The sequence below is a fragment of the Aspergillus luchuensis genome, chromosome 8 (genome assembly GCF_016861625.1).
Source record: "Aspergillus luchuensis IFO 4308 DNA, chromosome 8, nearly complete sequence".
Lineage (NCBI taxonomy): Eukaryota > Fungi > Ascomycota > Eurotiomycetes > Eurotiales > Aspergillaceae > Aspergillus > Aspergillus luchuensis.
Genome location: NC_054856.1, coordinates 360,898 through 1,251,248, shown reverse-complemented (window position 1 = coordinate 1,251,248; position 890,351 = coordinate 360,898). Strand labels below are relative to the sequence as shown.

The 890,351-nt window shown below is 50.3% G+C and overlaps 312 protein-coding genes and 11 non-coding genes across 323 annotated transcripts; 147 read left to right on the top strand and 176 right to left on the bottom strand.

The window, feature by feature from the left end:
* Positions 1-462: 462 nt before the first annotated feature.
* Positions 463-3,240, top strand: AKAW2_80444A (uncharacterized protein; the record flags this gene model as incomplete). The annotated part of the gene is made up of 3 exons (XM_041681465.1): positions 463-834; positions 904-2,712; positions 2,758-3,240. 3 exons carry the CDS (start codon positions 463-465, stop codon positions 3,238-3,240), a joined length of 2,664 nt encoding a protein of 887 aa, XP_041548405.1.
* Positions 3,241-3,578: 338 nt separating this feature from the next.
* On the top strand, positions 3,579-4,105 carry SMD1 (mRNA splicing protein SMD1; the record flags this gene model as incomplete). Its single annotated transcript, XM_041681464.1, has 3 exons — positions 3,579-3,592; positions 3,674-3,723; positions 3,804-4,105. The coding sequence occupies 3 exons, from the start codon at positions 3,579-3,581 to the stop codon at positions 4,103-4,105; spliced, it is 366 nt and encodes a 121-aa protein (XP_041548404.1).
* A 608-nt stretch (positions 4,106-4,713) lies between these two features.
* On the bottom strand, positions 4,714-5,826 carry MTQ2 (S-adenosylmethionine-dependent methyltransferase; the record flags this gene model as incomplete). The annotated part of the gene is made up of 1 exon (XM_041681463.1): positions 4,714-5,826. The coding sequence occupies one exon, from the start codon at positions 5,824-5,826 to the stop codon at positions 4,714-4,716; it is 1,113 nt and encodes a 370-aa protein (XP_041548403.1).
* Positions 5,827-5,942: 116 nt separating this feature from the next.
* ACN9 (succinate dehydrogenase assembly factor 3) lies at positions 5,943-6,535 on the top strand (the record flags this gene model as incomplete). The annotated part of the gene is made up of 3 exons (XM_041681462.1): positions 5,943-6,179; positions 6,256-6,355; positions 6,450-6,535. The coding sequence occupies 3 exons, from the start codon at positions 5,943-5,945 to the stop codon at positions 6,533-6,535; spliced, it is 423 nt and encodes a 140-aa protein (XP_041548402.1).
* A 568-nt stretch (positions 6,536-7,103) lies between these two features.
* On the top strand, positions 7,104-8,287 carry AKAW2_80440A (GNAT family N-acetyltransferase; the record flags this gene model as incomplete). The annotated part of the gene is made up of 3 exons (XM_041681461.1): positions 7,104-7,791; positions 7,936-8,045; positions 8,120-8,287. The coding sequence occupies 3 exons, from the start codon at positions 7,104-7,106 to the stop codon at positions 8,285-8,287; spliced, it is 966 nt and encodes a 321-aa protein (XP_041548401.1).
* A 307-nt stretch (positions 8,288-8,594) lies between these two features.
* AKAW2_80439S (KAR9 family protein) lies at positions 8,595-11,861 on the bottom strand (the record flags this gene model as incomplete). The annotated part of the gene is made up of 1 exon (XM_041681460.1): positions 8,595-11,861. One exon carries the CDS (start codon positions 11,859-11,861, stop codon positions 8,595-8,597), a length of 3,267 nt encoding a protein of 1,088 aa, XP_041548400.1.
* Positions 11,862-13,113: 1,252 nt separating this feature from the next.
* On the bottom strand, positions 13,114-14,661 carry AKAW2_80438S (uncharacterized protein; the record flags this gene model as incomplete). Its single annotated transcript, XM_041681459.1, has 1 exon — positions 13,114-14,661. The coding sequence occupies one exon, from the start codon at positions 14,659-14,661 to the stop codon at positions 13,114-13,116; it is 1,548 nt and encodes a 515-aa protein (XP_041548399.1).
* A 955-nt stretch (positions 14,662-15,616) lies between these two features.
* On the bottom strand, positions 15,617-16,776 carry AOX1_2 (alternative oxidase; the record flags this gene model as incomplete). The annotated part of the gene is made up of 3 exons (XM_041681458.1): positions 15,617-16,127; positions 16,179-16,469; positions 16,523-16,776. 3 exons carry the CDS (start codon positions 16,774-16,776, stop codon positions 15,617-15,619), a joined length of 1,056 nt encoding a protein of 351 aa, XP_041548398.1.
* Positions 16,777-18,817: 2,041 nt separating this feature from the next.
* Positions 18,818-19,511, bottom strand: AKAW2_80436S (acylphosphatase; the record flags this gene model as incomplete). The annotated part of the gene is made up of 5 exons (XM_041681457.1): positions 18,818-18,997; positions 19,104-19,173; positions 19,239-19,251; positions 19,334-19,364; positions 19,464-19,511. The coding sequence occupies 5 exons, from the start codon at positions 19,509-19,511 to the stop codon at positions 18,818-18,820; spliced, it is 342 nt and encodes a 113-aa protein (XP_041548397.1).
* A 502-nt stretch (positions 19,512-20,013) lies between these two features.
* Positions 20,014-22,077, top strand: GUP1 (putative glycerol:H+ symporter (Gup1); the record flags this gene model as incomplete). Its single annotated transcript, XM_041681454.1, has 4 exons — positions 20,014-20,275; positions 20,335-20,402; positions 20,458-21,036; positions 21,088-22,077. The coding sequence occupies 4 exons, from the start codon at positions 20,014-20,016 to the stop codon at positions 22,075-22,077; spliced, it is 1,899 nt and encodes a 632-aa protein (XP_041548396.1).
* A 123-nt stretch (positions 22,078-22,200) lies between these two features.
* AKAW2_80434S (putative HIT finger domain protein) lies at positions 22,201-23,245 on the bottom strand (the record flags this gene model as incomplete). Its single annotated transcript, XM_041681453.1, has 2 exons — positions 22,201-22,907; positions 22,978-23,245. The coding sequence occupies 2 exons, from the start codon at positions 23,243-23,245 to the stop codon at positions 22,201-22,203; spliced, it is 975 nt and encodes a 324-aa protein (XP_041548395.1).
* A 501-nt stretch (positions 23,246-23,746) lies between these two features.
* AKAW2_80433S (uncharacterized protein) lies at positions 23,747-24,213 on the bottom strand (the record flags this gene model as incomplete). The annotated part of the gene is made up of 3 exons (XM_041681452.1): positions 23,747-23,830; positions 23,889-23,994; positions 24,056-24,213. 3 exons carry the CDS (start codon positions 24,211-24,213, stop codon positions 23,747-23,749), a joined length of 348 nt encoding a protein of 115 aa, XP_041548394.1.
* Positions 24,214-24,711: 498 nt separating this feature from the next.
* Positions 24,712-30,665, bottom strand: DOP1 (cellular morphogenesis regulator DopA; the record flags this gene model as incomplete). The annotated part of the gene is made up of 7 exons (XM_041681451.1): positions 24,712-25,974; positions 26,025-27,490; positions 27,541-27,770; positions 27,867-30,103; positions 30,180-30,329; positions 30,388-30,512; positions 30,575-30,665. 7 exons carry the CDS (start codon positions 30,663-30,665, stop codon positions 24,712-24,714), a joined length of 5,562 nt encoding a protein of 1,853 aa, XP_041548393.1.
* Positions 30,666-31,105: 440 nt separating this feature from the next.
* Positions 31,106-33,269, top strand: MON1 (guanine nucleotide exchange factor MON1; the record flags this gene model as incomplete). Its single annotated transcript, XM_041681450.1, has 5 exons — positions 31,106-31,724; positions 31,782-32,644; positions 32,708-32,889; positions 32,966-33,200; positions 33,261-33,269. The coding sequence occupies 5 exons, from the start codon at positions 31,106-31,108 to the stop codon at positions 33,267-33,269; spliced, it is 1,908 nt and encodes a 635-aa protein (XP_041548392.1).
* Positions 33,270-33,480: 211 nt separating this feature from the next.
* Positions 33,481-35,242, bottom strand: AKAW2_80430S (proline iminopeptidase; the record flags this gene model as incomplete). Its single annotated transcript, XM_041681449.1, has 8 exons — positions 33,481-33,792; positions 33,859-33,955; positions 34,019-34,157; positions 34,207-34,227; positions 34,281-34,445; positions 34,499-34,584; positions 34,645-34,889; positions 34,943-35,242. The coding sequence occupies 8 exons, from the start codon at positions 35,240-35,242 to the stop codon at positions 33,481-33,483; spliced, it is 1,365 nt and encodes a 454-aa protein (XP_041548391.1).
* Positions 35,243-35,986: 744 nt separating this feature from the next.
* AKAW2_80429A (pyridoxal phosphate-dependent decarboxylase family protein) lies at positions 35,987-37,501 on the top strand (the record flags this gene model as incomplete). The annotated part of the gene is made up of 1 exon (XM_041681448.1): positions 35,987-37,501. The coding sequence occupies one exon, from the start codon at positions 35,987-35,989 to the stop codon at positions 37,499-37,501; it is 1,515 nt and encodes a 504-aa protein (XP_041548390.1).
* A 768-nt stretch (positions 37,502-38,269) lies between these two features.
* Positions 38,270-39,400, top strand: AKAW2_80428A (uncharacterized protein; the record flags this gene model as incomplete). Its single annotated transcript, XM_041681447.1, has 1 exon — positions 38,270-39,400. The coding sequence occupies one exon, from the start codon at positions 38,270-38,272 to the stop codon at positions 39,398-39,400; it is 1,131 nt and encodes a 376-aa protein (XP_041548389.1).
* A 32-nt stretch (positions 39,401-39,432) lies between these two features.
* Positions 39,433-40,512, bottom strand: AKAW2_80427S (aldo/keto reductase family protein; the record flags this gene model as incomplete). Its single annotated transcript, XM_041681446.1, has 2 exons — positions 39,433-40,376; positions 40,461-40,512. 2 exons carry the CDS (start codon positions 40,510-40,512, stop codon positions 39,433-39,435), a joined length of 996 nt encoding a protein of 331 aa, XP_041548388.1.
* Positions 40,513-41,299: 787 nt separating this feature from the next.
* Positions 41,300-43,429, bottom strand: AKAW2_80426S (putative Kelch repeats protein; the record flags this gene model as incomplete). Its single annotated transcript, XM_041681445.1, has 3 exons — positions 41,300-42,724; positions 42,778-42,923; positions 42,985-43,429. 3 exons carry the CDS (start codon positions 43,427-43,429, stop codon positions 41,300-41,302), a joined length of 2,016 nt encoding a protein of 671 aa, XP_041548387.1.
* Positions 43,430-44,257: 828 nt separating this feature from the next.
* SGS1 (RecQ family helicase MusN) lies at positions 44,258-49,068 on the top strand (the record flags this gene model as incomplete). The annotated part of the gene is made up of 3 exons (XM_041681443.1): positions 44,258-48,367; positions 48,421-48,499; positions 48,548-49,068. The coding sequence occupies 3 exons, from the start codon at positions 44,258-44,260 to the stop codon at positions 49,066-49,068; spliced, it is 4,710 nt and encodes a 1,569-aa protein (XP_041548386.1).
* A 251-nt stretch (positions 49,069-49,319) lies between these two features.
* Positions 49,320-50,444, bottom strand: AKAW2_80424S (uncharacterized protein; the record flags this gene model as incomplete). Its single annotated transcript, XM_041681442.1, has 2 exons — positions 49,320-50,183; positions 50,259-50,444. The coding sequence occupies 2 exons, from the start codon at positions 50,442-50,444 to the stop codon at positions 49,320-49,322; spliced, it is 1,050 nt and encodes a 349-aa protein (XP_041548385.1).
* Positions 50,445-51,468: 1,024 nt separating this feature from the next.
* AKAW2_80423A (telomere maintenance protein PBP2) lies at positions 51,469-52,998 on the top strand (the record flags this gene model as incomplete). Its single annotated transcript, XM_041681441.1, has 3 exons — positions 51,469-51,966; positions 52,024-52,909; positions 52,976-52,998. 3 exons carry the CDS (start codon positions 51,469-51,471, stop codon positions 52,996-52,998), a joined length of 1,407 nt encoding a protein of 468 aa, XP_041548384.1.
* Positions 52,999-53,310: 312 nt separating this feature from the next.
* AKAW2_80422S (uncharacterized protein) lies at positions 53,311-54,152 on the bottom strand (the record flags this gene model as incomplete). Its single annotated transcript, XM_041681440.1, has 2 exons — positions 53,311-53,834; positions 53,966-54,152. 2 exons carry the CDS (start codon positions 54,150-54,152, stop codon positions 53,311-53,313), a joined length of 711 nt encoding a protein of 236 aa, XP_041548383.1.
* Positions 54,153-54,595: 443 nt separating this feature from the next.
* On the bottom strand, positions 54,596-59,158 carry AKAW2_80421S (FG-nucleoporin NUP159; the record flags this gene model as incomplete). Its single annotated transcript, XM_041681439.1, has 3 exons — positions 54,596-58,266; positions 58,319-59,012; positions 59,078-59,158. 3 exons carry the CDS (start codon positions 59,156-59,158, stop codon positions 54,596-54,598), a joined length of 4,446 nt encoding a protein of 1,481 aa, XP_041548382.1.
* A 607-nt stretch (positions 59,159-59,765) lies between these two features.
* Positions 59,766-60,757, top strand: pup1 (proteasome core particle subunit beta 2; the record flags this gene model as incomplete). Its single annotated transcript, XM_041681438.1, has 2 exons — positions 59,766-59,891; positions 59,975-60,757. 2 exons carry the CDS (start codon positions 59,766-59,768, stop codon positions 60,755-60,757), a joined length of 909 nt encoding a protein of 302 aa, XP_041548381.1.
* Positions 60,758-61,030: 273 nt separating this feature from the next.
* Positions 61,031-63,412, bottom strand: AKAW2_80419S (uncharacterized protein; the record flags this gene model as incomplete). The annotated part of the gene is made up of 2 exons (XM_041681437.1): positions 61,031-63,045; positions 63,112-63,412. 2 exons carry the CDS (start codon positions 63,410-63,412, stop codon positions 61,031-61,033), a joined length of 2,316 nt encoding a protein of 771 aa, XP_041548380.1.
* Positions 63,413-64,192: 780 nt separating this feature from the next.
* AKAW2_80418S (class I SAM-dependent methyltransferase) lies at positions 64,193-65,417 on the bottom strand (the record flags this gene model as incomplete). The annotated part of the gene is made up of 4 exons (XM_041681436.1): positions 64,193-64,878; positions 64,966-65,127; positions 65,198-65,277; positions 65,392-65,417. The coding sequence occupies 4 exons, from the start codon at positions 65,415-65,417 to the stop codon at positions 64,193-64,195; spliced, it is 954 nt and encodes a 317-aa protein (XP_041548379.1).
* A 9,038-nt stretch (positions 65,418-74,455) lies between these two features.
* Positions 74,456-75,095, bottom strand: AKAW2_80417S (thiamine-binding protein; the record flags this gene model as incomplete). The annotated part of the gene is made up of 4 exons (XM_041681435.1): positions 74,456-74,519; positions 74,581-74,683; positions 74,854-74,959; positions 75,042-75,095. The coding sequence occupies 4 exons, from the start codon at positions 75,093-75,095 to the stop codon at positions 74,456-74,458; spliced, it is 327 nt and encodes a 108-aa protein (XP_041548378.1).
* Positions 75,096-75,343: 248 nt separating this feature from the next.
* AKAW2_80416S (putative pyruvate dehydrogenase E1 component alpha subunit) lies at positions 75,344-76,795 on the bottom strand (the record flags this gene model as incomplete). The annotated part of the gene is made up of 4 exons (XM_041681434.1): positions 75,344-75,849; positions 75,956-76,410; positions 76,482-76,615; positions 76,688-76,795. 4 exons carry the CDS (start codon positions 76,793-76,795, stop codon positions 75,344-75,346), a joined length of 1,203 nt encoding a protein of 400 aa, XP_041548377.1.
* An 814-nt stretch (positions 76,796-77,609) lies between these two features.
* On the top strand, positions 77,610-79,595 carry AKAW2_80415A (uncharacterized protein; the record flags this gene model as incomplete). The annotated part of the gene is made up of 1 exon (XM_041681432.1): positions 77,610-79,595. The coding sequence occupies one exon, from the start codon at positions 77,610-77,612 to the stop codon at positions 79,593-79,595; it is 1,986 nt and encodes a 661-aa protein (XP_041548376.1).
* Positions 79,596-79,914: 319 nt separating this feature from the next.
* AKAW2_80414A (BSD domain-containing protein) lies at positions 79,915-81,277 on the top strand (the record flags this gene model as incomplete). The annotated part of the gene is made up of 2 exons (XM_041681431.1): positions 79,915-80,899; positions 80,976-81,277. The coding sequence occupies 2 exons, from the start codon at positions 79,915-79,917 to the stop codon at positions 81,275-81,277; spliced, it is 1,287 nt and encodes a 428-aa protein (XP_041548375.1).
* A 585-nt stretch (positions 81,278-81,862) lies between these two features.
* On the bottom strand, positions 81,863-84,143 carry AKAW2_80413S (RanGTP-binding protein; the record flags this gene model as incomplete). The annotated part of the gene is made up of 5 exons (XM_041681430.1): positions 81,863-83,675; positions 83,733-83,836; positions 83,912-83,969; positions 84,035-84,066; positions 84,123-84,143. 5 exons carry the CDS (start codon positions 84,141-84,143, stop codon positions 81,863-81,865), a joined length of 2,028 nt encoding a protein of 675 aa, XP_041548374.1.
* A 643-nt stretch (positions 84,144-84,786) lies between these two features.
* On the top strand, positions 84,787-87,026 carry SUP35 (translation termination factor GTPase eRF3; the record flags this gene model as incomplete). The annotated part of the gene is made up of 2 exons (XM_041681429.1): positions 84,787-86,898; positions 86,955-87,026. 2 exons carry the CDS (start codon positions 84,787-84,789, stop codon positions 87,024-87,026), a joined length of 2,184 nt encoding a protein of 727 aa, XP_041548373.1.
* Positions 87,027-87,511: 485 nt separating this feature from the next.
* AKAW2_80412S (pre-rRNA-processing TSR2 family protein) lies at positions 87,512-88,078 on the bottom strand (the record flags this gene model as incomplete). Its single annotated transcript, XM_041681428.1, has 1 exon — positions 87,512-88,078. One exon carries the CDS (start codon positions 88,076-88,078, stop codon positions 87,512-87,514), a length of 567 nt encoding a protein of 188 aa, XP_041548372.1.
* Positions 88,079-89,466: 1,388 nt separating this feature from the next.
* SSN2 (uncharacterized protein) lies at positions 89,467-94,132 on the bottom strand (the record flags this gene model as incomplete). The annotated part of the gene is made up of 5 exons (XM_041681427.1): positions 89,467-90,104; positions 90,154-90,807; positions 90,856-93,690; positions 93,761-94,031; positions 94,091-94,132. 5 exons carry the CDS (start codon positions 94,130-94,132, stop codon positions 89,467-89,469), a joined length of 4,440 nt encoding a protein of 1,479 aa, XP_041548371.1.
* A 378-nt stretch (positions 94,133-94,510) lies between these two features.
* On the top strand, positions 94,511-96,940 carry AKAW2_80409A (WD repeat NOL10/ENP2 family protein; the record flags this gene model as incomplete). The annotated part of the gene is made up of 2 exons (XM_041681426.1): positions 94,511-94,910; positions 94,971-96,940. 2 exons carry the CDS (start codon positions 94,511-94,513, stop codon positions 96,938-96,940), a joined length of 2,370 nt encoding a protein of 789 aa, XP_041548370.1.
* Positions 96,941-98,347: 1,407 nt separating this feature from the next.
* ATG13 (putative autophagy protein Atg13) lies at positions 98,348-101,416 on the bottom strand (the record flags this gene model as incomplete). Its single annotated transcript, XM_041681425.1, has 3 exons — positions 98,348-100,909; positions 101,004-101,102; positions 101,180-101,416. 3 exons carry the CDS (start codon positions 101,414-101,416, stop codon positions 98,348-98,350), a joined length of 2,898 nt encoding a protein of 965 aa, XP_041548369.1.
* Positions 101,417-102,730: 1,314 nt separating this feature from the next.
* On the top strand, positions 102,731-103,165 carry AKAW2_80407A (uncharacterized protein; the record flags this gene model as incomplete). The annotated part of the gene is made up of 1 exon (XM_041681424.1): positions 102,731-103,165. One exon carries the CDS (start codon positions 102,731-102,733, stop codon positions 103,163-103,165), a length of 435 nt encoding a protein of 144 aa, XP_041548368.1.
* Positions 103,166-104,676: 1,511 nt separating this feature from the next.
* On the bottom strand, positions 104,677-104,762 carry AKAW2_t80012S. Its single transcript has one exon. It is a non-coding gene; the product is annotated as a tRNA-Lys (tRNA).
* A 269-nt stretch (positions 104,763-105,031) lies between these two features.
* Positions 105,032-105,117, bottom strand: AKAW2_t80011S. The gene has a single exon. It is a non-coding gene; the product is annotated as a tRNA-Lys (tRNA).
* Positions 105,118-106,178: 1,061 nt separating this feature from the next.
* AKAW2_80406A (BTB domain and ankyrin repeat protein) lies at positions 106,179-111,249 on the top strand (the record flags this gene model as incomplete). Its single annotated transcript, XM_041681423.1, has 3 exons — positions 106,179-109,272; positions 109,326-109,443; positions 109,497-111,249. The coding sequence occupies 3 exons, from the start codon at positions 106,179-106,181 to the stop codon at positions 111,247-111,249; spliced, it is 4,965 nt and encodes a 1,654-aa protein (XP_041548367.1).
* Positions 111,250-111,972: 723 nt separating this feature from the next.
* AKAW2_80405S (uncharacterized protein) lies at positions 111,973-113,976 on the bottom strand (the record flags this gene model as incomplete). The annotated part of the gene is made up of 1 exon (XM_041681421.1): positions 111,973-113,976. The coding sequence occupies one exon, from the start codon at positions 113,974-113,976 to the stop codon at positions 111,973-111,975; it is 2,004 nt and encodes a 667-aa protein (XP_041548366.1).
* A 1,189-nt stretch (positions 113,977-115,165) lies between these two features.
* vps27 (ESCRT-0 subunit protein VPS27) lies at positions 115,166-117,564 on the bottom strand (the record flags this gene model as incomplete). The annotated part of the gene is made up of 4 exons (XM_041681420.1): positions 115,166-116,025; positions 116,096-117,203; positions 117,264-117,396; positions 117,497-117,564. 4 exons carry the CDS (start codon positions 117,562-117,564, stop codon positions 115,166-115,168), a joined length of 2,169 nt encoding a protein of 722 aa, XP_041548365.1.
* A 758-nt stretch (positions 117,565-118,322) lies between these two features.
* On the top strand, positions 118,323-121,780 carry DOA4 (putative ubiquitin C-terminal hydrolase; the record flags this gene model as incomplete). The annotated part of the gene is made up of 3 exons (XM_041681419.1): positions 118,323-118,565; positions 118,632-118,832; positions 118,922-121,780. 3 exons carry the CDS (start codon positions 118,323-118,325, stop codon positions 121,778-121,780), a joined length of 3,303 nt encoding a protein of 1,100 aa, XP_041548364.1.
* Positions 121,781-124,137: 2,357 nt separating this feature from the next.
* AKAW2_80402A (cytochrome b5-like heme/steroid binding domain-containing protein) lies at positions 124,138-124,812 on the top strand (the record flags this gene model as incomplete). The annotated part of the gene is made up of 3 exons (XM_041681418.1): positions 124,138-124,256; positions 124,446-124,572; positions 124,642-124,812. 3 exons carry the CDS (start codon positions 124,138-124,140, stop codon positions 124,810-124,812), a joined length of 417 nt encoding a protein of 138 aa, XP_041548363.1.
* A 765-nt stretch (positions 124,813-125,577) lies between these two features.
* Positions 125,578-129,690, bottom strand: AKAW2_80401S (putative RNA binding effector protein Scp160; the record flags this gene model as incomplete). The annotated part of the gene is made up of 4 exons (XM_041681417.1): positions 125,578-126,566; positions 126,624-128,916; positions 128,974-129,242; positions 129,306-129,690. 4 exons carry the CDS (start codon positions 129,688-129,690, stop codon positions 125,578-125,580), a joined length of 3,936 nt encoding a protein of 1,311 aa, XP_041548362.1.
* Positions 129,691-132,284: 2,594 nt separating this feature from the next.
* AKAW2_80400A (putative nucleoside transporter) lies at positions 132,285-133,958 on the top strand (the record flags this gene model as incomplete). The annotated part of the gene is made up of 3 exons (XM_041681416.1): positions 132,285-132,629; positions 132,733-133,414; positions 133,465-133,958. 3 exons carry the CDS (start codon positions 132,285-132,287, stop codon positions 133,956-133,958), a joined length of 1,521 nt encoding a protein of 506 aa, XP_041548361.1.
* Positions 133,959-139,668: 5,710 nt separating this feature from the next.
* Positions 139,669-141,705, top strand: pakA (mitogen-activated protein kinase kinase kinase kinase STE20; the record flags this gene model as incomplete). Its single annotated transcript, XM_041681415.1, has 1 exon — positions 139,669-141,705. The coding sequence occupies one exon, from the start codon at positions 139,669-139,671 to the stop codon at positions 141,703-141,705; it is 2,037 nt and encodes a 678-aa protein (XP_041548360.1).
* A 2,077-nt stretch (positions 141,706-143,782) lies between these two features.
* Positions 143,783-146,108, top strand: HSE1 (ESCRT-0 subunit protein HSE1; the record flags this gene model as incomplete). The annotated part of the gene is made up of 9 exons (XM_041681414.1): positions 143,783-143,822; positions 143,904-143,953; positions 144,032-144,066; positions 144,130-144,205; positions 144,269-144,367; positions 144,416-144,536; positions 144,586-145,200; positions 145,257-145,463; positions 145,510-146,108. The coding sequence occupies 9 exons, from the start codon at positions 143,783-143,785 to the stop codon at positions 146,106-146,108; spliced, it is 1,842 nt and encodes a 613-aa protein (XP_041548359.1).
* A 278-nt stretch (positions 146,109-146,386) lies between these two features.
* Positions 146,387-148,845, bottom strand: AKAW2_80398S (uncharacterized protein; the record flags this gene model as incomplete). Its single annotated transcript, XM_041681413.1, has 3 exons — positions 146,387-146,432; positions 147,048-148,510; positions 148,576-148,845. 3 exons carry the CDS (start codon positions 148,843-148,845, stop codon positions 146,387-146,389), a joined length of 1,779 nt encoding a protein of 592 aa, XP_041548358.1.
* An 848-nt stretch (positions 148,846-149,693) lies between these two features.
* On the top strand, positions 149,694-150,730 carry AKAW2_80396A (oxidoreductase, short-chain dehydrogenase/reductase family; the record flags this gene model as incomplete). Its single annotated transcript, XM_041681412.1, has 4 exons — positions 149,694-149,911; positions 149,995-150,195; positions 150,278-150,429; positions 150,522-150,730. The coding sequence occupies 4 exons, from the start codon at positions 149,694-149,696 to the stop codon at positions 150,728-150,730; spliced, it is 780 nt and encodes a 259-aa protein (XP_041548357.1).
* Positions 150,731-150,896: 166 nt separating this feature from the next.
* On the bottom strand, positions 150,897-152,297 carry AKAW2_80395S (beta-ketoacyl reductase; the record flags this gene model as incomplete). The annotated part of the gene is made up of 3 exons (XM_041681410.1): positions 150,897-151,045; positions 151,108-151,780; positions 151,839-152,297. Coding segments are annotated over 3 exons (1,281 nt in total), but the record flags the coding sequence as incomplete, so codon positions are not given.
* Positions 152,298-158,909: 6,612 nt separating this feature from the next.
* On the top strand, positions 158,910-160,059 carry AKAW2_80394A (zinc-binding alcohol dehydrogenase family protein; the record flags this gene model as incomplete). Its single annotated transcript, XM_041681409.1, has 2 exons — positions 158,910-159,021; positions 159,080-160,059. The coding sequence occupies 2 exons, from the start codon at positions 158,910-158,912 to the stop codon at positions 160,057-160,059; spliced, it is 1,092 nt and encodes a 363-aa protein (XP_041548355.1).
* Positions 160,060-162,426: 2,367 nt separating this feature from the next.
* Positions 162,427-165,755, top strand: AKAW2_80393A (putative NRPS-like protein biosynthetic cluster; the record flags this gene model as incomplete). Its single annotated transcript, XM_041681408.1, has 3 exons — positions 162,427-162,708; positions 162,785-165,259; positions 165,321-165,755. The coding sequence occupies 3 exons, from the start codon at positions 162,427-162,429 to the stop codon at positions 165,753-165,755; spliced, it is 3,192 nt and encodes a 1,063-aa protein (XP_041548354.1).
* A 1,792-nt stretch (positions 165,756-167,547) lies between these two features.
* AKAW2_80392S (Zn(II)2Cys6 transcription factor) lies at positions 167,548-169,862 on the bottom strand (the record flags this gene model as incomplete). Its single annotated transcript, XM_041681407.1, has 4 exons — positions 167,548-168,601; positions 168,669-169,490; positions 169,543-169,630; positions 169,679-169,862. 4 exons carry the CDS (start codon positions 169,860-169,862, stop codon positions 167,548-167,550), a joined length of 2,148 nt encoding a protein of 715 aa, XP_041548353.1.
* A 359-nt stretch (positions 169,863-170,221) lies between these two features.
* Positions 170,222-171,752, top strand: AKAW2_80391A (putative MFS monocarboxylate transporter (Mct); the record flags this gene model as incomplete). The annotated part of the gene is made up of 4 exons (XM_041681406.1): positions 170,222-170,375; positions 170,432-170,538; positions 170,651-171,234; positions 171,323-171,752. The coding sequence occupies 4 exons, from the start codon at positions 170,222-170,224 to the stop codon at positions 171,750-171,752; spliced, it is 1,275 nt and encodes a 424-aa protein (XP_041548352.1).
* Positions 171,753-171,887: 135 nt separating this feature from the next.
* On the bottom strand, positions 171,888-172,710 carry AKAW2_80390S (uncharacterized protein; the record flags this gene model as incomplete). The annotated part of the gene is made up of 3 exons (XM_041681405.1): positions 171,888-172,182; positions 172,231-172,512; positions 172,562-172,710. 3 exons carry the CDS (start codon positions 172,708-172,710, stop codon positions 171,888-171,890), a joined length of 726 nt encoding a protein of 241 aa, XP_041548351.1.
* A 1,799-nt stretch (positions 172,711-174,509) lies between these two features.
* On the top strand, positions 174,510-176,305 carry AKAW2_80389A (cytochrome P450; the record flags this gene model as incomplete). Its single annotated transcript, XM_041681404.1, has 5 exons — positions 174,510-174,605; positions 174,657-174,903; positions 174,963-175,578; positions 175,638-175,780; positions 175,845-176,305. The coding sequence occupies 5 exons, from the start codon at positions 174,510-174,512 to the stop codon at positions 176,303-176,305; spliced, it is 1,563 nt and encodes a 520-aa protein (XP_041548350.1).
* Positions 176,306-177,296: 991 nt separating this feature from the next.
* pan2n2 (poly(A)-specific ribonuclease) lies at positions 177,297-180,941 on the top strand (the record flags this gene model as incomplete). Its single annotated transcript, XM_041681403.1, has 4 exons — positions 177,297-177,425; positions 177,494-178,788; positions 178,843-179,958; positions 180,014-180,941. The coding sequence occupies 4 exons, from the start codon at positions 177,297-177,299 to the stop codon at positions 180,939-180,941; spliced, it is 3,468 nt and encodes a 1,155-aa protein (XP_041548349.1).
* A 603-nt stretch (positions 180,942-181,544) lies between these two features.
* Positions 181,545-184,353, top strand: HBS1 (putative translation elongation factor EF-1 subunit; the record flags this gene model as incomplete). Its single annotated transcript, XM_041681402.1, has 5 exons — positions 181,545-181,770; positions 181,869-181,943; positions 182,122-182,859; positions 182,908-183,090; positions 183,146-184,353. 5 exons carry the CDS (start codon positions 181,545-181,547, stop codon positions 184,351-184,353), a joined length of 2,430 nt encoding a protein of 809 aa, XP_041548348.1.
* A 1,288-nt stretch (positions 184,354-185,641) lies between these two features.
* Positions 185,642-187,260, top strand: bipA (Hsp70 family ATPase KAR2; the record flags this gene model as incomplete). The annotated part of the gene is made up of 3 exons (XM_041681401.1): positions 185,642-185,792; positions 185,854-186,049; positions 186,105-187,260. 3 exons carry the CDS (start codon positions 185,642-185,644, stop codon positions 187,258-187,260), a joined length of 1,503 nt encoding a protein of 500 aa, XP_041548347.1.
* Positions 187,261-188,106: 846 nt separating this feature from the next.
* Positions 188,107-188,758, bottom strand: AKAW2_80385S (DUF967 domain protein; the record flags this gene model as incomplete). The annotated part of the gene is made up of 2 exons (XM_041681399.1): positions 188,107-188,640; positions 188,723-188,758. The coding sequence occupies 2 exons, from the start codon at positions 188,756-188,758 to the stop codon at positions 188,107-188,109; spliced, it is 570 nt and encodes a 189-aa protein (XP_041548346.1).
* A 589-nt stretch (positions 188,759-189,347) lies between these two features.
* On the top strand, positions 189,348-190,972 carry AKAW2_80384A (putative C6 transcription factor; the record flags this gene model as incomplete). Its single annotated transcript, XM_041681398.1, has 3 exons — positions 189,348-190,078; positions 190,134-190,587; positions 190,640-190,972. 3 exons carry the CDS (start codon positions 189,348-189,350, stop codon positions 190,970-190,972), a joined length of 1,518 nt encoding a protein of 505 aa, XP_041548345.1.
* An 85-nt stretch (positions 190,973-191,057) lies between these two features.
* Positions 191,058-192,313, bottom strand: AKAW2_80383S (zinc-dependent alcohol dehydrogenase; the record flags this gene model as incomplete). The annotated part of the gene is made up of 4 exons (XM_041681397.1): positions 191,058-191,539; positions 191,587-191,665; positions 191,723-192,090; positions 192,148-192,313. 4 exons carry the CDS (start codon positions 192,311-192,313, stop codon positions 191,058-191,060), a joined length of 1,095 nt encoding a protein of 364 aa, XP_041548344.1.
* A 4,163-nt stretch (positions 192,314-196,476) lies between these two features.
* AKAW2_80382A (uncharacterized protein) lies at positions 196,477-196,857 on the top strand (the record flags this gene model as incomplete). Its single annotated transcript, XM_041681396.1, has 1 exon — positions 196,477-196,857. The coding sequence occupies one exon, from the start codon at positions 196,477-196,479 to the stop codon at positions 196,855-196,857; it is 381 nt and encodes a 126-aa protein (XP_041548343.1).
* Positions 196,858-197,314: 457 nt separating this feature from the next.
* AKAW2_80381S (TPR domain protein) lies at positions 197,315-199,027 on the bottom strand (the record flags this gene model as incomplete). The annotated part of the gene is made up of 1 exon (XM_041681395.1): positions 197,315-199,027. The coding sequence occupies one exon, from the start codon at positions 199,025-199,027 to the stop codon at positions 197,315-197,317; it is 1,713 nt and encodes a 570-aa protein (XP_041548342.1).
* Positions 199,028-199,993: 966 nt separating this feature from the next.
* AKAW2_80380S (uncharacterized protein) lies at positions 199,994-200,686 on the bottom strand (the record flags this gene model as incomplete). The annotated part of the gene is made up of 2 exons (XM_041681394.1): positions 199,994-200,592; positions 200,644-200,686. The coding sequence occupies 2 exons, from the start codon at positions 200,684-200,686 to the stop codon at positions 199,994-199,996; spliced, it is 642 nt and encodes a 213-aa protein (XP_041548341.1).
* Positions 200,687-201,786: 1,100 nt separating this feature from the next.
* AKAW2_80379A (DUF3176 domain-containing protein) lies at positions 201,787-203,319 on the top strand (the record flags this gene model as incomplete). The annotated part of the gene is made up of 1 exon (XM_041681393.1): positions 201,787-203,319. One exon carries the CDS (start codon positions 201,787-201,789, stop codon positions 203,317-203,319), a length of 1,533 nt encoding a protein of 510 aa, XP_041548340.1.
* Positions 203,320-204,159: 840 nt separating this feature from the next.
* Positions 204,160-204,798, bottom strand: AKAW2_80378S (uncharacterized protein; the record flags this gene model as incomplete). The annotated part of the gene is made up of 1 exon (XM_041681392.1): positions 204,160-204,798. The coding sequence occupies one exon, from the start codon at positions 204,796-204,798 to the stop codon at positions 204,160-204,162; it is 639 nt and encodes a 212-aa protein (XP_041548339.1).
* Positions 204,799-208,102: 3,304 nt separating this feature from the next.
* On the top strand, positions 208,103-209,422 carry AKAW2_80377A (polysaccharide lyase family 1 protein; the record flags this gene model as incomplete). Its single annotated transcript, XM_041681391.1, has 4 exons — positions 208,103-208,587; positions 208,662-208,728; positions 208,794-208,962; positions 209,022-209,422. The coding sequence occupies 4 exons, from the start codon at positions 208,103-208,105 to the stop codon at positions 209,420-209,422; spliced, it is 1,122 nt and encodes a 373-aa protein (XP_041548338.1).
* Positions 209,423-210,098: 676 nt separating this feature from the next.
* AKAW2_80376S (alpha/beta hydrolase) lies at positions 210,099-211,115 on the bottom strand (the record flags this gene model as incomplete). Its single annotated transcript, XM_041681390.1, has 1 exon — positions 210,099-211,115. One exon carries the CDS (start codon positions 211,113-211,115, stop codon positions 210,099-210,101), a length of 1,017 nt encoding a protein of 338 aa, XP_041548337.1.
* A 1,116-nt stretch (positions 211,116-212,231) lies between these two features.
* AKAW2_80375A (uncharacterized protein) lies at positions 212,232-213,644 on the top strand (the record flags this gene model as incomplete). Its single annotated transcript, XM_041681388.1, has 1 exon — positions 212,232-213,644. One exon carries the CDS (start codon positions 212,232-212,234, stop codon positions 213,642-213,644), a length of 1,413 nt encoding a protein of 470 aa, XP_041548336.1.
* A 912-nt stretch (positions 213,645-214,556) lies between these two features.
* On the bottom strand, positions 214,557-216,242 carry AKAW2_80374S (uncharacterized protein; the record flags this gene model as incomplete). Its single annotated transcript, XM_041681387.1, has 2 exons — positions 214,557-216,098; positions 216,171-216,242. 2 exons carry the CDS (start codon positions 216,240-216,242, stop codon positions 214,557-214,559), a joined length of 1,614 nt encoding a protein of 537 aa, XP_041548335.1.
* A 680-nt stretch (positions 216,243-216,922) lies between these two features.
* On the bottom strand, positions 216,923-218,481 carry AKAW2_80373S (NADH:flavin oxidoreductase/NADH oxidase; the record flags this gene model as incomplete). Its single annotated transcript, XM_041681386.1, has 4 exons — positions 216,923-217,510; positions 217,579-217,731; positions 217,801-218,160; positions 218,227-218,481. 4 exons carry the CDS (start codon positions 218,479-218,481, stop codon positions 216,923-216,925), a joined length of 1,356 nt encoding a protein of 451 aa, XP_041548334.1.
* Positions 218,482-219,118: 637 nt separating this feature from the next.
* On the top strand, positions 219,119-220,140 carry AKAW2_80372A (uncharacterized protein; the record flags this gene model as incomplete). Its single annotated transcript, XM_041681385.1, has 2 exons — positions 219,119-219,382; positions 219,463-220,140. 2 exons carry the CDS (start codon positions 219,119-219,121, stop codon positions 220,138-220,140), a joined length of 942 nt encoding a protein of 313 aa, XP_041548333.1.
* A 1,083-nt stretch (positions 220,141-221,223) lies between these two features.
* On the bottom strand, positions 221,224-222,420 carry AKAW2_80371S (uncharacterized protein; the record flags this gene model as incomplete). Its single annotated transcript, XM_041681384.1, has 1 exon — positions 221,224-222,420. One exon carries the CDS (start codon positions 222,418-222,420, stop codon positions 221,224-221,226), a length of 1,197 nt encoding a protein of 398 aa, XP_041548332.1.
* A 3,012-nt stretch (positions 222,421-225,432) lies between these two features.
* AKAW2_80370S (uncharacterized protein) lies at positions 225,433-226,323 on the bottom strand (the record flags this gene model as incomplete). The annotated part of the gene is made up of 1 exon (XM_041681383.1): positions 225,433-226,323. One exon carries the CDS (start codon positions 226,321-226,323, stop codon positions 225,433-225,435), a length of 891 nt encoding a protein of 296 aa, XP_041548331.1.
* A 257-nt stretch (positions 226,324-226,580) lies between these two features.
* On the bottom strand, positions 226,581-227,230 carry AKAW2_80369S (uncharacterized protein; the record flags this gene model as incomplete). Its single annotated transcript, XM_041681382.1, has 3 exons — positions 226,581-226,664; positions 226,717-226,851; positions 226,907-227,230. The coding sequence occupies 3 exons, from the start codon at positions 227,228-227,230 to the stop codon at positions 226,581-226,583; spliced, it is 543 nt and encodes a 180-aa protein (XP_041548330.1).
* Positions 227,231-229,139: 1,909 nt separating this feature from the next.
* AKAW2_80368S (fungal specific transcription factor domain-containing protein) lies at positions 229,140-231,227 on the bottom strand (the record flags this gene model as incomplete). Its single annotated transcript, XM_041681381.1, has 7 exons — positions 229,140-229,218; positions 229,329-229,706; positions 229,768-229,953; positions 230,007-230,623; positions 230,682-230,762; positions 230,820-231,130; positions 231,212-231,227. 7 exons carry the CDS (start codon positions 231,225-231,227, stop codon positions 229,140-229,142), a joined length of 1,668 nt encoding a protein of 555 aa, XP_041548329.1.
* A 1,331-nt stretch (positions 231,228-232,558) lies between these two features.
* AKAW2_80367S (enoyl-CoA hydratase/isomerase family protein) lies at positions 232,559-233,430 on the bottom strand (the record flags this gene model as incomplete). Its single annotated transcript, XM_041681380.1, has 2 exons — positions 232,559-233,171; positions 233,240-233,430. 2 exons carry the CDS (start codon positions 233,428-233,430, stop codon positions 232,559-232,561), a joined length of 804 nt encoding a protein of 267 aa, XP_041548328.1.
* Positions 233,431-235,427: 1,997 nt separating this feature from the next.
* AKAW2_80366A (uncharacterized protein) lies at positions 235,428-236,790 on the top strand (the record flags this gene model as incomplete). The annotated part of the gene is made up of 6 exons (XM_041681379.1): positions 235,428-235,687; positions 235,743-235,779; positions 235,851-235,878; positions 235,950-235,995; positions 236,044-236,275; positions 236,329-236,790. The coding sequence occupies 6 exons, from the start codon at positions 235,428-235,430 to the stop codon at positions 236,788-236,790; spliced, it is 1,065 nt and encodes a 354-aa protein (XP_041548327.1).
* Positions 236,791-242,383: 5,593 nt separating this feature from the next.
* AKAW2_80365S (putative MFS transporter) lies at positions 242,384-244,195 on the bottom strand (the record flags this gene model as incomplete). The annotated part of the gene is made up of 7 exons (XM_041681377.1): positions 242,384-243,256; positions 243,312-243,489; positions 243,542-243,695; positions 243,746-243,844; positions 243,894-243,957; positions 244,012-244,017; positions 244,073-244,195. The coding sequence occupies 7 exons, from the start codon at positions 244,193-244,195 to the stop codon at positions 242,384-242,386; spliced, it is 1,497 nt and encodes a 498-aa protein (XP_041548326.1).
* Positions 244,196-244,496: 301 nt separating this feature from the next.
* AKAW2_80364S (fungal specific transcription factor domain-containing protein) lies at positions 244,497-245,521 on the bottom strand (the record flags this gene model as incomplete). Its single annotated transcript, XM_041681376.1, has 3 exons — positions 244,497-244,559; positions 244,609-245,377; positions 245,430-245,521. 3 exons carry the CDS (start codon positions 245,519-245,521, stop codon positions 244,497-244,499), a joined length of 924 nt encoding a protein of 307 aa, XP_041548325.1.
* A 162-nt stretch (positions 245,522-245,683) lies between these two features.
* Positions 245,684-245,956, bottom strand: AKAW2_80363S (fungal specific transcription factor domain-containing protein; the record flags this gene model as incomplete). Its single annotated transcript, XM_041681375.1, has 1 exon — positions 245,684-245,956. One exon carries the CDS (start codon positions 245,954-245,956, stop codon positions 245,684-245,686), a length of 273 nt encoding a protein of 90 aa, XP_041548324.1.
* Positions 245,957-247,355: 1,399 nt separating this feature from the next.
* On the bottom strand, positions 247,356-248,036 carry AKAW2_80362S (dihydrodipicolinate synthase family protein; the record flags this gene model as incomplete). Its single annotated transcript, XM_041681374.1, has 1 exon — positions 247,356-248,036. The coding sequence occupies one exon, from the start codon at positions 248,034-248,036 to the stop codon at positions 247,356-247,358; it is 681 nt and encodes a 226-aa protein (XP_041548323.1).
* Positions 248,037-248,569: 533 nt separating this feature from the next.
* AKAW2_80361S (uncharacterized protein) lies at positions 248,570-248,833 on the bottom strand (the record flags this gene model as incomplete). Its single annotated transcript, XM_041681373.1, has 1 exon — positions 248,570-248,833. The coding sequence occupies one exon, from the start codon at positions 248,831-248,833 to the stop codon at positions 248,570-248,572; it is 264 nt and encodes an 87-aa protein (XP_041548322.1).
* Positions 248,834-248,941: 108 nt separating this feature from the next.
* Positions 248,942-249,655, bottom strand: AKAW2_80360S (Kelch repeat-containing protein; the record flags this gene model as incomplete). Its single annotated transcript, XM_041681372.1, has 1 exon — positions 248,942-249,655. One exon carries the CDS (start codon positions 249,653-249,655, stop codon positions 248,942-248,944), a length of 714 nt encoding a protein of 237 aa, XP_041548321.1.
* A 485-nt stretch (positions 249,656-250,140) lies between these two features.
* Positions 250,141-255,003, bottom strand: AKAW2_80359S (uncharacterized protein; the record flags this gene model as incomplete). The annotated part of the gene is made up of 4 exons (XM_041681371.1): positions 250,141-252,160; positions 252,223-252,583; positions 252,643-253,196; positions 253,256-255,003. The coding sequence occupies 4 exons, from the start codon at positions 255,001-255,003 to the stop codon at positions 250,141-250,143; spliced, it is 4,683 nt and encodes a 1,560-aa protein (XP_041548320.1).
* Positions 255,004-255,504: 501 nt separating this feature from the next.
* On the top strand, positions 255,505-258,000 carry AKAW2_80358A (ATP-binding protein; the record flags this gene model as incomplete). The annotated part of the gene is made up of 7 exons (XM_041681370.1): positions 255,505-255,845; positions 255,911-255,919; positions 255,974-256,187; positions 256,242-256,844; positions 256,900-257,516; positions 257,568-257,844; positions 257,899-258,000. The coding sequence occupies 7 exons, from the start codon at positions 255,505-255,507 to the stop codon at positions 257,998-258,000; spliced, it is 2,163 nt and encodes a 720-aa protein (XP_041548319.1).
* Positions 258,001-258,223: 223 nt separating this feature from the next.
* AKAW2_t80010S lies at positions 258,224-258,295 on the bottom strand. The gene has a single exon. It is a non-coding gene; the product is annotated as a tRNA-Arg (tRNA).
* A 665-nt stretch (positions 258,296-258,960) lies between these two features.
* On the bottom strand, positions 258,961-259,033 carry AKAW2_t80009S. The gene has a single exon. It is a non-coding gene; the product is annotated as a tRNA-Phe (tRNA).
* A 320-nt stretch (positions 259,034-259,353) lies between these two features.
* AKAW2_80357S (YciI family protein) lies at positions 259,354-259,983 on the bottom strand (the record flags this gene model as incomplete). The annotated part of the gene is made up of 4 exons (XM_041681369.1): positions 259,354-259,392; positions 259,464-259,627; positions 259,704-259,759; positions 259,826-259,983. The coding sequence occupies 4 exons, from the start codon at positions 259,981-259,983 to the stop codon at positions 259,354-259,356; spliced, it is 417 nt and encodes a 138-aa protein (XP_041548318.1).
* Positions 259,984-260,342: 359 nt separating this feature from the next.
* On the bottom strand, positions 260,343-261,411 carry AKAW2_80356S (flavin reductase family protein; the record flags this gene model as incomplete). Its single annotated transcript, XM_041681368.1, has 2 exons — positions 260,343-261,318; positions 261,368-261,411. 2 exons carry the CDS (start codon positions 261,409-261,411, stop codon positions 260,343-260,345), a joined length of 1,020 nt encoding a protein of 339 aa, XP_041548317.1.
* Positions 261,412-262,009: 598 nt separating this feature from the next.
* On the bottom strand, positions 262,010-262,454 carry AKAW2_80355S (cupin domain-containing protein; the record flags this gene model as incomplete). The annotated part of the gene is made up of 2 exons (XM_041681366.1): positions 262,010-262,382; positions 262,429-262,454. The coding sequence occupies 2 exons, from the start codon at positions 262,452-262,454 to the stop codon at positions 262,010-262,012; spliced, it is 399 nt and encodes a 132-aa protein (XP_041548316.1).
* Positions 262,455-262,761: 307 nt separating this feature from the next.
* Positions 262,762-264,047, bottom strand: AKAW2_80354S (uncharacterized protein; the record flags this gene model as incomplete). The annotated part of the gene is made up of 2 exons (XM_041681365.1): positions 262,762-263,946; positions 263,997-264,047. The coding sequence occupies 2 exons, from the start codon at positions 264,045-264,047 to the stop codon at positions 262,762-262,764; spliced, it is 1,236 nt and encodes a 411-aa protein (XP_041548315.1).
* Positions 264,048-264,390: 343 nt separating this feature from the next.
* On the top strand, positions 264,391-265,837 carry AKAW2_80353A (uncharacterized protein; the record flags this gene model as incomplete). The annotated part of the gene is made up of 6 exons (XM_041681364.1): positions 264,391-264,623; positions 264,703-264,918; positions 264,994-265,014; positions 265,092-265,141; positions 265,216-265,581; positions 265,644-265,837. The coding sequence occupies 6 exons, from the start codon at positions 264,391-264,393 to the stop codon at positions 265,835-265,837; spliced, it is 1,080 nt and encodes a 359-aa protein (XP_041548314.1).
* Positions 265,838-265,960: 123 nt separating this feature from the next.
* On the bottom strand, positions 265,961-268,142 carry AKAW2_80352S (uncharacterized protein; the record flags this gene model as incomplete). The annotated part of the gene is made up of 3 exons (XM_041681363.1): positions 265,961-266,388; positions 266,437-266,509; positions 266,556-268,142. The coding sequence occupies 3 exons, from the start codon at positions 268,140-268,142 to the stop codon at positions 265,961-265,963; spliced, it is 2,088 nt and encodes a 695-aa protein (XP_041548313.1).
* Positions 268,143-268,961: 819 nt separating this feature from the next.
* AKAW2_80351S (uncharacterized protein) lies at positions 268,962-269,552 on the bottom strand (the record flags this gene model as incomplete). The annotated part of the gene is made up of 1 exon (XM_041681362.1): positions 268,962-269,552. The coding sequence occupies one exon, from the start codon at positions 269,550-269,552 to the stop codon at positions 268,962-268,964; it is 591 nt and encodes a 196-aa protein (XP_041548312.1).
* A 569-nt stretch (positions 269,553-270,121) lies between these two features.
* Positions 270,122-271,665, bottom strand: AKAW2_80350S (arylsulfotransferase family protein; the record flags this gene model as incomplete). Its single annotated transcript, XM_041681361.1, has 2 exons — positions 270,122-270,808; positions 270,862-271,665. 2 exons carry the CDS (start codon positions 271,663-271,665, stop codon positions 270,122-270,124), a joined length of 1,491 nt encoding a protein of 496 aa, XP_041548311.1.
* A 2,949-nt stretch (positions 271,666-274,614) lies between these two features.
* Positions 274,615-276,445, bottom strand: AKAW2_80349S (uncharacterized protein; the record flags this gene model as incomplete). Its single annotated transcript, XM_041681360.1, has 3 exons — positions 274,615-275,878; positions 275,937-276,137; positions 276,198-276,445. The coding sequence occupies 3 exons, from the start codon at positions 276,443-276,445 to the stop codon at positions 274,615-274,617; spliced, it is 1,713 nt and encodes a 570-aa protein (XP_041548310.1).
* A 1,677-nt stretch (positions 276,446-278,122) lies between these two features.
* AKAW2_80348A (uncharacterized protein) lies at positions 278,123-279,417 on the top strand (the record flags this gene model as incomplete). The annotated part of the gene is made up of 4 exons (XM_041681359.1): positions 278,123-278,278; positions 278,354-278,726; positions 278,791-278,908; positions 278,961-279,417. The coding sequence occupies 4 exons, from the start codon at positions 278,123-278,125 to the stop codon at positions 279,415-279,417; spliced, it is 1,104 nt and encodes a 367-aa protein (XP_041548309.1).
* A 270-nt stretch (positions 279,418-279,687) lies between these two features.
* AKAW2_80347S (uncharacterized protein) lies at positions 279,688-280,050 on the bottom strand (the record flags this gene model as incomplete). The annotated part of the gene is made up of 1 exon (XM_041681358.1): positions 279,688-280,050. One exon carries the CDS (start codon positions 280,048-280,050, stop codon positions 279,688-279,690), a length of 363 nt encoding a protein of 120 aa, XP_041548308.1.
* Positions 280,051-282,244: 2,194 nt separating this feature from the next.
* Positions 282,245-283,885, top strand: AKAW2_80346A (putative MFS sugar transporter; the record flags this gene model as incomplete). The annotated part of the gene is made up of 3 exons (XM_041681357.1): positions 282,245-282,338; positions 282,400-283,673; positions 283,727-283,885. The coding sequence occupies 3 exons, from the start codon at positions 282,245-282,247 to the stop codon at positions 283,883-283,885; spliced, it is 1,527 nt and encodes a 508-aa protein (XP_041548307.1).
* A 432-nt stretch (positions 283,886-284,317) lies between these two features.
* Positions 284,318-286,689, bottom strand: AKAW2_80345S (uncharacterized protein; the record flags this gene model as incomplete). The annotated part of the gene is made up of 4 exons (XM_041681355.1): positions 284,318-285,337; positions 285,402-286,365; positions 286,430-286,518; positions 286,585-286,689. The coding sequence occupies 4 exons, from the start codon at positions 286,687-286,689 to the stop codon at positions 284,318-284,320; spliced, it is 2,178 nt and encodes a 725-aa protein (XP_041548306.1).
* A 506-nt stretch (positions 286,690-287,195) lies between these two features.
* On the top strand, positions 287,196-288,347 carry AKAW2_80344A (NAD(P)-dependent alcohol dehydrogenase; the record flags this gene model as incomplete). Its single annotated transcript, XM_041681354.1, has 3 exons — positions 287,196-287,478; positions 287,560-287,989; positions 288,062-288,347. The coding sequence occupies 3 exons, from the start codon at positions 287,196-287,198 to the stop codon at positions 288,345-288,347; spliced, it is 999 nt and encodes a 332-aa protein (XP_041548305.1).
* A 1,217-nt stretch (positions 288,348-289,564) lies between these two features.
* On the top strand, positions 289,565-290,509 carry AKAW2_80343A (uncharacterized protein; the record flags this gene model as incomplete). The annotated part of the gene is made up of 1 exon (XM_041681353.1): positions 289,565-290,509. One exon carries the CDS (start codon positions 289,565-289,567, stop codon positions 290,507-290,509), a length of 945 nt encoding a protein of 314 aa, XP_041548304.1.
* Positions 290,510-291,346: 837 nt separating this feature from the next.
* AKAW2_80342S (uncharacterized protein) lies at positions 291,347-292,551 on the bottom strand (the record flags this gene model as incomplete). The annotated part of the gene is made up of 5 exons (XM_041681352.1): positions 291,347-291,453; positions 291,520-291,613; positions 291,681-291,749; positions 291,809-292,402; positions 292,462-292,551. The coding sequence occupies 5 exons, from the start codon at positions 292,549-292,551 to the stop codon at positions 291,347-291,349; spliced, it is 954 nt and encodes a 317-aa protein (XP_041548303.1).
* A 760-nt stretch (positions 292,552-293,311) lies between these two features.
* Positions 293,312-295,163, bottom strand: AKAW2_80341S (Zn(II)2Cys6 transcription factor; the record flags this gene model as incomplete). Its single annotated transcript, XM_041681351.1, has 4 exons — positions 293,312-293,998; positions 294,067-294,213; positions 294,277-294,702; positions 294,774-295,163. The coding sequence occupies 4 exons, from the start codon at positions 295,161-295,163 to the stop codon at positions 293,312-293,314; spliced, it is 1,650 nt and encodes a 549-aa protein (XP_041548302.1).
* An 864-nt stretch (positions 295,164-296,027) lies between these two features.
* AKAW2_t80008A lies at positions 296,028-296,118 on the top strand. Its single transcript has one exon. It is a non-coding gene; the product is annotated as a tRNA-Pro (tRNA).
* Positions 296,119-296,884: 766 nt separating this feature from the next.
* On the top strand, positions 296,885-298,288 carry AKAW2_80340A (uncharacterized protein; the record flags this gene model as incomplete). Its single annotated transcript, XM_041681350.1, has 1 exon — positions 296,885-298,288. One exon carries the CDS (start codon positions 296,885-296,887, stop codon positions 298,286-298,288), a length of 1,404 nt encoding a protein of 467 aa, XP_041548301.1.
* Positions 298,289-299,088: 800 nt separating this feature from the next.
* On the bottom strand, positions 299,089-301,035 carry AKAW2_80339S (uncharacterized protein; the record flags this gene model as incomplete). Its single annotated transcript, XM_041681349.1, has 2 exons — positions 299,089-299,576; positions 299,655-301,035. The coding sequence occupies 2 exons, from the start codon at positions 301,033-301,035 to the stop codon at positions 299,089-299,091; spliced, it is 1,869 nt and encodes a 622-aa protein (XP_041548300.1).
* Positions 301,036-301,092: 57 nt separating this feature from the next.
* Positions 301,093-301,614, bottom strand: AKAW2_80338S (uncharacterized protein; the record flags this gene model as incomplete). The annotated part of the gene is made up of 1 exon (XM_041681348.1): positions 301,093-301,614. One exon carries the CDS (start codon positions 301,612-301,614, stop codon positions 301,093-301,095), a length of 522 nt encoding a protein of 173 aa, XP_041548299.1.
* Positions 301,615-302,854: 1,240 nt separating this feature from the next.
* Positions 302,855-305,312, bottom strand: AKAW2_80337S (uncharacterized protein; the record flags this gene model as incomplete). Its single annotated transcript, XM_041681347.1, has 5 exons — positions 302,855-303,422; positions 303,473-304,082; positions 304,140-304,597; positions 304,647-305,189; positions 305,239-305,312. 5 exons carry the CDS (start codon positions 305,310-305,312, stop codon positions 302,855-302,857), a joined length of 2,253 nt encoding a protein of 750 aa, XP_041548298.1.
* Positions 305,313-305,632: 320 nt separating this feature from the next.
* On the bottom strand, positions 305,633-306,731 carry AKAW2_80336S (TauD/TfdA dioxygenase family protein; the record flags this gene model as incomplete). The annotated part of the gene is made up of 3 exons (XM_041681346.1): positions 305,633-306,238; positions 306,310-306,519; positions 306,576-306,731. 3 exons carry the CDS (start codon positions 306,729-306,731, stop codon positions 305,633-305,635), a joined length of 972 nt encoding a protein of 323 aa, XP_041548297.1.
* A 682-nt stretch (positions 306,732-307,413) lies between these two features.
* AKAW2_t80007A lies at positions 307,414-307,484 on the top strand. Its single transcript has one exon. It is a non-coding gene; the product is annotated as a tRNA-Gly (tRNA).
* A 3,039-nt stretch (positions 307,485-310,523) lies between these two features.
* On the top strand, positions 310,524-311,499 carry AKAW2_80335A (RTA1 domain-containing protein; the record flags this gene model as incomplete). Its single annotated transcript, XM_041681343.1, has 2 exons — positions 310,524-310,800; positions 310,865-311,499. The coding sequence occupies 2 exons, from the start codon at positions 310,524-310,526 to the stop codon at positions 311,497-311,499; spliced, it is 912 nt and encodes a 303-aa protein (XP_041548296.1).
* Positions 311,500-311,742: 243 nt separating this feature from the next.
* On the bottom strand, positions 311,743-312,526 carry AKAW2_80334S (uncharacterized protein; the record flags this gene model as incomplete). Its single annotated transcript, XM_041681342.1, has 2 exons — positions 311,743-312,362; positions 312,439-312,526. The coding sequence occupies 2 exons, from the start codon at positions 312,524-312,526 to the stop codon at positions 311,743-311,745; spliced, it is 708 nt and encodes a 235-aa protein (XP_041548295.1).
* A 1,052-nt stretch (positions 312,527-313,578) lies between these two features.
* Positions 313,579-315,324, bottom strand: AKAW2_80333S (uncharacterized protein; the record flags this gene model as incomplete). The annotated part of the gene is made up of 1 exon (XM_041681341.1): positions 313,579-315,324. The coding sequence occupies one exon, from the start codon at positions 315,322-315,324 to the stop codon at positions 313,579-313,581; it is 1,746 nt and encodes a 581-aa protein (XP_041548294.1).
* Positions 315,325-316,565: 1,241 nt separating this feature from the next.
* On the top strand, positions 316,566-318,375 carry tpcJ (oxidoreductase tpcJ; the record flags this gene model as incomplete). The annotated part of the gene is made up of 3 exons (XM_041681340.1): positions 316,566-317,448; positions 317,501-317,985; positions 318,049-318,375. The coding sequence occupies 3 exons, from the start codon at positions 316,566-316,568 to the stop codon at positions 318,373-318,375; spliced, it is 1,695 nt and encodes a 564-aa protein (XP_041548293.1).
* Positions 318,376-318,635: 260 nt separating this feature from the next.
* On the bottom strand, positions 318,636-319,824 carry AKAW2_80331S (cytochrome P450; the record flags this gene model as incomplete). Its single annotated transcript, XM_041681339.1, has 5 exons — positions 318,636-318,798; positions 318,862-319,025; positions 319,079-319,198; positions 319,254-319,544; positions 319,615-319,824. The coding sequence occupies 5 exons, from the start codon at positions 319,822-319,824 to the stop codon at positions 318,636-318,638; spliced, it is 948 nt and encodes a 315-aa protein (XP_041548292.1).
* A 119-nt stretch (positions 319,825-319,943) lies between these two features.
* On the bottom strand, positions 319,944-320,643 carry AKAW2_80330S (uncharacterized protein; the record flags this gene model as incomplete). The annotated part of the gene is made up of 2 exons (XM_041681338.1): positions 319,944-320,260; positions 320,355-320,643. The coding sequence occupies 2 exons, from the start codon at positions 320,641-320,643 to the stop codon at positions 319,944-319,946; spliced, it is 606 nt and encodes a 201-aa protein (XP_041548291.1).
* Positions 320,644-325,220: 4,577 nt separating this feature from the next.
* AKAW2_80329A (cytochrome P450) lies at positions 325,221-326,741 on the top strand (the record flags this gene model as incomplete). Its single annotated transcript, XM_041681337.1, has 1 exon — positions 325,221-326,741. The coding sequence occupies one exon, from the start codon at positions 325,221-325,223 to the stop codon at positions 326,739-326,741; it is 1,521 nt and encodes a 506-aa protein (XP_041548290.1).
* A 428-nt stretch (positions 326,742-327,169) lies between these two features.
* AKAW2_80328A (uncharacterized protein) lies at positions 327,170-328,918 on the top strand (the record flags this gene model as incomplete). Its single annotated transcript, XM_041681336.1, has 6 exons — positions 327,170-327,375; positions 327,429-327,719; positions 327,768-327,792; positions 327,843-328,015; positions 328,066-328,509; positions 328,570-328,918. The coding sequence occupies 6 exons, from the start codon at positions 327,170-327,172 to the stop codon at positions 328,916-328,918; spliced, it is 1,488 nt and encodes a 495-aa protein (XP_041548289.1).
* A 366-nt stretch (positions 328,919-329,284) lies between these two features.
* AKAW2_80327A (uncharacterized protein) lies at positions 329,285-329,959 on the top strand (the record flags this gene model as incomplete). Its single annotated transcript, XM_041681335.1, has 1 exon — positions 329,285-329,959. One exon carries the CDS (start codon positions 329,285-329,287, stop codon positions 329,957-329,959), a length of 675 nt encoding a protein of 224 aa, XP_041548288.1.
* A 796-nt stretch (positions 329,960-330,755) lies between these two features.
* Positions 330,756-332,590, top strand: AKAW2_80326A (fungal specific transcription factor domain-containing protein; the record flags this gene model as incomplete). The annotated part of the gene is made up of 3 exons (XM_041681334.1): positions 330,756-330,807; positions 330,850-330,985; positions 331,033-332,590. 3 exons carry the CDS (start codon positions 330,756-330,758, stop codon positions 332,588-332,590), a joined length of 1,746 nt encoding a protein of 581 aa, XP_041548287.1.
* Positions 332,591-332,644: 54 nt separating this feature from the next.
* On the bottom strand, positions 332,645-334,042 carry AKAW2_80325S (uncharacterized protein; the record flags this gene model as incomplete). Its single annotated transcript, XM_041681332.1, has 3 exons — positions 332,645-333,059; positions 333,126-333,619; positions 333,701-334,042. 3 exons carry the CDS (start codon positions 334,040-334,042, stop codon positions 332,645-332,647), a joined length of 1,251 nt encoding a protein of 416 aa, XP_041548286.1.
* A 1,206-nt stretch (positions 334,043-335,248) lies between these two features.
* Positions 335,249-336,882, bottom strand: AKAW2_80324S (terpene synthase family protein; the record flags this gene model as incomplete). The annotated part of the gene is made up of 5 exons (XM_041681331.1): positions 335,249-335,672; positions 335,732-336,015; positions 336,110-336,141; positions 336,227-336,802; positions 336,873-336,882. The coding sequence occupies 5 exons, from the start codon at positions 336,880-336,882 to the stop codon at positions 335,249-335,251; spliced, it is 1,326 nt and encodes a 441-aa protein (XP_041548285.1).
* A 439-nt stretch (positions 336,883-337,321) lies between these two features.
* Positions 337,322-338,916, bottom strand: AKAW2_80323S (cytochrome P450; the record flags this gene model as incomplete). The annotated part of the gene is made up of 2 exons (XM_041681330.1): positions 337,322-338,104; positions 338,161-338,916. 2 exons carry the CDS (start codon positions 338,914-338,916, stop codon positions 337,322-337,324), a joined length of 1,539 nt encoding a protein of 512 aa, XP_041548284.1.
* A 520-nt stretch (positions 338,917-339,436) lies between these two features.
* Positions 339,437-341,287, top strand: AKAW2_80322A (flavin-containing monooxygenase; the record flags this gene model as incomplete). The annotated part of the gene is made up of 3 exons (XM_041681329.1): positions 339,437-339,624; positions 339,685-340,083; positions 340,147-341,287. 3 exons carry the CDS (start codon positions 339,437-339,439, stop codon positions 341,285-341,287), a joined length of 1,728 nt encoding a protein of 575 aa, XP_041548283.1.
* A 408-nt stretch (positions 341,288-341,695) lies between these two features.
* Positions 341,696-342,698, bottom strand: AKAW2_80321S (SDR family oxidoreductase; the record flags this gene model as incomplete). Its single annotated transcript, XM_041681328.1, has 3 exons — positions 341,696-342,260; positions 342,326-342,549; positions 342,615-342,698. 3 exons carry the CDS (start codon positions 342,696-342,698, stop codon positions 341,696-341,698), a joined length of 873 nt encoding a protein of 290 aa, XP_041548282.1.
* A 545-nt stretch (positions 342,699-343,243) lies between these two features.
* On the top strand, positions 343,244-344,644 carry AKAW2_80319A (uncharacterized protein; the record flags this gene model as incomplete). The annotated part of the gene is made up of 1 exon (XM_041681327.1): positions 343,244-344,644. One exon carries the CDS (start codon positions 343,244-343,246, stop codon positions 344,642-344,644), a length of 1,401 nt encoding a protein of 466 aa, XP_041548281.1.
* A 110-nt stretch (positions 344,645-344,754) lies between these two features.
* AKAW2_80320S (cytochrome P450) lies at positions 344,755-346,425 on the bottom strand (the record flags this gene model as incomplete). Its single annotated transcript, XM_041681326.1, has 1 exon — positions 344,755-346,425. One exon carries the CDS (start codon positions 346,423-346,425, stop codon positions 344,755-344,757), a length of 1,671 nt encoding a protein of 556 aa, XP_041548280.1.
* Positions 346,426-346,998: 573 nt separating this feature from the next.
* AKAW2_80318A (uncharacterized protein) lies at positions 346,999-348,233 on the top strand (the record flags this gene model as incomplete). Its single annotated transcript, XM_041681325.1, has 4 exons — positions 346,999-347,190; positions 347,259-347,357; positions 347,422-347,795; positions 347,852-348,233. 4 exons carry the CDS (start codon positions 346,999-347,001, stop codon positions 348,231-348,233), a joined length of 1,047 nt encoding a protein of 348 aa, XP_041548279.1.
* Positions 348,234-349,472: 1,239 nt separating this feature from the next.
* Positions 349,473-351,320, top strand: AKAW2_80317A (cytochrome P450; the record flags this gene model as incomplete). Its single annotated transcript, XM_041681324.1, has 3 exons — positions 349,473-350,115; positions 350,169-350,622; positions 350,684-351,320. The coding sequence occupies 3 exons, from the start codon at positions 349,473-349,475 to the stop codon at positions 351,318-351,320; spliced, it is 1,734 nt and encodes a 577-aa protein (XP_041548278.1).
* An 848-nt stretch (positions 351,321-352,168) lies between these two features.
* AKAW2_80316A (uncharacterized protein) lies at positions 352,169-353,758 on the top strand (the record flags this gene model as incomplete). Its single annotated transcript, XM_041681323.1, has 2 exons — positions 352,169-352,804; positions 352,850-353,758. The coding sequence occupies 2 exons, from the start codon at positions 352,169-352,171 to the stop codon at positions 353,756-353,758; spliced, it is 1,545 nt and encodes a 514-aa protein (XP_041548277.1).
* A 34-nt stretch (positions 353,759-353,792) lies between these two features.
* Positions 353,793-356,590, top strand: AKAW2_80315A (WD40 repeat domain-containing protein; the record flags this gene model as incomplete). The annotated part of the gene is made up of 2 exons (XM_041681321.1): positions 353,793-354,794; positions 354,845-356,590. 2 exons carry the CDS (start codon positions 353,793-353,795, stop codon positions 356,588-356,590), a joined length of 2,748 nt encoding a protein of 915 aa, XP_041548276.1.
* Positions 356,591-357,018: 428 nt separating this feature from the next.
* Positions 357,019-357,560, bottom strand: AKAW2_80314S (uncharacterized protein; the record flags this gene model as incomplete). The annotated part of the gene is made up of 3 exons (XM_041681320.1): positions 357,019-357,072; positions 357,134-357,361; positions 357,432-357,560. The coding sequence occupies 3 exons, from the start codon at positions 357,558-357,560 to the stop codon at positions 357,019-357,021; spliced, it is 411 nt and encodes a 136-aa protein (XP_041548275.1).
* A 1,263-nt stretch (positions 357,561-358,823) lies between these two features.
* On the top strand, positions 358,824-358,907 carry AKAW2_t80006A. The gene has a single exon. It is a non-coding gene; the product is annotated as a tRNA-Thr (tRNA).
* Positions 358,908-359,471: 564 nt separating this feature from the next.
* AKAW2_80313S (cytochrome P450) lies at positions 359,472-361,364 on the bottom strand (the record flags this gene model as incomplete). Its single annotated transcript, XM_041681319.1, has 7 exons — positions 359,472-359,850; positions 359,909-360,180; positions 360,232-360,476; positions 360,525-360,676; positions 360,725-360,916; positions 360,979-361,108; positions 361,172-361,364. The coding sequence occupies 7 exons, from the start codon at positions 361,362-361,364 to the stop codon at positions 359,472-359,474; spliced, it is 1,563 nt and encodes a 520-aa protein (XP_041548274.1).
* Positions 361,365-363,737: 2,373 nt separating this feature from the next.
* AKAW2_80312S (uncharacterized protein) lies at positions 363,738-364,117 on the bottom strand (the record flags this gene model as incomplete). The annotated part of the gene is made up of 2 exons (XM_041681318.1): positions 363,738-363,940; positions 364,006-364,117. The coding sequence occupies 2 exons, from the start codon at positions 364,115-364,117 to the stop codon at positions 363,738-363,740; spliced, it is 315 nt and encodes a 104-aa protein (XP_041548273.1).
* A 2,050-nt stretch (positions 364,118-366,167) lies between these two features.
* Positions 366,168-367,331, bottom strand: AKAW2_80311S (uncharacterized protein; the record flags this gene model as incomplete). The annotated part of the gene is made up of 1 exon (XM_041681317.1): positions 366,168-367,331. One exon carries the CDS (start codon positions 367,329-367,331, stop codon positions 366,168-366,170), a length of 1,164 nt encoding a protein of 387 aa, XP_041548272.1.
* A 696-nt stretch (positions 367,332-368,027) lies between these two features.
* AKAW2_t80005A lies at positions 368,028-368,107 on the top strand. Its single transcript has one exon. It is a non-coding gene; the product is annotated as a tRNA-Pro (tRNA).
* A 254-nt stretch (positions 368,108-368,361) lies between these two features.
* Positions 368,362-369,846, bottom strand: AKAW2_80310S (F-box protein; the record flags this gene model as incomplete). The annotated part of the gene is made up of 1 exon (XM_041681316.1): positions 368,362-369,846. The coding sequence occupies one exon, from the start codon at positions 369,844-369,846 to the stop codon at positions 368,362-368,364; it is 1,485 nt and encodes a 494-aa protein (XP_041548271.1).
* Positions 369,847-371,119: 1,273 nt separating this feature from the next.
* AKAW2_80309S (uncharacterized protein) lies at positions 371,120-372,259 on the bottom strand (the record flags this gene model as incomplete). Its single annotated transcript, XM_041681315.1, has 3 exons — positions 371,120-371,944; positions 371,998-372,101; positions 372,223-372,259. 3 exons carry the CDS (start codon positions 372,257-372,259, stop codon positions 371,120-371,122), a joined length of 966 nt encoding a protein of 321 aa, XP_041548270.1.
* A 651-nt stretch (positions 372,260-372,910) lies between these two features.
* On the bottom strand, positions 372,911-373,887 carry AKAW2_80308S (acylglycerol lipase; the record flags this gene model as incomplete). Its single annotated transcript, XM_041681314.1, has 2 exons — positions 372,911-373,741; positions 373,813-373,887. 2 exons carry the CDS (start codon positions 373,885-373,887, stop codon positions 372,911-372,913), a joined length of 906 nt encoding a protein of 301 aa, XP_041548269.1.
* A 2,227-nt stretch (positions 373,888-376,114) lies between these two features.
* Positions 376,115-378,182, top strand: AKAW2_80307A (uncharacterized protein; the record flags this gene model as incomplete). Its single annotated transcript, XM_041681313.1, has 8 exons — positions 376,115-376,373; positions 376,433-376,569; positions 376,626-376,708; positions 376,766-376,863; positions 376,912-377,032; positions 377,082-377,904; positions 377,954-378,059; positions 378,115-378,182. The coding sequence occupies 8 exons, from the start codon at positions 376,115-376,117 to the stop codon at positions 378,180-378,182; spliced, it is 1,695 nt and encodes a 564-aa protein (XP_041548268.1).
* Positions 378,183-379,174: 992 nt separating this feature from the next.
* AKAW2_80306A (putative alpha-amylase) lies at positions 379,175-381,535 on the top strand (the record flags this gene model as incomplete). Its single annotated transcript, XM_041681312.1, has 9 exons — positions 379,175-379,342; positions 379,389-379,427; positions 379,482-379,597; positions 379,657-379,765; positions 379,823-380,051; positions 380,101-380,263; positions 380,316-380,462; positions 380,518-380,758; positions 380,825-381,535. 9 exons carry the CDS (start codon positions 379,175-379,177, stop codon positions 381,533-381,535), a joined length of 1,923 nt encoding a protein of 640 aa, XP_041548267.1.
* A 380-nt stretch (positions 381,536-381,915) lies between these two features.
* Positions 381,916-385,169, bottom strand: AKAW2_80305S (uncharacterized protein; the record flags this gene model as incomplete). The annotated part of the gene is made up of 3 exons (XM_041681310.1): positions 381,916-384,563; positions 384,619-385,045; positions 385,107-385,169. 3 exons carry the CDS (start codon positions 385,167-385,169, stop codon positions 381,916-381,918), a joined length of 3,138 nt encoding a protein of 1,045 aa, XP_041548266.1.
* A 357-nt stretch (positions 385,170-385,526) lies between these two features.
* AKAW2_80304S (uncharacterized protein) lies at positions 385,527-385,916 on the bottom strand (the record flags this gene model as incomplete). Its single annotated transcript, XM_041681309.1, has 1 exon — positions 385,527-385,916. The coding sequence occupies one exon, from the start codon at positions 385,914-385,916 to the stop codon at positions 385,527-385,529; it is 390 nt and encodes a 129-aa protein (XP_041548265.1).
* Positions 385,917-386,662: 746 nt separating this feature from the next.
* Positions 386,663-389,326, bottom strand: AKAW2_80303S (uncharacterized protein; the record flags this gene model as incomplete). Its single annotated transcript, XM_041681308.1, has 1 exon — positions 386,663-389,326. One exon carries the CDS (start codon positions 389,324-389,326, stop codon positions 386,663-386,665), a length of 2,664 nt encoding a protein of 887 aa, XP_041548264.1.
* Positions 389,327-391,680: 2,354 nt separating this feature from the next.
* On the top strand, positions 391,681-393,955 carry AKAW2_80302A (putative DUF21 and CBS domain protein (Mam3); the record flags this gene model as incomplete). The annotated part of the gene is made up of 3 exons (XM_041681307.1): positions 391,681-392,140; positions 392,212-392,881; positions 392,932-393,955. 3 exons carry the CDS (start codon positions 391,681-391,683, stop codon positions 393,953-393,955), a joined length of 2,154 nt encoding a protein of 717 aa, XP_041548263.1.
* Positions 393,956-395,333: 1,378 nt separating this feature from the next.
* Positions 395,334-395,404, top strand: AKAW2_t80004A. The gene has a single exon. It is a non-coding gene; the product is annotated as a tRNA-Gly (tRNA).
* Positions 395,405-395,745: 341 nt separating this feature from the next.
* AKAW2_80301S (putative C2H2 finger domain protein) lies at positions 395,746-397,189 on the bottom strand (the record flags this gene model as incomplete). The annotated part of the gene is made up of 3 exons (XM_041681306.1): positions 395,746-395,763; positions 395,820-397,029; positions 397,089-397,189. 3 exons carry the CDS (start codon positions 397,187-397,189, stop codon positions 395,746-395,748), a joined length of 1,329 nt encoding a protein of 442 aa, XP_041548262.1.
* Positions 397,190-397,903: 714 nt separating this feature from the next.
* On the bottom strand, positions 397,904-398,951 carry AKAW2_80300S (uncharacterized protein; the record flags this gene model as incomplete). The annotated part of the gene is made up of 5 exons (XM_041681305.1): positions 397,904-398,304; positions 398,356-398,424; positions 398,478-398,561; positions 398,615-398,691; positions 398,752-398,951. 5 exons carry the CDS (start codon positions 398,949-398,951, stop codon positions 397,904-397,906), a joined length of 831 nt encoding a protein of 276 aa, XP_041548261.1.
* Positions 398,952-399,838: 887 nt separating this feature from the next.
* AKAW2_80299A (oxidoreductase, short chain dehydrogenase/reductase family) lies at positions 399,839-400,948 on the top strand (the record flags this gene model as incomplete). The annotated part of the gene is made up of 4 exons (XM_041681304.1): positions 399,839-399,995; positions 400,073-400,436; positions 400,489-400,850; positions 400,929-400,948. The coding sequence occupies 4 exons, from the start codon at positions 399,839-399,841 to the stop codon at positions 400,946-400,948; spliced, it is 903 nt and encodes a 300-aa protein (XP_041548260.1).
* A 379-nt stretch (positions 400,949-401,327) lies between these two features.
* ERG5_2 (cytochrome P450) lies at positions 401,328-403,156 on the bottom strand (the record flags this gene model as incomplete). Its single annotated transcript, XM_041681303.1, has 5 exons — positions 401,328-401,366; positions 401,417-401,700; positions 401,752-402,719; positions 402,781-402,931; positions 402,994-403,156. 5 exons carry the CDS (start codon positions 403,154-403,156, stop codon positions 401,328-401,330), a joined length of 1,605 nt encoding a protein of 534 aa, XP_041548259.1.
* A 1,001-nt stretch (positions 403,157-404,157) lies between these two features.
* Positions 404,158-406,101, top strand: AKAW2_80297A (Zn(II)2Cys6 transcription factor; the record flags this gene model as incomplete). Its single annotated transcript, XM_041681302.1, has 8 exons — positions 404,158-404,205; positions 404,257-404,271; positions 404,311-404,355; positions 404,420-404,511; positions 404,564-404,859; positions 404,911-405,341; positions 405,404-405,664; positions 405,724-406,101. The coding sequence occupies 8 exons, from the start codon at positions 404,158-404,160 to the stop codon at positions 406,099-406,101; spliced, it is 1,566 nt and encodes a 521-aa protein (XP_041548258.1).
* Positions 406,102-406,151: 50 nt separating this feature from the next.
* Positions 406,152-406,623, top strand: AKAW2_80296A (uncharacterized protein; the record flags this gene model as incomplete). Its single annotated transcript, XM_041681301.1, has 2 exons — positions 406,152-406,157; positions 406,183-406,623. 2 exons carry the CDS (start codon positions 406,152-406,154, stop codon positions 406,621-406,623), a joined length of 447 nt encoding a protein of 148 aa, XP_041548257.1.
* A 381-nt stretch (positions 406,624-407,004) lies between these two features.
* Positions 407,005-408,160, top strand: AKAW2_80295A (NAD(P)-dependent alcohol dehydrogenase; the record flags this gene model as incomplete). Its single annotated transcript, XM_041681299.1, has 2 exons — positions 407,005-407,148; positions 407,213-408,160. 2 exons carry the CDS (start codon positions 407,005-407,007, stop codon positions 408,158-408,160), a joined length of 1,092 nt encoding a protein of 363 aa, XP_041548256.1.
* A 1,262-nt stretch (positions 408,161-409,422) lies between these two features.
* On the top strand, positions 409,423-413,555 carry AKAW2_80294A (HECT domain protein; the record flags this gene model as incomplete). Its single annotated transcript, XM_041681298.1, has 3 exons — positions 409,423-409,625; positions 409,680-413,382; positions 413,433-413,555. 3 exons carry the CDS (start codon positions 409,423-409,425, stop codon positions 413,553-413,555), a joined length of 4,029 nt encoding a protein of 1,342 aa, XP_041548255.1.
* An 803-nt stretch (positions 413,556-414,358) lies between these two features.
* On the top strand, positions 414,359-415,381 carry AKAW2_80293A (uncharacterized protein; the record flags this gene model as incomplete). The annotated part of the gene is made up of 4 exons (XM_041681297.1): positions 414,359-414,394; positions 414,457-414,801; positions 414,874-415,033; positions 415,092-415,381. 4 exons carry the CDS (start codon positions 414,359-414,361, stop codon positions 415,379-415,381), a joined length of 831 nt encoding a protein of 276 aa, XP_041548254.1.
* Positions 415,382-416,813: 1,432 nt separating this feature from the next.
* On the top strand, positions 416,814-418,285 carry AKAW2_80292A (uncharacterized protein; the record flags this gene model as incomplete). Its single annotated transcript, XM_041681296.1, has 2 exons — positions 416,814-416,835; positions 416,910-418,285. 2 exons carry the CDS (start codon positions 416,814-416,816, stop codon positions 418,283-418,285), a joined length of 1,398 nt encoding a protein of 465 aa, XP_041548253.1.
* Positions 418,286-418,972: 687 nt separating this feature from the next.
* Positions 418,973-420,526, bottom strand: AKAW2_80291S (uncharacterized protein; the record flags this gene model as incomplete). Its single annotated transcript, XM_041681295.1, has 2 exons — positions 418,973-419,066; positions 419,547-420,526. The coding sequence occupies 2 exons, from the start codon at positions 420,524-420,526 to the stop codon at positions 418,973-418,975; spliced, it is 1,074 nt and encodes a 357-aa protein (XP_041548252.1).
* A 1,174-nt stretch (positions 420,527-421,700) lies between these two features.
* Positions 421,701-422,450, bottom strand: AKAW2_80290S (uncharacterized protein; the record flags this gene model as incomplete). Its single annotated transcript, XM_041681294.1, has 1 exon — positions 421,701-422,450. One exon carries the CDS (start codon positions 422,448-422,450, stop codon positions 421,701-421,703), a length of 750 nt encoding a protein of 249 aa, XP_041548251.1.
* A 312-nt stretch (positions 422,451-422,762) lies between these two features.
* On the bottom strand, positions 422,763-424,347 carry AKAW2_80289S (hydroxyacid-oxoacid transhydrogenase; the record flags this gene model as incomplete). Its single annotated transcript, XM_041681293.1, has 3 exons — positions 422,763-423,769; positions 423,816-423,874; positions 423,929-424,347. The coding sequence occupies 3 exons, from the start codon at positions 424,345-424,347 to the stop codon at positions 422,763-422,765; spliced, it is 1,485 nt and encodes a 494-aa protein (XP_041548250.1).
* A 916-nt stretch (positions 424,348-425,263) lies between these two features.
* Positions 425,264-426,337, top strand: PHO85_4 (negative regulator of the PHO system; the record flags this gene model as incomplete). Its single annotated transcript, XM_041681292.1, has 3 exons — positions 425,264-425,305; positions 425,372-425,395; positions 425,462-426,337. 3 exons carry the CDS (start codon positions 425,264-425,266, stop codon positions 426,335-426,337), a joined length of 942 nt encoding a protein of 313 aa, XP_041548249.1.
* Positions 426,338-426,830: 493 nt separating this feature from the next.
* AKAW2_80287S (putative integral membrane protein Pth11-like) lies at positions 426,831-428,104 on the bottom strand (the record flags this gene model as incomplete). Its single annotated transcript, XM_041681291.1, has 6 exons — positions 426,831-427,093; positions 427,149-427,219; positions 427,277-427,650; positions 427,700-427,767; positions 427,817-427,853; positions 427,907-428,104. The coding sequence occupies 6 exons, from the start codon at positions 428,102-428,104 to the stop codon at positions 426,831-426,833; spliced, it is 1,011 nt and encodes a 336-aa protein (XP_041548248.1).
* A 2,624-nt stretch (positions 428,105-430,728) lies between these two features.
* Positions 430,729-431,615, top strand: AKAW2_80286A (uncharacterized protein; the record flags this gene model as incomplete). Its single annotated transcript, XM_041681290.1, has 2 exons — positions 430,729-430,978; positions 431,062-431,615. 2 exons carry the CDS (start codon positions 430,729-430,731, stop codon positions 431,613-431,615), a joined length of 804 nt encoding a protein of 267 aa, XP_041548247.1.
* A 607-nt stretch (positions 431,616-432,222) lies between these two features.
* On the top strand, positions 432,223-433,805 carry AKAW2_80285A (FAD-dependent oxidoreductase; the record flags this gene model as incomplete). The annotated part of the gene is made up of 4 exons (XM_041681288.1): positions 432,223-432,524; positions 432,588-432,856; positions 432,948-433,318; positions 433,386-433,805. The coding sequence occupies 4 exons, from the start codon at positions 432,223-432,225 to the stop codon at positions 433,803-433,805; spliced, it is 1,362 nt and encodes a 453-aa protein (XP_041548246.1).
* A 503-nt stretch (positions 433,806-434,308) lies between these two features.
* On the top strand, positions 434,309-437,461 carry AKAW2_80284A (TAPT1 family protein; the record flags this gene model as incomplete). The annotated part of the gene is made up of 1 exon (XM_041681287.1): positions 434,309-437,461. One exon carries the CDS (start codon positions 434,309-434,311, stop codon positions 437,459-437,461), a length of 3,153 nt encoding a protein of 1,050 aa, XP_041548245.1.
* A 603-nt stretch (positions 437,462-438,064) lies between these two features.
* AKAW2_80283S (putative salicylate hydroxylase) lies at positions 438,065-439,397 on the bottom strand (the record flags this gene model as incomplete). The annotated part of the gene is made up of 4 exons (XM_041681286.1): positions 438,065-438,108; positions 438,171-438,502; positions 438,553-439,288; positions 439,343-439,397. The coding sequence occupies 4 exons, from the start codon at positions 439,395-439,397 to the stop codon at positions 438,065-438,067; spliced, it is 1,167 nt and encodes a 388-aa protein (XP_041548244.1).
* A 475-nt stretch (positions 439,398-439,872) lies between these two features.
* On the top strand, positions 439,873-440,266 carry AKAW2_80282A (uncharacterized protein; the record flags this gene model as incomplete). The annotated part of the gene is made up of 2 exons (XM_041681285.1): positions 439,873-439,891; positions 439,947-440,266. 2 exons carry the CDS (start codon positions 439,873-439,875, stop codon positions 440,264-440,266), a joined length of 339 nt encoding a protein of 112 aa, XP_041548243.1.
* A 3,244-nt stretch (positions 440,267-443,510) lies between these two features.
* On the bottom strand, positions 443,511-444,935 carry AKAW2_80281S (uncharacterized protein; the record flags this gene model as incomplete). The annotated part of the gene is made up of 2 exons (XM_041681284.1): positions 443,511-444,812; positions 444,876-444,935. 2 exons carry the CDS (start codon positions 444,933-444,935, stop codon positions 443,511-443,513), a joined length of 1,362 nt encoding a protein of 453 aa, XP_041548242.1.
* Positions 444,936-447,487: 2,552 nt separating this feature from the next.
* AKAW2_80280A (glutamine amidotransferase subunit DUG2) lies at positions 447,488-450,664 on the top strand (the record flags this gene model as incomplete). Its single annotated transcript, XM_041681283.1, has 6 exons — positions 447,488-447,721; positions 447,771-447,896; positions 447,949-448,080; positions 448,131-448,682; positions 448,733-448,919; positions 448,974-450,664. The coding sequence occupies 6 exons, from the start codon at positions 447,488-447,490 to the stop codon at positions 450,662-450,664; spliced, it is 2,922 nt and encodes a 973-aa protein (XP_041548241.1).
* Positions 450,665-451,892: 1,228 nt separating this feature from the next.
* Positions 451,893-453,636, top strand: AKAW2_80279A (cytochrome P450; the record flags this gene model as incomplete). Its single annotated transcript, XM_041681282.1, has 3 exons — positions 451,893-452,069; positions 452,130-452,405; positions 452,470-453,636. 3 exons carry the CDS (start codon positions 451,893-451,895, stop codon positions 453,634-453,636), a joined length of 1,620 nt encoding a protein of 539 aa, XP_041548240.1.
* Positions 453,637-453,780: 144 nt separating this feature from the next.
* gmdA (putative general amidase GmdA) lies at positions 453,781-455,773 on the bottom strand (the record flags this gene model as incomplete). The annotated part of the gene is made up of 5 exons (XM_041681281.1): positions 453,781-453,905; positions 454,000-454,420; positions 454,505-454,552; positions 454,606-455,430; positions 455,498-455,773. The coding sequence occupies 5 exons, from the start codon at positions 455,771-455,773 to the stop codon at positions 453,781-453,783; spliced, it is 1,695 nt and encodes a 564-aa protein (XP_041548239.1).
* Positions 455,774-456,296: 523 nt separating this feature from the next.
* On the bottom strand, positions 456,297-456,614 carry AKAW2_80277S (uncharacterized protein; the record flags this gene model as incomplete). The annotated part of the gene is made up of 1 exon (XM_041681280.1): positions 456,297-456,614. One exon carries the CDS (start codon positions 456,612-456,614, stop codon positions 456,297-456,299), a length of 318 nt encoding a protein of 105 aa, XP_041548238.1.
* A 33-nt stretch (positions 456,615-456,647) lies between these two features.
* Positions 456,648-457,790, bottom strand: alkB (oxidoreductase, 2OG-Fe(II) oxygenase family; the record flags this gene model as incomplete). Its single annotated transcript, XM_041681279.1, has 2 exons — positions 456,648-457,441; positions 457,502-457,790. The coding sequence occupies 2 exons, from the start codon at positions 457,788-457,790 to the stop codon at positions 456,648-456,650; spliced, it is 1,083 nt and encodes a 360-aa protein (XP_041548237.1).
* A 688-nt stretch (positions 457,791-458,478) lies between these two features.
* nimX (cyclin-dependent serine/threonine-protein kinase CDC28) lies at positions 458,479-459,676 on the top strand (the record flags this gene model as incomplete). Its single annotated transcript, XM_041681277.1, has 4 exons — positions 458,479-458,515; positions 458,626-459,134; positions 459,193-459,356; positions 459,415-459,676. 4 exons carry the CDS (start codon positions 458,479-458,481, stop codon positions 459,674-459,676), a joined length of 972 nt encoding a protein of 323 aa, XP_041548236.1.
* Positions 459,677-460,286: 610 nt separating this feature from the next.
* Positions 460,287-464,471, bottom strand: AKAW2_80274S (uncharacterized protein; the record flags this gene model as incomplete). The annotated part of the gene is made up of 11 exons (XM_041681276.1): positions 460,287-461,314; positions 461,396-461,785; positions 461,845-461,902; positions 461,968-462,596; positions 462,654-462,700; positions 462,777-462,990; positions 463,052-463,108; positions 463,157-463,306; positions 463,360-463,384; positions 463,452-464,146; positions 464,219-464,471. 11 exons carry the CDS (start codon positions 464,469-464,471, stop codon positions 460,287-460,289), a joined length of 3,546 nt encoding a protein of 1,181 aa, XP_041548235.1.
* A 2,091-nt stretch (positions 464,472-466,562) lies between these two features.
* On the top strand, positions 466,563-467,977 carry AKAW2_80273A (uncharacterized protein; the record flags this gene model as incomplete). Its single annotated transcript, XM_041681275.1, has 4 exons — positions 466,563-466,893; positions 466,993-467,142; positions 467,261-467,536; positions 467,640-467,977. The coding sequence occupies 4 exons, from the start codon at positions 466,563-466,565 to the stop codon at positions 467,975-467,977; spliced, it is 1,095 nt and encodes a 364-aa protein (XP_041548234.1).
* A 178-nt stretch (positions 467,978-468,155) lies between these two features.
* AKAW2_80272S (uncharacterized protein) lies at positions 468,156-469,093 on the bottom strand (the record flags this gene model as incomplete). The annotated part of the gene is made up of 2 exons (XM_041681274.1): positions 468,156-468,727; positions 468,802-469,093. The coding sequence occupies 2 exons, from the start codon at positions 469,091-469,093 to the stop codon at positions 468,156-468,158; spliced, it is 864 nt and encodes a 287-aa protein (XP_041548233.1).
* Positions 469,094-469,629: 536 nt separating this feature from the next.
* AKAW2_80271A (uncharacterized protein) lies at positions 469,630-470,080 on the top strand (the record flags this gene model as incomplete). Its single annotated transcript, XM_041681273.1, has 2 exons — positions 469,630-469,868; positions 469,918-470,080. 2 exons carry the CDS (start codon positions 469,630-469,632, stop codon positions 470,078-470,080), a joined length of 402 nt encoding a protein of 133 aa, XP_041548232.1.
* Positions 470,081-470,134: 54 nt separating this feature from the next.
* Positions 470,135-471,606, top strand: AKAW2_80270A (uncharacterized protein; the record flags this gene model as incomplete). The annotated part of the gene is made up of 5 exons (XM_041681272.1): positions 470,135-470,178; positions 470,228-470,333; positions 470,390-470,572; positions 470,627-470,803; positions 470,872-471,606. The coding sequence occupies 5 exons, from the start codon at positions 470,135-470,137 to the stop codon at positions 471,604-471,606; spliced, it is 1,245 nt and encodes a 414-aa protein (XP_041548231.1).
* Positions 471,607-472,140: 534 nt separating this feature from the next.
* On the bottom strand, positions 472,141-472,719 carry AKAW2_80269S (uncharacterized protein; the record flags this gene model as incomplete). The annotated part of the gene is made up of 1 exon (XM_041681271.1): positions 472,141-472,719. The coding sequence occupies one exon, from the start codon at positions 472,717-472,719 to the stop codon at positions 472,141-472,143; it is 579 nt and encodes a 192-aa protein (XP_041548230.1).
* A 1,745-nt stretch (positions 472,720-474,464) lies between these two features.
* AKAW2_80268A (uncharacterized protein) lies at positions 474,465-475,478 on the top strand (the record flags this gene model as incomplete). Its single annotated transcript, XM_041681270.1, has 2 exons — positions 474,465-475,199; positions 475,293-475,478. The coding sequence occupies 2 exons, from the start codon at positions 474,465-474,467 to the stop codon at positions 475,476-475,478; spliced, it is 921 nt and encodes a 306-aa protein (XP_041548229.1).
* A 301-nt stretch (positions 475,479-475,779) lies between these two features.
* Positions 475,780-476,207, top strand: AKAW2_80267A (uncharacterized protein; the record flags this gene model as incomplete). Its single annotated transcript, XM_041681269.1, has 3 exons — positions 475,780-475,797; positions 475,868-476,002; positions 476,070-476,207. 3 exons carry the CDS (start codon positions 475,780-475,782, stop codon positions 476,205-476,207), a joined length of 291 nt encoding a protein of 96 aa, XP_041548228.1.
* A 113-nt stretch (positions 476,208-476,320) lies between these two features.
* Positions 476,321-477,807, bottom strand: AKAW2_80266S (uncharacterized protein; the record flags this gene model as incomplete). The annotated part of the gene is made up of 2 exons (XM_041681268.1): positions 476,321-477,566; positions 477,626-477,807. The coding sequence occupies 2 exons, from the start codon at positions 477,805-477,807 to the stop codon at positions 476,321-476,323; spliced, it is 1,428 nt and encodes a 475-aa protein (XP_041548227.1).
* A 4,067-nt stretch (positions 477,808-481,874) lies between these two features.
* Positions 481,875-485,153, bottom strand: AKAW2_80265S (transcription factor domain-containing protein; the record flags this gene model as incomplete). Its single annotated transcript, XM_041681266.1, has 8 exons — positions 481,875-482,742; positions 482,804-482,959; positions 483,011-483,235; positions 483,294-483,426; positions 483,476-483,684; positions 483,734-484,714; positions 484,907-484,989; positions 485,067-485,153. The coding sequence occupies 8 exons, from the start codon at positions 485,151-485,153 to the stop codon at positions 481,875-481,877; spliced, it is 2,742 nt and encodes a 913-aa protein (XP_041548226.1).
* Positions 485,154-485,688: 535 nt separating this feature from the next.
* Positions 485,689-486,858, bottom strand: GLO1 (lactoylglutathione lyase GLO1; the record flags this gene model as incomplete). Its single annotated transcript, XM_041681265.1, has 4 exons — positions 485,689-485,864; positions 485,949-486,659; positions 486,725-486,760; positions 486,825-486,858. The coding sequence occupies 4 exons, from the start codon at positions 486,856-486,858 to the stop codon at positions 485,689-485,691; spliced, it is 957 nt and encodes a 318-aa protein (XP_041548225.1).
* A 1,470-nt stretch (positions 486,859-488,328) lies between these two features.
* AKAW2_80263A (uncharacterized protein) lies at positions 488,329-489,398 on the top strand (the record flags this gene model as incomplete). Its single annotated transcript, XM_041681264.1, has 2 exons — positions 488,329-488,726; positions 488,783-489,398. 2 exons carry the CDS (start codon positions 488,329-488,331, stop codon positions 489,396-489,398), a joined length of 1,014 nt encoding a protein of 337 aa, XP_041548224.1.
* A 714-nt stretch (positions 489,399-490,112) lies between these two features.
* On the bottom strand, positions 490,113-491,837 carry AKAW2_80262S (PH domain protein; the record flags this gene model as incomplete). Its single annotated transcript, XM_041681263.1, has 4 exons — positions 490,113-491,285; positions 491,339-491,431; positions 491,511-491,636; positions 491,703-491,837. The coding sequence occupies 4 exons, from the start codon at positions 491,835-491,837 to the stop codon at positions 490,113-490,115; spliced, it is 1,527 nt and encodes a 508-aa protein (XP_041548223.1).
* A 1,622-nt stretch (positions 491,838-493,459) lies between these two features.
* AKAW2_80261S (arrestin family protein) lies at positions 493,460-495,516 on the bottom strand (the record flags this gene model as incomplete). The annotated part of the gene is made up of 5 exons (XM_041681262.1): positions 493,460-494,296; positions 494,355-494,783; positions 494,845-495,163; positions 495,224-495,367; positions 495,455-495,516. 5 exons carry the CDS (start codon positions 495,514-495,516, stop codon positions 493,460-493,462), a joined length of 1,791 nt encoding a protein of 596 aa, XP_041548222.1.
* A 1,604-nt stretch (positions 495,517-497,120) lies between these two features.
* Positions 497,121-497,471, top strand: AKAW2_80260A (uncharacterized protein; the record flags this gene model as incomplete). The annotated part of the gene is made up of 1 exon (XM_041681261.1): positions 497,121-497,471. The coding sequence occupies one exon, from the start codon at positions 497,121-497,123 to the stop codon at positions 497,469-497,471; it is 351 nt and encodes a 116-aa protein (XP_041548221.1).
* An 8,498-nt stretch (positions 497,472-505,969) lies between these two features.
* AKAW2_80259S (SNARE domain- containing protein) lies at positions 505,970-506,499 on the bottom strand (the record flags this gene model as incomplete). The annotated part of the gene is made up of 3 exons (XM_041681260.1): positions 505,970-506,128; positions 506,265-506,373; positions 506,474-506,499. 3 exons carry the CDS (start codon positions 506,497-506,499, stop codon positions 505,970-505,972), a joined length of 294 nt encoding a protein of 97 aa, XP_041548220.1.
* An 865-nt stretch (positions 506,500-507,364) lies between these two features.
* On the bottom strand, positions 507,365-510,286 carry AKAW2_80258S (putative telomere silencing protein Zds1; the record flags this gene model as incomplete). The annotated part of the gene is made up of 2 exons (XM_041681259.1): positions 507,365-510,043; positions 510,281-510,286. 2 exons carry the CDS (start codon positions 510,284-510,286, stop codon positions 507,365-507,367), a joined length of 2,685 nt encoding a protein of 894 aa, XP_041548219.1.
* Positions 510,287-513,369: 3,083 nt separating this feature from the next.
* Positions 513,370-514,823, bottom strand: AKAW2_80257S (SYLF and SH3 domain-containing protein; the record flags this gene model as incomplete). Its single annotated transcript, XM_041681258.1, has 4 exons — positions 513,370-513,391; positions 513,459-514,525; positions 514,595-514,698; positions 514,781-514,823. 4 exons carry the CDS (start codon positions 514,821-514,823, stop codon positions 513,370-513,372), a joined length of 1,236 nt encoding a protein of 411 aa, XP_041548218.1.
* An 808-nt stretch (positions 514,824-515,631) lies between these two features.
* On the top strand, positions 515,632-517,588 carry gem1 (ERMES complex Ca(2+)-binding regulatory GTPase GEM1; the record flags this gene model as incomplete). Its single annotated transcript, XM_041681257.1, has 2 exons — positions 515,632-515,641; positions 515,697-517,588. 2 exons carry the CDS (start codon positions 515,632-515,634, stop codon positions 517,586-517,588), a joined length of 1,902 nt encoding a protein of 633 aa, XP_041548217.1.
* Positions 517,589-518,750: 1,162 nt separating this feature from the next.
* Positions 518,751-520,794, top strand: AKAW2_80255A (WD40 repeat domain-containing protein; the record flags this gene model as incomplete). The annotated part of the gene is made up of 6 exons (XM_041681255.1): positions 518,751-518,826; positions 518,911-519,856; positions 519,922-520,207; positions 520,261-520,458; positions 520,520-520,595; positions 520,673-520,794. The coding sequence occupies 6 exons, from the start codon at positions 518,751-518,753 to the stop codon at positions 520,792-520,794; spliced, it is 1,704 nt and encodes a 567-aa protein (XP_041548216.1).
* A 1,654-nt stretch (positions 520,795-522,448) lies between these two features.
* AKAW2_80254S (GPI anchored serine-threonine rich family protein) lies at positions 522,449-523,404 on the bottom strand (the record flags this gene model as incomplete). Its single annotated transcript, XM_041681254.1, has 5 exons — positions 522,449-522,591; positions 522,851-522,954; positions 523,025-523,156; positions 523,215-523,293; positions 523,350-523,404. The coding sequence occupies 5 exons, from the start codon at positions 523,402-523,404 to the stop codon at positions 522,449-522,451; spliced, it is 513 nt and encodes a 170-aa protein (XP_041548215.1).
* A 3,744-nt stretch (positions 523,405-527,148) lies between these two features.
* AKAW2_80253A (uncharacterized protein) lies at positions 527,149-528,567 on the top strand (the record flags this gene model as incomplete). Its single annotated transcript, XM_041681253.1, has 1 exon — positions 527,149-528,567. One exon carries the CDS (start codon positions 527,149-527,151, stop codon positions 528,565-528,567), a length of 1,419 nt encoding a protein of 472 aa, XP_041548214.1.
* A 2,435-nt stretch (positions 528,568-531,002) lies between these two features.
* Positions 531,003-532,726, bottom strand: AKAW2_80252S (uncharacterized protein; the record flags this gene model as incomplete). The annotated part of the gene is made up of 3 exons (XM_041681252.1): positions 531,003-532,348; positions 532,405-532,578; positions 532,651-532,726. 3 exons carry the CDS (start codon positions 532,724-532,726, stop codon positions 531,003-531,005), a joined length of 1,596 nt encoding a protein of 531 aa, XP_041548213.1.
* A 3,102-nt stretch (positions 532,727-535,828) lies between these two features.
* On the bottom strand, positions 535,829-536,164 carry AKAW2_80251S (uncharacterized protein; the record flags this gene model as incomplete). The annotated part of the gene is made up of 2 exons (XM_041681251.1): positions 535,829-535,987; positions 536,039-536,164. The coding sequence occupies 2 exons, from the start codon at positions 536,162-536,164 to the stop codon at positions 535,829-535,831; spliced, it is 285 nt and encodes a 94-aa protein (XP_041548212.1).
* A 2,987-nt stretch (positions 536,165-539,151) lies between these two features.
* On the top strand, positions 539,152-541,823 carry RGT1 (putative C6 finger domain protein; the record flags this gene model as incomplete). Its single annotated transcript, XM_041681250.1, has 5 exons — positions 539,152-539,559; positions 539,640-539,752; positions 539,820-540,064; positions 540,122-540,314; positions 540,371-541,823. 5 exons carry the CDS (start codon positions 539,152-539,154, stop codon positions 541,821-541,823), a joined length of 2,412 nt encoding a protein of 803 aa, XP_041548211.1.
* A 723-nt stretch (positions 541,824-542,546) lies between these two features.
* On the top strand, positions 542,547-542,969 carry AKAW2_80249A (uncharacterized protein; the record flags this gene model as incomplete). Its single annotated transcript, XM_041681249.1, has 1 exon — positions 542,547-542,969. The coding sequence occupies one exon, from the start codon at positions 542,547-542,549 to the stop codon at positions 542,967-542,969; it is 423 nt and encodes a 140-aa protein (XP_041548210.1).
* Positions 542,970-543,183: 214 nt separating this feature from the next.
* Positions 543,184-544,941, top strand: AKAW2_80248A (uncharacterized protein; the record flags this gene model as incomplete). Its single annotated transcript, XM_041681248.1, has 2 exons — positions 543,184-543,400; positions 543,467-544,941. 2 exons carry the CDS (start codon positions 543,184-543,186, stop codon positions 544,939-544,941), a joined length of 1,692 nt encoding a protein of 563 aa, XP_041548209.1.
* Positions 544,942-545,950: 1,009 nt separating this feature from the next.
* On the bottom strand, positions 545,951-547,939 carry AKAW2_80247S (putative secondary metabolism biosynthetic enzyme; the record flags this gene model as incomplete). Its single annotated transcript, XM_041681247.1, has 1 exon — positions 545,951-547,939. The coding sequence occupies one exon, from the start codon at positions 547,937-547,939 to the stop codon at positions 545,951-545,953; it is 1,989 nt and encodes a 662-aa protein (XP_041548208.1).
* Positions 547,940-547,963: 24 nt separating this feature from the next.
* Positions 547,964-549,685, bottom strand: AKAW2_80246S (putative PKS/NRPS-like protein biosynthetic cluster; the record flags this gene model as incomplete). The annotated part of the gene is made up of 1 exon (XM_041681246.1): positions 547,964-549,685. One exon carries the CDS (start codon positions 549,683-549,685, stop codon positions 547,964-547,966), a length of 1,722 nt encoding a protein of 573 aa, XP_041548207.1.
* Positions 549,686-549,895: 210 nt separating this feature from the next.
* AKAW2_80245S (hybrid non-ribosomal peptide synthetase/type I polyketide synthase) lies at positions 549,896-553,690 on the bottom strand (the record flags this gene model as incomplete). The annotated part of the gene is made up of 1 exon (XM_041681244.1): positions 549,896-553,690. The coding sequence occupies one exon, from the start codon at positions 553,688-553,690 to the stop codon at positions 549,896-549,898; it is 3,795 nt and encodes a 1,264-aa protein (XP_041548206.1).
* Positions 553,691-555,409: 1,719 nt separating this feature from the next.
* AKAW2_80244A (NAD(P)-dependent alcohol dehydrogenase) lies at positions 555,410-556,571 on the top strand (the record flags this gene model as incomplete). The annotated part of the gene is made up of 2 exons (XM_041681243.1): positions 555,410-555,843; positions 555,923-556,571. 2 exons carry the CDS (start codon positions 555,410-555,412, stop codon positions 556,569-556,571), a joined length of 1,083 nt encoding a protein of 360 aa, XP_041548205.1.
* A 1,185-nt stretch (positions 556,572-557,756) lies between these two features.
* Positions 557,757-558,404, top strand: AKAW2_80243A (FAD-binding oxidoreductase; the record flags this gene model as incomplete). The annotated part of the gene is made up of 1 exon (XM_041681242.1): positions 557,757-558,404. One exon carries the CDS (start codon positions 557,757-557,759, stop codon positions 558,402-558,404), a length of 648 nt encoding a protein of 215 aa, XP_041548204.1.
* A 360-nt stretch (positions 558,405-558,764) lies between these two features.
* On the top strand, positions 558,765-559,178 carry AKAW2_80242A (uncharacterized protein; the record flags this gene model as incomplete). Its single annotated transcript, XM_041681241.1, has 1 exon — positions 558,765-559,178. The coding sequence occupies one exon, from the start codon at positions 558,765-558,767 to the stop codon at positions 559,176-559,178; it is 414 nt and encodes a 137-aa protein (XP_041548203.1).
* A 1,323-nt stretch (positions 559,179-560,501) lies between these two features.
* On the top strand, positions 560,502-562,461 carry AKAW2_80241A (uncharacterized protein; the record flags this gene model as incomplete). Its single annotated transcript, XM_041681240.1, has 7 exons — positions 560,502-560,836; positions 560,896-561,110; positions 561,172-561,413; positions 561,472-561,502; positions 561,559-561,869; positions 561,917-562,185; positions 562,257-562,461. 7 exons carry the CDS (start codon positions 560,502-560,504, stop codon positions 562,459-562,461), a joined length of 1,608 nt encoding a protein of 535 aa, XP_041548202.1.
* Positions 562,462-562,924: 463 nt separating this feature from the next.
* AKAW2_80240S (uncharacterized protein) lies at positions 562,925-563,201 on the bottom strand (the record flags this gene model as incomplete). Its single annotated transcript, XM_041681239.1, has 2 exons — positions 562,925-562,935; positions 562,988-563,201. The coding sequence occupies 2 exons, from the start codon at positions 563,199-563,201 to the stop codon at positions 562,925-562,927; spliced, it is 225 nt and encodes a 74-aa protein (XP_041548201.1).
* A 1,392-nt stretch (positions 563,202-564,593) lies between these two features.
* On the bottom strand, positions 564,594-566,614 carry AKAW2_80239S (fungal specific transcription factor domain-containing protein; the record flags this gene model as incomplete). Its single annotated transcript, XM_041681238.1, has 6 exons — positions 564,594-565,329; positions 565,416-565,546; positions 565,607-565,866; positions 565,921-566,289; positions 566,370-566,384; positions 566,470-566,614. 6 exons carry the CDS (start codon positions 566,612-566,614, stop codon positions 564,594-564,596), a joined length of 1,656 nt encoding a protein of 551 aa, XP_041548200.1.
* A 2,020-nt stretch (positions 566,615-568,634) lies between these two features.
* On the bottom strand, positions 568,635-570,365 carry AKAW2_80238S (uncharacterized protein; the record flags this gene model as incomplete). The annotated part of the gene is made up of 5 exons (XM_041681237.1): positions 568,635-569,161; positions 569,227-569,559; positions 569,610-569,892; positions 569,941-570,078; positions 570,141-570,365. The coding sequence occupies 5 exons, from the start codon at positions 570,363-570,365 to the stop codon at positions 568,635-568,637; spliced, it is 1,506 nt and encodes a 501-aa protein (XP_041548199.1).
* Positions 570,366-571,628: 1,263 nt separating this feature from the next.
* RSC9 (putative chromatin remodeling complex subunit (Rsc9)) lies at positions 571,629-573,978 on the top strand (the record flags this gene model as incomplete). The annotated part of the gene is made up of 3 exons (XM_041681236.1): positions 571,629-571,662; positions 571,737-572,063; positions 572,123-573,978. The coding sequence occupies 3 exons, from the start codon at positions 571,629-571,631 to the stop codon at positions 573,976-573,978; spliced, it is 2,217 nt and encodes a 738-aa protein (XP_041548198.1).
* Positions 573,979-574,804: 826 nt separating this feature from the next.
* AKAW2_80236S (Zn(II)2Cys6 transcription factor) lies at positions 574,805-577,145 on the bottom strand (the record flags this gene model as incomplete). Its single annotated transcript, XM_041681235.1, has 3 exons — positions 574,805-576,085; positions 576,137-576,610; positions 576,678-577,145. The coding sequence occupies 3 exons, from the start codon at positions 577,143-577,145 to the stop codon at positions 574,805-574,807; spliced, it is 2,223 nt and encodes a 740-aa protein (XP_041548197.1).
* An 800-nt stretch (positions 577,146-577,945) lies between these two features.
* On the bottom strand, positions 577,946-579,979 carry AKAW2_80235S (stromal membrane-associated protein; the record flags this gene model as incomplete). Its single annotated transcript, XM_041681232.1, has 5 exons — positions 577,946-579,247; positions 579,305-579,407; positions 579,477-579,521; positions 579,582-579,750; positions 579,871-579,979. The coding sequence occupies 5 exons, from the start codon at positions 579,977-579,979 to the stop codon at positions 577,946-577,948; spliced, it is 1,728 nt and encodes a 575-aa protein (XP_041548196.1).
* Positions 579,980-580,370: 391 nt separating this feature from the next.
* On the bottom strand, positions 580,371-581,079 carry MSRB3 (peptide-methionine (R)-S-oxide reductase; the record flags this gene model as incomplete). The annotated part of the gene is made up of 2 exons (XM_041681231.1): positions 580,371-580,732; positions 580,836-581,079. 2 exons carry the CDS (start codon positions 581,077-581,079, stop codon positions 580,371-580,373), a joined length of 606 nt encoding a protein of 201 aa, XP_041548195.1.
* A 469-nt stretch (positions 581,080-581,548) lies between these two features.
* AKAW2_80233S (Smr domain protein) lies at positions 581,549-583,444 on the bottom strand (the record flags this gene model as incomplete). The annotated part of the gene is made up of 2 exons (XM_041681230.1): positions 581,549-583,132; positions 583,232-583,444. The coding sequence occupies 2 exons, from the start codon at positions 583,442-583,444 to the stop codon at positions 581,549-581,551; spliced, it is 1,797 nt and encodes a 598-aa protein (XP_041548194.1).
* Positions 583,445-584,827: 1,383 nt separating this feature from the next.
* Positions 584,828-586,784, bottom strand: AKAW2_80232S (putative alanine aminotransferase; the record flags this gene model as incomplete). Its single annotated transcript, XM_041681229.1, has 3 exons — positions 584,828-585,082; positions 585,142-586,382; positions 586,631-586,784. The coding sequence occupies 3 exons, from the start codon at positions 586,782-586,784 to the stop codon at positions 584,828-584,830; spliced, it is 1,650 nt and encodes a 549-aa protein (XP_041548193.1).
* Positions 586,785-587,600: 816 nt separating this feature from the next.
* AKAW2_80231S (proteasome regulatory particle lid subunit RPN7) lies at positions 587,601-589,209 on the bottom strand (the record flags this gene model as incomplete). Its single annotated transcript, XM_041681228.1, has 3 exons — positions 587,601-587,793; positions 587,848-588,674; positions 588,763-589,209. 3 exons carry the CDS (start codon positions 589,207-589,209, stop codon positions 587,601-587,603), a joined length of 1,467 nt encoding a protein of 488 aa, XP_041548192.1.
* A 1,934-nt stretch (positions 589,210-591,143) lies between these two features.
* AKAW2_80230A (putative MFS phospholipid transporter (Git1)) lies at positions 591,144-592,890 on the top strand (the record flags this gene model as incomplete). Its single annotated transcript, XM_041681227.1, has 6 exons — positions 591,144-591,317; positions 591,383-591,981; positions 592,036-592,054; positions 592,107-592,417; positions 592,472-592,742; positions 592,798-592,890. The coding sequence occupies 6 exons, from the start codon at positions 591,144-591,146 to the stop codon at positions 592,888-592,890; spliced, it is 1,467 nt and encodes a 488-aa protein (XP_041548191.1).
* Positions 592,891-593,396: 506 nt separating this feature from the next.
* Positions 593,397-593,717, top strand: AKAW2_80229A (uncharacterized protein; the record flags this gene model as incomplete). Its single annotated transcript, XM_041681226.1, has 1 exon — positions 593,397-593,717. One exon carries the CDS (start codon positions 593,397-593,399, stop codon positions 593,715-593,717), a length of 321 nt encoding a protein of 106 aa, XP_041548190.1.
* A 60-nt stretch (positions 593,718-593,777) lies between these two features.
* Positions 593,778-594,693, top strand: PEX11 (PEX11 family protein; the record flags this gene model as incomplete). The annotated part of the gene is made up of 3 exons (XM_041681225.1): positions 593,778-593,844; positions 593,988-594,465; positions 594,531-594,693. 3 exons carry the CDS (start codon positions 593,778-593,780, stop codon positions 594,691-594,693), a joined length of 708 nt encoding a protein of 235 aa, XP_041548189.1.
* Positions 594,694-599,014: 4,321 nt separating this feature from the next.
* Positions 599,015-599,335, bottom strand: AKAW2_80227S (uncharacterized protein; the record flags this gene model as incomplete). Its single annotated transcript, XM_041681224.1, has 1 exon — positions 599,015-599,335. One exon carries the CDS (start codon positions 599,333-599,335, stop codon positions 599,015-599,017), a length of 321 nt encoding a protein of 106 aa, XP_041548188.1.
* A 3,914-nt stretch (positions 599,336-603,249) lies between these two features.
* On the top strand, positions 603,250-605,566 carry acuF (phosphoenolpyruvate carboxykinase PCK1; the record flags this gene model as incomplete). The annotated part of the gene is made up of 4 exons (XM_041681223.1): positions 603,250-603,431; positions 603,580-603,655; positions 603,705-603,905; positions 604,223-605,566. 4 exons carry the CDS (start codon positions 603,250-603,252, stop codon positions 605,564-605,566), a joined length of 1,803 nt encoding a protein of 600 aa, XP_041548187.1.
* Positions 605,567-607,392: 1,826 nt separating this feature from the next.
* Positions 607,393-607,728, top strand: AKAW2_80225A (uncharacterized protein; the record flags this gene model as incomplete). Its single annotated transcript, XM_041681221.1, has 1 exon — positions 607,393-607,728. The coding sequence occupies one exon, from the start codon at positions 607,393-607,395 to the stop codon at positions 607,726-607,728; it is 336 nt and encodes a 111-aa protein (XP_041548186.1).
* A 1,977-nt stretch (positions 607,729-609,705) lies between these two features.
* Positions 609,706-610,914, top strand: MIC33 (putative mitochondrial dicarboxylate carrier protein; the record flags this gene model as incomplete). Its single annotated transcript, XM_041681220.1, has 3 exons — positions 609,706-609,708; positions 609,869-610,797; positions 610,866-610,914. 3 exons carry the CDS (start codon positions 609,706-609,708, stop codon positions 610,912-610,914), a joined length of 981 nt encoding a protein of 326 aa, XP_041548185.1.
* Positions 610,915-611,221: 307 nt separating this feature from the next.
* On the bottom strand, positions 611,222-612,959 carry AKAW2_80223S (SUMO ligase MMS21; the record flags this gene model as incomplete). The annotated part of the gene is made up of 2 exons (XM_041681219.1): positions 611,222-612,134; positions 612,205-612,959. The coding sequence occupies 2 exons, from the start codon at positions 612,957-612,959 to the stop codon at positions 611,222-611,224; spliced, it is 1,668 nt and encodes a 555-aa protein (XP_041548184.1).
* A 428-nt stretch (positions 612,960-613,387) lies between these two features.
* abd1 (mRNA (guanine-N7)-methyltransferase) lies at positions 613,388-615,700 on the bottom strand (the record flags this gene model as incomplete). The annotated part of the gene is made up of 4 exons (XM_041681218.1): positions 613,388-613,422; positions 613,475-613,641; positions 613,700-615,267; positions 615,536-615,700. The coding sequence occupies 4 exons, from the start codon at positions 615,698-615,700 to the stop codon at positions 613,388-613,390; spliced, it is 1,935 nt and encodes a 644-aa protein (XP_041548183.1).
* A 306-nt stretch (positions 615,701-616,006) lies between these two features.
* On the bottom strand, positions 616,007-617,867 carry AKAW2_80221S (cytochrome P450; the record flags this gene model as incomplete). The annotated part of the gene is made up of 5 exons (XM_041681217.1): positions 616,007-616,305; positions 616,359-616,782; positions 616,845-617,176; positions 617,229-617,411; positions 617,471-617,867. 5 exons carry the CDS (start codon positions 617,865-617,867, stop codon positions 616,007-616,009), a joined length of 1,635 nt encoding a protein of 544 aa, XP_041548182.1.
* A 725-nt stretch (positions 617,868-618,592) lies between these two features.
* On the bottom strand, positions 618,593-619,719 carry AKAW2_80220S (uncharacterized protein; the record flags this gene model as incomplete). The annotated part of the gene is made up of 3 exons (XM_041681216.1): positions 618,593-618,920; positions 618,994-619,346; positions 619,393-619,719. 3 exons carry the CDS (start codon positions 619,717-619,719, stop codon positions 618,593-618,595), a joined length of 1,008 nt encoding a protein of 335 aa, XP_041548181.1.
* A 628-nt stretch (positions 619,720-620,347) lies between these two features.
* Positions 620,348-621,132, top strand: pyr4 (meroterpenoid cyclase pyr4; the record flags this gene model as incomplete). The annotated part of the gene is made up of 2 exons (XM_041681215.1): positions 620,348-620,865; positions 620,919-621,132. 2 exons carry the CDS (start codon positions 620,348-620,350, stop codon positions 621,130-621,132), a joined length of 732 nt encoding a protein of 243 aa, XP_041548180.1.
* A 584-nt stretch (positions 621,133-621,716) lies between these two features.
* AKAW2_80218A (FAD-dependent oxidoreductase) lies at positions 621,717-623,317 on the top strand (the record flags this gene model as incomplete). The annotated part of the gene is made up of 4 exons (XM_041681214.1): positions 621,717-622,018; positions 622,088-622,359; positions 622,420-622,790; positions 622,847-623,317. The coding sequence occupies 4 exons, from the start codon at positions 621,717-621,719 to the stop codon at positions 623,315-623,317; spliced, it is 1,416 nt and encodes a 471-aa protein (XP_041548179.1).
* A 198-nt stretch (positions 623,318-623,515) lies between these two features.
* Positions 623,516-624,945, bottom strand: AKAW2_80217S (uncharacterized protein; the record flags this gene model as incomplete). Its single annotated transcript, XM_041681213.1, has 3 exons — positions 623,516-624,273; positions 624,323-624,406; positions 624,456-624,945. The coding sequence occupies 3 exons, from the start codon at positions 624,943-624,945 to the stop codon at positions 623,516-623,518; spliced, it is 1,332 nt and encodes a 443-aa protein (XP_041548178.1).
* A 732-nt stretch (positions 624,946-625,677) lies between these two features.
* AKAW2_80216A (uncharacterized protein) lies at positions 625,678-626,411 on the top strand (the record flags this gene model as incomplete). Its single annotated transcript, XM_041681212.1, has 2 exons — positions 625,678-626,208; positions 626,259-626,411. The coding sequence occupies 2 exons, from the start codon at positions 625,678-625,680 to the stop codon at positions 626,409-626,411; spliced, it is 684 nt and encodes a 227-aa protein (XP_041548177.1).
* Positions 626,412-627,120: 709 nt separating this feature from the next.
* On the top strand, positions 627,121-628,168 carry AKAW2_80215A (SDR family oxidoreductase; the record flags this gene model as incomplete). Its single annotated transcript, XM_041681210.1, has 4 exons — positions 627,121-627,280; positions 627,340-627,874; positions 627,935-628,034; positions 628,097-628,168. The coding sequence occupies 4 exons, from the start codon at positions 627,121-627,123 to the stop codon at positions 628,166-628,168; spliced, it is 867 nt and encodes a 288-aa protein (XP_041548176.1).
* A 467-nt stretch (positions 628,169-628,635) lies between these two features.
* nscE (NAD-dependent epimerase nscE) lies at positions 628,636-629,598 on the top strand (the record flags this gene model as incomplete). The annotated part of the gene is made up of 1 exon (XM_041681209.1): positions 628,636-629,598. One exon carries the CDS (start codon positions 628,636-628,638, stop codon positions 629,596-629,598), a length of 963 nt encoding a protein of 320 aa, XP_041548175.1.
* A 187-nt stretch (positions 629,599-629,785) lies between these two features.
* AKAW2_80213S (uncharacterized protein) lies at positions 629,786-632,966 on the bottom strand (the record flags this gene model as incomplete). The annotated part of the gene is made up of 4 exons (XM_041681208.1): positions 629,786-631,095; positions 631,156-631,741; positions 631,792-632,576; positions 632,633-632,966. The coding sequence occupies 4 exons, from the start codon at positions 632,964-632,966 to the stop codon at positions 629,786-629,788; spliced, it is 3,015 nt and encodes a 1,004-aa protein (XP_041548174.1).
* Positions 632,967-634,437: 1,471 nt separating this feature from the next.
* Positions 634,438-636,015, top strand: cox15 (cytochrome c oxidase assembly protein cox15; the record flags this gene model as incomplete). Its single annotated transcript, XM_041681207.1, has 1 exon — positions 634,438-636,015. The coding sequence occupies one exon, from the start codon at positions 634,438-634,440 to the stop codon at positions 636,013-636,015; it is 1,578 nt and encodes a 525-aa protein (XP_041548173.1).
* A 506-nt stretch (positions 636,016-636,521) lies between these two features.
* AKAW2_80211S (uncharacterized protein) lies at positions 636,522-637,312 on the bottom strand (the record flags this gene model as incomplete). Its single annotated transcript, XM_041681206.1, has 2 exons — positions 636,522-636,637; positions 636,691-637,312. 2 exons carry the CDS (start codon positions 637,310-637,312, stop codon positions 636,522-636,524), a joined length of 738 nt encoding a protein of 245 aa, XP_041548172.1.
* A 1,541-nt stretch (positions 637,313-638,853) lies between these two features.
* KRS1 (lysine--tRNA ligase KRS1) lies at positions 638,854-640,833 on the bottom strand (the record flags this gene model as incomplete). The annotated part of the gene is made up of 3 exons (XM_041681205.1): positions 638,854-638,864; positions 638,926-640,513; positions 640,618-640,833. The coding sequence occupies 3 exons, from the start codon at positions 640,831-640,833 to the stop codon at positions 638,854-638,856; spliced, it is 1,815 nt and encodes a 604-aa protein (XP_041548171.1).
* Positions 640,834-641,445: 612 nt separating this feature from the next.
* AKAW2_80209S (putative dynamin GTPase) lies at positions 641,446-643,976 on the bottom strand (the record flags this gene model as incomplete). Its single annotated transcript, XM_041681204.1, has 3 exons — positions 641,446-641,639; positions 641,696-641,837; positions 641,889-643,976. 3 exons carry the CDS (start codon positions 643,974-643,976, stop codon positions 641,446-641,448), a joined length of 2,424 nt encoding a protein of 807 aa, XP_041548170.1.
* A 1,181-nt stretch (positions 643,977-645,157) lies between these two features.
* On the top strand, positions 645,158-646,710 carry PSA2 (mannose-1-phosphate guanylyltransferase; the record flags this gene model as incomplete). Its single annotated transcript, XM_041681203.1, has 4 exons — positions 645,158-645,217; positions 645,283-645,339; positions 645,457-646,626; positions 646,684-646,710. The coding sequence occupies 4 exons, from the start codon at positions 645,158-645,160 to the stop codon at positions 646,708-646,710; spliced, it is 1,314 nt and encodes a 437-aa protein (XP_041548169.1).
* A 575-nt stretch (positions 646,711-647,285) lies between these two features.
* On the bottom strand, positions 647,286-648,224 carry AKAW2_80207S (uncharacterized protein; the record flags this gene model as incomplete). The annotated part of the gene is made up of 2 exons (XM_041681202.1): positions 647,286-647,993; positions 648,060-648,224. 2 exons carry the CDS (start codon positions 648,222-648,224, stop codon positions 647,286-647,288), a joined length of 873 nt encoding a protein of 290 aa, XP_041548168.1.
* A 1,922-nt stretch (positions 648,225-650,146) lies between these two features.
* On the top strand, positions 650,147-650,893 carry AKAW2_80206A (uncharacterized protein; the record flags this gene model as incomplete). The annotated part of the gene is made up of 1 exon (XM_041681201.1): positions 650,147-650,893. One exon carries the CDS (start codon positions 650,147-650,149, stop codon positions 650,891-650,893), a length of 747 nt encoding a protein of 248 aa, XP_041548167.1.
* A 227-nt stretch (positions 650,894-651,120) lies between these two features.
* On the bottom strand, positions 651,121-651,836 carry AKAW2_80205S (uncharacterized protein; the record flags this gene model as incomplete). Its single annotated transcript, XM_041681199.1, has 2 exons — positions 651,121-651,725; positions 651,791-651,836. 2 exons carry the CDS (start codon positions 651,834-651,836, stop codon positions 651,121-651,123), a joined length of 651 nt encoding a protein of 216 aa, XP_041548166.1.
* A 1,024-nt stretch (positions 651,837-652,860) lies between these two features.
* On the top strand, positions 652,861-653,736 carry AKAW2_80204A (uncharacterized protein; the record flags this gene model as incomplete). Its single annotated transcript, XM_041681198.1, has 3 exons — positions 652,861-652,876; positions 652,963-653,346; positions 653,459-653,736. 3 exons carry the CDS (start codon positions 652,861-652,863, stop codon positions 653,734-653,736), a joined length of 678 nt encoding a protein of 225 aa, XP_041548165.1.
* A 225-nt stretch (positions 653,737-653,961) lies between these two features.
* CTR86 (Ataxin-10 homo-association domain-containing protein) lies at positions 653,962-656,807 on the bottom strand (the record flags this gene model as incomplete). The annotated part of the gene is made up of 2 exons (XM_041681197.1): positions 653,962-656,509; positions 656,620-656,807. The coding sequence occupies 2 exons, from the start codon at positions 656,805-656,807 to the stop codon at positions 653,962-653,964; spliced, it is 2,736 nt and encodes a 911-aa protein (XP_041548164.1).
* Positions 656,808-657,081: 274 nt separating this feature from the next.
* On the bottom strand, positions 657,082-658,421 carry SWF1 (DHHC family palmitoyltransferase; the record flags this gene model as incomplete). The annotated part of the gene is made up of 3 exons (XM_041681196.1): positions 657,082-658,074; positions 658,126-658,279; positions 658,333-658,421. The coding sequence occupies 3 exons, from the start codon at positions 658,419-658,421 to the stop codon at positions 657,082-657,084; spliced, it is 1,236 nt and encodes a 411-aa protein (XP_041548163.1).
* A 1,116-nt stretch (positions 658,422-659,537) lies between these two features.
* On the top strand, positions 659,538-660,522 carry AKAW2_80201A (putative transcription factor Rap1; the record flags this gene model as incomplete). Its single annotated transcript, XM_041681195.1, has 2 exons — positions 659,538-659,609; positions 659,668-660,522. 2 exons carry the CDS (start codon positions 659,538-659,540, stop codon positions 660,520-660,522), a joined length of 927 nt encoding a protein of 308 aa, XP_041548162.1.
* A 392-nt stretch (positions 660,523-660,914) lies between these two features.
* On the bottom strand, positions 660,915-661,964 carry AKAW2_80200S (chromo domain-containing protein; the record flags this gene model as incomplete). Its single annotated transcript, XM_041681194.1, has 7 exons — positions 660,915-660,933; positions 660,992-661,017; positions 661,068-661,452; positions 661,511-661,590; positions 661,663-661,705; positions 661,757-661,889; positions 661,958-661,964. The coding sequence occupies 7 exons, from the start codon at positions 661,962-661,964 to the stop codon at positions 660,915-660,917; spliced, it is 693 nt and encodes a 230-aa protein (XP_041548161.1).
* A 439-nt stretch (positions 661,965-662,403) lies between these two features.
* Positions 662,404-664,675, top strand: CCT5 (chaperonin-containing T-complex subunit CCT5; the record flags this gene model as incomplete). Its single annotated transcript, XM_041681193.1, has 11 exons — positions 662,404-662,413; positions 662,477-662,494; positions 662,565-662,613; positions 662,697-662,790; positions 662,845-662,928; positions 662,991-663,280; positions 663,335-663,983; positions 664,046-664,183; positions 664,240-664,420; positions 664,478-664,566; positions 664,631-664,675. The coding sequence occupies 11 exons, from the start codon at positions 662,404-662,406 to the stop codon at positions 664,673-664,675; spliced, it is 1,647 nt and encodes a 548-aa protein (XP_041548160.1).
* A 1,197-nt stretch (positions 664,676-665,872) lies between these two features.
* Positions 665,873-667,600, top strand: AKAW2_80198A (FAD-dependent oxidoreductase; the record flags this gene model as incomplete). The annotated part of the gene is made up of 6 exons (XM_041681192.1): positions 665,873-666,295; positions 666,385-666,851; positions 666,915-666,975; positions 667,036-667,231; positions 667,291-667,369; positions 667,444-667,600. 6 exons carry the CDS (start codon positions 665,873-665,875, stop codon positions 667,598-667,600), a joined length of 1,383 nt encoding a protein of 460 aa, XP_041548159.1.
* A 7,881-nt stretch (positions 667,601-675,481) lies between these two features.
* Positions 675,482-675,861, bottom strand: AKAW2_80197S (uncharacterized protein; the record flags this gene model as incomplete). The annotated part of the gene is made up of 2 exons (XM_041681191.1): positions 675,482-675,502; positions 675,556-675,861. 2 exons carry the CDS (start codon positions 675,859-675,861, stop codon positions 675,482-675,484), a joined length of 327 nt encoding a protein of 108 aa, XP_041548158.1.
* A 4,236-nt stretch (positions 675,862-680,097) lies between these two features.
* AKAW2_80196A (uncharacterized protein) lies at positions 680,098-681,924 on the top strand (the record flags this gene model as incomplete). Its single annotated transcript, XM_041681190.1, has 2 exons — positions 680,098-680,197; positions 680,267-681,924. 2 exons carry the CDS (start codon positions 680,098-680,100, stop codon positions 681,922-681,924), a joined length of 1,758 nt encoding a protein of 585 aa, XP_041548157.1.
* Positions 681,925-686,852: 4,928 nt separating this feature from the next.
* Positions 686,853-687,698, bottom strand: AKAW2_80195S (aminoglycoside phosphotransferase family protein; the record flags this gene model as incomplete). Its single annotated transcript, XM_041681188.1, has 1 exon — positions 686,853-687,698. The coding sequence occupies one exon, from the start codon at positions 687,696-687,698 to the stop codon at positions 686,853-686,855; it is 846 nt and encodes a 281-aa protein (XP_041548156.1).
* A 5,266-nt stretch (positions 687,699-692,964) lies between these two features.
* On the bottom strand, positions 692,965-694,125 carry ERG11_2 (cytochrome P450; the record flags this gene model as incomplete). Its single annotated transcript, XM_041681187.1, has 1 exon — positions 692,965-694,125. The coding sequence occupies one exon, from the start codon at positions 694,123-694,125 to the stop codon at positions 692,965-692,967; it is 1,161 nt and encodes a 386-aa protein (XP_041548155.1).
* Positions 694,126-695,359: 1,234 nt separating this feature from the next.
* AKAW2_80193A (uncharacterized protein) lies at positions 695,360-697,936 on the top strand (the record flags this gene model as incomplete). Its single annotated transcript, XM_041681186.1, has 9 exons — positions 695,360-696,785; positions 696,846-696,933; positions 696,995-697,107; positions 697,155-697,202; positions 697,255-697,289; positions 697,342-697,430; positions 697,482-697,517; positions 697,566-697,619; positions 697,672-697,936. 9 exons carry the CDS (start codon positions 695,360-695,362, stop codon positions 697,934-697,936), a joined length of 2,154 nt encoding a protein of 717 aa, XP_041548154.1.
* Positions 697,937-698,940: 1,004 nt separating this feature from the next.
* On the bottom strand, positions 698,941-700,328 carry AKAW2_80192S (4-hydroxyphenylpyruvate dioxygenase family protein; the record flags this gene model as incomplete). Its single annotated transcript, XM_041681185.1, has 4 exons — positions 698,941-699,075; positions 699,137-699,494; positions 699,550-699,609; positions 699,664-700,328. The coding sequence occupies 4 exons, from the start codon at positions 700,326-700,328 to the stop codon at positions 698,941-698,943; spliced, it is 1,218 nt and encodes a 405-aa protein (XP_041548153.1).
* Positions 700,329-701,039: 711 nt separating this feature from the next.
* hmgX lies at positions 701,040-701,831 on the top strand (the record flags this gene model as incomplete). The annotated part of the gene is made up of 1 exon (XM_041681184.1): positions 701,040-701,831. The coding sequence occupies one exon, from the start codon at positions 701,040-701,042 to the stop codon at positions 701,829-701,831; it is 792 nt and encodes a 263-aa protein (XP_041548152.1).
* A 219-nt stretch (positions 701,832-702,050) lies between these two features.
* Positions 702,051-703,603, bottom strand: hmgA (putative homogentisate 1,2-dioxygenase (HmgA); the record flags this gene model as incomplete). The annotated part of the gene is made up of 4 exons (XM_041681183.1): positions 702,051-702,198; positions 702,246-702,896; positions 702,955-703,464; positions 703,536-703,603. 4 exons carry the CDS (start codon positions 703,601-703,603, stop codon positions 702,051-702,053), a joined length of 1,377 nt encoding a protein of 458 aa, XP_041548151.1.
* Positions 703,604-704,103: 500 nt separating this feature from the next.
* Positions 704,104-705,399, top strand: fahA (fumarylacetoacetate hydrolase FahA; the record flags this gene model as incomplete). The annotated part of the gene is made up of 1 exon (XM_041681182.1): positions 704,104-705,399. One exon carries the CDS (start codon positions 704,104-704,106, stop codon positions 705,397-705,399), a length of 1,296 nt encoding a protein of 431 aa, XP_041548150.1.
* A 346-nt stretch (positions 705,400-705,745) lies between these two features.
* On the bottom strand, positions 705,746-706,444 carry maiA (maleylacetoacetate isomerase MaiA; the record flags this gene model as incomplete). The annotated part of the gene is made up of 1 exon (XM_041681181.1): positions 705,746-706,444. The coding sequence occupies one exon, from the start codon at positions 706,442-706,444 to the stop codon at positions 705,746-705,748; it is 699 nt and encodes a 232-aa protein (XP_041548149.1).
* A 1,167-nt stretch (positions 706,445-707,611) lies between these two features.
* On the top strand, positions 707,612-710,198 carry AKAW2_80187A (putative C6 transcription factor; the record flags this gene model as incomplete). The annotated part of the gene is made up of 4 exons (XM_041681180.1): positions 707,612-707,831; positions 707,887-708,430; positions 708,480-709,381; positions 709,453-710,198. 4 exons carry the CDS (start codon positions 707,612-707,614, stop codon positions 710,196-710,198), a joined length of 2,412 nt encoding a protein of 803 aa, XP_041548148.1.
* A 611-nt stretch (positions 710,199-710,809) lies between these two features.
* TIM17 (protein transporter TIM17) lies at positions 710,810-711,544 on the top strand (the record flags this gene model as incomplete). Its single annotated transcript, XM_041681179.1, has 4 exons — positions 710,810-710,878; positions 710,953-711,151; positions 711,241-711,395; positions 711,503-711,544. 4 exons carry the CDS (start codon positions 710,810-710,812, stop codon positions 711,542-711,544), a joined length of 465 nt encoding a protein of 154 aa, XP_041548147.1.
* Positions 711,545-712,916: 1,372 nt separating this feature from the next.
* Positions 712,917-712,988, bottom strand: AKAW2_t80003S. The gene has a single exon. It is a non-coding gene; the product is annotated as a tRNA-Glu (tRNA).
* Positions 712,989-713,746: 758 nt separating this feature from the next.
* AKAW2_80185A (uncharacterized protein) lies at positions 713,747-715,631 on the top strand (the record flags this gene model as incomplete). Its single annotated transcript, XM_041681177.1, has 2 exons — positions 713,747-714,336; positions 714,434-715,631. The coding sequence occupies 2 exons, from the start codon at positions 713,747-713,749 to the stop codon at positions 715,629-715,631; spliced, it is 1,788 nt and encodes a 595-aa protein (XP_041548146.1).
* Positions 715,632-716,243: 612 nt separating this feature from the next.
* On the bottom strand, positions 716,244-721,365 carry AKAW2_80184S (putative ABC transporter; the record flags this gene model as incomplete). Its single annotated transcript, XM_041681176.1, has 13 exons — positions 716,244-716,375; positions 716,433-716,477; positions 716,547-717,000; positions 717,054-717,343; positions 717,403-717,654; positions 717,706-718,267; positions 718,318-718,395; positions 718,446-719,115; positions 719,164-719,211; positions 719,262-719,386; positions 719,439-719,537; positions 719,587-719,709; positions 719,771-721,365. 13 exons carry the CDS (start codon positions 721,363-721,365, stop codon positions 716,244-716,246), a joined length of 4,473 nt encoding a protein of 1,490 aa, XP_041548145.1.
* A 2,014-nt stretch (positions 721,366-723,379) lies between these two features.
* Positions 723,380-723,850, bottom strand: AKAW2_80183S (uncharacterized protein; the record flags this gene model as incomplete). Its single annotated transcript, XM_041681175.1, has 1 exon — positions 723,380-723,850. The coding sequence occupies one exon, from the start codon at positions 723,848-723,850 to the stop codon at positions 723,380-723,382; it is 471 nt and encodes a 156-aa protein (XP_041548144.1).
* A 315-nt stretch (positions 723,851-724,165) lies between these two features.
* On the bottom strand, positions 724,166-725,483 carry AKAW2_80182S (uncharacterized protein; the record flags this gene model as incomplete). The annotated part of the gene is made up of 4 exons (XM_041681174.1): positions 724,166-724,943; positions 724,998-725,065; positions 725,118-725,261; positions 725,313-725,483. The coding sequence occupies 4 exons, from the start codon at positions 725,481-725,483 to the stop codon at positions 724,166-724,168; spliced, it is 1,161 nt and encodes a 386-aa protein (XP_041548143.1).
* Positions 725,484-726,377: 894 nt separating this feature from the next.
* Positions 726,378-726,451, top strand: AKAW2_t80002A. Its single transcript has one exon. It is a non-coding gene; the product is annotated as a tRNA-Val (tRNA).
* Positions 726,452-726,940: 489 nt separating this feature from the next.
* AKAW2_80181A (EthD domain-containing protein) lies at positions 726,941-727,354 on the top strand (the record flags this gene model as incomplete). Its single annotated transcript, XM_041681173.1, has 1 exon — positions 726,941-727,354. The coding sequence occupies one exon, from the start codon at positions 726,941-726,943 to the stop codon at positions 727,352-727,354; it is 414 nt and encodes a 137-aa protein (XP_041548142.1).
* Positions 727,355-728,569: 1,215 nt separating this feature from the next.
* AKAW2_80180A (uncharacterized protein) lies at positions 728,570-728,722 on the top strand (the record flags this gene model as incomplete). The annotated part of the gene is made up of 1 exon (XM_041681172.1): positions 728,570-728,722. One exon carries the CDS (start codon positions 728,570-728,572, stop codon positions 728,720-728,722), a length of 153 nt encoding a protein of 50 aa, XP_041548141.1.
* A 1,244-nt stretch (positions 728,723-729,966) lies between these two features.
* Positions 729,967-730,329, top strand: AKAW2_80179A (uncharacterized protein; the record flags this gene model as incomplete). The annotated part of the gene is made up of 1 exon (XM_041681171.1): positions 729,967-730,329. The coding sequence occupies one exon, from the start codon at positions 729,967-729,969 to the stop codon at positions 730,327-730,329; it is 363 nt and encodes a 120-aa protein (XP_041548140.1).
* An 80-nt stretch (positions 730,330-730,409) lies between these two features.
* On the top strand, positions 730,410-730,676 carry AKAW2_80178A (uncharacterized protein; the record flags this gene model as incomplete). Its single annotated transcript, XM_041681170.1, has 1 exon — positions 730,410-730,676. The coding sequence occupies one exon, from the start codon at positions 730,410-730,412 to the stop codon at positions 730,674-730,676; it is 267 nt and encodes an 88-aa protein (XP_041548139.1).
* A 2,825-nt stretch (positions 730,677-733,501) lies between these two features.
* On the bottom strand, positions 733,502-733,855 carry AKAW2_80177S (uncharacterized protein; the record flags this gene model as incomplete). The annotated part of the gene is made up of 1 exon (XM_041681169.1): positions 733,502-733,855. The coding sequence occupies one exon, from the start codon at positions 733,853-733,855 to the stop codon at positions 733,502-733,504; it is 354 nt and encodes a 117-aa protein (XP_041548138.1).
* A 291-nt stretch (positions 733,856-734,146) lies between these two features.
* On the bottom strand, positions 734,147-735,857 carry AKAW2_80176S (phosphotransferase enzyme family protein; the record flags this gene model as incomplete). The annotated part of the gene is made up of 3 exons (XM_041681168.1): positions 734,147-735,054; positions 735,114-735,776; positions 735,833-735,857. 3 exons carry the CDS (start codon positions 735,855-735,857, stop codon positions 734,147-734,149), a joined length of 1,596 nt encoding a protein of 531 aa, XP_041548137.1.
* An 868-nt stretch (positions 735,858-736,725) lies between these two features.
* Positions 736,726-737,871, bottom strand: AKAW2_80175S (RNP domain protein; the record flags this gene model as incomplete). Its single annotated transcript, XM_041681166.1, has 1 exon — positions 736,726-737,871. One exon carries the CDS (start codon positions 737,869-737,871, stop codon positions 736,726-736,728), a length of 1,146 nt encoding a protein of 381 aa, XP_041548136.1.
* Positions 737,872-738,055: 184 nt separating this feature from the next.
* AKAW2_80174S (uncharacterized protein) lies at positions 738,056-738,332 on the bottom strand (the record flags this gene model as incomplete). Its single annotated transcript, XM_041681165.1, has 2 exons — positions 738,056-738,072; positions 738,128-738,332. 2 exons carry the CDS (start codon positions 738,330-738,332, stop codon positions 738,056-738,058), a joined length of 222 nt encoding a protein of 73 aa, XP_041548135.1.
* Positions 738,333-740,277: 1,945 nt separating this feature from the next.
* Positions 740,278-741,885, top strand: GND1 (NADP(+)-dependent, decarboxylating phosphogluconate dehydrogenase; the record flags this gene model as incomplete). Its single annotated transcript, XM_041681164.1, has 4 exons — positions 740,278-740,383; positions 740,446-740,897; positions 740,960-741,388; positions 741,445-741,885. The coding sequence occupies 4 exons, from the start codon at positions 740,278-740,280 to the stop codon at positions 741,883-741,885; spliced, it is 1,428 nt and encodes a 475-aa protein (XP_041548134.1).
* A 938-nt stretch (positions 741,886-742,823) lies between these two features.
* AKAW2_80172A (anticodon-binding domain-containing protein) lies at positions 742,824-743,790 on the top strand (the record flags this gene model as incomplete). Its single annotated transcript, XM_041681163.1, has 4 exons — positions 742,824-742,957; positions 743,098-743,584; positions 743,633-743,684; positions 743,756-743,790. 4 exons carry the CDS (start codon positions 742,824-742,826, stop codon positions 743,788-743,790), a joined length of 708 nt encoding a protein of 235 aa, XP_041548133.1.
* A 6,439-nt stretch (positions 743,791-750,229) lies between these two features.
* Positions 750,230-752,122, top strand: CAS42 (putative nucleotide-sugar transporter; the record flags this gene model as incomplete). The annotated part of the gene is made up of 2 exons (XM_041681162.1): positions 750,230-750,682; positions 750,749-752,122. 2 exons carry the CDS (start codon positions 750,230-750,232, stop codon positions 752,120-752,122), a joined length of 1,827 nt encoding a protein of 608 aa, XP_041548132.1.
* A 477-nt stretch (positions 752,123-752,599) lies between these two features.
* Positions 752,600-754,535, bottom strand: AKAW2_80170S (DNA-(apurinic or apyrimidinic site) lyase APN1; the record flags this gene model as incomplete). Its single annotated transcript, XM_041681161.1, has 5 exons — positions 752,600-753,509; positions 753,603-753,737; positions 753,797-753,916; positions 753,964-754,000; positions 754,055-754,535. The coding sequence occupies 5 exons, from the start codon at positions 754,533-754,535 to the stop codon at positions 752,600-752,602; spliced, it is 1,683 nt and encodes a 560-aa protein (XP_041548131.1).
* Positions 754,536-755,112: 577 nt separating this feature from the next.
* On the top strand, positions 755,113-758,938 carry AKAW2_80169A (putative checkpoint protein kinase (SldA); the record flags this gene model as incomplete). Its single annotated transcript, XM_041681160.1, has 3 exons — positions 755,113-756,102; positions 756,207-756,654; positions 756,729-758,938. The coding sequence occupies 3 exons, from the start codon at positions 755,113-755,115 to the stop codon at positions 758,936-758,938; spliced, it is 3,648 nt and encodes a 1,215-aa protein (XP_041548130.1).
* Positions 758,939-760,835: 1,897 nt separating this feature from the next.
* Positions 760,836-762,830, bottom strand: AKAW2_80168S (uncharacterized protein; the record flags this gene model as incomplete). The annotated part of the gene is made up of 1 exon (XM_041681159.1): positions 760,836-762,830. One exon carries the CDS (start codon positions 762,828-762,830, stop codon positions 760,836-760,838), a length of 1,995 nt encoding a protein of 664 aa, XP_041548129.1.
* Positions 762,831-768,089: 5,259 nt separating this feature from the next.
* Positions 768,090-769,913, bottom strand: AKAW2_80167S (cytochrome P450; the record flags this gene model as incomplete). The annotated part of the gene is made up of 6 exons (XM_041681158.1): positions 768,090-768,520; positions 768,583-769,188; positions 769,238-769,306; positions 769,359-769,461; positions 769,516-769,632; positions 769,689-769,913. 6 exons carry the CDS (start codon positions 769,911-769,913, stop codon positions 768,090-768,092), a joined length of 1,551 nt encoding a protein of 516 aa, XP_041548128.1.
* A 1,253-nt stretch (positions 769,914-771,166) lies between these two features.
* Positions 771,167-772,044, top strand: AKAW2_80166A (putative pyroglutamyl peptidase type I; the record flags this gene model as incomplete). Its single annotated transcript, XM_041681157.1, has 2 exons — positions 771,167-771,277; positions 771,334-772,044. 2 exons carry the CDS (start codon positions 771,167-771,169, stop codon positions 772,042-772,044), a joined length of 822 nt encoding a protein of 273 aa, XP_041548127.1.
* Positions 772,045-772,577: 533 nt separating this feature from the next.
* Positions 772,578-773,636, top strand: AKAW2_80165A (MOSC domain-containing protein; the record flags this gene model as incomplete). Its single annotated transcript, XM_041681155.1, has 1 exon — positions 772,578-773,636. One exon carries the CDS (start codon positions 772,578-772,580, stop codon positions 773,634-773,636), a length of 1,059 nt encoding a protein of 352 aa, XP_041548126.1.
* A 162-nt stretch (positions 773,637-773,798) lies between these two features.
* POL5 (DNA-directed DNA polymerase POL5) lies at positions 773,799-776,972 on the bottom strand (the record flags this gene model as incomplete). Its single annotated transcript, XM_041681154.1, has 5 exons — positions 773,799-774,689; positions 774,742-775,044; positions 775,093-775,898; positions 775,949-776,537; positions 776,601-776,972. The coding sequence occupies 5 exons, from the start codon at positions 776,970-776,972 to the stop codon at positions 773,799-773,801; spliced, it is 2,961 nt and encodes a 986-aa protein (XP_041548125.1).
* Positions 776,973-779,570: 2,598 nt separating this feature from the next.
* AKAW2_80163A (ankyrin repeat domain-containing protein) lies at positions 779,571-781,490 on the top strand (the record flags this gene model as incomplete). Its single annotated transcript, XM_041681153.1, has 1 exon — positions 779,571-781,490. The coding sequence occupies one exon, from the start codon at positions 779,571-779,573 to the stop codon at positions 781,488-781,490; it is 1,920 nt and encodes a 639-aa protein (XP_041548124.1).
* Positions 781,491-790,272: 8,782 nt separating this feature from the next.
* On the top strand, positions 790,273-792,148 carry nimT (putative tyrosine protein phosphatase MIH1; the record flags this gene model as incomplete). The annotated part of the gene is made up of 4 exons (XM_041681152.1): positions 790,273-790,526; positions 790,609-790,676; positions 790,736-790,955; positions 791,020-792,148. 4 exons carry the CDS (start codon positions 790,273-790,275, stop codon positions 792,146-792,148), a joined length of 1,671 nt encoding a protein of 556 aa, XP_041548123.1.
* Positions 792,149-793,093: 945 nt separating this feature from the next.
* On the top strand, positions 793,094-794,175 carry sld5 (putative GINS DNA replication complex subunit Sld5; the record flags this gene model as incomplete). Its single annotated transcript, XM_041681151.1, has 2 exons — positions 793,094-793,444; positions 793,555-794,175. 2 exons carry the CDS (start codon positions 793,094-793,096, stop codon positions 794,173-794,175), a joined length of 972 nt encoding a protein of 323 aa, XP_041548122.1.
* A 427-nt stretch (positions 794,176-794,602) lies between these two features.
* CUL3 (cullin family protein) lies at positions 794,603-797,323 on the bottom strand (the record flags this gene model as incomplete). Its single annotated transcript, XM_041681150.1, has 4 exons — positions 794,603-794,774; positions 794,826-796,699; positions 796,767-797,153; positions 797,282-797,323. The coding sequence occupies 4 exons, from the start codon at positions 797,321-797,323 to the stop codon at positions 794,603-794,605; spliced, it is 2,475 nt and encodes an 824-aa protein (XP_041548121.1).
* A 436-nt stretch (positions 797,324-797,759) lies between these two features.
* AKAW2_80159A (DNL-type zinc finger protein) lies at positions 797,760-798,335 on the top strand (the record flags this gene model as incomplete). The annotated part of the gene is made up of 1 exon (XM_041681149.1): positions 797,760-798,335. One exon carries the CDS (start codon positions 797,760-797,762, stop codon positions 798,333-798,335), a length of 576 nt encoding a protein of 191 aa, XP_041548120.1.
* A 298-nt stretch (positions 798,336-798,633) lies between these two features.
* On the bottom strand, positions 798,634-806,466 carry UTP20 (putative HEAT repeat protein (DRIM); the record flags this gene model as incomplete). The annotated part of the gene is made up of 1 exon (XM_041681148.1): positions 798,634-806,466. The coding sequence occupies one exon, from the start codon at positions 806,464-806,466 to the stop codon at positions 798,634-798,636; it is 7,833 nt and encodes a 2,610-aa protein (XP_041548119.1).
* A 490-nt stretch (positions 806,467-806,956) lies between these two features.
* On the top strand, positions 806,957-808,711 carry AKAW2_80157A (CwfJ domain protein; the record flags this gene model as incomplete). Its single annotated transcript, XM_041681147.1, has 2 exons — positions 806,957-806,970; positions 807,022-808,711. 2 exons carry the CDS (start codon positions 806,957-806,959, stop codon positions 808,709-808,711), a joined length of 1,704 nt encoding a protein of 567 aa, XP_041548118.1.
* A 712-nt stretch (positions 808,712-809,423) lies between these two features.
* On the bottom strand, positions 809,424-810,745 carry AKAW2_80156S (uncharacterized protein; the record flags this gene model as incomplete). Its single annotated transcript, XM_041681146.1, has 2 exons — positions 809,424-810,567; positions 810,627-810,745. The coding sequence occupies 2 exons, from the start codon at positions 810,743-810,745 to the stop codon at positions 809,424-809,426; spliced, it is 1,263 nt and encodes a 420-aa protein (XP_041548117.1).
* Positions 810,746-812,814: 2,069 nt separating this feature from the next.
* On the bottom strand, positions 812,815-813,467 carry AKAW2_80155S (resistance to Congo red protein; the record flags this gene model as incomplete). The annotated part of the gene is made up of 3 exons (XM_041681144.1): positions 812,815-813,130; positions 813,196-813,309; positions 813,439-813,467. 3 exons carry the CDS (start codon positions 813,465-813,467, stop codon positions 812,815-812,817), a joined length of 459 nt encoding a protein of 152 aa, XP_041548116.1.
* A 3,560-nt stretch (positions 813,468-817,027) lies between these two features.
* Positions 817,028-817,978, bottom strand: AKAW2_80154S (ADP-ribosylation factor-like protein; the record flags this gene model as incomplete). The annotated part of the gene is made up of 6 exons (XM_041681143.1): positions 817,028-817,301; positions 817,365-817,436; positions 817,499-817,561; positions 817,632-817,651; positions 817,727-817,799; positions 817,929-817,978. The coding sequence occupies 6 exons, from the start codon at positions 817,976-817,978 to the stop codon at positions 817,028-817,030; spliced, it is 552 nt and encodes a 183-aa protein (XP_041548115.1).
* A 1,739-nt stretch (positions 817,979-819,717) lies between these two features.
* On the top strand, positions 819,718-823,570 carry ACR2 (DNA-directed RNA polymerase I core subunit RPA135; the record flags this gene model as incomplete). Its single annotated transcript, XM_041681142.1, has 3 exons — positions 819,718-820,218; positions 820,295-822,734; positions 822,801-823,570. 3 exons carry the CDS (start codon positions 819,718-819,720, stop codon positions 823,568-823,570), a joined length of 3,711 nt encoding a protein of 1,236 aa, XP_041548114.1.
* Positions 823,571-824,020: 450 nt separating this feature from the next.
* Positions 824,021-825,304, bottom strand: pre2 (proteasome core particle subunit beta 5; the record flags this gene model as incomplete). Its single annotated transcript, XM_041681141.1, has 6 exons — positions 824,021-824,356; positions 824,417-824,526; positions 824,576-824,624; positions 824,705-824,860; positions 824,915-825,022; positions 825,173-825,304. 6 exons carry the CDS (start codon positions 825,302-825,304, stop codon positions 824,021-824,023), a joined length of 891 nt encoding a protein of 296 aa, XP_041548113.1.
* A 405-nt stretch (positions 825,305-825,709) lies between these two features.
* Positions 825,710-827,634, bottom strand: AKAW2_80151S (uncharacterized protein; the record flags this gene model as incomplete). The annotated part of the gene is made up of 3 exons (XM_041681140.1): positions 825,710-826,801; positions 826,859-827,363; positions 827,612-827,634. 3 exons carry the CDS (start codon positions 827,632-827,634, stop codon positions 825,710-825,712), a joined length of 1,620 nt encoding a protein of 539 aa, XP_041548112.1.
* A 384-nt stretch (positions 827,635-828,018) lies between these two features.
* AKAW2_80150S (uncharacterized protein) lies at positions 828,019-828,762 on the bottom strand (the record flags this gene model as incomplete). Its single annotated transcript, XM_041681139.1, has 1 exon — positions 828,019-828,762. One exon carries the CDS (start codon positions 828,760-828,762, stop codon positions 828,019-828,021), a length of 744 nt encoding a protein of 247 aa, XP_041548111.1.
* An 853-nt stretch (positions 828,763-829,615) lies between these two features.
* On the bottom strand, positions 829,616-831,838 carry AKAW2_80149S (uncharacterized protein; the record flags this gene model as incomplete). Its single annotated transcript, XM_041681138.1, has 3 exons — positions 829,616-831,394; positions 831,458-831,721; positions 831,803-831,838. 3 exons carry the CDS (start codon positions 831,836-831,838, stop codon positions 829,616-829,618), a joined length of 2,079 nt encoding a protein of 692 aa, XP_041548110.1.
* Positions 831,839-833,007: 1,169 nt separating this feature from the next.
* Positions 833,008-834,904, top strand: AKAW2_80148A (putative MFS transporter; the record flags this gene model as incomplete). The annotated part of the gene is made up of 6 exons (XM_041681137.1): positions 833,008-833,236; positions 833,368-833,401; positions 833,459-833,623; positions 833,680-834,151; positions 834,205-834,532; positions 834,585-834,904. The coding sequence occupies 6 exons, from the start codon at positions 833,008-833,010 to the stop codon at positions 834,902-834,904; spliced, it is 1,548 nt and encodes a 515-aa protein (XP_041548109.1).
* Positions 834,905-835,832: 928 nt separating this feature from the next.
* Positions 835,833-837,600, top strand: AKAW2_80147A (retrograde regulation protein 2; the record flags this gene model as incomplete). The annotated part of the gene is made up of 2 exons (XM_041681136.1): positions 835,833-835,888; positions 835,965-837,600. The coding sequence occupies 2 exons, from the start codon at positions 835,833-835,835 to the stop codon at positions 837,598-837,600; spliced, it is 1,692 nt and encodes a 563-aa protein (XP_041548108.1).
* Positions 837,601-844,001: 6,401 nt separating this feature from the next.
* Positions 844,002-844,853, top strand: AKAW2_80146A (glycoside hydrolase family 128 protein; the record flags this gene model as incomplete). Its single annotated transcript, XM_041681135.1, has 1 exon — positions 844,002-844,853. One exon carries the CDS (start codon positions 844,002-844,004, stop codon positions 844,851-844,853), a length of 852 nt encoding a protein of 283 aa, XP_041548107.1.
* A 1,685-nt stretch (positions 844,854-846,538) lies between these two features.
* On the bottom strand, positions 846,539-847,148 carry AKAW2_80145S (carboxymuconolactone decarboxylase family protein; the record flags this gene model as incomplete). Its single annotated transcript, XM_041681133.1, has 2 exons — positions 846,539-846,616; positions 846,678-847,148. The coding sequence occupies 2 exons, from the start codon at positions 847,146-847,148 to the stop codon at positions 846,539-846,541; spliced, it is 549 nt and encodes a 182-aa protein (XP_041548106.1).
* Positions 847,149-847,868: 720 nt separating this feature from the next.
* SWD3 (WD40 repeat domain-containing protein) lies at positions 847,869-849,731 on the bottom strand (the record flags this gene model as incomplete). Its single annotated transcript, XM_041681132.1, has 3 exons — positions 847,869-848,783; positions 848,845-849,008; positions 849,083-849,731. The coding sequence occupies 3 exons, from the start codon at positions 849,729-849,731 to the stop codon at positions 847,869-847,871; spliced, it is 1,728 nt and encodes a 575-aa protein (XP_041548105.1).
* Positions 849,732-850,099: 368 nt separating this feature from the next.
* On the top strand, positions 850,100-851,536 carry ISC1_2 (inositol phosphosphingolipid phospholipase; the record flags this gene model as incomplete). Its single annotated transcript, XM_041681131.1, has 1 exon — positions 850,100-851,536. One exon carries the CDS (start codon positions 850,100-850,102, stop codon positions 851,534-851,536), a length of 1,437 nt encoding a protein of 478 aa, XP_041548104.1.
* Positions 851,537-851,982: 446 nt separating this feature from the next.
* On the bottom strand, positions 851,983-853,041 carry thiA (thiamine thiazole synthase; the record flags this gene model as incomplete). Its single annotated transcript, XM_041681130.1, has 2 exons — positions 851,983-852,641; positions 852,705-853,041. The coding sequence occupies 2 exons, from the start codon at positions 853,039-853,041 to the stop codon at positions 851,983-851,985; spliced, it is 996 nt and encodes a 331-aa protein (XP_041548103.1).
* Positions 853,042-854,566: 1,525 nt separating this feature from the next.
* Positions 854,567-861,087, bottom strand: AKAW2_80141S (putative ubiquitin-protein ligase E3 component (UBR1); the record flags this gene model as incomplete). Its single annotated transcript, XM_041681129.1, has 2 exons — positions 854,567-854,834; positions 854,894-861,087. 2 exons carry the CDS (start codon positions 861,085-861,087, stop codon positions 854,567-854,569), a joined length of 6,462 nt encoding a protein of 2,153 aa, XP_041548102.1.
* Positions 861,088-861,953: 866 nt separating this feature from the next.
* Positions 861,954-862,456, bottom strand: AKAW2_80140S (cytochrome b-c1 complex subunit 9; the record flags this gene model as incomplete). Its single annotated transcript, XM_041681128.1, has 5 exons — positions 861,954-862,016; positions 862,084-862,132; positions 862,199-862,264; positions 862,358-862,377; positions 862,445-862,456. 5 exons carry the CDS (start codon positions 862,454-862,456, stop codon positions 861,954-861,956), a joined length of 210 nt encoding a protein of 69 aa, XP_041548101.1.
* Positions 862,457-862,888: 432 nt separating this feature from the next.
* AKAW2_80139A (putative RNA binding protein Pym) lies at positions 862,889-863,551 on the top strand (the record flags this gene model as incomplete). The annotated part of the gene is made up of 1 exon (XM_041681127.1): positions 862,889-863,551. The coding sequence occupies one exon, from the start codon at positions 862,889-862,891 to the stop codon at positions 863,549-863,551; it is 663 nt and encodes a 220-aa protein (XP_041548100.1).
* A 538-nt stretch (positions 863,552-864,089) lies between these two features.
* hem14 (oxygen-dependent protoporphyrinogen oxidase) lies at positions 864,090-866,016 on the bottom strand (the record flags this gene model as incomplete). Its single annotated transcript, XM_041681126.1, has 3 exons — positions 864,090-864,878; positions 864,939-865,619; positions 865,693-866,016. The coding sequence occupies 3 exons, from the start codon at positions 866,014-866,016 to the stop codon at positions 864,090-864,092; spliced, it is 1,794 nt and encodes a 597-aa protein (XP_041548099.1).
* A 385-nt stretch (positions 866,017-866,401) lies between these two features.
* Positions 866,402-867,954, bottom strand: AKAW2_80137S (mRNA-binding protein NAB2; the record flags this gene model as incomplete). The annotated part of the gene is made up of 2 exons (XM_041681125.1): positions 866,402-867,452; positions 867,521-867,954. The coding sequence occupies 2 exons, from the start codon at positions 867,952-867,954 to the stop codon at positions 866,402-866,404; spliced, it is 1,485 nt and encodes a 494-aa protein (XP_041548098.1).
* A 905-nt stretch (positions 867,955-868,859) lies between these two features.
* On the top strand, positions 868,860-870,606 carry AKAW2_80136A (cytochrome P450; the record flags this gene model as incomplete). The annotated part of the gene is made up of 2 exons (XM_041681124.1): positions 868,860-869,019; positions 869,105-870,606. The coding sequence occupies 2 exons, from the start codon at positions 868,860-868,862 to the stop codon at positions 870,604-870,606; spliced, it is 1,662 nt and encodes a 553-aa protein (XP_041548097.1).
* A 976-nt stretch (positions 870,607-871,582) lies between these two features.
* AKAW2_80135S (uncharacterized protein) lies at positions 871,583-873,094 on the bottom strand (the record flags this gene model as incomplete). Its single annotated transcript, XM_041681121.1, has 4 exons — positions 871,583-871,870; positions 871,944-872,320; positions 872,389-872,943; positions 872,998-873,094. The coding sequence occupies 4 exons, from the start codon at positions 873,092-873,094 to the stop codon at positions 871,583-871,585; spliced, it is 1,317 nt and encodes a 438-aa protein (XP_041548096.1).
* Positions 873,095-878,472: 5,378 nt separating this feature from the next.
* Positions 878,473-884,808, top strand: acyA (adenylate cyclase acyA; the record flags this gene model as incomplete). The annotated part of the gene is made up of 3 exons (XM_041681120.1): positions 878,473-879,066; positions 879,199-884,454; positions 884,515-884,808. 3 exons carry the CDS (start codon positions 878,473-878,475, stop codon positions 884,806-884,808), a joined length of 6,144 nt encoding a protein of 2,047 aa, XP_041548095.1.
* A 999-nt stretch (positions 884,809-885,807) lies between these two features.
* SRC1 (putative sister chromatid separation protein (Src1)) lies at positions 885,808-888,134 on the top strand (the record flags this gene model as incomplete). The annotated part of the gene is made up of 2 exons (XM_041681119.1): positions 885,808-887,387; positions 887,513-888,134. 2 exons carry the CDS (start codon positions 885,808-885,810, stop codon positions 888,132-888,134), a joined length of 2,202 nt encoding a protein of 733 aa, XP_041548094.1.
* Between the last annotated feature and the right edge of the window lie 2,217 nt (positions 888,135-890,351).

Genomic DNA, 890,351 nt, shown 5'->3' with positions numbered 1-890,351 from the left:
GAGGCCCCAACCACCGTCTCGCCGCCACCAAGTGGACAGCGTCCCACCGAGGATACGGATCTCCAAGCTCTACTCTGTACTCCGTGCTCCTCTGTGTTCTCGCTCAGCTCTCTTCAGTCCTTAGACGGTACGAGAGTGGATTCCTTGCCGTGCTGATGTGTGGCATGCAGATCTGAGGCAAGTAGCATGCATCTGACCGCCGGTCCCTGATTGGCGGTTTCTTCGTTGCGGTGCCATCTGGTCGATCTGCCCGTGTTCCCACCGGCGCCCCGTCCTCGACTGCTTCATTTACCCCGGATCCGATCCCGTCACTCCCGCTCCTAGCATCTTTATTATCACTCCAGACCCTCAGACCTATTCAATACCGTCACTCGGAACGAGAGCTCTTAATTCGCAATTGCGCCACCACTCAGCGCCAGTGGCTGGCTTCCGTCTGCTGCTCGGAGCCCCTCCTCAGTCGGCATGGATAGCTACCATACATTATCCGCCAGCAGTAACATGGCTGGCCCCAGCAGCTTGTTTCTAGGATCGAGAATCAGCTCCGATGTGGAAAATCTAACAGATGAGGAAGAAGAGTTCATGTCTAGCGCCAGCACCACTTCCCATGGGTCCGAGGAACGGACAGAGAATCGATCTGAACACGAAATGAAGACGGAGGATACTTCGGTCGATATTCCGGTGACTCCACCCCGCAATAGCATTCAAAAGGATGTAGGCTCGGGAACCTGTCAAAGCAGTCATTCGGAGCGGGATGCGACACCTCTTTCAACAACAAAGCGGCCTCTTCGCTTGCTCGATATGCCCATCGATATATTACAGGTGATTATCAAAGAGGTACGGGCTATACTTGATCAACTGGCTGCGACAAGTCATTACCACCAACTAACACTTGGATGACTGCAGGTAACGCATACGAATGACCTCACATCTCTCGCTCTGACTTGCTCGGCCCTCCATTCCTTGGCGATCCCCCAGATGTATTCTCGCTTTGATATCGTATGGCCGGAAACACTGTCATCCTCCGACCACCCGGCTGGCGTGGACGCTCTCTCTTACGGTCTTGCAACACTAGTGATGGGACAAGATATATTCCGCGAGCTACCCCCAAGGCGAGGGCAACCTTGTCCCCATTGCGGTTGCCATAGCCCTGCGCCGAGTCAAGACAACTCTACAGACACACTCTTGAAGATCCGTCGAGGCAACTACTATGCACAATATACTCGCAAATTCTCAGTCGGCAACGGTCCCCTTGTCTGGGTCCAAGAGTACTCTGTAACGAAGGAGACTGGCAAAATGTTGGGGACGCTAGTTGCTCTGGCTGTGGCTCGGATGGTCAACTTGGAGACGTTCGTTTGGGACATGCCTACCGGAGTTTTGAGAGATGTGTGGATAGCGCTTTCATCGCTAGCAAATCGGCCCGGCCATGATTGTCGTCTGCAGCGCGTTTGGGTCCGTTGGCACGACAACTCTGAGAATACCATGCGTCCGTTGGCCGGGCCCTCCACTGCATCTTCCGTGACGCTTCCAGACACACAAGCATTGGCAGGGTCAGCTAGTAATTCCTCGCTACTACAGAGATATGGGCATGTAGAATACCCTTCTCTGTCGATACTCCCGCCGCTAAAGAGCTTGAGTGTCCTTGATATAGATGAACCGTCGTATCTCGAAGAAATGGCTGTACTTGTTGAGCGATCCAGAGACCGTTTGAAAGAATTACGTATTGGCATTTCTAGCAAGGTCTACCAAGCGTCTTGGTTGAAGCCGGCAGGAAGCTGGCAGGCTGAGCAGCCAACACCATCCCGCGGCCATTCCGGATGGCCGAAATCTGGCGGCGTACTCGGGGTTGTTCTTGGAAGACCTGAGGAGCCCACACACCCCAGTCGGATTCAAGCAGATTCGGTACCAAAGCAGGAGGCACCTGAAAGTCTTGCGGAGAATAATCAGCCGGAAAACCAGGCACTTTCCTTAATAAATAGCACTCCAGGGTCTCCGTTGCCCGCGGACGGCATCGCTTCCATTGCCTTGAATATGCAGAATACGCACATAGCACAACAACAGCCGCCTATCGCATCGGAGACTAAATTGTCACGAGAGATCCCGAACTCATGCTCGGAAAAGCCTTTGGCTGTGCCGGGGTCCAGTCACCAGATATTGAAGCTCGATACCCTAGAACTCGAGCGCGTTCCTCTGTCTATTCCAGTTGCGTTGCACGCGCTCGACTGGACACAGCTGACAACCTTGACAATTTTTCGTTGTGAGAGCCACGAAAAGCTTTGGAGGGCGCTGCGCCGGCAATTTTCTCCGTCTGTGTCGTCACGCTCGAAACATGGTAGACGCGAAGGTGATCAAAGTGCCTCTGAGTATCGCTTGAACCTCAGACATATCCATACGGATGCTGTGTCGCCATATCTGCTGCTGTTTATCAAGGATACACTTGCGCCCAACACGCTACAAACCCTATTCCTACATGAAGCACCCATGTATGACTCGATCGTCCATATCGATGCCATCTACAAGAACGCTATCAAGACCCATCATCTCAGCCTGCAAAAGATATTGGTAGATAGCACCCAGCGGGCACCGGGGGGAAGCGAAATGCCTAGTGTGCGGTGGTACAAGTGGATGTTCACTCGCCAGATGCTCACATTTCTCAGCAGCGGACGTATGCCACGACTGCGGGAGCTCTCTATAGCTCTACACTCAAAGGACTGGGTAAGTACCAAGCGACCTCTTCATTTATTGTGCTAACGTCAGCAGCACTATTTCCTTCAAAGGCTACCGTATATGCCTCAGCTTCGCGCGCTCCATATCCCACATATCGCTCGGCAGGCTCACCGAGACCCGAAAGAACTGGCGATGATGATCCTGGATATTGTGACTATCCGTCCGGAGGTGGGCATCACCTATGTAGGCATACAAAATAAATGTTACGAGATCTTGGAGGCAAAAGAAGGCGACGCGGGAGAATTCTATGACACAGACGACAGCCATAGCGAGGGGTTCGTGCCTGGGGGCGAGGAGTGGGCAGGATCAGACACAAACGAGGACGAATCTGACGACGACGGCGGGGTCAGCGCGATGGACTCGCACTCGGACCTGTCGTCAGACGACAGGATATCGTCAGACGGGGAGGGTTCTGAAATGGATTACAACAAGTCTCGAGTATCGTATCGGCTGCGAGAGATCTTGTTCTACGATGACAAGATCGCCATCTTCAAGGCGCGACATGGCGTTTTGTAACTTCCGGTTCCTTGGCGGGCGTTGGTGACATGTTCGGACTTCCTACAAGATACCATGAAGCGATTTCGGTTGGAACATTGTTAGCTAATCTAGGCATGTTAGCGATATTGGCTAGTCTTGTGCACTTAAGCATACTGGGACGACATAGACCATCCTGCCTTGTATTTCGTAGACGGTCACGTGCCCGGGCGGTCAACCAAGCTCAGCCTCTGAGAGCCGCGATGTCGACAAGCGACCTCAACTCGACCCTGACGAAGCCGGCTAGTATTCGACTCGCCCAACCCATTTTCCCCATTTCTTTACCCTGATTGAGTGCCTTTGCGCGTAAATCCACAACCATGAAGCTCGTCCGGTAAGCCAGCAGCTCCAGAGCGCCCGACGCAGCTCGTGCCCGCGAAGATTGCACAGCGACTAATTCCAATCCTCTGCACAGGTTTCTGATGAAGTGCGCCAACGAGACGGTGACGATCGAGCTGAAGAATGGTGCGTCTACCCCTCTAATCCTTCAGCGCTTGGAGACCAATGCCCCCAATACTCGTGAACTATCAATCTGACCGAAATAGGCACCATCCTTCACGGCACCATCACCTCCGTCTCCCCTCAGATGAACACCTCCCTCCGCACGGTCAAAATGACCCCCAAAGGCCGTGACCCTATTTCCCTCGATACCATCAACATCCGTGGCTCGACGATCCGCTACTACATCCTGCCCGATAGTCTGCCCCTCGACACGCTGCTGATCGACGACACGCCCAAGCCCAAGAACAAGGCGCGCAAGGAAGCCGACCGCGGAGGCCGTGGTGGTCGTGGTGGTCCTCGTGGTAGAGGGCGCGGCCGTGGCCGTGGTCGTGGTCGTGGATTCTAAGCTGGATGGGATTGGTATTAGACATTGCGATTTCATTTTTTACTACTACAACTACTTGAGGATCGGAGTTTTTTCTTTTGTTTCTTTTTGTGACTCTTTTTTATCTCTTGTCTATCCTATGGCTGGGTGATTGATTTTGCGCTGAATGGGTTTCGACATGATACTGGTCTGGTTCTGGGTGTGAGGGGGAAAAGCTGGACCAGGAAAATGGGTGAGAAAAGCGGCGGTGATTTACGAGGTCTCCTGGGTTGGGTTGGGTTGCGCGGTGGATTGTCGGGTCTAATTTCATTTATTAGACTCGAGATGAAACTGCAAGGCAGGTCGGTCGGTCGTGTCGATGAATGACCGAGTCGAGTTGAATCGAATCTACTCGAGATCGAGAAGAGAAGAGTAGTAGTTTACTCTGCTGTATATCTAATCAGTGGCCGCGACACAAACACACACGAAGAAGAACAGAAATATACACACTTCATAGTATGTATGAAGTGTTGTCAGAAATCAATCATACCCTCGTCTATCATCATCATCATCATCATCATCACTCATTAGTCTATCATCTAATTTCCCAGTAGTATATAATAACCCCCACCTATACACAACCTAAACCCCTAAGAAGAGGAAGCAGAAGTGAACTCCCTCCAAACCCTCACAATAACCAACTTCTCCCACCCCGCCTGCACCCCACTACTCCCAACCAACTCAGCACACCACTTCCCTCCCTCCAAATCCCCATCCCAGCCCATGATCCTCTCCACCACCTCCCTCGGCCGATTCTGCGCACAAAGCAACACATACGCCACGCCCCTCTGACTCAACACCCTCGGAATATCCGCCAACAACCTCTCCGTGATCTCCATCCCATCTTTACCTCCCGCATACGTCAACGAGAGAAAATACGACTCTCTCTCGAACTTCTCACTCCTCGACATGCCCCCTTCCTTATCTCCTGCATCATTATCCTCCTTACTAGGTAACCGCGGTAACTCCGGCGTCGGCACATACGGCGGATTAAACAGCAGGATATCGATCGAGTGAGGACGAATCGGCGAGGCGAGATCGGAGGTAAGTGTTGAGGAGATGAGGGATTTGATTTGAGAGGGTTTAGAATCATCTGTAGATGTTGATTGGGTATTCTGGGATTGTTGTTGCTGCTCCTCAATCGCCTTCAAAACCGTCTGTCTCGTCGCAAGACATGCATTGCGGTTAACGTCCGTACCGAGGGCAAGGACATCAGTGCGGCCAAGGATATGGTGGGAGTTTGCGGTGAGGAAGGCGAGGACGACGCCGGAGCCGGTACCGACTTCGAGGAGGAGCGGGGAGGGCGACGATGTTGATGGGGAGAAGTGGTTCGTGAGCCAGGCGGATTCGCTGGAAGAGGAGAGGGTGTCGAGGAAGAGGTAGGAGTCTTCGGAGGGTTCGTAGATGGTGTCGAAGGAGACGTGGGAGGTGCAGGGGGTGGGGAGCATTTTTGTCCCTTTTATTGTCACTATTTCCGTCTTCTGTTTTCTTTCTTTCTTGGTGGATTGGAAGGAATCAGGGAATTGGTATATAGTGGGATGTGATAATGGGTTAGTTAGTTGAAAAGAATATTGTAAGTATCGATTGAAACTCCGATGAACGAACCAATCATGGCCTCCCAAAAACGGAGTGCTGGTTAGGTTAGTACTTACTTTTGGTTCTCCGCCTTGGTGGGATCCGCGGCAGTAATCGCATTTCATCATTCATTCATTCATTCCATCGTTCCCCGACGTCTTCTACTTACAGTTGTTACTTTACTCCCCACATAAACAGATCAGGAAAATACGAAAGAAAGAAAGAAAGAAAGAATAGGATCAGCATGTCCCAATTCCTCCGCTTCACCCCCACGGCCGCCCGCCGTCTCGCCACGCCATCCACCTTCGGCTCCAAATCCAGCCTCTCGGAGACCTTGGCCCTGCTCCCGCCGCTGCAGCTCTACCGTCGCATTCTCCGCGTGCACCGCAAGAAACTTGACCCCGAAATGCGGATTCTGGGCGATGGATATGTGAAGAGTGAATTCCGGGCTCATCGGAATGTGGACAATCCGTTGCATATTGTACATCCCCTCCATCCCCTCTTACTATGACGGCATGTTGAGTGTATGGGATTGCTAATTGCTGTGGTGGTGGTAGATTGGTTTCCTTACGGAATGGCAATTATATGCGCAGAAATTGGAGGGAGATGCGTGGATTGGGGAGAAGTTGGATAAGAGTAAATTGGATAAGATGAGTGGTGAGTTACTTACCTTCCTTTCAGTTGAAGATTACTGCCTATCAGCTGGTGTGGTTTGGGGTAGGGTGGTGCGTGTGTGCTAACTGGGAGATAGATCAGCAGATTGGGCAGTTGTATGAGCTTATGCAGGCGATTCAGAATAAGGATGGGGAGGGGGAGGGGGAGGGGGAGAAGCAATGATCGATGAGGTTATTGCAGGGGAGGTAGGTCTAGAAAGTATGGGGGAGAGATGACGTTGGGATACCCGGATTGTATGATATGGTATAACTTGTTGATGGATTGTGTAGATTATGTATATAGAGGTTAATGGGATTGTTGTAGAGTACATTTGATGAACATCAGCTCCGACTTTATATAGTAGAAATCGATATGAATTAGATGGACATCACAGAAAAATCCAACTAAACTATAGAACGTCAAATATTACTTAAACTAGCACATAACCCATATCAAAATGTTCTCAGGTGCAATAAAAAAGCTGCTATAAGAGACCATATAGTAATAATCTACCGAACAACCGGAAACCACCCGAAATATCCGATATCCGAGATCGGGACTGATAAGCCTAACTGACATGCAGAACGCAGATATATATGCATGTCCATCCCTCATAAGTCATAACAATTATAACACCCAGAATATAGTAAAAACGACATCAATCGATAGACACTCTCAATGACATTCAACAAATTATTCTACACTACATAGTACTTAGTACCACTCGCCACACCCACTCAACCTCAATCCAATGAAATCCCATGGCAATATATGGTACCAAAAAAAAAACCCCCCATTCCTCTGCCCCACCGAACCTGAAAAGAAAGAATTAAACCACATATTGAAAATCTTATGCACGCCCTACCGTCGACATCTATCTTCATTCCCCACACTAAACCCAAACCCATACATATATCTACCCCAATCCCCTCACCATCCCACTCCCACTCCAACTCCAATTCCAACTCCCTCCTTCCCTTCCCACCTCGTCTCACCACACAACACAACCTTATACACACCACCACCTCCTCCCCCATATCCTCATAATAGAAACGAGAACGATAAAATGCCCTCCCTCCTCGAAGACCCCACCACCTCCATCCCCCCTCCCCTCCCCAACCCATCCCACCTCCCCCCAATCCAGCGCACCCTCCGCGACAACACCCGCATCACTCTCTACCCCATAACCACGGGGCCCGACAGCCTCCCCTCCTCTCTCCTCCACTACCTACACAGGGAATTCTCCGAAGAGATTCTCAAGGGATGTACCTATCCCATGGAATCGCCCCTCGAGTATGACCTCTACCGGACGTATTGGTTTGGGACGTTTGCAGTGGTAGCTGTTGTCGATGATGACGAGAGCGGAAATGGGTTGAGGGAGGGCAGGGATTGGGAGAGGGTTTGTCTGGGGACGTTTTATGTGAAGCCGAATTATCCGGGTATGTATATTTCTCTCTCTCCTTCTCTCCCTCACTTATTATCTATTTGATTTTTGATATGATATGTGTGGTGGACCGGGGATAGTATGTAAGTATGTAAGTATGTAAGTATGTATGTATGCTAACTGGTATTGGGATATATAGGACGCTGCTCGCATGTTTGTAATGCCGGGTTCTTTACCACGCCGGCGGCCAGGAATCGTGGTGTTGGGAGGGTTATGGGTGAGGCTTATTTGGAGGTGGCGCCGAAACTGGTACGTTCAGTTCTTTTTTGCTTTGTGTTCTTTGGAGAAGGGGGTCTGGGTAGGTGGGTGCTAATTCTGGGTAGGGATATAAATACTCCGTGTTTAATCTCGTCTTTGAGAATAATGTTGCTTCGGTCAAGATCTGGGAGAATCTGGGATTTCAGGTTATTGGTCGTGTGCCGGGTGCTGCGCGTCTGGCGAATAGTCCTGATCTCGTTGATGCGCTTATCATTGGGAAATCCTTGGTATAATCGAAACGAAAAGAAAAAAAATAATATACATATATAATATAAAGTGTATTGCAATTAAAACATAACCCCATACATGAAGTCGCTCCCTTCAATCAATGAAATACTCCTAAATCAATGCGAGTGGGGAATCAATCTAACAACCGGCTTCAAGCAATCTGGTATCTGACACCACTGGCTCCCGAACCGCAATGCCAATATGCATAGTACATGAGTGTGTGTGTGAAGTTAATGCGAGATCGAACAACGGAAATGCTAGAAATCAAAGACCCCCGGAAATGCTATGTCACATAGTATGGTATCTTCCCGATTACCGCCATGGCGGCCGCTCTCCGAGCTTGCTGCGAGGCGTCGGGTTATTCTTCGGCAATGGGATCAAGCTGATCCGCCGGTTCGCGGAATGCCCCAGCGCGGTGCCCGGCCGCGGCGTCTTCGTCGGACTGGCAATGTTTCGTTCGTGGTCGTGCGACACACTGCGGCTGAACGACAGCCCCGCAAAGCTCTGTCGGCTGCGCGGCGCGTTCGACATGCCGTCTGGCCGCCGGAGCTTGCTGTAAGGAGGAGGGTCGAGGATAGACCGATTAGGTGTAGGAGAGCCCATGCGCTCTGGGCTGCGATTCGTCAGTCGGCTGGAAACCCGACTCATAGAGCGCGCCGTCATCGGTGCCGGAGAGACCGACATATCACGCCGGAACGGTCCCATGGGTATAGTTGACGAGGGCCGCGATGTGCGGCCAGAAGCAGAGGGCTTGCGGGGAGTAGGATTTGGTTTGTACACGTGGCCGACATATAGGTCGTTCGTGTTGGTGCTGTTGGTCCAGCGCGGACGATTGGGTATGGGTGACGGCGCCGGCTTGACAGGCTTACGCGCAGCAGGGGTGGGTGTGGCGGCGCCCATCCGACTCGGTGACGGCGCAGTGAGCGAAGGCTTGGGGAGAGACGACTTCTTGCTGGTCAGCGCGGCCGTCGCCTGCGGGATGCCCGAGTACCGTCGCATCTTGGACATTGTCGTTCGCGCTGCAGAGCTGACCGAGCTGCCACGTCGACTAGATGTTCCCATTGGCGTAGCAGAGCCCTTGAGGGGGTTCGCGGGCGTCATCACCACGGACGATGCCGGTGAGCTCCCCGGAGTATCGGCGACACTGCCGGTCAGAGGACTGTCCATCGTCATGATACTGGAGATCGAGTCCCGGAGATGCTGTGATCGGACAAAGTTTATGTCCTCCAACCACTCATCCATCACCCGGACACTTGCCTTCAGGGCGTCGACCCTCGAGGTCATGTCCGACAGCAGTCGCAGAATCTCTCCGTTCACCGTCAGTCGGTCATCGACACCCTTGCGAATAATCGACACTACCCGCTCAATTGCTGCCACATAGTGCTGCTTCTTGGCCTCGTAGCTTTCAATACGTTTCGTAAACAACGTTGCATCGTGCAGATGGGCGCATGTCTCGATGGCCTCCTGCAGTTTTGCGATGCTGCGTTCCACCGAGTCGAACATTTTCTGCGCCTGTCCACCCGCGTTACGGAAGACGAGGATCCACCGGTCTTCGTTGAGCTCTTTCTGCAGTGCATCTGCATCCTGCTCCAGCTTTTGAAAGCTCTGTTCAAGATGGCCCCGCCGCTCCTCGAGCTCCTCACACGCGCTGGGAAAGATCCTCTCAGCCCGCGCTTGAAACATGGACATTCTCATCGGCAAGAAATCGAGCGACGCTCGCAACGGTTGTATTCGTGCGAACAGCGCGATGAGGTTCGAGTGATTCGTGTCGTCATGTGGCGTCTGAATAACCGGCATGTCCATCGTCGGTGGCCCGGTAAGGATGGGATCTATACTGAGTCGTTTGCTGGACAGCAGTTGCGCCTGGGATGGGGTCTCTTCCACGATGGTCTCCAGCTCATTGATGTCGAGCCCAGAGGCGCTAGAGTCCTGCTCGCCTGCCAGCGTCCAGTGCCGTTTTTCTTCCATCTCGAAGATCAGCCCGGTGAGACTCTCGACCTCCACCGTCACATCGCCCAAGACGTTCCCCCACAGCTCTTCCCACTCCATTGCCAGCTCAACCTGTCCTTTGACTCCCCGGAGTCGATTCTTGATGTTGGCCCAGCTTTGTATGATCGTGTCCATCTGCACGACGATCGTCTGGAGGCTATCGGTACTCACGTCGCCAATATCCTCGCGCAGCTGCACTTCCTCGATCGCCCTGACGTAGACGTTGATCAGGCTCTCGAACCGGATGATCGCCTTGTCCACCCCCTCCAGACCTTCTCGTCCGGCCGCAGCTGCCCACTCCACGTCATCCTCTGCATCCAACCCCCCTAGCACATCCGAGGCCTTCTTGACCCATATTTGAATTTGCTCTGCCGCTCCGGTGAGCGCCCGAACCGCCGCAGGCGCGGTTGCAATGGATGAGATACTAGCCTCGAGCGACGACGGTTGCGGAAGAGGGATGGACGTGAGCTGGGAGAGTTGGTTGCTAAACGAGGCGCGAGAAAATGAGTAGATGGACTCCGTGCGCTGCAACCCCTGGGGGTTGAAGTAGGATTGTGAGCTTAGGGAAGTGGTCGATCGTGGGCGCGGAGAGTCTTTTGGCGGTGGCGGGGGTGGATTCGAATCGTCTTCATTGGTGCTCTGTATGTACTTCTCAAAGTCTGTCTGCTCGGGGACGTCAGGTAGGGGCGCTGGCCTAGGCTCTAATGGCGCCGGAGCATGCTGAACGACAGACATGTCGGGTTGGGGCTCTTCCAGAGTAGCCTCTACCTCAACGGACTCGTCAGCAACGCCTTCTGCACTTTCTTCCACAATTTCTTCTTCAACGCCTTGCTCCGCAACAGCGTCTCCTTCGAAAGGGTCTTCCTCGATAACGTCTTCCCCAGCAGCCTCAACCTTCACAGCCTCTTCAGGCTCTTCGGCCTCTTCCGACAGCGGAACCTCTTCTTCCAGCCCTTGATCCGGAGGCAGATCCAGGGGACGATCCGAGTCGGGTGTCGGTACTTCCCCCCACTCCTCTGGGGTTGCTTCCGGTAGCTGCGGTTCGGGGACGTCTAAGTGGCCGGAATCACTTTCGTGGGATTTCCTATCTTTGTGTAGCCGAGGCAGAGCATTCCATGAGCGACCTTTCTTTTCGATCTTAATGGATTTAGATAAATCCTGATGCGTCTTGTCGAGTTCTTTGATTTGTTCTTCGGGAATCCGACCGACGGCACCGGGGTTGCGAGAGGGACTGTTGTGTTTGTTACTACCGTCTAGTAACTTGACGCGGGCAGCCAGGCCGGGGGACAAGCGACGGAGAATTGACGGGCGGACAAGAGTCTTGTCGAAGCCGAGGTCGTGTTGTTGTTGTTGGTGGTGGTGTTGGTTATCGTCGGGTTCACTGCTACTGCCCAAACTGCGGAGGCTTCGTAGGGACGACTTGGACTTGATTCGTCGCGGTATTGACTGGTCGACATGGGAGATAGACAGGGCGGGTGGAGGAGGAGGAGGAGGGGAGGAGAAGAACTGCGACGTGGACAGGTTGGCCCCGGCATCCGGGGGGTGGGTGGTCGCAGTGGTAGCCGTTGACGCGGTGGACATGGCACGCATGGATGCGATTCACGAGGGGGATGGGCGCTGGCCTGTAGGATGCCAGGAACTAGTGTGTTTAGTGAAGAACGACGGTGGGTAGAGGAATGTGGTTGATGGGCTGAGGATGCGCCAACGCTGCGGCCGGGCTATGTCAGCTAGTATGTGCTTGGGTAGTAAGTAGTAGAAAGTAGTGTAGTTTGCGTTCCGTTCCCTGTCCGTCTGCTGCTGCCCCTATCCGGTTTCAGCCTGTCAGATAATAAGAATGGAGTAATCGGGCTGTGAATGTGTAGGCGGTCGGGCTACACCGTCTGTGCTCTTTGCTTGTCTTGCCTTTTGTCTTTTTTTGTTTTTCTCCAACACCAAGGTAAGAAGAACTGCTTTTTGACAAGAATGACTGACTACATGATAGACGATTGGGCAGCAGAGGGGCGGACATAGCAAGGGAAAGAAGAGGGAGGGAGAAGAGAGAGAAGAAGGAGGTCAAGCCAGTTGGAATGAAGGATAAGCGGCAACCTGTCCCTTTCGGGCTCTCAGGCGGGCAGCCGATCACCCGTTTGGGGGGAGGAAATAGTAAGGAATAACCCGGGGATAATCCCCTCAGTCTCCCTTTCAATCGTCAGTAAACTCTATCCTCGAGGGAATGGTAAATAACCCAAATTGACTTTGGCCTGACCGTTACACCAGTTCCGGTTTCTTGGGTATCTTCCCTGTCTTCCATCTCCTTGGATCTTTCTTCCTCCCGTCTGAGTGGCGTTCGGTTGGTTGATTTACTTTGTTTGTATGGTTCTCGTCTCGAAACATGGCATTCTCGCTACCAGCCAGCCATTCCTATGTACACTTCCATCCATGGATCCCTCCCGCGACCCCGTGCAGGATAGATTAAGAAAAGAATGATCGGACAAGATAAGAAAGAAAAAAGAGAAAAGAAACAAAAAGGTGTGCTCTGCACCGAACACAACAGTCCCATGGACTGTAGATGACCAAAAGTTGAATTTATACGCTTCTCCCAGCTTGACTTGGCTGGGAGGACAGCAGAAGAAATGAGGAGTGACACCAAAAACATATTCAAATCCGACTGCACTCCGACAAGTAAGGGGTATCAATGGGCGTCGGAGTAGACAGCAAACAAACGCAATAACCAGTCGCCATACGTGGTCCCAATCAGTTTCAACCAGTCCCAATCATTACAACTCTCCTTTCCCTTCCTCCCTCTCCAGCGAAGTTGTTAGTTACTCATGTAGACCCTTTCTTTTCCCCAAAGTTCCCCCCCTCACATAGGCCGTACCACCAGATCGTCGGGTGGAAGGCTCGCTGCTGAAGCTCGCCTCTCGCGCCAGTCTCGGACGAGCTCCTCACGCACCACTTTACACCAGGCCAGAAGAGCCTGGTCGAACTGTTTCCAGGCCTCTTCACTGTTGCCATGCACAATCCCCATCACATCCATCTCCAACTTCGTCTCCCACCGGAGCTCCGCCGCCTTCACCCAGAAGCGAAGGTTTTCGGCCCGTCGGTAGGGCTTGGCCACATCCTGATGGTAGGTTTTGATATCGAGGAACGGCCGCTTCGAGTTCTTGACGGCAAAATTATGGGCGCGCACCAGGTCGCGTCCATCCCGCAGCCGTTCCAGCATGGCGGGTGGCGGTGAGCCATCCTCCGGCGCAGTCCATGTCGGCAGCTGCGCGTCGGAGCCGATCAGACTGCGCAGGAACAAAGTCTCGCGCTCGCGCTCCTTACCGATCCATTCACCCTCGGTCCAGATCCAGGCGGCTCGCTCTTTGGCTTCAAATGACTCCAGTTGAGCTTCCCGGGCCAACATGTCACGCACGTTGGCCATCCATCCAACAATGCCAGAGCGTTCATCCTCGCGAAGACCGTCTGCAAAGTTTCGGGACGCCCACCGCTTCAGGACCTCTAGCACATTGAACAGCTCTTGCCGTATTTCGCGCTCGCTTTTGATCTTCGCCAGTCGATCGGGCCGCTCATGCGCAGTGTAGTAGATTTTAGCGGCTCGGATCGCAAAAGTGACAGTGTCTAGGACCCGCATGCCCTGGATCTCTTGCCAGGTCTGCGGGGTTGCTTCTGCAGGCGCCTGACGCGAGGGGTCTTCCGCAGCGTCGGGCATATCGTCACTCGAAAGACTGATCCGCGGGGGAATCATCTCCGCCGGCGGTTCCTTTTGAGCATCGATCGATTCGATACTGTGTTCGGCTTTCTCCAATGCGTCCCGCAGATCCTTCCGCAGAGCCTTGAGTTTAGGTGGGGGCGGGATGTGATGCGTTTTGATGCTGTAGGTACTGACCGTGGGAGGAAGCATGACTTCAACATCCTCGTCATACACCTCCTCCCTAGGATCTATGCTTTCACTTTCGTCATCGGTGGGACTGGCACTGGTCGGACTGAGAGTCAAGTCATCGATAAACCGAGCGTTGGGGGTCAAGAGCAGTCGCGGCATATCCTCCGGCTTCTTTTTCTTTTTGAATTCCCTAGCCTGGGCACCTTTGCCGTCCAGTAGACCGGTTCGTGCAAAGTAGTATTGCAGATGAGCGATGCTACCCAGACTCATGACACTCTCCCGGTTTTTGGCGGACTCCGCAAACTCGACCCCCTGAGGGCGAATGTATCCTCGTCGCTTGGATGAGATGGAGACGGAAGACCTGGCATCGGCGGAAGTGGCGGAAGAAGTTGACAGAGAGGAGATGGTCGAAAAGGTACGATCTGGTGAGGGACAGGAGGAGATAGCCGGCGTCGCTGGGATGGAGGGGGAGGGCGACGAGGCTCGGACAGGGGCCATGAATTCGGGCTCGACAGATTCATCCATATTGGGTGTATGCTAAGCTTTGGACGATGCGTTTGATGGGAAGGGTTGGCACTTTCGCAGACGATAGATCTCAACGGTATGGCGTTGGAGGGCACAGATCCGGTTTGGGCGAGAGATGGGATATGCCTCACACTAAAGCAGGAAAGGACAGGTGGTCGTCGGGGGGGAACAGGAACCGTTTTGACGTGATTAAAAATAGGGATAGGGCCTCGGATGAGTGACTGGTGATGGTGATCGATCGGCCGACGAATTTAATTTGGGCGTGACTCGAAAGGGGGATTTTTACCACTAAAAGGGGAAGCGGGTCGATGGCCGCGGTGCCAACTCGTCGGCCACCGGGAGTTGTCGTGGTACTTTCTAGATAAGTAGTCCTTGCACTGTTATTTATAGCAGTGCCGATTGCTTTCTTTTTTCTTTTTTTGTTTTCTGTTCTGCTTCATTCAGCTCTTCCCCTGAGGTAGGGCTGTTCGCCTCATCACTCGAGTCAGGTTGATGACTCCGAACTTCCAGATATCCACCTCCTTTTTAGGAAGTGCTTAGAGGGAATCATGCAAAGCGTCCCAAGAAAGTCATCCGGCCGGGCGGCCCTTGTCCTGCCTGGGCTTAGCGCCTCCCCGGTGCCTGGAAGCCCCGCATCCAAACTTCGGCACGGTTTTCCATCCATCTTTGCGCTCAGGAACACCCGCTCCCATCACTACTGGTGGGATTTATCACTCCTGATCATCTCGGAGCGGAATCTTGAAACATTATCCATGTTCATAACATCCATTGTCGTCATCATTGAGAGGAGATCTATTCGCTAAATTGAATGTGCTAATCTAGGATTTTTGAAACATCAACACCAGTTCGATAAGCCCGATGTTGCACTGACAATAATATGCTGACGCTCAAGCCGCATTGTAGACCCGGTCCAGCCGGTTGTCTGTGAAAGAAACCAAATATCTGGCATGTGAACTCAGATTACCTCCTCCCGCTCCCATCCAGTGGGTTTCAGGTCTGCAATCCCCTTGTTCGGATGCGCCTTTGTCGGATCCTTGTACTTGGCGGCATATGGGTTGGGGTCAATCGCCTGGTTTAGGTTTCCCAGTGTATGGTTCACCTCCCGGTGTTTGGCTTCATCTGCCCGAACATACAGCAGGAGATCCTTCATGCTGCGCTGACCCTCTGGCATCTTCCAATACTGCACGGCGATCTCGGGGGCCTCCGTCTTCTCCCATGCGGGAAGACTTCCAGCTTCAATCTCCTTGATTGCGCGGGTATATGTGATCACCGCTTCCTCCTCGAGGTATCCAACGAAACGGTGGCATATGCGTGGCGACATGAGGTAAGACAGGAAGAATCCGTTGAAGAAAACCCCTTGTGCTCCAAGAACCATCAGGCGCATGAACCATCCGGGCTCTGCGAGCTTAAGGAAGGTCAGCAAATGCATACGCTCGTTGTATGCTTCCTCCAGCAGTGTTTCAATCCTAGACGTGGTCAGTGTCTGTCATCTTTGATAAACACGAGATGTAACATACCATCCATTATCTCTCTTCATGCGCCGCAAACTTCTCAGATGTCTCAGCATGCCTCCCACCATGCCCGGTACGCCAGCCACGCTTTCCAGGAAGATAAAGCGCGTAAGCCACTTCTGTTCTGTCATTTTGAACCTGGCCTCGTGTTCCCTGCCTGGTGGAGGGTGCCGATATCCAGTCACAAGATCCATGCCCCATCTCAGCATCCGCACCGTTCCCAACGCAACCCAGTCGGCCCAATTCTTTGCGTCTCGGTGCGCGATAGCGACTTGTTTCATCTGCTCTTCGGTATAGCTGCTATTGTCAGCTCCACTCACTATCATCATGCACGCGCGAAATGAACGTACACAGGATGGACCCAAGCTGTTTCCACCTCCTTCACATGAGGAGCAGTCGGGGGAGGAAAGAATTCCTTGATCTGCGACTTGGGCGTGGTTGATATGAATCGCTTCCCAGCTGTCTGATGTCTATTTGCCACCAACGACCCACTACAGCGCAGACCGCTCATAGCAATGACACCGGAGTAATTTCGAGTAGCGATATGCAAGTATGACTTTGGAATGGCAGCCCGAATGGGCGCCGTTGCTGTTAACGAATTCATTGGGTATGAAAGCAGTCGGTATGCTCGTAGTAGAAGATAATATGGAAAACTCAATAATGAAGTATTCACTTATTGCTTGATCGATATCCTATGTATCAGACTAATTACATGTACAACCCCCCATCCCTATTTATACTCTTCAGCCCCAGCAAAAATTTTCAACATCCATTCATTGTCTCGTATCCAGGGTATGACTCTACAGGGCAGAAAGGGTCGGCAAAAGCCGGGAGTGGCACTGGCGCCCGGAACCATACATACAAAACGGCAGGAGTGAGAGAAAAAGTCACGCGGATCGAGAAAACCCGGATCCATCTATACCAAGACTTCAGGGACCCAGTATAGGCTTTTTGACCCTGAGATTAGTTATCTTAGCATTAACAACTCAAATTTGCTCAGCCACGTCTGCAGTAGAGAGTTCCAAGCAATTTTCGTATCCATGGATAATTTTTTTTAAAAGGTCTGGATTAGTGACAAGGTTGCCGCTGTTGTCGCCACGCCAGGGAGCGGTATTTGGGGGTGTTTGTCTTAATGACTTTTCTATGTTTATCGCTATCGCTGTTGAGTTAATCATAGGCCTGATATCTTTGTTTTTGAGAATAATCAGGATTTGTACGGTAGTAGTAGCTAAACCACGTCGTAAAATACAAAGTGTCAGATATGCTATAAGAATTGGAATGCAGGACTTCGAAGATACTACGTACTAGTTACCAGAGGTAAGGCCTACTACTTCGAAACTTCCTTTCCCATCTTACAGTGCTCTGCTTGCCTGCCTTGATCACCCACCACAGGGATAGCGTTAACAATAGCCCAAATACTACAGGCTCGGCATCAAATCCCCCCCAAACCAAGTATGTTCACCGCAGATCCTCTATCGAACAAATCCATTGAATTTCCAGGTCCCAATAGCCTACCTCAGCAACCCATTACTAGCGTTTTACAACCACTAGCTAGATTTATTCCCTCGCATTGAATGTGACATTCGTAACCAAGTTAAGCTTCCAAGCGCCTGCAATATCCCGGTGGGTCACCCCAGCGCAGCCTAGAACTTACATAGAAGGTACGGGAGGTATGGAATGCCTTTCGATAGGGATGCCCGATGACCACACCTGAAAGTTGTATCTTAATTATGAGTATATGGGTATTTGGTATGCTCTGTCAACTCTCGAAGTGGAAGCGGATTTAAAATGCTTCCCGTTATCTCTCTACCTGAAGATGAAGGGGAAGATATTTCGGCGTAAGTTCGCTGTTGTTATCTAATTACGGGCGACTCCTTGTAATCTTCTGGGCTGGTCCCCGTGACCCGGGGTCCCCTTGTTTTACGTAGTTCTTTCGGCATTTTGTATGCATGCTCGGCGTCTGTTGAACGCGAATTCCGTGATTTACTTTCTTAGTTAGTATCTTTGCTCGGGGTGGGTGATGATTTTTGATCGGCGACTCGGGGGTGATGTATGGGGTATGGGTTGTGGTTGATTGGTGGTATCTAAATGGGGAATACTAGATTGACTGTTATGAAAGGTTGCTTGGAAACCTCTCTTTTTGCTGTACTGCTTTGGATACTGTATACACATTGTGATAGAGCTTGGTATTCAGGACATAAGTTGAATGTGATCTTCACAATGAATAGTAATCTACATCCAAATGTACCCAAGTTGTGACCCCCCGTGTTCTATGGCAGGTCGCCTTACCGGGAGATCCCGGAACGCCGTTTGAGTCAAGGCATGCCGAAGATAGTTCGGGATTGCGCCGGGGTCTGCTCGCTCCATTAATTCCTGGCCCCCGACGTCAGACAGGGGCCGGTGAACATATTAGAAATAGACTATGTGTTGTTGCTCCTGCATTTTCCGTTTGATGTTGTCATTGCTTCTGAAAATACACTGGCTTGGCTTCCGATGACCTTTCAATACGAGGGTTGTCGGAAGGGCTAGGATCAATATTACATTATCAACTACTAGTAGTAGTTCGTGTCAGAAGGACAAACAAGGATTAGTTTTGAAGCGGTGCGCTATAAACAGAAAGAGATGTATTTGGGAAAGATATTATATCACTGCGTGGCCTCATATCCTGACTCCGAGGTCTTCATAAATCCGAATTCTACCTCGCCATCCTTCGGTGCGATTTCCTTCTTCTCTAGCTTGACGACATGTGCATGGCGGGGTCCATTGTTGATGTCTTTCAGGAACTTCTGTAGAGACTCTTCGGTTCCTTGGGCTTCGCCTTCTACCTGTATGGTATTAGTAAAAGTATCTTACCTGATATTAACACAGGCGAACGGTCAGGAGAAGAAACAAGCAAAATGTCAGATGCAAAGTAAAAGGGACAGCACACACCCTTCCACAGTGTGTGTTCTTCACCCAGCCTTTTACATCATATGCAGTGGCTCTCTTCTGAGTAAAGTCCCTATAGATCGCGGCGTGCTTAGCGAGAAGTGCATCTATAGCGTGCAGAAGGCAGGGTATAGTTACCGGAATCCCACTCCTGCCAGAATATGTATTAGACTTGTCTGCTACAGAAAGAATAGTTTCATAGATGTTGCTTAGGAGCATTGACGTGAACTTGCCTTGGACCGTGCCAGATACTTTGAATGCGATCTGGGGGTAGTTGTGTTAGTACATCTGTTATAGATGACGTAGCGACCCCGGGGAAGGGTGTATTGTGTATTCGGTAAGGGCCGGAGGGGAAAGCCTTACACGTTGCGATGACATCTTGATAGATGTATATGACCTGTTCCAAAGCATAAAGAAGATATCACCGACTTTTGATGTCTATGGACTGGTTCTTGTTCTCTTGAAGCTGGTGAGGCAGGCACTGGGTTAGTCATCTGATATCATGAGGGGGTGCAACTGCGTACGCTAGTCTTGATCGGGTCAGACATTGTTTGTGACCAATCAATGCCTGTTTATCTGGATTAGTCACTTATCGAGCCAGTTCAAGTGCACGAGAATACTACTATATCGTAAATGGCAGGGTATCAGATGAATTTATAATGATACAGAAATGATACTTATGTAATGAATGCTATTTCCAGTTCAATCCATGCTGACTGTTTTGGTATGCAGTGCTGACAGCGGCATAACCAGCAGCCCGTGACCCCAGCGGAGATCCGCCCCTGAGCCAAAAATGGAATCCGCGATGATCTCCCCCAACATCCGTTCCTCTTGCTCTCCGCACTCAGTCCTTACGGTGTCTCCCCTCTTCCTTTGTCTTTGAGGGGTTGCACTACGCAATGCTAGTGCTAAGATGCCTCTTTCAGTACTCTCGTGGCTTCGGAGATTATACTCCCTTGATACTCTAGATACCCGCCTTACTACCTCTTCCACTACTCCGCCCAAAGCTGCCGCGGGTCACACGCGAGCTCCCTCCGCCAGAGATGCCCGTGCCATTGCGATTGCGCGCAATGCTCCCCCTCCGAAATGGCGAACTTTTGAGTTCTACATCTACTATGTAATCTTCTTGATCGCTGTGCCGTTGATGTTCATCACGGCCATTGGGGTGTCGCAGGGTAGGCCTGGACCACTTTTTTGTTACAAGAGGAGCAGCTATGCTGACTTGATGTTATAGAGAGCCATCCTTCGTATCCGACTTACGCTCATTTGCTGTCGCCTGGCTGGATACCTGGACGCCAAGTTGTAAGTAATTTGACCAATTGCTCTGTATCAGATGCTAACTTCTTTGTTCTGCTAGGACAACTCCGATGACCAGTATTCCTCATTCCGCGATAACATACCATACCTGTTGCTGCTACTAGTCGGACACCCTTTGCTTCGCCGTCTATACAACAGCTATGTACGCCCAGTCGCCGGAGATACCGGGTCCTCTAAGGCTTCTCCGGCAGTCCTTGCTGCGGATGCTCGTCTCACTCAGCGGATAAACTTCGACTTCTATTTCGCGCTCGTCTTCATCACAGCCCTTCACGGTGTTTCCGCGCTGAAGGTCCTCGCAATTCTATATGTGAACTACAAAATCTCCAAGAATCTCCCCAGGAAGTACATCCCTGCGACAACTTGGTTGTTTAATATCGGAACGCTGCTTGCGAACGAACTCTGTTCCGGCTACCATTTGGAATGGGTGGCTTCTTTGTTCGTCGCCCCGAGTGGTGCAGACAAGGAGGCACCCTTGGTACTTTGGGGTCGCTACCTTGACGGGTTTGGTGGTATCATGCCCCGATGGGAGATTCTCTTCAACATTACGATCCTTCGATTGATTAGTTTCAACATGGATTACTATTGGAGCCTCGACTACCCCGCTGCCAGTCCCATTGAAGTAAGTCCAATTCCCCTGCGGTACGGGACCCAAGCTGACAGAGATAAGAAGAAACAAGTCGATCCTGCAGCACTGTCAGAGCGTGACCGTGTCAGTATCCCCGCGGAGCCAGCTGCGTTCAATGGGCGCTATTACCTTGCCTATGTTCTCTACGCTCCGCTGTACTTGACAGGCCCTATTTTGACCTTCAACGACTACATCTCCCAGCAAAGATACGCACCTCCTTCTCTTACACGGACCCGGACAGTACTCTACGGTGTCCGTTTCTTCCTGACACTACTCGCCATGGAGCTCATACTTCATTTCATCTACGCCGTGGCTATCTCGAAGGCGTCCCCCGATTGGTCCCTGTACACAGCTGGCGAGCTCAGCATGTTGGCATACTTCAATCTGCATATCATCTGGCTTAAACTTCTGATTCCATGGCGATTTTTCCGTTTCTGGGCACTAGTCGACGGAATTGACCCAACCGAAAACATGATACGCTGCGTTTCGAACAACTACTCTCCCTCCTCCTTCTGGCGCGCATGGCACCGCTCTTTCAACCGCTGGATCGTGCGCTATCTCTACGTGCCCCTGGGTGGAGGCAGCAGAGGAAGTGCCGACCGCGGCAAATCTTCCGGGATCTACGCCAAGGCCCGCCAGATCTTCAACACGCTTATTGTCTTCACCTTTGTTGCTCTCTGGCATGACATCAACCCCCGTCTCCTCATGTGGGGCTGGCTTATAACCCTCTTCGTTCTGCCCGAAGTCATCGGCAGACTACTGTTCCCAGCCAGCAAATGGCGTTCGCGCCCGACAACGTACCGTGTCCTTTGTGGAGTTGGAGCAGTCGGTAACGTTCTAATGATGATGATCGCAAACCTGGTCGGATTCGCTTTAGGATTGGATGGATTGGAGGGTCTTCTGGCTGGTATATTGGGGTCCTGGGCCGGCATCATCTACCTCATCTCGGCGTGCTGTGCTTTGTTTGTGGGAGTGCAGGTTATGTTTGAGATTCGTGAAGAGGAAGCACGGGCTGGTATTGACTTGAAATATTGATTCTATCTGTGAATATTATACAGCAGTTGCTTAGACGCATTGCTAGATTTGGAATAGCATAATTAGTTGCATCTAATAGGGTATCAAAATAATCATAGTATGAGTACCTCCCCCTCAACCCAGCTAGAAAAACGCCCCGCACCTCGAATCCTCATGCACCTTATAACACCCCAACCCACAAGTCCTCAAATGACAATTCTTGCATCGAATCTTCCCCCAATACCCACACATACAGCAGAAATACCGCGGCGACTTCCTCGCGATCGGCGGGCCAGCGCGCGATGCATGATACGTCAACGGCGGTTCAGCGAGCAAAGCCTGCATGATACGTTCCGAGGGCGCAGAGGGAATATATGATTTCAAAAGGGGGTCGTTGTCGTGTTCGGATTTGATCAGTTCATGGGGGTTTTGCTCCTTCTTCTCCTTCTCCTTCGATTCGGTATTGTCTTTGTCTTGGGGTTGGTCTTTGTCGGGGGCTGGTGTTTCTGTTTCTGTTTCGGCGGCGGTAGTTACTGTTGAGGCGCGGGAGGAGGTCGGGGCTGTGGAGGAGGGGCGGTGTTGTTTGTTGCGATTAATGCGCGAGGAGGTATCGGGTTTAGGCGTTGGTGCTGCTGTTAGGGGCGTTGAGCTGCGCCGAGAGGAAGAGCCTGGTTTTGTGATTTTGTTGACGGAGGGGCGGTGCGAGGAGGAGGTGGAGGAGGTTTGTTGTTGGGTTTGCTGGGTGGATGCTTGTTGCGCTAGAGCGGCTTCTTCGTCGTCGAGGTAATTGCGGAAGGTCTTTTGGGATTGTAGGATTCGGCGGACGTTGGAGGTCACTTTGCCTCTTGTGCCTGGGAGGGTTGTAGGTTAGCATGGGCGTGTTCCGTGAACGTAGGATATGTGTGCGTATGTATGGCATACCTCGACCAGACGCATCCTTCTGTTTTACTGGAATTGAGATCTGCACGTCCCGGTGATTCTCGCGATCCAGCTCCGCGAGATGTCGAACGATGGCATTGTTCTGTCGTGAGGAGAGGTCCGCTCGGCCTGGATCGCGGATTCCGCGCTTGCGGCCGATGGCGGGCGTGATGGCGGCTTTGGCTGGGTCGAAACCGCGATCGGGGACGTAGGTCCACCCCGGAGTGGCGTGGGTGGTTGTGCTGTTGGGGAGGAGTTCGACGTGATACATGGTTTAGGAGGGGATGGAGGGCATGGTTCGGTTCAGGATGTTTTAAGGGCACTGATGGACTTGGATCGATGGGATGGATTTGAATCTCCGCGAAAATGGATGGATGGTTCGAGAGAACGGAGATGGTCCCGTGCCGGGGTTTGTCTTGTTTGCAAGGGAGCTTTGCTCTCGATGACGCCAGCGACTTGCCGCCAACTGGTTGATATATCTACTAGATGTTAAAGGAAGAACATACATGGCTGGTATTAGTGTACATATAGATAAATATTGTTCGTATACAGGGCTGTTGGTTCATTACGCGATCCTCCATCACTGTTTTACTCCTGGCGCTCATCTGTGCCAGACCCTGCAATTGGAACTAAACAACATGATTGATGCTGGGAGCCGAAGATGAAATTGCGCGGTAGAATAGCAAAAGGGAATATGAATGCCGCAGAGCAAACAAATGGAAGAATTCAATGAACGGGGTAGTAAGTTCAGCATTAATGAGAATGTTCAAGCTTATTTCTTCTTCTGCAACTGGTCCACCTTCCTTTCTAGTTCACCAATGTACGTCTGCAGCTTTTGTGTAGCTCCTTGAAGAGCCTGATTACCTTATTAGTAGCTCTTATAGGACTATCTGGGGAGATAATAGTAAACGTACGATGATATCTTCTGTCAGCATCTCGTTTGCGATCCTGTACTCGCCCAGGACATAGAAATAGACTCCGGCGCTGGCAGCAATCGCGCCAGTAAGGAATCCGAACAGACTAGTTCATGATCAGTAAGCTTATAGACCTTTTGATGAAGCGCAGTCCAGGATAAACCAACCCCCCGCGAAACGCGCCCACGGGCTTCTTCGTAGGCAGAGTGTGCGCCGCTTCCTTCATGAAGGGAGAGACCGAAAAGCTCCGCGCCCGGACAACTGCCGACTTGTTTGCGACGGAGCGCAGGCCGGGCAACATTCTCTTGCACGCGTTCATGATCATAAATTATTTGGTGATCTGCAGTTGCGATCAGCACAGAGCATCGCTAGGCAAAATGATCAGGTTTCTTCTCACGTTGGAAGGAGATGAAGTTGGGGGCGCCGGGGAGAGCTTGGGATGAGTGACGTTGGCGGTGCTGTTTTGGGCGGAGACTGCGGCTGCTGCCGGCCCAATTATCCACGGCGCGTTTTCCGATCTCCTTCACCCCAACTATGCTGGCTGGTTATTGTATTTACCGCCTACGATTGATCACAAGTATTATTGGTGGCTGGGCTACGTGCGGAGATGCTACTGGATTGTTCCATGGATACAACCTGCTTGATACATACCATTATGCGTCCAATGGCAAATACTGGAAAAGACAGTTCTATCTACTATAGTAAGGCAGAGATCGTAGACCTCGGTTGTTACGGACAGCGCGGAGTCTGGCATACAGGCATTGGGTATAATACAAGAGAGGCTCGCTAGGTAACAGGAACTGGCAATAAATGAATGACGCTGTTAGTTGGCCATCGTACTTTCGTTGAACAAATCCGCTAACAGGTCGTCTCGGCAGACGTCCAACCGCGGATGGCCCATGCTATACGTGCTCTCGAATGCATGAATGCTGAGCTGATCAAAGAACGGCCGAAGGACTCGCTCAACAATCTCATCCTTTGCCGTTTCGCGAATCCAGTCAGCAGTCAGGCTTGGCTGTTTCACCCCCTGGCTGAGATCGGCCGTCTCCCCGAGTCCATCCGACGAGGCCGATCCGCGCGCTCCCAAGCTCTGCGAGATTTCGTCCGCGAGTGCCATGGGTTCAAAGCGCTCCGGAGGGTAGACCGCATCTATGGTGTCGGTCACGTAAAGCCATTCGAGAAGTTGAAAATCATCAGGCGCGAGGATGAGCAAAGTATCCAGCAGCTTACACGCCTGTAGCAGCGCATATGGGTTGTATACCTCCTGCTGCTGGCCTACTGAGACCGCTGAGATGGCCTCCTGGAGCTCAGAATTCATCAACGGCCAAAAGGGGGCCAGAGTAGTGGCTGTGCACTTAAGGGCAAGGGCGCGCAAAACCATGAAAACCTCGGACCTGGTCGTAGAAGATGGGGACGAGGAACTAGTCGCGCCCAAGAGATCTTCCAACTTCTGAAGGAGTGCAGGTAGCTCTGCAACAAAGTAGTCAGTGTTGGCTGACAGGATGAGGAGGCTTATCCTGCGGAGATTCAATTGCGCCTTTCGATCCGCTTCTAGACGGGCAGCAGAAGCTCCAACGCCAAACATGATGCCTGCAGTACTTGGCGGAGTAAGTCGGGACATCAACTCAGACATTCGATCTTTGTCGGCGAGCACCCATTGCCGCAAAAGGTTTACCCAACCGTCTTTCACCAAATCAAGCTGCATTCCGAAGAATTTCGGGTCGTTGAAGGCATCAGAGATATCCTTCTTCCAAATCTTGGAAGCAGTGGGGATTTTTGCTATGTGCTGGAGGAGCGCCATGAAATTCCGACTAACGTTATTCGGAAAGAGGCGTGCGCGAAAGAGTGGCCCGATTATATGAGTAGATATCCCAGACACCGCGGTAGTAATACGATCCGAATCGCCCAGGGTTGTTGTAAACGCGGGCATAGAGGCAGCAAGAATGCTGAGCAGGTCATCAGGCCCAACATGTGGCAGCGATCCACTGTCATAGTCAATAGACGCCCGGCCGAGAAGTGCTGACTCTTGGGAGAGACCCATGGGCTTGCTGGTGAATATTGCCGTCAGGAGACGGAGGAGTACATCCTAAAGTTGTCAGCATAGCCACGTCAAAGTCAAAATTAGATGAAACATACTCCTAACTCCTTCCTCATCCGTCGATCTTCTCCGAAGCTCGTATTCTCCAACTTCGCCCCAAGGATCGCTGCGAATTCCACTAATCGCGGAAGGATCTGCCTATGCGGAAAAGGATTGCTCAAAACATCTCGTAAGAAGGTGGTGCAATCTGCCCAAATCTCATCCAAAACATCATCTTCAAGTGACCTGGCGTAGGTCACTAGGAAACCTGCTAGCTCAGACTCCGTAAGGCTTGCGGTCAAGGTGGACTTGCGGTTGGGTTCCAATGCGGCGGGGTTAGTTCGCGTGTAGATAGAGTTGAATACAGCTGGTATTGTGATCTTTGGACGGGATCCATCCAGCGTGTGGAGCAAACTGATGATCAAAGACGAAGTGTCGCTGTCTGACTTCGTCCATACCTCTACCGCAGTTTCAAGACATTCAAGTGCCTCGGCTGTGAATAAGTGTTCCAATATCCGACGCGATCTATTCCTCATGCGCAAGGATGTATATTGGAAAGATGCTAACGACTCCGGGTCTTGAGGGAGTGTGCTTCGTTCTACCGCCCCCCACGACCATATCGAAAAACAAAGTCGCACAGCGTCCTGGAAGCAAAGCAAAACGGTGAGGCGGTTATTGGCCGCGCTGGACCGAGCATGACTCTGTTCAGACGCGAAGACTCCTGAGACCATGTTTCCAAAGAACCCATGATTCTGGTCCGGGCTCTTGGCAGCCGGTACATTTGCTTCTTCCGACAGCAGACGCTCGTGGGCAGTTGCGATGCAAGTCTCGAGACCGGTGAGTAGAGCGATCGTAGCGTGTTCAGAGCGATCTTCGGGCCAACCCTCGGTGCGCTTGAAAGATAGCTGAAGACTTGCATATGCCAATTGGATTTCCTTACAAAAGCATTCCACTAACATCAGGATTATCTGGAAGATGGATCCTGCATAGAGCGGAAGTACTTCGCAAAGCAGTATTGTCCACCTCTCCACTATCTCCCTGGAGTTTGGAGAGCTTATGCCTTTTAGAAGGCACTCCAATAGTTGCTGAGGGGGCTGGGGTAGAGGTGGCAATGCAAGAGACTTATCAGGTTTGTCGCTTGTGAAGGATAAGATAGAAGGACTTGTTAGACGCTCTCGAGAGGCAGTCCTTTGATGCTTTGGGCGTGGTGGGGGTGGTGGTAGGTACGCTTGAGCAAATCGAACCTTCAGCGCTGCGAGAAGAGTGTCGATAAGTGCTGCTTGAATACCGACACTACCACCGTTATCGAGCACGCTGGACAGCCTATCGACAAGGAAGGAATCAATTCCAGATTCGGCCACCTCCTCGGCCCCGGGGCCAAGAAGAAGTTGACGCATCACAAGCAGCGCAGTTTGTTGCAGTTTGATCTCATCCACGCCCTGATGAGCAGCCGTCGTGTGTCCGCTAACCACTCTGAGAGAGGCCTGGAAAATGACCGCATGTAGGCTCTGGGCTCCAGAGTTATCTGCAACTTTCATCAGAAATTTGATCACAGGAATGCTTGGTAGAACCGACCTTCAGATGTTGGAATATCCTTGTGCTTCTCTGTTTGTACCAACGTTTGGGTGAGCAAGCTGATCCACCCATTATGTGAAAGCGTTGATATGAGATTGGATATTGTTTGTAGTAGATAGCTGCACTCTCTGTAGTCGTCTGGAGATACAGTGGGATTCGCAGTGTCTGGATCTGCGTTCTCTGACTGCTGGAATAGACGATCAAGCCTCGAAACTACCATGCGGAAAACTCTATAGGACATAAGCACTTGTTCAAAGCAGAGTTTTCAATCCAATATCAAAAGGTAAAGTAATACGGGTGAGACTGGGAGTGGGTTGCAAACGTACTTATGTATGGAAGACAGGTCTTCAAGCCAGCGGTGTACGACTTGAGAGGCTTCATTTACGCCCTGATTGAGCAAGTCCAAGACGATAAAGAGAGGCCGCTCGAGCATCGATGACTGGTAAGAGATTCCCAGCTGTGACACGTTATGTAATTGCTTCGGAGGGAGCTCGTATGTACCGTGGTGACTGTGAGACCAGAGAACAAAGTACCTCCCTGCTTGTTCTGCGGACGATGATTGACGATGCCCGTTCGACTTGTCCACCATCAGGGAAGTGATCGCAGCCTCGACCAGATGATCAGCCCATGAAACAGAATGCAAATGCCACAATGAGCGAACTGCCTCGACATGAAACTTAGGGTTCAGCGGCGAAAGATATTGCCATAGCCGGTTGACAAGGGTGGGAATCAAGTCAGATACATCCTCGTAACTGATGTAGTACCCGGGGCTATGGATAAAATACATGCTCGTAATGGCGGATGCAATCGAGGAGATGGCTGCGAAGGAGGCGGTGGAAGTCTCCACTTGATCAGCGCGAACGCGATCACATAGTGCCAAGTAAAGGCGTCTATCGCGCAGAATCTTTGTTTTTGGAAGCTTCTTCAACATGACAATAAGAAGGCTTATACGTTCATGCATCTGTGTCGCATCGCCGCGGCCATCGAGAGCCTCAATAGCTTGTTCGTAGGCATTCCTGATGATGAGTTCCCCAAGGTGCTTGGGGGCGAATGGAAGCGGTTGAGGATCAAGACTCTGTTTGCTCTGTTCATAAAACGCATGTATCCTACTCAGAATTTGTGAGCCAGGTACATCGGACTTGTAGCCATCCGCCTTATGGGTATCAGACTTCTTCGCGAACGCCCTTTCGGTGAGTAGGCCCGATAAAGAAGTCATAACACGGGACAGCCCAGTTGCTACAGCACGCAGCCGCTCTTGGTCCATGTTAGGACTCTTTTCCGGGGAGAGTTCGCTCGATTTGATGATTGTGGCGAGAGTCAGCAAAGGCACATGTGCAAGTACCATGTCCTCTTCGCGCACATTGAAGTTTTCGAGGATGAAATGCGCAAGCTCCAGATTCTTCAGCACCTTGTCGTGCCCTGAGGTCAAGTCCTTGGACTTCCAGTCAATCAGATACAAAAGTTCGGAGAAAATGACGCCGCTTTCCACGCCATCAAAGAAAGAACTGGCACTGCGAAAGACTTCCTCGAACTGGGTTTTTGACGCTTTCGATTCAAAAGCCTGGACACTTCGCATGACCGGCAAGAATACTTCCGGCACAATGTAGCCGCCAACCTCCCATCGGTCCATCAGCGACAGCGATATGCGAAAAGGCCTCGTTTTCTCTGCGGGTACTTCGGTATCTTTCTCGATCATGCCAAGAAGACCGTTCACCAGCGGAGTCAATCCGAATCGACTAAAGTATTCGGAATGTGAAATTTCTTGGGCATCAGGGAACGGTTGAGAAGCGTTATCCGATATAGAATTGCGCGCCTCGAAGGATGGCCGATCGTTTGCAGGCTCAGGACCAAGGAGCCAGGCCCATAATCTTCTGTTCAGACTCATGTCTCGTCGAGACACAACCCCCACAGCTGCGAGAATCAGTTTCTGAAGATCATCCTTGGTGATTCTAGCTTGCAAAATAGGTGAGCTCAGGGGTATATGTGTCACTAGCAGATCAAGGAAATTCCGCTGGACAAGGACTTGTTCGTCTGCTAGTCCAGTTGCGAAACACCGTATCAACAAACCGGGTTCCGGCAGGATTACTGAATCCGCTGCCACAGAGATCTCATGAGGTAGATCCTTAGCTTCGCTCACTTCACTTTTGCTCGGCCTGCGATCTGTGATGCCCAGCTTAGGTAGGTAACGGTTCAAGTAGGCAAGTACACCCGAACGTCGGCTAGGGCTAGTTATGGATGCCAGGAACAAGCACTGCCAAAAGTAGTGACCGCTTGGACTAGACTCGGCTTCCTGTTTATATGTATCCATCTTACTCGCCATGTCGCGGAACTTGTTGACGAGTCGCATGGTAGGGTCAAAGTCATCGCTTGTTTCTTCTTCTAACCCTGGCAGGAGGGCCAAAAGGATGGCCTTGAGGGCCGGTCGGATTGCCCATGGTTCGAGATTGCAAATATATGTTTCCACAAGAGACAGAAAGAGGGGCCGGACAGTGAGCGAGGCGAACGTCAAAGTGGGCGCGATACCAGGGAGGTATAAGGGCAGGTCGTGCGACAATCCTTCCGGCTAAGGAACCAAAGACACATGTTAGCAAGAAGCAAGTAATCAAATAATGCAGGAAATCTGAGTGATAAATGCGAACCTTGATCAGGTTGAAAATGTACGTATAGACTTCAAGAGCCTTCTGGTGGACACCAGACGGCAAGGAAGGGTTAAGGCATTGGGAAAGTCGTTTCGCAACCAGTAGTTTGTGAGGCACAATGGGCATGTCCGCAGGATGGGATTGAAGTGCCTGTGAAGATAGCCATCAGTAAAGTGCATTACCGCCCCTGGTATATGATGCATCGTACCTTGAGCAACCGGCTCAGGAAGGAGATGTAATCCGCCCATTCCTGCAAAGCAGTATCGAATAGTGACAGTGCACGTTCAACGGTAGACGCATAACGGCGATAGTTCTTATCCTTCTTCAGCGGCTCTAGCAATATCACATCTGTCAGTATGTATTATAGTAATTCTGTACGACCAGGAATGACCAACCTTCTTTCCCCCGTAGTCGGGAGCGCGTGAGAGAGCTTTCGGAGCTTGCGGGGGAATTCGACCTCGGAAACGAGCTCGGATCAAGGCTCATGGTGCGATTGTCGGATGATTGATTCTGTCGTGCAAATGTGACTGCAGATCGCGCCTCATCATATCTTGTGCATCGGGCCAAACTGGGGTAAGAGGGCTCGTTTGGTCTGGCTGGTTGGAGCTGATGTTGCGAAAGGGCCAGGCGGCCATGTTTCCGTCTATCTGGCGTTGACCCGCCCGCCTTTGGGGAGCTCCGCCGGGAGGCTCCATCTTCTTCCTTCGGTCGCTCAATCTAAACTATGCTTGTTTCCTCCTCCCGCCCGCCGCTGTCGCATCGCGGCCTTGCAATCCCCACCATGCGACATATTCTTCTTCATTTCTATGGCGTCTGTGGACTTATTCTCCAAAGCTAGGATATTCGTCTTTGCTACGGACTCGATTTCTAAATGATCCCAGCTAGAACGCGGCTGAGGCAACTCCCGGTGCGCGCGAGCTGAGAGTATGGATTCGACGGACCCCGGTCCGTCGCAGGACATCCCCGATCATGGCATTACGCAAGCGCCGACTCCCCGAGACGACGACACCCCATTGTCCGAACAAGCGACTACGGGATCTACAGAATCTACTGGCGGTGACCACAGCGCCGTTCTCGATGAACGGCCACCGCCTCTTCCCCCGCGCCCAGGCACATTGAATCTGTTGGATGAAGGAGGGGCATCTCTTCGGGTACCGCGGCAGCCTGCACAACCAGCTCTCCAATCCAGGGCTACAACGGCGGTATCTCTCCCAGATGTTGCTTCGCAAGATACAGGAAAGGATACTTTGGCTGTGCGCAATTTACAAGGCGCACTGAAGGCGAAGGCGAGCCTCAGCCACTTAGCCAGCCCAAGAGGAAGCGAAGCTGGCGATACTGCTAGTATCAGGAGCACAATACCTCAAGGAGATCTAGGCGATGTCGATAATGTCTTCGGTGACTTTTTGGCAACGGAGCCTGGGCTTATCCGCCAGCCTAACACGGGACTCTTGCAATTCCCGGAGTTCCAAGCTGACGACGTAGAAGACGATTTTGCCTCGGAGTTTGAGCCAGTGGGAGACGTTGGCGAAGAAGGGGAGAACGAAGGTATGCATAGCTCGCAGATAACGGTCCTTACGTTCGCTAACCAACAAAACCGTGCAGAACTGGTTCTGGAAAATTGGAAGTCGAAACGCAAACACTATATTATCCTCTCAGCTGCTGGCAAACCGATATGGACGCGACATGGTGACGGTGGTCTGATATCGACCTATGTTGGCGTCATTCAGACTATCATCTCGTTCTATGAAGATTCCAAAGACCGCCTAAGCAGTTTCTCCGCCGGTGATACAAAGTTCGTGGTGGTCAACAAGGGGCCTTTGTACCTGGCTGCGATCAGTCGCATGCTTGAGAGTGAAACGCAGCTCAAACTTCAGTTGGAAGCCCTGTACATGCAAATCTTGTCTACTTTGACTCTTCCATCCTTGACCCACCTCTTCTCTATCCGCCCTTCTACCGACCTCAAGCGGCCCCTCCAAGGCTCTGAGACGCTTCTATCTACGTTAGCCGACAGCTTTACGAAAGGCTCCCCATCCACACTACTTTCCGCATTGGAATGTCTCAAGATCCGCAAGTCTCATAGGCAAGCGATCAATAACACTCTTCTAAAGACCAAGGTCAGCGGCCTTCTCTATGGCTTGGTCGTCGCAGGTGGTCGGCTTGTCAGTGTCGTCCGACCTAAGAAGCATTCTCTGCATCCCGGCGATCTGCAGCTTCTTTTCAACATGATCTTCGAAGCCGAGGCTGTAAAAGCTGGTGGTGGCGAGAGCTGGATTCCCGTGTGCCTACCAGGCTTCAACAGCAGTGGGTACCTCTACATGTATGTCAGCTTCCTCGATCTCCGAGAGGACTCTGGCAATACTGCCGACGACACAACCACGAAAGAGGAGTCTGTTGCTATCATCCTGATAAGCGCCAATAAGGAAAGCTTCTTCGAGTTGCAAGGCATGCGCGATGCATTCGTCGAGGTTTGTGACCATGCCTCTTATGAAAAACATGCCAGCAGGCTAACCTAGTACTTTAACTCACAGCAACTAGAGAAGAATGGCAGTCTCAAAATCATCAGAGAAGCCGTTGACAAGGGCCGCCCCAGCACAACAGACATAGTTCCAGGGACCGTCCTGCACCACTTCCTTTACAAGTCACGGGCCAACGTACAATTCACAATGTCCGCGTATGACCCCGAATTTGCCTCGGTATCCCGACGTCGCAGGTACGCACAACCCTTGATTCTCGCTTCCGATGACTATGTCATTATGTCTAGATACTGACGATGGCACTTGCTCTAGGCTGATGTCCACCTACAATAACCTACATGCAAGCATCCATGCTAAGCACACCCATGTCAAGATCCACCACTGTGTCTCACAATCCTCGAGCTCATTTGCATGGGTGACACCGGTGTTCGAATTCTATTGCGTTGCAAATGCAAATGCAAACCGCAATGCATTGGCGCAGAGCGCAAGCAAGATAATAGACTGGGTGCATCAAGAAGAGGAGAGACTCTTCATTATTGGCGGAGCGGTGAGTTAGGCAGCGGCTCCTTATTCCAGTTGAGAACAGGGACTAACAGTCGGTTACCAGGTATTCTAATCATTTCTGGCCCTGCATTGATAGAGGTATATACAGCTTTCCTTGAATATGTTCTGGTCAAAGACCTCTAGTACAAACACGCCAAAGTGCATCGATGAGATATCGTCTCAAGCTAAGGCTACACAAGACTTTCCTATATGACCAGGATACACCTAATGCATTTATACACAATACCATGCATATCATGATCCAGTAACCAAGAACCATCCCTCTAATCAATGGTATCCTCCCTCAGAGCAAACAGCTGCTGAATAAGCTCATCCGACTTGCTGCGAATGGCATTATGATACATAACATTTGTAATAAACTGCTTGGCACCCTTGATCTTGGCCGCGGTATTCTGCGCATGATCAAAGTGGACATACATATCATCTATGTATGTGGCTGCGTAGACAGGAACCTCGTTCCGTGCTAACTGGGCTTCATCATAAAGCGCCGGCCAGTCATCCGTCGAGGCGAGGATGTCTGCCGCGTCTCGAACCTGGCTGAGTTCTGTGTAGGAGTCGAACATGTCTTTGTAGACCTGTAATTATGAGAGTTAGTATTGTTGATTTGGTTGACGGTCGGAAGAAGAAAGCTGGGTACATGCCATTTCACCCGTGAAGAGGATTTCAGACTTGTTGGCGTCGATTTGGAAGTCCGGGTTAGAGGCGCGTAGTCTATCTGCGGACCAGTTGGAGGGTTTGCTGCCATGCCGATGTTGTTAGCTCGTGCGAATATTGGTGGGGTAAATGTTGGTAGTGGCTCACCCCTGGCAGTAGATAGCCTCATGCAGAATAGCGTAGATGATGTTGTTGTCCATGCCGCCGAAACTGTCAATAGAGGTGAGCGTGGGGTGGGTGAGAAAGCCGAAGACGTCCAGGTCGTTCCAGGCACGTAGTACAAGATCTATGTCGTGTTAATGATGGTTAAAGATATCGGTTCCGGGACCCATTACCATGAATGCTGTCAAGACCACCTGTGGGAAGTTAGTACGAAGGGCCAGAGGATAATCGCTTCAGAGAGTCTTACCGTGCATGCCAAAGAGGATGCCCATTTGCTGGAATCGCTCCGGGGTCAGTGTTCCTGTAGGCAGAGCGACCTCGTTGTCTTTCAGATATTGGATAATTTGCTTGACTCTTTCGACGTCTTCGGGGAATTTGGCGTAGTATGCCTTGTTCCTTTCGATGACCTTTTCTGTACGGGTTTAGCTCACCGTGCACTAAATGGATCGAAAAAAGATTGCTTACCGTATGTACGTGCATACACAGGGTCGGGGTTATCAACGAGAGGAGGAAGTCCACCACAGATAAAAGCCTCAGCGAGACCTTCCGGGCTTGTAGTAAAACAAGGTTAGTAAATTGCTGAAACCATCATAAGACGGGGCTAGACATACAACATGGAAAGATAAGTCACGGCGCAGAAACCGCCAAAGCTCTGGCCAATGATGCTCCATTTCCGCTTGTCCTCGGGGCAATCGGTCATCAGACAACGGCGAACAGCCTCACAGTCACGCACAATGTTGTCTGCGCGGAAGTTCTTCATGTACTCTGCTTGTTTGATGGCATTGCCTTGCCGAGCAAGGGTGCCCGCTGTGACGGTGGAACTGAGACCAGTGCCACGTTGATCGAGGAACAAGACCTATTTGGTGAGTAAGGGGCCTTTGAATAATACTGCTTGGTGGGGTTGTGTACCTGATAACCCTTTTCGAGGACTGTTCCAATCCAGCCATACTCTTGCGGGGGGCGGCATCCCATTCCAGGGCCACCCTGCAAGTACACCAGGAACGGCAACTGCTTGTCGTCCTTGGGGGTCTCGCTTGGCTCAGCAGGCGTTACCAGACGACGTACACTGCGGGCAAACAGTCTCAGAGTGCCATCATTGGGCTTGTTGTAATTGAGAGGCACATCAAAGAACAATTCAGCCACCCGGAGCCTGCCTGGATAACCCCACCTGTCATTAGCATGACAATTTTCCCTAACCCGGGAAGCCATACGCACCGGGAATATTATGGAAGCGCCGATCGATTAACTTGGCAGCCATTGTCGTGGCACTCTTAAGTATGGGGTCTATGGGATTGCGGATGTCTTGAATTCCCTACGAAGCGAATTGTGGTGTGACGGGCAGATGGGGAAGATGGGGCCAACAGCCGCCGGCGGAGGTCTCAGTGCCATTTACTAGCCTCCGCTTTGGGAGAAGCTGTAAACTGTAACGGTATGTTCTCCTCACAATACGGTATGCTGAGCCGCGATTAAGCTTCCCGTCAAAATCACTCCTTTTAGTATTAGGATGTGTTTGTTCCCCACCATTTTTTATGCAGTTTCGCGCTTCGGAGATAACCGCACCTATCATTCGCTCCCTGCATGAGTCAGAGACTACTAGCGCTGACGCCGACGTACTGCAATAGTGCTGCCTACTTAATGCTCTAACTGCCCCATAACGCTGTTTTAGTGACTAGCACTGTCAGACCCCGTCCTGGAGATCCTTGCAGCATATTTGACGACTCTGCTCCATTCAGCAAGTCCAGCCGGTACTGTATTCTGAGTCACGCTCATCAACCCGGCTGCTACTGACAACCAGTTACAGGAAAAACTGTAAGATAGTTTTCTTAACCAGTATAAGATTGGTGCTGGATATATCCCAATCAATCACTGTATCAGCCAAGTCCGTCCGTCACTTTCATCCTTTTTGGTATACCCAATCCACTCATTGACTGCTTTCAAGACACAACTCGCGCAATGGACCTAAGAGATATCAAAGGGACCTCCCAAGAGCAGGGCCAATTACATCAGAAGCTATGGGAACTTAACCAAACATATACATCAGGGAACGTGTTGCCTAGTGCTAGTGATTTGTCGCGAGCCAGAGCATCTCTACCAGAGTCTCTCCCTGCTGAAGGAACGGGTTTCGAAAGTGCCACCCAGCATATCCTAAATGACTTGGTCCCAGCCTTCAACCGCAGCAGCATAAGTCCTAATTATTACGGATTTGTCACCGGAGGTGTTACCCCGGCAGCCCTATTTGCAGACAATCTAGTCACAGCCTACGATCAGAATGTCCAAGTGCACCTTGCAGAGCATTCTATATCGACAGACGTCGAAGCCACTGCTCTTGGTCTGCTTGCCGATCTTCTGAAATTGGATCGACGGAGCTGGAATAACGGGACTTTTACCACTGGGGCCACGGCCAGCAATGTTCATGGATTAGCTTGCGGGAGGGAGTTTGTCCTCCGCGCTGCTGCCAAGAAGAGTGGAATCGATATAGATAGCGTTGGCGAGTATGGCTTGTTCGAAATCATCCAAGCTACAGGAATCTCTGGTATCCAAATTCTCTCGACTATGCCTCACTCTTCGTTGGCAAAGGCCGCTGGAATTCTTGGCATAGGCCGTGCCAACGTTAAGAGCATTTGTCGGGAAAATCATTACCTTCAGATCGACTTTGAACGACTTGAAGCGGAGCTAAAAGCCAGTAAGGCGAGTATCGTCGCTGTCTCCTGTGGAGAGGTCAATACTGGACATTTTGCGACGTCAAGCTTGGTTGAAATGAAACGCCTGCGTAGCCTCTGTGACAAGTACGGAGCCTGGCTTCATGTCGACGGTGCTTTTGGGATCTTCGGCCGGATATTGAACGGTGCCGAATTTTCGGCTATATCAAAGGGGTGTGAGGGTATGGAGCTAGCAGACTCGATCGCAGGTGACGCTCACAAATTCCTCAACGTGCCGTACGACTGTGGCTTTGTCCTTTGTCGCCATCCTGGTGAGGCTGAGAAGGTTTTCCAAAATGCAAATGCGGCCTACTTGTCTGGGGGGCAGTCTGGAGCGCTCCCAATACCTTCTCCACTAAACATCGGTATGGAGAATTCGAGACGGTTTAGAGCGCTGCCAGTGTATGCCTCGCTATTGGCATATGGCCAGATTGGGTATCAGGAGATGCTACAGAAGCAAGTTCGGCTTAGTCGAATGATCGCAGGCTGGATATTCGATCATCCCAAGTACAATGCTTTGCCAGATTTGTCAAGCAAGGATGAGTTGCTAGACCATACCTACATCATAGTGCTGTTCAGTGCAAAGGACGACGAGTTGAACAGCAACTTAACCAAGGAGATAAATGCGACTTCTAAGCTTTTTGTGTCTGGAACCTCCTGGCAAGGAAGACCGGCTTGTCGCATCGCAATCTCAAACTGGAGGGTGGAAGAAGAAAGGGACTTTGCACTTGTGACAGATGTCTTGGACACCGTGGCTGGAAGAGTATAGAGATATGACACGTTGGAATTATGCTTGATGTCTGCTTTCATCGTACAATTCACTCTCAATATATACTAGCTATGCTTGTAATTGAGGTTGAGGTTGTTTCACTCCATCGCTTTTGCAGTCTTAGTGACAGTTGTGCGATGAGTACTTTGTTTACCATGGCCCGATGGATAACCAATTATAATATCGCCACATAGTTCGTACGTACTATTCGCCTTTTCTCCCCCCCTGTTTTGTCCATTGTGAGATTTCATGGATGGCGATGCGATGACTAATCTGACATGATCATCTGCGAGACAAATGTTCCGGCTTTTCTCCTCTTCATAAGCCTGCTTGTAGCCCGGCAGCCTGGTGCCGTAACGAAAGGTGACTGAATTTCCAGTAATCATAATGGTATATCGCGGAAGGCCTTCCAAATCGTGCCGGGAGTGCCGCAAACGAGATATCAAAGTATGCTGGTTCCTACTTTTCGACATCATGACTGAGCAAGGCTTACACCCTTCATAATAGTGCGATAAAAAAGAAGACGGCTGCTCCCAGTGTTCCCGCGCTGGCCTGACATGCTCTGGTTACCAGAAGCCAGCGGATATAGTCATCATCAATGAGACATCTGCTACGGCTGAGAAAGTATTGAGGAAGCGCTCTTTAGATCGTCCAGTCTCTGCAGGCCCTCTATCTACAAACCTCCTTCCAACTGTATTGCAACGCGCGAAGCACCTGTATATCTCGCAATATGTCCAGGACACACCTGCAACGGGCATATACTCATATATGCAGGTTTTTTATCCATCCAAGTCAGACGACTATCCTCTTCTCGAAACCATGATTAATGCGCTTTTCATGGCCACGTTCTCGTCACTGCAAGGGTATCCCCCGGCTCTCTATCATGCTCGAAACAGCTATGGATCAGCTCTGTCTCTGACTCGAAAGGCCATCCAGTCACGAAATGAGGCTTTGTTGGATAGGACTTTATTCTCGGTGTTGCTCATGAGTATATTTGAACGCCTCGCCGACGTAGAACAACGAGGTTTAAGTATTCGCAACGGACATTTAAAAGGTGCCATTGAGCTGATGGCCTTGAGGGGGGATGGCCAATTCACAGACGATGGGGGCGCTAAGATGTTTTTGCATCTAAACGAGCTTGTTGTTCTTGATTGCCTTGCCAATGAAGCTGATATTCCACTTCAATTCTTGGCATTGCGACAACAAGCTCTTGAAGCCGGTGCAGACACATCGTCACCAAGGTGGAGATTCTTGGAAATCATGATGCGTTATGCACAGTTGGAGCATACCGCGAAGTCTTCCATTTCTGCGGAAGGCGTCATTTATCAAGCCAAGGCACTTGACGAAGATCTTGATCGATTGTCTAAATATCTGCCTTCTTTCTTCTCGAGAAGACAGACCCCTGAACCCCCAAGCATTCCATCAACCAAGCCGGACATATATCCTGACTATAATACACACAGATGCTGGAACAACATCCGTGTTCTCCGTATCCAGCTAATGAAACTCATACGCGAGCAATACGCTCGGGTGTTGGGAAATTCGACCAATGATGTCTGGGCCATGGCCGAACTTCATGAGTCCAACCGCCGAGTGCATTTCCTTGCTACAGACATATGCCTCTCCATACCTGATACGGGGGCTAACATCAGGCTTCCTTATGAGGTCTCTAATATCCAATCAGCAACACTCTTGTTTCATCTATATGTGGCCAAAGAGGCTCTTGCAAAGCCAGCTCAATCGAGGCTACACATTTATGAACGATTACAATTCGTGGAAGAGAAGCAATCTCCTTCACAGCGCAAAATATTGGATTATTTGCTACATGATGGTTATCAAATTCCGCGAAACACTTGGAAGATATGGCTTTCAATCGGAAGAGAGGATTTTTCTATCTGATTCTGGGGTCGTTCCACCTGCATCTGCCCAGCCTAGTACTCATTCAACTTCATGGCCGCAGGCGGAAACCTCTCCCCTGCGACTGGATATTTCTCCTGGAGGGCTGCAATCTGTGCAAGGTCATCATCAGCCAAGTCGACAACCCCCACGTTCTCAATAACCCTGGATTCAGATCTCGCACCCGCAACCGGGACAAAAACCGGCATGCCAGGCTTTCTGCTCTGCGCTTTAACCCACGACAAAGCCAACTGAGCCGGAGTGCACCCCTTCGCAACCGCAATCTTCTCCAGCTCATCAACAAGCAGACGGTTCTTCGCAAGATTGTCTGGTTGGAATCGAGGAAAGATACGATGATGATCGTGCGCCGGCAAGTCATCAGGGCTCTTGATCGTGCCGGTCAACATCCCCGCTCCCAGCGGTGTGTGCGCTATGATGGGGATACCAAGCTCCGCGCATGTCTCTGCGACACCATTACGGAAAACATCCGTAGCCCATATGCTCACCTCCGCCTCCACCATATCAATCTTCGCAACGCTCGCCGCACGGCGAATAGTCTCGGCTTTCACCTCCGACATTTGAATACCCCCAATTTTACCCTCCTCCTTCAACTCAGCTAGTGCCGTGATGCTCTCTTCAACTGGAACATTGGGATCAACTCTCGCACAGCCGAAAATGTCGATTTTCTTCTTGCCGTCCAGGATCTTCAGGGCGTTGTCCACAAAGTCGCGAAGTCCGGCGGGAGAGCAGTCCATAGCGAAGGTCTTCATGCTCGCAACGCCGGACTTGATGGAAAGGACCACCTTGTCTGCGTCTTCAGGATAAGCTGTGAAGTAGCGATTCATGAGATGCAATGAGTTGTTTTCGAGTGTCCCGTAGAAGTCTGCTCCATTCCATACGTTGACGCCCGCTGCCAGCGCTGCCTTGAGAACCTTGAATGCTTGTTCATCTGGTGTCACATCGTCTGACAGGGTGAAACCTGCGATATGCTTTCATCAATATATAAAAGCTTTTACAATGATAGCTCAAAAAGCAAAGAGGAGGGAACGCGGGGAGAACTCACGCATAAGCCCCAACCCATTCTGGGTGACTTCCTTTCCAGCGAGGAACGGCATCGCTAGTAACTAGTAATCAAAAAATATATTGCGGCCAGATGTATCAACAAAGATGAGGAATAGTATGCTTGATGATTGGAGGCAAAGCAAAGCAGGCTGACGGGTGTATAGTATATAGTATACTATTCAGAAAAGCAAACCTCGCAGCCAAAGCTAAGTACTCTCCCTGGTGCTATCGTAACAACCAAACCCCTCATTATTGCAAGAATCACCACCCTTTATATACCCCCGATCCTCGTCCATCAGATTTTCTTCGACTTCCGGAGATAATCTACCTGTAAGTCCCTCCATCCCCGGCGTTTACGAGTAAAGTCCGGGAGTATGCCGTCATGACCAGTTGGTTACCCGATTAGGTTTGGTGGAATGGAGAGCCGTCCTTGAAGAGGGCCCGTCTTATTATTATGCAGATGCGGAGAGGATTTAGTCTAATTCGAATTATATAAATGATGTAGGTGCTTGATTATGGTGTCAATAATCTAGCGTTAGTAATTGTGGACTGCAGTGGTGCTTGGATTGGTCCTAGGTTCGGGTTATTGCCGTTCCTCGGATGTATATTTTGGCTCATCTACTTAGTGCTCAAAATGTGCCAGACAACAATTATTAGCTCGCATTGCTTTTCTCCAAAACATCATTGAAGTCATTACTAACTGACTGGAAGAACTAGACCCAAGCACATGTCCAATTGTAGTCAAGTCATCAGATGAAGGGTACTAGATCGTGAGAATCCGTAAAAGCGATACGAAAAAGCCAAAACCGTTTTACTTTAAACTATGAAGGTATATGCACATCACCTGCGTCTTCCAGCGCCGCCAACATTGTCACCCCGATCAGCAATGCTAACAACCTCTCCAATACCAGCTTCTTCCTGCTCATCCTCCAAAGCCATGACCTCTTCTCTGCTATCCCACCACTTCTCTTCCGCCATGTTGAATGCATCCTTCCGCAACTCCTTGATGTTCTTCTCCGTGGCGATGCCCTTCTCTTTCAATGTCTCCAACAGGATACGCTGCCAGTCCTCGCCTGTGCGGCTAAAGTAGTCACGCAAACTTTCGAACGGACGAGGCAGAGGTCTACTGTCCTGCACAGATGGCTCTCCCTCTTGCTCCTCCACTTCCAGATTCTCCATCTCTTGGGTGACAGAAGGCACGGTTACTTCCGTGGGGGCGGGGGAACCAGTGTCCAGGGACATCGCGTCCTCCTCTTCCTCCTCGTCTTCGAGATCTTCCTCTTCATCGTCATCCATCTCCTCGTCGCTGTCTGCTTCGTTGAGAAGGTGCCAGTTAGCGGGCTCGTTGTAAAAGATCTCCTTGGCGCCATCGAGCTTGACGAGATCAATCGAGTACATGTCGTTGAAGGTGAATTCCCGATCTCCTTTCTCGAAAGTACCGCCAAAGATGTACAAGGTATCATCCTGAACGGCCAGTTGCGCGTTGAATCGCTGATGAGGCATCTCGAAGCGTACGATCGCAGGCTTCGCTGGCTCCTCGGGCTCTTCCTTCTTGGGTGCCTCCGGCTGCAGTTCATCGTCCTCCTCGCTTCGAATACCCTTCTTAGCCTCGAGAGCCTTCAGATTCTGCAGGAGTTCCTCCTCGTCAGCCTTGCTCCGGTCCTTAGACTTCATCTGGTTAGCGAGCTGCTTCTTGCCGGGCGCTCTGGGCCGGCGGAGCGTCAAGGGGAAGAAACGGTTCCGGTCGGTGTTCCAGGCGAACATGGTGTCGAAGAATTCACTGTCAATGCCTTCCTCGCTCAACTCAACGTCGTGCACACCACCGAACATGATGCCACGTCCCTTGTGGTATGCCATAGTGGCACCGGCACGGGGAGGGTTGGGAGAGTTGGCGGGCTTCTTCCGGCGCTCCCAGCGGACGGTGGGCGCAGCATTGGCAGGAGCTTCAGGGCCCGGGGGAATAACCCGGAGGAACCAGGTGTCCTGATGCACCATGGGCTTCATGGTCATGCGTTGAGGACCACCCTTGACAGGCTTGCCGTTGATTCCCGTCGCTGCTTTCACACGGGAATATCCACCATAGAGAACGGCACCGCTTTCGTGCGGCAGGAAGGAGAAAGAAGACCGGGGATCGGGCTTCTGGGATGCGGTTGGGAGCGTGGGGTTGAACCAAGTGTACTTGGAGCAGTCGTAGATCCACAGGTCTTGGAGATACTTGGTTTGTTGCGAGGTGTCCTGGAATCCACCAAAGAGGATAATGTAGTTCTGCTTTTGGGTGAGTTTCAATTTAGTTTCCCTGGGCAGGGTAAAGTACAGACCTTGTAGTAAGTCATTCTGTGACCACTTCTGGCCGGGGGACCCTTGCCCTTGGAGTCCAGACGGGTCCATTCCCTAGTCGAAGGATCAAGGTGCCAGAAGTCGTTGTAGTGATAGAACGTGCCCTGCTTGGGCGAAGAAAACTCTCCTATTACAAACATCAGTACTCTGGAAAATCTCATAGGCATTGGTCTGAACCATATACTTACCACCGAACAGGTAGACACCTCCCGTATTGCCACCACGGCACCAAGCATGTCCACTGCGAGGGAGCGGACTATTAGGACTGGTGACTTCTCTCCACTCTGCGCGGTCGATATTGTAGATGAAGAGGTTATTGAAGAAAGTGGCAAGATTTCCATCAAAGTACTCTCCACCAAAGACCAGCAGTTCATTGCGATTGGAAGGAGAAGCCAGAACAGTTGCAGATGACCGAGGCGTCGGTGGTCCTCCCACAACCTCAGTGACCTTCATGAACTTCGCTTGTTCCTCAGCATATTGCGCAAGGATGGCGTCCAAGTCGGCATCTTCGACATCGCTGTCGGCATCCTTGTTCTTGCCCTTGCCCTTCTTCTCCTTCTGAGCAGCCTTCTTGTTCTGTTTTGCTGCTACACGCTCCTTGTGCTCGGCGGACTTCTTGTTCTTCTTGCCCATGGTGGACGACGAGCTTGAGAGATACGGGGGTGGAGTTTTGGACTCTTTTGTGGTTTCTATGCGACCGAGGGGGATGATGTGGAGCTTGGATGCTCTTTTTCAATTATCACCCTCTTATCGGTGGAGTTATGGAGTTGATATTCTATTTACTACAGATTCTCTCCATTCAGCGCGGGGTTTTTCTGGGCCCAGAAAAAAAAATGTCGGCATGAAGCCCCTCTTATATTACCGTGTAAAACGGATACCATAGTCTATGAGTGACCAGGCACATATGTAGAATTGGGAGTACAGGAGACCGAATAAGGCACATACACACATAACATATATGTAATGAGTGCTTACTGAACCAAATTATTGACTCCAGCATCGCCTATGCGTGGTATGCCCATATGCTATAGTGTTATGCGATGTTGATATTTCCACGGTCTGGTAATGGAACATATTGTCAAAGAAAATCCTTCAGCATCATAAGTCACACTGACAACAGCCAATGCTGTATATTGTCCTCTAATACTATGCGACTACTGCAATATTGCAGCATTTCTGTAAAGCATCTCGTCGCATGGCATTGCCTGGACACCAACGATGCTAGTCAACTTCGAAGAGGGTAAGTAATACCGAGTATCATAATTGGGGGTGGCATGGATTATCTATGTCCTCACCGCCCACGTGATGACGCGCCAGAACGCGTCCAGACAAGGCCGTGGATTCGCCGGACTAAAAGCAATTGAATAGACTAGTAGTTGCTCGGCAGCTAGTCTAAACGCCCTTTGTGATTGTTATGCTGCGACTCGTCAATGAAAATCATGCTCACAAGCATACGGCCTTATGACTAAAAACAATTTAGCAGCCCACCTCAAATGGCTGTTGCAGCAGGGCCCTGCGCTATACCCCTCCTTATCTCCGTCCGCGCACGAGTATCACAATAACACTGCCGACCGAAATCAACCTACTGCGCCGGTGCCACCAGCGGGGGCCTTAGCGCACCAGCCAGAGGATATCACCATCGCAATCGATGATATACAACCTAAAGTCAAATCAGCAGACACGGACCATGTGGACGAAAAAGCGGAGGTAGACTCGGATGAAGAAATGGCGCGATTGCTTCTTACTCCGGCCTCCGCACGCAAGCCGCGGATGCTGAGTCTATCCAAGGACGCTGGCGCACCCACTCCGAAACCTATCAAAAGTAGCCAGTCTGTCAAGTCGCCTTCTAAGGGAAGAGATAATGGTCGGGACAGGGTCATCAAAGGTACAGTGAAACGGCGCGCCTGTCGTTTTTGGGGATTTTCTAACATTATACTCCAAATAGACAAGCAGAGTCCCCGGTCTCCATTGTGCAGCCCTAAGGCGTCTTTCCTGACACCATTTGGATCGAAGCGGCCATTGAACGCAAAATCACCACTCTTTGATTCCGATATTGATACGATTGACTTGACTGGCGACTTGAATCAGACCACGCTTTCGTCTGATACTTTCGATGGGTTCGAGGAACCGCAACGATTGTGGACCGAAGATGCTGCATCCCGGAGAGAGCCTCTTGAAAAGCGTGGAAAGAAGCGGAAGAGCGACGAATATGTGTCAGACCTTGTTTCGCCGCGAAAGAACGGCTCGAAATCGCGCTCGCCATTGAAGGTTGTTGAGCCTACGAAGACTCCCCGTTCTACCTCGACGCGTCTTCAGCCCGCAAAATCACCTCACACGACCAGAAAGGACACTATACCCCGGGCTGATGATCCATCGGGCCTACCTTCACTTTCACAGAGTTCTCGCTTGGGTCATGTTATCGCTGACTCCGATGACGACGACGGAGATGAGAATCTGTTCGATGACTGGGTTCCTGATGGAGACGGCCCAACATTGAACTCCAATGAATCACTCTACCCGATCCTACCTAATCAAGATAGCTCAGATGAGCACGCAGCTCCTAGCCCTGCGAGAAAGAAGAGCCGTGCTTCCCCACGGGCGTCGGATGCTATGGATATCGTCCCCTCCAGTGTTCGTCCATCTAGGAAGGACACCCGCATCAGTCCTAGTCCAGCCACTCATGTGCCTTCTACTACCGATTCGCCCAGCTCTCAGCCTCAGAACGAAGATGTGAACAAGTTCTTGAGTCTTTCAGCAGACTCTCTTGAAGGAGCCATTGCAACCCTGAAGAGCACGCTTACGAAGAATTCTGAAATAGTGTATGAGCGAGCAATGAAGGGAGAACTTGCACCTGACTTGATCGCTGAAAACAAGACCCTTACGGATAGGATCGAAGCGATTGGTTTGCTCAAGCAGCAAAGGATTACCTATCAGGCATACGATACCAAGAGGAACATGCTCAAGAAGAGACTCATGCAGGTTATAACACAAGGCGGCGATCCGTCCGATATGCCAGAACTTGTGGAAAGTCGAGAAGCAACAACCCAGCTGCAAAGGGTTGAATCAGATATACAACATCTGCTAGCACGATCTAGGTTGCTGTCTATTCCATCACTGGATGTCCGCCCACTCCGTTACAAGCCAGACCATCCGACCCCTTTGTCGCGACCATCGTCTTTGTCAATCAGTGCAATGGAAGATACAGTGATCTCGGGCACCTCCTCGCGATCGCATGCACGGTCAACAGTAGACTACAACCACTCTCGTTCCGAGATATCCACTCGGGTATCAGATCTGTCTTTCAAGAACACGAATGGGACCTCGAGCCTTAGGGCTTTCAACTACGATGACCCAACGACACTGGATGACGATGATGCTTTTACTCGAACTATGGGCTCCCCCACGCTACCTGCAGAAGAAGCGGATGAATTCGACCTAGATGACGAAGACATGCTGGAAGCTGCCGGGTTCCTGGATGAAGATCATGCATTCGCAACCGACAACCACGAGCTCCAGAACCGCAAGGTGTTTGCTGAAACTTCCGGAAATGTTTCGCGCACTCCCCTATCGCAACCAAAGTCCCAGGGCCATAACGCCCTCTGGAACCAGCATCCATGGTCCAAGGACGTCAGAAATGCGCTGAAAGATCGGTTTCATCTTCGTGGGTTCCGCCTCAATCAACTCGAGGCCATTGATGCGACGCTGAGCGGAAAAGACACATTCGTTCTGATGCCTACTGGAGGAGGCAAGTCTCTATGCTATCAACTACCCTCTGTTGTCACTTCAGGCTCCACAAGAGGAGTAACTATCGTGATATCCCCCTTGCTCAGTCTGATGCAGGATCAAGTCTCGCATCTGAACAAGTTGAATATCAAGGCTTACCTGTTAAACGGGGAGACTCCGAAAGAGCAACGGCAATGGATTCTCAGTACGCTATCAGGCTTCTCGGCGGAGGAAGATATCGAATTGTTATACATCACCCCGGAAATGGTCAACAAAAGCCAGGCGATCACGAAAAGCTTGGATAAGCTCAATTGCAGTCGGAAGCTTGCTCGCATCGTGATCGATGAGGCGCATTGTGTCAGTCAGTGGGGACATGATTTTCGCCCTGACTATAAAGAACTGGGAGAACTCAGGAATCAGTTACCCGGAGTACCAATGATGGCGCTAACTGCGACAGCCACCGAGAACGTCAAAGTGGATGTTATCCACAACCTAAAGATGGAAGGTTGTGAAGTGTTCTCTCAGAGTTTCAACAGGCCAAACTTGACGTACGAAGTACGGATCAAAAAGAAGGGAACGGAGGTTCTGGCCAGCATAGCCGATACTATAAAGACCTCCTACGCAAACAAATCCGGCATAGTCTATTGCTTGTCGCGCAAGACATGCGAAAAGGTCGCCAGCGGTCTCCGGGATGACTATCGCATCAAAGCAGAACACTACCACGCCGGCATGGATTCAGGAGAACGTGCGAAAATTCAACAGGCTTGGCAAGCTGGAAGGACTCACGTTATAGTGGCGACGATCGCGTTCGGAATGGGCATCGACAAACCTGATGTGCGTTTTGTGATCCATCACAGCATTCCCAAGAGTCTGGAGGGATATTATCAGGAGACAGGACGGGCTGGCCGAGATGGCAAGCGGTCTGGCTGCTACCTCTATTACTGCTACAAGGACACGAGTACTATATCCAGCATGATCGACAAGGGCGAGGGCAGCAAGCAACAGAAGAATCGGCAGCGGCAGATGCTCCACAACGTCGTACAATACTGTGAAAACAGAAGCGACTGTAGGCGAGTACAAATTCTTGCCTACTTCAACGAATATTTCCGCCGACAAGACTGCAATGCCTCATGTGATAATTGCAAGTCCGACTCTGTCTTCGAGCTCCATGACTTTTCACAGTACGCTGCCTCTGCAATCAAGGTTGTTCGGCACTTCCAAAGCATCGAAGACAAGGTTACTTTGTCGTACTGTGTGAATATCTTCCGGGGAAGTGTGAAGAGGTTCAGGTCTCCACAACACCGGCAGGCCCCTGGCTATGGCGACGGTTCGGACCTAGAGCTGGGTGAAGCAGAACGGTTGTTCCATAGACTTTTGGGCGAGGGAGCTCTTGTTGAAGAGAATGTTGTCAACGGTAGTAAATTCGCCATTCAGTATATCAAGGTGGGACGGCGTGCCGCTGACTTCGAGAGTGGGCGGTGCAAACTGAAGCTTGACGTGCGAGTCTCGCCGAATGGAAAGGCCAAGAAGTCCAATTCGGGATCACGAGCTGATGGCGGCAACAAAGAGTATCAACCGCAATCTACAAACGTCTCATCCCCTGTACAAGCGGCAAACCAACGCCGCCTATCTCGGTTCCGTTACCAAGGGGGTGCAGGCGACACCACGGATGATGACGCAGACAGTGATGGGTTCGAAAGAATCCGAATCGCCGGCAAGCCAGCACAAGAGAAGAGGCGTACTCCTGGGCCGCCAATTACCCAAGATCGCCGATTTGAGCAGTTGGACCCTCTACACAAAGCGGTTGCGGAGGATTTCATGGTCTATGCCAAGAACTATTGCCAGGATGTAAGTGAACGTTCATATCGTTGGTTCCATATAAGTCTCTAATAGCCAAACAGCTGGTCATGCAGAAAGGCCTCCGCAACCAACCGTTTACTGACAGCGTCCTGCGCGAGATGGTCATCGTCTTCCCCAAAGGTGAGAACCCTTTCATGATAAGTATGAGCAGAACTAACTCATGTTCAGACATGGCGGAACTTGCCACAATTCCTGGTATCGATCCGGATAAGGTGAACCGATACGGAGGCCAGATCCTGAAGCTCGTGCGCGACACGCAGCGCCGTTATGCAGAGTTGAAGAAAGAGCAAGATGACGCTGATGGGGTGGTTCCGGATCCCAACCATCACAACGTTATTAACCTTACCAGCACCGAGGACGAGTTCAGCGATGGCGGAATCTTTACTGATCATCCTTCTACATTTAATGTGGACGAGACTTTGTCTAGTCGTTACTTCTCTACCCAGCACACCGCTGACCTCGACTCTGATGAGGAGGATGACGGCCCTGGAAAGTCTAGTAGACCCCGGGCTCGGAAGCGTCAAACAACCAAACGTCCTCGCCGTCAAAATGCCGCCCCTAGATCCAGGGCAAAATCGACGGGAGCCCGCAGAAAATCCGGTGATCGTGCTGACAACCGCTCCTCTGCCCCTCGGAAAGCGACCAAAGCGAAACCCTCAACTAGTCGAATAGGGATGATGCCCATCTAATGGCTATCCGCGTGCCGAGCAATTCGGCTTTGTGATGAACTTTATGGTATATGCAGTGGCACTTACGGGCGTTGATTCCTTAGTTTGATTCCTTAATGCATGTATAGGCGTTATGCTAATGGGGATATCAAATGCTGGCATGATGACTGTATTAGGCGCTTTGGCTTTTTTTTGACAGAATATATACAGCCCTTCCTTTTCATTATATCCTAATAAGCCATATATCATTCGAGAAAGTATCGTGCCGTCATTCAATCGTCTAATGAGCGTCCAAAATCAATCAGCCTCAACCGTCGCGCATCACGAGGATGAAACTGGGCGACTTTGGCCCTGACCAAAAACCGCGAGGCGGCCGACTCTCGGGGCAGATCGATATAGGAGGATCCTGCCTCCAACAAAGCATCAAGTAGATTGCGCATTTCCAGAGCTGCAGCCTCTCTGCGATTAGCTGGTTGATTGTCCCCTTGCCCAGACTGGCGCGGGAGAATCTCGTCGATTCGGCGCTGTCCAGCATCCGGATTCGTTGCCTCTGGATTTTTAGGCTTCTTTGGTTTTCCATGGCTCGTATAGCCTAGTTGCAAGGTCGCATCCGAGACCTGGGCGGCGTCACCCACCGTGGGGCCGCCGAGGGCTTCGGCAGCAAGCATGGACGCGAGGGTTTCGTCCACAAAGTTATAGAGGGCGGTCTTCATCTCCTCTGTTGCTTGGTCAAGCTCTCTCCGCTTTTCTTCTTCTTGCTCCGCTAGTTCACGCGCTAGCTGGGAAGCGGTCTTCTTCTCCTTGGTAGTCTTCTCGCTGCTTATGGTCTGGATCCGCTTTCGCAGACCATCCCGAATCACTTGAGCGTCACGGAAATTCGCCTCCTCTGATTTCAAACGCTGACGGTTGGATGAGAGATTTTCTGCCGTCATGGAGACAGACACCTTGGTTTCTTTGACTAGACGCGATGTCTCTTCGAGTGCTAGCAGAGAAGGTAGGGGGGAGCCTGAGGCTGGAAACTCGGTCTCTGATTTCAGAAGCGAGTCGTAGGCTCTCTTGGCTCTTTGTACTTGGGCTACGCGCGACCAAGTATCTGTGCCTATTTTGGAGAGATCGAAGGAGTTGACCTCGCGCAGCTGGGCGATGTGTTAGGAGTTGGGTTACATGTTTGGGATGTATACGGGAAGAGTTCTCCAGGGGTGGGTACATACCCTACGCAGGTCATCTTCTTGGCGTTTGACTTGATCTTGAAGTTCTTTTAGAGTCTCCTCCAATTTTCTATTGTACGCCTGTAGAACTGCTGGACTGATTTCTTGGTTCTCGTAGAAGTCCTCGGCGCGTTGACGCTTCTCTGCGAAACGCTGGACTTTTTCGACGGTTTCCTGTGACACGTCCATTGCAAATGGGTTTGAATAAAATTAAATGAATGCGCCTCTAAATTTAGTCCTCGCCATGCATCCAGTTGTCTCATGAGCCAACTAAACGAGGGGAATTGTATAGACGAATGAGGGATTGGCAGGTGTTTTGCAGGCCGGGAACACGTGAGGGATGTTCCGAAAAGGGGATAGCGCGGGAAGAGCGAGGATGCGCGACTGAACCTCAACTCAACCTTAACGTCGGTTCTCCCTCTTCGTCCTTCACCGCGACAAGCTCGACTTCCTTCACCCATCCACTTCCCCTCTTATCCCCCTTTTGATCATCGCGCGTTTACTCGCCAGCTCTATTTTTAACCTGTCGCTGTCGTCTCATCGACCTCTCGTCTCTCCCACGTCTGCTATTTCAGCGTACTTGGGGTGATCGTGTAGAAGACCCGCCCGTCCTCAACGTCTCTCGACCCACGTCGCGTCTTCCAAAGGCAAGAAAAAGGATAGTTTGGGCGTCGGATACTGCTAAGAAGGCCTCGTTTTACTTCTCGTTTTCTTTTTACTCCTCTCCCTTCACGCTTCCCTCCGCCTTCCAGCCCATTCGGACCCTGAGCACATCTTCGTCCACCGTCCAGCACCCAATCTCTCCTGCCCTCGTGCCCGACCCGATTGGTTTCATTTTTCCTTCTTCCCTCTACCTTGCACTGCTTCACTTTGAAGCTTCCTCGCTCCAAGTCCAACATCCAAGGCCTCGTGGCAACCCCAGACCTTTTCACACTTTCCTCGTCGGCTCTCCTTTCACAGCATCACTTCCCGCACTGTGCACGAGTTCACCAATCTTCCCACATCCTTCCAAGCACCAGAATTCCCTCTCCATCCGATCGCCAGCACCAGCAAGTTTTATTGGGAACTCCTGGTGTACATAGTCGATCAAATAAAGCTGCAGTGAAAAGAAAAGAAGAGCTGTTCTGAAAAGAAGTGAAATCTCACTTGGACACGTCCTGCGTAAGTGAAGCAAGCACAGAAATACACGCACAGTTTAGGCAAGCAAATCATCATGTCTGCCTCTCCGTCTGCGTTGCAATCGACCAAGCGTCCCTTGGAGGACCCTTCCTCTCCCTCCGGTCCTAATGATCAGCCGGAAGCCAAGCGTCCTGCGTTGGACAAAGTAGTAAAGGGCGATGAGTCTGAGGCGTATGCCGATGTGAAGACGGATGCGCCGGCTGCGACTGCTGATGGCCAGGGCGACACCGTGGTCCCCGATGCTCCTAACTCCAAGGGCGCTCAGGAGACACAACCCATCCAGTCGACGGCCTCTCACGCCGAGTCGACCGGTGCCCAATCTGAGCAACACCGTCCCCAGGATGAGTCTAGCTGGATTCACATCCGGGCTGTAATCTCCAGCCAGGAGGCTGCCACCGTCATCGGTAAGGGTGGGGAGAACGTATCCCAGATCCGTCGTCTGTCCGGCGCCAAGTGCACCGTCAGCGACTACTCTCGTGGTGCCGTCGAGCGTATCTTGACCGTTAGCGGCCCCCAGGATGCTGCCGCGAAGGTGAGTTTGAACACGATACGGTTCGATTTCTTTTATTTTTGCTAACCCGGATGCTAGGCCTTCGGTCTTATCATTCGTACCCTGAACAACGAGCCCCTTGATGCCCCTTCTACTGCCCAATCCAAGACATACCCCTTGCGTTTGTTGATTCCCCATATTCTCATTGGCTCGATCATTGGCAAGGGTGGGAGCCGTATTCGAGAGATCCAGGACGCCTCTGGTGCACGTCTCAACGCTTCTGATGCCTGCCTTCCCCTGTCCACTGAACGGTCCCTTGTTATCCTCGGTGTTGCTGACGCAGTGCACATCGCTACTTACTACGTTGCCGTGACTCTCGTCGAGCAGCTGACAGAACGCTTCGGTGGCCCCGCCGCCTCGGCGTATGCCACACGCAGCGGCGGTCCGGCTGGCGCTGTACCCGGCGGCATGCAGGTTGTGCCGTACGTGCCTCAGCCCGCTGGTGGACAGTACGGCCATCCCGACACCTTCAAGCGTCACCACCCTCACCCCAACCGCGGCGCAGCTGGCGGATATGGCGTTCCCTACCTCCAGGGCCCCGCCGCGCAAACTCCTGTAGCCCAGCCCTCGATGCCCTACGGTGCTACTCCCCACACCCCGTATGCCGGCGCTGGTCCCCACCAGCCCGCGCCTTATGGTGCGCCTCAGGCGGCCGCCGCACAGGCTCGTGGTGGGCCGACGCCTGCCGCTCCCGTCGGCGGTGTCATGCCCGGCCAGCCACTGACTCAGCAGATCTACATCCCCAACGACATGGTTGGCGCCATCATCGGAAAGGGAGGAGCCAAGATCAACGAAATCCGGCACCTGAGTGGCAGTGTTATCAAGATCAACGAGCCCCAAGAGAACAGCAACGAGCGTCTGGTCACAATCACCGGTACCCAGGAGTGCAACCAGATGGCGCTCTACATGCTCTACTCGAGACTTGGTTAGTATCCCTCCATTTGCATCGCACCCCACATATGACAAGTGACCCATTCTAATGATCCCACAGAAAGCGAGAAGCATCGGATCTAGGCTAAGTGAATTCATTCTGTTTCTGTTCCCGCCGACGAATCGGTTTGCTTGCTGTCTTTTTGCTTTGCGACAACTCCCAAAAGTCGTCGTCCGTTTTTAACCCGGTGGCTCTGATGGTTTGGTTTGGGTTTTCGTTTCTATATTCTTTTGTTTCTTTCGGGGGTCTGCGCGTTTTGCCTTTTATTTCTTTTGTGTGTACTGTATTTATTTGGAAAAGCGCTGTCCAACTAATAATACCTTTCCCATAACCCCGTCCCCAACCTCTACACTACAACATACCCAACCCATACACCCTATATGATCCAACTAAATTCACTCCACCTTCTGGAATCTCACATGCCTCATAATCCCAAACCCTCCCTCCCCCTTCTCCACATCCCCTCCATCCCCCTTCAACATCCACTCCCTAATCGGCTTAATCCCCCTTCCAAACGCCTCCGTCCCTTTGATCTCCATATGCGCCTCCACGCTCTCCCACCCCGCCAACACCACCATCCCAAACGCCTCCCCGCTCGGACTATCCCCATGCTTCCGCGTCCCAGGCCGTTCCACCTGTCCCATAACCAACCCTCGAGGCCGTTTCCCTTCCTCGAGATTCTCCACGAGCTCGGTCCGGAACGCCACGAGGCTCTCGTGCAGTTTCTTCTTCTCGTCCGCGAACATGGAGGTCGGGAACCAAGGCGTGAAGATCTCGGTTACGGGCGAAGCGGATAGATCGTGAGATTTGTGCGCGGGAGGGGAGAGGGTTGCGTAGAAGGTTGTTAATGGGGTGGATGGGGCTAGGTAGGGTGTTAGGGAGGGGACGAGTGTGGGGGCTGTTTGGGCGTCTTTCCAATCTATTTTATCCATGTTAGTTGGGTTGGGGTATGTTGCTATATATATGTAGGAATTTATGTAGAGAGGGAGAGTAGAGAGAAAAGAAAGTGCATTGTAGAATCTATTTGGGGGGGGAGGATTCAAAACGCACCAATCACCCAAACAACCACATTCTCATCTTCGATTGAGCGGCCCCAAGAGGACCCTAGGTATCCGTTCTGGTGTTTGGTGTTTTTGAAGAGCTCTAAGAGCGAAGCGCCGGCTTCGTTGTTGGTGGGGTCTTCGGGTTTGATGGCGGGGTTGAGGTGGAAGAAGATGAATTCGGTGACGCCGGACATTTTTCTCTTTTTCTTTCCTCGTTTGTTGAGACTTGGTACTACTGGTTTGATTTTGGTTTTTGTAAAGGGTAAGCTAGAAGGGGTGAAATGGAGCTGGTGGTGCTGGAGAAGAGAGGATAGTAAGCAGTAGCCGGCAAGCTTGAGCTCGGGGAAAGAAAGGTTAAAACGATAAGAAACAAAGAAAGAGGAGATGGGGTTAACGTCACTGCCGCATGATGTCAGTGGTTGATTGATCTGGTGCCTTAGGCATGAATACGAACTATACAGTAATGTGTGCAAAGTATGCAGTGGCAGTGAACATCACTCATTAGTTTTAAGGATGAATCGGATCTATGTACATAATAACGCTACCAACATCCAATGGCCGGACCCGCTGTTTTTTTCATGGTTCAAGAAGTCATAGTCAAGGGAAAAACAGAATAGTAATAAAAAAGCAGCTAATCCTACAGATCATCCACTCCGCGCACCTTGGACTTCTTCTCTCCAATTGCCTTCTTCAGACTGCCCACAATATGCTGCCGGCGTTGCCGCTTCGTCTTCCACTGCGCACTCTCCTCCCGGGTGACGAGCTCTCCGACTCCTTCCACTTCACGGAGTCGACTAGCCCGCGCTGAGCCGTTGATGCTAGATCGGAAGCCTCGTGTAGCAGAGTCCGGTGTATGGTATGCGCTGTTGGGTCCGTCGGATCCGGGGGTGGTTGGGAATCGTCCCATGCCCTTTCGCGGGGTTGTGAAGGGTGAGCCTTCCCGGCTGGCTGCTGCCGGGGCCGAGGCGTCGATGCCTAGTTTCTTCAGCTGCATCTCCAGGACGTCAATGTCACTGCGCTTGCTTTCAGCCATGTTGGTCATCGTAGCAATTGTAGACGTGACAGCTTCCACGGTCGGCCGCCTCATGGCTTGCCGGGAGCCAGTGCCATCGGGACGAGGAGCATCGGCTATCTTGGCACGAAGGAGGGCCACTGCCGACTCGAGATCCGCCAGCTTGGCCTGGATGTCAGTCGAGGCAGTGCGGAGGTCTTGCTGCAGGTTCGCCTGCTCTGCTGAAAGAGGCGCAGAGACGATAGCTGCTGCATCGGTGTGAGCATCCAGAGTCTTCCGGATGCTCGCGCACTGGCCCCGAAGCGTCAGAATATCCTTGCTCAGGAGCTCTTGGCAGGCCTTCAGCTTGTCCTCGACCCCTTGCACCCGCTGCTGTTCGAGAGAGCCGGCAAGCATGACAACAGCATCGTCCAGTTTCTCGATATCGCAGAGCAGTAGCTTCTCGTCAAGGATAGCAGCTGGGTGTTCCTTGTTCAATAGCTCGACCCAATCACCACTTTGCGATTGCTTCTGGTACAAAACAAACGAGGCCAGTGACCGAGCATTGATGCCCAGTGTGTCAACCATGGAGTTGATGTCCCGATATAGTCGCTCGATCTGGCCAGGAATACCAGGCTTGCTGGTCTCGCCGGCATAATCCTGGTGAGGCAGGAAAGGATCCAGCGTCGGAACAGGCTCCAGAGGTCGGGCGAGATCTGCACGCAGCCTCTCGTCCTCATCATCGTCCGAAAGAGCCTGAGCTTCCTCTTCCATTTGCTTGGCCTTGAGGTCCACGGGAGACTTCTCCTTCTGAGCAACCTGCGGTTTCAGGAGATTCTCACGCTTGACGGCCTCGGTGAGGGAAGCCTTGCGTGCAGCAAGAGTGCTTCCTGGAGCCTGTGCAGCACTGGGCTTCTGGCCCCCGATCTTGAACCGGTTCTTCTGAAGACCACTCCGTACGGGACTGGGCGATCTTGGAGGCTCCCGAGTCTGGAATGTCGGGAACTTTCCGATCTCCCCAAACAAGGACCGCTGTGCCGGGGGCTGAGCGGGTGCAGGTTTAGCAGCTTGCGAGAATAAGCCACCCTTAGTCCCGAACTTGAAGGCACCGTCGGGAGTGGCCTCTGGACTCGCCTCTGCCGACTCTGGTTCGCTGATCTCTCGGGAGACTTCTTCACCGCTATCTCCAAAATCAGACTCGTCGCCCTCCTCTTCTTCCTCTTCCGCTTCTTCCTCGCCTTCCTCACTCTCCTCTCTTCCAGACTCATCGGCATCGGATTCGTCAGGTACTGGACCAGGCTCTTCCTGCGATGCTGGTGGCTTCCACGTAGCTGGATCCGGAGGCAACGGCGCCTCTTCAGCTTCAGCCTCGTCCACTTCTTCTTCGTCGTCTTCCTCTTCAGGAAGCTTCTTCGCGAAATCCGGGGGTAAAGGTGGCTCTCCTCCGACATCTGCCGCGGCAGGTTTCGCCTTGACAGTGAAGTCGGGAGGAAGAGGAGCGTCATCAACGGAACTCTTAGACACATTGGACGATGCCGAAGTATCGCCCGGCCCGTAAGAAGCCTTGCTGGTGGGGTCAGGGGGGAGAGGGGTTTGGATACTGGAGGCAAGGGGAGTACGATGGGCGTCTTCGGAAGGCGTCTTAGCTGAGGGTGGTGTAGCAGCTGTAGTCTTTTCAGAGGGGGTAGCCAGCGGGCTTGATGTGGGCTTAGCAGGTGAAGCATTGCCGAACAACGAGAATGGAGACTTGGTAGTAGCCTGGGGCTGGCCGAAAGGATTGGCCGGCTGCTGACCAAAAGGATTAGGAGGCTGCGGCTTGGAGCCGAAAAGGGAGGTCGGTGCAGCGGTCTCGGTCTTGGAGGGCGCTCCAAAAATAGATGGCGCAGGTCCCTTAGATTCAGGCTCTTTGGACTCAGGCTTCTGCGGAGGCGCAGGTTCGTCGTCCATATCATCCATTGACTCGGTTGGTGGACTAGTCTTGTTGCTGCTAGATACCATGTCGTCCATGGACTCGCCAAATGAGAATAGTCCTGAAGGCTTATCTGGCTTAGGCCCATCGTTGACCGCAGTACCGTCGCCCTTGAACGTAGATCCTAACACGAAGCCACTAGAGCTTTGTCCAAAAGCGCTCTTTGTCTCGCCCGAGGTTGGGGGAGGGAACGCAGTGTCAGTTTCGGTCTTAGCACCAAACGGCGACGGCACAGACGATTTCGCAAACGCGCTTTCTCCAGACATTTTAGCGAAGGGTGATTCGGTAGTGGTTTTTGACGCCGCAAAGCCAGCAAACCCTCCTCCAGAAGAGTTTGCGAAAGAGCCAAATCCTCCTCCTGTACTAGTAGTCGAGGCTCCAAACAGACTCTTACCCGGTGTTGACGGTTGTCCAAAACCTGACCCGCCACCCAGTGCGCCGAAGCCGGACTTACCAAACTGGGGTGACGCAGTTCCCAAGGCACTAGGAGCGCCAAAGGAGGCACCCGGCTGTGATGGGGTGCCGAAAGAAGGTGCGCCAAACGATGTCTTTCCGAAGGCCGGCTGCTGGTTGGCACCCAAAGTGGAAGTACTACCAAATGCCGGTGCAGCTGACGGTTTGCCAAAAGGGGATGCTCCTAGCGGGGATGGGCTACCGAAAGCTGATTGTCCGAACGCAGGCTGCGCAGGGGGCTGAGGTTGTACTGACTGTGCTGGCGGTGCCGGCTGCTGCTGTTGAGCCTCTGACGCCAGACCGTGGTAAGGGATTTTTTGGCGGACTGATTCATTATAGACGAACCACCAAGAGGACAGGATACCCTCATTATTGAGGAGTAGCAGGTTCGGCAGCGGCGTGGAACTCTCAGCAATATCCTCGCCAGCAATCGGAGCCACAACATTCTCAGTGCTCGATAGGTCAAAGCCTAAGCCGATCACAGAGGTTTCTTCCGTAGAGTCTTTTAGCGGAAGGGAAGCTCTCTTGGTGTCATCGTTCACTTCGGTCGTGACAAAGAGCCCGGTAGTAGCCTTGGCGGCATCATCACTAGCCAGTGGTTGATCCGCCCTCGTGATCAAGCATACGTCGGTCGAAGCGGTGGAGGATACAACAATGACATCCTTCAAATGCGGTTTGTATTCTCGGAGACGCGCGAGGAACTGGTAGGCAGGGGCGCGCTTGAAGCCAAATGGCATACACAACTCCGGCAATTTCTGGATCAAGAAAGGCGCATTCTTCCTCCTGGTGATAATATAGTAAGGCGAAGATGGTGTCTGGCCCATATCATCCTCCACAGCATTCGATGTGTAGACCATCAAGAAGACGTCATTCTCAAGCCAGGCGATAGAGGACACTGCACAGGTTAGAATTTGGGGAAACTTTAAAGACGCGAACGTGGTACGCACCGTGATGGTTATCCTCCAGATCGGGAGGACGCGGAATGATATCCTTCTGAGCACCATCTGGAGCCATTTGGAATCCAGTGCCATCCGCCAGCCCTGCCACAAGCTGCTTGCCCTTGTTACTCCAGCAAACTGTGCTGACGCCCGATTTCAACACCTGGCCATTGGGACCCGAGAGCATGTTTCCGGCTTTCAGATCGGCTATGAGGAGGTCGCCCCCGGTTGTGACAAGCGCAACAAGGGATGAGTGCGAGTCTTCAGACTGTGCGGGATTGGGGGCAAGGAAGCGAAATGTGGCACCATTAGTCGGGATAGACAAAGCTGGTTGCGCATTCCCTTGCAAGAGACTTGCCGTCTCAAACACCGAAAGCTGCGTACCATTCTCTGTCACCAGTACTAGGGCGCTATCGCTTGAGGCAAAAGTGATATGCGTAGGCCGAGCGGGGAGAGGAATCGTTGCGCGCGGCTGGAAGGGCTTGGTTTTGACCTTCTCATCTCCTGTGGGTGCGGAAATAGCTGTTCTTATGTCGTTGGAGGAGGCGATATAAAGGGCGTCTGGCCCAGCACCGACAACAACGCCTTTTGTTGCTGCGACAGCCAGAAGGGAGCTCGTAGGGCTAGGAAGGGAATCTTCGGGCCAGGGAGTATTGAGTAATCGAATGTTGCTATCGCTGGACACGCCTTTGAACCCAACTTCCTACATTGTTTGGCCATAATGTCAGTTCAAAATCGGTTCATACCCTTAGTGCCATTGCGACATACATCTGCATAAACATCAGGAAGCTCGGGGCCCAATTCAGCGGCACCCCCAGCGGGGTTGGAGGCTCCAAAGCTGAAAGCCATTCTGAGTCTGTCAAAATCGGCCGAAATTGAACGAGGACGGTCGCCTAGAGATAACCGGGTCTTTGGAGCATGGGGAGAAGGTGGACTTTGCGGCGAAGATGAAAAGGAGCGACGCTGGAGTGCTTGAGGACTCCGATTGAAGAGCTTCCAGGTGCGCGCAAAAATCTTGACCACCTCCCCTCGAGGGAAGGAAGTGGGATAAAATAGACGGGGTTCACAACGACCCTAAGGAAAAGAGAAACAACAGCACAGTCAATGACTGCCGATAATGCAGGAGCAACGCAACAAGAATGGAGATGGAGTTCGGCGCCAGATTCCCAGCCGGACAAAAACAGCGGAATTGCTCGCCCATTAGCTAATCCGTGACGTGCCTGAGGCCGCCGCAATCAGGCGCCCGGAGCTTCGTCACTCCATCAACTCGCAGCTCCTCCTCCGCCATCTCTCTCCGTCCTGCTATAGCTTCCTGCTCTTCCCCCGTCATCTGTGCCGGTATCTCATCTTTCTTCGTCAATCCTCAGCTTCTCTTCATTTCAACTGAGCTTCAATTCTCTCAGCTCCTGCTGTTCTTCACCCCTCTCCCACTACATCACCTCTCCACGCCGTCACCATGACAGGCTTCGATTTCTCCAACTACAACCGTAACGCGGCGCTCCACGCGAAGGGAGTTCCTCTTCCCAAGGCCACCAGTACCGGTACAACCATCGTGGGATGTATATACGACAATGGCGTTGTGGTATGTACCTCCGGAGCAACCCAACAAGCTCCCTAGTACCCAAGTCGACGATCACGAACTCACCACATCTGGCATAACCACAGATTGCAGCAGATACCAGAGCCACCAGCGGCCCGATAGTAGCAGACAAGGTAAACACCCATTCCCCCTCCTCCTCCCTGGGCACTCACAACCATTCCAATCCAACAAAACAACTAACACACATATCCCCACACCTCCAGAACTGCGAGAAACTACACTACATCGCGCCCAAGATCTGGTGCGCGGGAGCCGGAACGGCCGCGGACACCGAGTTCACTACGGCGTTGATCAGCTCGAACATCGAATTGCACTCACTTTCGACGGGCCGGCCCCCACGCGTAATCACCTGCATGACGATGCTGAAGCAGCACCTATTCCGATACCAAGGCCACATCGGCGCCTACCTAGTCGTGGCAGGTGTCGACCCCACCGGCATTGGTCTTTTCACCGTCCACGCCCACGGATCCACCGACAAGCTTCCCTACGTGACCATGGGATCTGGTTCCCTGGCCGCGATGTCCGTGTTCGAGTCGACATGGAAGCCGAACCTGGACCGTGAGGGTGCGATCGCCCTGTGCGCGGAGGCCATCAAGGCTGGTATCTTCAACGATCTGGGATCTGGTAGCAATGTCGATGTTTGTGTCATTGAGAAGGACAAGCCTACGCAGTTGCTGCGCAACTACATCAAGCCTAATGAGCGTGGCGAGAAAGAGCGCAATTACCGTTTCCCTAAGGGTACTACGGCTTATTTGAACCAGAAGATCATCAGCAAGGAGGATATGCGGAAGTATATCTCTGTTGAGGAGGCGTCGGGTGATCCTAACTTGATGGAGGTGGATGTCTGAGTGATGTGTTGTTATTTGTTGTTGTAACGACTAGAGCAAAGAAAGGTTATTATTTACTACTGCTGGTTTTGTCGGGCTCGCTTTATCTTATCCTAAATAGGGGCCCACGCATGAATAATTGCCATTATGATTGTTTGAATTGAGAACGATTCGAGAAATTATACTTGCGTAGAGCTGTAGTTGATACGCCGGAGGCAATGATATTTCCTCTTCAGTCGCTATAATCTATACTAGTAGTATACAATCCTGGTGTATCAGACCAGGCTAGGTATTCTAAAATACACCGCATCGCACCTCTTCGTACTCAGAACAACTCCCCCCTTCTTCTTCCCCAGAAAACCGATGTCCAATCCTCGGCGGCTCCATAAGCGCCTCCACGACATCCGCACCCTCGACCTCCTCCACAACATCATAGATATACGCATACTGCGTAAGCGAAACACGTAACCCCTCACGCCGAAAGCGTTCAACGCCTGCATGATACAAAGCACGTGCAATCGCCGGTTTAACAGGCGCATTATGCTTCACCAGGAAGACATACAGCCAATGCACGAGACTGTAGGCACGGCGAGGGCTCAAGCGCCTCGAGCACGCGAGTGACACTGCCAGAAGGTGGATCATCTCTAAAGCGGCGTGCGGGTCTGGACAGTCGCTGGTCCTGGGCTCGGGGTAGTAGCGCACGAGGGCTTTTTCTGAGGGATCGGGGATGGGGATCCAGGATTTGGAAAGGGCGATTTTGAGAGGGGTGTGGGAGCGGAGGAGGCGGATGAGTGTCCATACGTTGCGGGAGTCGCCGGTTCGGGCGAGGTCGAGACCGTGGGAGATGAAGTCTGGGGAGGTGATGTCGATTTGGCGGGTCATTGCTTCGAATTTGGAGAAGAAGTGGGGGGTGCTTGCGTTGTAGGCGTCGAGGCTGGCGAAGATGTTGGCGAAGGAGGCGTTGGATGCGGATGTTTCCATGTTGGTTAGGGTGCGTCGGGTGGATTTGGTGAGGGCGTTGCGGGCTTTCAGGTCGACGGCTAGTATGAGGAGGCCGTTGGCTGGTAGCCCAAGGTCATGGATGCCTTCCATTAGGCTGCTTAGCAAGTCTTCACGGGACTCGGTCTTTTCGATGGACTCGTAGAGGCCGAAGAGGCGTCTTATGGGCACATCTGTGGCTCGTACATTCTTCCTCCAAAGAGGCCCGTCGGAAAGGCCTTTGCTGAGAGTGCGTAAAGCCCATATGCGTAAGATGATCTGATGTTGCAGCGTAATATTTGGCTCTGTTACATCGCGCTGCGATCGAACATCAAGCCATGCTTTCGATGAAACAAGTTGCGGGATCTCTTGAGCCTGCAACAAGCAGTCGTGCCACCGGCTAAGCAGGTCTTTCTTGTTCAACGCCAGAAATTCGGTTGTCGATATGACAGCAGCTGTTGCAAGATCCGGCTTGAAACTGCTCAGTATGTCACTCGCGTAGACTTCACCAGCGCCAGCTCGCAGCTTTCTGGGAAGTCCCAGCCAGCGCGTGATAAACAACGTAGCCCACGAGCAAGATGCCGACTCCAGTCTCTGAGCAGCAACGAGCATGCTCTTCGCCAAGGGCAAATCCTCGCAGACATCCCTCTCCCATAAAGCGCCAAGCCACGCGTCAATAACCCCCTCGTCGAGATCACCATGCCCATAGATATCACACCGTCCAATTGCATCCCACATCGCCCGGTACATTGCCATGACCGTATCCGGGGAGGGTCTCTTCTTCTCGCCCTTCGCCGGTACTGCTTTCGCAACAGCCTCTATAACAGCGCAGAGCTCCTCAGGCGGAACGAGCCCAAGCTCCAGAGCCTGAACGACATTGTCGAATAGCGGGTGCCACTTCCCATGCCTTATTCCCCGCGAAGCGATATACTCGACCGCGGTCAAATAATTCCTCGCTCCGCGGATATTAAGCTGCGGATCATCCAGAAACGACACCAGCTCATCAACAGCCACCTCCCCCCTCCTCGAGCACGACAACAAGTGATCGAATATAAACCGACTATACCCCGGCTCGCGCAAAAGATCAACATCCAGTTGCCGAACAACCCTCTTAACAGCCTCGACGGTACGACACTCTCTCAACCGTCTCCTGACATATTGATCGCGCGATACCTCATCAGAACCCTCTGGCGGCATATCCGGCCTTCCGAACTCAAACTCATCACCAACCATGTTACCACCCTCATTATACACTGGCACAGACGGTGTCGGTATCGGAGGCGGCGGCGGCGGTGACGGCGACGGGGTACTCAATTGATAAAAGTGCGAGCCTACAAACACAATCACCACCGTTAGAATCCTCCACCAACATAAAGCCAACAGCTTCGATCACTCACCCTTCGCCTTTCTCCCTTCCGTTGTGGTCGTCCATTTCATATGCTCCCTCCCATTGCGCCCAAACAAACACGCAATATCATCCAAAGGCCCTGTTCCCGCAATCCCAGCGAGGGCAGTATTCCTCCTCTTAGCGAGTCGTCGTCGAGCCTCCAATGGGCCCGGAACGCGGCTCTCGTAGCGTCGTTGGCCGTTAGCGAAGCGTCGGAACGCGGAAGCTAGGAAGTCCTCGCTGATCCAGACGTGATCGAGGAGGTTATTCGATGATGGTGCATGCCTGTAGGCATGTCTGCCGAGAGACATGAGGCAGCGGGGCGCATGCGATGGCGGTGGAGGGAATTGAAGCAAATCGCGATGTCTGGGCCTGTCGGATGTGGTTGATTAGCAAAGGCGGGATTGGATGGATCAAGCTTGGAAGGTTTGGAGAGGGTTGGATTGGTGATGAGTAAGCGGGCTGCCCCGAATTGGGGAACCGTGCTTTGGGCCCAAGTAGTTACCTAGGCTAGTTGCTAGTGGTGATTTGGGAGGTTCGTGCAGTGGTTTGGTTTGCAGGTAGTAGAGATTTCCTGAATTTTCTTTTCTTTTCTGTTTGTTTGCTTGAGTAAGATACCGATGAGAGGAATATTGTCGCGAGGCTGAATGCTCGTGTTTCTGGTCTATTCTTGTATACTAAATGTCTAAATGACTGGCCTGTTCTATTCTTTGTAGCCCAAACCAAGTAAAGTCATGCATGATTTAACAACACATGTCGGTAAATTTATGAATTTGTATTATATGTGCAAGAAGAGAAAGCGGAATAGAATGTAGGAAAATAAAAGGAGGCCCCTGCACGCCTTCCATGCATATATAATGTTTCTCTGTAGTCGATGGTATCTTATGCCAATGCTCGCCAACACACAAGGAAAACGTAAAGTATGAAAATGAGGACAGGCCCAATGATGAGGAAAATAAAATATGAAGTGAAGGCCAAAGGGCAGGTATGGACGCTAAGGAACGATAATCCGAAAGGAACGTTGTCTGTTTTGTGGTGCTTTTCTTTCGAAGCCGTAAACTTCGTGGTGAAACCCTTCAAGGGTTCCCTCGCTAAGCAGAAAGTGGTTTTCTTCCTGTTACCACATAATAGTCCAAATAGGCGTGGACATCACGGTTTTGGATGGATTTTCGAACATCGACCAGGAAGACTTCGATCTCGGGCTTCGACCAGCCAAGAATCGTGAGTGGCTTGTAAGACCAACCAGCTGCGGCTTCCAGCAGGTTTGTCTCGTTCCACGAACCAATCGTTCTCAGATGAGAGTCGGTAGACCAAGGGTTCACGGGTACTTTTTGAACCCGTTCCTGAACGTCCTCGAATCCCACTTCTCTCATCCAGCGTGCCAGTCGATGAGCTACTCGAAACTGTCGGGGCGGGTCTGATGCCTGACCGGCACGATGGTGTAAATCCATCAGGTCTTGAAGGGCATATTCGCTGAACTTATCGGGGTCCTCTTCTGGCATGGTTCCGTCATCGCATTTCGGCTTCGGGTCAAATTCATCGCACTGAACACTACCGCCAGGCTTGAGATGCTTGAAGACTTTCCGTAACAAGTCTTTATATGATGGCAAGGCACCTGAAAGGTGACCGGCATGAATGACGTCGAAGTGATTGGGGCCCCATAGCCATTCGTCCTCTGTAACGTCATCGACTAGGAAATGGACGTTCTCGGGGACTTCGTTTGGTTGTACAGGCGAAAGATCGGTTCCTATAATCTCGGCTGCTGGAAATTCAGACGCTACATGTGATGGAGACACGATGAGAAACTGTCCGGTAGGATGAGCTGGAGAGGATGGGGGGAGAGGATTCTTTTTCTTTCGCTTACCTAGTTCTATAGGCCATATACCAGAACCGGTGCCGACATCTAAGATTTTCTTTGGGCTTAGGGGAGAGGCAAAGAGCAGCCGCCCGCGGTTGACCAATTTGAGCATGTGGTGTTGCATGTCCATCCGGTCTAGCTCTTGCTCGTCGTTGGGATATAAATATGCTGGGAAACAAAAGAAATTTCAGTCAGAGACAAGTCTGGCTCCGAGAGCGTCGAAGAGGCCTGCACATACAGCCCTCATGATATTTGTGGTATCGTCTTCCATATTCCATGGGGTAATCCGTTACACTGGCAGTCAAAGACTGCGTGTCACTATTGTCACAATCAGCACCAACACCACCAATAGAAGCGAAGATGCGAGTAACTAAGCAGTTTTTGCACCTCTAGCTCAATTTTCGGCGTGTAGTTGGGAGAGTCAGTACTTACTCTTCACGACTAGATCCCTGCGACATAGTGTGTTAGTTATTACTAGAGGGAACGGATCGAAAGAAACAATGTAGACGGCGACCAAGGGCAAAAGCAAAGAGTTGGAGAAAGAGCCACTACCACTACAACCAACATAAAAGATTGGTCCTTGTCAGGGTCTCAAGTAGTAGGGGAGAGCTCACAGTTGATCTACCAGCAGGCATTATGCGTACCAGAGGACTTGGGGAAACCGGAGCTTAAGAGGCCAGTGTCTGAGTGGGGGTGGGAGTGGTAGTACGTAGGTAGTATCCAGGCCCAGGGCTCGGTAAGGCGACTTAGTCAGTGGATGCTCGACGAGGGTGTAAGTTAAATTGGTTTAAAAATAAAAACGATATCTCATAAGGAAATAGTATGAGAAATTCAATCCCAGCACGGACTTGATGGCCTAAAATTGATAAAAAAGAAGGGTTTGTATTTACGGGGGAGTATGCAGAGATAGTAGTGGTAGTAGGTGGTGGCAGAGTATTGTAGAGACAGTCGTGTCGTGGCGAAGAAGGGTTACAAATTCTCCGTTACTGTACAGGGTGGAGGGAGAGGGCATAGGATTTGAAAAATCTCGGAAATGTCATTCCAGAGTTGGAGAGCATCTGGGCCAGCCATATAGTATTTAAGATTGACAGGTTCTCCTCAGCACTACGGAGTCTATAATTGTTGCTGGACAGGGGGGTTGGTTGACATTTGTGGGTAGCATCAGAAGTGGGTGGCAGAGGAGGGCCGTCGGCTGTCTTTTCCCAATTTCCTTCCCTGAACCCGACAGGTTGGATTAAGTTTGACTTTAGCAGGATGGGGGAGGGAGGGAAGATACCTAATCCTCCCCAAAGCTAAATAGAAGTAAGAAAACTAGAAAGATACCAGAAACTCTTGGCCCTGACTGGGCCAGACAATCACCATAATTAAGGGGCCTTTTTTTTTTTTGCGAGACAGCCATTGCACACCATTGGACAGGGAGAAAAAAGATATTATTTCAGAATAACAATGATAAGAAGAATGGAGAGAAGGAAAGACAGAAAAACCAAACCAAAAAAAAATTCAATGCAAAATCAAAAAATAAAGATTGGTAGGCCACAGTAGCTGGCCAGCCCCGTTAGGGTAGTACACTATCCCTATCTACTTGCAGTAAGACTTTTCGGTCCTTAGGCGGCGGTTTCTACTGTATAGTAATAGATACTCGCTATAAGGTACTGCGTACTAGGGGATCGGGGGGTACCCACGGGCGCCAAGGGGGGAAAACAATCAAAATTAATAGACTAAGAGAGGTGGAATACTCCAACTTTGCACCCAAACTACTACTCGTGTGAACCGAGTGGGTGGTTCTGTTCGGGTGGTGGGAATCCCAAGCCCATCCAATGTCTGATCCTAATCTTTTTTGACTTACTTGGGAACACTTGGACACTATACCTACCTCGTTCACACCTACCTCCTGGCTGGCCCAATGTCCGCAGAGCTGGACTTCCCGCATGTTGCTTGCTGCATGTAGCCCATGTATGTAGGTGCTTAATTTCCCGTTTGCCTCTGCATTGTTGCCTTCCGATACGAAGTACGGTGGACGCAGGAAGACGCAAGTAGGTCATGTTAGTGGTGGCCATTCTTCCTGCCGAGCGTCACCGAGAAAAAGCCCCCCTCAATTAACTTTTTTGTCTCCAACACAAAGCTAATCAAATCCATCTTGACCCCCTTCGGAAAGTTCTCTCTTCTTCTACAGCTTCCGCTCGGAAACAACGGGTACTACCGCAGACGAATGGCCCTCCGATCCTTTGGGTTCCCGGAAGGGGTTCCATGATCACCTGAACCTGAAGCGACTTGAGGATCGTCTCCCATTCCTTCAGGTCGGACTTGACCGTGGTTTCAAATTAGGTAGCCTCTTTTTTTTTCTCAGTATGAGGGGTAGACATACACTAGCGTTCAATTATTGCGGCCAGGCCGGGGGAGATTGACAACGCATTCATCAGTAGGTCATTAAGATCTGCCTATTTTTTTTTCCTCCGGCCCGTCTTGTTTCTTCCTTTTTCTGCTTTTTCTTTTTGTAATGGCCCCTCCCGCTGGGCATTGGTGCCAGGTTACTGGGTACAGTAGCTGCCGGACTAATCAGAATCCATAGCGACAGAAATAAAGGGAGAAAAAAAGAAAAGGGTAAGGAAAAAAAGCACGGGCGTCCCAGGCTGCCGGGAGCAGCCAGCGACGGGGGGCGAAACACTATTACTAAATTGATAGTCCTGTGCATATCGGACTAAAAGACGCTCGCTAATCAGGGGCCCAGATGGTCGAGATGGTAAAGGTCGGTTAATAACTTAATGTTGGTCGGCATACCCAGGGTGGCGGCCCGAATGGTCCGGACATTTTCTTCGAGAAAAGCATTTGGAATCCTGACATGTCTCACAGATTGCTGTAGCTGTTGCCCTTTCTTCCCTTCTGCCCCTGTAATGAAGGTGAAGATGAAGGGAAATTGCATGATTTCCGTGCAACAAGGTGCAAGAGTAGACTCCATGGTACCTCCGGGATGGAACAGTGATACATCATCCAAGAGGGGAAGCAGATTGGGTGATCTTCAACCGAAATTGGGATCCAATGGTTGTTGGTGCCGCACCGCCGGAAAGTCGCATCCATGGACTACGACCCCCAATATCCGACTGGGCTGAATTTAGACGGGTGTTGCGGCGCATGCATTTGCATGATCCTAGTACACAGTAAGATAAGCCTGCGTTATTTATCTTTGACTCTAGGAAAGTTAAATAGACTAACTGGCAGAAAGCCAGTTGGGATGCATGTCTCAGCATTTTCCCGGTCTTTTTCGGCCATGGATTCCAGTTCATCCACCAGCTCTGTGGCTCGGGGATGAGAAATAACGAAAAGAGAAAAAAAAAAATAGAAAAAGGAAAAAATAAAAAAAAATAAAAATAAAAGGGAAAAAAAAGAGAGGCGATAATCAATCAAGAGCAGACGGAAGTACCGCAGTATCCAGTCTGTCGGGATACTTTTGACCCACCTTTTCGTCGGCGGAATTCCCCTCCACTTTTGTCCCACACGACCTCGACAGCTTTCTGGTTGCTCCCCTTGGTTTGATTCCAAATTCATGAGGCCCACACTCCACTTCCAGCGATGCCGGGAAGCTCCCGTCTCTGAAGGGTGAAAGTTTCTTGTTGAGTCAAATGTCCCTTCTTTGGAAATATTGGCAGGTATGTGTACTGTATATTGCAGATGTTTTGTGTAGTTACAGCAAGCAAAATCTCATTTAGTTAGTAGCATGATCAAGCAACTCACCCGAACGATTGTTGTCACATGGTCACTCCGCATAGGGAAACCGGTGCTTCAACCACCGACAAGTATGAACGATGATGCAGACTAAGCTTGGACTGCAGTCACCACTCTCCATCCCAACTCACTCCCGGCTTTCGTACCCAAAGGAGGGATGAATACCCCTCCCTAACATCGTACGACAGTCGCAGATGTCTCATTGTTAATTTGAAATTGGTCGCTTGCACGGGTTTGACTCTGACTGGATCGTCGCCCCGCAGAAGCATTGTTGGTCGCGAGGTTCCTGCTTAGCTACTAGCCTGACGAAGGTAATAATTAAAATATATTGGGCAAATGCCAAATGGTCCTAACAATCCCGAGACCATACTAGCTCATCGGTAGCTTACATAGTAGTCCCTTCCAAGAGAGTGCATTGTCTGCAGTTGGAATGATTCCGCCCACTTCGGTGTCGGAAAGGATTCCCATCATCCAAGTTTACCTGCATGCCATACCTGAAGGTACTAGTCGATCAAGGCTCGGCGCAGATGGACGTTTTCACCATTCCTGCGATGACTTCAGGTACCTCGACTCAAGCTGGGATATGTATGATGAAAGTTGAAATTCGATCCTTTCCGCCATCCGAGGTTGGCATAGACTTGGTGTTGTAGGAAGTGAGATACCAACTTCGTGCCTGGCATTCGATGGATTGTAAAGTCTCTGTTCAGCGCTCACACTCATCTGGGCAATCTTACGGATACGGAAGGACTACTTAGATGAGTTGCCTCCCGAGTAATCTGGGTGAGGAATTGATACGTGTATGGTATCAAGAGCTGGCCTTCCGTCGGGATCTTTTAGAAATGACCATAAGCAATGCTCTTCTCATCAATTGCCGGCTGAAAATGTTAGAAGTCAAAACCATCACGCACCTCTCTACCCCGTCGCTATTGTAAGAGAAGTGCCTGACAGGTACCTTGATGGATTCTTGCCGGGTCATACATGAGATTATCGCCCTGTTCTTACAATACCGCTGGTGTCAGGGTAATACTTCGCTTTCCTCCCCTCGAATAATCAGTTCACGTCAAACGAAGCCAACATAGGAATGTCCCTCCATCGCCAATATCAGCTTTTTCGGTCGTGTATACATGGAGCAGGGTTTACAGTGCCGAACTTATCGTGCGATGCCATGTTTAATCTATTTAGGTTTTCCTTGAGTGATGTTGTTGAGGCCCATCATGCAATCACACCCACGATGGACCCTCGCTTTCCCTAATCTGAGAAGCGTAATGCTGGGAAAACCTTGAGCTCAGCAGTGATGTGTCCTTTTTCATATTCTTGCACATAGGGATCTGTCTTCTTCAGATCCCGAGCTGCATGATGCATATTCCCATTGATACGAGCAAACAGGAGACAAGTGTCCCCAGTCATTATTCGCTAGTCTGGGTTTGCATGTCCCACCCGCAGGAAAGGATAGCGAGTCATCTTGAGTCCCTGCTGCTCGGAGCTTGGGTGATTTGTCCCAGGTTTTCGGAATAGCGCTATTCAATGTTATACCTCGTATATTATACATTAGGTAAAGAACCCTGTTGACCCATTACAGGGATTTCAGTGGAATGGATGATGGAGCCGAGCGAAACGGAAGACTATCGGAGAGGCCGATGGAGGCCGTCCACAAGAGATACCTAGAGGTTTAGCCTAGCGGGGTGGAAGGGAGGCAAGAGAGGGCCACCATCGAAGAAAAGGAAGGACTCCAAGTTAGACTAAGCCTGCTCCGATCATTTGGGGGTCGAGCTTTTTAGCGGAGGCGCGGACTTTGCTAAGAGGGAAAAAAAAAAAAGGAAAAAAAGAAAAAAAAGAAAAAAAGCCCCATCTCCTGGAGTGGCAGGACCAGGCCGTCTCACTTCCATACACTAGAGGACGTAAGAGCCTAGCAAGTGTCACTCACTAATTCTCAGAGGAGAATAGTGACGGCTGGGCTACTGCATGCTGAGATTGTCCGTCAATCACCATGGTAGACTATCAGACTGATCACTCCAACGGCTTTTTCGATCCCTGTCACTGGAGTGGCTCCCTTCTCTTACCAAGCCAAGTCAGATCTGCTACCTAAGTAAGTAATTGCTATCACCGTGATGCTCTGGCTCAAGACCCGGCGTTGTCCGGCTCTTCTTGAGTACTACTGCTAACTAGTAGCTCTGTCTCCGTGGTCGCTGGCCTTGTTAGGCCCTTGCAGCCGACCCTCCTTCCAATGACCTTGACAACCGAGCCGGTGCCGAAAATAAATTCAAGATAGCAGCTAGGCTGGAACGACCTTCCCCAATTCCTCACAACTAGTAGCTAGCATGTGTCCTACTACTAGAGTCTACTGGGTGAGATCTCGGCTTACTTGTGGTCTTCCACATCATGGACCGGTACAATTGTCTCAAGGTCTATCGCACCTCTTAACTTTCAGATTATGGAAATACTGCTGTAACAGCATGCACTCAAAAAATAAAATTAGTGGGCTATCACGTATCCATCCTACATCACTGCTACTCTCTTTGTAGCGGTGTATGGACGGCGGTGGGGACCCCAAAATGGTGGTGATGATATTCCAGTCAAGGAATTTTTCAAATGGCATGACGACGACAATCCAAAATGTTCTTGTGGGTTGTTACCCAGAACAAAGCTTAGCGACAGCAACAGTTTATGTAGATACGTACAATAGGACCACAGAGTGCGACAGTGTCAGTATCGCGCTATCCTTCACAATGAGCTCCCAAGTGACGCGAGACAAAAGGGATCCCAAACGGGGCTGCGGCGCGCATGCCCCGTAGCTCGGGTGGGCATGGGTTTACGCATTCTTGGCTCTGATAGGGGAAGACTCGTCTGCGCCAGGTAAGAACGAGGAAGAGAACGACATGCCAAGTCCTGCGGGCTTCCTAGACTAGATCCCCATAATTACTGGGTTCTGATGTCCTCGACACTTTCAAAGACGCTCTCTCCCGCCACAAGGCGTCGACAAGGCGGACTTCCGCATGCGGATACTTTCCCTCCATGTATACCCAATTATATTCCCCCATTCCCACCAGATCCTCCGTTTCACCCAGCTACAGTCGGGTCATTGTTCATTCAACGCCTCCGTACTGTCTCGCTCAATAATCAAAAGATATTCTGCTGCTTTCTTCTAGACTATACCATGTTTTTCGAGGAGGCGACATTCCCGCGCTAAGCTGAGAATTACTTGCATGCCTGGCAATAAGTGGGTGTAACCATGTCACGGCGCTCCCAGCGTACTGGATCTGGGACTCACCATGGCGACCATGCAGAAGAAAACGCCTTGGTCTCTTGTTTTAGTCTCCGGATCTCAAAGCAGGCCGGACATTTTTCTGCCCCGTACCCAGTCAAAAAATGAGCCTGGGATGGAGCATCCCTACCCTCTCTATTGATGAGCATCACAGATACCGTTTCGTGCTGGGTGCATTAATGAACTAACCAACCAGGTTCCATGGAGAGGCCCTCCTTTTCCTATCACTGCAGCGTTAAAGAGATTCCTGCCGTCCTCGAATCAGGTCTCTGCACGCATGAGCGGAGATCTTCACTACGTTTTACAGTCCCGAATACCCCGTAGTACTGCGGTCCAAGACCGGCAAGGCATGTCCTAGGTACAAGCTGCATGACGATGCTAACACACCGCTGTGGAGATTTGGTTTTAGTTGACTGCATGTGCCTTGGCCTAAAGCAAAAAGCAATGATGTTACATTGCAGATAGCTTGCATGATTGATCCTGGCAAGTATAGGCTAGGATAGTAAGAGCCAAGTTAGTGGAATTCCTTCATTTCGAGTCCGTGTGGACGGTAAGAGGGGATGGGATGGTGTGCTGGCCTGGCGGACGATCTGTTTCGGGCCAACTCAGCTCGTGCCATGCTCCCTGAATAGTAGTATCTACTAGCACTATGGGCCGTCAATACCAAACGTTAAACGAATCATCGGCTTGCTTTTTAGTGTCCAGGATTCAGATTGCTTTTCTTGGGACATGATCGGGTGCATTAGCCAGCTGTCTCGCGCATGACAGACAGGACCCAAGGCCGTGGTCGTGTCATCGTTGCAGAGGCCAAAGGTAAGACTTTGGGGGGAAGGAGAGACCTTTTTGGACCGGAGAGTTTGGTTTCGGGCGTCCGGGATCACTATCCCCAGCAGCCATTCATGCCCGGGCATCTCTTAAGAAATCGAACGCTTACGCTGCAGATCTTGCCTCCCCCAGGCATATGAAGACCAGTGTAAGAGAAGTCTCTATCTGGATGGTGAAATCCTTCCTTCTTGACAGCGTTCTGTCATCATGGTAAATTCTTCCTGCTGCGTACTTTTGCGTTGGTCCCCTACCGTCGAAAAGGGCCAGCTCAAAACTCTCACCATGCTTTATTTTCATTATACAATACTATTTTTTTCAGGCTTGGATCTCTGAGCCCTTGGGCTCAATACCATCAACCTTTCTCTATTCTGCATATATGCAAAGTACATATCCTCATAATGGGTGGCTCCATTATTCTGGGTGGACTGGTTGGAGGACGAGAGACGGCACTAAGCAACAGATTGAACTCCAGCGTCGCCCAGGCGTCGAATCGCAGCGAGTCCCGAACAGGCAAGAGGCATGACTGGCCAGCAAGTCATTTATTTGTCCCCATTTTCCCAATCCCCAATTCCCAATTCCCAATTTCCACCTCTTTTCCAGCCATGGAAGGATCCGCCAGATGAACTTCTCCACCCCCAAACTCATCCTTCATTTGATGCGCTCATCCAGGCTAAGCCCCGTCCTGGCAACCGTGCCTTATCCCTGGCTTTTCTCGTCCATGGCCCTGGGACGCCTATCTATTCATCTCTCTCTGCCAACGAGATCTGTCTGTTCCTTCCCCGAGATCTATCGTGGCTGGACTCTCTTTCCTCCTCTCTGTTCTCAACGCCTCCCAGAAAGTTGTGGCTGACCAACAACACCCATCGTGTGAAGTCGATATGCGTGGCATGCCTCCCACTTTGCCAGGCAACAAATTCCCCTCCTCCCGTATCCACCGGGATGCAGGAGCTCCCAGCTAGTTGCATTCGGTTTTCTTGCCAATTACCGCAGGATTTCTGCTCTGATGTTCGGGGAACCTCGGGTTAGATGATACTAACGCAAGAAAAAGGCTCACTTCGACCATGTGAATGAATCCAGACTCAACTTACCCCGCCATCATCACGATGATAGGACACCTGGCTGTGACCGGTACGCTCTAAAATAGATTTAGCGAATGCCGCTAATACGCGGTCTGCATCTAGATACGCACGCCCAAACTTGATCGTTCTCACCGGAGCACGACGATGAGATGCACCTCTCACTGTAGTGCAGTGGGCCAAAACGGTGATGGGCAAGGATACACAGCAGGAGACGCTGTCACAGGTTAATTAGCCTCCTCCCCTCTTGCGTCTCGTTCACTTTCCTCCTCCGTCGATCCCACAGGAGCGGCATCCTGGTCTATGATCAGTTGGGCTCTCGGACCATAACAGGGATCCTAGGATACATACAAGGTTACTGGGACAGAGTCGTCCAGTCTGTTACATACATTTACGTATCTCATCGCTATAACAAATTGGGGGAGAGGGGTGACTACATATCAACAAATGAGTACGGTACTACCTTATGCGTGGATCTGAGGGGTTTCTGTAAACAACGTTCATCATTCATTTGGCATCCTAGATTACTGACTTGTACCGAAACTTAGGCTTTCAAAACACAACAAGACGCACATCTTCCTATAAGCGCCCGAACGGTTGGCTCACGGCCATCTCAAGTCGCGAGAGCCCTCTGCACTGAGGCTATATTGGCCTCCATAGGCTGCACCTTGTCGGTTCTATACACTAGTGTGAGATAACAGCCAGGAAAATGGGTAATACTCCAAGGACCAAACTCACCTAGTCGTGATGCGAATGTCCGTTTGAATCCTAGCGATCCCTTCCTGGTGGATCAGCGTATGGGCGTATCCGATAATTTGGGATACCTGGTCCCACGATCCCTCTTTAACCAAATACATTAGCTTTGCAGTAGCAAACGTGGGATGGCGTATGATCTCCGAATCAGAACGCTACGTGGAAGCCGTACACCGTGCTCCATGCAGAGTTTGGGCTCACATCCCCGACGAAGATTTCGATCCAGCATCAAGGGTATTTCTATGAGCGGAAACATACCAACAGTAGTTCCAGTGGCGTGCATCTGAAATTTGAGACCGGAGTTCTGCATCAGACGCTGGATATCCGCGACCTGCTTCGAGAAGGATGCGCTTTGAGAGCCGATCTAAGCCACCGGTGTTAGAGCTTGGTTTCGACCGAGCCATTCTCTGCCCTCGTTAAGCTAACTAGAACAGAAGGTGACATACTGGAATAAGAGAGAAGTCTGCAGTGCAGTTCTCTGGAGTTTTCAAGGTAGCCATTTGGACGATGCTGTTAGATACCTGTCTGCAGCAAATACTCGTCGTTGTCTGGTTAGGGTCTACAAGCTACAAACTTCCTCAGTGCCGCATGCCCTTTATTTACTATATTGAGACGTTGCTAATCATAATGACGTTCAATTAAACTAGAACTATACCGAATTATGTTATGCGAGGCACATGCCTATGAGCTCACTACTATGAAAGCGCAACACCCCCCTCCAGATTAGAGTTTCGGTGGCTTCACCTTATCAGCCCAGGTAGTATGTCTCATCAACGGTTCTCCCGCGCCGCTGGGCTGGCTCGCTGCCACGAACATAAATATCCTCGAACAATATGTCCGAAGTCAAGGGGGGTTCCGCCATCTTCTCCGCTTCCTGAGCTTCATGATCAACTTTGCGTCGGATCTCCTTATCCATCGTCTTCGCCTCGTCGTCGCTGAGCACGCCCCATTCAATCAACCTTTCTCGATACGTTGTGATGGGATCATGCGCCCGCTCGGCCTGCACCTCGTCTTTGGTCCGGTACGCCGTCCCTGGATCAGATACCGAGTGTCCCGCATACCGGTATGTTTGGAATTCATACAGCAAAGGTCCGTTCCCGCCCAACACGTAGTCTTTGCCGTACTTCATTGCAGCTATCACCGCCAGAACGTCCATTCCGTTGATGCGGAGACCTGGAATGTAGTATCCCCGTTTGTAGTATTCGGTCATGGCGGAAGCGCGCTCCACGGATGTGCCCATTCCGTATTTATTATCTGCAACAAAGCACGAAATTAGAAACTGAGATCCAGGGTGATCCAACACAACACAAGAACAACCATGAAAAACAAAAGAAGAATAGAGAACATCATGCGAACTCACTCTCACAGCCAAAAATAACCGGCAACTCCCACAACTTAGCCATATTATACGCCTCATGTACCTGACCCTGATTCGCAGCCCCATCACCATAAAGATTCACCGTCACCTTCTTGGTATCATCATACTGCTGCGCGAACGCAATCCCCGTCCCAAGGGGCACATTCGACCCCACAATGCCATTCCCACCAAAGAAATTCTTAGTGAACATATGCACCGAACCACCCTTCCCATGGCAAATACCGTCTCGACGACCAAGTAACTCTCCAATGATAGATTTGACACTCCCACCCCGCATCAACGTGAATCCGTGGGCACGGTACGCAGTAATAACCTTATCTTCGGGGCTGATGCCGTGTTCCACCCCCACCGCGACGGCCTCTTGGCCTGTGGAGAGGTGGCAAAAGCCACGGATCTTTTGTTCCTTGTATAACTTGTCGGCTGTGAGTTCCAAGCGTCTGGAAAAGTTAGTTTGGGAGTCCAGAACGATTGTGATTGGAAGGGAGGGGAGGGGGAGTGAGAGAGAGACCTTATTAGCGACATGTCATGGTAGAGTTGTTTAAGTTGGCCTTTGGTAGTTTCTAGGCTGTAGGGAGGTGGGTCGAGATTGTATGTTTCGAAGCTGTCGTCTGCTATGGGGACGCTGAAGGGTTTCGTATCCTCCTATAGGGGAGGGGTTAGTTCTGTAGTATCCTGGCATAGGGGGTGAACTGTGCATGGGGCTGAGCAACGCACTGTAGGGAGATCTGAGATGTTCGAGACATGGGCCATGCACCGCCGGTATGGCAGGCCTGGGAGTGTCCAGAGGAGAGGTCCCTTGGGTTTCAAGGATCTCGTGAGCATGGTTCCTGTGATTTGGGGCTTGTGGTGGCGGAGTGTGTGTGGCGTGCGCTCTTCGACGGGCTTTCTGGGAGGAGGGAATAGGGTTGAATTCAACTAGAAAATCTTGATGAGCAGAGGTTAGTAGAGGTGATCCTGCCACCGCTGCCAGTACTTGTAAGAATGGAAGAGTTCATCATTCTAGATAGGTGGATGGGATGGTGCACCCCCGAGTCCTTGTAGTGACGCAATACTGAACTCAATCGGCAGCATGGGTAAGTTGAACAAGCATGGATGGCTGGTCTGCCAATGAGAGTCGACCATTATATGTCAAACTCCCAAGCTCACGGTTCCTTTTCCTGCTCTTCCGCTGGTTCGTTCCCCTGTTGTTCTGGCTCTCTGTTTAGCTGAGATTTGGTTGCTATGCAGTCTCTGTTAGTAGTGCAGCAAAATCATGGGCTTTAGGGCTGGTACAGGCCGGGTAGGCCATGGTAACTGGTTGGTATATTTTGGGTATAAATAGAGGGCTTCTCGAATCCTGTTGAATGGCAACAGAAGGAAATTTCAAATCCGTCAGAAATCGCGTGCGAAGTATAAACCAGAAAGTAATATGGCGGAGTATGAGCAACAGTCATGTTGTTGCCTTGTTGCCTGAACGCACGGACCATGCGATGGCGGGCTCGACGCGTGACGCGGAATTGGCTGACTGAGGAATCAATCCATTAACGCGGTCCGCATTGATCTAATCAGCCACGAGCTTGCGTCCGGGGCCATTGACTCGTGCAACGCCTATGGCTCTCCGCAGACTCACCTACGACACTGACCATTCTGAGTTGCGATGAGACAAGGTGAGAGTACGGGTATAACCGGCACCACGACTAGTCAGGGACAATTTCAGACACCAGACAAGCCTCCTAGAGTACGTCCGGCGACAGAGACCAACGCGGCCAAGGCAGCATTAGCCAGGACAGAGCTCCCTGCGTCTACTGCATCGACGTCGAGATCCTGGAAGAGAAACTCTTTTCCCGATCTGCCGGATCAGCCGACACTTACGCAGATTGACTTTGTCACGCCAAAGTCCCAGTACACGGGGTCTGATGGCGATGACGATGATCTCGACTACATCGACAGCAAATCACGCAGCAGGCGACGGGCAGATCCTGAGGTGATTCAGATTGATGATGACTCCGACAATGACGCCGATTACCAACCGCCATCGCATTTGAAGCCGAAGCCGGCTGACATTCGTGGAGTCAAGTTCGAACGAGGTGCAAAGAATGCCGCTCCCAAGCCGAAAAAGAGGAGCTCCCAGGGTGGCGGCGACTTGAAACAAAAGCGCAGAAAAAGCGGCGAGGGCAGCAATATCAGCAAGAAAGAGAAAGAAAAGGCGAAAGGACATAAGACTCTAACGCAAATGGACTACGTGCGACGTTATCTGAAGATCGAACCGGACGATGACGTGAAGTTAGACTATACTTACATTACTCCTAAAAAGAGCGATGGCCAGGATAGCCAGCATATGCGCTCTCGGGATCCCGAGACTTTCCAACAACAGGATGACCGTCAATCCATCTCAAATGGACGCGAGGCACAGAAAATCAAGGATGAAGAAGGTGCGACGCTGACTACGGAAGCTACGAATGATCGGGAGCCGACCGAAGCCCCAGTGACACCAAAGAAACGCTTCAAACAGGAGATACCCTCGTCCCAGTCTCCCGAGAGCCCTGGTATTGCAATAATAACATCTTCTCAGTTCCGCGGCGCCACTCGTTCTCCTCAAAACCATGTACCGGTCAGCATTCCCGATCGGCGTATCAAGGAAGAGTCACCTACGATGCATCGCATCAAAGAAGAACCTCACCAAGATTCAGAGCCGATGTTGCTGTTTCCTAACGATATATTGCCGGAATCTGGCAATCCAAACTCGCCAATTTCCCGTCGAGAAGGTACACCTCATCAAACATCGGCCGATCAAGCAGTGACGCCCACGAAACCAGCTCGTCTACATAGCAGTCCTGGGCTTGTAGACTCCAAAGAAGGAGCGATGCCTTCACAGAGGACGGTAATATACGAGACAGATGCGGAGAGCGACTACGGCGACCTTGAAGACGATTTACCCGACGCTCCTGCTTCTCCCAAAAGCCCAGAGCCCGTCGAAGGAGACCCCGATGCAACTGATGACCTTGACTTTGATCCCTCGAAAGACAATTCGCAAGACCAAGACCTTCCGCCCATGGATTCATCCGGACTGGACGTTGAAACAGAACTCCCGCTTCCGGAACCAAACCCCACCTCCGAAGCATCGATATATTACCAAAGGCTGCAGCCAGCTACCCAATTTCCCCTTGGTACAATCCCGACCTTAAGCTCCCAGAAGTTGGCTGAGCTGTTTCCAGAAGATTCAAATGACCAGCAAACCCTCCGGACCATGTCACCCCTGCCGTCATCTCCTAGAACAGACAGTCGTGCAATGTCCAAACCTGGCATACCAGCCGTTAGCCAGACTCAGGCACAAATTTCCGCCAAGGCCCCAATGGAGATGGTCCCGGAATCTTCACCTATCGCACGGCAAGGAAATGGCACCCGAGCAAAGGAGTTCATTCCCCCTGAGCCCCTTGCGCGAAGGGACGTGGTACAAGTGGAGTCTTCACAGCCAGCAGACCGACTCCACAAGAAGAATCAGGAGGAAAGTTCCGGTCCTCGTGGAATTCTGACCGGCAGCCAGATTCTCACATCGAGTGTGATGGAAAGCGTGCCCCTTCCGGCCTTCTTGATGGATAGCCAAGATAGCGTTGGAGAACCCTACAGCTTACCAGACTCGTAGACTTTACATGATAGGATAGCCCGATATATCACGACACTAATGAGACACGGCATGGAAATACCCTATGAGACTAGATCATATATAGCAAAAACAATATATACATAACATCCCTCGCTCACATCATTTCAGTCCCTCGTTGTAGTAGTCCTTCACACGTGGGAGGTGTCAGCGAGTAGGCGGTCGGGCCGTCGTAGCCCCGGGAACGAAACCGCCCAGTTGACTGACCAGAACATCCTCCGCATCCCTCATTCCAATCCACGATATGCCCTCCAACTTCATCTGATATCCCTCTCTGATTCTGTCCAACCCTCCCGCAGTCATGGATGTAGCTTACGACCACATCCAAGAGGAGATATTCTCCGCCAACGACCCCGCTAAGAAAGAAAACAACAGCAACAATAATAACAACCCCTCCGATGCACCCGCCACCAACTCAGACCGCCCCAATGTCGACCTTAACGCCGAACTGCAGGAAACCTTCCGCGCTTTCTCCGCAAGCCCCTGGGGTGCACGCATCGGTGGACTATGGGACAACGTCCGCAAACAAGGCGAAAGCTACTACGAAGGCGCTCGCCAGGAATACGCCGCCGCCAGCGAAGAAGCCGTCAAGGGGTTCTCGGATCTGAAGAGTAGTATCGTCGGTCGCACGCGGGGGCTGTCCCTGAGCACGGCTTTCAACAACAACATCATCGGCGCTGGCACCAGTACTACGACTGAACAGGAGACAGATACATCGTCATCTACACCGAAGAATGAGACCGGAGATAAGGAGAAGGCTGGACCTTCTGCCAGTTCGGATAACAATAATGAGGGGTTCCTCTCGCGGTTCAAGGCCGAGGCCGCCCGCCGACTCAAAGAGATCGAGAAGGCTGAGGAAGCAGCCGACGAAGCTATCCTGCGCTTTGGGATGAACATCGGACAGAAGTTGAAGGATGCGGTCAGCATTGTGCCGCCGTCTATGGACTCCTCGTCGGACAAGCTTCTATTCGAGAGTAAGGATGCAGACGGGAAGCGGGTTATTCATGCTACGCGATTTGAGGCGCAGCTTCATGTCATTCATTCGAACTTGGAGAGTTTCTCGAAAGATCCCGTGAGTGAGGAGTGGCCTACTTTCAAGCAGTCTTTCAACGTGGACAATAAGACGGATGCTATTGCCGCCGACTTGGAGAAGTATCCGGAGCTGCGCTCCGCTATGGAGAAGCTTGTTCCGGAGAAGGTGGAATACGCGGTCTTTTGGTGTCGTTACTACTTCTTGCGTTTGGTTATTGAGACTGAGGAGCAGAAGCGGAAGGAGCTTCTTAAGGGTATGTTTCTCTCTTTTTTTCCTTATCTCCCCTCCACCAGATATGCCATGGCTCTTATCTCTAACTTGTCGTATAGATGTCAACGTCGACGAGGAAGAAGTCAAGTGGGACGATGATTCCGATGACGACACCGACTCTCCCTCTACGCCTCAAGTCCAGCAATCTACCGCAACCGCCAAGGCTACCACTGCCACCCCTACTGCCACTGCTACCGAGAAGGATACCCTGAAGCCCACGGAACCCCGCCGGTCCAACGACCAACAGTCCCAGCCCGACAGCGAATCCAGCTACGACCTCGTCAGCAGTGCGACAAGCCGCACTCCTGCTAGTCCCAAGGAGAAGGCCAAGGATGAGGAAAGCGATGACGACTGGGAGTAAACGATGGGATATTGCTTGGAGTAAAGCACAAGTTTTGACTGCGTCGTATAGTTGCTAGAGATTCTCCAAAATTATTGACTGACCACTGGCTGGTCCGAAAGAGAGAAAAGGATTCCCTGTTTCCCTTACATATGAGTTGATCGCGGTGCGAGGAGTTGCGGTGTCGATTGTTTGATATCTTCAGGCGTTAGGATTGCCACTCTGTTCCTTTCTTCTTTTCTAGTATCGTCGTTCGTTCCACCTTTTCCATCTTTCCTTACGCGATACGTTTCTTGGTATTAGCAATTGCGTGTTACCTTGACTTTCTTGTTATTCTCTTCCCTGACAGTGCCAAATACACCTACCTCCTACCCCTCACTTTCCTCCATTGGTATATGGTACAAGCGTTTCTGAAAGATATTCCTGTTTTGGGACTAGATTGCAGAACGTGTAATGTATTGATATGCAAGTCTATTCACAAGGAGTATTCATGATTTTCCCATGTACAAATCCTTTATATCGCATCGGTATCGTAGTCGTAACGTTCGTCATTTGCTTGATCTGTGATATTGATATTCATATCGATAATGTGGCCAACCCACCTACCTATCCTTCCGACGGACCATCAACATCAGCATCATCAACCCCTTCCACAATAGGACCCGGCGTGGACTTCCTAGACAGAGGAGACCCTCCCCTCGACCTCTCACTAGCAAGAACAGCCGATGACGGCCCTCCGCGCCGAGCACCACGGGACTTCAGATCCGACGACTGTACGGAAGCGGAGCGTCCGTACCGGAGCGGTGTCTCGGGAGTGTTCTCTCGGGACCTTAGATGGAATCCTCTGGTTCTGCTATCGCCAGGCGAGTAGGGCATTTCGCTTGTCTCGCGCGAGAATCTGAGCGGAGTGCCCTCCGAGGTCCATGCGTATTGATAGTCCTCGCCTCTTCGCTTGACGGGGCTCTCGTCATACGGGTCCCAGCCGACTCTGCGTCTTGCGTCAGCGCGGAGCCGTTGGCGGTGTTGTTCGTCGCCTCCGGCGCCTGTGGTTGAGGATTCCTCGAGGAAGAAGTTGAGAAGCTCGTCGCTGATGGATAGGTGAGATTGCTGCTGGAATTGTTGGAGGGAGGTGAGGCGGAGGAGGGTCTCCAGGAGGGATAGGGATGTGCGGATGTTGTTAAAGTGGGGGTTTGAGACGGTGGCTGTGGATATGCGCTGCGTTGAAGAAGGGGTGCTGCGGCGAGACGGCGTTGTTGTGTTGTCGTGGAGAGAAAGCTTCGCCATCCTTTCGGGGTCGATTGATCCTGCTCTGGATGGTGAGGTGTGGTCCTCTTCTGCGTCGGATTCGGAATCTGATGATTCTTCTTCATTGTAGACTTCGAATGCAATCCATTCGGGGTCGAGGTCTTTGGGGAGTCGCCATTCCTCGGAAATGGAGCTTTTATGGAAACTAGGTAGTCCGGGGTTGGCGTTTGCCTCGTTGAGTTGGGCGTCTAGCTGCGCTTGGATCTCGTCGATTTCCTCCTCCTCATCTTCTTGGGGGTCCTCGGGGGCGTAGCCGGACAAGGTCTCGTCCCGTTCGACCATCCGTCGGGGTGGGATGGCGTTGATGTCTCTCTTCAGGAGGAGAACAGGGTTGTTGGTCTCTCCCTCAGTGTTTATATTTAAAATCTTGCCGGTGTCTGCATAGAAGATCTTGGAAATCTCGTGGATTGGAAGAATTTCGCGTAGTCCTGCGGTGCTGACACCTTCGTAGCTATGAGGTTGCGGTTCACTTTCGTCAAACGAATGGACTCTGCCATCATCCAAATCTTCGATAATCAACACCTGGTAGGCAAATTCGTCCATCCTTGCTTCGGCAGGAAGTTTGAAATGCGGTGTCTCGGACTGGGGGATTGCAGCTAGGTCCATTGGCACCCTGCGGAGCTTCAAACGCGCCTTGTGCATAACTTCCTTCCAGGTTGCTTCGCGGATACCTTCTTCATCATGCGGCCGAAGGTGACTGGAAAAGAGCATGTACATAGACAGAGTAAATGTGGGGCCGATCTGGACCGCTTGAGACGGGTACATGGAGTATTGCGTATCGCCAGCAGTCAGGAAGGTGCTTGCCTGCAGCAGTCGGGATGGAGACACACTCGATGGCAGGTTTGTTGATAGCTTAGCACCCGACGTCGTGATAGCCAAGTTCATCAGCGGTACTGCGTCCTCAATACGAACAAGAAGTCTTTTGATATCTTTAATGATAAGCTTGATCTCCGCCTTGTGTTGGGAACGGTCTCTTTTGGGGTTTGCCCCTCTAAGATACAGTTCTTCAGATGCAGCAGTCTTTGCTAGTCGCTGTCCGAGGGATTGGATATCCCAGCGAAGAGATTTTGTGAGAAACACGGCTGACTCTAGTGACGTATTGCCTCTTGCAGCACTAGAAGCTGTTAGATTTCAGACATCGTGGGGTCCCTCCATAACCGACTTCACTTACATGAGTTCAATCATATCAATGGCAGGTGAAATGACCTGTATCTTGCTTTCCAGTCGGTGCTGAAGCGTGAGTAGCTCTTCCCTCTCTTCACCATCGTCAACGTTCTGAAGGATTGAAGCGCAAATGGTCAGCTATGATCTTCTGCGAATTTCCGTAGAAGCAGACCAATCTTGACTTACTTTGAGTAAGCGAGACGATTGACTGATGGCGTATTTGGCAGTGATAGCTATGCCTGAGCTAATTACAGATTTAGCCAGTGCTATAACAGACAAAGTAGGTAATATAGAGGAGCTGATCCTTACCGGATGGCATAGTTCATCGCCTGCTGCGTGAGCTAATGCACGATTAGGCTCGAGACCTTACAAATGGGCCGTAGGCACGAAAACATACCCTCGTGAGAAAAGCATCCATCTTGCTTGAAGTCAGGCTTCCCCTGCTGTCTTCTCGGGATGAATTTGCCGAGGGGAATGTACCCAGCAGAATAGGGAATGTTGACTGCTGGTGGGATCTAGTAATAGTAGTGATCTGTAGCGCCCCTGAGGCGGTTTGCAGAGCTTATCGATAACGGGCCACCCACTGTGGCTGCCACCAGCAACGGGATCCCAACATATAGATAAAAAGGGCGTAATTGAACAGACCTCCCACACTTTTCTCTCTCTCTCACGACCCGGTTCAGACCCGCGAGGTCATTGTTGGAGTCATTCTTCACAGCGGAGAAACAGTACGAGACAAACAATGCAAAACACAGCACGTGCTAATTCCTTGACGCGCCAGACGCCACAGCCGCGGGGGCGGGGAGGCGCAGCTGAGTCAGCGGGGTGCAAAATCAACTCAAAGGCGGACAAGAGAAAATGAGCCTCCGCAAAGAAAAACGCCCCTCACTTGCCGCTGCGTTGCTCTCTGCCTTTCATTGTTCGCTCTCCTCCTCCTCCTCTTCTTCCCCCCTCCACCTTCTTATTCTTCTTCTTTTAGACCAGTCCCGTTTTTATATACCGGGGACTTTGCTTGGTGTTTGTCTTGTTGTCGTTCTCTTAGCGTCTTCCCCACATACACCATGGCCGACCAGACCCCCGATTCCTGGGAGGATGAGCTCTCCAGACAGACTGAGGGCGTTCGTTTGAACCCCAACGCACAAGGTCGCCCTCAGCCCCAGGCTCCTTCTTTCCACCCTGGTGCTGCCACTTTCACCCCCGGTGCTGCTTCCTTCGTTCCTGGACAGACCTACCAGCCCTACGGTGGCGGTTACCCGCAGTATGGCCAGTACGGCCAGCAGGCCTACGGTGGATACCCTTATGACCAGCAACAGCAGGCCTATGCCCAGTACGGCGCCTACGCTCAACAACCTGGTGGCTTTAACAACAACCAGGTCTACAACCAGCAGTACGGTGGTTACCAGCAGCAGCAGCAGCCCCGTCAAGCTGCCGCCCCCGCTGCCGCCCAGCCCGCTCAGCCCGCCCCGAAGCCCGCCGCATCCAACAACGCTGCTCCCCCCAAGGCTAAGGTCCTGTCTATTGGCGGTGCCAGCAACTCTCCCGCCGCTCCCAAGACCAAGGTTCTTTCCATCGGCACCCCCTCCCCCGCTCCCACCTCGAGCACGCCTTCGTCGACCTCGGGTGCCGCTACACCTGGAGATACCAAGGGTGCTGCCGCTGTTGAGGCGGCCGCTAAGGTGACGGCTTCCAAGGCTATCGAGAAGACTGAGAAGAAGGCCGATGCGAAGGCTGCCGCTAGCGGCAAGTCGTCCCCTACCCCCTCGGGTCGCTCTAGCCCTGGAAGATCCAGCCCTGCTCGCGGTGAGGCTGCCAAGGCTGCTCGTAACGCCGACGCTGTCGCCATGGAGCAACAAGCCGATGTCGATGAGGCTACTCTGAAGGAAATCTATGGTGAGAAGAAGGAGCACGTCAACATTGTCTTCATCGGTCACGTCGATGCCGGAAAGTCTACCCTGGGTGGATCCATCCTTTACGTGACCGGTATGGTGGACGAGCGTACCTTGGAGAAGTACAAGAGGGACGCCAAGGAGGCTGGTCGTGAGACCTGGTACCTCTCTTGGGCCCTGGATTTGACCAACGAGGAACGTGCCAAGGGTAAGACTGTTGAGGTTGGCCGTGCTCACTTCCAGCTTCCCGTCAAGGCCGCCGACGGCAGTACCATCACGAGACACTTCTCCATCTTGGATGCTCCCGGTCACAAGTCTTACGTCCACCACATGATTGGTGGTGCTTCCCAGGCCGATGTCGGTGTCCTCGTTATCTCCGCGCGTAAGGGTGAATACGAAACCGGTTTCGAAAAGGGTGGTCAAACTCGTGAGCACGCCCTGCTTGCACGAAACACCGGTGTGAAGACCCTGATCGTCGCTGTTAACAAGATGGACGACCCTACCGTTGAGTGGAGCAAGGCTCGTTTCGACGAATGTACCGTCAAGGTGGGCAAGTTCTTGGAGAACCTCGGCTACAAGAAGAGCGATCTCTTCTTCATGCCCATCTCTGCTCAGAGGACCACGGGTATCAAGGACCGCGTCCCCACGGACCTTGCTCCCTGGTATGGCGGCCCGTCCCTTTTGGAGTTCCTGTCGGATATGAAGGTGCCCGAGCGTAAGATTAACGCACCTTTCATGATGCCCATCAGTGCCAAGTACCGTGACATGGGTACCATGGTCGAGGGTCGCATCGAGTCCGGTGTGCTCAAGAAGAACGGCAGCTGCATCATGATGCCCAACCGCACCAAGGTCGAAATTGCCGCACTCTATGGTGAGACTGAGGACGAAATCCCCACCGGTACCTGCGGTGACCAGGTCCGTCTTCGTCTCCGTGGTGTGGAAGAGGAGGATATCCTGCCCGGATTCGTGCTCTGCTCTCCCAAGCGTCTGGTGAACTGTGTCAAGACCTTCGAGGCCAAGATCAGAATTCTTGACCTGAAGAGCATTCTCACGGCTGGTTACAACTGCGTGATGCACGTGCACTCTGCTGTCGAAGAAGTTACTGTTGCGGCCCTGCTGCACAAGTGCGAGCCCGGCACTGGACGTCGCAGCAAGCGTCCCCCTCCTTTCGCTGCCAAGGGTCAGACCATCATTGCTCGTATTGAGGTGACGAGCACTGCTGGTGCCGTTTGTGTCGAGCGCTTCGAGGACTACAACCAGATGGGTCGGTTCACTCTGCGTGATCAGGTAAGCAGCCATTGTCAAAGTGCCATTCATAGAACGATGCTAATATACAAAACCAGGGTCAAACCGTTGCCATTGGTATGATTACCAAGCTCATCTCTGCCGAAGAGGCGGCGGCGACGCAGGCGTAAAGTGTGAATGTCTTTTCATTATAAATAGCAGTCCCTACGGTGGTCAACGGCGATGTCTAACGAGCTACGACTGTCGACCGGGAGGAATGGGCGGGAAAAGGCTCGGTGATGATATCCCAATAGCAGCCTGGTTTGGTTGTTGCTGATGATGATGAATTTTGATGTTCCGTTTTATTCTTTTTTTGCTCCTTTGCTCCTTTCCTATAGATTTTGCATTCCCTTGCTTGTTGGTTTTGCAATAAAATTCTCATTGCTATCATTTCATGCATTCTACTGCTTTTTATGATTTGGATAGTCAAAAAGCATTCACTGCACGCATGAATCACACAGCTGTAGCATAGACAAACAGCCAGAATACATGAAACAGGGCGTCTATTCTATGGGGAATCAACCAGCACCAGCACAACGGAACAACTTTTAACAATACCAATCAAGAACAAACATTCCCATCATAAAAAGAATAAAAAAGAAGATAAAAAAAAAATTTACCTCCTCTTCTTCGAAACAACAGTCATAAATCCATCCTCATCCACCTCGGGCTCAACCTTCTCCCTCGGCGCCCTCACCAACGCCGGCGCCGGCGCATCATCCATCTCCATATCCTCATCCTCATCCTCCTCACTATCATCATCATCCTCCTGATCTTCCCCTCTCTTAAACCCCTCAATCCCCGAGGCACCCTTCTTACTCTGCCACTTCTCCCACATCTCCTGGATTGCCCCGAACTCGCCCTTCTCCGTCTGCCCCTTCATCTCCATAATTTGCACGGCAACCATGCCCGCGCTCTCATCATCCACCACGACATCGAACTCATCGTTCATCACTTGAATAAGCACGTCCTCGAGATCCTCGGCGTCTGTTTCGGGTCGCTCCTGGATCATCTCCGAGATGGCGCCGCAGAGCCAGTCGCGCTTGTCGGAGGAGGTCGGACCGCCCCAGTTGGATTGCACGGCCAATGTGAGGGCTGGCCAGGCGTTGATCGCGAGGGTTATTCCCAGGTCGAGGTATTGGGTTGCTGTTTGGGGGGGTTGTTGGGTGGTAGTGGTGGTCATTTTGGTGGATGGTGGGGTCGGAGGTGGGTGTGGGTGTGCTATATCGGTTGGTTTTGAGTTGGTAAGGAGGAATTGGAGGATTTTTGTTATTGAGGGATTTCGTTGGGAGTAGTTTCTGCTTAGAAAAATGTGTAGATTGCAGTTATATATATGTTGGAGGGAAGGAAGTTTGCTGGTGGTGCTGGTCTGCGCCTGAAATTTTTTTGGATTTGGATGATGGTGGTTATCGGGGTGTTGATTAGATAGATAAGAGGTCATGTGATTGCGTGTTTCTATGGGGGAGAAATTGGATTGCAAGGTACTTGGTTGTTGGGGACCTTGTAGGTTTGGTCTACGTGGATTGGGGATGCATAGCTGGGGATCAATGACAGGTAAAATATGGGATAGAGGTCATGGTTCCTATTTAGTGGTGCTTGTTGATTGATATGAAGCGGAAGATGATGTGGTAGGTGGAGGAAGAAGGCAAAAAGAAAACAAAAAGAAATGTTTAAGCTCCGATAGGGGGAATCGAACCCCCGGCTGCCGTGTGAGAGACGGCGATGTTAGCCACTACACCATATCGGATTCTTGTTGAAGAAAGCGTGTTTATTTGCTTATATATCCCTTAGACGATAAGCCAAAAGCCTTGTGCGATAGGTAGCGAATGTATGAAGGCACAATGGATGGATTGATACATTATAGGTTGTTGTTGAAAATCACAGAAGCAATTGCATAACACTCTAGCAACTAATGCATTATCTTCATCCACAGCAGTATGTTTGGTGGGGTTTGGACTTGTAAGGCTATACTATACCCGCATGATGGGAGCTTATGTTCACAATGAACAGGGGCTCTAGATGCGTGGTGCCGGGCCTATGGGTTATTGGCCTATTTAAATGTGTATGTAGATGCTATCGGGGATCTTGTCGATATGGGCACATGTGCTCGCCTCAGTGGTCATGACCCAGGATGTGCAATTATTATAGCCCTAGTACCACACCAGCTGAAATATATACCGGCAACGGGGAGCTGTTCGAAACGCAACAATTTCAGAGGCTGAACTAAGACCATACAGTTGAATTGACCAACATCTTAATAATATAGCACATTGCCATACGGTATTACATTGCTAGATATCGCCATAAATATGTAAAGATGCATGCCCCGGCCTCTATTCCAAAATCATACTCAACATTCCCGCCCGGTCCAAATCCAAAACAAACCTGCGTAGTGGTATAACCTATTCTGCCTGAGAAAGAAAAAGAAGAAAAAAAAAACAAACTATGTACATAAGTGAAGAGAAATCGGGTAGAACACATGAAGCAAGAAGCCAGCCGTGTTCCCCTAAACGCCACATGATCGCTCGACCCGCAGACATGGTATAATGCCAACAACATGAAAAGAAAAGATCACAATGCATAGCTGAGAAGAGTCTGGGCTTTGATTGCCGTAGCCACATGCCACGGTAATGTGCCTTGCTGCACAGTGCGCGTACCCCTGGCTCTGGCCAGGGTTGCCAGGTCGCGATACATACCCAGAATCTCCCGCAGGAGAGTATCATATGAAGACGGGGAACGCCGTGCAAAGAGTATATTGACACTCATAGTATATAGGCCATCTCCATCAGTAGAGCCCTTCCTGCGAAGAAGGTACCCGCTTGCCAATGCGGGGCGATACTCCGTCTGATGCAGAGAGCTGTTGAGACGATGCGATAACACTACACCCCATGTCTCATCGTAGATATCCGTGAGGAGGGACTCGGATTCAACCTCCGGGAACGTATCCGTTGGGGTGGAGGCATTCGCGGGTGCACCCCAGCCACCCGGGGGTGTGGGCGCGGTACCGAACTGGTCCGGCGAAGAGACACCGCCGCCAAGGTTCGGTGTAGCAACAGGTGTGGATGAAGGCTGCTGATTGAACATGCTCAAGGGAATGGGGAGATAAGGCGGCTCGAGATGTAGGTCAGGAGGAGTGGTCGCGCCCAAGATCACCAGATCCAGCGTCATGGACCTAGCCTTGCCGTACTGATCTGCAAAATTTGTCCACGCTTTTTATCTGTTAGCTCTGAACCGGCAAACGATGGGGCGAGCACTTACTGTCAACCTCCTCCTGGTCCACAGGGTCAGTGCTGACAATGATGACCTTCCAGCGCGTCTGAATCGTATCCATGATATCCCTTGTTGCCTTCCATATTTCACCCCGTACCTCCGGGAGAGGGCGAGCTGCAACAGAATTACGATAGCGAAGGCAATATGACATGTTCCGTTGAAGTGCCCCAAAATTATCAGACCAAGCCACACTCAACCAACGTTGATCCAGACTTCGGGAACAAGCAATATGAAGATGCTTGCCTTCCTGCAACGGCGACGAACCCTCCGATGACAGTTTGAAGCCAATAGATCTAGGAATAGGCTCTGCAAGCAACACTGGCGGTGCGCAATTCACCGGGCCCACCTCGGACGATTTAGGCGGACATCGGCTGTACACTTCGAGGGCCAGGTTCAAATATTCGGCCTGGGGAGGAACAACGAGAGATTCGGCCGAAGTGACAAAATCCATGGGGATTATCTGAAGAACAAGCTCGTTCAGCTGTCGTGTCTGTTGCTTGTCAGCCTCCGCGATGTATTGCTGGAAAAGAGACCAGAATGCAGCGCAGATATCCACCAATGATGTGGCGTGAGTAAAAGGATTCACTATGTAAACTACAATGTTGCTATCCTTGCTTGGCGGAGTACTCAAAAACGCAGACCCTGTCTCAGTCAGAATAAGCAAAGTCAACATTGTCGGATATGGCTTACCGAGCACTCCACAAATAGTCTTGAGTGACTGTATGACCTCGGAGTAACGTGAGTCTGCTGATGAACTGATGTTCCAGGAGCCCAGTCCACGGTCGAAGACATTGGAACTTTCGCCTCGACGATGCTCGCCAAGGTTGCAGCCCGAGTAGACCAGTCCAAGCCGCTCTAAGAATGTGTCGGCTGCTCGAGCAGCAAAATGAGGATGTATGCAATATGCGAGAATGTCCTTTCGCCCATGCGCAGGTTCCAGCCCGAAAGTCTCCCAAAAGGATATCGCCGGAGGTAGTGTCTCCAGGAAATCCTTTCCCCGACGCACGCGCAAGTGCGGTGGGGGTATTTTCACTATGGTGCCCTTTCCAGTCTCTCTACGCTGAGAGGACTGACGCGGGTTGGCACCGTTGGATGACGAAGGCGAAAGCGCATTGGAATCTTGCAACGAAACAAAACTGTTCAGATCCAGTCGTTCCATTCCACGCACGAAAGCTGCATCACCCTGAAGAGTCTCGGGAGAGCACACCTCATCAGCATAATCAAGCAGACCAAGGGTTCCATCTATCTTATGGTCCAGAGATGATTGTGTCACTTGGTCAACCAATAACTGAGCAACTTGAACCTGTATGTCCTTGCGAATAAGCACTGGCGAGACTTGGTTCTGTGCCAGGGAGAAATAGCCCGCCATTGACCAGTCAGAAAAGGTAGACAGAAAGTTTCCCAGAAATACCGAGTCTTCCGGTCTCTGGGCTGCAGTTTCTTGACCAGTCCGGACAGTTGACTTGTCCTGGGATAAAGCTAACGAAGTTCCCGAATTGGAGCGAGTACGTTTCCTTTTTCTGGTGGAAAACGTGGCAGGTGATAGGCCACTTTCAGAGGCACTCTCATCACTGTCGGCACTTACACTGCTGCTCATGTCCGAATCCGATGATGATTCTTGCATCTCCTCACTATAAGGAGACCCGTAATTGTCGGGATCCTTTGACGTGCTGCTTTTCATCTTTCCGCTGTGACGTGGAAGGCCAACAGTTGGGATGTCATTTGTGACGGTGTCTGGCCCCTTGTTCCTTTCAATTCCACGAAGATTGAATCCAAACTTTCCATCAGCGCCGTATTTCTTGTCCCAGAGGGACATGTTCTGTTTGAAAGCAACTGCATTGTAGTAACCAGGCCCCTGCCCTTTCTTGGCAGGCCGTTGACTTTCAAGTTGCGACTCCGGGAACAGGATCTTTTTGACCTCCACCGGGCTCAAGGGAGGACTTATCGTTCGGGGTTTGTCCTCCTGAGGCGTGAATACAGGTGCCTTGGCCTCCTGGGGAGTTTTCTCGGGCTGCATGTCTGCTGTAGCGACCACAGGACTCAACTGAGCGCTTGCAATATTCATGGCTGGTGTCTGTTCAGGTGAAGCCTGGCCGTCCACAGTTGCTTGGATCTCGGGCTCATCTGTATCCATGAACCCAGACAATTCTTGAATTGCTTCAGCCTGTTCGCCAACACCTCCACGATCGAAGTCTGGGTCGTCAAAGAAGCTGAAATCAGCATCAGTGATTCCTTTAGTGCCAAAGTCTTTCTCATTCATATCTCCGAATAAATCATCGTCGTCGTTCGTATCGTATAGGCCCGAACCAACCACAAGTCCTGCCGACGGGCCAAAGCTTATCACATCCGTACCAGTTCTCTCTTTGCTGAGTTGACGATGATGATTCAGCCTGTCCTGTTGCATGAAGTTCGAGTTTTGCTCAATGTCGTCCGTGAAGGTATCGGAAGTAACCAAGGGATTTAAGCCTGTTGCGGCGGCCCCATCAGGCGGTGTTGGGTATACAAGACTAGCAGTTTGAAGGTCAGGATACTGCGACGCTCGTGAAAGGCTTTCAATCCCCTCGGGCAAGTTGAGTAAATCGGGAGATGATGCGTCCTGATCCTTAGTCGGCGCTTCTTGATGGACAGACGGAGGCTTAGGGCTCGCCTCGGCAAAGCTAAGTTTCTCTGTTACACGCCACTTCTCTGCGAAATCTAGAGGGTCACCAGCAATGGATGAGACACCTTCCATTTCACCATAGAACTCTGAAGATGCTGATTTCGTTCTCCTGAAGCAGTAAATAGCTGGCCAAAGAATCCGCTTTAGGGGAAGCATGGAAGCGCCTTCCTCGCTGGGCCGCCAAACTTCTCCGGCGAGTCTAGAGTAAAATGGTTCCCAAACTTCAACTTCAACCCAAGCTTCATCATCGATGCCATCCACAGGAAGACCAAAATTGGAAAGCCACCAGAGCACATTGACCTTCCACTGTTTGCGAGTTGCCGGGCTGGACTTCTCATTCCCTGAACCCCCAACATTAGACGGATACGGGGACCCTGCGTTCAGCTGGGGCGGATTAGCGGCGACAAGTCTGGCAATAGACCCACTTGGAGATAGCCAGAGGTCAGTGCCCGGTGGGGTGTCGTGTATGCTCGCAGGGACTTCTTCCGGTGTGAGCAACCGCGTCAGGCCAGCCTGCGATACAGTCTGTAGAGCTACTGTTAGCTTTCCGGCAGATGTCAGCTGGATCTGAAGCGTAGTTAAGGACGGTGCCAAAGCAAGGTCGTTTTTGGAAACGTGAGAGTTGTCGCAGCCATCTTTTTCAACAACGGTAAAGAGAGTACGTGAGCCGAGGGGAATTGCGTTGCGTTGCCGGACTAGTTGGAGGCTAACTGCTCCACTGACGGCCGAAATGAATGATGCGTAAATAGTAGCGAAAGGTGTCATGGCGTTCGGCCTCTGTGATCCCGCGCTCCCCGACGCATTCTGTGTTTCTGTCGAGAGATTCTTGACTAAATCAACCGCAGAAACGTTGCCAGAAGAGGAGACTGTGGTATATGTTAGAAACCAATATCAATATGTAGAGTTGAGGAGTACATTGATCAAGCGCATACACACCTTTCAGAGTAGCTGAGCCAATGGCGAGGCGACCTGAATCGTCTCTGCCATCGTTCGGAGATAGCGGAGACAGGCTTTCAAAGCCAGGAGTAGCAGAAAAGACCCATAAACATAATCGTCTGGGGTAGCTAGAAACCAAGCAATTTCGGTCCCTTAGCTGGAGCTCCAGGTCCTTGAGACGGCTGAGATGCTTCAGGATGGCGTAGCCATTACTTGGCGATTCGCCAGGATCGTCGGTGTAAATTCTCCAGTAAATATGGGAGAATCCATCCTAAGATGCCAAGTTAGGGGCTTGACCGGTATCTTTCTGGGGAGGGAAGAGGAACCTACAATGGCGCGTATGTTGGTGATGGACCCTCCGGGAAAGTCCATGGTTTAGTTATAGTCCCCAAGGAGACACCGGCTGTTTTGTATTTCTAGCCAGGAAAGATAGTACAACTGAAAGAGGATTCATTTCCAGCAAGATGCGCGAAAAGGATCATGTCTCAACAAGCCGTCCATAGTACTATTTGGAGACTTTGGGATAATGCAACAGGTGTCAGTAGATAGATAGGCTCGGAGATGCCATCGCTGTTTTGGGGTGGGAGAAGGGGGGAAAGCTCGCGGGTTTCAAGGAATACCGGGAGGAAAGAGGCGCATTTAAGTATCAGACTAGAGGCGCCATAGACCCAGCGATATGCTCCGAGCTCTGATAAACGACCAAATGGCAGCCGGGCGAGGCGAGGCAGATGCAGAACAGCAGAAGATGCGATGCCATCGAGACCCAACGGAGGTTGCTTCGGCCCGCGAGAGCCAATCATGCGTGATCGACACCCGCAGCGTCACGTGGACCCAGCTATCGCTATCGGCGAACTTTTTTTCGTATCGCCTTTTTTTCCCTTTGGTTCAGCTTCTGCGCTTCAAGCTGGTCTTTTTTTCTCTCAGCCCTTCGCCATGAAGCTCTCCAATCAGTCGGAGGTCCCCGTCTATACCATCTCCGGCTCCAACACCGCGCGCCCTCTGCCGGAGTGGCTTGCGCGTCGGAGAAAGCGCAGCTTGAAAAATGATCCGGAGTATGCGAACCGCATCGAACTACTTCAGGACTTTGAGTTCGAAGAAGCAAGTCAATGCGTCCGTGTCAGTGAAGATGGCGAATGGGTCATGAGCACAGGTAGGATCATCTTCCAGACTAACCTTTCAATTTTGTAATATTGACCTTTTTTTGGCGCAGGAACATACAAGCCCCAGATTCATACCCACTATCTGCCGCAACTTTCCCTTTCATGGGCTCGCCATACAGTAGCCCTGAACACCACTTTCCTTCTGTTGTCCTCTGATTACTCCAAATCTCTTCACCTGCAGTCCGACCGATCGCTCGAATTCCACACCCCGCAAGGCTGCCACTACACTACGAGACTTCCCAGATACGGCCGTGACTTGGTGTACGATCGGCAATCAACCGAAGCCTTGGTTCCCTCAGTCGGTGTTAACTCGGATGGCATGGGAGAGGTTTTCCGCCTGAACCTCGAACTTGGTCGGTACATGCGCAGTTTCGAAGTCGATGTTGGTGGAGACGATTTCACCTCTAGCGGTGGTGGTACCTTACAGGGTGGTATCAACACCGGCGCGGTCAACACCGGTGCGATTGCCGAGGAAAGTCACAACCTTCTTGCATTCGGTACTACATTGGGTACGGTAGAGCTTTGGGATCCCAGAGCAAAGGGCAGAGCCGGAATCTTGCTGCCACCCACTCAGTCTGGCCCTGATGAGCCCCGGCACGAGATCACGGCCTTGGAATTCCACCGTTCTGGCCTGACCCTCGGAACCGGTTCTTCGAACGGTCTCATTCACCTCTACGATCTTCGGTCCCCCGTACCACTACTCAAGAAGGACCAGGGATACGGCTTCCCTATCCACACATTGAAGTTCCTACAGCCATCAACACACACCCGCGAACAGACTCTGGACCCGAAGATCATGTCCGCAGATAAGAAGATCATCAAGATCTGGGACCCCCGTGATGGAAAGCCCTGGACATCCGTTGAACCGGCCGTCGACATCAACTCGGTCGCATGGTGCAAGGATAGCGGTATGCTCTTAACTGCTAACGAAGGTCGCCAACAGCACTCGTTCTTCATCCCGCAACTGGGTCCCGCTCCCAGATGGTGTTCGTTCCTGGACAACCTCGTTGAGGAGATGGCTGAAGACCCCAACGATCCTAACGCTTTCAGCAGCGGCCAGACCGGCGCTGTTTACGACAACTTCAAGTTCTTGACTGTTCCTCAGCTGAAGACCCTGAACCTGGACCACCTGATCGGCCGAACCAGCCTCCTCCGCCCCTACATGCACGGTTACTTTGTGGCGCAGCAGCTATACGAAGAAGCCCGCCTCATCACCAACCCATACATCTGGGAAGAAGAACGTGCCAAGCGTGTTAAGGAGAAGATCGACAAAGAGCGTGAGAGCCGTATCCGCGGCAAGAAGAAGGCCGCTGTCAAGGTCAACAAGAAACTGGCCGAGAAGCTCCTTACCATGGAAGAGAAGAATGAGCGTCGCAGGGCCCAGCGCGTCCTACAAAAGGGTGGAGATGACGACATGGTCGACGCCCCTGCAACAGCCGCAGCAGAAGCAGCACCCACCGAAGAGCCCGGCAAGAACCTCCTGGGCGACAGCCGTTTCGCCAAACTGTTCGAAGACGAAGACTTCGCCATCGACGAGAACTCTCACGAATTCAGGCTCCTCAACCCCAGCACATCCGTCGACCAGCCCCCGAGAAAAGAGCGCGGCCTCACCGCCGCCGAGCAGGAAGCGATTGACGACGTCCCCGGCTCCAGCTCCGACGACTCCGAGTCTGAAAGCGAGCCCGAAAGATTCACCAAGCCAGCAACCTCCGGCAAGATCTCCACGGCCTCCTACAAGCGCACTAACGGCCGCCAACCCCGTATGGAAGTCACTTCTTCGTCCGGCGTCGGCGCTACTCGCGATCGTTCGTTCGCTGCCCGCGCCCAGAATATGCAGTCTCGCCAGAAACCCACCCGTCGCAGAGGTGTCGTCGGTGAGAGAGAAGTCACCTTCCAGCCTGCAGGCAAGTCCCGGCAGCAGCAGAACAAGGCCCCGGCTCCTGCTGCTCCCACAAACAACACCAGCTTCAAGGCTAAGGAGCGCCGAAGCGCCTCGGGTAACACTTTCCGGAAGATGTGATTTGGCAACAAGTCGAGAATCCCCTCGTGAGCACTGGCAGTTCATATATACCGTGCATGTATAACTCCCCCAGAGCTCTCCTTTAGCCGGCAAAAAGACAGACACAGTTGTCTTGTCTTGCTCTCCCCCATCCATCATCTCCTTCATCACCTACCTACCTACATGGCCGGTTCCCAAAAAACATGCTCGCCCACCACCCACTTCACTTCTCTCCTCCTGCTGGGCGATACTAGACTCATCTCATGTCTATCTTATCAACAATCAGAGATATGACATGACATGCAGAAGACGGTGTAACAGGCCACGTGGACCCTGCTACCATCCATCATCATGTGCATGTCCACCCGCCTCTCATCCTAGAGGCTTCCGACGAAGAAAATTATCGGGATAAGTCGGGAAAGAACAACATTTCACGCTGCCTAAGGAAATCCTGGCAACGAGATTCCTTGAATCAGCATGTGATAAGCAGATACCCACCCTCAACTTCCAAAATAATTGTTGTCCCTTGTACTGTACATAGATCTAAAATTGAAGGGCATGAGAGAGATACAAAAAAGCATTGTGTGCATGAACGGAGTACGTAAAAAGGTGTCTAGTTAGGTTTTGAAGTTGACGATTGTAATGCAGCTTGAGGTCCATGGAAATGATATTTTCCAAGCCTTTTCTTTTTCTCTTAAGATCTTCGTAACATATAGATTTGTTGTTTGTTGAATCATGATAGATTGCGTTTCGAATCATTGATAGCTATCCACAATGAGCACAAGCAAGCAACTTCAGGCCTTTCCCTGGGCCTGTATACCTCTGATTACAGATCACTCAATGACGCTAACCAAAGACGAAGAAAAGTCGAGTCATCAGGAAGAAGTGTAAACGCAGACGGCGCGAGTGTAAGAAGAATAGTAAAAATGAAAAAGAACGAGGGATAGATCAATATCCCCATCTTCAAAAAGGCAGACAAAAACGAATGGATACAACGGAACCCAAAAACACTATTCACTCCAGAATGCAGACGGCCGTTTAAGCAGATTTTGACACCAGAAATTAAAAAACAATAGAACCTTGAGAAAAAGCCCCTTATATCATCCTCTATTCGCCTTTCCGGGTCGCACATGGCCGTATCGCTTGCAGATCAGTCTATAAAAGTAGATCACTGTGAGTAGGGGAAAAAAAAAAAAATAAAAAAAAAAAAAAAAAAAAAAAAAAAAAAAAAAAAAATAAGGCATGGCCTCGTAAAAAGACAGCATCAGAAGAGTGAAGTTTGAGAAAAAGCATAAATATGAAGGTTGATACAAAAGCCCCCAAAATGGCAACTTCCAACAGAGCCTTCAAATGCAGGCACGCATATTGTACGAGACCGACAACATGATAGAGGGAATAAGAAAATAAGGACTAAATAAGGCGACTCCATTAGAGTCGCCTACCTTGGTTGCCATGTCTGCCTTCTTCGAAGCTTCGCCGGGAGGCCCCGAAATCGCTCATAGCAAACAATAGCGGCTCGTCCTCTTCAGCTTGTGATGGTGGCGGAGGAATGTTTCGGCCCGAACTTGGTCGTCGCCCAGCTCCCCTACGATCTTCAACAGCCGAGGTGCCGCTGTTACTGCCACTTGCATTGCCATCACGATCATGATCGCGCTCAGCGAGATCAGAAGGAGCGCCGCGCGCAAGACTACTCGAGCCGGAGCTGAGGGAATGCGGCCCACCAGACAGCCCTCGCCCCCGAGAAAGGCCGAAGCGTGGTTGGTAGATATGATTGTTCGACGGCGACGGTGTCGCTGTTGGCCCTGACAGTGATGTCCGCTTGTGGGGGCTCGTTCGGTGCCCCGTTGAGCTCGACCTTCGGCTCGGATCTTCGCTGACCGACGGGGGACGTTGTTCCCTGCGCGTTGGCTGGGTCGTTGATGTAGCCCCTTCCAGGTCATGCTGTCTCTGTAGGGCGCTTAAGCTATTGTGTGATCTCTCCTCAGCCCCGAGGCTTACGCTGCGCAGATTGAAGGGGAATATCTCATCATCATCGGCCGCAACTGGTGGAGGGGGTGGAGCAGCAGAGCTGGGCCGACGATAAGGTGGGAATGGCAGCCCTGGTGATGTAGGGATGTCAATGGCATTCACCGTTGCGACGGAGGGGCGATGGGGTATGGTCGGACCCTCGGGAGTGTAATCTCCGACCGAGGAGGGTTGCTCGCGACCTCTATCGTTGCCATAATCAACGATGCTGTTAGAACTGAGGCGAGACGGAATGGCCGGAGTATGTGGGGTATGGGGTGAAATGGGTTTGCCCGGAGAAGAGGCCGTCGAAATCGAAGTACCTGCCACCATGGGGGGCACTCCCGAGAGCTGCTTGCTCGAAGAGGTCGATGAGCGCTGCAAGAGCATAGAAGATGACATTGACTCCGACAGTTGTGCGTTCGAATCTCTCATTCGCTGGAACCGGGTCAACGCAGCCGAAGTAGCCGTTGTCCGGCGTGCAGTCACATCAGCAGAAGCCGAGTTTGATGTTTTCAAGAGATCTTTCCTCAAATCCAGCATCTTCAGGAACTCCGTAATGTTCTCATCGTCTGCATGAATGGAATCTGCACTTGTCCCCGTGGCTTCAGCAAGTAAGCCTGACCCAGGTTGAGGGTTGGAAGACGTTGCACTGGTCTTGCCACTCAAATTTTCGTCGTCTATTTTGTTGATGTTGCCCGAAGAAGGCCTACCCCGTCGATGAGTGAAGGCGCTACTGTACCTTGCGGTTGGCGTAGGCCGAGGTGATGCCGAATTGGAAGAAGTAGCTGTAGTCTCAGGAGCCCCGGGCAAAGGTAAGGATTTGCGAGCGGAAGCTGCCATGGACGGCGGTGGCATGTTCTTCGATTCTGGGAACGAAGGGCGAGCCATTGTCCCTGACCGGGGCGACATACCCAGTGGAGGATCAACAAGAGATGGCGACGCAGACAATGGTGGTGCTTTGAACGGAGGGAAAGAGATAGACGATCGTCTAGCAACGCCCGGGCTACTTTCATTTGCCAAAACGGCAGCACGGCCCAGAGGACTTGCTTTCACAACTTCTACAGGTTTCCGGGAAGAGGAACTTGGAGGGGATGGCGAGGCAGCTCCTGATTCGCGGGCGGCACGAAGAGCTGAGATTGGACTCGCACTGGTCGTAGGGCCGACGTGGTGGAACGTTGATAGACTCCCATAAGCTCGACTTGGGTCAGGGTCTTCGACAGTTCGTTTCTCGACAGGAGCCGATCCGACCCCGGAATTGGCGGCCTTGAGGTTGGAATCCCTGCTAGGAAGTGAAGGGCGGAAGACTTCATCGTCGGCTCCCATGAATCGGGAACTCAGAAGAGCTTCCGAGTCGTCCACTCGAAACTCACAGCTTGTTCGATAGGTCACTTGGATGGAAAGGTATCCAACCGGCGACTCCGTGGTCCCAAAGGTGTACGTATCGACCACCCTATTAGGGCTGTCGAATAGCGGCGTAGTCAATCGGTCCGGCTTGGAGTTATCCGGATTGGGCTTCCCAACCAAGATACGATACCTGATCTTAAGCGCCGGGTGCGTATGAAGCCTCCCGTTGCGCTTTGCGAGCTTCCATGCGGGTAACAATTTGGAGTAGGTGAATAACGTTCTGAACGTCACGATACTCTGCTTATATATTTTTGGCAGATTTGAGCCAAGATCTGCCGGTAGTGCCTTGTTAGGCGTATTCCCCAGTTCCACCCTCCATCGCTCTAGAATAACATCCTCGGACCTAGACGATAACGGCCCCTTGGCTTGTACCTCTGAAGACCTAGAAAGAGATTCCAGAACATCAAATCTTTTCCCTTGCTCATCCAAGGCAACGAGACTCTGGTTATTCGTCAGATCCTTTGTATCCAGATACGTCTCGATGATCAACGGTGGAGGCAGTTGTTCGCTAACGTCGTTCGTTCGCCAGAATCGGAGCTCCTCTCGGAGAGCATCGATGTCTTCTAAATCGATGGCGAACTGGAAGATGGAGCAAAGTAGTTAGCAGAGTACATGGATACCAAGTACAATTGATGGGAAGCAGAGGCTCAGCATATTTGGGGATGTAGCATACCCATCGATTGACTTTGGGATTTAATTTCGGTGTATCGTCTGAGCGAGAGAAGTCGATCCGAGAGGCCAGTATTACTAGAGCAGCTTTTGTGTGGTAATTCTAGACGCAATATACAATTAACCAATGGGCCCTTTGTTACATAGATAAGGGGACTAGAAGCCGGGTTCAATCCATACCGATACGAGCTGATTGAGCTTCAATATTGCTTCTTTCGCTGGGCGTGAACTGGACGTCTGTCCAGATGACCTAGCCTCCGTCTCTATTCCCAATCCCCGTGTAAGCTGTACCCTGGGGTCGAAAGCTGGAGAGTTCGGACGGAGATCTTGATCTCTGCGGTCATCGGAGCGGTTTGCGCCCGGCCTGGATGCGGAGGGGGGCGCCGCAGGCGCCGGAGATCGGGGGTGTTGATGCATAATGTGAATTGCGGATATTGTAGAGAAATGGATAGAATCGTGACTGAGTCGTCTTCTAGTGGAGACAGCGTCCAGAACGACCGCTGCGTGTATGTCTGTAGATCAAGGAAACGGGAGGGTGACGGTCCCACTGCGGAAGGCCATGCTAACAAGCCCAACAGCCCGAGTTAAGGTCGACAAAGGGAGAAAGATGGAAGAAGAGGAGAGAAAGGCTGAGCGCTAAGTAACAGGCACTGGTTGGAATAAAACGAGGGACGCCGATATCATCGTTTGCTGTGCTCAGGCAACAATAAGATGTTGGAGCATTTGGAGCATGCGGTCTAGACAACCTTGGGAGCTTCTCCGCACTGACGACTTTGGGCGGATCCAGGCGTCCGGGGGTGCACGGCGTTCTCACCGTAATGGGGAGAACCAAGGGGTTTTAGGAACGCATGGTTGAGAACTACAGATGAGGGAAGTAGGAGTGGATGGCCAAAGGGGAGGGGAAGAGGTTGTAGTAGGAGAGTATGATTCACAGAGGAAGGACGAAATGTAGGAAGTGGAAGAATAGAGAGGAAAAGGAAAAGAGAGAGAGAGAGAGCGAGAGCGAGAGAGGGAGAGGGAAGAGAGAGACAGGCGTTATGGTAATGAAAGTCAGTCAGTCAGTTCAGTCAAGCGTACGGGCGCAGAAGGTCTGTGACGCACACCCGGTGACTCGGTGGTTTGAAAGGAAGCAGGTCAAGTGCGAGCGGTCAGTCAGTCAGGCTGACGGGTGCCACAGCAGGTCCCCCAAATGAAATAACCCATGCGATCTGGGACAATACAGTCAATGGCTACGAGAAGATCAGACTAATCAGTAAGGGAGGGAGTCGTCCACTTGATCGAGGGAATGCTCTTGTGCTCTGTCTGTATTTTTGGGCGGACCAAGATTATGGTGCAGGAGGTGAGCAGTTGCAGCTGGAAAGATTAAAACGGGCGATTCGAAGGCGGTCAAGTCGCAAGCTGCGGCTGCAGTTCTGTATGAACCAGTATCAACCAGGTACGGCCCAGTCTAGTGTCTGCGTCACAGAACGGTATTGGCCGAGAGATAAGGAAAGGCTGATCAAGCGGTGATAGCATGAAGTCATAGCCTGATAGGCGTGGCTGGCTGCCAACTGGCACGGGGGCCTGCCAGGCAGTCGTAATTACCCCGTCAGATGCGTGGTATCTTACCCGAATTCGAAAAGAAAAGGGGGGCTCTTGTCATCTGGAACGGTACTACTAAATTCAGACTATCCCCGAATGGGTTAGCCCTCCTAAAGTTACCGCTTGCGCCTAGGCGATCAATCAACTTGCATGATAATCCCTATCCATGACAACATTCCATGCTTTCTAACTTTAGCCATCTCAGTCTTTCCTGTGGTGCCCGCGAAACCTTCTACGCAGCAATGTCGTGCTTTTGGTCCGCCGTCGTCGGTAGACGGCAATTTCTTTGAAGCCAAACAGACTTCAGAGCCAGCTCAACTGACAGTCAACTTGGGATGTCTGCGACGCAGACCGACGAGATGGGGGTGGATCGCAGAGCGCAGACAGCCTCCGAGCACCGAGAGCATGGACCACACACCCCCAACTGTCCTGGGACTGGCTGCCTCACCTGCAACGGCCTGCAGGTTAGGTGGAGAGCAGACGCCAGTTGCCCGGTCTACAAGGCACTGTACCTTAGCCTGTAGCTATACCTTTCAGCTTGAGCCAATGCAATCTAGTCTACTGTACAACACACTGCCGGCATGATGCACCGGAACTGCGAGGTTTGCAGCCTAGGCGGCTGGCTAAGACCCCTTCAAACAACCTAGACTCCTAACTCATCGCAGACCCCGAATCGGGGAATAATGATAGGTGATGCATCATCCCCAGGAAAAGCGTGGGACTTTATCGGGGATAAAAAAAGGGTATGTTTAAATTTGGAAGTAAAGCAAGCAAGCAAGCCAATGGAAATCGGCTCTGGCGCATCTCTCAAAAGACTTGGATGTGGTTGTTTGGAGCCAGTTGGTGGTACAGCTGTATGCGCTAACCTAGATCACAATAATAGGGCCTGGACACTTCATCTTTCGTACCTTTGTTTGGGCTGTTGCATTCTGGTGGAATTGTAGCCTTGTGGCCGATTGTTGCCTACATGATGATAGATAGAATCTATGTGAAGACCCGTGATTCCTGAGATTACTACAGGCAGCCACGAGCATAGCTTACACACCGCCTTCAATCTCAAGGCAGACATAGCTCTGACCGCATCCAGTAGTAGCTTTCCTCATGCCTGAGGCATGAAGGTCTACTCTTAGGAAGGGCTTGTTGAGATTCATTATCGTATTTTATTGATTACTGCTAGAAATATTCATGTGTTACCTGATAATAGGTTCCACAAATACTGTAGTGCGTTATCTAGTGTAGTCAATCTATAAATACGGAACAGCTGTGAATATTTTGACTACGATGTACTAGAAGAAACATGATTGGTAAAGGAGACAGTGAAGCCAAAATATTTAGCAGTCCAGACCCACTGCTCGTCGAGAAGTCAACAAAGCCCTGAAAGTTACTTTCTAGTGAGTTGAATACGCCCTCAAGCATTATCATTCAGAACATCCGCCCGGGGTCCCTGCAACAATGTGGAGACCGTGACATTTCCAGCAAAGGCCTACGCAAGATGTGAGTGACAACAAATGCTTGCTATGAACTAAAGCAGAGCATGAAAACCTGATGTATCCGATCATTGGGTGCATCCCTGTAAACTTATCTTGATAAGATGGATGGATATAGGGTCCCACCTGACAGCATGCTCAGGGACAAGGAAATTAAGGTCATGTCAGGGTGTTCTTAGTCAGTTGGGATAACTAGACAAAGCAATGCGTCGAGGGATAAAGGAGGATAGAAAGGGGTAATTTTAGCACAACCACTGATTGGCATGGATGATACGACAAAGAAGAATGGGACGCTTGGCCCTCAATGGTGCAGAAATTTGAGTCTGGAGTAAAGACAACGAGGATGGCGACAGCATAGAATACATTTCGAGAGAGGTAGTAGTCATGAGCGCATGTACAACAAAAAGGAAGCAGGCAAGCGCCTAATCATACACGCTGAAGAGTAGCGAGTCCGATAAGACTGTGTGCAACAGCTTGATTGTATGTCCACCATCACAAATGATGGACGATACTAGACAGGATTTTTAGATAGTGGTTGTTGGTGTTGGCTGTTGAGAGGATATTGCCCGTTCAAAATGAACGGGGCAGGGACAAAAATAAAAAAAAGATCGCCCGATGCGAGGGTCGAACTCGCAGCCTTCGGATTACGATTAATCATAAAAGTCCGACGCTCTGACCAATTGAGCTAACCGGGCAACTTTTGATAACGTGACAGCCTATCTATCTGATTTGAATGCTTTGGGACGGTAGTGGGCTACGTTGGCCAATGTGCGACGGTGGAGAAAGTGTCCAGATCCACCTGTCAACCGCTTTTACATGATGAAAAGCGACAGAAGATGGCAAAAATATTATATAATTCAAGTTACCATATTCTCCACCTTTTTCAATGGTAGCCCAACCGTGGCTGTTATCATAATGTCGGCAAAAATGGGAGGCAACCATGGTCAAGGTGCGAAAAAGAAATCGCCCGATGCGAGGGTCGAACTCGCAGCCTTCGGATCACGTGTGATCGTAAAAGTCCGACGCTCTGACCAATTGAGCTAACCGGGCAATTGTTGGCGGATCTTCAGATGATTTGATACCTAAACCAGGAGACTAACTTAGGGCATAGCAATGGATAGATATGTAGCCAATCTTCTTATGCAATACGCCAGGCTTATGGTAATAGTGTCCAGATGAGGATCTTGTGAGATCGCCCCATCAGAGTAGCTCTGTCGGAGAGGATGAGATTGAAGAAGAGTTATATATGTGGTATGTCTGTCAAGCTGCAGGCCATAGTCCTGGTACTATTGAGCATTAAGTTGTAACCGACCGAACAACGGGATCTACAACAGATATACTTACTTATGGAAGTACGTAGTGGCACGGGGCTTGTAGGGCATGAGATACGCATGAATGTTGCAATGCTAGTACCCCTGTTCAGTAGCTGGATGTAATACCAATGATGATCTCACATATACCAGCATCAATAGCAGAGATATTAATATTGTAACAGATGATGGTTACACATTTAATGAAATGCTCCTCGCCGTCCGTCGGGGAGCATGGAGGGGTGCGCTGCTGCGATTGGCCACCGCCCGGAGAGTATTATCCACGGATCAGGAAGGAAAGGCATAATCAGTCTGTGCTTCCCTGCGAACACCCTCCAGTCCATCTTACTTCCTGTCCGGCTAATGGCCTCTATCCCTCCTTGAACCCGGTCATCCGACTTGATTTCGCGGTCGCGTACCTTCCTTCCAGCTTACCCGACGCGCTGAGTCCTTCCCTCCCCCGCTGTTCACCAAGACTCCGAGTCCAATATTCGTCCCCCCCGGTATAGCTATCGTCGCCACCGCATTTCCGCGCTCGATTCGCTTCAACTATTCTCATCGGCAAAGAGCCATCACCTACAGCATCCCAAACTCCCATCTACGGCCCTGACATATTCCTCTCGAAAAAACCTCCGATAAATTGCACCCCCGCGTTGACCATCGTCAACCCCTCCTTTTCTGTCCGGTCAGAATACTCTTGTCACCCACACTCTTGCTGGTGCGCCGCCAACCCTCCGCGGTTACAGCGACGCTCTGGTTCTGGGTTGATAAGAGTTTCTGACACACTACAACTTTGGGCACATGAGTAGCAAGCTCTGGGGTTTCTTCTTTTATGATGACGTTGAGAGCTTTCGGCGGTTCCTGGCAACGGCCACCTATACAACGGGTGGCAGCCAGCGGACGGGAATCGGAGGGGCTTCGCCCTTCAAGCCGGGAAGCCCCGGGTCCGTGATAGCCTCCTCGCCAGGTACGTCGACGAAGAGCAGGAAATTGACGGGGACCTCCCCAGGTACCCCCATACCGGATCGAGGTGGTAGCCTGCGCCCTGGCAAGACGCTATCTCGGGAGGAGCTGAATGCCCGAGATCATCATGGTCGAACCCTCCTTCATCATGTGGCGTCTTCGCCAAAAGATACTGCGATCGAATTTGCCATAGCCCTGCTCGAGATCCCCACTCTTGATATCTATGCGCAAGACTGGGAAAGTGGTTGGACGGCTTTGCATCGAGCTTTATACGCAGGAAATGCAACGATCGCCCAGGCGTTGATGGCTCGGGACATGCGCGACGCTACAGACTTCAGCAAAGCAAGCAATCCCGGGCACCCAAGCGGAGGCCTGATTAGAATCAAGGACCGAGAAGGTTATAGTCCATTCGATGTGTATGGGGCGACGATCGCGACTCGCGATATCAAACGCATCAGCTCCCGGACGACAGCTCAAGCTCCGCTTCTTGCAGATATGGACAACAGCGATGCTGCTTCCGATGTGTCATCCCATGGAGAAGGCTTTGACGAAGACTCACGCAGTGCGAGGAGTATTGTGAAGCCCAGAACTAATTTGTCTGGTGACGAAGTGTTCACCTTTGGGAGTAACAAGAACTTGAACCTTGGAGTTGGCGATCAAGATGATCGTCAATATCCTGAAAGAATCACTCTCAAACGACCTGAGCACCTCTTACAACGCTTTTACCGTGAATTTCTGGAGCAACGGTCGAATGACGACACATTTGACCCCAATCAAGAACCCGGCTACTCAACGGACTTGCCAGCGTTGGTAAAGAATAAGCCCATAAAAATCCAGAACATTATTATGTCGAAGCTTCACACAGCTATTCTCACTACTGACCCCGAGTCTAACCTCTTCCTCTGTGGTTTCGGGCCCGGCGGGCGCCTTGGTACAGGGGATGAGTCAACTCGATTTAGTTTTGTCTGCATAGACACGGGTGGACTCGCAAATAGGAGGGTGGTTTCTGTTGCCCTAGGCCAAGACCATACGCTAGCGATCACTGACCGCGGCGAAATTTTCAGCTGGGGCAGCAACAAGTTTGGCCAACTTGGCTACAGTCTCCCAAGGAGCAACAATCGGGACGACGTGCCTATACAGAATTCGCCTCGACAAATTTTCAATCCCTTCAAGAAAGAGGTTATTCTTGGAGCAGCAGCATCGGCAATTCATTCGGTCGTCTTTAGCACTTCTGGTCTGTACACATTCGGTAAAAACGAAGGACAATTGGGGCTGGTGGACTCTGATGCTCGTTCACTCGAAATCCAAACGACGCCCCGGCGGGTAGGAGCATCTCTTTTCAGCGCCCCGATTCAAAGTGTGTCTGCTATCGATCAGGCGACGGCAGTTCTCCTCCAGAATCATGAAGTCTGGGTATTTTCGCAATACGGCTATTCGAAGCTCTTGTTTCCTTTGGATGTCAGTTCGAGGTTCATAAAGGACAGTTTTATGGCTACACGGTATGGTTCATCTGTCAATGAGATCGTTCAGGTCAAGTCGGGTGGAAATACCATCTGTGCGCTGTCCAGCTTTGGTGAAGTATATACAGTTCAGGTCAACAAGACAGAACATCCGCCCGTATCAACTTCAACGACCAACCCATCCAAAACCCGCAATTCTCTGTCCCAGCCGACTCGCGTTTGGTCCATTAAGAAAGCCCATATGGCCGCTGCAGATGTAGACGTGGGGCAGGATGGTTCGATCGTCATTTGTACCGTTTCCGGTTCGGCCTGGAGGAAGGAGAAGCGAGGGAAGACGAAGGATGGCGCATCGAAGGATTACAAGTTTGCTCGCGTACCCGGCTTATCTCGGGTTATTGGCGTATCCAGCAATGCCTTTGGGGCGTATGCAGCCGTGCAACGCGACTCAGAGGTCACGAAAGAGCAAATCAGCGTCGACCAATCTACCTTGTGGAAAGACATCCTTCCTCTGTCTCCATTCAACTCGCTACAGGAAACCATAGACCCGCGGAGTCAGACTGATGAGAAGGATGTTCATACGGACATGGAGCCTGCCATGGCTATCAGAAGAGCCGTCATGTCGTCTTCAGAGATCGAACCATTGTTTCAAACCTCACAGTCCCGGGCACCAGCTGGGACTGTGTGGCTCAGAACGAGCCAATCTGACATACAAGTACCGGTGCATGAATTCATCCTAACAGGACGCAGCTTGGTGCTGCGAAAAGCATTCCAGGACTTCCGCGGTACGGACCACGCCTCTGTTCCTGACACTGTGACAATTCAGCGTGACGATCGGGGCCAGACGCACGTCATTATGCATGGCGTCGATGTACTTACTGTCCTAAACATTGCTTTCTTTGTATACACAGACAGCATCTTGGACGTCTGGCAGCAGGTGCGGTACTCGCCGGAGAGTGCCTCCAGATATCGCCAAGTCCGGAGCGAGGTGATGCGTATTGCTAGCCACCTGGGACTCTCGACCCTGGAGAGAGCTGCTAGGCTTATGATTGAGCCAACCAAATCTCTCAAAGTTGACATGGAGCGAGCTATCAGGGACCCGGCGTTCTTTGACAGTGCCGATGTGGTCATCGAGCTGAATGGGAGCGAAGTGAAGGCTCACAGCCAAGTCATCTGTCAGAGATGTCCCTTCTTCAATGCCCTCTTCTTTGGCCGCTCAGAGGGCATGTGGCTATTGTCACGTCGCGCAGACCCGGAACACATGGTTCGCATTGACCTCAGGCACTTCGAGCCGAATGTGTTCAACTTTGTTCTTCGCTACATGTATGCCGACACGGAAGCTGAGCTCTTCGATGATGTCCGATCGAGGGATCTGGAAGATTTTATCGACTTGGTCCTCGATGTTGCATTCGTGGCCAATGAATTGATGATCGACAGATTGGCCCAGATATGTCAGAAGATGCTTGGGATGTTTGGTAAGTTAATACTCTCTACCTTTTGATCCTTGTCGCTTATTTACGTACTCTAGTGAACACACGCAGTGTGTGCCATCTGCTCAATGCCATTGCTCCGTGTTTTGTGACAGAATTCAAGGATGCTGCTTTAGAGTACATATGCTTGAATCTAGAGGACTTGCTGGCGAACAGGTAAGAGGACCCCCATTGCACAACAATGTTTGTGATTCTTACATATTGTGGAGGCTACTGGAAGACCTCGACGACATATTACTCGGTGCTCTTGACACTGTCTGCCGCGACAACCAGATGGCTAGCTTCCCAGTTTCGCGGGGACGAAACACAGAAGAATACGTTCTCGAGAAATACCCCGAAGTAGTGTCTTTAATAGAGGAAGACAGGAAGCGGAGGATTGACTCCATGAGAATCAGGTCTCGCCTCAATCGCATTGACGCCTCCGAGGGCAAGCCACGTATGATGAGCAATGAAAAGGCAGCTGTCTCGCCATTAGCGCAGAGAGTGAAGGCTACCCCGGCGAAGGATAGCTCGACTCCAGCTAGTAGCAGCCCCTTGCTCAAATCGAGGCAGTCTGTGGGCGACTTGATGTTCCAGATGGATGATGAATATCTACTTTCTCCTGGGGAGTCTGGGAAAGGGAAGGGTGTCGTGCGAGAGGATAAATCACCAGCTGCAAATAAGCACAAGCCGTCTTTCGATTCGCCCGCTCTTGGGTCTAGCTTAGTCGACGGTGATTCATTCGGGGGTCGAAGTTACCTGGATGACCAGATGGCCTCCTCGCGAGATCTTGCAGTTCCGGAGTCACCGAGCGAAACTCGCGCTGCCTCACTTTACAAGAAGAGGAACGGATCCCTGACCCCGCCAGATGCTCAACCTCCCTGGAGCTCCTCGGCTTTATCCTCGTCCAAGAAGAGTCTCAAAGATATCATGAGCGAAGCTTCGGAAAACCGGGTATCGAACCTTAGCTTGGGAATGGGGGCTCGCCGTGAGAACAACAATGCTACTTCCAAGCTATCTCAGAAGGAACGGAAGAAGATCCAGCAGCAGCAGATGCAGGACATGCTTGCTGCTCAACAAAAGGCGAAGGAAGGACCCCAGAACCCCTGGAAGCTTCCGAGCACGAGCAGTCCCGCCCCCGTCAACGAGCAGCAAGCAAGTCCGTCCGAAGGATCCGCCAGGTCCACTCCAAAGCCCTCGATGACTCTCCGTCAAACGGTTGCTGGCACCCCGCCACCTGGTACAAAACCAAAGACCACACCTATTCAAGGCCAAGGTCGCAGTACCCCCAACAAGGTCCAAACACCGTCTAAGCCCTCACTTCCAGTGCCATCAACCGCTGCACCATCTACTTCCAACCCCCCAGCAAATCCTCAACCCCCCATCCAATCCATCCGTCACATACCACGACCAGAACCCTACCAAACGAGCTTCCATACTCCATCAGCCAACTCACTTTCACTAGCCACCATCCTGATGCAACAACAAACCGAGAAAGAAGAACTGCACGAAGCCGCCACAGCGAAGCACAATCTCGAAGACATTCAACTGGAGCAACAGTTCCAAGAATGGTGGGACAAAGAAAGCAGACGTGTCCAAGGACTCCCAGAGCCAGGCTCTGCCCCAGACACTACTGCCCAAGAAGCCAGAGACGGCCGAGGTAACCGTGGCCGCGGCAAAGGCCAGGGTCATCAGCAGCGTAAGAGGCGCGGAAAAGGCGACGGCCCCAACGGTACCATTGACACTTCTACTCCACATTCACAATCACAATCACAACCACCACCACCTTCACAACCTCCGCGGAAGGACCAGCGGCAGCAGCAGCAGCAGAAGAAGACACCTTCCGCTCCTCGGCGCGAGCAACAACCACAGCGGCCACAAGCTAATGGTAACCACCCAGACACAACTAGTGGCAGCTCCCGTCGCGGCGGTAGAGGCGCTGCTCGCGGCCGAGGCAACCGAGAACGCGGAAAAGTTGCTTGAGCATACACACTCTCCTACTTGAATCTTTCTACGACTATGATTGGCAATTGAAGTAGGGATGTGTGTGCATACCCCCTGCTAATATACTTTTATGTGGATCAATGATATATTTCTTTTTCTTATAGACAGGAAGAGCGATTGAGAAGAACGAAAGAAAGAGATCTAACGAGCGGGATAGACTTGGACTTATTTATTTTCTTATGATTTTGGGTAACTGTATGTATGTGTGTGTATTGTATGGTTTATCTGAGACGAATGATATTACCCTCACCTCTATTTTCTCTACTTAAGATTAACTAGTTATTCTCTGTAAGTCAGTTGCTGGTTGAGAAATCATGAAACATAGCCGACGTAAGGCGATATAAGCACAGAAGAGGTGGTTGTCACTAAATTGATTACACTATTACGTAAAGAGTATCTATAATCGTAGCACACAAGATAGACAGGGAATGAGGCTGGTAGAAGGAGGCTGAAGGGTAGGAGCGAGAAGAAAAAGCAATTAGAAGAGAAAAAGGCATAAGCAACAGCAGCATAAAACATCCCAGGGTGATATCTCATCATGACGCCGTTTACGCAAAAGAAACAATTGACTCCGAAACGACCTTTAGCGCTACATCGAGTGGAACCGAACGCCATGGTTGCTAATAAAGAATAAACGGGAACGTAAATAAATGACAGCGGTACATAGTGAACAGAGGGTGGTGGAGGGGAGGTGTTGTACAATTAGCCTGCGGTGGCCACTTCGCGACTTTCCCACATGCGACGGATCATCATCTCCGCTTCATTGACACGAAGGGTGTCTTCGGTGATGTCCTCCGGAGCTGAACTACCATGGACGGGTTCGTCAGATGTGGAGAGTATGCGATGGGACGGGTGTTGAGACTTGTGTCCCTGAGCCGCGTCAGATTCGCTCACAAGATCATCTGGATCTTGGAGATAGGCCTGGGAGACTGAGGTGTGCATGTCGTGATCCCTCTTGCCGATGAGCTGTCTGGGCTCTGGGCTAGCGCTATGGCGACCTGTGCCTTCTTGTAGGAGGGTCAGTGCTGGTGCTGACTTGATCGGCTTGCCAAGTGATGCGCGTTGTCCTACGCTGGAGCTGGCAGCACCACCTTTGAGATCAGTAAGAATCATGTTCAACCGGTTGAAGCTGTCACCAGTGGGAGACTGGAACCTTCGAACGACTGTGAGTTCCAACGCTGTCTTCTCGTACGCTTTGCGGATATGCTTGACTTCATTGTCGTGCACGGCCCCACCTGTGCGGGAAGGCCCGTTGACAAGGGCCCTGCCGGGTTCAAATGGGCCAGCGCCCGGCCGAGCGTGGGTCACAGCAATGAATGCGGGATCTATGGCTGATGGGGAGACTGTTGCAGTTACGCCATGACCGTCAGGCGGCGACGTGTTGAGGGCCGCAGTGCGTTGCAGCCAAAGTTTTTGCTGCGTACGGGAATGCGGCTCGGCACCGAGAGGCCTTGACGGTGGAGAGGCTCGTGGCTTTCTGGAGCTGGTACCGCGAGGGGATGGTGGTGTCTGTGGGTGATAATGTGGTAGAAAGGACGAGGGAGTATTCGGGTCGGAATCGGTACGAGAAAACGCATGTGGTCCAGTCTTATTATTAATGATGAACTTCGACACGCCGCCTTCGATTGAAGACGAGGTCGCATGGGCCTGAGTACCCGGAGTATGCGCCAACGTATTGTGGGACGAAGACAGGGGACGTCGTGCACCATCAGGCCCGGAGGCCAAGTTGGTCAGAGATGCATTGCGCGAGAGCGATTCCACGGCGGTCGGCTTCACCGTGGCGGAGATGGAAGACATGGCGGGCGGTGCTTTGGCGGAATGGGACGGGCTGAGCAGGCGAGCGGCAATATCGGGATGGTCGAGAGCGCGGCCCGCTTCTTCGTGTCTTTCCTCAGAATCAGAGCGCTGTTGTGGAGTGTTATCGTCGTTGTCTTGATCGTCGTCGTCGGATAGGTGGTCTTCGCCGAAACTCTTGCTGGTTGACTCTGGAAGACTGGTTGCTCGAGGGAATTGTGGGTAGGAGCGTTTGACGAAAGTAAGGGGGTCCACCAGCACGGCAGGATTCTCCACACTCTCCTTCGACTGTGCGACCGAGCTGCGCCGGGTACTTTCAGGTGACTGAGTGGTATCTTCCCAGTCAGCGTCGTCGTTGTCGGAATCTGCCAGCTCAAAGCCCACGGTCTTCTTCTTTCCGGAGCTCGAGTGAGGACGGTCGGTGACCAGAGCTTTCTTCCCCAAAACACCCGAGGTATTGCGTCGGAGAGCCGGACTCGAGTAATTCTTTTTCATCGAACCGGTGCTGCGGTGTGGTTCGTCCAACACCCCATCCCAGCGGACGTGATGCCCCCGGGGGCTTGCAGCGGGTGTTGCGGGTGCGGACTTCTTGCGCTGATGCACGCGAGCGGGACCTTCCGTCGTCGTTGTAGTAGTACCAATCTGGTGGGAGGACTGGTGTCTCTGTAGCTTATTCAGGTTCTTTCCGAAGGAAGGATTGCGGTGATGATTGCGATGACCACCGCCGACCAAATGGGGGCGATGAGGGCGATGAGGAAGCTTCTGAGGGTTGGAGGAGTGAGAGTGAGAGAGCTCGCCTTGGGAGATGGTGGTAGTTGAAGAGGAGGAGCGCGTGACGACCGCGTGAGAGGAAACAGCGCGGCGGCCCAGCCCCGGGCGCTTAACTGGGGAGGAAGTGTTGGAGGTCGGCATGGCGGGAATAAGAAATCACAGGCAAGGCGAGTAATACCAAGAAAAAAGCAAGGGCGTCCCGACTGAGAGGGGAAAGGGCACACCGGCGAGAGAGGAGAGAGGAGGGGGGGTAATCAGCGCCGGATCGGGCGAGGAGCAGCACGTCGGAGGAATAGCGATCAAAGCGATTGGTAGGACTTTCTGCAGTATTAGAGGACCAGCCCAGGTCAAGCAGTATAAGTAACTTAAGAGTCACTGGGTCTCACAACAGCCGGATCTCCAGAAAGAGAGCTGCAGATAATTAAGTAGGGAAAAGCAAAGAGCGATTGTCTTTCCAGCAGAGATGTGAGGATGCTGGGAAAGCGTGGGGGGAAGAAGCAATTGGTGGCTGACGCGAAATGGGTTACACCAGTAAAAAGTAACGTCGGAGTTCCGGGAACAAGGAAGCTGAAGAAAAGACGGAGATGTGGAGGGGAGGGAGTTTCGGGTAAAATCACAGAGAGGGAGAGAGAAGAGTAAAGTTAGGGGAGATCTTGAGGGAGAAAGGAGAGAGAAAGGTAGTGGATGTAGACTATGTATATAAAGTATGGATGGAAACGAGCAAAGGAAAGACACACTGGCAAGTAAGTAGTCGTAGTCTATGACATTGAGGAGTAGGAGGCAGTCGACAATCAAATTCCCCCCAGATCGAGGAGAAGGAAGAGGGAAAGATGATGGAAGATTGAAGATTGAAGATCGAAGATGGAATCCGGAATGGAAAACGAATGAATGACTGAATAATACCTTTCCCCGTTCCCGTTTCCATACCGAGTCCAGACCGAGTATCCATTATTGCTGTATTTTTCCATTTCCATTTGCCACTGAGACCGGCGATCGCCAGCAACTTACTCCACGAGGCATTTCCCCATCCTCATCTAGCTCTTTTGGGTTCTTATCTCCCTTCCATTGAATCTTCCCGGATAATTCCTCCTAACACGATCTACGTACTTTTACAACCTCTACAACTAATATTACACTAAAGAATTCCGAAAGTAGTCTTCCATCCACAGGATTTGTGACATCTGTACATACAATTTCGTGGCTTGCAAACAACCAATGTTTTGGTATCACGGTGACAAAAGACTAGGGAAGTATAAGCAACAAAAACAAGCATCGGAATGCGCCCCTCTCCCCCTCATCTCCACAACCCCCCGCTGCATACCCCTTGCTTCTACAGCTCAATCAGACTTTCTTCTACCGGTGGCCGAGACGGCGTGGGCTGTTGATACGGTGCATGAGCCGGCGTCACCCCCACGGGAGAGACATCCCCCCCAGCCTGGCCAGGATGTACCGGCGCGCCTTGAGGGTATGCCGGATAGGGGTGCCCCTGAGGAGGCTGCGGGGCATAAAACAATGCAGCAGACGGGTCCGTTGGCTGCCGCTGAAGCCCGTAGCCTGAAGCCGGTCCTTGGTCGGCCGGGAGATCTGGGGCTGACGGTGCCGACAGTTGATACAGTGTCTCCCGTTGCATCACCGGTGAGCCCTGATAAGGCATGTCTGGCTCCATTGGTCGGGCGTGCTGCGCCGGTTTGACATCGGGTTCCACGTGTGGTGGAGAGGTGTAGAACTGCGTCGGACCGGCTGGCCCCGCATAAGCCGCAGGGTTGCTGGGGTAAGCCATACTGGCACTCGAAGGTTGTGGAGAGGCAACAGCATGAGCACTGCCGTTCCAGGGTACACTGGGTGAGATGGGCTGTGATGGATGCGCGTAGACACTAGGGCTCATGGTACCACTACGTGTCCCAACTCTCTCATGCAGCTCCCTTTCGGGTTGAGGCTGCGCGTAAGGCGCTGTCGGAGCCTGGTGACTCTCGGCGATCGGATTTCCATAGTAGAAGCTTTCGGTTCCAGTCTTCCCATCAGGCGCCTGGGCGGGCATGGGCGGGTAGATGTTGGGGTATGGCGATCCGCCGGGGACCGGACTGTACCCTAGAGAGTGTTGTGCGTAAGCGCTGGATAGCCGTTCCTCAAGCATGCGATCATAGTATCGGACAACCGTCGAGAGTTTGGCGTGTAGGTCAAGGAGAGTGTCTGTATCTCATGTGTTAGCCATCAAGACTCTTTCACCCAGGAATGAATGAAAACCATGGTAACGGCTTACCATGTTTGCTCATGGTCTCCCCATAGCTCCGTGCCAATTTGGGGCGGAGCGCGCCAATACTTTCGTAGAGTTCCTGGATCTGAGGTTCGCGGAGTATGGTGCCCGGAGGCTGGTGTTGTAGTCGGTCGACCAGAGCGGCGAAAAGATGAATGTTCTCTACCTCGACTGGGCTGAGTTCGTAGGAGTTCTTTGGCAACGGAGTTGCACTTGGTGTTTGGCGGGACTGTGTGTCTGCAGACGATGTGTTCTTCAAAGCGGCCGCATGCTTCTGCTTGTGCTCCTCCATGTCACGCAGAGACGCTTCGATAGCAGCCTTCAGATCCGCATCCTCCTCCTCTTCTACGGCAGGTTGAGCAGGTGCTCTCGGTGGCTGCTGGACCGTACTCTGTGGAACATAACCACTTGAGCCTTTGTTCTGCGCCTCCTCTAAACTCATCTGTAGCGCCCGGCGCAGATCATCATCGAACCCCCCTTCAGCTCTACCTCCACGAGGCTCCATCACACTGGATTTGGTTATAGAGTTGTTCTTGAATGATGCCCGGTCTGAAAGGCCGCTGGGCGCAAGGGCTTTGGAAGTCAACTTGGCATAACAGCCATCATCCACTCGAACAGGCTGCAGGATTCCGAGATGAGGTAGGGGGAGGGTTTTGCTGGAACATTGGGCATCGAAGACACTTCCGCAGTTGCGACAGTGGTGTTTGCGGTTCATGAAGCTGAAGGGAGTACGGCAGCGCATGCAGACATCGGAGTCGATCCACTCAGGAGGCTTGCGCAATTCGAATGTTAGCATCAGGAAGGGAAAGGTACTGCAGCATAAGCAACTCACCGCACTGCTTTCCAGCATGCTTCCGCTAATCTGGGTCTTGGGGGGAAATCGGAAGCCTTCGTCTTGCAACCTCCGGTATGTTTCGCCGACGTAGCTCAGGTCCATACGGCCCTGGGCTGCCATAGCCCAGTCCTGAATCAATTCTAACATTTTGGCCTTCACGTCGGAATTTAGCGGAGCACCCTCGGTCTTGAGAAGCGAAACAAGATTATCCATGAACTCGCGCGACGCGATCTCCGCCAAGAAGTGAGTACCGCCATTCTTCACGCATGTGTCTGTTAACTGCATGAGAAACCACCCGTCAGCATGGAAATATCGTTGCAACGAAGTCGAGTAGCCAACCTTCAATGTCGCCAGCTGTATGTTTGGGTTTTTGTTTTCTAACCGGCGTTTCAAGCATCTCATAGCATCTTTGGGCTGGACACCCTTCGATCGAATAAGGTCGGAGATCTCTAAGTTGAGCGCAATGTCCTCTCTGCGCCAATTGTTAGAAGTCACTTGGTGGTTGACTGGATGGGGGCCGTTTACAGGCCGAATACGGTCGAAATAAGACATGGGAAGAGAAGGAGACATACAGGGAAGATGCGGTGGCCTTCTCCACCTGATCCTCGATCGGTGACGTTGAAGAGAACCACCCCGCCATGTTGACAGTGCGCAATGGATGATAATCTGACGATGGCGGAGCCCAGGATCGCTATGACGTTGGGTAGCAGCGACAAGGGGAAGGGAGGGGCTGCTGGGTACAGTCCTAGTCGGTAGAGTAGAGGGAGAGGTGAAACTAGAAAGATGACCAGAACCACAACCCGGGTTGCTTCAGGAACAGACCAGAGTTGAAAAGTCAAGGGCGAAAGAAGGGGAGTCGACAACAAGCTCCAGGCAGATCGAAGCGATAACAGTAACGAGCAATGATGGCGGGAGGTACCATCTTACCTAATGCAGTAGGCAACAATGTGGCCCCGCCATTGGTCGGGCATCATGAGTCAGCAGGCGGCCCCAGGCAGCCAGGGTCAAGCAGTGGCGTCATAGGCCGGGTGGTGAGTAACACCACCATGACGATACCGGCGCATTACATACCGACTTACCCCAGAAACATTCATCCCAATTCATCCAGTTCCATCCCGCAACGTTGGCTGCCTATCTGGCCTGGCAGTTGTCCGATTCTCCCCTCGTTGAGGTCTTGCGCTCTCTCTTTCTTGCATGTTTCTTCCAACTCTCTCTGCCCGGGCCTGTCTGTCATTGCGGTCGCCATCGGTCTTTTCCTCTCCGACTTCCCCGTTATCCTTCCAGCCAGTCCCCTTCGATTTCCGAACCCGAGTTTGACCAGATTGCCCCTCGCCGCGTGTCCTACGAAGCCGTCCTCCAGGTCATGTGCTGGGATTTGGCTTTCCTCGCTGTGATATAATGTCCCCAGATGCAGCGGCCCTACCCTCTCCTCCAGACTTTGCACCGTGGGATACCGCTCCCCGCCGCCCTCAGTCCCTCGGTGGTATGCAGCCGGGCGGGAAGTCAATCGCCGCCGGACTAGGATCGTATCAGGCCAACAACAGTTATGCGTCCCCCGCCGGGTCTCAACCAGCTCGATTCCCCAATATTAAGGATCTCCAAGATGAAGCAGCAGCGCTTGATCTAAACGACTATACGTCGGTTGGTTCCCATTTCCTATGCGCTTAACGGGTGACGTTGCGGATGACTGACCCGCTTTCCGTACAGCTAAGCGTTCTGCTGGAGCGAGCGCAAGTGGCCATAGATCGAGCCCGTGAGCTTGCCGACACCGATCAACTGGATCGGGCTTATGTGCATTACCTGCGAGCGTCGGAGATCACAATAAATTTAATACCTAATCATCCTGACTACCGAGCCACTGCCAGCCAACGTCCAGGATGGTACAAACGATTCGGGGAGTTGATGATGGTATGCCGTGGCTTCCCAAAGCACATCGAGTGCTGTGACAAGTCGTGATGTCTAATATTCGTACAATGTGGCTAATCTGATGGTGACAGGCTGTGCGGATGAAGCAAGGGACAATGGATGATATCAAACAACAAATACTGGAGAACAATTTGCTGAGCAACGTGCAGCCTGGTGGGGTGTCTCGGTCGAACCCTCCACGACCAAGATCACAAGTGGTGTCTCCTGAACTTGGGCAGAGTCCGGGCCCAAGAGGTCGCCCTGTTGACGCTGGCAACAACTCTTTGCGGATGCCTAGCCCCACGCAATTCCAACGATCAGCCCAAGCAAATGCGAAGATGAATCGTTTTTCGAGTCCTGCTGGGGATGCACTTGCTGAGAGATTCGCAAAACTAAAAATGTCGCCGCCTACTCCATCTGATGTAGGTTCTATGTCCAATGGCCAAAACGGTACTACCTCAACACCCCCGACTCAGGATCTCCCTTCTCGACCATCGTCCCAAATGTCTCAAGGGGTACCTCCGCGGCGGCCTCTAGGGCCCCGTAGTATGGGTTCCTCCCATAGCGTACCTACTATACCTCCGAAAGTGCCCCTTAATACATCTCTTCCTCGTGCTCCCGATCCAACTTACAGCCCGATCTGGACAGTGCCTTCACAAGGACCCTCAAACCCACCCAGGACCTCAGTTGAAAGCTCTCGTCCCGTCAACCCACGGTATTCCCAAATTACGTCATCTTCTCGCAGTAGTCTTAGCCATGATGGCTTCGACGACAATCCTTACAGGTCGCAAACTCCGAACGGTGTACACCAGGCGAAGGAGGTCAAAAGCAGTAGTGCAGATCTCCCTCACAGCACCACAATTGAGCCCCAGAAGCTGCTGGAGTATATGCGCAAATACAACATTCTATTGATTGACGTGCGTTTCCGGGACCAGTACGATAGTGGCCACATCTATGCCTCCTCGATCCTTTGCATTGAACCGGTGGCATTAAAGGAGAATGTGTCAGCGGAGGAGCTCGAAGAACGCCTGGTGGTGTCGCCGGAACATGAGCAGTCATTATTCGAGCGGCGCAACGAGTATGACATGGTCGTTTATTATGACCAGGGAACGGCGTCGGTCAGTTATCTAGCCGGATCTCCTGTAGGCACTACGGCTCCTCATCTTCGAGCCCTGTATGACACGCTTTACGAGTTCAACGCATATAAGCCATTGAAAGATGGACGACCTCCTGCACTACTGCTTGGCGGCCTTGACGCATGGATCGATCTAGTTGGCCAGCAATCTCTTGCTACATCCTCCACTGCTGCTGTGATGGGATCTTTGCAAGCAAAGAGGCCTGTCAGAAGGCCAGGGCGACCGCTAGGAAGAGTGCCTACTATCGTCAGTGCCAATTCTAGCTTGGAAGTGAGGAAGAGAAGATTGCGCGAATATAAGCCACTGAATCCTCAAGAGCTCACAGAGTGGATGGAAAAGTCTAAGACGGAAGAAATCGACCCCGGGGCCTATGTCGAGGAGGAGGCACTCACGGAAGAACCGGAAGGTGCTGAAGAGCCACCTGTCTCTCCCTTTGTGCACACATATGAGGATTTCCTGCGGCGCTTCCCAGAACCACATGCAATCCAGCAGTCAATGGTGACGCCCCATGTTCGGCCAGCGGGGACACCGGCGCCCAACTATGCTGCACCTGTTCCTGTTGCTCCATCGAGGCCTCCGCCTGCAGTCCCACGGCCCAGTTATAGTGGCGTTTCAGACGGCCGGCAAATACAACCTACGTTGGAGCGACAGAACTCTGCCACCAAAACAGCTCTCTACACACCAAGCTCGATGCTTAACCGTCTGAAGCTCCCACGGACTGGCTTGACTAATTTTGGCGTGACCTGTTACATGAACTCTACCCTTCAGTGTTTGAGCGCTACAGTGGTGTTGAGCAAGTTCTTCATCGACAATCGGTTTCGGTACTATGTACAAAAGAACTGGAAGGGCTCCCAAGGCGTTATGCCGGGGCTTTTCGCGAATCTGATCCGGTCACTCTGGAAGAATGACGTGGAAGTGATTATGCCGACCTCCTTTCGGAATTTTTGCGGACGACTGAATCAAGAATGGGCTATCGATCGCCAGCAGGATGCCAAGGAATTCTTCGACTTTGTCGTCGACTGTTTGCACGAGGACCTCAACATTAATTGGCAGCGGACGCCTCTCAGACCCTTGACTTTCGAGGAAGAGATGCAGCGCGAGAGAATGCCCGTTCCCAAGGTTTCCAAAATTGAGTGGGATCGCTACTGTCATCGCGAAGAGTCGTTCATTTCATCGCTCTTTGCAGGCCAGCACGCGAGCCGGCTACGCTGCACCACCTGTAAGCGGACATCAACCACGTATGAGGCATTCTACAGCATCAGTGTCGAAATTCCATCGTCGGGCACGGGCGACATTTATCAATGCCTTCGCAGTTATTGCCAAGAAGAGATGCTGAGTGGGGATGAGGTGTGGAAATGTCCGTACTGCAAGTGCGAACGAGTGGCCACCAAACAGATCATTATCACGCGGGCGCCGCAGATCTTGGTCGTCCATTTCAAGCGGTTCTCGGCGTCGAAGACCCAGACTGCACGGAAGATCCATACGCCTATCGACTTCCCTTTGCACGGACTCCGGATGGATGACTTTGTCTTCTCGGCATATAATCAGGGGCAGACCAACGGATTACCCCACGACCCGATCGCGGCGATGGTGCCTCCGTTCACGTACGATGCGTACGGAGTCTTGCGGCATATCGGATCCTCGATGGGCAGCGGGCATTACATCTCTCTGGTGCGAGATGCGCAGCGACAATGCTGGCGACGATTCGATGACGAGTGGGTGACCGATTTCAACCCGCGCGATTTGCGATCGAAAGACCGGCTGCAGAACGAACAAGCCTATATTGTCTTCTACGAGCGGGTGCCCGCCAAGTAAAGGGGCAGAGAGACGGCTTGGGACGTCTTCCTTATATAACGGTCTCATTTTCTTTTCCTTTTTCTTTGTTCATCCCCTCACGGCCCGCCCCTGTCTGGTGGTTAGGGAACGGACTATGATGTAGCGTTGATTCCGCTTTGGCATGGGTAAGAGTTGCACTGGGACAGGTGACGTCTTCTCATATACCCGGGGTTTCTTTTTCTTTCTGATCATATTTTGCGATTGCCATGGGAGACGATGACACGGACTTGCATGAGGGATGAATTTGATTTCCAGCATGGAACGAACTTACTTATATATCCTTTGCTATATTGTTTCTTTATTTGCATCATCAACCATACCTATTTGAGCAAGACATGTTGACATGGAATGGGCTGGCTGGCTGGGCCATTGATTTATTTCCCTCATTGATTACCTATTTCACTTAGGTCTCCTTAAGCGATATGGGATGTATAGATATTTTAGTTTTCAGCTACTATTTACCGAAGATAGACAGCATTGAATACTTCTTGGCCACTATCTGATGATGAACATTCTAGAACCCCACACTATAGCCGAACCTTAAGACAGAAGTTCCCTATCTACTAGATATCCACTACGGAGGACACGGAAGATACTCGAGTATGGATATTCTCCCAAGGAGGAGTAACATTCCGCGCGGGAAGGAAAGGCGGGGAAAGAATGAGGTGACCAACTGGGGCAGTTAATCCCGACGGCGCTACCCGACCAGATCCCCTCCCCGAGGTTACGGCTATCGAGGGATCGCAGGGTCGGGATTTACGTAGATATACGTAGTAGATGGGCGGAATTACGGAATTTGGTTTCAGAGTTTATCTTATTGAAATATTATGATCATTACATAGGTGATTAGTTATTATCATGTATTTACTGCTTGATTGTATATACTATGAATGATATTATTCTACAAATATGGATGAAGTAATAAATGGCGGATTATAAAAGTATCGCGGAATTGTAAAATACCATCTAGAATTGTGAATTTTACTGGGAATGGCTGTCACACCACAATAAGGTGGTGGAGGGTGGAGCAGACGGTAGGCAACTAAGTCAGTCACCGAAAAAAGGTCACCCAAATTACATTTTCTGTGTAACTTCCTCCCCCGCGGAGGTTATTCCGAGGTTTTGTTTTCAGTGGAGCGAGATAGGCTAATCTTCTTTTTTTTTTTTTTTTCCTAGAATCATTGGAAAAGAATCGATGACAACCATCTGATAACGGAGGAGAGGGGGAGAGAGAACTACTGTAGTAGTATAGGCAGTTACAACACATACAACCAAATCAGGTAAAAAGATCCTGAACTGACCAAGACAACATCTAAAACCAATATGCAACATCTAGACAACAGCATCAATTCACTCATCCACCGGCATAATTTTTGATTATTGATCGACGGCCCGTTCTAGTCACTCGGCCCCATCAGGACTAGCGCATGAGTGACACTGACTAAGCTGGGAATAAGCCTGCTGTCATTGGCGGAGAAGAGGCCATCCCTATCAGGCCACTTTTCAGGATTGCCTGTTTAGGAACAGGTTGAGAATTGAGTGCAGTGAGTCCGATCGGAGTACGGAGTGTAGAAGATAGCCTTTGACAGTAGGCAAGTAGTAGTGATAATCGGTGAAATGTGAATACTACTAGGGAGCAGGCTGCCGGCAACCCGGTAAATCCCCAGGTGGCCCGGATGGCAGCCACGGCTCCTGTGTTTGGGGATTGGAATAATGTTCCTGGAGGCCCATTTAGTTGGAAGGCGGAGTCGCTGTCGAATCACAGGCGCACAGGGGGGCTGCCTAAGGAACCGACAGTCTTTCCCATCTGCTCGGCTTCCTTCTCGCTCCTCCTCTTCCTTCTTCTCCTCTTCTCTCTTTCTCTTTCTCTCCCTCTTTCTTTCCTTCCTCGGGTTCATCTCTAGTCTCTCTATTCTTCTCTCGTCTAGATCGTCTTCTGTGATCTGCCTCTTTTGAGCCTTTGTACCTCCGTCCCTTTAATCTCATTCTTGTTGAATCTTCGGTGAGTCTCCGCCCTATCGCATTTCTTCTCCCTTGCGAATTTGGTGTCTTCTACATTCCGAGGTACAAACCCTCCAGACAAGCGGGACTCGGGGGTGGCTTACGCATCTGGAATTGTTACTCGCGCATTGTCACTTCGCTCTATACCATATCGCATGAAGTCAAGATCCATGGACAGTATTCCGATCATGGAACTGTCCTGGGACTGTCCCCGAAATCCCCTGCTTATCACCTAAGCCCTTCCTCTGCTCTCACCGATCAATCTCCTTGGCTTTGTCAGTCGCTGACTTTCACATTCTTTATTCACACAGCTAGAACACTTTACTACCACAACCATGGCCGACGCAAAGGAATTCACCTTCCAGGAGGTTAGCGCTCACAACACCAAGAAGGACCTTTACATGGTCATCCACGACAAGGTCTACGACTGCACCTCCTTCGTCGATGAGCACCCGTACGTTCATCACCGTCCTTTTTCCACATGCATATCCTTTCCCAATTGAGCCTCCCACCCCCCCCCTCGCCTCAGAGGTTATACTTGCCCTCTACCCCTCAAAAAAGCAATGAGACAAATCGCGCAAGGAAACACTCCGTCGGATCAAAGAAGTAAAAACAAGCTAACACAATCTGCCCTCAACAACAGTGGTGGTGAGGAAGTCCTCCTCGACGTCGGTGGCCAGGACGGCACCGAGGCCTTCGAAGATGTCGGACACAGTGACGAGGCCCGTGAGATCCTGGACGGTCTCCTGGTCGGTAAGCTGAAGCGCATGGTACGTCAGACGACAAAAAGCCAACTCGCAAGACAAGTTCGTTCACTCACACTAACACAATTTCATCAGCCCGGTGACCCTGCTCCTCGCTCTCAACCCCAGTCTTCCTCCGGTCCCTCGGGCTCCGGCGACAGCGCCGGCATGGGTGTCGGTCTCTACGGCATCGTCCTGGTCGGTGGTCTGATCGCCTACTTCGCCTACCAATACCTCCAGAATGCTTCCGCCGCTGAGACGCAGTAAACGATATCCCTTTTTCTTTTCTTTTCTTATTATAATTAATAAACTTAAACAAAAAGAGATGAATCCCATATGAACTGAAAGCCTTTCCCATTTCCCCCTCTTCGTTTGATCCGTGATCCACATTTTGGCCCCCTGTTTGGAAAACGGTCATTTCTTCTTGGACCGGTCGATTTCGGCTAGTTACCTGTTGCTACTTTTTCGTCAGCATTAGGGGGCTGTTGGGTGATACCCAATGCAGATACCCTTTCTTATTTTTCATGGAATCCCCCTGTTCTCGTTCCAATTAGAGTGCAATGTCACGGATGCTTATGCTGTGTACTTTTCGTGATTCGGTAGCCCAGAAAGAGCTGTCATAGATTCATGAAATCTGAAACATACTTAAACATGCTAGCTGATTGGGTTCAGCTTGATTCAATTCTAACTTCTGCATATACAATTGTTTCTACAATGACAATAAATCTAGTAGTATACCCAGTAATATTGTAGGCGTATATTCGAACAATTATGTAATGCATATAATAATATTTATAAGAGGAGTGAGGCCTAATCACAGGATATTCAAGGCAGGTTATGCAATTCGTCAACCGCCCAGCAAATGCATGTAGTAGATGTATAACACAGTCTTCTTTTGGTGAGAGAGAGAGCACATAAGACAAAGATAGAAGGAAAGAAAATTATAGGAAAAAAGAAGATATCATGGTCGCTCGACGATTCTCATATATCACTCTGGATGTATGTGGAATCACCTAAGGGCCTTCCCCCACCTTATGACCGGGAGTTGCCGCTCAAGCCAGCGCGGACAGCCTCCAGGATCATATCCTTGGCCTCTTCCAGGCCTTCCTTGCTTCCCTTGATCTCGATCGCCTCACCCTTTGCTTGGTCCTTGGGCACATTGATCCGGCAGCCAGTCTGCTTGCGGATCGCGTTGATCTGGCTACCACCCTGGCCGACGACAAAGCGGTAAGTCTTCGGGTCAGGCAGGATGAGGTAGCCAGTAGCAGATTGCTGGGAAGCATTGGCGATAGCCTTCTCCAGGGCCGACTTGGCCTTGGCGACATTGTCGCTGGTTCCCGACAGCACCCACGGGATAGTCGCCGGTTCGGAGGGATCGGCAGCGGCCGGGCTGTTGTCCACGATCTTCCATGAATGAGCCTCCACGGCTTCGCTGGGCTCATCTGTGATCAAGGGGAGAGAAGAGGAACCGTTGACTGCACCGCGGGAGTCCTCGGAGGCAGGCTTGGGAGGCACCTGCTGCCCGGCATGGTCCACGGTAACGCGGTAGTCGTTGCGCAGGCGACGGAAGAAAGAGCCATTCTCAGAAATAGCATGGTGCAGGTTCCGGGGCACTTCCACCGTCTCGCCCTGCTGATCCTTGAGCATGGACTCAATGTGCTCCTTAGCCTCCGCGACTGCGTTGCTGGGTCCCTTCAGCTTAATGTCCGAGCGTCCGGATCCCTGCTTAGGAATGTCGAGCGTGATGTTGAACTTGGACTCAATGCCGCGCCGGGTCTCACCTCCACGGCCAATGAGCAGACGATGCTGAGACGGAGGAACCTCAACGGTCGTGGTCACCTGATCCTCACGCTCCTTGACAAAGTCCTGGATCGCAGCGATGATCTTTTCAACCACCTGGCCATTTCCTTCAAGTTTGATGGCCGAGTCACTGCTCTCGGGACGAGGGAACTTGACCATGCGGGAAGCACTGCCATCGGTGGGGCCACCAGCCTCGGCGACGATCTTGCGGATGTTGGCACCTGCGCAACTGTTAGTTACTCATGCTACCTGGGTAAGAATGGGCACAGATTACTCACCACCACCACCAATGAGCGACTTGTGGTACTTCTTGTCCACGTCAATCGTCTTCGTAACGATGGAGTCGAATTCCTTAGACCGCTGCTCCAGGATCTTCTTTGCCTCCTCAACCTGCTTCTTGGTGCCTCTGATCTTGATCTGCACACGGCCCGACTCATCCGGAGCATCGTTGACTCCCGGAACATCAATCTGGGCCTCGGTGTCGGCGCGGAGCTTGTCCATCTCACGACCGCGCTGGCCAATCAAGGAGGGGATTTGCGCTTGAGCGACAGACACTGTGGCCGTGTAGGAGTGGTCAATCACCCACTGAAGCAAGCTAAGGATTTCATCGCGTGCAGCATCAGCACCCTTGCTGGGACCCTTGACGATAACCTCATCCAGCGCCTGCTGAGGGCGGTTGGGGCGAGAGCCACCTGCGTCGCTAGAAGTCTCGGCGACGGACTGGTCATCGCTGGTCGTAGCAGCCACGGCAGCACGTGGGAATTGCACACGGACAGAGTAGCGGTCCTGCAGTTTGTTGACCTGGTTTCCCTTCTGGCCAATCAATTCCCGATGATACTGGGCAGGAACCTTAAGAACATGAGTGGTCTCATCCTCCAATTTCTTACCCAGGTTGATGATTCTAGCCTTGGCAGCATCGGCCTTGGCCTTGGGTCCTTTGACCTCAACCTTACCTCCCTCGACCTTGATGTCGACATCAAATTCGTCACGGAGCTTGTTGATGTTCTCACCGCGCTTGCCAATCAGGAAGTTGGCATACTTCTGGGGGAAGTCGAAAGATGTGGTGTATCCTCTTTCGAGGTCATCCTTCTCCTGCTCCACAACAAACGCCTGGATCTTCGTAGCAAGATCCTCCACCAGACGGGAGGGTCCACGAAGTGCAACCTCTGACTCGTTGCGGTTGCGTCCATCTCCGACAATGGCGCGAACAGGGATCTCGTCCTCACTCTTCGCTTCCTGTTGACGGGAGATGAACTTGCGAACCTTGTCCTGGTACTTGCTGGGCACGTTCACGGACGTCGCCACAACATCGTTCTGATCACCGAGAGTGCTCAGAAGATACTCTTGAGCTTCCTGGAGGGTCTTTTCGAAGGTCGCAAGTTCAGCGGCAGAAGGTCTCTGACGAGGAATCTCGACCTGAGCAGCAGAAGCGGAAGGACCTTCATACACCAAGACCACGTCGGAGCTATCAAGCTCATCAGGCACAAGAAGGTGAACGCCATAGTCACTCCGCAACTTGGGAATGCTCCGAGAGCGCAGGTAAGGGTGGAAGTAGGGGTCGACCGCGAGGCTACGAAGTCTCGTAGGAGGGTGGGCCTGAACCAAGTTCATGATATCGGATCTTGCGCGAATGGTGTTCTTGCCATCTCTAGAGTAGACCTCCCAGGTCACAGGGCCGTCCGAGCTAGGCGGAAGGGCGATCCGTGCGTCATACATTCTCTCCAGTTCCTTGATGATTTGACGCTGTCTAAGGTACTGGGTCAGGGCACGAGCATGGGCGTGGGGACCCATGGGAGCACTGGGGTGCTGACGAGAGAGGTCAATGCTTGCCATCTGCATGCTGGTGGCAAGATCCATGGCCCGGTTGATACCATTCTCGATGCAGTCAAGCGGACCCGTGATGGTGAGGAATTCGCTCTCGTCGGATGCAGGAGGCAGGACAATGGCACAGCCAGTGTCAGCAAGGAATTCGTGCAGAGCATCGGCATTGTCGCCAAGGATGAACTGATGCTGGCCACGGTTGATGGCGAGCTGGCGAAGCGTGAGCTGGCGTTGCAGGTCGGCGGCAAGTCTCTCAATTTCCGCACGAGCTTCTTGAGCGGCCGCACGCTCACCAGAGATGTGGATGTGCTTCTCGGGAACCGGCACGAACTGGACGTGACCCGGATCAGCCTCCTGAGGCGGAGGCTGGCTCTGCCAGGTGTCGTATCGGGGGATATGCACTTGCGCCTTGGTACGCTCCTCGATTTCCTTGAGGTTGGCATTGTGAGCACCGGCGATGAAGGGGAAGAACTCCGGCGGGACGGATTTGAGGCGCAGGCTCATGTTGGAGGCGCGCTCCTTGACGATCGCTTCAATCTCCCGACGAGCCATCTCGGCCGCAACAGCATCACCCTCAATCAGGACATCGATAGTGTCACTGTCGTCATCGTCCGCTCCAGGAGCAGATTCCTCGGCGCGAGGTACCTGCACACGAGCGCCTGTCCGCTGCTGGATGTCTTGAACGACAGCACCCTGGCGTCCGATGATGTGAGGCCGAGCGGATGTAGGAATCGGAACGCGAACCGATTGCTATGGAAAGACATTAGTCGATAATCCACCCCAAACCTCGACAACGGTAATACATGCCTTGGATCCGACCTGCTGAGCGACTTCCTTCAGGGCCTGCCTGACCGCATCCACGGAGCCTTTACCCTCGAAGATGATGGAGCCACCGGGTCCGCCGCGCATGTCGACATTGGCCTTGGAACGCCTAGAGATATCGCGCAGGATATCGCGCAGAGGCTTCTTGAGCTGGCCTCGAGGGAGCATCTGCGAGGGCGCCAACCGGAGCTGTTCCATGTGCTTTCCGGGCAGACTCATGATCCTGGGAACCTCAGAACCGAAACCACCGGGGGCTAGTTCAGGAATAAATCAGCATAACGATGCGATTTTCAAACAATGGAGCGGGTATAACATACCAGCCTGTGCGCCGCTGGCAGCGCCGTTGGCGACGGCAGCAGCGGCGGAACCGCGGGCACCCCAAGCAGAGGCGGCGGGGACCTTGGGCTTCGGACCACTTCCAAGAGCCGGGAAGAGTTCCTCAGACTGGACGTCAAGAGCAGGTGACTTCTTGGGAGCTGGTTTGGGGGCTGGAGAGGCGGTTGGGGCCGGGGTCTGCGCCGGAGTGGAGGACTCGGCCTCGGTCACCGAGGTGGACGGAGGGGGGTGCTTCACATCCTCTTCATCGACAACATCTTCCACGGTAACCTTGTGCGCCTCATCACGGGCATGCTGCTCTTCCAGCATGGCAGCCCGAGACTTGGCACCGCCGTTGACATCGACACTCGACACTTCGGAAGCCATGGTAGCGGGACGATCGGTGGATTCGGAAAGATCTCGAACGAAGAGGGACGGAGGGGGGAAACTCTTGCTGAGTGACGGGGACGTTAGAAGAGACCGATTGATAGTCTGGAAGGTGCTCCGACATACCGACAAGTAATGCGAGTTGATGGGAGATTATAGCTGGCTGTTAACAGACGTTCAACAGTACCCAATGATTGTTTGAGCTAGTGATCCAAAAAGAATAAATGGCCTGGGGCCGCAAAAATGTAGTCAAGAAGGGAAAAGCTCAATTGCTACCAGCAGAGGCTAAATGCGAAGAAAGTATTTATGGTGAAGGTGTGTCCCAAGATTAAGTCGAGAAAATGAGGAGGGGAAAGTGGGAGAGAGAGAGAGAAGAGGAAACAAAAGACTAAAAGTGGAAAGGCGGAGAAGGAGGATGGGAAAGGATGAGCGGAGGGGGGGGGAGAGAAGAGGCGAATGGAGAGGAAGAAGAAGAAGGAGGAGGAGGAGGGGGTCAATGTAATTGACACAATCCAGAGGGGAGACGATAGCCACGGAGAGAATCTGGAGATGGGGAAGGGAAAGAGAAAGAGAGAAGAGAGGAGGGAAGAAGAGGAAGAGGAAGAAGAGGACAGACAACAAGCCCGAGTGGTCGGAGAGGAAAGTTGGAAAGGCCGGGGGAGGAAGTCATTCCCTTTCGGGCTGATGGGCGGAGCCGCCGTCTCTCTCAACCTTATGGACTTTCTGGAAAATCCCACACCCACCGTCAACTTGCTTTGCTTTACTTTCCCTCCACGGGTGCCTGTTGGTGCTTTGTTTTTATGGATTACAGTTAACTGCAAGACATCGATCTGACCCGCCATGACTTGACCGATCATTACCCAAAACAACACAAGATTGCCTGCGTCAATTCCGTCACCTACTATGGCCATGCCATCATGAACTTTACCACCAACGAGCACCATTTTTCCTGGGGATCCCGATTCCCCCAATGGGCATGGCTCGATCTGAGGTGATTGGTGTGTTGGGATAGTGCGCCCGGCTTGCAGGTTGAGGCTGAGTTCTGCCTGTCTGATCCACCAGCGGAGACGCCTCCAATGCACGCTTGGGTAGTGAATCCATGTCCTTTGCTCGATTCTCCCACAATAGTCTAGGTTGTTCATCTGGTAGCTGGTCCGTATAGTGGGAGAGTCACCGCATGCTTGAAAGTCGACGGACCACTGATTGTGCATCATTATGGACGCACTCTATTGAGATGACATTATCAGGGTCCGGGGTGACTAAACTTGAGGGGGAGACAATATGGGGCTCAATGTCTCTGAATGAGTATAATGCACCTGTTTGGTTCCGCACCAAACCACCTGTATACGGCGCTTGCTTCTAGAACAACCCAAGAACAACCGCAATGTATGATCTTAAACCGGGTCGGCTGAGTACTAAGCCAATCATCCTAACGGAGACAGTGCTGTTTATCCCTTCATCCGGAGATCGAAACAGCATAATTCATATTATCGCAAGAGTTGATTGATGAGTTTTTTTTGGGAGAATGAGTCTGGAGCAGGAAAAGGATTGGTCCAGGCTTGCCTTGGCTCTAAGCAGTGACAGCTGGCGGGTGGCAAAACAAGCACCTGGGAAGTTGGGGCGGTTACACAGTTCACTTTGGTGTCCTCCAAATCATCTATCTACGTGGTATCGCGGGACAGCAAGAAATGTTGAAGTTTGAGTAGGATTTTGTTGTTGCCTTGGCATATACTCGTGGTCTCCATCTGTAGGCTTGGCCACCATATACGGTGTGGGCGGATGCCAATTTCGCCCACGAAATTCCAGAAAACATAGTATATTAAAACCAAGATAATAACACCATCTACAACTGCGAGCAATTCCTTATAATTCGAGTAGGGAGGAAACATATCACAGTAGTAGTGGTTGACTGCTGCTCTCACCCGAATCCCCTGACCCACTCACTGCAATACAAGCACGCCCGACTAAAGGCTGGGCCGAAGTGGACCAGAAACCTTAACGGAGATATGCTGCTTCGATGGCAACTGTTCGCATGGAGAGAGGAACATGAGGCCCGTCCATGCTTCTCCGGCATGGAAATATAACCCAAAAATCCAGTGGGAACCCTGTTATCAAACCCGAATAGCACTGGAGCAATATAGTCACTTCGGACTTGGCCGAACTCGCCCAGCAATAATCGTTGAGCACCGCGACTTGCGGGAAAAGGTTTTCAAGTGTTATCTGACCATGTCTCGCCCGGTTGGCACTAAAAAGACACGGACTGGGGCAATCTGTGATAAGAAAACCCTGTTCCACAAATAATAGGCCGACCTTCTGTGAGGGCCAAAGATAAAAAAACGACCAATCTGGCACGACTAGCGAGGTCTGCGATACCCCATTCGTCGCCGACTTCAAGCGCAATGGCAATTTTCGCCTACAAATATATTGCAGCCTCGAACACCTGGTTTCTGGGGAAGACGTTGAGCAGAAGAGGTGTCTCGTGAGCCCTTATTTTCTCTCCTCCTTCTCCCTTGCTCTTCTGCCGCTTCTTTCTCCCCGCAATTTCTCCCCCTCCCCCCTTCTCCCCCCCCCCATTGCCCCTCCTCCTCTTCAGGATGGATTTCAAAACCGTTGAGGATGGCAACCCCATCGAACCGAAGCAGGCCACGGCTTTGGTGGAGGAACATGCCCTGGTCAAACCTAGCGGTTTCTTTGCCCGCATCCGCTACTATGAAGAGCTGTTGGATCGGAAAATGGGCGTCGAGTCCCACAGTCTCGACCGAGTCTTGCCCGAAGATCGCAAACCGCCCAACACCCTCGCCATGGCCTTCATCTGGGCCTCGGCCACTATGAACCTCAGTTGTTTCAGTACGGGCTTTATGGGGAAGGAGTTTGGCTTGACCTTAGGGCAGACGATCGCCATTATGATATGCGCGACGTTTCTGGGCGCTGCTCTCACGGTTCGCATACCACTTTCTCTACTCTTATCTCTTTTTCCGCTGCGACGCAATGCTGCGCATTCAGCTTCTGGTCGGTCTAAAGGCTTACATATCGGTTCACTAGGGTTGGTGTGCCACAATGGGCCCCGGCACTGGCCTTCGTCAGGTCGCCATCTCTAGATACTCCTTTGGCTTCTACCCTTCGTCCATCATCGCGGCGCTGAATGTCGTCGAACAGCTGGGTTGGGCCTCTGTCAGTTGCATCACCGGTGGTCAAGCTCTTCGCGCTGTTTCGGACAATCACATCTCCATGGTCGTGGGAGTCGTCATCGTTGCTTGCGTCAGTCTGTGTTTCAGCTTTTTCGGTCTCAGGGCTGTCATGACGATTGAGCAATATATCTGGATGGTTTCCTTCGTCGTCTTCATCATCGTCTATGGTGAAGCGGCTCACCATGCCAGCCTTTCAGATCCCGGGACCGTGTCCGGGTTGACCAAGTCTGGAAACGTTCTGAGCCTGATCAGCGTTATCTACGGCTCGAGTGCATCGTGGTGCTCGATCGTGTCTGACTTTTATGTGCATTACCCGGTCAACACCTCCAAGGTCAAGGTCTTCATCTACACCACCCTGGGTATCTCACTCCCCACTTGTGTCGGAATGTTGCTCGGTGCGTGCATCGCATCGGCTCTGGATGGGAACCCAGAATGGGCTGCTGCCTATGACGAAGGAACCGGAGAGATTTTGCAGACCATCATCTATCCCCGCAAATTTGCTAAATTCCTCTTGGTGCTTTTGGTGCTGTGTGGTAGTAAGTACATCCACTGATTCTAAGTCGTAACCGCTCCTAATCTCATACAGTCGGCATGAACTGCATTGCCATCTATGCCGGATCGCTCTCTGCGCAACTATTCGCCAAACCATTCCAGAAGATCCCCCGAATCATCTGGACGCTACTCGTATTCGCCTGTATTCTTGTCATTGGTATCGCAGGCCGGGACCACCTGCTGACTGTCCTGGATAACTTCCTCTCCCTTTTGGGTTACTGGAACACCTCCTTCTTTGTCATTCTGTTCTGCGAGCATTACTTCTTCCGCAACGGCAACCTGGCCAACTACGACCTCGACGCCTGGAACACGCCGTCGAAACTGCCCGTCGGGTACGCCGGTCTCACGGCGTTCCTGTGCGGTGCGGCCGGATGGATCGTCGGCATGGACGAAACATATTATGTTGGAGCGCTGGCGCGCAAGATCGGTACCGATGGTGGAGACATTGCCAATGAGCTGGCGTTTGTCTTTACCAGCCTATCGTATATTCCCTTGCGGAAGTTGGAGTTGAAGTATGTTGGACGGTAGATTGGCATCACCCACAAAGTACAGAGTACAAACTATGTATACTATAAACGTATTTATCATGACGATGAACGGCAGGCACGATATATATGCAGTGAAATTGCTTAACGCACCATAATAAAACCATTATGATCCCTGTTACATTACCAATAAGCACAAGACCATACAGAAGGCAAAAGCCATAAGCATCAGAACATCTGCAATTCTCTCAACACTCCACTAGAAACTTTTCCATGGAATCAATTAGATAAACAACTAAATACCTGCTGCACCTTGCCTATGTCAAAAACAAGTATCTAGGGGACAACCACAGCAGCAAAGAAGATTCGACTACTACTCCCTGCCAGCATACACACACCTCCAACAACACATCCATCCCCTCCTCCCACACCACCCTCTCACCTCGAACTCAAGTACTACTATATTGTATACAACACGAACAACAACAACTGTAAAATAAACGATAACTCCGTCTCGTAAATAGTACACTATGCTTCCAATTTAGACTTACCGAGAAGCAGTTATTATATTTATATACAAGCCAATGCCACAAAACCTCCCTCCTCACTCTAGTAAAATGAGCGACTGTACTTATCCAGTACTCAATCACCGTTCATGACGCAATGAAAGTCATCTTTATATCCCATCATCCAAGCTACCATAAGCAGTAGTGCATAATACATAGTAATTTAACTTCAATCCTGAAACAATCCCACCCCTTTGCTGGGTAGTTCTCACGACCCCCCACGTGTTTGTTGTACGTTTTGTCTTTCTCTCGTTTCTGGGAGTGTTTCAGAGCTTAACCTAACCACGAATCACAAATAACTAACTACTTTGTACTAATTTGACTGTATTCAGTAACTTCGCCCCGGTTCGTGAAAAGTAAGTAAGTGGGGGGAATGGAAGGTAGAATAGGGTAGTAAGTTTGATCGTCAGTCTGGTTTTTGAGACTGACGATGAAACAACAACACAACAAACTATCTAGCTTTCCTTGGTTTCATTCAAGGCTACGGGTTATACTTTGGTGTTTATCTTTTTGGGGAATGGGATGGGATGGGATGAGATGATGATTTTAGGTACTGATTAAGATTTGGATATTGGGAGGGGTGGGTTAGGATATTACTTTCCTTTGGGGAGTGTGGATTACTTTGTAGCTATTCCATAAGCAGTACAGATACTTAACTATGGGCTGGCTTCAGGTTTCAATCGCAGACTGGATCCCGTGACGTCAGCGATGGCAAGAGGGTGGATTGTGGATTGTGGATTGTTGATTGTTGATTTGGCAGGGCGAACGACGTTTGGCCTTTACCTTGCTTGAATCATTTTTTGAGTGTCCCCACGCTAAAAGCCTCTACGAGTCATTAAATGGATCTGATGGTGTCAATGGCTGAATATGAGGGTTCTTGAGCAAGAGACATGACTGACTGCCTGGAATTTACAAGAGACCTACCTGGCTTCGAGGGGCTATGTCACTGACTTTTAAATGAACCTCAAGAATGAATCGATCTATTGATTGATAAATGGAGCAGTCATACTGATTTGCCATACCAACCACCACCACCACACAATGATCGAAAATGGCAGGATAGTATGCTAGTTAGTATAGTATACTGGTGGCGCAGTGAACCTTGGATATGATGCATCCGGATGGGAATTTCTAGAACATAATCACTATTATCTGATTCGATCGAATTTTCGCACACAAAGGACCGCCATGACATCAGACCACTCACGCACAAACCTGCAACCTCAAGTACGTACTAACATTTTTTGAACGGGCGTTTCATTATTCCAAGCCAAGGTAAAAGAAAAGGAAAAAAAAGACTCAAGGTTCTAGAACTAGGCCTCGACTCATCCCGAGGACGGAAAATGACGGGCATTTGTGCCGATCCCGCGCGCGCGCGCCATGGGGGCAATTTTGAGTAGACTGATCAATCAATTAATCTTATGTTCTATTCAATTGGGATGCGCAGAATATACATTGTATATTTCTTTATCCAGAAAGGGTCAGGTTTCATATATAAATAAGTGATATGTCGAAGTGATATATATCTATCTACTAATCTAGAGTTGTTCAGGCGGATACATCTTTCTTTCTTTTCCCGTATTCATACTGTGGAAGTACTTACTATGCAAAGTGCGGAGTCACTCCGTCTTGACTTCTCCTTCCTCCCCGCTGCAATGGATGAATGGAAGGAACTTATGGAATCCGTTCCGTCAGTTAATTAAATTAATTATGTCATGTCACTTTTTTTTTGTCCTGTAGATGATTAGTTATTGCATTGCTTACGGTGCAAAATTACTACTTGGTCGGTGAAAGAGCTCTTCTAGAACCACCAAGTAAATTCCATCCGGGTTCTCTGCTCGTGGTGACGATTACCAGTCATATAGTACTGTACTACTGTGATGATATGAGATCCGATTTGGACCCTACCATACCATCAGAAGTCTGTCCGAACCCTCAAATTAAGGAGCGAGAGATATAGGACAGGAGAGTTAGGAAATACATGTGTGACTACTATCCTCTCAATTCATCTGCAGGTGCAGGTGCAGGGGTATGTGTGTGTGTCATGTCATGTCATGTCATGATTGAGGAGAGGAGAGGAAAGAGAGAATAATAATAGTTAATGCCTGTCAGTAGTAACTTACATAGTAAGTAAGTCTTTGGCTAATTCCCGTACTTCTCCGTAACCCGGTTCCGGGTCTGAGGGGGAATACACCATAAGCCCTTTCCGCGGTAAGAAGGAGCTGATGTATAGAACGAAACTAAACTACACCGTACCTGCAGAGATTTCAACGGGATCATCAGAGGCTAAAAGTGAAAAAGGGAAAGCAACATTTGATCCATGATGATCAGCTGGAAAGTTACTCCATAATTCATATCCAAAGGTATACTTGTTAAGTAAGTACTTACTCCTTGTAGATAGGTCCGAGTGTAGTAGATTTAGCTTTTGTTTTTGTTTTGTTTTGATTTCTTTCAGACCCTTATTTTTATTTATTATCGCTAATTGTTGCTGATGCTTTTTGACCCGGGAATTCATTTACAAGCGCAGCTCTGAATTACGACTACTGAATCCCACTCAGACGGAGAGAGATAAGTCGATGCTCGATAGATAGAACTAGCTCCGGGAAGCGAAAAAGAAGAAAAGATACGAGGAGATGATACGTAGGAGGCAACTGTAGCGGAATTCGAATCTCTAAAAGAGAAAGCAAGCGATGACGCTACACGGACTCCAGATCAATAATGAAGCTAAATATTGGTGGCTTGCCCTGGACCATGGAAACGTATCCACCGTGTTATGGAATAATTAAAATTGAGGGTAGGATTTAATTCCTATTAATTCCATTATGGAAGAAGGAAAAAAGAAAAAAGGAAGAAAGAAAGGAAAAAAGAAGAGGGTTGGGTGCGGCACAAGTCGGTTGGAACCTAGTCTTTTCTTCGCCCGCCCCGCTCGGCCTAGCGTGGCACTAAGGCCGCCCTTCCAGGTGTCTAACCAAAGTTGCTGTTCTGCTGGTGCTGATGCTGCTGGTGGTGCTGCTTTTTGGCTTGCTCAGAGAAAAACACTCGGCTGTCTCCATCAGTGAAAAAGCGAGTAAGTGAAGTACTAAGGTAAATGAAGTACTAATGTGTGTACAGCAGTTCGTGTGTTGATTGATTGACCACGTCACCCCCTAATAGGATATTTCCTACTATTTTTGTCTATCCTCCTATTTCGCACTCTGGGGAATGTGGAATTTCCCTCCTTTTATTTATTTATTTTATTTTTTTCCTGCTTCCTACTTCCTGTACACCCTCCTATTTTCATATCTCTGAACTCGGTCATCTCCTTGGAATCTGTCTCATATCCGAGGTGTCGAAAGAGAATTGAAGAAGGAAAGCGGAAAACCGGTGGAACCCATCCTTCCGAGAAAGGAAAGGTATCTGTTCGCGATCCACCCGCCAACGGGACGCAAACTGGGGTCAAGGACGTGTCTAGAATTTTTTTCTTTGCCTAATCGGACCTACGGTATCTGAGACAGATGATGGACGCGCGCTGAGCTGCCAGAAAAGTATTTCCATCTTCGGGTTGGAAGGAGAGGAACACAAACAAAAAAGTACGGGAACAATCTCCTCCAATGAGCCCCATCCCCGGAAGAATATTACTTTGAACTTACAGTAAATCGAATCCATCAGGGAATGTTTGGAAGATTCTTTGCGATTATCCATCTAGAATCTATCTATCTACATAGCTATTAACTTGGGAGGGTTTGCGTCTTTAATTATTGTTGGACAATTGGGGGAAAACGGAAAGGCAGAAAATAGGCACCCGAAACATTTCTCTTCTGGGATTTTTGCTTGCTTTGGTAATTGGACTGGGATGGTGTTGACCGCCCGATTGACAACCTCCCAGTTCGATTATCTCTTCTTCTTTTCTCTTGTCACTGCGAGTGTATCTAATCTGTATCTAGATGCTTACGGTAAGTTAATACTTTTGTAGGGATTATACTTACGTAGTAGTACTCGCAGTCCTCAATAACTGCAGCTCGAGTCCCGACTTTACCATACCCAAACCAAATTGACAGTAAATTACTCACTGCTAAGCCCAAACGATATTAAATGGTCCCCATCACACACACTCTGTGAGGCCAAGTAAGTCAGTTCAGTGGCTGGGCCCCGTTATTCTAATGGTAGTACCCAGTGTAATAATTGTCGGACTGACTCTCAAAGACGGGCCGTTGTCGAACTGCTGCCACTGGTTCGACCTCCCAAGTTCCCAAGTCCCAGTCCCAGTCCCAGTCCCAAATCTCCCAAACTAAAAAGCACCTGGCTGGGTCCTTCCCCTCTCCCACCTCCTCTTTACTACTACTAAACTACTAGTTACTACTTACTGTACACCGTACTAGTAACAACCTCTCTTCCACACCCCCATGGCAATTCTCCGTGCCTTTTCCCACTTCTTTCTCCATCATCGTTGGTTTCCCAATGACTGTTGCATTATTGCTTTTTTGGCGCCGCAGATCTGTGTGCTGAGCTGTCGGTTATCTGCAGTTTTTCCTGCATCTCAGTGAATCATCATCCTCTCATCTGCTGTCTTGCTTTCTTTTTCCCTTATTATTTTTCCCTCTCAAGTATTATTCCCCCCCCCTTCCCCTCTTTTTGAATTTATTTTATTTTATTTTTCCTTTTTTATTCTGTCACCCCCCCCAAAATTATCCCTCAGAAGAGCCAGTCACCGCCTCTGTTGGTCGAACTCCGTCTTCTCAGTTCTGATCCATCCAGCGGCTCTCCACGTGCTAACCACTGGTTGACGGTAGTCCGCGGCTGCTACTTTCGCGCCCTCCCTTGCGTCGCTCAGGCATTCTGGGTCCCTCTCTCACATCTCCGATTCCTCCGTTCATCCATCAATACTCACCCGGTTGGGGCTATCGATCTGACCGTGCAGCATCACCACCACACCATCAATCCCTCCACCTCCCCCCCTCCCTCCCCATCCCCGCCTAGTGGCCTTGTTCGTCCACCCTATCGTCGAAACGGACGGTAGGGACTACTGCTGCATTGCGCACCGCCTCACCCGGTGGCTTTCTTTCCCCCCTCCCTCCAATCAAACCATTCATCCGCCAGTCGCTCAACCCTGCTGGTGCTGCTGCGCTGCTGCTGCTGCTGCTGCCAGTCGGCCGACCTGTCCCTCCACGCACCCCCCAAAACCCACTCTCCCCCTAAATCTTGCACGTCATGAATCACGATAGTTTCTCTTCCCTAAAATTTCGACGGTCGTCTAGCAAGCTTCACAAGGATCCTCCGAGTTTCAGCTCCCGCATCCTCAAGAGCCAGCAGAGCAACACGTCACTAAAGCGGCACCCTTCAGCGCCCGTCTACCCCCGTTCCTCCACCGGTGGGAGTCGTGAGCACTCGCGGACGAGATCCAACGCCTACGGATCTTCTTCATCCTCCCTCGAGCAGAATAGCGGCGGCCCGTCTCCGGTGCTCGCTGGTAACCAACCTGGATACTTGTCGAACACCAACAACCCCTCCAAATCCCGCCCTCCCCACTCGGGTCGTTTCTCTCTCACCGAGCAAAGCTCAGATGAATTGATCGGACCCCCGTTTGACAGCCGGGGCATGCTCAGTTCATTGCAAGAAAATACCACCGAGACCGTTCCCCAAAAACCCCCAAACCTCCGATCGGCCACCAGCCCCGACTCCCGAGGATTGAGACAGTCTGCCAGCTTCACGGCTCTACAGAACCGGATGGAGACATTCGTGCACAGGAATACTGACAATGATCGCCCGGCGAATCCGAAACGTTTATCCGATGACGGGGGAGGTGGTGTTGGCTCGCGCCCATTTGGCGGGGGCCGGAGCAAGAAGAGCAGTTTCTCCAGCTTCGTCAATAGCATGCTAGGCTCCCCCCGAGGTATCAAGATCTCCGCCCCAGAGAATCCGGTGCACGTTACGCACGTTGGCTATGACAATCAGACCGGTCAGTTCACTGGCCTCCCGAAGGAATGGCAACGGCTGCTGCAGGAAAACGGTATCTCGAAAAAGGAGCAGGAGGAACACCCGCAGACGATGGTCGATATCATGAGGTTCTACGAGAAGAATGCCCAAGGCGATGACGAAGTGTGGCACAAGTTTGACCACGCTTATCCTCAGCCGCAGTCGATGTCCAGCCCCATCTCCGGAGGACAGACTAGTGCTGTCGGTGCCGGGTCCTATGGCCCTACTTCAGCTCGGACGTCTCCTCCGACGAGTCCTCGCTTTCCACAGAACCATGAGGGTAGCTTCGAGAACCCACGTGCGCCGCCTCCTATTCCTCGTGGGCCTTCGGCGGCAACCCCAGCGGTGGGCGGCTTTGTCCCCAATCGAGCACCGCCAAAACCTCCGACCCCTGCCAATATCACACCGGCTCGGCCTGCACCGCAGCCACCAACCGCGGGATCATACAGTGCTGCGCCCGCACGTCCACCCCAGGAGGCCTATTCTCCTCCGCAGTTCGACACGCCTCCCATTCCGGAAACGGAGCCCTTGCAGTCGGAACCTAAGCCTCAGTTGAGCAGGTCGAACTCCAGAGCCAATGGTACGCCCGTACCATGGCCGACCCACAATGTGCCTACGCCCGCTCAATACCAGCAAAAGCAGGAGCAAGCCATGGCCGCAGCCCAGCAGGCGATTGCTACTATTCAACTCGACCGGAGCCGCAGTCAGCGTCAACAACCGCCTACTCGCCAGGAACAGAAGCAAGCTCCGGTCCAGAGCCCACCCCACCATGTCTCCCCGGTGGACGAGGCTGCCCGCGCCGCTCCTGCTGCTCGCCCCCGACAGCGACCTCGCCAGAGTAATGCGATGGATATCAGGTCGCGACTCCTTGCCATCTGTACGCCCGGGGACCCTACTAAACTGTACCACCATCTCAACAAAATCGGCCAGGGTGCGTCTGGTGGTGTTTTTACTGCCTACGAGAACAACACCAACAAGTGTGTTGCTATTAAGCAAATGAACCTGGACTTGCAACCCAAGAAGGATCTGATCATCAATGAGATTCTGGTCATGAAGGACAGCAAGCACAAGAATATTGTCAACTTTTTGGACAGCTACCTCCATGGTCTGGACCTCTGGGTGGTGATGGAATACATGGAGGGTGGCAGTTTGACTGATGTGGTGACTTTCAACATTATGAGCGAGGGGCAAATTGCGGCTGTCTGCAGAGAGGTAAGCTTTATTGCTTCGTCCCATCTATATCGTATCTCTCTGACCTTTACTAGACTTTGAGTGGTTTACAGCACCTTCACTCGAAGGGTGTCATTCACCGTGATATCAAGTCGGACAACATTCTTCTCTCAATGGAGGGAAATATCAAACTAAGTAAGCTGCCTTCATGATGCCTCGAGTGTTCATTTTCTGACGTGATATAGCCGATTTCGGTTTCTGTGCCCAAATCAATGACTCGCATAACAAGCGAAACACTATGGTCGGTACACCGTATTGGATGGCCCCTGAAGTCGTTACTCGAAAGGAGTATGGCCGTAAGGTCGATATCTGGAGTCTGGGTATCATGGCCATCGAGATGATCGAGGGTGAGCCTCCTTATCTCACGGAATCGCCCCTCAGGGCCCTGTATTTGATCGCCACCAACGGCACGCCTACCATCAAAGACGAGCACAACTTGTCGCCGGTCTTCCGTGATTTCCTGCACCTTGCTCTGAAGGTGGATCCTGAGAAGCGAGCTTCGGCGCATGACTTGCTCAAGGTATGTCACATGGACAAATTCCATTATTCATCATTACTGACTGTTCTCGATCAGCATCCTTTTATGTCTCTTTGCGCGCCCCTGAACCATCTCTCGCCCCTCGTCAAGGCCGCGCGGGCCAGCAGAGCCCAGGAAAAAGCTCAAAAGGGAGGCGCCTAAGTGCCGTCACTTTGAACTGTTACTATATACTTCGATGTCTTCTGTCTTCTCTCTCTCAGATACCCATTACCCCCTGATATTTCATATTTGCTGGACAAAGACGCTGGCATTGCATATGGCAGACCCTTGTTCGCAACTTCTCGTGTTGGCGGTTTCGCATCTCCTGTGAATGTCTAGAAGGCGATGACCTCATCCGGATCATGATTTGTCTATCCGTTTTCCTTTTCTTCGCTTGGCTTGATCTTGAGTCGCTGGCCACTTATCACCTGCGAAAATATCCTTCCTTTTTTTATTTTTGACGAGAATTTTTCTCTCTGCAAGATTCATTCTTTCGACGTTGGCTTTTGAGCGAGTGAAGAAGCCTGTACAATCTTCTGGGGCCCTCCGTCCAGCTATTGTCAATATTGTCGTTTGTTGAGTGCTTATTGTTGCCAAGGAGCCGAAGCTCAAGAGGAAGCTTGAAGCTTCATATAATGAACGGGCGCCGGTGGCCGGCGTGGTGATCGGCCCCCATCTTATTGTTACTTGTCTTGCAGCTGTTGGGTTGTTTCCCATCTCCATCTCTTCCAGCGACCGATATTCTTGATGATTTATGAGGCATTTTCCCGACTGTTTTGACGACAAAAAAGAACAAAAGTGTGGAGCTTTTGTCTGTCTTGTTCTTGAGTTGACGATTATTATTTGAGCGGTTACATTGATATAGAGGGATCTTTAAGTGCCATGGGGCTATTGCTTATGGGTGAGGGATGGTCATGATTCATATTCTTTGTTATTTACATCGTGAAGACCACGATGTGACTTTTATTACCTTTCGATCAATCATCAGGAATCACCCGGGGTATATCTTTATCACAGTCACTACCGAGTAGTTGTTTCAAGTAGAATGTAGAATATAGAAAATCGTCATTGCCTGCCAACTTCCATAAAAGGCAGTGCCCCACTAGTCCAGAAAGGGGCGGGTCTCGCTTAATCGGGCGTAGCGCGGCCAGTCAGCGTCAGAGGCGCTGCTCTCCGTCGGCGCGATCACCTGCTGAGCATCAGGTGGCAGCCTGTCTTTCCCTTTCTCCTTGACTATCCACTTGCTATCTCTCCTCCCTGTCCTTCGTTGTGGTCCGATAACAAGTCCTGGTGGAATTCCCCGTCTCCAAGGGAATCTTAACCCGCGAGCGCCTCAATTGATCCCGACCTCGTTTACTTCGGCTCCCGCTGACCGCAGTGTCCCCCGCATCGGGTGTCATCTCGCGGCCTGGAAACAGTTGAACCATCGATCCTAACAACAAGGACAACCGTACTTGCATTACTCGAGCAGTTTCCTTGGACATACCGTATCTTGTGTCTGTCTGCCATACAGCAGTTTCTGAAACAACTCGTTCGCGTGAAATAATAGTCCGAGTTGCAACGCAGTGATTGTCCCGGGCGCTCGGAGACATAACCCCCGTGATGTTTCGCGCACAGCAAAACGCCTTTGACGATGCAGTCGGTATGAGATGGCCCTTCTCTATTGCACATTGTGCAGCTCTATCATCCTCTACGTGCTGCTAATCTGAGTGTTCTGGTATAGCCAAGGCGACCGACGAGAACCTGACTTCCGAGAACTGGGAATACATCCTGGTACGCAAACCCACGATCGATTAACCTACCGTTCACTGGCCGAATGATATATGTCTGACTGGAGCTCTTGGTGTCTAGGATGTCTGCGATAAAGTTGGTGCTGAGGAGTCAGGGTATGCTTCGCCGTTGGTTGTCCTTTCCGGTGCACGTCATTCTGACAATAGATTTGTTTCTAGAGCGAAAGATGCCGTCGCTGCTATGATTAAGAGACTTGCGCACAGAAACGCCAATGTGCAGCTTTATACTTTGGAGGTTCGTGCTGGATACTGTGGCATCTCCGGGCTTGGGGGCTTACGTGTACTGATACGGCTATAGTTGGCGAACGCCCTCGCTCAGAACTGCGGTCCCAAGATTCATCGCGAGCTTGCCTCTAGGAGCTTCACCGATGCTCTGCTACGTCTAGCGAATGATAGAGTGAGTTGGGCTTCTACCGACGAAGAGCATCGCACTTATACCGAGCAGAACACCCATCAACAGGTCAAGTCGAAGATCCTAGAACGCATGCAGGAATGGACGGAGATGTTCGCCAGTAACCCGGATTTCGGAATCATGGAACAAGCTTACATGAAGCTGAAGACTCAGAGTAAGTGCTTTAGCAGTTATGGATAGTGGAGAGAAGCTCACTATTTTAGACCCGAACCTGCAGCCTCCGTCGAAGCCCGGAAAGCGGGAAATCACCGATTCAGATCGCCAAAAGGAAGAGGAGGAGCTGCAAATGGCCCTTGCACTGTCGATAAGAGAAAAGGCCACGACTGCCCCTGCTCCACAGCCCGAGGCCAGCTCCAGTGCTGCTCCAGTCCACCAAAACCAGACACCTGCTGCCACGTCCCAGGCCGTCCCCTCGGGTACTTCTGCCGCCACAGTCTCGCGCGTGAGAGCCCTGTTCGACTTTCAGCCTTCGGAACCCGGTGAACTGCAGTTCCGCAAGGGAGATGTCATCGCTGTTCTCGAGTCTGTCTACAAGGATTGGTGGAAGGGTTCCTTGAGAGGCCAGACCGGCATCTTTCCCCTTAACTACGTCGAGAAACTTCCAGACCCGACGGTGGAGGAGTTGCAGCGGGAAGCCCAGATGGAAGCCGACGTGTTTGGTCAGATCAAGAACGTGGAGAAGTTGTTGACCCTTCTGAGCACTCGCAGCTCCGAGCTGAATGTGCAGGACAATGAGGAGATCACGGCATTGTACCACTCCACATTGGCCATTCGCCCCAAGCTGATCGAGCTCATTGGGAAGTACTCGCAGAAGAAGGGTAAGATTTCGACACTCCATTAAGTTCTTCCCTTCCTCTCCGCTAACACTTTGCAGACGAGTTCACACAGCTCAATGAAAAGTTCATCAAGGCGCGGAGGGATTACGAGTCTCTGCTGGAGGCGTCCATGGCGCACCCCGCACAACCCCAATATGGCCGACCGGCTCAACCTCCATACGGCTATCCTGGTGCCGCTCCTGTGGGATATCCTCAAGGTCCGCCACAGGCTGATCCTCAACGCTACTTCAGCCCCCGTCCTCAAGGTGAGTACCGCATGGACACCCTCGCAGCTTGTCTAACATCTAGCAGAATCACAAGCCCCTCCGGCCAATGCGCCTGCATTCTACAGCGCAGACCAAGCGCACCCATACCCTCCCACTTCACAATCGCCCGATCCCCGTCAGACACCACCCGCTGGCGCCCCGTATCAGCAGCCACAGCAGCCGCCGCCGCAGCAGCGCCAGCCCTCCTCGGAGTCCTACCAGCCCGTGTACCACCGTCCGGAATCCACATACGAGAATCCCCAAGAACTCGGCACATCTGTCTACGATTCCCCGGTTGAGCATCCCGCCAGCCAGAGACCACCATACCCCGGCGCCGTGCAGGTCCCCGCCGCAGTGCAGCAGCATTTCCAACAGCAACAGCAGCCGCAACAGCAACAACAACAACCGCACCCGGAATACCCTGCTTCAGGCTACGCTCCTGAAGACGCCTCCAGACCCCCTCCTGCCCACCAAGCACAGCCTCCCTACCCTTCACACCAACCGCCGCCTATGCACCAGCCCCCGCCTGTCCCAGGTACATCCACAACGCCAACACCCTATCCTGCTTTGAACGTCGGAGGCGGATACCAGGCGTATAACCCGTCTCAAACGGACGTATCTAACCCCGCGTCATTCTACCGGTGATTTTGTACCATTTCTTAAGGCATGATGTAGTAGTTAGTGGTCCTAGGCAGATGTTGTTGAATTGATATCCTTTACGCATTTCATTGATTGGGATGTGCTTGATTTATAGGGCTTCTTATTCTCTCTCTTTTACCCTGGCCTGATAGTAATTACGTTTGTTGTAGGTGTACTTAGCGCAGCTAGCTACTATCTGCGTGCTATTGCTGCCTTCATTGAGAACGAATGAATCCGAGAGAAATAACTAGCTGATAATTCCAATATGAAGAATGAAGACAAAGTTACCGGAACCTCGTACATCCGACCAGGTAGGTAATGCAAACGCAACTAATTTCTCAATTCAATGAATTGCATTAACTTGTCACTAAGTAAGTAAAGTCGGTGACACACATTATCTGAGATACTCTCTCATACATTTCAATTTTCTTCCCCATCAATGTTTCATCGCATCTCATCTTATCCCCGTTAGTTTGAAAAGAAATCAGTCATCTCATCATCCACCTACCTCAACTCTCACTCTCATTCATCAGAGAAGGTTTTCATCATGGCTCGTACATTCGTTAAGAAGAAAAAGAGAAAAAAAAGAAGTAACTCCATCCCGGGGTATACTCGCACAGGAGAAATGAAAAAAAAAAAATGAAAAATAAAAGAAAGAAACATGACCTAAACACCGCCGACGCCATCCATCAGCTCACTTTTTTTTTTCCCCTCTTTTCACATACTTTTTATAATGAAAGCAGAAAAGAACACAAACATTAAAGAAAACAAGGGGAAAAACACTTGAATACACAAGAAAAGAACAAACAAACGGGGAAATACAGGGAGAACAAAAAGCGAAAACAGATTAAACGCACAAAATCAGAAAAGCAAGGTGAGAAACATTCAACTCGAATCAGATGTCAGTGTGAGAGAAAGATAGAAAGAGGCAGCTAAAGCTCATACCCCTTGGTCATAGTCATAGCTCTCTCACAAACTCTGAAGCGAGCCTCAAAACCACCCCAGAAGTTGAACGCATTCCAAGGGGCCGCCACTCTCACGGTTTCGCCAGTCCACTTGAAGACCTCAATGGGGAGCATCTCGCCCTTCTCACTCCTGCGCGAAGTCATATACTTCGGACCGACGATATAACCGCGGCCGTAGGCAAGACCATATCCCACGGCTTTCTCATCGTCGTCGCTTCGCTCAGGGTCGACGTTGAAGTCAATGTACCCGACCTGCTCGTTGTGTTCGTCGACCTGGTTCAGGCCGTTGCAGGTACCAGCATACTGGAGGTAGACGCGCCACTTGACATTGTCGTTTCTGAACCGGTGGACGGTCAGGCGTGGAACCTTCTCCCAATCATCGTCATCATCATCACTATCGGACTCGGGAGTGTCATGCTGAGTAGTGCCTTTCTTGTCCAGCACTCTGCGCATCTGGTCGACTTTGTCGCAGTCCAGAGCGAGGATCATAGCTCCCTGCAGTTTTCCGAGAGAGAAGGTGGCGCGCGCGGCGGGATCGTTGCGACGGGGTGCGTTGATGTCGAGTGAGAAGTCCTCGTAGCCCCAGGGGTCGATGACGTTGCAGCGGATGACATATTGCCCTTGGAGGTTGCCCAATCTCAATGGAGTGATGTTATTGGGGTTCACGAGCTGCTTGAACAGGTTGTGGCGACTGAGCTTGGTCTGCCACACCTGAGCGATGATAGTATCGTCATACAACTTCTCGTTCATACCGGCGGCGTGGATCTTGGCGACTACACCGGTGAGTTTTTCGGCGTGCTCGCTCCAGGTCAGAAGTGTCCAGGTACCGCCGCGGCCCGGGGTAGTGGCGATCAAGAGACCGTTGATATTGGCCACGGCTTTTCTGAGTTTCTCACGCACGTCGAAATACAGCTGTGGCATGAGCTGCACGGGCTCCAGGGTTCTGTCATGAGCGGGGACACCCATCTCAAAGGGGTAGTCAAGCGAGAGGAAGTACTTCTTCAGGAAGCGGCGGTAGTCAAAGTTCGCCTCGAAGGTCGGCACATATTCCTTGATGTGTTTGTCTGCCAGACTGGCGAAGCCTGCATCCAAGCCTTCTTCGAAGCTCTCTGCCCATCCGATGACAGTGGCCGGGTGACTGATCTGGAAGCTCAGACCGGCGATGGAAAGAGCAATGCTCACGAACTGCTGGTTGTACACGTTGTGCAAGACAATGGCCTTTGACTGCTTGCTCTTGTCGGGCACTCCGTCTTCCTTGTTGAGGAAGTACTTGGCCATGAAGAGAGAAGGGTCGAACAGAGCTTCGTCGGAGGGAGTGACCTGACGAGCGAACTTCTTCACCCGCCAGTCAGCCTTTTGCTGCTGATAGTCCTCCTGCACGGCTTGGTACATGTCGTACAAGGTTTTCTCGAGGAGGAGGACCGAAGGCGAGTCATATTTGCACTGGTTCGTCTTTGGTCAGCTTTTGTTTTTAAGGGTTGAGGATGAAGATGAAGGGGAGTGTTTACGTGTCCGTCTCTGTATTCTTTCTCAAGCAGAGCCAACAGCTGAGCAACAGTATTAGAAGGCTCATAGGGGATGCCGAAATGCTGAAGCTGGGCAGCTATCCAACGCTTCACAGGCCGTCTGCTGGGTGCAGTGACCGGTTTCACGGGGAAGAGCGTGTTCAGGATCGATGATGAGGCTCTGGGGATACTGGCTACGGTGACTCCATAGTCATCGTAGGTGTATGGGCCGTATTTCACGAAGGAGGGACGTTGAGGGAATGCACTATCCATGATGATTGACTATCTGTATGCCAATGATGGATAGGGAGATAGTATATGATGGAAGTGTATGCAGAAAGCGAGATGAGAAATGAGATGAAAGATGAGATGATTCGAGGTTTCACCTTGTAGAAGAAGATGATGAAGAGGTAGAAGGTGTTGTGTTTGTGCGAGAAAGATAAGGCCCTCACTACCAGTTGTATACAACGCGTTGACAAGCGAGACGCGTTGCCTCTTCTGGGACATCAGTGGATTTTTTATTCACGCAGCTGGCACTACGCCACGTGATGGCTACTGTTTCTTATGAGGGGGATTTGGCTGCAGGGAACATGTGCTGTGTTAGTGGCTGTGTGAGATTGAGTATTTTACAAAGATTCTAGTGAAGCAGACGACTTTAGTAGTGTAAAGTGTGCTGGGATGAACATTCTATAACTGAGTCTCGGCGTAGGGCTACTTGAAGTATAACTGCAGTTCTGTATACAAACTAATGGTGTTGACGGTAGCAGTGATCACATCTTGCGCACAACATGCACAAACTAGACTAACAGCAGAATTCCGTAGAGTTCTATATCTCCGTTATCATCTAAAATGATACTCGATCTCCGACCACTCCCAGATGAAGCTATCCAGAAACCCGAAGAAGTCCGTCCATTCCGGCTTTAAGTTCGGAAGCCGACAGCCACATATACACCCTAATTTAGATCCCCGGAGATCAAGCTTCGGCCCACCAACTCCGCTGTCCGGTTCTACCGATCACTACTACTCGATCTACTGAAGCATATAAAAGCTATGATGATGATGCAGTTCAACGTATCCGATACAAGTTTAACTCAACTCAACTCAATTCAGACCAAAGCACAATGTCCTTCCCATACAAGCACATCCTCGTCATCGGCGCCACCGCCGGCATCGGACGAGCACTCGCATCACGCTTCGTGCAATCCGGAGCCAAAGTCACAGTCGTCGGACGACGCAAAGAGCGCCTCGATGAATTCGTGCAAGAGCATGGCGAAGACAAGGCCAATGCAGTGCAGTTTGATATCAGTGATTTGGATAAGATTCCTGGGTTTGCTGCTGAGTAAGTGCCTACTACGGATACTCTACCTACATATAAACTACGATCATATACAAGAATGACTACTAACCAACCTATCCTTGAAGAATAATGACCAAATCCCCCACAATCGACAGCATCTTCCTCAACGCCGGCATCATGCTCCCAACCGACATGACCGATCCCAAGAAATTCGACCTATCCAGCTTCTACAAGCAAATGCACGTCAACTTTACCAGTTATGTTGCGCTGACGCATGCCTTTTTGCCGTATCTTACCAGGAAACGGGGAGAAACAAGCTTGATATAGTGCGTGCCATTCCACAATCCATCCACAAATATATACTATCAGCGAGGACAGTATATACTAATCAATAATCATCATGTATAGCACCACATCCAACATCGCCATCGTCCCCGCAACCTGGATGCCCGCATACTCTTCCTCGAAAGCCGCCCTGGGCGCCTTCATTCTCTGTCTGCGGGATCAGCTGCGGAAGACCGACGTGAAGGTTATTGAGGTGTCACCGCCGGCGGTGCAATGTGAGTTTAAACCATCCATTCCACACCTATACTAGCCTTTCGTACTTCCATCCGATCTAAGATATATTTCGTCTGACTAACTATCTCTGCAGCCGAACTCCACGACTTCATGGGCGAAGAAGGGCGTAAAGTCGGTATGCCCCTGGAGAGATTCACGGACGAGGCATTCCAGGGCCTAGTGGAAGGAAAGGACGAGATCATTGTGGGAGGTATTGGGCCTAGGGATGTGTTCTTGGATATTGTGGATAAGCGCCGGGCCGCGGCTACCCAATTGGCGAAAATGTTGTTGGGGGATAATTAGATGGTGGATTGCTTGGATTTTGCTTCGATAGACTTGGACATATATATAGTAGTGGCAATCAGCATTTTTGGTTTATTGTGGTGTTTCATAGCAATCACATATTGATAATCCGTCCTATCTAGCCTACTGCAACTTCAATATTGAACAAGGAGCCATTCTACGCAACCTACGTAACAGTAACAAACGAACTCAGCGTGGCAATCTTCTCCGCCAACACTCTCACCGGCTGTGCCCCAATAAACTCAAACGAGGATAACTCTGCGCCCATTTCACGACTGACCCAGTTCTGAACCTCCGCAGCCTTGAGCGAGTCAACTAAAACCCCTACCGTCAGTAAAAGCCTATAACGAAATATATCATCAAGGTATGATACTCACCACCCAATGCCGAAAAAGGCAACTCCAAATCGATAGCCTCCGCCGACGACGCCATCGCCCTGGCCAAATACTCCTGCAGTGCCTGATTCACGACGCGCACCGCCTCGTCCACGGACTCCGCCTTCTTCAACAACGTGCTGGTCTTGGCCACCCCAGCTCCTGCATCCTCATCAGCAACAACCTGAATCCGGTGATCGAATTTGCGATCGAATTGCCACGAAGCTGCCCCGTCGGTGCGTGGTAGCGTGTCTGTTAGTCCGGCGATGACCTGTGCCGGGACTGGGGTGATTTTCTGGACGATCACGCGAAGCAGAGTTTGCACCTCATGTTGCAGAATCTCGGTACCCTCTAGGTGTCGGTATCGCTGGCGTCGCTGTTCGGGCGTTTCGGCTACGTCGCCCAGTCCGCTGGCGTCTGGGACTAGGCCGATGTTGATGCTGTGTCCTGGTAGGTGGTGCTTGCGTCGCCAGGTCATCAGCGCGTCCATGTACCCGTTTCCGGCTGCGTAGTTGGCCTGGCCCATGTTTCCGGTTATGCTGGCTACCGATGACAGTGTCACGAAGAAGTCTAGCGGGGTGGAGGAGAACGCCTCGTGGAGATTCCATGTCCCTTGGATCTTCGGCTCGGTGGATTGCTTCCACGCGTCGAAGTCCATGTGCTCGAACATACCGTCCTGGTAAGAAGATGAGGCTTAGCTTTGAGGAAAGATTGTTGGTTGTGATCTGACTTACCTTGAGAACAGTTGCACATTGTACGATACCACGAATGCGCCAGCGACTTTCTGCAGCTCGGGTCAACAAACCTTGCACCTCAACCCGGCTGGCAGCGTTGCATTGCACAACATCAGCACGCACACCTCGGTCTTGAAGCTCCTTCAGTGCAACCTGCTGTATCTCTCGAACAGCCCCAGAGCGGCTCAAGAAGACGAGATGACGGGCGCCGCAGATGACAAGGGTATCGGCTATTGCAATCCCGAGAGTGCCGAGCCCACCGACCAGGATATAGGTATTCTCCGCAGGCAGAGGGGCAGGATCTGGGAGGGCCGGCACAACTGGCACCTTGCCCGGAGCTTGAAGATCAATGATCACACGGGTACCGCTGTCGCGCGCATGCGCAACAGCATCTGCAATCTGGGAAACAGGGAAAGAAGGATAAGATTGAACACTGGTGAGGGCGTCTGATCCGACAAGATCCACTGCACGATGGAAGTTGGCCTGCAGCTGGCGGGGGGCTTCACGGAGCATCCTTGATAGCCTCACAGAGCTGACACTGCATCCACGGTCAACAAATGTCTGAGGTAGAGCAGCCAGATTCAGCTCCTCGCTGAGATCCACCAGCCTGCCGCTGTAAGCCAAGCAACGCGCCACAAGTCGACTGACAGAACCTCCCAGGCAGCAAACGCTGAGCTCTACCCCCTTGCCCTCGGTCAGCCGTTTGACGGTTGTATCAAGCTCCCTATGGATGGGAATAATTCTCTCATGCAACCTATTATATTTGGAGAGCAAATCCTTGACACCATTCTCGCCATCGACCGCGACGTACACCTGCATGCCAGCAGCCAGAGCACAGTCTATCGTGGCGCGCAAGGTTTGGCTAATTGAACCAACTATGAGAACCGACGAAGCAGAAGTCCCAAAGCTGCCAAAGAGGCTGGTGTAGGCAGCTGCAAATGCAACTAGCATGGAAGCCGACTTTGCCTGATCCTGGCGTAATGGCGAATGCCAGATGGCACTTGCTGGAAGACGTACATGGGTGGCTAAAGCACTGGACCACGCATCACTGGGGATGGCACACAAGACTTCGTCTCCCACTTGGAATGCTGAGCCGATAGATGCTCCAACCTGGCGTACGACCCCGACTGCTTCGATGGCCGCTATACGTGCCTCTGAGGAGATGCCACCTTTGCCGGTGGGCTCACAGATGGACACCTTGTGTAGTTGCACCTCAACTAGATCATCGGCTAAAGATGTATTCAGCCGGTCGTCCAGTTCCCACTGGGCGTCACTGATATCCTGCGACTTATTGCAGAGGTGCAGCGGTCTCGGGTCCTGCGCAAGCTCTGCCATCGTAGGACGCGGGCCATGTAAGAGCGCATCCATGCTTTCATCCACTGGAGCAGTCGCGACGGCTCGCGGCACAAGCAGACGATTGTCTTGCAGATAGAACTCCCAGTCATATGGCCGTGATTGGGGCTGCAAAGTTAGCTGCAACACGTGTGCGATACTGCGCGCCAGACTATGAGGGTCATTGTCCTTTTCAGAAACTAGCAATTGAGGCAGCACGATACGGGGGTTTTCATTGCGTACGGTCCGTAAAAGTCCCGTCGTAGCCCCAAAGCCTGCATAGCCAGACGCCTCGTGCTCCGGGCACTGTGACATCCAGAGGAGACATTTTGCTTCCAACAAGGACCGAAAGCGTGAGATCTCATTTGACGCCCAGTTCGCTATCCACGGACGCTGCAGCTCGAGCAGTGATATGATGGTTTTATCTTTCATCTCTGAAGCCTTATCGATATCTACCACCTCAATCTTAGAGCCGAGGTTGCCCACAACGCCATCCAGCTCATGCAAAAGAGGACCAACCGACTCATTCGCTGCGCTGCTCAAGATGTAAACTGTGGGATCCAACTTCACTGGAGCATGTTGACGGCGAAGGAGGAGATAGTCAGTATCATCAATCAAGCTCTGCATTTCCCAGTCTGCATGGCCCGCATTGCGTATTACTGCATCGTGCTCTTCATCAGTCGCTCGAGCAGCAATCCAAGAATCTGGCCCAGTCATAGGAAGCAAAGAGTCGAGCAGGGCTTTTGCAGTATCGCCTCTCCAGATATTCGGATGATCCACTAAGACCGCATCATAGGCGCCTTCTCCCAGCAATTCCGTGTCTAGATCCTGCAGTGAGACAACTGACAGAACCCGACACCCTTCCAGAGATTCCTGAATGGCCTTGACCTGGTCAGTTGATCTCGCAGTGTCAGGGTCAGATAGAACGATGGTGAGCTGCTGTAGTCGAGGTCGATGACTGGACCTTGGCGCATATGGCTCGAGAGCTTCAAGAACTTGAACCGTGCTTCTGGTAGTCACCACCAAAACGCGAGCATCTCCATGAGTGTGGCAGACTCGGCCAATCCAGCTCTTCAGTCCACCAGATAGACGGACTTCTGGGCCACAAAAAGAATCTAAGTGCTCAGCCCAATGAAGAGTCGAGAACCGGCTTCGCTGGATTTCCTCTTTGGTTGAGCTGCTGGACCGCGTAGGCACGCGACCTAATCGCACCCCTTGCAGAACCACTCCAGGCTGCTGCCAGGATGGGTCCGAAGCGATCGACTCGGAAAGTGACACGCCGTTCTCATAGCGTGTCTCGACATGCACATCAAATCGGTCACCAGGCTGCAAGGAGAAGTCCGTCGAGAGATAAAGACGCTCAACCCCCACGGGAATGTTGGCGTTGTGGTTGGTCAGGGCATCTGAGCAGGACAACACGGCACCCTGGAAGAGAGTATCCAGCGCGGTGGGATGGATAAGACATGGAGATTCACGCTCATATGGCATCGTCTGCTTGGTATTTGGTGCGACTCCAGTGGCGTACAGACGAGACCCTGAGTCAAAGGCTACGCCAGCCATGGACCGGAAGGTCGATCCCAGACTGACGCCCCCGGTTTCTGAAAGCCATTCATAGACAGCCTCAATCTCAGCCTTCTTTGCCACAGCTTCCGTGTGCCGCACTCGTTGTACAGTGTTCTGCCAGTCTGCAGCGCATACCACCCCATCTTCATCAGCATACTGTGGAGCAAAAGCACCTTTCGCATGTTGAACCCAGGATGAATTCTCAGACAAGGAGAAAATGCCGAATTCATACCATCCATTCATGCCGCGATGCGGTGCCACATGGAGAACCACTTCTAGACCCCGTTCGTCTGGAGGAATAACAACTCCCCGGAAAAAGTCAAGATCATAAAATTCAATTCCCTCTAACCACTTCGTAGTGTCTGCAAGCTGACGGGCTGCCTCTGCAACCATGGACACCATGCCAGCTGCTGGATATACTATAGAGCCAGCCACCACATAATCCGCAAGCCAGGGCAATTCCGAAACCCGGAGGAAATTACGCCACCGCGGCTCCAGATCATTCTGGTAGTCCCAAGGCATACCGAGGAGGTCGTGACGGGGTTCTGTGCGCTGTCGCAGCCGGGCTGATTCCAATGGCTCGTGCCAGAAGCTGGACTGATGGTTCCAGGCGTAAGATGGAAGGTCTCGGCTCACTTGTGGCCTTATTCCTCCCAGAAAGCTCTGATTTGCTGTATCTAGATCTATCGCATAGCCCAAGCACCACAAGAGACCGGCAGCTTCAAGGGCGGTTTGCCGAGAGTTCTGCTTGCGCAACACTAGACTTCTGTAAGGAATGGAAGCCATATCAGCATTGGCTTCCTGCAGGGTTTGATTGAAAGGCCCCTTTAGAGCTTCATGTGGTCCAATCTCCAAGAAGCTTGCCCACTTGACTGGGACTACTCGCCGTCTCCCTCGTCCTTTACCGGCCTCGGTCATGGTAACAACTTTGGTGACTGCCGCAGCAAACTCGACTGGACTGACCAGGTTGCGCACCCAGTATGCCGCGTCTAGATCTGCTGGCTGCAAGAGCTCTTTGTTGACAGACGAGAACATAGCTATGGATCCATTGTATCTGTCGGTCGGCTGAACAGATTCAATAGCTGCTTTATAGTCGGCAGCCAATTCTCTCATATGCGGTGAGTGGTAGGCAGTGTCTACGCGCAGCTTGCGCGCAAAACGGCCGTCTGCTTGCAAGCGCCCCTCAAGCAGGTTTATCTCGTCTATGTTGCCGGATAGAGTGACACTCGATGGACTGTTCACACAAGCTACCACCACGGAACCTGGGGGTAGGGTCTGCAAATATCCCTGCGCATCAGCGGCAGAAATACCAGCAGCGAGCATACCACCGCGGCTCCCACTTTCAGCAATCCGTTGTGATAGCACACCGCGGAAATACGTGACTTGAATGGCATCCTCATGGGTCAAGTAGCCGGCCGCATAGGCAGCCCCTAAAGCACAGGTCAGTTATTCCGTGGAGGGTAACCGGACAAAATGAGAGAGACATACCAACTTCACCACTGGAATGGCCTACCACTGCCTTGGGGGTCACTCCCCAGCTCCGAAGCATGTCTACCAAGGCAATCTGTAAAGCACAACAACAGGGCTGACTGCGATCAGGTCGACTAATGCGGCTAGTCGTTGCATCCGCACGGATCTCCGCGAGCAAATCCCACGGGCAGTCAAAATTCCACAGCACCTGCTGACTGCGTTCTATACTGGCCGCAAACACAGGGTTTGTCAATAGCTGGACGCCCATTCGCGGCCATTGGGCACCTTGGCCCGTGAAAACAAACGCGAGGTGCGTCTGGTTCTTACGGCTTGCCCGGGGGAAAGTAGGCAAGCCTGCGGCCATCACATCCCGCAGCTCTGCTAGTGAATCCACCACAGCGAAGCTGCGAAACGGGAGCTGGGATCGCCGTGTAGCCATTGTATGTGCTACATCTGGCAATAAAATGCCCTTTCTTTTACCATACGCGGATGAATCGAGGAAGTTATTCCACTTGTCCGCCGTACGGTCTAACCCAGATTGGTCATGCGTAGAGACCACAACGACTTGGGCTATCCCTTCTGTGGTGTCGGACAGAGTTTGCGTCTTACCAAGATACTGCGCTGTGCTCTCAAGAATAGCATGGGCGTTGGCACCCCCGAAGCCAAAAGAGTTGATGCTTGCACGTTGTGACAGATGCGGTGGCCACGGTGTGGTGGTGTTGCTTAAGCGCAAGCCCCATTCCTCCAGTCGGATCTTAGGGTTTAGGTTCGAGAAGCCTGCGTTAGGAACAAGCATCGCCTTCTCTAAGCAGAGAACCACTTTGATAATGCTGGCTACCCCGGCAGCACCCTCTGTATGTCCTAGATTACTCTTCACGGATCCGACGTAAACTGGCTCATCGCCTGGCTTTCGTTCTGCACCAAAGCTTGCTCCAATGGCAGACAATTCAGTAGGATCCTAACGACGCTTTTAGTACCTTATTTCGCAACAATGAACTTCATACTAACACCAATCGCTGTCCCTGTTCCATGGGCTTCAAAATATGACGTATCACTCATCGATAATCGAGTTTGAGAATAGGTTGTTCTGATCAAATCAGCTTGGGCGGTCGCATTCGGCATGGTGATTCCCGGGGTACGTCCATCCTGATTAGAGCCAGTAGCACGAACGATTGCTCTGATCGCGTCACCGTCTGCCATGGCCTTGGACAAGGGTTTCAGCAAGATTGCACCGAACCCCTCACCCCTACCATACCCATTAGCTTTACTATCAAAAGAATGACTGATACCATCGGCGCTGAGCATATGCATGTACGACAGCCGCTGGGTAAAATTCGGATGCAATATCAGGCTTGCTCCGGTGACCAGCGCCTACAATAATCAGTTATTATCCTCGGATCATATATGGAGGTTCTCTTACCTGGCTACATTCGCCTGCCCGTAGTGCCTGGGTAGCCAGATGCAGCGCCGTCAAGCTGGACGAACAGGCCGTGTCAAGCATGATGCTGGGACCACGAAGATCAAAGAACCATGAAAGGCGGTTAGCCAACATAGTTCTCCCATTACCTGTCGCCGAGTTATGTGGCATATCCATGATATCTCGGGTTGACAGCAGCTCGTAGTCATTGGTCATGCATCCGCTATAGACACCGGTAGCACTACCGGGTAGTGATTCCATTGGCACGCCTCCTGGGGTCACATTTCAGTTAATCATTTCCTGAGACTTTTGTCAAGAATCTAAATACCATTTTCGAAAGCTTCATACGCCACTTCGAGCAGGATGCGCTGAACAGGATCCATGCCTGCAGCCTCCTTGGACGTGATGGAAAAGAAGGGTGCATCGAAGCGGGATGGATCCTCGGCTAGAAAGAAGCCGCTATCGTGATTGATCTAATGATACGCGGTTAGTTCCAGCGGTAATAAGTTGATATATGGCGAACATACAGCCCCTTTGCGCTCGTGACTGGGATGTTCCCAGGCTGATGCTTGGTAACGACTAGCAGGAACACGCCCATGCTCCCTTCGACCCAGGCGCAGTGTATCCCAAAATCCTTCAATAGAAGATGCTTCGCCGGCAAAGCGACACCCCATGCCAATGATTGCAATCGGCTCTGGGCCAGATATGTCTTTGGTTTGCTCTTCCATTGTGGCTGATGTTACACGATAGTGTCTTCAAGCTGACCTCAAGTGAGTCAATTTAGTTTCCCGGCCTTCCTTATAACAACTCAGCCTTCCACTACCAGCTTGATTTGTTCATTGATCTGGTTCGTGATATACTTTATCCTAAAATTTGGCTTCGAAATGTGACGTTATGGCTAGCTGCTGTTAGGATGGCCGCGGAATCTAGAAACATTCAGGCATGTAATGCAAGATCCCAAGAAAGGTAACTGAACGACAAATGACGCAAGGACTGCTAGATATAGCCCTGTATCATCCTTTAGGTCGTAAACTATGTTTGATTTTCGTTACATCATCAAGGCAAAGCACAGTCATCGTTATAGTGTGAATTCCTTGTTAGGGGACTTCCTTATCGGGGCAAGCAGATCCATGGGATCGGTTGCTATATAGAAGGGATAAGACTGTAGGCTGATATGCTCACTTGATAGTTCTCGAATCTAAATTAGGGTCTCGAATCCATTCCAAGCCGCTCTTGAGTTAGGATTTGAGTTTGCCATTGCCAGTGGACGCCTATTAGGATCAATTACCATGGCCGTTCAGCGCGCAGTCATTGTTCGAGAGCGTGGTAAAGTTACTTTGGCCAATGATGTGCCAATACCCGCTTTGCCTGATGATTATATCCTGGTAAAGACACAAGCAGGTACGTGTGGCTTTGATCTCAAGTACCCGGGCGCAAGTTGTTAACGAAGTGAATATAGTGGCTTTGAACCCAACGGACTGGAAGCACGTTGACTTCGACACCTGCACAGGAACCATCGTCGGCTGTGACTACGCCGGTGTCGTGGAGGCTATTGGGCCACGAGTCAGGAAGCCTTGGAAAAAAGGGGACCGCGTTGCCGGCTTTGTCCACGGATGTAACGTGAAGCAGCCTCATGGAGGTGCATTTGCGCAGTATGTCATCGCGAAAGGGGACATACAATTTAGGGTTCCGGAATGGATGAGCATTGACGGAGCCGCTTGCTTGGGCGTTGGCATGATGACTATCGGCCAGAATCTGTATCAGTCCATGCAGCTCCCTGGCCCTGGAATGGCATGTGATGATGAGATAGCGGATATGCAGAGAGACGAAAAGGGGAATGATGAGGATATCCCTAGCATCCTGATCTACGGCGGTGCAACGTCAACAGGTTCCCTCGCGATCCAATTTGCAAAGCTATCAGGGCTGCGCGTCCTCACAACGTGCTCAGAAGTTAATCGTGCCTGGATGCATGAACTGGGTGCGGATGCCGTCTTTGACTATCACGATCCTCACGTAGGTGACCGGATCCGTGAGTTTACCGATGATACCCTCGAGCTAGCTTTTGATACAATCTCCACTAACCAGACGGCTGCAATCTGCGCCGCTGCTATTTCATCCTCCGGGGGCTGTTACAATGCACTGCTAGACGTACGCTGCCCCCGAGGTGATGTTGATACGCATGTTTCTATGGCATACGATCTGATTGGAGAGCCGTATCTGATGGGAGGCAAAGAAGTCCAGGCCCATCCAGAAAGTCTCTCATTTGCAGTGCAATGGGCGAATACCGTCGAAGCCCTACTGCAGAGCCGTCGGATCACCTCCCAACGGTTCCAAGTCAAGTCAAGAGGCTTAGCCGGGGTTGCTTCGGGGTTGGATTGGCTGCGACAAGGCAAGGTACGGGCCTCAAAGCTGGTGTATAAGGTCGATGAAACTGCTTGAAACTGCGAGGCTGGAAATGTTGGTTAAGCCATGAGGTCAACCATCTACCCTTTTAGTAATCAAGGTTGTACAAGGGAGGTCGAGGAATGGATTAAGCCGTGCGGATCGACAACAGCGGGCCCGTCCATCAGACAGGAATAGTATTTCCCGATGTTCACTTGCATCCATGTCCTTAACGATCGTCATGTAGATAGATATACCGCAATCTCATTGGATAAATAGCGATGCTTAGTAGACCATACGAACAATGGACCAATAAGATCCGCCGGAGCTTTCATCAAAATTCCAACTAGTGGAGACCGCACGCAAGGGCCAAGTACCCGTGAGCGCCCTTGTCAGGAAGATGAGTGAACTTATATGAATGGATGCATTGGATTCCTGTACCGGCAACATCCTAGATTATGCGCAAAACAGCGGAATAATGTTTGTCTGGTGATAACATACCCGATCACCTTCCTCTTCAATGGCCTTTACCATCATCAGTAGATCGTCTGAATGCCACTAGTATAGTCAAAATTTTACGTGGCGAGTATTAATCATACCGCTGGGATCGACAACGTTTGTGTCACCTTCTGGCGTCGTGAAACAATGGTCAGCGTCGCTGTTAACTTTTCCCAAATGTCGTTCGCCTATTATTTGTGAACAGTATCGGAATCCTGCATACTTCCCATGAAAGTGGATCAGGAATCTCTCTGCTGACCCCAGTACCCACACCATAGATAACGTCAGCCTCTGCAAGGACATATTTGTTAGGCAGATAGCTTACTATGCATGGTGAGTACTGCCATGGTACTGGTGGCCAAGAGCCCTTTAAATTCCATTAGTAGGGCGAACAGCATGATGCGACTCGAAGCAGCCTTACTGGGCTTTGTCCAACCGTGTCCAACCGCATCCTATACTGGGAGAACACCAAACCAAAAGCAGCAAGCAAAATGAAAATCCTCTGCCTTCATGGCTACGGTACGGGGCCTGATATTCTGCGATATCAACTTTCAGGGTTGATGCGAGATGCTGACCCGAGCTGTGAGTTTCATTTTCTCTCAGGTGAAGTTGAATGCCCGCCTGCGCCAGGTATGGTTGTCGGTCTACCAACGCACGCCAATAGTTGCTAATACTTAGCTTCACCAACTGGTTAGGCATTGAGAGCACTTTTCCACCTCCATATTACTGCTGGACGCGGTCCTTTGATGCAGGGGAGATTGATGCAGCCCATGCCTTGATCGAAGAGGCCATTGACGAGCATGGCCCTTTCGACGGGGTTTTGGGATTCAGTCAAGGCGCTGCACTCGCGATTTCGTTCCTGCTCGAGCACAGAATGGCATATCCAGATGAGCTCCTACCTTTCCGTTTTGCAATATTTTATTCGCCTACAATTCCATGCGCCGCGAATGAAGCTTCCTGTCAGTCTGTATTCGGTTCTCTTTCATTAGTCGATCAGCAACGTCTCCGCTCTGGGCAAGATAAACAGATTGCACAGCTTCCAGAACCAGTTCGTTCTGTTACCGAGAGCTTTGTGAAGGTGATTAAGGGAACCAAGTCTATAACACGCGAGCCGGTGTCATTTTTCCTTGATCGCCCGCTTGATCTCGTCCCGTGCGTCCTGCATCCAGACGTAGTACCAACACGTATAACACTTCCATCTGTCCACCTGCGTGGAAAGGAAGATATACCGGGGTTGGACGATTGTGGCCTTCTCGTCGAGGCTCTTTGTGACTCTAAAACTCGGAAGTCAATCAAACATTCGGCTGGTCATAATATCCCGAGGTCAGGGCCAGAGATAAGGCAAATGCTGTCCGCCCTGGAATGGGTTGTGGCGCAGAGCCAGCTATCAACACACTAAAGCATCGTTCGCTCATCTAAATGCGGCCTTGTATTCGCATAAAGATAATCGAGATGCGACTACGCTGCTTTTTTAGTGACGTAATCCTATGAATCCTAGTCGTGGTTAGTCACGGTTTTACCATGGGGCTTTTCAAAGTTGCTATAGTGGCACCAACTTGCGTGCATGTATGCGCCAGCGTTGTCTATTATAGAGACCTAGAGCAAGTCGCGAGAAGTCGAGAAAGGAAAGTCTTGACGTCAGTCAGTCATACCTCTCATATGCAGGTTTCAAGGATCATCACTGCGACTAAAAGGTAGTTAAGATCGGCAGATTGTAGAAAGAACGTTTCTCGTACAGCAAGGGATGAAGGCTGCCCCATCTGGACTTTCTGATCGTCGAGCCTATACCACGGGTGATGTAACTCACGTATCTGTGGTCTCTTCTCCGGAATGATGGAGTGGGGGTTGAAGTGTATAAAGAAGCATAAAATTCTCTCTCACAGCGACCGCACTACCAACAATATAGGATCGAGTTTTGAGAGCAATATGGGGTCCGCTGATGTTTCAGGACGGCTTTTAACTCAGCTGGTAGACCAGCAAGCGAAGGATCAGCCCGATCGCTTGTACTGTCTGCACCCCAGCTCCCAGGATGCGGATTGTGAATGGCGTTGTATAACGTTCCACCAAGTGTCTGCTGCTGTGAACCGTGTAGCGTGGTGGATTGACAGCAGACTTCTTGGAAGAAAGCAGCAGATTCTTGCCTATATTGGAACGAATGACTTGCGATACTTGGTTTTTGAGCTAGCTTGCATGAAGACAGGCCATGCGGTATGACCATCTCACATTCCTGGCTGGAGATTCCTGTCTCACAATAACGATGCTTGTTTCTGACTGATTGGCTTAGGCTCTACTTCTATCCACTCGCAACTCGCAGGCAGCCTTTCATCATTTACTGTCGAAGACGAACTGCTCAGTGCTTGTGGATGGTAGCGAGCGACCCCAGCTAAAGAAAGTTGTCGACCAGGTTGAAGTCGCTTGCTCTGATCTCGGATTGGAACGATGGCGTATGGATCCCGTCTGGGATGTCTTCGCAGCATCTCCTGTCAAGCCGTATCCCCACCAAGAGGATTTTGCAGACATAGAAGACCGCCCAGCTATCATCATCCACAGCTCGGGGACTACGGGTCTTCCAAAACCGGTAACTCTGACCCATGGATATCTGGCAACGATGGATCAGATGCAAACGCTTCCCGTGCCTCAAGGTCGTGAATCCGCCCAGTTGTTTCTGCGACACAAGGGTGAGATGCGATTCTGCCACGGACCATTATTCCACTTTATCGGAATAGTTTGCGTGTTTGAGTGCATATTTTACGAGACACCTTTTCTACTATCCCCGGATCGACCTTTGACCCCAGATCTCTTCTCGCGGATTATGGCCACTCCCAATTCACCTCGATGGTGTCTAATCGCTCCGTTTGCGTTGCAGGATCTTTGGTCATCTGAGAAGGGACGACAGGCAATACAGGGGTTTTCCGCAGTGAACTTCGGCGGTGCACCACTGTCAAGCGCCACGGGAAACGCAATTTCTTCCCACTTTCGCCTGCAAACATTGATGGGCAGCAGTGAGACCGGTTACACACCGACACTTCTGTGTGAAGACCCCGCGGACTGGGATTGCTTCGAATGGAATCCCGCCTTCGAACATCACATGGAGGAAGTCGGTGATGGACTGTGGGAGTTAGTTATCCCTCGACCTTCCTCCCGTCGGTATCATGCCATTTTCCACGCCTTTCCAAATCTTAGCGAATATCGAACGGGTGATCTTTTTGAACCTCATCCAACAAAGCCGCACCTGTGGCGATCAAAGGGGAGAGCAGATGACATAATAGTTCTAAACAACGGCGAAAAGCTGAACCCTATTGATGCCGAGCACCTCCTTGAATCCCATTCCTTGATTCATCGTGCTGCTATTTTCGGCCAGAATCGATTCCAAGTGGCCTTGCTAGTTCAACCTCAGTGGGATGAGCTCCCGGAGACATGGACCCCACAATGGCTGAAGCAGGCTCTGGAGCCCCTTGTGAAAGATGCTAATCGCTTGTTGCCTGCCCACGGACAGATTCATCATAACCGTGTCGCTATTGCCTCTCGCAATCGGCCATTTGCGCTGGCCCCTAAGGGGTCTCTTCGCCGGCGAGAAACCGCTCAGCTCTATGAGGATGTTATCAATGCATTATATAGTGAAGCAGCGGGTGACGAAGGCTCTATTAACGACGTGGAAAAGCTGCAAGAGTCGACTATGGAAGGTATCGAGCTGTGGCTACAAGAAGCTGTTTCTCGGATCTTGGGTGGCATTTCTGTGGAACTAGATGCCGATATTGTCTCTCTAGGGATGGATTCTCTTCAGGTAGTTCGACTCGCGCAGGCACTGCAAGATGCGGCCGATCGCATGCGTCAATCTAAACAAATAGCTGCATTGTGGACCAGTGCAGTCATCTATGAGCAAGCCACGGTCCGGCGTCTCGCAAGTACGCTTTTTCGACAACTACATGGTCATGTTGGAGCGGAAAGCGAGAAGCACACATCGAGCTTTTGGCCACGAGAGCATCAATTGACACATGCAATCTGGCAGCAGGCACAGAACCTTCAGCTCAGCGGAAAAACGATACTTCTGACTGGTTCAACTGGAGAGCTTGGCAGCTACCTCCTAGAGGAGCTGCTGCAGGATCCGACTGTTGCACAGGTATATTGCCTCAATCGTTCGGCAGATGCGGAAAGCCGACAGCTCGCTAGATTCCGTGAGAAGCAGTTAGCTGATGGCTGGCTTGTGGATACTTCTCGAGTCAAATTCTGGCAGGCTGACTTGAGCCAAGAACGCCTCGGACTGACTGCGGATGAATACAGTTACTTGCGAGAGCAGGTGGATATTGTATTCCATAATGCTTGGATGGTGAATTTCAATCTGCCACTGTCCAGTTTCCGTTCTCAGCTGGAAGGGACGGGACGGCTTCTCAACCTAATCAAGGGCTCATCTCGCCAGGCCGCATTCCATTTCATTTCTTCCATCGCGGCCGTTAGTGGTCGCCCTACCGTTGTGCCTGAAACTGATCACATTGCAGAAACACTGCATGGGCCGTCAACAGTACTTAGTCAAGGCTACGCAGAATCGAAGTACGCAGCAGAAGTTCTCTGTGACCTCGTCGCGAGGGAAACGAAACAGGAAATTGCTGTTCACCGTGTTGGTCAACTGGGAGGACCCACAGATGCTGAGGCAGGTATGTGGACGACACGAGACTGGTTTCCGGCACTGGTACGAACATCTCAGACGATGAAAGAATTGCCTGACAGCATTGGGTCAATTCCAGTGGATTGGGTGCCCATTGTAAGTGAACCACTTGCTGATATGACTTTTTTGATAAAGCCCTAGTGTACTAACTTCCTAGGATGTCGCTGCTCGGAGTATTGTTCAAATCGCCTGCGGGAGACATAATGATCGGTTAGCTTCCACCGGGTTGAACAACGCAGAGGTCTATCATATCACAAACCCACATCTTGGTAACTGGGAGCCATTGGCACAGGTTATAAGTCAAGCCTGTTCCTCCAGAATTATTCCGCTAAAGGAATGGGTGCAAAACCTGACGGACCGTGTATCCGACCTGAAACTCAACGAGGAGGCCTTGCTGGAAATTCCTGCGGCGTCACTTCTAGGTTTCTTCAGGTCACTTGCTGATTCTGAGGGTTGGAAATGTCCTCCCGCGGATACCACCAACGCTCAGAAGTATAGTGCAGCTTTGCGAGCGTTGGGTCCGGTGGACGCATCATTGATGAAGGTGTGGTTGCAACAGTGGAGCGACTGGATCCCTGAGCTGCGAGTTTAGCATCATGCCGTAGCTATACTGCTCTCATCGAGCCGGATACCCAGAGACGTATGTCACAGGCGGAATTGCTCATTCTTTGATGCAGCCAACGCGTGAAGTCGAAAAGAAACAATCATGTGGGGAGGTGAAGCGTAGAACGTGACTACAAACGCAGTAGGTCAGGTGATGTGCTTACCTGCCGAGACTTCTCAACATAATATGATCGTATACCAGGCTCTCAGATTAACGTTTCTCCACTGTGAACGCAAGCTAGAATCGATAATTTCTTTTCGTAAAGAAGCGCAATTTGACCAGGCTTGCCGACTATAGCATCCGATAGAAACCGCCGCAAATGAGTCATGCAATCCTGTAGTCGAGGCAAAAGAATACTTCTGGACTAGCACAACTCATAGCATACATGGGTAAGTCCCCAAGAAGAAAATCCGTTTTCGCGGTACAGCTTCCTAACGAGATTAGGAATCATACACAAGGCACGGAATGAGGAGAGAGAGTGAATGACGAGGTCTATGACACTGTGCCAGTTCTGGGGTCTTCGATATGGACTAGCGAAGAACAGCTAGAGGGTATTGCTGCTTTGCGTGCGTGGTCTACAAGGCATACTGCAATCGCCAGCTCAGCTTTGTGTATCAGCAACGCTCCATGTGTCAAATAGTCTCCGGCAGGTATCGTCCTCGTCCCATATCTGTGGAACGGGACCCGGACTCATAACCACCGAATGGAGACATACTCGGCTCGGTTTCACAATGCACAGAACAAGATCCCACGAGCTCCTTTCAATGCATCCTTGCTGTCGCTGCTTCGTCAAAGACCTCTTTCAACCTCACACTGTCTGTCAGGATATCAGCCAAATGCAAACCCTATCCGTTTGCCTATAAAGTTACTGGGTACTACTCCAGAAGAGCTAACGGTGATATCGATGGAGATGGAATTCGGTGCTGCGGGTGTTCAAGACATGGTTTCGAGCTGGTCATCGTCAATATGCCTTGATGCAACATATACATATGTAATATATTATCACTAGTGAGCAGCTATACCATTTTTATCAACAAAAGACCAGAATCAAGAAATATGCGACCGTGCTAAGTGTGGATTAGAAGTTCTTGTTCTGAGAGAGGGATAGTAGGTTGCCTACTGTGCTTCTTCTCCTCCGAAGCTAGAGAATAATGCAGTAGTCTAGCTAGAATTGATAACATGTTTCTTCCTCCATAATACGAAGCAGTAGTCTTCCCCCCCGAAAATATCAAAAATCCAGGCCCGGACAAGTCCAATCACCCCCAGATATCCTGTGGATCAATTGTAGATGATAACCATGGATATGATTGGACACACCACGTGATGATCTACATTTTAGAGCCATCGTCCTGCAACACCGTGCATTAGCGTCCTTTTTAGAGCCATCAACCTGCAACACCGTGCATTAGTTCCTGGCCTGTGCTGAGGTTGACATGCATGCTTGTGCTACTGTATCTGTGATATGATTGGTCACTAGGGTCATTCTGTCCTACATATTCATGCACAGGCCTGCATGAATCTCGCTTCTTGTGACCATGATATGGCCTATGCAGGGTTCATGTGCGCAGGATTGGAGGTGCTATTGGTGGGTTTGGGTCATGACACCTGTACGGACCAGGTCTGTAGGTCAGGGCTCTTGGCGCTGTGAAGAAGACTTTGGCCGCTTTGGTCTGATGAGCGAGTACAAGTCAATTATGCCTGTATCTCAAGTAGCCTCGAGTTTGTCCTCTCTTAACATAACACTAATACCCTTATACGACGACGTGCCCCATCAAAGCCACTAGGAGAGCCCCTCCCGGTTCAAGAAGCCCTCCCGAGATGGAATGCTCGTCTCTGAGTAAGATCCCCAGAGCTCATCGAAAAGGGTGTCCATATCTTGATCATCAGATATTGAAAGGAACTCGTCGATCCACGCCGTTTGATACGATGCTTCCGATGCCATTGTGCATTGATCCGGAACCACTAGACTATCCATACTTTGCGCAGTATTTGAGCTAACCTGACCGGTGCTGTCAATACGATCTTTGTCCTTGATGTGGGGCCTGTTCGAATTCCGCACGATATCCAACAGCATTTGCACGGCTCGACTAATTCCATTCGCAGGCTGACCCAACCTTACATGCTTATCTTGCAAGATGTGGCATATCTCAATAACGTCCGCTCTGCGGCGCTCTGAATCAGGCGAGTTCGGATGCGCCATCACATCTATTGTGAGCAGCAGCATAGCATTGAAAGTATGCTGGTCAACACTCTGCGAGCGGCCGAATATGTCAAGCAGCTGACTCCCGTGGACCGCCGTCATGCGACGGATCCGTAGGAGTCTCTCCGCGCACTCGATACCGATATTGTATGAACCTGCAAAGCCAGGGTCGGCGATACCTTTAGTGACGAACGGGCGGTGGAGGCGACCTAGGCGTGAGTAAATGCCATAGAGAAGCACAGCGCGCTGATGCGAGATGTAGGGCTGCTTCTTGGTCAAGTCTGTACGTTTCGCCTCGTCTTCTTCGTCTTCAAGACGGAAGAACCACGGTAGCTCCCTGAGGAAAGACATGTACTTGTCGCTTATTTCCAGTATGAGCGGGTATATGAGTTGTGATGGTTGCGTAGTCTTTGCATGTTGAATTGCGTCCATGGATTCGCGACAGAGTTGGGCGAATTTGAGACGACAGAGGAAGAATGACATCGATGTTGGGTGACGGTCGGGTTTCGGGTGTCGATGAATACCCTCTTCGGTCAGATCTTCGTCTTCGATATTCGCAGGATACTTGACCGTCGTATGGTGAGGGCTGATCATGTAAATACCCTGCTGTGGGCCGGGTGCGCTTCCAAGTAACCTGAGATGTGAGTAGTATGGTTAGTCATAAAGATTCAGTCTGCTTTGAAAGCATGCATATAACTAACCAATCTGTACAAGTGAGGTGCCACCATAAACGGCGCTTCATCTCCTGTTCGAGGCGATCTTGCCCAACGTCTGACGATCCTGCATCTACATTATGCATCCCCATTTGAATTGCCTTCGCATACGCGAGGCTTTTCAGAGTATGAAATCTTTTTGATTGCCCTTCTGAATCCCAAAGAAGGACTAGGATGATCAAAGCTGATTGCAATGACATCATTGAGCACGAGAAAAGCTGATCCATTTGCAACATATGCTGAAGAGTGGTCTCTTTCCAACGGTGGGATTGTCCTGCGTGCAGGTGTAGCCCGTCAGATGATAGATGGAGCTGCCCACATTCTAGATAGAATGACGCGGAAGCAAATATGGCTAGAAGGAATATGATACTTTCGGCGGGAGGACTAGTTGACTGTGACAGCTGAGAATATACACTTTCAAGGAGACTGCGTGTCGATGGGGCATGGACTACACGACCCAAATAGTCTACTCCTTGAACGTAGTGTTCAAGCAGTGCCATAGCTGTGTCAACCGGAGGGAGCTGCCGATCTATACCGCACTCCTGCGTTATTGCCGAGGGTGCTTGGCTCTGTAGACTTTTGTTTTCAGTTTTCGAATCCTTCAATCCTTCAGTCTGCGGGGACGCTGCAATGGATTCCAGATTGTCCCACTCCTCGTGGTTAACATTACGCAATACTGCCTTGGATTCAGGCTGGGGAGTAATAACCAAAGAATCTACGTCCCCCGGATTTGAGCCTTGGAGTGGGCTCTGACGTTCCAGCAACAGTTGTTCTACCCTCTTCAAGCGCTCCTTTACCTCCTGGATATCTCTGAGTGAGAATTAGCGCAATTGGTCAAATCACGTAGTTATTGAGGGCAGACCTTTCTAACGACGGAGTGCCTATGTACGTAGCCGGAGCACTATCATTGACACCTGTTTGGACCGCTGGATGCAGGGTCCCTCCTGCCACTGCATGGGTCAACTTCCAAGCATAAGCAACATTGTAACTCAGCTTACATGAAACATATTCACAGGTTGTATCTCTAGCTACGCAACTAGAGCAAGGGCGTTGCTTGTCACATCGGATCTTCTTAAGCCGGCAGAACTCACATGACGCTGGCTGTTGCCAAGCGCTTCGTTTTGTCGGCCCTACAGCCTGGTCAGGGATTGACCGCTTAAGCGAGTGCATCTCTAGGTACATAAACAAGCTCTTAGTGAACGGAAAGTTGCTTGTGAGGAGGACGTGGATAGTTATTGATGTTATCGATGACTCAATATGCTGATGTCCCTGGTCACTCGGACCACCGCGGACCTCCGATCCAATCAGCTTGCTTAGAATCCATCGCCTTCCCCACAGACTATACTTGATTAGATCTAGTCTCTGATTGATATAGAAGTAAATCAATAACTCGCAGCTTCAGTGCAGTAATATAAATACCAGACGCAACTACAAGCTCAAAACGAATCCGGATCAAGGTTCCTCGTCTTTGATTCCACATCATATCAATTTTCTTGTCAAATCATTCAATCCACCCATTGAAATCTTTCATCGCTGCCAGGATGGACACACAAGACGGTACCGACGAGAAGGAACGCCAGGATACAGGCCCTTCACAGACAAAGTCGAATGACTTCCCAGACGGCGGTCTCCGTGCATGGCTCGTAGTAGTCGGAGCGTTCTTTGGACTATTCACGAGCTTCGGCTGGACAAACTGTGAGCCACATATCTCCTTTTGAAATACTTTGGCTTATTCATTATGTATTGCGCAGGCGTGGGCATTTTCCAGGCATACTATCAAACCCACCAGCTGCGGACCTTGTCGGCAAGCACAGTGTCGTGGATTCCTGCCATATCTATGTTCATGATGTTCATTACGGTAAGTTACATATTCTCATCTGCGTTTAACGTTCTATTGTTGCCATGAGTACTCAATAAAAGAAGAATATAACTGAGAAATTTCCAAACCGACTCATCTAATCACCCCCTAGGGCCCCTTTGTTGGCCGGCTATTTGATGCATACGGACCCCGATGGCTTCTCCTCACAGGATCCCTGCTACACGTATTCGGACTAATGATGGCTTCGCTGTCCTCGCAATACTACCAGTTCATTCTTTCCCAATCGATCTGCAGCCCCCTTGGCGCAAGCATGGTTCTCTACTCCTCGTTCAATTGCGTGGCGACCTGGTTTCGCCAAAAGCGCGCTCTGGCAATGGGCATTACCGCGAGCGGCTCAAGCCTAGGTGGCGTTATCATGCCGATCTTGGTTGATCACATCATCACGCGACATGGTTTTGGTTGGGCGATGCGTATATGCGCCTTCTTGATGCTGGGATTGCTGGCCGTGACGAATTTGACTGTTCGCTCGCGTTTGCGGCCGAAGCCCACGGCTTTGACTTTGACTAGTTACTTCAAGGGGTTTACTGATGTGCCCTTCGTCCTGGTGACAATGGCGAGCTTCTTATATTCGATGGGGATGTTTATTCCTATTACCTACATGGTCACATACGGCGAGCATGTGGAGATGAGTACGGGTCTCGCCGGGTATCTAGTCTCGATATTCAATGCTGCAAGGTAAGATGTCAACTCTGAAAGTAGATTGGAGCTTGGGAGATCTCGGTCATTTAGAATAGAAAAACGGGCATGCTGACCAACGCTTCAGTGGCATCGGCCGAATCCTACCAGGTTACGCCGCAGACAAACTCGGCAACTTCAACATCTCAATCTGCGCAGCGGGCCTGTCGACAATCTTCGTCCTCGGGCTATGGCTCCCCGGCCACTCCAACGCAACGGCCATCGTGTTCGCTGCAGCGTTTGGATTTAGCTCGGGCACATACACGGCACTCAGCCCAGCCTTGGTCGCCCAGATCTCGAATATCCATGAGATTGGCACACGGTCAGGAGCGCTGTATGCTTTCATGTCAATCTCGGCCCTTGTAGGCAGCCCTATCGGTGGTTCCTTGATTGCGGCGGGGGATGGCGAGTACTGGAAGTTGCAGGTCTTCACCGGTGTGATGCTTGCGGGCGGGACGTTGTTCTATGCTCTGGCTCGCCTTTACCTGTCCAAGGGGAAGATTTGGGCGAAAGTATGATGATACGTACATTATTTTCATGATATCGAAGGGCCAAGTCTCCGGTGCTTGGTCGTTGAAGATCATATTGTCATCATTGGACGGGTTTCAGAGGTTCCCTGGCGCTTGTCCCTTCGTTACTAATTCTTTCGATATTCAATATGTTGATCGTACTTCCAAAATCAAGGAGATGTTAGCAATTTTCCCATCAAATTGAAGATCAACCACCGGATCAGGCAGGTAAAGTCCATTTCCATTGACAGTCCAGGGAGCCGGATGAAAGTTCCAATCCAGGGGGTCACTTCCGTTGCAACTGGCCAAGTTAGAGGCCCAGCCCCCTTGCGGGTCATACTCGGTAAGGGTACTTGATAAGCTGTACGGTGGGCCTTGGGTTGCATTGAGTGTCCAGTTGAAGTTGTTAATCGCCTTGCCGTCTTCCTGGTAGTCAGGACTAATAAGTTTCAGCTGAGATTCTTCTGTTCTGGGTGGGATCACTCACTCCGACAAAAACACAGCGAACTTCAACGATGCGTCTTCTTGTAATCCATCCCAGCTTGGACCAGGTAATGTGGAGAAATTGAAGTTGTTGGACCACATGGTGAAGAAAGCATTCACTGGGTCATAGCCAACATTGTAGGTGTTGGGCTCTGTTAGGGCCAGCACAGTAGAATCATACTGTTTGGTAACCGTTGTGTTGACGAGATTGGGGCAGTGGAAACTCCAATTCGTAGCCAGCCCGGTGTAAAACGACAATTCCACGTTTGTGGTACCGTTATAGTATCTGCGCAGTCAGCATCGATGCAACATCTAAGTATCATCCAACAACTTACGATCCCACCCAGTAGTCTAGGATGCTGAGGGTCACATTGTTGGGTCGAAATTCGAGGGATGGCTTATAGTCTGGATCTTCCTTGGCCGCGACTTCAACAATGAAGGCCAGGCTGCACAGGGCAGCTTGCGTAGTCCCAGGCACGCGCATTCTGCTTCTATATAATTGTGGGATGTGGAATAGAATATTCGTGACCAGGTTACCATGTAGGATTATATCGTCCCTGAAGATGGTGGAGCGGTCCCTACGGCCCATGTTCTCCCACAACAGCCGCCGGACCACCGAAGAGCACAGTCAGAACGAACTAATATGCCAATAGTGGCTTTTTATAAGATATGGTCCGGGTAGTTTCAAAGCACAAAAGCGTTTCCACTTTGCCTTTTAGTGGCGGGGGCGATCAATTTACCAAGCTTTCCCTTTCAGAGCTTGGCCTCAGTGAGGACCTCCTTTCCTCGGCGATTTGTAAATACGGACTATATGGGATTTTAACCATGTAACAACCATGGAACTGCCTATCGTATGATCAGTACCAACGTCTGTCATATCCTTCTGTATAGGAACATGTGCTACTGGATTGGCGCTGAAGCCAATGTGCTCGTGGCACTTAGGAAGGTGCATACTGTTAGGGGCTGTGGCGCGAAGCTAAGCAAGCCTAGCAGTGGGTCCTGAAGCCCGGGCTATACTCGAGGACTAAACGGCTATTTTGAGATTAGACTGGCCTCTTCTCATATTGCTTATCTCCGGTATTAACCAGGTTGACCTCGGACTTCATGCACAGGACACTGCTGGTGCCACCCGACATTGATTACTGCAGCCGCTAGCGGAACCTTCCAAATTACTAGGGGAAGAGACCAGATTTCGCTAAATCTTCAAGATTGTGAGCTGGAGAAGCGTACTAAAGATAATAGATGTGATCTATGTGAATGAAGCGTACAAGTTGGTTGAGTACGGGATAAGAATAGCAGCGTACCACATGAAAGGCGCATCGTGCTCATCCCTGGGATACTAGGAGAACTGCCAGGAAAGTGCAAAAGTTTCATTTGTTGGATGCAACAGTTGACTCCCATTCTCCCATCAAGATTGTCTGTTCCCGCAGCTTTCTTTCCAGCAGATGCTGTGTCACATTGGTTTCTTGCAACCCCTCCATAGCCTCGTCGCAGTACCGAATGTTCTCATCAAACCTTCCCAGAAGCTTATAGCGTCTCGCAAGCTCAATCAACGCGCCCAGCTGGTGCGGATGAAGGTCTGCCCTGAATAAGGAGGACGCCATAGCCTTTCCATCGCATCAAGGAGTGTTAAATCAGCCTTGGCAATTTAGATTAGTTGGTATGGATTGTTTAGTGAAACCTTTCCCTTAAGGGTCCCTATGTGGCTGACACTGAGGATGCAATCTGCAATCGAACACTGCGTGGGATGGTTTCTGCCTCGGGATGTGTTGACCGAAACATTTCTGATCCATCCTAAGCTCGCTAGGGGTAGAAGCGTGTATCGTTGTTATTTACCTAACTTTTCCCTTTGAGTGTAGGGCACTTGTTGCACCATGGCCAAAGGCTCGCATAGTTCTTCTTTTCCCGTAAATCCCCCAAGCGCGTACCACACTCCCGACATGTCAAAGCCAGCCACTGACGTTGTGTGTAAACACAGTGGTAAGGCAGGCGGGCCGCGGCCTTCGAAAATGAACAATGAAAATATATTTGGACTTCATGTCTAGACAACCATCTACCCCACTTCTCTCCCCTATGGTGGCGCTGCCAGGAGTCATCATCTCATAAGTTCGAATTTGTGCAACCTGAAATGCCTAGGCGTACGCGCCCTGCCCCTGAATCATCTGACAGATGCAACGACAGCGTAGGTGGGGAGGGTCATATATGAGTACTTTAGAGCTTGAATACCCGGTACTTGATTTTAGGATCCTTCGATTTCATCTGAATTGCATCCAAGCAAGCCACATGGCATTTTTCAGCTCAACGGCTCACATCCTCATTGTGGGAATGTTGATATGCGCGCTTGCCTACAGATTCATCACTCTGCAACGAGAACTGCGAGTATGAGTCGCTGTCAGCATTGGATTTCCTGCTATCTAACCTGTATTGTAGGCTAACAACCGAACCGCCGTCGCAAATGGATGTCTGCCACTCAGACAATGGAACTCGACCTGGCCGCTGGGCCTAGATCTACTTGTTCAAGCATTTCGCCATGACCGTAAGCAGCAGATTCTCAAATTCTTTCTCGATATCGTTGCAGAGTCTGGCACAACGTTCGAACAAAATCTTCTTTTCTCCCGAGGAGTCGACACTGTCGAACCTCAGAACATACAGGCTCTTTTGTCGACCCAATCTGCTGGTCAGTGCTACACGTCTGTCACCGAACCTTCTTGCTACTACTGACCAATGGCACTTCAGATTTTGGACTCGGATTGCGACCCCTAACTTTCCACCCCTTGTTGGGGAGTGGGATATTCACTCAAGATGGCGCACAGTGGCGGCACTCGCGCGAGCTGCTACGCCCACAATTCTTGAAGAACAGAATCGCCAATTTTGAGCAAATCTGCAGTGCCGTAGACAACCTCATCTCCAGCATCCCCGATGACAACGCCGTCGATCTACAACCGCTCTTCTTTCGCCTCACTCTTGAGACTACCCTCTTTCTACTGTTTGGAAAACACCTACAGTCTCTCCAATTAGAGGGTATGACAAACCAGGAATCGGACTTTGCGAACGCTTTCAATCTTGGACAGGAGTACTTGGCCAAACGCGGACGATTGGGTAACTTCTATTGGCTTCTGGATGGGGGGAATTTTCGTAAGGCATGTAAGACTTGCCATGAATTTGTGGACCGTGCTGTGCAGAAGGCCTTGATCTCAACCACAAACAAGGCTCCGGGCAATAAGACAGAGCCATACATCTTCATTGATGCCTTGATCGAGGAAACGCGGAACCTGGAAGTGCTTCGGGATCAGTGCCTAAACATCCTGTTAGCTGGGAGGGACACTACGGCTTGTTGCCTCACTTGGACAATGTAAGGGCCAATGTACCGATGCTTGTTTCTGGGAAAGCTGACTCTTGACACAAATCCAGACGTCTACTTGTCCAGCATCCTCACGTCTTTTCAAAGTTGCGGGCCGAGATCAGTGATACAGTTGGGGTGGGACTCAGGTCGCCGACGCCTACTATAACTCAGGTCAAATCACTTCAGTATCTCTCACTCGTCATTAAAGAAGGTATTTCAATCTCAATCTTCCTCGAAATATCATTCGCAATACCCTGATTTCATTAACATCCCAGTCCTTCGCCTCTACCCCTCCGTCCCTGTAAACTCGCGCGCCGCCACCAAAACCACAACCCTCCCCACAGGGGGCGGAGCAACGGGCACCGCACCAATCCTCGTCCGAAAAGGCGAGGCCGTAGGATACTGTGTCTACGCGATGCACCGCCGCAGGGATATCTACGGCGCCGACGCAGACGAATTTCGACCCGAGCGGTGGGAGAACGATGCGCTGAAGGATGTAGGCTGGGGGTATTTGCCGTTTAACGGTGGACCAAGAGTTTGCTTGGGACAGGAATTTGCGTTGCTGGAGGTTGGATACACCATCGTGCGGTTGCTGCAGACTTTTGAAGCTATCGAGCAGGCGGAGGGGTATAGGATGGGGAAGAGAGTCAGCGAGGAGAGGCAGGTTCTTACATTGGTTCTTTCATGCGGAGAAGGGTGTGTAGTCAAGATGAGGAGGTATGGGGATGACGTTTAGACAGCGGGTTGGTCATTGGCTTGGCAAGTAGTTATAGTGGACTTTTTTGTTATCATGGCGATCCCAATACTTACCTTACTGAAGTCCTGAGCACTTGCGGTAGGTAAAGGAACGAGCGGATTCATGTCTCTTTATGATAGAGTTCGGTCAACTGGTTAGTAGTCTGACGAGTGTTATATGATTCTTCTTTTTCATTCGTCTTGTAAGTGTTCATACTACTACTTAGCACTTTCACTTCAACCCGGCGATCTGTATCATTTGATATCATCTGGCCCGGTCGAGCCACTATATATCAAATGTTAGCTATACAGGTACTTCGCTTTTTAAACGAAGAGCATAATCCTGACTACTGTCACATCCCTAGAAACTGATTGAATTTAATTATAGACAGCGAGAACGGTAAAAAAAAAAAATAAATAAATAAATAAATAAATAAAAATAAAAATAAAAATAAGAAAAAATCCAAAAATAAGAAGACAACACGACTTAACGTGTTGTCTTAAGCAAGAACTACATTATGTGTATGAGGATCGCAATCATAGTACGTAGTTATGCAGTAGGCGTGTGACGAAGAAACGGCGTGATGTGCTGGATGTTTGTCCCGCTCGGGCTGAAGTCACGTGAGATTATGCGTCGGTACCTCATCAGCCATTGCCGGCAGCTCTGACTGAAAGGTACCCCTTCCCCAGAGACCATTTGTCTCGTCTGCTGTTGCTCCCAGAAACGAGAGCCCGAGAGCCTGGGACTGTCTTTGCGGGTGCCAGCTTGTGAAATCTCACCCCTGTGCTCGGTGGTCCGGAGTTTGAAGACCACGCCTTTTCCCAGCCAGACCTGCTCCCCGCACTCGCGCTTTCGCCGAACGATGCCCGCTTTCGCCCTGACCCCCAATGGACACACCCAACGCTTTGCCTGAAACTTCTTGACACCGCGATAATCCGAATACTGTACCTATCTTGAGCTCGACACCCTTGCCGGGTGCGATGTCAAGGTCATGGAGGCCGATTGGGATGAACTGTCGCGCATTCCGGTGCCTGCACCGAGCGTGCATGCCCTGCCGACAATCGCAACCGCAATAGCTTTTGATGATGTGATGGAGTTGTTGTGGGTGGGAAATGAGTTTGTCGGTTTCTCAGTTGTTTGCAGCTATCACCGAAGGCTGTGCTGACCAGCGTTCGTGTACTCCATTAGGGACGAATCACCTCCTTCTTCGGTCCTGAGCTCCAGCGATATACCTCTGTCAGGGCACATCCTGCGACGGAGCCGGTACGGCAGATTATTTTTCACGATAGAGGCGTCATATCGCTCTCCCCGAAAAGTGTGCACATGATAACACGGCGCGGCTTGACACAATGGCATATCGCTCACGAAGAAATGACCGATCTCCGCTGCATGAGCTTCACAGCCCAAACCAACCGAATTATAGTGGCAGGATGTCAGAAATCGATGTTTACAATTGATATTGATAAGGGAATCATAATCGACAAGCTACACACGGACTATAACTACACAATCATGAAGAAGAGCCGATACCTTTGCGGAGCGACAGATACGGGCTCCGTCAACGCGCTGAGCTTGAATGACTTCAGTGTGGTGAAGACATGGAAAGCACACGGAACTGCAGTCAATGATATGGATGCTCGGAACGATCTTTTGGTTACCTGTGGCTTCTCTGTCAGGCATCTGGGTTCCCCGATCGTCGATCCGTTGGCCAATGTATACGACCTAAAGACCCTCTCGCCGTTACCCCCAATACCATTCCACGCCGGAGCTGCGTATGTACGAATGCACCCAAAGCTGCACACAACGAGTTTTATTGCATCTCAGACAGGCCAGCTTCAAGTTGTGGACCTGATGAACCCGAATGCCATCAATCTTCGCCAGGCGAACGTTTCCTTCATGCTTGGTATCGACTTGTCACCATCCGGAGAAGCACTGGCTATTAATGACGCTGAATGTGCAATTCATCTATGGGGATCACCAGCAAAGGTTCATTTCAATGAGATGAGCAAAGAGGCGGAATTCGGGGATGTAGCCCCTCGTCCCCCTACCCTGGATTGGTCTCCAGAAACGCCCCTGAATATGATCGGCATGCCATATTATCACGACCGTCTTTTCTCTGCGTGGCCGAGCCATCTGATCTTCGAAGTTGGCAGCCCCCCTCCTCAAGTAGATCAGGCTTTGATTCCTTATCTCCGTCCGGCAGAGCTCGGTCACCATGCGCCGAATCCGAAGAAGACACGGCGTTATCAAGTCGAGAACACACGCGCTTTGTCGTCTGCTGAGCCTGCTCTTATTGCTCCCAAGTTCTTGAGTGAGAAAGCTCGAGAACAGAATAAGGCGCAATCAGAAGGGGCCATCAGTGATGCTGCCGAGGCTCTGGCGGGTGCCAAAATCAATGGAGAAACGGACGATGATCCTCTCCTCAAATACAGCAATGTTGAGATCAAGTACAGTAGGTTCGGTGTCGATGATTTCGATTTCAGGTAAGTGTCCTTGTATTCTGAGGAGTGATATGCAGCAACTAATACTTTGGATAGATTCTACAACCAAACGACGTTCTCTGGATTGGAAACACATATTGCCAATTCCTTTACCAACGCTCTCCTTCAGCTTTTCAAATTCATCCCTTATATCCGCAACGTGGCTCTCCACCATGCAGCAAGTTCGTGCATTTTCGAGACATGTCTGCTCTGCGAAATGGGCTACCTATTCGATATGCTCGAGAAAGCGAGCGGCCAGAACTGCCAAGCAACGAACCTATTGAAAACCTTCAGTAGTTACCGTGAAGCATCAAACTTGGGTCTGTTTGAAGAAAACCTGACGAATAAGTCACTTTCGGCTGCGATCCAGGCTGTTAACAGATTCTTCCTGGGTCAAATCTCGCACGACTTCCGTATGATCTCACCGAGCTCGGACGACCTAGACCACAGATTAGCCACAGTCGCGTCCGAGTCCATTCGCTGTATGTTCTGCCAGAACGAGATTGTGAGACCGGGCAACTCCCTTGTCAACGAGCTGAACTATCCTGCCATCGATATCAAGCAAGCTCGCAGGAATCCTGCCTTCCGCTTTTCGAATATCTTACGGGCCAGCATTGAGCGAGAAACCCAGAATAGAGGATGGTGCAACTACTGCCGTCGATACCAGCAAGTTGCTATCCGGAAATCAGTTCACCGCATGCCTCAGGTCTTGATGCTGAATGCGGCTCTCACCAACCCCATCTGTCGGCGGCTGTGGGCGATTCCTGGGTGGTTGCCGGAAGAAGTTGGAATCGTTATCGACGGTGGTCAAATTCTATGCTTCGAAGGTGAAGACCTAAAAGTACGAGTCCAAGCCAAGATGCCAGGTCTCGTGGTATATGACCTGGTGGGTTTGGTATGTGAGATCGATATTCCGGAGCACCAAAAGGCACATCTAGTCTCATTTATCAACGTATCCATCTCATCTCGTGAACCGGAAGCCAAGAACAAGTGGCATCTTTTCAACGACTTCCTTGTCACAGAAGTCGACAAAGACGAAGCCCTCCGCTTCAATCAGCCATGGAAAATACCGTGCGTGCTAGCCTACCAGGTGCAAGATGGTCGACATGCTATGGATGATACTTGGAAAGACACGCTCGACACCACTCTTCTCTTCCGTGACTGGTCGCTAAAGTAAGTTGACCCCCTTCCAGTAGCACGTGGTTTGCGCTAATCTTCCCTCTTCCAGTGGTGGCCGTCCGGTAGAATCTCGCGTCACGCTCTCCGAAGAGGAGAAGCCAACCCCTGGTACGCCTGTTGCTCTCGATACCGAGTTTGTCGATCTCGAGAAAGCCGAAATCGATGTGAAAGCGGATGGCTCTCAGGAAATTGTACGCCCTAACAAGAGCGGACTTGCTAGGGTATCTGTTCTCCGAGGCTCAGGGATTCGAGAAGGTGTGCCCTTCATCGACGACTATATTACCATCAAAGAGAACATTGTCGACTATGTCACTCAGTACTCAGGCATCAAGCCCGGGGATCTGGACCCTAGGGTCAGTCAGCACAACCTTGTCCCGCTGAAGGTGGCATACAAGAAACTCTGGCTGCTCCTCAACTTAGGCTGCGTGTTTGTCGGACATGGTTTAGCCTCTGATTTCCGCAAAGTCAACATTCAAGTTCCCAAGAGTCAGACGGTAGATACCCAATACTTGTTCTTCCACCCCGGAAAGAACCGCCGTCTCAGTCTTCGGTATCTGGCTTGGGCGGTATTCAAAGAATACATCCAAGAGGAACCGGCTGATGACAACCAAGGACACGACTCCATCGAGGACGCACGCATGGCCCTACGTCTATGGAAGAAATTCAAAGAATACGAAGATGCAGGTATTGTGTCTCAAATATTGGAAGAGATTTTTCGCGAAGGTTCCAAGCTTGGATTCCGACCCCCTCCCAGAAACGGTGTCCCAACCGTGCTCTCCCGCCCCGGAACGGCGGTTACGATGCAGAACAACAGCGGTCGCAACACTCCTAGCACGTCTGATGTTGTCGGCGCCGCTGCTAGCGCCCCAGCCACACCCAGACAGGCCTTCCGACGCTCCATCGCTCTGACGCCCAGCAACGGCAGCTTTGCTGGCCCTGGAGCGGGTGACTTCTTCAGTGGAAGTCCCCTGAAGTGAACATCTGCGCCCGAATCCGGGTATAGATCTTTGACGACGTTTCCTTATGATATTATCGATTTGCTATATCGACCAGTTCTGGAGGTCTTAAGAAGATAGAGGCGACATTTGGATGTCCTGTCATAGTTGGCTATTCATGAAGTAAATTTGGGAGTGACTTCAGAGTCGCTCGATAGAGAGAAAATACCACAATTTATCAGTTCAAAAGGTGATCTCAAAATGCTGTACATAGAATGTAGCTTGGAAATAAGGCGCTGTAGATAGACTGCTTTGAAAGATATTCGTAATGGAGGAAGCGTCCGCAGTAGTTGAGCGGCCTGAGGCCACCGAGCGGGGAATGACGTGGTGGGATTCGATCAGCTCCTCCACAACGACAACCTCCGACTCGGCTCTCTGTTTTGCCAACTTCTTGACTCTACCCTCTTGGCCCATTCACATTCGGGCAGTCACCAAAGCACGTAGCGTGCTGTTTACTTATATCTTTTCTTGTCGTATTTATTCCTTTGGGAATTCTCCAATCCCTCGTTAAACCTACCGTCTTCCGGAAAACCCCTCCCTAGCAACCTGCCCCGCTCCCAACAACAACAACACACCACCACCAGCATGTCGCGCCATCGCGTTAAGGCTGTGAGCTACGACGAAGATGACTTTGACGATGACTATGATTCTCCGGATCCCGAGGAGGAGGAATTCCTCGAGCAGTGCACTGCAGAAGTGTTGAACCAGCTCCGTGCAGGGGACCCTCCAGTCAACGCGACTCGCGATGAGGTGCAAGAGGCGCTATGGCACTATTACAATGATGTTGAGAAGTCTGTGAATTACCTGAGAGGTGCGTTATCACTCCTCTTCGGAAGGGGGGATTTGGACTGCATTCCAGCAGAGTTGCGACCTGCTTTTCTGGATGCTAATAAGAACCATCGGATGCAGGTAAAAAGGCGAAGGAGGTCAAGAAGAAACAGGCTCCGGCTCCGGCTCCGGCTGTCAAGGCAAAAGCAAGCACAGGTAAGCGCATCTGCTCGTCCATACTATGGTGGTTGGGCTTGGATCGCCTGCAAGTCGGCGTATACGTACTGTCGGTCAGGATTTCATAAACTGTGAGCATTACCCTTACCCCTCGTGATTGATTGCTTTGAACTGACGCCGTTACGGAAGTTGAAGTATGTTCTAACAGACTTCCTAGTGCCTGTATATCCTATTCCATTGTCTCCTCCGGCCTCTTCAACTGCACATTTCTCGGCAGCCGACTTCTTTCGCGATGCACCGTGGCTAAACATCCCTGCACACCGTAAGGCGGACATACTCGTTGAGCCTCTATATCCCCGGTTGGGTCTGCTGGGTGGTGCTCCTGAGAATTCCGGAAAGGTATCCAAGTTGGCTGCTTTGGCTGCTGCGCGCAAGAAGAAAGAGGGAGAGAAGTCTGCGGCACCAACCCCTACACCTCCGTCTGAAGTTGAAAGTTCCCGGCCATCTTCCACTGAGCGAAAGAGCCCCGCCCTTTCTCTCCGTGAGAGACTCGCTAGCAATGGCAAGCCGCAGAAATCGTCTGAGGGTCTGCAATCGCTTCGGTCACTCGGTAAAGGATCGCGGCTGGGAAGCCCTTCGCCCCAGAAAATGCCGTCCCCAGAGCCGAGAAAACAAAGCAGTCCGGAGGTCACTGCGCAGGCAGATATAGAATCCCCCGTGTCAACCGACAAGAAGCAGGAAGAAGAGGCCGCTCTCAACATTCGCGCACCACCGTCTACATTTGCCAGTACGATCGTTGGAGAAGCGATACGCCCAAAGATGGCCGAGCCCAGCCACCTATCTGCCAGCACATTAGATTTGATCAAGATATATGGTCAAGAACTTGCTGAACCCTTTGATTTTGCAGGCCCAAGCCCCGACGATGTCGTGTTGAATGCTCAGAGCTCTGCAAAAGGTTTGGCTATTCGGCGCAAGATATAGATCCTCCCTAATGGACATGCAGGCTTCAAATCGAAACAACCTGCTTCTAAGTCAGCAGGTGACAAGAAAACCCAGGCTGGTTTGGCTGAAGGCATGAACAGCCTGAGTGTGGAGGAGAAGGTGAATGTGAAGAGCAAGAACCTAGATGTGCTGTCTGAGTACCAGAAAACGCAACGGAAGAAAGCCATGAATTTCGCCGTTATCGGTTCGTACTACCCGTTTCTCTGCGGATGGACGGACGCCAACTGACAAGGGATTAGGCCATGTCGACGCAGGAAAGAGTACGTTGATGGGACGCCTGCTGGCCGACCTCAAAGCTGTCGATCAGCGCACATTAGAAAAATACCGTAAAGAGGCAGAGAAGATTGGGAAGGGATCCTTCGCCCTTGCCTGGGTATTAGATCAAGGCTCCGAGGAGAGAGCTCGGGGTGTTACTATTGATATTGCAACAAACAAGTTTGAGACGGAGAGTACGGTGTTTACGATTGTGGATGCTCCGGGTCATCGGGACTTTGTACCCAATATGATTGCGGGCGCCAGTCAAGCCGATTTTGCCGTTCTCGTCATCGACTCTAGCATAGGCAATTTTGAGTCTGGACTCAAGGGTCAAACGAAGGAGCATGCTCTCCTCGTGCGGAGTATGGGGGTGCAGAGGATCATCATTGCTGTGAACAAGATGGACTCTGTCCAATGGGACCAAGGTCGCTTTGAAGAGATCGAACAGCAGGTTTCTTCTTTCCTGACAACTGCTGGATTCCAAGCCAAAAACATCGCTTTCGTGCCCTGCTCGGGTATTAGCGGCGATAACGTAACTAGACGCAGTGAAGACCCGAATGTCTCATGGTACAAGGGTCATACGTTGATTGAGGAGCTTGAAGCTACGGAACCTTACGCCCATGCTATTGAGAAGCCATTGAGAATGACCATTGGGGACGTCTTCCGGGGCAGCGTTCAGAATCCTCTATCCATTTCTGGCCGCATCGACGCCGGTAGTCTCCAAGTTGGCGATCAGATCCTCACGATGCCAAGCGGCGAAAAGGCCACGATACGCAGCTTGGAAGTGGACGGGGAGCCCAACGACTGGGCGGTGGCGGGTCAGAACGTCACGCTCAACCTGGTCAATATTGATCCCATCCATCTCCGATCTGGCGATGTCATCTGCCGTGCCTCGGCGCCGATCGCCAATGTTACGTCGTTTACATGCAAGGTGTTGGCCTTTGATCATCTGTTGCCCAGCATGGTGGACATCCACCGGGGCCGCCTGCACGTACCCGGCCGTATCAGCCAGCTGGTCGCAACCTTGGACAAAGTGACTGGCGCAAGCATCAAGAAAAAGCCCAAAATTGTTGCTCCCGGTACTGTGGCACGGATAGTGGTGGAGATGGACCAGGCTGTACCTCTTGAGGCACCTACACGTATTGTACTGCGAGCTGGAGGTGGAACAGTGGCTGCTGGGTTGCTAGAGTAGATTATGGTTTGATTGCATTGGCAGGACAATATATATTTCTGATGTAGATAGTATGTCCCTCTATTTACATGGTTGCCATTACACACAACATATATATATTTCTTTCCGCACCCTTTCAACACGCCAACTTGGGCTACTACTACATACAGTCAACTACAACTGATCGTACTAAATCGTAATTAGCATAGATTTATTGATTTTCTATATGGTTACTCTACCACCACAAGTACTACTACTAACAACCTACTTACTACTAGTATTATAGAAGAGTATGTTTGTCTCATACACTAAGAACTACGAGAGCTGCTGGAAATGGCACCTTTAGTGACTAACGGAGAAAGGGTCCCTTCAGCCACATCCACTGAAACAGAGATCAAACGATCTGGCCAGGCTGGCAGAAACCTCATGCCTTGGCTGAATCAATAATTCAGGAAGCTGGGATGCGCCTCCTGAGTGGGGGGGATGTATCCACTTTCACAGCGGAAGACCCTTGGGTGATCTTTTAGTGACTCAAAAAGCAGTAATGACTTGACTCAATGATGGTCAATAGTGGAATCTGGCCATGTGGTGATTGCCGAGTTGTTGACAGGCTGGCCCCTTTTCTCATCTTTCCTTCAATCTTCAGCGTCAACCCCCGGACTTCAGTAAGAGTAGGGTCAATCTCCCGGGAAATGGCGCCGAAGGAACGGAACGGCCAGTTGTTCAAGTGCCGAAAGAGGCAAAGTGCCCCTGGAGGAGTGAAGAACGCCTAACCGAAGCGAGCGAATCACGCGACGATTCTAGCAAGTTCGGTGGACCGCCTTCCCCCATTTGGACGAACGCCTTCCATTTTTCCGCCGGCAGAACCACCGGGCGGTGGCCGTGCACGCTGACTCAGCCCTGCCCTGGACGCGTCGCGGACCAATGACAGCCCGAGGAGTAACCTTAAAGTCAGATACCCGCGAAAAGGCCAGCATGGCCGCTGCGCTTTCTTTGCCGCTGGCAAGCCATACAAGAAGCTGGCCGGAGCTTCTCGAGACACTCTTTCTTCTCTCCGTCGTCGCCTTCTTTCACCCAACTCTCTTCTCCCCCCTTCCCTCCCCCCCCCCTCGCTCTTTCTTTCCTTCCCGTTCTCATCTGGGTTGGACTGTATCTATTTTTTCCTTCTTTCTTCGTGCCGGGGAATAAAAACCGTGTACGAGCAATAGGAGGATTCTTTCACATTCACTCGCTGCTGTCTCCAATTGAGCAGCTCGTCGATTAAAAAAGTCTACTACGTGTCCTGTGGTGAAAGGACATTTCACACATAATGGCGCGCATCTCGCATCAGGGTGCGGCCAAGCCCTTCACGGCTTGGACCACCATCTTCTACTTGCTGCTTGTTTTCATTGCCCCCCTCGCCTTCTTCGGCACTGCACACGCTCAGGATGAGACTTCGCCTCAGGAGAGCTACGGAACTGGTAAGCACAGCGTCTGCGAAGACAGTGAAGAAAATCTGCTAACGATCTCTGTCATCAACAGTCATTGGTATTGATCTGGGAACCACCTACTCTTGTGTCGGTGTTATGCAGAATGGAAAGGTCGAAATTCTCGTCAACGACCAAGGAAACCGTATCACCCCTTCATACGTCGCTTTCACCGATGAGGAACGCCTGGTCGGTGACGCCGCTAAGAATCAATACGCCGCCAACCCCAGACGGACCATCTTTGATATCAAGTGAGTTTTCTGCTTCTCGCGAGTTTCGTGGCGATCTGTTGCTAACGCTCTCTAGGCGCCTGATCGGTCGCAAGTTCGATGACAAGGATGTCCAGAAGGACGCCAAGCACTTCCCCTACAAGGTCGTCAACAAGGACGGCAAGCCCCACGTCAAGGTTGATGTCAACCAGACCCCCAAGACCCTGACCCCCGAGGAGGTCTCCGCCATGGTTCTTGGTAAGATGAAGGAGATCGCCGAGGGCTACCTTGGAAAGAAGGTCACCCACGCCGTCGTCACCGTCCCCGCCTACTTCAACGACGCCCAGAGACAGGCCACCAAGGACGCTGGTACCATTGCCGGCCTGAACGTTCTCCGTGTCGTCAACGAGCCCACCGCCGCCGCTATCGCCTACGGATTGGACAAGACTGGTGATGAGCGCCAGGTCATCGTCTACGATCTTGGTGGTGGTACTTTCGATGTCTCCCTCCTGTCCATCGACAACGGTGTCTTCGAGGTCTTGGCTACCGCTGGTGACACTCACTTGGGTGGTGAGGACTTTGACCAGCGTGTCATGGATCACTTCGTCAAGCTCTACAACAAGAAGAACAACGTTGATGTCACCAAGGATCTCAAGGCCATGGGTAAGCTGAAGCGCGAGGTTGAGAAGGCCAAGCGTACTCTGTCTTCCCAGATGTCCACCCGTATTGAGATTGAGGCCTTCCACAACGGCGAGGACTTCTCCGAGACCCTTACCCGCGCCAAGTTCGAGGAGCTGAACATGGATCTGTTCAAGAAGACCCTGAAGCCTGTCGAGCAGGTTCTCAAGGATGCCAAGGTTAAGAAGTCCGAGGTTGACGACATTGTCCTCGTCGGTGGTTCTACCCGTATCCCCAAGGTCCAGGCTCTTCTCGAGGAGTTCTTCGGTGGCAAGAAGGCCAGCAAGGGTATCAACCCTGATGAGGCTGTTGCTTTCGGTGCTGCCGTCCAGGGTGGTGTCCTGTCCGGTGAGGAGGGTACCGGCGACGTTGTTCTGATGGATGTCAACCCCCTGACTCTGGGTATTGAGACCACTGGTGGTGTCATGACCAAGCTCATCCCCCGTAACACTGTCATCCCCACCCGCAAGTCCCAGATCTTCTCTACCGCCGCTGATAACCAGCCCACCGTCCTCATCCAAGTTTGTAAGTATTTCATTGCTCTAATGGAACATTTCGGAATGTCTGCTAACTGACTATCACAGACGAGGGTGAGCGTTCCCTGACCAAGGACAACAACCTGCTCGGCAAGTTCGAGCTCACCGGCATTCCCCCGGCTCCCCGTGGTGTTCCTCAGATTGAGGTCTCCTTCGACCTGGATGCCAACGGTATCCTGAAGGTTCACGCCAGCGACAAGGGCACCGGCAAGGCCGAGTCCATCACCATTACCAACGACAAGGGTCGTCTGTCCCAGGAGGAGATTGACCGCATGGTCGCCGAGGCTGAGGAGTTCGCCGAGGAGGACAAGGCCATCAAGGCCAAGATCGAGGCCCGTAACACCCTGGAGAACTACGCGTTCAGCCTGAAGAACCAGGTCAACGACGAGAACGGCCTGGGTGGCCAGATCGACGAGGACGACAAGCAGACCATCCTGGACGCCGTCAAGGAGGTGACTGAGTGGCTTGAGGACAACGCTGCCACTGCCACCACCGAGGACTTCGAGGAGCAGAAGGAGCAGCTCTCGAACGTGGCGTACCCGATCACCAGCAAGCTGTATGGCTCTGCGCCGGCGGACGAGGATGACGAGCCCAGCGGGCATGATGAATTGTAAAATTACCATACCATTAGAGGGATCTTTATGGAGTTAGCTTTTTGATTGTTGTGTGTTTTTGTTGAGACCATTGTTTTGGCCCGGTTTTTGCTGACCAGTCGTCCAACCGAGTATGATACCTGACCTGACCTTGACATTATTAGAGGCAGCAATTGCATGATACCTTTTATCCAACCTTGACTCTCATCTTGTAGACTATACACATAGCACAACATAAACAAATCACTCTAATACACATCCTATATATAATATATTACACTAATGAGTTTATTTACATCTTCGCAATAACCTCCCTGATTGTCTCCACCACCACCTGATGATCATCCTCCTGCTTCAACCCACTCACCACCACAACACCCACAATGCCATCCACGCCCCTCACCCGAATGGGAAACGCACCCCCATGAATGGCAAACTCATCCGCCGCGCCTCCACCGCCGCTACTCGTCAAGGCAAACTTCCTCACAAACGCCGCCTCCACCTCACTCGCTTCCGCCCCCGTCGAACTCAACATCTTCTGTCTCATCAACCAACTCGACACGCCCCATCGCAACACTGTGTTCCGCTTCCGTCGCACCCACACCTCGTTGTCCGCTACCGTGCCAGGCTCGGTCGCGCATTGGAAGATAACGTGTGGTTCGGAGCCCCCCGTCAAGGTAATGGAGATTAGCGCTGGCTTGCGTTGTGTGGGTGGGAGGGATAGAATGCGCTCGCGCAGGGCTAGGCCGAGGGTCCAGGCGGTGCTGGAGGTGAAGGAGGGGAAGAGGACGGAGGGGTTGGATTCGAGGGCGGCGAGGTCGCGGGGCTGTTTTGGGAGGGAAAAGTAGTGGTTAGTTGGGGGGTTTGAAGAGGAGGGATGGGGATTGTGGATTGTGGGGTAGACGTACGTCGGTGCTTGCGGGGGGGAGGGGAGTGTCTTCCATTTTTGGGTGGTTGGTGAGATTGGTTCTTTGTAGATGATGGGTGTGTTTGTTTGTTGGCTTTGTGAAGGGAGTCAAATAGAGGTAAAAGGAGGAATAGTAGGTAGTAGAGAAGAAAGGAAAGAAGTACGTAGAAGATCTGGAGTAAATGACAGGAGGGGTCCTGATTGCTAAGCTCGGTTGGGGGGTGTGGGGGTAGTTAGTCTGTTACATAAATGATTACATGATCATCTACTTACTTCCTTCTATATTTGGGATGCTGTTGTCATGCCACATCATAACATGTCCGTCCATGTAACTATGGGTCACATTGTTATATTGACTTTGTTCAGATATTGAACAAGTGGAATGGAATTATGGCTGTGGAGAAATATGGTGGAATCTGCATGCAATCGGGATTCTGATGAATGGCCGGTCTTCCTTCTGACTCCGCATTGCTTTGCCTTCCCCTCATCTGCAGCTAATCATTCATCTCATCCCTCTCTTCGGATACTCCTTTCATCTTTCACTCTTCCTATCTGTCTATCTATCCATCCATCCATCTCCTTTGCTAGCTATCTGACTGGGATTTAATGATTATCATCCCTTACCCATGCGCCATCGACTCACAAAGCGTGCATGCGATGAGTGTATCTCCCGCAAGGTCAAGTGCAGCGGTGCCTGGCCTTGCGATACCTGCCAGAGTGCCCCTAAGAAAGTCAACTGCACTTACCTGAAGCCTGCACGGAGAAGGGGACCAAAGGTAAGGAGATATACTGGTGAGCAGGGAGAAGAGCGCCTGACAACCGGTCCTCTGATCCCTCCGCATGTTGATTCTCGTGACGAGGAGATATCCCGTGTGGAAGCAGAGCGACCTGCATCGACTATCATCCCAACAGAAGAACTAGTCTCAGTTGTGCGTTCGTATCAGCAGGCTTCTTATAGCGTGTGGCCGGTTGTCGATGCTGAAGTGCTATTGGAGAAGCTTGAACATGGCACACCGAATGTGGGAACCTTGTGTCTGACTATGGCGCTCTGTGCAGCCACCATGGCGCAGCTGCAGCTTGCCCCGACAAGTATTGATAGCACGATGATGGCGGCGGAGTGTATGAGGATGCGTGAAGCACATCTCGACTTGAGGAGCGTCTTGGTTTCCTTCTTCCTGCATGTTTATCATGCCAAGATCAATAAGAGGGACTCGGCTATGTTGTTCATACGAGAGGCTGTGTATGGAGCTCGGCTCCTGAAGCTGGATGAGGGCGTGGGTAGGCATGATACTGAGCTGGATGCAGATGTTGTTGCTAATAAGGAGATCGTGTTTCTCTTGCTCTGGGTTTCTGAAAGGTAGAAACTCCCGTCCGCACTTCGATTGTAGCTCAGTGTAGCTGACATGGTTTAGGGGCTATTCTTTGCATCTTGGTCTCGAACCCTCGTATACCACTCCTATTCACCTACCGGATGAGGTTGATGTCGGCAATAACGCAGATGTGAAAGGCTTGCTGGAGCTCGGCAGACTCTTTGCCACGTTTGATGGATTTTCGTCTAGGAGAAGCTCCAATGCTAGAGATAAACCGGCAATGACTGCAGATTGTCTGGCAGAGACGGAGGCAGTCTTGTCGATGCTTTCGTTCGGCCGAGGCGACAGACCGTCCACCCGTACTGCTGATTACTGCATCACGAAAGAATGGATGAGGACCATCATCTGGCAGGAAGCTCTGTCTCGGCATCTGCTCTCGTCGAAATCGGGTGCCCGACTTATGACGTTCAGGTTCCCAGCTGTGGTTAGCCGTGACCTCCTGATGTCGTTGCAAAGCTTTACCGAGTCTGACCTGTTGCCATTGGGACGCGACCAGGTATGTCTTCTGCAATAACTGAAGATAGCGTACTAATTGAAGTCTGAAATAGCTGTTGAAGTGTTTCGAGATTGCCAACTCACTCGCGGATACTGTCCTGCTCACGCCGTGTGTCCCGACATGCTCTGACTTTCAAATGCGGCCGCATGATTTTCTGCACGCGTTGTACCAGAAGCTGCTACCTTTCCTAGAGCAAGACTTCATGCTGAAGTCGATACTGCATAGTAAGACGGCCGAGGCTTTGGTTAAAGCCCCTGCGCGCATATTGAGAATGGACTATAACCCTTGGTCATTCGATCACGATGGGGAGTACGCTCATAGCACTGGAAAGCATGTGGACTCTCCTGAGGAGGACGCTGATTCGCAATGGATTCTTTATGGATAGAAAGTGGGTGAAAGTGTCTGATCCTGTCAAAGAGATATAACGAACTGCAGAACTGCTATTCTCTGAACTATACAGCACGAGTAAGCTACTGCGAAACTTGAAGGACAATTCTACCTGCAATGTCACCCTTCTCCATCTCTTCGTACACCTCAGGCAACTCCTTGAACGTGCGAACTTTGATTTCCGGTTTGACAACCCCACGTCGGACCAACTCTACTGCCTCCATGCACTCTTTCAGTGAGCCGATAAGGTTTCCGGTAATCCGGAGGCCTTTGATTACAATCGTGCAAATGGGAGTTTCCAGTACTGGACGGCCCGGCGGGATTCCAACGCAGCTTAGAGTGCCTCCAACCCGCAGCATGTCACAGGCATGGGCGAAGGCTTTGGCACTTCCCGCTGTCACAACAACAGCATGCGCACCAAGACCGGTAATGTCATGGACCCGCTGCACCGGATCCGTTGAAGTGAAGTCAATGAACTCGGTAGCTCCCAATCCAAGGACAAAATCTCGTTTGTCGGCAGCGTCAACACCGATCACCAATGCTCCCTGTGCCTTCGCATATTGTACTGTCTGGTCAGTATGTGGTAGCCTCGCGATAATGCGCCAGACTTACCAGCCAGATGTCCAAGACCACCTCCAGCACCTACAACGACGAGCCAGTTGCCTGCCCGGATATTCGCATTGAGAACAGCCTACAGACAGTCAGCGATTGATTCCTTGGTTGGTTCGTGCGTAGAACTGATTCTTACCTTGTACGCCGTGACTCCAGCACACAGCACCGGCCCGATAACCTTAGGATCTATATCGTCAGGAAGGATAGTGAGATTGTCGGCATCCAAAGCGATATACTGCTGGAAGCTGCCGTCTTCATGGTGGAGGTGGTTCGTGCCCTTGACACAGTACTGTTCCGTGCCAGCTAAGCAGAATTCGCATCTCCTACAAATCCGACTAGCGAAGCGAATGCCGACCAGTCCGCCGACCTTCAGGTCAGGGTCACAGTTGGGGCCCAGAGCCACAATTTGCCCGACGCCTTCATGACCTCCAACATGCGGGAGTTTGATTTTTGTGATAGGATTGCCATCAGCACCAGCGGCGGTTCCGTTTTTCGTATGTAGATCTTCCCGAACGTGTTAGCCATTTAAATGACTTGTATGGTCGAGGGTCTAAGACTGACCACTTTGACAGACACCTGTGTAGAGCACCTTCGCTAATACCTCATTTGACCCCGGGGTAGGAACGGGATAGCCTTCACGGAATTCCACACTACCGCCCAGTTCTCGAACGAGAGCCACCGTCTGAGTCTGGGGGATTTCATCCGAAGGAAGGGACATAGCACCCATGTTGAATTCTCTGAGATGCCGAGTACTAAATTTCTCCTCTATGGGACAAGTGCTCCAACAGAAAGTGCCACCTGGGGAGTAAAGCCATATAAATAGTCTAGCTTCCAATATCCAACACATCAATCAGACAAACCTCCAAATTCACGCCCCCAAATGCAATAGTGTAGATACCTATCCCTCGATAGACCAAATCCACCCCCCTAACTAGGCTAATTCTCCAATTGGTCCAGACGCCCTGCAGCCGCGGGACCAAACCACGGCAGCAAGACTCGCCCTAATCTTATTTCTCCGAGCCAAACAACGACGAACAAAGAACCCCCCCCGCACGGACCATAGGTGAATGATAGCCACTTACTTCTACTCATACCTACATGAATCGTCCTGCATTCACAATCACCTAGACCCCTCGTGTCGCTGCTGGGGAGGTTTCGTGATATTTCAAACCCCCTCACTCCGTGATAGTAGAGATGTGGCGGAATTGCATTGCGTGGCTCCGCAATTTCTCCGCTTCATACGTTGAATGTGTATTGGATGGGTGGTAGGTAGCTCGTATCGCTATTTCTCCGAGGGGTGGAGGTGTCATGCGCTGCGTAGTAGGGTGGATGGAGAGATAGATAGAGTAATGAGGAGGGAGGGTAAGGAGGAGTTGGGCAGTGCATTTACTCGTCAGTTTGGAAGTAAGGACGATGTCAAGGAGGGTTAGTACCGCTGTTAGATAGTGTAAGTCATGCTGGTGCTGCCGGATGATCGCCCAAGGTTTCCAGTTGCGATGCGCTATTCTTGGTAATGATGATATGCTCAAGCATTCATTATTGAGAAGGCGAAATGTATGTCAAACTAAATGGTAGCTTGACTTATTTTGTGTGAGTCAATAGCATTTCTATCATAGTTAAAAAACTATCATCGTTTGTCCAGTCTCTGCCTAATGTAGTTCCCGTAGCAGTCAATCTCTATGTCTGCAGCCATCATGGCTGTGGAACTGTGGTCTGGTCACTAAGAAAGATCTGCAGTCATCAGCTACCTATGGCAAGTGATGTGCTCTCCCTTCAGATCCTGCGGGCCTAATCCTCAATCTCACGAACCCTAGCTGAAGGTCTACTATCGGGAGGCAAGTATCCAATTAGTAAACAAACATTTATTTCTAAGAAAGTGTGGTCTACTTTGTGCTGACTGAGAAGAAACCACTTTACACAGATCAGATCTTTCAGACCTGGATAACATTAAGCTGCTATTGGTTTGCATGTACGGGGTTCTCTGAAAGCGGAGATGCCGAGGCGGATCCCTGAATCGGACGATCACTACTAGTCATGTATTTAGTCTAGTTCCATCTGTGTATTTCCGGTGATATACCTATCTGCTGATTCTTTTACTGGTACTAATACTTGACAGGCCGCCCATTCTCATTCTGTATCAGGCTTACTTCTGCATCTCTATACTAAGGAAATACAAACACACTGCATATTTCACGTTCTAATTTCTTGAAGTGGGAGAGTCGGATTGGTATTTAGTGAAGTAGGATAAGAATGTATCCTATTCATAGCCATGGCTAGAAACTGACAGGTTACTACTGTACTCGAAAACCTCTTTGTAGAATTCAAGCAGATGCTCCAAGTAGGTGTATACCAAACCCCTTGAATGCAGATGCTCAGGGGCAATGCATCCAATAACCAGGCGTCCAACTATACATAATTCGACAATTAGGCGGCCAAGGCGACCAGAACTAAGGCATCCAAGAACTGGTTATCCAACAAAAAGATAACTTACATGGACGACTATTGGTTGCAATCTAGGTACCAGGACCCTGAGAAGTTGCTGCGGCCTCGGATGATGGATGGAGAACCAGAGTACTAGATATCTATATAAGTAGCCCATGGTCAGAAATATCTCCCAACTTTTTTGATAAGACATTGCATCACAAACACAAAAGGCATTGTATCTCACATCAAATCCAAGACACTTCCTACAATCGAGGCTTTACTCTATCAATCATCAAGATGGTCGCATACAGTTCGAAAGCTCTGGCCACAGCTGCCTTGATTCTAGGCTTTTCATCTTCCGCCTTTGGGTGCCTGGTTATCACTGGATCAACATATAATGGAAATGATTTTGATGATGGCACCATCACCACAACTGATAGCGGCGTTCAAACCTGAAACGGTAACGTAGGTACTGGAGACAAGAACGTTGGTATGTTTGTGCCTTGTTCTGTTCCCCTTGTATTGGTTGTATACTAAATCCAAGCAAAGACTGCATTTCTGGTTACTCGCTGAACTATGACTATACCGACAACAATGGGAACGGACCGATGCCAATCACCTACTGTAACCCATCAAACTGGTATATACCTTTTTTAACCCCGACTTTTGTGATAAAGAGACATAAGGCTGATCTTTTATTATTGATAGTTACGGTATCAATGTTCCACTGAGCTGCCCTAATAATGGACTCCCTTGCACATTCGACTTTTCGACTTTCTGTGGCTAGGAATGATCTTGCAGGGGGCAATTTGCCGAGGAAGCACCTGGGGATGAGGTTTCACATGAGGAGAAGGGGATATATGGAATGTATCAGGGACTGCTATCTAAAAATTTTGATCCCAATTGAGCACAACATCTTCGAACTGTCAGTTTTAGGACTGAAGACTTGGGTATGTGCTACTAGATTGCTAGAGCAAGTTCTCCCTGAGCGCACAAGAATGAGTGATTAGACGAATAGAGAATTGACGAAGAGGGTTGGTCGGACGATATCCCAGCTCAAGTGACTTAGGTTGCGTCACTACACAAAGACGCCATTTTTACATAGGGTTTCTATATGTCCAACGGTAGGAGATGTGCGGCCTACGGATAAGAAGCAACTTCCCGTCAGAGCTAAATGAAATGATAGATCGATAACCAACAAATCCCAGCTCCGGTACCAGATCGAGGCCACAAATACAGGCCCCAGGCGTAGAAGATCTAATGATAAGCACAAAGGGTAACAACTACCCACCCATATGATGTGAGTGCGGAACTGCGGACGGAAGGGACCAGGATAAGTGGTAGAGCAAGGTGCTCTTACCTTTTCCATACGCCGGTCTCTCACAATATCTCTGGAGCATATGGCCTTGCCTTGGTGCACTTGAAGCACCACGTCTGTCGTTCTCGTTTCCCAGTACCAACTACAGAAATATCCGTCACGATCGACCGCATATTTAGGTAAGGACAATTTCAACGACCTTCTCCGACTAGTTATGAGATATTTGGATTCTCACGATGAAGATAGAACACTACTCTCAACTTTGTCGACTGCCATCTTTCATTCAGTGCTAGCCCCCTTCTCTCATTATGACGACGCAATTGACTCCAATTTTCCGAAGAGAGTTTATCAGAAAGACATTTGAAGAACAAAAGCTCGGCGAAGTGAATACGTGGGCGGACCTGAGACAACTGGACACTATACCCGCTGAACTGTACTCTCGAATTGTGTGCTGCCTTGATGACCCCACCCGTAAGACACTCGAGCTTGTGTCAAGAGGGATACGCAACAGGACTAAAGAGGCCTCGTTGAAAGCGAAATCGATCGAAATCAGAGTTACCAATGACATGGTAGGGTTCTGTCACCTATTGGAGGTGGCATACAATAAGGCTATTTGCTCATACCCTGAGACTCTTTGGTTTGAACCCAGAAGGCTCCCAAACGGGGGGCAGATGGCGTCCACTTTACCTCCTTGGCTAAATACTTCTCTAATTGACTCGTTCCCGCCGACCAGCCAGATTTCCGACGCGGTGAAGAAGATTTCGAACATCAAGACCATAGTTATCGAATATTGTCGGTCCCCACGAAGTGCAAACGGCACCAGCGGCAAGTTTCTTCAAATCATATTCTCAGCCCTTACGGATGCGGGGACACAGCCTGAGTATCTATATCTGTTCACGAAGGATTCAATTCAACCCACGACAGAGTTACTGACAGTTGTACCATGTGAATACTACACTTCCCCCAGCAATGTTAGTATTGTATGGCATAAGCTGGTCTTCTTGGCGGTGGGCGAGCCCTCAGACGGGCCAAGCAGGGAGTATATTGTCCATATGTTCACCTCGTTGTTTAGACAAGCTTGGAAGCTAAAGTATCTGCTGTGGCATGGCTTCCCGGTACATCCTATGTGTGATTGGTGGAGAAGGCTAATGAGACTGGCTATCGATCCCTTTGACGGGTGGGACTCCAGAGAAGGGAGCGGTGTGGATCTCTGGAGATTGTCGATCGAATATGTGGACATCAGCACTGAACACCTCATTCGATTTCTCGAGCTGCATGGAAGACACCTAACGATACTCGTCCTCTATCGGGTTTATGATCCTGAAGGGGGCTGGCTAAAAGTCCTCGAACTGCTCAGGGATAGAAGAATCTGTCCCAAGGTGCAGCGCGTGAGGCTTGTCGTCGGACGTATCCTGGTGAATACCCAGCAAATCGAAATGAATTCAGATAAGCTGGAATATGATACGGACAACCCCCAGTTGAATGATATAGATCAGGCAATCGCTCGCTGCGAGGAAATGGGATACTAGGTGGTCTTTCACCCTCCTTGTCGTATCTGCGTATCTGCGAAGTTATTATTGTTTTCTTGTTCGCGGACTGAACCGCTCTTTCCCAACAGGAAGGGGACATTAGAATAGAATAGCTTAGCTTGAATCACAACATATATACTTACACTTTGACGGAAGATATTCAGCATTCGTGGGGTTCCCAAGATTCAGACATTCGTATGAGTCGAATAAAAGTAGGTCCAAGGGACTCAAATTGAATTCATCTAATCTCCTCCCCCAACTCCAACCATTACAATGGAAAATAATCATAATAATAAGAAACTGTCCTACTCAGCTTCCTATTCCTATAATCCTCAGACGCCATGCTTTCATTACGAGTTCACCTGGTGATGCATCTACCTTCAATATCTTCAATATCAATCAATCGAACACAGAGTTCTTCATGATAAGTCTCATGTATATACACACCCGAACAAACTCATGAACAGCATTGCGACCCCTGCACACCCAACCGGCAAAAGCACGAAGACTTAATATCCACATCAGCCACACTCAAAGCAACATCCAACTGCTGCTTAATGATAAGCGCCTCTGCCCCACGTCCCAACCTCACCAAACACTCATAATACCCATGCAGCGCCCAGACATTATTCGGATGTTGATGCGCCCGAGTAATTTCCGCATCTAGACCCAAATCCTCCGCATACGCCTTCGCAGCCTCCTCCACATGGCCCTGCTCCAGCGACAAGGCCGCATACGCATGTCGCGTAGGCAACATCCAGCCCCACGGTTCAGTATACATCAGCGCATCGTCATGACGAATTGCCTCCCGGAGGCTGTCGAAAGCCCGCTCAAAATTCCCACGACGGTACTCAATCTCACCGTCTAGCATGGCCGTCGCAACCTTGAGAATATCAATGATGAGGTTCGGGTAGTCTTTCCGGCTGGGGGGTACGCGTTTAGCAGCCGCTTCGTAGAGGGTGCGCTCTTGCAGAGCTTCGGTAATGTTGTTTGTCGCTGCTAACGCAATTGCCTTGCCGTAGTGCATCATGGCTGTAGTGACGCAGTAGAGGTCCTGATCTTCAGGGATTGGAAGTGCTTTGAGCTCTTCCCAGAGTCCGAAGCGGACGTAGACGTGAACGCGCACTGATTTGAAGAACTCGAGCCAGTCTGCTAGCGGTGGGGAGTCGACCCGGAGGACGTCATCTGTGATGGATGCTTCCATTTGCTCTACGGCCTTTAGCGCGATTTTGGACTGACCGGAGAGCATCGCCGCGTAGACGAGCGAGTGGTAATTGTGAAGACGGTAGAAGCTGTACATGTTCTTTGCACCTTCGCGGGCGAGGAATTTCTCGTCTGCTTGGACTGCCGCGGTGTTCGAGTCGACTGAGCGACGGTAATCTCCAACCAGCACATCAAGATGAGTAGGCATGTGGTGCAGGTGCCCAGCGTCAGGGACGAGATGGCGTAGAGCGTCTGCTGGCGGGAGCGCAACGGCAGGAGTGGCGGACATTTCCCAGAAATGAATACAGAAATGGAGCAGACCCGGATGGGTATCTGCGCCGGGAAGGGACAAGCCATCTTTGAAGAGCTTTTGCACGTCGTAGACGGGAGATGTCTCGATGGGGAGGCCAGTCTTGATGTGGAACATCTTGCGCTGCGCTGTATGCATCTTTGCGTCTACGTAGAGAGCCATGACGTCGAGGTCAGTGGGGAACTGGTCATACACTTTCTTCATTGCTGCGTCGTAGGCGTGGTTGATCTGGTCGTAGTCTTCGGCGGGGTGGTCAATTGGGAAGCGAGTTTGCATGGCTTCTATGAGTGCGCGCTCGACGGGAGTGACGGGAGCTGTTTGGCAGAGCTCTTGAGCCTTTTGTGCAGCCTCGTGGCATAGCTTCATGCTCTTTTTGAGGTCAACCGGATCGAACAGCCGCCAGGCTTTGTTATAGTTAGGCCCTGACGCGTAGGCCAAGCCCCAGTAGGCAATGGCACAGTTGCGGTCGTGGGCTATGGCCTGCTCAAAGCATCGGTAGCCTTCGGCATGGTTGAAGGCGTAGCACCAGATGAGGCCGCGATCAAACCAGATCTGCGCATCCTGGCTTGTAGTGCTGATGGGTCGAGTGTAGGTGCCGAGGTTGTAGTAGTCGTCTGTGGCTGGACGTGGGATCACAGAGTCGGGCACTAGGGACATTTTGAAATGGTCTGACTTGAAATCCGTCTCAATGGTGCAAATTCAACTCTCCAAGCAATATAATATGCTGAATCATGGGAAAGCTGGGTCTCTGGCAAAAAGTATTGAACAATATATACTACTGTATGATGGTCACGTGAGGCGCAGTTGCTCCACTGAAATGCTTAGTCCCCGATTTCAGACACCGAGTTTCAGACGCCGATTGGCTTACAGCTGCCCTATCGGTCATCCGAGTGGGATTGCCATGTAATTTGCGTGATGATGACTTGATAATGGGCATTTCTAGACGACTACAAACATCCTACTGGGCGAATTCAGTCCTCCAGTGAGCACGTAAATACTATAGTGGGATAGGTATATTGGCGAGGCCACTGTCGGTTCTCTGTAATCTTGGACATATTTTTGTCGCTCCCTCTTGCATTCTTGTTGCTCATCGAGACTTCGGAAGTTTGACTAGTAGTCAAGATAAGTATCAAGTACACCTGAAAACGGTATACTACTTACTACAAGGTACAGCAATGCGAAACACATGCATGCGTTTTGTTTTCCTGTGTCAGGGCGAGCCTACAATGTCTCTAACTAGTAATAATCAGAATCGATTTGTCATGAAGCTTATATACTACTACCCTATCTGTACGTAGGAGCAGAACAAGCGACTGCGGAAAATCCAAAAGCCGGATGAACGCCCCACCAATATTATTTCAGTTTCAAAGGCCGGAGCCCCTGCCGGGGAGCTAAGCATTCTTGACACCCAAATAGCACTGTTCTCTCTTGGCAGTCAATGGGGTCACTTTCATACAAATCACGATATGTATTATAAAAGCGCTCAGAATATTATGTTGTTTTTATTGATATCATTGTAGAGCAGGATTCGGATATAATACCGTCTAGACACATCTACCGGCTCAGCCAACACCAGGATTAGCCATTATGCTTTCTTTAGACTCCGCTTCACACTTCAAACTCTCATTGGAAGGGATTGTATGATGGATCAGTTAAAGCCTCCGCGGCTGAGAACTGTGCCTGACTCAAGTCGAGTTGCATGGAACCTAAATCATCATGCATCGCCAGGTCCGCCGAAGGGTCAGGGTCGTTCAAGGACGGTCCAGTAAAAGAAGCCCAAAACCAAGGTGTGGAGGTCCCCTCAGGGTCCAAGGTGTATACAGAATTGGGATCGCTAGGCGGTGCAGCGGGAGTTGGCCAGGCTGAGAGACAGTTATCACAGCGGATGTTGGCGGTCATTACGCCGTTGTTAATCCCCGAGCCGGTGAGGAGAGTAACATTTGCAAGGGAGTTGTATTGAGGTTCACTCTTGCCACCGTCCAAGCTGGAACGCGGTGACAGTGTGACTTCCGTGGAAGAGGCGGCCCAAAGAATGAAAAGGTTCGCAGAGGCCATTTGAGCGCCTTCGCCTAAGGAGACCCATTGTAGACTTGTGGGGGCAGATATTTGTAGGTAGATGGGGCCGGAGCCAGCGGCGGTGGTGGTATTGGGGATGGTGATGCTGTAGGACAGGCCCGGTTCGGTTGGAGGGGAGTAGGTGACGATATCTGCGGTGGCTAGGACTGCGTGATTGTTAGTTCTGGAGAAATTAGGATTTCTTGAGGCACTCGTACCTGAGCCTAGGGCCACAGCCGGGAGGAGACGGGAGAAGTACATTTTGTTAGTGGGTTCTGAGACTTAGATTCGATGGGGAAGAACCATGGATCGAGCTCGACTATATAGTATGAACTATGTGGCTGGCTGGACCCACCGCTTTTAAGGAACAAGATACGGTATGCCCTGGAGTAGATTTGTGAGACAGCTTACCCAAAAATCCATAGCATTGGCTCTCTCAAGGAGTGCATTCCTCGGGAATTCTGACCCCTTGCATCTCGTCCGACCGAAAGGTTACCACGAACGCAGGACATCTCAGACGCAAAAGATCTCATCCGGGTAGAGAGTTATTAATCAATACAAACAAGAAGGCACAAAGCCTTCATGTTGAAACTGGTAAACCGACCACAAGAAATATGGCAAAAATTGTATTCTGTGGTTTTCCGGCCTTGACTCCCATTTTGACCATGCAAAGTCGATACTCTCTTTGATTTTTTGTTATCTAATTCTATAGTAAAAGCAATATATGCACACATTTCGAGGGTTATTTTGCTTCGAGTCTTTACTGGCTGCATCAGGGAATAGTATGGTTGCTAAAAAAAAAAAAAAAAAAAAAAAAAAAAAAAAGAACCTGTAAGTTAGATCGTAGGGTTTCAAATCGCCAACACCTACTACACGTGATGTAGACACGGAAAATAGTACCGGTATCACACCGGACAGGAGGAACTTCGAAGGGATCGATTAGGAGCTCTTTGAGCCTCATATATCCCAATTTTGTTTTCTTTCAGTTTAACCCCCTAGGCTAGTTAAGCAACCGGGCTGTGCCAGCTGGACAAAAGATGTACGGTGAGAGAGATTGACTTCCCAAAAAGGAGGGAGGGTCCAAGTAAGATGAGAGCCAAGACATTTAAGAAAGTGGCTCATATAAGATGGTAAGATCCTTTAAGAGGGTCTGAAGTACTGTAATTGTTCATTCGCTGGCAGTGTTGAGGGATCGACTAGTGCGTGGCAGGGAAATAAGCGCTAAGCCCTCCGGCTACAGAGGGCTCTGCAAGGCTGTCCCATATAGTACTCTCACTCCCCGCAGATTATTATGGAGGTACAACAATGACCCCATCCTGTGGTCTGAGAAGATAAAGGAAAAAGGAAGATTGGGCTCGATCATGGTCTCACGCCCTCCAAGTCCAGTCCGTCCATCGGAAGAATCTAACGGGTCTCTGGAGCGCTGCCTTCGTGGACCAGAATCCGATCGCGAACATTCCCGCTCCGACTCAAGAGAAACATATCCTAGCGAGAGAAACCTAATCACCGACTATGGGTCGTCCAAAAAATACTTGCTTCGTGAAGTTGAGGGTCCCCCAGAGATTCATGGGTCGGCTATGAAGAAGAGCAAAGCCCCTACCGGCTTGTTATCCTGGGGATGGGAAATTGGTGCATCCGTATTGAGCGTTGCATCTGTGGTCATTCTGATCGTGCTGCTAAACCGCCTGGATGGGATGCCCTATGCCGACTGGGCATACAGAGTCTCTCCAAATGCAGTGGTCGCCGAGATAGCAACCGCCAATAGAGCTACACTGCTATTCCCGGTCGGAGTTTGTCTCAGTCAACTCAAATGGAATCATTATCGCAGCCAAAGACGTCTATACGATCTATACGCTCTTGATCAGGCCAGCCAAGGCATCTGGGGTTCTTTGCAACTGATCACCACCAACCGACCCAGCCTGGCTACTCTCGGTGCAGTTACCTTGATTCTATCGGCTGCACTCGATCCCTTGACCCAGCAGATTCTCACCTTTCCTTCTCGTATTGTACCCGCTACAAATGAGACGGCTTCTTTACAAACTGCCCAGGCCTACGTACCCGGCAACGCAAACAGTGATAATACTATGAGTCTGCTCATCCTCCAAAGCATCTATGGGTCAGACAATACCCAGGAGCCGACCTGCAGTACAGGCTCGTGCAAGTATCCTACCTTCGATACTCTGGGGGCATGCAGCAGATGCCAGGATGTTACCTCGCAATCAATGCAGAGTTGCACGGCTTTCTCCTCAAACAGCTCGTATGCGAATTTTTTCAATGGCACGGCATATCAAGGGGCCAGACCAAATTGCACATATACCACGCCGGGAGACTTGCGGATAACGCCGGATATCTTTGAAGCGGCCACGGTAGACATTGGAATTGGAAACGCAGTTGATCTCGAGAAGGAAACCTGGAGTTTCGCCAATATGGACACGGATCGCCTAAACCTCAGCAGTTCCCAAGGACCCCGGGTCGCTGGGATCTTGAATCCGATAGTTGGCCTGGCAGCGGCGATATACGACAATCCCAACATATTATATACCTCTGATCACCAATCACTCGAAGCATCTGAGACGGAGCAGCTCTTTACGAAAAACAAATACTTCCAAATGTTCTACCCCAACGAGCTGGCTCCACTCAACAGCTCAACCCCAAGTTTCGCAACCAATGGTAACTACACCATCGCAGGAAATACTGTGCTACAGATCCTCAACTCTTTCACATCTACCATATCCCTCTCAGACCAAATCGAAGCTGGGTGGACGTATTCCGTGCAGGAGGGGAAAGACGCCAGCTCCGTCATGAAGAATGTTGCCGTCGGCATTACAAAGGGAATTCGTGCCGGGCCGAATAGCACCACGATTACCGGGGAGGCATTTACCACGCAGACGTAAATATCTGTGCGCTGGTATTGGGCTGCGGCTCCGATCGTGATCACGATCTTGTCGATATTGTTTTTGATATTGATTGTCGCTCATACTGCGAGGGCTAAAGGAGTGGGGATGTGGAAGTCATCAGCGCTGGCGCTGTTAGCTTGTCGGGTGGCGCAGGGGCCTGAGCATCCGGACCTGCAGACACTTAAGGAAGCTGAGATGGAAAAGGTCTCAAAGAGTATGCTGGTATCATGGGACAGGGAGGGCGAGCCGTTGACTTTAAGGGTTGATGGGACGAAGAAAAGATAATGTTTACATATAGTCATAGTAATCATGGTTGTTCTGACTTAGTACCTCACATCTCAAATAGGAAACAAGATATCTTAAATATAAAGATTCTGACCGTACAATTTTTCTGACTTATTGATCAGTTGTTTGGTATAATTTTATTATTATTCGTTGCTAATAATCTATATGTTATTATTATAAATCCACGGTAAATAATTAGCTCTTGATAAAGATTTGAAATATCAACTACACATTTAGAATTGGCTATTGCATTTATTCAATTTCAAGTTTGGAGTAGTGAGAAAAGACATGTGTTGAAGTACAGCCCATCAGACATGTGATCAGGATATACACATACCTAGCACACTACTCGTTACTAGTTTAATTGATGATATTACAGAGATTTACTTCCGAAACAGTCTACATGACTGTACGTTATTGCACAATTCATAATCCAAGAATCTGATTCCTAGGCATTATAACAATTTAGTAACCTAGCCTAAAAACCAAAACGACTCAGAAGCACACACGCAAGCCACATATTCCCACCCCAAATCATCCCCATTCATACCATCAGAATCCAAGGTCGTGTCTCACACGACGATCAATAGTGCTCCTCAACACGGTAGACCCGACTGCAATATTCACACGATCGTCAATGCCAGTCCCCGGTCCCTTCCAAACAAAGCTCACAGCATTTTGAGCATCCCTCACTTCCTGTTCTGGAATGTTCTGATTTCGCCCAAGTTCCTCAATAAGCATCTTGAACCAATGCCTGTTCTGCTGATAAAAGCGATCACTGGCATAGTTACATCTATCAAGGTCATTAGCAACGATCAGATCACAAAGACCCCCGACAGTATATTCCACTTCATGGAGGCGCACGCGCTTCACGATATTGTCTTCGTCGGCATAAGCGGGGCCGTGGGGCTCGTCAGTGATTGTGATATGCATGCGGCAGGGAATGCTGTTTCGGAGGGGCGAGAGGTCAAGGATGAGACTCATAGCGCCAGTGTTGGTGTCGGGGTCATTTTTGGTTTGGATCTTGAGTATCCAGATGTTGGTGAGGAGCTGGATGTCGGTGCCGCCAATGTACTCTTGCGTTCCTTCGGGTTTAGTTCCGCATAGCTCCAGGTATTCGATTTTGAGGTGGCTGGTCGAGTTCAGGAGGGCGCTGGGGACAAAACTGATTTCGGGGACAAGGAGAGACATGGTGATGGGTGTATGTCTTGGGTGTTGCTGGAATGGTGGAGTAGTGAGAGGATGGTTTAGCTATAGTCGTTGAGAAAGATGAGAGTGAACGATCTGTTCTAATTCCCAAAGTGCTGGGTAAGGAAGGGCTTCTTATATCTTATTCAGTGACGGTATCGTCTTCGCATATGTTATGTGAGTAGCACTTGTTTGGCAGTATATCAATTTGATGTGGCAGTTTCCGCAACATTCGTCTCACTACAGTCAGGTAAACCTGAATTACGCCTGGAAAAATCCTGTCGGATAGCGGATTATGTTTGAGAGATTGCCTGATTTGCAAAGCCTCAGCATTAGGAAAGTGCCAACTTGGGTTAAATATTCATACTTTCAAAAGTAGGTCATACTGGGTGACCTCTGTTTTTTTCGGCTATCTGCTACAGACTGAGAAAGGTGCTCCAATGACGGGAATTTACTCACGAAAAAATTCTCAACTCGTCAATGGAAGTCCGACCGTTTTCTCAACTGTCCTGGAACTTCATAATAGAGATAATGCCGGAAAAAAGCTCATATTTGGATTGTTCAGCCGGTTGCTGCGGCTATCAGTCCCAAACCATTGTTCATGGTCAACTTACTGAGGGTTATTGATGAAGTCTCTCAGAGACCCAAGGTATTGAATACAGATTCTGTAGGTTTTCCCGATGTCATAAATCGTGCCATTATTCTTTCACCCTGTGGCTGTCGCGAGGAGGGTGTAGTAAATGCCGACTGACGTATAATGGAGCATTTCATGGGTATAAGCTGAAAGTTGAGACAGGTGCCTATTCATTGGGGTTACCAAGACCTATTATCAGGTATGTTGGCTGCTTAGTGGCAATGCGGTGATCTACTGTTCGAAGGCCAGATGTTGAGTCGAGTGGAAAGCGGTAGATGTATATGATCCAGGAGTTTCCGGAGGTTACAACGATTAAAACGGTAGGTATAGTTCATGAGCTCAACTGTGAACAAAAAAAAAAAAAAAAAAAAGAACTCTACAGGAATCATATACTGGAGTCTACTATTTGGATTCGGCTATCGCCTGGCTTTGACTCCTCGCCGGCTTCTCAGCTAAATGATCGCTCCCGGCTAAATGATCGCTTCTACCCATTTGACTTCCGTGGGATGCATGCGAAACGTGATGCAGATCTCTATTCTCCCCTGGTATGGCATTTAGATACTTCATCATCACCGGTAGAGATAAAAACTACAAAAACATACAACAGAAGGGATTCACTGGTGGTCACCCACCCAACTACTAACCTCCCGGCGTGTGGCTTGAGTACGGCTGAGCGGACGGGAAGCCCTATTTTCCACACCCTGTGGTCGTATGTGCTCATTTACTACTAAAGCAGAAATAAAAGGGCAATTTGAAAAGGACTTTTTTCTTTTTTCTTTTTTTTTTTTCCAAAATCAATGTTGATGTGCTCGGGTTCCACAGCGTAAATGGCATTGACACTGTTGATACTGACGGTCAATCTGTATGGGAAAACTTTGCGCACGACAGCAGCTGGCATGTCCCGCAGATTTTATGGTCATGGAATTGGTAGATCTTCTAATAATTGTTCACCGGGCTCATTGATTTCGCCATTTAAGGCAGTTTCCCTTTCAAAAAGCATCTTGACCTCTGGACAACCGAGGCATTCTAATATTCGTTTCGACTGCGACTCGGTTCTGGCGATTTCCAGGCAATAACCTGAACATCTATAGCAATGGGAAAGGGGTCATTGATGATGATAAGTTCTTCTTCTATCATTAAACTAATTGTGATCAGCTTATTAATCTTGATATTCTACTCTAGTAACCGGTTAATTTTGGTGGTGCGATTGCTTAAGATTCCAGTGTCATCCTCCCTGCCTTCTGGGCACGAACAGACTGCATCAGGCCACCATTTCTGAGCTCACGATGCTCAACTCCCTAAATCGTTTCAATCTCACTGCGAATGTCATGGACACCTCATTATAGTACGACAATGCTGGCGGAAAATGGACATTCAGGTGCACCTGCCAACGTGCGACCTTTTATATCATCAGTGGTCTTCGTCTGCTAGATTCTACTGCTAACCGATCTTCACACGTAGTGTAACTAGAACACGGATGGCTAGAGCATACACTGTAGTTCGAAGGTGACGATCCAAAACTCGAGGATGGCCGAGAACTAACAGTAAGCTATGCCACCCCTTAACCGTCTTCTCTACACCGTCACCCACCCGTTTGCCAAATTTAGTGTAAAACATGTGACAGGGGCCCTAAAAGCTGACACCCTCGGCCTGAGCTCGTAAAGTGCTTTCTTCCGGATCTTCGTAGATTGGTTATAAGCAAGGGACTGAGCAACTCGGAAAATTCCCAGTTTTTGCATGTAATTTCACCGACTGGGTCCGAGTATTCCCCGCGAAGTAGCTCCCATGAAGTTAGTATGAGAAGGATCCGTAGTAGAGATACCTGAGACATTGAGCGGTTTGGTTGTAGCGCATCCATAACCTGGATACGCATTCTTGCAATGAAATGTGATTATAAGGAATTCTGAAATGAAGGAGTTATATGTAGAGTTGTGACATATATGCATGGTCTGTTTGTTCTGAGCCCTGACGGGTTACATCCCGTCCGGCTGTTGAGCGGAAAGCCGCGTGGCTGTCTCGGGAGGGTGGGTCAGGGTTCTCCAGGAACTCACTTCTTTAAGTTAGACCTCACAGGGTCTTGCAGACTCACTCCAAATCAGTTGGCTATGGCGTCAGTGTCAACCAAACAAGCCAGCAAATTGTGGTGAAAGAAAGCCACCGTCTAAGAATATGTTCAGGTTGATTCCAAGTCTTGTAATTCAAGGTTGATTTGGCAGCTTCCTCAGGGGAAACAGCCAACACAAACCAATGAATATGTACGATATGTCTTCAGTGTCTGACTCACCAGAGTACGGCGAAGGCCCGTAATCCTTTTAAGTACCTAAAAAAGGGTCACCACACTGAATCCCAGTAATGGTATGAGACAAACTCCATTCAGAGGATTGTGTGATATGAACAAACATATATCTGAAACAATTGTCACTGCAGGCCTTTTGTACTCATGCATTCGGTTGCATTACAGTGGGGCAGAGTAGTTCTTGGCTGAAGGAACTATGACCACTTTGTAACAACAGTGGCCCCTGTAGCTACTGGGGTTCTTTTCTTCGGCAAAACTCAATCCTTGGCTTTGATATATTGCTAGGTAACCTGAAGTACATAAGGATGAAGGGTTGGGCCTCTGGAAAGTGCTCCTGTCTGTCAAACCAATCTCTACTTTTCCAATTTCTATTTATCATGAAGGTCTCATTTCTACATCTTCTCTGTATTCATGCCGCCTTGGCCAGCGCAAGTGTCGTCAAAGGTGCCGCACAGGGTTTCGCAGCCGGCGTGACTGGCGGTGGCGATACAGCCCCCAGCTACCCCAAAACCAACGAGGAGCTTGTCTCCCTACTCGAGAGTGATGAACCCCAAGTCGTCGTTCTCACCAAGACCTTCGACTTCATCGGAACCGAGGGAACCACGACCGAAGATGGATGCGCGCCTTGGGGTACCGGGAAGGCCTGCCAGCTGGCCATCAACTCCAATGGATGGTGTGGTAAAAGGCCCGCCGTAACCGTCACGTATGATAAAGCTGCCAAGAATGGCATTCATATCAAGTCCAACAAGACTCTTGTTGGTGAGGGAGACAAAGGCGTGCTCAGTGGAAAAGGGCTCTACTTTGAGGGTGGTGTCTCCAATATCATTGTTCAGAACATTAAGATTACGGATCTCAACCCTGGGTATGTATCATCCCGAGACTACAAGCTGTCGCATGCTTTATTACACATCAATATTCTAATGTATTTGAATACAGCTTTGTCTGGGGTGGCGACGCGTTTACTTTCTTCGGCGCTGACCTGATCTGGATCGACCACTGCGAGGTAAGACAGGCATCTCCATTTCCTGATAGTTATAGACGAGTTCCTAATATTACCTGACGGATTAGACTTCTCTCATCGGACGCCAACACTACGTTACCGGCTTCCACCCCAACACCCGCATGACTTGGTCAAACAATTTCCTCAACGGCAAGACTACCCATTCCGCAGGCTGTGATGACCACCACTACTGGACATTGGAGCTAGTTGGCAAAGGAGACGAGATTACCTTCCAGAGTATGTATTCACGAGAAACCTAATGATACATACATTTAACGGAGTTAACTCTTCATCAGACAACTACGTTTACCACACCACCGGCCGTGGCCCCGCCCTCTCCGGCACAACCCTCTTCCACGCAGTCAACAGCGTCTGGTCCTCCATCCCTGGACACGCCATCGAGGGCGGTGAAAAGGGCCGTGGTATCTTCGAGGGATGCTTCTTCGAAGATGTCGTCGAAGTCGCACCCGCCAAGCCTGAGAACCAGCTCTTCAGCGCTAGCGAAGCCAACGGAGCGTCCTGCAAGTCCGCCTTGGGCCGCGCTTGCCAGCCCAATGGATACAGCAATTCTGGCGCTTTTAGCAGCTCCGAAACTGGCTTTTTCAGTGACTTTTCCGGACTGACTATTGCACCGGCTGGCTCTGCGACGGATGCTCTCGGTTATGTTCCAAAGAACTGTGGAATTGGGCACATTTAATCCTGTGATGCGTAGGGGGGGATTCGTCCCGATATGTGTCGAGGTATAGCTCACTTGGTTTGAAATTGGCTGATATGCTTTATATATCTGGATTTCTTGCGCACCAAAGCCTTTCTTTCCTGTCTCCATTATGCTTCGTTAAACATACTCAACCATCACTTATAGATAGTATTTATAATAATATAAACAAGGCACACAAGACCATCTAACAGAATTTGAGACTCAATCTCATCTCCCGTGAAGCAGCTAAAACAGGTCACATCTTACATGGCAGATCTTCTCCCTTTCTGGTCGAACTACCCATCAGTAGCGGAAAACACACCTTAAACAATAAAAACCCTCATTTTGAGGAACAGATACACCATGACAAGCATGTACCTGAAGAAATCTAGTAAAAGCAACAACAATTGTGAGAGAAATATGGTGAAGCAGAGAACGAAAATACACCAGCCTAGTACGGTAGCAGTCGTCAGGCACCGTGTGGGTAGCTTGTTGCTCTATTGAAGCCCCTATTTACCCACCCAATACTACATGTATGGACTTATCAGGTCGTCTGCTGTCCATACAGACCCGATACATCATTCCAAGTCTTGCGGGTAGTTAATTCTTCTGTACCTACATATCAAGTATTGAAGGAGCACATCTCTGAGCTTCGCTTCAGCAGAACTCTGAATACTCAGACTAACCAGGATCTAACAATGTCCTGAATCGCATCGCATAACCAATTATCATGTAATTTAGCCAAATGATCAAATCCATGCTCGCCATCCCGCACGACAAGTCGAAAGTTGAGGTTGGGGTCAACCTGGGCAAGTTTTCCCTGCAATGCGTAGCTCTCTGTGACAGGGGCCACGCTGTCATCTCGTCCATGAAGTATCAACACTCCACCACGTGGAAAGCGTGCTCCGGCATCGAGCCTTTCAAGCAAATAGGGGGTAATGGGGGCTTCTGGGAAATTTTGACCTAGCTGGCTGTGCTGGCATGCCGCGAACATTAAGCGGAATCGTTCAGCATCAGCAGCGGCGGATACAATCACAGGCTTCTGCATGACTGCCTCCTGCCTCCTAACATAGTCTAGGTGTAATCTCAACGTATCCAGTGGATAAGTCGGGAGGTTGAACACAGGTCGCTCCTCGCCACTGCTGAAGTAGGATGCTTTCGGGTTAACCATAGGATAAACGGCATTGACCGACCGAATCTCGTCTGGGTGATTTAAAGCCATTTGTAAACTGAGGTATCCGCCGGCACTGTCGCCTACGGTCATAATACGCCTCAAGTCTGCCTCCACGGTACCTTTTGTTTCCCGCTGCAGTAGTGCGGGGAGCGATTGATGCATCCGATGCCAGTGGTCTTCCACGTCCTCAAGCACATCCAGTACAGAAGATTCTGGCAACAGTCGATAATTTGGGGAAACGATGACGGCTGAATACTCCTGCGCTAATTCGAGATACCACGGGCTGAAGAACGGAGGAAAGAGACTGTAGCCCGCAATAAGGCCGCCACCGTGGTAGCGAAGTAGGACTGGTCGGGGGCCGGAGGGTGACTTGTGTTGCTGCGTTGAGTCGTTCAAGGTCTTGGGATAGAGCACATCCGCAGTGATTGTATGGTCGCCAACTGTTTTATAGCCGACGGAGATGATGGAAAATGCGTTGAACCGTGACATGTCGGTCGCATCCATGGTCAAGTTCTCCATCTTGTGGGTAGTTTCGATAGTCAGCGGAAGTCGGCTTCTTGGGAATTTCAGAGGCAGCGCGTGATGGTGCGTACTAGTAGGTGTATTCAACTATCAGGGTATCACTGACTTGAAGTACATCGGAGGTGCCATAAGCTAGCCGAAACCTTCTCCCAATGCGCCTGTTCAACCTCGCATTCTCGACAGAAGAGGAAATTAGAGTGGGTCCAAGCGGCGATTTGTATGTACTTTTAATAATGAAATATTGTGGACAACCACTCTTGGCAGCTACTGCCTGGCGCAGAGATATGAAGACCCTCACAGAATAGAGTTAGCCATGTGCCTCTCAGTTCCTGTCCAGGGTTTTTACTACTAGGTTTCGTGGCACTTTAGGCCCTGAATGATTGGGGATAGTCCTCGGGATCTGTCCAGAAAAGGAAAAGGTTATAGTGGGGAGGTCTCACAGTTTCCATGGACACAGCCACTGATGACCCGAATGTATGTTAACATGAAGTCGTGCCATGATATATTTCGAGCCAATATCAATGCTGCGTGGCCAAATGGCGAAACAACGACATGATAATTGGTTTACCATCTAACTCTCAAACAGATTGCCAAACCAGTCATTCACCCCTGCCCATCAAAACCGAAAGCCCCTCTATGATAAATGGTGGGTGGTCTAGCGAAGACTGCTTGCGGCATATCATACCGCACCTCTCATTATACACTGGAGACTGGCACTAGCAAGACTCTTTCGAACTACATAACCGCGCTGAAAATGAACCACTGGTCTGCGCTCGGTGGACAGAAGAAGAAGACGCCTCACACCTGGTCAATTTTGCACCTGAAGAAAGATTCTGTGTGCTGCTGCTTCAGGTGATCATGGCTCCTTTGGCCGCTCTGCACATCACGAGGACTTTCGGGCTTTCTCAACGACATGCGCGCGACATGGACACAGTCAACGCCGGGGCAGAATGATCGCAGCCGCGTCGTTGATACAAACAAGAATTCTGGACGGATCGGATATGGTACCGTAAGCTGAAACGGGTTTGGTGTCGCGGATGATATTAGTAATCTACTGGTGATACGGCAACCCTCGTGGCGACTCTTCAGATCCTACCCGAATCCTCGTCTTCAATGCAGCAGTCTATCCAACCAGATATGGAGGTCCGCGGATTACGTTTCAAACAAGTGATAGTCAGCGAGTCTGCAAATACAACTACGCATCGAGAGTATAAGGGTTTACCGGTTCAAGCGCGAAACAAAAGCAAATTCGGCTGTCGAGAATGCAAGGCGAAGCGGGTCAAATGCGATGAAGGCTACCCGACGTGCAAGCGGTGCCAGCGTCGAGGTCTGGTCTGTACGTCGGTTCCGCGGCTAACACAATGGCAAGTTGAGGCACCGTGGCTCTCACTTCAGCCTAAAACGCATGTCAATCGACGGTTACTACAGTATTACCTGGAGAAAGTCAGCCAAGCGTTCGTCATAGATCCAGAGAACAATCCGTTCTCTTTCCCTATCTTGAAAGACCTAGCCCAATCCCCAGCACTACTCCATGCTATCCACTCAGTCAGTGCCAACCATGAACAGTACTTCCCGGCAGAGGCCCCTATTCTGGCCCTTGAGGAACATGGCAAAGCCATAGCTTGCCTTCGAAGAGAGATAGATCAAGTCCAACGTGCTCACTACACGCACTTCCTGACCATAATGCTATTGTCTTTTATGCAAGTTGTTGATCCTGACTCGAAGAACTTTGGCAAACAGCACTTATTTGGTGCCCGTGCCTTGATCAACAGTATGCTTCAAAACACATCTGTGTCGACGACTAATGACCCTGTGGTTCGACTCTGCCTGGGAGTGTATCTTTACTGGGACATGTGCAGTTCGTTCTTAGTAGAACCAGGTGAACCGCAGAGTATCAACTCATTCATAATATCTCTCGCGGTGCATAGGATGGGTGACTGGCACCATCCGATGTACGGAACATGTAGCAGCCTACTCCTTACAATCGCCAATGTCGGACGGTATTGCCGAAAGGTACATGATATGCCGCAGAATCGGAACTTCACTCAAGAAGCCATACTGGAGGCCCAGCTTATTGAATGGACGACGAGCGCCCAAAATCCCGACCTCGTCCACTTATATGAAGCGTTCCGCTATCAAGGTCTCGTTCTACTTTATCAATCTCGAGTTCATGCACAGAGGAGTTGTTCCACGGATCGGGATATAACTCAAGCGCAAGAGCTGTCGATACTAAAGTACGCCGAAGAGACAGTACGCCATTTGATACTGATTCCTTCATCGTCATACTATCTGAACTTCCAATCTCTCGCTCTCCTATCAGCCGGGTCCGAATTGACCGAGTCAAATAATTCCCTGCGCGATAAAGTGCGTGAAAGACTGCGAGCCATCTATTCATTGAATCGTCTTCCCACAAATCTTATGGCTCTTCAACTCGTTGAAGAACTTTGGAATGACCGAGATAATGGTAACCATTCCTTCTGGCTATCGCGCATGCTCCAGAAAGACTGGTTGTTGCTTCTAGGATAGGGTTTGATTTACTCAAACCCCAAACATTGAACTACAAGAATGGTTAAATGCTTCGCGAAAACATTTGATGCTGTTCGAAATCCCGAGACCTTCTAAATAATCATGATTGAAGGATGACGGCAGCAGCCAGTCAACTACCGCGTCGATCAGCACTTGATTTTAACCCGAATACGTGGAGGTCAGATACGGAGCAGCGGCTTTCGAACATAATACCCCACAGACCTTGTCAAGGGCAAGGCTTTCTTAGCACTGTATAGTGCAGACACTACCAAACCCGTCGTGCATAAGGCGTCAGCACAAGCAAAAGAGACTCATCCGGCTCAGACACACTCGGTCGGCAAAATGGCACATAGCAACACAGCGTGGCTGAGGCCTCTAGTAGGGTAAGCCATGCTGGCAAGTCCCCATTTTCTGTGAGAAATTGCGGCATCTTAATCTCGGAGTCATGAATCAGATTCAGCGCTGCAGTCAACAGTTTGTATGGTGGATTATCGGCTGCCGTGGCAAGGACAAAGGACTCTGTGGCCCTTATTACGGTACCCAGTACGACAGAATTGTACCTTAGTCATAAGAAGATGGCCGCAAAATCCAAGTTGGCTTGTATCGGAATCACATGCCTGATTATGGAACTGTAGTCTGCCGTACTAGTCATGTATGTACGCTAGGTGTGAGATCAGCATCACTTATGTATTCCATACCCTTTTCAGAGGGAGTATATATGCATGACTTATGAAAAGGAAAACAGTCCACTACTTCAGATTGTCACTAAACTAGAGGCAAGAACAGTATTCACAAACAACGTGGCATGAATACATCATACCAAAAAAATATAATAGTTTGGAAGTTCCAGTTCAGATACCGACAACTTGGTTATTGGTACAGCGATATTCAAGCCGTGGCGACCTTTGGCGGTCACCCATAACTCAAGTCGGGATCTCGTTTGAACAAAAAATCAGTATCTTCCAAGAACTTCCGTCCTTCGAGAGCACGTGGAAGAAACCTCTGAGTGGATTCAGGCCCTTCCTGGGTTTGTTTAGAGTGAGTGGACATGAGCCGAGCAGCCTCATTCAAAAGCTCAGGCCTGCGATCCAAGGCGTGGAAAGGCACTGGAACATCACCCATCCCGGGCTCCTTCACTGTAGCAAAAGCACTATTTATACCACGATAAGATCGAGTGCTCTTCTTTGATAAACACATCATGATCACCAGTTGAGCCAGCGCAGACTGTGCGTCCTTGATCCCTAGCTTCTCAATCATCAGGTAGACCGAGGTTGCATACGTTTGCAAGACATTATTCGCCAGTCCAATGTCCTCCGACGTCGCCACAACAAGCCGACGAACGATGAATAAAGGGTTCTCGCCCGACTGGAGCATTCGCGCGAGGTAATATAGCGCAGCATCAGGATCACTGCCTCGGATTGACTTGTGGAGTGCCGAAATAGTGTCATAGTGCTGGTCGCCCGATCGATCGTAGAGTAAGCTCTTAGTCAATGATTGCTTCAACTTCTCCTTGTTCATGCCTGGGCGTGTGCATAGATCCGTAGCTATCTCCAGGACATTCAGTGCGATTCTACTGTCGCCATCGGCAAAGCCGGCTATGTATTGAAGGAATTCATCGTCCAGAAGTGGTGATGACTTCATGTGAGTCTGTGATTCCACTGAACGACGAAGGATAGTGACCAAGTCATTGGTAGTTGGCTTCGTGACACTGAAGACTCTACATTTGTAGACAAGGGTATGGTGAATGTTCAATGATGGGTTCTCAGTGGTAGCGCCGATAAGAGAAATTTCATTTTTTTGAACGGCATTGCGGAATATATCTTGTTGTGGCCGTGTGAGTCGATGTATCTCATCACAAAACACGATGGGTGGTTTCTGGCCCTCGCGCACATCCTGTGTGGCCTTCGTGACGATGTCTTTGTACTCTGTTGTCGTTGTAGTCAAGCTACTGATTTCGTAAACCTTTCTCCTCATCATAGGCCCGATGATCCTGGCAATTGTAGTTTTACCGCTTCCTGGAGGCCCCCATAATATCATATTTGGGAGCTCATCTTGTTCAACCAATCGTTTAAGTGTACCATTTGGGCCGATCAGAGAATCTTGACCGACAATGTCGTCGAAGCATCGTGGTCGGACTTGCTCGGCTAAAGGTGCAGTTTGAAATCGTAGTTGCTCCGTTGCTGATCCTATGTATGGCTTCTTTCGTGCAATAGTAGATTGTGGTTGAGGGACTGCTCTTTTCAATCCCCCGGTACCACCAGCAAAAGATTCCGTTGAACCGTAGCCGTCTTTCAGTTGAAGTTGTTTCGTTCTTTCTTGTGAGTTACTTCCATTGTCGATAAGAGAAGACGATATCGTATTTTGTAGGCGGGTGTTTGCGATAAATCTTTGACAGCTAGAATCGAGATGCTCGTTAATTTGGATAGAAGAACGTTTTCCTGGCATATAGGACATCTGATCATGGTTGAGATAGGGTTAGCAAACTCCTTGATGCATCGAACTGTAATAAGGAAAGAGGAAACTGACCAACAGATGGGTTATGTTGCTACACGTCCTGAGGATTTCACAATGACTAGTCGGTTCACTAGGCAGATTCATGCTTCTGCTTTTGTTTGCGCTCCTGAAAGATAATGGATGGTCTCTCTATTACCAATCACAGGGAGACTGGATCCACTTAAAGAAAGTTAAAATCTCGCGTTTTGGTCTGAAATGGTAATTCAGCGGGCCCGATGTGGACCATAGCCATCGGACTTAATGCAAAGACCCTGGGTGGAGCGAGTGGGTCAATTTCTCGTTATACGTAGTATGCAGACTCGGGCATCACATTGAATATTCTGTATTAGTGCTGAACGAGGAGGAAATAGAAAATCGCAAATACAACTGGTATGGTAGTGAGGTAAAATGATTCAAAACCTGAGATCTGATGGGTAGCTATATGCCCTTGTCTTTCTGTGACTTTTCCAGTCTCGTACATGTCTCGTGTGCGTGAAATGCTTATATGTGTTGCTGAACTGACGAAAAAAGTACGGTATAGTTGTTCCTGTAGGATTGCGTTATATATACGAAATCACTGATTCAGTGAGCCGTTTAAATCCCTTCAGTGTGTGTACAGCGGCAGATTGATGCCGGTTCATCTACGACTCAATTGTCATTGGTTGACATTTGGAAGTCCATGTTCTGTAAGCCACCAACGCGCGCATCCATGATCCCATTGACCACCATAAAACCAGACTCAGCCGTTGCGATTGGTAATTCCTTCAACTCTACGCCAGCAGTAATCATTGGCGACGGCGCTTTCCAGCAAACCCCCAGTGAATCTGATGGGCTGCCTTGACATCAACATCGAGCTCTTCAGCGAACGTCCACACCAGACCTGGATTTTTCTGAAACATGCGCCCGATGATGACCATATCGAGACCCGCGTTCAAGAGGTCATTAGCCTGCGGACCGGAGGTGATGGCACCAACGGATGCCACCAGAAGACGATCGCCCAGAGCTTCTTTCACCTGAAATGCGTAGGGGGACTGGTAGGCCGGTCCCCCCTTGATCTGCTGCCTGGGATCATTCCCTCCGCTAGATACATCGAGAACATCCACCCCGTGCTCTACCAGAGCCTCCGCCAACCGGACCGTCTGGCTCGCGTCCCAACTGGGCTCGTTTTCCAGGTGCTCCAGCCACTCGGTGCCACTCACGCGGAAAAAGAGAGGCATGCTCGGAGTCATATGCTGCCGAGAGATGTCAACTAGCTCGAGGGCCAAGCGAATTCGGTTTTCGAAGCTTCCCCCGTATTCGTCCGTCCGCTTGTTGGAGACAGGGGAGAGGAATTCGTGAATAAGATATCCATGCGCACCGTGGATCTCAATAGCCTTGCAACGGAAATCAAGCGGGGTCAGATGACGGGAAATTTTCTTAAGGGAAGCGGATGCAGACATACATCAAACCCGGCACGGACCGCTCTCTTCACGGCTTCACCCCAAGCCACTACCAAAGATTGTATCTCATCGTAAGACAACTCCCGAGGAATGATGTTCTTGTCTTTGAAGGCGATCGCACTCGGGGCAACCACATTGTCTGGCCAGCCATGACGCTGTTCAACAAGCAAGGCAGATGTTAGTCCAGGAGCTTGGATGGATGGAAGAGTGAACAGGGTTCTTACCGGTGCAAAGCCATCGTGGTCAATGCCATTGACAGATTTAATAGGAGCTCCCGGGCCTCGGTTCATGCTCAACCACGGGGCAACCGTGCTCGCTTTCCGGCCCGCATGGGAGAGTTGGATTCCAATCAACTGGCCCTGGCTATGCGCAAAGTCTACGATTCGCTTCAACGGACCGATCTGCGAGTCTTTCCAGAGGCCTGAATCCTCCGGGGTTATCCGGCCGTTGGCTGTGACCGCAGTGGCTTCCACAAAGGAGAGGCCGGGTCCACGCGAGATGATACCACCTAGGTGGGCAAAGTGCCAGTCGGTGTGATGCCCATCTTCGGCCGAATATTGGCAGAGAGGGGAGAGCTTGAGCCACTTAAGTTAGTCCAGAATGCCCGGGATTTGGACAAGAAAGAAAACAAGTGACACGAAGCAACTCACCAGAATTCGGTTCTGGAGTTCAATTCCTCGGATAGACAGCGGCGTGAACAGCTTGGGTGTAGTAGGATCATGAGGCGCGGGCACGAGAGCGGTGCCCGCCGTCGGAGTCTGCTTGGGGGTGAAGTAGGGAATCTGCAGGGGATCGTCAGCGATGAGGCGTCTGATGCACTGGACATTACAATTTACACCGCTGGCCGGTTCGTTGGCAATCTCCACAATCTCATTTTCATCGGCGTTGAGGTAACGGGAAGGCATCTTTGTTAACTTTCGTAAAATCGAATCTAAATTCTCGAATCTCGTTCCGCCAGGCCTTTATTGACTTTATATCACTCTATGCGATTGAGTCGTTCTACTTGTACAGAAAGACGAAAAGAGCGTGCGTATTTATAAGCGCAGTCTGGCCGAAGAAAGTAAATGAATGCTATAAAAAAAAACCCAAGTATGGGTAGTGATGTCAGGGTCAATTAGATGCAAATGATCTTCTTACTAATGACGCTGTTGTATGAGCTTGTCTCTAGGCGTTCCCACCCGCACAGCCGCCATTGGCGTATGACGCACAGCCGGGAACGCTCCGACTCCGGTGGACTCGGATTTGGCCTTCCACAAATGGTCCACCGGACTGAAACTTTTTATGGCAGCTGGCATATGAAAGAAGAAACGTAGTATCGATAGTTAAATCCCTCACCCATCGGGCAATGACAAAACCCATTTCTACAACTTTCTCAAGCGCTCCAACCACATCATGATGACAAATGCACTACAAATCTGACAAATTCACCAGGAATTCCTGTTAGTCCAAAATTACTTCGAAGAATGCCTTAAGAGCTTAGAGATGTGACAAAGAAATCTCCAATGACACCAGTCATACATCTTGCATATCTCTCAAAACCAAATGGATAGCCCTACCATCGGAGTCTTCCCGGCTGCAGGAGGTATTGGCGGAGGCACCGTCAAGCATCTCTTGCCACGGTTTCCATCCAAGAAGCTTGTGTTTATCGCTCGGAGTCCCGAAAAACTCAGGAACTTACCTGTAGACCAAGCCGTTCTACGGCGAGCTGACTACGACGACAACGAGAGCTTGAAGGTTGCCTTCGAGGGGCTGAATGTACTCTTCCTAATTTCCTACGCGTCCGTGGAACATGAGTATCGCACTGAGGTACGACTTACTCCGAGAATCACCCCCTAGGTAGACACACCCAGTCTGAGAACATGCTGACCGCGATATGTTTGGGATAGAGACACCGCGCTGCCATCGACCATGCGATTCGCAGCGGTGTGACACATATCTTCTACGGGTCACTAGGCTACGGCGGGAACCCAGAAGGCGATAAGTCGGTGGCACACGTCATGCAGGCACACTTGGACACCGAGAGATACCTCCAAAAATGCACGCGGCAACATGTGGGATTCTCCTACACGGTCATTCGCGAAGGTCTCTACTCCGAGTCGTACCCACTCTATACCGCTTTCTTTGATCCGAAGCAGCCTGTCGACGAGATTAAGATAACCCACGATGGTGCGGGCCCGGGGATCGCGTGGGTGAAGCGTGAGGAGCTCGGAGAAGGTACCGCAGAGCTCATTAAGAGATTCGTGCAGGACCCGGACGGGTTTCCCTATCGCAATCGCAAAGTGCTCTTGTCCGGCCCGCGAACCCTGACCCTCGGGGAAACGGTGTCCATTCTGGCCAAGCTTGCCAAACATACTGTGCGCATCCGCCAGGTCTCCGTGGAGGAATTCGCCAGTCAACCTCAAGTTTCTTCTAACTTTACCTACCATGGCGTTGATCATTCCGCGTTGTGGACCACCACCTTTGAGGCCTTTCGCCGAGGAGAAGGCGCTTTTGTGTCCCCATTGCTAGGAGAGCTCCTGGGTCGCGAGCCGGAAGACTTTGAGACAACCGTGTCCCAGTATTGACCGTACAATTGAGGAAATGGCTTGTGGGAAATGAGAATAACTGATATCCTCTGGGTTGTCTGTGCTGACTTTGAGGATTGTGAACTTGTCTGAATTTGTGCAACCATAACATGATGATGCACTTACCTAGTATTGATCCCACTGGCCATCAAATTAAGCAGAATATAGATAATTGTGGTAGTTGAGAGCAGACCCATGCAGGACGCAGGGCTATAGGCAGCAGCTAAATGAGAATGTTACTGCGAGTAACTGCAAGTAGGTGGTTAATTATCCGACAATGCTTGAAGACCAACCAGAGACGACGTAGAGGAGTGTCCCTATTACCTTTTTCTCTTTCGGTACTGCGATATGCACGGTGGTAATATAGAATCTGATGTTCTTACCTTCATTCTGGTCTAGACTTTACTTGAGTCATTGAAGTACCGGTTCTACTCAGGATTCGTTAGAGCATCAGCCATTTGAAATTCATGTTTGACCCAAGTTCTCTTCCGCACGTGCCCATCATGCGGTATGGTAGAGGAAAGTAATATATATATATATAAATAACCAATGCTATTGAACTAAAAATGACAAAAACATACAACAGAAGGGATTCGCTGGTGGTCACCCACCCAACTACTAACCTCCCGGCGTGTGGCTTGAGTACGGCTGAGCGGACGGGAAGCCCTATTTTCCACACCCTATGGTCGTATGTGCTTGTTAGTAATTCGAGCTGGCTTATATACTTAGACTGAGCTTAATGACCTTGAAACTCTACTAAAATATGTAGGAGTACGAAAATCTATGTCATTCAGAACTATACGTCTATTCTCAACAGTAAGGTAACTATATAGGTAGAAACTTGCATGACTAGCTTCAGCAAGACAAAGGAACATGAAATTAGCCTGAATTATGAATCTACGAGCACAGTTATGCTCTCAAGTAGTTTCTATACCGGAAACTGTGTATGGCCCTATGGTAATGAAATATAAGGCAGTTCAGCGCGAAGTGGGGATCTTGGGGCACGTATGCATGTGCTTAGCGTAGGAATTGTCAGCTATGGGGGGGTTCATATTGGCAGGCAATAATTTCTCGTCTTTCCACTTATATGATTTGTAACACCTGGGAGGGCGTGGATAACCATATACCCCGATCACAGAAAGGCGCCGTGAAAGTCCCAAGCCGGCGAAATGTTTCAATCTTTAGGTTGAATGCCGTTTCCTTTTGCTCGACGATTTCAACTGTATTCGCGCTGGGACCAGTTGTGGAATCCCGCTCCATTACAAGGCCTCGCACTGTCATGTCAGTTTTCATCAAAATGGCCAAGTAAACCTCCCCAACGCTACTGGACGCCGGTTCTAGAGCATCTGCTGTAACATATCCGATTTCTCCATCATCCCCTTGTTCCTCTGAGTGATACTCGCCCGCTGCAAGCACCTCATGAAGCTCGAAAAAATTGCCATTTTCCGGATCCCAAATTGCCCTTCTAACCATTGCCCGCAGAATTAGCATCCCACCAATGACTTTACCATACGGGTGCTCTTCTCGTGCGAGAAAGGTTCGACAGCAGTGGACCTCGCAGATCATGTTGGAAACATCTCTGGTAGCGTACTGGATTTCGCCATCGACCGCGCCCCAACTCCAAGAGGGTGACCGATAAGTAGCGGGCCGTGGGAACTTGCGCCGTGAAACTGTCCACATGAGGCATCCTGGGAGGTGGTGAGACCAGAGTCCAGCATGATAGACGGGAGTTTCTTCTTGGCCCTTTGGCCAATGTTGATGGAGCTTTTGTACTAGTCCAGACACTGCGATGAGGCGATCTCCCGGTTTTGTAAGGGTACGCTGTGTATAGCAGCTAATGATCTTCCCCCATGTTTTGTCTAGTGTGCGCTCTGCATCTTCGATTCCAGGGACCATGAATGGACTCGAAAGGAAACGATCGTGGAAGACCCAAGACGGTAGTTGCACGATGTCATCTCTAACGTCTCGCGGGTCTGCGGCACGGTCAATATTCATGTGCTCGGTCTGACATTCGTACTGCAGTGTGTGGGAGCAATAGACTAGAGACCGTGGTGACAGAACTCGTTCCTCCAAGCACCAAGCCCGACTGTTCACCGGCTCGGGCCGGAGATCAGTTCCATGGCTCAGAAACATCGTCCCCAAAGCACCATCGGGAGTGCGGAACGGAAGTGTGCTTGGAGCTGGAAACCCGGGCCTGCGGTCACGCAAGAAGCCGTCGCTTACTTTGGACGGACATGCAGCGATGATAGTCACATAAGCATGATGAAAAATGTCTCTCATGTGTGAAATCTGCTCGACTTTGTCCTCCTTCGAGTCCTGGATGATGCAATACGCGTCCACCCATAAGAACCGTAGCCCTAGGCGGTGAGTTACGGTTATTGCGTCGCGAATGGTTTGTGGGACTTTGGAAATATCAATGCCTCGAGTATATTTCTCTATGTTCTTTGTTGTTGTTTTGAAAGGTTGATCCTCTCCCCAGACATAGCTGAGAGTGACATACGAATGCTCTCCTTCGACCCCAATCTGCAGTCGTGGATTCGCAGGGTTGCTACAGTCAATTACTCGTGTTGGCAAAAGGGTCGCTCGTCGTTGTGTACAGTTTTCATGATGGTTCACGCAGTCTGAAATGTATTGTCCAGCTAAACCAAATACAGTTGTAGAATTCACCTGCCGGAGCACATCGCGCGTAGTGATATAACGTCCTGCCGGGCTTTCTTGAGTATTGTTACTAGTATACTCGGCGTAGGACCGTCCTAACTTCAGGTTTCTGCCATTCAACTCAAATTCAACGTACCATCCACTGAGTATACCAGCCATTTGGGCGTCCAGTCACCAACTGTCAACTTCAAATAAAGAGACTGTGGTGGCTTATGCACGAATTGTACAGTCAACTGGAATGTTGCCTCAGGTGGTGGATCACCTCTATTCTTAGTTCTATGACGGTAGTAGAATCGGACCTCCTCGCAGATCAGATCGCACCACTCGCACATGAGGTCAATAGATCGCTGCATTGCCTCCCATGGAGGACTGCAGTAGCTGTATTGTGATGAATGAGTTGGGTCCGCGGCGGTGGCCCAGATGCGTAGGAAAGTGTCATAAGAGAAAATTGTATCCCAACAACGCTTACAGACAAGGCGTCGGATATGTCGGTCCATTATGGATGTGATATGAAACCAGTTCTCTAGACGAAGGGAGACAAACACTGTACGCAGTAGCGACTCATAAAACTTATGTACATGCGGCTAGGCTTATCTCAGTCGAAAGGATACGCAGAGTGCTGGGCTGCCAGCAATGACCAAGTGACGTGGCAATACATCGCATGGACAGGGATGATTGCAGGTCTTATTGTTATAAGATATGAAGATACTATCTAACCATTAATACCATACCAGCGTCCAGTTTGTAAAAAGATAACAAGGTTCTCCCTCGTTAAAAAGGTACTTTGAAGTAACGGGCGGCGTCCGAACGTCACCAATTGGTCTGTCATAGGTCAGCATTGTAGCTTCAACTCGGTAAACAATTATAATTCAGTGGAAACAGATATCTTGACAATACGGTTTAAAGCAGACTACTCAGAACACCTTAGTCTGAGTCTTCCGCGGAAGGCTCCCCTAGATCTAGTAGGAACAGAGTGGGGGCCCCAGAGCACTTCGCTCTAATCCATGCTTTTGCTAGATAATAGGTTTGATTAGCAAGATATTCAGAAACTTTCTGTTGCGCTGATGGCTGGGCGTATTGCTCCATGTTCGTTAATGAACAACTAAAGTATGGACTGGTTCGAACTTTGTACAAGCAGCTCCTGCAATAAGAGAAATAATGGTTGATTCACTTATCCGTTCACGAAATATCTTTATTTATACATTCATAGCATTTACCGCGTCCATATAATATACTAAGCTTCTGAATTGATCTGCCTGGCTTCATGTATTTATGAATTGGCAGGATATACTTACATCAGGATCAGTGGAAAGTCATATAGGTATGACGCGGACAGGTAATCCTCTTTCTGTTTCTTTTTGGTACCTGCTATATACATGGTGAACATGTGCGCTCTTGTACTTTTATCTATACTATGACTAGTCTTCATTTGTGCTGTTAAAGTGACGGGTCAAAGCAATAGCCAGTCAAAATGCAGACAAGCTTTCCGAGGTCCCGAAGTCAGGGGTATTCATTCGACACAAGCTTCTTTCGGCACGCGCCATGGTGGAGCCCTGGCCGCGGAAGTCGATACTCGGTAGGCCACGCTGAATTGGCGTCAACATAACAGCATCACGACACGTCAGCAGGATAGCACGGAGCTGCTAGAATGAGAGAACTACAGGTGCTACACATATCGAAAAGGTGCTTCAAATGAGGGGTAGCGGGCATTCATCAGACGACAGGACGAGCGTGCGCAGCCTGACAGAACATGCCAGCATTAACAACCTACTAATCAATACCCACCACAGGTCGATGAAAAGTTGTCTAGCAAGCTTATACGGGATATGCTCTCTGAGCGAAGTGGCTCAAGATTCTACTCTTCTGCTAGATAGTGTCGAAATACTAACCGCTATACCAAAAACGATATATCGCTTTTAGTTAGCCAGGCGACAAAGAGATACGTGTCCTAACAGATAGTATAGCGGTCTGGCAGAGCTTCGCTTCTAGAAAGGCACCTAATTGTAGGGAAATTCAGTATGAGCTGTGGTAAGATCAATGGTCGGTTGTTAGAAAGGAGACAGGGCAAAGGGGGTGGTGGATGAATATATTTAGCACTGTGCACTGTCGGCGCATTCGCGGGTAGTTGTCAAAACTAAGCTCCTTGTAGACTCAAGGCAATCTCATGCCTGATTAAGGCAGAACGGAAGAAAAATATATTTCCTAAGATACATGTACTAGCTACCAAGAACACAAAAATAATGAATAAAAACATACAACAGAAGGGATTCGCTGGTGGTCACCCACCCAACTACTAACCTCCCGGCGTGTGGCTTAAGTACGGCTGAGCGGACGGGAAGCCCTGTTTTCCACACCCTATGGTCGTATGTGCTTACTGTTCTAATTTCACTGCCTAAGTAAGCGGTATCGTTTAATTGTTAGGCTATACATATGACTACCAGGGTCGAACAACGGGTCAGGATTTTCATATTGCCCTTTCTCAAATAGACGTACACACCAAGAACGTTTTCAATGACCCAATTCCTATGATTAATTTCGAAGACCAAGAGTGACTCCTCTATAGAGAATAATATGTCTGCCTCTTGTGCATAATATCGTTCCCATCAGATGCCAGTCAATATGTCGGTCACGTCATCAATAGAGGCACCGGGGCTCTATCTGCTTTGTAATGCTCAAGGCACAAAGAAGATCACATATACCAGTAACCAGTGGTAACAGGTTTTTCTGTGACGCCCTGACATACAGGAGGTCACGAACTCGAAGAAGAATAGACCTGGTGGCACCCAGCGGCATACCACCATAGAACGTGGAGGCTGAGGTCACGCTTCCCAACACGGGGGTTCCAGACCCCAAAATCATCCATCTCTGTATCACAGCAGAGTCTGGTCCATCAATTTGGAAATTACCTCCTGTCCTTGGTCCACTAGAGAGGTTGCTCGAAGGTGGCATTTGGGCCATAGTCCCATATATACATAGGCACAGACTAGCTTGGTAAGCTCCGACCGCAAAGAACTCTGTGAAGCTTTGGGAATTAAGATGGTGTAGACACCGAATAAACTGGCTGGCGTACCATACGGCCTTCCGTGCCTGACTGCTTTGGCACCATCGTTCCGAAAGTGGCAATACAACTTCGGCTTCTTCGGGTCCTTCGCGGCCAGCGATTATTTCGATTTGCTCAAAAGGGGTCAGACAATGCATGGAGAGTAAGTCGGCTGTTAAGTGGCTGCTGTGATGATCACCTGGCTGGCCGTCGTCGTGGAGTATGCGGATGCTGTTCAGGAGCTGAGCTACCCGGCTTTGGGAGCTCTCATCCGCAAGGATGAATGCTCCAGGTGTATCTGAAATCCTTGGAAACAAAATACCTCTTGATTGGAGATGATCTTTGACCATGGAACTAACGGCATGAAGGACAATTAAGCGTGCTAAATTGGAATCGTAAAGTGGTGAAATGGTCTGCAGGAGAGACGGGTTGGCGAGATACTCCCGAAGACCCGCCTGTTGAAATGTCTTCTCGAAACTCTGCATCTGGATATGTTCTGAGCCATTGCGCTGCGGTCTTTGCTGCCCAAAGGTTCCCGCTTTGGGGAAAGGAAAGGCAGAGCTCGGCGTAGGAGACAGGAGTTCTACTCCCAGTTACCAAGGACTCTTGCGAGCAATGAATATGCATGTGGAACACCAATCTAGCCGGTATATCGACATATTAGTCTGGCTGGACACTATGACACGATAGTGAGAAGTCACCTTTTCCAGGATTCCTGCTCAACCCAATGATGCCAATTGCTCTAGAGTACATCGTCAGCGTCTGCCGGATCTGGTATCACACTGCTATAGGTCGAAGCACGGTAGCGACGGCCACTTCGGAGCATCTCCATGCGCGTGAGAAGGCATACAGTTGAAAACTGGGGCTCATATGCTCACGGTGACAGCCGATCCTACAATAGCCGCGGCAATTTCCATCCTTCGTTTATTGCCACGCCATAACCCTGTTTGGACATACAGAGCAAGCGCGTGGATTTGCTGCAAGCAGCGGGTTTGTGCTATTCGTTTCTCGAACTATCGTCCTTGGTTATTCCCCTATGCATGAGAAGCTGAAAGCTGCCGGTCTTACAATCTGGAATAAATATGGATGGAGGACACCGTGTAGGGCAGTTCCGAACCGGCGAACAGCCGCACTGGACGATCTCATAGCTGCCGACGTGATATAAGCGCCTAGGAGTTCTGTCGGCATCTCACTTGAGCGTAGAGTTGGAATATGAATCCAGCTGTCATCGTCAGTTGCATGAGTCGCGTAAAAGCGATGTAGAAGCCGATCAAGCACATTCGCCGCTGGAAAGGCGGAGACCACTTTGATCATATTCGCTGGCTCACAGGTGTGCAGTATCATGGCCAAGATCCGATCGCGTGTATCGGACGAGACTGTGTCTTCAGACATGCGAGCGGAAGGGTATGCCAGGTGATCTTCTATACAGTTGGATTCTGGATCGAGAAACAGATTGCCTTCCTCGGCAGCACGGTGATACTCTGAGTCTGGATCCCATCGCCCTACTTTTTTTTTTTTTTTCAAAGGCTTCTAGTATCTTCGGGGAATCACTCCGGCCTTTGAATGTGTGGGAGAAGGGAATATCGGATGTAAAAGATGATAAATTTAGATCTGCCGCGCCGACAACATGGGAAGCCATGTCAACAATATTAGACGAATCTTATAGAATCTGTCTGTTCTGTGGTGAGACCTCGACTATAAGTTCTGCTAGATCGCCTATGCCATCGAGGGTGCCCATCGCTAACTCAATGATTAGAGGACATCTCAAAAGACAAGCCGTGCTCCCCAAAAGCGGATATTAATCGTACCTGAGTCGGACCCCGCCCTAGGCACGTCTGGCGTTATATTGGCATCCGGTGCCCGAATGGGAGTCTGATGTGCAACGCCGGAATGTGCGGTATGGTCTGCTTGGGGTTGAACAGCGTTCCCAGGAACTTGGATCTCATCATCTGCTAGAGGCCAGGGTCGAACACAAGACATCTGTCTCTGGTGGCATCGCTGGCAAATCTCGTTATTATCGCATTGAGCTTTGGCAGTTGCACAGCCCTCACAGGCTTGTGAGGCACGCGGGGCCCGACGGCGGACTTGGGGTGATCTGTTCATTCTAGCCCTGGAGACAACTCCTGAACAGTGAAACATTTGAGCTGACAATTACTGGGTGGGGGGTGGGGTTGGAAGTAGTACCATTACTTATTATCATATGACGATAGTCCGGGGAAAGCTTTAAATTGGGTAAGATTGCGGGGTTCTGCATGGCGGTACGTGGCCTTCACGAAACACACATAATCAGTGAGCTAAATTACACCTCCGAAGACTAGGTTGGCCGGGTTCGCTCGGGATCGGGTGCTTCGGGAACGTAGGAGCGTGTCCACAATACCATGGTATTCTCTCTAGATCTAAACCGCTGCCGGTGCAGAAGACTACCGAGCTTAATGGGTACCATCACGATATCCTCTCCAACAGGTCTAACATGATTATCACATTAGAATTCGATACTCATCAAACTTTGATACTCGGTAGCATCACAATGCGAGGAATGTCGGAGCTGAAGATTAGAAGGATTGATGTTTTCCAATATGATATGTCCTACCTACTTGGGCTTCGCTGATGTATCGGAACCGGCGCTTCGGGCCAAATCACTCCAAAGTTATCATGACTTTGGTTACGTTCGGTGCGTACGAGGCGCCGTCGTCCGGTGGTGTAGCGTATATTATGGAAGCCCGATAGGGAGCCAGAGGGTCCACAGGCAGGAACCAGAAACCGACAATATATTTGGTATTTGGTACAATAGTCTTCGCATCCGGACGTCGAGAGATACGTGGCCATGTCAAGATAGCACGGGTGGCTGAGCTCGATAACAGGATTTAGGAACAGATATATCAGGCAACTCCCCACTTAAAACAATAACTTAGGCAGGAAACACCGTTCGTTCTGGCTATCACCCACGTTGAACATAGTCTTGTTCACTATTCCCACCACTCCTGTGCCAAATTTTTCACAGTGAGGAGAGTCTTCTCAGACAAAAAAGTGAATATCATCTAATTGGAAGGTAGATGAATTCCATTCGTTGCTACACAAGAATACTCGGGCTTGGTATGCGTGCGGTCACCGAACAAGGCCTACGGGACTACCAACGACCCATGTTAGAGAATGCCGTCGCAAAATGAGAGCTATTGACTAGGAAATGGGCTCTACGCATTACTACTCTTAAAAAGGCCAGAGCCGGGACTATCTTTCAATTCGTACAAGAATGCACGCGAATACCTATACAGCAGCTGGAAGCTCAATAACCGATAGAGATCTAATGTGTATCTGCAGAAGATTCGGGCTCAGGGAACATCAGTTGTTCAAGTGTGGCGGCAGATTCAAAATCCAATAGCCTAACGCAAGTATCAAGTTAGTACTTTGAAAAATGACACTTGGATCACCAGGCAGAGATGGTCATAGGGAATCGAGATACAAGGGGGTCCAGAACAAAGGTTAAACGTACTCGTCGTTATTGAAGAGTCCGCCAGCTGATACTGAGGCAAAGGGACTCAGCATTGTCGCGAACGCATCAAATATTCCCGCATCGTCCTGACATGCATCATCTGGTAGCACCGGAAGAGAACCGACCGCGAAATCACGCGACGACTGAGGCGTATATTCTCTGGGCGCTGTGGCGGGGACAGACTTGCGGTAGAGTATCCAGTCTCTTGCCTTAGTAAACATTCTTGAGAGTAATTCAGCGCCAAAGTACACAGATTTGAGCTCTTCGATGACCATCATGCAAAACTCAAGGTTATGGCGGCCCATACGTTGCACCATTTGCTTTTCAGACGTGGCGTCAAGCAGATGGATTTGCAATGTGGGAACCAAGGCAATGCAGCTAGCAATATTCAGCACCCTGACTCTTACATGCCATAGTTGTTCTCTGAGAATGTACTTACACCATCGCTTGGCAGTTACTGATCATGTCATCACCGATCATGTTGCCAAGGACTCTGTTGGTGTTCGTCGCAGCATCTTTGCCCCTCCGCAAAACAGTTAATGTCCATTCATCGGCAGGGAGATCAGGTGAATTCATTTCTGGCTTATCGAAAAGAAATGGTCGGTATAGGGTAAGCAGAACGGAACTATAGCGTCAGCGTCCGCCGGTCGAAGACCAAAAATCAGGAATCTCACTTACTCTCGATACAGCTCCAGATGGTACATGTGTAAAGAGACGACGTGACTATGTGCGTGACCCATACCGTGATCTTTGTCGAAACAATGCTGTCGGATGGTATCGTCAATTTGCTGTATCTCAGTCCTACTAGGTCGTGTCTGGTCCGCTCGGTTTTGCCATGATAGAATCTTCGCTAAAGAGACCGTAAGTGTTAACAGCTCCGTCCATAATTTGGACAATTCCTTAGTGCCTTCTGGAAGGTACTTCTTCCGAATATGCTCAGGAATCCCAGCGAGCAGATTATCGGAATCGTTGGCATGTGGCATTCGAGTACTGCAGTCGGCTATGTTGATGCGCATAGGCCTGCCCATGCCGGCAGAGAACCACGCTTCACGGTAAAAGCAGCACCACCACAATTCCCTCCAGATAATGCTGTCACTAGTCGGGATCGCTTTACTGCGTTTTCGACCTGCATCTGGATGCCGATGTAGCCCTATCGTTTGGCACAGACTGATAGCAATACCATTCCAATGCCAAGGCCCAGTCCTGTCTTCGGTGTCCGAATACCAGAAACCTGTCAGAAGTACCGCCTGGATTAGAGTAATCTTACTTCTCTCATACTCTGCATCGTAAAGAGCCTATGGGACTTTAATTAGTTGGTTCTGTCTCTACAAAACGGCATTATCAAGTTACGACCTTGGCACGGATATACATGGCACGCTTCATCTCTTTCCGAGATGAGAAATCCGCTTCTTTTAAGGTGCTGTCATCGGCGAACTATTTCCCATGTTAGGATGCCAAAGCGGGAAGTAAGGGAGTGAGTGGGACCCATACATTCGCAGCAGCTAGAAACATGCTCCACAACAGGTGTATGCTTACTTCGTTGCATCTATTTTCGAATATATCGAGGAACGAATGGGCGTCAACAACAGGAAAAAAGGGATGCACATAGTGAAGGTATGTCCGGATCATCATTTCGCAGACAGCAGGGGCGGGGAAGTTGAACACGCCCTTACGGCGCAGGTATTCAATCGTATCCTGATCTATATGAGTGGGCTTAGTTTTGGGGATGAGGAAGTGCCCACTCTTCTCCCTTGGCTCTGGCTCGCATATGTCGACTACCAGACCAACGCCACGGGGGTCCCCTAAGTAGCCGAATCAGCACCATGATGGACCATCACTGGCGCGAGTATCTCCTGAGAACAAATTAATTGTTTGGTACTTACCATATAACGGGAACATTCATCGGTTGCATCTCCGTCTAGTTGCGATGCGCCCGTGTCACCTCCATTGTGATGGCTGAAATGCTCGTTGAATGGACTATAAGAGTTTCCGATGCTATCTCCAGTATTCCCTACTGTTGGAGCTATAGGACTGCGCCCGCTTGGCACAGATAGTTCCTTCAACGTAACGAGGCGCTCGGGGCCGGGTGGAAAGCTGCCATTCCCCGGTAGAGTACTCTGTATTGCGGGTTCGTTATTCGGCGGTAAAGATACCGTACTAATTTGGTAAGGTAGGCCTCGTCTGCTACAGCAGCTCGTTAGCGGGTCTGCAAAGTTCTTTGCGCTGAGGTTGTCATGTCGCTTACTTTGATCTCCTGCTTTCCCGCGGCACACAAGAAATCCCATCTAACGAGCAGTTGGCACAAGGACTCCCAGTTTGTGGGAGACTGCACCTTACTTTACGGGCGTGGCATGATTGGCAAGCCACGGGTGCTCGCTTTCTGGACTGTTGCGCTCTGCCAGTACTCCGCGGGCCTTTTCTTGCAGAATCGGGCATCATGGAAACCGCAGTCTTGTTGTTGCGAATGAAGTAGCACCAATGCGGGAATGTTGCCGCGGTTAAGGAGACTCGGTGGCCCTCGGCCCTATAAGGCAACGGTTGCCAGCTATTAGTCATACAGTTATACCGAGTCGGTTGCCTCGGCTGTCTGCAGTTCGAGCTCATGGTCCAGGTGAATCGCGTACTCCTGCATAGTAAGTAGGTCGCGCTGGGGAGAGGTTTCCGCTACGGACAACTAAGTTATCCCCAAAATGCACCAGAGTTTTGGAGGCATATTCTTGAAGCTGTTATCGCCACAACAGAGACGGTAGTTGAACATTAAGATCCGTCGGGGCTAGGGCCGGCGGATGACGCTTGCAAAGGCCAGAAACAAGAGCCTGGTTTGAGAAACTTTGTAGAGAGAGGCGAAGAAGGAAAGGATTCTAGCATAAAGCGGTATGTCTCATACAAACCAAGGTATTCGTCATAAAATGAATGAATGAGAGTCCGATCTTTTCTAAGCTATCTGTAATCTCTGATTCCTTAAGGATTTCGGCTTAAACAGTATCGAACAGGTATCTATCAACAAAAGCGCCTCACACTAAACTCCAGTGTCTTAGACAAACAAGGAACGATGCATGTAATAATGATGGCTGTATGGTTATCGTTCATTTTGTCCTGTGGTCATTTCGGTTGACAAAGGATATACATAGAGCTCCTGGAACTGTATATTAGGCGAAGCGCAAGGAAGCGCTGATGAATATGACTAAGCAGTGTGTAGTGAAGGGCTCAATACTATGTACACAGGAAGATCAAAGTCGAGAAGCCTTGCTCTTGGACAGGGCCTCTCCCATCTTTGCCTGTGGGATACCCTGGCAGAAACGGTCGAGGCCACCAAACATCTCGAGCGGCGCTTGTTCGTCCTGCTCCCGAACTAAGCGACGACGCATCAAAGCCTTTGTGCCCAGAAGACTCGACGGCACCAAATGTTCACCGAACGTCTGCTGCAGGTACCCCATCACCTGCTCACGGAAGTTGTCTTTGCTTTCGAAGACCTTGTTCACAAAACCAACCTGAGCCAACTCACTAACGGGAATCTTCCTGCCGAGAAGGAGTGCCTCGTTTGCTTTCCCCTGACCCATCCGCTGCACAAAGGCGACACTAGAGCCGCCCTCGGCAACGAGGCCAAGAGAGGTGAAAGGAGTCATCAGCCAGGCGTCGCATACCGCGTAGATGAAATCCGAGTGCGATATTAACGCGGCAGAAAGTCCTATGACCGGCCCATTCAGCGCCGTGACCAGAATCTTCGAATGGCTGTAGAACGCTCTCGCCACGTCGATGTTGTTATTCACCAATTTAGGAAGCCAGTGAGGGCGAGACAACATGTCCTCCATAGATGGTGGCTTTCCCTTGAGGTCGGCCCCTCTAAAAGCTGAAATTAATTTCTCTTCCCAACTTCAAGCTTTCCTTGGGCAAAGGAGAAGAGAACTTACGCGGAGAAGAAGGCGCCCTCGCCAATCAAGACCGTCACATAAACGTCTGAATTATCTTCAGCCTCTCGAAGCAAGCTTGCGAGGCGGTAATACAGGCTCTGCGTCAAGGAGTTGAACTTTTTGGGGTTGTTCAGTGTGATGACGGCAAAGATGCCGTTGATGTCCAGGCGAAGAAGCTCCTCTTCGGCCATATTGCGATAGAAGCGTTGTGTCGGGTTACTAATAATGAGAAGATTATGGCAATGGCCTTTGTACGATCTGGATTTTGGCGACTCTCATTGACCTTTTATGTCGTCCCTTCGGCGTATACTATGGCTCGACATCCGCGGCTATGGAGTGGGTACCCTCAGTGCCGCGGGAACAAGAGATGGCTGAAAGTATAGTCGCCTGTAAGGAAGCCTAGAAGACCTCGGTATGAAATATATAACCGATTTCCTCCTGTAAATCTGCGACTAAATCAGCGTGTATATAGCTGTTTCGGACCACTTACATCAGCCATAACGTCTGCCTTTCGCCATGGGATGCTTAACGTGGTTCCTCGGCCTTGTACTAGGCCTGAGTCTCAAAAATTTGCCTTTCATGTGGGATGTAAGCTCAGAATGGAAGCTCCTTTCTCTTTCCTTACATCGACACTAACCTTCTAGCTTCGATTTTTGGTGCCCTCGCAATGGGTTACCTCGCTCGCCGAAGGTCAAGCTATGCGCTCCAACAATGCCATTTCTCCCATGTCTTTCTACCGGCAGTGGTCAGATCACGGTCTCCAGCAACTGAAGGGGACTGTAACATCCATAAGTCTAATTCGACCTACATCACTGATCTTGATGTATCGAGAGCGCACCTCAGTGGATTTCTCTTTGCGCCCATCTTGTTGTCAATTAAGTCTTCTATCCATTGCAACTTGTTAGTCAGCGCGATATCGTGCACGTTTCATCAAGAAATCAAGTCATTCCGTCCGTACGAAATTTGGACAAGAGTTGCGAGCTGGGATGATAAGTGGATCTATATGGTCACACATTTTGTTGATACTAGCGAATTTTGGCCCAGTCGCTATGTCGTGCAGGACCTTACTTCGACCAACAGGAGGATAAGAGTTCCGGTACCTCATGAAAAGGAACAACGCGTTGTGTTTGCATCTGCTGTGGCCCGGATGGTGTTTAAAAGTGGCCGCTTGACTGTACCTCCGAAGCGTGCTTTGGAGATCTGCGGTCTCTTATCGGCTCAGGCGGCCGAGTGCCCGACGGCAGCACCCTGTCCAGATCCCGGGGCTGGGGTGACAGAGTCAGCTACCGGCTTCAATAAATGGACAGTAGAAGAGATGGCATTGTATAAAGAGAAAGGTCTCCCAATTGTGCGGCTTGAAAGGGGTTGGGATGCTGTGCGTGGGCTGTTTCGCGAAGACCAGTGCGTGTTGGCCGAGTATAGGGATTCAATGTGGTGAATGTCGGATCTTGAATGCAGGGAGATCCGGTATCTGGGCATTCTGTACACGTTGCGGTTTGTCGGGTTTACCTTCACATCGGCCTACATATTACTGGTTCTTAGTTGCCTATGCTTCGAATTGTCAGCGAGGTAATATCTAAACAGCATCATCTTGTGCTGGAATGTTGCGGGGTGTCAGGCAGATGATCCGAAACGATGGATGACAGCGTTGAGGGAGGAAAGCAGCTTGCGTAGGGATTTACGTTTTGCAATGACGCTGTAACTGGTCGTTCCTTAGGATCTAAAGAACTATCGGCAGTATTCTGTGATATCCCTGTCCGTCGTCTTCAGCTGAGGCAGGTTGTTATAGTTTAGTAATCTAGTCTACAGCTACATTGGGCGACTGGCAGTAATGCAATGCACCTATCAGTTTTATGCATGTAGCTTCTGCATGGCGTGTAATAACTACTGTTCAGTTTGCGTTGTCTTAGCGTCACGGTCATATATGTTGCTTCCATCGCGACCTCCTAGGACCTGACAGGCAAATCTGCCTCTACACGCAGCAACCAACGCCAATCACGCCATCCCATAGCATGAATGGTAGAGCTTCGACTATGTCTCTCCTTGTCGAGCCTATCATCCTAAAGTACCGATCGTAAAAACCTAAGATAAGCGCGGCTTGGCATAAAGTGTAGGTTAGTCTCGCTTAGGCATGGTGGCAACTCCCACCAACGGGCACACACGCCAGGCACCAGGCACCAATCTCCATATGACTACAAATCATATAGGACGTGCTAACCTTTCCTCTGTCTCACAACACGAGATCATCCGCGCACAGCGAGAAAAATGGGTGGCTGGGCGATTTTTTTGCGCTATCTGCGGAGGTCCATTCTCCAGCCAAGTCGACATGGACTGCGAAGGAACCGACGAGAGGGCGTATCGTTTCGACATCCTCGAGCACTGCAACCTCGAGTGGCTCGACGAACTACGTGCCCTAGGGATTAATCCCGATGCTACTGGAAGTGACAAGTTCGTAGTTACTCGCCATCAACGTCTTACAAAACTAAGTGGCCTGATTTTCTAGGTCGTTTCTGACGGGACCTGGCCGGTACTTTGACTATGTAAGCTAATCGACCCCTTCGACAGTATTCAAGCTGGTAGTATAATTTGCTGAAGCTGGAGGTCCTGCTAGGGGGGAATTGAGGTCGTTGCTGGGAATCGTACGTTGCTCTGAATGCATAGCCCTCCGTGACACTAGAATTAACCGTCAATGGTGACATCACCTTGCCAGATATGAACATCCCATACCCGAAGAATGAAGTTGTGCCCATGGTTGCGTATGCATTGCGTCTCCTTTTCCAGTTTACCCGCTAATCCTCTCATAGATATCACGACTTTGCCGAAATAGGCGAACCACATGTGTTTCCGTTTCACTCCGTTTGCTACGAGGTTCTGAAGAGATGCATCTCCCTGAGGCAGCCAGGTGAAATCCAGGGAAATAAGCTATATCAGGCTTTCGAACAGGCCAACGGTGGCCGGTACGTCCGGTTGCAACTTGACTATGGCAAACCAGACCCGCCCGTAGAGCAGGTGTGGGAGACTGTCCGAGGGCAGGAGGTAAGTAATATGCTGAGAGCAAACAATGCGGGTTAGAAGTTTAACATGCCCAGATTCTAGTAGTAAACCCGGTCGACATACCGGAGCTCGAATCAGAGATCAACGACATCAAGTGCTTGTTAGACACGAAGACCCACCTGGATATTGAGAGGAAGCTCCACAAAGACGATATATTCAGTCGTCTTTCGATTGATTTACGACACAAAATCTTCAAGCACCTTTGCCCAGAATCGATTTTGGCTCTGAAGGCTGCCTCGCAGATCATGCACACTACCTGGGTTCCACGTTCCATGTGGGATGCCAAGTTAGTCGATACATATCCATGGCTGTGGGAGGTGCTTGAACTCTCGGTCCCTCAATCGCAGGAGATCGAAGATAAAACGTCTAGGCTGCTTCTTGCTTGCAGGGAGCAGGGTGAGTCCACGGGCAGAAGCTATGGCTATACCCTGGGTCTTGCCAACAGGAGAAGGATTTGGGGAGTATGCGAACAAATTCGGAGTAAATATTTGGAGTAGCGGACCACATTTACAAGGCAAATACTGTGGCGGCTGCTATTACATCCGCCTGGGGAGACATTGAAGTGATTCTTCAAACCCTTATCATATCATACTCTGGTCTTGATATGACGAATCCCGTGTTCTGAGTCTTCTCACAGTTTCTGATGGTAAAGATGAAGCCCAAAGAAAAGATCCATTGTATGGTCCTATAAATCTTAATATATATAATCTACCGGTAAAGGTAAATCCAGACAGTCAGCGTAGGCACAACAATAGCTAATCGAACTATCGCCGAGTGAGTTCCTTCGAAGTCTGAGGATATCCAAATCCCGTCCGGGGCAGTTCTTTCTTTTCATCAGAGTGCGCTGAGCCCGACACGGTGGTAGCTAGGTCATGAGTGCCAGTATACTTAAGATACATGTTGTTATAATAATTACAGACTAGACTTTTTATTACATTTATTCAAAAACTCCATTTCAGAATCTGTCGAGATGTATAGCTTTATAATCTATCTATATATTTTTTAAACACAACCCTGAAGGCTTTCTCTGTATTTTTAATTGACTATATTACCTGTAGGGACACATATTCCTCCGTGGCCTGGCCGACTAGATGCGATATATCGTTTTTGGTCTAACAGTCAGTGCTTCGACATTATTTTCAAAAATACGCAGCCAATATCTATCCGGTCCACGTGTCTGATTACTGTGCGTTTAGATATCTTGGATCTACCATTTGGATAAGTTATTCTACAGTAAGGTGTTTTTCCTGGGTATCAGCTGCTCGTGCGTAGCCAATACTTGTAGAACTCTTTCTATATCCTGATATATAGAAAGAGTATTCGGATCTACATGACTGAAGCAGGAAACAGCATCAAAACTGAGCTTGACGATGTATGCTTGTGGGCATGCCTTTCTAGAAAGATATCTTCTCAGAGAGTTACTGCAATGTTTATTTTATCACACAATTGGTCCCCTGGCAATGCGCTAGGCTTGGAGGTGATGAAGGATGCTCGGTAGCCGTGACCTTACCCGACGGGTTTTTGGAGTCCACACCCAATGAAGTTGACTGCAGCAATTGTCGCATTTTGTACTCGGGTTGAGAGAAATGGGTTAATATATATACGGTCAACAGGTGAAACGAAGTGAATGCAAGATACATTAAACTAATAAAAAGAAGTAAAAGAGAAAAACATACAACAGAAGGGATTCGCTGGTGGTCACCCACCCAACTACTAACCTCCCGGCGTGTGGCTTGAGTACGGCTGAGCGGACGGGAAGCCCTATTTTCCACACCCTATGGTCGTATGTATCAGTTACAGTTCAGAGCTGGCTGATATGCTTGGATGGAGCTTAAACATTCATATTCCCACATTCTATACTGTTTAGTTATATCTAGCTGTAATGGAAACCCTTCCTATACCGTAGTATATAATACTCCGGCGTTTAGTCAAATTCAACAGTTAATGTAAACTATTTTGAGCTAATTATAAATCAAGAGGGTTAGATGATTGAAAGAATTAATGGAGTGGTAATCATAGATTAATTGATAGTGGATACAGAAAAATATACATGGTAAGAGCAGATGACCGATGTAAACCTTGGGTCGCCGATCATTCCCCCGGTCCACTCGAAACCTTAGTATTAGTGCATTAACCCTGCCAACGCCAGACTCTCGGCCGGTCTCGAAGATTCCAGCCAACCCCGGTTAATGGCGCTCCTCGCAGTGGCTCTATTCAAGTGAGAAACAGATCAAGCCTCCATTGTCGGCTTTTCAACGTAGCTAAGCAACATATGAACCTAGGCCTATCCCTAGCTGTGGTTCTGTCACTCTCTAACCTATCGACTTAAGAACTAATATCAAATCGGTTCACTACCGTCTCTTGTATAAGCATGCCTACAAAGCCACCATTTAGTGTTGACGTTTCCATTTCAAGTACTTTCTACACTCCTGCTGCCATTCGCGACGAGTATTATACCCCCTACAGTCCTACTACGGATACTTCCCGCTTTTTACAGAACGATCTCTCTGTCGAATGTCTTAACCGTATTCACAAATATCTGTGGTTGGCTGGCCGACCCATGCCACCCAGACCCCTAAACTATCAAACCGCAACTTCTCGGCAAATTGTGCTAGATGAGAGGATTGACATGCACATGGTCTGGGAGCCTTCACGGCGCATCCACCTGAAGCCGCTCCCGCGATACCTCCTAAGCCATCAATTTTGGAAATCTTACCTGATCTGCAAAGAACCCTGTCCCTGTATGTCCAACTATATTTACTGTCAGACAGATAGAGGGGATGGGGTTTGTCAGAAAAAACATTTATACGAATGTGGCCTAGGGCTTTTATACTCATATATTGCTCTGGTTGAGCGAGAGAGTGATTTTGCTATTGCCCAGGACCAACACCTAATGCCACACAACGTGACATGGGAAATGTGGGTTGAATTGGTCAAGGAGCTCTTGGAGAACGGAGCTACTAGTCCTGGAAATGTCAATGCACGTTACTTGTTCGGCGAACTTAGGCTTTCACGACTCAACAAAATATACATGTTTCGTTACGGCAGTATTCTACGAGGTTATCACTTCACATATCAAACATATACTGAGTTGTTCTACGATTATCTAACACCCCTTACTGCAACGACTGTTTATGTCGCGTTAGTGTTGACGGCAATGCAGGTTGGGCTGGCCACCAAGCTGGGGGGCAATGTTGCATTTCAAAATGCTTCGTATGGTTTTACCGTCTTTTCAATCATTGGCCCGCTCATTATACTTCTGCTAGTTGGTTTTCTTGGGTTCATTCAATTCATCAGTAATCTACTGGCGACATTGCATTTCAAACGGGAGCGATTCGCGCACTACAAGCTACTGAGCTCGCACAGTTGATAACTTGATTGTGTTCTCTCATTGCCTAGAAATCCGGGGCGACTCCTAACGACTATGATGCAAGGTTACAATAATGGCAGAAGAACATCGCAATTGGCAAAAGTTGCCAAAATAGGATATTAAGTCCGATTTGGCGCTTATTGAGCATAGGATCAGAAGCATGACTCGAACATGATTGAATCACGATCTGACTCGGATTCGAGTTGTGAGTTCCGATCTGTGGAACCTGAGTCGGAGCATGCCGAGGTCTATTCTTGCAGCAGTACCACAGCAATTGTGGTCCCTCACAACTTGTAAGCTAGAGCCTTGGCCTCTCGGACCAATTTAAATATTTTTTCTTCCAGCCTCTGCTCTCCGCATGGTCCCGTATTTTATTGATGCCTTGACGAATTGCGTCATATGCCGGATCATCTGGTGAGGCACATTTGTTCAGCCCCATATGATCTTTCTCAACTGCAATGTTTTCGGCCAGATCAAGCACTGCAGCATTCCTCTCGACAATCTTTTTCATTTTTCGTAAGTATTCGTGGTATGTATAGCGTTTAGTGATCGTACTTACAAAGCCTAGATAAATAAGTTGAGCAAAGTACGTAGGGTGCATCTCATACATCGTGACGAGCTTAATGTCTTTTCTTCTGCGAATAACGCTCATGAATCGTTCTTGTAAGTCGGATAGATGAGGGTTATCCCTGTAGAGACCTTTTAGTAGTATTGTGCTTGATCCAAATAGCCATGTCAAGCGTGCTATGAAGGCTCCAAACTGCGAAACATTGGACCCTTGATGGGGCGTTCCAAGAAAGATGATACCGATTGTATCATCCAATATGTCCCTATACTGTTTATCTGTTTCCGCCAAGCATATTGCCTTGATGAACCAGATCAGTCAGGCCACTTTAGTCTGATCATGGTGCTCTTACCTCTTTGATAATAATGCCACCAAAGCTATGGCCGATGAAAATGATGGGACACTGCGGTATAAGCCAAGGGGTTACTTTTTGAGGTGTTCCCTATGGTTATCTCAATCATATGAAGACTGACCTTGTGGTGTTCACGCCTTTCCTCGTTTACTGCTCGTAAAAGCATTTTGGCATTTTCAAACGGTGTGTTGTTGCTCGCCCGGACAAACCAGTCAGAGTTATGGCCAAATGTCATGACTCGTGCTCTGCTGAAGTCTCGTGGAAACAAGTCCGTTAGCCAGTTTACGCGAGACTGGTTTGGGCCTCTCGTTGTCCAAGTAAATTCGGGGTGTGCGCCTAACCCATGCACCGCGACGACGCTGAAGACAGTCAGTGTTGAACCAAGATATTGGAGCATATGGAAGATATACTCTAGTCTGCGGTTGGGAGGCTGGCGATCCACTATTATTCTTGTTCCTCGTTGAAGGAACTGTCCATGACGCTTCAACGCGCGTCTAACGTAGTAAGCAAGGATCCCAGACGCGACTATCGTCACTTCAAGCACTGAATAGACACTTATGGAGCCTGGACGAGGCCATGCCATGCTCGCAAAAGACGTTTGTAATCGTCGCGATTCAATGTTAACCTGACAAGGCGTGGTTCGTAAGTGCTAAGGGGAATTCTACGGCAGGGCATAATTTTCTCGATAAAATGTTGACCCGGAATTTGTCCTGTCCAATATTCCAGATATAGTTGTAGGCCACTAACCCGAACAGATTATCCGAGAAGAAGAGTTTCCAGCATAACGGTATCAGCGGGTGCGCCACGTCGTACTCGTATCCATAAAAACCTTATATTGTTATATTGTACCATATGAATTTAAGAGCAATGTCCTGTAATTTACACTTTATTTGCATATTATGACGACACACCTTTATGGAGGAAGCATGTATAGCGCCTACTTGACGAACGTGATACGAACTATTATTGAAAGTCGTTTCGTTGAGTTAAAGCCAAAATTCCCCTCTTCCGAACAAAAGAAGATATATGTAAATGTGTAACCCTTCCAATGATACGTAAGTGGAGGGGCATATATTCCATTCCACCTCGAAAAGCGACATTCGGATACATATAACGTAGTCATAGCATTTGGCGCGTTGTTAAAGTCATATATTTGCCGCTGATTATGACACACAACATCCATCCTGCCCCTGCTGGTAAGAGTCGAGGGACCTGTGATCGCCTTCTTGGTCGCTAGGGTTAAAACGAAGCCCAAAATGCACCCGTATAGGTTCCTCAGTGGACAGAAGTTATAGCAGTAGGGCGTCACATCCAAGTAGTTGGACAGTAAAATGAAAGAATCTATGGCATAAGCAGTCATCCAGAACTCTAATTCAGTGGGGTACCTCAATATAGGTCTAAGGTACATTATGCAAACACATGCCATACTAAAGCAAACTGATGCTGTCTGGTAGCTTTGTCTGCATTTGCCATTTACCTAGCCACCAATAATCGTCAAGTTGTCGAGCCTTTCAACATCAACAACATACTAGAGTATCATAGGAATAGTTGCTCACGCCCGATAAGAAAGCTTTGTAAATTGGGTCTGATACAGTCCATGTTTGCGACCTCATCATGGTCAAAAATACCCAGGTATACTTATTCGGTGGGTGCAGACAGCCTTAAAGATGAGGAAGGGCCAAGATTGGACTTTCGGGCTCGGATGACACACATCCCAGAGCTGTGACGAGGGCATCCATGTTTTGACATGTACTGTCTCTTTCTCCCAATTCTATTTTTAAGTGCAAATGTAACAGATAAATTTCACAGAGTATACTTGAAAAGAGGACTCTTCTCTTCCATATCGCGAAGCTGCTCCTCAGTATACAGTTCCTCAATCTCAGACAGAGTCAACCGAGCCTTGCCCTTATTAGCGCTCCATAAACAGAACTCCAAACTCAAGGCAGCCACGAGTCCAGCAGCAGCGAATGCTAGAGAGGTGCCATAGCCAGTAGGGTATCGGGGTTTTTCATCGGATTTATAAATATAACTGCCGATGATACCACCCGCATTCCCAACGCAGATAAGATAACCAATGGCCACAGCACGCTTGTGCGGATTAACAATGTTGCACACATTCCAGGCATTAACACCAGGAAGGATGGGATACATTCCAAAGCAAGCAAGGCAAATCGCAAAATAGCATAGTGCTATATTACTCTCGATGCTGGCGGCTTTCGAAAACAGAATGCCAAATGAAGCTATGAGCGAGCACTGGGGGATCACGATAAATGGCATTCGCCATGAAAAGCGATCAGCGAACACGGAGAAGCCGTAAGCTGATATGGCGCCGACTGTGTAAGGCGGAATCGTCATAAGCTGGGCCGTAGCTGACTTATACCCCATTGATTTGATGATTTCAGGCATACTAAATTTGAGTGCGTAGTTGGGGACGGCATTGGACCAATTACCAAGTATGAGGAGATAGATTTTCCAATCGGTCAGGACGCTGAAGATTATCTTCTTGTTGAAGCCTTTATGGTGACCGCTATGATTATTGGAAACGAGCTGTCGTACCTCGAGGTATCGAATCTCGTCTTGTGAAAGCCAGTTGGGGGATAAAGATGGGGAATCCAGAAGGAGCAGGTAGCAAAGAACGGCCATGAAAACTGTCACAAGACCTTCGATGATGAAGATCTCGTATGGATATCAGTAAGTGGGATCACAGAAGGATTCCAAAGAAATGGCCTACCCAGCGCCAACCTTCGTAGCCTGCTATTCCGTCCATTTTGGCGATAGCATATGCCAGGAGACCGGAAAAGGCTCCACCAGAAGCAGCAGATGTGTAGAGAATAGCGATGCGAGTCTGTGTTTCGTTTGGAAGATACCATTTCGATATGATTAGCACAGCACCTGGCAGAAATCCAGCCCTATATGACTTGTCAGTACTGCGAAAAGTGTTCCATGCGCCTAGGACCTTACTCGAAGAGACCCAGAAGAAATCGAATCACTACAAGGCCGGCAAAATTGCGAACAAAGCCCGTGCAAAGCATGATCACGCCCCAGCAGAATATTAGCAGTCCTAAATACTGTGACGGTCTCTTGAGTCGGTTAAGTATGACGTTGCTTGGTACCTCTTTGGCCACGTTAGTGTTTGTTTGCTGTTCGCACATAGGAGACTCGTACCAGCTAGAACATAAGGTATAAAAAATATAGACAAGGCAATATTGTATTGTATGCCGCTCATGTGTAGACTTGGAAGTAAGCCCTCGATTTTGGCATTTCCTGTTCAGTGTCAATACCAGAACGCATGAATTTTGGGGGTGTTACATACCGATATTGGTTTTGTCTATATATGCAACCAAGTACAAAAGGACAAACATTGGAACGAGTCGCATCTGGTTTGTAACTCAGCACCTCATTCGTTGAAGGAATGGAGATAAACGCCATACGTCAACCTATAATGATATTATCAGTAAGCTCCACACACGCGCGTCATACCAATACAGTTACCTTTCTCAGAACCTTCTTCTTTGCCTCGGGTGGAAAATTCGACAGAAACTCTAAATCGGCGGCAGAGGCTCCATGACCTGGGAGGTCCTCTAAGTGCATCACGGCAGTATCCTTATCGGCCATATTGACGGAGTTGGACTTGGAGGCGCAAGTAAGGACAATCAACAGCAGGAATCGAGATCATCTTATGGGTCTGGGCTAACAGAGCTCTTGGCACCCCCACGGGGTAGATGCAGGAAAAGCAGATCCGGGGAAGCAAGCAAAGTTGGCGCAGTTCACGGAGAAGCCTTGGCAACTCCGGATTCTCGGTGCTGTGAGCCTTGTTTTCCGAGATATCCGGTATTCCCACCGATGTAGCTCGCGTTCGAAAAGCGGGGAAGACATTTTTAGTAAGAGTTCCATTGGCCACCAGAGACGATCAATCTCATTGAACTTCAGGAAAGTCTGTGGGAGAGACGTAATTTGAGTCCGATAAGGGCAAGAACGCCTTTGAGTGAACTTAGCATGCTGTAATGGAGTTGTAACGATACACGTACCGAAGAGTCAAGCATCTGCCAATCACTAAACTGGAGGTTCTCTAACACCCCGGGCACGGCTCCTTCTTGGAGAAAGGCCGTGTTAAAGCAGCTCTCCGGGTCCTGCGGGAATGAAAGGCTAATATCTGCAACATGGCCTTCAGCGCCGTGAAAAAGACCTGGACGTTGACTTTGCAAGCTTTCCATCGCAGCTCGGCATCTCTGTGCTTCGGATCGCAGTTCATCTAGTATAATGCTGTATCGTTGGTTCTGTGATAGACTTGTCGATGCTCTCTTGAGATGACTGTGGCACTTCTCTGCGAGATCAAAGAGCTTGCTCGATGCCTGATCATCATTTCCATATATGCATCGGGTAGTTCGCTGAATCTCCCAGACATAGACAACAGACAATGCACAAAAAATAACATAATATGTCCACCAGAAAGAATGAAATAATGTACTGTCTTTAGCCATTCTATCGAGAAGTTCTAGACTGTTCTGGGCAGCAGTTATGCATTTTTTAACTTCCTCGTATGCTCCTTCACTCAATAGGAAAGGTCGATTGACATGCATGAGAGCATGATAATATGCCAGCCGCATAGCAATGGCCTGGCGCCGGAAACTGGGTATCAAGGTGGAGGGTTTTACTGTACCCAAATGGGGCGGCAGGCTGGCCCACCACACATGCAGATCATGACACAACCGCTGCACAGCTGCTAGACGATCTTCGTTGGGCAAATTGCTGATCGAGTATACTTCTCGTGATATTTTTCCTATGATCTGCGCAATCCTGAAATGTGGTAAGTATGCGATCATCGCGATGGAGAGGCATTACAATATACTTAGCATGATGTATCAAAGCATCAATATAGCAATCTCTTGGGTTGTCTGAGTTGCAAGGCCCTTGCGGTTTCATGTCCTCGTCATTGATCATGCTCGGGAAATCCTGGTCAATATTCTCGTCTTGGTAAAGTCGAGGCCGGCCGAACACAACGCTCAAATAGGTGTCAACAATGTAAGCTACCCAAAACGTGCGTTTATAGCATTCTGAGATAATGTAATTTTGGGGCCGTCCCGGGCAAGGGAAATTTCTCCTCTAGTCTCGACACCGGTGCATGCCGAGGGAAAGTGTTACCTGAAAGACATTTCCATATACATACCAGGCTTTGTTCATGCGAGCTGTTTGCAGAAGGTAGAGAACTTGGATGAGCCGTGCCTGGACGGATTCAACTTTTGGAAACCCCATCTCCGTCTCAGTCAGTTTCATGCCCGCACTGAACAACCGATCGCTTCTGCATAAGCCATTCATGTTGTCGTCTTGGGGCTCTTTCCCGTTGACTTTCTCGCGGCGTAAAGAGGCGATGGCCATTATGGTGAGCAGTATCGCAGTTCTAGAATTTCCGAGCGAATGGGTAATTGGCCGTCGTTCTTGTCGATTTTTCAAGAGAATCTCCATCCAACCTTCTACGAGTTGCCGATGGAACATACGATACGTCACCACACACGTTTCGAAGTAAAACTCTTGCAATTCCCTCGCCGTGGAGGCGACTGGAATCACGTCATCTAGAGCTGAATCATCAACATGAAATGGGGGATCTCCAGCTGAACTAAGCAGTTGGTCTCTTCCTGCGTTGTTTAAATGATACAGTGCTGAATCATCGTTTTGTGTCGATAGTTTCTTCCATGCTCTGTGCAAGAAGTTCAATCCTGATGTAGGATCGGAATATTGCCCCTCAAGTTCGACCTCTGGTGAATCCCGAGGGTTAACTTGAGACTCGGGGACTAGATGCGTGACTGGTTCCGTATTCTGTCCATTGGGATTCTGCTCTGAAGGATAACTTTGCTGTCTGGCTTGGTGCTCACTGATCGTCATGGAAGGTGGTGGGGTTGGAGGCCGACCCCGGTTGTATTTGGCATTATAGAAACAATGGAGTTTTCGTTTCGCACAATTCCTGCATGGAAGTGTACCATCGCAGCGGACTTTCTTTCTTTTGCAGGTATCACAAGCCCGAGTAATTTTTGGGTCTTTCCGGCGATTCTCATCATCCGCATCGTCACCGGTCGTCAGCAAGGGCCGCTTCCCTGGGGGCGCTTTGGATGGATCTGGCGCCAGCAAAGGGCCTTGTGGTGAATTGGTGGATGCCATGATGCGTTCAGGTGCTGCTTAGTGGAGAGAGAGGAGGAGGAGGAGGAGGGGACGGAAATGCCGGATTTGCAGACCAAATAGAATGAAGATTGCGGGCTGGATAGCCGAGCATAGCCGGAAGTCCGAGATCGCAGGGTCAGTAGTCTGTGCAGAATACGAGGACATCTAAATCCGAACCACGGCTAATTTAAGACAAGCTTCTTGCATTATTGTTCAGTGCACTAGGTTGCCTAACAATCATCTATGCTGTATAATGCCACCACTGTTACAGAAGCCTCATAGAATTATCATTTGCTATTGGGTGATCTTCCCTCACATCTACCTTCTAGCTTAGCAAATTCATATACAGATCCTTACTTTGACATTCCTCCTCACAGAACCACCTTGCTGAGGGATGCAGCACTGATGGCAGCATGAATTTCTTGTTCTGCACCCTCCTCGAGCGGCAACAAAGGTGGACGAACAGTGGCGTGTGTCAGGATCCCCCGAGCAACAAGAGCATGTTTCAGCGCAACCGTACCCTCCATATGAGATCCTCGATGATACACACTCTTCGTGACCGGCAGGAGTTGGTCATGGATAGCTCGTGCCCTTTTGTAATCCTTGGCCTTACCAGCCTTGATCAACTCGATAAGAGGCTCGGGGGCGATGTTCCCGTAGCCAACCAGAAACCGTCGACGTCGAAGGAAGTGTGCAATAGGTATTCATCATGACAAGAGAGAATTTGTAGGTCGGGGCGTTGGGCCCGAATGACAGGAATTTCCGTATCCCATCTGCGCATGTTGCGCACACCGTTCTTCATAGCAAAACAGCCGGGTTGAGCAGCAATATCAAGCATAGTCTGTAAGCTGTAGGTCGCCTTTGTATTGTCCGGATACTGGAAGAGGATCAACGGCAGGCCGGACACCTCATATACTCGGCGGTACCGATCTTGAGGAGCCCCAGGCTGATATCCGAAGCGTAGCCAGCCATGAGATGGGTATAGCAAGCCGGCAGCCGCGCCAGCTTCTTTGGCACGCTTTGCTTCTAACGCGGCCACTTCGGTGCCCTCGCCAGTGATACCAGCAATGATTGGTATTTTATTATCCACAGACTTCACGAAAGCCTTGATGACGGAGATTTGCTCTTCAGTGGTGAGAAAGGTGCCCTCGCCAGCGTGGCCAAGCACAACCAGTCCCTTGACTCCTTCGATGCCTCCAAGCCAGGAACCAAGCCGGTGTATAGCTTCGTAGTCTACTGCACCGTCCGGCGTAAAGGGAGTTACCGGAGCCGGTGTCAAACCACGCATGTCAAAGCCGACCATATTGATAATTGGATGAATTTCAGGTAATGGTTCAAAGATCATAAAAGGAATTATTGTTTTGCTCTGTTTTTAACTGGAATGCTCGTGGCGAATACCTCCTTTTATCTCCTCTTGTATATTCGGGGGTTCTGTAGGCGTTGTGGGCAACTCCGATCGGATTCCCGGATTATCGGATTATCGGAAACACCCTGCGCTGTTATGATCGCCCCCCCTCCCTCTCCTCCTCAACTGACACAGAATTGGCAATGGTAGTATCTGACATAAAGCGCACTCGGCCAATGAGATGAAATGTATGAAATCAAGGGGTTTCTGTCAAGAGTCGATCTGCAGAAGCCTTGCCCAAGCTTTGAGGGCTCGACATCTTATCCGGGTGTCTGCTAGACGACTGGGGTCCCGTGAATCACTGTGAAAATAAATGAAATTGTAATTATTGTCATTGATCGTTCCAGGCAGAATGTCCGTGACGAGAAATGGCTCGCCACTCAAACAGCCCATTTCTCTATATCCCTCACGCCGCTCTATACTTTCAATGCTCAAGGACAGTAGACATCAAAGTAAGAGGTAGTATTATGATAAGTCGTCTCTCCATCCACTATGACCTCCTTACCATCCTGCTGGAGGCCACCGCCAGGGATATAAATACATCCTCCAGCCACCGCAGCTTGAGTACCATGACGAGGAACAGGCATCGACAACAACTCAACCCATCGCTCGGAAGCAGTATCATACATTTCCATTTGATTGAAGATACCGGTATTGGAGTTTTGGTTTCCTTCACCACCAAAAACGTAGAACATCCCATCAACAGCACCCCCAAATATGCCTCCGCGGGAAGTAGGCATGTGGCCAGTGCTCGTCCTCCATCCCACTTCAATGTTCTGCAGATCAAGTTCGAAAACCGTGTCTCAATGATACATCTGGCCGTATCGGCGTCCACCGATAACATAGAAAGTGTCTCCAATGACCAATCCAGTAGCGTGCTGACGGCTTGCTGGCAGTTCAGCCGCAGCGGACTCAAGTCTCTGCCAGAGGCCAGAGGTGGTTCTGAATGAGATGACTGAATTGATGGCGTCTTGGTATTCAGTCTGGAGGACAGTCATTCCTCTGGCTAGATATATCATCTCGTTATGAACACCGACGACGGAACTGCCCCTTTCTGTGCCGTTGGGCATGGAGGCAATTTCGGCCCACGTATCAGTTGCAGCGTCATAAACGTAGCAGTCCTTGGAGGCAATCCAGTTCATACCTAGGGGCTGACCTTTTGGAGGTGGTACGTCGGTCAGACCGCCTAGCAGGTAGAGCTTGTTCGGGTCCACGGAGGCAAGGTTGGGGTGGTTGACCTTAAATGGTGACGCAGATCCAGTGCGCCAGGTATTGGAGGTAATATCGTAGAGCTGAACTAGGTCTGTGATGACTGCGGTGGTACCGTTGTCTCGAGGAGCGATGCCACCAACGATGGCAATAGTTGAGTTGCCGATGGCGACGGTCCCATGCTCTTGACGGGGAGTGGGAATGGAGGCGAGGTTGACCCAGCGACCTGAGCTGCGGGAAGGGGGTGCATGAACACTACCAAGCAAGCCAAAGGCAGCCAGTGCAATTACTGTAGTAGTGTAGCGCATTGGATGAGTGACAGCAAGAGCAAAGGGTCTTGGTATTACTGGACGCTGGGGGGTGTTTTAGTTGCCTGAGAGGAAAGAAGCCTCTTATAGTTGATATTTTAGCTATTTAAATTGAACTATCGGCGGTGGTCTTGAAATGATAGAAGGGAGTCACTGGTGGCACTGAGTTCAGGACATAATTTGGGGGAGAGTTGGACAGTGGTTGCGGGTTTGAATCCCGCCACTCTCAAAGAGGCAGTCATCCGTCTCTATTTGAGTTAGGAACTTTAAAGTGCGTCAAGATTTCTACTTTCAAGTAGTTACCACTAAGTCTGTATGAGACTTGATGACTTTCTGACTACATGTTGTAGACACCGGTCCTGGTATTTTGACGACTGGTTCCTGTTATTACTTGATTTGTCTTCTGAATTATGTCTAAATGCTGTAGTGCAAGGTTCTCCATAGAGTGACAACAGATATAGAGCTCAGCCAAGGTGAAGCTCACATCAAAACAAATACGGGATAATATCACAATCCTCGTTGTGATCAAACGACTCGAACTTCCCCCTCAACCTGCCACAGGCATTGTTAATCTTTCTACCCTCATCAACACTCGACCTGCAAGCCCAGACCAAATCTTTGTCCTCACGCAGAAATACCGCGATCGGGGGATAACACATGTGCCGGGGTACCAGTATTCCCTGGCTTGGGAGACATGTCTGTGCACCTAGAATAAGTGTTCCTGATTTCATGTCCTTCTTTCGTGAAGATTTCTTCGTTGTTTCCTGAGATGGGAAGAAGTACATGTTTCGTGCTTCGACCGAGCGTGGCAAAAATATGGGTTCCTGTAGGGAGCAGATGTTCAGGTCCACGTTGTCGCCCGGGGGGCGAAAGAGAGGAATTCGAAGGACATCAAGCTTGTTGTTGCGGCTTGTGAAGAAAAGATGTGTGTCGCTCCATGTTAGGAAGTGAGGGAGATTGGACACGGACAACTTAGGGGTGTTACCGAGCTCAACAGTGGTGCGAAAGATCATTCGAGGCGGACTACTAGCAGTCTTGTGCTCGGAGAGTCGGTGTGTTGAGACCTGCAGGCTGAGAAGTACAGAGGCTTCTTCCTTGTCTGATTTGGCAGCCTCGCGAGCTTCCAATGCCGCGAGGTGCAGGTGCCGACCGTCACTCGAGAAGTGTGCCTTAATGAAGATGTGGCAGCTGCCATAGCCCGACCGACATAGCCCGCGTGTAAAATACGTGTTCTTCTCATAGTTGGCAAACAGAATCTCCCTGTCGCCCAGTGGCCAGACCAGGAGGGGCTTGGAAGGGTGGAACACCGGAGGTGAGTCGAACAACCTGTCTTTAATAAAGCAGGTAAAGTGGAATACGGGGATGCGTTCTTTTCTGGTAGCATCGTACACTTGAATGCTTGTGCGACGAGTCCCTTCGGTGCTCGTGGTCTTATTTCCAGTCATCATGTTTTCGAGTATGCCACGGTTTTCATCATCCGAGCCATATTCGCTGCTAGAGACGCTGTAGTTCGTCGAAGAACCAACACTCTCAACATCACTACCATCAGAGTCCAATGGTAGCATATCACTTCTTTTTTCCAATGCGTCACTCGCGTTATCTGACTCCGATAGTTCACTCGCGAGATCATCATGTAGTTCCAAAGCATCTTTCCTCTCATCACCGCTGCTGTATCCGTCGTTGTCGCTGCCAAGAAAGCTTCCCTTCTCTTCGACGTCGAGCTCTTCCAGTTCCAGATGCTCGAGATCCCAATCATTCCATTGCTCTTCGTCCTCCATCTCATCATCAAGATCAGTGGATCCCTCGCTCCAGGAGGTATAAGCCGAATTTCCGGCAGACTCGGAAGAGCTTTTCATGAGTTCGTCTGTATAATTCGACACCTTTGTTGCGAGCTCCAGCGCCTTGTCTTTCTCGGTCGATGGTTGGAACTCATCTGGGTCTTCTAATTTCAATGAAGACTCTGATGTGATATCGGTGTCAATGGTCCCACTATCGCTGTCATCATCACTGCTTTTCGTAACGGTAGGAGTTGGCTGTGTATCGGCAGTTGAAGTTGGGGCGGCCGTACTTCTTTGATCCAACTCGCTTACCTCTTCTTCTCGCTTTTGAATCGCTATATCCGCATAGTCAACAATTCTCACATCGCCAGTAACTGCCCCTGGAATTTCCACATCTGACTTGGAGATCTGTCGTCTTGTTGACACAGCAACCATATGGTTGTTGCTGGCCATTTCATCGAAATAGTCTTCGTCGGGATCAGTCACAGGTAGGGGCGTATAATCATGATCCACGCCCTTGACAAATAGCTGAGACCCAATGCGAATGAATTTCAAGTCTTTAGTGAAGGAAACCAGACGAGGTCGGCCCGGAACATTCTCCGTCAAGGGATACTCGTAAAGAGACCAGGTTGAGGCGGATGCATACAACTTTTGAGTTCTTTGAAGCTCGGGTTTGCGACCATTCAGATGCCAATGCTCGCAACAAAATTGCAGCCCGTCTTCGCTACTATTCGTAATTATAACATCAATAAGCTATGAACAACGACAACGTGTGGCTGTGGCACTTACACCTTTTCCAGGTTCAGTACTGTCAAATACCTTCCCGTTTCGTCAACCCCTTCAAAGCATCGAATTGGGGGCTCAGTCGGCTCAGTCTCTGCCGTAAACATTAGACTTCGGTAACGGCTGGGTCCCTTGTGAAGGTAGTTGTTGGGTCCCAATGCCCCAGGAAAGCATCGATCGATTTCGCCTGCGAAGGCGCCCGTGATGCTTGTCTCACGGTCCAATAGTGGTCCCCACTCACCCACAAAGGATGCATAGTCCTTTGCGAAGGGCTCATTGCAGTTATCATCCAACCAATGAGGGAATACGCGCTTGATATGTCTGCCAGCCCATGGACGGTAAGTACTGTACCAGAAGCGAAATTGACCTATATCTCTCATTAGTCATCGTGGCCCTTGAAAAGGTTTGGAGCTTTATCAAGCATACCGTCGACAAAGAGACTCTGGACTTGTAACAATGTGAAGAACTGTGGGCTTCGGATAAAGCTTGAGGCTTTCTGGCAATAGTCCAATGAATAATTGACGCCATCCAGGTGCTTATCCCAGTATTTGGCGGCATAGGAGAGAAGATGGTGATTAAGAATGTCCTCCCCATCACAATCGACGAATGTTTCGCCCTCCCTAGTAAGAAGTTGCTGATACCGTGGCTGCAGGAGATACTTGAGGCATACATTTGCCAAAACATCATTTGTGAGCGCATATGCTGGTGGGTTGGAGTTGTTTGCCAAGATCCCTGGGTTCTTCAACAGAAAATTTTTGACCGAGCCATGAGTCAGCATGCAAATAGAGATGGTGCCGGCTGGCCCATCACTTTCATGGATCTGGACAAGTGGTTGGCATAGCTCCAGCACCTTGCTTTTCTTGATCTTTTGGCTCCTATCAATATTCTGTCCTTCAATGGCTTTCACCATCGCCGTACATTCACAAAGCTCATCCAGACGTAATGGACGCTTTGCATGCACGATACAGGATAGAATAATCCTAGCAGCTCCAGGTTAGCCGTTTTCCAAACCACATCGCGGGCATTCAGAGTTACGTACGAAACGAATTCCTTCAGACCAGGCCGGATGCTGTCCATCTTTCTCTGGTAGTACTTTTCGTAGCTGTCGGGAAGACCTTCCTCAATGATACTTTGAACCTTATGAAGGGTCACTGCGTCCGACATAGAGTCTAACATCAGTGATGCCCACAAAAAGCATCCGTCGGCTTTCTCGCGCAGATCACCAATAATCAACCTGATGTACCCTGCATCAAACTCGAGACTTTTCAGGTCCTCGATCTTGTCTAGTAGATAGTGCTCAATGTCGTGGCTATTTAACTCCTTCGTGATCTCGATTGATGGAAGGCTACTGAGGGGAGCATCGAGACAGGTGCGGTGCTGAGAACTGTACCAAATGCGCAGGCGACGTGGCATAGCACGGCTCAGCTCCCCAAAAAATTCCAACACCTTGCAAAGCTCTTTCTTTCTGTTCTCTGTCTCGCACTCCTCATCAAGCCCGTCGAGAAAGATGTAGGTAACGGCCATTTCTTCCAGGAGCATTCTGATCACTTGCTTGACATCTTCAATATTAGCGGTTGTAGCCCCTTCCTGTGTAGATTTGTGGATGTCCTTGGGCACGTCGCCGGTTTGTTTTCCCAGTCGGTTGACAAGCTGCTCTGCAAGGCAGCGATAGACCAATAAGGCTGGAAATTCTTCATCAAAAGTAAAGTAATGGTATATGACGGCAGCGTTTTCAGCGCTGGTCGCTTCCAGCTTTTCAACAGCAGACGCAGTCAATACAGTCTTTCCAGCTCCGGGAGATGCCTTCACCCATACCTGAGAGGCTGGGCTATCTTTGTCCATCCAAACCTTAAAAGTCGCATGCTCAAATACCCAGTCACAAGTGCCTGGGCTTCGTTGCGCCAGCTTGCTGTCACGGTGGCGAAAGTTGCTCCCATTCAGTGGCATAGTCCCATCTCGCAACCACTTTCGTACCTCTTCCTGCCTTTGTAGTCTCCTTTCTTCTTTCCGTTTCTCCGTCTCTTCCGCATACATTTGGATAAGTGCTGCTTGTTCTTCTCGCGCGATACCGGCAAGCCGACGCTCCTCGGCTGCATTTTCCCGCTCTCCTCTGTCTAGGCGTTCCTGAACGGCAGGAATAAGACGACTCATGCTGTCGGCCGTATCTCCGATGCTCGTGATAATGCCATCGAGCTTCTCTGTACTGAAAGGGGCGATCGCTCGAAAGGCACGATTAGCCACGCAGCGGTTACACTCCTTGTCAACCCTTCGCCAAAACCGAATGATGTCGATATACGATGCTTGCAATAGCTCCCGCATCGTAGCGGAGTGATCGAATAAATCTTCATATTCTGTAAGCACGGTGATGTGTGTGTTTAAGCGTTTGATCTGATCGGATATCTTTTCGTAGAGTTCAAGGAACCTCTGGGAGCAGTCAATCACAGACTTCAAGCAGCCCCATATGATAGCCGTAGGCATTGGATCTGCTGAGACCAGTGTTTCGACAATTCCTGAGTAGGTATTCAGCACCTGTATAACCGGTCCCAAGATCTTGCGAGCGGCACGAGCGGCTGTACGATCTGTCGCCTGGCGGTCCAAAAGAAATAGATCTTTTTTGACGGCATCTCCAGTAAGGTTTGCGCCGGAACGTTGTTGTTCTTGCAATTTTTTGAGAAAATGGGGGGTCTTGCTTCTCGCCGATCGGGGTTTGTTGATATATTCTTCCAGCGCACGCGCAAAGGCAGTTGAGCCTGTTCCTCCCACATTTTCGCTGGAATCCTCGGGCATTGTGAGAAAATGGCACAATCGGCAGCCTTGTCAAGGACCAGAATGGTTTGCTGAGATCACGCGAGATAATAACTATAAGTAAGACCGGGTCTGGTCCCACCGGGAGGCTCTATGCTGGGGACTATGCGCGCCTCACTACTCTGAAAAATAGGACAGAAGACAGTCTGCAATCTACCCCGCCGGTGCACACGTCAGACCTTGCAGGAAAATAACTAGCCACATATAATTAACCTAGTGTGACAAGTGACAAGGCTGTCAGACTAAAATCTGAGTGATCCTGCGGGGGGCCAGGGTTGGCGCCGCGCGGCACGGCTCGACACCCTGTCGTCTCGAGACCCTGAAAGGCAGCAAGGTTAGCCTCTGTTGGCGAAAAAAGAAGAAGTTCAGTACAAAGAACTTTCCGGATGACATGTTATTACCTCCATCTTTATAATAAAGGAAGTCTTTTGGTACAATGAGTTGGGCAGAAATGGTGGCGCGACTTTGTCGCTGTGCTGACGCATGGACTGGAAGGATGAGCTTGAAGCCTTGAACAGCATCAGCAGCCACCCCCACTGCAAACGCCCTGGCCCACATCCCATATACGAGCCAAGTGTCGACAGCCTTGTTTTTTCCAAGCATAAGTTGCTCCAGTCGCCAATTCTTCCACCTTTCGTTCAGCATTCGTCTGTTCTCATTTCATGTGCCACTGTAGACATTACAGCACGCAAAAACGACATGGCCGATCAGACGGAATCCGCGGCGGCGGCTAAGCCCTCAGACGGGCCTTCCAAGCCATCCATCCAGCGCGCCATGACGGACCGTGGCAACAAGTCTCAGCGCTTGTTGCGCGTGGATCAGATGTGAGATTTGAGACCGTACCTTAGGTCTTGGTAGAAGGGATACTAACCATAGTTCGCTCCAACAGATATAGCAGGTAGCGAAACATTGCGTCGAACCTCAGACAGCCGGACCATTGACATGGATACAGAAAGGACCGACAAGTTCACTTCGTTAAGACGGCAAAAGTCAAAGCCAAACCCGATCGTTTCAGTAAGACTGCAATGGTCGTTCGCCGAGTTATTTCAAAGCAGGGCATGGTCTCCCACGTCGAAATCGACATCCGGTCTCCTCTCTTGCAAGATTTGTTTCGTGATCTGTTCAAAGATGTAGAGGGTCTTGACTTGAATAAGACTCCTCCCATGGTTCGTCAGCTCATACGGACTTTTGAAGCACGACTGACTGACGAATCACTTTAGGCTACACCCGAGGTGTTCTTCTGGGCCGCCCCGGATTTGATACGTATCAAAGAAGAGGAGAAACAGAAGGAAAACCCCAGCCAGCAACTTATCGATGATATTGGCACGGCTCTGCAATTTGTTGAAGAGGACTTTGCAGCTCAGATTGTCAGCTTGAAGTCGCTTCTGGGTGAAAATCAGATCACCTGGGATCTTCTTTGGGCAATCTTCCCCCCCAAGGAAGTTATTATATCACCCCGATTTGGCCTTATGACTGAAGAGCAGGCCTTCAACCTGAAGATGTCTAGTTATCAGTCACGTCCAAATGGCCAGGAATACTTCTCTGCAAGTGCCGAAGTTATCAAACATGACGGTCAAGACTTTGGTAAATCGACAATGGAGCTAGAAATCAACAAATATGATGGTGCGCGAACAATAACTAGCTTGAACTTCTTTCCGCTCAGATACCATGAAGAGGAATCTGCCGTGCGAGAAAGGCTCATTGCCCGCGGGCGTAAATTTGTTGCGCTACTCGAACAGCCTGCATGCAGAGAGTATACGGCTGCAAACGGTATAAAGGAGTTTGAACGAGCCAACGGTGACTCTATGCCCGAGAAGTTTAATGTCTGACTACAACTCTTACTCCATTTTGGACATTGGCGCTGACTCACTTATATAGGCATTGGGGAGAGTCATGGTCGACCCGGCTGGTTACTATCTTCATAACACATCGTCGGATTTGAACAAACCGTATGTACTATCAGAAGGGTTTCTGGATACTGTCGGCTTGTCTGATGACCATTACTTGATTTGTGCCTCGTTCATCAATGGCTTCAGCTTCGCACAAAAGTCTTGGTGTCAACTTTCGGTATCGGCGTTATCCGATGTGGAGTGGAACCACAACGCCTTCAAACGACTGGTCATGGCCGAAAACCGCCGAGAACTTATCCATGGACTTGTCAAGGCCCATCGGCAGGATGACGCGGTCTTTGACGATATCGTTGCGAACAAAGGCAAAGGCCTTATTGCGCTCCTAACCGGAAGCCCGGGTGTGGGCAAGACTTTGACTGCAGAAGCCGTTGCCGAAGTAACTCAGCGCCCTTTGTATGTGGTAGCAACCGGCGAGCTTGGCATCGACCCTGATATAGTCGACAATCGTCTGGGGATGATCTTAGAGATTACCCGGCGGTGGGGCTGTGTTCTATTGATCGATGAAGCAGATGTGTTCCTTTCGGCTCGTGGCAAGGACCTAGCGAGGGATGCTCTGGTCAGCGTTTTTCTCCGACGACTCGAGTAGTAAGTAGCCCTTGGGTAGGAAATGTCGGCCTGGACTAATATCCATCATAGTTTCCGCGGTGTTGCCATACTCACCACAAACCGAAAGAGCGACATTGATCCGGCCTTCAAAAGTAAGATTCCGCCTGAAAGTTTAGTCTATGCAGTTCCTGATGCCTTCATCACAGGTCGAATCCATTTCACCATGCACTACCCAGAGCTTGATACCAATAGCCGGCTAGAGGTGTGGAGGAATTTCTTGACCAATGTCGCAAAATCGTCGGAGCTGGCTGAATTTACCGCCGATGACTTTGTAGCGCTTTCAAGGCATCCGCTGAATGGGCGACAGGTTCGTCAGCTTTCGGTATTTTTGAGGTAAAAAGCAAGCTAACATGTACTGCAGATCAAGAACATTGTCTCGTGTGCCGTGTCACTGGCGCGGGAGATGCAAAAGAATGTCACCGTGAAGGATATTGAGGATCTTATAGACGTAATGGTTGATTAGATTAAATGGTGTAGGGAACCAAATGGCTGTACAAAGTGGACGCTTTGGGTGAACGTCGATTTGATGATAGGGTGTGACACAGTTCGTCGAGGATATTAATAACGGGTAATAATGGAGCACAAGTGGTTCAACTATATGGGCGGGTACTTTGAACGGTCGCCTGATTGTTTTGTCAAGTAGTAGAGAAAAGATAGAAGTGGAAAAAAAGAAAGTTAAAAAAGAATGACCTACGCAGGACTCGAACCTGCAATCTCTTGATCCGTAGTCAAGCGCCTTACCATTGGGCCAGCAGGCCATTTGATGTATAATTGGGCTCACATAGTGTTACATTAAGGGAAGTTAATCCGCTAGCAGAAGCATGAGATGTGCCATAAGAGTCAATATAACTACGACTAAAACTTATGGTAAGGCTCCTGCTTTGCCATTGCTCTCTGGCCTCTTAGTGGTCGCAAATTGTCGAGCTTAGTCGAAATGGGTTGGTTTTGATACTATCAATGTCGGCTGCACTCGCAACTATATATATCCGCACATTAAGCCGATGAACATTATGTACCACCCTTTATTTAGTTGCTCGTCATATAAGGCGTCGAATGGATACATTAGTATAGTGAACCAAGGCCATAGTAGCAGTACCAGCCCATGTATTCCCTCATAAGGAGCACGACACTGTCGTTTACTTGCATTTCATCGAACGATTAGTCCATGCATTCGGATATACCCACAGCCAACGACGAGGGAGGACCAGGAATATTAAGGGACATCCTTTGACGATCAACTAAAACATGCGAGCCATAGAAGCAAATTCCAAAAAAGACCAACATCGACTGCCTTCTCCCCCATCATTGCAGTCAAACGTCTTATCATACCTCCTACACATCCGTTTACGTATTGGTCGTTTGTTGTATGAGGCCGAATGGGACCCACCTGGCCGAGATTCGGAAAAAGATTTGAAAAAAAGAATGGGACGAGCCGGGCTTGAACCGGCCACCTCCAGATCTTCAGTCTGACGCGCTCCCAGATGCGCCATCGTCCCTTGTTCTTGAGAAAGGCGTTAATTTCATGCATTATGTGGCTGGGTAAGTTTCTGCGGTGTCCCTCACTACCTGCATGCCACCAACGCAAGGGCCTACCAAATGTGGCACAGATTATGGCTGCAGCCATACACTACATTCCTGTCTGAGTAGTTTCGGCGAGTTATCAGGAATACTTCGAGAGAACACATGCTTAGTGCATATCTGATAGGTTGAGGCTCAAACTGCCTCAAGTGCCGTAGTAGATTATATGCGCTCAACGACGGCCGCTCTCTAATACATTGAGGTAAAATAGCACCAATATTATTCTAAATAGTGTTCTCTACTCCTTCTTCAAAGGTTCCCTCACAGCCGACAGATACTGCCCACAGTCACCATCAGCATAACACATCTCACAGCACCATGACCAAAGAACAAAAGCGAGTCACTCACCGGGACAACAAGGGCCTTCCCCAAATCCCAAACGCCGCTCTTAGCGTAGATATCGCCGTTAATAAGCTGGTGGACTTCCTCCAAGTTTTCAGCCATATACACAAGCATACTGCCCTTGAATGACAGATCTTTGCCTTCCTCGGGATGAGTGGCCAACATCGCACCTATCCAGACGAGTTAATCGACTATAATGAGATGGTAGGGCTCGATTAGAAGTGCATAGGATGATGTGAGACGAACCACCTGCGACTAGCTTTCCCGCCTGGACGAGAGGGCCGACTCCTTCCATGTGAGTCCTGTGTTAGTGTTAGCGAGGATAGTTGAGCTAGGCTACACCTAGATGGGAGTAGAAGAAAACTCACGCTCGAACTTTCTTTCTCAGTTCGGGACCCTCAGGTGTATCAGGAATAATGCATAGCCATTCCTTCTTGCTTGCTGTTGCAATGGTGCGGCGGGCGATGTGCTGGCGGGGGAGCAGATTGGCCGGTAGAGCCCTTGTAGATACACGAAGGAAAGACATGATGAAGTCAGCTTAAAGTGTACGTTTATGTTATGTATGTTTTGTTGTCCTTGGCTCTGCACTCAGATGTACTTTGGAATGGCCGTTGAACAGTCACTGGTCGTCGGGTACAAGGGCCGATGCCGGTCCGTCAGGATGACTCCGATGTCCGCCTTACCTTATCTGGCGATGATCTTGCTGCCTGGATATTAAGGCATTAATGATACAAGTATAGTAGTATGCCACAACCCAATGTGTTTGCACTTTAGTGAGATGTTGGGAAACATCTTGTTCAGACTGATCCTGAGTACATCCATACTTAAGGATGTGCATATAATTTCAAGACATTCATGCAATAGCCCTAACAAGGCAAAACCCTTTCACAAAGCGCCCTTATTCCTCTCCAACTCAGCCAACAACTCACTCTTCCCAACCTCATCATCCCACTTCTTTCTAGGCCTCTCAAACGTCGACGAAATCCTCCCATATGACACCCCACCCAGCTGCGCCACAGGCCTCAACTTCTCCAAGTCAATATGACTGAACTTCTCATCCGCTGCACCCTCCTGCACCCAGAACCTCGTTGCCTGGATCAGAACCACCGCAGGAGAACTCATGCCCGGCTTATGCGCCTCGAAATCTTTAACATCGACCACCTTTCCCTCGACAGAGAAAACCGACTCTTTAACCCTTGCTGCTTTGACAGTCGAACTAGGCGCTTTACCCAGTCCCGAGACCTCCCACTCTGACACCCCATATGGAGCATCAATCGACGTCGCATTCACTGCCTCAATCATCCCCTCGGAAACGGTGTTAATCACACACTCACCCGTCTCTTTCAGGTTTCGGTACGTATCTTTGACTGCGCCAGGACGGGATGAAAACCCGACAATGAACATGGGTGGGTCGTGATCCACCACTTGAAAGTAGCTGAAGGGCGCAAGATTCTCGGTCTTGCCATCGCTGGAGACGGTGCTGATGAAGCCGATGGGTCGGGGTGCGATGCCTGATACGAGCAGTCGATAATTGTTGACCATTGGGCGATCCTCAGCGTAGGGATCGATCTCGTGGTGGGTTTTGCTGGCGCTGTGGTTGTCATCGGGGACTCCTTGGCCGTATTCCCAGCTGGGGTAAGGGGATTTGGTGACACTGATGGGGGCGTTGTGATCGAAATTGGGTCTTTGCGATTCCGTTTCGTGGAAGTTGTGGTGTGAGGTGACGATTTGATAGCTGGCTTTTGCTGATTTAGTGGTATCGTCTATTTCTGAAGACGTTGCTGCTGCCACTGCAGCAGACGAGGAGCTCATCCTTGAGTTTATGAAGGGTGTGAGAATTGATGTCCTCTTGGATAGTGTCCTGTTGCTTGATTAATTGGTCTCCTATCGATCTAGAAATTGAGGCTTACCTGGCCGTCAGCCGAGTGACGCGTCTAGGTGCTACAGTCGCCATGAGTATAACAGCTCTTACGTCCCACAATTTGGTCTTCTCTCAAGAATTAGAGAGTATTCGTCTGTTTAAACATGGGCGTCCAATTTCTATCTTGCTATCTGGGCTGACAAATTATCCAGCTTCTCGGTCGGTGGGGCCGAGCCTGCGCCCTAACTTTCTGGAACAGGAACCCGGATCGGTGCTACAAATATGGTGCGGAAAGCACAGAGCAAATATCGATGATTAATGGCAACGTTTTCTAGAAGAACTATCTCTTCATCTCACTCACTACTACACCCTAGCCTGCAATTAATATAGATGCTCAGACATGGGTGCTCCATCCCCCATTGTTCGTTCTCTCTCCTCTTAAGTCATCGCTTTACCAGGTTGACCAGTTCATACCACCCCGGGGTAAATGCTAATGGAAGCTGTTATCAGGGACAGAAATAGCCGAAATCGCGAGAGATGACAATCCATTACATATAAGAAAGATATGGATATATGGCCTATTACACATCACGTTCTTGACCTCAGTCCTTGCAAGTGCTCAACTCCAACACAATCACCCGCCACCTCAGCTACAGCTTAGTGTCAGGGCGGTTAGGCCTAATTAACGACTCTAATTATGCTTGTACTCCTCATCAATCTGAAACAACGCTGCCATCCCATCGCGCTCGTATACCTCCGAGTCCAAGATCATAACAGCCATGAGTGTGGCCGGCTCTGTCGAACTGGCATTGTCACTGATGCGGTGATGGCAACCCGGGGCTTCATACCAAGAGCCTCCTGCAGGAATCACCTTCATTGGGTCTTCATTCATCTTGTTTAGAAGTGTGCCGCTAACAACGTAGGCCGAGACCGAAGCGCCGCCGTGTCGATGGGGTGGAGTCGATCCGTTTGGGGGGAAATCCACGCGCAGGCCAACGATTGTCTTTCCCGGACAGTTGACGATGTTGTGTACATAGACAAGTTCTAGGGCTGGCATGGGACGACTATTTGAATTAGAGATGGCGTCGCGGGGGCACGTGGATTATATACCTCGGATCATAAGTTGGCTCTTCCATTTTCGCGTATTTGAGGGTTTAACTTCAAGCACGCTTGAGTTTATAATTTCGCTTTAGGCTGCGTATTGAGTGACCCGTCAGAGAAACCGGCTGGTGATTTTATATTTGTCTGAGAGATTGCGTATCTACGCCAACGAAGTCTTGGGGATACCCGTCATCCATGCGTTGGGTGCGGGTATTGGGCATCGATAGCCTATCCGGGTTATTGATAGGCTAATGTTGTCCCAATCTTTCTTTCCAGATATTCACAGAACAATCTTAGAATCGTGATATCAGGAGAAATGAGAATATAATAGCCTGTGATTAATCAAGCAACTACAGCCTCCTGCTGCCTCCTCCAGGCCATCGCCCCCTCATACAAGCAATTATAATCCATAAACTCGGCAGGATTCATCGCCACCCTCACATCTTCCTCCACCGGCCTTCCCGCCTGGCGACTATAGGCTTGAATCGTAGTCGCCCGTTTATACCGACACTCAAACACCTCCCGACACATCTTTTCAACCTCCTCCCTCCCTTCACCCCCCCTAAACCCCTCAAAGAAAGCCCCAAGTGCCTCAGCATCCTCAACCGCCTGACTCCCGCCCTGCCCTTGCGTCGGCAGCATAGCATGCGCAGCATCACCAATCAAGATTGCCCTCCCCCGACACCACGTCTCCAACGGATCCAAGTCCCTCAACTGCCAAAGACCAATATCCTCCTCTTTTCTGGCTGCCAGTCGCAACGGCGTCGTCGCCCACTCGGGGAAGTCCGCAAACGTAGCAAGCATCTTCCCTTTATCACCAGCAGTCATCCAACTCGTTGACTCTTCATCCCTTTTCTCGTCCGGCACCAGCGCAACGATACTATACACAGACCCATTCCTCGCCGGACCCATGATAAGTCGTCGATCAGGACCAACAACCATCGTTGTCCTCGCAATCCGTGGATCAATCACATCCACGAACCCCTTCTCTGCTACTAATTCGTCCGTATCTACCATCATGCGATATGCGCTCAATCCAGTCGTCTGACCGGGCACTTCTCTCCCCAGTACTGCACCTCTTATAACGCTCTTGATCCCGTCTGCACCGATGATCAAGTCCCCTTTCAGAATTTCCCCATCTTCTAATTCAACTAGCCCTTCTTCACAATCACATCCTTTCACTCTACTCGACACCCGCAACGTAGCAGGCCGCCCCGGATACTCATCCGAGGTAGCCCGATGTTTCAGCACCTGATGCAGATCCACCCGGTGATAGATCATCCTATCTGCTCCATACTTGGATGTCACCAAAGGAACGCGTGTCTGCAGCTCCCCACGGAGGTTATATACCTCGAACGCGGAGTCAGGCATCGAGCCCTGCTCGCGGAGACGGCCCGCGAGGCCCCATTGCTTCTCGACGATTTTGCTGGCGTTGGGTTGGAGGGAGATAGTTGCGCCGATTTCGCGCGATTGGGAGGATTGTTCGAGAATGGTGATGGTGTGGTGGTCTGAGCGGAGAGCTATTGCCTTTTCTTCTGTTAGTTTTGCTTAGAGTCAAGAAGGATGTGTGTACATACGGCTGCGAGACCGGCGATGCCGCCTCCTACTATGATGATATTGAATGTCATGATGATTGCCTTTCTGCAATTACTCTCAATAAGAAGGAGTGAGGGGGGTAATTGCACCTTTTTGTCATAATCATAACCGTTCCATCAAAGCTGCATCTATCTCTCGGCGACGACCGACCCTCGGAGCCCACCTCGGGGCGCCCCGAGCCCGCCGAACCCTAAAAAACTCGGCCACCTCTCGGCGCAAGTAAAACACTCACTATAACTGAACCAAAAGATAATCTGACAAAGATTCAAATCCACGAAGATAAGTACAGACTGAATCCAGCACCTACCTCAATCCACACTCACCCACACTTCACAGCGAACATCACCACAATAGTTCTACAACAATCACAACAAAATGTCCACCACCACCACTATCACCACCGCAACCACGACCACCACCGCGGAGCCTCCCAAAAGCCAAGGCTACGGCCAAGGCCAAAACCGCATGCTCCTTGACGGCCAACCCACCAACTACGGCGACTTCCGCGATGCACTCAACCGCGACGGCTACGCCGTCATCAAGGGAGCGATTCCACTTGATCGGGCGAATGGATACGCGGATGCGTTTTACTCGTATATGGAGGGATTGTAATCACCCTTTTTCTTACCCACCCGCCATCCGCATTCCCTATATCATAGACCAAATACTAATTGAAATTGGTGACAGTAACCTCGGCTACAACCGACACGACCCCAGCACCGTCCGACGGGCCAAACTCCCCGTGCTGAATGAAAAAGGCATGATACTCGACTACGGCGTGACGCACGAGCAGTGGGTGTGGGATATTCGTGGTGAGGAGGGGGTAGTGGATGCTTTTAAGAAGGTGTATGATGATGAGGATTTGATTGTTTCGTTCGATGTGGTGAATGTGGGGTTTGCTAAGTATTTCTCTCCAACTTTTCTCTCCTGGTATTGCTGGGTCGTGATGCTAATACGTTGGTTTCTGTGTGTGTGTAGTCGGGAGGATCTGCCGGAGAAGTGAGTATCTATACCACCACCACTACCATCTTCCATTCTCTCCAGTGACGAAAAGATGGATACTAATATGCATAAAGCAAACCCTGGCCCCACCAAGACCAAGACCCCTCCAAACCAGGTTTCAGATGTACGTTCCCTTCCCCTTTCCACCCCCTACTCCTTATTTCATTCAAACAATCAACTGATATGGAATGATGGTAGGCCTCCAAGGCCTCGTCAACCTCCTCCCCAACGGCCCCAACGACGGCGGCCTGATCGTCTGCAAAGGCGGACACGCGCTCTCCGCCCAATTCCACACCGAAATGGCGCACGAAGAGCGCATTCCCGCCTGGACGACGGAATGGTTCGGATTCACTGATGCGGGGATGAAGTGGCTCGCGGACCACGGACTAAAATGGGAGAAGGTTTGTGCTGAGCCTGGCGACTTGATTGTCTGGGATAGTCGCACGCCGCATTACAATGTGCCTCCGACGGGTGGGCAGGATCGGTTTGCGGTTTATACCTGCTTTATGCCGGTGAGGGAGGTTGAGAAGGAGGATTTGGTTAGGAAGAGGGGGGCTTTTGAGCGTGAGTTTTTTCTATTCCGGTTTGGGGGGTTTCGGGATTTGTGCTAATGGAGCGTTTGGTAGGCCGGTTGGGAACGACGCATTGGCCGCATGCGAAACATGTCTCGAAGACGAATATTGCTATGAGGGATGGGAAGCCTTGTCCGGTGGCGAGGGAGAGGCCGGTGCAGGAACCGGTGCTGAGTGAGAGGGTGTTCAAGCTGACGGGGATTCCGTATTTGGAGAGAATGGAGGGGGGTGCCGAGGTTGCTGCTTAGATGTTGTTAGTGTGTTGTTGTGATGTTGCTAGAAGTCTCTTGTTGTTTGATTGTGTAGTTTGTATTGAATGTTACAATTGTTGATTCTTACTAGTTACAGTTACTTATCTCCCCCGTAGAAAATTATCGTATGTCAGGCATCGACCCCGGACTATCTAAGCATCCCATCCAATTCCACAGCTCCTCCACATTGTATCCTTCGAAGGGAAAGACTTGGTCCACGTTGACACCCTCCGCGACAAACCCATCTAGCATTGATGTGCTGGAAAATCCTAATGAGTCTAGATGGTCTTGGCCATGGTCTATAGCAGGTGTAGATACGGCTGATTGTATCACACGCTGAGATTGGTATCCACCATTGCTCTGTTTGTGCAGATTACTTGGCTGCATCACTTCGGTAGGCCTCCAAGGCGGCAGCGCTTCGTCAACTGCTGGGGTAGGAAGTGGATTAAGTTTTGTGAGACTGTCACGACTGTGTGGACGCCTTTTGGCTTCTGCGGCCGACCAGGACCGGAGATGGGTGTTGCATTGTTCGTAGATAGCCGCGATACCTATTTAGCTTAGTTGATATGCTCCCCTCATAGTTCATGCCATCATACCTTCTATGAATCGGGGATCGGGATCGTATCGAGATAGGTGCTGACTACTATACTCTAGACATGCCTTGAGAAGCTGTTCCCGTTAACTTAATTCCAGAGTAAGTGGGAGAACAGCATACCTGCAAATCCATGGCCTGCAACCGCGAACCCGGATGCTTAATCAGAAAGATAGCCAGTACAATACAAGCCAGAAGGGACGGGCCAGCCGGGATAGTCTGCGAGTCTGTCTTGCGTTCTGACAACTGGACACTAAGTTTAGCAATCGCTCGAGCACTGCCCACGCAGATTGACTCTCCATGACGCATTCGAAACTGCGATGGCTCATCGGAGCAATATTTCGCCACTTCCTCCTCGAAGCTCGATGTCGGGGCAATAAGAGCCGCGCGATGCAGCGAAATCAGGGTGCTGTGGTACTGGATGGACAGAAAAGCGGCGGCGTGAAACTCCTCATCTGCGCAAAAGATATCACTTCCCGGACGTAGGTCGGTAGGGACCCGGTTCGCCCAGGATAGCAGCTCGCGGTCTAGTCGCGCTGTGTCCAAGAGGATCTGTCGCACGTCCCTTGTCCCTGATTGATGACTGTACAGATGATGACTGATATTGCCTTGGTATTCTCCAAGCTCGACGTGCCACTTCAGGAATTTGCTCTCGCCTAGAGCATCTTCTGGCTTAGGTTGCTGATATCCGATGACAGTCGGCCGTCCCGATTCCAGATGCATCATCTTCTCCAGACACCAACACACGGCCCACACGCGTCGCTCGATGTTCTTTCCTTCGGAGTTGGAGGTAGAAGTCCGGTTGATTCCAAGCGTGTAAGCAGTCCGAATAGCCATGCCTAGAGTCTGCCAGGCTAGACCCTCCTGGTTCCGTCCGCGGTATGCCATGGTGAAAAGAAGAAGTGTCTGCACGGTCGGGAGATACGGGATGATGATAACATGAGACAGCAGACATGCGGCCGCTTGCAGATAGCGATCACCGTCTACTGTTGCCCCCTGGCCTATCTCGTCTGCTCCTAAACTCATGATTAAGTATGCTGACACGATCCGCGGAATTTGCTCGCGCGGAAGGTTGGTGAAGCCACCCGCCGTGGCAAAGAGGTCAGTACCCATGCGAAGCCGGGTTGTGTTAAAGATAGGATAGAGAGTGTGTATGCGAGTGATATAGGCGGATAGATAGCGTTCCCGCCGGTCACTGTCTGGTAGCTCCGGCAAAGACAGAGATAACGGCAGGTCGAGTTCCTCCGCGTGTCTCATCCCGTACCGGAAGCAACCCGATACTGGTTTCAGTCGGGCGGCCTTGAAGTAGACATCGAGAGATTTCGCCAAACATTGCGAACTGCTTCCACCCATTATTTTGACCTTGTCGGTGCCGTGTTCCACGTTAAACGAGACGTCGAACGGATGATGCACGGGCGACACCTCATTAGGCGACAGCTTCTGTGGGGAGTCAGTCGCTTCCTGGTGATTCTGACCACCAACTGCCGGATGCTGAGGCTGATCATCGTTCTGGGGAGTCTGTTTGTCTGGTATATCCAGCCATTCTCGGATGCCAGTCACCCCTGGTCGCTGGGGATCGGTGGTGATACACTGTTGGTTGCGCAGGCGGCAATTGCGGCACTTAGGATACTCTGCATCGCATTTGACCTTGCGCTGACGACAGATGTTGCAGGCCATTGACAGCCGCGGCCGCTTGGAAGGCCTGTCCATGATGACTAGGGGGGTGATTGCATTCTGCGAGTGTGGCCTGATGTTTGCTTATCTGGATGTCTGGAGGTGGAGAGATGCATCATGACAGCTATGTTGGAGCCTACTCCAGGTTATTTTCCGACCCCCACATCGGGTCCCCGCATTTTTTCGCATCATCAGGGAGAGTGCTAACTGTAAAGTATGCTACTAGTCTCCCTTCTGCTAAGTTATCTGCAGGCCCGAGCCAGCCTCGGGTCCAATCGGGCGGCAGCTGGAGGAAGCACTATCAATGATTGGGGCCGAAATCGTGGGGTCATGGGACTCGCGGGCACCAATCAAGGGGAGGGAGTTGTAAACTGCCACTATCTCTATGAAGCAAGTCAAGAAGCCGTCCATTTCATAGGGTTGTTGTGCCTTGAAGCCTCAGGCAGATGATACATCTATAGTTATCTGCTCAAGCACCCTCCACTACATCTTCATCACATCACCACATCTCTACTGTGATACAATGCCTACCAGAATCCTCATCCAAACATCTCTCGCAGCCAGTATCTGCTTGCCTTTCTACATCCCCTACCTGCGATCCAAACATCCTCCACCTACACCCCATACACGCAGGCAAGTCACACAACCTTACCCAAGTTGCATACTACCTACTATACTAACCACCTAGTACCCACCAACAGAACCTATCCAGCCATAGGACCCTTATTCCACCTCTACTGACTGAACAACAAGCATTGAACAAATAAACAACAAAATCACATTCAACGTCACTCACATCAAGATCAACATACTACCCACCTCCTCTCTACCACCCCCTTAAACCCCAAGGAGAACCTACGAACACAACCTAACCACCAAATCCCTCTCCGCCCCGACAACCCTAACCTGACTCCCCCCGACCGGCACCCCATCCTCCCAAACAATACTCTCCTCCCATCCTCCACCACCACCATTCTCACCGCCCTGCACAACCCTAACCTGCACACTCACCCTCCTCCCCTTAAACGGGTCGCCATAAACATCCGACAAATCAAACCACACCTGATTCTGCCCTTCGACAAAGTTATACGCGAAGATGGTCTGCGGCGCGCCCGTATACAGCCCGTTCCGGAGAGTCGTGAGCTTGATGCTCACTCCGCCGGTTTGCGCGTCGTGGTGGTAGGGTTCCGTGTAGTTGGAGTATTGTTGGGTGGTGCTGTTGCTGTTGCTGCTGCTGCTGCTGGTGACGGGTGCAGCTGCGGGAATGGTGATTTGCGGACCGACTATGGATGAGACGGACCATGCGTAGATGGGGAAGGCGCATGTGTTAAGGATTATGGCGTGGCCTGGGGTTATGGTGCTGGTGGTGATGGTGGTGGTGTCTTGGGGGGTGGGGTGGGTGGTGGCGAGCGGGAGAAGGAGAGGGAGGAGGATGGTGGGTTTCATTTTGATGTGGGGATAGTAAGTATCAGAGAGGGATGTGGTTTTGAGGTGTGCGGTGGCTACTATGGAGGTTTGGATCAATGGGCAGGTAGGTGAAGGGTCTATATATGTTGGTCTGGCTGGATCACCACTGCGTATAATGTTGGCTGGTTGCACATTACGTCTGGCTGCAGGTACTTGTGCTCTGAAGATTCCCAGCTTGAGCACGCTCATCACATCTCTGCCGGTGCTGTCGCACTGGTCCTCCCCAGAGAGGCAGATGGGACACACAAGTGCGTGATGGACGGGACATCGTGTCACGTCTGATCTGGAAGGGAGGATTATCTGGCCGTCAGAGGATGCCTTTCTTTGGCAGCATATGCTGGCCAAATGCCCAAAATGATAAGGTATGTCAAGCTAGATAGACTTCATATAGCTCTATTCATCATTGCTAGCAACAAGCAGAATGCTGCCGTAAAGGGTATACTATTTACAAAACTTAGAATCATCAATATATACAATGAAAATCTGCATGTACACCCTGACCCTCGCTCAACACCATCCCAACCGTCATTCGTGCGTCAGAACACTGTCTAGAAGTACGCCATGGCGGATGTCCCCAGAGGAATGTTACCCTTCCGAGCAACCACTTGGAGCCAGTTGGTGCGCAGTCCCGTCACATGCGCCGTGGTCTCGAACCCGTTGCGCTTGATCGACGTGACAAATGTCGGGTCAACTGCATCTGCCGACGAGGCCGTGTAGATGGCCCAGTTGTCATATTCCGTGGCTCCGTTCCAGCTCATAAACAGAGTAGCCGCATCCGACGTCGTCCGCACGATCGCCACGGCGGGCTGCCAGAAGGGGGTCGCCTTCCACTGGCACTTGTAGCCGCGGTAAGACGCCACCGCATTGTCGTCACCGAACTGCGCCGTCATCACCTCGTTGTTGTGGGCGTCATACTCCTTGACTTTCGCGATGGAACCGTAACCGAGCACAACGTGAGACGTCTCCTCACTGAGAAGCTGGTAGCTGCCCTGGCTGACACTGTGTATCACGTCACTCGAGTCTTTCAGCGTGCGCAGCGTGGACACCTTGCGGTTGGTCAGGTCAACGTGCAGATTCAAGCCGGTGGTTGCGTCGACAGTATCCGTGGGTGTGTTGGCGTTGTTGAACAAGCTGATTTGCATGCTGTCTTCCGTCTGGTGGTAGACACGGATGTCGTGCTGCCAGGAGAAGATGGCACCGTCATCAATCTCAAAGTCGCCGGCGTTGCGTTCACCCTATCAGATTTTAGCAAGTAGGTTACGACCAGAGCGAACACGATTCCACTTACACTGAGCTGCCACATCACTGACCCATTGTTGTGAACGTAGAAACCGGACCAGTAGTGACGCAGCGAAATGATGTATCCTTCATCCATCAGCTCGACGGAGTTGATGTGGTAAGCGTCCCAGGGCTTGTCCTGCGTCCCCTGATCTGCTCCCAAGCCCTGCTTGGAGGCCTCGAGGGGGATGTCCTGAAGGTGGTCCAATGCGCTCCACTGATACACGATCTCGTTGGTCGCGATATCGATTTCGAAGAACATGCCGTCGAGCATGTAGTCGTCCACCTTGCCGCCGATGGAGGACAAGTCATGCTGAGTGACATTGTAGGCCGTGACCAAGAGAGTGTTGCGATCCGTCACATGACTCTCGTGTAGATCGATGTACGAATCCCTGGGGGCGCCATCGGGCGAGACGAAGTTGTCCTGGAGGGTGACGGTGTAGATTTCGCGGTAGGTGTTGTCAAGAATATGAACCGTGCCGTATCCAAAACCCAGATCCATCATGTTACCAGCCCAGAAGGTGATGACGTCCTCGTTGAAGAGTTTCTGCACCTTGAAGTTGGCCGTTACCTCCTCCGGCCCCTGGTAGACCAAGTGGCCGTCCTCATCGTATATCAGGGCAGCCGTTCCTTGCGGCTGATTTCCACGGGGACCGACGAATATATAACCCGGGTCTGTTTGGCCGGACTTGGTGACCTTGATTTGGGGAGGGGTGTATGGAGCGGTGCGGTAGGTGCTGTAGGGGAAGGTGTCGGCGGCTGCTTGCGTGGCCAGCAGCAGGGCGCTGCAGGCGGCGAAAAGAAGGCGAGCCATGTGGGAAGAAAAGAAAGCTGAACGCCTGAAGGAGCTGTAGAAAATCAAAGGGTATATAGTATGTGATCCAAGCAAAGTGTGTTAAGCGAGCGACTTATAAACCCCTCCAAGTAAGGTAGGGGACTCCTAAGCAAAGTGGAAGTGGAAAAGAATCCCACACACGGGGTGTCTGACAACAAGAGGCAGACAAGCGGGAATAGGCTGAAAGAAAGAAGCAAAAATAGAGACGCTAGAAGGGACAGAATCGAAGGAAAGAAGGAAATCACGGAAGATATTATAATGGGAGAAAAAAAGGAACGAGGGACACACGGCCAGGCCGCCAGATCGGCCAGGAGAGATGGAGAGATGGAGACGAGCGAACGTAAACTTGCTGGAGACCTTCCCGGCAGAATCGGGGATGGCAGCCACCTGCCTTGCCGGATACAGTAGGCGGAGAGTCTATTCCGCTCCAGGCACGGGACGGAGTGGCAGATAACGGCTGACTATTGGCGGAACAAGGTGGCCGATCAGGCTGGCGGTGGGAATGCCATCCACCCCTCTGTTTGGCTGTGTCCCGCTGCCGCATCCACAGGCCACGCATCCCCTCGCCGCTGTCCGCGGCTCTCAATGGGCCCTGTCAACCCTTGGCCAGGGTCTTCATCTGCTGTGCCAACCTATTCCAGCTGCCCTTTTATTGTGACCGTCCCCGATCGTCTCCCCCAGCCTCAAATAACGACCCTTTCCACCTCACGATCTCCCCACTTACACCCTCTACAAGACCCTGTTTATCCGACCCTGTTCGCTGATCAGGGCTCGGACTCGACAGCCACGCCATTACGAGGCAACTATAGCCGTGGAATTGGACATAACGGGCATCTCGCTTCGACGCGGTTCATTCCAGTCAATCCGTGCGCTGCTCATCCTCAGTCTGCATCTCGAAGCGAGGGTCGCCGCGGCACCAGCATCATGATGGATCAGCAGGGGACGGAGTATGTCTCGTTATTATCAGACATCTGCGGCAGCTGCAGAGAACCCTGCACAGGATGCCTGTCGAATATCTATCTGTCCAATATCCGCGCTGTAAAGCTTGGTTGATTAACAGACAATATACAGGAAACGACTGTTTCACCCTATGCCCCTGTCATAAATTTTACGAGGAATGGACTCCCCACCATTTACCCGTTCTTCTCTGCATGCAGGACATTCAGTCAACACACCAGCTCAGTACACAGGACTACTTCCATGATGGCCATGAAACATCCACACAATAATTAGACAACAGACTGTTTTCCAAATCTTAACACCCGCTTGACGTATTCAAACAGCAGGATTTGGGCAAGATCTTCGAACTAGTACCTGAACGGAGAAGTAGTTCCCACTTCCTTCCCCGCAGAGATATGACTAAGCGATCCCGTGACCGATGTCTTGCTGGCCTCAGGTCGCATAACTTCTGCACGAGTTGCTCAGACCTTCACTTAGGCGAGATTGCGCACGGCAAGGTGTAAAGAGGTGAGCTTGGCGACTGCTCCAAAACCTACAACAAAAGTATAGCTGGCAAATTACTAGCTGCTTGACCCGAAGCAGTTCCTAATTAACCGAGTCGGAAGATCTCAACTCTCGACCTCCCCTACCTGCATTGGCTTTCACCGTTAGTACTCGGGCTATTTCATGACACTGACTTCAGTCAATCACTGGATTGCATCGTTGTCATGTGCTAGAAGCATGGTGCCAACTTATGCCTGTAAGATATTGTCGGAGACATGACAGTCTGAGGCACGCTTCGGTGAGTATCCTGAGAGATACGTGTGAGACCTTCTTGGGAGAAAAAAATACACCAATAGCCTAGTGTACGCCTTCTGGCTGAATCACTGTGTGAGGATATCTCAGACTCTGCTCGTAATAATATGAAGATCGACTCAAATAACTGTCATAAGCGGGACGTTACGGAAGGGATTAAATGGTCAAGAACGAGGAACCAAAATGTCAGCTTACAATTAGCCCTCAGTTATAGAGAGATTGTACCACAGATATCCCTGTTCCAGCATCTGCTTATTCCTTCATGAGCTATAGGGAATTAGGCTCTCTAGTAGCTTGGGCTCCGAAACAATGTAGAGACATTAAAGTTAGGTAAACCTCTGTCTCAGCTATAGAGACCGAGCCCGGGGAAATATCTTCCGACAGCAAATATTTATATCTTCATCAATGATTTACTTTCGAGCCAAGCACACAAATATCATAACTACCTGCACCCGTGATATACTAGGTATTCAAAAGGGACCTCCTGTTCGATAGATAGGCCTGAAATTCATCATCCAGTTTCCTCCCACATTCACTATATGATATGACACCCCTTTCTGTTTTTCTGAAACATCAAGATACTTTCATAGCGTACATTGTTATCGGCCGTAGTAACATTACCGCGGTAATAATAATTATTACTACTAGTTATGACTCGGTGCCATAACTACTAATGCCTCGGGCAGAATATATATATATATATATATGGCCTCAGAATATTTGTTCGTACCTTCAATTTTTATTTCTGGTTTATTTATTCACTTCTCTCTCTCTCTCTTTATTATTGCTATTACGCTTATGTCCCCTCTTTCTACTTATCCCTTTATTTGTCCCACAGAACTCTCCTAATTCACCCAAGCCGTCGATTGGAAGCATGACGGGAATATTCTTCCTATGCTCTCGCTACTTGGAGTGACACGACTAGTGAATTTGCAAAACTGCCTAATACCTAGTATTCTATCATGTTAAGGCAGTTTTGCTTTACTATAGCTCTCACTGATCAAGGAGAACGATCATAATCAAATAATAAGGGGGTAAAAGTTGAATCACGTAAGAAAATGACATTATTAGTCTATGAAAGCCGTAATCTATCGTCTATACAACCGCGCAAGCTCAATACTGTACAGTAAAATCCACATATAAACATTACGTATGGGGTATGATACAATATTCTCAGACAGCAGCGCATGCCTGCTCAGTCTTGCACATGCGACCCGACTCAGCCACAGACCAGTACTCGCTACCGGCACCCTTGGTGACGTAGAAGACATGGTCGGGGTCGTACTTCTCCTTGACCTCGCAGAGCTGGGCGTAGTTGGCGCCGAAGAATTCCTTCTGCCAGTTCTGCTGACGGAAGCTGCCCTCGTTCTCGTAGGAGCCAGAGCCGGGGGTCACGGCCTCGAACTGGGGCATGTAGTCGTTGGCAATGCGCAGCTGGTCGGCGACCATCTCGGACCAAGGGGCAGTCTCGTTCCAGGCGGATCCGAACTGCATGGTCACGGCGGCGTTACGCCAGGGCTGGAAGACGGCGTTGGCGGTGTCGTTGGAGTTGGTGACGTTCAAACCGACACCGACAGCGATGAGACCGTCATTGGTGATGTTGCGGAGGACGGAGACGAGGTCAGCGGTGTTGGAAGTGAGGGTGTCACGGGGGAGGAGGCGACCGCCGTAGTTGTACTGGCCGACCTCGAGGTTGCCGTAGGGGAGGGGTCCCATGTACTTCTCGTAGTGCTCGTAGTAAGAGGAGTACTGGGTGTAGGCAACGGTGTACGCGATGCCCAGGTCGGTCAGGGCGGAGAGGAAGGGAGACAGGATGGCCTTGACCTCAGCGGTGGTCTTGTTGTAGGCGGTCAAGGGGTTGATGAGGAAGATCTCGTTGGTCATCTCATAGATAACGGTGGTGCCAGCATCGACCATGGCGGGCAGCAGGGTGTGGAAGTGCTCCACGGCCTCGAAGAAGAGATCGGAGGTGATGTTGGCAACGGTGAACTCAAGGGCAGCACCGGAGACGGTGGCATCCGGGTGGGCCTTGACGGTGAGAGAGGTGACAACACCGAAGTTACCGGCACCACCACCACTGAGGGCCCAGTACAGGTCGGTGTTGTTGGTCCGGGAGGCCGTGATGACCTCGCCCGAAGCAGTGACAACCTCGAAGGACAGGGTCTGGTCAGCACCCAGACCGAAGGCAGTGCTCAGAGCGGAGTGACCGCCACCCATGGTGTATCCACCAGCGAGACCGACAGTAGGGCATTCGCCGCCGACGACAACAAGTCCCTTTCCGTGGGTAGCATCGAGCACATTGTAGCCAGTGACACCACTGCCCAGCTTAACAGCAGAACCCTCGTAGGTGGAGTCCGACCACTCGGTGATCTCGACGTCGTTCAGGTAGTGAGTCCAGATGGCCAGGGCACCAGCACCAGTGGAACGGCCAAGGTAACTATGAGATGGATTAGCACACCATCCTACATGATATAGAGGAATAGTGCAGAACTTACTCATGACCGGTGTTCCTGATCACCAGACGGATGTTGTTCTCCTTAGCGAAGTTGACCGCAGCAACAACATCATCAGTCGTGGAGACGTTGACAGCGTAGCTCACGTAGTTGCCAAGCAGGCAGGGCCGGGACTCAGGCTGGAAAGGATCACAGCTCTGGTTGGCAAAGTAGGGCTGCATAACAGAAGAAGAAGAGATCAAGCTGAGATTGTCTGACGTCAGCATGGTCTAAGTTTAGGGAGTGGAGGAGGGGGTGCCTTACTGAGTTTGCGGGTAGTACCAGTTGTCCTGCAAATTCGTGCACTCAGCGCCATTGTAGTTAGGGTCATGGCAAGGAGTACCAATGGGAACAGTCGCAACCAAGCGACCGCCCACAGTGCTATTGAGGGAGTCCCAGCTGGAGGTCGAAGGCCAGCAGCTATCGCCGGGCAGGCAGTGGCAGTCGCTAGAAGCGACAGCCTTGGAGGCGAGAGCAGCGACGGTTGCCGCAAAGGACCAGGAAGCCTTCATCCTGCAAAGATAATGAAGGAAGGAGAGGATGGAAGAAAGGAAGTGACTGGATTGAGTGAAGAAAGTGACGATCCCTGCCGAGGGAAACGTACTTTATATGCAAATCGATACAGGCAGCCGTATCTCAAGATCAGGAGGAGGCTATTCAGCTATCATCGGACATGTTCCCCAAGTGCGTAAAGTCGCGGAGCAAACAGTGGATAATTCTACCACCGCGGATTAGCCGGGCGCTGGGTAGTGGAAGAGATACTACGGAGTAGAGCGATGGCCAGGAACTGGCCGAGCCGCCGAGGCAAGAGGTGTGGATGGATTTGGGGATGGAATTAGTGAGTTATCTGGCTGACACAGGGGCCGGAATCATTGTCCAGGCACAGTGGCACACACACGATCGGAGAACGGCTTCCAGTTGGGCGATGGGACAGTGGCACTTGCTCCAGGTAATTTCGGGCCCCGCTCGCTAGATTGGCTATGAGGCGTAGTATTGGATCAGAATGGCACCATGCAACTCCAGAGGGCAGGATTTAGGCTTTCGGCGAGCACTGGAACCGGACGGAGTGGAGCTGTGCTAACCGTTTTATTGGCAGCTGGCCGATGGTGCGTCTAAAAATGAGTACCGCGGATGTTCCGGGGATTTGTCTTTGCCCTCGTCCACGAACAGACGGTGCCGAATCCTTCACACGCTGCTGACTGACTCCTTCGGCTTGCTTCGGTGCCTGCTAGCGATTCCTCCGTGGTCTGAGATAGAAAGAACTTGTCGCTAATATTTCTAGTCTGTTCAGTTGCTCCTAATTTTGTTTTAATTCAGAATCTCCCCTTCCCTCTCCCTTGCCGGTGTACGTAACTTTTCTTTGCGACCAAGACCAAGAACGCCAAAGGCTTGTTCCTGAGTGTGCTGGCTGCGGCATCTCTCAACTCTGGAATGTGGCCTGAATAAGCTGAAAAAAATTTCCCTCAAAGTTTGACAACGACCCACCGTTATTTCAAGCAAACACGACGTGAGGATCCCCGTACCGGTCGCTGTCCATGGTGAGCTTAGAGCAAGGGATCATCTCTCTACCCTCCCCGTAGGGCATGGGTAGATCTGCAGAAAGTGGGAAGGCCATAACGGTCATTTGATTATCTTCAGTGCCGGCTGCAGGAGTCCTAATAAATTGGAGTACCGGCAAGTGAGAATCCTGGTGTTATTCTAGAAATGAACAAGGATGAAGCCGACCCCTGTTCACCTCGTGGCGAATGCATCCACTGCTGCACGCTAAGCGCCACCAGGATTCCAGTAGTAGGGTTGGATTATTCAGACTCTGGGACTCTTTTCCCCGGCGACGTCTGCCTATTGGGGAAAGCTTTGTCCAATTGCCCTGGCCAACTGGGACAATAGTCTCCACTGTCTTTCGCGAGATTTGTCCGTCGGGTCGCCGGAGCACCCAGGAATTGGATGGATGGAAGGACCAAATCTCCCTAATATTATGTTATCTGCACCATGGATCCAATATCCCAGCCATGCACGAACCTGTCCAGTCGGCAGTCATCAGGACTAAGGCGACTCAGAAAGTATAATTCCCCTGGTGCCGAAATCTTGTGGGAAGCAAGTTAGTTTTACGATAAAATAAATATACTTGAGTGGTCGCATCTGTTCTGCCAAAGAATGACCTCTATCGTCGCGGACCTTTGCCCTTCGTGATGGGTTCCAGCATAACCAACCCTTCCGGACTGGCCCTGGAAAGGGGCATGTGGGCTGCAGTTGCAATAGCCACCTTTATTCTCATTCTCCGAATCATTGCAAAGATCAAGATTCGCAACTTTCGCATTGACGATGTGTTGATGATCATAGCCTGGGTAACTAATCGTCCTTTCCTCTCCCCGCACTAACCATGGGCCCTTTTGTCGCATGTCTGACCATCTGTGTTTCAGGCACTGACACTCGCATCCACGGTCATCTTGACGCTTTCTGTCCAAAATGGCTTCGGCACGAATCTCACCAAACTCCCGTTCCATAACACTTCGAAGGTGCTGAAATACATATCCTTCGAGGTACTTCTGGTCACCCTCAGCACCGGCATCGCCCGCTCATCATTTGTCCTCTACCTGTTGGCTATCCTCGGTGGAAAGAAGAAGTATTGTGTCGCATTATGGATTGTCATGTTGCTGCAGCTCAGCGCCAACATCGTTTCTGCGGTGCTGCCACTTTCCATCTGCCGCAACGCTCGGGTTCTTTGGGATCCGACCGTGAAGACAACATGTGGTAGTAGTGTCGCGGTGGTCAACTTTTCTTACTTTTCGTCAAGTAGGTCCTTGCCATCCACTGGCCGTCTCAACTGGGATGTATGGCTAACGTCAGGTGTATCTAGCCGTCAACTCTGCTACTGATCTCTTCCTGGCGGTGTTCCCCACGATTATTTTCTGGAACCTAAACTTGAAGCTGCGGATCAAAGTCAGTTTGATTATCCTGCTTAGTCTCGGAATAGTGTCAGTATATCAACGGTTTCACTTATTGTCCTGTCAGCTTACGCGGAAATAGTGCTATGGTCGCCTCGATCATCAAGACCACCAAACTCAAGGAAGTCCCCAGCATCACGAACCTCGGTGCCGGCGGTGCGGTCGAGTTGATTCGCTGGGGTTTCTCAGAGAACCTGATCATTATCATCACCTCCTCTGTGCCCTGCATCCGACCTCTACTTATCTCGTCTGTGAGAAAGCTTTCAAGTGCGGCGCGTTCTCGCTCCTACGAACTCAGTGGTCCGCTCTCAGGTCAGAAAGGAACCGCGAAGAACGGCACCTTCCAGTCTCATGCGCAGGAGCAGCCCAGTACGGACAACCGCGATGACTGCGACAGTATCGAGCAGATCCTTAAGGATAGCTACCATTCGGGGTCGATGGTGGAGTCCGGGCGGGGGATCAAGAAGCAGGTTGAGATCTCGGTGGTATCCAACCAAAAGGGCAGCCGCTGGGGTAGTGACCGGACCAGCCGCTCATAGCGGACATGTTTCTTTTGTTTGTTTCTATACTACCTCTACTACTATCTGTCTCACTCTAGACAGCCAAACGCATGTTCACGAGTTACGCCAACTTGTCCTGCTATTTAATGCCATATAATAATGAGTTCAGACATTTACTGTGTGCCGTATATCGTTTTGCGGAGCCCACTTATTCTCCGGACCCAAAGTTTTCCTCTGTAATCTACAGAGTATCCTCTTCTCCAGGGATCTCTCCACAGCGCTTTGTCGGGAGTGCGTGCTTCTGTACCATCATTTGACACCGGAGGAATTACTCGGTTGGGCAGGTTTGCCATCGCCGGGAATCGTGCCTATTTTCTTGTCGGTCGGCGTACCGGAGTGAGACATGGATCCGGGCTTACGGTGAGCGAGGAAGCAGGCTATAGATATCCTACTCCTCAATAGTGCGCTTGGCCGGCTGGACCATAATCGTTCTTCATCGCTAAACGACTCAGTCCTCGCTACATTAGGCAAGCATCCGAACGTCGGAAAAGCGAGTCGCACATCCAGAGACGTCCAGACCTGTCTCAGGTGTGAACCACGGTTCAAGCGAGCGGGAGTGGATCCGGCCTCAGCTGACTGGGTGTCGATGCCGACTCCAGAAACTCCACCCATTTCTGTGAATCAAGGCAAGATCGACCAATTTTTGGGCCAGATCGGGAACGGTCAACCATGAGGCCCTGGCGGCAGCACTTCAGATATGACTGGCTGATCGAAGTCCCTTATCTGGCATTTGGCGGTTATGCCAGTGGTCGGAATTCGCTGGGAGAGATGCAGACCCCTGGATAAAATGCCTTACTAGCTGGATGTCCACAAATTGTGACTTTGGTTGGGAAGGGAAGGGCGGTGGTGGTAGCTTTGGTGCCAGCTCTCGTGTGGCAACTGGATCGATCATACGACCTACTTCCAGCCTCTCATGCTTATCTATGCATCAGAATGTCTTGAACTCTTATCATAACCCAAAATATGGACAATGATCTTGGTCGTTGCAACGGTTCGTTTCAAACGTCCACACTAACCTGCCACGTGTAGATCCTACCCATCCATTATGGGGAGGGAGTCCGCGGCCGCTCGACAATCATGTCGATCACTAACCCGGTCCAGCGACTGATTCATTTGCGACTGCCATGGCTATCACCTGCGCTTTGAACGACGTCAGGGTTCTGGGGTGATTGCCCGGTTAGGAAGAAACACCGTACAAGTTCGTGATGGGTTGTATTTGCTTGTGATGATGTCTTCTCCTTGGTTGCTAACATCGGACTGTTGTGCTGTGTTAGTGCGATAGAATAGCCGATCGTCCTACAATATCAGGCATATGTAAATGGAACTAAAATAAAGAAACGATATGTTAAGCAGAAGAAGGATGAGGTCATGAGAGACTATGTCATCAAGAGCATGCGGGTTCTTCAACCGAGGTAGCGAGAGATTCCTATACTGGAAGGCGAGTATGTTGGCTAGAAGGAGAACTGGCGATGCCTCTTTAAGTGCGAATCTGGGAGTTACAGTTCCGCTTACTAAGGTACTAGCTGAGAATAATGCACATTGGCATAAGATGAGAGAGCCTGCATATGGAAATTGTGCTTTCTGTGATGCCTTAGGAATACATGATCTCATAATCTCACGTGATTCCTGACACCAATGACATAATCAATTGCTTACATCAGCTGGTTCGAAAACATGTGATCGAGAGTCCTGCACTATACCATTTCTGGCGATGACTGAGCACGTCCAGACCCTTTTGGGAAAGGAGGCATTTGCTCCGTCTCTCTTCCAGCGTCGATCTGAGCTGGGCGCTGCCTTATCGTTCGTGACTCCATCTGTATACAGACATCCCCCAGCCCTGCCAGACCTTGGATACTACCATGGTCGATGATGCTGGACAGGATGCAACCGACGAGGGACCACCAGTGGCCCCGCTATGACTTGTAGGAAACGATTGCGGCCAGCCAGTAAGTCGAAGTAACCTTAAGTCCCCATAGTTGGATGGAGTGCATGCTGACTGGCTTGATTCCTCGTCGCTCAGTCCACCAATGGTCGCATCTTCTCACACCCCGTCCGCTGTCGATCATCACGACATTTTGCGGGGTACCGATCCCTAGCCCTTCACCATGTGCGACATGATCGAGATCTCAAAGTGCCCCAGCTGTCTCATCTAGATGTCGGAGACTCTGGCGGAAAGGAGGGCCAAAGAATCAGCAATACAAAAAGCAATTATAGATCTGCTCTGGAACCTAGCTTTCACCGATGTCCAAACTCAGTCTCTATTTTCCGATTTGGAGAGCGCGAGCCGTGTCGTCACAGATGGCTAGCACGTCATCCGCACCAGCTGTTGCCCATCCGGAACCAACCATCTTCGCAGAGTCGCAGACATCAGAGCCTGACGTCCGGACTTGGCCGCCCTCCCCTCCGCTAGTGCTTCAGTCGAGCGCCCCGGGGCGGGGGTTTATTGCTTGATGACCACTTTCATCGATATGTCAATATAAAGGATCTTCGCACGGACGCCGCATACCTGCCATCTGATTGCACAAAAGCAAGGGGCCTACCTGCAGGCGCCACAGCTGACGGGATAGTCCATTACTTGTTATATCCCGCGCAAGCTTATAGTTGCCGTGTAGCACGCGCAAGCGCGAATCACGCAACAACAGGGGTCTGCCAGCTGAGCCACCGAGACTTTGGCCTGATCGTCTTAAATATCAGTGCTGGCACTGACAGGTTATCTGGCTCTCTGTCCCCCTTACTTCCCAAATCGGCTCTCACTGCTCCTAACCCGCACCGAAAGCGGTCGCTTTGAGGACCAGTCTTTCTCACAATGGGTCGGAAATTGGGCCTCTTTCGAGCTATCTATCTGGTGTCTGCTAGTTGCATGGGCTCTTTCGCCTTTGCATTCGACACCGGTGTCATTAGTACGCTGCGCACCTTTATCATTTGTTATATGCAACGACGAGCTAACCAGACAATGGCCAGGCGGTGTTCTTACGCTGACCTCTTTCCAAAATGACTTCGGATACACGGTCGCTCAGAAAACCTCGGTCAACTCCAATGCCGTTTCGATCCTCCAAGCAGGCGCCTTTTTCGGCTGCTTCTTCACCACACCCATCGCATCCTACCTAGGCCGCCGGCTCGGCCTCATCATCAGTTCCCTTGTCTTCACCGTCGGTACCATCTTGCAGGTCGTCAACTCGCATACTCTGGGCACGTTCTACGCTGGCCGAGTGATAGCTGGTCTCGGCATTGGTGCCGCAACGGTGCTGATTCCAGTGTATGCGGCTGAAATGTCTCCCAAGGATCTACGTGGCCGACTCGGGTCTTGCTTCCAGTTGTTCTTCGCTTTGGGAGTCATGGTCGCCTATTGGGTCACGTACGCTGTGTCGATAGACCAGCCATCCGCAACAAAACAATGGCAGATCGCACTGGGCCTGCAGCTTCTCCCCTCGTCCCTTCTCCTCTTCGGTATGTGCACAGTTAAAGAGAGCGCTCGATGGCTCGCCTCCAAGGGCAAAATTGATAAGGCTAGAGAGTCTCTCAAATGGGTACGAGGTGGGGAAGAAACTGCGGAGCTCCAGCAAGAATTTGATGAAATTCTGGCTGGTATTGAGGAGGAAGCTCGAATCAAGCAAGGGTTCACCTTCCGGGAACTGCTGCTTCCCGCAAATCGCTATCGATTGTTCATCGCCTTTACGATTCAGCTAGCGGCGCAACTTACGGGAAACACGTCCCTGGCTTACTATGCCACTCAGATCTTCTCCGCCGTGGGTGCAGGAAACTCCAGCAAGCTGGTGACTGGCTTCTTCGGTGTGGTTAAAGTAGTCGGTGTCTCGGTCTTCCAGATTTTCGTTATGGATCGCATCGGTCGGCGATGGCCGTTCATGGTTGGTGCTGCCGCGATGGGGTCGTTTATGCTCATCATTGCCTGCATCTTGGCCACACATCCAACCAGCTCCAGCGACACCGGAAACGCCTCGCCAGCGGGAATCGCCATGATCATCATGACATATTGTGAAGCATTCAGTTTCAACATGTCCTGGGGTCCTCTTCCCTGGCTATACGTCGGAGAGATTTTTTCGAGTCGCACTCGTGAGATCGGTGTGACCGTCGGCGCAGCCTCACAATGGCTCTTCAACTTCATGATGTCGCAGGTGACTCCGCATGCGATTGAAAATATCGGATGGAGGATGTTTCTTATGTTTGCGATCTTCAACTACGCGATCGTCGTATATTCATTCATTTTCTTGAAGGAGGTGCGTCTTATGCCCCACTCTGGATTACTGATGAATCTGCTCACAAGGAATAGACCTCCAACTACTCTCTCGAAGAAATGCAAGGCGTCTTTGGCGGCAGCGACCCTACCAAGGATGACAAACTTACGACTACTGAAACAGCAGATAAGACACATACCAGCGAGGTCGAGGACAATCAAGGGACCAGCAGTGCAACGCCGAAAGAGGGATAATTGATATATTACTTATTCATGATAATGTGTGCATAGAGACGAAGTGTTGGTGTAATAGCATTGCACAGCCTACGATAATGGCGAGGGTCGTCTATACAGTGACTTGACCTGGCATCATGATTTACCATCTAACAGAATTCTTTTCTTTCGACAACACGATATCAACCATATCATAAGTCGGAGACCTCACTTTTCCACCATTGCAAGAACCTGACCTGACAGCGGCTAGGCAGAGACTAGGCCAAATCACACTCCCTCGTATACAGGCCTGAGGCATCCACTACTACAGTTGAAGTGAACACCTGCGGCAACCAGAATCTTTGTAAAACGTAACCGGCATAGAGACTCACAAAGCAACTTAGATGCACAACACTGAGCGGTATATACTATGACAACGCACGAAATGTCAATAATCCACAATCCCGAATCTCATCACTCTCCTGAAGCACCAGCCATCATCTCCTGCATTGCATCATCCACCCCACCAAATACATCCCATGAGAAATCTAACAACTCCATCGCCGACTCCGGCTGAGGATCCATGAAAAACGACAAAAGCTCAGGTGTAGCATCCGGCTGCTGCGTGGGCACATAGTAGGGATCTACCGAGACCGGCCCTGCATTACCATTACCAGTGATGCCATCGGTACACGACCCTTCATTGAAGGTAGTTGTAGGCAAGTCCATTATCGACACCCCTTGACCACTGATATTATCGTGCAACGTCCCGCTACTTCCTGATGGAAGTGATGCCGATAAATGACCAAGCCTCCGAGCGAACCGCCGCACCGTAGCCTTCGTGATACAATCCAGTACATCGCGAGTTCGTTTCACTTCAAGCCAATATTCCCCGGTGGCGCTGAGGATGTCTGAAGCGGACTTTAGGGCTTGCAAGACGGTGTCGAGGGCTGTTTCTTCTTCGTCTAATCCATTTGGTGCCCAGATACAATAGAAGATAGTGATTGTGCATAGGAACAGCGATTGCACGATCGTCCGGTTATAGTGCAGCATGCTGGTAATGTATAAATGGCGGTAAAGCATTGTGCATTCCAGGGCGGAATCAAAGCACAACTTGATCAAGGTCTTGGACGGGTATGGGAAGAGAGGATTTGGGCGTACGACCAACATCACTAACTCATGGTACCTGATCTCGAGCAGACTGTTTAGATAGTACGATGGGCTTTGTGGGTGATGCTGAGGAATGGTTGCTTTCCACTGCTGTAGACGGTGAAGTATATCTTGTTGCCAGTGGTTGGGGTCTGTGATGGTGGGATGCGTGTAAGGGGGGTAATTTCGGTCGACGCAGTACAAAACGCATTTTATTTCCGCGCTGAAGCGAGCGAGTTTGAAGAGGTGGATCGCGCTAGACATGTCGGTTATCCCTGGTGTAGAGGATTGATTTGGGATCGGTTGGTCTGGTCGTAGGTCCTCGTCGTTGATATCGTGTGGTAACTATGTTGACTATTAGCGTTGTCTTCTCTCGTATATATAGGCTGTAAGGAAGAACGCAAGATACCCTCAAATCACATTGCTCATCCATAATACCTATTGCCCTACCGAGTGAGGTGCACAGGTAACGATCCATTGCATACACGCACCAGAAAACCCGGGTGCGCATCTCTTGATCGAATTCGGTGAAGGCAGAGCCTCGAACATTACGATGCAAACCAAGTTCCAACACATGAGCCAGACAATGGTAATGCAGTGTCCACAAGCTAATCGCTGAGGAAGGATTATGAAATGTGTACATTTGCAAAAGCAGCATGCACTGTACGCCGCCCACTGACGATTTCTGGAAAATGGTGTCCAAGTGGACTATTGCCGAGGCACAGTATCCTTCTGCAGAAAGAAGTATCTTTAATTGCTGCGATCGGATAGTGGCCCCAATGGCCAGAACCATGTAGATCTGGAATTGATCGATGGGCAGGAGGAGTTCGATGCCATTGTAAGCCTTTTGCAGAAGGTCCAGGTGAGATGGTTGATGCAGGAATGGGTATTGCCCATGGACTGCTTGGAAATACGCCTGTGTCAACCACTGGGCCTGTTCTAGGTCAGATGGAAGACCTTTGGGCTGAATATCGAGAAGCTCAGCAGGGACGAAGTTGGTTCCTCCGGTTTGGGGAACTGATTCTTGTGCCAATCCGGCTCGTCGTCCAAGACCGGTTAGCACGAACCTGGTAAAGAATAGCCCGCTGGAAGGGCCCAAATATCGAAGATCCGCCTCTGCGTTGATCGAGACCAGTCCAAGTTGATCCGTGATGTCACGCGCTGGACCCCAGTCATCCTTGTCGTTCCCAATTTGGGAAGTATTTGCTTCAGGAGCAGAGGAAGGATTCGATCCTCTGTTGACCAAGCCACGATGACGATCCAAGGGAACACGTCCCTCAGGTTCATCAGCTTTGTGGAGGTCAATGTATGGTAGGTGCTCCCGGATGATGGACTCCAGCCATTCTATTCGCGCTTCTAGCTCATCGACGTAACTAGAATAGTATATTAGTATGTGGGTATAAGCAGGCTGTTCAGATCAATGATTAGCTGGCTTACTTTCGGGAAATGTCACGGACTGAAACTCCTCCAACGCACTCTACATGGGCTCGTTGGCAACCCCCACAGACGGGAGTAACTCCGTCGCACTAGAAGAGGCTATTAGATTAGATTTAATGATAGAAGAAGTCAGCGTGTGCCATCAGCGCACTCACACGAATTTTCCGCTTCTGACACCGAGCACACGCGGTCATGATCCGGCCTCGGGGGACCGTCCGACGTCGGGCATGTCGGGCTGGAAGTACTCTTTCACTCTGCATTATCCTAACCAGTAATAGCAGTCACAGTAATAGCAGTCATATCATGTAAATATAGACGGATTAATGATCGAAGATCAGCGTACACATGCTATTGTTGGTGATGATTGTCCAAGACATTCTTTCCTTAGAAATCATAAGATTGATTAGTCAGCTATCTGGTCCAAACACAACATCGATCGCAAGCTGACTATAATCACTCTAGTAGTCATCCAATGTCTCCAAAACGTACTTGTGCTCGTATGACCGATGGATCTCCTTCAATCGTGCCTCTCCAATCCCGTAAGCTACCTACTTGCTTGTCAGACAGTTGACGGTGGTGAGACGGGTCAAAAACCCGCAATGTAGGGCAGGCGGGGACGGACAATAAAACCCGCAGCGGAGAATACCTCCGCAACAACTGAATAGGCAGAGAAAGTGGTATATAAGATACCTAGACAAGTTCCTATCCATCCGTCTCTTCTGTTATCTATTAAATCATTATTTCAAACGTGTCTCTCAGAAATAACATGGCTTTAACCTACGATGTCTTCCGCGGCTCTCCCGAGGGCAAGATCGTCAGCGACAAAGTCTCTAGCGACCTCGAATACAACGAAGTCTTCATCGAGACCCTCGCATCCGGCGTCTGCGGAACTGATGAACACTACTTGAAGACAAGCCAAGTCCTGGGCCACGAAGGTGTGGGGATCATCAAGGCCATTGGGCCCGGCGTGCGGACGGTCAAAATCGGTGACCGCGTGGGATTTGGGTTCACTCATGGGATCTGCGCGCGATGTGATAACTGCGCGAAAGGTAAGATATCTATACAAATTTCATTTCGATGACTTGTTATAACTTGGAAGTATACTAACGAACCTTGCCCGGGTTTCATAGATATGGACCAATACTGCCGAGAAAAGAAACAATACGGCACAAACGATTTCAACAACGGCAGCTTCAGCTACGGCGCTATCTGGGATGCAAACTGTGTGTTTCGCATCCCAGACGAGATAGAATCTGCCCATGCCGCACCCCTGATGTGCGCAGGGGCTACGGTGTGGACAGTTCTCACGCGGTTCGACATGCGCCCTGGTGATCGAGTTGGCATACAGGGCGTGGGCGGTCTTGGTCACCTGGCTATCAAGCTGGCTGCTGCTATGGGGTACCATGTCGTCGTGCTCTCAAGCTCCGAGGCCAAGAGGCAAGAGGCTATGGAGTACGGCGCGTCGGAATACCATGTCTTTCGGGCGGAAAGCCCTCTCCAGTCATTTAAGCCATTGAAGCATCTCCTGCTTTGTGGGAGTGCTAATGTGAAGTATTCTTCGTGAGTTGTTCTGCGGTTGCTTCTGGTACTTCATGCGTAGGGCATATGACTGATTAGGTACGTTGTGGACAGAATCCTACCACTCATGGATAGCCCTAGTGCTATTTATCCCCTGACTGCAACTTTTGAGCCCTCTCCAATTCCTACATTGGAGCTATGCTTCAAGGGCTGTAAGATCCAGGGCTCCTTGGTTGCTTCCCGTCAGAGTACACAGGCACTTTTGGAGTTTGCGGCGAAGAAGCAGATTTATCCAACTATAATGACCTTTCCGTTCACTAGCGCTGGCATAGAAGAGGCGATGAGCCAATTGAGAGATGGAAAGGTGCGCTATAGGGCTGTGCTCATTCGGGAGACATAGATAGTCTTGATAGTTCATCGACATGCAGTTCTCAGCAATGCGGTGTTAAGTGCTGTATGAAATCAGACTCAGAAACTCATGTTAGCAGAAACATTTAGTCCAGCACAAGCTGGATATGAGATATCCTCGCGGGAGTAACTAGGATCTCTTTTACAAAGAGAACAGTATGAATAGCATTTGCAATCGGCCGAGATACGGATATAAATCAAGCGCGGAATGTGATTCACATGCTGGCGCGCAAGTCGAATTCCTAAACTTGAGTCTGCATATTGCTCGATATCTGATCTTCTAGTTTCTTGTATATTCTTGCATCATATTTAGAACACAATATATAAGGGCCATCAATAATAAAATAAGCACATGCGACCACAGGGTGTGGAAAACAGGGCTTCCCGTCCGCTCAGCCGTACTTAAGCCACACGCCGGGAGGTTAGTAGTTGGGTGGGTGACCACCAGCGAATCCCTTCTGTTGTATGTTTTTATATTTTTTACAGTCTTTTTTGCCTTGTCAAAGCTCATGGCCAGTACCGCCCTACACTTAGCAATGCAAATACCAACCGGACTTTACAAAACTCTGCTTCAATCACTTAGCAGTAGGCTGACATTTAGGGGAACAGTTGGGGCGCAGACGTCTATCTTCCAGTGCGTCAAACCACTCCGGTATCTCTTTGATCAGGATATTCGGGTCCATAGGTAATACTGATCCAAAATTTAGAATCGAAGAATAAGAAGAAATAAGATTAAGAAAGGGAAGTTATCATTAATACTGAACTGGCTCTCCAAACTCCTACTAGTAATAAACCGAGAATAATCATTCAATATGCCAAAGAAATCCCTCTCGGCGACAAGACCGAGCCCCCAAGAGACCCCATGCGGAGACTCTCACGCTCTTCAAATATGATCCTTAGAGCTTATTTCTTATTCTGCCCTCTTTGCTATGCGTTAAAGTTGGGCAAGGCGGCCGCATTCTACAATGACAACTAAGCCAACGACAGCTGATGGAGTGAGTCTGCGGAGGAAGCGGCCGCGGTGGAGATCAGGCATACTATAATTAGGGTCCGGGAAGCCCACGGATTGTTGGTCATCAGACGCACTGCATCGCGATTTAAAAAGCCTCACTATAATATCCAGCCAGTCCCAGAGCAAACGAAACAGCGTCATCGTACATCTTTCAACAATCAAGCGTCCTATCCAAACAGATCACCTACAGAGCAAAGATGCTCATGTCAACCAAATCCACGTTCACCCCCTCAACCGACATCCCTTCCCTAAAAGACAAAGTCATCCTAGTGACAGGTGGCACCAGTGGCCTAGGAAAGCAGTCCATCATTGAGCTCGCCAAACATGGACCAAAGGAAATTTGGCTTGCGGCTCGCGACCCTAAAAAGGCCGCCTCCGCAGTTACATCTATCAAAAGCGGTCTTCCCGAACCAGTCAACATCAAAACCCTCGACATGGACCTAACGTCCCTAGACTCTGTGAAACAAGCAGCCGGAAGGTTTCTATCTGAGTCGTCCAGACTTGATATCCTGCTCTTGAATGCAGGAATAATGTCAGTCCCCCCGGGCCTGACCAATGAAGACTACGAGATACAATTCGGAACAAACCATATGGGCCACGCACTACTCGCGAAACTATTGACACCTCTTCTGCTGAAGACAACTGCATTGTTAGGAGGGTCAGATGTGAGAGTAGTTATTTTGACTTCTTATGCGCATAACTATGCTCCGGAATTTGGGATCCAGTTCGACACGCTCAAAAGCCGCGCGGAGGGGATGAATACTGTTGCGCGGTATGGTCAGAGCAAGTTGGCCAATCTACTATGGGGGAGGGAGATGGCACGACAATATCCCCAGTTAACTGTGCCGCTGGTTCATCCGGGGCTCGTGCGGACAAACTTGGCGACTACTATGGGTCAGGGGAGTTTTATTATGAGGATGCTGTGGTGGATTGCGAGCCTTGTTACAGGGGTCGATGTTGAGACCGGGGCCCTGAATCAGCTTTGGGCTGCTACTTCTCCCCGGGTTCAGAGTGGGCAGTATTACGTTCCTGTTGGGAAGGCAAAGGATGGGAGTAAGTATGCCCAAGATTTGGGACTTGGGAAGAAGCTTTGGGAGTGGACAGAGAGGGAGCTGGAGGCATATATGGATGCGTCGGCTTGATGGTTCTGATGCGGTTGACTGGTGGATTTGGTTTAATAACCAGAAATCGAGTATTGAGGATAATAATGTATTCTATGGTGCGGGCTGCTTTCAGAATAAGTTTGACACTATACTAGGTGTAGGACATTTTGTGTGAGGGCCTATCCCATTATTCGCATTATTCGCCTTAATGACCCTCTTGAGGCCAGCGGCCGCCTCCTCCGCGTCAGCATATGCCGCCCGGTGCAACAGGCTTCTTAACAACGGTGATCATTCTTTCCCGATAATCCATGGTTCTGTGGGAACGTGTCAGGACCTGTGCGATTATACGTATAATATAACACTTGGGTTCAGTTTTTGAGTTTGCCGGATCAGTCCGTCCCACTGGGTCAAACCCGTTAGGGTGCGGGTTATGCGGCCGCATTTCCCGCGCGGGACTCATCGTGTAGATCTCTACCCCAACAGAACTAGGAAGCATGAGCATCCATCTAGACAGTGAGATCACTCTTAGCAGAATACGCTCGGGAAAGACGATCGGCTTTTACTGGATAGATGTAGAAAAATAATTAAAGCATGCTTTAGCCCTTATATAATACTCGTAACCCCCCTATAATGGCAATAAGCCAGACTTGATACTCTAATTCAGGTTTAACTTGAAAAATACAGTTATAATACTACTCGGCACGGAGGATCTCGAAACCCCTGGCCACTATCAGCACGCGAGCCTTCTTGAAGTTATCCCAATTGACCAAAGACAAGTAAAGAGTGTATGGAAGGATATTGATTCATTTACATTTGATAAAATCCTAATATTCCTCTATGGAGCTGTGCTAGAACATAATAATTTATTTGACATCCCTACATATAAGGTTTTACTTCTTGCAAACTCCAGTCCCAGAACTTCCCTCCGAGATTTGGGTCCACTAAGTCCTTCCGGACCTTTTCGACCTTACCGAAAGGCGAAACTAACGAGAACAGGTTAGCAGGTTAGAGTATGTCCAGTAGAGTAAGGTTATGTAGGAGTGTCGCACCCCATCCCCCGTTATCCTCCTCTGTAATAGTGCCACTGAGACCGGCGAACAATTCGGTATAGGCGCCATTGATCGGCTCCGATGCGATGAGTTTCTACCAAAAAAATTAGCTGAGTATAATAGAAAAACAAAGAATTCATGAGAGCGGGTTGCAAGCTTACAAACATCGTGAGCTCCATTTTGGACATATTTTGCTGGAGATTCGTCACGAAATTGCCAGGGTTGAGAGACTAGAGTTTGCAGTCAGTGCTGATGAAGCCTGCCGGAGTATACGCCGTGATGTACTCACCAAGCTAATGAATCCAGTACCTTTTGTTCTTCTCACAAACTCCGCTGAATGAACTACAGAAGCTGCCTTGCTCCGACAGTACTTCATCCAAGCGCCCTCGTCTCTGTGGTAGTCCATATTAGTCAAATCGATAGCAGGATTTGGTGCAGCATCGGCAGCACTCGAGGAGACCCAGATGACGCGGACCGAGTTTTTGGGTGCGATGTTTGCCGCAGTCTCAAGTGCTGGGCGGAGAAAATAGGTCAGCAGAAAGTGGCCGAGATTGTTTACTCCATACTGAAGCTCATAGCCCTGCTTGGTTCGAGAGCCTGCTGGCGGGATCATGACACCCGCATTGTTCCACAGGACATCCAAGCGAATTTCTTTTGCGAGGAACTCGGTGGCTGTCTGCTTGATAGTGGTCAAATCATCAAGTTGAAGCTTGAGAAATAGCAGTTCGCCCTTGGAGGATGGATGGGCTGCCGTTATCTCTTCGATTGCCTCCTTGGTCTTCGTCTCGGAACGGGCAGCAAGATAAACCTTGCCGTTATGTTGGTACAGAATCTTGGTGAGGAGTTTCCCGAGTCCCCCAGAGGCACCTGTTACAATGAACACCTGTTCTCGATAATCAGCTAATTGATCGGGGAGGGGGGATTGTGATACGGGTTGCGCACCTTGCCAGTTTGGTCCGGCAGGTTCTTCTCAGTTAATGTTGGCTTATTAGGCAGAACAGTGCTGCATCTCATTGAAAAGTTAAGGCTCATTGTGTCGGGCAGAGGTTGTGAATGTGGGAGATAGTAATTATAAGATGTCTAGTTGTGGTGGGAGCCGATGGATTAAATAGCTCTTTATGTGCATCCGGAGAGCTCACCTTGCAACAAACCTACTTCGGATGGCCGAACCTAATTTCAGATACGGTTTCCCGTGGCGTCTCTTTCTGCCGCTGGATGCGGCCGCACCCCCCGCTGACCTGAAATGACAAAGTTCGAGACAAAAACGGGCAAAATATTTGGAACGACCCACCAGTCCTCAGGGTGAGCTTTGGAGGGACCCAAGCCAGTCGGAGAGGCGGTCATCCCGGCAAGCACCAGAGATAAACCACATTGATTGTGCGGACGCTCATGCAATTCCAACTTTACGCAGTCGTCAATTTCTTGACCACAACTTGTCCTCGATTGTGTCACTTTAATCTGTGCCTTTCGGTTATTCGACCCGTACATAACACATAGGCCTAGCTGGGGTTTTATTTCCCCCGGTCGTAAACTGGCAATCTGTCAGTATCTTTCCACTTCAGCCTATACAAGCCGTTTGAAAGAGCATGAAAGCGCAAACGATCGAAGGAGTCGTTGCAGAATAACTGCTGCCAATGCAGTCTCAGGCCTAGAGGCCTTACCTTGGAGCCTTAAGAACAGCACTGAACAGACAAATACACATACTATATCAATAACGAGGTATGTGACAGCACACTCATTATTGCCGCCCTAGCACCATCTTAAACGAGTTATATTGATGCTACCATCGAAGTTACTTTGCAGCTCCACGATAAATCTCGTTGAGAGCAAGATACTCAGACGCCAACTTCCACCGTTGACTCAACCTCCCCATGCAAGCCTCTACATCCGCTAGTAGGCCCTTGGCTTCTTCGTCGGCGCCTTCGCGATAGACCCATTGGAATGTCACCATGGAGCAGTACAGTGCATCCAGTAGTAACGGGCTCAATCTCCCCATTTGATCGTTACGTTGATTAGTCACAAAATCCATAATATCCGTGGTTGTTCTGTGCGCCTGGTTGCTGATATTCCGCACTACCAGGGTAGCCTGGACCTGGGCGGCGAGTTCGTCCGGTCCTTTAACGTCGCCGGAGGTAGTATAACCTGGTTCATTACTAAGTTTTTCTGGGCAGCAGTAGTTGTCGAGCAGCAAAAAGAGGGCCGACCATGTCAGACACCGAGGAGCAAGGAGTCTAATATATCCGTTCGTGGGGGAAGAGTCCATCTCTTCGGCGAGAATGAAGCTGAAGGTGTTCAGGTCCTCGGTAAGGCTAAGAACAGAAGTGATATGGCCTGCAAGGCCTGCTGGCGAATCGCTGCGGTGTGCGGCAACGCGACTAATGAACATGGCCGACTGACAGAGGCGAGAGAAGGGCGACATAGGAGTTAAAAGGGGTGTTGTAACCTGATAATATATTATGTTGGCTACATCACCCAGATCCTATTGGGAAAAAGAAGGATATCAGTCGAGAGACAACAATACAAGATAAAGAGCAGGAGTGTATTCACCCATGCGTCATCATCCACGGGGAGGACATCTGTATCTGCAGGTTCTGGGAGGCAAAACCTCCTTCGGCTGCCTAGGGAGATTGTGCGATCCAGGATGTATATAGCCCACCACACACGTCTTCTCTCCTCCAGCTCTGTCCAAGTCGTCTGTTGTAAATAATCAGTGACAATCTTACCCCATAGCCTTCCTTGGACCATTTATGGACATACAGCGGGACTCATAATTTTCATCGTATCTTTACCAGGTGTAATACCAAGTAGCTCGGTGAGTCGGGCACATGCTCCTACGGTCATCCAAGCCGCCGGATAGATGGAGTGACCGTACTCGTACAAGGCTATCAAAGTCATAGCCTGTAGGTAGATAAATGACACAGCTCCACTGGCTTCTAAGGTCGCCAAGAAACCTTTCGCAGACGAATAAAGTTCACCGGTTATCTCCGGAGCAGGCGGTGGTGGGAGGGTGATTAGCTTCATTGCGAGGAAAAGCAGCGCAATGTCTGGCCCACCGTCCTTCAGCGAGATGCCGAGGTCCAGTCGCTTCTTCGAAACGATTGGCACCCACGGATGGATTGTATCGAAGTAAAGCGAAGTTGTGTCCATAACGAAATTGGGCTGATTAAGGATGGAGAGTATATCCTGTATATTCATCAGCAAGATTGCAGTGATAATGGTACGGACAAAGTAACGATAGTTTGCTTGCTACCGACCATCGGAATATTGGCAGCTGGCCTTGGGAGTTGCATATTGGACCATTTATAGCAGTCTATATCCAAAAACAAAGCTGACGGAAAGCTAGTAGGTTCTCGGTTGGGTCCGATAGGTTCAGTGGCAAGGCTGCTTGAGCTCGAAATGCCAGCTGTAGCAGACAGAGAATCTGGCTCGGTGATGCTTCCAAGTCTTTCTTCCAGTTCGGTTAGCCTTGCTTGAAGGGTTTCGAGGTCGGCCGCAGTCGGGGGCGGCTTTGGGGTATCAGCATAGTCGCACGTGCGGCTGGTGCGGAGGCACAGGCTACACTGGGGTAACCGTTTGTCACATCTTCGTTTTTGTCTTTTGCAGGCGACACATGCTTGAGAGGCTATATTCTGGGAGCGCTCCATGAGGTTCTATCAAGCTTCCAACCCGTATGGTGTTGTCATTGGAGATGTGGTCGTGTTTTGAAGGGGCAATGATGTGCCGAGCGTGGCAAACTCTGTCTAAAGGGGTTTAGCGCAATTGTAAGGTGCAGATAACGTAGCTTTAGGGTTAAAAAGTGAGTTGATATTCATGTTGTTAGTGTGGAACCAGCACCTCCCTATACTTATACCATTGAAAAAAATTATATATCATGATTCTTATGCATATCATCCCCCTTCGCCCCCGGCTGTCGACATCGGGTTGGAGATACGAAACCAAACCAAGGGGGCCGATGGCATTAAGTGCGCCATACAGGACTAGCTATCTGCAGATCGCCTGCAACTTCTAGGAAAGTATTTTCACATTGAAGCAGCCGATAGCAGCCAGAATGAAATGCTACTTCACTCAACTCACCGTGCCGAAGGTGACGCTCGCAACGCTCGCAAAACCACAAGTGGTTGAGATAGCGATGTTATAGATCATTCAATCAGTTTGAGGATAAAGTTTCTCATCTTTTTTTTCCTGATCATTTTTACTGAAAAGATAGGAGTGTCTTTAGTTCTGTTCATAAGTAAATAAGTAGGGAGGGTCAGAGTGACTCCCAAACGTACACAGAAGACTGGTGATAATGATGGTGTCGTTAATGAACGTACTTTTAATTGTATATCGAGGCCTATTCTGTAGCAGTTCCAGGTACTGGGATATGCTTCTGACATCATTATTGAAGATCGAATATTGTTTTATGTGTTTTCCGTTTACTATCTGGCGACCCATGATCTTCTCATATGATAAAGCTTATATTTCCTCTATTACATTAAACGCTCTATTACATTCAATGCACATAACAAGCCCGGGTGGTCTAGTGGTATGATTCTCGCTTAGGGATACAAACCCAAGCATATCTGCGAGAGGTCCCGCGTTCGATCCGCGGCTCGGGCCTTGTACCTTCTTTTTTTTGGACATCTTTTTCCTTTCTTAACATTTTTTTCTATTACTTCTTCTTCTCTAACCTTCCTTCTTCTCTTCGTGATGAATGAAAATTGTGAATAGAAAGAAATGTACTACATTTTGTGGCACTAAGTTTGAGGACTGACTAACCTTGGGTAAGTTAGATTCAGTAATCACGATTTCAAATCCCGCTACTTTTACACTATATATATATATAGCATCGTCAAGGTATTTATTATGAGAAGATCGTTATAAGTAAAATCTCAAATTATCTCACTTGAATCTTTTGCTTCAACCTATAATCTTTATACAATTTATGTATGAATTACAGCTGGGTTAAAAGTTTCTTCATCCACTGTTAAATGATCCCGCTGTAATTGTTCTGCTCACGGACGCTCTAATTACTGTGAGTCTGGTCAATTCGTTCGGTACTTGTTACGAGCACCCTTGTGGGTGAGATAAGAGAAGTATAATCGGTCGGATGCCTTCGAATTTTGCGCCTAGTAGCAGAACTTAAATGTCTTCAACTCGGTTTAGGAACCTCTGCCTGCATAGTCTTCGTGATAGGGCTGGTTGAAGTTCTGCCGGGTGTGATGACATCACGAGTATCCACTTGGGCAAGGATTCAACCATCAACCTTAATTGTTCTTCGAGATTCACCCCCTGGGAGGATCGGTGAAATCCGCCAGCTCCTGGCAGTGCGAAGAAAACATTTTACACACTGATACCTGGCGAGGATGCAACCAGCTACATTGGAATGAGCCAGACAAGCGAGGCGCCTCTCTTCGTAGTGGAAGAGGTCATCTGCGCCTACCCCATCAGCACCTTCTACGACTCGTGTCCGCGATATCTCTTCTATGCCCTCCTTTTAGCCACTTGTGTCACTCGTTGGACCGGCTGGCTCGCAGACGTCTTCCTGGGTGCGGCAGCAACATATGCCGGAACCGCCGCTATCCAAGCCTTCATTCTCGTTTCCAACCCGGCTAAACACAATCCCTACGAGCTCATAACAATCCCCTTAGTCTCCGATAACACCTCGCTATGGAACAGCTTCCCATCGCTAATCACTGGGACCGATCAAATCGAACTGAGTCCAGCTGCACTTGAGCTAGACGCCGACGCCGTTCTCGCCATAGTAGTAACAGCTTACCTCACCTTCCTTCCTCTTCAATGTTGGTCCCGTGCTTTCTCCCATGAAAGAGCTCGTTATATCCTTTTCGGCTTATGGCACATTCTCATGCTTGCAGGGTCTATCTGTGCCCTGATATATTGGCCCACTCTCCGCGACACCCCTATCCAATACACCTTTTGCTACCCTGATCTTCCACCCATGGGCACCGTCTCTAGTGACGGATGGGAGGCATGGCAGCGTACCTCAACCTGGAACAACAGTGTCTGGGAAATATTCAGCAACAGCACCATGTTTGACCAGTTACCAGGCGTCTGCTTTTATCCCTGCTTCAACACGACGCAGATCCTGCGCCAACAGACCACTCTTGAGGCGACTGTCGCCACGGGGGACTATCGCGTTCACCAACGAAGCGAATTCTGGGACGAAGTCGTCTACTCTAAACGCTACATCTACAGTCTTATAGTCCTTACTGTTATCGTGAATTTCTTCCTCTTATTGTTCAAGATCCTTCCGTATCGATCACGTCTTCCCTCAGCTCAAGTACGCAGCATCTGGATTGAGAGGAAGAACATCTTCAACGGGTTAAGGAAGGACTTCCGCTCCGCAATATACGTGTCTCAACTTCATCGAACCAATTTGATTGATTCAACGAGGGAGAAGCTCTCTGTGTGGAGACCTACCGGGGGTCTCTTTACCTTACACGCCCTGGGATCGTGGCTGAGGCTTCTTCTCGATACTATAATACTGTGTGCGTTGGTGTTTAGCATTATCGTGAGCCCGCTGACGGTCATCGCTTTCGTGGTGTGGATTGAGTATTATATCCACGAAGATGGACCATCACAGGAGACGCCGCAGCAAGTGGGACAGTGGTCTCCGTTGGTGTCTATTGGGTTTTTGTTGATTTCTGCGGCGATATTGAAGTTGAAGTATTGGGTGGCTTCGAGGGAGGAACTGGAGGAGGAGATCGGGCATCTCCGAGGGAAGTTGAAACGGTTGGAGAGGCTTAGAGAGGAGAAGGTGTATAAATAGTGAAACCCCAATCAAGTTTATCGTCCAGTTCCGTCTCTTCCGTTTATCGGATCGAAAGTCTCAATAACCTGGCAATTACTCGAGGACGAAACCTGACAAAAGGTGTTCGATTGCAATGGACCCCTCAAAAACCTATCTAATATATATATACAAGCCCTCAAAAACCTATCTGATATATATATACAAGCAGAAAGGAACTGCCGATTCCATATAATATCCGCACCCTCCTTATATGTAAGGTCATATCACGCTCCATACGGTAGCTAACATCTACTAGAGGGCCTTCCCCCCTTCTCCTACCAGATCACCAATTACAATACAGCCAGCTCATGTAGTCTGCTACAGCTGAATATGGTACCAATACATGCAGTGACACCATACCCCCTCCCAAAATGACTCACATGACCCCGAATCCATTCACTATCAACAAGCTGCAGCCTGCCTAAGGCGGTGACCCACGACAAGTAGGCCCACTCATAAACCTTTCACGGTGTCACTCTCTCAGGGCAAACCTGGGTGGTCTAACGGTTAATCACTCGCGTCGGGTCTTTCATGTCACTTAGTTGAGAGGTTCCGTGTTCGATCCGTATCAGGACCTTGCCTTAGACTCTGAAATATTGTGTCGCCCATTTTTTTGACCTTTTATTGCTTCGGATCTTTGCCCCTACATGCATCACCATGCTTCCTCTTATTGCTTCCTACTATCCTCTACATACATACACACATCCCCTTCATCGATGAAACACACAAAAAACCACATACAATTTCAAAGAAAGAAAGGAAGAAAGAAAGAGTCAACCTCAGATCTTCCCTCCCTCCGGAATCGCCAACAACGTACACCCATCATTATCACACCCAGCATACGAGACCTCATTCCCCCACCAATTCAAATTAACCTCCTTATACTCGACAGCAAAGAAGATAATAATGGCAGAGATAGCCACTCCACACGACATAGCGGTCGTGAAAACATACGCATACTTCTCCCACCACGCCTGCCACCGTCTCTTGATCCAATAGTTGAAGATGAAGCCCACCACCATCGGACACCACGCGTACGTGACATTGTACGGTGAGATATCGCAGATCCCGTAGAATACCAGCGGAATATAAACGTATCGGAGAATGGAGCGGGGGCGCCATTTGGTGATGAAGTAGAAAGGGATGGGAAGGAGGGCGCCAACGAGAAAGCCGTATAGCAGTGGGTTATAGATCTGTCCTGAGCCGAAGAGGCGGCGTGGGCCGATGGCGCCCCAGATTACAGAGGAGGTATAGAAGTCTCGAGCGCCTGTTTTATGTGATTAGAAAATGGGAATGTGGGACAGTGTGGGGGGAAAGATCAACTTGCGGGGATAGGATGACTTACCGGCGCAGGTAAACTTGTCCGGCTGGGTGGTGGAACACACGTCCTCGATATTGGCCAGGGCCCAGACATTTACTCCAAGGGAGACAAATGCACCGACGATAGTGGCTACCAGCTGGGCTGCGAACATCACTCGCGGGGCAATCTTCATATAATGGCCCAGCTTTAGATCAGCCACGAACTGGATGGACTGGGCACAGGCGATATATCCGAATGCCTTGAAGAGGAGGTTGGCGACGGGTTTGCCGGTGATGGCGTATCCTCCAATGAACTCGGCAATAACGTTGTTCGTTACCTCAGAGTTAGTGATGGCGTAGACCATGCCGTATGGAATCTGCAGCACGAGGCAGAGGATGATGGCGAAGACGATACCCCAGATGGGCATGCCGGTGTCGTACTTGGCGACGCCAATGCAGCCGAACACGAACGCGACAGCCAGCACAACCAGGTACCACCACTCCGGGACCTCCTTGTATTGCTTCATCAAGCGATTGTGGACGTCCTCGTGCTCCTCTCGCGCACTGGCCCATTTCCATAGGGCGCGAAATCCCTTCATGATCTCGCGCCGGTTGTAGAGTGCGACGTGCACGATAGTTGCCAAGTACATGGCGAAGAAGAAAAAGAACATGACGGAGTACCCGGCCGTCAGATACGGTTGACTGTAACCTTCATAGCCTTCTAGGTCGAATTCGCCCTTACTGTTCAGCACTCGGGTGACATTGTACGTGTTGCCCGTGTCGTCGAAAACATCGTTGCTGATGATGGGGAAATAAGCGGTCTTCCACACGTTGCTGAAGTAGACGGGGGCAATGACGCAGAAGGCTCCCAGGATAGTGCCGATACCAATGTTGGCCAATGCGTAGAAGGGATAGATGATCGGGTCGTAGAGTGCGTAGATGATGTTCCAATCGAAAGTGGGTAAGGGGTTGAGGCCAAGCCCGGTGATAGTCCCACAAATGATGGCTAGCTTGACGTTATCCGGGGCGATCCAGTTGATCCAGTTGAAGTACGACAAGGCTTGAAAGATATACCCCGGGAACCAGTAGTAGAAGAACATGCCTATGAAGCAGTACATGAAAAAGCGGTATCGGCTGATCTTCCAGCCGTGGACCCGCTCGCGACCTTCATCACTGTGTAGGGCTTTGTTCAGAGCGATGGTTGAGAGGCATTTCGGGTAGATCATGGACGGTGGGTACACTAGGAATCGGCGTACCACGCCGGCACAGCCGTAGCCCAGTAGTTGTGTGGATAGCGTAACGAGGATTTGGAAACCGGCTTGATCGTACAGCGACGTCAGGTTATAGAAGGATTTGGCTTTCAGCACCTGAAAGATGTACGTCACGTAGGCTGTGCCATTGGTACCGCCGAAGGAGACATTGGACATAACAGTGATGAGCATGTGTTCCTTCTGGTTGAAGGGGCCGGGATTCAGACTGAACTTTCAGCCAAACAGGTTCCACTGGCGCGTAGGCAGGGTTTTGGCCATGAAGACCCCGCAGGGGTAGGACAGCAATTGAGCGACAATCGAATATATGGCAATAGTGGGATAGCGCAGGGTGAAGAACTGGTTGACCCCCGTGAAGACGATGGTAGCTATCATGCCCAGGAACCACGCTCGGAAAGTATTGGCCGAGATTTCAGGGTCATCGGTTGGGTCGACCACAGCGCGGACCTCCGGATAGGGAGAGTCATTCTCAATGAGGTCACGATGTTTTTCAATATCTGACATAACCTCCTGCAGCTGAGAGAGATCAATATGCTTGGTATCGGCGTCGAGCATCTCGCGCGCCTGAGCGATGATCTGAACAGGGAAGTTGACGTCAAGTTCATTTTCAGCCACAATCTGCCGCAATTGATCTAATAGAGATTGCAGATCGGACTCATCGATCTTGGTACCCGTTGCGTCAGCCTTTTCCTTATCGGAATGGCTGCTCAAGGAGATGGGCTCTCTGTAGTCGGCCATCTTGTCCGTAACCTAAGGTGGGCCAATCTAAGGATACATGGGAGAGTACGAATGATGTGTAAAAGTTATGAATTGACAGATGGAATCTCCCTCGGGAGCACTGTTATATAAATTTAACCTTCTGTTTATATTCTGAAAGCACGAAGGTGTCGAATGCGTTCTGCTTTAGCACACCATATTGGTGCAAGATAACACACACGCACCTGATGCTATCGCTTGCATTCCGCTTGCATTAGGGCGGCGCCAATCGTTTACGAACGCAAGACATCCCGCCAATGAGACTGCGACGAAGTTTCTGTGCCACATCCCTCGGTACACGCATGCAATTGGCTTGTATGCTTATCACTTCATGCTGGTGGCGTCGTTCAAAGAGACTGCAGGATGCAGGTCAAGCATGGCATGCGAGGTACCCTCACTGGTAGCAACGGTAAGTGGGAAGCAGATATTGACGGACTGGAAAATGCAGATATCAATTCTTATCAAGCAGGCTACGAAGAGATAATTTGAGTTCACCATATGATTGGCCAGCGTGGCAATCAATATAGCCGGGAAATTCAACCCCGCCCTAATTGAGACAGCGGGATACTACCAACACTAACCCACGGGTCGGCAGAAATCCCCGCTCCCCATGTTCCCCTCGTGACAAGCCCAGTTAAACCATTATCTACACTGTGTGGTAATTCCCCCATTCCTGCAAAATATAGACATCTGGCGTGGACGGAAGCATTTTAGGCATCGCTCTTTACACTTTATTCTCAGCTACTGGGCGATGTATGGACAAAGATAGAATAAGCTTAGTTGGGGTGTTCGTGTGTAAAACTGACCTTCTCTCCTGCTGCTAAGACAGGTAGCTCGGTGGCCCAGACTAGTGGCATCCAAACATGGGAGGCCAAAGAGCTTGTCGGGCCACATGGCCCGCGAAACGTGATAGCGTTATGGGCCGCTTAGGGCTAGCCATGGGCAAAACCGGGATGTCCGACGCTATCTATATTAGGCGGGACTAGCATTTATCGCGGGCGCGAAGCTTTGCGGGGCCTTTGCCGAAGTATCCTATCATGATTGAGCTCTTGAAAATTTAGATAATATTGTCACTTTCTTTCCAATAACGCGCAATATCCAAACTACATGAAGTGTGTTGGAGAGGCAAGGTCACATGAATGTGCAAGGGTCGGGATTCCGTGAAATCCAAAACGATGCAGTGACCCGCACCACGATTGTAAATACTGTTGTCATTGTAGTACTACAAATCAAGAATGTGAGAATCCACATTAGGATCTACTGAGTTCCAGTTTTGGGGACCATCTGCACCACCGATCAAGGTGTATTCTTGGGCCAAGTATTCATCGAAATTAGGAGTGCTAAAGTCAGCGATACCAGGCATAAACGAACCAAGGAAATAACCCTCAACAGAGGGAAACTCTGACACATCATTTTCCATTGGTAGAGGGCTTATCTGTTGTGAGATGCAAGCGTCGCCCAAGGTGCCATCGGCGAATGTCTGATTATCGGGCTCTTGAGCCAATAGAAACGATTGTGGGGGAGTTGAGAGATTGTGCTGGTCACCAAGGTTCAATTCTATGTTATCTTGGCTGCGTGAAGCTTTAGTATTCTTCTTTTCCCGCCGGCTCCATAGTTGCCTTAGCATCCGACTGTAACTGTGGCAGATGTGTGATTCAGTCGACGCTCCCTTTTCCAGAACAGATATGAATTTTTGGGCTAAGTTGGTAATCTCTTGGTTCTGTTCTTCGGATTGGAATGCCCCTGCTCGGTCTGCTTTGTGCAGTAGGACTGCTGCATAGACACCATATCTGCAAATAGGCGTAAGTAGTAGGTAAATGTGGATGGTAAAAAACCTTACAAGTAATAACGAGACGGTAGGTAGCATAGTACATGTTGCGGATCAAGACTATTCATCAGAGCCAACAGATTCCTCGCTGCGCTAATAGCATCAAATATGTACCGACCATCGGGGGATGCCATGATGCCTTTGGATAATATGTCGGCAAATGGGCGCTCACTCTGCTGTCCCTTGTTGGATGATCCATATGGGCGAGAAGCCCTTGTTAGGACCGCCTGGAAGGAAAAGGCATTCGTGTAAAGGCAAATATACTCGTACATGATAAGAAGAGTTGTCCTTATCTTAGCGGACACAGCTAGATTGCCCCATGCCGAGCGCCACGTGGTTGCGGAAGTTCGAAAGTCATCAAGATACCGGGCGTAATCACCTTCATAGACCATTGCCAATGTTCGGTCTTTGGATGAGTAAAGAATTGCATGAGCATTATGCAAGTTTTGTATCAGCTCCATAGAGGCTTGCAGCCACGATGCATAGTCCTCATTGTCGTTCTCCGGACGAGGCTGAAGACTGGGGAAATCGTCGGCGGTAAATTTTGCGGCAAGAGACGGGCCTCGGGACCAGAATGACTGCCCAAGTCGGACTGATATCTGACGATCGGCAATAAAAATATCTGGAACTGAGGTTAGGACATACATTGAAAGCCAATGTCAAAGATATGAAGACTTACATGCCCAGACAATCCTGTCTTGCTCTGTTCGTTGCTTTGACCCACTGTGACTAAAACTACGAAAGGCGGCCTGGTCGAGGCGCTGGAGATAGCCTTGCCGGACTGCGAGCCCAACAAGCGACCAAGCTGTTCTATCTTCGCTAAACAGATTTTTGGACGATTCAGATGATGTTTCTTGAACTTGAATATGGGGAAGCCACTCCGCCAAAAGTAACAGTCCCTGGACAGTTGCTGGCGTTTGGGTCCAGGGGTGTGCCAGGAGTACATCAACCAGGAGACGTTGGGTGTGATCCCAGCAATAACGATGGGTGAGTGAATGGTGGGGATTGTCTCTCGACGCAATGGTGAGGATAGCTGTGAGAAGAAAGTATTCAGACCGTTGAGTTTGGCCCATTCTTGATGAAACCAGCAAATGAGAAGGGACGATCGGACAATACGGATGATAATAATTGTGATATCTGGTCCCTGTCAGTAGACACAGATGAGGTTTTATGAAGTGTGGCTAACTCATGTAGTAGCTCAAATACAAGGCTCGGGCGCAATACGCCTCTCTTCACCAAGTCGTAGTCATCAAACATAGTGGCCGAAGGTCTCTGGTGGCTTTGAGAGTCCTGAGAATGGTTGGTGTCTGACGCGCTTGTTCTGTGAGCTGCCGCGTCCAATTGTTCCTCTAAGTTTGCCGTGCTGGTGAACTGAGCTTGAAGCCGACTTCCGGACCGGACCTGACCAGACATTGCTAGTATTTGCAGCGCATCAGATGGATTCCGGAGTTCCATAGCTAGTACATCTCCAGGATTCTGTCTGCCAACGCTGTCTTCACCATTTGATGAACTTTCGGTCACATCAGACACGCTATTAGCCGGTTCCACGTCAGGCCCGTTCGAGTCTCCGGAGTTTGTTGGCAGCGGAGTCTTCTGCCGTCGCGAAGTGCCCGACTTGTGCTGATGCTGGCGAAAATTTCCCCCTCGCCTGGACTTGATGAGGACACATTGGCTCTTAGTATCATGGCGAAAGACACAGGGAGCTTTGCCTGGTTCTCCGATGGTATCACTATAGCCGTATTAGCCCCTACTTGGGCAGATGTAAACAGCATCCTTACAGGTCGCATCTGGTTTTGCGCTTACGGCATCGCAGGCAGGCACGAGACGACCTCTTACCTGTACTGGCAGTCATGATTGCGGAATTCTCTTATCCATCGGTAATAGGTAGTGATTTCGACAAATCTTTAGAATGAGATCTTTTCAAGGGTACGCGGGGGATGATGTGGAGAACTTCGGCTATAGCCGATAACCATTGCCGAAGCCGTGTCTTACGGGATTGTGGCGACAACAACAAAGCAGAGTGCTTATCACTACGTAAAGATGACTGCGTACTGAGAATTCGTATGACTATCAATTCTCGGGTGCCTGAAGTTGATTGTTGCTATCTACGATATAATCTCATTGCGACAATGGCGAGGTTAGCCTAAACTAGGTATAAAGTACGTTGACGCTTTAAGGGAGCCCCATCCGCTGATCGCTTTTGGGATTCAGGCCCCATGCTAAACTACTGTCATCATGCACAGTGGCACGCCGCATGTCTCTCCTGTACTTGGTCATGAACTCGCCACTGATGGCACGGTGCATCGTACATGTATTGTCCCAGACAATCATATCACCAACATTCATCCATTCCACTTCAATGACGTACTTGTCTTGAGTGGAGTGCTCGAAAAGCCTTTCAAGGATCTTCTGGGATTCTTCCGGGGAGACACCTTCGAGAGAGTGAATGTGTTTGGCTAGGTAAATAGTGGGAATGCCGGTGCGCTCGTGCTCTTGCAGTAGTAAGTGGCGGGACATAAAATGGTCCGTAGGGTTAACATCCTTGAAATGCTCCGGAGCAGCCATTTTCTTGGAATGCAGGATGGAATGACGGGCAATGAAGTTTCTTTCGTGGAGGAAGTGCTTGAAATCGTCGTCAAGGTCACGGTAGGCGCCCCTCATGTCGGCAAAGGCAGTAGAGCCCCCAGTCCCGGGTGGCGGAAGCTCATGGGCAAGTAGAAGAGAGTAACCGGCTCGGCGAGGGTTGAAGCTAGAGTCCGTGTGAAACAGAGAGTTACCCTGAAGACAGTCAGTTCTTTTCGTCTTTCTCTATTTCCGAACAGGTACTATATGGGAGTGTTGCTACATACCTTATTCGCCTCGCCTCGCGGGCTGTTTAGATCCACAATGGAGCCGTCAAGTTCGATGTTCCCCACGTCAAAGAGCTCGTTGTATTTGAGGCGATGCACACGACCCGCCTTATTGTACGGAGTTACATCGTCAAGTTCACCAAACTTGCGAGCCAGCTCGAGGTGAGTCTCGTCGACGAGGTTTGTCTTACGCACAACGTCAAAGCCATACTGTAACAGTCTCAGTGTATGGTTTCGCACGAATTCGTTACCAGTTTCCTACCAACCTTCTTTACCGCATCCTCAATAAAGCGAAACGCTTCATCAGTGACACCGTAAGTGAAATCCAGGCCAGTAATCTCGGCACCGAAACCATTTTTAATGACTTTGAGGTTCGGCCTGGAGCAAAGGACGGTTTGAGTGACGGTAGAAGTGGTAGACATGGTAGCACAAACGATGCAATAATGATGAATAGACAAAAGAGTGGAACTTATTGTCAAGATTGGAGAATTGCTAACGATGGGCAAGATTGATGAAAGAAATTGTTCACCTTTTTATACCAGCAGGCAAGGTCGAAAAACTAGAACTATCCAGGAAACAATCCATTACCGATACTACGCGGAGAAGTCGTGCTCATACGGGCTACTGATGAACTTTTACCCCTTTGCCGACAGGACCATAACCGTAAACTGATGAGAAATAGTAGCAGTTGAGCCCTAGAAGATTAGTTGTAATCTACATTCTCATCGGCTATGGCACTAAAGATCGGCTATGGACAGCGCCTCCCATCGGCTTCGGTATTTATGCCATTGAGAATGTAATGTGGCCCAAACCTGACCATCACGGTACCGGCTCCAATTGAGTTGAGAAGAAAGTATCTCGCGGCGGACTCCATCGAGGAGACATTCGCGGGTGCCAAGGGACGGAGAGGAGCTGGTAACCGTTTCCACTCATTACCAGGAACCAATATGCGGGGTAAGACGGTCCTTTTTGTTATGAAAACATCGAAGCACGTGACCAGAAGTACTAAAACTTTCGGGTTGAGATTCTAGTTGAGAAATCATATTGATATATACAGGTCCTAATGAAGCAGCGAATCAGATAGCGCAATGGTCCGCAGCTCAAGCATCATTGGTCTAGTGGTAGAATTCATCGTTGCCATCGATGAGGCCCGTGTTCGATTCACGGATGATGCACAATAATTTTTTTTGGCGGCCGGATGGTATGGTGGTAATCACCCAGAATGACACAGTTACGAAACATCTGAAAAGGAGGTTCCTGATGCTAGATATGCAAGTGTAGTAGGTTCAGCTGCAGCAGCTATTATGACTACTAGTAAAAGAGAGGAGACTAGACACACGCCCAGTACCAGGAAGAAGAATATATTTAAAATATATTAAGAGAGGTCATGGAGTATAGTGCCTATTTGTATCTCTCTCTCCTTCACCGTTTTATACCAAGTTAGTATAATAAGAATTTTAAGATTTTTCCCCCGTGCAGTTCTCTCTACAGACCTTCATACTTATATTATACGATGGCTGATAAACCGGAAAAATCTCAGTAAAGGTTAAGTAACCGGGCTGTAATATAAAAGATAAAATTATTATTCTTGTATAAACTCATATGATGATATACTGCCTGTACCTAGTCAGAGATGAAAAATACTAGCGAGTACTAGGAGACTGTAGTAAGATAATCTTTCTGACTATTAGTGATAGCAAAGTGCGAATAACTAGCTGTGCTAAATTTGAGGATAATTACTACTACTACTACTACTACTACTACTACTACTACTACTACTACTACTACTACTACTACTACTACTACTACTACTACTACTACTACTACTACTACTACTATAGTTTTAATGGTTTGCCCTGCGTATTATAGTCTAGTCATAAGGTTCTCGTCTGCCATATTTATCTCGAGATGAATTCCTTTCCCTTCTTTGATTTTACTTATGATCAATTCAATATTTCTGATGTACCTAGTACACTGCTTCGACGATATATATAGGTGCCAACAACGGATCGTGAGGAAAATTGGGGTAGCAGGAATGCGTGCGAGCCACTCCTTCTACCTATATATCAGACAAGAAAAAACCGTGCATTTGGGGTGTGGGCGAGGAATGATGGGCCAAATTCTTCCACTGGCAAACTTTCGATCGGAACAATCCTAGCCTCGAGCCAAGCTGGGGCGCCGCCCCACCAACTCAATTTATGCTGTAGGCAGTGCATTATGTCCCCACAACACACCTGCACGCGGGGAATCCCATCATTAAGATAGGCTCTAGATTTCAAGAAGCCATATTTACCTTCTAAATGTATCAGACTTGGACTTCATTAAGAAAGTGGATTCTTATCGGTGAGAAGCGCTCTAACAGCAACAGAGGCCATGGTCGGTCCCAAATGGTGCCCAAAGACCGTAGTGTAATAACGGAAACCCCCAGTGACATTAGCAGTCGCATATGGAACTCTGCTTGGATATACAGTATAAATGACAGATCTGAACGCATGCAGCAATCATATTCTTATCAAGTATTCTTCCTGAACCGGGCTTAGCTGGATGCTGGCTTTCCTACCATCATGTTTACCAACAATGTTCTCTGCACCTCGGGTTCCATAATCCCAGCTAATCCGAGAACTATATACTGGATCAACCAATTTCGAAACACTTTCTCGCGACCCGACGGCTTCTCTATTGAAGTTCGGTTCAAGTCTTCGACGGTCGAGGGTATAGATTCGACGGATATAATATTGGTTTCGCGGAACAGCGGGTTTGGTGTGTTCCTCGTTTTTGTTGCTTCGGAGGGCGAACAGTCTCCGGAGGAAATGGCTCGGAAAGAACATTGGCTGCGCGATTTCTGGACGAGGATGCCTCAATGGGTCACGGGAACCATAAATTATTGGGAATTATTCTGCATGGTGATGAAGTGAATTTTCATAACCGGCCCATGATGGGGAACATAATCCCAAACGTGTATGCAACCCTCGACAACCCTCTTCGTTATCATTGGATTGCTAGAGAGGCGGTTAGTGTCCTTGGGGTGATAAGGTGGGAGCATACTCCTGAAAACTTCCATGTTCGCCAGTTCGAGTGTATCCCCCCGGAAGGACTTTCTAAAAATGAGGCGTAAGTCATCACATATTTTCCCTATTCTGGTACTGAGACAAAGTCGGCTGTACCCTTGGAGGTATTTCCGGCTTTCATTTGGTTCTATGAGCAACACCACATTCGATACTCTTCTTGGAGTGTGATTCGTTGGGATAGCTTTGTGCTTCTCCAAGCCTACAGCACCTACTAACCAATACATACAGAGAAGACGAGTCGTCGGCTTCGGCATCCGGGCGAGACATTAGTGAAGAACGATAAAGAAAACACACACTACGGGTGCCTACTGACGATATGGTTGCCATATCCTGGCTTAGGTGAAGTCATGTTTTCAGGAAACAATAGTAAACTGTCATGGCCTCGGAAAGATATCACCACCCGATCAGGCATTCGGCACTGCCACTTGTAGATTTATATATGGCACACTAACCAGATCCTCTAGTACGTTTCAGGCGCAGGCGTAAGCATTAGTGTCATCACCAAATTCATTGCCTCTGACCAGAAAGAGGTGAGGTTTACATTTAGTGGGATAATAATGTTTAGGTGTCAATCCAGGTGGCTCGCCACTAACGTATGTCTACCTCCAATGATAAGATCACTAGATACACATCTTCTCCTCATATGACAATGTTAGTCCCACATGGTCACGCCGACGTTTGACAGACACATCAGAACTTGGATGAGCGGCGCACGCGTTATACCGCTCTGGACCACCAAATACACTATGGACGACGACTATCATAGAAGTATATACGGGGAATATTCTGATTTTGGGTGGACCTTAGCTTAGCGCCCTGGTGACTGCTAAGAACATATTATCTAAGAATGGCGGTAGATGATAGATGTATCGCAGTCCGTCCCCACCCAGGCTAAATTTAACCCAGACTAGCAGGGGACCCCTGCTGCTCCCAGTCGGACTCGCTGATTTTGATCCCACCCATGCATGCCATGGAAATATATTTTGCTGCCTGCCATTGGTGAAATTCTGCCCAATAATAGTGAAATCCTGCGACCTGCTATCTCCTCACCTCTTTCCGTTCCATCCATCCTAAAACTTTCCCCCGTCTACCCGTTGAGCCACCACATTTTCATCCGAGCAAATTGAACAACGACCAGCCAATGCCATGGCAACGTCACAATGCGTTTCATACGACCCGGATATTGTCACACCTTTCGGTTACCGGCCTTCTATTGTGGCAGGTGTTATATTCATGGTCCTCTTCGCCGGCCTCTTTGCAGTTCATGTATGGCAAGGACTCAAATATAAATGCCTCTGGCTAGGGTTGGCCTTCTCACTAGGTGCCTTCGGGGAATTTACCGGATGGCTCGCCCGTACAGTAGCCTGGCGCTGTCCATATTCCGTAAGGCTGCTGGAGATGCAGCTTGCTGCTCTGATAATGGGTCTGTTATTCCCTTAAAATTGGTCGCGGTAGACTGGATCCAAACTTACGCACTACTACTACAGCGCCCGCCTTCACGACAGCCGGTGTCTACAGTGTTCTCGGTCAGATAGTTTCTATAATCGGCCAAGATAAATCCCCTCTTACACCCAAGCAATACCTGGTAATCTTCATGACGGTCGACTTCTGGAGTCTTCTTCTCCAAGCTGTGGGCGGTGGTATTGCTGGTGCTGCTTTCGGCGCACACACTTCCTACTGGCCAGGCACCTACACAATGGTAGCAGGAATCATCTGGCAACTCGTCTCAACCTGCGTTTTTACTACGTTACTCGAATACGTGATCTACCGCGCCATATACCAGATTGCACGGAATTCATCCCTGCGAAAAATTACATCTTCCCTGATGATCGCATGCACGTGCATGGTAGCGCGGGGAATCTACCGCAGCATGGAGCTGATGAATGGGTGGGAGGGATATCTTTTCACGCACGAGATCTATGCAATTATTCTGGATGCTCTAGTCATGTTCATTGCTAGCTTGACGCTGGCAATCTGGAACCCTGCTGCATTGATTGAAGAGGCTAGGAGGCATCGTGACACGGAATTGGTGCAGCTCCGTGGAGAGGAATGCCGAGATCGGAAGCCGAGTGGGCAGGATCAGCCGGCCCATGCAGAGCCTGTTATCGGTACGATCGAATAACTCCGCTCATCTCATGGCCAGTACTGAACTAGAGCTGTGACGAATGGCGATCTTCAGTGTATGTAAACTGAACATTGTGCGGACTCTGACCCGCAGTAAAAGGTAATGATCTTTGTAAGAAGACTGCGAATAAAACTCGCGTATCTGACCGGAACATTCCCAATTTGAGGCTCAATCTTAGCTTATAACAAAGCAAAATTCATAGCCCTAGAAGTTCCATACACCAAAACCCCCATATCCCACTTAATCCAACAAAGTACAATCATACACAACACCCAACGGCGCAATATAATCCGTATGATTATACCCCAAATTCAACGACATAATCTGCCCCACACTAACATTATACGCCGTGGCAAAATCCTGCAACGTGCCATACGTAAATGTAAAGTCCGCCATCGTGCACGCCGAATTATCACAACTCGGGATCTTCACCGTCTGCCCGGTCTCCAGCACATCATAAATACCGGGGTTCAAAGCAGCAATGTAGCCCGTCTGCGCAGTGAAGCTGAGAATCGAATCCGTTGTGATATTGTACCGCTCGTTGGCGATCTTCTGAATCGTATCTCCGGGTAAGATGGTATATACGTGAGGACCGCCGTAGATGCATGTAGCTGTTGCGTCGGTGTTGTTCGTGCTGAAGCAGGAGTAGTCGTCGGGGAAGGTAGCGCGGGCGGGAATCCGGAGGGTCTCGTTCTCGTATAGGAAGTTCGGGTCGGAGAGGACGTTCAGACGGGCGAGGTCACAGGCGCCGACGTTGTATTTGGCGGCTATGGTATGGATAGTGTCATTACCTTGCACAGTGTAGGTGATGTTACTGGCTGCGACGTCCAGGTTGAGGACGGAGCCGGTGCTAGGGAGAACTAATTGAGTTGGGTTAGAATATCTTGATTCTAGTGGAACTGGTGCAGTATAAACTTGGGTGTGATAGGGTCTCACCATAGTAATCTACGGTGGCTGGTAGAGCCATGGCATGTCCAAATAATGCTGCTGTTAACAGGAACAGCTTGTTCGGGCCTGGTAACATGATGGCTTGATCGCGTGTAGCCCGGGGGATAGAAGGTGTTGTTCTTGGTCTAGGAGAATGAATAAGATTTTCAACTACTCTTCCCTACCATGCCGACAGGACCTATTTATACTATTGATATTGCTCATCACCCCACAATTTCCCGAACATAAAAACCAGGAATCTGAGAGTACGTCATCCAAGCGCACCAGACATACCGACACAACACCTCCGACATCCGATCTTTAAGTTGACAAGCAAGTACTAGTCATCGAACTCGGGGCCCCGGAAAATGGGCTCACCTTTGCTTACAGAAAAGTGCCCACATGGGCAGGGTGCACGCTAATGCTTATGCGCTGTGCTAGCGTCCCACTCTGTCCAGTCTCTTTGGCAAAATCGTCGGATGTAATGTCCTCATGGGGACATTGCGGGGAAGTTTCGCTTGTAGAGATTAAGTTCAGAATACACTAGTCACTACGGTGCATTGCTACTGACGTCGCGGGTATCTCTGCTGAGCCACAAACAAGCCTGTCTCGTATTACTGAACTGATCCAGTCGCCTGGGGTGTACGATACTTTTCGGGATGGTATACTTTGGTGACATTTACTGCTCAGATTATAGCCCGAATAAAGATTGTTCCACAGATAAAATTGTAGGCATGTAGCTAACGTACCGAAGAATTCCGATGGTGCACTAGCGTATTGAGCTTTGATCCTACTACTCACTATAACTGAAGACACTGTGCTTTTCGATGACATAGTCAGAACTTACGCTACTGGATGTATCCACGTTGGACAAAGGAAAACATTCAAATGAAGGAATCTGACTTGATATACAGAATAGAAGAGAAAGCTTGCCAGAGCAAGTCCAGAAAATATAAAGACACAGTAAAATCATGCTTCCAGACAAAAAGGAGGCGTACGAGTGTCCTCAATAACACACGATCCATATGTATGCAAGTCTCAGTCAAGCTGGAGTTGGCATAGCTGGTCATCGTGCGTGATCAAAGAAAAAGAAGGATCAGAATGTAGGAGAAGAAGGGACATCGCAGACCCAGTTTTCTCATAAGCATTCTAATACACCGGCATCTTGAAAGCATTCAAGTCATAGACCCAAGTCTTCATGCCCTCCGGATCATTCACGCACTCCATGCTGGTGCCATTGTTCTTCCACAGAGGTCTAAGAGGCCATGCGCAGAGCTTCTGCTCTTCGCCTTCATGCTCACCCTGCAGCACCGTTGCATTCAGCATTTCAGGGAAGACTCCATCCTCAACCCATCGAATCATAGTCTCTAGCGTCTTCTGTGGCCAAGGTCCATTGGGCTGGGAGTCATCCGGGCCACAGTGTGCCGCACCGGGAACGAGGAAAAGGCGATACCACTCACCCAAAGCGGCGTAGCTTGCGTTCGTTGACATGTCAGGGTACATAATACGACGGACAGACTCATAGTAATGCACAGACGATGCAGTGGGAACAGTGTAATCAGATTCTCCATGGTAGTGAAGCACCTTACCGCCCGCTTCGGAGTAGGGCGACAGATCGGGGTAAGTTGCCTGAAGAGTGTCGTCGTATTTCTGCCAGCCGATGCGGACCCATTCCTTCAGGTTGTCATAAGTGACGTTCTTGAGCGTAGGCATCTCAGTGGCATTAAGGAGATTAATGTATTTCTCCACCCATTCACTGTTTGATTCGGTAATATCGAGGGTCCAAGAGCCGGTATCGTAGTCGTAGTGGGTCTCCGCGTCGGAGAAAGCCGCACTTGGCTGGTAGGAGAAGTAGACTTGCTTCCCCTTCGTATCGTGCATTCCCCGCATGATTTCTTTTGCGACTTCCACACCTTGGGCAGAAACAGTGCCGTTCTGGGCGGGGAGCGCATATGTCTCCGATCGCTTTCTTCTCTTGTAGGTTGTCAAAGAGGAAGCTCCACAACTGTACGGTTCGCCGATCGTGCTGTTAGCGTCGAAGTGAAGCTTGCAGAGGTCCGTTCGCGAAACAACACCATCCTCCTTGCCGTCAAGGGCATCACAAGCCTTGATCGTTTCATTCACAATCTTCTCAAGCTCACAGGGAGGGGGATAATAGCCCAAAGTTTGCTCGACAACGGGTGACCAAAGGTGCTGCATTTGTTGGAAAGTGAACCGGAAGCCAGGGGCACCTGTCACGGCCCCGTCGAAGTCCTCTGCAAATCGTTGGATCTGACTGAAGCCATCACGGCCACCCTCAGAGCAACCTTGGTAATAAGAATAGATGGAGGAGGTATTGAAGAACTTCTTGGTAAGCTCCTTCCCGATGACGGTCAGCTCATGGATAGCCTGGTAACCGAACATGTAGACCGTTTCGTAATTGAGGGTGCCATTGGCTAGAAGCCACACATCGTCCGAGCCATTCTCAAATCCACCAAATCCACCGTCAGTTGTGCCCGCCACAGCACCGTACATGACACCCCCGGGCAAGGAAGTGCTTCCCAATGTGATGTCATATCCACTGCCACCCGTCGACAGGTAACGGTTGGCAAACTTCGACGGAGCGGGCATCCAGTAGCTAACCACTACCCGGTCATCCCGGCCCAAGTGGGAGTAGGCAAAGGTCACATTGCAGTAGTCGAATGTGGCGCCCGGCCAATAGACTTGGTCTGTGCTCGACACGTTGTAGGCTGCCACTGCACTCACAGAAGACCTGTCAATTGAGACGCCAGGATATACGCTGTCGTCTGGCAATGAGCTTCGAGCGAAGGAAACTGTACACACATCTTGCGATGTGGTGGCTTGGACCGTTTTCGTCAGGGCAAGGGCCGCCGCCCAGAGATGGTGAGACCTCATCACGCATTAAAAGAACAGTACTCAAAAAGGAAAACTGAAAAAATCAGAAGAAACTGAAATTGAACGTTGTAACTTCTGTAGGTCTGTCAGCCCATCATCAATACCCTCTAAATACTAGACTATATAATAGACTGTTACAGAAGACAATTATTCCATCCACTACTTCCCGTGTCATGATGCGTCCCGGATGTCGCAAAGTCCCGACGGCCTTGTATACTAGGTTAACTCCACTCCCGTCCCCACAGACCCAAATGAATGGAGGGTTCTGATGGTGAACGACTTTGTATGTGATAATCTAAACTCGTAGCCGGACGTCTTGGCATGCATACCAGTAACTCCGAGGTCGTAGTATTTGTAGAGTGGGACTCGCAAGGTCACCCCATCTTCGGTTACGTTTATGGGAACGAATCATCGTCTGGATTTAGCGAAATTAAGCTCGGGCCATTGATGAAGTCCGTATATCGGATGGCAGTTTTGATGCCAGCTTAATGCCGACAGGGACCAGTGGGACGTTCCACCTTTTCGCAAGATGGCACCTTTCTAAGTTAAGACTATCATACGAAGGGAAGTGATCGACGTCGGAGCGGATCTGCTTGATAAGATCAAGACCGAGATGATCGATCTTGAATCTGATTCGGCATCAACCACATACTATACTGAATCAGTTAACTCACATGCGAGGGCTCAGTCTCAGGGTTTTCCTGAACGAGCCTCAATAGCTCCGAGCGCGTCGCAACCGGTTGTCTACATAGTACGTATCCTCCGCATCTCCCGTCTACGTAATCCTGCCGGGTCCACCGAAGAAGGTACTCCGCAACTCTGCAGACATCGTTTCGGACTAAGTATACTCGACGCTCGAACCCAGTATTACACTCCTGACTCCCTTCCCAGAAATATCTCGTCTCGGGGTTAGCTGATTTCAACACTAAGTCCACTGTTCTTGATTCAGACATCTTCGTAAATACCGGAGACTGTGAGGACGACGTATAGGGGTAAAAATGGCGCATGCATGCTGTTGGTAGCGTGCGTGCCGATCACCGGTACATTTATCGAGAACGGGAAACGGAGAACGTTTTGAATATTCCATCGCTCGTCTAGAACGAGATAGGGGGTAGGCAGGACGATCCTTTATATTCAATATGCTGTCCTGAGCTGTTGAACTCTGTCAAATCACATCTCATTCGCTCTTTTCCATTCCGATCATTCATTTGCATCTCTTTCATAATCTTTCCTTCAATTCAATGCATTTGCATACCATCCTGGCAGCGGGCTGGCTCGCAGCCAGCACCGCCTATGCCGCGGTTTCCTCTCCTTCCACGCAAGCATGCGCAGGCAACACACCGCAAACCCGTGATCAGTGGTGCGATTTTGACATCCATACCGACTACTATACCGAAGCTCCGGACACCGGAGTAGTTCGCGAATATTGGTTGGAGCTGGGAAACACCACCGCCGCTCCGGACGGCGTCCCTCGTGACGTCCTGACCATCAACGGGACCTCACCAGGACCTACTATATACGCCAATTGGGGTGACTGGGTCCGAGTTCATGTCTACAATGGTCTGGAAAACAACGGAACCAGCATCCATTGGCACGGTGTCCGCCAAAACCACACCAACCCTCAAGACGGCACAAATTCCATTACCCAATGTCCCACCCCCCCTGGAGGATCCATCACTTACGAATGGCGCGCTACGCAGTACGGCACAACCTACTACCACTCCCACTTTGCTCTGCAAGCATGGGATGGCATCTACGGTGCTATTGTGATCAACGGACCTGCCAGTTCGAACTATGATGTCGACGCTGGCGTGCTTTGGCTCATGGACTGGTCGCACCGCACGGCCGACCAGATGTATTCCACTGCTGAAACGGATGGCGAGCCCGAGATGACCACTGCTCTGATCAACGGAACGAACATTTGGGTCAAGGAAAACAATGAAACTGTTGGCGAGCGCTTCCTCATGAATGTGACTGCTGGCCAGTCTTACCGCCTTCGACTTGTCAATGCTGGAATGAGCAACCTGTTCCGGTTCATGATCGATGATCACACTTTGACCGTCATTGCTGCGGATTTCGTCCCCATTGAGCCTTACAACACGACGTCTCTCAACATCGGTGTTGGTAGGTCATTACGCTCCATAGCAATCGAAGAGAAACTTACCAAGACCTATAGGACAACGGTACGATGTGATCGTCACGGCAAACCAAGCCCATGCCGGGTCCGACTTCTGGATGCGCGCCATTCCCCAGGAGGCCTGTGCCGAGATTGAAAACACTGACATCAAAGGAATCTTCCACTACGAGCAGCCTAATACTGTTGTAGCAACTCCCACAACAACAGCATACAACTACACCGACAGCTGCTACGACGAGCCGTTGAGTAGCATGGTGCCGGTGGTTGCTATCGACGCGTCTGGCGTCGGCTTCAGAAGCCACAACGAGGCGAACGTCATCAAGAACAGTGCGGGCTTGTACAAGTGGTACATGGGCCCAACCACGTTTAAGGCAGAATGGGACAACCCGACCCTGCTCCAGATCGCTAACGGCAACACGTCATGGACCAACACATCACACGTTGTTGAGGTCGAAGGCAACGGCAAGTGGGTGATTGTCGATATTGAAATGACCATCAATGTTCCTCATCCTATTCATCTTCATGTATGTTATTCTGGCCCGGATACTGCCCATTTTACACCCATTGCTCACATAATTTTCTGACAGGGCCACGACTTCTTCATCCTCGCCCAGGGCGATGGAAGCTACACGTCGAACACAACTCTGAACACCTACAACCCACCCCGTCGTGACACGGCCATGCTCCCCGCTCTCGGCTATCTGGTCATCGCGTTCAAGACTGACAACCCTGGAGCGTGGTTGCTGCATTGCCATATTGGCTGGCACCAATCCGAGGGTTTCGCGATGCAATTCGTGGAGAGCATGTCCCAGCTCAAGCCTATGATTGATACTTCTGCGCTCGAGAAGAACTGTGCTGCCTGGGATAAATATGCGGCTGCTAACAGCATTGAGGAGGATGATTCTGGCATTTAATCGGGAAGGGTTGTCCAGGTGGATGCAGAAAAAAACTTTTTCTTCACAGCGCTTTCCGAATACCACATGTATCATTAAATTGACCAAGGTTCAGGTGGGAATATTGGGAATTGTATAGGAATACTTAGTTTTGCATGTAAAAGAGCTTGTTACTCTGTAGTTTATTTGCTGTCCAGACCGCCTATATCGGATCCTCAACTCAGACTCATAATCTGACCCTCACCACGGGACGGAAATCATTCATGTGGGTCGCTTCAATATTACCTTGCTTCTACACTGGAGAACTTCAACGGTAAACCAGGTTTCGAATACTCCATAGTAAACAGATCTTTTCTCTCGGGTGGGCGAAAATCAGGCGGGAGCCGGATGTCGAAGTTTCTGAATAAGTACGCCATGACAATTGTTACCTCGGCGTATGTGACACTACACATCAGACGTTAGTGATATCGCATAAGGTGCTAGTTGGAAGCAAACGGAAGAACATACTTTTGACCAATGCACATTCGAGCGCCCTTGGAGAATGTACAAAGATACTGCTCCAGGGACTTCGCTCCCGGCTGAAGCCAACGGTCGGGATTGAAGGCGCGGGCGTCGGGACCCCAAACCTCTTCGTTGGTATGCATTGTGTATGTTGACATGGAGACAACAGTCTGCAGAGATTCAGTAAGATAATGTGCATTTAATCATCTGGTATCAGACTTACACCGGGCGGGATGACCAGTCCGTCAACAACGAATGGCTCAGCGAGGTCTTGGGGAACGATTCTCGGTAGGCGGCCAGGCACCGGCATGGCGATTCTGAGAGACTCCTTCACACAGGCAGTCTAACGGACAGTTAGCGAGGCGAGTAATTTGTGTGTTTGGGGTGTCTGTACGTACCAAGTAAGGAATCTTTTCTAGTTCCTGAAGTCGAGCCGCTGAAGGATCATCCACGCTGACGTCCACTCCTCGAAGAGCATCGACTAATTTGGAATAAATAGCTGGATTCGAGAGAATATGCATAAAGCCAGCAGTCAGAGTGGATGCTGTCGTATCAGCTCCTGCAATCAGGATGTCAACTGCCTCGGTGACCTTGTAGTCGTGCGGCAGGGAAGATAGATTTTCGAATACAACAGGATGAGTCGTTGAATTTCCGTGCACCTCATAGTGTTGGAGACAGTTTTTGGCAAACTAAGTAAACCAGATCAGGGAATTAGCATACAATGGTTAACTGGCAAAAAGATACTAGCTCGGGACATACCTTTAACATTTTGAGGACATTGACGATATTGGGATCCACCAATCCAATGACATTCATAGGGACAACCCCCAAGGCTTTCCGAGCGATTGGCCACTCCTGCATCTTCCATATGCTTCGCGCAACGGCGTCAAAGGCGACTAGGAACCAAGACCCAAAAGTAGTTTCGCTCTCTTCTAGCATGTTTGCTGATTTCGCAAAGGCGAACTCCATAATGACCTCAGTTGTAAGGCATCTGCCGTTTCCGATGTGTCAGCCGTGCCTATATCCTCGGTTATTTGGGATAAGTATGCCCTCGTAGAATTCCGATCAAAGAAGCTACATAATGACACTTACCTGAAAGCATCATACACATTAACAGTGTGACTATTCTCAAGTCGCCGGATCTTTTTCATCAAAATCTTCGCCTTCTCATGGATGATGGGTTCGAGTTTGAAGACACCTGCTCGGGAGAAGAAGGGATTCAGTAGACGTCGGCGCTCTTTATGCATTCCTTCATCGATCTCGGTAAAGACTGTATGGGGTGTGTTGAAAGCCTCATAGAACTCTGCATGCTTCGGGAACGGCTTGCTTTGACTATATATGACCTTGTACTTGTGAACATCGGTAATATGTAGCTCGTTGGGACCAATGCGTAGCGCTTGCGTTTCTATCCGAGATTAGTGATATTCCGACTTAGCACTACCTAACTCCCAAAGTTCATGCGATATCATGAAAGGCAGCGAAGATTAGGTGCCACTCACGATACTTCTGATGAAGCTTTTCGAGGTCCTCCTCGGGAAAGCCACGGTCGGTCACTCTGTAGATCCAATGTCGCGATGAAGCAGCCTCGGGAGGACCACGAAAGCGACACAACGGATGCCAGTTGCGATAATATAAGCGCTTGATGAAGGCGACCGTGATTAGGGTGGCTACGGCGGCTGTACAGATGATACCGAGCCCTTTGGATGCGGGTGCTTCTGCCACCTGCTCCATTAAGTGTTTGTACATACTGGCCACATCGGTCCACGTCAGTTGAACCGCCTGAGGCATCGTGGCTTCCTCGTAGGTTCTACTTTTAAATCGTGTAAGACCAGGGCTCACGACGAATTTATATAGACCGCATATTGTGTGATAGATCCTACAGTTGGTGAAGAGTGAACTGTCTTTGCATTACTCAGCGGAGATAACCCAAGATGCAGGCTCCACTCGGCTTGTTGTACTGGTATTTTGTCCACATCCCGAGTCTCAATGGTGGAGCTGCGGATAAAGTAAAGACCCCGTATACCAACCAATCAGGTCACAGTAATTATTATACCTCAATTGTAGACAGCTGGAACCACTTAATAGATTAGTAACAACAGATCCAATGAAGACAGCAAATCTCGGGTTTTGTGAATAACAGTGATCCAACCTAAACACCGGTATCCGCTTACTGACTGTTCCCTCTAATTATTTCAAGTAGTTATGAGAATAGTTGCCATTAACAATGGCGCAACCGATTACCGGGGTCCCTGTCTGCGCCGATCTCAAGATATTTTGTGCCCCAATAATACATTCTTATCTATCTATCTCCATCCTTCAATTCTCTGGGCTAATTGTGAGGATAGTCAGGGTACCAAAAGAAAGAAAGAAAGAGTGAAAGTAAAAGGACAAGCTGTATAGGCGAATTTATCAGGCTGGCACGATTCTGCGAGTTTTGAACGAAATGATTATACATAAAAATGTTGCCGTTCTTCTTTTTCTTCTTTTCCTTCCCCTTTCCCTTCTTACTGTTTTCCTGTTTCCAGTATCGTGATCAGACCGCCTTGGTTGATTGGTAAGACCCTCTTCCCTTTAGCGTGCTGGTTTTTCAAAGTTGGTATTCTGTAAAACTGGTCAAAGGTGTTTATAATAGGTAGCCATTGCTTTCGAATAGCAACCCCTGGTGAAGAAAGGGAACATATTATCTGGCAGAGATCAGCCTCATGGCACTAGAGCCGTTATATGCAAGATCCAGCCCGCCTCGTTTGACCACAGAGGCCCCATTATTACTGTCCTAAAATGGAAGACCCGCAGACACATGCGATCTTTCAATACATGCTGATCTGCTGTGCGAGTGCATACAATGGGCAGGTTTCACTTAGGTGATTATGTCTGCATAATTCAAGGTATGACGGAGATTGATCCTCGTATAACACAGAGTTTCAGTCACTAATCCCTTATTCGGGCGGTCTCTCTTAGTCTGTAGCTTCGAGCCGCATCCACTCATGTCACGATAGAGAGTTCCTTGAGTTGGTACCTGCAGTAGATCCGCTAGCGCATACTTATTTTTCCACCGCCAGCCGGGGCGTGATAAGCAGGGTGGGTTGAAGGAAACGGAAAGTGATGAGACGATCAGAAGTTCTTCAGGCCCGACCACGCCTAACGCTTAAAAGAAGAGCAGGATTACAGATCGATCGATATGCCATATATTCTACTGCTAGCAGCCAAAGCCGAAGAGTGACTATTTGGTGCTAGGAGATGAGTGGCCGTTCATAACCCAGTGTCTGCGCACGCACAGACCAGCGAAATGACCGGCTCATTTCGAGGAAATCTTGTTCGCATATGCTGAAGTAGCTTACGAAGTAGGGCTAAGTGATTGTTCCGCCCGGACTACAATCTACCCCACCCACAATGCTCTTTCACGACCGTTGAGCTTCTCATTGACAAGTATGGAGGCACGCTGACATCAAGTGACCGGCCGGCGTATCATTAGGGTCCGGTTCCTTATAATGAACTAAAAGGCTTATATTCCGCTCGGATATCCAGTAGCAGATTTGATAATGGTTACATGTCTATCTAACTATTAGGGGGCTAAATGGTCTTGGCTTTTGCCATCCCGATATTATGGGCTGGCAACTCCGGGCGGTCACAGTACTACGTAGGTCATTTATTTTCACCACTATCCTCGTGGTTAATTACTATATTCATACTCTAGCTGTTCTTGCTGCATGGACACCTACCTAATCCTTTAGATAGTGCCCGGTCTTCGCCCACGAAACAAAAATTTGACACGATGGCATTCTTTTTAGGGAGAAGCAAGAATTACGAATCACTGAATATATCTGCTAACCGGTGCGCACATTTGCCAGGCAGAAAAAGCCAAAAACAATCAATAGGTACAATAGGCGGGATAGATAAGGAGTTAGAACTTGGAAAGGTTCTTACTTCTCGTTCGGATTTTCGAGCTTGAATAGGCATGTATATCGATAACGGGCTATCTCGGCACACATCTAGTGCGGGCTCTTATGGACGTCGTGCTGAAGGTCACCGATGGTCTTGCAGGAAGGAAGAATTGAAGATCCTTTGGTCTGAAGAAAGCGTTCGAGGAATATATAACGCTGGCTAACTACTGTTGCTCACTGGATGGCCTCAGGAGCCAGTTCAGCCATAAGAAGACGAACTTGGTTTACACCCGAAGCAAATCCAACTATTTCTAATGGCAGAAATACAGGCGACATCGGCCAACCTTCAACAATAGACGACGTCCTAGCTTCACGTTCTACTAATGGCTGCCGCCGTTTATCAGCAACTCTGTATTCCCCATCCATCTGGTCAGTGCTTATTCTGAGCTGAAATTCGATCTCCTGGATGCGATAGTTGACCCTTAGGTAGTTCTTTGCGACCATTCGATAACCTGCTAATGATGGCCTTGATATTCATATATAAAAAGAACCTACTGATGTACGAATAGGACGATCTTCATCATACCCTCTTCGCACTTGTGGAGATCCTTGAGCCCGATGACGTGTGTCACGGGGCATACTAGGCCCAAATTGTACCGCGTTTATGCCGTCCTCTCCGTTACAAATGTGGAAACTATGATTTTGACCTAGGACACGCGCTCGTAATCTGAGCACATTGGAGAATCGCATTCACCACGCTGTGAGTGCCGCTGATCTAAGACTTCAATCTCAAAGCGCGCTTTCCGCTGGTACTAAGGGTTGGCAGTAAGGAAGTTTTGCAACTAACAAACAACTATAATCTACTACCCGAAGCCACTTGCACCAGTTGTGGATGCTGCCTTGAGGAGACCGATTCGGACTTTCCTAAATGTGGCAGCACTGCATGGCCTACTCGGGTCAGAAAGCCAATTCTCACTCTCACACACACAAAATGTGAGGAAGCATTGAACTTAATTTACCTCATATCAACTTTACCCTGACAGAGTGAAGTGGGCGAGATTATTGGTTCCATGTTGTGATGTATTGAAAGGCCGTCACGATACGCCTGAATGCGACACGAGTCAGTTGGGGTTTATATTCTGATCCACATCAAGTGAGAACAACTAACAGACACACTTATATGACCACATCTTACGGGCCTGTGTTGCAAGTTCGTCACTATGATACATAATTTCCTCTCCTATGTTGGCAATTGCATGTGCCTAGCGCAATATGCGGTGGATGCAGATACTTCTGTGGCATGCAGAATCGGAGGTAATCCACACCACCGTTGCTCATAACTGACTTATGAATGCTTGCGAAGCATAAGTGATATCACAAAAAGCGGGGTCACTCCTGAGATCGAGGTCATGTTGCACACTTTGGCCAGAGCTCGGAAACTAACGCGTGGTGGCTGGCTAGCAATAGACCCACTGATACCAGTAACTTCTCTATCAATTTGAGCTCAATGGCTACAACGTGCATGACTTGTTATCTCGCGCTTGCTTATTGCTCATCTGCTCAGGGACATGTTGTGTGCCAGGAAGCGGATGAAGGCGCGTGTCTGGGTCCGAGCTTGACAGCTGTCTCCACCCTAAGAAGGAGTCGTGTCTCTCGAAGTAGCTATTTAGAAATGATCCAGTACCGATTCGTCCATTACAGAGCTTATTGCTCCTCCCAAATTTGTCAGGGCGATCATTCTGTTAGCTCCTAGGGGGTCTATCCTTGTTTCGTGTATACGTGTGTATTTAGGCTGCCACGTTTAATTGAAAATTCTAGGGTTCTGCTAGGTAGCCCGAGAGTCGAACTTCCGGTATCCGTTGCGGGCCTCGAGGCATCCGGCCACCGAGTTGCATATCGCCCTCGTCTGGAATTATCATTGCTCCTCTCACATTATTAACTGGCGTCTCCTATTGGGCTGACACGCGGGACGCGGACGGACCGTAACACAGCGTGCAGATCGCCTCTCCACTCTATTTGCAGCTCAACGTCCAATCGATGCCATCAGCTGCAAGTCTGCCGTTTCATTCTCAACAGCCTCTTCACAGCCTTCTCAATATTGGTTTTGGCTTTAACGGAAAGTGAGGAGAACATTGGAGTACTTTAGTGAGCCAGAAGATTAGCAGGTGGACGAATTTGAAACGACAGAAGAAAGTATGAATGCTGGCAAAACAGGAGGAGCCAGGCGCATATGCCGTATCATCGCAGCACTATCAACTAGCATCGTCCGCCCCATCGCCTAGATTTAGTGGCAACATATGTCCGACACTTACCCCGCTTCCATCTCCATGCCGTTGCCCACACCTCCTGCTTGATACGGCGTCGTGACGCCAGTATGTTCGCGATTGTAGCTCAGGTGCGACCGACCCGAAGACTTATAATCGGCCCTTACCCCGGCCCTCCAGCATGCATGGCAACCAAATCAAAGCCTTCATTTAAGACATCATGCCTACTGTTCTGGCTCTTATCGGGATATCTTACCTCGCATACACCATTTGTGCTGCCATCTGGAACATCTACTTACATCCGCTCCGTCGGATCCCCGGACCAAAGCTATGGCTGGCTTTTCCCATCTTGCGCTACATCTCAAACATGAGAGGAGTACTAGATAGGGACATGCGAGCACTCCACAAGAGGTACGGTGGGGTCGTCCGCTTCACCCCGAATGAGGTTTCCTTCATCACCACCCAGGCATGGAAAGACATTTATGGCCACGGACATCGGCAGTTGCCCAAGGTATCAGGGTCAGCGAGCAATCCTAAGGACATTATCAGTGCAAATGACTCCGATCATACTCGATTCCGCAAGGCGATATCCCATGCTTTCTCTGCTAAGGGCCTTCAAGCCCAAGAACCGTTCATCATGGATTACGTCGACAAGCTTATCAATAAGCTGCACGGCATGGCTGAGTCACAAGTAGCCGTGGATATGGCGAAGTGGTACAACCTTACCACATTCGACCTGATTGGAGACCTCGCGTTTGGACAATCATTCGGTGGACTGGACTCAACAGAGTACCACTATTGGGTATCGACTATCTTTGAGTTCATTAAGGCCATAGCATTCGCTAAGTTCAAGGATGATTATCCCATGGTATTTAACGCCCTGAAGCGCTTCCTACCAAAACACCTCCTGGAGGCGAAAAGAAGACAGGATGAATATAGCTGGAATACAGTACAGACACGGTTGCACGATCAGACAGACCGTGGCCAAGCGGACTTCATGCAGTCCATGCTTCGTCACCGCGGCGACAAAGACGGGCTGACTGATGAGGAACTTGCAGCCAATGCAAGCATCCTTGTCATTGCTGGCAGTGAGACCACAGCAACACTTTTGTCGGGGCTGACGTACTGGTTGCTACGACACCCTAAGGAAATGGAAAAAGTCAAGTTCGAAGTGCGATCTGTCATGAAGACTGAGGAAGATATCACCGTCAACAATGCTACAGCTAAGCTTCCGTACATGTTGGCATGTATAGATGAGGCATTTCGCATGTACCCACCTGTTGCGGGCCATTTGCAGCGATACATACCAGACCAGCCTACTGAGATTTCGGGATATCTCCTCCCCAAAAAGGCAAGTCCCACTCAGAATAGTGAAATAACCAATGCTAATACCTTTCAGACCAGAGTATCTGTTCATCAGTCTGCTGCATACCGGTCGCCTCTTAATTTCTATAAACCCGAAGAATTTATTCCCGAACGTTGGTTGCCTGAATCGAAGAATGATCCTTCGTCGCCGTTCTATCGTGATAATCGGGAGATTTTGCAGCCATTCTCAGTTGGTCCCCGGAATTGTATAGGTCGAAACTTGGCTTATGCAGAAATGCGTGTGATTTTTGCCAGAGTACTATGGAACTTTGACATCGAATTGTGTGAGGAGAGTCGGGAATGGCATAATCAGAAGTCATACAACCTGTGGGCGAAACCTCCACTTATGTGCAAGCTCAAGGCTAGGGTTCATTGATGCTCTCACTTGGATGCGCCTGCGGTGTACAACAAGTCTTTCGCTCAGGACGATCAATTGCTTGATAGGGGTTTGGTATATAGCAAATTATTATTCGTTCTCAATTCGATGTTTCAGTACGCCTTAACTGCACCTAACGACTTGGAGTTAACCAGCAGGATTGGTGATTATGAGCCCGCCCGAGCTCTTTCCTGAAGCTCAACTGGACTCCTGCATGGAGTATCGACCCAAAATCTTCTCGTACTGTTCAAAGCCATGCCTTGAACTCTTTTTAGGTTGGTCTATGCAGATCCGGGGTGAGCTACCCCGAGTTCTCCTCACCCCCGCAAATGCGGGGTGACGGACATCCTCCGATACTTAAGCCCTGCTCTGTTTTCACTTCAATCTTTGCACCCGGCCTCTTTCCCACTGCATAGGGATCTGTCGCAATGTCTAAGCCAACAGAAGAGTATACTGAATATCACGAGGATACAGCGAAGATCCAAGAATCGACCCAAGATGCCATCTACCAAACATATGTTGCCAAGAGCCCCGAATGGCATCGGAAGATGACCAAGCAGCTCCTGCGAAAGGTGGACATTCATCTTCTTCCATTTCTGGTGGTGATGTATTTGCTCAACTTTCTCGACAGAAAGTACGTTCTGTCCAGCACTGGACAAGTCTACCGTAGACTGACACCTACCTCAGTAACCTTTCACAGGCCCGACTAGGCTCTCTCGAACAAGACCTCGGAATGAAAGGAACAGACTACAACCTAGCCACGAGTATCCTCTTCGTCGGGTATCTCCTCATGCAGCTGCCATCTAACCTCCTTCTTACCCGTGTGCGACCGTCATTATTCCTGGGGACATCAATGGCTATTTGGGGTGTCATCTCGGCCTGTCAGGCTGCAACACAATCATTCACGGGATTGGTCCTTGCTCGTTTCTTCCTTGGCTTTGTGGAAGCGCCATTCTTTCCGGGTGCAATCATGCTGATGTAAGTTGTGCAACAATAAGCCCATTTATGCAGTGCTAATGTGTACAGGTCGAGTTGGTATACTAGACAAGAGGTAGGCATTAAGCCAGTCTGACCTATAACAAGTTGAACTGACCGATATAGCTGAGTCATCGCATTGCGTGGTTTTATGCTGGAAGCTCTCTAGCAAATGCGTTTGGTGGTCTGATTGGAGCTGGAGTGCTCGGCAACTTGGACGGTGCGCATGGGATAGCAGGGTGGCGATGGCTCTTTATCATCGAAGGGTGCATTACAGTGGGAGTGTCACTGACCTCGACGTGAGTTGCCTACTACTATAGATCCAACATACTGGTTTCTGACCGGATAGACTACTGTTGCCTAACTACCCCGCTACCACCTCGTGGCTCGACGAAACAGAGAAGCTATACGCACAATGGCGACTCATCCACGACGCTGGAGAGGCAGACGAAGCCAAATCGAGTAACATCAAAGAAGCGCTTTATCTAGTGTTCTCAGATAAGCGAATCTATCTTTTCATCCTACTCCAGCATACGTCGCTCCTATCGCAAAACTTCCAATACTTCTTCCCCACCATCGTCGAGACCCTCGGCTATGGAAATATCGAGACTTTGCTAATAACTGCACCTGTCTGGATCGCTACCTTCTTCGTATCTCTTTTCGTGACATGGACATCTGGAAAGACAAACGATCGCGGAATACATATTATCTTGTTGATGCTTGTTAGTGTTGTGGGATGCATCATATGCACTGCTACGACGAACATTGGTGCGAGATTTTTTGGCATGTTCCTGTAAGCATCCCTCCATTGCTTTTCTCTGCTTTCTGGCATTCAAGCTCAATGGTAATGTAGAATGCCCATGGGCGCCGTATCTGCCTACCAGATTATCATTGCCTGGGTGGCCAACTCCTTCCCCCGCCCGCTGGTAAAACGCTCAGCTGCAATCGCAACGGCAAACATGATTGGCAACACAGCGTCCATTTATGGAAGTTATATGTGGCCGTCGTCATCAGGACCAAGATATATTGCCGGTGGTAGTGCTACGGCAGGGATAGCCCTGCTTGTTGCGATTATTGCTTTTGTCATTCGTGTTGTGCACCTAAGGATGAATAAGGAGTTGGATGCGGCGGAACAGGACAGGGGAGGAGTTGAGGTTGATAATTTGGAAGCGCGCAATGCTGGGTTTAGATATATTCTTTAAGGCTGCTCTTGGGAAATATCATTAAGAGGTTTTAGAAATTTAGATGGGGTTGGAGGCGCTCAGATGACGATGGGGATGACCTCATCTGCAACACAGGACAGATTGAAATGCCGCATCACCATATACTCCTGCAACTCGTGTCGTAGGCTCCAACATTCTTCCCGATGCTAATGCGATAGCCCAGGAGTGGGTTAAGCTTATTGACATGACGTGGACTAGTCTGTACTCTGTTTGCCAAAGATCTCATGATCTAGCTTCACTTATCCCAGTGATGTACTTAAATATCAGAGACTATCCAGATAGCTTATCACAAAACTTATTTACCCACCTCCCTCCTTTCTCCACATCGTTTACACAATCCTTAAAATGAAGTTCCTCCACTTAATCCTCCCCCTAGTAGGCTATGCCCTAGCCCAAACCTCCACCACGACTACCACCCTCTCATCCTCAACCTCATCCACCTCCTCCACCACAATCCAAATCTTCAACATCCTCCCCACCTCACTAACCTCCCAAACGACCACCCCAACTCCCTCAACCACCCTCGCTACCTTCGATGCGAGCATCATCTCCGCCTCATCCTCCACCACCATCCTCGCCGTAACCTGCAACGGCGCGTGTCCCATCCCATCCATCTACACGATCACCGCGGCGCCCTCCACCTACGTCGAGCACGGCACCTTCATCGGCTCCGCAAACGGCCTTACAGTGACAACCTCCCAAAGCAACGCGTGCAATATCACCTCCTCGACGCAGGCCGGGTCGTGCTCTGTCACTATTGGGTACTATGGGACTGTGAGTGGGGGGCAGAACTCCTCGTCTGTGGTTTCTTCGGGCACGTCCTATGGATCCGGTGAGATTTGGTATATGCCTGTTACTGTCACAGCGGGAGCGGAGAAGTTGGCTGCTGCAACGCAGACGGCTGGGGGTGGGGGTGGAGGGAGTGGGAGTGGGAGTTTGAGTGGTGGGGGGAGGGTTGAAGTGGATGGATGGGGTTGGGGTTGGGCTTTAGGGGTTGGGATGATGGGTGTGTTGGTTTGAGTTATGGGTTGGGTTGACTGTCTGATTGAAGGGTTGCAAAGAGTGTGAGTGACTGAGGAATTGGATGTCATCTTGTCTCTGTCGGGGCACTTTGAAATCTATTATTGGTTAACGTGTTGTGCTTTGAGATTCTCAAAGCTGGTAACATCCTTTCTAATCTAATAGGCTGGAGAGAAAGAGTACTTGTCCGTTCTACTTGATTTGTGGAAACTCCCAATATCCACACTACATTCGTCCATTGTTGAGAGCCTTAGCTTGTCCTGGCATGCGTGATCAATTGGTGTTGAATTACATATAGTAGCGAAAGCGGTTAGATCCCATGTATGAGGCATATGGATAACTGAAGATACCGAGATATGTGTTGGGTTCGTCGTTTCCACACATGAGATACTCTTTTAGGTGCTGGAAGTCAGTGGAAGCCGTCGTTATATTGAACTGTACGAATATATCCGCTTACAACAGCACTCATATTCGGTATTAGCCGGGTATACAAGCCAGTATCGTTTAACAGAATGTTGAATATGTACACAATCTCTGCCATATCTATTCATAATGAATATTTTACACTGCATCTCAATTTGCGCTTTCTGAAGCAACACCCGACCCATCGGAACACCCCAGTCAAGAAGAACAATTTATATAACTTATCGCGATGTGCCCATCTCTATATAAATCCAACTCATCCTGATTCCTTCGTCTTCCTCACAAAGAACTCTTGACCCTCTGATTTGACAATATCTCACACGGGTAAATAGACTAACCACCAATTGCTGTGGCACTGACACTTGCCGCAGCAATGGAGGCATCGCAGCCAGATGTCGCTGGCCCTCCCGGCGCACGCACCGCATGTAAGTTATCTCCACGTTCCATACCATAGCTAATTCTTTCAGGTGGAAGCTGTGCGATCCGTGGAAAGACTTGCAGTGTCAAAGAAGGAGAGACCGCCTGTACTAGATGCGAGCGTCATGGGCTCAATGAATGCGATGCGTATTTTGCAATGGTGCAACGCCTTAAGGATGAGAAAGAGTATGCCACAGCCACGTATATCCCACAACTCCCACTGACAAATGTAGATCTAAAGACAAACTTATCGATGAGGTCGCGGACCTGCGAGAAGAAATCAACACATTCTTGAGAAATACGCCTGGCGCAGTGTCCCTGTCTGATGCAGTTATCCGTCTGAGAAATCTTCGCATCGAATCAGGCCCCGGAGGTAGTACAGCGCCTGCGGAAAGTGATCTCATCTCAGAGGGTGTTGTCTCCCTAGAAGAGGCAGAAGGCCTGTTCAACATGTTTACTACATGTGTCAATCCACTTTTGTGGGATGGGCTTCTCATGCAACACGAGACTCTGGACTCTGCCCGCAGGTCATCGGCGATGCTCACGGCAGCCATCCTTTCTGTCGCTGCATTACTTGCTCCGGATCAAGCCGAAGTATACGAGAAATGCCACGAAGTCTTCGTGTCTCTCTCCCTTATGCGGAGGTTGATGGATCCTCACCATAATAGCTTGGACGATGTTCGCGCTTTGTGCATTGGTGCATTCTACTTCAAGTATATGGGAGAGCAGCTTTCTAGCGAGGCCATTCACATTTCAAGCGAGCTCAGCCTAGATGAAGCTTTCTATCGGTACATGCGGGGCGAGGTAGCCGATATGGAACAGGTTCGGCTGTGGTGTCTGACCTATATATGCGGCCAATACTTCACCACTGGGCGTGGTTGTCCTCCAAAGGACGTCGGATTTAAACCGATCTGGGATATGACGCGGATTCCCAGTCCAGAGGTTGCCAGTGACGAAGACCGAAGGCTAATCGCCCTCGCTTTATACTTTGATACTCTGGCAAATGCTCATGCGACCTTTTATACAGACTGCAGATATCCACTGGAAAAAGACGATATGGTGACAATACGCGCGTTAGAAGACGCAGTTAGGCGATGCCTACAGGAGTATCCGACTGGAACATTCCATACCGACCACCCTCACTCTTCTTTCCCGCAGGATTTGAAGAACGTTTTTCACGCCTTTGCTCAGTTTCAGCTCTACTCTCTGGCATTTCGTGGTATTTTTCCTTGTGATAATAGTCCGACGAATTTCGAAGCGTGGACATTCGAGCATTGCCGTACTGCGCGTGCTGCAATTGACGCTGCTATAAGAGTACTGTCCGTCATAGGAACTGACAGTGATCTATCATTGAATCTCCGCTATGTTCCCATTAATGTCCATCAGATGGTGGGATTCTGTGCTTCTTTTCTTCTGAGAATTGTCGGATTAAATATGGGCCTCGCGGGCAGCGCTACAGGTGACATTTTTCAGCTCAAGCTGCCTATTGATTCTGGGCGCATTGTCCACATTGGAATGCGGGTAGCCCGGTGTCTGCTTACAAAAGGTGCCGATCTCAACGAGGAGCATACGTGTAATATCGTGGGCACGAGTCTGATGAACATGTTGCAGATGCTTTCTGACTTGAATTGGGCTAGCACTAGCGAGGTACCAGTACACGGATGGGGCCAACTGCTACAGTACCCGATGACAGACATTGATGCGTCTATTGCTAGTTATCCTGATGGGACATTCGGTATTGGCTTCAATCACCTGTTGCCATACTGGTTTGAAAGACAGGAAATCATCTAGATGCATCATTAACAACTAGCTCTTTCTTTCTAGCTCGAATTGAAGACCCTGCGGTTACAAGCGTGCCCTGGCTGGCTCGCCATTCAACGACGCAGATTGCTTTGGAATTAAATAATCCACATCTAATGTGTTCAACAGGCCCGGATGAGCCTGTGATAGATCCATAATTCCCAACAATTTCATGGTCGTCTCTATTTCATCTCTCATAACTGCGACCGTCAGCATTCCCACCTTATCACTATCAGGTACGGATAACATACTCTCAATCAACCTCTCTACCCCCTCCTGTCCATAACACAAGCTGTACAGGAAATGCCTTGCCATACCAACGGCCTTCGCACCTAGACAAATAGCCTTGATTATATCCGTTCCCCGTCGAATACCTCCATCGACAAATACCTCCAACCGATCAAACACCTGCGGACAACTCCGCCGGATCTCCATCAACACAGCAATCGATGAAGTAGAGCTGCCAATCACGATCAGTACGACTCACCGCACCTCCTCAACTGACAATAAAAGGCAAAGAACTCACGTATCCAAGCTCCTACCCCCATGATTACTAACCACAATCCCATTCACCCCATACTCCATCGCCAACACCGCATCCTCCGCCGTCTGCACCCCCTTCAACACAATAGGCAGAAAAGTATTCTCCTTCAACCACGCCAGATCCTCCCACGTGAAACCAGCATCAATATACTGTCCCATTGATCTTCCCAACCCGCCTCCCTTCTCATCATTGCCACCAATACACGCCCCACTCATGGGTAACGGCGTTCTAAATCGGATATCGTGAGGATCCAGCGGGACCCGCTCATCGGCTTCCCGCTTCCCAGCGACGGGCGCATCCACAGTCACGAAGATCGCTTTCGCTCCGTTCTGCTCTGCGGTGCGGAGAAGGCGCTTCGATGCCTCTCTGTCTTTGTTTACGTAGAGTTGGAAGAAGAATGGGGTGTTGTTATTCTTCGTTTGCTTGGCTGCGGCGGATGTTATTTCCGAGAGGTGGTAGGCTGCGTTTGTGGAGACCTTCATTCAATCACACTCTTTGTTAGATTCATACTACTTAGACACCGCTGCTACGACAGTGATAAGGGAGGGATAACATACACACATCCCAATCCCATACCTCGCACATCCTCTCGCCAATGCAAGCTCGCCGTCCGGATGAACCAATGTCGCCATTGCTGCGGGACTCATGAATAGTGGTAAATCCATGCGACATCCCAGAATATTTGTCTTCATTGATACAGAGGTGACATTGCGGAGGATTCGCGGCCGGAGAAGGATGCGTTCGTACATAGTCCTGTTCGACTCGTGTGTAATCGTATCTGTCGCAGCGGAGGAGTAGAAAGCCCATGTTTTGGGTGTGAGGGATTGAGAGGCTGCTTTTTCGAAGTCCTGCGCGGATAGAATGGATGATAGGGGTGGGGGTTGTGCGGTTGTGGACATGTTGGATTCGCTGCTAGTCATTCTTGGGTCGATTAATCAATTGTGGTATATTATCATGGAAGGAATCTGAGTGCGCCCGTCAACTATATATTATTTTATTCATGAATTGAGTTTGTAGTATATCGGTGTAGTTCTAGGCTTGTAAGACGTGAGTCGGCGTCGCTAAAACTTATTCCACCAATCATATTTGCCGATGGCGGAGATCATTACCGAGATATCTTATCGATCTCTCGGGCGAGAGGTTTACTGTAGGAGATACGTCATTCGGAAGAGGAAAACACGAGTACAGCCTTGTCGGGATATGGTTTCCGATGAGTCAGAAGAATCAGAGATCTTAACTTAGGGTGTGGATTCCAGGTTCCAGAGAGGATTTCGTCTGTCAGGTAGTAAGTTTTCGAACTTTAATGCCTGTGTGTGCTCAAAAGCTTGATTTCTTGTGTTGAGCGCAGATAATAAGAGTCAATATAAATATAAATAAAAGGACTTGTATCTATATAAATCTACATGGAAATTGCAATGAATATTGTCTTCGATTGACTTCAGCATACTGCACGTTAAATACTCAATTTTTGTATATTTCATGAGCTGATACTGATGCTCTATGTGCTTACATACACACGCATACACAAATTAGTCCATTGCGATTGACTTGGTGGATTCCCCGTATGCTATCCATTGTTCAGGAACAGACGCTGGTTTTCACCATCGCGCAACACGTCAAGCTACAGCTGAAATGAACCCTATGAAGAGATGTCCAATATGAGCTAGCCACAACTCATCTAGGCTACTCACAGCCCTTTCCTGCTTCGCGAGAAAGGCCAGCTAGATTCTTTGGGACCGGTGCTGTTTGATCTGAGAGATCAGTTGACTCTGGATTGTGCTTGATAGATTGTCATATTTCGTTCCAATACAGTAAGTATATATGCCCATGAGCATGCTGCCACCCCATTTCTCATAATAACATAACAATCATTCTCGCACAAAAATCATCTATTGTTATAAACGAATAGTCATTCGAAGAGTAATGTCCAAAATAAAACCAAGAAGAGACGCTCCCAAGCCAAACCAAAAATAACCCAAGAGATTCTAAACCCATCATGCTCTGGTCAAGTATGTACACTCCCCTCTCATCTTCTCATATGTACAGTAATCCCATACTGCCAGTCCTGTTTCCACTCTCTCTTAAATCTCCATCTCTCAAACGATCTACTCCAACTTCGCCCCCTCCACAACCCTCGCATACCGATACGTAGTAGCAGAATAGAACAAATTCCCAGCCAAGCTCTGCACCACCGCCTGAGCAATGATATTCTGCGTTTCTGTAGTCGCCGCATCCATCCTCAGCCGCTGCTGCTCAACATGCAACTGACGCTCCACATCGAGTAGAATGCGGCGCAGGATTCCCTTCGCCGTGTTATCCCCGACCATCATGTTATTTTGCAGCACACGGACGCTGTTAATCATGGTGCAGCCGCGGGTGTTTAGGTCATGGAGCTCCTTGGCATAGCTGTATAGGTCGTTGGTTAAGGAGGCGTGAATGAGGTATAGACGGCGGATGGTGGAGAGGCCGGCGATTTCGGTCGCGGTAGGGTGGACGTTTGTAGTGAAATGTATGGCGGCGTGGTCAAAACTGTATTCGAGACGTTGTTAGTGATGCATTTGACTAAGGAAGGGCCGGGGCGTTCCTACTCAGCGGCGAGATCATCCATGCGGTATTCTACATAGTCTTGGAGATTTGTGTAGTTTGCCATTTGGTCTTGGTCTTTCAGGATATGCGAGCGGGTATGTTGAGACCAGATCTTCAAGCCCTGGAGGAGCTCCAGTCCTGAGATAGGATCTTCGGTCAAGACTTCTTTTACGAATTCGCGCAGAATACGTTGTCTCCAGGGGAGACCGGGCTCAGCATCTCCTTCCGGCGGGGGTGTTTGCGGTAGCCGGTCCGATTGTAGAAGTAGATCCAGAAAGGTTTCTCCCTGTACGGTATCACCAAGTTAGTAAGATAAAGCACCAGGTAAAAAATCTTGCACGGAAAATTTTAAATTCGGAAGGAAGCAACATGAAACATACAGCATCAGATCCGTCATGTGCCTCCACCACATCTAATCCACAAGTTAGCTCCTCCAAATCCTTCGCTGCTTGACCTCGGATAACTCCAAACTGGTAAGGGTAGATAGGTAAACATACCATCATGCAGAAAAATCAACAAAATGGCCTTAGCCATGATCCTCGCACGCGCCACATTCGCTGCCGGAAACATATAAATAGTCCCCGTCACCGCCGTCTCAAGCACCTCATGCAACTTCTTCTGTGGAAGAGCATCTGGCGATGCTCCAAGCTGTGTACTTAAGAGACGACCACCACTCTTATCTTGACTTTGTGAGCGGCTCTGGGCCTCTTTCTGTATCTCGGAGACAATCTCGTCCAACAGTTCGCGGGCGGATTGCTCGACTTCCCGCCAGTGCTTGCATTGTACAGCTGCAGGGAAGGAGGTTGGCCATGGGACTCGGAGGTCTGTGGGCTGGATGTAGACGCATTCGTCGTGTGGGGGGTGTTGGAGGCATTCGCGGAGGTGAGGGAAGAAGTCGGATGAGGTGGGGACGTCGTGATCGGCGGGAACGGGGTCGAAGGCATAGTGGATAGACCGGATTAGGGGGCTTGTTGACTTTTCCCGATTGCCTTCTGTGCACGGGGGAGGTGTTCCTGTAATGGATTTGAGGATGCTGGGCAGGATCCATGGCTTGCCCATGGCTTCAAAGAACCCTTTTTGCCATTGGTGGTTAGTCTTTGGGTGACATTGGGCCTGTAAAAGGGAACCTAGGAATATTCGCACCTGATAGCATAATGAAGTTGTTTTTGATGGAGGAAAAGGAAAAGCAAAACTTGGTATTGTCGGTGCCTATCGAACTACTCATATCGCTTGATATTGATCCAACTTATATACTACGAAACATATTCGGCGGTTCCCAACATCGGGTACAGAATGCCCCGCGTCCGAGGGTATATTCAGTAAGCCTGTTTATCGGGAAATTGACACCTGCATAGTCCATTTCGAGAAGGTAATACGAAGCAATGCCACGAGGTGTTCCTCAAATGCTTGTTTTCGTGTTCATTAATTAATGCTGGGGCCAAAACGTTCGGCACTAATGCTAGCGTGCATTGTATTGTACGGTATCATTATTCTCGGCTGTTGTCCGCACCTCGTGTCTTACCATACAACAATACGGCCATTACCCGTTTTCGGCAACAGTCTCTTGCTAAGCCTCTGCCATAAACATTCAGTTACTGCATGTGCACCGCCCGTACCTTGACCCTGACACCCTGGGTGTCAGGTTTCGGCTGGGGAATCGTCCAATCGAGCATAATCTTCACATCATCGACTGTTGTCTCAAACAACTCCATATCAACCCTCGTCGCCAAAGCCGCCGCCATCAAGTACAACTCCGCATACGCAAGAGATGTTCCAAGGCAGTAACGTGTTCCCGCCCCAAAAGCCACGAGGCTGCGCTTCAGATCCATGCGGATCCCCGATCCGTCCTCTAAGAGCCATCGCTCAGGAAGAAAGGCCTGTGGGTCAGGGAAGCGCACAGGATTGTAGTGCTGGAAAACGGAGATTGAACTTAGAGGTGTGCGGGCAGGGATCGTCCAGTTACCATAGCTGAGACTTGTGTGGGCCAGCCTATGTGAACGACCCGAGACTCCACTCTGCAGGCGCAGCCCCTCTAGAATACAGGCATTCAGATAAGGCAGCTTTTCAAGCTCTGTCACAGACGGTAACGGGTGTTTGGGGTCCGGATAGATACTGGCTAATTCAGTTCGCAAACGCTGGAGCCTGGTAGGATTTGCCAGAAGATGATACCACAAGACCGCATTGACCTTGGCCGGGGTCTCGCTACCCGCGATAAGAAGAATTGCGCCCTCCTCAGATAGCCGCTGTAGGGTTTTTTCTTTCGGAGGCAGCTTGTCGCTGTCGCGAAGGGCTTCAATGACAGTGGTGGCCTTGCGGTCCGGGTCAGAGTAGATACCACGATAGGCGAGGACGTCTTCGGTTTGCTTGCGGATACGCTGTAGCGGAGTCAGCTGAAACTCCCAAATGGCTAACAGTAGTGGTAACACCTTACCTGTTTCCATCCCATCAAGATTGACAGGTCAGGGGTGATCCACTTGGAGATGATCGGGGGTAAAAGGTCAACCAGTCGCACTAGCAGCGGGAAGGCACGAACGATAGGAAGGGCCCGCATAATGTGAAAAACGGTATCACGCCATTGGGTAGCAAGAGCCTCGTCAGCCAAAAGTCCAAAAGGCTGACCAAAGCTATAGCTAGTGAGGACATCCATGGTGGTAGCAATCGACCCCAAAGTAAGATTGAATGGCTCCTGGGCGGCATGAGCGCGGGCGATGTTAGCGCAGAGCTGATCCACACAGGCCTTGATACTATCTTCAAGGCCCAGTGTGTTTCGCTTGCTAAAAAATGGGGCCAAGGCGTCACGTCTCATACGATGATGAGCATGTTCCACGGTAAAACCGGTGGCGTTGTTGCAGTCCGGCGACTTGGTGAACTTTTCGTACTTGTCTCTCTTTTGAGGCAGCGAGGCGTAGATGACATTGTAGAAGTCTGGATCAATGCAGTGCAATTCGTACGGGCTCACACGAACAATCGGTCCGTATTTCTGATGCATCTTCTCAATCTCCCACATGTATGTGCCCTTCTTGACCACGTCATGGTAAAACTCCACCCACGAGGTCAACGCGACAATCTTCGGCCCGGGAAATGCGGCCAAGGGGCTCAGATACAGCCGCCAAATGGCTCCGTAGATTGTCCAGGCGAGGACCGAAAGTGCACCCCAGGTAAGGAAAGACAAGGAATCTGATGACATTGCGATAGATACTGTTGTGCTTGGTGTCCTGAGAGAACGGGCCGACAGCAGAAGACTCTTTTATCCCTCCGGACCCCAACAATAGATTGGGGGCCCAGAGGCGGAGTACACTCGTAACCGACAAAGCTTGGAAGTTGGAACTCCTCCATAAACCTCGTGGCAATACAAAATAAAGAAGGATTCGGCCCCCACATTAGTGTCGATCCTGGCGGCTAGGGCTCCCAAGGCATACCTGCTGTCCTTGCTTATGTCAATATACATGGGGCCAAAATGCAAGGCAGGATTTGCACTAATTTTGATTCAGGTTACCTGTCAAATACCGAATATTATGTGCAGATGCATGACAATTACCATCAAGGGACCAGGCAGATCGGAGGCCGAAACGTAACAACACGAAAACGTTCCAAAACAGCTTTTATAATTATAAGAGCTAGCTCCTCCGTCTTACCCGAGGAGGAAGCTTCAATTCCATTCAGGCCGAGTATTCCCATCATTTCCATATAAGAAAGGAAAGAAAAACATGACGCTAAATCGAGCCGAGCATCCCATCCATGCGGAGCGGACTGTCCGCATTGCATGTATTGGGGCCGGAGTGGCTGGTCTCTGCCTTGCATACAAGCTACAACGATCTTTTCGTAATATCGAATTAGTTGTCTATGAGAAAAACAAAAGTGTCGGGGGAGTCTGGTACGAAAATCACTATCCTGGGTATGTAGTACTACATCCCTGTCCCATTGCATAATCCCATGCAACTGACCACCAAACCAGAGTTGCCTGCGACGTCCCAGCCCACAACTATGTCTATTCTTTCGAGCCCAATCCCAACTTCCCGGCTGAATATGCGCCGGGAAGCTCAGTGCTGCAGTACCTCAAGGACTTTGCCACAAAGTACAATTTGAATCAGTATGTGCGCACCCAGACTAAGGTCACATCGGCCGTGTGGGATGAAGCCAAGGGTAAATGGGGCATCGAGCTCGAAGACCTCGCCAACCAGCAAAGCCTGACCGACACGGTCGACATACTCATCAATGCCAGTGGTCCATTGAACCGATGGAAGTGGCCAAGTATCCCTGGCTTGAACGAGTTCAAGGGACGCCTGGTCCATAGCGCCAATTGGGACGACGGCTATGATGTTTCTGGGAAACGAATTGCCTTGATTGGAAACGGGTAAGCTACTAACCATCACCTTCCTCTGCTTGCTCTTCAGCTAAAAATACACTCCCCCAACAGCTCCAGCGGCCAGCAACTCCTCACAGCTCTCCAACCACAAGCCAGCCAACTCCTTCACTTTATCCGCCAACCCAACTGGATCGTGGGTCCCTTCGGCGGAGCGCAGCAAACATACACCCCAGACCAGATCACAGAGTGGACTAACGACCCATGCCATCTCCTCACAAAGCGCAAACAAATTGAGACAGTGATCAACAGCACATTTTCTACTTTCCTTCGTGACAGCCCACTCCATCAAGGCATGCGCCAGTACCTAACTCAAACAATGGAAGCAACCTTAAACCAGCACAACCTTCCCACCTCGGAACTCCTCCCCACCTTCGCCCCAGGCTGCCGTCGACCAACTCCCGGAGTCGGCTACCTCTCAGCCCTCAGCCAGCCCAACACCACCCTCATCGTCGGAGAAATCACCCGCATCTGCTCCGACGGCCTCATCGATAGCACAGGAACCCACCACGCCGTGGATGCCATCATTTGCGCCACCGGCTTCGACACCACCTGCATCCCGTCCTTCCCCTTGATCGGCAAATCCAACCAATCTCTTGCGAACCTCTGGGCCGACGACGTCCTAGACTCCTACTTCGCAACCACTGTCCCGCACATGCCCAATTACGCCATGTTCGCGGGCCCCTTTTTCCCTTCCATCAGCGGGAGTTACCTCCGCACCGCCGAGATTCAAGCCGAGTACATCTGCCAGTTGATCGACCGCTACCAGACGGAGAATATTCATGCGTTCAGTCCGTCGCGCGCTGCTAGTCGGGCTTTCACGGCTCATTGTCGTAAGTTTTTGTTGGAAAAGACCGTCTGGGCGGATGCGTGTCGCTCGCATTATAAGGCCGATGGCGATAGTGCCAGATTGTCGATGTGGCCGGGGAGTAGTTTGCATTTTGCGGATGCGTTACGTGAGTTAAGGGCTGAGGATTATGATTGGGAGTATGTTGGTGGAGATCGGTTTGCTTGGTTGGGGAACGGGCTCTCGGCTACCGGGGCTGATGAAACAAGTGACTTGGCGTGGTACTTGGGAGATCGGGATAGTGGACCGCTAGGGAGTAGGGGTGCCAGGCGGAGGGTTCTGACCAAGAGTGGGACTTTTGGGGTTGGGGAGCGGGAGAAGTTGCTGCAGGGGAGACCAGCTGACTGATCTATGTCACTTTAGTCGATGCTGTATATAAAGTTAACTATAACTAAATTGTCATGCGAGAGGATATTGGTGTCATATTTGCGATAATGATATATATTTCACACTACCCGTGGATACTACCATTGACTACTGGTATCTCCTTTACCATCAAATCAACTATACAAAACATAAGTCATAGACCAGTTTTTTTAGCCATAGGCATTAGTAAGTAAATCATATTCCGGTCAGCCCCTTTTCATAAATGAGGACTGTGTCACGGACAAGTGCACTCAACAGAGCAAGATCCTAACCAAAGTCACCTGGAATATTCCATCCGACCCATACAGAATAATCCAACCAATTTTTAGTAAACAAAAGTCAATTGAACCAACTCGAAGCTAATCATTATATACAATTTTGATTCAAAATTTAGAAATCCGTCTGATCCACCAGCCCCTCAAACTCATTACAAATAGCCAACCTCTCCTCGCACGCCTTGCGCATCGCAGCAATAGCATCCTTGCCAATGGGCAACCGCAAAGGCAACTGCTTCCCCTCAAACTTTCCCGTTCCCTTAACCGCCTCGACCACCACCTTCGCCGCTTTCTCCGGATCACCCTGCTGGTTGTGGTTGGCAGCCGCACACCCAGCAACCACCAGACCCCGGAGCTCTTCATACTCCGGCAGCGGACGAGGCGCCCGGCTGTAAAAGTTTCCAGGGTTCATGACCTCTGTGCGGTAGTAACCATAGGTGAGTAGTGAGGTGCGAATGCCGAATGCCGCCAGCTCCAGAGCCAGGTTGGGCACCACCACCTCCAGGAGACCCTTGCCGCCTGTGTAGCATGATGCACCAGGCGCACCGTAGTAGACTCCGACGCTGCTAGTGAACAGCACGGTTCCGGATTTTTGGGCGCGCATGAGTGGCAGGAAGGCGCGGGATACGTTGAGGGGACCGAAGGCGTTGGTGCGGAGGGCGTCAATCAGGAAAGGCTCGCTGGGAATTTATTAGTGGGGATTCAAGACAGTATACGAGGAGTGGGGGGAGAGGGGCAAGCTAACGTGATTTCTTCGACAATACCAGCGTCAATGTATCCAGCGTTGTTCACTAGGACATCGACTTTGCCGTAGATCTCCCAGATCTCGCGCGCCTTGGCATCCAGTTCTTCTTGGGGCCGGCTCACGTCGAGCTCGACCACTGCGGCTCCGGCTTCTTTGAGAGCCGAGAGACGGTCGGCACCGCTGACATTGTTGCGGGCGCGAGCAGTGGCAATGACTTTGTCTCCCTGAATTTTCGTCGGTCAGTAATTGGTACAAGTGTGAGGAAGAAATTGGTGGGGTGGGTGCTCACCTGGGCGAGGATGGCGCGGACTAGGGCTTCGCCGATGCCGGAGGAGCAGCCGGTGACAACCCAGATAAGAGGTTGGCTGGACATTGTTTAAGTATGGTATGTGTATGATATCTGGTATATAGGGAAGAAAGGAAGGGGTGTAATTGAGGATAGAGAGAGCAGCAGGAACGGATTGAAGGAGGGGGAGAAGAGCAAAGATAATAAGTGGGGGAGAAATGTCAGTGTCCGCTTCTTCCGTTGTTTGTGTTTTGGACCCCACGCAGCGAAGCCTCGCTCTCTCGCACTAAGCATTGACTAGTAACGTTTAGTGTACACTTGTATCGCCAGTCACCAGTGATCTGCAGGGGGCCATAAAATCTTGTCTCAATGCTATTTAGTGCTTACTGTCTGTCAGCCTACAAGGCTACAAAGTTTCCTGAGATCCACTTTGCCTGGTAGTGTAACACAGTAGATACTAGATGCAATACCTTCTTAGTTATTTATCGCCCCCGCCTGCTCCATCAATTCAAGTCTTACCCCTCAATCATTCCACAATCTCCCAGTTCTCTTTTGCCATATCAGAACTTGACCGAACACCGCCACTTGGCCCCAAACCACTATCCAAACTCTCAATTCCCTTGGTTTTCGAGATGTCCTGGACACAAGTCTCCCCGAACCGATACGAGCGTCCCTTCGACTCCATCGAGTCATTCTACCGCATTGTTGCTGCCGCCGGTGCTCCGCTCAACAAAGAACACTACCTAATCACTTGCACTCTCCAGCTGCACCCACCTCTACCTCCCACCAGTGCAATTGAGCAAGCCTGGAAAGCTCTCCGCCATGTCTACCCTCAATTGGCCGCTGAACCCGAGGCAGACGGCAACGGCAGCCAGCGCTTCGTGTATGAAGTCATCACCTCTACTACCCAACTCGACGCGTGGGCCCAAGAGACCTTCCACATCGACACCAATCGAACTTCAAATGACCTCTACGAGCAGCTAACTCCCTCACCACGCGTCCATCTCTACTACCTCCCCAATACCTCCGAGGTAGTCTTCCGCACCCCCCATTGGCGCATCGACGGCATCGGTCTGCACCACATGCAGTCCGCCTTCCTGCAACTCCTCGCAGACGGCACCATTCATCCCATCGACGGGACTGAACCCTCCCGTCTCTGTCCCGCCGTGGACCAAGCCATCTCAGACTCCAATCTCCCCAACACAAGCACCCCCCTAGACGAACCCGCCGCCACAGCAGCCTCAAACCGCGAACTCCAGCCCTGCCTCACCCAGACCGACAATGGAAACCTTATGCTTCCCACTCTCCCCAACGTCCTCCCCACCAACCCCAGACGCATCCTCCGCCACATCGACAGCGCAACCACCACCCGTCTCTTGGAAGCGTGCTCCGCCCACAATATCACCATCACAGCCGCCACCCACGCCGCCCTCGCCCTAACCGGCCTTCAATTCGCCCTCCACCCAGAAAACAAACCCGACTACGTCGGCTTCAACCCCCTCGACCTGCGTCGGTACCTCCCCGAGCCGTGGAACGGCCCTGCAGCCGCCGTCTCGCTCTATCATACAGGTCTTCCGTTCCGCATGCCGCTCTACCCAACGCAGGTGGAGAAGCATGGAGAATTCCTCCGCCTCGCGCGGGAATTCACCTCCCTCTACCGGAGGAATCTGGCCAAGGAGGCCCCGCAGAATATCTTTGATTTCCTGCCTACCTATGTGGGACGAGTTATGCAGGTCTTGGGCGCTGCGCCGCCTGATCCGTTGCTTGCTCCGGCGCATCCCGAACTGAGTTCTATGGGAAGGGTGAATGAGCTGCTTAAGTCAGAGGTGGAGGGCAAGGAGAGGAAGGTCAAGGTGGAGGAGTGGTGGGTAGCTATCGAGGTTATTAATCGGTTGTTGTTGACGCAGGTGTGGACGTTTAACGGGGAGTTGGTGTTGTCGGTGCATTGGAATGAGGCGTTTTATGAGAGAAGTCTTGTTGAGGGGGTATTTGAAAGGTGGAGGGAGGTGTTGGTCGAGGGGTTGTTGGAGTAGATTTATTTGCCGGTGTAATAGTAATCGATTATGAGGAGTTTGAAAACAACTATAATGTGTGACAAACAGAAAATTGTATATCTTATTACCAAACCGAGTTGGCATGGTACTTAAATTCTTCTGCGGAACTGTACAACTGGTCCCTCGTGCGAACTGGTAAACACATCGCGTGTCTGGAACTCATCTCTCCGGTTCCTTCCCCATGCCGCATCCCCCTTCTTCTTGTTCCCCTCTTTCTCATGAACGGAATACAACTGTATATCAAACAACCACAACAACCTAGCGAGAATAATCCCCATCTCTTGATACGCAAGGTACTTACCCACGCAACTTGTCCGTCCCGCCCCGAACGGCGCATACGCTGTGACACCTCCATCCTCAGCATCCACCCCCAGCCAGCGTTCCGGCCTGAACGCATGGGGATCAACCCAGTACCGAGCATCCCTCTGTAAGGCATACATCGGCACCCCGACATCTGTCCCCTCCGGCACAAAGTACTTACGATCAGCACCACCACCATGCTTATCATCCATTGCCCCAACCACCAACCCCCCCTCCAGCACCTGGCGCGGCAGAACCGAACTAACAGGTGGATTCAACCGCAGCGCCTCATTTACACAAGCATACAGAAACCCACACCCCGCCAGAGCAGGTCCAATCCGGACATCTTCGACATCCTTAAAAGCAGCACGAACCTCGGTCTGTGCGCGGACATACGCCTCCCCGTTATGCAGCAGATAGAACAAAGTGGCAGTGATAGTTGTCGCCGTAGTATCAGTACCGGCAATGATCAAAAAGCCCGCTTCGGCAATTAAATCGCGCGGAGTATAGCCCTGGCCCGAATGTGGGTCGCGGGCGTCGAGGAGCGAGGCGAAGAGGTCCCGATGCGGCAAGGTATCGGGGGGCTGAGCGGCGCGCCAAGAGGACTGTTCTTCGGAAAGTTGGAAGAATTGCTGCACGCCGCGGGTTAGAGTGGGGAAGCAGAGACGGTCGAGGTGGAGTTTGAGGAGGGTGGGCATGTGGCCTGCTAGGTTTATGCCGCGGGTGCCTTGGGCCATTAGGGATAGGATGTGGCGGTTACGTGGGCTGGATTGCATGTTCCAGTGACGGGAGAAGGTCACGTCGCCCATGATGTCGCTGAGGAGGCATTTGATTGTTGTGGTGAGGTCGTGGGGACGGCCCCAGGAGGAGGAGGGATCCTTCTCGGTAGTTGGATCCTCATTGTTCTTCGATGGGTAGGGATCCGCTGGGATCGTCAGGGCGGTGCACAGGGCGCGCACGTTCTGCAGGATCAGCTCTTCGAGATCCTGCACGGCACGTGGGTTTAGGGCTCGGCTGGTGACACGCCGCTTGAAGGCATGGGCTTTTCGATCGATGGTGGTTAGACTGGCAGGGACGGTGAAGAAGTGGGTAAAGGCGCTGTAGACGGCTGACTTTTGTGTGTTGGCTTGGCTGCCGTAGATGTCAGCCAGGGCGGTTGCCGAGCGGAATGACACGCGATTGGGGCCATATCGTACGGCTGATCCGTATTTCTCGTGCAGTCGGTAGAAGTCTAGGTGTCGATCGCCCGTGAAGCAGTAGTAGATGTTGTACCAGTCTGTGGCGGCGGCCAGCCAGGGTCCTGGGTAGCTGGCCAGTGGATGCAAGGTCAAGCGGTAGACAATCACGGCAAAAAGAGTTTCAAGGAGAAGGTCCACAAGGGGCCATGTGCGAAGGTGGTAACCGAGTGTCAACGCAAGGAGCGTCAATAGCGCTGCGGCGTTGGTGTTGGCAATGGGCATGACTGAGGGTGTGATGACGATACTGTGGGCGACAGTGGATGACGGACTGTGTTGAGGGAGGAAAGCAGGCTTCTTTACATACTCTCGCCCCCAGGCTGATCAAGCTGATCTTCAGCATGAAGGGACATTTCCTCAGCCAATATGTCCTATACTTGGTTATGATCTGACAGATGCAGCGTCAAATGCAGCAATTTGTAGGCTGATACCTAATACCCCGTGTGACAGTACCTGACATACAGTAATACAACGACCCACCGGTAATGAGGTGTATTGCATCGGCCCCCATCTGCATAAATTGCTTGGTCAGTTGCTTAGCGCTATAACATTAGTTGTTATCAGACAGCGTCTGGCCTGATGCTCAAACTGCAGTCATCATTTAGCCCCATGGGGGCTGTTTCTTCATGGGGGCTGTTGCAGGAACTCCGCCTCGCAGGATCCTCGTATTCCAAGTCCATACTCCGCCTTTTCTCCAGGCCTGATCCTGCCATCCACTCCCCCATTCCTCTCTGTTGTGTACTTTCTCCTTGATTGTTCTCGGTGGCCTGGACGACAACACTACTGAACTCTGCCAAAATGTCAAGTCTAACAGCAGCTCAAATCGAGGCAATGGAAGCCAATCCGGGTGCGACCCGTGCACCGGGAATCATTGCCTGCGCATCAATCACAATGGCCGCCAGCGCTGCAGGCGTTATCCTGCGAGTGATAGCCCGATCTATCACGGCGATGCGGTTAGGTCTCGACGACTACTTTATCATAGTAGGATTGGTAAGGTCCATTGGGCTTGGCATTACAGTGAGTTCGGGGAACTCAAGCTCACCTTTTCTGGCTGGTAGTTCTTCAACGTTGCATTCAACGTCTCAATCTACATAACCATCCACTTTGGCATGGGAAAGCACATTGTCTATGTAACCGATGCGAAGGGTTTAACATTGGTGAGCTAAACTAAATTCTATCAGCCACCCCACCCTCACACAACGCTAATATACAGACGCACAGTCTATAACCATCGCCGAGTGCTTCTACTGTCTCGCCATCTGCTTCACCAAGCTCTCCATCCTAACATTCTACGGTCGGATCTTCCCACAGCGATGGTTCCGCCTCATGACCTGGTTCATGGCCTTTGTCGTAGTTGCGTACAACTTCTGCAGTGTGCTCGCTACCTGGCTACAATGTGTTCCTCTCTCTCACGCCTGGGATCCTTCCGTGTCCGCCACCTGCATTGATTACTACGCCGTCGTGGTATTCAGCGGCGTGACAAACGTCGTCACTGACTTTATCATCCTGAGCATGCCCCTCTCTGTTATCCATCAACTACACATGAGCAGTCGCAAGAAACGCATGCTGGCGTCTGTCTTTGCTCTCGGGTTTGGGTCCGTTCTTTCCAATCCCGCCAAAAGACTATGACGCTAATTTTATATAACATCAGAACCTGCATCGCCTCCATCCTCCGCTGCATCGAAGCTCAAGCCCTCAACTCCGCTGACTCCAGCTGGGACCTGCAAGGCGCCATCGACTGCACCTCAGTCGAGATCTGCGTCGCCATGATAACGGCCTGCATGCCCTCCATGCGCCCGCTGGTCTCGAAGATATTCAAGTCGAACGCTACCCAGGCAAACTCGAAGATGGACCCCACGGCTGGGACTTATAAAATGTCGACGCAGAAAGGGACGCGCAGTCGGGCGGACCGCGGTTGGTCGGCGATCGATCATGAGGAGACACAGAGGCTCCCGGAGGAAAGGTCCGCCGATGAACTTTCGTTGGGGAGTTTGAAGCAGGCGTACCGTGCTGATGTAAGACAGGCGGTGTGATGGCTTTCACTCTTCATTATTTTTCTTTTGTTCTTGTTGTATTATCGGCGTCTCGGAAACGAGATATATATAGGATGATTGGGGCGCATCTTGTGGTGTTTTTGGTGTTTCTGACAGTTTGAACGGCGTTAGGTTTGAATGTATAATACATTGATGACTTATAAAGCTTTTTATATATAGGTACAGAAGAGGTCGTTAGCAAATCTTGGAAAAGTCCGCAGAATTGTGTGAAAGCTGAGTCCAAACAAACAGTAGCGCATTATCACGCTACTACGTCCTAAGAATGTGAGATATCACGCCAAACCGTGTCTCACTTCGAGCGACCTGCGTTCTGTTGGGAATATCATCCTTCAGAAGTCTCTATTGGCAGTATTTACCCGGATCTTATTCAAGCAGTAAGTTGATCAACACAGAAAGCTTGTCTGTATGACTTTAATCTGACCACCACCTTCGGACCAAAAGCGGGGCCAAGCGCAGCCGATGATGCAGAAGTATAAGGGACGTTATTACTCCCTCTCTTTTGGACCTCGCCTGACTAGTTTCATTTATCTTACTTCTTGGATCTGATAGATACGATAACTTGCAGTCTGTGTCATATGCCAGGGATCCTATTCCGAGCCCTATAAAAAATGCCTCATACAACACGTGTATATATGAGGTTAGGGAATGTAAAGTGATCTCTAAAAACTCCAATCTTTTATAGTGATGTTACTAAGTCAAAGTACAGCAAGTGTGATAACATATTATCATTCTATCATTAGCCACCATTTGGGCGTCAGTTTCCATTGATCCTTTCTCAATGATCAGGCACTGAGTCGCAGTACACATTACGGCTGACTGACCTCTGTTGAAATCCCGACAGTAAGAGTGTTGATTCCCTTCAGATATTTCCAACCGTCTAACGCATATTAGAACGAATCATCTGTTGTGGAAAGTAATGTTCGACTCCACCGGCATTGCGTGCATTGACTTCAAAACAAATGGTGGATACTGAAGATTAGGCGGAGCAGCCAATCAGCAATGTCGCAACCGGTTCCCGAAAGGGTATAGCACACAGACATTCAATATGGATTGATGATCTGTCTCGCAAATGCCGAGAAGAAAGTCAAACCGAAATTGCAATAAAGGGTCTTTATTGGTATGTTTCTCTTGGCGCTTATGATCCCCACATCCTGCCAAGAGCATAGGCATCTATAAGTAGTGACCACAATGCCTTCGGAGATTCCAGACTAAGACAGAATGGCCTTGTTCCTTGATCTTTTGGACACTGTAAAGGAGAAAGGCCCTCTCCTGGCAGCTGCCGGCATCAGTGCCCATATTTTCTACTGGTCACGCGGAGAGCGCGGCGCCAAGGAGGGCCGTGCTTGGGTCTATGCCAACCTGATCGTGAATACCCTAGCCCTACTTACGACAGTCAACAAGCACGGAAGTTGGACAAGCATCTATGCATGGCTTCTAGGCATCGGTAATGTGTCCATACTAAACATCTGCTTCTATGTCTCCCTCTTCGCCTCGATCTTAACCTACCGCGCCTTCTTCCATCGTCTACATCACTTCCCAGGCCCATTCTCTCTCAAACTCTCCAAGTTCGTGACCGGATACGAGAACCTCGAGAAAAACCGCAACTTCGAGCGCGTATGGAACCTACACAGACAGTACGGGGATATTGTCCGAACAGGGCCCCAGGAACTTAGCATCCTGTCGGCTGAAGCCATCGATGTCATCTATGGACCTTCAAGCAAATGTACCCGTGGCCCGTGGTATGATCGTCTAAAGGGTTCAGGTGACTTCACACATGACTATGCGGTGTTTCATATGCGGGATCCAGCCGTGCACTCGCAGCGGAGGAAGGCTCTTTGGGATAAGGTGTTTAGTGGAAGAGGTTGGTGATCATGTCCTCCTGGGTGTGTCACATCGTGCTCACTGAAATAACAGCACTGAAATCCTACCAACCGATGGTCGTCCGCACAACGGAAAAGTTCCTCGATGCTTTGGCTCACCGTGTCAACCAACCGCTCTCTGTCCCCAGTACCATGTCGCTTCTCAGCTACGATATCATGGGAGTCGTCGGCTGGGGCTATTCCTTCAAAAATATCGAGACGTGGGAGTTGAACTCTAGTCTTAGCTTCGTCAAGAACATGCGAAATGGCCAGCATGTCATGGTTCACACGCCGTGGCTTATCAGCTTGTTGATGAGCCTGCCCGGCGCTGGTAGTGCTATTCGAGAGTATGGAAATTGGATCCAGGATCGTATCCAGGAGAAGCGGCAGCAAGAAGAAATAAATGAAGTGCCTGGGGAGGATATTATGACGAGGATGCTGCCGTCTATGCGTGATTTATCTAAAAAGGCGTTGTATAGTGAGGGAGAGCTGCTTGTTATTGCTGGAGGGTGAGTCACACCACAAACCATTCAATTTGTCATTGACATCAAACTGATTAACTACAAACAGAGACACCAGCTCCGTCACAATGAGTGTCATAATCTACCACCTGGCCCTCAATCCATCCATCCAACGAAAGCTCCAAGCCGAACTCGACTCCACAGCAGTAAAACGCCAAACAGACCCAGCACCGTCCACCGAATCCCCCGAAGACATCTACTACCGCTCCATATCCTCCCTTCCCTACCTAAACGCCTGCGTCAACGAAGCTCTCCGCATACAGCCACCAGTGCACGGTGGCATCCAGCGCAAGACACCACCAGAAGGCATCCAGATTCCCAATGATAAGGGAATCTCCACGTTCATTCCGGGAGATACAATAGTCAGTGTGCCGATTCTACCCGTCCAGAACGATCCCCGGTACTATCGAAACCCGGAAGAGTTCGTCCCCGAGCGCTGGACGGACGAGAAGCCAGATTGGATAATAAATAAAGCGGCATATTTCCCGTTCGTGGGTGGCGCGTATAGTTGTGTTGGGAAGGGGTTGGCGTATATTGAGTTGAGGGTTGTGGTGGCGATGCTGTTTGGGAGGTTTGGTGTGCGGTTGGCGGACGGGGAGGATGGAAGGAGGTTTAGAGAGGAGACGAGAGATACATTTGTAGCGAATTTGGGGGAGCTGGAAGTTGTGTTTAGTGAAAGGAGGTGATAGGGGATTTCTGTAGGCTGGTTTGAATAACGGTCCGTCTTCGTTTCCTGTTTATGTATTTAGGTATGGAAGAGCGCAGGGCAGTTTCTGAACTCTTTAGAGATAGGATGGAGTGTATTTAAGGAAAATTTATATCTGATCTATTCATATATGCGTATTCATATTCACTTCAACAGCGAGAGAAAGATAACATGACGGAAATGAGAATCATATGTAAGAACATTCCCTAATTTGCTGTTAAATATGATCATGGGCTAACAGTCAGGATTATAACATTGTCCGAATGTCCAACATCAAGGAATGGACACGCCAAACATGAAAGAGAGAAGAAACGAAAAGAAAAAAGAGAAAAAGGAAAATAGGGAAAAAGGACATGGAGAAAGAGAAAACTACAAGCGGATATTCTAGTAAATAACATCAAGTATATGATTATAACTCATCAGAATCGATAAGCTCAGGACATAAAAGAGGATTAAAGAAAGTTACATAACTATAACAAGAAACCCTGGAGAGCCAAGCCTTTATTTTTTTTTTCCTTGGGCTGACTGGGCGCTGAGATAGACAGATAACGGGGAGAAACAATGGCCGCTAACAACATACAATCCGATGGAAGTAACGGGCTAACAGTCTCCGATTCGCCCATCCGGTGGAGTTTAAATGGATCTAGGCACCTAAGATCCCGCAATAGCGTCACAATAGCCACTGAAATGAACCCACGTATAATCCACGGACAGGGGTTCGATATAGCGTGGCTGGAAACCCTGAAATTGCGGTTTCGCCCACCTTTTTAGCTCGAAAAATGCTACGCTTCCACATTATTTCCACTATGGCATCAAATTTGAATTAAGATGTATTCTTCAATAAAGACAGGATTTCGAGCAAGGGTCCGTCAGAAATTGGAAGCATTTCGAGGAGGAAAGCCGAGAAAGCAAAGCACTCAGGCCGAAGGTCCCCACACGACTAATGATTCGACTTCCCCGACTCAAGGGGAATCTGAATATCATGACACTGCAAAAGTTGTGGAAGAGAATGGGCATGTCCCTCCTAGCGGGGCCACGCAACAAGAAAAGCCACAAGCGAACGAAAACGTTCTTGATCATTCTAACCAGAAGGCGGCCTCGACAGAATGTTTGACCACCATCCACAATACCCTATGGAACAAAGCCTACAATAAGATATCGCAGGATCCAAAAAAGGCAAAGTATTTGCAAGCATACGAAAAATTGGTGTTGGCGGTCTTTCTCGAAACGCCCATCTCTGATGCAGCTGGTGAAGGTATTAGTCCTCGCTTAGATTTGGAAGAAGAACGAATGCGAGCGATAGTCGCAAGGGCCCTGAAGAGGATTGGAGATAATAAAAATGTCATGGAGACAATGAATGATGTTTCCGGTGTCTTAACGCAAGTAAAGGCATTCCTTGACATTCCATTACAAAGCATCCCACAGACCGCGCTTCCGTGGGCAGTGATTTCTTCCACAATTGATGTAAGTATACTCAGCTCATGTTCTGGATCCATGTTGACTGATTAGATTTTGATCAGGCCAGTCAAAGCAGCAGCAGATCTGTATAATGGAGTGGCGTACGTTGTTTCCCGAATGAGCTGGTATTCAAAAGCTGTAGACAAGCTGTTGAGTGACCAGAATATCAAGAACAATACATCACTGGGAGAGATGAATCACAGTCTCGAAGCTAGAATTGTTGATCTCTACGAGTCAATGCTTTTCTACCAAATCAAGAGCGTCTGCTTCTATTACAAAAGTCAACTTCTCGTTCTGCTCCGGAGCTTTCTCGATTTGGATGATTGGAGCGGGAACCTGAATGCTGTCAAAGATGCAGAAAAGGTGCTTCAAAGCGACTTCACCCTCTATAACCAAGAACATATTAAGGACCAGATCAGACAGATAACTATAGCCAGTGAGCACCAAAAAGACTTAGACGAATACCGCAACTGTCTGCAGTCCCTCCGCTGGATTGACCCTCGAGCTGAGATTGGAGATATACAAGCCCGAAATGAGAGCATCATAGAAGAGCTGTATACATGGATTTTTCTCACGAATGAATACAGACAGTTCAGCAAGTGGGATCATATCACACCTGCACGTTTGTGGGTTAGTGGTCAGGCAGGAACTGGAAAGACGATGCTCTTGATCGGCATCATAAAAGATCTGATTTCTCGTGGACTTGTTGATACAGAACGTCCGTTGATTCTATATTTTTTCTGTCAAGCCACGAATGACCAAGCCAACAACGGCGTTGCGGTTCTACGCAGTCTAATATGGCTGTTGCTTCTGGAACAACCACTCCTGATTTCACACATTCAGAAGGAATACTTTCATTCGGCAAGCAGGCTGCTTACGGATAAAAATGCGTTCACAACTCTACGTGACATCCTCAGAAAGATGCTGGGGGATAAATGCTTGAAAGATGCTGGGGGATAAATGCTTGAAACGAGCCATCATTATCATTGATGCCATGGATGAATGCGAGGAGAAAAGCAGAGAACTACTGACTAGATTCATCGATGATGCGTCCTCGGCAGAAGAGCTGCTCAATATAAAGTGGCTCGTCTCCAGTCGGCCACTACCAGAAATACCAGCAAGTGTGCAGGACCCCACTCTGCCCACACACAGTCTTCTGAAGCTCGATGGACATGACATGTCGCACTCTATCGACAGATATATTGATATCAAGATGGTTCAGCTTAGGCATAAGGCACGTAAGAAGAATCGTGTCGAGGAACTAGCTGCTAAATTGAAAGCTGAAGCAAGCAACACTTACATCTGGGTGTCATTAGTCTGCAGAGAGCTCATTAACTCCCACGAATTTATGTGGGCCGAAATTGTCGACAAAATTCCAAAAGATTTGGAAGACCTCTATGGCTACCTGCTAGATAGATTGGCCAATTTAAACTCCGAAATTATGTCATCATGCTGCAGGAATGTCCTCATGGCTGCTATGGTTGCTAGAGATCCCCTGGCCTTGTCCGAGATTGAAATTCTCGCAGAACTTCCAGAGGGTGAAGATACAGCGGAAGCAGTCGTCCAGGAATGTCGGTCCTTTCTGACCATTCGAAACAATACCGTGTACCTGGTCCACCAATCAGCGCAAGATTATCTGCAAAAGCATTATCGAAGACTCTACAATGTCTCGTCGGCCACGCTTCATCACCAATTGTATAAGAGAGCCCTCCATGGTTTGAGAAAGAACTTGAAGCAAAACATATATGGCGTGTCTCATTACGGAATTGCGATACAAGATGTGCAAATCCCCAATCCAGACCCTTTGAATTGTATTCGGTATGCATGTCGCTACTGGGTCTATCATCTAGTTCAAAGTGGCTGCACGTCCACAGACATGGAGGATATTCTTTCGTTCTTCAACACACACTTTCTTCACTGGCTAGAGGCAATGGGTTTGCTGGGGCTGTTTTCCGATATTGTGAGGCTTGTCGGTCAATTGAAATCCAGTTCAGAAGTAAGCCAGTGGGTCTGAGCGAGCCTGTACTTAAGCTAATATTCAACCAGACTAAGAACGTGCCGGTACTGTTGGACTTTCTAATGGACGCCGAAAGATTCATATTGCAGAACCTGCCAATTGCGACCGCAGCGCCTCTCCAGCTCTATGTCTCCTGTCTCATATTCTCGCCGGAGAGAAGTATCATCAGGTGCATGTTCCGAAAGAAAGTCTGCAAATGGATCCTACGAACAGTTGGCACTGATACGGAATGGGGTGCGCTGCTCCAAACACTTGAGCATTCAAATCGGGTATGCTCTGTTGCATTCTCTACAGATGGACTGCTGGTGGCATCGGGCTCTTCAGATAAAATGGTCAAAGTCTGGGACTCGTTCACAGGGAATCTACAAAAGATACTTGATCATCCAAGTTGGGTTAGAGCTGTGGCGTTTTCACCAGACAACAAGCTACTAGCTTCTGGGTTGAGTGATGGTAGTATCAGGCTATGGAATACAATCACATGGCGTGAAACAGGAAGACTCGAGCAATCAGGAGACATCGCTCATCTAATGTTCTCTCTGAATAACCAGCTATTGGGGTCTGCATCGTTCAATGGTGTTGTGAAGGTGTGGGAGAAGGGGACGTGGAGACTTAGGTGGGAATGGCGACCCTCGGGCTCAACGTCATCGCTCGCGCCCACGGCCATTTCTCTAAACGGTCAGGTATTGGTAGCAGCTACAATACGCGCCTATGCTCCTAATACAGTGGTTTTGGTGAATATAGAGACTGATACTATAGTGCACGAGCTCGCTCACTTGGGCAAGATCACGAATGTGGCATTTTCCCTTGACAACCGGATGTTGGCCTGTACCTCAGATGATAGAACTATCACACTGTGGGACACTGCGACTTGGAATATTAAGCACACAATTCATGACGAACATGTGCTTGATTTGACCGTGTTTTCCCCGGATAGCAATCTCATCTCTGCAGGTCCATTGCAAAACTCCGTTCAACTGTGGAGTACAAAATCCGGAACGCTAGAACAAACACTAAAGGGTCATGTTAACCATGCTACAACTGTTGCCTTCTCACCTGATGGCCAGTTGGTGGCATCGGGGTCATATGATAATACAGTCAAGCTATGGAAGGTGGCCCCGGGGAGGGAGGAGCCAAGCATGGATCATCACTCAGAGCCAATAGAAGGTGTGATACTATCACCAGATGGTCGGTTGGTCGCAACATACTCTTTGGATTCCACAGTCAAATTATGGGGTGCAGAGAATGGGAGATTGGTGCGAACCCTCAAAGGCCACCACGACGAAGTGACAGCAGCTGCCTTCTCTCCAAGCAGCAAGCTACTCGCCTCTAGTTCATCTGATCGGACAGTCAGAGTATGGAATACCGAGAACGGGCAACAGAAATGGAAATTCGACCATGGTAATGAAATGCTATGCCTGCTCCATTTCTTTGCGGAAAACCAAGTGCTGGCTACCGATTTCGGGCAAAAAACATTTCGAATATGGAATACACAAACAGGACACCCTGAACAGACTGGTGGCATCTATGATCCTCGCATTCGAAGTATACTTCCTACCAATCCTACAAAACAAGACATGTCTGCCAAGTGCAAGATCTCTGTTGAGGACGACTGGGTAATTCTTAATAATAAGAAAAGTATTTGGTTGCCTCCAGAATACCGAAACAACGAATTTGACAATGCATGGGCAACTCGGGAGAATGATCTTATAATTGGGGCTCAATCCGGCCGAGTTTACTTCGTTTGGTTTGATCCAGATGCATTGAAAGATGTATGATATGCTGACAGAACCCCAGGAGAAAGAATATCCTTCAACTCCTGCAAAACCAAGTTATCTTCACTTGTGGTTATGTTTCCTTTTTTTTCTGTATTTTGTCTTGATCTCCTGGTCTTCCTCTTTTTTCCGTTTCATAATTCACTTTTGATCAAAATATGTACACTTCTGCGGCAGGTCCAAGTGCCGCACAAGGCTTCATTCACGCTGAGCAGCATGTACAGGCTAAACATGCCGGACTGAGTGAAATAAGATGTGTTGAATAAGTTGTGCTGGTGAGCACGTGTACCTAGTTTCTTCATTCTTCTACAATAGAACAGCACGGGACAATAGTACAATGTTTTAGAAAATAGGCAGTATTGTATTCCTTCTTACCTACCACCAACCCAACCATCTATCGTCTACCACAAACCCACTCCAGCCATCCACCCTTACACAATCGTAACATTCGTCACCGCCGTCCCCACCACAAACTCATACGAAAGCTACACGCATCAGCAATTCATCATCAAACCTTCCCTACAAATCAACAAGAATCGAACTTACCCCCACCAAATACGGTCTAACAACCCCGATCTGCGCAGGGCCCGTCACATCCGGCACAGTGACAGTGAAGTTCTCATACGGGTAAGGAGGTCCGTTAGACTGTGGATCATAGGGGCCGCTGTATAGGAGATTTCCGATAGCCGAGTCGGGGGCAGTGCATCCTGAGGACCCGGAGCAGGATTCGATACCGATGGCGATGCCGATTTCAGCGATGTTTTCGGGGAATCTCTATTCCAGGAAAGAAAGCATGAGTGAGGGGGTAAGTATGGTGTAATTGTGGAGAGTGGGATGGACGTACCGGACGACCGATCTGCACGGTTACTGTTTCTCCGGCTTTCAGCTCCGTGCCGGCGGCGGGGGACTCGATGTAGATGCCCTGGGCTAGGGCGGTAGCTGTATAGAGGGCGAAGGAGAGGATGAACTTCATGATGAACGTGTAGTTAATAATTTCGGAAGAAGAGTTCAAAAGTGTTGTGAATTCGGAAGAAGTTAGTAAGTAATGATAAAACTTGACATCGTTCGGGAGAATGGGTCTTTATATATTTGCCAGTCGCTGGCACTACAAATAGAACAACTATTGCATGGGAACTAGACAGGGCACCTCATGTTGTACTACTTGCTTTTTTCAGGCACCTCAGTCAGCCACTTTGAATAAGGTCGCGGCATATCGTTGGTAGGGCTCCGCCACGGCTCTGAGACATCAGGCCTCCCATGTGTATTTGCGACCAATAAGAGTGATAGTATAAAAGGCTTTTGGTACACAACAGTATTGCCAACGTTACGGATATGTGATGTATCTACATGAAAATAGAATAAAAGATAATATTAAAGTTAAGCGAGACTGCATATACTCGACTCTAGTATGCTGGATTGAAGGTGCTAACTTCCTTGCAGCGATGACAGGCGGGCATATTTCTATTCAGGAGAGAAAGAACTAGCAAAATAAGTTTCGAAAGACCAGTGTGAGTCCTTCATCGACACCATGAAATAACTTACACTATTACAATGAGCTTGATTCAAAGCTTATTTTATGCTAAGTCATATGTCGGGGCTCCTCATATGACCTGGCTTATATGCAAGGCAGCCAGCCGGGGACCCCAGTAAGCTGACGGGTAAGAGGCTGTCCTGTATTGTGCCAGAACCCTGAATGCAGGCTGAACAAAATAATATGACGTCTCAAGTCCAGTTTACTTGTTAGTCGCTGCTTTAGGCCCAGCAGGTATCAGCACGGGCGAATTGTTGCTATTGAGTGCGACATATCCGGGCTATTAGTAGCTCGGTAGCCGACGCATCACCCATTGTGTGTTGGATGGAGTCATCTTGAGGAGTATGTCGAGCCTTTCAGCTATTCGGTGTTTATCATGGTCGGCTGACATTCACCATTGCTGGTGGTTCACTCATCTATATTTGAAGCATGACATTGCGATCCTTCGACGAGGCGGACGACATACCATGAGGTAGTGAGACTGAGCCCTCGGACGTCTAGGCACCGGGACTAGACTATAAGTATAGCAGACTACTAGATGTGATTTCTCTTTCAGTATACTCTTATAAGCATTTTATGACTTATTGTAAAAGAGAATGTACCACAATCCGTAAATATGTTCATGGAAGACCGACAAGTCGATTGACAGGTTTAAGTATAGCTCCCCTACATAAAGGTCTACTGTGCTCAAAACTGATAAGAATCGCCTTTATAGCTCAGTGGTAGAGCGCTTGACTTGTATCCTTTACGGTTATCAAGAGGTCCGTGGTTCAATCCCGCGTGGAGGCAATTTCTTTTTTTTTCCGCCCGGCCCCGTTCTGGCTCCTGTGGCTAACTCTTTCTTCCTTCTACCCTAACCCTCCCTCACCCATTTCCACAAAACAAACATCTAAATACCCTGCTAATCTCAACACCTGGAAAATAATATCAACCACAAATCCTTCATCAGTGAATCCCTTGCGCCTGCATCCCAATAATACATTTCCCCACATAATTGCGACCGGATCACACGGAAAATGAATCCGGTCGGTCCGTTCCGTTAAATCGGAGAACGGGACCAATGGAACTCTGTGTAAGGGACAGCAAGCAGCTGCTCTTGAATTATTTTTATCTCGTTTATGGTTGCATTATGCGTGCAACAGGGTACAGCATACGCGTTCTACTTAGCTCCAGATAGACGCGATCGTGTTCATTTATTCATGTATACTGACTGTCTTGGCAGTCCTGATCGCGTTGAACTGATCCTACTCGACGTGTTATATGCTTCACCGTCCAAGCAGACAAGATATTCCTCACACACTTCGCCACATCCCGCCACCATACCTCCGTCAAGCATTCCATCTCTACATGCCCTCAAATCCCCAACTCCTTCGCATGACTCGCCTCCCACGGAAACTCCCTCTCCACGGCCCTCACCAATTCCTCATGCCCCTTACTCCTCGGCTTCAGATCCACCTCGAATGGAACAGGATGGCTAATGGTCCCTGAAGAAAACTCCACCCGAATAGGCACTTCCTTACCATCTCGTACCTTCTTTCGAATATTCAGTACCGCCAGTGCCCGTGCCACAGTGAGAAAAATGCTCTTCTCAGCGAGCAAGCGGCCGGGACAGATGCGGCGGCCGAATCCGAAGGCGTATAGTCGGGGGTCTGGCTCGGGGGTTGCGCCGAGGAAGCGATCCGGGTTGAATGCTTCGGGGTTGTTGTAGTTGGTGGGGTCGTGGGTGAAGGCCCTGGTTTTGGTCAGGTATTAGTTGGAGAGAATGGGAAGAAGGAAGGGAGGATGCGTACCAGACGTTGGGAACGATGATGGCGCCCTTGGGAATAAGGTAGCCGTTGAAGATGTCTTCCTCACTAGAGGCATGGGTTACACTAAGGGGGGTGACTGGGTGCCATCTGAACACTTCTTGGAACACGGCGTTGACGTAGGGGAGATTATTCTGGTCGGAGAGGTCAGGGAGTCGGGATGTTCCTACGACCCGGTCGATTTCTTCTTGAGCCTTCTTTTGGACGGTCGGGTTCAGGGCCATGGCCATGAAGAAGCATGATAAAGCGGAGACAGTCTATGTGTGGTTAGCGGAAATATGGTGATTGTTGGGAGGGTCGAGACGCACCGTATCAGCACCACCTCCGTATAGAGCTCCAGCAGAATACTTGACTACGATTTCCTCTTCCGAGCCTGGAAGGACAGTGTCTTCTTCAAGCAGACTGGAGACATACGATGGCTGATGCGTGCCCTTTGCCATTTGGTTCTTTACGAAGTCGTATGTCTTGTCGTGCATGATGGACAGTCTGTCCTTGTATTCCTTAGCTGTCTCGTTTTCTTTTCCTCCCGGGAACCAGGTGGGAAGGTATTTCACTGCGCTGTCAGCATCTAAGTCTCACTGAGGGAGGATGGGAGACAAACGGAAGGGAACAAAGTTAACCAGCCAAGCTCCTGGAAGAACGACTTGAGAGAAGTCGTCCATCGCCTTTTCGACCAGGTCAACTAGCGGATCTCTCGCATGTGGCTCGATGGTATATCCGTATCCGATCCGCAGGATGATCGCTCCGGACTCTCTATGGTATCATTAGACACATAGCAACTTTTGCAGGCTAAAAGCTTACTTGCGAAGATGATTAACCAAGTTATTCGGTGAATGTATCACGCGCAGAAGAAACCTAGTAACTTCTTTATCAACGATCCCATCGAATTTACCTGCTGCGTTAACAGACCCGAGTTCGCGGTACGTGGCTTTCCGGTAGGCGCGAAACCGGTTGTTGTAGGGGAGAAGACCAAGTGTCTTGTCCCATCCGGATCTTGGTGTGAAGATTAGTCTCTTTTGTTGCTACTGAAGGGTAGGTTAATTCGTGGAACATACAACTCTGCTATGGGAAGATGGGGTCGGGAGGAGTGTTTCGCAGAACGCTTTTCCAACATCTCCAGAGCCATATCGGCATCATTCAGGACAACAAGAGTCTGTCCGAAGACAGTGATGGAGCTGATTGGACCTGAAGTATAATGTCAGTATCATCATGGCACAGGTTCCAGGAAATATTTGATGGGGATTATACCATATTTCTCCTTATGATCCAACCAATGCTGCCAGTCCTTTGAACCGGGCGGCGGAAGGTCCTTAATATTGCCGATAATGGGCTTTGGAGGAGGCCCTGGGGGCAGTGGCGCAGATGCTTTCTTAGGTCCAAGAAAGACATAGAGAAAGTAGATGGACGCGAATCCAACAAGAAGGCTAACTATGGACAACATGGTTGCAGTCCAAAGCTATGAAATCCAGTGAGGAGGAATAGAAAAGGACTAGAATGTGGGAGAAGCATTGAGAACATGTGTCTGCAGCGATGGCTGAAGCTGGAGGCAAAGCAGGGCAACCGGGCGGGGAAATCGGGGACACCAGCAGCTAGTAGTTCCTGCTGCTGCATATTCCAACATAATCCTGCAGAAAGGGATTGGATGGAAGGGGTGCAGATGCGCCACCATCGTGATAACGCACTGAGCTACTGTAGCTGAAGTGGAACAACGGCCTCGGTATTATTATCCCCCAGACTTGCCATTGGTGGCAGGGAAGCCGGTCTTCAGCCCTCCCTTTTGGGTGGCGTTAGACTACTCAGCCTGAATAGGATTGTCGGGATTTGAAATGAATTCAGACTACAATTTAGGTGAGATTGCTTATATTTTTAAACCTAAAGGGATGCTACGGTTGATAGAATTTAGCATTGCCAACGTTGGAAGTCAGATGGGGGAGGTGTAGGGTCAAAGCGCCGGTTGATCGTTGCCATCGCCGTTACTTGGATAGAGGGGTAAAAAGGCAACAAATATGGTGTATCTTGAAATCCTTTACCTGAACACAGTCGCATTCCAACTTCTGGCCATTACGAGCCACTGCGACAAGCAACCACTATCCCTTGTTGCTCTTTGCCACCAGGCGCCCCTTCTGGGGGTATCCGATACCCTATCAGTTGCACCCGCTATACTCCAGGAAAATGGATGGTGGGGGAGGGGGCGCAAATCTTATCCTCACGGAACTCTACTCTGAACAATGGGTGTGCCTGCTCTCATATAATTTTTCAAGTCTGAGTATTCTGGGCTCCAGCCGCTGTACCAAAGTGGAGACTGCTCTGCTTATTTTGTCTAAAATGACTGCATATATTTAAAGAACTAGCGAGAAGTCTAGTGATAAGATTTTTGGAAGAGTCAACAGGCAGCCTATACATATCTAGTCAGATTTCAACGCAGCAACCTTGATATTGCTTGAGAAGTAAAGCCTTTATCAATCTGATAAGTATGTTAGCAGGAATAAAAATCTTATAAAGAATAGTCTTACCAGCTTGTCCCCGAGATATACTTTATAAAGGTTATCCTACTCATCCGATGCTCTTATAATAGTCGCGAAAAGACACTCTCGTAGCGAGACTTTCTCCGCGGTTGATTGCGTTGTTGTGCTTATTTATGCTTTTGTCTATATCCATTGCTCTTATAGATTGGTCAGAGCAGAATTCTAAATAATCCTCGAAGGGTGTGTTTCATTATCCACCTAGCTGTGTATCGGGCTTTGATGCTCTGTGTGCTTTTGTAATATAAACAAAAATTTGAAAATATGAAGAAGAGTAGATTTAATCTTAGTTTAGTGACCCATCTGGGATGCCAGAATGAGGGTTTCTACCATTACTGATTTGATATCATAGGAGCAATACAAGAGTACTTAGTACCCCTTTCGTTCTGGGAGCAGCAAACCCGCTCCTCGGGCTAATCAACGTGACCCATAAGCAGTAATAAGTTTTGGGGAGTTTTAGCTATTACTCGATGCTCATTCATCAATACATAGCCTGGCTCTCGAGGAGCTGTCTCAGCTTCGATTATAGCATATAAGATCCATGGCACATCATTGATAAGTAGTGAACGGGGCTCCGCAAATTCGGCCCAGAGCCGAAAGCGCGATGGTGTAAGGCTAGATTAATTAGACAAAGATATTGGACAGTTCCCAACTAAGTGGATGGAATATTATGCAACTTTAATACCCGCAGGAAAGTCCAGGGCTATTGATTATACTAAAAATATTCCACAAAAAGAGACAGAGGATCTGAGGCAGCTGTTATATAGCAATTGCTAGCTATGATGCAGTTACTATTCACTATCTGGCTCGCCAGTTTCGTAGTTTATTATTCACCATACGCAGTGCACGTATATTCTCAGGAGATGCTTCAATTTGAGTATCTCACTTCTATGGCACTTCCGGCTACTTTATCTCAGTACACATCTGCTTGCTATTTACCAAGTCACCTGGTGTCTATATTAACCAATTTTCTGTGAGGTAAACTGCCGCTCTCGCGTAAGATGCGTCGATGATTGACAACAAGCAAATTGTAGTTGACAAAGAATTGCTTCTCTGTTCTACCCGGCTGCTTAATGACCATATGCATAGTGCCTGATACTAACAGTGTTCCGACATAAGAGGCCTAAGTACAGCGTAATTTGACATCTTGACATTGTCTCCAAGCACACTATGCCGAAAGTCCAAAGAACACTCGCAACAGGAGAACACTGAGCCCATCTGCTACCACACCATCATCATCACCACCACCATGACACCAACGATGCCATACCAAAGGCCCATGCGAGACATACTCAGAAAGTACAGTAATCGTTATGCCCAGCACCTGCGTTGTTACACCCCCAGGTGCATTCTTTCTCAACAGTGATCGATCCACCACTGCCACATGCAAACAGGAATGAGGGGTTGTCTATCATAAATCCAGGAGGAAGAGAGGCCCCGCTGAAGCCGTACGCTTTTATAGCCTGCGGGATCAGGGTGGAATACTTGGTGTAGTCTAAACAATGTCGAATTTGTTAACAAACTCTCACAATAAATGGCTTATAAACAGGATCATTTTACCGATGTCTATCAAGACACTTTGGCAGTACTTCATGCCTTCAGTGCAGTCGGTAGCCTGGACTGAGACTGCCAGGGCCAGGGTGCTGGCGACGAGGGTGGATAAGAGCTTCATTGTCGTAGATGTAGGATCGAACTGGGTGTTCTTATAGAGACGTTGCTTGAGGAGAGTACTGTGCTGGGATAATTCTTTGAGATGTTGAGTTGGTTCATATGTTGTGAGTAGGGGAAGCAGGGGCTATATATACCTTAGATTGTAGCTATCGGATAATTGTATCCCGAATTGGCATTTCTTTTTCTCGGTGTGATAACTACATTATTGTGGTAACTAGGGTATTGTGGCAACTTTTGATGCAAATCGAATCACAATCTTGCATCAATATACGTAGTACAATAGGCACACCTTCCCCACAGTAGTATCGCCCTGTAGATCACTGCTCAAACCCCGATTATAATGTAACATGGACGGGAGTACCTGTGGCTAGCAACGCAGATATCCTGGTCGTAGATGACATACTTGGCTAGACCTAGCAGCATTCATACAGGGGTTTGTGATCGCGAGTATCTCAAGAGAATGCGAAAGTAGTTGTTGTGTTACCAACATTTACTAACACCAGGCGCTTCTGCTTGGGTCTAGAGCTCACAATTCTCTTTTGAAGAAGAACTACCTGGCTTGATTGATCGCCTACAGAACCCAGTAACGGATACATCGGGAAGCCACTTGCGCTATGATACACGTGAATAAGAGTAAGCCAAGCAGCCCCACATTGGAAAGGAGATCGGGATTTGCAGAAGGCACCGAAGATCGACTCAGCCCCAGGGTATGCGTGATGGCCCACTATTGTGATTAACGGGAAGATGGTTCAGTGCCATATGGCAATCGGAACCAGTCAGTGGCCATAGATGCTAGTGTCAGGAACTTGTATCTGCTGACGAGCGGCGGGGTTGAAAGCTATAGCATAAAATAATCTGCCGCTCACGCCGGTGATATTCGGAAAGTGTTGTAGGCTAGAATGGTCCCATTGCCATCCATTCCCTAGGCCCTGGGTAGATCGTATAGTACAATAGACAATGTAGGAGCATCGTTGGTTGATATTATTCTGTTGATGTCGAAAACCTGCATACATCGAAGTTTATAGGTCATGCTTTGTTGGGACTTTGAATAAGTTGTTAACACAAAAAATCCATTTCCTGATCGACTGAAGGCCTAAGTAGTAGGTAACATTTCGGGGGGTTCAAAGAAGATAATAATGTTACAAGAAACATTCATACATATCTTAGCCGATCGATCCTTTTTGCATATCCCAGGCAATGTCCAGCTTTGATGGCTGAAGGGCTCCTAGTACTAGCTGCCACTATAGTGTTCTCCATCGTGCACATGCCCTCAAGCAACTATACCGGGACAGGCAATCCCGAGGAGGCCCTAAATGATTGCTGTTCAGCTGCTCCACTTCTTATTATGCATCGGGCTCTATAGTGTGTGCGGCTAACCACAATGTACCGAGGTTTATCCCAAAACCAACAGAATAACTAACAAGCTGATAGAATATATCAGTGGAGAGAGTATTATGATCAGCAAACATGCAGGATATCGCACTTATTCTCTGTTTTTTGATTATTGTCGGGATCTGTTGATATAATCTACTGCTCCCCGCTCTTTTCTTTCAACTTTTCTCGGGTTTAGTGGGTCATATACCATGTGATCGCCTTCAGTTGGATGATGGCAGTCCTCGTCCTGGGGGTTATCATAGTTACAAAGAATATACAGAAATGGGCTGCTTGCTATTATCGAGACATTTCACATTACGATTCATTATGAGTTATACAAACGGCAACAAGAGGTTACAGGAACATACTGAATCGTGATGACTGGACTAGACCATTCACATAAAAAGTAGTAGCGGTAATTATGGATTCTTCTTTGTTGGTTTATTAGATCAATCGGTATTTGTCAAGAGGAAGACACATTTGTCAAGCACAATCATAAAGCCCCAAACACATCCTGCAAAATGATAGCCCAAACCATCTTCTATAACCCTTGTAGCATGCACCGCTCATGAAATGAGCAAAAGACTAAACCCATGTTTGTAACCTATACCATGCATCATCAACCGTCACAACAATCTCATACCCCATAAGTAGAGCACATAATAAGGAGCTCTACCTCAAAGGTAATCCGAGACTTGGATACCATCTTCGACAATAGACTTCAGTGTCTCAAAGTCATCGGGAATATCCTCCCATCCTCCTTTTGCAAACTCCGCCCATTTCTTCAAGTATTCAGGCTGTTCAAGGCAGAAAATAACGATATCTTTCGTGGCAACAGCATCCTGCAGCGCACTGTGCCCTTTAGAACCATCTTGGATAGACCTGTCGAGGAACACCCTCGACAGCGTCTTCAACGACCAAGTCCTCCTAAATCGCTGGGTTTCCCATCTGGGCCTGAACACAGCTTCTGCCGTTAGGATAGTCGAGTCGACTATTTTGGGGTGGATCATCCCAAGGCAGTTTAAATCATTCTTTATATCGTGCCCAATCAGCACGGTATCACTATCAATATAGTCCCACAGGGCGCGTCTCGCCCCCATCCACCCACGCAGGGCGTCGCCGTTAGCTATGGCCTTCTTCATAGCTCTGAACGTGATCCCACTGTAGCGAGTACACCAGTTGAATATCTTCCTCTGGGGATTAACGTAACTATCGACGAGGACTTCACCAGTTAAAAAGTCCACGGCAGCGAGATAGGCAATGACTTGTCGTCCTTTCTCTGCTTGCACCATTTCACAGTCGATGACCACTGCGTCTCTGGCTGTGCGATTGCCAGGTTTGCCCTGGTGGCGACGATTATGGCCACCCAGTGTGCGCTTGAACAGGTCCAGGCGGATTATCCCCTTCCATTGGGGACTATCTGATTTTGGACGTGGAGTTGTGACCAAGCCCTCGGTTCTGAGACGAGCCGGTGAGTGGCATTTTGCCTGAAGTCTTTTCAGTAAGTCTTCCTGGTTCAGGGCTTTCGAAGTACTCTGACCATTCTTTTCCTCCAATGATAATTTCGATATTTCTGACGACAGTGTATCAATGCTTGAAACAGAGGAGGGGATATTAGACTCCGGGGTCATTGCTGCAGAAGAAGAGGATTCCATGTTGAAGGTAGGAATGAAGTCGTCGTAGTCAAATCTTTGAACTTTGCAGGAGACGATCTTGGCTAAGAACAACTTCAGGAAGTTTTTCTTGAGTCGCGATCCCAGACCCTGTCTGGGGTTATATGTCCAAGCATTCTCTGATTTTTGCACAGCTGGCTCATCTTCTAGAATGTATTTGCCAAGCATACTGGGTAGTTGTAAACGGTTTGTGCCGATCGCAGCACTGGGTTACAGGTATAACCGACAGCTACGCACAGGGGAAGCCGTGAATATTACTGGAATTAACACTGAAATTAACGGTATTCATGCACTTGTTGAGGGTTAATTAGGGCTCGAGGGAACTCAGGTTTGCGAGCGAAAAGGATTGGTTGATAATAGTTATTGGGGCGTAGTTAATTACCGATTTCAGTGTTTGTGAATGTCTCATATTGCCACTAGACGTGAATTGGCCCCCGACTTAGAACCCCAAGGTCATGAAGGACACTCTTCCAGGTCATTTCAGCATCATGTAGAGAAAATTCAAATCGTATTCTGCAGGATGTAAGGATCATTGGGAGCGTCACTTTGACTGGTACTTCCCATCACACTACTATGCTCGACAAGGGAAAGGATATAGCTGCTATAGTTGAGAATATATTCCGACATCGTATTATGCATATCGTCAAGTATAACAGATTTTTCGCCTGACAGACAAGAAATGTATCCCTTGCAATTTTTGTTCATAGCTAGGATAATAATTAATTCGGGATTCGTCCAGGCCAGAAAACCTACATTTATTGTCTTACCCGTTAATGTCTGTCGCTTCCAGAACTTCTGTGGTACTGGCTTACTACTTTCTTCCTCTGCGTATAAAGCATACCAAGCTTATAAATTTTCAAATCAGCCCGGATGGTCTAGTGGTATGATTCCTGCTTCGGGATTTGAAATGCAGGAGGCCCCGCGTTCGAATCGCGGTTCGGGCCCGATCTTTTTTGTTTTCTTGGAACCCTTACAGCTTTCCGAGGTAGACATGTAATTTACTAGTTCCAACAGTCATCTATGGGGAATATACTGGTTGCGCGAGATCATTCATTTGTTGTGATATGCGGTTACACTAGAGTCAAGGTCTTCCTAAGGTTAGCGGCAAAGGAAGTGCACAAGGAGGATCATTCAAAGAGTTCCTTTGAAGCAAGATGAAAGATTGGTTTGCTTGAACTGTAGAAGCACTAAAGCCTAATTAAGGAAGTCCATAATGTTCCTGGTCAAATACAAGAAACGAAGTGAATCCATGTGTTCCCTGGGGTGCACCCTGATACTCTGTGCTGAACTGAAATCCCTTCTGGATGTCACAAGCGTCAAATTCACGTCTGTGAACAAAGACACCCCTTGTACACAAATAGTAATTTGTATTGCTCGGGTCACTGCGGTCGTCATTGTCTTCGGCTGGCCTTAGATTCAAAGCCTGTCCTGCCTCGGAAATACTCGCCAAAACAACCCTCGTCAAAGACGGCATCTTCCTGATTTGCGTGAAGACAGGCTCCCATAACCCAGAGACAAGGTTCACTTTCTCGAGCCACAGGATTTCAAGATCGGGATGGTTGCGTAGGAATTCTAGCAGGGAGTCTGAAGTGGCGTAGATACCGAGCAGATGGAGTCTCCTCAGCCGTCGAAGACGGACCTTGCTAGCAATGTATTCAAACAGCCGATGGTATAGGCTTACATCCCCAATCACTGTACAACGGAGCTTAAGGGTCAAGGTCTCTAGGTTTGGCATGTTCTGCAGTAATCGAGCGACGCCAGGATAGTTGTTCTCAAAGTTCACTTCGGGATCATGACTCGCAAGAAGAGCCCCCGGCCTGAGTCCGTGCCAGCTTCGGCGGGTTTCACGCTCCCATCTTTCCATTTCGGCTTTCCGTTTCGATAGCCTCTCTGAATTGGCATCTACTCGCGTTGATAGATCGATTGAAAAGTTCTTGATCGACTGGCCCGAGGTAAAGGTACAAGCGGCTTTGTCGAGGGTGAGCATATGGGCGGTTATTTCGTTGGTTGGAATGGCTGAGCGTATTGGGCTTCTAAATACCGTGAGGCTATTGAGTTCGATAGTGCTTTTTGCAATAGCAGACATGGCTATGTGATAGACCTGGGTTGCTTTACACCAAACAGCATACCAGTCACCTCGGGACCTGAATAAATCTGGCCGTGGGGAATAAGTGCCTTTGGCTTCCATAGCAATGAAGTTAAGCATTCCAAAATTGTTTAATATGGCTGTCAGTGTCGGCACGGCGTGGTCTTCATGGGCGAGCTGGTGTCTCGCAGACTCTTCCTCCAACCATGCTAGATCTGCCTCTGCTTGGACCACCTCATCCATGGTACAATCTCTTGCTGTTATCCAGGGAATACTATCCTCATCTTCGCATCGACTGGTCCTGAGAACCTTCTGGAGGAGAAAACTGTCGTAGACTGCTGCGATTATAGTCAAATCCTTGACAGCTGGGCGCATGATGTCATGGCAGGAGAGAGCACTGAGGGACTCCAGGCTCCGTGGGGTCAGATCAGTAGATTGGTGGCGCATAAATGATTTGAAGCGTGGGCCCAAGCATAGTTGACTCCATGTTCTGTCGGTTAATCGAAGGGATTTGATGGTTTCCAGGTCGAGGTACTCGAGGATCTCGTCCACCACAACAATCGGGAGATACAAAGTATCCTTTGGGATAGATCCCATGGCGTTGAAGTACTAACTGGGAGATGTATAGGAGCTGCTGATCCATATAAGAAAAAGAGTCTAAAGTTTGTGATCTCTGGAAGTTCTGATCACAACGGTTGTGTCTGCCCAGCTCCCTCAACGATCGTCAAATAACGCGACCTGAACGGTGAATAATATGTTAACGAAAGTTACTGCATATTCAATTGCTAGTGTTACCATACCCCCTTCCAAAGAATGATCCAGCACTGGCAGAGAGCAAACTTCGCGTGGTGGTGTATGAATACGTCGTGTGATTAACTTGGCTATGAGAGTAGGTAGCCTCTAAACGTGAATAGACGTAATTGGTGCAATATGCATTCCAGTATTATTCGCCCCCGATCATATAGTGCAGTGCGAGATGTTGAGGTAAGAGAAAGACGAATAAAGAGAACCAGCAGACGCGAGACGCATCGAATTCCAACCAACGGGACAGGAAGGAACCGAAATTTCTTTGTTCACAGTCATTAACCGAACCTAGCTCTACACTACCATAATTAAGCGCGGCTATCCCAGCTACATTGGCACGTTGCAACCAGGACGTCGAATCGGCATGTTGCGCCGGGTAGGGTTGGTGAAACGGTGTGATACCCGTTGGTGGGACAAAGTAACATCGCCCGTCAATTCTATTGGACTACCCCAACCAGCCAAGATGTGTTCCTGGATTTCGACTTGAGCCTCGCAATTCTTGCTGCCATACTTTTATCGAGTTTTTAAGGTGGAAATATTATTGGAGTAACATCCTGGTCATGATTGGCTCATCCTGGCTTTAGTCATTAGGAAGCGAATCAATATCCCGCATCCACCATAACAAGTCAGCAGTCCAATCAACGACAGAAGTGGGACGCAGCATGCCGTCCTATACGATATATAAGCCTCGAATCGAGACTGGCAAGATCTACTACCCTGTAGCACTATCTGTAGCACATAATTATACTCAGCACGCGCATATTCATATACCAAGGACCCGTGATATGTAAAGGTAGAATAGACATTATATTTTCAAGTATTAGGAATCGTAGTTGCTAAGAAGTCAGTTCCCTTTCTCAGATTTGTAAATTAGATGGTGCAAAGTCGTCGCTAAATAGCTGTGGTCGACGCGAAAATCTGGCCCTGTCTGCGAATATCTCAATTAAGCGCCCTTGTGACATGGCTTCCGACAGCAGAGACAGCCTAGCCCTGCTGCTGTCATGCATGGGCGACACTATCCACAAAGCCTCTGCGGAGTCCATACCTCGGGTGCTAGTCAAAGGTATCAAGGATTGTGAGTAGTGGAGATAGCAGAAACGGGGCTATGCTGATCCGCAGGTCTGGGCTGTGCAGGCGTGGAGTCCAGCTCTTGGATCGAACCAGGCAGCTCAACTGGCCTCTGCGGTGCCCCTGCTACTGACGGTGACTCGACAGGAGAGACCTCCGATGGCGGTGCCTCATGAATTTCGCTAGGCGCCACAGACGACATTACAGCAACTCGTTCAGCCACCTCAGACGAGGGTGACTGCGGTGGCATGGCAACCGTCTCCGCAGGTGGCTCTTTTGATGCCTGTTCACAATCGAAATTTGACCTATGACCAGAGAAGACATCGGATTGCAACGCCTGCATAAGCCTGTTGGCCTCGACAGGCGGAGGGATGTCGCCGCTTAGCAGTTCCCGTGCCTTGACAATATCCCCATACAGTTTTCGGTTCGCGAGCCTGTTTTCAAAGATAATGCCTCCTTCTGCACTCACGCCACCAAAGAGGCCTTTGGTTTGTGCGAATGAGAATATCCCCATGACACCACCAGTGCTTACGACACCCGCAATCTCTCCACTGCGTCCGACCGGTCCCACTGCCAGTGAGACGTTGAGCCCCAGAGTTAGGCTTCCCAGCTTTGCAAACGTTTGCACGGCATGGTCGCTCTGCAGTATGAATACGAAATCTGTCAATTCGACACCGATTTGTCCACCGAAGCCACCTCCCACGGACGCGATGGCTGATGGGGCGGACCAGGACCCGTCGGGTAGACGTGCAACGAGGATACCAGAGCCAAGGCGCACTGACCCTAGGAACCCGGCTTTGGCGACTGTGAGGATGGCGAGGCCCTTTGAAATGTGAGTCAAGGTAGTGGCGAGGCGAGCACATATTCAGAGCATACCTTGGCACTAGCGAGTAGCTTTTGTGGGATGGTACGTCCCGGGCTATTGAAGCCATCGGGATCTGTGAAAGAGTTGATGATCTGAGCTGCTTTTTCGCATTCGCCTGATTGTCAAGTAAACTTTGTTAGTATCGAGTTACGCAATGAATGGCGCCTTTGTAGGTTGTCGTAGAGCTGAGACGATTCATAACATTCAGGCCAACATCAGAGTAAATCGATACGTACTTCGTAAAGATGAGGGAAGCGGGTTGTGAAGAGGCATTTTGAAGGAAAGTCATGCAACTCTGAGATTGTTGACAGGAAACAATCCAGACTCTGCGGCATTCTTTAGAAAGAAAATGGAACGAGGCTGAGGGGACGCGTGGGGGGCCAAAGCTTGACCAGAAGCAGTAAGCAATCTCTTAGCCCCGGTTTTAAGGGTCTGCGTTTCCCCTTTCAGTCTAGCCGGCATCCTTTGCCTTGGTTTTGACGGGATCTTTCTGCTAGTCTGTCTCCGGCTTCGTGTTGTGAAACTATGGTGAAAGAGGGATCTACACTCTCTTTGTCTTCTAGTCAGGCACAGCCACACGGTCCTACACCGCTCGGTGATCTTTAAAGTTCTTGACATGCCAGCTCCAGCTGTTCGTTCTAAAGTTCTGATGACATGATATGATAAGCTGCACTATTGATCCATCGCCCAAAACATTATATCATGATATATACCCTACCCCCAAATGAAGAAAAGCTCAACCAAAGAATGCACGACCCAAACGTACTAAATAATATATACTATAGACCCGAGATGATAAAGTTCGGCCAGCGGTAATGCCAGATGCAACAATTGTGCGAACGATGTTAGCTGACACTGAAGACTTGCCAATTGGCAGCGCCCCGCGTATGGAGGCATGTGCTCCCTCTTCTAAGAAGTGAGTGTCTAAGCCTCAGACTTTTCAAGGATCCAGGTAGCCATATCCTCCGCATAAATCGGGTAAGTCTCCGGCAGATCGGCATGCAAAACATGGCTCCATCCATCGTAGGACTTGTGCATCTTCGCTGTTTCAGGGAAACGAGCCGTCTCGCGCTCATACCATCTCTTACTCGCATCGTAACTGGTGCAGTTATCCCCAGTTCCGTGGGCGAGAAAAACCGACTGCACTCCATCAACAAGGGTCAACTTGCCCTGATCCAGCTCCATCATGCGGTCCAGCATATTGGCAAACATCTCGAGTGTGCCCGTGGCATGGTTCAACGGGTCCTCTGCAAGGCTCTTTTGCACTGCCGGATCGCGCACCAGTGTCTCTACCCGCATTTTCTCCACGAGCTGGAAGCGGGGGAGAAGCTTGCCTGCCAGCCGGCCCACGAATACCGTGATCCAGCTAGGAGTCTGCTCGGGAGTGAGACCCATCAACGGAGCCGAAAGCATAATCCCACGAAGTGAGGACACGAGCGGCTGATACTCCTTGGTCGAGGCGAGAGTAGCCACCAATCCACCACCCATGGAGTGACCATTGATAAACAGGGGGAGCTCAGGGAAGACGTTGGTCTGCTGGTCCTTGATGACGGCGGCCATGTCGGCCAGGACCAAGGAGGTAGGCCCTGTGTTTCCCCGGTCGGACTTTTTCGGGGCCGATCGGCCCCAGCCACGCTCGTCGATACCTGTGCAGTAGATACCACGGCGTGCTAGCAAGGGAAAGAAGTTATTGTAGCTGTTGATGTGGTCGCTGAAGCCATGAAAATGTACTAGTTTGGCCTTGGGGGCAGCGGGCTGGTGGAGATGTTAGGATGTCGGTGACTGAATGGGATGTTTGACATGTGATTGAGGGTGTGTGCCCTTACCGACCAGGTCTTCTGGTAGAGGACGGTTCCGTCCGCGAGTTTAAACTCGCTCTCTGTTATCGTGATGTCTGCCATTTTACAGTGAGAGGCGACGTTGAGACGAGATGAAGAAGTCGATGATGGTCAGTTCGTTGAATGAAGGGATGTCGCACGAAGCTGATAGTTGCAAGGTTGAAGGAAGACCTCGGCTGAAAGACTGGGGGTGAAAGGAAAAGGCAGAGATCGACGCGTGAGCACAGACGCCGCCAAGAATGTCATCTGGTCGCCTGAGGCGTCTACCCTCCACACCGTCCATTGTCTTTCACCAGTCATTCCAAAATGCTGCATAGCAGCTTCGTTAAATCCCAAGCAGATGACACGCCGTGAAGTCATGAATAGGCTAGCCTATCTCTTTGTGTCAGCAGGAACAGGCTATAACACTGCCTACTAATAACTACCGCGTCAGCACCCAATATGACAAGCTGGCGGGTACTGGGTGGGTCAACTCCCTGCACAAAGACTAAATCCGAGATTCATCTGTTAAGCTCCAGAGATCAAGGAGCATCTGGGCATCGCCGTGGGCATAAGCCGGCTTATACACGCATATGTCACAGACTGTTCCTTCAAGAGGTTCCTGGCAAGGTTCTGAGAGGACTGGCTCCGCGCTATTCTGTTTCTCAAATGCTACGGCCAACAGCTCATGGACTCCGCTATGCGATGAATCTAGAAACTCCTCTTTAATTATTCTCGTGTTGTCCAAGGGCTCAATCAATTACATTACAATATTATATTACTACTTGGTTCCAGTGCCTCCGCCCACCAGTTTGAGTGGGTGATGTTCTGCATCTATTCCTCACTTAAGGGACCGTATATCACCTCCCATCCGCCCCCATGGGCTGCGAGCCTATAGCGTTTGCATCATCCTGCTTTACCTGCGTATATTCTTTAAGAGTCCAGCTGGGGTCAAGAGTATTCATGAAGAGATAAGGTTTCTCCACCTAGAGCAAACGGAGGGGGGGATCAACCCCCTGGCCAAGACATGACTTCGGTAGACGATCCAGCAAATGCAACGTGGACTATGACTCGATGCTCTCGAACTTCTTTTTTTTTCTTCGCTCCCTGGGGTCTTGGCATAGAACGTCGCCTCTTATTATAATGAGAAATGGACAGAAAACAACATTGGTACCATGTTACAGCATGTTATATACTCCCCGGCTTTATATCGATGTGTACGAAAGATATATTTGTCAGACCAAGCCAAATTCGTTGGCTGGGAAGAGCTCTCTAGATGTGGCTGTAGTTTTCTTCTTCCCTAGTAGAAGAGGATCGACTAAGCAAATCATTTACCATGATACACTGCTATATTTTCACCCCCAATAAACTCCTCTGCAACAATTCAGCTGGACCAGTCTGACGGACTCGGCATATAGTATTGTGGATCAGCGCGGACTGGTTAATGTGAGTAATTTTAGGGGTACAGCGAGAATGCATTGACGTGACGTTCCATTCCAGGCTAAGCTTGACAAAACTCCTTTGGTACAGATGCGACGGCACAAGCCAAAGAAGCCATCATTCAGCGAGAATAATCAACAAGGTAGGGTAAAACGCTACAGTGGATTTAGCTGTGTTGCTGGCTGTACCAGAGTACACGTGATCAAAGCGGAATGTCGCCATCGGTCGCACCTCCAACTGTCCAATGGATTTTCCGAACAATGACTTACTTCTCCTCTTATTCAAAATTATAACCTTGTTTCGACATGCTTTAGGGTTGAGTTGAATGACTGACAGCCGAATGTCGGGTGTCCCTGACGGTCCAGGCGCTAAGGCCATCCACCCACCATGGGTTCGCCATCGGGAGCAGCCATGGCGTGCTGCTCCACTTCAATGAGCTCAACTCTGGTTCTTCCACCACTTCATTTGCGCTTCTGCTTCTTCCCCTATTATAGCTCCAGTCCGTTGACCCATCCGTGCACTCGCTTTCCCTGATGCGGTTTAGCAGCCCTCGATCGTATATCTGCCCCCGATGGTGTCATCGCTTATTCTCTGAGTGACACTGTCACCAGCCAATACTGATGCTTCGAACTCGCTCCTGGGGGGTCCAGATTCCCCAGATAAGCGGAAATATCGGAATGGATGACTGCGTGGACAGATTATTTCTTTTCCCGCAGCCGAAGCAGGGTCCGGGAAAAGAAAACATATCAGCTCCTGCTGCCCGTAACTCTATCTCTCACCGAACTTCCATGCTGCCGACGCAAGGTTCCATCTCCCGGCTTTGTGACGTTCTCAACTCACCACCTCGAACACGCCAGAGATCCCGGATATAATGGCCGTCTCAGCTTCTAGTCCAGATCCGCTGGACGCGAATATCGATGAAAGAACGCCCCTGAATTCTTCGGCGCAGCATGCGACTCCCAGTGCAAACACCCCGGATTACAGCAGCATAACAAAAGGGCTCACTAGCGACGTGCACAGCAGCCATGGTAGTGATGAGGAACGGCCGTTGATCAACCCACCCGAGTCGTCTGGGAAAGATGTGACGGCTTTGACCAGTATAAGTACCGTGATTGGTGTGTTGTTGCTGGGTATGTCGGGTTCACGGTCTTGTTAGGCTTTCTTCTTAGTCAGACTGACAATCGTCTAGGTGAATTCATCTCCAACGCGGACGCAACACTAGTCATGGCGGCAACAGGCAGAATCTCCTCTGAGTTCAATCGACTGCGCGATGCGAGTTGGCTATCAACGGCATACACCCTGGGATTATGCGCTGCTCAACCGATGGTCAGCTATCACACAATATTCGGGGAGTTCGGGATATACTGACGGTGACCATATAGTACGGGAAGCTGAGTGACATCTACGGTCGCAAGCCACTGCTTCTTTGGGCGTACTTTCTCTTCGGCGTGGGATGTGTTATCAGGTAGGCTTATTCATTTCGACTTTGGCTTGTTGGATCGTGCTGACAGCTGTTATTTAGCGGCATTGGTCCAGAGATGGCGACTGTTATATTAGGGCGTGCAATCAGCGGGATTGGGGGTGCTGGAATAATGGCGATGGGATCTATCATTATAACAGGTAGGATATCCGCGTACTAGCTTGATGAACATCACTGAACATAGGCAGATATTGTTCCCCGACGGGATGTTGCCCATTGGCGGGCGTACATCAACATCGCGATGACTCTGGGTCGTAGCGCAGGAGGCCCAGTGGGCGGATGGCTAACTGATACAATTGGATGGAGATGGTATGCTTTGCGCCTCTGTAGCTGCTTCTCTCGCTAATTTGCGGTCAAGGTCGTTTATCATCCAGGGGCCCTTAGCCGCTGTGGCAGCTTTATTGGTGGTATGGAAACTCAAGCTCGCCCATCCAGTCACTGAGAAGAGCGTCCGCCGTGTCGACTTTCTTGGAACGTTTCTTCTTGCCACTGGTATAATCACAAGCACAGTTATTATGGACCAGGCAGGACAGTCCTTCGCATGGGCATCACTGTCAACGGCAATCCTCGCTACTCTCAGTCTGTCAGCATTCGTCGCCTTCGTTCTTGTTGAACTCTATGTAGCTCCCGAACCGATCTTCGAACTTCGCATGCTGCGGAAGCCGAATGTGACGCCCAGTTACCTGATCGGATCGCTGCAGATCACCGCCCAAGTTGGAATGATGTTCTCCGTGCCGCTATATTTTCAGGTGACATCGAAAGCCTCAGCCACCGTAGCTGGAGGGCATCTAGTTCCCGCCGTGATCGGGAACACGCTTGGAGGCTTGATCGCGGGAGCCTTCATCCGTCGCACCGGCCAATTCAAGGTCCTCTTGATTCTTGCCGGTCTTGTTGCGTCTGTTGCATATCTACTCCTTTTCCTCCGCTGGAACGGTCACACTGGATTCTGGGAGTCTTTGTACATTATTCCCGGTGGTATGGGTACTGGTTTCTGCTCGGCGGCTGCTTTCGTCAGTATGACGGCGTTTTTGATGCCGCAGGAAGTGGCCATGGCGACAGGAGGGTATTTCCTACTCTTCAGCTTCGCCATGACGGCTGGTGTGACTGTCACCAACAGTCTGCTGGGGACTGTTTTCAAGCGCCAGATGGAGCAGCATCTGACTGGTCCAGGGGCCAAGAAGGTGTGTATCTCCGCTCCTTTCTGCATTTATTTACTGACGGGTTTTGAAGATCATCGAGCGCGCGCTGTCCGATACGAGCTATATCAATGGCTTGCAGGGTCATGTCCGAGATGTAGTGGTAAAGGGATATGTGGCTGGTCTCCGCTACACTTATCGTAAGTTGTCTAATTTGGTATATTCCCTGTACTTCCTTATTGACTTTCGTGTCAGTATTTTCCCTCGTCCTTTCGCTTCTAGGATTGGTCCTTGCATGGACGGTCCGAAAACACCAGCTGTAATGACCGCGGCAGGGAGTATCCGAGAGCTGCAAATTGCTTCATCGAGGCTGGCATTCGATAGAAGAAGACTTATAGACAACTATTTCTGCAATATAACCTTTCTTTTGATTAATCTCTATATTATAAATCGCGCATGTGTCAGCCCTTTAGCCGAGTGGCGCGCAGGTCTCTCGCAGTCTCGCAAGCAGCGTGGGATATGCTACGGCCCTGTTCCGGTCGGAAGAGTAACTGGAATCAGCGAACGACCTTCTGAAATAAATGCATGTGATATTCACAATCATGCGAGCTCTCGGCTAATATACTTTGTCAGCCTGGGCATGCGGTAGATTATACTGTCCGCTCAAGCCACCGGCCAGGATATCCCGCTGAACGCTCCATCACCGTGCAGCTCGAATGCAACATGGGACGGGCCTTGACTTTTCGTCAATAAGAGTTTAATCTATCTTCTCCGCACCCATAGGGCCCTATGGCGTCGACCCGGGTAGTCTGCAGGAATTCATCTCGCTTCGCCAAGCGAGACGCCCTAACGGGTAACCTGCAGCTTACCCTGTTCACCCGGCATATCACACGTCCCGAGAAATCCGTCACGTCCTCCACGAGTCAGAACAAGGTTCGGCCGTTGATTCTTCTCCATTTTGCGCGTATTTAGCTAATGGTCAGTATTCCGTGTCGGAGATTTGTTGTTCTGCAACAATTAAGGGGACCAGGGTTAAATCCTGGCCTCCGAAGTGATCGGAGTTCTGACCAATGAGAGACTGTGTATACGCCCGTTCCTGGCTGATGGATTAATTGCCGGCTTCACTTGGCATCCATCAAGCATCAGATGTGACCAGAAGGGTAATGAGTGGGTTGATCTGCCTTGCAAGGTGCTCAGCCTTCTGCGACCATACTGAAGGGAATATTTAAGAGTGGTTATCAGGGACAGAGTTCCCATGTAGTCAGGCTGTGTTTGGGATACTTTCTGTCGCTTCGTCAGACATTAATACGGAACTATGAGAGTGTCGACTTCAAGTATTGCCCTTGCTGTGTCCCTTTTTGGGAAGCTGGCCCTTGGGCTGTCAGCTGCAGAATGGCGCACTCAATCCATCTACTTCCTTTTGACGGATCGGTTCGGTAGGACGGACAATTCGACTACAGCTACGTGCAATACGGGTGACCAAGTATGGTATTGCTGTACTTCCGTCATTCATCTGCTGACTTGGATAGATCTACTGTGGTGGAAGTTGGCAAGGAATTATCAACCATGTTCGTATCTCACTTCATACCATCCATGCTGGGCGCTTCTGACTATTGCTCCAGCTGGACTATATCCAGGGCATGGGATTCACAGCTATCTGGATCTCGCCTATCACTGAGCAGCTACCCCAGGATACTTCGGATGGTGAAGCCTACCATGGATACTGGCAGCAGAAGATGTATGCCCTCATTGCATTCATATTTTATGCTTACTCGCAGACTGCAGCTGACTTGGCAGATACAATGTGAACTCCAACTTCGGCACGGCAGATGATCTGAAGTCCCTCTCCGATGCTCTTCACGCCCGCGGAATGTACCTCATGGTCGACGTCGTCCCTAACCACATGGTAAGTACTGCTTTACCTCTATATTAGTAAACCCAATGCGAACAATGACTGTATCAGGGCTACGCAGGTAACGGCAACGATGTGGATTACAGCGTCTTCGACCCCTTCGACTCCTCCTCCTACTTCCATCCATACTGCCTCATCACAGATTGGGACAACTTGACCATGGTCCAAGACTGTTGGGAGGGTGACACCATCGTGTCTCTGCCAGATCTGAACACCACGGAAACCGCCGTGAGAACCATTTGGTACGATTGGGTAGCCGACCTGGTATCCAACTACTCAGGTGCGACCCCAACCCACTAAAACAAGCCACATACTAAAAAATTGCTCAGTCGACGGCCTCCGTATCGACAGTGTCGAAGAAGTCGAACCCGACTTCTTCCCGGGCTACCAAGAAGCAGCAGGAGTCTACTGCGTCGGTGAAGTCGACAACGGCAACCCTGCTCTCGACTGCCCATACCAAAAATATCTAGATGGTGTTCTCAACTATCCCATGTACATACCCCCTTCTACCTTCTCGAACCCATCACTAACTCAATTGCTGCAGCTACTGGCAACTCCTCTACGCCTTTGAATCCTCCAGCGGCAGCATCAGCAACCTCTACAACATGATCAAATCCGTCGCCAGCGACTGCTCCGATCCGACCCTCCTGGGCAACTTTATCGAAAACCACGACAACCCCCGCTTCGCCTCGTATGTCCCTTCCATCACTGCCCCCTTTTAAAGTAAACCCCACTGACAGGCAAAGCTACACATCCGACTACTCCCAAGCCAAAAACGTCCTCAGCTACATCTTCCTCTCCGACGGCATCCCCATCGTCTACGCCGGCGAAGAACAGCACTACTCCGGCGGCGACGTGCCCTACAACCGCGAAGCTACCTGGCTATCAGGCTACGACACCTCCGCGGAGCTCTACACCTGGATAGCCACCACAAACGCGATCCGGAAACTAGCTATCTCAGCAGACTCGGACTACATTACTTACGCGGTTTGCCCTTTCCCTTCCCCCCACCCAGAGCTCAACCCCCATTCTAACAAAATATTTCAATGGTAGAACGACCCAATCTACACAGACAGCAACACCATCGCGATGCGCAAAGGCACCTCCGGCTCCCAAATCATCACCGTCCTCTCCAACAAAGGCTCCTCCGGAAGCAGCTACACCCTCACCCTCAGCGGAAGCGGCTACACGTCCGGCACGAAGCTCATCGAAGCGTACACCTGCACGTCCGTGACGGTGGACTCGAACGGGGATATCCCTGTGCCGATGGCTTCGGGATTACCTAGAGTTCTCCTCCCTGCTTCGGTGGTTGATAGTTCTTCGCTTTGTGGGGGGAGTGGTAACACAACCACGACCACAACTGCTGCTACCTCCACATCCAAAGCCACCACCTCCTCTTCTTCTTCTTCTGCTGCTGCTACTACTTCTTCATCATGCACCGCAACAAGCACCACCCTCCCCATCACCTTCGAAGAACTCGTCACCACTACCTACGGGGAAGAAGTCTACCTCAGCGGATCTATCTCCCAGCTCGGAGAGTGGGATACGAGTGACGCGGTGAAGTTGTCCGCGGATGATTATACCTCGAGTAACCCCGAGTGGTCTGTTACTGTGTCGTTGCCGGTGGGGACGACCTTCGAGTATAAGTTTATTAAGGTCGATGAGGGTGGAAGTGTGACTTGGGAAAGTGATCCGAATAGGGAGTATACTGTGCCTGAATGTGGGAGTGGGAGTGGGGAGACGGTGGTTGATACGTGGAGGTAGATTGGTTTTACGTCATGGGTTGGGGGAGGGGATGTAGGTTTGTTGGTATTGGGGTTGTGGTGGGTTGGGTAATGGAATCTACATGGTTTCTTTGATTGTGATTCAGATGGCTGAGTTAACATTGTATGTGAGATAACTCATTTGGGTATGTACAAATCTAATTAGCCATTGGCTTGAAGAAAAGTCTCCTAGGTTGTCTCTGAATGGAGTACCCAGTCGGAGGTAATAAACGTAAAGAACATGAAGATTGGGGAAAACAAAGGGTATTTAACAACTCATGAGCATTTGCTCGTTGGTAGAATGCAATCGTAACAGAAAGTACAGCCAGCTCTCCTATTATCATGAAGAAGTCCAGCTAGTGAACGAATGAAGAGAATAATTTAAATGTAATCCGGCCGATATGGCTTCACGTGCGAAGTCTCGCCTTGAGGGGACATTGTCCTTGATGGCGATTGGCCATGATGTTCATATGGCGCGATGCTTGGGAGTGTGGGTGTAGCGGGTGACCTCACGGAAGGACTAAAGGCCCTGTACCCTTCAGAGGGTCTTGTTTCATGGAGGTCGGAGTACCCAAATGGGTTCTCGACAGTCGCACTTGTTTGCGTGTGGTAATTTGAAGGTCTATGTTCGGTCTCGGTTCGCGCAGGCGAGGTGACGGAGGGGTTGAAAGTTGCATAGCCATCATTGGCATGCGTCAAGTCGCCCAAGGTCAGCGGAGAAATTGGCCTGACCTCTAATCCATGCATCTGCTCTGCAGTCGCTTGTTCGTGGTGTCCTTGTAAAGAGTTTTCGGAATCGGAAGACTTCCTGGACGAAGTGGTAGGATTACCATGGTTGTAGTGGGACTGTAGCACATCATGCGATTCATTGGACACACGGTGTTCGTACGAGTTGTCCGCCACGTCGGCGCCGGTATGCATTTCGACGTTCTCATGCGTCTCAGCATGTCCCTCGAAAGGGGACTCATTTCCAGCGGAAGGTGTGTAAGCAACATAGTTATCAGGCTGTTGCGACGTTTCGTGGGACTCCGAATTTGGTCTTCCTGTGGACTCATGGGCGGCATCGATATGCGATTCGTCATGATCTTCGAACGGAGAAGCATGGTTTAAGTCGGAGGACGATGGTTTAGCAGCGGGATTGAATGCAGCATAGCCACTCTCAGGCTCTTCATGCGAGCTATAGTCACGTGGCATGGCATGGTCCAGGTGATCTAGATGTTCATGGTTGGCTTCGTGGTGTGCCGAGATTGCGTCGCTAGCAAAGGGCGAGCGCGGCGCATTGGCTGCAGGACTGAACGCCACATAACCACTCTCAGGCTCTTCATGTGAGCTATAGGAGCTGTATGGCATGTCATAGTCCTGAGGTTCCGGATGATCATAGCTAGATTCATGGCTGTATCCATCGTGTGCGGAAATGGCGTGGCTAGCAAAAGGCGAGGGTGACGTATTGGCTACAGGACTGAACGCCACATAGCCGTCCCCATTAGCTGCATTGACTGGTGAGAACTTCCTGCCCAGTGCATCGGCGGGGGAAGCGGCTTGAGAGCGAAGGCCATTAGAAGTAGCAGGACTGAACGACCGCGGCGGGTATTCATTTTCTTGAGCTGGATAGGGGGCTGCGCCAGGCTGGTTGAAGGGTGAGAATGTTCGGGCTGCTGCTCTTTCACCAGGGAAGGCAGACGCGGGAGTTAGAGAACGAGTGTTTGGATCAATTGCCAGACTGTATGGACGGAAAGGAGTGCTAGATGGAGGACCATAAGGATCGTGTTGAGGTTGGTATGTTTCAAATGGTCTGTACCCTTCGCCAGGACCTCGTGTTCCGGGGACGTTTGGCCCATATCCAGGAGCTGGTGTATGATTGGAACGTGACACGGGTGTTTGGTTGCGAAAAACTTGCGGTGCCGGCGAGGCATGGTCAACCTGGCTGTACCCGGGGCCTGAGGTGTAGTTTGAAACGGGTGTTTGTGTTCGTGGTATTTGGGGCGCTGGAGACGCCCTGTCAATCGGGCCGTATCCAGGAGCTGGAGGTGTGGGTGTAAACCCTTGCCGCGATACTGGAGTCTGCAAACGCGGTACGGGCCCCGGCTGCTGACCGGGCAGACGAGGCGCAGGGTTGAAGTCTGAACGTGACATCGGTGTCTGGGTGCGCGGCATAGATGGCGCCGGTGATGACCGCTCCATTGGACTATTGTATCCCGGTTGCGGAGGCGCTTGGTTGAAGTTCTGTGGCATCCTTGGAGTCTGGGAGCGTGGCATCGGGGCAGGGCCGTGCTTCGGAAGTGGTGGCACTGGTGGCACTGGTGGCGCCGGCGTACCATGCCGATCCAGTGGGCTGTATGCTGACACCGCGGTGCTTCCTGACAACGAAGCCGCATCAGAATATGCTGAAGATTCGGTCATTGTTCGGCTCAATCCAGGTTTATCATTGAATGCGCCAACATCTGGCAAGGTGGGTTTGCGATCCGGAGCAGCTGTCCCAGGACGTGAAGAGTAAGCCGGGAGAGTGGTTTGTGTGGTAGTGCGCGAGATCGTGGTGACAACAGGTGTCTTGTCATCATCGCCAGCACCCAGTGAGGGAAGAGTAGGCCGTTTGTCTAGACCCATGTTTGGATTGGTTGGTTTCCGATCTTGCAAGGCCACGCCTTTAGCCAAAGCTTTGTTGACTTTCCTCCGGACAATACGAGTGAGCCGGCTGTTAATCTTTCGTTTGCAATAAGCCTTCAATGACCCATCCTCCGAAGGGATATGGTGGAAGAGAAAGATAAGGTAGAGTACGACAGCCAGGATCAATTTGAGCATTGACAAGACCCATATGACCAGGGTAAACAGCATTCCGATCAGGACAACCGCACGTTCGGTATTATCCTCCGCCAGCACCTTCATGTTGTCAAAGAATTGCGAAGCTCCGGACCCGCCCTCGTCGGTTGTGTTGCTGCCTCCGGGAAGAAGATCCATTTGCATCACTGAGTATAGGGTAATGGCGTTAACGACCTGTCGTGGGCCGTCGGCAAAAAGAGTGCTCAGCCAAGCTAGATAGGTCAACATGTGTGTGTGTGTGTGCAAGAAGGGCAGTGGTGAACTTACATTCAAAAGCAAAGTATGCGAAGAGGGCGACGTATTCAGCGCCCTTCTTACTTTTGGTTAACTCGCCGAACACGAGGAATCGCCTCCAACCGCGACCGTTGCTTCCCATTCGAATACTTTGAACGCGCACAGCGAGAGAGTCGAGGTAGCTCTGAGCGATACTCCCGGAGCGGATTGCACGAATGGCGCGCAACCATCGGTAGATCAAGAGGGCGAAAGAGATGATGATGCAAACGGCGAAGATCCATCGCGATATTTTGAAAGGAATCGCAGGCTCAATTTGGCCCGCCCATCGTGAGAAAGCAAGAAGATTGACGGCGGTAAAGGTGTCGACTCCGTACACGGCTATAGAGATAAGAAGGAAGACGTAGAGAAAGAAGTATGAGAACGGGGATAGGCAGGACTCTGATTTGAAGTCATCGAGGTTCTGTAAACAGTCAGCGTCAGCGGCATTTCCATAGGAGGACCAATTCAGGAATTGAGCTTACAATGTAATCCCACTGTTCCTCCAAGGCCACGGGCCCTTTCTCCCTGTCTCCAGAACAAAACATGCCGATAACCAATCCGGTGTCGCCAGTACACAATGAGATAAAAGAAGGTGAAGGGAGATGGTCTGAGCGGGAAAAGAGTGATGCTTCGTCGGTCCAGCCGGGCGAAGTCGAGATCGCAACGAGAGCGAAAATCAAAGAGTGAGAGTGTAGTGTGAGAGTGAGAGGAAGCCAGGATCTCGAAATTGTTATGTACGAGACCGCGCCAAGGAAAGAGAGGAAAGCGTCAGCAGTACGGCCAGCGACTATCGAAAACAATCGCGCATAACCGCTGAGAGATTGCTGGAGTCCGAGGTCAAATGAGCGACCTGTCAATCACTGCGGACCCATTCTGAATAGCCATTGAAGTGTTGTAAAAGGTTAAGGTGACGCTTGAACTGCGACGTTGGCGGCTAGCTTCAGTGGGTAGGGCGAACGTGCCAAGATAGGGGAAGGGGGGTCCTGGCGCGTGCTGCTGCGGTTACAACACCGATCGCAATTGCTGATAAGCACAGGAGAGAGGGAGAGAGAGAGAGACAGAGAAAGAGACGAAATATCGGCCACAATGGGAATAAGGAAAGACGAGGTAGTTTGGAGTAGAAACGAACGACAGTTCACAGGGAAAAGGCGAACCCCTTGAGGGTCAGAAGCCGAGCAATCCACGCGAGAAAATAAGAGAGTTGGCGGGATTGTATGATAATGGAGGGGGCTTGCATGGAAGAATGTGGAGCAATTGGTGGAAATGGTGGAATGAAGAACGGGGTCGCCCATGGTTTGGTGGCCCAAGGTGAAACACGCACGGAAGGGAGGGAATGAAACAGTGCGGCGCTTGTTGAGAACTACTGGCCACTATTGAGTGTTAGTTCGGATCAATTTCCCAATCCATTGGTCATGAGGGATAAGTACTTACTCGCTGTGTGGATCTGATAGGATCCTCTCCTCTCCCGCACGCAGGTTGCCCCAAATTAATGCCAGCCGGCCGTTGAAATTGTGGTTCATGTGGGATGAAGTTGAAGATGATGGAAAGGGAAGGGAATCCGTTATCGCTGCCAGTCACGGACCTTTTCCCCGACTGACCCCGTGATCCACACCTTTCGCTTCCACTGTGACTGATTGATTATCGACAACTCACTCCCTCTCTATACCGAGTGGCCATCTCACGAACACCTCCACCCGGTTTAGACTTTCCAATTGCTCTGCCTTATTCCCATATTCTGGTTTGTCGATCGTTCCTTGTGTCCCTACCGATGATGATTGACATCCGATCATTGCGCTGCCTGTTGAGTAGTAGTAGTAGTAGCCTGTATATAGCAGGCTGCCAGTATCCCGAGCTTTTCATGCCGACATCCTGGCGAGGCCGGTCGCAATTCAGAGTGTCCTTTTGAGTTCAGTTGTCATTGGTATCTTTCTCTCTCTCTCCCACCCCTCCCCTTTTCACTCACGCACTCTCACTCTCACACCAAGGAAGCCGAATCGAAGATGATGGAGCTTGAAGGCCCCGAAGACAGGCGACAGCATCAACCCCCTCGGCCTCGGCCACGACCGCGGCCGCGACCCAGGCCGGCGCTGGAGATGGAAACCCGCAGCCGCTGGTTTTCCTGCTGCAACTCTTGGACCTGCCGGCCCCAGCGAACCTGGTCCTCGGTTCGCTGTCTTTTCTCGACCTCCATGGCTTGTCGCAAACGGTTGACGCTGTCTTGAAGGGCCTGGTCGGAGGGAGCAGAAGCGGCTGAGGCGGCGGACTCCGTCTGAGCTTGGAGTTTGGCACGCAGATCGTTGATTTCGGTCTGCTGCCTGGAGATTTCGACCCTGGCCTCGTCCAGAGCCGTCGCAAGAGACCCCAAGTCGCCCGTACGGCGCTTGGGGATCGTTTGCATACTCTCGCTGTTCTCCCAAAACTTCAGACGGTGCTCAAGGACGTCATTGACGCCCGTGAGCTTGTCCCTCTCCGCCTCGGTACCCTCCTTCTGCTCCCGGAAACGCTGAGCATCCCTGGAGGCGATGCCGACTTGCCGCGACATCTCCTTGAGTTCCTCCTGCAGGCCCTTCACCTGCTTCCGAGCCTCCTCGGCAGCCGCACGTTCCGCCGCGACCTCGTCATCGTATCTCTCCACCTCCTTATCGTAGGCGTCTTTGAGACTTTTCATTGTCTTGCGATGCCCTTCGTCGGCTTGCCGGAGAAAATTCGCGACCCCCTCAGCCTCCATCATCTTCTGCTCGGCTTCTGTCGCCTTCGCCTCGGCTTCCCTCACCTTCTCTTCGGCGACCGCCTTCACCGCGTTGACCTCCACCCGGAGATTCAGGGCCTCCTGGACCGCGCTGTTCCCATCCAACGCAGATTTAAGAGACTCGATCTCGGCCCGCAGCTCCAGGATTTCCTGGGCAGCCTCGTCCCCCTTGAACGCACTCTTCAGCTTCTCATGCTGTTCAAGAAGCTCGTAGTTATCGTCAAACAGCATATCGTACTTCTGCGACATGAAGTCGATCTCTTCTTGCTTTGCGTGACCCTCTGCCACCAGCTTTACGTGCTGGGCCTCTGCGATCCGGAGCCGCTCCAGCACGTCGGTGTACTCTTCGAGCTTGGCCTGCAGAGCATGCACTTGTGCTGCTGCCTCTCCGAGTTGTGCTGCTTGCGTGTGACACTGTGCCTGGAAAAACTGAAGTTGTTCTTTCAGGGACCGGATCTCTGCGGCGTTAGGCTCCGTGGCCTGCACCTGGGGTGCTGCCTCGTAGGCCCGGATTCTTACGCCCAGGTTCTGGATCACAACTTCTTTCTTGGAAAGCTGGTCTTCGACGGCGCTAAGTTCCCTCGCCCGCTCGTAAGACTGCTGCTCCTGAACCAGAAGTAGTTCCTGGAGTCTAGAGATCTCTGCATCCTTGCGGAGAACCTCCTCCTCTGTCACACGGAGCTTTTCAATGTCGCAGGTCCTCTCGGCCAGAGCTTCAACGGCTTCTAGACGGCGCGCCATGGCGTTGAGCTCATCGGTCCGATTGTTGAGGTCTGCTTGAAGCGATTCAATAATGCCGCGAGAGTTGGCATTCGCTTCATCAGTCTTGCGAGCCAGCTGCTCCTCTAGCTCGGCGACACGGTTGGTGAGAGTCTGCTCCCGTGAGTCAGACTTGTACTGCGCCCCCCGCGCTCTTCCGTTAGCCATTATGAGGCGACAGTTGACCCGATCTAGCTCTTGACGAAGACCGGCGATCAGACTCTCTTGCTGGGCAACCTTGTCCTCTTCGCAACGTGCAACCAGCATTTGATTTCTCGACCGGAGTTCGTCAAAGCGCACCTCCATTCCGTTCGTCTGCTCGGTTTTGGCGGCCAGCTGGCCTCGTACCTCGTCCAGCATTGCTTCGTACGTGCCAATCCTGGCCGAAAGAAGTCCAACTTGCTCGAGCAACGCTGTATCTTGGTGCTGTGCCTCATCTTCAGGACCGTTCTTTGACTTCGAACGTGTCCAGCTGCAAAGCGTCTCAATGGCCTTGACAGGAGAAGAATGACGGATAGCGATAACAGCCCCGGCAAGAATGCTGGCGAGGGCCAAAACGGAACAGACGAAACGGAAAATCTGGAGGTGTTCAATATCATCTCCAACGCTGAACGTTGGGATGTAGTCTTCCCAGACAGAAAACAACTCCACGCCGAGGTCGACTCCGTCACAATGGAATCCCTGGAGCCGCCGACTGCTGGACCACCGGCCTGCCGGAGAACCACGATCCAGGTTCAGGCAGTACTCCCAGTGGTCCCAGCCTGCGGATCCCATACCATCAACCATGCCATACAAGACATGGTAGCCGGGCGTCAGAAGATCTTGACTCGTCCACATCAAAGTGACGATTGTGACATAAACCCGCGAGATCATGGCGATGGGACGACGAGCAGGGAAATACCAGTTACGGAGGTCGGAAAGGCGACGACCCATCTGGCTCTGGACTATCCATCTCTTGAACGCGTCAACGCACGCGACGAGGAATTCGAGGGGAGAGAACACAGCTGCAAGCAGCTTGGCCCCGAACGAGATGCCAGAGGTGAGGGCGTGCCAGTTTACGGCGACGAAAAAGAAGAGAATAAGAGCTGCAAAGACGGTGTCCAGTCCTGCAGTCAAGTCGAGCATGTCTAATGACTCGTACTCCGGGTTCAAGGTCCTTCCGTACACGAGGACTTGTTCCGTAGGAGACATCATGGTGAACATGCTGTACAGCGTGAGTTTGTTGTTTACGAGATTCTAACGGCAGTAGGTCTGGAGCTCAAACCTTGAAGAGAAGCTTTAAAAAGCGGTTTGTACTTTCGAAAAAGCACAGGAAGATGTTAACGAAGATACGAAGAAGATGATTCTGCGATAAGCTTTGCTAAACACTGTAAGTGTCAACGAAGTTAAGAAGAATCCGATCTTGGTAAAGTTCGTTGGAGGAGGAAGAGGAAGAGGAAGAAGGGAAGAAGAGGAGGGGGGGGAAGGGGAAGACATGGTGGGCGGGCCAGAGAGTCCTGGGGGGGCAGGAGACTGACCGTCCAGTGAATGAAGCTGTTGGCAGTGAGTGTTAACTACGGTGACTGGGTCAGAAGCTTCGTTACTGAAGGTGAATGGCAGGCTTTACCACCGCAATACAGGGGGGAGAAATGAGTGACGGTTTGGGAGAAAGAAGGAACCTGGATTGAAGTGGGAGAGAAGAGAGGACAGATGCGCCAGATTATATAGGTATGGCGCTGCAGGTAAGTCTCGGATATCTCCATTAAAAGGTAGGTATTTAGAAGCTATATTCCGCTGGTTGAGAGTCTACGAGTCTACGCATATGGGAAATGCCGTGGAGGGTTCAGGAAGTCCCCACCCGTCATGGGCAATGACGGGACTACACGCGGGAATTCCACACGAATAATGGGAATCGCCGCGCAAAAAGTCAATGTGGCAACTTTCACGGAGACGCCTTCACCTTTGGGTCTGACGTGCACTTCACTAGCCTCTGGCCTAGGTTAAGTGAAGTGGTGAGTACAGGCTTACGCGGTTTCTAGTAGAGAAAGTGAAGATAGGATAGTGTATGCTTCGTAGTTACGATGAAAACAGTGCTACAGCATCTGCTGGTCTATAATGAATCGCGATAGTTGAGTTCAACACTACGGTAGTCCTTTAATTGGGGACTGATAGAGGTCCTTGTAACTGCCATTCGAGGATAAGCCAGAGGACATCAGTGGACTTTTCTATCAAGGCAACTACGCAAATGACAAGCTAGTAAGTATGTTTAGACTAGAGAATACATAGTTTCATCATGAATATCGCCCTTTTGCTGCTCTAATGCCAATTATAATCAGTTTCATACCGAGATATTCGCAATTCTTTTTATTCTCTGCTTCGATCGTTGCCGATCTTGTCAGAGTCTACACTGGCTACTAACCAAATCGGCACGGTCACTTATATCGGCGTATGCTTATCTGTCTATTATCCTAGGAAAGGCAGTATATTAAGTTCTGTAGCTTCTCGGTATACCTCCTGCCTGCTACTGGGTATATCTTTAGAAAATCAAAGTCTATATTTTCAGTCTCTGATATAGTCCGCTGCAGGATTAGTAGTTGTAAGATTCACCTACTAACTAGACCTCCATATATATAGCTGTAAATGAAAAGTCAGTCCAAAACATATCTTGCAGTAAGTATCTGCTAGAACTACACCACTCGACCATATCGATGCCTTCATGACTACTACCTATTTACTTTCTTAGTTATTCGAGTCACCTACCTTACTACTTACAGTAGTTCTAGAATCATTGGAGTAGAATGACTCATCTCTTACCTCAGCATTCAACAGACGGTTTCATTGGACATCGGGAAGCGCCCTATGGGGGGGCCTCCGGGATCGTCCGTCGGGAGGCGGGAAGATGAGGACCTTCGCAGAAATGATGGAGCCCTTGAAATAGTTACTCCGGACTGCTTAGAAGTCGTACTAGAAGCGGGTGTGGACTTGTCAGACGTGTGTCTAGTGACCAGTGCTATCTCCGAGAACTGCGCTCTAAAGGTCTAAAATGAATTGATGAGAGGATAATAATCACGCTGGAATCGTGAGCTATTTAACAGCACCTATCAATCAATTAGAGAACCCTCCTGCTGATTCCTGCTGAGGGAAATAAAACAGGTATAAGCCAGTAAAAAGAATGATATAATGAAGGATGGATTTGGTGGAGGACATAGCACTCCCTAGTACCTACGTACTAATGTAAGTGCTAAAAAGTAGGCGACGTCACGCAGTGGCCAGACACCCACCCGCACTGATCAATTGTTCCGATTACGCCGCCAGCCACTACTAAGCAAAGCACCAGCAGCAGCAGAACCTTTACTCGGAGTGGTTACCACTTCGTCGTTTCCATCCATCTTTCTCTGCTTTCCCGCCCCCAATTCAGCTTAGCCGCCCCCCCAATTCGTACGTACCCTTTCTCTCTTCTCTTGTCGTCTCTTTCCTCAAATATGCCCCTCTGGTAGCCTTCGGGCCTTTCTTGTCTTTTCTTTCTTTTCTTTCTTTTTTCCCCACCCTCCTTCCATTGCCCTTTGGTGATGGCTATATCCTCTGCCACACGTATCCTGGCCGCCCGGCCTCTCGTCCTTGGTTTAGCAAAGCTCTGCTTCTTGGCTGTTGCCAACCTGCCCGTCATCTCCGCCGCCCCAACTTTTATCATCAACTCCGATGTCGACCCGAAACCCCCCAGTGACCCTAGTCTATGGTTGTACCTCGGTGTCGCCGCCGCCCTCGTTCTCAGCGGCGGTGCCTTCGCTGGTCTGACCATCGCCTTGATGGGACAGGATGAAGTCTACCTACAAGTCATTCAGACCTCCGGTGAAGGCTCCGAACGCAAAAATGCCGCAAGTGTCCTGAAGCTGTTGCAGCGAGGAAAGCACTGGGTCCTCGTCACCCTGCTGCTCAGCAATGTGATCACCAACGAGACGCTTCCAATCGTGCTCGACCGCTCACTTGGCGGTGGCTGGCCTGCGGTGCTCGGCAGTACCGTCTTGATTGGTATGTCCCAAAAATCCCTCTTCTTGGCCTTCGCATCCTTGCTTACCATCAATTCCCTCTGTCGCGTCTAGTCATTTTCGGCGAAATCGTCCCCCAGTCGATATGTGTCCGTTACGGTCTCCCCATTGGTGCTTGGATGGCTCCATGTGTCCTAGCGCTCATGTACCTCATGTCTCCCGTCGCCTACCCGGTCGCGAAGCTGCTCGATAAGCTGTTGGGTGAGGATCACGGCACCATCTACAAGAAGGCCGGTCTCAAGACCCTGGTGACGCTGCATAAAACCTTGGGTGAAGCCGGTGAACAGCTCAACTCCGATGAAGTCACCATCATCAGCGCTGTTCTTGACCTCAAGGACAAGGCAGTGGGCAGCATCATGACCCCAATGGAAGACGTCTTCACCATGTCCGCCGACACCATCCTAGACGAAAACACCATGGACTTGATTCTGTCGCAAGGATACTCCCGTATTCCCATTCATGCTCCGGACAACCCGATGAACTTCGTCGGCATGCTGTTGGTCAAAATGTTGATCACCTATGACCCCGAAGATTGCAAGCGCGTGCGGGACTTTGCTCTGGCCACGCTCCCCGAAACCCGCCCGGAGACAAGCTGCCTGGATATTGTCAACTTCTTCCAAGAGGGCAAGTCCCACATGGTATTGGTGTCGGAGTATCCGAGTGAGGATCGTGGTGCCTTGGGTGTGGTCACCCTGGAAGATGTAATTGAGGAGCTCATCGGAGAGTACGTACCAGACAAGCCCCAAAGGACCGAACAATGCTGACATTTTGTAGGGAAATCATCGACGAGTCCGATGTCTTCGTGGATGTACACAAGGCCATCCGCCGCATGGCTCCTGCTCCTAAGTCCCGCGTTCCTAAGGGCCGGATTGTCGAAGATCCGCCCATGCTTCCAGCTGAGACCACTCTAGTCGAGGTGGACAACGAGTCCCCTGCTCCGCCCAATGGGGCCCCGAAGGACCATCGCCGGCTTTCCGTAGAGGCACCCTTGCCCCGGTTCCAGCTCCGTCGGCCTACCTCAGATAAAAACTCAGACTCGACAGATGGCTTGTTCACGCATCGCGGGGCCACGGATGAGATCAGACAGCATTTGAAGCACCTGGGTCCATCAAACTTGGCCAGCCGACCGCGCCAAACTCGATACCAAAATGTGAAGATCAAACGGAGTGCCTCGCCATCCCGATCCGGACAGACCGATCTTGAATCCAGCCAGAGTATGTCCGATGTACAACCTAGACATAATTCCATCGGCCTGCAGGGCGGTATCGGCGCCGGACTTGTACAGAGTGGTATGGACGCCCGTGATGGGGTGTATGCGGTCCGTGCGGGATATGGCACGATGAACCACTCCAATCCGCCGGCCGATGCCGGTACTCAGACGAAGGATGGTCTCCCGATATCGATACCCGAACCGGTCCATGAAGAACAGGATGATCACCCTCGGTCAGCGGGCAGTCGAACTGGCAGTGCCCGGTCCATCGACTCGCAATCCGAGCATCTCAAGCCGGGCAGTTACCTTCACCGAGGCCCGGCTCGCAGTGGTAGCATCACAGAGCAGGTGGTCGATGTCAACGGCATCCGCAAGGTTGTGCTCCATACCACAAGCACCAGCTCATCTGAATCTGAACGACCGAGAACGAGCGATAATCCGGAGTTCCCTGTCCGCCAGGAAGGCGAGATCGTCGACCTGGGGAATAATCAGTCCGCCGGAAATAAGAGACGCCGTCGTCGCAGAAAGCGCGGACAAGGCCCGAAGAACGGGGAGTCGGGCGAAAATACCCCTCTACTGTCGCAATAACCAAGATAATTTCAGACGCTCCGAGTGTTCTGCTGGCCAGAGCGACAGGGCGACATGTGGATAGTTGTTGTTGTTACGTTGCAAAAATTTAGCCGGTACACAAGTACGACCGAACAGCTGGTCGTGTGTGATGCACATGCTCCCGAGGAACCGATGTATTTCTTTCCTTTCCACCATATATTCATTTTCCATGCATAGCCGACCCTGCGTGCCAATACCTGGTCGCTTGACACTTGTCGTTGCATTGAGGGGTCTGGCGGTGTAGATGAGATTTGTGTTCAGTAGTATCTCTTAAGGAATGGCATTCTCCTGATAGGTCCTTGCATAAAATGTAACACCGACCCTACTTGCTCTTACAGATGATGGAGGAACCACCATCCGTCCAGCATCTCATTTGAAGACTGGGTGATAATCCGCTTTCCAGCATCCTAGCCATGGCTTTTAAGTATTCTTTGAAATAGAATGCCGACTGTACCCCCGGGAATAATAGTAAATCTAGAAACACGAACCGTAGACCCATCATAGTAGTTATAAAATAATTCCCCGAGTCAGACACCATGCAAGATCAAGACCACATGATGGATAATAATACTATGTAATATAGCTAAATTCTTCCTTGATTCCCTATAGGGATAATAACAATTCAGGGATGTCATGCATCGTGGCTTTCTTTCTTTCTTTCTTCCTTGCAATCGATTATCTATCCTCCCCCCCTCTCGAAACTCGATCACTCACTCCTCTAATGAGGTCTGACTATTTATTATTATAAGTATTGATATACACCTAGGTGATAACACCAAAGAATGGACATCTGCCAAGAAAATAAGAAGGAGAGGGACGAGGATGATCCTTGAGCATATTCAGGAACATGAACATGGCTGGGATTATCAATCTGGGATGCTGTAGTAATACTTGATAAGTATGACATGATAACTATCCTTAGTTGATCTTTTTATTGGTCTCTCCTCTCAGTAGAGCTCCGGCTTCTTTAGGCCAAGGCCAATAGTACTAGAAGTACTAACTCAATGTATATATATATTCTAGCTATGGTTATAGGGTCTATCTCTCTACGTAAATGTGTAAGAAATTCACCAAGAAGGAGAGAGAGAGGAGGGATCATTTGCTTGATGGTTATTGTACGGTGTTTGATGCTGTTATTGGAGTGGTATTCATTTGATAGTCTGTAAGTGGTGGGGTGGACTAGGATCAAAATTGCTGGTAATCACAGTTAGAGCAGATATAGTCTGGATGATGTTTAATATAAATGTTTCTGTCATGGAATATAGTGAAGTATGTATAGCTATCGAGGACTGGTTGGTTCGATATTTCTTTTTCGGCCACTGATGTATGCATAGAGTGTAGCATAATATATCAACTAGCATCATTGGTCTAGTGGTAGAATTCATCGTTGCCATCGATGAGGCCCGTGTTCGATTCACGGATGATGCACAGATATTTCTTTTTGCTTTTGTATCCTTTTTTGGATACGATCCAAAATGTTTTTTTTTTTTTGTCGATTGTTATCTTTCAGAGTATCCGTAACTTGGCTATTTGTTTTACTTGGAGATCCTCTAATACGTAGTCATCTTCTAGGTCAAGTATATCCAGAATCATCTCTATTTATTCACCCTACTTTTATCATAAAGCATGTGCATGGACCCCAACCACAACTCCATAAACAAGACGATGCCAGCAGCACGGCAATGCAGAAACTAAACCCAAGAAACAAATAGCCTGAAATGATTCATAGACTCATCAACATACGATGCAAGAAGACGAAATGTATGGGATCATTGCAGGAGAGGATCCTATACCATCTGATTAGTATCATGAAAGTCAAAACAGTCTTGGGTGGTAAGCTTACTCTGAAGTGTTTCTGGTGGTTGGCTTGCCGGTTGACCCGTGCCGTGAAGCGCTGCTCTTGTCGCATGGCTCTCTGGCGTTCCTTGCGCTCGCTGATCATCACGTCCCTCTTCTGGGAATCCGTCGTTCCAATCATACCAGTACCGCCATTGGCACGGGTGATAAGCGCACGGTTGAGGTTGCGGCCACGAGGCTTCGGCTCCTCTTCCTCGATCTCGCCGTTCTCGATGGCAAGTTGGCGCTCGGCACGCTCCTCTGCGGTGGGGTAGTTGTGCAGGTTCTGGCGGTAGTATTTGGCAAGGGAGCGGTGACCGACACTGCGACCGGAGGGCAGATGCAGCTCGTAATCGGTAGCATAGACGACGGGCGCGCGCTTGCGGTTGTCGAGGTCGTCCTCGTCCTCGTCCATGGATGAGGCGTCTGTCTCCCATCCCTCGTCTTCGCCGTCAACCTTGACGCCTCCTTCCTCATGTGTCTCGCTGCCGGTGGACTCCCACTCTTCGTCGTCTGAGTAGGTGCTGCGGAAGTCGTAGTACTGGCCAATCTCAATCTGCTCGGCCTCAGACTCGAAAGCGATCATGCAGTGGCCCTTGTCCTTCATGTGGGTGCGAATGCCTTCAGGGGTGTTGCGGATCATATGGCAGTAGGTACATTCGCTGTTCTCGTTGATCTTGCGCCACAGGTAGTGGAGAAGACCCTCAAGGTCAACAAGGTAGTCCTTCTCGGGAATGAACATGCCATGGGTCTTGAACATGTGCTCGGTGTTTTCTTCCACATTCTCCGACTTCTGCAGACAGAAGAGACAACGAGACGCAAAGAACCCATCATCAGACATCTCCTCGTCTTCATTGCTCTCCTCCTTGATGGTAGCATCCTTGAGGGTCTCGGCGACCTTGTTAACCTCGGACTCTCCGACGCGGGGCTTGTTGATGGGTTCTCCCAGGGAGAAGGTGGAGCTCATGACGGAGGACGACTCGTCGGCATTTTCCCGGCTCATGCGAGCCTCACGAGCCTTGTGCTTGGAGCTCTTGATGTGGTTCTGGTAGGAGTTCTCGCTGTAGAAGGTCTTCTGGCAAGCGACGCAGGTCGTCTCGAAGGATGCCTTGGCGGCAGCGGCAGTGGTGGTGGCTTTGGCGGCAAGAACCTTTTCGTTGAAGGTTTCCTGGGACACGGGGGGAAGAGAGGCGATACGACGCTTCATATTATACAAGCTAGTACAAATGAGATCAGCTCCTGCAGGCTAAACCAGTGGTAATATGAAGAAACTTACTGCCAGTCAGTGCGCATGTGCACCCGCTGCGCATCGCTGCCGCGGAAAGCAACAAGGCAAGTGTTGCAGGTGTAGGGAAGGGAAGATGCAGGACCGTCCATCTTGAATCAAATCGGCGAAACAACGCAGGGGTATCACGATGAAAGAAAGTGTCGTGTAGAGGTCGTTAAATGATTGTGGGATGGACGAAGCGGGGCACAATCTCAAATGCTGCGACCGCTGGATATCGGAAAACAAGTGACAATCCCAGTTGACACTTGTAGATTTAAGTATGGATGAGAGACTAATCCACACGAGCGAGTGAAAGTAAATGAGATAGGGAAGAGTGGATGAGTCGGGATGAGTCTTCAATTGTTGCCCCTCAGCGCCGGAGCAGAATTAATTATTGATAATCACCGAGATTTGCGCCGCCTTGCCGCTTTGGGCCCAATGACGTTCAATGCACGTGCCCACATATTATCCACCTACTAGTGCTGTATTAGTCACTATAACATTTTATGCACAGGCGGCCGACGAGTTCTCCTTTTGTCTTCTCTTTTGTCTGTTTAAATGAGATTTGTCTCCAAAAGTAGCTTGGTGAATTATTCTAAAAGCTCTAGTAGAGCCTATAGTGTGGTTTAGGGGACGTTAAAGCAATCCGACGGCCTTCTGCTATTTGAAACTTGTAGTGGTAGTAAGTCATGGTCCGGCCGAAATATACTATTTCTCTAATATCTCAAACATTGTGGAGCACCAGCTAACACTAATCTATCACATGGCATCCAGGTTGAAAAACACACTGTTAGCATCTGCAGCAAAGTGACAGCATGATTGACTCATGGTAGCACGTAACCACCATCAATGAGTACATCACTGCCAGTCATGAATGTAGACGCGTCACTGGCGAGATACAAATACAATCCCTTGATCTCCTTCACATGGCCCTGTCTCCCAAGCGGCGCCATTCGGTAGGCTTCGTTGACCGTTTGCGGACTGGCACCCATCTTGGTATCGAAAAAGCCAGGAGAGACAATGTTAACACGGGCAAACTCTCTCCACTCGCGAGCAAGTGATTTTCCTAAGTGCGTCACAAAGGCCTTGCTGCCATTGTAGACGGGTTGATCAACGGGGACATTGACAATGTGGCCACTCATGCTAGAGGTGATGATCAGGTTACCGAAGCCTTGTTGTTTGAACACCTCCCCAACATATTTAGCGCAGTAGAGAACGCCATCGACTGTATATCGTCATCAGTATCTAGTCTACAGCAAAAGAGGAAGCATCTTACCGTTCACCGACATCTGCTTCCGATACTCTTCCAGTGTTTGCTCCAGAAGAGGCTTGGAAATAGCCATTCCTGTTTAGAATGTTAGCGATGTAATGCACTGTGCGACAAAAATTGCATCCTACCGGCGTTTGCGATAAACACATCGACCTTGCCAAAGTCTTTGGCGACATCTGCAATTGCTTGTTGAACGGCATCCGCATCCGAAACTGGGGATGTTAGTGTTTTAGGCCTTCTAGAACGCATGATAAGTAACACTCACCGTCGACCTTGTAAGCAGTAGCTCTAATCCCATGAGTAGAAGCCAGTGCCTGCGCTTTCGCGACGGCTGCATCATTGCTATCGTGACTATGTTAGATGTGGAATCTTGTTTCCGATGCTAGAAAAGGCATAGCTTACGAGTTGTACCACATGGCAATATCGGCATTAGCCTCAGCCATGGCTTCAGCCACTGCGTATCCGATACCATCTGCAGCTCCTGTGATCACGACAACCTTTCCGCTCAGACGCATCTGCGCCAACACATTTGTTGGTGTGTTTGGGAACGGGCGAGGGTATCCCTCACGGACCGGGGCACACTCAGCTACGCTCATAGACATGTTGAACAGAGGTGATAGTTAACAACCGCAGCAAATGAAAAGAATTTAGGATTGGTTCAAGTGGGAAGTATCGAAAGTTGAAGTTTGACAAATATAAGACTAGAAGGTACCGCGTACCCTTTTAAGATATTTTCCTTGGAACGGTATCTACCTCGATGGTTGCTGCTTCTCTTCTTTCACTTCACGCGACCAGATATGGCGGGGTTCCACCAACAAATACTGGTCCTTTGAAATCTGAACCTGGTTGCCCCACTCCCTTAGAAGGAGCCAGGAGTTGATCTCAATCATCATGATATACCTGTTCGGGTAACTGTGGTCCGACCTGGTCCTCGAACCAATGAAGTTCTATCCGGGGTCGGTTTAGTACACAAGCGTCAACCAACATTCAATTCATATTGGCGCTTTGATTCCATCTTTGATCATCTGTTTCAGACCCCTCCCGTCCAAGCTCCTAATCATTTATGACGAGCCTGTTGACTTCATCCCATCGAGAAAAGAGAAGGCAGAAGTGATCTCGGGCAACAGACAACCGAAGCATTGCATTGGTGGCCCATTCGGACATAATCGGACAACCTCCGCATCCCGCCGGAGTCCCCGCATTCAATCATCCCACTCGGGGCTTAGCCCGGTGCATCTGCACTCCACCCCAAACCCCATCGGTCGACAGGTAGCCGAGAACCAGTAGGTTCAAGCAGACACCTTAATGGTTAAAAGAAAACACCCTAGAACCACCGCGCATAATTTGTCTTTTTGAGTTGATACTCATAACCCAGTTATCAAACATTCACCCCACACTCATCGTCTTTAGTCAACATCCTTAAATTTCAATAACCTAGGCTCCACTCATCACTTAGTTACAAGATAGATAAGTCTTCACTATAATCACTATGGGATCCAACTCAGATACCCCTGCAATCCCTTGGATGCAACTAGGAGAGCTTGACCCTCAGTCGTCTCTCACGCCACCCCCTGCGCCTTTCCCGTCGAGTAACAGTGCAGCCGACAACGCGAGACAGAGATTCGCAGTGAAGGGCAATGCCATCTGTATGTCATTTCATCTCGCCATCTCTTTTCTCTTTACTAGTAGAGAAGAAAGGCGACTGGACTAAGACAATGTATAGTCACCGGCGGCGCCGGTGCCCTAGCACTCACCTCAGCACGAGCACTCCTTGAGCACGGTCTACAAGGCCTAGCTCTCCTAGACCTATCCACATCCCTCACAAAGAGCAAAGAGCACATCTCAGCCGTACAGCATGATTTTCCCAACGCCAACATCGTAACCATACCCTGCAACGTGACCATCGAAGCAGAAGTCCAATCCGCAGTCCAATCAGCCATAGACCGTCTAGGCGATCTGAGGATTTTATGCTGCTTCGCAGGGATAGTCAATTGCGTCCCATCAATCGACATGTCCCTGGAAGATTACAAGAGAATGCAAGACGTAAACGCAACAGGAAGCTGGGTCATGGCGCAGACAGTTGCCAGGTAAGCCCACTTAGACTTGCCCCTTCAACAATTCATAATAACTCTAATCCAGACACATGATCTCCCGTAAAACAGGCGGCAAAATCGTCTTCATTGCCTCCATCAGCGGCCACCGTGTTAACTACCCCCAGCCACAGCTGGCATACAATATCTCCAAAGCCAGTATCCTTCATATGAAGAACTGTCTCGCCGCTGAATGGGCGCAGTATGGCATCCACGTCAACTCCATCTCGCCCGGGTATATGGATACGGTTCTGAATGAGGGGGATCAGCTGTCAGGTCATCGTGCGGTATGGGCTGATCGTAATCCCATGCGGCGTATGGGGTCACCGCAGGAGTTGACGGGGCCGGTGGTGCTTTTGTGCAGTGATGTTGGAGGGAGTTATTTGAACGGGGTGGATATTGTGGTCGATGGTATGTTGTTTCCTGTTTGATCTTCTGATAAAGAAGGTGTTGTAGCATAGTAGCTAACGAAGATTGTTCGGTGGATAGGTGGAGGCCTGGTATTCTAGTCGTTTGTTGGGAGTTTGGGGTATTTGCATAACGGAGTGCTATTGAAATTCGATAAAAGGACTATATAACGAAGATCTGAGAATATCATGAACGTGTCTGGGGTTCAAACCCGCAGCAGTTAATTGAAATTGTTACGGTACCAATTCTTGGGCACGGTCTAGGAGCCAATGATATGAGCATATTGGACAAATCCAACGTCTTCATTGTCTGTGAACAGTAGAAAAACAATCGGGAAAAACAAAATGTCATGGATTAGACAGTCGAAATATTAAGCTGACACTCAATGTATGTATGTAAGTATTGTGAGTTCTGTACAAACGAGTCAAACGGCAGTAAGCAACCGCCCCTCTTCCCTTTCCATTATCCCACCACTTAACCTTACCACTTCCTCTCATGAAAAGTCAACGGGCAGTCATCCTGACCGACAGTTAGTACTTGCAACTTTGGATTTTTCACTGGTCACTTACCTTGGGAAATATGGTTGCAAAAACCTTGATCTCCTCTGATAGTGGGGTCGCGTGGTGCTTCCAGTCTAGCAGCAACGAGGCTTTGCCGATGAGCAGCACCAGATTGAGCTGTGCATAGTGCTGTCCAATGCACACATGTGGACCCGTTCCAAACACGAGATAGTTATTCTTTCCCTTCTCCTCAGCATCCCCGGTATAATAACGCTCAGGATTGAATTCGTCAGGGTTCTCGTATACCTCCTCGTCCCGGAGAGCAAGGTACGTGGTGGGAATAACCATCGCTCCTGTAAATAGTTAGCACCGGCTAAGCTCTTGGTTCGTGTTATAGAGCTCACCTTTAGGAACAGTGTAGGAGTCAGTGATTGGGAACGGCTTCTTCGCCATATAAGGCACCATGATCACGGGAGGTCGGTACCGCAGAAGCTCCCTGACGACTGCACGGGTATAGGTCATGGACTCCAGTTGGTCCAAGTCAACCTCAGCATGGACGTTACCCTTACGGACCTGATAATTTTCCTCACGCACTCGATCGAGCACGTCGGGGCGCTGTGCCATCGTCTGAAAGAGCCAGGTGGCTGCGCTGCTGGTAGCATCCTGGGAAGCGAACAAAAATGCAAGCACTGTCTGAGCGATCTCCCAATCGGCGAAGTCACGTAGCAGAGGAGATGGTTTTTCCATGCCCTCCATTGGCATTCCCTTGGCTTCTGCTTCAACCCATTGTTTTGAGGCCAGGATATTCTTGACCCACGCGTCCATAATGCAAGTGGGTTCTTTGCCGGCTGCCATACAGACCTTGCTCTTCGCACTAGCCTGGCAAAACTCAGCCATGACCATATCACTCGCCTTCTTACCATACCATGCCTTTGTGAAAGGCAGAATAATAGGAAAGTTAACCAGCTCCATTGCCTCTGTTATCAGATAATAGTCATCAGAGATTTTCTTCACAGCCTCGTCCGAAATATAATAGCCGCAGAATGTGCGGAGCGATACGGCGCACATCAATTCGCGAAACTCGGGCATAAAGGGCACTGGTTTGCCGCCGGCTTTTTGCGTGATGCCAAGGAAGCGCTCGAAGTACTGATTGTAGACACCCTCCTGGCCAGGAAGATAAGACTGCAGTGCCTTCCTTGTGAAAAGACCGTTGAGGCCCTTGCGGAAATCCACATGTGGTTTCCCATCCATAAAGACAAAGTTTTCCTTTCCCAGAAGCTTATGGGCGACATCCACAACGCAGGGTTTCACGTAGGTCGGGGAGTTGAACACTTTCCTAGCCAAATCACGGGTTGAGGCAATCACGACGAACCTGGACCGGGATTTGTTAGTCCGGTCTATGCTAACGATCTGTATGCGCCAGGGGAACGAACTTGTGAAAGACGGACACGCAACTGAGCGGGCCACTTTTCCATTTGGCATAATATTCCTCGAATTTGGGGTTGACCGATTCCAAGAACGGTCCAATAAAGGGTGTCTTGAAGGCTGGGCCCACGATGTTGCCTTTGTTTATGAGGTACATGACTGGAAGGCAAGCCATTTTAGGACCGATCGAGTGAATCATAATCAACGGTCAAAAGACATACTTTGGTCATAAGTGACAAGAGCCGCGAGAATGGTAAAGGCGATAGTCCACGGGCCCGCATTGCTGATGGCATCAACGACACCCTCGAATTGGGAGGGAATGTGCAAGTTGCTGGCTCGAACGCTAGCGAGCGGCGACGCGAAGCTGGGAGAGTTGGCCTCCATGTTGTGTGCACCGCTGCGAGCTGTACACGCAGGCCGATTGAATTCCGGCGACTTCCGACCGGAGCTGCTAAACACGAAGGATCTAGATGAAGCGGAGACGAGCTCCTTGCGCTATGCGACCGTGCCGGACAACACGGTGTCGGAAATGGTGTTGCAGATAGGTAGCTCGGAAAGTTTTGAATGAGTGCCAGGCTGGGCAGTTGCGCCTTTTAAACCCCTGGATCTCATGGGGTTCTTACTGGGGGCAGGTTTAGTGAATCCTTCGTGCTTTCCATGCGTAAGCCCACGGGCTGTCATTGGACTGATTCCTAACGTCTGAAATCTAGTAGCAGTAACTCTGCGGCGTTGCACGGCGCTAATCTAACAGCAATAACTCCCAGTGACTTTGAAATATCAAGCTACTCTTATGAGCTGGATATAATCAGGAAAGAAAACAATCTTCCCCGATCGCATGATGCCAGAGCAACGGCCACTATCGCTAGTGCTGACGCACCGTGGACGACTTCTTTATCCTCTCGATTGAGCGCCACGATTTCGGCCAATCACGTTGCAACTGCACGGCTCGGGCCTCTCAATGAAAGGCTGACTGCGACGCTTAGTATCTGAGGTTTGCTAGTCAAGAGAGCGAGTAGTTATTAGAGCATTCTTGAGCAAGCTAGGTGTCAGATATCTATAGATGGACCGGCGAGATGAATTGCCAAAGATCCGCATCTAGGAGTACTTCACACTGACCTCCCAGGGCTATTCAAGGCTAACCAGACGTCAACAGAGTGAAGGGCACTTTCTACTAATGTGACATATCAGGATAGACCCCATTTGCATGTCTTTAAGCATCGAAATAAGCTCCTAGAAACAGCGTCTTTGACATCTCTAGATCAGAAGTTAACTTGCGTGGATCGATCCAGCGGGGTCTTCGGACGACTGCGGGCCGACCACAACGATCATTAGAGCATAAACCTTATGTTGATGTAACGCAGTTCTGCCACAAATTAATCACCAGCATGGCAAAACGGACGAGACTAGCATCAGAGACACAGGAGCTTCGGGCAGTAAGTCTTTTACAATGGCAGGAAGCCTGTCGTTGGACTAACGGCGAGTAGTGTGTGGAGTGCCGGGTAAGAATGAACCCAACATATACCTAACGGCTATCCCAGGTGGCTAAGACAGTTCTGACATGCTCCAAGCGACGAAAGAGCAAGGTATGGCCCTGAGGGCTAATCTAAGAACTGCTAGCTATTTTTATACTAATAGTATACTGCCAAGTGTTCTGGAACAGCTCCATGCTCTTACTGCTCGAGGACTCAAAAACGATGTCGCTTCGAGCGTGTACCATCACGGACACCGTTGACTCGCAAGTGAGTGTAGAACCCTGTGTACCATAGAAACATATTCTCAGTATATATGTAGGAACCTTGAAGAGAAGGAGCAGCTTTGTGAGAAGTTGATGACCCTTGTCCGAAACTTGGGTCCGAACATCGACATCGAAGAAGCACTGAAAGAATTAGCAGGGGCCGGACAGGGGCATGATACCAATGAAACCGACCACAACAGCTTGCTAGGTGTAAGCCCTGGTGCGAAGAGTCCCACCCCATTAGAGAACTTTGAATGGAACGAGGATCTAATGACCCCGTCTAATCCGCCAAACAAGTCTCTCGATGGAATGGCATCACTGCCAACCGAAGGGTCCGGATCCGGTTACTTAGGTAAGTGGCCTGAGAAGCTTTTCATGAATGAGATTGATGGTGGTTTTTTAGGAAACTCATCTGGGTCATGTATACTGGAAACCATCTCAGATTTACTACCCAAGCATCCTGCTCCTTTGGTTACCCGAAGGGGACAACACCCTGCAAACTCGACCATGTTAGCGAGTCCGCACATTCTGAGGGAACTTGATAACTCTATCCTCACGGACTCTCTAATGGACGCCTATTTCGGGTGGTATAACAAATCATTTCCCATTCTACATGAAAAGACGTTCAGAGAGAAGTACCAGAACCGCCATCATACCCCACCTCACTCCACATGGCACTTGATTTTCTATGTCGTTCTGGCAATCGGTGACTGGGTGATATCCGGTGGCTCCAAAGTAGAGGAGTCCAGATTTTACATGGCTGCACGATCGCGTATGTCAATAAGTCTGCTGGAGTCGGGTGCACTTCTCACAGTTCAAGCGTTCCTCTTGATGGTTGGTCAGCTTGATGCGCGTCGGTGCATACCGCAAGCATGTTTCAATGCTAAATGGCACAGGGGAATTTTCTCCAAAAACGGGATCGACCAAATACCGGATACAACTTCATTGGAATAGCATATCGAATGGCTCTTGGACTGGGCCTCCATCGTGAACCAATGAGGGAATCGACACACGACACCTTGAGTAGCGAAAGAAGAAGAGTCGTGTGGTGGATTGTTTACTCATTTGACAGCGGATTTAGTCTGACTACAGGAAGGCCCCTGATGTTGTCGGACTGTTTCATCGAAACCCAACTCCCTCGCAATATCGAAGACTCGGTAACTGATTTCATGCTAAAACAAAGAGACGAAGGTCGTAGCTAACTGATCACCATCAGACTTACCCATTAGATTCTATAGTCCCACTCCCCATCGACAAACCAACTACATATTCCGCGATAATAGCACAGGCTCAATTATCACGCATCGGAAACACCGTATTCTGTAACGTGATAGCAGGTCCAAAGAAGGATCTAGATATGAAGACCCCACGATCACTCGATCATCAGCTCAAGGCCTGGAGACTCTCACTGCCGCTCTACTTCACGGCCCATGATGTTCCAACATGGTTCCGCGGACCTCGAGCAATAGTCAGCTGGAAGGAACAAAACCTGCGAATGATGCTATGGTGGGGAACTCAGCGTATATGCGGTTCTCCGTCAGACAGCGAAGAAGCCCGAAACATGTGCCACTATGCCGCCGTAGAGTGTATCTAGGATATCACTACCTTCTGTGTTGACTATCCGGATACGCTACATTTCGGCCTATGCTGGTACGTGACATACTTCCTCTTCCAGGCATCCGTCGTTCTCAGCATCTATCATCTCCGACCAAAGGAGCCTTTGGATAAAAGCTTGGCGGCGGCAAATCACGAGCTCTGGATATCTTCCATCGAGAGATCGCGCGACTGCCTCGCAAAATTAAGCCAGAAGAACCAGGCTGCAGCGCGGTGCTTGGAAGTTCTTGACCGGATTATGTATCAGTCGCAAGCTACGCCTACTGCAGTGGGCGATGTCCCGGGCACGGCACAGTTACCAATGGAGTATAATAGCACGGGCACGCGTCTCGATACACTTGCTGTTGACCCTTCCCTTCAGATGCTTTTTGATGCGACGTCATTTGATATGGATATCTTTGAAGGACTCGAGGGGTTTCCGAATACGAACGAAGTTGAAGCGTTTGATTATGTTTCAGGAGCTGCACTGGTCGCTGACAATGCAGAGGACTGGCAAATATGAATGGTAGTAAATGGGTATTACTTGGACTGGGTTTTATGACACCCTTTAACAGGGAAGAGAAGTATCATATGAAAAACAACAAAAAAAGCAGAACAAGACTTACCAAAGCAGAGAGGATATCAATCTACTATCAGACTATCGGAGCATGGCCAGCCGCTGGATACCTGCCCCGACGGCGCTTCAACGAACGTCAGACTTACCATCCACTTATCTGTCCTCGGCCGACAGAGCGCCGACACTCTATGGAAAGCATGTATATGAACATCTCAAGAGGGGTCATCAACTGCCAAGAATGGCATTGACCAACAATTTTCACCTGACTCCAACCTAACTGCACACCAAAACTCACCCAGATTTAAGACAGACACAACTCAAACTACCATGAACCCCAGCACTCGTAACCCATCCTGCGTCCTCTATGGCCCACTCGACGCACGCTTTGAAGACCGTCCACTTCCCACCCTCGAATACAACCCCCACGATGTCCTCATCCGCATAGCATATACCGGAGTCTGCGGCAGCGATGTAAGCTCCATCCATCCCATTTTATCCCATACATTCCTCAGATCATACTCACCCACACTATCAGGTCCACTTCTGGCTCCACGGCGGCATCCGCACATACGTCTCTCCCGCCCGCCCCCTAACAATGGGCCACGAAGCGTCTGGAATCATCCACTCCATCGGCACCGCCGTAACCATCCTCCAGCCCGGCGACAAAGTCTCCATCGAGCCAGGCTATCCCTGTCGACGCTGCACCTCCTGCAAAAGCGGGCGCTACAATCTCTGTCCTGAGATGAAGTTCGCGGCGGACCCGCCATTCGTGCACGGCACGTTGACCAAGTATTTCCGCGTCCCTGCAGATTTCTGCTACAAGGTACCTGAGTGTATTAAGTTAGAAGAAGCGGTGTTGATTGAGTCATTGGCTGTAGCTGTCCACGCTGTGAGACTTGCTAATGTGCGGCCTGGACAGAAGGTCGTGGTATTTGGGGCAGGCACTGTGGGGTTATTTTGCGCGGCAGTGGCGAGGGAGTTTGGGGCTAGTGCTGTAGTGTCTGTGGATGTGGTGGAGGAGAGATTGGGATTTGCGCGGGGGTTTGTTGGGGAGAGGGTGGGCAGGGGGGTGGTTATGGATAGGGATTTGGGGGTGGAGGGGAATGTTGAGAGGATATTGAATGAGGGCAGATTGAGGGTTATTGGTGGTGCAGATGTCGTGATTGATGCGTCGGGGGCAGAGTTGGCGGTGCAGACGGGGGTGTTTGTGCTGAAGAAGGGGGGCACGTATGTGCAGGCTGGGATGGGGAAGAGGATGATGGAGTTTCCTATTGCGGAGATGTGTGAGAAGGAGGTTGTGGCCAAGGGGTGTTTTCGGTATGGAGCTGGGGATTTTGACTTGGGGGTGGATCTTGTGAGGAGGGGGAGGGTGGTGCTTGAGGGTTTCATATCGAGGATGTTTCCATTTGAGGAGGCGACGGGGGCGTGGGAGGCTGCTAAACGGGGAGAGGGGATTAAGATGGTGATTGAGGGGCCTAGGTAGGTGGGTGAGGGTGGTAAGTTGGATATGTGCAGTCTCGGATGGAGGTATCCGGATTGGCTATCCATCTATCAAGGGGAGAGAATTGTTGAAGGTCTACTTCTGATAGACCCTTCACAGCTCCGATATAGTATTCTCTTCCTACTACCCTTTCTTTCTACTCGCTTTTTTCAATGTTGATCTGTTCTTAGCAATATTGACATCGACTACTTCTGATATGTTTTCTCCGACCTCAAAGAATGGCAATGATCTGAGCATACCACCAGAGTAATGCTAATGAGCGAGAATCCAAACACACGAGGTATCTGCACTGTGTGGGCACAATATCCCACTATGTGCTCAACAACACGACTGGGAATTGCCAGAATTATCTCCAGAGTCACGGTGCTACGATTCGTAGTAGCTAGATGCGTTGCGTTTGTGGTCAGATGCCTCAACATGGGCTTTTACCCTCTCGAGGGTTTCCCCACGTTTTGATGCGAAGGCAGAGGTGCCCGATTATTACAGTACCTAGGTTCAACTCCTTTGATGGATTGTATGCTTGATGGATTGAAGAATGAAGAATGTTTATCACGCACGCTCCATATGGCTTCTTCTTTCGGTCCACGCAGAGCACCCTTTAGGGGACTTGAGCAAGTGTTAGTGATTAGCAACTTTTGGAATCTATAAAGAATAGGCCTGGGGTTACACTTCAGTACAATTAGTATGAAACCACATACTATGAATCCTGGTGTGTCACTCATGTAACCAAGGACCTGTAAGGATCTACGGCGGGCGTTTTCCTTTATCAAATTAGTCAATAGCGGACTCGTATTGCGTAGGTGCCCCCCTTGCATCACCGGCAATATTTGTCTTGTTGTAGTCTACTCTATAGTGACAAAAAAGCCCTTCTCTAAATCTGTTGTACAACAGGGCCCACCAAAGCTAATAATATCTCGAAGGGAGATTCGACGGAGAGGGTACGTAACAAGTGATCACAAGCAAGAACGGACTATCCGGATAGGGACTAGTGTATTCCTTGGTGTACCCACCAGATGACTCATCACCCGAGCTGGTCTTGGCGCCTGAGGCCCTCCCCCCCAAATGCTCGTGATATCAGCCTCGCAAGACCCCCCAGACCCCGGAAATAACGAGTCACATAGCCATCTTCGCCTCGAGTTTGACCCCCTATCTTCACTGCGCAGACCTACAAACAAAGGGAGTGCTTTGTCAAGCCACTGACTTTCCTCGATCGCTAGCTGCGGCATGCTCCGCAGTCTGTCAAGATGACCAGGCTCCGCGGAGCTTCCGTGAGCTCGTATGAGGTTTCGCATGGAGGCATCGACCGACCCCAGTTTCACCGCTCCAAACTACCTCCCAACGCCCCCGACGTGATCGCTCAAAATACCGTGGACGTCTCGGATCCCGCGCAGGTTCTTCTATGGTGCCGAGATGAACGCCGTCGCCAGTTCAACCTTCTGGTCCGCAGGTAACGTCTATGACGCCGTGCGTGCGCTGGCCCCGCTGACGGGAACGCTTCTAGGTATAAGAATCAACTCCTCTACGGCTGCCAAGATCCTGGCTGTCAGACGCCAACTTGCGCTAGTTATCGGAAACGCGTGACGGAGGGACCATTTCGTCGTTATACTGAGCTGAGCGCCCGCACACTGGCTTGCTACTTGGCGAGCTTGGATAACGCGGAGGACGGTTTGTGTCGCAATCTCTCTCGGGTTCCCTGTGAGCTTTCACCCCAGGAATATCAACGCCGATCGAAACGACGGAACCGTACCTTGCCTTCGAGTGAGCCAGCGAGAGAACGTACTGAGTCACGGAGCGGAGACCATACTGGCCTGGATGGGGTGCTACGGCCATCGCCGGTTCGGAACGTACATTCTTCCAGCTTTAATGATCGGAATGGTCGAAGTTTGTCTCCATGTGTGGAATCCCAGGACCTGACGGCGGTTATACCGGAGGAGACACCTGCAACACAACGAATGAAAGACCCGAAGTCGTTCACTCAGAACTTATTTGATACCTTATCGCTGAGGATGATAGAATGGTTACCTCTACGACGCTCTCCAAGTTCGCTCGGTCCGGATTCAGATCGCATAGACACCCGTACCGAATCTCGATCACCAAAGCCGGAGTGCGATGGAACACAGCCATATTCGGATAAGCCTAGGCCAAATCTAACCCGACAACGAACGCCCCAACATACTATGTCTGCAACTGCGGCTCCCCAAACCCCCTCATCGCGCCATGGGAATGGTCAGCTGGCTGCGCTGGAGTTGAAACTTCCTAACCAGCAGGTCAAGCGACTGTCGCTCACGGACGTGGACCAGTGGCGCCAGAATCCACGCACAAGTTTGGAGGAGAAATCATATCAGGAGCTGAAACCCGCCCGCAAGCTCACTGTGAATACACACGTCAATGGCGATGAAACACACAATGTACCTTCACCACCCGCCCTACGGCATCGTCCGCAGAAACATCGGGGGAGAACAGCAGACGGAAACTATCCCCTTCCGCAGGAGCAGCCGAAGAAAGGGCGACGTGTTTCATGGGATGGTGCGAAGTATCTCAACAACGTCCTGCTCGACGAATCCGAGAAGCCCGAGCCTCAGAGCGACGAACAACCACCTCCGGAAACAGAGTCTCCTAGTGCCCGGAAACCAAAGCGCCGGAGTTCGAGTCAGAACAAATCCATTTCAAGCATCCAATCCTTATCACATTTGACGGACGAAATAATTGACGGCATGACGCAAATGATGATACTCTCTGAGGACGAGGCAGAACTGTGGAAGGACGAGCTGACGTACATGGAATCCACCGGGAGCTTCGAGGAGTCAGAGTGGCGCTTTGCGACTCCCCGTCAGCGTGAAGTGTTTGCCTTCGTTTCACAGAGCGTCTTCTATGCACTGGGGAATACCAAGCAACTCCTTCTCTCATTCCGCCAGAAATCGGCCGGTCCGACTGGAATGAATGAGGGCCACTCCAAGCCTAAGCTTGATCTCCAACAATTACAGCCATCGCTCCGTAAGTTACTCCGCCTCTGCCCCCGGGATATTGTCTTTCACAGTCTCTGGGGCGCTACGGAGACACTATTCATCCCACCAAAGGAGCTTTCGATGTCAGGTAAACTCTCCCGCCGTTCGTCTAGCAACTCGACGAACGCCGCACCCAGCGCACCGATCATTCGTCGATCCGATTCGGAGGGCAATGAGCACTTCACTGATGCCAATGCTGCTGATGTTGCTACACTCGCCATTTTTGCCCTGGCTAGCTCTCTTCCCGAGATAGATGCACCGACATGGCGAGCGATTCTCCGAATGCGCGCGGCCGGGGGCGTATCTTCGAGTTCGGACATGCAAAAGCTGTCGATACCCAGGGCCCGTCTTGTGGTAGAAACAACTGATATGCTTGAACACGAGCTGGCCCTTCGGCTACTTGATCGCTTAGTACGCGCTCTCACAGCACGATTGGCGTTCCACGAAATCTCAAAAGCGCGACAGGTGTACTCCCGTGACTTGCCAAAACAGCGTAAGAACAGCGTTCTGGATCTGATTGTGAACAACCTCAGCGAGCATTACGAGGCTATGACAGCGGCCATTGGCGACTTGGATCATACTCCCCCTCCTGGCGCGCCTGCTTTCATTGCTGAATGGCTTCGCACCCTTCTCCTCAAAGAATGGGATGGTAACCCGCAACTGTCGAAAAGCAGTTCGGCTGGAGGTGCCGTTCAGATTCTGTCATTATTGTACAAGGAGCGCAGTCGTTTGGGCCTGGTACCCGAAGACTTCCACACCCCGTTTCTCTCCGACAGGTTGGAACCTTTGGACATGCCTGTGGAGTGGATGGGTAGCCTTCCGAACAACAAGACAATGCATCTATTGTCCTATCCTTTTCTTTTCCCTCCCTCAGCGTTGGTGATCTATTTCCGAGCTCTCAACTACGCGGCCATGTCCAAGTACTACGAAGCCGCTATGACTACGACAAGACACGTGACACAAACGGCCTTTGGCCCCATCCAGGTTCAGGATGATGTCGGGTTACTCGCACAGTTAAAGACGTCGATGTCTACATATCTAGTGCTGATGGTCCGGCGCGACAATATTCTTATGGATGCTCTCAATCAGCTCTGGCGCCGCGAAAGACGGGAGCTTATGCGGCCACTGAAGGTACAAATGGGTATGGATGAAGGTGAGGAGGGTCTTGACCACGGTGGTGTTCAACAGGAATTCTTCCGAGTTCTGATGGCAGAGGCACTGGATCCGTCTTTTGGCATGTTCACGACGGACGTGCGGACGCGGATCTCATGGTTCCAGCCTTGTTCATGGGAGCCCCTGTACAAGTTTGAGCTGCTCGGACTCCTTATGTCTCTTGCTGTGTATAATGGTCTCACGCTCCCGGTTAACTTCCCGACTGCCTTTTACCGCAAGCTACTCGGACTCAAGGTGAAGCACCTAGAGCACATCCAGGACGGATGGCCAGAACTTAGCAAGGGATTGGGGGATCTGCTAACATGGGAGGATGGGGATGTGGGCGACATATTTATGCGCACTTACGAATTCAGCTTCGAGGCCTTTGGGGCTGTAGAAACAGTCGACATGCAAAAGGTGGACAAAGATGCTCCCTGGCCTGTGTCGTCCATGCCATCCCGTGCCAGGAGCGGGTCGCGGTCCCTTGGGTACTCGCCTCCATGGTCAGAGGTCCGCCATTTTGCTGATCACGCCGACCTCAGCCCCCCGTCTTCGATGGCTGCAGAGACAGCTGGCTCGTACGGGGAAGCCACGAAACCGATTGACACGCTTGTCCCAGCCCAGTCGCCAACACCCCCCGCCGACGAGGCCAGCTTGGTGACCAACAGCAACCGTGCCCAGTTCGTCAAGGACTACATCTTCTGGCTGACGGATAAGTCTGTCCGGCCTCAATTCGAGGCGTTTGCTCAGGGGTTCTACACCTGCCTCGACCGGACGGCCCTCTCCATTTTCACACCGGAGGCACTGAAGACTGTGGTCGAGGGAATCCAGACCATTGACATTCGGGAGTTGGAGCGCCACGCACGGTATGAGGGTGGGTTTGACCCCAGCCACCGGGTGATCAGGGACTTCTGGAGTGTTGTACGGCGGTACCCAGCCGAGAAGAAGGCGCAGCTGTTGGAGTTTGTCACTGCCAGCGATCGGGTACCGGTTAATGGGATTGCGAGCATCATGTTTGTGATTCAGAAGAACGGAGTAGGAGATGCTGTAAGTGATGTCGCTTTCCATGTTGCAGAGCAGAGTACTGATTGTTGCAGCGCCTTCCCACGAGTCTGACCTGCTTCGGACGCCTCCTGTTACCGGAATACTCCTCCCGTAGTGTCCTAGAGGAAAAGTTGAGCAAGGCGTTGGAGAACGCCCGGGGCTTTGGCGTTGCTTGATTTCGGGGACTGGTTTGGATGGTCTCGGATTTTTGGAATGGACATACCCTTTGCTGTATATGCCGTGCTTGACATACCCAATTCTACATAGATAGTATTAGTCCGATTGTGGCCGGTGCCACATCTGGCAAATGGACGAATTTTATTCCGAAGCGGTCGTTCTTCCCCCAAATTCATTAGATAGATTGTAGATGGTGATAATATTCGCCCGAGTTGCCTGGTGGATATAGTAGTGGTCGCGGTCGGGCAAGTTTGCCGGGAAGCCCGTATTGAGAAACAACAGCCACAGCCAAGTTCGACTTCCGTTCGCTCTTCCCTCCTTGTTGTCTCTGGAATACCATCAGAGACCCAGTTGTCTCTTTCCTGTTTTCTCCTTGAAATCTTTGATCTCCATGTGATCAGCCCGCTGACCGGACCCCTCGGGTCTGGGCAAGGAATCACTGCTCCGGATGGCTTCGCCCCCCATTTGAGTCATGGCGATGGAGGGATTTGACCGGTTGGGCGACACGGTGTGCAGTGGTCCGCTTGGATTGGCAGACGTCTTGGGACGGCCCTTCTTCGCGGGACCCATATAAACCGACCGTCTCTCCTCAACAGCCTTAACAGAATCCCTCGAGGAACAATATCGTGCACGGAGTCCCGTTCGACAGACGCTAAAGGACTGCAGCTTGCACCCTGTCCATCACCGAGCCCCGCTACCCCACGTTTGTGCTCCATTCTTCCCTTCCTCGACTCCTCCGGCCCTTTCGCTCTTCTTCCTGCTAACTCGCCTCCCCAAGTCTACAGTCGCCGCAACCAACACAATGCCTCCCATTATCCACTGCGTCCGTCACGCCCAGGTACGCCTATATATCCGCAGCTTCTCTCCCCGATCGACGCAGTCACTAACAATTTCTCTCAGGGCGAGCACAACCTCTGTGTCGCCAACCACGTCATCCCCGACCCCCTTCTTACCGATCTCGGCAACGAACAATGTCGTAAACTCCGCGATAGCTTTCCTCGCCACACTCAAGTCGACCTCGTCACGGCCTCCCCGCTCCGTCGCACTATCTACACTGCCCTGCAGAGCTTCGAGCCCGTGTTCCAGTCACACCCAGACATGAAGCTGATCGCTCTTCCTGATGCCCAGGAAACGAGTGACGTTGCTTGCGACACGGGAAGCGACCCAGAGGTGCTACGCAAGGAGATGGAGGAGAAGAACGTCCCGATTGATTTGGGTTTGGTGCATGATGGTTGGAACAACAAGGTGGGTTTGTTCTTTTACCCAAGTGGCGATAGGCTCGGTTCAGCTGACCAGTGGCGTGGTACAACCATATAGCAAGGCAAATATGCACCTACTCACAAGGCCATCAAGGAGCGGGCGCGGGCAGCCCGCCGCTGGCTGAAGGCAAGACCGGAGAAGGAGATCGTGATTGTCACCCACGGAGGTTTCCTGCATTACTTCACCGAGGATTGGGAGGATAGCAGCCAGTACCAGGGTATGTCTATTGAAAGACTGTATGTGTCAAGTGTAGACAAAGGCTAACGATGAAATAGGAACCGGATGGGTCAACACCGAGTACCGGACGTACGAATTCACAAAGGAAGTTCACACAGATGACCTCGAGGGATATGAGCTGGACGGAGACAATGCATCTCTGGTGGAGACGATTGAATCGCGTGAGCGACGCGGGAAGTCTGGTCCCATGCCAGACCGCGAGCAGCAGAAGACGCTGTACAAGAAAGGTACTCAGGGATGGGACGACCAAGGTCTGCAGCTGAGTATTGCCGAGCGGGAGGCGGCCAAGGTGCCGGAAGGTACAGAGGTGGATGGTGTTCGAGTATAGATTCCCTTGTTGTCAGTTCTTTGTAGAGTATAGAGCGTGATGTGGAGATGCCGATATACAGGTTTAGATCAAAGATCTGAAGCATTGGTTTATGAGTTGACCACATTGCTCTTTGTCTTGCTCTCTTTACCCTGAATCACGAAACAAGGCTCATTGTTAGAAGCTGCACAATGAGGTGGATAGGTGATCGACTGCAGGTAGATCTATAAGAACGGTGATCGCATAGCATTCATTCGAATGAATGGATGGCATTTCAGAGACAATTCGATTACTCTAATGCAGATACAGAGCTTGCATCTCATAAAGACATGCCGGGTAATCCACCGACATTGCTTACTGACCATACTGGCTGCCATATCTTATTGATACGCCTCCTTCGAATTTCCGAACCCAATAGTAGTGATCACTGATCCATCTCCAGACAACATCGAAGCGCATCACCGATTAACCAGCACTATGTTTCTAGTAGGTCTCTCACAATCATGCATATAGTAACTGCATTGCGAGCTCACGTTCGAAATCACGCGTGTCCACCACATACGGCTCCACGTCACACCACAAAACCTAACAACAAACCATCGGTATATGCATCCAAACCTCCAGATTCCGAAGCATCATACTAAGAGCCAAGAGCATTCGATGACTGCCCACGCGTCACCATACAGAGGTACGTCAGCGTTATCCGCTTGGCTAACGGACTCCAGGCCCCCAGCATGGACTCGCACCTCATCGTGGTGCTGGGGTCTAGTAGCCTGTGTTATACAGGCGAAGCAAAGACGAGTCCCATTGATGGTTGAGTATGGTTGTCTAAAGTGGATTGCTGTGCCTTGCTTGCTTGCTCCCGGACCCATGTAGCAATTCAGATGATTGAAGTTGGATAGATACGCTGCATATCAAGGCACGAAAAATATCTGCCTGCAAGGCTTACTCTTTTCTTTTGCGAGAGAAGCTCGAAAAGAGGCAGTGCGACTTGACCGACTAAGAGATAGTCCGGAGATCGGCAGCTTCGTCACCAACGGAGATCCTTCATGATTGGGACCCTTGAATGGGGTCTGCATACCATATGAAACTGCAAACCATCCGATGATGGCTGCCTACAGTACACTCCGATACTGCTGGGTACGCTGATCGTTGGTACTTTTCCGTACCGCAATGGATCTCCCCAGCTAAATTGCCTGCCAAGGCACATGGCAATACCGGGCGGTACCTGGAAGAGGGTGTTATTTATAGCGGTGGGGCAGTGCCCCGTACTTGTTTTCCTGCCTGAGGCATCACTAGGCCTCATTCCTCGACGTCTTTCTTTCTTCTTTGGATCGTCCTTTCTTTCGTGCATCTCGCCTCGCATTTCTTATAAGACGAACCCAATGGCAATCGGACCACGGGTCGCGCAGTGAGTCCCGTTGAATTAACCCATCCCGGCCCAGATCTAAAAATGTTAGACGAGAACCTTCCCAGTATGTCTCCCTTTTCTTAGCATCACTCCTTGACTCCACTCCCCCTAGTTGACGTCGCTTGCTAACCCGAGCAGCCTTCTATCTCAAGCACAACAAGCAATCCAAGCTTTGGAGCATCTATCTCTGCCAGCACGGAAACGATCCGGAACCTGTCTACTCCCTCCGCTACCCGGATCCTTCCTCCCCCTCCTCACAGAACCGCTATGCCTCCGCCCTCTATGACCCCTACGTCTCCGATATCCTCTTCGGCGAGGTCCTGATCATCCCGGAATGGACTCAACCTAGTCTCTCTGCGGAGGCCATCCGCCAGAATGGCGGCGTTCCGCCTCCGCCAGAACCTATTCTTCCTTCCCGCTTCACCATCAACCTGTACAACCCCGACCAGCAAGTGACGGTGCACTTCAAGCCCAAAACCTGGAACAGCCCTGCGACATGGACCTTCGAGATGCCCCAACACAGCTTCCGACAGCCCTCCGCATCTACCCTCGACCGCACCCACCCTGACCCGGCTTCTGCTGATACCACCCCGAAACTGCGCTTCACCTGGCGCAAGGACAGCAAACTGTCCAAAGACCTGACCTGTCTCCTGTCCGGAAAGACGACCACAATTCCCGAATCCAAGACGAAAAGCAAAGAGCCCGATATCACCGTATCCATCTTCAAGGGCCTCCGCGAACTCACCCTTTATGAACCGAACCTCTACCGCGTGGAGATGGAAGACTTCAAAGGCCTCGAAGTTGTTCTCCTCCTTGGCGCAATTACCATCCGCGACGTATACTTTACTTCGATGAAAGACGCATTCCATGTCACCAAACCCGCCCACATGTCGAGTACACCCTCCCCGACCAAGACAAACTCCAAGCCCCTCCCCTCTGTCCCAGCAGCATCAGGGGCATTAAATGCCGTCCAACCAAGGCCCGAGCCCCAACCGCAACCGCAACCACAAACACAACCACCACAACAGCCGCCCACTAAATCGAACCGCCAACGCGAGGAAGAGCGACGCACCCAGCAACTGCTCGAAGAAGAGGAAAAGGCACGTCGCAGACGCAAGGCAGAGCGACAAGCCGAAATCGATCGGGAAACTCGCCGTCTCCAGATGCTCTACGGACAGGAGGAAGACCAAGTACGCAGACACAGACAGACGCCATCGCTGCCTCCTCGTCCCCAGCAGCCCGGACAAACCCTCCCCTTACGACCGGCCAACCAGCCCCATTACTCTTATCCTTATCAAGACGGTCGTCAACGGCCACAGGCAGGCCCGTACATGACTGCCCCAGGCTTGGATCCGCGGCGCCAATCGGCCGTGAGATTTGCCTTGCCAGCGGAGACACCAGGACCGGCGGCATCGTCACCGGCATTACAGCCTAAGAAAAGTAGTTTCTTTCGATTACGACGGTCATCAGCTGATGAGGCGAAGCTGAGCAAGAAAAGGAGTTCGATGTTTTAGTTATGATTTTCTTCCTGTACATGTTTTTGATACCCAGTTTGCATTTCTTCTTGTACATAGATTTGTCCTTTTTGTGCTCGGACTTCGCTTCTTTCACTTAAAAATGTACTTCGATAGGTACGGGTGATGGGATTCAGTAACATTGCATTCATTTCTTATAAAGAATACCCTACGGTGATAGCCACACAGGCTGCAGTAAAGTAGAAATACCTCAACCAACCATCAATTCATACACAAAACACCAACTCATATCAAACAGAGATCTATTGGTAAACCCACAAACCCAAACAAGGCTGGCGGCTACTCCCAGCCTTAGATGACAAGGGAGTATCCATGTGATATCAAACCTTCCACAAAACCTAGTCCCACCCACCTCTCAACCAACAATCCACCCTCCACAACCTCCACTCTCATACACTCCAACTCGATGAAATCGTCCAACAAACCCCGCCTCTACATCTCCCTCCACGCCCGCGGAGGCGGAATCCGTCCCAAGATGCCCGACAAAGAAGATACGTGAGTAGCCCATTCCGCTCCCTCCCCCCCATCCACTAACTAACCCCCAAACACATACATACATAAACAAATAATTGATTATATAAATAGATATCACTGGTCCCTAACCATCCTCCCCAAAGACAAGCAGCACCACTACCCAAAACCCAAACGTATGATCGTTGGAACGACCTACCACGCGCGCGAACTTCCCACCCCCACCGGGACAGGGATGGTATTCAAATGGACCTTCGAAGAGCGCAGCACCGCTCTCGACACGATGGTTCTGGTACGGGTGCTTATTGGGAAGGTGGTGGATCGGGAGAGATTGGTTGAGATATTGAGGGAGGTTCCGGTGGGAGGAGGAGAGGAGGGAGAGGGAGAGGAAGGGTGGAATTGTGTTTCTTGGGTGAGGGGGGCGGTGGAGGCGATTAAGAGGGATGAGGATGATGGGAATGAGGTTCTGGGGAAGGGGAGTGTGTTGGAGTGGAGGGTTGTTAGGGATGCGGCGATGGGGTTTGTGGGGAGGAAGATGGGGGAGGGGTGGTTAAGGAGTAGTAGTAGTAGTGGACGGGGTGGAAATGGAAATGGGGATGGGGGTAGGGTTGCGACGTGGGATTTGGTGGAGGGGAAAGAAGTGGGTTAGGATCTTAGGGTATATTGTCTATGTTCTAGGGATGATGTATACTTCTAGATGGGAAGATGGTTTTATCTCATTACTAGCCATTGCGGTTCTCCTAAGTATATCCTAGTCAATTCAACCTACGTGCTTGCACACTCAACCGGAGAATACCTCCACTTCCTACTAGCCAACGCCGCAACCAAATCATGATGAAGCATGGGCGTCTCGTCCGGGTCCTGCAGATCTTCATATTCCAATTCCATAGCCTCACATTTAGCTTCCAGCCCCCGTTCCATCGGCGGCCAATAGCGCAGCGATTCATCCATGTCCCGCTGCACTTGCCTCATCTTCCTCAATGCCATAAGAATCTCACACAGGAATCGATAAGACCTGCGATGACACAGATCCCTCTTAAGACCCTCCTCGCCATGCCTACTAGCATCAAGATCCAGTATCTTCATGAAACGATCAAACGGCGGTTGCAACTCCTTCGGCTCGACATACGAATAATTCGTACTATCCAAGCCCATCCCCCTCGCCAGATAAACCAAGGTATCATAATAAGGATCCGGAACATCCACCACAGCCAGATTCCACGCGCAGAACAAGACAAGATTCTCCACGTATCTCGCCGGCACGGGCATCTTCACGGGATAGTAATTCTCCTCCGGCATATCGCGCACCTGGACAATACGCGACACCGGTAGACGTCTATCCGAAGTGAGCATGTAATACTGGTCATTCTTGCCTGGATTATCTAGAGGAGGGTCCGGGAAACTGGGACATCGACTACTCTTCTTGTGAAGATGGATCTCTTGCACCCCGAACACTCCGTATTCGAAGCAGTATTCGCCCGGCGTGGGGGTTTTTCGTTCCTCGGGCTTGCGTGCGGAATAGGGCTTTCCGGTGTGGAAGGTACAACTTAACACATGTGCGGCTAGTTGGATGTCTTTGTCGCGGACTACCCAGCCTGGTGTATCCCATTTATCTTTGATGCCCATCATGAGATGCACGCCTTGACCCCAGATGAAGTTGGGGATCTTGGCTTCGTCGAGTACTTTGCTCACCTCGATTTCGATTCGTGTGTTTCCCTCGAGAGGGTATTTGATTTCCGCTGTGGACATTTTGGTGCAGGTTGAGAATGAGCTAGCTAAGGTTTGGGGACTGGATTTTGGTAGAGGATTGCCGATGTAGGATGCATTGGGGCTTATATACTGGTTGTTCTGAGGTTGCTGGGGTTGTGTACCTTCCGCTGGATTTGCTCGGCTAGGTCAGGTATGTTCCTGTGTTTTATTCAGCTTCACGTCTTCTGGTTACTTTTGTGAGTAGACTCACAGGCTGGTTCGACTGAATCGCGTCGTGTCACGAATAAACGGACGGATATTGCCTGTGGTCCATATCATTCCGGAAAGTAGGTGGAAGCTAGAATAATGTGGAGACGCACCTTGTTCGTAGAGGCATTCACCGTAGCCAGGCACCTCACTAGATCATTAGCTGCCTGTGCCTGACCTTTGGCCTTCCTTGTCTGATTCTCTCTCTTGAGGATCCTTGGACGATCTCAAGGACCTGAAGCTATATGCCGATATCTTCAATTGTGTTTTCTTTTTGTATGCTGCATCACTTCGAAGGTATATTGCCATGATGTTTAACTGGAAAGAACTTCATACAGATTCTGTTAGAGAAAGATCAGTTATAACAACGATTTGTGTTTCAAGGGACACATGAATTGGATGCTGCTCTTCTATGCTCACTTTCATAAACCATCCGTGGGTATTTGTCTGCTTCAAGTGAATTATGGATCTTCTTCAACTAAATATATTCCTCGCCACAAGAAATCTTTCTATCGCATCGACAACACTCCCCACCAAATAATATACTCCTGTCAATAGTTATAAACTAAGATAACGTCCTCCCTTCAACCCCATCCACCGTGATATTCACCGGCAATATCTCCCCATCCTCACCGAAATACATCCGATCTATACAAACCACGCGATGATCCCGAGCCGTATCATTAACATACCGACGATGATAAACAATATAGTAATCCTGTCCATCAGGGGTAAACACACTATTATGTCCCGTACTCGTCCCCACCGCATCATTCCCCTGAAGAATCTTCTTCGGCGTACTCGAGAACGGCCCCGTCGGAGAATCAGCCGTGACATAACTGACTCCGTAAGAATTATCACCCCATCTAATCCCAACAACAACAAAGCAGTGCGTTAGCAAATCTCAACACAAAAACAACCATGCCCTAGCACACAGAAACCTGGGGAACAAAAAAGGGAAAACTACTTACCCCCCAACCGAAAACATATAATAATAAACCCCATTTCTCTTCAACATCCACGGCCCCTCAACATACCCCTCCGGAGTAATCTCCAAATACTCCCCCTTCAAACTCACCATATCCTCCCCCAACTCCACAACAACCGCATGACTCCACCCCCCAAAATACAACCAATTCCTGCCATCATCATCCTGGAAAATCTGCGCATCGATTGCCTCTGCCCCATACACTGTGCCATTGACGAGTGGTTCACCGAGGACGTCTTCGTATGGACCCTCCGGTTTTCCTGTGGTTGATTTCGCCACACCGACACCGGTTCCATCACCAACGGAGAAGTACATGAAATAATCGTATTCTTCATCTTCTGCTGCTGCTGCGCTGGCGGAAGAGCGGAGCTTCCGGCCCACGGACGGGGCCCAAGCGGCACGGTTCGTCGACCAAGGGATATTGGTGATGTTTAGGATGGTGGGGTGTTTGGTCCAAGTGAGGAGATCTGGGGAGCTGAAGGCGTCGAAGAAGGTTTGTTCGCTGTAGTCGGCTGAGTAGGTTGGGTAGATCCAGTATTGGGCGTTGAAGAGACGTGCTTCTGGGTCGGCGTACCAGCCCGGGAAGACGGGGTTGCCGGCTTTGGTGACTGATGAGGTTGTGGTGGTGAGAAGGTTTTGTGGGAGGGGCTGTTGGGGGTGCGCCATGGTGAGGGGGAAAAGGAAGGGGAGGATGGAGAGGTAGGTGGATGGGTTGTAGTGGTGTTTCATGGTGAGGGTGGGTGGATGGGATGAGGGGGGCAGAGTGCGTGTCGAAGCAGACCCTGACGGCAATGGAGACGAGGTTGGGTATATAAGCAGGAAGGGGCGAGGATCGCTGCAGGAATGCGGGTGAGAATGCGGGGATGCGATACGCTTCATGACAAGGTCGGCTGATTGGACTAGTGGCTTGGTTCAGTTGAATATTGACAATCTCAAGGGACGATGGCAGGGAAGCTGCAGGATTAGTGCACTTGGCATCTGGTCACTGTCATTTGAAACATCATGCAATTTCAGAACTATTCGGCTATGTACACACTTAAGCTAATACTCCAGCGACTCTTCGAGCAATCCCCGCAGCTCGGCCCTCTCTGCCTCCAATTCCTTATTTAGCGTCGGCGCAAGTGCCAGCACTCGCTGCTGTGGAATGGTGCCCTCCACCAGGGAGTCAATGTCACCGGCTTTGAAGCCCAGGTCCTTCAAACCACGGGGCTGATCGCCCAGCCGGACCAGGAAGTTGGCCAGTGCCTCACCCAAGACTTCACCAGCGCTTTCGCGCTTGACGTTCGAGATGTCTACTCCGAACGCCTCCGCGGCCGCCAGATGCCGGTCTGGGTTGGAGGCAGCTGTGAATCGGAACACAGCTGGCGCGGTCACTGCCACCGACACACCGTGGGGGATGATAGGGTGGTCCACAGAGTAGCCAGCATGCTTATAGCCCGGGTTCTGGCTGGAAATGGGGTAGCTCATGCCGTGGCAGAGGTGAACGCCTGCGTTTCCGAACCCAACACCAGCCAGCGTGGCAGCCAGAAGCATCTGCGACTGCGCCTCGAAGTCATCGGGATCCTTAACCGCCCGGGGGAGATACTTAACAGTGCTCTTCAGGGCCTGCAGAGAGAAGATGTCGGAGATAGGGTTCGCACCCTGGTACGCCGGGCGATTGATGGGATTAGTCGGACGAGGTGTCCGTTCATTGTAAGGAATCGCCGTCCATGACTCCAGCGAATGACAGAGCACATCCAGACCAGAAGAAGCATGGACCGCCGACGGCATGGTCCGTGTGTTGATTGGATCACAGATACCCAGAGTCGGCTTCAGGTTCCGATGGGCAATGCCAGTCTTGGCCTTCTTGGACACCAGGTCAAAGATGGCAGTTCCTGTAGTCTCCGAACCGGTACCTGCTGTGGTCGGCACAGCGACCAAAGGCTTCAGCGGCCGGTTAACAGGCAAGCCCTTGCCCAGTGGCGCATTGACGAAGTCGAGGAAATCGGCATCGGGAAAGACGGTGTAGAGATTCATCAATTTGGCGGTGTCAATGACCGATCCACCGCCTGGGCCGTTAGCCGGATCAAGGGATGACTTGGGGATGATACTCACCTACGGCGAGGAAAGCGTCAGGGTTGTAAGGCTTGGCAAATGCAATTGCTTCCTTGACACTGTTATAATTAGCATCTAGCAATCGATAAAAGATAATGCAATGGGAGACGAACGAGCTATCCTTGGGTTCAATCCGGACCTTGTCAAAGACGGTGAACTCAATCCCCTCACGCGATAGACCTTCCACCGCCTGTTTCATGGCATCCAGCTTGGCGACATTTTCGTCCGTCACAATGCACACACGCTTTGCCTTCATGTTGGCAAAGTCCATGCCAACTTCTTTCGTGGCTCCAGGGCCGAATCGGATGCTGGAGGCGGCCATTTCAAAGGCATATTCCTTTTGACGGGAGGGGTCGACCGGGGTGGCCATATGACGGCGCACATGGTCGGATAGTGTGGGGGAGCGATGGTGATGATGGTGATTAGGATTGGAATGGCAGGGACATGATGGAGGATGAGTGTATTGGACGGTACGCAGCAGATTGCGGGCTCTGCTGGCGGCCGAAGGGGCGACGCGAACGGCGCTGACCATAATGCGGGGTTGTAGACAGGCAAGAGGTGAGTGGAGAGGTTTAGGGCAGAAGAGAAGCAATTGAAGTCCAAGTAAAGACCAGTAATTGAAGAGAAGATGAAGAAGGAAGAAGAAGAAGAAAGAGTAAGACACGGGGAGAGAACAGGAGGTGAAAGAAGCAGCCGAGGAGCAAAGCTGGAGATGGAGACCAAATGCGGGGATCCTCGCTCGGACAGAAGACCGACTCCAACGCTTTCTCTCAGCCTCCAGATCTTCTTGCCCTTTCAATTGTAACTCTCCACCGACAATGCAGACGATCGCATGGAGACGACTATCCTAATTCGCTGCCGGCACCGAATGATGCAACTGGCTTGCCATCGCCCAAAAATAAGAAATAAGAAAGGTACTGTCCCTTGGATCGGACATGGCGATACCCGAAATGGAAGTACCGAGGTCCACTCCCCATTCGGCGATTGACATCCATTTCGGTGATCTTCTACAAGTATATTGCTATCATATCACCAATCCACCATACTTGTTCCTGCTGTAGAATTTCTTAGTATACACAACGTAGCTTGAGCACTTCGATCCTCTATGGAATTGTCAGCCGACATAAGCACTCCCCTTCGCCCCAGCCTGAGCTAAGGCCTCCGACCAGATCCCGTCCACCAATGAATGGCATTCCGCAGGCATCTTCCGCAACCCGTGGGCCTAATGAATTAGCAATAGTTACCTTATCGACCTGGAAACTTCCGGTGCACAGGTAATGCCATCGGCAGGGAAACTTGGCGGGGTTTGTGCCTGACAGTCAGACTCTCTGCAGTCGATCCTTCAACTACTGCAGACCCCCAATAAACTCATCCTCCACCATCATCATTATCATCATCATCATCACCCACCACTTCCGCAGAGGCTACACCCTCACCACCCACCCACCATGACCCGAACATCTCCCAACTCCTTCCAACAGCTGGAAAAGGTAAGCGCTACAACCACCAACCCCCCAAGCAACATACCCATACAGAACCACCGCTAACCACCCCAGCTCGGCGAAGGCACCTACGCTACGGTACCCCAACCCACTCTCCACAGCATCAATCCCCCCCCCCACCACCACCTAACAGCCCTGAAATAGGTCTTCAAAGGCCGCAACACCAAAACCGGCGAGCTCGTGGCACTCAAAGAAATCGCTCTCGACACAGAAGAAGGCACGCCCTCGACCGCGATCCGCGAAATCTCTCTCATGAAAGAGCTCCACCACGAGAACATCCTCCGCCTCCACGATGTCATCCACTCCGAGAACAGACTCATGCTCGTCTTCGAATACATGGACAAAGACCTAAAGCGCTACATGGACACCAACGGCGGGCAGCTCGAGCCCTCCGTCATCAAATCCTTCGCAAACCAACTCGTCTGCGGCATCGCCTTCTGTCACGAGAACCGCATCCTCCACCGCGATCTCAAACCCCAAAACCTCCTGGTAAACCATAAGGGCCAGCTCAAACTCGCAGACTTTGGCCTCGCCCGCGCATTCGGCATCCCGGTGAACACCTTCTCCAATGAGGTCGTCACGCTGTGGTACCGCGCGCCAGACGTGTTACTAGGGAGTCGAAGCTACAGTACGAGCATCGACATCTGGTCCATTGGATGCATCATCGCGGAGATGTCTATGGGTCGGGCATTGTTCCCCGGATCGAATAACGAGGACCAATTGCAGAAGATTTTCAGGGTCATGGGGACTCCGTGTGAGACGTCGTGGCGGGGTGTGTCGAGGTTGCCTGAATATCGCGCGGATTTCCCACTGTATGTGGAGCAGGACTTGTGGGGACTGATGCCTAGTATGGAAGAACGGGGGATGGAACTTGTCAGGGCGATGTTGAGGTTACAGCCTGAGATGAGGATTAGTGCTGTGGATGCGTTGAATTATTCTTGGTTCACTAATGGTGAACTCTGTGGTGGAGAGGTGCGTGCTATTTTTGCCAGGGCGATGGAGGGACAGCGTGGCTGGTGATGGTTGTCTGATTTGGGGGGGTTTCCCTCATGCTAGGGGGTGGTGCGGGTGAAACTAAAGCGGGGGATCTTCAACTTCAGGGTCACTTGCAAGTAAGGGAGGGAGTTGAGACATTGGGGAAAGGAGAATTTGGGGTCAGGAGGCAGGAAGCAGGAATAATTGGGAGCTAGGTCGTGGACTGGCATTTTTTCATATCGATCATCGAATATCCTAGAATCGGAGCTAATTAATGCGACCTTTTTTTGCTTCTCGTTCCCTTCAGCTTATAGACACTAACACGCAACGAAACAAGTACCACGATATGGGCATAAATTGTGCATTAATAAATCACTAACTATATACATCTCACGAATATTGAAAGATTCCTCAATCGTAACATAAAGACATGCAGAAAAGATTAGAGCCATTACGTGACCAACATATTGATCCTCACACATGAATATAAGACCTAGGATTTGACATTGCTCGACAGCAGTAGTTAGGAGTAACTACCTCAAGGCTTCTCATGCTCAGCATGCACCTCATGGCCAGCGGAGATGGTAGTCTGGGTTCCGCAGGGATCAAAGAGGGTTCGGTCGGAAGAAGAGAACCCTTCTTCTGACGAGTTGGTTGATCCCTTTCCAGGCTCCTGGTCCGAGTACCGGTGTCGAGACCAGAGCTTGACGTTGAACAGTGGCCGGATGTGAGACATGCATGCCGCTGTGATTCCTACTGCTGCCTCCATGCATGTCCACACGACGACGGGGACTTGGTTGTCTAGGGGATTCATTAGCGCTTTGATGTGTAGGTAGAGGAACCATTATGTACTCACAGGTGATATCTGGACCGGCTTGTGTTAGCTGGATCATTGCGACCAGGCGCAGAATGTCGAAGATCAGGGTCCTGAGTTAGGTTAGTACGAGACACCCTTTTGCTTTTTTTCTGGAGTGGGGGTCATACAGAATTCCGACCAGGAATACTCCCGACAGCAACAACCGCTGAGTCTTGGAGATGGGTAGTTCCCAGACGCTTTTCAGCGGCATGATGAGCAGAACCACGTCTGTGAGAATGTTGGGGATCTGCTGGCCGTAGTAGTAGCCCACGGTGTTGACGCAGTGCCCCGGGACCGGGCGATCCCAGAATTTCTGAACAGGCACACAGTTCAGAACACCGCCAATGCTGATGCTCACGGCCCAGAGGACAACGATTACGGCAACGACGTTGGCTGCGATTTTCATGCTCCTAGCAGCAAAAAGCCGCTTGTAAACTGCCAGGATAGACAGCTTGATGAACATGACGCAGAGAGTGTAAACGAAGGAATTGGACCATCCGATCTGTTTGTGGTTAGTGATCATCATGGAGAGGGGATTTGTAGACGCGAACCTTAAAGTAAACCGTCAGGTTCTTTTGCGGGATCATGTTGATGTGACATCCGAGGCCGTTCCATAGGACTGTAACAGTTAGACATATTGTCGGCATTCCAGGGTGAGGATAACTTACGGATTGTGACGCCGATAGAACAACCATATTTGAAGAGCTTGAGGTACATGTTAGCATGAATCCCAGGTAAGATACAGGCGTTGACTATACCAAAGCTATTATCATAAGATAGTCATCCAAGTACAACCGTGACCCAGTGATCTTTCTTGCGAGAAGGCGTAGGGCCACGGCAACCGTGGACATAATAAAGGCAAAATAAAGTGCAATAATGGTTGACCGACGTAGGTTCTCGTTGGGGTGCTGGAAGTCACCCTCGGTGCCTCCACCTGACACTTGTTCTAGCGACATTATGGGCACAGACAAGGTTAGAGTATGGGTCGGTAATGACTGCAAGTAATTGATAGTTCGTGGCTGTTGGTATTTGGAATCGAGGCAAACTGCAGACCAACGAACTCATTAAGTACTTTCTGACAGGACTATTTTTGGGTAGGGAGAAGGGCTGGTTGTTAGGGACGTTGGATGTATCCTGATCTGCATGGGGCTGCACATTCGGTGTCTATACATCACATCCTGTTCCAGGGCAGAGCCAATGACAGGCCAGCCAGGGATTCGAAGAGGGGACTAGGTAGCACCGTATGTCCATTTTCGAAGATACCGAGCCCAGGGATACTGAAGATCACGAAGGGGTGTTTGCTCCGTACGTCAGTTCGCCCTCTAGGAGAGAGGGCAGGGACTCCAAGGCAACCAAGAGGGGGACCCTCTGGACTCGGATTCGACATGTATCAGTCACTTGAGACACCGTTGAACCCCCTGCCAAGTGATAGACTGACAGGCTAACGAGGAACGGTAGTTGCAGCTTTGTCTGTGCGTTGCAGCCCTTGCTTCACAGGTTGCCGAAAACCTGGTAAGAGCCGGCAGTATCGAAGCCAATTGAATCCGTGGCACAGCACCATCTCGCGTGGCTGATAAGGTTTGCCAGGCACCGCACGGATCGGATGTATCAACTTCCAGACGCGATGCATCCTCATACTGCCGAACCACTCCACTTTCATGCAGTTCAGACTCATTTTCGGGTTCTTCAGCTGGGAATGTAACGATAAAGAATTTTCTGGATTTCTCCGCGCTGTGGCTCTGATTATAGGACAATGTGGCATTGTTTGGCGGGATAGGCGAGCTATTAATTCCTTTTGCTATCGTCGAGCGCGTTAGCGCCATTTGAATCGATGGCCTACTAATTCTCCGATTCCCCATCTCCTTATTCCCCAGTATGGAGTCTTGATACGTGTATCCAGCGATCACGTCGCAAGGGCCCAGCATTGCTAATCAAGGTCCTTATCAAGTAGTCATCGCCCATGGTTCCGAATTTCAGAGGCATCTCTCGCCTTGTAAATGTCCCACAGTTGCTTCAGCGCTGGCAGCCGTTATCCGTCATCAACGCACTCCACTCCTTGGGGGAAACATGAGAAGTCATCAGACTCTGCCAAATTCGTGGTCCTCGGCCTGCAGTAGACCTGTCAGCGTTCACTATCCACATTCGAACCAGCCTTATCTTCTCCTTAATGCAGCGTGCTCCTTATTGATGGCCTACTGTCAATAATCAGATTCGAATTTCTCCTTTTCATTTCCAGGTCACGATGATCAGCCCTCTCTGTTCACTATCGATCTCTTTTCATCAGAGGTTATAGGCAATAATATAAAAGCGCGCTCCCTCATCTTTGGACGCCGTTGGTTCAATTGTGCAACCTCAGATCAATAGTGAGTCGATTTGTGCAACATTATGAACCCAGGGGAGTGGTACACAGTTGCGATGATTTACACCATATATCGATCGTGCATCGTTAACGGGCGCAAATAGTTCCATTATTATGGTAGATGAGATGCAAAGACGTTAATGGAGAACCCTAGCTCATAACGTTCGGAATTATGAAGTTGCAAAAGAAATATCGTGCCTGGCTTACATCACAACGGCCGACTGGAGACAATAAGATCAAAAGCAGAAAAGGGGAAGTGAGGCCATCCTCCATAGAACGGTGCGTGGCTGGATCACCTGATTGCAGCAAGCGATCTACGGGATCTTCCCCTGGAGACCACCTTCTTTCGGACTACCACCGAATGAGTGCCTCAAGTACGTTTAATCGATCTCCAGCTGCTGTTCGAATTCATTTATTTCAATATCAATGCTTCTCAAACTCCTCGCCGAAAAATTGGCCTTCAATCAATAAAGTATATTGTTGGGCTTGCAGCAACTGCACACGAAAACAGAGTATGGGCAATATGGCAAACGCACGCAGGCGATCCTTCATACACCGCAGCGTGGACCCATGAAGCCTTGATATGTGAATGTGGCCACTGCAACCCGCACCATGACTCTGCGTGGCCCCCACTCTTGAGCCGAGACCGCGCTAAGACTGCGAAAGTTGTTCGAAGGATTTGGGTCATCCGATCTTATTCGCGGTAACTATTGTGAAGTTTCGATTAGAGTACGCTTCTAGCTCTGCACTTGGGTTTAAGCCTTCTCATCAGATTCTGGACGCAACGCTGAATTCTTCATAGAGCCCTTCGTCAAGATTCTTAGACTATGCCCAATGCTCGATGGAGTTTGCAAAGTACGAAGAGTTTCTTCTGCAATCCAATAAATGACTAGCGCTGCTGGTGCACATTTTCATGTTACCCTCTAAGTCGCGACTAGTCCAGCGGGACAACGAGATTTAGTATAGAGGCCTCTTAGGCTCTTAGCCCACTTGTCTAACCAACGGACTAGCCAAAAAATACGAACACTACTATCCCTAAGCCTAGTTTGATTCCTCAACAATCAAGGCAGGATTTCTGCAAAACATTTATCAACTCATCCAGCCGCTCGTGAACAGCGTTGCGCACTCTCCTGGCCAAAATGCCACAAATTCTCCTTGAACGAACATATCATCCTACCACCCTACGTTAATACTGCTTATTATAGTCTCATTGCGAAAACAATGTTCATCTTCACACTCACACTTACCCTCTTCATCTCTCTCTCCTCCGCTCGCACATGCTACCACCCCGACAAGTCCGTCGCCACCAATAACGTCCCCTGTACGTCCGCTGACACGACCTATTGCTGCGACTCCGATGCGATCTGCATGTCTAATGGCTACTGCGTTGGAGTCGGAGCCCAGCCATATGTCTTTTTCCGGGGCTCCTGTACGGACGAAAACTGGGGTAGTGGTTGTCCGACGCAGTGTGGTGAGTCGTCTCGCTTCCTTCCCTTTACCACTTGTTACCTACCACCCTACCACCGTGCATCAACTTACAAGCGTACCAAACAGTAAATAAAAACCCTAGCGGCGGCGCACCCATCATCGGAATCGGCACCGACAGCTCCGGAGATGCACAATACTGCTGTGGCTTTCAGGTCAAGAACAACGGGTCTTCGGAGTGCGTGGATGGCGACACGGCGTTTACTTTAAACAATGGAGAGATGATTCTCGGGCGGGCCGCGCTGGAGAATGTCACGGAAGTTAGTAACGCCAGTTCCACTTCGACAACCACGGTTCCCACGGAGACCGTGCTAGCGACCTCAGCGACTTGTTCGAGCAGCGAGAAGCACTGTAGCTCGAATGCGACGGCTGTAGGGGCTGGTGTGGGCGTGCCCCTGGGAGTGCTGGCTGTGTCGGCTGTCGTGTGGGCGCTCTGGGAGAGGAGCAGGAGAATTACAGCGTCTACGGCTGCGGCTCCTAACGTTCAAGAGGGTTTTTATATGGACAAGGGACTTGTACAAGAAAGCTATGTTCCGCACAGGATGCAGCAGGCGCCGACGGAGTTGGACACGCGGGCCAGAATATCGGAGATGATGGGGAGTAGCTACCAACATGCATTCTAGAACCGGGAAGATTCATAGGGAATAATAAATTGCGAAAGCATGTCACTTTTCAATTGCATTCAAATTTCCAGCACATTCAATTGAATGTGTTGAGTCATTACTTTTGGCCGCTCAGATCAAGTAGACGATGATGTTTTGCTTGGCGTTCAAAAGGATGTAGCGAGACGTTTTCCGCAGTGGGGTTGAGGCGTCCAGTCTGTCGAAAATAAACTTCGCCAATCGTATATTCCCGCCTCGGCAAAACGCCATTACAACAACTCAATGGGTAATCCCATTGGTGTTAGCCAAGTAACGTAGTTGAGGTCCATACAGTGGAAACCATGAGTTTTTCTTTGTTATACTTTCCGAGAATCACTGCCAATAACCGTTTGGTGTTTGGGTTAGGCGACCGCGTGTAAGCACTAAGAGGTTACGAACAGCTACCAAGAGTGACGGCTTTGCCACTAGATCTAGGCGAGCGTACCAATCACTGCGTGCAGTTGTATAAGTTTGACATGGGTACTTGTGAGGTACAAAGATTATAAAGCTAACGCTGTTCGTTTCTGTCAGGTCTCTGTGTCAATCTTTGTTACTACCATTTCATTTACACCAGTAAAAAATATATACAATGGCTCCCAGACCGTGCAAAGTCATCATTGCGGGCGGCGGTGTCGCTGGACTCTCTCTGGCACTTATGCTGGAGAAGCATGGCATTGACTATCTACTTCTAGAAGCATACCCCCAGGTCTTGGCTACTGTTGGCGCGGGTATTGCTCTCGCTCCTAATGGTCTCCGCATCATTGAACAGTTGGGGTGCTATGAGGATTTGCAGAAGTGTTCGGCGGGTGCTGACCAGGTTCACTTTCGGAAGCCTGATGGAGAGACGCTCTGGGGGCTGGATGAAGGATTGGCTGAGACGTGTATTGCGAAGTGTGTCCCTCTTCCTTGCCTGCCCCCTCAATTGTTGAATGAGTATGCTTACCAGGATGATAGGCATGGGTATACCTATATGTGGATGGACAGGAAGTCTCTCCTGGAGGTTTTGTACAACAACATTGCGGACAAATCGAAGGTTTTGCCTGGCAAGCGTGTGGCCAGTGTCACGCATACCGACAATGGTGTTGATGTCGTCACAACTGATGGGTCAACGTACTCTGCCGATATCATCGTTGGAACAGACGGCACCCATTCCAAGCTGAGGCAGGAAATGGCTAGATACGCCGAAGACCTAGGGCTCAGCGAGGATTATGCGGAAGAAGATAGTCAGTTGAACAAACCTTCCTTTACCCCCCCCTCTCTTTTTTTTTACATGTATAGGATGTGATGGTATCTAACCGATATGGTATAATGCAGAGGTCGCTGCAAGTTACAGCTGTATCTTTGGAATGTCTGATCCCGTCCCAGGCTTCCCCAGTCGCTCACTTGAATTTGTAACAAATGAAGGCTTCTCATATGTGCTGGGTGCTGGTCCTGCCGGGCGCGTCTATTGGTTCCTGACGGAGAAGATGAAGCAGACATACTATGGTGCCGACATCCCTCGATTCAGTGAAGAAGACAAGCAGCGCACTCTTCAAGAGCATTGGAATGACAAGGTCACGCCAACTGTTCGCTTGTCCGATCTTTGCAAGCGTCAGTTGAGCACGATATACACACCTATGCCAGAGTTTGTCTACAAGAGATGGCACCTGGGAAGGATCATTACTATTGGAGACGCTTGCCACAAGGTGAGGAGACCCGGCCCCTTGCTATCAGTGTTGTACCGCGACTAACCAGTTGGCGGGATCGGTACAGGTTCTCCCTACTACCGCACAAGGGGGTAATCAGGCTTTGGAAAGCGCCGCGGCCGTGGTAAATGGCCTGATGACAGCGTTGTCACAGGCCTCGGGCTCAGGGCCGCTCTCTCAGTCGGAGATTCAGTTAATGTTCGAGCGAGTGCAGAACATTCGCGAGCCGCGCACATTTAGTATCATCGAAACAACTCACAAACGACAGAAATTGGACACAATGGATACCCCGGAGCTGAAAGAGTTTCTGCTTACTAGGTATGCAGGGCTGATGCCAGGGGAGTTGTGGAAACGATGGGCTCATACATTTACCCCGGCCGTGTCTTTGGATATGCTCGATCTGCCTGCTAGACCGAAGAGTGTCCCCTTTGACGATGAGGCCTTGAGAAATAAGGATAGCAACAAAGCTCTGGAGGCGCACCTGTAATTAGATAATAAGTGGATAGCACTACTCCTTACTCACTGATTGACATGACGCTTTGCTGTTTCATCGATCTCGGCCTTAGAGAGAATTAAATCCGAAGAGAGAAAGGACGGTTGGGGATGACAGGCTGCTGACCGCCTTGGGGTTCCGGGGATCGCAAGCAAAGCCCCCCAGGGTCTCTTTCTGGTTTTCATGATAAGCAACTTCGTCGCTACGAACGAGTTCTTTCAGTTTCTGCAATTTCTAACAAGGGCTGATTTTCTTTGAAGGAGTTTGACAGTCCGCAGTTTACCCACAGCATGACCCCTAATTCCCCTTAATCTTCGGTCCGCTGGTCGCGTTGCGCAGTCAGCCAGCTCGGCACTATCAACCACCCCTACCACCGTGGCCTCGCCTTTCCCCCCAACCCCGCCGACGAATCCCTCGAGGCTGTTTCGGATCATGACATCGGTGTTAATACCCAATCTGCGCTGCTATATAATGGTCAATAGTCATTGATATCGATTATGGATGAACTACCCGACCACCTCAGCCAGCGAGCATCAGACACGATCACCCATGTGGCCGCACCGGGCGGACAGGAAACGCCAGTATCTCCCCGGAAGAGAGAATATGAGAGCGGCATGGATCGCGAAGGTCATAGCTTGGAGGTTGGAAAGTCTCGGCAAAGCAGACCGGTAGATTCTCACCGCGAGGATAAGGAGGATCATGCCAACGGTACATTAAGCCGAACCATGCAACAAGAAAGATCCGCAACATCGGATACCATGAGTGCTCACGAGCGGAGCAATAAGGAGGAAGCCATACACCGATTTGGTGCGCCTGTCAGCGACCAAGACCTAAATAGGTTTCCCAGCCAACCCACGGTGAACGGCGACCAGAAAAGCGGTCAGCCAGTGCTTCCTTCAGACCAGGCCCTAGGGATGATCTTCGAACACTCGATGGAGGGCTCGGACAGCGCAGATCATCGTACGACATCGAGGACCTCTTTAGTGGATGTTTTCGAAGGTCCCGACGTAGCTTCCGTCGTCCATCGGTGGTCGCAGAACACATCCCCTGTCAGGAACCAAGATAAGGAGCAGGAGCGGGTAGTTAAGCTTTCTCCGGCCAGGATGCAGGAACTCACATCATCCCCTCAGTCTATTCCTTATCGTGCAGCACCCCCGGAGTCGGACCGCGGTCGACGTGCAGTATCAGATGGCATGCATGCAGCGATCTCACCTTCGCAGCCTGACCAGTCTGCGACTCTTCTACCGAATGAGCATAAGGTAACCGGCGACAGCGCCCCCAAACTTCGTCCCAGCAAGGATCTAGCCATCGACGTCTCTGCTGCCATGGCAGCTAAGCAACCTGCTCGGACTCGGCCGCAAGGCTCTCGAGCTGTATCTACACCCAGCTCGCGACGGCAAACCATGCCAACGACCAGTGAACGACTGACGCAGACTTGGACATCACGGGGGAAGCAAGAGCGCGCCTCTCTCAGTCGAGAGTCTGATGGAAAACATCTTACCCCGTCGCCACACATCACTGGCCCTGAGCCTGCTCTACCGTCCCCTATGCCTCCAACCATTCCTCTCCCTCCGTTGTCCGTTCCGACATACCTACAATTAGAATTGGCCTCCGGTCGACCGTCTCCGCTATACATTCACCGCTCCGCAATGAGCGACTTTCCATATGAATCGTCTCGGGTCAAACTTGAACGTCTGATGAACTTTTTGATGCTGCCTCCCGCATTGGAACGAGTCCTCTGGTTTGGTATATTAGCGTGTCTCGATTCATGGTTGCATACATTTACCATTCTTCCTCTTCGTTTTATCAAAGCATTGTATATTCTTCTGGAGTCATGGGCTGTCAATCTTGGCGTTGAGTTTCGTTATGTGACAGGTTTCATTTTCAAAGGTGTTGGGCGAGTGTGGCGGAGACGACACCGAGCATCGTCGACGGACGAGTCTTCGAAGGTTGCTGACCCTGGAAAGTCCACCTCTGAGAAGCAGGACAACGGATCAGTGGAACGAGAGTCTCGCATTCGGGCCACAGAACCGCGCAAGCGGCACCATAAGCACCGGCGGCAGAAGAGCATCCCGTCAGCTTTGATGCCAGATGACAAGGCTGACATCCTTAAAGGGCTGCTCATCATATCTACCTGCTGCGTGTTGATGCGCTTTGATGCAAGTCGAATGTATCACTGGATCCGAGGACAGGCTGCGATCAAACTCTATGTGATCTATAATGTGCTAGAGGTCAGCGATCGGTTATTCGCTGCCATTGGACAAGACGTGCTTGAGTGTCTGTTTTCGCGGGAAGCTCTCGAGCGTCGCCCGGACGGGCGCAGTAAGGTCTTCCGGCCATTTGGATTGTTTTTGCTGGCATTAGCATACACAGTCATCCACGCAACGGCCCTCTTTTATCAAGTGATGACATTGAATGTTGCGGTGAATTCGTATTCGAACGCGCTCATTACCCTGCTGCTCTCAAACCAGTTTGTGGAGATCAAATCCACGGTGTTCAAGAAATTCGAGAAAGAGAATCTCTTCCAGCTTCTCTGCGCTGACGTGGTTGAGCGGTTCCAGCTCTGGTTGATGCTTACCATCATCGCGTCGCGAAACCTTGTTGAGACCGGAGCGTTCAATGCCCTTGGTAGCTTGAGCTTCAGTCTTGGAGGATACACATCCACGGGGACCAACAGCACGCCCCTCTCGACTCCTCCCCGGACCTCCTCGTCTATCCTGCCACAGGCCTTTACAATTGTGCCATCATCAATAATTGCGTCCTTCAGTCAGGTGAACACGTATTTGCCGACTCTCGCACAGGTTCTAGGGCCGTTCTTGGTCGTTTTAGGGTCGGAAATGCTAGTGGATTGGCTAAAGCATGCCTACATTGGCAAATTTAACAACACGCGGCCAGCCATCTACGGACGGTTTCTGGATATTTTGGCGAAGGACTACTACACCAACGCCTTTGCAGACCAGAACCTGACCCGTCGCTTAGGTCTGCCGGTGATCCCACTGTCTTGCCTCTTCTTCCGAGTCTCTGTCCAAACATATCAGATGTTCATTACTGCCTTGCTTCCTCAACAGCCCTCCTCCACGGCAGTAGAGGCCACCACCCTTTCAGCCATCCACAGCCAGTACGTGCCGGCTCCAATGCCTTCACCTCCTCCACTGACGCTGCGAAACTTTATCCCGACGTCAACCGCGTACGTGGGTGCCTTCTTCCGCCAGCTTCTAGCCAACACCATGCCATCGCCCGCCCAATCCGTATACATCTTCACCATAGTCCTCATCTTGACAGGCTTCGTGGTCCTCCTGATCCTAAAGCTTCTCCTGGGTATGGTCCTGCTAGCGTACGCTCGATCTCGATACAAGGCGATGAAGCTGCGCGAAACATCAACTCAAGCCAATGCCCCATCGGCAGCACCTGCTGATGAACCCAACGGGACAGCACCCCGTGGACGAGTATTTGCAGTTGAAGGCGGCCGACGATTCGGCGGATGGGGCGTAGTCGAGGTCAACGATGATCATCGACGATGGATCTATGCGGACGACCCTGAGGGGCTGCGTCGGCTGAAGGCCAAAGAAGAGAAAGACAAGAATACCAAGGAGGACCTGAACATGGATCATGTCCAACGATACGAGATGGTGGCCAAGAGGATCTGGTGAATTGTAGAAAAAAGATATTTGTAATTAGCCTTGTAATCAGAGGAGTAATAATTATTTATTATACTCTACTTCAATGAATAAGTTTTTACCTCTGTGTATAACGGGCCACTAGTCATCCGCTATAATCTACCTTAGCCAGGTAAACTATCCCTGTTCGGACCATCGGTCACGTTTTAGTTCTTATCTGCCTGTCTAAGTTCCATCGTCCCCTCCTCTACTCTTCTGTGCTTTTGTCCTGCGTAACAAAATCCTTTCCTCGTCCAAAAAGCAATTCCTGTTCTCCATCATGATTTTTGCTTCTGGGTTTCTCTATGTCAGCTGGAACGGTCACAAGCCATCATGAGCTCCTATCTATTGGCAGTACCCTTCACATCATTCGTCAGTTACCGATAAGTCGACAGCCTAGCAAAAGAAAACAAAACAAGGTTCATATGTGCATTCTATATGCCTGTTGATATGTATGTACAGTTATTCATAAAAGTATATGATAATCGCTAATTGTAACGTTGATGAGAACGCCAGGGCTAAAAGTGTTAATCAATCCCAATCATGTTGAAGAAGGAACGTGTTTGAATGTGCATACGACATATTGCAGGTCGCAAATCACAGGTGGTGCCGCAGTTCGGACACGTGGTTGCCATGGAGTTCTGAGATTTGTTAGCATATCTTGCCAGGGGTAAGTAGGAAGTTGATGATGATGGCAACTTACCCTTCCATGCATCCAGAGCTGCCTTCTCGGCATCCCAGCCCCAGAGGAACTTCTGGGTTTCCAGATCTGTCCACCGGTCGGGGTTCGATCCGCTCTTCAGGGAGGAGCGGAACTGCTCATCACGGGCGCGTTGCTCCGGGCCATCGGGCAGGTGGAGCGTGATGCGGTTTTCCGACCCGGATTGCTGGACAGTGTCTGCGCGGGGTTTCCGGGATTGCTCATACGCCTTGAGCGCAAGAGGGATCTCATCACGGGACGAGATGGTGGAGAGCAGGACACCAAGGGCAGCAGCGTCTTCGACGGCCTGGGCGGCACCTTGAGCGACATATGGCCTTCGGGATGTTAGTGCAAGACAGGTCATCATAACATAAGGGGTGCTTACAGCATTGGGTGGCAGGCATCACCGATGAGAGCCACGGAACCCCTGATCCAGGTCTTTAGCGGGGCGTGTAGACACAACTTCCACTCCAGGACTTCGTCGTCCGGCACCAGGTCGATAAGCTTCGTCACGCGCCGGTCCCAGCCCTTGTAGTTGTCGATCATGGCCTGCTTGGAACCCTTGGTCGTCCACGATTCCTCGACAGAATGGCTGTCTGGATGAAGCAGGACAACATTGTACAGATCATGGCTTCGCACTGGATAAGCGATGACATGACGGCCAGGTCCGAGCCACCGAGTGGCTTGTGGCTCATCAACCAGTGCCTTCAGCTCAGGATCGTTCTCAAGAGCACTACGGGGCAGCATGATCCGGTAGGCTGCATCACCCGTGGGGATGGCGACAGATGCTTCTTCCAGCAAGTGATCGCGGAGGGCAGACTTGATGCCGTCAGCCGCGATCACGATGTCTCCTTTAACGATGGTGCCGTTGGCCAATTGCACCGCGGCATGGTCGAACTGGACTCCAGTGACCGTTGAGTTCACACGCAGCTCCACATTCGACAGCGCCAGCGCCTTTTCAATGAGGGCATTGTGGAGGTCTGCGCGGTGAATGACAGTCTGTTGGCCGTAGGTCTTGTTCACAGGCAAGGTGCCGAGCATGCTACCATCCTCCCAACGTCTTACATGGATGTGCTCGAGAGCAACATCTTGGGCGTGGATCAACGGAGAGACGCCCCACCCTGAGTCATATCATCAGATGGGTTTAAGTAACAGGAGACGTAAGGGGCGCTTACGGTCAAACAGCGTCAGCATATTAGGTGAGACTTGAATACCAGCACCAACTTCCATGAGCTAAGAAAGGTCAGTCAGCAAGACGTATCAGAATAGAGTGGTATATGCACCTTGGGAGCGGACTCGAGAATGGTAACATGATGTCCTCGCATACCCAGGGTCAGGGCCGCAGCCATGCCGCCAATGCCTGAGTTCATTAGTTACATGCTTCTTTCGCTTTCAGGTCTATGAGACAGAAGTCCTACCGGCACTATACGGTAATGTCAGCAACAATACATAGTGACTCAGGCGAGACGAGGGTTCGAACTTACCCAACCACGATCACCTGCAGAGGAGTCTTTGCTTGTTCCATATTCGCGAATGAATTCAAGGGGTTTGACGGAGGGTTTGAATTACAATGACACAGAACAAAGATGATAAAGGAAGCGGAAAAGAGGGCCGGGGCTAAATAATAATGAGTTTAAAATTTGGGGAAAAAATTCGGAGGTCCTAGGCTAAGGGCAAATCTGGGCCGTACAATATCCGTGGATGAATGAGGGTTCGCCACTCAGGTACGGGAGTTCAATGGAAACACTGATAGATTGATAAAACTGACACCAGCAACAGCAACAACAGAGAATGTCAAGATGGGCAAGCACGCTCCTGATAAAGAATTCCAGAGCCAGGCTCAAACTTCGGTTGTCCTTCCTCCAGCCGGAAATGACGGCAGGACGCGAACCCCCCAGATCGCTTCTCCACCGAAGGAAGCAAGACCAGACCAGCCCTCCACAACCCCGGTGAGTATAGGTCAGACCAGAAGTGCATCATTGGACCATTATTGGGTCCTGAATGGCGAAAGGAGGAGAAGCAAGCCAACCGTCCGCGAGGGTCATGTCGACCCCGGAAGTGGTGGGCGCGAGGCTCCACCTGATACTAAGGATGCATGATGTCAAATTAGTCCGCTGCATTGTGTACAGGAGGTTACTAAGACCACAGATCTTAGTGTTTGACTCGGAATGGTGTGCGAGTCTGGAGCTGCAAGGCAGGCCAGCGAAGGCGCTGAGGCAGCAAAACGGGCGAATGGCCGAACGGTTTTTCCTGGGGAGCCAATCACGGGACGTGATTTGGGAGTGCAAAGAATGCAAAGCCGGCTGTTCGCCCGCCTTCATTTGCCGGTCTCCAACATTGTTTGTTCACGCCGCCTTTTCTCCACTGTTTCCGTCTTCGCTTCTCTCGCCCTCCTCGCGCGGCAAACGCTTGCCCGTCTCATTGCCGAATGCCCTTCCATAATGCCTTTGTTCCAGACCACAATTTGATACTCCAACTATCTACACGGTGGGTTGATTAGCAGGATCATCATCATCTCTCCTCCCCCATCCCCCTCCCAACAATCTCTCTCTGACTTTTGCTGTGCTGTTCTTTGCCGGTCTTACGACATGATTGCCGAGCTGAAATGCAACGCTCAGCCGATTCTGAAACTACTGCTAGGTGATGAGCTGCCTAGTGCATACCATACGCAACCCACGCATGACCAGCACCTTCTAGCTTCGCACTATTGTTCTCGAAGCCTACTACATAAGGCAGTGTGATGAGATTGCCTACAACGGATACGAGGGTTGTGTAACCTGGGAATCTGTGTTCTGTGTATGTTGCAGATGCTTTCAACGCCCGAAAGACGTGACCGATATCGGACGATTGACCGCAAACATTATGTTGCGATCTGACTCGACAATTGATAACGTGGTTCTAGGGGGAGTAAACAGGGTCGACTCCCTTCTCAATCCTTTGATATCATGTAGATAACGACTTGCTTACTATAGACGACATTGCAGTACCTGCATCCAGAACTAGGTCTATCCCTGCCGTCCAGCGCCAGCGCATCGGTCGGCAAGCTGCGGAAACAACAACAGCCGCGTAAACGTGCTTGACTGTTCCGCCCAAAGTCTATAGTCACCGACCCGCCAATCATACTATTGTTGATGCCTCTTCCAGAATAATCTCCTGCACATTGCTTTGTTCATGAACTCGGCATGACCTGGTAGACTACCAACCGCCAACTGAAGGGCGATCATCTTTGAAAACGATGCAAATCAGTCCTTGCATGAGCCAATGGGCACCTCACTTGCTGCATAGCCCATACTATCATATAGACTCACCAACCCCCCTTCCCCAAATTCCTTACACACTCACGGGATTATATACTGAAGTCCCTATTCAGGGAGCAGGTAAGGTGAAATTGTTATTGCCGAGAGTCTATAACTCAATGGCAATAAGATCCTTTCTCACCTTCAGAGGCAATACAATGCCCTTGACTGCAGAACCCCTACGTCGCAGGAGATGGTCCTCCTCCCGGATCCTCCTGGCATGAAAGTTGGTGCAGAACTATTGACGCTCATAGTTCGTCTCCCAGAGAGTAACATAGACTCCCGAATCAACGATATACTCAATTTTCAGAAAAACATAGTATTGTGACCGAATCTTCCTATTCGGCTGTTGCCTACAATTGTAATTGACACAGTCCACCCATCCTCTCCAAGACCAGATGCGGCAATCACCGGGGCCTATAATGCAATACACCAAAGCAGGAATACCCAGGATCATACTACTTACTGCTTGAAGAAGACAGATGGCCACTGCTAGCCTATAGAGAGTAAGCTTACAAAGATATTACTATACCAAGCACTACTACCAGTAGCACCACACCCCAGCTCATAACCAGGGCACCATTGTACCCAGTACCCACAAACCAGAAATACTATGTTAGCGAGTATAGATAAGAAATTCCGTATATCCATCCCATCCTAATAACCACTGACTGTACAAAAAACATATGACTACGTATGCCGGCAACAACAGCAGCCGAACTACATACATACTATGTGGTAGCCCCACTGCCCACTAGTTTTGCTGTCACTAGACTACGATTACTAGTGTATCTTGATTCCATAAAACCATGAACTTACCTCCAGAGGGGACCAAGATTTACTACGCGTGTCTATCAGATCCAAAATTGAGGCCGTCCTCACACCTACATTTCGTTAGATTTTGGTGGCTGGGATGGTGCAGTACGTAGTAATCATCCTGACTGGCATTTATAATTTGGATAATATCAAGAGAAGGTCAAGAGATGTACGGTACAACTTGGATGTATCTCTTATCTACCGCCGCTTTCCATATTGAAGTGAAACTCATAGTTCTGATTGATTTTCAATGGCTTTCTTCTCCAAATTACAACTCGTTATATACACAGAGTGGCGAAGGAGACAGCAATATCTTTTTTTTTCTTTTTCCCCCTAGTACGTAGTTTATATATTCAAGACACCGCTTATATTGTAATTAGTAGAAGTCTGTATAACCACTTTCAACACTATCATTGGCTCAACCGGACTATAATTGAAATGAGTAACCACTATCTACCAATTAACCATTACACTTCCTTTCCCGTCTGGAGTAGATATTACTTATGAGAAAATTACTACAACTGGTAGCCTATGAATGTTTATATATTCTTACATACTAGCAATGATCTTTACAGTTTCATCCCGGTTCCCATACACTACTTACTACACCGAAGCAAGATGATCGGTTGTACCATCCCTGACGGGGAAATGATTAATTGAGGATGGAAGGTATCCATGACTCGTAATGATAGAATGGAACAACATCCTCACCCGTTGCGTGTAAGATACTTGACGTGTGTGGTGCGTAGAGTGAATAGTGGTAGTAGTATGAGTGGATGAAAAACATATGGCTCTGCTACTATAACACTCAGAGTAAAAGTTGTTACTGGCAAACCCCTCAAAAAGTTATGTATAAGATATTGAGAAGGAGACTCAGTTATACTATAAATTCAATCTCAGTATCAACTTTTCACTGTCCTAAATGTCCCATGGTAGATTGTCACAACTCAAATATATGCAGTTTGGGAACAAAATAAACATCAGAAGCCTTCTACATGCATAAGGAGTGGTATCAAACGCCAAATGTGCAACAGTATCATGTCAAATGATAGTGAGAAGAAAGACACAATTCACCACCGATCGTAGGTCAAAGAATGAAGAAGTTTCGCTAATTCTAATCGCCAAGCAAATGTCCATCCTGTCGTAGGTAATCCGGAGTCGGAATATACAATATTATATACATGTCGTAAAGTGTCGATCTGTCGTTAAGAGAATATAGACGTGTAGGAAATCAAGCAGTGAACATCAAACGCAAACGGCTGGATCGCTTCTTCTTCTCCTTTGGCTTCGGCTCCATGTCTGAGTAACGGGACTCGGCTCTAGAAGGTGCGTATGAGGGCGCCCTTGACGGGGCCTTCGATGGCGCCTTAGAGAAAACCTTGGAAGGCGCCCTCGAGCTGACATGCGACTCTGGTCGGTGGTTGGCTCGGGAGCCTTCTCGATGGCTGCGTGATCGACGAGATCTGCGAGAGGATGCCATCGACTGATCATCATCGTCGAACTTGAATCGGGGGTCCCGTGACATTCGTGCCGTAGTCACATCAATGCCTGACATTGCGGCTGCTTTGGGTGTAATGAACTCTCCATCGACAGATGTGCCAACACTGTCGGCCTCGGCATCTGCTACGCCGCGCCGCCACATCTCGACAGTGCTTAGGCATTCTGTGTTGAACTCCATCATGTCATCCATGCCGGGATCTTCCTCTGGAGCGGCCGCTGCCCTCATGGGGCTGTTGGGGGTAGTGGTGGTGGCGTTTTGGATCTGCTTGACGATCTTGTAGCCGCCAAACATGACGATTGTGACTCCGATACCAACACCCGCTGCGATCAAGAATTGTGGGCTTGCAAGCAGGGCGAAGACCGTAGGGGCCGCAGCCTTGAGGGTCGAGAGCGCGGACGGCGCCATCTTTGTGGCAATGTTGCTGATCTCGGCCAAGGTGAGCGCTACAGCAGCCATGGCATCTGGGTTCTTCTGGAGATGTGCGATCGTGGCGGTCGCGGTATGTTGCATGCAGTCAGCTTCCTCTAAGAGCCACTGCGCCCGATCCACAAGAGTATTCAGTTCCGGGTTCTCAATTCTCTGGAGCTGGTTTTGTGGTTCGGGGGGTGGTGGCACTTTCTCCAGGGCCGAAGGGTGAAAGTCGCCGTATGCTAGATCCATGTCGACATGAGCATCGGACTTGGACCGGCTGGTTGTTGGTCGCTCTGGTCCACGCATGGCGACGTCATGGGTAGTATGACGGCGGACCATTTCGCCTGGTCGAACAGCATATGGGTCTGCATAAGGATCCTGCCATTGCACATCTTCTTCATAGACCGATGGTTCACGAGCGTAGTGACTGCGGCCTGAGTGGTATCGTGAACGGCTTCTCCGAGAGGATGCGACTGAAGGCGCATCATCGATATGGTAGTTCTCAAGAGCCCTCAGTGCCTCCTTCTCGGCAATCTTGGCGTTCCGTTCCGACTGAAATTGAGCTTTGCGCTCGCGGTAGGCATTCTTGGCTTGACTGAACACGCCGAACAGGTGTTTGCTCTATGATCCATCATATGTCAGCATCGTGTGTCGGTGTTCCCGGGAGTATGATCGTATACGTACCGTGCTCACCACCTTACCAGACTTGTCAATCACAGCGATCGTTTCGCCAAGAGGAGCCATGATGACTTTGTATAGATGTGTGCTTAAAACTCTGTCACTTGATCAGAGTGAACGATGTTAAATCGACCCTTTTCTTGCTTGTGAGATTTTGCCCAGTGGACATTCAAATAGGATCAAGCATCGATAAAATGATGGGTTGGCGATCCACAAAATCCCGAGCGTAAGACCAGCGGTGTAGCGCAACCAGGCGAAAGTGTATAAAAATGGAATAATATCGACACTAGTCGAGTCGCGGTGGAGATTTGGCCCGATCTCAAAGTTTGCGAGACTAGAGATCGAGGTCCAGGCCTTGATGACGACACAAATCACTGAAAAAGCAGGGACCTGGGTAACGCAGATATATAACTGCGCTGATGGCGAATTTAAATAGTGATGCCTGGTGTCAAGGTTCACAGTTCAGCTGTGGTTGTATTCGGAGTTTATAAGGAGAAGCACGATAAGCTGCGGAAGAGTCCGGTACGGTGCAACCAACAGTAACTAGTAGCTAGCATGCAGGCGGATGACCACGCCACAGAGGAGATTTCCACGCTGACAAGTAAGGGCAGCGAAATAGAGTACAGAGAAGGTACAAGGAACAAAAAAAATATGAGGGGGCTGGGGGATATAAAAGGACGCAAGACCGGCGGCGGCGCCTAAGATGGGCATAAAGCAACGAACAGGGGGGAAGTATCCGCCTTGCCAATGCCAACCGGTTGGGTGTCGATGAAGCTGGGAACAAGGCAACAAATGCGCCAAAAAAGATTGATTTGCTAGATCTGAATGGCTGCACGGATCCGTGGGGACTGTGTTGCTGTCACCGCACGATCCAAGAGAGGGGACCCTCCATTGGCGGGGGAGGCGCTTGGGTACTGACGTGGGAGGTCAGAAAGTCGGAAACCACTTCTTGGGAGGTGCCTTGGGGGGGGGTGTACCTGACGAAGGATGCAGGGAGACGGCAACACAAGTCCCAGTTGGATGCCTGAAGACCCCCTCAGCCTTAAGGGAAGGAAAAGAGCATGGATCATCGCTGCATTTCTTGGGAAAATTTGGATCAAGGCATGACTAGGAGGGACAGGGGAGGTACCCGTATCTACTTAGTCCGGAGTGGAACACTATCGCTCATACTAACACCTGGATTGCCTGATTAGGGAAGTCCCCGATTGTGGGTGGAGGGAAGGAAGGAAGAGGGGGAACGGTAGGTGCCTGAGGACAGACGGCAGGAATGGCGGTGATGTTGCAGCTCGTGATTGGTTAGTCAAAGCACCGCCACTGTGGCTAGTGCATCACCCACTGAGGAGTGTCCACGGGTTTTCCGGTCAGTAACACAGTATTATAGATGGTCATATTCTTTTACCATGCACACTAAATAGATAACCCCGAGGCTACTTACACTTTACAGAGTATAGGCAACAGCTACTACTACTTACCTAGTAGTGTGGTCGCATTTCTCACACACCAGTAGCTGGCTGGCTGATTTTTAGTGGCAATCGCCACCGACTACTGTATTATTATATTAAACATAGATGAAGATCGAATTGCTTGTTTCTCCAGAGACTTCCCGCTTCTTCTCCCTTTTGTTCACACAAATCAGTAGAACGAGCCAAAGATTTTCCATAACCCCCTGTCAAGAGCTGAACACCTTTTAATTATGGCGACCCGACTAACGGGCTTCGACAGCTCGTTCTTTATCTCCATCTGCAACCAGTCGTTGATGGTCAGCGCGCTGAATAAACCAAGTGCGTCAGGACGCGTTATCAAATCCCGACCTCCCACGTTATGTATCTAGTCCGTCTGTCGCAAGCTGTGGTCACACCTCTACCCCTTAATTCAGACAGTCTCCTATAAATGCCACTTCCTTCATCAGGATACGCATATGCCTTCTCCAATAAAGCCAACGTGGACTCGCTGAATGCATATTCATGAATCATGTCGCAGTGCAATACTGAGACTTTGATAGCACGTCTGCTTTTAAAACCTAGGTTAGTAATTCCTATTCCCATATTCGAGCTCCTGCATCCCTGCTGGGGGGCCAACGAGGCCAGAACAACGTGCCATGTAAGCCGGGGGAAGATCCCATCGCTCATTGACCGCAGGGATAGGCGTTGCTGGAAGCATCCCAATTATACACAACCACAGCCAGGTGAGTCGGAAAAAGAGTTTAAGAAAAAGTGGATGTTCTGTTCCGATACGCTTGCACCGCCACAGTTGGGGGACGCCCCACCTTGCTGGGGCCAGCCATTTCCTTGGCCCATGATTGGTCCACCTGGACAACCTTCACCGGGTCGATCACGACATCTCTGGAGGTGAAGCAATTGTGTTGTTTCACCTCTATCGACGTCGTGTTGCTTCCTTCAGCTTCACTCCTCCTTCTCCCCATCTCCATTGATGCTAATTAGCCCTGTTCTGCATTTTTCATTGTCTCTTCCCCATACCTTGCTGCTTATCCACCCGCCCCATTCATTCAAGCCTCACATATTCGCATCACAGCACATCACGTGAATCCCACCACTGAGCTGTCAATTCAATCGAAAGAGGAAAGCATAGCTGAGATCTTCGGCTCCATTGCGGGAGCAATGGAACACGCAGTACTTGTAGAATCTGATAGCTCATCAGATACCGATGACCAAACCAAGGTCTGGGAGTCCGATCCTCGCTCCGTGACGGCTCATCTCGCTCATGACTCAGCCCACGCGGCATTGCCGGCGGAGTGTGGCATCGGCCATCGCGTCCAAGCCAGTCGATCCGTCCTAGCCCTGGTTTTGGACAATGAATGCGTCTTTGCTGGACTTCAGGGCGGAGACATTGTCGTACGTGGTACCTTGACACCGCAGGACTCCACCCACTGACTCATCATAGGCATGGTCTTTGGAAACATACGATCTCGTCCTTTCGGTGCATGCCCACCAAGAGAGCGTGTTGGATCTATTTCTTTCCGAGGATGGAGAGCTCTTGTTCTCCAGTGGGGGTGATTCAATTGTCAATGTAACTACTCCCGTATGCTTCTTCATGCGTCTGCAATGTTGACAAGCCGCAGGTTTGGTCCACGAGGACCTTCGACCGCCTTTACTCCATACATTCCCACCATGACGTTGGTGACATTTTTGCTGTCGCTTATTCATCTACTCTGAAGACCATCTACTGTGGTGGTCAGAATACCAGCATTCAGGTAATCAATTGGTTTCATATGACGGTTTTGCTCCCTACTGACAATAACAGTGGTGTGATATATCACAAACGGATGCGGCTTCGACGCAACGCTCCGCCGCTCAATTATCCCGACGGACGCACAGATTCTTCGATTCCAAAGGCCCTGATGGTTCCCGTGCTCCCAGGTCGGACCCGGGTGCAGATGGCGTACACCCGGGCGGCCAAGTTCTCACCTTCAAGCGGGATCATCACCGCTTATTTTCTCACCATGGCTATATCTACACCATGCTACTGGTGAGAGGGCTAATTGAACAAGCACCCACTGAGGAGGTGCTTCTGACCGGTGCGGGCGACGGAGTTGTGAAACTCTGGCGCTTGGATCAAGCCAAGGACAATGCAGTCCCTTCGCAGATTGCGAAGCTCCAGAACGGAGACCCGGTGCTCTCAATAGCTGTCGAGGGCTCATTCCTCTACTGTGGTTTGGCGGGGGGCGCCTTGAATATCTGGAACCTGGACTCCCATCAACTGGTGAAGAGGATTTCGATGCACACAGGTGACCTATGGGCTGTTGATATCATTCACGGTGTTGCAGTGTGCGGAGACTCCAACGGTGTCATTAAGGTAGGAGCTTTGAGCCATGACTTGGATATATGATGCTCATTGGTTTGTAGAAGTTCAATTCCCGGTTCGAGGAAATCGGTAGCTGGGTGGCTCACGGAGGCACGATGTTGGCATCCTCAGCCGGTCGCTTCAAAGATCGGTACATCTACGCCAGTGGAGGAAACGATAACACTGTTGGTATATGGGATTTGACCGATGTCTCTCGAGCGCAACCTGAGCAGCCCCGCATCAACAACGGTATGATTATGAGTGAGTAGCATAAATTACGCTTACTAATTTCACATTGTACAGATGAGATGGTCAACTGCCTAGCCAAATTTGTCGCATACAAGACGGTCTCTTCTAGTCCAAAATTTGCTGGTGAATGCAACCAAGGTGCTGCATTCCTACGCCGACACTGCATTTACCTAGGTGCCAAGACGAATCTGCTGACTACTGGGGCGGATACGAATCCGATCGTGCATGCGCGGTTCAACGCCACAGCCCCGAATAAGGTGGACAAGACGATTCTGTTCTATGGACATTACGATGTTGTTGGTGCGGATGCCAACAGGGATAAGTGGAAAACTGATCCATACCAACTGACCTCCATTGATGGCTTTTTGTATGGACGTGGCGTGACGGATAACAAAGGGCCTATCTTAGCAGCCCTGTATGCCGCGGCTGACCTTGCGCGGAGAAAGGAGCTTCGTTGCAATGTCGTCTTCCTTATCGAAGGTGAGGAAGAGTCTGGATCGCAGAACTTTCATGAGACCGTGCGTACACACAAGTCCCAAATTGGTCCGGTAGATTGGATTCTGCTTGCCAACAGTTATTGGCTGGATGACCACAACCCATGCCTGACTTATGGCTTGCGTGGCGTTGTTCATGCCAACCTTATCGTGACCAGTGATCATCCTGATCTTCACAGTGGTATTGATGGAAGTGCACTGCTTGATGAGCCTTTGAAAGACCTCACCATGCTTCTGGGCACTTTGGTTGGTCGCAAGGGTCGAATCAACCTCCCTGGATTCCAAGAGCCGGTACTCCCGCTCACCGACGCGGAAAAGCAGCGCTATGCCGCGATCTCTGACGTTCTTCTGCCTCATCATCCCGAAATTGCGGATAGTGATGCGCTGATCAAGTCGCTCATGCACCGCTGGAGGGAGCCGTCCCTCACAATCCATGCAGTCGAGGTACCTGGAAGCAGTAAAAGCGCAACCACGACAATCTCCCGCAAAGCCAAGGCCAGCCTTTCGATTCGACTGGTGCCGAACCAAGAGGCAGATGAGGTGGCCACGAATCTGACTCTGTTTGTGCAAGAGCAGTTCGATCGATTGGAATCGCAGAACGATCTGACCGTCGAGATCACGGGCAAATCCGACCCGTGGCTGGGAGATCCCGACAATGAAATCTTCGAGACCTTGGCTGAAGCAATCACTGCTGCCTGGTCACCAACAAACAAGCCCCAAAGATATGCATACCCTCCCATTCAACGGGAGGCGTCGCAGTCAACAACTGCTAAGCCGTCGAAGGAGCGGCCCAGCCTTCAGCGCAAGGACTCAGGCGATAGTCTGGCCTCTCACATTGATCGGATCATCATGTCGACAACGACTTCCTCGGCAGAGAAAACGGCGCGTCAGCGATCATCCTTAAGCACGACGGTGCCAACATCCTCGACGCTGGCCAGCAAGTCAGGGGCATCTGTCACCGACGAGCCTGCCGGCACATCGGCCCCCGATGCCACCGGGGAGAAAACGTCCAGTTCGGCGGCGGGAGGACGATCTGGGTCCAGCGTGCGGCCCATCTATATCCGCGAGGGTGGATCAATCCCGACGATACGTTTCTTGGAGAAAGAGTTCTCTGCGCCGGCGGCAAACCTGCCGTGTGGACAGGCCAGTGATAACGCCCATTTGTACAACGAACGGTTGCGGGTGGAGAATTTGTACAAGAGTCGAGAAATTTTCGGGTATGTATTTTCGAAACTGCCAGAGCGGCTGTGAATAGTTACTAGCTGGGAAGAGCTGGAATAGACGTGGCTAGTGATGGCTGGATGGGGAGTAATATAATGATATGTTAATGGGGATTGAGATGGCGTTTGCATATAAGCCTAGCTGTTATTGTCCACTAAGGTTCCACAATCATAATGAGCATGCTATGCTTTGGCGATATCTATGCAACCAGGAACCAGCCCCTATCTACTACTGTATATGTACTCCTAACCACCCCACCAAAGGGATGTCGGCTCCAAGAAATGAAACGGGGGCTGGTGTCCGAATTAGGCAAACATTGCGGACCATCCGTTGGTCGGGGATTAAAAATAGCGGCCGTCATGCAGGTGACACGCCATTCCGAAAGCAGTAACTGCGATGTTAGTCCACCGGCACTGACTTGATGCGTCTCCATCTTGCTTGTCGCTTGGTAGTACCTGATACTACGCAGATAATACTACTTGAAACTATCTAAATGGTTGGGTTAAGATACTACGTACTACTACCGATTGAGCAAGTTGCTCCTGAGGGATTGACCCACGTGTCGCCTCACCGATGAAACATTTTCTAGCCTCGCGACGGTTACTTTAAGTACTAGCTTTCCTTTCTTATGACACGTCTCTCTCCCCCAGCCGAATTTGCGACAATCTAATCCCTACTTATGCCCATTATACTTCAATATATCCACAGTACCATGGCTCGCCAAGGGTCACGGCCCATCAAATCCCGATGCCGACCTCCTGACTTCCGTTGCTGTTGCTTCTAACCCCCAACCCGGGTTGCATCGGGAGCCGCTCACTGTGGCTGCTGATGGTGGAAACTCATCCAGGCATCCACCAACTCTGTTTCATCGAATAATCACCGCCCTATGCCGATGATCTATTATCCACCTGGTCGGCCGTTCGTGTCCACGGTGCCGTTAATGCCCCAGCCGGCTGGACCGCGCCGCAGCTTCGTCAGAACCGCCAGACATAAAAGCTCCGACTCGTGATCGTTGGTCCACTTGTCTCACGGTGTACTGGTATATAAAGCTGGTCGTCATACTTTCACTGCTGGCTGGCCCGCCACCAGCAACAGTGGTTAAGTACTTAGCCTGTCGCTCTTTGTTTATATAGTTGTCCTTTCACCTCGGTCCTATACTCCTTAGTGTTCATTCTCGCCGTCAGTTCGCGTGTTTGCATCTGGTTCATTCCCACGTGTCCATCCCATCAGTTCATAGCGACATCCGGTCGCTCCCACCATGGCGGGAATACCATGGAACACCATTCACGTCGGTATCGCTGTATATTCCTACTTCCGATCGACATTCCGGGACTTTCTTCTGCTCTCTGCAGTCACCCTTGTCCTGAGAATATTCTACCGCTTGGTGCTCTATCCTGTCTACTTCACCCCCATCAAGCATATTCCAACTCCTCCGGTAAGCTCTCTTCTCGGACTCCCTGACTATGGAGACTTCTCTAATGTGGCTTCTATGCAGGGTCGAGCATGGTTCACCGGAAACAATGACTCATTCGTCTTGGTAAACCCTTATGACACGATGCGTCGGTGGAACCAGGAAATTCCGAACGATGGCTTGATCCGGTTCTACTTGGGGGGCAACCTCGAGCGAACGATAGCAACAACCCCCAAAGCCTTGAGCGAAATACTTGTCCAGAAAGTCTATGACTTTGAGAAGCCTAAAATTGTCCGACGGTCTCTTGGCCGCATCACTGGGGAACATGGCGTGCTTCTAGTAGAGGGTGCTGAACATAAGGTGGGTCGCATGACCATTAATTTAATTTATCTACATACCTTATAACTGATTCGGGTATCTTTAGCAACAACGGAAGCTGCTTATGCCTGCCTTCTCATATCGGCACATCAAGAATCTATACCCAATATTCTGGTCAAAGGGCATTGAGATGGTGAAATTGATTGAAGCAGACCTGCAACAGCGTGCTAACCCGACAGACAACGTCATCCGCATAGCGTCTTGGAGCAGCAGAGCAACACTTGACATTATTGGTCTTGCGGGCATGAACCGCGATTTTGATTCTCTCCAGAATCCAACAAACAAGCTGGCAGCCGCATACCATAAACTCAACAGTGTACCTCCCACGCACTTGGAAAAAGGCCTCTTTCTTATTGGGCTCCTTCTAAACGTTCCTCACCTGGTCCACAAGCTGCCATTTAAACGCAATCGTTATATCAGAGAAAGTGCGGCTTACATTCGGAACGTTGCACAAGAAATGATCCACGACGCTCGACAGTCAATTGAAGGCGAAAAAGCGCATAAAACCACAGACGCAGTGGACATTCTCTCTGTAGCAATAGAGAGCGGCGGTTTCACAGATGAGGAGCTCATCGATCAGATGATGACCTTCCTCGCAGCCGGTCACGAAACCACCTCGGGAGCACTGCAATGGTGCGTGTATGCCCTTTCCAAGTATCCTGACGTTCAAACCCGCCTGCGCGAGGAGATTCGCGCCAACTTGCCCTCTATTTCGGTTGAAAACCCCGAATCCATATCCGCCGCCACTCTCGACTCCCTCCCTTATCTCCATGCTGTCTGCCAGGAAGTCTTCCGCTTCCATCCCTCCGTACCGAACACTGTTCGCATCGCCAATAAAGACACCACAATCGGCGGGCAGAGAATTCCTAAGGATACGGTAATTCAGATTGTGCCCGCACTGACTAATCACGATAAATCCCTTTGGGGTCCTGATGCGGACCAGTTCAATCCCGACCGGTGGCTGGGCCCCGGCAAGGCCAACACCGGCGGTGCCACCAGCAACTACGCATTTCTGACATTCATACATGGCCCGCGCAGTTGCATTGGGCAGGGTTCTGCAAAAGCCGAGCTGGCTTGTTTGCTGGCCGCATTTGTTGGGAAATTTCAGTTCGAACTCGAGGATCCCAATAAAGAGCTCGTACTCCGTGAAGCCGCAACAGTGACCCCGAAGGACGGGGTCCTAGTAAAAGTAACGCCGTTAGAGGGATGGTAAAGTCATAATGATGCTATGATACCTGCGACTGTACATTTTTCGGCTTCGTTGTATATTTCTTCGTTTCTCACGATATATGTGTTGTTACCGCAGTACTTCAATATCACTAGAGCTATTGACTGATTCTAGTACTACTAGCTATGATCAAGCACTAGCCTTCCTAATTTCCTCACCAAGATACTCAGCCAGAACCAGGATCTTCTCCTCCTGAAGCCGTCTTCCAAAGAGCTGAATCCCAGCCGGCGCCCCATCAAACACATCCGCATCGTCTAGATAGCAACATCCAGTCAGCACATAAGCCCAACCTCATCGACAGCAAACAATTCCAGGGAAAATGAAACGGAAAGAGAAGAAAGAACTTACACTCCCCCTCCGTCTTCCTATCCAACTCCCCAAAATACTCCCTCCCCTCCGTCCCCAAAACATCCACCCCCCGATCAGCACACGTAACCGGCACAACCGCACTCGTATAATCCAACACATTAATAAACGCCGTATACCCGATCGTGGCATACTTCCCCGGAATACACGCCGCATGCGGCGCTACAGGACAAATGACCGCGTCCACGGGCCGGCCAGTCCCTGTGACTTGCGCCGTGCTGTTCCAGTAGTCGAGGTATTGTTTCTGGTATTCGCGCTTCTCGACGTTTAGGGCGGCGATCTCGAGTGCGGTCTTTTGCGGGGATCCCGAGGTGTCGATTACTACGGAGGTGTGGATTGTTTCGTTGGAGAGAGCGAAGTTTTGAAAAGCGTCGGCGCCGCCGTCCAGGTTGTAGGCGCGATTCTTGGGATGGTTAGTTGGTTTGTTGTAAGGGGGTGCGGTGGTGGTGGTGAAGGATTGATTGGGGGATGAGGGAGGGGAGCTTACTGCGATGGAGGCGGCTGTTTGGTGAGAGGGGGGTTGCCAGTTGATGAGCTGGGATGAGTATTAGCAGTGTTGGAACTACGAAGGAGGAGGATGGCACTCACCTTGTGACCTAGACTCTTGATCGTCTCTGCAGCGATGCGCATCGCCCTTTCAACTGGCGGCTGCGGCTTTACCAGCCCATCATCGTAGAATATCCCAAAGGCTAGCCCCTCCGGCTGTCCCTGCACCAGCTTCCTCGTCTCTTCTACGATATCCTCCCTCCAGGGGATCTCCAACACACCAGGATCTCCCAGCCACGGCTTCGCCCCCAATACCGTCTTGAACAACAGCACCAACCCTCTCGCCGACGAAGACAACGGTCCTACAACGGACAACACTGTATTCTGTCCATCCCACGAGTTCGCCGCCCCCTCATACGGCATTCTTCCCACAGACGGCCGTATCCCATACAATCCATTAAACGACGCAGGGACACGAATACTCCCCCCGATATCCGTACCAAATCCTGCCGGCGATCCCCGCAAAGCAATCAGCGCTCCTTCACCTCCAGAACTTCCCCCGGAACTGAGGACTCTGTTCTTAGGGTTATGCGTGTAGACTATGATATTGTTCATAGTTTCACCTGACATCAACGTCATGGGGACGCTAGTCTTGCAATAAAGAACTGCCCCGGCAGCGCGAAGCTCTTTGACAAGTTCACTTTCGTGCGTGAGATAGCGCGGATCATCCGTCTTGCCTTGGAAGGTGTTAATCCACCCGACGTAGCCCATTGTTGTTTCTACGCCCTTGACGTGGAATTGATCCTTCAAGCTGACGGGCAGGCCGTGAAGGGGACCGAGTGGTTTTCCAGTTTTGGTATAGTGATCGTCGAGCACACGGGCGGATTCGAGCGCCGCGTCGAAGAAGACTTCGTGTAGGCAGTTTACCTATGTTTTTGTTTTTAGTTGAGAGAAGAGAATAGTACTAGTCCTCCTTGTGGATGGGGGAATATACAAGTTGATGCGCCAACGCTGCGCGATGGCAGAACGCCTCGGTCACCTCCACAGCCGTCCACTGGCCCGTTGTGGTGCGCTCTGTGATTCCTACGGCATCTGTTTCGGTGATTTCAATCTCGCGCGGAGATAGGAACTGCTGGATGTAGGGGCCTGTTACGTCGCGCTGCTCTGTCGGAGAGGGGATGGGGCCCTTGATGCGCCATTTCTCGGGGATGGCGGCGAGGACGGATTGCCGTTTGGTGGCTGCGGTTTGTTCCCAGGATGTCAGGGCCATTTTGGAAACGTAGTGGTTGTTGTTGATCTTGTTGTTGGGAGAAGTGTGTGTTGAGGAGTTGGGCGATGATGGAAGAGGGGTGGACCATGGGATCTTATCAATGCGTTTGGTGGGATGATCATCCCGTTGTCTTACCTATCTTTTCTATTCGTCAATCATATGAAGGCGGGGGATTGCAGGAAGTGGAACCAATGGCGCGGAGTATATCTTGCTTATCGTCCTCCTTCCTTAGGGGAGTTAGCTTGTTTGAGGCCCGGAGACAGATAGTGCTCGGACTTATTCCATCTGTCAAGTAGATAGGAAGGAGATACGGAGCGGCCACATTTTGGAGCCTATGGATTGTTTGGGAGAGATAGAGATGGCCTTCCTGAATGAATGCCGGCAGATGGATGGATGGATGGAATGCCAAGCTGACAGGCACTTGCTACCCCGCTATATTTGTAAGATGCTGCTGCGGAATATGCATTCCGCATTTCGGGTATTTCAGAATGTCACAATTCTGGGCATGACTATATACGGCCTTCTATATGCTACATCGAACAATAAATACCCAAGCCAGCCTGCTGGACCAAGGTTCTATCTCACCAGCTATACCACCCTGCCGACAGCAGGATTCCAGCTCCGATTTCAAGAGAGCATTGGCGTACTTCCCACACTCAATATCCATGAGTATTGAAGAAGATAAACCTCGAAAGAATAGATGCACTAGTTCCTTGCTCCTGCGGTATAGAATAGTGCCGTCCATCCCTCCATTGGCTTTGAAGAACTGCGCAGCTTGATAAGCTGCCAATGGTCGCTCGTTGCATATATTCAAAGCTATGCTGCACCTGATCGAGTCCATCACGGTTGCGCTTTGTAAGACTTTGCTTCGGATTCAATCATGAGGCTTCGCAGATTCCATTTGTCGAACGTTGAGGTTAACTCTCTTGCCCGACATCCAACCTCTCCAAGTATCATATTGGGTAGCTGCACCGTCATGCGGGCTTGATGGCCAATTAGCAAGCCATTCAGGACAGGTATTCGGCACAATCTTCGGTACTGCATGCCAAGCAAAACGTGAGGTGCCATCCATATACACCGCATCTCCGGAGCGAAGGCGAATAATCTCACAATCTTCGCCATCGTCATGACTGATTAAGAACAGGCCATCGCAACCAAAGCTGACACTAATCAAGCCTACATCACAATCCTCGCTGACGTCGCGATGGGGACTGAGGTGGTCGCCAGCAGAATAGACATTCAGAATAGCTGCCTGAGCCTCAGTGGCCGGGAACATCGCATGCAGGAGCTTTGCAATATCCCTGGGGAATCCGGGAGGACGCTCCGACGGATACACCTTGGCGGTCCAGTCATATTGGCCACCTAGAGTAACCCAGCGTAGCTTTCTGTTCAGTATGCTCTGGACAGTAAGTGGTTTGTGCACATTTGGATCTTTAGGCTCTATGGCACGGGCTGGATCATCTCCAAAGAAAGACGGAGGATAAGCGCCTACTGGACTAATATCGGCCGAGACCGCTTCAACCTCGTTCACCGCACTAGGATAGGTGATATCATAGTGCAGATGAAGGTTGGTTTGATGCCGGGGGTTAGACAAATCCCGGTGGAACAGACGAGATAACAACTCGACCTGAACTGCGGGTGGAAGCAACGAGGGAATCACTTGCAGACCTACAGCATGTCAACAGAGGTTTTCTACAATGGAGTATGCCATGGGGCAATAATGCTAACCGGAAATAGCACGATGGCTGAAAACAGGGACATCCCTAGCAGGCCGAGCACCCTGCAGATCCTGGTTCGTGCCGAGGAATTGGTCAAATACAGGCTCAAAATCTGCGCTGGAAATCCATTGCGTTAAGGAGATTTCCTCTGGGAGATTTTGAGGGTCCAAGGACTGCAGATCGATGATACTGTCGTCAGACTCTATCTCCGTAAGCGTGGACTTCTGGTATTGCTTATAACGCTGCTTGATGCCCTCTGGGGGACGCTCATGGGCGTTCAAATCCTTGATATGCGGCATTAGGATAAATTATGCAGCTGACAACTCATAAGTCAATAGACAGCCGCAGTAGTAGTGTTAGTCCACGTAGTCCTGTCTAGACTATTGCATATCTACGTGAAAGCCCAGAGACTCCGCCTTCCTGTAGGTGAATGAACCGATCTGGATAACTTTGATCGTGAGGAAGGAATGAAAGTTTGCCATCCGGCGGGCTCGTTCCAAACTTCCAACTTGAAGCGGGAAGAAAAAAGCCACTGGCGGCAACCAACGAAAAAAAAAAAGGGTCAGCTGTCCACGCGCTCACCGCCTTGGGACGCGCGGGTTTGTTTGTGTACGGCCGTTGCTGACCGCCTTGGGCTCCCCACCAGCAGGGATGAAAAGACTCCAAGTTGAACTGCTTCAGATCTCATAGCCCAATCCAGGTAAGTTTAAGGTAAGTCACGCTCGGGACGAGGCTGGTTTCGCTCTTTGGACCCTTGAGTCTGCTTCTTATTTGGGAATTGACTCCTGCCTCGCTTGCTGTCAACTCCATTTGTGCTCCCAAACTCCTCGCATTCTGCTTGACGCCTTCTGTGCAGCCTCCTTTGTTTCCTGTACCCCGCGTGCTGGTAGACAGGACAACACGCTGTGTACGCTCAGTTCAATTATCGGATATATCAGATTACAGTGATTGTGTGAGGAAGCAAGGAAATCAGCGACATATTTCATCATGGAGAACTACCAGAAGATCGAGAAGATTGGAGAAGGTAAGTCCACCTCAAGGCCGATAACAATTGTACTTTCTCTCGATCCGACTCTTATCCGATCGCTCTGCCTCTATTTGGATCCGAGACTGACTCAAATCTGCTTGTTGTAGGAACCTATGGCGTTGTCTACAAGGCTCGCGAGCTCACCCATCCCAATCGGATTGTCGCCCTCAAGAAGATTCGACTAGAGGCGGAGGATGAAGGCGTTCCTAGCACAGCCATCCGTGAGATTTCCCTACTCAAGGAGATGAGCGATCCCAACATTGTGCGACTCCTGAACATTGTGCATGCCGATGGCCACAAGCTATATCTCGTCTTCGAATTCCTCGATCTCGACCTCAAGAAGTATATGGAGGCTCTTCCTGTCAGCGAAGGTGGCCGAGGCAAAGCTCTTCCGGAAGGCTCTGCTTTGAGCAAGAACATGGGTCTTGGCGATGCCATGGTCAAGAAATTCATGGCTCAGCTAGTGGAGGGTATTCGTTACTGCCACAGCCACCGTATTCTACACCGTGATCTCAAGCCCCAGAACCTCCTGATTGACCGCGATGGCAATCTTAAGCTGGCGGACTTTGGATTGGCTAGAGCTTTTGGTGTTCCCCTGAGAACCTACACCCATGAGGTATTTCTACAACGTATCAGACCTGATCTCATTGTAACGTGTTATTGACCTTCCTCAGGTTGTCACCCTTTGGTACCGCTCGCCTGAGATTCTCTTGGGTGGTCGTCAGTACTCGACCGGCGTAGACATGTGGTCCTGTGGTGCCATTTTCGCGGAGATGTGCACTCGCAAGCCTTTGTTCCCAGGTGATTCGGAGATCGACGAGATCTTCAAGATCTTCCGGTATGCTTGCCTTCTTTCCCGTGCGAACAGCCCAACATCTAACCTCCCTGGATCACAGTCTCCTCGGTACCCCAGATGAAGCCATCTGGCCCGGCGTCACCTCTTTCCCCGACTTCAAACCCACTTTCCCTAAGTGGAAACGTGATGAAACCCGTGCACTCGTTCCTGACCTTGAAGAGGATGGTCTGGACCTCCTCGATGCTCTTCTCGAGTATGATCCTGCACGACGAATTTCTGCCAAGCAGGCCTGCATGCATCCCTACTTCCGGAACGGCAGTGCCTACTACTCAGGACGCGCCCGGAGGAATGGTTTCAACTAGCCGGTCTACCTTGCGCATCATCCATTAGTGTTGGTGTACGTATCATGTGGACAACTGCGGCAGATGCAATGGACGGTATTCAGGTCTAACCGGGCTTATTTACAGTCCCAGTGCCTGCACTTCTCCCAGTATCTCTATTTTTATATCTTCTGTGATGCCCTAGGTTTTCCTTCTGTTTGTATGTGTTCTTTTATTCATGGCGTTGCTTGCGGAGTGGTCTGGAAGGGACGAGATCAGGATACTGGATATTACAAGGAGTGTTTTTGAGTTATGCGTACATACCCATAAATGAGTAACTGCCAAAAGAAAAAATAGCATTCTTTTAATAGCAATATTATGGGCGTGACATCGATCAACTCCCGAAATATGAGGCAGCCTTGCGGCTCGCATATTCTCTCTTCCCAGGGGGTGAGTTCTTATCGACAAAATGTTGTGCCAGCTTGATTCCACCGGGAATGAGCGAGACCTCTTCTCACATAATCAGTAAGGTCACCTCTTCTGTTTTTTAAGAAGAGGCGCTACCGCCACACCAGCCAGGCGGCCTCTAAACCCTATATTAGGACACTGTGTAAATGATGGTTTCTCTAATGCTAAATACAATCAATAGCTCTCACAGGCATATGTCCGTCAGGCACGCATATTGTGGTGTGGATTGACATGTTATACCGTTATCCTTATCATGAACAGTCACCGTTGTGGGGTCACTGTACTTCAGGCAGGTGTAGGTTCCGTATTTACTGCTAGAACTGGAGCCCGAGACATTATCACCACTCACCGTGAACTTGGAGGTTTGACCACAGAACTTGGCCTTTCCACCATTCACCAATGCTTCTTGGTTGTAGGAGCCCGAGATCTGCACAATCTGCGCATCATCGTCATCACCGAACGGCTGCACCCCCATGACGTCAAAGCTCCCGTCGGCTTCACATGTCTTTCCCACGGGGCATGTCGAGCTATAGCACTTGACGTAGGTAATGGCAAAGCCGGTTTCGCTCGACTTGCTTGCTGTAGTTGTAGTGGTTGAAGTGGTTTTTTTCTGGGTAGTCGAAGTCGTTGGCGTGATCGTAGTGACGGTCAAGGGAGGGTCAGCCGCACATATAAGAAAGGTAGAGTGGGCTGCGTTCGTCTTGGTTGACAGAGAAATTCCGTAGCCGCCATTACAGGTGCAGTAGGTTGACGTGCTTGATGCACCCTTGGTGGTCTGCAAGCCACATGAGGTTACGGATACAGCTGTCGCGGTCGTTTTCGACACGGTAGAGGTCATAGCCACGGTGGGTGCGGCGCCGGAAATGCCTAATGTGGTACCGTTGACGGTGATAGGATCCCAACCCGTGTATTGAGGGTTCAGCCACGAAGCGGCGGACCAGGCACTGCTTGACACGGCGCTGTCATCAGCTGAATAGATCACATCGCCAACGTCGTCGATATCCATATTTGCAACTAGGAGATTAGCCATCCCGGTCGGCTCACAGCTTAGGGTCATGGTGCTACACCACGTAACGCAGGACGTCTCAGACGCTTCCGGGCAAGAGACATCGCAGAAAGACTTCGTGGTAGGCGTTGCCTCGGAAGAGCACGAACTTGTCGACGTTTCCTCAGAGTCCTGACCCCCTCCACCACCAGGCTGAAGACAAGAACCTATACCGTAAAGAATGAACACTCCGTTAGCGTGTGCACTGTTCATGGGTAAGGCAGAAAGTATCGCAGGGGGGGGATTACCATCTCCACAGCCAGGCCCGCATCCTTCCAAACCACAACCTCCCCCACAGAATCCTAGCCCACAACCCCCATCACAGCCGAAAAATCCACACTCACCACTGCAGCCATACTCGCTACAGTCGTGTTTGCCACATCGTGAGAGGCTCTTTCCAGAGCTACAGCCGCCGTTTGATGGGGGTGCATCGATACTGAAAGTCAAAGGAGGAACACTTGGGCTTGGATGGATCGGGGAGACAGTCGGCTGTACATGAACAGTTATTGCATGGGAGCTCGCATAGAACACTGGTGTCACGGTGGTCGTACTAGCGGTGGTTTTTGCCGCAGATGAACCCTCGGAGGATGTAGTTTGAGAACCGCCTCCTACCGCTGACGTTGAAGAAACAGCAACACCTTGGCCCCCAGTTAGTATCTGATCGTGTGGCTTGCGGTTTGAAGAGCTCGAAGCTTACAATAATATTCCTTAGCCCATAGTCCGGCACAGTCTGTTCCTACCGCAGGGTTCCATTCCTGAAATTGCAGTTAGTAAGGCCAAACCAACAAGTCGGTATATTGATACAGGGAGGGACGCGCACGTTAAATTCAGCCAATGTAATACCATAGGCAGCAGCGATCGTCGCACATGTATCACCCTGAACGGCGTAGTAAAACTCGGTACAGTCAGACGCGATCCCAGTCTGAACCGCCGTGGGAGTGGTAACAACGCTGGAACCTTCAGAGCCACCACCCCCTATGGCAGTGATATTACTCGCCGTTGTGGTCGCCGTTGCGCTTGGTGTCATCAGGGCACTGTAGTTAGTATGGTACAGAGGGAATTCAGCCTCGGTCCCTGGCAAGGTGAGTACCAACCCTGGTGGTGTGATACTCTGCACTGCGCTGATATAGGCCTGATCTATGCTGCTATCATGCACTGTAATCGGCCAAAAGGGAATCTCGGTAATTTGGAACGGCGGAACCGTGATAACAGTGCTCTTGACCAACGTCTGCCCGTTGGAGCTTGAAGCCAAACTTGTGGTGATTGGTGGCCAGCTTATGGTGACACCTGTGTCCAGGGGATAGGGCGGCAAGACCATGGTACATGGGGGGTAGCAAGCTATTTCCTGGCTCGCATTGCTCCAGAGATCGGGTCCGATATATATATCTCCCGCCCCGCCATTGCTGCCATCATCTCCGGGAAATAAGGTCAAATCTCCGGTCAAACCGTCTATGCAGTCTCGTTAACAGCTGTCTAAGCAAGAAAGTCTTCCAAAGTGTTACGTACTCGTAGCGGTACCATCAGAGTCATATGTCACGGCCCAAACCATTGTTCTATTCAACGCATCAATGATGGTTAGCTTCCACCCAAACGGCATAGAGGTACAAATTTTGATGGGTCCCTACTAACCCGCCGAGACAGTGTGAGTTGGCATAGTCCATCTTTACGGCAAAGGATTCCCAATCATCATAGCTGACCCACTGATTACTATCAAAGGTGATGATTTGGACCGCTGCTTCAGAGTCATAATATTTATTCGCTCCACGACTGGAGTCCTTGAGAATTGATTCGATCTCAGTAAAGGAAAGGATACCAGCGCTGGCCGTACAGGGCCCAGCTTTGCCTAAAATTCACATACGTCAGTCCATCCATTTGAAGTCTGAGATGGTGATCGAAAGTGTAACCTGTTGAGCTGAATGGACATCCTGCAGTTACACATGAAGTGTCGTTTAAGGTGAAGCCTGTAGAAACTTAGCTGCAGCCACAACGATAAAGACGTCGAAGCTTACTTCGGCCATAAAACCCAAGCCCCATGACCACTTTGGACGGCTCAATGTCATTGCGCCACAGGAGGTCCATTGCGAGGGCGATTTCAGTCAAGTTGGTATGCGCGTTAACAATCGATCCAATCCAAGGGTCTTCAGCATCCCATCCCCCATCTGCAACAGATAGTTAGTACATACTGCAGTGGTTGGAGCTTCCGAGGACATACGTAGGTCATAGGTCATCATGTTGAACTATGTGGTGTTGATGGTTTGGTTAGTGCACGGCTGATCGTCGCTGGAATACGCATGGCTCACTCACCCAATCGACACTTTTCTCCATATTGACAATGTCAAAGTGTTGCAAATACCAGTAACTGCTCGGCAAAGTAATTGTCAAACCGTAACCTTTGCCCGCACTATCCAATGCTGTGCGCAGGTTTGCCAAAAAGGTCACATAATTCTCGAAATCCGCATCTGAGCCTCCCCGATCACTAGCTACTGGGTATTCCCAGTCCAGGTCGACGCCATCGAAGCCGTACTCCCCAAGGAAGGAAAGTAACGACTGAAAGAACGTCTTCTGCTTGGAGCTCGAGGCAGCAAGATCTGAAAATATGTTGACGGTCGACCCAGGATCATTGAAGGCCCAGCCGCCGATAGAAATCCACACCTCCAGATCAGTCTTCCTTTTCTTGAGTGCCACCACTCGACTGTACAGATCCTCCTGATCGGCTGCCATCGGTGTAATAGTGTAAAGATCGGGATCTATGTAGAGGAAAGCAAAGTTGAGGTGTGTGTACCCGCCGATGGGAATGCTCTCAGGGGTCATGGTATCGCAGCTTCGCTCGAGGTTCCACCCCTCGTAGTACGCAATTGTTTTCTTGGTCGCCGAATTACCGTCGCACACTGGCTCCGCAACGGTAGAGTTGCCACAGAAATCAGAGGTTGTTCCACAGAATCCATAGGCACTGCAGCAAACGTTCAACGGGCACTTTTCCGAGGAGGCATACTCAGAGCCTAAGCACGTTAGCCACGTCGTCGTCCGAAAATATGTGTCATTCCGGATCCTTCAAGATCGGCTCAACATACCCCATGCAACAGTGGTCCAGCCAGAGACGCTCGGGTCACATTCAGCAAGGTGGGAGCAGGTTCCATTGGTACTGGCCGCAGCAATGCAGTTCTGGGAGGAGCAGTAGTCTGGCCCGAAGCCACACACACCGGACAGTTTGGAACAGCAGCCTTCGGTACATGGGTTGCTTTTTGAGCAGGAAATATCATCACATATTCCAACAATGGCTAGTGAGAGAATAAGAGCCAAGTCGAAAAAGAGTGATGTCCGCATAATCTAGGCCGGGGAAAGAGTGTCACTTCTAGGACCACGGAACGAGAAGAGAGGAAAAGAAAGTCGCGATTATTGGGCGAGTCAGGCGTGCAGAGCGAGTGACACGCGTGAAATTGGACAAGAAGGAGTACTAAATTGACTGGTACTTATCATGGCACTTCCTCTACCAGCCAACATGCTTTTTATACTTGATATCCTCGGCATTGTGTACTTTCTCGCTGTCGGGTACCAGTCGTTCCGACGATACTATGGGTGCGGTTTGGCTCTTCTCGCACGGCCGGCCAGATCAGAGTATGGTTGACATCCTTGTGTTTCATGTTTGCGGGTTAGTGCAAATCTTAGGCAGGGAGCACTAGCCATGGCTCCACTTGGACTTACTAAGAAATCGATGATTGTAGTGTCCGGCGGTCTTGGCGACCAAAACTTACCACTTCATTGCCTGAAATGTTCAGGTGCAGACGGGCCTCCGGTCTAATTCTGATGGTCCTCTTGTGATACCAAACACTAAGCAATATTGCCTTCGCAGAACAAGAATGATCACTGAAAGGGTAGCAACTATTCACCAAATGTTCAACGTCCCATCCGACTGTCCGACTTGACTCGGGCGGCATAGTTGCATCTCCATATTCATCGAAGAGCTATAGTAATACGTGGTACCCAAGTACATCGAAGGAACTCCAGATGTTCGGGGTGCGGATTGTTGAGGGGGCAATGATAGAGGATGGACCTCTTAGCCCAACTAAATGATGAAGGAGTCACGCGCTAATCGTTTAGTGTTATCTTTCGGGCCGTAAAGACTTGATATTGGCCGCACCCTAATCCGCAACAGGCACAGTAGACGTTGTGGTATCAGACAGATGTGTAAGGCTACGGTCTAGCCATATTTAAACCCTGCAGTCGCGGGATCCTTCCGGATGTTCCCTTCCGGTTAACAGATGTTCTTTGGAGTTCGTTCAGATGGGCTGCGGCCGAGCTTCCTAATTAGGATATTCGCTGCAACTTTTAGTTCGCTAAAACCGCAAAAGGAAACTGGCGCAGCAGTGGAGAACCCTGAAATTGACTTGCTGGTCATGCCAGCCGCAAGCACGAGCATGTGAGCCAGGTCCCGCAGGTGCGCCTCGCATATCAGATGATGTGGACAGTGAAACAGGACTAACTTTATCCGAGTAAATCCCTATTGCAATATCAGGATGCTTAGTTGGTAATGTGCGGGCCTAGATTGAGGGCCTAGCTTCATACCAAAATCCTTCTGCTACTCGAGCTCCCTTGAGTAGATTGCTGTTTGGTGAAGAGAGTCCTAGTAATATTACTTCCTAATATAATTCCACACTTCCTCGTGTTGCAGAGCGACAGCGTACGAGTTCATTCTAACTGATGCTGGTAGTGGCCGGGAGGACATGGTCAGAATCAACCGTCGAGATAGTCACCGTAGCCAGGCACCACCACATCCATCACAGCCCGTGCTGCCTACATGGTATCTCTCCTCCTTATCCAATTCGAAAATCAGGATAGTTTGCCGGACGGGACCCTTTCATTTCCTTATGCAGGGGCACCCACACTAGTTGCTAGGACTAGATGGTGCGAAGCTAGTATGGACTATAACAGTAAACTAACCTTGATATGGGACGGCTCTCCTCGCACCTTCTTACACCAGATTGTTCTCTGAAGCAATTGCGCGATTTTTCAACCAATAGACAGATGTTACCTGCTGGGCCGCTTGATCAAGGGACTGTAATGTTATCCTCATACAGTGAGCAATCTTTCCTAAGGAATAAGTTCAAGTTATCAGAGAAACGGGGGCAGGGGAAATCGTTTAGTCCTCTTTGGCTCTATCATGGTAAATAATTTGTCGGAGGGGCGGCGGGTCCGGTGCCTATCCCAGCAGAGCATGCAAAGGCGCCGAGGAAGCACCGAGCAGAGAAATCAGATATAATGCTCATTGTTGCTCATCTCCGTTGAACTTTCTACCTATTGCTGCATCTCTATCCCTTGGTGCTGGGGCGCATTGTCTTTCTTTGACACGTTGTCGCTCGTTAATCTGCGTTATCTTATCAAGTCTGTCCTTTTCATTACATCTACCTTCATTCCATTATGTGGCTTTTGGGCAAGCTCACATTGGCAACGATGCTCGTCGCCAGTCAGGCAGCCGATATCAACACGCAGTTCTGGGTCGAGAAAGCCACGGGACCAGTAACGCGCTCGGGTCAGAGTGGTGATCTGGGCGGGAGCTGCGCCCCATATATGGACGTGTTAAACGATATATATCTTGAGGCCATAGACATGGCGGAGGTTGCACTAGAGGCGTTGAACAATTATGCCAGCAACCCAGTTATCCGTGCGACGCTTCAGACATATATGGGTATCAAACCAGATGGTACCGAGGTCTCGGCAGCTCATACCTCCCAATTCAACTACATCAAGGGTCCGTATGGTTCATTTTTCCCGATGAATTTGATCGGCTCACCCCCGCTCCCCCCCCCCGACAAATCAAGGAATATTCGCCCCTAACACATCTCTTTAGGAGCCTACAACAAGGTGGTTGCCTTTGGGAACTTGCACTATGGCAGTGATCGGCTGCCAGCTTTCTTTTGCGATGGAGGCTGGCGGTGGAAAACAACAATGGAATATGTCGATGGAAAGCAAACTGGGCGAACAGTGTCAGAGGCATCAGGTACGCAACCCCGAGGTCGAAGGCACCTCTTTTCATGTAACTCCTTGGTGTATTACGTGTTACTTTTGTCGTTGTAGTATGCTCTATCCAGGTTGCTGATCAGCTCTCAATTCTACAGGAGGCAGATCCAGTTATATGTACTATTCACCGCGCTTCAAGACTTGGGCTGGTGTGCAGGATGGTTGTGGGGACTCAGCGACTCTAGGTTTCTTTCTTTCCAAACCCAGAAGTATTACTATCTGCCCTGCTGCCTGGACATGGAAGAGAAGAAAGGACTCTTTGAAGCCGTGGAGGGACGGCACGCGGGTCATGAGGGATGGCAGACCCTTCTACAATGCTTACTCTCTGCCCGGGACATTCTTACATGAATTGATCCACCTCACCAGTAAATCAAGTCAGTTAGCTCCTTCTACTTGGACTATCTCCCACCATGGTGTCCAATTTTCGGATATCGGGAGTGCTCCACAATAGACTTTATACTGACGATGGACATTTAGTAATCACGGACAAGAAAGTGATTGTGGATGGTCAAGAGAAACCAGCCTATTTCCCAAATAACGTGGCTGAACTGGCGAAGTCGAGCGTTGACGATGCCAGGCTGAACGCAGACAGTTACGCATGGTTCGCTACCGCCATGTATCTGCCTGTAATGGATTGGTCTCGAGAAATTGCTGGCACATACACCGGCAGCAAGATCTCATCTCGCATGGTCGGCAATATTACTTCATATATACCTGAAGAAAATGGTCTGAAGCGCCGCAGCGACTTTGCAAGTCCGGCAGTTCAGAACCTTGAAGAATATGAGGATGATGTTATCACTGACTATTCGCTGTGAAGGTGCTTTGAACTACTTCAAAGCTTGGCAATATCTAGTGAGCCCCGGTTTGGGTGCTCTCTTTCTTCATGTATGTATCTTGCATCTTTCACATACCTAAGCCAGCGCGAATAAAATCTATTTAGATATTTCTACCGACAGGTCCCTGGTCCCTCAATTCCAAACTTATGGATGGTTTTTAGTCCCCAAGCACTGAACCGAGCGGCTGTCTGATAAATGATGCATGTTGCGATTCATAACCTAACATCCTATTTTGCCTCAATGGGGTCATAAACTCCTCCCAGTGATCTATAATCTTTCCATTAAATGTGACACGAAAGTTCTTGTACTCATGCTCACGATCACTATTCTCCCATCGCAAGAAGTAAATTAGACACCGGGTGCGTTGACCTTGGTAGAGCACAGGTCGATCAAGCCATCCATGCTGCCAATCTGTTAACCCTGCCAAGGGATATATATCAGAACCAATCACATTCCCTAGATTAAATGGATTTGTGCGGTTCAGCTTTTTAATATGCGAGTCTGTCAGATCCTCTGGAAAATACACAGCCATAAGCTCATAGTACTCCATTGGGCCAATATACTGGGTCTGGAATACACCATCACCAAATGCGGCTCCCAGTGTCTGGGAGAGGTCGATCAAAGATATTTGGACTGATCGTTCGGAAGCCCAGGTAGCAAGAATCTCGGTAAGAGACTGGTACTCGGCTGAGTTGATAAATTTATTTCTTATATCGGCAGAGCCCCAGGCTAGGAAAAAAAAGAGAAAAGAAAAAAAAAATGTCAGAAAATCTTTTCCTCGGGTTTCTGAGAATCCTACTAACCTAGCATGAGCCATTCAGTCTGCGGTCTTTCCACCGGGCAAGATCGTCGAAGTGTTAGATAAAACCGGTAATCCCATTGCTCGAAAATAGGTTGGAAGAGCTGAGTAATGGGATCTGATGGATCCTGATATGTCGCACCTGTACCTGGGTTCAATATGATCCAGTCGACTAACTTGGTGTTTTGTCCGGTTCTATGTGGCTGTTTCAGAGCGAATGGTGACGCATCGCGGGAAGCCTCGGGCAAGAAATCAGGGAATTTGTGCTTCGCCTGCGCTCTGGTAATAGGGGGCATTGTGTGTGGGTGTGTGGGTGTGTGGGTGAAGAGCTGAGAATGTTGGAGGAAGTAAGGTGGGCAGCAGGTGGACGGACCGTGTTGGATGTATCTATTTATTATCAAGTGTCATCTGAACGGAAAAGGGGAGGGGGGGAGGGGGCGGTGGGGTGAGCGATGAAACGTTCGACCCGAAAAGCCTTTTGTACTGACTCCCAGTTAGTTGTACTTCTGAACTTTGGGTAAAAATGACCGCTGGAAGGAATACTACGGACTACTAAGCTCACACGCTAATCCAGATTTGTTCAAATTATTCTACATCAACGGGCCCACTGCCTCGGACGTTCGTCAAGGTCGCGATGGCGACTGTTGGTTCATGGCTGCGCTGTGTACCATGGGCAACAAACAAGGGTTGATCGAGAAGATCTGTGTCGCTCGCAATGAGAAAATTGGAGTGTATGGGTTCTTGTTCTACAGAGGTGAGCTATTGTCCGGATTGAAGGGCATTAAAACGCTAACCTCCTCCTAGAACGGTGAATGGCAGCAATGCATCGTGGATGACAAACTTTATCTTCGTGCCGCCGATTACGACGAGTCTGTGGAGGAACGATCAATCTGGGATGATATCAATCGAATCGATAACAGAGGAAGAGTATCGTAAAGTTTGGCAGACTGGATCGCGGGCTCTTTATTTCGCTCAATGCGCAGATGAAAATGAGACCTGGCTGCCGTTGCTGGAAAAGGCTTATGCTAAGGCTCACGGCGATTACTCCGCCATCGAAGGCGGGTTTGTTGGGTAAAACATTCCCAGATATCTATTTCACTCAGAGGCTAACATTTTCCAGGGAGGCGCTCGAGGACCTCACCGGGGGAGTGACATCTGACGTACTCACCAGCAACATTCTGGATAAGGACCGGTTTTGGAAAAAAGAGCTCATGCATGTCAACCAGGAATTCCTCTTCGGCTGCGGCACGGGAATATTTGCCAACTGGCTGGAGCCGGAATAAACTGGGCCTCCGAGAGATAGGAAAGGTATCTGTGAGAACCATTCATACTCGAATATGGAAGCGAGGGAAGTTGATGGTCAGCGTTTGCTACGGCTAAGGTACGTATAAGCACTTTTCTACAATAGAAAGATAGCTTACACAATCCAGAAACCCCTGGGGTAAAAAGGAATGGACAGGAGCGTGGAGCGATGGCTCCGAGCAATGGACACCAGAATGGATGGAGAAACTGGGACACAGGTTTGGCAATGACGGCGTAAGTCACCTACCTTTTTTGTGTAAAGCCATACTTACAGTTCCAAGTTCTTCTAGATTTCCTACGATGGCCTCCTCAAGAAATATCAACACTTCGACCGAATCCGTCTTTTCAACGACGACTGGACCGTAACCCAGCAATGGACAAGCCTGAACGTCCCGTGGTCGGCAACGTACCACAGCACAAAGTTTGTACTAGAAGTGAAGACAGCTGGACCTGCCGTGATCGTTCTCTCCCAGGTGCGCACAACCCATAACCTCAACTCTCCTAACTCAACTAACCATACCCCCAAGCTCGACGAACGATACTACAAAGGTCTATCCGGCGAATACGACTTCGACCTCAAATTCCGACTCCAGAAAGAAGGCGAAGATGACTACTTCGTTCGCAGCCACGGCAACGAGCTAATGTGGCGATCCGTTAATGTCGAAGTCGACCTCGAAGCCGGACGCTACCACGTCCTCATGAAAGTCACAGCATACCGAAACAAAGAGAAGCTCCCTGTCGAAGAAGTCGTCCGTCGACTAGCTCCACTCAGCGCAGCAAACTACTTCAAATCGGCCTTTCCTACGACCTAGCGCACGCAAAGGGTATCGTTCACGAAACCGAAAAGGAGAAACGAGCACGACAAGAACGCGAAGACCGGCGAAAAGCAGCTGAACGCAGGAAACGGAGAGAAGAGACTAAGGAGAGATTGCAGAAAGAGTGGGTCCGGGCGAGGAAGCTCGAAGCCAGACATAAGAGACTCGATGCAAGACTCGCTACTAAATCTGGCAAAAAACAGCAACAACTTATCAGGGAAGACAGCCCGTCTGAGGAAGTTGTTCCCGATGGGCCCGTGCAACCACCCGTCAACGAACTTGAGCTCCCTGGGAAAGCCACTATACCTTCTGTCTCACTTGAGGACGGTCATGTCCCGGACCACTGCGTTCGAAGCAAAAGCAAGACTTCTCTATCCGTCCGGGTCAAGAACCCTTCTTCAGATCATGCTGCAAACGCCGAATTCCTGGAGGGATTCGAATTTGACTCTGAACTCGATATGTCTTCTGACGAAGAGCCAGTTGAAGAAATCCGCACACCAGTCAAATCCGTTAGCAGCGCCGGCGAAGGCGATGCCAATAGCGATCCATGGAATGCCGTCTGTGTGGTTGGCTTGCGGGTTTACTCGAAAGATCCTCAGTTGTCTCTGGAGGTTCTGCGTCCCGTGCCGGAGGATGATGTCGAGGCGTCACTTGATATGGATGATCCGTCGGCGAGTGCAGCTACCGAATGATTTCCAAATTGGCCCGGGGATTGGTTGTAGATGTGGTTCCATCATATTTATGTAGAATTCGGTTTTCAGTTTGTCTCATTGTCTAATATCTCGTAGGCAACCTCGGCGCATATAATATAGCTCGTATACAAAATGTATTCATCCAATCCAGCAAACCGAATCCATCAGTCACGATTCAGCCCCAGCTAATTGAGCCTAATACAATATATCGCTTTCATATCCATACTAAATAATCAGGGTGGTTTATAAGGCCTGTAAACACACAACTATTGCACTTCTGCCCACAATGACTAGTGACGCATACATGAAGATGCCTTTCTAACATCAAAGACAACCCCATATTCCATTGGCCCGATGAAGTACTTGGACTCCCTGCTCCCGGACAAGCCGAAAAGAGGATGCCCCAGTCCGGACCAGCCGAACTGAGGGGAAATGACACAGACGTGACAAGCGACGACACCAAGCCCGTAATCCTGGTAGAAAAAAGTATGTCCCAAGTGCCATCCCCATTTGCCGTCGCAGAAACCAACCCAATCAGGTGTTATTCTGACGGTTGTTGATCCTCGCCAACTTCGCTTCCAGCAAGAGATGGATATTCTGCTCATCATCGCACAGATCCACCACCTCGTCGTTAGCAAGGATCCCGTCTTCGGTATCTGAAACCAGAACATTCTGATTCATGAACAAGACGTAAATTCGAGCACGAGACCCAACTGCTGCAACTCCGTACATGGTCTGTACGTTTCCCAGCCTCTTTCTGAAGGCTAGCATGTTGTCTTTTTGGAGCTGTTGCCGGACTCCATTCCACTTATGCTCGGTCGGGGCCCTTCCTGTGGGCTTCTTGGCTTCGACCACAATGACCTCGTGGAAGCCATTGTTCCTAAAATTGACCACAGAGACATCAGCCTTACTCATCGATTGAGGGTAATTTAGGTATGCTTCCCTCTCTACAGAGTAATGAGAGGTTCGGAAATAATGCGCCAGGATATTCTGCCAGGCATGGTCGACCGGCTTCTGAGGCTGATGCTGGCCTATTGCGATCTCCGTTATATATCTCTGGATCGGAGGGCACTGGTAGTAACGTAAGGTTTGAGGTGGGGGTACCTGCTGCATCTTAAAGGGTTGTAATAAGAGTCGATTTTTAGAGGTTTCCTTTTTGCAAGATTGCTAGAAACGAAATGTTGTAATACGCTGTATCAAGAGAAGAGTAAGGAATGAGAACTGCTCTTTCAGTATTACAGAAATATCCATAGTGTTACCTGACAACTACTAGTTGCGGATTACTATTGCGATTCACTAGCCAGTATCCTATTCACTCATAACACCAACATCCCAAAGACTCACCATCGACAAACGAGTGTTGCCTTCCTCAATCATATTCCACCCAGAAGGACCTAATATTCAACATCATGCTACTAGAATACACCACTGATATTAAGCCCTTGCTCTTTGCAGGTTGAGCAATTCGTCTGTCCTATGTCTGCCCCTGCGAGTAGGTGCTGTGATGGGTAAAGACATGATGGGACCTTGAGCATCGGAAAGGTTGCTGGTTATGGCGTAATATTTCCCCATCTAAGCTGCCGTTGTTGATTGGGTCAGTGACCCAGCTTTTCTACTACTTGTAGTGCTCCTGGTGGGCATAAGTACTCGGCGTGTTACAGGAGATCCTGACAGGCATTGGTTGTCTGAAAATATATTTCTGAACAGTACCTGTGACGTTCTTTACGTAACGAAGACACAGGCGTTCTCCCCGAAGCAGATCTCTTATAGAATCGATGCCGCCCGCCCCTTCTGGAAGAGGACCATTCAAGCTCAATAGTTGATTGGTAACTAGTACATGGGCTTGCCAGGGGTTCGGTGTGAGTGAACGGGACATCGCACCGTTTGCCCTGACTCAACCATGATCTATGCGGTGGAATGCACATCCGAACTGACCTATGGCCTTAAGAGTATTTCCTCTCCAATGCCTTCCAACAACAGAAAGAGACATTGTACTTCCTAAGATTACAGCACATCAAATCATGTCCCGTCCACCTTGGCATCCCCCACGAGGCTTGCAGCCTAACATGCCAATGAAGCCTGATTATTATCTCCACGGCACACAATGCATACTTTGTGGGGACTTTTTATACGACAACAAGGGCGTGTGGCGTGCCCCCTATCGAGCCCGTAAGTGAATGGCGGGATTGGGATTTCATGGGGATACATCATAACTGACTACCGTTCGACGAACAACTACAGTCTATCAGGCTGCTGGTTCTATCAAGTTGAGTGGCATCGGCTACAGAAAAAATTCCGACCCTCTCAAGGTCCCCATAGACCCCGACAAGCGCTGGGACACCACCGGGAGCGATTTCTGCACGGTGTCTGACCTGCCGTGTTGGCCACGAAATATATATTTCTTCCATGAGATATGTTGGCAGAGGTTGGCACAGCATTTCGCAGGGGACAATGTTGATTATAGTGCCCTTTATGATGTACTGAAAAGACTTCCATTTCCGGCTGGATATGGTTTGCCTGCCTAACTCCCTTGCACAACATTTCATTGACCTAGAGGGAAGGGGGGGGCGCACATTGACCAATTTCCATTCTTCAGGCTGATACAGGTCCAACTCATAGGTGCTTCGTCGTATATTCGTTACATGGATGGTATCGAGCCGTATCAGGCACCTCTCCTGATACACCTTCTACAATCCAAGCGAGAACAGCCTGAATGCGCAGCTGAAATCCAGAACAAGCTCAAGAGAAGTTGCAATGCAACTGACTGCTTTAGACGGCTTCCTGTCGAGCTAATCGAGTTACTTGGAGATTATCTATCAACGCGGGATTACCTTAATAGCCGTCTTGCATCACGAACCATGGGTATGCTCTTTCATCAACAGAAATTCTGGAAAACGCGATTCGATATCAATGGAGAACGTGGATTTTTAAGCTATCTCGTGAAGGAGCATCAGAATAGGGATGTTGACTGGCGACTGCTATATCACAGTACATGTACACTCCGATGCAGTCGGCTTTTCGACATAACGATCCGACTTTGGGAGACCAACCGATGGATAAGAGAGGCTGTGATACACAAGTCCAGAGGCCCATTCGCATCATTCATGGGCTTTGGCGGACGTGCATTGCAGTACTATCATAATACCATGTGGCCGGAGACCAACTATCGACAAACCGTCAAGATCCCACCCGATTTGATAAAGATCGGAGTTTCGGCATTTGCAGATTTTGGCGACCAGGTGGTTACCATCCGAGGCCTGGAATTGATCCGGGCCAGCGGGCCGAGCATCCTTCTAGGGGCAAAAATTCCGGGATCGTTGGTGATTGTGGAAGAAGTCGATGATCACGGTGGTGGCCGACCCGATTGGGCTGATGATCATGACACGAATTACCGCTTCCCGGGAGCTGAGGTGATATTAGACGCGCAAGAACTACGGGGTTTCATGATCACGAACACCGTGAATGGGCAGCTAACCCATTTTCAATTGATCCGAAAAAACGGTTTCTCGGCGCCTATTGGTGTCGATTTCCTCAATGGCGCTAATTACGTATTCCAAATGGATGAGATTGTCAACTTGGTTGTGGAGTTTGACGTGAGTGGGATACGTACCCCTTTCCGTCACACCCTGCAATAAATGAAAACTAGCGTGTTACAAACATTCAGATGGCTAACGGTGCTTTGACAGGTGAATATGGGTCTCAGACAATTGGGCATTGAGGGTTTTGGGAGTAATCCGAAGGCAAAAGAATGGGAGAGGGATGGCTATTACAAGTCCCTGTATACTGATGCTGATGAGGATGATGACGACGACCTGCAAGAGGAGGGCGACAACAACGACTACACCGACGACGATGAGGAGGAGGATGAATGAGTTCCAAAGTCTCATAGCCAACCTCGTCTGTTCCCAATGATCAACAGTAGGGAACCACTATGAGCAATAGAATAGGATCCACCAACACAAGTCAAATGCTAACAATACACAAAAGTTTGTAACACAATGCATTGTTCAATTTTCCTTTGTGCTATTAGAAGAATATTCACTGATATCCTTGTGTTAGTCGCAAATCCAAGAGTATAAAAGGTCTTCGTAGCCCGTAGTCGGACATAGTTTTCTTGTTGTAACAATCACATCCTTCCCCTCCCTCCCAGAAATCGAGTCCTTCTTGATAAAAATGGAACGTCCTACCCAAGTATGTCCTATCTATTCAATGATATGAACTACATTATAAGATATGATACTAATCTTGGCGGCGTGCATAGGCCATCTTCCACAACGCTGTTTTCCTCGCTGGGAGTTTCTCTGGGGCTGGTCCCCGCAAACGTGCCCGGGTTGAGAAGCCGAAGAAGCCTGCCAAAGAGCAGAGAGACATCGCAAAGATGTCCGCCGTCGAGAAGGTATTATCAATTCGCCTTGAAAAAAATCAACTCAATATAAGCATAGTCTAATATATGGGTTCTAAAGAAGAAGGAAATTGCCCGCCTCCGGGCCGCCATCAAGAAGGAGGAGGAGGAGCTGAAGAGAAAGAGGGAGAAAGTCACGGCTTTGAAGGCCTCAATTCTGGCTGATGAGGCAGACGACAAGCTGATGATTGAAGAATGAGGCTTCCTTTTTGTTTCCTTTTCCTTATTTTCCTTTGGTTTTTCAACGTCAAATATTCAATGGCATATTTTATCACCCTATATATCTAGCGTCGCAAGGAGTATACTGCGTCTTCAATCCGACGTCTTTTCCCGTAACCAGAGGCCCGCCAATTCCCTTTCATCCTGCGAGTACCGAGTGAGAGTCACTCTCCTCTCGCTGTATCCCTTTTCACGCCCCCAAAAGCAAGATCTTCGCATGACATCGACCATGTCATGGGCCTGCTGTAACAACACACTGGGCGTTTTATTTCTCTTTGTAGAGGACCCTTTGTGCTGCCTCCCTTCCGAGTTGCCGTTTTGGTCCTCAGATTCAGGCACAGCTTGAGTAAATATTCTCACCCAAGGGAGTTCCATTTCCAGCCGCTTAACCCCATGGCTAGGACTCTGCCACGCCGGACCACTATTCCCGTAATCGAGACCGAAAGGAGGCCATCGGGAGAGCGCCTTTCGCCGACGAGGAGGACTTCGTTTCGTCTCACTGCCCGTAGACTCTGACTCACTCATGCTATCCTCTTCCCCGATATACACGTCCCAGAAATAATCGATGAGATCATCCTCCGTGGATACACTTTCTCTCGCCTTCAAAACAGGGATCGGGTACTCCGGGCCGGTAAGATACTCCGGAAAGAAACGAGGAACATTCTTCCCTGGCGAGCGAAGAAATAGCAATGGCGACGCAAATGCGTCAAAATATCTCTCGGGAGTGGAAAAGTATTCCTTTCTTGCTTTGAGAAGAGGGACAAGGTCGTGGGGCGCAGTTCCTCCTCCGCGAGGGCCTTTTCTGCTACTGCTGCTGCTTGGGACATTTCCATCTGCATCATTGGAGGGCGGTTGTTGAATGCAATGCTCATCAAGCGATGTCCAGTCGCAGATTGGGTCAATGGCCGCTACTGCGTGGATGGATCGTGCTTCTGTAAGGGAAAGCATGAGTGCGAGCGAGCCGCCGATGTGCGTGCCTAGGATTCCTAGGTGCTGGGGCTGAAGGGTCTGCAGAACCCAGTCAAACCCGGCGAGCGTGTCATGGATGGGTGTAGGGAATTTGTATGGGTTTTGGTTGAGGGTTAGTTCGTTGGGAGTGGCTGGGGAAATTCCCAGACGGTAGTTAACTGTTACTATTGTTGAGGACGTGATGGATGCTATTTGTGACAGTCGCTCGCCTTCTGCAGTGGGTGCATTTTCGTCACTATCAGCTGCCTGAGGGATAGCATCTCTAGATGATAGAGATTGAGGTAGGTTGAAGATTGGGCCTGCAGGAAGGTTGATAATAACGCGCTCATTGGGTCGTTTTGTCAGTGAATTAGAGTTAGGTGGGGTTATTCTTAGTTCGCTATCAGTACTGAGGCTGAATTGTCTTCTGCGGTATATCTATCAACCTACTTGAGTGCTATGGAACCGTTGTTTCCAACTGGAATGTTGACGCTATGGCTGTTATGGGAGAATAATGCGCGTCGCACCCATTTGCTAGATCGTAGATGGTCGTGTCCATGTATGACACGGTAGCTACATAATACAGGAGAGAAAAAACAGACTTTTGATGCAGAAGACCCGCATAGAATCATGTCATAAAGTGGAAGCGAGACGATGCGAGATAGAGGATGGAAAAGGAATTGTTGAGTAGTAGTTGCAACTATACCCGTTACGGGTCGCAGCTCGGCGTGGTCTAACTTAACTCCGACCGCGTACTTTGAGGATGTCAATAACCATATTCTATGTTTCTACCATTTCATACCTACTGGTAATTTCAGGGTGCATTGGGGCTATCTAGATAGATAGAGTAGTTCTTATAGATTTTATCAGTGTTTATTCGCTAGTGTCTAACTAGTCGGTTAACGTCCAGTTATGTCTTGGCATTATGTGTATGCATGACCCCATTCCTGGTTGATCCCTACTTACTTATACCATGTTGTTTGCAGGAGGCACATTGTCTGCTTCGAAGTCCCGCAAGGGGATATCACGACCCAATGAGGGCCTTGCGTTTAGTCTCAGGAATTCATCGAGATTTCGGGGCGTGTAAGCCCTCTGTGGGGCTGGAGCTGGCCATCTATATACATAGGTACATATTGAGTTAGCTGTATTGCTCTTGGAAAGCCTTCAAATGGTATATTAGAAGTATGAGGAAGGGAAAAAGAAGTAGTATAAGGAAGGGAAAAAGAAACTTGTGCCACAGGACACTTCAGTTTGACGTGCCTTCTATTGATGTATTTCACGAAAGCGTAACAAGCCATTCCGAGGAGCACACTGGTGAAGCAAAGGCCCGCACACAGGGCACCAACAGCGAGTTTGTGCGACATATCGCTTGATGTAGTAGTGTAGTTACTATGAAGAACTAGTAAAATCCCATAGGATTGTTTGAACATAATCAACTCTCACGGGCAAGGCCTGCACCTTCCCATTCGGGAAGGAAGGCGAAGCGGAAAGGAACTTGTAGACTAACCCCCACTTACCATCATTGACAGACAATAACCCCGTTTCATATCTACTGATAATCTCAAGCTTATTGAGCCTTTTTAGGTAGAAAGAATTGTAGTCAGCAACTTGTATTATTTAAATTCACCGGTTTGTGTGACTAGGGTTCATCATCATGGTCACGATGATATTGACCTTTAGACCAATTCGCACCCAAATATAAAGTCCCAAACCCTTCCAATCGCATACGGATCACTGAAATTGTTCCGATCAAACCCAGCCCTAGCCAGTCCCTGATCTTCCGGAGTATTAAGCTCGAATCCCCGAGCCCGGATACAACATCCGCACTGAGCCGTACAATGACCCAAGGCATAAGGTCGGTCCATGCTCCGTGGCATCTTGCAACATCCACAGTCGCGGCCACAGCATCCTCCTCTCCCAGCACAGTCCCGACGAAGATTCAATATCATGTGCCCTTCAGGGTGCTTCCGTCTTGTACGTAACGCGCGTCGAAGAGGCGAACTCGGAACTTTCAGACAGTAGATATATTCTTCTCGTTCGGTCCGCCAGAGCTCGCGATTCAGCTCATCTAGTTTTTTGTACCAAGCCTCGAGTTGCTCTTGATCATCCTCAGATAGCTGTGTTTTGGTAATTCGCTGACATTCCGCTTTCCAAGAATGCTTCCCTCTGCAGAATTTCACGACGACGCATATCATTTTCAAGCAGAAGTAGCACAGCCTCACACGTTTTTGTGGAATCTAGCAGCTGCCAAATGACTTGCTTTTGGCGCATTCGTTGAGCCGTCTTCCATCTTCCGGTACGCTCGAGATGGTTTTCTATTTTTATCAGAACTGGCTCGGCTCGGCGGGCAAGTGACCGTCGGAGTAGTCGCAGTAAGCAACTCATCTGGAATATATGATCGGGGTGGTCGTTGTGGTAGATCGTGATCAGACAGTGTCTTAGCTACAATCTTCGAGAAAAGCATTCGGACTGTTCAGAAAAATTCTCCTGTTTTATGAGTCGACGATTATGGCAGTATTATGCCGTTGTGAAGCTATATACTGTTCATCAAGACGTGATGATGACCGACATGATCACTCTATGCCAGCTGAGGTAGAAACTCTCTTGTTGGCATTCTAGAGACTATATGCACCTCCCGAAAGGGAAGGAAAGCACTAGTTCTTAATCAAACTTATGTCCTTCTCCAACAACTACTCATGCTACCTGTTTGAACGTTCTTAAGGGCTTTCACTAGTTATTTTATATTGCCGATCAAGACGAATCTGCCTTCATTTCAGCCCCCTCATGCTGTGACCTCACCTGTCTCTCCTTCCTGTATCTAGAGGAAGTCTACGCATCTTGATTGCGTCACAAAGATGACCAAGCCTCGACTGCTCCTGATAGTTTTTCAATGTTGCTTACCAAATTCTTTTGATATCTTCCTCTATGGGAGATTTGCTTGAGAAAGCAGGAGCAAAACTCAGTATCAAGAAAAGGAGGAAGCTGGCTGGCTTGGCGTCGTTTCTTCTCTGTTCTGCATTAGTTGCCAGTTTTGAGCAATTGTTGGACACTGACATGGAAGGTCCTGTTCACATTGCTAGTAATAGTGCAAATGCAACTGCCGCATGAGTCGAAATCAAGGATATATTAAGGTTGTACTGAGGAAAATACACGGTCGTTCCTACTCCCTCCCTAGCAACCAGGTTACTTGCAACATAACATTCAGAAACGGAACTTACACTAACACACACTTACTATCATTGACAGTCAATTAACACTGAATATCCTTTGAGAGCCATCTTCTGTTTCTTCTGTCTTCCAGCACCCGGTGGTTACAGCAACAGCACTTCAGTATTCCACTGAAATTCATAGCCTCGGCCTGTCGCCATAGCCACCACAGCATTGGCGGTGCAACGACAACATGCTTAGTATGTTTATACTCCAAGTCCATGGTAAACAGATCAACTGTGTCTCTTCCATAAGACAGCTAACATCTTCTCTACTTTCCCCCAGCACGCGTGCCCGCCGGGCCAAATGTACCTCCATAGCGGAGGCAGAACACCTCCAAGCAACACAAACCAACATATTGCCGACACTAGGCAACAAAATGAAAGTTTTGTTGCATGGAGAGCACCAGCTCTCCTGCCCAAATGAACGCGCCCGCGAAATCGGGCAAAAGCCAATATATCCACGAAGGGAAATCCTTCCCGCAAGGTTAGCTTCCATATTACTCATGCGCATAATAATGAAAGGAAAAATCCCGAGGGAAACTAACAAGCCACATTCTGCAGGACTGGAAATTCTCTTACCTCCCATGACTTCAGCCATTATCGGGGTGGCCACCTATGAAGTCCTATACTTCTCTTCGACTAGGTGGCCACCCCGGGTGCCTGTTGCCCCCTACCAGCCCCAATCCTTGGAGGAGGTTCAAGCAATGAACCAGCGGCCCAAGAGGGGGTTTCCAGGGGTGAAAGCCCTGAGATCCCTCTCAAGGGTAAAAACATATATCTCAACTCCATGAAGTCGACGGCCCGTCCTGGGCAAAACCCCACCGGCACAGCGGATAGTACTATTCTCCAACAAACGAATTCTCGGCATACGGTTTAAAATAACACAATGACTGGACACAATCGTGTATTTATTATAGATAATATAGTTACAATCAAGCAGAAAGTGGTGGAAGGATGGATAGAATGGTGACGCACAGGCGAATGGTCAGCAAGTTGCCATGCTCTTAAGAATGTATGTTATATCCCGTTCAGGTGCGGCTGAATCGTGGCGACGACTTTTCCTACGCATGTAGCATGCATTGCTTCGTGTGTTCCATGTGTTCCTGCGGTTTTTGAGGGATTTGATGGCGTTCTTGGCCATATCTTGCTCCAGACGGTGAGGCGCCTGCATAGATAGCATCTTATCTAACGGGCTCTGTCAGGTCAAAAATGAATTATAATTCGATTTGATTCGAGTATTGGACCGAGTGTACACACAATGCAACGGAGTGTGTTGAGTATGAGAAAGATTATGTGGTGTTGATAAGCAAGGGACCGTACGAAGAGGTCGCAAGGCAAGGGAATGGTTGGGTGGAACCCTTGGGCTTCTAGAACGCTGATAAGACCAGTAACCAGTAGGCTGGGTCGCCAACGGAAATTAGGAGCCAGTTCTATAAAGAAAGAAGAAGTAGTATCGAACATCATTAAGCTATTTGGCATCTATTTCTATATCATAATGAGGACCCTCCGAAAGTATTGGTCCCGTTAGGCGAATCCCACCACGGCTCAATATCAGTCAGGCTAGGCAGAGTCGGGTCACCGCCATACGTGGTGCTCGTATTCCCCAGGTGAGGAAATCCACTATCGCCCAAATTCTCGGAGAGCAGCTGCAAATCTGAGTCCCGGATCCAGTCCAATTCCCCAGGCTGACATACGCCTAATTGCTGTGTCGGGTCAGAGGCTGGTTGTCCCGGTCCTTGATGCAGCTGAGACTGTGAGTGGTTGAGAGAAAGCCCTGGGGCTGTGATTGAAGACGTATTGTTGAAGGATAGAGGAACAGCGGCTTGGTTCTTTGGAGCAGTGACTCGGGACTTTTTCCGCGAGGCCTCTGCATCTGAGATGCGTCCTGTGGGCTGTTGAGAGGAGAGTTGATGACGACTCGTTTGGCGCTTCAGTGCCCCGGAACGTCGCATGTGCGCTTGCCAGCGCCGTTGCAGACTGACCAGGAAGTCGCGGGTGCGTTTGGCGTTTTCGAATGACTGGCCTATCTCATCGAGTGCGCGGAAGCAGAGATTCAAGTAGGCGACCATTTCTGCGTTGCTGCTAGCGGTGTCTCCGCCTGGTCGGGAACTTGATATGGTGACGTAAAGGAGCATGAGCGCCGCACTGAAGATCATCGCGACGACTTGGTTGTTCATACGCCGGAATGTATAGTGTTTCTCGTATATGTGGAGGAGTCGGGCAATTGCTATTGATGACTCGACGCACATTCGTCGAGCGTGGTGATAGCCGGGCCCTTGACGCGGGCTGCGGGGTTGAATGTAACTCTTCGAGACCCATGGTCGGTGGGTGAAGATGACGATTTGATGGTATTGCATGCTGTGATCGTATTAGTCTCGGATACAAGCGAAAGTGAAGTCGTAGGGGAACGCGAACGTACTGCAGTACTAGGAGGTGAGGTAGTTTCGGAACATTATCATTTGCGAGGTCAACATCCAGACTGGATGGCAGATTGGCCTTCCAAGCGAAAAGGTCATCCGTAACTCTGTGGCAGAGCCTCTGCAGATCATGGCGTGGAATGTCGGAGCAACCGTATCTGTATCCCGCGTTAGCGTTTGCAGAAGGGCGTCGGAAGCTGGGAACTTACAGAATGTGGCCGACGGGCGATACGATCTCCCAAAGAACGGCGAATTGGCGGCTTATCAGTTCATTCGGGTTCCTCAATCCGTTCTCCAGTAGGTCTGACTTCATTGGTAGCCCATACGGGTGCCACATGCCTTCCTTTTCAGCTCCTAGATCGGAGGCAGGCTTTGGGATAGTGATGTCTCCTGCGTTCATTCGGAAGGGCCTTCCCAGATAGAACCCCCAGAAACTGTACCATCGAATCAGTCTTGGTCTGTAACAGGTCCACCATCACAGGTGATACTTACTGATCCGCAGTATAGCTGCCCCAAAATGCAATCCTACGTACATCGGCCTCATGAACGCTTATGTCGCCCTTTTCAACGTAAGGTGTCGTATCCAAATGCAGTCCGAGATCGAATGCAAGTCGCATTGACATCCCTAGACACAGTCAGTAAACAAACTTGCAGTTCCCGATAGGTCAGCTTACCGCTATAGAGCCAACCTCTGGCATCGCGATTAGAGGATCCCTCGTGTGAGCTGAGGATAACAAGAGCCTGGACAGTCGCAACGCAAGGGGAATCCAACTCAATCTCCAGAAGAGCCTTGGCCCTGTCTGCAAAGAACTCCGAAAGCGATTTTGGAAACGTGATGAATGTGGGATGATACCGGGCTTCGAATGCACTACCAATGGCGCACCTGGAAGTTGTCAGATCAGGTCACAAATGATAGAGAAGCGGGTACTTACATGGCATTCGTCAGGACCTCCGAATAAAAGGGTGTGTCAATCAAGTCGTTCCTCCATTTCATCCTCGCATCCATATACATATCCTTATCGACCACATATGTGCTAGGGTTTTGCCAGGTGAAGTAGAGTTCGACAAGGTGGTCCTCGAGGGCCTGGTCAACAGGCTGCCCCACCCGCAGATGGTTCAATATATCTTGTCCATCATGACGGACGGTCCGTGCATCTGGGCGTTGGCGTTGTTGTGTCGCAGACACGTCTACAAGGTTGAGATTTGAAGTAGCTCCATAAAATCTGAGGTGACCATCACCGGCGATCTTCAGAGTCCCAATGCGATGCGATATCTGCTCAATGACATCTTTTTCCGCTTCGTCTTCCTCGCCACTATCTGACTCATTGTCTCGGTCCCACGCTTGGCTCAGTAAAACGCCCGGTTGTTGAGTGATGTCTGGTGTGAACTGGAGGCTATCAGGACTAGTACTATTCTCGTTGGAACGATTGGAAGCGCCGTCTATGTTGGCGTATAGAGCATCTAAGCTCTCTGCCGTCGGAAGAGTGAACCCCCAGTGTGTCGAAGGATAATTGGCGGACAACCCCGGGTTCATCGCCAAAGGGTTCATAGAAACTTGACTTTTCTCGACCGGTGGTATGAGACCCTGGTTAGGAAATACACTGTGCGATGGAGAGGAGACCTTGGGTACATCCTCGGTGCCACCTGGTTGACGACTCAAAGAAGGAAGAGGAGATGGTGTGTGGGCCGGGGATTGAGTAACGGGTTGGAGCTGCGCATTGTTCCCACTAGACGCCACTGAATCCCTCCTTTTCGCTAGCCCCCGAGGAATTTGCAGGGTATCCAGAACCCTATTCATGCCCGCCTCATCTTCAGGTTTCATTGGGGGCGGTTCCAACCCATGATCGTAGATGAACTGGCATAGTTGGTCTATTCTTGCGGAAAATAACTCCGTCGCGGCACGGAGAGACACTCTGGCAAGGGTACGGTCAGCCTTGTTTGGCTGCGCGGATAAACAAAATGACCAGTTTGATCCTGCGCTGTTCGCTGAAAATTTGATATTCCATCCAGATTTCATCGTAAGACGGTCGATACCCAGGACACGAGAGGCAAATTCAACGAGGCCGACGGAGAAAACAGAGAAACAGCGAGCGAGTTAAACCTACTTCCGCTTATCATCACCGTGTTGGTATTTGCAATCCTTTCCCTTCTTCTCGCAATTGTGGCAGTTCGGAGTGGCACCGTCACACTGGGCGAAATTGCGTCAGCATCCGGGAAACATTATACCAAGTCTGATGATAGGATCCAAGCGAAGAGTTCACATACCCTGATCTTGCTCTCCCGACAAGGAACACAAGCGGTGGTGACATGCTTCCGAGGCGCCCGCTTGGGCTTCTCAGACTGCGGCTGCATGGTGATTTCAAGATTTGTTGAGTTGGTGCGACAGCAGCGCGAGAATACCCCGGGGTGTGGGGGGAGGGTGAAGGGAGATAAGTTCAACGAGGAGGGTGAGAAGAAGAAAGCATCCGGTCACCCAACATCGACTGAGGGCAGTCGGACAGCATGCATGGTCTAAGATGCAATTCAGGGAGGAAGAGGGTCATGAGGACAGACGGAGATGGCGCACACCGTCAATAAAAATGGTCTGGAGTTCTTGTGCTGGGGGGAAGGGTCTTAGCCCGGTCGGCGACGATGCTCTGGGGAAGTGTTGGCGATCCTCTGATAGGCGGGCCTCCCTGGGAAGCGGGGGATATCCCCCCACTCAGTGGGCCAATCAGCCTCTCGGTAACCCCAAGCATCCCTCAAGGGAAAGAAATCCCGCGCTACTCGACGCTTTCTTTATCTCTACAAGTACATTCAGCGCAAATCGCGCCTTTCCCAGCAAATACAACAGTGCTAATATCTTCAGTATATGTGCGGCAGGCTGGCTAGATACACAATCCCTCTACTACAAGTTACCAGTACGCTTAAGCGCCTCGTTCTGGACAACCTCTACCCAGTAGTTATCAGGATCCAAGATGAATGCCACGTACTTCATCCGTCCATCCGTAAGGCGCTTCTTCCAGTTAACGTTCAGAGACTCGAACCGATCACAGGCAGCGTTAAGATCATCGACGGAGACACCTGTAACCACCGGCTGTTAGCGACTCCTCTATTCTCTACGGAAAGCTGGCCCATTAGGCGGGCTCATCATAGAGAATGACTTACAGATGTGTCCGAATCCTTGCGGTTCCGTGTTACCGTTGTGATAAACCGGACCCTCTTGCTTCTCCGTGCCATAGTTCCAGGTGAGCTCCAGCAGACCTTCCCACTCAGAGACCGGGTTGGTGGCACCCTCTCGCTTCTCAGGGTTGGCACCGGGGTAGCCCAGGAAGTAAAGGTTGAATCCAGCATCCTTGTTCTCAATGGTGCGCAGCAAAGTCATTCCAAAGACTTCCTGGTAGTACTTGACGCTAGTCTCGGCGCACTTGACACGGAGCATGGTGTGGTTCAGGCGGTAGGTGGAGGGATCGGTGGTGGTGCCAACATCCTCATTGTGACGGCGGATAATCTCGACCCAGTATCCATCGGGATCCTTGACAAACGCGATGTGACGCATACGGCCCTCGGTAAGCTTCTTCTGGAAGGGGTATCCGGCATCCTCCAGTCGCTTGCAGGCAGCCTCGATGTTGTCCACAGAGACAGCAATGTGTCCAAAACCGCGGTAGGGCTCAGTGTTACCGTTGACCACGCTGTAGTTGGGGTCATTCTCCGTGCCATGGTTATGGGTGAGCTCCAAGACGCCGTTGCGGTCGGTGAAGTGACGGTCACCCTGGAGAGATTGAGGGCCATCGTAGGCAAGGAAGTAGAGGGAGAACTTGTTCTCGGGGAAGTCGATCTGGTTAACCTTGTTGAGACCCAGGTACTGGTAGAATTCCACTAAGCGATAGCGATAGATGAGTATATGAGGCACCTCTGGAGCCTACTATGGAAGGCGAACATACAAGACTTCTTCGGGTCCTTGACCCGAAGCATGGTGTCTGTCGTACAGGCACATTGTTAGTTCAGACCAGACTGATGATCAGGGCAAAGGGAGCCACTAACGGTTAAGCTTATACTTGGAAGTGTCTGTAGCCATGGTTGCGAGGGATCGATTGGTTCCTACATCTCCTGTGGTAAGCTTCTGGAATCGATCCGAGTGGGGAAAGCTATGCTCTGGAAATGATGGAGGCACGTACCAGGGACGATAGAGAATCTTGGGACGAGGACCCTGAGGAAAGATGAGCGAAAAGCGGGAAGCGAAAACATGAAGGAGGGAGGGGGGAAAGGAAACAGAAAGAAAGATGGCTTGTTTGGATTAGTGAGCGGCGTGTGAGGAGACCCGAAAAAAAGGTGGGGGTTCCACCTGCCTATGACGCTATCCAAACAGGTCCGCCGAAAGCTTGCATTAATAATGGCATTTCTTTAGATTTCGCATATGTCAATGTTTAAAATTGGCTTCCAGAATACTCTGCGCATCTCCAGATCTACTTGTTATTCGAAACGTCTACAGTGTTGTGAACAGAGTTACCCACTGGTGGTGATAAGAAATCCGAACCAAAAGAGGGGAAGGATATATACTAGTGCGGCGGGCATAGTATGATCATAGTACACTAGATGAACAATTGCCTAATTAGTACCCACTGCGCACTGAATCGCATAGAGTTCCTGCTAAGAGTACTACTGCGACTATAAGTTCATGTTTTTGGGGAATAAACCCCTGCCGAGACAAGCGAGACCATAGTAATTAGTAGAGTATAGTAGATGGTTCGGTCTTTAATACTCCGTTACTATCAATGACAGTTGGGCAAGGCGGTGAGAGGCGGGATACCCCATACTTCTTTTCTGCCGCCCACCTTTCCACTTACTCCGACAAAGCATCTCCAACTCCCTCTTTCCCTCGCCTTGGCTGATCCTAGTCGTTCACTTTGCAACTTCCTCGTGTCTTCAATCCCCTAGCGCAGGCCGCTCTCGCCCTCTATAAGGTTTGTGTTTTCTTTTTTCTCTCCCGTATCCTTTTGTGTCCCTCTGGCTTGAATCCCCAGGGATCGTCATCCTCCGCCCAAGCGATCTTCGCTTTCGCCCCAGACATCGGCCTTGTTGGCCATTGACTGCCGCCTTTCGTTTCTTTTTCCTCTTCCTTTCCTCCTTTTCCTCCCACGTTATGCTATTCTCGTGTCCTTACCTCGCTCCATTGCTGTCGTGCCCATTGGCCCCCGGCTGTGACATTCCTCCGTGAAACATCCCCCACGCCTCGCTTCCTGCGTTCTGGAACGTCAGATGAATCATACCACGCCTCATTTGACCATGAGATCCGGACTTCGGCATCAGCCTTGGACAGGAGATCCAACTTGATTAGTTGTGTCTTTAAGCCAAAGTGGCAGAAGAGGCTCCTTAAAATGATTCACGTTCGTCCTTTGTACTACCGCCGTTTCGTCTTATCTTGGACACTTCACTCTGCTTTCTACCCTTCTACAAAGCCCCTTATCAAGCCCATTTTCTCTGCCCTCAAACTCCGATCATCATCTACTACCCTCAATATCCCATAATACATCCTTACTGAGACAATATGGCTGAATATGATCATCCAGTTCGGCCAGGTATCCCCGGTCAAACCCCCAAAGTCCATCCCGAACCCCCATACCGTCCTTATTGGGCACGAAGCCCCGTTCAGTACGCGCAAGACCTCCTCGGATACTCCGAAGACCCGATCGAATACGATTACAACGACCGTGACTACTGGGACAACTGCTTCTTCTTTCCCGAAGACTGTTCTTGGTCTCCGCCAAAGGGCTGGATTATTGAAAACAAAACAGTCGAACAAGACATCGCGCTTGGAGACTGCTACGAGCAGCACACCGGAGGCAACATGATACCCGGTCTTCCGGACATAAAAATGCTGGATGCGGAGGCGCTCAGCGACCTCCTAGAGGATAACCTGTCGCCTCCAGAAATCACCTCCATGATGTATGGACATTCCTGCTCCCTCGGCAATGGAGATCCTAACGAGCCATGCTTCACAGGGTATTCGCTACCAATGGCGCTATTTTCGCATACGCATCCTCCCTCCCTTCCCGGCAGCTGCGCAACCTGAGCGCAACATACGGTGCGGCGTACACATGCTACGCGAAGAATGCATCATGTGGGAACCTCACTGGCGTGAACCCTGCCAGTCATCCGTCATCATACGTGACCACCCCGTCTGTGTCCCTAGGCGATGTCGGATCTATTGTTTTCGAACTTGACGATTTAGTGGCGGTCGTGACAAGAATCGCAGACAAGGTCCTTCTTGCCGCAGTCGGGCCATCGAAACTGGGAGATGCCGAAGACGCAGCAACACCGAACGGTACACAGAGTCTTCTGAACGGATCCTCACATCCCGGAGGCGACGACGCAGCCAATGATGGGAGGACATATGCCAGTGTTGTAGCAGCCAACGGAGGCCGTCATGGCCCTAGCTCAGACGCGCAGCTCGAAAGCCAGTACGAAATCGACCGGAGCAGTGATCTAGCCCGTCTAGCGACCTTGAACCTCTCCGCCTCGCCATCCATCCTGCTCGCGCTGGAGTCCAAATCTGCAGCGTTAGGGAGATTCCTGGGCCAGAAACTGGCAGACCTCGAAAGCCCTGAAGATTTCTAAGCCTGCACACTTCACTTCTCACCCTCGATACCTTTCTTTCCCGTACCTTCGTCTGTATTTACTGCATTTAACTTATTTCTTTCGAACTGTATCTATCCGATACGAGCTCCCACGATTCTCCCAGACGTTTTTTACCCCCTTGAGCGTTTCTATTCCAACGATGCGATACATCCCTGTCTCAAATCTATATTTCTTACCTTATTCTCTTGCAGTATATTGAAATAAAGCATGTATCTTTGAAGACGATGTACACATCCAGAAATACATCCGCTCGGATGAATCGATGAGTAAATACACTAGCTTGTTCATTCTGTATCATACTTGGCATCAGAAACATAAGTAGCAACGAAGATACGTAAATGAAAAGGGTATAAACACCGAAGCGCAAGCTTGAAACCAACAGCGACTACTTCTCGGCCCGCCCTGCATCGCAGAAGCCGACGACTTACGTACACTCAAGCCAGCAGACATATTTTCATAGATGAGAATCTCCACATAAGAGCAAGCCATCATATAGACATTAACAGAAGAGTACCAAGTGTTATACGCACCACCATTTACGCAAGAAAAAAAAAATAACAGAGAATAGGAAACAAAAGGATAAAGTTCAATTGCATGCATGCAGCAAAGGGAATATTATACGGGTAGTTAAGAGTAAGTAAGTTAGTTAGTTGCATATATACCAGAAATAAGGGAAAAAAAGATAAATAGTTATCACGCCTTATCCTCCGTAGCAGTGGTAGCAGGTGCAGCTGCCGGTGCGGCGGCACCAGACGCAGTAGGGAGAGTGCCAGAGCCGCTGGTGTTAGTACGAGAGACAGCAGCGGGAGTGGTCGGGGACGGAGCGGTGGCTGCTTCCTGCGGAGGAGCAGCAGCGGATTCCTTTTCGACGTAGGCGGGAGGCTGGGAGCTCTCGGCCGCAACAGGGCTAGTTGGCGAGGTGGTGGTGCTAGAAGCGAACGTCGGGGCGCGAGTGGCGTCCTTGATGACGGTCCACCATTTCTCGGCCTCGTTGGAGTTGGCGGCCTTGAAGCTCAGCTCGGTGTTGGTGTGGAAGGCGTTTCCGACCTTGCCGCTGGAGACGTCCTTGCCCTTGACGCTGAACTTGGAGCCGTCAATGGCGCCGATGATGCAGTCGGGCAGGTAGAGGGAGAGTTCGGGAGCGGGGTCGCGGCGGAGGTCGTCGTTGTCCTTGAACTCGTGGAGGTAGCGGGCGGGGGTCACGACGTAGAAGCCGCTGCTGTAGCCCTTGAGCATGGCGCGGGACTTGCGCTCCAGAGTGCCCTCGATCAAGGGCTTGGTGGCGCGGTGCTCCTGGTTGGGGAAGGTGATGTTGGAGAGGGAGCGCGGCGGGGCGTCGGGGTTGACGAGGATGTGGTCGTTTCTGGTCATGAAGTTGACCCATTCAAAGTCAGGGGGAACCTTTTGCGCGGAGGACAGAATGTCCGTGTACATGGCGCGGTGACGGTCGAGCTGGCCGCCCATGTAGACGACGAACTGCTCCATAGCGCCCTGGACGGTCTGCAGGACATGGGCCTCGAACTGCTGGAAGTTGTTCTGCACAGCGATGAGGTCCTGGCGGTTGTTGTTCTCCTCGATAACCTGCTTGTTCAGGCGGTGGGTGACACCTCGACGGAGAATGTAAGGGTCATGGGCCGTGTCAATCTTGTTATGGGACGCGGCGTCAAGTGTGGCCGTGTGCTGCGCGAGGAGCTCAATGTGCTTCTGAGTGACACCGCGAGCCTTGTCGACAGCCTTAGCACCCTTTGCAGCGCCGTTCTGCAGTTCCTTCGACTTGGCCTTGATTTCCTTGTGAAGACGCTCCAAGGTCGGGAGCACGGAGCCTTTGAGGTTCCTCTCAGAGTCAAGGTACAGGTTCACCATTCCCTAGAGCCAGCTGTGAGCTGATGTCGTCATCTCGTGTGTAATTGGATAATTACCTGAGTGTTGGCGCGGATGTTCTCAAACCAAGAAGCGACGCCGCCAGCGCTCTGGGAGAAATGGTGGCTTTCCCGCAGAGGTTCGTTCACGGTCTGCACGCAAGGAAAGCCCATTGTATCAGTATAACAGGCATCCAACCCTTCAAGTTGAGCCCAGTGTAGCCAAGCGCACCTTCAAAACCTTCTCGAAGTCCTTGGACTGCGACTTGGACACCTTGGCCGTCGCAGACACATACTCTTCCAAATATCCACACATGTGCTTCCAAGCACGGAGACGCTCGAGGAGGAGGTTCGTGGTCTAAACAGTCGCGAAATCATAAGCCATCTATCACAGAATTCTAGAGTATGGATTCCCATCGCCTACCTCATTGCTATCAGAGCCAGGAATGGCCTCGTCATCACTCATGGAAGTCCGACGACTGACACCAGTCATGGCGCTGGTGACGGTCCCCGAACGCTGCGGGAGCTTATGCTCCACGGGACTGACAGGAGTCGACATGGTTGTTGCTGCGGGGAAGGAGACCAAAAAAAAGATGCGGCGTGCAACCTCTCAGGGACACAGCTGTTCAAGGGGAAAAAAGACGGTCGAACGGCGCGCCCACGAGGAATAAAAACTGCAGTCGAAGCGGTACAGGTGGAGGACACCGGAAGCGCGATCTCCGACTAGTCAAGACGGTTGAATCGGCAGACGGATTAGGGGCTTGTTGGCCTTTGTTGAAGCGGAGGAAGTGGGGCGAGGACAAGCAGATGCCGGCGAGACAGACGCTCGGAGGAGAAGGAGGAGGAGGTAGGAAAGAGGCGGTATAAGTATATGTGTGATTCGGACAGAAGTGGAAATCGGGATCTGAAAGATTGAAGAGGAGGAGGGGGAGGAGAAAACTATGTGATTGACGTCGATAAATGAGAATAAATCTCTAAGCGCCAAAAGCAATAAAACGAGATCAAAAGGTAGAAGATTTGTTAACTGAAAAGTAAAGGATCGACCGATGAAGTCACCGCCCAAAGGAGTTTTACCCCTCAATGGCGCAAATCAGGATGACCCACGATTTTATTCGTTCCTCAGATGTCCCTCCGATTCCGGCAAGGGATCACCGTGAAAAGTGTTCCATTGGGGAGGTTCGCCATCCTTTCCGGTCGATTGATCGCAGACAATGATGATGATGATGATGATGTGCTGGCCCGTGTAGCATCCATCGCTTGTCTGCTCTACTATGATCAGGCCATGCCCATTTCGGAAATGCCACCTCCGCAAGCGGATCCCGACTCAGCCACACTTTTCCAGGGGGAATTCAACACTCAAATGGCCATTCTTCTTCTCCCCCCCTCTGGTTCTTTTGTGGCTACGTCAGAACGGGGAGCTCAACCAAACAATCTCATTCATTGACGCTTCACAATCAAGGTTTTCTTGGCTTTCACGTTTCACTGCATCCCTGGTACTACTCTTTCTTTAACACTGAATAAATAAAGTCTGGTTGCAATGATGGAGTTTAGATCTATTGCTGTCGTAACGCTAATGCTATGAGAGTATGAAAGTATTATTTAACAGGTAAACTGTGTATTGCCCCTCACTTGAGAGAGGTCTTTTTTGGGGTAACATGTGCATAATTCGTGCCGACACCGGGTCATGAAATATCTGCTCGTAAAGCGCCTGTCATCTCATCATCGATAATGATCAGGGTAGAAAAATGAAGAAAAGAAATCCCGGACTCCCTGTCCTCCCTGTCAACCCATCCCGTCTATTAGTTGTGAACGCCAGTAAAATAAATCCCCACCCAACGAGTCTAAGTATGTATGCGACTAGCATTCAGGGGCACAACGACAACCCTCCGTGTTTGGTTCAGAAAACACACTGTAACAGGGAAACGGCAGCACACGCTGTTAATGCTTTATGGGATAGGCCGAGTTCAAGATCCCCGGACAGCCAGCATCCGAGGACCGATGAATATGTGCTGAGGTGGTATTCTTTCCGGTAAGTCGGTCAGGCGGAGCCAGTCACGCCTTCACCTGACCACCGAGTGCCTGCCCCAACCTAGCAGAAATAAACTCCAACTCTTTTTCGACACCTGCTCCCTCAGAAGAGAACTTGCTCGAATATTATTCTTAATGAAATCTGCAACCCAATTAGACCCTGGCTCGAGCTTGGACAAGACGCAGTCGACGTTCATCATCGTCGTGACTGGAGGTGGAGTGGAGGAGACCAGACCGGCTGTGGAGCGCATCGATAGCGGAGAAATATGAAGACCCGCGGCCGGCGGTGCGGACATGAGCCTGCTGAGGCGACTGGGGCGCGGAGATGACAACATCCTCGGCGATGACAGCTTGATAATCAGGCAGTTCCGAGTCGCAAGGGCGAACAGTAGTGCGGACGGCGGTGGAGTAGCTTGGGACACGGCTCAGGGTCTCGACTTCGGCATATTGAGGGTGGTAAGGAGTCGCCATTCCGGAATGGATGTAGTCATGATCGACCTCGTCAGAAGGACGGCGGGAGAGCTCAGGGCTGGCGGGGCTGTGCGAGTTGGAACCGGATCCCGCTCCGAAGTAATCGGGAGGAACGCCCAGGCGACGGCTGTCGTTTTCCGGATGCTCCTGGTCGGTAGGGGAGGGCTGATCATTCCCGTTGGCGCGCAAAATCGATAGACGGGTGTGCAAGGCAGAAGCGGAGATGTCGGTGTTGGTCAATGCATTCATCGAAGCAAGGTTCTCAGCCGACAAGTTACGGCTAAGGGTGCCGAACGGAGTGCCAGGGCCACTTCCAGGGCCTGGAGTCCGGTATCCAGAAGGATCAAGTTCGCTGTACAGTTGATCGAATTGATGCTCGCCGTACAAGGGAGGAGCCTGCTGGGCGAGATTATCAACCGCTCTTTGAGCGGACTGAGGGGTCTGGTCGATAAGGTTGTTGTTTTCATCGATGGCTAAGCTGGGGGAGATGAAGATCGAGACGGGGAGGGTCGCGCGAAGCTGCAACAATGTCAGAATAAACTTCCCAGTACCAATTTCAAGACATGGGTTTGCATACCTCGCTGACGTGTCCATCAGGATTCAGGAGCTGAACACGGAACTTGAGCTTGTGACGGATTTTGATGCCCCTGGTGTCAGTGTCCTGCAGGCACCGAGTCAAAGTCTTGGGCAGATCCAGATGACGCGAAAACTGATATCCCTCTGCCATTTCATCGATGATTTCCAAACCGCTGTCCTCATCCAGCTCATGCTCATCGTTCAGGATGGTTCTCGTACTCTTGTATGTGTTGCGGACGGAATCAGGGTCTTCGGGGTTCAGGGTAAGGTCGTGGCTTTCGATGAGCTGCGAAACGATCTGTCCAATGCGAAGTCCCTTAAGGAGAGGGATCAGCTTGAAGTCCACACGGATGCTAGTTCCGAAGACCACGGCCTTCGTTGGTGTGCTGATCGAGTATTCAATCTTGTTTGGCCAGACATTTTCCACGGACTACCATCAGTGTCAGTAAAGAACCTCCCCCCTATAGCTTGGAGTATATGTAGGAACCCACCATTGCGTGCGCAAGCTCAAGAGCACTAGGCTCCAGAGTGCGAATGATACGGAGCGGCCGGCGAACAATAATATCCTTGGCATATTTGCGTCCAATTTCCGCCTTGAAGCGATAGGTCACGTAGGTGTCGTTAAGGCCTTCAACGCTCTCCGGCATAGATCCCTCGAGAACAAGGTTGATGGGGTACTCGTAGTTGCCCGCTGGCAGAACCTCCGTCTTGCTTTTGCCCGCATCTCTGAATCTCCAGGTCTTCTCGTAGAATACACGTTCTCTCCACGACTTTCTACCGCCTCCGGCAGTACTCGACGGCAAATGCCAACTAACCAAGCTCGATTAGTTGTGATTCTTGTCGCATCGGGGGATTAGCGACAGCACTTACCAAACCCGAGATATACCCGTAAGATGGAGTCTGATGTGCTTAATGGACAAGGGCTCCGACAGACAAAGAATGAGCTTTCCGCTCAGATGGGCACTGGCCGCTTCTTCCTCGCCTCCGCGAAATACGATATAATCTTCATCAAGACTGTTATGCGACAACAGGGTGGTTAGCCGTTGCACTCGGGTAAGGAAGCCGGGGTGCCGGAGTAAGTGCGAGAATGGCGTGACTCACCGGATATCAAAGTATTTCGCGTGACTGGAGCTGCCTCCGCCACCAAAGAAACTCAAAGCCATGACGTTATTGTGTCAAACCAACAGCTGCTTGTTTGCAGCTGCTAGTAGAATGGGGGGAGCCAAGAAGATATAAGGGCGTTCGATATGGTTGGAATGTGAAGGGGGAGGAATGGGTGGGCGGGAGGTTGATGTATTTAATCAAACTAAAAAAGGAGAAAACGTAAAAAAAATGGGAAAAAAAAATGGAAAAAGAAAATTTTAAAAAGAAGGTGTCCAAGGAACCACGACAATGCGACGGAACTATGGCGCGAAAGGGAATAAAGCCTGCCACTGATCTGCTTAGGACTGTCCAGATTTGCAGACAAGACCGGGTCGACAACGGGTCCCACTATGAGCAAGGAAGTTGGTGAAGTGGAGACTTCAAAAGCAGCCGTTTCCGTCACTTGCGTCTTTTGGGTCTTCTCGGAGAGACCTTTTTGGCCCCGGGAGTGGCAAGGCGGTCCTTGGGTAGGGAAAAACTTTGGATTAAGTCCTCCCGAAGATGATGCGATTACCAGCGGCGTTGACTAAGCCAGGCTGATGAATAACCTGATGCTCTAAAGATAGAACGATGACTCGACGACGTGACAGCGCTTTTGGAAAATAAAAGAAAAACGACGAGTTAGTATGGCAGAAGTCTTGAAAGGTTATGAAAGGGTAGTATCGGCATCGGCAGCGGAGACAGTGAGAATTTAAGAAGCGGGAAGTAGGCCGAAGGGGAATGTGGATGGATGGATGGCAGCTAGGCTTCCGACCAGACTGAATGTTTGGAAAAGTGTGTATGTGGGGGTGCGGTGGGATGATGTTTTATAAAGGGCTCAAAAGGTAGTAACAACGGAGTAAAATAAAGAAGGTGAGCCGGAGTGATGGGTATTGAGAATGGAGAATCGGTGAACAAGAGAAAGCAAGAGCAATGGAGAGAGAGAGGCGAAAGCAAATGTTCAGCCTGAATAGTACGTTACATCACCAACATACCGGAGAAAAGGCCGCGGGCGCAGGAACCAGGATGTCCACGGGAGTTCCCTTTCGTAAGGGAAACAAGGCTGGAGGGGTGAACTGTCACGGTGTGCTTTTTCCCGCTAGATTATTGATTTGATTTGGTTCAATAGTAGTAATCAGTAATCCCACTCGTTATCGTGACCCGTAATAATCACACGATAAGTGTGTGATTTGATTACTTCTGTTTCGGTTTTCCCCTCGTGGGAGTTGGTCACACAAAAGTGGGCTGCTGGCTATGCCTGCAATGACAGACAAAATAATGTAGAGTAGATTATGGAGTAGAGGTAGTGAATGACTTTCTCCTGAGAAGATATACCAAGACTTTGATCCAAGACCCAGCCAAAAGGGCCCATCATCGTCTGGGATCGTCCGGTTTATCTACACGGAAGCATTGCTCGTAAGATCGGCCCTAGGCCTTGGCGGCAGTCCGGTTACCCGGAGGCTATCACAAGGCAAATGACATTAAATTCACGGGCAGTAATGATAGTCGCCAAATGACGATCATCGAAGTAACATTAATTTATTATCCTTTTCTTTTTTCTTTTTCTTTTTTATGATTATTATTCCACCATCCCCTCCTCCTCCGCCGCCTCTTCCTGGCAAAAGCAGTTCAGTTGGCCTGCGCAATGCAATGGTGTGTGTGCATGCCTCGGGATCATCCTTCCCGCATGATTCTCGATCTAGTCTTCTTTCGGGGGGCAAATCGGGTTAGAGATTCCGCAGGAACAGCCGGTCCTGCTAAAACCTGTGCGCACATCCTAGGATATCATCCCTTCCTTCAGCCCTTCTTCAGCTGTGCCCAGAAGAGACTAGGATTGAGCAACAAAACTATGATAAATGGTCCTGAGAGGGCTCAGATGTTCCATTACCCCTCCCCCTCCTCCCCTGATGCCATCCAAGACGTGCGCGTCCATTCTGCAGGGTTGTCGCACAACAGCTTGCACTTCCAGCTGCAGGAGTTATGCAAGAGATCGTGACCAATTCACCCTAGTATTCGTCACTCCTGAATGCCCCACCAGATGATCTGCTTATCATGCTACTCTGAACCCTGCACCCTCTCTCTCCCCCTCTGCTCTGTTTAGGGTGTCATATGTTGTTGTAACATGGCTCCCCCCCCCCAATTCCACCCCCATCCCTCCCTTCCATTGTGGACACACACACCACCACTCCGTACTTTCTGCAGAAATTTTGCCCTACGGTGGGTGGCATGACATTCTCAGTATCAAGCCATGTGCGGCCCGACACTGATAAGAAACACGGTAAGAAGCGTAACGCCAGTGGTTAAGAAGATCGCAAGAAGAGGCAGTGCGCCCCTCTTGCGTACAACCCTTCCCTGGCAATAACACAACATGGCACGGTACCTATAGTAGTCTAGAATCCTACATAGTGCATGCATCTTCAACGCCAGCTCCAGCCCAAGATTTAAGTCGAGCTTCGCAAGCCAATGCCTGAAAGTGGAGAGAGACGCATTCATTCTAATCTCCTCCGGCAGGACCATTGGCTTCCGACCGCAACTCCACCACGGCTATCCTGGACAGTCAAGTTAGCCCACGCTACCGGACGATACCACCAATGAGATATACAAACTCTTTCGGTCTTCTAGGACAGGGGAGTGGGAGAGATATGAAACCCTTGATATGGATATCGCAATCGCGTAATAATCCATGCAGAGGGAACTGCCAAATCAAAGGGCCCCATATTGGATCCGGATCTTAGCGTTACATTCATTAACCTGACAGGGACGCGAGACACGCAAAGCAACGACGCTTCAAAGCTCTTTGCGGGAACCATCCTACTTGTAGAAGGTGCTCTGCAGCGCCGCTCTCTGCAGAAAACAAGGCCCCTGCCCATGACTGATTTTACTCCCTGTTCGGTGTAGCTACCGCTGACGATGATCTACGAAGCTTTGTCGTCCTCAGACCTGAAGAGCGCAAAACTGATGTACGTACCCCATGCGGAGTGCTGCGGTGCATAGCATCAACTGCAGAACACGCATGGCTCTCGGACATAGCCGTCGGCGAGCCGACGATAATAGCCACATGTAGTAGGAGTAAGGATGCACCGACCGGGGTTGGCAACGAGGGTTTGCTGGCTGACACGAGAGAACTTTCAAGGGAGCTGGATGATTCCATGTGAAACCGCGTCTATAAGGCTTCTAGAATTAGCAATACTAGTAGCAATAAGATCTCCATTGGTACCTGACCTTAAGTTCTCAGTGACCCTTCACACTAAGATTACTTTGTTCATAAGCCACCCGCTTATCCTTCGGGACATACACCGCCGTCGGGTACTTCCGGGGGGCCATCCAACATGTGATCGGAGAGAGTCGCATAACTCCGATACTCGCCACTACCGCGACCCGGCTCTTAGCGGCATCACCACGATTACGAGTCCTGCCAACCGCAAACGTCGATGTCGGGGGGAAAAGGAAAACTCTGGGTGGATTGACAAGGACATTGTTACCCGTAACTAATCACGGCGGTCGTAGCGGAAAATTTTACCAAGTTTTCTTGCCGTAATGGTGACGCCCTCCAAAGGGAAGGGAACTTTCGGGCCGCAACTTCCCCAGTAGCCTAGACACACCGCTAAGGTCTCTTGACGCAAACCATGATTTCACGAAGAGCGCTCGAGACCTAGGTGCACGCGTCCTATCGCGAGGGCGATCATGGATAGCCAAAAAGAATGTGAGACCCACTGTATCGTTGTCACTCCCCATGAGCAACTGACGGACGACTCAACCGTATCGACACTTCAGGGATAGAGTCGGTGAGTCAGGGTTCCAGAACAAATTTTCAGATGGGTATGATGTGCAGAACTAACCTGTGATCACATCATCCAGGCCAGCAAAGTCAATAATGTGGGCCAAGATAGGGAGCTGGGCCCACTCTCAGATTTGGGGCTCGACTGTCAAAAATTCAAAGTACGGCGTCGAAGCCCGCCATTGCAGGTTGTGCTGGGCTGTTCTAACCCCCTTCCCACCACCCAGCCTTCTGTAGGCAGCCTCCATGATGATCCCTGCTGGCCGGATCCATCGAACAACTCTGGTGATGGCTAATCGCACCAAAGCTTCTCCAACGGTGACGCAGCTCGATCACAGGCTCATCAGCGGGAGCACGCAGACCCCGAAAACAAGACCAATGATGTTTGATAACGGCATTTGAGTGATAGAATTCCAAGATTGATGCTGCAAGCGGCCGCCAACGTGCAGCCAGCCATGTTTCACCATCTCTAGGCTGATACGGAAGCTAAGATTAGGTACGGATTGCCGTGGTCCGTAGGTCTTGAAATTTCCCTTCGGCTTGCCGAAAGTACTTTGGTCTAAGGCGTTTAGCTCCGTCATACGAACCGCTGCCCCGTTATTTAGCACAAGGTTGACGAATCACAGGTGACAAGACAATCAATGACTACCTTGGGGGCGTTGATTGTCGTGGCAAGTTAGTGAGACAGATTCGTAAACAGTATCAGGACACCCTTAAGAAACAATTGGTACAGCGTAGCGCGGAAATGCCTCAAATGAAAAGCCTTGTTCTTCCAGATCCTGAGGCCTTACGTGGTCATTGGCCGGTCGGATAACAGCCACAAGCCAGTCAAGGGCCCTGATTCCCGACCGTTGGTCTCGAGCGATGAACCAATGGATGACATCCATGGGCTGAACCAGGGACGGGCACGGACTCACTGCGTTGTCAGTCCACGGCCAGTGGGAATCTATTTCCCGCTCCTTGTCCACGGTTTCTCAGGGCTGCTACGGAGTACGTCGGGTATCCTTTTTAGCATCTGCAAACGCGGGCAGAAGAGGGGTAATTTAAATGAGGATGAACGAGAAAATTAGGAGAGAATTGAGCGCAAAGTAGAAGTAAAGCAACTCATTGTGAATATCTCCGAGGCGGAAGTTGCCGCTGGTCCCACTGATGAATGCCTGGACGGACATGAGATCCCAATGCAGCAAAAGCTTGACGGTGCAGATATTAGACGATGCAAAGTAGAGGCCCAAGGGGTTTAGAGCATCGGGGGTCGGTAAAAGACGAAGGAGTGTACACCGGATGCTGGATGAGGGATAATAGTTTTCGCGCCAATTCGCTGATGATCGTGCCTTCTGTTTCTGGTGGACGGAGAATTTCCCTCCAGTGTTGCGAGTTTGCGACCCAACGGGCGGCGGTCCTGAGCGGCACGTGGCCCGAACCGAGTCCCATTCGTGTAGTAAATTTCCCTATTTACCCGAGTTATGCGATCGCAGAAATCGCAGGAACAGCAGGAACAGTAGCGCTACTGTCTTTGCCCACCCTCTCTCTCTCTTTCTCTATTCTTCCTTCCTTCCTTGTCCGATATGATTCGATACGAGCAATCATCATCTTATCTGCCACCACTGACTAGTCTACTACTTAGCTAGTTATTGCTGGCCCTACGGCAATTTGACCGGGTCATACCTGGCACTAAGGGACTTGCATTTCTCCCCTCTGGAAAATAGCTCGTCCCTCTCCGTGGCAGCCACCCATGCATCGGCAGATGCTTTTGCAATTGGCCGGCTGTCTGCTCGGGATCTCCATTTTAAACACTTTGGCATGATGGTCTCGACCTTCACTGCCACTTAGATAATCTCTTTGCTACTTGACTAGTTATCTTTCTTACTTTGTCTGTCCAACCTAACAAATATTACCAACCCAGTCGTTACTGGTGCATTGAAAGGGTGAACAAAGAAAAAAAAGGATGGTTACACAGTATCAACAATCTTTGAAAATCGAGGTCAACAACATCCCAGCAAACACTTGTGCGACTATGCGCTGAGGTTTAATCGATTGACTCGGTCCGTGACACTTTGTGTCTGTGACGTATCAACATGATCGTCAGCACTGCCCCTTGCTGTCGCTATGGCCTGAGCTCGTTGCCACGTTAATTCGGCATCACTCTCAGGTCCTCTGCCGAACTCTTACCCGATATGCACTCTCCATAGAGACTAAATGATGAGATTCCCATCTAATCACGGTTCTCTTGATCTGAAAGATGAGAGTCTGCACTTCATCCGGCGACTTCCTGAACAAGTATTTTTGATCTGCCCAGCGCCTTATACTCGCATCTGACTCTTCGGATATGACGTTATCTCTATCTAGCTCTTGACTGGGCTATACTCTATAGGAACGATAAGTCCATGTACTGTAGCATCTAGAGCACTGCTCTCACACGCTGAATGCATGACGTGCTGCTACCGGAACGCACACATGACAACATCGCTCGCAGATAGACATTCGGGCACTCTGCCAGCTAATATCCTATAGGCCCGTTCTATCAAAACTGATCGGCTGATTTAACGATCGGGATTAGACCGTTACCCTATCATGATGAGAGCCCCGTTATTGCGATCGAAAGGTAAACGAAAACGTAACCCGTATCCGAATGGTGGAAGGGTCTCGTCCGTTCGATGACTGAGACGTCTTACCGAGGGAATACAACTTTCTAGACCTAGAAAGCAACACACCCCTGCAGGTACCATCATCCAGCTGGTGAACAAACACAGCTAATGGTCAGTATATAGCGCAAACCGAGATTTGACCCTTGGATAGAATGGCAATCGATGATGTCGTCATGAAAGTTCGTGACCGAACAGCCCTGTAAGGGTCTAGAAGCAAGAGACCATGTTGTGGAACCGTTATCTATTCGTGAAACGAGGCTGTGGATGTGACGCGACATCGGTGGCGTTCATCCCTATCACGAAAGCTTATCCATGTCTCTCATTCATTACTGCCTAGGTATATCTACAGATTTTCCGGCTTTTGCTTCAGACGAATCATATCCTACGGAGACAGGGAGCTTATCGTCGTGTGGTATCATTGAGAACCAGACAAGTAAGGTATACGTGCTGTATTCCATCGACCATCAGCATCTTGAAAACTATCAACACTGTATAAGAAACCCTATTGTTCTTACAAAACGTCAAAAAATATACAAATCAGAAATAATACTATTTCAAAAGGTATCGGGTATCGAAACCCCTGGTAATTCATAAATCGCTCACCACATATACATGATGCCTTAATTCCCTTTCCCTGACGACATTGGCGATCTGCTTTGGAATTACTTTGGCAACTACATCAATCCCGCATATATCAAAAATCAAGTAACATTTGGCTATGGGAAAAGACGATTAATTAAAAACGCAGTATATCCCTTGCTCTGCTGGATATATAGGATGATAAAATGTGGCATTAAATCTTTCAACTCTGAAAAAACAAAGGAAATAAGGAAAAGGAAATAGAAAGGAAGCCCTATTTGTCAACCATCAACTTGTCATCTGCCTCTTCAGCTAAAATCGAGGCCTCCAAGGCCGTGACTTCATCTTTCTTTCTCTTCAGCTCCTCCTCCTTCTTGATGTTGACATACCGTTGGGGACAGTGTTCCTCAGTGTCCAGCTGATACTTCCTTAATAAAAGTGTGTATACCAATGATACACCACATTATCCGCTGTTTCGCCGGGATATCAAGCAGAAGACGGTATTGGATGACATTGTGATGGTGGTTAGCTAGTATCTTCGACGACTGGTTCGACGACTGGCTCGTCTGCGGGGTAGTTGATGAGGTCCGAGAATGCGTCTTCGAGCGTCCCGTGTATGGTAGCGAAGTCGTTGATCGAGACAGTAGGGTCCGGTGACGAGGGCCAACCTGGTAGGGCGGCTTGTCCGGTAGTGGCATTAATCACCACAAAGCCTGTGGTAGAGCGTCTGGCGGTATATTAGATGAGTGGGCTATCATTTTTGCTTGATAGACGGGACGGTGCAGTAGATAGAAGTATTGGGCTAAGGTCACGAGACGGGAAACTATCAGTGCCAACTAATCAACAAGCCGTAGAGTGAGTAGACGTAGTAAGAGGGCGAAGCGGTTTATCTTCATTCAATTTGTTAGTATTATTGTCAGTGTCAATTAATCGATGAGCCGTAGAATAAATAGACATGGTAAGGAGGCAACACAGTTCATCTTCATTCAATTCATTAGCATAGTCGTCAGTGTCAATTGATCGATGAGCTGTAGGGCGAGTAGACATAGTAAGGAGATAATACGGTTCGTCTTCGTTCGATTTGTTAGTGTTGTCAGCAGCATCATTCTCGTCATCTCTGTCTGTAGCATCATGGTTGAAGGCCGGTATACCATCCCGAAGCGGAAGCTCCAACTCGGCATTAATTTTCATGATCCTTGACTTCGCTTTGTGAATCTTGAATGGTAATACAGTCGCTATCGGTCCCTCGCGTTACATGTGGTTGGAGGAACGTAGAGGATGGTTGTCGTACATAGTCCCCATGTACCAGTAAGAGCGGTTCTGGACATCCTCTCTAGTACTCTTTATGGCGTCCGTAAGCGTCTCTTTGTCAACTGTTCCTAATTATCAGAGGAGGTTGAATTACTATTGAACTTGTCTATGCTGAAAGCTGCGCATCAAGTCCTCCGCACGGGTCTGTATGTCAAGTAAACGCGTAAGATAAGTAACAAAGCTTTTCTTCGCGATCTGCCACAAGCGCAACGATATATTGTTTATTTTGGAGGTAATCAAGGAGAGAAGATGCGTTTGTCGGAGAGAAATGAATATAGGAATCAGACCACCTAAGGAGCTCCAGCCTGCTGTCTACAAGCTATAATGTCCAGAAATGGGGGTTTCAAATAAATCATAACCCAGGCCGTAGTATTATCATTAAGGTCGTGTTTGTATGGATAACGTCGGTAAAATATAATAACTCTAACCTTCTCGAAAGAAGTAGTATGCTAGCTGAGATTGACCACATGGACTTTCTCCAGTCATAGGTATCTGCCGCGCCCTCATCTCTTGGAGGCGGGATCGCCATATAGCATCCACTCGTCGACACCAGCAGCACCACTCAGCGCTTGCAGTATAACCAATTTCCATTGCAGTGCTAGAATATCCATGGATGGTATAGGACGGGAGTAATGAGTTAGGGCCCAGAGATGCTTGTGCCTCTGCATCTTAGGCAGTCTCACCAAGACTGGCTCAATATCTTCATCAGAAGTAGTCTCAAGGTACAGCAAGCATGGTTACTGAGAGTCCGTCGGCTACTTGCATGAGCTTGCCAGACACATGTACAACGTCCAAGTCGTATTCCTGGAGGCGATATTGCCAACGACATATTCTGCTTGATGTATTGTCCGATTCTCCTAACACCGACTTCAGAGCGGTATGATCCATGACTCCTGTTGTCCTGAGTGAAGGAGCTTTGGTTTCAACCCAGTCAACATCTCTGTGCATTTGTAGCCACATTAACATATCAAACTAATGATTGCATAATAGCCCTAACCACTGTCTATCATTTACATTCTGGCATTGAAGGAGGGAAGACCGACTTTCTTCCAAAATCGAATTATCCTGTGTCATGCACTATTTGTGCTGAATTGACGGCTGTCCAGTCGGAAATCTGCAAAAAAGAAAAGTCGGACAACACCCGGCTTAGCATCCGATCATCTACATCATATCAACAAAGAGCGGCAGATCGTGAGTCTGAGACATGGGGTATAGAACTATAGAGATACCTTATACCACCAAATCCCTGTTGGATGGTATCTGTCGGCCATTTCCTGCTAGAATATCGTCACCATTTTGATCGTCTCAATAATATTGAAGCTGTATTAATCTGTAGTAATATTGTTCATGTATTTCATTATAATACCGTTATCTGTGGTCTTGAGGGCATTTAGAGAGTAGTATTCGAGATCTTCATGATACACGCTAGTTGGTGACGCTGGTTAGTGGTTCTTCGTATCCAGCATAGACTATTGTAGAGTATATATAGTACTAAGATATGTCTCATAGCTTTTAAGCTGCTTCGTTGAAGATATAGAAGATTGTTGGGTGTATCCAGCCTAGACTATCATAGAATATATAAAGTACATTAGTATCAAGTATCTCCGAGCTTCTTGTTCAGAATCTCAAGTAATACCAGGAATTAAAGAAGAGAAAGAAAGAAGAAGCCAGGAACCAGTCTTTGTATACTATCCAACTACTAATCAGTGAAGCCAGATGGGAACTACAAGAAACATTAATTATCCTAATGAATTTCTAGATTCACTGAAATATCCAAGCTATAACCGATGTGAATAGAACTGCAGACTATTCTCTCCAGAAAAATCATGTGAAAGCTATCCAGATCTATGCGGATTCGTTCTATTCATCTGCCCACCCTTCAATCACGAGAAAATAAATCACAAGCTATGCAGCACATCACAACGCAAACCACCCGCCTCCCATTCCCATATAATAACATATAATAATATGACCTATAAATAATTAGAAAATAAGATAAGTATGCAGGTAAGTGAGCAGACAGGTAGATAAAGAGAAATCAACTCGCCCGCGAGTCAATACCCCCAGATAACAACCCCTACCCAACCACTTAACCCTCCCAGCCAGCCAGGACAATATAAAAGTATCATTATGACCAACACACCACCACTCCAGTATCAATTCGAACGGAATCGAATAGAATCAGAAAATCCACCCCAGGATAATCCAAATCGCCACCGCAACCGTCACCACGATACCAGCGACCTTCAACACCGCAACGGTATCACCCTGCCGCGCCATACGAGTTAAGCGACTCGCGCTACCTTTCAGATTCGTGGAGAGGGAGGAAAAGACTTGGTTCTAGACATATGATTAAAAACATATTGTTAGCTTTTTCATGCTCATCTATACCTATGCAGATGTAGTTTCTCCCATAGACGATATCCACATTAAAGAAAAACACAAATACAGTGAAAAAAGTAAGGATTCAACAAACCGAATGATCCAACGTATCCTGATCCCTCGCATTATCATAGATATCAATGGTAACGGATTTCAGCGCGGAGACCTTCGACGAGAGAGAGTTTAGGAGCGCATTGTTTTGTCTATCCCCATATATTAGTTTTTTTGTTGTCCCAAGCCAACAAAGTCCTTCCGTCCTTTTTGCGTAGGAATAGTCAAGGTAATGTGGGTGGGTTCTCGTACTGTTCACGTTCGAAGGCGTCGGCCATTTTGCTTCAGGTGTCGCTTTTCGGCACTTGAGATTCTGCTGATTCGTTTCTCGTTGATTGTTATGTGATATATCTCGTTGTATCGGTTTCCGAGTTTGCTCCTTAGATACGGGCTGTGTTGAGTTCGTTCTCCTTTCAATGTTGGCAAATGGAAGTGATGGTCCCGTCCAGCCAGGTCGGGATGACGCTGTGGAGGCTGTGGGGAGATAGATGCATGTCACGTGATTTCTCGATGGCTGGCCGCGGGTCGAGTGGATCCTAGGCTATTTTAGTAATAGCTAGTTGGGACGGCTAGAATAGATACGGCGTGGATTAGGGGCTTGACAGGGTGTAATTGAGGGAAAGGTATGATTGTCTTTCTCTAGAATACAGTTGACCATCATGAAGGTATTAAATTACACATTGGTTACGAGGAGTGACTGAAATACTGGTGTCACAGAAACATGTGACCCATTTGGAGTGTTCAGACTTCTATAACAAGGCATCGTTGACGCCGGACAGAAAAACAATCGACAAACCCCACACGCTATGCGAACAAAAAAAACCCAAGACGAGAAGCTATGTCAGGCCCTACCCTACCATCGTGGAATATTCAAAGGACCACTATATAAGTTGACACAACAAGTGTTCAAACGAGAATAGAGGAGCTTCAATGGCTTCCTCTGTATACCCTTATATGCCCTGTGCATAGAAAAAAATGAAGAGTCCACCACCAGGGGAGCGAAAAGAATGCGAGGATGACACAAGAAGTAAAGGCTAATATCAGTGTACAGAGTGTGAGAACCGACCAGACTTGGCACAAGGGGTATTTAGTGCGCTGCAATAGAATCAACAGCAATAGAGGGAATCACTTGTCTGTTCCCTATTACCACATATCATCGTCATCATCGTCAAGCTGGACGTCGTCGCCAAATGTCGAGTGACCATACTGGTAATGTCCCGGGCCATACGCATTTCCATTCTCGTAGCCACCCTTGCTACTTTGCGAATGGGCGCCATAATGATCCTGTGCATCGTCCGTATATTCATACATTTGAGGATCATCGTAGGAACTATCCGTATATTGTTGCTCCTGAGACTGCAGTTTCGACGAACAGTTAGAACCTTCAATGACAATAGAGCATCTTCGCGGATTACTCACCTCTTGATATCTTTGGTATTGTTGATACTCTTCTTGTTGCTTCTGCTGCTGCCTTTGCGCAGCGGAAGTAGCCAACATCATGTGCGGATGCATCTGCTGGACCTTCGCCAAGTAAGAGTACATGAAATTGCTGAGCAAGACCTGAGAGTACAGCGCGCGTCGAGGATTCGCAAGCTTGATGTGAGCCATCCGGTAGATCGCTCTTTCTTCTAGAATCGAGAAGCGGGTCCAAGCGTAATCAACATCCGGCCGCAGCTCACGCATAGGCGGATCAGGTGATAGGTTTCGAGAAGCACTTTTCTTGTGATGATGGCTGTGATGGCTACTGTCGCCACTGCTCTTCTTCCTACTTCCGCCGAATATGGAGGAGAACAACCCAGACTCCTTCTCTTTCTTTGACTCCCCAGAGGTCCGTCGCGCATTGTCCTTACGACGCTCCTCTTCCAGTTTGGGATCCAGTCGATCCACTGCAACGTTTTCGCGGCCTCGCTGACTAGAATCACTTGAGGATGGCAGAGCGTGCGCTGTCTCATGAACTTTGTCCACTATCTTGGCCTTGAGTTTCTTCGAGTCACTGTCCTTGTCCTTTTTCTTCTCTTTATCTTTATCCTCGGAACCCAGCAGCCAGTGCCAGCTGGATTTGCGGCCACCCTCCGAATCTTTCTTATCTTTTGACTTCTTCGACTCTTTTGTTTCCTTCTCCTTCTCCTTCGACTCAGCCTTGCGATCCTCGAAAGTTGGGATGTAGGACAGGCTGTCCGTTCGGGTGGTGTTTCCAGGAAGAGGCTGTGGGGTATTGGCGAAGTCATTAAAGGTGGGTGTGGTCTCCTTCTGAGTGCGACTATGTGCCGACCGCTTACTTGAGCTTCGTTCCTGCATTCTATCTTGGCCTGCAGGTGCTTTCGGGGACGCATGTGACTGTGAGGTCGGCGTTGAAGGCGTGGTGGGGGTCCCGGGAGGAGGCGTTTCAATGATTTCAGGTATCTTTTGTTCCGACGGTGGAACGTCCGCCGTTGACCGTCCATTGGAGCTGATCCGTGAGTGCCATTGTCGCGAATGTGCTGGCGCGCTGGCCCTGTTCGACGGATCTGACGAGGCTGCATCATGGGAGCGGTCGTTGGCTGGTTGTGATTGTTCCACCGCTGAGTCTACACAGGGGCTTGCTGTTGTTGCACTAGTTGTCACAACAGGGGCCTGGGGTGCGCCTATCGTCGATTTGGCCGCAGCTTGAGCTCGCGTTGAACTCGGTGTTGGGTCAGTAGACATTCGTGTCAGCCCCAAGACTGCTTGACCTCCAGATGAACCAGTCGGTGAAGTAACCCTCTCATCTGCGTCTGAAGTCCTAGCCACGCGCTTCGAATACGGTGCCTTCTCGCCTTTCTTCAGACTTCCGGCCTTCCTATATTGTGTCCTTGTCGAACGTCTGAGGCTGTGGCTTGGAGGTGCAGGGGGAAGGATAGGTTTGTCCTCGTCAGTGGAAATGCCAAGTTTCTGAATCCCGTCGAGGATATTCGTTGCGTTGGGAACTCGCGGCTTCGAATCGTTCACTATTGTTTCTAGTTCATGCAGATTGGGCCCCAACGAATCGCGTTTCGATTGGGAGCGTTTTCGTTCGAGTCGTTCGGCGCCATCTGTATATCCCTGAGAGGTGTCAATTTGCCTGGATAGCATAGACCGCTTTCGCCTCAAGCCCCCTATTGATCCTTCACGCTCCGGGCCCAAGGTAGAGAAGTCGCCTGATTTCCGCTTGATCTGTTCTGTTTTACTTTCAAGGAAAGACTTGAATTCCTTCGGGGCAAGTTCCGGGTGTAAACGGGCTGGAACCCAAAACAATCGCGATGCATCGTTTTCGTCGTCGGAGGGAGAGGGCGCTATGGATGGAACGGAGAAGCTAGGGAGATCGGGGTCATCCGTAGCAGCAACATCCATAGACATCCGCCGGATTGCGGCGAGATTGTTCAGCTCTTGTGCTACGGCGGCCGGGTCGGATTCATAGTCGACATCGTTCAGAGGGAAGGAGGTTGTGGCTGTGTCGGTCGATACGGGGGACGTGGTGGACGCGGGAGACGTCGGGCTACTTTCGGCGGACTTGGCCCCATGCGGCCATGGTTGCCCGTTCGCTTGCCGATTATTATGATCATTGATGTGGTTTTGAACCTGGAGAGACTGTGGGGAGGTAGGAGATTCGGAGCCGGCGAGCTTTGTGGGAATTATAGTAATGGATTCGCTCAACGGGGAGGATATGAAACTGAGGCGTCGAGAATCTCGCTTGTCGTAATCGTCATCGTACATATGGCCAATGGCTTCGGTGACATGGTGACTGGGGTCACTGATCGACAGTTGAGGTACATGGCCTCTCTTCGTTGCATATCCTCCGCTTGGCTCAGAGGGGCTCGGTGAAGCCTGAAACTCACGACGGCATGTTTAGAGACAGTCCTTGAATAATACAATTGAAACAGGGGTTGGAGGGTCCACAACGCATCGCACAAGAGATGCTTTCTTGCCAGGTAAACCTTTCGGTAAGGATAGACCCAAGGCCGAGAGCAGCCTTAAGCTTTTCCCAGAGTGTTGTTGTAGGCGAGGGGTACAACGGGGGGGAAATTTTTTGGGTAGAACGCGGACATAATGAAAGCGACGCACCTGCATGAGAGCAAATTAACCGGGGGACCGGACAGGAAGAAAACGCCCCGGGGTTGGCTGTGGATTAGGAAAGTCGCTTGGTGGTGAGGAGGTCAATGTACCACCAGGGCCGTAAGACAACGCAGAGAAAAGGTAGTCATGGAATCATGGGAGCGGGGAAGAAGCGTCGACGGAGAGGAGCAACCACCAGGGTGACGAGAGGAAAGAGAGGCGGGCGATGACGGCTAGGCATCCGGCGGCCGATGATACGATTTTGGCGACGACGATACAAACGAGAGAAGAGGTAGAAAAGGGTTTGAAAAGGAAGAGCGAGTGACGAGAGGCTGAGGTGGGCGGTAGTTGTTCTTCGTGAGAAAGAGGATGGGGATGGGGGAGTTGGGAGTTAGTAGTTCGGTGCTGGGAAAGAGTAAGGACCTGGAGAAGGTGGACGAGACGAGGGAAGGCCGCCGTGCTTTGGTTGGCTGGTTCTGGCTGGGCTGGGCTGGCCGCGCTTCAGTTTGGAAGTGGTGGTCGGCCTTGAACAACACCGCAAGAACAAGAACAGGGAAAATAAAATAAAATAAAAGTAGGTTTTTGACAAGTAATTCGAAAGAAAGAAAAAACACTTTAGGCGAAAGAGTATTCTATCAGAAGACCCATCAACGGCTAAATCTGGGAATCCGAGGCCAGTGAACAGGAGGAGAAACCAAATTGTATAGGCTCACTCTCTCTCTCTCTCTCCACGGATGGATCGATCTTGGGCAGGATAACGTAACCGGCAAGCGAGTCGGCCAGGCAAGCCAGTCGGCCACCTGTGTATCCCATACTAATCTAACATTTATCTAACTCTAATATCTCACCCACCGTAAGTTCAATTATAATAGAATATTAACTGAAGCTATATATATACTTTAAGAAACCAAATATCAAGAATATATAATATAATAGGATTCATGTTATATATAATACAAGTTTAAAATAAATTACCAAAAAAATACAGCGTAATACATTTTACTTGATCAAATATTGATATTTATCTTATGATATTTGTATACTAATCTTAGATATATTCTAGTATGCCAATTTCATTAGATAAATTTGAATCTATAAAGTTTGGCTGTAGTATTACAGCTCAAAAATCGCTGGATTAGTATGGGATATACAGGTGGCCGACTGGCTTGCCTGGCCGACTCGCTTGCCGGTTACGTTATGCCCTCTTAGTCAGCGCGATGCTCCACTGCTGATCAATTTCGATGGCAGGCCACCGTCCGTTCACTTCGAGAAATGTGACTCGATGGTTCTAGTAATATACCTTGTTCAGTTCGTTTGATTTTTCGTTCGGGCGATCGCTGATCAGCAGTACCCCGTGCTTTTTTTCGGTGGACTCCAATGCTCGGTAGCACGGTCTTTGAAGCAAATCTTATTCAGTTCGCTAGGGCTCGGAGAACATGAGTCGAGGAACTACCTGGTAGTGTGGACTGGCTATCCGAGAGCTGAATTTTATTTTTGTTTTTCTTTTTTTCTTTTTTAGATTGCACGAGGAGGGATTGCAACTCCACTGTTGGTTAGACTACCCTCACTCACGTATGCGGAGTCGATCCCTGTTCTTATAGTCTACTATTAGGGTGACTCCCGCCCCTAAATGCAGGCACTGGCAGTGAGATACCACGGAACGCTTAGAGTAGTACTACAATGGAAGGACAAAGGAAAGGTTGAAAGAGGAGAAGTTGAAAATCAACTGAGTAATGACGACAACAAATCACGAGATGAGAGGAGAAGGAGGGAATAGAACGGGCACAATGAAACACAATGAGCTTATCATTTGACGGTAGAATCTATGCACTGGACTCGGAGCACCATTCATCATTCAGAAGGCTGAGCAATGTCGGGAAAGTCTAATGCATAAATTGACTTGCTCATCTTGTTGTGAACCGCCATGGCGGTGATGCGTCTGTTCCGGCATCCCATACATAGATCGACAGGGAAAACCGTCATTCACCAGCTGGAAAAACCTTGTGCGGTTCCCCATATGCCTGCTGTCTAACTTACCTACAGATGATCGCCTGAGTCATTTCGTAATCTTCAACTCAGAATCTCAGCTGACGTATCCGTCTTCCTTCCATAGCCTCGTCCTCGTATTAGGAAATGAGGGAGATTATCTGGCATGAGAGTGGCATGCCGCTGTTCTTCCAGAAAACTGTAGAGAAAGAACGAGTCCGTCGCACGATGGACTCAATTTGCAATCGCACTGCTTCTCTGCCTTCTCGCGTGAGACCTGGCGCGAGTCTCGTGCCATGTGTTCCTGACCTCTATTGGCCGAGCGGGCCTCATCCGATGACTTCGAGGATGTTGCGGAGGGGCTGGCTCCACGAGGTCCAATGGCCCAGAAGGATGGGTCCCGGTTGAGTTCAACTTGGTGCAGGAGAGTCTCCCGAGGAATGTACCGACCGCTTCTACTGCAATGCGATGAGCAAGGAACTTGGACGTCGCTGGGAGCTTGACTGCTGACGACTCCTTGACGCTCCCCGGACCTTTCTGACGGCAGCCACCCGTTTCTTTATTCTCACTAATCCTCCCTTCCTCGCAAGGGAGAAGCATATCAGCCAAGAAGCAGCTGCAATCGTCTAAAACATGTCCAACCAATCCATCCTTGGCGCAGCAACAAAGAGGGAATATTCCATTTTTGACAGTTATAAATCTGCAGTCCCAAAAAAAGAACAAAACAGCATGGGGGAAGTCTTATGTATAACCCAAAGGTGGTCCAACACTATCACACAAGCATATACTAAAGCTAGAACCATCGCCAAAGCGAACACATACACAGGTGCAACTGTCCCGTTTTGTCACTTATCCGTTCAAAAGCCACCCCGAATCCGCTGGTCGGCCCAACAGGCAACTCCGGCGCTTATACTCAAAAAGCCGAAAGGAAAAAGCAAAGAGATTCCTGGGGAACAAAAACTAAAGGGGGTGAGTCTTAAACGATGACATGGAAGCTGAATATCAAACGGAAGAGGAATATAAAAAGCATTCGTGAAGGGAAGAATATGGCGTTAAGGGTGCTCGCGTCGTCAAATATCATTCCGCGTGAGTCCAATAGGACACGCCGACTCCTAAGCAGTTTCGACATAGTTACTGAATAGTAATGGTTAGTTCCATGGCCGAGGAAAACACGGTGTCTGCGAATTCCGGATCTGCTTACCTGGGGAAAATGCCAACTCGGCTCCCGATCCGCCCGGTCCACCAGTCCTCTTTCTTGTCAGTCCTCTTGAGGATAGTGATAATGTCTCCTTTCTTAAAACCCAGGTCACCTTCCTGGTCTGCATCGAAAGTATAAAGTGCTACGGCCTGGTCCTGGCGTAGAGCAGGAGCTGCCCCAGTCCGCTGTCCAAACACGGGTTTCGGAGCTGTGGGTCGGCTAGGCTTCCGGTCAGAATATACATAGTCCTCATCAATTGGGGTAGTGTTGCTCCGGCTGCGGTTGAATGAGTCGTAAGTGTCGTTGCGACCGCTGTACCGAGTAGTCGACGAACGGCTCAGCCCTCCAGCAGGTCGATCGTATATATCGTCCGCCCACGTATTCGCACGGCGGGGTCGGTCGCGGAAGTCATCTGAACCTGAGCCACTGAACCCAGTGCGATCGCGCCGCGTTCCTTCGCCATACGCCTCACCCCTGCGGCCCTCCCAAACCACATCGTCATGGCTGTCATCATAAACGGGGATGTCGTTGTACATGTCACTACCATTCCGGGCGTTGCCATAGAACGCACGCGAGTTCAACACGGTCAGGAGAGGGTCCGCGCCCGGGGGAGGTCGAATGGTTCCGCTGAGGAGCTGGCGTGCCGAGACCCGGCTGTTGTACATCTTCTCGTTCGCATCCTTACGTTCCACCAGCATGCTTCCCTCCAGACTGACACCGGCAAAGAGACCCTTGGTCTTGGAGTATGAGAACACTGCCGCCACACCCTTTGTGCTAGCCGCGCCAGCAGCTTCCGCGTTTCGTCCGACCGGTCCAGCAGCGATCGAAACGTTTCCACCTAGCGTCAGGGTTCCGACCTGCGAGAACGTCCGAACGGCAGCGGCATCATTCAAAATGAACACGAAGTCGGTTAACTCAAACCCGATCTGGCCTCCAAATCCAGCTCCAGCAGTGGCAATGGCCGACGGAGCAGACCAGGTTCCGTCAGCTAGTCGAGCGACAACGACACCAGAACCGAATCGAGCTGAGCCCAAAAATCCAGCTTTCAGGACAGTAAGAACGGCGAGACCCTAGGGAAGAAACCGTGAGTGACGGTGCGACATTTGAGCAACAAGCTGAGTATGGATTTTGCTAATTACCTTGGCTCCTGCCAGAATCTCCGGAGGAATCACTTTATCGGGTCCAAAAGCTTGTCGTGGATCGACAAACGAGGCGAGGATTTTGCCCGCCTTTCTACATTCGCCTGTCTGGTTGTTAGTCGCAGGCCGAACCACCTGTTCAAGAGAATTGCGGGGAAATTGGAACGAAAGCGGCGCGGAACATACTTCCTAACGATGAAGGTAACGGATTGTGAATTCCGAGAGGCATTCTGGCTATGCTTGACGGAAACTGAGGGTGAAGGGAGGGTTAGGGAAGAAGATGGGGTAGGGAAGAAGGAGTGGAAGGAGAGAGAAGGATGTTGATAGTAGGATGTTCTGCGAAGGCTGTTCGTCTCTATGGGAGCGACCGGAAGTGGAACCAGATGACGGCTGACACCAACTGCGATTCGCAAACGATAAGGCTCAATTATCCAAACTCTGCACCATCCACAACGACCCTGTACTGTTTGGTGACTGTGCAAATCGCTCTCTCAAAATGTTCCTGTGCGATGAATAATATACTCATCTGATTCATGGGGAAGGTCAGCAACCGTGGGAATCGAGGGGGCTGTACTCACTCGGAGAGGGGACTTTCCGCAGGCGGCATCAATGAATACGGGGGAGTGTGGCTGGGGCCGCTTCTACCAGCTTCTTCCCTCGGTCTCGTCTTGGTAACTCTCCAGGTCAATCAGCTTGAAGTAGTATACACGAAGCCATTTCAGAAGCACTTCCCTATCCCATCCGCTATTACTAGGTACCTGCTTTGTTTCATCCCCAGTATCTACTAGTCCAGCCACACCTATAGTAAGAAACCCGACCGGCTGGATCCTGAGGCCGCAAGAACGGCACAGCCACCGCCGAGGCTCCGACGATCATCGTAGTTCCCAGCCGACCGAGTCCTTAGTGACATCGCGTTTCGATTGGCCTGGACTTTCAAATCGGATTGACCTAGTTGTTATTAACAAAAGCTTCCTGAAGCATGCCCCAATAATTTGATTAAGGCGTCCCCAGTCGCCTTGAAAGTTTCCAGATCCGCAATGGCTACAGGTTCGATATGTTTACGTTGAGCTGCTCACTCATCTACTTACTAACAGCACCTCAGTGCGAATCTGTGTCTGTGGTGATGAGGGCACTGGCAAGTCCAGTCTCATCACCTCCCTTGTGAAGGGGGTGTTCGTTACAAACAAGATCCAGCCTATCCTCCCTCAAATCACCATCCCTCCTACGATCGGTACCCCCGAGAATGTCACGACAACGACGGTGGTGGACACCTCCGCTCTTCCGCAGGAGCGCAATAATCTAGCCAGGGAGATCCGGAAGTCCAATGTAATCCTACTCGTGTATTCGGACCATTACAGCTATGAGAGAGTCGCTCTATTCTGGTTACCATACTTTCGTTCTCTAGGGGTCAATGTCCCCGTGGTACTATGTGCGAACAAGTCCGACCTTGCTGCAGATCACACCGAGGCTCAGGTGATTGAGGAGGAAATGCTACCATTAATGGCGGAGTTTAAGGAAATCGACTCTTGCATCCGCACCAGTGCCCGTGAACATCGGAATGTCAACGAAGCCTTCTTCCTTTGCCAGAAAGCGGTTACCCATCCGATCGCACCGCTGTTTGACTCCAAAGAATCCTCCCTGAAGCCGGCAGCAATCGCGGCGTTGCAGCGAATTTTCTACCTCTGCGATAAGGATAGGGATGGTTACCTCTCTGATAAGGAGATCAAGGATTTTCAAATGAGATGCTTTGAGAAGCCATTGAGTGAGGAAGATTTGATTCACATCAAGGAGACGATACAGAGGACGCATCCTCATTCAGTGACACCCTCAGGCATCGATTGCCGCGGTTTCCTGCAGCTGAACAAGATGTATGCGGAAAAAGGCCGTCACGAGACTGTTTGGATTATACTACGAGCATTCCAGTATACGGATAATCTATCACTACAGGAGAACTTCCTTCACCCGAGATTTGACGTACCCCCTTATGCGTCAGCTGAGCTTTCGCCAGAGGGGTATCGATTCTTTGTGAACCTCTTCCTACTCTCGGACAAGGATAACGACGGAGGCCTGAACGATGCGGAGCTGGCGTCGCTCTTTGCGCCCACCCCGGGTTTGCCTGCTTCATGGGCGGACGGTTCCTTCCCCTCCTCTACCGTTCGCAACGAAGCCGGCCATGTCACCCTTCAAGGATGGCTTGCGCAATGGAGTATGACTACTTTCACGTCGCCTAAGACAACATTGGAGTATCTGGCCTACCTGGGGTTCGAGTCGTCCGACCGCAGCAATCCTTCTACAACAGCAGCGCTGAAGGTTACGCGACCACGAAAGAGACGCAAGCGTCCTGGCCGTGTGGGCCGCAATGTTGTTCTTGGTCACGTCCTTGGGACTGCAGGCTCAGGCAAATCTGCACTCCTTGACGCTTTTCTTTCCCGTGGATTCAGTACTACTTATCGGCCTACGATCCAGCCCCGAACTGCGGTGAACACAGTCGAGCTTCCGGGAGGGAAACAGTGCTACCTCATCCTCGATGAGCTCGGGGAACTGGAGCCTGCCCTCCTCGAAAATCAGGTAAAACTGCTGGACCAGTGCGATGTCATCGTGTACACGTATGACTCGTCAGATCCCGATTCCTTTGCATACATCCCAGCGCTACGCGCCAAATATCCTCACTTGGAGGAGCTTCCCAGTGTTTTTATTGCACTCAAGGCAGACTTGGATCGGACTACGCAGCGGGCCGAATATCAGCCCCACGAATACACTGCTATGTTGAATATGCCGAGTCCTCCTCTTCATGTCAGTGCCACGTGGAGCTCCATCCAGGAGGTATTTGTCCACATTGCAGAAGCGGCGATGGAGCCTAGTACGGCCTTCCCGCGGAGCGAGGAAGATGTGGAAGGCAAATGGATGGCATGGGGAATTGCTCTTGGGGCAGTGGTTTGCGCTGGAGCGGCGGCCGTCATGATTTGGCGGAGAGTTAGTGGAAGCGGAGTGTGACGGGGCGAACACTACTGTCGTATTCCTGTGGAGTCAAATAGATACCCTTGAGTCTGTATATTGGGTTGTTAGTGTGTTTGCCGGCAAAGTATCGCCAGTTAACCGACTAGTAAGAAGTAATAAAGTATGATGCATAATGAACGGCCTAAATACGGCTGATGATCCACTCGTTCATTTTAACCTGCCATGTCGGCCACGAGAGTAGATTAGTCCCCATGGAACCGGGGCGGCACGACGCAAGAGTGATTGACTTTGGACTACGAGGACTAGTGTGGGTTATTGGCGCCGTTAGCATTGGGGGAAAAGAAGAGGATTGACTGAAGCCTGGCAGATTGGCGGCCCCACGCGCCAACTTCGACCAACCCCGGAATTGGCCGCCCGCTCGCTCTTCTCTCTGGCTTCACATCCGCCGTCGCTCGATCCCCCCGGGTTATAAGGCCATTGCGCAAGTTCTTACCCGGTAACTCTCCCCGCCTCTCTCTCCTCACCATCTTCAACTCCGGGGTATATAATCCAACGATATCCAGCTTCCTGCGAGTTCACAAGTGACTTTCCCGCGAATCTCCGCCCCAATCATCACCCTCGTCCTACTAGCCAGCAGAACGTTCGCCCATTCGAGAGCCTCGGTCCCGCCCTCTCTCCCTTGCACGAACGACAACGACGACCTACTTCCAGCCCTTCCATCTGGACCAGTCCTCTCACAACCTAAGAACGTTACAAGCCACCCTGAGTGGCACCGTCAAGGGTGCCGCTCTTGGGGGGGAAGGGAATTCGCTACGACGATTGTCTGACAAGCCTATCGCGCATTCCTAGGCCCCTGTCACACCACCCTCCAAAATCCTTTTAATTTATCGCTGATTGACCGGTGTGCCTGCTTGTGGTATCCGCAGCCATGTTGTAAGACTTGCCCTCCCAACCCAAAGCTGAAAAGCCCGGTTATCAGCGTCCTTGGTCCCTTATCTCCGCCTCATGGGCGCATCATAGGTCGGCCTTCAATTCCCTGGAGGTCAAAGAGCGCCACTACCTTTCAGCCCTATCTACATTTATTATGACGACTCTTTTGCGTCTCTTCACCTGGCTGACCCCTTGATCCAGCGTCCTTCCCCCACCTCCGCCTCGCTATACCGTCCCCGTCGCCTATGCGGCCGGGGCGTCGAATGGCATGGCGGTACCAGTTGTAGAGACCAACAATATCATCAGCCATCCCGAGGGTGGCTGTTCCTTACAAGCCGGAGAAGGTATGTTTCTGAAGGGGCGCATGTTCGCTCATGCACGTCGCCGCAAGGTTGCTTGGATTTGCTGACTGACGGACTTTACGATAGGCACTTACCTCCTCCGAGATGACCTACACTTAGCCACCCCTCCTCCACATCCCTCCGAAGCCCCCGTCATGAACCCCAATCCACTTGCGACCGTTCCGGCGCCTCCGACATCAGGTGTCAAGCTCTCGCTGGTTAGCATCGGTAGCCGGCTTAAGACCCCCACACCCTCCGTGGATGGCACAGGCGCAGCATCTTTATTTGGAGATGGCAATCCAGCTCTCGCAGCACCACCTGTGAAGGAAGGATTGAAGAGGAGGAAACCGAAGAACAATATCATAAAGAGCAGCTCGTCGTTCGTCTCGCGGGTCATTACGCACGAGACGGCAACCAAGCGATTGAACGATCGGAACCCGGATGGTCTTTTTGCCTTTGCAAACATCAATCGTGCCTTCCAGTGGCTGGATCTTAGTGCCAAGCAGAAGGAAGAGCCCGTCACCAAGATACTGTTCACCAAAGCGCACATGATAAGCCATGATATCAATGAGCTAACCAAGAGCGCATCACACATAGATGTTGTCATGGGTTCCTCGGCTGGAGACATTATTTGGTACGAGCCGATGTCTCAGAAGTACGCACGTATCAACAAGAACGGAGTCGTCAACAATTCTCCTGTGACGCATATCAAATGGATTCCCGGTTCAGAGAATTTGTTCATGGCTGCTCATGCGAACGGACAGCTGGTGGTATACGACAAGGAGAAAGAAGACGCTCTTTTCACACCAGAACTGGGCAGTCCGTCGGCTGAAACGATGAAGTCGTCGTCGGGGCGGCAACCACTGCAAATCCTGAAGTCGGTCAACTCGAGAAATCAAAAGACCAATCCGGTTGCGCTGTGGAAACTCGCCAACCAGAAAATCACGCAATTCGCCTTCTCGCCGGACCGCAGACACTTGGCTGTTGTCTTAGAGGATGGATCGTTACGAGTTATGGATTACTTGAAGGAAGAGTATGCTGCGACCACAATCTTGCCACCTTGTCGGTATAGGAGAGCGTGGGCTAACGTCTTGCTAGGGTTCTGGATATTTTCCGCAGTTACTACGGAGGGTTAATATGCGTCTGCTGGTCGCCGGACGGAAAATATATAGTAACCGGAGGCCAAGACGATCTTGTAACGATCTGGTCGTTACCAGAGCGCAAGATAGTCGCACGTTGCCAGGGCCACAACTCATGGGTCTCTGCGGTAGCTTTTGACCCATGGCGCTGCGACGACCGTACTTACAGGTTTGGTAGCGTTGGTGACGATTGTCGGTTGCTACTATGGGATTTCAGCGTGGGCATGCTGCACCGACCGAGAGTAGTACGTTTACCAACGATAGACACGGATTCCTAATGTTCTAACCCATGAAACAGCATCAAGCCAACGCCCGCCAACGCACCAGCATGATTGTCTCGAACACGCAACACCTCAACCGTCACCGAGCCGATAGCGGAGGAAACCGAACGCGATCAGATTCTCAGGAGACCGCAGATACCTATAATAGTTATGATCCGACCGTTCGTCATCCGGTGGAACCCAGAGCACGAACCGCCCTCTTACCACCGATCATGGTAGCTATCACCCCCTTGAGTATATTCCGCAATTTTCAAAAAGGCTAACTTACTCGCGCAGTCCAAAGTCGTTGGTGAAGACCCTATCTGCTGGCTAGGCTTCCAAGAAGACTCCATCATGACATCTTCACTCGAAGGTATTTCGCAGCCCGAAATCTCTTCCTAGATTTAACCCTCAGAATATTGCTAACGACTTTTTCTTCATATAAACCAGGCCACATTCGCACCTGGGATCGTCCTCGAGAAGGAATCAACGACAACTACAGTTATTCGCCTGCGATCAGTGCCAGCGCCACCGGGTCCGGTCGTGCTGACTCGGTGATGGGATCACTGTGAACATTACTATGACCCCCGGATCGGCCATCTATCCATCTATCACGAGTAGTTCACAATCCCGTAGCTGCTCTGTAAATATGTATGTAAACAATTATCGAATTAGGAAATATACCCATATTTCTAAATATATCCGGTAGTATTAGGATCTCTCGTGATTACCTACCTGGACATGTGTCATTGACGAAACAGTAGCAGTACACCGTAGTACTCGCTGTCATGCATAAGATCTATCCAATTGACCTAGCTAGTTACCAGCCACATACTACTTACTTACACATTCGTAATACTGTAAGTACTATGTATGTAGTGTTTCGCAAATATCGGAATGAACCGACTTGCCCCAGTCAAGTTACTAAGCAGCAGTACTGAGTAACTAGTTAACTAGTTAGTTACTTGGTTGATGTTACAGTCACACTGACTCTATAATGGTCATTAAAGATACACATGACACATATTGCCCCATCGTCTAAAGAGACTCCCTATTAGTTAATTTACTGGTAGCCAACAAACGCAACCAAAAAAAGAAAATTCAGCTAGCAGCTATGATCCCCGTTGGACTGTGAGATGCAACCACTAAGTACTTTACTAGAGCTTATTACACTATGAGGTTTAGTATGAGATTTAGGCAGCCATGTACTCAAGTATATTTTTTGTAGAAGATAAGATATTGTATGGAAACTATTTACTCATTCGATAGTGCTTTGGGCGGGGCCTGGGTTACATTTTGAATTGGGCTGGGTGCATGTTATGTACTGTTGTATGTGCTGCTAAGTATGGAATAGTACTTACTCTCTAGTACATAGTGGGACAGGGTGGCTTGGATGGACTACTAAGGTACCTACTGCTTGAATGTAACGGAGAACCCCGGGACAGAGTGAGTGCATTTGTAAATGACCTGTTCGGTTCGGTAGTACGGAGCAGAATACTACTGTAGGTATATCCATGTGAGTATCGAATACGTGCGCGGTTGAGGTACATGGGGCTTGTCTCTAGTGAGGTGTGTTCAGACAACTGTAGATAGGCTGGTTTAATTGATAGTGTCCGTTGCCAGAGTGAACCTCCTTGCAGGATGTTCCAGGAATTAGGTTTGCCAGCGCCGACATGCATGATCGCGAGTGCCGCGCTAGTGATGTATCATATCCAGCATCGGCAATAAAGGAAAGTTAGAATAGATAAAACGGCATGGTAAAATATTGTATTAAATGATTGTGAAGAACGAGAGAAGATGTAACAGTGCCATAAATCCATTTCCATCTGCGCATTTAAAACTATGTATCAAGGGAAACCAATAATGTACCAATATCACATCACTCGTGGAAGGACGTCAAAGATAGACAATAAGAAAGGAACGAGGGGAAGGGGAAGGGGAAGGAAAGTGGGGAAGGGGGGAATGTGTGAGGGGAAGGGGGGAATGTGTGAGGGGAAGGGCAAGAATAGAAAAAGAAAAGTTGGAGTAGCAGATAGTACTACACTCATCGCCGAAACATGAAGCTGGCTCGGTTGGCCTGCGTGTCATGTCCTAATTTTGGAGTCGATCATTCGAGAAACGAGGTTACGAGGGTCGCTGTCGTGTCGTGCGGGTCGGTTCGATTTCAGGTTTATCGATCGCTTCGCTGACCGGCTTGTGCGACTTCGAAGTGCCTGTTTCTTTCACTTACAGAATCTCGGCAATTACGCCCATTGCGAGTGCACCGATCACGGCGGCGGAGCCAGGAAGCGTGCCCGTGTACGCGGCAGATCCGGCAGACGAGGAGGTAGACGCAGCAGCTGTCTGGGTGGCGCTAGTGGTGGCTGAAGCTGTAGGCAAGGTAAAGAGAACACGGTTAGAGACCCGTCTATTTCACATCCTGTACGTACTCACCCGGTGTTGTGGAGGCGGAGGGAGCGGTGCTAGATGGTGAAGTAGTCTGGTGATTGATGCAGGGGCGGGAAGTGGTTTTTGTGATGATGGTGCTGGTATGTGGGCGGATACATGGTGATGGTGATGATGACGGTGAAGAAGATGATGGTTGTGATGGTGACGGTGGTGATGATGATAAAATAGAATTTTCCTTACTTGTTTCAGCCTTGCCAACCTTGGTCACATTGAACTGCTGCGACTGGCTCAGGATGCCGGTGTTGTGGGTGGTGTTGGATTCGGCGTTGAGCTGGTAGCCCTCACTATGCGCGTTCGTTAGGATCGTACAATATATGCCATAATAAGGCGGCTGGGCTGTTTAAAAATACATACGCAACTGGAATACCGATGACCTTGTCAACGGTGTATTTGCTATCCGATGTCTTGACATTGGCGATCTTCTTGCTGACGGTGGGCTGGCTGTTCATGTTGACCAGAATGAGGTCGAAGTTCGTAGGGTCAGAACTGATCCGGGAAATGGATTAGTTGTGTGTGACAGTCAAATGGGCCCGTGTTCACTTACGCCACGGTCGTCCACTTGATGGTGTAGGGCTTGCTAAAGTCCACCTGGTCACCATTCTTAGGCTGGGTGATTGTAATGGCTGTGAATGCTGATGTTAGTCCAAGGTAGATGATGCACAATCAAAGGAACATGTACCCAGTGCTGTAATGGCGAACGCCATCATCGAGACAACAATGTTCAAGAAATGCATTTTGATAGTCTATGTTCGACGAGTGAAGCTGTTCAAAGCGGAGGATATGGTGTCTAAAATGGGAAGAGTAGCGATAGCAGGGCTAACGAGCGCTTTCAGTTCGTAGGATATTTAATGGCTTGAGGGAAGAGCTGGGTTGAGAGGGCCTTATAAATGTATGGATGGAGGATACACCGCAACGAGCCACCTCATGGCAAGGGTCTATCATGGCGATATCTGCCTGCTTGGGCCGCGTTTGATCCTTCTTACTTTTCCTGGTACCCCTGTGTTTCCCTGTAATATCAGCCGATAGGAAGAGAGAAAGGCAAGTAACAGATGAAGGAAAGCCAAAAGTTGTCTATTTCGGGCACGCCTGCTGCCAAGGGTCTGGCGTGCATGCGAGGGGGGCTGCAGATGATCTGTTCGCCTCCTCGAACCTTCAGTCCTGTACTCCCGATCTCCTTCTCCAGGGAGGCTCCAGGAGTTTTGATATGCATGAGACGCGTCTAGTGGGCAGATCTTGACGGCAACTGCATGGTAAAACTCAATAACCGTCCACCAGAACCAAAGGAGGATCCGCGCCCGGCAAAGATAGGGCACCTCGTGTTGCAGGGCGTGCTCTCCCCTTCGAGGGAGAACGAGGACACCCCTCCTTTCCGCCTTTCGGGTTTAAGACGTTTTGTTTCACCAGCAGGGGACTCCCAGGATGATGTGTCGGATTGGTTTTGAGTCCAAGATTAGCTTAAAGCGCAACAATACCCTCGGATAGTCATGGAAGGAATCCTATGCATTTTACAGAAGGTTTTGAGACGCTAGTGCTGCAAGCTACTCAGCACAGGCTGCATAGTATGCAAAGGTTTCACTAGTGCCAACTGAAAAATAATATTGATCTGGACCCGAGAACATGTTGGCCCTTCAGATAATATGGAAGCCACCAAACATCATGACAGTGCGGATCTTTGATGGCGTTAGACCCAACCTTGTATATCGATGACGCGGTGCTGCTTGTTGGTGAGACAAGCATATCCGATCTCTCATCTGATTATCTGTCGACTGTTATTGTGCGAGCCTAGATCCTGGAAGAGCAAAGTCAACGATAATTATCCTTTAAGTGCGCATATGCGCATGTTAAGTTTGGAAACACCGCTTACTGTTCTCCCGCTCCTTTGCTGCCGGAGGTCGATAATCACGTCGTACACATCACACCGCACTAGCTATGGCGGGTACTGGATAGGTCATATCGTGGCGACGCACGAACTCGCCTATTGAATTTTGCTTCCTGTTAGAGGCCGTCTGGGACGCGTGTTTGTACGTGTGTATCAAGGATAATCAAAGAACTGCACGACGAACAATTGTGTGTCAGCCTGCTAATTATAACTGAGGATGGGCGCTCAAGAGAGTCCTGAGGTATTGAGAAGAATCAGTAGGGTTATGCAGAGCAAGGAAGCTCGACAATATGAGGTGCAGCACTCGTCATAGTCTATATGTATGTGGTAGCGACACTTTGGAGACTTGAGGGTCGGGAAAATGTCCTCAAGATGTCAATTAATTTGATGACAGAGCAAACTGACAAACAGACATGTGACCACATGCTACATCACCTGTCAGGGGAACTTTGTCGCTTTAAACGTCTTCATAATCGATCAGTCTTAGCCCTTCCAATTTATATTCAATTGATCCACACATTTCAATCCATGGAAAGTGTCTGTCAGACGACCCAACCTTTTATGAATAAATTTGATGCTGATCGTGGGATACTGAATGCCTTGTTTGGAAAGTATTCAGGTACGCTTTCTCACCATATGGCAGTGAGGCGGCGTGCCAGGTCAGATAGCTTCATATGAGCACCAGAGATACTAATCATCACAGTAAAGCTCGCAGCTCAATATTATGCCACATGATTTCTCGTGTTTCCAACTCTAGAACAGACTGATTGGCCGACACTTCAAATAGTTGCACATTGTCTCTTTCGGTGCTTCGCGACTGGGTTTGCGCCGTCTGGACAAGGAAGAGCCCGATGCATATACAATGTGAATTGCGTCCATCTAACTAACTCTGCATCCTGCACATCTTGTTCACGCTCTTCCATGCTTAGCATCAAGAAGCGAGGAATCTTGTCTAGCAAAAGTACCGAGCTTATGCACTTGAAGGCCGAACATCATATCTTCCAAGACTTTACGTCTAATCCTAATAACACGCGCGAGCTGTCTCCACTCCAATAAGCCTGTGACCCGTCATTACCCGGATCTTTAGAGGCTCCGAAACGCTGGTGTTTATGCGTCTCGGATGCAGGGTCTCATCAGTTTGCCGGTGTGCTGACGCTAATCAATCCATTGATATAGACTAGGGCTCTTGAAAGTCATCTACGCCGGTTCCAGAGAAGCGGCTAGAGGAGTCCATTCCGAAGCGAGTGACAGACTGGTCCGCACGGCAGCATCCATCTTGCTAGATGGACAAGAGACCGTGCGTAATCTCTCCGCCATGCTTGGGTTCTCGCGGCTACTTACACGAAACCACCCAACGCCCATACGAAACGAACAGATGCACGTAGTGGTTGGTTGGCAAACCCTGCAATCGGCCGGTCGCTGCTTTTGACAGCTGAAATGGACTTCGTCGGCGCCAAAGTATTTGATCCCCAAATCTCGAGAACCAGCCCAACCACCTTTTCGTCTGTCATAGAGGTAGTACGGCAGTAGGCTGAGATTAGCTTCATGCGGACGTGCACCAGCCAATGTTCACCATTAAAAGCAGTCAATTTGCGCCATAAACACTGCCACAGCGATCAAGAATGGCTAGGCTTGCACTGAGAGCAGAACACACTGTTCCAGGCCTTCTTCGACAATGCTGTTATACTTTTATCGGTCTCTACGCATTAAGCTTGCCTGTATGCCGTATGGAAGATCGGTTAAATGCTGATCACAACAGGAGTGCGAGCACAGTATGGATTTAACTCAAGCTGCGCGGCTCCTGCTATATATACAACTTTAACTCGGCGATATTCCCCATGTTTAATGGAGACAGGCTGTGGGGCAGCCTGTGGGCAGGGATCAAGGGGTCACGATCTGACACGTTCTTGGATGCATTTGCGCAGGAATCTAGGGATGTACCACCACGAGGACGCGCGCGATACTATCCTTGATCCTACATCCCCCTCGCATTCATCGGTATGCTTCCCGTGAAGCTGGGCCTTGGTTCAAGCAATTCGCGTCTGAGAATTGTCACCTAACGGCGAATTGAGGCCCTTCTACCCGCTACGCGTCCCTTCGTGCTCACATTCCTTGGGATCCCATCACACCCAGGGGAGGAAATTGTGCTACATCAACTAATTTTGGAGATTCCTCACCCTTGCAAGCATTATTAGGAAAAGCCCAAAAGCCGGTAAAAACAATGAAGGGGATGCCAACAAATGCAATGTTTCCACAATTGTGCGATGGTGCACAGTATGGCTTCTCTCACTAAAGAGTTGGTTACGAATATGGTTTGCCAGATGAATGCAGCGATCCATGGTTTAGCTATGTGTGCTGGCTTAGTCTAGGCATTTCATTCGCTATGCCTCATCAGCATATTATGTTTCGTGATCAAGCGGGCTTTTTATGATATATAAACCAAGGCTTGTTCACTCTAGTCTTCCGTTGTGCAGTTCTCGTTCAACATCCCAATCAACCCTTGTTTTTGCCCTTCATCGCTTGTCACTCCCCTAGTTTCAAGCCTGGCTTAGTCTGTCTCTTAAGAGTTCAGAGCAAATTTCAATAAGCCTGAGTCATCATGAAGGCCCAAACAGCGGCAATCATTTTGTCGTTCTGCAGCTCTATCCTCGCTGTTCCTGTCCACAACCCGAATGCTAAACGGGCTGCTATCCCGAGTGGCCAGCCCCAATGGCCCAACAGTCCTTTCGGGAGCGGATTCCCCTTCACTGTTGGTTCCCATGGAGCCAAGGAGCAAGCTCCTGGCAGCAGCAGCATAGCCACTCCTTCGGGCACCCCCTCTAGCGCCCCGTCGGGGGCTTTCCACGGAATCCCACGGCCTGTCGCAACTCCCTTCCCTGACCAACAAATCCATGGACCCTTTTCCATCAATGCTCCGCCAGCCAATGAGGCAGCTTCCAGGCCGACGGCAACCTCAGTGAGCGCTCCGGCCGGGCCAGTTGCTGGCGCTGGAAGGCCTCAAAGCCAATCCTCCCAGGGTTTCCCGGCATACGGACAAAGCGAAGGCGCGCCACCTAGTGGCGGTCTTTCTGGAGGCCCGCCCTCACAGGGGTCAGTCCCGAGCAGCCAAGACCCCGGTAGCATTGACACGTCCTCTGCTTACGAGGACGGATACTATGTGGGATACACCCCAACTGGCCACTCGTCTGTTCCTTCCAACAGCGAGCCTACTGGCGTTCCTGGAGGTCAGCAATCTCAGGGCTACCCTCCGAGCGGACAGTATCCTGGTGGTGAGTCCACCGGGTCGCCTTTCGGAAGTCATTCTGAGGGCACAAGTGGCGAGTACCCTTATGGCCAATCTACTGGAGTTCCTTCAAAAGGAGGATACGCTCCTAGTAACTCCCAGACTGGTGGCCAATACCCTAGTTCTGGCTCCGGATCTGTGTACCCGGGTGAAGAATCAACAGGACCATTTGGCAGCAGCTACCCCAGTGAACAGTCGAGCGGACGACCCTCAACCAACGGCTACCCTAGCACTGGGCACTCCACAAGCTCTTACCCCAGTACTGGATACTCCGAGGGCCCTTCATCTGGAGCTTCCTACCCTTCATCCGGACACTCCGCAGGAACTTATCCTAGCTCTGGTCAATTCGAGGGCCCCTCCCAAGGTACCTATCCTTCCACTGGAAAATCCACGGGCTCCTACCCTGGTTCGGGACTCTCTGGAGGTACTTCGGGCGCCAGCTATCCTTCGTCTGAGCATTCGACGGGCGGCTACCCTGTTTCGAGCTCTTCGCAGGGCCCTTCCAGCGGCGCTAGCTTCCCTTCCACTGGCCACTCCGCGAGCACCTACCCTGGATCTGGATTTTCGGAGGGCCCTGAAGCCGGGAGCACCTATCCTTCCTCCGGACACTCCACGGGCAGCTTCCCCAGCTCTGGATATTCCGAGGGACGTCCTTCCACTGGGGCTGGCTACCCTGCCACGGGTAGCTCCCAGGGCGGATACCCCGGGGCTTCTCAGGGCGGGCACGGGTTCTAAAGCATGAGAAATGAGAAGGTAGTGATAAATTTGAGGTAGAAGCGAATTCAGCGTCAGGTAATATAATGTTAATCTTCCGTTATGTTTGTCTTGCAATGATGAGTGCTGGGTCTAGTTCAGGCTCAAGAATAATTTTAGTCATCAAACTTGATATCTTAGCTCTTGCATCTATGACCCTACCTATAAATAGCTGGAACATGGCGAAGTGAGCATAGTATATATACACACATTGAAGCTGCTATAGAACCGCGGCGTTTCGGATTGTTAACGTAATCAAAACTTCTACCTTGAAGTCATGCTGTCGTCTTAGACACTGAGTAGCAAATACTATATGCTATCAACACTTATAACTGCGTAGTATGAGATAAAAGTCCCTATTTGTAGGAGGATAGTAGTACTAAGTTAGTCAAGTGGTGCCAACTAGGAAGTAATAACTACTACTCATATATATATAATATTGAAGTCTGCACCTACCCGCACTTAGAATATATAAATTGTGAAGAATCATTCCAAAACAACTATCACAATGAACATTGCTGTATAAATACAATTTATCACATCATATAACTTATCAGAAATATATACTATACCAGTTTCACTGCAGACACCAACCCACCGAGACAGCCATACAAAAAGACACCTCACAGGACGTGCAGAACAGAACTAGTAAACAAATCTCCTACGACTCCCTCAAATAATGAACATACACCTACTTATTAGTAGAATACCACCAACTAATCAATAAGCAATCCCCACCAAAAGCTTAACTATACTACTACCCCCCTTCCCCCCGGAAACCCCCACATGAGGCATTTATCCCACCCACCCATTCATTCCAGTTACTACTACTAGTGTATATACTTACTCAATAAATCCTCCTGCACATCATCCATCAATCCACCAACCAATAAATTACAAATACTTTATCACACCAACCACCCCTGGTAAAAAGGATTTCCCCCAATTTATGCAAGGGGAAGAAGACCCAAAACAAGCTTTGACTCGACAAGGCTTGTTGGGACTTGGCTTTGGTCTGTTCGTACTTACTTACTTACTTAACTGTACATTAAGTACTTACTTTACTGGCACCGGTTTCATCTGGTCTCTGGGGAGGTTACTGTACAGTATCATGTAAGTAACTGAATTTGTTTTGTTTTCATGGGGGTTATTTGGATTTGAGGGGTTATGTGTATTGATACTGCTAAACTAACTAACCAGTTAACTAACCGATATGTGGGTGGATGAATCATTGTTATGGGTTTTAGACTCCCGCTGCGAAAGTAGTAACATTTAATGATATTTAATTCATGTTAAGAAGTAGATGGTGGTTCTGCTAAATATCAGTGACTACTAGTAGTAGTTCTAACCTTCCCTTCTTTTCTCGCCACACTCACAGTTTTTATACACACCTTCTATGAAAGTAACTGTATAAACCGACCCGGTTTAACCGACAATAATTACTTACAGTAAAAATCCATGGGGGAGGACTGCATGATCGATCAGATGACAGGGATCATCATCATAATCATCATCATTAATTAACAAGCTGAACCTAGAACCTAGAACCATCTGAACTGCAAGCAACAAGCAAGCCACAAATGATGACAATTTAAACCACAACCCACACCGCCGGACTTAGAACCGGCTTTGCTCACCGCTACTACAGTATGCATACATACACAACTTACTCCGTACATATTACTTTACTGTACATGATTCAATACATGATGCATACATTGACAATCTATCCATTTTTTTCATTCTTTCTAACCGGTTTACTTACTTGTAACTTACAGAGTATATACCGAAAAGAGTGTTTCGGTGTCTGCGTCTGTCGCACAAAATGCTTAGCGCTCTATTGTTGGTTCGCTGCAGCTTGAGTTGACGTAATCCCCGATTAGGATTACTACCTGTCTAACAGGCATCTGCGTTGTCCCTGATGAGAAGAATGATCGATCCACTGCGGATCGGGGCATGGAAGGAACGATCGCACTCCACAAACTAAGAATAGTCTTTCTTGATTGAGACAAAGAGACCCGCTGTCTATCGTGTGAAGAACGCTGCAGAAACCAGCTCTATGTATGCGGGTAGTGAAAAAGGCAGAGCGAGTGACTTGACACAATAACAAAAAAGAAAAGGACCTAGGGAGGGTAAAATTCTGCAAATGTACACAGGGATAGACAAGACCCGCGAGGGTAGTGAAAAAACCCGAATAAAAATAAAATAGCAATAGTAATCTTTATAAAATTGGATGCTATAGTTTAGTGTCACTCTCGGACTGCTAAATAAAACACAGATAAATCAGGCATTTATCATCATCTCTCATCAAGGTCATGAAGACGTGGGTGTCACTCAGACGGTGTGGAGGTGGTGGTAAGGTGCCGCGAACAGACCACAACACTATGTAGCAAGCCGCGTCTCATCGAAAAGCAGCCCTACTGCACCCATGGCGGCACGTAGAAATTGCCATTGCTGTTTTCGCTCATGGGGGCAGTATTGGGGTCGAAGAGCCCCACGTTCCAAGCGGCCTCGGTTGGGGGCGTGGTCATCGACATGCTGGCAGTTGGCGTAGTCACCGGCTTGAAGGTCTCAGCATTCGACATGGCGAAGGCATCCTCGGTCGGAAGTTGCTTGGCTTCCATGCCCATCGTGGCCTGAAGCTGATGCTCCAACGCCGCGGTGGATTCGTTGGCCGACTTGAGGAAGTCGTCAATGTCAATCGACTCAAGGTTATTCGATGCCAAGAGCTGTGCCTGAGGAAGACCGATGAATGACGAGGCCGAGCTAATGCGGAAATGGTCGATATCGGAGCCCTCGCTGACGCTGTTGAGATCATGCAGATCGCTGCCCGTACGTCCCAAGCCAGGGATCGGCGCGAACTCATCCGCTTCAGAGATGTCACCGGATGATGACGGGGCTGGGAATCCGGGAGCCATAGAGTTGTAATCGAAGCTTGCGTAGGAGGGTGCTTGAGTGCTTGTCGCGGCTGGTACTTCCGAGGAGTACAGAGGGAAGCTTGACCAATCGACTGGAGGGGCGCTGAAAGCGGTCGACTGAAGAGACACGTCGCCCTCAGGTGACGTGAAGAAGGGCTCCTTGTAGGGGTCCTGGAATGCGACACAATTGACAGGTGATGTCGCTGTTGTTGGGAAGGATGAGAATGATGACATGTCGAAGGGTAACCCCGACGTGACCAGTGGGTCCAGAGGGGTCTTCATAGGCATCGAGACCGGCTCGGGAACGCCAACGTCACCAGCGTTCTCCGCTGTCTGAACTTGAGGGAAAAAGGACGAGATGTCGAGTGGGGGAACGGTTGTCGGGACGTTGTCCGGCGAGACGACGGGGGCACTTTCAGGAGAACCATGTTCAGACTTGACACGGCGATGTTGTCCGCGCGCGGGTGACTGTTCTGCAGGCTGTTGTTGGTTTGCGAAACCCTCGTTGAGCATCGTGGGCTGGACCAGAGGCAGGTGGTCGACCGAGCGGCGGGCCACATCGCCAGCGTGGATGGTATGAGAACGAGGTATCGTGTAGGGCAGACCGCATTTGTGAGCCATGTCGTTGTGCTTATGAGCCGGCTTGTGGTGGCCATCGCGGAAAATAGTCAAGGTACTCTCCGATTTGGTCGATGTCAGCTGCGGCTTCTTGGGTTGATCCAACAGCGCCGCAGCTGGGGGTGGAGGGAGGCCGGTCTCCGGAACGGTATCCAGGTGGGGTTCCTTCTTCAGCGCACAGGTGCAGCGCTGACCATGAGTGCAGCCACATTTTGGACGGGAGTCCTCTGTAAAATCCAGATCAGAAAACTATGAACCAGTTCACCATCACCATCATGCTCACGCTTGTGATCCCGCTTATCAGTAACATGGGGATCTGAGTCATTCTTGTGGCAATTCTTTTTCTTGTCACCACACTCGCACTTAGTGTGGGTTGTCCGTGACTTGCGTAGGCCGCGACAGTGAGCGCATTGAGAGACAGGACGGCCTTTTTTGTTAATGTGGGTCAAGGGGCGGTCTGTAGCCAAGCCACGTTAGCAATTGCGACGGGAGAAGAATGTGATGCATCAGAGATAGTTGCCACACTTACCACTGTGGTGACAGCTGCTGACACGGTGACCCCGGACGCAAGCTTCACAAGCCCACTTCTCGCCATCGATAAGCATCGCCGCGGTTACTGAGAAAGGAACATGCGACGATTCGCGACGGTATATAGGATCAAAAGGGTATAAGTGAACAGAGTGGGGGCCGAGAAGTCGCACGCTTCTCCGCCTAGTTTTGGTCTTTTATATATGGATAGTTTTGTATGAGGATGTTAAGCCGAACAGGAAGACCTGCCGGAGGAAAGCGAAGAGGCCGTCAAGGCGAGAAATTCGAGGTATAGGTGGTGTGGTCCGTCGCAAAGATCGGACCAGCAGAAACCAAGGCAAACTCCAACAAAGCAAGGGTATCACCAGCTTGAATATCCCAATGCACCGAACGAGGTCACAGAAACGCCGTTTCACCTGTAAGAGGGTCGAATCGCAACTGAGGTCGGGAAGGTCGATGTAGGCTGCCGTGACGATTTGGCAAGCCCGATAGAAGAAGCCCGGGGAAGGGAGTATAGTATAGTAGTGTAAAAAAGGCGAGAACAAAGAAGCGGGTAGGCGAGTTGTTCACACAATGGCAACACCCAGGTACCAGGGGCGGGATGGGCAGTTCGAAGCGGAACGAGCAAAGCCCAACAGGAACATACACAAAACCCCAAAGGAAGAATCAGGAGAAAGAGGATTGAAGGGAATGGGGGGGCCAAAGCCTACGCACCGTTTGGCGCCGGCCGTGAGACAGGACACCAAATACCGGCTGTGGCGGCCAAGATAAAGAGAAAAAGCGATCGATCTCGAGGCAGAGTTGCAGAAGTAACCCTGTGGAAAAGAGGAAAAGGGAAAAAAAAGAGAAAGAGAAGGGGGGGAGAAAGGCGGGAGGGGAGCGGGAAGAAGTAGTCGCAATTCAGTCCGGTCGCTTTGGGTTTCGGCGAGAGGGTCAGAGGGGGGCGGCGAAGTGGAAGGGAAAGTGGAACAACTCGGCGCCCGCAAGGAGATTCGCGTGGCACCTCTGGTCTCTCTGCCTAACCGGAGTGTGTGAACTATTCACTGTATTCATTACTGGTTTGTTTCATTTCATTTCAGTTCTTTCCTTACTTACTTTACAACACCTTTACTGTTACTTTATGTATGGTTTCTTTTTTTTCTTTTTTCTTCCACGTTCGGTGTTGATCGGACGCTTTCTTTGCTATTACTGCTGCTACTACTTATAGCATAGACACCCAATTCTGTAGCAGATAAAAATTTCCGAACATTATTTGTAGTATGTATGTATCTTCCTTCCCTCTAAATCCATAAAACTCAGTAGTTGATCCCTGAATACGATGTATTATCTTTTCCACAAGCCCACATACACGCCCACACACACGCATAGAAAGGAAACAGGTGAAAGAACAACCTATCGCTCCACATAGCCCACGGGCCATTCCATGGATACTAGAATTGGGCAATAAATTGTTTTTGACGAAGCCTCGTGCCAAAACAGCCAAGCTGTCACGCACGATTCCATTTCTTACGCAAATCGATCCCCCTCTCCCTCTCTTCCCCCCCAGGTATGCGATCCCGGATTTTGTCAGTCAGCCTTGTGGCTAGAGCCTACAGTAGTTACTCCAGAACCATTCTGTCAACCCCTACCTACGATCTGGTTGCCTTACCCCTGGATCTTCACCCCCTCTTACTCGCAATCCATCCCGACCAATTCACCTGGTATTCGTGTCGTGCATTAAATGCCATGTTTCTTGCCGCGTCAGCAGGAGACTTTTTTCTTGCTGTCCAGAGCAAGGTACCTTGAAAAGCATGCAGCCAGCGCCCTGATACTCGGTGTGCACCGCCGCTGATTCACTACTACTAAGATGGCTCGGAAAGACGTAACATACGGTATCCAAACCAAACCAAGCATTTCAGGTGAGATTGAGATCTCGAACTCGACCCCCCAGCTATCTCCTTCAGGTCCTTATGTGCCAATGCAAGGGATCTCCGACGACGCAACCGCTTTTTTGAGAGAGGGGGGGGGGAACATTTCTTCCGAAACTTGGCTTCGTCCTCTTATCCTGATCTATCTTTCCATCCCAATCCCCTGTTCTAATCCAAGTGATGATTCTAATCGTAGCGAAGTCGGTTAGCCGCGCTTCACGCCAGGATAGACTAGGTAGCCCGCTCAGAATTAGACCGCCTGGAAATGGTTAGACTGTTGGCAGGAACTTGTCCTTAGGTCTTAGGTTAGGGTTCAGACTTCCAAGCGTCGAGGAGCCTTAGTCTACAAACTTGTGGTCTAAAGGCTTCGTGGAGAACGGACCAAACTCTGTTGAGGGGCCGAATGGATCCTGTTACGAAAACTCTGGGGCACGACAACCGGGCCGGTCACTAGTGACAATATTACCTTGGTTGGCCTAATATATTCCGACACCGATCCCTCTTCCAGTGGGCAGCAGGACAGGGACATGGGCAGAAGAATCCAGTATCAAAGTGATGCTGCACAGCTGGGAACTATGTGTTGATAGTTATTTCGGGAAACTTCTGTTAGCGTCAGCCGCCATGGTACAATCCGCGACGTGTCCCGAACCAATGACTGTTGGGGCAAATGCCTGCTGCCTTGGGAAGGTACAACAAAGTAGTAAGTAAGTGGTGGTCAGTAATAATAGTACATAGTAGTTCTTCCAGTGGTAATTCAGCTTTCAACGCCTTAGGCCACCCGTCAGTCATTCCAGTCTTCTTTGCCATAAGACACGGATTCACAGCCATAAGTTCTAGAAAACCAAATTCCAGTCTTCTATGCAGTCCACTCTTTTTTCGCTCCAGCCACTCATGCGGTTCTGACCGGACAAAAGGGCTTGCGAATGGGCAGGCACTGGAATTCGACCATGGTTGACCCCGTGGACTGAACCACGTCCCGGGCTGGAAAGTCTGTGCCCATCGAGCGGTTCGACCTTTCATGCATGTGCCCTGGATCCTGTCCCCTGTCCTAATGCCGAACATTCTGTGCTCCGTACTCCGGGGCAATTGTGCACACACAGGAGAATTATTGACAGATTGCTTATGAAAGGAGTATAATGTCGGTGACTCCGACCGGCTGCAGTGTTACTGACTTGAATGGAGGAGGTAACCTTCCATTTGAGGCCAGAAAGTGGTCGGAAAGGAAGTCAAAAGTAGGTACGCAGCAGCACAGGTTGAGATGCAGGTTCAGGTTCAACTGTTTTGTGCTGTAACCAGGGTGTATTGGTGACGTACGGTATCGTATCGGTGTTGAAATTCCTGACAACTTCCCCATATGATCACCGTGGAATTGCCGACCATTGAGATTGTGACATTGCGCTCCTTCATTACTTCGCCTATCAAACAAGAAGCCTATCAGAGAGTCAGGAAAAAGATACCAATTCCGCTAGGGACCATGTTTACATCACCGATCAGTTGTCCACTTAGGGACTCAGATCCCAGCGTCAAAATCACGGGTTGTTGGGGACTGCGGGATGGCGTCACTGCTTCTTGTTCGGGGCAATTGCAGCGGTTTTGATGGTCGGTCATGCGGCGGGGCCTGATCTACACAGCGCTGGGTGGATGTTCTCTTCCGCCAATTATACCCTCCATTCTGACTATAGTCGGGTCCCTTCGGGGCCTCCCTGAGTGAGCTCGCCCTGGTAATCCCACGGTATGGCCTTTATTCTTCTTCGTCAGCTCGCCAATGGACGGGAAACGCTCCCTCGGCTGCAACAAGTAAGATGGAAGTTACCAGGTACATAAGTCCCCTAGATACTCTATGTGAACTACAACTCCACATTGCTGCAGCAGAGAGCTGAAGCTATTATTTCAGATAGGGAGGCATTCTAGCCAACAAAGCGTATTACTTGAAACACCAACACCCCGGCAACCATGCCGATGATAGGGTAGCCAACGGTTTAGTGTAGGAAGTTGAACATGGGTTGACTGAACACACCGGGTCAGTTACTAAGTAAGTTAAGCAAACCTGGGTCACAAACGTATTGCGAAGCGTACACGCTAGATAGACGGGATCCATTCCATTACCTGACCGTCTGCGCCTCCACTTACTACTCGGCGTAGTCCGTTGTTAACAGTTAGTTGGTTAGTTACTAAGGACTTATTAGGATGAGCCAGCCGGAGCCTAACTAACTAGCATCATCTTTAGTTAGTTCCGCTTGACTAGTTAGCAACACGGCTAGGCTGACTTGCCTTGTCTGGGTGGATCATCATCCCGGGACTGGAACCTCCATTGATTATTCCCCAGATAGTTCCACTCAAATCCTTAGGCCAGTGGTGGCTATAACGGAATCACCGTTCCAGTCTACATAATGATAACGAACCCACCCCAATAATTCTTGTCTGTGAGGGAAAAGGTTGAGGGAAGAGGGAAAAAAGAAAGAAAAAGCGACCTACGTATCAACCGCATAAGCGGAACCATTGAAATTGTTGTTCTACGTACGGATCGCGCCCGTCGTTTCCCCGTCGGCGAATTTACGCCTTGCGATTTTCTTTCCCCCCCCAAAATGCAGGGCTTAATGTTAGATAGGCTGAGCTGCTTGCTCCCTGGTAGTCTAGTCTACTAAACTGACTAAGTACAAAGTAGACTAGACTAGCTCAGACACGACGCGGTGGGACCTGTTTCAGCCTACTGCGCACCGGTCAGCCCCAGCCAACGGACCGTGCCCGCGTTGTGGAGGAAAGTGATTGAAGGTATGGTATTTGTCTCTGGTGGAAGCAAGACCGTGGGAGCCGCTATGGTTCTTACTAACAAATTGTTCCGTTTTGCAATTATGTAGGTCAGTTATCGGCGGCTGGGGTGTTAAAAGTTGTTCTTTGGTACCAACTATGCACCCCGTATTGATGAGCTCAGATTCGCTTACGAGTTCTTTGGTGACTCGAGCCGCTTCCTCCAGAGAATCGGGGATGCAGGGGACATTCGTTGTCGATCTTCAACAACGGGGTTTTACTTAGTGTAGTACTTAGGTTTTTTGAACGGTAATAGATGCAAAGAGCGACTAAGCCTATGCATTGTACCGTATCTTAGTCCATTGGCAAAGGCTAACTACCTGCCAATCCTACGAATTTTCCGAGAATGAGGCCGAAGCATAGATACTTCGTCTGGTGTTATGCATCCGGTAGGAGTCACAGAGTGATAATCATGCCATCGAGAACAAGGAACAGTTGCGGCCGTTCTTGCAAGGCACCAGATCGTCGTAAGGGGTAATCGGATGCAAGCTGCACTCAATCCACATCCGGTGAGGGTCCGCAATCGATTGATAGATGAAGTAATGCTACCACTGTCATGCGATAAACAATCTGACGACAAAACCCAGGAGATCTGAGGTATCAAACCGAGACTCTCGTCGGGGGTGCATGTTACTTTCCCAACACCGACACAAAGTACTGGCCGACGTGGCAGAGCTATAATCTTTCCGTCGGTAGGAACTGGGTGTCTCGAATGAAAGGTTCAAAGTGCCCTCGAACGGCCAGTTCAGCCGAAGACCTGTATTACCAGAAGCGATTATATTCGGGACGTCACATATGCAGAGGTCCGCGAACCTATCATTGTGATAGGCGAAGGAGATCCGGAGCATGAATGTCACGCCGAAGCCTAGACATGAGGCTGTCGTTCGGAGGTGAAAACAGACTGCACAACCGATTGTTCTCTTCAAGCTCGGACCAAGAATAAGCAATTGCATGCTGACTGCTAAAAGACCGAGTCGGAGATTAAGTGTGCAGCATCAGGACAGAGTTGGCTGCAAGTGAGCTCTCCTTGAGCGATAGGCGTCGTACAGCATCCTCCCGTGAGAGCTCACCACATGAAGCCGGAGTTTGGATATATGAAGCAGGAATTCTGATGCTCAAATAGCGAAAAGGTCCAAACTTAGAATCAATAGGAGTGCCCATAAGGAAATGAGTGGTGATTGTAAACATTAGCTGGCAGCTGAACCTGAGGGACAAACGGCTGGTGAAGTTTACGGGTCAACCACATCAAGTCCCAGTCAATCGCCTCATATACCGGATCAACATGGCGAGGTTGAGATAGTAGGAAAGGGATCCTGGCAGACAAAATCCAAGCAGAATTCATCAAGACAAACCCCTCCAGCTCGATGAAACTATTGATCAGACAAACTTCTGGTCGCCAGTGAAAGAAGCGATGGTCGAGTTCTGGGCCGGTGGGAAATAGTATTAATCCGTCGCTGGACGCAGAAACAAAAAGCCGGCCCTCCGCGTCGGCGCGATCATCCCAATATGAAACTATATCCTCGTCCCCGAATTCTCATCAGATTCGGTGCGATGGTATGCCTGCAATTCGATCGCGAGATCATGTTTGCTGTGTCCTGCTCGTCGCCGACGGCCTTCGGCGCTAACCCTTTCGAATTTCTCCCCGCCCAGGCAATTTTAGCCTGTAAAACCTTGCCTGCTGTTCGCGCGTCTTCCGTCCTTCAACTCTCTCCCTCCTCCACCATCCGGAGCATCGCTCCACCATCCACCTTCGCTTGTCCCTGGCGCTTTTATCCCATTCAGCCACAATGAACTCTCGAGACCACGCCGATATGCCTCCGGCTCCTTCCTACCCGTCCCCCAACGCGGCGCAGATGAGCCAAGGCGCCATGCAGTACTACAACCGCCAGTTGACCGCCGACGAACTTCTGTCAGCTGAGCTTTCGCGCGAGACCTCTGGACCTGGCCTCGCCGATGGCTCAAGCAATGGCGTCCACCATGGTCAGTCGATGGTTCTAGGATCCTCCAATCCTGGTGGCGCTGATATGGGCCGTCCTTCCTCCCCCGACCAGCACCAACAACAGCATATGCTGCAATTCACCCCGAGCCAGCAAGTCGGAGTCGACCCCAACCACGACCTGAGCTATGGAGACCAGAGCGCGAGACGGAAGAGATCCAAGATTTCCCGGGCGTGCGATGAGTGCAGGCGCAAAAAGGTACACTCGACACGCTTTTTCCATTTTCCTCATCTACACGCGACGCGGGTCCGAGTGAGCTAACATGTTACTTTCACTAGGTCCGTTGCGATGCAAGCTCGGAATCCGGTGTCGAAACTTGTTCAAATTGTCGCCGGCTTGGAGTGGTATGCCAGTTCAGTCGTGTTCCCATGAAACGTGGCCCTAGCAAAGGGTAAGGATTGCGATGCGCGTGTGGGTTCTGGCATTGAAGGATGAAGCTTGGCTAATGTCGATGATAGTTACATCAAAGAGCTTGCCGAACGATTGCATACCCTCGAAAGCCAGATGCAACCTACTATGGTTCATCCCGACATGCCATACCAGACTATGAACGAAGTGTCTTCTCCAAGGGCGTACCAAGACTTTTCGCCACCAATCGACGCTGGCCCTATTGGTCGCAAGAGAACATACTCCGTGTTTGAAGGGCTTCCAAGCTCATCTTTCGCGCAGGCGCCGTTCAATCCTCGCTCTCAGAATGCTTTTGGTTCGTGACCACCTGCCCGTCGCTATTGTAAGTTTGGGAGACTGACCCTAATACTAGAGGCTGGAGAAAGCGCAACGGATCCTTGCAATCCCTCGGTCGTGAATCACACCGCACCCAAATCCGGAAATCTATTCTGGTCAACTGGCAATGAGACCGACTTGCCGGCTGGGCTTGACATACCTGAAGTGCCTAAGCAAGCATTGGATGAGGATATGACACCCTTGGATGTGGATGAAGGCGCTCTCAACGCGTAAGTTCTATAGCAGAGATGACTATTTGTAGGGCAAGCTCTCTAACCTCAAACAGGTACTACCAGAAGATTCACCCAGTCCTCCCCATTTTGCCACACTCAAAGGAGCGACTTCTTGAGCTTCTACACCAATGCAGCCGAGAGGTGCAGGAGATATTCCTGTACAGCTTGCTCACGGTGACACGTACCAACATGGATCGCATGACAAATGCGTTTGAGAGGGTAACATCGTTCGACAATGCACAGGATCTTCTCTTGTACTATACACGACAGCCTGCCATGCTCCGCCCAGCAGCTATCAACTTGGTCTGGCTCCAGACTTTACTCCTCATGATTGTTGACTGTGACTCGAGGGGCCCAGACAACTTCGTGATGAAGGATGGAGTGCCCAAGCACACTCTCATTCAATCTGCGACAAAGCTCGGCTCGGATATGGCGAAAGCCTTCGGACAGCTGAGAACCAAGCGATCGTCTGATCCAGACGTTGACTCTGACGCAAACCTTGTAAGGCGCAGCTGGGTCTCTCTGGCCCTTCTGTCTCGCTGGTATGCAATTAGCGTTGCTGATTATAGTGTTTTGGGAACGTTCGAAATCGGTGGCCGCGAGGATGAGAGAGTCCTCGGCTCAGCCACCGCAGGGATTGCATCGTACTCTACGATCCTTATCGACATGGTCACTCTCGTCGCTCAAGAGCACAACGTATGCCAGACCAACACAGGGCTGGGCCGTCTGGTTGGAGCGAACATGGTCGCAGGTCTCGAGCGTCTGGCCGAGGTAGCAGACTTCCGCAAACCGCACGAGAATCCCGAGGATGGCACATCTTATGGCTTTTTTGAAAGTCTACAAAACCAGCTGTACTGGACCAGTCGCCTCCTGATCAAGCGGCATATATTCGTTCACAGTCCATACGAAATTATTTACGCCGCAGAAGAGGTTATGAACGAGTTGCACAAGGCCAGTATGCAGTCCCGACTGGCGACACCATTCGACCTGCATAGTCTTGCGCTGGCATCCATTACTCTTCTCGAGGCTACTGTGCTTCCCGAATACTCGAACCAATGCTGGGAGGCGCTTAAAAAGCTCGAAGAAATTCTCGATTACCGCTCCAAACGCTCCGCCGAGTCAGGTGAATACGGCGACATCTTTGGCACCCCCGGTTGGGATTCGAAGATCCGCGTCTTCCTGGAATGGAGACGAACCAAAGCTCAGGAGACCCAGCTCCATGACCCCAGCCTCGGAAAAAGCGGCTCTGCAGCTCCGCCTGTGATGGGCCCGAACGAACAGCGCTCTCTCCAACACCTCGCTGACCTGGCTGTCGGTGCGGAAGGCCAAGTAGCCGCCAACGCCTCCTCTCCGCCCCCCGCCATCTCTGAACACAACCTGAATGCCACATCACCAAACATGGCATCGGCCGCGCAACCGCATGGTCACGTGGTCGTGGATTTCACACTCCTCACCAAGGAAGGTTACCTTAACGTCTTCTCTGGGTTGATCTATCGTCGCCGGTAAACTAGGTTGTATACTGGAATCGTTTGCATGGGGTGTATTTCAGTGATGACTGTCTTTTGGAAAAAATGAGTTGATTCAATTTGGCTTGGATTTTCTCTTCTCTTCTTAACTCTCTCCCCAAAAAGAAAATTATTTGACAATACCTCACCATATTAATGATTGCTTTTATGTGACTAGCGCAACTATTCTCTTCTTTTCGTGGCCCCTGTATAGCTAAATGGATATTATTTTTGCTTTCCCCATGTAATATTTGAAGCGTAACCCATCGAGTAGTTTATTAGCTTTACTTATCCGTCCAGGTAATATCCTCATCTACATACGTACTTAATTTTCTAGCCAGGTCGACAGCTTCCCCTTTCCGTTTTAGTGCTCACCACCAGCCGCTTTTGCTCACTGAGTGGACCTGAGCACGCTCTGAGCAACCTGAGGCGATCACTGAGCACGGGGTGAGCGGAAGACTGAATGCCCTGAGTAACCTCAATCAACTGTACCCAACTAGCAGTCTCCCCCTTGCCCATTTCTCCACTCCGACTTCTCTTTTGCCCGCCACACCCAAAAAATCCCAGCACTGCCATCATGAAATGACGAATCAGGGAAGCTATTTTTCCTTCTCATGCCCACGACCTTTTCCCAAGGAGGAAATGCTGTACTATCGCGCTGCACCAACATGGCCAACTCTTTCTGGGCTTTCTCCGTCGAAAGACAGCACAAGCCCAGATCTTCATGGGAGCGTCCCTGACGAACATCGCCGCTTCGTCTCCAATGGATGGCGGGACATATCCGCGAAACGGTTCGAGCTCAGTGGGAGCACTGGTGGTAGCCCTGCACCAAAGGCGGTCATCAAGGAAGATCGACAACACGCTGCCGGCAGCGCACACTCAGAAGTTATATGGAAGTCTGCCTGGGGGCCGGGCATACTGGCTGTCTACCTACGCCAAGACTCTTGGGTTCCGCGAGGATGGTGATGTCGATTTAAAGAACATAGTGGACTTGTACATAGATCGAAGTATGATTTGTGAAAGCTTCAAGGTTGACAAGAAATCTACATATGATTCTATGAGTTTTAACGAGAGGCTGGTGGCCAAGTTGCAGATCCTCCATATACAGCCCGATTTCCTAGTTGGGCCTCCTACCTATTTGGTATAATTGCCTCCTTAGGACTAGTGGGATTTCTAAACTGCACAACTGAGTAACTACCTACCGACATACCTACACATATGTAGGTATGTAATCAACTGGTCCCATGTAATCTCAACTAATTATACAAAGAGAAAATGGAATACCGCAAGACAACCTCATTTTCATTTCTGAACTATTCATGCTTCAGACTACTACTTCCCACACCACCTTGCCCTGATTAATGCTATACGGAGCTGGCCATCTTTGGGGGACCTCCTTCTCACGCCAGAAGAGCTTGACACACGTCACCATCTCTGCTGTGATGCCACCCCCGGATTGTTCGCAGCAACAGATTGCACCGAAAGCAGATGGCTCTAGAGCCGATCTTGGAAACGTACCGATCACACTAGACGAGCTCGAAATCGATTCGCACCCCGCATCGCGCCTTCATACTGAAGGTTAGTATGCATATGCCCTTGAACTTATTAACTGAGACCAATCCACTCATTCATAACGACACACAGGCCCAAGCTCTGCTCAAGAGAGCGTGATTGTCACGTGGAACGGAGAGGATGACCCCAAAGATCCATACAACTGGCCCCTTTCTAAGAAATGGCAAGCCACGGGCATTGGCTTGCTTGCGAGCTTTGTCTGCTCGATGAATGGGACCATCCTAACGGTGGCTCACACGGCCATTGGGGACGAATTTCACATCTCCGATGCGACGTTCCCCAATACTTACTGGCTAACAACATCTTGGGGTATCGGGGCCGCACTGTGCCCGCTTCTTCTGTTTCCTGTGATGGAGGACTTTGGCGTTCGACCTGTCCTTCTCACCACCTATTTTTGCTTTATTGCTTTTTTGATTCCTGTAGGGCTGGCACCAAACTTTGCCACCCTGATTGTAGTTCGATTCTTCAGCGGAGGATGTGTTCCGCTGATAAGCGACGCCGTTGCCGGTATTTCATCGAATGTCTTTCACGGCGATCGAGCCCGGAGTGTCCCAATTTGTCTGTACGTGACCATCTATCTGGGGGCAACAAGTCTGGGCCCGGTGGTTGGCTCTGCCATCCTGCAATTCCTGTCATGGCGCTGGATTGGGTACATCGAACTGATCTGGACCGCTGCCCTATTTCCGATTCTGATCTTCGGTCTGCCAGAGAGCCGCGGGCCGGCGATCTTGCGCGCTGAGGCCAAACGACTGCGCCGCGAGGGGGCGAACGCATACGCGACTGAGAAGATTGATCGAGGAGCATTGCCTCAGCTTATCCTACAGAGCGTTCAACGGCCTCTGTACATGCTATGTACTGAAGGGGTCGTGTTCGTTGCGACGGTGTGGGCTGCCTTCAGCTTGGGAACAATCTATCTTTTTACGCAATCGGTCGAGCAAGTATACAAGGAGCTATATAATTGGGATTCTATCCAGTGTGGGTATGTCCAAGTTGCGATTGTGATCGGGGAACTTCTGGGCGGTGGATTTTGCATCTTAACCGATCCCTGGTACTATGCATCCGCGACCCGCAATACCGAGGCACCGGGCACGCCGATCCCGGAGGCTCGACTTCATGCATCGATCATTGGTGGACTCTTTGGTGTCACGGGCGGCATGTTCGTGTATGGGTGGACATCGTACACTTCCATACACTGGATGGCACCCACCGTCGGCCTGGCGATGGTAGGGTTTGGGACGACGGCGGTCATTGTTGGCAATGCTAACTATCTCATCGACGCGTACAGCAAGTATGCTGCGAGCGCCCTCGGGGCAGTGGGTTTCGTCGAGAACATCTCTATCGCCTTTGTACCTCTGGCCGCAGCAGCCTTGTACACGAATATTGGGTTTCAGTGGGCCAGCTCGCTGCTTGCATTTGTGTCTTTGGCCCTGGTGGCAACTCCTTTTGTGGTCCTCCAATGGGGAAAAGAGATCAGATCTTATAGCCCTTTCATGCAGGAGGCCACTGTAGAGCGGAGGAGCGTCAATGCCGCGGCCGCAGGTGTATAGACAATCAGGGCCTACAGGTGCTGTGCTCTGCGCAGCGCCCCCTCTTAGGTGTATGATCATTTTGATTGCGTGAATTCTCCAACAATTCCTATGATATAGACAGTTTTCGGACCGAACTGGCTACTGTTGGTCGGAAATGGTCAATGAATATATATATACATAGTATTTTTAATCAAGGGGAGCTAGCTAGTCAACTACTAGTATTATATTTGTACAGCTAAATTAGAGCGGCTATACCTGACCATTATACCTTAACCGTAGCCTGACTGTTAACCGGTGGTCAATCCAAGATTCAAGATTGCTTAAGATTTTTTTTCAGCTGCATAATTAAGATCAGGTTAAAATTAGTAGGCTATTCGGGTAATTATTAACCATTCTTAATTTCAGGTTAAAGTTGATAAGTATAGAGTCATCTAGTAAATCTAAGCAAGCAAACCACTTCTAAAAGAGATAGAGACTAAAAATGTACTATATCATATATAGAATACTGCTACATATAGCAAGACTTCCAATTGATTTATACTATTATATATAGGATATTAAATATACAGAGAGTGGCTATATAGAGAATAGGCTAAATAGCAGATAGCTATAATACATAGAACGTAAAGTAGGTTAAACTTAAGACCTGGCTAATAAGTAAATAAAAAAAAAGAAATAAGTAATAACTATATAAATAGGAAAGTGCTAAGAAGTAGAAAAGATTGGGATTTCTGAAGGTGGTAAAAGGAAATGACCAAATGAAGAAAGAATTAATATTTAACAGTACACAAAATAACCAACTAGTATATAATCGGATTAGCATTTTATTATTTACATTGCATGGAATAATTTACACGGTCATATCTCCTGGGACAATCTGTTCCATAATCACAGTCTTACTGTAGCTTTTCAAACACTTCCGGATGTGAAAGAACCTGATTGAAGTATACACAATAGATATGCTCGATTGTCAATGTCAGATATGCTGGCTGAACAGCGTATGTAGGCTATGCATACTATGTTAATCTCACTCCATCTTTCCCGGCTCCAAGCTTGAGATTGGCCCATCGGAATTGAACATATCAATCCGGTCTCGATAATGACGGGCAAGTTGTTCATCGACCAGTGGTGCGGGATAGACGTCGCCGCCCAGTACGTGCTCACCGGTAGGTAGGCCTTTGAGCATCGCAGCAAGGGCACTTTCATCGGCGAGGCCGTCAATTATGGTACCAATGCGGGCCAATGCGCTCTTCGGATGCGCGGCAGCGTACGCCAATGCTCTCAGCTGCCATTCGTGGAAGGGTAGGAGCGTACCCGCGTCATCACCACCCATGAGCTGGAAGAAATGGTTGCAGCTCACCGCATGCTTGTTGACAAAATCGAAGTCATGTCCAATCCGGGACCGGTCGTGGACCATGATGGCAACAACGGTTTTGCTCAGGTAATCGACGGGTTGCACAACCGAAAGATCGGCGTCCAAGGAGGGAAAACTTCCCATCTGGATGCTCCCAGCAATCAAGTTGTGTAAAAAATCGCCCCGGTCGACTCGGAAGTGACCGGTCGCGGCTGAGGCAGCGACAAAGGGCACACGGTACACAGAGGCCCTGGCTCCGCGCCATCGTGCCGCGGCCACCATGCGCTCTGCAATGTATTTGGAGGTGGAGTAACCGTATTCTCGATCGTGCTCGGGAACATCATAGCCCATATGCATGGGCAAGGTTGCGAGAGTACTTATAACATGGACTGCCTTTCCACGGCCACGTGAGGCTAGGCGCAAGACCTCATGCGTGCTGATGACGTTAGGGCCGATATAATCATTCAGGGGCCGCAACCAGTCGACTAGGGCGCCTGAATGGCAAATAGCATCGACACGGTTGGCCAGGTCATCAAAAGCCACGTTGGTCAAACCAAACAAAGGCTTTGCTGCATCGCCAACAACCGGGGTGAGTAGTGGCGCATAGTCGTGCTTCCAGAGGTCGTAGCTGGCGAGCGACTCTACCAACCGCTGCTGGCCGTGTTTGACACCCTCGGCACGTACCAAACAGTGGGCGGCGATACCCAACTCGAGGAGCTCGCGCAGAATGAAAGCACCGACAAAGCCAGTAGCACCTGTGACGAAGACAGACCTTGGACGTTGAGCTTCTTCTATATTATCAAAGGCAATATCAGGATCGAGATGACCTTTCCGGGCCGCTTCCATAGTATACGTTGTGCTGTTTACCGACTGCTTCCGAGTATGATCCGATACCGAGCAGCTTTGCTTGCTCTGTGCTTGTGCCTCTGACTGTATCTGAGACAGCAGGAAGTGGCTAAGGGATCTCAGGTTTGGATACTGCCATGTGATGCTCCCAGCAGACAGAGTTTTGAGGCTAGTCAGCGCGGACAACCGGTTGCGCAACAGAACGGCCGTTAATGAATCAAAACCGATATCCTGTAAGGGTATATCCACATCAACCTGGCCAGCTGACGTGAATCCTAGTGCTTTGGCTACTGTTTCTCGAACCATGGCCAGCACAATGGCTTCGTGCTGCCCCGCAGGCGCTTTGCTCAACTTCGTGCGCAGGTTCCCAGCTCGCCCGCTGTTTCTCGGCTCGTTACAGCTTCCGTTCCTTTCCTGTTCACTTAACAGCTTGCTATAGAACGATGGTATGCCGCCCCTCTCTGCATGCTCATTTTTCAGGTAAATCCGGAGTCGTTCTGGGTCAAGGGCCGCGGCCACGGTGAGCGCCCGGCCACCGCGAATGGTCTGCTCCAATAACTTCAGGCCCTCTTCGGGCTTCAACGGATCGAGACCGAATTTGGCAAGGTGAGTCAATGTCGTCCTACCCGTCAGCCCAGCCGCCATGCCCTCTCCCTCCCAGACTCCGTATGCCACTGAGGTGGCCGGCAGGTTCTGGGCGCGACGTTGATGAGCTAGCGCATCAAGAAAGGCGTTTGCGGCTGCGTAGTTCCCTAGACCAGGCATGCCCAGAACCCCCGCGATTGACGAGAACATCATGAACACGTCTAGATCCATGCCTTGAGTCAGGCAATGAAGATTTCAAGCGCCATCCACCTTCGGTGCAGATGTTGTGGCACATCGCTGCGGTGTCATGGCTGAGAGAATGCCGTTATCCACCACGCCGGCCGCGTGAATCACCCCGCGCAATGGTCTCTGCACACTGAACATGGCCATAACTAACTTTAGGCTTTCGAAATCCGCTACATCACAGGCGATCACAGTAGCTCTGCTGTTGAATTGCGACAGCTCGGCCACAAATGCTGCAGCACCGGAGTCTTCCATGCCGCGACGAGATATCAACACCAAGTCGTGAACGTGGTGGGTGGTGGCCAGCCACCTGGCCACACGCTTGCCAATGCCTCCAAGGCCGCCTGTGATCAACACAGCACCATCCTGGCGCAGAAAGTGCCGCTGCTGCTCGACAATTGGCTTCAGTTCCTTCACTTGCTGTAGCCGAGGCATTAATACCTGTCCTTGTCGTACAGCGCATTCCGGTTCTTCTGACAGCGTCAGCGCGAGGAGGAGGGCCTCTGGTGTCCCCCTTTCCTCATCTAAGTCGATGAGACGCAGGCGAAGGTCTGGATGCTCATTGCGAGCGGTGCGCATCAAACCCCACAGCGGCCCGGTACCCAGCCCGTTCATCTGACCAGGATCAGCGTCGTAGCCGCCAGTTCCTACTGCTTGCCAGGTGACCCAAACTAGTGGCAGCGGAAAGCTGGTTGTCGCTGCCATCTGGAGCTGGGTGAGCGCTTGTGTGGTGTGTTGAGAGGCCTGGCGTGGAATGTCTGTGGGGGACGATGTATCCCATAGACATAGCAGCCCGTCTAGCTGCTGCGCCTCTTCAAGTCGCTGCACCCGAGTTAACCGTATCCCGGTCTGGGATAAGGCTCTTGTGACAGTTGATGCCCACTTTCCATTACCAGCCGGGCAAATCAAACCCCACGAGCGGCTACTGTCCTCCAGCTGTAAATTCTCCTTGTTCAATGGGTGCCAGACGACCTCGAATTGAAAACGGTCAGTGTCCCCGCTGGAGGGAGGCCCGTCAGCCTGGTCGTTGCCTACCACGTTGTTGCCGTTGAGGCCAACAGACATCGCCCGCGGCTGTCTGAACCAGCGATCACGCTGGAAGGCATAGGTTGGCAACGTTACTGATTGACAACGCCATGGCTTGAAGTATGCGAGCCAGTCAATGGGCGCATTCCTCACGTGCAACTCGGCAAGACTGCGTCGCACGACCGAGATGTCATCTTCCTTACCCGGTCTTAGAGAGGGCAAAAGGAGAGGCGATGCGTTGTCATCGTCATCACCATGGCATTGATGACTCGTAAGACATGCTGCTGTGAGGCCCAACAGCACGGGATGCGGACCGAGCTCCAGGAATATGTCGATACCATGCTGGTGGTAAATCGTTTGAATGCTATCACTGAAGCGAACTGCCTGCCTTGCCTGCTGGACCCAATATTCGGGTTGTTCCAGTTGTCCTTCTTCAGCCAGTAGGCCAGTCAGACTGCTGATCACGGGCAGCTTAGGTCGGCTGAATTGCAGCGTTTTCACCACGGCCCGGAAGAGTGGCAGCATATCGTCCATGTGCGACGAGTGGAAGGCTTGCGACACTTCGAGCATCTTCACCTTACGGCCAAGCTTTCCAGCGAAATGTGCCGCCACGACCTCGATGGCCTGTTTGTCGCCAGATACGACTGTCTGCATCGGCGTGTTGTAGCCAGCGATGTCAACCCTGGCCTGTACGTGGAGAAAGGACATTGCCGCTGTTGTTTCCTCCCCAGTAGCCTCCAGCGACACCATACTCCCCCTTCGAATACAGGCCAGGGCTTGCATTAAATGGCCACGGGCAGCCACTAACCGACATGCATCGGAAAGATCTAAAACCCCCGCAACGTGGACCGCCGCCAGCTCTCCCACGCTATGGCCTAGTACTACTTGTGGATGGACACCCCAGCTCTGCCATAGCCGCTATAGTGCCACCTCCACGGAGAATATAGCGGGCTGCGCATAGTCGGTGCGGTCGAGTAATTTGGCGGCATCGCTCTGGTGTTCGGCCCACATCACTTCCAAGAGAGGGGTTTCAAGGCTGGGGAAGTATGCCACGACTTCTTCCAGGGCCTTGCGAAAGGTGGGATAGACCTGATAGAGTCTTTTGCCCATACCCAGCCGCTGACTCCCTTGGCCGGTAAACAACATGGCTAGGTGCAATCCCCGATCAGCGTATTCCATCTTGGTGCTGTGGATGACGCCGGCAGGAGGCTGCAGCTCGCCCATCTGAGCGTCTGCGCAAGAGGCCAGTTTTTTTAGCAGGTCCGCCTTGTCGTTGGCAATGAATGCTAATCGTCGGCGGAAGTGGGTGCGTTTGACCGCCAGCGAGTAAGCCACGTCCCCTAGATAGTCGCTGCCATTCGTAGGAATAGCATTTTGAAGGTGTCGGTGAAGCTTCTTAACTTGCTGATGCAGGGCTGCATTATTTTGCCCCGACGCCACGAAAGATACCATAGATGGTGATGGTCGAGCATTGCTGTGTACGCTGACGGTGGATGGTGAGGGCGGTGCTTCCTCGACGATGATATGTGCGTTGGTACCGCCAATGCCGAAAGAGCTCACGCCCGCGCGTCGCGTGTGGGTAGACGGCCATGGCTGATTCTCCAGCACCAGTGCCATGTTAGCTTTGTGCCAGTCCACCAATGGCGTTGGTTCCGTGACATGTATGGTCTTTGGAATCAAGCGGTGTTGCATGGCCAACACGACCTTCAACAAGCTCGCCAGGCCGGCGGATGCCTGGGTGTGGCCGAGATTTGACTTCGCCGACCCAACCCATAGTGGTTCTAAGGACAGGGACCGATTGGAAAATACTTCTGCCAGCGCGGTGCCTTCTATGGGGTCGCCCAGCTTGGTGGCCGTGCCATGAGCTTCAATGTAGTCAATGTCACTCGGTGTCAGCCCGGATGCTCCGAGGGCGGATTGGATGAGATGCACCTGGGCAGCGCCACTCGGCGTTGTGAGGCTGGCAGCACGGCGTCCGCCATGATTGATAGCGCTGCCGCGTAACACGGCCTGAATAGTGTCGCCGTCGCGCTGAGCATCAGATAGTCGCTTCAACACAACAACAGCGGAGCCTTCACTAAAGCCGGTACCTTGTGAGTCCGCTGAGAACGCATGGCAGGAGCCATCAGGCGAGATGCCCCCTAACCGGGTGAATTCTACCATGAGCCCTGGGGAAAGCATCAGAGTCACCCCGCCTGCCACTGCCATATCGCATTCCCCCTGTCGCAATGATGTACAGGCCAGGTGCGTACTGACTAGGGAGGAAGAGCATGCCGTGTCCACCGTCAGTGATGGTCCCTCCAGTCCCAGGACATATGATGCCCGGCCCGAGAGAGTGGCGCCGATGGAGCCGGTGACCGCATATCCATCCAAATCAGCGAGGTCTCGACCGACGCTGTGAGCGGTCGCTTGACTATGGCCGATGAACACACCCGTCAGGCTCCCGCGGAGCTGTTCCATGGTGTACCCAGCTCGCTCCAAACCTTCCCAGCATGTTTCCAGCATCACGTTCTGCGTCGGATCTAGTGTGCGGGCTTCTCGTGGAGATATGCCGAAGAAGGGGGCGTCAAAAGAGCCCACACCATCCCGAATGAACCCCCCACGTCGGCAGTGTGACTTGCCCGGCGCGGCTGGGTCGGCATCGTACAGCGCATCGGCATCCCAGCGGTCCTGAGGTACCTCGGTTATCACATCGTTGCCTGTCTCAAGCAGCTCCCAGAACTCCTCTGGGCTGGTGATGCCCCCGGGGAACCGGCATGCTATTGAAATGATCGCGATGTGTTCATTGTTCCAGCTAGAACTAGGATGGTCGCTGGAGCTTTGTTGCTGTGCCTCTCCCCGCAGCGTAGGATCAAATGAAGGCCTCGCGCTGGTGGTGATATGACCCTCGTCTTGGCTACGCTCGAGGTATGCCGCCAGAGACTTAATGGTGTAGTACTCGAAGAGCTTTGCCATTTGCACTGGTCGGCCCATGAGCTCTTCCAACCCCGCCTTGACACGTGGAAGACGAACGGAGTTGCCCCCAACGTCGAAGAAATTGTCGTTGATCCCAATGCCGGTATGGCCCAAGACTTGCGACCAAACGGCCAGCACGCGGCGCTCCAGCTCTGTTTGGGGTTGTGCGGTGCTGACTCTAACCCTCTTCGTAGGATCTGGGAGCGCCTTTCGGTCGATCTTCCCATTCAGTGTCATTGGAAAGGTATCCATTTCGACGAAGAAGGCGGGCATCATGTAGGCCGGCCGGCGCTGGGCTAGCCACGCCCGTAAGACGTGGTCTAGGGGTTTCTGGTGGTTGCCAATGTTGCGCATAAAGTACGCGATAAGCTGGTCATCCCTAGTGACCACCACAGCCGCTGAGACCTCCTCATGCTCTGTGATGGCTGCTGAGATATCTTCAAGCTCGATGCGGTATCCCCGAACTTTAACTTGGCTGTCAATACGGCCTACGAGCTTGAGCTTGCCTGGAGCGAGGAACCGGGCCAGATCGCCAGTACGGTATAACCGTCCAGGGTGAAAAGGATTGTTGTCAAGGAATCGTTCCTTGGTCATGCCCGGCTTGTTGCGGTACCCGCAGTTCACGCCGCAACCGCCGATGTATACCTCACCCAGCCCACCGATCGGCATGGGTGTCAGATCCTTCGGATTCAGAACGTACAGCTGGAAATTTGCGATGGGATGTCCGATGACGATGTCTTGTTCGTCTTGGCTCACCCTGCCCACGCTTGCGTACACGGTGGCCTCGGTTGGGCCATACCCATTCCACACCATATCCCCGTAGGCCAGCAAGCGGTCGAGTAGTCGACGCGAGATGGGTTCGCCGGCCGTCAAGATCTTAACTAGCCGGGGTTGACCCTTCCAGCCACCATCCAGCAGCATCTGCCAAAAAGAAGGGGTCGCCTGGATCATGGTTACCGAATGTCGCTCCATCAACTTGAGTAGTGCTCCGGGGTCTCGAAGAGCCTCTGTCGGGGCGATCACCGTTGCCGCACCACTCGCCAGTGGTAGGAGTAGGTCCAGGATGGACATATCGAAGGAGATGGTGGCTACTGCCAACAGTCGATCCCCCGGGGCGCATCCCGGTTCCTTCTGCATCGAGAGCAAGAGATTGCACAGTGCTCCATGGTTCGCCTCCACCCCCTTAGGGCGTCCCGTCGACCCGGATGTATAGATGACGTATGCGAGGTTTTCTGGCCGCACATTTTGGGTGGTTAGGTTGCTGCTGTCAACCTGCTTCATGTTGCCCCGTACCGTGTCAATACTGAGGCAGATATCCCGCCACGGCGACAGTGCCGTGACGGTGCTATCACTAACAACGACAAGCTTGGGACCGGCATCATTCACCATGTGCGTCACCCTGTCCGCAGGAAAGGCCGGATCAATCGGCACGTACGCAGCCCCAGCCTTGACCACCGCCAACACTGCGACAATCAGGTCAATGGACCGGTCAAGGGCCACACCGACCACATCCCCACGGCCGACCCCTCGCTCCTCCACCAAGATGCGGGCCAGCTGATTTGCAAGTCGATTGAGTGTCCCGTAGGCTAGTTGAGTATCGCCATAGATCACCGCAATGTTGTTGGGATATCGCTCCGCAACCTTTTCAAAAAGTTCGGGGAGGCAAAACCCTAACGTCGTGGCATCTTCAGTGGCGTTGAATTGCTCAATAATAGTCAGATAATCCTCGTTTGAGATCGTACCGTCCATATCCCCCATATTTGCTAATTGAAAGAGAAAATAATAGAGTGATTCGATCAGTCTTGAAATCTGTTAACGAGGAATTTCTTGGTGCCGGTTGGACTGATAGAGATCGCAGAGGCGACTTTATATAGCATCTATAGGCCAAGTCTATTCACATGTAAATTGCCTTGGATTCATTTCCAACAAGAATGTCATCACGTCTTTGCTCAAAGCGGTTCCCGACGGTGGGTAGCGAGAATCCCTTTCTATACCGGCCTACAAGGTGCTAGGCTCATGCTACATTGCAGGGATGAGGAAGAGACTAGTTGAAGCGAAACATCCCGCCACGGGTGTATAAAACGGCGATTTGCTTCGTGCTTTTGAACAATGCCCCATTCGAGGTATGGACAACAGGTATAGACCATATATTGCCACAAGTACAAACAGGGAATAGTGGCCACTCACAAAAGGCTTTTGGGAGGTAACAGAGCTAGCACATGTACTTTTATTGAGACGAGAGCAAGGGCATCAATCCACTAATTACCAACGGATCCTGGTTGGTTGGGAACCAGACCATGCGTCCCTATGCTTCGTTCCTTGCTATCAGTGAGGGAATTTCTCATTCCCCACTGAAATCTTACGATTACTTCCCTCGCCTGTAGTAGTACTACGTAGATGATGCAACATACAGTGCTATCCGGGCCGGACCACCACGATGATCAGGACTATTCCGGTGCCACAGTGGAATGTAGATAAAGGACAGCTCTGGTTGACATGCATGAGCCTCGGGAGAGGTGGACGAATCAGAATTTCCTGTCTGGAAGCAAGATTTCTGGTGCATAGTCTAGTTTCAAGTGGAAGTAGATCTGAATTATGCAATAAGCCAAGTACGGAAAACCCGTAGTGGGTCCACCGAAAATAGCAATGATCTGGGCGCTCTGAAGGAGTTACTAGTAGTTGATACCTACATGCAGGTTGGCAGACTTCTCTTTGGCGCCGTTATAGTCCTTTGTAGCTTTTGAGTCATTGTTCCTCTATCCCGATGATTTAGAGAACTTCATGGTAGTGGCCAAATCATCCTCAGCATATATTTGACAGTTCTTATTGATCACTTTTAGATTCTTAGACACGTAGGATACGTACATCAGCGTACGCCTCTTGATGGTCGGCGAATAGCTGGTGCTGGAGATAAGTGAACAAATCGGACGTCGAGAGCTGGACCAGATGTTCTGTTTCCATGTCACTAAATCATAACCCCTCTACCCATGGACCACTGCACGCAATCTTTTCTCAGTGGGTCACTGTACGGTTTCCGAGACAGGCGTTGCAGATCAGACGGCTTTGCTATACACTACCAGCCCCGATGTAACATGATTCTATTTAATTGCTGGCTTACTTCCGTCCACCCCTCTTCTTGAATTTACCATGTGAAACTTCATCCGAGTCCCAGAGTCTAGCAAGCCAGAACACTGACGTAATTAACGTCTCACCCCGCGTCAATTTGCTATCAAATTGTCGGAAAGGGTCGGGATCTGTGGAAATGGGAGTTGCGCGGTTTGATCTGATGCAGTGGCAGAAGTACACAGGGGAGGGGAGGCGGATAAAATATAAAGCCATGGACCTTTTCTGCACTGGGCGAAGTCGTGTTCCGTACCAATTGTCTACTCATTCTCGTACTACGAGCCTTCTTGATCATCATTCGACTTCAAACTCATTTATCTTGGTGCAGAAAGCCATCTCGCTCTTGCCTTCTCTATGTCTTATCCCAAGGAGTTTACTGGGTTCCAGGTCCCGAGCGCTGAAAAGTGGCTAGATTTTGAGAAAAGTACTTGGGAGCCTCGACCTTTTGGGGATTACGATGTCGATATCAAGATAGAGTGCTGCGGGGTGTGCGCTAGTGACGTGCACACTGCTCGTGGTGATTGGGGCGAGATGCCCTATCCTTTCGCTGTCGGCCACGAGGTCATTGGGAGGGTTCTCCGCGTAGGCCCAAAAGTAACCCTCGCAAAGGTGGGCCAGCGAGTCGGGGTTGGGGCCCAGGTTTACTCCTGTTTGGACTGCCGCCACTGCAAGAACGGCAATGAAACGTACTGCAAAGAACAGGTCAATGCCTATGGAGCGTCGTATCCAGGGACGGATTGTACGACCCAGGGTGGATACTCATCCCACACTCGGATTCATGAATACTGGTGAGTTCCCATAATCCGAAGACCCTGCCCGGGATATCCCTTGGTAGCTGACTTGTGATTGTTCTCGCTTTCTGTCAAGGGTATTCCCGATTCCGGATAGCTTGGCTAGTAGTGATGCTGCCCCCATGATGTGTGCAGGCGTCACCGTGTACAGTCCACTAAAACGCTTCGGCGCAGGACCTGGCACCAAGGTTGGTGTAGTGGGTATCGGCGGTCTTGGTCATTACGCCATCATGTTTGCAAAAGCACTTGGTGCCGAAGTGTGGGCTATTTCCCGGTCACGCAACAAGGAGGCCGATGCGAGACAAATGGGCGCCGATGGCTTCCTCGCCACGAACGAGGAGGGCTGGTGTCAGCCGCATGAAATGACATTTGATCTGATTATTAGCACGGCAAGCTCCTTCCAAGATTTTCCGCTATCGCAATACCTCAGCCTTCTGGGCGTTCACGGACGCTTCCACTTGGTTGGCGTGCCCGGCGGCGACGGCCTCAAGATATCTACCTTTGACTTCATCGGGAACGGCTGCTCCATCGGCGCCTCGAACCTCGGGGGTCGGCACGAGGTTCTGGAAATGCTGGACTTGGCGGCCACCAAGGGTATTAGGTCATGGGTAAAAGAGATCCCCATATCAAAACAAGGTATTCAAACAGCGATCGAGCAGCTAGAAACTAGCAGTGTCCGCTACCGATCCTGCCTGGTGGCTTATGACGAGGAATTTGGGGCCTGAGTGGGGAGAGATGAGTTATTTGGTCAGAGTCATTCACAGCAATATTGCCTCTACTTCTGTGCCTTTGTACGCTGAACGCTAAGAATGAACTGATTCCTGGCTTCGGCTGTCACACAATGTTCTCCACTCATTTGTCTGACCTTACCTGCTTATTCGAGATCTGATGCATGGTGCAAACTATGACATGTTGATAATCACGTAAAGTTGTACTGGGCTACAGGTTTTTCTAGCAACACACACATAGGCTATCTATTATGCTATGATTGTTGGAGTCTTCTTACATTCACATCTATCTGACTGGAGCCTTTATTTATTCGCCTATATCCACATCTAATACTACTATGACCATATTAATTCTACTGTAGCGAATAATAGACAACGATTTCTTGACAAAGCCGGTCCCTTGAACTATATAGCCAATCAGAGGACCCACAACCTTATGAATTACTAGTAGCTCACTGTAGTCGCAACTCAAAGCGCTACCGTCTGATACCGTTTTCAAAGAAGAAATGGGATGGCTAAGGTGCTTGAAGCGCTGACTAAGACTAATAACGCTAACTACAAGCTGAGATAATATGAAACATACGACCTCCATGTTCTTCATTCCTGCTATATCAGTCACTGCGGGCATGTATGCTACCGGCCAATGTCCTCTTCGCCTTATCGGACGGGAAGCCCGGTGGGGCCATCAACGCGTACGACCCACCACCTAAGGCTTAGTCCATGTCAATCCCGAACAGGGACTACGCGGCCGTCAACAACGCCGATACAACCTTACTACTGCAAGCCAAGGCGGCTTAGGTGTTTCCCAGATGCAGGAGACCTACCAATACTAGCAAGATAGAAAAAGGAAGTGCAATTCTTTGTGGCAGTATACCTGAAATGGCAATGGGTCACTCAAAATGGCAGGAATCCGGAACGGGAAATGCGCCTGAAGTGAGTCCAGGTCGGTCCTTATCCCCCCGCAATCGCCCGGTGATAATCTGAAGAAATGACAGTCTGTAGTCTGTGCAACCTCGTAAGTTAAAATATTCGGGAAGATAGGCGGCGAAGTGTCGTCGTTCTTCACGATCGCGGTGATTCTGGTCTTCAATTGTGTTCCTTTTGTCCTTTCCTACGGAATCGTTCGATCATCACGATACTAGGCATGGATAAAACATGAAGTCAATGAGAAATTGAACTAGGATGGCTGCCAAGGACAAGCTCTCGCCATTGGCTCTGCAGGAACTGAACTCCCGACTCTCATCTACGGGACACCAATTAATCACCAGGGAGTCAGACCCAGCTAAGTACGCAAGGTGTATCGAGCGGTGGTCTATGGCGGCGGTGAAGCCTGCAGGAGCTGTCCTCATATCAGAAAGTATAGACGCTATCTCCATAGCTGTCCATTATGCCACACAGAAGTCTATCGACCTGGCGGTCCGAGGTGGTGGTCATTCCACTGCCGGGTCGAGCTCCACCGATGGTGGCCTCCTCATCGACCTCGGTTCCTCAACGCGGTTCACGCAAGTTAAGGTGGACAAGACGAAAGATCATTTGATAGCAGGGGGCGGAGCTAATTGGGGTCACGTCGATGAAGCGGGGTTTTCTGCGGGCCTGGCGACAGTTGGCGGCACAGTCAGCGACACCGGGATCGGCGGCTTGACTCTTGGGGGCGGGTATAGGTGGTTGAGCGGGAAATTAGGTCTCACGATTGACAACCTGATCGCCCTGGGGCTCGTGACAGCAGATGGGAAGCTCTTGACCGTCAGTGAAGAACAGAATGCACAATTGTTCTGGGCTCTTCGGGGAGCAGGACACAACTTTGGTGTCGCAGTATCATTCACGTACTAGGGTCATGCTTATGGCACAGGCCCGGTATCGAAACGCATCGCCGGCGCAGAGGGTGGACAGGCCTACGCGGGTACTTTGGTCTTCCCTGTATCACAGTTAAATCAGGTCATCGCGGTGCTCAATAGATTATTCGGCGCACAGGGCACATTGAAAGGAGGTGCCGGGGCAGGAGGATTCGCTCTCGCAAGATCGCCTCCGGAGGGAGGTCCAGTTCTCGTAATTGTCCCGGTGGTATGGCTAAACGACAAAAAGTCCGGCGATATTGCTCTTAAGGAACTTTTTGATCTATGTCCAATTGTGGAAGATATGAAGATGATGGACTATCCAGGGATCAATAACATCTTCTAATTCCAAAAAGGCATGCGCGGGACCATGAAGGGCTGCGTTTTCAACCTTCCCATCCGCGAAGAATTCGTGCAAAGGCTCCTCGAGTCATATAAAGATCTCACAGAAAGGGTCCCTGACTCTGCGAGGAGCGTACTGCAATTTGATCTATTTGATCCAACCGTTGTGGCCACCAAGGCATCTAACACAGATATGGCTTTCCACAGTCGCGGCTATCACTTCAATGCAGCCGCGGAGGTATTCTGGCACTCCACTGAACACGATGTAAGGTGCAGGCAATGGGCCCGCGATATTGCTGCCATCTTCAAAGCGGAACTGAAAAGAGATGAAAAGGCTAGCAACAAGTCAGACCCCGACCCTGTGATGATGTTGGTGAAGGATATCTTGTCTGCACGGCCTTTTTGCATCCCATCGTGGACACTGGCGTGAACCAATTGATCGTAGAGGAGAAAATCGCCCGCCTGTGGTATAGATGTGTAAATGACCACATTGGCTTCAAACCCTGATCCAAGAATGAGGCTACATTCAGCACGGTGAAAGCTTGCAATTTCCTGCTCGACCTTCTCTAGATAGATATACCTTCCGTCCGGTAGTGAGCGGGCTCCTCCAGAGGCAAAATTTACCGCAGGATGGCGGGAAAGTTCCTGAAGGAACTGGGTGCGCAGGACGCCACTAGTACCTAAAGAAAGAGTATCATTGGAGGAGAAGTCCAGTGCATTCCTGACTTTCCAGGTATCACTCTAAAAAGAATGTTTGGCCCTTCGAACGTCGAGTTTCTCTTCGATATTTCGAAAGAATGCCGGCGCATCTTGCATGGTTGGTGCTTGGAGCTTATGACCCTCGATCCAACTTGAAAGCATATTCGAAGACATATTGTTTCAGTTGTTTAACTACTCCTTGCAAGGGACTGACAGTCAATTGTGCTTGCAGAGATGTTCTTACTCATTGCGTCTCCGCTTTCTCTATATAAATTTCATGAACTCTCTGATGCCGACACTGCATTAGTCCGTGTTAACAGCCTTACTCTATCCAGCAGCTTGGCTCATTTCAGTTCTTTAATTAAACCCTGTACCTTGCACCCAGCTGGGGAAAGTATCAATTCACTAACTAGATATAAACGGATCTACTTGCATGGTTTGGAAGGATTAGTTGATTAGACATGGCATGTGATTATATGTCTTTCCACTCGAGAAACGCTTTGTAAATAAAATTGTAAGACACTAACCTCAAGAAAGTTAGGTATGCCTTGACGAAGAATAAGCCGCATGGCGTGCAGCTTGTTCTGTGTGAAGAAACTATTCAAGCCTACTATCACCGTAGAAATTACTGGCGGAAGACCTTGGAATAGGTATCCACGGATAATCCAGCCTAACCATTTTGGGAAACCAATCCTGATCGGGTAATGGCCCTATTTGACTTAGCGTGCAAGTAAGTCCCCTGACTCTGACTCCACTCATAGTTAGTCTCTCACCTTCAAAGTACTATGTACAATCAACCTAGAATGCTTGATTCCCTAAATACGTCACCCCGAAACCATATTATTGTTTGGTAATTTCCAGTGGCACCCCCTCGTGATGACTACTGCACCTTTGTCGCCCACGCCGCCTTCACAAGTGTGAATCGTGATTTGGGCTTTCGCAACAACACAAAAGTTTCGTCCTAGAGCTTGGTCAGCTCGCAGTAGCGGATCGGATCCAGTCCTAATTTTTAGCTGTTTACGACACCTGATCCCTATCACTTATTCCCCGTTAGATGGCAATGTACGAACAGATCGACGTCGACGATCGTGAACTCGAGGCCCAGGGGTATGCACCGGCAATGCCCAGGCGGTTTTCACTATTGTCACTTTTCTCGCTAGGCTTTGCGCTGACAGCTACGTGGAATGGATTCGGGAGTGCTATCGGTGCTAGCTTGGCCCAATCCTCCTCATCGGGAACTATATGGACTCTGGTCATCGCTGCTCTAATGAACTTCGTTGTTTCACTAGGAATGGCGGAGCTCGTTTCGGCTTTTCCAAACTCTGGAGCACAATATTATTGGTCGTACAAAGTTGCGAGTCCAGAATGGGCGCCTTTTGCGTCATACATGTAAGCGCAATCGATTGTTGTGCCGTGTTCTACTCGATCATTCTGCCTGACGTGGATAGGTCGGCTTGTATCAGTACGTGCGGCTGGTGGCTAGGTCTCGCTAGCGTATGCAACTTTGTTGCGGCCACAATATTGGCTATATTGCAGATTTGTGTCAAAGAGTACACTCTCCGCCCTTCGCATCAGTGGTTTTGCTATGTTGCAATCATCTGGCTAGCTGCCCTACTCAACATATATGCCACACGGTTCCTCCCAGCACTTAATAAATATCTTCGTGGGTAGAAGGATTATCCCCAGTGTCAACTATTTGCTAACCGTGTTTCAAATGATTCAAGTTTACTTTTCGGTATCAACACTCCTCATCACTATCCTGGTCATCCTTGTATGCGCCGCTCCAAATTACCAGTCCAGCGTATGGGTTTTTACAGATACAACAAGTTTTAATAGGTCATATGACAAAAGCTTTCTCTTTGTTTTATGCTTATTGAATAATACTTATGGCTTTATGGGTACCGATGCTGGTGCTCATATGGCCGAAGAGATCCCTTCTCCGTCCATCAATGCACCCAAGGTCATGGTAAGGTTTCCACGTTACCTGCATCATTACCCTGTAATTTTGTGCTGACAGTCAAAAGATATATCCAGTAATTATCGGGCTGGTCACTAGTAAAGTACCCCATATCGTAGTGGTGGCTTTTGATATACAAATCTAACATCTACAGCATGGCCCTTTGCGGTTGCATGTATGTATGTGATAACCGACATTGAAAGAGTTGTCAATCCTCCAAGCGGGATCAGCTTGGTCGAGATTTATCTCCAAGCTACGGAAAGCGAATTCACGACTATTTTACTCTTGGCAGCTTTTGCAATATGCCTCTTTGGGTGCGCAGCCGCCAATATCACAGGTTCAAGTCGTCAAATTTGGGCCGCATCCAGGGACAATTGCTATCCTTTATCAACATGGCTAGCACAGGTCCACCCAAAGCACAAAATGCCTATGAACGCTGCCTGTCTGACGGCAATTTTCGCTACGGTAAAGGTACATAATGTATATCAAAGCATTGAAGCTAACTTCGTTAGCTCTACGGATTAATATTTTTGCGATCAAGTACTGCTTTTGCTTCAATGGTCAGCGCCAATATCGTTTTTATGATGACCTCGTATGTCATTCCACAAGGAATTGCTGTGTGGAGGGGACGTTCTAGCGTTCTTCCTAGACGTCATTTCCATCTTGGAAGATGGGGATCATTTGTCAACATCACTAGCTGTGTGTGGGTTTGTTTTCTGAACATTGTGGCTTGCTTTCCAATAATTCGGCCAGTCACTGCTGCCAACATGAATTGGGTCAGGTAAGATGTTTCCCTTCTCAAAGCCGCATTAGATCTGTTGAGCTCAGAAAACTGACACTTGTGTCCTCCAGTGTTGTCATATTTATCACTACTGCCTATATGGTCTTGGCTTGGTACCTCTGGCAACGACACGTATTCACGGGGCCGAGGTTAAACACGCGGTTCATACAAAATTCCCGTTCGCGAGCTGCGAGTCTTCCTCATAAACATTCTCCTTGTGGCCTGATTGATCAACCCAGCAATGAGACCATCGACAAAGACGCGAAAGTGGATTGATCGTCTATGCCTGGCTTCTGTGGGTATCTTGACCGGTCCAAGAACAGTTTGTCTATATCCGAATGTGCTTTTCATCGGATATCACGAGAAGGGATTATATGACGGTCTGGCACAGCACGATTCTGTTTAATCTGGATAATCATTTGGTTTAGGAAGGGTGCATACTCATTATTAGAATAAAGACCAATATCTGGAATGAATAAGATGCGCGCTTAGTCTCTCTATTACTACCCTAACGTGGCCGTGGATCATTCGTGGAACTCAACAATATCCCCGATCCGCAAATTTGCGGAGCGCATTTGCAGATATGCCGCAGCCTAGGACTCACTACTAGAGTTCGTCCCTTGCTCTTCTTTCTTCTAGGTTGTCCCGAACAGCATTTGCAAGCAACTCGAAGTCCGCATACTCCTCAACCTCCACTATATGCTCCCCGTCCCACTTTGTCGCCCATAGATAGGTCTGTTTATGGTTTTCCTGTGCAAAGTGTCAGTAGACGATATTAACCTAGTGGACATAGCCCGCTTACCATTCAGCAGTAGAGATCCGTTCTTCGAAGCCACTGAAATGGATACCCAGTCCCCTTCCGCAGCCCGAAAAATCCATCCGATCGCAATGGTTTCCGGGACCTGAAACATTTGGTAGAACTTCCATTTCCACGGCTTTGATGCCTTCTCGGTCATATACGTCAGCGTAGCGATGGCTGCCACGCACCACAAATCTGCAATCCGGAGCAAGAACATTGTCGATGAAGTCTAGACCGTCGCCTGTCTCCCAGGGACTGAAGAGCTCACGGAGTCGTTCAACAGAAGGAGCGGGGGCCATTGCTGCTATAGGCCTGACTTGGCCAAGGAAAATTATGACAGCGGAGAAAAACTGAAGCTTCATTGTGCAGATATGGATGGTACGATGCTGATCCTGAAGGGCTGGTTGTTGGCTATCCGTTGGGGCTGCGATGTGATGTGGGCGGAGGAGATACTTGGCCGATAGAGCGTGGCCAATGCCTAGATCGAGAGTCAATTGACAGGGTTGAGACTTGAGGGACCGCTAGTAGGGCTCTAGAATAGTAAATGTTCTCTGACGAAAGGTCCTGACCTCTATTGGAGCCGGTGATGAGAACATTGTACGTGGATGTTGCCATACTGAAGTCTCTAGACTGAGGTCTTTAGTTGAAGAATGATAAAGTTGGATTTCTCATAGTGCACAGAGTACATTTGTCAACCAAAATGACCGATTACCGGAATTAAGTAGTTAGTTAGGAAGCTCCAGATGATTCAGCCACCGGTCCTGACGGTCATAAACTGTTGGTTATGCGCAAGAGAACTAATTCAGTAGGGGAAGGTTCGAGTATCCAGGTCCTAAATTCATTTACTTATAAATGCTACCATCAGTGCACATGAATGATACTGATATTTGTTGACAACTGTCAATGACTACATTATGCAGGTTAGGATATAGACCATATTTTAGCCCGGGCACGGTTGTATGCTACTCTGTACGAGTAAGCTGGGTACATTTGATCGCACCGTAACAAATTGGAGATATAGTAATTACGTGTATATATCCCTTCCTATAGTATCCCTCCTATCTAAGGCATCTAGAGCATCTCTCTACGACGATGCCGCCCCGGGTAGGAGCTATTATTGAGAGCCATGGATGCTCTATTCCAAGATAGACTACCTAGTATGAATATCATTACCCAAATTGGCTACTTGCCGAATAGAGATACTACCACATCCGACTTTCCGCGGCAGAATGCTGTAAGGGTCCTAACATTGCATTGTCATGTGACTCATCACATGACCCTTCATAACCTCCTGAAGTGCAGCGCACCTTGGGCCACTTATTCCCAGTTGAATACATGTTACCTTTTAATGCTTTGTGCCTTACAGGCGCTACATTTGACGCGATTCTATGTACTGCTGGTCTTGGTTTTGCATCAAGCATGGGACAGCACAGTTCTGGAGCCAGTGGAACTTGCTCAACTACCCGGCCATCGTGACCGGAAGAAAAGAACATCTACCCTCATGACTCGTGCTGATAAAGATAATTGGGATCTCTGTAAGCCAGCAGCCCAGCCCAAATCCACCTTTATGTAAAGCTGACCGCCAATGCATATTGACTTTTGGTTTGAATCATCCAAAGCATAGCCGCATTTGCAACGGATAACAAGACACGGTGTGTTTTCGATCCACGATGTGACCCCACCACACGTTCTCAAATCCCTTCGCCTCCTGCTCCGCCCATACTTCTTCAAGCAACGGAATGGTGCTCCCAAACATCTGATACCGCGTCCGGTCATTCCACACCGAGCAGAACTGCACGATCTTCTTCCGTATCGATCGATCGCGTAGTTCGCAGCCCGCGAAGAAGAGCGGCAGCAACGCTTGCCGGGCGACCATGCTCTCGTCACGACACGCTACCACATGGTCCACAACAACCCGGGCCCAACGGACAACATGCGCTGGAATCGGACTTCCCGGCTTCCATCGGAAAACGCGGTAAATGTAGAGAAGCAGGCCGTGTCTCCACGCCTCCGAGCAGTGCATACAATCTTGGTCTTTCTGGATGTCCTCTTCGCTACTACCGAAGGCAAGCGCGGCAGGGGAGATGTGATGCCAGGACTCGAGCGCTTGCTCGATCTGGGCAATCATCGTGGTGTCGAAGGTCACGTACCGCATGGACGACGATTGGCGCTTTTCGGCACTCAGACGCACAACTTGCATGAGCAGCGTGACCACGCTGTGTGGGCACCCGCAGAGGTCAAAGAAATTCCACTTCCGATCATCGGGGTTCGATAAGATGGCTTCGACGTATGCGTACGGGAACACGCAGTCTTCCCGGGATAAGAGACTGGTGATGGCATCCCACCTAAATAGTTTAGCTGGAAGGGCCGGGCTGATTTTGCCTATAAAGTTTGGTTGGGTGGGGGTGGGGGGCGGGGGGCGGTTATATACCACAACAGCAATCCTATTTGAGCGTCTGCTCGAGCGGACGTGGTCCATGCTTCGATGCCCCCGCACGCTTCGATGAGGCCATAGGCTCCCTTAAGATGTGTACTCCAGTATCCAAGGGTGGATTGAGTTTCCTAATCTTCGTTATCAACTTGGAATAGGTCCGAAAAACAAAGATAAAGGTGCAAACTAACGTCGAAGGAAAATAAGATCATAATCGCATCAAGCACGGAGGAGCCATCTTCCACATTACCGGATGCGTTGAGGCTCTCGCGGAGGAGTTTCAATGCTGTATAGCGATGGTCATCGGTTGATGGGCTCTTAACATGATGGCCCGCTAAAGCCATCACCGCATGTACCAGAAACATAGGTTCCGGAACGATGGTTTTGCGGTATCGAAACGGATTCATCTGTAAGTCGAACGTTAATGGGATCGTGCAGAATTCCATATTGTCTATGACTTGTTAGTGAGCAATGACAAGAGCGACTGGGAGCAGAATAAGCGAACATCTCTGAAGGACAGGCCCAAACCGCTGCCAGATGCTATTGTACAGTACGCTCGGTGGCATAGATGTAGTAGTGTTGGGGAATTCTGAAGCTGTCATGGGACTTGACTCTATAGTAGTAGCGACTTGACTCGACCATTCATAGAAGGCGTCTCCGTCAGCTAATTGTAGCTGTCTGTCATCTGTCGGAGTAGATGAACATGGGGTTTGGCCTTGGTCTTCTTCACTGTTATCGCGATGCGGCTGTAATTCAGCTGTCCTAGAATCGGTCTCGGGGCCGGGGGAATCGGCAGCTCTAGTTGTTGGCGATGCATCACCCGAGACCTTGAATGGCGTCTCTACGGAGAGGCTGGCTTCCTCGGAAACATTGACTTGAGAAATATTTTTATGTTAGCCAAGAACCGTAGTTTTCTATTGGTCTTTAGAAGCCAGACAAAGGACAGGACAATACCATCAGGTTCGGGGTCTTTTTGCAACGTAATTAGTAATAGGTTCAACAGGCGCTCCGTAAGGTGGATAAATGATGGCTGGTTGAAAATGTATGGTCTTACGATCTCTCATAGGATGTTCTGCAACGAACACGAATTGCTGAGGTCCATCTGCGTTTCCCATCCGACCCCTATTGGTCCTACGGGCTGCTGACCTTTTTACGGGCCTATTGGAGAGAGAATATCCTGGCTTCCAGGACAGCTGCATTCTGCCTATTCCGTAGATACCAATTAGGGTATGGCCAGATTGTTCGCAATGTTCGCATCGAGCATTGACGGATACCTTGTGGAAAGGGGCATCCTATGAGGGGGCGGTTGCGAGCAGAGAGAGAAATCAGGTACTAACTAGTTAACTAGGCACCGGGTTCAAGCTTAGTAAGGGTATAGTTAGTATCTTGACGTAATCAACCACTGAACCGCGGATCATCCGCCGTAGCCACCACTCCTTGAAGCTTATTCAACCACCAACCGCATCAAATTGGGAAAAGTGTCGCACTCGCGGCTGTGCTCCACGCCGGCTATGTTTTGTCCACGTTAGCATGTTGCTGCCTTGAAAATGCCTGGCTGGCCCACCGAACTTCTCGAACCCAGTGAGCCTGATACTCGTGTAGTTTGGAGATGCGAAGGCGAACAAGCGCCTTCTTATATTCTAGACGTTTATATTCAACCGCGTCAAAATCCCCCTTCTCAATGAACTCTTGGGTGTGAGACCGCATTGCAACTAACTTGGTAGATGCTAAGATCGCTTCCTCAACATCGGCGGGTAGGGCATCAGGCAGTCCCCAATTCCCGGAATTGACGATGGCCTTGGAAGTAGTCTGTTTTTTTGGGAAGAATATTCTCTTTCATTAAGGACGTCTCGAACCGTATCAGTCGATGAACAGTGTGCTTGATAGTGTTCGGGATATGTCTGGTCAGTTTTGTGTGCATAGATCTCTGAAACAGGAGCAGAGCCGTGTCTGGCTAGGGGATATGTAAGTCTATATGAAGCGGAAGTCGAGTCCGATTGGCAACCTACCTTCGATCACTTTCCCCAGGTTCAAGCGTCTGTCATGGATTGAAGCATCCTCCGGATAGCTGGCAATAATAAAAGCCGCATGAGAAAAATTGGCACAACCTTTCTATGCTTTGCCGGAGGAATGAATGCCCCCAACACACGCTACAGTGGTCTGTACAGTCCCTCTTTTCTTCTCGCTGAGCCTTCCTACTCCTTCAGTCGAACGGATATACCAACGGATAAATTGCTTGATAAGCACAATGTCGGGTGCTGGGCAGCCCTCCTTTATCTCATAGCCAGGCGGCTTAAGTCCATCTCCCACTAGGAATCTGACATTGAAGTGAGATTGGGTAAGCTGAAGAATTGTTTGCATCCACTCAACACTCATTCTTGGAACACTTTGACGTATCCGGCCTGTAGCTGCTTGAGTTCGCCAATGCGTTTATGCTTTCTACGCTCAGAGTCCTGTTATCTATGTGCGGTTGCATTAGATCCACTTGTCAAACGTTGTTCATGGCGTTTTTGCTTATGGGCATCCTCACGTCGAGAATGATCCTTCTTTGGGCCTATAGCCATTTTTTGGGCACGCTGTAAAATCGCGGATGAGAGAAGCTATAAACCAGATATGAAGAGATACACAGAAGAAGCAATTGACTTGTAGACGGAAAGAAATAAAAATGCCGCTTCCAGCTGAGGAAGTGGCTGGCCTTTTATACTACCTTCGATCCAAGCCATTACCCGAGCAAATCGATGATCCATCATCGACATTTTGTTTGCGTACCCCAAGGAAATCGCCACACTAGGCTGAAAGGTTACTCGCGTCACTTGGTTTTCCTCTTCTTTATTTATTTTTTTTACTATTTTTGGGGGGGAGGGGGGGGGGCCGGATATAGCGAGGAATGAGTAGACTCGAGAAATGCCTATGTGGACCGTTCAACAGGCCGCATAAAAAAGAGGGCATGCGAGTAAGCCGGGAAGGAGGTGACGGCTCAGTGGACGCTCAGTAAGTTTCTGGGTGAGTCCTCAGTGAGCGGTGATTCGATGTATATTACTTACTGAGAAGGCCCTGAGTACCCTCACTAAAGCGGCGGCACTCAGAAGAGAAAATCCCGAGTCATGCTAGGTGTTCTGACACGTATAGGTACGTATAGAATTCATCAATCTCAATCTCTTATGCTACATAATATACAGTTAAGCAACAAAACAATATACTAATTATTAAACCCATATCTTATCTCCCGAACGCAATCCTCTGCCATATTCCTTCTACATCCCGACAAAGCTCGAGGAACCCTTCGTCTTCGAGCTGATTGCAGATCCACGTTTCTAAACTAGCCATACGCTCTTCGGTGGGGTTGGATATATATGAAGAAAGATCTGCTGTCGTTAGAGCATCCATAATCTTTGCTTGTTGCGCCTCTCCTTGCTTCCCTGTCGATAGTTTGCTCGCTTCGGTTCTCTCGGCTTGTAGATTGCATTTGATAGATGGATAAGATGGAACAACTGGCGGATTGACTGCTTTTAGGCATGGAGGTTGCTTATGAGGTCCTGTGTGAGCTGATATGTTTGGTCCTGACTCTGGATGAGGCTGTTGTCTGTCGTTTTTGGCGTTAGGTAGTTTTGGTGGGAGTAGTCGTAGGCGAGGCATGGTAGTACTTTCGCCTGAAGTGGCTGGTCGTGTTTGCGTTTGCATGCCCAGCTGGTTTGAACGGGCAACTTGTGGTGGTTTAGTAGGTATTTGAGATTTTTCGATTGTATCTGTTGCTCTCATGAATTGTTAGTGCACGTATAGATGTGACGAAGTTTATATCTAGCCTCCGTACCTATGTTCGATGAGGTACCACTAGTGACTGTCGCGTATGGGACAGTGGGTGGTGCTTTTGTCATGGTATTGGCTCTCTTGGAAGTACTCGACCATGGAAGAACTCTCCGTGGTGGTATGTTTATTTCTGGTTTGAGAAGACGTTCAGCAGCTGACGAGGTGAAGGGCCGCGATGTGATTATGTCGGAGCTTGTCACGTCCTTCTGGCCGACGGCTGGGGCATACTGGAATGGTGTCTGTGCTGTTGCGAGGAAAGCTTGATCTTTGGTCCCTTTAGCACAGGTCGTATCACTTGTTTGAGCAGTGCTCCATGACGTAGATGGTAACGAGTTGCCTGCTGCGGTCAGATATACAGTACTGTGCCAATGGCTACGGAAAACCCACAAGCTGTAACGCTAGATGACGAACCTGATGCACCGGTGGTCGATGAGCGTTGGAGACTAGAAGCACCCACAGGCTCGGATGGACCTGGCATACTACTCAAGCTATATGGAGGTCCTCTGCTCATAGATGTCCCTTCGATCGAACCCGAGTTCCATTGTGACGAGGTCAATTTGCGCATACTTCCGACACTAGGCTCTGAGACTGGACACCCTAATTCTCTGAGAATAGACAAAGCGGTGTAGTAGTCGGAATCAAAGGTGAACTTGATTTGAAATCGGCGGACCTATGATGGTGTTGGTTTTGAGTCAAAACATATAGCCTCTTTTCGTACCGTATTTCCCCGTGGATATTTCACTGCAAGGCATGGTGGCTTCACGACCACTGCGAATCTTGGCTTGGATACTGCGTGTTGACTCGACTGGGTTATACTTTCAGCTTCGATAATGAAGTGAGTGAGGTCAATCTCTTCCTGAAAACCACTTCAATTAGCATCTGGCTTTCCTCTGCTCCTATTTCCAACATGACTATTACCAAGCTTTCATGGACACGGAGGACCTTCAATAGTACTCTGTCTGGGGTGAAGCTTGTCATCGTGCGCCTCTCAAATATAGCGGTCATATCTCCGTTGCCCATAATATGACTCCAGTTGAGCGGGCCTCTGTGGGTAAGCGATGTAGTTGTATGGGAGAACTTGGCTAATGATAGACGAGTGAGAACGGTTGGATCGGGAGGTTGTTGGGCCCGGCTTTGCATCATGCGGACTGTGATGTGGATATGGAGGGACAAGTTATGTTAATGTTAATGGAATATATAAAGACTATTATGATAGTCAAACTATGGTGAGTGTTATGAAGGAGCCGATGAGGGGCACTAGGAGACAAGGAAATGACATGGTGCTTGGAAGTATAGAGCAGGTGACTGGAGGCTAAGCCTAGTATTGCCAACACGGATAATACACATCCGCTTTACAGTCAACCACAGTATCAGATACCAAGCAATAGAGAGATATAAAAAATGAACTAGAATAGACAGCAAATAGTAGTGTGTCGGATCTCGAATGCGCTGCTTTGGCAGAGAGAATTATTTTTCTTATCTAGAAGCTACAGAAGCTACTAGGCATCGGTTAGAGGTCAGAATAAGGAAGAGGAAGTGAGATAGACCAATGCAAGCCATGATGATCGACGAACCCTGATCTCCCGGTATAGTTGGTGCCTGATATATGTGGTGGTAATTCAGGCACTCCATGTGATGAGGATTACTCATCCTGCCAAAACCAGACAAACCAAGCAAACATGACCGGAAACGAGCATTCCGGAACAACCAAGACTCCGGCCACGCGCCTGAGGCCAGAAGGAGCAGCAGCGCGGACTTTTGCCCTGCGGATGAACGACGGACGGATCGATCGCAGGATCAGCTTGTCTTCATATTTACGCTGCGCCCTCTCTCCCCCGGCCTTTGACAAAGGAATTGACGCCTGTCCTCGGGTTATATCTGTCGCTGCTACTCCTCAATAATCCGCGCGGCGGCTTTTTTGATTATATTCCAGAGCGCTTCTCACGCGAACGTCTGTTGTTGTCCCGTTGTCGCATCCTCTTTGGTTTCGAATAGGCAGTTCTCCGATAGCTTCATATCGCGACCCAGCTGTCAGCCCGTTACCGGAAAACATCCCTCGAACACAGCAGGCGAACAAACTCTCCGGAACACGACGAACTCTCGATTCCACGTCAACATACTCCGATCATCTGAGAAAGGGAATTCGGAACGATATTCCAGAAGAACAGGAAGAACGGCTTTCGAGAAACGGAGCCTTTTCGACTCCAACTTCTTTGTGGCGCGTTTAATAGCGAGGTCTCGCGCTTCTTCTGCAGAAGGTGCCCTTGACCAGTAGACTGGGTCCGTTGGGTCAACCTTGGTCTTTCTCAAAGGTATTCCAGGGCGCCCTAGGAGAACCGGTTATCCCCTTCGAAGTCGCGGAGCGATACTCTCAATCGGTTTTTGGCGTGCTCAAGTCAAAGCAACATGTCTTCCCAAACCCCCCGCACCTCCCTCCGAGGTAAGTGCTACCACTCTCGTTTTTGCCAGTGTCACTTCCGTTTTTGTTGAACAACCAGTGCTAACCGTCCGTAGAGGGTTTGCGGCAGGCTCCCAAGGCCAATCAACCATTCATTCCCGATACTGCTCCGGTTCGGCGCTCACATCACAACTCAAATCAATCACCTCAGCCAAGCTCGATGTCACAAACGCATTCGAATTCCCCCGCGCCCAACTCAAACAATCCACATTTACCCACGGAGGGCTGGGACGGCAAAGAGCAGAAAGTACCTATGAACACACGCGAAGTAGCAACGCCAGGCAACAGGCCGGGCCTCTTTCTCACCGTGCCGGGCAAGGTGGCTAAACAACCTGATTTCTATGATCCTTACTTTCCCCTCAGATACCTCGAGGTCCCCAAGTGTGCGTAGGCCTTTACAGCAACCCATGATTATGACAATAATACCACTGACACGCTATAGCGGACCATATCTATAAGCGCGCCCACTACGGCCTGCAATCTGGTATATCAGACGAGGTCGATTTCGCTCTGTACCATCTTGTTCAGATTTCCAACCAGCGATGGGACAAATTCAAGTTCGAGGGGTTCCCTTTGCTGGCCGAAACTCTCATGGAGAAAGCCATTGATGTCTCCATAATATGCACGGGCGTAAAATGGGAACTCCAGTATGAATACCGCTATCCTATGGAGCGTGTTAATGTCCTCAACTCTCTACACGGAACGCGCGATTTGCTCGAGAGGATCAAGAGAATTCCCGTCACTCTGCCTAATGATACTCTCGAAACGTACGAGTTCAACCACCGTCTACGGAATGTAAAGGAAGCTACCCTGGTTCTCCGGAATATGGTTCTACTCCCCGATAACGCTTTTTATGTCTCACGTTATGCGAAGGGACTTTTGAGGGACTTCTTGGTCATCCTGCTCAACCTTCCCAACCAGCCTCGCCTCAATGAAATCAAGAACGATGCGTTAGACATTGCGGAAGAGGTTACCAAGTTCTTGAGGACCGACCCAGAGGATCCGCTTTGGATCTCCCTCCTTCAATGCCTCGAGTCCCCAGATCGTGCCCACGTCGTTCGGGCGCTCTGGGCGCTCACCCATTTCTCCACTGAGATTAACGATTCTGAGGGTAACCAAGCACTGGAACGCATGCCAAAACAAGCTCTGCAACAAATGTACTTCCATACTCTTCTGGACTTAGACAAGGACATCCTAAGCGGAGCGCTGGACTTCTGGTACCAGTACACGCTTTCGCGTGAGAACATCGAGACCATGCTTGACATCTTCGACTTCCCAAGCGTGTTCGTTCCGCGAATGATCGCCCTACTAACACACGAGGCGCGTCCAAGCAAGAAAGAGACAGTTCTCCAGGAAGAGAAAGTCGCACCGCCGCCATCCGAGATCCCTCGTGTGCCAGCAGAGCTACTGAAAGATCTAATGGAGCTACAAGAGCCAGAGCGTAGCTCACGCTGGTTGCGCTGTTGCTTCGTGGAGGATGCAGAGTGCGAAATCACCCAAATAGCCCTGTGGCAGGCATACCAGAGTCGATTCGCAGACCCCCGGGTACCGGGCGGTGGTGTCCTCCCGGCCGCCGAATTCATCAAGAACGTCAGCACGACATTCACAAATGCGCAAGCGCAGGTCATCAACGGGCCTGGCGCGGCGACTCGCTTCATCATCAAGGGCATCCGTCCGCTAGAAACAGCCTACACCTTCCAGGGATTCCCCTACCAATACTGCAAATGGGCAGATAACTCGAAGCCCTCCAAAACCTGCCAGCGCGCTTTCACCACCCCCACCGACCTGCGCAACCATGTTTTCGCCGACCACATGGAGCTCAAGCCCACGGACACACCGGGCCACTACAACCTGGACAATGCCGAATCCCCGGTCCACACGTGCCTCTGGGACAACTGCACCCGGTTCCGCTCATCCGGCCCCAGCAACAACACCGCCATGGTAGCCGGCCATGTGGCATCACACCTGCCCGAAGAGCGCCCTGCCGATGCAGAGCCCCCAGTCTCCAAGCGCGCTGTACTTCAAGAGCGGATCGTCCGCAAATGGTTCTACATGGATACGCCAGTCAATGAGAGAGGCGAACCATTCGGTGTAGCCTACAAGGCGGCGTTGGTCCTGCGCAACATCGCCAGGAACTTACCCACCGGCATGGCTCATAAATACAATGGGCTCTCGTGGAAGAAAGCCGTATTCCTCAGTCATCGGCCGAAGATCGTGGAAACGTGGGACCGTAATCGGTCGCTGCGTAAGGAACTCACTGAGTTGATTATGATAATAGAGAAAGAGGATTACTATTGAAAATGAATACGTGACATGGGGCAGCGAGCAGCGAGCCTCGAGCAACGAACGAACTTTCATGTTATCATCGTCATCATCATTATCACCATCTTCATCTGGCTAACTATTGCATTTGCTGAGTTTCATTCCATTTTTACTTTGATATATTGTTGTACAAATACCCTGGAATTTTTCCCTTTTTCTTCTTTTCTTCCTTTTTCCTTCGTGCGGTGGTGTGGTGAACTCATTTTCATTTCCAAAATTACTTCCCTTTTCCCCTGTCAGGGGTTACACTAAGTTCCAATAAATCCTCCCTTTCCCACTCCTGTTCATTATGTATGGTACTAGTCAGGGCATGACGTTTTGGAGAGAGAGGAGTGTGATATGATCTTTATCTTATTTTTAGTTTCTTTGTAACGGTGGTGAGAGGGGAGCTTTGATCGGCAATCTGACATAAATTAGGCGTCTGGAACGGGGTGGCGGAGGATTGATTGATTGATTGATCGGTGAAGGTGGATTTGGTGATGGGACTGTTGTGTTATCCCGGGATTTTCTTTCTTTCTTCTTTGAGCTTCATTCACAGTATTCTCGTTTCGCTCGCGCAGTCCTTGCTGCTGCATGCCTAAATTCGACGAGTGTATGTATGATAGGCGGAGTAGTAGGTTAGGTAGGCTACCAGGTTAGGTAACGGGGTGATGGGACTATTTAGTTGTTCCCCACAATGACCTTCTTAGACCAAATGTGTGTGCTGTTTGCACGATTCGGGTTCCATTCCACCATCATATGTTTCGATTCGTACTCCCTTCGGCATAGAGAATAAGAATGTATGATAGATTGGTGATCATGATTACCGCATAATCTCCGGATCATCAACATTGACATAGACATCTGCCACAAAGTTCTCGTAATTCGCCCACGCCATCTGCATACTCCCCAGTCCTGGTCCCGCGTAGCTGAAATCAACCGCGTCCCAGACATTCGGCCACGCAGACGCAGCGACTGCCGCTGCAGCAGCTGCGCCGTCAAGACCGCTGTGACTCTCGGGTGCATGCATAAAGCCTTGTGCGTCTAATTGCATAGCCACGGACTGTTGCTGCTCTTGCTCCTGCTGCTGCTGTTGTTGCTGGATAGATAAATCCAGCGGGGAGAACTGCTCGGAGCTGATAGCTGATTCGGGATTAATGTTGGATGAAGATGGACCAGAGCCAGAGCCGGCTGGAGTAGAAGTAGACGTGGAAAGTAATTGCGTCCGTCTTTCCTTTGCCCTATCCATTAACTTAACCATAGGTTTCCATAGCATCCCGCGTTGCGAATCGGCAATTACTCGTCCCAGCTGACTGAAGGTATACTCGACTGGTTCCCAGAAGCGTTCCATGACGGCTTTGTCCTCGCAGACGCAGAGTTCTGCCAAAGCAACGGCGAGACTATGCCAGGGCGGGAAAGCGAATTCGATCCATTGGTAGGTGGCGAAGCGGGGGTCAGAGCGGAGACGATACGAGGCTGTGAGCACGTTGACTGCGAATTCGAGGAGACGGTCACCACGGACGAGGGGCGGGGTGAAGTTTGGGGCGCGTTGGAGAGGCCGTAGGGTGATGAGTTGCATGGACGCGTGGGTGCATTCTGCTACGGCTGCTGTGAGCCAATGGAGGGGGTTGGTTGCGGGGTTGGCGTGAGCGAGGAGTTTTGAGACAGATTGTTGAAATTCGAGGACGAGTTGCTGGCGGATGGCGAGCGTGTTGATGGAGGGTTCCATAAAGTCAGAGAAGTTGAGGGATCGGGTTACGTATTGTGCTTTGCGGGTAACCATTGTGAAGGTCATATCTGTAAAGCCTGGGGAGTCGGGTGGATTTGAGGTCATGGTTGGGCTTATGTCGATGTCGTTCACGTTTGCTGGCGGGTGAGATTCTAGCCAGGCGGCTTGCATCATCGGTTCGGAAGCGCGGTCCATGGATGCTTGGATGTCCAGAAAGCCAATGGCGAGCCAGACGCGGCGCCGGAGTTCTCGCTCGAAGGGGGTTACGTGGAACGGGGGGTCGGGGAGGTGAAGGGATAGGGCTTGCGCGATGCGCAGAGCCATGCTGAGCATTGTCCACATGCGACGGCTTTGGTCTTGGGAGCGGAGGGCGATCTAAAATGGAAGGTTTAGTGGGTGTGAAGTGGTCAGGATTGGGGGACGTACGAGGAAGAGGACATAAGCCTGTAGGACGGTGAGGTCATTGGTGGTGATAAAATCTGCGCGGGCGAGGGCTGCTTCGGCTTCTTTCTGGTACTTTGCTATCATGGATGACTTGGGGATGCCGAAGCAGCGCATGCTCTCTTCGTCGTGAAGACTACAGGAGGCGGCGAAGTAGACAGAGTAGGCGAGGGCAATCGGGGCCAGATGCCCTGGCTCGTAGTCCAAATAGGGCTTTCCATCCACGAGGAATTCCTTCACCGAGGGCCTGTGGAGAATCTTGCAGAGCAGGTCTACCCTCTGCATGAATATACAACATAGCTGTTGATGGGCAGGCGAGGGGGCCGGAGAATTGCTTTTTGCAGAGTCACTGCCGCTTGCCATGGAGAAAAGTCGGCGGTAGTTGATTAGGTTGCTGTTCTCAGCATTACGGTGATCTTCCTTGGAACCACTCTGCTCACTGGGATGTACATCCGGCACCTGTCCAGGAGTTAACTAAGTAACCAGATCGTTGGATATGTGTAGAAGTTCCTAGTGATCGACTCACCTCATTCAAGAGACTGGCCCAAAACGAAGACCCCAAATACGTATCCGGAGTCCGAACACTACCAGGCTGCGAGTCATCGTCATCGCCATGCTCCCCATCCGACGACCCAGCCTGTGAGCCTTCATCGACGGCAGCAGCTAGAATAGCGCGAGCGGAGGCCTGATTGCCCCCGCGAGCCAGTTCACGGATGATGGTTTCCAGCTTCGCCACACGGTCCTTCAGGTTCGCATCCTGGTCACCTGGTCGCTCCGTTGCTGGTCTGCCGGATCTGCCGCGCGGAAGACGTGCCCGTTCAACGGGGACGCATCTCGTTCCGAGACGCTGGCAATTCGTGCATGGGTTCAGCTTGTCGCATTTGACTTTGCGCTGCCGGCAAGTTTCACAGCTCAGACGCACTTTAGGCTTGTTGGTGGAGTGTGCGGACGGAGCGTTGCCTGCTTCGTCTGCTGTCTGCTCGGGATGATTCATTATTATATGGGCCAATCTTGTGCTAGTGGCCGGCCAAATGGAAAATCATAGACTGCTAGTTGGGATTTACAAGGGCTGAACATGGCTCATATCGGCCAGCTTGGATGAAGAGACTGATCAACGGAGGAAGTAGACATTACGGAGTGACACGAGATAAGCCGGAGAGCAAAACGAAGAAGGTAGGATGGATGATTATTATTGGGCCCCAATCCATGGATGGATCGCCCGTGGCGGCCTCAGGACCCACACTTTCTGCTCTGCGCTTTCCTAACATCTACAACACACCTGTTCTTGTCTCTGGGACGTATAATACGGCGAATATGGTAGTAGAATAGACGTGATACTGAAAGTAAGGAAGGAGCGAGCACTTCGATACCGACAGAGTAACCCACGCGCTACCGGTGCCAGCATCGACTGAGCGCCCGCACATCTACAACTTGTCAACTCAAACTACAGCCATCCACCCCCAAGTCTAAACCTCTGTCGTCGATATGCAAGGATGCATTGGGAATACATGACACGTATGGCATGACTACATTAAGCTATAGACCCATAACCCCACCCATTTTACAATCCGAACCCAATGTCCATCCCTAGGCATGCGTGAGAAAGGAAAGCAAAAGAGAAGCACGGCATCATCAAAGCAGAGAGAGGGGGAGACAAGCAAGAAGGAAGCGGTTACAGCGAATGAGATCGGAATAGAAATGAAATGACATTGGAAACCTGCCGCTCAAGTCTAAGAGATAGACAATAAACACCAAATATGTGCAAAAAGGCAAAAGCGAGATGGCGCACAGCCTTTACTCCCAAACATTAGAAAATAGATCGTCCGCTCCGCCAAACCCGCCCGCCGGCTTGGAAGGAGCATTCGTGGTAGTAGTCGTAGTGGTGGTCGACGAGATGGGTGCCGCGCTGGTCCATCCGCCAAAGTCCTCATCGGCAGCGACGGTTGGGGCCGGCTTGGAACTAGCCGACAAAGCCGGAGCGCCCCAACCCGCACCAATGTCATTGGCAGTCAGGGTATCCGGCACCTTCATCATCGAAGCCGAAGCGGCAGGTGCTGCAGGTGCTGCGGGAGCAGGGTCTGGAGTGCTCCAGGCGTTACCTCCCCAGGGATCAATGGTAGTTGGAGGAAGAACGCTAGCGACGGACGCGGTGCTAGCCACTGAGGGCCTCGAAGCCGGGGCCGGAGCGGGAGCTGGGTTAAGGTTGAAAGCAGACTTCAACTCCTGTGGAGAGGTAGATGTGAACGCCGAAGGTGAGACAGCAGCCGGGGCGGCCGGGGCCGGCGAAGAAAGCCCGAACAAGTCGTCAGACAAAGGCGACTTAGGGGGGTTAGGCTTCGGCGGCGGAGGAGACGCAAAGCTGGTGAATCCTGCGTCAAAACCGTTCGACGAGATTGATGTGGTCCGGGACTGCGGCTTTGGCGGGGGGACAGTGGGAGAAGTGAGACTATCAAAGAGACTACCACCCCCACTACCAACTGAGGCAGTGGGCGAAGACACCTTGGGAGCTGCTGGAGTAGACTTCATGCTGGCAAAGTTCGTCAGGTTGGCGAAAGGTGAGGGTTTCTCAGCTGGTTTAGGAGCCGGAGGGGAAGTGGACGAGGGTATGCTCAGTCCGCTGAAAGCATCGGTCAGGCCACCCATGTTGGAGGCCGATGAACTCGGCGCGGGTGATGCCAGATCGCCAAATGAAGATGTACGCTCGTGCTGCGTCGTAGCAGGCGGAGGCTTCGAGTATAGCGAAAGAATCGATTGCTTCAAGTCGGGCCTGGACATCCCGGTCGAACCGGTAGGGGTCGACGCCATACTAGCTGGGCGGCTGGTAGGGGCGGGCTGAGCGCTTCCGAAGAAGTCCAAACCAAGTAGCGAGTCCCCGGGACGAGCCGCTGGCTTAGGAGCAGGAGCAGACTGTGGTTGCTTAGGGGGTGCCCTGGGGGTGGGCTCTGTCGTGCTCGGACGCGCCGGAGGGGCGATAGGGTCGTCGGCGAATAGATCGATGGACTGTTGCTGGCGATGGACTGCGGGTTGACTGGACGCAGCCACACGCTGAGAAGCAGAGCGTTCAATCTTCGCTTTTTCCTGAACCACTGCGAGAGGCTTTGACGACATGTGTTAGTCTCATCGTATAAGGTTACACAACTTCGGACAACTTACCACATCGTCGTCGCCAATATCCAGGGTCTTGGGATCGGGCATTGGGCCGTCCATGACCCATCGCTTAGACTCGTACTTTGTCCGGATGAAATTCTCAATTTTCCTGTCCACGCCATCCACTTAGCCACGCTGCCATCAAGTTGACCAGTATGCGAGGGAGATATCCACTTACGCTTCCGAGGGGACGTGGCCGGGTGCCAATTTCGCTTCCCAGTATCTGCCATAGACAATGAGCTTAGAAGTCCCAGACACTCAAATTGTAAAGGAAGACACTAACTTGTTGGCTCTAGCATTTCCCCATCTCACAACACTCTGAAGTTGTTCGTCCGTCCAGGAGTCAAGGTCGACCGACTTCACCCGACTGATATGGGTGCCCATGCCGCGATGAATGCCCGAGCAACGGATACAAATGAAGATTCCCAGGTTCCATGATGCCCACCGAGGATCTAAACGAAACAATATTAGCAAGCGATCGCATTATGCACCGGGCATTCGCATTGAATGATATATGTGACGCCAAAACACAACAGGCGTAAGTTGGGCGTTATCCGCGGGGAGTCACTAACGCTTATTGCGCTTGCAATCGGCACATATCTTGTTTTGTTCGAGTTTCAGCAGACTCTTGATGATCTGCTGGTTCTGAGCAGCCTGGGACGGCGTAGCACGTCGAGACATCACAGCTAGGGACGCAGTCCGGGTCGAACTACCAGGGAATGCAGCCGGAGAGGAGAGAAAGGAGAGACAATAATAAAGGGGAGTTGAAACGGGGAGAGAGACGTCAAGGGCCACCAAGTGGCGGGTTGCGGTGTCTTATTGGCCTCAGGCATTACACTTGGGTAGGCGGTGGGTTGACCTCCGACCGGCCAGCGGCACGTGCCAGCAATGCAGTTTGATATAGATTGATTTGCCTTTGATTTATTGTATGAGAGTCACTAGGGTTGCACACAAACAGCGACGATCGTCATATTCATATTCGTCTTCGCCTCGTCTCATCATCTCTTCATCATACAACTACAGTACTCTACACCGAAAAAACTCCCTATTCACCTTCCACCCATACCCCTTTTCAGTTCCCCTGGCCTTCATCCTCCTTGAACCGCAAACTAACACTATTCACACAATGCCTCTCATCAGTCGGAGTCGGATATCCCTCTCCCTTGAACACATGTCCCAAATGTCCCCCACAGTTGCTACACACAATCTCCGTGCGCTCCATTCCAAACGACCGATCCGTATGTCTTGTAACCGCTCCAGGGATGGAGTCAAAGTACGCGGGCCACCCACATCCCGACTTGAACTTATGTGTTGCCTTGTACAACGGTGCGTCGCATCCCGCGCAGTTATAGACTCCCTGGGAAGGGTAGTGGGCATCGTATTCGCCCGTGAAGGGTCGCTCCGTGCCCTTTTGGCGGAGGATTTTAAATTGCTCTTTGGTTCATTTGAGTTAGTTTCTTTCAAACCAAGATAGAGCTAGCACGGCGGAACAGATGACGGGTAAGTAGGTAGAGAATGAGGGTAAAGCTATACATACCAGGACTTAGCACAGCTTGCCATGCATCGTCACTGCGCTGGTCGGGATAGGACATGTTGTTGGGCTGGGATTCAGTTTTCGCGCTAGAGCCGAATAATGCGCCGAGGAAGGGGATTGTAGGACCGGCTTTGAGGACAGTTGCGCTGGGGATGGGGAGAGGAGGTCGCTGGAGGGCTCGGGCGGAGTGCGATCGGAGGGGTAGTGCGAATATGCGGAGGGCGGGGATCAGGCCCTGGAAGCGCATCGGGGTGTGATTCAATAAGATATGATTAGACGAAAGATAGGAGATGGGTATGACAGTTGAGTCACTGACGAGAAGAAGGTCTCAAGGAAGAAAAGTGAAGATTAGTTAGTTAATCGCTTTCATTGATGGTCGCCGCTGAAGCTCCGATTTGCTTGGGCTTTTTACGTCATCCGGACGGAAACACCAAAACTTCCCTCTTATCTTACTATTTTCCCCATGTCAATATTGTCTACGATTTAAAGAACTTCAAGAGCTAATTCAGTCTTCATCAGATCATCATGAATATGCCTGTCTCCAAGCTCTGTATGCATGTATGTACAACAGATGTAAAGTACAACAAATGTCTAGCAAAACTAGCAAAAGCGCGACTTCCAGATCCGCCGTCTACATGAACGCCTCCGGGTATCTCATATGCATCAGTCGCTAAATGGGGACAGAAAAGGGTAAACAGAATCCATCATGCCATGCATCAGCGACGTCGGACAACTCCAACGACGGTCAAAACTCCGGCGCCAATCTCCACCCTCCAGCCTTCCCGGGCCAGCATCTTCGCAACAGCCGGGCCCAGGCGTGAAGTGCCATCATGACTATGCCGTCCCAGTCCAGTGACAATGCGGTAGCCACCCTGAACAGGATTGCTGGCTCCACTGCCACGCATGTATTTTGCATCGCCCAGGGAGTCCCACCACTCGGATACCCGCTCGCTAGAGATCCGCACCGCATCCTGCACAGATACACCATGCAGATCGAGCGAGTTCCATGTAGACTGTGAGTCGACCAGAGCATCGGCAGCAGCAGCAGCATTGCGTTTGGCGCGTTCCAAGTGATCTCGTCCTACAGCGGAATAGTAGGCAGCCGCACCTCCCATCAACCGATCTGATTTACCGCGCCGGTATGCGACCGATGCCTTCGACAATGCTTCAGCACCAGCTGCAAAGTGCACGCCTGCTGCACTTCTCGCTCGGTTGAGGTCCCGGGTCACCGGTGCAGCGCCTCGTTTCGGAGTCTCCTCGTCAACGTCTACCGGCGGGGGTGCTGTGGTAATTTTGATTATCTCACTCAAGGACGGAGCCACCGGGCTTGTCAGCATAGCCGCCGCAAGCTCACTGGCGGCCGATATAGAACTCCTCGTGATCTTGAGCAAGCCGGCAAATGTGAGCGGCGGCACTGAAGGGAATTCTTGCGTGAGCTCAGCCACTTGCGTAACCGTGACTGGATCCTCATCGATCTGCTTTTTCGGAGCGTGTGTATCGGCAAGAGCCCTGATTGTAGCAGGAAGTGAGGCTCCATTGGCATGATAAGTTGAGCGGACGGTCTCCTTCTTCAAGATCGCCGAGGTTCGCGCATGAATGAACTCAACGTCCTTTCCAGCAGCATCCCACTTGTTCGTCGTATTCTCGAAGCTAGCCTCGGAGCTCGTCGACGATAAGACCTCTTGTCTCCGGGCATTCTTATTCTTGGGTTTGCGCTTACGAGCTTGTTTCTTGCCTGCTCCGGGGTCATCAAAGCCGTCCACGCCCTTAGGAACGGTGACCACCCCATCCTCGTCAGGTACTTGCTCATCGAAAAACGATAGGTTAAGTAGGACGTCCATCGAGCGATCAATGCTCCCATTAGACTTCTTCAACGTATGCTGGATAGTAAACCGGTCAACTGACGGGAACATCTCAGTCAAATAGCCAATCTTATCATCTTCATTTGCTCCAGACAGATGGAGAGACCCATCCGGTCCAATAGTATACGAGACATGGTCCCTTATACCGACGGAAGAGAACCCCGACGTGAGGCTAGTGATATCTGTCTCCCGCGACCGGTCACCCTGGGACTCACTAAGCTCAGACGACGCATCTGCTTCTGGACCATGTCCTGCACCTAAACCGGACGTGCCGGAAGGGTCGAAGGGCAGATCCTCCTGTTCCCAAGCAGACAGCCGAAGCGCATCCAGAGTCTCGCGAAGTTGGCCAAGTTGGGCAGAGTCCGTCAGGTCATAGTCGAACGCGATGGCTGTGAGCAAGGCTGGGTCCAGAGGAGGGCAGTACGTCTTTTCCAGATCCTACGACGCGATTCGTTCTCAGCATCAGCTGTTTACACCCCGTTTGTGCACTTGCAGTTTGTATCGGTGCAAGGCGCGCACAATTTTAGGCAGACTAACCTGGAGCGGACCGTCATCCTTGTCACCCATGTTCGAAATCAATGATGTGCCACAAGTATTCGGTGTTGAGTCTTTTGAGCATGCCTTATTTAACAGAGGTTTATATTGGCTGGTGCTTGTTTGCGACACAAGACTGCTGCTTCCTGGCGCACTTTGTTGGGGAGGAATTCGCGATAACTTGCGCCTGAAGGCGGGGGTGGATGACATAATCATTTCCAATGACTTGTGATCAACTGCACGGATGGAACTATGATGGAACTATGAGAATCACGAAATGAAGATGTAGAAAATATCTAGTATCTCGACGCGTTTCTAATGTTTGATATCGTTGCATATCACGATAACTGGCAGGATATGGGGACTCACATGTCGTAACTAAATACCTGACTCACGATACTCACATCAGACATCAAATGATCATCCTTCCATCAAGCTAGCTATTTGTACTTCATGACATCAGTATCGCTATCTGCTAATTAGTATAAATATAACATGAGCATTCTCAGCTCCTGACTAAAATACTGCACAATACCTATTCAGCCCAAGTATAGAAATCTCATTCGCGTAAGCCCAGATGTCAGTCAATACTCCAAGTACTGCCCTAAAACTATTAGACCTTTGTACCCTACCATCCCTCATACCAAGCGCGTTCAAGACTATAGGACGTTGAGTAACACAGTGTTACTAGTCATCTGAAAGGTTGCTTTGAGCTTAAGTCTTTCCGAACAAAATTAGTTCTAACAACTAAACATCGCATTGGAAAAGAAGAAAGTAATCCAAGATAATCCCCATTTCTCCATCTGTTTCGTAAAGTCTGGATCTTAGAATTTCCACCACCGCCAATTGACTCAGTAGTAGTACTCTACACAAAAATTCAAGACCTCGCTCTACCTACCAAGCCAGGACAGCTAGTCTAGAATAAAAGTCAGTGATAATCGATACACCGAAACCCAAAGCCTAACTGTCTAATTTTCCCAAAGTACCCCTGACACCAAAATAGGAAAGCCCACCAAGTCGCCATTTCAACTACTAAACCAGCCTACAAGGAAAACCCTACTTTGACCCCCCACAATCCCGCACACTCCCAACCCAGAAAAAGAAATAGTAGGATAGAAAAAAAGATAGAGTGGATCGGCTACCCTCGGCCCCAGAATTATTTCATCAATCACTCATCCATCGGTTCCACCCCAGAAAATCTGGGTCATTGTTGTGTGGTGGGCGGTCTCCACTTGGACGGCAATTGATCGATGTTTGGGGATGGACCCGTGGGGAAGACTTAACGTCGATGCTATGTGGGTGCGGTTAAGTAAGTGAGTTATTTATTTACGTAGTTGTATTGTGCAAATACTATGACATACTAACTTTTACTCTGATGGTTCCTGAGACAAATTTACGTAAATTATAGTCGTCTGTCTTCGTTTGGGTTACTCAGTTTAGCACTCGAGGAAATGTAGGCATGTGATATATACGACCGAGGAAAGCGGCAGCTTCTCGGATATTAATGGGTTTCTATTTGGTATGTCCGTCTTCTAGAAAGAATATGGTATAGTTCTATATCTTCATAACACGTGCAGCTGGTATATCTACCAGTTCTGCTTACTTGTACTTGGCCATGAACTCCGAGTGGAACTTGACGATCCGCTCAACCCAGTCGGTTCCAGGAGCCAAGAAAGTAGTACGGAAGTGCAGGGTGTTCTCCTTCTGGCCGAAGCCAGAGCCGGGGACGACGCAAACACCAGTGGCGTCAAGGAAACGGAGGCAGTAGAACTCGTCAGCGGCACGGTTCTCGGCCTTGGCGGCCTCGACGGCCTTGGGAGGAAGGGTGATAGTGGGGAAGAGGTACATGGCGCCCTAATTCATTAGTTAGTGAACCGTCCATAGGATGCTCTACTGTCGCTGGAAGTACATACCTGAGGCTCCTGGCATTCAACACCCTCCATGCGCTGGAAGGCTTCGTAAAGGGCAAAGGCGCGCTTGCGCAGACCGTCCCGAATGCCATTGTACTCCTTTTCGTACACGGCGCGGCTGGGCTCACCCTCCTTGGGAGGGTTCACCATCAGCTCGACCAGGCACTGTCCGATAACCGGCGGGCAGAGCATGATGCTGACGTACTTGTAGACCTGGGCCGCAACCTCGGGGTCGAATCCGACCAACTCAAAGTAGCCACCACGGTGACCACACTCACCAACCATGCCCTTGGAGACACTGTGCAGGGAGGCCAGCTCCACGTTGTCGTACTTGCCGGGAACTTCTTGCTGCAGCTGACGGAGTCTCTTCTTGAAGGAGATGAACTCGCCGGTGAAGACGTTAGTCTGGTAGACTTCGTCCGCAATGACCACCAGCTTCTCCTCCGCAGCCAGGTCGAGCACACCCTTGATGTCCTCAGCACTGAGGGAAGCGCCGGTCGGGTTGCCGGGGTTGATCACAACAATGGCACGCACATCGGTGCCAGCAGCCTTGGCCTGGGCAAGGTTCTCACGGATAGCATTCACATCGGTACCCCAGGCCCTGTGCTCCTCCAGGTGGTAAGGAACGCACTGGGCGTTCAGAAGGGACAATGTAGCGGTGTAGAGAGGGTATTGAGGGATGGGCACAAGGACACCAGCACTGGGGCCATCGCAGATGACGTTCAGAAGGGTGCTGACACCGGAGGAGGCACCACCGGTCAGGTACAGGTCCTGGGGGTTAGCGGGGAATCCATCACGCTCCTCAATGAACTTGGCGACGCTGTCACGGATGATAGGGGCACCCTGGCTGTGACTGTAGGCACCGACGCTCTGGACATCGGCGAGAAGGGTCTTGGCCCGGTCGATGACATCCTGCTGGTAGCCGAACGACGTACGGAGAGCCTCGGGGTTCTCCAGCAAGGAGGGGTTCTCGAGAAGACTGAGGACCTGACGGAAGAAGCTGATGGGCTTCTGGTCCAGTTGCTGAGGGTTGCCAATGTTGGCGAAGATGACACTGTCGAAAGGCAACGACTTGTCTCCCTGAGCCAACTTCACACGGTATTCCTCGGCCTTGACGGCCAGCTCACCACGGACGGCATATTTGGCGGCCTTGACGTGGGGGTTGATGTTGTCCAAGTTGAGACGACCGCCGGAGGAGGCGGTCAGGGTGCGCTTAGCAGTGAGGGTGACGGTCATAGTGGACTCTGTGATGGTCGTAGGGTATGATTAGCTAACTGACCCTTTGTAGGACGAGAACAGAGGGTCTCTGCCAGATGGCGGAGTAAGTTCCATTTGTATGGGAAGTATACGGGGGACCGGATGTCACAAGATCGGGGCTAGCTGGAAGAGGCCGTCTGACAATCGGAACATGGGGGGATGGGGGGGAGACACATCCAATGACCAGCAGCAGCACGGGAGGGGGTGAAGTAAAAAGTAACAAAAAAAGACTCACCCCTCTGCAAAGTGCCGGCGGGTAAGACTGCCTTGGAGGAGAAATGGCGCGGGCCGTTCTGATGGCACGACAGCCAGGCACCATTCGGCCGGGAAACAGCGCATCGCAGCGGAGTTGCCCGCAGTCGAGAGGCGAGCTTAATTTGCCAGGTCATTATGTCGGCTCTCTTGGTTCAATATGTCGGCCAATTGCACGATTATGCCTTCTCCACCGTGGGGGCTAGCGGGGAGACGTCGTGACAGGGTGCTCCTTAAAGCAAAGAAAAAGGCAAGGCCGTCTGATAGGCCGACAATGAACAGAAAGAATGCCTGATCGTGGGCCGGAGAGCAGATCCCAGACGGAGAAAAAAAGCAGAAATCCACGAGGGAAATCCCACGGGGCGGTGAGCAGATGACTCAGCTGGTTCCCTCACCGGGTCAGGAACCGTTCCTTTCCTTTTACGTGAAGGGCATTGTTAGAAGGGAAATGATCGCGTCGATTCTATGCATGGAGATTTGATCTATCGACTGGCAAATGTGTACACTGTACAGATGGGCGTCGCACTGCGGACTCTTAGGTGGCTTGAGACTAGGCGGCTGAGGACTGCGTTACACCCATGTCTGCTATGGTTGGGCCAATGAAGACCAGTCATCCCCATGATCCCACACGCTCTCCGGAGCCTCCCGAAGTTCGGCTCGGGTACGGAGTATCTACTTGACTAGAAAGATAGGCTCTACGACTTGCCTGGTTCTACCATATGTTGGTGGGAATAGCTTTGGCCCACTCCCCACAACTAGCCAATTTCCTTGAGGTCATGTTGTTTTCAGGTCATTATATGTATGATACAGCAGCCTCACGTGTCTGGACGCTCGCAGTGTCAATGGTCAACGGTGTCAAAAGATGTATAAATCACTGAGTCTCTCATCTAGCGAGTCATAAACCATGTGTGGTGAGTCAAGATCAGACCACTCCTTCCCTGGAGAGAACCCCCCTAGCTCCGTTCGCTTCCTCGCAACCGCACAGCTTGTCCGTACTTTTGCAGTTTCGTAATCAGAGCATCGCCGTGCTTCACAACATCTGCGTACTGCTTGTTCTTGTCGTCAGGTCGGTTCGTCTCGATGATGCCATTGACCCGGTCGATAGTGCATGCAATCCGGTTGCTGGCAATGAATTTGGCAAGATCCCTGTAGCTGTCAGTCAATGCAATCTAACAGTCAATAATTCCATGGTAGACTTACCGATCCAGGTAGTCGACGGTGACGCCGAAGTCGCTGGCCATGCTGTTCAGGCCAACAACGCGATAACTCTGAAGCAGTTGCTGGTACGCGCGAAGTCTCATCTCGCGCACAAACCACGCGCGGTGCTCGTGCAAGTAGCGGTCTTGGTTCAAGAAGTTGTCCTCCACGGCAGCCAATGCTACGAAGAAAGTGCGGTAGTTGCCGGTATACAGGCTGTCGACCAGGTTTGCAAGAGGCGAAAAGTCCACGGGCGCTTCGGTTTCAGACTGAATGCCAGATCCCGCTCCCAGAGTGGTGAGGTTAACCACAGTGGTAGCTGTGGTAGGCGCGGCTCTGGTGACAGTAGCATCCTTCATCTCCTCATCCTGGGCTCCGGGCCCGGAGGATACCTCGCCGGTCAGAGCAGCCAAGCGGTCCTCTCCAGGTCCAAGAATGGCCTTGATCTCGGGTGCATCCACGACCTTGGCCTTGAAGTCGACTCGCTTCAGGGATAATGAGCCCGCAAGGATCGAATAGATGACCAAGGACGAGTAGCTGCACAGTTCGTAGCTGGTGAAGGTCGATAGACTGTCGAGTAGCAGAGGGGCAGCAAGGTTGTAAGAACGGATGGTGAGTAGATGTAGACCCTTGTAGGCCTTGAGGCGGTTTCTCCGGTCCCAGTCGCCGCCACTTTCAATCAGAGTGTTTGCCCGCTCAATGCTCTTCTTGACAGAATGGGTATCGCCGAAGAAAAGACCAATCCGGATCATGGCCAGCATCAGGTCGATCTTCGTTCCGAGGAATGTCGTCTTCTCAAGGAGGGCCTCGTGGGATTCGATAGCTTTGTCCTACAAGCCACGGATTGAGGTTAGCATATCAACCAATATGCGGGGCTGATTTCAAATAGACTCCTAGCTAGAGCTTCCCAGGACATACCTTATCGCCCACACGGGCCCAGAACTCGGCGCGCTTACCCCGTGCGGCCAGCACCTCGGTTTCCCCGGCGGCTTCCTCAGCTTCGTCCTCCTCCTTCTGGAATGTTTCCAACTCCTTTCGGTTGTCTTCCACCAGTGACTGATACAGAGATTCATCCCAGGGGAAGTCTATGTTCTGGGGCGACTTCCGCGAAGCCAGCATATTTGACGTAATCAGGGACTTGGTCGGGTGCTGGGCGACACCCTCACCGGAGTGGTTCAGAATGCCTTCGACGGGATGAGCGAGGTGTCGGTAAAAGGGGGCCATCTTGTTCTCGGAAATAACATCTTGAAGTCTCTTCAATGATGTCTGTCGCACTGTTTGCGGGCATGCAGGGTTGGAGAGGTTGAAGACATGTTGGGCGAGGTTGAGATCAGGGTACTTTATGTACTGCGGATCGGACCCCATGTTGACGAAGGGGGCTTAGATATCGAGCTGAAAAAGAGACACGTATAGACAATGTAGAATGGGGAAGCTATGGAGCGAAGCTTGAATGTCAAGGGAGCAGAGGGTCTGGGGTCGATGATGGATGAGGCAGATACATCACCTATGGAACGTAGCTGACCCGAGCTCAGCTGGGGAAACGTTGTTCCGGTTGCCGAAGCCGCTTCCAAGTTTCAACAGCCATTCCAACAGTTTTATACGCTGAACACCATCGAGACATAAATAAAATCGTTATTATCTGAATAAAGGGCTCTGCCCAATATAATAGTTACGAATCTTTAATTGCGGTCGGTGGACTTTAGCAATGCAACACGTATCATATCGATTTGAAGAAAAGCCGTCAATGACAACTCGAGCGAATGCTTCTAGGCCGCTTGATTATTATGCTTGGCATCTGTTATTGTTCAAAAGCCATCACAGCTTCCGTCTCAGTGTTCTCTGCAACATGTAGAGGTCGATGTCACATGACTGTGTAAAATTGGCGGACTCCGGAACAGCAACCGAGGACAGAGTACCAAACGTAGAAATGATGCCTGACGAAGTAAAACCATTATAGAATTTCCGAAGTGTCACCGCGGGTATGTTGCGCGTATACTACGTACAGATGATCATCCACGGAGTTGACTGTTTTGGTGGGTTCCGTGATTAGACTGGAGTAAGATGATCTAGATAGTTGTTGGGTGGATAGAGGACCACACGTGCGCTCATGGCAGGCTAATAACTAATTACGCAGCTTGATCACTCGGAGCTAAACCGTGGATTGTAACGGATACCGTTCATCGACGCTGCTTCCTTCCAACTGAATTGCCACTCATGGCCGAGTTCGTATGAAAGAGAGCTTTAATGAATGCATAGTAGTAGTTCGATATAAGGTCAGTTAAGGGTGCAGTTGCCACCAGATCATTCAAGATGTGGCGGAAAGCCACATCCGACATTGGTGCTTATCATTTGCATCTAGGATGTAGTCTGCTCTTAATCTTGAGAGGCGGCAGAGATATCCGTAAAGTAGGCTAGGTGGTAATCGGGTCTGACATGCGAACTTGTACTTTGATGGCAAGGTTACCTCGGGGTACTCCGGTATCAAAGGCTGTCTGTCCACTAGTCGGAAAGCCTTGTCCGCAAGTGGCTGGTCAAGGTATGATCCCTTGCCTAGAACAAATTATACCTTATTCATGAGGATTTTTCGGTCTTGCAGCGATGCTCAGCTTCTTGGAATAACGTACAGGAAGTGCTGCGTCTAGCACGTGCTATGGGGCGAGTAAAAATTTTCCGTATCAGACCAGACAAGGTCGACGAGGCTAAAGAATCTCGCATATGCTTCGATGAGATTCGGCTGTTCAAATCAAGACTGAGGCATCAGCGAATAACAGCACATGGAGACTGGGTGGACTACACCTTAATAGGCATAGTGCATAGTTGGGCTTGATAGGGAAGATGGGGTACTGGGATCCACTTACCTTCTTGACCCGCGGTGATACTGACGCTAAGGCTACACAGGGAGGGGCCAATACAACCTCGCCGGCCTGCTTAGCGTGGGAAATGGAAGACCAAGGATCAAAGAGGAAATCCATCATGTGCCTTGACGCTGTTCTCTCGCTGGTCCTCTTGCCCACCCAAAGTCTTTTTTCAGTTCCTTTTCTCCTTGTACTTATACCTCGAGAATCCTGTTTCTTCCCCTTTCCTTTTCACTGATCTTTTACTTCCACCCCCTCTGATATATAGGCGCAATCGACCTTTAATTGTTCCTCCTTCGTTGTCTTCCGAGTCCCTCATCTTGGCAAAAGTACCTTTATTCTCTCAAAGACAATTGCTCTGTGTATACACACAGTGAATCAAGTTATCTTCGTTCGCAACAATCCAAGGCTGCGAACCTATATTGACCTGCAAAAGCAGTCAGCATGGAGCCAAAACCGGACGTTGAGTCCAAGGTCGATGTGCCTCCCGAAAAGGCCCCCGCCTCTCTTGACGCAGTTCCTCTGGAGGAAACTGCGGTTGGCAAGAGCCGTTGGGAACGCAGTTGGCCCACGATTGCATGCGGCGCTGGTCTTTTCTCTGATGGCTACCTCAATGGGGTTCGTTCTTGACATGGATTGCTTTTGTGGCCGTCGGTGGTCTTGCTAATCTGGCTTGTCTACAGATCATCGGACCTGTAAATACCATCTTGAAGAGACTGTACCCTGAAGAATACTCCAACTCACCCGCCAGCCAAAATGTATCCTCTATTACATTCGCCGGTACCGTGGTCGGCATGCTTATCTTTGGATACACAAGTGATCACTGGTCGAGAAAATGGTCTCTAATGATATCTACGATAATCTTGTTCCTCTTTGCCGCTCTGTGTGCTGGTGCCTATGGGTACCATAACAGCCATTATGGTCTGTTTGCTGCCCTTACTGCATACCGTTTCTTCCTGGGAATTGGAATTGGCGGCGAGTACCCTGCAGGGTCTGTCGCAGCCGCAGAGAACACTGGTGAACTCAAGCAAGGCCATCGCAACCGATGGTTCGTGATGTTTACCAATTTCCAAATCGACTTTGCCTATGTTGTCTCCGCCCTAGTTTCGATGATTTTGGTTTTGATTTTCACTGAAAACCATTTGCGTGCGGTCTGGCGTATTGGTTTGGGACTCGGTGTCATTCCACCTCTTAGTCTGATCTATCTCCGGTTGAAGTTGGAGGAGCCCGAGGAGTTTAACAGGGAGCGCATGCACAAGTTCCCTCTTTGGCTGATTATCAAGTAAGCTTCCTGGCTATTATTAGTTATCGCGTTAATACTAATCGCACATTCCAGGTTCTATTGGAAGCGTCTGGTTTGTGTGACTTTTCCTAGCCAATGCGCAGAGTATTACTAACCGTAAACAGTTCATATGCTCATTGATCTGGTTCCTCTATGATTTTTCTTCTTATTCTTTCAGCATCTACTCGTCTGACTGGATCGCTATTATCCTGGGAGACAGTGCTCCTCTCTGGAAGAGCTTCGGTTGGACTACACTGACATATACCTTCTACATCCCCGGATCTTTTCTAGGAGCATTGTCGAGTGATTGGCTGGGGCCCCGCAATACCCTGGCCCTCGGTGTCTTGCTGCAAGGCATTGTTGGGTTTATCATGTCTGGCTGCTATGAGTATCTTTCAACGCCTAAGAATGTCGCAGCATTCGTCGTGGTTTTCGGGTAGGCTCTGGATTGTATCATGATACTATCTCATCTGCTAACTTACAAACCTAGCATTTTCTCGAGTCTTGGTGAGTTTGGTCCTGGCGACAACATTGGACTGTGCTGTGCCAAGAGCAGCGCAACCGCTGTACGGGGCCAGTTCTACGCCATCGCTGCTGCAGCTGGAAAGATAGGCGCGTTTGTTGGGACTTATGTGATCCCGATCATTCAAGACAACGCGCCTAACAAGATCCGGTCCGGTCAGGACCCCTTCTTCGTCTCCAGTTCACTCTGCATCTTTAGTGCTGCTCTGGCCTTTTTCCTCCTGCCAAACATCGGACAGGTATGCCATGTTTTCTGGTTCCGTCCAGGCGAAAGTAGGCTAATCGTCCCTACAGGACACCATCACATATGAGGATGCCAAATTCCGGGCCTATCTAGAGGCTCATGGTTACGACACTTCTGCCATGGGCAACCAAGAGGAGCGGTAGTCGATATCCGCCTGCAACCCGCGCGCCTTACGGACCTACTAAAACAACGCATCTGAACCGCTAGCCCGGACAACGTCCCAGCCTAACAAGCGCCAACCTTCCCGTACCCCCAAGCGACATTCCAACAGACGAACGGCCCATGCAACATCTTGAAGAAAGCCCAAGCAGCGAATGCGCGATGACCGACGATCGAAGTTGGTGTGAAGATGCCCAAGCGACCCCGGAAGAGAACACGCCCAGACGCGCAATTTTGGTAGCAAACAATACACCCGATTGGAGCCCCTGGAAAGGATGCTCGGGGTCATAAGTTAAGAGAGTATGGTTAATGACTCGATGACTATGTGTCAGTGATGTAATGTATAGAAATACTATTATTATGCTTTATATTCTTTTGTCGGAGGAAAGAAAATAAGCAAGCAAAAAAGTGATTGTTGAAGACGAGCTGGACCCGTAGTTCGCATGGCGGGGAGAGTGGATTAGGGAGGATCTTGTGATTGACAGCTTGGATGGTCCGACCAGCCGAGGTTCCAACTTCCGAAGTCTTTCACCTCCAACAGACGGGCGATCGCCGGCCGCTCATTTACCGATCCTATCTTCCAGCAGCCAGCCCTCGACCCCTACTACTACTAATATCCTTTTCTCCGCCCCTCCCCCATCTTTTCTTCCTTCCATCCTTGGTGCGGAGTATCCTTTTTATCTCCCGTCTGTATCAGAACCTCTCCTCTCCGTCCGCCAGCCAGCCAGAGCTTCGCCTTACCTTTACGGTCCCCACGCCGTCCCGACACCGCGCGGAATTCGACTCCCGCCTTTTTCTACCCTTTCAATAGTAACCGACACCTTCTCGAACCCTTTCCATCAACCCAACACATACACCAGCCATCATCAATATGGTCGCAGACGCTTTGGTTTACCACCCTGCCTTGGCGCATTACCTGCGCTTTGTCGCAACGACGGGTACGTGCCGACATTCTATCTGTCCTGCGCTGCTGGTTTCTCGGCCGGGAGGAGAGCAAGGTGCCCCAATGCAGGGGACCTGCCTCTCGTGCTTTTGGAGGATAAATTGATTGGATTGCAGAATATCACTGACCTTTTTACAGTCGGTCGCGATAAACTCCTCCGAACCTTGCAATACTTCTCCCGCTTCTATGCTTGGTACCTCTACCGCACCAACCGCCCCCAGTCCGCCATCGAGCCTTTCAACGCCGTCAAGAAGCAGTTCGGAACAACTCGGAAGATTCTGCGTATCGGCAAGTTTGTTGAGCATCTGAAGGCAGCTGCATTGGCCTCCGACAACAAGAACCCTGTTGACCCTGTACTCCGTTATCTCGCCGTCGGCCGTCAGCTCGGCTACGCGGGCTACCTCTCTCTCGACACAATCACCGTTATCGACACGATCGGTGTTCGTAAGCTTGCTTCGGCCAAGCGACTGCAGGAGCACGCTTACCGCTCATGGATGGCGGGTTTGGTCTGCAGTGCCGTCGCGGGTGTATACACTCTGTTCAGGCTGCGGGAGAAGGAGAAGACCCTCGACCGCAAGGAAGGCGAAGGTGTTGTGGAAGCCAAGAAGCTTGAAAAGTATGTTGTGTTTTCTTGGTCTGATCCACTCGCGCTGAACCAGTGTACTAACATTGTACTTTCAGGGAGCGCTCTGCCGCACGCATTCAGCTTATCTCCGACCTTTGTGACCTGAGCGTGCCAGTGTCCGCCCTTGGACTGGCATCTCTCGATGACGGTATTGTGGGTCTTGCAGGAACGGTCAGCAGTTTGATCGGAATCTGGTCCCAGTGGCGGAAGACTGCGTAAGCGGCCGCTGCTTGGACTGCATCGTTGAGCTCGAAATCAACGAGGCCTTATAGATAGTTCTTTCTGGCCAATATCAAACGCCGTCTGCACGGTTGTTGATACTAGAATCTGACGCGCCAGTGAATATCGGCGTGCTCAGACACAGCGAGAGACAAATACTGACGGGTTGGACTAACTGAGCGTTTCATGTGCGAGGCGGGTCCCAGCCATTTATTCAACGGATTCATGTAACTTAGAGCTTATTCCCTTTGTTTGCTTTAGCCAAATATTATTTGTCCTCTGTTGCACCTGCTACTCTCCGGCTATACAATTTCTTTTTCGGCTCTTTATCTATTCCCATTTTCCGGCTGAAGTTGATGCATCGCTTCCATGCTACACTTGCAGGTCCGAGCACTATCGGATATGTCAACTGGCCGTGTTTCGCAAGAGGCCCCTTGCGGCCCTCGCATTCAGGCACTCGGGCTGACGGCTCCTCGCAGCAAGAGCAGCCGGTTTCTGAACCAACCTACTCCTCTCCACCACCGTGCATAATCTGGCCTTTGCTTCAACGCCAGCGGGTGATTATGGCCATTGAGCCTGGAATTCCTAAAACAGTCATATGTCGCCAATTGAACCTTGCCTGGCCAGCAATCGCCCTCTTTTTCTCCTTATATCTTCATTGATCGAGCTGTCTTGCATACTGGGCTGCAGTACCACAGTACCATTTGACAGACATATTTAGAACCACCTGCATCATCAATCAACTTGGTATGCTATTTTTGTCTTGCCACAATCTCCATTATTATCAACATCTTGCTTCCTTCCATCCCTTGTTTCTTGCTGATAAGCCTTCTTTGCTAATAGACTAGATGTTGACACGCTACATTGCCAACGGTCTATTACATTCCTAGACTTACGTACGAACCGAAAGCTTAACCTCAGACCGGCATGCAAATCTATCTTCCGCCCATCGGGATGCGGCCTGGCCTCTTCATTCCTGGTTCATTCCTATCTACGCCTCGCAGCCAAGCTTCGAAGGTGCAATCCCTCCTGCAAGGGAGGCGTATCAGGACCCACTATGTATGCATCCTGTCGGAAGGGTGTGACAGCACCAGGCTCTTGTACAGTATAGTAAGGGGTGACCAGGAGTTCGTTGATGGTCTGGCCGTGCTGTATGAACAGGCGGCCTCCCCCGACTTTCTACCCTAGCCAGGGCAGATCTGACTGGTATCTTTGACCGGCACAAATAACCCATTTACGCGAGTCTCCCACACTTTGACTTTGAATGATTGATGGTCCTCAGTGTCTATCTTTGTTAGGATCCATGCGCGATTTCTTTAACTCGACTTGGGAGTGAGGCTTGTTTGCCCCAGCCGGACCCAATCAACAGCTTTTTAGCGTTAGCAGGGATGTTGCATCCGTTTCTTGACGTTAGCAACTTCAATATCGTTCTTTCTGTTACAGGTGAGGGGAAGAGATCCATATTCATATGGTTCAAGTGGGGAGCTAATACCCTACCAAGGCCTTTACATTCTCCTTTTTGGCTTCATCTCCCTGAAGGTCAAACAAAGATGGTACCTGGGTGAAGCCCGTATGATTCTACATCCTACATTGAAGGACGCGATACTAATCCTCCTAGTACCTGCCTTCGTGGTTGGCATCTGCTTCGGGCCAGCTGGTGCTAAGTTACTGAACGTTTCTCAATGGGGAGGCGATAGTGCCAACGAGACCAGCGAGATAGCCTATGTAAGACCACCGGGTAAACACTGGAAGAGACAGTGCTGACCTTACAGGGCTTGACCCGTCTCGTCATTGGCGTTCAGTTAGTCAAAGTGGGTTATGAACTACCCAAGAAATACCTGAGGCAACGCATGGTGGAGATGATCATCTGCCTATTACCATTGATGACCATCTCATGGCTCGCAACTTCTGCTTGCGTAAAGCTTGTGATCCCGCACATCTCCTTTGTATGTCTACCCTTGCCTCTACTGTGCTAGCCCTGAAAACGTCTAATCACCCGACGAAAGCTCTCAGCACTCATTATCAGCGCTTGCGTAACCTGCACCGATCCAGTCCTGTCTCAGGCAATTGCAAAGGGCCCTTTTGCTGACAACTTCGTCCGCCGCCCACTACGAGAGTTCATCTCCGCCGAAGCAGGTGGCAATGACGGCTTCGGGTTCCCCCTCTTGTTACTCGGAGTCTCATTCTTGCGATACGCCGAAGCCCCAGCCAACACCCTCAGCTTGGAAGAATTTGACCTGGAACGAGGAGTCCCTGATGTACTCGGGACAACTGGAGTCGGACGTTTCGGCGGCGGCACAGGCGTGGCGCTCAAACACTGGGCTATCGAAGGAGTTCTATACATGATCCTATTAGGTGCAGCGTATGGTGCATTCATAGGGTTCGTGTCCCAGAAGCTGCTGAAGAAAGCGGTCAAGCACAGGTGGATTGATCATGAAAGCTTTACACTTATCCCAGCAGCAATCGGATTGCTCCTTGTTGGCACGTGTGGTTGTTTCGGCTCTGATGAGACACTCGCCTGCTTCGTCGCTGGGTGTGTCTTGAACTGGAATGGTCTTTATCACGAAGAGATTCAAGCTCGACATGATTCGTTCAACTCGACGATGGAAACCTTGCTGAATTTCGCAGCGTTCATGTTCCTGGGAGCGACCATGCCGTGGGAATATTTCCAACGTCCCCATGATACTGGGATAACACTCTGGCGGCTCTTCGCGTTGGGATTTCTAATCCTTGTATTTCGTCGCATCCCGGCTATTCTGGTGGGATATCGCTTCATGCCCAAGGTCTGCAGCGACTGGAAAGAGGCACTGTTTCTGGGGCACTTTGGGCCAATTGGTAAGGTCGCATACGTTTCTCTGAACCTTATGCTGAGACACATATATAGGAATCGGCGCGGTCTCATACGTCGAATACACTCGTCGACTATTCCCTCTCCCAGGACAAAGCGACGAGGAAATCAACAGCATGACAGCCGCGATGGTACCAGGTATGCATGCATTGCACTCAAGAAAGCGCAGATAACCTTTAACTGATGGTCATACAGTCGTCTACTGGCTAGTTCTATTCTCCATCGTAGTCCACGGCCTGTCAGTACCAGCTCTCAACGCCCTCTACAGCATCTTCAAAGTACCCCGTATCTGCGACCACCCAGTCACCGTCGTCCTTCTCTCGGAGAACGAACCTCTCCCTAACAACAGCACAATCAATCCCCAACGCCACTCGATGGTCCTCAACAACCGGTTTTCACGGCCATCAGAGAGCGATCACGACCAGGAACAGGAAGACAAAGAAGACACGGAGACCATGCTTCGATCGAGAGAAGAGAGTCCCGATCGGAGTATAGAGCGCCTTTCAACGCAGTCCGGTCGGTCGATTAGAACCGTGGATATGAGAGATCTGGTGTGATTTTGTACCTCTACGAAGAACGAAGCAATCATCTCTTATTTATTTATTCATTCATTTTATCTCATCTCATCTCATCTTATATTCATCATCGTCGTCGTCATCACTCGTCAACGCGTTATACAGCCACACCCCGTCCCTTCTCCTAGTACTTATCACATCTCCACAAGCACAACCCCATAAACGCCATATATCATCTCCAGATCGAACCGAAGGTAGTCTTAAACAGGACAGGTCTATCATGAAATATTGTAATTAGCGAATACCCAACTTAAATACGCAGATACTGCAGGAAGAAGAGAACCACGTACCTTTCCGCAAGATCCGCAAGTCTTAGTCTCGCCAGGGATGGCAGCGCCGCAGGAGGGGCAAGCTTGGTGAGCACCGGCCATTTTGATAGTTTCGATATGTAGAAGTTTATCTCGTGGAAGGAAAATGAAGTTAACTATGAGTCATCAGACAGTCAGTCAATAAATATTCTGCTTATCATCCATCAGCAAATAACCAAGTCTCTTCCTTCTACTCACCTAAACGTTGTATGAAGCTAGAAAGCAGGGATCTCGATAATGCACTTAGAAGTTGAGTAAGAGAAGAAAACCAAAGACAGGGGAAGCTACAACTAGTTAAATAAATAAATAGTTCTTTGACTAATCCCTCAGCGATGATTCACGCATTTCTGACTGTGCTGTGCTGGCGAAACCCCGCCGCACGGCGTGCGCGCGCGTGATATTCTTCCTAGTAGTACTTTGCCCCGCCTGATGCGGGATCGGCGGGATGTGATTGGCTACTGGGGTTGTTTGATAAGGCAAGAAGCGAGTGGGTGCACGACGCAGATGATTATTTTTGTTTTTGTTTGTGAAGAGTTGCTTTTGTGGGTGATAAAGCAGAGGAGTTTGGTTGGAGGGGGTGCATTAGGGATTCATCTTTGAAGGGGTGGGATTGGGTGTTGTATGGTGATGATGATGTGTAGTGGTGAGATTGTTGATGATTTTCTTTGGGGGGGTATTGTGCATGTGAGTGGGGTGGTGGGTGATCGACGGATGTTGCCTGGTTCAGTACTCAAGAGATTATATGTGATATGGTGTACACACTCTTTGGTTGCCTTGAAGTGTGTAGTAGTAACAGTAGACTGGTAATAGAGACCCCAGGGGTCTACTGTCGAGTTGGGCCCTTTGAGGAATCTGGCGTTGTATCGGCCACTAAAGATCCGAAAGCTGGGCACCATGTCGAGAGCGTTCATTTTCCTTCGGCATAGTGTTTTAGATCAGGTCCAGTCAGGAAAAAGACATGGCAATGGTGCGCAAGCCTTCTGGAGGTCTAGAGTCATTGCTTTAAATAAAAAAGGGTAAGAAGTTCCTACCAGGAGACGTGGCAGTCTACCCACTGTCATCGACGTCCAAATTCTGGACGCAAACTGAGAGTGCCCGTCTTGCCGTCACGGGATACCATGGCATCAGTGGGCTGTTATGTCTGATGCAATGCTTTCGCAATAGTCCTGTTGTGGTGGGCATTTAGTAGTCTTCAGCAGTTTCTGAATCTGTTGGGAATAAATCGAGGTATCGCTTTTGACTTGAAAGAAGCAATTGCGACTGACATTACCATCATGCGCCATGGCTAACTGGCATCGGAGAATAATATGTGCCTATATCGTGAGTTGCTGAACGGAAATCGGACCGGATGTAGTACTGTTTACCTTGCGATGGACACTGGATGTTCGAAGATACACTATTTGAGCCGTTAGCCAGGTGAAATAGACGTCAAGGGCTATATGCAGGTCGGATATGTGGCCTCGGTCTCGTTGACGGTCATCAGAGAAGCCTGCATGACTATCTGCTTTACGCAAATAAGTGAGATGTATCCTGCGATGGCGAAGGGCTAAAGACGCAACACAGTGGCTAATGTAGTGGATGAATTGCAGTCATTTGGATTTTTGAAATGGGACTTGGATACTGAGAGACTCTGGAGGTTTGGAAGATTATGGTGGCAGCAACCTTGCTAGATCATTATTTACCATTCTCGGAACAACTATATAAGATCAGCTTCTTCTGTCTGCATGATAACCCGTGAAACACTGAGATACCATCAAGTAGTATCTCGTCTTCTTGGCGGATACTATGAGCCTTGCCGAAGAACCTGAAGAATGTTTTCGATCTCTTCTGCATGATAGGAAACAGTGAGGTATCGCAGCCAGTTTACATCTTTTAACAGCACAAGTTACCCTTTAGACTAATTTTGATTAGAATCTTCTGGGAGATAAGAGTGCGTGGTCGAAACCACGACGAGAGACACAGCAGGCAGTTTGTCGAACAGTTCACAATGTATCTAGCAGATATAGTTTGCTCCTGCAGGTTACCAGTCTTTCAACAAAGTGACAGCAAAGCTTCTCGGGTTATCGTAGTCAATGCAGCATGCACACAAGAGCTACCTGTAAGTGCAGTCTGCAGGTGTCCACACTAGCCTGAACTGGTAAAGAAAACCCGAAGCAAGATGACATGGATTGGCAGCGAGAAACAACCATCACGCGCACATAATATAGGCAGATGTCTTAATCAGGAAGAGACAAGATAGTGGTAGCCGGTCTAGATGAGCGATTGGAGCTACTTTGCAGACTAGCTCGGTCTGGAGTTCTTGCTAAATCCAGCCGAATCCTTCAACTCGACGATTGTTTCCATATATATATATCACTATGTCGAATATAGAAATATGTCATGTGCACACAGGGGGGGATGGAGGATTGGAGAAGACTGTCTCAATTCGCCAGGTTGCGCTCCCTCCACCGTACTATTTGAGCTAGTTTTCGATAATTGTAGTACTTTATGCTGTAATCGATTTTTCTGTTTTGGCCATTAGAAGATCCGACTGAATCATGTTTCTGCCGCCTGCAATCAATGCTAGTACGCCACTCCCGAGTTGAATGTCGTATTTACGACATCCGGTGTCTAGTGCGGAGGAAAATATATAATGTGGTACCGATAAAGGTGAACTTGATACCCAAGCTACTGGCTAAATACAAGTATTGCGGCCTTAGTTCTCTTCTACCCTGACAGCATCTACTCCAAAATAACACAAAGACTGCAAATAAATGCATTGCAGGGTCTCAATGGATGAAGTGGTGGCAAAGAAGTCGGTGAAGGCAGATGTATCGAATTAGGCACGGAAGCTAAGGGCCCGTTAGAGGAGCCGAACTGCAGTTCGTATCCGACACGAAAACCCAATGATAGGTAACACATAAGCACAAGGTAGGACAGGTGACTCTTTTGCAATGGGAGGCCACAATGTTCAGAAACACTCGTATAGACTATCCACCACCATCAATAGTTCGAACAAACCCCTCTCCAACCCTCAGACTACCGAATCCACAAACCGGAAAAGCGTTTAACTACGCTCTAGCCGGAATCGGACAACCCCCAAGGGACGAGAACATCCGGGGAAAGGCCCGCGTGGCCCCGGCACTCCTCGGATGCGGGGTACAGATTGCTGCTGTTGGCTCGATAGGGGAAAGACACCGCAATGACATCTTGGCTGATTCCAATGCCAGGGCACGATTTCTCCGTCGCATCTATCTACCGTGATAACATCCCGAGCTAAGTGTCCTTGGCTAAGTCGTCATACGCCATTCCTTTGATTGTCCGCGTGGGAGGCAAAAATGGGGGGTTCTTTCAGGCACCTGACCAAAGCCGGGGGCGGCAACTCGGATATTCTTGGGAATTCGGAAAGGGGCCAGGTTGATCTATCATGTGCAATTATCGTGGTTGCTACAAAGTCGGTAGCCCCTTTTCTTATCTACTGAGCAAAATAGAATGAAATTTCAGTTTCCTATGCATCTCATATTTGAAACCTACAGTCTGTAGATAAGAACCGAGACTCATGTATGAGGGATATTACTGCAGTAAGGAGACGGACGGGCATCCTTCCAGGGTCCACGTAGCGGGTTTGACGATGGCAAAAGCCCGCATCGGTATGACATGGAATCCCAGAAATGTGACTCGGATCCAGCTGATAGCTCTCATTTGCCTCAATTTACAGCTCACCCGAAAATAATGCTCGAGCCCGAAAAGACGGCAATATCTTCTGCCCATGAGAGTGACGTTGGACTGTCCATCGGTCGCACATGCCGATGCTGATTGGTGGCTGGCAGGAACGTTTCGGGAGGGGGATGACTAAGACGATACCGGAAGCGGGAAAGTGCGGACGAGGGGAACCCGAGATTCTCCCCCGGCATTTCGTCACTCGGAAAGATTCCATTCGCAATCGCTGCTTCTGCTTTTCTGGTCGGGCCCAGACTTGAATGCAGTCCTAACTCTGTCTCCATTATGGGTCAGTTCTCAGCCAGTCCTGGCAATGCATTACACACGAGTCGCCTGGTCGGGTATAGTCCAGCCCTTCTAGCCGAAAAAGAAAAAAGAAAAGATGATAAAAACTGTTTTCCTCCACCCCGCAATTTCCCTAGTCTAGCTTATGGGAGTTTTTAGTTATCGCCTCTAGACTCCGTCTTCTTGCATTGAGCTCATTCAACGTCACCACTCCAACTCGTTCCATCTACCCGTTTCCCTACGTCCATTGTTATTTGTTCGGCCAGCTAGAAAGAGTAGACGGTCCTTTTGTCCTTGGAACAGAGGAAATTGTAATTGAATGAACGCTTTGCAGCATCCATTCACTCGATGATCCGGTGGTGGCTGCGCGCGGCAGGCTCCAAGACCATCACATAATAATAAATACCTCGTTCCCGTAGCGCCGGGGCCACGAATTCCCACTCTGCATCAACTAGCAGCTTAAGCGTCTATCCCTGTACTCCAAACCACTCCAAACCTGCGTACCAACTCCCACTAGTGCCGTTGATGAGACATTAATTCATCATCCCCTGACGCGCTATCCGTGATACCGCCTCAAATCTCTGATCCTGTTTCCGAAGCTTGTGTTATTTGCTCAACTCTAGTTGGTGCATCCGTCATCCCTTCCGGGACCACCTCGTGCCCACATCTGGGGTTCGGAACTTTTCGGGCTTCGATTCGAGGCATTTGTCTTCCTTTTCCACTCTTCACGATAACCATCGCCGTCGAGACGCGGTCTGCTGCCCCGACATCTTCCGTGGAACGGTGGAGTAAACATTTCCAGCTGCGATTCCACACGTTCAGGCGTCTTGGATCTCCCATCATGAGTCCTGCGACAAACATTCATATACCCCCCGTTTCCCCCGCCGAACCTGGTCCTCTTGCTTCAGATTTCTTCCAACAGCAACTCGCAAAACAAAGAAATAATAACTATCATTCTACCTCACTAAGAAACATGGTTGCTGCTTCGGTGAATCGCACTGCTCTGCACCCTGGTGGTGTTCAGTATGTCTTGTCCTTTCCTTCTATCTACCCGTTCCTTTCTTGATATGTTGTCACATTGCTCAGGGTTACCTTCAACCACTCGCGCAATGCGTCGCATATCATGCCATGACCTTGCCTGATATAGATCGATGCTAACATGACCTTCCAGGCCGGGCAAGGGTCACACTGAGCTCGAGGAAGAGCTTCACGAACACGCCCACATTGACTATGACCGCGTTGCTATTGTAAGCTCACCTGTCGCAAATGTTTCTCGAGCCTTGCTAACCAAGATAGATTGCCAACCCTGCTGTCCCTGCTCTCTACGAAGATGCTCTGGTCTACGAGACTGGTACCGCTATCACCTCCAGCGGTGCCTTGACTGCCTACTCTGGTGCTAAGACTGGTCGCTCTCCCTCTGACAAGCGTATTGTCAAGGAGGAGACCTCCGAGAACGATGTCTGGTGGGGACCTGTCAACAAGCCCATGACTCCTGATGTACGTGCTTTCCGTTGCTTTCTTTTTCTTGGTTCTCCTGCAAGTGCAATATATCGCGCATGAGGATCATCCCTTGCATGGACCCGCAGCTGGCATGAACCCAAGCTTTTCTGGCAGCACAACGGGAGGAAAGAAGTGCCTCATTATAGACTTTTTGAGGCATTTTTGATCTTGCGACTGCTGTGCGACACCAAAGTTTGGGTTTTGTCCGGTTGTGTTCCTGAGAATGCTTGTTTCACCAGGTTGCGCCTGGTCGGGGTTCTCCAGATGACGTCATCCATGATCCGGCCTGTTGCTAACGGCATCCCGATTTGCAGGTCTGGCGCATCAACCGTGAGCGTGCTGTCGACTACCTCAACACCCGTAACCGCATCTACGTTATCGATGGTTTCGCTGGCTGGGACGAGAGATACCGCATCAGCGTCCGTGTCGTCTGCGCCCGTGCCTACCATGCTCTCTTCATGCGCAACATGCTTATCCGCCCCTCCCAGGAGGAGCTGAAGCACTTCCACCCCGACTACGTTATCTACAACGCTGGTTCTTTCCCCGCCAACCGCTTCACTGAGGGTATGACCTCCGCCACCTCCGTTGCCATCAACTTCGCCGAGAAGGAGATGGTCATCCTGGGTACCGAGTACGCTGGTGAGATGAAGAAGGGTGTCTTCACCGTCCTCTTCTACGAGATGCCCGTCAAGCACAACGTCCTGACCCTTCACTCCTCGGCCAACGAGGGCAAGGATGGCGACGTGACCGTCTTCTTCGGTCTCTCGGGTACTGGCAAGACCACTCTCTCTGCCGACCCCAACCGTGCCCTGATCGGTGACGACGAGCACTGCTGGACCGACCGTGGTGTCTTCAACATCGAGGGTGGCTGCTACGCCAAGTGCATTGGCCTCTCCGCCGAGAAGGAGCCCGATATCTTCAACGCCATCCGCTTCGGATCCGTCCTCGAGAACGTTGTCTTCGACCCCATCTCCCGTGTTGTCAACTACGACGACTCTACTCTTACTGAGAACACCCGCTGTGCCTACCCCATTGAGTACATTGAGAACGCCAAGATCCCCTGCTTGTCCGACAAGCACCCCTCGAACATCATCCTCCTCACCTGCGACGCCCGTGGTGTCCTTCCCCCGATCTCCAAGCTTACCACCGAGCAGACCATGTTCCACTTCATCTCGGGTTACACCTCCAAGATGGCTGGTACTGAGGACGGTGTCACCGAGCCCCAGGCTACCTTCTCCTCCTGCTTCGCCCAGCCCTTCCTGGCCCTGCACCCTATGCGCTACGCCCGCATGTTGGCGGACAAGATCTCGCAGCACAAGGCCAACGCCTGGCTGCTCAACACCGGTTGGGTTGGTGCTGGCGCTACCACCGGTGGTAAGCGTTGCCCTCTCAAGTACACCCGTGCCATCCTGGACGCCATCCACAACGGCTCCCTCAACCAGGTTGAGTACGAGACCTACGATGTGTTCAACCTGCACGTTCCCAAGAGCTGCCCCGGTGTTCCTTCCGAGCTCCTCAACCCCAAGAACAGCTGGACCGCCTCGACGAACTTCTCCGACGAGGTCAACAAGCTTGCCAAGCTGTTCAACGACAACTTCGGCAAGTACGCTGACCAAGCGACGCCCGAGGTCATTGCGGCCGGTCCGGTGCCTCAGTAAATTGTTTCCCATTTTGTTTTTCCATTTCCTTTTATCTGCTTTTGATATCTTGCATGGCGTGCTGCGTTTCCAATCATGGGTCATTTGAATCTTCCACTACCATGTGTGTGGCCTACCCCGGCCGGCGGGGAAAATACCATTGATTTCCTTTTGGGTTTTGGCTTCTTTAGAAGTCGCGGTAACAATTAGAAATTGAATTCAAAATATACCTTCAAAATTATCTACCACGTAAAATGAAACTGTAAGAGAATCACCGTAGTAAGCCTTGCATCCACAGCGGGGTCACGGGCATGTACAGGGGTCGATCTCTGACTCCACATGTGATCGCCGTTTAGCGTCTCCGACTTGTTCCTTTTTCTCTGCAATGCTGCTATCCATTCTATGCCATCCGCAATTGCAACTGCTTATAGCCAACAAGCCTACCAAGTTTCACATCAAGGCGTTTCTCAGCCAACCTCATTCCACCTTAATTTTGAACATGCAAATTTAGTTGCAAGCTGCACGCTGACGCGAATGAGCTCTGTAGGCTTGCATCAACCGATGTACTTCAATCTCCGGGGAGAGACTTTGCAATGACTAGCCTACACTTAAGTTGCTTCTCTTCAACTTAATACATGCTACGTGCCGTGCCATCAGAATTATGTTTTCACCCCTGGTCCTCCGACTCAAACAGGGGAGAAAAGCAGACATCAGAACGTCAACAAGCTAATGCCCTTACCTCTTTACGATATATATTCATAGGACTACTGGGACAACAACATGGAAAGATTTCCCTTGACACCTGGGTGCCCTACCTCCTTCTTGTTAGTAATCCAGCATCTTTAACTCGGAAAGCGGACCGAAAGGTTGGTTGTTAGTCATACCATTAAAATATTACTGACAGGAATAGATATCTACGTCCGAGGAAAAGGCTTGCGAAAGGAAGTCCACTACGGAGTGATACAACTGGGGACGAAGAATCCCTTTACCTCGAAGGACTCAAATGGACATGCCAAGTCGAGTCACATCATCGGACCTGGTTTCCCAAGCGCTGCCATGCGGGGGTTCGAACCGAAGCGTCTGTCGCAGGTTCCTAGGTTCCGCGACGCCCTCTATCTCGTGCAGACAGATGCGAATGGCAGCTCGTGGGGACGCCAATGGTCGTGTCAGACTGGTGCAGCTGCTTGGCGTTCGATGTAATCATCGATCGTGTATTCGGCAGGCTTGTAATCTGCTTGATGTACGGTGTACCATACCTCGCGCTATCATCGTGTGGTCAATAATATGATGGTAGACGCAGCGAGTATGCCAATACGCGTCTTGAATCGGTTGATCTCCTGTTTCGGTAGATGCTAGTACTCAGATTCGGATTCTACTTCCGTCAGCCTATGCGCGAGTCTTCAACCTCGCAACTACATCATGCATACGAGAAACTGGCACACGAAATACGGAACGAATTTCCCACAGCAGCGATATCCGCAGCGGCCCATTGATGCAGCAATGTGCATACATTCAAGCCTGCAACAAGGAGAAGCTACGCATCTCACCAGCCGTGGCAAGATGACCGTACCGTTGGGTTGAGGAAGACGACACAATCAGATCCTAGACGGGTGCAGCGTCGGCACAGGCATTTTATAGTATCCACAGCCTGCTATATTGCCCTCGCCAAACACGACCCCCCAGAACGATGGCTGCCCAGCAACGCAGAGTCAAAGACACATCAATCTCGGATTTAGCTCGGCGGCGTACGCGCCATTCTCGCAAGGCACGCGTGCGTGCATCGGGCGACATCTAGCGCAATTGAAGCTCCAGATGACGTTGGCAAGTATCATGTGGAGAGCTACGACATGCGACGGCCAGCTGTGACCGCCGCAATGATGGGGCCAGCGCACGCGGGGCAGGCATTGGGCGAACGAACGCGCAGAAATTCCAACTTCACGACCACATCATCAGCAAGAACAAGGCCAGTCATTCAATTTCGGCCGCGCGGGCACACACAGCAGAAGATAAACCGAGTCGGCTATTCCGCCGGATACAAGGAGCAATATAGGCCGCCAGATGAAGAGATGATGGCCTGCAGAGGACAATACTCCGATATGAGACGGACATTCCAGCGAGAATCGGCTGTTTTCTTTGCAGCTCGCTTGTTGCAGATAGTCCCCACAAACAGGATCGTAGTCTAAGCCCCAGTAGCTAATCCGCCTGGGGGCCTGGGCCTCTTGACAGGGTAACCGGCCAGTCAGCACGCTGCTGATTACTCCTTGCTGGGTCCTGTCCCGGGAGAGTACCCGAGGGATAGAAGTGAATCCCACCGCGCGCGACTACCGATACCCGCCTCACCCGCTCCGGGATCCCGAGATGTGCTGCCGCCAGGGGGGAGTGGTTGCCGCGAAGGTATCCGTCGCCCCAGTTCATCCACTATCTAGGATGCAGTATGGAGAAAGTTGAGTCCCATTGGGATAGTTGGGGATAGGGAGGACCCTTTTTGGAATTGTAATTCCGATACGACGTGTATTACTACTAACTAGCTAGGTTTGATGGGTCTGTTGTTGTAGGTAGATGTAGATTCCCAACAACTTGGTGACTCCTGGAGAGACAGCGGGCTAGGAGATCAGTGCTCCGGCATACAGCCAACATACCCTTCCAACCGAGTCATCCACCTTGCCGGCTACTTGACTGGGACCCTGCGATACGATCATAGTTGCTACGCCACTGAAGTGCGTAGTCACCACATTGTCACTGGAGTGAGGACGGAGGAGATCTTCTCCGGCTGACAGTGGCAGGCAGCACAGGGGAAGGGCCGAAAGTCGGAGGAATCGGGAGAAAGGAGATAATCCAGTATATAGTAGGAGATCTGAATATGATTATTCCGGGGGTGCATTATTGTTATTTTACATGATGTTGTGAATGATATCATGTTTCTATTGCTGTTTCTCTACTAGTATTCTCAACGGTAGCTAAAGAGTATCCTAGTGTTTGGTGAAGTTGAAAAAAGAATATGTTATACGACCAGATATCTCCGAAGTGACAGACAGTACCTACCTTAGACTGATCGACGAGACCAAGCTTTGGGAAATAATAATATTATTATTCAAGTAGCATTATTACTACCGACATTACTAACCTACTTGGCAAACTGGGGAAAGAGGAGACAGGAGATAACCTCGGGAAGGCGGCAAGAAGCAGCGCAAACCGGACCGTTCTCGTGGTTAGACCCGATTAGGTTTAGTGTGGGTGTGGGGAGATTACGGTAATTACTTTATGTACGTATGATGGATGATTATTCCCCGCCATGACGTTTTGGTATTAGCTTGCTGTTTTGTATCTATTCCTTTTTTTCCTTTTGTTGAATATTTGCAATACAAAGGCATGTTTGGAAATAAATCATACTATTATGAGAAGAGAAGAAAACAGTTACCTATCAGTAGAGACAAGAATAACAACTTCATCATAGACAGAAAATCATATGAAAGGAATATCATCAGACGTGGCAACCCCGCATTTTCCAGCTGGCGGCATCGTGCAGCAACTAACTAACTACTCTCCCAATACTTCCTACTGAATAATATACTACTAAATCCTCATCGATCGCTCGGGCCCTACGTTTGGCATCGGCTAACAAAGTGGGGATGGAAACAGCTGGAGAAGATTATTCGAAAGTGTCAGTCAAGGAATTACTTACTACTTACTGCTGGTTTTCCTGGTCGGCTTCTCGGATAGAATCAATGGCATACAAATACATCATCGAATCCCCGTCAATGCTACCTTGACTCATGCATCAAGTTATTATAAGTATCAGAATCAACCCACCCAAGATACTTGCTTGCTTGCTTGCTTCCAGTTGTACAACGTTGCAACAAAATTAATCCATTCACTGCACACACTCTCTCTCGCCTCCTCACTTCTTCCTTTCCCCCCATCATCTGACTGTTCCAACTTGTTCTACTTCTCCTCAAAAACCGGTTCACCACTTCCTACTCATTCTCGTCGGGCCTTTTCGTGACTTCGACCGGGTTCCCCTCATTGCCCAGCTGTGCTTCCACGGTACGTTGAATCTCCCCTCCCGCCCTTTTCACGTCACGGTCGGTCATGCTGAGTGCCTGGCAAAGAAAATCTGTCTTTTCTTTGCTCCGCCAGGCACTTCGTATCCTTATGGCTAGATGGTCTTTTCTCCCTGCCCCCACCGCGTATCGTGTTATCTGTTGATTCGCGTTTCATCCTTCGTTCATCTGTGTTCCTCCTCTTAAATCCTTCGTTCGGCGCGTCTCATCCGCCCTCACTCTCCTCAAAAGTCTCCGCATTAACCCTCGTTCACCTCTCTAGATCTGGTGTGAATCCTGCTTCCTCGTCAACATGGCCTCCCCCACCGCGGCCAAAGAGCCCCAGCCCGCCATGGATTTCCTCCATCACCCTTACACCCGCGCTGCTCTTCCCTTCGTGAACGGTGGCCTTGCCGGCATGACCGCCACGGTCGTGATCCAGCCCATCGACATGATCAAAGTCCGTCTGCAGCTCGCTGGTGAAGGTGTGCGCACCGGTCCTCGCCCGTCTGCCTTTGGCGTGGCCCGCGACATCATTGCCTCAGGCAAGGCCCTCGATCTGTACACCGGTCTGTCCGCTGGACTGCTACGCCAGGCCGTCTACACCACCGCCCGCCTGGGATTCTTCGACACCTTCAGCAAGACTCTCAACAAGCGTGCCGAAGCCGCCAACCGCAGCGTCACCTTCGCCGAACGTGCCGGAGCCGGTCTCGCTGCCGGAGGTATTGCCGCCATGATTGGCAACCCGGCCGATCTGGCGCTGGTGCGGATGCAGTCCGACGGTCTCAAGCCTCCCGAGGCGCGGGCCAACTACCGCTCCGTCATGGACGCGCTCTTCCGCATCTCCAAGCACGAAGGTGTCCCGGCTCTGTGGGCGGGTGCTTTCCCCACCGTTATCCGTGCCATGGCACTCAACGTCGGCCAGTTGACCTTCTTTGCCGAGTCCAAGGCCCAGCTGAAGAAGCATACTAGCCTGTCCACTCAGAACCAGACCTTTGCCGCGTCCGCTATTGCCGGATTCTTCGCCAGTTTCCTCTCCCTGCCTTTCGACTTTGTCAAGACCCGTCTGCAGAAGCAGCAGAAGGATCCTAAGACCGGTCAGCTTCCTTACAAGGGCGTCTTGGATTGCGCGCGCAAGGTCGTCCAGGAGGAGGGCTGGTTGCGGTTCTACCGCGGTTTCGGAACGTACTATGTGCGGATCGCTCCTCATGCGTTAGTGTCTCCACCTTTTGCTGTTACTAGTCACTTAGTAGTGCCGTTGGCTAACCCCAGACCCACAGGATGGTGACGCTTATCGTGGCCGATTATCTGAACTTGATTACCAAGTAGGGTGCCAGTGATTCAGTACGATGTTTCGCTTGTCGACAACTTGACTTCAGTGCCGCGGTTTCTGTCGGTTGAATGATGATTATTGTACAGGTGCGGATCTGGTTGCACTGTCTGGAACAGATGCAGGAGAAGATCGAAATGCCTTAATGATTGTGGATGGAGGATGGTGTTTCGATGAATGGTTGATGTTGTTTCAATGGCTGTTTGTATTTATTATACCCGTGTTTTGCAGCTACTTAGTGATTTAAATAGAGATAGGCAATACAAAGTCTACTCTGATGGCAGTACTCAAGTAACTGTAAGTAAATCACTCATCATACATAGAATCATACCCTTCCCCTTCTTCCTCTCCATCCAAATCAACTTCCTCAACACCGACCATCGACTCCGCCCTCTCCTGCTTAATCCTTGCAGCAGCAGCAGCAACAGACATACCTCTCTCCCTCTTAACTCTAATCCTCTCCTCCCCATCATCATCACCACTATCATCAGCACCATCATCATCATCCCCATCATCAACCTCAACCGCACTCCCCCTCCTCCCACTCCTCTTCCTCTTCCCCCCACCCCCCACCTCATCTTGATCATTACCATCATGATCCTGATTCTCCCCCAACATCTCCCTCTCCCTCTCCCTCAACTCCGCCATCTCCGCCCTCTTCACCCGTCTCACCAACACAGGATCACTCCGCAGATCAAACTCCGTCAACTGCACCTCGCACACCGGACACTTGACGCTGCGCACGCGCTTCCTTGCCCTTCCACCACCACCACCACCACCACCTCCAGATCCAGATGATCCCCGCGGATCAGGCACCATCTGATTACTCCCGCTGATCATGGTGAATATCGCCTCGCGCTCGAAACTGTGTGGACATTTCGTGCTGCTGACGGGGTCGCGGAAGGGGAGGAGCGTCAATGGACATTTTAGGGAGATGCGTTCGGTTTGGATGGCGATTTCGTCGTCTTCGGAAGCAGAGGGGGAGGGGGAGGGACGGGGGTGAGAGCGGGTGGTGGTGGTTTTGGTTTGTCTGGTGGATGTAGACGTGGTGGTAGTGGATGTGGTAGATGGATGGTGGTGGGATGGAGGTTGTGAAAGGGGATCTTCCAGATGAGAGAACCATGTTGATGGGTGAGGTGGAGGAGGGATCTCGTCGCCGATGTGTTTCGCTTCGTGGATGATTTTGTAGAAGCCGATGTAGGAGTTGTTGGTTGTGTAGCTGCCACAAACAATCTGTGTTAGTAACCTGGCAAAATATGGTAATATAATATGGAATCGAGGGGAAATACCGTCTCGTCAAACTCAACCCATTATACTCCTCCATCTTGCCCCGTAACTCATCCTCGAACTGCGCCAGGAACGGTACCGCGCCCTCTTCATCCTCATCTACATCCGCACCCTCCTCTTCCCCACCCTCTTCTTCTTCCTCCTCACTACCATCACCCCTCAACCTCCTCCTCAACTGCACCCCCCTCTGACTCCTCCTCACCCCCCTAACCCTCATCCGTTCAACAACACCCCCCTCCAACCCCGCAATAACCCGTCCAACTTCCTCCCCCCGCACCTCCTTATCAATAACCCCTCGAATCGTCTCCTCCAGGATCTTCGTCGTCGCATTCACTCTCTCTTCAAACTCTTCAATTCCATCCCCACCCTCCTCCTCTTCCTCCTCCTCCTCACTTCCATTCCCTTCTTCTTCTTCTCCCCCCTCTCCGTTATTATTTCTTTCCTCGGTATGAGAGCGTAACTTTCTTCTCCGTTCTTTGGCCTTCTTACTCCGTTCCTTCGCATCCGTTAACCGCTCGTTGATCTCCCCCGCCGCATCGGTGAGTTTCTCCTGCGCGTGCTGGAGATGTGTTCGTAGGGTGGAGGAGGTGTGTGTTGCGAGGAGGGCGGAGAGGGCGGGTGCGGTGGTGGGTTGGTGCGATAGGGTGGTTAGGGTGCTGGTTGGGGGTTCGTAGGGGGGGAGAGGGGGGGTTGATTCTCGGTCTTGGTCTCGGTCTCGGTCTCTTCTTCGGGGAGTGGTGGTGGGTCGTTTGGGCATTTTGCTTTTCTTTTCTTTTCTTTTCGTTGAGGTGAGTGAGTGAGTGAGTGAGTGAGTGAGAATGAGGGTGTGGTGTGGTGTGGTGTGGTGTGGTGAGTGTAGTTTCAAGTGGGTGTGGGTGTGGAGGAAGGAGGATATATGGTATAGTAGTATATGGTGTAGGTTTCTTTGTTGTATGTTTCTTTGAGGCTAAAGATTGGCTGGCTGATGGATAAAGATAAGTTGAAAGACGCGCCGACGCGATGCGATGCGTGGCGCTAGGCTGTTTTGGGAAGGGTTCTTTATCTTATCGATGTAATTGCAACTACATTTTTATTTATAGGATGGAGGAGTATGGAGTACTCCGTAGTTATATGATAGTTAGTTGAAGTAAATACATTTCATGTCCATTACATCTATTTACCCTCATTCTAATACTATGTATCCATCTACACCTTGTAGAAGCAAAACGCATGGTAAAAACCTATCTTGTTAGCGTTACACCCTCTCCAGCTGCAGTAAAGGAATATACTCACTGACTGCCTCCTGCTCCTCCGGCGTCATCGTCAATTCGCCCGTCGTGCGATCTCTCACGCCCATCCGCTCGCTCAACGGCCCCAGCTCCGGATCGTCCTTCTCATCTCGCCACACCTCCATGAACGGCTTGCGGTACTGCAGCTCCAGATTGTATTCCTCCGTCAACCTGCTTCATCAGTATCGTAATCCATAGTTCGTGGATCGGATTTATGGCATGGACTCACGCTCGGAACGCCTCCCACGGCACCACATACTCCGGGATCTCGCCCACCGCTTCCTCCATAAAGTAGCTATACTTCCATCCAAACGGCGGCCTGAAGATGCCATCCTCCGGCGTATCCCCAGGGAATTTGACCCGATAGATCGAGTTCCCCCATTCTGCCTTGGCCTCCTCCTCCACCTCACCATCTTCCGGCTCAGCATCCTGCTTCGCCGCCTCGCGGTCCTTGCGCTTGGCATTGAACTCGGCCACGCGGGCACTGATAATGTCCGAGTTGGGACACACGCCAATAAACCGACCACCCTTCTTCAAACACCCCGCCACATTGCGCAGCATCTGTCGGGCCTTCTCTTCACTCTCAAACGCATAATGAATGGCAAACATAGACGCCACCACATCGAACCCACCCCCACCCCATCGCGACGCCATCATCGACCCTCCCGGTCCAACATTCGGATCCACTCCCACCTGCTGAACAATATCAACGTCTCCCAACCACTCCCCAAAGCAGTCCTTCGACCGGAACTCGCCATGAAACAACGGCGGTCCTCCCCTCCGTCCACCACCACGAGGCCCCCTACCCGAACGCATCCCCGCATACCGCTCGCGCGCCTGTATAATCGACACCTCGGCCGGATCCAGTCCCACGTACAGATCCACCGGCTGCGGCGCAAGCTGCCACTTGCCCAGATCACCTCCCTTACCACATCCCAAATCAATCACCAGCAAGCGTTTCTCCTCCATCGGTGGCGGCCCAGTTCCATCCGCCCAATCCTTCGTCCCAATCGCCCGCGCCACGAACTCCTCATCCGGCGAGAACTTCTGAATCAACGTACTCTTCACCCAATTATTGAAACTGCGTAGCCCCTTAATCTTACTCTCCGTCTTGCGCCACTCCCGTCCCCGCTGCGGAACCGCATTATAATGCTGTCTCACGATATCCGTCACGCCCCGGCTCTGCGAGTTGCGCATCGCATCTTCTTCCAGCGCGCGCTCCCGCTCCTCCTGTCGCCGCCGCAGCGTCTGCGGGTCCACGAGGCCGCGCCGCGCTCCGCCACCGGGTCGTTTCCGCTGACGCGCCTGCACTTCGGGCGACGGAGACCGCGGAGGAAGGGGCGGTGAGGGGGATCGGGGCTGTGGTGGTGCGCGTGCTGCTGTCTCGTCGCCATCGCGGCGCGAGTAAGCCGAGGGAGGTGCCTGCCCGCGTTTCCGGAGCTTCTGATGTCGTTCTTCGAGACGCTTACGCTTTGAAATAGGACGGTCGTTCGCTTGATCGGCGGGTGGCTGCTGCTCCGACGTCTCGTCCTCGAGCTTGCGCTTGTGGCTATCGGCCGCAGGAGAGCTCTGCTCGGCGTAGACATCGGCAGACCCAGAGCGAGAGTAGTCACCCATTTTGCTTATCTTGTGTTTGCGACGTGATTGGGAGGATGGAGGTGTCGGGATAGGTGGCTGCTTCTGCTGCTTCTGCTGCTGCTGCTGCTGCTGTTGCTCCGTTTGTTGAGAAGGATCGGTAGTGGTAGTTTGGGGAAGAGGAAGAGGTTCACTCGTAGAAGTCACAGTAGGATCATGAACCTATATGAAAAAAAACCCCAATGAACATCCACAATCAGTTGCAATGGGAAAGAAGATGGAACACTGAAAAAAAGAATGTCGCGAGAGACAATCAGACGCGCAGGAGCATTTTCTTTTCGGAGTCTTTTATTTGCGGGAAGAATAAGTAATCACCGCCTCCGCCGAGCGTAAGCGCCACTTTAGTTTCGCAGTGGATTGAACGATCCACTTATTCTCTCCACTGCAGAGAACTCTCGACTTGATACATATAGGAAAGCTTATAACTCACCGGTTTCGCTTCATCCGTCTGAGATGGTGTTGCTTCGATGGAAGCAGAAGCTGGCGTTGGTTCAGCAGCAACCACAGGATGCTCCTCCCAGCGGTCTCGGGCGGGATCGTACATGCTGATGCTGGGCCGTTGGCCTGTGCGCTGTTGTTCCTCTTCGGAGGCCATGATTAAAGTGAGACGGAAGTAAAAGGGATAGATAATATGATACCTCCCATGAAAGGGGTAGTAGTAGTAGACTTAGTAGCAGGGATAAAGCAAGTTTGAAGTCAGACGGAATTCGAGCTGCTTTAAGTTGAGTTTCCTTGGTTGAAACCCCTGCCTTGAACCGTGTTTCCTGCCTGGCCGGATGCGGCCTGTGAATGGAGTGAAACAGTAACGGTAGATGCCTACCATCATTAATAAATACATGACATCCTACTATTCAATGTGGAGTAACACAGTTCTGTATTGGGGGTTTATCTATCTATCTATCTATCTCTTTGTGAAGAGAAGACGATATTGTGGGATATGTGTTGTGAAACAGTCTAATGGACCTGTTCCTCCCAGTGTATCTAGCGGTTCTTGTCCTTCCCCTGGGGGAAACTCAATGTCGAAGTGTCTTACGATCGTGGAAACGAGTAGTCGCATCTCCATCATCGCGAATGCTTTCCCTGCACATGAGTATGTGCCGCTTGAGAACGCATTGAGCGCTTCTTTGTGGATGACTAGCTCTGGCTGCGTGGACCATCTTTCTGGGATGAACTCGTCTGGACGGGGGAAGTTGCGCGGGTCTAGACGTAAACGATGTCAGCTACTATCTTCGCAAATAAGGTTAATACTATACCTCGTTGAATCGTATACGTCGGCACAGACACTATCATCCCGGGAGGTATATACACTCCCGCCGTTCGAAGCCCTTCTGGCCCTGTCTCGCGCTGCAATCCGCTCAGAACAGCCGGACACAGACGCAGACTCTCATTGATACACCCCTCCAGGTACGGCTTCTTCACCAACGCCGCATGACACAGCTCCTCCCCAGCTGGCACACCAGAGTCTATCTCCTCCTGCAGCCGACGTAGCTTCTCCGGATGTCGTGCCAGGAGATAGAACAAAGCATTGAGGGTACTGGCAGCCGTGTCGCTGCCAGCCGTAATAGCGAGCTCTGAATCGTGAACAAGATCCCCATCAACGCCACCTATAGACTGGTCGCCCTCGGAGCTTGACTCCTCGATCAAATAGCTGAAGAGGTCCCGGCGATCAGTTTCGACCTGGAACCAACATCAGCCTAAACCATCCACAACCTGATACTAGACAGTGAATGCAACAATACCCTACTCCTCTCCTCCACACACTGCGCACACCACTCCAACCATCTATGCGTAAACCGCCTCACACCCACCATCCCCCGCATTAATATAACCAGCCAACTCGAGCTCAACAAGGCACTTGCCCCGCGTCCCATCTTCCTCATCATCTGCAACATCTTCGGCGGCTCTCCATGCAGCATGTTGAACGATTTCCCAAACGCAAATATCCCCATCGAGTCCCATGCAAACCCATCAATTAGCGCGGTGGTCTCCTGTGCTTGCAATGATCGGGATTCAATAACCCGGACTATATCTTTGCAGTGCTCTAGGAGATAGGGTTCGTAGCCGGCAAGTGCTAGTCATATCACTCAGCTACTCGATCGGCAGATAAAGTGTCTGAGACATACCCTTCGACGTAAACCCCCGATCCCATAACCTCCTTCTCTTCGAATGAAACGCCTTATCCCTCGCCATTTGCAATGATCGATGCGGATAATGTAGATCGTAGAATGGTCCCTTGACGCATGTCGTACCCACGCCGTAAATGTCTTTTATCGCAGATGGCTTGTTGATGGAGATCTCCCTAGGCTCTATCTAATCCGTCAGATACTGTACAAACCACACGAGTAACAAAGGTAGAGAGAAATACTAATCCGAACAACATCCCCATACACCCCATGCAACTCTTTCACTTTAAGGTACCATTTCGCTTCCAGCACTGTATTCCTGAAATCCCATAACGCAGTAATCCTTGCTAGCCTCGGACCTGGAAACCCGCCCAGCGCGTGGAAGAAGTATCGATAGATCGCTATAGAAGCTAACAGTGAGGAGTGGAAGGTCAGTATTGCTAGTCCGACCCATTGGGATATCTCTCTGTATCCGAGGATGAGTAGGGCTAGTAGACCGAGTGCGGGCCAGAAGATGAGGCAGTTGGCGAGGAAGACGACGTGTTTTTCGAGGTCGGCATGGATGAAGTAGGTTAGATGGGCGGTGATGCCGAGGATGGCGGAGATGAGGGCTGTTGTTGGGAGGAGGGATGGAGTCATTGTGTTGTATTTGGGAGGATGAGGTGGAATTGGGACTTGAGTGATGATCTGTAGTGTTGGGGCGTGTATGAGGAATGAATGTAGTATAGGGGAGGCAAGACCCCCTGGTTGTTTGATTATGGGTAAAGTACGGAGAGACCATGGTAGGTCTGACAGTCCATGCATAAGCTCTGTTTGTTAGCTCCAGGACAGTAAGCATAGACACAGTAGACTAATCATTGCGAGCAGGTACCACTCCACAGAGCCTGTACATAGACAACTAACACGAATCGCACTGTCGCGATGATGGCTGGGTAAGAGAAATAATGGCTAGGGTGAGCGCAGCGCCAGCACCACCCTAATATCGGGCAGTGATGTTGGTGAGTAGGATACTCCCAGCTGATGGTGGTCCGAATTGTAACATGGTTCATGCAGTACCCCCTCTGTGGCTTGCTTGATGTTACCACAACTCCTGCTCGGACTATATCTATGGCCTTACTCCGTCCGAAGCAGGCTGTACGGTTCTCCAGGGTGAATGTAAGTTTCATTGCTGGTGGGAACATCATCGACACACCAGTCCATAGCTCAATGAATGAACCGAACTCAACGTATAAATGTTGATATATGCTGTTTTGATCTACCGTGTATGTATGGCACAAATTAAACCCAGAACATGTCCTAAGGGGAGTGATCCTTCGATCCTCATACGAGAAGTGAAACTGTATACCCCCAAGATAAAGAAAAAGCTATGTCTGCTGGCTCTTCAAATTCATTTTCTCGTTCCGTCCCCAGATAGCCAACCAGTCCTGAACCGAAGCGCTCGCCGACTTAAGCTCCTTGAAACAAGCATTGCGCACTCTCTCGCTCTGAATCACAGCAAGCGCTTTGCGAATATTGCGCGGTGAGCTGGTCTCCAAAGCACTGGCGACCCAATGCCCTTCGGGAGCTTCCAGCGCGAGGATAATCGGAAACGAGAGCTCTCGATTTCGCAGGTCTTCGGCAAGCGCCCCTTTGGCCTTGGCATATTCGGATGAGTAGACATTCTTGCAGTCATTCTGCAGCTGCGAGCACCACCTATCTCAGGGTCATCAGCTTTTGGCTCCTGCTAGACATGGTAGAATTGTAAGGAATCAAAAACGAGGCATACGCAAGAGTAGTCATCGTCCCGTCCATCGATTGGTCCTCCATCACCAATTGTCCCAGCAGCCGGAATAACGCCCCTGTTTTCAATGATGCCATCTTGCGATAGGCTGCAACTCGCTCCTCAGGAACAGTCGAAAGGCTACCCAATCCATCCCGTCGCCAGATTAGTGACAGGTCTTGGCCTTCGAGAATTTCTTCCAGATTTTGTAGCAGAAACCTGGCCAGCTTGGGGAACTTTTGCACGGTCTTGTTGAGAATCTGGGTGACTCGGTAGTAAGCGCGATTTGCTGTCTCTGAAGGGCCATATATCCGGTGGGCTGCTGGCTTGCCTTTTCGATAGTCGCTATTGTCAGTTATCTGCTTGACGTTAGAGTGTATTTATCTGGATTCAAGGTATACGTACATCGTCAACTAGCATCAGGCACAGGTGGATTGCATCCATTATCTCCAGAACCATCTTATATTTGGCGGGATCCTCATCCTTGAGCCTCGGGGACAGCTTCTGTACGAATGGCTCCCAGTGATACTTCCCATAGATCTGACGGATGTAGGCATATGGGCACTCGAACGATGTCACGGTCTCCGGTTTCTTCTTGCCAATTAGGAAAGCTTTCGAATTTGGCCACAAGGGACCAATTCTATCAAGGACGAAATAAAGAATTAGAGGGACAATGCCTAGGGTTGCTACCAGAGGGATGGGAATGGAGGCAACGTCCGGAAGTGCCGCCATGATTCGGTCCTTCCTGAGTGGGACGAAATGCAAGGATGAGAAGGTTAACGGATGACAGCGCGGTACCCCGATGAGCTCGCAAAGGGGCGCTGTCCTGTCTATATATGTATGCTATGGATAAGATACTTCAGCCGTACACTCATCGTTAAGGGCTCAGGGTTCCCCTCGGGGGGCAAGCCGTTGCTTCGCACAAGTTACACCATTTCCTTTTCAGTGCGGTCGAGCCGACCAGAATGGTTGTTGCCTGACTCTCGCTCTTGAGAGAAGCTGACAGTTGGGTATGGCGACATGCCTCTAGCGGCACGACAGGAGATACAGCTTTTGAAACCTGGTGCACTCCCCTGGCTCACTTGCAGGTCTTTGAACGGCTTGAGAATAGCACATCGGTGACACATGATTACCGAGACTCCTGGTGGTCCTACCTGAAGCGGACATCAGTCCACTCATAGGGAATGACAGACCTTTATGGCGTATCGTCAGCGGAACAGAACCAGGGCGCCGTAGCACTGGGTGACCGCAAGTCATCTCACTATATAAGCACGCTCAGGTCATGTAAAACGCAAATGACCCAGATCCTGACAGCGACAGAACCGCTACAAGCATTGAATCGTGTCTTCGTATCGCTTTAATGGATGGGTTCGACCATTCTACTGCTCCACCAGAATACAACGAGCTAAAATGGCTCGCCGATATCTTCGTTATCGGAATGGCTGTTGGCTGGGTTGCTCACTATGTGGAGATGATTTACACATCGTTCAAGGACCAAACATACTGCATGACCATCGGGGGCCTTTGCATCAATTTTGCCTGGGAAATCATATTCTGCACAATGTATCCTGCCAAAGGGTTTGTCGAGCGGGTTGCCTTTCTCATGGGAATTTCTCTCGACCTTGGGGTTATTTACGCGGGAATCAAGAATGCCCCAAATGAATGGCGCCACTCTGCAATGGTGAGGGACCATATGCCCCTTGTCTTCGCAGCGACGACACTTTGTTGTCTGAGCGGTCACCTGGCTCTTACTGCCCAGGTTGGTCCCGCACAAGCCTATACGTGGGGGGCAATTGCATGCCAGCTCTTTATCAGCATAGGGAATGTGTTTCAATTGTTGAGTCGGGGAAACACACGAGGGGCGTCATGGACGCTATGGTAAGCGTTGGTCTGATCGGTTCAGGCTGTTTGCTGTGCTAAGTAATCACTAGGATGTCCAGGTTCTTTGGGTCAACATCAGCCATCGGCTTTGCCCTTGTTCGATATATTCGCTGGTGGGAGGCTTTTTCCTGGCTGAACTGCCCGCTTGTGTTATGGTCCGTGGCCATGTTCTTTCTGTTTGAAATTCTGTATGGAGCGTTATTCTATTCCGTCAAGCGACAAGAAGGAAGATCCCAGCGTGGAATCAAGCACAAGGAGAGGTAGCCAGGAACAGTATGGAGATAGATGAGTGTGTAACACACAATGATCTATCCTGACGGAATGGCGGAGAAAGTTCACGGTGTTGTACCACTCTTTGTGGTGCTCTCATGAGAACGGAGTTACTGCTTGTCATGTAATAGTAAGCATGTTTGGGTTGACAAAGACCATCACCCACCGATAGAATAACGCAGTGGATACAATGTCTTCACATATATTGCTGTCCTCGGGTAGAAATAGAAGTAAGGCATACTACTGTTTTGCCACCTTTGATTGCATGTAGACGATGGCATGATGAACAGCCACGCTTGTGACACAGCAACTACTGGTCAAGCGCATGTACCACGGGGCTGGCTTGCATAAGCCCGAAGTAGCTTGACTACGCAGTTATGCCACTATGCCAGTGCTGGATGTCATTTGAGGTCCATTCGCTCCAGCAGTGAGAATAGCAAACACTTGGCTTGCCGTACAGTTTGAAATCCATCTGCCTCAGGCTCAATATAATTCCCGTCAACCAAATAAACACAATATATATACCATACGCAGGAATCATCTTTGATTAGGCTTTGTATCTGGCGTGATTCGCAAGCATGGCCAATACCCAGCTACCCCCCTTTCGCGTCCTTATTGTGGGCGGTTCTGTCGCAGGCCTCACCCTTGCGCACTGTCTCGAACGCGCCAATATCGAGTACCTCATACTCGAAAAAGGAGAAGATGTTGCCCCGCAAGTTGGTGCCTCGATAGGTATCATGCCAAATGGCGGACGGATCCTCGAGCAACTGGGCCTATTTGGGGAGATTGAGTGTGTGATTGAGCCGTTGCATCAGGCGAATATCAGCTATCCAGATGGGTTCTGCTTCAGTAACGTCTATCCTAAGGTCCTTGGCGATAGGTATGTCAAAAGTCTCTAGAATATCATGCGAACAGAAGGAAATAGAAGGTGTTATGACTAAGGTTCTAGGTTCGGATACCCGGTTGCATTCTTGGACCGGCAGAAGTTCCTGCAGATTGCATATGAGGGGCTGAGGAAGAAGCAGAACGTTCTCACTCAGAAAAGGGTAGTTGGCGTGCGACAGTCGGATCATGGAACTGCTGTTTCTGTGGCTGATGGGACAGAGTATGAGGCGGATCTCGTGGTTGGTGCTGATGGAGTACATAGTCGGGTGAGAAGTGAGATTTGGAAGATGGCGGAGGAGAATCGGCCTGCATCGGTTTCGACACGTGAAAGAAGAAGTATGTTTCTACAAAGTCTCATGTCCTTTGTGCTGGATGCAATGAGACTAATACAAGCAGGCATGACTGTTGAATATGTCTGCGTTTTCGGAATTTCATCAGCCATTCCAGGGCTCGAGATAAGCGAACAGATCAACGGGATTTTCGACCATCTATCCATTCTAACCATCCACGGCAGACATGGTCGGGTGTTCTGGTTCGTGATCCAGAAGTTGGATAGGAAGTACGTCTATCCTGATGTCCCGCGATTCTCAGACGAGGATGCCGTACAGCTCTTCGATCGGGTCAAACACGTGCGGTTCTGGAAAAACATCTGCGTGGGGGACTTGTGGAAGAACAGAGAGGTGTCCTCGATGACAGCGCTGGAGGAGGGAGTGTTCGAGACATGGCACCATGATAGGATGGTTTTGGTAGGAGATAGCGTTCACAAGGTACGTCGCTAGGAAAATTGAGGTGAGATCGTTGGGCTTACTCGATGTGCAACCAGATGACGCCCAACTTTGGCCAGGGAGCCAATTCTGCCATCGAGGATGCTGCGGCGCTCTCCTCCCTTCTACATGATCTCGTCAACGCCCGTGGAGTTTGCAAGCCATCAAATGTCCAGATTCAGCATCTCCTCAAGCAGTATCGGGAGACTCGATACACTCGCATGGTAGGCATGTGTCGCACCGCGGCTTCAGTCTCTCGAATTCAGGCCCGAGATGGCATCCTCAACACCGTCTTTGGACGATATTGGGCACCATATGCTGGCAACCTGCCTGCTGACCTGGCATCAAAAGTAATGGCAGATGCAGAGGTTGTTACTTTTCTGCCTCTGCCAGGCCGCTCAGGACCGGGCTGGGAGATGTACAAGCGGAAGGGAAAGAGAGGGCAGGTGCAATGGGTGCTTATAATCTTCACCTTAGTTACGATTGGTGGATTGAGCATCTGGCTTCAAAGCAATGCGTTGAGTAGATGATAACTTCTGCTCTCCTTTCTTTCTTGATTTAGTATGATGTATTCTGAGTTATCAAGGCGTAGGAAAAGGCTCGCTATAGCATAACTAATGTAGGAATGAGGATATCGAGAAGATAGATATGAGAATGCCCGAACGCCACGCTGCATTAACAACCAGATGAGGAGTATCATGTGCAGAAAAAACAATATAATGAGAATATCACTTCGTGGCCGGCTTCTTTCTAGGCGAACCAACGTTCAAAACCTGTCGCATGCGGCGTAACTTGGCCCACCATTCCCGGTCACTGGCCTTTTTAACCTCGGGGTTGATATCGTCCGCCACAAGCTCATCCGTGGATGGTACCTCAGAGACAGCACGACTGTCTCCCGAGATGGTCGAACGATTCAGTCGACGATGGCGCACATTGAGCGCCTGGCCCAGCAGCTCCCAGCCACAACGTAGACCCTCTGATTTCTCGGTGGCCCGTCCCGTTCCGCTCTGAGCCTTTCCGTTCACCCAAGGACAATAATCCATGTGCTCATTCAACACTTCCAATGAGTCGTAAAGAGCTTCATCGCCGTTGGGCTTTGGTTTGTACATCCACAGGCCCAATCTCCGGAAACACACGCTACAGCCGACCAGACCAGCTGTCCCGTCGGGGACTGAGTCCCAGCCGAAGAATGCTAGTATGAAAGCGTTCTTGAGGACAGATGGCTCAGGCTCAGAGTCCTGCGCGTTCTCTTTCCCATCTTCACCCTCAGTATTGCTCTCAATGCTCTGCGTGTGCGTACTTTCGTCGGACCCGTTGAAGCTTGCTGGAAGTATCTTAATGAGCGTGTCGAGATCGAAGGACTTAGGCGTTTGGATGACGTCTGTGGCCGGCAATTGATCGGCCATCTTCACGAGGTTTGAGTATCGTTTTTCTAGGCCGGAGATAGCTATTTCGGGGTTTGCTAGCGGCAATCGATGGATAGTAGCTGTAACAGTCAGCTCCCGAATGGCAACCACAAGTGTCGAAGAACCCACCATCACAGCCCTTGTTCCTCCACGGACAAGTCTCCCCGTGCCCCTTGACCAGCCTTTCCGCGTATTCGTCCACAAGTTTGGCTCCTGATCTTCATTAGGCACACGAAGCAGACACGGCAATTGGCAAACTTACGAACTTCCTTCCTCTCCTGCACCTTTTCAGCATCAAACCCATCCAACTCATCCAGCTCATCCGGGAGCTTGACCACAACCGACCCACCACAGTTCCCAGCACATGTTACCCGGGCCACATCTGTACATATCCAGCCGCGCTTAGCCCATTCCACCTCGCTTATTGCTGACGGTTTGGGTGCCCATCGGTCGACGCGACGAAAGGTTTCCAATCGCTCGAGGAAACGTTCGCGATCCCAAGGAACAAAGCTGGGCCGCGAGGTTGACGATGACGACGAATCTCTGGAGCTAGGGCGTGCGACCCTTAGAAGTGAGTTTTGTGCAAGTGAGAAGCCGGGCGCATCTAGACGGGCTTTTTTGTTCGATGCGTCTCGAATGGTTGCAGGCGCTTCGGCGGTAGCTGATTTTGTGGACTCGGAGGTTGTAGGTTTGGTTAGAGACTCGAGAACCCGATGAAACTTGCGCTTCTTAGTTTCAACGGCGTAGGACATTTTCCAGCACGTGGAAGTAATGGTGTTGTGCAGTTGAAGTGGTCTTTGAGATAAGGGAGTCTGGATCTTGGGGATGGCCTCGGAGCTGGTGGCGCTAGACCCGAAATGGAGCTATCGTTTTTATGCCTGAGGCAACGAGAGGGGTGCTCGACCTGCAGGTGAATTGCCATGAACTACAGTGTACGGAGTAGTATTATGTGAATTCGTTTGCTATCGTTCTATCTGAGCAGAATTAGCTAACCTATTGATATTGTTACCGCTGTATTGATACGTTCCCAAACAGGCATTGATGTACAGGACAGGGCTTATAGTATCCATTGGATCTTTATATCTTCTTCGAATAAGGGCCTCCTCAGCGAAGGAGGAGGACTTGCAGGCAGCAGAGACAACGCAGGGTCTCTTAGGTGCCTAACTGCAGGGCCTGTCGTTCCAGCTTATTTAGGTCAATGTCTGTCCACACCTGATTCCTATCTCAACTCACACTTATCATCAGACAATATTAATGACCAAGACCGTGGTGAATTTTTCACTAGCCAGAACTGTGCAACTTACTACTGTGACTACTTCGTTGTAGTCCTTCTCTTTCAGACTTACTCGTGTATCTATGGTTTTCACCGACCCTAGATAATCATATTAGCCGAGTGATGGGAGAAGGTATCACCGACAGAGCGCTAAGAAGTTTAAACTTACTCTTGGCCATGCTGACAGTTGGTCACATAGTTCAATCTGCAAATGGCTCTGAACAATGAGGTACCCCTTATTCCAGCCGTTCAGCGTGCACTGGCAATTCCCGAGATCCTGAACCACATTTTCGAGTGCCTCTATCACTACCGCCCAGCCACGTGTAGTTGGGGTGGCCGTTCACTCCTTTCTTGCGCCCTTGTCAACAAATTATGGTTCTCGGAGGCAATCCGATGGCTCTGGCAAGACCCCAGACCCCCTCTTCACCGAGAAGGTAGTCATGATGATTTTTTGGACGTGCTTGGCAAAATCCCAGAAGCACGCCGAAATATATATGCAAGATACATCAAGCGTGCTACACTATTATACTTTCAACGCAAACCCGACGGCCTAGACGGTGTCCAGTTCCCAAGTTTACGTTGCGTACATATCTGGAGGACAATGGACCTTTCTGATTTCGAGGAGATCAAGTTCCCGAATAATTGCGTTCGGTCCATCTGTTATTTCACACCTTGTCCTTCAGACACTGAAATCGAGGAGCACGCCACAGCTTCTTTTGAGAAGCTTCTTACTCCTCTCCTGGTAGGCATTCCCATTGCATTGGGGTGGTGATAACTTTCTAATCCCATCAGTCGCACTTCAATCATCTGAGAGAGTGGGTCATTCTTTCAGGTAGAAGCATGGACACATTGCAATATTTCAAATTCACACCAGACACCGAAGGACAGGGCTGGCACCGGTCAGAACATGGCCGTGTAAGAGTTCCGCCTAACCAGGGCGTCTAGGTTACATAAGTAAGGTTCTATTGGGAGTAAAATGAGCAGAGAAACCATGTATGCAGCCGAGGCTGTGCCTGAACACAGTGGATCTCGACTGCTTTTGTTGTTTAGTTCAGCATCTAATGACGTAGAATTGAAACAAGTGTGTGCTGTTTATGATGGCGCAGAAAGCAGAGGCATTACGGGAATGGGGACACTTTCCTTGACCATAATCAAGCCCTCTTGTTACACTGTACAAACGGGCATATATCCTTAATCATACATAAGGTGGGCTTCATCGCAGCCGAAGCGACTTATGCCTTCATCAGCAGGATATACAGAAGATCTAATGATCAGTCCATCGAAAACAATCAGCAAACAACTACTAGAAGACAAAGCCAGATCCAATATAATCTTAAGTACTATACATAGAAGTCGAATGCTACCCTATTTCATTTCATAGAATGAGGCTGAATTGTGGGGCTGGAAAGTTACAACTACGATTCAGACACACTCAGTAATTACAAATCGTATTGTCCAGTTCCTTTATATCGAGGCTCAAATGATGCTCCAACGAGAGACTGTAATGCCTCGACTAGAGGTGACTTAGCCTCCAGACTGCGAAACTCGTATCCCACCACAAGCCACAATCAGTTAGCTTCTTTTCAGCCCTAGCCTCAGCTTAGCTAACCCCAAAAACAAATGACTATAAAAGCGTCGCTTATCCTCCACCAAGATGGACCATAATACTCTTCTGTACATCCCCCTCTCAAATATCCTTAAAGTCCCAATACTCGATTCTGTGTCCATCCCCATCGAACATTACCAATTTCCCGCAACCCCCAACCCCACAATGTCATCTCCAACCATCTACCTCATCACCGGGGCCAGCAGAGGTACACACCACCATACCTGATCCCACCCTCATGTTCATCTCACCCACAAAACTACCCAGGAATCGGCCTCTCCCTCACCCAGTCCCTCCTCCTCCGCCCAAACACCATCGTGATCGCCACAATGCGCAACCCCACCACCAACTCTCTCTATACTAACCCCCCACCAACATCCCCCACTTCCACCCTCATCCTCCTCCCCCTCGACATCCAATCCACCACCTCAATCACCAACGCCATCGAAACACTCAAATCGACCCACAATATCACGCACATCGACACCGTGATTTCCAACGCAGGCTACTACAACGACGCCACCCACCGCGTTGACAACATCCCTCTGGACACCGTGCAATTGCACTTCGATGTGAACACACTCGGCGTAATCCGCCTCTTTCAGGGAATATACGCCATGCTGAAGAAGAGCACGAAGCCGGTGTTTGTCACCGTTAGTAGCTTTCTGGGGAGTATCGGTGGTCTTGAAGAAGAATTCTTTCCCGGTGCTGCATATGGGGTTAGTAAAGCTGCTGCGAATTGGGTGACGAGGAAGATGCATGTTGAGAATGAAGGGATGGTTTGTTTTATGGTGCATCCAGGGTAAGCTTACTATCTTGTGCGTTGGGATGGCTGGGGGGTGCTGATGTGTGGTGCGTGTAGGTTCGTGAAGACTGAGATGGGGAATGCGTGTGCGAAGAGTATCGGGTTGGAGGAGGCTTTTACGGAGCCGAGGGAGTGTGCGGAGGCTTTGGTGAAGTTGGTAAGTGTATTTTCCTTTCTGTGAGAGCCTGATATAGTGGGGCGTGATACTGAGTGGAGTAGATCGAAAGCGCCACGAGAGAAACAGTTGGAGGCCGGTTCATCAGTTGGAGGGGGGAAGAAGTTCCTTTCTGATTGGTAGGTATATAAGAAGCTGTTATGATGCTGCATGTTGCGCTGTTTAGTAGAATACCGTATTAAGCAGAATTTATTATCATACGATCTGGTGAGCGTAATCTTCATCTGTCGCACAAAAAGCCCTATCATCCTCCACCCAAGTCTCTAGATATACACATACTAGTATACTTAGTTCCATTCCCGCATAAGCACTCTCGGATATCCAACATTCCGCATGTGCGCAACATCCCCTTAAGCCCCATAACCAACCAATAGATCCCATATCATCATACTCTAAACTCCGAATCCTCACCGGAGTTTAAATCCCTTAACCCCGACCATATCTCACATACCACGCATAGCAAGAAGCAGAAAATACTATATAAACCCATATAGCATTATCCCACAACACCAGACCTCAACCACAGACCCAACAACCAATAAACCGACACTACAATTTCCAATCAATCAATCAATCAACCAACATGCCCCTGATCTTCCTAACCGGCGGCAGCGGCTACCTCGGCCAAGCGATAACCACCCACGCCCTCTCCAAGAACTACACCGTCCACTCCCTCTCACGCAGCCCCGAAAGCGACGCCAAAATTACCTCTCTCGGTGCATTCCCCATCCGCGGCGACCTCGCCACCCACTCCGTGCTCCTTGAACAAAGCCAAAAGGCAGATATAGTCATCCATCTGGCAGACCCAATGGCAGGAAACTACTCTCTCCCGTACGAAGAACGCATCCGCATCGACGACGAAGCAGTGACTGCCATCGCTGAGGGATTATCTGGAAGCAACAAGCCGCTTGTAGTGACCTCCGGGTCACTGGTTGTTGCTGCTACGGGCAAGGAGACTGACGAGGAGTCCGCGTTATGGGAGGAAGGGAAGGCGCTGAATGAGCGGATTGTGTCTGAGAGGAAGAATCTGAGGTGGGTAGGGGAGAGTGGGGTGAGGGTTATTGTGATTCGGTTGCCGCCGTTTGTGTATGGACGGGGAGGGAGTGGGGTGGGGTTGTTTATGGGGATGTTTTGGAATGGTGGTGATGGAGGGAAGAAGGAGGTGAAGGTTATTAGGGAGGCGGAGAGGGTGGTTACGTCTGCGGTGCATGTGGAGGATGCGGCCGAGTTGTATTTGCTTGCTGCGGAAAGGGCTAGTGCTGGGGACGTGTTCAATGGGTGTTCGGAGTGGCGGGTGACGTTTGGGGAGTTGGCGAGGGCAATGGCGGATGTTTTGGGGGTTGGGGTTGAGGTTGTGGGGTTCGAGGAGGCGAAGAGGGTGTGGGGGGAGTTCTTTGCGAGGTTTTTGAGTACGGAGAATAGGGCTTCTGGGGGGAAGGCGATGAGGGTGCTGGGATGGGTGCCGAAGAAGGTTGGAATCGTGGAGGAGGTGAGGTATGGGTCGTATGTTGGGGTAGCGGAGAGGCTGAGAAGCGGTGCTGCTTGAGGGTGTGTGCTTACAGGATGGGTTGTGTACAGATTAGGTGGTTGTATAGATGGGTTGCTTGCTATTATGTTTGACAACGAGCGTATTGTCGGTAGTATGCGAAATATTGAGGATCTGGTAAGCACCTGTCAGACGTAGCATAGTTCTTGCGCGCAGCTGGCACAATACAGTATGTTCTCTAATGGACCTAAGCAACCCGGTCTTCACGATAAGGAATAATCTTCACCGGAGCAATCAATCCGTAGTCTGCCTCATCCGGTGGGAACGGCATAACGGCAGCGGCAAGCTTCCCACTCGTCTCCAGTTCATCCCAGTATGTTCGCAGCACATTCCCCAGAGGGGTACTAACAACGACCTCCACCATGTTATGACCGCGTCGAAGGAAAGGCCCAATATCCCACTTTGCCCAAGTGATTTCGCCCGGTGGCAGTACGTGTCCATTTATGGTGACGCGTGCCGTGTGCATAACGGGCCCGAGATCGATAATTGCTCCAGAGACCGTGCCATTTGTGGCCTGTGGAGGCCAGTCGAACATTGTCGAGTAGTACCCGATTCCAGAAACGTTGGTTAGAGACGCCGATACCTGGTTCCAGGGCACTAGAGTCAGAAGATCAAACGTTTGATTCGTGCGCGTCGGTCCTAACTCGACGTTATAGAAGTCCAAAGGTGCGGTCCATGACTCGACTACCAGCGACCAGTTGCCAAGCGTAAATGTAGGCGTCAGCATCGGGGCTAGGGTCACGGACTTTCCGCTGGAAAGGTAGACTTCGCGAGACTCCTGATCAAAGGATCTAAGAACGGCGAGGGATGTCGTGTTCCCGGTTGCCCAAAGAACCCCATCTGTTATATTCTGTAGATGGAGATTTGGCTGGGCGTTCTGATGGAAGCCGATAATCACGGACTGGTTTCCGGCTAGCGTAAGAGGAATTGTAACATGGGTCTCAGACTTCTGGTAGATAGACAAGGCGATAATATCGCCTGACCAGGCATCGTACAAGAAGGGTGTTCCCGTTGTCTCAAAAGATATACTTCCTGAAGAGATTCCACCTCCATATGGGACCCCGGCTGCATCATTGTAAACATAGACGTAGTCCGTAAGCGTCTTTGTATCATGCCTCCAGGTGGTGTACCAGGTTCTGTCCGCGCTCACAGATGTACGCGGCAGGATGTTGAGAGATTTGAGCGTTGCCGCCAGGTTCTCGTACGGCACAGTGTGGACGTTATCCAAAGAAGTTAGGCTTTTAATCGTACTGACAGCTTGTCTCGCAGCTTTAGGATTGCACCCGCTGAAGTTCGATGGCAGTCCACCGGAGAAGATAATCGGGAGCTTGGAATAAGCATATTCAAGAAGTTTCGCAACTCCAGACGCTGTCAGAGTCTCGTTTGCTCGCACAACGAGGGCTTTGAATGCCTGCTGATTAGGCGCAAAAGTGCCGTTGTAGACAAACGCTCCGGGTAGCGCAAAGTTGTCGGGGCTTAGGTATTCATATGTGTAGCCTACGAACCAAATCTTAGTTAAGCATCACAAATCATCTGGTCCTAAGTGAAGCTGCTTACCTGTGCTCTGTAGATCAACAGGACTGTAAGTAGTGGGAACAGTCTTGTATGTGGTAGACTTCGACCAAAAGGCAATGTCCACCTTAGGGATACCTGTTTGCTCTACGAACTGGTTTCGAGAGAGCCAGTCCAGAAAATCTCTATAATAGGCAAAAGCCGGCTGACGAGGACCATGCATCTCCGAGAACAAATACGAAAAGGTTGTAAAGCCCGGCCACGTTGTGTTTCCATAATTACCCGAGTTTGGGTAACCATGAAGCACGAACTGATTGACAGATCCGGCAAGAGAACGTTTCAGGGTCCATAGAAGCTCAGGTATGGACTCCTGGTATACTTTTAACATCTCTGCACCAGCTTCACTGGAAATGATACGCTTCCCGGCAAGATGCGCGGGGCCAGCAAATTGCCTGTAGCTGTCGATGTTATCGCTAAAACCTAATGTCTCACACTCGGGACCATTGACGTAGGGTACGTTGGCAAGCATGTCCATAGGCAGGTTGTATACTACCTGTGCCGAAAATTGAATGCCTAGGTCATTGCTCCATTGTGTCAAAGATGTGAGATACTCGGCGTTCAGTTCCGTGAGCTACACCAGTCAGCATCTAACTCCTTTTTACTATGAGAAGGAACACGAACTGTTTGCTGATAATCCATTGTATGACTGGCACCTGCATCAAGCTCATCAGTAACATAGGTGATGTCTGGAGTAGACCCGCCGCCGGAACCGATCAGAATGGGAATAAATCTGTTGATACTGTAGCCTCGATTGGCTTTGAATACCTCTTGCAGGCGCGGGGTCCAGAATGTGGAGACGGTATATTCTTGGCTGTCTTCCCAGAGGTAATTGCCCACTTCGCGAATCAGTGCGCCACTCTCGCTGTCCAGCAATGCCTGTCTCCAAAAGTTCACAACTGCTAACGCGCCCTGTGGAGAAAAATGATCGACAACCCATGACCCGTTCTGAGAGTAAGTCGTTATGGGCGATTGAGGGACAGCGGCCATAACATCAGCAGGACTCTGTACCTCACGATACTCAGAATGAACTAAGTAGTAAGCAAAGAGATACTGGCAACCTTCCGCAGTGTCGTTTGCTTTTACCTGAAGATGCCCGTTGGAGTTGACGAGAGGTGTGACGTCCAGTAGTGAGCTTTCCAGTAGTACTTTGTATGTATCATCATTTGAACCGGTCGAGCTGACTTGTGCGGTAACAGCTGCAATCAGAGGACCCGCGCCCCAACCAGGAATAATGCCGTCATAGCCCTTGTCGGGGGAAAATGTCAAGTTGAACCCAGCTAAGTCCCACAAAAGGCCATCATCATTGTAGGGCGACGGAACACCAGCACCTTGGTTTGGCCCAATGGCCAAGTCTACAAGTAAACCATATTCTTTTGCTGTTGTCAAGACAGTGTCGACCAGGTCCTCTAGTAAACATATCAGTATGCTCCTTGATGGAATCATGGGCTGCAGCAGGGCTTACTCCAAGCTGGACTTCCAAAACCGAATGTAGTCCAGTCCGACTGCAAGGGACATTGCAATAGTCCACCATTATTCAGCGAGTCTCCATACAGATAATAACCGAGTAGCTCAAGCCCACCGGCCCCTGCTTCACCCATAGCCTTCACATCCTCTGCTACCACGCTCAAGTTCACGGATGCATCATTCACCCAGTAGCGGAAGCGTGGTCTCACATTCGATGAGGGATTCTGAAAGCTGCCATAATCGAAGTCGGGTTCGACTTGGTCATTAGTCCCGACAGACCATACGGCCTGAGCAATAAGCGCAGTATTTATGAAAAGATACGGCAAATACATAGTCTTCGGTTTTGGTGATCTCAACCCGTCCCTGGTAAGGATGGCACGGCACCTGAAAAGTATACATCATACCACTAGTAGTATATATACCTTTGATAGACTGTCCGCACAGTGTGCTCTGCTGCATCTGATGAGGGGAAAATGGCTCGGTGCAATGCTGAGCCGGAATTGAGGAGTCATTAGGAAGATCTTTGGATGATGACTTGCTCGGCAATGCATGGGCTCAAGAGGGGATTGAACTGCGGTGTGATAGTGAGATCCTTTGCAAAGAGCTGAGTAATCCAGAAGCGTGGCAGGTCTCACCATTTTCCACTGCCGTGTGCAAGAAATACAGGTCGGTCTTATTGTAACCGATCACAGGAATTCGTATTCGTACCCAGGATTTCGTATTCGTACAGAGTTTTTGAGATAGTATCTGGTGTTTGATACCCTGCATTCGGCCCCACTAGTGCGGGGCCCCGAGCATTCCGAGGGGAAAAGAGGAGGAAAATCTGGAGTCTATGAGATGCTGCAGGACCCCGCAGCGATAATATCACAGCTTCACAAATCATTTGCGAGGAGTCCCGAAGCAAATGAGGGGGGCAGCTCTAGTGTATGCACCCTTGCGGTGATTTTCAGCACCAGAGAATATCGGTCTCGCCTGTAACTGATACAACATGCCAAGTCAACGGTGATGCTTTTCCTCTTGACAAAGAAATGGCCCATTTGTATATGAGCCGCTTCAAATGCACGCAACAGTATTTTAAATGCATGGGGAATAGCTATTCAGTTGAGTGGCTGTGCTTTTCAGGCGCTTTTTAACTGGTCCCTTGGACCTCGCTGTTTTGAAGGAGCCAGAGGTAAGACCTCAGCACCGCGTGGCATTTCAGATAGTCACAGACTATTTTCAGAGAGAAAAATCGGTTATAGCTTGCCAAGGTGTGGCTTCCAGGATTCGAAAGTGAATATTCCTCGATGCATAAGTTCACCCAACAACTGTCTGTGACATTAAACGTGGTGGAGAAACACCGTGCTGAGAGCCTTAACGGTCTAATATGCAGCGATCGAACGAAGTGTGGAATCTTCTCACACTCGTAGAGGAACTGTAATAACCGGTGATCATTCATCAAGGCTATGACTTTTCACACGGCTTGAAGCAAGGGGCCTTGACCATTCTGTATATCAAGTCAGATTGGCTGAGTGACTATACAACTTCAGTGTAAGCTAAATCGATAGGATGTTACACCGTTGCAACAGACAAGGGTGTTGAGTAGGGAAAGAGAGAGATGTTACCAAGTGAGGTAGAATGTATAGAATAGCAGTATGTACTTAGTGGTGTATGGGCTGATCGATCGGCAACAAATTGACGTGCTCTGATTGGTTGGCGAGGTCTCGGCCTTCGGGCTTCCGAACGCGAGACTCGCCGAATTCCAACCAGAAATTCTGGCCTGGCAAGCCTTGGACAGCTTCATTCTCTCCTCATCCGCCCATCATGGCATCCTTCGGGCCTTCCGTGCCCTTGCTGCGAAGCTTGTCTCCCCGGCTGTCGAGGGAGCTCTTCACCTGCCGCCAATGTTTGATCCGTACCCAGAACTTCGCGACTAAGTCCGCCTTCCGCAGACAATTCTCCGCCTTGCCCTTCGCCCAGAACACCAACAGCAGAGCCAACTCTGCCCTGCAGTCCAGGGCCAGAAAGCTTTTTGCGTCCAGTCTGAGAAGAAATGTTTCCGGATCAGCAGCGCCGGAGGCAATTGCTGCCCAGGAAGGAGCCGCGAAAGCCAAGTCTAGCTTTCCGGATGTGAGCGACAAGAAAGTGGCCTACTGGCTGCTGGCCAGCGCGGCCAGTGTGTTTGGCATTGTCGTTTTTGGCGGCCTTACCAGACTGACTGAGTCAGGGTATGGTCTTCTCCTCCATTTGCTAAGTTGCAGACCAATGCTAACGCAGCCATCTTGTAGTCTGAGTATCACCGAATGGCGCCCTGTCACCGGATCCCTCCCCCCAATGAACGCTGAAGACTGGGAGTCGGAATTCTCCAAGTACCGTGCCTCTCCCGAATTTCAACTCCTGAACCCGCATATGACCCTCTCCGAATTCAAATCGATTTACTACATGGAATGGATCCACCGTCTTTGGGGCCGCTTTGTCGGCCTGTCGTTCGTGCTCCCGGCCGCATACTTCGTTGCCACGAAAAAGGTCAGCAAGCCCATGTCTCTGCGCCTCGCTGGTATTGCGGGCTTGATTGGATTCCAAGGTTTCATCGGTTGGTGGATGGTCAAGTCTGGTTTGAAGGATGATCTGTTTGCTCCCGGTAGCCACCCTCGTGTCAGCCAGTACCGTCTGACGGCGCATCTGGGTGCAGCTTTCGTCTGCTATACTGCTATGCTCTGGAACGGACTTGCCATTCTGCGCTCCCACCGTCTGCTCGCGGACCCGGAAGCTGGAATCAAGCTTCTGGACTCGCTTCGTGACCCTAAGCTCAAGATCTTCCGTCGCTCCGTTGCCGCTTTGGCTGCTTTGGTTTTCGTGACTGCCATGTCGGGTGCCCTGGTCGCTGGCCTGGATGCTGGTCTCATCTACAACGAGTTCCCGTTCATGGGTAATGGCCTGGCTCCTCCTAAGTCTGAACTGTTTGATGAACGCTACTCTCGCCACGAGGACCGGTCGGACCTCTGGTGGAGGAACATGTTGGAGAATCCTTCCCTGGTGCAATTGGACCACCGCACCTTGGCCATGACTACCTTCACGAGCATCATGGCTCTTTGGGCCTACACTCGCAGATCCCCCACCATGAAGCGCCTCTTGCCCCGCGCTGCGAAGAAGGGTGTCCACGGTGTGGTCGCTTTCGCCTGCATGCAGGTTGGTCTTGGTATCTCGACTCTTCTTTACCTTGTTCCCACGCCTTTGGCCTCTGCCCACCAGGCGGGCAGTCTGTTCCTTCTTACCTGGGTGCTTGTCTTGGGAAGCCGTGTCTGGCACCCGTCTAGGACGGCTAAGCTGCTTCAGATGGCAGCCAAGGCCCGTGGGCAGGCTCTCGCTAATGCCGCGGCCCATGCTCCCCGGAGAGTTTGAGGGTCAACGGTGGAATAGGACGAACAGGCAGGAGTTCTGGACTACATCTACATGTATTATACTGCCACGGAGTGGCCCTGTATGTCTACTAAAATCTCTACTTCACGTATTTGTACAATATGATCACGTACCACTGGATTTGCCTCTGGCGAATTAGCTCAATCCTGCCATGGTAGTACTCACAATCCAGTTCCTGCTGGCATCAGGCAACAGACCTACCGGAGAACGGCGAAGGGATCGGTGCCTTACCTTTTTCAAAGTATTTTCCCTATGATGGAATCCAGCTCTCATCTCTCTCACCGGAATGTCTTTTCTGCCCGTCTGTCCCACACCCAGTGTGCAAGCATTTAAAAACAGAGAATATCCAACGATTTTCCAGAGAACTGAAGGGAAATGATACCGTGTCACTATGACACATAATGAAGCCGAAGTGCATAAGTTCGTTGCAGGAGCAAAAGTCGAATAACAGCACATCAACAGATAGTTATCTGTTTGATATGGCACGCTCACTCCTCACTTGCCCTGTCTGTCTGTTGGGTTTCGAATTCTTCGCGGGCACGTTTCGCCAGGATGAGAAAGGGAGCACGTATAGTTCGTCTCTCTTCCTCAGTGGCAGGGGATTCTATGAGCTTTGTAAGAAGGAGTTCCGTTTCTAAACTACTGTGATTCACCTACCACTTTCACTTCTGCGACTAGCAGAATCTTCGAGGCCCAAAGCATACAGCATCTCCGCACCTTCTGCTGTTTCGGGAGCTCGAGCATCATTCAATATTGCTTCCTCAGTGTTAGGAGAAGCTGCCGGGGACGGAGCAGCGGTAGCTTCAGGGGTTGGTGCTGGTGCTGGTGCTTGACAACGTTGGCGATTCCCCCGGCGCCCTCGTCGGTTTCTCCTCCCCCTCCCTCTATGCTGTTCCTCTTCCCTCCTTCTACTAGTATATATCCATCTTCGGGCACGACCCCTCCCTCTAGTCATTGCCATCCATCCCCCTAGTCTCGCCACTCTCTGTTCATGATCAGCAGTCGCCTGGGCCAGTAACTCAGTTACATTAACGGGTGAGAAATGCGTCCTGCCTTGGACCCGATGGGTTCGACGTCCACCAGTTTCGATCGTGCATGCACGACATTCTCGCCATCCACATGATCGACACTGCGACATGGCATTCTGCATGTTGAAGAGGTCGCATCTGTCGCAGACGTCTTCGTAGGCTTCTAGGTATCGGAACTCGGTGTGGACTTCGCGGGCTGGGCTCGCCTCTGCGGCGGTGTCGTTTGGAGGATTCGCGGGCTGGGGATCCATGGCGATACGAGTAATGAAACTAGATGTCTCACGTGTGTTACTAGTTGTAATGGTCGAAGTGTAATCGAGGTACAAGTTTGTAGATAAATCTCCGAAGTATATATACTTCTTCTCTGCCTTCTAGAACACTTGTCTTGGAATGAAAATGTGGAGACGTGAAGCTGTTGCGCAGGGAAATGCCGGCGTGGTAGAGGTATGTTATGGGAGTGTTGAAGCTCTATGCAGGGCATGTTCGTCGCGGCTCATAGTTTATTTATCATGATTCAAGGGAAATGAAGATTAGACTTATTAAGCTTCAAGGGATGTTCCAATAACTACTAACATGCCCAGCCCAAGGAATAAGGCACTCAACTCCTGCCAGTAATTGAGGCTTCATGCCATGTCTATCAATTCTAACGGAACTTACAGCTGTTCCACTACTTCATCATCATCAATAATAACCAGTACTTGTAACAACCTTTCTTTTGATAAAGAATTAGATCAAGAACACCAGTAACCCTGAACGTATGCACCAGCTTGCGAAAAGGATACTCAGGGAAGCCAAGAAGAAGTAGTAAACTTAGTAAGAGAGAGAGTTTGCCCTATTTAGCAAAAAGGAAGTATATACAAACCAAGCATGATATCAAGTCTCTATCGTCCTCCATGGGAATTCCCCACTGGAAAACTCCGAATCATCTTCATCACTAGGATTCCTCTACGGAAGCTACCCCATATAACATGCTTAAACTTGTAACAGTGACATACTTACTAGTACAGTCCCTTCTACATTACTTATCCTGTCATTAAAGCAAATCTATACACATCTGCCTAAGGCATCCATATAGAGGGAGGTAAAATGATGGAAGGCAATTACTCTTACCGCTTTATTGACCGCCAGCAGCGGCAGAACCTAGTGAACCTCGACCAAAAAACCTCGGATTTAGCGGGTTTTGGAAACATACAGTTTCCAAGTGCTCACCTGAGATTCTGTTAAAATCCCGGTGCGGTGTGGCAGTATTTTGATGGCCTTGGGCAATACCGCTTTATAACGCCGTAGTGGGTGGGTCCTGGGTTTCCATGACTCGGGCGCTAAACCATATCCGGTACCCACATCAACTTCTATATCCAACCCATTTAAGTCCGACGACACAACAATAGAATATCCTCCTACATCAGCAATGCAGTTAGAATCCTGCAACCAGTCTTCTAACCACACTTTAGCCCTTTTCCAATAGTAGAAAAGATGGCCGAGGGGTAAGGCACCGCTATCCAGGGTCATCGGACTGCGGTCCCGAAAGGAGATCACACTCTTGTTCTGCCCGCAGCTGATTTTGACAAGTTATTCTCTTCTGTTTTACTGCCTTCATCTTGGGGGACATTATTACAATTTGTGGGGTAGATACTATAAGGGGGATAAGGTAAGTACATAAGAAGAGAGAAAAGGATATTTACTACATCCTGGCATCTATAATCATTTTATGCATTTCTTCATTGACATCCGAATACCATGCAACTAGTCATCAGAAAATACTAACATCTAATAATCAGTTCGTCACATTTATCTATTTGTGGGCTGTAATCGTTCGTTAGCTATTCGTTTGTTTTCTCAAGGGAAACCAAAATGGTGGACTCACCAATACCCTCCTCAGCCTGAGGCTCAATGCCAACCACCTCCGCGGCGGGCTTGGTATCATGTGCAGTCTTGTCTTCCTTCATGAAGGGGAAGGCCAGAACCTCCTTGATGCTGTAGTTGTCCGTCAAGAACATGACCAACCGGTCAATACCCATACCCCAACCACCAGTGGGCGGCAGGCCGTACTCCAAGCTGGTACAGAAGTTCTCGTCGATGATCTGCGCCTCGTCGTCACCCTGGTCCTTCTGGCGGGCCTGCTCCTCGAAACGCAGGCGCTGGTCGAACGGATCGTTCAACTCGGTGTAGGCGTTGACAATCTCCTTCTTGCAGACGAAAGCCTCGAAACGCTCGCACAGACCGACGTTCTGGCGGTGGTACTTGGCCAGAGGAGACATCATCTGGGGGTGGCCAGTGATGAAGGTGGGGTTGACGCAAGTCTCCTCGATGAACTCACCAACCAGCTTGTCGAGCATGCGGGCGTTGGTCATCGGGGGAGAGCACTCAACACCGGTCTTCTTAAGCACACGCTTGAGGAACTCGCCGGTCTCGGCAGTGTGGAGCTGGTCACCCGGAGGGAACTTCTCGCCAGTGGCCTCCTCAAGAGCGGGGATCATCTCCACGCGGCGCCAGGGGGCCTTCCAGTTGACGTTGTAGGTCTCGCCGGACTGAGTGTGGAAGGTGGTCTCGTAGCCACCGGTGATGTGCTTCACGAGACCGGAAACCAGCTCCTCGGTCAGGTTCATGACATCGTAGACATCGGCATAGGCCCAGTAGAACTCGCAAGTGGTGAATTCGGGGTTGTGGGTGAGGTCAATACCCTCGTTACGGAACTGACGACCAAGCTCGTACACACGCTCGAGACCACCGACGATCAGCATCTTCAGGTACAGCTCAGGAGCAACACGCATGAACAGGTTCATGTCGAGGTCGTTGTGGTGAGTAACGAAGGGCTTGGCGGTGGCACCACCAGCGATGGCGTTCATCATGGGGGTCTCAACCTCGACGAAGTCGCGGTTGTCGAAGAAGTTGCGGATGTAGCGCACGATCTTGGACCGAGTGACGAAGACGTTACGGGACTTGTCGTTCATGATCAAGTCCAGGTAGCGCTGGCGGAAGCGCTGCTCCTTGTCCTGCAGACCGAAGTGCTCGGACGGGATGGCGTGCAAGCAGGGAGAAAGAAGGACCACCTCCGTAGCGAAGATGGACAGCTCACCGTCGGCACGGTTCTTGGGGCTGGTACGACCGGGGAAACCGACAATACCGACAATGTCACCACGGCGGAGGTGCTCGTGCTGAGCCTCGAAAGGCACGCCGCCAGTGGCGTGCTGAGCCTGAGCGACGACCTGGACCTTGACGCCCTCAGCGCGGATATCGTAGAAGATCAGCTTGGCGCCGGAAGCACGCTTGGTGTAGATACGACCGGCGATGCGGATGGCGACCTCAGGCTTCTGCTCGCCCTTGGCGAGACCCTCGTAATCGGTGAGGTACTTGCGCAGATCATCGGTGACCTGGAACTTGTGGGGGTAGGGGTCGGGGTTCTTGGTCTCGCGCAGCTTGTTGATTCTCTTGCTGCGGATCTCGAAGTATTGCTGTACAGAAATGAGCGGGGATGTTAGCAGAGATGCGACAATGGATCCCCCGACAGCACACAAAGAAGCGCCCCCCAGCGACGAATGGGCGAAAAATGACTCACGTTAGGGGTGAGGTTGGCCTCATCATCCTCGGCGGAGGTCTTCTTCTCGGCCTTGGGAGGAGCAGCGGCCTCCTTCTCCTTCTTCTTAGCCTCCTTCTCACGGTTCTTCTGGCGTCTCTTCAACTCGGACTTGGAGACCTTTTCGCCGGTCACCTCATCGAGGAGGAGGTTGGCCATGGAGGCCTCGGCCTCCTTAACAGCGTTGTTATCAGCCATGGTGATGGACGGGGGTAATTGCTCAGTATCAATCACCGTGGGAACAAGACTATGAGAAGGGAAAGAAAGGTAAGTGGAGGGATCGATCGATGACACACAAGATGGTGGGCTGAAGTCGGAGGGAGCGAGAATTTTGGGCGGGAGTCGCCGCCCGCGATCCTCATTGGGCACCGCGAGGGGCAGCTTCCACCCCGCCCAGCCAGTCCTTAAGTAATCGTCTGTTCTTTGGACTCGGGCTCCTGTTTATCATCATTGCGGAAATCTAGCAAGAAGTACCGAGTTTCCCCATTAGTTTGCATTCTAGAGCTATTAATCCTTCTAACTGACATCTCTCCTTTTCCATTGGTTACACGCTGCCATACACCATTCGAGTCTATCGCAAGCAGGGTTTAGGGCTTAGGGCACCAAAGTGGGGTTCCCTACCCCGCCTCGATGCTTGCGGTCAATCCATCCATCATCCATCCCCATTCCAGCTTCAACTGCATACTTTTCCAACATGGCCACTCGTAAAATCCGGTCACCAGCCTAACACATGTAATCGCCAAAGTAGATTCTGTTGTAGCCACGCACTGTGGACAGGAAAAGGCTCACACGACGCTCGCCAAGCCGCAATTAAATGGTCCAATCATCAGGAGGCTGTGACTTAATCCTCACATTCTCGAATGGGTCTTCCTGGTCATCCTCCTTCCTCGCTAGGTTTAGCCACTCCTGGGCCTTATCAATTCGCTCCTTTTCTCTGAGAAGGAATTGACGGCGTCTCTGGCGGTCCGGGTCCTCCTCCATCAGCTCAAGACATCGTTCCAATGCTGAAGGCAAGGAATTGTCTTAGTATCTAATTCCTGATAGAATGGGTGAAACATACCGTTTTCATCGAAGATGCAAAGCTCTCTTTCGATCTCCTTGATGAGGTCGTCACGACATTTTGCGAACAATTTAGTGTGCACGCTCTGGCAAATTGAATCAATGAACCGCGAACTCGCCAAGTCGTAGTACCCGCGACTTGTCTAGCCAGGGCAGTTAGGTCTTACTCAAATTTTGGCACGAGATCGACTTACCGCCATCATGGTCAGCTCCTGCGAGAACTGGTCGCGCCCCAGCTCGGCATCTGTAAGCTTTCTGAGCTCAGCTTCACGTCGGGCGTCTCCTCTAGGGTACTTTCCCTGAGCATCAAGGTAGGACCCAGCACGAGCAAAACGCCGCCTCTCCGCAAGAAAGCTGCAAGCAGACTTGATTGACTGGTCCAATGCCGAAAGTGCCATTGTAAACGGTTTGTTATACTCAATGCTGAAGTTTTCCTGCGCATGCTCGAAATGAGCAGCTCGTAGCTTATACAAAAAGCTGTCAATGATTCGCTTGAGTTCTCGATAGAGACCCGTTTGATGATATTGCAGAAAGACTTCATTTAGCTGCTTGTGCAGCATCTCCCGGACAAGGCGATAGGTGGCAACCAGGAACACTGACAGGGGGTCGTACCAGTGCTTCACGCTCATCTGGTTCATGATCTCAATGGCTTTCGGGTCCGTCTGATCCGGCAGTCCAGCTCGATACGAATCCTCGTTTATTTCGCGAATCATCTCCCATGTAAACGTCAGGGCCGGAGCGTTGAACTTGGCGAAATGGTTTGTCCAGTACAATCCATTTCTGGTCCCGGTTGTAGCTGGATTTGGCTGTTGTTTCGCTTCTGGTACGCTTGAGATATTTCCAGGCTCCCCTGGTGACTTGCGTTTGACTGGCTGCGGGACCGTTGTCATCTCACAGTCTGAATCGCTCCCCTCTGCATCGCGGTCCGTCGGGCCAGGGAACTTATCACTTGGAGAGAGCATTCTCACAGTGGGCCGAGTCGTAATCAGGGCTCGTTTGAAATCCATGGCAATATGCGACCATAACTTCAGCATGGGGTAAGTTGCTGACCCACCATCAAGATGAGCGCGAATTTGCTCCTTCAGCTGGTTTAACTTTCCACAAATAATATATGGTACATTCGCAGAGGGCGGATCTGGGAGAGTCCGGAGCTCATCCTCAATTCTCTCTGCTTTGGCATTAATCTCCTTAATAAAATCCGGTAGGCATCCTTGAATCTGCTCAAGAAGCAGCGAGGAGAGTGTCGCCTGTAAATTTCGGGTCCCGAACTTGTCTCGATAAAGAGCCAGATCAGTGGCCCAGGGCTCTCCCGCGAAGAAGGCTTCTTCCTCTTCTCGAGCGACGGAGTGCTCGACCGCGGGGTCGGGATTGTTACGAACAACAAAGTACCCGTGGCCAAGCGAGAACTTGTCTCCTTCGAGTATTTCAATCCATTGAGCATAAGATTCTCCTGCCTGAATGCGATCGGGCTTTGTCAGAACACCCATTGCCCTTGCGTTCGCTCCAGAGGTGGTTTGCACGATCCTTGCAGCGCTTGAATTTGTGGCATCATTCGTCATTGGCAACGTCAGCAAGACAATACAGTGCTTCTGCAAAATGTAGTGCTTGACAAGGTTCTCGACCAGATGAACAAGATAGCGTTCTCCTTCCTGTTCGGCTTGGCTGATGACACCGGGCAAGTCATAGAATGACAAGTTAGGAAATCCCGGTGCAGCAATATCCAAGCGCACGACGTTGGGTGAGAATTTTACTTGACAGTAATCAGGATCTGTTTCACTATTTTGCCCGGGCAAGTACTCGCTGGAAGGTCTGCCTGGGTTCAAAATGGCGAGCTGCGCCCATCTAATCACTTCGACGAGGTCGGGCTTGTCTGTCAGTGTTGTGAAAAGCTCATCTTCTTGTTGTTCTTGCTCCAGCCAAGGTCCGAGGGGCTGGGACTTCTTCGAAAATTTACAGCCCTTCTTAGAGGCATCATACATGTACTTCCGCGACAAGAAGACCTTGCAAGTCCAGGGCTGATCAGGTTCCCCTTCGCAGAGATTGATCTCCATTGGACATCTGGTGCATGTCCCCGCGCTTCGTGGCACCTTGATCTCGCTCATTCCCTCGATCAAAGAGCTCTTACCGGCACTCTGGTCACCAATGACGCAGATTTTGGGTAGCACAATCATCTTGTCCTCAATTCCGAGGTGGCGTAGGTCCTGGATCTTCCGAACAAGCTCCTTCATGTCGCTGGCAATCAGATCTATGGAGTCCACATTGGGGGCTTCGGGAGGAGCCATCTTGCTAGCCTGGGAGATAGCTAAGAACTTAGATGTAAGTGATGGTTAGAAGTTGAATCGGTCAGTAATACTCACTGGGAGATATACTCTCTCGTTCAGCCGTCTGATTGCTGAATGGGGTTCGTCGTATCTCCAGGGTGAGTAATGACATAAACGGTCCGTAGGGGCCTAGGAGATTAGAGACTTGATGGGATCGAAAGAACGTGAGTGAAGTGAGAAACAGAGAGTTACAATGAGACGAAAAGAATCTCAGACTAATGCAGAAAAGTGTGCTATTGAAAGCCTGACTGTGCGATAGAAGTACAGAATTTTTCAACAGACAAAGTTCAGTTGAGAAGAAAGAAGAGATTTGACGTTGAGAGGGGGGGGGGGGGGGTGTTATGAAGCACTTTTTTTCCAGTGAATGGTAGGGGGCAAAGGAGGTTTTGAGTCCAAGCGAGAACTAGAGATGCAGGCCATGATCAATTTACCAACAGAAATATAGAGTGAATGGATGTGTAAACACGGCAAGAAAAGAGGGAGATCTATAGAAAGATTGTGCCAGAGAGGTCAATTTAACATCTGCAGGAACCCTGACAGCAGCATGAAACGAAGCCAAATCGGGAAGATTGCTGTGTTGTCGGACATGATTGGAGGACTGGGTTAGTATCGAGAAGCAGCCACTGTTTGAAAAAGGTATGTGATGATGTCGGAGCTGACAGTGAGTTGATATATCCATTTTCCATGAATTACGCTCCCAACCCAGCAAGCTATAAGTAATATGATAGTACTCCGTACTCCGTAGTACCAAAGGTGAGGAAGTAAGTAGATAGATGGAGAGATGGCCCCGAGAAATGTGGAAACCCCAGGCTGAAAGCGGTGGAGAGGAGTCAGCCAGTCAGGTGCCGCCAGCCAACCAATGGCACCTGAATCCATTAATTCAGTCCCGTGTCACTCTCTCAGGCTCTCTCTTTCTCCTGACCTGTTCCGGAGAGCGCTAAGACTTAAGGAGAGCTGGCGGTGGGCCTGGACAACAACTTACTGCTCGCTCCCCCTCGGTCTTGTCTTGCGTCTTTTCCCCTCGTTCCTTTTCCCAAAATTCTTTACAGATTCTAATCTATCAATCTGTCTGTGCTCGAGATTTGGCCTCACTTTTCATTCCTGAACACCAACCCCCCACTTATATATCCCCCACCTTTCCAATGCTTCAAGTTCCAGTGCGGGAGCACACCAACGTGGCCTCCACCAAGGCTGTGATCTTGGTATGTGACGCTAGTGACTTCTGCCTCCTGTATCAATCTCGCTGACGGAATTTTTCCTTACTTAGGTCGGAGGTCCGTCTAGAGGAACGCGCTTCAGGCCTCTTTCCCTTGACATGCCCAAGGTTGGTTGCCCCTCTCTACCTTAGCTATCCCGCAATTCATGGACCTCTCCGCACCAACCCACGATTTCGTCACCCGCGAGCTTTGTCGCCGCTACTCACACTTGGATTCCTTGTTAGCCCCTCTTTGAAGTCGCCGGTCATCCTATTATCCACCATTGCCTGAAAGCTCTCGCCAAGATCCCCGATATTCGTGAGGTCATCCTCGTCGGCTACTACGATGAAACCGTCTTCCGCGACTTCATTAAGGACTCCGCCAAGGAGTTCCCTCAGTTCAAGATGCAATACTTGCGTGAATACACGGCTCTGGGCACCGCTGGCGGTCTCTACCATTTCCGCGATGCCATCCTGAAGGGCAAGCCCGAGCGCATCTTCGTCCTCAACGCTGACGTCTGCTGCTCCTTCCCCCTTGGCGAGATGCTCAAGCTGTTCGAGGAGAAGGATGCGGAGGCCGTTATCCTTGGAACAAGAGTCAACAACGATGCCGCCACCAACTTCGGTTGCATTGTTTCCGATTCCCATACCAGACGGGTTCTGCACTACGTTGAGAAGCCTGAGTCGCACATCTCCAACCTCATCAACTGCGGTGTCTACCTCTTCGCCACCGAGTGCATTTTCCCCTCCATCCGCAGTGCTATCAAGCGCCGTACCACCCGCCCTCGCCTGCTGTCATACCCTTCGTCCGAGAACTTGGAGTCCTCTTTCATCGCAGCGGAGGACGAGGCAGAGAAGAGCGAAGTCCTTCGTCTGGAACAGGATATCCTCTCCGATCTGGCCGACAGCAACCGTTTCTTCGTCCACGAGACGAAAGATTTCTGGCGCCAGATCAAGACGGCCGGTTCCGCCGTGCCCGCCAACGCCCTTTACCTCCAGAAGGCCTTCCAGGCCGGATCTGACGAACTGACCCCTCCTTCCGCTGCCATCGTGCCCCCAGTCTATATCCACCCCTCCGCAACAGTGGACCCGACAGCGAAGTTGGGTCCCAACGTTTCCATTGGACCCCGTGTGGTCGTGGGCGCAGGCGCTCGTATCAAGGACTCGATCGTGTTGGAAGACGCCGAAATCAAGCACGATGCATGCGTGATGCACTCGATCATCGGCTGGAGCAGCCGCGTTGGTGCCTGGGCCCGTGTTGAGGGTACCCCGATCCCCACGGGCAGCCACTCGACCAGCATTGTCAAGCACGGCATCAAGGTTCAAAGCATCACCATCCTGGGCAAGGAGTGTGCCGTGGGTGACGAGGTACGGGTACAGAACTGTGTGTGCCTGCCGTTTAAGGAATTGAAGCGCGTATGTAACCCCATCCATCCACATCATCTCGAAACATAAGGCTAACAATACTCTTAGGACGTCGCCAACGAGGTTATCATGTAAAAGGACCATGTGACGTTTTTTTGGATGTGACATGCATATTCTATGATATCTGTTCTCTTTTCCTCTATCCTTGGTCCCTTTGACCATTCTGGCTACGCCCTTGTTGGCGGTCGGATTACCGAAACACGTGCTTAGATCTAGCTCCAACCTAGAAACGGACCATGAATGAATGAATCATGTGTCCGTGGACATCTCCCAAATAATATGCTAATATCTGTTCATAAGCTGGATTATCGTCCCAGTACGTGCTATAAGGCATTCAGGTATCTAATACTAAGCTATCCAAGTCATATGACAACCAGATCAAGTGGCATTATCGCTGAAGACAAATAAAAGAAGAGTAAAAAGTTCCTGCATTACGCCCGCCAGCATATGAACCTATTCAAAAGTCAAGGAACTATACCCATTTTACAATGCAAGATCGTAACACATCAGTTCAGTTCGAAGGGCATGAACGAGCCAAGATAAGCTGACTTGGCTCTCACGCAGAGACAACACGCAGATGATTGTCCCAAGGGGGTCGCGTGACCGTTCTGCATTCGTGGAACGCGTACACCCACCCCCAACATGATCATTTACCGATACGCAGCCGGATCATAACTCGTCTGCTCCGTTGGCTGACTATAACCCGCAGTACCCCCGTAAGCACTAAACCTCACCCTTGGCTTCCGACGTCCCTGCACCGGAGCCGCATCGGAGTACTCCTCCGCCTCATCGGCATGGTGCTGCTCCAACGAGCCAGCCCCATACGCAGGAGGGGGCGGCATCCGCTGGCTGGGGTGGTACAACGGTTCCGGGGCGTGCTGGTACAAGGGTTCTTGTTGGGGGTGATTGGCGTAATAGGGGTGGTCGGCCTCATCAGGCGGGTAGGGACCAACGCCGCCGGACATGATGCTGCTGTCGCGGTTGTGCATCTTGTAGTCGTTGAGAGCGGTACTACTGGCCATGGGGTCGTATTGGCCCAGGCGGGTTTGGCGGCGGTAAACGATGACGTCCAGAGCGGCGGCGGCGATGTGGGAGGTCGCGGCGACGATAGTGAAGGTGAAGAGGGCCTTGTAGATCCTGCAGACGCTGATGCCGGTGGAGGTGCCCCAGTAGGTTGTGTTGCAGGTCGTTAGGATGGTATGGGACATGCTCCAGCTTAGGAGGCCGAGGGCGATAAGCCAGAGGATGAGGACGATGCTGTTGGTGACGAGGTTGAGGCGCGGAGAGAGGCCATAGCAGCAGTGGGTTAGGGTGGTGAGGATATAGTTTAGGAGGGAAAAGACGGTGGCTATGAGGAGCTGATGAGTTGAGATGGTTGTTAGTGGAGTGTATAACACAGATGGTGGGTAATGCGGTTGCCTTACGATTAGGAAAGCCCACGGGAGCTTGTAATTGTTGCTATGCAGTTGATTGATGAATACGGCCAAGATAATGCCCACAATGAAGGTGGAAATCAGGCCGAACAAGCGAATGGTATGGAATGGAATCGGGGGGTATTGGGAGGGCTTGACTGATGCTCTGGACCGCATGTTGGCGATGCGCTGGGATGGAGATTATCCCAATCGCGGCGGGTGTGGGTGTGGGGTGGAATGAGATCGAGAATCCAAGTCGTCGATAAGGAATTGAGATGTCGATCCGCTGCGGAATGATTGCAGCGCGATAGATGTTAAGATATTCTCATGTACCAAATGGATGGAGGAAGGAAGAGAAGGAGAAAGTAAGGGAAGTGAGAGATGACAACAAACAGGAGAAAAGTCAAAAGGCAAACGGACGAGAGTTGCCATGCAAAGAGCAAAGCCTCGCTGTGGTGGACGATCGCGACTCCACTGCGGGTGTTGCTAAAGAAAGAAGCGGCTCGGGGGAGGATGACGCCGCTGCTGATGAATCTGCCCCGGTAACTGTGCGTGGCTCGCGGTTGGCGTCTTACCTGTGGGCCAGTGTGAAGTTTAACTTGTTCTCCAGCCTCCCCCAGGCCACCCGTTAATTTAACGTGGTAGTGATGCTGATGCTCCTGCTGATACTCCTTTTAATGATTGTTAGCATGGTATAAGTTTATTTTGGTGATTGTGGAGGACAGTTTGACACGTGCCTGACATCTGCCTAATTGGTCCATGGATCCACTCAGGAACCAGTGGGCATCTTCACTACTACTACTATTACTACTTACTACACCATATTATCTATGAATACAACCGTGCGTGATCTTGAGTTCACTTATTCATGAAAGCAGAACGCTAGAGCTTGATAGATGCATGCTGTTTTGCTTTTTAACACATCGATGAATCATTCAGTGTGCTTCATGGTTACTAGTTTGGGATAACAATACTAATGAGAAGCTCTCCACATCAAACTGTCAACAGTAGCTCTCAAATTTATCGAAAGAGCTGTTGACGCTCTAATCTAGCTGCTTCATGTCATTCGTGTTAGGTACTCCCTCACAATACACACCTGCGGGATGCCGCCACTTCACGGCATCGTGGATACAGCATTCGTATCGATCTGAAGTACTCTGCAATGGCTGTTTCGATGCATACGGTGTTGTGTCAACTCCATTCTGTCTTGTCAGGTCTTGGACATATTGAGCAATATCAGAACACTAGGACACGTTTCGCTTCCACAGTGCGAAGACGTGTCGAAGTTTAGGGCGAGCCAATGGAGGCAGTCCCTACACTGAACATGTTCAACTGCTAGCCATCCGAGGATGCAGTCTGGCGTTTGTGGAAAATTTCTGGGGCGATTTTCAAGGTCGAAATGGATCTGACATTTTGGTAGACTCGTGGGTTTCCTCAAGTTCAAGAGCTATTTTTCTTTTGATCCAGAGTGACAGAGACGGCCTAGAGCTCGCCCTTGAAACTGACGGCCTTCTACATTCTTTGCCCAAACTCACGTCTCTTGCTGTTATACACCCCGGACGGTCCTTTTCGATAAAGTATACTACTAGATTATGAGGTTCAAGCAGGCGTCCAACAGCGCAAGGAATACAATCTTGGCCCTGTCTTGTGACACAATCGTGGCATCCTCTCTCAACCGTCCGGTTTCGATTGGTCCACCATACTATTGGGGTATGTGGAAGTTACATTGTATGCCGGCTATATCATCATGCAATCATTAGGCGCTTTGCGCGGATCTGGCATTGGGAAGCAAAGAAACAATAAGATGGGCTTTATAGCAGCTGCAGGTGAAGTGGAGGGTGCATGTGATGATCTCATCTGGCACCCAGAATGGTCCGTGCACCGGTAGTGCCATGCTTGACCGCCTGTTCGCCGGTCGGCGCGAACCGATGCAGTAAACATGTCCTTACTTTCTATAATTCACTCTTCGTCTCCTCGTTTTCAGAACACTACCCTCACAAGCATGGAGTGTCTGCGTTAACCTCAACCATTCTGGGTCTATCCCACCAACACCAATCATCTCTAATACTCATTCGGCTTCTCGTGATAGACAGACGAAGATGCCGCCGCCCCGCCGCAAGAAGCCCCTTTCGCTAAGGATTCGACAATGGATTCATCGGCTTCGCACATGGCGCTCGCCGTTAAACCTACGCGGCAGCCTGACAAGACTACGGGCATTTGAGAGACACCCGGTCTGGGCTCTGGTACGCCTTTTTATCCCGTTCCCTTCGTGGAAATTCCCCGTGTCCGACGTTATGCCGGCGGCGGAAATGATCGGAAACGAAGAATTGCTTCTCCTTCGCCACGACAATATGATCGACCTGGAGAGCATACCAATCTGGCGCGTTCGCGATACTCCCTTGAGATGTTTGTATAGAATGTACGAAGCTATGGCATCTGGTGTATACGAGGTTTTAGGCACCGAAACTGAATACTTTTGGTATCAGAAGGGGTGGTCATTACAGTCGATCAGCGACCCCAGGGACGAAGATCCCGTGCGCTATGCCATCATCGCATGTCTCGTTGAGGAACTTGTCGTTGCGTTTAATTGGCGTCTAAGTCTAGGAATGCGTCGGAACCGCAAGCACATCATCCGAAAGACGGAAGACGACCCGTGGCCCCCGTATACACCGCTGATAGGTCCTGCATGGACGGGCTCTGTTCCGGCGCTCTCGGCCAGCGACCTGGACGGCCTACCCGGACGTTACATATTGGAAGGAAAACTCGTCTTAGAGGACGGCGGATTGAATAAAATCTTTGCGCGCCGCAACATCATTACGAATGTTGGCTGGCTTTATACGATCTGAACCGCAAGCCCTACGCTACCACGTTTTTTGTCTCAAAAGTAAGGGGACTATCCGCTTCACCATCTGGCGGTGTGCACGTAACTCCTTGCCAAGTACAGTCGCGAGTTCATAGCGAGCCCATTGCGCAACCCGACTGTCGGCGACAGCCCCTCAAACTACTTGGACCTGAATCATCCCGCACTTGGAGCAATTAGACCAAGTCCCTCCTGCAAGGGACTGAGATGGCTTCAAAGAAACACATCCTCGCCATAGGTTGCCTTGTAAGCAGCAGCCACACAGTTCATGGTCTCGACGTCTGGCATGACATCAAAGCCATTCTTGTTCAGCGTGCGACAGTACTCCTTATCCAGCTTACCCCCCTTCCTCTCTTTCATGAACTTGAGCATTGCAACGGCATCGGCCAGATCAAGCTCCGCTTTGCGCCCCCTCTCCGCGCAGTAGATGCGGCGCAACTTCCGCTCCAGCGCCCATTCCACAGGTGCTGCAAATACGAGCAGGGTGCCACTGGCCCAGAGGACAATGTTTTGCTTGATGGCGTCCTCCATCAGGATCTTCCGCGTCTTCTCTGTAACGAACACTCCCACATCTTCGTTGGCCCAGTCCTCCATGTAGTGAGCCTCGTTGGCGACTTCCCGGATGGACTTTTGCAACGGAACCTTGATATCCTCGTCGTTGGCCCACTCCGGGTCAAGCAGGAAGTCCATGTCCGTAGTTGTCTTTCTGTTCTTCAGGTACATCACAGAAAAAAAGCCCCCTGCCACGATCATCCGGATGGGGGCGAAGGCCATGATCATGGGATCCGTGCCGAGTTTGGCATCCAACAATCTCAACGCTAGGAGCGCGTTATGGATTAGAAACTTCCGTTAGCCCCCTGAGGTAGCACCGCGAAGAACTTACCTTTATGAAAGTCCTCCATGTCCAAATACACCTTGCGCTTTGTCATGGTTGCGCGCAGAACGGTGCTAGGACCGTTTTCTTTGGACTTGGGAGGGCAGCCGTGGTGCAATGCATGAACGGGGGGAATGTTTGTGGTTGTCCTTTGACGGAGAACCTTGGGCGGGTTGGGGGGTCCCGCACCGAGATTCTGGGGTCAAAGCTGGAGGAGGGAGGGGGGAGGATCTCTTCCCTTTTAAATAAAAAAATACTGGAACTGGCACACGGGCCGGGTTGCTTATGTCAGGTTCGTCAGGGTTGAAGTGAAGCTGGGCTTGAATGGCATTCACGATGTTGCCCTATCTCTCGCCAGGTCCCATATTGGGCTGTCTCCTGCATTTGCCTCGCATTAGTTGACACTTGTCGACTGCTTGCTCGAAGGTCGCTCGAGGACCCCGCCAAGCTGGTGAGGCGTCGAATTCCACATACCGCATCTAGACCGATCTGCGTCGGATACGTGGGTGATGCTGGATCACTGTGTATAATTCTGAACTTTTTTTTGGCTATATATCACTTGTATAGTCCAGGTTAGCGTGGGTTGCTACGCTGTACATTATAGAATATCCATCAATGTATTATAGAACGTGTACAACAAATTCGTGGATGTCTTGGTCGTGGGATGAGTCCAATTCCATCAATGCTTAACATAGACCTGGAATAAATTATTTATTATTTTCTTATCATATAGCCTACAAGCCAATATAGTAGTTATTAGTCCAAATTCATAGCGGTCAGCACACCATCAGCAGTAGCGTGATAAGCCCCGTCCCCGAGGATTTCTCCGCAGCCGAAACTGCAAAAACGCGTTATCGGGCTGCTGCCTCCGCATCGCCCTTGATACTTGAACGCTCTCTCTTCCATCATCCTACACCTGGTACCTTTTCCACATTCTCACGACAACACCAATCTTATTCCCCCTGTTGCATCATCAACAACTCCCCACCACCTCCCACCGGGATCCAACCCACACATAACTGACTACTACTACCCCTCACCCACCCCGCGCCAGCACCAACACCAACACCACCACCACCATGTCCACCTACGAAGGTAACTAATCCACACCTCCCAGTTGAAGGCTCTACCATCACACCCCCAAAACCCAATGACAAACAACTAAATAAAACCAAAAACAGTGGAACACAACACCACCGACCCCTCCACCACAACCCCCAACAACAACACCACCACCAGCAACACAACCCCCCACCGCCACCGTCGTCCCGACCTCTCAACCTTCTTCTCCGCCCTCTCAGAAATCACCCCAGACGAAGCGCGCCATCGTCCCCATGCCGTCCCCGTTCCCCGAGACGTCAGTGCAGCATTCTATTCCCTAGCCGAGGCATTGGACGTGATGCGCCGCGACGGCGGCGGCGGCGGAACAGCGATCCCCAGCGCGATCGGAGAAGTGGAAGGCGGCGATGAGAACGACCTCCTCACAACGATGATTCAGAGTCTGCTTAGCACGGCGGAAATGCCTCCTAGGGAGGTGGAGGGCGCGAGTGAGGAGTTTTGTGATAGTGCGTGGATAACCCCCCCCCCCCCAACCGTTATCCCAACAAACTTCGGATGTTTGGTATAAATTGGTTTTTTGGTTTGGCTAACTGTTTGTACTTGGTGGGTTGTGTGTAGTGCTTGATCGCGTCCCCCGCACGCAATTGAACTCTTCCCAGGTCTGCCCGATATGCAATAACCCGTTCCTGGAGGATCAGTATCCGCTTGTGGTGCGGTTGCCGTGCCATCCGACGCATTTGTTTGATTTGGAGTGCGTGAGGCCGTGGTTGAGGCTTAGGGGGACTTGTCCGCTTGATCGGACGGATTTCGCTAAGCAGGAGAGGGAGAAGGTCGAGGCGAGGAGGAAGTTGGCGGAGGAGGATGAGGAGGAGGAGTGGGATGGGATGTATGCTTGATTCGGCGTCTCATTCTTTTATGCGAAGGGTCTGTTGAGTTGGGGGCGAGTTTGAATTTGGGAGGTATAATGAGGTATGTGAGAGTGGTTTGTATGGAGTTGGGGTTGGGTGGGTGTGGAAGCGAAATGCGTGCATATAGTTTTGGGTATGGCATGGTAATATCTATTTACTGTATGTAGTGTATATTTTTGTACATGTTCACGTTATGAATGAATGGCGATGATGCTACCGCTTGTCTGCTCCATCCTTTGTGCGGATGGCCAGCTTGCCTGCCTTGTCGATGACTGCCTCCAGTCCACTACGTTCCAGCATCCCTGCGTCATCCTTCACCACTTCCCGCGCTTCTAGCTCCTCGACCATCTTTTGGTTCTCGCGGTTGCCCTCCAGCAGGAACTTCAGGCACATGACGGCGTGTTCCTTAATGTAGGGGTTGTGTGCATCGAAGTTGGTGCAGGACAGGATGGTCTCGACACCACCGTAGCGACGAATTTGGTCCTGCACTTCAGGGCATTTCCAGACAAGAGACGACAGAACAAGCACGACGAGTTTCTTGAGGTTGCGCCACTCAAATTCGGACGGATCTTCGGTAATTGGTGGTGATTCGGCCCGAGAGCCGGGGGCATCAATCGGGTCCGGATCACCGGGGTCGTATGGGCGCTCAACTGCAACCGGTGCGGGAGCCGTGTGCTGGGGCTCCTTGGAGGGGTTGTTGTGTCCCAGGTTGAGCGCGCTCAGCTGGCCCTTGGGAATGCTGGCTTCTAGCTCTTTGATTAACGTGACTAGGTCGTAGACAATCTCCCATTTGACCAACAGGTTCTTCCAGTCGTTGTTCTCTGTGAGCACAGCAAAGAACTCGAGGAATTGGTAGACACCCTCGTACACCCGCTCCATATCCCAGAGGTTCAAGGGGAAGTCCTCAGGCAAAGCCCGCCCAGCTCGGATCTGGCCCTGCAGGTAGATCAAAGCGCAAGTTTCGGGAATGATGTTGCCGCGGAAGATGGTGAAGATGTACCGGACAGTAAGGATGTCAACTCTAGAAAGCGGGGCCGGGTTTTTAGTCGCTGTTCCGTTGGGCTGGGTTGATCCTGTAACCGATGCAGGGGAGTACTTGGCTCGGAAGATATGCGTGAGAATCTTGACAACCACCGCCTGCGCGGGCGAAATGATGTCCTTGGGTTGGCCGAAATCGGAGTATGCATGAGACATCAAACCATTTCTCAAAACCGCGTCCATAATCTGAACCATCATCTTGAAGTAGAGTTCGTCGTCAGGGAGATCCCAGGCAGCGATGAAGATCAGCAGCTCGCGAAGCAGGTTCCTACCCGTCTCCTGAGTGAGCAGAATGTGACATCTGAGGGCCTGCATATTCCTCGAGCCACTTCTCTCCCCACCCTTCAAGCCGAAACTATCCACGATACCAGCCTGGATGATCATTGGCAGTGCCTCGATCTCTGCCGGGCCCAGCACGAGTGGAATATCAGTCAGGAGACCCCGCTGTTGGTCGCCTGGCCGGCCGCGATAGTCGTCGTCATCTTCATCATCCTCTTCCTCTTCTTCCTCCATACTTCCGTCTGCAACAGCCTCCAGGCTTCGCGAGTCATCGTCACCGACCGTGCCTGCATCACCAGTGTCGTAGTCCTGATCACCGTCGCCAATCTGCGAGCTCTCCTGCAACCGGGCCATCAATTCGTCTTTAGCCTCCTGGAGAGTTTCTGCCGCTGACTGTGCCGAACGCGGCATGCTCATATCTTCCTCCATCACTGTCGCATCGCCACCCGAAAGCGCACCGTAATCTCCAAGATCGGGAAGATCGGTCCAGCAGACACGTGGGAATCCAGCCGTTGCGCTGCGATCAATCGTGACAATTGCTTTCTTGCGAGGCGGCTCATCTTCTGGCAGAGCAGGAGGTAGGTCCTTAGCCCTGTCCTGGAGATCAGACCATCCATCAACCTTTGCTCCGAGTATGGCGGTAAGAGCGGCGCGAATCTCCTTCACCTGTTCTGGATCCTTCCCCATTTCCTGTATGGCAGTCAAATCGCGTCCGAGCAGCTTTTCCATGTGATCCTTGATGTTAGCAAGAAGCAACATGGCTGCCTCTTCCTTGATGGTGGCAGGCTCTCTCGGGAAGTTTGAGATGGTTTCCAAGAGCAGATCCTCTGCTGTTTGATCGTAAAGAGCCCTTATCGGGGGATTTACTATCCTCTCTCCGGTCTTTACAATGGGCGCCATTCCTTCCTGCTGACTGCAAGCGGGGTCAAGGGGCTCCCTGGGCTGGATAATGTTCGAGTCACCAGTTGAGTGGTACCCAAACAAATCTAACCATAGCACCATCTTGCGTTGTTCGTTGTGCATGATGAAATTATGCAAGAACTGCAAGCAGGTGATGAGGAGACGCTTGTAAAGGTTAACAACCTTTTGCCAGCGCTCTTCGTTCCTTGCATTCGTCTCCCCGTCAAACCCTCGCGCGGTTACTCTAACGCAAGTATCTACCAGGGCTAAGATTCTCTGATCGAAGCCTTTCTCCGCCGCCATGTTCTGCGCCTTCTTCGTGGTGGCGAGGAGGTTACGGGCAATCGTACAGAGATCATTTAGGCGCTCAATGTCCTTGACTAGCGAAAAGTAATTGTAGGCTATTAGGTTGGAAGAGGAATGATCGTAATTTGCCGTCGGGGGGCTCTTCCATGCAAACGATTGGGATTCGAGGACCGGGATCGCCTTCGTCAGTACGTCTGTAAAGCCTTGCCAGATATCCGGTGATAGGCCAAGGTTATGTCTGTTACACGAGAAAATGGTCAGTATGCGGGAGTGGAAGTAGGTGGCGGAGAGACAGTGGGCCACTGGACAGTGACTCCGATCCAAGACAAGAAATAAACATCGTCGTACCTGACATCGCTCTCCTGGTGTGTCTTGTATAGAATCTGCTTCCCGGCAGAGAGCATATGTTCTAAGCGTTTGTCGTCAATCATCCCGCGGGTTTCGTAGTGGCTCAAGGTCCCCGTCAAAATGACCTTCAACATGAGCTCCGCGGGGGTGCATTTCGGCTTGATCTCCGCTGCCGTGCGGTCGGCCATTTTTGAAGATGCTTGTGAAAACTCGTGGCACAAGCAGCTATCCAGCGTTGACCGCGCAATTTATAGTCGGGAGGGGTGTGGGAATAACGACAATGAGGGACACTCGGTGGAGAAAGAATCATTGAACCGTCGAGGGGAATTTTTCCGGCTCCGTCCCGGCAACTGCCTTTTCGGGTAATCTTACAAGGTACATGCACGAGGGCCAGTGAATGTGAAGCTTTCTAATTTAGCGAGTCATAATTTATATACATAGTGATGTTAGCAAAATATCTACTTATACCACCTTCGGTCGAACGGCTAAACCCAAAACATGACGCAGATTGTTCCAAAATCCCAGATCATAGATGTTGTCAATCTCCTTCATACTTTTCACCTGAACCCACCTCCGGTCTATGGGTGCGTCCCTGTTGCTCGGCTGCTTGATCTCATTGGAATCCCGCGATAGCAAGCATCCTTCCTTAGGCGGCTCACCATCGGTCAGTATGAGTACCTGATCACTACTCACTGGCCAAAAGGACTGAGCACTCTGGTACTCGGCCAACAAGGGTGAGCTGCCATAGATTTCGGCCTTGCTAGATTTGTAAGCCATGCCATCTGCAACCTCTTCTTTCCAGTCTGACCACTTTGAGCTTTCGTTGGTTGTCATACCAGCCCAGATCAAGTAGGTGTGGTACACCAGAAAGGCTGCCGCCAATGGGGCTGTCATGGTCATCAGCAAGGTAATAGCACCAATGCGAATATCGGCAGCGATAACTACAGCCCATATGTTGCAAAATCCAGTCCATGTTTGCCGAGTCGTCCGCAAAGGTGAGCCCGGTGGTATCAATCTGTCGTATGTTTGATACAGGAGAGTGTATCCCAGACATGAGCCGTAGATCAGCATGAGACATAGTGACAAGATCATGGAGAGAAAATAGTGGTAGTTGTGAAGTCCGACACAGTTCATGAGCCAAACACAGTGATGGTCATGCCGTGCAACGCAAGCTTTGCAGATGCTGCAGTGTTTACTTCGTGCCGGCTTGACAATATGACATGTGCGACAACGCTGTCCGGGGTGGAATATGACCTTATCGTATGGATAGCGTTCCTTTTCAACTGTGTAATTTTTTGGGGTGATGAATGACTTGGTGGTAACGCTTGCATACAGCAAAACGTAGGGCATGGTGGCAATGATCGGAATCCATATATGGTGGACGGTGGTGATCCTAGGCCAAGCAGTTGGGATGAACATACATTGCCCTGCAATCATAAGGGAAGAGAAGAATATCTGATAATCAGAGTTAGAGGAGGCCGTTGGATATTAGACACATGGACTAACAAGGATCAACGGGTGATTTTCGTGCAGAATGTAACTACCAGAACAAGACCAGCAGTGAGACAGCCAGCCATTCAGTAGCCAATTGTCAAGGTAAAGAAGCCCATTAGGGATGTGTATCCAAAGAGCCCTATACAGCCAACCAATGGGAGTTTTGCTACAGGAAGCATCGATCAGTCACTGACCTTACAACGAAATGCTGCAGCCTACCGAAACGCAGGGAGTCTCCCAAATAGCGCCACGAAAACAAACCCAGATATCCCAAGGATCACAAGTGCAATAGTTCTTATGGCTCCCATCGTTATAGGTTCTTGATCGTATCTTTGGGGAATTTCTTTGGATCAGTCTATTGTCTCCCTCGCCTTGTTAGTATGGGGCAAAATCGTAGTCGGAGGAGTAATGCAGGCCAGAGCTATGAAAAGAAGATAATGCCACCCTGTCGCTTAGACCAGAGCTGGCATCATCAGTTGACAGGCTTTGGCGCGCCTGCTTGCAACCACTATCGCCATGTTGCTGAAGCTGCCGCCCAAGTGTCCACCGGGTATTTATTTTCGAGTAACAAACACGTGACGTAATTGCCTAAAGGGGAAAAAATGAGCGTTGCTATTGAACATCATGGTTTGGATCCATTCAGATTAACCTTGCCTGTACTCTCGTCCTTAACTTTGATTGTGACCTGAATTTTTGCATAGATTTCATTTATATCGATGACGCTAGTCCTCTTTCTGAATAATCGATACCTTCACATGCACACTCTATCTGTGGTTTAACTTCCTTGACGCGCGGACACGTGAACACGTGATAACGTGTTTCTGTATACCTGCGGGTCTACAACTAAAAACGTTCGCGCTTTTGACCTGCCGATTATAATGACTGAAACGAGCACTACAGGAAACAGTGGTGTATCAGGAGAGGCAACAACGCCCCTTTTTCAAGGGAAGCACTTCTGGTTGTCTCACAACATCCCCCAGAGGAGATGGTTCAAGGAATTGATTGAGGTACTACAACTATGCATCACTAGTATGAACGCGTGACTGATTTATCTATGGAAAAACGGCGGCACTATACGGCTGCTAGAGAAGGATGCAGATATTAGATTGGTTGATCATAAGAGAAAGAACTTACCCTCTGACACGTGAGATTTCCTCCCATTTCCATCCTTGGCTCACTTGTGTTATCGCATCGCTGGAAACTAGTGCATACTATTTCAGGCCTCTATCATCCAGTGGACACTTACAAGCTATAGGTACTCTTTCAAGTATGTCGAAGACTCACACCGCCGGGGACAGCTACAGAATCTAGAGGATTATAGAGCTGGGCCTTCTGAAGCACGCCCCGTAGGGGCTACCAACATTCCCACCAGAGGCCACAAGATCCCCTATACTCTTGAAGATGACCAGTTGCTCTGGGATTGGATGCAACCCCACGAGAGAAACCCTAAGGCTTCCATTAGAGGAAATAAGATCTATCAAGAGCTGGCCGAGAAGGTATCAAGAACCACCTCTGAGCTGTGAAGATACAAGCATACTAAGTGTCATTTGCTAGCATCCAAGGCACACGTATCAATCATATCGGGATCGGTACCTCAAAAGGCTCAAGGGGCATCCACGCCCTGGTGGCATGCCAGAATCAACAGAACAACCTGCACCTAATGAGCCCTCCAATTTAGCTACTCGCGCAGTCCAGTCTGAGCCTCGAGGAGGAACTACACCGAGGGCTGCATCTACTGCTATCCAAACAAATGACAAGAAGAGGAAACGGGTTTCCGAGGATACTCCTGAGGAAGGAAATGTAGACAATTCCAACAAGCCCAGTCTGAAGAAACGAGCTACCGAAGTCAATATCAACCTTCCAGACCCTTTCATCTCCGAACCTCAAACAAAAGTGGCTGCAGTATCACATTCAGCGACAGCTTCCAACGGGCAAAGACCAAGTCCTGGGGCAAAAGAGGCGAGAGAACGCGGGGCCACTCTGGAATCAGAAGCTCCAGCTAAAGAGCCACACCAGCCTTCACAGCCAGACCCCCTGTTTCTGGGGTTCCCATTTTTGCCTTCTGATGATGAGCCTGAAGAGGAAGATATGGAGCAGGATATCGACGCATGGATTGATGAGCGACTTCGTACCGGAAAGGCTCAGCATGAGGAACAAATACATCAAGCACTGCGGTGCACCAGCATGGATCCAGAATTAGCTGACAGGGTCCTGGCTATCCTAGTAGAAGGGAAACCTATACCGGATGATATGCCCGGTGTTTGGACACCTGAAGATGATAAATGCATAGAAGGAAATGAGAGTCGAGGCATCCAACGAGTCATGGAGAAGCATGGGACGGAGGCCTTCAACAATCGCTGGGAGTACCTCAGCATGGTCAGAGAGGCCGGTCTTCTGGATACCCTATGAATAGAACTGCCGCAATTTCAATATTCCGGAACCGCGAACTAGTAAATAATAATGTACATGGATCCTGAAACGCTCAAAAGAGACACCAAGATAAAAACCCGGAAATCACATGATCCCAAAGAGCAATATTGCGAATGAGTTCGCGAAGACCTGATGCAGCTGGCCCAGTTCCGTTGTATGCCGGTCTTGGTTCTCTTCAAGCTGGAGAACTCTATGGGGGTCCATGTCGAGACTAGCCCAGGCCATTGTCTTACACTTAGGTAGTCTTGAACCAGTAGTTGAAACTTCAAAAACACCATATATGCTTGCTCCTTCAGGACTACTTTGCAATTGCGCCTGTCGTAAATTGGACGATGATAGATGAAGAACCCGAACCTCAACGAATGGATAATTCAGCCCTCCTTGAAGACCCTGATGAGAGTGATTAGCATATGCTCATATTACGAGGCAATGAATGAGGATGACTTACAAATGTGATTCATAGAATCGAAGCATCTTGCTGCAAGTTAGCGCCGACAAAGAACCGCGGATCCCAGATAACTCACCTTCTTCGGGCACTTGTCGTAGCACATCTCTAAGCTGACCTTTGATTTTCTACCATTCTTCCAGCTGATAAACGCAAGCAGATTTGACGTTCCGGGTTGCCGTATGATCGTCTCCACGGTGTCGACCTCTTTCTCCCAATTGCGAGATGAAGGAACCCATGTGGATGTGTCGTCGCTTTCACCTTCATCGGCCTGCTCTTTTTCTGGTGACTCTGTCGTTGTTTCAGCCCGTGACTTGCGGCGTCTCTTGGGCTCGGGGGTTTTCTCGGGGACGGACTTCGGAGGTCTTCCCATCGACTTGCGCTTCTTTGTCTGCGGTTGTGGCTTTTCAGGACGGCCCCCCAGGACTCGAAAGTACTCCTCAACTATATCCTTCGCGCCTTCTCTGTAAACGATCCCGTCAGCATTGTTGAAGTTGTAGTGAGCGACGTCCAGTGTCATACAGTAGATTCTCTTCTGGCTCCCATGTCATGTCAGCGGGGTCATCGTAGCCCTGCCACTTGACTTGTAGAAGGAGGTCGCCCTACCAGATCATTAGCCAAAGTATGTTCTCTCGGTGTCAATTGAACAGGTGTATATAAAGAAAGTCGCGCACCTTCTTGGCCCAGTCATGATTCATAATCTTCTCAACAGCGTATCTGTTCACGTCAATCCCTGCTTGCGACAAGGTCGCACGCGCGCAAGCTTACACATCCTCTTCTTCCTCATCCTCGTCTTCGTCCTCATCGTCAGCCTTAGTGGCATCCTTTGTTGACCGAGCATCGTTATAGGGAATCGACTCGCCACTCGACGACTCGTCATCGGAAATGTCAGGAAGCGGCGCTGTAGTATGGTTAGTTTGACGGTCGATCTCGAAGGTAGCATAGATGCATCAGTTTGCGGCTACTTACGGGGCATTGTCCTGAAGGAAGCAAAGCTGAGAAGTCGGGAAAACAACTTGGCGGATTTCGCAAGAGATTAGCCCACGGATCAATAGGATCACAGAGTGAATGACAAAGAAATAAACATTAGCGATGAGGCGACAATTAGTGTAGCTGGTGGTGAAGCCGCTTTGGACGCAGATGAAATGCCGAGTCGCGCGGGCGCGCGGTGGGAAAACCACGCTATACCTGATATAGAAAGCAGCTCACTAGCCCGCTTTGGACATCTCCAGAATTTCGAATTGCAAGTGTGCCTCCAAGTCCCTCCGCCGTCCGGTCCTCTGCCTTCCCCCCATCGCTCCGATCAACTTCCTGGGAGTCTACTCGATCCGTTGACTCCTATCATTGACCCCCTTGCCGGCTTTTATTTTCCGACTCTCTGAAGTGGGATTTCTGCCAAGTGGCAGACCGTCAAAATGGCGATGCGTATGTTGCAGATACCCCTCACTCGGTATCAACTATACTAACGTTCTTTGGCCTCTTTTGCAGAGCTTGATCTTTCTCAAGGTGGGACCTTTGACAGCTCCGGACTTGCTTCGACTTCGATATCGATATCTGTTACTAACTATTACATCAGCTTCTGTGATGAAGGATGAACAGGGTCGGCCATTCATCGTCGTTAGGGAGTACGTTCCGATCTTCGACTCATATCAACACAAAATGGACGGTTTCTTTCAGGGCAGGTGGCTAATCCGGTTCTACAACACAGTCAAGGAAAGAAGAAGAGACAGCATGGCACGGATGCGGTGAAGTCACACATTGTTGCCGCTAAGACGGTCGCCAGCATCGTCAAGACCTCCCTGGTACGGACCGTCACCGGACTGGCAAAAATAAGCAGTATTCTGATGGATTTATAGGGTCCCCGTGGTCTCGACAAGATTCTGATCTCCCCTGATGGAGATATTACCGTTACGAACGATGGTGCCACTATTCTCGGCCAGGTTTGTCCTTCACCATCAGCCGCTACACTCGAGAATATCTCTGACCTGTTGATGCTGGAAAGATGGAAATCACGAACAACGTCGCCAAGCTTCTTGTTGAGCTGTCCAAGTCTCAAGATGAGGAAATCGGTGATGGAACGACAGGTGTCGTTGTGTTGGCTGCGGCTATGCTAGAACAGGCGGCCGAGCTCATCGACAAGGGCATCCACCCTATTCGGATCGCAGACGGTTACGACCAGGCTTGCGAAATCGCCATTGCGGAACTCGACAAGATCAGTGATGTGATTCCCTTCACCAAGGAGGACACTTCGAACCTGCTCAAGGTTGCCAAGACCAGTCTGGGTAGCAAGATGTACGAGGCTTTCTCCGTTTGCCCCTTGGGCCCTGCATGCTGACCCTGGTACAGTGTTTCCAAGTCTCACGACCAGTTTGCGAATATCGCTATCGATGCAGTTCTCTCCGTGGCCGATCTCGAGCGCAAGGATGTCGATTTCGAGCTGATCAAGGTTGACGGCAAGGTTGGAGGTGCCCTCGAGGACTCCCTACTCGTGAAGGGTGTCATTGTCGACAAAGATTTCTCCCACCCCCAGATGCCCGACGAGGTTCGGGATGCCAAATTGGCTATCCTGACCTGCCCGTTTGAGCCCCCGAAGCCCAAGACCAAGCACAAGCTCGACATCACATCAGTTGAGGAGTTCAAGAAGTTGCAAGAGTATGAGCGGGAGAAGTTCACAGAGATGATCCAGAAATTGAAGGACTCTGGCGCCAACTTGGTCATCTGCCAGTGGGGTTTCGACGATGAGGCCAACCACCTTCTGCTCCAGAACAAGCTCCCCGCCGTTCGCTGGGTCGGTGGCCCTGAGATCGAACTGATTGCCATCGCGACCAACGGTCGTATCGTTCCTCGTTTCGAGGATCTGAGCTCGGAGAAACTCGGAACCGCAGGTCGTGTTCGTGAGATGACCTTCGGTACCACTCGGGAGAAGATGCTCGTCATTGAGGATTGCGCCAACAGCCGTGCTGTGACGGTGTTTGTTCGTGGAAGCAACAAGATGGTAAGTTCGAAGAGATCGAGGAGATATGAGGGGACATGTGCAGGATGCTGACCCTCTCTTAGATCATTGATGAGGCCAAGCGTTCGCTCCACGATGCTCTCTGCGTCGTGCGTAACTTGGTCCGTGACAACCGTGTTGTCTACGGTGGTGGTGCTGCTGAGATTGCTTGCTCCATCGCTGTTGAGGATGCCGCTGTCAAGGTATGTCGATGTCCATAGAATATGCGTCTAATTGCATGCTAATGTCATGTCAACAGAGCCCCGGAATTGAACAATATGCCATGCGCGCCTTCGCTGACGCTTTGGACGCCATTCCGATGGCACTTGCTGAGAACTCTGGTCTCAGCCCTATTGAGACCCTGGCTTCGATCAAGTCTCGCCAGGTCAAGGAGAACAACACCCGCCTTGGTGTGGACTGCATGATGACCGGCAACAACGGTTCGTATAAGGCATTCCTTGAAACCCCTGGCATATTTGCTAATTATCCATCTATAGACATGAGAGAGCACTTCGCCATCGATCCCCTGATCGGAAAGAAACAGCAGCTGTTGCTTGCTACTCAGCTCTGCCGTATGGTCCTCAAGGTGAGTCGTCCAACCAGTCTTCTCCTGTTTGTCCTGGAAACGCAGCTAACTCGAACTGAAACAGATCAACAATGTCATCATTGCGGGCGACGAGGACCAGGAATTCTAGATTTCTTCTGTATACAGGTTTTTTTTGTTTCGATGGCTAAAAGTGACACAAACACTGGCGTTGCAGTCATGCGGAATCGATGATACTACATATAGTTCTTGCAGGTAATCAATCAGTCTTGGTGGTGCTATGGACGATAAACATAGCAGTTACATAGAATCAGTGAAATGACAGAAATGACATTCAACCAGTTCCGGAGTAGATGTAGGAGAAGGAGGTAGCAAAGCCCTAAGAAACAGAACAAAGGGCCAAAGAATGGTGGGTTAGCTACTAAATGAGGCTGAAATAGAAGTGAGTGGACGAAAGTAGTAGTTGTGATGTAGTGACATTTATCTTAGAATAAAAGTAACCTGGACATCTCAACACTATTTCGAAAATACTATCTTCTAGTCGTCCTTATCTAAGTAACAAAATACTACTAATAAGTAGTTTCACTAACTAGGCTTTATATACTATAGTAACTCACCATGGAGTTAGCATTGTAGTTGGATTTACCGACAGACAAATATCACGCGCTCAGCTTCTATACTATATGGAACTATGAAGTCACTGTATCTCACCCCACTCCCTCCATACTACTCGTGAATCATACATGGACTATCATGATTGTTGAATCTCAGTATCAAACCTCCCCCATGCTCACCTCCCCCCGTCTCCCGAGGACGGAAGATACCGCAACTTCGTATACGATAATCACATCCTTATCAGACCTCTCACACACTGAACACAAAGGAATCGGGCGTATCTTGCTCGATTAACCAAATCCACTTAATCAAAGGTAAGTTATCTGGCCAAGAGAGACACCCGGAAAGCGGAAGGGGGGAAAGGGAAGGGAACATATCCGCCCGAGGCGGATAATGCACCTACATCATAGTGAAAGTGCGCGGCCCGCCACCCCAACCAGCCAGCCGCCCGCCTGTGCCAACCGATGGAAGCCTTCAAATCAAGATAAGGAAAGAATGGTAACTTTGAGAGTCAAAGTGTATTGCATATCGGTTTGTTAGATCACGAGAGTTTAAATAGCTGCGTTGGTCCACGTCACATCGGTGTTGGATTGTTCATTCTTCAAACTTCAATTTCTTTACTACTTATCTGTATACTCTGGATCACATATATATATATATGATATATTGGTTGCCACTACTTACTTACTTATCTTTCTATATATAACTTCGGTCTACTACTACTACTATCAATATGGGATCAAACGACGAATCATCGTGGCGCCGCCTGAGCGTCGGTATTGTTGGTGGTGGTATTGGTGGTATGGCAGCGGCCATCTCGCTCCGTCGAGCAGGTCACGATGTGACTATCTATGAGCGTCATGATTTCGCGGGTGAAGTTGGAGCATCGATTTCGTGCGCGGCGAATGGAACTCGCTGGTTACACGAATGGGGAGTCGATGTTGCTAAGGGCGATCCGGTCATTCTGCGCAAGTTGATCAACCGGGACTGGAAGACCGGAGAGCCTGTTAGTGTGTATGATTTGGGGGACTATGAGAAGCGTTGGGGATATGTTTATAACATGTTCCATCGGCAGTATATGCATGCGATGTTGAAGGACTGTGCTATGCAGGAGGAGGGCCAGGGAACACCTGCGAAGCTGAAGGTCAATTTTCAGGTTCGTCGCGACATACGCTATTTTTTTGCTCTCGGGAGTAAGGTCCGCATTATATAGCTTGGCATGCTAATGTTGAGAACTATATACAGTGCAAAGATATTGATCTGAATTCCGGAGTGATCACCTTTGCCAACGGGGAGACTGCCCAGCATGACTTGATAGTTGGTGCTGATGGAATCGGCTCGGTTGTCCGTGGTGTTATTGGTATTCATCCTGAAAGAAAGCCTGCAGCCTCCAGCTGTCTGCATACTAATGTAACGACGGAGGAGGCTGTTCGGCTGGGTCTGGTCGATTACTCGAAGGACAGTGCGCTTGAGTACTGGGGTGGCCAGGAAGGCAAATGGGATAAGATCGTGCTCTCGCCTTGTAACGGTGGTCGCTTGCTGTCGTACTATTGTTTCTTCCCTCGCGAGATGGGAGACTATGCAAACCAGACCTGGGGTGGCGAAGACCGTCCCGTCGAGGAACTTCTCGCGCCTTATCCTCATCTCGATCGCCAGGTCTTCTCGCACCTTGCAATTGGCAAGGAAATCAGACCATGGCGTCTCTGGGTGCAGTGAGTACCCAACTAATACACTCTCACGGTCGCTTGGAAGTTGTTTGCGCTAACGGTGGGCAGTCAACCATACCCATATATCTCCCGCAACATGGTTTGCCTTCTCGGTGATGCAGGGCACCCGGTATGTTTTGACCTACGGATTTGAACAATAGACAGTATTGACTAACGCATCCCACTGCAGATGATGCCCCATCAGAGCCAGGGTGCCTGCATGGCAATCGAAGACGCTGCGGCCTTGGGAATTATCTTCAGCAGGGCGCACTTCAAGGGCGATGTCGCCGATGCGCTGTCGATCTACCAGGAAATCCGATTGCCCCGGGCCACCAAGGTTCAGTCAGCTTCGGCGAAGGCAGCATATAATATCAACGAGCGCATTGGTAAGCGAGGTTCACGATGCTAAAGTAGCGAAGATACTGGCCCTAACTATTCTCTCCAGGTTTCTCTAGCAATACCGACACCGCCACCTATAAGGTTGAGGATGAGAAGAAGAAACTGACCATTGAGGAGATGAATGCGTAAGTTTTCTTTTAGCCCATTTGATTTGATTCTGGTACCATTTTCTACGTCCAGACTCTGACGATCAAACCAGATATGACATGCACAGAGACATCGAGGAAGTTGTCGCCATGCGAAGGGGGCTGCCGCACACAGACAAATTCATCAGAGGGCTACCAGTCGGCTTGAAGCTAGGAAACGGGGTAGTTGTCGGGGAGAAAGAGACTAGCTCATTCCAGCCTCGGATTTGAGTACAGCATGCGGCATGCTAGTGTTTTGGGGGCGCAGCATTAGTTTCGCGCCGGTGGAGGAGTTCTTTCTTTTGGCGTTGTATTGTACCTAGCGTGATCATGATCTGAGATTGTACTTGAGCAGCTGATAGCATTTATCTACTATGGGTTAGTGTGACACGTACGGGGCAACCTTTTGGGCCTTCTCGGATGCGACTTTCACATCACTGCATTGACAGAACATGTGCCCGACCCTGGAAGTATTGAAGTTCTGTTTTTGTTCGTTTTGTTATGAAAGATTCCACGCATAGTATACCATCCTACTGGCCGAAACCATCACAATGTGCAGAGTTCCGATTCGGCGAAGACTGTGATGGCGCTCCATAGTTGCTATCCAAATGACCTGTGAAGTTGATAGGATCGATTTCGGGCGAAGAGGGCCATGTGCGCTGTGTGTGCTCAGACACGGAGAAATGGATCAGCGGGATGTGGAGACGGGAAAAGGAGAGGAACAATGGGCTGACAGTTCAGCATGGGGTTAGTCGGTGATTGAGTGATAAAAGTACGATCGGCAAAAGGCCAGAAGATGACAAAAACATTGGTCGAATGAGCCTTATCAGACCATATTATAAACAACATATGAATTGGAGCTATTCATGCGATCTGATAGGGACAATCAGAATGGGTGGAAATGATTTCCACGAAGGAGGGTGAGAGTGATCTGGTGACGGTCGTCTGATCAGCGGGCGATAATGCAATTGTTATTCGGCTGCCTCGTCTAGACTGAGAGGGGAGCGCGACCATCAATTGGCCCGGCGACTACTTTTTGTCATTAGTCGACGACTCAGAAAAGAACAGACGGCATTGCACATCAGCATCCACTCACAACCCGTCGCGGAGGATATGATCGATAGCGCACAGGCGTGGTAAGCCCGATGCAATATGCATTTGCTCAGATGACCAGCAGTGAAACTCTCCCGTAAATAGCAACGTAGCTATGCGTCGCAAGAAGAAGCAAATCCGACTTCTAGACTCGGTCGATCGCGTCTATTCAGCCGTCACGATGCAGCTGATGTTTTACCGGACAAGCCAGCTTCTGCGCTTCTTCCCGGGGTCCTTGTTCAGAAGCCGGTCCCTCCAATGATATCGAGTCGCTATCGTGGAAAATCCTCGAGATCCCTGCACAACGGTGGAAAGCTCTGCTCATACGAGCTTAGGAATAGCCGCCCGACAGGGGTCCATCGTCTATCCGCAAGGCTGCTTGAGACGACATCAATGTCGAAGGGACAAAGGTTTTTTTTTTCTGGTTCTAGTCCACCACATCCGCCCTCACTACTGCTTAAGCCTCTATTCCTATCGCATAACCGCTTGTGTACACCGGGCCTCGTCGATGAGCAACCTCCGCCATAGTCGATTACTTGGCAGGAGGCATATAGTAATCGCGAATCCTTGGTGTCATTCTTTTCAACATTGGACAACGGAGCAGCCAGCTACATCTCATCCTGCCTAGTTCGACGACGGCGTGGAACCAGGAAGGAGTATATTCACCGATCAAGTTGCCGTAGATTTAGGAACTGTCACTGGCAATTCGCTGTACATTCTGAACGGTCCTCGTGACAATACTGTCGTTGTTGGAGATGCATATGCCATGTTATCGCTCATATAACCAAGATCAAAACACCTTTTCTCAAGGTCATGACATAGCATAGTCATGAGGACTTGGCTGGGCAATAAACCGTTCGAACCGATGTGCAACCGCGGCTTGCATCTGCAGGTAACGCATCTCGTATGATCCGGTCGTCCAAGCCTTGGTAGACCGGCATGCTTTGTATGAGAAACGTCGAGCGTATCCGCAAGGGATTCTCGAATCCCAATCATCAAAGCCAGTCTGTAGTAACCATCCATCGATAAAGAGTCCCGATCATTGAATATGGAATTCAGTCAGATGTCCCATGACTTTCAGTCATCAATACTATTCGGTGTGCGGGAACGGAAGCGCCGAAACTTCCAATTGCCTTTCAATAGAAGTATATGGAAGTTGATGGGGTTACACTCGTCTGGTGCCTCAAGCCGCCTCATCCGATCATCTTGAAGAGGCTGTATGTTAGAGCAAGGAACACCCTTGCACCTATGGCTGGCCAGATGAAGATGCAGAAGCATTTGATCCTGTCCGGAGGTTATTGCCTCAATGACTTTTAGTCATGGCTTCACTGAATCAGCATCAGTATCGTTGGTGTCAGTATAATGTCGCTTCTAGAGGATGATCGATGGCTGCTGTTGACTCACCTTTCCTTCCGAACTATTGCTCAGACATGGACCGTTTGCAGATTATGAGTTCACTTTGCAGGTACTGCAGGCTTCCATGGACTCGATATGGAAATTCTATTCGATCGCGGCCAGGGTGGCATCTTGCATATTGAGAGCCAAGTAGGATGGCTAAGATTCCATTCGGAAGGTACTTCGATCTACGATCTGTCACCGCTGTTTATCATGTGATATGGTGCATACAAGAGAGTATTCTGGCGGTACGGCATCTCGAAGGGAAACAAACATTATCTGGAATCAGCTGCAATAAGGCTAGCGTAGGACGTCTTTGTGCTATGGACAGAACACTGTCTTAGTAGCTTGTGTATGGTGACAGCCTCGGTGATTACCCAGCAGGTGACCAGAAAACTGCTAAGTATCTAGACAGTACCTCCTTAGAATGATGCTGATCCCGGACAAGGATATGTCCGATGGAAGCGCACAGCCCTGAAGCGAATTCAAAGATGCACGACTGTGTAGAGGAATGAATAACCGGTCTCGGTTAAAGCGGCGACGTCCCGAAAAAAGAAAGTCCACGCAGCGCCAGGAGACAATGCGCAGCGGTTACCACCCGCCATCACATGGCTGCGAGCATCGACGTGGCCGGCCTTCGTTCGCGCCAAAGTCCACCATGATTCTGTCTCGTGGGACCTGAGCAGAATCCTTCCCCTTTTCTCATGACAGCAACTGACGATCAGGGCGTCAAACGAGAAGCCATGGCGTGTTTGCAAGGAGATGCCTTACAACAACACTGTCAAGCAATCACCTGTCGCTGCTTCAATATTAACAGCGATATCTTGGGCGCCCATTATTTATTTCTATACCGCTACTTCGGGCTTGGGCGATTTCAGCATCACACGACTGCAGGAGGTGATCCTAGCATCTGATGATGCTCACCTCTGGTATGTGCCTTTCTTTCTTTGGTCTCTCTGTAGCCTTACTGTATGTTGAAACTCGTAACTGGAGTATTTACAGTATTTCACACAATTTCCGTCGGTCTGTTTTTTCTGTCTTTTTCCATGCACTCTATTCCTTGGTACCTCACAAAAGTACTACATCAAAGTCAGGTACCAGCCATGTGAAGACGTACATCTAAACATTCACGAGGATATTGATTTATACCATCAAACTCTGATCCAGACCATCTGGGGCCTTTTTATTGGCACATCCGCACCGCCAGATATACACCTCTCACCCCTGGCTATTCGATCCGATTAGCCCGTTCACCCTCGACACCTTATATACCGGACCAATAGAGATAGCCAACCCGGGCTAATTTATCTCGCTCTAATGTGAAAGCACTTAGATCTAAGCCAATAGCCTTTGCAACCCCCTTTGACATGAAACGAAGCCCACAGAAACTGCCGACTAGCTGAGAAACATATCCGAGGTGCAAGTCACATGGATGGGACATGGCGGCTGTCAACCTAACTCTACCGACTCTTTCGGGGATACCTTATATCGCAAGGTCATGCGACAGCCGGAATCGGTGCCTGATCTGCCTAAACTTGAACCAATGTCTTCTTCGTGCTACACTAACTCGAGTTTGTCTTTGTTTCAGCTTATCGCCATGAAAGGTTCCAGCTAATAACTCACTTACTTGGCCGCCCCATGAACTCTCTGTTATGAGTGTGCTATCCGACCATACCCAATCGGCAGATGATGACGGTTATGAGAGCACGCCCATATAGCAATGTGACAAGTCTACTCGATGTTCCCAATCCGAACTCTCAGCCTATTGCGGGGAAGGACTGCTAACCCCGGAAACCCCTGATCCAGTTATTGAACCCTATGGGCCCAGCCCGCCAACTGGCTGCATTCATCATCCACGAACAACAGCTATCTATAGCAGAACGACACGGCATATAGACAGTGTCATACTTCCAACAAACAACAGACGAGTCTCACATCCACAAGGCCTAGAATAATAGATCGACCATAGCAATTCAACACACGCCCATGCGTAATGATGACTCCCACCTGTACCCTGCAGCGACCGGACCAGTTACTATGATAGCTATTAACCCACATCAACGGCGGTATCAGCCAACGTGTAACAAAAGCGCCCTAAATCAGGCAAGGAAGAAGTATACAGCCCTGTCATCTGACACGAGGAATTTTTTTTTCTCTCTCTCTCTCACTCATCAACCTCGATTAAGGAATCACTTACTAATTATAATACCCCCATTTACTTTCTTTTCTTTTTCGTCCTTTTCCCCCTCATTTGTTTTTCCTAGAACCAGGTCTCGGGATTCTGCCAACGTTGCACAACGGAAAAACTAATCTCAACTAGACAACTAGTAGTTAGTCACTTACTGCACATGCAACTGATGATTTCTCAACGGACTCCGTACTTACAGTTCTGCATGATAGTACTCTAGACCCTACACCTGTTCATGTATGTTATGTACATATGTACCTAGATGGGTACTTACATGAGTGGTGGGGGAGTGTGGGTGTGCGGTGGTGCGACACACTTCCACTTACCGTAAGTATTTGGTTGTTGTTGTTTTACGTCCAAATCGGCGGTGGGTGGGGGTCGATCCCAACCGGACAAGGTATCTGTGAACATGCCTGTTGACCCAAATACCGGGACATGCAGATGCGATGACGATTTGTTCTACTGCTCGGTTTATTGCCTCATCCTGGTTTCTACTATCTCCGAAGAGATAGCATCCTTCCCTACTTAATACAATACTCACTGTTGTTACTTGGCGATCTAAAGCCATAGCCACTCGTATAGCGATAGAAAATAAAAGGCGCGAGTGTATCCAAGTACTAATATATTATTGAAAAATATGTAAGTCCATACATACATACTTACATAACTAATGATCTACTATTATTTATTGTCTTTCAAAACATACATACTTGAATTACGTCCGTCCGTCCCCTGAATCAAGGAGTAAACCACTACCACTAAATAACCAACTAATTGACTATTATTCTTCAGCAAGACAAGGCATACCCAAAGAGGCAACCCGCTGGCTAATTCTACTTTACTTACGGTCAATTAGAAAGAAGTTTGCGTTATTTATGTACGGAGTACTTAGTAGTAGTAAATATAGATAAGGCGTAGGTTACTGTTATCATCTGCTATCAATCCAAGGCAAAACATATGTATGCAATGGATCATGCTAAATAACGCACACAGTGAGCTAGACTAAATAGTAGTACTCAGGTAATTGGGCTGTATTGTCTGTTGTAGCACACACACACACACACACTCACTCAGTTACACTGTGTTCCTCGTTTTCGCCTCGGTGGGGGGTTGATCAATCCGGGGTAATTCCGTGAACGTGCCTTTCATTGTCGCAGATTTGGGAGAATGGAAGAGGAGGTGGTAAGTAGGTAGGTAGGTAGGTGAATACATAGTTGGTTTTCCTTGTAGGATTGGGGAAGAGCTCTCAAGACAGATAGATGAGGGATAATAGATGGATAGCTTACGTGGCTAGGTAGGAGAAAGATAGAAGGGAGGAATTTTTCGATGGATGGCTGGTGGATGGAAATAGTAAAAGGAAAGGAGGTCCAAGTCCAGGTCCCGGCCCCGTGTTCCAGTCCAATAGGGCTCTCTTACTGCTGCTCATTCTTCAGTCGGGAGAGTTTAAAGCTATGTTTTATATTGGTTTTATCGCGTGTTGAGGATTTGGGGGGAAGGGGAAGGGCACGGAGTAAGGAAGAGGAAAAAGGAAAGAAAGAAAGGGCAAAAATTCTGATTTACCGCAATGGGCTTCCCGGAGCACTTACTCAGTCAATCAATGATGTGTGTGTGTGTGTGTGTGTGTGTGTGTGTGTGTGTGGGCTTGATTTGTTTTTTCCTTTCCTGTTCCTCAGATCCTTGAAATGCGATCCGCGCTATAACCCTTGCATTTACGTGGAGAACCCACCATTCCCCTGGAGGTCAAAGCGAGCGAGAGCTGCGAATTTGCATGATCTGGTAGCCGCTAGGCTGGGTTCTCGAACAAAGGTCCGATTCTGAACCGGTCTATTTTGCTAACCAGTTCCTGGTAGATTGGCCCTTTCCTGGGTTACATGACAAGAATCGTTCATGGGTTTTGGCTGGTCCGGGGGATGCGGCCCGGGAATTATGGAATGTGACTTGTTCAGGAGAAACGGCGGTGCTACGTACCACGTCGGTTCCCCATCGTATGGCATTTGACGGGAAGGCAGGAAATAGCAGTGAAAGACAGTGAGAAAGAGGGAGGAATTGAAGAAAAAAAGAGACCGTGTGTGTATATTGGACTTTGTGCTCCGTAGCAACCCATACATTAGTGCTGGCCGGCTTGGTGAGTGGTGGTACCCGGCTGCCCTGTGTTTTCGGGTCGTTATCCCTTCCAAATGCATATCCCGGGAGTCGATATCCGTGCGCAATCCAAGCTTTAAGCTATGCATAAAGAATTCAAGGGCCGAAGAAAGTTTTGAGATCGTCTCAAAATAAGGCTAGAGTTCAGGAGGCAATTTCATCCCAATATGAGGCAATATCCGCCCTGGTGAAACGGGTTACATATGAATTTGTGACCCCTGGGATTATGAATGGTATCAACAACATTCTCGGATATTTTGGCGATCGTAAGAAGTTCCCAAAGTCGTAAGCTTTATTCATAGGATGGAAGACATCGATGGCCAATCCACTACTACTCCAGGTGAATGCCTGAGTGCATGGCACCAGCCACAGCAACATACCGTAGATCATGTCGTGCAAGATCCAGACGGTTCTATGATCTACAGTGCCGTACTCAGTAGAGTTGAGGCCACTGTGTTCCTGGCTGACGCCCTACTTCGACCAGTCCCAAAGGAGGAATGGCAGACTACCTTTAGAGGAAATAGGCAACGGGCGTTGTGTTCACACAACAGCATCACCGTCCCTGTTGTTGTTCCCAGCCTGCGCGTCCTGTCGGATATCTTTCGTAGTGACTAAGGTCGGGCGGGAGTACTCCGTAAGACACCGGCGGCACCTGCTGTTTATCATTCTTTGTCTGCAAGCTGCACTTGATGCATGGTGCCTTATCCGGTGCTTCTAAGCCGCTGTTTGACGTGATGCAGCTGCGTCCAGTAGCGTCCTTCCATCCCCGTTGGCTTCTAGTCAGCAATCGATCATAGTGTCGGCACTTTCGCAGGTCAGGAGAGCAGTCGACAATGGCGGAGCCGAGTAAAGGCCGTATGGGCGATACTGTTTCTATACAGTTCAGCTCTGTGTTTGATTGTAAACGAGTCAACTCGGTGTATCAACCTCGATTGAGCATGGATATGGTAGAGAGAGATAGATAGACATGGAATCCCCTTCAGCCGCGACCAGTGGCGCATTAATGCCGCGGGACGACCCCACATCATGTGACGGAGGAGCTGTCTTGTGACTCGGGGGTGGGCCTTTGCCACTGCGGGTTTGTTTGGTTTTGCCCCCACGTTAAAGGGGGCGGGCGGGAGATGAGGTAACATCAGTCAGTAGTCAGTCCTCTGTCACTAGTTGCTAGCTAGCTAACTAGCTGTATTTTGTACACTGGCACTCTGGCAGGTGGCATCTGCATCGACTCGCTTCTACGCCACAGAGCAATAGTCGCCTCTGCCTGTTCTACCAGCAAGGTAGGCGTCCTGATGTTGTCAATGGTCCTCGGCAACTTTCTGTCGGCATGGACGTCAGCTCCCTCGATCAAGTGTGGATTGCTTTTTCTTGCCTTCCACTGGTGTACCGCGGGAGTCCCTCGGATGCCCTCATCGGTTGACGGATTCTCCCGGACAATCGAGGTCATCTCGAACAATGACAACCAATTGTCAATGAACAGTTGGTTGATACCCCGAGAATTTGTGAAGCCCTTCCTACATGGGGAATCATGAGATAGCGGGTTCCAACCACGGTATAATTTCACCTCTCCTTCAGCATCGTCATCATCATCCGGAGAGTTTACCTGGGTAGGCTCAACAACACGGAGAGTATGGAGCATTTCCCATCCCATTGTTAGGGAATGACTGGGACTTCCCATAAGCTTAACCGGTCAATGTACCCAGATAAGAATGTAGCTTCGTAGAATTCTGGAAAATGGGCATCACCCATGGGTTCTCTCTTTTCTTCATGGCACACGCCTGCAAGAGGTACGCCTGATGAATCGGAGTGTGGTCGAGTGGGCTAGGGCGCAGCTACGTGGCTCCCTCTAGAAGCATCGCTGTGGAACAATTCCATGCATGAAAGATGGCAGCTGAGCACTTGGATCATTGAAAGCGGAGGTGTCCGCCCCCCAGCTGCAAGCGAAGCGAATAAGCTCACCATGTTGACGGGTTTCCCTGATTTCCACCTGCCAACAGAGCTTTGGTGCCTAGGAGATAATGCTGCTCTTGGTTATTGTCTGCATTGAATATGCAAGAAAGACGGGTGGGCTCAATTATTAGCTATGGAGCTTTACTTACTATCTACTTACTTACGTTCGCAAATGCCGATCTTGACTTAGTACTTGACTATCACTGTCTAATTAATAGCGCCTGTCTAGTCTTGGTAAGAGTTTATATCATTGCGGGGTTTACCTGGGCCATCCGTCCCCCGATATTAACTTCTCCTCCCTAACATAGGAGAGTGTGTATGAGGGTGTATAGAGTAGTACCTTCCCCATGCTACGGGGCATTCCGTAGTAAGACGTTTACTATCCGGCAATGCGATCGGCTTTAACCAGCAAGTGACCACAATGTGAACCGCCTTGCAGATCGTTCAACGTCGCCGCTACTACTCAGTACTAACTCGACAGGGCCTTGTGAGGCTTGGAAACTCCCTTTGGGCCCCAATAAGCCGACGAGGTCACGACCCCTCCACATTCAGCCCCTGGAACTTCTTCTTTTGCTTTTTCTATTTTTTTTTTTTTTCTGATAATTTCTTTTGAACTTCCCGTATTTCATACATCGGAGAAAATTTGGAGATGGTTTGGATGAAGAAGGAAAAACAATCTACACCAACGGGAAGCCCGCCTTAGTGAAGCAACTAACTACTGTACAGGCAGATGACGGCTTTTACTCCGAAGATGAAACAGCAACTTTTTATTTTCAGTTTACAACTCATCCATCAGGTGTTCGGGGAGGGAACCTGGACCTTTGACGTGGAACATCACATGATTGTAAAACGTGGGCTGACGGCTTGGGAACTGGCTGGCACTGGCTGTCAGTTTCCAAAAGGGCAGTGGTGATGGTGAATCGGGCGGATCTTCTGAATCCTAGTTCCCCGAACCACTCACCCGGGGATCCGCGATGAAGGATCAAGTGTGGCGTTTTAGTCTATTATTGATATTGTTATTATTCGCAACGGGGCGTTTGGGAAGTTTTTGCAAGGCCCCGTGACAGGAAAAAAAAAAGGGGGGTGGTGGTAGGGTGGGAAGGAAAGGGCTAAACCGAACAGGCGGGTAATCAATCCAGGTATCTATGTACTACTCCTTGTGAACGATTGTATCATACGTGCTGTATGTAGTATTGCCCCCAATTATTATTTTTATTTACATTTTGTTGTTTGGGGATATACTACTATCTACCTACCGTTTCCCGCAAAGATAGCATCACAAGTACTTTAGTGACAGCTGGCAGGATTTTCGCCTTGTGACTGTGGACGGGGTGAGGAATGAGCGAACGCTTATACTCTGTTGTTGGGTCACTCAGATTAGGTATACCAGTCTCCTGAGACCGGTTTTCGGAAGGGATACATAGTCATTGGACATGTGTACTTTAGATCTCAAATCAAAAGTGCTTTGGGGTATCGTGGCTTGGAGGGTAAAAGGCCATTGAATACTTGCAATTCACGGTACATACATACATAACTGCAGCAGACTTCAAAGGGCGCAATGAACTGATAAGAGGAAGGAGAACTATGTAGGTGTGAGATGATCATCCAGATCGGAAACGCTGCGCTCTTTCCCCGGTATGCGACTCCGCCTGGGGCATTTTGCGAAGGTACATACCATCACCGGCTAATAAGAACAAACAGTAAGGAAGATCAGTGCTCAGGCCATTTCAGCCGGGATGATTGAACCATCCACGTCGACATATCATATGGATGTAGAAAGTCAGAGTTCGATCAGACACGCTTGAGCCTAAAAGGGGATCAGGATCGATAAATTGGGGATGAGGTCAAGTGCCGGAATGCCCGGTTTCAGAACTAAGTCGGGTAGTCTGTGTGTAAGATGTTGATGTCCAAGAGACCGGGTAACAGGAACGTGGCTTGGGGAGGTGCCCAGAATGTAGACCGTAACACCCATGGTTTCCTTAGTCACATTTGGATATCAAGAATCTGCCCGAAACTAAGCATGTCCGTGACGAAAGCAGTTGAACTGAATCGAGCAATAAGTCACTAGTCAGCAGGACACAACAATAATAGCCCAGCGGTGGGTGGTTGGTGAATTGTCAAATGCCCCTGACGAGGCGAGGGATTAGGCACAGTGCCTAGATTGACAGTGATGATGGAAATGGATCTGGATGCTGGGTACAATGATGGAAGTGGCTATCATCGTTAGGTCTTCAATAGTAATGATCATTAACCCGATTCCTACAGTATGCCAGCCCTGGCGAGTTGAGAAGTGCGGAGTGATATCAGCAGCACTTCGCCTCGGCCAATCGTTCGGGACCCATTTTTGAGAAGTCAAGTGACCCGATCGATTGACTGGTGAACTGTTAAAGATGCCTTGTCCTTAGTCAGCCGAGGCGATGGTCACAGGACGGGTTGATCTTTGTTTGAATGTTTGTCTAGAACGATCCCCTGTGGCCTTTTTTCTCCCTCCCCCTGTTGTTGTTATTGCTATCTCTCCAGGGGTTTTGCTTTGTCGGTGATGCATACATAGTGCTGCCGGTCCGAGATGAAGCGAGAACCAGGGTGAATCAAGGCATCAGGTCACAAAAACTTTGAGGCTTTTTTGAAGGTGATCCATTTGGGGGGCTGTTGTCCATACCTGAACGGTATTAGTATGTATCTATCCAGATCCAGGGTCAAGCTTCATCTGGTTGCAAGTGTTGGGGGGTGGGTGTAGACGCATTCACCGATGTATAGCTGGCCCTACTGGGTTTAGTGAAGTACCTGCCTTCCTACTTGACTAGTAGTATTGTTCTTCAATACCAGTTTCGTACTTTGTTCCAAAGTGGGACTCCGGAAACAGACCGATGGTAATATTACCGGTGTTATAACGACGTACGAAATACCAGTAGACCCACGGGGGTACTCCGGATGTACCATTGCGAAAGGGGAAATTTGAATTTCAGAAAAATCGGAAAATCGGAAAATGGAAAAATAAAAAAATAAAAAAAAAAGAACGCAAATAATCCCAAGATTAATCACACATCCGGGACCACGGATGGGGAGGAGGCGCGGCTAGGAGCCCATCCTTGTACTTACCGCCATCCCCCCCATCGCTGGTCAACCACAGTACCTCTCCCTCGGTACGTACCCCCATCGGACTTTTCTCTTGTGGCCACCGTCAAATTCCCATTTTCTGCCATTTTCTGCCTCTTTTTCCCTTTTTTCCCCCTTGTACTGAACCCGTTACCAGTTCATACCGGACACTCACTCATCCACCCTCCCTCCCTCTTCCCCCCAATTCTCCACCGACCCGTCCGTTAACTATCTTGCCTTTTCCTCTTTTCTTCGTCCGCTCCACCAGCCAGACTAAGGTTCTCCTCCCCCATATTCCCCTTCGATTTTTTCCCTTCCTTCTTTCCTCCTTCACTCATTCCTCTCGCCCATCACCCTCAATCCTCATCCCCACGTCCATCCCCGACCTCCCTGAACCGGCCATATCTACATACTTCGCGCCAGTACGCCTGAACCTTCGTTCAATCTTCACCCACCCGGACCGTTTTTCGTTTTCGGTCGTTTCTCTCTTGGATAGGTAGTACTGGAAAGTGTGAAGGATCCGCTTACGGAACCGGCTTCGATCAATCGACCTACCCCGGATCGATCTCTCTTGCGCCATACCACCCTCCATCTCGCACAGCAATTGTTGAACTCGACACCTGCTGCACTTGACAGGCAGCTTGGGCGCCACTTTCAATTTCAATCGACTTTCTGCAGCACGCTGCAGAACTCAAACTTGGAGGCGTTACTTTCAGTAACCTTGGAGGATCGAAGAGGTCTATTTCGCAACTTCTCGCGCCGAACGACCACGCTTGGGGGAGACGGCGACCCCGAAACTACACTCCTAAGGGGAAGAACAGAATCGTTTGAGGAACTTCAACATATTCGAAATTGTGGCGTCGTTAGAATGGCTTCGCGTTTTTCAACCCCCGTTCTGACGGTGGATACGGCCAAGATCCATAAGGTCGACACAGCCAATGCGCAAAGTCTTCATGGCATGTGGATGGGTAAGTGCATCTTGTACCGTTGCGTGTATCAGTCGCGTCTGGTGGCTGACAATTGACCTCCGAATTTAGTCTTTTCGAAATGTGCCGACTATATGGAGGAAGGCCGACGTCTGGAAAACCTGAGCTGGAGACTCTGGACACGTGAGACCTTCTGTGTGGAGCCGGAGACCTCCAGCACTACCTCAGTTTTGCCACTCCTTCGTTCCGAAGCTGGGGATTTGCCAGAACTTTCCGCGAGTGTCGAATCGGCGGCGTCGGAGCAAGCTGAGCGGATAGAGCATCACATTAAACGCCCGAAGTGCTTGGACTATAAGCCGGCGGTGGTGCGTGAGGATTCTATGGCCAGCCTCGCTCGCGGAAAGGAAAAGCATATTACATCTTTAGGTTTGGAACGGATGGTGCTGAACATTAAGGAGAAGAAACACCTTGAACCCATTTCCACCGTCATGTCGACAGTCGAGCCCCCTGTTGTCGATATCACACCACGTCCTTCGACCCCTACTCCCGCCACCCCTCCTTCTGTCTCTACTGCGAGGCGGACGCCAACCCCGCCCCCGTACCCTCTCAGCCAACAACCGAACCAGTCCACTGAGTCTTGCTCGACTACTGCGCCCGAATGCAATGATAGCGATAACAATGGCAATACCGCCGGGTCTGATACTAGCGTTTCTTCGTCCGGCATTCTTACCCGATCCGAATTGATCAAGTCGCCAAGCATCGTCCGCGGATTCTCTCCCTCTGTCATCTCTTCGTCATACCGGTCGCAACCTAGATTGGCTGCCGAACCTGGCCCGGCCAAACCTCCAGCACAGCTCAAGCCCACTCCCTTCAAGAAGAAGGGCGGCATGTTCACTCTCGGAGGCTCGTCGGGTGACGACGATGAAAGCTCTTTCGAGGATCGCATGGCAATGCAAGGGCCCCATCGCAGTTCTCTTTCTGATGAATTGAGTAAGCCTTCGGCTAGTGGCCAGGATCTCAGGAAAAAGGTGGCTTCCTTCAGGGACCAGAATGAAATCATCAAGCCCATCCGTGAACGTGCTATGGATAACGAAGATGCCGTCGAGACGGACGATGAGGTTTCTGAGAGTGCTATCGAGGACTCGGACTCGGACTGGGAAGATTCGATCACGGAAAGCGGCCGATCCAGTGTTGAGGAGAAGGAACTCTTCCAGCGTGTGGATTCCCGGCCCAACCTTGTTTCGCGTCGCTCCCTTCTCACCATGATGATGCATCAGCCTACTAAGATGGGAGCTCCGACCCGGTCTAGTCCAGCCCTCCAACGCTCGCGTCTCACTTCCCCCAACGGTCCCTCGATCCCTGCATCGCCGCCTGAGGACGATGATGAGAACCTGACGATGCGTGGTCCCGACGTACCTCGCTCGAAGCCCATCATCATGAAGCCCGCCCCGCAGTCTGTTGCCCACTCCCCACGGACAACTCGTCGCAACATGCTCGCTACCGAATTGACCGAGTCTCTCCGCCGACACTTGTTGTGGGAACGTCAACAGAAGAGTGCGACTGCCAACGCGTTTTTGAAGCGCAGACATACGGCGCATGACATGGCCAATCTACAAGAATACCCTGGACCGAAGGGATCTAAGGGACAGGCAGCCGGCCAGGCCGGTGGTCCTGCAACCAAGGCTACCAGTCAGGGTAAGGACAAAACCGGATCCTTTACTCATTACACCGACTTTGGACCTTGGGAATATCATGTGAAGGGGTGGTGAAACCCTTGACTGATGATTCGACTTACGTCTTCGCCTTCATTATCTGTGTCAAAGCATGTCCTTTCTTCTGGATCGGTAATGTTTGTTGACTATGATACCCGATACTCGAACGGCTACTCCTTGTTTCTCGTTTCTTTTCTTTTCCAAAACATGTAAAGACCGCCGACTGATTATCATCCTTGTGACACGTACCATCACGACTGCATTGCATATTGGCGCACCTAGGGATCATACGGCTGTTATATCCGACCTAATGCGTTTCGGGTCATTGTTTTGCTTTTTTTTCCCTTTTTTTTTTCCCTTTTCCTTTCATCTTACCCCATCTTTCAACATTGCATTGTGAGGCTGTCTGCTGTCATTATATATGGGCCATGGGAGGGACAAACGCCTTTTATTACATCCTTAATTTCGCTTGTACAGATGAAATTTCCTCTTTGGCGATGCATGGTCGGATACGGTCTTCATTGTCTTGTTTTCTTTTTCTTTTTTTCACTTCTTCTTATGGGTGGACATACTGAAAAGAAAAGAGGGTTTTATTGTTTTTCTCTAATTATGGATGTGATCGGGCCAGGGAGTGAGACAGCCTGCGTTTGATTATTTTGAAGCGGCAGAAAAACATTGCAAACATGCATCTTGGGAACAGCCAGTTTAGCTCTTCTTGATACCAGATACCACTACTTGTTGCTTGACTTGAAACCCGGACCATACCATTCCAGGGTCTTTTTTTACACATTTTCCGCCGCCTAACTTTTGCGCACGTTATCACCGATGTATGCTACAGTGAGATTGCTATTTGTTGTTTTTCCACCCCCAACCCAAACCAAAAGAAATCTAGCGAAATAGAAAATCCACTTTGGATATGATATGAGATACAACATTCCTTGATTTAGCTAAACAGTAAAGTAAAAAAGTAATGAGGAAACCTAAATAGAGAAGATAGCGAAAGTGGTGTGTGTGGTGACGCGACTCTGCACCGAAGCCATCCATCCATCCATCCAAACCATGGTGTGGTGGTCTCCGGCGGGCCTGGGCTACGGCGCACTGACACGTAGCATGGGCAGAAAATAATCACGATAAAATAATAATAGCACATAATAATAATAATAATAAAAATAAATAAAAATTGAATAGGAGGGTAACTAGGGAAGAGTACTTAGTAAGTAGGTAGATGAGGGGAACTCCTCCCCAACCCTCGAACCACCAGTCGTACCTGGTCAGAGATCTAGAATCTCTCGCACTGATCCCTTTCCCTTGCCCTTCCCTACCCTACCCTACCCTTCACATGCGCCCGAAATTAAGATCCCCCCATGAGGAAACGGGACGGGAATAGGATAGTGACAAAGAAAAGTAAGACCTCAAAAAGAAAATATCAAATGGAAATGAGAGGGAGGCGAAAAACGAGCTGGAAATAGAAGCTTGAAGCTTGAGGTTATGTATGTATGTATTTGTTCTGTATGGTTTGTAAAACCATCTACGCAATATTAAACTACGAAGTTGAGTTTTCTCAACGATGATAAGAAGAAGCATGATGGAAGGTAGTTAAGGTAAGGAAGGCAAAAAAGAGACATCTCGGGGTTCCCGTTCCCCCCCTCCCCCACCTCAGTCCTTGTCATACCCCAACCACCACCACCACCAACAACAACAACAACAATCGAAGACAGATTGCTGCTGCGCCCTTTGAGGAACAAGGGGGTGTGGAGAGGTGTCGGGGGGGAAAGGTATGACGGGGACCAGAAAAGCCTGAAAAGCCGACTGAACCGGGTTCGGATGGGGATTATTACTCCAGGGTCACATCAGGTTCACATCATGGTCTGAACCCATCATAGTATAGTTGCTGGATAGATAACATCATCATCTAAACTAGTTCGATTCACCGAACTACTACGATTAGTTGGTGGTGGTGTTGGGTCCACGAGGTCTTAGTATAGTTCTATTTAGCTTTTCTTCGATGGAATAAGGATGGATACATGCAGATCAGGGAGAAAAAAAAAAGTGTGTGAGTGAAAGAGAGTGTTTGCGCGCATGTGTTCATAAAGTATATCGGGATTGACTAGATCAAGAAAACCCGGTCGGGAATTTGCGTCACTTGTTGGATGGAAGCTGTTCGATTGAGTTAGACGTGCGGTTTTTGTCGGAACTTTGTCATGTCTTTGGAAGGTTAACTTTGTTTTCCTAATTCTGTTTATTTTGTTCTGTCCATGTGCTTTTTGGTTATGGGTTAAGCATATTGGTCCGAGGTATTATTATAGTTGGCATGGCATGGCGTTGAAGGAGTACTATGATGGATGATGAGTTGGTGAAAGATATTGTTTGTCAGGTATTAAGATTAACTTCAACTGGATGAGGTGCAGCAGCAGCAGCTCGTAATCAGCCCCTGTTAGAGTTGGAAAACGGTCGCAAGCATTCTTCTACCTGTCTGTTCTAGACTCTCTCTCTCTCTCTCTCCCGTGAAGACTCGAGCTCAACAACTGCCGTATGCGAATGAACTGCCGTGGAGGCTATTGCGCAGTGCCGTTGGAAATAAGCAGGTCATCTGCGTAAGCCTTGCAGATTTACTGGGCGGGAAGAATTCAAAATCTATCTATAGTAGGATCTCGTATCTGTCTACTTCTGTCTACATTCATTGATACAATGCCATATCGTAGAGCTGCCATTTGTGTAATGGTATGCAACCGGAATAGCGGACTAATCCCCAGTATAAAGTTCGGTATAAGTTGCATTGGCCCTGGTCTCGTGCGCACTGACATCTTCATTGCTTCAACCACAATGACGTAACGCGGGTACTCCCAGGAAAACCGGAGTTGAAGTAGTATGGAGTGGACTCTTCTTACTAATGAATTAACTACTCCGTAGATTGTTGCATTCAACAGAATCCCTCGGACCGCTGTAATCCGTTCATGTGTGTCGAACAGGTCGCATTCCTTAGCTGAGACTAACTAGGTGTCATCAAATTAGCTAGGTAACTAGTAACCACCGCAGTAGACACCAGAATAACAACACGCACAAATGGTAACCAACCGAATTTCACGCGCAAAAAAGCAAACATAAGCACAATCCCGAAAAAGGGTCGGATCGGATCCATTGGAAGGAAGAAAAGCATACTGAGTACTCTGTAAGGAAAGTAAGAAGAGAAATTACATTTTTTTTTCCTTTTCCCTCCTGATTTTCCTCTTAATTCTCCACAATATCTCCCTGAATCTCCCGATCACCTGAACCAATGACGACTCGAGTTCCCTGCAAACCTGCAAACTCTGACGTCCGAGTCTGCCCGAAAACGTGGAGCAAAAGCCAGCCCGTGGTTCTCTCAAACACCCAGACCACGGCGGTGGATCCAACCCCGACCACCAGTGCAAAGCGGCTGAGGGGGAACTTGGCCCAAAAGAGTTTACTGCCCCTGCAGAAAGTCGGGGTGGACGCCGCGCGAGTGGTTTTTTGTCAGCTGAGAGGGGGTGGTACCTCTCCACTCTTTCCCTTGTGTCAATTCCCAGGATTACCTTGTTGCTAAGTAGTTTAGTTTTTCAAATTGCGGGTCTTTCTCTCTTGTGGAGCGAAATTTGAGATCGGGCAGCCAAGTGATTCGTTCCCCCCCGAACAAAGTAGCCTTCACCGGTACTGTGAGTGCTGTTATACAGTGACACTGTATCTGAGTGACAGATGCTGTACTCGGGCTGATTCGGGATAGTTGTAAGTTATTCTATCCTTCCTTACTAATTCTCACCTTCAGCCTCCCTCTTTCATATCGATCGCTATACGGACTATCCATCCATCAACCTAATAATCTTGATTTCTTCACGCTCGTTTCACTGCCTTGATGGCTACTGGAAGTGGAGCAGTAACTCCTACTACATACATCACCTTGAATCAATCAACCCTCGACACCCTGCTTATTAAATCAAAATTCTCTCCATAATTTCCTACCCTGTAGAAAGAGATATACACACACACCGAGTGCCCTGAAATAATAATACGTACCATGAATAATAACAACCAATAACCAACGGTGCCCGACCGAGCCAACTGAACAACCAACCAACGAGCGAGCCCAACCAGCAACCGGCTACCACCCGGCCCGACTCCCCAATGCAGCTCGGCATGCCGAAACTTCCTTGTTCCTTCCTTTGCCACCCACGGCATCCATGCATACATACACAATGGGGTATATTCGGAACAATACCAGACAAAAACTTAACTAACTTAAGACACCGAATATCTTGATTATATCATTTGCTCTTCTATTTCTCCGAGAACATTCTGAACTCTAATTTCCCGCACACTTTTTTTTTCTTTACCTTCTTCGCTCGCTCACCGTTTTTCACACGGCCCCATCATATGTACGTGTTCACTTTTTTGACCGCATATAACATATGCACACTAATTATGTGGGTGAGTGGGTGGGTGAATCTAGACTTGGCTATTCTTGTTGTAAGCTGATTGTCTAGACTCGGAGGAATTAGTTAACTTGTTATCTTCTTTTCTGTCTTCTTTTCTTGCTACTTGCTAGACCACTCGATAGTTTAGTTACATTGTAGTATTATGCCTCGGCACGTGGCGGAGCAGAAAGGTAGGTTATTTGTTTCAGCCTAACTATTATTCTTTTTCAGTTAGTTTCCTTTTCTCAGTATAGTATGTATGACGACGGTCGTTGAGGCTGACCGGGGCGCGCGCATGGATCCATTGATCGGGGAAATGCCGAGCTAGGTACGTATTCATTTTGGCGGCTTGGTTGTTTATTTGTTTGTCACTTTGCTGTTAAGTAAGTTACCGCACTGGTCTGCTCCGTTGACCGGTCGGTCGGGGGGTGGCCCCTGCTTACTAGACTTGGCGGTCACATGATATCAGATATGAACTTTTAGATCTATACAACTTACAACAATATTAACCAGCGTAGCAAAAAGAACGAAAAACAACAGATAAAGAAAGGGCCATACCTACCCATCCTTACTACAACCATAATACCGAGTCCTAAGAAGATCCCCCGGCTGATCAAACCTCTTCCAAAGCACCCTTTCCGCCTCTAATTCATCATCATACCTCCTCATCACCTTCTTCAACCCACCATACCAATCCGGAACATCGTAAAGCGTATAAAACGCCTTCGTATACTCCCAATACTCCGGAAACCACCCAGAAAACTGCCAATCAACGATCCCAGCAACCTCCCCACCCCGAACAATGATATTCCTCTTCGCGATATCCGCATGTGTGAAACACGTCCGATAGTATGATCCAGATCGTTCATGACACTTCGTGACAGCTTCGCCATATACCTTCGTAGTATCTTCTATCGGGATCGTCCCGCGCAGAAACTCATGAAATTCGTTAATGGTTTTGAACGGCCCAAAGGGCCAGCTTCCCACTCGGATGTCATAACATTTTCCTCGTTCTGCGGAAGCTACAAGACCTTCCTGGGGTGGTGTGAGTTGTCGGAGTTGATCGATGTAGCTAGCAATTTCTTGGATCACTGCTTGTTTGTTTGTGGATGTGAAGTTGGGGTTGCGCCATACTTCTTGGAGGGTATCGCCTTTAATGTAGTCCATTTCGATGTAGATGCGCCCCTCGCTGGCTGGGTACGTGCGATGAATCTTTGGGACGGGGATGGTGGTGTGTTGCGCGACGTATCGCAGGCCTTCTAGTTCGGCGGGGAAACATGGTCCTTTGATTAGTCGCGTGTCGCTGACTCTTACTACGCTGGGTGAGAAGGTGCCGTAGCGCTTTTTGCCGAGCCATAGTCGACTTCGAAGATAGAGTGTTACTATTGACTCGTGTATTGGCATAGTTGGAGGTATGATTTGAAAGCCTGAAGTCAGGCAAAGCTGACTATGACTGGATTGATCTGCTAATCATTCAAAAGCTTGGTGCTACCATACTGAGGGCCATGACATCTTTGGCTGGATACTTGGGTTCATCAGAGAGGCGTTGTAAATGCATATGAATATGCTTCACGATCGCTTCTGATCACGTGTACAGTATACTTCGGCAGCGATGACCAGCCACTTTTGAGGTTACTAGGTGGGTAGATCCAGATCAAAGCGCGGATGGGTACGTAACAGCACGAGTGTTCATAACTTGAATGTGGTTTGTATTAGGTGTGGATCAAGTCTCTTCTGGTTGTCTTACAAAGAAAAGACCTGTGTAAACTGAACTAAGTCACTAGCGGAAGGATTATGTAGAGTAATACATTCATTCTTACGGCCCAGACAACCGGCTGGCCCCCTTCAGACATCCCGAGATCCTGATTCGACTACCCAGAATCTCAAACCACCGCTAGTATCAGCCACCTACCAGCTGTTTCCAGAGGCGAAAAAGTGCCATCGGGAGGCGAAAATCAATCACATGCCATGTGTGAGTGTTTGGCGCTAACCACGTTTACGGTCGCAAGGCAACCGATGATGCCGATTTTGGTGTGGTGCGCCTTCGAGAAGTCTTCTAGAAGAGGTTTGAGGTTTGGGGATCGCAGTACGCATTTGGCTTAGAGCGGTAATATACTTTCGGTTTGTGTGGACGGATTTGTCGGTGTACTTGCCCGATGGGCTGGTATTGGTAATTTTCGGTATTTGGCGGGGGTGGATTGTATGTAATCCGCTTGTATCGAATATCTTAGTCTGTTTTAGCGTATACACACAGGCGACGATGGGTTCAGGTTGCGGCTAGCAGACTTTTCCTTCCTGTATAGGCCAATGACGGTGGAGATAATTGGGCTATAAGGAAGAAGATTTTGATCTCCAGATCGGTGCCCGATGGTGAATAGTCGCAGCCTAGAGGGATCTTTTGGACGATCATTCGTATCCGCTCGTTGATACTGAAATCGTGCTTCTCACCTGACCATGTATATGGATTCTGGGTGCATGGGAAACCAAATATTGTGTAGACCGCCTCGGGTAACTTGATGATTGGCCCAACCTGTTCACCTTAGTGGCCGTCCTGACATGCATGCGCATACCAATTGACTTGTGAAATTTGACAAAGGGCTCTTTTCCTTGTTGTTGTTACGAGAAGGAAAAGCTTGCTATCTCGGCCTTGGGTGAAACAAGCCACATCACTACCTTCGTCGTCATTATGGAGATAGACGGATATCAAGTTATCAACACCTTCCAAGTATAGCAACACAACACATCTGTGGCTGTTTGTGCATCGAGGCCATTGTCCAGCATTAAGACTGAGCAGCCGTTTAACGTCAGTTACGGGCCCGGAGGACGTCGCTCCGATTGAGTTCATGCTATGCGTAGAACCCCGCTAGAGACAACATGGAACCGTCCATCGAAGGTCGAGACGATCCGCACTAGTTGTATCTGCCTTGCCGGAGGAGGCTAGCGTGTATCTTTGCGCGGCGAGATTCCGTCGGATGCGGGATTCCAGCACACAGAATTCCGCATACCAGATGATCTATTTGGTGGTATTATAACCGCCATTGAAGCTTGTCGAGAGTCAGACCTTTGGTCAATTACTTTGTAGAACAGTTATAACTGAGTCCTTATCGGGCATGGATTGCTGGATTCAGGAACCACAGTATTGTTGGTGCTGATGGCTCAGGGCCAGGTCGTATGGACGGAGTAATCACGGAGAAACTGATCCCTTTCCGCGCTAGCCGGAAGAGCTAGGAGTCACATGATAGCAATGACTTTTCCTGGTGCGGCGTACCTCGAATACGCGCTATCCCGAGCTCACAACTAATGATATGTCTCACGTTACTTCAATTTGCTGGTTCACACTTGAAGCTACGGCGTCTTGAGAGTCAGGCGATTGCTTGATTTGCTGGGTGCAGTCAGTTGTAGATCAACCGTTCCCAAACCCCGAACCGTACATGTAGGCCTACCGCTTGTTTGGTTTGCCGCACATATTCCATTACCCAACACACACATTGCGAATGCCGTGTTATGCAGCCGGGGGGGCTCGTAGCTGGCAGCTAGCTGTATTACCCTCAAATTAGGGTCCCAAGTCACGCTCCTGAATATCCTCGTCAGTGGGTCCAAGTTACATTCATCCGGGCTCAACTTACTCGATTCGTCCTAAACCGCAAAAGCCACCTGCGAATCAGAACAGGCAGCGCTCTGTGCGCCTAGTTAGTGAGGGGGAGGCGCGGGGAGCAAGCCCTAGTCACGACGATGATTTGGCGGGGAAGTTGGGGACGCGTTTCTTAGTGAGGCTTTTCTTCTGCCCGCCCCCGGCGAGACTTATCACCATTCAATCACCGTAGCACAGACAAACGTACGCCCGGTATAATTTGAGTTGTGGCTTCGTTGAAGGATCAGGGATTGCATAGGGCTTGGGAAATTAATGTCACCATATGGTGTGGTACAATGGCGTCGGTGTCTCCCTGCATATCAAGATCGGAATGTTGGTGGGATTTGGAGCCAAGTGACCGGGTATTCCGCGGGGGTTTAGGCTTAGTGGTAATGCCCGGGTTCCAACGGGGTTTTTGTCGGTATCAATAGTCCCGTTTACATACGGGGGTACTTGTGCTGTACCACTCGCTTGCTTATTCAACTCGACTCGTTTGCATTGCCCGGCCTATGCTCTTTACCAAACGGGTAAATTAGAAGATGAAGTCGCTGACAGTGGTTCGAGAGGCTGATGGAGCGTTGCACTTCGCTATCATTTGCTTTCTAGGAGAATGTGGATGAGAAACAGGATACCCATGTCCATCATTACCCCGAGTATATTCCTATTGCGATTGCCAGCCGGAGAATCCTCAGTTTACCTGCTTTGTGCAACCGATGTACATTTGCAAGCAAGTCAACAGTCGTATCATCACCGCCTGGTCTGGAATCATCATAGCATCATCTGTGGCTGCTATCTCCGCTTGACTTTACCGCGGGCAAATATCGCTGGCCAAATCCCAATGGAGGGAAGATCCAAAGTGTCGGTGTGATCGATTAAGTTTAACTTCCTTTCTTCATGGAGGGTAGCAGCGAGCCAATCTTCCGGTTATCATGAGCTGTGCTGTGGGCATTGTTGGGTGGAACTCTGCCAAAGACTTGATATAGGACCCTTCCAACAACTTGGGTACACTAGGTTAGAACTTTAGGTGACCGTTCCACCTACTGACCTTCCTCTTCTCGTAAATGTCGGTGTTCTGCCTTATTTGGGACGTACGTGTATGTCCATATAGAGTATAACGTCCAGTAGGTGGAGGCCAACGTGAAGAAGATCAGTGGACATGTACACTCCCATCATACAAGCCACAAGACGACGCCAGATGCCGAAATAGGGCCGGGAAAAAGCAAAGATAGACACACTGACATGTTAAGGTCAACGTCAGATGGTTACAGTCAATAGATTGCACAGTATTCCCATTCCACAACTGGCGATACTTGCAGACGGTTCTGACAGATCCAGAAGGTGGATGTTTCCCCAGATTCTCCCCGCGATGCCCAAAGATCGTCATCTGCCGGCACAATACGGGAGCATTGCCTCTCCTAGCATTCGTATCCATTTCATCTGCCCAAGAGAAGGTGCGAATAAGGTGACCTGAAAACACTCAGCACTGCCAGACCGACTTCCATCACGTGGTCACATGGCGGCTGGCATCACTGCAACAGTCAGCATCATTTGTACGCCCCGCGACGAGAATCCAAACCTCTACTAGATCAGGTACCTTTTTTTTCTTTTTTCTTTTTCTCTTTTTCCATCTGCTTCCCATGTCTGCCGGTGATGAAAGCCGGAGGACTGTATCTCTAGCGTTGTCCCTCCAGCATCCGTTGGCCAGGACCTGGCGACTGTCGATCTCCGGGTCACCAGATCTCTGCGTTGGCAATTCGATCACATTGCGGATGTTCCCTTGCTCCTCCTGGAATCCCGAGATTACGTGCTGACAAGTCATCAATTCAGTGACTTCTCAATATTGCTTAGCGACTTTCCCGCCGATCTTTTACGATATTCTGCTCCCCCTCATTATTTTTTTCACATCACACGCCTGTGATCCGGAGCAAGCAGGATACCTTGTCCTCGGGGCCCCAGTCAATGGATTCTAATCCTGGGAGATGATGGAGATGATGATGATAGAGCTGCTGTCCTGTTTCGCCGATGAGGTCAGCCTTTCACATTCACAAATCTGTCAGTCATGAGCCTCCGTCCCCCTACATTAGGTATACTAGGTATACTGCAGATTCATCCATTTCTGGATGCTTCCTCCGGGCTTCGTATTCCAGGTCCAGGCCTGTCGATCAGCGCCAATACCCTCCCCCACCCCCCCATGTACTTTTTTTATGTCATTATGATCGCAATTTCATCCCATTTAGGTATTCTATCTTGTTCTATTATCAGGCCTTCAACAACTACTATCCATAATACATCACTGGGTCTGACTGACACTTTCAGCCCGCAGCTTTTCTTTTGTTGGCTCGGTCACACGCTCCTTTCAAGTTCCTTCCCCATATTATTGTTGTAATCCTTATTTTGACATACTCGGGCCCTTCTCCCGCAGGTGGCGCTGTAGGTGTGTGAGTGTGTGTTTGCTGGCGCTCAGCCTCAGTGTTCAGAAGCAGGCTCTGGGTCGCATTCTGTACATTCATCCGCGGAACAGCAGGTCAAATGCCTCTCTCTGCTTTGCTATGCTTTGCTTTGTGGCGAGATGGGGGAGAGGTCTAGCCTTATCCTCGCTGTTCTACTTGCCTATTTTTTCTTCCCCCTTGTTGATTTTGTAGGCGCCACCGTGTGCATGTGCGCGCGCCTTATCTCAATGCAGCTCTTTCTTTTGCCCCTGTGGTTGGTATTTCATATACGTGGTTTTGCTGGTACGCGGATGGCCACTGTATTGATGCGCATGTCCAGGGTAGGTGGGCATTGTTGGCCCTCGGATGGAAAGGGGGCGGGTTTCACAGGTGGTGGAACAATGACACGAGGGTTCTCACGTGCTTTATTCGTTTTCATCCTCGGTTTGGACTATGATCGTGGTTCAGGGTTGGGATGTTTGCTGACTGGGCAGCGGTCATATCTCTTTCTTTGACTATGGACGGGATGCTCTAATCATACAGGATGCTTATTACAAGGTACTAGTTGGGAACGACTGGAGATGAAAAGTAGCCTGCAGAAAAGCGGGCTTTAGTTCAAGGACCCCTTGGAGTTGTCTGGGAAGCGTCTCTCCCAGCCTACAATAGCAGGCTTCATGGGACCCGAGAAGAGAGTCGAGTAATCGGTTCCAGGCACTCCTTTCCTGCCATCCACATTGAATAGCTTCAGGTGACGCACGATGGTCGCGATAATGACGCCCAGATTAACGTAGGCGAACTTCTCTCCAATGCAGCGGTGGCGGCCAGCGCCAAAAGGTAGATAGGGACTAGCAGTGCCCTTGGACACGCTGCCATATCCGTAGTCGATCATCTCTCCTTCTTCCTCCTTGTCGGGTTGGTTCTCCCAACGGTGTGGATCCCACCGGGTTGCGTTGGGGAAGTATTCATCACTAAGCGCTGTTACGCCTGGCGAGGCGAGTAGAACACGGTCTTCGGGGATAACGTAAGATGTGCCAGGTACTGGTAGCGGGTTCTTCACCTTGCGCATGATCGAGTGGATGGACGAGTGGATCCGTAGGGTCTCCTTGATGACACTCTGGAGGAGTGGCAGCTTGTCAAGGTCCTGGTACTGCAGCGGCTCGAAGACCCCGCTCCTGTTACTGAGGCTGGCCAACTGTTCTTGGTAGAGCTCTTCAAGCACTTGAGGCTCAGAGGCTAGTCGCAACATGATCCAAGAGCTGATTGAGGAAGAAGAGTGTTGCCCTGCCATCAACAGTGTGATCATCATGTGGGCAATCTCTTTGTCCGGTACTGGCTGTCCATTCTTGTAGGTGCAATGCATCAGGTTCCAGATCATGTCGGACTTCTCCTCGTCGGGGTTCTTGCGCCGTTCGTTGATGATGTCCGTGTATATCTCCCTCATCCGAGCATGAGCAGCATCACGCTTCCGGTTGTGCGGCAACGGAGCCCAGGGGAGCATAAAGTTGATGGGGCTGAACCCCTTGTCTAGATCGTGGTACAGTTCAGCGAACTCTGCAGTGAGCTTCTTGCGGACCTCCTCGCCCTGCAACGCGCGTCCAGCAGTATAGATTGTAATCTCAGCCATGGCAGCAGGAATATCAATGACTCCACTCGCGCCGTTGAACCGTGGAGAGTCCCGGAGATAGTCGAGTGTCTCCTTTTCAATCAGCTGGACGTGTGACTCGAGAGCCGCTTGTGTGAGGCCAAACTTGATGAATTTCTTTTGTTCCATCAGCTTGGAATTAGGGCAATCGTACACAACGTCGGACCCGAACACCGGGGTGGTGAGAGGGCTGTAGACCTCTTCCGCGCTCACGTCCTTGAGTTTGCCATTGAGGATGAAATCGTTGCCTTGAACGCCCAAGTATACGGTTGTCTTTTTGCCCAGGAGCACGAAGGTGAAGATGTCCCCGTACTATTCAACCACTTTGATCAGTAATCATTGGCCATCGCATGATGCACAGTAGCTGACCTTTTTCCTGCAGAAGAAGAAGAATGCGTAGGGATCCATTCCATAGCTGATTGTGCTTCCCAGGAAGGGAATCCAATGAAAGACAACAGGTGGTTCTTTCTCGTTGCGAACGAGCAATTGGCGCGCGACATTTAAGACTATCGCAACGAGCAACGCTGCGAAAGCGTAGGCGCCTGCGACAGCAAGATATGCCATCCTGGAAGCGACCGTAGGTAGAGAGAAGGACCAATTGATGGGAGAGGTGTTTGTAAAGGAGAAAGTCAGGAGCAAGACATCGAAGGAGTAGATTGTTGTCCGCTCATGACTGTCTGAAGATTAACATCAACAGCCTTAGGCGCCACGACCTATTAGATATCCCTCCCAAGATCTTACCCCTGGCACTGAGCTACATCGGTCCATTCCACCGTAATGGTTCGCAAACATTGTCAGCAACGGAAGGAGGCATTGCTCGCGGTGGTTCCTGAGCCGGATCAGACCACTTGGAGATCCTTTGGATAAAGTGTCGAACCATGCAAGGCTCCAGTGATGTTGACAGTCACTCTGGCCACTCACAGCTGTGTCTGGAGCATTTAGTGGATTGGGGGCAATCGCTGCCATCGTATTGGATACGCCCGCACATCATTGGACCATTCCTTCTTGCCTGGACCGGGTCTCCGAAACTAACCCCTTTTATCGTCAGCATCGCCACTTTGTGGCTTCAACTGTGGATGTCTAGCTTTCGAGAGCTTTCTGCTCAGTTCACTTTGATACCAAACAGTCACCTGTGTTTTAGACATCACGACTCAAGATGAGTCATGATGATGGCGACCAGCATTTGACTCAAAACTGCCAATCCAGACAGTCATTCGCCTGCCTTACCCTTTTGGGACTAGCTGTCCCGTGAGCTCCACCCGCCGCCCGCAAATATACATCCGCTCCGATACCTGCTTCTTGCCATGTAGTTCACCAGTCTATTCATCTTATCCTACAGCAGCTCATTTCAGGGCATTCCAACATGAGCAACGCACAAACAGGGGTCTCTGCGGGTGCTAGCTCTGCTGCCGGTCAACGACCAGTGTCCAAAGCAGAAGCCTCGAACCCGCGAGAGTTTCAGCTCAACCAGCTCAGAAGACGGTTCCATCCGACAGAAACCAGCAATGACGATGGAACGACATTGAGTTTCGGCTTGGCTCCCTCGGATCCTGACTTTCCGTTTGATATGGACAAGCTTCAGTGTATCTTGCATATTCCCGGAACATATCCCGTGCAAGGACGGCCGTCTATCAAAGTCACCAATCCTGAAATGGGCAGTGCGTTTCAGGAAAATATCTCGAGAGGATTCGATGATATAGTCGATAGCACTATCAGAAGTGGTAGTCGTGGGACTTTGCTCAGCTGGATGAACAGTCTCGATCGGCATTTGGAGCGTTTGCTCACTACTACGGAACGGGGGCCTACGTTGAAATTCGTGCCTAACGTGGGCGGCAAAGGGAAGCCAGAGGAGCAAAAGCTAGTGACAAAGATGAGTTCTCTAGCTGTGTCTTCTGGGAAGAAGGCCAACTCAACTCAGGTGGAAGCAGCGAGCCCTCAGCCTCCGAAACCCGTATACACCGCGGAAGAGAAGGCTCAGGCGGAGAAAAGAAGAACAGTTGAGACGAAGCAACTTGACGCTCGTCTGGGAAGGCTGCCTCTTTATCAGAAGTCCAGCGATGGTCTATCGTTCGTTATTCCAATCCAACCGACTAAGCTAGATCGTCTGCCTATTTCTGTTCGCTCCGTCAAGACAGTGAAGCTCCTAGTGCCTAGCTTGTATCCTCTTGAACCGAGCACTGTTCATTTGCAGGGCATTGATAGCCCAGAAGGACGAGCTGTGGAAGCTGGCTTCTCGCAGTGGCTTGAAGGGAACAAGCAGTTGAATCTCGTGTCTCAAGTGAATTACTTAACAAGCAATATGCATAAATTCGCCAAAACACCGCTGAAAGCCCCTGAACCAGCTCCTGTGCCCGTGGTATCTGATGATATAGTACCCAGCGAGCCTCCATCTCAAGCAGAAGGAGTGACATTGGAAGATAAACCACACGTTCACGTTGTGCCCCGCCCTCCTGAATGGGCTGTGGGTGATAACGGTAGTGACACTGACGACTCAGAGATGACTCCGTCTGAGGATGAGTTTTCTGACGACGATGAGGAAGAAGGCGGGGCTCCCGTTCCAGATCTTCCGGAGCCTACGACGGCTGAGCGTGGTGTCGCCCTCTCTTTCCCCTTTCTGGAGCTCTACGGAATCGAGCTCTTGGAGCTTGTAGGTCTCTACATCACCATAAAGTGCGATCGATGCAAAGAGCAATTGGATGTCAGAAATATTCCACAGATCAGGGATAAGAGTGATGAATTGTCTCCCAAGATCGAGAGTTGCAAGAAATGCGCAAATACCATGAGCCTCGGTAAGTACACCACATGTCGTTCAAATGCTATATGAACTACGGGAGTTGACACGCCTCCAGGGTTCCGTCGACAGCTTATGCATCCTAGTGCTACTCGTGCGGGCTATCTTGACTTGGATGGGTGCACAGTCGTTGATCTTCTGCCTAGGTAAGTTGGATCGGATGACAGCTTCCACGTTGCGCATCGAAAATTCTGACAATCTCCGCAGTAGCTTTATTCCAACCTGTGCGGAATGCTCAACAGCATTTCCCGCGCCTGGTGTTGTTGCAGTTCGGGGCGAAAGTGCCATGGCGAATTGCCGACAATGTCACCGCAAAATGGGTATGTGTTGGATCATCTAAACACGGACCATCCGCTTACAACTACAGTCATGAAAATTCCAGAAGTCAAGTTTCTGAAAGTGGGGTCGGCAGCATGTGAGTTCTCCATAAGATGAATGTTGACAGAATGCTGACAGCTATCGGACAGATTCATCTCGTTTCCGCGAGCCTCCACGGAAGAAGGTATTCTACTATACAAATCCTTTATCCGAATCATGCTAATCGCCATCGACAGCCCAAGGAAGTCCTCGGCATCGTTGCTGGTCAAGAATTGCCTCGCCGTGGCCGCTGTACGCACTATGGCAAGAGTTATCGTTGGTTCAGGTACTACCCGTCATGCAGGTGCTTCATTGATATTCTCTAACAATAAATTAGATTCAGCTGCTGTGCGAAGGTCTTCCCTTGCGATAAGTACGAGCACATCATGCCATCTTCCCATGTCAAAGCTAATATAAGCAGATGCCACGATGCCGCTACAGACCATCCCAATGAGCATGCTAACCGTATGATTTGGTATGTGCCCTCAATCCTGACATAGTCTAGAGAGCGATCCTAACGACTACAGCGGCTTTTGCTCGCGAGAGCAAATCTACCGGCCCGAAAATTGCGGAATATGCCGGGCAGTGCTGATTGGCAAAGCCGGTAGCGGATTCTGGGAGGGCGGAAAAGGAACGAGAAACAGAGTACTTATGAGTCGGAAGGGTATGTTGGGTTGCCTACGTTTGTTTGTTTCTTATTCTCATGGAAGGCTGACAATTGATATAGATCCACGTAAATACAAGCGTCGTGGGGGAACAACACCAGGCGGTGCCAGTTCCTCGAAGAAGTAGTAGACTAGCGACACGATGAATGAAAATATATATTCCCGCGTGGGGAATGCATATATATCCTTTGTAGAGAACCTATACAAGGAGGATGAAGTGTAGAATATCACCAAGAGACCGACATTTGTCCCAACTTAGCTTTACCATAGTAGACCAGACAATATCGCCTGCTGACAACAACCCATGAGTGTTACATACACAGCCGTCAACGATCTGATAAGATAGATAGATAGATGGATAGATAGAGAACTCAGGAATCGGCCAAAGGAGCCCTAGAAGTGAGTCTCAATGACAACCTATCCCGGTCTTTGATATCTGTGTTCTCAAACAGAATTAAACAGCAACTTTCTTCAACCAAGCCAAAAAGAAATAAATCAAAGACATGAATAAACCGCTACTGTACTTTATTTAGCGAGAAGCTAGAAGAAAAACAAAAAAGAAATGATCATGCTCCGATAGGGGGAATCGAACCCCCGGCTGCCGTGTGAGAGACGGCGATGTTAGCCACTACACCATATCGGATTCTTGTTGAGGAATACAAATTTCTTTGGCTATAGAAGGGGTAGCTGTACCCACTTCGAAGACTTTATACTTGTAGGCTAGTAGGCTAGTAGCCTTCTTGTATAACGACTCGCGAGGGCACATATACACTTGTTGATTCCACAATCGTTGCAACTTGCTGAACATATTGTATGTGTCTTTCACAGCGAAAGATGCTATCATCATATAATTCATATTAATCGAATTACCCCATAAATTGATAGAATAGATTAAAGACTCGATAAATAACGGATTGGTTACACAGTATCCCGAATCGTTCTTTACCTGAAGTATTGTCTGTTGTTTGGTTTCAACTAGTCCAGTTCAATCCAGTACAGCACTAGTAAATCCAAATAACAAAGAGCATAGAAATAAGAAATCTAACAATCAATGTACTTGGCAACCTGGCCGAGTCGTACACCATTTCCTTTGAAATAACTGTCTTGCAGTTCTGTACCATGAATTAAACATCAGACGAGGTTACCACGCAGAGCCTGTTCCCTCTCAAGTGCCTCAAACAGCGACTTAAAGTTGCCGGCACCGAAGCCGCTGAAGTTGTGGCGTTGGATGATTTCGATGAAGACGGTTGGGCGGTCCATTAGGTGCTATATCATATTCATTAGTATATTGCATTGAATTATTCAAGTGGGAAAATGGTGCACATACCTTCGTAAAAAGCTGGAGCAAATACCCGCCCTCGTCAAAATCGATGAGAATGTCAAGGTTGCGGATGGTTTCGAAATCCTCGTGAAGAACCAAACCCGTCTTCTTGAGACGGATCTTGATGTCCTCATAATACGTGTCGGGGACCTTGATGAATTCAACTCCGCGTGCCTTGAGGTTGGTGATGTCTCGGATGATGTCGTCGGTCAGGAGTGCAATGTGCTGCACACCGGCGCCGTTGTAGTAGTCCACATATTCCTCGATCTGGGACTTCTTCTTGCCGACGGCGGGCTCGTTGATGGGCATCTTGACGACTTCGTTGGGAGATGCCATGACGATGGACTTGAGTGCAGAGTATTCACTATCATCTCGTGAGCTTACTGTTCGAGAGGAAAAGTTGGTGGATAGTTACTCACGTGCAGATGTCCTTGTCGTCGACAGACCAGAATCGGTGGAAGCCGAGGGCCTTCTCGTAACTGTTACACTGTGGTCAGCACTTCTTCTCATGAAAGTTGAGGTTGTTAACATACTATTGGCAAACACGGTCCATCTCATCCCAGTCCTGGTTACCGACGCAGTGGTCGACACGGTTCAAATATACACCGGGCAAATACTTGGTGATAGGGTCTTCGGGTCCGTCCTCAGGTCGATACCCGGGCAGGAACGCTCCAGAATACGACTTGCGCTCCAGAAGGGTGTGGGTGGTCTCGCCATACGTCTGGATAGTCGCAACCCGAACGTACCCGTCCTTATCTTCGAGGCTGCGTGGCGCAGACACAATCTTGGCACCGTTGGCCACGGCGGCTTGATATACTGCGTCGACGGAGTCAACTTCGAAGGAGACGTCCTTGACGCCGTCACCGTGCTGTTCGAGGTGCTCGTGGATCTCGCGGAGCTGCTTCTGCTCTTCAGGAGTGAGGTGTTCCATTTGGTCGAGGGAGCGGAGAGGGGAGGTTAGGACGAAGGTGATGTCGCCATTGCGGACGACGTGAGAGCAGATGGCACGGCTGCCGGTTTCGAGGCCGCGATATGCGACCCGCTTGAAGCCCATGCGTGTGACATAATATGAGGCGGTGATTTTGGCGTTGCCGACGTACCAGTGGACGTGGTCATACCCCTTATAGCTGGAGATATCGGAGGTAGTAGCGGTAGCTGGTTGGGGCGAGGGAGGAGAGGAGATTGCGCTGGGTGCCATGGTGATAGGAGTGTATGTTGTATGAAGAACAGCAAAGAGATTCTATAATACTTGGGTATAGAGGAGAGGTATCAAAGAAAACTATTATGTATCATGAAGAGGAATGCGCCTGGCTACTGAGGGTCTACTTCCAGAGAGGTGAAAGGGGGTCCCAGGACCATCTTTATAAGTCCGGATGAGGGCGGGCCTCCTGACACAGTCAATAGTTATCGGGAGGGTCCGTTTCCAGAAGTCGAACTCAGTGAATCGGCCATGAATCATAATTACATTGTTTTGGGAAAGAGTAGACGATAAGCAAGCAGTAGCAGTTTGCAGGACGCCAGGATAGTAAATCAGCCGGGCCGGATGTCGTCGGTTGACCCCGGAGAAGCCCGGCTGTCGGCGGGTATTTCGACTCCCGCGGAACATCCGCTGCCTCGTTTACATCATGAGAACATCCACTCCGATGCATGCGGTGATTGCCACGGTCCCTGGTTTGGATCTAGTTATAAGATAGGCTTTGATAGCTCCGTCCACATGGCTCCGCGGACTATCGGTGAGCGTAGGTTAACTCAAATACCAACGATTGTTCACCATTTTCGGTGTCACCGATAGCAAGCATTCTCACTGCGAACACTACCTTATTATCAGCTACATCCCCTTTACCTCGTTATACGTCCCAAAACTACAGATAACTCAACATTTCAAAGTCCCGCGAAGGCGATAAGCAAGATGACCCCAAACCCAACGGCTAAACCCAATCTTACCACCAATGACTCCGCCGTCCTCCAAGCCCTCTTCGACGCCGAATCCTCCCCCTCCAACTCTATCACCATTAATTCTTCTCTCCCCGCTTATCCAGCCCACCTCAAAATCACCCCAGAGCTCCTTCAGACCCTGCAATCTCGCGAGGTCTCTATAATCCGAACCCTACAATCCGAAACCACCTTGGACATCTCAACCATCCAACAAGCGATTAAGGATCTCGACACCCTTATCGCTCAACATCCAACTTACCCATCCGCATACGTCAACCGCGCTCAAACTCTCCGTATCCTTATAGACAAGACAAACACTACCACTGAGAGCAGCGGTCAAGACAATGACGACGACAAGATCTTTGCACCCGAAAACACAGAGCCCGCATCCACGTTACTAGCAGACCTAGGGAACGCTATTACACTAGCGACGCCTCGGTCACCTGCTGATCCGGTGTCGACAGTCCAGGCGCGCTTGTTGGCGGATGCGCATACGCATCGCGGGTATTTGCTACTCAAAGCGGCGAGAGTGAAGAAAGAGAGGAAAGAGGGAGAAATTATCGGTGGCCCGGAACAGTTGCGTGCCGTGGAGCCGGAGCAGTTGGAGGATATGGCTAGTCGCGATTTCTTCTTTGGGGGCAGGTATGGAAATAAGGTTGCACAGCAGTTGGCAGTGCAAACGAACCCGTATGCGAAGATGTGTGGGGCGATTGTGAAGGAGGCGTTGAGGAAGGAGGTTGTGGGTGATGATGTGATGAAGATTTGATTTATTTGCTCGAATTAGCTGGTTTGGGTGCTTTGGTGGTGCGCAGATTCGTTTTGGATGCTTGTTACATTCGTGTCTTACAATTTGTCAATTTGTCTCACATACCCAGATGAACGCGGATAGATTTTTCAAACTCTCCATTCGGCTATGACTGAATACTACTACTACACTGGTATCTGAATAATGCCTTCGCTTTTCGTAACTTCGTCGAATCAGTGCTTAATGGTCGTCCTTGCACATTGTGTCCACGGAAGTGTTCGGGTTCCGGAAATGCCTCTGCAGCGGTTGCCAGCTGTGCGCGTTGTATTGTTCTTGCACCTTCTGACAGGTCTTCAGGCCCCATTCCGACACGCCGACCATGAGACAGCTATCATGGAGTTAGTTGATGTTGGCTTGGAATACAAGTTTGCTTACCTCTCAAACATAAAGGCCATGCTGCCATCGCCGACCTTTTGCGGCTTCAAGTCAGCATTACTAGCACCTTCAAAGGCGTCCTTGTCCGGACCGTGGGCGCTCATGACGTTGTGCAAACTGGCGCCCGCCGGCTGGAAGCCTCCACCAGTCTTGGCATCATATGCACCGCAAATCAAACCCATGAATTCAGACATGGTGTTGCGGTGATACCATGGCGGGCGGAAGGTGTTCTCCGCCACCAGCCAGCGGGGCGGGAAGATAACGAAATCGGCAATGGCAGTGCCGTTGTGGTCGGACGGGCCAGTGAGGACGGTGAAGATGGACGGGTCCGGGTGGTCGAAAGAGATAGAACCGATCGTGTTGAAACGGCCCAAATCGTACTTGTAAGGGTAGTAGTTTCCGTGCCAAGCAACAATGTCAAATGGGGTGTGGTTCTGACGGGCGGAGAAGAGCGTATTGTTGAACTTGCTGTACAGACGGAATTCAGATGGCTCTTCCTCGTCTTCAAAGTAGGCAACCGGCGCTTGGAAGTCTCGCGCGTTGGCAAGACAGTTGGATCCGATGGGTCCCAATTCGGGAAGCTGGTAGTGGCCCTGATAGAGCTCACAGATGTATCCCCTTACCGGTCCTGCCGGAAGAGTCACACGGTATCTGTAGAGCATTAGTCAAAGTTCTTCTACAAAAATGACATGTAAGTCTCCGTTCTCACCTCACACCACGAGGAATCACGCAGATCTCATTGGGCCGAACCAGGAGGCGTCCCAATTCAGTCTGGATATCTAGCACACCGTGCTGCGGCACGATCAAAAAGTCGCCGTCGGCAGAGTAGAAGGCTTCCTTCCCCATGTCTTTGCCCGCAGCGTATAGGATTATGCCCAGGCCATGTTTGAGAGTGGGATCACCGGCACCAGCAACAAGGTGAAGACCGTGGACCCAATCCACAGTCTCATCCAAGTCGAAGGGATCCCACCGAAGCTGGTTTGGGATGTGGTGAAGCTTCTGTGTTTCGGTGGTCATGTGGGTGTGGTATGAGTCGCCATCTTCGGCCACAAAATTCTGGTGAGCAGCCGCGGGGAGGATTCGGTACACCCAAGTCTGTCTGTTCTCATGTCTAGGGGCAGTAAAAGCTGTCCCCGAGAGCTTCTCAGCATAGAGCCCATACGGTACCTTCTGTGGCGAGTTCTGCCCTATAGGCAGAGCTCCCTTGACAGCCTCCGACCTAGTAGTAGGAATCAGTCAGACTTGACATCGACAAGCGCCACCCAGAGACCCCTGCTTCCTAGCACTCACTCATGGTACGAGTCAAAGCCGTTCTGGTAGGAATATGGATCAGCGTGTTTGAAGTTAGTGACGGGCATGGTGGGTAGCTGTTCAGTGGTTCAGTCTCTATGACTGCTTCACTGCACAAAGCGTTCCTGAGCCAAGGAGGTTATATAAGAGTGGATTAGCTTGTACAACTCGCACACTCTCCCCTGGTCATGTGCATGGGTGGCGAGGGGCAGCACGGGATTGAAATGCGCCATCGGCCAAGGCCACCAAAAGCCATTCAATTTCCAGGGGATTCGCGGGATTCGGTGTTCCTGGAGCAAATCGGGAAAACCGGGGATCTGCGGGGGTGCGGAATTGGGGCCGGCGGGGAAGCTGAACTGCCCGCGCCGGCCGGCAATAAGCGGGCGCGGAGTCTATTCCGCTGCCCTCCTCTCCTCCATCGGAACCCCTCGAGGGGTAGTTGTCACAGGATTCGTTTTTAACATCGGCATCGCAGTTGTCTCTATGTTGCTGCTGGATAGCTACTGACTACTTGCATTTTCCCTCTTTCCATCATATTCTCCCGTCCTTAACCGCATCCTTCCTCATCATGGCTTCCTGGCTGCAGATTCCCAAGAACTCGCCATTCTCACTGGCGAACATTCCATTCGGTATCATCACCTCCGCGAAAGCTCCCTCGCGCGTAGCAGCTATTGCTATCGGTGACTATGCGCTGAACCTGAACGCCTTTGCTTCATCCGGCGGCTTCTCCCAGCTACCCGCGATCCAGCCCCATTTGAACGTGTTCAACCAACCCACCCTCAATGCCTTTGCAGCCCTGGGCCGTCCAGTTCACCGTCAAGTCCGCGAATACATTCAGTCTGTTTTTCGCGCAGATACTCCTTTCCCTCAGGTCTTGAAGGACAATGAGTCCCTGCAAAAGTTGGCCCTCCTGCCGCTATCGGAGGTGACCAACCATCTTCCCATGCAAATCGGAGACTACACAGACTTCTATGCCGGCCTTAACCACGCCTACAACCTGGGTGTCCTGCTTCGTGGACCAGACAATGCTCTGCAGCCCAACTACAAGCATCTGCCAGTCGCATACCACGGTCGCGCCTCGTCCATCGTGGTCTCAGGCACCCCCATTCACCGTCCCAACGGTCAGATCTTGGCCAACCCTACCGCAACCCCCAAAGTCCCTACCTTCTCTCCTTGCAAGAGACTCGACATTGAACTCGAGATGGCTGCTTTTGTTAGCACCCCTAATGACATGGGCAAGCCCGTCTCTGTTAACAACGCCGAAGACCACATCTTCGGCTTGGTGCTCATGAACGACTGGTCCGCTCGTGACATCCAGGCCTGGGAATACGTTCCTCTGGGACCGTTCAACGCCAAGAACTTTGCAACCACCATCACCCCCTGGGTTGTCCTGATCGATGCTCTAGAGCCCTTCCGGGTTCCCAGCCTGGAGCCCGAAAACCGGGAAAACGTCCTGCCTTACCTGCGCGAGAAGCGCACCGACAACGTCTTCGACATTCCCCTCGAATTCGAGATCACCAACCAAGGCGGCCAGCCTACCACGGTCTCGCGAAGCAACGCCAAGAACCTCTTATTCTCCTTCCCTCAGATGCTGGCCCACCACACCATCACAGGATGCAACCTCCGGCCCGGTGACTTGCTCGGTAGTGGAACCATCTCCGGCACGGAGCCCCAGACACAGGGCAGCTTGTTCGAGCAAACCAAGGGCAAGGAGCCTCTCAAGCTGGCCGATGGCTCGGAGCGGATATTCCTCGAAGACGGAGACACCGTCGTCCTCAGAGGCAAGGCGGGCACAGAGGGAAACTACGTCGGATTCGGCGACTGCAGTGCCACCATTCTCCCCGCGGTGAAGCTGGAGTTCTAGATTGCAATTAGCAAGTCCTAGCTCTTATCGCACGATCGCACGCCATGAAACCTTTTGCCTATTGTATTCTTCGATATGATATGATGTGAATGTGAACCCAACAATGACAAAGTTACATTCAAAAGAAGATAAGAAATTCCTGGTCCAGACCGTTCTTCCCTTTTACTCCGCGGAGCCACGGAGCCAATTCCAACTGTAGGCGTAACACCCAGATCCAGACCCACCAAACCCGAACATATACTTAAAAGTCAGTCCAAACCTACATAGATAAAACTATGAAACCCACCACTTCAATCCCAAACACACTTTATCTAGCCCACCCCTCCAAACCAAACCTCTCCCTATCTCACTGCTTATCACCAACCCTAAACTCCTCCGGTGTATCATCCTGACTCCTCCAATGCGCCCTCCTAACAGCCTCCACCTCCTCCAACCTCTCCCTCACCCCCTTAATAACCGGAAAGTTGCCCAAATCCACACCCACTCTCTCTGCCCCCCAAACAGCAGGCAAAAGACACACATCCGCCAAGGTAATCTCATCCCCAACACTATACCTCCCTGCCGTTTTCTCCGCAATAGCTTCGTACGCCCGGAACCCATCCTCAACTAATTCCTTCGACCATGCCTCCCTGTCCACGCCGAGCGGCGCCACCCGCTTCAGGATCCGCATGTTCGTGACCGGCTGCACGTCGCAGGCGATGATGTTGGCTAGGGTGCGGACTGTTGCGCGCCCGGTGGGGTCGGAAGTCGGTGGGAGGAGGGGGTGTGCTGTTGGGTGGGTTTCTTCGAGGTATTCCAGCGCCGCGAGGGACTGGGGGATAACGATTGTTTTTCCATCGTTTGTGTGTTCGGGATTCTCGATGATGAGGGTCGGAACGCTGGCGGAGGGGTTCAGAGATGTGTTTTGAGTACTGTGATGCTCGTTTTTGAGTAGGTTGATGGGGATGGAGGTGTAGGGGATGGATTTTAGGTTGAGGGCGATGCGGAGGCGCGCGGAGCAGGAGGAGCGGAAGTAAGTGTGGAGGGTTATGGTTTGTTCGGACATTTTGGTTTTGTAGAGATGTGGATGGGTAGGCTATGTAGAATGTAGTTTGTAGATTTTGTAGGTTTGTATGCTTGTGTAGTATAGAGGCTTGTAGCGTATAGCGAGTAGCAGTAGTTGTAGCTAGTAGGCTAGTATGTGGGTTATATGGGTTACAGCTACCATTCTATGTACGTATTAGGTTGCAGCGGAGGTGCGGAGGGCTGGGACCGCTGCGGGGTGTGTGTGGTACAGTACCTGCGTGTGATCATTCTTTTACACAATACAAACGAGTTACTTTGGGGAATATTGCCTATATTCATTATAATCGTGGTGGTGGTTGGAATCATATGCAACTCCATTCGTATACTGCGGAAGCGTTCCGTAGGGTTGAAGGCCCGGGCTGGGAGCTATGCGCGTGGGTTGCCGCGTCTTCCCGAGGCGTTCACTCTGTCCAGACAGCCGGGTTGGACAAGGATATTCATGGGCATAATAGTGTGAATCGGATCACTGAATCCTCTTTTTGTGAATGAAGGAGTGGGGGCGCTGCCGGGTCCCGAGTTCGAGCTGCTCGTTTCTTGGGCTTAGTTGACGTCACGGCAGTCTTGTTTGCCTGGTTCGAGGATCTGTTCTAGACAAGAGCTAAAACCTGGATCCCAGAGAGCCAAAATTGTAGGATTGGCATACCCCTGGCATATAGCGTTGCATTCAGCATAAAGTCTGATAACCAAGATGGTGCTGGTTTGTGCAGACGATGACATAACATGCAGCGTATACGGTCTTCTCCGTAGCAACTCTCGATGACACCATGAGCAGCAAATACAGACCATCTTTGACACCATTTCGACCTGGATAGTGCGATTGGAATTCCAGCTGTGTTTGGCTGTCCAATGGGTCGTATCCACGGAGATGAGTACGAGGTCAGCTGTCATATCTCTGTCCTTTGCCCGGCTTGGTTGAAAGGGCTCGGGTATTTCCAGGCCTCCGCCGCGGCAATCGGCGGGTATTTTGCGGCTCTCCGCCAACCTGCACCCCCCTTTTCTCCCTTCCCACCTGCAATATCCGCTCCAGCAAACCTTTGATACCCGCCTAATCTAGCCCTTTTCTAGCCAGCCAAATATCCGGGTCTCTTTATTGCAACCTCAATCTTATCACAAAGATGCTATTGGCCGGGCCGCTACGCGTTCAGTAATGGAAGTTAGGGGGCCGTCCCGCAGCGGAGACGCCTTGAACCGGGCATACCAGCGGACCTACAAGGCCTGTCTCTCCTGTCGTCAGAGAAAGGCAAAATGCGATCTGGGAACAGACTCGGAAGGTCTCCCATTAGGACCGCCCTGTGCGAAATGTCGTAGAGAACAGAGGGAGTGTGTGTTTAGCGAGAAGAGGGCGTGGGAGAGGACAAACAAGCGAGGTGCGCGATGCCAACCCCTTCCTGCATAACTATCAGCATGATTGACACCGAGTAGGACCATCTGAAGAAGGCGTCACGCCACCCTCAAGTGTACGCCGAAGGCTATCAGCCACTCCCAAACGTAGCAGAGACATCCCGAACGATGTACTTCAGGTGGTTGATGACAGCCCGGTTCGTGATAATGGCAAACGCGGGGATAGTTATAACAGCCCGCAGCAGCCATACAATCCCGAGAGACGCCGTGACCGTCATCACTCCACGTCTACCTTGGCAAACTCCATGATGCGTACCGTGGTCTCAAGTGGAAACGATGCGCTTAATATTCTCTTCGAAGCAGCAGCAGTTCACAGCCAAGAGAACAGCTCCAATAGATCCGAGACACAATCACGGAATACACAGACTTCAACGGCACAAGCCAGCGACGTGGATCACTCTGGTGATCATGCGCAGACTATGTTTGCTGCTGAGGCTATAGCCAAGGCAAAGCGTCCAGTCAAACTTTCCACTGTCTCGAAAGAGGTTCTCAGTGTTTGGGAGACTTGTCGCTTTGTCAAGATGGGGTGGTTCACTTCAAGAGAAGCAGTCACGTTGATTGATCAGTTAGTGCAAATATGTAGACGCACATTTGAAAATTACTGACAATGCCAGGTTTTTCAAGAATATGACACCGCTATCCCCGATCTTAACAAGCTTTTATGCGGACCACAATAATCACCACTGGCTCGTGACACGGGACCCTGTCTTATGCTGTACAATTTTAATGCTTTCGTCGCGATACCATGTCTTACCAGGGGCTGGCGGCGAGTCCAGAAACTTCTTTATTCACCATCGACTATGGCAGCATTGCCAGCAGCTGGTGGTGCGGCTAATTTTTGGCCAGGAGAAGTCGTCTCACACTCGGATAAGGAGCATAGGCACGATCGAGGCTCTCTTACTGATGTCAGAATGGCACCCTAGGTCTCTCCACTTTCCACCCGAGAGCGACGGATGGGATTCCGACTTGGTGCTGGCCCCAGAGCACCAAGAATCGGAAGGTTCATCAGCCGACAGGTGGCTCGAGGATATGATCGAGCCAGCCAAGAGATCAGATCAAATGTCATGGATGTTGCTTGGTTCTGCGTTATCGCTTGCGCATGAGCTTGGCATCTTCGAGCTGGATGACAAGAAATGCGACTACACTTCTGTATATGAAGGGTCTATATCTGATGACCAAATCAAGCTCCGCAGGCAGCGCGTACAACGGCTTCTATACGTATATATCAACCAGCTAGCCTGGCGAATAGGTTGCGTATCACTTATGCCACAAAGCCTAAGCCATGCTATTGCAGGTCGACAAATCAGCAGGGCTTTGAGCCAACCGGGAGACGAGTGGCTAGCATTTATGGATTCCTGGATGGATCTTACAAAGCTGGCAAAATCTGTTACTGATACGTTCTTTCCTTCCGTATCGTTTGCGCGACAACAGTTCCATAGTGGAAGGTACATCGACTTGTTGGATCACTTCCGTACTCTACTTGTCAGGTGGAAAGATGATCATCTCCGGCCACAGGGTAAGCATAGTCCCTTTCAATCGAGTGGTTTCTCCCTCATACCATCGTCGATGAATGCTAACATGTTTTAGTACTCAGCAAACACTTCTTCGATATTCTGTTTATCGAGTATCATTTCGTACGCGTCTATACCCATTCGGTAGGGATGCAGGCAGTTGTTGAACGTGCCGTTGCAGACAGTGAACCAAATGCGGAGGACGTCCGGGCCACTAATATTGATCCGATCGACTATGAGTATATCCAAGAGGTTATTGAAGGCTGCTGTCAAATACTACAAAAAGTGGCTCAACTAGGTGAAACCGGGGCTCTGCGGTTCTCCCCCGTCCGAATATTCCTTCGAGTCACCAGCTCCTCCATTTTCCTGATGAAGGCTCTTAGTTTAGGGACCCGGCCTGCAAAGCTCCGTGAATCGCTGGACATTCTCGATCGCAGCGTGCAGGCGCTTAAGTCTAATGCGCTCGATGACATTCATTTAAGCTCTCGGTATGCTGCTCTACTAGAGATGCACGTATCGCGTTTAAGACGCAACCTGTTGGCTTCTTCCAAATCGGTGAAGCATAACCATAGAGCAACTACGCAGCCCTCAATGGTGCCTTCTCATAGCATGGAAAGCGACAACGGCGCAATTATGGGCGTCCCTGTGTCACAGAATGTGACAGACATGGACTTCATTCCATCATTGAGCGGCATCGCCGCCGACGACTGGCTGTCGTTGCCGTTTGATCCGTCGATGGCACCTTTCGGCATCAGCACTGGTGGACAATTTCCGGCATATGAAGGAGGAGCATTGAACTTCATCTGGAACCTGCCATCATAGCATTCTTGTAAATAGCAAAATCAAGGAGTGCGGGATCACTTCTGCATAATAAAATAGCACTTTTTTTTTCAATGCACGGGGCGTCATTTCCGCCAAACAGAGCACAGGAAAACTTTAACCTGCATATCCCTGCTTGGATTTTCTTCTATTGTCATCCCGGCGTCTAGAGGTCCTTGCCACAGCCACGAAAACCAGGGCGCGGTCTGTTTGGATGCCCGGATGGGACTTTTCGGGTGGTTATCTGCACGTGACTGCGACCCCCGTCCGAAGTCACGTTTCCCGGCGAAAAAAGCCAAAAACTTACTGTCGCGATCCGCCATCCTCTCCGTCCCGGACCCCAGACTCTGTTCTTTAAAGACAGCATCCAGCTTGTCACTCCGACCTCAACTCCTCCATCCTATCCCGATTGCCCCCTGAGGCTCATCACCCGACTATCTATTATCTCATTTCCAGCGTTCCGACCCTTGTCCGGATAAGCTTGGACTCACCTTCTTTCGACCTACACTTCCTTTGATCCGTGCAGCTCGACCAGTACAGCAGGTCTTCGAGCTTACGACTCCACTCACCTCACTTCTTCTTCTCCGGTCCTCTCTTTTCCCTTCATATTCGATATGGATCACTCCAGAGATCCCTGCCCCTGGGTTGCTCTTAGCGACTTCGGTGGTGCTTTCTGTATGGGTGTACGTCACTGGTTCTCCCAATCGATTGTGCTTGTCATCAAAGGGTAAAAGCTAAATATACGCTGTCTCTATAGGCAATTGGTGGTGCTGTCTGGCACGGTGTGAAGGGTTTCAGAAACAGCCCCTACGGAGAGCGTCGGATAGGTGCCATCACAGCCATCAAGGCTCGTGCGCCGGTTCTCGGTGGTAACTTCGGTGTCTGGGGTGGTATGTTCTCGACATTCGACTGTGCGATCAAGGGTATCAGAAAGAAGGAGGATCCTTACAATGCTAGTATGTTTCCCGGTCTATCCGTGAGGGATGGCTACGATGTTTCTATGCGCCTTGGAATTGGGAGTCATAATTAACGATCCACTTTGCAGTCATTGCTGGTTTCTTCACTGGTGGTGCTTTGGCCGTTCGTGGTGGTGTCAAGGCTGCCAGAAACTCCGCTATCATGTGCGCTGTCTTCCTGGCTGTCATTGAAGGTGTCGGTATCGGTTTCCAGAGAATGATGGCCGACAACACAAAACTAGAGGTGAGATCATCCCCCGCATTTGTCTCTGATGTCGTGTGGCCACTCCAGCTGCAAAGGCTACACCTCATTACTGAAGCTTATTGAGTACTGACTTGCCACTGTTTTAGCTTCCTCCTGCCCCTCCGTCCGGCGACAAGGCCGTCGCTTAATTTACCAATCGCTTCACGTTAAGACCTACGATTTCCCCACCGTTGTCAGCAATATTGCCATATTATTTATATTCCTCCCTCGTGTCTCTCTTCTCTGGTGTTGGCTGGGTCATATCATTTCAGGATGCATGGTATAGAGGTTTTCGATTCATGCTTCGATCCCTTCTCACAAAAGATGTGTTTTTGAGAAAAAAAGGGTTTTGCCGGCGATTTTGGATTGCACAGCCTTGCATCCTTGTGTATTTCTGCTTTGTCGGAGGCGAACAAAAAAAGAGACGTCTCGGCACTCATCTTCGGTTCTTCCAGAGATGTATTTTCATTTTTTCTTGTACATTAACATGCAAATCTTACAGGTGTAATGTGATATCCTTAAACTTAACACAGTTCATACACTACTTCATACAGGAGGAAAACCTCAAGCCGGCAATTACTCGGGAATCTAGAGGCGACTAATTACATCCATCATATTATGACATCTCCGCCATACCCGATAAGCTCTCGATGTGCCCGCCGATCTATCCATACTAGCTTTGCCACGACAAAACTATATTCCAACCCGGGGTTGGAACCGAGACTTGTTCCCTACTAGACTACAACAGGATGGAATCAATCCATGTCCCGCTTCCTCCACCAATGACTGATCGCCGAACACGAAGTATTTCAGCATGTTCCCTGGGACAAGCGAGGCGGGGAGATATTTGTTCGAAGAATTTGTCCTCGCCGCTTTTACTACGGCCAGATGACAAGATAGGATGCATTGTGTAGATGTGACGAAAGAGTTCCTTGCCATGGGTGGTTAATGTGGCCGGTTACGATGGGGGATGTAGTACGACTGAAAGCAAGTAACAATTGTTATGCTGTTGCGATGAAACAAACTAATGACAATGTTGCGCGGTCAGGATTGAGGGTCTGTTCGGTTCATTGATAGTACTTTGTACTGTAGGGCATTATTTTGCTGGTTGGCATCGGTAGTATTCGGGGGTTACGCCAGCTTTACTCGGCGATGTCACATCCTAGGTTCGGATTGGTGCTCGGGCGTAGTATATGGCAGTCGAGGGTGGATATATATATTGGTGAGAAGAAAGCTGGAATTAAACTGTGGAGGAGTCTCCAGCGCAAATATATAATTATTGAGCAGGTTGACTTATGCGTCCATCCACTTGAAGCAGTTGTTCTATGATATGATTGCTATTCGTGATTAGTAGAGAAGTGTTTAAGGAAGAGGAGATAATATATGTTCATAAACTATTTTAGTAATAAATGAAACAAAATGGTCAGCTCAGAGCAACACACATCATCATGATACTCTTCAATGTAGTCAGGATAGTATCGAATATTTATCAAGGAGAAAAACAAAAAAGAAATGTTTGAGCTCCGATAGGGGGAATCGAACCCCCGGCTGCCGTGTGAGAGACGGCGATGTTAGCCACTACACCATATCGGATTACTTGTTGAAAGTAGGATTAAAATGTGCAATAGAAGCCACCACAAAACTGGGGTACTAGTCCAACGCCTTTTGGGAGCATCGTGTTTCATGTCCCAATGTCTGTTGTTGCTTTTTCAATGCTACATCCCACCTCTCCCTTCGTCTCATAGACTACCTGCATCTTCCTCGTAGAGTATACATTGACCGCGGAAGTAAGATCAACATTCTCTACAAAAAGAAAGCTGGTCGGACTCATAGTGTGGTAGTGAATACCGATGAATCCCCCCACACAGCACATCTTGGATTTTCAGCATACACCTGAAACATGTTACAAACAAGTCAATGCTCAAGCTCTCAAAGCTCTCTCTCTATCTCTCTCTCGAAAAAAAGCTCTGTTAGAATCGGGAAAGTGAATCTGTCAAATCGGCGGGCGAGAACCAGAGGCTCTTAATCCCCACAAGACCGAAGCTTGGCGGTTCTTGCTCGATCGTCACGTTCCTCTCCTCACTTTTCCCTCGTGTAATTCTTTCCCCCCTCCCCTTCTTCCTTGCCTGTCCATCTGCAGCTCTTACTGCGTCCCCGACGCCCTACCATACCACTGTGTCGTCCCTCTTGATTGACGCAGCTTCTCCAATCTCCTAGGGTCATGCATTGAGCTGCAGTAACCCAGTGAATGCTCTTTCCACTACCCTCTCCATTGAACGCGTCCCTTTAAGTGTTACCATATTCGCTACGCCTCTCTTTTCCTGGCTCGACCCCCCGCGTCCCCGTGAAACATGGAAGAAGGCGCGTCTTCTCGTCCGACAGATACCCCCGAGGGCTCTGCCGGCGGTGATGATCACAATGCCGCCTCGAATGCCGCGAAGAACCCGGCCTTGAAGGATCGGAAGTGCCAGTATTGCCATCAAGCGTTCACATCTTCGTCCCTCGGTCGCCATCTGGATCAGTTCCTTTTCAAGAAGAAACCAGACGGTATTCATGATGTCGAGGAAATCCGGCGCATTCGAAGCGGTATCACTCGCCGACAGGCCCGTACCTCGTCTGGCAGACGCGATACTCCCGAGAGAACAACAGGAAAAGGCCAGCAGGACTCCTACACTCCGGGCGATTCGGGGTCAAAGTCACGCGATGGCGCGTATAGGATGATGTTCAACACGCCTACGTGGCATGCGACCGGTGTGATCAATGATATTCCCAATCCTAGCCAGTCACAGGATACTAGCTCGTCTCATTCGCGCATTGCGCCCTCGCAATCACGCACTGGGCCGCTCCCTTTTCCGGATAGAGGTGGCTCGAACAACCCGGATACCATGAGAGCATTGGAGCTGGCTCTGCGCGAAGTCCTGGATAATATCAAAGCTGCAACGTATGTACATCACCTGGCATTGCTGACTGTGCGCGTGTATTCGACTGCGTTATTAGTCTATGAGCGATTGGAACGCTAATTTTGATATGCTTTATAGGTCCAGAATGCGTCCCAGACTCTCCCCGTTCGATTTCGATATCCAGGCGCAAACCTTCCCTTCCCTCTGCCTGCAGTTGCTGCCCCCGCCTCCTAGTCTATTCGCAGCAAGTCCGTTTCCGTCTCCATCATCATTCCCACTCCAGCCCCCGGGAGTGGAGCATCTGGATATTGTCCGGCAAGCGCTTCGTGCTAAGATCGATCAATGGCAGTCAGATCAGCGCACCGCCGAGTCCAACAACAACTCCCAGTCCGGAAGACCAAGTCTGGGCCTAGATTCGAGTATGATCAGCCGGAGCGCGCAGCAGCACGAAGACCTAAGTCTGCGGCACTTGGAGCTGGCATTCAAGCATTGGGCCTCACTGCCGACAGATGCAAGGAGAGACGCATGGCAGCTCGAGATCACGCGCGCATTCGCAAGGGAAATGGAAAAACGAAAGTCGCTCGATGATCAGCTCGCGCGCGTTCAACAGGAGGCAAACCAACTTCGTGCCCAGGTAGAGAGACTAGGCTCCTGCCAATGGCCCAGGGAATTCGCGATCTTCCCCCCGGACACGCTCCCGCTCCCACGAGACGTCGCCCGAGAACTCGACTCCAAGGAGAGCCAAATCAGCCCTACGGCCTCTCGCTGGGACTACGACAATGTGGTCGCGAAATGGAAACGAGTTGTCATGCACGACAGAGGCATGGGCCGCGTCGGCATCGGATACGCCAACAGCATGCAGGATGAATATCGCAGCGCAGAACCCAGACACCCACCCACTACCACCGCACCCGCAACCACCAGCGACGATCCAACCCGCTCTAGGATGTTGAACCCCCCGTCGGCACTGAGCCCAGGCCCTTCCCCCTCAAACACTAGTGGTGGACCCTCTGCGCCTCCAAGCCAGCAGACCTCGCCCTATATGCACCAACATGACAGCACCCGGAGTCCTGACGAGGGCCCGCAAGCTAAGCGGCCTCGCCTGATGAACGGCCACCACATCGAGAACCCTCCGCACGCTCCTGACGGCGCACCTGCCCCTACTGGCCCTACTCCCTCTACTTCTGCTACCACAACAACGGCTACGAACCAGGGACCCGCTCCCGCTCCTCCCTCCACTACTTCCTGGACCACCACTAGTGCTCAACCATCGGGTATACCTTCAAACCCTGCCAACCCTGCAGGTCCCACCCCTCCGCCGTCTTGTTCCGGGTAAGAAATGTCTTTGAAGTCCAACTGGACGTATCACATCCTCTTAAAATCAGCTCCAGAGTATGAGTATCGCCTGTGAACGGAGAGGAGTGGTTATCGCCATGTGTGCGCACGTGTTTATTCGATCAATGTGTTGCTGTTACGTATGATCTCGGAGATCTACCAAGCGAGCTACCAAGGGCTCCAATTTATTGTGAAGATTGGTGTTGGGCTACAATACAAACTTATGTTCCATACAAGCTTTGGGAGGAGAGAGAGAGAGAGAGAGGGACCTACCATACACTCTCTGCTGGATGTAAATATCCAAAATGGCATCACCGCTTCATGTTCACTTTTCTCCATCTATTGCAAAAAAGACAAAAATAATCTTGGCAGAGAGTAGTTATCTAATGTGCAGATTACTATAGCATTATGTCTCACCGGACTGTTAAATATTAGTAAGGTTACATCTGATAACATTATACATTCTTCAGAACTTGAGAAGGTAGACAATATGACCAACTGGGTTCGCAGGGTAACTGGTGCTGCTGAACTTGTGTGTGTGCGGGGGAGTAAAGAGAGGAAGCAGTATTAGAAGAAGGAGTGGAGTGATAAAATATTACGCCAACACAAATAATCACTGTTTGGCAGCTTTCTTCGACTTCCGTGCACTGATACTTCTCTTGATGTTCCTTGCGCCGTGAAGGTAAAGCCACGAGAAGAAGAACACGGCCATGAAGTTGAATATTACGTAGGCCCAGAATATGCCCTATTGAGGCTCAGGTTAGCACAATACCTTTTCGAAGGAGGGGGATACTCAACATACATAGTTACGCCACTTGTGCGAGTAGTAAACGTTGAAGTTTCGGGCCTGGGAGCAAGGCATGATTAGTGTCTGCGGACTACATATAAAGAGCAAGATAGGACAGGGTAAACATACAAAGGCATCACCAACAGAGTACTGGCAGAAAGCACACAGACCGTTACCAGCATCTTGGACGTATCCGCCTATCTGGCTTGCGTAGGATCCGGCATACTCCTGGCAAGTCATTCCTGAAGGTGGGCTGAACTCTGATTCTTCTCTGGGGACACAGCGGACGGGAACACCGTGTACCACGACGCTCAGGAAGCCTTCCAGAAGATAATGGAATGGCGTGAGCCAGTACATCCAGGATCTCCAGAAAACATTTAGGCTGGAGTATGGTACGACGACACCGCAGAAGGATAGGACGAACGTGAAGAAAGTAGGGACGAGGAGAGAGGCGAAGAGCGGGTTTGGAGAGAAGGCTGCGATGAATTGACCGAGGCCGACATAGAACAGTTCGAAGAGCATCAAGAACATCCAGACAAAACCGGAGGTGAATGAATCTCGCGGGAACCAGACGCCCCAGTACCTGGTGCGCGTTAGGTTGATTCGTCTATTGAAGCGGAAGGGGAAAATGCTTACCAGCAATTGAAATATATCGACCCTGCGACGACCGAGTAGGGCAACTCTGGCAAGATTGCGCTCGTCACAAACGCAGTCCATGAGTAAATCTTTGAGCCGGCTTCTCGTGACTGGTATAGGTTGCGGAAATGGAGAAATCGTGGCTGTAGTTGCTGGATTAGGGGTGGCGCTATCGTGAGAGTCATGAAGATGGAGAACATTCGAGACTGCATGTCAATGTAACTGTTTCCTAAGTGCCAGAAAGTGAAAGTATTGAAGAGCCCGGTGAAAACATGAAGCAAGAATTTGCCCTGTGAAGTGGTTAGAGGGTTGGTTAAAGGTACAATGTAAGTAAGCTTTTGGAACATACAAGAGCGTATTGGGGGGTTCGCCAGTATGCTACGAAGCTGCGCTTTGAGACAGTCAATATCTGCACCCAGATGGGCATTGCATATTCTCGATTGTCATCTTTTCCTCCTTCAATCTCCTTGTTACGTCGCTCCTGAATAATTTTCTCGATCTGCTCCGAAAGCTGACTGTGCTGGGTAGATCTGGCCCAAACATCGCCCCAGTCCTGCCCTTTGTAATCCGGGTTACCGGCACCGATGACATCGAGCATATACTACCACAAGTTAGCATCGTATACAATGGATAAACGTATATGAAAGAGTACCTCTGCGGGGTTCTCATGAGGGGAGCATTTTCTGGCCCCATTCTGCTCAAAGTACTCGATCAACTTCTTGGAATCCGTGCCGAGCTCATCGTTGTAGACGACTCTTCCCCCACTTTGCAACAATAGCAGTTCATCAAACTGCTCAAAAAGGACGGCAGACGGCTGGTGGATCGTGCAAAGAATGGCCTGTCCGGCATCGGCAAGGCGTCGAAGAAAACGCACAATATTGTAAGCAGCGAGGGAGTCCAATCCAGATGTTGGCTCATCCAGGAACAGCAGTAATTGAGGCTTACTTGCTAGCTCAACTGCGATAGTAAGTCTTTTGCGCTGCTCGGCGTTTAGTCCAGCTCCTCCCTCGCCGACTATAGCACCTGCAATTGGCCGCATCTCAAGGAGATCGATTATCTTTTCGCAATATTCGTACTTCTCCTTGATAGGTACCTCCTTTGGCTGACGAAGGAGGGCTGAGAACTGGAGGGATTCTCTGACAGTTGCTGTAGGTTCGTGAATATCCATTTGCTCGGCAAAACCAGTTGCTCTTTGGAAGCTTTTAGGAAGAGGCCTGCGAACGTAAGTAGCTGTTTGAAAAGCGGTCTTCAAGCTGACACCCACTTTCCGTCAACAAGAAAGGTACCTGTGACGACTCCAAAATTTATCCGCTGGGCGAGTGTATTGAGAAGCGTAGTCTTGCTGGACAATGATCAGTATTTGTCTACAGACTTTAGAGAGCCGTCACTAACCCAGCGCCAGAGGCGCCCATTAGCGCAGTAAGGCGGCCCGGCTTGACATATCCTTGAACGTCTTGAAGTAGCTTTCTGTGGCCATCTTTGTAAGGGATCGTGTAGTTTACACCTTGCCAGGTGAATATCGACGTGCTTCGCGCGATCCCATGCACCTCATCACTGGAACCGTCTGTATCCTTCTCCTGGAATCCGTTGGTGGTTCCCGTTCCATCACTTCCCGTTTCCACATCCCCTGGAAGTTCCTTATTCTTGACAGCCTCCTGCACAGCCTCGGGCGCCTCGCCCTTTTTGAAGATTGTAACAGTGCTGCCTCCTTTGTTGGGCTTCTGGAGCTCCATTCCGACCATTGTCAAGCATACGAAAAGGATAAACCAAGCTATGACAATACCGAAGTTTCGCCATAAATGGGATCGAGTGTAGGTGAAGGCGGTCTGTATGTAGTTCGATCCCTGCACAACAAGCTGATTTGGCGTACTTCCTTGGATCGCACAGACTTGGTTGCCAGGCTGTGCACTGGGTCCATCGGGGAATATGGACGGGGAGACACATTGCAGATTCAAATCATAGAATTCATTTGACATGATCGCCTCAAACGCGTATTGCAATGGATTGATCCAGATTAACCATTTGAGCCACGGATGCATTTTCCATGGTGGAATGAGATATCCTGGGTATCTTTAGTAAGAATGTCCATTAAGTGGCTGATATATCTTACCAGTGTATACTATCAGCGCCTGGACAGAGACTCCAGTTACACGGGTGGCTAACAATCTCGGTCAGCTCACGTAAAGAATAGCCTACAGTGTTACATACCAACGTCGAGAGAAGCACTCAGTGCTCCGATAGTCCGGAAGAATGAGTACATGGTCATGGTCAGAATGAAAACGAATAAGAAGTTGATGAAGAACTGAGACGCAGTCCGTGAAAGATTGGACATGCTGAATATATCGGTTAGCGTGCATCAGCAATTGATGCGGTAGAGTTGCATACAAGTATACTATCAGCTCGAAAATGGTGATCTGAACGAATACAATGGGAACATCGACGACCACTTGAGCTAAGGCATATGCCGCTGGACGATAGAAGGAGCTGGTAAAGTTAGCTTACTGCAAAAATATGTAGGCCATGTCCCACTCACAAACTCTTATGTTTCAAGATGACCGGTCGACTTCCATAAAGAGCCGTAAGCTCTGCCATAGCCAGCAGGGAATTGAATAGTAATACATAAAACATGACACCGCCTCTAGTAAAAACACCAGCGCTATGAAAGTTGTCAGATATCAATTATTGATTGGCGTGGGTGATGGAACATTGGGACTAACCTAGTCTGGGGCAGGTCATAGAAGAGACTACCGATGATGAGAGCCTGGAATGTGAGCATCACCCATTTTCCGATGAGCGTCTGCTTATCCCCGTACATGACGAGGAATTGCCGTTGAGTCAGTATAACAACCTGTTTATAGAAAGACACCGTATAGTTTTGCTTCTTTTTCTTTTCCCTGGCCTGCTCACACGCCTGCTGCTCCGACTCGATCTCCTTCTCAAAGCTTTCAATATCTGCCTTGGCCTCCTTGCATATATCACTCTTTCGATATGCTCTCTGAAAGTCTTCCCCAGAACGCGGAACTCGATCCTCCCAACCTTCCTTAATACGCCGCGCATATGGGTCACTGACAGACGTCAAGAAATCAGGTGTGGTCCATCGAGGAGGGCACACAAACCCCAGACGCTCGAAGTATGCCTTGGCATTTTCGGTGCGTCCGTAGTAGGCACATTTGCCTTCCTCGATCAGCATGACTTTGTCGAAGAGATTGTAGAGATTTTCTGAGGCTTGATAGAGAGCCACGAGTGTAGAGGCATGTGCCATGTCTGTTGAGCTTCTCAGGCTTTCCACGTATTCCAGAGCCGTGCTAGCATCGAGGCCTTTGGTGGAATTATCCCAGCATTGCGTGCTGGCTTTCGTGATTAGGGCTTCGCCAATAGACACACGCTTCTTTTCTCCTCCAGAGACTCCGCGAATGAGTTCATTACCGACCTTAGTCCCCAGTGCATGCTCTATCCAGAACAACTTGGCAATGGTAGAAAGAAATGTCTCCTGGTAGTGCTTTCTACTTTCACCAGGCAGTCTTGATGCTTTATCCGGGGTTCTTGACTTGAGAGCAAACATCAATGTGTCGCGTACAGTGAGCGTGGGATAGTGGAGGTCGTCTTCGGGGTTGTAGAGAACTTCCGAACGGTAGTTTTTGGCCATGGTTTCGGCATCTGCACCTCCGTAGCGAACATCACCTTCCACGCTTTTGTAGCCAGATCGTTGATTTCCGATGACCTTTAAAAACGTAGAGCAACCGGACCCCGGACGACCAAGAACCAGAAGCATTTCCCCCGGCCGTACACATCCGTTGAAGTCATCCAGGATGGTTCGCAGTGGTGCGCTCTTCCTCCCGCCGGTGAGGAGGCCTTTGATCAATCTCGGTAAACCCAAGAGGATGTCAGTGTTTGTGGGCTGGAGGGCTGCTCCTAGACCAACACCTCTGACCGTCAGGTCTTTCCACACCACACCAAGATGTCTTGTCTTTTCCTCTTCTGAGTTGGCCTTCCTTTCCTGGCCAAACATCCGCGAAACCAACCTCGCTATCTGATCCGTATCATCGGCCCCCGCGGCCCCAGTGCTGCGTCGTTGAGAAAGGGCGCGAGCAATATCCTGTTGCGTGAGCTGCCTCTGAAGCGAGGACTCCTGTCGGATCACATTTTCATTCGAGACTTGATGCTCTACAGGTATAGCCGATTGCTTTCTCGAAAGGCCCGAGCTACGCGACGCGCTTGAGCTCGAATCGGAAGAAGAATCCAGTGGAGCTTTTTTCTCGTCTTCGTCGGGAACAAAGCGTGGCTTGCTTGGAGGCGAGCGTCCCGAGTCCATGTTGATAGTGACGCGACACTGGCTACCAGAAATATAACATATCAATCAGTAAAGTAACGGCGGAGACAATACCCGATGTCGGCTTGAAACAGAAGTCAAGAGACACAACAGGGGGATGAGCGAATGCAATGGGCTTCTGTGTGCCCTTATCTCTCTACACTCTACATTCCGCGTTAAGTACCGGCATTGTCGGAGCTTGCTCAAGACCGATGCAACTTCACCACCGAGCTCTAGCTTTCGACCAGCAGAGTGAAGTATGGATCGGACAACATGACGACCGAGATGCCGATCGTGGGATCGAATAAGCATGCATCAAGTGATTAGATAAGTTCGGATGATGGAAGAAGGTGTGAGAGAAGACCCTGAATGAACCATGGCTTAAGCTTGATGTCGTCGATAGTTTCCGTGGATCATGGTGAGGTCATCATCTGCGGATCTGGACCAGATCGGTAATCGGATGCGGTTGCTATTAGTCCTCCATTGTCTTTAGTGACTCAAAGCATTGTAACGGTCATAGAATTGAAGCAAGGAGGATGACAAGAGTTGAGAGACTCAAATTGCGTACTTTCCCACATTTTGCAGGACACAAAATCAGCCCAGGTATGGAAGCTATCAGCCACTAGAAGAGGAGTCTGGGTTGTTCTATAGATAAGACCAGGTTGGATGATCTTTTATCAAGGCGGCGAATTCTTGGATGGTCTGTTCCACCTTTGACAGCATTGCTGGGGTGCAGTTGTGGGTAATGGAATGAAGGGGGGTGAAGGAGGAAGATGGCTTGGCTGCATCCAGAAGAGAGAGAAGAGCCGCCCCTCTGCTTTTCCGCCTCACTCTCTTCTCTCCTCTTTCCCCCCCTCCTCCATTAACTTTGTTACCTCCTCCTCAACTTCTCTCTAATATCTTTGGAGAAAGGATCGAGGGGTGTCTAGCTGACCCCAACAACAGCCTGTACCCTTCATGCTATAACACCTCTTACACGTTGCCCGAATCCGAAGGTGGTTGGCTTATTGGCCCAGCGTCCGACCCTGGCTCGGTCCGGCTTCATAAGGCTACTGATTGGCTGCCTAGATTTCTGCATTATATTCAGGATACGTGGAATCCTGTGAACGGTATAGCCATTGCTGAGTTTGGATTTTCGGAGCCGTTTGAGGCGTACAAGGCTCTGCGCGAGGATATACTAACGGATCCTTTGAGGACCCTCTATTATGATGATTATGTGCAGGCGATGTTGATGGCTGTCCTGGAAGGGGTAAAACTTGTGGGGTGCTCGGCTTGGAGTATGGCTGGCTAATAATGTCGAGTGGAGGGCTGGGTATCATTCAAGGTTCGGAGTACAGGTGAGTTTTCTTTTCCTGTATGAAAAAAAGCTTATACTGACATCGTTGTAGTATATCAACTTTGACTACGCAAGAGCGCTTCTACAAGGCCAGTTTCTTTGCAGCGAATTTGTTCCGCACGTATATTCAGGGCTAGAGAAATGCGCCTAGACAAAGGTCTGCCACTGCATTGTCATACATATCGTGCGAATGCTACTACTTGATCCTATCTACATAGTATCTATACCGCATACATGCATCAGACCCACCTCCTCCTCCGTCTCTTAACAAAGGTTTCCCATCCATCCCTTATATTCATATTAGGAGTTATCCCCTTGTCTCGATAAAAAGAACGAAGATAATCCAAAGCCGGCGTATGACCACTAACCTCCATGTCCGAACCCATTTCCCGACGACCTGGTAAAAACACAGGGATATACAATATCAGATCCGGCGCCGTCGAGGCATTACACAAGCCCATACCCTCCATATATTCCCGTACCCAAGAGCCCGAACGATCTCCCCACCAGTAAACAGTAGCATAATCCATCAAGCCATGGAATTCGCCAGGAAATACCAGAATGTCGAAAAGCATTTCCATGCGCACACCGTCATTCGGCGGCTCTTGTCCCATCTCGCTTACTCTCTAACAAACACATAATCCTCATTAAAACCCACCACCACCCAAATGACAGAATAGGTCAACTAACCTGTATCTCACACCTCTCCCGAAACCCCGTATCATCCCCAATATGGCTGACGATCCCCAATGCACGCGCAGGAGGCTGCTGGACTAGCATCCGGCGCCAACTTGCGTTTTCTCGCATGTATATTCCCGTCTTGGTGGGGTCTCTGACCATGTGGAAAGTGTCAAAGGTAAGTTTGCTTTCTGTGTGCTCGGGGAAGACGGTACTGTTCCGCTGGAAGATCCCTGGAAAGGCTTCTACTAGTAGAGGGTTGAGGACTCCTTGTGAGGAATTGTGGTTGCGGCGTCTAAATGGTTGTATAAATAGTGCTTGTTGGATGGGACGGGAATTACTGATTGTGTAGTTCCAGAAACGATTGACGCGGGACGCCGAGATAAGGATTGTGCGCATGTCTAGTTCGAGAAGGATGTATTCTAGGATGGTGCGGACGGAGAGGACGGTTTGGACGCTGTTGTGGGAATCCATAATGATGATTGTTATACTAGGTTGGGGGTGGGTGGGTTTAGTTTGGAGGTTATTATTTTACTTTCATATAGCAGAGGCTATGGCGTTCTTCGTTAGGCAAGAGCTACAAGATAGCGTGATGCTGGGTCGTAGTTTCCTGTTCTATTGATCTCATCTTGGTTATTTTTGACGCGAGATTACAGATTTCTTAAAGCCGATGGATAGATAAAATCAAAAGGTCAAATGTGATTAATGTAGGTATCTTCTAAAGAAAAGCAAGTCTATATACATTATTGAGCAAGATTTTCGAAACTGCCGGCATATGTTTCCCTTTGATTACGGGTTGACAATTGAAGGACTATACTCGTCGTTGTCTGCAGAAATGATCATTGATCCCCGAGTCATTGAAACATTCGCCGGATTAATCACTGGAACAGGGGCGTCATCCCAGTTGGAAACAACCGTATCCTCTCCAGCCAGTATGCGGTTGATGTTTAGCATCGTACTGTACATAACCCCGTGACTGGATATGGGATGGACGTCCTCATTCCCGCCATGAATATCAGATTCCTTCGAGGAGGGCCCAGCGGGATGATATCCACCTGTTAAGGATGGGTAGACCGCAAAGCACCGGAGATAGCCATTGCCGCACATGCGACCGAGCGATACGTCGAACTGAGCACCAATGTCGATTTTATCGGCGAGACCTGTCGGGTTCACGGAAAGAGCGGCCAGGATTTTCTGAGCACCACGGTAGGTCACAGCATAGACAATCGAGCAAACTGCGTCGTCGACGGCGCAGGTTAGACGGCTATAGTCTGGTACCCCGAATGAGGGTGGATCGCGCCAGTAGGGCAGGAAGTGATGTGGCGGGAGGACGGTTGTATCATTCGAGCTCACGAAATATGGATCGTTTTCTCGACATGACACGCCACAGTGACCAAGCCAGATGATGTCCCAGTCGTCACCGTACGGTGAAATGGTCACCTTGTTATCCGCACCCTGGAGAGCCCGGACGCCGAAAGCAAAACTCTGTAGCTGGGTCTTGAGGTTTACGTCCCAGTCGACATCATCCTCCATGATCATGGCACTTCCCAGTCTCTCATGAACAATTCTGGAGGTGCATGTTTAGCCAGATATCTGAGGAAGGGGGCAGCTTATGGCATACCGTTGCATGGCATTCACATGAGCTCGTCGAGCTCCATACTCGGTAGGTTTGTGGTCATAGTTCCAGTTCTTGAAATGTCAGTGGCATGCATCCCATTGGATAGCGTTGTCAAGAACTCACATAAGGGTACGTCCTGGGGTCAACCTCGTCGGGAGTGATACCGTTTACCCAGTCGATGTTAAACCCACTGACTGAAGAGCCAAGGACAAGGTTGTCGCGCTTGTCAACCCTGCTAGGCAGATTGATCGCAAATATTTTCTGGACCTATACATGATTAGTGTGGGGGCTAATGTCAACTTCATTGGAGGGAAGTACCCCCAGAGTCTCGTTCCTGATATCCTCGAGCTGAGACCGGGCGCTTCTAGCTCCTATCCGCACGGTGGGCCGAGCATAGGGCAACTGCCATAGAATGAGGATGATCCCGAGCACCCCCAGCGCATAGAGAATCAGCCGGCCGAACCGTTTTTGTGATGTGAATAGAAACATTATCAGTTGGACCAGACTAAGAGTCGACCGGATCGTGAAAGGCGACAAGGCAATCTCCCCAGTCTTTCAATTCCCCTGAATCTCTGCCTAGGCCTAGGTGGCTAGTCTACTAGATCTGGGGCTAAAGAAGTGGAACGGCGCCGGGCGGGGCTCAGCTGTCTGGCCTGACTTTTGCCTGGACACTTTGATAACACTTTGTAAGTGGCTTCGAGTCACTCCAGAGTTGTATTTCGGTTATGAATTCTTAAATTCCTGTGAGTGCCAGTTGCTAGTCCACCTAGTGCTAGCCCTGACGCGCGGAAGCCAGGGTCCGGGGAACTCATGGGTTGGCGCCTAGTTCGACCACTGAAACGTCGGGTCTCCGCGCCATCAGTTGGTGTACACAGTAGTGCGCATCAGAGTGATATGAGTGGTTAATGTGCGATGATACCAATATTTGTCGTTCTTAAAATATCTAACCGTCTGGCCTGCAAGCGAGAGAGGCCAAGTAACTGCTCGCCTCGACGTAATACCTATTATTTAAGTCATCCTGACTACTACAATCCTTAAGTCAACCCCTGCAGTCGAGCCGGAATGCCAGCTTCAAGCGGAAGTCGTGACGCCATTCCCATGTTATGACCGTGACATCCGGAGGTTGATGGGGAATGTCAAGTTCCGAACAGCCCAGACCAACTGCATACCAAGCCGGTTGGGAGTAAGCGGCTGCGGGTACCGCAGATCACAATTTTAATTACAACAGACATTCATAATGCGCTCTTTGTTTGATGATGCGACTACGAAATAGGGAGGTTTCATTGGTGGCCTTGAGTTGGCGCGTTTGATTTCCAGCGTGTTTTATGAAAAAAACTACTTACAGCTACATAAATACATAATTTCCTGCAGACATACAACAATGGCTGGTTGGTGTAGTTGGTTATCACGTATCGTTAACACCGATAAGGTCCTGGGATCGAGCCCCAGACTGGTCATTCTTTTTTTTCTTTATTTTTTTTCTACACACAGATGCTTCTTTGCCTTTTTCTACTTTGTTGAACTAGAATAAAGACTCTGGTTCTATTTCCTTCTCGAAGACTCGTATACCTCCCCATCTGTATTAATCGCATCTATGTACATTTGCCTGGACCGGTTATCACTATACAATATCCCTCCGCACACCATGAGTTGTTATCCCTCCGAATGTCAGACTCGCAATCCAGTATAATATATTCCTCCTCTAATCCGTCTAAGCCCTACAAAAAAAACAAAGACATCTACACTAATAACCCCGCCATGAGCACTACTTCATCCATGCTAATCCAAGAAACAGCACTTAGCATGCACCAACTTCCGATATAATTCGTGCCTGACAACCCCACCTCCAATGCAGCTCATGTACCCAAAGTCAAGCACAAACTATACCCTTCAACTCCGCAACAAACCCATTTACTCCTCCACAGTAATCATCTTTCCGTACCAGAATGACCGTCCGCGTCTTCATCCACGGCTACCGCAAGCCCGGCCTCTCTCTGTCCACCTTCCGAGAGCGCTACGAAGCCCACATCGATCTCGTGAGACGTATCTCCGGCGAAGACTTCCCACTCTCGCACCGCCGTACCTATATAGCTCGCACAACCGTCGAAACCCCACCTGCTGGGGCGACGGCCCGCAACGCCACAACCCCGGCGACTATCCTTCAGGGCCAGCAGTCGGACTTTGACTTTGATACGACGGCGGAACTGACCTTTGCTGATCAGCCTTCTTTCCAGGCTTTCATGGCTAAGGTGACGGCTCCTGAGGCGGCGGCGCAGATTGCGGAGGATGAGGAGCGGTTTTTTGATCGGAAGATGTTGAGTTTTGCTATGATTGGGGAGGTGGTGGAGACGAGGAAGTAGGGGTTGCTTGAGTGGTAAATAGGGCTAAGTTGTGCGTCTTTGCTGCTAAGTCTGGGTTGGTTTCTTGTCTGGATGGTGCAGTGGCTGATTTGTTGTTTTGTTCAGGGCAAAGGGAAGGTATAATTTAGTAGTAGACATGATGTTTGCTAATTTCTCTACTGCATGTATGGGCGCCTTGCCTCACTGCGTGCCTAAAACTAGATTGGAGCTTGAGGTCTGTGAAGTAAGCGGCTTAGTCGAACATGGGCACATGAGAAGAATTGTCTGAGTCGCAACAAAAGGCAATGGTCAGAATCTGTGAATCAGATACTCCGCTGATATTGCATTTTCTGGTGTAACCTACACTACTACTAGCTGTGAAGAAGCTGGTTTTCCTGAGTGAGATGATGACCATTAGCATATGAGGTGAATGAGGGGAACCAGAGACATAGAGCCATTCATAATGGGACAAAGATAAGCCAAAAATTCATTTGAGAGCATATAATGAGCATCTCAAGGAAGAATCAATGGTGATTCGCCTACCGGGCTCGGCTTACAATTACTGAGTTGCCGGAACGAAGATGGAGGGTAGATATAGTGGATATCCTGGGAACTAGGCGAATGAAAGACAACCAAATCAATATATATTTTTTCAAGTCACTAACCCCTTGGTATACTCAGCTCTATTATTTTGTTCAACAATAGCGAAGATGCTATTCCTAACAATCAAGGCGGCACCACACGGCAGAACAAGCAAGCATCACTCCAACTGCGCCCAAGCCGTGCACTAACACTTTTAGCGCCCAATAAGCTCAGCAATCATGGATCCGTTTCTTATCCCCAGCCACCCGCAACAGGGGAGCAAAAATCAACATGGCTGGGCCACGTTCACGCCCACGCCAATTCCCCTTTTATAACTGGGAGCTGCGTGGTTTTTCATTCTTTCCCTCCTCCCCCATTCCCCGTGCTACTCAAATTGGGGTTATTCAGGGCTCTCTACCTACAAGCTCTGTCAGGGTGGAATTCCACACCCATTGTTTACTATCTACATTCCGGTCGGATATCCAGATCCACATCTTATCGATAGAGTGATTGGGGATCTATACCTGCATTCTACCATCATCAGCAACACCACAACATTTACTATCCCTTCTCATCAGGAAGCATTACGACTTTCCGCCAATACTTCATTCTCCAATCTTGAAAGTTAAAAAGACAAAGAAAAAATTCACCAAAATGCAAGAAAACATCGCCATCGCCGTCATTATCATCGTCCTATTCATCATCCTCGCCATCGCAGGGTACTTCATTCACACAATGAAGAACCGCATTGCGCACTCCCGGAAACGCGCAGTCGACGAAGAAAGCGGTGGTGAAGCTGAGGCCTAAATTCCAAATCGAGGATTGCCCTGCTTTCTTCCGCTCATTTAAGCATTTCTGTCACGAAAACTACGAGACTACGATTGATTGATCTGATCAATTCGACGACTTAACGGCTTAGCTCACTGTGATTATTGTTGAGCTACTACTATTACGCTTATTTACGATTATTGTTCATGGAACATGATGTTGTCTGATATGAAATATTTGCATTTATGTATGGGGTTTACGTTATGATTGCTTTTTCTTCGATTATTTTGGGTACGGAGTACTTCTGCATATGCATTTGTTGATTGGTTGTGTATACGCTGTGTGTCTGGTTCATATATACATGCTGTGAAAAGCGTTCATTGTCTGCGTCGGACGGGATCTGACCGTTTGTTTACTGATTCTCGGGGTTGATGGCTTGGATTGGTGTTTTGTGGTTATATGTATATGCTCCCTTCTATTTTCATACATTATTCTGCTTGGTACTGCTGGCTAGCTATATACTAGTACTAGTAGCCATTGTTATAAACCAGCCACTATATATGCTATTCTCCCCAATTATTTCTCCTTTCTTCACAGTATAAAGCTAAATCCAGACCCAGAATAGTATAAGTAGTAACTATCAATATCGAAGCGTTACCACTTTATAGCATCTGTGATGGTAGTCCACGTGTCTGGCAAGTTCCTCCTCTAAACTGTCATCATCCGTTTAGACCCTAACTACCTTACGCATTCTCGGTTTCTTCCGTTCGCAGTTCCCTAATCCTTCTGGCAAGCTCCGTCAGGCAGTAACTGGATAATTCACTTATAAAACGCTTTGGGAAAGGGTTCTGATACCAGTATTCCTCGAATATACGATGTTTTAGACCTTCACTAAGTGCTAGAGGTAATTTGAAATCATTCCTGTACATACGTTGACTGTCCGATCCCGATGAATAATAGGGGCCATTCTCCATGACCCGGTCTCTATTCATGGTATTTCTTCACTCAATACCTTTCTCTTCCCTATAAATATGGCTGGACTTCTTCTTCTTTTCCTCCCCTCTCTCATCTTCATTTCCCTCCCTATCCTATACACTACTACTATATATGTATGATCCTCTCTCTACTTCCTTCTGGACAGCCTGACTTACGATACTATGATCTAGTATACAAGCAGCATCAGTGTTGCTGAGTCTCTCCTAAGCAACATTTGGCACTTCTGTCGGTTTTACATACATTACCAACACAGAAAAAAAACATGTTACAGTAGCACCAAAGAAAACATGGGAACCTCTATTGCGAGTCTATCAGACGATAGACTGCTCAGCATAAGCCGCACCGAATCATCATCAACTCCAGTTTCTAAGAAAGAGCAGCAGGTGATTTGGAAAACCTGCTCGGTCTTCCAGAGGAAGATGTTCTTGGGGGCTATCTATTTCAGTGAAATTGATATGACGTTTAAGAGATTTACTGGAAATGGTATGCGCAAACTGTTTCGATCACCGGGAAAAGACACCGTGACCATGGAGAAAGACCTGGATTGCAATCTGGTGAACGCACTCGATTGCACCCGCGTCGGAGGTATGCATGAACCGCCTATGGATTATGTCTACTGCGAGGTCCTGTACCAGCAAGTCAAGATGTAAGAAGAAGTGTATTCTATATGGGCCAGAAACATACAGTGATTGCAGACGCCGCGGAGAAAGATATCCACGGCATAGCCACAATGGCCGCGCATGCAGATACACATGCCGCACTCTCGGACAGGGAGGTCCCATCGATTCAGAACCCGGCCTTCTCTCGCTTCTGTCACGCCAGGAGGTACTCCAGCTACTCGGCTTACGGACTGGGTAAGATGCAGCAGCAGGTTCCATCGATTCCGATTCCTGGCCTTCTCTCGCCTCTGTCATCCTTGACAGACTGCGTTGGACGGACGGGACGGCGTGAGTTCCTCAGTCGTGCCATCTTACCCAGTCACACAGCCACAGTCTGAGCGAGAAGAAGCAGCAACAGGTTTCATCTATTCCGACGTGAAGCCAACCGTCCTCCCCCTGGAAACAAGCACTGACGACGTGCCGGTGAACACGGACAATCTCCGACCATCTATGCCTCGACGAGAATCTGGATTAGCCAGGTCCCTCCCTTTTCTTACTCCCCTGGCAGACTATTAAACGTACATAAGCTCGTGGTCAGGTATAGTCTCTATCTGGGGAGGTCTTCTCGCCGATGACTATGGTCTGGGGAAGAGTGTGACAACCCTAACTGCTATTAACGAAGACAGAGCGACCAACAATCATCCACTGTTCCTTCCTCATCTTGTGTACTGCTGCCCTAATACACACATAGTTCACAGAGCCCAGAAAGAGTGTTTCGAGTCATCCTTTTCCACGCCAGGCCGCTCACACTGCCGATCTGGCACACACAAGCAGGCGACCATTTTCCTGCACGCGCGTCTACCTAATCGAGGAGAGAGGAAGTGATCCATTCAAGCCTGGTGTGACTTGTACTAGTGACCCAAACCACGGTGGTCGGCGTGGCCGAGATGGCAAGAAGCCCCCCTCTTGACCGCGTTGTAAGTGCTGAATATAAGACCACCTTCATTGAACGCTGCTGAGTATCATTAAACTGTTCCAGTAGACTCGGAGGTCTGCAAGCTCAGATAACTGTTTATATCATCCGGGAGAGCCCTGCTCTCTAGTTATATTCTGTGCACAGATCTCTGTTAAGGTATTATATATAAACAGAGTTCAGGTAAGAATAAGTTTAAAACAGAATCAAGTATTTAATCAAGTCTCATACTGAAATTTAAAAAAAAGCAGGATAATACTATTACAGGCTTCTATTCTGCCCCCCCCCAACGCCTTCCAATATTGGCCCCAGAGGAACTCAGCTATCTTATCCTTTCTCTACTACCCAGACGCCTACCCAGGAATACTATATAAGATGTCTTTGTACTTGTGCTGCCAGAAGTAGTACTAATATATTAGCTCCTGGAGGCTTAAACCTGCTCCCTGCACCTGTGACTACTGAGGGCAGAAACATCCCAGCAGGCAATCAGACTAGGGCTGCTAGGCGAGAGAATAACCACCACTAGCGGCGCTCGCGTAATAAGCGGCAGGAGTGGAGGACTCATCCTTGTAGCGAGCAGTAAGCCCCAGCCAAAAACAACCAGCTCGCTGTTAAAGATATTAAGATACTCGCGATCGAGCCATCTCCCGCGAACATGAGTCTCTTGAGACTGATGCGCAGATAATATAGGCCATGCTGAGAGGGTGACCTCCCCCAGCCTGCGAGAATCAATCTGAGGGTACCCCCTGCCCCCAGGTTGACGCGCTGGGGGATTTGCTGAACCGTCTTGTTCCGTTCATCTCCAACCTTCCATCTTTTCTTTCCTATTCAAAAGCTGCTATGGTATCAGTAACTTCGAAGTGCACACGCACTTCCACCACAACCTTCCTTACTCTCGAGACCCTTTTGCCCGTCTCGATGCTAGCGAACCCCCCAGATAAGCCGCACGATTTATACCGTCCTTATATGCCACATATGTTATCATGGAATACTCGTCGGGAGCATGTTCAGCAAAAATTTAGGATTGTCCTAACCAATGCTCTCATCCCGTGAGTACTAGTGCTGCAGAACATCGGGAATGATGGGTCCTATGTCTACCAGTGGGAAGTCGAGTCTGGCAGTCACTGATCCAGAATCTATTACATATCAGAGAACAATGAGCGGCTCTCGCTCAGGATCAATTCCAATGTTTCTGTAATCATGGAACTCGTGGAGTACCTGATCAGTGTGGTGCGCTGAAAGGGGAAAGAGTTGTTGTCATCATGACATATGCAGGTCAGAAGAAAGAGTACGTTTTTACTAAATGACGAAGTTCCTGGGAAGGCTCAATATAGCTTGGAGGACATGGTAAAGTTGCCACAGTAGATTCCATGCAGGGTGATGCATTGATCCACATTGTTATATTGTATCGAGCAGTCGACTCAGGGACAAAGTCTGAATTAGGCTTTGCTGTTGACAATCGTCGTGCAAACGTCATCCTGACACGAGCACGGGCCTGTTTGATCGTTGTAGCCAATGAATAACTGTCTTGGGCAGACCCGATGGCGGTCTATTCAGAAGTCCTGGTTCACTGGAATGGTGTATTTGATAATGATCTACTTGGAATAGCTGCGGGGATTGAAGTCGAAGGAAACAGATTATACTCCCTTTGCGAATAATAGCCACGCGACGGACTCGTCGAGGAGACAATGATTTTCTGTCAGGCGGAGTTCGACAGGTGGACTTTGTTCGACGAGATATTTATTATCGTGACTTGCATGAGGTTGGAGGAGGCCTGAATGGGTAGCAGGAAGGTACAATAAACACGCTCTTGAGATCCTTAATTATCAGTTTGGCCACGGGACAGAGTAGGAGAATCGCCTAACGATACCTATGGTTATCTATTTAGCAATATATACCAATGCAGCGCAATTGTTCAAGTAATGACCCCCCAGAAGTAGTGGCTAGGGTGAAATATACATGGTCACTTTACAGAAACTCTAGAGTTTGGTCTATAGCAGATCAACGATCATACGTCCGCAGCGCATAAGCAGCTTTCCATGCCCTGGTTACAGGCAAAAAGAGTGAGGCAATTGCAGTGGACCGAGCGAGCCGGATGTCTGGAAGAGCAAAAGTTGGTGTGGCTACACTTCTCTTCGAAAGAAAAGATCCATAAAGTATGGATATGGAATTAAAGAAAAAGATAAACCCCATACATACCTGACCATATGCTTCAAGGTACAGTCAGTAGGGAGGTGCAAGGCCTTCCGGCTACAAGTAGCCTTCAGCTTTCGCTGCGTCCATCATTTTCTTTTTCACATCTTCATCAGTATCGTCCTTCGCCATGGAAAATGCGAAGAGTTTCTTGTCTGGATTTTTCTCTGCGTATCTTCTGACGGAGCTATTTGAGGCATTCGCGTTTGCTTGCACGTTCACCGAAAAGGTGTTAGGGTCACTTGTGTACGGAGACCCTTGGTCAGCTCGAAAGTTGGATGCGGCATCGTTTTTGGTATTCCTAGACGGAAAGAGTCTTCCACCAGCATTTTCAGAGGAGAGTTTCGATTTTGCTTTGGGTATGTTGAAGTTCTGGACGAATTTCTCCAAGACCTTTTTCGGAATCGACATGATACTGGAATGTAGTTCCTGCCAGGTTTAGATTCGTTGCTAACAATGTCTATTGGGTTGCAGACTTACTGCTTGCTCTTCGAGTTCCACAGTCGAAAACCGTAGCAATAAAAATTGGTTACATTAATTCAAGGTGCTTTAAAAGAATGCATCTTTATCGTAAGCCCACCTGTGAGAGATCGCCCCCATCACCTGATAGAAGGGACACGGTGCGGGGTAGCGGCTTCGGCATACAGCATGAGAGAGTGTGCTGATTAATGTCTAACAGGGATGCATGTCAAGAAGAGCACTCTAGATACTCATCAGATTACCGGACAGGCTTGCAGGCCCTAAATCTGATAATTTCCAGGCTCTTAGTGCCTCCTTCACGCTATCTTTGTCATCCGCAGAGTCTATGATCGAGCTCACTAGATTGCGCATCGTCTCTACCTTGGCTTCGAAGTCTTCAAGATGTACCCAGCCATCAGTGGGAATTCCAAGGGCGTCGAAGAGCTCTCTGCGACCTTCCCAGCTCTTCTCTTCGGCAGCATGACTCGCAAGCTCATCGACGGTAAATGCCACAGGGCAAGAAGACTGTGGCTGGCCAGTTAATTCCATCCATTCGCGCCATGTTCGAAGCATCATCTCTTGGAACAAAAACAAGCCATCGTCATCCCACGTGTACCCTGAAAAGTCGATGAGCTGCTGTCGCGTTAAAGCCTGGGGAAACGAAATAGCGGAGAAGATATCATCATCGATGTCGCGGAACTTAGAAATGTATAGTCTCTGGAGTTGTGTAAGCTGGTATCTTCGTAGATTGTCCTCTTTTTCTTCTGGCGTGAGGCCTGTGGCCGGGGGAAGATCGAAAAGCAATGACCCTTGAAATCTCAGGAATTTTGGCATCCTGCATGCGTGAAATATAGGAAGACTAGAACAGCCTTGCCAATCAACAATGCTGACAATCTGGTTATCCTTTACAAATATATTCCCGGAGTGCAAATCGGCGTGCCAGAGTACGGATCGATTTTGACCTGCATCTGATGGTATCAAATGAGGCACCACTTTCAGATATTTGTCCAGGAGTTCAATGTGACAGTCCGGGGACTCTTGGCTATCGGACTGTCTCAAGGGGTCTGCCGGATGGCGAGGGTTTGCAAACCGGCTGATCCATTCTTTCTCTCGCCTGGCAATATCCATAGCGTATGCTTCGGATGACGACCCTAGTTTGTTTGGTCGCTTGTTAGCTCGATTCCTGATCATGACTAGCCATTTCGCTTACAAGGGCCTCTGAATGCGTCCATGAACCTCCTCTCCTCTTCCCAAAATCGCAGGTCGCAGCTGGGACCGATACAGAACTTATCTGCTCTTCCGGGAATAGTGATGCCCCCTTCGATATCATCCTTGTAGAACAAGCTTCCATAGTGGCTGAAGTCTGTAGAGGCTACTGTGGCCTGTATACTTGCCAACTGGGACACAATGTCCACCTTATCCGATATATCCATAGTGGGCCATTTTTTGCTCAATTCATTGCCAGGGGCTTTCTCCATGATGATATATTCGACTCCCACAGGCTGGTCTTTCTTGTTGCTCCACGCAAAAACTCGTGGAACGGGCAAACCAAGCTCGTTACGAAGAAAATCGAGCGTTGCGACTTCACTGGCTGTAACGAATTGCTGAGAGACATAAGGATTAGGGACTTTGGCAATGACCTCGACGTCATTATCCATTGTTAATAGGAATGTTTTATTGTATGAGCCTTCAGGTAATTTTGTAAGATTGACGCAGTGTTTCGCATCAACGGATCTGGCCGCTGCTTTTTTGAGTTCCTCGACATTGAACGGCTGGTAGCGTTTCCGAAGCTGGGCTGCTTCGTCCCATAGCCAGCGTCCAGAGGTATAAGAAAACAGAACATCGCCTGTATGTTGATCTGAGTGGGGTATATCTTGAGGGTGGCGATGATCAGTAATAAGGCAAACACATTTACCTGCACAGACTTACCGGAAAGGGGAGGTTTGGAGGCCATTGAGGGCGAAGTGGATAGGTACATGCGATGGAATCGGGGTAATGTCGACTTAATAACTCTTTTTAGAGCTCTCAGTGCCACCGTCATAATGGCAAGAATAATCTAAATTGTCAGGGTTTCTTGGGTACGTAGCGGCTGCCTCGACAATTGCCCTGCAAGTGATGGATTATTGTTGTGACTTTGATGATTGATCTATTGCTTTCCCTCAGCCAACCGTTGCTTCCAAGCGGACACCAGCCACTGGGCCTCTTTTGGGGTGAGGCTGGATTTCGGAAGATCGTGTTTCCGGGCGGTGGAAGATGAGAAAAAGGGAAGGCCAGGCAGGGAGTTGTATTGTATTACCAAAGAGAAGGGATAAAACCAATGTCAGAAAGTTCATATACATGTGGACGCAAGCTGTGTAAGAGGCGGCACCTCACTGACAATAGCGGAGACAGCATGGATGACCCAAGGGACCCACTCAATGCTTGCCTTCTGAGACCTGGGGAGTTGCCGAGTTCGCTATCACTCGAACAGGTAGTTAGTCGAAGATTGAGTAACTCAGGACAGCAGTTTGGCTGAATAGTAGGTAGAACATCAAGTATTTCACAATTACGTTAGAACTGATTTTCGAGCTCCCGCGGTAGTAGTAGTAGTACGTTTTCCATCCCGCGACTGCTGTAGCCGATACTACTCCGTATAATGACCCCTGTGACACTTGTCTATATGAATAATAGTTTCCCGAGGCCACAGTATCATCCCGCTGCTCACCATTTATTTGAATTGTGTAGGCCTCCTTTATGCTATAAGAGAGAGTTCTCTGCTTAGCTTTATGCATTATTATTTATCCGATACACACTAAGTTTTTGAAACATACAACATGACTCCTTCATCCGATAATCTTGAGTCCTCCCTTGGTCTTTCCATGCTTTTTGACTCCATCATGCTTGACCTTACCACTGCCGGAGCCACCACCCGAACCGCCGCCACCGCCATGCTTCTTCCCATTTTTCGTGTTGGACACGGGTCGGACCTCCGTGGTGGCTCGTCGGAGCAGAACCGGATGCGAGCCAATGTACTTGCCCTGCATCTCTCTCGCGGCCTTGAAATAGTCGTCGCCGTCGCTGAAGCTGACGAAGCCGTAACCTTTACTCTTCTGGGTACGTTTGTCGCGGATTACTCGGGCCTTTTGAACGGAGGTGTACTTGGAGAATGCCTTGAGTAGCGAATCGTCCGTGACCTCTCCAGCCAGGTTGCCTACAAACAAGCGAAAGTGTGCGGGATCCCACTCAAGGAGGGTCGAATCGGACCAGGTCTGACCACCTCCGGCACGAACCACAGTCTTCGGAGCAGGCTCCGGGTTACCCACGGTGGGTGCTGGCGTGTTAGCCGCTGTATTGGAACCGGATGGGGTATTGGCACCAGAAGCGGGACCAGCAACACCCGGGTTGACACCCGGGCGACCAGGGACCTTGCCGGCTACGGGCATCTCCTCCTTGTTTACGTAGGCACTCTGCCACTGTGCAATCTGGGCTTCCGTTTCAGGGTCCAGCCCCGATTCATTCCGGCCAAAGTTCCTCCCACGCATGCCATAGGCGCCAGACTGATCGCCTCCTGCTGGCGTGAAGGGGTTTTGAATTCGAGGTACAGACGGACCGTATGTGTTATCATTGTACTGGGCGGCCCCGTAGTAAGAAGGGCCGCTTTGATATGACGCTTGCGCCTGAGGGTAGTAGCCACCGTAACTGCCCGTGGTCGGTGTCGAATATCCACTAGATGTAGTAGGCGGAGCAGACACGACAGGGCTGCTGGTACGGTAAGATTGACTGGAAGCTACCGAGCGAGGCTGGAATGCTGTGATGGCGCTGTAGCCCGGTCGAGACCCGTTTCCGCCATAGCTGCTGTTTGCGCCTGACGGTGCCGCCGAGTATGCAGGTTGAAAGGTAGATGGTGAGGCAGCACTTGCTGTCGCCGGCGGCCGGGGAGGGAGAGATGACGGGGCTTGTCTGAGACCTGGAGGTGGCGGAAAGGACATGATGAACGGAGAGTCCGATATATAGTATAGAGAGAAAGGTGGTGGATGATGTGATGCGCCGTGTGCAAACTAGCAGCAGACACGTACCTTCAGGGTTTGACTGACGCAGCAGTCATACGCCAGACGTCACGCCTGAAAAAGGTTCCGAATCTTGATGGGGGGAAAGGACTAGTGATGAGCCTTTCTAGATCTTTCCTAGCACTAGTACAGAGACAGGTGAGTAGACAGAAGGGGAAGTGGTGGTGGAATATCTAACAATTCCTTGCTGTAGGGTGTGAAGAGGCGACGGCGGTCCCGATAGTCAGATGGGTAGTGTATGGAGTGATTGCGAACCGTGTGCTGTTGGGAGGTTCGGGTTGGCAAGTTTGGTGGCCCAGATGACGGATGAAGTCCAGCGCGGCAGGAGAGAAAAGACCGCATGAATGGTTTTTCTCGCCTCCCGTTCGATGCAAACCGGGCATTGCCTATACCACGTGACTTGAGCCATAAAACTCACGTGATAAAACAGCTGGCCGGCCAGGCTGACCTCCTGAGTCAGCCAGCCAAGCACGACTTTGAGCCCCCAACGGATTTCCCACATGTGATGCAACCCCCACCCTAAGCCCCTTTGGGAAATGCAGTAGCCGACCGCCGGGGGAGGATCGTCCCTATAGGAGGGCATCGTGCCAATTCCATCACGAGAGGAGAAAAAGACCAGTGCGGGATGAAGATAAGAAGTCCCCGGAAATAGCGGCCAGTTTCTCCGGCTTATGGATTTTCTCCTCCGCGGGGTCTAGATACCCAACAAAATCCGATGGCTGGGATACCGAAGGGCCATCGAAAAGCAGAACATACTATGACAATTGACACACTACATACAGGAGGAAGTCCGATGTTGTACCCGATAGATAGGCATTGTTGATACACTGGAATGAGGTGATGGAGAAACCACTGTCTGAACCAACAGTAACAGTGAATTACTGTTCGCAGTTAGACAAGATGGGGAAGAGTGGAGGGGAGACCGATTTATCCGCCTCCGAAGGTGCTTCACCGAACGTGTTCTGGGAAGTCTGGGAATTTCGGTCCCTTTTTTGGCTGTTGCTGGGCCGATGTAGGAATTAGGAAACGCGGGCTTTTTTACCTGCGTTACGGGCGTATTTTGCTGCGGCCGGCAAGTGCCCCTCCATGCCCCGCCATGTTTGAAGCTCCTGGCAACACCGTCATCTCCGAACATGTCATCCCCAGGGAATCAATTGGCGATTGGAGTTGAGGAATGTAGTGTCTGTCACCAATAAGGAATTGATAAAACTGAAACCCTCAATCTGGGAAGAAAAGATAATGTAGAGGTCGTATATTACGAGGATGACAGTGGAAATGGTGGGGGTTTTCATAGCAGTAGATGGTAGTAGTAGTATGTATGCATGCTTGTTGTATTACCCAAACCAGATTTAATTCAAAGAAAAAAAAAAAAAAAAAGAACAGCCATCACTCCTAGATACTACAACTACTTCTACTTACTATAGTTACTCACATAACAATAATTACTCACCAACAACCATTCTATCCGCGGGCTTCCATGTATGTTCCGGTACCAAACTCCCTCTCCCACCGGTGTACTGACTTACTACTACTAAGTCTTGTTCACCGGAGGACTCTGCTCCTCTCTTGTTCAGGTGCTGCCCCGCCCTCCGTCCCACCATGACGGAAGAGCTGCTCCGTAAGCCGTCCAGTTGCAGCGAATCCTGCTCTGACATCTTCGAACGCCTTCTCCCTTTCGCTCGCTTCTCTTCCTCTTCCTCTCTTTCCCTTCCTTCCCCTCCAAACTAAAACCTTCCTCCTTTTCTCCATCTTCCTCTAGGCAGTTAGTTCTTCCTGACTGTACATATATCCACCACCTCCCCCTATCCTCTACTTTTCCACCTCTTCCCATATCTCCATCTCCAGAGTCTCATACCCCCCACTATTTCATCATGGCTGACCAAGCTGTGTAAGTACCCTGCGGCTACCATTGTTCTCTCTTCCCTTCCCCTATCCCCTTTCAAGCCTACATGTCCCTCAATCATCTGCTTTCCCCCACAGCTTGGTACCCCTCCGACGCATCAATTTTGAGCCGGGGGAGATCCAGCAGCTGTTCGTGAGTCAGCTGGAGAATGAAAAGACTGCTCATATGGCTTCCAGGATCCATCTTCCATTGATTAGTGGTGATGGTGCAATGGACCGCCAGCTTCGTGGGGTTTGCGTCTCGACGTCATAGTAGCGTTAGAGGCAACGCAGCTTCACTCGTCACCCCCCAATTGTCACATTTCTGCCCAGCTATTGACAGAGGATTTGGCAACTGACTTTAGCGCCCGTCTCGCCGGCATCAATGTCGGCGCTCCGGCGCGTCCTTTGCCTAGTGCTGATTTCGGTCTCATCGGTCTGGCCGTTATGGGTCAGAACCTGATCCTTAACGCTGCTGACCACGGCTTCACTGTTTGCGCCTACAACCGCACAACCTCCAAGGTTGACCGCTTCCTTGAGAATGAGGCCAAGGGTAAGCTTGCTCTGCCAGGATGCATCTCAGCCCTCGGATCGACTAACGATTCGGGTTATCAGGCAAGCCCATCGTCGGTGCTCACTCCGTTGAGGAGTTCTGCGCCAAGCTGAAGCGCCCCCGTCGTATCATGCTCCTTGTCATGGCCGGAAAGCCCGTTGACCAGTTCATCGAGTCTCTTCTGCCCCACCTTGAGAAGGGTGATATCATCATCGACGGTGGTAACTCCCACTTCCCCGACAGCAACCGCCGTACCAAGTACCTCGCCGAGAAGGGCATCCGCTTCGTCGGCAGCGGTGTCTCCGGTGGTGAGGAGGGTGCCCGTTACGGCCCCTCCCTCATGCCCGGTGGTAACGAGGAGGCCTGGCCCTACATCAAGGACGTCTTCCAGAGCATCTCCGCCAAGAGCGACGGCGAGGCCTGCTGCGACTGGGTTGGTGACGAGGGCGCTGGTCACTTCGTCAAGATGGTCCACAACGGTATTGAGTACGGTGACATGCAGCTGATCTGCGAGGTAAGCTTGAGACCATGCAACGATTAGATATAAGTGTATGGCAACTGACTCATATGTTATAGGCCTACGACATCCTCAAGCGTGGTCTTGGTCTCCCCGCCAAGGAGATCGCCGATGTGTTCGCCAAGTGGAACACGGGTGTTTTGGACTCTTTCCTCATCGAGATCACCCGTGACGTCCTTTACTTCAACGACAACGATGGCACTCCCCTCGTTGAGAAGATCCTCGACAAGGCTGGTCAGAAGGGTACCGGCAAGTGGACCGCCATCAACGCCCTCGACCTTGGCATGCCCGTCACTCTGATCGGCGAGGCTGTCTTCTCTCGCTGCCTGTCCGCCCTCAAGGACGAGCGTATCCGTGCCAGCAGCCTTCTCGACGGCCCTACCCCCGAATTCACCGGTGACAAGCAGGCTTTCATCGATGACCTCGAGCAGGCCCTGTACGCCTCCAAGATCATCTCCTACGCCCAGGGCTTCATGCTCATCCAGGAGGTAAGTCTGTCCACAGTATGGTTAACCTCCTTTCGGCTACTGACAAGTTACTATAGGCTGCTCGTGAGTACGGCTGGAAGCTGAACAAGCCCTCCATTGCCCTCATGTGGCGTGGTGGTTGCATCATCCGCTCCGTCTTCCTCAAGGACATCACCAACGCTTACCGCAACAACCCCGACCTTGAGAACCTCCTGTTCGACGACTTCTTCAACACCGCCATCAAGAAGGCCCAGAGCGGCTGGAGAAACGTTGTTAGCAAGGGTGCTCTCTGGGGTATCCCCACTCCCGCTTTCAGCACTGCCCTCAGCTTCTACGACGGCTACCGCACCCGCGACCTCCCCGCCAACCTGCTGCAGGCCCAGCGTGACTACTTCGGTGCCCACACCTTCCGCATCAAGCCTGAGCACGCCAGCGAGACCTACCCCGAGGGCAAGGACATCCACGTCAACTGGACTGGACGCGGTGGTAACGTGTCTGCGTCCACCTACATTGCCTAAACGAAAATGCGATGTAAAACGCTGGACGTGGAGCCTCGCACTGGTCTAGCATGGGAACAGGCTGGGCTAGAATCAGGAGAGTTAACTAGTCGGGCTCCCCTGAGCACATAAACAAGAATGATGACGATCAAAACGACCAGCAAAACAGGAAATGAATTTCTATTATATTTTCATTAACATGTATCTAGATGTTTATTTTCTTTTCTTTTTCTTTTTTTGATGGGAAAAACGTATGGAATGAAATAGTCTTACGTTTCTTTTCACAAGTCTCTCAACACTGTAGTATAATAGTAGATTGAATCCTGAATTCTAATGAGTAGTGGGATGAATAAAGGACGTAGTTCCGAAGAGACAAAGTTGAGGCTGGTGAAAGAGCAGCCAACTGGTGATTGCCGGAGGTGCTACTCCGCCCTGGACTAAACCGGATTGGGCGACGGGAAGGTCGTGACTCCCTTTCGGCGGCCATCGTGTCAATCCAATGGTGCACAATCACACCACCATTCTGCCCAACTGCATGCCAGGACGCTGAGGAGCTTTCCTCCCGGGCTGGTTGTACTTTATTGGCGTCGTATTCACTTCTGTGTTTGTTGTTTTACTGGATATTTTATGTCTTTACTTTTTGTCGTTCCTTTACCCAACTACGACTAAGCTGCGGTTCCCGCCCGTCCCACTTTTGCTTGCTCCGCGCTCGAGTGCCATCGTCATTGCTGGTAACGACCGTGGCTTCCACCTAGCCTGGAATCCCATTCCGATCGATCATTTCGACCTGCGCTTGACGTGGTTAGCCCTCACCGTGAGCAATCGTGTGCTTGGGGCATTTTAGACTCACTCCGCCTTTGTTCCTCTGCAGAGACAGCCCAGCTACTGCCTGACTGTGGAGCCTGTCCTGTCCTGCACTGCTCTTGGTGGGATAGTTCAACTGTCTCCTGCCCGAGCATATGGCAGATAACAAGCGCCACAGCGTGGGAGCAAGAACATCTGCACAGGGATCGTCTGGCGCAACTGCAGGCCAGGGAATGGCTGGTGCCATGGTGCCTTTGGAGGTGGCATTGAGCCGTGCAATTGGCGCACGGTAAGCCTCGACCTATCATAGCACTGTTGAGCAGAGTTTCGTCTGTCCAGCAAGTGCTAGCACCTGCATCCCTTTGCCAGAAAGCCTCTGGATGGATGTATAGAGATCTCAAGTTCATGCTGATGTTGTGTTTTGTACAGTGTTCGTATCAGTACATCTCCGGTCGCCTCCACCATTGAGGGGACTCTGTTCACAGCCTGTCCGATCACAAACCTCGTTGCCATCAATACTGCCGAAGAGGGCAAGTCACAGACCGGCGATTACCACGTCATCCCGGTGTCGCGCATACAATCCTTCCAAGTTCTCTCTTTGTCTCCGTCCAACACCGATGGGGCTTCTTTCTCTGATGCCGTACCGCCTTTGCACGCACTTGATATTCGCGCTCTGAAGGCGCGGGAGGCCGCTGCTGTCGGGAAGCTGCAGGAAGGTGAAGCACGTCGAGGCAAGGGAGTCACCAAGGAGGCACAGGATCTCTTTGACGCATTCAGTCGCACAATGCCGGCCCGGTGGGATGGAACCAAGATCATCGTAGCCGATGCCGTCTCCATTGCGGCTCCTTACCGCCCCGACGACTGCCGGCCGCTTGTGGCGGGTGACACGGCTGCTCTTGCCCGAGTACGCATGGTGGTAAGTTGGCCTTATACATAAGACAGGATACGTCTGACAGTTGTGCAGCTCGAGATGGAGCGTAAGAAGATTGAACTGCGCAACGCGAGTGCAACTATTGGTAAGCCTAATACCATTCGTTTGGGACGGACCCGCTTGTATGAAGAATGGCGACTAACAATCTGATTCTAGGAGCCGGTGCTGCTGGACAACGTAAAGGGGGCTGAATACTACTTCCTAAATTTTTTTACCCATCTGAAAGGCTTGATTTTGCCTCTTAGGTGCAGTGCCGGGGATGATGATTTGCGTGGGACTCATTTATCCATGAACGCAATTTAGCGAAAATGATAAACCGGAGAATACGACTTCTCCCTGATTGTCAATTATACACGGAAAGGATTGCGCGAGGGGCCATGGTCGACGGTCCTTCAAGCAGGCGCAGACATGGACAAGGGCGACATGGCTTATACAGAAGCGGACTTGTACTTGACCCATGCTTGGTGCAGCGGACAAGCTTTCTGTCCTGGAAACCAGCGCATCATATAGGTCGGGAATGGAGCCTTGCCTTCTGGCATTTTCTTTAGATTTATTTCCATTAGATACAGGGGCGGCATGAATATGAGACCTATCTGATCTATTTATCTTCATTGACTGAACGACTACCGTATTAATCAGTTGTGTCATCAAGCAGCACATGTCCCATCAAGAATGACCGTCTCCGTACAGAACAACAATCTACACCCTATCTCCGTCTCTATATTTTTCAGAATTAGAAATAGGTTCCGATAAGACCACCAAATGGAGTCAATTTTGAGTTCCCTTTCTCCGAAAAAGCAACAACTGATTATTTGTTGCTTGATGTGTATATTGCATATTGATGGGAGATTACTTATGTCGGGAATACAGCAGTTCTGTTCAGCTGAGGCTTACCTTGGTACTATTGAGCCACTAGATGATTAGATCCGGAAGAGAGAGAGAGATAGAGAGGTATTGCTTTTGGCTGGGATGTGGGGGTGAGCATATAGTGCGTGTGCTGAGTGAGTTGATTAGATTGTGCATGAGTAGTCGCCTTACCAGGCTTATTTGGTACTATATTGGTCTATGTTGTGTAGTGGTGCAGATAGACTGCTAGCTGCAGTGGGGAATGAATTGGGTGGATAGTATATTAGATATAACACACATTCTTTATCGATTATAACAAACACAGCATAAGAATCCTCCTGTAGAAATCCTTATATTCCTAGCAACAAAAGTAGCCAAACAACTAGTAGTACTCATCACATAGTAATCATTCAATTGCACCAATTCCTATACTGAATCTCTGTAAGTACCCAACCCCTTCTGCACCAACAATAATAATGTTATTAACTACCAATTCCTATGAACCCACTTCCCCCCCCTCCCCCCCCCAACCCACCCCTCCTACAAGCAGCACTCGGACAAGGCGCCAAAGCCCGTCGACTCTTCCTCTTACATCTCCCACGCTTATGCCACAGATTCTTCACCCAGCTGCCTGCCTGCGCCCCCCTGAAATTCGGACATGTCACTCTTTGAGCGAAGAATGTGCCCGTGTTCAGGGACCGTCGTGCCCCCCGCATCGATCGCAGACCGTGCGTGTCGATTTCCACCATCCGCCGGAGCCTTGACAGTTCGCGCACGTAGTTGTGATCGCGCCGGTGCTGGCGCAGGCGGGGCAATTTCGGGGCATTGTTGTTGTTGTCTGGAGATGTGTGATTGTTAGGGAGGTGGATGTGGTAGAGGGAGGGAGGTAGCTGGTTTGGTTGGGATGAGGGTGTTAGTTGTAGTAGGTTATTAGGGTTGGGTGGGTTGTGGGTATGTAGAAGGGAAGATTACAGTTTGATATGTTGTGACTGTGGATGAAGTTGGGTGTATAGGAGGTTGATGGGAAATAGACTGCTCGACAAGAAAAGGGATTATCGATGCTGTAATCTACTTAGATCTGAATTGCTAGTTATACTATATATTGACCTTGCGGCTCTGGTCATCTCACAATGCTTAGTATAACTGCATATACTATCAGACAAGGAATCGACCCCAAGTTCAGTAATATAAGTATGAAGGTATACAATACTACTTCTAGTCCAGAACCATGCCATAACACTCAGCTACCTAGTTGGTACAGTGTAAATATGCATAAAAATGGTCTTAAGATTGAAAGCCAAGGAACAACTTCATGAAGTACTCTCATCTCTGGCGTGTGAAATGGCTCGGACCGAACCCCAAGAAAAAGCCCTTTGGTTCTAGCCAGTGGCATACTCCCACATACTATCTTACCTGCATGGACCACGTATCTGTCACGAGGTGGAGTTGATCCTTTGGCGTGATGAACTTGGTTCATGCTTTGTTGGAACCGCTTGTAGCGCGGTCTGGCTTGGGGGGTAGATTGCAGGCAGTGGTATATATGGTGGTCTTAATGGGTTGGGTATTAGGAGGTTATATAAAGGGAGGGAACTATGGTGGTGGTGCAGTGTGGTAATGGTTCGTGGTTAGCTGAGGATGGGTATTGAGGTGTATTGTATGGGGATTCTGAGAAGTAATGATTTCAGTAGACTTGAGAGATGAGCATGGAGATGCTGAGATGCTGAGTTGCTATTGCTTTGATGGTTGTTGATGTGGCATATGTACATTGCCTGTAGTATTCCACTGCGGGAGTCTACGATCTAGATACTGCATCGATAACATTAGACTGAGAACTCTAAGTTAGTTTAATTGTCAACTCTATTCTCTCTGACTTTGTGGAAATCTACGAGACGAAGCTCTTTCGTTGGAACTTGAAAGTGAGAGGGATACGGAGTGTACATTCATTTCAAGAATTGACAGGACCATTTCTACGGAATCATTTCAAGTCCCACATGCACGTGGTTGGGGGAGTTTGTGAAAGGTTCCACGAACATGTTCGCTTTCCAGGAAATCGTCGAGTAGTACTTGTCCTCAGTTCTGAAATTGTGATCATGTTGATTCTAGTTGGTCAACGTAGGTACTTATGTGGATGGACAGGAGGACTGGAATAAATCTTGAGTGCATGCACAAGCATACTTGTGACATTGGTCTCCATTGTCTGTCTGTTTCGTGGATTCGGTATATACCGTAATCAAGGGTTCATGTCATGTAGATAGTAGGTTTATATCCCCGGAGTGCGGACTTCTTATGCTTACACAACCTTTGCTTGCTTTCATCTGATTTTCAATGGGCTTCAAACGTTAAGCAGGATTTCCTCTTATTTGTTACAATTGAGGTTATATCCATGTAGTAAAATGTATACTAATGGTCAACCCAACAAGAAATAGATTCCTAGAAGAGATACACATAACCACCCGTATGATAGTAGCACAAATAAGAGAAGATAGCTAAACCAGGAGCTACATTATCCATGATATTCGGGTGACTAAACTACTCGCATGTTACATTGGCAGCTGCATCAATACAATTTGGAATGATATGCAGTTATCTGTTGTTTCGTTGTTTATGTCCTCAGAGTAATAGCTTGTTGTCATCGACTGAGAATGCCAAGTTGTATACGTCCAGTGCGTGCTTCAGAGCGATCAGTGGGTGCGCAGGAGAGCTGAACGGGATGGGACAAAAGACTTCAGTAATGTCGTTACTATTATTTTCTCCGGAGAAATAATATCAGCAGCGGATTATCTACTAGTACCATGAAAGCAGAACTAAACTTTCAGAGATGTTGAAGTGTGGCTGACTGACTGACAGACAGAATTTCAATAAACTACTGTGTAGTAGATAATTTAGTAGCTCGAACTATTGATTGCATTGCGGGAGGAAAATAGTGTGATGAGTGACAATGACTTAGTCTGTGCTTACTGCAGCTGTTCAGCCCTCACCTAACTACTAGTATGGAAAAAGGTTCAGGCAAGGCAAGGGAGTGTTGTAGAAAAAGAAAAAGGCAAAAGCCACAATGGAATTCTCCGAGCCGCTTGGACCCATTGTACTTTGATGTACAATAAAGTAGTCTAGTAGTAGAGACTCCGTGCATAGTCTAGCATAACAGCATAAGCAAAGAAAAGAAAAAGAAAAAGGGTATGGAAAAGAAGTGAGTGAGTGAGTGAGTGCATTCCGGGTTCCCTGCAGCTCCCGCCCCTCTTTTTGCAACAGAATCGGGATCATCAGTGGATCATCAGATGCAGGTTTAGCATCATGCAGATTGGGCTATTGTATGAACTATGGGATTAGCTAACGCGGGTGCAGGGCTGCATGAGATTGATAGTTTGTGAGTGTGTGTGTTTTCTTGATGGGGATCATTTTAGGGCATGGTCTGGTCTACTGTGGGATGTGTTGGGTGAAGTCTGCATGGCATAAGTGTGATGACATGATTTGATGGGTGGTGGCGATTGAGACATGGCGAAAAGGAAGGAAATAATGATGACTCAATGAGTTGAGGAAGTGGATACAAGGGACAGAAGATCATTCTTCACACAAATGATCGGTGTTGGGGCCACCCCGCATTATTGATGGGGTTGATGGGATGGGATCAGCATACTTTGTGCTTTGAAAGTAGTCTAGCTCTCTCTCGCTCTCGCTGCTGGAGTGTGACCCAAATGAGGGAGCAGCTGTTCTGCCCAGGTTCTGGGGGCAATGAATGGGGCATTGAGGTGGGGGAACAATGGCATACCTCACTAGCCATATGCACCTCAACTCATGAAATCCTATCTATCCAGTCTAGATACCTTGGCTGTGGTCATTTCTATCGGAAAGACGGCCGTCTTGTTCCTGCCGAGGGGAGATAAAAGGGAAAAAAGGACCAGAAGCGGCCGTGGATTATTGCATTGGGCGGCACCCAATCAGCCCAGCGATGGGGTCGTGTTTAAAGTTGGATCCAAGGAAGCTCCGAGTCGATTCAGGTCTAACCGCCAAGAGTCGGTGTGAATAATCTATTAGTTGTGATCATGAGAGACGGCACGAAGCGCCGCTTTTTCTTCTTTTTATTTTCTTTCTTACGGTCGGAAATAGTTGTAGACCAGTGTAGACATCAGTAGCCTAGTGAGGTGGTGGATGTTTCACTACATGTCTACTGTTACTTACTAAATAGTACTCTGACTTGCCAACAACCATCGGCTATCCGCGGGTTGTTGCTGCTGCCTGATCGCGTGAGGAGATGCTGGTTTAATCCCTCTCTTTCTTGCTACCCGTAGGAGGAAATTGATGATGATGTTGTTGTTCTTGTTCAATCCTCATATCTTCTCCGTATCAATTGATCGATCGATCTATTGTCTCCACGAGTGATGAAGCTGAAATGCTCTAGTTGATCGCCAGCCATGGATGATGATCGAGTTTAGTCAAGTTAACTCCAAGGGAAGCAATTAATGCTGACCCCGGATCGGCCGGAAGGGACCAAAGACCCGAAGGAATCTAGAAAACGAGGATCCCCGCTCCGAATCTGGGAAGGTTGGCTGGTGACTTGTCGAGCTGAGCAGAACACCCAGCATCATTTGACAATGTTAGTAGTAGTAGTACACAATTCTTGACTCGAACTGGGATTATTTCAATAGGGGCCAAAACAAGACAAGGAAGATGAAAAACAAAGGGCCCTTGGTTGAGTCTTCTTTTTGAGACGCGGATGGATGGTGGATCCTGGTGCCTGGCCTTTTTCGGACGGTCCTTCTTTTCTGTCATCATTTATTATTTCATGATTGATTAATAACCTTCAGCACCAGGTGATGCTCGTATCCCTAATCGACCAGGGGGAGAGGATTAACTAACTAACTAACTAACTACTAGTGGACTATCGCGCTATGACGTTGGAGAGGCTGTGGCTGTTGGCAACAACATCCATATTATTATTATTCTGATGATTATTATTGTAATAGTAATAATCTTGTTCGAATTTCTCTGTTTCCCTTGGCGAGAAAAACAATAATTCCAATATCCACTTTTGGGTTGAAACTGGCACTACTACTGTTTAGACTGTGACTGACTGCCTGCCTGCCTTGACTCCCTCTTCCTCTCTCTCCCTTTGCCATTCCATTCCAATTCCCCATTTTCCCAAATGCTCATTCTGTTTCTCCGTCTCAACTGGTTCATCCTGCTGTGCTGACTGGTTGTGTGAATCCCTCCTTCTTTTTCCTCCTTTCATTTCTTTTTTCCCTATCCTGTTTTTCTTTTCCTCCTTTCGCGTGCTTATCCCGCCTCTTTCCTGGCTCACTGTCTCTCTCTCTGCCGCTATCAACGGGGACGGCGTTCGTGCATCGGTCGCCCTTGCATCCCCCATCCTTTCTCCTCCTGCTCGGGCTGTCCTGCTGCCACTCCTATCTATCTCTCCCACACACACACCCTCCCTTGACATTTTTCCTTTTTCTCTCTCGTGACTCTGATTTGCCTTCTTCTGCGTGAGCTTTTTGTCAACGTCCCCACTAAGACCAGTCAATTCCCTCACCGGCTTTCCTTCATCACTCTCCTTCGGGCATCCGGTGCCCCTCGCCATTCTTCACCCTCGCGAATCCCTCCCCTCCGGTCCTAAAACTAGTATTCTCCCTCAGCGCTGGCCCACTTGAGACACATACACATACCCTAGTCCTACCTTTCGTCACTGATGGGGCTCGCGCCATCCTAGCGACTAACCCTCCTTTCCCTCTCCTTATCGCCCTCTTATATCGTGCGCCGTCCCGCCCCGACGGCACTCCCTCTCCGACCATGGGTGTCTCCCCATCTGGCAATCATCATCGACGGCGGAGCTCAGTGCTAGCGGGCGCTTCACAGTCAGCTCCAATCGAACACCGGGACGATACCCCAAGGGCCATTGGAGACGCTGCTGGCTCCAAACGAGAGGAGCCCAAGTCCTCGCCGGCTGAGGACGCCGACATCTCCGACCTGTCCTCGATCGCAGAGAGCTTGGAAATGGATTATATTAGCTCAGACGACGACCTCCATGATGACGAAGAAACGGGTCTCACAGCGAAGCAGAGACGCCAGAGGCGCCGCAGAAGGCAGCAGCGTCGACAGTTGGATGCCCGCATCGCCGATGTCAAGGCGTCGAAGCACGATACACTACCCTTTGGATTCACAGACAGTGATGTCTTCAGGAGGCTGTCCATCAATGCGGGCTTGATCCTACTGTGGTATTTCTTTTCGCTGTCGATTTCAATTGTGAGTTGGTTGCTCCCGTGCGCGTATTTCCTGGCTTCACATGCTAACCCCCGTCGGTCTTGGTAGTACAACAAGTGGATGTTCTCCGATGACGATGTTGTCTTTCCTTTCCCCCTCTTTACCACGAGCTTGCATATGGCCGTTCAGTTTACCTTTTCATCCATTCTCCTATATTTGATACCCTCCCTGCGTCCGAAAGCGCCCGCTGCATCCACACCCACAGGCTCGCCCGTGAGCGAACATGATCCCCATGAGTCCCGACCGGTGGTCACCCGGTTATTCTACCTTACACGTCTCGTCCCCTGCGGTGCGGCGACTTCCCTCGATATTGGTCTAGGAAATATGTCCCTGAAGTTCATTTCCCTCACCTTCCTCACCATGTGCAAATCATCCGCACTAGCATTCGTCCTTCTCTTTGCCTTTGTTTTCCGCCTCGAAACCCCATCCGTCAAGTTGATCGTGATCATTGCTACGATGACCGTGGGTGTGGTCATGATGGTCGCCGGCGAGACCGCGTTCAATGCGGTTGGGTTTATCCTCGTCATTGCATCCGCCTTCTTCTCGGGCTTCCGATGGGGCCTCACACAGATCCTCCTTCTACGCCATCCGGCGACGGCGAACCCGTTCTCGACCCTCTTCTTCCTTACGCCTGTGATGTTTTTCTCCCTGATCGTCATTGCGCTGGCGGTAGAGGGGCCTTTGGAGATCATCGCTGGCTTCCAAGCCCTGGCGGCTGCCCGTGGAGGCCTGTTTGCTGTCTTCCTGCTGATCTTCCCTGGTATCCTGGCTTTCTGCATGATTTCCTCTGAGTTTGCGCTCCTCAAGCGCTCCTCGGTCGTGACGCTGAGCATTTGCGGCATCTTCAAGGAAGTCGTCACCATCAGTGCTGCCGGGGTCATCTTCCACGATCAGCTCACTGCAGTCAACATCACGGGCCTGGTGGTCACCATTGGCAGCATCGCGTCCTATAACTACATGAAGATTTCGAAAATGCGCTCAGAAGCTCAGAAGGGCGCGTGGACACGGAGTCCTAACCTGGACTCTGAGGACGATTCCGATCCGACTGGGGAGCGCGGAGAGTACAGTCGGATCCGCAACCCCGAAACGAGCACGTTCCACTCTCCGGGCATTCATGTCGACGAGGACAATGTGAATATCACTCCTGAGGATGACTTGACCGCTGGCGGTCGGCGCTCATTCCGTGTTCGTGCCAGCGGCGCTAGCAATGCGCTCGGGTTAAGCATTAACACTACCAATCTAGGGGACCACGATAGAAATTTCTCCCCTCGAGTGTCGGCCCCCTCGCCCTTGAAATCAGCACCTCCCGTCATCACGTCCCTGGAAGCCGAGCTTAACCGGACGGCTTCCGGCCCTAGCCTCGGTAGCAAGCCCCAGACATCTCCAGAACGGGCTTCACCTGAAGGACGCTCAGCTAGCTAGACGAGTATCCTTGGAATTGCTGCTTCAAGCATTCTCACCATGGTTCATGGGACCACTGGTATGGTTCGACCTGGATTTTGCTTCCCTACTTTTCTTGATATCCCAAGACCCCTTTGTCGGTCTACAACGTCATGGCATCAGCGTTCGAGTTCGTCGATGGTCGCAGCACGTTTCTGATTTGGATGGTCCTTTTTCATTTTATAACGGCGGTTCTGATCAGCATGCCTAGAAATCGGCATGTCTGGAGTACATTGGGCGTCCCGCACATATTGGCAGACGATGTCTGGTATAGACAGTGATTTATCGAGTGATACCATGTTATCTATCTCTTAGCTCTAACGGAGCTTAATCGCATTGCAGTCTACGTAATATCGATGTCGAAGTAGAACACTCTACTCCAATATTATACCATTCACACACATCATTCTGTTCATACATTGAAAGACTCCATACGTAGTACTATACTAATACATGGCTTCACTTCTCCGAGCAACTCTGACACCCCTCCTCATCACTCCCTTCCCCATCACTCTCATCCTTCCCCTTCTTCCCCCTCGTAGTTTTCGACTTTGTCTTCGTATTCCCCTTCGCCTTCCCACCCCCATTCATCATCTCCATCAACGTCTTCTGCCCCTTCTCCTTCTTCGCCGCCTTCTTCGCCTCCGCCTCCATCTTCCGCTCATACTGCTCCATTTGCTTCTCACGCATCTCCCTCCCTTCCTCAGATAACTTCGCCTCCAACGCCCGGAACTCTTCTCCCTCAGGATCCATCCCAATCAACGACTCAAGCAGCGCGATTTCCCCCGCCCAGACGTTGAAATCCGGTACTAGCTTTGCAGAAGCCCCAGCCGGCTTCTTCTTGCCCTTGGAAGACCCATCATCTCCTTCCTCCTTGATATCTTCTCCCTCGGGCCGATCTATCGGCGTCTCTAATATCATGGGTAATCCCTCGAGCCGCGGCTCGTTCATAACGTTGTGGAATGCGCGGAGACCCAGGAATCCCGTGCCGATGTTGGCGTGTAAGTCGCGTTTACTTCCCCGCGGTGCTTTGGAGTCGTTTAGGTGCAGGGCGCGGAGGTATTGGAGGCCGATTACGTCGGAGAATTCTTGCATGAAGGAGGCGAAGCCTGATGGGGAGGTGAGGTCGTACCCTGCTGCGAAGCTGTGGCAGGTGTCGATGCAGATGCCGATGCGGTGGTGGTATTCTTGCGGGATTTGGGTTAGGATGTCCCGGAATTCGTGTAGGTAGCCGCCTATTGTGCTGCCGTGGCCGCACATGGTTTCCAGGACGGGGGTGACGGTGCTGGTTGCGGCGAGGGCGGAGGTTAGGGCCTTTGCGAGTCGGGTTATGGCTGAGGCGTGCGGGGTTTGGTTGGCGCTGCCGGGGCTGTGGGGTTGGGGAGTTAGTTGGGGGTTGTTTGGGGGAGTTGGGCAGGGTGATGAGGTAGAGGGTGTAGATGTGGGGTGGTTGGGGGCTTACTGGAAGTTGTAGAGGGTGATGCCGAGGGCTTCGCAGCGGCGGAGGTCGTCGAGGAATGAGTCGTATGCTTGCTTGGCTTTGGTCTTGTCTTCTTGGGCGAGGTTCACGAGGTAGGAGCCGTGGGGGAGGATGTGTCTGGTATGTGGTTAGATTAGGGTTGTGTTGGGTAGGTTGGTGTAGGTTGGGAAGCTCACTTTGCGCCGTCGTATTTGTGCTCGATGCAGAGGTTGCGGAATTGGTCGCGGTGGTCATCTTGGAGGGCCGGGTTGTCCCATTTGCGCTGGGACTTGAGGAATAGGGCAAAGGCGTTGCCGCTGGGAGGGATTAGTGATGGTTGGTTGGGTTGGGTCAGTGGACATACCCGATGTGCATGCTGTTGTGAACCGCGTTGAAGACGCCTGTAACACATCGTAAGCATCATATCATGAATGATTGTATTCAGCAATGCCAACCTTTGGCGGCGCTGACATGAGCGCCTACGCACATGCGCAGACCCTGCGTGCGCGCCCTCAATGGTACCATCTCGACTTCTTCCTTTGTCTTTCTCTTCCTCGTAACTTTGGCCTTCACCTTCGGCTTCTCATCCACTTCTTCGTCCTTGATCTCGTCTTCGTCGTCAATGTCTGCCTCGACCGTGACTGTCTCTTCCTCCTCAACCTCTTTCTTCACCGAAACGACCCGACCACGAGATTTCCTCGGTGTCACCTTGGGGCTCTCAGCAGATTCGGTCGGTGCTGTGCGCGCGGTGGATTTGCCAGACGGCGACTGCGTTCCGAGACCTTCGACGGATTTAACGCGCTTCGATCTTCGTAGCGGGGAGCTCTGTTCCTGAGCGTCGTCTGGCTTGCGCTTGTTGCCTCCCAGTTCGGGGGAGCGTGGCGGCTCAGTCGCCACTGCGGTTGAGGCTGCTTTTCGGGTACCGCGCGGAGGCATCGCAGCTTGTCTGGGGCACTTCAAGGACTATGAAGTCACCCGATCTGGCCAGTCGTTCTGGAATGGTGGGATGGCAGGCGATGGTGGGCCGTGAAAGACAGCAGGATCGGCCCGGCGGTTTGACGCGGTCGACGCGAGCGGGAATTGCTTGCTTGAGGCGATTTCTTTATCTGGACCTCCCACGCGTTAGATCGAGTGGAATAAGAATTGCTTAGGTGTATTTCGATCTAGTAACTGATTTGAATCATAAATATTCCCTGATAAATTATGGACTGTCCTCAACGAGCATCACGAACATCTCTGCAGCAGCGGCAGCGAATATTACCCGATATGGGCTAGCGGCCATGTGACTGGTCGTCGAGGTAACGAGCCACAGTGGGACTAGCGGCTGTTTATCGATAAACTGCCCGAGTCGGTCAATCCCATCCATTCAATCTCCTCGAGTCCCTTTGCTTCATCGCGCCAGCCCACCATCTCGACATCTTCACCGCTATCATCGCAAACTTACTACGACCGATCACTAACCACCCTCCACGCACTCGCTCTGATCCACTTCTCTTCATCATCTGTCGCCGCAATGGCGGCCAACGAAGACCACGTCAACTTCGACATCATCGAAGGCCAGAAGGAGAACATTCAGTCGCTACCAGGAGGCCGCTCAGCAAGAGAGTTGGCTCGCATCTTCTCTCCGCGCGAGTCTACAGACATCTTGGCTACACCGTCGCCGAATGATACCCGCACAGTGAATGATGGCATCCGCCAGGAATACGAGACAGAATTGCAGGCCATAGGAGAATCCGACGACCCGCTGGATATTTACGACCGATATGTGAAATGGACGCTAAATGCATATCCTACCGCCCAGGCTACAACTGAATCCGGCCTTCTGCCCCTCCTGGAGCGTGCCGTGAAACACTTCCTCAACTCCCCTCATTATAAGAACGACCCCCGTTACCTGCGCCTGTGGCTCCACTACATCAGACTCTTCTCCGACTCACCCCGCGAGACATTCGCTTTTCTGGCACGTCACCGCATTGGAGAAGGACTTGCATTGTTCTACGAAGAATTTGCGGCCTGGCTGGAAAGTGCAGGAAGATGGACACAGGCCGACGAGGTGTACCGGCTTGGCATTGACAAGGAAGCGCGCCCCGCAGAACGACTTGTGCGCAAATACAGCGAGTTCCAGCACCGCTACGAAAACCACACACAGGACAATGGTCCCTCATCGCCTGCACTACCGGCTGTGCGCCCAGCGTTGGCTGCCAAGGTCGACCCCTTCGCTTCAGCTTCTGCGGAAGAAGCCGATCCCCAGGCCCAGCGCCCAGCGCCCGCGCGCAGCGCTGCCCCGAAGACGAAATCCGGCAAGCCGAAGATGGCGATCTTTTCCGATGCTGATTCACCCAGCCAACCAGCTGTCAGCGCGCCGGCACAAGGGTGGGACAGCATTGGATCGATGCATGACCGACGGAAGGAGAACAAGGTTGAGGCAAAGCCATGGGCAGGAGAGACTTTGAAGGCAGGGAAGAAGCCGGCACCGGCACAGAAGATGACGATTTTCAGGGATGAGGTAAGTTCAGGTTATTTTACCTACTCTTTCTGATTTCCGTATATTTACGATCACAGGACTAATTGGTGGCATGAACCGCATTGGTTTACGATTTATGTATTCAGTCAAATTCAAATTTACAAGCAAAAGAAGCATTGCAATCGAAACATGTACCAGAGCATCGCGTAAGGGAAGCGGTTAACCCACGTACAGGGAGACGGGAGCGCGTCTTCGTCAACCTTGAAGCAGTATACCCAGACTACAAGAATCCGAATCATGAGGTGAGCTTCGAGGAACTTAGAGCCATCAGCCGTGGTTGGATGGGCAAGAACTGGCGGGCCCAAAAAGAGCCCCTCAAGCAGATCTCAGGCAATGCTGCTTCTGCGGAGATTCCCTCCGAGAATCCTCTTGAGCATGGCCTTGAGAATGACCTGCCACAACAATTTAAGCAGAAGTTGACTGTCAAAGATGCAGAGACTCACGACCCCGACCGGGGAAATTCGGCCCAGGAAAGCAAAACCAGCAAAGCGCGGAAGTTGAAGCTTCGTGAAGTGAAGGGAGAGACACAGACGAGTAAGTATCTACTTTGACTCATTTCGTACTTAATGATCTTTCATTCATTGTCTTGTGTACTAATCCAACTGAAGTCAAAATGAAATTTGATTCGCCCACTGGAGGCAAGATTCGCCGCAAGAGCACGGCGGAGCCAACCATGACTATCCACACCCGCGCTGCAACAGACGAGATCTATAGCATCTTCAACCAGCCACTCAAAGCAGAGACCGAGAATGCAGAGAGTAGTGACTTCGATGACGATGATTATACGAGCGCTGGAGAGAGCACGGTCACTGGTCGCATGTCTGCTGCATCAAGCGACTTCGGCGATGATGATACGACCTTTCATAAGTCGTTTGTCGAAGGTGACGAGGATGGGTTCGAAGATAACACTCGCGCTGAGAGTGTGGCAGATGGAGAGTGGACGCAGTTCTCGGCCTGTGATGTGCCGGATCTGGGCGCTGCTCATTCACCTGCCATGCCCGAGGACTCCACATATCATGGCCGAGAGGATAACACAGAGCAGTTCGATGATGCAGATGAAAATGGCGAGAGGCAGCGATTTGTCCCCCAAATGCCTGAAGATTACAATCCACCATATGGCCCTTATCGAGACCCCGCAATCATGGCTCAGAATCGCCTGCCTTTCATGACACCAATCGTTGAACAGACCGAACATTCTTTGTCAATGACAGCAGCGAGGAACAGCCTCTACAATGCGAAGACGCCGTCGAAGCCCCCGATGGGCAATCTCTTGTTGTCGAGCCCATTGCTTCCTGCCACACCTCACCACGATGACTTCCCTGATATTCCTGAAGACGTTGCTCTCAGCCCCACGATGGAGAAATTTCGAACAAGCTTCAAATTGAGTCCCCTGAAGGAAATCACTCAAACAGGAGTAGTTATCAAGGATGAGCTGTGCAACCCCACTGACAGGGATATTCGTAACAAGATTCTTCGGTCATTGCAGCCTCCGCTGGCATCGTACCCTGGCTACCACGGCCACCCGGACATGGACACTCACTATGGCTCTGAGATACAGCGATACCTCAAGACAAGCCCAAAGCGTTCAAGAAGCGGGGATGAGGCATCTTTCGATGTTCCCATCCTTGAACTTCCAGGTGCTGAGAGAAGCTATATCATTAGGCGTGAGCTCGGTGCCGGTGCTTATGCGCCGGTCTATTTCGCAGAGAGCATCGACAGTCTACCTTCCGACTCGGAAACCGACTCCAACAACAGAGATTCCCACAACCCTAGTCCCATTCGATATGACACACCCCGTCACGGCTTCGAAGCGATCAAGCTGGAGGTAGGACCGCCCAGTGAGTGGGAGTTCTACATGATCCGCACGGCAAACGAACGATTGAGCCAGCATCCCGAATACTCCCGCGCCACTGAAAGTATCATCCGCGCGCACGAGCTTCACGTCTACAAAGGAGAAAGCATCTTGGTCGAAGATTACCGTGGACAAGGAACATTGCTCGATCTCGTGAACCTCATCCGTAACGAGCCGATCTCAGCTACCACCAACGCCGAAGGCGGAATAGACGAGGTCCTGGCCATGTTCTTCACAGTAGAGCTATTCCGTATCGTCGAGTCCCTTCACTCCTGTGGCATCTTACACGGCGACATCAAAGCCGACAACTGTCTCGTCCGTCTCGACGACAAGCCCGTACCGCCTCCCTCCCTGATCGACCTAGGCGACGAGATCACCGCAGACCCACGCGAAATCCACTACTCCCCCCGGGGCCTCCACGGCTGGCGCAACAAGGGTCTCTCCCTCATCGACTTCGGCCGCAGTATCGACATGCAAGTCTTCCAACCATCCGTCCAATTCGTCGCCGACTGGGAGACCGGCAAGCACGAATGCAACGAAATCCGCGAGAAGCGACCCTGGACGCACCAAATCGATCTCTACGGCCTAGCAGGCACCATCCACGTCATGCTCTTCGGAAAGTACCTCGAGTCTATCCCCAGCGGCAATACCCCTGAGACAAAGACATACCGAATCCGCGAGTCTCTGAAACGCTACTGGGAGCGCGACATCTGGAACGACGTCTTCGACCTCCTCCTCAACCCCGGCGAAGAGAGATGGGCTCAGCTGGAACGCGCAGGCCAGAACCCTGCCGCTATGGCCAGTGAGAACGGACCTATCCTCCCCGTGACGAACTCCATGAGACATCTCCGCGAGAGAATGGAAGCTTGGCTCTTCGCTAATGCAGAGAAGAAGGGTCTTGGACTGCAGATCCGGAAATTAGAGGCTATTTATGCGGAGAGGAGGAAGCGCTTGGAGAAGTGTTAATCTAAATGCTTCTTTATCCTTTGTTCGCCTTCTTTCACTGTTCCCCTTACAACCAACCCTACCCTCCCCTCCCCTTTGTCCTTTCACTAATAATCCATCATCCCCTCTCGACGATGCACGTGACACGTACGTACGCACTTTATACCCCTTCCTGTCTTCTTTTTTTTTTTCTTTTTCTTGTGTATTAGTCGCAGCGTTGGCGTTTGGGTTGTTGACTTCACATTTACGCATGTGTATTTATTTTCCTTGTTCTTATTGTCTGTTACTATATTATAGTGGATGTTGGTCTGAAATACATACTGTAGTTACATACATACAAAGCACAGCCAGCATACATGGTGATTTGTCCTAGTATTTTGAGAGTTCCTTGAGTTAGGGTTAAATTCATTATATCTAGGAGATGAAGTCTTGGCAGCGGTTTTAACGGAGTGATAGTGACTAGACCAGAATGAGTTCATGTTACAGGGACGAAGGACAGTCTTGTGATAAAGATGGATGTACGAAGATATAGTATTGTAGAGAATTCTAGCATGTCTGGTATAGGCAGTTAACTGATGATGGGATTAGGTGGTATGGTATGTATTGTTTCGTTCACTCAGACTCATTGGATCATACCAGTTCTGCTTATTATGATTGCTTCAATACCATTATCCATATCCATAATGAGCTATTGTTCAAGATCGATTGAAAATGCTATACTAAACAGCCGAGCTACAATGCAACCACAGTCAATAGTTTTACATATTGTTCAAGAAAGAAGAAATGTATTCTTGGAAAAAATAGAGATAGTAAGAGACATAATGAGAGATGTAGACAAGTTGAAAGCCAATAAAAAACATGCTTGACTGGAGCAAGACATGCTAAACAGATAGACAGACAACAATGTAAGTAATGGTCAGTCAGTAAAGTAGGACGAACATGAAGCAAGTTCGAAGAAAAATGTCAGTTAAAGCAAGGCTAAAACTGTAAGCTAAACGCTGCAAAGACAATGGGGCGCTTTCCATAAGACGTCGTCACTAAGCAGCTGCCAAGTCGTGCGGATTCGTTTCATCTATGAGTCATTCATTCAATAGCGGCGTCTCTCCATTCCAATCATCACTGCGCATGCTAAAGGGGCATGCGAAAGGTTCATCAAGATCAAAGACGGATCGCACGGTAATGTTGAGTATTCAATTCGGTGGGAAGATATGAGAACGAGATAAAGAGATGAAAAGAGATTGAAAGATAGTGGGTTGCCAGAGTTGATTTGTTTTGTAGATTTTTCGATTTTTGGTGTTTCTGGCAATGTTTGTGATACTGTCGATGTTTGTTCAAAGAGTGTATGGAGTTCGGTATGTTGAGATAGAAGATAAGGAAAATCAGAGAGTGTAATGACCATCAACGTGCCTGCGAAACACTCCCCTGACAGGGGAGGTCTTTTTTGTCGTTTGCGGTTTTCTAGATTGCCCCGGAGAGCGTTCCAACAATCATGCTGTATGGGTCAAGAGTAGAGAGGAGAACAAGAACACTGCGTAATAAACGGCGGTTCAGTCCGGTTAAATGAGTCGCGGTTGGAAATTTGGCTCGTACACCTTTGAGCACCGTGGTGTACAGCTGAACCGCTGAAAAAGCAATGTATGCATGTAGAAGCAACTTCAAACCACTTGTTTTTGTTTTTCGTTATTGTAGCCTGTTCTCTTGCGTCTACCATGCAATGTTGCTCCTCAACAAATGCAATGGCTCAGCGCGAGAGAAGCAAGGGCTAAAAAGTCATCAATTCGTGAATGCCGTTTCTGTCATTATATCCTTTGATCAAAATGCGATCAAGATCACGGTAAATCATCCCGGTCATTAGTGTAATAGATCGATGTGACGTTGACACAAGGTGAAACAGAGTTCTAACAATGCAATATGCAATCTATTGCCTCGAGTACGGCATATTCAGGATTTGCCTCCGAATGCGCTCCGCATCGGAGATGCCTTGCTCCGTCGGATCGTAAGGGAGCCGACTAGTCCTTTCTTCGTTCCTCGGTTGACTGTTCGGACTCGTCGGCTGGGATTGTGGTAAAAGCCCGCTTGCGAACGGATCCGAAAGCGAAGGCGCGTGTCGAATGCGTCTCGGTGACGGCGGAACTCGTTTGGGCGTTTCTACCTTGAAAGGGGAGCCCAAGCGCTTGATACTGTCACCACCGAGATTCAGCATAGGATTGGCGATGGGCTTTCCGACCATGGGATCTTCGTCGTTCCGAGAGGACGACGATGGTGGGGAGAACAACTGGTCGAGACCTTTGTGGTTCACTGAACTTATCGTGGCTCCACGGTTGCGAATGCGTATGCGATGCTGACCTAAGTCACTTAGCTTTCCTTGGCGGACAAGGTCTTCTAATTGCACCCGCGTATCTTGTTCTGCTGGCGATTCGCTGGCAGTGGCCACGTAAGGAGCCAGGTGGTGATGGTCAACGTTCGTGAATGGCTCCATGCGGGGCGGAGAACGTAGCCGGGAGCCCGTTACATGGATGGTTTCTCGCCGAGCCCTAGGGGTATGACGCTGAGATCGCTTTCTCGAGGCATTGGGTCCCCAGGTGTTATACGTAAATGGCGATCCTAGCCGTGGCACGGGCTCTTGTCTAGGGGCATTACCAGGATGTATTGCAGGTGGCTCCGGGATGACTTGACGAGGCGCACTAAGTATGGGATTATTGAACCAGTCGCTGTTCATCTCTGGAGGCGAAGAATCTTCCGCTGCCAGCTGAGCCAAAGGCCCAGGTACAGAGCTGGAAACGAGAGACACACCCAGGTCGCGCGTCGCATAGGCTGTGCAGCTACTGGGAGGACCGACAGCCCTGGGGGGTTCACCAGACGGCTGGGACAACAAGTCCAGGGCGGGCGTCGGGCTCCTGGATTGCATCATTCTCTGGTAGTGGGGAGCAATCGAAAACTTCTTTCTACACAGTAGTTTTAGCCTGCGCCGCGTCGATGCTTCTGACTTAGGCCAGGTAGGCTTCACCGCATCCACCTTGGGGGTGGGAGTAGAGTTGCTAGATGGACGTTGGTAGGAAAGCGTGAAGGGAAACTGTCGGTCGAGTCTAAAGCGCCTTCTCTCCCACGTCCGCTTGGCCTCCCGGGCAACACGGTGAGTGACCCCAAGCGGCGGAATGCTGCCCGGAGTCATTTTGAAAGGAGTAATGGTAGGGTCTTGGATGTAGAGCTGGTAAGTGTTCCATAGATGGTTGTCCATGTCCAGGGTCCATCGTTCTTTAGCATGCAACATCCGTGTCTTATTCTTGCGCGTCCGACACAAAGAGGGCGTCTCCGGAGCGGGCTTTGGTGGAAGCTCCAGGTGGAAGAACGGGTCGTATGAATCGCTCTCCATGCTGGTACAGCTTCCACCCGCTGAGCGCCGGGAGCCAAACGTTTCTATCGAGGAGACGGATGAATCTGATGCTTGCGAGCAGACGGAACTCGGGCGTTGGATACTCTCTCCCAGGGCCTGCGGGTCCTCCAGAGACCACGATCCGGTACTTTTATCCTCGATCGGGTCGGGGCGAATCTGAGCGGGAGGGGTTTTCATGGCCAGGCGATCCCGGGGCGGCGCTAAGAAACGGTCATCGCGGGAGGGTACTGCTGGACACGAGGGGCCCGCGAAAGAGTCGTAAGAGGGGACTTCAATCGAAGGTATAGGGACATCGGATGGGTTCGGGTTGAACGTGCTGAGGTCATATTCGGCCTGCGCAAAGACATCGGTCCCCGAGCGGACGCGGGACCTACGTAAGCGGCAACTGGAATGACGAGGAGGAGGCGGTGGCACATCCAGGTGGTGTGAAACGCGCTCTGGTGTGCGAGGCTCACCCGACGAAGAAAAGGTGAAGTTCTTCGGCAGGGTGCGCGATAGGCCGTGTGGTCGACAAGCCATGGTGTGTAGTCCCGTATCGGTTCAACGACGGTTTGCTAGCTAAGACGGGGACAAGTGGTAAGAGGTAAGTGCGTTATCTTGACAATTTGATGCAACTTTCCTATACCACTGTCATGTCGCGAACCTCGAGAGCGATGCGAGAACTGGTGCCTGACGTTCCAAGTTAAGCGCGGACGGAGATAGCCTAGATCGCACGATATTGTCCAATTCGAGTGAAGCGCGCACACGGTATTCAGAGAACAACCAAACTCAACACTGGAAGAGCAAGGGGGAAGAGAAATCCAAGAGCAATAGAAGTAAAGAAATCCGTTTCAGTCAATGGTGCAACGTCTGTGATCGATCTCGGAAGGGTCGTCGACAAGGCGCGCTTAGGGTTTATGGGGGTCGTGAGTCGTAACAGGAGTTGAGGGGAACAAAACAAGAAAAGGAAAAAACACGTCGAGGTGTGAGTGGTCGGATGGGCGAAAGCGATCGAATTCGTATGTTATTCGATGTGACGCGCAACGATGTTGTGCAGCGATGCGCTTTGGGGGTGGAATTGCGAGAGGATCACATCGAACGGGTACCCCAGAGGAGGGAACTATAGAAGATGGGGAGCCGACATTGGCACACGAACACGCCAGACCAACACAAAAGAAAAGGAAAAGGAAACGGAAGGGATGGTCGATGACGAGCGACAAGCTCGATCGGAGAAAAAAGGAGAAGCGACAACGTGGCTGTCGAGAAAGAAGGGGGTGGGATGTAGGGAAGTAACGGAGGGAAAGGAAATAAACGGGGGGTGGTGGAGGGAAGAAGAGAATAATTAGAAGAGGAAGAGCGAGAGGATGAGACAGCCGAGGGGGGGGAAGGGAAGGGAAAGGGAAGCGGTAGGCGCAAGAAGCCGCGAACACTCACTAAAACTCCCAGCATCCAACTGCTAACTAACTAACTAAACTGAACTGAACTGTTAACCAGCGCCTTTTGGGTAGCGGAACTTTGCTGTGGTCTGCTCGGTGGCCGCGACAGGGACGAACTACTAGTCAACTTCCTTCTGGCTCCACCTTTTTTCCCTTCCAGCAGGCCCGGAGATCACCACGTCAAGCCCATCAGGGCACCAAGTGGCCTCGCCGGTGCGCTGTTCACGGGCAACCTTTCCTATTCTCGCTAATCGAGATCGTTGTTCATGATGTTAGTTAGCAGGTCGGGGATGACACACTCTCAACCATGATCATTCTCAAATGCCATAGCTGCCAATTACCATCATGATAAAATCGTGAATCAAACCTGAAGAAAAAAAAATTAATTGATCAGAAAAATGGGGAAAAAATCAAAAAAGGAAATCCAGACAGGGCAATTGGAGAGTCGCGACTGCTCAGGAATGCGGAGAAAGTCGATATGCTGCGTTTCCTCGTGAGCCACTCAGCTGCATTCTCTCTGCCTTCTTTTTTATTTTTCTTATTTTTTCATGCAGCTATTCTTTTTTCTAACTTAATTTTTCTTTTCTGAATTCTTCCTCCAATTTCATTCCCTCGCTTCCTCCTTTTTTTTTTCTCTGTCATTTTTTCCTGTTTTCTGGCCAATGTTGGTTCAACCGGAAGAAAGAGACTAACCAGTAGTACTCTTCTATCCTATTCATCCAGAACAAGAACCTTCGAGCACTCACACAATGGCCGTCAAACTCCCTGGCACACTTTTTTCCTCTCACCCTCTCATTCTCGGGGGCTGGTCCATAGTAAGTGCTGCATCCCTCTAACCGCCTCACCGCGTTGCCCAACGATCCCTCGGGACGGGCAGAGGATTCACGCCTGCAGCCCGTCGACAAATGACAACCATCCTGATGGAGTCGCCCCAGTCGCCCCAACAAGATAGTCCAGAATCATCATAATTAATCTCTTTATATGGAGACACACTAGACTCATCAGTCTGCCGTACCTTTTGCACGGGCTGCAGGACCTGCGATCCAGAACAGTAATAGCTTAGCTTTCCAGTCTAGATCAATTAGACTGGGCTGTGCCTCGTTCATCCGTGAGTTACTATACTTGCAACGTTGCGTTCCCCCCTCCCTCTCCTTGAACTGCAAGGGTACCGACAAAAGGTATCCTCAATGCAGACTGAGTGCAGATGGCTCACTTGATCATTGACCATCCTCGCCAATAATTTCTCTCCATTGCCTTGGAATTCATCACAATTCCCGTGCACCCGGTAGCACCAGCACACTAAGCAGCAATCTCACCTCCAAGGATAAGAGGGAAAAGTGACCTACCTGATCCTTTTTCATCTAAATGTGGCCCCATCGATCTACACGCAACGTTCTCTAGCGAGCAAGACCGACTTCCACCCATGACGGGACCGTGTGATCCAAATCATCCCGGTGGCTGGGAGGGAGGTGATAGAAAAGAAAATAATTGAATAATAAAAAATAAAGAATAAAAGAATAAAGAATCATTTCTCTCCCGCCCCCCAATCAACAATGTTGGCGAACCAGGAATTCGGGGGCGTCCCATCGGTGCTTTCAGCAAGGTGGCCTCGAGTGAGTACCTCGATCAAATTGATCATGGTCATGGTCATGAACTCCAGTCACCTGCAGAAGCGGTTCTCCACCGCCTGGGAACGAATCGAACCCCGACGCACTGGGCATGCATTAGCACCCACCGCCCATCAGCCAGTAGTATCATGCCCAGCTTGGGCATGGAATTGGAAAAGGCACCACCACGCCTCGCGGACGGCCCGAGAATGATCGAAACAGAGGAAAGAAGAGTCATGGAGTGGAATATTCTTTTACGACCTCAATCCACAAAGTGGTCCCAGTACGCTGCTATATACTCCCGTGGTCTTCCTTATCTCTCAATGCCATATTCTCCCTCCTTCAGGAAAGAAATATAGTACTATATTCCCGCAACAAAGCCAAACCGGGCACGGCACGGCACCTAGTATTGAAGCAACACTGCACGTTCATGTCAATCAATTCGCTTATCGCCATTCGTCTCCCCCAATGAACGCGTCAAGGGCGGGGTAAACGCGACTTTAACGCGTCCTGACACGCGCATCCGCGCGTCTGGTAACTGACTGTATTCGCCTCGGTTCCTGCCACTCAGCGCCCGCGACCGCCTGTTTTGGATTTACGTACTAGCGTAAATCTGCCTGCGCCGGGGAAGGTTCCATTGTTCCTGGCTAATCCATACTTTTTTAGTATCGTCGTGCTATACTTTAGACCACACCACTAGTAGTTTACTATTACTACTAACCTACCGTTTAGTTCCAAATCCATCAAGCAACCTAGAAATAGTAATTCAGATGGCTGGGGATGGAGACAACACGGACAGAAAAATTCAAAAAGCACTGATGATATTATAATAATAGCAGTACGCAATGTTATTTTTGGATTGAACAGTGGAGTTGTTGCCCTTTAGGGTGTAGTTTGTTGATATTGTTCTTGACTAGTATGATGTTGATATTGTTGATAATTGTGGGACACGTTAGGATGGATTGATCAAAGTGGATATCAGTACTTTGTACTATTATTTATCGCGGACATAACTAAATCCCGATGTTTTTTGATTGCATGATGGTGGTAAGTACTATGGTAATTGCCGTTTGGGGTCAATAACAACAATGACCGTCCCAGCCTTCTTATTTTTCTATAGACAGTACTAAAATGGCACTGCTCTGGAAAAATGTGCAAATCAATTACGGTAGTACTACTTATCCCAGCAAGCAAGTGCTCATAACTGAACCATCTATGAATAGCTTGTTCACAGTAGGTAGTAATTCCCACCTACGAATACCCACCTACTCCAAACCCATCCTGTAGTCTTTCCATACCATGCAATACCCAAACAAATACTAAACAAAAGTATGGAGTATATGTACATTCCAACCCCAACAAAAAAATTAACATTGAAGATAACCATGCTCGACATATCCGTACACTGGCGTGCGCAGTACTTGCTTGCTTGCTTGTGCTTATACTCTACGCTACTCTAATTTCTATTAACGGTTAACAGGCAGGAAAGATAACGATTCAGGAAAGCTAGTACTAGCTAGCTAGCTAGCCAGCTAGCCTCAGCAGCAGCACGGGGCACTCTTGAACTGTGGTTGTTGTTCGGGCTAGGATCAAAGTAAGCTTGATTTTTGCTGGATCCATGGTTCATGGATATGGTTTATCTAGGATCAGGGGACGGAACGTTGATTTAGTTAGATTTCAACTTCATATGTAGACGAAAAATTAGTAGGATAACTAAACTGTATATATATTCTCGTGTATATTTGATTGATTTGATTCTAGAAAAAAATATAGGTAACTGTAAATTATTGTAGATTACGTATCTAAGTAACATTATCTCGTGTCATCTTCCATATTGATCCATTGTGTCAACTTATCTAGCACCCAATATACTATCATAATACTCACTCGGGGGCAGTATGCCTCTCCCTCGGGTTAGTATTCCCACATCATCAACCAGCCCTAACGATTGACTGTAAGCAAGTTATTTCCATCTCCAGTTCTACACCGCAATCTCCTTACCGCGTATGCGCATCTGCACTATGCACTATTGTGCCCCTGTATGAGAATACACAACATACTATTTACCTATCTACACATCAATCGAACTATTATTACTCAATAGTAAACTACTAACTAGTATCTACCCACGTAAGCGGTCTAGCCTACCTGCACCTGCACCTGCAGATAAATGCAGTGCAGTGGTTCATGTTTCTTTTCTTGCTTACTGCTTACCTATTCCGGAATAACACGTAAGACAAAAACAAACAGCCTTGAACTGCTGGAGACCTTTCCGCCTAGATAGGGTATCTGAGCATGATTCATTCTGCAACTAGACACTCGCCACAACCATCTTAGGAAATACATAGTAGAATAAAGGTGTGACGAATGAAATCAGATCACAAGCTAAGAATGCAGTTAGTGTATGTGTGTGAAGAATAGAACCGGTTTTGTGTATCTGGTGCGGTAATTATTCTCGTCAGCGTCGCCACATTCATCCCTTGCTTCGAAACTGGTTTTTTTCGTGGCCTCGTTGCATATGACTGACTTGTCTTGGATGCATGTGGAGACGCCGTTGGAAAGAACACAAAAAAAAAAGCAAAACAAACCATGTCATAAGGCGACGTGATCTGCTGAGATATGTCTTAGATTTGTTTTGGTCCTTGTATGTGGTTCTCATTGGTTGATCGAGTTGATCGGATATAGGCAGTCTAGTATGTACACAGTACGCTGTACTGGTCGATTTGGTATATACAGGCTTAAGGAAGAAGGACGGATCACGACAGATCAACCTCTGGCTGTCGGGGCTTGAATAGGAATTCCACTGTCGGATCGCAAATTGACTCTGTTCCGTGCATAAAGTTCATCGGTCGCGTTGTGCGGCCATCGGCGAACTTCCAGTCGTATCTCATGAGGAAGTGGATGAGGAGAATCTTCACTTCGTTCGAGGCGAAAAAGCGTCCCGGGCATGCATGCATGCCGTGTCCGAAGCCGAGATGCTCCGGGCTGGTGGTCACGAACTGAAACCGGTGCTCGTTGCCCGGTTCTTGACGCTTCTTGTAGAATCGGAAGCCATCATACGTCTTCGCGTTCGGGTAGAGATTTTCGTCCTCCATGTTGTGCGCCGAAACTGTTACGCTGGCGCCCTTGGGGATGCGGGTGCCGTCGGACAGCATGATATCTCCCATAGCGAGGCGGTTGAGGAAGGCTGTATTTGTATGTCAGAAGAGCCCTAGTTGAGGGTTGAAGCGGGATGGACTGGGCGCTTACCGATGCCGGCGGCGTGCATTCGCTGGGATTCCTTCAGTACGCTATCCATCAGTTTCATCTTGGTCAAGCTGGTCTTCTTCAATCCTCCGTCTTCGCTGACGATAGCGATGATCTCGTCTCTCAGTGGCTGAATGTGCTCCGGGTAGGCTGTCAAGTCGTACATAATGTTCGTGAGGAGGTTAGAAGTCGTGTGGATCGCCGCTAGGGAAAGGCCGACCTGGGAAACAGCGATGTCTATCGGCCGGCCAGCAGCAACCTCCTCGAACCAGTCCAGCGTGTCTGCGTGTGTCCTCGGAGGGTCCTCTTCAGGAAGCTTGCCTTCCCGGATGAGTTTCCTCTTTTCCACCTCACGGTTGATGATGCCGGAAGCGATGCGAATATCTTTCCGGGTCTCACGAGTCGACGGCAAGAACCAGTGGACAAAAGGACGGAGGATTGAAGGGTAGAGTCTAAGGTCACGAGCAGCAACAAAAGCGTGGATGGTATAGTTGACGGAAACGTCCAACCACTGCTTGTCGCGACAGATTTTTTCACCCAGAAACACAAGAGAGGACAGGCGAGCTACGATATGGGAAATCTCCTGTGCAAAGTTGAAGGAGAGCCATTCTATCACTCGTTAGAGGTCGAATATCACCCATGGATGTGAGTAACGTACCCCCAGTGTCCGGAAGCTTTTCATTCATGACGGTAGCTGTCTCCCTTGAAAGTGGAGTGATGAGTTGCCCTGCAAGAAAGTCAGGGTTCTGCTTAGAATTGTTCCCACCGGACCACCTTACCAAGTCCTTGAGTAATCTTCTTATTGATCACTTCAAGGAATATGCCCTCGTGATCTAATCCATCAAACGGCTCAAATCCTGGGATCTTGGATCCAAAAAAGCTCTGCCCATATGTCAGTATTTTCTGTGTACATACCCACTAGTGAGTGGTACATACCTTCTTGTTTGCTTCATTGAAGTCAAGGAGTGGATGGTTCTTGACTTCGTCCACTAGGCTTGGATGAAGGACAATTGTTGGCCGAGCGGAGAAAACAACCTGGAACGATTTTCTACCCTGCAGATATATTAGCTTCCGCCGCTAATGCGTTGTCAGCGCACTTTAATCCATACCTGACTGAAACCCTCAGCGAAGAGCTCCTTTGCAGACGTAACAAATCGTTGCTTGGCTTTTGTGTTTGTGATCTCCCATTTGCTTTTGCCAATTATGGGAATATTCTTGTATGGAAAACTATCTGCTAGTTCATGATAGAAGCTGGAAACAAAGACCAATACTAAGGCCAGTACAACGCCCTGCAAGAGGTGTTGGTTATCGAGGACCTCAAGGATGACTGCCATGGCCGGAGTGGGTAGCGAAAGGCGCTGTGAAAATCATGAAAAAGAGGGGCCAGAATAGAAATCGGCGTTGGAATTGCCCGACTACTTATACGAATATATACTTTTGAAACAACCGAATTTCCCAGGTGCCTTGTCTCCACTCCATCCTCGTCTATGAGGATGGATCATCGAATACGCTTAATACGACGGGAGGATCGGGTGTGAAATGAAAAGCCGCTCATTGACAGCAACAGGGTGGGCCGGAGGGAATGAACCATCTGGGCGACTCAGGACGAGGGATGGATATCGGGTCTCCCTTTCGCCGAGTTGTGATTGACACAAAGGTTACCCAAGGAGGAATGTCGGTTGGGAACCCCCGTCGTATCGTGGTTGGAATACGTTCGCTTTGCGACGGAATACGGCAAACATAGTCAGAATCAGCCGGTTGGTCTAGCCTGCTCCATGGTGAGCATAAATCATGGCTGTGCTTTATGTGTGACTGCGACCTGTTCTCATCTGGTTAGTCAAATGCCATTCCACTTCATCGTCAGATGCTTCGATTTGTCTATTCGTTCATTCGTTTCTTCGTTTGCCTCCATCCGGGGATACGCTAAACCATATTCGGACCACGTATTGGCGCATCGCGGGGGATGCCTGAACACCTTAAATCTTCGCTGAACCGCAAAGTGCTGACCAAAAACAATTTAGCTCAAGGATCGGAGGGTATCTGCTGTGTCTGTGTTGTGTCTGTGATGTGTCTGTGTTCTCGTGAGTGCATCATTATGAGTCTATTCCAGTCACACAAGTCAATCCAGACCGTGGGCCATTCAGAGGGACCAGAAACTAAGTGCGGGTGATCAACCGCGACCGGCCCGTATACGGAAAGTCGTTGGTGATGAATGGCATCCAAACAGCTGCAAACGATGGCCGTAGAATGAGTTAGCAGACATCCTCATCGTCGAAGAGAAGAACAATGAAGACTCAGGGAGACACGGAAGCAGGAAAAGAGATTGCGGCCGGCGAGAAAGACACGATGCGACGAAGCCTTATCTCGTGACGCCAAGACAATGCGGGGAAAGCTGCCCTTCAAGACCCAACTGGTCGGTCTCTTTCTCATTACAACCTCATCGCCTGGTTTGACTTTCTGGACCGTGGTGGCTTGGAAGCCGGTCGGATCGAGTTCTCTAGCTGCTACCTGCTCTTCTTCGATGACTGGCCTTTGTTAACCCCCAACATTCTTTCTCGGTACTTCTGTAGGGATAGTCGTGCTTATCATGGGAGATTACGGGCCCGGAGTGTCGTCGCTCACGGCACAGTCACCTGGGAATCCGCCTGTCTCTGGTACAGATCAGGATGAGATTTCAGTTCTTGTAACAGGCTTTGGGGTAAGCTTTCAACTTCTATGCCGTCTTCCTAATATCGCAGCTCACATGTTCTACAGCCATTCAAGTCTAACCTAGTGAACGCCTCATATCTGATAGCCTCATCACTACCACCCTCGTTCACCTTCTCACCTGCCTCTTCAGACGGCTCTGACTCTGTTTCCCACCGGGTTTCAATAAATGTCCATCCTTCACCCATACCCGTTGCATACTCCACGGTGCGGACGACACTTCCTGTCATTCTCGATGACTATGCAAAGACGCATGGGGGCCGACGTCCAGACATTGTAATTCACATTGGCATAGCAGCAATGAGGAATTACTACTCCGTGGAGACGCAGGCCCACCGTGACGGGTATTTGATGTCTGACATCAAGGGCAGATCCGGCTACGAGGATGGGGAGAAGCTATGGAGGGAGCTCGACTTGCCACTGGTGCTTAAAGCTGGCCCTTCAGAGGGACACGCCTCGGAGAAGAAACGCCTCAGCCCCCGGCCCCCAGACGATGACTTTCTAACAGCATGGAAGTCCTTTTGCCCTCCGGAAACCGATGCGCGGGTCTCCACTGATGCTGGACGCTATCTCTGCGAGTTCATCCTGTACACCAGCTTGGCACTGGCGTACCAGGCGGATAAGGATCGCAATGTTACTTTCTTCCATGTTCCTGCGTCATGCTTGGATGAGGATATAGAGACGGGCAAGGAGGTTGCCGTCGCGCTGATCAAGGCTCTTGTGACTAGCTGGAGTGAGCAGCAACACAGCGTTTCTTAGCATATGAATGGCTTTCTAAATTTTGGAGTCGTGACATTGAGTGATTACTAGCAGCTTTGGTTTATCGGTGGTTCTATCTGATTATATAGTTTTGGTTATATTTGCATCATTGATACGTGTGAGCGCCTGATGGTCATGATTGCATCACACCTAGCGCCGCACATTTCGAGCATAAGGATTGTCGGTATATAATCACCATACTTTGATTATTGGTGTTGTATTTGTGTAAGATAGAACCAATTTAGAGTATATTCTCACGCCTTATAAGAACAAGCTCAACTTAAGCTATGCGGCCGTTAGCGTAATGCGATTTGATATCCCGTTGGCGGAATAAGAATGGCAGTTGCGGATATTGCGGTTATCTTATCGCTCTTATCGCCCGTTTCCCTGCGCAACTTTCTTTGTCTCTCTTTGTTCTCACTTTCTTCCACTTCCTCTTCTTAAACTACACACTGACTCACACAGCAATGAAAGCACCAAACAATCCCTAACAACCCACACGCAATTGACGAACTCATAAAATAATAGCCACAATGGAAACATCCACCCTCCTCCTCCTCACCACCCTCACCATCCTCCTCCTCCCCTTCCTCCTCTCCCCCAAGGCCACCCACATCCTCAAACACAACCTCAACCTCCTCCGCCACCACCACCCCAAACCTACCACCATCCACTCCCTCTACATCTATCCCATAAAATCCTGTCGAGGGATCCGTCTCCCCCAGACAACCCTACACAAGCACGGCCTCTCCCTCGACCGCCGCTGGATGTTCATCGACGCAAAAACCAACCAATTCCTCACCATCCGACAAGACTCGCGCATGACGCTCATCACAACAGCCCTCTCCGCGGACTCCTCCCACCTGCTCATCTCCATCCCCTCTTTCTCCAAGGACAAGGAAATTTCCCTCCCGACAAACCCTACTCCCGATTGGCTCGCGCAACATACTACACTCGAACACGTCACGATCTGGGACACAGTAACAGATGCCTATGCGTACGGACCTGACGTCAACGCTTTCTTCAGTGATTTTCTCGGCCGAGAGGTGAAGCTAGTGTATAAGGGCCCTGAGCGCCGCATTTTGCGCGGGAACGGCGCCCCCGAGATTCTGGGTAGAGAGCAGGATACTTATTTCCCGGATGTGCATCCGGTGTTGATTGCTTCGGCGGCGTCGATTGAGGAGTTGAATGCGAGATTGGTGAAGGGTGGGAATGAGGCTATTACTATTGAGAGGTTCAGGCCGAATATTGTGGTTACGGGGGATGTGCCGTGGGAGGAGGATTCGTGGAAGGTCGTGCGGATTGTAGGGAATGATAAGGATGGGAAGAGGGGAGATGGGGCAGTGGAGTTGGATGTCGTGGCTCGGTGCGCGAGATGTCAGGTTCCGAATGTTGATCCTGATACCGCGGAGAAGCATCGTCGGCAGCCGTGGGATACGCTTATGAAGTATCGGCGTGTGGATGAGGGAATTAAGTTCAAGCCTTGTTTTGGGATGTTGAGTGCCCCGAGGCAGGAGGGGAGGGTCGAGGTGGGTATGGGCTTTGAGGTTGTGGAGGTTACCGATGGACATCGGTATATTAAGGGTTTTTGAAAGAACTATATAGAACTCGGTGGGTGTTGGTAACCGTTATGTGATGTCTATAACTTAGTATACTAGGGGGGAGATTGTGTATATATTACAATCAATGTTATTGGGACTGGTCCCAATCAATCTAACTAATAGCCCATCTATACAGTAAGTTCCCCGTAGCAGCTAATTCTTCATCTGCTTGCTACTCGACACACACCAATTGTTCCAATCGGTAAAGAACGACGGCTGCACATGACACTTCTTACTGATGAGCTGCGCCTTTCTCGTCTCACCATAAACATCCACCACCCCAGCAATCGTCTCCCTATCATGCGCCACCAGCGTCTTCACCACCAACAAACTAGCCTGACTGCACGCCGACGCATGCGCCGGCGGCCCACTATGCGTCGCCTCGGTATGAATCGACTTCAACAGCTCCCAGACCGGCTCGATCTCATCATCCAGCTTCGGCAGCGCCGCGCCCTTGCAGTGCTTAGTGTACTCGCGGAGCACATTAGCAGCCTTATTCGAGATCTGCTTGACAGTGGAGCGACGGGTAAGGCGCAACAACGGCAGAAGGAGATCAAGTGCCAGGATCTTGGAGTGGCATTTCTTGACGTAAATTTCGAGCAGGTCGAGAACGCGGTTCTTGAAGTTGATCATGTTCTCTTTGGCGTCCTTTTTGTCCTTCTTTTGACCGAGGGCGTCGCGTCGCGCTTTGAAGACTTTCACGAGTTGCGTGTCGATTTCTTCCATCTCGTCGTCGTTCATATCGGCGTCGGAGCCTTCGGAGTCGTCTTCGTTGAGGTCTTTGTCGGCGCGGTGGGTGCCCAGCGCCTCGGCGAGCTTGGCTTCGAAGATCGCTTCTTCGAGGTCGTTGCCGCTGGATTCGTTGTCGTCTTCGTCTTCGTCGTCACTTTCGTCGTTGTCGGAGTCGGAGCCGGCCTCGCCGTCGATGACTTCGACGTCGCTGTCGTCTTCTCCGTCGACATCCATCATGTCCTCGTCGCCTTCGTCGTCTTGCTGGTCGAACATTTCTTGCTGTCCGGCAAGACTCTCTTTCGCTTCCAGGATCTGAGATGGGATGTTAGTGGGGATTGTGAGGGAGTGGGGGTTATGGACATACCGAGGTCAACGACTCCAGGCCGTTCTCTGTAATGCTGTCGGCGAAAGCACCAAAGACTTGCTCACTCATGCGGCGGAAAAGCTGGGACTGCTTGGATGCGAAACTCAGCAGGATTTCCACCAGGGCGTCCGAGGCGTCAGAGGTCTCCTCCTTCTTGGACTTCTTGTCGCCGAAAATCTTGGTGTAGCAGAAGTCGAGTTCCTCCAGCATGGAGGCGGCATCGGCGTCACCGTTGTACACTTGCAGAATAGTCAAGGAGTACAGCAGCTTGAAGGCATCGATGCTGGCCTTGTCACCCTTCTCCTATTATGGGTTAGTAATGGATGGTGGCTATGTCGACGATAGACTTACCATATTGGCGAGCTTCTTCAGTGACTTGAAGGCGTTCTTCACGGCGTCCTGAATCGTATCGTCCATGTTGATGATGAACTTTCCGTGCTCCCCAGACTTGACAGCGTCACGGATGTGGCGAACAACGACGTACGGAACGCCCGCGTACTTTTGCGTAGCGATGAGACTGTTGATACAGGAGTTGATACGGCTCCGGAAGAGCTCCTGTGTCTGCTCCGTCACAGGGGGAGTGACGGACTGGTCCCGGCCTTCTTCCGCGGGCTTGAAGTAGGCGAACCGAACGAAAGCAAAGAGGATCTTCTCAAGGATCTTCTGCATGCCATCCTCGTCGTCGCTGGCCGAAGCCCGCGCACGGACAATGGACAGGAGGAGACCGGCCAAGAACTGGCGGCTCGACGCAGCAGCCTTGCTGTCAGTCGTTCCCGGGGATGCAATGAGGGACTCGAAGAGCGGAACGATCTGCTTCAGAGCGGCCAAGTTGGCTTCAGCGACAATCTTCTCCACGGTCTTCGTTTTGGTTGCCTGGTCGAAGTTCACAGACCCGGTTGAGCTCATGAGACCATGCACAGAAGCGGCGGCAAACTCGGGCTCCTTGGACACACGTGTCTGGACGGCCTTTGCGACCTTCACGGCCATGCGGTGTAGGTATCTGTCTTCGACAGCAAGCTGGTTCATCAGACACCTGACGAGGTTCTTGGTAAACACGAGGGAAGCCAAGCTCAGGGGAGATTCGTTGATGACCTTGTTGAACAGAAGGAAGCCCCAGTATTTACGTTCCTCTGAGGATGAAGAGGCGAAGAGGCCGTCTGGACAATAATGTTAGATAGATGCCACCACAACTGAGGGAGAAACTCACTGTCGACAACTTCCGTCCAGAAGTCAGCGAAGCTGATACGGGATGAAGAACCCTTCGACTTGCTCTCCTTTGTCGGAGCATCGGCAAGTCTGCTGATGACAGTGTCCCAGGCAAAGTGAAGCTTTGAGTTCCAGACTCCAGTCGACTTTGCCTTGTTTCCGCCTTCACTTTCGGAATCAGCAGAGGAAGACTCCTTCATGACCTTGGCCAGCTGGTTCCTCTCCTTTGCGTCCAGAGGATCATCGTGCTTCCAGACCTTACTGGGGAACTTTACTTCCGGGAACAGGTCCTTGGCAGCGAGCCAGATGGCCACTCCCTCTGGGGTGCGTGCAAGATCGTTCGAGCACAGACGCTCAAGTGCGGATTCCAGGAACTTAGCATCAGCCTTCTGGGCCGCAAGTTCGTAGATGCAGCGATAGATGATCCAGCCGCACTCCTCCCGGATCCAGGGCTTCTTCTTGGCCAGTTCAAACACCAGGTCCAGGAGCTTAGTCCACTCGTTGAATGGAGCGTTGGGCTTGAACAGAATGGAGGACTTGATGATAGCCTCAGCACCAAACAGACGACCGAAATAGTGGTCTCTTTGTTCCTGTAGCGTAAAGTAAGCATTGCATTATAGAAGAAGATGTGACCTAGATAAGGATATATTTACCTGACCAGACTCACCACCAGAAGCATTAGACTGCGACTCCCAGATGTTCATGACAGTCGAGATATTCAGTTCAGACGACTCGCGGGGAGCTCCAAAGACCTGAGACAGAACCTCAGTCAATGCAATAGAGAAGCCAATTCTGGCGGCTTTGCGACTACTGCATAGACCACGGAAGAGTCTCTGCAAGGTTTTTTTGATCTGCTCATCGGCGGGGTTCTTGTCCGAAGTGAACTGAGATACCAGGGCTTGGGCAGCCTTCAATCTGATCTCGTCCTTCTCATTAGCGAGGTCTTCATAGATCTCGACCAATTTGGTGTCGACGTTGACCGGCTCACGGCGCCGCTTTTTGGACGCGGCATTGTTTTGCGCCATTGCGGGGAATGAAGGATTGAAAACTTCCACGCCACTAATTAGATGTATTGGAATGATTCACAAATGATGAATCAATCATAAGACAGTCGCTGGACAGACCCACGACGACTGGGATGCAGGAGTTGCTTGCGATTCCGCTTCCGAAAATTTATGAGGCGATTGGCTTAATCGGGTTAGCGCGCCCCGGACGGCTTGGCTCTTTACATAACCCAACTTATACTCATAACTCACTATACTACACTATCTATTGCTGTGTTTGTACCCGTTTAAATCGGAATAACATGGCTATGATTTAAGTCACAATATTTATCTGCTTTATGTGTGGGTCTTTACTGAAGAAGGTCTGGGGTATGATGCGAAAACACTTTGCGTGCTCTTGAATTGCTGTTATCTTATCGCACCTCATATGATGCCTCTATATTGAATGCCCCAGTATATCGAACCGCTATCAACTACTCTGTAGTTGTAACTCACACATGAGAAAGCTTAGGGTGTTGCCACATCATTTCCGGTAGTTTCAGGGTAAGTGACTGAAGGGTCATTGGTGCCGCCGTTGTTCATGCCATGATATTTCAGGTCGGGGTAATCCCCTTGATAAAGAAGGCTCTTTGGCCTAGAGAAATTTAAATGAACTTCATTGATGCTATTAAGGTTTATAGTGTTTCTTGATTGGTCTTGGGGTTTGCATATTTGTCTTCCAAATCCGCCTTACGTTCAAGCCCTTTTTCGTAACTGGCAATCCCCAGCGCTTCATCCATTTTGACTGCATCAACTGCTCTGCCGTGGCTATCTCACCTGGCTCATATCTTAGCATTGGCCACATTGTACCAGGTCAAGGTTGGAAGGAGGACTTTGGATAAAGACCGCGCGCCGGAGATCTCCCATATGGTACAGACTGATGTCCATATGCTTGAGGGAAAGGAGAATGGCTTGCTGGAAAACCTATTCTCTGGTGGCTGAAGGAAGAATATGGTTTCTGATAATACTCGGGCCTTTTTGTATGGGTTCCAAGACATTCCAAAATTACACAAAGAGATCTCTGTCTCTTTGAGATGAAGTTCTTGACTTTATACGCCAAACCAGGTCTCAAAGAAAACCCTAACAAGTACGCGGTCTGAAAGAACATTCCCATCATCGCGGATAATGGGCTCCGACTCTGGCTTTCCATATCTCGGTACGATTTTAGCGTGGAAATCGTATATATTGCCTTCGGAAACTCGACTAGAACGTTTCCTAGATGAGAATATTGATAAGATGATTAATCGGTCTATACGGCTAGGAGTGTGTAATAACTACATATCGCCATGGGCAATATTTTCACTATGAAGAAAAGCAATTTCACGAATGAGTTGATTGATTATTGACTGCGCAAGCTGGGCTGAAAAACGCTCAATCCCTAAAGACTCCTTCGCGTCCAACGAGCTCATTCGAGCTGGATAGTGAAACAGCATCTATGCCTCCCAATGGGGCCAGCAACCCAAAACTCGTCGAGGACAGGCGGAAAATATCCCCTCCAGGCTTTTATGATGACGCTCTTAGGTAGCGAAGCAGACCAGGTTCATCTGTGTTGCCACTGGAAAACGCAATGATGACTTTCACGGCGACATATCTGGAATTTCGTAGATCGCGGGCCAGCCATATAGTGGAGTGTCCTCCATGCCCAGGCTTATGAGCCAGTCGATAGCGGCCTTCTGTCAATCTATCTCCGACCTGGAGAGAATGATAGCTCCGGGACAATATAAGTTTAGCTCCTCCACATTCTCAATGAGCTGATATGGGCTCTCAAGGGAAAATAAAATAATAAATAAAAAATAGAAAATAAAAATCTTAGGCGTGGTATGCAGTGGGCTTGTCAATGAAGACATTATATGGGTTTTACCGATGTGCTCTTAGTTGAAAATAAGTACACGCAGCTGTCCATAGTAGCATCTTGCTAACAAACGATTGTCGCGCATAGATGCCCGACGGAGGTTCGTCGGTGGATAGGATGGTGACGCTCAGAATATTGCATTGCTTTTTCCCTTTGTAGTATCTTTCATCAATGCTTAGTGATGGCCTGTTCCACAAGGATTGGTGACGCACCGGAGAAAGGAAACAGCCATTTCTTATGGAGCCAGGAGATAGGAACCTGCCTCATAGACTAGTTTCTTTTTTAAAGTTATTCTGATGGAGTGAGCTTGCTCAGTCTTGTGAATCCATGGTATCAGCCAATGATAAAGGGGTAAGGGACTTTTCGATCTTTAAGTTCCTATATGCGAAAATTCGTTCTTTCCCGCCCATTGATGTCTTTAAGATGCCTTTTCATTGTGACGCAACCGTCAAGATAGATTGCCTGAGCCTAACTTGTTCACAGTGAAATACCGCTCTCTCGGGACAATGGAAGTATTGTCATTGAAATCAGTCATTTCATGGTTCTTGCCGTTGCAGTGGATGAGATTTGACGAACCCAATTAAACTCTTGAGCCATGCTACAGGGGATATATAGACTTGCAACATTTCAAGTCCAATCCTTGCCTCAACCTTTCACTCCCCCCTTCACAGACTATACACTCATATTACTCCTCGCTAGCTTGTCAACGAACCTAACGCGTATCCACAATGAGTTCAACTACGAGTCTTGACTTCATTCCTGCGGAGCTTATCGTCTGCATAGGCGATTTCCTGGAACCACCATCACTGGCCGCCTTTGCCCGTACTGCAAGGCGATATTTACAACTTTTGACGCCCCAGCTTCTATCTCAATGGCTCCTGCGCGGATGTTACAAGTGCCATTGGTTCGCTTGGAAGCACATTAAGCATTGGAAATCCCCTTATATCATTGAATACTTCGAAAAGTCCCTGTCTGATATATGTCGGGCTTACTGTTGTCAAACATTGCTGCACCGATTTGCACTTGGAGGTAACTTGTGCCTTGTGAAGCTCATGTTATCTAGGGGCGCAAACGTCAACGCGCGAGATAAGCTTGAAAATACACCCTTGCATTGGGCTGCCAATGAAGGACATCTGCATGTTGTTCAGGCTTTGATTGAAGCCGGAGCAGATGCCAATGTCGAGGACGAGAACGGCCATACGCCACTGGAGACAGCCATAGAAGGCAAGAAGTCGGCCGTGGTCCGATACCTGCTCGACTCTGTCCAATACGCCCAGGAAGCCATTATGAGAGTGCTCGGTGACGAGATGATGGAGGATTGCACAAACACAGATATCCCCACAATGATCTTTCATGCTCTCAAGGATTCTGGCTATGATTTCAGCTCGGCTGACGCTAGCTCTGAGGGATTTCTCCTTTCAGCCACCTCATCAGAAGATATCACACTTGTGCAGCTTTTGCTCGCTGACGGCTCTGACCCTTTTCAAACAAATGGGTCGGGGGAAACAGCCTTGTTCATTGCCTGCTCTCAGGGTAACATAGAACTGGCAAGGCTGCTAATAAGCGCAATGCAAGCTGCTGGCGGTGACCCCTTCATAGCAAATGGAGATGGTATGACGCCACTTCTCCAAGTCATGGAACATTATCAAGTGAACCTGGATCTCCTCAAACTACTTCTAGACTCCGGAGCATGTGTAGATGCTTCGAATGAGTCTAGGATCCGAAAAATCGCGCTGAAGGGCTCTAAGAGTGTTTTTGAGCTACTTCTTGACCGTGCACCTTCCTTATGGACATCGGACGCATTAGAATCATGTCTCCTGACGTATTTATTCGATTTGGCAGTATCACATGACACAGATACTGATTATAATTTCAAAGCTACAGCCAGGATTCTAAAGCTGGCCAAATCTGGAAGGGTGAAAGTCGATGTATCCAGCTCAAAGAACTCACTATTCAAGCATACACCGCTCTACTTCGCATGTCAGATTACGTACGATCAGACTCGGGCTTCTGGCATAATTCGCTCTTTGCTCGAGGCAGGGGCAGATGTTGACATACCGAACGGCATTGGCCGAACACCTATTCACAATATCCTGAAAACATCCAGGGACTATCAGGATCGTGAGCTTATATTGACGATGTTCAAATCCAGCAAAAACACCAACCAGCTCAACGAGGTTGGCGAGAGCTATCTACATCTTGCAGTCAAGGATAACCACCCACGTGCTGTACAGCTGCTGTTGAGCAAAATGAGCAAGAATGCCATGTTTGCCGGTAATAATGCCGGCGATAATGCGCTGCACTATGCTATGGAAACTGGAAATACCTCTATAATTCAGCAGCTTCTAGCCGCCGGTTTCGATGTTAATGCCAAGAACCGGTGGGGAGAGACGGCTTTACACCGTGTGTCACGCTCTAGATATACGCATTCTATTGTGTCATGTATTATGTTGCTGGCTGAGGCTGGGGCAGACATGAATATACTAGACAATTTTGGAATACCACCTATTCATCTTTCGACGGAGCAGGGGAGTCACGAAGTGATTGAGGCTTTTCTGGACAAAGGCGCTTCTGGGCATGAAGGTTGCAAGATTTGTAACGACCGCATAGAAGCAGTCAGGGAGTTGAATGAGGAAAGTGAATATTGAAGTGAGATGCTTGTTTTCTATGCTTCATTGTGTGGGGTACAGGACAGAACAAAAGACGGCATTGTTGTGGCGCCATCGTCAAGAAATACACTCTGGTCGTCAGTTTCTTTTATTTTAATTATGCTATTTGTCTGAGCAACAGTGTGGTATATTTGGGTATGGCTATCTGAGGCTTTTTCCACGTCTTATCTCTTATAGCTAGCAGGAGACTAAACATAATCTTGAATAGTAGTCTGATCTACATGGATAGGGCTGTGCACAATTGACAACTCAGATTATATATATAGTAGTAGTATTCATGCTGATTGAGGAAATAACATAAGAAATATCTTTACTCCACTTTATCTTCTGCTTGCTTTGTGAACAGAACGAAACAAGGAAGCAGCATAATATAAAGCCATAATGACTGCTTCTTCATAGTCAGTGGTATAAGTAGGGCAAGAATATATAGTACTAGTACCTGTAGTGAGACTCTTTCCATTATGAACAAGTTATATATACTAGCACTAGTAGCAATATATATTTTATGCAGACTTATGATTGATCTGCGTATCTACGACAAATGGTATATATACAGACCAGCAAGTCAGTACTTGATGAGCAGTCTATGCTACTATATGGATAACCTCTATAACGCTATATCACGACATGCCACCTCTACGAGAACATTTTCAGCAGGGCAAAAGAAGCCCGTTCTTGTTTACTAGTATTATATCTTTAAGAAAGATCCTCTATACGCCCTCTAATATCATTACTACCAAATATATATCTACCAGGCACTCACTTTGTTCCCTATTCCCATCATCCAATGTTGCGCGCCAACCAGTAGACCAGAAATGATATATCGCGTCTGTCTAGACAGCAAACAAAGATATATTTTCCAACATTTAACAACCAAATACCAACATCTCCAACACCAATCTCAATTACCGACTTTCATTATTGCCTACTCTCAGATCATAAACATCTACACCTTTACCCCCCTTAGAATACATACACCCCATACCCGATCCCCAATTCCAACCCCAAATCTGCCACGTAACTCCTATACCAACCCACCAAAAGACCCGCCATTCCTTCCCTTCCCTGCTACGTGCGGATCTTCATATATTATGAATGGGGGATAATGAATCCCCTGCATTCTCAATGGACGACTGGGGCCGGCGGTTTAGCCGCCGATAAACAAGCGACGCATCCTTTTTCCTCTTACTTGATTATAGGCTAAAGTACCGATTCTATCGATGCTATCCACCTGGTACTTACAACTTGGAAGTATTCAATATATGATATAGAGTATCTATACCTTACTGGGGTTGACCAAGGTATGGAGTTGTTGCTAGGAGTATATTGGACTCGTGATGTTAATGTTGCTTTATTTTGGTTCATTATTGGTAGCTAATATGTTGTCCTGTGAAGGAATTAAATATTATTGGTAGCTTCGTGTGTAAGAGTACTTTGATTCATAGACTATACTAGTGTTCCTATACCTAATTGAGGAAGTAACGTAGCACAGAGTGCTCTACAAAATAGTAATCAGAGATAGGGATGAACATCCACCTACCTACTAGAGACTTACAACCGTTAGGAATCCCACTGGTCAGTAGGATTAGTGGCATGCCCTATAACCCACAACCCACACCTCACAACCAAGAGACAACTCACCACCCGTTAATCCACATACGTACTGACACCTCCTAGCCCAACGGCTACTAGTCTAGCACCCTCCACCCAGCACTAGTCCATACCTCAGCAGTAAGCAATGGCAGTACGTAGTAGCGTAGCGAATTGATCGTCCAGGGCTGGTATTCTTCAGCAAATAGTCAAGTGGAGACGCTTCAGTAGAAAAGTGCTAAGGCATGCATGTGCGGGCTACGCAACGGTTTATAACAGGCCCCAACTCGACTAGAAGTCAATGTGAGCTTGCAGGGTAGTCTAGTAGACTGGTCGCCCGTGGAATGATCTGCCCTAACGGCGTGACTTTCTACTTAGATGGGTATAGACTGCATTCCTGGTGGTGGTGGTAGCTATGATTACTATCGGCATAGTTGACCACATGTCTGGATAAATTGATGGTCCTTGATAAAAGAGTAGGAAGTATTGGTTTTATTGGGGATAACTGGGTAAGTAACTTACTATCTTGAGTAGGTAGTATCTATCTTGTAGATAATCGATTGTAGTAAGTAGGTAAGTGAGTATCATGATTGTAACGTTCGAGATGATACCAAGAATGCATGTATTGTACTATAGTTACATACTAAACTTACTTAATTGCTAAGATTATACCAGAGGATTAACTCTAACGACGCCCATCCCGAAGAAGAGATTCCTCAAGCTTGGAATTGCAGACAGAGAAACATTTCTACGACTGTCGCTAACTTAGAGCTTAATTAGAAACATGGCGAAAGACTTCACTTCGTACTAAACTCTTCTGAACCATAGCAGGGTATGTGTGCTATAGCGTGAACTAGAGTCACTACTACTAAAAGAGCACCACCAATCCCACCCTCCTAGAAACACTAAACTCAATCCCAGAGGGAGAAGCTTATCCTGTATACATGCGGGGTGGATGGCCCATATAGCTATTAGCTACATACCGATGCAAGGGGTGGCGCATGGGTGCATGTATGTTTAATTGGTACCTGGCGTACCTGCAGGAGATATCCTTCGAAGAAACGGGGAATTTCGTGCAGATAATTGGGACTAAGCTACGAAAGGGAAAACCTTATGATAAAGGTTGGAATAGTAATGGTAGTAGGGCTGGGAAGGGGATAGATAGATATTAGTTTGGATGGGTGGCTGGGGCCCAGGAATGGCGATCATGGATGTGCCGAAACGGTAAAGGTGAGGATATGCTAGATAGACTTGCAGGGGTTATCGTGCGGATTATTGACCCGATATCTTGTCTTTATTCTCCTAGATAACCTTTCACCCCTGTGTTGTGCGGTGCTGGGGGGCGTGGATAGTATTGGAGGATTCATTGGTAGGAGTGGGTTATTGATTGATAACTATCCAACAGGGTTGGATGGGGTTAAGAGATGTCGCCTTTGGCTAGGGTGCTTTGCTCCTAAAGAAGGGGCAAATATATGCATATGCGATCGATATTGTCTTGATATTACTGGGGTCGTGATGTTCACCCCGGATACCTAGATAGCCATGCTTGCATGGTGAAACTCAGGAGATACAAGATAAGGCCATCTAATTAGTGAGTAGACGATATCTCGCGCCTACATGCAGTCCTCGGTAACATCCCCAGATATGCACTTGGGGATAAGCGCCAGTGAGTGTGGCTAATGCGCTCCTGTTTGGAATAAGCTTTTCTAAGCTCCTGTCTATGGTAGAAATCAGATAGTAATGTGCACATCGAATATGCCTTCAACTACACTGCGAGATCGGATCTAGGAGGCAACAACAGGCCAGTTGTTTACAGTGTGAACGAGAACACATGGCCAGAGGACGAAGATCTGGGTCACTAGGCGATAGTTCTGCAGATCGCTTCCCCGATCGTATCTAGACTCACTAGTTACGGGTCCCAGCACCATCGCAGGTGGGATGGACAAAATAAGGCATCAAAGAGGTGAAAGGGGAATCTCGCCTTGGGCACAAATTTGGGACTGGCCCGAATCGGTTGTTATTGACCAGAATAGGGAGCCATGGAGAAGGGTTGGGAAGGGGGGAGGAGCAAGGAAGGGCGACAAGAAAGGGACAAGCAAGGCGAGCAACGATGGACAAAGAAGGGAGAAATCTCGGTGATGTCATGGAGTTATTACTGGGGACGGGGGGATGGTCGCATCGGGGACAAGTCACGGGATCACGCTCTGCCGGTCGCGTCGTCGGGGGAGGGGAGACTCCGGGGTTCCACGGTTCACCACCATTGTTATTGTTTACAGCAGAAGCCAGAACGGAAAGTGATAAACAATGCCAGCCGGGTCATCTGCAGGACTCATCACGAACCAGGATTATTTCCCCTCCGACCGTGTGGGTGTGGGTGTGGGTGGTGTGCCAGCGCATACATACGCACATACAGTTACAGTGGTGACATGCAGATACCGGAGGGTGCGGGAAGGGAAGGATGAGAGAAGGTTTCATGCAAGACTTTCCCACTCCATGTGACATCACGACTGGTTCCCTCCAATCGACGCGATTCCGGCCAGGCAGATCTGGGAAAGCAAGTTGGGAGCACTCCAGTCCGAACGGAGGGGACAAGAGGGGAGGGGAAGGGAGAAGATAGCATCATCCCCCCCATTCACCGTATCTAAATAAAGTTGCAGACAGCCTTTCTGGAGCACGAGCACTTAAAGCTGCAGGATTAGCCCAATCAGGGGCCCCATCACCATTTGAAACCCCGCAGCAGCGCTTCCTGCTGGCCTGCCAAGGCTGTTGCTGATACTGGACCATTTTTGACGCGGACTACTAGCAGGGATTGTTGACACTTACAAGAGCGCCCGACGCTGATGCCCGGTCCGCGGACGTGTCTGGGCTGCCTGGCCGACAGATAACAGCGCATGTCATGGCTGCTCAGGTGACGGAGAAGCCCGTCAACATCCCCCGACTACTCCACCGAAAGATCCGAGGTAAGTAGGAAAAGGAACACTAACCGGCTTAGCACGGCTCGCTTTTCACGCGGGCCACGGTCCAGATCAGTTCCCGGCGCCTATAATCAAACAAATAGACACTCAGTAGATCCTTCAGCCGCACGAGAACTCCCCCCTCTTCCGCGTAAATCAATCATCTAATTTAATACCCTTAAAAGTGATGTCGCCTTGAACTTACTCTGTACAATCAATGCCTACCCACCTGTCCTCAATAATGGCGGAACCGACTGTCACTCTAGCGATATTGCGTCTGATAGTTCTTGGGGCTAGCGCCCTTCCTGGCGCGTAGACACCGCGGGTGAGCCGCATTTTCCGGCTGTCTTCGCTCAAGGGGGATGATTGTTGTTGCTCAATCGGGACCCTCATGAGCTCTAGCGCTAATACGTTCGGAGCGAGGAAAGGGATCATCATTGGGACCGTCCGGTGTCTCACAGGTGAGGGGCCTCTGGCCTTGGGACAACGGAAAAAATGATCATTGTGAGTGGTCAATGATGCGATCGCTGCTCGCAGGAGCTTACCGATCTCGCTATCCGTGGCGGTGTAATGGTAACAGCGAGGAGGGCCCCTCTCTTATTCGATCGAGCTATTTTCATGGCCCACGAGGCAGCACTAGCTTCGAGGCAATATCATAGAGATCGAGGAGATTGAACCCGAATGGTGGAGAGCTATACCCCCCATAACTGGCTCGGGGATTGCATGACTCCAGAATGCCGTTTGGCCCCTCGTTGTGGCGGAGAAGGAGTGTATCAGCCAAAGTGACGTCGTCAGCCTCTCGGGTACGACAGGAAATCCTGCTTCAGCTGGAGTGTACACTGATCCCCACACCCGGCTAGGTCTAGAGCCGTAAGCTAGACGGCCTCAGCCTCACGGCGTAGACATGGACGGAGCTCTCTGCTGGAGCAATTGCTCCTTGTTGGAAAGCCACTGTCGAGAGCAGCGATAAGATCCCACACGGCTTGTTATCAAAGCACCTTCCTGAGATGGTTGTTGAAAGGAAGGGAGGATATCCCTGGCCAAGGTCTGCAGGAATGTGGGCAGAGCAGAGTGAGGGCCAACGTAAGGGAATGATGTGAGTGTGAAGAACGGGCCACCATGGAGACTGTGCGCAAGAGGGGTTGCGAAAAATCCAGTCTGGAGGGACCATCATCAGATCTTTTGCTGCCCTGAAGCCCGATTACTGTGTGTGTGCCGTGTGTCTGAAGCAGTCAAGCTGTCCGTAAGAAGAAATACCTTGAATGCTCCCTCTCTTATGAAGATCTGCCAAAGAAAAGAGATGCTGGAGTTGCACAAAATCTAAGTGGATCTGATAGTGGCATACTTCCTCCATGCTGGTCACCGCGGAGGCCGAAGAAGATTCTTCTGCAGAAAGTCGCTTCACTACTGGAGGGAAGTTAAGCGCGTGGCATGCTCGGATCTGAGGCCCCCAGTGGTGCAGTTGCTCTGGCATTACTCAATCCAGCAAAGCCGGCCATTTTTCCGATCGGAGACGAGGTTGTGCCTGTGAAGGCAGCGATGATCTAATCAGTCGGTATGTGTGTTTAAGTCTGTGATACATGACTTTGGAGCAAGAACATGGCGGGAATGGTTCAATTTTGGCAAGTCTTGATGTAGAGCAATACCTCATGGCATGGTCAGTCGACGGGCGGTAGATACCTAGTAGTTACCAGGTGACTGAAGCTTTACGTATGTATGACAGCTCTACTTGCTAGTCAAGGTTCGCAATTATACCATGGAAACCCCGTTCCTGAGAAATGATACCGGACAAGCTCTTTTTTCCGACTCAGTGGAGCCCAAGTGGAGATTCTATTAGACTCGATCTCTCTTTTTGGTTCTCGGGAATGATGTATAGAGTCGAACGCAGAAAAAATCGAACGGCACACACGGGAAGATAATATTATTGATCGGATTTCAGATTTTTATCCCGTCCACTTGCTGCTTTGACTGGTCGATCGGCCGAAAAAAATATCCCACTCCATACTGGGTAGTAGGTAGATAGTTTGAAAAGATGCCTGGGGTGATCGCATACCTAATTACCTACCCATACCTACCACGACCTAGGACTTTTCCCAAGTGGGTGTTAGTTCGTCCATCTATTTCCGTCGGAGGCATTGAGCTGGACCTAGATTAATTGATTGACCTAGCCAGGGAGTGAGTCTAAGCCAGGATTGTAATTGGAGGAATGAACCATCGAATACTAGGTAATAGTCAGCCTTGGTTGGAAAGAGAACTGACACGGCGCTTAGCAGAGAAATTGAGTCTTGTCTTGTGTCCCGAAGTAATACCTCGCTGTACTATGCAGAGCGAAAAAATGAAAGGAAAAAGGGAAAAAAGCAAATTTTGGAACCAACGGTTTCTACAGCAATATTCGGCGAGTTTGTTACATAGGTGAAACCTGTCAAAAAACGAAATACAAAGAGGGGGACCCATAATTTGCCTCCGCAGTTGAGTTAGTAATGGAAAGAAAAGAAGGCCGAAAGAACAGTACTCCGGTACCCTTTTTTCTCCTCTCTTTTCACTTGTTCCGTGAGACAGGCACGATCCATCATGGACCATTTTTTTTCAGCCAGCCCGCCGAGATTGGTAGAGGACTACTAAGACGATAGTGAGCGGGTGAGGCAGTAAGGACGCTGATAGGCGGGGGGTTGCTGAGCAGCGGCTAGCGCTGGTGCTGGCGGCAAGGGAGTCCCGGCAACGAGGGGCGCCCAGAGCCCTAGCCTGGCTGGACTAGTCCCAGTCCGGGTACCTACTTACTCTGGAGATGACTATGCCTGACTCTGGAAGGTCACTCGACAACTTCTATACTCCGTACATACATACATACACATACCCATACCCATACCCATACTACATATACATACAACGTACATAACTGTATGGTATTGGTACCTTTCCTTTCCTTCCCGAACAAGGAAATAAATCTTCCTTGGTATGCGTATCTAATGTATGTATGTTGGAAGGTACCTACAGCTGTCACTGCAAAATTCAATATGCGCCCGGAGAGGAAGAGGAAAGGGAAATAAAATTGAAGAGAAAAGACGAAAATCTACTCACAAATTAAACCAAAGTAAGTAGAGCCCGATTTGGATACTAGGGCGGCTATTCGGGAATACCAGATAGTTTAGTGAGGAGCAGTAACATAGTCGTCAGTCGCTTCTATTCTCCGGCCAAACCAGAACAGATAGAAATCAATCAATCCTTTCTCCAAGAATGAATGAGGTCAATCTACTCCTCAATAGGAAACTAGCCAGGCCTTGCAGAGACAGCAAGCAACCAAGCAACCAAGCAAAAGAGCAGGCGGTGTCTTGCCTGGGGGGTTTTTTATTTTCTGAAGGGTCAAATCCTTTAATGCGGTCATGGACCAAACCGGTTCGACATTGGTTTTCTGACACAGCCTAACCCATCGTCGCTTAAGCTCTGCGCAGAGCATCTGGAGATCCCTCCCCACTTTTGCGTTGCCATTGCAACAAGGGCATCCCTTCAGCTTCACTTTCTCCAGACCTTTTTTCTTTCTCTTTCTTCTTTCTCTCTCCCTAGCTAGCTCTTAAACGTCTGCTCTCCACCTTCTTCTTAAGAGCTTCTTTCCCCTGCTCCTCATTCCCATGCTCCGTCGTGTGAGCTTCGCCCAGGCCCAGTCCCGCATTCAGTCCTCTTCTCTTCGGTAACTTTCCCCCGACTGCATTAGCGTACCATATCTATGGCCTATCTGCAACGATCCCGTCCCCCTGATTCTTCGCTGTGAGGATGTGCCTTTGCTGATCTGGTCTGCGGTTCTCTCTCTAGCCATCTTGCCCGTCCGACCTGCTTCCTGTTCCAACCCATACCCTTGCCGAAATCACCTTGATCCCCCCAACTGGATACCCCAGCTATGTCACTCTAAACCGACGGCTTCGTCACCGAGTAGTGCGGTTTCGGACTGGTCAGTTAAAGACTTCTCGAAGCCGTCATTACATTCTGCGAAGGTTCGGGATCTGAGACAAGTCGGGAATTACTAGGAGGAGTGCAAGGAGCTGGATAGACTACGACGACTACGATTGTACCACATCTGCCGTGTAGTGTATGCCGGATAGATATAGTCCGCACCGTATCTGTCGTCCGTTTCTTGGCTACTAGCTATTACTTCACTTGGTCGTCGACTTTTTTGGGCGTGGAATACCAGAGAGAGCGCGGAAGACTACCATTCTCCGGCAAGAATGGAACATTCGTCCCCGTTGGCTGCCATGCAGCCCCCCTCGGTGATGTTTGGGCATTGCTTTCGTGCAGATGCACCGACATCCTATACTTCTTTCAGTCCAATGCGTGGACTGGGCCACAAGAATTTCAACTTCAAAGACCTCTCCATGAAGAAAGGCCATGGGGACTATTTTAATGTGAAACCCGTTCGAGGCTCGTCTCCCACGGCTAGCCTCGCCGCGGATCTGTCTCAAAATTTTCACATTGATCAAAGGTTCGTTCTGCCGTTGGGTTCGGGTCTTTGTTCCGAATGTCTGGTCCACCCATGAAGGGATTCACTAACACCCCAAAATTAGTCCGCAGCTGACTACGCCCCGGCGGTCTTTGTTCACTGCGAGTCTGCTCGGGAATAGTAACCGGTGTGGTAAGAGGACACTCCCAATTGAGGTCATAAGAGGGGTGGATTGCTTAACTGTAGAGCAGAGTCTATGACCACACCTCCACTGCCCGCGTCCTCGCCTGCTCCCGCCATGGATATCATGGAAATGTCCCCGTTACCGCATAAGCCGGCGTTCGGCCTTCTGAACGAAGCCGAACTTGACTCGCCTAGCCTGGATTCTACAATGGATACTCCGATGATGTCTGCCGCCGCTAGCCCACTCGAGGAATCGCCCCTCGTCCAGCAAAAGGATAGCCTGCAAGAGTAAGAGAGAAGTGCTTGGATGTGACTTTGGGCGATGTGGATCTAATTGCATTTGTGTCTGTAGGAGAAGACGTCCGACATTCTTGCGGCCAAGTTTAGCCAGGAGCAAAGCCCAGACCTTTCAGCTGGGCATGACCAAACCCGCCCCGGAGAGCCAGGCACCACCATTCAAGTTCCAGAGCAAAGGAGGGAAAACATCGCTGAGCGCATCTGCATCACTGGAGGACATGTTCAACGAGTCACCACAGCGGGAACGGCCATCATTGAGTCGCCACTCCAGCGGAATCCTGATCAATCCCCGTCTGAGACCCCAACTTGGAAGCAGTGGGAGCCATGTCCGCGGCAATGGCTCGCCCACGGCGGCTTCGATCCGCAAAAATTCCCACCCGATGACGCGCCCTCGGAAACAGTGCCGCCGCTCGTTGAGCATGTTTGAGCACCCGGAGGATATTGTTGTCGATAAAGAGGCTAACTATACTACAAATGCACCACTTCCGTCGATCCCCGACATTGAAGGAACCCCGAGCCTGCAGCTCCCTCACACCTTTTCTGAGGACCAGGCCGATACACTGCCTCGCATCGACAAGAGTATCCTCGTGGAGCTCCTGGATGGCAAGTACAATGATCGTTTCGATAACATCATGGTCGTCGACTGCCGCTTCGAGTATGAGTACGAGGGCGGGCACATCACCGGAGCCGTGAACTACAACGACAAGGACTTTCTGGCCGCCGAACTCTTCGCAAGCCCAAAGCCGCGGACGGCCTTGGTCTTTCATTGCGAATATTCCGCCCATCGGGCCCCGATCATGGCGAAGTATATCCGGCACAAGGATCGTGCCTATAACGTGGACCAATATCCGCACCTCAGCTATCCTGACATGTACATTTTGGAGGGTGGCTACAGCGCATTCTTTGCGGAACATCGGACATTGTGCTATCCACAAAATTATGTCGAGATGAGCGCCAAGGAACACGAGTTTGCCTGCGAGCGTGGCCTCGGGAAGGTCAAGCAGAGGTCCAAGCTCAACCGAGCGCAGACGTTTGCCTTTGGTCAGCACTCTCCTCAGATGGAAGACAGTCCGACGGGGAGGTGTCGCAACAACGCTGGTGACCGCAACCGGTTTCTCGGCTCCCCATTCGCCGAGAGTCCGGCATCTGGACGCTTCTCCGGCCGACGTATGCTTTCCTACTGAGTTGGAATATTTCCTTAACTGTACCTGGCACACGCCGTGATCTATGGATGTCATGGTGTGCTGCCAATTGATACCACCTTACGGGCCTTCCTTTGGATTTCTTTACCTGTCGTTCGACATTCAGATACAGTTTGGCCACTGCGGGTCAATTGCTCCTAGTGAGTTTCTGGGTATTGGCGTCAGCACTTTGCACTGGGATAGCAGTGGCGTCAACTGTCTCACTGCATCCCACACCATTCGTTTGCTTGGGTTTCTTTCCTATCAATTGGGGGTTCGTGCGGTTATTACACGGCCATTCTGATGACGATTGGTTTGACTTACTGGAGTACCTTTTGCTTTAACGATCTGAAGACGAGTCATTGCTTCTCGCGACCTGCACCTCACCTTTCGACCGAGTTCGACCCCATTTTCTTGCTATCCGACCACTCCCTTCGGATTTTATTTCCTATGTTTTTGACGACCACTTTGATCTTCGACACATTCGTGATCGACTTATGATACCTCGCCAGCTGGCATTTCTTTCTGCGACTAATTTCCTATTACTCTCTACCGTCGTTTAATCATCCACCCCGAGCTCCTGTATAAAGCTACGGGAGTGCCACGCTACACGCCGTCCACACAGTACATATCGACATACGGCTCACTCAGGAGATAATCTTGACATGCACGCTCGCTATTGGAAGACAAGATCTGGCATGATGAAGCCAGAGCTTGCCTGCGAAGAGAATGTTCGTGCAGGTGTACATACATACATAAACCACGAACCTGGTCGGCTACTGGCCCGACTATAATGTATGGGGGGATTGGAGGTTAAAGGACTAATTTCCTATGTTGGACAATGATGAGATGAACTTTTCAAATACGTGACTACACCCATAAACATCCTGTAAACATCCCGTAGAGGACATGTAATAAGTAACGTTAGTAGGCAAAGCAGCGGCAGCGATGTATCTCCGCAGCGGACCCAATGAAATCGCGGCCTGTCGCACCTCCGCTCCGCTACCCACAACCCAATCCATTCCGTCCATCGCGCTGCTCCTCCGCCGCAAATCTTCCCCTCACCATCCATCATCACCACCACCAAAACCAAAACCACAAAACATTGATCAATTGACAATGGACATCGACGACATTCTCGCCTCCGTCGACCGCACGGCAGACACATCCACCCCGGAATCCACCGCCCTCGACCACCAATTACTCACGCGCTTCTGGGTCGCCGAGCGCGCCGTCCCCGAGCTCCTCCCATGGCCGACATCCTTAATGGAGCGCATGATGGAGCGCGTCAGACGACAGGTAGCCAGCGACCCCCAAACCATCTATCTATTCCTACCCCATATACCTCCCTCCTTCCCCCCATACCACAATCAGAACCCAACCTACGTACCTATTACTAAATATTGTAGATTGAATCCATCGAAGACCTCGCCGCCTCCTCCACCGACCCCATAACACACCACTCTGCAGCAACAACCAACCTCACCCTCTCCATCCTCCAATCCGACCTCTCCCGAACCCAATACCTAATCCGCTCTCTCCTCCGCCAACGACTATCAAAGCTCACCGCGCATAGCATGCACTACCTACTTCTTATCTCCCGCCAACAACCTCAATCGCAATCGCAGACGGATTCTTCTACACCCGAGGACTCTATCCCCGAGCCACCACCGTTCACAGACGATACAGATGATATATCTTCTCCGCTGTCGAAGGAGGAAGTATCCTTTCTGCATGCGCATCAGACACTACTGGCGGGGCATTATGGAGCGTCGTTCTTGAATTCGTTCCCCCCGCAGTTGAGGAGATTGGATGATAATGCGGGTGGCACTAGTATGGTTCAGGGACCGGATGGGAAGGAGGTTGTTTTTGTGAGGTGTCTGGTGGAGGAGGTTAGGGTTGTGGTGCCTCCTGGGGATGGGGTTGAGGTGGAGGTCGAGGGGACGGTGTTGAGGATGGGGGAGGTTTGGGCCGTTAGGTGGGAGGGGGTTAGGGGGGCTTGGGGGAGGGGGGAGGTTGAGGTTTTGTAGGATTGATTTTGGGGGGAGTGGGGATTGCATTTGAGGCGTTGGGGTGGGGGAATTATACCTTTGCAGCATGTTACATATACCTGTTTTCTTTTTGACTATCTGATGGAGTGGATGCTACGCTTGTTTACGTTTATGAGTACTTTGAGCGCTGCACAGTCTCAGTATCAATCATCAATGCATCATCACTCATCACTGCATATCACTTCGCTTGTCCTGATGCACCACCCACCATTGTAAAACATCCGCATCAAGTTAGATAAAACAACCAACATCTATGTAGGCTGAAACGCTTTCATTCCGTGTCCATACCGTGCGCCATCGCCGCTCAAGTCCAAGACCATTCATGCTCAGTATGCTCAACGCCACCGATGAAACAAAAGGAAACAACCGTGAAAATGAATCAAAAACCAGCAGAGGGTAATATTGGCTACGCCACGTAACCGTAAGTAGGAGGATCCTCTTCCACTCGCTCGAGATACTCGCGATCAATCAAGCTCTCAATGCGCTTTTTGATCATGTTGACGTCGGGGACGAATCGTGCAGATAGCTGAGAGAGCACCTCGGTCATGAGTTGCGAGTGGATTAGTGTTTTTCGTTGTCTGTAGCATTGTCAGTGGTGGGTCGCTAGCATGTATAAGGAGAGTGCATACTTCATGATTCTGACAATGGCAGCCTCGATGCTGGCTCCGCGCTCCTCACTCATCTTCTTCTCCGTCTCCTTGCGCTGGTCTTGGTTCTCGACTTTGTTGGCACTGCCGCTGACAACGCCAATGCGGACCTTCATGAAGGGGCTTTGGAACTCGTTGTTGAAGACGAACTTGTCTGTGGGCTTGACGTCCTTGCTCATGGGATCTTTCTTCAGGACACGAGTCTTGGGTGCGACGGCCAATGATTGCAAGTTTCGGATAAGATCGTGGTCAGGGATACGAGTGCGTTCTTGGATCTCGGTGTAGGTGAGAGACTCGCCCGTGGGCACATCGTTGAAAAGCAGTAGAATGATCATAGCGTAGGTAGAGACATTGAGTTCGTGACGCTGGACCTTGCCATTGGCCCGTTGGAAGGTGGCGCGGATATCGGCCGTGCCCATGCTGGCTTGCCACGACAGCTTGCGGCCGTTGTGCTTGCCAAGATAGAACTGTTCGAAGCTTTGCTTGACGCTGTCGACCTCCTTGGGAAGGATAGGGGGTAGTTGAACCTCGTCATTTCTGGCGTTGGACATGATCTCCATGGGCCACATCGTACTGGTGAGCACGTTGATGTCCAATTCAATTCGCTTTTGGTCGGGGTCGCTGGACTGTCGCATGTGTTCCTTGTAGCTCGACGTCAGATCCTCAGAGATGGTCATGTCCTTGAACATAGACTCCAGGCGCTGTGTGAACTGGTTGCCCACTTCCATCTTCATTTTCGAGATCATCTGTCGCTCAGCATCCATGCTCACGGAGCGCTTCATCAACAGACGACGAGAGAGATGTTTCTTGTAGTATGCCTCAAACATGTCCTTGTCTTTGATGTAACGCAGCAGAGTGATTCCGTTGTCCAGCAAAATATCAATCTCGGCATCTGTCTTGCCCTTGATGCCCTTCTTCAGATTCTCGTCGAAGAACAAGGAGAGGTATTCAGAACTGCGCGAGTCTCCACCTTGAGAAAAGTTGATGAACTCCGAGAAGCTGCTGGTTATCGCGCTCTGCAGGACCTGATCAGACTCGAATGCATTCTCCCAGATATTGTCGAACTTCTGCTTCAGACGCAGGATATCGTCCACCCATTTAATGGCAGCCACTGTTTGTTGGTTCACCGGTTTCTCTGCTGGCTTCTTTTCACCAGGTTCGGGCTTCTTGCCTGCAGCACTGGTCGAGACTTGCGATGCAATTGCAGAGGCATTGATTTCCTTGCCCATCTCGACGATCCGCCTCTGCACGGCAGTAGTCAAAGGGGTCTTCTTGCTGTCTACTCTTGCGCTGAGCACGTAAACGCTTCGTAGATTATCGATGCGATCATTGTCCAGCATGGTTCTAACACCTGTACCCTCGAGATTGACCACCTCGGCGATGTTGTTCTTTATCAGTTCATTATCGAGGACATCCTTAATCTTTGTTTTTGAGAGTGATGACAGCGTGTCAATACACCTCTCAGTCTCTTCCGAGAGACGCTCTGTGGCGACCTTGCAAAAGGTTGCAGCATCACCGGTCTCCAGCAATCGCCGCCCCTCAGCCTGGTAGAATTTCTTGCTGGCTTCCAAGAATGCCGGCTCAAAGACCGTGAGGTACAGCTTTGATGATTCCTCCTCTGTAATAGTCTCGTAAAGCCCCTCCAGCATATACACGCAGTGTCTGATCAGGGGCCTGTCGATTATATGCCCAGACCGTTCCAGTTGTAGCATGAACAGCACAGTCGACTCCAATACGTCGTATACGCTCGTCGTGGTGTCCGGTCGAATGGGGGCGCGAAGCACATGGTCTCGAAACAACGCCATTGATGCCACATAAATGGATGGCTTTCGATGGTCCGTCGACATAACACGGTCCTGATGGATGAGATTATCCTTCAGTTAACGCGGATTCAGTGCAGATGAAGGAGGATAGTACACTTACCATATACATAAGAACATCTGTGATCATCTTCATACATAGCTGATGATCCTCCCAAGCTTCCTTGAGCACTGCCAGAAATCTCTCTCCTGCATCTCGCCTCTCATTGGCCTGGTCCTGCGCATCCACCAGTTGCTTCGCCAGCAGCAGACTCGGAGAGATGGCCCCGGTCACCAACTTGTGGACTTCGGTATCTAACCATTCACGTTCCAGTTGCTGAATCCGTTCGTACAATTCCGTTCCACGCATTCCCAGGACGATGTTGTAGGACTTGCGATAGATTTCCTCAAAAGACAAAGCCGAGGCATCTTTAGTGTGAATTTTCTTTAGCGAGGTGGACAGTTCGGCCCAGCTTGTTTCAAAGTCGTTAGTTTTGCTCCCTGTCATGCCCTGATGTTGCTCTCATTAGCATACCAATTTACTGAATCCAATCTCGTTATCGAACGGAACTTTGCTCCGGACACAACACCACAAGCTCCAGGCCATAAGAAAAATGGTAAATAAGAAAGGAGACTTACCCTGCGCGGAGCGCGGATTTTATTCCTTGCGCGTAGAGACATATTTGCAAACTCCAACAAATCTCATCCAGCTCGACAGATGATTGAGACAGCTCTGGTGCGCGGGGCAATCCTCGCCGCACAGAACAGTGACGTATTTGGATGCTCAAACAATGCAGCCAGACGGACAGCTAGGTTATCGGTTTATAATCCAAAAGTCCACCAGTTCAACAATCGGGAGCTCCGCCACACTCATCGAATCATTGCCTCCTTCACGGTCGAGGGGATGGCAAGAGGAAGAGGGAGAAGTAACACAGACGGCGAGACCGCGGAGGCCCGAGCTGGAACAACGAAATTCCGGCGCAAACTCCGGCTTTCCGCCGTCATTTGAACGGAGTACTTCTCGCGGATTCTTCGGTTCATCAACTCTCATCTTCATCTCCTTTAAATATACCTACCAATTCCTCATCTATTCACTAATCACATACAATCATACACCATGCGCCCATTCACCTCCCTCCCCCGCGGACTCCGCTCTCTTCAGTCCGCTTTCCCCCGCGCTACCATCACCCGCGCCTCTCAAACACCCTCCCGGCCATTCACTCAGCTCCTCCATCGCCAAACACCAACACTCTACTCCCCAAAGGTCACTACACACCTCACATCCACTAGGCTCAACTCTTCCTCAGCAAAGCCTTTAACCGACCGCTCCGCCGACGCATCCACCGACGCCCAGAATGAAGAACAGAACCGTCTCCGCCGCGAACAGGAGCCCGCATACCAAATCACATTCACCTGCAAGCCATGCGGAGAGCGTTCCTCACACCGCATGTCCAAGCACGGATACCACCGCGGTACGGTGCTGATCAAGTGCCCGTCCTGCGATGCTCGCCATGTCATAGCCGACCATTTGAATATCTTCTTTGACAAGAAGAGTACCCTTGAGGATATCTTGGCCCGGCAGGGCGATAAGTTGACTCGTGGGTATGTGGATGGCGACATGGAATTCTGGGATGATGGGAGTGTCAATAAGAAGGAGGGTGGAGGTGAAGGAGAGGAGGGCAAGTCGGCTTAGACTACTACATTGTTGACTCGGCTATGCATTGTATTTGGGGTTTGGAAAAGTTGATGAGCGTTTGGCGTCCTGGTTGGGGTTGATATCAATCATCATTGGAATTGGAGTATGTACACTCTGCTCTTGGGATATACATTGTACTTTTATAGATGGAGGTGGAAGATGAAGTGAAGACAAAAGAATCATATGTACGATAGATAGACAGCTCATCTCAAACATGATCGATCTCCTATTCTCCCAACGCCGTGCGATTTTGGTATAAACAAACCCTGTATATGCAACATGCAACGCTATTTCACTACCAACCGCGTCTCTTGCTGCGATGCTCCGCTCCCTTCTCCTTTCTCTTCTCGCGCTTGCGGTCGTTCCGCCGTCTCTTGTCCTTCTCATAGCGCTCCGGTTCGGTGACGGCTTCGATCCGTCGCTTGACACGTCTGTCTTCACGTCTCTCCTTGATGGAATCGTGCACTTGCGCCATGATCTGCACGTACTCGGTCGTTCCAAGCTTCTTCTGCAGGATGTCCAAAACCTCGTGGCAGTTGGAGACCAGGCCCTTGTAGGTCTCTCGGAAGACCTCGTCTGAGGAGCGAGGAGCTGGGATACTGGTATCCGTCATGTGCTGCAGAGGGAGGAGGATGACGGGCAGGGAACCACGGATCTGTTCAACTTCGAGATGGCGGCAGAGCGAGGCAAAAAGTCCGATGGAAGCGGTCTTCGGAATCAAAGATTCAGCCCGCGTGGTAAGCAGCTCTCTGCGCAGGATGGAAGATGTCTGCTCGAAGATGTAGTGAATGGCCGTCTTCGTGGCGCCGGTTTGGCGTCCAGCCTCGTCCTCCGCCTCATCCTCGCTATCACTAGCGTCAGAGTCAAGTTCCTTGTTGCCGGTCTTGGCGAATTCAAGGCCGTTCTGAGCGCAGCATCGGCCGAGGAAAATAATGTTGCGAACCGACTGCATGGCGAGCTCCTCGCTGACTGCCGGGGTGCGAAGAGAGCGCAAACTAGCACGGATCAGCTGCAGCATGGCGTCCTTGTCAAGCGACAATCCCATGGAACCAGCCAACGGGATTGAACCATATCCATTTGCAGCATTGTTCTTGGCCAGGTCCGCAAGCCATGTGCCGACGAGATTCGCTGCGCAGGTCTTGACCCAGGCGTGAGGGTAAAACAGGCATTCACGGATAGCGGCCCAGAGCTTGGTGCGCTCCTTGGCCAGCGCGATTGCCGGTACAGACTTGCAAAGCTTGGTGTAGAGCTGAAGGGAGAAGTAAAGGGCTTGCCAGTTCTCGGTCTCCTCGGCCTTGAGGACAGGTTGCATGATAGCCAGGAGCACATCTACGACGAAGCGAGCCTCTTTGTCCTTCTCAGTGCCTTCCACTTCGAAGTAAATTCTCATAGCCTGTAGACCAGTACTGGTAAGAAGCATGTTGTCCGTTTGCTCCAGCCAAGAATGAAGAGGCGTGAGCATGGCCTTCATCTGCTCCCTGTCTGCCCTAGTGTAAAGCTCTCCCAGTAGGGTACCCGCCATTTCCCTGCACTCAGGCGCGTCGTCATTCGCCATCACCATGACCACCGGAAGGAAGAAGGTGCTAACAATGTCTTGCGCCAGCTCGTCTCCAGTCTTAGACAGCAGCATGTGAATTGCCTCCATGACTGATTGGCGACCGTCCTGGTGCTTGTAATCCAAGTTCTTGGCGAGGAAGCTAAGTTGTTTGGTCCAACGATTCTTGGCTTGTGGGTATTCGATCAAGAAGTGAATGTAGGTACCACGAGCGAGGTCCCGGGCAGCACGAGTCTGGTTCGTAACCATCATGGTAGCGATGCTATCCATCAGTTCGTACACTTCAGGAACCACGAACTTCCTTGCCATAACAGCCCGGATGAAGTTGAAGGTGACACCTTGGCGGTCAGGCTCTTCAATGTCGGCGGTAACTCGTTGAAGAAGGTATGCAAGATGTCCGTCTCTGAGCTTGGTGGTCTTTCTCTCCCGGAGCATAGCCGAGACCAACTTCAAGGATGCCTGCGCAGCCTCCGTGTTCGTACTCGGGGCCTCCTTGATCACCTTGACTGCTTCGGTGAAATAGACGTGGGAGTTGCTGTCGAGCTCGGGGATCGGGAGCTTGATGATGGTTGACAAAAGACGGAGAGCCGAGATCTTCACTTCTTCGTGTGCCTGTACCAGCGAATCGCCAATGATTGGAATGAATCCCTTTAGATTGGCCGGCGTAAGCAGGGAGCCGAACTTGCTCAGAATTGCACGCAGAACATCAAGAGAGAAGCGCGTCAACTTGTGGATGTAGGAAGAAGTAGTGCCCTTCTTCTCACCCCGCTTGGACCCGCGTAGGTCGATCTCCAGGTTCTCGGCCTGTTGAGACTTGGGGGCCTGTGCCTTGACCTGAGCCGGTGCACTGTACGTCTCCTTGACGACTTCATAACAGAAGACAAGAATATCGCGACTTTCGACACCAGGGTTTCTCAAAAGACCAACGCCAATTCTCCGCAAGAGCTCGTCGACCTTTCTCACAATGTTGGAGGTGAGCTTCTCTCGAAGGAGCGATTGAAGCGGCCGAACCAAGTTAGCCAGATTTAGCACTGTGGAGTTCTTCGCTAGAAGCTCCATGGAGTCGAAACTCTTGCTGCTCTTGACTTCCTTCATCTTACTCACGTATTCCTCGGCTTCCTTCTCCTGGCCAACTGTGCCGAACGTGTCATCCATGACAATAGCACTCAAGTCAGGCAAGCAGTAATCCAGGTCACCCTGCTGGAAATCATCTGTCGTCGCCACGAGCATCGAGTGGACTGTGAATGACAGAACGTGAAGCTGGTAACCCTTGGTGAGAGTAGTCCGAAGCTCCTTCAGGATGTAGCCGAAGTACGATGGCCCCAGCAAAAGGGCAATGTCGTTCAGGGTTTTCCGAGCAGTGTCCCGAGTTTCCTGGGTACGACTCTTGAGGATACTGCATACATCCAAGAGGACAGGTGGGAGACGGATGGACATATCGTCCTCGGGCAACAGCTTGAGCAGCTTGATTGTTGTGACCGAAGCGGGCAGACGCAGACTCATCTGTGTCTCGTTCTTGTGGTGGATGAAATCCGTCAAGAAGGGGGTAAAGTTGGTGGTCAGCTCAGTAGCAACCTTGGCCACAGATGGGATAGACCGAGCAAGCGTAGAAACAGGGCTAGAGGTCTCAAGCCCATCCATTCCATCCTTGGCCGCCGCTTTGATTGTCGTGTGCTGGTTCATGGCATTAGTCAAGGCATCGGCCATCTTGCCTAGAAGTCTAATGATGTTCTTCTCCATGTCGGACTTGCTCTGCATGTAACCGCGGTATCTCCGGAAGATAGCCCTGAACTGGTTCCAATCCAGCCATTCTGCAAGGGCTCCGATTGTTGTTACAGCTTCGGCGATGAGGTTATGAGTAGCCTCGTCGGCTTCTTCATCAAAGACAAAGTGCTCATTGAGGGGAATGAAGATCGTGCTGATGTTCGAAGCCTGGATGTTTCCTTTGGCCGCCTCGCTGGCAAGACGGCGCAGCGCCCGCAGACGACGATGCTGCTGAATGTGGAGAACATTGTTGAAGAAAGACGCTTCTTCATCGTCACCGACGAGCAAGACGTGCATATCCTGAACGTTAGGACGTTCTGGGTTCAGCTTGACAAAGTAACCAAGGGCAGTGATGAATTCGGATCGAATGAGCTCAGACTTCTGGCGAACGCCGCTCTGCAGAGCAGGGAATAAGATGTCTGCCACCAGAGGCTCAAAAGCCTCAACATCATTGAGAACTGCCCGTTCCATGAATCGACGCAATCCAAACGAAGCACTTGACCGAATGGAGAGTTCCTCCTCATCCTTAACCTGGTACAGCATGTTGTAGAGAAGAGGCCGCCACTGCTTGGCATTGAGCTTCTCCCACAGGTTCTCATTCACCTCCCTAAAAGCTGACAGGCGGCGGTCATAGTCCACCTCAAGTCTCTTAGTAGACATGGAGTTGAGGTCCTCGCAAAGGGCAGCGACATGAACAAGCTCCTCATCGCGTTTGGCGAAAGCAGTAAAGACACGGGCCAAAACTTCTCTGTTGGCATTGTCCCTGAAATAATCGAACATCGACGACACTGCTTCGAACACTTCTTGGGACAGATTAGCATCCTCCTGCGGGTTGAAGAGAGGCAAGAAATGTTCTAAAGATTTTAGCAGGCCAGACTTGGTTCTCGGAGAGACGCGGTCTGGAGGCTGACGGAGTAGATAAGTAGTGATGCTGATAAGACTAGTTGTCTCCTCCGAGGACTCAACGCACGGCGCGAGCAGAGACAGGGTCTGTACGCCAGAAATCAGGAGGGGCCGGGAAGGACCGCGCTTGAGGAGCCTGCCAAGATGAGACAAAGTGTGCTCGATATAAGGCGACAAGACCTCGGAACGAATTTCGTCGGCAGGGATATCGCTCATCTTTTCCTGCTCTTGAAGCTCCTTGCCAGTTGAGAGATTGATTAGTGGCACTAAGATCTCGTCCATGACAAAGACCTTGACTTCATCACGGGCCGAATCCACACCCAGGCAGTCCACGACCTTCTTCAGCAGAGCATCGTTGTATTGGACAAGGTAGAATGATGACTTAGGAGCAGAGGCCCAGACATGGAACAACTTGAGGAGACCTGACACACCCTGAGCCGTTTCGGTTGCAAAGTTCTCGAGCCTGGGGTTAATCACGTCCTCATAAATTATGCGCACGTAGGACGACCAATCCTGATCCTGAGTGTTGGAGAAGATAAGCTCCAGACAACGGATACATGTGTGTCGAATATTGCGCAAAACGGTTAACAAACGACCCTCTGGCGAATCGGCAGCGGGTGCCTGGTCCTTTTCAATCTCGCGGCATGCTCGAACGAGACAGTAAAGAACAACCTGCATAGACTTCTCTGCGTAAGGGACCATCCGGCTTTGAAGCGTCTCGAAGACGGTTTCAATCATCTTCAACAAACCAGTCTGGCGTCTAGGGCTGACAAGTTCTTGTTCGAAAGCTTGCTGATTGACCTGGTTGTCCTGGACCAAATCAAGTTCTCCAAGTGCTCCGAAAGAAACCTGCATGAAGATCTCGAATTCCTTATCAGGCAGCTGCGACAACGTTCTGAGGACAGCCTTTCTGCGGCCGGCTTGGCCTGCCTGGCCAGAGCTTGCACCAGCCTTCGAGATCATGCGACCATACAGAAGCCGGAGGAGAACAGGAACAAGCTCGACCCGGTGGGCTTCTTCGATCAAATTATCGTCACCTCCGATACGGACGAATACAGAGAGCTCATCCTTGAAACGTGACTCATCCAGAATGTTCAGAAGATTCTCTTGGTAAGGGGTGATGCTCGCAGACTTCCAGGTGAAAAGAGCTTTGAGTGCAGATTTTTGGATCTCTGAGTTACCGTGGCACAGCAAGCCCATGAGGGCCTCATGGACCTCTGGTGCCTTGTAAAGCACACGAGGGTTAATGAATTTTCCAAGGAGAGCGAGGAAAGACAGCCGATCATGGAAGCCCCAAGGAATATAGGAGTCAGCAGTGTCAGAATCACCACCAGTAGGAACATCTTCCTCGTCACGCAGAGCCCAAGAAAGGAACAATGGAATAACCTGGCGAGACTTCTTCTCAGCAATGTTCGGTACGGCGTTGAGAACACGCAAAGCCTGTGTCCTCGGCGATGCCGGAATGACGCCGGTGAAGGTGTGGTCCTTCTCAAATCCTTCAGCCAAAGTCGTAGCCGGACTCTCCGGGTTTTCGAAGTATTTAGAAGATATGTCTTCGATTTTGGCTGCATTAGAGCAAGTGTAGTGTCCTCCGACATAGGACTCGGGGTCCTCCTCCTCCGCATCTGTCGTCGCGTCGCCCGACCCTCTCTCATGGAGCCACTGGAAGGCCAAGTCTGAAACTATCTTTTCGCCCTCGGGGTTTTCGCACATCGACTTCATGGCAGCAGCAGCATCGTCCCACAGAGGCGCCATCTTCTTGGACAACAAACCAAAGCAGAAATTGGGGAGCAGTCTAGCCATCCATCTGCGCGAAACGACCTGCGGATAAGCCAGTGCAAGCTTGCGCACATGCATTGCCAAAACCCTAGCGCTCTGCAAGGTCAACGGGCTTTCCTCGATCTCGATTGCCAGAGAGACAAGTTCGGCGTCTTCTCCAGAAGCCAAGATGAGTTCACGCAAAATCCTCAGGGACAACAACCGCAGCTTGTGGGAGGGACCGCTGAGATTGGAGATTAGGACTTCCGCAAATTCTTCGACGGCTGAGCCCTTAATGTCGATATCCTTATTGCACGCTGAGATGTAGTCTAACGTGGCCTGGAGGAAGACCGGGAGGCGAGAGTATTGCGCCGCGACCTTGCTAATACGGTCCCAGAGAGTCTTGTCGAGTTCGTTAGCAGTCGTCGCAAGGTCCACATAAGTCTTGAACCCTTGGCCCAAGAAAAGCTTGGTTGTAGCGGATGTATCAGTATTCTTCTGCTTTAATACGCGAACAAGATGCCTATGAAGAGTGCTGGTCATTTCGGGTATGAGAGACGGTTCCGCTGAAAGCGACAAGGCGCTGGGGAGTTTGGCGTATGCGCTGAGTAGAGTAACTTCAGTATCATTGTGGTCAGACTTGCTGAAGGTGTCTTTGACCCGGGATTTCCAGGAAGCAGGACAAGTGATGTAGCCAGGCTTGGAGACCTCAGACGTGATGCAACCAGCCTGGTTCAGCCGGAGCAATGCCAGGCAAAGGTCGTGCTCGTGATCTTGCCAGGAATTATTGACAAACTTTTGGAAATAAGGAAGGACAACACTGTGGAATCTCTCCGGTCCCCATTCCGAAAATGTGGCACAGAAACCGAGGAAGTGCGTCGAAAGTTCGTCCTTGCTCACAGCGTCCATGATCGAGCGCATGAATGGCAGCATCTCATCCATAGGAGACACTTGTAGCGCATAGGCGACTGCGGTAAGAAGCTGTGGGGTGGCTTCGGCGTACGCACTAGCCGCACCTGCAGCGTTCTGGAGCAAAAGGAGCAATGTTTGATGAACGGGCTTCCAGTTCTTGACCCTGGTTCCCTTGCGAGTCGCAATACACAAGAAAATCAGCCGGCAGCATGCATTGGCGTGCTGCTTCTCTCCTTTACGGCAGTTCTTTTCGATATACGGTTTGATGAGATCAAGAATCGGCTCGAAGGTGTCGGGTGTGGTGCAATGGATGATGTTGATCACGACTCCACTAGCAACGTCCAGTCCCAAACTGCTCCGTAAATCGTCGCCAGTCGAGATATGGTCCAAGATACAGCTGAGAATGTCGGCTCCGTTGGAGTGGATGCCGTACTTGACACCCTTGATGGCGTCGGCAAACATCGCCATGAGACCCTCCTTGTACATCTCCACATTGTTTCCATCTTCGGCAGCCTGGCGAAGGTCATCGAGTAGGAAGGACACGGCGCGCTGGAGGGGAGTTGCATTCTTGTAATAGACAAGGCCGGCCTTGCGAATAAGGAAGGACATGGACTCGGCGGCGAAGCGGGCAACAAACGACTTTTGGCGCTCTTTTCCGAGGTACGGCGTCATGATACCAAGAAGCTGTCTAAGATCGGGCACCAAAAGCCGGGAAAGGAACTTGAAGATCCAGGCCAAACAGCTGAAGGACCACTCGACGACCTCGACATCGGAATGGCTTGCGGCAACGGATGCCACCAGAGTGACCGCTGTCGCGAAATGCTTCTCGAACCTGACGCCCAAATCCCTTGCGAACTGGGCCATAAGACCCAGCAGCGGCTCCATCGACAAACTGTCCCTCTTCTCAATGAACTCCACCAGCAGACTCATGATCTTGTCCTCATGGTACAGAATCTGGGCCAAACTCTCGCACAGCGGGTTCACCTTGCGGACAAAGTGGACGAAATTATCCGACAGATTCAACTCGACCCAGTGCTCGAAGGCCGACCGGAAGTAGGACGAGGTCTCATCGGCTTCTTCCCCAAAGCTGGGTCGGCGCACACGATGGATAGGGTCGATCTTCAACTTTGCGACACGCTGGGAAAACGGCTCGAATCGATGCGACTTGGTCGTCTCTGTGCCACCCTTCACACGCTTCACGGGCTTAGCCCGCGAAGACGACGACGCTGCGACCATCTTGTACTATGATGGCGACGACACGAGCAGCGTCGTTACAATAATTAGTCAAAAGTCAAGGGGTGGATATCTCCGACTCTCCTCTCTGCCTGTGTAATAGTATAGACAAAAAAATTCATCGGGGCCGCGGCAACCTTGTTCCGGTGCGGAGATTAGCTCACCGCCCGGCCTTATGCAGCGTCTGTGCTAGCCACATCAGGTTAGATGCGTATCACGTGGACTGTATGTGGCCCAAGCTCCTCAAATCCATTTTTGGCGATTTCGGCATAACTCGAATATTCCTCGTTCAATAGCATCAGTTGGTGGAGCAAACGCGCATTGGCATATATCTTTGGATCTCTTGAGACTTCTATCAGGGAGTTTTCTACCTTATCTTGGCCCTGATATATATCAGTTGCAGCGACAGACACAATTCGAACATCTCACCCTAATATGTTAAAGCTGCTTCTTGCATCATAGTACTAGTATCCGTGATATTCCCTTCTCCAACATGGCGTCGAAAATGTAAGTCTACCTCAACTCACTCTTCGGAGCACTTTACTAACTCCCTCCCAGAGTCGTCATCGGAGACGTCAACTGCGAGCTGCAAGACGTCTTCACCAAGCTCTCCAAGCTGCATATCAAGCAAAACTTCTCCTTCGCCATCATCGTCGGCGACCTCTTCGGCGACTGCTCCACAGAGCATGAACTCGAGCAGATCAGCGCCCTGCTCCAAGGCAACATTATCGTGCCTCTCCCCACCTACTTCACTCTGGGCAGCCGTCCTCTCCCCACGCGCATCATCGAGGCCATCGAATCCAAGGACGAAGTCTGCCCTAACCTCTACTTCCTGGGCCGCCGCGGCACCCTCAAGACCTCCGAAGGCGTGCGCCTCGTCTCTCTAGGAGGCACACTCGACCCCGAGTCCAAATCCTCCGATAAATACCACCCCTCCTACACCGAATCCGACGCCCGCGCCCTCTACGGCGCCCACCAAGCCGACATCCTCATCACCCATCAATGGCCCAAGGACATCCGCACCGGCTCCAAAGCCCCCTTCCCCGACACCACCGACACCCCCCCAACAGAAGTCCAATGCATTGCCGACCTCTGCTCAACCCTTAAACCACGCTACCACCTGTCCTCCTCCAGCGCCTTCTTCTGGGAGCGCGAACCCTTCTTCCACCTCCCCACCGCCGACACCGACAACCCGGACGCCAAACCCCTCACCCGCTTCATCAGTCTGGCCGCATACAGCAAAACCACCAAAACCAAATGGATGTACGCCTTCACCCTCGACCCCAAAGCGCCCCCAGCCCTCACCATCCCAACGGGCACAACCGCGCCCCCCTTCGCCCCCATCCCCACAAAACGCAAACCCCTCCAATCCCAACGCGACTCCTACCACCGCTTCGCCGTCGACGACGACGACAACAACAACCGTCCCCGCAAAAGACGCGCTCGCGCGCCCCCTCCAGGCCCAGACCAATGCTTCTTCTGCCTCTCCAACCCCAACATCGCAACCCACCTCATCACCTCCATCGGCGACGAAGCCTACCTCACCACCGCAAAGGGCCCCCTCCCCACCTCCAAAACCTTTGCCTCCTCCTCTCTCAACTTCCCCTCCCACATGCTCATCATCCCCTTCTCCCACTCCCCCACCCTCTCCAGCATCTCAGACCCCACCTCCAGACAATCCACCTACGCCGAAATGCACCGCTACCGCTCCGCCCTGCACTCCATGCTACGCCACCGCGCAAACAACTCCCTCGGCGCAGTCACCTGGGAAGTCTCTCGCGGAAACGGCATCCACATCCACTGGCAATTCCTTCCTGTGCCTGCTGATCTCGTGCACCGGGGTCTCGTCGACGCCGCATTCAAAGTCGAGGCCGAGAATCTGAAGTATCCGAGATTCGAATCTCCATCTCAACCTAATGATGGTGATGAGAGCGCCGAACCGGGTGACTTCTTCCGCGTGTGGATCTGGGAGCCTCCGCAGTCTGCTGTTGCTGCTGCTGCTTCGGACACTGAAGCTAGGAAGGATGATGAGAAGGGTGGTGATAAAGGTACGGAGAAAACGCTCCTCCTGCCACTTAGTCCGGACTTCCGGTTCGATCTGCAATTCGGACGCAGAGTCATGGCGAAGTTGATGGGGTTGGAGAAGCGCATTAATTGGAAGGATGATGTGCAGTCTGTGCAGGAGGAGGAGGCGGATGCGGAGGCGTTTAAGGAGGCGTTCAAGGAGTGGGATTTTACGTTGGAGTAGATACTTCTATTTTTCCCTACTAGGATACATATATTGGGATTTGGCATTCAGGTGGGTGAGTTGGATTTTGTGTGGTGTTATGTACTATTATATCAATGGAATATTTTGCTGAGATTTGAGCTTGGTTTCATACTATACTTACTATTGAGGATTGTATCATAGTACTTATTAGATTTATCAAAGGTTGACTGCATATACTTTGGAGTACTACCGAATCAACGGATTTGTATTTTTTCTCAAAGATCACTCTAATAAAGCCACTGGGATAACCCTATCCAGGCATGACAGGTGCCGTTCGTTATACTGTCTATCATTTGATTCAAACATACATCATGCAAAAAGGGTTCGGTTTGGTTGGGTCATAGCGGGCCGGAGATACGAAGGGTAGAAACTGTATGTACAAGCGGGATGAAGAGGAAAGGGTACTAGTCACCAGGACACCTGGTGACCAAGCGAGAGGAGCTCTAGAAAAGAAGGGATACCGGATAAGGCATCACGGATCTAGCCAGTGGATTTGGCTGTTGCGATGTAGCTTGGAGCGGCTTGCTTGGACTTGCAGGCTTGTTTAGAAGCCCGCTTTAACGCGTGAGTGTCAATATGTCCATCACGCTGCTCCCATGGATGGGGCATTCCAAGCACATGCGAGTAGGGTCAGCATCGATCACGAGGCCGATTGCTGAATGTATTGTGGTTACTGAGAGTCGAAGGTGACTTAAAAGTTGGTAGGCCTGCGTCCACTCTGCAAAAGACTCGGGGGCCGGCCCGGTTCATTGGCATCGCGAGGCGCAGGGGTCGTAGAGAACGGAGGAGGGGGCGACGTGGGAGTCGCTGGGGACATGTTGCGGTATGGCGGTGCCTGGAAGCCGGGGGAAGGCTGGCGGTACGGGACCGGACGAGGAGCATTCATAGCTGAGTGCAGCGTCGGAGCTGGAGAGAAGGTCCTGTTAATCGGCATCGGCTGTCCGTACGTGCCGGTATCCGGAGGCATCTGATGCTGCGGCATGTAGTGCGGGTGCGCAGGCTCTGGGGGCATATAATTCGGATGCATGCCGTCCATGGGCATCTGGTATGGCTGCATGCCATCCATAGGTGCATGATGAGGCTGAGTCGCGTCCATAGGCATATACTGCGGTTGCGTGGTATAGGTGGGAGCCGGTGACATGTTATGGAAGCGGTCCTCGTGAGGATACTCGCTGTAAGGCTGGTGCTCATATGGAGAAACGGGCGGAGGCGACCGTGGGCCGGGCGCGTGATAGCCATATGCGTCCGGTCCATCGTATCCGTCGTATCCTCGAGGCTCAGCATGGTATGCGCCTGGCGCAGCAGGCGTTCCGGTCCTCAACGGCGGAGGGCCCCCGTAGCCTCCCGTAACAGACCGGGCTCCAGAGGGCATGCGACGAGGCTCCTGGTTCGCATTGCTCAGAGGCTTCATCTCGAGTGATTCCGCATGGGGGTTCTCATCCTCGACCTTCTTTGTCACGGCGCCTTCCCAAGTAGGCATGGCGGGCAACGCATCCTCGTCAAACTTTCCGTTTGCAGGACTCGACGGCGTATCGAATCGTGCAACCTCTGCTCCACGGTATACGGGAGGTGCTTGTGGTTGGTAGGGTGTCTGATAGGCGTTGTTCATAGGTGCTGGCATGGTCGGCATAGCAGGCATTGGAGGCGGTTGGTCATACTGGTCGTCCAAGTACTTTTGCTTGTTCCTCTTTCTCTTGAATCCCGGACAACACTTGAAGCAACATCCACAACAGCATTTGCAACATTGCACACCACAGCACAGGCAATTGATCACGCAAGCGATGACGGAGAGGACAATCAGCGCGGCGATGATAATAGCGACGATAACAGGCCACCTAGGTAGTAGTCCGAGTCAGAAGGCATCCAACAACCAACAATTGAAACACAAACTCACTTGCAGTAAGCCTTGGACATGCACTTGTCCCAACTAGTGAACGTACTGGCGTCGGACTTGAGATCGCTCACGACATCCCTCGCCCACAAGGGGACGGGAGCCTTATCCACCGGACTCATTATCCTGGCAAGACGTGCGCGATCCACCGGGAAATCCTTCGAGTCCCACAGCCGACCAAAGACGGTATAGAGCGTGTTCCTGACACACGGCGGGCGTAATCATGCAACAAATGCACGGTATGAGATAAGCAACTGTGCACCAAGGGATAGTTTCTTTCAATCCAATTTTCGAAGTAAGTTGGTATAATGAACGGTTAGCAGAGACACATCTGGCTTTGCCTCTTGACACTGATTTGGTATCGTAATGAGTGGCTCAAATTGCGGCGTTGCGCGACAGTCGCACCGAGGGAAAGGAGGGAGAGGAGAGCGCGCAAGTGCTCAACCAGGCGATCGGAATTGATTCAAGGAGAGACACAAGAAATAGTGATGATCTATTCTTGTAAAAAAGGAGAGACTGCCTCCAAAACAGGGAGGATGAAAGAGAGAGATCCGAATCGACAGATGAAGATGGACGAGAGAAAAGCAATGAATGTGGAAATTAATGATGGTGGTGGTAGTGGTGGTGGATGTGTGTAGTGCGGACCGCGAAACAGTGCGCCGCCACAGCCTCCCAGGGGAATTGGGATAGATATATCGGATCATGTGCAGATCGCCAGGGAATCTGCAAGGCGGACACAATAAGTCGCCAGATGCGATACCTCCTCGAACCACCAGTAAAGGAAGGACTCTGGTCGTGAGGGATGAAAAAGTTCGTCCCTGAGGCCGAAAGAAGGGAAGGGATATGGGGAGGGAAGGGCGACCGAAAGAAGGCAAACAAGAAGAAAACGAGGGATGCAACAGCGGGTTTAATTTGATTTAAATTCGGCTGGGGAGGAGAAGAACAGGCACTTCAACTCAGGAACAGGAGATCAGCGCGCATTGCGGAGAGCCACTCACTGCCTTTAGTTTTTGCTGCCCGCCCATCGCAATTGAATTCAGGCGAGCGACTGTATTTACACTTCTATACACATATAATCTCACTACCGGATCGGGTGTAATACCAGTGTCTGACCGGGTCAGGGAGGGTTAATCTGTTTCGAACCCAGCTAACCAGCAGATGAAACCGCCCGTTTCCTGCCTCGCCGGACCCTCTCCACTGCTGTCGATCTCTCCCATCGCATGGCCTTTTTTCCTCTTCCTTTCTGCTGTTCCAGCATGCTGCCCATTCTCATTGGCAGTTGCGGTGCCCACCCCAGCATGGTGGTATACATGGGTGCGTTTCTTGGGACAGACACTCAGCCTCCCGAAGTACTACAACAAACCACTGTATTCCAATTTGTTTCGAGGGGACCCTGTCTAGATATTCTCCGAACAATACGAGAGAGATATAATATCACTTATCTACGGAGTACTATCTGCTACTCTTGCTACTTAGTGACTTGAAAGCCGCCAAGGGAAGGGGTAACCCAACAGGTCGTCCAGGGGAAAGGATAATCACTGATCGCTTCCCACCCTCCCGTTCGCCCTTCACAGACTAGTTTCGATTAGGCGCGGGTTCGACCCAACGAACAGGATACGAGTTCGCACAGAACAGGCAGATATCGGCAGCCCTCGCTTTTGACAGACGGGTCCACCGTTGGATGACAAAACATCATCCTGCGGAACGGTTCCTTCTTCTATAACATTAACATTGTACTTTGTAGTAGTAAGCTATTCACGTTGGTTGGTGTCGGCTGCTTTCACCTCTTATATCACACAGCCGAGGACGATAATTGCAGTGGAAGAGACACAGATAAGAACCAAAGAGAGAGAGGAGAAAAAAAATTGAAACGATAAAAGAGATGCTGGCGCCATAATCATAGAGCATAAAAAACACTACCCCGATAAGTCATTATAGTACGAGTACCATGGAGTTTTAAATATATAGGCACAAAGAAACTCATAAACCCGTCACACGTTGGCCCCTGGTATCCCTCCTAGCACAGAACGCTATGAGACGCAGAGAGCGACATATCCCAATAATTGATCATCGAATAGACGCCTGGGTAATTACATAATAGTCGATCGCAAGGAACCCCCTTGGATCGGGTATCTGGAGACAGAGAGAAGGAGGAGGAGAGAAGTCGTTTCACGGAGTACTGGTCGGAGCGTTACACCTTGGAAGCCCCCTCGGGAGGAGGACCCGGTGGTGGCTGGTACACCCGTTCGCCACCGTGGTATGCGTTCGGCGGTTGTTGTAGCTCGATTCCCGTCTGCTGGCCTCCAAAGTAACCATAAGCTTGCGGATGAGGGGTGTATTGGGGTGGCGGTTGTTGTTGGTAGTAAGGGTCTGCGTAGTATGGTCGTTGACCTTGTTGCTGTGCTTGTTGCTGAGACTGTTGGAAGGTCGGAGGAGGGCCGGCAAGCCATGCAGTGCCGGGGTGAGGTCGGAGCCCTTGTCTGCGCCGACGGCGGGCGTTGTAGCATCTACCGAACTTGTTAGTCTCCAATCACAGTGGCAGGATCCTAGACCAGGAAGATGAGATGCATACGCGAAGAGAAAGAAGATGATTAGCGCCACACCGACAATGACTGCGAACGCGATCCAACGACCCCAATCATACCAAGTGCTGCCATCGCACACTTCACCATTGACGGTGGGATAGCTAGAAAGAGACGGTCAGCCAACCCGAACTAATGTACAACAACAGCACTAAAGGCCATCCATGATTGAAGCAGCCTAGAAAGCGCTCCAACCAGGGATGATCAGGCAGATAAGCCAGTCATAAACATACCAGTCTCGACGTCGAAGTAGAACACCCATGGTGGCTGCACCTCTGTATCGGAGGCCTGGGAGGCGCGGAAGATGACGTCGATCAGGCCGGTACAGGGAACGGTAAGTCTAGAGCGAAGTGGAAAAGAAAGTATGCGGCGGCAGGTCAATATAGACAAAACCGGTGGGAGGAGAATCGCAAAGTTTCAGTAACTCCTTCAGGGCGAGGAAGGGATTCAGACAGGAGTAAGGTAGGGGGGGAAAGGGAAGAAGCAGTGAAGTTCTTCTGGGCGTCTGAAGGCAGCAGCAAAGCGAAAGGAACTGCACGGGTAAGTTATTATGGGGACTGGCCGGCGATTGGGTAAGGTAGGGCTGGAAAAGCCGGTGCCAGTGTGGCTCAGTGGCTGGGCAAACACCCGGGAACGATGAATAAACTTCTACTTCTTGTTGGTGAGGTGATCGGAAGGAAGGGGAGATGGAAAAGAACTGATTTATTAATTATGAAAATTAGTGAATTTGAGAAAAAAAAATTAATCCTTTGACTGGTCTTGTCTTATGTTTTCAAACATGAATGATGGTGGCCTAATACTTAGTTTTAGTTGGACTAGACAGATCCAACCATTTCCGTTGAAGAATCTTTAAGCAGACTAAGACTCCGCGTAGTAGTAAGTCATTCCCAAAAGTCAACTTTCGGCAGTGTTTGACGTAGTAAGTAGTATTCTCTGCCCTTCCCACCCCCACAGCTGGCAAAGTGTCGTACGTAGTCCATTTCCAAGTAGCCACTCGACACATCAAGTGGTAGCAGTGAACCAGACTTTTTACATAGTAATAGAAGAGAGGGGACTAAAAGTTTAATAATAATAAAAAAAAAATACCTAGTTTGTTTGTTTCCGAATTCCGACGGTGAATGAGAATGATATGTAAATGAATGGTTCATGAATCAGTTAGATCTACATACCGCGTTCATCCACCGTTCCTGCCTGACGAGACCTCATATTGATTGACACGACTTTAACCAGCCACTAAACTAAGAGTGTCAAAAAGCGCGAGGATATCTAAGACCTCGGATCGCATTCGGTGGAGCCTGTGACTGCAACGACCGGCACTAGACTAGTCGATTATCCTATCCGCCCACTGCTGTCTCTCCAAAATTCGGGTGCCTGTTCTCAACTTGCCAATTATTCAACCTCCTCCTCTCAACGCGTGCCTCTTTCATCCACTCATCCATCTTTTTTTTTGAGTTGGGGCCACTCTTAACCACGTCTTGTCGTGTCTTTTCTCCTCACCTTTTCCGAGAAGTCAAGTCAACCAAGACATATTTACTGTGTGCTTGTTCAATCTTGGGTCCGCTACCAGAGCACCTATTATCATTATTGTTGAACGGTCGGCAGATATGTGGTGCCTCGGCACGATCCAGTCCATGCTCACTAACCTAAAGACTCACGTCACAGCCACGAGTTTTACGAACAACACCACCAGCAGTAGCAGCAGCAGCAGCAGCATAACCATCATCATCATCCGCTTGACCGCTTGTACTTTGCAGTTAGCATGTAATAGATCAGTAACCAAGTAATAATCGCTGTACCCATGACCTGGCCTCGATCTCAATCCTCATATTGCATTATTGTTTTGCCTAGAGGCAAAAGTAGTATCCGGAAGAAATTCTATCCAGTCTCATGTCTCTACGGAGCACTCCGCCGCGTGTCCGGATTGCCTTTTCCGGCCCTTGATTTGAGATTTCTTTGTCAATACTCTCATCTCACGTAAAAGAGGTACAGTAAGCCATGTCATACCTACTTTCTTGCTTACTCCGTTGCTGCGAGCATATACGAATGGCATTTATCCTAAAGTACTCCGTATGTTGTCCAAAATGGGCAACTCGACGACAGTAGAGTATCATATTTAACACCGCACTAGCATGGTCACAGACATAGCCAGTTTCAAACCGATACTTAAGCGAGATGCATTATACAACTAGCCTGCTATCATAATAGCCTGCTGCACCTCTCTTAATTAGTGCTTATCTTGTATAATATGAATGGAGGCTGGATGTGAACGGAGACAGACAAAGCCAGCCCACTCAATCTTCGGCCCTAATTCGGCCTACTACCTAGATAGCTCGTGTTTCAGGTTTATGGCGGGGGTTGATTACTACGTAGTTCTCTCAGTGCAGTCTATACCAGATAGGTATTCCGTAGATAGATATAGGCTGCTTTGCTAATTCGTGTATTCGTTTAGATCAAACAAATACACCTGAGCTTAATTTAAGGAATGACAGTTACTACTAATCAAATTACAAATAAGGACTGAGTTGCTCAGGCTGGAACTACTTACAGATTTGTGTATAGGCTAGATACTCCCTGAGGTAATAAACGCTATAGAGCACCGAGAATAGATAGATAGTAGTACGGTGCAGATAGACAGATACATTGGCCACGCCTCGCTGCAAGTCACTTACACTTCAACTCAAAGCACTACTTACTGTACACATACCAGCAAAGACAGCCGATCTATACGTAACTGCGCAGCTACTAATTTCATAAGGCAAGTACCTGGGAATTAGTAGCATTCTCCTCAACCTCGTCCATCAATCCCTCATCTGGCAGTCAACAACTACACCGAGAACAAGTAAGCAAACAGAGTACTCCATACCACTCTGTAAACTAAAACCGGCATATAACCCAGTCATCAACAACACAACTCAACAACTAGCCCCCATTACGGAAGGAAAAGAAAGAAAGCAAGCAAGCAAGCAAGCGCACCAGCCATAAACCTTCGCAGATGCTCCGGGGAGGGAAAGAGGAGGAGGGGGGAAGTACAAGTTGTTTGGCGGGGTGGGATTTGCTGGGGAGGCTTGATTAGTTCCCGTCTGCGCATCTGCATTGCCAACGCATCAGTTGGTCTGTGTGTGGCCCTGTTGGCCATCCTGCTTGGGATTTATTTTTCCTTTTCTTTGCGCCCTCAAATAATTCATGTTTGCCCGCGTCTCTTTGTCTCTTTCTTTCCTCTCACTTTCATCTTTCCTGTCTGGATATCCTTTCCGGACTTTGGTGCTGAGTTTTCGTTCACTTAGCTAGTATTTGCTTGCAAGCTACTACTTAGCTACATTGGACTGGTTGGTGGTCATGTGCTTATTGGGCATTGATTGATTTCTCCCCAACTCTTGCTCTCTTACATGTCTCTCTTTCTCTCTCGCGCGCGCTTCAATTCTCGATCGTCGAGCTACTTGCTAACTATGCAGTTCGTTTTCTCTTCTTCTTCAATAATGTCCGCAACCCACATGGTTCAGGTTCTTTTTATCCACTATGAAGGACAGCCTGAGGAACATAAAATACACAGAAGTACATTGAAACTGACATCATTGCTTGAAAACCAAACCAAGTGACTCCATGACAAGGGTGAGGTACTGAAGATCGGACAAATGTTACGCTGAAGCTCAAAGTGTGTCTGGTTCACGTCGTTCACATCATTACATCGGGGCTGCGAGCCGCATGGTTTTTGCAGTCTACAAGAGATCCATCTCGTGGATGGGATCAAGGAAAGAAGGGGAGGAGGGTCTGAGGGATTGATCCCCCAGCGGTTCTCAAGCGGAGTCGCTGACGACACGTCGTTCATCGACTGGCTCGAGCGATTAACCAATGCAGAACAGCATCGAGGTTCGTCTCCTCTTTAGCGCTGATCCCATAGCAGCTCACTTCGCGATGAGTGATGGATTTCAGGTCCATCTCGTGGATCAGATCGTCGACCGACAGCTTCTCCGGAAGGTCGGACTTGTTCCCAAGAACCAACAGCGGTATCCCGTTGAGCGTCTCTTTGTTCATCAGCTCGTGCAACTCCTCTTTGGCTACGGGTAAGGCAGCCCGATCTGCTGCATCCACAATGTATCTGGTCGGGCAGTTAGCGCTGCCAGGATACCAATACATGTTCCAGACAAAGTTGAGCACTTACACGATCGCATTCACTCCACGACAGTATCGCTCCCACATCGGTCGAAACCGTGGCTGTCCACCTAGATCCCAGCTGGATGGACATTAGATACATCGCACACGGGCATCTCGAAGCTCCCTACTGGGGTACCATACCATTTGAGAGTCACATGTCCCTTTTGAACTCGTTTCGTGTTGAACCCGATCGTGGGAATAGAACTGAAATGAGGTTTAGCTGGACAATCCAGTGTCGCTCTGTCAGGCCAGGCCCTACAGGATGGAGACTTACTCTACAGTGAACTCGCCGCCCTATACTGCGGGATAAGCGCCGAGGACCGATAACACGGGAAGATGCGTTCAATCGCCGTGGGGGGAAAGGCATACCGCAAGCACACGTAACAACGAAGACTTTCCTGCATTCTGGAGACCAATCATGGTGACATCCATCTCCGTCGCCCTGCGGGTGCGAATATATCATAATGGCACTTAGCAAATGGAATGATTCCTTATCTGCGGGGACGGGCCGAAGAGGGGGGACCATTCCCGGAGAAAAAGCGATTACTTATTGGGACAGCGGCCCACTTACCAGAACATCCTCAGGAGCCAGTCATAGATCGTGCGAAAGATACCCGCCATGTTGATTATCGAAAGGGTTTGCGCCTTGTGTCGTTTGCGCGATCAGAGCAACGAGGGTGACGGGATAGTTTAAGTAGGGGGAAGGCTTGACTTTGGTGGAAGCAGGTCGAAAGGGCGCGCACTGCTTGTCTCGGCTGGTGGGCGATCGACGACGGGTGGGAGAAATATATCGACACTTCCTGGGCAGAGGGATTTTGTAAGGTTAAGTGGGGGTGGAGTGGATTGCTGAAAAGGGAGAGCAACAGAGCCTTCTCTTTCCCGGGCAGGGAAAAGCAGAGGATTAGATGTGGGTTGTAGTGTTGGATGGAGAAGATGCGAAGTGGAAAATAGTAGGTGGTAGTAACCGGTGTGCTGGGAAATAATGGGCGGGTGGATTCGAAAAAAGAGGCGGCGGTCGTAGCAAGTTTCCCACGTCCGAGCAGCAGCTGAGCAGGAAAAGAAGGTGAGAGGGTGAGGTCGAAGCGGCGCGAAAAAAGAAAGGCGGCAATTTTCCCCAGGGTCGGGTTGGTTGTTCCCTAATCCCTAGTGATGGCAGCAGCCAGAAAAGAATATTTCTTCTTCTGATGTCTCTTTGCTTTGCGGTGAAACTAGAGCTGGTCCGATCTATGGGCACGCATGACCGTTCGCTTTTGCGCCGCCGCGCGCTGGAGGGGAGCGCCTAGTAGTCTAGTCCTGCCCGGTCCCTGTCAGTGATTTTTTTTTGGCTGGGTTTGGTTGTCTGTGTCCGGACTCAGCATCCAGTAATTAACTAAGTAACTAATTAGACTAGCTACTCGGAGTAGTTAGTTTAATGCCCAGGTCCCGTGTCAATCACTCGTATATTCCGGGAATTTGTAAAGAGGGATCAAAAGGACCAACTAGTCACGGTTAGTTACTCACTGGAGTGGGAACTGGTGGCTCTCAGTCGCACGAGGAAGTCATTAATTATCGACAAACCGGGAAATGGAGAGACAGTCCCCGAGCAGCAATGATGATATTATTAACAGCTGCGCTTTCAAATGGCAGCCAATAGTCGCGGCTTAGCCCAGGTAATCTGTCGCCGGCGGATTGATACTAGTAACTACCGGACTAGTTCGTAGTATCTCCAATTGTCTGCCTCCCTGTCGACCCGCCTTATCACCAAATATTAATTTTATCTTCCTCCCCGGAAGAGTAAATGCGCGCGGTTAATAAGGTAGTAGTAGTAGTAGTCCAGGATAATAATGGGAAGTTTGGAAACTACATATCCACCCTTGAGAACAGGCAGATTTTTATCCGATAAATCAGTTAGTTAGTAGTTGCATTACTGAGTGATTAATTGAGTTAAGCTGGGACTGACGCATTCCGGGTTTGCCTTGTTGCCTAAGGCGGTTCTTCCCTGTCCCGTGCGTCTGTCCCGTGACGTATGCATAGATTATGTAATTGACTCTATCTGTTATGTATGCCTCAGGCATGATATGCACTATCTCCACGTGATGATATCTGTCCGCCGGATCCACCTCGAAAAATTTCCCCGTCGAGCGACGACGAGGTTCGTTGCTCTCCAGACCAGCACTCCGGCTCTCTGTGCGAGTCGCATCTCCTCTCCTCTACCTCCCTCGTGGCTCTCACGATCCCTTATACCAAGGGAATGAGCATTGGGCCAGCTTAATAGCACCTATCTTCACCCCGGTGCTTCGGAAACTACGGATACGGAAGTTCGATCGAACTTTTCCCGCCTCATTCGACCTCCCGCCTACGACGACTAGAGATAATTCACCATGGCCCCCGCGGCGACAGACACGAACTGGTCGGTCAATTACGACGTCCTGAGACGGGAGAAGCTTTTCCGCAACCCTCCCAAGGACCAGACCGCATACCCGGCTTTGGCGGCTGCCATCCGGCCGCATGTCGATTCTTTCAATGCGCTCTTCGACGGCCCCAAGACGCTGGAGGCGGCCCTGAAGGATATTGGCACCAAGACCTTCATCGACGGTGAAGCCGAGACTCCCGAACAAAAGAAGGCGCGGCAGGCAGAGGGGCGCAAGGCGCCCAAGCGGAACAAGCTGCATGTTCGTGTCAGCGAGGTTTTCCTCGAGAAGCCGGCCCTGCCTCCGTCGAACAAGTTCACTTCCCGCAACCGCAACATCTACCCCTCGGAATGCAGAGAACGCCATGCGACGTACCGTGGAAAGCTCCGCGCCAGACTTGAATGGCGCGTTAACAATGGCGATTGGATGGAGTCGGTCAGAGAATTGGGTCAGGTTCCCATCATGTTGAGGGTGAGTGCGTTTACATTAGCAGTTGGATTGAGTATGCAGGGGAAAACCTCTTGTCTAACGTTGCGTGATTTTCCAGACCAACCGCTGCCATCTGGAAAAGGCCACGCCTAATGAACTTGTTGAGCACAAGGAAGAGTCGGAGGAATTGGGTGGTTATTTCATTGTCAACGGTAATGAGAAGCTCATTCGAATGTTGGTCGTTGGAAAGCGCAACTACCCCATGGCGATTGTTCGTGGTTCCTTCGTTCGCCGTGGACACACCTACACCAAGTATGGTGTTCAAATACGTTCGGTGCGGCCAGATCAGACGTCGCAGACCAACGTCCTTCACTACCTTACCGACGGTAACCTGACGTTCCGTTTCTCGTGGCGCAAGGCCGAGTATCTCGTCCCGGTGATGATGATCCTCAAGGCCTTGGTCGAGACGAACGACCGCGAAATCTTCGAGGGCATCGTTGGCAGCGCTTCTTCCGAGGGAATCAAGAACACCTTCGTGACTGACCGTGTCGAGCTGCTTCTGCGGGTTTACAAGGCATACAACACACACAGTCGCGCTGCTTGCCGGGCCTATCTCGGAGAGAAGTTCAGACCCGTCCTCGGTGTGCCCGCAGACATGTCCAACGAGGATGCTGGTACCGAGTTCCTCCGCAAGGTCGTTCTGCCTCACCTTGGGAACCAGAACGTCACCGAGAACCAGGACTACGACAAGTTCAAGATGCTCCTGTTCATGATCCGAAAGCTCTATGCTCTGGTTGCTGGCGACTGCGCTCCTGACAACCCGGATGCTGTTTCCAACCAGGAGATCCTGCTTGGTGGATTCCTCTACGGAATGATCTTGAAGGAAAGACTCGAGGAATGGGTGAGGTCCTTCCAGCCAATCCTCAGGGATTGGTCCAACCGCAATGCCGGTGCCACGTTCACCGATCCGGCCTTTGAAAGGGATTTCCTGGCCAAGGTCGTCAAGCGCTCGAACGAGAACATCGGTGGTGCACTGGAGTACTTCCTGTCTACGGGTAACCTCGTCAGTCCTACTGGTCTCGACTTGCAGCAACCGTCCGGTTACACGGTCATGGCGGAAAAGATCAACTTCTACCGTTTCATCAGTCACTTCCGCATGATTCACAGAGGTAGTTTCTTCGCCCAGCTGAAGACGACAACCGTCCGTAAGCTGCTTCCCGAGAGTTGGGGTTTCTTCTGCCCTGTACACACTCCTGATGGTTCTCCCTGTGGTCTACTTAACCATCTTGCGCACAAGTGCTTGATTGCAACTAGCGACGTGGACACCACTCACATCCCCAAGGCGCTGGTTCAGCTTGGTGTGCGCTCCGACTCGTCTGTCTCTGTGACCGAAAGCGTCACCGTCCAGCTTGATGGTAGAATCATCGGTTACTGCTCACCGAAACAGGCTTCTGCAATCGCGAACACCCTGCGACGCTGGAAGGTCATGGGCTCTGACAAGATCCCGCGCGAGCTGGAAATTGGTTACATTCCCAACACCAACGGTGGTCAGTACCCTGGTATCTACATGTTCTCGCAAGCCGCCAGAATGTACCGCCCCGTCAAGCACCTTGGACTCGACAAGCTGGACTACGTTGGTCCCTTCGAGCAGCCCTTCATGGAGATTGCATGCTTGCCTCAGGATCTCATCTCCGGCGTGTCGACGCACATCGAGTTCACCCCTACCAACATCCTCTCTATTGTCGCCAACATGACACCTTTCTCCGACCAGAACCAGTCGCCTCGTAACATGTACCAGTGCCAGATGAGCAAGCAAACGATGGGTACACCCGGTACCGCCATCCAATATCGTACAGACAACAAGCTTTACCGACTGCAGACGGGTCAGACACCCATTGTGCGCCCCCCTCTCTACAACGCGTACGGTCTGGACAACTTCCCTAACGGAACCAACGCCGTTGTTGCTATTATCTCCTACACTGGTTACGACATGGACGACGCTATGATTATCAACAAATCCTCCCATGAGCGTGGCTTCGGTTACGGTACGATCTACAAGACCAAGATCCACTCCCTCGACGAGAAGGACTCTCGCCGCGGCAAGTCCAGACGCGAGGTCACCAAGCTCTTCGGTTTCGCCCCTGGAGGCGAGATTCGCGCTGACTGGCGTGCCACTTTGGACGAAGACGGTCTCCCGCACATCGGTGCCCGCGTGAAGGAGGGCAGTCTCGTCGCCGCCTGGCACACGGTGCGCTATGATGCCGCCTCCGACTCCTACGTCAACGTTGACGGAATTACCCACTTCGTCAAGTACAAGGACGCCGAAGAAGGATACATCGACAGCGTGCGCATCCTGGGTGCGGAATCCGGAGTCGAGCCCGGCCAGGCCCTCAGCGTCAAGTACCGCATTCCCCGTAAGCCCATCATCGGTGACAAGTTCTCGTCTCGTCACGGTCAAAAGGGTGTTTGCTCTCAGCTCTGGCCCGCCGTGGACATGCCCTTCTCCGAGAGTGGTATCCAGCCCGATCTGATCATCAACCCTCACGCCTTCCCCTCTCGTAAGCCAGCCCCCCCTCCTCCCCTATCCAAGCCTCCCCAAACCCATCCCCACTAACCGTCACCAGGAATGACCATCGCCCAAATGATCGAATCCATGGCCGGCAAAGCCGGTGCCCTGCACGGCCATCCCCAAGACTCCACGCCCTTCCAATTCTCCGAAGAGAACACCGCGGCCGACTACTTCGGCCACCAGCTCCGCAAAGCCGGCTACAACTACTTCGGCAACGAGCCCCTGTACAGCGGCATTACGGGCAAGGAATTCGCCGCCGACATCTTCATCGGTGTCGTCCACTACCAACGTCTCCGTCACATGGTGAACGACAAGTTCCAAGTGCGTACCACCGGTCCCGTCAACCAACTGACCGGCCAACCCGTCAAGGGTCGTGCCAAGGGAGGTGGTATCCGAGTCGGAGAAATGGAGCGCGATTCCCTCATCGCCCACGGCGCCGCCCACATCCTCCAGGACCGTCTCATGAACTGCTCCGATGCTACCCGCTCCTGGATCTGTCGCGACTGCGGCTCCTTCCTCTCCACCCAGGTGGCTGTGTCCTCGGCTGGATCAAGCAAGGCTCGTATTGCCGCTGCGAAGGCCGCTTCGAATCAGCATTCCGGCGCGAACGCTATTAGCGGAGCGCCCAGTATTGTTCGTTGTCGTCGTTGTGCTAGGGAGGCTGTCTTTGAGGATTCCCGCGCGGATGTCTGGGAGGATGGTGATGGTCGTCGCTATGTTGGTGGTGATAATGTTACCGTTGTGGCGGTGCCCGGTGTGTTGAGGTACTTGGATGTTGAGTTGGCGGCTATGGGTATTCGCATGAAGTTCTGGGTGGATAATTAGGGTGCATATATCTATATTTTTATTTTTATCTGTGTGTGTTGGGGGATGATGATATAAAAAGCAAACCTTCTTTTTTGTTCGTTGTTAGAATGGGGGCGCATTTTCAGCACTGATTTTGTTTTCTACGCTATGAAGTTGCTTGATGTTTGGCTTCTTGGGGATGTATGTATGTTATGTATGCATTATGTATCTATTTTCTTTTTCATATAACTATGATCTTTTCATTTGGTTCTTATGGGATAGATGGTTTTGTTTCCTTTTAGCAATTGTAGGGTTACCTTTGGCTGGTGGCTTGCATTGATGTCGGTAGTACTAGTCTCGGTGCTTTCCGGCATGGTTGCAAGACTACTCTTGAGATTACTGTATCAAGGAGCGTCACATAATAAATATCTTAGGCCTAAAATAAGAGTATCATATCCACCATACAGAACCCATCAGCACTTCCCGCGCTTACAACTCCGACGTGACATTCGAGAACTCGCCCTTCTCCAGCTTCGTCTTCCAGAATATCGGGTTCATGTCGTTGAAGCCGTGGTGCACCCATCCCTCTTCCTTGACATGGTAAAGGTTGATGAAACCACCAGAGTACGCGTCACGGTGCATGGCAGCAAGGATACTTCTGCGGCCGAGCTCGAGGGCCTCCTCCTCAGTCAAGTCGTAGTGGTAGTTGGCGTCAAGCACACCATATGCGAAGGTCTGACCGGATCCGACACAGAACAGGTTTCCGGGGAGTCGGGTGCCGTCTGAGTCGATGTAGTAGAGAGCGGGTCCTTCTTGGGGCGTCATCTAGAGTCGTGAGTTAGATTGGGCATCGATGCATAATGTTTATGGGAAGGGTTCACGTACTCCTGCTAACATCGTTCCCATGCTCAGACCCATTCCCTTGTAGGCATATGTCAGGTTGGCGAGAATCTTCGACGCAGCGGCGACAGTGATACGGCGCTTGTGACGGATTTCTGTCTTATGTTAATGAATTTCTTGGAAACAGTGGATAATTGAACTTGCCGTGAAGTGTGCATTGCTGGCTCAGATATCTCAACCAGTATTGGCAATCCTATGACCGGTCATCAGCTATTCATACTAGTTCATAACCCTAACATAGAGCACGAATTTCTCCACAAGGATAGCACATACCGCAGCACCTCCGGCCATGGTGCCCAAAAGGCCGGGAGTGGGCTCATTTGACGGCTTGTCCTCCCCGCGGCTCAACCGCGAAACCGGGATAACCTTCTTGACTGTCTGACTCGCAATCCAGTTTCCAGCAGTAGCTCTTGAATCCGTAGCGACGATCTAGGAGAACGATGGTCAGTGCGAGACGTGGCGGAGGCAGTGATGACGGCATACAATTCCGCCCTGGAATCGGAAGGCCAGTGTCGTCGTTCCATGGGCAAGTTTGATGGGGCAGCTGGGATTCGAGTGGTCATCGGTCATAGCACGGAGGAAGGCTCTAGACTGGAGATACAGAAAGATGTCAGCCACTGGTTCCGCGATTGGTAAGAGGCATGTAGGAGTGTCGGTCCGGTGTTCAGCCCAATCTTAGGTAGCTGTAACTTTTCCACAACCTGACCCCAGACAAGCAACTTCACAAGGTGTATATCTCACGTTATCAACAGGAGGCAGGTTGAACTTCAGAGAGAGCGGAGGAAGGCTCTCTGTGAGGTCCCGCTGCTCTTGCTCTGAGTAGAACTCATTCTGATGCGGCGGGCGGGAGTATTGAGCGACCAATTTATCCATGTTGTGCAAGATGTGTTGGTAGATTCAAGGAAGCAACGAGGAGAGATATTCTGGAGGATAATGTTGGGTGCGAGAGGGAAGATGGAAGAGGGAGATGGCGATGGCGGGTGCAGCTCGGAGCTCTGAGATGATGCTTTGGAGCTCCCAAGCCGGCGTCCGCGTCACGCTGGCCGCCTGGATCACGTGATGACCCTCCACCAATTATCTAGTTCCTATGCTATTACTTTGTATGTAACTTCATATTTGCTCAACTAGTTACAATAACAGCCACCCGCTGACGGTATTGTGTCAGGGCTCCCAGTTTTAGAGCGGCTATACATATAAGCCAAATACTGTACGTACTAGAACTACAATTACAAATAACGAGCACAGCTAGAAACCAATACACTACCCCCAGTCCTCAGCTCAGATGGGGACCGCCACAGGATGAGCCTGCACCGGGACTGGGCTGATTATTTGCGGAGCTTCGGAGCCTCGTGAGGTGTATGAGAGGCGTGGGTCTGGTGCTCGTCGCACTCCCTCTTCCTCCTCTGTTTTCAGAGTTTCCTCCCGGACAGATCCATCTGCCACCTGATCTCGGCCTGTCTGGCTGGAGTATATGTCCTGTGCAGCAGTAGGAGTGATCTGCTCCTCAACAGCGGAGACTGATGGCCCCTCTGTGCCACCGGTGGCATACCGCTCATCGGCAGCGCTAGTGAAAACCTGTCCTAGAGGGCGACCAGGGTATCGCTCCTCGCCAGCACTGGCGGCGACCGGCTCTTGAGCACGGCTGCTATATTGCTCTTCAGTCACACCGGTGGCGCTCTGCTCCTGAGAACGGCCAGCATATTCTTCTGTGGCACTTCGATCCACATACTCTTCCGGCGCGACTCCCTCGACATATCGCGCATTGCCTCCATTGGCATAGGCCCCTGTGGTGGTACCATTAGTATACTGCTCCCGGCCACCTCCATTGACTTGTCGCTCTGCAGCGTTCCCATTGACATATCTTTCCTGGCCAGTGCCGTTGACATATCGTTCTTGGCCAGAGCCATTAACGTATCGCTCCTGGCCTGTACCATTGGCATATTGCTCCACGCCAGTGCCGTTTGTATATCTCTCATGACCAGCGCCATTGACATAAGAAGGTTCCGCAGAACCATTGACGTCCCGCACAGAGTCCGAGACCGCTGTGTCAGCCGCATATGATGCGCGACCATTGGTAGCTCTACGGGCGGCAGTTGGCAAAAGGGTACTGTCCGGGAGCTCCCCTGCCGCACTCTGGATAGGCACAGTGGTGCTCTCCCAAGAACGGAGATCATTCTCAGCCTCCTCGAGGATTTTTCTCGTAGAAGATGTGCGATCGTACTCGCGTGGGGAGTCACCAGGAACGACCGGGGTGTCGTCCAGCTGTTCCAGAACGCGGCGCGCATGACGAGCAAGCAAGATCTGTTTCTCGTTTCGTTCAATGACCGCAGCAGTGTGGATGTCTAATGCCTCCTTGAGCTTCGACCTGGTCTAAACTCGAACTTTAGCTTCTGCGATATTGCATGCTGCATTGATCTCAATACTTACCACATTAGTCAACTGCGCCTCAGCAACGAGACTCTGAGCCTCCGCCCTGACCAACTCCTGTTCCAGGGTATCGATCTTATGGCTATGTGGCTCCTTCCACTTGAGTCTCTGGATCTCATCTGCAATCTTGGCCCGCTGGTCGCGGGACGGCTGGACCGAGTTCTCCGTGTCGCGAATTTGCTTCAGCACAATGCGGTATTCCTCGAGATACTGAGCGAAGGTATCCTCCTGTTCGCCAATCTCGGCCATCAGGACAGCAAACTTGTCGGTGATATCGGCGACAGCATCGTCTTCAGTCCATTCACCCCATTCGGACAGCTGGGATGCAATAGACACGCGCTCGCGACTAGCCTTCTCATGAGCACCAATAGCAGCATTCTCGTTCTTGATGACCTGGTTCAGCTTCTTGCTCAGCTCGGGCTGCTGAAAGCCGCGCAGCGTAGAGAAGCGGAACCGGGGACGAGCAGTCAATGAGCTTCTCCTTCTGTGGGAGAGGTTGCGATTCCTAAGCTGGTCAGTATCACAGTATAATGTGCCTGCAGAGACGGGATCGATATACATGATTGCGAACTAACTAGGTTATCCACAGTGCCAACTCTCACAATTCAATGTAACACAAGGTAGTTTAAAACAGGTACGACGAGCTAACAATGATAGAGAAAGGATTGCACCTTCCTCGAATGATACGTTCTTCTGGAACGGACGGATGGCAGATCCTATCCGATGATCGACAATTAGTTGCAGTAGCTATACCAATCAACCCACGATCGGTTCATTGATAGATCAATTTCGTGGGGCACGAGGGATAAATGGCATTGATCAATGGTTTAATTATTTCTTGCATCTGAACAAAAAGAACCCTCTGGACAAAAGACCGTGACGTCATGCGGAGGACACGGATGGGCATTGAGGTCATCGGCCGGTTGCAGTACAGCCCAGCCATGATGCATCGCGATGGTTCCATGGGAGAGGGAAGTTAGTTGCTCGTTGAACTCTATACAGTAGACGTGAAGTATAACGAGTATCTCATAGTGCATAGAGCGACAGGACTGCCCCAAGAGGAAGCCAAGCAAGAGTCATGATATCTGAGTAAATGAACCGCATATGCAAAACGAATCTATATACTTGAGCCAAAACACCACAAACACAGCACCGCTCCACTATCGAGCCCGAATATACTCAACCCTGACCTTCCTCCTACTATCCTCCTCCCCTCTATCCACCTCCTCATCCACTTCCTCATCCTCAACTACCTCCTTCCACCTCCCCCGTTCCCTACTAACAATACCACCACCACTAGGTCTCCTCCACCCCCCTCTCTCCCTCATAACCACCCACTCCTCCACCCTCTCCCGCTCCTCCTCAGGCTCAAAAACCCCCACACACTCCACCTCCTCCGCCTCCACATCCGGCAACCGACAGAACTCCCTCTCTCTCTCCCTGACATCAATCACCACCGGCGGAGGCGGAGGCGGTAATCTCGGCCGCGGCCACGGCCTCGCAATCCTGACAGGCCTCGCTGGCGGCAGCGGGATGAACGTCTCCTCAACATCTCGAACCTTACTCCGACTTGCTCGGTAGGAATTTCGCTCCCGCTCTTGAAGAGCAGGTGGAGGCGGAGGCTTGCGAGACGGTTGAGGGGGGTGGTAGCTTCGCGGTGGGGGGCGGATGGAGATGGAGGTCGTAGTGGAGCTGGAGCTGGTGGTGTCGCTGCAGGTGCTGCATGAGCTGTTGGATCTTCGTCGTCTGCGGAAGTGGTGGTGGTGGCTACTATGGTGGTGATGATGGCGATCGTGGAATCGTGGTGGTGGTGAGGGAGAGGAGGATCGGGAGGAGGAAGAGTCGAGGTTTAGATTGAGGAGCTTGGGGAGGGAGAGGGAGTCGGAGAGGGGTGGGAGGCACATTCTTCTCTTTCTTATTCTTCTTCTTTGGGTTTATGGTGTGGGATTTGGATGCAGAAGTGTGGGTTGAGTGTATAGTATGTATAGTATAGCTGGTAGGATATCGATAGGCCTTACTTCTTGGGGAAATGTAAATTGTAAGTAGTAGGTATCATTATTGTAGACAACACAGAGTAAAGACATTCCAAAAAGAGAGCAAAAGAGAAAGACTCGGAGGGAGATACCCATGTTTTCTATATACATTGTACATTTGATAGCCATGCGGGAATCACTTGACCGGGGTAACCTGTCATGCGGATGGTCGGGCCCGGTGATAGCGTCACTTAGACGGATGATATGAGGGTTATTGGACATCGGGTGGGCGCATCATATCTGCGGTGGTGCTAGTTTCTACATGAACTTTTGTCATGGGTGCAGCGAGGTGTTTTTTGGAATGGTTCCGGGAGACAGAGATAAAGATGGGGATAAAGGTGGAGGGAGTGGAAGTGGAAGTGGGATAAGTATGGGTTAGGACAATGTACATATGTTGCTAAGTTGGTCTGGTGACTTCTCCATCGGCCCTGCATGGTCGGTACAAAGCCTTGATCTGAGCTACGACCTAGTCAAGGCGCAGAATCAGCTTTGACGTGCAGATGGTTAACTCCTCATACCTCCGAGATCGGACACCACCTACTTTAGTATACAAGGATTAACAATGCTGCTTAATAGGTATTGGAGCAATCTCATTCACAACCCCTCTCTCTACACGGAAAGGGCTCAAGCAAAGCAAACCCAGCGCCAATTATTGGTTACAAGAGCACCGCAAACACCGTGTCCCCCACCCCAAGGAATTCCCGAAACCCAGCGATCAGCAATCCTAAGCCATGTCGTCCGCATCGTGGTGATGGGTGTTCTCGTTATCCGATGCGTGGAATGCATCACCAAACGCCGAGTTCTCCAGGCCCGGGAGATCCAGCCCTTCATTCTGCTCGGTGTACGCTGCGAGCGCATCGCCTGCGCTATCCATATTCGTGAAATCGAAGTTGGCCCCGTCCAGCGCAGAGTCCCCGGCACTCCCTCCGTTGCCGGGTGTCAGGCCTTGGATGCCACTACCCGGGGTGCTGATGCCCGGTAGGGAGCTATCACCGCCAGCAGGCTGATCCTTCTTCTCGTCGTTGACCATCACCCAGTCGCCTGTTTCCCCAGCGGCCGTGTTCGTCGCCTGTCCGTCGCCCATATCCATGTCGATATCGAGAGACGTACCCTGCTGCGTAGCGTCGGCGGTGGGCTGTGGCTGCGGTGGCACGGGTACGCCTCCAGAAGGTACACTGGTTGTGGGAGGAATGGCGGGTGCGGCTGTCGTTGCTGCTGGTTCTTGGGTGGTGGAAGAAGCAGGAACGGCCCCAGCGGCAGAGGGTGAGCCCAGTTGGTCAAGGAAGTGACTGTCGGCGTTCTCCATATCAATGTCACCTTCCGCTTGGGGTTCGGGTTTCTGCTCAGGCTCAATCTTTTCCAGCAGACCACCTTTCTGCACGCAAGAGATCTTGGGCTCCGGTACGATCTGTCGTTGCCACGATTTCTCCACCTCCCGTACGATGTCGTCAACCTTGTACTTGGTCGGGTTCTCTACTTGAGGAGCCTGTGAGTCATCTTCTTCCGAAGGCATCACAACACGACCTTCCAACCTCCATGTCTCTGTGCCAGTCTCTGCAGGGTCTGTTGCGGCTTCCCGGAGCCGGAGTTCTGCGTCCTTCAACAGCGAGGTGCGGTTAAACTTCTCCATACGACGCGCATGGCGCTTCTTCAGCTTCTCAATCTCAGCTGTCATGTCAGCGACCTTCTTAGCGACACGGTCAGCGAATTCCTCTGCCTTAGCAGGCTCCATCTTCTCTGCGGCTTGACTTGACGCGTTGGCATCCTTCGTCTCTCCATTGGCAGGTCCAACGGGTGCATCGAAGAATCCCGCCGTCAACGACTCCAGCTCTCCTTTCCGGCCCAGGCCCAATGAGACCGGAGTGATCTGGTTGATAGCATACGGTGAGGCGAAGATCTCCTCCATCCACTCGTGGTGTTGCTGGTATCTCATCTTGCTGATCTCGCGCGGAGTAAGCAAGTCCATAGCATCCCCAGTCGAGACGTCTTCATCTTCAAGGGCAAAGTCGGCTGTGGCAGCGTTGACTGCAGCAGATGAAGCGCGATGCCCGCGGGCGGCCTTGGCGGGTGTGGCAGCGGCCGGAGGCGGCACACCGGGGCCTGGTGGGGGGTAGAACTGCTGGCGTCCTACCATGGCACTCGGGTATGCGCCAGGAACCTGAGGGAAGCCTTGCGGAGCCATCTGCGGAGGGAAGTTGATGGCTGGCCAGTTGTTGCGATCGTGTAACATGAAGTCCTTGCGCGCGAGTTGGCCTTGGCTCTGGAGGAACCTCCGTTGAGCCAGCATGTTCTGGACTGGAGGCATGACGGGGATCCGGTTCGCGGGGATGTGGTCGGTGGGAGGACCTCTCGAGTAGTGAACAATCCACAGGGAAGGGTCAGGCGGAGGAACGTTCGGGTTAGGGACCTTCGACGGCAGAAGTCGGTAACGTCTACGGCAGTGGATAGCCAGGGTCTCGTTTGGTGGGTGATAACCACTGCGATGCAGCCACATCTCCACCAGCTGGAGCATTCCGTGTCAGCCATCAGCGCGTCAACGTAGGAGAGAGGGTCAGGATGCGCATACGTAGCCGCGAGCTTCGAAGGTGAACGCTTGTTCGACGTCGGCCCAGACATAACCGTCGCTAGCAAAGTTGGTGCCCAGCTGGTTCAATGGCTGCCAGGTGAGCATGACAGAACCGTCCTGCGGGCCATCGAGGAACGTCCAATGCATCGGTTGCGACTCCCGGACGATCTTGGGCGCGGAGAGGAGGTATTCGACGACAGTGTCGGTGGGCATCATATGCATAAGGGGATAACGGTGCCGCGACACCAGATGCATGTGCGGCAGCTAAGGAGCGAGTGAAAGAGCCGCTGGTTAGCAATCGAACATTCTAACTATGCAGCAGCACGTCTCAGCTGGATGACCTACCAACTGCGCGGGAACACGGCTCGCTGGGTCGTCCATGATGATTAGAGACCGTGAAAGGACTAGGGAAGATGGGTATCAAGGTGGTCGCCTAGCACGCGGGATGTTTAGCGGATGAAAACTTCGAAGCGCATCCGGTGATGAAGATGGCCAACAGGCGACAATCGAGCGCAGACTGGTGGACGGAGAGCAGCGAAGGCCAACGCGACGCGGAAATTTGAGGTTCCTGGCCGATTCCCGACATGGCCCCTGCGGGCGACGGGAGAGACCCATCATGCAGGTTACCTGCCTGAAGCACCAGGCTGCCATAGCTCCCGATTGAGACGAGATCCCGGCTGGCCAGAGATCGTCGGAAAAACCCACATTAATCCTTTCCCCAAGCGTGCAATTCGTGCATCCGAGTCTCCATCCCCGCAATGTTGGGGTCTTATGGTTTTAGCCGCCCCCCAGACTAGTTAACTAACTAGATCATCCTACGTGGAGTGAGTCAATGGAGTTGACCCATCGTCAAGGGAACCTGATGTCCTGCTTCATCTTTCTAACCGATCCAGCATTCTTGCAGTGTTTCGCACACAAACTGTTATGTCCATGCGAGGGAACCATGCAGTATAGTCGGCAAGGGTCATCCAACGACTCATATTGAAACATCCAGCCGCTTCTTCTTCTTCTCCGTCGCCCAATGCCTTTGCGACCTTCCCAACCAAGCCTTTTCGCAAAACTCGGTTGGATTGGACCCAAGCTTTGACCCGCCACCCACCGCGCAGTGATGATTTCTCTCCGCACTCGTCATGATTGGGTCCTTCAGGGTGTGTCATTGACCCGAGCCCATGCGTCTCCCCTTCGGCTTTTTCATGCACTTGGAGTGTAGCCCTCCTATAGTGCCGTTCGGCTTTGAGCAAGCGATGGCATTATCCCTGGAAAGGCAATTGTCTCGTCCGATCCATCCAGTAATTCTCTCCCGCTTCCCTCCCACCCCTGCTTAACGTCACTATCCCTCACCTGCGGGGCGTGGAGAGGAGGGAACACATTCGCGTAATCGTGGCTCGCATTCAAACAGGTCTTATTGGTGACAGACTACGCGAAGCACCCCTCTTGCATCGCGCTGATGCTATAAATCTTGCTGCCGCCCTCATTCTCCTGCATTCTGTCCTTGTTCGGTCCGAGCTCTGCATCTGTACTTCGTACTTCTTCTTTCCGTTTAGTGAGTCATGGGTTTCTTTGGCAAGAGGGAAGCTCCCGGTGACACTACGGGCCATGTCGATGCCATCATTGAGGCTCCCGGGTCTGATCCAGAAAAGCAACAAGTCGCTCATGATGAGGACTTTCACACGGCGCTTCCTCAGATTCCTCAGGTCACACCTACCATTGATCCCACAGTTGAAGCGCGCTTGTTGAGAAAATTGGACTTGAGGGTTCCAACGCTGCTAGGGTTTCTGTGTAAGTTCCAATATTCTTTCTTACTCCCGCACTCTCACTTTCACCGCTCATCCGACTTCTTCTTATCCTGCCTTGTCACATTTCACCTTTGATATTTCTTGGAGCATATCTAATATGATATGTACATGCAGATCTTCTTTCCCTTCTGGATAGAAGCAATATCGGGTACGTTTTCTCAACCTTTGCATACTAGCTGTGACCTGTCGCCTGACAACGTGCCAGAAATGCCAAAATCGCGGGAATGGAAGAGGACTTGCACCTCACGGGAAATCGCTATACATGGCTCTTGACTATCTTTTATATATCCTACACCCTATTTGAGTTTTTGGCTTTAATGTGGAAGATAATGCCACCTCATAGGTGGGCAGCTATCACAGTAATGACTTGGTATGTACAGACCCATAGCATTAAGGTACCTCGCTCGGTATTTCTGACTGATGCAGGGGCATTGTTGCGACCTGCCAAGCCGCAGCACAGAACTGGGGCGGGATGATGGCTCTGCGTTTCCTGCTCGGCATGTCCGAAGCAGCCTTTGGTCCCGGGTCACCCTATCTGCTTTCCTTCTTTTATCGTCGTCAAGAGCTCGGCCTCCGCTGCGGTTTGTTCTTGTCAGCTGCGCCTCTAGCCAATACATTTGCGGGCGCTCTTGCATATGGCATCACCTCCGGGCATGCAAAGATCGCCAATTGGCGCTTGCTTTTTCTAGTTGAAGGCAGCCCCTCGCTTGTGGCAGCCTTCTTAGCATGGTTCTACTTGCCTGATCATCCCGCGTCAGCCCGTTTCTTGACCGAAGAAGAGAAAGAGGTGGCACGCGCCCGGTCGCTTCGACGCAGCGGTGAAAGCGAGCGGGTGACCGGCATTAACTGGAAGGAACTGTGGCAGACCTTGCTGGATGCGAAGGCCTGGCTCACTGCGGTACGTTACGGTGGCTCTTTCAACCAAGTGGTATGCTGACAATGATGTTATAGTTGATGTACTTCAGTTGCAATGTGAGCTTTTCCTCGCTGCCCGTCTTTCTTCCCACAATCCTGGAAGACATGGGCTTCACCGCGATCAATGCTCAAGGGCTAACGGCGCCGCCCTACTTCGCTTCATTCCTCGTTACGATCGCCACTACCTGGCTGGCCGATCGGCTTCAGCAGCGAGGCTTGGTGATTGCCTTGTCGTCACTTGTTGGTGCGATTGGATACGTGCTGCTTGCGACCTGCACCTCCGTTGGGGTGCGCTACTTTGGAGTGTTCCTGGCAGCAGTGGGGGTCTTTCCTTCGATCGCCAACATTCTCCCTTGGGTCTTGAGTATGTACAACGCCAACTCTGCTCTGATCATGTGACTAACATCTGGATGTAGATAACCAAGGCTCAGATACTCGACGGGGTATGGGTATTGTTATATTGAACATCATCGGGCAATGCGGGCCTTTCTTGGGAACTAATGTCTTCCCAGCGAGTGACGCACCTCGCTATATCCGGGGCCAGTCAATTTGCGCGGCCTTCATGTTCTTCACCGTGATCCTAGCACTGGCTCTACGGACACTGCTTGTTTGGGAAAACCGTCGTTTGGACAAGAAGTATGGCACTGCAGCCGAGAGGGCTGCCCAGGCAACCACGAAGGGAGATCTTACTCTAGGAGAGGAGAATTATGGAGCAGATTACCGATACGTGCTGTAATTGCTGGGTGTTTCTCTGCGACGGTGCTGCTATGATGATATGACTTATGATGACGTGATGATGTATTCGGAACAAGGTATATAGAATACAGACTATGATATTCACCCTCATGCAAGGAAATGTGTTATTATTGTTGAAATGAGCCAGGAGATGATGTGGTTCAGTACTTGCGCATAGCCAAATCTCATCTCATTCCTCTCTACCACTTACTTTAGTCTTATTACCCCAATATATAGAATGTATTGCTGGAGTTCTTAGTTATTGTGCCCAGCTACTACAAGATGTATGGCTTCGACCAACTCAATCATAGATATTGATCATAGTCTGGCGCGCATGGGGCTCTCATGGCAGGAACCTTGTCATCCTCGTTTCGACACAGATGGTTCATGTGGGCCTGGATATTCCTCTTGAGACTGGTAACTACTACATGCCTTCTTACCCGCAATATATAAATTACTAATAGACGACATGCAATGTACTGAGCCCACCAGGAAAAATTAATTTTCCTAGATAGTAGTTGTTCGATTCCTACATCTCAATTACTGTGCTCAATTGGGAAGCACTAGCGTGATGATGGAGGGGTAGTACAAATTAATCTAATCCCACGGAAATATATCGACGTCACAACCAGACCTTCATCCTCCACTGAACTTATCGAACCACACAACTTAATTGTCTGCATCGTACTACTGCACTCGAAGGCAAAGGCCATCTTTTTCTCCCATAATCTTATTCAGTGAGCCAACAGCCATTTTACTACCATCGATCATGTGCATCGCTGAACGACAAGCGCTAATCTGGGCGCACGCTTACCACCCCACCAGCATAAAAATGCCTTGACTAGGCTACTATCTCAACCACCTGTTACATATATAACCTTCCACTACATACATACATCCGCAGTTCTTATATCTATCTCACATCCAAAATGGCGAACGCTTCTACCGAAAGCCCCAACCTCTATGGCATCGTGGATATGGGCAGGTGAGTAGTATACAACCCATACTTTCCTCACCACACGACCACATAACAATGACACCAAACTAACAAACAACCACAGCAATGGCATCCGCTTCTCCATAACCGACATCTCCCCCCACGCCGCGCGCATCATGCCCATCCTCTTCCAAGACCGAGCCGGCATTTCCCTCTACGACGCGCAATTCTCCGGCCCCACGCGGGGCCCAATCCCACCCCACATCACCGACCAAGTCGTTGACCGACTCGCCCAATTCCAAATCACCTGCGACGATTTCCAAGTTCCCAAAGAGAACATCTACGTCCTAGCTACGGAGGCGACCCGGACGGCCTCGAACTCTGAGGAATTCAGAGCGCGAATCAAAGAACGCACCGGGTGGGAAGTCGCTCTCCTCTCGAAGGAAGATGAAGGGCGCATCGGGGCATTAGGCATTGCGAGCAGCTCTGCCTCCGTGGCAGGCATCGCCATGGACCTCGGTGGCGGAAGCACACAGATTACATGGGTGATGGAGACAGAGGGCGCCGTTACGACGAGTCCGAAGGGTTCGTTCAGTTTCCCGTATGGAGCTGCGGCGTTGACGAAGCGGTTAGAGGAGGCTCAGAAGCAGGGAAAAAATGCTGTAAAGGAGCTCAAAAGTGAGATGACGCGGAATTTCCAAGACGCGTATCGCCAGCTGGATGTCCCAGACGCGCTGGTAGAGATGGCTCGCAGTCGAGGCAGATTCGACCTGTATCTCTGCGGCGGCGGGTTCCGCGGCTGGGGATACGTTCTGATGAAGCAGAGCAAAGTCAACCCGTATCCGATCCCCATCATCAACGGATTTCGCGTCAAGAGAGAGAACTTTCACGACACAGTCTCCGTCCTAGACGTCGTCTCCGACACGAACGAGAAGATCTTCGGTGTATCAAAGCGCCGCGCCTCCCAGATCCCCGCTGTAGCCGTTCTCGTGAACGTGATCATGGACGCATTACCAGAGATCACTCACATTCAGTTCTGTCAAGGCGGCGTTCGCGAAGGATTCCTCTTCAACCGACTACCCAGCGAAGTGCGCGCCCAGGACCCCCTCCTCGCAGCAACGACACCCTACGCACCCCCCTCAGCAACCGCAATCAAAGACCTCCTCCAGTCCGCACTACCCACCTCACCATCACCCATCGCCTCTGTCCATCCTCCACCGTCCTTCACCACGAACCTAATCGCAGCCATAGCCAACCTCCTCTACGCCCACTCCCAAGTCCCCCGCGAATCCCGCTCCGCTGCAGCCCTCCACAGCACAACGACGGGTCTCCTCTCCTCCACGAACTGTCTCTCCCACGTCGAACGAGCCCTCATTGCCCTTGTTCTCTGTGAGCGCTGGACCGGGGACCTAGCCCCCATGGACCAGGCGTACCACAAGCAACTGAGTCGGTGTCTCACGGCGCAGGAAGTCTGGTGGGCTCAGTATCTGGGGAGAGTGGCTGTTGTAGTCGGGGATGTGTATCCCGCTGGGAGGGTGGTGGAAGGGCAGTGGCGGATCCGGATTGAGACGGCTTGGGAGGAGATCGTGAAGAAGGGGGAGAAATGTGATTTGTTGAGGGTGAGGGTGCGGAGGAATGAGGGTGTTACTGCTGTGCTTGAGGATGTGCTGCGGGAAAGGACGGAGAAGGTTGAGAAGGTTGGGAAGAGGAAGAATTGGGTGAAGGACTATGGGGTCAGGGTTGGGGTGAGTATTTGCTAGTTGAGCTTTTTGAGCAAGTATCTACGGACTATAGAGGGGTAGCTTGGAGGGGTAAGATGAGTTGGATATAGTTATTGCCGTAATTTGAGTTGCGAAAGGGACATAAGGGGTTCAGTGTTTGATAGCTTACGGGTATTTCCAGCTGTTACTACGAGATACACAAGGGGAGATAATTTGGTCTACAGTGCTGCAGCTCTGCTCTTCGTAGGACTATAAGAGAGCTAGCTGACTGATAGGAATGCGAGAGATGCTTATCTCACGTCATCCCTGGGGATCCTCTGAAACTGAAGGAGACGCCCAGACTCGGCCTTACAGCTGCCAGCCCGCGCATTCCAAGTCATCAGTGCGAGCCTGTCAGCCTCGCCACTGTGACTCACTCCGTGACGGATACTCCCGGCACACCCCCCAGTCTACGGGCGGACATGTCCAGCACATCCGTAGCTAGAGGTCAGAGAAAAAAGAATGATTGAGAGACTGAACAGCGATGGTATTCATCCCAAATAAGATCCGATAAACTCGAAGAACATGAAACAATCATCTGGGAAGGTCATTCCATTCGAAAACCCGTTTCCACACACAAAAGGTGAGTCGATAAATAGCTTTAAAAGAACATCACTAAACGGGCCCCCCGCGCTTGAAAAGAGAAAAAAGCGAAGGGATGGCCTCCTCCCTTCCTATGTCCAAGCGCCTTTTGTGATGAGATACGCATCACATGGTTTTGCTCAGCCCCTCAATTTCCCATCACGCCAAAATGAAACCCGGGGAATCGTTCGTCGTTTTGCGGTTATTCATCGAAGATTTGGCCGTTTACTGGGTGGGGTTGGCGTTCATCTGTAGATAGTAGAAAAAGATATGTGTAAGCCGTACTGTACTCAACCTCTATTCCAGACTCTCTTCTTCGCGCTTTGTCGAATTTTGAATCTGTCAGGTCGGTTTGGTTCATTCATACCTTGCGCTTGCCACCGGTCAGGGTAACGTTGACGAAACGGCGAGTGTAGACGAGTCTCTTGCGGGCGCGGCCCTTGGGGCTCTTGGGCTTCTCCTGCTTCTCGACCTTGGGGGTGGCGGCCTTGACCTTACCGGCACGAGCGAGCTATTGGATGTGCGAAGTTATGTTAGATGGATGATGTCTTGTGGTGTTGGGATATCGTCGATGGACGAGGAGGCGAGGCTTACCGATCCGTGAACCTGGAATCAAAAGCATATTAGTTTATTTTCCCATCATTTCATCAAAATCATCATTTTCAGCAGAGGGGATTATCTCAGTTGAACATACCTTACCCATCTTGGCGATTAAATCTGACCTTCAGATACAACAAGGAGGGATTCTGTCGATGGCGTTTGTCGGGGTTGCGAGCAAAGGTCGATGGGTGTGGAATTTTCGCTGTTTCGCTGCGAGGTCACGCGTTTGTGCGGTGGCGCCCCACCGGGCTTCTATCCGCTGCCCCCTTCGGTTAGCCGGTTACATAAGATTGCTGTGCTGGGGTGCTGAGTAATACGGCTTAATGCGGTGGATAGATGCCAGAACTAGTTAGTGTGGACTTCCTCAAGGTTCACATTTATTAGTGGCCTCAGGAATCAAGTCAACAAGACTTGGGCTCTCTATTAGAACTGCAAGATGCTGCGTTCGCAAGGCATACTTCATTGCATAGTAGAATATTGCTCCATATTGCCCTTTTCCACTCTCCTGAGGAGATAATGGGGTATTATTGGCGACACATCCATCATTCTCCGCTTTGACGCACCCCGAGATCTTAGCCTGTTGAAGCTGTCCGGGAGGTCTACTCAATATGCTGTTGCTCAACCGCCATCATGGTCAATGACGAACTCAGGCGTTGGTGGCTGTTACCACTGCGATTTAGCAATATTATCTTTCTGTATGACACTGTAGATCGACATGCTTTGAGAGGACGCAAATACCAGCTGCCTTCGATATTCAGAAGTCAAACTGAAACAGCCTAATTGAGAGTCAACCAGACTAGGCAGCTTTTAGGGAAATGCGACCTGCCATCAGACTGCTGGCTTATGTCGGCTTTTGTATGCCTCCAGATTGCCTCGTCTGACCATCTAGGGGTGGAATCACGGAAGGTATCTAGTCCGACACCAGACATTGTGTGATGTAGAAAGGATTTGAATGACGGAAAGAAAAGGCCGTCTTCAACAAGGTAGTATTCTTGTTGACATAATCAAGCTATCACACATCAGTAAGGAAGATTGGGGTGCTGAAAGAAGTGCTCCTTCCTTGGTCAGCAATAGGCCTGCCGTTCTAGGCGATTGGCGCTATACTCTACGCTCTTCAATCAGGAAAGATTTCTCGATTGGTCTCTCTATGTGGCCTAGACATAGTAGTCAAACGCCAGGACTGCATAAACATTAGCTCATATTTACAACAGCCTCTAGAACAAGAACAACACCAGATCACCGTGGTTATGATGATCAATAGTTGTCTGCATCGATAGGCCTGTATATAGGCTACGCATCTGAGCTTCTACCTCCAAGCATCAAGGGGCGGTAAGCTACATGATTGGCCATTAAGATTCATATGAAAAGAAATATAGACATCATTGCACTGAATACTCTGTAAGGTAGACAGTGTCCTCCCAAGCTGGCAAAGAGGAGATTGTTCTTCGATTACCTGCTCTGCTACGCTCTTGCCACTTCGAGTACTAGCAGGAGATTCGATCGCTTCATGATCGATAATTAGATGTGACGCGGACCTTGTTATGCAAGATCCCTGCTGGAACTATCAGCTTCACAAGATAGTACTCATTACGCCTCATTAAATTCCTTGCAAAGTCTTGCGAGGTTCATGAGAAGGGCTGCCTATTATGGCATGACACTCGCAGGGATCCAGCCCCTATCTGGTCCATTACCGTTCTGTCCAATATGCCGCCTTCATATGGTCCACTCGCTCGGACCATCATGACTAGACTTTTTTGAATACTCGACTGGCGTCTAGACATTTTGAAGATTATCCGTTAAGTATGGCCACTGGGTCTAATGGATCTGGACCCAGACAGTGTTGGGCTTGTTCCCATACCAAACTCGTCAAGGTGTGTGTCCAGACATCAACCCATCATGCAAATCACTACGCGTCGGTGCCTAATTGATGGAGCAGGCTAGTGACACATTGAGTCGGAGATTCTAGTGATGCGAGGAGACTTTTCTCGGAGGCCGCAAATAACTCCCGAGACTACACCACACACCATAGAGTGAGGTTTCGATTCGAACCAAATATGCACGAGATTGGAAGCGTGGGGCTTACTGGTGCAGACACTTGAATACACTGACTCCAAGACTGCAAATGAGTCATAGTCGTGGTATGCCAGTGCAGAGACCGTTGCTGCCGTGTAACAGTTCTCCAAAGGCCGATGGTACGCTTTCCATGATAGCTCAGACAAGTAGTCTGGCCGTGATTACTCAGATTGGGACTAGATAACTATTAGTCCAGTAAATGAGTAGACGGACTCTACGCATGCGGAGTTGACTGCCTTTACAGATCACTGGGACTAGACATCCCCTTAATTGTATCAACAACAAACCGTGCGAGCTGCGTAGTGGTTCACATCACATGAATGCTCTACCATGGTATCGCAATAGGATCCGACAAGTTTGCAAGTGAGTGGATGCCTTACAAAGTGTCCCAATAGCCTCGAGATTGGTCCTCGATAATGCCTAACTTATGGGCGTGAAGCGACTGGCACTAATTCCTTACCCTGTGACCCCTCTCGAACCAGGATGAACATGTTTGGCAAGGGGTTAGCAATACAACGAGCTGCAGGATATCCGTCGAGATCCGGTGATATGTCGACCTGCTATTGCCTAGAGTACTTTGTGTACTTTGATTGTATCGGTGTGGAGCGAAGTTCCGATATGTCCCCGGCCCATATCCACAACCACGTTGCATTGCGTCGCAACGGCGCTGGCATGTGCGTACTGCGTAGGCAGAAATATCCGACGTATAGCGAGCAGTGACGAACAGATCCACTGCAAGGTACGTGGTATGCCCGGGATGCGAGTTGCTTGTTCCTGTCTATCCGAGCGGGGGTACCTGGCAGTCGGTGAGCAGGCAGCCCAATGCTGGTTGTCATTGGGTGCAGCGAAGGGAATCTGAAACGCAGGTGGATCGGCGGTGACGGGGAGTTGAGTTCGTTTGAGAATCGCGGTGGAGGGAGGGCGATGCTTCAGATCAGTGGTGGATGAGAATGCGATTAGGTTTGGCTATAACTATAGTGTAGTTCGTGGGATGGAATTGGAAGTGCCATGTGTTTTGCTTGATTTTCTCGGTTGAGGCAGATTTGTCGATCGCGAGGGGAAGAGAGAAGGATTGACTGGAACAGTGTAGTGAGTATTGCATCGTATGGTATTTAAAATATTTCAAGTATTATGACTTTTTCAATGTTGAACTGCAAAAAGGAAGTAGTATTATTGTCAGCTGATGTGTTGCATTGTTGCCTTCGCAGCTGGTAATTTTGGAGAGTAATCCAGAGAGATGAGAACAATCATTGTTGGCTTTTCTTGCGATCGCAGGTGGAGACTGCCGGTATGCTGTGATCTGATCAATAATGACTGACTGACAGACTCGAATTCGAGTCCACTCTTTGTCTGCAATGATTGTTCATTCTCCCCCTCCTCTTCCCACACTTTGCTTTTGCTGTTCCTGGTTTCATGTGACTGATTTTCTTCATTTCCGCAACAGACTGAGCCAGTCACAATCGCAGTCTCACCTACACCCATTTTCAACACAACAATCAGTTGATCCTAAATTCTAAATCCTTTCAATATTCACTATCAAGTATCGACCTGATCGATCGGTGGAGTCTGATGCCGTTGCGCCACCGTCATTAGTTCCTTGCTGAGACACTCCACGGCCGGGACGCATCACCATCCCCATCAGCCAGTGAGGGGCCCTCCAGGATGGATCGCGGCCGTCAAGCATCAACACTATTAGCTGACTAGTGATGCTTACATCTGGAGCCAATAGTATATCGACTTCATCACCCCAAATTCGGCGAATCATTCGATTCTTTGCTTGTTCCGTGCCTGACGCCATTGCCTTGATGAAACAAACATAATCCAGCGAATAAAGACCCGGCTCACAGCGGAGGTCGCTGCCTACAGCCCTTTCTCCGCCCGACAGTGATAATGGTGGCTTTGGCGCCACGCAACTCCCAAACGTCAGACGGGACAAAAATATCCCACCCCCGAGAAAGGGCTGGGCAGAAGGAAAGGGAATCCCTTCGAAGGGGGGGTGTAGATGCCAATTTGCCAAGCAGTAGAACCTCCCTTTGATGTAGCTCGTCTACGGTTTCTGCATCTTTTCTGCAGAATGGTACACTTGACGACAGGTCAACTATGGTTGCGGTGTGGTTCTTAGGGCATAGAAATTATCGGCATTACATGAGGGGAACAAGGCATGGCGCCCAGACGAGGGGAATGCCTTCGAGTCTGGACTGCAGTGGGGGGCGCGCAGTGGGCGTTCATCCCGGCCAGATGGTGAACTAAACTGCCACTAAACTAGTGCTGCCCTAAAGGCGCGGTCTGGCCGCTGCCAGACAGTTGGACGACATGACCCAGCACAGAACCGGATGGCTGAGAGTGATTCTGTCGAGAGAAAAGCTGCACAAAAGTACAAGATAAACGATACTGTTGGGTAGACATGCACCTCCATCCAAAGTAGGGGGAATAAGTCGGATACATCCACTGGACCGATCAGCTGCAGGTATCCGCACCACTGCAGGAACAACCACCGCAAGGTTCCCCCCGGACGCTTGCTGTCCAGTCGCTGCCAATCGCCAGGCACACGGGCTGAATAATGGGCGTCAATATTTCTCTGTCCCACTGTCCCTGAGCGACACACGGTACCCGCCCGATGACGTTCCATGGGTCGGCCGCGGTGAGGATGCAGGGGGTCAGGAACGCTCCGACGCAGGCAATCAGAGGGGGTCGTCGAACAATGGAAAAAGCAACGACTAGTGACTAGTCGGACTTTACTCATGCAAAGAGCAAAAAACCTTCCTCCCTGTGGAGACCTGATTGGTCGGAACCGAATGGGCGCCTAGAAAAAGCACCCAGCCCTAAGTTGTTCTGCAACTGCCACTGCCCGTTGTTGGGCGTCTATATAACCGCCCTCTTTCCCCTCCCTGTCTCCTACTCGAAACTCTCTTCCTCACCTAGATCTTCCTCTCTCACCTCCCCAGCCTTTCCTTCTTTGCACCTGTGCCGTGCACGGTCAAGCCATTCCTTCATTCTTTGAACATATTGCCTGACTCCTAGTAGTCTAGCAGCCACTCTTTGCAAGAGCGCTTTGAGAGAACCGGTATTCTCATACTCAAAAAGTTATACATACACATCACTTCTCTCCGAACAAAACCGAACAAAACCCGAAGAACATATACACCATGGTCTCCTTCAAGTCTCTTCTGACCGCCGCCACCCTGGCCACCGCCGTTCTCGCCATCCCTCATGGTGGCCACGGCCATAACAGCCACAAGCACCGCTCCACCCACGTCGCCTCCAAGCGCGGCTCTTCCTCCAAGCGTGGCGCTGCCTACAACTCTGTCTCCAGCGTCCACACGCTGACCTCCGGCTCCTCCGGCAACGGCACCGTCTCCTGGGCCTATGACTGGAACATGTACGCCGACGGCAGCCTTCCCAGCAACGTCGAATACGTGCCCATGCTGTGGGGCAGCAAGATGTTTGGAGGTTGGTTGACCGCCATCGAGACTGCCCTTGACAGCGGTAGCAATTACATCATGGGATTCAACGAGCCCGACGCCTCCTCCCAAGCCTCGATGACTGCTTCCGAAGCCGCCAGCTCCTACAAGAAATACATCACTCCTTACTCTGGCAAGGCTAAGCTCGTTACCCCTGCCGTCACCAGCAGCAACACCGAAGGCGAGGGTCTCAGCTGGATGAAGTCCTTCCTGTCCGAATGCAGCGAGTGCGACATGTCAGTGCTGGCAGTCCACTGGTACGGCACCTCGGCCGATGAGTTCAAGTCCTTCGTGCAGGAGGCCATGCAGGTGGCGGACGACAACGGACTGGACGAGACCTGGGTGACGGAGTTTGCCCTCACCAGCGGCGAATCGGCCGGCAGCGATGAGAGTTCAGCGGCGGACTTCCTCGACGAAGTTTTGCCGTGGTTGGATAGCCAGAGTGGCGTGGGACGGTATGCGTATTACATGTGTGCAGACGGCTATCTGCTCAGCGGGGAAGAGTTGAGCTCCAGTGGAAAGGTCTACGTTGCATAGACAACTACAACTACCTTGATTCCATTTAGATCTGCTTTACCTTGCCTTTTATCCTTGATACCTTTTGAGCTGTTTTTATTCTACCATTCTTCTGCCATCCCTCCTCGAAAGGAAGAGATGAGCATCCCATTTTACCCACCCATTTTACTTCAATACAATACAAGTCCAATTGAAGTCAAAAAAAATGAAAAACCCAAATAACAACTTTTCCACAAAAATTGTAACAAAATGAATCACATTCACAACCCCCGACCGAAACTCCAAATTAAAATCCACATACATCCCCCTAAACACACTAACCAGTCCCCGTTCCACGGCTCTCCCGACCCATAAAGCAGCAACATTGGTCCTTGCTCCCTCCTTTCCCCGTTGACTTCTACACATCCATGGACATTACCCCCCCGTGGTGAATCTTCATTGGCTGGAAGGCTATTTTTGGGTTTCCGGCTTTCTATCTCATCTGGTTTTGTTCATGTTGATTATCATGAGGTTTTACCATGTTGGGTTTGGTCTGGGCTCGCTTGGCTTTTTTTCTTCTTTTTTCTTTCCCTTGTGATGCGATGCATTTTAAGTAATTGATTGATTGATCGTGAGATAAGTAGTTAGTTGGTTAGTGGTTGTGGGGTTGGTTCCGTTCCAATGGCTCGGGAAATTGGTTTTCTTGGTGAGAGAGATTTATTGTGATAGAGAAGAGAGTCTGGATTTTTTGTTGCGTGGCCTTGGCTGCTTGGCTGGTTAGTTTTTTGTTGTTCTTTTCTTGCTTGGGAGTGTTAGACGAGGGGGATGGATGGATAGAGTAGTAGGTTCGAGGTAATAGTGTTGAATAGGTTGCGGAAAGAAAATGACGCAGTTTATGGATAGTTGCATTATTTCTGATCCGTGCAGTAAAGTTAGTAGGACTTGACTGACTGACTGAATGACTGACTGACTAGGTTTGGTTGGGTATGCCGTTGGATTAGTTAGCTATGATTCACGTGATATAGGTCATGTTGATGCAGAGTAGACAGAATAAAACAGTGAAAATAAAAAATAAAATAAAATAAGAAATAACGAATAATATAAATCATGAAGGAGAAAGATCGAAAGGAATTATGCTGTACAGCTTACCGATACGACATAATTCCCTCGATCGAAGGTTAGTATGTATTGTTTCATCAAGAACAATGAACCTGCGGCATCCTCTGCCCTCGAGGAAACGACTCATGATCTAGTGTCGCAATCTGGATGACCGGGAAATTTTACAGGAGAACTACTATTGGGGTCTCTCTTCCAAGTAGCCTGTTTGATTCGCAATTCTCCATCCGGGTTAACCTACAATGTCATCGAGGTGGCCATGGTATTGATCGTAGACATACTGCAGACGATTTGTTCCTCGGCGTGTATCTCGAAAGAATCGCGCTGGACTGATCTTGGCGACAACCAATCCCTTCTTGAAGTTGTAGTATCGTGTACCAGCCTCATTGCAAATTCTAGATCACCATATATACAAGTCTCCGATTTCTGGCGCGATCCAGAAGCTTCATCGCCTGTTTGGGAACTAACTGACCAATGGAAAAACCGCTATCAGGCACAATGTCAGGAGTGGGTAAGGAGATAGGATAGGAGCTTCTCGAGTAGGGCAAATTTCATAATCAGATAGTGCCCATCAACCCATATATCATCGCCCCATTCACAAAAGAGCAAGATCAAAGTTTAGACTTGGCCCAATCATCAAAATCGCACTGCAGAACAGTAGTCAAGCGTGAAAACGAGTAATAAAATCCCTATAACAGGAGTTCAATTTCTCATCTACAACATACAACAGAGGAGTAGGAAGTTACTAACCTGAAGGGTAATGATCTCCACGATTTCTCTATCAGAGAATTGACCCTTAACACTCTTCCACAGCTCATCACTGACTTCAGGCTGCTGGATAATTGTTTCCACAAAGCTAAGCAGGATGAGATCTTTTTCGCTGAACCCCACCGCCCCATTGTCAAATTTCCTGTCGATGAAGAAGTCCTTTTCCTTAGCGGATGCTTTGAGCGCCGCTTGCTGCTGTTCGGTCACACCGGCCTTCAAGGATACAGGAGTATGATGGGTCCATTCATAGGTTGAGTTGAACTTTGAGGTTGTCAACATGATCACTAGTTCGCGGTGTCTGGCTGAGAGTAATAAGTGCTTGAACTGGGCGTTCCCTAGTCCTGCCCAGTGTTCAACAGTTGCTGTGCTGTAGGATAGAAGTTTCATGATGTTGAGCGTAGGGTGCGATTTGGCATGCTGTTTAGGCGGCTCTGGATAGGGCAGTCGAGCCATGATGGTTCTTTTGGAGAGTGACCAGGCTATAGAATGGTTGAGATAGATCCGTGTAACGACCAGATGTTGTTGATTCTGTGCGGGGATATTGTCATATATTACAGTTGATGTTGATTAGCGATCTTTGTTGAGTCTATGACGACAAATCCGTAAGTGCCTCCTGGGCCGAGGGCCGAGCAAATAGTCGGACCCCGAGGTCGTGGAGGTATAACACGGCGCTGAGGCTGAATAGACAATTCAACGATGCCAACAAATGGAGCATAAAATAACACGAACAATTTTTTCCAGGTAATTTGAGGGTTGAGCTTTAACTGAATGTAGTGGTGTTTGGCAGTCACGATGACGGATACAATGGAAGAGTTGCCGCATCAACAAACTTAGCTACTACTTAACCATTACGTGCCAATACGGAGCTATAAAGGAAGTCAAAACAGTTGCGCCAATTCTGCATCCTAGTGTACGTGAACTCGTGTCATGACAGGTGGTTAGGTAGATAATAGTCAGTGGATGTCTCGGTGTATGTGGACATCCACTCAATTCATATTATAATAATCGGTTGTGGTTAGTTGATAATGTATCGAGTGCTGTATCTCATCATCCCTCGTGTCTATTATACATTCCTGAACGCCGGTCCGTCCGTCCATCCACCCATCCAGCCAGCCAGCCCTTTTTGTTCTCTTTTATTTTTCTTTTGGTTCCTGTTTATAATGTACATTGGTGTTACCCGTCTGGGCCTGTGGCTTCGCCCATTTCGGTGTCTTCCGGTTCCGGTTCCGGGTCATCTTTGTGTCCGTTCGGTTGTTCGAGGTTGTGGTCGTGGTTTGTTTCTGGTAGACCGTTTGGTTTCTCGACTTCCATGTCCCCATTCGGTTGTTGGACCGTGTCTCCATTCACTCCGTCTCCGTTTATTTGGGGAGGAGTGTTGGCGGTGGAGGTGTTCGTGGTACCTGCTGCTTCTGCTTCTGCATTCGCTTCCTCCCATACCCGCACGGTCCCGTCTAACCCGCAGCTCACCATCAGCCGCGACTCCTCCAGCGTGCATGTGTCCACTCCCAGCACCACCCCGTTGTGGCCCTCCAGACGCTGCAGCACTTGCTTGCTGACAACGTCCCAGCACAGCACAGCTCCGTCCTCGCTGCCGCTAACGACGAACGCATACCGCGGTCCGCCCCGTTCTCCATATACTCCGAATCCACCCTGCAGACTGTATTTCTTATTGCCATGGCCCTGGTACGTCTTGATGCACCGCCCCTCGACGTAGTCCCACAGTCGCACGCAGTCGTCCAGCGTCCACGCCAACACGTACTTGCCGTTCGGGGAGAACTTGACCGCCGTCACGGGCGGGTTGTCTTCGTGCACCAGCGTCCGCAGACACTGGCCCGTCGCGGTATCCCAGATTCGAATCAGTCCGTCTGTCGCGCACGAGGCAATGAGGGTGCCGTCCCAGACGACGTCGATGCCTCCGACCGGGTCGGAGTGTGCGGGCAGCGACCGCATCACTCGTGCTGATCGCACATCCCATAGGAATACCGCTTCATCGTAGGATCCGCTCACGAGCATGTTGCCTTTGGGCGAGAATGCTATCTGGTAGACGTAGTTGTGGTGGCCGACGAAGGGGATCGGATGCGCCTTGCCCTGTTGCAATGTATTAGTTCCCGAGAATATTACCAAAACGTTATTTGCAACGTAAACCCACCGTCAATACATTCCACAGGCGAATCGTCTTGTCATCTGACCCCGACGCAATGGTCGCACCGTCCGGACTCCACGAGATAGTCGAGATGCCTGCCAGATGACCCTCGAATGTATGGATCAACCGACCCGTCACTGTATCCCATACCTTGACAGCCCCGTCCGCACCTTGTAACACTGTCAGCGACCCAATCTATACAAAGGAAAATTGAGGAAAAAGGAGAGGAGTATAATAAACCCACCTCCGCTAGCGATCATCGAAGAGTCCGGCGAGAACCGTACTGCCGAGACTCCTCGAATATGACCCCGTAGTAAATACTTCTGGTGATAAGTCACCTTGTCCGGTTTGGGCGGCGGCGGTGGTGGTTGCGGCACCGGGGTAGGCGACCGTTCGCCAAACGACTGATCAACAGCTACATCACCGTCGGCGGCGGTTGCGGTCTCTTCGACATCGCCCTCGGCGCCGCCGTCTTCCTGCTCCGGATCAATTTCGGGGTCGAGTCCAGGCTCGGGAGCCACGTCTTCCTCCTCTTCTTCCGCCTCGTCGTGGTCGTGGTCGAGATATCGCTCCGAGGACGGCTCCGCGCTTGGCTCGGAGGGCGAGGACGGACTGCGACCGCGATTCCTCGCCGACCAGTACTCCTTCGCGTCGACAGCCAGCTCGTCGGGGCTCTCGGAGCCGCTGAAGCTGCGCGAGCGGCGATATGGGCGCTGTGGGGGATATGCCTTCTGGATGGACCAGCTGGCGCGGCGGCGTTCGGCCTCGTCGTGGTCGGAGCCCGCGGCCAGCTCGTCGGACGAGGATTCTACGGGCGAATGGATGAAGCCATTCTGGGGCTTGGGAGTGGTATCAAGGCGACGTCGCTTGGAGCGATGCATGGAGCCATCCATGAGAAGGCAGAAAAACGGCGCGAGAGAATTGTGGGAAAATAGGGAGAGGGAGAGAGAAAAAGCAGAAAAGCAGCGATCGCGATGATTTCTTTCATCGCCGCGACTTTCATCCCTCGTGACAATCAGGCGCTTTTGGGAAGGCGGTAAGACCCCTTCCCCAGAATGTGCCTCAAGGCGGTGAGCACCATGATTTCATCGTTTTTCGTTACTTTGGCTTCATCTCCACCTCATCTATATCCCCCTTAATCATCCATACTCATCTTCCTTTATTCTTTCTAGTCTTTCTATTGCCCATATTTTATCTCCTATTATTCTTACTATAATTTACGATATGCTCCTTTAATTCAACAATACTACATCATCCCACAATGTCTGCCACCTCCGATCCTCCCTCCTCTTCCCCCTCCTCAACCCCCACCCACATCCGCATCTTCACCCTTAACTGCTGGGGTCTTAAATACATCGCCAAACACCGAAACGCCCGCCTCGCTGAAATTGGCCGCCAGCTCGCCATTGCCTCTCCGCCGCCCGAAATCGTCGGTCTTCAAGAATGCTGGACACAAGAAGACTACGAATCCATCCGTCAGCAGACCCGACACATCCTACCTTACGGAAAGTTCTACTTCGGCGGTATCTGGGGCGCTGGCCTCGCCATCCTCTCCAAATGGCCCATCGAAGAAAGTAGCATGTTCGCATACCCGCTCAACGGGCGTCCCACGGCCTTTTTCCGCGGCGACTGGTACGTCGGGAAAGGCGTGGCATGTGCGCGCGTCCGCTTCGGACCCGGAGTCCAAGACGTCGCGGAGGTGTTCTGCACGCATTTACACGCCCCCTACGAGCGAGAACCCAACGATTCGTATATCTGTCATCGAACGGCACAGGCGTGGGAAATCGCGAAGCTTATGCGCGGGGCTGCGGAGCGCGGACATCTAGTCATCGGTCTGGGCGACTTCAACATGCTGCCGTCATCGTTCGCGCATCAATTGATCCAGGCTCACAGCCCCGTCCGAGATGCATGGCAGGTCCTGCATCCGGATTCCTCGGTCGGCGCGGCCATTGACCCCGTCGAGCAGAAACGGGGCAAGCCCGTTCCTTCAGCGGAATACAACCTCACGGAGAACGGCGCCACCTGCGACGGAAAATTCAATACCTGGCGGTGGTCCAAAGAAGATCAGAAGCGCCTCGAAAAAGGCCAAGACATCGTCGTCGACAAAGATGCTCCATGTCCCAAGGGCAAACGCCTCGATTACATCTTCGTCGGAGACGGCAACTACCCCCCATTATACCCGGCACCGCGCTGGTCCGTCGAATCCACCCGACTCTCAATGACAGAGCGCCACCCCACCCTCCGCTGCTCCCTGAGTGACCACTTCGCCGTCGAGGCAGTTATCACTCGCATCCCATCAGAGAAAGCCGCCAACGACACCAGTATTACCCATCATTCCCCTGCCCCCAACGCCGCCCTCACACCCGATACCTACGACCGCATCATCGACATGATTCACACGTACGTCCGTCGCGAGCGATCACAGCGCCGGTGGCGCGTAGCGCATTTCCTAGCCTCGGTGATTATATCCATTGGCTGCTTCATTGGAGTGTGGTGGACAGGCGACCACCTACCATACGTAGCATTTATTTTGGTTCTGGTGAGCACGTTGAGCTTTGGAGCGGGGATCTTGGATGGCTTGATTGGAGGGTTGTTTATGTCGAGTGAGTTGCGCGCGTTGAAGGAGTTTGAGTGGGAGGTTAGGAATGCGAAGATGATTGCTGAGGCGGTTGGCGGGAAGGGGGAGAAGGCGGAGTAGGAGGGTGCTTTTTTGGAAAATTGGGATATGTTGGGTGTAGTAAGCTTTTGTGTATATGTATAGTATGTAAATTTTGGAAAGGAATGAGATGGTGTATATGCTTGAATGGCAGTATGGGTCATGTCCTAAGTAGTAGTTGGGTCTATGCATTCTTTGTTCAAGTTGTGCATCTGACGCATGCATGCATGCATTTATGTGCCGGGGCATAGGTATCCGGACCGGTGTTTATCTACGCAGGTTTATTACCCTACAAACATATGAAATATTGATAGACAAGTATAATAGTCATATTGATCATAAAGAGTGTCGTTAACAAGCCAGCGACATCATCATCATCCTCGTGTGTTGCAATTTAGTCACACCACGTGCAGAATCTTCCACATAACGAGTGAAGAAAAACAAATTCCATGTGATCTCTCACACTCAAACGGAGTTTACTGAGACATTTACTCAGCGCACTCGCGCTTACGCTCGTCAAAGATCTGCAGCGCCTCCTCGGCAGCCTTGACACCGCTCAGGACCATAGCACCAAAGGTAGGACCCATGCGGTTGAAGCCATCGATCTCCGACAGCTCCATACCACCGATGATCAAACCCTTGGTGACCTCGCGGGTGTTCTTGACGATGGCGTCCTCGGCCGAGTTCATGTCCAAGCCGCGCATACCGCCGAGCTTGTCGACGCTGTTCATGGAGACGAGTCTCTTGGCTGAGAAGGCACCGAAGGGACCGTCGTGACCGGTGGTACTGATGATCACGGGGGCGTTGATGGTGTTGGGGTCCATGCAGGAGTGGTCGTCGTGGTGAAGAGTGACCAGGGTCCAGTTGGTGACCACACCGGCGATGCGGACATCCTTGGGGTCGCCGCTGGCAGCGGGGCGGGTGATCAGGTCTTCCACGCTGGTAGCGTTGAAGAGCTTGACGTTGGGGAAGGAGAGAACCTTGGACAACAGGGTCGAGGTGAACAGCGAGGCGTGCTTCACCACGACGTAGTTGGGGTTCGCAAGGTCTTCCTCGTAGGGCACGCCCAGCTCGTTCAGGAAGACCTCGGCGGGACGACGCATGACCATAGCGGAGAAGAGCTGGCCACCGAGCCAGGCACCACCACCTGGGATGAGTCAGTATGTTGGTTTAGCTAGATGAGTGGGTGGGGGTTTGTTGGAGAACGAACCAGGAGAGACATTGGCCTCGACAATGGCAATCTTCAAGTCCGGACGAGCCTTGGCCAGAACATACGCGGTACTCAAACCGCAAGAACCAGCACCCACAATGACAATGTCACTCTCAGCGTACTTGTCCAGATCCTGGAAGTAACGTCTGGTCATAGCACGCGAGACCTGGCTCTCACGGATGGGAGCGAACTTGAAGTTGTCCCACTTGCCAGCAAAGTGGTCGAGCAGCTGGGTCTGGGAAGAGCCAGTGACGGGAGCGGCCTCCGGGACCACCACGTTGGACTTGATGCCAGTGGGGACCACGGTGGGCTCGAAGATAGCAGCGGGAGGAGACATGTTGCTTTCAAGTGTGTGGACTGGGATTTGTTAGCCATTCCATCAAACGGGGGGATACGAGGGAAGGCATGATCCTTTCGCTGGTATTATCCAGATCAAGTTTAACCGTATAATCTCAGAACGAACCCAGAGCCGGTGGCAGGCAGCAATGCTACACTACCACTGGATAGGAACGAACACCGGTCCACGCCCAAGATTTACCTGAGATACCTGATCATTGAGAGAGTCCAGCCAAAGGCATTGCATGACTTCCATCGTGTGTAATAAAGTATTGAGACGAGACCCCCGGGGAAGGGGGGTCCATGTAGGTGGAATTACATTGCACGGAAGGTTTCTAGGACGAGGTTAGTACGGTCTATACAGGGGATACAAACATGGGAGAGGATGACTTGTGATGAAAGTCGATGAAGACTTGAGTGGAAGTAGTAGATAGTAGATGGTTGTTGAGATGATGGAAGAAAGAGAAGAAGAAGAAGAAGAAGCGGGGGAGAGGGAGGGGCAGGTATAAATACTACGGGAAGGGGGAGGGGAGGGGGATGAAAGTCACGGTACGTAATGGAGATGACAGCTGCCAATTGCTTAATTACTTGACTGCACATACTAACTCTCCGATGTGCGGGGATTATTGCATCCTGCTTTTCTTCGTGGAGCTGGAGCTGGAGCTCTGTGGTCCGTGAGGGATCCAGCGACCTGCTCCGATCCTGCCCGCGTAGGTTTCAACCCGGTGAACCTTTGCAGCAACCGTGTGAAGTCATGGAGGGTGACGATCATCCTAGTAGATACTACTATGTGGATGCGCAATGTCAATTGGCTTCACCCCGAATCGCTGATTGGATTCCACCGTGCTAACTGACCACTGTCTCGTTGCTCGCTAGCTGGCTACTGTCTAGTGTCTACAGGGAAAGGTTATGCAATGGAGACATGGGAGCAGTTTGAAGCCGTAGCCCATTATGAACTATCTACTCTGTGTAAAGATGGATGAAAATCGTCTTGATTAATGCAATTTCCCCTTCACAATTTTACTGTGTATAAGCTATGGCTGTAGCGAAAGCTTAAATTGTCTCAGCATATCACCAATGAAAGTATGGGGGCTAGTACCAGGGCTAAAGTTGTCCCCACGACACAAAAGCTTCCCTGTGAGTCACACGGTTGATCTTGTTTCAGATCGAGGTCTACATGTAGATCAATGCCAAGTTTAATGACCAAGATAAAATTCACGATTCAGATGATAGTCCACACTGCCAAACCGTTACTACAGACCGCATCAACTGACTGACTGATACACATCAAGATCAAGCAAAAGGCATAGAATATATAGTATCAACCACCATCGTCCAGACAAAACACCTCTGCATCGTAGATACATATATGTGAACTATCTTCAAGAATAAACAATCCGATCAAATGCATGCAAAGTCATCAGGAGCTTTTGGCACTGGTCATCAAGCCAAGTCAGGATACAACACATCACATCACAACACACCAATGCTGAACGCAGAACACGATAACTCCTTAGGCCCCCTCTCTAGATCGTCTCCCACCCGCCGTTATTGATGTCCGCCTCCAGCTTCCGGCTGATGGTAGCTGGGATGCTGTGTGACAACCACACGTCCCGAAGCAGTCGGTCGTAGCGCTTCTGGTTAAGGATCAGCTGCCGGTTGCGCCGAAGACCCGGGTCGACCTCGCCGTGTCGGTCAAGGTACGGTGCGTAGTGCCATGATCCATTGCGGTTGTGCAAGTAGAGCACAGTGCACTTGCGAATGTTGATGAACAAACCAATGTTCTTGCCACATCTACTTGCTGTTAGCAGAGTTCTCCAGATCTTACAGAAAGGGGGTGGAAATAGACTTACTTCTGAACGTGCTGGTTGCATCCGCCCAGCTTGTTCTCCATGCAGCATACTGCCTGCGAGCAGAAGATATCTCCACAGAAGAGACAGATGCTGGGATCACTCAGCTCTTTCTTCGACTTGGGGCACCGCCGCCGGTTGGCCTCTTCGATCAAACTGTCGTAGTACTTGGGAAGTCCGACCAGTTCGAAAATGGCCGGGTGAGGAAGGCTGGGCCACAGCTTAAGGTCGCCCATTCGAACGCCCGACCGAGTCGCATTCCAGTGGAAGATCCATCCGGAGATCATAGCATCGAACGGCTTACCACTCTCCCGAGCCGGGTTGATCGATGCAAAGATTTCGTCAACGGATGGCAGGTGAAGGAGATTGGTCAGACGGTCCAGCTCCGACGCATTCGCGTCGTGGGGACCAGTGTTAGGGAACTCAACGCCGTGCTGAACGTGGAGTAGGATGACCGCCTTGCGCAGGAAAGTCAATGCATAGCTGGAGATGAGACGCCTCAGCGAGATCACCACATCCGGAGTTGCACTTTCCACGCCGTCCTTGACGTAGCCGGTTTCAGCTGGGAACGATGATCCCACCGCGTGGCCTACCGAGTTAGATTTCAATTCGGTGACGATCGAGTGGAAGAAGTGCCGGCTCGCTTCGTATCGTGGATCTGTCTGACTTAGCTCAGACAGATACTGGTCGTCGTGATGCTGCGCCAGCTCCTCCTTCAGACCCTTCGGGCAGAGGATATACGTAGCCGCGACCTTGACAATTTCGGCCACGTAGCATACGTGAATCAAGTGGCGAATGTCAACTGACAGCACCGGTAGCAGGGATAGCGAACACTCGGCCAGGAAGACAAAAGTATCCTTAGCCAGTAGCGGTTCAATCTCACGCATCTCGTTTACCAGTGCGCTGCCGCTCAAGCAGGGATGGCCGATGAAGAGCTGACATATCTTATGGCGATGCAGCTCTTGGAACTCGTCCCCGCTGTGAGTATGAGGGCCATTAGAATTGTATACGCACCCGACGGCAGCGTACGATAAGGCACTTTCAGCCAAGACTCGGAGGTGCGTCAGAGTCAGCTGAGGAATCTTGTCCAACAAAGTCGTCCCTGGCTCTGATTCAACTCCGCGCTGAGAGATCTCAGTAGCAGCAATGCTGAAGCCAAAACTCTGAAACAAGGAATCAGTGTGCACCAGGTCATTGGTGTCTGTGGTATCCGGATGGTGATTGAAGGTGGATGGGATGTGGTTCATTCGGATGGTCTGCTTCAGTCGCTTGTAGATCTGTATGAGCACAGACATGGGGCTTCCGCTTTGGGCCGAAGCTTCCTGCAGCGGACTTGTAGTTGAGTTCTCGTCCTGTGATGGGAAGAGGCCAGGCATCGGCATCCTCGCTGTTGGTATATAGTGAGTCGCAGAGGGTAGAGACGACGACGTTGACGATGACTGCGACGACATGAGCTGATCAACCTTAGTTGCCAGTGGAGGAACCAAGGCCTTCGACAGGTAATTGCTGAATAGGTCCTGATAAAGTTGTAGCTGCACATTGTTGTTTTCTGCGAGCACTGCATAATTGTACGATTGCGAGAGGACCGACTTCAACTGTGTATTGATGAAATCATCAAACGGCACAGAAGTATTCAGAGCCCCCGGGTAGGATTCCTCTTTACCCTTCCAAATAATAGGAAGGAAGGCATTTCCTAAAGCCTTGCACAGCGGACAGACAAATTCCTTGCTCAGCAAACGCTCAGGATGGTTCCGCGCGATTTGTTGCGAATGGCGGCGCTGAGTAGCGAGGAAGTAGGCATCAAAACAAGAGTAGTGCATGATATGCCCACAACCGGTGGTGACTGGTCCACGAAGGGTGTGCGTGGCCTTGAAACCTTTACTCAATCCAATCTTCTCGCTGATAACTTCACCACCGGTAGAGTCCAGTCGGCGGACTGTCGTGCGGTTCTCTCCTGCGACTCCAAACGGACGAATGTGCTCCGCAGACTTATCCAAGCTCGTCGGTGTCCTGATCACTTCCCTGATCCAGTCAGGATCGTTGATGTCTGTTAGGCGCGTGATACTGCTGTCCTGGATCAAGGCGAATGTGCCGTAGAGTCGGGAGTCATTTGTTTCCTCCTGGCAGAGAATGCAAGTACCACTAGGGTACTTCCATAGTTTAGTCTCGGGAGCAGTCTCGGTTTCGGACTCAAGGTCGCTAAAGTCCTCCTCTCCCCAGTCAATTGCACCTTGGCTGTTAAGGAAGTTCTGTTGCTGTTGCTGGAATTGAGCCATAACCCTCGCTTGTCTTTCAAGGGCCTGCTTCTTCTTCAGTTCCTTCTCATTGTCGGTGTCAATGGCAGGGGAGCTTGTGTCGACCCGATCAAACGGGAACTTGAGAGAGGCAGTGGCGGAGGCGTAGGCCTGAGGGCGCTTCTGCCAAAGCCTTTTCAGGATATGACGGATCTTGGGCCCGCAGGCGGAGAATTCACTCATGACAGAGATCTTCTCCAGAAGACCAACAATAGTTAATGATCCAGCCAGAGTCGTTTCCTTGGCCTTGTTCAAGGCATGCGACACGAACGACGGTGAGGAGCCATCATCCTCGCTACTATCTTCAAGAGACGCCGCAAGAATGAGGTGGAGGACAACCTGCAGGAAGGTCTCCACACGGGTAGGCGGAATGTTGGGAGTACGCTCTTTCGAGGAGACCACGTAGTCCAAGCAGTGGTGGACAATTTGAGCAAAAACCAGCGTCCTTGTGAACTTAGGAAGTTCCGAGTATGCGCCAGAAGTGATAGGGCGCAGCTTCGGCTCAAAGACAATATCTGATGCCTTCTTCCCAGATTTCTTGGCTATCCACTCCCTATAGATGCTCTCTGCTTCGTCCCGCTGGTTCTTGCTGTAGTGAGCACTATAAGGATCAATCAAGTCGATATAGTCCGGCTTAAGTTCGAAAGTTCCTGTATCATTCAAGCCTTCAGGAGGACGGAATCCTGCAACGTCGTCCAAAACATCCTGGAACAGGTCCGAGTCAAGCAGCTTGTCACTGAGGCGTGTAGACAAGTCCGAGAAAGAAAGCGGCTTGAAGCACAGAACATGCGCAATATCGCGGCTCATGTTCTCGCGCGTTGCGGCTTCGCTGTCGTCAACAGCGGTGAGAGAGGTCCGGTCTGTGAGCAGGATGACTAGCAGATGGACAAACTCCTCGGCTACGTCGATGATCTGGCTGTCTTCGTATCCGGGGCGTGGCATATAATCTCTCGTCATCCAGTCCATCATACCGAACCGGTCCGCGATAGACGCAAGCACCCGGCTGGGGTCACAGGTCACCAGCGCAGTTTGCAGTAGGAAGATATCGCGATAGTAGGCAAAGTCGCGAGACGACACTCCACGATACTGAGACATCTGATGCCGAAGGCTGAGACCGTTACGCACCCACATGCCCGCTTTCATCTGCGCGAGCCAGGCGCAGACCCGCAGAGGATAATCGAACATGCAGAGGAGCAGATCCTCAGAAGTCAGCTGACTATCGTGAATGTATTTCTCATTTGCGGCATGAGCAGCACTCATGAGCACATCCCGCATCAGAGCACTGTTCACATTGCGGCCACACTCCAGCAGCCACGACAGCGTGTAGTGCAGGGCATGGTGGAAGCTCATCGAACCACTTTCAACAACAAAGTCTACAACACGGTAACGAGGGACTCGTTGCTGATCGACTTCGAAGTCAAGGGGAGGTAAAGTCTTGAACCGTACATAGTTCTTGATCTCCGCCTGTTCGAATCTCTTGCGCTCGATCCCCGTAGAATGAACCATTGCAGAGATGGTTGCCGTCCGGATTGCTCGCAATAGCTTCACACCACCATCAACCTCGGGGTTACGGAATGCTTCGCAGAACTGACGGCAGAGCCGATTGATCTCCCGCATGAGGATCGAGGCACTGATCCAGGCGTCGGTCTCGTACTCGACATGCTCTCCCACGGCACGTACGTTGGGACAGATACCCTGGGAAAGCTTGACGAGGTCCAAGAATTGAGCGAGGTAAGGTTCTTCACTGCGTACGCGGTTCTGTACATACTCTGACTGCAAGAGGTATCTCAGATCAAGGAAGAAATGGTACAGACGTCTGTTGGTCACGGAACCGGCATCGAAGGCCAGAGTTGCGTTCGGGTTTACTTCATAAGGTTCACCAACTTGACGCGTAGTCAGGAATGTATATAGGATGGCCATGACCTTGGTGAGGAAGTTCCCGCGCAGCACGATCTCCTCAGTGATAGAGGGCGTCGTTAGAAGTTGCAGGGAAAGGTTGACAATTGAATGATCCGGTTCGCGGTCTGCAATCAGGTACAACTGCGCGAGCGCCGTATATAGAGCCGACAGGCGTAGACCCATGATTCGCTTGAACTGGGGAACATTGACCACGGTACCAATGTAAAGATCGCGCAGATCGGTACGAGTCTTCTTCCACAATCGGAGATCAAACAGGATCATCCAGTCCAGGCGTGTACGCTGCCAGAGATCCTCGTATGGGGGAACATGCTCCCCGAAGGCCGGGACGGAAGGTCGAACTTGCCAATGACTAGGGGTCTTTGCAGGTGATGGCTTTACCACGCCAGATGGTGTCTTGGGGATGGCAACATATGACATGGGAGGAAGTTGGCATGTGTCATTCGAGTTCGGCTCGCGCTCAGGAGATTGCGGCGGAGCTTGGTTCTCCGAGGCTGGCTGCTCTTCTTGTTCCTGTCGTTCCTGTTGTTGCTCAGTGTTGGGGGACATCGACCGCCGACCCAGTTGGATAATAGTTTGAGCCATTTCAAAAGCGTCATCCGTGTTGCCCATCACCATATCTTCCTCATCCGCCATATCCTCTATTTCGGCTTGCTCACGAAGTAAAGCAATCTGCCTATCCATATCCTCATCCTCGTCGTCAGCATCATCATGGGTCTCCACGAATTCTTCGTCTCCATCGCCGTCGCCAACTTGTTCATTATCATTATCGATATCCTCATCATCCTCGTCATCATCGTCTTCTGCAGCCAAAACCACCTGCCCCTGTGGGGACACCGTGAGCATAACCGTGCGGTACGGAGCATTTTCAGACCTCTGATGGTCATCAATGCCCTTCATTCCGATATCGGCATTCGCGGCATTGCTGCGTTGTTGCCATGGACTAAGCAGTGCCTCACAGATGGTGTGGCGCAGAATCTCGTTATCGTCCATGATACTGCACCCCGAGATATCTGCAAGCCACTCGACGATAGTCCCGCACATTTGCTCGCGGAACGTGTCGCGGGCAGACCGGATTGTAACCGTGACCTTAATCTGTTCGATGATTTTCGACACAGCCAGCAGCCTCTGCAGATCCTTGGAGTATTTGACTACACTCCTCCCAATATCGTTCGTCTCATGGGCCCTATCGTTACCGAAACGATCCCGTTCCCGACAAGCCCGGCTGACCTGATGAGCAACATCCCGGATGGTATGTTTCTCATCGTTCCAAAGAGCAAGAGCAAACTCCGGCTCATCCTCCGGTAGATCTCCATCGCCATACCAACCGGGACGTAACCGGGACGCCTCTTCATCCTGTCTGATCCCCTCCTCTGTTTTCGGGAGCCGCAACTGCTCGGGAGAACAAGAGATGACATCACAGAAATAATCCAGCACGCCGCTAATAGTCGTTCTGATGCTATCGACCAAGTCATGCGGAAGCTGAGTCTGAGCCCTTTGCTTGCCCTTCTTATCCTCGCTGTCGGTATGGATCGCACAGAACAACGGTAGTCGCCATGCCTCCTCATCCCCGCAGTCACAGCAGCCGCAGTTTCCCGAGGACAAAGAAATCTGGTACTGATGGCCGGTGTGATCAGAAGCGTCGAAGCAGCGACTACAGAGCACGCAGGTATCGTCCGCAGCACAGGTAATACACCGATAAGTAGCCTCGCCGGCCCTGAAAATGTGACCACATCGCTTTCCCCGCGCCGCTTCGGTATATTCTGCTCCTTCTTTTGCTCCCTGAGCTTCCGCTAGTTTCCAAACACCTTTCGGAGGCCCGTTGGGGAAAAGTAGTCGGAGATATTCCTCGTTGAAGCCGGTTAAAGAGTGGAAGAGCAGCTCAAGTAGGTCTTGCTCTGCATTGAATCCATATCGATAGTTGTGTGCAGCGGGCAGCCGTAGAAGGCCTTGCCCGAGTACCATCTCCTTATCCGTGAAACTCATTTTATCGCCTTTGCGCTTGGATCGCGACACTCATCGGGCTGTCCGAAAAGTGAGGGGATGGTGAGGGTCGGATGGAGTGGGAGCTCCGTGGGGCGGGCTTGGGATCTCCCAGTCTGCGATCGCTCGGCCTGTGATCGAGCGTGTAGGTGGCGGCAAGTATGTTGCAATAAGCCACGGAGTGAAAGGGCGTTGAAATCGGTCGGGTTTACTGGGGTGGTAAATCCCAAGTAAGGTTGAGGGGAGGGGGAAAAATCTAGATCAGTTAAGAAGCTTAGTTATCGAGCGATAGCAGGCACAGCGATGTCACCGTGGGGGGAAAGTGGTGGGAAGTCGGGTTTTATGGTATTCAGCGGCACGCACCAGTAGCCCGTTGATAACATGAGCGGAACTTTCCTATTCTCTCATTCAGCTAGGACCCCTGATGGAGATGTCGTTCCGAAAGCAAAAAGCGATGACACTGTATTAGACAATATGTGGAAGAGAAGAGGAGTGTCCCAAGAGTTGGTTCGCCCATGACATCGAGGTACTGCAAACACCGGGGCTTGGCGCCACTGCGATTCTCATCCACGGCGTGTGAACGCCCGGTTGGCTTTCCCCCGCCCAGCTGGGCAACATCCGTGTGTTGCTTGACTACTGACCTGGCCTACGGGGTACGGTAACCTACGTATGCATACCCTGCTCCTGGATAGACTGCTGAAAAACAAAAGTTACAGGTTATTGCGAATCTATCTCGTACAAACACCCTGGGTTATAGCACTTCTCCTTCCCGGCACTCGGCTATAGTATAACATGGGAATGGATATTTTGAACCCCCTAGCACCACTTCTATTCTTTCATATGTAACACGGCGAGTATTGTACCCGAATTTACTCATCGTCCTCATCGTCGGCCTTGTTGAGGTACTGGTGCTTAATGTCCTTCCATTGGCGCTGCAGTAGTGAAACGAACCCGTCAGTATAACCCTTGCGGAAAGGTCGTGGGAGGGAAGAAACGTACGCCGCGGTTGAAAGAATCCCAGACCTTGTTGGAGGCAGTATCGAAGGTCCTATTCCAAAAGATAATTGTTTAGCGATTGTCAACCCCCCGAAAGATCCCGATAACAGCAACGTACAGCTCGAAGGCGAAGGCACTGGCGAAGATAGTGGTCAGGTAGACCGCGTTACGGCGGATCAGGCCCCTGTAAGTCGTTCAAAGATTCCCAATTAGCAAGACTATTCCATGACGGGCGACAAGTATCGATTGGATATCCGGAGTGAAAGGGGAGACATGCTGGTAGATAGCGGAAGCGAACTGGAACGGGAACAGCCTGGAGTTAGCCATTGAACTGTGACAAAACCCATACAAAGAAAACACTTACAGCGCCGGCCATTGTGACGGTAATGGATAAAAAGATAGAGGGGGAAGGGAGCGGGGAAAGACAGCAAGGCAGAGAGGATGGGCGAGATGAGGTTGAAGATTCCAGTCAGGATCGAGTTCGGTTTGGCGGCCGCGAAAAGCAACAGCGGGAATCACCGGGTCGCTGATTGGCCAGTCGGAACACCACCTGCGCAGAGCCTCCGACTGGCCGCCTGGAGAATCAATCAACCTTACGTCGACTCGTCCACAATTTCAATGCGCTGTCGGGCTTGACTGGTGAATAACTGTGGCAACATACACCGGTATTTAATTCCAACGCATTCACCCTCGAGACTTAAATCAGGGGGAGATTCCTACCGTGGAACTACTTGTCTTCCCCCTCAGGCCACACTGACATTTTCCCGCCCGACCGACTTTCAACACCCCGCCGAACGAAAATAAAATTATGGCCTCCAACAAGCCTGGTGCGGTCAGTTCCTCCGGGATCACAACGAATGAATCCACAGGGGAACGCTACATTCCTTCGTCTGTCCGTGCCGACGGTTCCAAGCGACGAGAGATCCGTGTCCGACCGGGATACCGCCCTCCTGAGGATGTGGAACTATACAAAACCCGTGCGGCAGAGGCCTGGAAGAATCGCGGAAAAGGCGGGGTTCCCGGTGCCGATGGATTGAAGGACGACGAGGACACCTCGGCCAACAAGGCAGGTGGTGCAACCAACAACAAGAATGCGAAGCGTCGCGAAGCTAGAAAGAAGGCCAAGGCCACACAGGATGGTGCTACCAACGGCAAGGATGTGACTCGCATCGAGAACTGGCGTGCCGCTGCGCCCGAAGAGGCTAAGAAGCAATCGAACGGAGCCGAAAAGGACGCAGCGCAAACCGAAGAGGCAGTCGACCCTGAAGCCGAGAAGGAAAAGAAGGCCCGCAACTTGAAGAAGAAGCTGAGGCAGGCTCGCGACCTGCGCGACAAGAAAGCCCAGGGAGAGGCCCTTCTTCCCGAGCAGTTGGAGAAGGTGATCAAGATTCAGGAGCTGATTCGCCAACTGGACTCCCTCGGGTTCGATTCGAACGGAGACAAGAAGGAGGCCACCGAAGTGAAGGAGTAGAGAGAACTACCGATTCGCAGAAGTAACCGTACTTCTTATTAATTAGGTCCTATTGTGCGACTTTCTGAAGGTGCTCCATTACAGCCATTCCGGTCACTGGCATCCATAAACGGCATTTATTCCGGGTCTCTGGTGACTTGATTGCTAGAGCATACCAATCCATACGATAGTCGATGCAGGAGTATCAAACCAGACTTTGGAAGCGGCTCGACTTCCTCAGCACTAGCGCCAAAGCGTATCAAAATATTCGCTACACGTCTTGGGCCTCGCGGATCTCTCGTCCGATCCATGATAGCCCTTCTCCCGACATAAGCCATCCGTGGCAGTCTACCGAGGATGGCAAAATCCGGATGAAAGACATACTCTGTAACATCGTTACATTTTTACTGTTTTTTATACTAGCTTCTCGCGCTACCAAATTGACATCTGGGATCGCTACTAGCGATATCATATTCGCTTTTCCCCGCATAGTCCAGATAATCATACATTTGGTATCATACATGCTAATATAGACATCGAAAGCCCGTGTAAATTTGTCCTAGTAATGCTGACGCTCCGTAACGTGAACATTATCGAACCGAACCGGGGAGGTAGCTATGCCCCCTTCCAGCTCCCAGTTATGGAAGTCATGCTTGGTCCAAGGTCGACGGCTATTTCCAGGGCCAAGTTTCTTAGAGCCAACACCATACGACGAGGCTAGGTAACCTTGTCTGATGCAGTCCACTACGCCAATTCCCACAGTGCCATACCATGCACCAGCTAAGGTGAGCCGCTTATGAAAGTCACTCCGAACAGAATGCGAGAGCTCTTTCATGCGGGACAGGTGGCCAACTGTGTACTGGGGTATAGCATCGCGGAGCAACCGGGCGCGTGCCACAGACGGAGCCGTCTTAATTCCCAAGTGCCTATGAAGCAATGCCTGGGCCATCTCAACTGCTTTATCCGGATCAGGATAGTCGGACTCGCTCCAGCCGTCCCACAAATGACCACCCATCATCACTGTGAGTTTTGTGCCGGGTGCAGTGTCCTGTCCTTCGCTGGACTGGGACCCGAAGATAACTCCCAAGGCCCGCTCGGGGTTCTGTTCAAAGGGAACCGAGCTAGGTAGCAGGTATCCGAACCCTTCAACTGGAACCAGGTCTGGGTCCTCGTAATATAAATTGACGACCATGACAGTCACTGCGTAGTTGTTCTGTCCTAGGGCGCGGATCGTATCAGAAGGTACTACACCCACCTTTGTGTTCTCTATCTGCCGAGCGAGACTCGAGGGCGCGTGGGTGGCAATTACACGGTTATGGGTCTTTGACTCGTTCGTACCAAACCCGATCTATACTCATGTCAGCCCTTCAATACATATGGTAGGAAATAGACGTAAGCTCTGACTCACGGTCAAGTCCCGAGTTTTCGGATTCTGGCTAAGCGAGGTTACTTCAGTCCCCGTCACAACTTCCACATTACTGGAACTCCTGAGTTGGGCAGCCATAGCATCTGTCAGTTGTCCCAAACCGTTCTTCAGCGTAAGAACGCTGGCATCTGAGACCACCGCACGCAGACTCTTCCAGTAACGATCATCACTGTGGGATGGGACCGCCACCGATTCCAACGCCAACAACTCATCCATTGGCATAGCACGCATTCCTGACGCCCTCTGGGTCATCATGCCATCCACTATAGATCCATATCTCTTCTCGAGTTCTCGTACATAGCCAATGGCCATTTCTGCACTCAGACGGTTTACGTCTCCCGCGAAAATGCCAGCCATGACCGCAGAAGCGAGATTCTCCGACATTTTGGGGGAGAACCGACGCGAAACAAAATCCGCGACTGATTCGTCACGGGAGAGGATGTGGGCATTTTCAGCCCTTTTTGGCTTCTCGAAGATAGCGCTATATAGAAAAGTCTCGAACAACGGCTCCATCAAAAGTGTCCAGGCTGTCTTAAGCAATCCCTCCGTGGGCGGAAATGGCAGGCGTACGAGATGATCGGGGTAGTAGATGTAACGGTTTTGAGCTGCGGGCGATTTCTTGTCGCAGATCAGAACATCATCCAATAAATCCAAGTTCATTATCTGCAGCATTGAGCCAGTATTGTTAGCCATAGGCAACCCCCCCCCCCCCCCTTGTACTGGCATCCTGGCTTACCAAATCCATCATGGGAAGGCACGAGGGACTACTCGTCCTCAAGGTCCGCGGACCATATTCGAAGACGACATGTCCTCCACGGACAGGAATCTGCTCGGACGAGAGCCAGCCTCCCAAATGGGAGGACTTCTCATAAAGCGTGACTTTGGAGCACGACGGGTCGCGCGATAGTTGGTAGGCCGCTGTGAGGCCGGTGATGCCACCGCCTATGACCGCAGCGTCAAACTGTTTGGTATGCACGGCGTGCCTCTGACCCCTGTGGAGCAGAGCCAATGGCGCTCGCACTTGCCGGAACGCACGGCTTGAAGCACATGGTAACCGCATATTAGCGATAATGAGACACACTGGGGTCAGCAACCAAGTGTCCAGGGTGCTCAACGGGGTGGAGGAAGCGGAAGAGCTGCGGAGCGGAGGGGCCGCTAGCAGAAGCTCCGATGGCCGACCGCAATAGAGTTTATTATTGCCGACCGGCATATGCACTCCAGTTACTACGAAGGTCCCCAACAACAAGACCACTATTACAAAAGCTGAAAGGTACTGACTGACTAGGCCGTGCACCATAACATAAAGTAGATCGAAATTGAACGCCCTCCCAAGTAAGCACCCGCGCACACAAAATAATACATGAGATCTCTCCGGCATCATATGGGGAATTGGACAATGTGGAATCATCAAAAGAAAGGTGGTCAGGTTGATCCAACGCCGGAATCTAAGTCGCAATCTCCTGACTCTGAGAACCTTCCCCGGCCGTGTCAGGCTTAATCAATTCTTCTGTACCCTCCTCCTCTGCAACAAATTTCCGTTCGCTCACATGCTCTTTCGAGCCCGGAGTCCACACCTTGTCGGAGAAGGCACCCTTTTGGCCCTCGGCATGCTTGTAAGGACAGCTCGGATTAAGGCAAGGTGTGAACTTGCATGGGGTTTGGATGTGAGTAAACTTGCAGCCTTCCTGAGAGCAGTCGGCTCCATTCCGACAAAGGGGCATGCTGGGATGTTTGAAGTGACAATGAGGGTTGGCGCAGTTGGGGAAGAATCTGCAGAGCTCCTCCGCCTGATGCGCCGACTTGACGGCAGGTGAAGGGTGGCGGCCTGTGCACTTGCGGTTCTTACAAGCAGCCCCGTAAGTGCAGATATCCGAAACGTCGACCGGAGAACCTTCGGGGGCGGCGGGTGACTGGTGTGCAAACGGGCAGTCCTTCCTGGTACACCGGAGGTTGAAGCGACAGACAGTGTTGGTATTGCTTTCATCCTGCCCCCCTTCCTGTCCACCCTGATCAGGTTTCGTATCCATGTCAACATCTCCCGACTGTTCGTGATGGTTGTTATGGCGCTGACCGCGGTGCCGATGGCCATGCTGACGTTCGACTCGATCGAACAAAGACCGGCCATTTTGGGAGCCATTTTGCTGGAACGCCGGGTTGATTGCCGGAGGAACAAAACCGGGCATAATCTGCGCCATCATACGAGCTTGCTCCTCAAGCAGAGACATGAGGTGCATCTGATCGGACTGCGTCATGTTCATCATGTTGCCCATATTCATTCCACCCATCTGACGACCACCGGGCATTCTGCCGCCTCCATTCTGATTGAAACGGCCCTTTCCGTGCTCGCGGCCGTGGGAGTTGACCCGTCCACCGCCAGCTTGACCGCGGACTCGATGTAAAGCCGAGTCCCCACGGTCCATCGAGCGATTTATCTGGTTGAGCATTCTACCACGTCCACCACCACGACCATTGCGCATGGCTTTCGGTCCCGTCGGTCTATACATAAAAAAAAGAGAGGTTAGTCTATATCGCCAACTTGAGTATGGGGAGGAGAGATAACCCACATCGAGTCGCCTTGGGCTGCATCGCCCATGCTCATATCGGCATCCTGCGCATTGCCATCAAAGCCGGACATTTGTGTAGGAGCAGATTCTTGATCACCAAATGACGGAATCGCCTGTGCAGGTGAAGCCTCGTTGGGTGCCGGGGCACCCCCGCCATTGATCTGTTGGTTGAGAATTTCGACTTGTTCGAAGAGCCATCTCGAAAAATCGAGAGCCTGTGTATCGCCTTCACCGAGGCCGCCGAGAAGATCATTGGAGAGTTCGCCGGCGATCTGTTCCTGAGTCTTGCCATTCGCCAGCATCAAGATCACATAATCGGTAAGGGCTGAGTCGTCGCCACCGTCGGAGCTCCAACCCATCTCGACCAGCTTCGGGGGAATGACATGACCCAGCGCCTCAGCGAGCGGGGTTCCTGCGGTGACCATTGTAGTCATGATGCAAACGCACGAGTGCTGAAGAGCGACCTAGGAGTGACACAGACGTAGGCGAGGAAATGTAGGAGGAACGGCACGGGGTATCGTAGAACGCCGCGCCACTGAACCCAGAAGGCGCTATTGAGACGATTCGCTAGCTTATATAATAGGTTTCCCGGAGCCAAAGATTGTCAAGAATCGGAGGCTATACAGGACGGAGGGAAAGAGCTGAGGGGAGAAGAGGGATGTTTTGGGAAGAGATCTGGTATCCGTCGCAGGAACTTTGCTTCGCCGATGATGAAAGTCGCGCGCCACATCAGTCACGTGCTAGGTACTGCCGTGGCGCAGCCGCCAACTGGCGAGTTTGGCTGCGAATTGCCCTAGAGAGAAATGCCGGAGACTTAGCATCTACCACTTCACCTCAATGCTTTTGACATGTGGTGTCATCTCGCAATTTCTTGTCATTGAGGGTCATAGAGGGTCATATGCTCTTTTCAGTTAGGACTTAGATGTTTGAGTTTGTACAAGGATCAAGAACCCGACCAATTGAGCCGGATCCACACTCCATACCAGCAGTTCATTTCAGCTCCATCAGATGCGCCAAAATTGCCTTACTCAGCTAGCTAACTCCTAGCTTCACATTCCTCTTCTTGCTTATCCGATCTGCAACTAACATTCCAGTATAGGAACCTCGGGTCTAATCGTTTAGCAATGCGCGGGGTTCACTGGTCAATCAAAACGAGAGTTTTAATCAAACGAGCGGGGGTCTTGCATCTTGGGTGACATATAGTCGAGCTTTTGGCTAAATAGTGCATGACTCGTGTCCACGAGCAGAATAATTCATGCATTCCTGTGCCATGGCTTCTCAACCATTGTCTATACCTTAACTCATCCCACTTCCCTCTCGAGGCCTTTGCCCTGGCACCATGCTTGAATATCTTGTTGACCAGGTGAGCCCCATGAAGGCATCCGCTTGCCTCGTGGGGATCTTCTTCCTTGCATGTAACATCCGTAAGATCCAAGTGTCTTGGGAAATCTCTCGACTGGGCCTGAGGGCTCCACGCATGCGGTTCTGGCTGCCATACGGTCTGTTAATCCCACATCCCCGAACATTACCATCACCAGCATGCCCCCTTCAGAATGATCCATAGGCTAACCGAGATATACCCAGCCCTCGACAATGTTTACGCCTACGTGATGGCAAACAGCAGATGTGAAGATCTCACTCACTGGCATAATCTTATGGAGACTGCCCATGGAGCGTCAACCATTGATCATGTCCAAACCGCTGAACTGGATTTTGGTATTTCAAATCGAGTGATCATCACCAAGGACCCCGAGAACATCAGAGCTTTACTCACCGGCCAATTTGCGGACTATGGCAAAGGAGAGCTCTTTCATCACGATTGGAAAGAGTTCTTAGGCGACAGTATCTTCGTCACGGACGGCGAACTATGGTCTCGCTCGCGTCAACTCATTCGGCCCATGTTCACCAGGGACCGCATCGTGGACACAGAACTCTTCGAGCACCACGTCCAACACCTTCTCCCCCTCCTGGCAGGGACCAAGAGCAACAAAGTCGTCGACCTAACTCCCCTGTTCCTCCGATACACCCTAGACGCTGCCACAGCCTATCTCTTCGGCGAAGGCACCAACAGCCTGCAGAATCCAGCCACCAGCTTCGCCGACGCCTTCAGCTACGTACAACACCGACAGGGCGAGATCTTTCGCTACGGGTATGTACATTCCTCTCAAATCCCCTCCTGCTGCTATCTTCTTTCCCTCCAATCACCAACTGAGCCTAACCACCAACCCAGCCCCTTCAACCCCATCCTCTCCCGTACCAAATTCCGCCAAAAGCTCAAGACAATGAACGACTTCATGGCCCCCTTCATCCAACGCGCCCTATCCCTCAGCCCCGAAGAACTCGACAAGTCCCTCTCAAAGCAAGAAACATTCATCCACGCCCTAGCCCGCTTCACCCGAGACCCCCAAGTCATCCGCGACCAACTAACCGCCATCCTACTCGCCGGCCGCGACACAACCGCCACAACTCTCGCATTCTGCTTCTTCGAATTATCCCGTAACCCCTCCGTAGTCAAAGCACTCAGATCCGAAATCGCCTCCCGACTGGGTCTAGGCCCATCCGGCAGCAAACCCACCTACACAGACCTCAAAGAAATGAAATACCTCACGGCTGTGCTTAACGAAACGATGCGCGTCTATCCCGTCGTCCCATTCAACGTTCGCTACGCACTAAAGAACACGACCCTCCCCCGTGGCGGTGGCGCCGATGGCACCGGACCTGTAGGTGTTCGTGCCGACACTCGCGTGATCTACTCGACTATGATGATGCAGAGGGATCCAGCGCATTACCCATCCCCTGGAAGTAATAAGAACTATTTCGACCCTGGAAAGTGGATCCCCGAGAGATGGATGGGTGATTGGGTGCCGAAACCGTGGTATTTCGTCCCATTTAATGGTGGGCCTAGGATCTGTTTGGGACAGCAGTTCGCGATGATCGAGATGGGATATACCGTTGTAAGGATCTTGCAGGTTTACGAGTCACTGACGGCTGTGCCACCAGCAGGGAAGGACAAGGTCGAGGATCCGATGTTGAGGTTTGAAATCACCTTGAATCCGGGGTGTGAGTTGAATTGTGTTTTTGAGTGATGTTATGGGCCAAGATGAATGTTACGGTAGTCTGTGCTTCTTTTCTGTGTTGTGTGGTTGTAATAATGTTGGGTATCTGTTTACGGACTATTGGACTCTCATCCGTCTTCACTTGGCTTAGTTATTTTTATTATGTATCCTTCTTTGGCGTCTATTTATATTCATCGTAAGCTAACTTGCTTGAGCTGCCCGTTCCCCGACTGCTTCATCGTGATCTAAACCAATCCGATTGTAGGTTAAGATTCTCATTCTTGACATTGCCATGCTGCAGTCGCTAACTTTATTCTTCCCCCTTTCAGCCAGATACTATTATATGAGTGCCACCTGGTCAGGGTGTCGATGTAGGCCATCTGAATATCTACAGTAGGTTCTGTAATTGGTAAGTTATTTGGCCCGTCCGTATTCTATTGCGGTAGCGTCTCCAATGGAAATTTCGGGACAACATGAGGTAGGTCTGCGGTCAAACGACTTACGAAGTGACCTAGTATATTTGGGAAGTTCACTGCTCCCATGGGGGAAGATACTTGTTGTCAGCCGACCAGCTCAGTAATGTCTGATCAAGCCCTGTTGTTATCATTTATCCTCTTCTTCTTCAGCAAAATCTCCAGAACTCTCAACATCACGATTAGAATGGGCTACAAAACACAACGATGGTTTTAACAAAAGCCAATATTATTAATTAGGAGCTACCAACGCCAATTGATCCAATAAAGCCACAGCACGTGGTGCAATTAGCGAGCTCGTCTGACTCGCCTCTTTCGTGATTCAACGCCAACCCTATGCTGTACATAGCTCATGAAGATCTCTATCATAAACGAGGAAGAAGGAAAGGGGCCAATCACTCATATACACTTCGTCGTGATGTCGTGTTATAGTAGTCGTCGTGTCGTATGCATAACTGTCATAACTGTCGTCGAGTAGCGGTGCTGGTAATGTATAGACCTGATCAATTTTTCAACGGTCGTTGCGCAGCGTATCAGAGCATGATCACTGTGCTAATAAGCACACATATCACATGCATGCCAATGTGAATCCTATTTGGTCTTCCCGCAGCATTCACATTTGGGGCTGCGTGATTGGTTGAAGTAGGAGAGAGATGTCTGGTCGTGGTGGAGCTACCCGCATGAGTGGCGGAACTAGTTTGTCCAGCAGCAGTCGTCGAGGAAGCAGTCAAACTTGGAGTTCTTGAGCGGGATTTAGAGACGGAGGGGGAGAATGAAGCCGGCCGAGATTGCGAGGAGGCTGATATACACTGGGAGGAAGACTAAAAGCAGTACCGATTTAGCGTGAGATCCTGAGGTTTGTATAAAAGGGTGTTAAGGGAAATGCTCACTCACAGAAGCCGCGCTAGGCGGCTGGATTTGTCTAGAACCAGAATATGTCCAGCCAGAAGGCAGCGATGTCGATGTTGCTGTCGCAACCCAAGGCCAGACATCTGGAGTCACAAAGCTGGATGTTTCACGATGAGTGCCGCTCCAAGGGATAGGGATACTGGCAACTGTCGACGTCACAGTGGGTGCTGACTCAATTGAGGTCATTGTATCGGCCCCAATGTTTCCATTAACCTGGCCTCCGTTGGCAGTGATTGACGTCCAGTCCCCACTCTCATCACCATATGAGTATGACGAGCCAGTCGAATAGTCCGTCACTTTGAGGGACTTCAAGTACATTGTGTAGGGTCCGGCGCTGTAATCGGTCGTGCCTCCAGCCCAATCTAAGACAAACATTAGCATATTGCAAACCAGTGGCAAGCACTGCAGGGACATGTGGCTAGACACTCACCGATTGTACCTTGAGGGTTACTGGGATCGCCTCCAGCCCAGACTCCTACTTTGACAACCATGGGGGTTTGGGGGTACTGGTTCGTGTCGGCAGTATCCGGCGTAAGCACTCTGACCGTTGTGCCATCGATCTGCCAGACGATTTGCTTGCTCGTCCAGTCCACAGTATAGGTGTGAAAGTCGTCGTGGTTCCCAGGATCATTATGGGTAGCTCCACGATTGTAGCTACTTGTATCTCCTTTTCCGAAGTAGTTGGTTTGCACAAGCTGGTCGTTCCCTCCAAGCCATTCCCAGTCGATCTCATCCAGGTCATCGGACTGCAAAACGGCACTGCTGACAATGCCCGTTCCAGGGGCAGCCTTGATCACGTATTCCACGTGCCCAAACATGATGTACCAGTTGGACTGGATCAATGGCGCATCTCCCTGTTGAGCTACGGTGAACTCGGCACCATTGTCACCATAGGTCGGGCTACCGGTTGCAGTAAAGTCGGACGAACTGCCTTGAGTGAAGTCATAGCTCGCAGATTTGCCCAGTGCGGGATCCGCAGGACATGCTTTAGAAGTATTAGCTGCGCCTGCCCATCAAACATACGATTTTGGGCACTTACATTTCTTCAGTGGGTTACAATTGGTGTATGTCTGCGCTGCCACTAAGCTGGCGCTGGAAAGAAGAGCGACTGTCGAGCTAACAAGCGGAAGTCTCATGGTGGGCACGAAATATCCCGGTGATTCACTCAATGGGGTTCGTCAACTGCAATCAGGGTATAGGTTGAGAGGGCGGACAGAGTTCAATATCCAGTGATGTATTTGCGTCTCTTTCTGTTTGGAGGAGAGGAGGGGTGAAATCGGGATGAGAGGGATATTAAACAGGAGGATGGACAGGTACTGAGGATCAATACTAGGTTAATGCAATACCACTTTGGCCGGCAAAGTCACGGCGCAGGAAGGTGCCGGTGGTGGTAGTGAGGAGTCAAACTCGAGGCAGCCATCATTCACAAGCCAAGAGTAGGGACGCAATCATATTTAAGGCACAGGCGAAATTAGTTGCGGAGGAAGGTGCAATCCTCACCGTCCGTGTGGACAGCTCCGACTCCTCGTACTCCATCGAAAGGTCGGACTGATGGTTTTCTTGGTCCAGCCTCCTCGCTTTTGCTGTTGCTCCATCTCGGGCCCGTCATCGCCATTATGCCCGATCGGGCAGTCACCGGGTCGCTCATGGGGCCTCATCACCGCCCCATCCGCCCCACTGATTGGCTCAGGACGGTCGACCATGACTGTACCTTACGTAGAGGATGCGACCACAAGGAAATGAGTTTGAATGATCTCTCTGTGTGGAGTATGAGAAAATAGGCAAAAGTATTATCCCTAAGGAATGGGATGGACCTATCAGCTTGATAGCAATTCTCTCACATCTTTGTTTAGTAGCTTTCAATGTTGTCTGCTCTTGATACAAGATGTATCAATGAAGGATCTAACATTCTCAGCGGCAGGCGCCGCCCACTTTCCACCAAAGTAATCTTTGCTTACTTGAATAGGCAATAAGCTGTCTACCCGTCAGTCCAAACCACAATACCAGGACAGGCCATCACTTGACACCTTTCGCATATTAAACGGCACCTAAGTACTCCGTACCCCGTAGTACACTCTGACATTTCGTCCTCTGCATCATGTCCTATACAGCCATCGACCGCTCCAAGACAGCGGCGGTCGCGCGGGTTTAGGCCCTTTCCAACAATAGCATCAACCGCCACCTGAGTTGGGAGTCGATCACCGCCCGTCCGCTCCACCCCCAGCCTCCTCTTTTTCCATCGGCACCTATCAGACTATCGGGACCCTGGTGATCTAGAACCACAACCCAACAATATCTCTTTTTATAAGAAGTAGCTATTAGCTAGTCTTTCTCGCATACATCATTCCGCTTTGCTGCAGGATTTTCTCGTGGGCCTCCTCTGCCATGTCCGATTCATGCTTACGCTCCACCCACCACGGGAAGCAGCTTCACGTAGAGCAAAATTCTGCTCTCTATCAATTATCCTTACTGTGTCCAGGTGACACAGCCCCTGTCTACCCAAACCTTGTTCACAGATAATTGTAGAACCACCATGGTTAATTGACATGCCCCGCTTAGCCGCTGATATCAGAGCGACGCTGTGGCTTGACGATGGCGAAGTATATGTGTTTTCTGGGGAACTATCGCAAAAAATTGACTTTCAACCAGATACAGTATGATCAAATTCCATACTCTCGAGCGTCAACTACGTTCTCGGGCAGTATGACATCGTCGCACCCTAACAAGTAACTGAGCCAAACGAACACTCTCTTCTGGCGGACCTAGAACAGTCCAGGACATCCAACCGTGGGAACTGTCACTTTACTTATGCCCATGCCCATAGTAGGATGTGGAATCGTTCCAGATCAGGTAGAGCCGTTCATAGGCATCAAGTAATTCCTCTTTATTTTGGATGGAATACAGGAGAGATGCTTCTGCTTCATCAGTGACCTGCAGGTGCCATTCGGAATTATTAACCCGACTACGTAGCACTTCCGATCTCCTCATGGAGATGCGTCTCTACTGCGCCCCATTATGCGGGTCAACTGTGATGTCTGCCTACATGCTAAAAGTAGTAGTGCTCCAGGTTGGTACCTTTTTCAATCGGTCCATAGTATAGATGTCCGGCCAATAGTAGCATACTTTGTATATATATTCACTAATTCTGAAGACTTGAACAGTTGTTGCCATTGGCGAAATCTGGAATCCGAAATCCCGATAATGTTAATACCCCGGGACGCTAATATATATTCTCAATATTTTAGTCGGGCTTCGATGATACCGTCAAGGTATTTCTAATAGATGGGTAGTAGCACCACTCTGAATATATGATTAAAAAATTTCAAACAGTGTGAACATCTAGGGCACTACATGTCAACGGATATTCGAGGGTTGTCTGATAGCAAAAATACTATGAGCCGATAATTCGAGCGAAGAATATGGCAGTGGAACCATACACCATGGCCCCCAATTCGACATCGCTTATCTGTACGACAAAAGCAAATCTGTTGAACAGGTGTTGAGAATCTGCTTTCCACCTTCTAAAAGGGTCACTGGCTAGTGCTGTATCTTTAGCAATTAGCCAGCTCGGTTAACCTTACTGATATGGGATGTGTCATTTGTTTTGTACACCCGCAAACCTAGAAAGGGTATGAGTGTTGCCCGAACTTACTTACAATAACTACTTACTAACCCTGTACCGCATCCGTTCAGGTCGGTCAACATATATCTAATTTCCTCTTTTCCACCCCATCCACCTTGCACCGCTCTTGAACATGCCTCTTCGTTTTGTACAAGGGGTAAAAGTGTCATAGTAGAAGGAAAAGTCCTGAAACAAGCAAGTATGTTTCAGAGGGTTCTTGGTTGCACACATATTCGGTTCTCTCGTAACCAGAGTGAAACCGCCATGGCCGTAGGAGCTCCCCCCCTCTTTCGCAGAAAAGTGCCCCCAACCATACCGGCTACGCAGAAAACTCGTACCTAAGCGAGCACTTCGAAACTCCTCAAGGGGAAGGACGGGCGCAAAAGAAACGAAAGTGATGGTGTGGGGTTGAGCCAGTGGGGGCAGTTCAAGGATCAAAGATTTGCTGCATATTCGGAACAATATCCCTAAAGAGCATGGACCACCAAGCCATTATTAGGGTCCATCAAAATTACTAGTAAGGTGTCTTATATTTAGAAAGTACCGAGTACAATGCGGCTTTCCAACGACAGTGACTTGGAGAGACCAGACCGCAAATAAATAGCATGCTGCCTCCGGTACTCCCTAGACTCCTTGCTAAAGGTGCAATGATCTGGCGATCAACGGAACGCCACAATCGCTCATGTGCAGGAGTCCTTGCTCAGGAGTGGGATAGCATGAGATCTGATTGGTAGGACAGGCCCGGTAGTGTTGACCGTAGATACTCCGTTCGCTTATGAAAAGAAAAAAGAAAAAAAAAAAAAAATAGAGAGGTAAAAGGCGTGTCTGGATAGATAGCTGAAACTTACTAAGTATCATCAGCTGCTCAAATTCTCAGCCATTATTCAACCAATGCCGCTTTAACCGTCAGGATTTGGGATGACTAAAAACTTGCCGGACAAGGGCTGTGGAAGTTTTGCCGGGTATTCCGGCTTCCAAAAAGGTGTTGTGTGCTCCGTACAAGAGGTAGCATCACAAGCTAGTTGTGATTATCTGCCGTAGTGTATGTATCCTGTTGAAGCACGGACATCCTCACGGACCATGCATGCCCCGGAAACGACCCTTGGAAGCTCCCCAAATGGTTCACAAAGTGAATCTGAGCTGGCGGATTAAATCTTAATAATAAGATTTTTCATGCCGGAAATGCAAACTCAAGCCTCTAAGGTATCGGGACTTTGTCCCAATCGGTACGACCCTTTTGGAGCGACAGAGAAGTAGACCAGTCGGATCTTGACATCATGTCCACCGGTCAAACCAGTTGGGGACTTTTCATGGGAGGGAGCTTACAGTAGCTTCCGAGCAGCGGTCCACCAGAATCTGAACCACTCCCCCTCCCCAAAAATCCACAAGAGGGAGCTGCTACTGCTGCTGCGGTTTGCTGCTGCTCGGTCCGGTTTAGCGGGTTGCTCGTGGTCAGAGCCTCAACGCCTTTCCAACTCTGCGCAGGTTCACTCCTCCCGCCGACCGTCACCACCACCACTTTAACCACCACCTAAACTCCCATCCACGCGAACCTCACCTGTCCGGTTCATGCTGGTGGTTTTCTGACGTTCTCTCATTCCCCTTTCCTCCCCCCTCTTCTTCCCTCTTCTTTTATTAATTCCCTGAACTCCTTCTGTTCCTCTCCCGTCCCGCCCCCTTTTCTCCCTACCCCCCACCTGCCGTCATTCTTGAAGCCTGTCGCAGGCCTGGCTGTCCTCGTCCCAGAATGTGCGATGGCGTTTCCTGACCGCTGCCGCTCACCCTCCAGAACATGAAGCACGTCTTGACACCGTCGCGCCCGACGCTAAACCCCGTGCCACGATCGTATACTGTTCGTACTGTGATAACTGCCTGTGGCAAGCCTTCCTTTTCCGGTGGTACATTTCGCTGAGACCTTCGGGTTACTTTTAGAGTTTATATAATCTTTGCCTATACCGACGACGCAGTATCTATATCCCCACGCCATTCGAGATCAGCCCCCCGATCGGATCTACCAGCAGTTCCTCCCACGACACCTTCACGAGCTCATAATTAACTCCCTCGCTTTTTTGTCACCATAAATTCGATTTCGATCTCATTAATGCTTTCCCTCCTTCCCCCTATTTCCCTCTTCGGCAACCGCTCCAGGTGACAGTCCGTTTTCTTTTTCGCCACGTCCCCTCTTTAAACAACTGTTCATAAGTCAGAAGCATGTCGCATCGAAACAGTGATCAATCCGGAGGGCGGCGCAGCTCGGAGAGCTCAGGGGCGCACAGCTGGTTGTCGCAAGAGACTGTTAGAGAAGGTCGAACCCACCAACCCCAGCATAATCATGAACCTTCGAACGCGCGCAGTGTTTCTCCATTATCGGGATTCAGAGATACGGACAGGTAGGCAACATTATCCTCCCAGCTCTTCCTTCCCTCATATTGCTTCTGGTCGGAGGCTATAGACATAGCCGTCATGTGGCTGTCGTTACTTTCGGCGAAGGAGAATGAATGGTGGCTGCCGTTGCCACGTGCAATGCTGGCTTGTCTTCGGCATCTCTTCTAGATATGTCCTACCATGTCCGTCGTTATGTGTCTGGAATTCTACTTCACTCACCGTATTGGTGAATGCTGCCATTCCGTTCCTGGGTTGTGCTGCCTCAGTCACTGCACGCATAGCGCTATCTGATGGGATGATTGAAAGCTACAGAAAGCGATGGGCTCATGATGACTTTCAATTCTGGTTACAGTTTACTGACTTACTACCAGGCCAGATGCACAGACTTGCACATCACCAACAATAAAAGATCCGAGTGACCTATATTCTTCCATCTTTTCTTGGGGCTCAGATTTCGCCCCAAAAGACCAACGTAAACCTCCTCAATTTGGCAGTCACAGAAAGGCCATGAATTTGCTGGGAACTGAGGATCCCGGCACTTCACCAACTGCAAACTCGAACAATCGGCCGCCACAACTAAATCTTAATCCACCGGACAGTTCCCAACACGACGCAGAACCCTCGCTTGCTTCTTCTCCTACGGTAGCACCTAATGATGGTCCGTCAACCTTCTTCAACGACTATTCGGAGCAGGAGGCGTCTCCCGCATCCAACTTATTCCGTCCAGGAACGGCCCAGACATATGCGAGCGAACCTCTAGAGTTAGACTACAACGGTGATCACCGAAGGCCTTCAGTCGCCAGCGCCATGACTGTCAGTAGCCAAGGTTCCAAGTCTAGTGCCGGTGCGCTTTTCAAAAAGAAGTTGCAAGGATTTTTCGGCGACGAGTATGTTGGAAATGGGGATCCGAGACATGACTCGGACAATTTCACTCAAAATTCGGCTACGAAACCTTCCTCCCTCGATCAATTCCGAGCACGCGAGAGAGCCAATTCCGATGGCTCCCGAAATCCAGGAACTTCCCCGGCTCCAAATCAAGCAAGACCTCATACCCCTCTCCCTTCGAGCGAAATCACTCCGTGGTTATACCAAAGTTTCAACGTAAGTTTCGGCGCCGAGTGTACTTTTTGTTCGTTTTCGTTTTTATCGAGCAGTCTGTCATCTTTTGCGTGCTGTATATCACGTGACTGTTATCCTTTGGGCAGCAGGAAGCTAATATCAAACCTATTTCAGGATATACCCCAGTATGGCGAAGCTCCTGTCCGAGAAGCACCCACAGCAACGGCTGATGGCCAACGCGGGTCGGTGTCCCAGAGAGACCAATCCCGCCGGCATTTCAGTGGCCACCGCCACTCACGAAGCAAGGAAGAGAAACCGACAGCCGCGGGTGATTTAGCAGGCTATTCTAATCGCCCAGCAACGGGACGAGACGATCTATCTCTAGGTCTTCGGCCGTCTAGAGAAGGCAGCTTGAACTACCCAACTCCGATGACTTCGACTACGACACTTGTTGGCCGTTCAACCAGCCCTACTCCAAGCGTCCAAAGCGCCTACTCCAGAGAACAGGGCCAAAATTCGCCTGGGGCACAGACGAGTAAGCGGTCTTTCCTCGACAAGATACGCCGTCCGAAACACGGTCATTTGAAGAACATCACCGGGTCGAAGGCAGTACAAGAGACCACTAAAGCTGCTGCTTCAAAGTTGTCTCGACGTGAAGCTTCGCCTGCCAGGCGTGGACGGCAGGGCAGTATCGAAAGCGGAACATCCTCTCGCTTGGCCGATTCGGGAGATAACGAGCGCAAAAGGGACGGCAAAGGCTTAGCCATCAGCTCTGCGAAATTGAGAGGTCGTCGAGGTCATGCCAATGAGGTTCCTCCCGGAAAGGAAATCAGACAACCCGACCGATCCAATGTGTGGGAGCTCGATACAGACCTCACTCACATGGAAGGTATTGTAAACCCACCATCACCGAGCGCAAAGAGCAAGATGCTTGATGGTGCTTCCATTCGATCCGAGGAAACACGACGGCGTGATGCGGTACCCGCGGGAAATTGGGACGCTCCGGAAAGTTGGCATGTGAAGAAGCAGAACGAGCCGTCTACCCTACTCCCACAGGACACCTCTGAACCCGGCCCTACGATTACCGAGCCGGATGGACCGAATTGGTACATACGGATCTTCCGTCCAGATGCTACATTCGCTACGCTCTCGGGTGGGTTATACGCCACTGTCGCAGACCTGGTTCATGGACTCAGTCGAAAGTCATTCCTCACTGAACATATCAGTAATTACGAACTAGTCATGCAGAAGAATGACCTTTCAAGACAGCTTGACCAGACGGAGATGCCCATACTCATGCAGAAACGAATGCTCGAACAAGTGGGCTATACTGAGAAAGACCGTATCGAAGAGGTCGGCCGGGAAGATCACAGTTACATTCTGCGATTTACATTTTTACCGGCCAGGATCACTGGCTACATCATCGATGGCAATGATCCCCTTGGCAAAGCTCAGCAAAAGTTCAGCCATGTAGACCTGTCGAATAGAAGCCTTGTTACGATCCCCATTGGTCTTTACAAGAAAGCGCCCGAGATTATTTCGCTAAACCTGTCGAAGAATCTGGCTTTGGACGTACCGAAGGACTTTATCCAGGGATGCATCAACCTGCGAGAAATCAAGTTCATTGGGAACGAGGCTCTTAGACTTCCTGCAAGTTTTGGGCTTGCGAGTCGGCTGACATATCTGGACGTGTCCAATAACTTCTTGGAGGACTTGACTCATGCCAACCTTGACAGGTTGCACGGACTTGTCAGCATAAAGATGGCCAACAATAGGCTCACCAAGTTGCCCAGTTACTTCGGTAACTTCCAGTACTTGAGGAGCCTCAACATATCGTCAAACAACTTCAAGGTGTTCCCTGATCTCCTCTGCGGCCTGAAGAGCCTAGTTGATCTAGACATCAGCTTCAATAATATCTCGGAATTGCCACAAATCGGCAAGCTCGCGACACTCGAGCGGATCTGGATGACGAACAACATAGTCAGAGGTGCTTTAGACGATACCTTCAGAGATCTCGTTAACCTGAAAGAAATTGACGCAAGATTCAATGAAATCACGAACATTGACACACTGTGTGTTCTCCCTCGCCTGGAGCAGCTAGCCATTGGACACAATGCTATATCGAAGTTCAAGGGATCGTTCCCAAAACTCAGAACTTTGGCGCTTGACCATTGTCCTATGACTCAATTCGAAATCGACGCACCTATACCCACATTGACGTCTCTCAATATTGCCTCTGCGAAGCTTGTTCAATTGCGTGACACTTTCTTCGAAAATTTACCCAATCTGACCAAGGTCATTCTAGACAAGAATCACTTTGTGTCAATGTCACCTCACATTGGCAAATTGCGCAAGCTTGAGCACTTCAGCATGATCAAGAATCCCCTCGCTGCTCTTCCCGCCACGATTGGCTGCTTGACGGAGCTCAAGTATCTGAACTTGAGGGAATGCAATCTGAGAAAGTTACCGCCAGAAATTTGGCACTGCCTCAGGCTCGAAACTCTGAACGTCTCTTCGAACGTCCTGGAAGGTTTCCCGAAGCATGGAAGCCCGCAGCCTCAGGTCCCCAGCGAACCGATCGGCACACCGGCCGCGACGCCTGGCGTATCAACAACACCCAGCTATGAGGAGCTAGGTGCTTTAGAAGAGCAAGAGGCTCGACGACCAAGCCAAACATCGGGCGGCGTGCTTAGCACTGGAAGCTCTCCAAACGGTGGTGCTTACCGGAAGCCCTCTGTCGCATCCTCCCTCGGCCAAGGCAGGAAAGTCTCTGCTGCATCTCGATCGCTGACTGACGGCAGTCCATCTTCACGCAAGGACTCTAATTTTTCTCAGCATGTGGCTACGACATTTGGCGGGTCACTTCGGAACCTGTACCTGGCTGACAATCGTTTGGAAGACGACATATTTCGTGAACTTTCACTCATCCCGGAGCTGCGCATTGTTAACCTGTCTTACAATGAATTAACCGAGCTCCCCCAGGGACTATTGAGACGTTGGCCGCTGCTGACCGAATTGTACATCTCTGGCAACGAACTGACATCTCTTCCTTCTGATGACCTTGAAGAAGGAAGCAGCCTGAGGGTTCTCCACATCAATGCGAATCGCTTCCAAGTGCTTCCCGCCGAGCTCTGTAAGGTCAGCAAACTCTCAATTCTGGATGTTGGCAGCAACTCTCTCAAGTATAATGTTTCGAACTGGCCCTATGACTGGAACTGGAATTGGAATCGAAACCTCAAATACCTCAATTTTTCGGGCAACAAACGGCTTGAGATCAAACCTCCTGGCTCTTCCCTATCGAACCAACAGCAACAGCCAAAGCATCAGACAAACCTCACCGATTTCACTTCTCTCACCCATTTGCGCGTTCTAGGATTGATGGATGTCACCCTTACAATTACAACGATCCCTGAGGAAAACGAAGATCGTCGGGTCAGGACGTCTGCTTCACTTGCGGGCTCACTCGCATACGGTATGGCTGACTTTCTCGGCAAAAGCGAGCATCTTTCCATCTTTGATATGATTGTGCCTCGTTTGAAGCCGGACAAGGTTGAAACGGTTGTTGGTATGTTTGACGGGCAGTCTCAATCTAGTGGAGGTTCCAGAATTGCCAAATTCCTTCACGAGAACTTCATCCATACTTTCTCTTCTGAGCTGAAAAGAATGCGCCCTGAGCAACACGAGACACCACTTGATGCGCTTCGGAGGGCGTTCTTGACTCTGAATAAGAATATGGCCTTCGCTTGCTACAAGTCTCTGGATCAGGATGTCCGGCAGTATCAGGAAGATTCAACCGATCAGAGAAAAGTTCGGCTTACGAAAGACGATATTGATCTCGGCGGCGTTGCGACCGTTATGTACCTCAATAACATGGACCTCTATGTTGCAAATGTTGGTGATGCCCAGGCGATCCTTGTCAAAGCGGACGGCTCCCTAAGACACCTGACTCAAAACCATGATCCTGCCGAAACACATGAAAGGGCAAGAATCCGCGACGCCGGAGGGTTTGTCTCCCGGACCGGCAAATTGAATGATGTCCTCACCGTGTCACGAGCTTTTGGACACTTCCCAATGATGCCTGCTGTCATCGCAGCTCCACACACCATGCACGTAAATTTGACAGAGCAGGATGAGATGGTCATCCTGGCATCTAGAGAGTTGTGGGACTACGTGACGCCGGATCTGGTAGTCGATGTGACCAGGGCTGAACGAAGAGATCTCATGATCGCAGCCCAGAAGATCAGAGACCTGGCCATATCTTTTGGTGCGACCAACAAGTTAATGGTGATGATTCTAGGTGTGGGCGATCTCAAGCGACGGGAGAAGATCAGGACCCGGCCAAGTCTTTCGATGGTTGGGCCCCCCGAGGAACAGATTATTCCCAGTACCAAGCGCACCAAGAAGCCGCGTGATGCGCCTGGTGACTCCAGGCTCGCTCGATTCAACTACGTGGATGCCCCTGTTGGTGAACTGGCAATCATCTTCACTGATATTAAGAAGTCGACCAGTCTTTGGGAGACCTGTCCTGATGCGATGCGTTCGGCCATCCAGATCCATAATGACATCCTTCGTCGACAGCTGGGTATCATAGGTGGATATGAAGTGAAGACTGAAGGTGATGCCTTTATGGTCGCTTTCTCTACCACCACTGCTGCTTTGCTGTGGTGCTTCAACTGCCAGACACAGCTTCTTGACGCCGAATGGCCGACGGAGATTCTTGAGCAGCCCCAATGCCAAGTCGTCTATGATACGGAAAACAACATCATTTTCAGGGGTTTGTCCGTCAGGATGGGCTCTCACTGGGGCGAACCTGTTTGTGAGAAAGATCCGGTCACCAACCGTATGGACTATTTTGGGCCAATGGTGAACCGAGCATCACGAATCTCCGCGGTCGCTGATGGTGGCCAAATTTTCGTATCGTCGGACTTCATGAGTGACATTCAACGCAACCTGGAGATATTTGCCGATAGCGAACGGGCTGCGTCGACAGGTTCGGAAGAAAGCTACGCGTATGATACCCTCGGGCACAACATTCGTCGGGAGCTGCAGCAACTCAACAGCCAGGGATTCGTGATAAAGGACCAGGGTGAACGCAAGCTAAAGGGACTGGAAAATCCGGAACCGCTCTATCTCATCTATCCGCATGGCTTGTCGGGACGATTGACGACGTTGGACAAAGACGCAAGCAATGAGCTTGCCCCAACTACCATTAGCAAGCATTCTCAACTGGAAATCCAGACGGATTTGATTTGGCGGTTGTGGGAAATTACTCTTCGTCTGGAGAGGCTTTGCGCTGCATTGGAGTACCCAGGTGAAGCTCGACTCAAGGAGCCGAATGTAGCTCTATTCAATGTGGTGAAGAACCATGGTGGTGAGCTTGCAGACTCGACTGTGATTAGCCTAGTCGAGCAGCAGGTAACTCGCATCGAGGTAAGTGACAACATCGTTTGAACATGCAGGTTGTATGCCAGATGCGCTGACATTTCGCAGGTCTGTATCACTACACTCTTCATTCGAAACATGATGCGTCCTTTCCGGCCAGGCGACCAGCTTAATGACCACGCTGTACCGATAACAGACGTGATGCAACAACTACAAGCTCAGCTCGCAGAATTCCGGGCTCTAAAGGAACAAATCGATGCCAGTGCTGGCACTGCAACTAGCTATACATACACCGACCCACAGTATAGCAACGGTGAGAGCAACTATGACTCTGCCTCGTCGTCCTATCTTCATATGGGACCGCCATCAGACGAGTTTAACCCTGGCGGACCTCGTCCTTGAAATCCACCCTGAATATATTTCTGGCAAGGGTTACATTCTTCACATCTTTATTGTATTCATTGCACTTTTCTTAGCTTCTTTTTATTCTACTGCAGAGCGGCGTCTCTTGGGTTGGTGGGAAGTGGTGAATTCACAGCATAGGTTGGAGCTTTGGAAGGGTGGGGTTCGTCTTTCTTGCCCTTTTATCTCCTTCTTGGTGGTATCTTTCTTCCCCAACTTCTTGGTTACTGTGCATCTAATGGAAATGTAAAAGCGGATTATCATTTTATCTGGTGGCTACCTCGTAAATGTATAGGCTACATATAGAGTACAGCGGATCGTAAAATTGCGCCTGATAACTGTATGAAGCCTCTAAACGATGAGTCGCAACGTCTGGTGAGATGCATTTATCGGCCTATTTACCATGTGCATTGTTCTGGGAATATCAACTATGGATCGGATGGCACTGTGGACTATACTATATCACTAAATAAGATATCTAAGTAGCTATTGTCTGGAGACATGCGCCACGAGTGGAGACCTCAGGCGCGTTGCCTCCCGCTCACGTGATGACCAGCGTTTGTTATGATTTGTTTGCATGACGGGAGGCCAAGCCCAGCTTGCTCATCTTGCCGTATCCGTGCCTCAAATTGACCCTTTTTCTTCTCTCCACTTCTCATCACTCTCCATCAGACTCGGATCGATTTTTATCATTCTAGATTCTAGGTTGGATTGGGATATCGAATCCGGTCGTATTTGTTACCCTCAATCGGCCAGTTGGCTTCTCTTGCCACGGCCCCGCTTGGTTGCCCTGGAGACCACTGATTAACGGCTACTTCCGTCATTGACGAGCTGGGGGCTGCACAATAATCAAGGTTCTCTCCAGAAGAGCGGAGACCAGGAAGATCTTTCCTTCCCATCCGTCCGTTCAATTTTTCCCTCTCCGCAAACCTCCATCCGCCTTTTCCTTTTCCACATCGGTTTTCGTGGCGTTGATAAGCTACGCGAATCGCTTCCACCATGGCGGACGCTCTGGAGTATCTCGCTCCGGATTTTGATCTCAATTCCCTCACCGTACCGCGTCTGCGATCCATCCTTGTCAGCCACGATGTTCCCTACCCTGCTTCGGCCAAAAAGGCCCAACTTATCAGCATCCTGGAGGCGGAAGTTATGCCCCAGGCCCGAAAGCTATTGAGAGAGCGCGAGAGAGTCAGGAGAACCAGCGAGGGTATCACAGACATGGGAAGTCGCGCGACGTCAGTTGTGAGCGACTATGACGACCAGCGCGGAACTCCGGCGAGAGACTCGATGCCACCCCCGCCTACACCGTCTACGGTATCGACAGCCACTGGAAGAAGGGGACGCTCTAGAGCAAGTGTCAGAGCATCGACAGCCGACACTGAGGAAAGAAATGCTACAGCTACTCCGTCGGTGAGCTCGAGGAAATCTATCCCGAGATCGCAATCGAGAAGATACCGCACGTCAGACACAGAGCCACAGGAGGATATGTTGGCAACACCTGTGGCAACTGACACCATGACACCACGGAAGTCCACTGCCAGAAAACCCAGACGCAGCGAAATGACACCATCTGTGAACCCCGAACCCCCGGTTTCTGCCATCAAACTCGAACCGAAGGAGGAGAGCGTTTTCACCGATGACAATCCCTTCCAAAGTGGATCGCCAGCACGTTGGGAATACAAGAGCCCAAGGCCGTCTAGTCATAGATCGGAAAGAAAAAGCAGCTCGCGGTTTTCGCTTGAATCGCCTGCCTTAAGTAGCGGTCTGCGGTCAAGGAAGTCCGTCACGCCAGCAGATCTGCACGATCAGCATGGTGCTACTCCATCGAAGCGGTCACCATTTGAGCTCCCCATCTCAAATATGAGAACTCCTCCACAGAATTTTGATCCAATCAAGTACGAGGAGGACAGCGACTTTAGTGCGGGCGAGGAATTTACCCCAGACGAGCAGTTGGCGCTCGAGAGGGAGCACGCCGACTTGATGTACAGTGCTCCAAGCCGGCGGCCACAGAAACAGGGAACTGCAAGCCGTGCAGCGCCTTGGGTTATCCTCGTCTTATTGTTCGCAAGTTTCGGTGCTTGGTGGCGTAAGGAGAAGATCGAGATCGGTTTCTGCGGCATTGGCAAACCCACTTGGTCCTTGGCCGAAACCAGGGTCCCTGAATGGGCCAATGTTCTTGAACCTCAATGTGAACCATGCCCCCCGCACGCATTTTGCTATCCCAACTTTGAAGCTCGGTGTGAACACGACTTCCTTCTCAAGGCGCATCCGCTGTCTCTTGGAGGGTTGGTTCCGCTACCCCCGACCTGTGAGCCAGACAGCGAGAAAGCGCGTCGCGTGAAGGCTGTCGCTGATAAGGCTTTGGAAGCTTTGCGCGATCGTAGGGCGAAGTGGGAGTGTGGCGAGCTGGCGCAGGATGAGGAAGGCACCGTCGGTGCAGAAATCAGCGAATCCGATTTGAAGCAGGAAGTGGGGAGACAGCGCCGGAAAGGCATGAGTGACACAGAGTTTGATGACCTTTGGAAGGGAGCTCTGGGTGAGGTAATTGGAAGGGAGGAGGTTGTTACCAGAATGAAGCAGTAAGTCGATCAACTTTCCTAATCTGGAGGCTCTATCGCACCTGCCCGGACCCTATGGTGGCACCGAAGGAATTAGATTCTGACGTGTTTTCACGGAACTAACAGAGGCGACAACATGATTACAGACCATCCTCTGTCCTCACCCTCACCTCGACCTCCGTCAGCCGTCTCCCTCTCACATGCGCCTTCCGCCGCAACATCCGACTCTCTCTCGTCGCGTATCGATTCCCTCTTTCGGTTCTAGCTCTCTGCGCATTTGTAGTCCTTTATGCACGCTCAAGAGTCCGGGCTCGCCGTTCTGATATGGCTCGAGTCCCGGAATTAGTCGCTACGACACTCGACCGCCTGGCGACGCAGGCTGCCCTTCACGCTAGGGGTGCTGCTCGCGAGCCCTATATTCCCATTGGGCAATTGCGCGACGACGTACTCCGTTCAGAGCTGCGCGGAAGTCGGCGTGAAGCATTGTGGAAGCGAGTTCGCAGTGTAGTGGAGGGCAATGCGAACGTTCGCGCTTCAGTTCGTGAGGGCCGTGGTGGGGATGTTGCTCGCGTCTGGGAGTGGATTGGTGGGATTGGCAGTGTCCGGAGCGAGATTGAAGGTAGCACTGCAACAGGCCGTGAGAGCGGTAAGGTGCATTTCTCTCCACTCCCTGCTGAGCAGAGCCGTGACCAGCCCGTTGGAGAGGCCACGCTGGCGCAGAGCCCGGGAGAATCGCGCAAATGGGATGAGGGCAGGCCTATCTACTGAAGGTCTGCTCCGTCCCGTCCTTATTCCCTTCTTGGAACTCATACTTTACCCTCTACATTATTTTACAACTTCGTGTATACACTATTAGGATTCCCCTGCAGACCAGGATTTTGAAATAAGCAGACAAGTTTGCCCGTGGTGTTCCAATTGAGCTGCACTTTGTTCGTACGATGTTTTGGCGGTGTGGATAGCCTGCTCCAAAACCTGTTGAACCCACAGGTTCGTTAAAGGGTTTAACGAGCTTCGAATAGTTGGCGCCGGAATTTATCTCCGAAGTGAGGTGGCGCACGGAAGAAATGAGAGATGCCCCAATTACCCCATCCTTGCTCTATCACCTTGGACATGAAGTGAACGCATGCATCTAGCAAGGATGGCAGTTGGGTAGGTTGATTAGGTTCGTCACCAGGCAACTCTGGTTCGTGACATCAAGGTGGCGTAGCGAACCGACTTTGTGTGCGATCACACGACCCCACATCCACGGCATAGATGCCAGCCTATCAAGCGCTTGATACTCCTGATCATCCGCATTGAGAGGGAGGGAGCCGTGGTTACAATAGCAACGATTGACGGGCTCCTATACTAGTTGGAATGTTGCAACGCTCGCACTCCCCACTCCCGCAACCGAGCTTCGGCCGCCAGCCGATGTAGTGGAGTGGTTTGCTGCATAACTGGACGGTTCAGGATCTACATATTTATCAGTTTCCTCGAGACGATAACTCGCACTTACCAACTACTCTGCCACGTAGTGGATTGAGAACTAGTGAAACTGCATTAGCGATCTGGGTCCCGAGCACGAGTCCATAGGGTTGATTCTCTAGTCGCATCGGCTATCTCGAAGGGGTTAGATTATCAATATGTGATTGGCAAGCAGAAGATATAGATGCGGCGTAGTTCCGGAGACTTGGCCATTTGTGGGCTGTACGTAGGTGGTAGACACTTTGCCTCTGGAGATATTAGGAAGTCTAATCAGTATATGGATTGTCACAGGGAGTAAATAGTAGGAGAGGGGAGAGAATAAAGGACCTTTGCTGGGGGTGAGCTCGTATTAGCTCGCCATGATTGAAAGGAAAGAGATCAGGGTGACGTCTATCGAAAAGTAAAACTGACGACCAACGTCTTCCTGCTCATGTATTTGAAGAAACCCAATGCTCGTCCGTCCAGTGGTTGAATCTAGACTTGGTTAGTTGGTCGACTTCCCAAACCAGACCAAGTCCCGACCGGGACTAGCGGCGGTGGACCACCCGGGCACGTGAGCACCTGCCTTGCGATGACAGCTGATCTCCTCCTCGACAGCCGGCAGTTGGTTAACTTTCAATCCTCAATTCTAATCGCGCTTCCCCTGCTGCTGGGTGACGGTACTACTGGATCAAATACTGGTTCTTCTATAGTGTTGCGGTGTCCTATGGTTACTTCATTCCCCCGGATTCTGGTCTGCAGTGTATGAAGGAACTAAAGTTGGGGGCAGAAACCAGGCACTCAGGTTTCCCACGGTGCATAGAACTGCATCCACACCTAGCTTTGCAGAACCAGTAATCGGGGCACAACCCGCTCTTGGTCTGTGTTTCCTGATCGCATACGTGGGTGGTCACTCTGTGGCTAAGATCCTCTGGAAGCAGGTAGTTGACGAAGACATCGACCCAGCGGACTAAGGACCTGGGTCCTCTGTTCGTTCCGTCGATTTGATCTCCTCGTGGCCTATCAAATTTGGCGGATAAAATATCCGGTCTCACGCCGCGATTGAATTCGCGCAGAGCACCGGCCGTTACTTTAGTCAACCAATGGTCCTTCGTTGATTCGGTCAAAGTTATGCTCGCACAATCCCAGTAATTTTCCATTGAAGAACCCCCTTGCGAAAGGATTCTTCGAGCGTGTATGAAGGGGCGTGAGGAAACCACCCCATCCAGACAACCGCCTACAGCAGAAACAGGGAAAGGAAAGGTTCAACAAAACTAGCTTTCACAGATACCCGAGAAATATTGAACAGGGGAACGCCGGTAGAGCTGCTCAAAAACGGAAAGGAGGAACGAAATTTGATCCAAAGAGTGGTGGTGGGAAAACCATATTACTCAGGGAGAAGGACGGATGGGCCCTTTAGGCATTTTAGCTGCGCATCGCCGAGTTGGTGACTATTGAGACTGCCTAATCACCAAACTTCCTGTCTGACCGCTGCTGGGTCTGTCCAAAAAACGAAGGCTGGGCTGTCCCTGATAGCCATTG